The 1,153,433-nt window shown below is 42.6% G+C and overlaps 1 protein-coding gene, 1 long non-coding RNA gene and 2 other non-coding genes across 4 annotated transcripts; 2 read left to right on the top strand and 2 right to left on the bottom strand.

Annotated features, from left to right (window-relative positions):
* Positions 1-106,981: 106,981 nt before the first annotated feature.
* Positions 106,982-157,450, top strand: LOC133238413 (uncharacterized). The gene is made up of 3 exons (XR_009733526.1): positions 106,982-107,262; positions 149,084-149,272; positions 157,170-157,450. It is a non-coding gene; the product is annotated as an uncharacterized LOC133238413 (long non-coding RNA).
* A 67,891-nt stretch (positions 157,451-225,341) lies between these two features.
* TRNAE-UUC (transfer RNA glutamic acid (anticodon UUC)) lies at positions 225,342-225,414 on the bottom strand. Its single transcript has one exon. It is a non-coding gene; the product is annotated as a tRNA-Glu (tRNA).
* Positions 225,415-419,193: 193,779 nt separating this feature from the next.
* On the bottom strand, positions 419,194-918,692 carry HS3ST4 (heparan sulfate-glucosamine 3-sulfotransferase 4). Its single transcript, XM_061401473.1, has 2 exons — positions 917,971-918,692; positions 419,194-421,236 (listed from the first exon to the last, which is right to left on the bottom strand). The coding sequence occupies exons 1-2, from the start codon at positions 918,684-918,686 to the stop codon at positions 420,600-420,602; spliced, it is 1,353 nt and encodes a 450-aa protein (XP_061257457.1). The 5' UTR covers positions 918,687-918,692; the 3' UTR covers positions 419,194-420,599.
* TRNAC-ACA (transfer RNA cysteine (anticodon ACA)) lies at positions 872,122-872,193 on the top strand. Its single transcript has one exon. It is a non-coding gene; the product is annotated as a tRNA-Cys (tRNA).
* Positions 918,693-1,153,433: the final 234,741 nt, after the last annotated feature.

The raw sequence follows: 1,153,433 nt of genomic DNA, 5'->3' as shown, positions 1-1,153,433 counted from the left end.
GCTGAAACTCCAATCCTTTGGCCACCTGATGCAAAGAGCTGACTCATTTAAAAAGACCCTGATGCTGGGAAAGATTAAAGGCAGGAGGAAAAGGTAATGACAGAGGATGAGATGGTTGGATGGCATCACCAACTCGATGGACATGGGTTTGGGTGGACTCCAGGAGTTGGTGATGGACAGGGAGGCCTGGCGTACTGCAGTCCATGGGGTCACAAAGAGGCAAACTTGACTGAGTGACTGAACTGAACTGAACAGGTTTATTTGCTCTGTTGCATGGGGGATATTCCCAGACGAGGGATCAAACCCATGTCTCTTGTGTCTTCTGCATTGGCAGGAGGATTCATTACCACTGAATCACCAGGTTCAAGCCCTTTTTTCAACATTTTAAAAAACTGAAGTATAGTTGATTTACAATATTGTGTTAGTGTCAGATATGAGTGAAGTGAAAGTCACTCAGTAGTGTCCAATTCTTTGTGATCCCATGGACTATACAGCCCATGGAATTCTCTAGGCCAGAATACTGGAGTGGGTAGCCTTTCCTGTCACCAGGGGATCTTCCCAACCCAAGGATTGAACCCAGGTCTCCCTCATTGCAGGTGGATTCTTTACCAGCTGAACCACAGTATAGTAATTCAGTTACACACACACACACACACACACACACACACACATTCCTTTTTATTTCTGATTGGCTTTATTCTTAATATATTACAGGGCTGTATCCCCTGTTAGCATCTAGCTTCATGAAAGAAACTTGTTTAGCCATTTCCACGAAGGGACCTTGTTCTCACAAAATGCTGACTCTTTTTAGATGGACTTGGTCAGAGGCATCGAGTTGGCTGACTGGACCAGATCTGAGTTGCATGGCCTTCCTTGGGGCCCAGGAGGAAGGGGTACGGGCAGGCCCACTTATACTGCTAGATTTAGTGTGTTTGAGGGGTGCTTCCCCATAAAAGTGGAGTGTGACTTCCAGCTTGCCTAGATGTTAGCCAAGCAAAGACAATTTACATTGATAGATACAGGAAAGACCTTCTTGGAAATGCTTGAAGGAAGTTGAGATCAGGTACCTCTCTGTGGGTTCTTGGCCCCTGCCTGTATTTTAAATACTGGACTCTCCTTAGTGGCCAACTCTACGAGTGGTTGTTTCTTCATCTCTGTGGGACACTCACCACCTCTCTCTCCAGCCTGACTGTCTTGTTAAGACCACCCAGTTCTATGATATTGACCAGAACCTTGCTCATAAAAAGCATCCATATAATTGCAAAGCCACGTGGATCATGGGTGACGTTGGAACAGTTCTTGAAGGCTATCATGCAAGCAGTTGATGTTGGCTAGGATTCATTTTTTTAAACTTTTTTACTTTATACAGCCAATTAAAGGGGACGACAGAGGAGGAGATGGTTAAATGATATCACCGATTCAATGGACGCAAGTTTGAGTAAACTTGGGGAGTTTGTGAAGGATAGGGAAGCCTGGAGAGCTGTGGTCCATGGGGTCAGAAAGAGTCGGACACGACTGAGTGACTGAACAACAACATAGCCGATTAACAATGTTGTGATAATTTCTGGTGAACAGTGAAGAGACTCAGCCATATATATACATGTATTCAAACTCCCCTCCCACCCAGGCTGCCATATAACATTGAGTAGAGTTTCCTATGCTATATAGTAGGTCCTCGTTGGTTATCTATTTTAAATATAGCAGTATGCACCTGGAATCATTTTTATCATGCAGTGGTATTTAGGGTAAAAAGAGCTCACATAGAAAGGTGATTTGACTTCTAAGTCTTTTGAACAAAATTCACGTATCTCTACTCACACATCAGGGGAAACCTGTGGTGCCGTTTTATGTGTCCTGATTTATATGTCAGAAAGAAGCCTCCTCTTGGGCCAGTCCTAGGAAAACTATCATTGAAGCTACATAAGAAGTGTAAGTGTTAGTCACTCAATCGTGCCCGACTCTTTGAGACCCCATGGACTGCAGCCCACTAGGCTCCTTCATCCATGAGATTTTCCAGGCAAGGATACTGGAGTGGGTTGCCATTTCCTTCTCCAAGGGATCTTCCCAACCCAAGGATCGAAGCCGGGTCTCCTGCACTGCAGGCAGATTCTTTACTGAGTGAGCTACAAGGGAAGCCCCGAAGTGAAAGTGAAAGTCGCTCAGTTGTGTCCGACTCTGCGACCCCATAGACTATACAGCCCATGAAATTCTCCAGGCCAGAATATTGGAGTGGGTAGCCTTTCCCTTCTCCAGGGGATCTTCCCAACCCAGGGACTGAACCCAGGTCTCCCACATTGCAGGCAGATTCTTTACCAGCTGAGCCACAGGGAAGCCCTTCAGATCAGATCAGATCAGTCGCTCAGTTGTGTCTGACTCTTTGCGACCCCATGAATTGCAGCACGCCAGGCCTCCCTGTCTATCACCAACTCCCGGAGTTCACTGAGACTCACGTCCATTGAGTCAGTGATGCCATCTAGCCATCTCATCCTCTGTCGTCCCCTTCTCCTCCTGCCCCCAATCCCTCCCAGCATCAGAGTCTCCCTTAGGATGTATCAAATATGGTAAAGAAAAGTAATGACTCAATCTTTCATGACCTTGTTAAAGAACTGTAAGGCAGACCTTATTCACGATCATCACAACAGGCGCAGGGACCACTGCAGTGGGGCTTTGCAGTGTGGGGGTGGAGGGGTGGGAGATTAATCTCACCCCCCCCCCCAATATAACAAGGAACAGTGGGAAATTATAGCCAAAGGTCAGGGATAGGGGCTTAGTGGATGGATGATTACTAAGGGGAAACACCACGGTAAGGAGGGGTGCTGGCTAAACCTACCTAACGGGAATTCTTGCTGGTGGAATCCCAGGGTGATTAGCCATCGCCTGGGAAAAAGCGCAGGATGAGGAACCCAATCAGATATTGAGGGTGGGTATTCTGGCTAAACCGACTTAGCAGGAGTCTTGCTAAAATTAGCTAATCGGAGGCAAACAGAGAAGCCCCCAAATCATTGTCTAGTTGAAAAGACAGTTCAGAGGAGCCTGAATTTGATCAAAGCAAAAATTTTTGTCAAGTATATCCCAGGTGCTAGTACCTCTTTTTCAAGCAGGGTTGTCCTTTGGAGAGCTTTGGAGTAAATCAGAGCTGAATTGGTATTCAGAAATTTAGGAAGTGTTTTCCTTTAACAAAACGATAAGTCTGCATGTAAGAGTGACATCACAAAGATTTAATAAACCCCAGAATTAAACATCCCTGCCCCTTTCTCATATCTGCACAAAAGAGAGAAAAGGTTCTGATCCTTATTTGGGGGCCAGGTATACAGAAGCATTTATCTTTTTGACATTCCTCGATTTGCATCACAAATGAATGGGCTGGGACTCAGAGGATGCTTAAAGATACAAGCCGCTTATCACAAATCCTAACTTGAAAAGGTTACATTTCTCAACTAAGGGAGTGGTCTTTCTTCCCCTTTTCAGTTTGTGCCCTGGCCTGCTGGGGGTTATAACTAGCCCGAAGTTTTAGAAGCCCCACCTATCAGCAGGGTATCCTAAGGTGATTAGCTGGAAACACAGAAAACAAGAGGTGAGTCTTGAAACAAGCAGAGAGAGAGCAAGTCAGGTCCCAGGTAGAGTGTGGAAGCAGAATCCAGAGGTGTGTGGTCAGCTGAGTACCTGCCAGTGTTGCTTGTTTATTAGGCTTCTGATGGGCAAGGCCTCAATGTCAAAGACGAGTTTTCCCACATTTAAGCTTTCTGCATCAGGATTTATCTAACAATTAATGTATGTATTTGATGTGATTGAAGTTGTGTGTGTGTGTGTGTGTGTTGATCTGTTGTTTGTTTTCCTCTGCAAAGCTGTAAATAAATCCATGGCACATCTTAAAATAAATGGTGTTTCAGAACTAGGGAGTGAAATATTTCTGGAACAGACAGGAATGTACAATCCCAACTAGATAAAACTCCTTACAGTGTTCATCTCTATCATTTTTTATGTACTGTTTCTTCATCCATCCATTCATCCATCCACCCGTGCGTCCATCCATCTAGTTAGCAGAAATTTAGGGAAGTTATTTAACATTTCTGGGTCTTGGTTTCTTTACCTTCAAAGGGCGGCTGTAAACATTACAGGAAATATTAATAATGTAATGTTCACATATAGCATTTTAACAGTGCATGGTACAAAATAAGGGCTCAACTAGCACTATTAAATTGTTAATCCCATTCATTTATTTTCATTCATTCGTTCATTCATTCAACTATCTTTGCTGATGCCTGGCATATGCTAGACTCTGTGAGGCACAGAGCCTGTCGAATTGCACTGCTGAACTGAAAGGAAGGTGAAATCAGTTTGGTCTGGATCATCCCAAAGGGCATAAATGTACAGCCGTGTTGCAGGAGGTTAATCTAGGCAGCCCATACATAGTTCTTATCAATTACCTGCTTATTTCTCTTCTTATTTTCTACCTCAGCAGCTCCCATGGGTCCTGGTGAAGAGTATTTATTTACTAGGCAGAGGAAGGAGGAAAAAAAAAAAGCCTCTTTCTTGCTTCCATTATCCTATCACAGAGCCCTGTTTGCTGCTGCTGCTAAGTCACTTCAGTTGTGTCCAACTCTGTGCGACCCCATAGATGCCAGCCCACCAGGCTCCACCGTCCCTGGGATTCTCCAGGCAAGAACACTGGAGTGGGTTGCCATTTCCTTCTCCAATGCATGAAAGTGAAAAGTGAAAGTGAAGTTGCTCAGTCCTGTCTGACTCTTCATGACCCCATGGACTGCAGCCTACCAGGCTCCTCCGTCCATGGGATTTTCTAGGCAAGAGTACTGGAGTGGGTTGCCATTGCCTCTGCACTGCTGCCCATCTCTGCAATTTTGTCATGATCCCTCACTTCCTTTCCCTCACTGGCCTGTGTTCCACTCTCAGCCTGGACTTCAACCCAGCCCAGCCTTATCCACCAGTGTCAGCCTTCCTATAGATTGGGTTGTGTCCACCAATGAATTCTACTGGGGCCATGGGAGAAGGTTCCAACCTTCCATAGTTTCAGAATGCCCTTATCTGACATTGACATACCTGCTGAGTTGGATACAGTCTTGGGAGAGTAAACATCACTTTGGCAATACCCATGGGACAATGTTCTGAAGGCTAAGGTGAATCTCTTTGGCTCCACCTGCCTGCATCTGGGGACTAAGAATGTAAGTTCCTCAAGGAAAGATGTCCCTTGTATCTTTTATTCACACTTTTGAATACTCAACACCCAGAACTAAGCATGACACAAAGTAAGCATTCAACAAATATTTTTTGAGTGAATGAATTAATCAATCTATAAAAATCATTTCTAGAGACCTAGAGGTGAACTTCTGCTTTTATTCCATGAAGGCAAGGAATATTTCAGAGTCTGTCCGCATTTGAGATTCTCTGGGAGTTAACTGGCCTAAAAGATGAGCAAGGATAGGAATTTGCATGGCTGCATAGGTAGGTCTCAAAGTATGTACAAATGCATGTATTTGCACATTCATGGTTGCACACAACATATAAACACATGTGTGTTTAAATCAGAGTGGGAATGCTCACGTATATATCCATTTTTCTTCCTAGAATGACTGCATGTATGTACATGATATATATGCCTGTGATTTCACTTAATATGTGCATGTATGCATGTACCTTCCCAGATGGACTTGTTTGTGCCAGGATGTGCAAACCACCTCAGGCGTATAACTGTTCTTACACGTGTATACGAGCATGAACACAGATACCTGCATGTCTGTGCTCACATGTGCATAAATACACTTTTATAGTTGAGTGCCGTGATTGGAGGAGGGAATTCTCAGCTTGTCTGTTGGCTAATATGGTTCACAACAAATGCAGGAAAACTATCAACCAGGGTCTGGAGATTTCTAATTTGAGGTCCACCTGTGCATCCTGGTCTCGACCAGAACAGCTAAAATTAAGGAGACTTCCTAGGATGATGGGAGAGGTTCCTGGATTTTAGTTTCCTAGAATAGGTAAGTGAACCACACTGTTCACACAAAAAGAAGGGAGCTTTGCAGGAAAAGAAGCTCTAGATATCAGTATATGCATCTAGAAGACTCAAGGAAACTCGAGAACTGAGACTTGCTCTGGAGCCAGACCGCCTGGTCTTGATTTTAGCTATTACCAACTCTGTAGTCTTAGACAGTTATCTGACCTCACTGTGCCCCAGCTTGTGCATCTGTAAAATGGGAATAATAATAGGGTCTACTTTGTAGTGGCCAGGAGAGTAAAAGAGTTAATATATGTGAGCATATAGTAGGTGCTAGATAGTAAGTGACTATTTCTGACTGGACCACACAGACCAGGAATTATTTTCTTATTCTTAGGAGAAAAAGGTGTCCTTGATTATTTTACTTACATAAAACTAGTACATATTCATTCTAAACAATATTGAAAATACAGATAGATCAATATAAGAAGGAAATCCTACTTATAATCTCTCCCTGTGCCAGATAAACATTGTTAATGTGCTAACGTGTATTCCCTGGGGGTACCTCTCCCATGAACATGCTTTTTTGTAACTAGGATCCATTACACATATGTGGTGGTATGCATGGCCCAGAGTGCAGCGTGCATCCTGTATTTATACACTGTGCAGTTTCCTCCCCTGGCCTCTGCGCTGGTCCTGTGGCTTGCTTTAACCATTAGGATGCAGCCTAATGAGGCTGTGACGACTCCAGGCCACAGCCTTAAGAGAGTTGGGCAACTTCTTATGTAGCTTTCTTGGGAGCTCTGAGCCACCACATAGGAAGTGTATGTTGCTGAGAAACCACTGTGGGAAGGAAGAGGTCCTGAGACTTCATGAAGAGAGAGGCCCAGTCTGTTCAGCCTCCCAGCTGAGCCCAGCCCCCACCTGCTTTGCCCTGCCCTGTGAATGCACCCATGCAAAAGTCTACTAGCAAGACCCTAGAAGAACCACTCAGCTGAGCCCATTCTTGATTGCAGAACTGCAAAAATGCTATAAAGTGCAATGAAAATGGTTGTTACTTTAATCTGTTACTTTTTTGGCACGGTTAATTATATAGTAATAACTAACTGGTAATTCTTCCATTTTGTAACTTGTGTTTTAAAGCTTAAAATTAGATGATATTTCTATGTAATTATGTTGTGGCTAAGAGTAAGTTCTGGGTCAGATTTCCTGAGTTTTAACTCCAGTTTCACACATCAACTCTGACTTGGGGCAAATTCCTTTACCTCATCTATAAAATGGGTTTGATAAAAACCTCATAGATTTTTGGGAAATTTTAATGAGCTGATACATGCAAAGCACATTGCCTGGATTATAGTTAAATATTAAATAGTTTTGTATTTCACCAAATCATTCCTTAATGGCTATATGTCATTGCATGGGCATGTCATAATTCAGCCAGTCTCCTGCTGTTGGGCATTTATGCTGTTTCAAATTCTTTTCCTACATAGAATATGTGGAGCAAAAATTCTCATTTCCATTTTTCAAAGGCAGAAACAGAGTGAGGCTGAGAAAGTCCAGGGAACTTGCTGAGGTCACACAGCAGAATTGAAATAAGCAACCTCACATTCTGATTCCTAGAGCAGTGCTTGCTCCTGTATCCAGCTTGAGCATTTAGCAATCCACCTGCATGCAGGTTTTGTCTACTGCCTCTGGCATTGCATTATAACACTGTTTCCCTGGAGACTAGAGTCATCATAGGCAAGAAAAGATTTGTGACATGTTAAGTTTTGGAGAAAGTGAACATTCTAAACTTCTCAACTCGGCTTCAGGCTGGCAAGAGCATCTCCCGGTAAGGAAGGACTGAAGCCAATGATGAGAGCTCGTGTTTGTGTCATGAAATGAACTTGACTTGACTGTTGGCTTTCAACAGTCCTGTGTTTAAATTTTAGTTCCGTTTGTTCCCAAGTATATGATCAAAGGAAAGTTACTTGACTCTCTGAGCCTCTATTTCCTCATCTGAAAATAGTGGTACTTATCCCTCCTCTCATCTCCACCTCATAGTCTCCCTCCATTGTTGTGACAATTCAAGGAGATAACTGATGTAAAGTGCATGACCTAAGTGCTCAAGACAGGATAATTATCACTGGATTCTTGATATTAGTTACAGAATCTCCAAAGGGGGCTAGAATAGCTTTTCTTCTTTCTCGCCAAGAGAGATTATAGCCCTGGGAATGGAAAAACATTTGAATCAAATCTGAAACCTCTTGGTATTCTCTGAGATGTCAGGAAAGGGGAAAATAAAAAGTAAAAATTATTTATACAAATGGAAAGGCTTAGGAAGATAGTTCATGTCAAGTTATCAGTGGGTGAAATTCTAACTTCTTACACAGCTATCCACCTATCATAAATTTCCTCTCCCCAACATCTGCTTAACTTTTGTGTATGGCACCCAATTCCATAATAATCTTCAAATGAGCAGGGGTGGTGAGAAGGAAGCAGGAAGCCATATCCATGGCGGTTGCCACAGTGGCCCCAGAAGTGTTCCTAGTCCATGGCTCTTGTCCATTCTTTCCTGTCACCCACTTCATCTCCTTCAGAGAATGTCATTGTATCAATCAATGTCCAGCCACTGCCAGGAGTAATTTCATCTTCATAGGAGTTGGACAGCCTTAAAGATGGTGAAGTATCCTAGATCCATTCTTTCTAAAATGAATTTAGGTTGATAGATGGTCATTTCGGTAACATTTCATTCTGTTTCTTCTTTTCTGAATCTTTCCTGACAGTTTCATTGGCATGGGGCTTAATCATTAAATTCAGGTGCCAATAAAACGCAGTTTTAGCAAAGGCTTTTGTGCCTTACTGAGAATATCATCATTCATTTTTTTCTTCTTTCCTTTGTTCCTCTTGCCCTCTGTGACTCCCTCCTTCTCTGCTTTCCTCCTCTTTTCTTTCCTCAAACATACATTGGACATTTTCCTTGTGCCAAATCATATGTTGAAAGTGGGAGGGGGTGTAGATTTATATGTTAAGGGACAGTCTCTGCCCTTCAGTTGCTCACAGTTTTGAAGGGGTGGGAGGAAGCAATTAAAAAAGCAAATATTCATCATTATTGCCATGCAATGCTGTGTAATCAACCACTGGCTTGCAATAAGGAGTATTTGTTCTTATGCTTGCAACATGGTTAGGGCTGGGCTCAGATGGTCATCTTTGCTTTAGGTGCCAATCAGCTGCATTTTGCTCCAGTCTGAGGGCTTGGTTCCAAGTCTGTTCTCCATATATTCATTTTGAAGCCAGTTTGAAGGGTCAGCAATTATCCAGGGCAGTCTCTTCCCCTAGTAGATCATAGGAGCACCAGAGTGCAAGCCTAACCAGGCAAGCACAAGTAAGCCTCTGCTTGCCTCACATCTACTATTATCCTATTGGCCAAGTCAGCATCAGTGGGGCAGGGATCTGTTTCCCCTCACATATACTGGAAGGCAAAGAGAGTGAATATTTGCTTTAAAACTATTTCAAAATTTTACAGGTGGAATAAGCAGATAGATGTAGCAAAGGGCACTGTCGGGGGGCGGGTGCGGGTGGGGGCACCAAGGCAGAGTACCTAAACCAGTGTAACCAAAGAAGACATCCTGGAGGAGGTGAATCTTCAGCTAAACACTGAGTTTCAGGAAGTGAACTGGCGAAGATATAGGATGTTGCTCTCTGTTTAAGGCAGACAGAGTTGCCCATTTAAATGTTTCAGAGTTAACAATCCCAGGATCCTTTCAGTAGCTAATGTTTTGAGCCCCTGTAATGGTTTGGCAAGATGTGCTCTTGGAAACAGGAATGAAGGTAAATTCCCAAGGCATGTCTTAGAGGACAGATGTTGAAGAAATCTGATAGCCAGAGCTGAGGGCAAGCCAGAGCTGAGGGCAAGGTGCTTGGCAGGGAGAGGACTAGTCATAATTACATCTTTGAAGTTTACATGGAAGCTGTTGTGAAGATAGAGGGGTGAGAACCTGGAACTGGGGAGACCAGACAGGGGCCCACTTTGACCTACAGGTGAGTAATGACCTCCCTTCCCACTTTGGAGGGGAGAGAGGAATGGGAAGAGATATATAAGAGATAGAATGCCCAGGACATAAAGGATGGAAGAGAAGGGGGAGTTGAGAAAGACTTTGAGGCCGTCTCTTACTAACATGGTTACTCTAACCAATGGTGTCCTTGACTGGCCTACAAAGGGAAGTGGACACTCAGAAAGGAAAATGACAATTATCAAAAGACATCATAGGTGACTTGCCCCATTTCCTTTTTTAGGAGAGTCATTGGGTGTGAGGGAAAAGACTAAAGTCTTGGAGGCTGACTCACAAGGTCTGAATCTCATTTCTACACCTACTGATTCTGTGACAAGTTCCTTAACATTATTCAGCAGACTTTCACTTCACCACTCTGGAATTCAGCTTCCTACTTGTAAAATGGACAAAATCTGCTTAATGTGGTCAATGTGAAATTAAACAGAACCGTGGATGTAAAAAGTCCTAGCTCAGGCCTGACAAATAATCAGCTCTCCACAGACAAGGTAAGTGGCTGACACGAATTAACTCATTTTATTTTTTTCCAAAACCACTCTATGAGATGGGAATTATTATGGTCAGCACCCTGGTTTTTCAGAGTAGAAAATGAAGCTCAGGGAAGCTGTATTACTTGCCCAGGATCAGAGAACCCATTACTGGGACATCCAGGATTTGGACCCAGAGAATTTGTCCAGAGAGGGTGCATCTATTCATCACATTCCAAGGCCACCCTACGGCTTTCCACTTGCTCTTTTTTTTTGGCAGATGAGTGAGTGCAGTTAATACAGGCAGCATGGTAGGTCTAGGTTTGCATCAGAGTCAAAGCAGTTAATACTCCTCTGTGCTCTCTCTCCTCCCCTATGCTGCATCTTCATCTCCTCCCTTGATTCTTTTATAAAGCCCCAGGACCTAGCGGATGACAGCACTTAGCCAAAGTTGAACAGAGTAGGCTGGCACCAGTCGGTATCTGGTGAATAAATGAGTGACATGAGAAAGCTGAAGCCCTGAAAGGTTTAGAAACTTGTGCTAATGTGTTAAGTCTCTTCTGTCGTGTCCGACTCTTTGCAACCTCATGGACCATAGCTTGTCAGGCTCCAAACTTGGCCTGAATCAAAAGTGTTGGAGATGGGATTCGACCCCAGGTCTGCCTGGTTCAAAGCCTTGGAGGAGTCTCAGTGCAGTCACCTTGCATGCCTACAAGGCTGAGAATGACTGATGTGGCTGTTGTTTTGACAAGATTGGATTTTGCAGGAAGTTTTTTTTTTTTTTTTTAAACTCTTTGTAAAAGGTTTTTTTTTTTTTTTTTTTTTTGTCATCACGGGGAGAACAAAGGATGAATGGAGGGAAGGCTGAGACGCTGTTCTGGAGACACTCAGCACTTCACTCTTGTCTCCATAAATAAATGTTCTCATGTGAAACAGGCTTCCATTTTCTTGGAAAATGATCAATTTATATTCAGGTACAATGTATTTGCACAAAGCACTGCTTCTCAATGTTGATAAGGGTGCCACTAAATTTTGTGCTAAAGAACATTAGCTCTGGAGTCAGACAGACTCCTGGATTCGCCACTTAGTAGGTGGGGGACTCTTTGAGCCTCAGTTTACTCACTGGTAAGATAGAAGTAAACAGTGTCTACTTGACGTGGTTTAACCCCACGCCAGCCATTCTCTAGGGAAGGGTCCACGCCCACGCTTAGACCCGACTGATAAAAGGGAAGCTGGGGGTCAGGGGATGTGGTGCTTCCCAGGTGGCGCTAGTTGTAAAGAACCTGCCTGTCAATGCAGGAGACATAAGAGATACAGGTTTGATCCTGCATCGAAGATCCTCCCTTGGAGGAGGAAATGGCAACCCATGCCAATATTCTTGCCTGGAGAATGCCATGGACAGAGGAGCCTGGTAGGCCACAGTTCATAGACTTTCAAAGAGTCAGACACAACTGAAGTGACTTAGCATGCACTCAGGAGGTGGGGAGAAATGATAATCTTCAAGGTCAAGATCAAGAAGGAGAAACTTAAGGAAAAGATATCAGGACTGGAAGTTTCACCCTTCACGCCTTGCATTCTAGTGATTTTTCTTTTGCTCCCACTTTGTTTTCTGTTTGTTTTTGTTTTGTTTCTATTTGGTTTTTTTAAGATTTTATTAGAGATTATTTACCATGTTGTGTTTGTTTCCACTGCACAGCAAAGTGAATCAATTATATTCATATGTATATTCTGACTTCCCTGGTGGCTCAGATTGTAATGAATTTGCCTGCAAATCAGGAGATCCAGATTCAGTCCCTGGATTGGGAAGGTCCCCTGGGGAAGTGAATGTCTACCCAATCCAGTACTCTTGCCTGGAGAACTCCATGGATAAAGAAACCTGACAGGCTACATTTCACGGGGTCACAAGAAGTTGAACATGACTGTGTGACTAACACTTTCACTTTTTTTTTTCATACATATATTCACTTTTGGGGGGATTCTTTTCCCATACAGCTCATTACAGAGTGTTGAGTAGAGCTCCCTGTGATACGCAGTTGGTCCTTATTAGTTATCTGTTTTATGTATGAAAGTGTGTATTTGTCAGTCCCAATCTCCCTATTTATCCCACTCCTCACCACCCACTTTCCCCGTGGTATAAGTTTGTTTTCTACATCTGTGACTCTATATCTGTTTTGTAAATAAGTTCATTTGTATCATTTTTCTAGATCCCACATATATTAATAAGTGACATCATATGATATTTGCCTTTGACTTCTGTAACTCAGTATGACTATATCTGGGTCCATCCACGTTGCTCCAAGTGGCATTAATTCCTTTTTATGGCTGAGTAGTATTCCATTGTATATATGTACCACATCTTCTTCATCGGTTCCTCCATCCATGGATATCTAGATTGCTTTCATGGCTGGGCTATTGTAAATAGGGCTATAATGAACACTGGAGTGCACGTATATTTTTGAATTATGTTTTTTTTCCAGATATACGCCCAGAAGTGGAATTGCAGGGTCATATAGTAGCTCTATTTTCAATGTTTTAAGGAACTCCTACTTTGAATAGTAAGGAGTTGGTGTAAGAAGGTGCTACAAGTACCTTTGTGTGACCAAGGCACAGCTATTTAATCAGAGTGGGACAAGAGGAAGTGCAAGCTCCTACCACTTTAAACTTTTTCTTGATTCTGCATTCACTTGGTCGCTATAAACTTTTGATCATTTCCCAAAGTCCTGACCAAGCTGGTTCTGACAGTTGCTGCTTGTGTTTTGATGTTTGTTTCGGAGGACAGAGTTTGGGGCTGCTCACTCTGCCATTTTACTGATGTCACAGTTCACAGTTTTTATTCATCTCTGCCATCTCTCCCCTCCCTCCTTTACCAAGCTTGCTCTGAAAGGGTGGGATAGAGCAGCAGGGCAGTGGCAAAGAGCACGACTCTAATGCCCAAAGCCTGAGTCCCAGTCCTATTGCCATCACTTCCACAAGCAAATTACTTAACTTTACTGTGACTGGATTTCCTTGTATTTGAGAAAGGTGCTAGCAAAAGTCTCCAGGAGCTCCTCTAGGGGCTTTGTAATAAAATGATGCAAACGAACTTATTTACAAAACAGACTCACAAAGATTTAAGAAAAAAATTACGGTTACCAAGGGGGAAGAGTGGGGAGAGCAACAAATTGGGAGTCTGGGATTGACTTATACACACTATTATTATCTAATATGGACTTCCCAGGTGGCATAGTGTTAAAGAACTTGCCTGCCTATGCAGGAGATGCAAGAGATATGTTTGGATCCTTGGGTGGGGAAGATCCCCTAGAGTAGGAAATGGCAACCCGCTCCAGTGTTCTTGCCTGAGGAATCCCATGGACAGAGGAGCCTGGTGGGCTACAGTCCATGGGGTCACAGAGAGTCGGACATCACTGAGTGAGCATGAATCATCACCTTTATTTAAAATAGATAACCAACAAGGATCTACTGTATAGCACAGGGATCTCGACTTGCTATTCTGTAAAAAACTAAGTGGGAAAAGAATTTGAAAAGTAATATATCTATATCTATACATAAATCAATTTTCTGTACACCTGAAACAAATACAACATTGTAAATCAACTATGCTCCAATATAAAATAAAAAAACATTTTGAAAAAGAATAATTGGCAGTAGAAGACTGACCAAGTGCTATGTAAAAGTTAGATATTTTCTCTCTGAATATCTCATTTATCCCCAATTTCCAAACTCCCCCTCTGTAGGATGGGTGCAAGAGAAGCTCTCTCATTTCCCTTATCCAGATTCTGAAACCACAGTCACATAGGCTCCTGTTAACCAGCCTCCTTGGGAAATCCTTCTGGTGACACAACTTCTTCCCAAAGAGAAGCAAAGCCTCCAGGAAGCTGAGCAGCAATACTGTGCAGGTCCCCACAAATCAGTCTCCCTCTGTGCAGCTTTATTTAATTCTGTTGAGTTAGTTCATTCATTCCACAACTATTTGTTAACCATCACTATGTGTTAGCTCATGTTCTAGGTGCTGTGGTACAGAAAACGTCTTATTTTCATGGAACTGGCATTCTGGTACATGAAGATAGATTACAGAGGGCAGACAAACAGAGCAGTAAATAAATATCCATCAGGAATTCCTGTTACTGAGGAGTGCTCTGTAGAGAAGTAAACTAGAGGAACATGCTGGGAGTGATTGGTTGGCTCTTTTGGAAAGGGTGGCCAAAGAAAGCATACCCGAGGAGGTGATGTTTAGACAGAGATTTGAATGACAGCCTTGGACAGCAAGGAGATCAAACCAGTCAATCTTAAAGGAAATCAACCCTGAGTATTCACTGGAAGTGCTGATGCTGAAACTGAAGCTCCACTACCTTGGTTCCCTGATTCAAAGAGCTGACTCTTTAGAAAAGACCCTGATGCTGGGAAAGATTGAGGGCAAGAGGAGAAGGGGACAACAGAGGACGAGATGGTTGGATGGCATCACTGACTCAATGGACATGAGTTTGAGCAAACTCTGGGAGACAGTGAAGGACTGGAGCCTGGCATACTTTCATCCATGGGGTTTCAAGGAGTCGTACATGACCTAGCAACTGTACAACACAACAGCAAGGATTCATCCATGAAAAGATACAGAGGGATGGGATTGCATGTGGAGTAAGCAGCTGGAACAAAGGGACCAGCATCAGAGATACTGCCCTGGTACATACCCAGACATGTGCCCTCATGGACTTATTCTAGTGATATTGATAGACATCAGCCAAACAAACAAATAAGTAAGGTAATGCTGGGTTGTGATACAGCTTATGAAGCAAATAGATGAAATCACATAGCGGGCACTGTAGGTAGAGTCCCTGGTAAAGATCTCTTGGAAGAGATGAGAATTTGAGCTCTAGGCGGGGACTCTGGATACCAGGTCCAGAAAATTAAGACTAATTTTGAAACCGTTCACTTCAGATTGGGAGTTGAACTCATGTGCCAGAACTTGAATCCAGCCAAAACCCTGTATGGGATTCCAATCCACGGTCTTTTAATAGAATCACTTACCTGGTATCTAGACCTACTTAGGCCCAGGTTTCTTGTGTTTCAGTGCAGAAGGAATTCAGCAAGAGGCAAAATGATAGGCAAGAAACTGTTGTTGTTGTTAAGTTGCTAAGTTGTATCCGACTTTACTCCTTCTCTGAGACAGTCATAAAAACGTTCCTTTCGATTCATACCTCTAGTATTATTTTTTCCTTGTCTGTGAGGTCCTATAAACCTCCCCTGCTAAAAGGGTTACAAAAACAACCCCTCTCTGCGTAAAATTCTGAGAATGAAATTCCCCTTGGACTCAGCTAGGGGAGTTAGTGTTCCTATGGTACAATGAAGAGGGAATTACTGTTGGAATCATTTGGTCTTAAGTTTTGTTTAAGAATTATGTGAATAGATGACCCCTTTGCAGCTCATATCCTCATACGTAAAAGAGCAGTGGGGCCCACCTCATAGGGTTGCATGGGAGTCTGGGTTAATCAGGCAACAAATCTGGAGTCTGCAACACATGGGATCTGATGAGCCCCATTTCTTCCTTTCTTCAGTGTTTCCCTTAAGGGGACACTGACACCTCTGACCTTCTTAAAACTACCTTGGTTTGGGCCAGATGGGCATCAGGCTACTAGTCAGTAACATCTGAAGCTGGTATTAATTCTCTCTAGATCCAAATTCTTCTTTCCTCACAGAGATTTTTGCTTATGACATAGTCTTCCTTTAAGGAGCTGGTTCCTGAGCCCTGAACTCTCATCACTGTCTGGAATCCTGCAGCAGCTGCAGTGACTAAGTAGGACAGCCTGGTGTCCTCTTGAGTGCTTACATCTGTGACTTGTCTGATTCCTGTTCCTAGACAGAGGAAAACTATGGCCAGAAAGCGCACTTGAGTTTGGACACTGCACATCTGCTTGGATATGGCCAGTCATAGGCACAGACGCATGTCTTCTTTTCTCTTTCCTCTTCAACATTATGTGAAAGTGAAAGTGTTAGTCACTTAGTCGTGTCCCACTCTTTGAGACCGCATGGACTGTAGCACACAAGTCTCCTCTGTCCATGGAATTCTCTGGGCAAGAATACTGGAGTGGGTAGCCATTCCCGTCTCCAGGGGATCTATCTGACCCAGGGATTGAACCCAGGTCTCCAGCATTGCAGGCAGATTCTTTACCATCTGAGCCACCAGGGAAGCCCCTCATTACCATCATCACTATAAACCCAACCATCACCTTCACCAATATCATCACAACCATCACCGTCATCTTTGTTATCTGTACAGCACAGAGGTTAAGAACTTTTTCCTTCTTTATGTTCATATCTTGCTCCAACACCAGCTCTATAAACTTGGGTTTATCACTCAGCCTCTTGGAGCCTTATTTCCTAATCTACAAAGTAATGAGGATAATAAGAAGCTATCACTTTGAGGATCCAGTAAGAAATGAATGCCGGGGATTTCTCTGGTGGTCCAGTGGTTAAGAATCTGTCTTCCAATGCAGGAGACACAAGTTTGATTTCTTGTTGGGGAACTAAGATGCCACATGCTGCAGAATGACTAAGTCACTGCAGCCACTGAACCCAGAAGCCCCTACATGGCAATGAAGAGCCAGCATGCTGCAACTAAGACCTGACACAGCCAAATATAAATAAATAATTTTTTTTAAGTAATAATTTTTTTTACCATCTTTCTAAAAAAAAAGTAATAATTTTTTGAAAATGCATGCTGGTGAGCATAGCATCTATAGCACTATAACACCTATGAAGTGTTATTATTAATATTACTACCACCAATATCACCTTACTACCATTTATTATACATGAGCTTTTACTAGAAATCAGGGGTTGAACTTTGCTGAGCTATTTCCATTCATTAATTCATCCATATAGAGAGAATGCCTGCTATGTGCTAGCTAGGTATTATTCTGGACTCCAAAAGTTCATTAGTGAACACAGTGGGCATAGCCTCCGCGCTCATGGGGGTCACATCCAGTGAGAGAGAGAGACAATAAGCAACCTCACACCAACACTTTGATCTAGAAAAATCACTCCCATTTTACGTATTGGTACCTTGGAGTGGTTGGAGTTCAGGTGCCCAGGCCCTCTCCTCACCACTTCTGGCATCTTTCCTCATTCTGCCAAATCATGAGGCCAGTGCCCCCAGCATCCTTCACATCATGGGTGCTCAGTCGCTATGTCATGTCTGACTCTTTGTGACCTCATGGACTGTAGCCCACCAGGCTCCTCTGTCCATGGGATTTCCCAGGCAAGAATACCGGAGTGGATTGCCATTTCCTCCTCTGCTGGATCTTCCCCATTCAGGGATCAAACCTGCATCTCCTGCATTGGCAGGGGGATTCTTTACCACTGATTCACCAGGGAAGCCCCCGTCCTCACATCAGGCTTGGCCAAAAATACCTTCCTCGATGTGCCCCTAGAGATTCCCTTCTGTCCTGCTCCCTCTGTCCCTCAGGGCGACCTACTGGCCCTGGAAATCCCTCTGGGCTGCTTTGGAACAGATGAATAGCTGCATCTCTAATGAGCATCTTGCTTTCCTCTGAGCATGAAAATATACAATGCTGGATTATCTGTCTCAGCGGGAACAGCGTGTCTCCTCGGTGAAGGACAATTTTCAGCTAAGTGCATCTTATTTAAGGCTCTAAGAATGGCAGTTAAGCAAATGCAGGAGGAGAAATGTATATGAAAACTCTCTATTGAGAGCCCCTCGGCTAAATGTATCAACTGCTGAGGGATGGTTTCCAGGTAATGGAGCACAATCGCCACTCTCTGGTCACGGCGGGATCCAGGGTGGGGGCAAAAGGCTTCAGGGTTTGACTTGCTCTCATTGATTTTCTTTATAGATCAGTTTGATACTAGACGTTATAAGGTTAATTTTGGATGATTAACTCCTCCATATTGGGATATTTGATTTAGTTCTCCTTTCAAACACTTTCTCCCCATTGATTTTCAATATTGTACCTTCTAGGAGGGAGGTAGGCAGGCTTCAGCAAAGACCTGGCAAGCAGAGGTTCCCCAAGGCTGCCCAGACTCCCATCTAAATATCCTTCCTGGGCAGGGGGAATAATGTGTAGGCAACTGGGGGAAACCCCTGCCTTGTGCCAGCCTGGGGAGGCTGGCAGTGGCCACTTACACCGGATATACCTGCACAGGTCCAGGCAGACGTGAACGAGAGCAAGGATTTCAGAGTGTGTTATACCTGGGCTTAAAGTCTCACCTTGGGCTTCTCTGGTGGCTCAGACGGATGGTTAAGACTCTGCCTGCAATGCAGGAGACCTGGGTTTGATCCCTGGGTCGGGAAGATCCCCTGGAGAAGGGAATGGCAACCGGCTCCAGTATTCTCGCCTGGAGAATTCCATGGATAGAGGAGCCTGGTGGGCTACAGTCCATGGGGTCGCATAGAATTGGACATGATTTCGTGACTAACACTTTCACACTTTCAGAGTCCCACCTTGCCATTTATCTGATGGCTGACCATGACAGTCTTGACCACACTTCCAGAAGCTCACAGAGGTCCAGCCCATTGCCCCTGCCACGGGTTTGTTCCTTAGCATGGTCATTGGAAGCCAGTTAGTACCTGAGCCTTTATTTCAAGCTGGGGAAATCATCTCATTCCTCCCTCTTCTCCGTGTTTCCTGCCCTTAAGCAATGGAACATGTTACTTCTTTCTTAATCATTCAGCATTTTCAATCAGCAAAAAAAAAAAAAAAAGGTTGAGCTTTATGGAGTCCCTCATCTGTCACCCACCCTCCACCAGGCCAGTCCTGGCAGAGAAGGGGAGAACAGCAGGATAATGGACAACTGCAAATCAACATGGTAAGTGTCAGAGAGACCTGAGTTCAAATCTGAGCCTCCCTGTGCATGCGTGCTAAGCCACTTTAGTCGTGTCCAGCTCTTTGAGACCCTGTGAACCATCACCCACCAGGCTCCTCTGTCCATGGGAATTCTCCAGGCAAGAATACTGGCGTGGGTTGCCGTGCCCTCCTCCAGAGAATCTTCCCAACCCTGGGATCCAAATCGCGCCTTTTATGTCTCCTGCATTGGCAGGCAGGTTCTTTACTATGAGTGCCACCTGGGAAGCCCCCGAACTTCCCTATCCACCCACAAATTAACCTACATATCTCTCAGTTTCCTCATGCAGGAGTGGAGTAGTACAGGAAAGCCTGGAGATAACATTTACTTTGCAGGCTAGTTAAGAGAATATGCATGCAAAACCACTCACCCTAGGAACAGGCACACAGAAGACCTCAATAATAATAATATTGCATAATGTTCATAACTGTAATAATTATATTATGTAATAACATTTTTGGGAAGCTCAAATGATGGCTCAGTGGGTAAAGAATTCACCTGCAATGAGAGAGCTTCAGGAGACATGGGTTTGATCCATGGGTTGGGAAGATCCCCTAGAGGAGGAAATGGCAACCCATTCCAGTATTCTTGCCTGGGAAATCCCAAGGACAGGGGAGCCTGGTGGGTTAGGGTCCAAAGGGTCATAAAGAATCAGACACAAATAAGCGCACAAGCACGATGACATTAATATATGTAATAATTGCAATAACAATAGCAATAATAAAAAATTGTTATGAAGATTATGGTGATGATAGTAGTGAAGATGGATGGAATCATATAGAGAACTTTGTAAATGGCACATGCATGCGTGCATGCGTAGTTGCTCAGTTGTGTCCAACTCTTTTGGGACCCCTTGGACTGTCGCCCGCCAGGCTCCTCTGTCCATGGGATTTTTCAGGCAAGAATACTGGAGTGGGTTTCCATTTCCACTTCCAGGGGATCTTCCCATCCCCAGGATTGACCATGCATCTCCTGTGTCTCCTGCACTGCAGGTGAATTTTTTACCTGTGGAGCCATTGGAGAAGTCCCAAATAGCATGTAAAAAGTGTATATATCTGATTCGGGAGTAGGAGAAAGATGCTTGGTGCAAATGTCCCAGGAGAAATGATTCTTTAAATTAATTGAAAAATAACCTAAGAATAGCAAAGGGATTGCAGAAAAAAGCTGGGTCAGGAGTCAAAGGAATTTCCTAAGCAGGGAGAAGACCTGCAAAGGCTTATAGGCTAGAGAGAACACGTATCAGGCAACACATCAACCAGCAGGATCCTCTGGGTACCCTGCATAATTAAAACCTCCTTCCAACATTTGACTCAAAATCTGACTCTTGCTCCTCATGCTGCCAAGTTCCTATTTCCAGCCCCTCGTATCACTCAGAACATATCAGACCTCCTTTCTGGAATCATCTTTCTGCCATCTAAACTCAAAACTGGTTCCCTCTCAGTCCCTTCTCTCCAGGCCAAAGTGTCCAATTCCTCCAAGCATTCCTTTTAGCTCATTATAGCTCTTTTTTAAAGATCTATTTAATTTTTTGACTGTGCTGGGTGTTCGTTGATGCCCAGGCTTTTCTTTAGTTGCGGTGAGCGGGGGCTACTCTTTGTTGTGGTGTGTGGGCCTCTCATTGCGGTAGCTTCTCTTTTTGCCAAGGATAGGCTCTAGGCATGCAGACTCAGTGGTTGTGGCCCACACACTTAGGTTCTCCAGGGCATGTGGGATCTTCCTGGACCAGTAATTAAGCCCGTGTCCCTTGCATTGCAGTGTGGATTCCTAACCACGGAACCACCAGGGAAGCCCTCCTTCTAGCTTTGAGTGATCTCACCCACCTGGTTGTCCCACTGAGTCTGGGCTTTTGATCTTAATTTCCTGCATATATGTTGGGTGGGTGGGGGAGGGAACAATTAGTGAGTCACCTTCTCCCCATCGTAACACCGGGGCAGACATGGAAATCTTTGAAGGCAGTGCCTCCGAGGTACACAACTCCAGGGTCGTATTCATCTCATACGATGAAGTAATGAGAGGCCACCCTGCTTAAAGGCTTCAAAAAGACCAATTTTGACTTGTGAATCTGTTAAGGCTGTGTTTCCAAGCCCATAAAAACTTGTCCCTCACTGCTTCCCCACTTCCAAACCATGTGGCCAGCGCCCATCTAGTCTCATATTAATAGCTATTGGTGCTGAACAAGGAGTGTTTGCTTGGTCCCATCCAATGCTTGTGAAATTGAGGTCTGCTGCTGCTGCTGCTGCTGCTGCTAAGTCACTTCAGTCATGTCCGACTCTGTGCGACCCCATAGACAGCAGCCCACCAGGCTCCCTCGTCCCTGGGATTCTCCAGGCAAGAACACTGGAGTGGGTTGCCATTTCCTTCTCCAATGCATGAAAGTGAAAAGTGAAAGTCAAGTCACTCAGTCGTGTCTGACTCTTAGCGACCCCATGGACTGCAGCCTACCAGGCTCCTCCATCCATGAGATTTTCCAGGCAAGAGTACTGGAGTAGGGTGCCATTGCCTTCTCCAGAAATTGAGGTCATTTGTCTCCTAATCAGAGCTCAAACACCAGCTGGGAACTGTGAAGGATTTCTTCCCAGAGCATCATCTGGGAGGAGGCCCAGAGTGTAGGGAAGACAGCAGTAAATTGTGCACCCATGCAGGTGATGGCGGTAGAAAGGACAGTGTGCTGGAGACAGAGAGGGGAGGAGAGGTCCAGGCTAGACAGACAGGAGGGGAGTTTATAGCCAGCAAATATCATACTGCCCAAGGTCATGGTCCTGATCACTGACCGCCTCAGCCTCAGGCATTCCTTGGTGTAATACAACCCTTTGAATGTACACAGATTTTTATTTGTCTGTATGTTTAGAAAAGCAGGTAAGTGAAGCACAAAAATAATTCATAATTTCTAAAACTGTTCATGAGGGTTTGTGAGTAATAATCACTTCTTACTGCTGCCTCTTAGAGAAGAGAACTGATGACAATAAGATCTTAAACTTGCTTTGTCTCTTCTAATGGCTCCCTCCTGAGAAACCAGCCCTTTCCCATCCTCTGTTCTTACGATTTCAGTGGTGCTAAACCTTTCCCCTGATTCAGGGAATGGGCACATGACTGAGCCTTGAGCCCGTAAAGTCTATGATCTTGAACATGGCTGGAGCCATGAGCAAAGAACGTATCTCTTTTTCCTGCAATTCTGACTCCAGGGAGAATCTGGATCTAAAGTTACTGTGTCTCTACTGGGAAGAAACCAATCAGAGAATGAAACCAATAAAGAAGGAAGCAGATCCATGTATCAGAAAGAGACTTATTAACACAGAATTTTTGGATCCAGTTGTGTCACCCTTGAATGTACCCAATTGCTGCATGTGTGAGTGCTTAGTCGTTCAGTCACGTCCAACTCTGCGACAGACACCATAAGCCACCATAAGCCAACCAGGTTTCTCCCTCCCTGAGATTCTCCAGGCAGGGATACTGGAGCCGGTAGCCATTCCCTTCTCCAAGGGATCTTCCCAACCCAGGGATCAAACCCAGGGATCAAACCCAGGTCTCCTGCATCGCAGGCGGATTCTTTACCATCTGAGCCATCAGGGAAGCCCACCTAATTGCTGAGCCACTGATACACTTCTATTTCAATTGAAGTCTGATTAACTTGAGTTTCCATTGCTTATGTCCAAAGGTCCTTAAGACACCATTCCTAAAATGAGGGAATACAGAATATGGGAAAGCAGGGAATGAGCCAAAAATTTGGAGGTGGGTGGGAGCTAAGCAAACATGGCAGAATTCTGAAGTATGTTTTTCCAAATGGCAGTGATTCTGGTAATTTTGGAGTAAATGGAAAACACTTTAGACACAAGTTTGACAACGCTAAGATTTCAGTTATTTGCGCTTCTGCAGTGTAACTTCTACTTTCTCCTCAAACCTTCATGAAAAATCTTCTGTACACATGCAATTAGGTTAATGATTTGGGGCAATTCAAAGGTGCATATAAAAGCTGCTTCAAAGCACCAGTGAACAAAACACCCAGGAGAAGCGAGATGAAATTTGTCTGAGTGTAAGTGTGTATCAAGCAGTAGTTCCCTGGGGATGTTAAAGCTGCAAGAGAATGTGACTCCCAGGCTAACAATGAGGGGAAAAAAAAAAAAAACAGATAATCTGCATCCTCATATTTTTGGGAGGCCAACAGAGAGCTAAGGTTATAAGGAAAACACAAAGTTACTGAATTCCAAAAGTCAACCAGCCCCATGGAGGAGAGATGGAATCCACAAATGATTACATCTTTGGCAGAGCATGACCAAGAAGGAGCAGTCATCATTGAAGAAAGTAAGAATCAATCAAAATTTAAAGATTCATGATGACAGGATAGGGCTTCCCAGGTAGCTCAGTGGTAAAGAATCCTCCTGCAATGCAGGAGATCTGGGTTCAATCCCTGGGTCGGGAAGATCCCCTAGAGGAAGAAATGGCCACTCACTCCAGTATTCTTGCCTGGGAAATTCCACGGACAGAGGAGCCTGGTAGGCTACAGTCCATGGGTCGCAAAGAGCTGGACAAGACTGAGTGACTGAGTATAAGGACAGGGCAAGCATATCAGGTTAGAATCCCTGGATGTTTCCTAGACCTAAGGAGAGTCTGTAGCCACTGATGGGATTTGTTCCATGGAACTCTAGTACTTTATCACAGGACTCCTTCAGTGTCTCAAGTTTATAGGACCTGCCAAGATCCAGGGGTAGAGCCAGAACACTTGAAGAAGCCATCTGTGCCTTAAGCTCTCAGTGAGTTCAAGACCATGACCAGCAGCCACTTGAGGCAGGCATGAAACCCATTTGTAACAGATGAGACATGTGACCTCCTAGCTGCAATAGGCAGCTTTTGCTGCTTACAGAACAAATTTGAAATCTTAAAGGCTTCTAGTCCTGCAAGCCAACTGCAGTACAGCTGAGCTAGACGGGTTCAGCTGTGTTGCTCTGCTTTGAGTTGCAAGTCAACTAGGTGAGGAATGAGTTCAGTTCAGTATCTTATCCTTTTGTACCAGCAGCTACCAGTGGTACGTGCTAAAGAAAAATATATTCACGACACTTGCTGAAGATGGTAAGGCGTCCTTTCTCCAGGAGGGGCCACTGTGATAGGTGTAGGTGGTGGTGGGGTTTAGTTGCTAAGCTGTGACTGACTCTTGTGACTCCATGGACTGTAGCTCCCCCTAGGCTCCTCTGTCCATGGGACTTCCCAGGCAAGAATACTGGAGTCGATAGCCATTCCCTTCTCCAGGGGATCTTCCTGATCTGGGGATCGAACCTGGGTCTCCTGTATCTCAAGAGGATTCTTTACCTCTGTGCCAGGTGTAGGAACAACTGCAGTGGGATCTTGCAGTGGGGGAGAGACATTGGACTCAACTCTGAATACAACAAGGAAAAGTGGGAACTTATAGCCGAGGAGTACAGTGTTGGTGGAAGTCAGTGGATAGAAAATTACTAAGAGGAAATATCAAGGCTAAGAAGTGTGGTAGGGAGGATTCTGGCTAAATCAAACTAATAGAATTCTTGCTAAAGGCAGGTCAGTATGATTAAATATCACTTGGCTGATGGTGGAGGATGAGGAATCCTAGCAAATATGGAAGGTGATCAGATAAAGAGAATGGGGGATTCTGGCTAAACTGAGAGCAGGGTTCCTGGTAAAGTTGGAGACAAACTCAGAAGTCCAAAAGCTGAGGACTAGTTGAAAAGTTCAGGGGATCCTGAATAGAGCTTGGTTAAGGTCACCAGAACACAGAGGCAGGCCAAAGCACATGTGCATACTTAAGAACTCTTTTTGTGTCATATCTGAATAACTATTTGGGCAAAGCAAGTCATATAGCTGAATCCTAAGTCGATGGTTTGGGGAACTATACAACTCCTGTAGTGCCTAAACAAATCTAAGCTCTTCTGCTACCTATGTGGACTTGGAGTATTTACTTAATATTTGAGCCTAGCTTCCTCCTCTAAAATGTGTTATCTCTGACCCAATATTATTTCTGTGAAATTTGAGTGAGCTAAAGATAACAAAGTTCTTAGCCCCCTGCCTGATGGTGGTGGTGGTTTAGTCGCCTAGTCGTATCCGACCCTTTGCCATCCCGTGGACTGTAGCCCACCAGGCTCCTCTGTCCACGGAATTCTCCAGGCAAGAATACTGGCGTGGGTTGCCATTTCCTTCTCCAGCCTGATGGTAGATGTTTATTAATAGATTTTTGGCAACTTATATATTCATTCAACAAATATCTATACTGTGCTCCATTGACATGGAATCTTAAAAAAAAAAAACCTATTGTTATGCAAAGCCTCAGAATGTTGGAGGGAAAGTGAGAAATTTAAAGAATAATCTGTCTTTTAGTGAAGAATGGTTTTGCAACACTCAGACACTCCTCCTGAAATTCAGATTTAATTAAACCTGTCAAGATGTTCCACGCCGAGGCAAGGTAGCAGGAAAAGGCAATGGTGCTCTTGAGATAAAATTACTTTGGAGATAAAAATTGCAAAACCTCTGTCCAGTGTGAAGGAGCACGGTGGTTTTGGGTCCCCAAGGTTCTAACTATAGCGGTTTATCTCCACTTATCCTTCTAGTGCAGACTTGATATCTGGGAAGTGTTTTCAAGGCAGTTTTGCTGTGGAGCGTATTTAGCTGAGATTAGCACTGAGGGAACGATTGTCTTGCTTAAACCTTGAACCAATATGGCCTCAGAAGTGCATTCTGGAAGTGTGAGTGGCTGGATCTTGGCAATAAGCAGCATCCTTATCTTCTAAATGGCAGAGATTTCAGTAGGTTGCAATACTGGACCTCTGGTTTTATGATCAACAAGGATGTAATGTTGCTTCCAAGAACCAGTTTTTGGTTGTGTTTAAGAACTTCAAGCTGAATTTCTAAGGCATGTGAGTTCCATCTCTGGGAATGCAAAAACCAGCTTCTTTGAAGATGAGCAAGAATTTCAGGTAAAGGTGCCAGATACAACACAGAATTTGCAGTTAAACTTGAATTTCGGGTAAATGAGGGAATTTTTTTAGTGATTAGTAAGTTTATACTAAAAAAATACTTGTTTACCTGAAATTCAAATTTCAATGGTTGTTTTGAAATTTTGTTTGGTAAATCTAGAAATCCTAATTCCAGGAGGAGAAGGACCCTAAGAAACGTAAGCCTGAAGATCTGGGGAACAGGCACCAAACTGATATGAGACTTCCCAGGTGGCTCAGTGGGTAAAGAATCCACTTGCAATGCGGGAGATGCAGGCAGACACGGTTCAGTCCCTGGGTCGGAAAGATCCCCTGGAGGAGGGCGTGGCAACCCACTCCAGTATTCTTGCCTGGAGAATCCCATGGACAGAGGAGCCTGCAGGGCTACAGTCCATGGGGTCGCAAGGAGTCAGAGACAACTGAAGTGACTGAGCACGCCTTAAGCTTGTATGGGTCTTGAAGGAATTGCAGCAAAGACATCTAAAATGGTCTGGGAGAGTCAGGGAAGACTCTGAAGGGAGAGCCATTAAAGGAGACTTGTCCAGGTGAAAGGTGATGGCAGGTGTGAAGTATAGAGCAGGAGTGGCTAGTGAACAAAGCAAGAAGAAAATCACGCACAATTTGGTGGAAATGAGAGCCTGCGAGGCATATTCAAGACATAGGAGTCATTTTGATATGAATGGACTGTAGGAGGTAGGAAGGGCATTCTAGGAGGTGAAGAGGTAAAAAGGGGGCTAGATTCTGCCCAAGGCTGTTCTCAGCAAGATGAAGGCATTGCTTCTAAGTGAAATAAGTCAGACAGAGAAACATGGATAGTGCATGATACCCTTACATGCGGAATCTAAAAGGTACAACAAACTAGTGAGTCAGACAAAAAAGAAGCAGACTCATAGATATAAAGAACAAGCTAGTGGCTGACAGTGGGAAGACGGGAGGTGGGGTGGCACGAGACGTGGGCCGAGGAGCAGGAGATACCGACTACTGTATATAAGGAGGCCTGGAGAAGGAAATGGCAGCCCACTCCAGTGTTCTTGCCCGGAGAATCCCAGGGATGGGGGAGACTGGTGGGCTGCCGTCTGTGGGGTTGCACAGAGTCAGACACGACTGAAGCGACTTAGCAGCTGCAGCAGAAGCAAGGATGTATTGTACAACACAGGGATTATAGCCAATGTTATGTCATAAATGTAAACGGAAAGTACCTTTAAAAACTGCATGAAAATAAAAAACAGAAATAGATCCAGAGACCAAAAAAAAAACATACAAATATATGGTTACCAAAGGGGATAGAGCAGGAGAGGGATAAATTAGGAGTTTAAGATGAACATGTACTCACTATTATATGTGGGCTTCCCTGATGGCTCAGTGGTAAAGAGTCTGCCTGCCAGTGTAGGAGATGTGGGTTCAGTCCTTAGGTCAGGAAGATCCCCTGGAGAAGGGAATGGCAACCCACTCCAGTATTCTTGCCTGGGAAATTCCACAGACAGAGGAGCCTGGTGGGCTATAGTCCTGGGGTCCCAAAAGAGTTGGACATGACTTAGTGACTAAACAACAAGTACTACTAGATATAAAACAGATAACCAACAAGGACCTACTGTATAGCACCTATACTCAAAACATTGTAGTAACCTATAAAGGAAAATGATCTAAAAAATGATATGTGTACATATGTGATTGTGTATATGTGTGTGTGTGTGTGCGCGCTGCATGCGTGCTAAGTCACTTCAGTTGTTTCCGACTCTGTGATCCCATGGACTGGAGCCCACTAGGCTTCTCTGTCCATGGGATTCTCCTGGCAAGAATACTGGAGTGTGTTGCCATTTCCTCCTCCAAGGGATCGTCCCAACCCAGGGATCAAACCTGAATCCCTTAAGTCTTCTGCGTTGGCAGGTAGGCTCTTTACCACTAGCGCCATCTGGGAATCCCATATGTGTATATGTATGTCTATACATGTCTGTATATACATACATATGGGTTTCCCTGGTGGCTCAGACAATAAAAACTCTGCCTGCAGTGCAGGATTGTATACATCTGAATCACTTGACTGCACACCTGAAACTAACAACATTGTAAATCAACTATGCTTCAATAAAAAAAAGAATTGTAAACAAAAATTTTAGAGATTAAAAAAAAATGTACCTCATTGTGTGGCATTAAAACATGTATAACATCATATAAGAAATGAATTGCCAGTCCAGGTTCGATGCAGGATACAGGAAGCTTGGGGCTGGTGCACTGGGATGACCCAGAAAGATAGTATGGGGAGGGAGGTGGGAGGGGGGTTCAGGATTGGGAACACGTGTACACCTGTGGTGGATGCATGTTGATGTATGGCAAAACCAATACAATATTGTAAAGTAAAAAAAATAATAATAATAATAAAAAAAAAAGAAAAAAAAAGGAAGGCCTGGCTTTTGTGAGCACAGTTAAGGACACTCACAGATGCTACCTCATTGATCCTCACGACCTTGGGAAGTACACAGTGTCTCACCTAAGGTCATGCATCCGTGGCCGGAGCCCAGCAGCATCCAATGTACCAGTGCAGACTCAGCCCAGAGGAGACGTTCTGCACCAAATGACACCAGCTCAACCCAGTCGCTCCTCCCTGGTAAGCTGTAAATGCAGGGAGCACAAGAAAGAGGTGGGGCTCCAAGATCACTCGCTTACCTTCCTTAGCAGGGTTTGGCAATCTTCCCTGGCTTCTTAGGAAGCCTGCATCTGAGAACCCGGGAGGCTGGGAAGTTGTGTGAGTCCTTGGGTGATGGATGAATTTCTCTTGCACTTTATGACCCTGTATATTCTTAAAAGCCATTTACAACAAACTAAGTGATCTTTGAGTGTCTCTTCTTTAAATCTTAGGAGACAGACCTCCTGGATCATTATAATCACTGGGCTTTCTTGGCAGGCCACTCTCTGAAATAAGAGCAGACTTTCTCACAGAACAATATTGTAACTTGGAGTTAAACTCACGTGTGTTTCTTTTAACCTATGATGGAATTGATTAATTATGGTCCATCTTAGATCGTTGTTGTTTAGTCACTGCGTCGTGTCTGACTCTTTTGAGATCCCATGGGCTGTAGCCTTCCAGGCTCCTCTGTCCATGGGATTTCTCAGGCAAGAACACTGGAGTGGGTTGCCATCTCATTCTCCAGGCGATTTCCCTGTCCCAAGGATCAAACCCATGTCTCCTGCATTGGCAGGTGGGTTCTTTATTACTGAGCCACCAAGGAAGCCCCCCATTTTAGATACAAGGCAGATACAGTTTATTATTCTCAGCTTCTGATTCCTAATAGTGGGGTGAATACCAGATCTCTTACACACCAAATTCCTCACCCAGTGCAGAGGGAAGAGATCAGCTGGAATTAATTGAGGTTAAGTTAACTCAATTTGATTTCCCCAATATTTTTGAAACCACTGATGCTCAGGGCCAGAGTGGGTGACAGAGACTCAATCACAGTGCCCATCCTTCCTAATGCAACTAAATCTTCCATGCTTGTCGACCACCAGAGAACTGGCTGTCCCTTTGCTTTCCCAGTAAGGAAGTCTGGTGCCATGGATATATCCAGAAAGGAGAGTATACCAGGCCAGTGCCTCATGCATCAGAGCTGCGCATGACCATGAGTGAATTGGAGACGTGGTAGAGGAAGGAATGCAAAAACAGGGAAAGATAATTTTGGTCTGAGATAGCTGACCTCTAATAAACTATTGCCCAGGTCATAGTCCAATAGATTCTGGTGAATTTGACCTTGCTCCAAGTTAGGGTTGATAATAGACTGGAGTGGGAACAAGTGCTTTGGCTGCATCATGGTCCAAGTTTCCACTGTTGAAGCAGATATGTGATAAATAGCACCCAACTCAGTACCATGTAACCTTGGGAATGGTCCTCAGTCTCCTTATCAGTACAATGGGCATTATAATATTGCTGACCCCAGAGACTTGTTCATCCCACAAATGGTTTTGAGCACTGACGCTGTTCATAGTGCTCTTCCTGGCAGTGAAGACTTGACAAAGAGCAAGGTAGAATAATTCCTTACTTCCCACCCCCAGTTGCTTACATCCTACTCTGGGAGACAGGTAGAAGTGAATGAATAAACTTGACTGTGTTATAGAGTGTTAAGTACTATTAAAGGCAATAGAAGAAGAGAATGTGATTGTGACCGGGCTGGATGATGTCCCAGTAAAATTGGGATAGTCAGGGAAGTCTTCTCTGAAGAGATGGTATTTAGCTTGAGGCTAGGATGATAAGAAGATAGGCAGCTCTTTGAAGAGGTGGGTAAAGAACATTCTAGGAAGCTGGTGCAAATGTTCTGACTGTGGAAGAATTAGTATGTTTTAGGATTAAATGAAATTATGCATAGAGAATATTTAGTACAGTGCCCAGGACATTAAATATGAGATGAATAGTAGCTGTGATAATGATGAGGGTGAAGATGAGAAGGAGGAGAGGGGGAAAGCGTTATGGATTATCACTAGAGTCTGGCCAGAGATTGGCCACAGGAGCCAATCTCTAGGAAGAGACCAGCAAGTAGCAGGCTGTATGTACTGTTGTCTGGAGCAGAGGCTATAGACAAACTTGGTGAGATAGATAGTCAAGCTTCCACTTGGTAGGAAAACTTTTCCTGAGCTCATCAGACAGTTATCTTTGAACTACAGGATTGGGGAACAAAGGGGATCCTCATAGCCCTTCTCCTTCTGGTAAGTTCTGGCTCTGAAACCAGGTGGAGTTGAAGCTGCAGGTTGGAGGTGATGCTGTCTGCAGTTGAGCGGAGCTGGGGCAGCAGGAGCCTATACTTCCTGCACTCGATTTACCGATCTAATCCACAGCCCAGGGAAGCTTCATGCTATACACTTCAGAAGCTCTGGCAGCTCAGCACCAGCTCAGAGGGAACCCAGAGCTGAGTTTATAAACATGCAGGTGCCCACAGAGAGGCTGGCAGAGAAGTGCTGTTGCCGAGCATGTCCTATTCTTGGTTCTTCGTTGCTGACACCCTGGTGCCAGATCTCATTACTGCTCTGAGAAGGTCCTTGCATGGGTTGCTCCTTCCCCGACCCCTCCTTCTACGTGGGCTCAGACTGTTGCCGGCTCCATTCCTCCTGATGCTGGGACATTTATATTTGATGGTGTCGGGATGAATTATGCACACACCCCACTGAACACAGTTTTAATGAGGGGATTTCGTTTCTGTTCCTTGCTTTGGCTTTTAATGGATTCTAGCCTTTGAATTAAGCATTGGCTCAGCAACTTGACGCTGCAGGAGGGAGAGATATGTCCCTCCAACTGGGGACTTAGAGGTGGCTGTTTTGGAAATTAGCTCCGTCTATAGGTTTGCTCCATCTGAATTGTATGTCTAGGTCTCTCGGGTGAACCCAGGGATGAGGCCCTACGTTAGGGTCAGAGAACAAAGAACATGCTGAGCAGGTGAGGAATAAAACTAGAGCTCTAGGAAGATGGATAACCTAAAGATCAAGATTAATCCTAGCTGAAGAAGTACAGTTTGAAGGGAAAATATGGAGCTGCAAATAGAAAGGTTTTCAGGGACTCAGGAATTGGGGCTGTCACTGCCCAGCCAGCATTTGTTATCTGTTTTAATCTGTTATCAATACCTTGATTTTTTTCTTATAGGAAAATCACTTCTCTATTTCAAAATGATATGATCCAAGGAGGGGTTGACTGCCCCCTCCCTCCACCTCAAAGAGTGGACTATCCAATCAGCCTTGTTTCCCTTTGGGTAGATAATTGACTCAGGTGTGGGTGTATTAACCAAAGCTAGAATCAGTCACTGGATGTTTGCCAAAAATTATGGAAAGAAGATGCTTTTTTTTTTTTTCCCTCTCTCTCTCTCTGTGGTTGCTAAGTGGTAGAATATACATCTATGGTGCTCTTGCGGACCATCACATGGAGAGGACTCTGGTCATAAAATAGCTGATCAACAGCAAGTAAAGCATATCTCAGAGAAACAGAGGGGAATGCTGAATGTTTATGACATTATTTGAGTTCCTGGATCCAGCCATACCTGAAGCTAGTTATAAACTAATACATTGCAACTTTTATTAAACCATTTTGAGCTGGCTTTGTTTCCTTTAAAAAAAGAAAGATGACCTGGCAAAGTTTTTGTGGCAAGACTTGGCAAAGACTCCATGCTGCCAGTGCAGGAAGCCTGGGTTAGATCCCTGGTTCAGGGACTAGATCCCACATGCGGCAACTAAGACCCATCACAGCCAAATAAATTAATTAATTAAAATAAGATAAAGTAATAAGAGGAAAAAACCTTGACTTATATGAAATCTGAGAGGAAACCACAAATATTAGGAAAACAGCATAAATAAGCTCAAGGAGAAGTGGGTCAGGACACAGCAGGGAATGAAGAACTATTTGTACAGGGTGCTGGTTTTGGGCATGAATCTGTAATCTCTTGCTTGTAGATAAAGGGCTAGTCTGGCCATGTCTCATTTCCTGCATCATTCTTGTCAGAATCTAGGTTTGGAACTTTAATAAGAGCAAAGTTTTTACTGTGAGATTGATGCATATGAAATAATCCAAATGAAAACTGAAAAAAAATTGGGAGCCATTTGTACTGTACAGAAAATTGATCCAAGAGTTAAATGGGTTTGAAGAGTTAGTCTCAGAAATAATTTCTCCTTGAAAATATAGGGACTATATTAGAATCTTGATTAGAATAGTTAAATCATCTCTCTGTCTTAATACTTACAATGGTTTCAATCACTCTTAGAATGAGTTCTGAGCTCTTATTTAAATAGTACACGGTCTGGTTCTTGCCAACCTATTTGATGATGTGGTTTATATCCGCTTTCTGCCTAAATAACCTCAAGTCACAACAGCCTCTTTTTGTTCCTTAAGAGTCAATCTTGTTCCTATTCCTTTGTACACGCTCTTCCCTCTGCCTGGAGTGCTGTTCCTCATCCTTATCGTGTTCCCGGTGCAAGCATCCCCTGCTCAGAGAAGCCTTCTCGGAAAAACCCACCTAAGATAACTCCTACATTCACTCCCTGTTCCCCTGGATAGTGTTTTTCATTATTTGAAATCCTCTTGTTGGTTTGTTTACTTGCTTATTTCTGTCTCTCTCAATTAACTATAAAGTCCATAAGACCAGAGGGCACAGGGCTCTTGCTCACTGCTGAAACCGAGTATTTAACAAATGAATTCCTACCTCACACCCCAACCAGAGGTGGCTCACTGAACACCATTACCCATTCTTCCTGAATCTGCTTCAAGGCACGTACCACCTGGGTAGACACTGAAATGTGCTTGTGGCATCCCTTTTCAAGGAGCGGCTTTTTGTCCAGTTGTGGGGAGGGTGTTCTGCAGATGGGTTTTATATCAGCTCCTTCAGTGTCTCCCTGTCATTATCTGAGATGGTGCCCTTCCTGGGTAGCTTGCATCTAGCAACTGAGGGATGTAGAGGTAAAAAGATGCAGACATCTCAGCCCATCATGGGTCAGTTCTGATGGGTGATTCTTACTCTAGAATTTCCTATCAGGTTTTCTGAGGCATCACAATTTAACTTCTCTCTGCCTAATCCTGCTTCATGCTTCCTTCTACAGGTTCTGATTCCCAATACCCATCTTCTACCCTACCCACAGGTCTAGCCCCTGCTATTGGAGGAAACAAAATGCACCAAAATAAACTGTAACTTTATTTTGGGGGCTCCAAAATCACTGCAGATAGTGACTGCAGGCATGAAATAAAAAGATACTTACTCCTCAGAAGGAAAGTTATGACGAACCTTGACAACATATTAAAAAGCAGAGACATTGCTTGGCCAACAAAGGTCCGTCTAGTCAAAGCTATGGTTTTTCCAGTAGTCATGTATGGATGTGAGAGTTGGACTATAATGAAAGCTGAGCACCAAAGAATTGATGCTTTTGAACTGTGGTGTTGGAGAAGACTCTTGAGAGTCCCTTGGACTGCAAGGAGATCCAACCAGTCCATCCTAAAGGAAATCAGTCCTGAATATTCATTGGAAGGACTGATGCTGAAGCTGAAACTTCAATAATTTGGCCACCTGATACGAAGAGCTGACTCATTTGAAAAGACCCTGATGCTGGGAAAGATTGAGGGCAGGAGGAGAAGGGGATGACAGAGGATGAGATGGTTGGAGGGCATCACCGACTCAATGGACGTGAGTTTGGGTAAACTCCAGGAGTTGGTGATGGACAGGGAGGCCTGGCGTACTGCAGTCCATGGGGTCGCAAAAAGTTGGACACGGCTGAGCAACTGAACTGAACTGAACTGAAACTGTAGCAACACTCAGATAACCTGACATTACCCTTCATCCCTTGCAGCTGGATGTGACCAGATGAGTAAGTTCTTGTCCATGGAAATGATGTATAAAGCTTCTATCATTTCTTAAAAGCTAATTGCCTGCCCTCGACTCTTTCTCTCTGTTTAGAAGCTATAATGTAGACCTGATGATGCTGGGCAACCTTTCACTTGCAGATCAGAGTAGAATGATGAAACAGAAGCACCATGGCCTTTGACAAACTCATGGGACAGAAGCCTCTGTCTGCACTGGACCAACTTACCTCCATACTGCAGCAAAAAAACTAAAAAGACTTCTATTTTGTTTGATAAGCTGCACTTTGTCCCCACCCTCAAGTTATGGCCATTTAGCTTATATCATAATTAATATGACTTGGAAGAAATTCATCCCTACTGACACATCCATTTACTCCAAAGTCTCCTTTTGTATCCAAGCAGACCCAAGACTCAATAATCCAGGATTGAGTTCTGGATGCCTAGGTAAATCTTTCATATTATGATGCTCCTAACCTTTTCCTGTATGGACCCATTTCTACCTCATTCCTCAATCTGTCAGCATAATGATGATCAGCCATCAGACCCCTGGGTCCCCACCACCTGGATTTTTTTTTCTTTTATTAAAGTATAGTTGATTCACATTGATATGTTGTATTAGTTTCTGGTGAACAGCAAAATGATTCAGTTATACGTATATATTCGGTTTTATATATATAGTTTCTGGTGGGCTTCCCTGATGGCTCGGCAGGTAAAGAATCCATCTTCAATGCAGGAAATACAGGAGATGAAGGTTTGATTCCGGGTCAGGAAGATCCCCAGAGGAGGAAATGGTAATCCTCTCCAGTATCCTTGCCTGAGAAATCCCATGGACAGAGGAGACTAGCAGACTACAGTACACGGGGTTTCAGCGAATCGGACGCCATTGAGAGCACACGCACACACGTGCTAGACAGTGGTTCCTCACTGTTTAACTATTTTATATATCATTATTTATAGTCTGCATCTGCTCATCTCAAACTCCTAACTTAGGTCTCTCCCATCCTTACCCCCTGGCAACCATTTGTCTTCTAAGGCTGTGAATCTGTTTTTGTTTTGTAAATAAAATAATTTATATCATATTTTAGGTTCCACTTGTAAGGATATTATGGATATTTGTCTTTCTTTCTCTGACTCCCTTCGCTTAGTATGATAATCTCTAGATCCACCCATGTTGCTGCATATTGTATTATTTCATTCTTTTTGTGGCTGAGTAGTATTCCATTGTAATGGCAACCCACTCCAGTGTTCTTGCCTGGAGAATCCCAGGGATGGGGGAGCCTGGTGGGCTGCTGTCTCTGGGGTCGCACAGAGTCGGACACGACTGAAGCGACTTAGCAGCAGCAGCAGTATTTCATTGCATGTGTATGTATATATATATCACATCTTCTTTATCCATTCATCTGCCAGTGGACACTTAGGTTGCTTCCATGTCTTGGCTACTATAAATAGTGCTGCTATGAACATAGGGGTGCACGTATCTTTTTGAATTAAAGTTTTCTCTGGATATATGCCCAGAAGTGGGGTTGCTGGATGATATGGTTTCTTATCTCCATGCCCCACCCACACCACTGGACGCCCCGTGCCATCACTGCACTGTTAGGGCACATTTACTTACACAGACGGCATGTGTGTCCTTAGTTCTCACACAGCTGGCCTCTTTAAGACCGCTCAGAGCACCACTTCACTGAATTGAATTGTGCACTGAAATGCTCCTCCTGTCTTGATCTGGGTGACTCCAAACTCCCTAGTCCTAGCAGCAACAGGTCGTCTCTCAGACCTATTGGCCTGAAATGAACACACAACACAAACATCCTCAAATGCAAATCTTAGATCACATTACTAGAATCATAATGTTTAGACTGAGGGAGGCAGTAATTTCCGCTCTTAAATAATCAGATTAAAGTTGAAATACTTTGTCCTCAGCCCAAAGTGTCCTATTTGAATAATGCAGTAGAGAAAATGGAGGATGCTTGCAGGAGGATATCAGTTTATTCATTAATTCATTCAAGAAACGTTTACAGAGCACTCACTATGCTAAACTTTGTGCTGGGTGATAAGGATGTACAGATAAGCATGATGTAACAAGAGGGTGGATTGAAATGAGAAATCTAAATGTTCTCCACAAAACATTTGCCACCCTCTCCAGTATTCTTGCCTGGAGAATCCCACGGACAGAGGAACTTGGTGGGCTACAGTCCATAGGGTTGCAAAGAGTCTGACACAACTGAAGTGGCTTAGCATGCACACATAAAATAGATAATTAGCAAGAACATACTGTGTAGCACAGGGAAAGTGAAAAGTAAAAGTGCCAGCCACTCAGTCATATCCACCTGGCCCCGGCTCTTCTGTCCATGTGATTTTCCAGGCAAGAATATTCCAGTGGGTTGCCATCTCCTTCTCCAGGAGAGCTTCCTGAACCAGGGATCGAACCCAGGTCTCCCAGGTTGCAGGCAGATTCTTTACAGTCTGAGCCAACAGGGAAGCCTAGGGAACTCTACTTTACTCTGGTGACCTGTATGGGAAGGAAGTCCAAAAGGAAGGAGATACATGTTTATGTAAGCCTGGTTCATTTTGCTGTCATTTTACAACATTGTAAAGCAACTATACTCCAATAAAAAGGAATAAAAATTAATTTAAAACATTAGAAATGGAAGGTGTAACACAGCCACATGAATATATCATTTACACTCATGCATCCTCTCATGCATGAATTCATGCATCCTCCCCTTTCTTTGCATCTTAGAGAGTGCAAAATGATCCTACTTTGGTGAGGTAGGAGTAAGCAGGGTTCTAAATGGGTCTATGTACTCTGTACAGTAAAAGAATCAAGACCACATTTGTATAGATTATTCTCACACAACCTCCATCTAGAGTCACTATGCATTCCAGAAGGTAATAGTTGCGGACAAGCCAGGTAGGATTTCCTACCTTGTAGATGCTCAGAAAGTATTTACCAATCTGCATTTGAGTAAAGAGATTTGTTTTCTATTAACTGAGCTTAACTGACCAGGGTAATTCCAGTCGATTGAGTTCCCTGGGGAGCCCCAAACATCATTAATAGAAGAAATTTGATAGTTGTATCAGAGGCTTGTATTGTGTAGATTCTGCAAGTGGGTCATTAATTCACAATTCTGAGTTTTATTAAATTAATTTGAATTTTAATGAAAAAAACTAAGCCAGAGTGATTCCTGTGTCAAGGAAAAAATAGTGTTTCTATGCAGGTTCAGGAAGTAGGAGGCCAGAAAGGAGACAGAGGCCTCCTTAATTTCCCCAGAGTTTAGAATTCACTGACTTACAGAGCAGGAAGTTTAAAAAGCATTATCTTCTATACAGAAATGGTGAGCTTGTCATAAATGGGAAAATGTCACTTAAAGACAGGACAGAACATGAGCAAAAATGGATTGGTAAGTAGGAGGAAGTCAGGGCTTGACAGGACAGGGATTGGGACATTTGTCCCAGCTCCAAGTAGAGCCCCTTGGAAGGTCTATAGTAGTATATACAAGCCTGAGAATTTGGCTTGTTTCTGAAGGTGACCCAGTACACGAGCAATGTGGTGGAAGGACAGTCCTCATTATCTAAAGGACAGGTGATGTTTCTTCTTCAGTGGATCAACGATGCTTCAGACTCTTCAGTCTCCAAAGTTAACACCAGATAGTACTCAGAAAGGCTTTGGTTCCAAGCACTCAAGCACCAAATCAAACTGCCTTAGGCAATAGTGTTATTTGACTGAATTAACAGGGCTTCTCTGGTGGCTCAAATGGTGAAGAATCCGCCTGCAATGCAGCAGTCCTGGGATCGATCCCTGGGTTGGGAAGATCCCCTGGAGAAGGGAATGGCATCCCACTCCAGTATTCTTGCCTGGAGAATCCCATGGACAGAGGAGCCTGGTGGGGCTACAGTCCATGGGTTCGCAAAGAATCAGACATGAGTGAATGACTAACACATAACAGCAAAGGTCAAGGGTAAAGTTTTAGGAATAGCTGGATCCAGGTGTTCAGATGAGGCCCTCAAGAACTCTGCCCTTTATTCTCTTTCTTTGATTTTCCCAACACTGGCTTTAATCTCAGGCAGGTTCCTGCCATATGGTCATGAAGTTGGTCACAAGCAATTCCAGAGCTATAAGCTTATATTGTATCAGTCTAATAATCCCAGCATGAAGAGAGCGTATCTTGGTCAATATTCTTGCGGTAGTCTGAGGTATCATTTTATTGGCCCAGCTTGGGTCACACGTCTTCGTTGTTGTTCAGTCACTAAGTCGTGTCTGACTCTTCGTGATCCCATGGACTGCAGCATGCCAGGCTTCCCTGTCCTTCACTATCTCCCGGAGTTTGCTCAAACTCACGTCCATTGAGTCAGTGATGCCATCAAACCATCTTATTCTCTGTCACTTCCTTCTCCTCTTGCTCTCAATCTTTCCAGCATCAGGGTCTTTAACAACTATTCAGCTCTTCACATCAGGTGGCCAAAGTATTGCAGCTTTAGCATCAGTCCTTCCAATGAATATTCAGGGTTGATTTCCTTTGGGATAGACTGGTTTGATCTCCTTACCTTCCAAGGGACTCTCAAGAGTCTTCTCTAGCAACACAGTCCAAAAGCACCAATTCTTCATCACATGCTTATCCCCTAGTTATTGTTGTAAGGGATTGTGGTGGGATCTGATTGGCCAACTTGGGTCAAGTGCTTGCCCCAAGAGCTAGAACCTGTATGTTTGGGTTTTCTTTGTTCTTGTTTCAGTCACTAAGTTGTGTTTGACTCTTTTGTAACCCCATGAACTGTAGTTTGCCAGGCTCCTCTGTCCATGGGATTTCCCAGGGAAAAATACTGGGGTGGGTTGCCATTTCCTTCTCTGTGGGATCTTCCCGACCCAGGGATAGAAATCAAGTCTTCTACATTAACAGGCAGATTCCTTACTGCTGAGCCACCAGGGAAGCCAATCCCACAAGAAAGATACAGTCATAAACTGAGGTTGGTTAGTTCCTTACAGGATAATTGGTGTTCTAGTATCTTCAGGGAAGAAAACTGTGGTCTGAAATTCTAATATCTGGGGCCAAGTGAAAATTAGGATCTGAGTCAGGAGATGGATTGTAAATCTTAGAACACCTTTGCAGGATACATGTGAGAACTTATCTTATTTAGCACCTATCCCTAGGACCTCTCTTTGTACATGGCATATGGTAGGTGTTCCATAAATATTTTTAAAATAATGACTAAAAGTATACCATAACAACAACTACTATTTCTACTAATATGATGATAAGAACAGTCATGTATAAACAATAAACTAAGCCAGATATTTAAAAGAAGAAACCAACTGCTATATAACAATTGGTGAACATGTATCAAGTGATTTCAATGTGCCAAGTACAGTATCTCATTTAATCCTTACTACAATCCTATAACAGCAAGGCTTTCATTATCTCAAGTTTACAAATGAAGCTCAAAGAGATTACGTGTTCAAGGTCGTTGGACTAGTTAATTTAGACTGTAACAAACAACCCCCAAACATCAGGGTGCAGACAGATGATTTTTTGCTCACGTCTGGTGTAGCTGGGTAGATCAGGTTCTCTTACATACAGTCCAGGCATCAAGGTTGCTCCCGTTGTGGAGCTATTTCTCTCTTCTAAGGCCAAGGCCTGCTTTACATCATCCAGTAGATGAGGAAAGAAAGAACATGGAGAAAGTTCACTGGCTGTTAACTGGCGTGATGTGTAGGGGGCACCTCACTGCTGCTCACACTCCACTGATAGAGTCAGTCAGGAAGCCCCACCTGGATGTAAGGACAGCTGGGAATACGGTCTCGCTGTGGGTCCAGGACACGGCACATTCGGTATTGTTGCTGCAACAGTCATGTGTTCACCGACACTTATGACACCCCTTCTTCTTAAACCATCCCTCTTTCCAACCTCTTTAATCCTTAGATTTGTTCTTAATCTCCCACACAGTCATGCACAAGTCACAACCACACCACACTCATGCAAGCACACTCAAGCACTTACACTTGTCTTTTCACCTGGGCATTATTTAAGTCTCTCTGCCTTACCCCTACTTTTGTGCTGTATCTCTACTCTGACCTCTACCTGGACTTCCCCTGTGGGCAGGGGGAACTTTGTGGGAGACCTTTGGATCACAGTTACACAAGCTGAGCATTCCCGTGGGGACTGCAGGCAAAGTGTGATGACCTTGGCTCTTCATCTCAATCAAATTCCACCTGCAGAAGTTGCAGAACCCCAAAGCAGAAATAATCTGATGATCAGATTCTAAGGCGATTCAGGGTTATTAGCTGGCTGAATGAGAAATGTGCCTTCTAAAACCATCCCTCTTTCTGATCTCTTTGATCATTAGATTTGTTCTTAAGCTCACACACAGACATTCTGTGATTTCCTTTTCTTTTTGGCAGGTTAATTAAACCTGTCTTTATTTTTTTCTTTTTCTAATTCTGTCTGAGCACTGGGAAAAAGATCTGAGTCTCTCATCTCTGGTGGCATTTGCTGTGGAATATTTCAGACGTTTGGAATCATAAACCATCCCCTCACTGAACATGAGCTTCCTGGCACTGGTCCCTTCAGGTTGCCAGGACTCATACCTCATTGCTTTAGTAACTCTAACTTGGAGGGGAGGGTCACTTACCAAGAAAATTGGACAATAAAAATCTCAGGAAATTGGATACTTAAGCATTTGAAGTAATTGACGTTGAAGAAAAAGTATGATAGACTAGAATTATATCCACACTATCTACTGCCCAATAGTTGGGACGGCCACACGACCCTAATCTAAAGTGATGGGAGTTCATTACAGATACAATCAGACACAATGGTCTTCATTCCATATATCAGATTCCACGTGCTCAGAAAAATCTCCCTTGTCTTTATGTCTGTACATTCCTTAAGCAGAAGGGAGATCTGATTTTTTTTCATATTCGATGACAATTTCTAGGGCATTGTGTCCTAGAATTTCCACATTAAATATATGACTTAGAAAAATATTAAAAATAGATAGCTGGAAGTAAAAATGTAAGAAGTGATGCCCTTAGATGTTGAAAAGAAAAAAAGGTTAAGAAAAGGAAGAAAATTGCTCTATATTTACAGCTGTAATAGGCTGTTGGAAGAACTCTTTCCCAGCTCAAATACATACTGCAACTTTCCACAATTGCTTTCAAATGTGGTTGGTTAGCACACACCGTGATGCTTGTCTAATCTCAACATGAGCCTCAGATAATGGTGAGAAAACAAACAAAACAACCAAAGCACGAAATCTGAGCCCAAGCCAAAGAAGCTTTGATTCACTCAATGTTTCCAGCCTCAAATATCCCCTCTGCACCTTGACCTCATTCTGCTTTCTCCCATCCCTGCTTGCTCCAGTCTGAAGGGTTTCCAGCCTCAAGTGGTGAAGAAGCCCTCTTTGATTTCACATTCTTTCTCTGCTACCTCCTCAGTGTATTTTTCTCTCTCCCACCTTTCATTCTGGGAATGCCAGTGACTTTTTACATGTATGCCCATGGCACATGGCTCACCTCTGCGGAAGAGTTATCACTCTCCATTGTCCCTGCCTAGCAAGCTCTTCCTCTCCTTTGTTGAGAGGTGGTCTCAAAGCAAGGGACTGAGTTTTATCCATAACTGCAACCCCAGAACCTTGTATAATAATTATACATACTAATAGAACACATACACAATAATTTCAGACTGGACTGAATTGACTTCCTCATCTATTACTCAGTTGATATTTAAAAGAGGCTGTAAATAAGTTTATCTTCAATGTTTGGTTCAAAGATTTTCAAAATGAGGATTGCAACTCAATATAGGTGATGAGATCATTTTAATAAGTTGTAAGTTGCGCTAAGAGAAAAAAGTAAAATAGGGAAATATGGAATAGAATAGAATGGTATAGCTAGATTGAATAGAATAAAATGGCATAACTAGATTAGGCCAGATTAGGGCAGCATAGGATAGAAAATGTCAACGTGCACTTCATAGAGAAGGTTAAGTATTATTTTTTTAAATATATATTGTATTGATATATATATCAATTGATATATATATATGTGACAGATATATATTGTGTCACATTGTAAACATAAGTGACAATATAATATGCACAAATACACACTTGTGTGTGTGGGAAGGTGGTTATGTTCTGGGTCATAACCTAAAATGCTTGGAGGTCCCTGATTTAGGTAATTTATGCTAAGCTCCTGGTAACAGAAAGAAGTGGATGATGACAGTATATTTGTCAAGCTGCTGTGACCATCAAGAAGTTCAGAGTCAAACTTTCAACACTAGCAAGGCAAGTTAATTAGCCCCCATGGGCTGCTTATTTGTGTTCTATTTTTAACGTTGATCTTGACTTTCTATCCCTATTTATATTTTCCTTGGGTCAGAAACATACTTCTGTATAAGATTTGTTCAAAGCAACTCTAATAGAATCTGTTTTCCACTGCAAGCTTGTTAGTTTAATATAGGGGAGATGTCGGTCCCTCATTCTCAGTCCATATTGGTCAGATCTGGAGGACCTTGCCTCTCCCAGGACCTGGAAGTCCACAGTCCTTCAGTGGCCAGTCCTCACCCTCTATTCCCTATCCACAGTGACTCCATAGTTCAGATCAAGTCAAGTCCCTCTGGGTGATCCAGTGAGAGCCAATTCTGGAATCTGGGCTGAAATCTGGGAGACTTTCTTCATAAGACAGTAAGACTGGAGTCCCATCCAGTGAGAGCCAATTCTGGAATCTGGGCTGAAATCTGGGAGACTTTCTTCATAAGACAGTAAGACTGGAGTCCCAGCAGGCCAGACCATGGAGAGAGCCCACCTGAAGACAGCATTACACAAGAAACACAGACCCAAGAAACAGAGTGCTGCTGCTGCTGCTAAGTCACCTCAGTCGTGTCTGACTGTGTGACCCCATAGATGGCAGCCCACCAGGCTCCCCTGTCCCTGGGATTCTCCAGGCAAGAACACTGGAGTGGGTTGCCATTTCCTTCACCAATGCATGAAAGTGAAAAATGAAAGTGAAGTCGCTCAGTCGTGTCTGACTCTTAGCGACCCCATGGACTGCAGCCCACCAGGCTCCTCCTTCCATGGGATTTTCCAGGCAAGAGTACTGGAGTGGGTTGCCACTGCCTTCTCCGAAACAGAGTGAATTCATACAATTCATGCAACCCCACGACCAGCATGGCCAGAGCCAGGCATAGTTTCTTTTTCAAAATCCAGCCCGTTTGAGTGGCTTTTGTTTGTTACAACTGAAACAAGAGAGTAGCCTGGCAAACACAGCTGTGTTAAAATCTCTGTGAGATGGGTCTTGTGGCACATGTGTATGGTTATTCTCAACTATCACGTTTCCTCCCTTTGAGAGAGTGGTACCTCTCCACCCCTTGACACTCGATGTGCCTGTTTGGGTTCTACTTCACCATGCCTTGGACTTCAGGGTTGGTCATAATGATAGGGACAGAGTAAAGGGAAAAGTAGGTGATAAAGTAGTGAATCCCACCAGGGGACTGTAAGCAGAAAATATATGGGAGACCCCTGTAAGTTCATGATTCCTCAAGAAAGCAGGTTTGCTTAGCAACAAAACCACACAACAGAGCATGAGACACGCCTCCAAATAGTAATATAACGGTGGCATGAGCCTCACATTATGCCTAGTGAACTTAGTAATTCAATGCTCCCTAGGACATGCTCTCTGCATACAAGTGTAGAAAACAATAATTTGTGATGCTAACTTGACCATTTTGTTGTTATTTTAGTCACTAAATTGTCTCTGACTCTTGCAACCCCATGGACTGTAGCCCACAAGGCTCCTCTGTCCATGGGATTTCTGGAGTGGTTTGCCAAATTTCCTACTCCAGGGGATCTTCACAACCCAGGAATCCAACACATGTCTCCTACATTGATAGGCAGATTCTTTACCACTGAGCCACCTGGGAAGCCCAGCTTGCCCATATAGGGGCAAGAAAACTCCCCTGCCCAACCTGGGTCTGTGTTTTCTTTCCTGGAGGAGGAACTGATGATGGAAGCATGACATCTACTCCAGAAAGAAAAGAAGGTCTTCTTCCCTCCCCGCTTTTCCTTTGATTATAAAACTGTAGCTGTAAATTCTCAAGACACAACACTCTTTTGCCTACCTGCTTGTAAGCCTTGCAAGCATCCTATTCTAACACATCCCTTTTTATCTATCAACTTTGCTTCTCACTGAATTCTTTCTGAGCTGAGACATAAAGGATTATGGTACTGGAGCTCTTCATAGCCCTCAGAACACCACACAAGGGTTTTGGTATGCCTTGCTTTGGCCAATGGAAGGTGAGAAGTGGCCAGACGTCAGCACCAAGCCAGAGTTTTACAAGTTCTTGTAGGAACTTTCCATCTGCCACAAGAAAGGCAGGTCTCAGATGCTCCCTCAGCCTGGGTGGTCCTGAGATGGGAAGACACATGGAACGGAGCCACAGCCCATCCATGGCCAACCACCTACAGCCTAAGCAAGAAATAAAAGTGACTTGTTGTGGAATCGGGGCTTCTTTGTTTTCAGAGCCACAAATAATTGATTTATTTTGCCTTCATCACTGCATTCACCCCTATAAGTCATTTTCCAATATAACATTGTGAGTGGACACACACATGCATGCACACACACGCACACACATCCAACTCCTTTAGAGTTCTTCTCCACTGACATTTTCCGTGATCCTTAACAAGTAGACCTAAAATAGCAAAAAAAATTTCAAAACCCTCTGTGCAGATTCCAGAATGACAGAACGGATAGAAGAAAGCACTGTGCTGTAAACCAGATGAATTATGCAGCCTGGAAGACTGGCTTCAGGAAACAGGAGAGCAGACACCACTGGCTGCCATGGTCAGCTTGCAGCACGCAGATCTAAGCTATAAAAGGACACTGGGCAATAGAGAGACGGGGTCTAAGAGGTCTGCTCAATCTTTTCTTCTAAATTGGCATATACTTGCTTTACAAAGTTGTGGTCATTTCTGTTGTACAGCATTGTGAATCAGCCACATGTATACATATATCCCCTCCCTCTTTTACCTCCCTCCCACCTCCACCCCCTCATCCCATCCCTCTAGGTTGTCACAGAGCCTTGGGTTGAGCTCTCTGTGTTATACAGTAACTTCCCACTAGCTCTCTATTTTAGATAGGTTAAAACTTTATTTTTGGGGTCTCCAAAATCACTGTAGATGGTGACTGCAGCCATGAAATTAAAAGATGCTTGCTCCTTGGAAGCAAAGTTATGACCAACCTAGACAGCATATTAAAAAGCAGAGACATTACTTTGCCAACAAATGTCCGTCTAGTCAAGGCTACGGTTTTTCTAGTAGTCATTTGGATGTGAGATTTGGACTATAAAGAAAGTTGAGTGCCAAAGAATTGATGCTTTTGAACTGTGGTGTTGGAGAAGATTCTTGAGAGTCCCTTGGACTTCAAGGAGATCCAACCAGTCCATCCTAAAGGAGATCAGTCCTGGGTGTTCATTGGAAGGACTGATGCTGAAGGTGAAACTCCAATACTTTGGCCACCTGATGAGAAGAGCTGACTTATTTGAAAAGACCCTGATGTTGGGAAAGATTGAAGGCAGGAGGAGAAGGGGACGACAGATAATGAGATGGTTGGATGGCATCACCGACTCAATGAATATGAGTTTGGGTAAACTCCGGGAGTTGGTGATGGACAGGGAGGCCTGGTGTGTTGCAGTCCATGGGGTTGAGAAGAGTCGGACATGACTGAGTGACTGAAGTGAACTGAACAGAATATATATGTTTCAATGCTACTTTCTCACTTCGTCCCACCCTCTCCTTCCTATGCTGTGTCCACAAGTCCATTGTCCAGTCCATTCTTTACATTTGCATCTCCATTCCTGCCCTGCAACTCTTTGATCACTGCAGAAACAGAGGGGCTCTGGCTGTCTTTGATTGGAATAAACTCTGAATGCATGAACTCAGCTGCACTTTTGTAGATGCTGCAAATATGTCGGCAAACAAGACACCAGGTTCCTGCTCCCATGATTGAAAGGAGGTAGAGCCCTAGGACAGACAATAAACAAATACATTAGATGATTTCAGAATGTGCTTTGAGCTACGAAGACAGAAGCTGAAGTGGTAGAGAATGTGGTGGTGAGCTGTGCAATGTACATGCTCAGTCATGTCTGATTCTTTGTAGCCCCATGGACTATAGTCCTTCAGCCTCCTCTGTCCATGGGATTTCCCAGGTAAGAATACTGGAGCAGGTTACCATTTCCTTTTCCAGGGGATCTTTCAGACCCAGAGATCAAACCCATGTCTCCTGTATTGGTAGGTGGGTTCTTTACCAGCTGAGCTACCAGGGATGCCTGGCAGTGATCAGTGGGGAGGACCTATTTACAGGAGTTCTGTTTAAGGAAGTTTAGAGCTGAATGATGAGGAGGCAGGATATGATGGGGCAGGGGGGAGTGTGCAAAGACTCTGTGGCAGAGAACACTAGTTATTACCAATATCTGAGTTTTGTCTCTCTTTCCTGGGCACATCATTGGACTGTGTCCCCCGTCCCCTAAGGTGGGTCAGGGCCACATAACTGAGTCCTAGCCAATGGTATATAGGTGGAAGTGATTCACCATTTCCAGGCCTGGCCTTAGAACCCTCCCAGTGTTCCTCCCTGTTCCTCTTGGGTCACCAGCTTATGTATCCCTCCGGAGTCATGAGCTGAAGATGGCAGAACCTCTGTCAGCAGTTTGGTATCCAAAGGAGTGACACCCCCTCCTCCACTGACTTCAACTGGACCAAGATGAGAGTGAATAAGAAACAAACATTGTGTTGAGTCATTCAGCTCTTGAGAGATGCTTTTTAGAGTGTAAGTCATATCCAATTCTTTGCGACCCCATGGACTGTAGCCTGCCACACTGGAGAACACCTGTCCACGGTATTCTCCAGGCAAGAATACTGGAGTAGGTTGTCATTCCCTTCTCCAGGGGACCTTCCCAACCCAGGGATCAAACCCAGGTCTCCTGTATTACAGGCAGGTTCTTTACCATCTGAACCATCAGGTTAGAGTGGCTATTGATAATTATTCTGGCTCACAATTCTCTGAGGCAGGAAAGAACTTTCCATGATATTTGAACAGAAAGTCCGTGAGGTGTCTAAAAAAATCTAGCCTACTCTTATGAGAAGGGCAAGAGACGTGTCCTGGGGGTCCTGCTTCTTGATTCATTTCACTGCAAACCTGCCGTAAACTTCATTCTAGGCTGAGATACAACAGTCAACAAACCCATTTGTTGGATAAAGAAACTATGTCCCAGAAAAAATATCTGGGTTTCCACTTTATTTTAAAACCTTGAGAAATTTAGCATTATACCCACATTGCTGGAGCAAGTGAGTGGTTGTTTGTCTCACTTCACCAAAGATTCATTGCAGGTTCCCTGTATTATATTCTTCTGACTCTCTTCATCCTTTATCTTTTGCACTTACTTAAAAAACACGTATGCAGCACTTACTATGTGCCAAGTACTATTCTATGAGTTCTGCAAATATTAACTCATATAATTACCTTAACAACCCCATGAAAGGCTTGCTATTATTACACTCACTTGCCAGAGGAGGAAATTGAGGTGGTTTAGAGATTTGCCACGGAGAAGGCAATGGCAACCCACTCCAGTACTCTTGCCTGGAAAATCCCATGGACGGAGGAGCCTGGTAGGCTGCAGTCCATGGGGTCGAGAAGAGTCGGACACCACTGAGCAACTTCACTTTCACTTTTCACTTTCATGCATTGGAGAAGGAAATGGCAACCCGCTCCAGTGTTCTTGACTGGAGAATCCCAGGGGCGGTGGAGCCTGGTAGGCTGCAGTCTATGGGGTTGCACAGAGTCGGACATGACCGAAGCAACTTAGCAGCAGCAGCAGCAGCAGAGGTTTGCCAAAGGTCACACAGTTAGCAGGGATTGGAACCCAGATGTTTTGATCTCCTCACTTCTGCTTTTCATCACTATACTATGAGGCTTTTTGTTGCTTCGTTGGTCTCTTTATTTGTGTTTGCAGCCCTTTAATAAATGTTAGATTATTTTACATGAATGGAACTGAGCTGCCACGCAGCCTTTGTTATTTCCCCTCCAAATTTCTACCTATTAGCTGGGTGATTATCATAAATTCCTTCCCACCCCTGTCTAGCCTGCTTCCTGGGTGAGAAGGTGGCTTACACGATGTCCACTGAGCCCGTTTCCTAAGTAATGTTAGGAAAAGCTTGCTAATTATTCCAAACATAAGTCAGAAAGCCTCGCAAGAGGTCCGTGGGAGGTAACCTCACCAACACACACGGGTGAGAAAGTGCTCCATGTGTCAAATCCAATGAGTCTCTCTCCACCCCTTCACTTTCAGAGCTCTCAGAGTCCCAGTGTCTTGAAGAGCTGTCATTGTCTTTTCTCCCAGTTCCTCAGCCTCTGCCTACAGTGTCACTCACAGTGACTGCTGCTTCTTTGAAGCCCTCCAGGGAAATGCCCTGTGAGAAGCAAGGTTTTACTATTTTTCCCCCTAAAACCAAAATATTTAGGCTCTTCAGAGAATGGCCTTCCCTGGAAGACATAGTATCCTATGGAAAGGTTTTGTCTCAATCTGGTGCTCCAAGCTTCATGGGAAAAATGTCAGGAGAACTGAACTGAGAACTTACCTTAATCCGTTTCCCATTCAGTACAGAAAGTGCCACCATCACACCCGTAACAAAGAAGCTCTCTGCTACCACTGAAATGAGCGTCAGTGACAAGGAGCTCATTACTTTCCCATTTCTAGACAGCTGGTAGGAACTGGGAGCCAACTCCTTACGTTAAACCAAATCTTGTCATTTTGTAACTTGAATCCACTGGTCTTGCCTCGATCCCTTGGTCCACATGTAATTAAGCAGCCTGATTCTCTCGCTCTCTCTTTTATTCCTATTCCTATTTCTCCTCCTCCTCTTCCACCTCATCCCACCGTTTACCAAGCACCAACTGTATCAGGCACTGTCCTAAGATATTGCCCGCATTACCTCATTTGGCTTCTCATGGCAGCAATATGAGGTTGGCGCAATGAAGACTGCCACTCTGTAAATGAGGAAAGTAAGGCTCAAAGAGGTTAAGTAAGTTATTGAGAGGTTGACTTCTCCAGGATCACCCACTGGTAAGTGGAAAACCCACTCTCTTACCAAAGAGCTAGCAGGCTGGCTAACCACTAAGTTGACATTGAACTGGCAACACACTCCAGTATTCTTTCTGAGAAATCCCATGGACAGAGGAGCCTGGTGGGCTACAGGCCATAGGGTCTCAAAGAATCAGACATGGCTGAAGCAACTAACACACACGCAACTAGGTTTAATGATGGCTTATGATCAGGGACTCAGGGTGCTCAAACATAAACATGTTATTCCCTCTAGTTTCTCCATTAAATCACTAAGGAAGTGATGCATAAATGTGATCAAAACAGCATTTTTTAATATGTGCACAAGGGCCTGCCCCCCTAATTCCGAGCTCTATTGAAAGAGGTCTTAGTTGGACCTCTCAGCTGATACTTAAAGCCTAATAAAGACCTTGATTCTCCAAACCCAACACCATGTCCTTTTGTATTAGTCAAGGTTCTCCAGAGGAACAGAATCAATATTGTTGTTGTTGAGTCACTCAGTCACGTCCGTCTCTTTGCAACCCTATGGACTGCAGCATGCCAAGCTTCCCTGTCCTTCACCATTTCCCAGAGCTTGCTCAAACTCCTGTACATTGACTCAGTGATGCCATCCAACCATCTCATCCTCTGTCATCCCCTTCTCCTCTTGCCTTCAATCTTTCACAATATCAAGGTCTTTTCTAATGAGTCAGCTCTTCCCATCAGGTGGTCAAAGTACTGGAGTTTCAGCTTCAGCATCAGTCCTTTCAGTGAATATTCAGGGTTGATTTCCTCTAGGATTGACTGGTTTGATCTTTTTTCAGTCCAAAGGACTCTCAACAGAACTAATAGGAGATTAATTATTTTAGGAATTGGCTCATATGGTTATGAAGGCTAAGTCCCACAGTCTGCAAACTGGAGAACCAAGAAAGCCAGTGGTGTAATTGAGTCTGAGTCCCAGAATTAGGGCATTGATGGTGTAAGCCTCAGTCTAAGTCAGAAATCTTAAGAACTAGGAGCTCTAATGTCCAAAGTCAGGAGAAGATGGATGTTTCAGCTCAAACAAAGAGCAAATTCACCCTTCCTCTGCCTTTTTGTTCCGTAGGGTTTTAACGGATTGAATGTTGCCCATCTATACTGAGAATGCTGACCTTTTCTCATCTACTGATTCAAATGCTGATCTTTTCTGGAAACACCCTCACAGACACTCCAGAAATAATGTTGCCAGCTATGTGTGTATCCCTTAGTCAAGTTGACACACCAAATTAACCATCATACCCTTCTTTCCCTAAATCTAAATAATAAGACAATGGTCTCTAGTAAGACTCTCTGCTGTTTGTTCTGTAACTGTCCTTCCCAACCATTCTTCAGCTCTCCAAGCTACATCTGATAATCTCAAGAGGCTGAACCTACACACTGCATCACCCAGACTCTCTTCCAGTTGAGTTCGGCTAGTGAAAGGCTTGGAGAAGGAAATGGTAACCCATTCCAGTATTCTTGCTCAGAGAATCCTGTGGACAGCAGAGCCTGGTGGGCTGCTGTCTATGGGATCGCAGAGTCAGACACGACTGAAGTGACTTAACATGCATGCATGCCTTGGAGAAGAAAATGGGAACCCAGTATTCTTGCCTGGAGAATCCCAGGGACAGAGGAGCCTGGTGGGCTGCCATCTATGGGGTCGCACAGAGTCGGACATGACTGAAGTGACTTAGCAGCAGCAGCAGCAGTGAAAGGCACTTGCAGGGACTCAAGTATGTTCCTTGAGAACATACACAAGTATGTTTCATACACAGCTTCTGTATGAAAGACATGGCCAGGTCACTGAAGCAGCCCTAATTCTACTTGCCCATTCATTGATATTGAGTCAGAAAGAGAGAATTACAGGGTGTCAATGGGACCCTTGATCTTAATTTATGTAATACCTAAGGAATGGGAATGGAGAAAGCAATGGAACCCCACTCCAGCACTCTTGCCTGGAAAATCCTATGGATGGAGGAGCCTGGTAGGCTGCAGTCCATGGGGTCGCTGTGTCCATGGGACACGACTGAGCGACTTCCCTTTCACTTTTCACTTTCATGCATTGGAGAAGGAAATGGCAACCCACTCCAGTGTTCTTGCCTGGGAAATCCCAAAGATGGGGGATCCTGGTGGGCTTCCGTCTCTGGGGTCGCACAGAGTCGGACACGACTGGAGCGACTTAGCAGCAGCAGCAGCAGAAAGGAATGGGAAAAAGAAGAAGAGTATTATGTACAGGCAGTACCTATTATGACTCAATGAGTCCGCTTACAAGCAACCACAGATAGATCAGAATACCAACTTCTACTGATTTGAGCAGGGGTATGGACTTAACTGAAATGAACTGATGGAGCAAGAAGAAGGTGTGTAGAGGCAAGCAAGTAAAGGCGGGGGGGGGATTCTAAAGTCCCCCTCCCCTTATGTGTTACAGTTTCTCCATGACAATTCTTTGAGCCATAATAAATATGCCAAGTCAAACTCATTGGTTAATTGTTGATTGAATGACTGCTTGATTGATAGATATAATTCAGGACCTTCTATTGCTCTTCATATTGATTCTAGTTGCCTCACCACTTTTTGTTCACATGCTCCAAATCTTTATGGAGGACTAGTCACAGAATGAGAATAAGATGCCAGCTCAGATGGGGCAAGGGACAAGGGCAGGGGAAGACCCCCTTTCTCATTCTGAGCTCAGTCTGTCTGTGTCTGTAGCAGTTTGCCTTGTCAACGCATCACTCTAATGATTCAGAGTGTGTTCGAGGGTGCAAAGACTCTTCAGGTTCTTTTTTTTATTGGAGAATAATTGCTTTACAATGTTGTGCTGGTTTCCACTGTACAACAATGTTCATAGCAGCATTATTTACAATAGCCAGGACATTGAATCAACCTAGATGTGTATCAAAGAAGAATGGATAAAGATGTTGTGGTATATATATGCAATGGAATATTACTCAGCCATAAAAAAGAATTAATTCAAGCCCACTGTAGTGAGGTGGCTGAACATAGAGTCTATTATAAAGAGTGAAGTAAGTCAGAAAGAGAAAAACAAATAATGTATATTAATGCATAAATATGGAATCCAGGTTTCTGAAGTGTGAATAACACCTAAACCATATCTCCTAATAGTACTACAATTCTTTTGTTGTTTAGTTGCTCATTAATGTCCGACTCTTTTGCAACCCCACAAACTGTAGCCCACTGGCTCCTCTGGCCATTGGATTTTCCAGGCAAGAATACTGGAGTAGGTTGCCATTTCCTTCTCCAGAGGATCTTCCCAACTCAGGGGTCCAACCTGCATCTCCTGCAAGTCTCCTGCATTGCAAGTGGATTCATTACCACTGAGCCACCAGGGAAGTCCATATGTAAATTATACATGGAGTAGAAGGTATGAGCTGTACTTGCATTGGCCAGCTGTTTCTTCTCAATCATACTTCTTGTTTGGATCCAGAGTGGGAGAAATCCCTTTAGTTTACACTCCTGTTTGAAGGAGAAAAACTGCTTACCATGTGTCTGACACCATGCTAAGTGTTTTGCATTTATTATTTAATAGAATATGCACAACAACCTTATCAGCTGAACACATATTACCCTACTTTACACAGATAACACACACATACACCCCAATTTTACAGGTGATTAGAACAAGCATCAGAGACACAAATTATCCAAGGTTAGAAGTGGTGGAGCTACTATCTGGACCCAGACTGGCTAACTCTTGAGGAGAAGCTTTCAATCACTCAGCCATACTGCCTTTCATGAAAATAGAATTTGGGATCCAGAGAAACCCTCTCCTGTGCCAACTCAGTCCAGGCCAGAAAGGGGATCAGTGTCCCTTGGTCTTCTCATATCAGCCAGCCAGGAGCCCTCAACCTTGAAATCCCTCTACACAAGTTCTGAGCCTGTGTTTCTCCAATTTGCAAAGAGTTGCATTTGGCATCCAGGAAATGATCTGAAGCTGTGCCATTGCTGGTTTCATTTCCATAGCCTTCTCGTGAATTTTGAGAAATAGCTGGTATTTTCTCCAAGCCTTACCCTCTAATCCCCTGGAGATGAGGACGTAAGCCAGATGAAGCTCTGTTTCCAAGCGAGACTTTCAACTTATATCTCTGTGGCTCTTGGATATGACCACCCCACCCACACTCATTAGTTATGAAACCCTAGGGGATTCAGGCACCCATGCAAATGCCGTCAGGGCAGAGAGGAGAGAGGCCTTGCATAAACAGCCAAACATAGGAAAATGTTTCATTCATTGTGTACTTGTATTGCTCCATTGATGTGTGTTGCCATGGTGACCTCTGATTATTTTTGAACCAGGAGAATTAATCCTATTGAATTTCCCTCTCCTAATAACTTAAGAAATTAATTTACCATATTATAAAATTCAAATGCACAATCTCATGAACCAAGGTTTAGCAAGTTAAACTAATCCATCCAAATGCATTCTGGGCTCAGAAACACTGTTTTCCAGATGGGAAAGGGCAGGTCCTGGCCACAGATGGGCATGTCTGACTGCACTTTTGTTCTGATAGTTGGTGCTTTAATTACAAAAAGCTGAAGCTCTTATAGAATTGTTAGAATCTTCCAGAAAGGGCAAGGCTTGCTGAGACACATAGAGCTGTCTTTCTCCTGCTTATATTAATAGCTTTTCAAAACCTTCTTGGTCAGCCAGAGTATGTCTCAACTCCCCTTTTCTTCACTCTAAGCTCATTTTTGTCCTAGTCTTTGAAACAAGAGCCAGAGACCTCTGAATGGATGAGTCTCAACATTAAGTTTACCCAACTGGACTCTAGAATTGGGTGACTCAGGGAACCTTTTGCGCTGCTTCCATAATATCCTTTATGAACAACTTTGGCCCCAGGCAACCCAGCTGCCTGCTAATAACAGACCAGTCATGTTAGTCCTACACTGTCCCCTAATTTCATCCATTTTAGCTCAGATTATAGGATTCACTTTTTCTGCCTTGGTCTCTGCCTCACTGTCCAGTTCTCCCTTCAACAGTGAATTTCACCATCAAGATAATTAAATATCTCTTGCCTTAAACTATCTCCTACTCACTATCCCCACTTCCGGATTAGAAAAATGCCATGAGAAGATTTTAATAGGCTTTTAACTAGCTACTTGGGGCTTCCCATGTGCTGTAGTGGTAAACAATCCACCTGCTGATGCAAGAGATGCAGGAGACGTGAGTTTGATCCATTGTTTGGGAAGATCCCCTGGAGAAGGAAATGGCAACCCATTCCAGTATCCTTGGCTGGAGAGTCCCATGGGCAAAGGAGCCTGGCGGGCTGCAGCCTGTGGGGTCGCAGAGTGTCAGCCAGGACCAAGCGCCTGAGCACACCCAGCACACTCAGCTGTTTCTTGGCTGTCTGCCTCCTCTCTGCTCTGTCACTACTGGGTCTTGTCACTATTTCAGGGGATGATGGAGACTCTCGGGCCCTTGGGACACAACGCATCACAAATCTGGAAGAAAATCCAGAGTTGGCCTTTGCAAATGAACCGTCTCCTCCAGATCTTATTCTGCAAAATTATGTAAGTCCTTACTGGGCTCTGGGTTTAGCCTCTTCCCACCTGTCCCATTGCCGTAACTACCATTATCTTCCCAACAGAAGAGTAATATCTAAACAAAGCTCTCCTTGTTGGCAGTTTCAGTCCTGTTCTCTTGGTTTAAAAGAGCAGAGCCACTTCAGTACTGCTAATAGAAGTGTTGCGTTTAATGGCAAGATTGCTCGGGGGAGGGCGGGGCTTATGGAATCCTGATAGAAACCAAAACAGATCAAGATTTGCAGAAAAAGGAGCTGCTGAGATTGAAGCATCTCAGCCTCCCATGCTGACAATTTCTCTACAATTATTGGTTTTCTCTTTAATCACTCATGTAGTGAGTCTCCCTTTCAACTTCGACTCATATGTGGTCCTTAAGTGGCCACCAAGGCAGATGGGCACTTTTCCTTATGTTGACTCTGTAACAACTTTAAAACATTTTTGATTATAGTAAAGTTGATTTACAATATTGTGTTAGCTTCTTCTGTACAGCAAAGTGAATCAGTTATACACACACTCTCTCTTTTTTAAGCTTCTCTCCCTGTACAGGTCATTACAGAGTATTGAGTAGAATTCCCTGTGTTATACAGTAGGTCCTTATTAGCTATCTATTTTATATATAGTAGTGTATATATTCGGAGAAGGCAATGGCAACCCACTCCAGTACTCTTGCCTGGAAAACCCCATGGATGGAGGAGCCTGGTAGGCTGCACCCCATGGGGTCGCTAAGAGTCGGACACCACTGAGCGACTTCACTTTCACTTTTCACTTTCATGCATTGGAGAAGGAAATGGCAACCCACTCCAGTGTTCTTGCCTGGAGAATCCCAGGGACGGGGGAGCCTGGTGGGCTGCCGTCTCTGGGATCGCACAGAGTCGGACACGACTGAAGTGACTTAGAAGCAGCAGCAGCAGTGTATATATTTCAGGGTTTCTCTGATGGCTCAGACAGTAAAGAATCTGCCTGCAATGTAGGAGACCCAGGTTTGATCCCTAGGTCAGGAAGATTCCCTGAAGAAGGTAATGGCAACCCATTCCAGTATTCTTGCCTGGAGAATTCCATGGACAGAGGAGCCTGGTGGATGTATATATTTCAATTCCAGTCTCACAATCTATCCTTCCTTCACCTAACCCTTTGATACCGATAAGGTTGTTTTCTACATATAGAGATGTTTCAGTTTTATAGATAAGTTCATTTGTACCTCTTTTTTTTGTAGATTCCACCTATAAGAGATATCATATGATATTTGTCTTTCTCTGTCCGACTTACTTCACTTAGTATAACATCTTTAGGTCCTACACTATTGGTGGAAATGAAATTGTGCAGCCACTATGGAGAACAGTATGGAGGTTCCTTAAAAAACTAAAAATACAGCACTATTTGCAATAGCTAGGACATGGAAGCAACCTAGATGTCCATCAACTGATAACTGGATAAAGAAGATGTGGTACAGATATACAATGGAATATTACTCAGCCAAGAAAAAGAATGAATTTGAGTCAGTTGTAATGAGGTGGTTGAATATTGAGTTTGTTATATAGAATGAAGTAAGTCAGAAAGACAAAAACAAATATCATATATTAACACATATGTATGGCATCTAGAAAAATGATATTGATGAACCTATTCACGGGGAAGGAATGGAGACACAGATGTAGAGAATGAACTTGTGGACACAGTAAGGGAAAGAAAAAGTGGGACAGATGGAGAGAGTAGCATCAAATATACACATTACCATGTGTAAAACAGATAGTTGGTGAGAAGGTGCTATATAACACAGGGAGCTCAATGTCATGCTCTGCGATGACCTAGAGGGATGGGGTGTGGGGAGGGGAGGGAGGGATGCGACATATATGTATAATTATGGCTGAATGTTGTATGGCAGAAACCAACACAACATCGTAAAGTTATTTTCTTCCAATTAAAAAATAAATTGCCAAAAAAAAAAAAAAACAAAACTAAAAAGAGAGCTACCATATGATCCCAAAATTCCACTCCTGGGCATATACCTAGAGAAAACAAGATTTGAACAATTACATGCACCTCAGTGTTCACTGCAGCACTAGGGCTTCCCTTGTGGCTCAGATGGTAAAGAATCTGCCTGCAGTGTGTCAGACCTGAGTTCGATCCCTGGGTTGGGAAGATTCCCTGGAGAAGGGAACGGCTACCCACTCTAGTAATTCTGGCCTGGACATACCATGGACAGAGGAGCCTGGCAGGCTACAGTCCATGGGGTTGCAGAGTCGGGCACAACTGAGAGACTTTCACATGCAAAGATGGAAGCAACGATGTCCATTAACAGAGGAATCCATAAACACTTTTTAACTCATTTCTGAAATCTACCCTAGAAGGTATGGACAAAGTAGACAATGGCTATTGAGGACAGTAACTTTCTTGTTTTACTTCCCATTCTAAGCCTGCAGGGATGTAGGTCAAGTTGGACACAGACCAAGAGAAGAGGAGGAAAGATCAAGTCCAAGATCTTGATGGATTACACATCCTAAAAACCACAGGGGCTGAAGGACAAAATCTGAATCCAAAATCAAGTAATAGGAACTATTATTAGAGCAAGAAGTTCTGCGAGAATGACCCTGATAGGGTCTGTCTGATTACTGCTGTCCTAGAAAATGACACAGGAACTGGAGGACTCAGCTTTGAAGACTCAGCCCCTCAGGAGACCAGCACTGGGATTAAAGTGTGCTGATTGGGCTTCAGAAAATTTTAAGTTACAATTTCCTGTAGACTCTCTTTGTTTCTCATAAGTTCTCAGAGACCCTGATTTCTGAGTCATATAGCTTCTAATTGATCCTAACTCAGGTTCTTGGCTTTCCTCAATCAATAGAAATTAACATGAGGCCAGGCAAGAAATTCAGGCAAGGCTTTACTGGGGCTCCTGCCCTTGCAGGAGGGAGCAAAAGCAAATAACAGTCTCCCTAGCTCACTCCCCAAGGTGGGGAGAGCTGGTTCCTTATATGGGATGAGGGTAAGGGTGTGCCCAGGGGTCAGGCTGGTTTAGGCAGAGGTGGCTTTGTGGTGTTGACTGCAGAGGGCATGCAGAGTACCCTGCTTTTGCTCCCAATACCCAGTTTTTTTCTCCTGTCTTTTCAGATGTGGCAGTTGGGTTTTTCTTAGCCTTTTTGTATCTTTTTGCCCATAATTTACCCCAACTGCTCATGCATGCAGTTATCTTTAGTCCCTTACAGTTTCTTCATATTGTGTTACCAAAGGAGACATTTGTCCAGTTGCAACCATTGCGGCACTTTCAGCAAGGGGTCCCAGGCCCAGTCTGTCTCATAATTAGTGTGTTTACTTAGGTGAACCAGGCTCCCCATCAGCCTGCTAGGCTATCCTCTGTGATGGCCAGATGTTGTGAATATGTTCTTAAGCTACCTCTTTTTCCAGTAACTCTTAGCTAGACACTGTGCTTCAGGTAAAAATCATTCAGAAGAAGAAGGAGGAGGAGGAAGGAGAGGAGCAGGAAGAGGAGTAGGAAGTGGAGAAGAAAGCATTTGGATTCATGATGCCGCAAACATTGCACTAGTTTCATGGAGTGAGAGAAGCAAACGAGAATAACTCTGGCCTCAATCCAGCGTGGGAGATTTAGTACCAGTTGGGATCAGTGGTTTGCTGAAGAGGCTGGTGGACAGGGAGGAGGAAGTAACTTTCTGGGAGATTCTAAGAAAGGTTGACTGAAGAGGTGACATTTGAACTGTCACTTAAAAGATGAAAAAACAATGCATCCATTAGAGAAGGCAGGAAAGACATTCTAGGTTAAAAACAACAATGACAACTTATGCAGAAGCGTGGCTCTGTAATAGAACATGGCATATGTTAAGCAGGACCATTTTATATGGAAGTGATAGAAAAGCCAGTTCAAACTAGCTTCAACAACAACAGGACCCAACCCAAATAAAAAGGGATTCAACTGATTCATATAATTGACATATTCAAGAATATATTAGATTCAGGAAGGACTGAATACAAGTGCTCAAACAATATCATCGAAAACCTCTGCCTCTCTGCCTCTGTCTCATGTTCATGGACACATTCATACCAACACACAGAATTTCTAGTCTTCGCTCTTCACTTGTACATGCTCTTTTTTGCATTTTTCCCTGCCCTTCTTTCCCTACTCTCTCTTATAGTCTAAGGCTGACTTGCCTGTGCAAGGGCACATGTGCCTATAAACACACACACACACACACACACACAAACATTCCCCCCAACACACACACCCAACTCCATCTCCACTCTGTCTCATATTGTGATCTTTTTCACAAACATCTTATGTTTGTCTCATAAGCAATTCTCATACACAGAGACTTTTCTCTCACTTTGTCTGTCCCTCTGACTCTTTTCCATCTCTCATATTGTCTCTTCCCCACTCTCTTTTCCTCTGTTTTTTTTTTTTTTCCCTTCCAAAGCTCTGTCTCTTCCCTAGTTCTCAACTCCCTATGGGGCATTTGGAAAGGGGAAGGGATGATAATTTTGTGTTTCTCTCTCCTCTTCTCTGTCTCTCTACCAAGATATATCTCTCTCCTCTCTCCTGCATTTACCCAGTTCAGTCCTGCCAGACCTTTCTCTGATAAATAACCAACCAAGAGAAAGTATAATGAAGTCAGCGCTGACCACAGCCCCTCAGCTTTCAGCAGGAAAAAATGACTCTGATAGGCTTTTCCAGCAAGAGCCAGGCACTTACTGCCACGGCCAAGTATCTCTTTGCTCTCATTGTATCCACAAATTAATATCAGCAATTGCTAAGACAAAGACTCTGGAAGAAAAAAACATGCCCCCTCAGTCAGATAGGCTCACAAACAATTGTTTAAAGGGTAGAGGGAAAAAAAAAGTTTTAAAACCTACTCTCTTTGTTGCAACCCCCTCTTCTGATAGGTTCCACTTCTTTGCCACTGGGACTCAAGTTTGACTTTCTTAAACACCCAAATTACCTGTCACCGTGGAGATGATGCTCGTCCACTCTCACCGGTGGACTGGCCATTCTGTAGGTTTTCTACGACCTCCCATTCTTCAAGTGAAAGCCTCAGTGGCCCAGGAAATGGACGTGTCCACAGCCGGATGTGTGCCTGGGTCTGATGATGTATGTTTCTATACGCCATTGTTACAATGTATTAATACAAGCCTCTGAGCCCTATCTATGTATATACACTGGGGTCTATGGTTGTCCCCCATGTTGGAGGGACTGAGAGGCAGTGTTTCTGAGAGTGTCTATGTGTGCTTCTTTGTCTGGGTTTTTGAATGAATCTGAATATTTGTGTGTGAACAACATCTATTTAACTTTCAATCCAACTGGGGACATGCTATTTTGAAACTCAATATAAAAAAAAGGGAGATTGTTTCTTGTTTTGGAACATCTGTTCTTCCAGTGGTGGATAGTCAATGTAACGATAATTGGGTATTTTAACCTCTTGTGAAAGAAAAATCAAGTAATGCGCTCATAGCATTCTCATCTTCAGAGAACAGAGCTGTTAGTGCAGGAGAGAGCCATAAGGAACGGGCAAGATTCATCTGGGCTTCCCGAGATACACTTTTAGACATGAGAAGTGACACAAAATAAGACTGAATTAATTGGAGTGTGTCCAGGGAGCAGGCTGGGCACAGGGAGAGAAAGGAAGGTAGGTTTCATGTCTGGATCCAGGGGTTCCCTCTCTCGGGTAGATACTCATCAGTCTCTGCTACTTGACGCCTCCCTTTGTCCTATCCTTCAGCGAAAGCCCTTTCTGTTTTCCAAACAGAGGATTAGAAGCAATGTTTTCAAGGTCACTCACAGCACAACAAGACCCACACTTCCCTTTGAGGCTTGTTATGTAGAATCTGCTTGAAGTTCATGTTCCTCTGGGGGTCTCTTCCAAAACGCTCCCCTGGCTGGGTCTGTGAGTATCCAGGTGTGAATGCACGCAGCGCTCTGTGTGCTGGTACCTGGCTGTGTCTGATATGATGCGCATGGAAAAGGACGGGGAGGATACCTGTGGTGTGTGTATTTGTATGACTTTGTGTGAGGTTTGTCAGATGTGTGACTGGTCCTGTGAGGTTGGCTTCATGTGGCCACTGGTCTTTAGGGTGAGAGCACTTGTGTGAGCCCAAATGACCCCACGGTGTGTCTGTTATCCATAATCCGGGCCAAGCTCAGGACTACAAAGGAACAGGCACATGTAATGATGGATGTGTGCATGCATGCACACACACACAGGCACAAAGAGCTCTTTCCATAGACACAGGTCATTGCTATCTCCCACCAACACACGCTCCACACAAAGATTTACTCTGCTACAGAGTCACTTAGAGAGAATTTGTGTACAAATATCCAGTCTACTCTATCATATGCAGTGATCCTCAACCCTCCAGGAAGCATCTGGAAATGGGTGTTTTGATTATCCCATGACCTGTGGGTGCTACAATACTCTGTGTGCCTGTTCAACTTATTTTACAGCCCCATCCAGAATCAGCACATCCACAATGCCTATAGCTGGAGTCCCCAGTCTTCGGGATCTAATGCCTGATTCTCTGAGGTGGAATAACAATAGGAATAAAGTGCACAATAAACATAATGCACTTGAATCATCCTGAAATCATCCCCCCCACCATGTCTATGGAAAATTTGTCTTCCACAAAACTGGGCTTTGGTGCCAAAAAGGTTGGGGATTGCTGGCCTATATAGTGGTGCCACCTAGAGAAACTCTGAAGGCAAACATGAACACACGCACCCCCACCCCGCGCCCCCCCCTCCACACACACACAGAGTTAGAATCCCTTGAACACATACACACACAGAACAGCCTACCTCATATATGCTCCTACACATAGACAGGCATGACCTACACAGCATCAGACAAACACAGACAATACAAAATATATATATAACCAGTCATATACAGCATTCCACAGTGATTCATATGCACATTACAAGTCAAGACATGCAGGTAAACAATCAAGCAACACAGACTGCAAGTGACCAATTCCAACATACAGTTTCAGATTAAAGAGAATTTAACATACTATTCTATACCTAAAATACAGAATCATTTGTGAGTGCTCAGTCGTGTCTGACTCTTTGCAACCCCATGGACTGTATCCCTCCAGGCTTCTCTGTCCATGGGATTCTCCAGGAAAGAATACTGGAGTGAGTTGCCATTTCCTCCTCTGCAGGATACTCCCTACCCAGGTATCGAATCTGAGTCTCCTGCATCTCCTATATTGGCAGGCAGATTCTTTACTACTGAGCCACCTGAGAAGCCACACAATCATTTTGTGAAGCTTAGCTACCTAATCTTGTTAATATTTTAAAATATCTCTAGAATAGCATGTCTTGACTTGTAATGTGCATACGAGTCACTGTGGAATCTTGTCACAGTACAGATTCTGATTCAGTAGCTCTGGGTGGGGCCTGAGACTCAGCATTTCCAACAAGCACTCAGGCTGTACTGATGCTGCTGGTCTACAAGTTTCTAAAGCACTGGTTCTCAAACTTGCCTACACAGTCAGCTCACCCAGAGTGGGGGATGTCTGGGTTCCATTAGAGAATTTGATTTAATTGCCTGGGGGTGATACCCAGTCATAGGCATTCCCAAGGCTCCCTGATTATTCTAACATACAGCAAAGTTTGGAGACCACAGTTCCAGGCAACCTCCCCCTATGATATAGCAACCAGCACAAATTCATCTCCTCTGATCCTCTGACTTGTGGTTATATGCCTCCCCCACAATACACTTTCACATAGCCCCAAGAGGGATCGTATCACTGATCCCATGCTGAAGCTCCCCTTCTGCTTCTTATAAAGGGTGTGAATTTTATTCTACATTTGACAGTTTGTTAATTTCTCTTATAATAGTAGTTTTCAAACTTGGCAGCACCTTAGAATTACCCGAGCCCCACCTGCAGAGATTCTAATCCAATTGAATTGTGGTTCATATTTAACAAGACAAACCATACAACATAAAACTAAAGCCCAGGCAGTCCTGATGTGCAGCCAGGATTGAGGTCGACTGACTTATAATACCAAGCCCAGACCACTCTTGATGGTGAAGGTCTGTTTTGTTTGTCTGTCTCCTGCGCCCCAGCCTAATCCCCTGCCTCTTGTGTGCCCTCCTCAGCACATTTCTGGGCATTTCTGTGTATGTTCTATTGTTCCTTACTTCTGGGATTTTGCACATTATATTCTGTTTTTCTGAAATGCCCTTTCATACTTTCTGTATTTGGAAAATTCCTCTTTCCAGGGTTAACTCTTTAGTGAAACTCTTTCTGATCAACAATGATAGATTTAATTATTCTTTCTTGGAGGCTACCTCTGGTTCATTAGCATATATCTATGATAACCCATTGTAAGTACATTATACTTATATACATCACATCTTATATACATCTCATCTTATACTTATATACATTATACTTATATACATCTATATATATACTTATATACATCTCATCCCACATTAAATCAGGAGCTCAGTGAGGAACCTGAGCTGCCAGGTGGTGTGGGAGAAAGAGTCTGGCAGAAGTGGGCAAGGATCTCTCTTCTTCTCCTACTTAACTGAAACTGTGGACAAATTATTGACCTCTGTGTAGCTTATTAAAAAGCAGAGATGTTACTTTGCCAACAAAGGTCCATCTAATCAAGGCTATGGTTTTTCTAGTAGTCATGTATGGATGTGAGAGTTGGACTATAAAGAAAGCTGAGTGCCCAAGAATTGATGTTTTTAACTGTGGTGTTGGAGAAGACTCTTGAGAGTCCCTTGGACTGCAAGGAGATCCAACCAGTTCATCCTAAAGGAAATCAGTCATGAATATTCATTGGAAGGACTGATGCTGAAGCTGAAACCCCAATCCTTTGGCCACCTGATGCGAAAAGCTGACTCACTGGAAAAGACCCTCATGCTGGGAAAGATTGAAGGCGGGAGGAGAAGGGGACAACAGAGGATGAGATGGTTGGATGGTATCACCAACTCAATGGACATGGGTTTGGGTGGACTCTGGGAGTTGGTGATGGACAGGGAGGCCTGGCGTGCTGCAGTCCATGGGGTCGCAGAGTCAGACATGACCAAGCGACCGAACAACAGCAGCAACCAAACATCTATAGAAATGCAGGGAAAATGCTATGTTCCAATATTAAATTCTTAAAGACAAATATAAAATGATTATGCTGGGATTATTATTTATCTAAATTTCATCTGCAGGTGAATACTCAAAGGAAATGTGTTGAAAGGAAATGTCATGCTTCTGCTTTATGGTTGTATATGTCTTGTTTTTTCTTCCTTGGTATAGAAAAGAATTTATCTTAATGTCTCTTTTTGATAAAGCTAGTCCTTCTCTTTTCTCAGGTACAGAAATTGGTCTATTTTATAAGTCTTTGTGGAGTGCTTATATCAGATGAGAACTAGGAAATATACTCAGAAGATCAAGTTTCAGCCTTCTTCTTTGAGGAGCTATGGTCTCATGGATCAGACAGGAAGAGAAATAGAAAATGATACTGAAATGTGAGAAGGAGGAAGCAGTATCAGAATAAGGAAAACAGCAAAGGGTTTAGAATGGAAAGACCTGTGTCCTGGTTGCAGTCTATATGAGTCAGCTCTTACCACTCCTATTAAAATCCCCTGATACCTCCTTGACTCTCCCAGCAAAAAAAGCCAAACTACTTACAATGGTCCCCCAAATCCCTCATGACCTGGGTCAGCTCCCTGACCTCATCACCTAGGTCCTTCCGCCGTGCTCAGCTGTCTGCAGCCACTCTGGTCTCTTTGCTGAAATTCCACACACCAAGCCAAATATGCTGGTCCCGGGACCTTTGCGATGATTGCTTCCTCTGCTAAAATCTCTTCCCCTCCACCCAGATATCACCAGCTCGCTCACTTTCCAGCAAGTCTTTACTCAAGTGCTGTCATTTTGCTGCAAGTGGAATTATTTTGTACCTTTTTTATGGCTGAGTAATATCCCATTTGGATGGAATTGTTATACTGAGTGAAGTTATACTGAAGGAAGTCAGAGAAATGTTATACTGAGTGAAGTCAGACAGAGAAGGACAAGTATCGTATGATATCACTTATATGCGAAATCTGAAAAAATGGTGCAAATGAGCCTGTTTACAAAACAGAAATAGAGTCATGGATGGTGACTTATGATTACCAAGGAGGAAAGGCAGGGGGGGATAAACTGGGAGCTTGAGACTGGCACATTACACTACTACTACTGCTTCTACTGCTAAGTCACTTCAGTCGTGTCCAACTCTGTGCGACCCCATAGACGGCAGCCCACCAGGCTCTGCCGTCCCTGGGACTCTCCAGGCAAGAACACTGGAGTGGGTTGCCATTTCCTTCTCCAATGCATGAAAGTGAAAAGGGAAAGTGAAGTCCCTCAGTCGTGTCCAACTCTTAGCGACCCCATGGACTGCAGCCCACCAGGCTCCTCCATCCATGGGATTTTCCAGGCAAGAGTACTGGAGTGGGGTGCCATTGCCTTCTCCCACATACACACTACTATATAGAAAATAGATAACTGATAAGGACATACTGTACAGCGTAGGGAACTTTAGTCCATACTCTGTAATGACCTATATGAGAATAGAATCTAAAAAAGAGTGAATATATGTTTATGTGTAATGAATTCACTTTGCTGTACAGCAGAAACTAACCCTATATTGTCAATCAACTATACTCTAATAAAAATTAATTTTTAAAATGTAACAAAAAAACTGTCATTTTAATGAGGCTTTCCTTGACCATTCTCCAACCCCTAAGTCTTCCTATGCAATGTTCTGATTTATTTTTTATAGCACTTGTCACTATCAGATGTGCTACATAGCACATATTTATCATTTAGTTTCTGCCTCACTCCGTGAAAACTTAAACTCCTCATGGGCAGGGATTTCTGTCTGTTTTCTTCACTTGCTATTTTGCCAGAGCCTAGAATGATGCCCAGCACATCATTGGTCTTCAATAAATATTTGTTGAATAAATAAAGAATGAGCAAGCCTCAGTGTTCATTTATAAAAAGGGGCATGTTGATGCTCTCCTTCCACTGAGTCACGGTGTCAGAGCAGCTGACCCTCTACAGGCAACATGGGTAGAGGGTAACCATTGAGTTTATCTCCATAAAGATCAGAGGGCTGGACAAGCAGAGCTCCACCAACCAGAATCCGCTATAAATGAGACAAGGCACCACCAACAAAGCTTCAGTGCCTACTTGGAGACTGAATTTTAATGAAAAAAAAAACAGGCTTCTTTGCTGCACTCAGCGGCACAGGCTGTCAACAGCCCAGGGAAGGAAAAAAGAAAAGAAAATGAAATGCACCTCAGCTATTTTTGCATCCAGGAAAGTGTACAGCCTTTTCTTTAAATAATAAAACCAGAAAAACAAAAAGTAATCAGTTTAACAAGTTAGATCTAGTTCTTGTCAAAGGAAATATTTTTTTAAGCCAACACTAAGCAACTCTCCCAACGCTGAAAGTCTTCAAATGCGAAACTCTTGGAGCTTGAAAAGGTCTGTCTCACCCAGTGAAAATGCTTCCAATAATACCCAGAAACAAGATTCATTAAAAGCTATCTTTAGCAATATCAGCGATTTTGTTATTATCCTGTGTCCTTCATAAAGTGCACCACAGATCTCCACTGTGAATAACAAAAGGGGGAGTGAGGGAAGGATGGGAAGAAAAGCTGCCCTGGCTCCAGGGAATTGCCTTCCTGTGATGGGAGAGTGAATGAAAAACAAGAAGAGAAGGATCTAGAAATTTAAAGATAAATTCAAACTAGGAGCAGCAGGATCTTAAAAAAAAAAATAGTATCATGCCATTGGGATACACTTCATGAGTAAAAAGAGTTTAATATGTCTTCCATATGTCAGAGTAGTGACACCAAGTTTTAATAACATTTGAGATGGGAACAAAAGACAGAGTTCAAGGGGACTGTTGGGGGTTACCAGAGGGATAGAGGGACAAAGGGAAAGTCCTAGCTAGAGTGGAGTTAGCAGTCGATCAATCTCTGTTGAATGAATATGTAAATGAATAGATGGATACAAAAATGAAGCAATGAACTGCCAAAATACTCTCACATACTCATATCCCATTAGTTATCCTTAAGTAACCTGAGATTTAATTGATGGAGTCTCCCTAAACTCAGGGAGTGGGGAAGAAAGAGACCAGGACAGCTGAATCCATATGGGACAGTTAATTACCCCCCAAAAGAGAGGGCTTGATCATCATAAGAACCAGTAAACAGGTGCAGGAATCAAATTTCTGAGGTTAGTCTGAGATGTGTGGGATTAATCAGCCATGGGTTCTGCAGGAATAAAATCAATAAGCAAAGCTACTTTGTTCTCTGAAATTCTTTATGGAACTGTACTGCCCAAACCCTCTGTTCCTTGTGAGACTGTAAATCTATTTTTCAGTGTTTGTTAATTAGCTATCAGACACTTACTGTGTACCCAGCATTGTGCTAAGCACTTTATACGCATGAACTTAATCCTCCAAACAGCCTCTGAGGAAAATGTGGTTAAGTCAAGGACTCTGGGGCATCAGGGCTAGAATCTAGCTCTATTGCTTACAAGCTGAATGGACTTGGACAGTTATGCAACCTCAGTTTACACATCTGTAAAACAGGGATAATAATACTACCTATCTCAGACACTTGTTAGGGCTAAAGAGTTAATCCATACCTAGCACTTACAACATACCTGGCACCAATAAGTGCTATAGAGGCATTAAGTAATATTATTGCTATTGTGTGGATGAGGAAGCTTGAGACCCAAAGAGGCGAACATCACACAGTCAAGATGCTGAAGAGCTAGAATTACAAGAGCAATTTTTTTCTCCTACATTCATCTTCATTCTCTCCATTCCTCAGATTTTTATGTCAAGGAACCCAAAATCCTGACTCTTATAAAAATAGCTCTTACATCAGCTCTTAAGCTGCTATATCACAATTTTGGGAAACTAGGAATGGAAACATATGGATACCAGAGATTTTTAGAAGGCAAAAATTTATAGAACTTGGAGCTTTGATAGGTTGCACAGGAAGAATGAAAGAAGTCAGTGTAGTTCCTAATTTTCCAGCCTGGGAACCTGGGGATGAAGTAGGAAGACTTCATTTGAGGTGATTGGCTGGGGAAAGGATGCCAAGTGCTGGGTTAAACTTCTGGGTTTAAACTTTGTTGGGTACATCTTACTTAGGAGGCAGCAAGGTATCTGGATTCTCGCCTAAGCTTAGAATCCTGGGATAAAGTTCAGATCAGAGAGTCATCAGAATATGAGAGGGTGAGATTGGAAATATGATGGAGGTCCCCTCAGGTAGAGTTCTGAGCATGGGAGAAGTGGAGGATCCAGCAGGAAGCACTCAGAAATACATAGAGGAATAAATGGAAGAAAAGAAGCCCCAAAGCTGATTGAGATAGTCAAATTTCGAAATCAAGGGTATATTGTCATGTATCTGCTCTCCTCAAAATAAAATGCATATAATGCATAGCAAGCAATTCAACTATGCAGTTTGGAGAGAGAGAGATTGTTGTTCAGTTGCTAAGTTATGTCCGACACGTTGCAGCCCCATGGATCTCTCCGTCTAGACTTCCTGTCCTTCATTATCTACTGGAGCTTGCTCAGACTCATGTCAATTGAGTCAGTGCTGCCGTCTAACCATCTCATCCTCTGTTGCCCCTTCTCCTCCTGTCCTCAATCTTTCCCAGCATCAGGGTCTTTTCCGGTGAGTCGGTTCTTCACATCAAGTGGCCAAAGGATTGGAGCTTCAGCTTCAGCATCAGTCCTTCCATTGAATATTCAGGGTTGATTTCCTTTAGGATTGAGTGGTTTGATCTCCTTGCTGTCCAAGGGACTCTCAAGAGTCTTCTGCAGCACCACAGTCTGAAAGCATCATTTCTTTGGTGCTCAACCTTCTTTATGGTCCAGCTCTCACATCCCTACATGACTACTGGAAAAACCATAGCTTTGACCACACAGATCTTTGTCGGCAAAGAGATGTCTCTGCTTTTTAATATGTTGTCTAGGTTTGTCATAGCTTTTCTTCCAAGGAGCAAGTGTCTTTTAACCTCATGGCTGCAGCCATTGTCTGCAGTGATTTTTGAACCCAAGAAAATAAAATCTGTCACTGTTTCCACTTTTTCCCCATCTATTTGCCATGAAGTGATGGGATCAGATGCCATGATCTTAGTTTTTTGAATGTTGAGTTTTAAGCCAGCTTTTTCATCCTCCTCTTTCACTGTCATCAAGAGACTCTTTAGACAGAGAGGTAAAAAAAAAAAAAAAAACCTACAAAGACAGGAAAACACACAGAGAAAAAGTAAAGAGTAGCTATGAATTCACCTGTGATTTTTCTCAGTGAAAGTAGGTGTTTAGAATGACTATGAAATAGGACTTACAAGTCAGTAGCTCTCAACTGATCTTAGAAGCTACTCAGAGTATAGACATCTTGCTACTCTGATTGACAGCTATTAATAAACAAAACTACTAGATTTATTCTGCATTATAGTTGAGCTAAGAGATGGAGAAATGTGGGGTGGCTTATGATATAGTTCCTTGAGGCTTTATCTCTCTGGGAAACCTGGATTCTATTATGAAATAAACATCAATGCTGCAGGAGCAGGCTCCCTGAGTGGTATAAAAGAGAAGAACCAGGGGAGAAGGACCACCTAGTGAGTATTTTACAGCTGTTGAAAAAGCTATAGATTTTCCCTGGACAAGTCTGGCGTCAGAAGTTAGGCTGTTTTATCTAACAAAACTAGCTACTGAGGACTCAGTCACTCCACAGGCTGGGCTCAACCCAGAGAATGCAAATTTAGCAAACACCACTGCAGACCTTATTTGCAGATAATTTGGCTAAGACAGACTTGCAAGGAGGAGACACAGAGGGGAAATAGAAGCATGAGATTTAGAATCAGTAAGTTAAATTCCCTCTCCTACAACATACCAGCTGCAGGATCCCAAGCAAGCCTTTTCTCCCAATCTGAGTCTGGATTTTCTCTTTTTCCTGTGCAATAGCTATAGTGTTTGTCTCTCAGTGCTGTTGGGAGGATGTATGGTGAAATGCCAAGTTCCTGGTCCACAGGAAGTGATCATTTACCACTAGTCCTTCCAAGAGGATACACCAAATGACATACAACGGCAGACTAATGGAGATCTATCAACCTCTTTAAAAGCAGGGACTTTGTCAAGAAACCTACGCATAGTACCTATAGATGTTTTATTATGCTTTAACATAGTACAAAAAAAAGTTTTAAATAGAAGGAAAATCAGATAAAGAAAATTTACAGCTACTGAATGTCTATTTGGTCCATTACATTAACTCCTTTAATTCTCTGAGGCATGAGGTAAGTAGAAGCATTCCCAGTTTAAAGATAAGGAGGCTAAGAGACATGGAGTCATTTACATAAGGATGAGTTGGAGAACCTGGAACTAAATCAAGTTTGTCAGATACTTAAAGTGAAAGTGAAAGTTGCTCAGTCATGTCCGACTCTTTACAATCCCATGGACTACACAGTCCATAGAATTCTCCAGGCCAGAATACTGGAGTGCACAGCCTTTCCCTTCTCCAGGGGATCTTCCCATCCCAGGGATCAAACCCAGGTCTCCCACATTGCAAGTGGATTCTTTACCAGCTGAGCCACAAGGGAAGCCCAAGAATACTAGAGTGGGTAGCCTATTCCTTCTCCAGCAGATCTTCCCTACCCAGGAATTGAACCAGGATCTCCCACACTGCAGGTGAATTCTTTACCAACTGAGCTACTAGGGAAGCCCCATAAGATACTTAAGTTGACATTATCTCCCTACTGCTTCCTTTGAACAATGCTTGCTATCACTAAGGTGCTAGTCCAGGAGAATAGACAAATGACTGGCATAGATTTTTCTGATGCTCAGAACTAATTTCCTCATTTTATTCCCATTTTAGTAATCATGTGTATTTTTTTGCATAAGACACTTCAAATCCTTCTTGGAATACTCTCAGTTTTAAAAAAGATAGGGATTTCCCTGGTGGTCCAGTGATTAAGAATCAGCCTTCCAATATATTCCCACATGTCCCAGGGTAACTAAGCCTGTCCACCACAACTACAGAGCTTACGCACTGTGGAACACACGCACCACAGCTAGAGAGAAGCCTGCATCATGCAATAAAGGTCCCACGTGCCGCAGCTAAGACTGGACACATCCAAAAATAAATAAAATATATGTTTAAAAGTTGAAAAAAAATACATTTTACACATGTGTTGATATGTACATATTAGCATGCATGTGGCTACATGTACATGTGAATAAGTGGCAACATGGCAGCCAGTAGGTCTCCATGATGATGACTATACTTCACTCCTTACTTCACTGCACGAGGGCACTTGCTAGTTTCCACTGCAACTGATAGGAATCAGTGTAGCAGGCTCCAGGCTACTTGTGCCAGCAGTCCTGTCTTCTGAATTAATGAATAGCCCTGAATACTGGTAAAAGCCATTTTGCAAAGGGAAAGGATTTTATTTTTTCATCTGCCTGCCATTGCTGTTGGAAAATTCCCTCTCTACTCTGGAAGCCTTCCTCACAGTCGGTGGAAATTGCAGGTCTCTGGATCCAGACGGGAGGCAATTAGACACTGAGAATCAGTTAGCAAACATTCCGCCCACCCATGCCCTCAAGATCAGGGAGATTTGCAAGACAGCAGGCAAGCCTGGACTTGCCAGGGCCCTCACTGACTCAAGGTCTTTCACTGCAGCTGGAAACCTCTCTCACCTGGGGCAGCCTGCGGGTGGTTCCTCAATATTGGCAGAGCCCCACTGCCCTGACTTCTGCTCTGCCTCCTTGACTCCTACATTTCCCTTTCCTGATTCTTCCCTTTCACTCTCTCTGCCAAATCGCCCCCACCTTGTGAATGTGGAAACTGAATGTGGTGGCCTTGGAAGTGTAAGCTCCATAACGCTTTGAGAAAGAATTTGTTATTTATCTGCACGGAGTGCACCAAACTGAGATGCCCTCTGACTTAAGTGGAAGATTGAAGGGTGATTAATTTCAACAGGTTTATAAATGCATTCCTACTATGTTCCAGGCAGGATTATCGGTCCAGGAGACCCACGCTATGAAAAACAAAGATGGTACCTACCTCCATGGTGCTTGGTTCTCACCAAGCCGGGGAAGAGATGACGACAATAAAATAACTAATTAAGTCCTAAGATTTCAGGTGGTGAGAAGGGTTACAAAGAAAACGAACCAGGGCAATGAAATCCAGTAGGATGTGTACAGGTATGTGCCTGATATACCATTTTAGCATGGATGGTCAGGGAAGGTTTTTGAGCTAAAATCTGAAAGATGAGAGAAGGCAGAAATTATAAAGGTCCCAGGTGGTGCGAGTGTCCCCAAAGGGGACAAAGGTCCCACCTGTCCCAGGTGGCAGGCTTCTGCCTGCCAACACAGGAGACAGAAGAGAAGTGGGTCCAATCCCTGGGTCGAGAAGATCCCCTGGAGGAGGGCATGCCAACCCACTCCAGTATTTTTGCCTGGAGAATCCCATGGACAGAGGAGCCTGGTGAACTGTAGTCCATAGGATCGCAGAGTTGGACATGACTGAAGCGACTTAGCACTCATGAACACATAAAGATCTGGGGAAGAGCATTCAAGGCAGAAGGGAAAAGAAGGTCAAAATTCTTGACTACTGTCATCAAACAGCTTTCTCAAAATTTCATTTTGTGCCATATCAGGAAATCATCTAAGGGCCATCAGTAGTTTGTCTTATATTTTGGGAAGCAGAAGGTGAAATGATCTCTAAATTCCTTCTTCTTTAATATTCTTTTTTGGTGTGAAACTCCCCAGGCAAATCCAGTGTCCACATGCAGAGGAAGGTTTGGAGGAAGAGAAAGTGCTATAGGCCATGATACTTCCCACAACTGTGCAGCCCCCAACTTTCCTTATCCTTACCCTTCTTCCCAATCAGGATCAGATAGTAAACATCAAAACACGAAATAATTTTGTTCCTTCTCGTCCATCACCTCCTACCATTCACCTCAATCATCTCCCAACCTTCTAAGCTTTCTGAATCTAGAAAATAAAAAAGACCAAATAATATTGGTTGAATGCACTGTTAAGATTCTGAAGACTCAGGCCCATATCTCATTCTGGACTTTGCAATGCCTCATCCTCAAAAAGCAACAACGGCTTCTCAACAAGTTATAGCAACTCCCTCTCTGTGCAGTTCACTCAGCTTCTGAGGCCTGATCGCGATTCTTAGGTAAATTCTTAGGACTCAATCTGTGGAAGAATAAGTCAATGCCTTCTATGGATTCATAGTTTCATGATGTAGTGACAGCCTGCATATGAACCTTCTCAGTTTTATGTAGAACTTTGGGTATTCACATACATGGTAGTCTCCTAGAGTGCACTGGGATGACCCAGAGGGATGGTATGGGGAGGGAGGAGGGAGGAGGGTTCAGGATGGGGAACACATGTATACCTGTGGTGGATTCATTTTGATATTTGGCAAAACTAATACAATTATGTAAAGTTTAAAAAAAAAAAAAAAAGAAATCACACAAATATTCTCTAGCCTAGGGTTTCTCAACTTTAGCATTACTGTAGCAGAAGGTATTTGATTGAAGATAAGAACACATTTCTGATTCATTCCCATAAACTGAATATGCACTGATTCCACAATATCCTTGTAAGAATAATTTCAGTCATTTTTAGTAAAAAAAGGTTCTTTAGGGCTCTTCAAACTGCACAGTCTATTCAACTGGATGTTCATACACTGGGGGAATCAAAAACTGAAATTAAGAGCTCATATAAACTGAAAAATATTAAACATGCTCAATGTCACACATGATAAGAAGTACTCCAATAGCCCATGTACTTGATGATGCTCCCCCTTGAGCAATACTAGGATGATCAGCCACACTGACAAGGAGGTAGGGGGTTTGTATGGTCTTGAATGTGTCAACTTGGCTAGAGTGAAATTCACAGCCCTGAATTTGCCTTCTTACATATTTCGGATTAGAATGGCTGTAATGAAGATTCTCGGGAGATTTGAATGGTGAAGGGAACGGTAGCCATTTTGCAGCTGATGTTGCTTATCTACTGACTCACCTCCTTGGCTGAATGAAGCCTGGCCCTCCATTGTTTTACCTTCCCCTAGATTCTCCTTCACCTCTAACCCAAGGCTAGACGTGTGTGTCTAGCCTCATGAGGAAGGGCCTTAGCTTTGCAGGACACCCTCAGGACCAAGGACAGAGGCAACAAGAATGGGCATGGGTTTCAATCCATCATCAGCTGGAGGTCCAGCTCATGCTTATGGGTTCTAGCCCACTCCCAGCCACCGTTCCCAGCCACCTGCTTAGTAGACGACAGACCACAGCATTATACACAGACCAGCAGGCTACAGACTGTTTACCTTCTACAGTCACATTAGCCAGTTTTTTAACAAATTCCTTACATATATATCAGATACAAGTCTTTCCTTTAGAGATATACTGTTCCATTGTAGTATGGCAAATAGATAAATACACTGTTAATTATTTTATAGCCACACATTAGAATGCTATATATGTAGATACCCACTGGTGGTTCAGGCAATAAAGAATCTGCCTAAAATGCAGGAGACACAGGTTCAATCCCTGGCTCAAGAAAAATCCCCTGGAAAAGGGAATGGCTACCCACTTTAGTATTCTTCCCTGGAGAATTTCATGGACACAGGAGCCTGGTTGGCTACAGAGTCTGGTTGGCTACAGCAAAGAGTTGGGCATGACCGAGTGACTAACACAGTTACATACAAATACCCACACGGGCACATATGTGTACATGCACACACACGTGCACACATATGCACGCACACACACACACTCTCCTTCTACTTGTCTAGCTGAACATTGACTGCTACACAACCATCCCCATACTGATCAACACCTGAATAGCACCCAAAGATCTGTCCTTAGAAATATCAGGATTCTCAATATGGCACTCCAAGGAAGCTTTGTAAGGAAGTTGTATGATTACTGATTGGCGCTCAAAAGACATATTTTTGACACCTCGTTTTGCTATTGAAGAACTGTGGGATGTTGAATAAGTCAAATCATTTCTTTGACTCATAGTTTGCTGCTGCTGCTGCTGCTAAGTCGCTTCAGTCGTGTCCGACTCTGTGCAACCCCACAGACGGCAGCCCACCAGGCTCCCCCGTCCCTGGGATTCTCCAGGCAAGAACAGTGGAGTGGGTTGCCATTTCCTTCTCCAATGCATGAAAGTGAAAAGTGAAAGTGAAGTCGATCAGTCGTGTTCGACTCTTAGCGACCCCAGGGACTGCAGCCTACCAGGCTCCTCCATCCATGGGATTTTCCAGGCAAGAGTACTAGAGTGGGTTGCCATTGCCTTCTCCGACTCATAGTTTATTCCCCTGTAAATTGTGGGAAGGGACAGGCGTCGCAAACATATATTGCCAAGTATCAATGTTGTCACACCCACCACCCATTTCCCAGACTTCTTGTGGTCAGGCAGGACAATTAACTAATTCTGGCCAATAAACTGCACGTGGATATGAGGTATCGCTTGCTGCTGAGACATTTAAGAGGCAACATGCATCTCTTCAGTTCTTGCTCCCCTGACACAACAATTGTAGTGACTACATGATGAGTTTCCATCAACCTGGGTCCCTGAGTGACTACATGAAGCAGGGCTCCCCGCTGGTGTCAGCTGGACTCTTAGCCTCAGTGATACATAAGCTGTTGTTGAGGGAAGCCACTGAAATTTCAGGGTTAATTGGTAAATTATACCATCACTGAAAATCATGACCAATACACCCTACACTGTGATTGATTTGAGGACCATCTGAAAGTCCTCGAGTGAAAACATCTAACAGAATGCTAGACATGGAATAAGTGTTCAATAATCACTTACCCTCATTTCTTGATATCCAGTTTTCTATTGGGTGGGTCTGCCAATGTCAAGCTCTCCTTTCTCCCCTGCATGTGAAAGCCCACTTAGGAAAATGTGAATCTGTAACACCTCTAAATGAGGGCAGAAGAATTTTCTGCTTGGCAAAATGTTCTTTCATTTTTTAAAAGGATTCTGCGTAGGAGTCCTGAGAAACAGCAGGTGCATCTGTACAATGGATATGTTTGCTGATAAATGGTGGTTGAAAACCACCTGCTCTGGAACCTACAAACTGTTTCACCAAATGAGCAGCTGGCTGCAGGTGCTGTTGGAGATGCACAAGCATTTTGTTGTAACAAAAGCCCCAAGACCTGAAGATCAACCGCTCCCTGGGAGAGAGAGAGCAAGGCCTCGCATTCTGGGATCTCTTAACAGCATGATTTTATTGCCGCTGAGCTGCATATAGTGAAAATTGGAGCTATGGAGGAATCTTTTCAATGGCGCAGTTGAACAGTACATTTAGACTGGTGACTAGCACAAAATAAACCCTCAAGCCCAGCTCAGCACTACCTGTGTGAATCTGGGCCTGGCTTTCATTTGTAAGATAAGGATAAATTATCATGTATCGTGTCTACCTCATGGGTTACTGAGAAGACTGAGATACACAGATAAAGCAATAATACTTTCTCAATAAATGTTTATACTAATACTTTCTCAATAAATAATACGTTCTCAATAAATAATACTTTCTCAATAAATGTTTATAGTAATAATTGTGATTACTGTCTTCATCACCCTTATTATTTTCAGAACCTCATCTGTTGCTTTGCTCTGTCTTCCAGGATTGTATAGACTAATATGGAAGTGCTAATAATTACACTTAAGAGGAAAAATTTCAAGTTCTATCTAACCTAAATTAAATTTAACAAATTAAACATTTCTCAGTCACTATATTATGTTTCCACAGAAGTTTTTTTCAATTTATTTTTATAAAACTTCTATATAATCATTAAAACTCTATAGATGGAGATTTATGGGCTAAAAAGGATTAAGTTATTTGGCCCAAATCGCACAGTTCATGTTTTTTGGAACTTTGAATTTTGGAGAGTACAAATTAAGATCTTCTGGTTCTACAGACCTGCATTGCCCATCCTTCACTACAATTTCTAGGGACTTAAGACAGCCAGCCACCTCAAGGTATGGGTGCTCTTCTTCCCCTGGACTGTGTAAGTTTGGACAAAGTACATCCCTTGCTTCTCTAAAATTAAACATTTAGTAGAATTCCTACTAAAGAATCCACCTGCAAGGTGGGAGACCTGGGTTTGATCCCTGGGTTGGAAAGATTCCCTGGAGAAGGGCATGGCAACCCACTCCAGTATTCTTGCCTGGACAATCCCCATGGACAGAGGAGGCCGGTGAGCTACAGTTCATGGAGTCGCAAAGAGTTGGACACAACTGAGTGACTAAGCACAACTCTGTGCTTTAATTCAAAACTGTATTTACAGGAACTTCCCTGGTGGTCCGGTGGTTGAGAATCCACCTTGCAATGCAGGTGATGCAGGTTCAATCCTTGATCAGGGAACTAAGATCCCACATACCATGAAACAACTAAACCCACCAGCTACAGCTACGAAGCCAGCACCTTCTGGAGGCCCTGTGCCACAACTAAAGAATCTGTGAGCAGCAACAAAAGATCCTCCATGATGCAATGAACATCTCACTTGTGGCAACTGAGACCCTATGTAGCCAAATAAATAGTTTTTTTTTTTTTTTTTAAGTGTATTTAGAGACATGTTCTCATTTGAGTCTGGCAATAACTTTCTAGTCCAGTAGAGGTTCAGTGACCCTCTTTTTCCCAACTGAGTGGGGGGATTAAGGCCCAAAGCAAGCAGGTGGTCTGCTTGGGGTCCCAAAGGTACTCAAAGAGGCAGTGCAGAGAACGCAACTCAAGTCCTCAGATTCCCAGCATATGACTCCTCCACTTCTATCCATCATCACAGAGGCCACCTGTGATTGTGTGCTAATCATCATAATAAGAGAAAATAATATTAAAATTTGGTTCTGAATGCATCCCAGGAAAAACAAAGCACTTTACAGTTTTATGCAGCCAAACTCTTTCCCAAGGCCTTTGTTTTCTATGCTATAAAGAAAATGCAAAAGGAAATCCTTACTGCCAGAAAATAACCCCCAAGGGTATACCAATGAACTCTTTGCCTAAAAATAAACTCAATTTGGCAAGAGCCACCTGCTGTTTCTTGTAAAGTAGCAGGGGAAGCAAATTTGAAAGCCTCAGGGATTCGTCCTCTTTCACGTTTCTTTCCAATCTCCCTATATTCTCTTCATTTTAAAATCAGCATCACTGAGATACAATTAACATACAACAAAATGCATGTATTTTAAGTATACAGTTCTATGAATTTGGCAAATATGTAGACCTATGTCACCAACATCCCAATAAAGATACAGAGTTCTTCTTTCACTTCTGATTGCTTGCTTATGAGCCTTTGCAGGAAATCTCCTCTAACTTCACATTCCAGGCAGTCACTGGTTTGACTTTTTTCACTATAGTTTTGCCAAGACTTTGAATTAATGGAACCATGTTTTTTTTTTTTTTTAAATCTGACATCATGTACTGAGCATAATATTTTGGAGTTTCATTCATGTTAGTCTGTGTATCAGTAATTTGTTCTTTTACATTGGTTAAAAATATGTCATGTACAAACACATCACGTATTTTAATGCATTCACCTAGACATTTAGTTGTTTCTAGTTCGTGGTTATTATGAGAAATGTTTCCATAAAATATTGATGTGGAAGGTTTTTAGGGAACATAGAATTTGATTTCTCTTGTGAATTGCTAGGTCAGATGAGAAATACATGTTTAACTTTATAAGAAACCTCCACATCTTTTTCCAAAGTGGTTGCAAAGGATGAGGGTTGTAATTTCACTACATCTTTTTGTCACTGTCTTCTCCCAATATGTCCTCAGGCAACCACTGGTCTGCTTTCTGTCCCTAGAGCTTAGCTGGCCATAGCATTCTGTAGCTATGAATAAAGGCAAAAGGAGAAGAGGGTGGCAGAGAATGAGACGGTTAGATAGCATCACCCACTCGATGGACATGAATCTGAGCAAACTCCGGGAGATAGTGAAGGATAGGTGTGCTGCAACCCACAGACTCCCAAAAAGTCAGACACAACTTAGCGACTAAACACACACATATGCAGCTATAAATAAGTGGAATCATACAGCATGTATTTTTTTGCCTGGGTTTTTCGGTAGCATCTAAATAAGTCAGACAGAGAGAGATAAATACTGCATGATATTGCTTCTATGGGGAAACTTTAAAAAATGATACAACTGAACTTATTTACAAAATAGGCTCACAGACTTCAAGAATGAACTTATGCTTACTCCAAGGGGAAAAGGGCAAGGAAGGATAGTTAGGGAGTTTGGGATTGATGTGTACACGCTGCTGTGTTTAATTTGGGATTGATGTGTACACGCTGCTGTGTTTAAAATGTAATCAACAAGGGCCTACCTTATAGCACAGGGAACTCTACTCAGCATCCTCCAACAACAATTCTCTAAATGGGAAAAGAATTTGAAAAAGAATAGACACATTTTTAGGTATAACTGAATCACTTTTCTATACACCTGAAATGCACCACTGTTAACTATACTTTTATATAAAATAGAGCATTTAATAAATAAATAATAAATGCAGGCATATAATATGTACCTGGTTTTGTTCACTCAGCATGATGATTTGAGATTCATCTATTTTCTTTTCTTTTTTTTTGAGATTCATCTATTTTCATGTGTTACTTGTTATTACTGAATAGTATACCATGGTGTTGATATACCACAATTTGGTTTTTCATTAACCTGTTGAGAGACACTTGAGTTATTTCCAGTCCTTGACTATTATAATGATGTTCCTGTAAACTTTCATTTACAAAGTTGTGTGGACATTTGCTTTTGTTTTTCTTGAATAAATACACAAGAGTGAAATAGCTGGGCCGTATATTGCATGTAAATGTAGCTTTTAAAGAAGCTACCATATTGTTTTCCAAAGGGGTTATATAATTTTACTAGTTGTTTCCTATCTTTACTAGTATTGGGCCTGATTACTCTTTTTAATTTTAAGTATTCTAGTAGGGACATAATATTGTCTTATTATGGCTTTAATTTGAACTTCCTTAATGGCAAATGATCTTTTCTTGTGCTTATTTTTCCATCTGTTTATCCTTTTTGTTTAGGTAAAATGTCTGCTCAAATCTGTTGCCCCCATCTTTTTTGAAATCTAGCTCTTCTTATTATTGAGTTGTAAGAATTCTTCATATTTTTTAGATACAAATAATTTTATTCTTAGTTTTATTATCAAGTTGTAATAGACCGAGGCTTCCCAGGTGGTGTGGTGGTAAAGAATATTCCCGACAATGCAGGAGACGTGGGTTCGATCCCTGGGTTGGGAAGATCCTATAGAGAAGGAGATGGCAAGCCACTCCTGTATTCTTGTCTGGAAAATCCCATGGGCAAAGGAGCCTGGTGGGCTACAGCCCATGTGGTTACAAAGAGTCAGACACAACTGAGTGCACACAGATACACACATATAAATGACCTACAATTATAGTTAGCTCCAGGTGCATAGCAGAGTACTTTAATACTCTATACATAATAATCACTGAAATAAATCTAGTTACTCTCTATCACCATACAAAGCTCAGTCTGGGTAATTTTCACTACTCTGTTTTGCAGTGTGCTGATCTGTTCTTCCGTATCATCTAATTTTCTGTTAATTCTAATATATTTTTTATTTCTGTTATTGTAGTCTTTATCTCTGGGTCTTCTCTTTATTGTCTAAATATTTGTTACATTTCTCACTATGCTCATCTATCCTTCTCCTGAGTGATCATTACCTTGAACTCTGTCAGATTGCTTATCTTCACTTCACTTAGTTCTTCATCTGGGGGTTTATCTCATTCTTTCATTTTGAATATATCCATCTGTTGGTTCATTTTACCTAATTCTCTCCTTTTATTTCCATGTACTAAGTAGGCCAGTTTCATTTCTTAATCTTGGAGAAATGGCCTTATACAGGAGATACCCTATGGAACCTGGGACTTCCTAGGTGGTGCTAGTGGTAAAGAATCCACCTGCCAATGAAGGAGATGCAGAAGACATGGGTTCAATCCCTGGGTTGGGAAGATCTTCTGGAGAAGGAAATGGCAACCCACTCCAGTATTCTTTCCTGGAAAATCCCATGGACAGAGGAGCCTGGTGGGCTACAGTCCATGGGGTTACAGAGTCGGACACATGCAAGCTTAGGCTTATGGGGACCAGCAGGACGTTCCCTTCTGGTCACCAGAACCATATGCTCTAATGATGCCCCCTACGTGGGTTGTATAGACCCTTCTTTTTCAGTGGGCCCAGTTACTGTCAGTATGCTGGTAGGCTGACCTACCCCCTGTACCAGTTGACTCCCAGGCTCTTCCTCATTTAAGGAATATTGTCTGCTAGTGGACAAGGCTGTGTCCTGACATGAATGGAAGCAAGGCCCGCTGGGCCCCAGAGTTGATGCTAGCTTGCTGTTGAGTAAGGACCATGCCTCTGAACCCATTGGTGGGTGGAGTCAGGTCCTAGGGCAGCTGATTGTGGGGCCCTCAGAGTCCCAGTGCAGGGGCCAGGTCACTGTTGAGCAAACTCTCTCCCCTGCAGTTTTGTTAGTGTATCAGTATAGGGATGTTAGGGCTGATTTAGAAAGGTCTTCTTTTCTAGGTATAACTCTTAAGCTGTGAACTTTCTGGTGTTTCTTACTAAAAGGCTGGAGCAGAGTAAGTAACACATTGTTAGGGAATTAAACCTCTGTCTCACCAAACTGGAATTTTAACATCCTGTCACATTTTGACCTCCAGTTTCTCTGTTTCTTTCATCCCAGTAGTAGCCACTACTTTGTAAGCCCCACATTGTCTCGCCCTGCATATGTACAGTCTAGTCTTTAGCTAAGAACTCACGAGGACCCCTCATGCAGACTTCTGGGATGCTCTCCTGTTCGTATCTCCCTTTTGTTTATCTGTGTCACAGATTCCAGCTGCTTCAGCTACCCCAGAGATTATCATCTGCTTCCTTGATGCAGTACAACTGATGTTCTCTGCTTGGACCACAGTTGCTTCTTCAGTTGGGAAATTATCCCCTGATGGAAAGCTAAGGCAACTGTAGGACTTGCCTGGTTAATTTTCCTCCTTTCAGATATTGTAGACTTGTGCATCTGCATCTGGATGTTCCAATCTCTGAAACCATTACCTCACTTATTTTGTTTAGTTTCACAGTTGGCTACTTTTAGAAGGTAAGTCCACTACTATCACAGCTGGAAGCAGAAACTCACTCCAACTTCTTTTGACAAAAAAGAATAGAGAAGGCCAATGGTCTAACCTCACCTGCATGTTCTAAATGACTGGTCATGTCCTAAGAAGGATTTGTGGTCTGGGTCCCAAGCCATGGAATTGACTAGTAGGTTCTTTTATGATTAATAGTGGTTAAAGTGGAGACTCATATTACTTACCAGTGTATGGCCTTTTTCTTGAATCCTAGCTCTTTAAAGGAAGAAAGGTCATCTTGTTTTAATATACACAAGACAGTCAGTCTTTGATGGATAAGTAAGTTTGCCTTTTATTTTAGTCCAAGCACTCCCTTGGACCAAATGTCATATTGAGAATATATTCTTGGTTTTCTTGGTTCCAGACTTCTTACAGACAATTCCCAATGGCGTAAACACTACTATACTCACCTATGTCTGGTCCTGTCATCCTTCTTGGAAACACAGAAAGGTTATGATTCCTCGCTCATGCCAGTCAGGCAGGACCACATGACTAGATCAAGGTAAGAAAATGTGTGTGGAAGAGATAGGTTTCACTTAAGAGTTGAAGCATTGAAGGACCAATGTGCCACCCACACACATTTTTCTCATGCCATGATGATCTTGGAAGCCATGCAATAGCCAGAAACAAAGGAAGAAGACTGGGTCCCTGAGTCACTGGATAGAGTAGAGCTCCCACCATTGCAAACTGATCTTTTTAAAAGTGCTAAGTAAACATGTATTGTGCTGAACTACTAAGGGATTATCTGTCATTGTAGCTAGTTAGTAGTTATTTAGCTTAATACACCCTATTTCTTCACAAACTGTCTTCTGTTCCACTAAAATATCAGCATCTATCCTTTCTTTCTCATCATCCCTAGATTAAAATTTTAAAGCCTTAATGTGGCTTTTACAAATGACTCAACGTCTGACATTCTCAGTGAACTTTGCCAATTTTAACCCAAGACACTCCAAGGTCTGCATTCCTATGCAATGGCATGTATCTACCACTTCTGGTCTTGCCTTCAATGGTCACGTAGTAGGTTCTGTTCTTCAAGGATCTTGTTCCTAAGCTGAAGTCTTACCCAGGACTTTTATCCAAATGGAGAGACAAGGGGTTTGGTGGTGGTGAGGGAAATGAATTATTGCCTTGCATGGCAGAGGCAAATCTCCTGAGGCAAGTCCCCTGAGTGTTTTGATGTAACTTTCTTAAGTTTGGATCTTATAAAACCTCTCTATGTGAATAAAGTCCAGGCTGAGACATGGTCATGTTCCCATGGCCAGGGATATGGCATGTTTGCCAAAAATCTTTGTAAGGCCAATTGTCTCTTTTTAATTTGGATTATCCCAAGAAAATGAACCAACGAGCTTTGGCAGCCCAATGTTCATGGAAGCATTCTTTATAATAGCCAAGACGGGGAAGCAAACTAAAGTCCATTGACAGAGGATAAAGACATTGTACATAAATACAATGGAGTATTACTCAGCCATTAAAAAGAATGAAATAATGCCATTTTCAGCAATATGGATGGAGCTAGAAATTGTCATCGGAGAAGGCAACGGCACCCCACTCCAGCACTCTTGCCTGGAAAATCTCATGGACGAAGGAGCCTGGTGGGCTGCAGTCCACGGGGTCACAAAGAGTTGGACACAACTGAGCGACTTCACTTTTACTTTTCACTTTCATGCATTGGAGAAGGAAATGGCAACCCACTCCAGTGTTCTTGCCTGGAGAATCCCAGGGACGGGGAGCCTGGTGGGCTGCCGTCTATGGGGTCGCACAGAGTCGGACCTGACTGCAGTGACTTAGCAGCAGCAGCAGCAGCAGAGATTGTCATACTGAGAGAAGTAAGTCATTCAGAGAAGGAGAAATATCACAAGATTCCTTATATGTGGAATCTAAAAAGAAATGATACAAATGAACTTATAAAACAGAAAGACTCACAGACTTAGAGAATGATCTTATCGTTGCCAGGAGGAAGGCTGGGGGAAGGGATATTTAGGGAGTTTGGGATCGACAAGTACATACTGCTGTGTTTAAAGTGAATGAACCATGACTTAACTGTACAGCACATGGAGCTCTGCTCAGTGTTATGTGACAATCTGGATGGGAGGGGAGTTTGCGGAAGAATGGATACATGTATATATACGGCTGTTCATCTGAAACTATCACAGCATTGTCAATGGGCTATACCCCAATACAAAATAAAAAGTAAATAAATAAATAAATAAAGAATATTACCACCTGTTAGGGAAATTAAATAAATAGTCTTGTGTACGCTTCAGAGACAAAGCAGAACGGGCCTCTGACCTTGCTTCTAACATGCCTGGACATTGCCCTGACTGGGAGTGACTACCTGCTGTGAGTGGAAGACTTGCAGCATCTTAGATGAGATGGGGGAGGAATCTTGAGATTTTTGAGCCCCTGGAGGAGGGGCACCTAGCAAACAAAGCCCCAGGCTTAGCAACATTCCAAGTTTTAAGGCAATGCCAAAGAATGCTCCAACTACCACACAATTGCACTCATCTCACACACTGGTAAAGTAATGCTCAAAATTCTCCAAGCCAGGCTTCAGCAATACGTGAGCCGTGAACTTGCAGATGTTCAAGCTGGTTTTAGAAAAGGCAGAGGAACCAGAGATCAAATTGCCAACATCTGCTGGATCATCAAAAAAAGAAAGAGAGTTCCAGAAAAACATCTGTTTCTTTTTTATTGACTATGCCAAAGCCTTTGAGTGTGTGGATCACAATAAACTGTGGAAAATTCTGAAAGAGATGGAAATACCAGACCATATGACATGCCTCTTGAGAAATCTGTATGCAGGTCAGGAAGCAACAGTTAGAACTGGACACGGAATAACAGACTGGTCCAAACAGGAAAAGGAGTACATCAAGGCTATATATTGTCACTCTGCTTACTTAACTTATGTGCAGAGTACATCATGAGAAACGCTGGGGTGGAGGAAGCACAAGCTGGAATCAAGATTGCTGGGAAAAATATCAATAACCTCATATATGCAGATCATGGCAGAAAGTGAAGAAGCACTAAAGAGCCTCTTGATGAAAGTGAAAGAAGAAAGTGAAAAGTTGGTTTAAAGCTCAACATTCAGAAAACTCAGATCATGGCATCTGGTCCCATCACTTCATGGCAAATAGATGGGGAAACAGTGGAAACAGTGTCAGACTTTATTTTCTTGGGCTCCAAAATCACTGCAAATGATGACTGCAGCCATGAAATTAAAAGACACTCAGCTCCTTGGAAGAAAAGCTATGACCAATGTAGACAGCACATTAAAAATCAGAGACATTACTTTGCCAACAAAAGTCCATCTTGTCAAAGCTATGGTTTTTCCAGTAGCCATCTATGGATGTGAGAGTTGGACTATAAAGAAAGCTGAGCACTGAAGAATTGATGTTTTTGAACTGTGGTGTTGCAGAAGGCTCTTGAGAGTCCCTTGGACCACAAGGAGATCCAACCAGTCCACCCTAAAGGAAATCAGCCCTGAATATTCATTGGAAGGCCTGATGCTGAAGCTGAAACTCCAATACTTTGGCCACCTGATGCGAAGAAATGACTCATTTGAAAAGACCCTGATGCTGGGAAAGATTTAAGGCAGGAGGACAAGGGGATGACAGAGGATGAGATGGTTTGATGGCATCATTGACTCAATGGACATGAGTTTGAGTAAGCTCCAAGAATTGGTAATGGACAGGGAGGCCTGGCGTGCTGCAGTCCATGAGGTCTGCAAAGAGTTGGACTGACTGAGTGACTGAACTGAACTGAAGTTTTACAAGACAAAATAAACAGCATTAACATAAAACCAGGCTTGCAATTTGGTCACAGATTCATGGTGATATCAATTTGTGTCCATCATTGACTCAATGGACATCGCCAACTCCCAGAGTTTGAGTAAACTGAACAGCAATCTTTGAAGTCTCACCCACGGAGCCCAGACACTGCCTGGAGTTCCCAGATGGAACTCCAGGGACTTCCCAGCGCTGTTTGAGTCTGGATGTTGGTTAAAACCCAATTTGGTAATGTAGTCTCTGCTCTTTCTTTTTCTGTTTTCTTTTAATGTTAGTATGTTGAAAGTAAGCTAGATAATTCTCTGATAAATATTTGTATTATTTATTTATATAAAACCAGTGGCTTATTTGATTAACAAATCCTTTGAACCTGAGATGAAAGTGAAAACTTTCTGCAAAACACCATCGTTTAACAGATGAGGACATGAGGTATGTATAAGGTGGTACTTTCCCGAGGCCATTCATCTAGTAAATAATAGCAGCAGTGCCATGCCTGCTGCTCAGTCATGTCTGACTCTGTGATCCCATGGACTGTAGCCTACCGGGCTTCTCTGTTCATGGAGTTTTCCAGGCAAGAATATTGAATTGGGTTGCCATTTCCTACTCCAGGGGATCTTCCTGACCCAGTGATTGAACCAATGTCTCTTGCGATTCCTGCATTGACAGGTGAATTCTTTACCACTGTGCCACCTGGAAACCCCAAAATAATAGCAGACCAAAGGGATCTTTAGATTGGTTTTAAAAAAACCAAAACACCCAATAAGCTTTGGCAAATATTGATTTAATCACCATCAACACATCCATCATTCTTATCAGCTTCAACACTATCATTATCATCAGGGGAGCATCTTTATCATCACCATGACAGTAGTCACTATTACGATGAAAATCAGTATCACATCCTTCCCTGATGGCTCAGATCGTAAAAAATCTATGTGCAATGCAGGAGACTTGGATTTGATCCTTGGGTTGGCAAGATCCCCCGGAGAAGGGAATGGCAACTCACTCCAGTATCTTGCCTGGAGAATTCCATGGACTGAGGAGCCTGGTGGACTACAGTCCATATGGTTACAAAAGAGTGGGACACAACTGAGCCACTAACACTTTCTTTCACCAGATCCTTACCACTAATGTAAACACCTTCATCCATATAAAGATCACTGCTGTAGCAATTTCCACCATTGTGCCATCCTCTTTGCAATTTTCACCTTTATAATCAATTATCAGTTTTGCATCCTTTTTCCATAAGGAATTGTTATTAATATCATAAGTATAGCTATTATCTTTATCAGTCAATCTATTTATTAAGCAAACGTGTATTACTCATCTCATATGGCCAAGCACCATGACAGTAGTGAACAAGTAAGTCAGAAATGACCCCTGTCTGCCAATGAAGTCAGATGTTGAAACAAATATTTACAGAAAGTGTTATTAATATTGATATTCATGAGGTATGGCACAGGGAACAACTTTATTTGGATGAGTCTGTGATGGTCTCTGGGAAGAAATGATTTTAAGCTGAGCCTTAAAAAAGATATGTGGGAGTTATCTAGATAAAGATGGTATGGAGATAGGAAATCTCAGGCTGAAGAAATAGTAATTCACAAAGGAAACCAGAAGCCTATGGCAGATATATGATGTTCTAGCCTCATTAGTAATAAATATTTAATTAAAAAGAAGTGTCATGGCCACCTATCAAGTTGGCAAAGATTATTTAAATATTAATGCTCTGTTTTGTTAAGAATACCATCAGAGTAGCATTCCCTTAGACTACGTGAGAAACTGGCACAGATTTCTGGAAGGCACTGTCGAACAGATCAAAAACTTAAAAAAAAGTTACAATTTTAGAAATTATTTTCTAGGAATGTATCCTTATGTAAAAATAAAAACCACAGAGACTAAAACCGTAAAAAAAAAAAAAAAATTCTGGTACAACCACATGATGAATGAATAAATGAATATTGCACGGCCGTTAAAATTACATTTTAGGAAATATGTATTGACATAGGAGATTGCTTATGATATAATGTAAAATGACTAATAATAGAATATGCATCAGTGTATGCAGAGTCTGTAGTCAGGATAGGCTGGGGCATGCTGTACTGATAAACAACTCTTGCATCTCAATGGCCTAATTCTGCAAACGTTTGCTTCTTACTCTTGTCCCAGTCAGGTCCAGATGACATAGCTCTACTTTGATGAGAAAACCAGGGACTCAGGGATACTTCTAGCATAAGACAAATGAGGCAGAGATAGTATGGAGCTGATAGCAAAGGGAGTTTTGATGTCAGACTGGGAAAGGTGTGCATCAGTACCCTCCATTCTTTCTACCAGGTGTCTCCTGTCCCAACTAACTTTAAAGAAAGTAGAGAGGGACTTCCTTGGTGGTCCAGTGATTAAGACTCCACACTTCCAATGCAAAGGTCAATCCCTAGGCAGGGAACTAGATCTCCCATGCCTTGTGGCACAGCCAAAATAAATAAATAAAGTGGAGAGATGTACATATGGAAGAATACATGGATAATTGGTGAGAATGAATAATCTCTAATACATTATGACTGCTATTTTTAGAAAATCAATCTGCGTATCTATTCATGTATCTATTGATCATCAGTTTGACTATCCACCTGTTCTCCTATCCATGCCTCTATTCACCCATTGATTTGTCGAATTATATTTAGGAAGAGATTGGAAGGAATACATGGATGTGCTTAGAATGATTATATATAGACAAGCTGGGTGAATTTTTTCCCCTTATCTTCTTCTAAATTTTCTAAGTTTATTACATTGTAGGTGCACTTATATAATCAGAAGAAAAGATGTTCCATTTAATTTTAAAAAGAGCAAGCCAACACACTTCAGTAATTTTCTTGATTGAGGGGGAGGCTAATTTGAATTAGCAACATCCTGAGTTATAGACTGTTTGCAAAGAGATACAGCTTTATTACTTTTAACTAGCATCTTGGACCTGCTTTAATGAATAGGTAGGAATGATTTATAATTAGCCTAGTAATTGTTTGCATCTAATTGAATGCTTCTAAAGTGGCTTGAGAACTTTCTTACGTGCTTCCAAATGTCAACTAAATTTCTCTTTTTAGTATCACAAATTCTTGAATGGATAGAATACAAATTCATGAGCTTTTATTGTGAACAAATCAAAATAAATGCTCACACTAATAGGAAAATGAAACTCTACATGATAGGGGAGAAGCATTGCCCAACAGAGATATTTACTAGTGTCTCCTGTGAGAGGCTCAGGAGTAACATGATTTCCATCATATAGGAATGCACAGGGACTTCCCTGGTGCTCCAGTGGCTAAGACTCTGCATTCTCAATGAAGAGGGCCCAGGTTTGATCCCTGAGATGCAGAACTCACATGCTGCATCTAACAGTTTGTGTGCAGAAATTAAAGATTCTGCATGCCGAAACTAAAAAGGGTCCTGAAGATCCTGCGTACCATAGCTAAGACCCTGCACAGCCAAATAAATAAATAATATTAAAAAAAAAAACCAGGAATGTACAGAATTATTTTTCTCCAACCCACAGATGTAAAGGGGCTGGATCCTATCCTCTACCCTAAGAGAGACTCAAAGACCCCTCTTATTTTCATTTTACCTATCCAGGACCACTTCCTGAAGGAAAGTCTGAGTGTGTTTGACCACCTGTTCTGTTTCATCTTGGAGGACACACTCTCTCAATTTTGCCAGAGAGGCCTTCCCAAGCAACATGCTTCCACAACCCCAGGGCCTTTGCATATGCTCTCACCAAAGTCTCCCTGAGCTTCATTCCTCTATTTCTCTACTTACCTCTCACCAATACTTCAGAACTCAGTTCAGTTTTCCCAGCAGAACTCCCTATTTAAGCCAAATTCCCCCATCACATACCATGTATCTTTCTTTCAAGTGTTCATCTTAGGAATAGCTTTACAATTTATGTGGAATTTTGGTTTCTTCCCATTTTCCCAATTAAAATGCAAGTTCCATGATGACATGGTAGCCTGTCATTTTGTCCTTCTTTATTTCCCCCAGGTTTAAACACTGGGCCTTGGCACAGAACAAGCACTCAATCAATATATGGTGAACTCAGGGATAAATGAAGGTTTTGGTGAGAAAACCATGGCACAGAGAGTTTAAGTAACTAGCTTTGTAACCAGAAGAGGCATTCTGCCTCCTTACACAGTTGTATTATGAAACTAGAAAAGAACATAATAAATGGTAATTCACTTGAACAAATAATGCTAGAGATATCTAATGGAGATAGCCCCCATTTATTGTCACAAACTTGATGCCAAGTGCTTTAGTTTAATAGCCAATCCTTACACAACCTCTGTGGTTGGTCTATTATTCAAATTTTGTGAATCAAAGGTTCAGGAAGTTAAATAACTTTGGGGGAGGCCTATAAAAATTCTTTTAAAATATAAAATATTTTAGACTTGTTGAGAAACAATGTGACAAAAAGCCATAAGATCAGACAGAATTAACTGGCAGAATGAAGACTCAAATTCAGAACTGCTTGACTCCAAACACCTTAAGTATAACTCTTATGCTCACTTGGTCCCTAAAATTCAAACAATGAGAACTGAGATACATTATAGAGAGTGATTAGGGAAGAATGGTGAGACTGTGAGAGTTCAGAGGGTGAAGAGATGAATCTTGGCTGGAGAAAACAGGGAAAGCTTGGTAGGAAATTTGATATTTGAGTTGGTCCACCTGTGAAGATGTGGAGTTGGGCAGTGACATAAGAAATAGCATAAGAAATAGCAACTAGACTCCAATACTGCCAGTGGTAAAGAACCCACCTGCCGATGTAGGAGACATTAGAGACACAGGTTCGATCCCTGGGTCGGGAAGATCCTCTGGAGAAGGGCATGGCAATCCACTCCAATATTCTCGCCTGGAGAATCCCATGGACACAGGAGCCTGGTGGGCTGTAGTCCATAGGGCTGCAAAGAGTCAGACATGACACACACACACACACATATATATAAGAGAGAAAGGGAGAGAGCGTTTACAAAACTGGCAACCTGTTTATCACCAGGAATGAGACAGGCTGAGATTCAGCTTTAGATTCTTGGTCAAAAGGAACTTTAGAATTATCTCTATTTTGGTAATCTGTTGCATGGAGAAGATATTCATGTAGAATCTGTGTAATTAAATTTTAATTTTAGAAGCATAGAGATCAGGTTCATTTCAAGAACAAATTTGGAAGCCAGACTTTCTCCTCTGTAGACTGAAACTTATTTTCAGAAAAGTCAGGTCCCTGGATGGAGTCAGCCTGCCAGGTAACAGTCTACTGACTATGCACAGAGGTGGGGAAGGGGCGTAAGAGCAGGTAAAGGCCAGCTAAAGAAGAAAAAGAGGGCCATTGGCTGCTGCAGGGTCAACGTTCTGGACAAGCCTAACAAAATGCCTGCTGGTGATGCTGCTCCACTGTGGAAAGTCTCATTAATTCTAACACCGCCCACAAACTTCCTTTTGAAAGACTTTTTCTCATTATTATTTTTTTCCAGTTTTATTTAGATATAACTGGCTTGTAGCTCTGTGTAAGTTGTGTAGCATAGACTTGACTTACATATATTTTGTTGAAGAATTTTTTATATGGACCTCTTCCCTAGTATCTCAGACAGTAAAGAATGTGCCTGCAAGGCAGATCCCTAGGTTGGGAAGATCTCCTGGAGAAGGGAATGGCAACCCACTCCAGTATTCTTATCTGGAGAATTCCATGAACAGAGGAGCCTGGTGGGCTACAGTCTATGGGGTTGCAAAGAATTGGGCACTAATGAGTGGCTAACACACACACAGGTTTGGTTTACAGGTTACCCAGGCTTCTTGGTAGATGATTGGAACAGGATAAACACTTGACCTCCTCATCTATAAATCTATGGTAAATGGCCTGCAACATGGCTCATAATTTTCTGAACCAAGCAGACATTAATTTTAGGAGCCTAAAATGCAAGATAGAGAGAGAGTGCAGTTTATAGAAGTCATCCTCTGAAGGAACAGCACAAGCAAAGAGGATAGAAAGGAAAAGTCATGACCCTGGTTCCATTCCTGGGCTGGAAAGATTTCTTGGAGAAAGGACAGACTACCCACTCCAGTATTCTAGGGCTTCCCTGGTGGCTCAGATGATAAAGAATCTGCCTGCAGTACGGGAGACCTGGGTTCGATCCCTGGGCCATGGCAACCCACTCCAGTATTCTTGCTTGGAGAATCCCCATGGACCGAGGAGCTACAGTCTACGGGGTCACAAGGACTTGGACATGACTGACTGACTAAGCACAGCACACACATGAGTAAGGAGACATCCCAGGTCACCAGACACTATGGGAAAATAGATGGGGCAAAAATAGAAACAGTGACAAACTTTATTTTCTTGGGCTCCAAAATCACTGTGGACCGTGACAGCAGCCATGAAATTAAAAGACACTTGCTCCTTGGAAGAAAAGCTATGACAAACCTAGACAGTGTATTAAGAAGCAGAGACATCACTTTGCTGACAAAGGTTTGCATAGTCAAACCATAGTCTATGGTTTTTCCAGTAGTCATGTACAGATTTTGGACCATGAAGAAGACTGAGCACCAAAGAACTGATGCTTTCAAAATGTGGTGCTGGAGAAGACTCTTGAGATTCCCTTGGACAGCAAGGAGATCAAACCTGTAAATCCTAAAGGAAATCAGACCTAAATATTCATTGGAAGGACTGATGCTGAAGCTGAAGCTCCTGTATTTTGGCCACCTGATGCGAAGAGCCAACTCATTAGAAAATACCCTAATGCTGGGAGAGATTGAGGACAGGAGGAGAAGGGGGCAACAAAGGATGAAATGGTTGGATGGCACCATTGACTCAATGGACATGAGTTTGAGCAAACTATGGGAGATACTGAAAGACAGGGAAGCCTGGAGTGCTGCAGTCCATGGGGTCCCAAAGATCTGGACAGGACTGAGCCACTGAACAACAATATAGAAATGGAAGAAGAAAGTCAGGAAAGCTGGAGACACAATGCTCTGTTACCAAAATGGTGGAACTGTGAGTAGAGAGCAGTGGAGGATGGTGTTCAGATCTGTGCTCACAAGGACGAAGCTTCTGTTGCTGAGAGACTAGACAGCCTGGATGTTACAGAGATGCTGTATCCTGAAAACTTCCAGGGGGTGCTCAGTCATTCTGGGGTTCCCAGTTTCTCCTACATTTTACAGAGAAGAGAGAATCGCTAAATGTGTGGCTTTGAAACCAAATTATCAGAGCTTCTAATTGTGACTCTACTAATATATCAGTTAAATTGTGTAGGTCATAGATCAGAAATTTTTAAAATGCCACACGTTTTTGAGGCTCAAAGCAATAAAGTTTTATTTCTTGCTTCTTTTATATATTCATTAAGCATCATTGGGAGCCTCCATGCCTGGTGGCACAGTGGTAAAGAATTCACCTGCAATGCAGGAGATGCAGTTTCAATCCCTGCATCAGGAAGATTCCCTAGAGAAGGGAATGACTACCCACTCCATTATTCTTGCCTGGGAAATCCCATGGACAGTGGAATCTGGGATTGCAAAGGGTTGTACATGACTTGGGGATTAACAACAACATGCTGTGTCATATATGTCGTGTTCACCGGGCTCATGAAACTGCCACCATCTGAAGTCTTTGCTGATGGGAAAGGTGAATACCGATTTCCACAGGGCAGGGAAGTCCCATGATTCCTTGTATCTACAAAAGCAGAAATCCAAGCATATTTGGATGAACCCCACAGATGAATACCATAACTGCCATTAGCAGTGTGACCTTGAGCAAATTTCTTAACTTTTCTCTATCTCACTTTTCTCATCCTCAAAATGGAGGTAATTATAATACCTAGCAAATCTTTCTGAAGAAGAAATGGAAGCCTGTAGAAGTGCTTAGCCCCCCAAAATAACTCACAATACATTTTCAGTAAGTATTGTCTTTATTGTAGTTTGAAAAAACTGAAAGTGTTAGTCACTCAGTCATGCCCAACTCTTATCGATCCCATGAACTGTAGTCTGCCAGGCTCCTCTGTTCATGAGATTTTCTGGGCAAGAATACTGGAGTAGGTTGCCATTCTCTTCTCTAGGGGATCTTCCCAATTCAGGTACTGAACTGAGGTATCCTGCAATGCAGGCAAATTCTTTACCATCTGAGCTATTATCCAGAATTATCATAGTTTGGATTTAACCAATTCCTATCAGTTAAGAGCCTTGGAGTTCAGCTTTTCTCCAAGCTTAAACCAATACAAAGAGACATCTCTCCTTACGATTTGTGTAGGCTAAGTTCTCTGATTAGCCATTCATTGTCAGGATGTCGAAAAGTTATGTCTAGAAATCTATGGCTTTATAAAGAGTTTGAGTGAATTCAGAAATGCAGCCAAATTTTTTTGATGGGTCATTCTTTGAGCCAAGGAAAGAGAAGCCTGTGATTTGGAGAGTTAAAAATTGGACAGAAGGAAAGCCCAGCTGGGAGGAATGGGTCTAAGAGGTAATCTCCAAAGCTTTCTCAGGGCCAGGGACAGCGACCGGGGAAGCTCAAAAATGTGGAAACAGAAGGAAGAGCAGGAGGCAGACGAGCAGATGGGAGTTATTTTTAAAAAGAAGCAGCAAAAAAGTCGTGGGAGGAGAATTCTATAGACAAGGGAGCCCTGGAAGCACAGGTTGGAAAATGGTTCGGAAGTCCTATGGAGAAAAATGTTTGTCTGGATTGTGAAGCTGGACCAGTATCCTGGGAAGAGAGAAATTCTTTGAGATAATAGGGAAATGCATATCAGAAGTATCTCCCACTTATCTCCCACTTTCTATGCCCCAGTGATCTTCGCCTGGTGGCTCAGATGGTAAAGAATCCACCTGCAGTGCAGGAGACTTGGGTTCAATCCCTGGGTTGGGAAGATCTCCTGGAGAAGAGAATGGCTGCAGACTCCAATATTCTTGCCTGGAGAATTCCATGGACAGAGGAGCTTGGTGAGCTATAGTCCAGGAGGTCACAAACAGTCAGACACGACTGAGCAACTAACACCATGCCCCGAGCTTCAAAAATAAGAACATCATTGTTTAAATCAGGAACAACATTCAAGGGACAGAAAACTAACCTCAAGCAACTTTATTGGTTCACACAGTTGCAAAGTCCAAGGTGGGCAAGAACTTCGGGCAGAAGTGCATATGAATGCTAAAACAGCATCAGCAGTGGTAGTGATTGTTCTCAGTTTTGTTTCCTCAGTGTTGTTTGCATTCTCAGGCAAGTTCTTTCTTCGCAGTGCCTGAGAGCAGGCTAAACCCCTGGCTTGCTTCTTTTCTTCCCATCATTCTTATTATAAGAGCATACCTCTCTCCCAGCCACTTTAGCGAGCATTCTGGGATATTCTGTGATCACTGTTGTCAAGAGGGATGCAGTTTTCTGACTGACCAGGCTTGGGTCACATAACCACAGATGGGGTTCCCAGACCACAGATAGAATCAGCTCTACTTGAATTACATGGAATGGAAAAATAAAAAAGAGTAACTCCGTAAGGAAAAATTATAGTGTTAAAAATGCGGGAAAAAACTGGGGGGACAGCCAAACAAGATAGATGAATAATTTTTGTACATCTTAGGGACAACTGCAGTTTCATCAGCAGCACCACCGCCACCACCCCACCGCTTAGGAGAACACCACTCTCAGCGGTATGGAGGACATCTGTCAGGTAAGCATATCTCCAACTTGGCAGGAATTTCAAGACCTATGATGCCTTAGAGCCATAGTCTCCCTCAGGCCTACCAATGGGCAATGGACATTGGTTTCCCTGCCTCAGAGAAGCTCAAATCTTTCTTTGAATCCCAGAAAATTAGCTGAAAGCATAAGAGCATTGTTTATTTGTTGCTTATTCCATATCCCCAGACCTATACATCTTTCCTTAAGACATTGGCTTATGGTTCGCTCTATGTTAGACACATAAGCTAGAATCAATATACCAAATCCACTTGATACTTGGAGTGAAACTGAGAGGCAAACCCTGATCTTATTTGGGGATGTACTTGGACCCACGGACTTCCCTGTTAGCCCAGTGGTTAAGAATCAACCATCCAATGTAGGGAACATGGGTTTGATCCCTGGTCTGGGAAGATTCCACCTGCCACAGGGCAATAAAGCTCACACACCACAACTACTGAAGCCTCTGTACCCCAGAGCTAGTGCTCTGCAACAGGAGAAGCCACCACAGTGAGAAGCCCGTGTCCTGCAACTAGAGAAAGCCTGTGCACAGCAACAAAGACACAGCATGGCCACAAATAAGTAAAATTTTAAAAGAATATTTTCCAAAAGTCCCTCAGATAATGGCAATTTTCCATTTCTGGTTGGATCCATCACAGCACAATTTGAGTTATGCAGAATCTGGAGTAAAATCATAAGCATCTTCTTTGGGAACTTCCTTCTCAACTGGACACCCTATACTAGATCAAGGCTCATTTTAGATATCACCTGCTTTCTGACTGAACTGAACTGCTTTCTGAGCCATGGCCAGCTCCTCTCAAAACAATTAGTTATTTCCTTTTTCCCTTGCTCCCATAATGCATATAGGTCATATCCAAAGAGCATAGAGTTCCTTTAGGTCAATCTTACTCATTCTGGTATCATCAGTTCTTGGGTGGTGTTAGTAGCTCAGTTATGTCCAACTCTTTGTAACCCTATGAACTGCAGCCTATCAGGCTCCATGGGATTTCCCAGGCAAGAGTACTGGAGTGGGTTTCCATTTCCTCCTCCAGGCGATCTTCCCAATCCAGGGATCGAAACTGGGTCTCCTGTATTGCAAGCAGATTCTTTACCACTGAGCCACCAAGAATCTTGGTTGTAGGTAGGTACTTAAATAAAAATGTGTGATGGATGAATGGAGGATTTGCTTATGCAGATTGAGGGGGAAGAAACATTAAGCATGTATAAAATCCCAATCATTAATTATATAGAAAAAAAAATGTCAGCCAGCAAGGGCAAGCAGCTCACATAAAAACACACAGAAAATTCATAGCTATGTGAGAACTGAGGTGTCCTAATTCTCAAGTCAGAACTCTTACAGAATATTACAGCTCTATCCCACAGGGAGCACTCAGTCTTAGCATATAATATACATTATTTCATTCATGCTTCCTGGTAAGCCTGGCTATTCCTTATTTTAATGATAAGGAAGCAGAGGGTCAGAAAAATGATTGCTAATGTGTTTTCTAACTCGGTGAAAGCTTTAGGAACTGACTATCCAACTCTGTCTCTGAGATTTTTCCTGACTGGTAGAGAAACTGAAAAGTATCTGGAACCCAGCCTACCTAGTAGAACGTGCATTGAAAGGAAACCTATGTCAAGATCCTAACCTGAAGTAGAAATGCTTTAAGTATTAATACAAACCTGTGTCACGATGCCCATAGCATGGAAGCTTACTTCTGGATGCCAAAGAGAGCAAGAAGACTTTGGAGGTTCCCACAACTGATTCTGCTCTGGTGGCAGAACAAGACCTTGACACAGGGCTTCCTACAACTCCCAACCTAGTCCTATTTGTGAGAGGAAAGAGATAAGGGAACATACACCAAAAAAAAAAAAAAAAAAAGGTTTATGTTGAAATTTTTCATGAAAAGTCTTTATTTTCTTCCCTAGAAATCAGGTAACTAAGGAAGGATATATTTATTCTTAATCATAATAATAACATCTTATATGTTACCTGCCATATGTACATTATATATAGTCTCAACTGATCCTCGGGACAACTTCACAAGGAAGTATTATAATTATCCCCACTGAGGAAAAATATAATCATACCATGTTAAGCAACTTGTTTAAGGTCACCCACTTAGAAACTGGTGGAGCACAGAATAGAACTCAGAAAGTCTGACTGCAGATTCCACATACTTAGTCATTGAACAAAAATGTATCATGAAAAGATCAGAAATATTTGAGCTCACATCCTGTTCTGAGTTCTCTGTAACTGTATAACTCTGCGCAAGCCTTGGTTTCCTCATCTGTAAAATGGATCTAAAAATGCCCCACTAATGAAGTTTTATGATAATCAACATTGTGTCCATGGATATGGAAAAGGTAATTTTTCAGAGTTAGTATAGAAAGCTTTTGAGTGAAGACATGGTTTGATATCTAGTCTCCTTCATACACTAACTCTCTGTTAATAGACAAATTAAGTTCTGCGAAACTCAGACTTGAAATCAGATGTGAAAAATTTTTGTCTGTTAAGCAGGAATAATAATTGCTATTCATTAAGTGTGGTTGTGATCAGTGAATCAAAAACCACGTGAAAACGTCCAGCATAGTGACTTGTATACAGTCAGCTCTCGGGGATGTTAATTTTCATTCTTCCCATCTTGCCAATTGGCTGCCTGTCATGTCTTTAATCATTCAGCCTCAGTCTATGGGGAGGGCCAAATCCAAGATCCAAGCTGCCAGATGCAGACTGGAATCACCAAACCCGAATGAGAGAAAGTCTTTGGGGAATAAGAACATTCTGGGAGTGGGGATGAACTCTGAGAGTTAATGAAGGATTTCAGATTCTGAAGGGCACAAAATGATACTTCATTCAGTTCAGTTAAGTTCAGTTCAGTCACTCAGTCGTGTCCAACTCTTTGCAACCCCATGAATCGCAGCACGTCAGGCCTCCCTGTCCATCACCATCTCCTGGAGTTCACTCAAACTCATGTCCATCGAGTCGGTGATGCCATCCAGCCATCTCATCCTCTGTGTCATCCCCTTCTCCTCCTGCCCCCAATCCCTCTCAACATCATAGTCTTTTCCAATGAGTCAACTCTTCGCATGAGGTGGCCAAAGTACTGGAGTTTCAGCTTTAGCATCATTCCTTCCAAAGAACACCCAGGGCTGATCTCCTTTAGATACTATGTAAGTCAGGAGCTGCTTAAGGCAAGGTAAAGTTGAGTTATAAATATCTAAAGACAATTTATATACCTTTTGTTGTTCATGTTGTTGTTCAATGTGTAGGGAATTTCAGGGAATACCCACAACACACAAAACTTCTAGAACTAATGAGCAAGTTTGGCAAGGTCACAGAATGCAAAACTAACATACAAAAATCTACTGCAATTCCTTTATATCAACAAAAGACAATCTCAATGAAATTAAGAAAGCAATTCCATTCAAAATAGTATAAAAAAATAAAGTATTTGTGAGTAAATTTAACAAAATAAATGCAAGTCTTACACACTGAAAACCACAAAACATCATTGAAAGAAATTAAAGATGATTTAAATAGTGAAGTATACCATGTTCATGGATCAAAAGACTCAATAATTGTTAAGATCTCAATTCTCCCCAGATTTACCTATAGACTTTGTTCCAGTTATTTAAACTCACCAGGACTCAGTTTTTCTTTGGCAAAATATAAATTAAGATTGTACTTTATATGGTGGTAGTACTTTATATTAAGAGTTAACCACAGAATATATCCATCAAAAGCACTGCTCAGTTAAACCATAAAGCCTGCTATACAATGTTGTTGTTCAGCCTTTAAGTCATGTCTGACTCTTTGTGATCCATGGACGGTAGCCTGCCAGGCTCCTCTGTCTGGATAGGGAGCCATTTCCTCCTCTAGGGGATCTTCCTGGACCAGGGATCAAACCTGTGTCTTAGGCACTGGCAGGTGGATTCTTTACCACTGAGCCACCTGGGAAGCTGTGATGTACAACAAGTATTTAATAAACTTCTGTTGGAAGAAAAAATACAGGAGTTGTCCAATGTGGCATATTTTTCTCAAATTTAATTAATTTAGTAGTGATTCCTACCAGTTTCCAATCCAGCCAGCATGACCCAAGTAAGAAATGCAAGCCATGATTGAAGAGGATGAATTGTTATCTAAGACAGAGCAATTGCATATGCATATATAATAATATTCACATATGTATGTATACATAGCATGCATTAATATAAGAATATGTAAATATTGTATATATATGAATATATATGAACTATGTCAATATAAATATAACATACATACTGATTGGTTGGGGAAGTAGTACAGACACCCATATTAGGAATTAGTCCAGTTTTTTTGTATGAACACTGAGTAAATGTTAGGACTTTTCACTAAGAATATGGAGCCCCAGAGAGAACGAGTTTGGATGGTTATCAGCAAATTCATCTGTCAAGACCTGGAGATGAAGGAACATGTGAAGGTATCAAGGAGCTACATGATCCAGATCTGTCTTCACACTTCCTAATATCTCATTTGGCACTGGGCTGTTTTAGTTTCCCAGAGCCAGAGTCCTTTCCTGCTCCATTTCTACCAGCTACTGTGCTTTCTCATGCTCATACAAACCACCATCTCTAAACTTTACCCATCGCTTCTGTCAGCCCATCCCTCAAACGTTTTGGAGAATTCAGCTTTGACTCCAGACCCCTGGCATAGAGCTCTGTGTTCTTGGCCCCATGCACATTCTTCTCAAATACTATTTATCTGTTTAGGAGCTTCTGTTTACAAAGAGGTTAATGATGGTAGATGGGAGGCTGTATAAAATATGGGCTGATTTTCAAACACGAAGGTGATAAATGAACAGATTTCCCCTCAGATTGCTGAGCAAACATCAGCAGAGTAAACTAATGTAAAGATATAATCGTGATTAATCTCTTGATTAAAATAATTAATCTTGGTTAATTCTGCATTTAATCATCTCTTTTTATCAATGTCTAACATGCAGCTTTATAGAAATATTCATTTAGACTAATGGATATTTCATTCCTCCAATTAGTCTGTTTATTCTGAGCTTCTAAATGCCTTGAATTCTAGCTCTTTCATTTGCAGCAAACTTTGGTTATATTATCATAGCTCTAGGCTCATAGTTCTTTTTATACCCAAGAAGTCCCTACAATGTTTAGTTAAGGACAAAAAGAGGAGTACCTGGGTGGATATTAAGGAGATCTAAGGGCTTTAGGGCCTGAAGGAGGCTGGAGATGATCCTTATCAAACATTTGCTTTAGGATCTGGAGTTTTACTTTGTGGCCACTAATTGCTTGTATTGTAATGATAATATCATGCACTTGGTAGGAATTTACAATTCATTCTTTCACATCTAATATCTGACTTAATTTCTGCTAATAGGAGAACTTGCTGGGAAAGTTCTCATTTTAGTAATGAGAAAACAGAAGTCTAGAGTGATGTGGCTTCCTCAAGTTCATCAGTTCAGTTCAGTTCATTCGCTCAGTTGTGTCCAACTCTTTGCGACCCCATGAACCACAGCACGCCAGGCCTCCCTGTCCATCACCAACTCCCGGAGTTCACTCAAACTCATGTCCATAGTGTCGGTGATACCATCCAACCATCTCATCCTCTGTCGTCCCCTTCTCCTCTTGACCTCAATCTTTCCCAGCATCAGGGTCTTTTCAAATGAGTCAGCTCTTCGCATCAGGTGGCCAAAGTTCTGGAGTTTCAGCTTCAACATCAGTCCTTCCAATGAACACCCAGGATTGATCTCCTTTAGGATGGACTGGTTGGATCTCCTTGCAGTCCAAGGGACTCTCAAGAGTCTTCTCCAACACCACAGTTCAAAAACATCATCAATTCTTGGGTGCTCAGCTTTCTTTATAGTCCAACTCTCACATCCATACATGACCACTGGAAAAACCATAGCCTTGACTAGACAGACTTTTGTTGGCAAAGTAATGTCTCTGCTCTTTAACAGAAGTCACAAAAAAAGGTAACATTGGATTCTGGCTTCTCAGACTATCAGCACTCTTTCTTAATCTTTGTACAGTTGTGCAAAAACCAGAAGTGGCTGAGACTGTCAAAGGCTGTAAATCCTTATATGAACTCTAAAGGGAGCAGACTGCATGAGGCTGAATCAGTATTTCTCCCAGCTGTGTGAAGCAGCAAGTCATTCATGGCTCTGACTTTTCACACATGCATTCAGTGAATATTTATTGAATATGTATCTACTTTACAACAAGCATTGACCTAAGGATAAGGGATATACTGTGATTGTTGTTTAGTCACTAAGTTGTGTCCATCTCTTTGTGACCCCATGGAGTGTATCCCGCCAGGCTCTTCTGTCCATGGAATTTACTAGTGAAGAATAATGGAGTGGGTAGCCATTTCCTTCTTCAGGGGATCTTTCTGACCCAGGGATCAAACCCAAGTCTCCTGCATTGCAGGCAGATTGCTTACCATCGAGTCAGCAGGGAAGCCCCAAGGGGTATATTTTTGTTCAGTCACCAAGTTGTGTCCAAACTCTTTGTGATCCCATGGACTGCAGCACGCCAGGCTTCCCTGTCCTTCTCTTTTCTGGAGTTTGCCCAAGTTCATGTCCACTAAATCAGTGATGCCATCCAACCACCTCATCCTCTGTCACCCTCTTCTCCTTCTACCTTCAATCTTTCCCAGCATTCAGGGTCTTTTCCAATGAGTCAGCTCTTTGCATCAGGGGGCCAAAGGATTGGAGCTTCAGCTTCAGGATCAGTCCTTCCAATGAATATTTAGAGTTGATTTCCTTTAGGATTGACTGATTTGATCTTCTTGCTGTCCAGGACAGTCTCAAGAGTTTTCTCCAGTACCACAGTTCAAAAGCATCCATTCTTTGGCATTCAGGCTTCTTTATGGTCCAGGGATACAGTAAGGAACAATGAAAAAGCTTAAAACTGTAATTTCCAATCCTAGTGAAGCCACATAGTTCAAGTTTCACACCTGAATCACTAAATCACAGCTTGTTCAACACAGCACTACAGAAATATATGACAAGACAGGGGTTCAAGGAAAAGAAGTGAAGAGGGGAGGGAACTGTTGGCTTGGGGACAGAAATGAGGGAGATGAAGTTTCCACATCTTAGTCATTCACTGTAACATTTCCCATCCACCCTATTTAATTTCATCATATCTCTTTTATTTTCATTAGATTCAGTTCAGTTCAGTTCAGTTCAGTCACTCAGTCGTGTCCGACTTTTTGTGACCCCATGAATCACAGCATCCCAGGCCTCCCTGTCCAACACCAACTCCTGGAGTTCACTCAGACTCACGTCCATCAAGTCAGTGATGCCATCCAGCCATCTCATCCTCTGTCGTCCCCTTCTCCTCCTGTCACCAATCCCTCCCAGCATCAGAGTCTTTTCCAATGAGTCAAGTCTTTGCATGAGGTGGCCAAAGTACTAGAGTTTCAGCTTTAGCATCAGTCCTTCCAAAGAAATTCCAGGGCTGATCTCCTTCAGAATGGACTGGTTGGATCTCCTTGCAGTCCAAGGGACTCTCAAGAGTCTTCTCCAACACCACACTTCAAAAGCATCAATTCTTCGGCACTCAGCTTTCTTCACAGGCCAACTCTCACATTCATACATGACCACTGGAAAAACCATAGCCTTGACTAGATGGACCTTTGTTGGCAAAGTAATGTTTCTGCTTTTGAACATGCTATCTAGGTTGGTCATAACTTTTCTTCCAAGGAGTAAGTGTCTTTTAATTTCATGGCTGCAATCACCATCTGCAGTGATTTTGGAGCCCAGAAAAATAAAGTCTGACACTGTTTCCACTGTTTCCCCATCTATTTCCCATGAAGTGATGGGACCGGATGCCATGATCTTCGTTTTCTGAATGTTGAGCTTTAAGCCAACTTTTTCACTCTCCTCTTTCACTTTCATCAAGAGGCTTTTGAGTTCCTCTTCACTTTCTGCCATAAGGGTGGTGTCATCTGCATATCTGAGGTTATTGAGATTTCTCCCAGCAATCTTGATTCCAGCTTGTTTCTTCCAGTCCAGCATTTCTCATGATGTACTCTGCATATAAGTTAAATACACAGGGTGACAATATACAGCCTTGATGAACTCCTTTTCCTATTTGGAACCAGTTTGTTGCTCCATGTCCAGTTCTAACTGTTGCTTCCTGACCTGCATACAAATTTCTCAAGAGGCAGATCAGGTGGTCTGGTATTCCCATCTCTTTCAGAATTTTCCACAGTTTATTGTGATCCACACAGTCAAAGGCTTTGGCATAGTCAACAAAGCAGAAATAGATGTTTTTTCTGGAACTCTCTTGCTTTTTCGATGATCCAGCGGATGTTGGCAATTTGATCTCTGGTTTCTCTGCCTTTTCTAAAACTGGCTTGAACATCTGGAAGTTCATGGTTCATGTATTGCTGAAGCCTGGTAGACTACCTGTGCCATATGAATTTCTGTGATTTATTCTTTGATCTCCTTCCTCTTCTTCTCCTTCTTCTCTTTCTCCTCCCCCCTCCTCCTCCACCTCTTCTTCCTCTCCCTCCTCTTTCTTCTCTTCTCCTTCTCCCTTTTTTTTTTGGTCTCTCTACTAGAAGATAAGCCTCAGGAGACATCAACCAAGCACCTTGTTTCTTGCTTTGTGCTCAATACATGAAACCGACTGACTCACAGAGAACTCTGGTAAATCCTTGCTGAATGAAGAAAGGGGAGAATATAGTGCCTGTGTGACCTTAGATAACACTGAGCACTGATCATATACCATGCTCTAGACATTTATTATTTCATTACATATTCATCATATCCTTAGTTATTATTGTACTTACTTTACAGATGAGAAAACTGAGGCATAGCAAAGTAATTACCTAGCTTTTGAACTGTGGTGTTGGAAAAGACTCTGGAGAGTCCCTTGGACTGCAAGGAGATCAAATCAGTCAATCCTAAAGGAAATCAATCCTGAATATTCATTGGAAGGACTGATGCTGAAGCTGAAGCTCCAACACTTTGGCCACCTGATGCAAATAGCTGACTCATTAGAAAAGATCCTGATGCTGGGAAAGATTGAAGGCAGGAGGAAAAGGGGATGACAGAGGATGAGATGGTTGGATGGTATCGCTGACTCAATGGACATGAATTTGAGCAAGCTCCGCAAGATGGTGAAGGACAGGGAAGCCTGGCATGCTGCAGTCCATGGGGCTGCAAAGAGTTGGACATGACTGAGTGATTAAACAATAAAAGCTTGCTCATAGTCACAGAACTGTCAGGTAGTCTAACCCCAGGGCCTGCCTTCTTGAGTACTATGCCCTAAAGCCACTGTGTAGTAGCTATGAGACACCCTGGAGGGAATTACTGACCCCATAGGACATCTCACAATGTCCCTAGGAGCTAGACCTTAGGAGATCCTCTTGCCGAGAGCTTCTCCATCCTGGTGTGTAACTGTCGTTTGGGGAAAGATGTTGCAAGCACCATGGATTCCAATGTAATCACTCTTTCTATAAATTATAACAGATTCAAATCTATAACTATATGGTAAGTACCTTTCTCCTTATTTTTATTTTGATTTCTTTAGTGAGAACTGAAAGCCATTGTGCAGCTAAAAAGTCAAGTCTCCACTCTCATTCTGTGGTGGCTCATACTCAGCAGATAGGGCTGTCCTAAAAATAACCCTATTTCCTTGAAAAAACCTTCAGTGGGGGAGAGATGTCACCAAAGTATAGGTCCACCCTTTGGGCTGGGTCATTGGGCGTATATCATTTATTATGAAGAAGAAGAAGAAACAAACAAACAAAAAAAACAAAGGCTCTGATTTAGTCTGCACACCACTCTCATTTTGCTTATAAGGCATCTGAGACTCTGAGAGGGAATGTGGCTTATTCCAGGTCACACAGTTTTACTGTGACTGTAAGGCTCGCCATCAACATTGCCATTCATCCAGTTCCGAACTGTACATGCATGCTAAGTCACTTCAGTCATGTCTGACTCTTTGTGACCCTATGGACTGTAGCCTGCCAGGCTCCTCTGTCCATGGGATTCTCCCAGGAAAGAATACTGAAGTGGATTCCCATGCCCTCCTCCAGGGGATCTTCCCTACTCAGGAATTGAACCTGGGTCTCTTATGTCTCCTGCATTAGCACTTGGGTTCTCTACCACTAGCGCCACCTGAGAAGCTCTTAGAACTGTACTTGACACCTATTTTCAGGCCAAATCAGTGATGCTCTTTCCATCATCCCACTTGAACTCCACTTTGGATCAAAACCGTTCTAAATTCTCCTCCACCTTCCCACAAATTTTCCTTGCTTCAATCCCTTCTTGGGCTCTAGATATTGTGGGTCTTGATCTTTACCTCTACTGTTACACAAGATATAAAATTTATAATGCAATTATAAAACAAATTTCAAAAAAACTTCAGAAACACCCACCAACCTATCACCTTAACCCATCTTATTTCCACACTGTAACTTCTACTGCAGTTTCCCTTTAAAAATACCCAGATGTGGTCTTCTAGCCCCAAATAACCATCATTTGTTGCTCTTACCACCTGAGGTAGTACTGCCAGGTAAGGCATTCATGAATGCAGAGATAAAATTATAAATTCTGGGATGGGCTGTGAGAAATCACTTAATTTGACCCCTGCCTTCTGCAGATAAGGAAAGAGAGGCCAAGAGAGACAGTGGCCCAAGTCACACTGCTGGCTAGTAGCATAATAGGGATTTAGACCCACTCTGCCTTTCCAGCTGTCATTTTCTTTCCACTGTGTACATCCACTCTCAAGAAGATACCTGTTCTGAACACCAAAACCATCCCAAGTCCTTGGGGCAATCAAGCTTCAAAAAGCCCAACCCTACTGGTTAGCCCAAACCAGTCAATCTTAAAGGAAGTCAACCCTGAATACTCACTGGAAGGACTTATGCTGATGCTGAATCTCCAACACTTTGGCCATCTGATGTGAAGAGTTGACTCATTGGAAAAGACCCTGATGCTGGGAAAGACTGAAGGCAAAAGAAAGGGGTGGCAGAGGATGTGATGGTTAGATAGTAACACTGGCTCAGTGGACATGAATCTGAGAAAACTCAGAGAGAGAGTGAAGGATGGGGGAGCCTGGTGTGCTGCAGTCCATGGGGTCACAAAGAGTCAGAAAGAGAGACAGTCACACTATGACTTCACAACTGAACAGCGACGATTGGCTAGGACCCTCTTCTATACTCAAAGGCTTAAAAGTCAGCCAGAGTCACACTCTCTGAACAGCTGCCTTTTATAGGGTGTCTACCACGTGCCAGTCATAGCAGAGAACACAGCAGAAACCCCTGCAGTAGCCCTGTGGGCTACATGCTATTATCCGTGATCTGCAGGTGGTGAAACTGAGACATAGCAAGGTAAGGTGACTCATCAGTCACATGGCTGGTAGGTGGTGGGGCACTTGTGAAGTGGTCTAGTCCACCACCCAGGTATACTCTTTCCATGGTGTTAGTTTCTCTATCTTAGAAAACAAAAATGTTCATCAGCCAGAAAGTAGGATGCTTTTTGCTTCGTGGTATCTGAGAGTAAACTTGACTTTCCTCATGAACTCTAAACTAGAACAGAGATTTGATAAAATGAGACAGGGCAGAGATAAAGTTACTTGCAGAACTTTCATTTGTCTTTCCATTCAACAAATATTTGAAGGATGCTTACTAAGAGCTAGTCCTGTGCTGAGACATAATACTGGACAAGGAATGTGACCCAGGGACAGAGCTCTAGCTCTACATTCATCAGCTGAGTGTTTCCTTAGGATGTCTTGTCTTGTCTCTTTCGACTCTGTCATTTCCCTCTCTTGAGTGGTCAGGACAAATATGATGGACCTAGAACTTCCTTCTGATTGATGGGAGCTATCCTCTCTCTCTGAAAGGCAACTCAAACAGTTCAAATCAAGTCTTCACGGAGAGAGACTCTTTCTCTATCTTCACACTACCTGTGGTTACTATTGTGGGCTGAGATAAACTGTGGGCCTCCCTCAAGAAATGGGCCTGTGTAGCTGCCTAAGCATATTTAATGCTTGTAGGTTTAGGCTTTTTCTAAGCCAGTTTGCAGGCTTCCCTGGTGGCTCAGTGGTAAATAATCCACCTTCCAGTGCAGGAGACGCAGGTTTGATCCTTGGATCAGGAAGATCCCCTGGAGAAGGAAATCCCATGGACAGTGGAGCCTGGTGGGTTACAGTCCATGGGGTCGCAAAAGAGTTGGACACAACTGAGCGACTGAACACCAACAAGCTGGCCTGCTGGACTCTTAGAGCTACTTGTAATATCCAGTTCACTGGAAGTCTGTAGTGTCCTTTGGAGCAAAATCCTGATAAAAATGATTCTCAGCTTCAGCCGACCTTCTGAATCAACTGGAGTGAAAACAATAGGTATATCTGTCCTATCCCTAGAAGTGCTATTTTAAAGCATCTGGGGTGATAAGCTGTACACCTTCCCTCTGTCCATGGGATTCTCCAGGCAAGAATACTGGAGAGGATTACCATGCCCTCCTCCAGGGGATCTTCCCGACCCAGGGATAGAGCCTGTTTCTCATGTCTCCTGCATTGGCAAGAGGGTTCTTCACCACCAGCACCACCTGGAAAGCCTTCCAGTACACATCCAGGGATGGTTTAAAATGATAATATCAATGCTTTTGTGTTGGGTATACCTTCCCCACGTCCGTCTTTTCATCTTATTACAAGAGAGGCAATTGGCTGGGGATTTGAACATTTGGACATCTAAGTCCCAAGCCATATGCCACCTCCTCATTACTACAGGGTTTGTTTGAGGTCCAGAGCTGTCCTTCTTCCCTTAAGGACTTTGCTTTTATAAGCAGTCTAAAGACTTTGAAAATGAAGGAATGGGTTGGAAAATGATGATGGAATAGAATCACCATCCCTCTCCTTTCCTGTCCCTGAAGAATTCAGATCTAAAAGAGAATTTCATCTCCTTCTGCTTTGGAGCCATTTCACAGCAAAGAAAATGCCCCAGGTTCCCTTTCAGTGAAACTTGGAACAAAGCATACCTGCCTCAGTTTCTCCAAGATCAGAAGAAGAGCTGAGACGCTCTTCTGTCTGGGGAAGGAGAGGGGCAAGACATGCTTGGAGGCAGAGGGATAGCCTGGATGACCTGTCAGCTTACTGGGTGCAGATTCAGACAGAAATACTGCATGTCATTCTGAAACTGACATCCTTTAAAAATTTTTTTAATTTAATTTAATTTTTTAATTTATTTATTTTAATTGGAGGCTAATTACAATATTGTAGTGGTTTTGCCATACACTGACATGAATCAGCCATGGGTGTACATGTATTCCCCATCCTGAACCCCCTGCCCCCCGCCGCCCACCTCCCTCCCCATCCCATCCCTCTAGGTCATCCCAGTGCACCAGCCCTGAGTACCTTGTCTCATGCATTGAATCCGGACTGGCGATCTGTTTCACATATGATAATATACATGTGAAACTGACATCCTTTTATTAATCTCATAAACTTCTTCATTCAGGAGGTGCAATTGCAGCTTTCAGAACTGGATATAGTAGATCGGGGGGAGGGATGGTGTCACCAGTGTCTAGACACAGAAGTAGCTGTGTTGCAAGGACAACTGTACTCCAGGGTCTAGAGCTACAGGGCTCAGGATATGGACTGGAGGATGTGTGTACCATTTGAGATATTGAAATTGGATTCTTCCTGGCTGGGGACCCATCACCCTGTGGAGTCGGATCAAATGTTCAGAGCATGATGCAAACTCATCCTGGCTTTCCACACAGGCGTCACCCCCACCGCCCCTTCCCACCTTTTGACAGTCAGCTGTTCAATCAATAAACAATTACCGTGCACCCTGTTGTATTCTAGGCCCTGGGCTGGAGTTTTATTTATTGCTGCTAAGTTTAAACTGTGCATGGGACCCTGGGCTAGGTCTTCATTCATTCTCTGTTGCTTCCTGAATTTCTACTTAACCATTATTACTGCCTAAAGTAACGCTAAATTTTTACCAGGTGCTATTCTACATGCTTGATGTATATTTAGGTATTTGATCCTCCCCCAAACCCTATAAGATAGACATTAGCTTTATTCCAATTTTACAGATAAGGAAACTGACTCCTAATGGGGTCACAGAGATAATAAGGAGAAACTCAGTGATTTAACTCAGGCTGGGTAATGCAAAAGTTGATACTCATTTTTTTAAATAAGATTTTGATGTGGACCATTTTCAAAGTCTTTATCAAATTTGTTAAAACATTGCTTTTTTTTATTTTTAAAATATTTAAATTAATTTATTTATTTTAATTGGAGGATAATTTCTTTACAATATTGTGGTGGTTTTTTGCCATACATCAACATGAACCACCCATGAGTGCACATTGTTTTATGTTTTGATTTTTTGGCCTCGAGGTATGTGGGATCTTGGCTCCCTGACCAGGGATCGAACTTACATCCCCTGCACTGGAAGGTGAAGTCTCAATCACCAGACCACCAGGGAAGTCCCAGAGTTGATACTCTCAACTATTCAATACGTGCTAGGCCCGTATCCTGATACAGGAGTAAGGACATTGAACTTGGTCAGGGTCTGGTTCACACTGCCCAGTTCAAAGCTTGCGTCCACTACTTACTCCTTATAATTCATTTAAATACTCTGTGTTCATTTCCTTCATCTGTAAAATGAGGCAAGTAATAGCTCTCATATTCAGAGTTATTAGGATTGCATGGCAGTGTGTAGCACTTTGTCACGTATAAGGCCCGTAGTTATAAATCAGAAAGTATTAGCAATGACAATAACTACTAATAATTATAACATATAATACAGTAATACTATAATCAAGTAATATAACCACACAGAGTAATGCATATCTGTCTTTGAAATTCATCATCTAGTCAAAAGAAAGAGTTTCCACTCCGAAATCTTTTGCATTCTAGCTAATTTATGTGTAAGAGTTGGGGGACAGACAAAGACGCACAGAGAAATGGTTCTCAATAAGTTCGTTGAGGGCAATGAACTTGTTGTTGTCCAGGCACTAAGTTGTGTCTTTATGACCATATGGACTGCAGCACCCCACGCTTCCCTGTCCTTCCCTATCTCCCGGATTTTGCTCAAACTCATGCCCATTGAGTTGATGATGCCATCTAACCATCTCATCCTCTGTCGTCCCCTTCTCCTCCTGCCCTCAATCTTCCCCAGCATCAGGGTCTTTTCTAAGGAGTCAGTTCTTCACATCAGGTGGTCAAAGTATTGGAGCTTCAGCTTCAGCATCAGTCCTTCCAATGAATATTCAGGGTTTATTTCCTTTAGGATTGACTAGTTTGACCTCCTTGCTGTCCAAGGGATTCTCAAGATCTTCTCCAGCACCACGGTTCGAAAGCATCAATTCTTCAGTGCTCAGCCTTCTTTGTGTTTACTGTATGTGCATCCTCAGTACCTAAGTGTATCTTTCACAAAGTAGGTGGAACCTAAACATAACACATTTAATCAATCACCTCACCAAAAATCAATGTATGAAAATACCAACCTGAATCTGATCTATGTCTAAGTATCATGAATCCATTATATTCTTACTGGATTTCCAAAAAAAGAGAGAAACTTGATAAGGCATCTTGAGGGCCAGACCTTAAAAGGGCTCTAAGACTGCACAGGTGGGAAGTACGGTGTTGAGAGTTTTTAGCAAAAGTGAATGACAAGATAATAAAAAGTTCAGGATGCATCTGGCAGAACAGGACTGGTTTAGTCTGGCTGAGACAGAGTATGTTATTACTTATATTAATATGAGTGATAGAATGAGCCTACAAAAGAGGCTTTGAGTTTGATTGTGAAAGAGTTTGGACTTTATCAAGTCATCATTAAAACTTTTCCACTAGTTGTGACATACGTGAATAAACCTGGGAACTGGCTGGATCAGAAAGGGTGTGACTAGAGTCTGGGGTATTCCATAGAGATACTTACAATAATCCAAGTGAGAAGCAAAGAATCCAGGAAAGGGACAGGGTCAATAGGAAGGAAATTAGCTAGTCTGTTGCTGGGGTTCTGCTAATAAAAAAGAATGGAAGATGAGACATTGGATCAGCAATAAGCAGAGTTGACCTCTACTCCACCATCTCTGGGAGCTATACTATGGAAAAAACCATGGTATCAGATAATTCTGGAATTGAACCCAGATCATTTCTTACTGAGTATATGAGCGTGGGTGGGCCCACTGTTCTCTGTGAGGCTCTGTGTTCTCGTCTTTAAGAAACGAATAGCGATGAGTATATATGCATTGTGTTTGTAGATGTGTGTATGCAGGAGTATATGTGCGTGTATAGAGGTAGCGTGCATGTGTGTATATCACCATGCCTAGCCTGAGTGAAGATCCTATTATGTACAGCAGCTTTTAGTCTTCTTTGTCACTTAATACCATACAATTGAAGAACAAAGACTGTGGCATGTCTTGCCTTGGGAGATCAGGTGCTGATTCTGAAGATAACAATGAACTTAGGAGGAGGTAACTTGAAACAAATCTTCTTAATGTCCCTGAGCCTTAGTTTATTTATTTGTAATGCATGACAATGATATCTGCCTCATAGTATGGCTGAAAATGTGAAACGAGATTCCAGCACATATAACACCAAGTGTCTGGCACATCATAGGTACACCAGGTAAACAAAAGATTAAATGCTTTCTCATCTTTTGACCCTTTGAACACAAAAGCACTGGCAAATGGTTGAGGGAACATGTCCCAAATTTTCAAGAAACATCTAGGGGGGTACTAAGTTTGAGGTACACATCGGTGCCTAAGCTGGGGCCTGTAGTCTACAAACCTACTAAAGTTATGATTTTCAGCCACAACATCTGATATATTTGACCAAAAAAAAAAAAAAATGCTAAGTGAACATCACCTGATTTCCCTCTGGAATTTAGATTTTCTCTGAGTTTTTCACAAAGCTGGAGCATGACAGGTAGCAGACTATTTTGGAAATAAAAGCCCCAATTGCATTTTTATTGCAGATATCTGCTTCAAAGGCGCATTTTCCCCACCCCCACCTGCTGCCTCTTTTCCATAGAATCAATCTCAGGTTATTTTGGTAACTCTATGTCTTTCTCTCAAAATCTTTCTGCCCCAAATATAGACGCAAGTATTTTTTTTTCTTTGTCAAAAACACCTCCTACGCTCACATTGTGACTTAGCAGTTTCCTGCCTCTCCAGAGCTTTTGGCAAGCCTCTCCTTTTCTTTCAACAGGGGTCTTCTCGACCTAGTTTACCACATAGGCTAGACTGGACAAAAGGGCCGCTGTCCCGGTGCTGAAAAAAGATCATTCTCACTCCTCCCATCCCCATTCCTAGGAGGATGTGTGCAGAAGGAGAATATGTGCAGTGCCTGTCAGGCCCTGATTTCCCCAGAACATTCAGCCTGATTTTCTGAGGGGCACTCATCTGCCCTGTAGGTTCAGGCCTGAGTTAGACCCGACCTTAAAAGCTTTAGCTTAAAGTTGGGTTGAAATGGTACAGCCCATGGGAACCAGAAAGCCACAGACTTTGACACAAGGCTCTCTTCAACCCCCACCTGGGCACCAACTGACGAACGGGTAACTTTAACTGCATGTTCTCTATGCTTCTTTCCCTTGATTGTTGCTTTCCTTTCTCTCTTTACTCATGTATTCAACAACCACTTCTCTTTGCTAGGCCACTGTTAGTGTGAGGAAGGTAAATATAGCTGGCACAATTCTGTGGAGTCACCATGTAGCACTACAGTATGGGAGACAGCTGCATGCATCGATAATTATTTCATAACCACACAACGGGATCTCTGTGTGAAATTTTAAGTAGAATTATGCTCAAGAAAATGTTGAATATAGGCTGAGGCAGCTAGTAGCTTTGCTTAAGGTGGTGAGCAGGAAGATATACACAGAACCTAAACACTGGATTTTGGCTTTGAAGGATGACTAGGAGATCAACATCTAAGCCAGGTTGGCATAAAATCTTCTGGGGGAAAGCAACATGATATAAAAGAAATAGACATTATTTCATGATAGATTATCTGGGCAGTCTTGACTGCTCCTTGGTGGCCAGACTGAGCGAAAGAAACCGCCAATTGATGACGACAACAAGGAGGTTCTTATGTGAGAGTAAGCGTTGGAAACAGTTTCACCTCCTTGATTACATTTATTTCTAGGTATTTTATTCTTGATACTATCATAACTGGGGTAGTTTTCTTAATTTCCTTTTTTGATTGTTGTTTATGGTTGATGTATTATTGTTGTTATTGTAGTTCAGTCATTCAGTCGTGTCTAACTCTTTGCCACCCCATGGACTACAGCACACCAGGCCTCCCTGTCCTTCACTATCTCCCTGAGTTTGCTCAAGCTCATGTCCATTGAGTCGATGATGCCATCCAATCGTCTGCTACCCTCTTCTCGTCCTGCCTTCAATCTTTCCCAGCATCAGGGTCTTTTCCAATGAGTCAGCTCTTGGCATCAGGTGGCCAAAGTATTGGAGCTTCAGCTTCAGCATCAGTCCTTCCAATGAATATTTAGGGTTGATTTCCTTTAGGATGGGCTGGCTTGGTCTCCTTGCAGTCCAAGGGGCTCTCAAAAGTCTTATCCATCATCACAGTTTGAAAGCATAAATTCTTTGGTGCTCAGCCTTCTTTAGTAACTCTCACATTCACACATGACTACTGGAAAAACCATAGCTTTGACTATACAGACGTTTATAGGCAAGGTGGGACAATTAATTATATTTTTGTGTTAATATTATACCCTGCAACTTTGGTGAATCCATTTCCTAACTCTTGTGAGTTTTGTGTGTGTATGCATTCTTTTGATTTTTCTGCATATAGAATTGTGTCATCTGTGAATAGAATAGTTCTACTTCTTTCTTTCAAATCTATATGATTCTTATTTCTTTTTCTTGCCTGATTTCCAAAACTTCTAGAACAATTTGGAATAACAATGGTAAAAACAGGCATCACTGTCTTTTCCCTTATGTTAGATGAGTCAACCTTTCTTCATTCTGTATGGTTTAATTCATTTTCTAATACCATTGAATAATATTCCATTGTCTGATTTATTTTTAAGTTAAAATATTTGCTGTTTCTAGAATACATTCATTATAAGGAGTGAAGTAGGGCTCTAGGTCATATGGTTTCCAAATTTCTCAATAAAATTTATTAATTCACATTTTCCCCCACTAAAATGCATTCCTGTATCATCATCTCTGTAAATTCATCTTTATATTTGTTAAAGTTTTTACACTCTCTATTTCTCTCCATTTATCTGTGTGCTATAAACACACTATTTTAATTATGGTAGTTTTTTAATATTTTATTATATGTGATAACATATATATGGTAACATTAATCCTCATCAAAGTTCTTACTGTTCTTGAGCATTTTTACTTTTATATAAACTTTAATATCAATTTCTTTGGCTTAAAAATGAGCTTGTTGGTCCATTTTAATGAAATTATATTGAATATATAGAGATAATTAATAGTTTATATTCATTTATAACGCAAGAAAATAATATTCCTTTCCATTTGTTTATGTAACACTTTATGTCCTCTAATATCTTTTAAAGATTTTTTCACGTGTGTCATAAGCATGATTTTTTTAAAATGTATTGTAGGCAAATTGAATCATTTCTTAAGAAAACCTTTCATCGTTATTTGATTTTGAGGTTTGAAATATCCCCACAAGCACCAGTAAATCTGGTGTTATTATCTTTGTATTATGCACAGAGTATCAGAGCCAATATTCACACTGAAGTCTGTCTGACACCAACATCTGTGTTCTTAATCACAAAGCTACAACACGTGGTTGAGGGGGAAGGACTGAGTTGCACTCAGCAAGTAAGTCTTTCCCAAAGAAGGTTGGAACATACACCCACTGTCTACGCATAGAGCTGGACCTTTGAAGCTTAACTAATAACAATTAAAATACAGGCAGCCCTTCCCACTCCTTTTGTTTAAAAACTGTCTTCAAAACCAGTCAAGGCCCTTCCCTTTCCACCCCCACCCCCAACATGACTCATGTATCTATTTCAGCACTGAAGGTATAGGAGAAGTAAACACATCCTACTTACCCTGATGAATGAAGTGTTGATGGAGGAGATGATCTTTGAGTGCAGGTTCCAAGATGCCAGAAGGTAGAGAGCTATAGCCCGGGACATATTGCATTCCAAGCTTTTTAGGAAAAGTTAGATTTTGCTCCACAATGATCTATTTGTGATGATCAGAAGCATGAGTCAGTATGAAGGAGGTGGAAAGCTATGAAGTAAAAATGGTAAAATTTCTCAAATAGTTGATGTAACTGGAAATATGTGGGGGGAAAAAACACTTTAAAAAATTCATACCGATTTATTTATGGGGTCTGGGTTCTGAAATTTTTGCAACAGCCACACAGCAAAGAATTTTGCCTGTATATTGAATCTGATATGTAAAGATACTACTCTTTAATGCAGTGGTACTTTAAAGAACATAGGATTTTAAAAAAATTTAGAAGACATTTCTCCATGTGGTAGGACATTTCAGGCTATGGTTTGATACTGCCTGAGGATTTAGATTTAGTCTCTAGGCATTTGGGAGTCTTCCATCTATGAAGCACCTACAGATAAGTAAATAATGTTAATATTTTGATACAGTTCCTCTTCTAACTATTATCATTGTGTTTGTGTGTTTGTATATTTCTGTACTGGGCTCATTCTGCATGCATGCATGCTCAGTCGTGTCCAACTCATTGTGACCCTATGAACTGTAGCTCTCTAGTCTCCTCTTTCCATGGGATTCCCCAGACAAGAATATTGGAGTGGGTTGCCATTTCCTTCTCCAGGGCATCTTCCCAACCCAGGAATCAAGCCCAGGTCTCCTTCACCTCCTGCACTGATAGACAGATTCTTTACCACTGAGCCAGCTTGGAAGCCTGGCTCATTTTTCAGCCCACTTTAATTTTTTATATCACAATATGCCTCATATAATCAAACATTTGTTTGAAATATTATAAGTATGTAGCATTTATATTATGAATATACATGATTACTTTTCTTATTTTTCTTATGTGGGGCAATGCCTTATTATTAAGCATGAGGCTGTGAAAATATCTATTTATGTTTTGTTCAACTCTATGAACAAAATCTAGCCAATATTATCTTATTACTTCTACCTTGAAATATAGGCTGGGGACAAACGCATGAATCAGGGATCCATGTGAGTTCACTAATGCCAGTGGCTTTCCTCTGTTACTCTGAGAGGGACCAATGGACAAATACTCCTGGACTGCCAGGAGTCCCTGTGAGATACTGTCACCACATAATGGGTAGCTAAATGAAAACACAAAGTTTAAATGACTTGCACAAAATTGAAGAGCAATTTAAAAGGCAGAACCATGGCTCAAGCCCAAGTGATGTGACTTCAGAGTTTACGTTCTAACAGCTACATCAAATTTCCCGAGGAGACCATAGAATCATATATGAATGACTGATGAAGAAGCCAAAAAGAGGGGCAGAATGAAGGTGAATGACGGGAGGAATGGGAGAGGCTCCAAGAATGTACAGGTACTGTGCCGGTTACTTCCGTATATCTTCCTGAAGTCTCCAACTCAGCAGTGGCCACAGGACTGGAAGAGGTCAGTTTTCATTCCAATCCCAAAGAAAGGCAATGCCCCAAAATGCTCAAACTACCGCACAATTGCACTCATATCACACACTAGTAAAGTCATGCTCAAAATTCTCCAAGCCAGGCTTCAGCAATACGTGAACCATGAACTTGCAGATGTTCAAGCTGGTTTTAGAAAAGGCAGAGGAACCAGAGATCGAATTGCCAACATCCACTGGATCATGGAAAAAGCAAGAGAGTTCCAGAAAAACATCTATTTCTGCTTTATTGACTATGCAAAAGCCTTTGACTGTGTGGATCACAATAAACTGTGGAAAATTCTGAAAGAGATGGGAATATCAGACCACCTGACCTGCCTCTTGAGAAACCTATATGCAGGTCAGGAAGCAACAGTTAGAACTGGACATGGAACAACAGACTGGTTCCAAATAGGAAAAGGAGTTCGTCAAGGCTGTATATTGTCACCCTGTTTATTTAACTTCTATGCAGAGTACATCATGAGAAACGCTGGAGTGGAAGAAACACAAGCTGGAATCAAGATTGCCGGGAGAAATCTCAATAACCTCAGATATGCAGATGACACTACCCTTATGGAAGAAAGTGAAGAGGAGCTAAAGAGCCTCTTGATGAAAGTGAAAGTGGAGAGTGAAAAAGTTGGCTTAAAGCCCAACATTCAGAAAATGATCATGGCATCTGGTCCCACCACTGCATGGGAAATAGATGGGGAAACAGTGGATACAGTGTCAGACTATTTTTCTGGGCTCCAAAATCACTGCAGATGGTGACTGCAGCCATGAAATTAAAAGACGCTTACTCCTTGGAAGGAAAGTTATGACCAACCTAGACAGCATATTCAAAAGCAGAGACATTAATTTGCCAACAAAGATCTGTCTAGTCAAGGCTATGGTTTTTCCAGTGGTCAGGTATAGATGCAAGAGTTGGACTGTGAAGAAAGCTGAACGCCGGAGAATTGATGCTTTTGAACTGTAGTGTTGGAGAAGACTCTTGAGAGTCCCTTGGACTACAAGGAGATCCAACCAGTCCATCCTAAAGGAGATCAGTCCTGGGTGTTCATTGGAGGGACTGATGCTGAAGCTGAAACTCCAATATTTTGGCCACTTCATGCGAAGAGTTGACTCATTGGAAAAGACTCTGATGCTGGGAGGGACTAGGGGCAGGAGGAGAAGGGGACGACAGAAGATGAGATGGCTGGATGGCATCACCGACTCGATGGACATGAGTTTGAGTGAACTCCGGGAGTTGGTGATGGACAAGGAGGCCTGGCGTGCTGCGATTCATGGTGTTGCAAAGAGTCGGACACGACTGAAAGACTGAACTTAACTGAACTGAACTGATAGATGGGTAAACAAAGGCTCGAAATGATATTTTATTTGCCTAAAGAGACAGAGTTTTGGATGAAACCCATATTCTCCCAGGAGAGCCCCACAGAAGAGTCCCCTGAAGACCTTTTTAAAAAAGGCTTTATGGTCCAGGTTTGGTTCTTGTCTGGGTGCATCTTTAAGTTACCCAAGGCTTTTGCATGCTCATCCACAGAGCATCTCCCAGGCTTCCACTGCAAAGGAGACATTTGTCATAAAAAAAATGGCTCTCCAGCCACCCAGCCAATCTGCTGAGGACCGAACATGCTGAAGAATTGCTTACCACCTGATTTTATTGACTCTAACCCCAAATCATCCTTCTTTAAATGGGCTGTTTTCAAAGGGTGAGTGGAGAGAAGTGACATGCTATCACACCACAGCCAAGACAAATCATCAAAGAGGTTGGCAGCCTGGAAGAAAGCCCTTCCTGAAGTTACAGATGTGGAATTAACCTTTACATCCATCCTACCAAGTGGGAAGACACAGGCAAGTGAGATGTAACTGGGGAAATAAAAAAAATGATTCTTACCCAAGGTTCAGACAGAAAGCAGAAAATGCCAGAGGAATCTATTACAGTCTAGGGCGGGCATCTCGAAATGTTAGAATAGCCACGGGCTTGGCTTCCTCTAGTACTTTTCATCTCTGAGCTCTTTACAACATATAAATACGCTGAGCTCTCTTCACTCAGTGCTGTGAAGTTGTCACCTCTGAGAGAGAAGGTAACGGTCATTTAGCCCCAGAGCCATTACCTCCAGCACCTAAACTTCCCTCTTTTAAAATTCTCTCAGACAGGAGGGCTTCCTCAGGAAGCCACTTGATGACTTGATGATTGATCATACCCTTTGGTGTATTCAGTGTGCTCAATCTGAATTCCACCCACTGTTTTGATATCACCTTTCTCTGTCTGCCCCTCTAACCACCTCTGGCTCCATTCCAATCCTCCCCAGCTCCGAAAGTTTTTCTGCCTCAACATTTTGAATCATTTTTTTTTCTTTTCCACTTTTTATGATATTGTCCTTCTCTCATCCTTCAGATCTTAGAATATATGCAATCCCCATAAAAATATATCCAATCCCCTTCTCTGTCTCCATCATGTAAAGTAGCATTCTTGTCCTCTCACACCCAGTTATTCTCTGTCACCTCACTTGCTTGGTGTCTTATTGAGCTTGTCACAATGTATCCTTTATGTGTTTTCTTGTTTATTTTCTGTCTCCCCTGTTAGCCTGGAGTTCCATAGGAACAAGGGTCTTGTCTATCTTGCCTTTTTCACTCCCCTCATCTCCTTGTATCAACACCCAGCAGAGATTTTGGTTTGTGGGAGAAACTCAGTAACACGTATCTGAATGAATGAATCTATGAATTCATGAAATATGTGAAGCAGCCTTGTCATTTTAATGAGCTTTTCTTTCCTTCCTCATGCTGTGGCTTAAGCTATTTTCTCTGTTTCCATTCCCAGTAGAATTAGAAAATATCCATTGAGAGAATGTAGGCAAGAGGAAAAGCTCACTAGAACTAGAAATAAAAGAGCAGGCTGTAAGTCTTATTTCTGTTACTTAATTACTGAGTATTTTACAGAACTACAAACTCTTAGAACATCAGTTTCCTCAGGGAGTTAATGGGGCTTCTGGGCAAATGTAGCAAGCTCAAGTTGAATCACACATTTACATTCCCCCCAATACTCATGAAATTAATAAAAACGGTAAAAGCCAGGAAAAAAAAATGCTAGCAGCAACTTTATAATGAAAGGGATCCAACTTAAAACCTTAAAAAATGAGAATGAGGAAAAGAAACAGAATATTCTGTCAAAGAGCAGCGGACTAACCCAGCTTGAATTCACTAAACAAGTACTGGGTATTGGGAAGGAGGAGAGGAGAAGTCAATAAAATGCTTATTGATACTTCCTAGTTTAAGGAGATATGGCCTGAGGAGCTGCCCATTAAAAGTTATAGAACAGCTTTCAATTTTGGCTACTTACCAGACAACTGTTTTTGCTGAAACCAGTGGAACCATTAAGTTCTGCCTTTTTTTCAGCTCCCTTAGACCTAATTAGGCATAATATCCAAAGTGTAAATTAATATTCTCAAGGCATTGACATATAACTTCAACTAAGGGGAGAAAACCTAGATCTTGGGCATTTAATGAGTGATACACAGAGATAGAAATATAAGGATGAGAGAGAGAGAGGAAAAAAAAGAGGGGGAGAGAGAAAGAGAGTGAGAAAGAGAGAGGGGAACCTTGGAGATATAACAATTTCTATAGCAAAACCTTCTCTCTGCCTTATCTCATATTCTTCTAAGGTTTGTTTATGGAAAAGGGTATACAACCAATGCTCAGACTCAGAGCTTGCTCATCAGAAAGATATGCAGTTTTCAGATAAAGAACAAAAATGACAAAGCCAATTCACTTATATATTAATATATACTTCATAGAAGAGCATTGAAAGAGCACTCAGGGTTAGTATGAACAAGAGGCTTATAAAGCATTGCAACACTGAAAGTCTGCTAATGCAATTAAAAGAGAAATAGAGATGCATACAATATGACTCACAAAAGATAGGTGAAGAAACCTGTTGGAAAGAAAACATAGCTCATAGAATTGCATGAAGAGTACTTCAGGCTATAGAAAAAACTAATTAAAATAAGATTTCAATAATATGAAAGCTCAAGGTTGAGATAATAGAACAACAGAATGAGATGAAAGGGCTATTGCAGACTTCAGGAAACAAATTGAAACCCAAAACAACATTATTATAAAATTAATGAATTAAATAGAAATCACAAGAATAAAATAGGCTCAGCTACAAGTAAAGTAACTGTACAGAAAATCAGCTTTAGATAACCATACGAATAAAAAGGAACTACACAAGAGATTAAAATGTTAAAAAGATAATAAGTGTGGGTTTTTTTCATTTTTTGCCACCACGTGGGGAGAACCGACTTCAGCATAAGACTAACAGAGAATAAATAGGGGCCAAGAAATAATAAAGACAAATTCCAGACAGTATCACTTAATCACCTGGTTCGACTGTGCCTGAAACTAGAAATTCTCGCTATGGAGTTTCCAGTTACCAAAGCAATAAATCCTCCACTTCTTTGCAAACAGTTTTAGTTTTATTTTTTTCACTTGCACCTAAAAGCAAACCTATTAATAGACTGCTTAGGCTGAATGATTTGAAGTAACATTGTAAGCTTTCAGTGTCTTATTTCTTCACCTGCAACATAAAGATAATAATTACATCTATCCCGTTAAGTTGTTGGAGGTACACAGGTGTGGTACCTAGCACATTTGCCACATAATAGATGGTATTGAGTTCAGGGTGAATTCCACTACCCCATTACACCTAGAGAGATAACTTGTGTCCATATTATTTGATTTTGAAAGATTTTATTGGCTAACTGTTTTATGGCACTTAATATCTAACAAGGATTTTGTTAAGCATTTTTATGTACATTGATTTGTTTAACCCTTACAAAACATATGGAGTAGATATTTATTATTCCCACTCACTCTCATTTTTCAGAGATGCAAGGAGGTTAAGTAATCTTCCCAAGATCACATAGCTAGTTAGTGATGGAGGAGGCATGACTTCAAAAGCCATGCTCTTTGCCAGAACTTCATGCTGTCACAAAGGTAGCACTGTAAGAGCTTGTTGCAGTAGGAAAGAATCATTAAGAATTCTTGAACCAAGAAATGACATGATAGGAGTAAGGTATGAGTTCCAGGCAACATAATTCAAAAATTTCAAAGTGCGATGCCATTGCAGCTGTGTCTGTCAAGCTTGTCTGTGAATAAGTATCTTCTGTCCACCCTCTCAAAGAGAACTAAGTGAAGACAACCAGTGAGTTCAAGTTTCAGCACCTTGGAGAGAACTTTAAGAGCTAGCCGAACTTTACTTGATGACTTCCACGCAATCCTACTTCTGGCATCTAAAACAGTCCTTTGACAAAGGTAATTAAAGTGTGCACAGAGCAAATATGCTTTATTAAGATAATTTCTGGAGTTCATGAAATGTGACTTTTTTTGCTTGTGGTGTGTAGTCAATCATCTTAACAATATAACAAGTTACCATTGTGCATCTCAAATGGAGGAAGGGCACATAAAAACCGAGGAAGGGCTGTTAGTGGCTGGAATGAAGGGAGCTGCCTTACTGAGCTGCAGGAGCAAAGAAGGTGCTGATACAAACCTGACAGTAAAAAGGTGGGGGTGGAAGGCAGAGGGCGGATGCCAAGGAGCTAAGTGAGGAAACAAGAGCAAGAAAAGAAGAGGACACACTCAAAGGAACAGGAGAAGGAAGAAGAGCCTGCTATATCCTGGCAATGTTAGAAATCTTAAATGTATTCTTCTACACCTTAAAACAGCCATAAAGATTCAGTTACTTTTTTCTTACTATACAGATGTAAAAATAGGAAGAAAGGGTGAAATGTGGGGGGAAAGAATGTGTAAAGCAAGGATGTGGAGACAAGAAAAAGGAAAGAGAAAAGAGAAGCAAAAGGCCAACATATAAATGGAGAGGTTAAAAAAAAGAGAGGGGCTAAAAGGAGATACTGTTCTTAAAGAGAAAGAAAAATAAGAAAACCAAGATAAGTCTAAACCCAAGTAACCCTAAAGATAGGACATCTCTTATTTTCCAAGAGATGTTCCATGGAAAAGAGATTGTTTTGATTCTTGTCTGTGCAAAAGATGCACAAAGGAGACTTCCCTGATGGTTGAGTAATTAAAAGTCTTCACTGTCACTGCTGGGAACTCAGGTTCCATCTCTGGTTGGGGAACTAAGATCCTACATGCTGTGTGGTGTGGCCAAAAACTAAAAAAAAAAAAAAAAAAAAAAAGACACATAAGGAAGAAGAGATACCTACCATATTAGTTGAGAAGGAGGCAGAGATTTGGAAACTGCTTCCAGAGGTGGGGAGAAATATCAAAGGATCTGCTACGATGGCTTAGATGATGAGTGACGGAGGAGCCTGTCTTCTTTCCACAGTGATTCTCTTTCTGGAAAGAGATCATAAAGCAGTCCTGAGGACCAATTACCCCACCCAACTCTTCCCACAACCTTAGGAGGCAGATACTATTATTAACACTATCACAAAGCTGATAAGCAAACAGATCTGTATGTTTAACCATAGACCTGATGTTGTAAACACTGCTGCTTTTATTGCTGAATGAATAGAAAGAAAATTATTATGATCCACTCCTCTTATGAGGACAGCAGGATAAAATGCTCAGTCATCCTCTTTATTTGCCCTTCTTAGACCACTCTGGATGAACAGTTCAGAGGGCTGATCTGCAGGCATGCCTTGTTGAAATGTCTATGCCAACGTTTACAAAAGGTAGCAATCATCCCTGTAAATATGTTCTGTTTGGAATATATATGGCTTCTTTTAAAAATGGAATTAGTTGCAAATATTAAAACACTGGGAGATTTCACTTAAAATCCTAGGTATGCTTTTCTTTACATGATGGGTTCTGGAAGCTACAGAAGACCCTAGTAAACAGAATCCTTCTCTTTTACAATACAACTAGCAGAAGCCCAGAAGCTGATGTCTATTGGCTCTCAACCCATCAGAGTTTCCTTGTGAATTAAATGCCCTGACTTGCCAGATTTTGGTCGTATGTCCACCATCCTTATATCTGGGGTTATGGTCATTTCCATTAAAACAACAGGACAGGTGCATTGGGGAGAGTGGCTTCTCAAAATAGAACCAGGATACAGTCACAGAAAGATATATCCACATTATATGGATACTATGAAAACAAATTTCTATTACCATTCTTAATAAATAATGTCTGCCATTAAAAATGTTTAATATACAAATAAAAGTAGAACAATTAACAAAAGCCATTACAGGTATGATCTTGGAGATCTTTAGATGCGGCTGTGAGTTGTTGGGGCATCACTCATGACAAACACGATCCCGGTACCTGAGAACTACTTTGGGCATTTTCAAGGAGCCAGGCATGAAGGTATTCTACATCATAAAGACACACTGGGTCTATTTAGACATATCTCTTGGCTAATACTGTTCAAATATAATAAATTAGGAGTTTGAGATTAACAAACACATATTATTACATACAAAATAGCACAGAAAACTATATTCTATATCTTATAATAACCTATAATGGAAAAGAATCAGAAACAGAACACACACACACACACACACTATATATACATAACTGAATCACTTTGCTGTACACCTGAAAATAACTCAATGTAGCATAAACATTGGAGAAGGCAATGGCACCCCACTCCAGTACTCTTGCCTGGAAAATCCCATGGACATAGGGGCCTGGTGGGCTGCAGTCCATGGGGTCGCTAGGAGTCGGACACGATTGAGCAACTTCACTTTCACTTTTCACTTGCATGCATTGGAGAAGGAAATGGCAAACCACTCTAGTGTTCTTGCCTGGAGAATCCCAGGGACGGGGGAGCTTGGTGGGCTGCAGTCCATGGGGTTGCTAGGAGTCAGACACGACTGAAGCGACTTAGCAGCAGCAGCATAAACATTAAAAAAAAGGTTAATAAAATAAATGGCTTCCCTGGTGGCTCAGTGACAAAGAATTTCCCTGTGAATGCAGGAGACATGGGTCCCATCGCTGGGTCGGGAAGATCCCCTGGAGAAGGAAATGGCAACCCACTCCAGTATTCTTGCCTAGAGAATCCCATGGATAGAGGAACCTGACGGGCCACAGTCTATGGGGTCACAAAAGAGTCAGCCTGGAGGACTGTATAGTCCATGGGGTTGCAGAGTCGGACATGACTGAGTGACCTTCACTTCACTTCACTTCACCACTATAATATCCAGCAAGGTGTTTGGCTCAATAACTTGAATGCATATATGACGTGACAACAACAGCTAATGAAATAAATACTGTTCAGTAACAGAAGCTATCTCATTTACTCTCAGAGAGTGAAACCTGAGAGGTGAAGTGCATGTAGGTTTGGGGAAAATGCTTCCTTTCCAACACCTGAAACCTGTCTAATATCTGAAGCAAAGGCACAGGGGAGTGATTCAAGGAGAGAACGTCAAAGGTACCTTATTTCACCAAGAACCTACCATTTTCCAGGAACAATTTATATTACTATTTCAATCAGTCTTTACATCAACTCTGTACGTTAGAGGGGGTTTAGCACAATTAAAGGAGAAGGCAATAGCACCCCACTCCAGTACTCTTGCCTGGAAAATCCCATGGACAGAGGAGCCTGGTAGGCTGCAGTCCATGGGGTTGCGAAGAGTCGCACACGACTGAGCGACTTCACTTTCACTTTCATGCATTGGAGAAGGAAATGGCAACCCACTCCAGTGTTCTTGCCTGGAGAATCCCAGGGATGGGGGAGCCCGGTGGGCTGCCATCTGTGGGGTCGCACAGTGTCGGACATGACTGAAGTGACTTGGCAGCAGCAGCAACAATTAAAAATGGGGAAATGGAGTCCAGAAGTTTTCTACTCCCTATGATCAAGGTCACATATCTCTGTGCTTGTTGTTTTCAAACGAGCATAAATAGTGACCCCCTACTGCCCTTCTGAAAATTTCCCATTAAAGCATTTCTCACACTATTGCATTTGCTCATTTACTCACACCTAACTTGGTAGGCTGCAGTCCGTGGGGTCGCTAAGAGTCGGACATGACTGAGCGACTTCACTTTCATGCATTGGAGAAGGAAATGGCAACCCACTCTAGTATTCTTGCCTGGAGAATCCCAGGGACAGAGGAGCCTGTTGGGTACCATCTATGGGGTCACACAGAGTCGGACACAACTGACGTGACTTAGCAGCAGCAGCAACATAACAGCAGACTGCAAGCTGCTGGTAAGTATATATCATGTCCATTGTATTTGCCTGGTATGCAGGAGACCTGGGTTTGATCCCTGGGTTGGGAAGATCCCCTGGAGAAAGGAAAGTCTACCCACTCCAGTGTTCTAGCCTGGAGGACTGTATAGTCCATGGGGTTGCAGAGTCGGACATGACTGAGTGACCTTCACTTCACTTCACTTCACCACTATAATATCCAGCAAGGTGTTTGGCTCAATAATTTGAATGCATATATGGATGCACGATTTAACTCGTAAAATTCAGGACATTTATCTTATTTGTTAATCATTTTGTGTGTTTCTGTGAAGTATCTCTTGGCTACCTCAGCCATTACTCACACAATCACATGCAAACCTGTACACAGAACAATATTTTGTAAAAGTTGTTTATTTTACAAAATTAGGCAATACTCAAATAAGTTCTTGCTCTTTGTTTTTCTTGCTTAACAATACATTGTATACATACTTCTAGAATAATGTGTAAGTCTAATTCAGTCTTTTTTTAAAAAATAACTTCATATTACTTCATGGAATAAATATACTGAACTTTGTTCAACTCTTCCTTTATTCTTCAACATTCAGGATGTTTCTGACTTCTGCACTTGTCATCTTAAACATGCATTGATAACATCTCTGCATCCATATTTTTATTCATGTATACAGTTGTATTTACAGAATAGATTTCCTGAAGTAGGCTTTCTGGTTGGGAGGCTACATGTGATTTTTTTTTAAGTGTAATAGACATTGCCAGACAGCCTCCCAAATAGACTGTAGCATTTCTTATTTATAGCAGAAACACATGAAAGAATCTCTTCTCCTCATATCTTTGCCATACTTGCGTGTTAACACTTGTATTTTTTTCAGCCTATCGAATGAGAGGTGGTATGTTAATTTACTTTTCTCAAATACTTATATATGCAAGGATATTATCCTATGTCTATTGGCCACTAATACCTGTTCTTGTGAATCGCCGAATTATGGCAGTCTTCTGGCTGATCATCAGATTCGATTTTCTCTTTTTCTGGAGCACAAAAAGTGTCCACACTTTCCAGACTTTCTTGCAATTCATTAGGGTCATGTGACTGAGTCCTGGCCAATGAATTGTGAGAGGAAGTAATGTCCTTCTTCACTTCCAGGTCTGTTCCTCGAAATACTCCCATGTATGATCCTTCATCCTTTTTCTTCCAACTGTCACCCTAAGGCAGAGACCTGAGCCCTAGCAATAGGCACAGTTGCAGATGGAAGGAGCCTGGTCCTGTAACAATTGCATGAATGGCCACTTAACGCACAGAAAGACTTATTCTAGCCTTCATGTTACTGATACAGAGGCTTGTATAAAGTTCAACTGTGGAGACTTGGATGTCATCGAGCATCTGTGGTTACCTTCAATAATACTCTATTGGTATCACTTGGCCTTGCTTTTTGTATTTTTTAGATGCTTGGTTTGTTTCTAAACATTTCTGAATCACCTGTGTATGAATGTGCATGCGTGCTGAGTCGCTTCAGCCAGTTTCTGACTCTTTGCGACCCTGTAGACCATAGCCTGCCAGATTCCTCTGTCCGTTGCATTCTCCAGGGCAGAATACTGGAGTGGGCTGCCATGCCCTCCTCCAGGGGATCTTCCTGACTCAGGGATTGACCCCATGTCTCTTACATCTCTTACACTGGTGGGTGGATTCTTCTTTGGGTACTTGCACCATCTGGGAAGCCCTGTATATAAACACTAATCTTTATTTGCCATGTTTCAAATTTATACATTTTCCCAATTTATTATTAGTCTTTGATTTTTATAATATCTTTTTCCTTCATTTATTTTTTCAATAGTGGTTTTGGAATATTTTCAGTTATTTAAGAAGCTTCCTTTCAACCTGAGATCTTACAAATATTTTCCTTGAATTTGTATTCATATTTTAGTATGAATTATTTTCATTACATCTTTTATCCACTGGGAGTTCATTTCCATATGTTGTGGTCGTGTGTAGTAGGGATTAAGCTCTGTATCTTCCTAGATACAGATAGAGGGAGGATCTGTTATGCCAAAACCTTTAATTAAATGGATCTTTATTTTCTCATTTAATTAAAATATCATCTATGTCATATATTAAGTTTATTTGCATACCAGGATCTATTCTATATTCTTGATTACTTTCTACTACAGTATCTATTATTACACCAATACTGTTTTGATTAGAGAATTTTTAGAGTATGTTTTTATATAGGTAATAGCATAATTTCGTCTTCTCTGTTCTTCTCTTTTAAAAAATCCAAAATTTTTTGTGAACTTATTTTGCTCTATTCCTCTAAGAAATAATAATAAAAAAAAAAAAAAACAAACAAAAAAAGAAAACATGAGAAATTCTGGAAATTTTAGTAAATAGTTTTATTAATTTGGAAAGGGTGGATATTTTATGATACAAAGTCATCCCAAACAGGAGCATGCTATGTCTCTCTATTAATTCAGATCATGGTTTATGCTCTTCAATAAAATTTTATAGTTTTATTCAGATAAGTGTCGTGCTTGCTAAATTTATTCATGGATATTTTATAGTTTTTATGACTATTGTGAATGGGCCTCCCCTCCTCCCACTTTCATTTCTAACTGTATATTTTTAGTATTGAATGATCTTTGATTTGTTGCTTCTATAATTCACACTACACTAGGAAGCCCTCCCCCTAATCATTGCCGTAGAGAATGTGGAGGAATGCTTGCTCCTTTATTCTGACAAAATCCAGAGCTTCACAAACTATGCATTCTAGATGGAATATTCTGGGAAGCAGATATACAAATTGCTGGGTCACATGTGTCTAAAGAATGGATGAATGACTGGAGTGTGGACAGAGGTTGTGCTAAACCTACTTATCTGTTGCAGGTGAGCTGGTCCCTCTTGAAAGTACATGGCAAAATATCTTGGGAAGGATGTCTCTTGGGGGATAAATTGGGTGTTATAGCACATTCCCAATGATGCACTTAGGGTGAACTTGGCTGTCATGATGAGGACATGAGAAATAGGACCAAGAACGCATGCAAGGGCACTGAGACTGAGGCAAATAATAAGAAATATTCAAATGCTTAGCAGATCAATTGAGCATAACACGAACTGGAGACCAATGGAAAACACAGACAAAAAGGCTTAAATATACAAGGTGCAAGATATAAGCTCAGTTGCATCTCTGTATATTAGTAGTGAACAATCAGAACAAGTTTTTAATGAAATACATAGGAATAATTTTGCTACAAGACGTTCAATACCTGTACACTAAAATTTAAACTGACAAAATAAAGAAGACCTAAAAACGGGAAGATATACAGAGTTTGTAGTTCAGAAAACACAGCGTTGTTAAGATATTTATTTTCCTCAAACTCTAATCAAAATCCCAGCAAGCTCTTCGCTTTTAGTAAATGATAAGCTAATTCTAAGCTTTATATGGAAGCTCAAAGAATTTAAAATAACCAAAGCAAACTTGAGAAACAGAGTTGGAGAGCTTTCACTATCTGATTTCGACACTGATTACACAGAGGAATCAAGGCAGTATCAGTTCAGTTCAGTTCAGTTCAGTCACTCAGTCGTGTCCGACTCTTTGTGACCCCATGAATTGCAGCACGCCAGGCCTCCCTGTCCATCACCAACTCCCGGAGTTCACTCAGACTCACGTCCATCGAGTCAGTGATGCCATCCAGCCATCTCATCCTCTGTTGTCCCCTTCTCCTCCTGCCCCCAATCCCTCCCAGCATCAGAGTCTTTTCCAATGAGTCAACTCTTCCCATGAGGTGGCCAAAGGACTGGAGTTTCAGCTTTAGCATCATTCCTTCCAAAGAAATCCCAGGGCTGATCTCCTTCAGAATGGACTGGTTGGATGTCCTTGCAGTCCAAGGGACTCTCAAGAGTCTTCTCCAACACCACAGTTCAAAAGCATCAATTCTTCAGCGCTCAGCCTTCTTCACAGTCCAACTCTCACATCCATACATGACCACAGGAAAAACCATAGCCTTGACTAGACGGACCTTTGTTGGCAAAGTAATGTCTCTGCTTTTGAATATGCTGTCTAGGTTGGTCATAACTTTCCTTCCAAGGAGTAAGCATCTTTTAATTTCATGGCTGCAGTCACCATCTGCAGTATACAGTTTTGTAAATATATACTTGTATCAGTGGAACAGAATAGGGGGTCATAGGCCCACACACACATACATATATGGTCAACTGACTTTTCACAAAGATTCTAAGACAATTCACTGGAAGAAAGAATAATCTTTTCAATAATAATTGATTAGCTATAGAAATACATAATAAATAAGAACCTCAATACTTCATGACATACAAAAGTTAACTCATGAGTTACGGATCTAAATATAAGAGCCAAAATATAAAACTTCTAAAGGAAAACACAGGAGAAAATCTCAGTGACCTTAAGTCTGGCAAATATTTCTTTAATAAAACATACACACACACACACACACACACAACCCAGAAATGATAAAAGAAACAATATCAATAAAATAGAACTTATTAAAATTTTAAAATGCTATTCTTTAAAAGACAGAAATCAAAAGCAAGCCAGAAGCTAAAAGGGAATATTTTCAAAACACATATTTGACAAAAACTTGCATCCAGAATATATAAAGAACTTTTATAATTCCATACTAAGAAAATGAACAACCTAGCAAAGTAATGGGCAAAGTATTTGACATACACTTCACCAAAGAAGATATATAAATAGCAAATAGGCCTATAAGAATGTGTTCCTCATTAATCATTATAGAAACTAAAATCAAAACTCTAATGATATGCAATCATTGGAATGGCTAAAAATTAAAAGACTGTCCACACCAAGTGTCAGCAAGGAGGTGAAGCAAGAAGGACTTTCACGTTCTGGTGGCAGGAATGTAAATGATAAGAAGAACAACCACTTGCCAAATAGTTTGTTAGTTTCTTTGAAAGTTAAGTGTTCAGTTATTTTACAACCAGTCATTCCACCCCTAGGAATTTTCCCAAATAAATGAAGGCAAATTCTACAAAAAGACATTTGCATGAGTATTCGTGGCAGCTTTATTCATAATAGATCTAAATGGGAAACTATCCAAATGCCCATCAGGAAGTGAATGGGTTAAAAAACAAGGTGGTATAGTCATACAGTGGAATACTATGCTATGCTATGCTAAGTCACTTTAGTCATGTCCGACTCTGTATGACTGCATAGACGGCAGCCCACCAGGCTCCCCCATCCCTGGGATTCTCCAGGCAAGAACACTGGAGTGGGTTGCCATTTCCTTCTCCAATGCATGAAAGTGAAACGTGAAAGTGAAGTCATTCAGTTGTGTCCTACTCTTAGTGACCCCATGGACTGCAGCCTACCAGGCTCCTCCATCCACGGAATTTTCCAGGCAAGAGTACTAGAGTGGGGTGCCATTGCCTTCTCCAGTGGAATACTACTCAGGACTAAAATGTCATGAAATGTATTACATGGATGAATATTAATTATTCAGAGTTAAAGAAGCCAGACTGAAACATAAAGTCTATTCTGTATGATTATCTTTACATTAAATTATAGAAAGTACTTACTAATCTTTGGTGACAAAGCAGGTTGCTTGGGGATGGGAGTTATGTGATGGGAGGGATTACAAAATAGCTCAAAGAAACTTCAGGGCATGAGGGTTGTGTTCATTAACTTGATTTTGATAATGGTTTCGACAGTATATACACCCATTAAAACTCATTAGAGTTTACATTTAAACAGTACAACTCTGTTATGTCAGTTATACCTTAATTAGGCTGTGTGTTGTGTGTGTGCCTGTGCTCAGTTGTGTCTGACTCTTTGCAACCCCGTGGACTATAGCCCGTCAGGCTCCTCCACTGGGCTCCTCCATCCATGGGATTTTTCAGGCAAGAATCCTTGGGTGCATTGCCATTTTCTACTCCAAGGAATTTTCCCAGCCCAGGGATTGAACACATGTCTCCTGCATCTCCTGCATTGGCAGGTGGATTCTTTACCACTGAGCCCTACAAAGATTCACACACTGCCACTCTCCTCATCTCTTGGCTGTGCTTTTTCTCTCAGGTAAGCTCTCCTGTGAGCTGGAAGGTTTGGTCCAGCAGTTGCAAGTTTCCATGCTACCTATTTAACAATCCCAGGGAAGAATGTCTCTTTCTCAATAACCCCGACAAAAAGAGTGCATGGCATTGGACGTCATCACACATCCATCTATGAGACATGTTGTGTGACACAGATAGACCAAGATTGCATTATGGGTGCAAATCTGGAACCAGAGAGTAGGGACAACTTGAATCTAACTATAAGGACTAAAGGCTGAGGGTAGGGGGTCACAAAGGAAAATCGGGACACTGTTATGAGATAGATGGAGGGATGGATTCAAGGCACATTCAGTTAAGAGATCTTCACCACCATTGCTCATTACAGGATTTTAGGTGGGTTTGATGATATAGCAGTCCCAAACCAGACTGGAATAGATTCTTGTAGAAGATCTGGCCTAGGAGCTAGTGATGCCTTCATCCTGCAGATACGGCTTTTGAGAGGAACCACTCAGAGATGAAAGTAAGCGGGTACCTTGTGTTGAAACCATCAACTTCAGAATGATTTTCTTTCCTCCAATTTTGAAGGTCCTGAAAGAACTGAAGATGATGGAAGAAGTAAAAATACTTGGGCCCAACAATAAATATTTGGCAAAGGTGGCATCTGCCTAGGACCATAACAGTGCCGAGATGAGCAATTTCAAGCACCAAATACTAATAAAACGGGGAGCTAAACTCAAAAAGAGTGACGGCAGCACATGTCAGGGGCATGAGCAACTGGAACGCCATCTTGCTGCTGGGGATAGAAAATGAAATGTGCACCCACATTGGGCAGACCGGATGGGGACGTGGATTGTGATAAAGTCATTCTTGAACACTTCTCAGCAGTAAAAAGGAACCAATTTCAGATCCACAGAGCATGTCCATAGCCCAACATTCACAAATCTTAAAAAAAATGTTGAGGAAAAAGAAGAAAAATCTGCACTCAGAAATATACTGTGATTCCATTTCTATGACTTACAAAGACAGATAAAACTAATGCATGATGACAAATGTCGAAAAGCGGTTGCCTCTTGGGGAGGGATGAGAGAACTTTCTAGGATGTGATAAGGTATTCTTCGGGTGGTGGTAACATGGTTGATGTCACACTAAACACTTAAAAATCTGTGCATGTATTGCATATTAGTCATGCCTGAACGAAAATTTTTAAAATGTGTGAATAGTCATAATAAAGTAATTTTTATTACTATAGTAACTAACATTTATTTACTTCTTACCTGAGTTATCTCACTGAATCCTTACCTCAACTCTGAAGGATTACTATTCCTATTATCCTTATTAAAAAAAAAAAATTGGAAGCTAGTTGATTTACAATGTTATGTTAGTTTCAGGCATACAGCAAAGTGAATCAGTTATACATATACCCACTCTTTTTTAGATTCTTTTCTCATATGGGCCATTACAGAGCATTGAGTAGAGTTCCCTGTGCTATAGAGTAAGTTTTTTTATTAGTTATCTGCTTTATACATAGTAATGTGATAAATTAGAAGTTTGAGATGAATATATATCCTCATTTTTAGTCGAAGAATTTGAAACTCAGAGAGTATAGAACATGACCAAGGCCATGCATGAGTCGGTGACAGGTCTGGAATCCAAAATCTGACTTTAGAGTCTGAGATCTTAGCCACCTCTTCGGAGCACCTAGCGTATTGGATTTGAGTCCGAGGTGTGCTGTCTGAGCTTCCCTGGAGGCCCAGACAGTAAAGAATCCGCCTGCAATGCAGGAGACCCGTGCTTGATCGCTGAGTTGGGAAGATCCCCTTGAGAAGGGAAAGGCTACCCACTCCAGTGTTCTTGCCTGGAGAATCCCATGGACAGAGGAGCCTGGCGGGCTACAGTCCATGGGGTTGCAAAGAGTCAGACATGACTGAGCAACTAGCAATCTTCATCAGCCATCTGTGCTACCTCTGGGACATCTCCCAGGTGAAAGAGGTCATCATGAGTGCATGTGAGACCCCAGGCTCCACAGCCTGGTGTGAACAGATGGAGACAGAAGACAAGAGGAAGCTTCATGGCCCTGACGTGGTGACCTCCTATCCACAGAGCTGGTCTGCACCCGGGCGATTCCGTTGGACCAGAGCATGTAGTGTGAAAGGGAAGCATGGCGTCTTCAGGGCCTCCGAGAGACTGGGATTTTTTTTTTTTTTTGTCCTATGGCATCTCTTTAAAGCTCTTCTTGATCTTTCAAGATGTGTGCATTTCCAGGGACTTCACTGGTAGTCCAGTGGCTTAGATTTCGCATTCCCAGCGCAGGGAGCCTGGGTTTGATCCCTGCTCAGGGAGCTAGATTTTACATGCTGAAACTAAGAGTGTGCATGCCACAACTAAAGATCCTGCACGCCACAAGGAAGATCCTGCATGCGGCAACAAAGATCCCACGTGCTGCAGCTAAGATCCAGAACAGCCAAATAAATAAAGTCATTTTGTTGTTGTTCAGTCACCAAGTCACATCCGACTCTCTGCGATCCCATTGACGGCAGCACACCAGGCTCCCCTAATCCTTTACTATCTATTGGAATTTACTCAAATTCATGTCCATTGAGTCAATTAATATTAAAAAAAAAATGTGTGTGCTTTCATGGAGTAAGTCTAAGGGAGACCCTGTCTAGGATATCAGCCCCTTAAGTGTGGGGATCTTCTCTGTCTTACTCACTGGTATCTCTCCAGGGTAGAATAACCCTCACTAACGATTTAGTATTAAATAAGTCCACCCACCCCCTCTTCCATTATTTCATCAGCCTCATGCCTTCTGACAACTGTCTGCCTTGTTGAACCTTATCATAAATTTAGACCTGGCATTTATTATTGCTCATGGCCATTCAAACCCTCTAGAAGGCATTGCTAAGGCTCAGATATTGGCTAATACTGATGGCCTTTCTTCCAGAGAATGAGAAGAGGGGATCGCCAAGTCCCCCTGCACAGGCCAAATGGAAGAGGACCCCCACCCTCTCCTCACTTGGCCTCCTGCCTCTTCCTGGAAGCTCAAAGGGCCAGTGCTGGACAGGACTAAGATTTGATTTGACACCCCACTGGGGCACCATTCAGGAGGTCGATTGTGCTGAGCAATGGAGTAGCACTTATTGGTTTCAGAGGGGATGGAAAACAATTTAAGCAACCTCTGTTCTCTTCAGCCCAGACACACACCATTGCTCTGTTGACTTAGGAACAGCTGCTGATACTGAGCAGAGATGGGAGCTCTTTATGAAACCCATCCCTCATCTGTCTTCAGCACATCAAGGGAAAAGCTGCCTGCCCGGATAAGTCAAAATCCTTTCTTCGGACTATCCTGCTAATTCAAGTCCCGGCTGCTTTTCTCCAGGAAGGCAGGGTGAGGCTGGGTGAGAGCAGAAGTCCTTGAGCCTTGAGGGGATGAAAGGCAGAGAGAATGTCAGAGTTTTTTTTTTTTCTTCTTCTTCTTCTTCTTCTTTAAGGGTATGAGTTAGGCTACAGGGGAAGCTGAAAAAAAAATCTAGAGAAGTAGAGGGAGTGAAGAGATGACAGAGGGATTTTAACTTAGACTCAGTGGGTGATGTCTTTATTGCAAGCAGGAAGACACTCTGGCTCTCATTTATTTTTCAAAGTCCAAACAGCAAAAGAAAAACAAAGAAAGCAAACAACAACAACATCAAAAACCAGTTCAATGCAGGCCAGAATAATACCCAGGTTGTGATAGTTTTTTGTATCAACTTGACTGAATGAAGCGATGATCAGACAAATAGTAAAACATTATTTCTGGGTGTGTGTAGGGGGGGTGTTTCCAGAAGTGATTAGCACTGGAATGAGTTGATGAGGAAAGCTCACCCTCCTCCATGCAGGCGGGCATCGTCCAATCCATTGAGAGGAGGATAGAACATAAATGTGGAGGATGGGCAGATTTGCTCCTTTTTGTCTTGAGCTGGGACATCTACCTTCTCCTACCCTTAGACATCAATGCTGCAGGTCTATAATGAATCTGGCCCTGTCCATGTTGTCAGGAGTTCACGGTCTAGTGGAAAGAACATAAGCTCTGATGACAGAGTGAGCTATGGAATGTATAGTGATGAAGAGGCATGGGGTGCGGTGAGTGGAGATCAGGTATGTTTTGTTGAGGCTTTGAGCAGGACTTATCACAGCAAAGGCAAGCATGTGTGTGTTGTTTATAACATCCTAAGAAAAGATGACAATTTGAATGAGGGCATAGAAATAATATATCTTAAGGTCCAGGTGAGAAACTACAGCTTTCAGGGGAGGCAGAGGTTAGAGCAGTGGTTTTCAAACCTGGCAGCAATTTGGAATCACTGAGGATGGTTTAAAATACTGATGCTCAGTTGCCACCCCCAGAGATACTGATTTCATTGGTTTTGGAACGTATTTTAGAATTTGAATATTGGTAAATTTCCCTGGTAGTTCAGTCAGTAAAGAGACCACCTAAAATACAGGAGACCCAGGTTTGATTGCTGAGTTGGAAAGATCCCCTGGAGAACGAAATGGGAACCCACTCCAGTATTCTTGCCTGGAGAATTCCATGGACAGAGGAGCCCAGCAGGCTACAGCCCATGGAATCACAGAATCGGACGTGAATGAGCCACTAACAACAAAGCTCATCAGATGACTCTATGTACAATCTGAGCTGAGAGACACTGGTTGTAAAGAGCTGGCAGACATTAATGGATTTATTTATTTATCTATTTGGCCAGTTAGCACAGACACTCAATTCTTTAGTGACAGTCCTTAATTCTATTTTAAGGAATTACCGCTCCCCAGAGTTCCAAAGAATAGCAAGGAGAGATAAGAAAGCCTTCCTCAGCGATCAAAGCAAAGAAATAGAGGAAAACAACAGAATGGGAAAGACTAGAGATCTCTTCAAGAAAATTAGAAATACCAAGGGAACATTTCATGCAAAGATGGGCTCGATAAAGGACAGAAATGGTATGGACCTAACAGAAGCAGAAGATATTAAGAAGAGGTGGCAAGAATACACAGAAGAACTGTACAAAAAAGATCTTCATGACCAAGATAATCACGATGGTGTGATCACTGACCTAGAGCCAGACATCCTGGAATGTGAAGTCAAGTGGGCCTTAGAAAGCATCACTACAAACAAAGCTAGTGGAGGTGATGGCATTCCAGTTGAGCTATTTCAAATCCTGAAAGAGGATGCTGTGAAAGTGCTGCACTCAATATGCCAGTAAATTTGCAAAACTCAGCAGTGGCCACAGGGCTGGAAAAGGTCAGTTTTCATTCCAGTCCCAAAGAAAGGCAATGCCAAAGAATGCTCAAACTACCACACAATTGCACTCATCTCAAACACTAGTAAAGTAATGCTCAAAATTCTGAAGCCAGGCTTCAGCAATACGTGAACTGTGAACTTTCAGATGTTCAAGCTGGTTTTAGAACAGGCAGAGGAACCAGAGATCAAATTGCCAACATCTGCTGGATCATCAAAAAAGCAAGAGAGTTCCAGAATAACATGCCAAAGCCTTTGACTGTGTGGATCACGATAAACTGTGGAAAATTCTGAAAGAGATGGGAATACCAGACCACCTGACCTGCCTCTTGAGAAAGCTATATGCAGGTAAGGAAGCAACAGTTAGAACTGGACATGGAACAACAGACTGGTTCCAAATAGGAAAAGGAGTATGTCAAGGCTGTATATTGTCACCCTGTTTATTTAACTTCTATGCAGAGTACATCATGAGAAATGCTGGGCTGGAAGAAACACAAGCTGGAATCAAGATTGCTGGGAGAAATATCAATAACCTCAGATATACAGATGATACCATCCTTATGGCAGAAAGTGGAGGAACTAAAAAGCCTCTTGATGAAAGTGAAAGAGGAGAGTGAAAAAGTTGGCTTAAAGTTCAACATTCAGAAAATGAAGATCATGGCATCTGGTCCCATCACTTCATGGGAAATAGATGGGGAAACAGTGGAAACAGTGTCAGACTTTGTTTTTTTGGGCTCCAAAATCACTGCAGATGGCGATTGCAGCCATGAAATTAAAAGATGCTTACTCCTTGGAAGGAAAGTTATGACCAACCTAGATAGCATATTCAAAAGCAGAGACATCACTTTGTCAACAAAGGTCCGTCTAGTCAAGGCTATGGTTTTTCCCGTAGTCACGTATGGATGTGAGAGTTGGACTGTGAAGAAAGCTGAGCACCAAAGAATTGATGCTTTTGAACTGTGGTGTTGGAGAAGACTCTTGAGAGTCCCTTGGACTGTGAGGAGATCCATTTTGAAGGAGATCAGCCCTGGCATTTCTTTGGAAGGAATGATGCACCTCATGCGAAGAGTTGACTCATTGGAAAAGACTCTGATGCTGGGAAGGATTGGGGGCAGGAGGAGAAGGGGACAACAGAGGATGAGATGGCTGGATGGCATCACTGGCTCGATGGACGTGAGTCTGAGTGAACTCCGGGAGTTGGTGATGGACAGGGAGGCCTGGCGTGCTACAATTCATGGGGTCACAAGGAGTCGGATATGACTGAGCAACTGAACTGAACTGAACTGAACTTCTGGGCAATCCTGACTAGGCAGCCACATGTGGTTGAACAGGTTGTGTACTGCACACAGGTACAGGCCAAGGCTGAACTGGAGGCTGAAATCGACCCCTGGTTCTGTTCATCAACCATGCCTAAGGGAACAGAGCTGTGCCTATCTCAAACAAGGGCATTTCCCCAAACTGACACCAGGGTACCGTCCAGGCTGACAACCACTCTGATTACCAATCAAGATAGGCTGCTCTCCCTTAGCCAAGTACGAGGTAAATGGTCAGGTATGGCACAAGGTATCTAACTCTTTGGAATTTGCTTCAAGGATGGAAAGATTGTGAGTTGATTTGCCCTGGTGACCTGACACAGTCCTATGAGCTCCTGTTATAAGAACCTCCCAAACTCTGTCATCCCTGCTCTTTTCAAGCATTTCCCTCCTGCCTTCCTGTTGATTTAGTACTTTGAGAAAACAGATGTGGTTTAGGGTAGTAATATGGAAAAGGAGAAAAGTACTAGATTAGGTAGATGGCAAACTTATTGGTAGAGGTGATACAGGAAACTACACAATTCATTTTGTATTTTTTTTTTTTTGAAACCTAAGAAAAGAAAATATGTCACTGATTCCACTTTTCTCTCTTCTACTTGCCATGAAGTGATGGGACTGGATGCCATGATCTCATTTATTTATTTACTTAATTTTAATTGGAGGCTAATTACTTTACAATATTGTGGTGATTTTTGCCATACATTCACATGAATCAGCCATGGGTGTGCATGTGTTCCCCATCCAGAACTCCCCTCCCACCTCCCTCCCCATCCCATCTCTCAGGGTCATCCCAGTGCACCGGCCCTGAGCACCCTGCCTCATGCATCGAAGCTGGACTGGTGATCTATTTTACATATGATAATATACATGTTTCAATGCTATTCTCTCAAATCATCCCACCCTCGCCTTCTCCCACAGAGTCCAACAGTCTGTTCTTTACATCTGTGTCTCTTTTGCTGTCTCGCATATAGGGTCATTGTTACCATCTTTCTAAATTCCATATATATGCATTAATATATTGTATTGGTATTTTTCTTCCTGACTTACTTCGCTCTGTATTAAAAAAACCTTTTTATTTTGTGTTGGGGTGTAGCCGATTAACAATGTTGTGATAGGTTCAGGTGAACAGCAAAGGAACTCAGTCATATATATACATGTATCCATTCTCTCCCAAACTCCCCTCATCTCTAGGTTGCTATGTGACATTGAGCAGAGTTCCCTGTGCTCTACAGAAGGTCTTTATTGGTTATCCATCTTAAGTATAGCAGTGCGTACAGGCAACTGTAAGTTCATTCTCTAAGTCTGCGGGTCTCTTTCTATTTTGTAAGTAAATCCATTTGGATCATTTCTTTTTAGATTCCACCTATAAAGGATATAATGCAGGAGACCCAGGTTCGATCCCTGGGTTGGGAAGATCCCCTGGAGAAGGAAATGGCAACCCACTCCAGTATTCTTGCCTGGAAAATCCCATGGACAGAGAATCGTGGTAGGCTACAGTCCATGGGGTTGCAAAGAGTCAGACATGACTGAGCCACTTTGCTTTCCTTTCCTTTCACATCATCCAGTATAATCATCCAGTATAAAGGATATCATGTGATGTTTCTCCTTCTCAAAGCCACACAGAGTTCTGATGGAGGAAAGTTCCAGGCAGGTGGGGCAGCAGGAGAAAAGGCTCTGAGGTTGAATGCAACACATTTGAAAAACAGTCTCAGTGCACCAGCCCCAAATGGGGAGGGAGGAGGGAGGAGGGTTCAGGATGGGGAACACGTGTATACCTGTGGCAGATTCATGTTGATATATGGCAAAACCAATACAATATTGTAAAGTTAAAACAAACAAACAAACAAACAAACAGTCTTAATGACAGTAGCGAGACTCGAGCAGGGTGAATGAGAAGGACAGGGTTAGGCGACCCCAGATAGCATTATGGTGTGGGAAGAGGATGAGACCGTGGGCCCAACCATGCTGAAGTCACCACCTTCCAGCTGTGTGTCGTCGTTCACATTATTCAACCTCTCTATTTGGCAGTGGGCTTCGCTTGTGTTTCAGTTGGCAAAGAATCCACCTGCAATTCAGGAAACCTGGGTTTGATCCCTGGGTTGGGAAGGTTCCCTGGAGAAGGGAAAGGCTACCCAGTCCAGTATTCTAGTATTCTGGCCTGGAGATTTCCATGGACTGTATAGTCCATTGCATGGCAAAGACTCAGACATGACTGAGTGACTTTCACTTCACTTCATCTGCTAAAGGGGGTTAATAATAGAACTTACCCCCCCGAGGTTGTTGTGGCATGTTAATACATGTCAATTGCTTAGAAAAAGGTCTGGTACATAAGCGCTCCATAAATGTCAGTTACTGTTGCAAATCATGATGGAGGTTTCATTTTTATTCTCAATGAAATGAAAGAGTCCTTGGAGGATTTTAAACAAGGGTGAGGCACTGACTGATTCAAGCTTAAAAAGATCACTTTGGCTATTATATTAAGAACAACCTTGCGACTTCCCTGGCGGTCCCGTGGTCAGGACTCGATGCGTTCACAGCTGTGGCCCCGGATTTCAGTCCCTGGTCGAGGAACTAAAATCCCACAAGCTGAGCAATGCAGCCAGAAAAAGAAAAGAAGAACAAGAAGAGAACAGACTGAATCGGGCATGTGGAGAAACAGAGATGCAGGCATGTGACAGTGGCAGCTTACAGTCAGGTGACAGCAGTCATTATTGTTCCTTCTCTGCCATGGTTAGTGGGACCCGCTTCCTGCCGATTCCAAAGATCCCTAGCTATGAAGGTATGTGAGGCGAAAGGTCAGGGGAGATGAGGCAGGAGAGCTAAGCACTGGTCAGATTACATAAGATCTTAACTGTGATTCTAAGGAGGCTGATCTTTTTAGGAAGGCAATGGATACTCTTCAGAGGGCAGACGAATGATATGATCAGATCTGCATTTCCTGAAGATCCCACTGATGCTATGTGGAAGATGAATAGGAGAGGTGAGTTTTAGACATCAGAGATCCAGAAATGAGCATCATTAGCCAGGAGACTAGAGAGAGAATGTTCTGATCATGACATGAAGGCGTTGGAAATAATAGCTATTTCTTGCTCCTCCTGGTGGTGGGTTAGGACTTTTAACAGGAACTTTAGGTTCCAGGTTTGCAATGGGCTGGGTCCATTAGAATCTGGAGAAATATCATGACCCATTGATTGGTTTTAAGGCAGTGCTGGAAGAATTCTATAAGGCAAAAACAGCAGGACTTAATCAAAGCTAGTGGAACTAATCTCGGATTCCAGCCTCCTGGCCAGAGGTTATGACAAGGCAGCAGGTGGGCCCAAAATGACACAGACTTGTTTTCTTAGCCCTCTCGTGATTTACAAATGTTGTTATGGGAATTTCATATTTATATTTGAATTTGCTATACCCCAAAATCTGGCTGACCAGGCAGGGGTCCCCGTTCCCACTGGTGGGATGGATTGAAGGCAGGGTATGGTGGTACCTGGTCTCCAGTCTGCCCCAGCCCCCATCTGGCTCATCAGTGAATTTACCCTTCTGCCCAGCCCCTGTAAGCCTTTGGGTTTGTGACCCCTGCAAAGACCTGCTTTGCCTACATTCTGTGCTGAAGAGTACAGCGGAAGCTGTGGTGAAGCTCGGAGCCTACCTGTAAATAGAAGCACCTGCGGTGAGTCACCTGTTCACTCTATCAGATACGCCCAGCCCCCATCGCCACCCCATGCTTTGCCCCCAACTATATTTTGGCAATTGTCCCCAGAGCCCGCTTCCCCTGGCAGCCTCATTCCCTTTCTTCACTCTACGCACCACTTGTGCCTGGCTTCTAGGCCCTCAAAATAATTGGGTCTGAGCAAGCAGTCCCTCTATAAATATTAATCTGGATATGCTTGGAATACTCTGCCTCTTTTAGATGAATTGTTAACTAGATTTCTAATCGGGAGCTTCTTGACGAGCAAAGCAAGATCTCTCTGCTGGTTTGTTCCTTTATTGGGAGTGGGGGAAGGTAGGATTCACTAGAAATGGCAAGGATTTATTTAGGAGAGACGGAGAAGGCAATGGCACCCCACTCCAGTACTCTTGCCTGGAAAACCTCATGGACAGAGGAACCTGGTAGGCTGCAGTCCATGGAGTCACAAAGAGTCGGATGCGGCTGAGCAACTTCACTTTCACTTTTCACTTTCATGCACTGGAGAAGGAAATGGCAACCCACTCCAGTGTTCTTGCCTGGAGAATCCCAGGGACGGTGAAGCCTGGTGGGCTGCTGTCTATGGGGTCGCACGGAGTCGGACACGACTGAAGCAACTTAGCAGCAGCAGCATTTAGGAGAGAGGAGTTATGCATGGTCCAGTTCCCTGACAGCATAAGCACCCTGAGATTATTCTGAACAATCTCAAGAAGACCACCCTGAAAATCAGTGCTGGTTAGAAGGTGAAAGTGAAGTGAAAGTGTTAGTCGCTCAGTTGTGTATGACTCTTTGTGACCCCACAGACTGTAACCCACCAGGCTCCTCTGTCCATGGGATTCTCCAGGCAAGAATCCTGGGGTGGGTTGCCATCTCCTTCTCCAGGGAATCTTCCTGACCCAGGGATCGAACCCTGGTCTCCTGCATTGCAGGCAGCTGGGTTTTAGCAACTGTCAGATCATGATGAGAATTTCAGCTCTGCCACTGGATGAATTCGAGCAAGCTACTTACCTCTCCGGCCCTTGGTTTGCTCATGTGTAAAATGGGGATGATACGATGGGTGTACCGTGGCTATAATGGGGATTTAATTAGGCAGTGTGTAGGTTAGATAATGGATAGATAAGATAAGATAAAAGGATAGATAAGATAAAACTTAGATCTAAGTTTCTCAGAAGAAAAAGAAATATTAATGAAGGAAGAGAAGATTTTAGAGCAACTTCAGGGAGGTCACTTCTGGCCACTTGTACAAGCTTCAGAGCTGCACAGTTTTCCGTTTTCCTGGATCCTAATTAGAGTGTGGAGGTGGTCCTGCCACACAATTGTCACAAGTGTGTCTCACGGCAGCAAATGCACCCAGCCGTTCATTGTGTGAACAGTAGCTGAGTCCCCACTATGCGCCTTGCTTGGTGACAGTCCCGAGGACACTGTGGGAAAAGGATGCAGAGAATGGGGTCTGACAGCAAGAGGGTGTTTGGGGCCAGGAGACAGGGCTTCTGGTGGTTCGCAGCACAGATCTTGGACTAGAGAGATTACTGGGTCCACTGTGTGTGGCTGTGTGATTGTGAGCTCACAGAGGACCCCAGCTCACCAAAGCTCACCTTCTTCAGCTGTCATGTGGAAACTGTATCTCCCACCAGAGTTAGGGATTACAGTTTCTGCTTGTCTTGCTTGTCAGAGCTTATTTTTTTAAGGTTCAAATTCAATGAGCCAATGAGCGTGAACCCAGTCTGCATGCTGCAAAATGCAAATGAATGTATAGTGTTCCCCTTCGGAAAGGAAATTCACCACATTCCAGCTTTCTCAGGATTTGGACCAGGCTCACATCACTGTCATGGGCAGCCTGCCTTGGACTAACCAGCTAGCCAGTGACCCATCCACTCTGTCCCAGCTGCTGATCAGTTTCATTTCCTAACAGGATGGGGAGGCAAAGGAGGTGATTTGGACCAATAGGTTCCCTTTATAAGTGATCATGTCTGAGTGCTTTCCCAAAAGGCAGAGGACTAGAGTTCAGGCATCTTCCAGGAACCTGCCCCATCTACACAGGGTGCAATTACACTCCTTAGTGAAATTCCAGGCCTTGCTATAGCAATGCCTTCCTGCACAAAATGGCATTGGCTTGTTAACCCTTCAGGAGAAAATTCTAGACTAGCACCCCCTGGCAGTACAGCATAGTGTTTAGCTGCATAGGCTCTGATACCAGGTTGCTGTGCTCAACACCTGCTCTGCCATATCTTTGGCCGTGTGGCCTTTGGCATGTTACTTACCCTTTCTGGACTTCAGTTTCTTTGCATCATGGAGATACTAATGAAACCTAACAGTTGTCCTGCAAAGTCAGGAGAGGTAACACAGTTATCATGGCATCCGACACATAGCAATTACTCAATTAATCCTATTATTACTTAAAAGTCTACATTCCTGTTGTTTCATAGTGCCAACAACTCAGACTGGGCCTTCAATAAGTGTAATATTAAAGTATAAAGAACTAATATAAAGTGACTAATGGTAGAAAGGCCTCAATAACTTGTTTTTGTTATTATCATTACTATCATTTGTCATTACTCTTAGTAGGAATGAAAACGAAGCTGGTGCCAAATTTGGGTGGAAAGCCTCTGGTTTTCATCCATAGGGTGGTGAGTACTGGTTAGACTGCACCAGACAGCTCAGGGAAGGAAGGCTTCAGAGAAAACTGGCCTGGTCCAGGGGGCTGTCATCATTTCGATTTGTTTATCATCCTAGGAGCAGTTTTCATCTGAGTTTATAATAGCTTCCATTGAGGATTGCTATCCCTTCTTTGGCCGGGTCTCAGATGGACAATGCAAAGGCATCTCTCATAAGCAGACAGAGATCACACTCACAGTGTTATCTGCCTCCAGGGGTGTGATTAGGGACCATCCTTAAGGTAATTGGTGACAACCCAAGCAGGAACAGCCCCTGAGGCTAAGAGCTGCTCCTCCTGCCTGCTGAGGTTAAACTTGCTTCTTCCTCTAATTGCTAAGAGCAACCTGGGCCAGCTGTGTCCAAAGAGCCTCCAAGGTGAGTTTTCAAGGTAAACGAAGCCACAAGGTTCTCTCTATATGAAGAGTTGACCTGAGAATAAGATACTAGTCACTCCCTCTCATCTCACTAGTCTTTGCGCTCCAAGAAGGCAGGGCCCATGTCTGCCTATTTGTCCTCTGCATCCACGATGCTCAGCACATAGCAGAGTAGGTGTTGAGAAGTCCTGGGTGGATGGGTGGATGCATAGGTGGAAGGGATGAGGGGGTAGATAGGTGGATGAGTGAATGCATGAATGAGTGGAGGAACAGATGGGGGTACATGGATGGATGGGTGGAGGAATGAATAAATAGGTGGAATAGGTGGATGGGTAGATGGATGGGTGGGTGGATAGATGGGTGAGTGGGTAGATGGATGGATGGATATATGTAGGGTAGATGGGTGATGGGTGAGTGGATGAATGAGTGGAAGGATATATGGGTGGGTAGATGGAAGAATGGGTGGAAGAATGAATGAATGGGTAGCTGGGTAGATGGATGGGTGGATGGGTACATGGGTGGGTGGGTGGGTGGATGGGTGGATGAATGGATATATGGGGGTAGATGGGTGGATGGATGAGTGGAAGCATAGACTGGTGGATAAACAGACAGGTGAGTGGCCCAATGTGTTTCTATACATCTCTTAGTTGCGGCACACCCAGAGCTGTGCTCCCCAGTGTCCACAGCCTAGCTCCCAACTCTTTTCCCCAAAGCAGAGGCTTCATAGTCCAGTCATTGCTTGGTATTTCCATAAAATGAGTTCAGCCCTACCTGTCTTCACTGCATTGGCTGACTCCACTCCAGGCTCCCCAGGGATAATCAAATCTTAGAGATCCAGTATATACTCTTTGGCAGCCCTCACCCTTATATTCCAAACACAAGTGTATTAATCAGGGTAATTTCAGTCTTAAGTTGGGTCTTCATGCTCTGAATAAAGAGGGTGAACCAAGAATCTAGACCTTGGTATCCATTTGCTTGCTTGCTTTGTTGCTCAGTCATGTCCAAGTCTTACAGGAGCCTGCCAGACCCCTTTGTTCATGGGATTCTCCAGGCAGAATTTCTGGAGTGGGTAGCCATTCCCTTCACTAGGGGGTCTTCCCAACCCAGGGGTGTAACACAGGTCTCCTGCATTGCAGACAGATTCATGACCTTCTGAGCCACCAGGGAAGCCCTCAGTATCCACTGTAAACGGCAAATGATGGCCAAGATCCTTAGTTAACATTCCTTGCCCACCTGAATATCTACCCAACTGATGAAGCCAGAAACCCAAGAGAAATACTTGACTCATCTCTTTCTTTCTCAGCATATGTCAAATCTATCAGCAGGTTCTATTGGATGTTTGGATCTACCTCCAAAACAAGTCTTCATTTCTGTTAACTTTATCATTTATATGGATATAACTTATACTCACAATATAAGTATGAAACTCCATTTCATTTTTACATATGGATGAAAAATAGTGTTTACAATTTACACACAAAATTGTATATAAGTATTACACTCCTCTCATTCTTACATATGAATGCACCTGTGCTACCATTTGCAAAATACACATTTCCTGCATCTGAGATGTTTCCCCCATGTCCCTTTCCAATGAATATTCTTCTAAGGTGACCACTGTGCTGACCTATATCCCCTCTTCTTGACTCACATGTTAACAAATGCATACGGCGTGCACTCTTTTGCAACCGACATTCTTTTGCTCATGATGATCTGTGTGAGTTGCATGCACGTTGTTGGGTGACTCAGTAGATTTTTACTTCTTTTCCTGCTGATGGACATTTGGTTCTCCAGTTTGGGGTTTCCATGAATAAAGCTGTTATATGTTGTTGTTGTTTGCATTTTTCTGTGAATGTGAACATGAGCACTCTTTCTTGTTGCACATATTCCCAGGAGTCAATTTCTGGGTCCGAAGATAGATGTATCTTGAGCTCTAGAAGATACCTTCAAGTAATATTTTAAATATTTACATCAGTTCGTACTCCTACCAGCAGTATGTGAGGGTCCCAGTTGTTCTGCTTTTTTTTGCCATCACTTGTTATGTTACTCTTTAATTTTAGCCACTCTGGTGCATATGGAGACAACCACCTTTCATCATCTCCATTACTATCACCCTAATCCAAGGCACCATGCTTTGACAGCCGCAGTAGGCTCCTAACTGGTCCCTTTGTCTTCTGCTCTTGTCAAGCCTCCTTCAATCCATTTCTACTTAGCACCCAGAGTCCTTCACTTCCCTACTCAAACCTTTCAATGGTTCCTGGTTGCCCTTAGAAAAAATCTATGCTCTCATGGTAACTTTCAAGCTTCCACATCTCCTCTCTCATCACTGAGATTTTATCCCAAATGTTTCCTCAGAGACCTTTCTTGATGAATGTACACAATGTCCCCAGGGAATTACCACCTATCAAATCCATTGCTGTTTCTTCTACACATCTCTTATCACTGCCTCCATCATTGAAGTATTGGATCAATTCTGAATTATTTCTTCCCACTCACCTTTAATTCCTATGAGAGCAGGACCTGGTGTTCCCTGCTGTATCCCAGCACCCAGCCCAGTGCTGGGCACACTGGAAGCCCACCAGAAATGTTTTCTGGGTGCATTTGCCTCTATCTGGGGGTGAGTTGTTAGGATGCCCTCAGTGCATGCTCTTGTAGCTGTTTCTGTTGTCATCAAGCCACTATATTTCTCAAGTCAATCTCATATTGTGCTAAATGATATAAAAGATCAGGACCAGATGTTCAATTCCAGACAGGTGGCTCTGATTGGAATTCAGCTCAGCAAGAAGTTTCTGACTCAGATGGACCAGACCCACAACTCGGCAGCCCAACCACCCTCACTCAAAGCTTTTGACTTGTGCCTCCTTGAAACATTCACTGACTCCCCAGTCTAAATATCTCCCCATCTCTGAACATGCCAGGCCTCTCCTTCCCCGACACCCTCCCCCAAAGCTTCTGTAAAATCTGCCTTCCAGGGGAACTCTTGGAGATTTACTCTCCCCTTCCAGAGTCACCTGTGAGGGCAAGAAAGGTATTGTTATTATTTGCTCCATTTTTCACTTGAACAACCTGAGGCATGATCTAATGGAATCTCTCTCTCCTCCCTGCTCCCTCCTTCCCAGGATAACCCAGAGGCCTGGCCACCTCGCTGCAGAATTGAGATGGGCTGTGGAGTATCCATCTACCTCTCCGACACTGCGTTTAAGAGAAAGCAGAAACAGAGAAGAGCTGCTTTTAGCAGTTTGGGGAAAAAATGAGGTGTTTTCCTAAGCAATTTCTAGTTGTGTGGAGGACTGACAACCATAAAACAGGTAAGGTAATCACAGCTTTCAGGATTAAAACCCCTGCCAGGAGAGCACAGATCCCCTGGGGTGATGGGGGGACTAAAAGCTGCAGGCAGCCTCTGTGCTGGGCGGTACTCCCCCGCCGCCTCTCTCTACCTCTCTGACTCTCTGTCTCTCTTGGACTCACTTTCTCTTTCTGACTCTTCTTCCATCCTGATTCCTCCCTCCTCACTAGCCCCAGCAACCACGGCATGCCCACGTGGACCTAAAGTCCCAAAACCAGAAATCGTGTCTCCATCCCTCTTTGCTTTAAGTGCATAGGTACCTCTGAAAGGAGAATTTTCAGAGACAGCTCTCAAATGTTTCTCTCCTACACAGATACACAAATAAACATACATGCACACAACAGCTGGTGCACACCCACCTGCATGCACACAAACATACCCACAAATGTACCACACCCGCTCATAGGCCCCCTCTGCCCATAGGGAGCACCTCAGTCTCTTTCACTTATTCATTTGCTTTCTAACCTCCAGTCTCCTGTCTCCTTCCAGTACCTTAGATATACACAGACCCCTGAAACAGCCTCCCTTGGAATTCTCATTCTGGATGCCTTGGTTTCACTCTGTCTCTAGATGTAGACGTTCATGTATTTAGACACGCCCCTCTCTTATCTTCCTCCTGCTCGTGGGTATTTACTCAAGCATCTGTGCAACAGCAGCCTTCACATCCCTGCCCCACTTTGCTCCTGAGTGGCGCATCAGTGAATTCTTTCCTCAGTATAGCTCTTCCCTTGATGCACCATGCACGGTGGTGGCTTTCATCAGCTTCTTTGAATGGTGTCACCATGATTAATGGCAGTAACAGATGGTCCTGGTGTCTCTCCTTAGCGAGAAAGGATGCACAGCAGCATGGCAACAGCCACCTGCAGTGATGCAAGGACCTCTGCAACTGAGATCAGCAGAGTGGGACCCTAGTTTAGCTCCCAGTCTCTTCTGGCTGTGTGTCCATAGGCCAGCTGTTCTCCTTTAAGGACTCCAGTCTCTTCTACAACTTGAGGGTAGCACAGAAATTATTTTTTATATTCACCAATGGCCTATTTTTTATCTTTTTTTTAAACTTGTTTGGTATTGACTAAGAAAAGCTTAAATAGTCAATGATCTTCTTACAGAAAACCAATTAATCCTCTCTGAGTTCAAACAGCAAGAAATCAAGGACAAAGGGCCTAAACTGTGCATGCTTTGTCATTGAATTATCCATCTCTCTATACATCCATCCAACCATCTATTCATCTACCCATCCACCCATCTATCCAACCATCCAGTCAACCGTCCACCCATCTATCCATCTACCCATCCATCCATCCATCCATCCATCCATCCACCTCTTTCCATCTCCACATCCATCATCCTGGTAAAAGTGTTGGGGGCCAGAGTGAGGCACTCCACCCGTGGCAAAGGTCATGAGGAAGGAGGCTCGACATACACAAAGGCGGGATTGAGCCTCAGGAGTCCCCCAGGAAATCCTCGAGCATCTACCCCCATAACCAGAGCCTGCCTACTTTACTACTTTGTGCTCCCACCTACACCTCTGACTTTACGGGGGGCTGTCCCCCACCACCTCTTTTGGAGAAGGAGTTAACTTAGAGCTCCAGTTAATAAAAACTCCTGGGCGAGACAAGAGTGTGTTAACCTACAAACTCCTCTGAAGGTTCTCTAGCCTGCCTGACAGGCTTGTCCAGCCACATGTGATTGCTCACAGCCTCCCAACCATGAGAGGCACGAGATGCTTTAAACCTTCTAAAAACAGGTTCCTTAGAAAAGTTAGAAAACTATTAGTATAAGTATAATGGGCTGATTAGAAATTGTATTGGTGAAGGGTTTTTCATTTGTTGAGCCAATGTTTGTTGCTAAGTCTCCATATCCCCTGCCCTTACACACATTAATGAATATATAGAAGAAATAAGTATTAACCTTTGATATTAATCACGTTAGACCTCAGGCTAAGTAAATTCTTTCCTTAACTAAAACCCACTACACCCTCACCCTATAGGAATGTAACTTTATTTGGGTGGCGTCTGTTTTAAGAATAATCACTCCTGGAGAAATAAGTGTCCTGGTTGACTGACCGCTGTCACAAGGAGAGGGTCATAAATTGTCAGCAGGCCCCCTGGCCAGAAGATGATGTAACACCCCTAAGACCTCTGTATACATTTGTATGAAGCACCTGACTTTGATAAAAGTCAGGACTGCTGACCCCGCGTGACTTTTGCATAACATCTCAGTGTATAAAAGTAGACCATGGAAAATAAAGAATTGGGATCAGTTTCTCAAAATACTGGTCTCCCCATGTCGCTCTCTCTCTTATTCTGGCTGAGTCTCCATCTGGAGCTCGGAATCCGCCATGCTTACTAATTATGCCTGGGCTTCTAAGATCCGACCGGGGAGGCCTCAGTGTCTCCTCTCCTTCGGGAGAACGGAAGGACGCCTGCGGCCTATGTAAGTGGTGCAAGCTTCTTGTCTTGAAGTTTTATTGGTCTCCCGCGTAAACCAAGCTACTCAGCCTCTTTTCTCCACTGAATTTTCCTACTGAGCTATCCTCATTCTATTACTCTTTACATCTTTAATTAATATCTAATTGAAGCTACTGTATCCTGATCCTTGCCGACGCCATCCCCGCTTCGAATACCCTGGATCAGCTGGGGCTGGACCCCGGCATAAAAGCTAATATCATCTCCATCTTGCACTATTACAATGTCCTTCCACATGGTCACCTGCTTCCATTATTTGTCACCCTTCTTGCAATCTAGTTTCCAATTATAGCCAGAGTAATCTTTAAAAGATATATAAACTGATTCAACTCACTTGCTGTCTAAAACTCTCTAACGACTACCCCTTGTCCTTAGCATATAATTCAAACTCTTTATTTAATTCAAGGTTCGGAAAGATCTATCTTCTGCCCACTTATTTGATGTCCTTTAGACCCCTATCCCTCAGTCTCACTATGCTTTAGCTACTTGAGAATTCTTTCAGTTCCTTTCTCACCAAGATCCCACTCACATAAGGTGTTTCTATTGCCACTTAGATTTCTGTCTCCCGGGAGCTGTCCCATAGTCTTTCTGCACATCCATAAATGCCAATACCTGATGAAGTCAGAGTTAACCTTAGTCCTGGGATGCCCTACTGGGCCATGTCATAGCTGGGTGCTGTTCTCAGCTGTGATCATACACAAATCCTCACCGTTTTCTCCTTTCATTAGCCCAGGTTAATGAACTTCCATCTGACATAATATATTCATATTATGACACTCTTTGATTCAAATTCAAGTCACACTAAACACTTTTGGACTCAGAGCTTAACAGACAAGATATGACACCCAGTACCACTTCCTAATATAAATAATGGTGTGATTCTATAACTAGTCTCCAAGGATGACAAGGTCTTCTATATGAAGGGCAACTGGCTTTTCTTCCAAGTGAAGTACATTTGGCCTTGACCTGGCCAAAGCCAGGGGCTTGGACTCTGGGTCCTTGCTGATTTCAGAATTCCATCACTAATTCTCAGCTGCATGTTCAGCTTTTCGTATCAATACCTCAGATGTAACTTCTCAACTCCACCTAATCTTATTAAACCGCTGTTCCTGAAAAGTAACTGGGTGATTTTCAGTCCATTCACGTGGAGATTTAGTGCAGCATGCAAGCGGCTGAGCGGATGTCAACTTCTGAATCGTGAGCAGCCATCTGGCCCCAGCCTCCCCTGCCCCTGCCTCAGCCAAGGGCTTCCCCTGTCCTGATTTGATGGCTGAGATGTCTCTGAGGGCTGCTGGACACTGTGCCTTTCTGACTCCTGAGAGTAAGGTACACAGGAAGATCAGAGGTGGCTGAAGAGGGGCAAAGGGGAAAGATTTTTCTCCTGATCCTCTCCATCATGTGAAAAAAAAAAAAAAAGCCTGGGAGTTAGGAAACCTGGGTCCTACCTGCAGCTCTGCCCCTCCCTTCCTGGATGATGGCTCAAACTGTAAAGAATCTGCCTGCAATGCGGGAGATCTAGTTTCTATCCCTGGGTCGGGAAGATCCCCCGGAGAAGGGAATGGCTACCCACTCCAAAATTCTTGCCTAAAGAATCCCATGGACAGAAGAGCCTGGCGGGCTATAGTCCACGGGGTCCCAAAGACTTGGACATGACTGAGAGACTAACACCTCACTTGCTGGGTAAAAGCCAGGTCACCTTCTGTCTCTGGGCCTCAGCTGGGCCCCAGTCTCCTCATTTGTGAGAAGATGATTTGAACGAGTAGTTCTGAGTCTATTGTACTCAAACGTGGATCAAGTTCTTGAGCCTATGACCTGCCAGCTGCCCAATCCAAGGCTATGGCAAGTCTGACAGGCTAACCAAATAGTGTGTGTGTGTGTGTGTGTGTGTGTGTGTGTGTGCGTGATTTTTTTTGCTAACTCAAAGAGGGACAGAATAGGCTTCTAAAAAATTGTCTTCAGGATGTTGGGTTATTAAAAATACTCATAAAGGGACTTCGCTGGGGCTCCAGTGGTTCAGACTTCACCTTCACCTTACACCTTTCCAGTGTAAGGGGTGCAGGAACGATCCTTGGTCAAGAAACTAAAATCCCACATGCCTCAGGGCCAAAATAATCTAAAAACATAAAAAAGAAGGGACATTGTAGCAAATTTAATAAAGCCTTTAAAAATGGTCCACATTAAAAAAATATATATTATTCCTCCTCAACACACAGAACTAGTGTATTCTCTCTCTATCTGGTCCTTTCTGTCCTTCTTCCTTCTTTCGTTTCCTCTCAACAGATATTTATTGAGCAGTAATTACATTCCAGGATGTTTTTTATAGGCACTAGTAATGGGATGGTGAGCCAGATGCAACGATTGGTGCTCATGATAATGGTGGAACATGGCAGGTGGGGGGGCTGGGAGGTGCCCCAGGTTTACTGGTTATTAGCCATACATCAGATCAGTTCAGTTCAGTTCAGTCGCTCAGTCTTGTCCAACTCTTTGCGACCCCATGAACCGCAGCACACCAGGCTTCCCTGTCCACCACCAACTCCCAGAGGTCACTCAGACTCATGTCCATTGAGTTGGTGATGTCATCCAGCCATCTCATCCTCTGTCATCCCCTTCTTCTTCTGCCCCCAATCCCTCCCCGCATCAGAGTCTTTCCCAATGAGTCAACTCTTCGCATGAGGTGGCCAAAGTACTGGAGTTTCAGCTTTAGCATCATTCCTTCCAAAGAACACCCAGGGCTGATCTCCTTTAGAATGGACTGGCTGGATCTCCTCGCAGTCCAAGGGACTCTAAAGAGTCTTCTCCAACACCATAGTTCAAAAGTATCAATTCTTTGGTGCTCAGCTTTCTTCACAGTCCAACTCTCACATCCATACATGACCACTGGAAAAACCATAGCCTTGACTAGATCTAGGTAAATTCAGATGCCTCAGCATGCCCCTATGATTGGAAGTCTGGGGGACAATGAGAGTCATTTTCTTTCGTCAAGATCAAGCAATATGGGAGGCTCAGTCATTTGTAGATCTTTGGTTTGGTCATTGACATTCACCAGGATGATGTTATAACCTGGTTGTCTGAAGAATGGGCTCTGGAGCCAAACTGCCCAGGTTCAAATCCAGGCTCTGATGTTCACTAGCTGTGTGACATCAGGGAGGTTGTTTAACCTTTGCACGTCTGTAAAACAATAATAATAATAGAAAACCTCCCTCCTATGATTACGAGTATTTAATGTGTCAATCATTAAAAGTGCCAAGAACTGGACCTACTCAACTGCATATGCTGTCAGTGCTGGTAAACTGAATTCCTCTAACTTTTATGTCTAAAACCAAGCACCTTATCCTTCTATATATAACAATCTCTTTCATCTATCTTCCCTGTTTCGACTAATGATACCACCTTGGTCCCAAACTCCCAAGTTCATTTGGAATCCACACTGGGTATGTTCTAGCCCTGTCCTGGTGGGTCTTTGATGAGACAGAGTGATGGAAACGCAACTCTCTGGTGAGACTCTCAAGATCCCCAAGGCTCACTTCTGTAATGAATCAACTTCTTTCCACCACTTGGAGGCTGAAGATATTCAATGACTCCTAATCAACAATTCTCCAGCTTAGCATTTTACATCTGTTTGGTTCTAGCTACCTGTTAAGTCTCCTGGAACACCTCTTAGAGAGATTCCCGATAGTTTTACCTCCTGAACCATGTCATTTCTTCCTTTATCATTCCCAGGCCTTTGGTTGCATTATCTTTCTTATCAAGCAGGTGTCCTCTTCTCTCTCTATCCAACTAAGTGCATCCTTTCCTTCAAGAGCCAACACACTGTCTCTTCCACTTTGAAACCTGTCCTGAGTGTGAAGTCACCCACCAGCAGTGGTTTGCTCCCTCTCTGAACCTCCAGGTGGAAATATTTGAGCCATGTTCAATAAAGATCACATTCTGGTTTTGACTCTGGTTATCAAGGAGATAATAGATCACAGGTGTTAGTGGAAGAGATTCTGGGCATCAGAACATCCTGGCTTTGTCCTCTCATTTTCCCACTTACTAGGGTTGAAACTGGGCTTCCTTGGTGGCTCAGCAGTAAAGAATCGAACCTCAGGAGACACAGGTTCGATCCCTGGGTCAGGAAGATCCCCTGGAGTAGGGCATGGCAACCTGCTGCAGTAGTCTTGCCTGGAGAATTCCATGGACAGAAGAGCCTGGAGGGCTACAGTCCATAGGGTCATGTCACACAAGTCAGACATTACTGAAACGATGTAGCATGCATACAGGCACAGAGTTGAAACCATAGATGAATTTTAGCTTCAAGCCTCAGTTTTTCTGCCTTTGAGATAGTAAGACTAGTGCCTGACCCTCCAGACCTCCTATCTAGTTCTCTGTACTTCCCGATCCTTGCAGTTCATTCCCCTCTCTGCAGCTACCGTAATTCTTTGAAAACTTAATGTGACCCCTCTGATTTGAAATCTTCCAACATTTTTTTTTTCTTTTTGTCATAGGAATTAAATCCCAAGCCCTTCCCTGGGTTCATAAGACTTCTCAGGTCTCATTTCCCACCCCCTTCCTCTCTCTGCTTCAGCCTCCTGACTGTGTTCCTTGGACCATGCAAACGTGCCCCAGGGCCTTTACACTTGCTGTGTCCCCAGTTTGGAAGCTTCTTCCCCCAGCTAACCTCATTACTCAGTTCTCTTTCATTCATTATTTGGGGAGACTTTCTCCGAGCTACTCACTATAAAATGTCACTTTCCCCTTACTCTGCATTTTATCAAGTTATTACCTCCAGAACTTATTACATGCTTTGTTGTCTATTTCTTATTTGTCTGTCCTCAACACCACCACGGAGTACCTAAACCCCATGAAGGTAGGGGACCATGGTTCACTAATTTATTCCAGGCCCTGGAAACAAACAAACAAAAAAAGGTCTTGGCCTACACTTGGCATTCAAGTAACAATTAGTCAATAAATGAGTGAGGCTCAGCCCCGTGCCAGGATCCAGGTGGGCTCTCAGCCTGCACCCACCATTATTGCTGAACTCTGTCTTCCTGCTGGTTTGCAAGATCTTCAAGGGCAGTGACTGTGTCTCATTCATCTCTCTATTCCCCCAGAACCTAGCACAGAGCAGGAGCCAACTCATGCATGTTAATGTCAAAGACCTCTGCAGACGTCAGAAAGCAAAACTCACAAAAAAAGAGTGAAAGTCAGGGTGAACAGGACCGAGGAACATTGCATCACTCTTATCTCTGGCAGCAAAGACAGATGGACGGCATGAAGCAGGAAGAGCTTCAAGGACGACGCTGGGTCCGGGCTGTCTCCTGTGGGGTCGCACACCTTCCAGGAGGAGCCCACATAGGGGTAGCCTCGGTCCTTACCCTGCCTACCTCCTTGCTTTCCGTTCCTTCCTTCCTCCAGGAGTTCTGTTTCCTGACACTCAGCACTCGGTTCTGCTATCCCAGACGCTGCTGGAACAGAAACACAGACTTCTTCCTACATACACCTGAGTCACTCTCCAGGAAAGAACTGTGACAACATCCCATCTCAGAGTGTCAGGAACCCGACACCTGGAGAGCCCGGTGTATTTTCCCCTAATTCTGTGTCGAGCTGTGAATGTTATTAAAGTGCCCTATTTATCAGAGTGGAAAAAAAATTCCCAGCTTAAACCACACAGATACAGGATTTCAAATACAGGCCGTGAAAGTAATTTCCACGGGAGCCTGATGAACCAGTAAAGGGAGGTGATTTATGATTCTCCCGGGGGAAAAACAGAAGGAAGGCAGACACTCAGTGGTGATTCTTTGCTCTCCTCCAGTCCAGCTCAGACCACCCCCCTTCCCCATTCCCTGTGGTCTGTGGAGCAATGCAGTCCCCAGCAGAGAGCTCAGCTGGTGATGCTGCCGATTGAGGGGGGGTGATGATCCTGCCAGCTTCAAACATCTGGAGCATCCCCAGGTGTGTTTACTAAAGAGAGAAGGAGCACCAGGTAATAAGTAAGTAAGTATAAGGCTGCTGATTAAAAAAGAAAAAAAGATAGGTAATGTGCATCCCTCCCCCAAACTGTCATCCATGCAATGGAACTAATTAAGCGGAACTCAGCATAATAAAAATAGTCCACCTTTACGACTATTTTCTATGTACCATGTGTCAGACTCTGCCCTACGTGCTTCTCTTGTGTTACTTTATTTAATCCTCACAACCAGCCTGAGGCAGATACTATTAGTCTCCTTTTCTAGATAAGAAAACTGAGGCTCAGAGAGGTTAAGAACCTACTCAAGGCCACACAGCCCACAGGTGGCAGGTGGATTTGAAGTCAGACAGATTTCTTTGATGGAGGGGAATGCCTGGATCCCACTACTGCTCTAAACATCACCCTGCATTTGAACAGCTGCTTTGCACTTTCTTATAATACTCAGAATAATGACATGCCACATGTTCAGTTGTGTCCGACTCTGCGTCCTCATGGACTGCAGCCCACCAGTCTTCTCCGTCCATAGAATTTTCCAGGCAAGAATACTGGAATGGGTTGCCATTTCCTCCTCCAGGGGATCTTCCTGACCCAGGTATCTTCCTAAATCTGTGTCTCCTGTGTCTCCTGCATTGCAGAAGGATTCTTTACCCGCTGAGCCATCGGGGAAGCCCCAGTGATAATAATTAATATTTATTGGTGTTAAGCAGGTCTGGCCCTAGCACTTCTCCTGTGCCGCCTCATTTATTCCTCACAACCCCATCTTCCAGATACAAAGACTGAGGATCAGGAATGTGGAAGGATGAACCTAGCATCTCTTGGCTGAAAAGAGGAAGAGCCAGAGGTAAACCCAGGCAGTCTGGCCCCAGAAGACACGCTCCTGTTACAGTCTGTGCTCTCACAAGCACTTCAGATACAAGAAGAGATTCTAATTCAAAAGGCAAAGCTTGTCCCTTAATGGACACAGTTTCAGAATATCTCCAAGAGTGATGTATGTGTTGGAGGTACATGCAATGCATTAGGTGGCACACAGAGGAACCATCTTAATTTCCCCACGATTGTATTATTTTTACTGTGCAATTCAGGGAAAAGATGCAGGCTCAGGCATACACTGGTCATGTGAACCTGGGCAAGTCATTTATTTTCTCCAAGCTGCAGCCTCTTCAGTTTCATATATGAAATGGGAATATTAAGATGTATCATGTATAGAAGAGTTTGAACAAGTGTCTGAGGGATAGGAGGACTGCTGTGTGGGGGGGAAGAAGGCAGGATCCAGGGAAGGAGGAGGAAATAAGGGAGACAGAGGGAAGGAAAGCACAGAGAGGAGAAGAGAGGGGGTTAGGGAGAGGAAGAGGGGAGGAGAGAGGAAAGGATGGAAGAAAAGAAAGAAACGAAAGCAGAGAAGGAAGAAAGGAAAGAAGAAAGGGAAGGAAGGAAGGAAAGAAGACAGGGAGAGAGGGAACAAGGAAGGAAGCAAGGGAGAGGGAAGGCAAGATGGACTACAAACTGAAGTGCACTCTTGTGCATTTAAAAAATATCTTTAAGTCCTAATAACCTTTTAATGTGTACTTGCTCTCTACCAGGCACCGTTTGAAGGTGTACACATGTTCTCATCCTTACCCTATGATGTAACTAACTTTCTCTCCATCTTGCAGATGGAGACACTGAGGCCCAGAGCGTTAGATATCTGCTGACGGTGGCTTTGCTAATACCTGGCACAGCTGAGACTTGAGCTCAAGCAGCCTGGCTGGAGTCCATGCTGTTGACATATGGCTGTTCCATCCAGGGGCGAGAGGCACAGTTGTGGTCAGCCTTTGCCAACAGAAAAGCTGACTCTGTTCCCTTCTGGTGGCTGAGTTGGCCCTTGGCCCCCACACTGGGCACTTGGCAGGGACCTTCAATTAATTCTTCCATGTTAAGATCTTCATCATCTGTGAGCCTCACATTGAGGAAAGAAGAGGATGAGACAAGTAAGTCTCAACTATCTCCTGTGTGCTGTGCTCAGCTATGGCCATATCCTCTTCCATGCAGATTTCCCTCAAGTGCAGTACGAGTACCACTGAAGTAGTGTATGGAGGGATCAATCAGTCTCTAAAGTTATCTACTATTTTAATGTGTGTTAGGAAAGACAATGTTGGTGAGATTTTCAGGAGGTGCTTCATAAGGTCATGGATGAGTGATATTCAAGTTAAGAATAGAATAAGGTCAATATAAAGTGAGAAAATTAGGGAACCCTTCACCCTAGAGGTGCAAGTACATGAAGGCAAAATAAGAATGATGGACATTGCTTTGTTTCATCAACTTCTCTCTATAACACTGCTTTGTTGTTTTGGAGTTTGGTCACTAAGTCATGTTCAACTCTATTGCGATCTCATAGACTGTGGCCCGCCAGGCTCCTCTGTCCATGGAATTTCCAGACAAGAATACTGGAGTGGGTTGCCATTTCCTCCTCCAAGGGATCTTTCCACCCAGGGATCGAACCTGTATTGCCTGCATTGGCAGATAGATTTTTTTTTTTTTTTTTTTTTACTGCTGAGCCACCAGGGAAGCCATGACCCTGTGGTATGAGTTGGTTATTCCCGTTTTATAGATGGGGTTTAAATCAATCAAATAGCTTGTCTAAGGTCTCAACACTTGAAATCAGCAAAGTGGAGTTTGGAATGCATGTGCCAGACCCTTTGGGGGTTCTCTCCACACCCTCTCAATGGTTTATTCCTTCTGCTACACTTGCCCTTGAGATCCAGACCAGAGAGCCTCTCTCCCACCTCCATCCCTGACTTCGCTTTCTGTCATAGAACCCACTGAAATTTGGAGGAGTCACTAAAGCCAAGAGAAGTGTGTTTATTTAAACTGTCAAGATAAATTAACTTTTAGAGTCCCGTTGGAGGAGTCCTGCAAGCCTGGGCTGTGGGTTGGGAGCCATGAATATGCAAGTACACGCAGCCATTGAATTAGGCGGCTGCAAACATATTTGGAGGCAGCTGCTCATTTAATAATCTGGGACAACCACAGGAATAGACAACTGGTCGCTCTGGCCCATTTGCGTGGGTAAAGTGATGATTTTATAACACAATTGCAGCAATTAGGTTTCCCCAGACAAAGCCAGGGGAACACCAGTTGGGAGCAATCTTGGGTGTTGTCAGCCGAAGCTGGCTGCATCCTCACCCCAGCTGTCAGACAGAGCAACCTGTTTCTGTAGATGCAGACTGGTGAAGGGGTATGGAGTAGGGTGCAGGAGCCAGACAGAGTCGGGCTTTGAGTTTCAGCACTGAACTCTGTGGCCCCTACGCTTGCTAAGTCACTTTAGTCGTGTCCGACTCTTTGTGACCCTAAGAACTGTAGCTCACCAGGCCCCACTGTCCATGGGATCTTCCAGGCAAGAATACTACAGTGGGTTGCCATGTCCTCTTCCAGAGGATTTTCCTGACCCAGGGATTGAATCCATATCTCTTATGTCTCCTGCAATGGCAGGCAGATTCTTTACCACTAGCGCCACCTGCAAAGCCCTAGCTGATTGCCTAATCTCTCTGGATCCCAGTTCATCATCTCTGAATGGAGATACATTGGTACTTTCCTTTAACAGGTCACTGTAAGATTTAAAAATGATCATGTATATAAAGTCTTAGAAACACTGTCTAGAACAGTGAGTCTCAAACCTCTCTGAACACCAGAATCACTGAGAACCTTCCAAAAATTTATTGATGTCTGGAACCACTCTAGAGATTCTAATTTGAGTATGACTCTTCTATTCTTTTAAAATATTCCACCAGGGGAGGGATAAATTAGGAATTTGGGATTGACATACACACACTACTATATATAAAATGGATAATAAATACCTACTATATAGCAAAGGGAACTCTACTTAATATTCTGTAATAACCTATATGGGAAAAGAATCTGAAAAAGAATGAATATATGTTTATGTTAACTGACTCCCTATGCTGTACACTGAAACTAACACTATAAATCAATTATACTCCAATAAGAATTTTAAAATAAAATATCCCAGGTAATTCCAGTGCATTGCCAAGAGTTAAAAATCACTTTCCAAGTACAAAAGTGATGCTTAGTAGCCAGAAGCTAGAGTTATTTCCTCATCATTACACTTGCACTCATGGGACAAATACAAAGCTACTTTCTCACTTCTAAGGGGAATTGAAATTTATTGGCAATTTATACCTTGTCCTCATCCCAGATCTGGTCAATGTCTACTCTTCTTAGAAGGGGAGTAAAGTGGGATGTGGTTGGGTTGGGGAAGCATAGCTTTAAGGAGAATTGGGTGATAATGAGTCATTACCTCTCAGTACATTTTCTAAAAGCAGAGTTTTTAAATATAGCCTCTGGGGTCTTCTCAGGTAACACTAGTGGTAAAGAATCTGCCTGCCAATGCAGGCTACAAGAGACGCAGGTTCAATCCCTGGGTCAGGAAGATCCCCTGGAGGAGGGCATGGCAACTCATGCCTGAAGAATCCCATGGACGGAGGACCATGGCAGGCTACAGTCCATAGGGTCACAAAGAGCCTGACATGACTGAAGCAACTTAGCACACACACACACAGCCACGATGGGGTACAGATGGAGGTTACTTTAAAAACTAAAAATAGAGTTATCACTGTTGTTGTTGTTCAGTTACTCAGTCGTGTCCTACTCTTTGTGACCCCATGGACTGCAGCACACCAGGCCCTCACCAACTCCCGAAGGCTGCCCAAGTTCATGTCCATTGCATTGGTGATGCCGTCCAGCCATCTCATCCTCTGACGCCCTCTTCTCCTTCTGCCCTCAATCTTTCCCAGCATCAGGGACTTTTCCAATAAGTCAGCTGTTCTCATCAGGTGACCAAAATACTGGAGCTTCAGCTTCAGCATCAGTCCCTCCAATGTGTATTCCAGGGTTGATTTCCCTTAAGATTGACTGATTTGATCTCCTTGCTGTCCAAGGGACTTTCAGGAATCTTCTCAGCACCAGAGTTCAAAGGCATCAATTCTTTAGTGCTCTGCTTTCTTTACAGTCCAGCTCTCGCAACCGTACATGACCACTGGGAAGACCACAGCCTTGACTACACATATCTTTTGTCTGCAGAGCAATGCCTCTGCTTTTCAACACACTGTCTAGGTTTGTCATAGCTTTCCTGCCAAGAAGAAATGGTCTTCTGATTTCATGGCTTATCATATGAGTTACCATATTTCATGAGTGATCATATGATCCAGTAATCCCACTCCTGGGCATATATCTGGAGAAAACTATGGTTTGAAAGGATACATTCACCCCAATGTTCATGGCAATGCTGTTTGTAATAGTTAAGATATGGAAGCAACTGAAATGTCCATTGAGAGAAAAATGGATAAAGAAGATGTGGCATATATATAAAATGAAATAGTACTCAGCCATAAAAAAGAATGAGATAATGCCATTTGTACCAACATGGATGGACCTAGAGATTGTCATACTGAGTGAAGTAGCTCAGACAGAGAAAGACAATATGTCACTTACATGCAGAATCTAAAAAAAAAAATACAAATAAACTTATTTACAAAACAGAAATAGACTCACAGACATGGAAAACAAACTTATGGCTGCCAAATGGGAAAGGTAGCATGGAGGAATATATTGGAGTTGACATATACATACTATTATATTTAAAATAGATAAGCAACAAGGACCTACTGTATAGCATAGGGAACTCTGCTCAATGTTCTATAATAACCTAAATGGGAAAAGAATCTGAAAAAGATTAGATATATGTGTATGTACAACTGAATCACTTTGCTATAACCTGAAATTAATGCAACACTGTAAATCAACAATGTACGTGCCGGCTCAGTCGCTTCAGTCGTGTCCACCTCTTTGCAACCCTATGGACTGTAGCCCACCAGGCTCCTCATTCCATGGGATTCTCCAGGCAAGGATACTTCCGTGGGTTTCCAGGGTTTCCACCCTGACCTCATCCAGGGTGTCTTCCTGACCCAGGGCTCAAACCCAGTCTCCTGCATCTCCTGCATTGCAGGTGAATTCTTTACCACTGAGGAAAAGAGGACGCCCACATCAATTATAGTCCAATGTAAAATGAAACTTTTAAGTTAAAAAAAAGTCACTACAGATAATACATAGAACTGTTATGGCTATGGTGAACAGTCACTGGAGAAAACTGTTCAAGCAAGACCATGGAACACATAGACAAAGAGGTCAAAGTATGTTATCTTTTTTTTAATATAAATTTATTTATTTTAATTGGAGGCTAATTACTTTACAATACTGTATTGGTTTTGCCATACATTGATATAAATCTGCCACGGGTGTACATGTGTTCCCCATCCTGAAACCCCCTCCCACCTCCCTCCTCATCCCATCCCTCTGGGTCATCCCAGTGCACCAGCCCCGAGCATCCTGTATCCTGCATCGAACCTGGACTGGTGATTCATTTCTTATATGATCTTATACATGTTTCAATGCCATTCTCCCAGATCATCCCACCCTCGCCCTCTCCCCCAGAGTCCAAAAGACTGTTCTATACATCTGTGTCTCTTTTGCTGTCTTGCATACAGGGTTATCTTTACCATCTTTCTAAATTCCATATATATGTGTTATTATACTGCATTGGTGTTTTTCTTTCTGGCTTACTTCACTCTGTATAATAGGCTCCAGTTTCATCCACCTCATTAGAACTGATTCAAATGTATTCTTTTTAATGGCTGAGTAATACTCCACTGTGTATATGTACCACAGCTTTCTTATCCATTCATCTGCTGATGGACATCTAGGTTGCTTTCATGTCCTGGCTATTATAAACAGTGCTGCGATGAACATTGGGGTACACGTGTCTCTTTCAATTCTGGTTTCCTCTGTGTGTATGCCCAGCAGTGGGATTGTTGGTTCGTATGGCAGTTCTATTTCCAGTTTTTTAAGGAATCTCCACACTGTTCTCCATAGTGGCTGTACTAGTTTGCATTCCCACCAACAGTGTAAGAGGGTTCCCTTTTCCCCACACCCTCTGCAGCATTTATTGCTTGTAGACTTTTGGATTGCAGCCATTCTGACTGGTGTGAAATGGTACCTCATTGTGGTTTTGATTTGCATTTCTCTGATAATGAGTGATGTTGAGCATCTTTTCATGTGTTTGTTAGCCGTCTGTATGTCTTCTTTGGAGAAATGTCTGTTTAGTTCTTTGGCCCATTTTTTGATTGGGTCATTTATTTTTCTGAAATTGAGCTGCAGGAGTTGCTTGTATATTTTTGAGATTAATTCTTTGTCAGTTGGTTCATTTGCTATTATTTTCTCCCATTCTGAAGGCTGTCTTTTCACCTTGAAAGTATGTTATCTTTTAAGAAGCTCATCCCCACGCTCCCCGCCCCCTCAACCAAACAATGCTGCTGAACCAGATTCCTTACAAGGTCTTCAACCAGTGCTGTAACTTGTTCTTCTGGGAGGGGCATGAAGCATGACCCTAACCCCTGGGCATCTATATAAGAAACAAACTGTAGCACCCTGTCCGTGGCCTTTGTTCTGGTCCTCTGCGTTTCCTGCTGCATTTCCCTGATAAGAATGAAATCCATCCCAAATCCTAACCTTATTGACTGAGTCATTCACCTCATGCCCAACCCTACCCTGTCCTGCCTCTGACATCTTCCTCTTCATCTGGGCTGTTCAGAGTCACAGTCACATGTTGGTAGAATACCCAAGAGCCATTCTCAGCTGATTTTGCTGGCAGAACCCACTTCTTATCCTGGAAAGCCAGATGCACTCCCAGACTTCTTTGCTGTCAGTGATGGCCAAGTGGCCAAGTGCTGTCCAATGCCATAATAGGTAAAGCATCTTCTGGGAGACTTTGAGTTTCAGAAAGCAGTGAAGTTACTGATCAGCACAGCTTTATTTCACAAAGAATCAGCCTTCCAAGTCTTTGAAACTATCATAAGGGTCTTAGGAAGTCTCCCGTCTGACCATAAAATAATAATGGACTCCAAAATGCCCGCTGGTGATCTGATGATATGACAGTTAAGCATGATGATAATGGATTACTGCCCATGGTTCATGACCTGACTGTGTGACTACTCCTTGCCTTTGAAAACATTAAGATGGGAATTCTCTCTCCTCTGATCTAAAGACAGCAGTCATACACAACCAGAGCTGGCTCCCTGTTGGTGGAATCTGGGATTCTTAGCTGATGATGAGGGTGGCCTAGTGAAAGCTCTCTGGAACCCCTGGGGCACTGATAAGGAATATTATGGACATCCAGTTGGGTTATTGAGTTAGAAAGCACAGATGCTTAAATATGGGGCTGGATCACTTCTAAGGATATCTCTTGAAATATTTCTCTTTGGAGAAAAATAAGACCTACAGATGATTAAGGTCACTGCTATGGATTGAATTGTGTGCCCCTCCCCCCACTTCATACGTTGAAGATTCTTATGATAGTTTCAGATGCTAGAGCACCTGCTCTCTCTTTCCTTCACTTTCTTTTTAAAAACATTCATTTATTTCTTTGGCTGTGCCAGGTCTCAGTTGTGGCACACAGGATCTTCAGTCTTCGATGTGACATGCGGGATCTTCTGCAGCAGGCCCACCCTAGTTGTGGCATATGGGATCTAGTTCTGGGACCAGGGATCAAACCCAGGTCCCCTGCATTGGGAGTGAGGAGTCTTAGACACTGGACCACCAGGGAAGTCCCCCTCTCTCCTTTTTTTCTCTCTCTATCATGTGAGGACACAGCAAGCAGGTAACCATCTATAAAACAGAGAGATCTTTTAAAAATTATGTTTTTACTTATTTTTATTTGGAGGATACTTGCTTTATAATGTTGTGCTGGTTTCTGCTGTGTGACACCATGAATTGGCCGTATGTATACATACATCCCCTTCCTCGTAAGCCTCCCTCCCCCCACTCCATCCCACTCTTCTAGGTCATCACAGAACACCAGGTTGAGCTCCCTGTGCTATATGGCAACTTCGCACTAGCTATTTTACAAACTTCCCACACTATTTACACATGGTAGTGTATATATCACAATGCTACTCTCTCAGTTCGTCCCACTCTCTCCTTCCCCCACTGTGTCCATTAGACTGTTCTCTATGTTGTGTCTCTATTCCTGTCTTGCAAGTACATTAATCAGTACGATTTTTTCTAGATTCCATATATATGTGTTAATATATGATATTGTTGTTCTAGAAACAGAGCTCTTGACAGGAGTCAAATGGACAGGCATCTTGACCTAGGATTTCTACCCTCCAGATCTGTGCAAAACCAAATTTCTGTTGTCTAGGGATGCCAGTCTATGGTATTTTGTTATGGCAGCCTGAACAGACTAGCACAGCTATATGCCAAATCATTCTGTATACTTAACTTATGGAAAGATCTAGTGGCTTAAAAGAAGGACAGGCCCTTCTCTATGTTAAGGTGAACATGTCCAGTGGGCAGCTGATAAATGCCTGAGTTGACTCTCTGAGGGCCCACTTCCGTGGGCTGTAGTCTAGTAAGTTGCCATCTCCTTGTACACTTTTTGATGTGCTGGACAGAAAAGATACAGAGCATTTTCTAAGAAGTTTAACTGGTATCTCCAGGCCTCTAATGTTCTCTTCTATCTGCTGAGACCAGAATTAGTGGAATCTTCATCACACATCTGTCAGCCCCCTAAGAATCTCTTCTGTCTTTTTGTGGGCATGATTTTCTACACAGTCTGGAAAAGTACACAGAAGTCCTATGTGGGTATGCTCCACTGCGCTGTGGCAGAAGCAGATTAAAGAAGTCTGGATTTTACATGCAAGGAAAAAGAGGCTCATAGAGGTTATGTAACTCATCTAAATAAGTGGTGGAACTAAGACATTAAATCTAAGCCTTGGCATAGTCTTAATCACTACTCAGGGTTGGAACTGAAGTGCAGTGTCAGTGCAAAAGTAAAATTCACCCTTCCTCCCATAACCCCAAAATGATCATAATTGTTAACACTCTAGTCTATTTTTCTCCAGCTTTACAACTTGGGATCATACCACATATATTCTGTATTTATTTTTCACTCAACCTAATATAAATATTACCTGCGACATTAAATCAGTCCATGGGGTCTCAAAGAGTCGGACACAACCGAGCAACTGAACTGGACTGATGACATTAAATATTTTTCTAAAATATGAAAGTAAGAGAACTGAATGGAAGCTTCTTTTTCAGGGATATGTATAAATATTTTATCTTCCATTTGATGAAAAGGATCCTGTACACAAATCTGGAAACTGATTCATGTTGATGATCAAGGGCTGTGTTTTACATGTAGACACATAACTCAGGAAATCACCATGAAATGAGTCTTTATCTTAAGAGGATGGGACAATATGTAAAACCTGTTCGGTTCAGTCACTCAGTCGTATCTGACTCTTTGCAACCCCATGAACCACAGCACACCAGGCCTCCCTATCCATCACCAACTCTTGGAGTTTACCCAAATTCATATCCATTGAGTCAGTGATGCCATCCAACCATCTCATCCTCTGGCATCCCCTTCTCCTGCCCTCAATCTTTCCCAGCATCAGGGTCTTTTCAAATGAGTCAGCCCTTCACATCAGGTGGCCGAAGTACACAGGCCTAAATCTCATTACTTTCAGCTATGATTGCCATTGTGTTTCTGATGAAAGAACATATCCTCTGCCCTTAAGGGGACCTACATGCCACGGACTAACTGGATGGCTGGCTTGACTTCATCTGCTAACATCACTCTTCCCTCATCAGTTGAAACCAAACTCCAGTCTGGAGTGGAAGTGAGAGAAGAGAAGTCTGTCTGTCATCCACTATGGTGTAGGAATTTCTGTCTAGCTGCCTGCCTACCTTGTAAGGTAGTTTTCCATTCTTCAATATTCTTTTACGTTCAGTAAAATACACATTCAGTTCAGCTCAGTTCAGTCATTCAGTCATGTCCAACTCTTTGCGACCCCATGAATCGCAGCACGCCAGGCCTCCCTGTCCATCACCAACTCCTGGAGTTCACCCAGATTCATGTCCATCAAGTCAGTGATGCCATCCAACCATCTCATCCTCTGTCGTCCCCTTCTCCTGCCCCCAATCCCTCCCAGCATCAGAGTCTTTTCCAATGAGTCAACTCTTCACATGAGGTGGCCAAAGTACTGGAGTTTCAGCTTTAGCATCATTCCTTCCAAAGAAATCCCAGGGCTGATCTCCTTCAGAATGGACTGGGTGGATCTCCTTGCAGTCCAAGGGACTCTCAAGAGTCTTCTCCAACACCACAGTTCAAAAGCATCAATTCTTTGGTGCTCAGCCTTCTTCACAGTCCAACTCTCACATCCATACATGACCACTGGAAAAACCATAGCCTTGACTAGACGAACCTTTGTTGGCAAAGTAATGTCTCTGCTTCAAAAAAAAAAAAAAAAGAAGAAGAAGAATAAGCTTTCTTATTATCAGTTGGGTTTTCTGTTATTTGTAGCCAAATAAATACAGCACCAATTAGTATAGACAATAAGGACCTTTCTTATTTTCTCAAAGGAGTCCTCACATCCATTCAGTCAATCTCAGCTACTCTTGATTTTCTCTATCATGGATTTCTAAAATCTCAGGAACATAAACTTATTTGACTAGAATAAGAAATCCATGATAAAAGGGACCAGAATAATGCCTGGCACATGCAAGTGCTCACCGGTGTTCACTGAAGGGAAGGTCTTCTTAGACCCCTTCTACCAGAGTATCTATTTCCTTGATTGAGAGTCACCCATTCCTCATCATTCTTTCATCCTTCATCCTTATTTGCATTCCTGAGAGAAGTGAAGAGAGGCTAAGGAAGTGGACAGGCAAGAGAAAGAGCACTGAGCTAGGAACCAGAGGAACTGAAAGTCCAGTTACCAGTTAGGTAAGTTGCTTAATTCTACTGAGCCTCTTCTGCTAAATAATAATGATGATAATGATCATTGATAATCATTGAACTGATTCATTCAATGCTAAATCATTGAGATGATGACCCACAGATGACTAGTGTGATGTTTTGCTAAATACTATTTGGAGCTAGCACTCTTTCACCAGGTGCTGGGAATATTGGCTGTCAATGGCTCAGCCCTCTGCACCAGGGATCTGACTTCCTTGCCAAGATGATGCCCCTTCTCTGGGGTGATCCCAGCCCATGAGTGACTGATGTGCAGACACAAAGGAGCAGCTCCCTTGTGTCAGTTAGGGATAACTCTGAAGGACATCCCATTCCTGAGTTCCCTGTGGGAGTGTAGGAGTCATCAGCTGCAGCCACGTGGCAGGTCAGTTTCCTTTTCCACCCAATCCCGCCATCTCCACTTTCACTCAGGTATGTCTCCAGAGAGTAACCCCAAGTAAACCTTCTGCCTGCAATTTTCCATCTCAGAGCCTGTTTCCAGGAAACCTTCTCTAAAACAATGCTGAGTACAGGGAGGATAATGATGATAGTTTATCCAACAGAACTGTGGGAGTCTGGGATGATTTAATGAGTGCTGAGAGGGCTTAGGGGCTTCCAAGTTAGTGCAGTGGTAAAAAACCTGCCTGCCAACATGGGTACATAAGATTTGTGGGTTCGATCCGTGGGCCTGAAAGATCCCCTGGAGTAGGAAACGGCAACCTGCTCCAGCATTCTTGCCTGGGAAATTCCATGGACCAAGGGAACCTGGTGGGTTACAGTCCATGGGGTCGCAAAGTCAGGCACGACTGAGCAACTGAGCACAAGCGTGAGCGAGAGAGGGCTTGGAGATGCTGCTGTCCGATATATGAGTGTTAAATCTGAATCTGAAGTTTTTCTCCAGCAGAAAAAAGATGACTGATTCCCTCAGAGAGGCATTCGGTGTGATTTATTTCTCCTTGTGATGTCGTCCCAGGAGGCAATCCATTAGTCTTTCTTTTCTAGCTGTTACTGTCCTGGGTGCCCATGGGGAGTTTCTCCACAGGGTGGGGCCATACCCTGTAATATGCTCTGGGTCTTTGGTGTTCTGTATGCTGTAAATGCTTCACTCCCTCTGGGCGCCTCCATCAGAATCCATCCCCACAAGCTACCGACATCCCCTATCACCTCCTCTCTTAGCTTCCAAGAGAGCTAATCCCCTGTCTAGTGCTTTATCTGTCTATTGAGAAACACCCAGAGAAACCTGCCAGTCTAAACAGAATATAGTGTGGGAAATTGTATTAGACCTCCCTGTAATTCACCAAACATTGCAGGCAGTAAAATTCTAATACCACACTGATTCCTTTATTGTAATGAGAATAGAAATTGATGCAATGTCAATCCATCCTTATTGCAGTGTTAAGATTCTCCTAAAATACTACTCTGAATTCCAACTCTGGGGAAATCCCCTGCTAACCTACTCAAAACTGCCCTAGAATCAGCCGTAGATTGTTCGGAATTTTCAGTCTGATGATATCAAGAGAGAATTGCGGTTCTTAAAAAAAAATCTTCCCCACTGAGATCTCGAAAGAGATGCTCCTAGAAAATTCAGTAACGGAAGAGGGACTGATGAGATAGAAATGCAGACTGGCAACTTGAGACATCGCCCATGTGAAAGGATGTTAGTCTATATTTATTATTTTTCCCGTATAGCATCTTCAGGCCTTCCTGCCAAAGAAGAGCTCAGTTATGGCTCCAGAAAAATACACAATCAGAGATAGAACCTGGGTGAGGGAGGCAGGTAGATGGTGATAGGAAAAAGAACACACTTCCAGGCAAGGTGAAGTAAATGGAAAGATTCCAGGACAGTGACACCCATATGACTTCAGACAGATTCACAATTCATAGAAGAACCTGAGGGAATAATGAAGGGAAGGTGGCAGAGTGTGATGGTTCCCACTTGACATCAGTCCTGTTTCTTTTTGGTTTCAAGAAGCCTCACTGTGATCAAGTAGCAAAGTCCTGAGCACCAGGGAATGCATCAAATCTCTAAGCCAGTCAGAGTGATCTGTGGCTGGTGGATTGTTTCAGGGCAAGTCTGTAATGAGCCAATTGAATGAAACAGAGATGCTGCTGAGGCTTGTGGGAGAGACGTTCTTCCATGGGAAGACAAAGGAGATCCCTATTACCCTGCTACTCCACTCTCAGGTTATTCCAACACACGTGCATTTTACACATAGGCACTAAAATACCCACGTGGGGAGGCATAGCAGCAGTATCCATGATCTACACAACTTGGAAGCAACTCAGATAACTATAAACAACAGAATAAATATGTTCTCATATATTTATGCAATGAAACACCATGCAGCAATGGCAGTGAGCAAAATATGCTCTCAACTAAGCAGATGAATTTGTCATAGCAAAAGAAAACAGCTGCCTGAAAGGACACACTGCAGGATTCCATTTATATGAAGATTTTAAAGGGAGGCAAACCTCAAACCTCATCTATGGAGTTTGAGGTCAGATTAGTGATTTAGCTCGGGTACCAGCTGAGATTGGAAAGTAGCCAAGGGTACTTATAGATGCTGGTGATACTTTGTATCATGGTTTGTGTGCTGTGTCTCATGTCTGGATTTACTACGTGAAAAGTCATCCAATGCACACTCTTGTTTTATGTACTGTTCGTTGATTTCAGTTAAATATCAGTGAAAAATTTAAAGTTAAAGGAGATGGGGACTTTGGGGAGAACACTCTGTTACTGCTACCCATCTCCTTGTTTCCTCCTTCGATGCTCTTGTGTGAAGAGGCAATGGCTGGAGCAGTGACAGCCATTTCATAACCACAAGGAAACACTCATAAAGATGCAAACCCAATTGCCAAAGAGGGTGGAGAAGAAAGATTAAACGCTCCAGTCTTGGGTGGTATGTCTGAGGTATGGAATTATCCTTAGTACTGTTCACCTCTGGACTGGGATTTAAGAGTAAAATAAACATCTTTGTGGTTCAAGCCACATTGTTGAGTTTTCTGTTATTTGTAGCCCACAGAAGTCTGATTCTGAGAGTGGAAGATATATTACATAAAACCCTTTAGGAAAAAGGGAGTTGGCAGAATCAGAGAGAGGTTTGGGGTAGTAGCTTTGTAATTTGAGCTCTAAATCCAATTGATACTGGGCTTGGTGGGAAACGAAGGGAATACTGAGATTCATCGGTGCCACCTCTTTCAGATTAAATCATAGTTCTCCAGCACAATCCTCGCTCAAACCAAGTTCTTTGTATTGAGGCTATGACTGGACTTCTTGTCTTTGTTCAGAACTGGCTCAGAAATTACAATACAACCTCCAAGGGTGGGGGTAGGGGGTAGAATATCAGTGACAATTCTTGGGAGGGACTTAGAGAGGGTCTACACACAAAGATGCATTTATTTTCTCCTGCTTTGCAAGTTAGGTTTCATTTCTTTTTCATCTTAAAAGTGTGATTTTTGGAAAATCCTGTGTCTTAACTCTTCATCTTCATCCCTGAAAATCCCAGCCATCATGTATGAGTTCACTGCTTGGCAGAAGTTCCCCTCCAAAGATCTTATTAGAAAAGCTTACAAAGGCAGGTCATCTTCTCTTCCCGGGGCTTTTGAACAAGGTAAGCTCCTTTCCCTGCTGACCTGATAATTAAGCTCCCAGAGCTTCAGGAAGGAAGGGGTCCTGCAGACATGGCTGAATCCTGATGTCACAGCCTCGCTGAGCTACAGAAACTTTCCCCTCCCACCTGTCTTGGAGAGTGCAGGTCAGCCAAGAGGTCAAGGAGAACCCCACCGGTTCCTGTGTAAATCTCACATGATAATGACCCGTGGTTCAAACTGGGTTCTGGCAATAGCCAAGAGGCAGAATTTGTAAAGGAGTGTGAAGGTCATTGTCCCTGGGAAGGTAGCAGCTAAGAGGTCACCTAATGTCTTGTCCCCTCTGCCTTGCTCATCCTCTCCTAAACATACCCTTTCTGCAACCCAGAGCTGGATTCTCACACAACAGTGGGCACCAGGCTTGGAGACCTTAAGAAATGAGGGGCTTCCCTGGTAGTGTAGTGGTTAAAAGTCCACCTGCCAATTGCAGGGATCACAGGTTCAATCCCTGGTCTGTGAAGACTGTGTATGCCGTGGGGCAACTAAAGCCTGTGTGCTACAACTGCTGAGCCCGAGTGCTGCAACCACCAAAGCCTGTGCGCCCTAGAGCCTGGGTCCTGCAACAGAAGAAGTCCCTGCAGTAAGAAGCCCGCGCACTGCAACTAGAGAGTGGCCCTCGCTTGTCACAACTTGAGGACGCCTGCACGCAGCAACCAATACTCACTGCAGCCAAAAATAAAGAGATAATAAAAAAGAAACCTGGACCTCTGTCCTTCCTCCAGGAATGGCTTAAGGACCCACTGCAAGGCACAATACTGATGATGGCAGGGATTTTAATAGTAAACACACTGTGTGCCAGTTACTGTGGGAAGCCTTCTCATTATGGCATGCACTGCTCACGACCATCCTTTTGTCAGAGGCATCATTCAAGGTCATGGCCCAACTTTCCCAAAGTCACACAATTTAGTAGCAGAGCTGGGGTGTAAGGTGAGAGGAGAGAACTAGTGACTGCAACAGCACTGGAGTGTTGACCTACTTCTGGGCCATTTTTCTGTAAGGAATTGAGCAAATTTCTTTCTCTTTTAACCACTCAGCCCCTACCTGGGAAACAAGGGCTCTAAACAAGGCCCTTATTTGGGAGCTTTTTAGCTCAATCTCCTAGAAACCAATGATTCGATAGTGAAGAGTGTGCTCAGGACCACACAGAGGGGAGTGTAGAGTGTTACAACAGGGAGACCAGAAAGTCAATAGGAAAAAAAGTCAATAGGAAGCGTAGGGTCAAGAAAGAAACTTGCATCCATTAGATGTATTGTAGCCTGAATCATACTCCCCTCCCCCAGTGTATTCTTTCCATTTCTTCTCTATCTTTTCTGTTTCTATTAGGTCTGGTGAGTGCCAGACATCCTGGAGTGTGAAGTCAAGTGGACCTTAGGAGGCTCTGCTGTCAGTAAAGCTAGTGGAGGTGATGGAATTCCAGCAGAGCTATTTAAAATCCTGAAAGATGATGCTATCAAAGTGCTGCACTCAGTATGTCAGCAAGTTAGAAAAACCTAGCAGTGGCCACAGGACTGGAAAAGGCCAATCCTTATCCCAATCCCCAAGAAGGGCAATACTAAGGAATGTTCTAACCACCAACAATTGCACTCATCTCTCTTGCTAGTAAGGTTATGCTCAAAATTCTGCATGCTAGGCTGCAATGTCACACGAACTGAGAAATTCCAGATATCCAAGCTGGGTTTAGAAAAGGTAGACAAATCAGAGGTCAGATTGCCAGCATTCACTGGATCATAGAGAAAGCAGGGGAATGCCAGAAAAACATCTATGGCTTTTTCATCGACTACACTAAAGCCTTGGCTGTGTGGATCATAACAAACTGTGGAAAACTCTTAAAGAGATGGGAATACCAGACCATCTTACCTGTATCCTGAGAACCTGTATCCAGGTCAACAAGCAACAGGTTCAAGTTAGAACCTGACGTGCCACAACTGACTGGCTCAGGATTGAGAAAGGAGTGCGACAAGGCCACTTGTTGTCACTCTGTTTATGTAACTTATACCCAGAGCACATCATGTGAAATGCCAGGCTCGACGAGTTACAAGCTGGAATCAAGATTGCCGGGAGAAACATCAATAACCTCAGACATGTGGATGGTACCAGTCGAATGGCAGAAAGCAAAGAGGAACTAAAGAACTTCTTGACGAGGGTGAAGGAGGAGAGTGAAAAAGCCAGCTTAAAAGTAAATATTAAAAAAAAAAAAAACAAAAAAAACTAAGATCATGGCATCTGGTCCATCACTTCATGCAAATAGATGGGGGAAAAGGTGGAAGCAGTGACAGATTTCCTCTTCTTGGGTTCTAAAATCACAGCGGGTGGTGACTGCAGCCATAAAATTAGAAGGCAATTGCTTCTTAACAGGAAAGCTATGACAAATCTAGACAATGTGTTAAAAAACAAAGACATCACTTTGCTTACAAAGGTCTGTATACAAAGTCTATGGTCTTTCCAGTAGTTATGTATGGTTGTGAGAGCTGGACCATAAACAAGCAGAGCACCGAAGAATTGATGCTTTCAAATAATGATGCTGGAGAAGACTCTTGAGAGTCCCTTGGACAGCAAGCAGATCAAACCTGTCAATCTTAAAGGAAATCAAACCTGAGTACTCATTAGAAGGACTGATGCTGAAAGAGAAGCTCCAGTACTTTGGTCACCAGCTGTGAACAGCCAACTCATTGGAAAAGATCTTAATGCTGGGAGAGATTGAAGGCAGAAGGAGAAGAGAGGGACAGAGGATGGAATGGCTGGATGGCATCACTGATGCAATGGACATAAACTTGGGCAAACTCCAGGAGATGGTGAGGGACAGAGAGGCCTGGCATGCTGCAGCCCTTGGGGTCGTGAAGAATCGGACATGAGTGGTGAAGAACCCACCTGGCAATGCAGGAGATCCAAGAGACACAGATTTGATCCCTGGGTTGGAAGATGCCCTGGAGAAGGAAATGGCAATCCACTCCAGTATTCTTGCCTGGAGAATTCTATGGACAGAGGAGTCTGGCAGGCTATAGTCCATGGGGCTGCAAAGAATTGTACACAACTGAGCACCTCACAGCCCCAACTGACATGATGAAGTCCTAATCCCCATTCCTCAAATGTGACTATTTGAAGACAGGACTGTTACGTAGATAATTAAGGTGAAATGAGAAGGAAATGGCAACCCACTCCAGTATTCTTGCCTAGAGAATCCTGTGTGACAGAGGAGCCTGGTGGGCTGCTGTCCCTGGGGTCACACAGAGTTGGACATGACTGAAGAGACTTAGCATGCATGCATGCATTGGAGAAGGAAATGGCAACCCACTCCAGTATTCTTGCCTGGAGAATCCCAGGGACAGAGGAGCATGGTGGGCTGCCATCTATGGGGTTGCACAGAGTTGGACATGACTGAAGTGACTTAAGAGCAGCAGCAGAGATCCTACGGGAAGCAGACAACACAGACTAAGGGAAGAGCATGTAGAGACACCATGAGAAGGTTGCCCTCTGCAAGCCAAGGAGAGAGGCCTCAAGAGGCAGCAAATCTGCCAGCACTTTGCTCTTAGACATCCAGCCTCCGGAACTGTGAGAAAATCAATTTCTACTGATTAAATCCCCAAGGACATGGTATTTTGCCTCAACAAGCCGAAAAGACAAATACAAGATGCTACCAGATGTTGGGAAATACATCTTCGCTATACCATCTTGCATATTTTATCTGTTCAGTCATTTCCAGCCTTCCTTATGTATCAGTCACTAGGGGCATTAAACAATGCATGTGTTCAAGGCTTACTCCTCAAGGCCCGCATTTCAGCTGGGCTGGAGGTGATCCCCAGGTGATGCCAGTGAGCAGCTAGGACCTAGAATCATCTCCCCAGATTATCAAGTCATTGTCTTTGCTTACCATTCAGGTCTGGGCTACATGGTCACAGGGAGCCCCTCCCTACACCCTGTGAACACCTCATCCAAGGCAGTCACTCTCTCTCCAAACTCTGTTTCACTTTCTTCAGAGCACACATCACTCTGTAAAATGACTTTGGACTTTTATGTTTATTCCTCTCTGTCTCTCTCTATTTCTCTAGAAATATAACTTTCATAAGGTCAGAGACCTAGACCATTTTCCCTTTTAATTCTGACAACACTTCTGTTAGTGACATCCTACAATGCATATTTGTAGACAAGGAAAGTAAGATACAGAGAAATTACTGACTCACCTCCCTGCTCCATCACACAGAAGTGGTAGAATTTGGGTTTGTTCCCAAAATGGACTGAATTCAGAGCCACCCTACCAGCCCACTTACACATGGACGATTTCCCTGTTGTATTGTATTTTATAAACTGTTTCTCCCACCAGAGAATCTCATTTACTCTCACAATGGAACTCCAATGTAGGAACTATCACTAACCCCATTTTATAGATGAGAAAACTGAGGTCTACAGGGGGTTAAGTGATTCACTCATGATCATAAAAGCCCAGAGTGGGAGGGGTCAGTTACCTCTGTCCACAAATTCCATGATTTTTTCCACTCTATTATTCTGTTTTCTGTTGGCTTCCCTCACCTACCTGCCAGGTTCCCTTTCCTTCTTGAGGAAGTAGCAGCTCTCCTGGGCAGACACATCAGGACAAGGAACAGCCCTCCAAGGAGCCTCCTAGCAGAACTGCTCCCAGCAGCGAGCTGCACCTGGCTTCTCCCTGGCAGGTCCACCAAGCTAAAGCCACCTGCTGCCATGCCATTGCTGAATTAGAAAATGGTAAGTTTTGGGGAATGGAATTCACTGCTGGTCCAGTGGTTAGGACATGGAGCGTTCACTGCCATGGCCCAGGTTCAACCCCTGGTTGGAGAACTAAGATCCCACAAGTCCTACAGTGTGGCCAAAATAATAATACTGTTAGAACATTCTAGAAGGTAAAAGGGATTAGAGTCCCAGTTCTCCAGGTCTGCAAAAGAATCAGTGGGAATCAAATGGCAGAGAGCTTGTGAACACAGAGGGACGAGAACTGGCATTTACTGGGCACCTATGGTGTGCCGGACACTCACCACACGAGTTCATTTCATCTTGAAGTGGCTCCGGGGGTTCTGAACAGGACATGTCGGAGTCGCCACTGATGGCTTCCTCTCCCCACTGCCCAGATTCTGTTCAGCGAATCATGTAACAACCCCCTCTCACGTTGTCCTCTGCTCCCATCCTAGGGCATGCTTCCATCATTTCCACACAAGTTGCTTTTGACCCAGTCTCTCAGCATCCTCTCCCCTCCAGTTTAGTACCCCAGCTATAGCCAGAGGGATCGCTTCAAAGTGCAAATGGGAGTGAGTTTTTCCTCTGCTTACAGCCTTTGATAGCTTTAGATTTTGCCTAAGATAAAGACCAAATCCTGAACAAGGTCCTTGGTACAAACTCCTGGAGGACCCAGCCTTCCCAGATCCCTCTCGGTGGGCTGGCCCCCTGCCTGTCTTTCCTTTACTTTGACACTAGCGCCTTCCAGTCACCAGCCTTTGCACAAGCTGCTCCCTCTCCCTGGCACATTCGCCCCCTCCCCCTGCCCTCCGTGATAAACACCCGCTCACCTGCAGACCCTGGCCAGTTTTCCCTCTCTTGAAGCCCCTGGACCAACACATGGCCCTTTGTCACGTGAGCCTGCTTCCTAGCCTGACTTATGCGTTCAGGAGAGCTACTGAGTTTTTGTTGTTGTTAACATTTGGTTTTGTTTTGTTTTGTTAACAGTGTTCTTGAAAACAGAGACTTCACCTGCTTCTGCCCCCCGACCTGCTTCCCAAGCCTGGAAACTAGCACAGTTCTGGGCACAGAAAAGGTCCCCGGTTAGTGTCAAATGCATCAAATGTATGGCTTCATTTTCCAAGAGAGAAAACGGGGGCTCAGAAAGCCTGGATCACTTGCCTAAGGATGCCCAGCAGAGCTGATTCGCCAACTCCTCAGCCGTCTGAGACAGAGCCTTGCTCAACCTGCAAATAGTCAGTCGAGGAGGAGGGTCTCTGCTAGGGGTAAGAAGGGAAAGGCGGCTGGGCATTTCAGCTCCTGGGAAAACAAATGGGTGTGTTGAAGTCAGAAGCCCATCTCCACTCCATCACCAGCTACTTAAGGCCGGGCTCCTCAGAGCCACCCTCAGCTGTGAGGGAGAGACTGATGGTCCCTAAAGACCCATCTCATTATCCCAGGGGCCAAGTTGGCACCCGGTGAAAGGCTAACTGGCTCATAAATAAACCCCACTAATTTTGCAGCTGCACAGGGCAGAGACACTGACCAAAGGCCCACGGATGCGGCCTCTCAGCAGCCTCCCATCTGGGCTGATGGTAATTCTCAGAAAATAAATCGAGCCCTTCCCCAGCGCCCAGAAGCCATTTGCTATAATGTGGCGTGACCGTCTTAAGTGAGCGCCTGATGAACTAATGGGCCTGGTAAGCACAGTTCATTGTGCTTCTCAGTTCACAGGCGGTGTGCGCCGGTCGGCGACGGAAGTGTTTGAAAGACCGGGCGGCAGCTGTTAAATCTGGAGGAAAGCAGGGCGCGGCCGCGTGTGCGCGCACATCTGTGCATGGAGCCACGTCTGCAGCTGGCCTGTGCCTCTGCAGGCATGTGCATCTGCGTATGTATTTGCATGCAAGCATGTTAGAGCATGTGTAGGCATGTGGTGCATGCATTGCCTGTTCTGAGCCATACACCTGTATGAACACACCAGTCATGCCGCCCTGCTTTATTATGCAGTGTGTCCACACTCTATGGCATGGTTCATAGGAGTTACTCAATAAATACGGGTTGGTTTAATAAATAACAAAGACTACTTACCACTACCACTATATTAATAATACTACTACTAATAACAATAACATAATAAACAGAGAGAATGAAGTATTTCTAGACAGCTTGAGAAAGTTGAACATTCTCAAAGCCATTAGCTAGCTATGGCTATATGTCGGAGAACATTTTTCTCCTCTGATCCTCGGTTTCTTACCTGTCAAAGGAAGGCCTCAATTAGCATAGTGAGCAGGAAGTTGAGAGAATTGATGCCTATAAACCTATCTTTTCTTGTAAAAGGCAAAGCCATTCCTCGAGAAAGGGATGGCTAGAGGACCATGGAAGGGGATTTGAGGACAAGTGGCTAAATCTTGGAGGATTTTCCCAAGATAAATAAGAAGATGAGATGGCCCAGGTCTACAAGAATAGTGTTGAGATGCTCTGGGGGCCTGGGTGAAATTTTACTCTATGAACTAGGGAGTGGGGGCACCATCCTGTATTTTCAGGGGCATTTGTAGGTCTGCATAAAGGATAATACAGGGCAGTGAGGATGCTGGGGGAGGAGGTGAAGTGACTGCCCTCGGGGTCCAGACTGAATGAGGTAGGAAGCCAGACCAGGAGAAGAGAGAGAGGAGAGGCTTAGGAGCTTTCAACCTGCTGGTGAAGCAGAATTGGCATAAAGAAGTGAAGAAGCTATTTGGACAAAAAGTTGTGGGCAGGGAGGTCAGAGGTGATGGTTTCAGAGGTAGGGCCAATGGGGTTGATGCTGGGCTAGTCCACGGTGAAAGTGGATGTCACTGAAGGAGAGGGGTTAGAGATGGAGGCCTAGGACAGCAACTGGTTCTTTCTAGGGGAATTGAGGATCCTGCAACTCTTTGATAATCTTATCAAAATTATAGGCCTTTTCCCTGTGGAAATGCCATTTTCTCACATAACACGCAAAGACCTCTGAAGCTGCTGGAACAGTCAGACCCCTGGTCCATAGTATATTCTAGCTGGCTGGCTGAACCCAGCTCAGTGAAGGCAGGGCTTGGGGGGCGGGGGGAGACCGGGAAGCAGGAGTCCAAGTCCGTGTGGAAGGCAAGGCAGTGAAGAGGAAGTGAAGTGACAGGGAGGTGGAGGGTGCTGCCGCGGGGCCGCGGCTGAGACGCCTGGCTGGTCAGCTGGCCTCGTGGGTCTGCGTGGAGCTCTGACACAGTTTCCCTGGTGGAATTACAAAGAAGCACTCTTGGGCCTGACTCACTTACAGCTGCCATCTCTTGGTCCATGAGTCTCCGACAGAAAGAATGAGAATCGCAAGAATGGTCCCAAGATCTCTTTCCCACAGCTGCTGCTTTCTCATTTACTTTTTTCCTTTGAGCATGACTTATTGCTACTTTCTTTTTTTAAAAAATCCTGTTACTTCTGTTCCAAGATCTGCCTCCAGCTGTCTGTCTGTCACCTCTGAGTGCTTTGATGTCCTTACCCAGCTCCCTTGGCAGTGCTCCCAGCCTGCCCTTCTTTCCTGGGGTCACTGAGCATCTCTCCTTCTAGGAACTCCTTCTTTGCTCACCTCCTACCTGGGGAACCCTGTGGCTACATTCACAGCTTCAAGTCCCTCTGCCCTCCCTCCCTCCTGGACTTCTGTTTGCTCCCTCCACCTTCCCTCAGAGCACATCCAGACACACTTTAGAATCTATAGAAATGAATCGTGGTTCATTTTTCCTCTCACTTATTTGAGCAGTACCAGGCTGCTCAGTGAGCCTGCTCAGTAACTCAGAAAAGTCAAACCTTGGCCATTCACCAATGAGGCGCATGAGCAAAACACAGGGGACTGCTCTACAGCCAGCCTGACCACAGAAAGCATGTGACAAAGACTTTGCCGGTGAATGGATGGCGTCAGTGTCCCTTAATCATCATCCTGAGTTTCCTTGCCGCTCCTTCAGAGACCTCAGCCCAAGGGTGGGGAGGAGCCAAGAGCTGAAACACACAAGAAGAACAAACTAGGAATCTGTGGGAACAACTGAGCCAGGCCTGGCAAAGCATTCTGGGGGGAGTCTGAAAAATTTTTTATTCTCTAAAAAGGATGAGGGAGGTTCAAGAGGGACGGGATGTATGTATATCCATGGCTGATTCTTGTTGATGGATGGCAAAAAACAACACGATATTGTAAAGCAGTTATCCTTCAATTAAAAATAAGTACATTAAAAACAAGTAAAGATGAGGACCCCAAGGATGTTTGGGTTTCTCGTCTTTGTCCCAAGAAGATGTTAAGGATGTAAATAGGGGTCATGAACCCCCAGTGGTTCAGGCACAGTCCTGGGAGCCCCTACGCTTGCCAGCACTACTTTATACATGGTTCACACTCTAGATGTGTCATTCTGTATTAGAATTGCCTGTTGACCAGTTTTCTCACTAGACCCTGATCTCCTCTTGCGAATATATTTTGTTCACTGGTTGTACCTCTAGAGCCCACCACAGGGCGTGGTGTATAGCACGTTCTCAGTGAGTATTTGTTGATTGAATAATGGAAGGCAGCTATGCTCACCACCATACCACCAATGCTATAGATGGACTGATGAGTGGAACAAACGATGGAGGCGCTAATCCATAATTCATATCCTGATAACGCATTCAGGAAGAATTCGGTGTTGTGGACCACTTCATTTAAAATCTGCAAATGGCTAGAATTTAGTTGTAAGAGAATGGTCAACACTGTTCCCAATTAGAGTTTATGTATTCAGTATCTACTATATGCCAAGTTCAAGGTGCTGAATCGCACAATGAGTAGACCAAAGTTTGGAGCATGTAAGGGCTCTGCATGGGAAAATGGTGAAACATTCGCAAAGTTTATCTCAAGAACTTCCAGAAAAGTCTGAAGTTCAAGTCTGAATTTCCATGACATCTATCAGACCCAAGGCTGGCATAGAGGACAGAACTGGAGTTCATGAATTATAGAACACAGCTTGGATTAAAAACTTGTACCATAGTCGACAAGCTGATAGGAAGCATTAAGCCTTTATCTTCCTTGAGAAATGTTTGTTTTTATTCTTCCCACTATATCTCAAATGCAGAAGTCAAGGAAAGTGGAGTTGAAAGACAGCTTTACAAAAACAGTAGGGGCATTTTTGCCACCTTGCTGGGCAGAAAAATTCAGTGTAAAGATAGAGCCAATCAAGACAATGAGACCAGAGGCATCACTGCCACTTTTTCAATTTACATAGCAAGGGATGGTGTCAGGATCAAGGGGGAGGTGTTTCTCTCTGTGAAATTTCCTTTTGTTACTCCTGGTTGAGGGTCATCAGGTGCTCAAAAAGAGCCCGGGATTAACAGGCCTGAGTGGCAAATGCTTGTACAGCAGCAAGTGACATGAAATTGTTAGTTGCTCAGTCGTGTCTGACTCTTTACAACCCCATGGACTGTAGCTTACCAGGCTCCTCTATCCATGGAATTCTCCAGGCAAGAATACTGGAATGGACCATTCCTTTCTCCAGGGGATCTTCCCGACCCAGGGATCGAACCCAGGTCTCCTGTATTGCAGGCAGATTCTTTACCATCTGAGCCAAAGACAAGACACAGTTGACACCAGATAATGAAGTGTAGGAAACTGAGGTGTCAAGGTCATTGATCGTGGTGCAAGGCTAAGACACAACATGAAGACAGTTGGCAACGCAGGACAGGAGAACAATAGAAAAGTGGGCTTGATGCAGTAGGTGAGCGCCTGAAATTTGCAGTCAGGTAGACTTCTATGGCATTCTCGCTCTGAAAACACAGGTCATCTCCTTTGTCTCTTATTTTAATATTTATTTATTTGTGGCCGTGTCAGGTCTTAGTCGCAGCACTCGGGGGCCTCTCCAGTTATGGCACACGGGCTCCAGTGCACGTAGGCTCTGTAGGTTACGGCACATGGCTTCTCTAGTTGAGGTGTGCGGGCTCAGTAGCCCTATGGGATGTGGGATCTTACTTCCCTGACCAGGAATCGACCCCGCATCCCCTGCATTGGAAGGTGGATTCCGCTGGACCACCAGGGACGTCCCCCCAGGTTATTTTCTTAACATCACTTATAAAATGGATATAAGCACATTTGCCATGTGAAGGAAATACAGTCTATATGAAAAAAAAAAGCCCAATTTTTTCATTCCTTCATTCAACACAGTTGCGATCAAGGATGATAACTAGCACTTGTTGGGTGCTTACTCTGCACCAGGTAATGTGTAAAGCACTTCATATGTATTAGCTCTTTCGATCTTTAGAATAACCCTATGAAATAAGAATTACTATCATTATCACTGTTTTAGAAATGAGAAAAATGAGGTGCAGAGAGGTTTAGCAATAGAAGAAAGGTCCCACAGCAATGAACTGCAGGTCCACAATTTGAACCCAGGACAGGTGGCTGTGAAGACCATGTCATTTTTTGTTAATTGAAGTATAGTTGATTTATAATATTGTGTTAGTTTCAGATTTATAGCAAAGGGATTTGGTTATACATATATATGTATATATTTATATTATTTGTATTCTTTTCCATTACCATTTATCATAAGATATTGAATATAGTTTCCTGCAGTATACACTAAGTATTTATTTCATTTGTGTATGGTAGTATGTATCCATGAATCCCATACTCCCAATTTATTCACCCCCCCACTCCCCTTTGATAACCATAAGTTTGTTTTCTATGCTGCTGTTTTATAAATAAGGCCGCATTCTTAACCACTATGCTTACTAATGATGGGAATGACTCTAAGCATGGGAGATACAGTAATGCATAAGACAGTCAATTCCCCTGTTGTTAATAGCACTAATGTTACAGTGGGGGAGAAAGATGGTAAACAAATAAATGAAGAAAGTAACTGCAGCTAATGCTGAGAGCCATAAGGAAAATATTAATAAAACAAGCTGAATCGATTGGTGACAAGAAGGGCTATTCTGATAAGCCAGCTTCTCTGAGTAAATGAAGTTTGAGTTGAGATTCCAAAGGCTAGAAGGAGCCAATCAGATAATGACTTACAAGAGAAGTGTCCCCAACAAAAGGAACAGAGGGAACGAGTCCCCAAAGTGGGAACAAGTTGAGAAATGTCAAGAAACAGAAAGAAAGAAAAAAAAAATCACAGCCATCCACCATCCTAACAGGTGTGAGGTGAAATCTCATTGTGCTTTTGATTTGCATTTCCTTGATGATTAGTGATTTTGAGCACCTTTTCACACACCCGTTGGTCATTTTTACATCTTCTTTGGAGAAATGTCTATTCAAATCCTGTTGGTAAGGAAATGGAGAAAATTGGATTCCTTGTACACTGTTGGTGGGAATTCAAAACGGTCTGCCACTGGGGGAAACCAGATGCATGTGTGTGAAGTCTCTTCAGTCGTGTCTGACCCTATGCAATCCTCTGAACCCGCCAGGCTCCTCTGTCCATGGGACTGTCCAGGCAAGAATACTAGAGTGGGTTGCCATGCCCTCCTCCGGGGGAACTTGCTGACCCAGGGATCAAACCCTCATCTCCTGCATCTCCTGCATTGCAGCGGATTCTTTCCCACTGAGCCACTGGGGAAGCCCAGAAAACAAAACACCTTAAAACACACACACACACAAAAGTTGGGGGTGGTGGATACCATAGGCTCAGCAAATCCACTTCTAGGCATTTATCCAAAAGAATTGAAATCAGGTCTCGAGGAGACAGTAGCATGCCCATGTTCACTGCAGCATGACGCATCACAACCAGGATGCGGAAGCAACCTAAGGTCCATCAACAAAGGAATGAACAAGAAACACACACTATATATTCACAATGGAATATTAGCCTTCAAAAGGGAGGAAATCCTGCCACATTCCACAACATGGATGAACCTTGAGGACATTATGCTAAGTGAAATAAGCCAGTCATAGAAGAGAAATGCTGCATGATTCTACTTACCTGAGATGTCTTAAACACTCAAACTCACAGAAGCAGAGACCAGAATAGGGAGTTCCTGATGGGCCAGTGGTAAACACTGTGCCTTCCAATGCAGGGGAGCTGGAATCGCTCCCTGGTCAGGGAATTAAATCTCACGTGCCTCGGAGCAACTAAGCTGGCAAGCCACACCTACAGAGCCTGCAAAACTAGAAACGCCTGCACTCCACAACAAAGACCCAGCACAGCCAGAAAAAAAAAAGAGCAGGAAAGTGATTGTCAGCGTCTTGGGGAAGGGGGAAATGTGGTGTTGTTAAAGTTTCAGTTATGCAAGATGGCTAAGTTCCAGAGATCTGCTGTTTGACATTGTGCCTACAGTCAACAAAGTTGAAGTGTCCACTTAAAAATTGTTAAAAGGTACATCTACTAGGTATTGTTACCACTGCTGCTGCTAAGTCGCTTCAGTCGTGTCCGACTGTGTGACCCTATAGACGGCAGCCCTCCAGGCTCCCGGGTCCCTGGGATTCTCCAGGCAAGAACACTGGAGTGGGTTGCCATTTCCTTCTCCAGTGCATGAAAGTGAAAAGTGAAAGTGAAGTTGCTCAGTCGTGTCCAACTCTTCGCAACCCCATGGACTGTAGCCTACCAGGCTCCTCCGCCCATGAGATTTTCCAGGCAAGAGTACTGGAGTGGGGTGTCATTGCCTTCTCCGTTGTTACCACTAATGGGAAGGGAAAACAAAAAAAAAAAGAAACTGAAATGTAGTGAGCATATGTAAGAAAACAATAGTCAGATCAAGTGGGTCAGGAAGGAAGTTGGATGGTCAGGATAAGAAGTCAGATTTTTCTGAACACAAAGGAAATACCGCTTGAATAGTCTTTAACGGAGAAAAAAGAAAAATAGGATGCTACATTTAAAAAGATCACTCTGTCAGATGTGTCAAGAAAGGATCAAGCTCCTGCCTGGCAGAGTTAAGTACTCAGTAAACATCCGTTCCCTCTGCAGGCTGGAAGGTGTCTGGAGGAAAGACTGGGATGTCAGTGCAGTGCAGTAAGTGTGTCTCTCAAAACCCTTTCTCCTCCAAGAATCAAGGATCCGATAGACTCCTGTAGGGAAAAAGGGCTGTAAAACGATTTTGTTTGGTCCTGTGCTTCAGACAAGATATCTTGCAGAGAAAAAAGGTGTAACCTTTGCCAAGCTCTATCCTCTGTTCAGAAACCTCTTTCCTTACCCATCTTGGCCTTGTGTGGTGAGTATCTCCTTATGTTACCCAAACTAGCCAGTCCTTTCAGAGCAATATTCCTGTATCAATATCCCAGATAGACCAATCAGTTTGGCAGAGGGCAAAGGCAGTAACTTTATGCCCATTGACCTTTCAAGGCACCTCTAATCAAAAGAATATTTCCTCAGATTGGCTGCTGAGGCATTAATCCCTAATATTGATTCCTGAAACTGTTTTCTTCTTCCTCTGGACCAAGAAGGCTGACTCATTCTTCTGGTTGCCAAAAACAAGGATGACAAAACCAATTTCTTATTTATAAAGAAAGAGAGGCAATGGATTTTATAGGAAACAGTGCACTCAAACGGGGAAATAAAGTGTGTTAGAGGTGGTCAACCCAGAGATGCTGGACACTCTACTTCATGCACAACATCTTCACACCATTTTCTTTTGTCTTCTTTTGAGTAGCTTCCCACAGAACCAGGTGGATCCATAAAGGTCAACGCTCAGTTATATGCTCAGAGGCCACACACAGATCTCAGTTCTTCTAACAAATAACACCCAGAGTATTCTCTCAATTCCATCAGTCTATGTGGTATCCATATGGAGACCTGGCATCCTGACTGGTAAGAGAATCCATAAAGCCTACCCTCACACACCTGGATGATGTCACAAGCTTAAAAATGGTGACAAAAAGCTGGTGACAGAAGGCAGGCATTGAAAATCAGTGCAGGTCTCCTGGTGAACAGAGTAAAACAAAACCATCGTGCAAAGCCCTGTTTTCCTGTACTTGAAACCATTACATTTCTAGATAAAGTAATTTCAAATAAAGAAGATAAAATCTGCTGTCCAAGCCAAGAAAGGTGGTCCTCGGGTAATCTAAAGCTGGCGAGGGACCATCGGGGCTCAGTGGAGAGGAGGATGTGTACCTCTGAAGCGGAATGTCGATGCTGTCAGAGAAACTGTGGTCCAGGGAACAGTCTCTGTACACTGCAAGGAACAGGAATGGGGACCCTTGGATACATTAGGGGGCCAGGAAAGATGCTAAGTCTGTAAACGAGTAGGAGAAATTACCTTCCAGCCCCACGGTGAAGCCCAGAAGTGAACGTATTCCCCGGTTGCCGAGAGAAAATGAATTACTGATGAAGTGTTGGGGCCATGAATGTGCATGGGATGCAGATGATAAACCTGAGTTCTAAATCCTCACACAGACATATAAGATAAACGTGAAAGCTAGCCAGGAACTGCAGAATCTCTGGCAGCGGCAACTCTGAAACCAGACTGTGGTATTCCTCCCAAATGGGTGTGTGCACAGCCCCTGTGGGTGACAACTCCTACTGAAAGTGGGATCATGGGCAAAAGAATTACAAAATAAACTCTGCTAAAAGCTATACAAGAACTAGGGGAATTTACTACCAGAGAGAATACTTGCTGAAAGAAACTCTAAACACTATAACCTAGCAAGAAAATAATTGAATCCAGGTGGAAGAAGACAGATGCAAGAAGCAATACAGAGCAAAGAAACAGAAGTGAAGGGAAAGGAAAAAAGCAAAGTAAATATGGTCCCTTCTCGGCCAGACAACTGACAAATTAGCAAGCGAGCACAGATCTGGCTTGAGGGTGCTCCCTGACAGATAGGGGAGTACCACAGAAAGCAAAGCTATGACAAATCTAGACAGCATATTAAAAGGCAGAGATGTCACTTTGCTGATAGAGGTCCATATAGTCAGCTGCTGCTGCAGCTGCTAAGTCGCTTCAGTCGTGCCCGACTCTGTGCGACCGCATAGACGGCAGCCCACCAGGTTCTGCCGTCCCTGGGATTCTCCAGGCAAGAACACTGGAGTGGGTTGCTATTTCCTTCTCCAGTGCATGAAAGTGAAAAGTGAAAGTGAAGTTGTTCAGTCGTGTCCGACTCTTAGCAACCCCATGGACTGTAGCCCACCAGGCTCCTCTGTCCATGGGATTTTCCAGGCAAGAGTACTGGAGTGGGGTGCCATTGCCTTCTCCGCCATATTGCCAGAGCTATGGTTTTTCTGGTAGTCATGTACGGATGTGAGTGTTGGACCATGAAAGAAGGCTGAATGCCAAAGAACTGATGTTTTTGATTTGTGCTGGAGAAGACTCTTGAGAGTCCCTTGGACTGCAAGGAGATCAAACCCGTCGATTCTAAAGGAAATCAACACTGAATATTCATTGGAAGGACTGATGCTGAAGCTGAAGCTCCAATACTCTGGTCACCTGAGGCGAATAACAGATTCATTGGAAAAGACCCTGATGCTGGGAAAGACTGAAGGCAGAAGGAGAAGCAGGTGACAGAGGATGAGGTGTTTGGATGGCATCACCAACACAACGGACATAAGTTTGAGCAAACTCAAGGAGATAGAGAAAGACAGGGAAGCCTGGCACACTGCAGTCCATGGGGTGGAAGAGAGTTGGACACAACTTAGGGGCTGAACAACAAGAAGAAGAAGCAAGCGGAGCTAGGTTTCCAGCTATTAATACATCTTGTCTTGGACTGCTGGCTGCTCATTGTCTTTGGAGCCAGGAGCTAGTCCTGGTTTTCCAGCTCCTGAGTTTACTCACAGCCTCAATAAGTGTGTTTTCACCAGAATGAATAAGTAGAAGAAAGCAAGATTTCCCTGACCAATGTAACATTCCGATGTATGGCTTGATGCATCCACCTGTTCCTCTGAACAGACCTAAGAACATCACTGTGTTTGGTCCATTAAGAAACTTAAGGAAGTAAAGAGCCTTTTTCTTTTCTCTTGTTTTTCACTGCAGTATCTGCTGAACTAAGCGTGGCCTCTCATGCAGCACGCGTGAGCCAGCGATGGCAATGGTAGACAAATCCCATGATGTTAGCACTCACCTATGCATTTGGGTGTGAACCTGTTGGCAAATTACAGCCTGTCACTCTCCAGTGAGTGAGCTGAGATGGAAAATGTCAATTTGAACAGATGCCTTTCTTCCTTTTTGAGCTACAGTTTAAGGAGGTGGCATGAATATCAAAAAGTGCATGTCTCGAGGATGAGCTTGAAATTCAATAGTGAAAGAGGGGAGAGGTCGAAAGGGGGTGAAGAAAGGATTGTTATGAGCAATAAACATGGGTAAGAGAAATAACACAGACTGACAAGATCAGCTCGTTTCCTTTACTTAGGGAAGATGCAATGGAAAGGACCAGAGCTTGGTTTCAAAGGCCACCTAGCCAGGATGGAAGAGAGAGCTTAGCAACCTGTCTGCAGGAAGCTCACCCCCAGTTAACAATGTGTCACGGTGCCTGGGGCTACCCCAGGGACCTTGAGAGCACAAGCGAGTCTCCAACACAGCAACATGTCTGCAGAGGGGACCATGGTACATGGTGAGGATAAAGTCCCTTTGGGTCCCTTTCCAATCCTATGATATTAAGACTTAAGGAAAAGCAAAGTCTGTACGTTAAACTCCTCAGAGCTTTTCAAAGTAAAGAAACTAGGTTCTATTTACAGTTTCTAGCAAGCAGAGCGTAAGACAGCAGTGTTGTTTATTTTCTGAAAGGATTATTTCTCCCTGCCATGGGCTCCAGGCATGTGGAGCAAAATATAAACATCAAAAGACAGCACAGTAAGCAATCACTGTGTTGAGGTTCTTATTCCTCCTCGGTTCTGGTTCAAGAAGTGGGAGGTTCAGGGCAGGGGTCACTGAGAACGTTAGAGGTCAAGTCTCAGACTTCGTCACTATTTTTTGCCCAGGAAAGCACAAAGTTAGGGACAAGTTTACAAAAGGGGACTATGAAAGGGATTTGGGGTGAACTATACTGGGTACCCAGATAAAGAGCAGAGAATATTTCAAATTGTTTTGACCTGCATTTTTCTCCTTTTCCCCTTCTCTGGGCAGGGTTTCCACAGCTTTCGAGCATCCTATCTTGGCTTCTCTTTTATACACTTTGACAGCCCCAGAGTACTTTGAGCTGGAATCTTTTATCTTTCTCCTATTTGATGTGAGTGCTGGTAAGACATATAAAGAAGAAAAACAGTAGCTCACATTTATTGAACACTTACTAGGAACCAGAGGTTAGCTTACTTCATCCTCACAACAGTCTTCAAGGGGAGTGCTAACCGTTCTCCGAATTAGTTGTTGAAACTCATACTCATAAGCTCAGCAAGAGGATGGGCAGACAGACAGACTCCGGAAACGCAGGCTTATCCATTGCTCCATAAGGTAGCCCATCTGAACAGTATACTGACAGCCAAGTTGATCACAATGACAACGGCAACTCTTTGGTTGGCAGGTGACAAAAACTATAAAAAGATGATGATGATTCAGTCATCAAATGAAATCTTTGAGCAGAAATACTAATGAATTTGAAGGAAGTTGTTGGTAACAACCAGGGTTCATGGTTAGAAACTGATGAGGCCAGACAAGAAATTCAAGCAAGTCTTTATTTGGGACTTGCGGCACTCAAGCTGGGGGAGGTGGGGGGCAGGTCCAGAGGTCAGACCGGAGGGGTGGCTTACACAGTCTGCTCACCCTTTTGGTGGTGCTGTGCGCAGGGCATGTACGCAGAGCCCTGTTTTTGCTCCCAGCTTCTCAGAAATGGCAGGTGGGATTTTGGTCATTTTGCGTCTTGTTGCTGATAATTTGCCCCAATATTGCTGCATGCATGCAGTTATTTTTAGTCCCTTAGAGTTTCTTTGTACTGTGTTGCTTGAAAAGATGTTGGTCCAGGTGCAAGCATTGCAGAGTCCTAGGTCCCAGCTGGTCTCAGTTTCATTTCCAAGGTCTCTCAGCCCCTACCTGATGACATCATGGGCTACGAATAAGTTATGGATTATCTTAGTACTTATGACAAACTTAAAAAAAAAAAAAACTAATAGATTTCATTTTTAGTACAGTTTTAGTTTCACAGGAAAATTGAACAGGGTTCCATATACACACTTCGCCTCCCTGCCACCATCTCAGAGCATCAATTCCCCTACCATGAACACTTTTGTGCACTTGTGTGTTGCATTTGTTACAACTACTACACATTATTATTTACTAAAATCCTTAGTTTCAGTTCAATTCAGTTCAGTTCAGTTCAGTCGCTCAGTCATGTCTGACTCTTTGTGACCCCATGAATCGCAGCACACCAGGCCTCCCTGTCCATCACCAACTCCCGGAGTTCACTCAAACTCATGTTCATTGAGTCAGTGATGCCATCCAGCCATCGCATCCTCTGTCGTCCCCTTCTCCTCCTGCCCCCAATCCCTCCCAGCATCAGGGTCTTTTCCAATGAGTCAACTCTTCCCATGAGGTGGCCAAAGTATTGGAGTTTGAACTTTAGCATTAGTCCTGCCAATGAACACCCAGGACTGATCTCCTTTAGAATACTACCTTAGTTTAAGGTTCTTTCTTTCTGTTGTACAGTTCTATGAGATTTGATAAATGCATGTACCTACCATTATGGTATCATACAGAATAGAATCAAGTTGGTGATGCCATCCAACCATCTCATTCTCTGTCATCCCCTTCTCTTCTTGCCTTCAATCTTTCCCAGCATCAGGGTCTTTTTCAATGAATAAGTTCTCATCAGGTGGCCGAAGTATTGGAGTTTCAGTTTCAGCATCGGCCCTTCCAATGAATATTCAGGACTGATTTCCTTTAGGACTGACTGGTTTGATTTCCTTGTTTTATCTTTTTCCAAAATGCTATCTTGTTAGAATCATATCCAGACTAGTTTCTTCCACCAAGAAAATGTATTTAAGATTCTTTCATTTAAGTCTTTTCAAGGCTTGACAGCTTACTTCTTTTTATTGCTGAATAATATTCTCTTATACAGATATATCATGGATTGCTCATTCGCTTGTTGAAGAGCATCTTGGTTGCTTCCAGATTTGGGCGATTATAAATAAAGCTGCTATAAAGCTGTGTGCAGGGTTTTCTGTGTACATAAGTTTTCAACTATTTTGGGTGAATACCTAGGAGCGTGACTGCTGCATCATATGGTAAGACTATGTTTAGCTTTGTATGAAAATGCCATTCTGTGTTCCAAAGTCACTGTACCAGTTACCATTCTCATCAGCAATGAAAATCTTTCCTGTTGCTCTGCATCTTTGTCAGCATTTGGTATTGTCAGGTTTTTTTGTTTGTTTTTCCTTTTGGGATTTTAATCATTCTAATAGTTGTGTAGTAATACCTCACTGTTGTCTTAATTTGTGATCCCCTAACATATGATGTTGAATCATATTATCATATGCTTATTTTTCACTTGTGTATGTTTTATGAAGATGTATATATCAGATCTTTTGCCCATTTTTTAAAAATTGGGTTGTTATTCTTCTTAATGTTGGGTTCTAAGAGTTCTTTGTAAATTTGGGATAAAAGTCTTTATCAGATATGTGTTTTGCAGATATGTTCTCCCAGCCTGTGGTTTGTCTCTTCATTGTCTTAAGAGTGTCTTTCACAAAGAAAAGTTTTTGATTTTAATAAGGTCCCACTTATCATTTTTTTCTTCTATGAAAGTAAAAGGGAAAGTGAAGTCGCTCAGTCGTGACCGACTTTAGTGACCCCATGGACTGCAGCCTACCAGGTTCCTCCATCCATGGGATTTTCCAGGCAAGTGTACTGGAGTGGGGTGCCATTTTTTTGTTGTATCTAAAAACTTATCAACAATCTCAAGATCACCTAGATTCTCTCCTATATTACCTTCTGGAAATTTTGTGATCTGCAATTTATACTTAAGATCTATTTTAAATTAATTTTTGTGAAACATGTTTTAAACATGGAGATGTCCAAATGTTACAGCATTATTTGTTTGAAAGGCTATTCTTCCTCTACTGAATTGTTTTTTCCCCTTTGTCAAAGATCAGTTGGCTATATTTGTATGGGTCGATCTCTGTGTTCTCCATGCTATTCTGTTGATCATTTTCTATACTTTCACCAGTAATGTGTGTCATGATTACTGCACATTTATAGTAGGTTTTAAAGTCAGGTGGTGTCAGTCCTCTGACTGTTCTTCTTCAGTGCCATGTTGACGACTCTCTTGCCTTTCCGTACAAACTTTAGAATCAGTTTTTCAACATCTACAAAATGAAATTGGGATTGCTTTGAATCCATAGATTAAGTTGGGAAGTATTGGTATCTTAACAATATTTAGTCTCCTTATTATGAATATGGAATACCATTTATTTAGCTCTCCTTGATTTTTTTCTTTCTTTTTGGTGTTGAACCAGCATTGTATTTTGTTTTCTATTTCAAATTACAATTATTAATTTTTGGTAGCCAGGGAAATTGACTTTTATGTATTAATGTCATATCTTATAACCTTGCTATAACTGCTTATTAGTTACAGAAGTTTTTTTGTTTTTGTTTCTGCTTATTCTTTGGGACGTTTCTCTGAGACAATCATGTCATATGCAAACAGAGATAGTTTTATTTCTTCCTCCCTATACATTTCATTTCCCTTTCTTGTGTGATTGCATTGGGCAGAACTTCCAGTACACGGTTGAAGAGGAGAGGTGACGGGGGAAATCAGTTCCTAGTTTATGATCTGAGGGAAAAGAATTTACTTTCTCACCATTAAGTGTCATTTTAGCTGTAGGATTTTTTAAAATAATTTTTTAATCAAGTTTGGATTCCTGTTTTCTGAGTTTTTATTATGAGTGGGTTGTTGGATTTTGTCAAATGCTGTTTATTTTATTGGTATTATCATATGATTTTTCTGTTCTTTTTTTTAACCTGTTGATATCATCGATTACATTACTTGATTTTCAATGTTGAACCTCTCTTGCAATCTCGGAATAAATTCTGCTTGGTCATGCTATATAACTCATTCCCTACGTTGTTGAATTCTGTTTTCTAATGTGTTGTTGACGACTTTTGCTTCTATATTCATGAGATATACTGATATGTAGTTTTCCTTTTGGATAATGACATTACCTGGGTTTTGTATTAAGCTAATGCTGGCCTCATAGAATGATTTATGAAGTGTCCCCTCCACTTTTATCTTTTGGAATGTATTGTATAGAATAGCTATCATTTGTTCTTTTAAATTCTTGGTAGAATTGTGGCTCAGACAGGAAAGCATCTGCCTACAATGCGGGAGACCTGGACTCGATCCCTGGGTTGGGAAGTTCCCCTGGAGAAGGAAATGACAACCCACTCCAGTATTCTTGCCTGGAAAATCCCATGGACGGAGGAGCCCAGTACACTACAGTCCATGGGGTCGCAAAGAGTCGGACATGACTGAGTGAATTCACTTCACTTTCTTTTTAAGGAGATTGTCAACAATAACTTCATTTTATCTATAGATATAGGACTATTTATATTATCTATTTTTTTTTTTTTGCATGAGCTTTGGTGGTTTATGTCTTTCAAGGAGTTTATTTAATCTAATCTAGAGGCACAGAGATATTCATAATATTTATTTACTATCCTTTCAATGTTGCTGGGACCAGTAGTGATGTCTCCTTTCATTTCTGATATTAGTAATTTGTGTCTTCTCTGCTTTTTTTCTTGGTTACAGAAGGCCCAGGGTCAGGAAGATCCCCCAGAGAAAGGAATGGCTACCCACTCCAATATTCTTGCCTGGAGAATTCAATGGACAGAGGAACCTGGTGGGCTATAGTCCATGGGGTCACAAGAGTCAGACACAACTGAGAGAGGAACACATTGCTGTTTCTTGGTTACCCTAACTAGAGGTCTGTCAGTTTCACTGAACTTTCCAAAAATCGGCTTTTCATTTCACTGATTTTTCTCTATCGATTTCTTTGTTTTCAATTTTACTAATTTCTGCTCCAACTTTCATTATTTCTTTCTTTCTGTTTTAGGTTTGAATTGCTCTTCTTTATCTAGTTTTTTTTTTTTTTTTAAATGAAAGCTTAGAATATTAACCTTTTTTTTTTTTCTTTTCTAAAGTATACATTCCATACTATATTACACCCTATGCTGGCTGGGTGTGGAGGTTGGAGGACCCCCAGCATTCTTGGCTGGATTCTGATATTGATTCTGCTTTTCTGTAATACTAACATAACAGGCAATTTCAAAAACAGGAAAATTCAGCTGGAATCCTTCTCTCCTTTGGCACATCTTTTTGTGTGTGTTTGTGTGATAGGTACACAAAACATAATGATTCCCTTTGTAACCATTTTAAGGTGTACACTCAAGGATGTTCCATTCACAATGTTGTGCAACCATCACCAGTATCCTGTTTTAGAACATTTTCATCCCTCCAGAAAGAAACCCCATATCCATGAGCAGTTGCTTCATCTTCTCCCATTTCCTCTAGCCCCTAATAACCATGATGTCTGTCTTTCTGTCACTAGTAATTTGCCTATTCTGGTTATTTCATGCTGAATGGCATGTTTTTAAGCTAAGCTTATTTGTGGTATATGGGATATTTAGTTTTACTTTCAATTTACTATTATATGTTACATAGTCTTCCATATAGTCATTGTAATCATCATGTTTGGTCCTGCATAATATTCTACTGAGAACATTTTATTACTGATGTAATCCTTTCTTATTTTGGTTTTGTTGCAAAATTTCTCTGGGGTTGGGGTTCACTGCTATAGCTAACACCACAGTGAACATCTTCATGGGTATAGTTTCTTTCCAGGCTGTAGTTATTTCTTTAGATTTGATCCATATGTGGAATTCCTAAATGGAGGCATGAAGCATGCTGGTATTTTTTAAGTTCTCTTTTAACACCTCCAATTTATTTTTCGATAGGATTATTTTAATTTTCAATATTACTGGCTATATCTGAGATACCTGTTTCATCATACCCTTGCTACAAGTAGCCACAAATAATTTTTTGCTGAATCTCCTCGGCTTGTGACATATAACTTTGAAAACAAAGATTTTTTAGCTCCTCCATTCCCTCACCACTGGCAGAGTGATTTTCTCCAAAAAACTGGCATATCAAACCAGATAACATTTCCAATTTATCGCTCCCGTGAACGTGGCTGCAGGATAAGAACAAATACAGTCTGTGTTCAATCTATTCAATTAGAACAGAACAAGGAATTTATTTCAACACACACAAATCAGCATATCCCATTCTGGTTGAATCCCATTTAGCATTTATGTAAGCTTAATTAAATCACCAATGGGGTTTCTTACAAGGAGAACAGCCTTCAGGAAATATGCTTGCTAAATACTCTTCAATAATGGTTGGGGGTAATAAATAAGTGATATGGTCTGGTTCTCGGAGATCCTCACATCTCTTCCAAGTGTCAGATCTCTGCTGGAGCCCTGAGCTTGTAAACAAAGGAGTTTAAGCTCGGGTATGGGGTAAGGGAGCATTGTATAGCTAGATTTATAAGCATCAGGCTCTCTGCCAGCCCTTTTGGGAATGAGCATGTATTCTAACACAGGATTATTCCTACATAAGCAACCCAGCACCCATCAAAGTGGAGGGTCAGGCAGGAGGGAGGGAGAATGAGGCCACTGGCTTGCTCAGTGCCTATTACCTGGTTGGCTCTGCAACCACGTACATTTTTCAAATGCTTTCTCTCTCTCTCTCTCTCTCTCTCTCTCTGCAATTGGGAAGTACCCAGTACAAAGTGGTAAATGACACAACTTATGGGTGACAAGTTTCCTGTGTTTCTACCACTCAAGCCAGGATGGTAACATTCTGAGAAATTCAAGCAGTTCTTGGCCCTGTGGATTTCATTCTTGATCAGCTGAGCATCTCACTGTCTTTCAGGTATGCAGCTAAACTTGACATGGATGTGTTGGGTCACACTGAAGAAGGGAAGTACAGTAATTACCTCCATTTTAGAGGAAGAAACAGGACCAGAAAGGTTAAGGAATAGAAATTAGAGACAGACCTTTCTTGTCTGGTTTCTGAGGTCAAGTTTTTAACAAGTAAACTCAGATTACACGGAAGGAAAACCGAAAGATGCCTTTCTCAAGTGCAAGTCTCTTGTGTGGAGCTCCAGGAATGAACCAACATAATTGCCCATGACTGTTCTTTTCTGATAAAGCTTGGACTTCTGTCTTAAAGCATTTAGGAGAACCCAGCAACTAATTAGACTGGAGGGTGAGATTCAACATATTAATAGGTAGGCAGAAAATGAGAAGTATTTTTTTTAATTGTTTCGATTAGTTGTACCTTCTCTCCTGAATTTCTTTTTATTAAATTTCCAACTTCCAAGAATTTTGAGGTCTATTTGGGGTTAACTCCTGTAAATAGATCCCATCCAAAGAAGGCTAGAAGGGTCTTGGAAGCTCAACAACCCCCCTCAATTTACAGATTAAGACCCCAGAAAGGAAGTCACCTTGTCAGGATCACACAGAGCCAGAGCCAGCTCTTTGGTCTATGTATACCCAGTGCTCGCTGCTCCTTGAAGGAGAGCAAAGCCACTTGTCTTCTCTTTGAAAGGCAGGGGATGGCATTTCCCTGGGATGGATGAGTTCCAACTTCAGCGATGCTTATATACAAAGATGCGAACTCCATTTGCTTTGCTTTTCAGGCCTCAGGTGGTAGTGATGGGATAGGTTAATAGCCTTTTTGAATATGAAGACATGTGAATTGGAAAGCAGCTGAGTGTAATAGAAAAATAAATTTGAGAGTTGAAGACCAGGGTTGGGATTCTGGTTCTGATGCTTGCTACTTATTAGATCTGGAGGAGCTCTATAATCTCGCTCCAGCTGTACTATTCACCATGGTACCCAGAGTGGTACCATACAGTATATGTATGGCAGAGCCTCACATATATTAGGTGACATCCACATACACTCAAACATAACTAATCCTTTTTTTTTTTAATGTCATTGAATAATTATTAACTTGGCCTTGGTTATCCAGCTGCCTGGCTCAACTTTATGCTAAATCTGTGGCCCGAGAATGAGGCAGAGCATTATTTAGACCCCTAAAAATGAGGCAGAGCATCATTTTTATTGTTTGAAAAATAAGGACGGATCATAGGATCCATCCCAAAGGTTTGTTGATAAGACTAAATGAGAGTGCAGGCAGAGAACCCAGCAGCTAATAAACTCTCAATTATCTTTCTAGGTACATTTGGGGAGAGGTGGCCAGAGATGAGAATTCAGAAGGGACTCTGTTTTGAATGACCTTGAATGTTACACTTGGAATCAAACTTATGAACATCAAATTTTATGGAACTAATTCCAAATTGTGCATTTCTGTCATGCTAGGAATGTGTTCAAGACAAGCGTATCAGAAAGGTTTCCTTCCCTCTTTCTTTCCTTTTTTCATTCTCCTTCTCTCCTTTCTTCCCCCTTCCTTTTTCAGCCTGGACATCAGATTATTGTTGTTTTTCAGTCACCAAGCCATATCTGACTTGTTGCCACCCCACGGACTGCACCACACCAGGTCTCCTTATTCCTCACCATCTCTTTGAGTTTGCCCAAGTTCATGTCCGTTGAACTGGTGATGCCATCTAACCATCTCATCCTCTGTTGCCCCCTTCTCCTCTTGCCCTCAATCTTTCCCAGCATCAGGGTCTTTTGCAATGAGTCAGCTCTTTACATCAGGTGGCCAAAGTATTGGAGCTTCAGCTTCAGCATCAGTCCTTCCAATGAATATTCTGGGTAGGTGTCCTTTAGGATTGACTGGTTGGATCTTCTTGCTGTCCAAGGGACTCTCAGGAGTCTCCTCTGACACCACAGCTTGAAAGCACAAATTCTTTGGTGCTCAGCCTTCTTTATGGATATCAGATGCCAGGTCTCACTTGGAAACTTTTCTCTTTTGGTTGCCAAATCCCCAGTTGGCTGCCCCTCCCAGAAGCAAATTACCTAAACCCTGAGTGGGTGGTGAACACAAGGAGAAGTTTAAATCCATCCAAGTTAGCAGAAAAGCAAAACCCCCAAATCTTATTATAATCTCCTGTTCTCTCTTTCTGTTCCTTGTCACCAAGGTAGTTGGAACCTCTGTCTTCAGCCTCCTCCTCCTTCTCCTCCTCTCATCCTGTCTGATTCATGTGTTGATGTCTCGATTCTGAGCCAGCTGCTGCAACAAACTGTGATATCATAGGCAGGATTTATTAGTAGCAAAAGCATCTGTCAGGAGAAAGCAGGAGAGGCTAGAGAATGCACCACAGGGAGACAGATGGGCCGAGCATAGATTGGACAATGAGTGAGGCCTCTGTACACTGTTATTTACTACTAATAAAGAATAACCTAGTACTAAGTACTTTTAAACACATTAGCTTATGTTTTCTAAATATCTTAATACTATGAAGTATGTACTGCCATACCTGTTTTATAGATGAGAAAACTAAGATTCAGAGGCATTTAGTGGCTTGCTCAACTTTGCATATCTAGTCATTGATAAAGCTAGGGTTAAATGTAGGTCTGAGGGAGTATGGGCTTCCCAGGTGGCTCAGTGGTGTCTCTGACAAGTAGGAGATGTGGATTCGATCCCTGGGTCAGGAAGATCCCCTCGTGGAGGACATGGCAACAGACTCCAGTACTCTTGCCTAGGAAGTCCCATGGACAGAGGAACCTTGCAGGTTACAGTCCATGAGGTCACAAAGAGTTGGACACTACTCAGCGACTAAACAACAACAGCAACTGAGACAGTATAAAGTCTGTCTCTAACTTGAACTTTCTCCCACTTGAAGTCCTTCCTCTAGCAGGAAAAAAAAAAAAAAAAAGTGAGGGACTATTTTCTGCAGGGTAAGGACAAGGATCATACATTAAGTCCAGTAGAGAAATGTATGAGAATAAGCATGTGGTTTATGCAGGAAGCAGAGAAAATGTACTGGCTGGGATCAGGCGGAAGATTTACCCTACAGGTTAGAGCAGGTACTGAGAAATCAATCTGGCTGCAAACACTGACCTCAGAGGTGCAAGTAAGCAAGCAAAATCCGGTGTTAATGCAAAAACTTAATTCCACACATCTGTAGATTGTAGCAGGCCCTAGTAGTACAGAAGTCAAGTAAGCAAGCAGATAACCCCACACGGTGACTCATTTCTGGGAATAGCAGCAAAAGATGAGACTTTAGCTTTGGTAAGGAAGGCTGGCTAGAGGCAGGCAGGGCAAGGAAGTCAGCACCATGGACAGCGGTGAAAGCCATGGTGTAAACGTGGCAAAACTTAGGAGCAGGGCTCAATAATGTTCAGGGCCAGTCCTGTACAAAACGAAAAAGGATCAAGGATGACATCCATGTACTTGAGAGTTAGTCCACAACCCCCTAGTAGCTAATTTCAGTGTAGCATGACACATGCTAGCTATCATGGGGAAGCATGTATTCCCATGAAGGGGCAACTACCTCAGCTTGAAGTGGTGATATCAAAGAAGGCTTCATGGAGTTGAGTGCATACTGCCATCTAAGCCAGGAGAAGAAAGGGATGGGAGGTAGAGGGAAGTCTGAGCAGAAGGAGCACCAGATGCAAAGGCTTGAAGGTGGGAAACTTCCTGGTGCATATTGAAAATCAGAGTCAGATTCCCATGACTGGAGGGTGAAATGCAGATAGGGGTGAGAAGAGAGAGGAGTTTGGAAAGATAGAGAAACAAAACCTAAAAGAGCTTTGAAAAACCAGATGAAGAGTTTGAGAAATTTTAAATACCAAGGAACCCTAGATGTCTGGCTTTTCTTTCACAAAGAGAAGATCTTTTAACACCTGGACCCATGCTGCTGTATAACTTGGAGATGAAGACTCCAAGTTATAGCTGTCCCATGTAGGGTGTTGAATGTACTCCCATTTCCCATATCTTCCTTCTCCATGCTCTAGCAAGCCTTGGTAGGACAGTGAGTTTTATTTTGAGTCTTTATTTCAAAGAGGGGAAGAATGTGATCCAATCTCTACAAACATCAGGCTTCCCTGGTGGCTCAATGGTAAAGAATCCACCTACCAATGCAGGAGACGCAGCTTCAGTCCCTGGGTTGGGAAAATCCCCTGGAGAAGGAAGTGGTAACCCACTCCAGTATTCTTGCCTGGGGAATTCCATGGACAGAGAAGCCTGGCGGGCTACAGTTCATGAGGCTGCAAAGAATTGGACACAACTTAGCAACTAAACAACAGCAAATTATAAACACCACTTTTACCTCTTGAGGAAGGAGGGAGTGAAGGGAGAATTATCAATTAGCTATCAACATTCTGTAGGTGACAGATAATGGTGACCTGGATCATAATGATGATGGAGATGGAGACAAGGGTGGATGGAGAGATAGGTAGGTAGACAGATTGATAAATAGAAGGAAGGAAGGGGGAAGGGAGAAAGAAAATGAGAAGGGGAGAGGGAGTCTTTAAGGAGATATCCCACTTACACAACAGTTGAGGGTGGAAAGTCCAAAAGCTGCAGAGGAGAGCTGCAGGCTGAAGACTCAGGGGAAAGTTGCAGTTTGAGTCTACAGGCATATTGGCAGAATTCCCTTTACCTCCTCATGGGAGGTAAAACCCTTTTCTTTTTTCTTTTTACTTAAATCTTCAAGTGATTGGTTTAATCCCACTCACATTCTGGAGGGTTCTTTGATTGACTTAAATTATACAGCTTTAAATGTTAATCTCATCTAAAAACGCTTTCATGGAAATGTCTAGAATAATGTTTGACCAAATACCTAGGTATTGAGACTGTTGCCTCGCCAGACTGATACATACATTTTGCCATCACAAAGAGGAATTCTTCAAGCATGTTAACATCACCTGCTAAAAATTCAAGTGGAAAAGGAAATGACAACCCACTCCAGCACTCCAGTATTCTTGCCTGGGAAATTCTATGGACAGAAGAGCCTGGTGGGCTACAGTCCACGGGGTTGAAAAGAGTTGAACATAACTTAATGACTTAATGACTAAACAACAACAACAATGGAAATGCAAGACTGAGTATCATATAGGTTAATGACCAGTGGTATATAGGGCCCCTAAGCCAAATCTTGCCTACCACCTGCTTTGGTAAATAAAGTTTTATTGAAATACAGGCACGTTATTCATTCATGTATTGTCCATGGCTGCTTTTATGCTAGAATGACAGAGTTTAGTATTTGTAACAAAAACCATGTGTATGTGTTAGTCACTCAGTTGTGTCTGACTCCTCTGTCCAAGGAATTCTCTAGGCAAGAATACTGGAGTGGGCTGCCATTCCCTCCTCCAGAGGATCTTTCCTATCCAGGGATCGAACCCAGACTTCCTGCATTTCAGGCTGATTCTTTACCATCTGAGCCACCGGGGAAGCTCAGACAAAAACCATGTGGCCTGCAAAATTGAAAATATTTACTACCTGCAACTTTACAGTGAAAGTGTGCTGTTTCCTGATATAGACAATCAAAGAGATGTGTCCAGAACTCAACTTTCAGAAAAGAATTAAAGATGGGGAGGTAGAAGAGAGTGTAGATTGGAAATGGAAGGACTATCTGGACAGGTTTCTGAGGTGTCCTAACATTTAGAGGTCAAGCAGAGGACTGTGAATGCAGAAAGGAATCTGAAAAGTGAGACTGAAGGAAAACCAGAAGAATGCAGTGTTACAACAGCTCAGAGAGGAAGCAGCCTCAAGAAGGAGGTGAGCTATGTCAAATTTTCCCTAAATACAAAGTAAGATGGGGACCCCTGGACTTGACAACATGGTGGAGAGGAGGATATTGATGATTGTTCAGTTATATCAATGAAGTTGTGAAAAGACACTAGATTGGAATAAAATGAAAAGGAAAGGAGACATGGGCAAGTTGATCTATCAAGAACAGACAGCGTTTGCCAGACGTTGTGCCATAAAAGTAGAGAAATAAGATGTTATAGAAAGGGGGTCATGTATTTAAAATTAAATATTTTCCTTAAATTATTACTCAGCCATTAAAAAGAATGAAATAATGCCCTTAGCAACAACATGGATGGTCCTAGAGACTGTCATACTAAGGGAAGTAAGTCAGACAAAGAGAAAAGTTGTATGATATCCCTTATATGTGGAATCTAAAAAGGAAATGATACAAATGAACTTATTTATAAAACGGAAACAGACTCACAGACTTAGAGAATGAACTTATGGTTAGTAGCAGGGAAGGGTGGGAGGAAGGGATAATTAGGGAGTTTGGAATGGATATGTACACACTGATATATTTAAAATGGATAACCAACAAGGACCTCCTGTATAACACAGGGAACTCTGCTCAACCATTATGTGTCAGCCTGAATGGGAGTGTAGTTTGGGGAAGAATGGATAGATGTACAGCTGGGTCACCCTTCTATGCACTTTAAACTATCACAATATTGTTAACTGGCTATATTCCAACATAAAGTAAAAAAGTTTAAATTTTAGAAAAGTATACTTACACAGAAGAAAGCATAAATCATAGACATGCAGATCAAACATTTTACACAAAGTGAACATACCTGTGTAAAAAACTTCTTAGATCATAAAGTAGAACATTACCAGCATTTCAGAAGCTGTCTGTTAAAGACTCTGTGTTGCTGTCTCCCCAAAATTTATATGTTGAAATTCCAACTCCCAATGCAATGGTGCTTGGAGATGAGGCTTTGGGGATATAATTAGGTCATGAGGGTGGAGCCCTCATGATGCGATTCTTGCCCTTGTAAGAAGAGAAAGAAGAGAACTTGCTTCTTCCTCTGCCACGTGAGGAAACAAGATGACAGCCACCTGCAAGCTAGGAAGAGAGTGGACCAGAATTTGAACCCTGAACTTGAACTTCCCAACTTCCAGAAATGTGAGAGATAAATTTCTGTGGTTAAAGCCATTTAGTCTGTGGAATTCTGTTATGGCAGCCAGAGCAGAATAAGATGCCTTCATTGTACACCTTACAGTCTCTGGTGTGATCTGCTCTCGAGATGAATCTGCAGGTTCTGTTTGCTTGATCTGTCTTTATTTCACCTTCATTTTTAAAGGACATTTTCATAAGGATTATAATTCTTTTCTTTCAACACTCAGAATAAATCATTATATTCGCTTCCGGATTCCTTCATTTCAGCTGGGACTCACACCATCGTTTTACTGTTCCTCCTTTTAATGTAACCTCCCCACCATGCTCTCTGCTAGCTCCTTTTACAATTTTCTCTCTGTATTTGTTTTTGAGCAGTTTTCTACAATGTGCTTGGGTTTTATGTTTGTTTGTTTTGTTATCCTGCTTGGAGTCCGTAGTGATTCCTGAATCTATTGGTTTCACTGATTTTGGGAAAAAAAATATATAATCTGTTTTCTCTCTAATTTCAGTTTGTGTTTCTGTCTCGATCTCTTTTCTCCTTCTGAGATTCCAATTACACACATGTTAAAAACATTTCATTTTGCCCAATATGTCTCTTCAGCTGTTTTCTTTATTTTGAGTCTTTTTCTCTCCTTTTTTTTTTTTTTGTTACTCCATGGTGGGACATGTGGGATCTTAGTTCCCCCACCAGGGATAGAACCCATGCCTCCTACAGTGGAAGTGCAGAGTCCTAGGCCCTAAATTGCCAGGGAATTCCCCTTTTCTCTCTTAATATAGTCTGTATTATTTTTATAAAGTCCTATTTTCTAGTTCAATGATTTTTTTCCTCCCATTGGTTCTGATCTATTACTAAACCTTTCCATTGAATTCACAAAACTAAGATCATGGCATCTGATTCCATCACTTCATGGCAAATAGACAGGGAAAAAATGGAAAAAGTGACAGACTTTATTTTCTTGGGCTCCAAAATCACTGTGGATGATGACTGCAGGCACAAAATGTTTAAAAATGTTTGCTCCTTGGAAGAAAAACTATGAAAAACCTAGGCAGAGAAATAAAAAACAGAGACATCACTTTGCCAACAAAAGTCCATATAATCAAAGCTATGGTTTTTCCAATAGTCATGTACGGATATGAGAGTTGGACCATAAAGATGGCTGAGCATCAAGGAATTTATACTTTTGAATTTTGGTGTTGGAGAAGACTCTTGAGAGTCCCCTTGGACATCAAGGAGATCCAGTCAGTCAATCCTAAAGGAAATCAACCCTGAATATTCATCAGGATGACTGATGCTGAAGTTGAAGCTCCAATACCTTGGCCACCTGATGCAAAGAGCCAGCTCATTGGAAAAGACCCTGATGTTGGGAAAGATTGAAGGGGAGGAGGAGAAAGGTGTGACAGAGGATGAGATGGTTGAATGGCATCATCGATTCAATGAACATGAGTTTGAGCAAACTGGGAGATAGTGAAGGACAGGGAAGCCTGTTGTGCTTCAGTCCATGGGATCACAAAGAGTTGGATATGACTGAGTAACTGAACAACAGATTGAATTCTTAAGGGCTTCCATGGTGGCTCAGTGGTAAAGAATCTACCTGCAATGCAGGAGACTCAGGTTCTATCCTTGGGTCAGGCAGATCACCTGGAGAAGGAAATGGTAACCCACTCCAGTATTCTTGCCTGAGAAATCCCATGAACAAAGGAGTATGGAAGGCTACACTCCATGGGGTTGGAAAAGAGTTGGACATGAGTTAGTGACTAAGCAACAACAACAATTGAATTCTTAACCTTAGCTTATTTTCTTTCTTATTTTTCAATTTATAATTTAAAACTTTTAAAAGATATATTTCAGTTCTCTGGTAAAATTCTCCACCTTCTCGCCTATTCAATTAAACCTACTGACCTACTGAGTTATTTTAATGTCTGTGCCCCAAGATCCAATATCTGAATCATCTATAGGTCTGTTTCTACATAGTTCTTTCTTTGGTTTGGTGTCTCTTTATTTATTTGGTAATTTTTTTTTTTTGTATGCTGGACATTACACATGAAAAATTATGAGTCTATAAATGAAGTTACTTTCCTCCAGAGTATTTAGTTTAGCTACTCTAACAGATTGAGATAGATCACCTTAATCCAATCAGGTATTGAGGTAATTTAAGACTGGGTATCAGAATTTGTAAGTTCCTAAAGTCTACCTTTAATCCCAGAGTATAGCTCTTTAGGAGTGCCTACTAGACTCCTGAGTGTTTTTAGGGTCCTGAAAACAAAAGCCTTGCTTAGATTCTAGGCCTCTTAATGTAACTTATATTAAGTTTCTTAATCTTATCCTGTGATGTTTCTGAACTGACAAATGCCTTTGGGGTGAAAGTGTCACACAGTTTTAGGCTTACTTCTCACTGGTGTCTTGTCCCCTCAATTTCTGGCTGCCTTAGGAACTTAGAATATAAATGTTCATTTTCCTAGTTTCAAAAGGCTACAGGAAGTCTGTTTTCTGCTTCTCCAGTTATTGACATCTTGACCCTTGGTAATTAATTTTTTTTTTCCCAATGTTGTCCTCAGATCAGATCAGATCAGATCAGTCACTCAGTTGTGTCTGACTCTTTGTGACACCATGAATTGCAGCAGGCCAGGCCTCCCTGTCCATCACCAACTCCCAGAGTCCGCCCAGACTCACGTCCATCGAGTCAGTGATGCCATCCAGCCATCTCATCCTCTGTCGTCCCCTTCTCCTCCTGCCCCCAATCCCTCCCAGCATCAGAGGCTTTTCCAATGAGTCAACTCTTCGCATGAGGTGGCCAAAGTACTGTAGTTTCAGCTTCAGCATCATTCCCGCCAAAGAAATCCCAGGGCTGATCTCCTTCAGAATGGACTTGTTGGATCTCCTTGTAGTCCAAGGGACTCTCAGGAGTCTTCTCCAACACCACAGTTCAAAAGCATCAATTCTTCGGCGCTCAGCTTTCTTCACAGTCCAACTCTCACATCCATACATGACCACTGGAAAAACCATAGCCTTGACTAGACGGACCTTTGTTGGCAAAATAATGTCTCTGCTTTTCAATATGCTATCTATCTATGTTGGTCATAACTTTTCTTCCAAGGAGTAAGTGTCTTTTAATTTCATGGCTGCAGTCACCATCTGCAGTGATTTTGGAGCCCCCAAAAATAAAGTCTGACACTGTTTCCACTGTTTCCCCATCTATTTCCCATGAAGTGATGGGACCGGATGCCATGATCTTCATTTTCTGAATGTTGAGCTTCAAGCCAACTTTTTCACTCTCCCCTTTCACTTTCATCAAGAGGCTTTTTAGTTCCTCTTCACTTTCTGCTGTAAGGTGGTGTCATCTGCATATCTGAGGTTATTGATATTTCTCCCGGCAATCTTGATTCCAGCTTGTGTTTCTTCCAGTCCAGCATTTCTCATGATGTACTCTGCATATAAGTTAAATAAACAGGGTGACAATATACAGCCTTGACGAACTCCTTTTCCTATTTGGAACCAGTCTGTTGTTCCATGTCCAGTTCTAACTTTGCTTCCTGACCTGCATATAGGTTTCTCAAGAGGCAGGTCAGGTGGTCTGATATTCCCATCTCTTTCAGAATTTTCCACAGTTTATTGTGATCCACACAGTCAAAGGCTTTGGCATAGTCAATAAAGCAGAAATAGATGGTTTTCTGGAACTCTCTTGCTTTTTCTATGATCCAGCAGATGTTGGCAATTTGATCTCTGGTTCCTCTGCCTTTTCTCAAACCAGCTTGAACATCAGGAAGTTCATGGTTCACATATTGCTGAAGCCTGGCTTGGAGCATTTTGAGCATTGCTTTACTAGCATGTGAGATGAGTGCAATTGTGTGGTAGTTTGAGCATTCTTTGGCATTGCCTTTCTTTGGGATTGGAATGAAAACTGACCTTTTCCAGTCCTGTGGCCACTGCTGGGTTTTCCAAATTTGCTGGCATATTGAGTGCAGCACTTTCACAGCATCATCTTTTAGGATTTGAAATAACTCAACTGGAATGCCATCACCTCCACTAGCTTTGTTCGTAGTGATGCTTTCTAAGGCCCACTTGACTTCACATTCCAGGATGTCTAGCTTTAGGTCAGTGATCACACCATTGTGATTATATGGGTCGTGAAGATCTTTTTTGTACAGTTGTTCTGTGTATGCCCATTAAAAATAAGTAAAATAAAGTTTACAGTTCAATGTATTAGGTACACTCACAATGTTATGAAACCATTACCAACATTCATCTCCCCCAATTTTTTATCATCCCAAACTGAAACTCTATACCATCAAACTTTAACTCCCCATACCTGCCTTCCCCCCTATTTCCTCCATCTTTACAGGAGGAAAGTCTAAGTAGAGCATGAGTAGATTAGTGATGAGGTAATGAAAAATTTCCACCATTGACTTTTATTTTCCCAAAACACATGAAGTCTTATCACTGTGAGAGAATAACATAGAAGGCATGGAGAATTAGAATGAAGTGCGTGACGAGAGCAGAGAAAGGAAATAGTTCTCTAGAAGACAGGAAGAAGTCTTACTGGAGACACACTGCAGAAGTGTGGGGCATCCGTGTCAGGTGTGTGGTCATGAGTTTTAAGCAGAACTGGTTGGTCTGTCTGTCTCAGTTTTTTCCTCAGCAATATTTAGCTAGTTAGAAGAATTTAGTCATCTGAATGAATGAGATGCAAGGAAAGAGAGAGAAGGGAGTTTCCATGTTTTCAAGGGAGCAATTCTAAAAATGGGTCATGAAATCTAACCCACATGAGGAGACAAGCAAAGATAGGAGAAGACTGATGAACAGTGGAAAGATAATGGGGTAATGGATCGGAGGATTGTGAGCAGGGAAGAGCTGTTACATCGAGAGTCCTGGCACAGGGGGACAGAACTATTCAGTGATGATTTAAGATTGAGTTCTTTTAAATACATTTTAGATGTGCAGAAGGGGTACCATTACTGGCAGTGTGAAGTTCAGGATTATGAACCCTGGAGTGAATGATAGAGGGTAGAATGAAAGGTTATTGGAGGACAGTAAGTCAAAGAATGACGGAGAAGGCGATGGCAGCCCACTCCGGTACTCTTGCCTGGAAAATCCCATGGATGAAGGAGCCTGGTAGGCTGCAGTCCATGGGGTCGCAAAGAGTTGGACACGACTGAGAGACTTCACTTTCACTTTTCGCTTTCACGCATTGGAGAAGGAAATGGCAACCCACTCCAGTGTTCTTGCCTGGAGAATCCCAGGGACAGGGGAGCCTGGTGGGCTGCCGTCTATGGGGTCGCGCAGAGTCGGACACGACTGAAGCGACTTAGCAGCAGCAGCAGCAGCAAGTGAAAGAATGAAGTGACTTAATTACATGAATTTTTTGGCCACTGAGAATGATAAAAACAAGTTGGATTATGAAGAAATGTTGTGAGCCAGGAGCTAAAATACACAGAGAATACAGAAATCCAAGGGATAGCTGCCTCCCCTTTTGGACACACAACCTCTCTCTCTCTCATCAACTCTGTCAGAAGTCATCCAATAGGGACTTCCCTGGTGGTCCAGTGGTTACGAATCTGCCTTGCAGTGCAGGGAATGGGGATTCCATCCCTGGTCAGGGAACTAAGATCCCATGTGCTGTGGAGCAACTAAGCCCATGTGCTGAAGATCATGGGGTGCAACTAAGATCTGAGGTACCCAAATTAATTAGCTAATTAAAAAAGAAGGCATCCAATGAACAGCAGATCAAACCTCCTACACTTCATAATAGCTTTATTCCACCCTGAGATAACCTTCAGAAATTTACCTGGATTTCCATGTATCTCACTTTGAGAAGAGATTATACATACTGCAAAAGCCAACATTAAAGTACTTTTGGAATTTAGTTTGTATCTGCTCAAGTTCTCCCTCATTAAAAAAAAAAAAAAAAGAACTGTTAAGGCCTGGAGAGAAAATAACTACATAGGAAGTGTTAGCTTCTTCCCCAATATCCATTTATCTTATTAAGAAGTAGCTATGTGGTTTGGATGGAATTATTCTCCTCTTTGGAGAAGGAAATGAGACCCCACTCCAGTACTCTTGCCTGGAAAACACCACAGATGGAGGAGCCTGGTAGGCTACAGACCATGGGGTCGTGAAGAGTTGGACACTACTGAGCGACTTCACTCTAGACCTATCTACTTATCTATTCTCCTCTTAGGTTAATCAGCCTAATGTCAATCCCACGGACATGATTGCCTTAGTGTTAGACAAGCAAACTAAGTTTTACTGATCAGAGAGAAGCTCAGAATTTTGTATGGTTGGGAAGAGGACCTTTGGCAGGATCTGGTATGAATTCTAGACCCGTTTCCAGCTATTTGACTGTCATGAGGACAAAGTTGAGTGGGCAAGCCTGGAGAGTGACAGAAATTGAAGAAGAATCCTGATCAAACAGTGACTGAAACCTAATGACCCTAGACTTCTTCTTTTTTTTTTTTTTAATGTGAACCCATAAAATTCTATTTAATCCAGGTGTTTGTTTAGGTGTTCAGTAAATTGCATTTGAAAGCATCCTTACTAATACAGAAGTACTTGACATGCTCCCTTCTGCGCCTATATGAAATACAGCTGAAATCACAGCATCTTCAGATGGATGCTCATACTTAACCAGGGCTGAAGCATGACCAAGGCACACACTGATAAGCTCATGTTTTGTTTTCTGCCACACTTTTGGCAAAAGTTTTCCATTGGGAGCTCTCCAGTAAAATAACCAAATGCTGAGTGACCTGAAGATTTCATTTGAATTCAGATGCACCTGTTCACAAGAACACCACTCGCATGACCACAGGGTCTCTGGCTTGGTTCCAGGCAAGGAGCAGATACTGTGCAAACACACTTGCCACCATCACAAATGTTCCTCTCTGCATATGCAAGCTTCCTCCAACATTATTTTTTTTCTTCAAGTCTTTGCTCCTTAATATTGGAGCCAGTTTAAGCTGTTAGATTGTAAAATACAGCTTGCTCTGATGCCCTGAGGGAGCTCAGCAGAGATACCACTGGCAGCTGATTAGGTCAGAAATTCAGCCGTATCAAACATGCCTATCGACAATCTAACTTGAAAGCCAAAAGTTTTCCTTGCCTATTAGACTGCTATGGTTGGCCTCATCGCTGTGTGCACATAATGAGGAAAAAGACTCAGAAAGTGTTTGTGGAAGAACAGTACTTCCTTCTAAACTGGCAGTCAAGCTTGTCATTGCATAAAGAACCATCTGATTTACCTACTGGAGGGAAAGTTGGTGTTTAAACAGCTTGCAGGATCCAGGGAAGAAAACAGTCTATCTAGGCTCTCTTTTAGAAAGCTGGGCTTATTGGACTGAGGCACAAACAGAAGCCAGGATAGAATGTGTTATCCTCTTTGCCAGGGTTTTACTTAATAAAAAATAATTTTTACCTTCTGATTTCCTCAGCTCCATTTGGCTGCAGGTGTTTTTTTCAATTTTGCCATGCAGAACAGACCTTCCAAGAAACTAAGACACCAGGTAGGGAATACATCAGCATCTTCATTTGCATCCTTTGTCCAGGAATAGTATTTTTGACACATGTCTATTTTACAGACTAGGAGCTAAAGCTGTAAACTTATCCAAGGTCACAGATCTAATAAATGTTGCAGATGAAATCTAACTTTAGCCCCTCTGCGAGCAAACCTTTTCTTTATCAGAGATTCTCAACTCAGGTTGCACATTAGAATCACCTAAGGACCTTTTTCGGAGAAGGCAATGGCACCCCACTCCAGTACTCTTGCCTGGAAAATCCCATGGACGGAGGAGCCTGGTGGGCTGAAGTCCATGGGGTCACCAAGAGTCGGATATGACTGAGCGACTTCACTTTCACTTTTCACTTCCATGCATTGGAGAAGGAAATGGCAACCCACTCCAAGGTTTTTGCCTGGAGAATCCCAGGGACGGGGGACCCTGTTTGGCTGCCGTCTATGGGGTCACACAGAGTCGGACATGACTGAAGTGACTTAGCATAGCAAGGACCTTTTAAAAAATTATCAATAATAAGATCCTACCCAAGTTTCCGCCCAATTTGTCAGAATATTTTGGAGTGGGGCTTGGACACCAGTGGGCTTCCCTGGTGGCTCAGAGGGTAAAGAAGCTGCCTACAAGGCAGGAGACTTGGGTTTGATCTCTGGGTCAGGAAGATCCCCTGGAGAAGGTAATGGCAACCCACTCAATATTCTTGCCTGCAGAATCCCATGAACAGAGGAGCCTGGTGGGTCGCAGTCCATGGAGTCGCAAAGAGTCAAACATTACTGAGAGACTAACACTTTCACTTTTACTTTTTTTGGATATCAATATTTTATAGTATCATCCCATAAGAGCTTAACTTGCTGCTGGAGATAAGGAAAACAAGGGCTATCATGGAGCATCTTAAACTTTAAACTGCAAATCACGGGGGTTATTGGTAAAATGCAGATCCTGATTCAATAGGTCTGGGGTGGGACCTGAGATACTGCATTTCTAAGAAGCTCCCAGATGATGTTGATGTTAATAGTTGGGGACCACACTTAGTAGGAAGGCTCTGCAACAATGTTCCTCAAACTTTAATGTGTATAAAAATCTAGAACGCTAAGAATAAATACATAAGCTCAGATTTGTTGCTGTAGAATAGGACCTGGGCCTCTGTATTTGTAATAAGTTTCCCAGAATTAATGATCCACCATATAATACATTTGATTCTCAAACTTTCTGCACGTTGGAATCAGCAGGAAACTTACAAAAAATGACGCCAGTTCCCACCCACAGTGGTTCTGCTTAGGTGATCTGGGTTGAGAAAACTACCAGTATGTGCAACATTCTACAAACTTGCCTTCTATAAGAACTGGGGTCCTAGGCCACATTCCAGGCATTCCTTGTAAATTTAAACCCATGGAAGGTGAACCTGAGAAACTATATTTTTAGCAATCATCGCAGGGTCTCTTTCATTCAAGTAAGGTTTAAAAAGAAACACTAGATATGATCAAATGACCCCAAGAATGTATAAAGAAAATATTTTTCACTTTTATTATTATTTTTATTTATTATTTATTTTTATTCCACTTTTACTTGCTGAACCTTGGAAATTTAGATTACATCTTCTTAAACTTGAAAGCCAGATTTTGGTTTTAGTATTTGGTCCCTCCTATTAACTAAGGTCATTGCTTTGTCTCAAGGTTCTTGAGACCTATATTCTCCATTTATAAAATGAGTGCTGTCCCACTATTCAATCTTTAAAAATTTTTCTATATGATGTCATAGGAAGATTAGTGAACTAGACTCCAGCTTCAAGAGCTGAAATGTGGAGACTTCCTTGGAGGTCCCGTGGTTAAGATTTTGCCTTCTGATGAAGCCGGTGTGTGTTCAATCCCTGGTTAGAGAGCTAAGATCCTATATTCCTAGCAGCCAGAAAATCAAAACATAAAACTGAAGCAATATTGCAACAAATTCAATAAAAAATTTTAAAATTGTCCACATCAAAAAAAAAAAAAGAGTTGATATGTGTGTTAGTGCATGTGAAACAGAGAGATGCAGAGATAGGGACAGAGACAGACAAAGGGAGAGAGAAAGAAAGAAATTTATTATGAGGAATTGGCTCATGTGGTCATTGAGACTGAGGGTTCCCATGATCTGCCATCTGCAAGATGCAGACACAGGAAAGCTAGTGGTGTAACTCCAGTCCAAGTTTGAAAGCCTGAGAACCAGGGGAGCTAATGGCATAAATCCCAGTCTGAGGGCAGGAGAATATGACATCAGTTCAGTTCAGTTGCTCAGTCGTGTCTGACTCTTTGCAACCCCATGAATCGCAGCATGACAGGCCTCCCTGTCCGTCACCAACTCCCAGAGTTCACCCAGACTCACGTCCATTGAGTCAGTGATGCCATCCAGCCATCTCATCCTCTGTTTTCCCCTTCTCCTCCTGCCCCCAATCCCTCCCAGCATCAGAGTCTTTTCCAATGAATCAACTCTTCGCATGAGGTGGCCAAAGTACTGGAGTTTCAGCTTTAGCATCATGCCTTCCAAAGAAATCCCAGGGCTGATCTCCTTCAGAATGGACTGGTTGGATCTCCTTGCAGTCCAAGGGACTCTCAAGAGTTTTCTCCAACACCACAGTTCAAAGGCATCAAATCTTTGGCACTCAGCCTTCTTCACAGTCCAACTCTCACATCCATATATGACCACAGGAAAAACCATAGCCTTGACTAGATGGACCTTTGTTGGCAAAGTAATGTCTCTGCTTTTGAATATGCTATCTAGGTTGGTCATAACCTTCCTTCCAAGGAGTAAGCGTCTTTTAATTTCATGGCTGCAGTCACCATCTGCAGTGATTTTGGAGCCCAGAAAAATAAAGTTTGACATTGTTTCTACTGTTTCCCCATCTATTTCCCATGAAGTGATGGGACCAGATGCCATGATCTTCGTTTTCTGAATGTTGAGCTTTAAGCCAGCTTTTTCAGTCTCCACTTTCACCTTCATCAAGAGGCTTTTGAGTTCCTCTTCATTTTCTGCCATAAGGGTGGTGTCATCTGCATATCTGAGGTTATTGAGATTTCTCCCAGCAATCTTGATTCCAGCTTGTGCTTCTTCCAGCCCAGCGTTTCTCATGATGTACTCTGCATAGAAGTTAAATAAACAGGGTGACAATATACAGCCTTGACGTACTCCTTTTCCTGTTTGGAACCAGTCTGTTGTTCCATGCCCAGTTCTAACTGTTGCTTCCTGACCTGCATACACATTTCTCAAGAGGCAGACATAAGACATTTCAACTCAAGTATTGAGGTAGGGGAAAGGGGTGCTCACTTCTTTCTCCACCTTTTGTTCAATTCAGGCCTCAGTGGATGGGATGATGCCCACTCACACTGAGGAGGGCCATCTACTTTACTGAGCCCACTGATTAAAGTGCTAATCTCAGTGCCCTCACAGACACACCCAAAACAAAGTCCAGTTATGATGACACGTGAAATTAATTATCACACCACAGAACATAAAGTAGATGTAAGTCAATCAAAGTTTCTCATAACCCTGGGCCACAATGGGTTTAAGAACAAGTGTGTGAATAGGCTGCTGACCTAAATAGAGTAAGACAAAGCAAAAAATAGATTCTTTTTGCTTCTGGTAGTGAAGCAAGTCCTTTTTCTACACTGGGACTAAAACTGATAGCAACGGAAGAAGAGATGCTATATTTGTCTTTCTTTCTCAAAGAGAGCTTGCTCGAGTCATTGAGCTTGAGAATAAAACCAACATAATACTTGAACTGGAAGTTCAGCAAAGAAACCAAATTCTGGATATATTGTTTAGCCCCTGGATTTGGCCATGCCTGAAGAAGCCCCCAGCTGATTTTCTGTAATGTGAGCCAATCTGGATTTTGCACAAGCCAGCTTGTTGGAATCAAAGGAGAGTTTACTGATGTAGTTGGTATTTAGAAGGCGACTCAGGTATACTCCACAAGAATAAGGAAGCTGACCTAAAACCACAAATATTATACATTATATATAAAAACTGGTATGTTAACAGAAAAAGCTATCTCTAATGGATATTTTTTACCACTTAATAAGGTATTAGGAGACAAGAGAGCGGTTTGCAAAGGTAGCTGCATTACACAGTAAGAGACAATTTCCTTTATCCATCATTAGAATATTTGAAAAATCCAGAGACATCTCCCTAGAATGGTACTGACTCACACCTTACATCAGATCACTTAGTTGTCATCTAATGACTGCAAGAACTGTGAATTGTTCATATTTTTTTAAAGATTCATCACAATTTTTTCAAATAATAGAACTAGCATATACCATTTTATCAGTTATTAATAAGGACAAAGCTCTCCCCAGGTGGTTCAGTGGTAAAGAATCTGCCTGCCAATGCAGGAGATGCAAGAGATGTGGGTTTGATCCCTGGGTCAAGAAGAACCCCTGGAGAAAGAAATGGCAACCCACTCCAGTATTCTTGCCTGGAAAATTCTGTGGACAGAGGAGCCTAGTGGGCTACAGTCCATGGAGTCATGAAGCATTGGACTTGACTGAGGGACTGAACACACACACAAAATAAGGACAAAAGTGTTCTTTCCCACTAGAGCAGTGGTTCTTAATCAGGGGCTACTTTCAGAAATATTTGGACCTTGTGGGTTGTCACATGGTGGGGAGCAGGTGTTGCTTTCATCTAGTGGACCAAGACAATTAAGAATGCTGCTAAATATTCTATCCTGTACACAAAAGCCTTCAAATACAGAACTATTTAGCCCCAAATTACCATAGAACTGAGGCTGAGGACCCTCAGTCAGTTTGAGGTCTGATTATGTTTGCAATCTTTCACCTAGATTAATCATGGTTGAATCAGCATAGGAGAGGCTCAATATCCAAATTTGTTTTCATTTTCTACCAAATTAGAGAATCCCAATGCACTATTAAATATTGCTGAAAAGAGTATAAAATATTCAGTAGCTTTGTTACATACCAAGGAGATGTCTTGACTGTAAATAGACCAAAAAGCTGTTCAGGAACCAAAACAAATCAGGATACTATTTGCTTTCTCTAATCCGTATGCCTTTGGTTGGATATTTTTCATGGCACTTGTCTTTTGTCTTCACCTGTTCCAGTCCTCTCTCCTGTTGGCTGGCTAATTCCCAAATGAGACTGATATATATATATCCTACTGTATATGACTAATGAGGACCTATTATATAGCACAGAGAGCTCTTTTGTGCTCTGTGAGGATCTCTATGGGAAGGAAATCTAAAAAACTATATGTGTATAAATAACTGATTCATTCCACCATCTTAAGTGTCCTTAAGATGAGAAAACTCCAAAATTGCTGAATAACCATCAACAGGAGACTGTTGGATCCCACCAAAAATATACCCCAAGGGAAAAGGAGAAACTCCAGCAAGACGGTAGGAGGGGCACAATCTCATTCAGAATCAAACCCCATATCCACCTGAGATGCTCAGAGGGCTCAAACAAAACCTTGTGCAGTCTCCACAGAGACTGAGCCACACCTGCCCTTGAGTGTTTGAGTGTCTCCCGTGTAGGTACACCTCAGCAGTGGCCTGCTGCAGGGGCAGGGGTTCTGGGTACAGCAGACCTCCTGGTTATGGCATAAGCCCTCTTGGAGGAGGTTGCCGTTAACCCTACCATAGAGCTGCCAGAACTTACACAGGACTGGGGAAACAGACTCTTGGAGGGCACAAACAAAACCTTCTGTGCACCAGGACCCAGGATAAAGGACCAGTGACCCCACAAGAGACAGACCGACCCAGACTTGCTGGTGAGCATCCAGGAGTCTCCAGAGGAGGCATGGGTTGGTACAGCGGTGGCCTGGTGCATGGTCAGGGGCACTGAGTGCAGCAGTGCATGCATGGGACCTTTTGAAGGAGGTCACCATTATCTTCATCACCTCCACCATACTTTGGCCTCAGGTCAAACAACAGGGAGGGAACACAGCCCTGTCCATTAACAGAAAATTGGATTAAAGATTTACTGAGCATGGCCCCGCCCATCAAAACAAGGACTAGTTTCCCCCTCAGTCAGTCTCTCCCATCAGGAAGCTTCCATAAGTTTCTTATCATTGTCCATCAGAGCGCAAACACAATGAAAACCACAAATACAGAAAACTAATCAAACTGATCACATGGACTATAGCCTTGTCTAATTCAATGAAACCATGAGCCATGCCGTGTAGGGCCACCCAAAACAGATGGGTCATTGTGGAGAGTTCTGACAAACCGTGGTCTACTGGAGAAGGGAATGGCAAACCACTTCAGTATTCTTGCCTTGAGAACCCCATGAATAACACAAAAAGGCAAAAAGATAGGACACTGAAAGATAAACTTCCCAGGTCAGTAGGTGCCCAAAATGCTACTGGAGAACAGTGGAGAAATAACTCCAGAAAGAACGAAGAGATGGAGCCATAGCAAAAACAACACCCAGTTGTGGATGTGACTGATGATGGAAGTAATGTCCGATACTGTAAAGAACAATATTGCATAGGGACCTGGAAGTTTAGGTCCATGAATCAAGGTAAATTGGAAGTGGTCAAACAAGAGATGGCAAGAGTGAACATCAACATTCTAGGAATCAGTGAACTAAAATGGACTGGAATGGGTGAATTTAACTCAGATGACCACTATATCTACTACTGGGGCAAGAATCCCTTAGAAGAAATGGAGTAGCCATCATAGTCAACAAAAGAGTCCGAAATGTAGTACTTGAGGGCAATCTCAAAAGCAACAGAATGATCTCTGTTAGTTTCCAAGGCAAACCATTCAATATCACAGTAATCCAAGTCTAGGCCCCAACCAGTAATGCTGAAGAAGCTGAAGTTGAACGATTCTATGAAGACCTACAAGACCTTCTAGAACTAACACCCAAAAAAGATGTCCTTTTCATTAAAGGGGACTGGAATGCAAAAGAAGGAAGTCAAGAGATACCTGGAGTAACAGGCAAATTTGGCTTTGGAGTACAGAACAAAGCAGGGCAAAGGCTAACAGAGTTTGGCCAAGAGAATGCACTGGTTATAGCAAACACCCTCTTCCAACAACACAAGAGAAGACTCTACACATGGACATCACCAGATGGTCAATACTGAAATCAGATTGATTATATTCTTTGCAGCCAAAGATGGAGAGGCTCTATGCAGTCAGCAAAAACAAGACTGGGAGCTGACTGTGACTCAGATCATGAAGTCCTTATTGCCAAATTCAGACTTACATTGAATAAAGTGGGGAAAACACTAGACCATTCAGGTATGACCCAAATCAAATCCCTTACGATTATACAGTGGGAGTGAGAAATAGATTCAAGGGATTAGATCTGATAGACAGAGTGCCTGAAGAACTGTGGATGAAGGTTCATGACATAATACAGGAAGCAGTGATCACAACCATCCCCAAGAAAAACAAAAGCAAAAAGGCAAAATGGTTGTCTGAGGAGACCTTACAAATAGCTGAAAAGAGAAGAGAAGCTAAAGGCAAAGGAGAAAAGGAAAGATATACTCATTTGAATGCAGAGTTCCAAAGAATAGCAAGGAGAGATAAGAAAGCCTTGTTCAGTGATCAATGCAAAGAATAGAGAAAAACAATAGAATGGGAAAGACTAGAGATATCTTCAAGAAAATGAGAAATACCAAGGGAACATTTCATGCAAAGATGGGCTTGCTAAAGGACAGAAATGGTATAGAGCTAACAGAAGCAGAAGATATTAAGACAAGACGGCAAGCATACACAGAAGAACTATACAAAAAAGATGTTCATGACCCAGATAACGACAATGGTGTGATCACTCACCTAGAGCCAGACATTCTGGAATGTGAAGTCAAGTGGACCTTAGGAAACATCACTACAAACAAAGCTAGTGGAGGTAATGGAATTCCAGTTAAGCTATTTCAAATCCTAAAAGATGATGCTGTGAAAGTGCTACACTCAATATGCCAGCAAATTTCGAAAACTCAGCAGTGGCCACAGGACTGGAAAAGGTCAGTTTTCATTCCAGTGCCAAAGAATGATCAAAGTACCGCACAATTGCACTCATCTAACATGCTAGCAAAGTAATGCTCAAAATCCTCCAAGCCAGGCTTCAACAGTACGTGAACTGTGAACTTCCAGATGTTTAAGCTGGATTTAGAAAAAGCAGAGGAACAAGAAATCAAATTGCCAACATCCGTTGGATCATCTAAAAAGCAAGAGAGTTCCAGAAAAATATCTATTTCTGCTTTTTAACTACACCTAAGCCTTTGACTGTGTTGCTGCTGCTGCTAAGTCGCTTCAGTCGTGTCCGACTCTGTGCGACCCCATAGACGGCAGCCCACCAGGCTTCTCCGTCCCTGGGATTCTCCAGGCAAGAACACTGGAGTGGGTTGCCATTTCCTTCTCCAATGCATGAAAGTGAAAAAATAAAGTGAAGTCTTTCAGTCGTGTCCAACTCCTAGTGACTCCATGGACTGCAGCCCACCAGGCCCCTCCATCCATGGGATTTTCCAGGCAAGAGTACTGGAGTGGGTTGCCATTGCCTTCTCCGTTTGACTGTGTAGATCACAACAAACTCGAAAATTCTTCAAGAGATGGAAATAGCAGACCACCTGACCTGCCTCCTGAGAAATCTCTATGCAGGCCAAGAAGCAACAGTTAGAACTGGGCATGGAACAACAGACCGGCTCCAAATAGGAAAAGGAGTATGTCAAGGCTGCATATTGTCACCTTGCTTATTTAAATTATATGCAGAGTACATCATGCAAAATGCTGGCTGAATGAAGCACAAGGTGGAATCTAGATTGCTGTGAGAAATACCAATAACCTCAGATATGTGGATGATACCACCCTTATAGCAGAAAGTGAAGAACTAAAGAGCCTCTTGATGAAAGTGAAAGAGGACAGTGAAAAAGTTGGCTTAAAACTCAACATTCAGAAAACAAAGATCATGGCATTTGGTCCCTCCACTCTATGGCAAATAGATAGGGAAACAATGGAAACAGTGACAGACTTTATTTTTCTGGGCTCCAAAATCACTGCAGATGGTGACTGCAGCCATGAAATTAAAAGATGCTTGCTCCTTGGAAGAACAGTTATGACCAACCTAGACAGCATATTAAAAAGCAGAGACGTTACTTTGGCAACAAAGGTCCATCTAGTCAAAGCTATGGTTTTTCCAGTAGTCATGTATGGATTTGAGAGCTGGACTATAAAGAAAGCTGAGCGCTGAAGAATCGATGCTTTTGAACTGTGGTGTTGGAGAAGACTCTTGAGAGTCCCTTGGACTGAAAGGAGATCCAACCAGTCCACTCTAAATATCAGCTCTGAATATTCATTGGAACACTATGTATAACTATTGTGTGTGTGTGTGTGTGTGTAGATAGACTGAGATAAATAATAATGGCTAAGTGTGTATATATGGGTTATGCACATATATTTCCCAATTCTGTCTGCTGAGAGGCATCAGAAATAGTGACACCTCTGTAGCACTGAGAAAATTGTAAAAAATTTAAAAAGAAAGTTTAAAAAGGAAGATGATCTTCCACATCAGTCTCCATGAGTATATACATGCAAACACATAAATATATGCTTTGAAAATCACCCATGTTTGCTTTAAATAGGTTATACTAAACACATCTCTTTGCAAGTTCTTGTCATTTAGTTGCATAATATCCCATGAAAATATGTATATGCCACCATTTAACTGAATATTCTTTTCTTGATAGACATTCAATTATCATACTCTGTTTTCAGTATGTCCCACTGTCTCGCTCCATAAACCATGTCTGTGATGTCCATGTTAATGCTTTGGGCTAGAAATTTTCGTGGATGGTTTTGTGATCCCCTCCTGACAGAAGGTATATCTTCTCTTTTTGTCTGTTGGAAATCCTTTTCTGTTTCCTACTGAACAATGGCACATTCTGAAGGGTTGCCCATATCTCTGGTTTTGGAGTCACTCTTGACCCTCTCAAGCCCTCATCTGAAAAACCATTGTCCCTTGTGCGCTGAGGCAAGAGGTATTGTGTGTTGCTCAGCAACATAGGGGCAGTTTGAATGAAAATAGGACAGTGAGTAGAGATTGGCCAGAAACACGTTCACAGGCCCGGAGGATGGGATGAGGGGAAATTCAGACCAGGTCTGGAAAAGGCAGTGGATAGCCCAGGTTCATCATATTAAGTGGTACCGTATAGTATTTGTCCTTCTGTGTCTGGCTTACATCACTTAGCATAATGTCCCCGTACTCATTCATGTTGTCACAAATGACAGGATTTCCTTAATAAAGAGGTTAAACAGAGAACTGTCTCCTAATTAATAAAAGGATGGATATTTCATTTCAGGGTTGAGGACTCATCTATCCTGAACTGTTTAAACAGACCTGGCAGAATAATAGTTAATCCAGTGTTTAGTGTTTCCCCAAATTCTTACATATTCTGTAGATTTCTCAGAGCAGGTATGGAAGTGGGAGGCAGTCTCCATCCCTCAGAGGTGGGAAATGGGTGCTTTGCAAAGGAGTGGAGCCCTGCCATGTGGTCTAGAATTCAAGATGAAGTTCTTGGGAAGTAGGGAGGCGATCAGATCAGATCAGATCAGATCATTCGCTCAGTCGTGTCTGACTCTTTGCGACCCCGTGAATCACAGCACGCCAGGCCTCCCTGTCCATCACCAACTCCCAAAGTTCACTCAGACTCACATCCATCGAGTCAGTGATGCCATCCAGCCATCTCATCCTCTGTCGTCCCCTTCTCCTCCTGCCCCCAATCCCTCCCAGCATCAGAGTCTTTTCCAATGAGTCAACTCTTTGCATGAGGTGGCCAAAGTACTGGAGTTTCAGCTTTAGCATCATTCCTTCCAAAGAAATCCCAGGGCTGATCTCCTTCAGAATGGACTGGTTGGATCTCCTTGCAGTCCAAGGGACTCTCAAGAGTTTTCTCCAACACCACAGTTCAAAAGCATCAATTCTTCAGCACTCAGCTTTCTTCACAGTCCAATTCTCACATCCATACATGACCACAGGAAAAACCATAGCCTTGACTAGATGGACCTTTGTTGGCAAAGTAATGTCTCTGCTTTTGAATATGCTATCTAGGTTGGTCATAACTTTCCTTCCAAGGAGTAAGCGTCTTTAAATTTCATGGCTGCAGTCACCATCTGTAGTGATTTTGGAGCCCAGAAAAATAAAGTCTGACACTGTTTCCACTGTTTCCCCATCTATTTCCCATGAAGTGATGGGACCGGATGCCATGATCTTCATTTTCTGAATGTTGAGCTTTAAGCCAACTTTTTCACTCTCCACTTTCTCTTTCATCAAGAGGCTTTTTAGTTCCTCTTCACTTTCTGCCATAAGGGTGGTGTCATCTGCATATCTGAGGTTATTGATATTTCTCCCGGCAGTCTTCATTCCAGCTTGTGTTTCTTCCAGTCCAGCATTTCTCATGATGTACTCTGCATATAAGTTAAATAAACGGGTGACAATATACAGCCTTGACGAACTCTTTTTCCTATTTGGAACCAGTCTGTTGTTCCATGTCCAGTTCTAACTGTTGCTTCCTGACCTGCATACAAAACCATTCAATATCACAGTAATCCAAGTCTATGCCCCAATCAGTAACACTGAAGAAGCTGAAGTTGAACGGTTCTCTGAAGACCTATAAGACCTTTTAGAACTAACACCCAAAAAAGATGTCCTTTTCATTATAGGGGACTGGAATGCAAAAGTAGGAAGTCAAGAAACACCTGGAGTAACAGGAAAATTTGGCCTTGGAATACAGAACGAAGCAGGGCAAAGACTAATAGAGTTTTGCCAAGAAAATGCACTGGTCATAACAAACACCCTCTTCCAACAACACAAGAGAAGACTCTATACATGGACATCACTAGATGGTCAACACTGAAATCAGATTGATTATATTCTTTGCAGCCAAAGATTGAGAAGCTCTATACAGTCAGCAAAAACAAGACCAGGAGCTGACTGTGGCTCAGACCATGAACTCCTTATTGCCAAATTCAGACTGAAATTGAAGAAAGTAGGGAAAACCACTAGACCATTCAGGTATGACCTAAATCAAATCCCTTATGATTATACAGTGGAAGTGAGAAATAGATTTAAGGGCCTAGATCTGATAGATAGAGTCCCTGATGAACTATGGAATGAGTTTCGTGGCATTGTACAGGAGACAGGGATCAAGACCATTCCCATGGAAAAGAAATGCAAAAAAGCCAAATGGCTGTCTGGGGAGGCCTTACAAATAGCTGTGAAAAGAAGAGAAGCGAAAAGCAAAGGAGAAAAGGAAAGATATAAACATCTGAATGCAGAGTTCCAAAGAATAGCAAGAAGAGATAAGAAAGCCTTCTTCAGTGATCAATGCAAAGAAATAGAGGAAAACAGCAGAATGGGAAACACTAGGGATCTGTTCAAGAAAATCAGAGATACCAAAGGAACATTTCATGCAAAGATGAGCTCAATAAAGGACAGAAATGGTATGGACATAACAGAAGCAGAAGATATTAAGAAGAGATGGCAAGAATACACAGAACTGTACAAAAAAGAGCTTCATGACCCAGATAATCACGACGGTGTCATCACTGACCTAGAGCCAGACATCCTGGAATGTGAAGTCAAGTGGGCCTTAGAAAGCATCACTACAAACAAAGCTAGTGGAGGTAATGGAATTCCAGTTGAGCTATTCCAAATCCTGAAAGATGATGCTGTGAAAGTGCTACACTCAATATGCCAGCAAATTTCGAAAACTCAGCAGTGGCCACAGGACTGGAAAAGGTCAGTTTTCATTCCAATCCCAAAGAAAGGCAATGCCAAAGAATGCTCAAAGTACCACACAATTGCACTCATCTCACATGCTAGTAAAGCAATGCTCAAAATTCTCCAAGCCAGGCTTCAGCAATATGTGAACTGTGAACTTCCAGATGTTCAAGCTGGTTTGAGAAAAGGCAGAGCAACCAGAGATCAAATTGCCAACATCCGCTGGATCATAGAAAAAGCAAGAGAGTTCCAGAAAAGCATCTATTTCTGCTTTATTGACTATGCCAAAGCCTTTGACTGTGTGGATCAATAAACTGTGAAAAATTCTTCAAGAGAAGAATAGTTTGTATGAAATAAGGATAGTTTGTATGAAATAAGGAAGACCAGTGTGGACCTTTGATTCTACCAACTGGGCAATCACAGAGATATGAAGCTCTGTGGGTTCTTTTTGTTGTTGTTGTTTTGTTTTTGGGTGGGTTTGGGGGTCTGTTTGTTTTTGGCTGTTTTGCACAGCATGTGGCATCTTAGTTCCCCAACCAGGGATTGAACCTAAGCCCTCTGCATTGAAAGCGCAGAGTCTTAACCACTGGACCACCAAGGAAGTCCCCAAAGGTCTGTGGGGATGGGGACAGCATTCATCTGGCTCACCCTTGTGTCTCCACCACCTGTACTGCACCTACACAAGGAAATCTCTCAATTATTTGTTGAATTAAGAAGTGGATATTGGAATGAATAAATAAACCAGTACATGCATCCATGCTAAGTGCCTTCAGTCTTGTTTGACTCTTTGTGACCCTATGGACCAGAGAAGGCAATGGCAACCCACTCCAGTACTCTTGCCTGGAAAATCCCACGGATGGAGGAGCCTGGTAAGCTGCAGTTCATGGGGTCGCGAAGAATCAGACACGGCTGAGCGACTTCACTTTCACTTTTCACTTTCATGTGTTGGAGAAGGAAATGGCAACCCACTCCATCGTTCTTGCCTGGAGAATCCCAAGGACGGAGGAACCTGGTAGGCTGCCGTCTACGGGGTCGCACAGAGTCGGACATGACTGAAGCAACTTAGCAGCAGCAGAAGCAGACCCTGTGGACTGTAGCCCACCTAGTTCCTCTGTCCACAGGAATTCTCCAAGCAAGAATACCGGAGTGGGTCACCATGCCCTCCTCCTGGGGATCTTTCCAACCTAAGGATCAAACCTGTGTCTCTTGTCTCCTGCGTTGACGGGCAGGTTCTTTACCACTAGTGCCTCGTGGGAAGCCCAGATAAACCCGAGGGGAAGTGTTTGCTTTTACTTCTAAACAAACATGTAGTTTTCATCTTGAAGGAAAGGGGCCACCTGTCCTAGAAATCTCAACAGCTATACTTCACCTCCTGATGCCCAGGCTTCAATGTGGAGAATAAGAATTAACATCTCATTTTTCCTACCTTTTCTTGGGAACAGCAACAACAAAAAAAAACCCCTGAACCTGGACTTTAGTAGTCTTAGCTGGGTGTGAGTGAAACCTGCAGGCACAAAGTCAATATGACTGAGGTGGTTAACTCCTATAGCAAATTAGGGAGAAGTACTCATATTTTTACCCATAGATTGGCAAGTATTAATGCCTTAAAAAAAAAAACAAAAACATTTAAATTATGAAAAACAGTGGTGAGGCTATGAAGAAACAGTGACTTTCAGGTACTGCTGTTACAAAAGTAATTTGGCAATACCTTTTAAAATCAGAAGTGCTCTAAATGATTCCATGATTGCTACCTGCCCTGGAGACACACTCCCATATGCACTGCAGCGTAACTTACTTTAGTGAAAAGGTAGGAGCAACTTAATATCTATTAGGAGGGGAATAGTTAGATTAAATTGAATAAAATGGCATAGAGCTATGAAATGGGATATTTTTGAATGAAATAAAAATTTTTCAAGAATGATGCAGAATGATAGCATTAATTTAAGACACAGAGAGATTCTATTTGTATACTTATAACAAATACTTCCCAGGCTGATGGTAACTACTACCTTTGGGTATGGGAAGAAGAGACAGAGATTGGGTTAGTGATCAAAGGCAACATTTCCTTTATATGAAAAATGTTAACTTACTGGGAGAGTGAATATAAGTTCAGTGTAGATAGTAGTTAACTAGGGGCATCAACTTTTTAAAATTTGATTTTTTGAATCCTGTCTTTGCCACTTACTGAAGAAGGAAATGGCAACCCACTCCAGTATTCTTGCCTGGAAAATCCCATGGATGGAGGAGCCTGGCAGGCTACATACCATGGGGTCGCAAAGAGTCAGACACAACTGAGCAACTTCACTTTCGCTTTTATTTTTTCCAGCTGTGTGACCTTAGGCACCTTGGTTAACCTCTCTGTCCCTCCATTTTCCTCATCTGTAACATGGTATCATCATCATATCTGCCTTCTAGCACATGAAGGAGATTTACAATGTTAATACAAATAAAATACTTAGAAAGGTGCCCGGCACACAGTAAGCCATCAATAAATGTTAGCTATCAATGTTATTCATATAGTTAAAGTCAGCTAAAATATTTTTCAGGATATAAAAGAAGGAAAGAAGAAAAGATGGAAGGAAGAAGAGTTTATGCTACTCTTTCCAAAATAAAGACAGCCTTTGATTAAAAGAGTGTGTTTGCAAAACGAAATGTCCTCTTGAATCATTCAGAAATGCCATCCTCTTCCTCCCACAATCGGGGTAATTATCATGGCTGGGAGCTATTTCTTTAACACATACCCAATCATGATGTGGCAGCCCAAGAGTTCAGAGACAGGGAAATGTCTTTCTCTCTCTTTTTCTTTTTAACATAATCTAAATTTAACAAGCCCATTAAAGCAAATGTTTCAACAGTCGACATTGAACTGATTACAATATTTAATAAATCCTACTCCCAAATGAGGGCTTTTAACCGCCAGCCAGAAACCAAAGTTGTACTATATTCATCCCTTTTGTGCCAAGATTTTGTGGGAGTGTGCTATGGGGAACCCCCTTTGTGCTCCATCAAAGCAATGGAAGTAATTATGATCACCTTTTAAAGTGCCATTTATAGGTCCCAATTGACTTCACAATGCTTCAGAAAGCTGGGATCCAGGTTTTTTTTTTTTTTTTTTTTTTCCCTTACAGCAGAGTAAGATGCTATTTTGATGCAGAGGAAAGAAATCTCACCATTCTGAGACCCTAAAACATGGCCAAGGATATTTAGTTCCCACCCTGGATCTGTGATGTGAGGGGAGCCACCTCGCCTTTCTAGACTTGGCTCAGCTGTAAAACAAAAGGATTTGATCAGATGAGGATTTTGCTTTGCTAGTTTATGCTTCTGTGGTTACAGTTCCAGAGTCACTGCCTTTTGCTAAGTGACTGGGGGAAGGACACATTCCCCATGGAGATTGATTCACAGCCTCTGTTTCCCCTACACAGGTATCTTCCTGCATACCGAGGTCCTTGGGTCATCTTTAAACTGCTTCCTGCTGGGATATGCAAGGGAGAAGCCCGGCTCATTAGTGTGGCAGATGGGGTGGGGTCTTCATGTTGAAGGAAAGGGGGCACTTTCCTTCCAAGGCCCAAGAGTGGGCTCTTGTCTATCACACAGAAATTAATTTTTCGAGGAGACACACATGCTGGCCAAGGAAGAGACTTTATTGGGAAGGGGTTCCCGGAGGAGAGAGCAGAACTGCTCTGGCACGTGGCTCACAGTCTTGGGTGCTCTGGTAATTGGGTTGATTTCCAACCCTGGCCAATCGTTCTGACTCAGGGTCCTGGCTGTGTGCATCGCTTCCAGGATGGATTTCCGTGAGGAGGATTCTGGGAGATTGCTTGGACATATGGACTGGAGTTTTCTCTCCTTTTGACTGTTCTTGAATTCTTCCACTTGGTGGTAGCATGTTAGTTCTGCGTTCTTTACCACAATCTCCTATTTAAGGTCACTCACGCAGGTGTTTACAATGACGTCTGGCCAGGGCAGGTGCTTTCCGTCAGTGGTTCCCCTAACACCCCCATTCTGGAAAGGTCTTTCCTGCTTTGAGGAAAAGTGGAGTGTCTGCAGACTGGAAACAAGAAGCATGGAAAAAGTGGATCCCAGAGGCATCCGGGACTGTCCTGGAAAAGAATTGCATCTCTCAGATCATCTTTCTCTCAAAGCACTTGAGGATATATCAGTGTCACCAAGCCTCTGAGTATCTTAGTCTCTGACTCTTGCCTACATCATTTTCAGATAAGACCCAATCCTCTCAGGTGTGTGTATGTCTATCTCCAGGTTTTCTTTTGTCTCCCAAGGGGCAGCTTTTTGCTTTTCCTTGGGGGGCATTTATCCCTTGGCTGTTAGTGCCTTGGTCTGTCTCTACATTTCCTTCTCTTTTCTTTTCTTTTTTTATTTTTGGCCTGAAATTGACTGACCTTTGTGGCTTATGGGCTTGTGTCTAAAATAGTTGAGGCTGTTAAAGATTCAAAATTTACAGCCAGATAAAAGAAAAAGGCAGCCTCTGAAAATTCCAGTGCGAGGTACCAGCCCAAGGGTAAGTGCCCTTGACAGCCAGCATTCACCACCTTAGGGGAATCCTTCTCTCAGAGGCTCTCAGCTGCAGGCCCGATGGGAGACACTAAGATGAATCAGCCTAGCCCCAGGTTCCTCAGGGGGAAGGAGAAAAAGCCGGAGAACTGTGTATCATCTGTGTTCTCCTGACTCATGGCTGTGGGCTGCTTAGAAAACCACCCAGGGAGGTCCTTGTATCAGATGGGCTGCCGGCCTCATGCCCCTCTGGTTCCCAGGGAAATCATGCTTTGGCTGATTGTAGGATATTTTCTGGAACACTAGCCTGGGCATCAATACACAGCAGAAAGGCTGTGTCCTCCTGGAAGATGGACAGGATGTTCCGGAGGCTGGCAGCCAAGGAGATCTCTCCTTCCGCTTCCCTTCTCCAGCACCCGGCTGCATCAGGAGGGGAGGAGGCTGAGACACAGAAGTACGGTGCCTGCTTAGGTCACGTGGTCCTCCCAATTAGCCACGGCTGCACTGTTCCCGCCTGCTTCACCCTCAGGCCCGAAGTCACATGAGGGCATGATCTGGTTTGTGCTATAGGGTCTAATATGACGCTTGGCATGCAGTCAGGAAAAATATCTATTGGCTGAATTTGTAAAAGATGGTTTAGGCCCCTGAAGCAGGTCTCAATTCTAGCAGAAGATTTTACAGCAACCCCCCAACCCACCCCCACCCCACACACTGTTCCCAGCCAGGGCTGCCTCTTCTTGACTCCCCATGTTTTTCCACTGCAAAAAAAAAAAAAAAAAAGCAGAATGATAGATGGGAGAAAAGTAAAGTGGCTGCTTCCAAGGAGGAGCTGGGACACATTGATGAGGAAATTGTAGCCTCTGTGAACCAGTGCCGAATCAAATCTCAGAGTTTTAGGTAGTCGAAAAGACTAGCTTTATTGCTCTGCCAAGCAAAGGGGGAACACCAGCGGACTCATGCTCTCAAAACTGTGTGTCCCAACAGAGGAGATGGGGGAGCAGGAGGCTTGGTGAGGAGTTTTACCGCAGTGGTTTAAGAACTCAAGGGAGGGGCTGCTGATAAGGATCAGGGTGTGTGCAGGGCCTGAATTCCTTTAATCTGGCCTCAGGTGGTCTTTTGATGAGCTGTGGTTTTCCAGGTTATCAAACTGTGACCTTCTGTCTGGAAAGAGGAATGCTTCATTAAGTAGTTAACATCTTCCATTTGCTGGGGGTTTTAGTTCTGCAGAGACCTCAGAGATATTTTTATATCAGGACCCTGCCCCAAGGCTGCTCTACTGTTTGTTGACTGCTCCTCCTCCTTCTCTGCATCCCCTCTCTTCCCTGATTAGCAACTGTGTGAACCTTTAGAACTCAGGGAAGGTCAGGAAATAGGAGACACAGAAAGTCTCTTGTGCCCAGGAGCCCCATGGTGTCCTGCTCAGCCTCAACATCAGGGGTGGAAAGGAGACTTAATTTAACCTGTATAAAAATTATCTTTGACTTAAAAAAATAATCATATATAGGAATTGTCCTATCAAATATTAATATTAGTTTAAATTTTGAATACATAGTATAATATTGCACATGGCAAAGCATTTGAAAAGTACTATGTGTATGTTAATTGCTCAGTCGTGTCTGAGTCTTTGCGACCCCATGGACTGTAGCCCACCAGGCTCCTCTGCCCATGGAATTCTCCAGGCAAGAATACTGGAGTAGGGAGTCATTCCTTTCTCCAGGGAATCTGGCTGACCCAGGGACTGAGCTCAGGTCTTCTGCACTGCGGGCAGATTTTTACTTTCTGAGCCACCAGGGAAGCCCTTAAAAGTACTATATCCACTGACAATGAAGTTTCCCATTGACCCTTGCAGTTGACCTCCCAAGAGAAGTCAACATCTTGCTTCTTGTAACCTGTGAATGCATCACCTTTCATGGCAAGTGGGACTCTCCTGATGTGATTAAGCTCAGGATTTTGAGTTGGGAAGATTTTCCTGGATTATCCAAATGGATCCAGTGTAAACATAAGGGTCCTTTTCAGAAGGAAGGAGGGTGGCAATCAGAATCTGAAAAAGAGATGTGATGACAGAAACAGAGGTAGAGAGAGGCAGGGCCATGAGCAAAGCAATGAGGCAGCCTCTGGAAGATGGAAAAGGCAAGTACACAGGTTCTACCCTAGAGCTTTCGGAAAGAATGCAGCCCTCCCCACTGATTTTAGGACTTCTGACATTGAGAACTATAAGATAAAGTGTGTTGTTTTAAACCTCTGAATGATGATTTGTTAAAGCAGCAGTAGATAATTAAAACAACCTCTGACTTCTTAGATCCTCTTTCCAGAGGCAATTTACTACCCCTGTACTCTTGTCTCCTTCAAGAAACAAGATACACTTGACCCTTGAACAAGGTAATGGTTAGGGGCTCCAATCCCCCTGTGCAGTTGAGAATCAACATATAACTTTACAGTCAGCCCTCTTATCCAAAGTTCTGCATCCCTGGATTCAGCCAAGTTCAGATCACACAGTACTGCAGTAAGTATTCAATGAAAAGAATCTGTGTATAAGTGGACCCCTGTGTAGCTCAAACCTGTGTTATTCAAGTGAGCTATATGTATGACATATATATATATATATATATATATAACATAAATTATTATTAGCAAAACTATACATACATATATACAGATATATATGTGGTAGATACACAGATGCAGAGATGTGTGTGTGTGTGCGCCATTGTGTCTAATTCTTTACAATCCTTTCGACTATAGCCAGCCAGGATCCTGGGATTTTCTAGGCAAAAATACTGGAGTGGGTTGCCATTTCTGGATATGTAAATACATAGGTATTATAGATAATAGGGCTTCCCTCATAGCTCAGTTGGTAAAGAATCCGCCTGCAATGCAGAGGACCTTGGTTCGATTCCTGGGTTGGGAAGATCCGCTGGAGAAGGGGTAGGCCACCCACTCCAGTATTCTTGGGCTTCCCTTGTGGCTCAGCTGGTGAAGAATCTGCCTGCCATGCGGGAGACCTGGATTCGATCCCTGGGTTGGGAAGATCCCCTGGAGAAGGGAAAAGCTACCCACTCCAGTATTCTGGCCTGGAGAATTCCAGGGACTGCACAGTCCATGGGGTCGCAAAGCGCTGGACACAACTGAGCGACTTTCACTATTCACTGTTCACTAATATAGATAATATACACGTCATATCTATAAAATATAGATATTTATTAAATATAAATGTCTGCATCCAGATATTAAATATAAAAGCCATTAAGAATCCATGCTCAGATACATATGTATGTTTGCTTTATTTCACAGAGTTTGTACCATACATCTTTCCTCACCTTGCTTTCTTCTCCTAACAGTGTAGCTTGGAGACTTTTCAATATCAGTGCACACAGATATGCTTTGTTTCTCCAAATAAATATTTTAATAGAAAAAAATCAGCAAGAAATTCCTTGAGACTTGTGTTTTGATTTCTAGATTCTCGCTACATGGATCTGCCTCTTAGGTGCTCCTTCTTTAGTTCCCTGAAGGGCTTTATTGATGATTCAGTGGGTGGTGATGGAGAGGAAGAACGCTGTCTTATTTCTGGTATCCTATCCACTTACTTCTCTCTGTCCCCCCACTCTTCTCATAGGGAAGTGCCTTCTTCTAATAGAAAGAAAACACAGTCAGGCCAGAGGAATTGTTGTAAGCAGTGCCTGACCACAGTGTGTTTATCCCATAAATGGATTCAGTCTATTTTGAAATCACCAGCTACTTATTTCTCTGAAACCAGGGAGTCCTGGTTTCAAATTCTGTCTGAAGACTTACTAGGGTTGTGAACATGCCCTGCTGTTTCATCTTGGAAGACAACCTCTGTGCGTATCAGGCTCAGCTCTTAGTGGCATTGAATATCAAATTAAATGAGACACCACAAATAAAGATCCCAGCACCATGCCTGTGTTGGAGGTTCCCAAGACTACTCTCAGTTTTCAGGATTCTCTAGGAAAACTCAGAAAAGCTGTTATACTCACAGTTATGGTTTATGATAGTGAAGTAAAAGTCGCTCAGTCGTGAGTGACCCCGTGGACTATACAGTCCAGGGAATTCTCCAGACCAGAATACTGGAGTGGGTAGCCTTCCCTTCTCCAGGGGATCTTCCCAAGCCAGGGATCAAACCCCCAGGTCTCCTGCATGGCAGGCGGATTCTTTACCAGCTGAGCCACAAGGGAAGCCCATGACAGTGAAAGGATGCATATTAAAGGCAGCAAAAGGGATAGATATGTAGGGTAGAGTCCTTCCATTTGTGTTCTCCATAAGGAGAGAGCTTAATGCTCCCAGCGATGACACGTGACAACACTCGTGAAGTATTACCAATTAGAGAAGCTCACACAAGCTTTGGTGTGCAGGGTTTTTGTCAGGGGTCAGTTACATAAGATGGAGCATCCCCACATTTCAATGTCAGATTAATACATCTTGCTCCAGGCATAAAAAATGATAATTTGCCCTACATTACATTGCTAGTATAAACAACCAGGCATGACCCAAAGTTCAGATATCCAAAGATGCTCTTTTATCAGGCAGACTATTTCAAGGATATTCACAGGTCATCTCCCAGGCACTGATCAAGGACCAGTCTTGAAAAGCTCTGAAACACACTGGTTTTGGGCAAACCGTGTCTGCTGAGTTAAACCTTTCTGCACAATAGCCGTCATCACAGTAAATAAAGGCTTGTTTCTCTCTCCAAATCCCTACCTTCCTTTCAACTCAAAGACACCAAGCTCTGTTGTGCAAAACAGTTTGTTCAGCGTCATCCTGCTTGATGTCCACAGTGGTTTTCAGTGGTATCATTTGTTTCCTATTTTATAGAAGATGAAACCAAGCCCAGAGAGGTTGAGTAATGTTTTTAACCTCACATGCCTACTGTGTTCAGGGAGAGGATTCAAGTCAAGCCTCTGACAACACAGCCTATACTATAATCGCTTTTGCTTTGCCCACATTTACTAAAATGGAGACCAAACAGATGACTGACATGGCACTTTGCATGGAGGCTCAGCAAATTCATGACTTTTTTTTTTTTTTCCATCTTCTTAAACATCACTTCCCCAAGAAAGACTTCTGTGGATCGTCAAACTTAATTCAATCTACCCATCAGTACAGTCATAAGCAATTTGTACTAAGGACAATCAGGAAGAAATGGAGTTTAAGTCATGAAAAGAAGTGGATGAAGACAGGATATCTCATTTGCTGCCATGGGTCATTGGTCACCCTGTCCTTGGCTGAGAGGGTGGGGACCACTTCCTCTGTTGGTTGTCAAGGAAGCTCAAATGGACAAACACCTGATTGCTCCCATGACAGGGGAAGTAGCAGACTTTGATGTTTGTAAGAAAGGCATTTGCCGAGGGAGAAAGGGCATGACATTTGTACAGTCTTTTAAACCATTATTTTAAATGTTAAATGTTTCCATTTCTTGGACTCTGGGCCAGATTCCCAAATCACACCATTATTTAAAGCTTGCATAGTGGTGCATTTTAACACGGCTTTGAAGTACACGGGAAAACTGTAATAACAATTATTTTAAATTCATAATAGCTATTTTTCCTATTATGTATTGCAAGTTGCTTGCAAGCAAGAATCCTTTCTGGCATATTCATCAGTACTATCGATGTCTACAACAATGCAGGGTGTTTAGACTTTCAAGAAATACTTGATGAATAAGTACATGAATAAATTAATACAATGTAATAAGAAGTGTGTTCTCCTTATGGATAGTTTCTTACACCCTCTGGGAGCACTGACCTCTTGGGGATAAAATGCTCTTTTGTTAGTATAGGTAGAAGGGCATATAGAAAGAATTGTGTATCCCAAGAATTCTTATATTTAAGCCCTAATCTTCAGTGCAACTGTATTTAGAGACAGTATCTTTATGGAGGTAATTTAGGTTAAATGAGGTCATAAGGGGGCTTCCCCAATGACTCAGCAGGTAAAATATCTGTCTGCAATGCAGGAGACACAGGAGACAAGGGTTTGATCTCTGGATCAAGAAGATCCTCTGGAGTAGGAAATGGCAAACCACTCTATTATGCTTCCTTGAAAAGCCCCATGGATAGAAGAGCCCAGTGGGCTATTGTCCACGGGGTTGCAAAGAGTCAGACACGACTGAATGGCTAAGCACAGATGCATACATGAAGTCATAAGGAAAGAGCTCTGATTCCACAGAATTAGTGCACTTGTGAGAGGAGACGCCGGGGTTCTCTCTCTCTCCGGTATGTGAGGACAAAGTGAGAGGGAGGCCATCAGCAAGCAAGAGAGCTCTCACCAAAAACCACATTGGTCAGCACCTTGATCTTGGACTTCCCAACATCTGGAACTTTAAGAAAAAAAAAGTCTGTCATCTAAGCCACTCAGTCTATGTTATTTTATTATGGCAGCCTGGGTAGAATAATACAAAGGCTGTAGAAGTTAAGGGAACCTGCATAGAATACAGATTTGCCGAATTCAATGCCTATCTCTGCAACTTTCTACCTCTGTAAGTCTTTTATTATTGATCCTCTCCATGCCTCTATTTCCCCAGCTATATGATGGTGATAATAGCATTAATCTATCTCACAAGGTTTTGAGGATTAAAGCACTCACTGTTACATTGCAAGTGCTTAGAACAGAACCCAGGACATGACATGAGCTATATGAAGGAGGCAGGTTGTGTTTCCAGAGATGGTTGGAGCAAGGTCTCATTCCACATGCTCTTTTGTCATGAGATCTCACAACTCACTCATGAAGAAAGAGGTGGAGTCCATGTTCTCTTTGCTTAAATCTGGGTTTCCCCATGACCTGCTTGGACCAACTCAATGGGCAGGAGAAGGCGATTTAATTTTAGGTTTTAAAAGATCAGCTTCCATCCTCATCTCCTGGAACATGACTTTTTGGAACCCAGTCACTATGCTATGAGGAAATAAGCCATGAGGAGGCCCAGATGCAAGAAAACCAAGACCCCAGTTCTAAGTGGTATCTGACACCAAGTGTCAGCCATGCGAATGAGGTCATCTCAGCTTTCCCAAAACCTCAGTCATACCACCTGAAGCAAGAATGCCACCACCAAAACCCCCACAAAGTCATGAAAATAATACAGTGCTATTGTTTCAAGACCTAAAATTCAGAGTAGATTTAACACAGCTCAGTTCAGTTCAGTCACTCAGTCATGTCCAACTCTTTGCAACCCCATGAATCGCAGCACGCCAGGCCTCCCTGTCCATCACCAACTCCTGAAGTTCACTCAGATTCACGTCCATCGAGTCAGTGATGCCATCCAGCCATCTCATCCTCTGTCGTCCCCTTCTCCTCTTGCCCCCAATCCCTCCCAGCATCAGAGTCTTTTCCAATGAGTCAACTCTTCGCATGAGGTGGCCAAAGTACTGGAGTTTCAGCTTTAGCATCATTCCTTCCAAAGAAATCCCAGGGCTGATCTCCTTCAGAATGGACTGGTTGGATCTCCTTGCAGTCCAAGGGACTCTCAAGAGTCTTCTCCAACACCACAGTTCAAAAGCATCAATTCTTCAGCGCTCAGCCTTCTTCACAGTCCAACTCTCACATCCATACATAACCACAGGAAAAACCATAGCCTTGACTAGATGAACCTTTGTTGGCAAAGTAATGTCTCTGCTTTTGAATATGCTATCTAGGTTGGTCATAACTTTGCTTCCAAGGAGCAAGCGTCTTTTAATTTCATGGCTGCAGTCACCATCTGTTTTTCACACACACACACACACACACACACAAAATTAGTACCAAAAGTTGTGTCCTATGCAAAAAAAAAAAAAAACCAAAAAACAAACCTACAAGTGTGGCACTAGCTTGGCATTGGAAGACAGCATAAGTTGAAGGATAGTGAGGAGAGAGTTTATAGAGGCTGGAAATGCGGTGAGAAAATAGTTATTGGTGGTTTGAAAAAGGGGGACCCATGGTGGGTAATGGTGCAGTATTTGGCAGCACTTCCCCTGTAGCAAGGTGACAGACAGAAGGTATACCTAATAAACCTGTGGATATGATTAAGATGGTTTTCTGAATAGTATTGAGATTACCAAATGGCTTTTTTTTTCAGCTGCCTATAATCAAGTATGGGCTTCCCTGATGGCTCAGCAGATAAAGAACCCACCTGCAATGTAGGAGACACAGGAGATGTGGATTCAATCCCTGGGTCAGGACGATCCCCTGGAGGAGGAAGTGGTAACCCACTTCAGTATTCTTGCTGGGAAAATCCCATGGACAGCAGAGCCTGGCAGGCTACAGTCCAAAGATTTGCGAAGAGCTGGACACGACTGAGTGACTGAGCATCCTCCCCACCATAATAAAGTATGTGTGTATGTCAGGGGGGAAGATAACCTAAGGAACGAAATTGTCAATATTCAAGCAGAAATTAGAGAAAATGTGGACTTACATGTTTAGAAAATAAAATTGTTTCTATTTCTTAGGTTCTCTATGCAATCAATCCTAAGTTAAACAAAAAACAAAAAACAAAAAAACAACTTCAGGTAAAGATCAAATCTAGGATACTGTTACTGAAGCATAGCCTCAGGTCAAGATCAAGTTAAAGGTTTGGCTATAACATTCTTTGTTAAAGACTCAGAAAAATGTGAAGAGGTATGTCCCAGACCTCATCACTAGACAAAAGGACTTCAAATAACGCTGTTACAAGGTCTTGCCTACACCCCAAAGTAGAGAGATATCTTTCCCACAGAGATCTGTGGAGGGTTTTTTTTGTTTGTTTTTTGTTTTGTTTTTTGGTCTGATAGTATGAACCTCAACAAGATTCATAGAAAACAACAAAGTTTTAAAGAGAATTGCATTAATGGGAGTGACATCAACTTGAACTAAAGAGACAGAGACAATTCAAAAGGACAAAAAAGACCTCTGGGCTCCCAAATTTCTATAAATAGGGAGCCATCGACAGCAAGCAACTCAGCTATAAAAATACCTAATGGAAAGGAAAACAGTTACTCAGAAGGAAAACGCCAGAGGTCAGAGACCAGACTCAAAAGCAACTGAGAATGATTGCAGGAAGCAGAAGTGGATCTTAATGAAATATGTTCTCCGCCTGCAGAGTAAGGAGAACTGGCCACGTGCACAGTGGATTTCAGAAATGCTATGGACCAGCGGCAACCACGAGCCTCTCAGTCACACTGCTTTTGTTGTTCTGTTTTAGCTGAACTTGTGAAATCAGATGGGTTGGTTGTCCTTTTGGCTCAAAGTCCTCATCATCTGAGGAACTATATTCAAGGAACCGAATCCAAGGGTCTTCATTCAGGTTTAGGTGACTAGATCTTGAACCTTGAGAGTGAGCCTGAGGCCATAATGAAATGGAAATATTAGTGGTCTTGGGAGGAAATGAATGTAAGTTGCATACCAGAGGGATACCGATTTTGGCCATAGGGTAGAGTGTGCTGGACCTTTTTCTAATAGTTCCAGCCCTGCCTTTCATTCCATATGCCCTTTTTTAACAAAGGAAGTTGGGACAGTGACAAATCAGAAACAACTTAAGTGTCCAGCATCTGGGGATGGGCACATTGTGGCACAAGGCATTAAAGTAAAGGAACAGTTACATAGTTCATGGCATAGAGCAAATAATGCTCATGACAAAATTTTTAAATAAAAAAGGCAGAGTACAAGTCAAGTGTATATGTAATATATATTGCACTGGGTCAGCCAACGCTTTTTTCATAAGATGTTATAGAAAAACCTGAACAAACTTTTTGGCCAATCGAATCACGAATTATATGTGTGTGCTAGGTCACTTTGGTCACATCTGACCCTTTGCAACCCTATGGACTGTAGCCAGCCAGGCTCCTCTGTCCATGAGATTCTCCAGGCAATAATACCAGGGTGGGTTGCCATGCCCTCTTCCAGGGGATCTTCCAGACCCAGGGATTAAGCCCATGTCTCATTACATCTCCTGCATTGGCAGATGGGTTCTTTACCACTAGTGCCACCTGCGAAGCCCAATAATGTATTAGATAAATGTGTGTGTGTGTGTGTACACACATATATATATATGCAAAAGCAGCACCCTGACACTGTCATGCTTCCTGGATTTTTGGATTTCAGAGCTCATCTCCTTCTAGCGAAAGTTCTGAGGGGTCAAGTGTGCAAATTCCTGTCACTGAGCCTTTATTTCTTCATCTGAAAAATCTGAGCTGACCCTGTGACCAGTGGAGTTTGGTGGGAGAGGGCCATGCAACTTCTAAGGCTGGACCTGAAGAGTGCTGTGGCCTCCGCCAATGTCTCTTGGAATACTGACCTTGGTGCTCAGGCGCCATGCTGTAAGAAAGGCAAGGGGCCATGTGGAGAGGCCCCCATGGAGGAGAACAGAGGGCAACGTGCCAGCTGAACACGCAGACATCATCCAACACCACCTGCTCATGCACGAGGCCGTTTTGATCCAGTTTGCCTGTGCTGCCCCCATCAACATCACACGAAGCAGAGGAACCATCTGATCAAACCTCAGAACTGTGAGACATCGTCAGTTGTCGTTCTAGGCAACTATGCTTTGCTGTGATTAATTACCAAATAAGCAATACTTATTTTACTCTGATTTAAAAATATATATATATTTCCAGGGCTTCCCTGGTGGCTCAGTGGTTAAGAATCCACCTGCCAAAGCAGGAGACATGGGTTTGAGTCTTGATCTGGGAGGATCCCACATGTCACAGAGCAACTAAGCCCACGAGCCACAACAGTTGAGTCTGTGCTCTAGAGCCTGGGAGTCGCAACTATTGAGCCCACGTACCCCAGCTACCAAAGCCCAAGGGGCTTAGTGCCGATGCTCCGCAAGAAGAGAAGCCAACACAATGAGAAGCCCGGGCACCACAGCTAGAGAGTAGCCTCCACTTGCTGCAATGAGAGAAAAGCCTGCACAGCAACAAAGAACTAGCACAGCCAAAAAAAAAATATATATATATATATATATACATATATATATATATAATTCCACGTTGTCAAATTGTTCCTTGACTTGGTTTAGGCCCATACTGGATTTAGTGGAGAAATAGGCACTCACTGTATGCAATTGTCACTCAGTCTTTGCTTGCAATGAAGCAACTCCTCAAATCACCTCTTAACACAGCCTGCTGGAACCCAAATAAAGTCACCGATCGGGATATGCCAGCATGACACAGATACCTGTCAGACAATATGATGAAGTTTAACAAGGATGAATGCAAGGCCTTAAATTTGTATGAAGCAGCCAAGTGCCCAAGGTCATGTGGCTTAGCAGAAACATACATTTAAAAACTCAACCTTTGTGTGTGTGTGCATTAAGCTTATAAGTAGTGCAAGAGTGATGAAGCTGCCAAAAAAACCTGATGTGATTGTAGACTCTCTTAATAGAAGTAAACCACCCAGAATAAGAAAGGCTGTACACTTACTGTATTGGGGTCAGACTATGTGTAAAAGATTCAGTGTTGCCCAAAGCTTAAAAAGTGAGATGGACAAACTTGAGTGAATTCATGCGAGAGTGGCAAGACAGTTTGCGGTACTCAAGGAGACACATATTACTCTCAATTTCAAAAATACCTTGAATTAAAGAGTGTATAGATGAATAAGTAAATGAGTAAGAGAATAAGTTTTAAACACTTAAAAATAGCAACACCATGTCTTGATTTCATCTATGCATTGAACAAATACTAAATAGAAACTGAATTATGAGCATTCTTCTAAGAATGAGAGAGAGAGCATTGAGTTCCCTGCCATCTTGCAGCTTGCATTTTAGATAAAACCAAGTAAACCAACAAGGTAATTTGGGAGAGTTATGTGTGGATTGGGTAAAAAAAAAAAAAAAAAAAAAATCCCCATGGAATTAAACATCTCTATGTTGGTTATTTAAAGAAAACCTCTCCAAGGAAATGACATTTGAAATGAGATTTAACTAATAAGAAGAAAGTTGTGTAAAAGAACTGAAAAGTATCTTTCCAGACAATAGGAACAGGAAGTGGAAATACCCTAGCTGGCATGTTAAAAAGAGACAAAAAGTCAGTGTGGTTGGAACATAGAGAGAAGAGGAAAGTTGTGTGAGCTGAAATTAATCAAGTGGGCATGTCCATCTTTCTTGAACTCAAATATTGTTCCACTGTTCCAAAGAATTGTTGACCCAGCCATATTTTGGGGCTTGAAGTCAGATCTGAGGCTTGACTAATACAGAAAAGATATATATCGTATCTAATATAGAGAAACAGCCAGAGGAATAGTCTAGTTCCCATAAAAGCCATCATCAGCTCTCTGGAAGGCGGGCATGCAGAATTCAGGTAGGAGTTGGGTCAGAGTTTGTATGTTCCTGAGAGGTAGCTCTGTGAAGTCAGTCGATGGAAACTACAGGGGGTGTTTCAGCTCAGCAAAGGCAGCATTTTCAAACTCATACCTATACCCAATGACAGAATCTGCCTTGGTGGGTGATGGGTTTCTCATCACAGGAAAATTCTAAGTGAAGTCTGGACATGCTCTGCCTTGAGGTTATAGTAGTCATAAATGAGCAATTGATGTTAGACTGAAATTAGCATTTCCAAAGGGTGGGGCGCATGCCAGAGTTGGCAACATAGACGTTACACATACATACAATTAAATAACAGCAAATCAAGCAGTGAAGAGGTCATTCCTTTTTCATTTACTTTCAATTATTCCAATTTTGTCAAGAACATCTCATTTGTCTTTAAAACCCAATGCTTGCTTTGTAGCTCTCTTTTTAAAAAGGAAATAAATCCTTAGATGAAGACTCTTTTGCAAGTAATAGTATCTTGCAAGACTTTTTAAACATGATTTTGTCCTCATTATAATTATTTATGTAAGCGTTTATATATGCTTCCCTTATGGCTCAGTGGTAAAGAATCTGCCTGCAATGCAGGAGACCTAGGAGATGTGGGTTTGATCCCTGGGTTGGGAAGATCCCCTGGAGTAGAAAATAGCAACCAGCTCTAGTATTCTTGCCTAAAAGATCCCATGGGCAGAAGAACGTAGTGGGCTACAGTCCAAGGAGTCACAAAGAGTCGGATACAACTGAGCATGTACACACACACAAACATTTATATATTTAAGGTAAGTGATGTGGGATTTATATTTATGGCAGTAATATAAAGATTAGGACTGGATGCCATGATCTTAGTTTTTTGAATGTTGCATTTTAAGCCAGATTTTTCACTCTCTTCTTTCACCTTCATTGAGAAGCTTTTTAGTTCCTCTTCACTTTCTGCCATTAGAGTGGTATCATCTGCATATGACTCAATGGACATGCGTTTGAGCAAACTCCCAGAGATAGTGAAGGACAGGGAAGCCAGCCTGCTGTGTTGTATTCCATGGGGTTGTAAAGAGTCAGACACAACTTAATGACAAGCAACTGAGCAACAACTACAACAATATAAATATTACTTTTAAAAGTAAATGATGTTAGTAAAGGATAATATTTATTTAAAGAAAAACACCATACATACAGGAATGGATATTTTATATGATGGTGTAACTATGGGAAAAGTCATTAAAGTGTTAAGAAAATAATTGAAATTTAGAAAACTCTGGTTAGACTTTGAAGTCTTTCCCAACCCTAAACTCTTTAGATTCATGGAACAAAATTGGGCTTAAACTGCTTTGCTAATTTTGTTGAACAAAGGCAGCCCTTTTTAAGAAGACACAAAGCCTGTTTGCAGTTATGCATGTTCAGTTAAGGGTACAAGTCAAGCGTAAGGATTATTAGCCCCATGTCAACCTTTTCAATTGTAAGATTCAGAAACCCAAGTGTGATAGTTAAATTTGTGTCAACTTGGCTAGATTATAATAACTGGTTTATAAGTCTAGATGTTGCTGTCAGGGTATTTTTCAGATGTGATTAACATTTGTAATCAGTTGACTGTAGGTAAAGCAGATTAGCCTCCATAATGTGGTGGGCCTCATCCAATCAGCTGAAGGTCTTATGAGCAAAGATCAAGGTTAGCACCCACCCTACCCCCTGCACACGCACACAGATGTTCTGCCTCCAAGACTGAAATATGAGAAATTCGACTGAGTTTCAGCTTTCAAACTCAAGACTGCAACATCCACTTTTACCTGATGTCCAGGCTGCCAGCTGGCCCTATAGACTTCAGATTTGCCAACCCCCCCCCCCCCCCGTCACAATCATGTGATCCAATACCTTAAAATAAAATTTTCTAGATGGATAGAAAGATAAATAGATGTGAGGTACACATAGGTAGCTAACTAGTCAAATAGATATAGTATATATCTCATAGTTTTTGCTTTATATATATACATACATATCTCTAGATAGATACATATATACCTACAAAAATAGACATATCTTTGTATCTACATTAGATAGATATGGCTAGCCAGTTAGCTAGCCAAATAGATAAAATATCTTTTATATAATTGCCTCTTTACGTATATCTCCAGATAGACAGATGGACAGATAGATAGATACAGATGTAACTGTAACAAAAACATTAGGGGTATTCACTGTTTTGTGTTACTGATAATACAGAGGTGGAATCTTCAGGCAACACTTGATCCAGGGCCCCAAGTGATAGTGTGAAGATTTACCCACTTCTTGGCTTCTGATTGTAGTTTTATCATCAGGCTTTACAAGGTGGCCTTTGGCAGCTCCAGGCTTGCATCCTTCAATGGTCAACTACAAAATGAAGGTAGTATCTCATCTCCCAGCAGTTCAAACAATTGTCACAGCCCGCATGCCTATGCCCTCAATTATCACATGCTCATTCCTGAACTAGTCACTGAGATCAGAGAATGAGACACACTGATTGCCTCACCCATAGGCCTGAGGGTAGAGTGAGTTGACTCCCAAAAGAAAGAGTGAATTCAGGGCATTATCAGAACTAAGGTGCGAGGATTTGAAATAAGAATAAAAGAGCTCCAATGCAGCATTGCTTCTCAAACATTAATGTATGCCCGAATCACCTGGGGATTGGTTAAAACAAAGATTGTGATTCATTAGGTCAGTGATAGGGCTGGAAAATGGCATCTGTAATAAATTTCAGATAAATCTGATACTGCTGGTCCAGGGACCACACTTTGAGTACTAAGCCATTATAATATATGTTAATACATCCCAGAGGCTGGCTGAAAACCATTCCTAATTACAGCAACTAATCGCTGTAAGCAAGGAGGGAGATTGTGCTTCAACACAGGATATTGTCAGCCACTACTCACTACTGCAATAAAGACCTTGGCTTTCACGTCTAGTGGGAGCCTGGCTCTTCCTTAGCTGCTGGAGGCATGAACAGAACGGTGGTCAGATACATACATCATGTAACATGAGCCCCTGAGGCTGCTCAGTCATGCACAGGGTACATAAGGACAGATAGAGATGTCCCTGTTACCTGAATGCCTTTGTATAGAAGTCTGAAATCCTTGAGATTTACACAATTCACCAGTTGGATCAGAGAAACAGCCCAGAGCTGCTGTTTGTATTCTATGAGTGAGATTCACTGGAGAAAACCAGAGGTCAAGGTAGAGTCATATAATTTCATGGTTGAAGACTTTAGCCCATACTGCATACTTCTCAGATAAGGTGTTTATTGCTGTAGGGGAAATTTGAACTTTGTTGGACAAAGGAGACCAAAGTCTTTTACTTTTTAAATACCATGTTAGTCTTTCAGCCAAAGGCTTACAGTCAACCTTCTGTGTCTGAGTTTTAAAGAAGGTAGGATTGGGGAGGGATCTGACATGAGAGAACCTCTGAGCCTTAGAGAAGATGTCTACAATCGGATCAACCAACTGTTCCAAGGTATATGCCAGATAATCAAGAGCTGATTCAATCACGGATTTTAGCTATAATGAAAACTAGTTATATGTTTGTCATTAGGGGGCATCTGATTAATCTTTTCATAGCTGGTCCAATATCAGATTCAGATACTGGCCGCAATGTTTATCAAGCTGATAATTAAAACAAACACACACAAAAATTTCAATATTCTTCAAGAAGTTGTGATTATATCACACAGGATGGTGATATGACTTGTAATAGTCATTTCTAGCCACACTTCATAGAGAGGCAAAATATTGCTCAGCCAGATCAAGGAAACTTGAGTTCACAGTATGAGATAGAAGCTCAGTTTCAAGCCATATATTCCAGCTTCTTTGCACATCTGAATGAGTCTGAAAGCATTCTCCCTTGTTGAAAATAAATTTGAAATGATGGAGATTTATTTCTAAAGTATCTGACTTCATTTCATCTAATCATTTGATTTTTAAGTTCATCCATGTGTTCCTATATTGCTTTCCAAGATAAAATCAAATCTATAATGGAAAAAATAACCAGGAATATGTGAGTATTTTCCTTAACTGAATAGACTTCCCATGAGGACAGAGAAAGTAGGTCTTGTCCAACATAGATCTCTATCACCCAGCACAGTGCCTGGCATGTATAGGGCATTTGACTGTGTTAGCAAATGGATGATACAATATCTAACTGGATTAAAACATCTAGAAAGACACGTTTTTCCTCTCAAAGGGTTGAATCTCTGGTGGGAAGATGAAACTGTGTAAGGAAATGAAAATGTGTGTGCAGAGAAACAGAGGCATAAAATTACATGGGTGCTTCAAAACAGGCAAAGATTTTGATACAAATAATATGAATGGCATGATAGGGAAAGGAGAGGGTTAAGTACAAACAGGGAAGGGGAGAAGATTATGATGTTCCTTTGCCATGTTCTTTCAGCTGCAAGTGGCAAAATACAATTAAAATTGGCTTAAGCATAAACTAAATTATATTGGCATATGTAACTGAAAAATCCAGAATATCTGGATTTAGACATGGTTAGATCTAGATGTTCAAATGATATCATCGGGTATCTCTCCTTCTCTATAACTCTCTCTCTCTCTCTATATATATATATATATGTGTGTGTGTGTATGTGTGTGTGTGTGTGTCTACATATATATATGTATACACATATATACGTATACACACATATACATATAGATGTGTGCGTGTGTGCTAAGTTGCTTCAGTCATGTCTGACTCTTTGTGATCCTATGAACTGTAGTCCACCAGGCATCTCTGTCCATGGAATTCTCCAGGCAAGAATACTGGAGTGGGTTGCCATTCCCTTCTCCAGGGGATCTTCCCAACTATATGTTTAAATCAACTATACTCCAATTGGATGGCATCACCGACTCAATGGACATGGGTTTGAGTAAGCTCTGAGAGTTGGTAATGGACAGGGAAGCCTGGCATGTTGCAGTCCATGGGGTTGCAAAAAGTCAAACACAACTGAGTGGATGAACTGAACTGAACTGAACTGATACTCCAATTATATCTATACATAATTGGTGTATAGTAGATTTACAATATTATGTTACTTTCAGGTGTACTGTGAAGTGATTCTATTTGTAGCAACAGGAACTGACCTAGAGGTTATCATACTAAGAGAAGTAAGTCACACAGAGAAAGAGAAATATATGATATTGCTCATACATAGAATCTAATTTTTTAAATGATGCAGATGAACTTATTTACAAAACAGAAATAGACTCACAGATATCGAAAACAAACTTACAGTTACCAAAGGGGAAATGTGGTGGGGAGGGATAAATCAGGATCTTGGGATTAACATACACACACTACTATATATAAAATAGATAACAAAGGCATACTTTCTTCATAAATATTTTGGTTCAGTTTTTGTTCTCATTTTCACTCAGGCTCTCTCCTAGGGGTAAAAGGGTGAGCATCAGTGGCCCCAGGCTTTCATCCTCCTGGTTGAGGAATCCCACTGCACACAGATACCCCCTTACCCATGGTTCAAAGAAAACACCAGGGTCTGATGCTTGTTAGCTTTGGTCCAAGAGGTTAGGCCACAGGCTCATTCTTTAGCCAATCAACAGAACCCAGAGAATATGGTATTCCCATTGGTCATCCTTGATCATGATCTTGTCTCTGTCTTCTGGAAGTATGATCTATCCAATCCAAATGTCATGGATTAAATTTGGGAGAAATAGGAATTCTTAAAGAAATACTAGATCAAGTTGAGAGTACCAGATCAAAAACAAAAAAACCATATCATATTGTATAATCTGACTTATAAATTCTACAAAATGCAAACTATTAAATAATCTAGAGTGATATAAAGAAGATCAGTCAATTGCATAGAGGAGGAGGAGTAGATGAGAGTAATTACAAAAAGGGCAGGGGAAACACTTTTGAGGTGATGGATATATGCATGATCTTAAATGATTCTTAGGTGTATCCACAAGTCAAAATTTATCAAATGATACACTTGGAATGTATACAGTTTATTGTATGCCATTTATACTTGCATGAAGGTATAACACTTTTTTTTAAAAAAAAGGAAAGGATAAGGGCCAGGCAAAACAGCTGACTATGATAGGAAACCATAAAGCAATAAGGAGTGGTGCAAATCTTTAATCAGAAGGGTAATACATTTAGGACTTTTGAGATCTTTATGGAAACTGGTGAGAAAGTATTAGAGTGACAATGGTTAGGATAGGAACAAGAAGATTCGTTAAGAGGTATATTGGGCATTTCTCATGTCCTGTCTCATGTCTCTCACCCCCTCTTGTACTTGAGGCTTTGGTTTGCCAGCCAACTTAGTGCAAGTGTAACCTGACAGCCCCTCACCTCAGCTGTACCACATCTCTCATGTTCTGCCCTACATCTGTTACGTGGCCAAAGCTAGCCAGCCTGCAGCATCCATCCTGGCATTCAAGTATGATTCTACCCTGGAAATATATGGGAGCCAATGCCCCATGGAGGGTGAAAGTCAAATGATAAATGTTCCCTCTTCTGTCACCTGGATGGATCGTTTCTTGTCACATTTTAATCACCTCTTCAGAAGGCTTTGGGTTTCCCTGGTGGCTCAGTGGTAAAGAAATTGCCTGCAATGCAGATGCAAGAGATGCAGGTTCAATTTCTGGGTTGGGAAGATCCCCTGGAGAAGGAAATGGCAACCCACTCCAGTATTCTTGCCTGGGAAATCCCATGGAGAGAGGAGCCTGGCGGGCTACAGTCCTTGGGGTCAAAAGAGTTAGAAATGGCTGAGCATGCACACATGCATCAGAAGGCTGCAGCTGGACCAAGCCTGAGTTGCCTACAGTGATGACCAGCTTATCAAGTGCCCTCTTCTGCTGGTTTATCTCTCAACTCTTTCACTCTCCCCAAATTGCTTCCAACGCTGAAGTACCTGCATGAAAATTGCAGTCTCTGCTTTCCAGGACTTTAGAAAACTTGGACAGGATGATAGGTGAGTGGGATGATCTAAGTGAAGCTGGGAGTCTGAACTAAGGCACTGGTTTGAATGGAGAAGCAGGGAAATATGTACCAAAGAGGAAGTGATAAGACACAGTGATTAGACTTAAGGACAGTGGGTGAGATCGTACGCATCTGTCTGATTCATCCAGGAAGTCAATAAAAACCAGAGGAAACCCTATAAAAAGAACGATCATTTCACGAAGAAAAATACAGTGTCAGAATTATCTAGGATCCATATTCCAAGAAGGAGTTAATATTTCAATCTGATGAACATTTAAATTGTGGATAATTTGATTAGACTATTTTTTGCAACACTACAGTGATTGGTTATCAATGACCCCAAGACATTAAACAAGATGCCTTTTTGAACTGACTGGTTCAAAACTGGGAAAGGAGTATGACAAAGCTGTATATTGTCACACTGTTTATTTAACTCATATGCACAGTACATGTGAAATGCCAGATTGGATGAATCACAAGCTGGAATCAAGGTTGTAGGGAGGAATATCAACAACCTCAGTTATGCAAATGATACAACTCTAATGGCAGAAAGTGAAGAGGAACTAAAGAGCCTCTTGATGAGGGTGAAAGAGGAGAGTGAAAAAGCTGGCTTCTAGCTCAACATTCAAATAACAAAGATCATAACTTCTGGTCCCATTATTTCATGGCAAATATAAGGGGAAAAAGTAGAAACAGTGACAGATTTTATTTTCTTGGGCTCCAAAATCACTGTGGACAGTGATGGCAGCCATGAAATTAAAAGAGGCTTGCTCTTTGGAAGGAAAGCTATGACCAACCTAGACAACATATTAAAAACCAGAGACATCACTTTGCTGACAAAGGTCCATACAGTCAAATCTATGGTTTTTCCGGTAGTCATGTTTGGATGTGAGAGTTGGACCATAAAGAAAGCTGAGCGCCAAAAGATTGATGCTTCTGAACTGTGGTATTGGAGAAGACTCTTGACAGTCCCTTGGACTGCAAGGAGATCAAATCAGTCAATCCTAAAGGAAATTGGTCCTAAATATTCATTGGAAGGACTGATGCTGAAGCTGAAGCTCCAAAACTTTGGCCACTGATGTGAAGAGGTGAGTCATTGGAAAAGTTCCTGATGCTGGGAAAGACTGAGTGCAGGAGAAGAAGGGTCAACAGAGGATGAGATGGTTCGACAGCATCACTGACTCAATGGACATGAGTTTGAGCAAACTCTGCACTGCAGTCCATGGAGCCACAAAGAGTGGAACATGACTTAGTGACTGAACATCAACAAAAACTATACTGAAGAAGGATTCCCAGGGAGAATTAACATTTGTGTTCAGGTCAAGAAGGTGTGAGCCAGGAATTTTCAAGTAGCTAGAACTGGAAGAACTTTCAGGGAAAGGACATATGTTCTGTGCTGTGAGTGTGGAAAAGGACTCAACTATCCAGAATTCATCTTTTCCTGGGGTGGGATCAATTATGTTGACATTGTTCAGGGTCCCTGGAGCAGTAGGAAAGTTGATAAGGGAGACAAAGGATATTAAAGGAAGGCTGTGTCCATCTATCAACTTGCTGGGGACCCACCCTTCAGGAATTGATATTGTGGCCAGCACCAGAGGAAGAAAGAAGGAATTAAATTTTTTTTTTTTTTTAGGACCAAGTCAATACCATTGCATTCAATTATCTATTCCCAAGGCAGCTGGCTACTATAGAGAGCAGAATTGGGAAGAGTGGCAAAATTCAAGGCAAATGATTGAAGATCAGCAAGTCTGCCTGCAATAGCTTACTATTCCCTCTATTGCACCCTTGACTCTATTTCTGATTCGTTAGAAGAATGTAGAAGTTAGAATTGAATTCTCTCTGGGAGGTGAGGTCTGGACATTTGGTATGGACCTAACAGAAGCAGAAGATATTAAGAAGAGATGGCAAGAATACACAGAAGAACTGTACAAAAAAGATCTTCACAACCCAGATAATCACGATGGTGTGATCACTTACCTAGAGCCAGACATCCTGGAATGTGAAGTTAAGTGGGCCTTAGAAAGCATCACTAAGAACAAAGCTAGTGGAGGTGATGGAATTCCAGTTGAGCTATTTCAAATCCTGAAAGATGATGCTGTGAAAGTGCTGCACTCAATATGCCAGCAAATTTCGAAAACCCAGCAGTGGCCACAGGACTGGAAAAGGTCAGTTTTCATTCCAATCCCAAAGAAAGGCAATGCCAAAGAATGCTCAAACTATCGCACAATTGCACTCATCTCACACACTAGTAAAGTAATGCTCAAAATTCTCCAAGCCAGGCTTCAGCAATATGTGAACCGTGAACTTCCAGATGTTCAAGCTGGTTTTAGAAAAGGTAGAGGAACCAGAGATCAAATTGGCAACATCCGCTGGATCATGGAAAAAGCAAGAGAGTTCCAGAAAAACATCTATTTCTGCTTTATTGACTATGCCAAAGCCTTTGACTGTGTGGATCACAATAAACTGTGGAAAATTCTGAAAGAGATAGGAATACCAGACCATCTGATCTGCCTCTTGAGAAATGTGTATGCAGGTCAGGAAGCAACAGTTAGAACTGGACATGGAACAACAGACTGGTTCCAAATAGGAAAAGGAGTTCATCAAGGCTGTATATTTGCACCCTGTTTATTTAACTTATATGCAGAGGACATCATGAGAAACGCTGGACTGGAAGAAACACAAACTGGAATCAAGGTTGCCGGGAGAAATATCAACAACCTCAGATATGCAGATGACACCACCCTTATGGCAGAAAGTGAAGAGGAACTAAAAAGCCTCTTGATGAAGGTGAAAGTCGAGAGTGAAAAAGTTGGCTTAAAGCTCAACATTCAGAAAACGAAGATCATGGCATCCGGTCCCATCACCTCATGGGAAATAGATGGGGAAACAGTGGAAACAGTGTCAGGCTTTATTTTGGAGGGCTCCAAAATCACTGCAGATGTTGATTGCAGCCATTAAATTAAAAGACGCTTACTCCTTGGAAGGAAAGTTATGACCAACCTAGATAGCATATTCAAAAGCAGAGACATTATTTTGCCAACAAAGTTCTGTCTGTTTTTTCCTGTGGTCATGTATGGATGTGAGGGTTGGACTGTGAAGAAGCCTGAGTGCCAAAGAATTGATGCTTTTGAACTGTGGTGTTGGAGAAGACTCTTGAGAGTCCCTTGGACTGCAAGGAGATCTAACCAATCCATTCTGAAGGAGATCAGCCCTGGGATTTCTTTGGAAGGAATGATGCTAAAGCTGAAACTCCAGTACTTTGGCTGCCTCTGATGCTGGGAGGGATTGGGGGCAAGAGGAGAAGGGGACTACAGAGGATGAGATGGCTGGATGGCATCACTGACTCGATGGACATGAGTCTGAGTGAACTCTGGGAGTTGGTGATGGACAGGGAGGCCTGGCGTGCTGCGGTTCATGGGGTCGCAAAGAGTCGGACACGACTGAACGACTGATCTGATCTGATCTGATATCATCTTATTATTTAGACTTTTAGAGATTACCATCAGAAGAGCTTCAAACATAGTTACACAGTCTGAACGCCCATCTAATAATATGGTTATTAGGAAAATTTAAGTTACCTATGTGGATTGCATTGTATTTCTACTGGAATGCATTGAACATAAGACTAACGATGTATCGCTTTTAAACTGCCACATTTGTGACAAACTGTTACAGCAGTAATAAAAAATTAACACACAATTCCATATGTAGTGTGACATTGATAACCCTCTATCAAAATACTGGGTCTATGGCCCCTTGATTTGAATACAAACAGATTTCTGTGGCTCCTTCAATCAATAGAATGATACTGCATGACTTACCGTCTCCCTCTAGGAGTGTGGGACCCAGCCATGGTAGGAGGAGACCCCCAGCTGATAGCCAGTATCGACCCCAGACATGTAAGTAAATGAGCAAACAGACGATCACAGGCCCTGGCCTTAGAGTCTTTCTGGTGCAGCCCCAGCTAACACGGTACAAAGACAAGCCATCACCAACATGCCTACCCAAATCCCTCCATCTCCTTCCTTCCCATTATAGTTGTTGTTGTTTGGTTGCTAAGTTGTGTCCAACTCTTAGCAAACCCATGGGCTGCAGCACTACATGATCTTAGTTTTTTGAATGTGGAGTATAGCTAGTCTCCCACTTTTTTCATTCCAAATCCCCCTATATACCTTCCTTCTCTCAGAGCCCATTTTGCTATGATCGTTTACTCCTTTTTCTGCCATCCTAAGATATGACTACATTTTCCAGAGAAAAGACTATGGCATTCATCTCTTCATTCTCTGTGATTATCACAACACTTTCTTTCCATAGTAGACACTCAGTCATGGGGGCTTCTTTGGTTCACTGAATAGAGGGAAGCTAATTGGCCCATATGGGGGAATAAATGTGTGACATTGGCTTTATCTCCTTGAGCTTGGAGACAAGATTTGCATGCTTTTGTTGTCCCGGGTCAAGGGAGCCACAAGCATTTCAAAGGACTAGGGTTGACTACAGGGATATTTGACTATATAGCTCTATAGCTAGATAAAGGGGACCTATTTGTATACTGTGAGATGGGAATCAATGAAGTTCCTGGCCTCTTTGACTTTCACAGTAGTCTTTCCCAGCAGAAAGAGAGAGCCTCTAGGAAGGTGATTAATGTGAGATCCTGCTGAGGACTTCAAATTGATCTTGGCAAAGAAAATGCCATTTCTCTGCCTGTCCCTTGGGTTCAGAGAGAAAATATGGAGAGTTTGAAACAGATGGGAGAGGATACACAAAATACCTTCAAGGGAAACAGTGAAGCTATCCTAGGGTAAAATCAAATGCATTCATCAACTCAATAATTAAGGTTCATTCCAAACTACACTGTCTCCACATCAAGTTGCCTTGTTGATTATTATCATCTTTAACAATGACACATCTGACCCTCTGTGTGACTTCCGTTCATTTTTTCATGTAGTAATAATCTACACGCTATTTGCCTGACAGTCCTTAGTTTTGAGGAAGGAGAAATAAATGAGACATGGTCCCAACATTGAAAAGTTTGTATTCTACTACACAAACGTATATCAAAACAAGAAATTATCATCTCCTGTCAGATATGGTCTAATAGCTTTAACAGTGAAACACATCGATGATAGAAAAAAAAAGTATTTACTTTTTTGGTCACTTTGTTCATTCAAAGTGTGTATATTAGCAATGACTAGGTGGTACAGCAGGCTGTGAGATTAGAGCAGCGAAAAGAACTGAAAAGAACTAAGTTGCTATTTTGAAACATCCCTAAGATGATAAATGGGCTTTCCAGGTGGCATTTGTGATTTAAAAAAAAAACAAAAACCTGCCTGCCAGTGCAGGTAGATGTAAGAGACGCAGGTTCAAACCCTGGGTCTAGAAGATGCCCTGGAGGAGGGCGTGGCAATGCACTCCAGTATTCTTGCCTGGAGAATCCCATGGATAGAGGAACCGGCAGGATCTCAAAAAGTCGGACATGATTTAATCAACTTAGCATGCACACAAGTTGATAAACACTTGAATTGTTCAAAGATCTGAAGAGATAAGAGTGTGGCTAGAGCTTAGAGGTCAAAGAGTAACATAAAGCGAAGCTGCAGAGCTGGGTCATGTCATGAAGGGTTTTATAGGAAATGCTAAGAAGTTAGTTTTTCATGTATTTTTTTCCTAGATGAAGGTAAACAGGGAGTAACAAAATATGATTTATACTTTCCCATGATCATTCTGACTGCCAGGTGGAGAATGGATTTAGGGTGGTTGAGGGTAAAAGAAGTCAAACTTTGAAGCAGAGAGATCAGTTGGGCAGTAGTGGTAGTCGTTTAGGTGAGAAATTATGGCACACTAGACTTGGAAATGACAGTGAAGATGGAGAGAAGAAAATGGGTGGGAAGACATTTTTCAGACATACAAAAAGGCAGGGATGAGCAAGAGGAAGCCAGTAAAAGGGGGAAATGTGTAAAAAAATATGGAGGCAGGACACAGTTCAGGGAACTTGATCTTTTCCAGCATCATGAATAAGGGTATAATCACATCAGAAACATCATGGCCACCACCACCATCATCCCCTCATCACCACCAATCACAATCATTACCATTATTCCCATCACCTTCATCATCTTCTTTCAGAATACTGTCATAAGCACATATGTGGAATTTAGAAAAATGATGCAGATAAATCTATTCCCAGGGCAGGAATAGAAACACAGACATAGAGAATGGATATGTGGACATTGACAGGCACAGGGGCTGGGGGGGGAGGTTGGGACAAATTGGGAGACTGGGGTTGGCATATATACAGTTCCATGTGTAAAATAGACAGCTAGTGGAAACCTGCTGTAACACAGGAAGTTCAGCTCACTGCTCTGTGAATAATAATTTGTAACGTACAACTGTTTTAGTTTAAAAAGTGAATTTTCATCTAGCATGAATTCATCTGGATTTCTCAGGTTGGCGCATCAGTTTTGAGTTCCCAGTCTCCAGCTGCAACTTCCTTATTTGAAACCTCTTTTCCCAGCACTTCATCCCTTGTCACTGGATGTTCAGTTCCTACACACCTCTCCTTTGTTCTAGAGCTCCTCTCCTCTATCTTCTTCTGCCTATCCTTTTGGGTTATCACAGAAAAAGTGGGATGCCCTTTTAGTCAGGGGTATATCCTGTGAGATCTCCCTGCATCTCTGCATCCCAGAAACCTAAGTGCTCCCCCTGCAACCTGGACACTGGCCTGTTAAATCAAAACAATGTGATTTCAAATGACAACAAAGGGAGGTGATCTATTTTTTTCATTGCTACCATAAAATACTCTTGAACTCAACTCAGTTATTTCTGTTAAGAGAAATCCCATATAGAAGGTTGTTTAAAAGCTATAGTCCATGATGTTGGAAATTTCAAAATATCTCTCTGGACAAAACCAAGTCACTAGACTGCTGAGAACCTAGATGACACTTACAGATTCCTGAAAAATTGCTTCTTCCAAAATTATACTGTGATGAGATAACCTCAAACTCCATTGACAATCATTGTTAATAATGATTAATCAAAAGTGTTGCTGAGTACTCTGTTCTTGACATCACAAAGATCTTTTTTTATGAAGGGTAACAAAAATAAACCGTAGTTATCATATAGTTAGCATGACTAAATCGAAATTCCTCTTGGAAATGGGAAAATAGTTTCCAAAGAATGTTAAGCCTGCTTTTGTTCAGTTGCTAAGTTGTGTCCGACTTCTCGTGACCCCATGGACTGCAGCACGCCAGGCTCCTCTCTCCTCCACTATCTTCTAGAATTTGCTCAGATTCATGTCCATTGAGTCAGTGATGCTATCTAACCAACTCATTCTCCGCCACCCGCTTCTCCGCCCTCAATATTTCACAGCATCAGAGTATCTTCCAATGAGTCGACTCTTCATATCAGGTGGCCAAAGTTTTGGAGCTTCAGCATCAGTCCTTCCAATGAATATTCAGGACTGATTTCCTTTAGGTTTGACTAGTTTGATCTCCTTACTGTTCAGGAACTCTCCAGCACCACAATTTGAAAGCATCAATTCTTTGGCGCCCAGCCTTCTTTATACTCACCGAATGCCATGCTTATCCATTATAAACACAAGTTCTGGGGCACAGAGCGCAGGATTTGGGCTCCCTGCAGAGGGAGGTTCAAGAGGGAGAAGACACGTATATACTTACAGCTGATTCATGTTGATGTATGGCAGAAACCCGCACAGTATTGTAAAGTAATTATCCTCTAATTAAAAACAAGTGATCTTTTTTTTTTTTTTAAACTGGGGCAGGACAGTGTGGGTTTGAATTTTAGTTTCTGGTTTTGTTCAGTCTCTAAGTCATGTCTGACTCTTTGCGACCCCATAGACTGCAGCATGCCAGGCTGAATTTCAGTTTAGCCACTTGCTAACATTGTAACATTGGAGACCTTATTTGACTCTTTCATTCTTTAACATCATCATTTCTGAAATGGGAACATAATAATACCTGCCTTGTTGGAACATCCCTCCATGGTTCAGTGGTTAAGACTCTGCACTTCCAATGCAGGGGGCATGGGTTCGATCCCTAGTCATGGAAGTTCTGCATGCCTTGTGTACCTGGGGTCGGGGGGAAGGTTTAAAAAGTCCATAAATGTACAGTAGAATAATGTCTGGCACATACTCAGCAGTAGTAAGTTTCTGTTGCTAGAATATTGGGATACAATTTGTAATTCCTTTTCACAAATAAAGTCAGAAAGTTGACACAATTTGACACATTTGACAACATTTGACACATATTCAAATTCAAATGACACATGATCAAGTGTTGACATATGTTCAACATTTGACACAAGTTGACAACATTTGACACATGTTCCCTGTAGCCTGTGATGTTTCCATTATGTATGCCTGTGTGGTGTGAACAGTCATTCCTTATGGATGTTGCCCCTAGGTCATCTATGTCCTTACTATACAACTCCCAATACTGTAAAGTACTCCTTATACCTGAAGGGTTTTCATTAACATGGTTACTATGTCTTCCTTTGATCCCCAAAGCACCAATAGGTGGCGGTTACTAGAAATCAATTTCAGAAGAACAAAAGCTGGAGAGAGTCAGTATTTTTAAGACTAGTTCTTTCTAGTTGCGATATTCAGTTTCCAGTGCTCAAATAGTAAACCATCTAGAAGAAGTGAGAGAGAATGGGAAGTGAAGAGCTGAAAATGTGCCATAAAAACCAGGTAGACCTGAGGGGATCAGTGGGAGATGAGGTACAGAGCTGAACAGGCATCAGAGAAACTCTAGACTTAAAGGTACAGAGCAGAGGACTATATAATTTGGCAAAAGTTATTTAAACTCTTCTAAACCCAGGAAGGGCTTCCCTGGTGGCTCAGATAAAGTGGTAAAGACTCCACCTGCCAATGCTGGAGACATTGGTTTGCTCTCTGTGTTGGGAAGGCCCCCTGGCATAGGAAATGCCAACCCACTCCACTAGTCTTGCCTGGAAAATCCCATGAACAGCGGAGCCTGGTGGGCTACAGTCCATGGGGTCCCAAAAGAATTGGACATGACTTAGTGACTGAACAACAACAAAGACAATCAAATGCAGATAAAACAAAAGCACACGTAACTCGAAGAGATTATATTCAAACTATGCACTTACCCACATTTTTAGAAAAGGGAACACTCCTAGGAATGTGTTTGTACAGTCACTATGGAGGTTCCTCATAACACTAAAATTAGAATTACCATGTGATCCAGCATTCCTACTCTTGGGCATATATACAGATAAAAATGTAATTCAAAAAGATACATGCACCCCTATGTTCATAGCAGCACTATTCACAATAACCAAGAAATGGAAACAACATAAATGTCTATCGACAGATGAATGGATAAAGAAGATGTGGCACATATATGCAATACTCTATACACACACACACACACACACACACACACATATATCAGCCATTTAAAAAGAATGAAATAATACCATTTGCAGCATCATGGATGAATCTAGAGATTATCATACTAAATTAAGTCAAAAAGAGAAAGAAAAATACTATATGATATCACTTGTGTGTGGAATCTGAAATATGACACAAAGGTCCCTATCTATAAACCAGAACACACTTGTGGTTGCCAAGGGAGAGAGGATCACAAGAGGGGATGTAGTAGAAGGCTGGAGTCAGCGGATGTAAGCTATTATATATGGGCTGGATAAACAACAAAGTCCTACTGTATAGCATGGGGAACCATATTCAAATATCCTATGATAAACCGTAATGGAAAAGAATATTTAAAAAGAATGTATGTGTATATATATATAACTGAATCACTTTGCTGCACAGCAGAACTTAACAAAACATTGTAAAGCAACTACACTTCAATAAACAAAATTATCCACATTTTGCTTGTTTTTATTCTTATATTTTTACCATTGCATACAAATCAATGAGTTTGGGGATAAGTACACACCCATGAAACCATCACCACCATCAAAGCCATAAACATATCCATCTCTTCCTAAGGGTTCCTTCTGTCCCCTTAATTATTATGATTGTGATTATTGTTACTGCCACTAATTTTTTTAGTGGTGAGAGTGCTTAACATAAGATCTACTCTCTTAGAAATTTTAAGTATATAATACATTATTGTTAGCTATAGACACCTTGCTGTATATTAGCTTTCCAGTATTTATTTTTCTTGCACTGTTCAACCGTTCACCTCCGTATTTTCCCCTTTCCCCAGTCCCTGGCTACCACCACGCTACTCTCTGCCATTTTAGATTTCACACATAAGTGAGACAATGTAGTGTTAGTCTTCCCATGTCCAGATTATTTCGTTTAGCATCATGTCCTCCAGATACATCCATGTTGTCACAAACTTCCATGCCCACTTCTTGGCACCCTACTAATCTGCTCATCTCTTCCTCAACTTCATTTATATAGTGTTCATTTTTCCTTTGAAAGTGTCTTCTCCTCCCTGCTTCAGAACCTTGCATTTGTTCTTCTATCCTAAGCTCTCTTTCTCCACCTGCCCCTGGCTGGCTTCTTCTCATCACTCAGGTCTCAGCTAAAGACTGTCCTTGTCATCTGCCCTCCACTTCTCCCCATTGCTTTCCTTCACTGCTCTCCTAGAATCAGTGGTGGTGGTTGGTGGTTTAGTTGCTAAGTCATGTCCAGCTCTTGCGATCCCATGGACCATAGCCTGCCAGACTCCTCTGTCCATGGGATTCTTAAGGCAAGAGTACTGGAGTGGAGTGCCATTTCCTTCTCCAGGGGATCTTCCCAACCCAGGAATAGAACCCCAGTCTCCTGCATTGCAGGCAGATTCTTTACCAACTGAGCTAACGATGGAAGCCCCAAAACTAGTATTTTATCCCATTATTTCCTTGGTCAATGAGCATTCTTATCCTAAAGAATGTGAACTTTATGAGGGCCAGGTCATTTTACATTTGGTTTCTCATAGTCTGTCTACTCCCTATCATGGAATCTGGAACACAGTGAAATCTTAATGTACAGCAAAAATAAAAATAATAAACATTAATGGCGTCTTTGCTGTTCACTCGCTAAGTAATGTCCCACTCTTTGTGACCCCACGGACTGCAGCACAACAGGCTCCTCTGTCCTTCACTGCCCCCTGGAGTTTGTTCAAACTCACGTCCATTGAGTTGGTGATGCTATCTGACCATCTCATCCTCTGCCATCCCTTTCTCCTTTTGCCTTAAATCTTTTCCAGTTTCAGGGTCTTTTCCAATGAGTCAGCTCTTCGCATCAGGTAGCCAAAGTATTGGAACTTCAGTGTCAGTCCTTGCAATGAATATTCAGGGTTGATTTCCTTTCGGGTTGACTGATTTGATCTCCTTGCTGTCAAAGGGACTATCAAGAGCCTTCTCCTGCACCACGATTCAAAAGCATCGATTCTTCAGCTCTCAGATTTCTTTATGGTACAACTCTCACATATGTATGTGACTACTGGAAAAACCATAGATTTGACTATGTGGACCTTCATCAGCAAAGTAATGTCTCTGCTTTGTAATATGCTATCTAGTTTTGTCATAATTTTACTTTCATGAAGCAAATGTCTTTTAATTTCATGGCTGCATGGAGTCCTTACACCTGCGTGATTCTAAGTGGCTTTCACATATTTATCCTCACCAAAATCCAAGGAGTTTGTTGTTGTTGTTAGTTTATCATCATTCCTATTTTATAGATGAAATAGTAAGCTCAGGTAAGTCAAATACCTCGCCCAGAGTCACACCGCCATGGAGGGGCAGACCTGGAATTCTGCCTCAAGATGTTTAGTTCCAGAGCCCAGGCTCTTAGCTGCTGCCATTCATACCCTTAATCATGTAGATATCAGGAACAAATCAATGATTATCCTCAAGATTATTGGGTGCCCTAGGACTCAGATGGTCTTTTCTGACTTCTCAGCCACATTTGCACAGGTTAGAAAAACTCATTAAAAGGAACTGAACTGGGGAGGCTCGGCACCAAATGGACTCAAGGCTTTGGGTCCATTTATTTTTCTAGGGAAGCACACCCACCATGGCAAGCTGACTCATCAAGCTAAATCCATACCATGTGATGGGAGGATTACACTTCCTACAACTATTGTTGTGTTATTAATGACTGGGGTCAATCCTCAGGGGCTTGACAAAGTGTTAAAATCAGAGTTGCCCTTTGAAATTCTCAGTCCTTGCTTGCTCCTTACCCTCTGAATCGTGAGAGCAGAGTCAGAAACAGACTTTCTTCTTGTTTATTTTGCCTTCTAGACAGTCTCTTAACATAGCAAGAATGAAGGACCATGTGAACTTTTGTGTCCATGTGTGGGATGGACTGTTTTATCATCTTGTCATAACACTTTCCTAAATGTTTCCTGGACACAAGTCTAAACACTGTGGTTGGGCCCCAGGAAAAAAATGATCTCCTTTCATTTTCAGGTCTTAGCAATTTTATTCCAATAGTGTCATCAATATTAATTATACATCTACTCTCTGCATAATGAAAATACTAATGACCTATATTTATGTAGTCTTTGTAAATCCTCAAGTTTTCAAAGAAGCTTGGAGGTCATCAACTTTAACACAGCAGCCCCTACAACGCCCCCTGCCGTTTACTCTCAGCATTGATTTCATCTTTTTCAAGATGTGAGAGATAAGTTACATTTTGGAGGGAGGCAGCAGGAATGACTTACCTGAAGTCACACAGGCATAAATGACCGAGCTGCCACTCAAACCATTGTCCTTGTAAAGTGACATGGTGTGACAGACACGACACTCTTCTGACTCTACCTGGCATGTATTGGCTAGCTTTTGCTATCTAACAAACCTCCCCTAAATGTAGTGGCTTAAACAGCAGTCTTTTGGTTACCATGAATTGACAAATTAGCCTGAGATCAATCAATGGGGTGGCATTTGGGGCCTCACTTGGACTCTCTTAGGCAACTGTAGTCAGCTATTAAGTCCGCTGAGAGCTGCTGGCCTACAGTGGGCTCAGCTGAGATGGCTCATCTCTAACGGTTTCATCCTTCAGCAACCTAGCCCAGGCTTTCAATGATGACTGGCAGAGTTCCAAAATGGGAACTTAAACTGCAAAATCTTTCTCGGCCTAGGCTTGGAACTCAAATAGCATTTCTTCTGTCACATTCTAGTAGCCAAAACAAGTCCCAAGACCAGCCCACTTTCAAGAGGAGAAATATAGAATCTATCCCTTGATAGAATCTATCTCAGCCGCAAAGGCTGAAAGGCAATGAAAATAGGGAAAGAAGTCACCTATGCTGTTTTTTTTTTTTCTTAATCTACAAGATATTATACATTTTTTTTTTAATTTTTAAAGGACATAATCCTTACAAGCAGGACATTTATATTCCAATGATTAGACACCTGTAAGTACAAATATAAGAAAATAATGTTAAAAAGTTGAATTTAATGTATGTAAATGATACCTTAATAAAATATGTAAAAACAAAGAGACTGATCATTCTCATCTATAAATATATTAATATTTATCTTACTATAAAACTAGTGTTTTAATGTATTTAATAACAGATCTAATTAGCCCAGCTGGAAAAAAGTCAGTGCTTTTATTCTCAAAAGGGTCTAAAAAGCCATCAACTTTGGAATGCTAGTGAGTTTTAAAATGTTATACTCAACTCATGACTAATTTTTCTCAATAACAAAAGCTATAAGATATCTGTTTGCATATTTCTGCTTGTGTGTATATATATATATAGAGAGAGATATATGTACTTTTTAGATGTGTGATATTTTTCTGCCTCTGGATGGTATAACCAAAATTAATTTTAAAAGAGCTGTATTTAATCAGTTTAGAATTAAGCACTTATAAGTTAAGTATTCCTAGTTCAGTTCAGTTCAGTTCAGTCGCTCAGTCGTGTCCGACTCCTTGCGACCCCGTGAATCGCAGCACGCCAGGCCTCCCAGTCCATCACCAACTCCTGGAGTTCACTCAGACTCACGTCCATCAAGTCAGTGATGCCATCCAGCCATCTCATCCTCTGTCGTCCCCTTCTCCTCCTGTCCCCAATCCCTCCCAGCATCAGAGGCTTTTCCAATGAGTCAACTCTTCGCGTGAGGTGGCCAAAGTACTGGAGTTTCAGCTTCAGCATCATTCCTTCCAAAGAAATCCCAGGGCTGATCTCCTTCAGAATGGGCTGGTTGGATCTCCTTGCAGTCCAAGGGATTCTCAAGAGTCTTCTCCAACATCACAGTTCAAAAGCATCAATTCTTCGGCACCCAGCTTTCTTCACAGTCCAACTCTCACATCCATACATGACCACTGGAAAAACCATAGCTTGACTAGACAGACCTTTGTTGGCAAAGTAATGTCTCTACTTTTCAATATGCTATCTAGGTTGGTCATAACTTTTCTTCCAAGGAGCAAGTGTCTTTTAATTTCATGGCTGCAGTCACCATCTGCAGTGATTTTGGATCCCCAAAAATTAAGTCTGTCACTGTTTCCAATGTTTCCCCATCTATTTACCATGAAGTGATGGGATCAGATGCCATGATCTTAGTTTTCTGAATGTTGAGTTTTAAGCCAACTTTTTCATTCTTCTCTTTCGCTTTCATCAAGAGGCTCTTTAGTGCTTCTTTGCTCTCTGCCATAAGATGATGTCATCTGCATATCTGAGGTTACTGATATTTCTCCCAGCAATCTTGATTCCAGCTTGTGCTTCATCCAGTCCAGCATTTCTCATGATGTACTCTGTCTGTAAATTAAATAAGCAGAGTGACAATATGCAGCCTTGACATACCCCTTTCCCTATTTGGAACCAGTCTGTTGTTCATGTCCAGTTCTAACTGTTGCTTCCCGACCTGCATACAGATTTCTCAGGAGATAGGTCTGGTGGTCTGGTATGCCCATCTCTTGATTTTCCACAGTTTTTCGTGATCCACACAGTCAAAGGCTTTGGTATAGTCAATAAAGCAAAAGTAGATGTTTTTCTGGAACTCTCTTGCTTTTTTGATGATCCAATGGATGTTGGCAATTTGATCTCTGGTTCCTCTGCCTTTTCTAAAACCAGCTTGGACATCTAGAAGTTCATGGTTCACATACTGTTGAAGCCTGGTTTGGAGAATTTTGAGCATTACTTTACTAGCGTGTTTGATGAGTGCAATTGTGCAGTAGTTTGAGCGTTCTTTGTCATTGTCTTTCTTTGGGATTGGGATGAAACTGACCTTTTCCGGTCCTGCGGCCATTGCTGAGTTTTCCAAATTTCATGGCATATTGATTGCAGCACTTTCAAAGCATCAAAAAAAGGTCACTTCATTATAGGAGACTGGAATGCCAAAGTAGGAAGTCAAGAATACCTGGAGTAACAGGCAAATTTGGCCTTGGAATACAGAATGAAGCAGGGCAAAGGCTAATAGAGTTTTGCCAAGAGAGCACACTGGTCAAAGTAAACACCCTCTTCCAACAACACAAGAAAAGATTCTACACATGGACATTCCCAGATGGTCAATACTGAAATCAGATTGTTTATATTCTTTGCAGCCAAAGATGAAGAAGCTCTATACAGTCAGCAGAAACAAGACTGGGAGCTGACTGTGGTTCAGATAATGAACTCCTTATTGCCAAATTCAGACTTAAATTGAAGAAAGTAGGGGAAACCACTATGACCCAAATAAAATCCCTTATGATTATATAGTGGAAGTGAGAAATAGATTTAAGGGATTAGATCTGATAGAGTGCCTGAAGAACTATGGACAGAGGTTCATGACATAGTACAGGAGGCAGTGATCAAGAACATCCCCAAGAAAAAGAAACGCAAAAAGGCAAAATGGTTGTCTGAGGAGGCCTTACAAATAGCTGAGAAAATAAGAGACGCTAAAGGCAAAGGAGAAAAGGAAAGATATACCTATTTGAATGCAGAGTTCCAAAGAATAGCAAGGAGAGATAAGAAAGCCTTGCTCATTAATCAATGCAAGGAAATAGAGGAAAACAGTAGAATGAGGAAGACTAGAGATCTCTTTAAGAAAATTAGAGATACTAAGGGAACAGTTCATGCAAAGATGGGCACAATAAAGGACAGAAATGATATGGACCTAAGAGAAGCAGAAGATATTAATAAGAGGTGGCAAGAATACACAGAAGAACTATACAATAAAGATCTTCACAACCCAGATAACCACAATGGTGTGATCACTCACCTAGAGCCAGACATCCTGGAATGTGAAGTCAAGTGGCCCTTAGGAAGCATCACTAGGAACAAAACTAGTGGGGTGATAGAACCCCAATTGAGCTGTTTCAAATCCTAACTGGACACTAATTATGGAAAATAAGTTAATCTGCTTTTGGCTTCTTATTACAGAGGGTTTGGGTTTGGGTTAAAGATAAACTTGTGTTTGTTAGTGAACATGTCTTGTGCTTTATGGAAAAATTGTACCATGAGAAACATGTGTGCCTAGAAATTATTTTAAAAATACTTATGAATCTGCCAAAATGCTAAATTAAAAGTCAGTTTTTAATTGCTTACTTTTTAGCTTTTACTAAAAATTAAGATTTTTAAGGGTTAAGAATTCTAATTAAGGTATATAATTAAAACTACTGAATTTAATAAGGGAAACATCTTGATATGCAAGAAAAATAAAATATGTATTTTTGGTAAAAGAAGGAGTAAAACATAGAAACGCATTTTTTTTTAAGGGAAAATGATTTTGTCTCAGAAAGAGGCTAAAAGGAAGGAAAGCATTCAACAAAATCTGAGTGTGTAAAAGAAATTATAAAGATGTGTGGGAAAGGAATCTTGAGAAAAGAGCTTCATACAATGTAATGCTGACTAATTGAAATGAGCTTAATTAAGTAAATGAGTTTTAATACCAAAAGTAAGCTGCTGCAAAATTATTCAATAGAATCTGAGTTTTCTATCTGCTAAAAGGACAAACTATAAACATAAAAAATTGAAGAAAGAAAGTAAAAGAGAAAATCTTGCATAGTCAAGTTGACTAAAATGGAATTAACATAAGCATTTTTTAAATTAAGCTTTAATACCAATGGAGTATTTATGCAAAACTAAGAATTCAATTTCTTTCATCTGCTAAAAGAACCAAGTTTCTTTGGTTGCTCTTAATAAAGAGATTATAAAATGTTTTTATTTTTCTTTGAGAACTCTGTCTAAAAACCAAAGATTTTGTGTTTTATCAAAGTAACTTCCTGTGTTGTTTATATCAGGTCTTTTAATTACCAAAGAGAACTTGACCTTCTCTATTATAAGAGATAAGTTTTACTTATAATTACTTGACCTTCTGTATTTACCTGTGAAGTTTCTAATTGTTACCACGGTTAAATGAATAAGTAAATATTGTTTTATAGTCAGTAAAGCATCTGCCTAAAATGTGGGAGAACTGGGTTCAATCCCTGGGTTGGGAAGATCCTCTGGAGAAGGAAATGGCAACCCACTCCAGTACTCTTGCCTGGAAAATTCCGTGGATAGAGCAGCCTGGAAGGCTACAGTCCGTGGGGTCACAATGAGTTGGACACAACTGAGTGACTTCATTTACTTACTTAGTCACCTATAAACCAATTTGACCAAGTGTTTAAAAATTTTTGATATTTCTGATGAAGTGAAATAGTGTGAAGTATAAGTCCCTCAGTTGTATCTGACTCTTTGTGAACCCATGGACTGTAGCCTGGCAGGCTCCTCTGTCCATGCAGTTCTCCAGGCCACAATACTGAAGTGGGTAGCCATTCCCTGCTCCAGGGGATCTTCCAAACCCAGGGATCGAACCCAGGTCTTGCACATTAGAGGTGGATTCTTTACTGTCTGAGCCACCAGGGAAGCCCAATATTTCTGATAGAAAGTCCTCAAAATAAAATTCTAAATAAAGTCTTTTTGACTTGAATGTAATTTTAGGATTTTCCCATTTAACTTACATGCAGAGTGTATCATGCAAAATGCTAGGCTGGATGACTCACAAGCTGGAATCAAGATTGCTGGAGAAAATACCAACAACCTCAGATATTCAGATGATGCTACTTTAATAGCAGAAAGTGAAGAGGAACTAAAGAGCCTCTTGATGAAGGTGAAAGATAAGAGTAAATTAGCTGCCTTAAAACTCAACATTCAAAAAAAAAAAAAAAAAAAGTAAGATCATGGCATCCATTCCCATCACTTCATGGCAAAGAGAAGGGGAAAAAGTAGAAACAGTGACAGATTTTATTTTCTTCAGCTCCAAAAGCACTGCAGATGGTGACTGCAGCCATGAAGGCAAAAGACACCTGCTTGTTGGAAGAAATCTGTGACAAAACTAGACAGTGTGTTAAAAAAACAGAGACCTCACTTTGCCGACAAAGGTCCATATAGTGAAAACTATGGTTTTTCCAGGAGTCATGTATGGATGTGAGATTTGGACCAGAAAGAAGGCTGAGTGCTGAAGAATTGATGCTTAAGAGCTGTGGTGCTGGAGAAAACTTTTGAGAGTCCCTTGGACAGCAAGGAGATCAAACCAGTCAATCCTAAAGGAAACCAGTCCTGAGTATTCATTGGAAGGACTGATGCTGAAGCTGAAGCTCCAATACTTTGGCCACCTGATGTAAAGGGCTGACAATGGAAAAGACCCTGATGCTGGGAAAAATGAGGGCAAGAGGAGAAGGGGACGACAGAGGATGAGATGGTTGGATGGCATCACTGACTCAATGGACATGAGTTTGAGAAAACTCCAGGACATAGTGAAGGACGGGGAAGCCTGGCTTGCTGCAGTTTATGGGATCCCAAAGAGTGGGACACAATTTAGTGACTGAACAACAACAATGGTGCTCCTGGAAAAATCTCAAAAATGTGCTCTCTCTCCCCTCGTAGAACAAAATTATTAACCTAATCACACATATATGGTATGTTGAATTATGCAGGAAGCTGTGTCAATTAAGAAGTAATGCTAAACTTTCATATTTTTATTTTTTAGGCATGTAATTATTCTAGAAATTATATGAAATTCCTAAAAATCTGATAGGTTTTAACATAAAGTTGTCATCATTTTTATCTTAAAATGTTGTACATCACAAAATAACCATACTTCCTTATGAAATAAGCTCTAACAATGGACATTTTTTAGTCTTTCATCATTTGCCAACAGTTATTGTGGATCAGCTGGTAAAGAATCTGCCTGCAATGTGGGAGACTTAGGTTTGATCCCTAGGTTGGGAAGATCCCCTGGAGAAGGGAATAGCTACTCATTCCAGTTTTCCGGACTGGAGAATTCCATGGACTATATAGTCCATGGAGTGGCAAAGTGTCAGAGACGACTGAGCGACTTTCACTATTGTTTAACTCAGGCACTTTTACAAAAGCTTCCTGCAAATGTGTTTCATATTTAGAGAACTTCATGGAAAGAAATCTAATAAATACTCTAGAATAAAAGTTTCTGATAACCTTTAAGCTATACCACTGAGCTGGGTAAGAATTTACATAATTCTAATGGAAAAAAGCATGGCTTCATAAACCTTCTAAGAAAAGAAGAAGAATTAATTACATAGGATTAAATGAACAAAGAGGATGATTATAATCTTTATGACATTTATTTTAAATATTTCTGATTCTTTACTTTCTTGTTTTCCAGATATAAAGAGGCCTTTCCTCTTAAACTAATGAAACTATAAGAATTTGGTAAATTATACCTCCATAAGTAGAATTAATACATTTAAAATTTTCTCCCTATCTGATCCCTCCAGAACTTGCAAACTTGTATGTATTGCAAGTGAGTATTCTTATTTTTATAACATGTTTATTTACACAAATCAGTAAGAATCTCTTCTCTATATAACAGAACACAATTAGAAATACTGATTGCATTACCAAAGTTTAGGGATTAAATATTTGCAAGAGACATGGGTTCCCTGGAAGCTCAGTTGGTAAAGAATCCACCTGCAACGCAGCAGAGCCTGGTTCGATTCCTGGGTTTGGAAGATCCCCTGGAGAAGGGAACGGCTACCCACTCCAGTATTCTGGCCAGGAGAATTCCATGGACAGAGGAGCTGGGCAGGCTACAGTCCATGGCATCACAGAGTCGGAAGTGACTGAGCGACTTGCACTTTCTTCACTTGCACTTTTCTTTGTATAGATTCAGATATGACCAGACAGCTTTAACAAACTAGAAAAGCCCTTTAAAAAACAGCCTTGTAGCTTTCTTACAGGGTTCCCAGCAGCCTTATCAGGTGAATAAGGGAGGTCACTTCCTGGCAGGTACAGAAACCTCAAGATATTTTAGGCACCTAGAGAAGGGAGGAATTCCTGCAAACTTAGAGGTATTGCAGGTGGTTCTCATGAATGATTCTTGACTTGGCTTCCTGCCTCAAGATGTATTTAAAGTTTCAATTTGAAATCCTTTATGAAAAATTCCACAAAGCATATTTAAAGAGCCTATATGTTCAATCACTAATGTGATGTAAATAAAATGTCTAAATTATTTGAAACTAAACTTCTTTTGCTCAGTCGTGTCCGACTCTTTGCGACCCCATGAATTGCAGCACACCAGGCCTCCCTGTCCATCACCAACTCCCGGAGTTCACTCAGACTCACGTCCATCAAGTCAGTGATGCCATCCAGCCATCTCATCCTCTGTCGGCCCCTTCTCCTCCTGTCCCCAATCCCTCCCAGCATCAGAGTCTTTTCCAATGAGTCAACTCTTCGTGTGAGGTGGCCAAAGTACTGGAGTTTCCAGCTTTAGCATCATTCCTTCCAAAGAAATCCCAGGGCTGATCTCCTTCAGAATGGACTGGTTGGATCTCCTTGCAGTCCAAGGGACTCTCAAGAGTCTTCTCCAACACCACAGTTCAGAAGCATCAATTCTTCGGCACCCAGCTTTCTTCACAGTCCAACTCTCACATCCATACCTGACCACTGGAAAAACCATAGCCTTGACCAGATGGACTTTTGTTGGCAAAGTAGTGTCTCTGCTTTTGAATATGCTATCTAGGTTGGTCATAACTTTTCTTCCAAAGAGTAAGAGTCTTTTAATTTCATGGCTGCAATCACCATCTGCAGTGGTTTTGGAGCCCCCAAAAATAAAGTCTGACACAGTTTCCACTGTTTCCCCATCTATTTGCCATGAAGTGATGGGACTGGATGCCATGATCTTCGTTTTCTGAATGTTGAGCTTTAAGCCAACTTTTTCACTCTCCTCTTTCACTTTCATCAAGAGGCTTTTTAGTTCCTCTTCACTTTCTGCCATAAGAGTGGTGTCATCTGCATATCTGAGGTTATTGAGATTTCTCCCAGCAATCTTGATTCCAGCTTGTGTTTCTTCCAGTCCAGCATTTCTCATGATGTACTCTGCATATAAGTTAAATAAACAGGGTGACAATATACAGCCTTGACGTACTCCTTTTCCTATTTGGAACCAGTCTGTTGTTCCATGTCCAGTCCTAACTGTTGCTTCCTGACCTGCATACAAATATCTCAAGAGGCAGGTCAGGTGGTCTGGTATTCCCATCTCTTGAAACTTCTTTTGTAAGCAAATTACACTTAAGTTGCTTATCTTTGGTAAAAATGAGGGAAAGAGAGAATAATTATGTATTCACCTGTATGGATATTAGATTCTAGTACTTAGTACTGGCTTTTAAGGTTCTGTTTTCTACCTGTAAACTAGACTGGATACTGAATCCTTCTAATTTTCTCCTGTATTTGGATACAACTCTTCAAAATAAAGTTTCCAATTTCTTTTCTCACCCCTTTGACTTGGAATCAAGAACTATAAGTACCCTCTTTTCTGAAACCTTGCAAAGCAAACTGGAATAACTTGATATAAACTTGAGAAAAATCACCACAATAGTTCACGTACAGATAATCTTCATGGGTGTTGCTATATTGGGCCGCTCAGAAAAGATCACCAGGTACCTTTGAATCCAAATCTAGGAAGATCTATTAGTTTGCCGCTCCCTGCCTCACTCCATTTAAAGATGTTTCAAGCTGGACATCTAGAAATCTTCTCAACTGCCTCTCTTCAGACCTCAGAACCTAGGATTATGGTTCGCTCTAATCATTAACAACATATTAAACACCTAATTGCTTGCATCATGAAAGTGAAAGTGAAAGTGAAGTTGCTCAGTCGTGTCCGACTCTTTGCGACCCCATGGACTGTAGCCTACCAGGCTCCTCCGTCTATGGGATTCTCCAGGCAGGAGTACTACAGTGGGTTGCCATTTCTTTCTCCAGGAAATCTTCCCAACCCAGGGATCGAACCCTGGTTTCCCGCATTCCAGGCAGACGCTTTAACCTCTGAGCCACCAGGGAAGCGCCGCTTGCATCATAGTAACACCAAAAACTCAGCCACTGTACACCACTGCTGAGTCAAAACTTGGAGACAGAGTTTTGGGTGAGGTAGAAAAGAATAGCTCTACTGTTTTACCAGGCAAAGAGAGATACAGTGGGCTCAGGTCCTCAAAATGACGTGCCCCAACCTGGGGTATTTGGTGAGGAGCTTTATAGTAATTAGAGAAGGAAATGGTGACTCACTCCAGTATTCCTACCTGGAGAATCCCAGGAATGGAGGAGCCTGGTAGGCTACAGTCCATGAGGTCACAAAGAGTCAGACACGACTGAGTGACTTCACTTCACTTCACTTTATAGTAACGGGCTTCACTGGTGGCTTAGCTGGTAAAGAATCCACCTGCAATGTGGGAGACCTGGGTTCAATTCCTGGTTTGGGAAGATTCCCTGGAGAAGGGAACAGGGAATGGCTACCCATTCCAGTATTCTGGCCTGGAGAATTCCATGGGCTGTACAATCCATGGGGTGGCAAAGAGTAGGACATGACTTTCACTTTATAGCAATGGTTCAAGGACTCAAGGGAGGGGTTGCTGCTAAGGATCAGGGTGTGTGCAGGGCCTCCATTCCTTTAATCTGGCCTCAGGTGGTCTCCTGATGAGTTTGTGTTGTTCATCCTTCATTTATTGGGGATTTTAGTTCTGCAGAAGAGCTCAAAGGCATTGTTGTGTGTATTCCTTGAGGTGGAATCAGAACATTGCCCCAAGTAACACTACGGTTTCTTGGCTGCTCCTCCCTTATCTCTGTATCCCCTCCCTTCCCTGATTAACCTCTGTTTGAACCTGCTGTTTGGAACTCAGGGGAAGTCATGGAAGCTAGAAACTTCCTTACAACAAAAGAGGAACACAGTAAGGCTACTGTGCCTAGGAGCCCCACACCACCCTGCTCCGTTTCAACAGGCCTAACTTTGGATGGCCACCTACATTACTATCACATCAAATGAGCTTAAATGAGCCTACTCTCAGGACTAAGAGACAGATTTGGTGAGCTAAAACAATCCACAAACTCGACTTCTGGACAGAAACTTCTTGGAAAAGAAAAAGAAAGTTAAAAGTGAAAGTTAAGTCGCTCAGCCGTGTCCGACTCTTTGCGATCCCATGGATTGTAGCCTACCAGGCTTTTCTGTCCATGGGATTTTCCAGGCAAAAATACTGGAGTGGGTTGCCATTTCCTTCTCCAGGGGATCTTCCTGACCCAGGGATCGAACTCGGGTCTCCAACATTGTAGGTAGACGCTTTCACTGTCTGAGCCACTAGGGAAGTCTTGGAGAAGTTTCAAAGGCAGAATTATTGAGGAGCAAAATTTGCTGCCCCAAAATGTGTCTCTTTGGCATGAGGGTTATTTTAGGCTTTTTTTTTTTTTTTTAAGAAACAGAAAACTGAGGTAGTCTTTCATTGTACCTCCCCTGTAAATACCTAAAAGGACTAACATAAAGAGCTGGTCCAGGAAGAACACTGTCACCAGAGATAATCTATAAAGAATATGGGTTAGGTGTAGTAGGGAGAATTCAGGGCCAGAAAAACCAAAGTCTTCTCTGAGTCCCACTGTCTCTGCATGGAACAGGAAACATTTGTTCACCAAATATTTGCTCTGCAATCTCCATCTGAATTGCCTTCTTCCCATTCCTGTCAACTACAAATTGGTGCTTGCCAAGGGCATTTGCCATTTGGGCTTCCCTGGTGGCTCAGACAGTAAAGTGTCTGCCTGCAATGCGGGAGACCAGGGTTCGATTCCTGGATTGGGAAGATCCCCTGGAGAAGGAAATGGCAATCCACTCCAGCACTCTTGCCTGGAAAATCCCATGGATGGAGAAGCCTGATAGGCTACAGTACATGGGGTTGCAAAGAGTCGGACACTACTGAGCGACTTCACTTTCTATGAAAATTGAATCCTGTGCTGCTAAAGCTATTGACCTTTGACATGTCCTGAAGGAAGTGCAGGCTGGAGAAGGAGGCACTTTTTCTCCAGTTTTACTGGAGCACATCAAGGATTTAGCTCAGACAGTAAAGAGTCTGCCTGAAATGCAAGAGACGTGACTTAATGACTAAACCACCACCAAAACTGGAGAAGTAGGTCTTTAGATAGATATTTTCAGAAAGTGATTTCAGGATCCTTACCCTTGCATGTACTCATATCTAGAAAAACAATTAATCACTTCATGGTGATTAGCTCCTCATGTGCTAATCACAGTGAAAATGAAAATGCTAATCACAGTGAAAGTGAAAATGTTAGTTGCTCAGTCATTTGCAACTGTTTTTCGACCCCATGAACTGTAGCCTGCCAGCCTCTTTTGTCTATGGGATTTCCCAGGTAAGAATGCTGGAGTGGGTAGCAGCTATACTCTTTCCAGGAGACCTTTCCAACCCAGGGATTGGCCCCAGGTCTCCTGCATTACAGGCAGATTTCTTACCATATGAGCCAACAGGTCCTTGTGACTAGCAGGAAACCTTTTGTAAGATGAATGCTTGATTGTGTGAACTCTCCCTTCACCAAAATCACATATATTGACCTTCGCCCTCTAGCTCTTGGGAGCAGTTTATCAGAGCTAGCTGAGATGCTGTCTCCCAGGCTGCAGTCCTCATTTGCCCCCAAATGAAACTTAACTCACAACTCTCACGTTGTGTATCTTTTTTAGTCAACATTCTGAACAGCTACCCCTTTCTTCTTTCAGATGGCATACAAACCTCAATCACGTAAATTGCCCTTGGTCTCATTTTTCTTATGGGCTCCAGAACATACATAATCAAATTTATTTTTTCTTCTGTTCACCTATCTTATGTCAATTTAATTATTTGACCAGCTAGAGGAATCTAAAAAGGGTAGAGAGTAATTTTTTTTTCCTTCCCTAACACCAGCTGACCTGCCTCTAGAAAAACCTATATGCAGGTCAGGAAGCAACAGTTAGAACTGGACATGAAACAACAGACTGGTTCCAAATAGGAAAAGGAGTACGTCAAGGCTGTACATTGTCACCCTGCTTATTTAACTTCTATGCAGAGTACATCATGAGAAACGCTGGGCTGGAAGAAGCACAAGCTGGAATCAAGATTGCTGGGAGAAATATCAATAACCTCAGCTATGCAGATGACACCACCCTTATGGCAGAAAGTGAAGAGGAACTCAAAAGCCTCTTGATGAAAGTGAAAGAAGAGAGTGAAAAAGTTGGCTTAAAGCCCAACATTCAGAAAACGAAGATCATGGCATCCGGTCCCATCACTTCATGGCAAATAGATGGGGAAACAGTGGAAACAGTGTCAGACTTTATTTTGGGGGGCTCCAAAATCACTGCAGATGGTGACTGCAGCCATGAAATTAAAAGACGCTTACTCCTTGGAAGGAAAGTTATGACCAACCTAGATAACATATTCAAAAACAGAGACATCACTTTGTCAACAAAGGTCTGTCTAGTCAAGGGTATGGTTTTTCCCATAGTCACGAATGGATGTGAGAGTTAGACTGTGAAGAAAGCTGAGCACCGAAGAATTGATGCTTCTGAACTGTGGTGTTGGAGAAGACTCTTGGGAGTCCCTTGGACTTCAAGGAGATCTAACCAATCCATTCTAAAGGAGATCAGTCCTGGGTGTTCATTGGAAGGACTGATGCTAAAGCTAAAACTCCAATACTTTGGCCACCTCATGCGAAGAGTTGACTCATTGGAAAAGACTCTGATGCTGGGAGGGATTGGGGGTAGGAGGAGAAGGGGACGACAGAGGATGAGATGGCTGGATGGCATCACCAACTCAATGGACATGAGTCTGAGTGAACTCCGGGAGTTGGTGATGGACAGGGAGGCCTGGCGTGCTGCGATTCATGGGGTCGCAAAGAGTCGGACACGACTGAGTGGCTGAACTGACTGAACACACCTAACAGTGCTATTTGCGGGAAAATCACTTAGACTTGTTAGCCTTAGTGTTCTAAAGCAAAATAGGATGCTAGCGCTTATATAATAGGAAAATTGCGTGAGTGAATTCTATCACTGGTCTTAGTAATAAAATCTTGTAGAACTCTGTGGGGCTCCTGGACACAGAAATTTTTCTGTGTCCCCATATCTTGTTTGTAGGTCAAGGGATACACATAACAGTATATTTGACCTCTTCTGCAGAACTAAAACCCCCAACAAATGGAAGATGCTAACTACTTGATGAAGCAGTCTTCAGAGATGATCAGGAGACCACTTGAGGCCAGATTAAAGGAACCACAGAAGCTCCTCAGGACATCACCTGAGGCCAGACCAAAATAATACAAGCCCTGAACACAATCTGATCCTTATCACCTGCCCTTGAATCAATCATTGCTACAGAACTCCTCACCTCTTCCTCCCTCTCCCGCCCACCAAGTTGGGACACATAGTTTTTGAGGCACAAGCTGACTGTGTTCCCCGTTGCCTGGCAAAGCAATATTCTCTTCTACTTCAACCAAAACTCTTGTCTCTGAGATTTGATTAGGCACTGGTGCACAGTCACCCAGCTTGCGGTATCTGTATCAGCTGTCTTTTCCACAGTATTGACACACAACTCATGATCAATAGAAGGTAGTGATTATTGTTAGGTTGCCTGTTCTGAGCTTGCTTATTCTTAGATGGGTTTCTTGCCCATCCTTTGCTCTGTTCTACATTTCAGGGGGGACTTCCTATATGCAGCTGCATTTCCTAGCTTCTGAAGATGAGCAGAGTATGACACCCCAAAATATGCCTCTTTAGCATAAGAATTATTTTGAGCTGGTTATTTTTAAGACAGTAGAAAAACTCTAAAATCCAAGTAAAAGTTACCCTTTTATAAAAGATATTTACATTCATAAGGGTAATTTCTATTTATAAGAGTGTTGTTACCTGAAAACTGGGCTTGCCTCTTGGTAGGTGTTAAGCTGATGGACTCGATCAATCCAAAGTGTGGGAGAAGGAAAAATGTATTATGACTTGCAGCAAGAAAGGAGAACACTGGGGCTCTTTCCAAAAGCAGTGTCTCCCCGACAGCAAAATTAAGGAAGGTTTAAGGGAAGGGCATGGGCTTCCCTGGTAGCTCAGTCAGTAAAGAATCAGCCTGCAATGCAGGAGACCTGGATTTGATCCCTGAGTCGGGAAGATCCCCTGGAGAAGGAAATGGCAAACCACTGTAGTATCGTTCCCTGGAAAATCCCATGGAGAGAGGAGCCTGGTGGGCTGCAGCCCATGGGGTTGCAAAGAGTCAGGCACTACTGTGTGCCTAACACTTGAAGGGAAGAAAAGGAAAAAGTGGAGGAGAATTCAGCTTAGAATTGGGGCAAAGGTCAGAAGATTGGAGTTAGGAGGGCCAACATCCTCATTCCATTCAGCACCTGGGGGGGGGTGGTCTCAGTTCCTGCAGAGCTCAAACATTCGTGTTCCTTGAGGAACCAGGGCCCTGCCCCAAGGCTGCACTGCTGTTTCCTGACTGCTCCTCCTTCTCTGCCTTCTCTCTCTTCCCTGATTAGCAGCTGTTTAAATCTGCCCTTTGGAATTCAGGGAAGGTCTACGACCCTGACTGAAATTTACTTCCTACGAAGAACAAACAGGGGACTCAGAGAGGATTTGTGCTGGGAGCCCCTCAGGGTCCTGCTTGTTTTCAATGTCTCTTTTTCCTGTATCACTGGAGAGGAAGATGATCAAATCTCTAGCAGCTTATCAATAAAGAAGGAAGTAAATTAAATCTGATTAACAATCTTTCCCTTGTTTATTGTGCTTTTCCTGGTCACCTCCCGTAACTGGCCTTTCTTTTGCCTGCATCATATTTTGGTATTTAAGGTGATGGCTTTTGGCCATTTCAACTAAAAAGATGCACGACATGAGAGTTGGGAGTTAAGTTTTATTGGGGGCAAAATGAGGACTGCAGCCTGGATGACAGTACCTCAGATAGCTCTGAGAGCCTGCTCCAAAGAGGCAGTGGGGGGAAGGTCAATATGTGATTTTGTGAAGTGCAATCAAAAACTTACTTTACAAAGGGTTTTCTGCTCTTCATGTGGAGCTGATGTCATCATGAAAGGATTTAGTGATTTTCTAGATGTGAAGAGATGCAAGGATTGGGATCATGAAATCAGTGCCTGAAAATACCTATCTAAAAACCTATTCCACCAGTTTCCCTGGAGCACAGAGTGCCTCACTCTCCACCCTGCATTCCCCTCTGGGGGTGTTGATGGCTGGCACTCACAGGAGCACAGAGTTCCATCTCCGGCAGAGGCAGATGGCAAACGTCCTTGTTGTCGTTGTTCATGGCAAATGTTCTTGGCAAGTGCCAATTTGTTATTGACAGCCATTTGGGGGAGTTACTATTTTTCTGGATATCTCCCATGTATACATGTTATTAAACTTCTTTTTGTTCTCTTCTTAATCTGTCTTGTATTACAGCAAGTGTCTCAGTCAAGAACCTAGGTTAGGTGGAAAGTTATTTTTCCTCCTCTGCACTTCTAATGCAGCTGAATTCCTATTCAGCTTGGTCAAATCCAGGCACTGGCGGGATGTGGAGAAAGGAGACGCAGGTTGCTTCCCCATATCTGCTCTGTGTAGATGGCTTCTGAGGCAGGAGCTGTGTACCTTGTATGGCTCTGCTCTTCCCAGGCAGATCCATCATGGTTCTAGATTCTGCCATGTGCCCCTAAATTCGGGTGACACCACCTCTTCTTTTTGCCTCTCTGGCCTGGAGTTAGGAGCAACATCCTGCTGTATCTCGTCTCTGGGTCACTTCATCATCTTATGTTTGGTCTCAGCATCTCTTGTCTGCATAAATAATTCCCTCCATGTTATTCCTTCTGTTTTAAATGCTTCAAGTCATTTCTGTCTTCCTGCTTAAATACAGACTAATAATTGTATTATCATCTGTGAGGATTTTAGGACTCTCGGTTCAAAAAACATGGATCCAATTTCTGACCCCTAGTTCATCATGGATTTACTTGTGTGGCTTTGACCAAGGCAATAAATAGCCCTGTTCTCCCAGTTGTAAGAAAAAGGTGTGCAGAGGGCTGCTGTTGGACTAGAAGCCTGCTTCCAAGACTTGGACTCTTTTTTTTTTCATCATTAGTCTTACTAACATATATCTCCATTCTCTTTACCACCGGCATCTGCTTGCATAGTTTCTCTAGGTGGCTAAGCCAATTACGGAATAAACTGAACTGGATCCAGGTTGTGGAGAATGAATGGAGTGGCTGAGCAAGGCGGAGGCGGCCTCCTCATCCCATACCCAGGGGAAGACCAGACAGAGAGGGTCCTCAGACCACACACAAGGCTTGACCTGCTCTTGGAGAGGTTGCTGGCTCTTCATTCAGCTACCCTAAGGCACACAGCCAGCAGCCCTGCTGGCTCCGTGAACATCCTAGGTTGAAAAACCTAGAAATAGGAACACTCCCACCTGAGTTAATTAAGATTTCAGCCTCCAGCAGATGCTTCTGTGACTATGGGAAAAAAAAACAAAACACCAAAAACCCAATTTTCTTATTCCTGAACTCTTCCTTCTCTTCCTGTAGATATGCTGTCTTGAGACTCTAGTGGAAGCAACAGTGATTCTGACTCAGTTTTCACTGACCATCATAACAAGCATGGAGCACTTATAAGCATAATAGTAACATTATTAACAATAATAATAATCCAAGCTGTCACTTCCTAAATGTTTCCTATGTTGCAGGCACCTGGTCAGGTGCATTTGAACTAAACACCTCATTTAATCCTCACTACAACCTAAAAGCAAAATAAATCCCATGTTCCACACTTTCAGAAGAAACTCATCTTTGGAGTAGTCATGTCACTGCTCAAATGCTTGTCACTTTATCAAGGAGAATGCCCTGACCCACCTTGTCTGAAATAGAATCCACTCACATAGAACCACATGTACACAGATATAGTTTTCACCTCATCTGTTCTATTGTCAAAATTTTCATCACTAACCAACACTTATGTTCATTTCTTATTGCCCAACTTTTCCCACTGGAATATGGATTCTGAGAAGCATGGGGTCCAGGCACAGGCCTGATGGAATCAGATAGGAGGAGAGCTGTTTATTCAGAAATGTTTACCGAGCACTGACTCAGTGGTAAGGTTTGTCAGCTACAAATTGGCACTTGCCATGGGCACTTGCCATTTACCTCTACAAGGATTAAAATCCAATGCTGCTGCAGCTGCTGGCATGCAACACCCCCTGAACGGAGTTCAGAGTGGAGATCAGGAATGAGGGCACTTTTTGTGATCTGGAAAAAACTGGCAGAGCAGATCTTCAGATAGTTATCTTCAGGAGTTGATTTTATGTACCCAGTTCTTGCATCTCTTCATATCTAGAAAAGCACTAAATTCCTTTGTGGGGATGTTTGCGTCTCATGACTTAGCAGAAACTTTCTGCAAAAATATGTGCTTGATTACATGCATTCCCTCTTCACTAAAATCACATTTATGCTGAACTTCCCTTACCTCTTAGGAGCAGTTTCTCAGACCTATCTGAGGTGCTCTCTCCCAGGCTATAATCCTCATTGTGCCCCATATAAAACTTAACTCACAGCTCTTACATTGTGCTTTTTTTCTTTTATTTAACCTCAGCAGTCTTATTTCAGGTGCTAGAAATCAGTAGGTGAAAAGGAAGATGACATGGTCCCTGACTTCTTGGAACTCTCATCTCCACACTGTGCCCAAGGTCCTGAAGCCAGGACCTTAATACAAGCCCATCTGAGCTCCAAGCCCATGTATTTTGATATTATATAGATGGCGGCACACATGTACATCCTTTTGGACAATAGTGCAACCTGAGGATCTGAAAGACTAAAAGATGTATGCAACTTCACACAGCTCATCAGTGCCCCATCCAGCTTAAAGATGACAAGTGGTTATACTGAGCTAACATGCGGTTTTCACTGAGTTAACACTGCAGACATAGGGAAGAACAAGGCAGGTGTGGTTCCTAGAGGAGAAAACAAGTCATCTCCATCTCTCCCCCTCCTCCTTTATACTCACTGAACCAAAACAATTCATTTACAGGGCTCTATCCTTGACAATCAGGAGGCATCATGTCTACCACTTTCTTCTCTTCTGCAAATTGGAGTGGAGCGTTTTGTGGGTATTCACATTCAAATATATATGTGTGTATATACACACACATATATATATGTGTATATATATGTACACACACACATATATATATAAGTGCCTTGCTCTTGAGACTGTCTCTCAGAGTGCTGCTGCTCTCATCCATATTGCATTTCTCCATAAATCAGAGAAGCCAGAATTGCTCCTGAGGAAGAGAGTTCTCTGCTGGGAACCTCAGCCTCCAAGTCCTCACTTCTTAAGCTGAAGTCCACTTTCATGACTCCTGCCCCAACACCTCAGTTCAGATCAGCCCTGAAATTCATTCAAGTCATGGCCTCTTTCTTCCAGGTTTTAGGACTTAAACTCTGTAAAGACTGTATTGTTCTACCACACCCTGGAACCTTCCTCTAAGTCAGACTTGACTCACTCTTTACATTTTTCAGGTCAGTAAACTAAGGATCCCTGCAGTTTCCTGGCTGAGCCAATCATTCAAGAAGCTGGACTCCGATTCTGACCCATGCTTACTTTGTTCTAAAAGTATTTTTTGTTGTTCAGTCACTAAGTCATGTCCAGCTCTTTGCAATCCCACAGACCGCAGCATGCCAGGCTCCTCTGTCTTCCACTATCTCCCAGAGTTTGCTCAAATTTGTGTCCATTGAATCAGTGATGTTATCTAACCATTTCATCCTTGCCATCCATTTTTCCTTTTGCCTTCAATCTTTCCTAGCATCAGGGTCTTTTCTAATGAGTCAGCTCTTCCCATCAGGTGACCAAAATCCTGGAGCTTCAGCTTTAGCATCAGTCCTTCCAATGAATATTCATGGTTGATGTCCTTTAGGATTGATTGATTTGATCTCCTTGCTGTCCAAGGGACTCTCAAGAGTCTCTAAGACTCTCAAAAGTCTTCTCCAACACCGAAGTTCAAAAGCATCAATTCTTCAGTGCTCACCCTTCTTTATGGTCTATCTCTCACATCAGTACATGATTGCCCCAATAAAACCCTAGCTTTGACTATACAGACCTTTGTTGGCAAAGTGATGTCTTTGCTTTTTAACATGCTATCGAGATTTGCCATAGTTTTTCTTCCCAGGAGCAAGCGTCACTTAATTTCATGGCTGCAGTCACTGTCCACAGTGATTTTGGAGCCCTCCAAAACAAAATCTGTCACTATTTCCACTTTTTCCCCTTCTATTTGCTGTGAAGTAATGGGACCGAATGCCATCATCTTTGTTTCTTGAATGTTGAGTTTCAAGCCTGCTTTTTCACTCCATTCACCCTCATCAATAGACTCTTTAGTTCCTCTTCACTTTCTGCCATTAGAGTGGTATCATCTGCATATCTAAATTGCTGATATTTCTCCCAGCAATCTTGATTCTGGCTTGTGATTCATCTACCCTAACATTTTGCTTAATGGACTCTGAATATAAGTTTAAAAAGCAGGGTGACAATATACGGCCTTTCCCCAATTTTGAACTAGTCTGTTGTTCTATGTCTGATTCTGTTGCTCTTTGACCTGCCTACAGGTTTCTCAGGAGACAGATAATGTGGTCTCATATTCCCATCTCTTTTAGAATTTCCCACAGCTTGTTGTGATCCACATAGTCAAAGGCTTTAGTGTGGTCAATGAAGCAGAAGTGGATGTTTTTCTGAAATTCTCTTGCCTTCTCTATGATCCAATGAATGTTGATAATTTGGTCTCTGATTTTTCTGCCTTTTCTAAACCCAGTTCATACATCTGGTAGTTCTCGGTTCACGTACTATTGAAGCTTAACTTGAAGGATTTTGAGCGTTACCTTGCTAGCATGAGAAATGAGTGAAATTGTACAGTCATTTGAACATTCTTTGTCCTTGTCCTTCTTTGAGATTGGAATGAAAACTAAACTTTTCCAGTCCTGTGGCCACGGCTGAGCTTTCCAGATTTGCTGACACATTGAGTGCAGCACTTTAACAGCATCATCTTTTAGGATTTGAATTAGCTCAGCTGGAATTTCATCACCTCCACTAGCTTTGTTCATAGTAATGCTTCTTAAGGCTCACTTGACTTTATACTCCAGGATGTTTGGCTCTAGGTGAGTGACCACACCATCATGGTTATCAAAGTCATTAAGACTTTTTTTGTACAGTTCTGTGTATTCTTGCCACCTCTTCTTAATCTCTTCTGCTTCTGTTAGGTTTTTATTGTTTCTGACCTTCATTGCACCCATCCTCACATGAAATGTTCCCTTGGTATCTCTAATTTTCTTGGAGAGATCTCTATTCTGTCCCATTCTATTGCTTTCCTTTATTTCTTTGTATTGTTCACTTAGTAAGGCTTTCTTATCTCTCCTTGCTCTTCTCTGAAACTCTGAGTTCAGTTGGATATCTTTCCCTTTATCCCTTGCCTTTCACTTCTTTTATTTCCTCAGCTATTTGTAAAGCCTCCTAAAACAACCATTTTGCCTTCTTGCATTTCTTTTCCTTTGGGATGGTTTTGGTCACAGCCTCCTGTGCAATGTTATGAACCTCCATCTGCAGTGCTTCAGGCCCTCTGTCTACCAGTTCGAATCCCTTGAATCTATTCATCACCTCCACTGTATAATCATAAAGGGATTTGATCTAGGTTTTTGACTAGAGAGAGGGCTTTTGTTGGGGCTAAACCCCTAGATGTTTCCCGGTTGCTGGATGCTTCAATCCCAAATCTGGGATACATGAATCATTTAAAAAGTGTAAATAAAAACAAAAATTAGGACTTCATCTAGCTGAGGTACCTAGCCAGTCTGTCTGGGCTTTTAGTTGTAGATCATGGGAGGAATGAAAGAAATATCTACTTTACATCCCCCAAAGTGGAAGTCCTTTTAACCCTTTAAATTAAGTACTAACTCAAGTCCTGACTCTCAAATTCTTCAATAATCTGATCCCTACTCACCTTTTCCAATATTATCCTCCACTCTTCTTTATATGTACACTTCACTCTCTATGTAAAACTACTTACTTGTGGGTGGGGAGCTGGGTTTCAATTTACATCATATCACTTCTTTTACATAAGATATTTGTAAATATCTTATCTAAACTCCTATGTAAAATATTCTGCTTATGTGTGACATGTGCTCAGTCACTCAGTCATGTCCATCTCTTTGTGACCCCATGGACGGCAGCCTGCCAGGCTCCTCTGTCCATGGTATTTTCTCAGCAAGAACTCTGGAGTAGGGTGCCATTTCCTACTCCAGAGGATCTTCCTAACCCAGGGATCGAACTCACATCTCTTGCACCTCCTGAAATGCAGGTGGATTCTTTACCACTGTACCATCTGGGAAGTGCAATTTTGCTTATAAGCTGATTTAAACTGGAGTTGAAGGAACTTCCGAAAGTGTCCTGGTACCATGAAGCAGACACCAACGACAGTGCATCAGAACCATAGTATAACTCTTGCCTGTGTTCAGTCCTGGTTCCTACATTACCATTCAGGTAACTTGTGCACATTATATGACAATAACAGGAACACTTACCTTTTAGGGTTGTTATGAAAATTAGATGAGTCAATTTGTGTATGTACTTAGAACAGTACATGACATAGTAAATGGAATATATTAGATTGCTAAATTAAAAGAAAAATCCTGAGTTAGACCCCCAAATCAGAATTTCTGGGAGCAATCTTGGAAACATGCCTTTTAACCCCATGCACACTCGAGACCAGAGCTCTTGTACTAGCCCACCTTACCTTGCCCCCAAGGCAAGCCCATCATTCTGCATGCTATTTTGTTTTGGTTGTGATTTCTAGAGAAAGCCTTTATGAAGTTTACTCTGTTAACATTTTCTTTCCCAGACTAATGAATTTTCTTGCAGTCTGATTAAAACTTCATTTGTTGCAAATTTACCCTTTTTTTAAATGCCTAAAGTTGGTGCTTTATAGGGAAAGACCAGTGAGAATTATCTGTATGTTCACTGTGTATGCTCACTCTTTTATTCATTCATTCACTCATCCAGCAGCTATTTAATGAATCATATCCTGTTCCAGGGCTTCCCTGGTGGCTCAGAGGTAAACAGTCAGCCTACCAATGCAGGAGACTAGGGTTGGATCCCTGGGTCAGGAAGATCCCCTGGAGAAGAAAAAAGCAACCCACTCCTGTATTCTTGCCTTAAAAATATAATGGACTGAGGAGTCTAGCTGGCTGCGCAGTCTAGCTGGGGTTGCAAAAGAGTCAGACATGACTTAGTAACTAAATGATAACAAAAGCTCTGTTCTAGATATATATGTGTGCATGCAAGTGTGTGTAATTACATTTCTTTCTGGAGGAGGCAAAGTCTTTAATAACAAATAGAGTAAGTAAAAGTCGTTCAGTCGTGTCCGACTGTTTGTCCAACCCCTTGGACTGTAGACTGCCAGGCTCCTCTGTCCCTGGAATTCTCCAGGCAAGAATACTGGAGTGGGTTGCCATTTCCTTCTACGGGGGATCTTCCCAACCCAGGATTCAAACTCAGGTCTCTTGCATTGCAGGCGGCTTTTTCACCATCTGAGCTACCAGGGAATAGAAGGCAACCAATCAAATGTACATATGAGGGGTACAGGAAAAAAAGGAATGCCAGGCAGTACTCCCCTGGTGGTCCAGGGGTTAAGCATCTCCCTGCCAGGGCAGGGGACACAGGCTTGATCTCTGGTCCAGAAGTTCCCACAATGCTAGGGGGCAACTAAGCCCGTGCACCACAACTCCTGAAACCTGAGCTCTCTAGAGTCTGTGAGTCTGTGAGTCTGGAGTCTTCTCTGCAACAAGAGAAGCCACTGCCATGAGAAGCCGGGTGCACCACAAGGAAGAGGAGAAAGCCCACGCAAAGCAATGAAGACCCAGTGCAGCCAGACATTAAATTAAATATCCCAAGTAATTAAAGACAGTCTTTCATTCAGAAACCTTCCAGCCTCAACTTTTCTCTGCTACGGGTGAGGAGAAAAACCGCCTTATCCCTCAACTCAGTGCTTCAGTGCAGGGCATGACTAGGCTATACTCACAGATGCTGGTTCCTTAGGAAACAGAAATTCCATGTCAAAATTCATTTATGCTGCAGGGAGGAGCTGAGTGGAGGAGGCAAGAGTCAACAGGAGGCAGAAGGATTGGGACAAGGTGTACCCTTTAGCCATGTACCGAGGTGGCTAACATCCTGGGGCTGGGAGCCAGACAGACTTGTGTTCAGATCCTTATTCTGCCCACTACTGGCTGTGTGAACTTGGGCAATTCCTCCATAAAATACAGGTGTATAGTCAAGATATAAAATACAGTACAGTAAAATTGCACTTCCCTTAAGGGATCTGGGAAGATTACTGACATAATGCTTATAAATATTTGGGCTTCCCAGGTGGCTCAGTGGTAAAGAATCTTGTTGCCAATGCAAGAGCTGCAAGAGATGCAGGTTGAATCCCTGGGTCAGGAAGATCCCCTGCAGAAGGAAATGGCAACCCACTCCAGTATTCTTGCCTGGAGAATTCCATGGATGGAAGAGCCTGGCAGGCTACAGTTCAGGGGGTCACAAAGAGTTGGACAGGACTGTGCATGCACAACTTGTAATTTTCTATAACTTCAGGGAGAAATCCTGTCCACGGCTAATGTGAAATTTTGCCTAATTCAATGATTTCTAAGTTCTCAATGATGAGTTCTAAGGGATCTGGGAAGATTACTGATATAATGCTTATAAATATTTAGCCCAACATCTGGCACCTCATTTTTTAAAGAAAAGTAGCTGACATGGGTGGGTTTTTGACTGATAATGGTAGAGCTGGGTATTTTTGTTTGTATCTGCTTTGTTTATATTTTTTGTTTATTATCAGAGTAATGAATGGAATACAAGTTCATTAGCAGGCAAGAAAAATACCAACTGCTTATGTTTCTCCTGGGCTCCTTCACCTGCCCATTTAAGGTACCGTCACAACCTACCTAGGACTCTACTGACGCAGCTGAAAACCAGTAATGTAGACAAATGAGGCCTTCATGATTGAGTCAAGAAGATAAGTCCCTGCCTTCTTCCTGTGCCCTGAGGATGGAATGGCCTAAGAGCCTCATGATGAAATTTGCTATTTGTTATCGTTCAGTCAATAAGTCATGCCTGACTCTTTGTGACCCCACGGACTGCAGCACATCAGGATTCCCTGTCCTCCACTATCTCCCGGAATTTGCTCAAATTCATGTCAAGTCGGTGTTGCTTTCTAACCATCTCATCCTCTACTGCCCACTTCTTCTCCAGCCCTCAATCTTTCCCAGCATCAGTGTCTTTTCCAACGAGTTGGCTCTTAGCATAGATGGTCAAAGTATTGGGATGAAACTTAATTAGGAGGTAATTGCTCTTCCAGTTAACCAGGAATATGTCCTGGTTCAAGGACAAGGTGTTTCTTGGGATTGGGCAGAATGTGAAGATGCCACTTAACCTGTCTCTGTTGAACTTTCAGTGCAAGGCAAGCCTTTCTCTGTCAAGTCCTGGAGAATGCATAAGCCCTTTTTAGAGCTAAATAGAACACCAGCAGTTTATAAACTGTGGTCTCAGAGGCAGTTGAGTGCCATCATTTTCCATTGTTCAAGTCTGCTCCATTCTTTCTGCCCCACGCAACATATACAACATTAGGAATGATTAGGGCAGTGGAAGGCTCTCAGTGTATTAAGCAACAACTGACCACTGAGCACCTACCATTTATCATTTTCTTAACAGATATGCAGTGTGTGTGTGTTAGTCGCTCAGTCGTGTCCAACTCTTTGTGACCCCATGGGCTTTAGCCTGCCAGCCTCCTCTGTCCATGGGATTCTCCAGTCAAGAATACTGGAGTGGGTTGCCATTCCCTTCTCCAAGGGATTTTCCCAACCCAGGGATCAAACCCAGGTCTCCTGCAACAGATAAGGTGTGATGGATGGGAATTAACCAAAAGCAGCAAATCTTTCTACAGAATAGAATGTGAATATGTAAAGATCAGAGAGGAAGCATAGTGTCAAGGTTAAGGTCAAGGACCTGTGTCAGAGTATTTAGCTCAAATTCCAGCTCATCCATGGGCTTCCCAGGTGGCACTAGTGGTAAAGAACCCACCTGGCAATGCAGGAGACCTAAGAGATGCAGGTTCCATCCCTGGTGGGGAAGACCCCTTGGAGGAGGGCATGGCAACCCACTCTAGTATTTTTGCCTGGAGAATCCCATGGATAGAGGAGCCTGGTGGACAATAGTCCATAGAGTCACATAGAGTCAGACATGAGTGAAACAACTCAGCACGAACACACACATGCTAGTTTATCCTCTCACTACCTGGGTGCCTGGGTAACCTTAGGATGCTGACAACCTCCATGTGGCTTATCCTCCTCATCTATAAACACAGATCACATTATTATCATGAAATAATACTGTATATTTCACCAGGGTGCTGTGAAGACCAAATTAAGTTCCTTTTTGCCTCTACCTGTTTAATTTTTATAAACTCAGCTCACAAATACCCTGACACAAGCTATCTCTGGCAACAGTGCATTTGTTTGCAAAAGTTTTAGCCACGTGGACCCCAGCCTCAGGCTTGGGGACAAAAGAAACAGGGCAAAGAATTACAGAAGACGAGAAGAAAGATCTCTTGGAGTCTATTAAGGAGTTTCCACATATAGCAAAGAAATTGGTATTTGGAAAAACAAGAAATCAATGTGCTGACTGAATCACTCGATCGGTTCACTCACTTATTAGTGCACAGTCTTGCCTCTTGGCATTTGGGAGGGGAATGGATTTTTATTGCTTAATTCCCTGTAAGTGAAGGACTAGTGAATTGTAAAATACTGTTGCTTAACATGTAACATTAAGTATTGAACTAGCAAAGAAAAATCAATTCCAGGTTTGGTTGCTGATTAGCTTTTCTCAGGGAATTGAGAGTAAAGTGCCATTATTGCTCTTCTCTTTAATTCATAAAACACTGTGCATGACACACCTTAGCAAATGCTTGCTATCCTAGAGCGCAGTTGGAACTCAGTGGCCAGCATGCCAGAGGCGGTTCACAGGCTGCCTGATGACGGGGTCCCAGCAGCTGCTCTGGGTGACCCAGAGTTCTGGAGAAGAGGGGCTGCTCAGTGCGCCTGTGCAGGGATTCCAAAACTTTAGAAAACTCTTCGCGGGGGCTCTCCTTTGAACATCAGTTCCCTGCTGTCCTCAGGCTCATTTAACGAGCCTGATTGTCTAGCCACTGGATGCAGGCATTCAAGGAAATAAAACCCCTACCTCCGAGGGGATAAATGTATACATATAACTGACTCTTGTTGTTGTATAGCAGAAACCAACACAACATTGTAAAGCAATTATATTTCAGTAAGAAAATTAAAATAAACTGGAATTCTATGAGTCACATGTAACCTCTTACGTAGCCTCTTACTCCCTACTTGTAATAAAGGCTAAAAGCTGGCTTAAAAAAAGAAAGAAAAGAAAAAAACCTACCTCCGCCTGCAGGTGGTATCTACAATTCCATCAATCCTGTGTTGCCATACTGGGACTGTCTGACTCCTGCCTGCCCCTGGACCTGGAGTCCAGCTGTGTGGCAACCCATTTGGTCTACTTGACTTGGGAAACATTTCATTTCTGATTCAGCCATCTATATCAAGAGAAAGCAGAAATCAATATTTCTATGATATTGTTTATTGTCATTTGCTTACATTGATACAGCAGCAATTTGGAGTCAAACAGTCCAAATTCAATCAGAGTTTTGTAGCTTTTGAGATAAGACATCCTGCCAGCCAAGAGTTCTTTTCCTTCTTCCATGGACCCTTCTCCATTCCTGAAGCATCTCTTCTGTAAGTTTACTGATTCAATTCATTTTTGAGAGACTCTACTTTTCCAGCTTTCTCGTTTTAAATTGCTTGCACAATTTCTGAATTACTGTAGCCAAATTGCTGCTTGTGCTACTCTGTCCTAGAGAGTCCTTCTTTTTCCTCCTTTCCATCTTTTTCAAAAATAATAATAATGTGTTGAGTATATCCTAGGCACTGAGTTTGGAAAATGAGCCAGAAAGCAGGAAGAGCTCACAGGCAAGTGGAGTAGATGGACAGACGATCAGGATGTTATGATACAGCATGGTAAACATCATAGAATTGAAAACCAGAAAAGGAATCTTCAACTCTATCCTAGGCAGGGTGAAGAAGGCTTTTCAAAGAAGATAAACTTTGTGGTAACTCTTGACAGATGAGAAGGGAGGAGAAAAGGGCTTAGAAGAAGTCATTAAGGAAGGTAAGAAACATTCAGGAGATTACAAGTCACTCATCATGAGATATGACCTAGAAATTGACAAATAGGAGACAAGGGAAGTAGGCAGAGCAGTGCCCAGCTCAAAAGGGGGCTTGTTTTTCACACTGATTCTTGATCCTGCTGTGGTTGGGCCATGTAAGATTCCCAAGATGAGAATGAACATGTTTGGGTTTGCTTTGAAGAGATTTGGTGAACTACCCTGCTGGCTCAGTGGTAAAGTATCCACCTGCCAATGAAGGAGACACGGGTTCAATCCCCGATTCAGGAAAATCTCACATGCCATGTAGTAGCTAAACCCGTGCCCCACAACTGTTGAGCCTGTGCTCTAGAGCCTGGGAGTCGCAACTACTGAGCCCATGTGCCACAGTTACTGAAGTCTGCACACCCTAGAGCCTGTGCTCCAAAACAAGAGAAGCCATCACAATAAGAAACCCACTCACCACAGCTGGAGAGTAGCAGCCCCTGCTGGCCGCAACTAGAAAAAAAAAAAAAAACGCACAGGAACAAAGACCCAGCACAGCCAAAAAACAAATAAATAATTTTTTTTTAAAATAGAGAGTTCTTTTGGCAACAGCATAGAGAATGGATGGAAGAAAGAGGACAGACTAGAGGCAAGTAGACAAGGTGAGGAATTAAAAGGGTGATCTGAACCAGGACAACAGCTGTAGGGATGGAGAGGAGGCAGTAGATTTGAGATGAAGGTAGAGGGAAGAGTATCCTCCTGGTGCCTAATCCAAGCTGTCCTCCTTTCTCACCTGGATCACTGCAGCATCCTCCTTAGTCATCTCCCTGCCTCCAGTCTCTCCCTTTCCAATCTATCTTCTACCAGAAAGGTTACTCTATGAATCAGTACGGATCCAGTTTACTCAAGTCCTTTAAAAACTATGCCATATTAAGGCTTAGCACTTCCCTTGTGGCTCAGCTGGTAAAGAATCTGCCTGCAATGCAGGAGACCTGGGTTCGATCCCTGGGTTGGGAAGATTCCCTGGAGAAGGGAAAGGTTATCCACTCCAGTATTCTGGCCTGGAGAATTCCATGGACTGTACAGTCCATGGGGTCGCAAAGAGTCTGACATGACTGAGCGACTTTCACGTCACCTCAGCTATATTGTGCATGTGTGCATGCTATCTCACTTGAGTCGTGTCTGACTCTTTGTGACCCCATGGACTGTAGCCTTCTAGGCTCCTCTGTCCATGGGATTCTCCAGGTAAATAAACTGGAGTGGGTTGCCACGCCCTCCTCCAGGGGATTTTCCCCACCCAGGGATTCAACTCAAGTCTCTTAAGTCTCCTGCATTGGCAGGTGGGTTCTTTACTACTAGCACCACTTGGGAAGTCCATCAGCTATATCAGTGATTCTCATTTTGTCCCCATTGTGACACTTAATAACATCTGGAGATGCGCTTGGTTTTCACAACCGGAGGCAGGGTGCTGCCACTACCATCTAATGAATGGAGATCCAGGTGCTGCTAAACGTCCTAGAACTTCCTACATCAGACTCGTCTGGCCCAAAATGCCAATGGTCTTGAGATTCAAATGTATTGAGCTGTAGTGTAAAACCTCAAGGTCTCTGTATGCTATGATAGAGTCCCAAATTACTTCTTTCTCTCCAGTCTCATTTAATTTTTAGGGGATGTTTTTTAGATCTTACTGTCCTTGCTCACACACTGTGCTCTATGTGAAATGCCTTACTTCTCTACCTGAGGAATTTGTTCTCTTCCTCCAAGATCTGTTTCAGACAGCCTCCTCTCTGAGATCATCCCAGTTTCCCTTGGGCCATGTTAATATCTACCTTCTTATTCACCTGAGACAGAGCCCTATCATAGGCCATCCATCTTTTTTCTCTTTTCCACGTGTATGTTTTAAAAAATACATTAAACTTTTTCATATTATTCAAGTACTTTGATTGAAATAATACAATACAAAATTGTATCTATGCAATCGTCATTTCCGCTTTCCCACTTCTCCGATCTCTCCTCCTTTTTACCCTCACAACCCTTGACATGATAGAATGTGTCAACTTTTCTTCTAAGTTATACATCATCATATGTATATGATTGAAATTTTTTTTTGCTGTTTATTTATATGTTACTATGCAACTTGAATTTCATGCTTGACAATCTTACAAGTCAATAGATATAAATATAATCTTTTTACTAATTTGCTTATGTGTATATATGCAGATATCTGTAGCAAACCAAAAAGGATCATATAGTGAATGGGGAGTTCTATTTTTCTATTAGAATTGTTCTTTTCTGTCCCACTCCCAAGTCCCATAATCATATAATCTGCACTAACAAAACACCTGTGAATTCTTCTCTGCATTTCTCTATTTCATATAACTATTTGAAAACTTACAAACACACACACACACACACACACAGCTTTTTTTGCCATTGTTAGCTTAATAAAATAGTATCATAAACACATTTCTATACCTTTCTTTTCTTACTCAACAATACCTCATAGAAACCCTTCTCTTACACCTGTAATTCACTTTTTTAAGCAGTTGCAAAATGTTCAATAGAATTATACAGATTTCTCACCTCTTTCTGTGTTATTGGCATTTATTTTTTGCCACTCCACGTAATGCTGCTATAAATATCCTGGTATCTGTGTCCTAATATATTGATGTTTTTATTATTAAGGTGAGATTCCCAGACGTGGAATGGCTGGGTTGAACAGCATGTATACTTTTAATTTCAAGAGATATTGCCATTTTACTTTCCAAAAGGAGTGTAAAAATTTATACTTCTTGCAGTAACCTTCGAGACAACAGTTTGTCCCTTATGCCTACCAGGAATATGCTAAAATTTCCAATTTTATCCAAACTATTGAGAGCAGAGTGATATTTTTTTATTACATTGACTTGAAATTTTCTGACTATAAATGAGTCTGAACCCCTACCTCACATCATATAAAAAATAAATTCTACACCCACACCAAGACTGCACAGGAGCATTCTTAACAACATTCTTCATAATGGCCAAAAATTATCATCAACTGGAAAATCAATCAACTTATAAATGAAATCTAAGTTGAAATATTAGAAAAAAATTGAAGAAATGGCACCTACAAATTCTTAGGATAGTAAAGCCTTATGAATTGGGACAGGACTAGTTTTCCTGGTAGCCCAGGTGGTAAAGAATCTGCCTGCGATGCAGGAGACCTGGGTTTGATCCCAGGGTAGGGAAGATCCCCTGGAGAAGGGAATGGCTACCCAGTCCAGTATTCCTTCCTGGAGAATTTCATGGACAGAGGAACCTGGTGGGCTACAGTCCATGGGGTTGCAAAGAGTCAGACATGACTACGTGACTAACACTTTTACTTTTGACACAAGGACTACAGAAGGATATATAGGCCATTTGACTGAGTATAATTTTATGATGTTTACATATTAAACCAAATTTTAAACAGAGTCAAAAGACAAATACAGGTTTCAGGGTCATTTGCAACAGAGATGATGATGATGTGTGCTCAGTTGCTAAGTCATTTTCAGCTCTTTTGCAATCCCACGGATTGTAGCCCGTCAGGCTCATCTGTCCATGGGATTTTCTAGGCAAGAATACTGGAGTGGGTTTCCATGCCCTTCTCCTGGAAACAGAGATGATATGCAATGGCTAAAAATCTACATTAGTGAATGAACACTTCCATGTTGAAATAAAGAGGCTAATAATAACAGAAAAAATGGCAATGTCTGTCAAATCATAGAAAAGCAAATACAAGTGGCCAGGGAAAACAATAATTTTAATTTTTTTAATTTTATTTTTTAAATCTATTTTTGACTGTGCTGGGTCTTTGCTGCTGCATAGATTTTTCTCTAGTTGTAGAGAGCAGGGGCGACTCTGTAGTTTCCATACACAGCCTTCTCATTGCAGCGACTTTCTTATTGTGGAGAGCAGACTCGAGGTGCATGGACTTCAGCAGTTGCAGCCTGTGGGCTCAGTAGCTGCAACACCCTGGCTCTAGAGTACAGGCTCGGTAGTTGTGGTACACAGGCTTAGTAGATACACGGCATGTGGAATCTTCCAGAACAGGGATCAAACCCGTGTCTCCTGCATTGGCAGGCAGATTCTTTATCACTGAGCCCCCAGGTAAGCCCCAAAACAAGGATTTTTAGTTAATCACAAAATGAATGCATGATTATTGTGAAAAATGAAAGCAATGAACATTAAGAAATATTTCTAATGAAAAGTTAAGCACGTCTTATATGAGACAGGGTGGTGGCAGAAAGCAGAAAAGAATTCAATTATGGTGCAGCATGCAGAGCGTGTGGGCAGGGAGAAGGAAATTGACAAGGCATGGTGAAGGACTAAGCCCCACCAGCAGCAGGAGGCTCTTGACCCACGAGGTTGCAAGTGGCCAGGGAAGAGTTTTAGATCATCAGTCGGGTCTGTGGAATCAAGGCCAAGCTGATGGACAGAAGCTGTGACCACAGAGGAAGGCAGATTCTACAAGAACCACAGCAAGGCAGGCAGGGTTGGGGAGGACACACCCATTCTCCTCTCGCCTCCTGCCCTCTGATCCAACGTTGCTGATGCTCATTTGCCAAAACCAGCTGGAAAACAAGGCAAGGGAATCCTAAGAATCCACTGCATAGAGGTCAACCTCGAGGCACAGAGCAGGATAGAAAAGGGTGGAAGCTGGTCAGGTGAGGGAGGCAAGCAGAATAAGTAGCTTCCTTCGTACCGCTTATCCTGATGTCCAGAGTTGGAATAATGATTACTGATGAGCTAGAGTTTATTCCACCAACCTGTTTTCTATGCACATTCTTTAATTTTTTATTTTGAATTGGGATGTAGCCAATTAACAATGTTGTGATAGTTTCAGGTTTACAGCCCATAGACTCAGCCATTCATACACAGGTATCCATTTTCCTGCAAACCAACCCTCCCATCCAGGTTGCACATCCTTATCACAAGTTTTTTTAATGTATTTGATATGTAAATAAACTCTGTGGATCAATAAAGAAATGAAGAACACCCAATAGAAAAGAAGGAACATAAACTGACTCTTCACAAATGAAGAAATACATATGGACCATATAAGGTTAAAAGAATCATCTGATTTTGTAATCAAATACATGCAAATTAAAACAACAACAAGATGCCATTATTCATCTATCAAACTGACAAAGAGTGAGATTATATATGGAATGCCTCTTGTTGTCAAGAGTGTGGTGAGATAATACATTCACTGATGGTAGGAGAATAAATTGTTTTATCCTTTCTTGAGGGTAATTTGGCAAAATATATCAAAAGGCTTATGCAAGTGTTTATATTCTCTCCCTTAGTAATTCTGCTTCCAGGAATTTATCCAAAGAAAATATTCAGAAATGCACACGTGATATTATCACAGCAGTATTTATAATAGTGATATATTTAAAAAATATTCACAATAGGAGATTTGGGAAATAAATTATGGTATGGACATACAATGAAATATTATTAAGCCATTAAAAGCACATTGCAGAGGATATTTAGTAGCACAAAGTAATGCATATGATATTTTATTATGCAAAATATCTGAATGTAAGCTAGGATATATTGTATATTCTATAATCTTAATTGTGTCGAAAACAAAAAGTGTGCGGGTATATGTATATATACTTATGTATATATAGATAGATACTTATGTCTATTATATCTGTATCTACATGTAGAGAGAGGAAGGTTAGACCTTATAGGGAAATATACTAAATATTGACAGAGTTTCTGTTTGTGGATTTACAAATCTTTCTGTTTGTAAGATTTTAGAAATGTTTGTATTCTGTACACTTGGTTTTCCACAATGAACACGTTTTATCACTTATATAAATGATGTGGAGGCAAGCACAAGGATGAGAGCATCCCTCTGTGAAACTGGTTTTAACTTTGTGGATCTCGGTTTGTAAGGACACAGTAAGTTTGTGTGCTACAACATGTACATGGAGGAGCCCATATCTCCCAAGCTGGAGTAGTATGTTCCACATAAGGCAAAGTTTTCCATCGAAACACATTTATTTCTACCATTATAAAGTCAAAAAGAAAGTTAGAGTTCCTGCAAAAGAAAAGTCTAGTCATTAGGGTGGCAGAGTTCCTACCATACGTTGTTTGAGACCCCAGATCTGATCACAGCCAAGTAGGCACCCACCACTAATCGAGTATCACAGAGGCTTCTTTCCAGCCACTAAAGGGCCAAATCATGGCAATCGGTAGGTGGGACTGAGATCAGTTGTCTTTAGACTTTCAGTTGGAGAACTGAGCTGGGCCAATATGTCTCAGCAGGTAAAGAATCTGCCTGCAATGCAGGAGATACAGGAGATATAGGAGATACCAGTTCAATTCCTGGATCGGGAAGATCTCCTGGAGGAGAAAATGGCAACCCACTCCAGTATCCTTGCCTGGCAAATCCCATGGACAGAGAGGCCTGTTGAGCTACAGTCCATGGGATGACACAGAGTCGAACACAACTGAATGACTAAGCTCATGCACAATCAGAGCAAAACCCACAAATACGAGGTTTGGAAAAGGCAGCTACTCAAATTACTATAGGCATAGGGAGCAGAGTAGCTCTCGCTCTGTATGAGCTGAGCTGCACGGACCACTTTCTGTGAGAGGGCCATATACCCAGCACCTGACTTCATCCACATCTGGTTTCCTTGCTACCATTCTCAAGCCCCTGACAGCTTACATCCTGAAGCTGGGGAACAAGGAGACAGGCAACAGTAGAAAGAGGTGTGTCATCTCAAAATATGTGCATATGGCGGTGCATAGTCCCCAGCTTAGCTGTCAACCTGGGAACGTGACCATCTTACAAGTTAACATGATGCCCTGATCAAGGAAGAACTCCTGACGCCTGGATCCCACATACTGGTGAAAAAGAAGAGTGGAAGTGTTAGTTGTTCAGTTGTGTCCAGTTCTTTGTAACTCCATGGACTGTAGCCCGCCAAGCTCCTCTGTGCATGGGGTTTCCCAGGCAAGAATACTGGAGTGGCTTGCCATTTCCTTCTCTAGGGGATCTTTCTGACCCAGGGATTGAATCTGTGTCTCCTTCATTGGCAGGCAGGTTCTTTTACTGCTGAGTCACCAGAAAAACTCCTATCCTTTCATATTATTCCCTAAATGCATTGGGTTTTTTTTTTTTCAACATCCTTTTGTAGCAATGCTTGAAGAATTATATTATTATTTTAGTTATTTCTATGAAATAGATTTATTTTCAATAGTTTCTTAGTGTTGAAAACTTACAGGTTTTTTAATCTGAAAACTATCACTAGAATAAGAACAAAAGACCCATGTAGTCAAAGCTATGATTTTTCCAGTAGTCATGTAAGGATGAGAATTGGATCATAAAGAAGGCTGTGCTGTGCTTAGTTGTCAGCTGAGTGCTGAAGAACTGATGCTTTCAAATTGTGGTCCTGAAGAAGGCTCTTGAGAATCCCTTGGGTTGCAAGGAGATCAAACCAGTCAATCCTAAAGGAAATCAACCCTGACTATTCATCGGAAGGGCTGATGCTGAAGATGAAGCTCCAGTACTTTAGCCACCTGATGCAAAGCGCTGAATGATTGGAAAAGACCTTGATGCTGAAAGATTGAAGGCAAGAGGAGAAGAGGGCGACAGAGGATAAGATGGTTAGACAGCATCACCAACTCAATGGACATAAGACTGAGCAAACTCTGGAAGATAGTGAAGGACAAGGAAGCCTGGTGTGCTGCAGTGCATGGAGTCATAAAGAGTGGGACATGACTTAGTGACTGAACAACACAACAAGAACAAATGGTAAGATAACCCCCTGCACTTCTTTAAAAAGAGTAAAAATCCATTCAACTGTCGTTGAACACTTGGGTCTCACAGGTGGAATCTCGGTTTTGAGGGATGACGTAGCTTACAAACTCTAGTCTGCCCTATAGCTTCTGTGCCTCAAGGTCATTCTCTTTGATATGACTTCCTTCTTTTCAAGGTATTACTTTTCTGAGAATAATCTGAAAAGGCCACCCTCCACCCATCGTCTAAGCTTTGGCAAGATAGTATCCGTGTGTCATTTTTTTCTCTCCTTTTATGTAGCTAACAAACTTGAATGCTTACTCTGTGCCAACAATGAATTTTACAAATTTACAAATGTATCCTCATAACAACTTTATAATGTGAATTTCAAGTGTGGGGCAACTAAGAATCAGAGAAGTTACTTTGCCCAAAGTTACCCAGCTAGAAAGTGGCAGAATCAAGATAAGAAGACAGTAAAGTTCCTTTCCATGTACTTTCACTGATGGAAAAGTGTGAAAATTATCATATAAAAGTAGCATAAACCATAGACTCTGAGGTGTGTGTGTGTGTGTGTGTGTGTGTATGTGTGTGTGTGCATGTGTGTGGTGTTTCCATAAGAGAGTGATTTTTTAAAAAGATGTGAGAACCTCTTCATCCTTACTTTCTGGAATGAAATAATCACCAGCCAAGGCAGTGATGGAACCTAAGGGGCCAGCAAGGTGTGACTCTTACAGTCTTGCTTCATTTAAAGGAACCATATCCTTTCTGTTACAGTATCCAAACAAATTAGGACTTAACCTTTCAAGCCTGAGAGAAAAGGTCAGCTTTAACTGGAGAATAAAAAAGAGCCTGCATTTCAAGGGGGTGCAGACTTTCCGAGCCTCAGCTCCCCCACTTTCCCCTCACCCCAGTGATGCTGAAAACTCAGCTGCCTTTGTAGGAATCCAATTCCTTCTGCAGATTACACAGAGATTATCAAAATTGTAAACAGCAGAGTATTTGCAGAGATCGATGAAGTACAACAAGGCTCATATATAATGAGAGAAATAAAAGGATAGGCGCTTCTGCAGCCAGTGACCGAGAAGTATAATGTCACATCGTCAGGCTGAAGGTGAAGATGTAATTGGAATCAACATGATAGTACGATGAGATGATGCGTCCTTCAGCTCTCCTGCACTTTGAGAGCGCAATTCTGATTTCATATCTGAGCGATTCATTTGCCTTAAGCAGCACGATTAGAAGGGTTTGTTTGTTATGTTGCCTCTCCGTGATGTTTGAATTCAGTTATATAGTGGCAAATTAGGTCATCTTTCAGGAAACCAGATGATGACAGATTGCTCACAAAATCACTGCATCCTCATACTCCCAGCCAGAGATTTAGGAGTTGAGGCCAGAGGCAGGATTCTACAGAGGTGCCAGGCATGGACTTTGATGCTGTCAAGAGGTGGCCTCTAGCTTCATCCCCCCAAGTACTCCTTGGGTAACCCTGAAAAACTCACTTGTCATCTAGATGTAGGCTGTTGTTGTTAGTTGCTAAGTCCTGTCTGATTCTTTTGCTACCCCAGGACTGTAGGCCACCAAGCTCCTCTGTCCATGAGATTTTTCCAGTCAAGAATACTGGAGTGGGTTGCCATTTTCTTTTCCAGGGGATCTTCCTGACTCAGAGATTGAACCCACTTCTCCTGAATTAGCAGGCAAATTCTTTACTTCTGAGCCACCAGGGAAGCCCAGGCTTCATCTGTAAAACTGGGTCTTCTTGGCAATTAAGTGGGTAACACATGATTGGCTTATAGCAGGCACTGATCCACGTTATCTAGGACTTGTGCCAATACGATGTATCAAACCATCACCTCTTCCAGGAAGCCTTACTTAATATCCAAAGCCAGAAATGATTTTCCGACTCTGAGTGCTCTTTGCACTTAATTGTTTTTATTAGCAATTTTATTGAGGTATGGCTTACATACTATAAAATTAATTGGTGTTAAGTATATAATTTAACAGGTTTTAATAAACTTTCTGAGTTGTGAAAGCATCACAATAATCCAACTTTAAAGTAGTTTTACTAACATCCCAACAACATTGCTTATGTCTGGTTAGAGTTCAACTCCATCCCACTTGCAGACCTATGGTATGTCCATACAGCAAAATACTATTTGATCATAAAAAGGAGCATAATACTGATATGTGCAGCAACATGGAAGAAACTTGGAAACATAATGTTAAGTTAAAGACATACGTTGTATGATTCCATTTATATAATATGTCCAGAAAGGGCAATTTCCATTTTACCCTCTTTTGATCTTTGATAAATTTGAGTCTCTTTTTCCTTTTAATTGACCTGAAGGAGGAAATCAAACCCATCACTATTCCCCCCATGATGCATAATGAAATGCCTTGTAAGATGCTCAGTTAATTTTTAACACCTGTTGAAAAGTTAGATCAACCGGAAACTAGCCAAGCTTTGTTGCCTACAGATGCAGTCTTAGTGTTGAAGGTATTTCATTTTAGCATCAAGAAAGCACACTGGTTTTCCAGGGCTGGTCAGTTCCTGGAAGAAGGGCCAGCAGAGGGACCACTGGCCCAGAAGTTGGGAGCTATGCCCATTTTGGGGGTACCACTGCTACAGGCAACTATTCCTCAGGTTCTCCCATGTATTAGGAAGCATTGGGTGATTTCCTTTCTGTTTTAACTCTTACAGAAGGCTATGAGGTGAGCATTACTACTGCTGTTACTGCTATTATTGCTGGTGAGGAAAGCAAGCTTTCGAGAGGATAAGGCATTTGGCCAGCATCACGCAGTCAGTAAGGATGGAGACAGACACACATGTCTTAACCAAAACTATGGCAGCCATGGTTTCCTTAACTCTGCACAAAAGGCAAGAAAATGGTGCTACACTATTCACAGTGTCTTGACTGTCACAAGAAAATGGTGTCTTGACTATTGACAGTAGTCAAGACATGGGAGCAACCTAGATGCCCATCCACAGATGGATGGATAAAGATGTGGTACATATACAAAATGTAACACTACTCAGCCATAAAAGAGAACGAAATAATGTTATTTGCAACACAGATGCACTTGGAGATTATCATACTGAATCAAGTGAGTCTGAAAGACCATACCATATATCACTTATATGTGGAGTCTAAAATATGATATAAATGAACTTATCTAAGTAACAGACTCAGAGACACAGAATAGACTTGTGATTGTCAAGGAGGAGTGGGGGATGAGGGGAGATGGTTAGGGAGTTTGGAATTAGCAGATGAAAACTTATAAACAACAAGGTCCTAGTCTATAGCACAGGGAACCATATTCTATATCCTGTGATAAACCATAATGGAATGACTCATGCCTCTGCAAAAGAATGAATCTGTGTATAACTGAATCACTTTGCTGTACAGCAGAAATTAACACGACATTGTAAACCAACTATACTTAAAATAATGTTTAATACATTTGAACATTATTGATGTTGAATACATTTAAACATTATTGATCTTGATGTTATTTTTTGGGCTCCAAAATCACTGCAGATGGTGACTGCAGCCATGAAATTAAAAGACATTTGTTCCTTGGAAGAAAAGTTATGACCAACCTAGACAGCTTATTAAAAAGCAGAGACATTACTTTACCAACAAAGGTCTGTCTAGTCAAAGCTATGGATTTTCCAGTAGTCATGTATGGATATGAGAGTTGGACTATAAAGAAAGCTGAGTGCCAAGAATTGATGCTTTTGAACTGTGGTGTTGGAGAAGACTCTTGAGAATCCCTTGGACTGCAAGGAGATCCAACCAGTCCATCCTAAAGGAGATCAGTCCTGAACATTCATTGGAAGGACTGATGCTGAAGCTGAAACTCCAATACTTTGGCCACCTGATGCAAAGAACTGAGTCATTGGAAAAGACCCTGATGCTCAGAAAGCTTGAAGGCGGGAGGAAAACAGGACGACAGGGGATGAGATGGTTGCATGGCATCACCAATGCGATGGACATGAGTTTGACCAGGCTCCGGGAGGTGGTGAAGGACAGGGAGGCCTGGCGTGCTGCAGTCCATGGGGTCGCAAAGTGTTGGACACAACTGAGCGACTGAACTGAACTGAACAAAAAAAGAAAGAAAATCATACTGGAGTAAGCACACTTTCCCAGAATTAAATTTCTGTCCATAACTTTTTTGTAAAAGACAAAAGCAAACCAAAAAGCAATAGTAATACCTAGTATTTATGTAGTGTTTACCATGAACACCCATCATTCTGATGCTTTACAAATATTAACTGTTTGATTCTCGTGGCAACTCTATGAGATAGGCACTGTTATTATCTACACTTTACAGATAAGGAAACTGAGGCAGAGAGAAGTTAAATCTCTTGCCCAAGTTCCTCCCTCTAGTAAATGAGGGTGTTGAGGTTTGAACCCAAGCAGTCCGGTTGTAGAGTGTGTATCCTATCTTGTCCTCTTAAAGAAGAAGCACTTTACGAGTGGCATTCACACCCCTTGTTCCTCAATCCATGCATAGGGCATGTCCCAAAGCAAGCAAAAAATATGTGGGAAATTTTCCCAGAAAATCATTGTGAAAGGGCAGTTATTCACATGGGAAGTGAGGAAATGGCATCCTCTGAGCATCCCTAAATAGAGCCTGTGTGTGCTAAGCCACTTCAGTCGTGTCTGACTCTTTGCGATCCCATGGACTGTAGCCCGCCAGGCTCCTCTGTCCATGGGATTCTCCAGGCAAGAGTACTGGAGTGGGTTGCCATGCCCTCCTCTATGCCCACATCTCTTATGTCTCCCACATTGGCAGCCAGGTTCTTCATCACTAGTGTCACCTCAGACGCCCTAAATAGAGTTTAGGGGCTGAAATGAGTATCAAGTCAGATCAGCCGCTCAGTCGTGTCCGACTCTTTGCAACCCCATGAATCGCAGCACACCAGGCCTCCCTGTCCATCACCAACTCCCGGAGTTCACTCAGACTCATGTCCATCGAGTCATTGATGCCATCCAGCCATCTCATCCTCTGTCGTCCCCTTCTCGTCCTGCCCCCAATCCCTCCCAGCATTAGAGTCTTTTCCAATGAGTCAACTCTTCGCATGAAGTGGCCAAAGTACTGGAGTTTCAGCTTCAGCATCATTCCCTCCAAAGAAATCCCAGGGCTGATCTCCTTCAGAATGGGACTGGTTGGATCTCCTTGCAGTCCAAGGGACTCTCAAGAGTCTTCTCCAACACCACAGTTCAAATGCATCAATTCTTCGGCACTCAGCCTTCTTCACAGTCCAACTCTCACATCCATACATGACCACAGGAAAAACCATAACCTTGAGTAGACGGACCTTTGTTGGCAAAGTAATGTCTCTGCTTTTGAATATGCTATCTAGGTGGGTCATAACTTTCCTTCCAAGGAGTAAGCATCTTTTAATTTCATGGCTGCAGTCACCATCTGCAGTGATTTTGGAGCCCCCCAAAATAAAGTCTGACACTGTTTCCACTGTTTCCCCATCTATTTCCCATGAAGTGATGGGACCAGATGCCATGATCTTCGTTTTCTGAATGTTGAGCTTTAAGCCAACTTTTTCACTCTCCAATTTCACCTTCATCAAGAGGCTTTTTAGTTCCTCTTCACTTTCTGCCATAAGGGTGGTGTCATCTGCATATCTGAGGCTATTGATATTTCTCCTGGCAATCTTGATTCCACCTTGTGTTTCTTCCAGTCCAGCGTTTCTCATGATGTACTCTGCATAGAAGTTAAATAAACAGGGTGACAATATACAGCCTTGATGTACTCCTTTTCCTATTTGGAACCAGTCTGTTGTTCCATGTCCAGTTCTAACTGTTGCTTCCTGACCTGCATACAGATTTCTCAAGAGGAAGATCAGGTGGTCTGATATTCCCATGTCTTTCAGAATTTTCCACAGTTTATTGTGATCCACACAGTCAAAGGCTTTGGCATAGTCAATAAATGAGTACAGGGGGTAGCAAGAATGTGTTAATCCTGAAAATCAGAAGACTCAGTTTCTTTTTTTTAATATAAATTTATTTATTTTAATTGGAGGCTAATTACTTTACAATATTGTAGTGGTTTTGCCATTCATTGACATGAATTCGCCACAGGTGTACATGCGTTCCCCATCCTGAACCCCCCTCCCACCTCCCTCCGCATCCCATCCCTCTGGGTCATCCAAGTGCACCAGCCCTGAGCACCCTGTCTCATGCATTGAACCTGGACTGGAAATCCGTTTCACATATGATAATGTACATGTTCCAATGCCATTCTCCCAAGTCATCCCACCCTTGCCCTCTCCCACAGAGTCCAAAAGACTGTTCTATACATCAGTGTCTCTTTTGCTGAGAAAACTCAGTTTCTATGTTCAGTCTTGGCACTAACTTGCTTTTCATCCTTCATTTACCCATTGTTTTATTCAACACACACTGACTCAGCACCAACTATGTTCTAGGCACTGATCTGTGTCTTGGGTATACAGTAGTGTGCAAGCCAGACCTGGTCTCTGCTAGTTGCAAAGGAAGAACAAATAATAACCTAGTGATCATAAGGATGATGAAGATTATGAGAGGACAAATGTATGATGCCAAGTGTGCATAAAGCAAGTGAATCTCCCTGGTCAAGGGGCCCAGCAAAGGCCTTCATGAGGAAGTGGCTTTCAGATGAGGCCTGAAGGAGAGCAAAAGAGGATCAGAGGGAAACATGAAGGGAATTTAGTCCAAGCTCAGAAAATCAAAGGAGCCTCACGCCAGTGTTTATGTTCAAATGGCAACCCACTTGAGTATTCTTGCCTGGAGAATCCCATGGACGGAGAAGCCTGGCAGGCTACAGTCCACGAGGTGGCAAGAGTTGGATGCGAATTAGCAACTAAACCACCAACAATATTGCTGGTTATTAAGTGGAAACATACAGAAAGGATGGTGCATACATTTATTCTCTGAATAACTGAAGAAATAAATGATCTTTTCTTTATTATCTGCACATACAGATGTTAGCAAGCTTCAAATTACAATAGTTGAAACTTTCAGGTACGTGGGTTTGAATTTCACTTCCTAACATGACCACTTTTCTTCTCTGAGCTTCTCTATGACAACTGCAATCTAGAAGCCAGGCTAAAACTGTATGGTTTCTTCCACTTTGGTAATTTAAAAAATCTTACATCTCTAATTACTAAACTGCAGCCTGTGATATCTCTCTTGGAACCACAGATCAGGTTTCACTATCACCTGGCTGCTCTCCAATCACAAAGTGATTTGAGGTATTTTACCTAAATTGGCTACAAATCTAAGCAACATCTAAGCACTGAAGTGTGGTTTGTAGGTTTGTGCTCCATCTTGAAGCAACACGGTGCCTAATCAGTAGAGCCATTACCTGTAATTCCCTAATGGCCTTATCTTCTACAATTCCTGCCACATTGAAATGGACTCTGAAACAAGGACAGAGGTTACACAAATATAAATAGATGGCCTCTCTGGATGGTGACTGCAGCCCTGAAATTAAAAGACAATTGCTTCTTGATTTTTCCAGCAGTTTAAGGTTATGGAGATTTGGACCACAAAAAAGGCTGAGCACCGAATCCCTTGGAATGCAAGGAGATCAAGCCAGTCAACCTCAAGGAAATTAACCCTCAATATACATTGGAAGGACTGATGCTGAAGCTCCAATACTTTGGCTACCTGATATGAAGAGCCCACTCATTGGAAAAGACCCTAATGCTGGGAAAGAGTGAAGGCAGAAGGAGAAGTGGTGGCAGAGGATGAGATGGTTATGTGGCATCACCGACTCAATGGACATGAATTTGAACAAACTCTGGGAGATAGCGGAGGACTGAGGAGCCTGGTGTGCTGCAATCTATGGAGTGGTGAAGAGTCAGTCACGACTTAGCAACTGAGCATCAGCAATAACATACACATATATACATATCTCCATATACACATACACACACACACACACACATATACACATTACGTGTATACAATGGGAACTAAATATATTTTCACATATATTATACATATATATATATAGGCTTATATAGTTATAATTCTATAACTTATAGAGTTAATAAACCACTTTAATTTTTCAGCCATTCTTCTGTGAAGAGCCAACCATGTTTTGTAAGTGGGGTCAGGAAGATCCCCTGGAAGAGGAAATGGCAACCCACTCCAGTACTCTTGCCTGGAGAGTCCCATGGACAGAGGAGTCTGGTGGGCTACAGTCCATGGGGTCACACAGAGTTGGACACGACTGAAGCGACTTAGCACAGCACTCAGATGAGGCTTAGACAGTGGCAAAAGATATATTTCAAAGAAATTTATATGACCATGAGTCCAAGCTATAGGTAGCTCATGGTCAACCTGAGAAGGTCCAGATTACCCACACCTATGTGTTTGGCTCGTGGGAATCTTCATCTATGTTCAGCAAGTAAGATACTTGGAATTTGGGATACTCAAAGTCAGGCAAGCAGTAGACCTGGGCTCTGGGCTTTTGTACAAAATAAAGGGTTCAGGCCAATAATCGAAGCACAAGAAGTAGGACCGGATTCTTAGGTTCAAAGCTCCAGGTAAGTGGGCTGATTTTCAGGATTGCAATTCATTCTTTGCAGAGAGAAAGATAAAGCTTAGACACAAAGGATAAGAGAAGAATCCAGATAGTAAAGCAGATCACACAGGGGTCTTGCAGGAGACTATGTCTCAGAAGCTATTTGGATGCTCAGGTTCTTCTTCATGTCTGCAAATACCAGCTCCCTACCATAAAGAAAGTGAAAAAATTAAATAAAAAACTGCAGACATTTCTGCTACATGTATAACCAAGGAAGACTGCATAGCTTCTACAAATCAACAAGAAAAAGGAAGAAAACCTCACACTAGAAAATGAACTTTGAAAGGAAAGGAAACATGAATAGCCCACAAATGTAATATGTTAACATCATTATTAATCACAAAATTTATTGAGATACGGGACTTAACCTGACAGTCTTTGGCCAGCTGATGCGAAGAACTGACTCATTTGAAGAGACCCTGATGCTGGGAAAGATTGAAGGCAGAAGAAGGGGACGACAGAGGATGAGATGGTTGGATAGCATCACTGACTCAGTGGACACAGGTCTGAGTAAACTCTGGGAGTTGATGGACAGGGAGGCCTGGTGTGCTGCAGTCCACGGGGTCACAAAGAGTCAGACATGACTGAGCGACTGAACTGAACTGGCAGTCCAGTGCTGGGGCTGCAGGTTCGATCCTTGGTCAGGGAGTTAAGATTCCACGTGCTTCGTGGCCAAAAGACCAAAACATAAAACAGAAAGAGTATTGTAACAAATTCGATAAAGATATTTACGAAAAGAATTTAATGAGACACCATTTTATCTCATCAGACTGGCAATATTGAAAGAAAAAGTCTAAAATTCTAGTGGATGTTGAGGATGTAGTACAATAAGATGTCTTGTTCACGGGTTTTGGCTGTATAAACTGTTATATCCACTTAGGAAAGGGTCTATCACTTACATGATAGAGTTAAGCATGCATATTATCAGGGAAGTGATTCCATTCATGGGTATACATTCTAGAGAAACTTTTCATGTGTGTCCTGGGAAACAAGTTCAATAATGTTTTACAGCAGCAGCATTTGTAATAACAAAATAATAGTATTCCAAGTGCCCATCTTCAAAGGAATTATAAATAAATTAAGGTGCATTTATATAGTAGAATGCTATGCAGCAATCAGAATGAATGAACTACAAAGCCACATGCATGGATCTTTAAAAAAAATTTTTAAGCACAAAAAGTAGGCTATAAAAGACTGATTTACCTATGATTCTTTGTATATTATCTAAACCAGGCAAAACTAGCGTTTGGGAACGCATACTTCTGTGGAAAATCTATAAAGTAAAGCAAGGAAGGAATAACACAAAATCTGAGAAGCATTTGCCTCTAAAAAGAAAAAAGAGGATGTGATCAGAAAGGGACACAGGGATGACTCTCAAAATTCTGATAATGTTTAATATTCTACTTCTAGAGCAACATCACAGATACATAGATATTTGTTTCAATGTTATTTCAAATTACTTTCATTAAAAATATTTTTTTATTAAACTTTTTACTTTGTATTGAAGTATGGCTGATTAACATTGTAGTGATAGTTTCAGTAGGACAGCAAAGGGACTCAGCCATACGTATGCATATATCTGTTCTCCCCAAACCCCGCTTCCATCCAGGCTGCCACACGGCTTTGAGCAGAGTTCCGTGTGTGATATTGTAGGTCCTTGTTGGTTATCCATTTTAAATATAGCAGTGTGTACCTGTCCATCCCAAACTCCCTGTCATTTCCCCACATTTTTCCCCGACAACAATAAGTTTGTTCTCTAAGTCTGTGAGTCTGTTTCTGTTTAATAAGTAAAAACTAATTAAAAATGAAGTACAGTTATGTATCTGCTAAGGAAGGAGGTTGGCTGTCAAATGTCTCTCATAATATCAACCAGGAGAAGATGGGAAAGGTAAGATTTATTCCAAAGTGTTAGGAGAACATCCAGCAATTTCTTCATAGCCATAAGTTTTCTAGCACAGTTTTTCAAATCCAATATTTGCTGATAGTGGTGGGAAATAGTAGAGAACCTTGCATTCTTTTAGGAAGAACTGAAGCCATTTTGCTCCACTAGTAATAAAAGTAAGAGCTAATATTAGTTGAGCACTTGCTGTAATCCAACCACTCTCCTAAATGTCCTAATCTGTATAAGAATTACTTCCTTTAATCTTCACAATAGTTTGCTAGACATATTTTTCCAATGAGGAAACTGAAACTAAGATGGTTGTTTGAAATGAAGAAGCTTGAAAGTAAGAGCCTGAATTAAAGCTAGATAACATTTGGACCCAAATCCTTTGTTCTAAACAGTCATGCTGAACTGTCTCCTGAGTTTTACATGATTGTATTTAAACATAAGAATCTGAGTTCAGGACTTCCCTGGTGGTCCAATGGTAATGAATCTGCCTGCTAATGCAGGGCACATGTATTCAATCCCTGGTCCAGGAAGATTCCACTTGCTACGGGGCAACTAAGCCCATGCGTCACGACTGTGCATTCGCTCTGGGGTCTGACATCTGCAACGACCAAGCCCATGCCCCTGCCAAAGCCCATGGTGCCCTAGAGCCCCGTGCTCCCCAGCAAGAGAAGCCACCGCAGCTGCGCCACAGCTGGAGAGTACCTCCTTCTCGCCACAACTAGAGAAAGTCCCTGCTCAGCAGCAAAGACCCCGTACAGCCAAAATGATAAGTACTTTTTTTAAAAAAGAATTTGATTTCAGAAGTTTCCATTTAGTCCTCTCTTTCTCTCTTTATTTTTACAAAGAAATAAATGCATTCACCCTCCTCTCCTTTGGACCTCTTACTTTGAGCACTAGCTATATATTGTACAGAACAAAGAGTGATGGATTTTGGTGTATGATTCCACTCATGTTCACTCTGTTTTTGATGGTAATTCTTAGATGTAACAGGAAAGGCCAACTGAGAGAGGCCTTCTGGGATTTCTTCTAACAACCTATTACTAAACCTATTATTATGAGTAATAACTTTCTCTCTATTAGCTTTTCAACAGGCAATTTTTTCTGCATTATTTAGAAGATTTTAAAAATAAGTCTATATCCCCTAATTACTTTTATTTCTAGGTATTTAATCAAAGAAATATCCAGACAGGTGTATTATGGTGTCATTTTCAGTTGTCCAGCATCTCTTCCTTTATTTCTAATTTGAATCCTTGAATTTTTCTTTGGGAAATGATTCTATCTCTTTGTGATTTTGGTAGGACTGTAAATAAAGATGCCAAGTGCTCTTTTGGCCAAATGGTGGATTTAGAGCAAAGTAAACTTTTCAAAAGCAGAGACATTACTTTGCCAACAAAGGTCCGTCTAGTCAAGGCTATGGTTTTTCCAGTGGTCATGTATGGATGTGAGAGTTGGACTGTGAAGAAAGCTGAGCACCGAAGAATTGATGCTTTTGAACTGTGGTGTTGGAGAAGACTCTTGAGAGTCCCTTGGACTGCAAGGACATCCAACCAGTCCATTCTGAAGGAGATCAGCCCTGGGATTTCTTTGGAAGGAATGATGCTAAAGCTGAAACTCCAGTACTTTGGCCACCTCATGCGAAGAGTTGACTCATTGGAAAAGAGTCTGATGCTGGGTGGGATTGGGGGCAGGAGGAGAAGGGGATGACAGAGGATGAGATGGCTGGATGGCATCACCGACTCGATGGATGTGAGTTGAGTGAACTCTGGGAGTTGGTGATGGGCAGGGAGGCCTGGTGTGCTGCGATTCATGGGGTGGCAAAGAATCGGACACGACTGAGCGACTGAACTGAACCGAAACTTTACGGACTTTATTCCCTAGACTTCAGTGGAGGTGATTCAAGGTCAGAAAATATTTGAAGTTGATTCATGTCCATGGCCTCAATAGACTTTCCTGCTACTTCGATCTTCAGAGTTTCCCAGATATATCTCCTTTCTGATGTCTAGTCATTTAGTCTGTGATGCAAATTTGTAAGTTACAAATCATTCCAGCAAAGGCTTCATCCCTTCAAGCTAGCCATGATTGACTTCTGTTCCTTAAAATTGAAGGATCTTGGTTGAAATATCCAAAAATACATTGCAGGAGACTTATCATTGTATTATTCATAATAGTGAGAAAAAAAAAGAGGAAATGTCTTAATGTTAGGGAATGCTGACCAAGACTGCCACCTTGGCCAGACACAATGATAAATCCTTGCTTGAGTTGTTTCGTAATAGGAGGTCCTGATAAAGAACACAGCACTGTGTTCTTTAACTCCCTATGCAGGTAAATTTGCATTTTTACTGTGAACACATTCACTGTGTTCTAAAAACTAACCAGGAAAATTTGGGCAAAAGAAGGAAGGAGACACCAGTTCATAGTCTTGAAAACTAACCTGAAAAATTCAGGAGAAGCCAAAAGGAAGGGGCAGGAGATGGTATGTCCTGGCAACCATCTAGGCTGAGAGATGCACGTGCCATCAGGAAGGAGCCTGAGTCAGACAAAATATGAGCCAAGAAAGGTGATTGGCCAGAGAAAATGCAGAAACTAACCCCATTACCATAAACCCTGATACTGGGAGCCACAAGGCAGAGCAGTTCTCCTGGGTTCCCGTACCCTGTTACTCTTCCCCCGGGGCTTCCCTTTCCAATACAGTCTCTTGCTTTTTCAGTATGTATGTCTCCTTAGATAATTCATTTCTGAGTGTTAGTCAAGAGCCCACTTCCTGGCCCTAGAAGGTGTCCCCTTTCTTGCAATATTACAACATGAGAATAGTTAAATAAATAAGGATTTATTCAAATAATGAAACTTGCTATACTCCAACTAATGATGTGGTTACATAATTATTGACTTGAAAAATGTTTGCAACATATTGTTAAGTGAAAAGGCAAGTTACAGAACAGTATTTATAATGTAATTCATTACACAATATTGTTATACACCAATGTATTAATAGTAATCATTCCTGGGTAGTGAGGTTATGAAGGTTATATTGCTTCACTATATTTGCTAATGGTTCTTCAGTGTATTTGCATCTCTCAAGAGGAAAAATATATTTTAATTCATGCTCATTTGAACAAATACATTTTTCTAGAGGAATTTTTAAGCTACAGATCTAAGAAATAAAAACGAGATTCCCAAATATATTATTGCTAAGTGTTCCAGTAAAACACTATAGATTTTCATAGAACTAGATTCCTGCCCCATGTTTTTGGCAGTCTAAGTGATGCACCAAATCAGAAACAAGGAAAACTACTTGAGAGAAAAGTATCCATGTCTTAAAGAAGGAAAAGAGACTACTGGTTAGCTTTATCACAAATCAGAGTGTGATTAGTTATCCTTTAAAATGAGTCAGAGCTATGCGGTGGGAAAGTCATTGAACTGGAGTCAAAAGAAATGGGTTTCACCCCGGATCTGTCACTAACTAGCTCTATATCATTGGACAAGTCACTTAACCTTTCAGTCCTGCTCATACATAAAATGAGAGGCAGAAAAAGATTATCTGTGCAGTTTCTCTAGAGCCCGGAGTCCTCAATTTATAAAAGGGTATAGAAACTCATTTTTATGTCCAACCTGTTGCACTATTTGTCTCGCATCTTCTCTGGTTATAGGATCTGATGTTGAAATGGGAAGCCAATTCAATCAAAACCCATCAGATGTTAATAAATCAGACATTGTCAGTAAGCTTGTTCTGTCTAGTGGCAAGTTAGTGGCTGGTTCATGTATCACTATAAGCCCCAAATATCCCCACTGACATTTCCAGGGTGGGTTGAAAAAGAGACAGTTTCTTTCTTCCAGAATGGATAAAATTGAAAAATAGTGTCCCTTGGATTCATCTTTGTCACCAGAAGAGGAGACCATGGATGAAAATTATACCCATAGAGAAGGAATTAAATCAAAGATGAGAACAAACAGAAAATCCTAATATTATCACTTGAACAACTGAATCCAACCTTTCCTGAAATCATTATGATAACTAATCAATTAACTTCCCTTTTAGAAAGCTTAAGCCCTTTTAAATTGAGTTGCTATAATGATTAATTTTATGTGCCAACTTGATTGGGCTAAGGGATGCCCTGATAGCTGGTAAAGCATTATTTTTGGATGTGTCCGTGAGGGTGCTTCCAGAAGAGATTAGCATTAGAACTGGTGAACTGAGTAAAGCAGATGGCCCTCCCCAATGTGAGTGGGCATCACCCAGTTCACGAGGATCCAAATAGAATAAAGTATGGATGAAGGGTGAATTTGCTCTCTCTCCTTCTACTTGAACTGAGACATCCACCTTCTCTTCTCCTGCCCTGGGACAGGGATGCTCTTGGTTCTTAGGCTTTCAGATTCAGATAGAGACTTACATCCCTGGTTCTAGCCTCTGCCCCCTCCTTGCTCCCATTCCAGACCTTATACCACCAGTTTTCCTGGGTCTCCAACTTGCAAATGGTGGACTGTGGGACTTCTCAGACTCTATGAGCATGTGAGCCAATTCCTACAATTAATTAATTAGTTAATTTATTATCTTGTCGGTTCTGTTTCTCTGGAGAACCCTGATACCATTGCCATACCAAAAGGGTCCTACTTTATACTATTTCTTTCTAGGTTTGCAAACTTCTTTATGAAGTAAAACTGCATAATATTTATTCTAAAAACCAAATCTGTAACAACAAATTTGCCTGTATCAGTTCAGTTCAATTCAGTTGCTCAGTTGTGTCCGACTCTTTGAGACCCCATGAACCGCAGCACGCCAGGCCTCCATATCCATCACCAACTGCCGGAGTCTACCCAAACCTATGTCCATTGAGTCAGTGATGCCATCCAACCATCTCATCCTCTGTTGCTCACTTCTCCTCCTGCCCTCAATCTTTCCCAGTATCAGGGTCTTTTCAAATGAGTCAGCTCTTTGCATCAGGTGGCCAAAGTATTGGAGTTTCAGCTTCAACATAGGGAATCGCTAATTGCATCCTTGTTCTCACAAAAATCTGAGAAAGTAGCTATTTGTTTTAGGGACACGGACTACGAGGTTTAATGAAATATTAATAGTTTGCCCAAGATAAGTGAATCAGTTTGTCTTCCTTTGGGAAGAATAAAGAATCACTGCTGCTGCTGCTAAGTCACTTTAGTCGTGTCCGACTCTGTGCAACCCCATAGATGACAGCCCACCAGGCTCCACCGTCCCTGGGATTCTCCAGGCAAGAACACTGGAGTGGGTTGCCATTTCCTTCTTCAATGCATGAAAGTGAAAAGTGAAAGTGAAGTCACTCAGTCGTATCCAACTCCTAGCGACCCCATGGACTGCAGCCTACCAGGCTCCTCCATCCATGGGATTTTCCAGGCAAGAGTGCTGGAGTGGGGTGCCATTGCTTTCTCCAAAAGAATCACTAGTTACTGAAAATTTTTGGATTACTTATTTCTCATGGGATTTGTTTACGAAACTGAAATTTAGTTTCCCTTTCCTTTGGGCTATCATCTAACATTGCATTCTGGCAAAAATGTTGCTTAGTTTCAACGATCTATTCTATACAAACAAGTGTGTGTGGTAAATGTCAATAGTTGACCCCACTCTCTCTTCTCCCACCTCACTGGTAATGGAAACACAATCACAAGGAAGAAGGAAACTAAATTTCCCAGCTTTCTTTGCAATTAAGTGTGGTCATTTGACTAAGTCCTAATTAATGGAATGTGGTGTATCAGTGTCATGTGGCAGCTTTCTTAAAATAGAGTGATAATTTACCCTCATTTTTCCATTTGCTGCTTGAAACATAAATATGCTGCGTGGAGATCTAGGCACCATCTTGGGTCACAATGGATATGCAAGAGGAAGAGACTTGGGTCCCTGAAGATTTTGTGGGACAGAAGTACCATGCTGCTGCTACTGCTGCTGCTAAGTCGCTTCAGTCCTGTCCGACTCTGTGCGACTCCATAGACGGCAGCCCACCAGGCTCCCCCGTCCCTGGGATTCTCCAGGCAAGAACACTGGAGTGGGGTGCCATTTCCTTCTCCAATGCATGAAAGTTAAAAAGGAAAGTGAAGTTGCTCAGTCATGTCCGACTCTTAGCGACCCCATGGACTGCAGCCTACCAGGCTCCTCCATCCATGGGATTTTCCAGGCAAGAGTACTGGAGTGGGGTGCCACCATACCAGCCTTGAATTGCCTTCCTCTTCATTTTATATGAGAGAGAGGAACTTCATTGTTTCTTTTCGGCTGCACCAAGCAGCTTGTGGGATCTTAGTTCCCACAACCAGGAACTGAACCTGGGCCCCTGCAGTGAAAGCTCCAAGTCCCAGTCACTGAAGCACCAGAGAATTCCCAAACTTCCATTTTTTAAGCTACTTTTTTTTTTTTTCAATCTTTCTCACTTTCTATCAAACCTAATGCAAAGTGATCCAGTTTATTTGATGGGACAATTGACATATAATAGAACTGTAAGATTTCAGTGCTGCAAGTAAGCTTTCAGGTCATTAAGTTCTCTATCTATATTTCAAAAACAGGGACCTCAAGTCTTTAAAACAGAGGCGTGCTGTTTTAAAGATGATTCAATAATCATTTTATTTATTTATTTAATATTTTATTTTTTAACTTTACAATATTGTACTGGTTTTGCCACATATCAACATGAATCCACCACAGGTATATCATCCCTCTGGGTCGTCCCAGTGCACCAGCCCCAAGCATCCAGTATCGTGCATCGAACCTGGACTGGCGACTCGTTTCATATATGATATTATACATGTTTCAATGCCATTCTCCCAAATCATCCAACCCTCTCCCTCTCCCACAGAGTCCAAAAGACTGTTCTATACATCAGTGTCTCTTTTGCTGTCTCGTATACAGGGTTATTGTTACCATCTTTCTAAATTCCATATATATGCGTTAGTATACTGTATTGGTGTTTTTCTTTCTGGCTTACTTCACTCTGTATAATAGGCTCCAGTTCAATAATCATTTCAGTTCTCTTTCCCCTTGATATGACAAATGCACTTACCATTTTAATCCAGTGGCATACATTTCATGGCACCCAAATTTCTCTGAGTATTTAGCCAGTATGGTTTTACCTTCCTTAAGAAATCAACTTTTGTTACTGTTCAGTTGCTAAGGCATGTGTGACTCTATGCGACCCCATGTACTGTAACTCACCAGGCTCTTCTGTCCTCTACTATCTCCCAGAGTTTGCCCAAATTCATGTTCGTTAAGTTGTTGATGTTATCTAACCATCTCATCCTTTACCACCACCTTCTCTTTTTGCCTTCAATCTTTTTCACAGTCAGGATCTTTTCCAATGAATTGGCTCTTCACATCAGGTGGCCAAAGTGTTGGAGCTTCAGCTTCAGCATCAGTCCTTCCAATAAATATTCAGGATTGATTTCCTTTAGGATTGACTTGTTTGATCTCCTTGCAGTCTGGGGAACTCTCAAGAGTCTTCCCCAACACCACAAATAATCAAAAAAAAAAAAAAAAAAGTAAGCTTTGATTTCATACACTCATGAATTTGGATCCCAATATTAGCCCCTTTTTGACTTTGGAACTTCCTAGTCCTTACTCAGTTCAATTACTTGTACATTTCAGTTGATAATGCCTACTTTATAGGATATTTTAAAAAGATGAAATAAGATAAGTTAATGTCTATGGAAATACCAATGTCAAATGCATAGTAGGAGATCAATCAGTCTTATTTTATTCTTTCATATTCTTCCATATATTTTATTCTTTCACAGTTTCACTTTATGGTTTGAATAGTGTGTTATGATGTAATAACTATTTATTTGAAATGCATACACAATTTGGGTTTGATTTTATCGCCTCATCCAGATACTTCTTAGATTTTTATTTTTCAAGATTCAAAATAGGTTTAACTGTTCATCACGTGAGATTGACAATGATTAGATGTAATTGGTCCAAAGAATCCAACATATAGTCAGTGTTCAATAAACAGAAGCTGTTACTAATGTTGTGGTCCCACTGGGACTCCCTGAAACATACATATCTTAATATAACAAAAGTTTCTGGATTCACTGTGTTAATGAGAGGAAGATTAAGCATAGTCTTACTTGGGGGTCTTCAAAAATTTTTATTGAATGATGACATGATGGGATAACTCAAGTTCTTTTTAAGTACATTTAGAGGTGCATCATTCATGTGAATGTATGGCAAAAACCACCATAATATTGTAATTAGCCTCCAATTAAAATTTTAAAAAAAAGAATTAAAGTAATTTGAATTAGCTTGATCCCTTTTGGTTATAATGAACACCTACATGATCACATACCTCAGAAAACTTATTGTTACATAATTGAGAAGTTTAAGGAAGCCCCAGCCATGGCTGAATCTACATATTTAATCTGCATGTCATTATGCACATTCTCTCCCTTCCCCTCCTCCTACTCATAGCCCTACCTACATTTATTTTGGCTTTTTTACTAGTTAAGCTTTCCCCACATGATGGAAAACATGTCAACCAATAGCTATAAACTTCCATTCTCTCAACTTAGCCATCTATTAAAAAGAGAACGTCACTCCCTAACAGTGTTTGAAAATTAAGTTAGTATAAAAGAAGTAGATTATGAAGACCTTTGTGTGCATATCAAGGAGTATAGACTTCAACATGAAAGCCATAGGAAACCACTGAAAGTTTTCAAATTGGAAATATTATTTCTCCATAATGGCTTCCCAGGTGGCTCAGTGGTAAAGATCTGCCTGCCAATGTAGGAGATGCTGGAGATGTGTATTTGACCCCTGTGTCAGGAAGATCCCCTGGAGGAGGAAATGGCAACCCATTCCAATATTCTTGCCTGGGCAATTCCATGGACAGAGGAGCCTGATGGGTTACAGTCCATGGGGTCACAAAGAGTCAGACATTAATCAGAACACACACACAACTTCTCCATAAGAGAGAATGTAAGAAGGTGAAAAGGGAAAGAGAAAGTGTTAGCCATTTAGTCATGTCCGACTCTTTGTGATTCCATTGGCGGTAGCCCACCAGGCTCCTCTGTCCATGGATTTCTCCAGGCAAGAATAGTGGAGTGGGTAGCCATTCCCTTCTCCAGGGGATCATCCCAACCCAAGGACTGAACTCTGATCTCCTGCACTGCAGATAGATTCTGTACCATCTGAGCCACCAGGGAAGCTGAGAGGATACCAAGAGTAAAAGCATGGACATGAGTTGGAAGGTAGTTGCATAAATTAAAGCCGGGCATTATGTCATGAGTTATAACCATGGCAAGGGAGACAGAGAAGGTGATTCTGAATCCAGAAATAGTTCTGAGGTCAGATGATAGAATGTGGCAACTTCTACAAGAAGGAGAAATAGAGAGTGATTCAGGGTATTTCAAAGTTGAGAAAATTAGATCCTAGTGGAGTGACCTGAAACTGATCACTTAAGAAGAATGTTGGTAGGAGTAAGTGAGGAGTTCAATAGACAATTTGAGTATGACATGTCTCCACAAGCAGAGATGTTTATAAATCGAAATATGTCTAGAGCACTGTAGAAATATGGAGACCAGAGATGTAATGTGATAAAGAATTGAAGACAATTCTGAGTCACACTTCAAGTGGATAATTGACAAATTAGAACAAATTCAGGGAAGGAAGACATAACAATTAGGTGCATGAGAGTTATTAGTAGGTGGCCAGATGCTTTATCTATCTACTTCTTAGTATTATGGTGAATGAGTAAAGTATTTCCATGAGTTCAGGACTTGCTCAACATTACTAAATACCAAATGAAAGGAAACTGTTATTAAGAATCAAAGAATGAAAGAGTTGCTTGATTCTAAAAAGCAAATAATAAAGCTACTAAAGGATTAAGTGATACACAATTACATGTATAGGGTTTCCCTCCTGGCTTAATTGGTAAAGAATCTGCCTGTAATTTGGGAGACCTGGGTTCGATCCCTGGGTTGGGAAGATTCCCCTGGAGCAGGGCGTGGCAACCCACTCCAGTATTCTTGCCTAGAGAATTCCCAGAGGAGCCTGGCAGGCTGCAGTACATGGGGTTGCAAAGAGTTGGACACAACTGAATGACTAAACACAGCACATTACATATATATGTATATCAAATCGTTGTACTGTACACTTTAAATATGTTATAATTTTCTCAATTAGGCTCCAAGAAAGCTAGGAAAATTAGAAGTCATTAACAACTATTTTCAAGGATTAGAAAAAGAAATTTTCTGCCTACAGGTAAAGAGCATCCTGAGAATACTCCCCATGATTCAAGAAACCCTGCTCATGACCTTTGGGACTTTGTAGAAATACATTTCAGAGGTAAAAGAAAAGCAATGTCTAACAATGTGCGTTAGACCCAGAGAAAATTGAAAAATATAATGTCAATTGTCCTCTATTTGCAATTGAATACCTTCTGCATATGCCTAGTGAGGCTTGTCAGGCTAATGAAATTTGGCACTTAATCGCATTTCGATGGGAAATGAATCAGAAATTAGACTCACAGAAATTTTAGTATTGTGAAGTGCCTTAGAGATGTTTGGTACAACCCACTTACTTATAAATGTGAAAGTGAAGCCCAGAGAAGTCAAATGACATCCTCAAAGCCTTGAAGCTAGTTTTAGTGAAAGAGTTAAGTGTCAGAACCAAGTCATCTGGAAGACGTCTGTTCTCTTTCACTCTGTAGAAAATATATAGATGTTAGTGCCAGTCCATGGGAATGATTTACCTTCCCATGAGGACACACACAAAAAAGAAAATAATGAGTTGATTTATTTGTAAAGGGATAGCTTTTCTTTAAAAAAAAAAAAAGTTTGCAGAAATATGACACATTCAACTTTTCTCTAAAAATCAGTAATAGGAAACACTCTTTTCATAAGTAAGAATTAAAGAGCTTGTTTGGAACCCTGAGAAAGAAAGGCAAAGACCAAAAAAAAAAAAAAAAAAGACAGAGAATCAGAGAAAGAAAAAGACATTTTCTAGGGTGTAGTAAGGAATTGGAGAAGGCAATGGCAACCCACTCCAGTACTCTTGCCTGGAAAATCCCATGGATGGAGGAGCCTGGTAGGCTGCAGTCCATGCGGTCTCGAAGAGTCAGACACGACTGAGCGACTGCACTTTCACTTTTCACTTTCATCCATTGGAGAAGGAAATGGCAACCCACTCCAGTGTTCTTGCCTGGAGAATCCCAGGGACAGTGGAGCCTGGTGGGCTGCCGTCTGTGGGGTCGCACAGAGTCAGACACGACTGAAGCAACTTAGCAGCAGCAGCAGCAGCAGCAGCAGTAAGGAATAGGAGAGGTAGAAGATGAAGAGGGAAAAAGCTCAGAAAAGAAGCAGAGAAGAGCAATAAGGGAAGAAGAGAGGAAGTCATTGAAAGGAAAATTTGAAAACCCAAATGGAAACCGTGAAACCTAATATTAGAAAGAAAATGAGCAAATAAGGTGAAAGATACTCCAAAATCAGAGAAAGATCACAGAGGGTATAAAATGAACTTACTGGATCCTGCAATATTGTATTAAGAGTTATTTTCTGGCCAGGAGATTACATTAGAGAAAATCATGGCCACTTAACACTATCTTTTGGATACAACCCACTTGTATTTTCTATTTATCTGTTTTAGTATTTTCTATTTATCATTAATAAAGATTAATATCTACCATTTTAAAGCTCCTACTGTGTACCAGGTTCTCTACAAGGGTCAGTGCTAACCCTCAAAACAGGATGCCAAGCATTATCATGTTTCCTGACCAGAAAGCCAAGGTCTTGAGAAGTTAAGTAACTTGCCCAAACTCATCAGAAAACAACTTTCTTCTTTTAAAGTGTTATTATATGAGGGATAAGGCTAGCTATTTTCTTCTCCAAATGGTAACAAGAAGATTTTACAAATTACAAAGGAAGAACTTTGATTTTAGAAATCCTTTTGTTCTGTAATTTAGCACCAAAAATTATTTTTGGAATATTTTGGGTGTTCAAGCCATATTTGTTGAATGAATAAACCAGTGGATGGATAGATGGATCCACCAGTATTTGTTGAGAATTATGCATCCCATACTAGACATTGACGATTCAGACATGACTACGCATATAAGCAAGCTTCCCAGGAGGTGCTAGTGATAAAGACCCTGCCCGCCAATGCAGGAGACGCAGGAGACTTGGGTTTTATCCCTGGGTCAGGAAGATCCCCTGGAGAAGGAAATGGCAACCCACTCCAGTATTCTTGCCTGGAGAATCCCTGGGACAGAGGAGCCCGGCAGGCTACAGTCCATAGTGTCACACAGAGTCAGACATGACGTGCACAATATATAAGCAATTCAAAGGCAGTGTGATGACAATTGAGATTGTGATTAGAAAACCCACATAAACCGAGCAGTTTTTAGGGTCCTAGACCCTGAACTTTAATTTCTTGAAGGTGAGAGGATTAGTAATCTATAGTGTAATAGTCTCCCCAGGTGACTCTTACACACATTGTTGAGAACCACCATGAGGTTCAGGGTTTCTTAAATTTGCCCAATCATACAATCCCTGAAGAAGAAGTATACAAGTTCAGGGTCCCAGCCCAGACCAAGAGAATCAGCGTATCTGGGGCTGCTGTCTGTGTCTTCATTTCCTGGTCAGCTAGGGCTTGATAAGTATTTGATAAGCTGCAGAAAGCCAGTGAAATATTGTGTGGGTGAGTATCGCCAAATTATACTGAGGACAGCCCTGATTGCAATTTTCTTCTTCAAAATGACCCCTGAACAAGAATTCCTAATACAATCATGATAATCATTAATTAGAAACTTTCTCTCTGCAGGGCACTGAGCTAAGATCATTCGTTTCAAACAGCAACTCATTACACTCTCACCACAACAGGAAGAGGTCAACATTCTTAGCATACACTTGTTAGAAATGGGGAAACTGAGAACTTGCGAAACATGTCCAAGATCACCCAGCTAGGTCTGAGAGAACCAGAATTCAAATTCAGGTCTGACTCAATAGAACTCTCCATCAGCAATGACTACAATCCTCTATCGACCACAGTTTTGTTTATTCTGCTCCCAACCTCTCACCTGCCTGGGTTTCCACATTTTCCCTGGCTTTCATAAAACCAACCTCCCTAGGAACATTGTCCCCCCAGGCTAACCATGACCTTTAGCTCCTGATGAAATCTGCTAGGCTATGTCTGCTTTGGGGTGAAGCTGGACTAACAATGGAAATTGGGAGGCTAATTAGGAAGTTGTAGGATCATAGGTAAGTCTTGTAACTGCAGGCAAGTCCCCGGTTATTTTATCTGTCAAATACGGATATTGAAGTATACCTTGCTAGACTGCTGTGGGAATGAACCAAATAACATAAATAAAGAAACTGGCACATGTCTGGCAGGGCTGTGACAGATATTAATTCCCTCCCCTTCTCCAACTGCTGGAGCTGAACTTCGCACTAAATCTGAGTGGCAGAAAGTTCTATTGTCACCGGGAATTAGCTTGTGAGTGCAAGAAGGCTCATGCTCATAGAATGCTTTAGGTCTATTTTAAGTGTGTTAAAAACTATGACCTTCCTCTCATCCATCTATATTCCACTCCCCTCATAGTATGTGGAGCTGTGTCTGGCATACAGCAAGTATCAAATGAATATTTGAATGAAAGACTTCACAATGAACACATGGCAAGTCTGGTTACATCCACCATCTATCTTAAGTTTTCTTGCAAGTGTGGAGAGCTTAGCCTCAAGGTTTAAAGCACGCGGAGGCTTGAGTCAGAACACCTGAGATTAAATCCTGCCTCCTCCATTTACTAACTGTGTCACCTGGAAGAAGTCACATAATGCCTCCGTGTCTCAGTTTCCTCATCTGCACCAAGGGGATAAGATGCCAACATCTTAGTGTTGTCATGACAACGTAATGAATTAATATTACTTAGAACAATGCCTGGCAAGTGGTGCATGTGATAAACAATCAGGTCTTGTTATAATCTCTGCATCTTATGGACGAGAAAGCTAATGCTCAGAATGTTCAGATGACTTGTGTGCAGTCATAAAGTGGGCCTGTGACAAAAACAACCATCTTGGACATCTAGCGCTAGGCTCTGGCCAATAATCTGGGCATCTCAAGTTTTCCCTTGGGACTGGAGAAGTGCTGTGGAGGGTGGAAGGCAGGAGAGGAAAGCAAAAGTCAAGCATTTTCCAGGAGGGAGCAAGTCCCCTTATCCCTTATCTCTGGGGAGTTTTTAGCTCTCCCCCATCTTCCTCAACCTCCTGCCTCCATAGGCACATCACAAGCTGCTATTCTCACAGCTGGCAAACGACAGGATGCTCAACACCCATTGAAAGAAGTGACCTGTGCTAAGCACCCATGGTCTTAACACAGCTTTATTAAAAACTAAGTTGCAAATTATCACACTCACTGGGGAAGACTTGCTTCCCTCCCAATTACAGCTAATAGAAGAAAATTAATGTAGCAATTAATGTGGCTGTTCTTGCAGTCCAAAGTAAAGTGTGCAGGGCCAGAGTCCCCTTTTTAAGCATAGCCTGATGACAGAACGAGGGCCTGGAGCTTAATAAAGTTTTGCTTTGCCTGCGTTTAAACTCTCAGGCCATAACTTACTTAAGAAACACACAAAAGAAGAGATTATTTAACATTTTAGAGGTTCCCGTGAGCCATAAATCATTTTCACACACGCCATATTTGTTGAAAAGGACAGAATACATTCAATTTTACAGTATATTAAGCTTCATCTAATTTGAACGTAAGAAGAGACCAGCAAAATAAATGACCAATTTCTGAAGCAGAAATTACCATTTGGTTGGTGCCATTACAGAGCTGCTGGTATTTTATCATGTTCTTAACATAATATTGCTTGTCTAGCGATGCATAGTTATAATGCTATTCCAAATTAGAAGGCGGTGAAAGAGAAGTGCATGCGTGTTTTTTTTTTTTTTTTAATAGGCGTCATTTGTCAGATGTTATTCTGAGGGCTTTGTGCTGATGATAATATACAGATTAAAGAAGAAGTAAGTCAGGAAGAAGGAGTCGCCTCCAGGAGGAAAGAAGTCCCCTCCTTTGGGCTTCTAGGAGCCTCAGGTGTCAGGGAGAGAGGGGTGGCCACAGTGCCAGACACAGATAGCAGTAATTAATTTGCCCTGATGATGTCCAGGAAAAAGAGGCTCATGCTGCTGGACAAAAAGAAAAAAAAAATGCCCCCCAGAATTCCAACATGGGGGCCTTAGCTTGGGCAGTAGTGATTGTAATACCTACTGGCAGGGTGGCAAGTCATCTATGAGATGTTTCACATTCCTTATCAGGCTGGATGGTCAAAGAAAGCCCCAGAGGTCATCACTTCATTCCTTAATTAAAGCTGGGAAAAGCTTTATTTTCTTGGACTACAAAATCACTGAAGATGGTGACTGCAGCCATGAAATTAAAAGACACTTGTTCCTTGAAAGAAAAGCTATGACCAACCCAAACAGCATATTAAAAAGCAGAGACATTACTTTACCAACAAAGGTCTGTCTAGTCAAAGCTATGATTTTTCCTGTAGTCATGTATGGATGTGAGAGTTGGACCATAAAGAAGGCTGAGTGCCAAAGAATTGATGCTTTTGAACTGTGGTGTTGCAGAAGGCTCTTGAGAGACCCTTGGACTGCAAGGAGATCCAACCAGTCCATCCTAAAGGAAATCAGTCCTGAATGTTCATTGGAAGGACCAAGGCTGATGCTGAAACTCCAGTACGTTGGCCACCTGATGCGAAGAACTGACTCATCAGAAAAGACCCTGATGCTGGGAAAGATTGAAGGCAGTAGGAGAAGGGGATGACAGAGGGTGAGATGGTTGGTTGGCATCACCAACTCAATGGACATGCGTTTGATCAAACTCCAGGAGTTGGTGATGGACAGGGAAGCCTGGTGTGCTGCAGTCCATGGGGCTGCAAAGAGTCAGACACAACTGAGCGACTGAACTGAACTTGGCAAGAGAAAAGAACTTGCTGGAGTGGTCACAGCTGGGAAAGGCAGGGCAGGGAGGCAAAGCCTGGCTGGTCAAGTTCTATTCATCAGTTCAGTCATTCATTTGACAAATGGTAAGATGCCAGGCTCCATACTAGGTTCTATGAATAATAACAGAGCTTGGACTCCGATTTTCTGAAAAGCTCATGGTTTAAGGAGATCTAAACTAAGCACATAAATTAAATGCATGGATTTGGAATTAAACTGCCTGGGTTTGAATCCCAGGTTGTCATTTACAGCTGCGTGATCTTAAGGGGATTACTTAACCTCTCCGTGCCTCACTATTCTTATGCAAAGAGAACTTACTAGTACTAGTGAGTACTACTAGTACTACTAAGAACTTACTGCTGCTACTGCTAAGTCGCTTCAGTCGTGTCCAACTCTGTGCGACCCCATAGACGGCAGCCCACCAGGCTCCCCTGTCCCTGGGATTCTCCAGGCAAGAATACTAGAGTGGGTTGCCATTTCCTTCTCCAATGCATGAAAGTGAAAAGTGAAAGTGAAGTCACTCAGTCCTGTCCGACTCTGAGCGACCCCATGGACTGCAGCCTGCCGGGCTCCTCCGTCCATGGGATTTTCCAGGCAAGAGTACTGGAGTGGGGTGCCATCGACTTCTCAAGTGCCACTTATAATAGACTTGTAGAAGTGAAATCAGCTAAGTTGTACTTGGACGGTGCCCAGCTCACTGTAAGTTATTATCTGCTTTATGTCACACCAGTAAACTCTTTGTCACTGGCTAATCCAGGTCACATCATCTCTCACCTGGAGTTTCCTCCATGCAACCTGGTCTTCTGGGCTCCTCCAGTCAATTTTGCATAGAGAAATTCTCTGGAACTTTGTAGAGAAAAAATTCGATCTTGTGCCCTCTTCCCATTTCTCTTTGGATGAAGTCCAAAATCCTTTATCCTGGCTGGAAAAGGTCTCTACTGTCAGACCCCTGCCCATCTCTCCAGCATCTTCTCTTCCCACCCACCCCCTCCAATCTATGCTGCTCCCCACCATACCAAATGATTAACCACTCCAGAGTTTTCTAACTTCTCTCTCCCATTTCTTCGATTTTTGAAAAAGATAATCCTTCTTCCTAAAAGTCTCATTCATGTTTAAGGTTAAAAAGCCCTCCTCTGGAAAGCTAACATCATGTTCAAGACTAGCTTAGATGCTGCCTCTTTCCCCAACTTGGGCTTCCCTTGTGGCTCAACTGGTAAAGAATCCACCTGCAATGTGGGAGACCTAGGTTCAATCCTTGGGTTGGGAAGATCGGGAGAAGGGAATGCCTACCCACTCTAGAATTCTGGCCTGGATAATTCCATGGACTGTATAGTCCATGGAGTCACAAAGAGTCAGACATGACTGAGTGACTTTCACTTTTACTTCCCCACCTTGAATTTAGTTCCTGGACCCAATTCCAACATGTATGCACAGGCTTCATACCAGCAGAAACCAGCAGAGTGTCCAAGAATTCAACTCAACTCAATTCTGACACTATTTACCCAGAGATAGAAGCAGATTCCCTGGTGGCTCAGACAGTAAAGAATCTGCCTGCAATGCAGGAGACCCAGGTTCATTCCCTGGGTCAGGAAGATTCCCTGGAGAAGGGAGTGGCTACCACTCCAGTATTCTTGCCTGCAGAATTCCATGGAAGGAGGAGCCTGGTGGGCTACAGTCCATGGGGTCTCAAAGAGTCAGACATTACTGAGTGACACAAAAGTTCAGAAGCAGATTCTACAGGTTAAGGACTCAATCCCCCAGTCCACCCTCAACTTCAGATGCCAATCAAAAACCCAGCCTTGTCACTGTAATTGATCCCTTTCTTGAGTTCCATTAATTTACTAGAATGACTCACAGAACTCAGGAAACCCAATTGCTCACTAAATTATTGAATTATTACAAAGGATATTAAATGATAGAAATCAACAGCCAGAAGAATAGATACACAAGGCGAGGTCCTAGACAAAGGAGCCTCTGTCCTCGTGGACTTGGGGACTTGATACAGTGGCACTGAGGCAGGAGATAGATGAGCCCCAGGCTGAGCAGCTAGAGCCTGTCCTCTGTGGACAGACACTTCAAAATAGCAGGAGCAACAGAGGAACTGAGCCCCGCCCAGATAAAGGTTGCTGTTGTCATTGTTCAGTTGCTAAGTTGTGTCCGACTCTTTGCAACCCCATGGACTGCAGCACGCCAGGCTCCCCTGTCTTTCATTATCTCCTGGAGTTTGCTTAAACTCATGTCTATTGAGTCAGTGATGCCATCTAGCCATCTCATCCTCTGTCACCCCCTTCTCCTCTTTCCCTCAATCTTTCCCAGTATCAGGGTCTTTTCTAATGAGTCAGCTCTTCGCATCAGGTGGCCAAGGTATTGGAGCTTCAGCTTCAGCATCAGTCTTTCCAATGAATTCAGAGTTGATTTCCTTTAGGATAGACTGGTTAGATCTCCTTGCCATCTAGGGGACTCTCAAGAGTCTTCTCTAAGATAAAACTTGGAAACCACATATTTCTCATTCTCAAGGTCAAGAAGCCCTTCCTGACTCTACATATGTAGAAAGTCTCCTTGGAGGTCAAAAAAGGAGTGATGTCAACCCATAGGCCTCTTCGCTAGAATCCATCTTGTCTAGGAGATGCTCATGAACACATGGGAGGGTCCTTTGCCAGGCAAAGCAAGATGATTGGTCACAGGAAACCTGGAAGAAATGCCCCATATAAGTGATTTAGACTACCATGAGGGCACGACTCCCTCTCCAAGTCTGCTCATGTGTCTATCCACATGTACTCTTTTTCCTTCTAATAAACATTTCACTTGTTCACTTCACTTGTACACCATTTCTTTGTGGAAATTCATTTTCTTCAAAGCCAAAAGGCCAGGGCCTTTGTCACTGGTCACTGTTCCTGGTGATCTAGAGGCTAGGGTTCAGTACTCTCAGGCTGATTTGAATCTCTGGCCAAGAAACCAAAACCCTGCTTCAAGCTACTACCAACTGAGGTCACTAGAGACCAGCACATGGAAGGGTTCTGGTTGCCCAACATGGAGACTCTCAGAACCCCTCCTTTTGGGTGTCTATGGAGGCTTCATCATATAGACATGATTGATTTACTTATTGACCATTGATGCCTGGTTCAACACTTTACCCCTTTCCCTTCCCGGAAATCAGGGAGTAGACTGAAACTTCTAACCCTCTATTCACAATTGGTTCCCCTAGCAACTAGCCCCTAACCTCAGGTGCTTTCTAAAAGTCACCTTCATGACATAAACTCAGTTGTGGTGGAAAGGGGCTTATTATGAACATTCATTTCACCTTTATGGCTCTAAAGTGTTTTCAGCAACTGCGGACAAGAGATCAAATATTATAATAAAAGATACTCCCATTGTTCTTGCCACTCAGGAAATTCCAAGGCTTTTGGGAGCTGTAAGCCAGGAACTGTGGGTGAAAAGTAAATACATATGAGAAACACATGTTGGTCATCTGAATGACCAAATATGTGTATTTCTTATAATCACAATATTGCACTCCCAAGGCACCTTGTATAAATGCTAAGCCGCTTACATCCCAAGTACCAAGCACAGGACCTGACACAAGGAAGGTTCTCAATACTTGTTGGTTGAATAAATGATTGAATGAATGAGACCCCAGCAGCCTCTGAGCTTGGACCTTGATCTCATCCTTTGTAACACCCACAGTAAAGTGAGAAGGGGCTCAGGGCTGGTGCTGTGCCAAGGTGTGCCAGGCTGAATCAGAGCTCCCTGCAAGCCTCAGATTTATGCCCTATGCTCCTGTCTGTGGGGCCAGCCTCCCAGATCACATAAATCACCATGCAGCAATCTGGCTTCTGAGCTGGGGAGCCTCCTAAGCTCATAGCACTTTGCAGAGGAGCCGCTGGAATTAGGCATAAATCCACCTCTTGATTGAATAAGCAAACACCCTACTGCTCAAAATGATTTACTAAATTACAGTGTACAATGGTAGGCTTGGGAGATTTGAGCATGGACCTGCCTAGCAATCAGACCTCCTCTAATGCTATGGCTTCTCCCAGCTCTGCTCCTGTCTGGCACCACCTGTGACTTCTCTCCGCCCACTTGCATGATCAACATTCATGGAGCCCTGACATCTCACCAGGTTAGGTGCTTACATATGAATTAGTTCATTTAAGTTTAATCTATGCAGTGAACCCCTGAAATTTGGTATCATTTTTTTCTCCCACTTTTCAGCTGAAGGAACTGAAATTCAGAAAGGTTAACCAACACCCAATATCACGCAGCTAGTAAGAGGCAGAGTTGAGATTCAACCAACAAAACATTCATCAACAAACCCAAGAATATGTCTACTCCAGACTAGATTCTGTTATCCTGTTTCTTCTTTGTTCACAAATGCCTCTTTTCACTTCCTCTTTTTTTTATATATATATATTTTTTTCTGTTTCTTTTCCCCCTGTCTTTACTGGGAAAATTGTCATTGCTCTACAAAAAACTGTGCATAATTAATGTGTACATTTTGAAGAGTTTGGACAGAGGTATACAGTGGTATTACCACCACTGCAATCAAGGTAATAAAAATAGCCACCCCCTTTAAATTTCCCTTTATTATTTTTTTGATTGTTTGGGTTGTTTGTCTGTTTCTGGTGGTCAGATCATTCAGAATGAGATCTACCCTCAAGAAAATTCTAAATGTACAATAGTCTATTATTAACTATGTATGTGTGTGTAGTTGTGTCTGACTCTTTGCAACCTCATGGATTGTAGCCCTCCAGGCTTCTCTGTCCATGAGATTTTCCAGGCAAGAATACTGGAGTGGGCTGTCATTTCCTTCGCCAGGGGATCTTCCCAACCCAGAAGTCAAACCTGCATCTCCTGCCTGTCTCCTGCATTTCAGGCAGATTCTTTACTGCTGAGCCACCAGGGAAGCCCTAATACTGACTAGGGATACTATGTTATACAGTAGATTTCTGAAACTCACCGATTTGTTTAACTGTAACTTCATATCCTTTGAACAACAACCTCTCATACCTCCTCTCTTATCCCCCAGTAACCACCATTGCATTGGCTACTCTTGTATGTTAGATTATTTTGGACCTCTTCTGTACACAGAATTATGCTGTGTCTGTCCCTCTGTGACTGACTTATTTCACGTGGCATAATGGCTTCCAGGTCTATCACGTTGTTATTTACCTTTCTCTTCTGCATGCCTATGTCAGGATAGGATAGGTTATGCTGAAGTGACAATATGTCCACGTCTCAGTGGCTTAATATAACAGAGGCTGTTCTATTTTTCACTTAAACTCCATGTTTAATACAGCAAGCTCTGAGTCTTTGTTCCATATAGTCACTCAGACACTTGGGCTGACAGTCTCCGCTCCTTTGGAGGGCATCATTTGGAACACATTATCATATTGGTCACTAGACAGAAAAAGAGAGAGAATGAAAAGTGCGGCATGGCAACTAACGGCTCTGACTGAAAGATGCGGCCAACCCTCCTGGCCTCAAGCCACTTGACGTAACTGGTCATGTGGTCCCACATCCCCACAACAGGATTCAGAGTGGTCTTCCATGTGCCTTAAAGGATATGATAACTCTTTATGGGTGAGCACTATACAACATGCTTCTTCCCCTCCTCTTGTTCTCATTCACTTACAAGGTGAAACAAAGCAGACATATCCCTGCACCCAAGAAGCTTACTTTATGGTTAGGGACACATATACTAATTCAATAAGCATGCAGGTAAATCAATGTCCAGTTCTGTGCAAGATAAACACATGGTTTTATGGAAATCTCTAACAGTATTGCGATCTAACCTAGGAATAAGGGAAAGCTTTTTGTCCAAGTAAAATTTTTGATGACAAGCTTCCCTGATAGCTCAGTTGGTAAAGAATCCACCTGCAATGCAGGAGACCCCAGTTCGATTCCTGGGTCAGGAAGATCCACTGGAGAAGGGATGGGCTACCCCCTCCACTATTCTTGGGCTTCCCTTGTGGCTCAGCTGGTAAAGAATCTGCCTGCAATGCAGGAGACCTGGGTTCAATCCCTAGGTTGGGAAGATCCCCTGGAGAAGGGAGTGGCTACCCACTCCAATATTCTGGCCTGTATGGTCTGCATAGTCCATGGGATCACACATCACAAAGAGTCAGACACAGCTGAGTGACTTTCACTTTCACTTTCATCTCTGACCAAATTAAATAGACAAGAAATGTAATTAGAGGATATTGGGTAGATCATAGACTTAAATCTACACGAGTCCTGATTCTTTCAATTTGAAATCTGGGACACGTACTTTTGTTTGGTGAGATGATGTCTCTTTTCTGGCTCAAAGAAATCCTGGAAACAAAAGTATCTGGCTTCTACAGATGCCAAAAAAGAATGACAAATGGCCATTGCAGCTCCCCTGACAGTGTAACAGTGGAGCTGAGATTTAAAGGAATAACAGGAACTAACAAAAGGATTGGAAAGGGAGCAATAATCTTATACTTTCCTGCTCCTATTCAAAGAAAGTCAAATACATACAAAAGCAGAGAAGTTAATATAGTGAAACTCCATGTACCAATCACTTTGCTTCAACAGTTATGAACTTCATATGATTTTATTTATACCCTTACTCTCTTCCCTGAATTCTGCAGTTAGGGAGGTCATGGGAAAAAGTAATTTCCAAATATTAGATAGGGCTTAGAGTTAGAAAGATTTAGACAGTGGTGGGGTTTTGTTGGTGTTGTTGCTTTTGTTATTGTTTTTTTAATCAAAGTCTAGTTGACATACTCAACTAGAGCCAGACATCCTGGAATGTGAAGTCAAGTGGGTCTTAGGAAGCATCACTACGAACAAAGCTAGTGGAGGTGATGGCATTCCAGTTGCGCTATTTCAAATCCTGAAAGATGATGCTGTGAAAGTGTTGCACTCAATATGCCAGAAAATTTGGAAAACTCAGCAGTGGCCACAGGACTGGAAAAGGGCAGTTTTCATTCCAATCCCAAAGAAAGGCAACGCCAAAGAATGCTCAAACTACCACACAATTGCACTCATCTCACACGCTAGTAAAGTAATGCTCAAAATTCTCCAAGCCAGGCTTCAGCAATACGTGAACCGTGAACTTCCTGATGTTCAAGCTGGTTTTAGAACAGGCAGAGGAACCAGAGATCAAATTGGCAACATCTGCTGGATCATGGAAAAAGCAAGAGAGTTCCAGAAAAACATCTATTTCTGCTTTATTGACTATGCCAAAGCCTTTGACTGTGTGGATCACAATCAACTGTGGAAAATTCTGAAAGAGATGGGAATACCAGACCACCTGACCTGCCTCTTCAGAAACCTATATGCAGGTCAGGAAACAACAGTTGAACTGGACATGGAACAACAGACTGGTTCCAAATAGGAAAAGGAGTAGGTCAAGGCTGTATATGCAGAGTACATCATGAGTAACGCTGGGCTGGAAGAAGCACAAGCTGGAATCAAGATTGCCAGGAGAAATATCAATAACCTCAGATATGCAGATGAGACCATCCTTAAGGCAGAAAGTGAAGAAGAACTAAAGAGCCTCTTGATGAAAGTGGAAGAGGAGAGTGAAAAAGTTGGCTTAAAGCTCAACATTCAGAAAACTAAGATCATGGCATCCGGTCCCATTACTTCATGGGAAATAGATGGGGAAACAGTGGCTGAGTTTATTTTTTGGGGCTCCAAAATCACTGCAGATGGTGATTGCAGCCATGAAATTAAAAGACACTTACTCCTTGGAAGGAAAGTTATGACCAACCTAGACAGCATATTAAAAAGCAGAGACATTACTTTGTCAACAAAGGTCCATCTAGTCAAGGCTATAATTTTTCCAGTAGTTATGTATGGATGTGAGATTTGGACTATAAAGAAAACTGAGCACCGAAGAATTGATGCTTTTGAACTGTGGTGTCAGAGAAGACACTTGAGAGTCCCTTGGACTGCAAGGAGATCCAACCAGTCCATCCTAAAGGAGATCAGTCCTGGGTGTTCATTGGAAGGATTGCTGTTGAAGCTGAAACTCCAATACTTTGGCCACCTGGTGCGAAGAACTGACTCATTTGAAAAGACCCTGAGGCTGGGAAAGATTTAGGGCAGGAGGAGAAGGGGATGACAGAGGATAAGATAGTTGGATGACATCACCGACTCAATGGACATGGGTTTGGTAAGCTCTAGGAGTTGGTGATGGATAGGGAGGCCTGGTGTGCTGCGTTTCATGGGGTTGCAAAGAGTCAGACAGCGACTGAAATGAACTGAACTGAACTGAGTTGACATTCAATGTTGTGTTCGTTTCTGCCATACAGCACAAGTGATTCAGTTTTATAAATATATGTTGTTGTTTAGTTGCTAAGTCCGTGTCTGACTCTGTGACCCCATGGACTGTAGCCCACCAGGCTCCTCTGTCCATGAGATTTCCCAGGCAAGAATACTAGAGTGGGTTGCCATTTCCATATATATATTGTCTTTCATATTCTCTTCCATTATTGTTTATCCCAAGATTTTGAATATGGTTCCTTGTGTTATACAATGCTGCTGCTAAGTCGCTTCAGTCGTGTCCAACTCTGTGCGACCCCATAGACGGCAGCCCACCAGGCTCCCCTGTCCCTGGGATTCTCCAGGCAAGAACACTGGAGTAGGTTGCCATTTCCTTCTCCAATACAATAGGACCTTGTTTATCCATTCTATACATAATGGTTTGCATCTGCCAATCCCAGACTCTCAGTCCAACCCTCCCTCCCTCCCTGCCCCCTGGCAACCACAAGCTTGTTCTCTGCAGACACTGATGCTAATGTGCTCTCATTTGTAATCACAGAATAGCAAAACCAGGGTGTACTGTTGCTTATGCTTTCCTTGTATCCTTAGACTTAACGCCCTCTCTCTATAAGTTTCTTTTCTTTGTGACTATAGTGAATCTAATCAACATCATTAAAGGAAATGAAACTATGGATCTGACAGTCACTGGCAGCCTATAGATGACAGCTAAAATATTTTCCAATTAACTCCTTCCTGCTGCTACTGCTGCTAAGTCACTTCAGTCGTGTCCGACTCTGTGCGACCCCATAGACGGCAGCCCACTAGGCTCACCTGTCCCTGGGATTCTCCAGGCAAGAACACGTGAGTAGGTTGCCATTTCCATCTCCAATGCATGAAAGTGAAAGTGAAAGTGAAGTTGCTCAGTCGTGTCCGACTCTTAGCGACCCCATGGACTGCAGCCTACCAGGCTCCTCAATCCATGGGATTCTCCAGGCAAGAGTACTGGAGTGGGGTGCCATTGCCTTTCCTACCTGATACTCAATCGAATTTGGGCTCTGTCAACAGCTCAGGAATCTTGGAGTTTTATTTACTAGACGTCTGCTTTGTAAGAATTGCCCTCAAGCAATTGATGTGGCAGCCTTTATCCTTTCTTTCTTGCAATCTCAATGATGTGTAGTGATTAGACCGGTTCTTTTCATATCTTTATTTTCCCATAAGGTTCCCACGTCCAAGGAGCGGTGGCTGCCTGGGCGCAGGAGGGCCTAGAGGAGCTATCCCACGTTGAAGGTCAGGAAGGGTGGTGGTGAGAAGCTACCCCTCGTCCAAGATAAGGAGCAATGGCTGCACTTTGCTGGAGCAGCCGTGAAGAGATACCCCATGCCTAAGGTAAGAGAAACCCAAGTAAGACGGTAGGTGTTGCAAGAGGGCATCAGAAGGCAAACACATTGAAACCATACTCACAGAAAACTAGTCAATCTAATCACACTAGGACCACAGCCTTGTCTAACTCAATGAAACTAAGCCATGCCCGTGGGGCCACCCAAGACAGGTGGGTCATGGTGGAGAGATCTGACAGAATGTGGTCCACTGGAGAAGGGAATGGCAAACCACTTCAGTATTCTTGCCTTGAGAACCCCATGAACAGTATGAAAAGGCAACATGATAAGATACTGAAAGAGAAACTCCCCAGGTCAGTAGGTGCCCAATATGCTACTGGAGATCAGTGGAGAAATAACTCCAGAAAGAATGAAGGGATGGAGCCAAAGGAAAAAGAATACCCAGCTGTGGATGTGACTGGTGATAGAAGCAAGGTCCGATTGTGTAAAGAGCAATATTGCATAGGAAACTGGAATGTCAGGTCCATGAATCAAGGCAAATTGGAAGTGGTCAAACAGGAGATGGAAAGAGTGAATGTCAACATTCTAGGAATCAGCGAACTCAAATGGACTGGAATGGGTGAATTTAACTCAGATGACCATTATATCTACTACTGCGGGCAGGAATCCCTCAGAAGAAATGGAGTAGCCATCATGGTCAACGAAAGAGTCCAAAATGCAGTACTTGGATGCAATCTCAAAAACGACAGAATGATCTCTGTTCGTTTCCAAGGCAAACCATTCAATATCACAGTAATCCAAGTCTAGGCCCCAACCAGTAACACTGAAGAAGCTGAAGTTGAATGGTTCTATGAAGACCTACAAGACCTTTTAGAATTAATACCCCAAAAAGATGTCCTTTTCATTATAGGGGACTGGAATGCAAAAGTAGGAAGTCAAGAAACACCTGGAGTAACAGGCAAATTTGGCCTTGAAATACAGAATGAAGCAGGGCAAAGACTAACAGAGTTTTGCCAAGAAAATGCACTGGTCATAACAAACACCCTCGTCCAATAACACAAGAGAAGACTCTATACATGGACATCACCAGATGGTCAACACCGAAATCAGATTGATTATATTCTTTGCAGCCAAAGATGGAGAAGCTCTATACAGTCAACAAAAACAAGACTGGGAGCTGACTGTGGCTCAGATCATGAACTCCTTATTGCCAAATTCAGATTTAAATTGAAGAAAGTAGGGAAAACCACTAGACCATTCAGGTATGACCTAAATCAAATCCCTTATGATTATACAGTGGAAGTGAGAAATACATTTAAGGGCCTAGATCTGATAGATGGAGTGCCTGATAAACTATGGAATGAGATTCATGACATTGTACAGGAGACAGGGATCAAGACCATCTCCATGGAAAAGAAATGCAAAAAAGCCAAATGGCTGTCTGGGGAGGCCTTACAAATAGCTGTGAAAAGAAGAGAAGCGAAAAGCAAAGGAGAAAAGGAAAGATATAAACATCTGAATGCAGAGTTCCAAAGAATAGCAAGAAGAGATAAGAAAGCCTTCTTCAGCAATCAATGCAAAGAAATAGAGGAAAACAACAGAATGGGAAAGACTAGAGATCTCTTCAAGAAAATCAGAGATACCAAAGGAACACTTCATGCAAAGATGGGCTTGATAAAGGACAGAAACGGTATGGACCTAACAGAAGCAGAAGATATTAAGAAGAGATGGCAAGAATACACAGAAGAACTGTACAAAATAGAGCTTCACGACCCAGATAATCACGATGGTGTCATCACTGACCTAGAGCCAGACATCCTGGAATGTGAAGTCAAGTGGGCCTTAGAAAGCATCACTACGAACAAAGCTAGTGGAGGTGATAGAATTCCAGTTGAGCTATTCCAAATCCTGAAAGATGATGCTGTGAAAGTGCTGCATCAATATGCCAGCAAATTTGGAAAACTCAGCAGTGGCCACAAGACTGGAAAAGGTCGGTTTTCATTCCAATCCCAAAGAAAGGCAATGCCAAAGAATGCTCAAACTACCGCACAATTGCACTGATCTCACACGCTAGTAAAGTAATGCTCAAAATTCTCCAAGCCAGGCTTCAGCAATATGTGAACTGTGAACTTCTAGATGTTCAAGCTGGTTTTAGAAAAGGTAGAGGAACCAGAGATCAAATTGGAAACATCCGCTGGATCATGGAAAAAGCAAGAGAGTTCCAGAAAAACATCTATTTCTGCTTTATTGACTATGCCAAAGCCTTTGACTGTGTGGATCACAATCAACTGTGGAAAATTCTGAAAGAGATGGGAATACCAGACCACCTGATCTGCCTCTTGAGAAATCTGTATGCAGGTCAGGAAGCAACAGTTAGAACTGGACATGGAACAACAGACTGGTTCCAAATAGGAAAAGGAGTACGTCAAGGCTGTATATTGTCACCCTGTTTATTTAACTTATATACAGAGTACATCATGAGAAATGCTGGACTGGAAGAAGCACAAGCTGGAATCAAGATTGCCGGGAGAAATATCAATAACTTCATATATGCAGATGACACCACCCTTATGGCAGAAAGTGAAGAATAACTGAAAAGCCTCTTGATGAGGGTGAAAGTGGAGAGTGAGAAGGTTGGCTTGAAGCTCAACATTCAGAAAACGAAGATCATGGCATCCGGTCCCATCACGTCATGGGAAATAGATGGGGAAACAGTAGAAACGGTGTCAGACTTTATTTTTCTGGGCTCCAAAATCACTGCAGATGGTGATTGCAGCCATGAAATTAAAAGACACTTACTCCTTGGAAGGAAAGTTATGACCAACCTAGATAGCATATTCAAAAGCAGAGACATTACTTTGCCAACAAAGGTTCGTCTAGTCAAGGCTATGGTTTTTCCTGTGGTCATGTATGGATGTGAGAGTTGGACTGTGAAGAAGGCTGAGCACCGAAGAATTGATGCTTTTGAACTGTGGTGTTGGAGAAGACTCTTGAGAGTCCCTTGGACTGCAAGGAGATCCAACCAGTCCATTCTGAAGGAGATCAGCCCTGGGATTTCTTTGGAAGGAATGATGCTGAAGCTGAAACTGCAGTACTTTGGCCACCTCATGTGAAGAGTTGACTCATTGGAAAAGACTCTGATGCTGGGAGGGATTGGGGGCAGGAGGAGAAGGGGATGACAGAGGATGAGATGGCTGGATGGCATCACCGACTTGTTGGACGTGAGTCTGAGTGAACTCCGGGAGTTGGTGATGGACAGGGAGGCCTGGCATGCTGCGATTCATGAGGTTGCAAAGAGTCGGACATGACTGAATGAGTGATCTGATCTGAAGATTGCTAGAACAGTAGCAGACCCAAGAAGATGCTCCATAAATGCTTCTTGTTGATAATAGGGTTTAATTTTTTTCCTGTGTATCCTATGCCTTTTTAAAAGTCAAGTAACCAGTCAAGGACCAGGTGCATGTAGAAAAGCAAAGAAGTGAAAGTGTTAGTCACTCAGTCATGTCAGACTCTTCGAGCTCGTGGACTGTAGCCTGCCAGTCTCCTCTGTCCATGGAATTCTCCAGGCAGGAATACTGGAGTGGGTAGCCATTGCCATCTCCAGGGGATCTTCCAAACCCAGGGATCGAACCCAGGTCTCCCACATTGCAGGTGCATTCTTTATCATCTTGTTGCAGGGAGAAAGCCAATTCTGACTCCATGTTGGAAACTGTTTCTTTGACTTGCTTTTCACTGTTTTTATTATATAATCATCCTCAGTGGCTTGCCTGGAGGACCCTGCCCCTGCTTGACTGTAAACTAAAGTGCCTTCATTCAGCTGGTGGAGAGATAGTTTGTCCCTGCTCACCTGTGAAAAGAAGAGATTAACACACCTCTTGTGAAGGCGGGCCATTCCCTTGGAGATGTTTGCAAGCCTGAAGACCCGTTCACTTTACTTCCCCACTGCATCTCCCTCTCTATTCTGCCTTTTGACTTTAGTCCTCATTACTTCTTTCTCTCTGATCTATAAATATAAGAAGCTGACATCCAGACCCCAATATGATGGTTATTTTGAAGCACTAGCCTGCCATCTTCTCAGTCTACTGGCTCCCTGATTAAAGTCACTTCCTTGCCTCAATACCTTGTCTCTCAGATTCACCGGGCTGTGGTGCAGCGAGCAGAGTAAGCTTGGACTCAGTAACAATCTGAGCCATAGAAAAGTATGGTCTCAAGTAATTCATTGTAAATTCAGTGTCTTTCCCGCCTGCACAGAGATATTGCTTACTCAGCATTTTGGTCTGGAACACAGGGATCGGCTGGGACATTTCCACTAGTGCTGGTGGTACTGGCCAAAGCAGATGACAAGCACGGACTTTCTTCTATTTTATGTAATTTTTCGTGTCCCCACTTGACCTCTTTGACACGTTGCAATCTACTACTCTGAGTAGAGTGGCAGTTCCATTAAGCTGCAGCTGGATTTGCATTCTGTGCCCTTGGGGCAGAAGTGGTAGGGGTGAGAAGTGGTCATCCCCACCTGGAAAAACTGCCAACACGTTTGTGGTTTTCCTTATATTAGTCCAAGCTCTCATCATCACAGTCAAATGGAAGGAATAGAGACAGACAGTCAGAACAAGGCCAAATTATTCAGTGGCTCAGATGGTAAAGCATCTCCCTGCAATGCAGGAGACCTGGGTTTGTTTCCTGGGTCAGGAAGATTCCCTGGAGAAGGGAATGGCTATCCACTGCAGTATTCTTGCCTGGAGAATCCCACAGACAGAAGAGCTACTGTCCATGGGATTGCAAAGAGTCAGACATGACTGAGTAGACTAACACTTTCACCTTTCAGCAGTTTCTTTCCAACAAGACTTTTAATTTAATTTTTTGTTTGTTTCCCAAACGAGCCTGGCATTTCAACATTGTTACCCCCATTTTGCAGACCAGAAAATAAAGCTTATTCAGGCAGGGACCATACAGTTCCATTCCAGATCCTCTTGACATCAAAGACTGTGAGCAGGGTCTTCCCTGGTGGTTGAGTGGCTAAGAATCTGCCTATCAATGCAGGGGACACAGGTTCAATCCCTGGTCAGGGAAGATCCCACATACCTCAGGGCAACTAAGTTCATGTTTTAGAGCCCATGAGCCACTGCTCCTGAAGCCTGCATGTTCTAGAACCCATGCTCTACAAGAGAAGCCACCGTGTTGAGAAGTCTGTGCACCACAAAGAGTAGCCCCTGTTCACCTCAACTAGGGAACACCTGTGCACAGCAAAGAAGAGCCATCTCAGCCAAAAAGGACTGTGCACTTTTAGCACCATGAATGCAGCTCTTCCTGTTTGCCCATTTCTAATCCCCTCTAACCTTCAGTTCAATTCAGTTCAGTCACTCAGTCGTGTCTGACTCTGTGTGACCCCATGGACCGCAGCACACCAGGCCTCCCTGTCCATCACCAACTCCCAGAGTTTACCCAAACTCATGTCCATTGAGTCGGTGAAGCCATCTAACCATCTCATCCTCTGTTGTCCCCTTCTCCTCCCACCTTCAATCTTTCCCAGCATCAGGATCCCCTCCGATGAGTCAGCTCTTTGCATCAGGCGGCCAAAGTACTGGAATTTCAGCTTCAACATCAGTCCTTCCAATGAACACTCGGGACTGCTCTCCTTTAGGATGGACCTCTTACCTTAAAATAACTTAATTACAGGAATGAGATCACTAAGCATTCATGCTTGCGTGCTAAGTCACTTCAGTCCTGTCCGACTGACTCTTTGCGACTCCTGCACTGTTGCCTGCCAGGCTCATCTGTCCAGGAAATTCTCCAGGCGAGAATACTGGAATGGGTTGCTACGCCCTCCTCCAGGAGATCTTCCCCACCCTGGGATCAAACCCGCTTCTCTTAAGTCCCTTGCATTGGGAAGTGGGTTCTTTACCACTAGCACCATCTGTTTAACCTAACTCCTGACTATGCTCTTCTGAATGCATACCATGCCTTGTCTATCTAACTTGTGGATTCTTTTCCTAGATAAAAAGAAGAATGAAGGATTAAGTAATTAAAGAATGACTACCTCTCTACCCCATCAGCCCCCTAAGGAATCCTGCAGGCAGATCACACAGGCAAGATAAGATCAGAAGAGAGAGATTGAGAGTCAGCCAATCTGCAAGCACTGAAGACTGATGCAGATCCCAGCCTCCTGCCTCAATGACTCACTGAGCTTCTTGATCCCTTTTTTTCTTTTTAAAGAAAAGAATCCTGGAAGTTGGTCCTGGCTGAGCAGAATCATGGAAGTTGGTCTCTAGGCATGAGTCCACCTCCTCCCCAGATGGCCGGCTTTTCTGATTAAAGCGCCTTTCCTTTCTACTGACACTTGCCTCTTGAGTTACTGGCTTTTGAGTGGCGAGCAGCCAAACCTGAGTTCAGTAACAGCCTCTTGTTGCTGCAATCCAAGCTCCAATGATGCCTCCTCCTTCTCAGAATAAAAGCCGAAGTCCTCAAGGTGACATCCATGGCTGCTCATTGTCAGCATGACCCCCTCCCTAGAGCTTGCTTTACTGCTGTATTCCAAGTGCCTGCCATGTAGAAAACACTCAATAAACATTTGTCCAGTGAAGAGTAAATGAAGCAGAAGTCCCTTGCAGGAAGGTATGCTGAGATTAACATGATAAGGAATAGTTCTCAATGATTCTTCCCTCCTGATGTTCACATCTTTGTATAATCTCTTCCCCTTGAGTGCAGGTGAGACTGTGACTTGCTTCAAACCATTAGAATATGGCAGGGGTGCTGAAATGTATGTGATGGTGTGTACGTGATTATATACTAAGATTTTAGTGTTCATCTTGCTGGAGGTCTCTCTCTCTCTTTCTCATATCCTGTTGGCTTTGAATAGAAAATTATTATGTGGTGAATCACCAATGTTGAGAGGTTCTCATGCCAGGAACTGAAAGTGGCCTCTAGGAACTGAAGGCAACCCTGGTAATTAACTGCCTTCTAACCAGTCTCATAATCGTAAGGAATCACAGTAACCCAACAGAGGCAGTTCTTTGCTGACTGAAGCCCCAGCTGATACCCTGACTGCAGCATTATAAGCATCTTTATGAGCAGGGGATGCAGCTAAGTCATGCCCAGCTCACAGAGCTATACGATGAGAAATGTGTGTTGCTTTCAGCCACTAAATCTTTGATATAGTGTTTGCGGGAAGAGAAAACCAACACAAATCGACTGATACTCATGGTCTATTATTCATCATATGAAGGATTCCAGGTCTGAGATAATGTATCAGTTAGCTTTCACTGTGTAACAAGCCATTGCAAGAACTCAGTGTCTCAAAACAACAGCATAGTTAGTTTATGACTCTGGGTTAACTTATGGGTTTCTTATGGTCTGGCCAATAGGATTCATTTCTGCTCAACTCTCCCATGCATCTTTGGGCAGCTGGCATTCAGTAATAATTTGATTTCTTACAATGAACCAGAACTTAAATAATTAATTCTTTCATTTATCCAAACCATTCTTTCTTATACATAATCTTTTTAATACATCTAGCACAGACATACGTAAGCATGTACTTGTGTACACACACATACACGTTCTTATAGACCTCCGTCTTATTCTTTTAGTTTCTTCATGCTAGTCGAGTGGATCTTAAGTAAAAGAAGCCTTTCAAAACTTGCTATTCACGTCCAAACTTGCTCTGTGGGAGAGAAGGAAGCAGTTGCAAAACAAAACATTCTGGAGGCCAGACTTCAGGAGGTAAAAGTAAGGTTACCCTTTGTAACATCCAATGTAGAGAAGCCTGTGCTATGTCCCTTTTCATGGCAATATGAAGAAGAAAGAGACGAGATTTTAGTAGGGTCTTCCCTTTTTTATTTTCTCTGGAAAAACTGAGGTTTCGGTTTCCCATAAGACTTCTGTGAAGGAAATAACCATTGGGATTAATAAATAAATCCTTTCAACACAGAGGTACTCTGTACCTCCTTCATGCCCAGCACTGTGCTGGCATCCCAGGTACTGAGAGTGGGTGGAGGAAAGAAAAGACCTGCCCTTGTGATATACTCTAGTGAAGAGAAATCCGTGTCTCACGAGAAAACACATAGATGCATAAGATACTCTTAGAGTGCAATAAGTGTTATTTGGGCTTTCCTGGTGACTCAGGCAGTAAAGAATCCACTTGCCAAGCAGGATATCCAGGTTCGATCCCAGGGGCGGGAAGACCCCCTGGAGAAGAAAATGGCAACCCCCTCCAGTATTCTTGCCTGGAGAATCCCATGGACAGAAGAGCCTGGTGGACTATAGTCCATAGGGTCACAAAAATTCGGACACAATTAAAACGACTTAGCATCCATGCACACACAAATCTTATTTTGGACAGAAAGTAAAGTAAAGGGGTAGAGTGTGAAAAAAGGAGAGGCTGGCATGGCTGGTTTTGGTAGGAGGCTCCTTCCATGTGTCTGGAACCTACCCAGAACCCACATGTGAAGTAAGACAACCCAAGCAAGGAGACTGGGGGTTGTCAGGCAGGTGGGATCCACAGTGAGAAGAAAGGCAGAGTGAAAGAGGTACAGCAAAGACATGTGGCTAAACAAAGTCCAAAGGCAAGGATTAAAGTTTGCGGGGTGATGGGGGCCTGGGAAATAGAGGAATCTCAGCAGAGATTGTCAGTGCTGGCTTCCTACTGGAATCACCGGGGAACTTTAAAATATAATAATATTTGAGCTCCCGGCCCCAGTGAAGCTGATGCCATTCGTCTCAAGTGGGGCCAGGGCATCAGCTTGTAATCAAAGCTCCCCTGGGGATCTTACTAGGCAGTCATGGGCAAGAAACATTGGGTGAAGGAACACCCCAAAGGTTTTTTCTTTCATGACACAACCCACATAAAATTTTGAGTTCTCAGCTTTCTTCCCACAGGTTTTTTTTTTTTTTAATTAATTTTTATTGAAGTAGAGTTGATTTACAATATTGTGTTACTTTCTACTGTACAGCAAAATGAATCAGCCTTGTTGCTGTTGGTCAGTCACTAAGTCATGTCCAACTCTTCGCGTCCCCTTGGGCTGCAGCATGCCAGGCTTCCCTGCCCTTCACCATCTCCCAGAGTTTGCTCAAATTTGTGTCCATTGAGTTGGTGATGCCATCTAACCATCTCATCCTCTGCCACTCCTCATATATCCCCTCCCATTTGGAGTTTCTTCCCATTCAGGTTGACACAATGTATTAAGTCTAGAAAAATGGTATAGATGACCATATTCACAAAGCAGAAATAGAGATACAGATGTAGAGAACAAATATATGGATACCCAAGGGGAAAGAGGTGGTGGTGGGAGGAACTGGGAGATTGAGATTGACACAAATACACTATTGATAATACATATAAAAGAGACAACTACTGAGAACTTACTGTATAGCATAGGAAACCCCACTTAACCCACATCCTTTTCTTAATTATCCTGTTATTGATCTTGTTTCCCTGACTCCAGCATTGACAGTCCTAGCCTCTGCTCTCAGTAAGTTTTATCCATCTACTGCAGGCAAGGGTCCCAGCTTTCATGCATAATGCAAGGTAGCACTACAAGGAAGAATCACAACATGATGGAAAGAATCCACGATCTAGTGTCACAGAGTAAGAATGCAACAAGACGATGGAAAAGCCAGCAGGGGGACTCAAATGGTGCAGTGCTATAGAGACATTTGGTACAGGGGCAAAAAGTCTACCCATTTCAAAGAGCCTGAACTAGAGTAATTTATTCCAGTACAGTAGTTCTCAAAGTGCCATTCCCAGACCAGCAGCGTCAGCATCACCTGGGAGCTTGTTAGAAATACAGATTTCATACCCTTTTAGATCTACCAAATTAGCATCTCTGTGTGGAAAAGGTAGGTTACAGGAATCTGTGTTTAGCCATCCTCCAGATAACTCTTGGGCAGACGTAAGATTGAGAATCATTGTCCTAGTGGCTGTTCAAAATAATGGCCATGCAAAAAATTAAATTATGCATTGAGAAGGTGATGCTTGCATGATGCAGGTTAAACAGATTTCCACCAACATATATTCAGTCTAGGGGCTCCCAAGGTGGCTCAGTGGTAAAGAATCCGCCTGCCAAGCAAGAGACATGGGTTTGATCCCTGGGTTGGGATCCCTGGAGAAAGAAAGAGCAACCCACTCCAGTATTCTTGCCTGGGAAATCTCATGGACAGAGGCACCTGACGGGCTACAGTTCATGGGGTCGCAAAGAGTCAGACATAACTGAGCGACTGAACAACAATCTTCAGTCTACAATCCCATGGCAATGATAAAGATTCTCTCCTGTTTACTTGACCTATACTCAGTTCTTCTGTTAATTCATTCAGTCAGAAATTACTGAGCACTGACTTCGTCCCAAGCACGCAGTGATTGCCCTCTCTTGGTGGGGAAGATGTGGACAAATCATGATAGCACAGGAGTGCAGGAGTCACTAGACCTTGACCATGTCTTTGAAGCCCAGAGGAGGGAGGAGCTGCCTGGAACACCACTTTTCCCAGACAAGGTCTGCTTGACCTGGGTCTTGCAAGGGGGCAATCATTCCCCAAACTCAGAGTGGGGACTGGGAGCCCAGGCAACAAAGGGCAGAGACAAAACAGAACACTGCATCTCAAGGCATCCCTGGCCCCTCAAACACCAAGGGTTGCCACCTTCAGAAATGGGATGGGGAGGCTAGAATTCTGGGATCTGGTGAACACAGGAAAATGTTTTTAATCAAGATTCTGCTGCAGTAGAATTTTGCAGAGGTAAAGTATAAACTTTTCTATCTGGGTTCACCCTCTCCTACCATTGGATCCTTCAGTAAAAACCTGTCAGCTCCTGAGATCAATATTTCTGTTTCTTCTCCCCAGCCTGTCTCCCAGTTTCTCTTATCACTGTGCTTCAAACAGGGCCTGTATCTTTCTCAGCTCACGCCTGTCAGTGCTTGCTAGAGGAGCATGAGTCTGTTATGGAAAGTGGGCCAAGGCCTCAGAGGTGCATTTCTTGGAGTGTGTGTGTGTGTGTGTGTGTGTGTGTGTGTGTGTCTGTCTATGTGTGTATGTATGTGTGCATGTGTGTGTATGTATTTATGTGTGTGTATGTATATGTGTGTGTGGGGTGAATGCACACACGTGCACAAATATGGAACAGAGAAGAGGCCCTGACAATTCCGGTTACTGTCATCATGGCAAATTTTAGGGTAAGAAAGTCACTTAAAAAGAATCTTTCTGCAGTAAGATAAAAAAAAAAAAAATATATATATATATATACATTAAAGAATGTTTATGTATCTATAAATGAATCACTTTCCTGTACAGCAGAAATTAACATAACATTTTAAATCAATTATACCTCAATTTAAAATTTTTTAAATAAATATATAAAGGACCCTAGTGAGTTCAGTGATTTTCCAAAGTCACACAACAATAATCAAATGGGTAAACAGCATGGAATAACACTAATTACTATGTTATATTAATAATAATAATAACAACTATGGTCTCTAATTTAACTGCATGTTAAAAAGTCCTGGGAATCTTTTAAAAAATAGATTGTTAGGGCTCTTACACTGGTGGAATTAAAAGTGTTAAGAAAATCTGTGTTTTTTATGAAGAAGCTCTCTAGATATTCTAGGAAGCCAGGTCTGGGAGCCAGGATATGGGAGAGAAAGCAAAGGACTTGGAATGTGATATATTAGGATTATTTTCTTTCCAAGTTCTTCATTCATACTGGCAAAAGTCAACACTGAGATTTATTCTTCATAAAACTAATTTCAGGATTAACAGTTTCAGGCATGGCTGGATCCAGGGGCTTTCAATAAAGTCATTTGTGATCTCTCTTCATCTCTCAGCTCTGCTTCATTCTCAGCTCTATTCTTTTCCTACAGTGGCACAGACCATCACTAATGTCTCAGAGTTTGAGTTTTATCTTTTTAGTAACCCTAGCAGAACAAGAGCATCTCTTTCACAATTCCATTGAGACTATCTGCATTAGGTCTCATGGCCCCGCCAGTCTGATGCCATATGCCCATCCCTAAATCAATCACTGTGTTGGTGAAATGCTCTAATGAGTCAGGCCTAAACCACATTCCCAACCCTGGGTCCGAAGATTTGTGGAACATGTTCTACAAACAAAGCAGGAAACATTATCAAAGAAAAAACTGAGGCTACTGGAGGAAGGAAGGTAAAACTCAGATCAACAAAATAACAAGATATTCACTACCCTTGTGTCCAAATTTGGGGGCCATAAATTCTAGAAATGGGACTGAATCTCAGGTTTCCTGAGTAGGATCTTTCGTTACAACATCAGGAGATGAAATGCTTAAATATCACTTTCTATCATCATCACATAAATGATGATAATCATCATTTCTATCATCAGCAGCTCTAAGTGTTGTCCAAGTGATTGATTCCTGGCCATTTGAAATAGACTGGAGCACAAGCCTCAGAAACTTTCAGCTGTAGGTGTTGCATCATTGCTTTGTTTGAAACAGATTGTTGGTTGTTTCCCACTATCCAATCTGTTCTACAATGCCATTTCTGCTGGACATATTTTCCAGACTCCCTTGCAGCTATGTGTAGTCATGTGCCAGTAAATTAGCCACTGCTAGACTAATTGGCTCCCCTGATCTCCTCCTTTTTAGATGGGTAGAGGGCAGAATGGAGAAGCTGATCTGAACCACAAAAGGAAGCTTCATGTTGAGGATGTCACATCAACCTGCTCAATCTTTCCGCCACATGTACCCCTGGACTGTTCTATGAGAGAGAAATGAAACTCCATTTTGTTAAGACACTTGAGCTTGGAGTTTCTCCACTATAGCAACTCAGCCTTCTCCTTACTAATAAGTCATTCTTGTAGTTCATCCAAATCATTTCCCTTTTCCTTTCAGCTTACTGATCTCCATTCCATCCTTCTCTGACTTTCTAATCCACTTAATGATTTCTTTACCTTAACTCACAATATGTGCCTCAGGACCCTGGCACTGAAGGTTCATTTTCCATATGGGGATAATGACCAAAGTCATATAAACATTTGGTGTTAGACTGAGGAACAAGACATAGATCCCCTGTCTCGTACTAGTTCTTGAATTCAGAATTCACTTCTAAACAAGTTCCCCAAGACATGGCATTCCCAGACACAGATGTCACATCCTCATCAGGAATCCTCAAAACATAGATAAAATCTCTCCCTACTTAACACACAGGGAAGGCATGTACACCCCAAGGCAAAATCAGCTGATTTATACAATGTTCTCTTTCAAGGCTTTTCCACACAGTGGTTCAGAGTGTGGAGTACATCAGCTGGGTCTAAGGGATTTCATGAATAAAAAAAGAAGAGAGAAGAGAGGAGGGGAGGGGAGAGGGAAGGGAAGGAGGAGAGAGGAGGGAAAGGGGGAGGGAGCAGAAGAAGAAAGGCTATTACAGATAACAGTCTAGAGAAAAATCTTTGTACATAAAGATATTTTCTTTTTCTGTATTACATTTAGAGAATTTTTTTTGAGGACATATATTGGAGAAGAAAATGGCAACCCACTCCAGTATTCTTGCCTGGAGAATCCCAGGGATGGGGGAGCCTGGTGGGCTGCAGTCTATGGAGTCTCACAGAGTCAGACACGACTGAAGCAACTTAGCAGCAGCAGCAGCAGCAGCAGCAGCATGTAGGTATGTACATATATATGTGTTTGTTAGATCATAAAGAAGGCTGAGTGCTTAAGAATTGATGCTTTTGAGCTGTGGTGCTGGATAAGACTCTTGGGAGTCCCTTGGACTGCAAAGAGATCCAACCAGTCCATCCTAAAGAAAATCAATCCTGAAGATTCACTGGAAGGACTCATGCTGAAGCTGAAGCTCCAATATTTTGGCCACCTGATGTGAAGAGCTGATCATTGGAAAAGACCCTGATGCTAGGAAAGATTGAGGGCAGGAAGAGAAGGGAACAACAAAGGATAAAATAGTTGGATGGCATCACTGACTCAATGGACATCTCTGGGAGATAGTGAAGGACAGGGAAGTCTGCCATGCTGTAGTACATGGGGTTGCAAAGAGCCTGACAGGACTGAGCAACTGAACACAACTATATGTGTGTGTATATATATATATATACTTTTAACTTTACTTTCTTAAAGCAAAATATTAATTTCTATTGCCTTTTAACATATTATATAAAATATATTTTGTGTCCGACTCTGTGCGACCCCAGAGACAGGAGCCTACCAGGCTCCCCCATCCCTGGGATTCTCCAGGCAAGAACACTGGAGTGGGTTGCCATTTCCTTCTCCAATGCATGAAAGTGAAGAGTGAAAGTGAAGTCGCTCAGTCGTGTCCGACTCTTAGCGACCCCATGGACTGCAGCCTACCAGGCTCCTCCGCCCATGGGATTTTCCAGGCAAGAGTACTGGAGTGGGGTGCCATTGCCTTCTCTGAGTATCCATAAACAGTGCGTCTATGTACATGTGTGTGTGTATGTGTACACACACACACATAAATACATACATATAGGTAAGTCATAAAGTTGACTGATTGGATATCTTTTTATTCTGTTGAGAAAGAATCTTTGTCTCCCTTGTTCATTACAGTTTATGTTCCCTGTCCTAATGACAACAATGATTGTAAAACCCACAATAACCATAACAAATTAGATGGATTGAGAGCTTACTGACATATATTAGGTTCGATGCTAAGTTCTTTTTAGACACAACCAAGGAGGTACAATTATTAATTCCAGTTTAAAAATCTAGAGACTTGAAATAAATAGAAGTTGAGTAACTTACTAAACTGGCAAGAATAGAGCCAGAATAGTGCCCCATGTCTGAGGCAAAAGCCCTACTATGGGAAACAAAGAAGTAAAGCTATAAAAAGTCTTGGCCAGGTTTGTTCCACACAGACAGCTTTGCAGTCAACTCTCTGGTGACTTAGATGGTAAAGAATCTGTCTGCAATGCAGGATACCCGGGTTCAGTCCCTGGGTCAGGAAGATCCCCTGGAGAAGGAAATGGCGACCCACTCCAGTATATTCTTGCCTGGAGAACTCTGTGGACAGAGGAGCCTGGAGGGCTACAGTCCATAGGTTCACGACTAACACTTCCATTTACTTTTTTCAGGGCCCCTGTGGAGATGCTTCATTGGCATTCTTTTATGAAGCCAATACTTCATCTGCCAGAGGGCACTCCTTAGGCTATTAAGGGGGTAATATATCTTCTTCCACATTGGGGTACCCACTGTTTGTATGCCCTGGGCTAAGCTACTTTCTTGGTTATCCCTTTTCCTACTGTTTTTTATCAGTTAAAGTACTGGAAACTTATAACCCAGTAGTTCTCCATTTTCAGCTGTTTCTTGCATATCCCCAGTATGATTTAGCCTAACTATACAGTTTCTGTTCTGTAATATTAATATTACATTAATTAAATTAACTATGTAATATAAATGTTAATAGAACATGAATGCCACTTATTGAATGCTCATCAAGCTTACCACGTATTAACTCACTTCATATTCACTACAATCCCATACGAAAAGTACTGCCCATCCCTATTTCTAATATGAAGAAACTAGAGGCACAGAGTTTAAGTCACTTGTCACAAGTCATAGGGCTGATACATGGTAAAGCCTTGTCCTTGATTGTTAAACCCAATTATGATAATCTACTCCATTTGTCCTAAAGTAACTTTTTTTTTCATTTTTAGTTATCTGTCTCCCTCAATCTCACACTAAACCCAAGATTCATGAACCACTGGTTTGATAGGTTGGTTATATATTTTTTCTAAGACACAAAATAAATGCATAATTATGACAATAAAAATTACCTCCATAAAGTCAGTTCATCCACCTGTGGAAGTGTGAGTGCCCACTTTAGAAAATTCTGTTGAGCGGAGAGAGACCTCAACTTTACCTTAACATCCCACATTGAGGCCCTGAATTTTCTACCTGCTGGGCGAGTGAACATGGGGGCCTCTTTACCTACCTGTACTTGAGACTCCCTGAAGATTTTCTTCTATAAAACAGGAATTGGATCACTTACCTCTGTGACTGGGGACTAGGAGTGATAATATTTTTATGAGAAACATGAAAACAGCCAATACCATGCCTAGCACATAGTGATTAAGAAAAAAAATTTAGTGTGTATAGTGTGTGTTCTGTGCCCAGAACTAAGGAAGGCACGCTGCTAAGTCGTTTCAGTCGTATCCGACTCTGTGCGACCCCAGAGACGGCTGCCCACCAGGCTACCCCGTCCGTCCTTGGGATTCTCCAGGCAAGAACACTGGAGTGGGTTGCCATTTCCTTCTCCAATGCATGAAATTGAAAAGTGCAAGTGAATTTGCTCAGTTGTGTCTGACTCCTAGCAACCCCATGGACTGCAGCCTACCAGGCTTCTCCATCCATGGGATTTTCCAGGCAAGAGTACTGGAGTGGGTTGCCATTGCCTTCTCCTAAGGAAGGCATATAAATGCCTTTTACTTTGTTTTCATGTGGACCGTTTTTAAAGTCTTTATTGAATTTGTTACAATATTGCTTCTGCTTTATGTTTTGGCTTTTTGGCTTGTGGGATCTTAGCCCCCTGACTGGGGATTGAACTTGCACCCCTCAATTGGAACACAAATTCCAGGAAAGCCCCATGCCTTTTGAATACACACACACACATATACACACACACATACACAAGTATTCACATCCTCATTCTCATAACAGACCTTCAAGATACACATTGCATTTTAAAAACAGAAAAATAGAATCTAAGAAGCTAAGAAACTCATCTATAATGACACAGCCAGTGAGTAAGGTAGTCAGGACTTGACTCTGAGTCTGCTTGTATCCAGAGTCTGTATTCTTTATTATTTCCAAATTACATTCTGTTCGTCTTTTAGATATTTTTTTAAACAGCACAAATGAGCATAATTGAGCTGTGTTCCAGACACCAAACTAGGCACTGAACAGAAAATAATAAGATATGTACTTTGCCACTGGGGAGTGCAAAATTTGATGTCCGAGACAGAAGGATAATCAAATAAGCACAGTGTCGAGTGGTAAGTCCTGTAAATGAGATTTTCACAGGATGTTTTGGGGCCCAGAGGAAATAGCTGGGCTATTGGAATTCAACAGAGACAGGAGCTGGGAAACACCACTCGGGGTTTTAGCTGTTTGTTTCCTAGACTGGACATCAGATGGTCTTTACTAGGGTGGGGAGCAGGGCCAATTAGGGGTCTCTTTTGGCCGGTGGAGGCTGGATCCCGTGCAGGTGACAGACACTGGAATCCCCAGCTCTGCTCCTGTTTAGCATCTAACTGAGGAAGATCCATTCAGCAAACAGTATGATACTGATCACCTGCCCGTGGAGAAGCAACTTCTTCCAGCGAACAGAACATTGCAGTCCTTCTGGTCCCCACATTCACTGCTGGCCTCCATGTGCCTGGCCCTGTGCTGGACCCTGGGGTCTCAGACATGCTCTGGGAGCTTGTAGGAAAATGTAGCACAGCCAACCCTGAAAAACCGCAGTGTCACCTGGGGTCAGAATGTAAGTGTCCTGAGAGCCACACTGTGGAGTAAGGTGGGGGGAAGGGGTGCATATCTTCCAGATAACAGGAGCTCTCAAAGGCTATTTTTTAAAAAAGCTTTCTTGATGTGGACCATTTTTAAAGTCTTTATTGAATTTGTTACAATATTGCTTCTGTTTTATGTTTAGTTTTGTTTTTTTCTTTGATATTTTGACCATGAGGCATGCAGGATCTTGGCTCCCAACCAGGTATCAAAACTGTACCCCCTGAATTGGAAGAGAAAGTTTTTTTTTTTTTTAATAATTTTATTTATTTATTTTTGGCTGTGCTTGGTCTTCGATGATGCAAGGGCATTTCTCTAGTTACAGTGAGAAGGGGCTACTCTGTAGTTGCCATACATCAGCTTTTCATTGCAGAGGCTCCCCCTGTTGCAGAGCTAGGGCTCTAGGCCACTCGGGCTTCCATAGTTGCAGCTCCTGGGCTCTAGAGCACAGGCTCAGCAGTTGTGGAAAACAGGCTTAGTTGCTCCAGATCAGGGATCAAACCCATGTATCCTGCATTGGCCAGTGGATTCTTTACCACCGAGCCACCAGGGAAGCCCCGAAGGCTTGACCAGTGGATTCTTTACCACTGAGCCACCAGGGAAGCCCCGAAGGCAAAGTCTTAACCACTGGACCACCAGGGAAGTTCCCTGAAAGGCTATTAAATAGAAAGAGGCAGCATCTCTATGCTTTACGAAGACCATTCTGGGGGAATTTTGGGAAAAGGAGACACATGGTTGGAAGCCCAGGGGTCAGGGAACTCAGACCTGGAAAGTTCACCTGTTTCAATGTACTTTCAAAAAACAGCAAAGTTGGCAAGAGACCAGATTCACATTTTCTTTACTCTGAGAAAGAAGGAGAAGTTGAAAAATATAGCTGGAAAAAGTCAGGTATTTTTCCAGTTGCAAGTGGTGGAAAGCCAATCCAAATGGACGGCAGCCAAAAGACAGTTCTTAAAATGTGCAGGAATAAGGGACTTCCCTGGTGATCCAGCGGTTATGACTCCATGCCTCCAGTGAAAGGAATGCGGGTTCAATCCCAGGTCAGGGAACTAAGATCCCACATAGCTTGGGCACGTGTCTGCCACCCCCAAAAAAATTTAAATTAAAAAAAATTTTTTTTTAATGTGCAGGAATGATTGAGCCTTGGGCAAAGCTTTATCCAAAGGCTCAGACAATGTCTCCAGGAATCTAACTGTCAGCACTGTTTTCTTCTGCACTAGACCTATTTCAGGCAAACTTTTTCCTCATGTTGACAAGATGGTCAAAAAGAAAGACCTCCACCTTATTTTTCTTTTTTCTGAGCCCCCAGCAGATTTTGGAATTCTGCTTTCTAGTGCCTCAAAGATAGTTTTCTTTGGTGTAATCGACCCACCTAAACCAAATATTCTGGGAGAATGGGTGAAAAGTAGTTACAAAAGGAAAATGAGGGTAGTGACTTCTTTGTTTATTTTGGATTTTTTGCTTTGCTTTGTTTGTTTTACTTAAAAGAAAAATGGATCCTAAGTGATCAAAATCAATAGATGTAACACTGTAATAATGCCCATATTCTATAGATAAGATGGCTCTAAGTCAGTGATTCTCAACAAAGTGCAATTTTTCCCATCCCCAGAGGACATAAAGCAATGTCTGAAGACAATTTTGGTTATCACAGTCTAGGAAGGGAGTGGTGTCACTAGCATTCAGAGAGTAGAGACCAAGGATGCTGCTAAACATTCAGTGATGTATGGCGCAGTCCCCTGCAACAAAGCATTATCCGGCTCAGAGGAGTAATAAGATGTTAAGTAAAAATAACACGCCATGAGATAGCCACCATTGCAAAGGGAGAAAGAGGAACTTTACACTGAACAAACCTGGCAGACCCAGCCTTCACCACATGATCAAAGTTAACATCACCAGTAGGGAGATGAGCAGACATCGTGTGCCTCTGAATACGATGCACTGAAGAGAACACAATGGCCCCTGGATGGCATTTCTGCCAAAAGTACAGTGCCTGAGTCTACCATGAAGAAAACATCAAACAAACCCAAGTTCAAGGACATTCTAGGTAGTAATGGACAAGTATTCTTCAAAAATGTCAATGACATGAAATGCAAAGAAAAACTGAGAAATGATTCTTGGTAAAGGAGACTGGATTTAATGTACAATCAAGGATTTTCTTATTGTAAAAACATCTGGGGATAATTGATGGAATCTGATGACTAAGGTTTGTACAATTTTGTTGCATCAGTGTTAATTTCCTCATTTTGTAAAAGATTAAGCAATAAATAAGGAGAGGAAAAGTAAATTGAATATATATATACATGTAAGTTGAATATATATATTACATATATATAAGTTGCAGACTATATAAAAGTAAGTTATATATATATATAATATTAAAAATATATATATATATTGACTTCCCTGGTGGCTCAGATGGTAAAGCGTCTGTCTACAATGTGGGAGACCTGGGTTGGGAAGTTCCCTGGAGAAGGAAATGGCAACCCACTCCAGTACTCTTGCCTAGAAAATCCCATGGACAGAGGAGCCTGGTGTCCATGGGGTCGCAAAGAGTCAGACATGACTGAGCGACTTCACTTGACTTCATTTCATATATATATTCTGCAACTTAATTTTCTCCTCCTTAATTATTGTTTGGGGCTTCACAGGTGGCACAATGGTAAAGATTCTGCCTGCCACTTGCAGGAGATACAAGAGATACAAGTTAGATCCCCAGGTCAGGAAGATCCCCTGGAGGGGAGCATGGCAACCCACTCCAGTATTCTTGCCTGGAGAATCCCATGGACAGAGGAGCCTGGCGGGCTTTCAGTCCACAGGGTTGCACAGAGTGGGACATGACTAAAGTAACTTAGCAAGCAAGCACGTATAGAGATAAATTTTCTAAGCACGAAGTAAAGGCAAGAAGCACTAAAAACAAAATCATCCAACCCCAAAATATCAACAGTGCTGAGACTGAAAAGCCCTGAGATAAGTGACAAGTGATAAGCCTTGGCATGTAGAGAGCTCCCCAGTAGGAAAGGTAACCAAACAGAAAACTGTTTGGCTGTCCATCTGGCGATGCTGTATTAAAAAAGTAAGGTCTGATGGTCAGACTACACCAGAATGTCTCATCTTTTAGTTCCTCTTTGGCATGGCATACAGGCTGCAGGCATCCTTCAAGTGGCAGATAACATAGAATTCCTATCGAGCTACCCTTAATTTTCCCCTCTCTCCCCCACTAAAGAAAGCATAGCCTCGGGACTTCCCTGGTGGCCCAGTGGTGAAGTATTCACCTTGCGATGCAGAGGATGCAGGTTAGATCCCTGGTCGGGGAACTAAGATCCCATGTGCCAGCTAGTAACTAAGCCCACAGGCCACAGCTAGAGAGTCCATGCACCACATTGAAAGCTCTCCCCCCACCCCCATAAGGCAATGAAGATTCTGTGTGCTTCATAGAAGACCCAACACAGCCAGATAAATAAAAAAAAAATTTTTTAAAGACAGTGTAGCCTATGCCTATTTGGACTGCACTTTATCCTCTGCTCTTCCTTATATACAGATATAGATTGGTTCTTCGTCACAAAGAAAGTGTCTTCCCAACCAGACTTGGAAATCACTGACATTCTTATTATAAGATGCCTCTAGTCCTGACATATAATTATTTGAGGCATTGAAGCCTTCAAAAACGAAAGCAGTCCTGGGGGAACAAGCTTAACAAGGGGAGACTGTAGGACTTATTTATGCATATATTCCTTCATCAAAAAACTTACCAAGCACTATTCTAGGTGCTGAGAAAGAAAAATAGGAAATAAGTTATATATTTACCCAGCTGTCATGAATATCCAGGTTTGATAGGAGAAGAACATAAACAAATAGAACAGAAATTGTAAAACAGGATGACGAGTATTTTGATCAAGTTATATAGAATATGTTCCAGAAGCGCAGAGCAGGGTCATCTGAGCCAAACTTGGGTTCAGGGAAGGCTTTCGGGGAGGTGACATTTAAGTGAAGGATATGAAAGAGGCTTCCAGTGAGAGCCCGGGAGAAGGGCCAGGCAGAGGAAGCAGCATGAGAAAGGGCTCGGAGGTGAAAAAGATCCCAGCAGTAAGCGTTTGCCAGCTTGAAAATCTGTACCACCAAGCACAGGCTGGGCAGGACAAGGTGCTGGATTTGATGGTTCTCTGGGTGAATTGTCCAGGAATTCAGTTTGGGGCCTGACCCATCTGTCTTGACATTTCCATCTCTCCAGAAGTGAATCATTTCCCACTCACTTCTGGGGTGACATTTTCCCTCCCAAACCACGAACTGTAAAATGAAATGTCTCAAGCAGCCCTGCTCTCTGAAAGGAAGATGGCATGTTGTGAGCCTGGGCTGGAAGACACGTGTGTGTTTCTGTCTTCTTCCAGGAGAGCTGGACGGAACCCAGACACGGCAACTGCCAGAGACATTTGGGAGGAAATAAGAGGGTGTGAAAGATGCTGGGTTTTCGTACGGGATAGGCTTACAGCTCTGATGCCTTGGGTATGAGAACATTCAGAAGGCTAGTGAGGAATTAGAATGCTAATAAGTGAGAATCCTGCATATTTCAGAAATTTAATATGGCAAACACGACCTTTAATGATCCAACTTTTCTTTGCTTCTTCTTCCTGCTGTCATGTCACTTTCACTGCCCCCAGACACACTGAAATCCTTTTACTTCCTTCAAGCACCATGCTGTATCTTGATCCCAAGCCTTGTTCTCCCTGTACAAAGAATAATGGAACAGTCTTCCTCTGTGTGACTTTACCAAACCAATCTCCTCACTCAAATGGCCTTTTCTGTACCAGCCTACCTTTCAAAAGGAGATTATATTTCATATGTTCATCCATCGTATAATTATTTATCCTGAAAGAAAGTGAAACTGTTGGTCACTCAGTTATGTCCGAGTCTTTGCAACCCCATGGACTATAGCCTACCAGGCTCCTCTGTCCACGGGATTCTCCAGGCAAGAACACTGGAGTGGATTGCCATTTCCTTCTCTGGGGGATCTTCCTGACCCAGGGATCGAACCCAGGTCTCTTGCACTGCAGGCAGATTCTTTGCCATCTGAGCCATCAGGGAAGCCGGTGGCTTATTTATCCTAGCACCATCTTTATTATATAGCACAACAATGTCTTTTAAGTTTTCCGTCTATCCTTCCAGATTATACATTCCACAGGGACAAGAGTACGTGTAACTTCCTAACTAGATATAGCTGACAAGAAATAAAGTATCTTATATATATTTTCAATAAATATTTGATGAATAAGTAAGCAATTGAGTGAAGATGTGGAGGGAAAATTTAGAGCTAATAAAGAGCACATCCTCTCTTTCTGACTTACTTAACTCTGTATGACAGCCTCCACATCCTTCTATGTCACTACAAATCACCCAATTTCATTCTTTTTCATGGCTGAGTAATATTCCATTGTATATATGCATCACATCATCTATATTCACTCATTTGTCATTGGACATTTAGGTTGTTTCCAAGTCCTGGCTATTGTAAAGAGTGCCGCAGTGAACACTGGAGTACATGTGTCATTTTGAGTTATGGTTTTCTCAGGATACATGCCCAGTAGTGGAATTGTGTGGTCATATGAATACAAGCTCCAAAATCACTGCAGGTGGTGACTGCAGGCATGAAATTAAAATACACTTACTCCTTGAAGCAAAGCTATGACCAACCTAGAAGACATATTGAAAAGCCAAAGAATTGATGCTTTTGAACTGTGGTGGTGGAGAAGACTTTTTAGAGTCACTAGGACTCTAAAGAGATCCAAGAGATCCAACCAGTCAATCCTAAAGGAAATCAGTCCTGAATATTCATTGGAAGGGACTGATGCTGAAGTCAGAAACTCCAATACTTTGGCTGCCTGATGCAAAGAACTGATTCGTTTTAAAAGACCCTGAACCTGGGAAAGATTGAAGGAGGGAGGATAAGGAGATGGCAGATGATGAGATGGTTGGATGGCATCACTGACGCAACAGACATGAGTTTGAGCAGGCTCTGGTAGTTGGTAATGGACAGGGAAGCCTGGTGTGCTGCAGTGCATGGGGTCACAAAGAGTGGAACACGAATGAGTGACTGAACTGAACTGATGAATGCAGAGTTCCAAAGAATAGCAAGGAGAGATAAAAAAGCTTTCCTAAGTGAATACTGCAAAGAAATAGAGGGAAACAACAGACTGGGAAATATGAGAGATCTCTTCAAGAAAATTAGAGATACCAAGGGAACATTTCATGCAAAGATGAGCACAATAAAGTACAGAAACAGCAAGAAACTAACAGAAGCAAAAGAGATTAAGAAGAGGTGGTAGGAATACAAAGAAGAACTGTACAAAAAAGGTCTTAATGACCCAGATAACCATGATAGTATGGTCACTCACCTAGAGCCAGACATCCTGGAGTGTAAAGTGAAATTGGACTTAGGAAGCAATTACAACGAACAAAGCTAGTGGAGGTGATGGAATTCCAGCTGAGCTATTTCAAATCCTAAAAGATGATGCTGTGAAAGTGCTGCACTCAATATGCCAGCAAATCTAGAAAACTCAGCAGTGGCCACAAGACTGGAAAAGTTTAGTTTTCATTCCAATCCCAAAGAAGGGTAACGCACAAGAATGTTCAAACTACTACAAAATTGCACTCATTTCACATGCTAGCAAGGTCATGCTCAAAGTCCTTCAAGCCAGGCAGTTCAACAGTTTGTGAACTGAAAACTGCCAGATATTCAAGCTGGTTTAGAAAAGGTAGAAGAACAAATGATCAAATGGCCAACATCCATTGGATCATAGAAAAAGCAAGAGAATTCCAGAAAAACATATACTTCTGCTTCATGGACTACTCGAAAGCCTTTGACTGTGTGGATCACAATAAAGTGTGGAAAATTCTTCAAGAGATGGGAATACCAGACCACCTGACCTCCTGAGAAATCTGTATGCAGGTCAAGAAGCAACAGTAAGAACCTGGCATGGAAAAACAAACTGGTTCCAAACTGGGAAAGAAGTATGTCAAGGCTGTCACCCTGTTTATTTAAATTACATGCAGAGTACGTTATGCAAAATGCTGGGCTGGATGAATCACAAGCTGGAATCAAGTTTGTTGAGAGAAATATCAATAACCTCAGATACGCAGATGACTAAAGGCAGAAAGTGAAGAGGAACTAAAGAGGCTCTTGATGAAAGTGAAAGAAGAGAGCGAAAAGGCAGGCTTAAACCTCAACATTCAAAAATTAAGATCATGGCATCTGGTCCCATCACTTCATGGCAAATAGATGGAGAAACAATGGAAACATTGAGAAACAGGCTATTACAGAAGAAGGTGTCTGATCAAACACAGTGTCAGGTAAGTTAATTTTTGTCAGTTCAGCCTCAGACTCCTTCCTTGTATCTCTGTAAACTTCCAAAACTTCCAGAATAAGTCCATCTCCTGTTTCCTCCCTGGTGTTCTTCGCTGCATCTTTTTCAGATATAGACAAGTCAGTAGAAACAGTGTCAGCAATTACTGCCTTGAGTTTAGTTCCTACAGATTCTATGAGAGAAGGTTCCACATCAGATAAGGAAATCATAATATGATCAGCAGTAGTTCTACCATCCAGTATGTTTGTCTAATCTAAAGGTATACTTATATCTTCTGGATAGTCTACAACGTTGCCTGATGATGAAGAAATTTCCTGTTTCTTGGGCTCCAAAATCACTGCAGATGGTAATTGCAGCCATGAAATTAAAAGAGGCTTGCTCCTTGGAAGAAAAGCTATGACAAACCTAGACAGCAGAGACATCACTTTGCCAACAAGGTCCATATAGTTAAAGCTTTGGTTTTTCCAGTAATCATGTATACTACTGGATGTGAGAGATGGATCATAAAGAAGGCTGAGTGCAAAGAATTAAGGCTTTCAAACTGTGGTGCTGGAGAAGACTCTTGAGAGTCCCTTGGACAGCAAGGAGATCAAGCCAGTCAATCTTAAAAGAAATGAACCCCAAATATTCATTGGAAGGACTGATGCTGAAGTTCCAATACTTTGGCAACCTGAGTTGAAGGGCTGACTCATTGGAAAAAAACCCCGATGCTGGGAAAGATTGAAGACAAAAGGAGAAGGGGGCATCTGAGATGGTTGGATAGCACCATCAGACTCAATGGGCATGAATTTGAGCAAATTCTGGGAGATAGTGGAGGACAGGGGAGTCTAGTGTGTCCATGGGGTCACAAAGAGTTGGACAGGACTTGGGGACTGAACAAAAACAAGCTATGTGCTAAGTGCTATACCAACATCACCTCAATTAGTCTTCATCACAATCTTACAAACATGGGAATATTGTCATTACATTTTCTAAATATTGAAGCAAATTCTCAGGTTAAAAAATGACACTTGAATAAAGGGTCCAGTGGTTATACGTTAGGGTGTTCTTAGGTAATGTGCCTTACTGATTTAGTGAACAGAAGGAGGAGGGCATAATTGGAAAGTAGGGGGACGTTCTGGTTGAAGTCTTTTACTCCAAGATAAGAAGTCTGGATCCAATTCCATCAGGAATTAGGGGTCTTTCTAAGGTAAAGAAACATAACCAAATTTGTCTATTTTTCTTGTTACCTTCCAGTGTGAAGATGGATGTGAAGCAGGGAGAGATAAAGTCAGCATAAAGAAATTAGAACGTTTGGAAGAGAGAAGGTAGATTTTTTTTTCCAAAATAGTGGTAGTAGAGACACAGAGTAGAGTAGGGATTTCTGTGATTTGAGGGAGAGGGTTTAGACTCATGAAGAGGATTCAATACATGGTTGGATAAACAAGAAAATGAGCTCCCTAAAAGGGAAAAATAAACATGCTCAGCCTCTAAGAGTCAGACTTCAGCACACAGCATGGAGAAGTACACCCAGGTCTAGTTACTCCTCTTTGTGAAAGGCAGAGCCGAACTGTCACACATCCAGAGGAGTCTGCCAACCCTGTTATTCCAACTCAGTGAGAGAAGCCATCCGCCCGCTTGCTCAAGGCACACTCTCTCCCCTGCCTTCTTCCCACACTCAATTAGTCATAGCATCCAGCCTCTTCTGTCTCTACTGAAGTCTCCTAAATCCCCCTGCTCATCACCATTTCCATGCCCCTGCCATGGGCAGACAGGATCACCTCCTACCCAGATGGAGGGCCTCTTGCATCTTCTCTTGATGGACTTGAAATTAACATCTTTCAAGAGTTTCCGAATGTTCTTACCCTAAGAACATAAGATGATAACCTGCATGATCTCTGCGTTTTAACTCTGCCTTACCTCTCCAGCTACTTTTGATTTTATATATTTTGGTAGAATTTCAAATTTACAGAAAAGTTGTATGAACTCCCATGTTCTTACTCAGAGCAATTATTTCCATTTTGTCCTATTTGAATTACATTTTCTCTAGATAGGTAGAAGATAGCTAGCTATCTAGACAGGTGTTAGATAAATAAATATCTATAGAACTATTTCTGTTCTGAGAAATGATGTGCTTTTCCAGGATCTCTCAGAATGAAAACACTCTCTTACATGGCCAGTTATCAAAATCAAAAATATGTTGATGTTTGGCAGAAACCAATACAATTCTGTAAAGCAATTATCCTTCAATTAAAAACTGAATAAATTTTAAAAATATTAACACTGATCCAACAGTATTATCTAATCCTCAGCCATATTCCAAACTTGTCAATTCCCCCAATATACCCTGTTAAGCTAATTTTTAATCTAGGATCTAATCCAGAATCATGCACGGGATTCAGTTGTCGGGTCTTTTTTTCATCTCCTTTAATCAAAAACAGTTCCATGCCTTTCTGTGCTTGATCTTGACATTTCTGAAGAGCGCAGGCCATTCTATTTTGTAGACTGTCTCTGATTTTGAGTTTGCCCCATGTTGCCTCATGACGGGATCTGGGTTAAGAATTTTGTCAAAATTCCACGGAAGTGTTGCTGCGTTTCTGTCAGCACATCATCTCTGCAGGAGGCCCACGATTTCAGGTTGCCCATAATCTGCAATGCTAACTTGGATCGACTGGTTAAAATGGTATCACTAAGTTTATCTATAAAGTTTCTGTTTTCCCATTTTTTTTTCTTTATTTAATAAGCATCTTATGAGAAAGTATATAAATATCTCATGTCTCAGAAACATTTACCCACAAATTTTATAATTCATTGATAATCTTCCAAATCCATCATCCCTTCTGTATTTATTATCTGTACTTTTCTGTAAGGAGGAGCTGTCCTTTGTTCTAGTGTTAATGTAGATATTTATTCATCAGCTTATGACAGAGTTGACTTACTGATTTGTATTTCACTGGATGGATTAGGATCTGTTCTATAATGATTTATTTTGATGATCAAATTGTCCCTTATTTGCCCAAGGGTAGCCATTTATTTATTTACTTATTTATCTATTCATTCATTTATTTTACTGAGATATAGTTGATTTACAGTGTTGTCTTAGTTTTAGGTATACAGCACAGTGATTCAGTTATATATCACATATATGTATATTCTTTCTCAGGTTCTTTTCCCTTATAGGTTATTACAAAATATTTAGTACAGTTCCTTGTGTTATATAGTAGGTCCTTGTTGTTTATCTACTTTATGTGTATATATATATTTATATAGAATATATGTTATAGTATATGTTAACATATGTGTGTATGTTAATCCTAAACTCCTAATTGATCCCTCCCCTTTGGTAACATTCCTGGGCATATATGTAGAAAAAGCTGTAATTTGAAAAGATACATGCACCCCAATGTTCATAACAGCACCACTTAAAATAGCTAAGACATAGAAGCGACCTAAATGTCCATTGACAGATGAAAAGGATAAACAAGATGTGGTACATATATATATAATGGAATATTTCTCAGCCATAAAAATGAATGAAATAATGCCATTTGCACCAACATGGATGAACCTAGAGATTATCATACTAAGTGAAGTAAGCCAGACAGAGAAAAATAAATGTCATATGATATCACTTATACTAGTCAGTTCAGTTCAGTCGCTCAGTCGTATCCAACTCCTTGTGACCCCAAGGACTGCAGTACACCAGGCTTCCGTGTCTATCACTAAGTCACGGAGCTTGTTCAAACTCATGTCTATCGAGTTGGTGATGCCATCCAACCATCTCATCCTCTGTTGTCTCTTTCTCCTCCCGCCTTCAATCTTTCCCAGCATCAGGGTCTTTTCCAGTGAGTCAGTTCTCTACATCAGGTGGCCAAAGTATTGGAGTTTCAGCTTCAGCATCAGTCCTTCCAATAAATATTCAGGACTGATTTCTTAAATGAACCTATTTACAAAACAGAAATAAACCAACAGATGTAGGAGATGGCACCTTAGATTTGTTCCTTGACCTTTCAATATGTCCTTATCTTTCTGAGCAACTTATCACTTATAAGGCACAAGATGTCCCAGCTTAGCCAATACTAAACTTCTCTCTAAGATAATCTATTACCCGGTCATGCTGGGCTTTTTTCCCATTTCTTTAAGCAGTACAAGCTCTTCTTTTTGCTGTAGGGCTTTTTGCATGCTTGTCCAGCTATCTACATAGCTTTCCTTCCCATACATCTTTCAGATACATAGTAAGAGTATAATAAATGGAATTGACTAAATAAAAATGTGAAATACGCAAATTTCTTTTTAAGTTCAGAAGACAAAAATATGGACACATGAGCAGCAATTATAGCATCAGGATTCTACTCTGTGCAACAAGGAACTTGGGAATATATTCAAGCAGGTTCTTTTGACTTCTTGCTGGCAATGTTACAGAAAGAAAACTTACTCCGTGGGAAAAGAAAGGAGTAGAGCAGATGACCGCTGAGGTTCTTCTGATTTTAAGAATCTGTATTTCTGGTATTCTACAAAATATGCTTAGGCAGACATTTTCAGTGTCTCTTAGAGCCCAGCATGTAGCTGGATTTCTAACCTTCCTTTTCTTCTAGCATTTTCTGAGATTCCTGAACAGTGTGATCATTTCAAATGCAGATTTTTCCATTGAGGTTGTCATCAGTTAGGAGACGTTAACAAGCATATTCAGGAAGAATTCAGTTGTAGCAATTTATTCTTTCCAACTTTGGAAGGCATAATTACATGCCTTTCAACGGGGGGAAGGGATGCAATCACTAAGAATCTTTTGTCCTAGAAATCTGGGTGGTATGGAGGGAGGGCAGCTGGACTAGTGATGAAGAAAGTGGATTTGTCTTATAGATTCCATGCCTGCTGGTTAAGATTTTAGGTTGAGTTAAGATGAGAATCTTAGCTTAACTATCTAAGAAGTGTGGACGATTTATAATGCTCCAAGTCAGTGAACCTCAATTTCTTCGTTTACAAAATGGGCAAATAAAGTCTATCTATCAGGAATGCTGTAAGGATAAAGAGATAATATCAGTCAGAACTTCCCTGGTGGTCCAGCTGTTAAGAATCCATCTGCCAATGCAGAGGACATGGGCTAGATCCCTAGTCCGGGAAGATTCCACGTGCTTTGATGTTACTGAGCCATGCACACAGATACTGAGCCCGTGCTCTACCCCAGGAACTGCAGCTACTGAGCCCAAGGGCCCTAGAGACCACGCTTTGCAATAAGAGAAGCCACCACAATGAGAAGCCTGTACACCCAGGGAGAGTAGAGAGTACCCATAGAGAGTAGCACCCACTCGCTGTATCTAGAGAAAGTCCTCACCCAGCAACGAAGACCCAGTACAGCAAAAGTAAATGAATAAATATTTTTTTTTCCAAAAAAGAGATAATACTGGCGAATCAACTGGCAACGAGCAAGGCACACAGTAAGGGCCAAAAACACAAATGGTTGCTGCTGTTACATAAATGACATTAAGCAAGTTGCTTAAGCTCTTTGAATTTCACTCTCTGCATCTATTACACTGAATGATAATTACAGTCAGCCCCCTGTATTCACAGATTCCACTTCCATAGATTCAACCAGACTTGGATCAGAACCGGTGGATAAAGAGGGCTGACTGTAGTCTACCTTTCTATGTAAGAGACTTGAGAATCTCCAGATTTTGGTATCTGCAGGGGTCCTGGAACCAATTCCTCGTGGACACAGAGGAACAACTGTATGCTTGCCTTGTGAAAATAAAGTGAAAGCATTAGTCGCTCAATGGTGTCCAATTTTAGGTGACCCCAGGGCTTCTCTGTCCATGGGATTCTCCAGGCAAGAATGTTGGAGTGGGTAGCCATTCCCTCCTCCAGGTGCTCTTCCCAATCCAGGGATCAAACCCAGGTCTCCTGTATTGCAGGCAGATTCTTTACCATTTGAGCCACCACAGAGTTTTATTAAATCTTCACTGCTCTAGAGTGTGTATGAATTCCCAGCATACTGACAGGTTCTAAGTAAATGCTCTGAAATGTTGGTTAAAATTAAATCTGATATATAGCAACTTATACAAGAGGAAAGTTTAGAGTTTAGCAATATGATGTTCTTTAATCAAATTCTCAGACCAAAGATTGGCAAAATATAATTTTTCCATGCCGCCTTTACATTTACAAATTTACACCAGACAGGACTTAATTGAAAAATAGCTCTCTCTATTTGGTTTCCAAAATATAAAAGTAGCTAAAAAGGCTATGACATTTTAAAATATTTCACGTCTCTCTGAGAAAATATATTTCAATGCAAAATACTCTGGGCTTCTTACTTTTACTAATGAGACTGTATATGTGACAGAGATGGGAGACAAGTCCAGGGTTGGCTTGTTCTAATCAACTCCTTTTTAATTTCCTGGTCCTACTCTGTTCACACACAGTGGATAATTCACCAGGAAACTCACAATTAGACTTTGGGTTCTATATAGTGTGGGTGGCATGTGTACTGTAGGTGTGAAATACTCCTCTCCTTCTGTACATCATTTTACTTGACTTAGCATCCTCTGGAATGTCCATTGCTGTTGTCACTCTACTCATGCCAGTCCTCCCAGAAAACCCCTACTTTGGTTTCAAATTCTAGCCCAAACAATTAACAATCTATGTGTGTGCTCAGTTGCTCAGTTGTGTCCAACTCTTTATGATTCCATGGACTGTAGCCCACCAGGCTCCTCTGCCCATGGGATTTCCCAGGCAAGAATACTGGAGTGGGTTGCCATTTCCTCCTTCAGGGGATCTTTCCATCCCAGGGATCAAACCCACGTCCCCTGCATCTCCTGCACTGGCTGGTGGATACTTTACCACTGAGCCACCTGGGAAGCCCAACAATCACTCTATGGTTCATCAAACTAGAAGAGGTGTTTCAGATAACCTGTTTGAGCAGACAGGAGGCACTAGTAGAATTACCAAGAACTCTGGGATATAGTGAAGGGCAGGGAAGCCTGGCATGCTTCAGTCCATGGGGTCACGAAGAGTCGGACACGACTGAGTGACTGAACAACAAGTGATATACCTATATTAGGAGAAAGAAAAGAAGGAAGAAAGTTTATGTTAGGTGGCACAAGAAAATCAACTCACCATCTACACAATGAGAGGTCAAAAAAAAGTATAAAGTTGATAAATAAAAAATAATACAATAAGAATATTATCTTAAAATATAGAGGTTACCACCTAGAGAGCTAAGAATGATACTGGTTAAAAGTGGAGACAAAAAATGAGTTGGGGAGGGAAGATGGAGGTGGATGTGACTGCTAAGTTGCTTCAGTCGTGTCCAACTCTGTGCGACCCCATAGATGGCAGCCACCAGGCTCCCCCATCCCTGGGATTCTCCAGGCAAGAACACTGGAGTGCGTTGCCATTTCCTTCTCCAATGCATGAAAGTGAAAAGGGAAAGTGAAGTCGCTCAGTCGTGTCCAACTCTTAGCGACGTCATGGACTGCAGCCTACCAGGCTCCTCCATCCATGGGATTTTCCAGGCAAGAGTACTGGAGTGGGGTGCTGTCACTATGAAAGGACAATAAGGATCCCTGTGGTAACAGAGCTGTTCAGCATCTTGACTGTGGTGGTGGATACACAAACCAACAAGTGTGATAAAACTGTGAAGAACTAAATGTGCACACACAAAGATTTAACCATCCACACCCACACAAATGAGTACAAGTGAAAATAAGAACATCTGAATGAGGAATAAGATTGGTGGGTTGTATCAACGTCAATAACTTGCTTGTGAAATTACACTACAGTTTTATATAACATTATTATTAGGGAAACTGGTTAAAGTGTACACTGAATGGATCTCCCATATCTCATACAATGTATGTGAATCAATAATTATCTCAAAAATTTTAATTAAAAAAACAAAATCTATAGAAAAGTTGAAAAATAAAGATATGGCATAAAAAATGGGAGAAACGATTTAGCAAATGACTGTTGCTTTTTTATGGTCTATTCTATTCTTTTATACTTTTAAAAATCCATATTCATATATTTTTCTGATACAATAAATTAAATTGCTTCTCTCATGTGCCTGGGTAGTCATTCCTGGGTATCTCTGGGATCCCCCAATACAACAACACATTGTTTATAATTAGGTTTTCATATTTAACTCTTTTTATCAAATATGAGTTCCTCATTGGCAGGTATTAATACTATATCTGAATTGTCTCAGTTACCCTAATGAGTCCGGCACACACTAAGTATATAGAAAAAGATGGTTGAACGAGTTCCAGGGAACTGGGATTGGAGAAGAAAGTATATTGACATGAAGCTTTCCATTTAGAACTTAATTAAATCATCATATTACTGAAATGTAATATTCAGTCATATTGAATATTTAGTAATATGGGGAGCTTCCCAGGTGGTGCTAGTGGTGAAGGATTCACCTGCCAATGCGGGAGACATAGGAGATATGGTTTCCATCCCTGGGTCGGGAAGATGCCTTGGAGGAGGGAATGGCAACCCACTCCAGTACTCTCGCCTGGAGAATCCCATGGACAGAGGAGACTGGCGGGCCACAGTCCATGGGGTCCCAAAGAGTCAGACATGACTGAAACGACTTAGCACACATGCAAGCAATAACAAACTTGCAATAGTGCTCTGATGAATAAGTACACAGTCCTGGGAAACAGTGAAACCAGGGACCTGAGTTAGGCTAGTGGGGGTGATGCGGTGGTCAAGGAGGTCATAGAGGTCTTAAAGGATGATGTTCTGAAAACTGGTACCAATGGGTCGAAATAAACCAAATACAGTCACTTATAAGAAGGCAACAAAGGAATGCTCACTAGCCCAGGCTTTACCTTCTGCTTCTGGTCTTATTGCAACTTAATGACTCAGGAGAGAAAAAGGAGCTTTCAGCCAGATGTTTTCAGAGTTCAAGCCAGAGAGAGATTCAGGAGCCAAAAATGTTGAAAGAGAAAAGGGCTGCCGTAGGAAATGGTATAAAACACACCATTCAGTGAAAGGGGGAGAAAATGGTGTTTACAGCTGAATATGTTGTGATTTCTCCCATTAGAAAAATGAGAGTTTTGATGCCCCTTCTACTGATAGCTTCTGTCCTATTTCTTTTGTCTCCTTGGCAGTAAAATGTATAGTATTCTACATTTTCTATATCTAGTTCTTCTCTTCTCTTTCTCTCTTAAATGTGCTCCATAAAAACTGCTCTTTTTTTTTTTTTTTTTATCAGTAGTGACCTCTAAATTACCAAATCCTGGTATAAATGATTGGGCTCATTAGACCTGAACTCTCAGGAGCACTTCCCATCATCATTCATTCCACTCACCAGATGTTCTTTCTTCACTTGACTTTTCTGGAGTTTCCTCCCATCTCATTGGTTCTCCTTTTCAGTTTATTCTGTAGATGCTCATCTTTTCTTAACCTCTTAACATTGGAGTATCAAAATCCCAATCCTCAGACCTCTTCTCTATTTGCACACAAACCCTTGGTTTCATTCAATGTCATGACTATTTCTGGTGACTCTCAGTGTTGTATCTTCTACCCAGAATTCACTCCTAATCTATAGACTCATAAATCAGGCTGCTTAGTCAGTATTTCTCTTAAGATGTCCAAGAGACATCTCAAACTTACCATGTGCAATGCTAAACTCTTGGCATCCCCAAATCCTGCTCTAAATACAGCCTTTCCCACCTCATGTTAAGGTTATCAGTGTGGAGGACAATGAACATGCATCCTTATCTAACATTATTCAGAAAAATAACATAGATCATGAACCAAAATGTAAAAGATAAAACTAAAATGTCTAGAACAAGAGAGTGAGAGGGTAACAGGCAGGAAGGCCAGGGTTCTCCAAATAGAGGAAATAGCCTGCAAGTGTCAGACATTTTTTATCTCTCTTAAGCGGCAGGAGAAAACAAACTAGCAATATTTTTTCCTTCTCTATACAAATTTAAAGGGAGGTTTCTCTTAAAATACTGTGTGGCCATAATGACACCTGGTTTCCCCTGAAGTTAGCTATTCTTGAGCCTAGAGATAACCAATGCCTTTTTCTTATGGAAATGTTTGTCTTAAGCTATGCTAATGTACTATGCCTTTACCCCAAACTCTGTCTCCAAGTTGGTTCTGCCTCTAGGCCCAGAACCTACTTGACAAACCAGTATGGATATTGTTCTCCTAATCTATGTAAATGAAACTATTTGTATGGTGACCTGTCCTTCTTCAAGATTCAAGTTAATCATTTTATGGCCTAGGATAAACCATTTGGCGCCAAGACTATCCCAAAATGCATCTTATGGGTGAGGGGCCTGGTGCCATTCTGAATTTTCAGACATTCCTTTCTTTCATTAACAGACTGCTAGTGACTATATAACATCCAGCTGAAGACTAGCAGGCGGGTACTCTTTCTGCCCCCTTCTGATGCCTATGTCAGAAGCTTTCTCTATCTCCTTTATACTTCAATAAAACTTTATTACACAAAAGCTCTAAGCGATCAAGCCTCGTCTCTGGCCCCGGATTGAATTCTTCTCCTCCGGGGGCCAAGAATCCCGGTGTATTCTTGTGATTCAACAACAACCTTTCAAGAGGAAAAAGATACCTGAGATCTTGAGTTAGACAAAGATGTCATAAAATAGAACACAGGAACTCAGAATCTCCAGTGATTTGAAGGAACTGCTTATGTTGCAATTACTCAACAAAAATGCTTTCTAATTCAGTTTCCCAGAAAGCTGAAGATGCAGGTAGGGCTGAGATATGAAGGAGGGGATCGTCAGAAGGCTTTAAAGAAACATCAGCCCCACTCAATGGTCCTTACTGCCTTCATCTTCCCTGAAGGTAGAACTAAGACTCCTCAGGGTTAAGCTTGGCTCTAGAGCTGATGTTCTTTGAACAGTTATCCACTCAGTTCAACTCAACACATACTTAACATGCCAGTGTAGAGCTGGTACTCTGCCAAAAGGGTAAGCACGCATCAGAATCACCTGGAGGGCTGGTTAAAACACAGATTGCTAGACTCTAGACTCCACCTCGGAGAAGGCGATGGCAACCCACTCCAGTACTCTTGTCTGGAAAATCCCATGGATGGAGGAGCCTGGTAGGCTGCAGTCCATGGGGTGGCTAAGAGTCCGGCACGACTGAGCGACTTCACTTTCACTTTTCACTTTCATCCATTGGAGAAGGAAATGGCAACCCACTCCAGTATTCTTGCCTGGAGAATCCCAGGGACAGAGGAGCCTAGTGGGCTGCCGTCTATGGGGTCGCACAGAGTCCAATGCAACTGAAGCGACTTAGCAGCAGACTCCACCTCAGACTTCCTGATAATGGAACTCTGGGCTGTGGGGCAAGGGTGTGGGGAGGGGGGGTGGGGGGCGGGGAGAATTTGCAATTCCAAAATTCCAACACTCTCCTCTGTGATTCTGTGATACTAATGGTGCTTTTCCTTCTCTGGGGACTTCACTTCCAGATCTGCTACTCTAAGCTAAGGAATCTGGAATTGAACATACAGTTTTTTAAAATGAAAAATGCTATTTGAAGAGAAATAAATGTATATAACTTTTTCAAAAAAAAAAAAAAGAGTTTGTAATTTCTTGTTAGATCAGTGGTATGATGGAGCCAGCTTCTACTGGCTTGCAAGAGCTGATTGATGGCTTGAAATCCATTATGATGCGAATATTTACACCAGAGAAATTGTCAGACTCTATAAATGAGGACTTTGTTTTGTTTCCTAGAAAGCTCCTTGTTGACATTGGCCGACATGCTGATGAATCAGAGGGAACCATCCAAGGTCAAATTCTAATTTTCCTGTATCTGTTAATATGTGAACCTGTTAGCAAGGCATTTAACGCCACTAAGCCTCAGTTTCCCCGTCTACAAACTGGCTCACTTACCTCTACAGGATTATTGTAAAGATTAATTGAGGATAACATGAAGCATTTAGTACATGGCACATTTTTATTTTCCCATAAAAGAGCTAGTATTTCATTATTAGTGGGAACAGACTGAAATGTAAAAGCAAATAGACAAGTTGGATACACGTCCTCATAGAAGGATGCACAGAGGGTCATCAGGGTGGTGCAAAAGAAGATTATAACTTCCAGATTGGAAGGGAATGGTCAGGGACATCTTCCTTAACCATTTCTTTAGAATCCAGTAGGATGGATGCATGAAGGAAGGAGAAGGGAGGGACCCAAGAATCTGGCTATCAGGGAGGAACCTTATGAAATTAGATAGTGGGACTTTATTCCCACACGGCAAAATCTGGGTTCTGCACATTGTTAAAAATATGTAAGATTCAGTTTGCCATCTTTGATCATGTTGAGAGCCCTGTTCCTATTAGCCCAAACTTCATAGCTGGTTGCTCTGGCATTGGAGTTGTCTGCTCAAGACTTTCATGATGAAAATGAATGGGATTTATGCAATATTTTACAGTTTACACAGGATCTCCGCTTCCTTATTTCATTTTCACAAACAATGTGATAAGAAATACAGGCTTATTTGTTCATTCGCCTATTTATTCAGAGGCTGTTCAATGGATACTGATATTGTGCCAGGCACTACACAACACCCTTAACACGTTGCGGTGAATACGACCAATAGGGTCCTTGCCCACAAAGAAAGTGCGGTTTTAACCCACTCTTCATTCATTTCCTAATTTAATTATGTTGCTGCTGCTGCTGTTAAGTCGCTTCAGTCATGTCCGACTCTGTGCGACCCCATAGTCGGCAGCCCACCAGGTTCCCCCGTCCCTGGGATTCTCCAGGCAAGAACGCTGGACTGGGTTGCCATTTCCTTCTCCAATGCATGAAAGTGAAAAGTGAAAGTGAAGTCGCTCAGTCATGTCCGACTCTTCTCGACCCCATGGACTGCAGCCTACCAGGCTCCTCCATCCATGGGATGTTCCAGGCAAGAGTACTGGAGTGCGGTGCATTTGCCTTCTCCATTAATTATATTGCTGCTAAGTCACTTCAGTCGTGTCTGACTCTGTGCAACCCCATAGACGGCCTCCTACCAGGCTCCTCTGTCCCTGGGATTCTCCAGGCAAGAACACTGGAGTGGGTTGCCATTTCCTTCTCCAATGCATGAAAGTGAAAAGTGAAAGTGAAGTCACTCAGTCATGTCAGACTCTTAGCAACCTCATGGACTGCAGCCTACCAGGCTCCTACGTCCATGGGATTTTCCAGGCAAGAGTACTGGAGTGGGGTGCCATTACATTAGGTAGGTAAAATAGGAAAAAAGAGTCCAAAATGGCGGTGGCTAAAAGACAAAGAAGGGAAAAGCCCGTGAAAAGAGAACGAAAGAAGGTCCAAGGACTGGAGTGAGGACCTCAGGTAAAACAAACAACACTCCTGATTGGCCCAATTGGCCCAGGGAGAGATAAACATATAAAAAGAGGAGCCAAAGCTAGCTCTCTCTCTCTCCAGAGTGCTAGGGCGCTCTTCTCCTCATGTCTTTGGGTCAATGTGCCCTCGTGCCTCAAAGATGGATTTTCCTGCTATCTTCTAAATAAAATAGAGCTGTAACACTGATTTGTATAAGAGCTATAACATGGTCCTTTTGAGACCTGAGAGCTATAACACGGTCTATCCAAGACCTGAGAGCTGTGACACGCCGAGGGGGCTTTAATGTTCATCGCTCCAAATCTTTGTTGTGATGAGACGAAGAACTGAGGAACATACACTCACGTGACAATTATCATCGGGAAAATAAAATGTGAGCTCATAATTAAGAAACACAAAGTCTGAGAAAGTGATATTTACCCTGATACCTAAAAGGATGACAGGGAATTAGCCAGTGATGTTGGGTAGGAGATACACAAGAGGACTGCATGCTCAGGGGGAACTTTGTACCGAGAAAGCAGCAGAAACTGGGATTTTTGTTGATGTAAAAGAAGGGCAGTGTGGCTAGAGATTAGGAAGCAAAAAGGAAATGCATGACATCCACCTGAGAGAAATACCACAGTACAGTTATGCAGGGCCTTACAAGCCAGGCTAAGGATGTGGATCTTTATCTTAAAAGAATTAAGGATGCTAACTAAGCAGGAAAGCAGCAACATGATTAGATCTGCATTTTTGACAGCTCTCTGTAGAAAAGGGAAAATGTCTGAGACAAAGTTTGGAAGGATATTCTGCAAGATTTCTTGATTCTTTGGATGTAGATGCTGAGAAAGAGGGTAAGGTCAAAGATGAGTCCTAGATTTTAGATGTGAATGTCCAGGTGAATGGGATGTTCTAGATGGAAATGAACACAGATGGAATTCAGTTTGGGAACCTGGGGTTGCTGTGGGGAAACTTGGGACCATGTGCAATATCTAGATGATGACCCCAAAGCCAGCAGATATCTGGGAATGGACCTCTGAGGACAAATCTGGGCTGGAATGATAAACATCCAGAAAAGTGAAAGTGTACGTTGCTTGGTCGTGTCTGACTCTTTGCGACTCCATAAACTGTAGCCCACCAGGCCCCTCTGTCCATGGAATTCTCCAGGCAAGAATAGTGGAGTGGGTATCCATTCCCTTCTCCAAGGGAATCTTCCCAACCCAGGAATCGAATCTGGGTTTCCCGCTTTGCAGGCAGATTCTTTACTGTCTGAGTCAGCAGGGAAACCCAAACTTCCAGAGTTATCAGCAAATAGATGACAATGAAAGCTGTGAGTGTGAACGTTCTCATCTGGAGGCAGGGAGGCCAGTGGGAGAAACAGGGTCTGGGATCTCGCCCTAAGTAATTACAATGAAAGAACCAGACAAGGAGAGTCAGAGAAGACAGAGAAACATGATGGGGAGTGTGATGAGAAATCAGCCAAAGAAAGAAAATTTTTCTAGAAAGAGAAAGTGGTCAATAGTCCACATCAGTTAACCTGTAAGCAGTAAGCCAAGCCAGGAATGGAAAGAACTCCTTGGACCTAGCCCAGCGGAGTAATTAGTGAAGGAAAGGAAACATCTGGGGGACTGCTGAAGGCAGGGGCCAGATTGGAGGAGATGGATCTCAAATGAAAGTGAAGAAGGGGCATCATTGAATCACTGAGACATTTCCTTTGAGTTCTTTGCTATGAAGAGGAAGCAAGAGAGGGTCAGTTGCTAGAGTGAGAGGTAGAGGACATTTTTGTCTTACATTCCCATTTTGTGCCCCTAAGGATGCCTCTCTGCATCAAGTAACAATGGCAAATCGATCAGCGAATTGATTTTTTTTTTCTTTACAGTTTGATTTCAGATGAATTTTAGTAAATTGACCTAGAGCCAAATCCAGAAGTCCAGGTCAATTTAAAAAAATTAAAAAATAACAATGGAGTATTTTCTATATGGCAGGCTCCCCGCTGGGTCAGTTCTCCACGTTATCTCATTAATTTCTCACAGCTCACTAGGAAATCAAGTTATTCCAGTTTCCATTCACCAGCTAGGGAACAGAGGCACAGGAAGGGGTCTGAAACTTGCCTAAAGTCACCCAGCTGGTAAGAGATGGAGTCTAAATTCAAGTTGGACCTGCCTGGCACCAAGCCCGGGGCTCTTAATTGCCATGCCTGGGCTCACGTCCAGCGCACGGGAGAGGTCTGGAGTGATATGCCAAAAACTGTCATTCTGAACCGTTAGCAACAAGGGACAATAATACTTTAGATCCTAGAGTAAGAGTTTGAGCCTCAAAAATCATTATGTAAAGTTTTTCTCTGATAACTGGGAAAGGTGGGCTTAAACTGAAGAGGTCTTCCTTCCTCTTCCCTGGTGGCTCAGATGGTAAAGAATCTGCCTGCCAATGCAGGAAACTCAGGTTCAATCTCTGAGTGGGGAAAATCCACTGGAGGAGGAAATGGCAACCCACTCCAGTATTCTTGTCTGAAGAACCCCACGGACAGAGGAGCCTGGCAGGCTACAGTCCATAGGGTCACCAAGAGTCAGACACGACTAAGTGACTAATACTTTCACTTTTCCTTCTTCTCACCTTTACTTAAATATACTATTTCTTCTCTCAGATTTCAGTGTAATTGTCACTTTTCTCACTAAGTGGGGGATTTCTCTTTATGATGTGGAGTCCCATAGCTCCGTGTTTCACTGCATTTCAGCACTTAGAGTTTTCATGTGATGTTGAGATGAGTAGCATCTAGCTTCCCCACCCCTCTTAGAAGTTAGATTTATGACATCAGGGAGTCTTCCTTTGCTCCAGCACACAGCAGAGTCCTTAAAACGTATCAGTGCTCCATAAACATTCATTGGATTAATGGATTGTGGGAGCATCTTAGCGGGCTAACAGGGATGAGGTATCATCACAACCTCTGCCCTTGTTCTGGATACCCTACAATGCTGAGGTGAGCAAGATGTGAGTTCCCCAGGAGACAGTCATGAGGTTGGGAAAGAGGATGGTGGCTCAGGTACTTAAGTCTAGAGATCTGTCTTAGTAAATCAAAGAGGCCAAACAGCTAAGCCATGCTTTAAATCCCATGTTGGGGACTCCTGGCTGATGAAATTTGCCTCTGGATCAAAAGGACATTGAACTGGAATAATCAGATGTTTCTGCTGTGCTTTTTAAATGAAAGGCTTTTGGTGAATTCGGCAGGCTATGTACAAATGTCAAATCAGACTTGATGGGTGGGGACAACATGATCAAGATGTCCAATCAGCTCCTCCATTCATTCTAGAATTCTCCCTGCCCACCCACTGTTGTTGTTTTTAGTTGCTCAGTTGTGTCCGACTCTTTGCAACCCCATGGGCTGTAGCCCACAAGGCTCCTCTATCCATGGGATTTCCCAGGCAAGAATACTGGAGTGGGTTGCCATTTCCTTTTCCATAATTATGGAGTCTTCCTCATAAATCTCTCCCTAATTTATCCTCTGCTCTTCAATCTCATTGCCCTAATTCAGGATCCACTATTTCTTACCTAGACTTTCATTTCAGCCTATTGATATCACCTGCCATCCCTTTACTCCGGAGAAATGATCTTTGTCAAACATCAGTCGGTTCATGTCACTCCTTTTATAATGCACATCAGCAGCTCTTGCCTTACGGTCAGAGTGCATACTCTCCAGACAGGTGATGACGTCCCTTTCCTCACAATAAAGTTTTATTGGATCCCTCCCACTCCATCTCTGGCCCTTTCTCTGAAGGAGAACGTTTGCTTTAGTCATGGAAAGTCCCTGACATCCCCGATGATGAATATTCAAATCACCATGCCTATGAAAAGGCCACTTTCTCCACCCAGAAAGTCAGGGCCAAGTGGCAGAGTCCTGGTTGTAAGAGAGTTTGAAAGCGAAAGTGAAGTCACTCAGTCATGTCCGACCCCATGGACTGTAGCCTACCAGGCTCCTCTGTCCATAGGATTTTCCAGGCAATAGTACTGGAGTGGATTGCATTTCCTTCTCCAGGGGATCTTCCCAACCCAGGAATCGAACCCAGGTCTCCCGCATTGTAGAAAGATGCTTTACCGTCTGAGCCATTTGGGGCAAGGCAAATAAAGAGCTAGAAGATGACCTCAACGGAGACAGGTTACTTTTATTAAGGCAAGGAGGGGCGACAGTTGGCCTGGCGACCTGACTGAGGCCCCAAGGGGACAGAGAAGCCCTTATTTAAGGAGTGGTTTGCAGAAGTATGAGCAGCGTGGAAAGTTCAATCGGGCGTGGCAGTTGGAAAGTTCTAACTGACGTGGCAATAAGCTACACCCAGGGGGTGGGAAGGGGGCGTGGTTATACTGGGTAAGTTCAGGGGATTTTCTGAAATTTCCTCTTCTGGGTCCAGTGGGTACCTCATTCCAGACCCTGAAGTCATAAAAGAGATGGGAGCGGGGGTGTCGTGTCTCTCTGGCTACTTCCTGCTGAACAGAGGCAATGATCTGGGTTCTGGAGCAGAGGATCGCCCTAGGGCTCTAGATCCTTATTATCTAGGAGGTAATGTTTGGAGGAGAAGCACTGTCTTAACTTGGTCCCGGGAGGTGGCTCAAACCAGGTCTTGGAGGAACCTCTGAAAGAGATTGAACATACAGCGTCTGAATAAGAGAAGTAAGATGATGAACACTAGGGGCCCTAAAAGTGGGGCTACCCAGGTCCATTCTCCCAACTGTCCCCAGAAGGAGGAGCTGGTTTCTCTTAGTTTAGCCCATTGGTTGAGTTAGGGTCTCAGTTACTATGCCTGACTGATTGGCATAGTAGCAGCATTCTTCTGACAGGAAGACACAGGTTCCACCTTGTTGGGCTGTTAACAAGTCTAAAGCCCTTCTGTTACGCAATACCACTGAAGCCAGGGAATTGATCTGTTGTGGGAGAGAGGCTGCCTTTTGGACATCCTGGAAGTCCTGGTCTATCTATCTGTTCATCTAGGCTGTTTAGGGAAGTCTGTGATATTCCCAGTGCGGTTGCTCCCAGGGCTGTCCTCCCTGCTCCCAAGACTGTTAGGAAGGTTAGGGCCACTGTTGGTGACTGCCATGTCCTATGTGGGTAGGCTGTTCTGACAGGGAGCGGTGTCTCATCTCCAGGGTATATATTGATGTCTGGGACCAGGACTGCCAGAGGGCAGGGGGTATCAGTGGGCTCTATTACTTTAAAGATTCCCTGGGGGCATAGAAAATGGGTGTTGTTAGGGGGCCCTGTGGTTCTGTTAATTATTAAGGTGTTATTGCATTCCCCTGGGGACGGGGTCTGTTAGGTCATTGGTAGGGTTGGTAGAATTGATACAAGTGGCCCATCCTATCAATTTTATCTGGGTATTGAAGAGGAGGTAGGATTGGAAGTGAACATGGTCTGATTTAAGTCAGTAATGACATATCCAATGGCCGAATTGCCCCATCCTTGTAAGGGGATGCAGAGCCAGCAGTCCTGGGTAATATTAGATCGTGTTGTCTTGAGCAAGGAATGGGTCATATTTGCTATAAGGAGAGTGGGGTGTTAGGGGAGGAAAAAGAAGGGGAAGTCGAAGGTGGGGGGGGGTGATGCTGGGGTGCTGAGGGCATGATGGTCCCAGGCTGTACCATAACCCTGGATCTTTGGTGGGGGGTGGGGATGATATTTTTAATGGTAAATTTTTGTCCGGGTCTTGGCCTCTCCCGAATATGTGGATGCTTACCTGGACTCCAGAGAACCAGTGTGTATGGTGAGGGTCTTTAATGGTATATGCTACTGGATTACATTGATTGGTGACACAATTGAGTTTTGGTCTGAAATGGGCCAGTGGGGAGCTTGGGTATCCTGAATATGCCATGGTACAGCTCCAGTAGGGGCAGAAATAGTGAGGGGGTTCACCACTTGCATAGTCTGAATTGGAGCCCCACTGGAGATCTTTTCAGCACAGATATTTGGGGTTGATAGCATATCCCATAGCTCCCTCGCAGGAGCCCCAGGTGTTTCCGAGGTTAATGATTTGACATGCATCAAAATAAAGGGTTACTTGTGACCCTTGTAGGATGGCCTGATTGATGACTTGTTGGTCTTTGGAAACCTGAAACACCCAGCAATTGGTGCAGGTGAGATTAGTCGGGAGAGGGGTAACAATTGAAATGCACATTAGTAAGGAGAACTGAAAGAGCATGTTAAGAGATGTTGGGGGGAGAGTGGTGTTAAGGGATAGCATGGAAGGCATAGCACCCCAGGAGTAGGGCACTGCCGGTAAGATAGGAGGCGATGAGGAAGACATGGGTGGGGGGAGACCAAGTTTGAGCGGTTGTGGCTATTAGGCCTATGGCGAAGGCTATTGATAAGAGGATGGCTGCGGCAAGATAGAAGGGGAGGGCCCAGTTGAGGTGGGGGTAGGGGCCTTTGGGGTTGGGGGTGACCTTAGACAGGCAGAGAAGAATGTTCATTAGGGTGTAAGATGATCCAGAGGATGAAAGTATAGAAGTTGATTTCATCTGGGCTTATGTTATGGAACATCCCCTGAAGCCAGAGTTGGGAGATCAATGTGGTTAGGTCCTCGAAGAAGATTCCCACTGGGGCGCTAGTCCAGAGGTCCTGTAACAACTGGGTCAAGAATAGCTGTAGGCCGAGAGTTGTCCAGGTCATTCAGTGTCCTCTTAGATGGTCGGCAAAGGTTGATTCTGAGTGATTTTTAGAGAGGTGGGCCCTGTGAGGGAAACTTGATAAGAGTTACTTGGGGACAATGGTTTGGGTTCAATGGTGGCCCTTTTGAGGCACGTGAGGTGTATCCAGAAGGCAGTTCCCTCAAGTTTGGCTGCAATGGGGGTAAGGAGATGATTTTGAGGTCTCTGTCATTTTGGAGTTAGACCACTCTGGGGGTTTTCAGATAAGACAGACAACCATGTCTCCAATTTGTACGGGAGGCAAAGGGGCTTGAGGATTCCTGAGTGCATTGCAGAGTTTGGCCAACAGTGTGGGGTGGAGAGTGGTCAGGAGAATGGAAGGTTCAGGGAGAACTCCGGGTGTGACTATGGGCCTTCCGTACATGATCTCGAAGGGACTCAGCTTGAAGGGCTTCCTTGGCAGGGCTTGTACTTTAAGAAGAGCAGTAAGTAGGAGTTTGGTCCAGTCCAGGTGGATTTCGAGGGTTAATTTGGTAAGGGTTTCTTTGAGTATCCTGTTCATCAGTTCCACCTCTCCTGAGGATTGGGGGTGGTACAGGATATGGAACTTCCAGGGGATCTGTAAGAATTGAACGATCTGTTGTGTGATCTTAGAAGTGAATTCTGGGCCATTGTCTGACTGGAGGGACGAGGGTAGGCCAAATCTGGAGATGATTTCTGTGAGAATTTAAGCTACAGTTCAGGCTCTTCTATTGGCTGTGGGAAATGCTTCTACCCATCCTGAGAAGGTATCTATGATGACCAGAAGATAGCTGATCTGTCGAACCAGGGGCATATGAGTAAAGTCTATTTGCCAATCTGCCGCTGGAAGGCTGCCTCACATCTGATGAGTAGGGAAGGGTGTGGGTTTGAAGTTAGAGTTAGGGTTAGTGCATTGGCAGATCTGGCAGGACTGGGTGAGATCATCTAGATATTGTCCATCTGTAGGTGATGTGTGGATGTGGTTTGGGATTAACTACTGGAGCACCTTGGTGGAGAGGTGGAAGAGAGAGTGTAGATAGGGAAGAATTTCTTTGGTTGTGGGTGAATCAGTCAGGGTTAGGGTTAGGACAGTGGGGGATTGGAGAGAGGGATGGGTTAGGGCTACTTCTTTGGCTTTTTGATCTGAAGCATTGTTGTATGTTGATATAGGGCCTCTCTTTTGGGGTCCCCTGCAGTGGAGGATGGCAGCTCTCTTAGGTAGGAGTGCAGCCTCTAGGAGCTTGTGGATGAGGTCAGAGTTGACGATAGGTGACCCTTTTGGGGTAGGTATCCCCTTTCTCTCCATATTAGAACATTTGAATGGAGTATGTTGCAGGCATATTTAGAGCCAGTGTATGTATCAACTTGCAGGCCTTTGGCAAGGGCAAGAGCCCAAATGAGGACTATTAATTCTGCCTGTTGTGAAGTGGTGTGAGGTGGTAGGGTCAAGGCCTCTATGGTCTCTGTCTAGGGCATGAGGTGGAGGTCACCTTGGATTATGGCATATCCTGCTGCAAACGGTGGGGACTTTCGAGAACTACCATCATTGAACCAGCTAGGCGTATCAGGGTCTAGGTTATGTTGATCTGTTAGGTGTTGGAAGGTGTTTTGGGTAAGGTCGACTGTTTGGCTACAGTGGTGTGTGGGTTGGCTCCTGTTAGAGGGTGTGGGTGTAGGCTGGCAGGGTTGAGTGGGGTACAAGGGGAGAAGGAGATCTGGGGGTCAAGTAGAAAAGCATGTAGGATCTGTACCCAAGATGGAGGAAAGGAGAGAAAAGCTTGGTGTGACAGGAGATCTCAGAGTGTGTTGGGGGAACAGACCATTAGGGGACCATGTCTAGAGAGTTGATTAGCCTCAGGTACCAGGACCACAATGGCGGCCATGCTTGTAAGCAGGGGGGTCACCCGATTTTCACCATGTCAAGCTGTTTCGAGAAGTATGCTATTAGAGCCCAAATGTCCCCAGTCTGTTGGTACAGGAGGCCCAGAGCTTGGCCTTGGTTGACATGAGTAAAGAGAAAAAATGTCCGGGTGTACTCTGGCAAGTGGAGGGTTGGCATTAGGAGGAGGCTCTGTGTGAGTCAGCATATGCGAAAGGCCAGTGAGGAGGGGCTGGAAAGGGATTCATCTAAGGGCCCCTTTGTGGCTTCGTACAGTGGCTTAGCCATGAGGGAGAAATTGGGAATCCAGATGTGGAAAAAGTTTAAGAGGTCAAGGAGAGACAGAAGCTCTCATTTTGTCCAAGGAGGAGGAGAGTCAATTAGGGCCCAGATCCTATCGGGCAGGATAGTCTGTTGCTGGTGTGTCAAGGAGAGCCCCAAGTAGGTGACGGTTGTCTGGGCCCCCTGAGCCTTGGATCGGGATACCTGGTAACCCCAGGAGCCTAAGGCATTAAGGAGTTTGGCCGTATGTTGGAGACAGAGTTCTCAGGTCGGACTGCAGAGAAGGAGGTCATCTACATATTTTTTTTTTTTTTCCTGCCTCATTGTTTTTATTTTTTTATTTTTTTTAAATTTTATTTTATTTTTAAACTTTACATAATTGTATTAGTTTTGCCAAATATTGAAATGAATCATCTACATATTGAAGGAGGTGACTGGGGTCTAGGTTAAGCAATTGTAGGTCCTTTTGTAAGGCTTTTCCAAAGAAGTGAGGACTATCCCGGAATCCTTGGGGGAGAATGGTCCATGTCAGCTGCTGGGAGATTTGGTCTTGACAGGTGAAGGCGAAAGGGGTTGAGACCGGGGCTGAAGGAGGATGGTAAAGAAGGCATCCTTAATGTTTAGAACTGTAAAGAAGGTCACAGCGGGAGGAATGGAGGACAGAAGGGTATAGGGACTGGGGACCACAGGGACTGTGGGTACGGTGGCTTCATTGAATTTTTGGAGATCTTGGACCACTCTCCAGGAATCTCCCTTTCTTACTGCCAGGATAGGGGTGTTGTGAGGTGAATGGGTGGGAACTAAGATAGAAGCTTGGAGAAGGCACACGATGATGGATTTAAGTCCTTTATGGGTTTCTGGGGTGAGAGCATATTGTCGGGTGACTGTTATTGATGGGTCTTTTAGGGTGACTAGGACAGGGGGATGGTGATCAGCTATGGTGGGGTAATCCATTTCCTAGACCCTGGGATGCATGGTCGGTAGATCATGAGGAAGTTTGGGAGCTGGATTCTGGGAGGATCCAGGTGCCATCTGCATACAGAGCATAGAGATGAGTCGAGAGGAGGTATAGTAATGGAGACCCTTAGTTTGGACGGTAGATCCCTTCCCAGGAATGGGATTGGGTACTGGGGCATTATAAGGAAGGAGTGTATAAGGGTCAATTTTCTGAATGTGCAGGCTAATGGGGGACTTATTTTAGGTCTTATGAGGACTCCAGAGACTCTGTTTATTTTTACTTCAGATATTTGGATCAGACGGGAGAAAGAGGTCAAGAGAGAGAAGGTGGCTCCAGTGTCTACTACAAAGGAGATCTTTTGCCCAGCCACCACTCATGTCTGGGACACAGGCCAGAGGGCTGGAACCTGGGCCCCATCAGTGGAATAGTTCTCGTGGGGTTGGACTGGGGGTCCAAGGGGAAGCATGGACCTCACCAGGGGTGCCAGGGTGTCCCTGTGGGCAGTCCATCTTCCAGTGTCCCCACTGGCTGCAGGTTGGACAGGCTTTGGTGGGGGGCCGTGGGTTTGGGCATGCCTTTGTCCAGTGCCCTGGTTGGTTGCATCTGAAAGAGAGTCCAGGAGGGGTCTTAAGCCCAAGTCAGGGAGGGTTTTGGCGGGGTTGATCCTGTTCTCTTATCGCTGCTGCCAGAAAGGCATACTTGGCCCTTCTCTTATGGTCTTTTTCCTTTTTGGCTTCATCTTCTCTGTTATTAAATACTTTGAAGGCCACCTCTAGGAGGTCCTTTTGGGGAGTCTCAGGTCCCTTCTCCAGTTGTCTGAGTTTTTGTCTAATATCTGGAGCAGACTGGCTATTAAACTGGACTTGGAGGTAGAGGATCCCAGTGGGAGTAGTGATATCTAAGTTAGTATAATTTTGGATAGCCTCCATGAGGTGGGCCAGGAACAAGGCAGGATTTTCATCTTATCCCTGAGTGACCTCTCTTACCTTATCATAATTGACATGGATATGGGTGTTTTTCTTCATGCCCTCAACAAGGCAAGTGATCATGTGATTGAGCCTCCAGGTGCCAGGGTCATCAGGCTGGTACATCCATTGAGGTTCAGTATGTGGTACCAGCGACTGGATTATGTTGGTCCTGGGTGTGTAAGTAATCGGCATGGGCTCAAGCTGCTTGCCAGATGTGGTCTTTCTCGGCAGGAGTGAGAGTGGCGTTAAGGATATAGTATATATCACTCCATGTGAGATGATAAGCCTGAGTAAGCCTCAGGAATTCCTCTTTATACTTGCTAGGGTTTTCAGAGACAGATCCCAATTTCTCCTCTATCTGGCTCATGTCCGATAATGAAAATGGCACATGGACTGGAGTGTGGCCCTCCAGTTCTGCGACCTCTGTCAAGGGAAACGTGTGTTGGGTATGTGATCGTGTGTCAGGGAGCGAAGGAAGGGGGAAGGGGGTTTTGGGGAGTGTGGGGAGGGGGTCGAGGGTGGCTCAGAGGAGGCCCCAGCATCAGGGGGAGAATCAGGATATGTAGGTCAGAGGCCTGGAGGAGGTGGGGGAGGGGGTGAGGGCATGAGTGGTACGAGGGGTTCATCTGCGGGCTCAGACTCAGGGGGTGCAGAAAGTCATGGTCAGCTGCTAGGTACGGAGGAGGGGTCTTTTTGTTTAGGAGGCAAGATACATGAGAACCTCGTGAGTGGAGCAGCTTTTGCATAAGGAAGGTCTTCTCCGAAGAGCCCAAAAAGCTTGGGCATAACAGACCTCCAAGCACTTACCATTCTGTTTGAGGAAGTCGGTGAGGTCTTGGAGAATGTCGAAATCAAATGTGCCAAATTCAGGCCAGTGGTTTTGGTTATCCAAATGGTATTGAGGCCAGATTTGCATGCAAAGCCGCTCTAGGTGGTTGGCCTTGAGTTCAGTGAGTAAGAGCGGTTTGAGATTTTTGAGGACACAGACCAGGGGAGAGTCTTTTGGAATAGATTGGCCAGACCCCATGATTGGGAAGCAAATAGAGGCTCTTATTGTAAGTCTGGATCATCACCCGTGATCAGAATAGGAGTGTGTAAGGAGATCTCTGTATCGATGTGAGGCGTCCCCCACTGTCGATTACAGAGTGGCTGAAAACCTAGAAAGGACAGTATTCTAGGGTACCGCTGGAATATGTCCAGATCTTACCTCGATTCAGGGGCCGGCGGGAGTGGAGTGTTGCATGGAGAGCGGTCGAATGGCAAGAGTTCCCCATTCTGGAGGTCGTCAGAGGAAGAGGGGAAGATCAGTGAAGCTGAAAGCCTGGAGGTATACAAGCCACCAGTAAAGCCTTAGAACAAGACTTGCACCGCTCACATAGGCACAGGGCGTCCCCAGAGGGAACTTAGGAGCTCGGGCAAGAAGTGAGCTCGGCAGGTAGCTGTGCTCCCAGGTCTCTGAGTATAGAAAGAAAGGGAGAGTTAGGAGGGTGCCTTGCCCCAGTCCTGGCTTTCGGCACCAAAACTGCTGACTTTTCAGGACTCAAATCAAACACTTAAACCTCTCTCAAGCCATCCCCCAAAGCCTAGGATAATTCAACCTTATGCAACCGATACTCAGAAAATAATCCATTGTCTCTGATCCCCCTGAAACTTTTACAATGATCTCAGAGCTCTTAAAACATTCTTATCTGCATGTCTGCCTCCTTCGCTGGAAACTTGAAGGTTTAGGGAAATATAGCCAGAGGTTGAGAATTCAGGCTATGGTCTCATAAAGTTCTAAGTTTAAATCTTGGTTATGTCACAGTATGGCCCTGGAGTATTTATTTACCTCTACACTTGACAAATTTTAATCTGTAAAATGGCCCCAATAGTTACCAACTTGTCTTCTTTCTATGATAGGGACTGAGTATAGAATTCTTAGCAACACCACTGCTTGGTTTAGCATAATGCACATGAAGCATACAGAGGTAATAAGATGAAAATGATCAAGATACGTTTCATGTCCATTCATCTTCTCATCCCTACAACACAATTCTTGGAACAATGGAGGTATTAAATATTGTGGAATGAATCAGGTAAGCTTTCATAGTGAGGTGTGGGGACATACCCATGTCTTCTATCTGTACTCATGGACTGGAATTTCACCATCCAGCTTTGTGTTCTTCCAGGCACAGAAATTGGAGATTTGATATTTTCCCAATCAACCATCCTTGAACCCTGTCTGTGCTTCAGGTTACTGTGCTGTATGCTTTCATGTGTAAGCCCGATATGAGCACCTCCATTTGTATTTTATTTGTTGACCATGTGAGATGCAGGAATCCTAGTTCCCCAACCAGGAATGAAACCTGCGTCCCTCGCATTGGAATTGCAGAGTCTTAACCACTGGACATCCAGGGAAGCCCCTAAGCATCCCCATTTATAAATGAGAAAATAGATGCAGTGAAGGTAAGTAAGAGGTAAGAAGCACTGGAAGGGCTTAAACCAAGATCTGCCTGATTCCAGATTCTAAACTCCAGCCCCTCTAGTTAGCAGGAGCAGGACTTTTCCCAATTGGAAAGCTCTCCCAGGTTCCCAGGTGGCCCTGGGTTTCTTTGCAGAAAAAGATTCAGAGCATAGTCCATTATGCCGAGGCTGTTGCCTTGAAACATAAATAGTCACGCACTGTGGAACTGTTTGTTATGAAGAATGTGCGGACTGGAGAGAAGTGAGACATAAAATCATTATTTCATGCAAAAAGACATTGCCAAAAGGATAGAATTACTTACTATATTAATTCTGTCCTTCAGCCCCCAGCTCATCTCTCTGCATAATGTCTTAGTCACAGAATGTATTGTTGGGGACTTTTCCACGCTGATTTTTTTTTGCAGAAATTGAATCATCTAAGACTTCCCATTCTATTCCCTTTCTAACTATCTCTCTTCTGTTGGTCCTTCAAATCGTCTCCCTCCACTCCACCCCATTTCACCCTACTTGTTAGTCCCATTTCTTCCCACCAACCTCCCTTCCTTCCTCTACTACTCACTCGTATGCCTCCTTTTTCCCCCTTCCTCTTCCTCCAAACCCCTCTGTTAACCCTCCATTTCTCCTCTCTCGTTTTTCTATCTGCCAAAGGTCATCTTCGACAATAGGCTGGAGGAGCTCCCAGTGGAAATTTCACATTAGCCTTCAAAAATGGTACTATGGGGAGGGTGCACATAAGGATCATTTAGAGGCTCATCTAGAAGCATCCTATAGAATCACTGGATGAATATACAGGTTGACTCACTCTGGAGTCAACCCATATATTCATCATGTAAAGCTATCCTAGAGAACTATCCTATAAAGAGCCTTCATACAGCATCTCAGAGTTAGAATAACAATGACTAAGACAGTGGGGAGGTAAACAGCATCCATTTACCTCTGTGTTTATATATTCATGAATCATTCTTAATCCAAGTCATTCTCCTTTTTTTTGGCCACTTTTTTTTTTTAATTGAAGGATATTTGCTTTATAGAATTTTGTGGTTTTCTGTCATACATTAAGAATCAGCCATAGGTACACCCATGTCCCCTCTGTCTGGAAACTCCCTTCCAATCCCCTCCCCACCCCACCCTTCTGGACTGTCATTGAGCCTCTGTTTGAGTTCCTTGAGTCATACAACAAATTCCCATTGGCCATCTATTTTACATATGGTATTATAAATTTCCATGTTACTCTTTCCACACATCTCACCTTCTCCCTCCTGCCCTCTCCCTATGTCCTTAGGTCTGTTTTCTATGTCTGTTTCTCCATTGCAGCCCTGAAAATAAATTTATCAGTACCATCTTTCTAGATTCCATATTTATGCATCAATATGTGATATTTGTATTTCTCTTTCTGACTGACTTCACTCTGTTTAACAGGCTCTATCATTCTTAATGGCAGAACATGATAGACATTTCCAATTCAGTTAGAAATCCAATAGCTTGAGCTTCCCTGGTGGCTCAGTGATGAAGAATCCGCCTGCAATGCAAGAGACCTGGGTTGGATCCCGGGTCTGTGTAGATTCCACATGCCACGAAGCAATTAATTCATGGTGCCACAATTATTGAGGCTTTATTCTAGATCCCAGGAGCCGTGATTACTGAATCCCATGTGCCTGAGCTCATGCTCTGCAACAAGAAAAGCCCCACAATGAAAAGCCCTTGCACTGCAACTAGAGAGTAGTCCTTGCTTCCACAACTAGAGAAAAGCCTGCACAGCAACGAAGACCCAGTACAGCCCCCAAAAATAAATAAAAATAAAGTTTTTAAAAAGAAATCCAATAGCTTTCATTTGATGTATTTGGATGGGTCTGGCAGGAAGTGTAAAGCAGGACTGAACAGTAACAGAAAAAGAGTTAAAACCATAATACTCCAACTTGGATGATGTTTGCTGTCCTGTGGCCTCACTTCAAAAGATTTATGGGCTAATTGTACCAGGTGCATAGACAGTTGTCATGTGTAAGAGGAATTTTCTTTGTGGTCTAACATGGTCATGATTATCTAATGCTGTTCTACAGTTTCTTTTAAATTAACACCGACTCTTACCATCATGAGTTGAACACCTGGTGTGTTGGGCACTGCTCTGGGAGTTTTAAATTTACCACCTCATTTAACCCTCTCAGCATCTGTGAGAGGCAGGGCTGAGCATGTCCAGTTCAAACATTAGCAGAGGAAGCTCAGAAAGGGGAAGTAATTTTCCCAATATTACAATGCTAGAAATATAAATAGTAGTTATAACTGTTGCAAGGAGGACACAAAATCGTCAAGATCAATAAAAAAAATGCTACAAATATTTACTGAGAGTTCATAAAAGTTGACTGAAAAAACTGAGACTTACTATGTTTTTGTCTGGCAGAATAATATTTTAAAACTATTAACTCTCCTAACTTATGAGTGTACACAGTTTCAACCCAAATCTGAGTAATTTTTCATATCTTAACAAAGTGATTTTTAAATTTTAAAAACAAACCTCCTGGAACAGATAGAAACATATTAATAAACAGTGAGAAGAATGTATGTAAGTGTAAACTAATAAACAAATTTACTAACATAATGTGTTGCTGTTCAGTCGCTCAGTCATGTCTGACTCTTTGTGACCCTGTGGGCTGCAGCACACCATGCTTCCCTGTCCATCACCATCTCCCAGAGCTTGCTCAAACTCATGTACATTGAGTCGGTGATGCCATCCAAACTTCTCATCCTCTGTCATCCCCTTCTCTTCCTGCCTTCAATCTTTTCCAGTGAGTCAGTTCTTTGCATCAGGTGGCCAAAGTACTGGAGCTTCAGCTTCAGCATCAGTCCTTCCAATGAATATTCAGAGTTGGTTACCTTTAAGATTGACTGGTTTGATCTCCTTGCAGTACAAGGGACTCTGAAGAGTCTTAAAAGCATCAGTTCTTCAGCACTCAGCCTTCTTTATGGTCAAATAAAAAATAATTACATATAACAATGTAAAGATATGCTAATGAATAATATGTGTATAGATTATAATACTAATAAACTAATATACTTTTTAAAGCATTATGGAACTGGTTCAAGAATGGATGCTTTGATCAAAGAAAAAAACAGAGATGGCCCATGACGAGATCAATATATATATGAATACATACGATAAATATGGCATTTTCCATTCGCAAGAGAAGGAAAACTCTTATTCTATATATGGTCCATCCACTATACATTTTAACAAATGATAACAGAAGAAAGACAAGCAGAAAGGAAACATTGAATGGCTGCTTGAATATATTAAACAAAATAAATAAGTGGATTAAAGCATTATAATTTTGCAAGCAAAGGAAGAAAGGAGGGAAAGAAGGAAGGAATGGAAACTAAAAATAATGAAAGATACTCTGGGTAACCAAATGTGGCATAGATAGGAAGACTTTTTAGTGTAACTCAAAAGGAAAAATAAAAGAATATATTGACAGATTTGATTACCTTAAACATTTTTAAATAAAATACTTATATCAAAATATCATAAAACTGAAAGACTAATTACAAACTGTGAGAAAGGTTTTATAAATAGAAATAAGATAGTTAAGTTTTTTTAATGTTTAGGTTTATTCCATTACCATTTATGTAACATTTTAAATATGCAGAGCTCTTATAGATCAATAAGAAATTATTGATAGGAAATTACTGATACGAAAAATGGGCAAAGGGTATGAACTAGCTTTTCCCAGGAGGGGGAAAAAAAAAAATTAATAAACACATGGAGTGTTGGATTCACAGCAGTCAAACAAAAAGCAAAAAATGATTGTGAACCATGTTTCACTCATTGACTTGGGAGTGAATTAAAACCACTGCTGATGAGAGTGTGAGGTAATATACATGTTCATACAATAATGAAAATGGGCAAGGAGCTATGTATCAAAAGCCTTAGGAAACATGCATAATGCTTGACCCCCACAGTAAACATACGTGTAATCCAACTTAATGAGTATCCTAGAAAATGCATTCCAAATAAGCAACATGTACATCGATATGTATGTGGATGAAGATATCTCCAGCTAAGGGTGTAGATAGTCACATCAACCTGTGGTAGGAAGCTTCTGACATTGAATTACTCTATCTTCTACTATTTACATCTCTGTGTCACCCCTCTAGCCACTTGCACTTAGCCACTTGCTTCTATAGCAAATAGAATATAACAAAATGATGGGCTGTGTCTTCTGTGGTTAAAGTTACAAAGACTGATGTCTGTCCTGTTGGCACTCCCTTCTCCCTTTTGCTTTCTTGATTGCATTGACGAAGTAAACTACCAGGCTATGAACTATCCCATGCAGAGGTCCGTGTGAAACAGGACTGAGGGAGGCCTCCAGCCAATGGTGAGGACCTGAGACACTCAGACCACCAACCTGTTCAGAACAGAGTCCTGCCGACAACCACATGCATCTGTAAGAAGTGGATCCTTCCCAGTCAAGCCTTTCAGTTCAGTTCAGTTCAGTTGTTCAGTCGTGTCCGACTCTTTGCGACCCCATGAATCTCAGCACGCCAGGCCTCCCTGTCCATCACCAACTCCCGGAGTTCACTCAGACTCACATCCATCGAGTCAGTGATGCCATCCAGCCATCTCATCCTCTGTTTTCCCCTTCTCCTCCTGTCCCCAATCCCTCCCAGCATCAGAGTCTTTTCCAATGCGTCAACTCTTTGCATGAGGTGGACAAAGTACTGGAGTTTCAGCTTTAGCATCATTCCTTCCAAAGAAATCCCAGGGCTGATCTCCTTCTGAATGGACTGGTTGGATCTCCTTGCAGTCCAAGGGACTCTCAAGAGTCTTCTCCAACACCACAGTTCAAAAGCATCAATTCTTTGGTGCTCAGCCTTCTTCACAGTCCAACTCTCACATCCATACATGACCACTGGAAAAACCATAGCCTTGACTAGACGGACCTTTGTTGGCAAAGTAATGTCTCTGCTTTTGAATATGCTATCTAGGTTGGTCATAACTTTTCTTCCAAGGAGTAAGTGTCTTTTAATTTCATGGCTGCAGTCATGCCTTTAGATAAGAGCAAATCCCCAAAGAATCAAGGGGTTCCTTGATTAAAGTCTATGAGGCCCAGCACATGCTCAGATTTCTGACCACAGAAACTGTGAGATCATAAATGTAGTTTTAAGCTACATTGGGGATAATTTGTTATATAGCAATAGATAGAATTATCTATATCTAGACACAGTCTTATTTATAATGATACAAAACTGGAAACAATAAAAGTGTTCCTTGAGAAGAGACTGAGTCAACTATGAAGGATCCAGATAACCATATACTGTGATTATATTAAAATTTTATTTATTGCTACAGGAAAAAGTTTATGACATACAGTAAGTGAAAAAGCGAACTACCAAACAGTATATGCAATAGGAAATTATTTTTATAAACTAAATAAATCTATATGAATGGAAACATACTGAAAGAATACACAAAGCTTTCCTTATCCCTTTTGTAAGACTCAATAATAATCTGTGGGTGGCTGGAAGGTAGCAAAACATAAACAGCAGGAATCTCACTCATTCATTCCTTAATTTCCATTTAATAAGCTACTGTGGGTTAAATGGTGAACACAAAAGTCCTTATCCTCATGAGTTTTACATTTTAGAGGGAGAGACAGTTAACCCATCTGTTCATGACATAAAGCCATTGGGTCAGGAAGGGATAAGTTTATGAAGTGGAGTGAATGATATAAAATAAAGGGGCAGGTTTTCTTGGTGGCTCAGTGGTAAAGAATCCACCTGCCAAGGCAGAAGACATGGATTCGATCCCTGGTCTAGGAAGATCCCACAGCTATTCAAGCAATTAAGCCTATGCGCCACAACTGAGCCTATGCTCTGGAGCCCTGACCTCAAAGCTCCTGAACCCACTTTCCACAACTACTGAAACCCGCTTCCCTAGAGTCTGTGCTCTGCAACAAGAGTAGCTACCACAATGAGAAGCCCACACACCATTTACCACAAGCCCCACTTGCCAAAACTGGAAAGAAAAAAAAAGCCCATACATGGTAACAAAGACCCAGCATGGCCAAAATTAAATAAACAAGTAAAATTATAAAAAGCAAAATATAAGGGAGAATGCTATTTTATACAGAGAGGATGGGAGATCTTGAGATGACATTTGTGCAGAGACCTGAATGTGTGCATGCTAAGTCGCTTGTCATGTCCGACTCTGTGCAATCCTATGGACTGTAGCCCGCCAGGCTTCTCTGCCCATGGGATTCTCCAGGCAAGAATACTGAAGTGTGTTGTCATGCTCTCCTCCAGGGGATCTTCCCCAACCAGGGATCAAACCTGTGTCTCTTACATCTCCTGCATTGGCAGGCAAGTTTCTTACCACTAGGGCCACCTCAGAAGTCCCAGAGATCTGAATGAAGTGAAAGTAAGTCACCCAAACATGCAGAAAGTGAACTGAAAGTTGCTCAGTTGTGTCCAACTCTTTGCTGCTCCATGGGTATAGTCCATGGAATTCTCCAGGCCAGAATACTGGAGTGGGTAGCCTTTCCCTTCTCCAGGGGATCTTCCCAACCCAGAGATCAAACCCAGGTCTCCCGCATTGCTGGTGGATTCTTTACCAACTGAGCCATGTAGGGGAGGTGATTTCCAAGCAACGATAACAGCACGGGTCCTGAGGCAGCATCATGTTCCTAAAATCCAAACTTGAATTTGCTGCAGTGCTATAAGAAGTCATGATTGGAGACCATGAAGACAGGTTCAAGGACTCAACCCTACTTCCTTCTGGGGAACCTTGAAAGAAGCTGATCAGACAATTTTAAGACAGTTTCCCAGAGTCTCTCCCAATGGAATTAAATCTCTTCTCCCTCTCCAGGCTCTCCCTTCTCTATCTCAGACAGTCTTGACCAGCATGAGCGTTAATTGTTGGCAACTGGGACCTGGAGTCATTATCATGGACCAAAGCATAGAGATGGGCTTTAAGGCAGCATCTCCCCACCCATGTCAGTTTGTTGGCATCTGTCTGCACCAGGTATTATACAATCCACTGGGCGAGTATTGGTCACTACATGTAACTGGACTTCTAGGTTATGCTCTCTGTCATGCTGCTGATTAGACCAATGGCCAAAGCTCGTCCCCCAGTCTGCTTAATACTGACTATTGCTATAATAACTGACAATTATCAAGTACTTGTCTGTTATAAGAGCATTGTAGACATAATCCCATTTAATCCTCTCCACAAATATGTGAGGTAGATGTGACTATGAGAAAACTCAGGTTCAGTGTGGGGTGAACTCATTAGGTGTCATAAACTTATAAAGTGTCAGGATTGAGATAGGAGCCCAGATTTCCCTGATTTCAGGACTTTTTATTTGCCTTTCCCCAAGAAATCACATTTTGATTTCTTGATTTTTTTTCCCCTCCTTCCTTCCTATCTCATAGTGTCTGACTTGGGGCACTTCTTGGTTTTTGGAAGCACATCCAGCAGAACTGTTTCCTGACCCCACAACTCCTCTACACCTGCAGCGCTAGCCTCCGAAATTGAATCTACCCTTCATCCCAACATCATCCCAGTCAGGCCTTGCCTTCCTCATCCATGCTGTCCCCTGCTATGAAATGATGGAGGCCAGTTGCAGTGCAAACTGTAAAGTGATGAGTACCTGAGGGTGATCCTATGGATGATGTGGGATACTCAGGGCTTCTGCTCTGGGTCCCTGTGTACAGCTTGTTCAGTGTATAACCTAGGGAGCTTATGAGGTGGCCCTGCATCCCTTATTGTAAGTTTTGGTGTATAAAATCCACTGGTTTCCCACCCAAACCTAGGCTGCACAGCAGAATAGCCTGACATCAGAGAGAGAATAGAAAGACAGGGAGAGTGAGAGAGAGAGATGCGGCAAGGGATGAGTGCAGAGAGAGAGAGAGAGACAGCAGGAAATCCCCGAGTTTCACTCCAAACTCAGAGAATGGAAATTGGGGAGTGGAACTGGTAATCTTTATTTTTAATAAGTATTTCACGGAATTTTCAAGAAGCCTGTGTCAGACATTTCCTTTGTCTGAATGGATTATGGGCTCTCCTGGTGGCTCAGATGGTAAAGAATCTGCCAGCAATGCAGGAGACCCTGGTTTGATCCTTGGGTCGAAGATCCCCTGGAGAAGGGCATGGCAACCCACTCCAGTGTTCTTGCCTAGAGAATCCTGTGGACACAGGAGCCTGGTGGGCTACAGTCCTTGGGGTGGCAAAGAATCAGACACAACTGAAGCGACTAGCATGCACGCAAATGTGTTATATCTATAGCACCATTCAGGTGATCATGCAGGTGAATCCCAGGTCCTAGGGCTGGTTGTCCAGGAGGTGAATTACCCAGTCTCTCCTTCATCCTCTAGCCTTCATCACAGAGGACGGAATTTCAGACATGGTCAGTGAATCCGTGGGAGGTCGTGTGAAAGACCATGGAATTTTCTCATTGGGGGATGACCACTGAGCAGTCTATTAGCTTCACCCTTCAGCCATTCTTGTTTTTGAGCCCAGCCAGGCTTCAATTAATTCACTTAATCCATGTAACTCATAGACTGTAACAGTGTGCAAAGTCTATGTTACAGGCTTCCCATCATATGTTACATGATGTTCCCTCAAAATCCATGTTAAAGTCCTTACTCCCATAAGCCCCAGAATTTGGAGATAGTGCCTTCAAAGACGTGGTGAAGTTAAAGTCCAATATGACAAGGCGTCCCTGGTGGTCCAGAGGTTGAGAATCTGCCTTGCAATGCAGGGGACACGGGTTCAGTCCACTGTGCGGAAAGATCCCATGTGCTGCAGGGAAACTAACCCCAGGCCCTGCAGCCTCTGAGCCTGTGATCTAGAGCCCATGTTCCACAACAAGAGAAGCCTCCGCAGTGAGAACTGGAGAGTAACCCTCACTCGCTAAAGCTAGAGAAACCCCACACACAGCAGCAGACCCAGGGCAGCCAAAAAATAAAATAAAATCCAATACAACAAATGTCCTTTTAAGAAGAGAAGACATGAAGAACGCAGGCACACAGAGAAACAGCCCCACAGAGAGGCAGCAGGAGAGTGGCCAGCTGCGAGCCGAGGAGAGAGGCTCCAGAGGAAAACCAAACCTGCTTGTTCAAGCTCCCCATCCCTGATTCTTTGCCAGGGCACCCTGGGCTCATCGTCCAGGGCTGCCATAGGCAAAATGCCACAGACTGCCTTTTCCCTGAGTGTCTGTGTCCTAATCTCACCTCCTTTTAAGGACACCAGTCATAGTGGATTAGGTCCCTTAGGACCTCATTTACCTTAATCACCTCTTTAAAGATCCCATCTCCAAGTTCACTCACCTTGTGAGGTCCTGGGGATTAGAACTTCTACATATGAATCGGAAAGGGATACAATTTAGCCCATAACAGAGACCTTAAAAAAGATAAGGAGAAAAACGCGGACTTCCCTGAGGGTCCAGTGGTTGAGATTCCACCTCCCAAGGGAGGGGATGTGGGTTTGATTCCTGGTCAGGGAGCTAAGATTCCCCCATGCTGCAGGGCAAATAAAGCCTGTGCCACAACTACTGAGCCCACATGCTTTTTGCCCGGACACTGCAACTAGAGAGAAGCCAGCAACAAAGATCCCACATGCAGCAAATAAGACCTGACCCCACCAAATAGTTAAAAAAAAAAAAAAAGAGAAAGAGAAGAATACTGGCTTCTCTGGATAATGTGCTTTGGCCCAAACCCTGTACTGTGGCATCCAGTTCTTGCAAAAGCTCCAGGAGGGAAACCAGATGGTATCCCTTTTAAAAGTGAAAGAACTGAGTCCTGGAGAGTAAACATCCATTCACCTCCACCCCCAGGTGGGCAGGGAAGGGCTTGCCTGGTCTGAATTTCTTCACAGTGCAGCCCTGGGTCACCTAACCAGCCTCTTCTCTAGCCTTTCACAGCTCCCCACCACAACCAATTTTTGTAGAACTGGCCAGTCCCAACTGGGAAACTAATGGGACTGAGCTCTTAGGCTCGCAAAGGCCTGAGATTGCCGTGCAGAGCACTCAGCGAAGTGCTCAGACCTGGCAAATGCTCTAAACAGTGATGGCTCTGCTCATCACGATGATTATTTTGTAGCCTCAAAAATTCTGAGTGCAAGAAAAAGAGGTCATCAAATTGGTGATTTTACCATCTGCCTCTAGGTACCTCGGCCAACACAGGGAAACTGAACTAAGGATGTTTTCACACACATTAGCAGCCCTGGGATTGCAGTCCCTGGGGTCTCAAAGAGACGGACACAACTGAGTGACTGAACTGAACTGAGCAGCCCTGGGAAGGAGGCATCGTTATTATATTCTGTGTAGCGATATCCCTAAAGAGGCCCAGATGAAAGTGCAGAAGTCCAAGCTTTGTCAACTCACTTGAAGGGGCTCATCTCAATCGGAATGACCACCGATCTCAGCCACTGCCCCACCTCCACCCCTTATGCTTCACTGTGCTTATGCTCTGAGCATCCACATCCCTGAGATGTAAACCCCAGCAAGTCTCTTCTCAGCCAGAGAACATAAGACCTCATCCTGTGTCACACCTTGACTCCTCCTTCCAGTCTTCGCTAGTCAAAGCTTCTCGGTCTTAAAAGGTCACCCCTGCAGGTCCATTCCTGGGTCTTTTCTAGTCCCCTGAGGAATCTTCCATGTCAAAGGGTAGAGGAGAAATACCTAGTGAATGTTAGTGCCGAGGATGGACCCTTCACACCCCATATTCTTTACTGCTCCTAACTGGTCCAGACTTTAGGGATGAGTGAGGTCATAAAAATGTTCATATATTTTTTTCTGTGTTTAATTTGTAAGCCTCCAACCAATATTACCAATAAGGAAACCAAGAGTGGTCTGGTGAGATGATAAGGTCAATTAGCTCCTGAGATGAAGCCAGGATCAGAAATGAGTTCTTCTAAGTCCAGAGGTCCAATCAAGGATCATTTATGTATTCAACATAAATGAGTGGAGCTGAAACAAAGAAGCAACCTCAATCCACTGATGGATGAATAGAGAAGCAAAATGTGTTCTATACATGCGACAGCATATTATCCAGGCTTAAAAGGAAATCCTTACATGTGCTGTGACATGGAGGGACCTTGAGGACATTATGCCAAATGAAATAAGCCAGTCATATGTGGAAAATACTGTGTGATTCCACTTGTATGAGGTACATAGACTAGTCCAACTCATTAGAGACAGAAAGTAGAATGGTGGCTGCCAGAGTTTGGGGAAGTGGGTGATGGGGAGTTACTATTTAATGGGCCCAGAGTTTCAATTTTACAAGTTGAAAAGAGCGATAGAGATGGAGGGTGATAACTCTTGGATGACATCATGAGTGCAATTAATACCAGTGAACTATACGTGTAAACACAGTCTGGATAACAAATTTTATGTTATGTGCATTAACCAGAATTAAAATATCAGAAAAATACATGGACTAAGCAACTGCTATGCCCTAGGTCACCTTCTAGTCACTGAGCATTCAGTCTTATCCCTGCCTTTCTAGCGGGGGGAGGGTAATGTACAATAAATGTAACAGGAATAATCTGAATACTATGTTAAGAGGTAGGGAAAGTTAAAAAGTATGGAGCGAATGGTGGAAATTTTATTTTTTGTTTTTGAGGTTTTTTTTTGTTTTGTTGTTGTTGTTGTTGTTGTGGAATCTTTTTTAAAGTCTTTGTTGAATTTGTGATGATATTGTTTGTTTTATGTTTTGGTGTTTTGGCGGTGAGGTACATGGGGTCTTAGTTCCCCAACCAGGATTGAACCTGCACCCCCTTCGTTGGAAGGTGAAGTCTTAACCACTGGACAATGAAGCAAGTCCCATGGAAATTTTAATGTTTTGTTTTTGGCTATACTGGGTCTTCAGATGCTACCTGAGCTTTTCTCTAGTTGCCATGTACAGGCTTCTTATTGCAGTGATTTCTCTTGGTGTGGAGCGCCGGCTCCAGGGCACACAGGCTTCAGTCATTGTAGTTCCCGGGATCTAGAGTACAGGCTCAACAGTTGTGGCATACAGACTCCATTGCTCTGGGCCACTTGGGATCTTCCCAGATCAGGGATAGAACCTGTGTCTCCTGCATTGGCAGGTGGGTTCCTTACCACTGAGCCTCCAGGGAAGCCCCCATGGGGCTTCCTTCCCCCATGAGTAAGAAGGCAACCTTTGAGCTTGAAGGAGGAAGAAGAGCGAGGCCGTGGTTACCAGCGTGAAGAGCATCCCAGACAGAGCAAAGACAGAGAATGAACAGGGCACTGGGGCACACTGGCTTGATACACAGTGAGAAGGCCAATATGAGTGAAGCCAAGGCAGGAATAGATGATGACAGAGAGGAAGATGAGCCATGAAAACCACTGGGAAGACATGGCTTTCTAATATGAGAAATACCAGGAAGTCCATATCACAGACTCAATTGTCCCCATGGGCCAAGTGGAGATGTCCCCACAGGATGGCTTAGGTGGGACTCTAGCAAACCGGAGTGCTTGCCTCATCTGAATGGAGCAACCCCCACTCACATTCATTACAAATGTCCCCAAAGGAGAAGGCGAGCCTGATGTTGCATGATTTGCTTTTCAAAAGAAGCCAGAAATCTGGATTTTTATATGAAGACTCCTGATTTTTTTTTAAATGTTAGCAATGAGTTCCTTTTTGTCAGAGCACCATGTCTCCCCCTGAGAAACCTCTGATTATAGAATTGCAACAAATTGACCCAGTTTGAGGTCTTTGCATTATACAGGGTTGCCATGTGATCCTCCATCACCAGACCTATCTGATAGATTTTAAAGCATTAGAGAAGAATCAGGCCATTATACTCATTACCTATATTCAGACATGAGATTTAACCTCTGTCCATGCAGCTACCAGAGAAGGCAATGGCAACCCACTCCAGTACTCTTGCCTGGAAAATCCCATGGATGGAGGAGCCTGGTAGGCTGCAGTCCATGGGGTTGCTAAAAGTCAGACATGACTGAGCGACTTCACTTTCACTTTTCACTTTCATACACTGAAGAAGGAAATGGTAACCCACTCCAGTGTTCTTGCCTGGAGAATCCCAGGGATGGGGGAGCCTGGTGGGCTGCCATCTATGGGGTTGCACAGAGTTGGACACGACTGAAGTGACTTAGCAGCAGTAGCAGCATGCAGCTACCTCCCTACTTTGCAATGATCTGTGTATATGTCTGTTTCTTGTACTAATTTGTGAGCTAGTCAAGGCCAGATACTGGGTTTTCCTTGGTTTTGCACTGCTAAAGGAAAGCCACACCCATAAGAGGAATCCAGTAGAACTTTTTGAAGAAAACCATAATGGTGAATGTAAAAATAGCTTGCATAGATATTGAGCATAGAATGGAAAGAAAAGACACAAAAATAAAATATGGATTGTGTTAGAGGTTGGCATGCAAGGGATTTATTTTCTTTTGTTTCCCAAATTCCTCATAATGTTATTACACTGATTTTGGAACTGTTAAGGGGAGAAACTGAGATGGTTGGATAACATGACCGACTCAATGGACTTGAGTTCGAGCAAACTCTGGGAGATAGTGAAGGACAGAGAAGCCTGGCATGCTTCAGTCCATGGGGTTGCAAAGTCAGACACAACTTAGCAACTGAATGACAATAACAACCACAATGAGAGAAAATGTTACAATAAAAAAAAAATCAATTAGTCTTCCAGGCCTCTCCTTCCAGAGCCTGTGCCCTGGGATACAGATTCTACTGGGCAGAGTTCTCTACAACATCATCTTGCTGGCTCTAAGCACTTGCTGGCATCACTGAGCTCAGAACCAGTTCAACATTATAGTTGTACATATAGGAATTCCCAATCCAGCCTAGCCCAGATAAGTCTCACTAAATTTCCAGGATCTTTCTAAGAGAGGTTGTATGTAAGAAATACTGGTGTTTCTGCAGTGAGGACAAGTCTGGAGAGAAGCAGGGTCTGGGTGATGGGACAAAAAGAGATGACATGTTGACCTCACAGATCATAGTGGATGATCCGCATACAATGTCTTAAGAGGTGTGAGTAAATGTGTGGGAATTCAATTCAGTAGACAAGGCATCAAACAGCAGAAGCCAAGTGACAACTGAACACTGGGGACAAAATACATAATAAACATCAATCCACTTCTTTTTGAGTCTACCACTCCATGTACTCCATTTTGGTAAGAGGATGTGATTTGAGTATTTATAAACATGCCATCATAGGCAGATGTACTGTGTATGGAGGGGAGGAGGGGGTCCATGTAGGCTCTGATGTGTGAACAAAACACTGGTATATGAGGCAGCAGAACTGATCGTCCTAACTGGAAGGACCTATTTACAAAATCTCTGTCCTGTGGATTAAACCAAGAAGGAAGAGGAAAATGGAACCCACTGGCTACGATGGATTCTGGTACTGAAGACCCAGCTCAATCCTGCTCCAGGGTCTGACTACAGAGAATAAAGAAACTAGTAGTCAAGTGAGAACTTAGCCATCAGCTTTATGAAAAGCCAAGTCCCACCTTGACCCGCTTCTCTCCACAGTGGGAGGGCATGGTTTGAGACTGACCCTAGAGTGGAGGTTTCCAATTCTATTCCTGATGTTTTGGGGTGATGTTGTTCTGTATAGCAGACACAGAGCTCTCCATTCCATGATTGAATGGAAAGATGCTGGGGAACTGAACTATCTCCTCCTCCAATAACAGGCAGGTCCAAGAGATCAAGATCCAAGATTCATGTGAGCCGTGACTAAATCCATAGGCAAGGACTTCTCAGCACATGGCATGCTCTCAACACTTACTACTCTACCTCCCATGAGGAAGAACAAGGAAGATGTGGAAGCTCTCCTTACATCCTTTCTTGAAAGGTTGGAAGCTTTAAACAAACATTCCTTTTTCTGTGGAAACACAAAAATGAGGAGAAACATACCTACTGTGGATTAGACAGTGTCCTCTCTGCTTTGTAGGAATGCTACCATGGATCGAGGGGCCTCCCTGGTGGCTCAGCAGTAAAGCATTTGCCAATGCAAGAGACATAAGACACATGGGTTTGACCCCTGGGTTGGGAAGATCCACTGGAGGAGGGCATGGCAACCCACTCTAATATTCTTGGCTGGAAAATCCCATGGACAGAGGAGCCTGGCAGGCTACAGTCCAGGATTACAGAGTTGGACCCTACTGAAGAGACTTAGCATGCACACACGCACCATGGATCAAGCCCTTCCAGTGCTCCAGTGTCTTTCCATATATTCACTCATTTAACCCTCCAAACAATCTTATGGGGTAACTAAAACAAGATGAGTCCCAGAGTGACCAAATGATGCAGTTAGGAAGTGACCAAGCCAAACCAGGAACCTAAGGACATCACACCAGAGTGTGGACTCTGCTTTGAAGTGACACATGCAACCTTACACCAGCTCTTTGTCCTTGTTTGACAGGTCAAACTTAAGGTCTGCCCAAGATGCCAAAGAAAGGTGGGTCTAAACTATATGCCTGTTTGAACCCAGAGCATGTTCAAATACACCATGAAAAGATTGCTGCATATAAACAGGTATAAAACCCTGAAAGCCTTGTATTGGATGGACAGGTCAAAACTCACCTGAGATGATCCCACAGTTCCAGTTGAGGCAATGCACCATGGTTCAGGCTTGTTATTTAATCTTAAACTCCAGTCAACTGAATGCAAATGAGACCGGAGGAAGGCAGAAATTAATGTGCTGTCTACCTCTCTGGTCTGGAAGGTGTGAGTCTACAGTTGGTGAGGGTTTAGGCTGTCCTGTCATCCGCATTGCACAATAGACCCACTTGGGATAAATGTTTAAAAGCATTTTTTTTCCACATTTCTTTAAATTTATTTATTTTTAATTGAAGGATGATTGCTTTAAAGTCTTGTGTTGGTTTCTGTGTGTGTGTGTGTTTGTTGCTCAGTCGTGCCCTACTCTTTGTGACCCCATGGACTGCAGCCCACCAGGCTCCCCGTCCCTGGCACTCTCCAGGCAAGAATACTGGAGTGGATTTCCATTCCCTTCTCCAGTGTTGGTTTCTACCAAATATCAAAATGAATCAGCCATATGTCTACAGGTTCCAGTGTAACTGAGCTGAAGTGGAGCCCTGGTACAAAGGTGTTTTTGGTTTAAGTTCTCCACGGGATTCTAATGCACAGCAATTGTAGAGAAACACTGGGCCAGGAAATACACCCTAAACTGACAATTAGAATGAAAATCTTCCCCTAACCTAAACTTCATCTAGGATACCTGGGGCTTGACTGAGCACTGACACTTGAAATGGAAACCATTTGCCATTATTTATGGAGTTTAATTTCAGCTCATGATACTAATGCTGGAATCTGGGAGGAGGGCTTGGGAAGGGGAACCTGGGGGGAGGGTGAAATTGAAGGATGAGGCCATACATATGGGAAGAGAACCAGCAATGCACTGCCCTTGTTTAGCAAACACACCCAGGGCTTAATGGTGCCTAATGGTGCCTGTAATTGATGTCTAAAGTTATTTAAAAATAAATTTACTAGAAAATAATTAGCAATTTTATAGTTCACTACTTCCTCATTTTGTGGATAAAAATTTCAGTGGTTTTGAAAAAATCAGGCACCACAATACTACAGTGATGTGAAATCAGTTGCCCAAATGGAGGGAGACATGGATCCCCTAAAGAGATAAATACACTTAGAAATTGCTTAATTAGCTATTTTCATTCATTGGAATGTAAGCCTATCTTTCCCTCCACCACCACTCCCACCCTGCCAATCTCCCATTTGAATCTGTAATGAATTATCCTTAATCAACATCAAGGGGAAGTTGTAGGAAGGCCGTTTGGGGATGGCTTAGATTTGACCTTGGGAGTTCTTAACCTTAGCAGAGGGAGTAGAGAAGAAAAATTGTTTTCTCATTAGGCCAGACACATCTTTCCTTAATGAGGTTGTAGGAATATTCATTACCCCCCATTAGCTCACCTCTTCCGCTTTCTGCCCAGCTAGCCCAGGGCTGCAAAGAGAGATAGAAGACAGAAATAAATCTACTAAAGATTTTGTTAAACATTTTACTAAAGAAGTTGCTTGGATGTCTCTTTCTGGAGCCTTCTGCTCACAGCCAGTGGGGAAAGGAGTTGCTTTTGTTTTCAGTTCAGATAGAGACTCTCCGTGGCTTTTATAGACTCTCTGTAAGTAAGTACCACTTTCCACATCTGTGAAATGGGGGAGATAAGTCTTTCTTCTGATTGTTCCTAAAAGTTTCGTCCATGGATCTGCAGTGTCAATATCCCTGGAAGCTTGTCAGAAATGCAGAATTTCATGCTCCTTCTGAAAACTACTGAAAAAGCATCTCCAGAGATGTGGACTAGACATTCGTGTCTTGGTAAGTTTTCAGGTACTTATGCATGCTTGAGTTTAAGAACCAGTGCTTTACAGGAATACTGTGAACAGCAAATAAGATAAGTGAGAATATACTCTTGGAAAAAAATTGGAAGATGCTCTCAAGATTCTGGTTATTACTGTTTCTGCTCATATTATAAAGTGTAAATGTCACAAAAATATTAAGGAGGTTTAGGTCTAGAAGACTCATTCTGTAGCTTCTTCAAAATCCTCTATGTTGTTAATCTGAAACTTTTAGAGGTAGATGCATACCATAAAACAGGCTAATGCAAGACTTTAAGGACAAGTGGGGAATGGGATGAAGTAGGGACACATACCCTTCCCAGGAGCACTCCAATTCTGTATAAAAACAATGCAATTGTGTAGGCCAGAGACAGTGGTTCTGCAAGCTGAATTTGGTCTGAGGATGAGTGATTTGCATGGGATAAATGTGCAAGAAAACCGTGTTCCCAATATTCTTTTTATTACTTTTCTTCAATTTTTGATATTATAGAAATCAGTTGTTTAGGAGTCTAGTGAATGTCAGTCCAAAAGGTTCTGCCTCGTATTAGGTTTCCTGATCACTTAGTTTTACTTTCATATGACTTTTGGTTAGCTGTGTTTCACTGAATATTTTCATTTCTTGGATATCAGTTGTTAGAAAAATAGCTAAATATGACACTTTTTTACTGAATGTATTGGGTTTATGTCTGGGTATTTACTTATGACTTATTTTTGCCAGGAAAATATTATGGCTGCAATATTAACTTCCTTCAGCATTAACATTGTGTTTGAAATGTGAACTCAACTCTTTTAAAATATTTTTTTCCTATTTTAATATCCACTATGGTATAATGTAGCAGTTAAGAATATGAGTTTTTAGAGAAAGACAAGCTTGGGCTCAAATAGTAGTTCTGTGTACAGTAGTTTTGTATCTCTGGAAAAATAACTTCAACTCTTTATACCTCAGTTGTATTACCTGTAAAATGAAGTCAATAATTTCTACCTTACAATGCTGTTTTAAGAATCAATGAAACTTTGTACCTTGCAAAAAAAAAAAAAAAAAATTAATCAATGAAATAGGAGGGACTTTCCTCTCAGTCCAGTGGTTAAGAATTTGCCTTCCAATGCAGAGGGTGTGGGTTCAATACCTGGTTGGGGAGTAAGATCTCACATACCTTGTGATCAAAAAACAAAAACATAAAACACAGAAGCAATATTGTAACAAATTCAATAAAGACTTTAAAGCTGGTCCACATCCAAAAAAAAAAAAAATATTTTAAAAAAAGAATAAATGAGATGAGAAATGAGTTCAGTTCAATTCAGTTGCTCAGTCGTGTCCCACTATTTGCGACCCCATGGACAGCAGTACTCCAGGCTTCCCTGTCCATCACCAACTCCCAGGGTTCACTCAAACTCATGTCCATTGAGTCAGCGATGCCATCCAGCCATCTCATCCTCTGTCATCCCCTTCTCTTCCTGCCCCCAACCCCTCCCAGCATCAGGGTCTTTTCAAATGAGGCAGTTCTTCCCATGAGGTGGCGAAAGTATTGAAGTTTCAGCTTCAGCATCAGTCCTTCCAATGAATATTCAGGACTGAATTCCTTTAGGATGGACTAGTTGGATCTCCTTGCAGTCCAAGGGACTCTCAAGAGTCTTCTCCAACACCACAGTTCAAAAGCATCAATTCTTGGGCACTCAGCTTTCTTTATAGTCCAACTCTCACATCCATACATGACTACTGAAAACCAAAGCTTTGACTAGACGGATCTTGGTTGGCAAAGTAATGTCTCTGCTTTTTAATATGCTGTCTAGGGTGGTCATAACTTTTCTTCCAAGGAGCAAGCATCTTTAAACGAGTTAGTATCATGCTATATGTGTCATTTATTATTATTGTTATTAATTTTAAATTTTGTATAGTATAATATTGCTGCTATGTTTGTTCCTAGAACAGTATATTGTATTGGCAGATGATATCTGGTAGGAGAATGGTTCCTTATGAAATAAACCAATTTTGAAAAGAAGCTAGTGAAGTCCAGTAGTTTTCCTAAGTGACAGATCGTTTGAGGCATCTCCCCATGGTCTAATAAGATCACCTGGGAGAAGATGTTATCATTTCCCTCTGGGGAAGGGGGCTCTGTTTATTCTTTCTGTACACAAAGTACTTTGTAAGATCAAGAATGCAAAGGGGACAGAGGGATGACTAGAGTAAGGTCATCTGGGGGAGGCTTTCCTCAAGGTCATCCTTAGTAACACTGGTTAACCGTGAAGAATAGTCTTTTTGTTTGGATGAAATATAATAATACAATAGCCATTTTTTTTTTTAAAGAGGGATTTTGCAAATGGAATGGTCCTTACTCGGCAAGTTGGAGAAGTATGAGGAAGTTCCTTTTTAGCAAAAATGAGCAATAGCCTTGCATGTTCTGGGGGGCAGAAGGCCTTGGTGTAAGTTCCTGTTCTTCCTGCCTGCTTCCTATGTGGCTATAAGCTGTTCACTGCCTGCAGAGGCAAGCTGGGAAAAGGAAACTAGACAGAGTTGGAAAACTTCCTCTGCGGCGGATCACTTAACCTCTCTATCTTTTGTTTCTTTCTCTGCAGAATGGGAATCATAACTGAAATCTGAGTCCGTGGATGGGAAAACAATTTATAACCTGCGAAGACAAGAAGTCAGCCCCATAACTCATCTGTGTTGGTCCAGCAATAGCTCAGTAAATCTCTTTCCTCTGGAGTCCACACGGTGACAGAGAATGGTTGGCCTGGGAAAATGTTGCGCTAAGAACTTGAATGTAAAATCTCATCTTGGCTTTTCTAGAGAAGCCTAGAGATTCTCCAAAGAGGAAGATGCTCAACTGGACCCTGGGTGGGATTCTGGCACTGCCGCCTATTAGTTACATGATCTTAAATTGACCTCTTAACTCCTCCAGGCTCCAGCTTCCTCATCTATAAAATGGAACGATATGACTACCTACCTTATAGGGTTGTTTCAAGTAGAGAATGACAACCCATTCCAATATTCTTGCCTGGAAAATTCCATGGACAGTCCAGGTGGGCTATAGTCCATGGAATGTGCCCGTCGCAAAGAGCTGGATGTGACTGAACATGCATGAGCTTAGGGTTGTTAGGTAAAGTTAAGTGCAACAATCTATAAGAGGTGCTAGATATGTCTTCATTGGCTTGGTGAATATTTTTTGAGTGCTTACTGTATGCAAGGTGCTCCTGTATTTCCAGGAGCTCAGGACAGAGTGGTAGACCACATCCAGGAGGGTCTTTGCCCACCTTCAACGCCGCCCCGCCCCCCCCCCCCCCGGGTTAGGTTCCAGTGGACGAGACAGAGAGTGAGCAATCAACTGCATCATGGTGATGCACACTGTCATGTAACAGCAGTTACTGAGAAGTACTGTGTACAAAAATAGTACAGGTTAAAGGCACACAACCCCAAGGCGGAGGGGTTCTGACTGTAGACGGAGTGGTCAGGGATGGTCTTTCTAAGATAGGGATCTTTGAGCAAAGACCTGGTGGAATGATGCCATGGGTCATGCAGACATCGGGCTAAAGAGCATCCCAGGTGGCGGCAACAGTACTTGACACCTAGTGCTCAACGAATGCTAGTTTAAAATAAAGGGAACAGATGGCCTCTCATGCTTATTTTCAGCTGCTAAGCCAAGGACTGGAGCCCGCCTGGCTCCTCTGTCCATGGCATTTCCCAGGTGAGAATACCAGAGTGGGTTGCCATATCCTACTCCAGGGGATCTTCTGGACCCCAAGATCAGACCCACATCTCCTGCATTTTGGCAGGTGGATTCTTTACCACTGAGCCACCTAGATGGCATTTCGTCAGACATAAATGTGGGGATTTTTATTCATGGTGATAACATGCTGAAAGGAACATTGATTGAGGTCTGGAGTCTCCAAGGCCTTGTCTCCAAAGAGATAAAAACTGTCTGGACAGTTTACCTTACCTTTTGGAGTCCTTAATGATGTTTTCCAGAGGAAAAATCAGATGCCCATCCCAACCTGGCAAAATACACAGTGGAGATGTGCACAGCTCTTCTCTTTCTTTTTTCCATCCCTTCACAAGAGAGCGGTATGCTCAGTGGGTAAACAAGCAACAATAGGAAAGTGAGATTAAGAGAAGGTAACGGGCCTGTTCAAAGTCAAATATTGCATATTAACACACATGCACGGGATCTAGAAAAATGGTACAGACAAACCTGTTTTCAGGATGGGAACAGAAAGAGAGATGTAGAGAAAGGACATGTGGACGCAGGGGGCAAAAGGGAGGACGAGACGAGCTGGAAGATCAGGCGTGACGTAAATACACCAGGCTTCTCAGGTGGCACTAGTGGTAAAAAACTGGCCTGCAAATGCAGGAGACCTAAGAGACATGAGTTCGATCCCTGAGTTGGGAAGATCCCCTGGAGGAGGACATGGTAACCCACTCCAGTATTCTTGCCTGGAGAATCCCAAGGACAGAGAAACCTGGTGAGCTATGATCCATAGGGTCACAAAAGGTGGTACACAACTTCAGCGACTTAGCATGCACGCACAGGACCATGTGTAAAATAGATAGCAAGTCGTAACCTGCTGTAAAGCACACGGAGCTCAGCTTGGTGTTCTGTGATGACCTAGAGAGTTAGGACGAAGGGTGTGGGAGGGAGGTCCCAGAGGGAAGAGATGTATATATACATATAATTGATTCACTGCATTGTACAGCAGAAATGAACACAGCATTGTAAAGCAATTATATTCCAATAAAAAAGCACCCCCCCAATAGATAATTATATAGCAGGAAGTGCACTCAAGTGAATTCAGATGAAGACTGAAATCTCTTTGCCTGGTGCTCTCCTCAGCAAATAACATGCTTACTCATTCATTGCACTCTTCATTCATCCCTTTGTTCAATATTTGCTGTATCAATCCTAAGATGCAGCATCAGTGGAGAAGAGCTGAATGAGACATTCCTACCCTATCCCCCCAAATGATGGCTCAGAGAAATAAGTGATGGGATCTCCATGGCATTGTAGAGTATTTAAAATGCAGAAGATGGTACAGCCAATTCAGCAAGGGACTCATGGAAGGAACATTTCCATCAGGTCTTTACGCATGAATACTATTTTGTAGGAGAAGAAAGAATTGTTGTAGGGAAACTATCGCAAGTACAGGTAGAGCAGAAACTGTATGGGATGATGACAGACCAGTGTGGCAGGACCACTGAGCACGCAGTAGTTGCTGAGTAGGAGACTGGAGGGGATGGTTTGGGAACAGACTGTAAAAATCTTTATGTGCTAATGAGGAACTTGGAATCTATCATGAAAATGAGAAACCAATAGGGAACCATGAAAAACATTTTATCGACTTGCCAGCATCTCCTTTTGGAATAATTCCCCCCCTTTCAATAATTATGTTTTCCAAGTCATAAGGGCCAGGGGCTGGCTCTGTTTGGCCCCCAGGTGGGACTTAAGCCAGGCTAGGAGAGTGCTTTAGGGCCTAGGTCACAGTGATTGGTTCCCGAGTGGCCATGTGACCCATTTTTGATGGAGTTCTTAGGAAAATATGTTTTCTGGGGAATTGTTAAGTGTTATGTAGGTTGGACTGTAAGTAGTCATAGTAATATAATGTGAAAAGACTCTGAGAATAAGACTCTTAGAAGAGATCTGTGAAGGTGAAGGCAAAATATCAGAAAACAGAGTGAGTGAAGGAGAAAGGATTGAAAAAGATGAAACTCACTGATATTATTCAACCCTTGAATCTCTACCTTAAGCCAACACCTTTTAGAAATCTCAGGTTCAATGAGCCAGTAAGTTCCCCTTAGTCCCTCATCTCATTTGAGTCAGGCTGTCACTGCCAGTAAAAGAGGTGACTGACTAATATAAGAGGCAGGAGTAGTTTATTAGTTGTTGTTCAGTTGCTAAGTCATGTCCAGCCCTTTGTGACCCCATGGACAGCAGCATGCCAGGCTTCCCTGTCCTTCACCATCTCCCCCAGTTTGATTAAACTTATGTCCAGTGAGTCGGTGATGCCACCCAACCATCTCATCCTCCATTGTCCCCTTCTCCTCCTGCCTTGAGTCTTTCCCATCAACAGGGTCTTTTCCAGTGAGTCAGCTCTTCAGGTGGCCAAATTACTGGAATAGGATGTTATCATTAGTTTCCCTTGTCAGCTTACATAGCTCCAGATTCAGAACTGATTATAAATAAGAAAGGGACTAAATTAGAGGAGGGGTGACCACTGATGAGAAGACCTCAGAAGACCATAAGGGAAATGTAAATTGTGAGTATAAATATGTCTTATGCAATTATTTGCTAAAGCTGATAGTCCTAAGTGGAGGAGATGAGAAGCAGCTGAATTCTGGATATACTTGCTTTTAAAGTATATACAAAGGATAGAAGGAAGAGAAAAATGAGGATGAATATAAGTTTGGGGCTTGGAAAGACAAAGAAGCCATTTACTCAGATGGAAAGACATTGGGGGAACGGAGGTGGCTGGGTTAAAACATCTGGAATTTGACTTGAGTGCATTATGATTGAGACACTTCTTGTAATCCCCAAATGGGCAAGTCAAGGGTTTGTTTGATGTAAGAATCTGGAGTTAAATAGAGAGATCTGGGCTAAAAGTGTGTGATTGAGAGTCACCAGCATAGGCATGGTGTTTAAAACCATGAAAATATATGAGATCATCTGGAATAAATGTAGATGAAGAAAGACTAAACCCTGGAAAATGAGGAACCAGAAGGTAAATTTGAAAAGCAGCCAGCAGTGTAGAGGTAAAACATAGAAAGTCAGTGATATGACACCAAATAAGGAGTGCTGTATGGACAGATGAGTGATCAGCTACTGAACACTGCTTATGGGTTTAGAGGGATGAATATACAATTACTCAAATACATTAACTATCACTATCCTCAATATTTGTCCTTAACTTAGGATAGAGATTTTGGGAGTTGTTTACCCTAATGGTGGTTGTTGACATCCTGACTGGGATTTAATAGGATTCCTCTAACTTGGAATTAGAAGAATTGCTGCTTTTGAATGGTGGTGTTGGAGAAGACTCTTGAGAGTCCCTTGGACTGTAAGGAGATCCAACAAGTCCATCCTAAAGGAGATCAGTCCTGAGTGTTCATTGGAAGGACTGATATTGAAGCTGAAACTCCAATACTTTGGCCACCTGATGTGAAGAGCTGACTCATTTGAAAAGACCCTGATGCTGGGAAAGATTGAAGGCAGGAGGAGGAAGGGACAACAGAGGATGAGATGGTTGGATGGCATCACCAACTCAATGGACATGAGTTTGGGTAGACTCCGGGAGTTGGTGATAGACAGGCAGGCCTGGCATGCTGCAGTCCATTGAGTCACAAAGAGTCAGACACGACTGAACAACTGAACTGAACTGAATATGCAAAAAAAAAAAAAAAAAAATTTATAACTACAAGTGTCTCAAGCCCCAATGATGTTTCTTCTGTCACTTGACAAAAAGCTTGGAGGTAGGTAGTTACAGGGTTGCATGATTCAGTAGATCAATAACACCAAAAAAGAGCCAGGCTCTTTTCTTGAGTCCTACTCCAACATCCTCATGTTGGCTATGCTTGTACTCACGGGTACAATATGGCTGCCACAACTCTAAATCTATCATCCTTTCACAGTAACAGTCAAAAGAAGAAAAAAATGAATTGCTATCCTTCTTTATCTTATCACTGGCCACTTTTTATTTTTTAATCTTTAGAGATTATATTTCTCAAAAGCCCTGAGCTGTCCACTGCTCAATTCTCACTGGCCACAAGTCTCCTGACAATGGGGAATTAAATGAGCATAATTGCTTATATTGGTCATGGTTCATTCCTTGGTGTTGTGGAAGAGGTCCACTTTGTATGTGTATATTGTCATGTCGTTCCAGAACAAAACCAGGGTTCTGTTATCAAGAAAAATAGGACTAGATAGTTGTTGAATAAGCTATCAACGATGTCTGTCAAAATAATTATGGCCATTGGCCCCATAGGTTTGGGAGCTAGCTTATGACATAGTTGAAACCATAGGAGTAAATGAGACCACGCAGAATGTCCACATAATGAGAAATGGACCAAGGATAGCAACCTCCACTATTGATGGGGAATAAAAGAAAGGAGAGGAGGCATCTACGAAGAAGAAAAAGAAAGAGGTGGGCGAAGTTTGGGAGACATGATATGGCAGATAAAGCAGGAGTGCTCATGGAACGAAGGGGTAATCAACAGTGTCAAATGTTAAAGAAAGGTTGGGTAGATAAAGGTTGAAAATGCCCCCTAAATTTGGCAATTGCAAATTTTATTTTTGCTCTTTATGGGTTGCAAAGAGTCAGACACGACTTGGCGACTGAACAACAACAGAAGCTGATAGCAGAGCTCAGGTCAGGGGTGTGAGAAGAGGAAAGTGAGAGAATGCAGAGGGTAGAATCTACTTTCCAAAACTTCAGCTCCAAAGGTGGGATGGTGTATGGGGTCTTGAAAGTGCTACAGAATGTTTTTGTCTTTAAATTAATGATGGGACCATCTGTTTTAGATTGACATTAAATGTAAAGACCAGGGAAGAGGGGGGTGAATGAATAAGTTACATGATCCCAGAGGTTAAGAACTGGGAATTCCAAGGAACTTCCCTGGTGGTCCACTGGTTAAGACTCCAAGCTTCCACTGCAGGGGGTGCAGGTTCAAACCCTGGTCAGGAAACTATATCCCACATGCCATGTGGAGCCGCCAAAAAACTAAATAAATAAATAAATGAAATTAACAAAGCAAAAAAAAAAAAAAAAAAACACTTTTAAAAATTGAACAGTAACAATGGAAAAAGAGTTAGGGATTCAAGGCAAAAGTAAGACATGAGTCATGGGTGGAGGAATAAGGATTCATACCATAGCTAGCAATTTATAATTTAGAATAAGAAATCTATCATAATGATAATAATAGCTGGCTTACTGAGCTCTTTCTTTCCGCCAGTCCCTCTTTTAAGTCCCTTAACTGTGTCATCTCTTAGTCTTCACTCTCTCCTTTGAGGTAGGCACAGTTGTTTCCATCTGATGGATGAAGATAGGCAAGACCAAGAAGAAGCAGAGAAAGATGACCTTGACTTTCTCCATGACATCCACTTTCTTGACCAATCGAACACAGGGGAGGGGAATAGATAGGAATTACAAAGTTTGAAACAAAGTGGAAATCTCTGAAACAAATACAAGGGATCTGGGGGAAAAGAGTTATCCGGGGAGAAATAAAGGAATGAGTAACAAAACTGAGATTAGAAACCAGGAATTTATAGAGACCCCCCCATCTGCATTCTTTGCCAAGAGCTCCAGAGCAGAATATATAGATGATGGGATTCATCCTGGCTGGAGGACTGGTCTGTGAGTCTATGATTTAGACTCAGTGCTCAGATGTGCTGCCTGTGGCATAAACAGTTCCCATTTCATTTTATTTATTTTTTTTGCTTTTTCTTTTCTTCTCAGCAGGATGGCCAGAGTAATGAAAGCCCTTATTTCCAGAGCCCTTCCCCCAAGCATTCCCAGAAGCAGATCATCACCCCAGCACCCTTTAGAAGCCCTTCTATGGGATAAAAATGAAGAAATCTTTTCTTCCTGAAATGACAGAAGAGAAGCTATCTCCTGCTTCATCACACAATCTTGCCTTTGATCGTCGAAGCCACAGTGGAATCTGTAGCCATCATCTCAAATGTTACTTGCTCTTTCCTCTTGGGATAGAAGGAAGCAAAGTGATTGCTAAATATTGCTTTTTCCATGAGTTATCAAAAAGAACACACACAACTTTTTTTTTTAAAAATACCATTTATTGGAGTTTTAAAAAAATTTTTATCATTCCCAAGGCTGTTCCCATGATCTTAGAAACAAAAGCTCATCCCCTAAAGACATGTACATTGAAGGGGAAATATCCTTTATTACACAGACACTGGTGTAATCAAGTTGCTAGTAAAGATATGGCAGAGGCGGGTCTGCCAAGGGGATTGAGGTTCTTGAATTTTTTTAGGGAAAAAAAGACTAACTCCTTTTATCCAGCACAGAGCTGAGTGAAGGCTCCTCTGTCCTGTCCCACCTCTGCCTTGGTGAACCCACTCTCAAGGTGTGCAGGACGTGAAGTAAGAGGCTTTTAACCTTTCAAGAACTGCCATTTGTCATTTTTCCAACCTGGTTCTAACCTAATTCTGCAATTCCAGCTCTTCTCATTCTCTTTTCTCTACCAGGATATTTTGTGTTTCTTCCAGGCAGGGAAAAGTTAAAAAAAAAAAAAAAAAAGTTAGACATGTCCCAAAAGCTTAATACCAGCTCCTCTCTTGAGTTGAAGCTTAAAGGAAGGACATGGCCAACATCTTCTATAGCCCCAGAGGCCCTTAATAATCAAATTCCAGAACTTAATGTCCCCTGGGAAGGCATTCTAGCCCTTCTCACTTATTAACTGGATGGCTTTTGTATCTTTCCAGACAGATGGACTTCTCTTTTTCTTATTAAAGCTTCATGAGGATAGGTCACCAGACTTCTTATTCACAACCTTTCTCTTAACAGCTAGCACAGCTATGAAACAAATTCCTGCCAAGTAAGTGATGGAATGGAATAAGTGGCGGGGATTTCACAGCCTACTTGGTTTTCTTTTTTTTAGTTTTTAAAAAATTTTTGTGTTTTTAATGTTTACAGTGTTGTGTTGGTTTCTGCCATACAGCAATGTGAATCAGCCATAATTATACATATATCCCCTGCCTCTTGAGCCTCCCTCCCTTCCCCCACCCACCCCTTCTAGGTCATCACAGAGTGCCGAGCTCCCTGCGTTATATAGCAACTTGGTTTGCTTTAACAACTATCACTGCCTAAAACTTCCCTCTTGAGACTAATTCAGTGGATTCGAGGTAAAATTGATTCCCTGTGGTCTCCTTGGGACTTCATCTTGCTCCTTATCCAGAGGCGCCTCTCCTGGTTGACAGATGAAATGTAGACTTGACAAAGAGCAGTGGAAAGATGTGTGCACTGGTCAAACACATGCAGGTCTAGGTCCACACAAAGGTGTGTTCTTTGCAGAACTCTAGAACACTCTCACCCCTGCATCATTAGTGTCTTGGAAGGTAGGGCCTCTGACTTTGGCAAAACCATTAAGAAAGGTTGGACTGCATTCCAACAAGGCAAGGCGGCGGCACATTCAGAATCAAGCACAATCTCAACCCTGGCTTCCTGTAAAAGTCTCCCTGTTAATTTCTGTAGAAGCACCCACTTCTGAGATCCATCTGTTAGACAAAGCTACTTTTAGTACCCTTGGTTGGTCCCCTTAATCTCTGATGTGAGGATGTGGAAAGTGTGTTGGGCTACAAGTCAGTACATCCAGGTCGGGAGAGTGGCTCTTCTGTTACCCTAAGTCAAACAGTGCTTGCATGCGTGCTGAGTTGCTTCAGTCATGTCTGACTCTGCAACCCTATGGACCATAGCCCGCCAGAATCCTCTGTCCATGGGATTCTCCAGGCAAGAATACTGGAGTGGGTTGCCCATTTCCTCCTCCAGGGCATCTTCCCAACTCAGGGAATGGACCCTTTTCTCTTATGTCTCCTGCATTGGCAGGTGGGTTCTTTACCACTAACGCCATCTGGAAAGCCCCAAGTGAGACAGGATGCTCCTTAATTTTGCATCGATAAAGTGAAGACTTAAGACAAGATTCCCCACAAATTCTCTCCAGAGAATTCTCTCCAGATTTTCTCCAGAAATAGAGACACATTTCTCTATTGGCCTGCACCTGGAGTCCCACATTACCTTATTCTAGTTCTCAGAGAATCCTAAAGGTTCTTCCTAACTTTCTATTGCCTTTCTTCTCAGAATAACCTGTCCTGCAGCTCCAGGATCCAGGTTCCCCAGGCACATGGAATAGATAATCTGGCATCTCTGTAAGGGAAGGCTTCTCTCAGTAGAGACAGTGAGATATAAGGGTGCTGGAAGATGAGAGCCAAGGATGAAAAATTAATTAGGGAAATAAGCTGTCCAGGAAGGAGCCATCCAGGACATCTGCTAGATAGTACTTCCTGGGGCCAGGCAGCTGAGAGAGGGATCAGCTGCTCTGGGTGTCACTGTGAATACAGATCATGTTTTTCCTTAAAGTTGCCATCAAACTTGTTACAATATTGCTTCTATTTTATGTTTAGGTTCTTTGGTCCCAAGGTAGGGAGGATCTTAGCTCCCCAACCAGGGATCAAACCCACACCCTATGAACTGGAAGGTGAAGTCTTAACTGCTGGGCTGCCAGGGAAATCCCTAGATCTTTGTTTGATCTTGGACCAAGGGGCGGGGAATGAGTTCATGATGCTTAAGACTGACCAGTGAGGTGTTAACCCAAATGAACTCTGTCTCACATTCAGCCCTACGTATATCCCACAAATGTCATAACAGCAGGGTGTCATGGGTCCACTCAGAGCCAGAAAGAAGCTGTGATGAAGAGCTTCCTGACCCCAAAACACGCAGACTGTTCTAACTCTTGTCTACTCACGGCCTCAAGGCTGAGCACTGACTGGTCATTCATTTTAAAATCATCCTTTTCCAAGTGGTCCAGAATGATTAGATGGAATCAGAGCTATTCAAGGAAAGCTGCTGAAGCCCAGGAGAGGTCTTTGAGAAGAGATTACGAAAATATGCTTTGAAACATTCCCTGCTTTTCTTTAGGACAGGCTGTGCTGACACCTTCTCTGCTGCAATCCACCAGTGCGACAGCCTGTCTTGTGGTATTACTGCAGTCATTACGTTGATGTGCAACTTTGGGAATGTCCCTTAAATTCCCAAGCCATCATAATTCCCATCTGCACATTATAAGGTAAGACTTGGTCATCCCCGACCTAGAGGACAAGTCTGTATCTAACTTAAGATGTGTGAGTGCGTGTGTCTTCATTTTCACTATTATTGCACATTTTCGGAAAAGTTGGATTTCTACTGATTTGAAGTCTTTCTTGCTATGTGAATCAACAAGTAGCCAATAGCCAAGGAAAGAGGGGTGCCATTTGACCTTGGACTTAGGCAATGCCAAGGTGGTGGTGGTGGTGGTGGTGGGTCTCTGGAAGGACTTGTGTTCCCTATTAATGGCTTGGTTATGGTCACTTAGAGATACACAACTTTTCTTCTGCCGAAAGATTATCTTTGATAGCAATGATCCTCATGCATACTTCTCTCTTTCTCCCCCTAGCCCCCCAACCCTAGCCAATATCTGCCTTGTAGCCTTCTTAATTATCCAATCTTGTATTTTTTACACTTTATTTTGTTAGTGTCTACCTCTTAGTGTGTTAGCCTAACTCTAAAGCGTAAGAATAGTTTTACGATTGGAGATGAGGCAAAATGCTGCCAAGTAGGGTCTTAGATGCCATGAACCTGGTGGTCTTTGCTTTGGCTTAGTTATCACCGCTGCCCCTACTTCATGTTTCCATAGCACCGTGTGCCCCCTCGTAACAATGCAAACCGATGTATTTCATTTTTCCCGTATCCATCTTCCACACTAGGCTGGGATCCCTGTCAAGGCAAGTCAGCTTTGCTATCAACCGCCCCTTGGTTACTCTACACATATTTGTGGAATAAAATCCAAATGAAACATGGTTGTCTCTGGACCACAACTGGTTTCCTGAATCCAGGGACACTCAGGATGCTTGGCCGTCTTCCATTCTTGGACTCACATTTCATGCATTTTCTTGGCCTTTATTTTTCGCCCTGATGGTGGATGATGTACTATTATTACCTTGAAATAATGTATTTTCACAATTTAAATAAGTGGTTTCCAGTATCTCTGCTATGTGGAAATGACACATCCTCATCCCCTTGATAACCTGGAAATCACATGAGCTCATCTACCCCCACCAGCACCCTAGTTTGCTACACAAAGAAACCAAGGAGGTCTCCCAAGCCCACTTTATTATGAGACTTGCTCCCAAGCCCCTGCCCTGATTCTCAGCCCTCTTCATCTTCCAGGTAAACTCTTAGGAGTCAGCGTTCTAGGCACAGAATTCATAGCTTGGAAGCTTGAAAACGTCACCCCCATTTCCATCTCAAAAGGATCTGTGTGGCCCTTTGTGAATGAGCCTAGGAGTCTTGTAGCATCTAAAAGAACCTTATAGAGTGACGAGCAAGAGAAAGGCCAGAGTGAGGTGACCCCATCTGGGTATGGGGTGATGGCAGAAGGGGCCTGACCTGGCTAGGGAGAAGGTTTCTCAATTAATTGCCTGAAATTCAGCCAGTTCTGAGCTATTTATAGAGGATTTTTGTCTTTTTCTTTTGACCTCAGCTCACGGCAAAATCTGTGGTGGTTCTCGTCCTCCTAGCATTCTTGTAATTGTCCGGTCTACGTAAAGATACACCCTTGAAATACTTGTTGTTCTAGAAGGGCTGTCAGGAATCCCCTTTCTCTTCCTCCTCCTGCTCTTCCATATTCTCCATCTTCTTCATGATTATCATCATCATCACTTCGATCACTATCCACTGTTGCCTAGGAAGCACTTTATTCTTTTCAAATACCTTCCCCTCTATTGATTCAATTTGGCCCTCACAGTCACTCTGGATGATATTCCAGTAGGGATTCAATATGCCCATTTTTGAGATAGGAAAACTAGAATTCAGATGGGGAAGGCTACTTGTCCAAGATAGAGGCAAGGATAAAACCCGGCTACCTCTCTTCTGAAAGTAGTGAGACAGAAGTTTTTTTTGTGGGGGTGGGATGGTGAATAAGGAGGTGGAGGATGGGCAAACGAGAAGGGGCAGGTCAGACCAGGAAGATCTAGATGGCAGAACCAAGGGACTGAAGTTTTAAAGATGTGAAACTCAGATGAAGACTCCCAGTACCATGGAACTGAAAGGACCACTCTTTCCAGAACTTAAAATTGGGTCTTGTTTAGTTGCTAAGTCGTATCCAACTTTTTTGCAACCTCAAGGACTGTAGATTACCAGGCCCCTCTGTTCATGGGATTTCCCAGGCAAGGATACTGGAGTGGGCTGCCATTTCCTAATCCAGGGGATCTTCCCAACCCAGGGATCGAACCTGAGTTTCCTGCTTGGTAGGTGGATTCTCTGCTGCTCAACCACCTGGGAAGTCCCAAAATTGGGTCTGAGAGGCTCATCTTGGTACAGGGAATTCCCATCAAATGGCCACATCCTTCCAACTCTGAAGTGAGGGCTTCCATAGACAGTCTTAAGATAAATGGGGCTACTGAATGTTTTTGTTATTATTGCTGTTGTGTTTTGAGCTGGGCGGTATCAGTTAAAAGGTCAAGGCATTCATACCTTTCAGGTACAAACTATTATGGGCAAAAAGCAATGAGCATGAGAACAATGCCAGCTGCACTGTTTGGAAGGATGGATTCTCCCTTTCTCATCTCTGAACCACTCACAGCCACCTTTCCAGAGCTGTGAATCATCCGTTCGAGGGAAGGGAAGGGAATAGAATGTTAAATACAATTTATGCTTTGCTTATTGAAATCAAATACAAAATGCAGCCTCCCATGAGTTGCCATGCTCATGTTTAAGTAGGGTGGAAGTGTCACTAACCTGAGACCGTTTTTATAGGCTGACTTAGCTTTGCTGGATAGGAAGCAATTCCTTGGTCAAGTTTCCCCACCAAAGAAGGGGATGTGGCTTGCTGACTCACTCCAAGTCACAAGAATCAAGCTAGAGAAGACACTGCCGAAAAGAGAACTTAAACGTGCCAAGTTGGCATTTCTCTTCAGAACCGTGAGCTTTCACCCATATCACTAAACAGACGCTTAAAACAAAAATTCTCCAAATATCAAGGCTTAGGCCTCTGCCCTAGTTCTCCAGAGAACTTTAGCCTGCTGCTCTATGCAAGAGGGATAAATACTTAGGGAGAGTTTCCTACTTTGATTTCCCAGGTCAGAATGGCTTGTTAACCATGGGCTAACCATTTAAAAGATGGATTTGCTTTTCCTAGCTAAGTGAGGATGCATACTCACTAAGTTTCTTTTTAAAGCAGCATTTGAGGGCTTCCTTGGTGGCTCAGACAGTAAAGAACCTGCCTGCAATGTGAGAGACCTGGATTCAATCCCTGAGTTGGGAAGATTCCCCTCGAGGAGGAAATGGCAACCCACTCCAGTATTCTTGCCTTGGGAATGTCATGGACAGAGGATCCTGGTGGGCTACAGTCTATGGGGTCACAAAGCATTGGGCACAACTGAGAGACTAACGCTTTAAGGGCTTGATATTCTGAGTTTATAGGGACAGCTAGACAGCCAGGGAGGTGGGACATGGACAGTGGTGTGACTGAGGGGCTGAGCTAATATGTGATCATCCACTATATAAGAGATGGAGTAGGCTAGAGCAGTGGTCATTCTTGCGTGTATGCATGCACAGTGGCTCAGTCATGTTTGACTCTTTGTGACCTTATGGATTGTAGCCTGCAAGGCTCCTCTCTCCATGAGACTTTCCAAGCAAGAATATGGGCGTGGGTTGCCATTTCCTTCTCTAGGGGATCTTCCTGATCCAGGGTTTCCTGAATTGGCAGGTAGATTCTTTACTGCTGAGCCACCGGGGAAGCCCACTGGTCATTCTTAGCTCATGGAAAAATATCTTTAAAATTTTCCTACCATGAGCTGCTCCTTTGACCTCCTAAGTTATAAGATTGCCCCTTACTTAGTTGTCACTGAACTCCAAAAGAGACCTATTCCTCCAAAGAAGGCATCAATCCTAGGGACCACCTCATTCAGAAGTGATCCCCACAAAGGCATGAACGCAGGGGAGGAAGGAGGATGAGAGGGACAAAGAAATACACAGGTGAGACTTCCCTCATTCTCCATCCCAGCTTCCATAACACTATTTTTGAAAGGGTAGATGTCTGGGCCCCACCCGAGAGATTCCAACCCTTTAAAAATTCTGCAGTGCACCTTAGGACGTTGTAGCTTGAAAATACCCCCCACAGCTGCCTCTAATACATAATCAGAGCCACTCCTTGCTTTGCTTATGAAGTTAGTTACTTAGTTGTATTGGACTCTTTGCAACCCCATGGACTGTCGCCCACCAGGCTCCTCTGTGCATGGAATTCTCCAGGCAAGAATACTGGAGTGGGTTGCCATTCCCTACTGCAGGGGGATCTTCCTGACCCAGGGACTGGAAACTGCATCTCCTGCATTGCAGGCAGCTTCTTTACTATCTGAGCCACCCGGAAAGCCCTTGCTCATAAAACAGGGCTCCAAATCAGTCATCCCACACTACATTCTTCTGATCAAGCAGGCCCTGTCTTCTTTCAAACAGGTGTGAATGTGTACGTGTGGCACAGTTTTATTTGTATCTTCGTTTACTTTGGTGGTTTAGTCACTAAGTCATGTCTGACTCTTGTGATCCCATGGACTGTAGCCCACTGGGCTTCTCTGTCCATAGAATTTTTCAGGCAAGAATACTTGAGTGGGTAGCCATTCTCTTCTCCAGGGCATCTTCCCGACCCAGGGATGGAACCTGCCTCTCCGGCATGGCAGGCAGATTCTTTACCGCTGAGCCATCAGGGAAACCCTTTTTTACTTTGGTAGTAAAGGGATATATGCTGCCTTCAACTCAATAACTATTTTTTTAATCTGGAAAAAAACTGTCAGATTGTTTCTGAATCTTGCACATCAGTCTGTTCCTTGGCAGGATGGGTTAAGAGGGGAGGACACCGCACCCTTTATAGGAACTGCTTCCTTTGTGCTGTTTCAAGAATCATCCTACCCTGCAGATAGAATTCCCTGGCAGAGTGGATAACCTGGGTCGTCCTGGCTATCCCAGAGAAGGGATACTCCCAGAATTCAGGGGGGTGGAGGTGGGAATGGAGGTAATCAATACAAACACACCATCAAAATCCATCAATCAGATTGCATTAAGCTTTATAACAACACAGTTTTCAGTTAGCGGGAGAAATGACAGTTTAATAACAGTTGAACAGATTTCACTCCCTCCCCCCACTCATACATATTTCCAATTTTGCTAGAACAGTTCCTGGTTCTGGAGATCTGTGAAGAGTGTTTTATGTCAAATGCTGCATTTTAATGGAATCAAACTAATGCGAAGGGACATCTGATGCAGCAGCCCTTGATGGGGGTGTCCGCAGGCAGCCCTTACCCTCCCCCACCCCCTGACACTGGGTCTGACAAAGGCAGTCAGTCTGCTTGTTGCTGCCCCAATATGTGCCATCTCTGAATCGAGCAAACGAAGCATGAGATGACCACGAAGGGGAGATGGTGGGACAAAGAGAGAGATGGTGATCAATCCCCTGTGGGTTGGGTTGCTAAAGGTTATTAATAACAAAAGACATGCCAGCTCTCTGGGCCCTGCCCCACTGGGGACCCTAAAGGACAGAGCCCCTCCAATAGCTCATCTCAGATCCATGCTGCTGAGGGTCTCAGAGATGGAGACCTCCCACCAAGAAGACTGGTTTTCCTTTTTCACTCCCAGAGATGGCATTCATCTTTCCCAACCTCAGAGCTCTGGGCTCAGCTGCCACTCCCTTGCTCTAAGAGCAGTCCTGTGAGCCTGATTCTAAGGAGGGCCTAGGCTAAGCTTCTTTACCACCCAGGATACTCATGAAGAGAGGGACCCAACTGCCCTTTGAAGGCTCTTAGAAGGAAGGCTTCCAGGGATGTCAGCTTTTTTTTTTTTTTGGTGAGGAACGTGCATGCCTCTGCCTTCATCAGATGAGGAGTGAGGAAGTCAAAGGTTGTGGGATGAGACCTTAAGGAGAAGGCTTGAGACACCTTAAGAGGGAGGGTCTTGCTCCCTAGGAGTCCTGGAGCAATCAGCCACAATTAGTATTCTGGCGAAATGCCAAAGCAGAGGTTGATCGAACAGGGGCCTTTGCCAGATGTGGGGCTAGAACTCGGGCTTCTCAAATTAAAGTGAGAGGCCCCTGCCCAAAGTAGACCTTCCCTTCTTTCTTATCATTTAAACAAACATTCATGGCACTGTCTCTGACCTTGACCGCTATTTATCCTGTCTTCAGAGTAGATTAACCAGCAGAAGACAAGAATTAGCAGTGGATTCTGGTGGCCACCTGGTCAAACAGATGCTGCTACCCAGGCAGGCCTGGTACCCTATGCTCATGCCAGGGGATCCATCTCTCTGCCTAAGCCAACAGCGTTGGAAGCAATCCTGACTGGACAAAGGAGGAGATCTACTCGGCACCCCAGCAAGGCTGAGGCTGCAGACCCTGGGGGATTCAGGACTTGGGTCAGGAGCCTCCCTAGCAACTCGCCAGCCTTGCCGCCACATTGCGAGCCTCATTTGTCACCCTCTTCCTGTTCCCACTGGAAATCTTGACCAGTCATTTGGTAAAACATCATGTTGAAGGGTTTGTAGAACTTCCGCAGTCTGTGGATCACATCCGGGTCAATGCGAGGATGAGTCCGACCCTTGCTCTTGCCTAAGCACCTGGGGGCACTGCTGTCTTCTGGCTTCTTTAAGCAAGGGAACCCCTTGGTTTTGTTGAAATAGAAATGTTTCTCAGTCACAACACGCTTGAGGCCTAGAAAATCCTGTACTTTGGCCATTTCCCCGGCGGGGTCCACTATGAGTCGCTCACCGCTGACGAAGAGGATCTGAGAGAGGGGGAAATACTGGAGCCAGTTTTCCAGATGCAGAGCATAGATCCCTATTCGAATGGCACTCCAGGAGGCGTCGATCAGCCCTAGGGTCCGATTTTTGAAGGCCAGCACCTCGAAGGTGGGGATCTCGGGTTTCTTTGACAGGGTCTGGGTGTAGTCAGAGATGGCCCTGGTCACAGGGTTCCTCACCACCACGATGAGTTTGATGTCCTTGGCCATGGAGTGGATGCGCTTGGGAGCCTCGTTTGTCACAAAGTAACTTGGCGTCTTCTCCATGGTTAACTGCCCATCCAAAGTCTTGGGCATCACATTTCTAGAAGAAGGAGGAAAACAAGAGAGTGGTTATTCCTATCCAGAAATAACTGAACTTGTCCCATGAAACATATGATATAAACAGCTCAGTGGGGAGAACTACCAAATAAAATTCATATACACTTGGAAGTTCTTTTTAGACGTGTTATTTGCTCAGTCATGTCCGACTCTTTGCGACCCCATGGACTATAGACCCCCGAGCTCCTCTGCCCATGGAATTCTCCAGGCAAAAATATTGGAGTGGGTAGCCATTCCCTTCTTCAGGAGATCTTTCTGCCCTAGAAATTGAAGATGGGTCTTCTATACTGCAGGCAGATTCTTTACCATCTGAGCCACCAGTGAAGCCCTTTTTAGACTATATGTCCCACTATAGTTCTGATTAAAGTATTTTCATAAAAGGCAGCAAAAAGCTTGTGCATTCATTCTTGGGAATGTTATACACCTGGCGTTTAAATTGCAGCTCTATCTCTTGCCAGTTATGTTTAACCTAGTTGGACTCTTAATTTCTCTGTGTATTAGTTTTATAATCTCTGAAATAAAGATAATGATAGCACCTACTTCACATGGTTGTAAAAGGATTAAAGGAGATAATGCTTTTAAAGCATTTAGCACAGAAGCTGGCATGTGTAAAAGCTTAATAAATCAAGGATAGATTGTTGTAGTGGCTTTCAGAAAGTGTTTGAGCTCAGCAAGACCTCAAAGGTGATCTAGCCTAAGGGTGGGCAAACTACTATCTGCCTCCTGTTTTTGTATGGCCCACAGGTAAGAATGACTTCTCATCTTTAAAGTGAAGTGAAAGTGAAAGTCACTCAGTCATATCCTACTCTTTGTGACCCCATGGACTGTAGTTCGGAAGGGGGAAAAACAAAAATAATAAGACTAACATTTTGTGGCACAAGAAAATTGTAGGTTCACATTTCAATGCTTATAAATAAATTGTCATTGGAACATGGCCATTCATTCCTTTCTGTAAAGTCTGTGGCTGCTTTTTGCATCTACATCGGCAGAGTTGAATAACTGCAAACAGAGACCATATCACATGCAAATCTGAACATATTTTCTAACTGGTCCTTTAAGATATCATTTGCTGACCCCTGGCCACCTGCAGATTAAATAAATGTAAAAGGCTTTGAAATAGTGTCCAGTACCACCCTACTGTTCATTGGAAGGACTGATGTTGAAGCTGAAACTCCAATACTTTGGCCACCTGATGCGAAGAGCTGACTCATGGAAAAGACTCTGATGCTGGGAAAGATTGAGGGCAGGAGGAGAAGGGGATGACAGAGGATGAGATGGCTGGATGGCATCACTGACTCGATGGACATGAGTCTGAGTGAACTCCGGGAGTTGGTGATGGACAGGGAGGCCTGGCATGCTGCGATTCATGGGGTCTCGAAGAGTCGGACACAACTGAGCGACTGAACTGAGCTGAACTGAATCTAGATTAAAAGGGTCCATCTAGTCAAAGCTATGGGATGGCACCCCACTCCAGTACTCTTGCCTGGAAAATCCCATGGATGGAGGAGCCTGGTGGGCTGCAGTCCATGGGGTCACTAAGTGTCAGACACGACTAAGCGACTTCACTTTCACTTTTCACTTTCATGCATTGGAGAAGGAAATGGCAACCCACTCCAGTGTTCTTGCCTGGAGGATCCCAGAGACAGGAGAGCCTGGTGGGCTGCTGTCTGTGGGGTCGCACAGAGTCAGACATGACTGAAGTGACTTAGCAGCAGCAGCACGTATGGATGTGAGAGTTGGAATATAAGGAAGGCTGGGCACCAAAGAATTGGTGCTTTCGAACTGTGGTGTTGGAGACTCTTGAGAGTCCCTTGGACTGCAAGGAGATCAAACCAGTCAATCCTAAAGGAAATCAACCCTGAATATTCACTTGAAGGACTGATGCTGAAGCTGAAGCTCCAATACTTTGGCCACCTGATGTGAAGAGTGGACTCACTGGAAAAGACCTTGATGCTGGGAAAGATAGAAGGCAGGAGGAGAAGGGGACAATAGAGGATGAGATGGTTGGATGGTATCGCTGACTCAATGGACATGAGTTTGAGCAAGCTCCAGGAAATGGTGAAGGACAGGGAAGCCTGGTGTGCTGTAGTCCATGGGGTTGCAAAGAGTCGGATATGACCGAGTGACTGAACAACAACAAACCTAGTCAAAGGGTTTCCGTGGTGGTTCAGTGGTAAAGAATCTGCCTGAAATGCAGGAGACTCGAGTTCAATCCCTGGGTTGGGAAGATTCCCTGGAGAAGGAAATGGCAACCCACTTGAGTATTCTTGCTTGGGAAATCCCATGGACAGAGGAGCCTGATGGGGAGTCCATGGGGTAGCAAGTGAGTCGTATATGGCTGAGCAACTAAACACACAATTGTCCAATCTAGTCCAAAGGCGTCTTTATGCAAATGAGGAAAAGGAAGCCCAAGGACAGGGAATCAAGCAGGTTTTGTGACTTCAGCAAGTTGAATCACATCCCTGAGCCTTATTATCTTCATCTTCAAAATTCTGAAACTTACCTCAAGTTCAGCTGAGAATGAAATGAATGACAGATATCAATAGTGTGACCTACAGTGTGACAACATCTAGCACAGATCTGGTTTCATACATGGGATTTCTTCCTTCTTGGCTCCCAAGTTTGCTCAGTAAGGCCATGATAGGTCCCACATGTGTGTGCTCAGTCACTGCAGTTGTGTCTGACTCTTTGTGACCCACTGGACTGTAGCCCATCAGTCCCCTCTGTCCATGGGATTCTCCAGGCAAGAATACTGGAGTGGGTTGCCATGGCCTCTTCCAGGGGATATTTCCAACCCAGGGATCGAACCCACATCTCCTGTGTTTCCTGCATTGCAGGTAGATTCTTTACCACTGAGCCACTGGGGAAGCCGGATAGATCCCACACCAGGTTCCATATCTCTTGGTTTCCTTCCCAAGGTTGCTTCTCAAATCCATCCCTCCATCCCTGTTCACCTTTGGAGTGGCCTTGTCTTATTTGGGAGCTTCAAGGGACTAAAGGAGTTTGATGCTATTGGTCCTCCAATACCAATGTGGCCAGTCTATCAGTGAGAAAATGAGGCTCAAGATCCTATTATACAGTCAATTTGCTGCAGGCATATGTGGACCAAAGTTAATTGACGATAAACCCGTTGCATACCTGTTAGTACAGCAGGGCATCTGCCACCATGTACTCCATTAAGTCTGTTCACTCCTGAGCCTTGCACCAAAGTGGTACATTTAGGATTACACAAGACCTCTTTGTTATGATGACACGCTTTTAAATGTCTCAGCTAATAAAACTTAATACAGACGAAGATCCCTCAGCTTCCCTACCATAATTAAATTTATTTACTATCGCCTGTGTGGAGAAAGAATGACTTTTCTTTTATCTCTAATTCACATGCTCTGTCAATAATTAATTGCTACTGGGTTTTGAGCTTTCTCGGCAAGCACTTTTATTAGGCAAGAGGAATGTGCCTCTTGTCTAATGCAGAGATATTCACATGGAGTTTGACGTCGTTTGGGTATAATGATTGGGCAGTGAGCAGTTTTCAGATCAAAGCAATAGCTCTGGCCATAAGTAATCATACTCATCTCGAACAGACATCATCTCCCCAGTATTTTGAACGTCATCACATTTGTGTGCCTCTTTGGTTTTCGTCAGATTTAATTATGTTGCTTGGAGGGGCAGTGCTAAGGAACATAGTTTTGGGGGAGTCAATTGTCTGATTTCAGAGTTCTGACTACCCTTATCACCTTGATGAAGTGACTAAACCAACCAGTATTCTTGGGCTTCCCTTGTGGCTCAGCTGGTAAAGAATCTGCCTACAATGAAGGAGACTTGGGTTTGACCCCTGGGTTGGGAAGATCCCCTGGAGAAGGGAAAGGCTACCCACTCCAGTATTCTGGCCTGGAGAATTCCATGAACTGTATAGTCCCTGGGGTCGCAAAGAGTCAAATACAACTGAGCCACTTTCACTTTCACAAACCACTCTGACTCTCCATTTTCTCATCCAAAAAATAGAGTTAATAAGTGAAAGTGTTAGTCACTCACTCGTGACTGACTCTTTGTGACTCCATGGACGGTAGCCCCCCATGCTCCTCTGTCCATGGAATTCTCCAGGCAAGAATACTGGAGTGGGTAGCCATTCCCTTCTCCAGTGGAATCATCCTGACCTAAGGAGTGAACTTGGATCTCCTGCATTGCAGGCAGAGTCTTTACTGTCCGAGCCACCAGGGAAGCCCAGGGTTAATCAAAGTCCCTCTCTTATAGGATTGTAGAGAAGATAATACAGGTGAATCACTTTGAATAGTGTCCAACGAATGCCAGAATTTTAAAAGCTTAAGCCAGGGGTGCACAATCATTGGGACAGCAATTATTAGAGAAGAATAAGGAGAAAATATTTATGTTTAACCAAATGGAAAAGTTGAACAACATGAAAACTAAGGAACTGATGTAGAAAAATAAAAAAGAATATTCTGATTCAAGCCCATATCACCATACTTCCTGATCAGGGGAGCTGCTATTAGTTTAGCTGGAGGTGAAGGAATATACTGATATCCCACTTTTATTCCAATTAGATTCTCTTATTTTATTATGAAACTCATGTCATAGTATAAAAATACTAAATAAATGTTGATGCAAAAAATACTAAAGATAGATATTTTTAATACATGGCCTTTTCAGAATTTTGCCCCTCAGTATATATACATTGCTCTTTTATTTTGTTGCTTTTTTTTTTTTTTTTTTTTAGCTGCTAGGGTTTTCTTCTCATCCGGTCTCTGCTGTTGACTTCATAGAGCTCAGTGTTTATCTTTACACTGACCTCGTTCAAATTCATCTCCTTCACTTCAGCTAATTGCTGCAGTCTGTCAAGATCTTTGTGGATCCTGAGTTTTTTATCTGAAGCATCTGAGATAAATGGTATCCAGCCTGTAAGCCAATGTATATAGGGGAGTAAGTGTGTGCCTAGTTCAGTGATCAATGCAAAAAAACGGTATCCAGTCCTTATGGCTGAGACGGTAAAGAATCTGCCTGCAAAGCGGGAGACCTGGGTTCGATCCCTGGGTTGAAAAGATCCCCTGGAGGAGGGTGTGGCAACCCACTCTAGTATTCTTGCCTAGAGAATTCCACGGACAGAGGAGCCTGGCAGGCTACAGTGCATGGGGTTGAAAAGAGTTGGACACAACTGAGTGACTTTTATTTTTCAAGCCAGTGTGTATATAGGGAAGTAAGTGTGTGCCTAGCTCAGTGATCCATGCAAACAGCCATGAGAGGAGGGGGCTAGAGAAGGCAACAGAGAGAGTAGTGGGGAACAGAGATGCCTAAATGGCTTCGATTGTCATGTTACAGATAGATACCACCAGGCATTTGAGAATTCCTGCATTTGGGGCACATATGGGAAAACCGTCTCATTTGTGGAATCTAGAAAAATGGTACAGATGAACCTATTTCCAGGGCAGAAATAGTGACACAGACATAGAGGACTGATATATGGACATGGGGTGGGGGGAGGGGAAGGTGGGATGAATTGGGAGATGGGAATTGACATATATACACTGTTATATGTAAAATAGCTAGCTAGTGGGAAGCAGCTATATAGCACAGGCAGCTCAGCTCAGTGCTCTGTGATGACCCTAGAGGGGTGAGATGGGGGTGGGAGGAAGGTCCAAGAGGGAGGGGATATACATATACTTGTAGCTGATTCACTTCAGAAGCTAACAGTGTTGTAAAGAAATTATACTCCAATTAAAAAAAAAAAAGATACAACTATTGTTGTGTGAGATATACTGGAATTGTTGCCAGTAACAAAGTATCCAGTAGATGCTCAAAATCAATGAAGTAGCAGTCCCCCCTTTCCAAAAAAGATTTTGAATCAGTTATATTCATTCATTCGTTCCATAAATGCTCACATCCATAAATGGCAATATACTAGTGAACACAACAGACAAGGTCCTTTCCCCCCACAGAGCTTCCAGTATAACTGCTACCTCCGATGAAAGGAGGGTTCTCTATAGTATCACATAAATAACTATTTTGATCAAAAGAGCAGGTATTATTACTTTTCACTTTTACAAAGAAGGAACCGGACTCAGAACCTGAAGATACTTTTTCAAAGTCTCACTGGGTGAGCTTATTCTTGGCTCCTAAGCTAATGGCCAAGCAAACATCTACCCCCAGCTCCTGGCAAATAGCAGGTGCTTGGTAAATATCTGTTGAGTGAATAGATGAGTAAGCCATTAGGCTCCTGTTCTAAGGCTTTGTTGTGATAGGTTTTGCTGCCCTAATCTCATTCTCAGCCCTTATCTCCTCACCAATCTACTCACCTGGGTCCTTAATTCAGCAGCAATTTCTTTACATAGAAATAGCTAGATATTTCTTGATATCTGTCTGTCTGTCTATCTATCTAGGTATTTCTAGATACCAGCTATTTCTATATCTAGAAATAGAGCCTCCCTCTTCCTAAAAAAATAAAAATAAAAAAACAACTACAGGAGACAGCTCTCTAACATGTAAGACCAACCCCTCCCCACATGGGCTTTGAATATTGTCTCCTTCTACCTTCTCAGGAATTTTTCATCCCAACTTTCCTTCTCTCTCCTGGTTTTAGGTAAGTTCTTTTTGACTGGATCTGACATTTCACCATGCCCATGCTCTCACATCTTTATGTGCTTGAGGAATGGGGAGGTGACCAGTCATGCCAGAGGGGAGTGAGCAAAGCTAAGGAAGTAAGGAAAAGGTCAGGGGGTGTGGAGGAAAAGACCATGAGGTTTGGGGGTGCTGGTTCTTATGGGCCACTGGCAAGACACTTGGTTTTATTCCATATGTGATGAGAAACCACTGGAGAACATGAAAGAGGAGAACATAAGCTTTACATTTTCAGAGATCTTTCTCCAGCTGCTTTGCTGAGAACACACAGGTATGTGGCAAGAGCAGAAGGAAGACTGCCTGCTAAGAGGCCATTGCTGGAAGGCAGGTCGGAGTTGAGGGTACAGGGATGCAGGTAGAGAGGGCAACCTGGGAAGTAGCGTTCAGAGTTGGGATGTCTTTAAAAAGTAGGGCCAACAGTCCTTTAGGATGGGTGGGATGTGTGTGAAGCGAGAGTGTCATAGAAGACTCCAAGACTGTTGGCCTGAGCTGATGATTAAGTAGTAGTTTATCAAAGTGGAGAACACTGGAAAAGAAGCCAGTTTCAGGGGAAGAAACCAAGTCTGGTTTTGGACTTGTAATCTGAGATACTCACATGGAGGAGTGGATACGAGAGCCTGAAATTCAAGGGAGGTTCCAGTTGGAGGTGGACATTTACATCACGTGTTCACAATCCACTTGCCAGAAAAGCAGGGTGAAGGGATGTCAGAGTCTCTTCACCTTCACTAGGAGAAGGTGGGTCATGACCTTTGCCTATCTGGGGAGTCCTTCTGAAGAGACACAGGAGACACAGGTTTGATCCCTGAGTCGGGAAGATCTACTGGAGGAGGAAATGGCAACCCACTCCAGGATTCTAGCCTGAAGAATTCCATGGACAGAGAAGCCTCATAAGCTACAGTTCAAAAGACTCACAAAGAGTCGGACATGACTGAGTGACTAAGCACACACCTGAATAGAAAAAATGCTTAGACACTGATGTGCAAAAATAAATTTTAACTCCATCACCAAGATTTTCAACTCCTTTGAATTCCCAGGGTCCCTGATAACTTCCTGTGTTACACAGCTTAAAATAATGTCATCATATGGTTAGGATAATGTAATAATGAGAGAAGGAAATGGCAACCCACTCTAGTATTCTTGCCTGGAAAATCCCAGGGACAGAGGAGCATGGTGGACTACAGCCCCAGCGGTCCCAAAAGAGTCAGACATGACTAAGCAACTGAACAACAAACATCATAATATGGTTGGTTCCCATGCCCTCCGTGGCTAAGCTCAGGTTCTGGAAGACTTGGGCAATGTTTCACTCACCTGCGTATCCCCCGTGCTTGACACAGTCCCTACTGCGTGGAAGCTGCCCCATAATGATGTGTGGTTGTTGGACAAATGAATGAATGACATACAAATGGAAACATGATCCTTGGAAGTCAGGAGAACTGGGGCAGTTTGGAGGGCTCCTCTAAGTAGGTTTCTGGTGCATGGGGTTCAGGATTTCTGAATTCCACGTCATCTCCCGTCTGAAGCACCCTGCACTGCAGCATGGACCATATGGTGAGGAAACACTGCATCTGTGCTTGGAAAGGCTTGTTAACAGTATCTGGGGTGCCCAGAGCAGCCGTGACATCGGCATCAACACACCATCCTGAAGCCGAGAATCATCCCGCAAGATCACGCAGTTGCTCTCACAGCCCCAAATGTTTATGAGACATGAGCCAACACGCTCTCCAAGCTCCCCCACCTCCGCTCTGCTGGTGGGGGCACTGGGCTGGGCACAAGCCCTATCTGGATGCAGGTCACCATCTGGGACAACAGCTTTAACAACAGAGATCCCACAGTAGTTATCAGATGCCATTTACTGTACATGCTGTTTGGAGGCTCAGAGTTCAAATTCTGACACCAGATCGAGGTCTCCAAGCACTTTCAGACACTGGGCTCCACAGCCTGGTGCTTAAAAAGCACAGACTCCAGATGAACCGAATCTGGATTCACTTACTGTGACAGAGCAGACCCTTCCCAGGACAGACCCTCCTCATATCCTTTGTTTTAGCTCCTCTCTGAAGTCCTTAGATAATAGTAACTGATGCACATTTCCTGAGTTGTTTTACAGATGCTAAAACTCCCACCAAATTAGATGTTAACTATCAATACTAGTTATCTAGTTATCAGTACTAGATAACCATGAGCACACAGCCCCCCTGGCTTCTCAGAGCCTAAGCCCTGGTAACGTTAATGCCTGTGATGCCACCATCTGATTGGCTGATACTTTACCATCAATCAGAGAATTGTGCACAAGCGGATCACATACCCTGTGATGGCCCTCCCTCTCTTGGCCTTTAGAAATGCTTTCCTGAAACCTCTCTGGGAGCTTGGGTGTTTTGGGCTCTAGCTGTCATGGACTCCCTGTGTGCTGCTGTGCAATAAGCATTGCATTTTCCTTCCCCACAACCAGCACCTGGTGTCAGTAGGTCAGTTTTATTTTGGGTGGGCGAGTGGACCTAAGATTGGTTCAGTAACGTTATTACCCTTGTGACTCTGGGAAAATTACTAATCTAATATTTTGTGGCTCCATTGCATAATCTGGAAAAAAAAAAAGCCATCATATTGATAATACCTATTTCTTAGGGATTTGGGGAAGGTTACTTTGGCCACCTCATGAGAAGAGTTGACTCATTGGAAAAGACTCTGATGCTGGGAGGGATTGGGGGCAGGAGGAGAAGGGGATGACAGAGGATGAGATGGCTGGATGGCATCACTGACTTGATGGACGTGAGTCTGAGTGAACTCCGGGAGTTGGTGATGGACAGGGAGGCCTGGTGTGCTGCGATTCATGGGGTCGCAAAGAGTCGGACACAACTGAGCAACTGAACTGAACTGAACTGAGTTAACAGGCTTCCCCAGTGGGACTAGTGGTAAAGAACCTGCCTGCCAATGCCGGAGATGTAAGAGACACAGGTTTGATCCCTGGGTTGGGAAGATCCCCTGGAGGAGGTCATGGTAACCCAATCCAGTATTCTTGTCTGGAGAATCCCATGGACAGAGGAAACTGCAGGGTTACAGTCCATAGGTTTGCAGATTCTGAACGATTGAAGCGACTTAGCACCCACGCATATGAGTTAATATCTGAAAGAGTGCCTCACAGATAGTAGGTTCTCAATACATTGGTTGTGAATTTTTAAAACAACTTTCTCAAAAAGGTACTACTATCCTCCCTACTTTAGAGGTCAGGAAACTGAGACTCAGTGAAATTGATTTGTTAGTCCAAAGTCACAAGAGGTGGAACTGCAACTCAAATCGCAGGTCCATCCTGCACATTAGCCCAAGCTCTCAGTTACTGCCTAGCAATGTTTCACCAAACAACAGAGGCTCAGCAACGTTACATGACTGGCCCAAGGTCACACTGTTGGTAGGTGGCAAAGCTGGATTTTGAGCCTCATTATATGTGTTGTAAAGGTAGGCAGTCACTGACTCACCACTGGGAGTTACAGAAACCCAGGCCAGAAGCCCCAGAAATTCTTGCCAGATCAAACTCCATCGTTTAATTTCTGATATCTCTCTCTGGGGTATCATCAACTGAAGCAAATGGACACCATCATGGATGCCGAGGGAGAAGGTGATCACCCATGTAAGATGTAAAGAGTCCATTCTCTCTGGTAGGGTCAGCAGCTGAGCCTGCTTTTGGCTTGCCTGAATCAGATGTACACAGGCACCTCACATTTTCCCAAATGCATTATCCAGTGGGATAAATGGTGCATAAATGAGCAATATTTTTTGAGCCCTCCTGATAAACTGTAACTCAAGAGAATGGTTGTGAGAGCAAGGGCATGAGGCAGGGCTGTCTCCTCTGCAATGAAGAAAGAAACTTAGAGGGTCAATTGGGTACCTGCTACTTGCACAGCACTGAGCCAGGCAATTTCATGTATTATGCTGGCTCAAGCTCACCAGTGCCATATGAATCCCTGAGCCCATTACAGAGATGTGGAAACTGAGTCCAAGAGACAATAAACCCTGCTCCGGACCACAGAGCTAGACCCTTTTCTGCCTCATCCTGTTGGAGTTCATGCTGCTTTTCAAAGTCAACTTTTAGGAATCTTGAAATCCCTGAAGATGAAAAGTCAAACCCTTGGGAAACCACATTTCTTATAAAGAAGACCCAAGAAAAGCAGCCTTTGCCGGGGCCATGTGGCTAAGGGCCAAACTGAAGCTGAGAAAGAAGGGATCCTGAGTGACAGCTCTGACTTCAGAACTAACTTGCCAAATGGGTTTAAGACAGGGATTTTTCTGTTTCTGGACCTGTACCATGAAAGGGCTTTGCTAATACAAATGCTCTCATTGATTACATCCAGCTTTGCTGGTGCTTAATATGTCAAGTATACAGTGATGATAAAGCGGGCATGATACCTGCCTGGCAACAGACCACGAGTTCCTTGAGGGACACACATGAATTTCCCACTTAAAAAAAATTATTTATTTACTTATTATTTTTGGCAGCTCTAGGTCTTCATTGTTGCACACGGAATTTCTGTAGTTGCAACAAGCGGGGATCCTTTTCCACTTGTGGGGCGCGGGCTTTTCACTGCAGTGGCGTCTCTTGTGAACCTCAGGCTCTAGGTGCACAGGCTTAATTGCCCAGCAGAGTGTGGAATCTTCCCAGACCAGGGGTCGAACCCGTGTCCCCTGCATGGGCAGGCAGATTCCCAGTGACTGGACTGCCAGGGAAGTCTGAGTTTCCCATTTTTGTAAAGTGACCTGTGGTTCAGATGCAGCATCTCTGTTGTGGGCAGAAGTCTCTTTTCAGACAAAATTGCATCTGCCTCCAAGAGAGAGAAGGGGCTGACAGAAAAAGTGTGGGTAGAGGGGAGCAGAGCGGGTAGAGAGGAGAAGGGAAGGCTGAAGGTGATTAGAAAGGAGAAGAAAGAGAAAGAAAGACGAGAAAGGGAAGGAGTTGGGGAAGGAGGAGGAGGAGGAGCCTAGGCAGCGAGGAAAGGCAAAGAATGTAACTAACTGGAGAAGAAAGAGGAAAGCGTTCCAGGTTTGAATGACATGCAACCCCATGGTAGGAGACAAGAGCATACCCAGACCTCAGGAATATTTGTGCTTTCAAAGTTAGGGCCAGACAGATACAGATATGTTAGGATTTATGAAAGAAAAGACAGAATACCATTTCATTAATTTGGCCACTTCTTCTGCCAACTCTGTGCCGAGATCAAGAGAGAAAATGAAGAGCGAGATCTCGTCCTGAAGAAGTCTTCGTCTTCTAAAATAGCAAAGACAGTCTATTGCTGTGTTGGATTGTGGAGGCCAATCCTTGCGTCTTGGGATTCACAGAGGTTCACGAGTTTCAGAGAGGGGAATCATTGACTGAGCGTTGACTTGATTCCAGGGTCCATGATCACCTTCTTCAGAAGCTCATCAGCGGGTGCTCATCCTGACAAAGGCGGGTGACCCATTGTTCAACTTTGGGGTTCCATCTCTGAACCACAACTCTCTTTGAGCAACATGTTTCATGTCTTTGATCCTCAGTTTCATCATCTGTCAAATGGGTGTAATAACACCTCTTCCTCATTCACAGGAAAAGGTGCCCAGCACAGCACAAATATCGGTCAGTGTTCCCCCTTGTTATTACTGCTAGTGTAACGTAGCACATGGTAGATGCCAACAAATCTGTGTGTTGAGTGAGTGAAGGAGACAAGTCCTGCTTAAATTCTGAATCTAAACACCTATATTCGGTTGCCTAATACATGTGTTGTTGTTGTTTAGTCGCTAAGTTGTGGCTGACTCTGTGACCCCATGGACTGTAGCCTGCCAGGCTCCCCTGTCCACAGGATCTCCCAGGCAAGCAAACTGGAGTGGGTTGCCATTTCCTTCTCCAGGGGATCTTCTTGATTCAGGGATCGAACCTGCATCTCCTGCATTGCAGGTGGATGCTTCGCCACTGAGCCACCTGGGAAGACTCCATAATACATATCAGTTCAGTTCAGTCGCTCAGTCGTGTCCGACTCTTTGTGACCCCATGAATTGCAGCATGTCAGGCCTCCCTGTCCATCGCCAACTCCCAGAGTTCACTCAAACTCACATCCATCGAGTCGGTGATGCTATCCAGCCATCTCATCCTCTGTTGTCCCCTTTTCCTCCTGCCCCCAATCCCTCCCAGCATCAGAGTCTTTTCCATCTGTATATGATGACCTTGATTCACAGAAACTGACTTCTTCAATGGGCATTAATACGACCCATTCTGAGAGCACTGAAAAGCTTCTGTTTGGCATAGAATCCAGGGAGTTTCTAGAAATCTTATTTGCTGTGCCATCCCAGGGTGCCCAAGCACTTGGGAAGCTTCAGTGATAGAGCTTGGCCAGTTTATAGGGCCCATGCCTCAAACTGAACGAATCACAGGCTTGCTTTTATTTCTCCTTGTCATCTCTGGCTTCTCCCAGTTCACCCACTGGGCTTCAGCATCAACAGACCACGATATGACAGAAGCTGAATCGCTCATATGGCCTGATTTCAGAAAACACATATGGACAAAAAGCAACTAAGAAGTCAACAATCCCTTAAAATGAATTTGTGACAGAGTCTTCACCACTGAATCTACATTTTTTAAATTGGCTATGTGCATGCCTATGGGGTTTTTAGATTAAGTTGACACTTATTGATTAAGTGTTTGGTATCTCTAGGGATGTGAAGGTCCTGTGCAATAATTCCCGAGTCCACCGGTTGGGAAGCAGGGCTCTAAAACCTAAGCCTTTGCTTACTGACAACCTCAGCTCCATCAGCGTCTTCTTATCCACAAGGCTCCCTCCAATCCTTCCTTTTTCGTTAGTGGCCCACCTCACTCCAGAGATTCGAAAGCAAGATGCTTCCTGATTTTAAAGGAACAGGATTATGGCTCACTTCACCTGCCCCTGACTGGGGACTCCACCCAGAATGTACTTCTCTGATACTTTACTCACCCACATTCAAAGAGTGCCCGCTGCAGAACCTCACACAGCAACTTCTATCAGCTGTTTTATTGTAGCTTCTTTCCTCGGGGCTCAGCATTTCCAAGGGCAGGTGCCACAATTAACTGATGATTACAGAGATGTCAGCATTGTCTGTCCGGGCACCGTGTGCTCACGATTTAACAGACGGTGACAGGAGAGGGCTCCTCTCGGGAAGGCGGCATTCCAGCTCTCTGCACCTCACACTGCACTCCCAGCTGTGTGTCAGCTCAGCACTGCCTCGGGGATTCTGCCAGCCCTGCTTCCTTCTCACCAGCATCCTGCAGCTGAGCCAAGCCCTGCTTGCTCCGGCTGAGTCTGCCTCTCTCACCCTTATTTATGCACATCTTAGCCCTCCTGCCTGGCTCTCTTCCTGGCTCTGCCATCCTCACCCTAAAGGACTTTGGGCTGAGACTTCCCTGGCAGTCCAGTGGTTAAGACTCCACACTTCCAATGCAGGGATGCTGGGGATGTAGGTTCCATCCCCGGTCTGGGAAATCAGATTCCACATGCTGCATGGTGTGGCCAAATAAATAAATAAATGATAAAAATAAACACAGGACTTTGGGAAACCTATTTAACCACCCCCAGTCTCAATTTCCTCAGATGATGAGGATCCCAAGCAAGATCTATCCCAGAACACGTCAGGTCGAAAGGGCTCGTGCTTATGATACTGCAGTAGAATGAGTGTTTGTGCCCTGCCCAAATCACATGTTAAGTCCTAACACCCATTGGGATGGAATTAGGGGGTGTGGCCTTTGAGAGGGGATTAGGTCATAGGGTGGTGCTCTCATGAATAGGATTAGTGCCCTTGTAAAAGAGACCCCAGAAATCTCCCTCCCTACTTCTGCCAGGTAAGTACATAGTAAAAAGATAGTCCTCTCTGAACCTGGAAACAGGTCCTCAGCAGACAGTGAATCTGCCAACACCTTGATCTTGAAATTCCCAGCCTTCAGAACTGTAAGAAATAAATGCTTAAGCCACCCAGTCCATGGTACTTTTGTTACAGCAGCCCCCAAACAAATGAAGGCTCAGCACAGTGCCTGGAAGGAATTAACTGATCAGTACAAGTGTTAATTACTGTTGCTCTATTTATGAACCCTGTTTATTCACTGTGCATTCACAGAGAATGCCATCCCTGGGACTTGTGCTAACGGTGAGGTTATTTCACGTTTACCTCAGGTGCACCTTAAAACAAACTTTGTTTTTGTAAATAATTTGTACACGTCTCTTCCTTGTTGATGCAAGGAACCTGATCGGCTAGAGAGATAAGGCTCAGTCAGAGCACTCGATGTTTTATTGGTGGAAATGTTGCTCAGGTCAACTCATGCCTGGCCATGGACATTTGTAAATAACTCGATCAAGATAGAAGCATCCATTCATACTTGACAGGTGTAAATTGTGCTGGGAAGAGGGTGCTTCATCACATGGCCAGGCACCAGCTCTAGTGTTGAAGGAAACTATTCTCTGGGATGAGAGACTGCAGCCCAGGAACCCTTTTTCTCTACGTTTGGCCAGAATGGCAGGACCTCCTGTCCTACAAACTGCCCAGGTAAGAACCTTCTACGAATGTCCTTCAGATATGTCCTTCATAAAGTTGCATCCCCAAATCAAGATCTCTAGCTTCAATGATGCACAGCACAATCATTAATTAATCAGTGCACCCTACCAGGCCTGTACTTAGACCGGATTTCACAGCTTGGAGTGCATGAAATACTAAACAGATTTTCAAACCCATCCATCCAATCATATAACAGATGGAGAAATGACAGATAGGAAAGAAGATCAGTGCACACCTAGAAAGATATACACAAACATACACACAATGCCTCAAAGACTGTAATATTATATCATCAGATATTCATGCACACCCATCCCTTACAGAGTGTTTCTGTTTCTTTCTCTCTCTCCCCCACCGCCCACCCCCCCACACCCCTACTTTTCCCATTACTGGCTCCTTCTCATTATTCAAGTCTTGGCTCAAACATCCCCAACTCAGAGAGCAATCCCCTTACCCAGGCACCATCTAAATCACTCTGCTTCACACTGGCCTCTTTTGTTCACTTCCTAGGGCTCCTTGTTATCTGACATTATCTTGTTTATGTGTTCATTTTCTTGTGTTTGGTCTGTCTGTCCTAAAGGAAAGTGAAATGAAAGTCACTCAGTCGTGTCTGACTCTTTTTGACCCCATGGACTGTACAGTCCATGGAATTCTCCAGGCCAGAATACTGGAGTGGGTAGCCTTTCCCTTCTCCAGGGGAATCTTGCCACCCATAGGTCGACCAGGTCTCCTGCATTTCAGGGGGATTCTTTACCAGCAAGCTCCAAAGAAGGAAGACAGTCTGGTGCTCGTGTATATTGCTGAATCACTCAGCATCTCACTTAGTGCCTAGAATTGAGACATGCTACTGCTGCTGCTGCTAAGTCACTTCAGTTGTGTCTGATTCTGTGTGACCCCACAGACGGAAGCCCGCCAGGCTCCCCCGTCCCTGGGATTCTCCAGGCAAGAACACCAGAGTGGGTTGCCATTTCCCTCTCCAATGCATGAAAATGAAAAGTGAAAGTGAAGTCACTCAGTTGTATCCAACTCTTTGCGACCCCATGGACTGCAGCCTACCAGGCTTCTCTGTCCATGGAATTTTCCAGGCAAGAGTACTGGAGTGGGGTGCCATCGCCTTCTCCGAGAATTGAGACATGGGTCACAATAAATATTTGCCCAAGAATTGGAAGAGATAAAGGAAGGAAGGAAAAGACAGAGCCCAGTTGGAAAGATGAGAAGGGAGAATAAAGGAAAAGAGGAAGGAAGAAAGGGAGGGAGGTTCAGAGAGAGGGAGGCAGAAAGGATGGGAGTAAGAATGGAGAGTTGGCTTCTTGTCATCATTCAGGTCTTACATTAAATGCATGACTTTGGGCTATTGTGAAAGCCATGAGTCACATGGAAATATTTAAATGTAAATTAATTAAAATTAAATTGAATTAAAGATTTAATTTCTCAGGGACAGTAGTAGCTACATCTCAAGGGCTCAATAGCTACAAATGGCCAATAGCTACCGTGTTGGAAGTACAGCTCTAGTACATTCCATCATCACCTAATTTCTATTGGATGACACAGGTCTGGTCCATCAGCTATAATTTTTGTGACATCACACAGCACGTAAAATTCATCTCTCAGAGAGGCGCTCTCTGATCATTCTACCAAAAGTCAAGCCTGCTCCAAGTCACTTTCTATCCCATTGTTCTGCTTTCTCTTCTTCTCCACACTTTGTGGCGTTGGTCAAGATTTGGAATTAACCACTTTACTTGTTATTGGTCCACATGATTTCTGATGCCTTTCTATCTGAAATTGAACTCTCCAATGGCAGAACTTTGTCTTGTTCACTAGGTATTATATCTATCTTTCATAAAGCATGGTATATAATAGGTACTTAATAAATTACAGGGAATAAATGGATGGCCCCTCTGAATCGGCACATTTGCATTCTTACACTCTATATACTCATTTCATGCATCCACACAGTGGGACAAGGGAGGTGAAGTAAGGGCTAAGTTGGTGGCAGGTGGGCCTCCATCTCTTCACCACTAGTTAATGTGTCCATGCTTATTTGCTCAGTAGCGTCTGACCCTTTGTGATCCCACAGACTATAACCCACCAGGCTCCTCTGTCTGTTGGATTTTGCAGGCAAGAATACTGGAGTGGGTTGCCATTTCTTCCTCCATGGATCTTCCCAACTCAGGGATCAAACCCTTGTCTCTTGCATCTCCCACATCGCCTGCATTGGTAGGTGGATTCTTTACCACTGAGCCGCCCAGGAAAGTGAGAAGGTAGAAAAGGCTGAGTGCTTATACCTGCTCTCGTCCACAGTCCAACCTCCTTCACTGAGGCTCTACACAGCTTGCCAGACTCATCAGGGGCTGGACTCAAGAGTCCTCACCAGGCTCTAGCACCTGGGGGAGGGAATCTTGGGACGATCCAGGTCCAGGGTGTGGAATCTGTGCTGCTGGCTGGTCAAGGAGGGGCATACACAATGTCACAGCCTTCATTTCATGTCTGATCAATTGCCTACAAACTTCTTCCTCTCATATCTATCTATCATGATCAGGCAGTCATTATATCAATGTGTTAAGATAGCTCCAGTTTTGGAGAATGTTTTCAGGGGGAATAAATATTCCCTTGCTGTTCTCTTTTTATGCATCTACGAGATCCTCTCACGATAGTCCCAGCAAAGTAAGAGTCTGCTTTTGCTGAAAGATCCCAGCGAAGCATGGCACTGCCCTCAGATGATTGTGAATCTCATCTTCTGCTTGGACTCACTCTGCCTGATCTACAGAATTTCTGGTCCCACTCTGGAGCTCAGCACACACTTGGTATGCTGCCTGGGGAAACAGGCTTCCCTTTTACTTGTCAACCTCTCTGGATACATTCTTTTTCAAAAATTTTTATTTAGATTTGGGGAATAGACAATTAACAAAGTTGTGATAGATTCAGGTGTGCAGCAAAGGGACTCGGGGATATATATACATGTATCCATTCACTCCCCAACTCCCCTCACATCCAGGCTGCCACATAACATTGAGCAGATTTCCATGTCCTATATAGTAGATCCTTGATGGTTGTCCATTTTAAATGTAGCCGTGTGTACATGTCCATTCCAAACTTCCTAATTATCCCTCCCCCATAAGTTCTTCTGTTTTTAAATAATTGTATTTATTTCTTTTTGGCCGTCTGGGTCTTCGTTGTGGTGCGGGCTTTTCCCTAGTTGTGTCAGGCCGGGGCTGCTTTCTAGCTGCGGTGCGCAGGCTTCTTTTTGCGGCGGCCTCTCCTTGTGGAGCTTGGGCTCCAGGGCATGTAGGATTCAGTAGTTGCGGCTCCTGAGCTCCAGAGCACAGGCTCAGTAGCTGTGGCACATGGGGTTAGTTGTTCCACAGCATGTGGGATCTTCCTAGACCAGGGATCAAATTCATGTCTGCTGCACTGGCAGGCAGATTCTTTACCACTGAGCCACCAGGGAAGCCCCCCATATGTTCTTGTGAAAGTATTAGTTGCTTGGTCCTGTCTGACTCTTTGTGACCCTGTGGACGGTAGCCCACCAGGCTCCTCTGTCCATGGAATTGTCCAGGCAAGAATACTGGAGTGGGTAGCCACTCCCTTCTCTGGGGATCTTCCGGACTCGGGGATCGAACCCAGGTCTCCTGCACTGCAGGCAGATTCTTTACCATCTGAGCCACCACATAACAAGCCGCAAACCAGGGTGCCTTGAGCTGGGATATGTACGCTACTCTGATTCCAAGGCAATCAAATGTTTCCCTGTCCAGACCCAAATGGCTGAATTGAGAAATATTAACACAATTGCCTCCTTTCTGGATAGATGCTTTCCACCCCCTAGAGCTCCCCATTTGCCTGCAGCCACTCCTGACCCTCGTGCATCATTCGTCTCATAGCTTAGCGCTCCTGCACAGAGCTGGGTGTCTTCAGGTGAGCATGTACACACACGGGAGTGTGCTGACACAAACAGCATCCCACCCTAAGTAGCATTCTAAAATGCGGGCTTTCTACTCAAGAATACTTCTTAAGATTGTCCTTTATCAGTTCACATCCCATTTTTCAATGGATGTTGCTTTCTGTAGCATATGCAAACCACAACATTCAAACCAAATATGTTTACTTAGCCATTTCCCTGTACAGGGTCTTGGATTTTCATCAATTTTCCACAACAACAAATAAGGCTAAAGTGAGTACGCCTGCACATGCCTCTCTTTGGATGTTCTTGTTTATTTTCCTAACAAAAGCCCTACAGAAGTTGGATTGTTGGGTCATGGGAGTTTGAATCTAAAGGTCTTCATAGATACTGGTACATTGCCTTCATGTCAAATCAAGCTTTCAAATTATGTGTATCAAGCTACCAACAGTATTCTTCACAGAGCTAGAACAAATAATTTCACAATTTGTATGGAAATACAAAAAACCTCGAATAGCCAAAGCAATCCTGAGAAAGAAGAATGGAACTGGAGGAATCAACCTACCTGACTTCAGGCTCTACTACAAAGCCACAGTTATCAAGACAGTATGGTACTGGCACAAAGACAGAAATATAGATCAATGGAACAAAATAGAAAGCCCAGAGATAAACCCACGCACCTATGGACACCTTATCTTTGACAAAGGAGGCAAGAATATACAATGGATTAAAGACAATCTCTTTAACAAGTGGTGCTGGGAAATCTGGTCAACCACTTGTAAAAGAATGAAACTAGAACACTTTCTAACACCATACACAAAAATAAACTCAAAATGGATTAAAGATCTAAATGTAAGACCAGAAACTATAAAACTCCTAGAGGAGAACATAGGCAAAACACTCTCTGACATACATCACAACAGATCCTCTATGACCCACCTTCCAGAATATTGGAAATAAAAGCAAAAATAAACAAATGGGACCTAATTAACCTTAAAAGCTTCTGCACATCAAAGGAAACTATTAGCAAGGTGAAAAGACAGCCTTCAGAATGGGAGAAAATAATAGCAAATGAAGCAACTGACAAACAACTAATCTCAAAAGTATGCAAGCAACTCCTACAGCTCAACTCCAGAAAAATAAATGACCCAATCAAAAAATGGGCCAAAGAACTAAATAGACATTTCTCCAAAGAAGACATACAGATGGCTAACAAACACATGAAAAGATGCTCAACATCACTCATTATCAGAGAAATGCAAATCAAAACCACTATGAGGTACCATTTCACACCAGTCAGAATGGCTGCGATCCAAAAGTCTACAAATAATAAATGCTGGAGAGGGTGTGGAGAAAAGGGAACCCTCTTACACTGTTGGTGGGAATGCAAACTAGTACAGCCACTATGGAGAACAGTGTGGAGATTCCTTAAAAAACTGGAAATATAACTGCCTTATGATCCAGCAATCCCACTGCTGGGCATACACACTGAGGAAACCAGAAGGGAAAGAGACACGTGTACCCCAATGTTCATCGCAACACTGTTTATAATAGCCAGGACATGGCAGCAACCTAGATGTCCATCAGCAGACGAATGGATAAGACAGCTGTGGTACATATACACAATGGAGTATTACTCAGCCATTAAAAAGAACACATTTGAATCAGTTCTAATGAGGTGGATGAAACTGGAGCCTATTATACAGAGTGAAGTAAGCCAGAAGGAAAAACACCAATACAGTATTCTAATGCATATATATGGAATTTAGAAAGATGGTAACAATAACCTTGTGTACGAGACAGCAAAAGAGACACTGATGTATAGAACAGTCTTATGGACTCTGTGGGAGAGGGAGAGGGTGGGAAGATTTGGGAGAATAGCATTGAAACATGTAAAATATCATGTATGAAACGAGATGCCAGTCCAGGTTTGATGCACGATACTGGATGCTTGGGGCTAGAGCGCTGGGATGACCCAGAGGGATGGTATGGGGAGGGAGGAGGGAGGTGGGTTCAGGATGGGGAACACATGTATACCTGTGGTGGACTCATTTTGATATTTGGCAAAACTAATACAATTATGTAAAGTTTAAAAATAAAATAAAATTGTTAAAAAATTTTAAAAAAATAAAAAATAAAACCTCAAAAAAAAAATGTGTAAGGGCTTCCCTGATAGCTCAGTGGTAAACAGTCTGTTTGCAGTGCAGGAGATGCAGATTTGATCCCTGGGCAGGGAAGATCCCCTGGAGAAGGAGTTGGCAACCCACTCCAGTATTCTTGCCTGGAGTATCCCATGGATGAGGAGCCTGGTGGGCTACAGTCCATACGGTCATATTGTTTTGTCATACACAAACTGTGTAAGAGTACCCTGTCCCCTCACCTAATTTCCAATTCATTTTCACAAAAAGGAAAACGAAAGTGAATGTTTTTGGATTAAAGCTCAGGGGTTCATTTTTTTTCTTTTGTATGTGTCCAGATTCTAAATACTCCTGATGTGCATGCTGACCTTCTTCATTTCCACCACCCTGGTGGTAACCATCCTTCAGGACTCAGCACACACGTGATGAGACACCTCCCTGCTCTGGACTCAGCTGCCTGCTCTGTTTCTACCACTGACCCATCACACCATATGGCATGTATGTATTTCCTTGTCTTCTTTATAAGACTCTGAGTAACTTGGGGAAAATGCCAAAATAGGCTCCCAGAAAAGATTAACACCCTGCTCTGTCCAGATGCTATAATAGGTCTTTGCCAGGAATGTGTGTGCCCCTGGTGGCACCAGGAACAGGTGGAGTGTCATATGAACCTTGAGCATTAAGGAATATTGATGGGAAAAGAATTATTTGCAGGATGAATGTGATTGGATGTAAGTGAGCAGAAACAGGACTTCCCTGGTGGCTCAGACGGTAGAGCATCCGCCTGCAATGCAGGACACCCAGGTTTGATCCTTGGGTCGGGAAGATCCCCTGGGAGCTCAGCAGGTAAAGAATCTGTCTGCAATGCAGGAGACCCCAGTTCGATTCCTGGGTTAGAAGATCCCCCGGAGAAGGGATAGGCTACCCACTCCAGTGTAGAAATGTCCCATATATATATATATGGGAAGTAAAGAAACAAAGCATGCAGCTCTCTGGGAGAAACCTGTTCTAAGCACAGGAAACAGCACAGAGGTCCTGGGGTAGGAGTGTTCTTGGTGTGCACAGAGTCAAGATGGAGGCCAGTGGGGCTGGAGACCACAGCAGAAGATGAGATCAGAGAGGTCCAATGATGAAATTTCATTCTAAGTGTGACATTAAATCCTTGAAGTTTTTTATGCAGAAGTATCATGATCTGACAGAGAAGGCAATGGCACCCTACTCTGGTACTCTTGCCTGGAAACTCCCATGGATGGAGGAGCCTGGTAGGCTGCAGTCCATGAGGTCGCTAAGAGTCGGACACAACTGAGCGACTTCACTTTCACTTTTTCACTTTCCTGCATTGGAGAAGGAAATGGCAACCCACTCCAGTGTTCTTGCCTGGAGAATCCCAGGGACGGGGAGCCTGGTGGGCTGCCGTCTACGGGGTCACACAGAGTCGGACACGACTGAAGCGACTTAGCTTATCATGATCTGAATTGTAATCTTCCAGGACCACGTGACCCGATGCATTGGAAGGGACTAAGCAGGGATACAGAAGCTGGGTAGCTCTGAGGAAGTGATTGCAGCAGGCCAGATAAGAGATGGTGGTGGGAGTGATGCAGTGGGAAGAGTCTGGGCATCCTTGGAAGAAAGAGCTAATAGAATTTTGTAGATGGATGATATTTGGAGTGTTAGGGGAAGGGAGGTATCAAGGTGACTTCAAGTCAACAGTCCTAAACAAAAACTGAGAGAAGATTTGGGTATGGAGTCGGGGGAGATCAGGAGCTCTGCGTCAGATATGTTATCCTCGAGATGCTTTGTAGACATCCAGATGGAAATGTCAGGTAAGCAGTGAGTCCAGAAGAGATCTGGAGAAACATTTAAAAGTTGCCATATACAGATGGTATACACTAAAGTACATACAGAGATGGGAAAAAGTCCAAGACTGCCCTGGGACCTTTCTACACTGACCTCACAGGTTGGGGGTGTGGGGAGATGGACATGCCAGGAGATAAGCCTGCGAGGTGTCTCCAAAGGGACAGGGCATTTGTCCCCCAGTTCTCCGCCAATTTTTACCTCCCAGAACTGTGACCCACTGCCAGGGTACCAGCACCATGCCCAGTTGCTCCCTCCCCTCTCTTCCTCTACCCTGAAATGAATTACTAGCACCAGTTAATGTTTGCTCTGGCTCATAAATGCATAATGCCTACCACACAAACCTCAACTGCCTGTAATTGAGACTCATGCACATGCAGAAAAGATTGTGTACGTGGAAGATATAAATGATGCTGTCGCCTGAGGTTGCTGCAGGAAACAGGGCCACTGACATGGAAATTGCATTCCGCATTTACTGCCTAAACAGCCTGCCTCCCTTTGCCACTGCCACCCTGGAAGGTAGAAGGAATTAGTTGTAAATATTTTACAGTTGGTAATTTGTGGGAGTAAATCACAGTTCATTTTGCCAGAGAGTGAGTGGAACGAGCATGACATTTTTTCCTTTTAGGGGTTACTTGTGATGTCATCGTCCTGATTTCATCCCGCATTTAATTTAGTCCTCAGCATGTTTATGTCTTTGTCATAGGGCTTCCCCGGTGGTGCGGTGGAAAAGAATCTGCCTGCCAATTCAGGAGAGGCAAGAGACGTGGGTTCCGTCCTTGGATTGGGAAGATCCCTTGAAGTAGGAAATGGCAACCCATTTCAGTATTCCTGCCTGGAGAATTTCATGGACAGAGGAATCTGGTGGACTACAATCCATGGGGTTGTAGAGAGTCAGATATGACTGGGCGTGTGTGCGCACACATGCACACACGTGCACACACACACATAGTGTGAGTTATTGTGTTTCTTTTGTATGGGCAGGAGGGGTAACGTAGGGGTGGGGTCCGGAAAGGAAGCAGGATTTCTCTTGGTGCACCAAGCCTGAGGCCCACTGGGTACCAATGCTCATCACCCAGCAATTGATTCATTCATTTACTAAGCAATTTCTCATTGATAACTAGATGGTCTGCTAAGTCCTAGAAGATGAAGATCAATATTACTGGTCCCTGTCATCAAGGAGTTCACAGTCTATTTGGGAAATCCCTGATAATACCTAAAACTTACTCATACCAACAAATGTTCAGTATTATTATTTATTGAGATCTTACTGTAAGTTCCAAGTGCTTTACAAGATTAAACCCATTTCACCCTTACAACAATCCTCTGGAGTGAAAATTACTTTTATCCTTGTTTTACAGATAAGAAAACTGAGGCTCCAGAGAGTTCAATGACTGGTCGGAGGTCACACAATGAGCAGGATTCCAACAAGGCAGCTCCCTTAACCCCATCAATGTTTCCATTTCATATGTAAACAAGTAAGAAGAGGAGGCTAATTATGATTAAGCATCTATTTCATTTCTTTTATGATGTAGGTCTGTGTTTGGTGATTTCTACAACAAATTATTTAATTTCTAATTCTGGAAAATAAGCTCTATGATTTTATCCATTTTGCTAAAAAATGAGGCTCAGAGAGTAACCCCCAAAGATATCCAAACAACATGCCACCAGGCTGAGATTTGAAGCCAGAACTTTCTGACTCTACACTAGGCTCTTTTCATTCTTCCGTGGGATGAGGGCTGCTGTAGACAAAGATCTATTCAAGGCACCGTGGAGCAGGGAATAAGTAACCCGTGAGAGTTTGGGGGGATGGTGAAGAGCGGTGACCTAGTCTAAGCTGTGAAGACAAAAAAGAACATTTTAGATAATCAAGGGCTGTAATGGCAAAAGCGGCAGCGACCAGCAGGAGAGCAGCACTGAAGTGAAATATACTTGCTGGCTTTCTTTGCCTAAGTTCTTGCACACAGGGCACTTCAAATCCTTCTGCCCCCAGCAGAGGAGATGACACAGTGAAGGTTCAGGAGAGAGGCTTGGGAACAGTTCCCAGGAGATCTCTCTCTCCCTCCACATCTGTGCTGGGGGACAAGCACCTGAACAAAGTTATCTGGTATCTGGTTCTATTCTTTTCCGCTTACATTTTTCTTGCTTCTGAGCAGGTCATTGGTCTGGATTTTTACCTGGCCTCACTGTTGTTAATTGCTGTTGTTGCTGTTCACTCAGTCGTATTCGACTCTGCGACCCCATGCACTGCAGCACAACAGGCTTCCCTGTCCTTCACCATCTCCTAGAGCTTGCTCAAACTCATGTCCCTTGATCGGTGATGGTATCCAACCATCTTGTCCTCTGTCATCCCCTTCTCCTCTTGCCCTCAATCTTTCCCAGCATCAGGGTCTTTTCCAATGAGTCGGCTGTTTGCATCAGGTAGACAAAATATTGGAGCTTCAACTTCACCATCAGTCCTTCCAATGACCACTCAGGGTTGATTTCCTTTAGGATGGACTGGTTTGTTGTTAATAATATTCCCGAAATTATCCAAAGGCAGGGGCTGAATGCACTGTCCCTGTTCTAAACAGTCTTGGTCTGAGTTTCATGATCATGAATGAAGCCCCTTCGGGTTATTTAAACTTCACACCCTTCAACATTCACTCTTGGCTTTTCCTTCAAGTTATATGTATACTTTTTGGTTCATCATTTACAACACTTATTTTCAACAGGAAAAGTTTCTGGCTAGCTATCATAAATAGGGAATTTACTCAAAGTATGTATGAGGTGATTCATAAGGAATAGATTGTGAATAGGCTTGGAAATGGTAGGAAATGGGGAAATTTGGGAACACAGGCTATAGAACCTGATCTATAGGTTTTTTTGTTTTTTTTTTTAAGGCATCACCATAGGCTTGGGACAGATTCAACTGTCTCCCTTTCTCCATTTAATTCTTCTTTTGTTCCTTATTTATCTCCTCTCCTTTTTTCAAAACAAAAATCTTCTTTTTAGGCTTTACCACAGAGCCCCTGGGATTTTAGTTCCTTGACTAGGAATCAAACCCCAGTCCCTTGTCAGTGAAAGCCCCGAGGCCTAACCACTGAACAGCCAGGGACTTCCCTTGTTCTTTCTCTTCCTCTTCTTCTCCTTTTACATACCAACCCACTAAAGATCCAAAGTCCTGGTAGAAAACATCTGATGGCTTCAGTTTATCATTCAAATGAGTGACAGTCCCAAGCCACATACAATGCAATAGAGGCAAGTCTCTGAGTGCAACCTGGGATGCCTTAGAGCCTAAGACAAGGTCAGAGGTAGGATCTGGATAGGGTTACAGAAGAAGCCTGGTTGTAAGCCACATGGAGAAAGGTAGAGGAACAGGCCTTGCAAAATTCTGGGGTGAACATGTGTCTGGTGTGTTCAAGGAGGGAGGGGGCAGAGTGACTAAAAAGAAGTGTGAGATTGAAAGAGTGGGAGAGGATCAGGGCAGGAAAGCAGTGAGGTCCAGATAATGTAGAGCCTCAAGGCCTTTGTAAGATCTTTGGATTTTGAGTAAGCGAGGAGCCTGGACTTTGGACTGCAAAGAGATCAAACCAATCAACCCTAAAGGAAATCAGTCCTGAATATTCACTGGAAGAACTGATGCTGAAGCTGAAACTCCAATACTTTGGCCATCTGATGTGAAGAACTGACTCACTGGAAAAGACCCTAATGCTGGGAAAGACTGAAGGCAGGAGGAGAAGGGGGTGACAGAGGATGAGATGGTTGGATGGCATCACTGACTTGATGGACAGGAGTTTGAGCAAGCTCTGGGAGTTGATGATGGACAGGGAAGCCTGGCACGCTGCAGTCCAAAGTCAGACATAACGGAGCAACTGAACTGACCTGGACTGAACTGAGGAGCCTGGAGGAGGGCACAGCAACCCACTCCAGTGTTCTTGCCTGGAGAATCCTGTGGACAGAGGAGCCTGGTTGGCTCCAGTCCACAGAGTCACAAAGAGTCGGACATGACTGAAGCGACTTAGCACACATGCATGCAAGCAGGGGCCAGTAGATGGCTTTGAGAAGGAGAAGGACTTGGTCAGCCTTACACATTGGGAAGATCATGGGGATTCCTGTGTTGGGAAGAGGTTCTGGGGGTAAGTACTGAAGGAAGACCAATTAAGAGGCTACGGAAATCATCACAGTGAAAGGCAATAGAGGCTTGGGCAAAAGAGTTGTGAAGACATGTGGCAAGAGCATCAGCCTTTGCTTATAGATTGAATTGAAGGCATGCGAGAAAGAGAAGAACCAAGGATGACTCTAAGATTCTTGTCCTAAATAAAAGGAAGAGCAGAGCCAAGGTTTTCTGAAAAGAGGAAGAAGACTCAAGAGGAGCGGAGTTTGATGAGTTGAGAAACAAAGAACTTGCTTTTAGACGTGTTAATTTTGAAGTGCTTCTTAGATATCCAAGTGCGAATGTTGAAGAGGCAGTTGGATTTACAAACCAAGAATTAATATGTCTGGATTGAGAGCTGTCGGGTGAAAACCAGGATACAGGAAATGCTTAAAGCTTTGAAAGTGGCTGAGCTCATAAAGGGAGTGGTGAAAACAGAGAGAAGTTCTGAGAACAGAGTCCTGGGTTCTCCATGAGCCCCAACTGAGCTTTCAAAAAAAGAGATCAGCTAATTATTTAACAAGTGCTCCCAGCCCCCAAAACAGTCATGTTTCAGTCATTTATAGTCAAAAGAGTGAGGCTAAGGAGACTTCATCTTACTGGTGTATTGACCTTTGTCAACCAAGTCAATCACGAACAGCATTAAACCTGGAGACATGTAGAGACTGGAATGGGTTAGTGAGAGAAAGTCTGGGTTCTCAGGCTTTCATGAAGACAGTCTGGTCCCTGACATATTTAGGGAGGGTGACTGACTGATTACAGTTTGGGTACCAGAAGAAGGGACACCTTCATACAAGATAATGCTTAGGTCTACAGATGGTTTAACTGAAGCTAGTTCATCTAAATCAACTTCTCTTAATGAGCAATCCACCTAGTGGTCAGGTCATAAAACTCATACTTCCTTTGAGGAGTTCTAAATATAGTCAAACGTATTTTTTAAAAAAATAAAAAAAAAACCCTCATTAACAGCACTTTAAGGTCTAAATGATATGTTTAAAAGCATTCCAATTTAGCTTTGTGTTTGTAGTATATGTTTGTGTGTGTGTGTATGTATTTATCAAATGTGCACATTATATGAAAGTTGGGCTTTCTCTCTATTGGTGTGGGCACTGTATTATATTTGATCTATTTTCAAATACTTCATGTAGCTTTTAGTGACACTGATAAAAACTCAATTTTTAAAATTTGGTTTCCAGGGGTAAACAGTATAGGATACACAAATGGATGTAGAACACACAAAGGTATTGAATTTTAAAGGATATGGTCACTAGGTGAACTTATTGTTTGATAAAATAGCATTAGATTAATAGAGCTTGGAAGGTTTGGGTTAATCATAATCATGTACCAAAAATCTCATTCATGGAGATCAAATAAAGTAGCCAGACAGACTCTTTGAAGGAATAAAGTCAATGTATTTACAGAGATGACATCTGGGGATATAGGAGGTAGGGTAGGTAGATAAGAACTTCCAAACCAAGACGGCAAATGTAACTCCTGTCTATCTATCCAATGAAGCCAATGGCGGGGGGAGATTACACTCCATTACAGCTCTCGTGGCAATTTCAATGACAGCCAGAGTGGGATCTTTTTCTTAGAGAAGAACTGTAATTCCTGAGAAGAAAACTGAGGTGGAACCACATAGATCTAAGTTCAAATCTAGATCCTACAACACATTAACGGTAACAGTGGCATGTTCTCTTGCAGTTTATGTCTTGAGTCTCAGTGTCTTCACTGATGATAGTGATGATCAGATTTCTTTGCTATTGTGAGGATTAAACAAGGCAATTATGTAAAAACAGCCAACTTTGGGTGGCAGAGTTATGCTAGCTACTGCCCCAAACTCATTTTCTCTTTCTTCTGGGCAGATAACTAGGGCACACTTCTCAGCTTCCCTGACAGTTAACTGTGGTCACATGATTGAGTTCTGGCCAAGAGGATATAAGCTCAAGTGATATATTCACTGCCAGGTCTGCCCCATAAAAGTTCCCCACTCATGATGTCCATGGTCTTTCTTCTCCTGCCTGATGGATGTTTACATCCTAGACTAGTCTTAGCAGCTACATGTTTACCGCGTCAGAGCCTCTATGAGCCTGAGCTCCTGAATCACTATGTGGAGGAAACCTTTTCTCCTCTTGCCCAGTAATCATTAATCCCTTGACTGCTGTTGTAAGTATAAAATAAACTCCTATTGTATTAGCCTGCCCAAACAGAAACAGATTCTGACACCTAGTAACAAAGAAAAGGAGCAAATGAGCAAAAACCCAGAGATAGTAAATCATCGAACAGTATATAACAGAGATGGCAGGTCTACATAACGCATGGCGATTGTCGGGTGGAGGTGTGATGTATTTGTTTCGTATGTACCAGATCTTGAATGGGATAATGGGCCTCATGCCGCCCAAGGGAGAGCTGTTTCTAGGAATGGTATTTTGCTTTGCTTGATTTGTTACCATGTGAGGAAACGGATATGAAGAAAATGGTAACAGCAGGGGATAAAGAAAGAAAGAGGAATGGTGGTGGGACCCTCAAGAAACCCAGAGGCTTTTCCCTGCAGTAACACAGAGAATTCAAAGAACCACCATTTGTGAGCCTGGAGGATCAGTGACAAATGCCCCAGCAGGTAGGGAATATCAGAACTCAGGATCCTAGGTGATGATGATGTCAAATACCTTGGAGGCCTTCTTGACAGAAAAATCCTTGTGAGACTGAGCCAAGATTATAGAAACTGGATTTTTGCATGACTTTAGGCTTTCAAGTGTCATAGGCCAGTTTCAGAATTGTTATATTGACCCATTCACCCTGAATTGAACCACTGTATGTAAACTAAGAGAGCTCGTAGATGCAATATGCATTTGTACTACACAACTGGTTCTACTTATATCCTTGGAAGAAGGGAACAGATACACATAAAAGGTAATACTTTCCAAAAAACCCTGGTATTGTGGTAGAGCCCCTACAGTAGGGGTCACAGAAGAATCTCTTGACTGTTAGGAGAATACAATCTTGAGACACATTTCAAAAGGTGATAGAATATTGCAAAAAGGAAAAGGGGCAATCACAGAAAGAATATAGCTTGGGGACTTCCCTCGTGGTCCATTGGTTAAGAATTCACCTTCCAATGCAGAGGATGCAGGTTCAATCCTTGGTCGGGAACTAAGATCACACATGCCTTGGGGCAACTAAGCCTGGGTGCGGCAACTGCTGGGCCTACACACCACAACTAGAGAGGAGCCAGTGTGCTCCAACAAAGAGCCTGCACACCATAACAAAGGATCCTGCAGGCCACAAGGGAGATCTCACCTGCCACAACTAAGGCTTGGTGAAGCCATAAATTAAGTAATTAAAAAATAATATAGCTTGGTCATTTGGTTATGAAAAAATGAAAAAAAATCTATGAGATCACAAAGTAAAAAGTATATATCCATCTTTCTATCCATCCATGCATGCATCCATCCCCACGTCCATTCAATAACCATTAATTGAAGAACTTCAATACCTAAAATGGGCTTCCTTGGTGGCTTAGTCGGTAAAAAAAAAAAAAATCCACCTGAAATGCAGGAGAGTGCCTGCAATGCAGGAAACCTGGGTTCGATCCCTGGGTTGGGAAGATCCCCTGGAGAAGGAAATGGCAACCCACTCCAGTATTCTTGCCTGGGAAATCCATAGACTGAGGAGCCTGATAGGCTGCAGTCCATGGGGTTGCAAGAGTTGGACACGACTTAGTGACTAAACCATCAATACTTAAATACTATGCGTATAAACGAAAAGTATCAGGACAATTAACCAGGAATCCTACAGAAAAGAAGACAGTGGGACATAATGATTAATAATATAAGTAACCAACATAATGCTTCATTTCACCCATATGTTTAAATTCATGCATTTATTCCACAAGTGTTTACTAAGCACCATCCAGATTCTGGGCAGCGTGATGATAGCCACCTTCTTGCCACCATGGAACCTACTCTCCAGAGGTGATAGGGTGCCACGAACACAGGTAAACACATCACAAAATAAAGGACTAACAAATTATAAATTTTAATGAAGGAGGGGTCAGAAAACCTACCTGCGAAGGTGACACATTTCAGTTGAGATCTAAAGGAAGAGAAATGGGGTCACAAGGGTCAGACATGACTAAGCGACTGAACTGAACTGAAAGGAAGAGAAAACAAAGCCCAAGAACAGTCAGAGGCAGTAGCATTCCAGGTATAAGGGGTAGAACGTGTTTGGGCCCCGAGCCAAGGATATAAAAAGTAGCCAACTGGCCACAGCATAACCAGTAGGAGAAAGGGTTGTGACACAAGGCTGGAGGGGAAGGTGGGGTCCAGGTAGGGCCCAGCAGTCTGGGTTTCATTATGATTTGGGAGGCAAGTCCACTGGAAGCAAGACCTCAGTGCTTGTCTTCTTTGAAGAAAGAATTCAGCAAAAATTCCCAAGACTGTGAAACAGATAAAGGGTTTATTAGAAGCAAAGAGGGTCTTCGCTAGTAGCTCAGCTGGTAAAGAATTTCCCTGCAATGCAGGAGACCTGGGTTCGACTCCTGGGTTGGAAAGATCCCCTGGAGAGATTCATGGCTTCCCTGGTGGCTCAGCTGGTAAAGAATCTGCACACAATGTGGGAGACCTGGGTTAGATCCCTAGGTTGGGAAGAACCCCTGGAGGAGGGCTTGGAAACCCATTCCAGTATTCTTGCCTGGGGAACCCCCATGGACAGAGGAGCCTGGCGGGCTACAGTCCATGGGGTGACAAAGAGTCGGACACGACTGAGCGACTAAACACAAAAGCAAAGAACATGTGGAAGAGCACACGGGTGAACTCAGAGAGCGCTGTACCCAGTAGAAGTGGGTTGGATTGCCTACGTGGGGCAGTCTTCTGGGCTGTCTTTGGCCAATCATCTTGCTTGTGCCCATGTCTGGCCTGACTCAGATACCCTTCCTGGTGTTCCTGTGTATCTCTCAGCCAAGATGAATTCCAGCATGAATGTTTCCACGAGGTTGTCAGGACACAGTACGGGCTGGCAGCTCCTCCCTCCTTTGGCCCCTTACCTCCTCTGGGGACCTTTTTCGCATGCATGTGGGCTGAGAAATCCCATGGACCACATGAATGAGAAAAATATGATCACTTTGTCTGACTTAGTCAGTGCTCTGCTCCTGCTTGTCCCTTATCTCAAGGGTCAGCAGGAGACTGGATGGAGCGGCTCAGCCTGGGATCCATCTATCTCCCACTTCAAATAGAAAGCCCTTAAAGTAAAAGGATGCCTTGAAGGGGGTCGACTTTGAAGAGTCCACTCAAGCTCCAGTTGGGGAAATGGACTGGAGATGTGGGGGAATTTGAAAATAGAAGTGAGAGGCTATATAAGGAGAAAGATGGCAGCTTGATCTTGGTGGTGCTGTTTACACAACTGGAAGATGGTTAGACCCAGCCCTTATCTCTTGCCTTTGGCCCTGACTGAGCTGGGGAGTTCCCGTTGCCCTATCTGCAAAATAGGGATAATTGTAGCTCCTTAAATAGCTCCTAAAACTAGTAAGAGGCTCACAGGAAATAAGGGGGTAACAATGAGAAGGCTAATGCAGGAGTTGTGGGAAGAACAAGGCTCTCCACAATGCCACGAGGTGGTTCAAGTACCTTTTTTTCAAGATCTGTCCAGATGATTCCAGTTCAGCTGGGGAGATTTATGAGGCATGAAAATAATGCAAGGGGATTCATTTTCAAAGTCAGAAAGGAAAAGTTTTCTCCTTGTTGTATGGTTGCACCACACATTGGAAAGAGGTGGAAGTGAAGTGAATGTTTGTGACTGCATGGACTTTACAGTCCATGGAATTCTCCAGGCCAGAATACTGGAGTGGGTAGCCTTTCCCTTCTTCAGGGGATCTTCCCAACCCAGGAATCGAACTGGAATCTCCTGCATTGCAGGCAGATTCTTTACCAACTGAGCTATTAGGGAAGAGGTGGGAGGGAAGGTGAAAATGGGTGACCCAAACATACCATAATGAGCCCTGCTCGCCTCAACATCTAGGGCAGCTAAGTCATGTTTAGATGCCTTGGGGAACCAAGAAGGCACTTGCTCATGGGCATGGATCTGGAGCATCTGAGAGGGCATCTGTGGCTGAGGGTAACCAGACATGTCCCAGATGTGCTGCCACTCTGTGGGCTTGAAGCAAGCACCCGGTGTTAAGTAATCACACCTTTTCACACATAACACTGGGGAGGATAATGTGTTATGGGTACCATTGTGGTGAAAATGACATGATATAATAGATAGGAATGTTCTTGCCCCAGATATCTACTTGGCCCCTCCATAGTTTCTGCTCTTTACACTCAGGGACACCCCATTCCTTTCTCTACTGAATTGTTGTTCAGTCCCTAAGTCATGTCTGACTCTTTTGCGACCCCATGGACTGTAGCCCACCGCTCCTCTGTCCATGGGATTTCCCGGGCAAGAATACTGGAGTGGGTTTCCATTTCCTTCTCCAGGAGATCTTCCCAACCCAGGGATTGAACCCGCATTTCCTGCACTGGCAGGCACTGAACCACCCGGGAAGCTCTTTTTCACTTTCATTTTCCATCACAGGTTCTAGAGTCAGCACCTAGAGCCTCTACCCCCCTAGACCTAATGATCATCAGATAAGATGCCTTGGGGTAATGGTGATTAACAAAGAGCAGTGGGAGTCACACTGCTTAGCTGTGGCCGGTCTCCTAGTGATAGCCCCATGCTTATTGGCTGATCCAATTCACATCACTTCAATCTGTAAGCCAAACAGAGCTGGGAATTGTCCTGTGGAAAAACTTCTTATGGCCAATTCTCCACCATGGTTTTTTTTTTTTTTCTTGCCAAGGGAAATGCAGCCATGAATAGGATCAAGGACAAGACAAAGACATCCCTGAACAATAATACCTCAGGAGGAGGAAGGAACCTAGAGGTCCAAAAATATAATTTCATGTCCTACCCCATTCTGTTGTCTTTTTGAGAAGACTCTGGTTTCCCCATGCAATGATGCTCAGAACATGTAAATAATCATCAAGGATCTCAACTCAGCATTTCCAGATTTTATCCAAAACCTTTGACCTCCCACTACTCCATCACTTCTAATTCTATAACATGCGTGCTTGCTAAGTCACTTCAGTTGTGTCCAACTCTTTGTGGACTGTAGGCCACCAGGCTTCTCTGTCCATGGAATTCTCTAGGCAAAAATACTGTAGTGGCTTGCTATGTCCTCCTCCAGGGGATCTTCCTGATCCAGGGATCGAACCCGTGTCTTCTGCGCCTCTTCCATTGTAGGTGGATTCTTTTACCACTGAGACATCAGGGAAGCCCTGTATAACGTGACCCTCCAGTAGAATTTAAGCTCCATGGGGGCAGGGATTTTCATCTCTTTGCTCACGACTGTGTCCCCAAACCCAGAGCAGTACTTGGCACATGGCAGATGCTCAACACATGTTTCTTGAAAATGAATTCTTGAAATGTTTGCTTCCTGGGTCTCACTTAGATTTGGAGTCCTTGGTTTGAATTCTATAAAATTCTTGGCACATGATGGAAACTTCATCAACACTAATTCCTTCTCTTCTTCCTTCCTACCTTTTCTTGATATTGGAATTCCTGGCTGGGATTACTGCAGTTACTCTTTTGGGTGGCAACCCAAATATTCCATTACTAACTTCATTTTGGCATCTCCTTAGGACTTGCTATCTTCCTTTTGCACCCATATCTGTGGCTTAGTAGCACCTCCTTCAGTTTGTCCTTTGCACAGGGGTCCCCAACAGTAAAAGTGGAACAAAGGCCGGTCATCATGTGTACCTAAGGTGTCAGGAAACCGATGCCCAAGGACATGAAAGATGGGCTTCAATAATAAATACTCCTTGGAAGGCTGGAAGCAGGTGGTCATGTTCTCTGCTCCTTTAAAAACAAACCTGTATGTGGATCTGATCAGGCATGATTTATATCCAGCAAACATTCATTGAATATCTCTATGTGCCAGATCCTATGCTAGATGTTTTCAATATATCTGTTGATTAATCCACACAACAACACACCTGACAACATCTACTGAAGTTATAGAGGCTTAATATGACCATAGATCAAGGGAAACATTGCAAGTGGAAAAAAAAAAACACACACACTTCATAATTTCCCATCTATTCCTCTTCTTTATTAGGAATTGGTTAATTACCCAGAAGGCAGAGTGATTTAAATGTGCAGACATCTGCATATAGACATTGCTTTTGCTTCTTTCTTCAGTGTAGCTTCGTGGTTCTCAAACTTTAATGTGTCTAAGAAAAACTTTACAGGGTTGTATAATAAAACCTCATAGACTGTACTTTAAGGGTAATTTAAGGAATTCTCCAGGGTAATGCTCACTCTGGATGTTGAGTGAGTCTCACGTGCTCACTCTAGAAGCTAGCCTAATAAATGCGACTTGACTCCATTCTATGACCTCATCTTTAACACAGGCTCCTCACAAGTTCCCTGATGCATTCTTAGGGCCAGGGGAAGGGGGCCCAGGCTGGCAGAGGATCCATTAGCTCTTTCTGGCACCATTCCACTATTCTTCTTCAGTGTAACTGGTTCTTTTTGTTGTTGCTTGGAGGTCTGGCATCTCCAAATTAAGATCTCTTACGACTATGATTGCACACTCTTTGGATGGTGGTACCAATCTTCCACATGGCTCCCCGGGCTCTCCATGGGGAGGGATGCCGTGTGACAGCGCAGGACCCTCAGGTTCCTTTTATGAATCTTGCCACTTTTACGTCTTTATGTTGGCATTTTGGGTGTCTTTTACTGATCCTCGAGGATGCTCCTTTTCCTGGAGGAAATTAGATGTGCCCTTTCCATGTTCCTCTGCTGAATGAAAAGAATGGGCCGTTCTCTAGGTAGGGCCCTGAAGGCTTTATAAACAATCATCCCCAATATCTTTCAGCCCATATACCTTGGGGAATCCTGGCCAACGTGGACACAGCTCAATGATTAATGACTCCTCCAGGCTGGATGAAAGGACCATAAACATCCAAATGCTGGGAGGTTTCAAGTGATTTATTCAATTCTTCTTTTCAAGGAGAACTCTGGAACTGCAAATGGCTTCCAGGCAAGTCTTGCTCTTTGCATGTTCCAGTTGTGTGATCTAGGAAAAGTTTCTCAACTAATCCAACTCCCAGTTTCATTTTCTGTAAAATTATCTGTAAGAGAGTTGTGAAAATTTGGAAAAACAAAAAGAAGGGACTGACATTCAGTGATGGCAGTGTGCCTGCTACTCACAGATAGAATTTCATGGAAGGACTATTAACAAAATTATGAAAGTAGAATTAATAATAATAATGAGAGGGGGGATATTTACAATGAGCCTGGTACTAGGCCAACTGTTCTCTGTGCCTTTTCTCATAGGGTTCACAGGGTCCTATCAAGTAGGTGGGGCTATTTGTCTGCAGAGAAACTGAAGCACAGAGAGGTTAGGCAACTTGCTCCAAGTTGCACAGTCCAAACGTGGGGATCCAGGATTCAAACTCCAACACACCGGCACAAAAGCCCACGTGTGCTATCTTATCTCCTAGTATCATTGTTCCAATTTTTTGCATGTGGAAAATAAAACTATGAGAGACCAAACAACTGGCCTCCAGTGACACAGCTTGTAAAAGGCCTATCCGGGGTCTGCCTGATCCTGAAACATGCTGCCTCTAGGATTTTCTTAATGGTTTTTATTTATTTTTGGCTGTGCTGGGTCTTCATTGCCGCACAGGCTTTTCTCTAGTTGCCGCAAGGGGGCGCTATTCTCCAGTTGTGGTGTGCGGGTTTCTCATTGTGGTGGCCTCTCATCGTAGGGCACAGGCTCTACAGGGAGTGGGCTTCAGGAGTTACAGCACGTGGGCTCAGTAGCTGCAGTTTCCGGGCTCTAGAGCACAGGTGAAATAGTTATGGCACATGGGCTTAGTTGCTCCGTGGCATGTGGGATCTTTCCGGACCAGGGATTGAACTCGTGTCTCCTGCATTGGCAGGCGGACTCTTTACCTGTGAGCCACCAGGGAGGCCGGCCTCTAGGATTAATACGCCCGTATTGTCAAAGCCAGCAGATCACTTCCTGGCATAAAGGAAGCATTCAGCATACGTGAGCAGCCTTGCCTCTTTCCTTCAAGAGTCCTTGTCCTTCTAGCTGCTCTTCAGACACTCTCTGCAATGACACTTGGTGAGCTGTCCCTTTTCACAGACCTACCGTAACCTCTCTGGCTTGGTCATCAAGCCCTCGTCCTCCACCAGGCCTGACAACAGCTTGCAGAATCAGGCTGGATACACCTTCCGTCAGGTCTGACAGGTGGTACCTGCTCCGCTCTCAGCTGCCACAGGCTGGGAGCTGCCCTTCCACCTTTCAGCTGAAAGAAGTCAACCTGCACCATCTGGAGATGCAGACGGCCCTGCTCTGATTTCTAGGGGTCCTTAGGTTTCTTCCTCATATTCACCTTCTCTGAGAGGTGCTGAGAGGTTTGGATAAAGATCTTATAGGATGGAGAGTGGGGCTAGGACCACTTTGTTATACCTGCTGAGAAAAACTCCCAATTCTGGGGACATGTGTGTGCAGGTGTGCATGTTCTTGCACACACACACACACATTTACACAGACTACACACATAGACACGGAGCCTCTGCAGGAACCCTGGAGGAAATCTCCAAGTAGGCAACAAACAAGAGAAGACAGATCCTCAGGGCAGACCCATTCAGAAACAATTCAGCTTCCGTTATTGGTGTGTCTTGACTATACCAGAAGAAAATAGCTGGATGTATTTTGTGGATTTACAGGATGTCTTTTGGATGGTTTGACATGAAATGTAGTCTACATGGCTTAAGAATAATTTATGGTTGGGGGTGCTTGTAGAGATCCCAAATAGAAAGAGAGTTTTGCTCCAGAGTAGCTGAAACAGGGAAAGTGAGAGGCCTATGTGATGGCCAATTGGAGAAGGCATGGCATCCCTGCTCACCCACCCAGGATGGATGAAGTGCGATTCACCATCTGATCTGAAGCCCCAATCACAGCTGCTGGTTTGTAGTGTGCAGCCTCCCCCTGTGACGACCTCACACTCTAAAGTGAAAGTGAAGTCCCTCAGTCGTGTCTGACTCTTTGCAACCCCATGGACAGTAGCCTACCAGGCTTCTCCGTCCATGGGATTTTCCAGGCAAGAATACTGGAGTAGGTTACCATTTCCTTCTCCAGGGGATCTTCCCAACCCAGGGATTGAACCCGGGTCTCCCACATTGTAGGCAGATGCTTTACCGTCTGAGCCGCCAGGAAAGTCCTGCAAACTCCTCCCTCATTCATTCATTGAGCATAACTGACATGGATGTGTTTGGGGCTTTGTACCTGAAGTTAGAGTTGAATGAGCTCACTAGCCTCCCATTCACAGCACAATCAGCCGGCCAATACCACTAACAACCAAACAACCCAAACATCATCAAATACCATCATAACTAACCACACACCTTGACAGCCAATCAATCATGACAGCCAACCAAACATCATGGCACAAAACCAGCCATCACCACGGTTGGTCACTTCCTCAACCAACCATCCACTACAACCAACTAGACAAAATTGCAAACAATCACAACAATCCATCAACCACAACCATAGTTAATCAAAGACCATCAAAGCTAGTCAGTCATCTCAACCAACTTCTAACACAATCAACCCCCAACATAAACAACCAATCAAATACCTTTCTATTCAACCAGTCACCCTCACAACCCAACACCACCACAGTCAACCGACAGATAGTACATTCAGCAGCCACCACGATTAGGTAACTTTTATTTAGCATTTACTATATGCCAGGAGGGCTTCCCTGGTGGCTCAGATGGTAAAGAATCTGCCTACAATGCAGGAGACCTGGGTTCAGTCCCTGGGTTGGGAAGATCCCCTGGAGAAGGAAATGGCAACCCATTCTTGTATTCTTGTCTGGGAAATCCCATGGACAGAGGAGTCTGACGGACTACAGTCCATAGGGTCACAAAAAGTCAGACACGACAGAGAGACTAATGACTAATACTTGCACCTCACATACCAGGAACTGTGTTAATTACTTCCTGTGGGTTGACTCATGTTATCCTACCTAACCCAGTAGGATAGACATTACTGCTGTTGCTGCTACTACTACTGCTAGCATGATATTACATCATAATAGTTATATTATACCCTGAGGCAGGGATCATCACAATCACCGATGCAGAAGGTGTGCTGGAGAGGTTAAGCAGTTTGCTCAGAGTCACACAGCTAGTAAAGGGCAGATTTAGAGATGGAATTCAGGTGCACTGGCTTGAAGCTAAACACTCATGCACTAAATAAAATTTCTCTGAATGCTAGGCATTGTAGGTAGACTGGGCACGTCCCCAAAGACCAGGGCTATGCACTGCCACCCCACAAGAAGTCTGTCATCTTGGTGGGGACATCTCTTGTCAACACCATGTGGGTGCTGAGTATTCCACTAAGTCCTGGGAGAGGCAGCCCATCACGTTCCCTGGTGAGCCCTGCATGTTCTTGCTGAGAGTGCCAAACAACCAGACTGCTCTGATACTGCTCAGGTACTGAGCCATTTCTCCAGCTGGTCACATGGGCAACTTAGTAGGTCAAGGCAACCACGGACCTGCTCATTCTCAGGGGAGGGCAGAACCTCGTTCAGGCTCGCTTCTTATGGTGCTGGGCTCTTGGATCTTGGTTCCTCAGCAGTAAAACCAAATGGGCAGCATTTATTTGGGGAGTGAGGGAGCCAGAGGTATAGGTAGGTCTTGGATTTGGGATTGGCTCAGCAGGATGACAGGTGTTCCCAGTTCCCCTAGGGAGTCTGGGTTCGGCTGAATCCCAATTCTGGTACCAGCTTGTCCCTTATGGGGAAAGGAAGGGTCCCTGGTGAGCAGGTGGCTCATTATGCAACTCTCTGGGGGCAGCATGGGGCTTGTTCTAACCAAATCCAGGGGACTGAAATCCTATTTCATTGTAAGTAAATACATCTAGCCCCTCAGAGGCGCCCACTCTGCATGGCCAGCATCATGCCTGCCACTGACTTGAATGGTCAATCACATAAGCTCGAGCCCCATCAGGCATCTGTGAAAGAGACGCTGGCACACCCTTCATGATCCTGGCCCTTCCAAGTGTCACAAAATAAACAGGTGTGGAAACTGGAACCCCCAACGTGTTTAAAGAACAGTTAGTCAACACGTTCCACGTTAAAGGCTTGGGAAAACATCCCTGTACAATTGAGGTGGTCTGGAGCAAGAAACTGTTTGCTTGACAATGACAGCAGGGGGTGAAGAAGGCGGGCGAGAAGGAAGCAGCAGCGGCTGCTCTGCATCTGGCCCAATATGTGCAGATGCCTGAGACCCAACTCAACTGTGGCCAGGTTATCAGAAAACACAGAGAAGAAAACACAAAGATGCAACTGAAGATTACTTGATAGACAGAAAAGTGAAGGAAGGAACCCATATTTCTTAAAGGTCAAGGGCTTCCTGCATGTCATTCATTTGGCTACGAGTTAGGCATTGTTCCAGATGTTTGGAAAACAGATGGCAATCCTTACCCTCATGGTGCCAACGATCCAATGGGTGCATCAGACAACAGAAGATAAGCAAATAAATACGATGCACTTGTTTGTAATTATAAGGACTATAAAGAAAAATAAAATAGAGTATTGAGAGGGAGGGTTCAATGAGGGGGTGACATTTGAGCAGAGGCCCTGAGTGACGTGAGGAAACAGACATTGGATTAACTGGGGGAGTCAGCATTCCAGGCACGTCTCAGATAAATTTCATTGAAAGTTCACCATCTGTTTTATAAACCCATTTTACAGATGAGAACATTGAGGGCCAGAGAGATGAGCTGATAATTCTGAAGTTGGAAAGCTTGTACTTGGCAAAGCTGAGATTTGAACCTGCACTGGTCTGCCTTTCCATCAGCTGCTCTCTCAACTACACTCAACTGCCTGTCTGCTGTGAGGTTTCATTGAGGCTTCTATCAGTGTTCTGTTCCTCAAATAACCAAAGATAGATTCTATTTTGTTTTTTAAGTTGTGAAGTTGTATCCAGCTCTTTTGTGACCCCATAGACTGTAGCCCACCAAGCTCCTCTGTCCATGGGATTTCCCAGACAAGAATACTGGAGCAGGTTGACATTTCCTTCTCCAGGGGATCTTCCTGACCCCAGGATCAAACCCACATCTTCTGCATTGGTAAGCAGATTCCTTACCACTGAGCCACCTGGGATAAGGCTGGCTTAAAGAGCCAGGTCTCAGTTGACAGGAGACATAAAGGAGGGTAGAGATGGACAAAACATCGGTCACAGAAGAGAGGAGGATGGATCTCTATTCCTAACTTGACTTAACCAGAAACTCTCCATGTGCATCACTTCTCTGTTTTACAAAATGTAGGTGCCAAGGTTAGGAGAACATCGAGTAGATCACAGCTGTAAACTAACAGTTCAATCAGTGACAGCTATGAAGATGGCTACAAATCTCCCATGTGTTTTTTGAGACCCAAGGATCACCCCCTTGTTGAGATTTTCTGGATCCCTCCAAGAAGAAGTCATCTCTCATATTCTTGTTTTACAAATCCCCATTAAAGTATTTATTTACCTTTAAATAGATATATAAAGTATGCTTTTTGGAGGGTAAGACTAAAAACTTTTATGTGGCTTTAAAGGCCTCTGCTATACCCTGTGGAATTTTAATCAATGTCTTCATGGTTAACATATGATATACAATCTAAAATGCCCTAAGAATTCTTTTGTATCGGCATATATGAAATTCTGAAGGAAAAAAAAAAAAAAGAAGAAGTATCTGGAACATGAACTACAGGCTTTAAACAATCATTATAAGAATTAAAAAGATTCTGCTCCTACCCCAGAAAAGCAAGACCAAATAAAATAAAACCAGTGCTGAATACTCAAACTTCCAAGGTTTTAACCAGAATAAACTTACTTCCTAACCTGCACAAAGCCATAAATTACAGCATCTGGAATTCCACCATTCTTTCCGCTATAATTGAGCAGCATACTTTATTGGTTAAGAACATGGTTTTAGAGGCAGGTTGATCCACCTAAGACCCAAATCCAAGCTGTGGTCCAATGGTTGTTTTTTCTTTTCATTAAATATTTTATTTTTCTTCGTTTAAAACTATTTGTTTAGTGCAAAATTATATAAGAAGTGAAAAATTTTCAAACACAACATACAAGAGCAAGAAATACATAGAGGGAGATTCACCATCCCCATAGCATTTAAGGGAGTAGACTAGTTTCTGTCATTATTAATGTCGAAAGCGGGAAACCACCTTCATTTTCTCAGTTTGTGAAAAGGTTCATATGAGAAACTGGGCAGGCAGGAAGGAGAGAAAGGGAAGCTACAAAACTGAGAGTTAAAAACTACATTTTTAATGCAATGGATCAAAGAAATTACCACCAGGAAACAAAATCGGACCCCCAAGGTATTAAAAAATCAAACTACAGGTAATCCTAGCTTGATACAAGGCAAAAAGAAATGGACACTCTTGGGCAGGATGAAGTTTTAAAAGGTGCAATGAAGCCCTGTACTGTTAGAAAATGATGAGAGAAGTGAATTCAGAAAATATCCAAAATATTAATAAGTGGTTAAGTTTAAGAGGGAGAAAATGTCTAAGAAGGAAACCCAAAGATTTACCAGATTGGAAATCTATTATCTGTTGACCTGGGGTTAGTTGCATAGCTTTTTAGCCTCAATTTTCTGATGTCTAAATTAGGACTAATATATATCTTTTTCATAAGGACTAACGAGATCATTCATATGTAGCACAATGTGTGGTTAAAATAACATTCAGTAAATGGCAGGATATTATTATTTCTGCCCAGAGTGTAGGCCTCATAAAGACAGTACCTGGGCCCGGTACTATTCACCAGTAATCTATAACACTGCTAAATCTCTGGATTCCTACACAGGGTCTGGTATATACAATACCCTCAATAAATGTTTGTTGAATGAATAAATGAATGAAATCACTTTGCAAGATGCTACCTCGTCTTCACACAGTCCTGTGAGATGGGTGTTACTGATACGGTTCCCAAGTTTTGTTGTTGTTCAGTTGTGTCTGACTCTTTGTGACCCCAAGGACTGCAGCACACCAGGCTTCCCTGTCCTTCACCATCTCCTGGAACTTGCTCAAACTCATGCCCATTGAGTTGGTGATGCCATCCAACCATGTAAAGAGATGAGATAATGGAGGTTTCCAGACAGGGGGAAGATAACTTGCCCCAATTACAGAATTGCTAGGGAAGAGTCAAGACTTGAATCTAATTTTTCTGGAGCTAAACCCTCGCCTCATTTCACCTCACTGAATTCCCTCCAGAAAATGCCAGGATGCTGAATGGGAGAGGAGCCAGTGAAGACAGGATTCTCATTCAAAGAGTCCTATCTGGAAGGCCAGGAGCTGTGTCCCACTGGGTGAGCCACTGAATAGATGAGAGTTACCTCCTGAAGGTAACTCAGATGCAGGGTCTGTAGGGAGCATAGCAAAGGCATTAACAACCAGGACTCAAGGGATTTATAAAGAACAAAGAAAACTATGACAAACTCTGGTCCTTTGATTGGCAAAAGGAGGATCTTAGGAGATAAAAAAGTAATGGAAGCTAGATCCCTGTTCAGACCAGGGAGCATTAAATACTTCAGTCCCAATAATCTTGCAGGAGAAAGAAATGGGAGATTAACTGTGGTGTGAGGTTTGAGACTTGACTTCAGAAAGCAAAGCAAAAGGAAGCAGGGCTGGGGAAGTGAATTCCAGTGGAAAGGCTATTTCTAAAGGTCCCTGGTGGCTTGAGAAAGACAAATTCTCTAAAGTCTCCACAGAAAGCTCTTGGCTGGAGGCACTGAAGCAACAGAGAGGGATTAAAGAAATTAAGTCTGCTTAGTTTGGATAAGCAGGGCTAAAGGCGAAGTATAATAACCACTCACCAACATCTTAAGAAAGGAAATGCCTGATGGGGATAGGGGCAGATATTATAGATGCTTGCCCATGGGGATCTGGCCGGGAACAAAGGAATGAAGCTAAGCCAAGGGAAACTGGACCATCAGGGCAAAGTCTAAATTTGGCAGGAAGCCATCACTCCAGGAGCTATTAGTCCTTTTGCTCTTCCTCAACATACAATGTCTGTTCCTGCCACAGGACCTTTGCACTGTCACTCCTCTGTAATTCTGTATTTCTTTGTAATTCTCTCTTCCCCAGATCTGCAAGCTCATCTTATATGTTCACTCCCTCAGAGAGGCTATCCTGACTTCAAATCAAGTTAGCCCTCTAACCTCCTCCCAGCAACCATCAAATGGTTTTCTCTTTTTCAGGGCACTTGTCACATGTGAAACTGTTGCCTTTATTTAACTCTCTATGGGTTTGTTTTTATCTTATCTGCACTAGAATATAAGAATGTAAGCCTCCATCTGTCTAGACCAGAGAATTGGCCAAGTGCAGAGAATGGGCCATACCTGGCCCTTCACTTGCTTTTGCAAATAAAGTTTTATTGGAACACAGCAACACCCATCCACTTACGTATCACCTAAGGCCAGTTTCATTTCACAAAAACCAAGGTGGAAAATGTGACAGAGACCTTATAGTCTGCAAAGTGTAAAATATTTATTATCCAGCCCCTTACAGAAAAAGCGTGCCAACCCCTGGCCTGGATGGCACTGAATACTCAAGTGCATGAGATAGATGTTATAGAATTGATGAATAGGATGAAATCAAGGCAGGAAGAGGACAAAAGTCTATGATGCTCAAATCAGAAATATTTACATTAATGCATCTCACTCAGTTTAATACATTTTTCCAAACACCCACTCGAGTGCCATGCACTGTGCCTACAGCTGGGAAAGAAATAATAGAAATATTAATAGATAGTGTTTGAGGGTTGGAGATTCTAAGAGTTGCTGTTGGGGAGAAACTAACAAATTGTCATGATTCTACACGCTGCAGAGGTACAGAGGATGTGTGGTCAGAGGGCAGAGGAAGAGTAGGCAATTACTCAGACAAGGGAACAGAAGCAGGTGAGGGAGAGCATCACTGAATCCATGTCCTTTCACCTTGGCCTTGAACATCATGCGTAATGGCTTCTATTTATTGAGCATTTCCTTTGTGCAGGCACTGTATACAGTCTTATCACATTCTGTCCTTACAATAGGTTAGGTTATACTGTAGTGACCACTGATGCCATGATTTCAGTGTCTTAAAATAGCCAAGATTGATGTATTGTTCATATAACTTGTGCAATACTGAGGGGATGGGGCTGAGTTGCATTGTGAAGTCAGCACGTAGGACTCCAGGGTGTCAGACACTCCACCACCTAATGAAGAGACAATTTTAACATGAAGCTCCAGTGTTGCTACTCCAGGGTAGGAGAGGTTGGAGACTCACATACTGTTCTTAAAATCTTCTGTGCAGAAGTGGCATGTGCCATTTTTCATTGGTCCAAACAAGTCACATGACCATGCCTAATGTCAAGGGTGCTTGAAGTGCCCCAGAAGGAGAAACAGGAAATAATGGTTGAGCATTAGTGACGTCTACCAAAGTGTTAATCTACAAATGATGAAACCGCAGCACAGCGAGGTTCGGTAACTTGCACAAGTAAACACGACTAGTGAGAATGCAGTCTGGATTCAAAACCCAGTCTGTGTGATCCTACCACACGTGCCCTTGACCAGGATGGCTAAAATGATCCTAAAGGTTGGACAAGAGCTTCTCAGGGACAGAAGGGGAAAGTTAAGACATCTTTAAGTCATCATTAAAAAAAAAAAAAAGGGTAAAAATCAGCCAGGCACTGAGAACTGATGGACCACGGCATGTGTGCCAAGTCACTTCAGTCGTGTCTGACTCTGTGACATTATAGACTGTAGCCCACCAGGCTCCTCTGTCCATGGGGATTCGCCAGGCAAGAATACTGGAGTGGGTTGTCGTGCCCTCCTCCGAGGGATCTTCCCAATCCAGGGATCAAACCTGCGTCTCTTATACCTCTTGCACTGACAGGCAGGTTCTTTACCACTAGCACCACATGGAAAACCCCAGAACACAGCATAGCCATCTCTGAAGCCTGGAAATGAAACTTCATGAAGAGCAACTGCAGTGATGTCAAGGCTTAGAGAATGTTAATGGAATATAGAGTGATTAACAGGATGTTCAGAACTCATCTCCTTAAAGGCAATGCTATGCAGACCCTATGGAATACGAGTTCTGCTAGTTTCTACCTCCCTCCCACTTCAAAGAATACATCCTCTGAGTTAAATGGCGTCTGCCTCTACTGGCAGTTCCTAAACAACTTGGTGTTCACTTCTTGGCTCCCAACTCTTGGTTCATGGCATTTCCCCTCCCTCAGACATTCTTCTGATTGTTTTCACCTGGATCGGTCCTCCTGGCCCCAAGACACAGTTTGGACACATCCTCCCTTGGAAGCAGAGTGTGTGCCCCAGAGTGGACCTCCCATGACACCGTGAACTTACTTTAATCAACAGACCTAGTGCACAGGATTTGCAATGCCTCATAAGCTCCTCAAGGGCCCAGACTGGGACTTATCCATCCTGGGCTCCTCTGCACCTAGTGGACTGCTTGGCACTCTTGAGATGCTCAATAAATGTCTACTGAATTAATGATTATATTTGGAAAGAATCCTGTAACCACTGCTTCCCAAACTTTGATGTGTATATGTATCATTTAGGGATATTTTAACACCATATTTTGACTTAATAGGGCTGGGTTGGTGCCTGAGATTGTACATTTCCAATATGCTCTTAGGTGATGCTACCTGGTAGGTGTGGGTCCATAGACACACTTGCCCTGGACACTCAGGCAAGGCTGTAGGGATGCTGTGGGTACCCAACCATATCCTCTCGTCTCATTGTTTCCATAGATGCTTAACTGGGCAGAAGGCAGCTGCCAGCACCTGCAACTTTTTGCTTGAGGTCTTCCTCTGGCTGCTGGACCCCACTCAGCCACATAGGGGGCAGACTGGAAGTGGCTTAGAATTAATACCTCCAGGAGAAGCCATCAATTGGTGACTGACGGGTATGGTGAACCTCATCTTTGGTTGGAGGAGCCCTGATATGTCCTCCATGGTGTCTCCCAGAGTTTCCCTATGGAACTATGCTTGCGTTGCCCACACTGGTCACCTGCCTGATCATGGATTAGCTATTTGCTTTCTTTGCTTCTGTCCTACTCCCTTCCTAGTGTTTCCTAGAATAACTATCCAAATGAACCACTTGTGGTCTCAAAGGAACCCTCATGGTCTCAGGCATGCTTTCAGAGCAAACCAACTTAACTCAAATCTCTAAAACTCTAGCTATCGGCTCTGTCTGGCCTTGGGCTTCTATTAGATACTCATTCATTCGTTCATTCCATAAGTAGGCAGTAGCAAAAATCAATCAGTAGTTGGGGACAGGGAATAATTTTGTTTTTTTCCTCATGTTCCCATTTTCTAGCAGAAAAGCAGACAAAAACAGGTTTCCAGAAAATGTTGGTTGGTGAGGGAAGGACAAAAAGGAGGAAAGAGCTATTTTGCCCTGACTTCTTGGCCATGGTGGATGGTGCTCTCCAAGTATATGAGGAGTGAGGCTGTCAAGTAGATACATTCAATTTTCTCTTCTGCCAATTTCTGAAAAGGAACTTGAATTCTCTGCCCTTTGGTATCCTCATCTTTAAAACCAAGCTCTCAATAGGACTTCTTTCTCAGTATAGTTATCATTAAGATTAAATGAGATAATGGATGAATATCAACTCCCCAAACATGCCTGACACGGTGCTCAGAAAGCAGTAGATTCCATGATGTCATTATCATTTGCTTCATCCGAAAAGTCAACTCTAGTGCTAAAGCCTTTATGATGACTATATTGTCTGTAAAAGTCCCAACAGAGGCAGGAGGCAGAACTTGATATGTAGGCACTAAGAGGAAGTTCTCCTCCCTCCACCTGAACATAAATTGCTTTGCCTATCACAGTGGAGGTCCTGGAACCAGACAGACAGACCTGCATTCAAACCCCAGCTCTGCTACTGGTGATTCTGGACAATTACAAAACCTCTCTGGACTCAGTTTCCTCATCTGTCTAATGGGCATAGTAATAGTACTCACCTTAAAACACTAAGATATTGTGATGTTTAAATGGTGTCAGGCATATGAAGTACCTGATAGATTATAAGAGTTGGTAATGCTGCTTGCATTATCATCATTTCTGTTATTCATATCAGACCACAGGAAGTGACGGGGCTTTTAGTTCAGCCAGCATTTGCTCTTTTGTGAATCCAAGAGTCCAGGCTGGACTGGTTCTCCTTGCCTGCCAGCTTCAAAAGAGGGCTTTAGTTTTCAAAGGATAGGTTTGTTAAGTTTATGAATTTGCATGCTGCCCAAAGCCCCCTGTGGCGCCTGTAAATCCAGATTATTCTGTTTATTCCTCCAGTCCCAGCTGCCGTTGATCATGTAGCGGTATCTCATTTATTATGTCTCTGACTTCCCAGGCGCCTGCTCAAGGCAGCCTTTGTGAACTCCAGCTGCCAACGCTGCCACCGAGTGATATGTTGACGGCAGCACCCGCGGTCCTGGTCAAGGGGCCTGAGAAGATGCCGGGGCTGAGACATTCCCAGGAAAACCCCTTCGTTGCATCCTTCCGGGCACCAGAAGCCACAGAGCTGCATATTTCACTATCATTTCTCTGAATTAGTACCAACAGCTGCTTTCATCCTCATACAAGACAAACATAGTCGTTTCCCTGTTTTATTATTAACACATTCTGGCATAATTGCTTGGGCTCTCAACTGTGACCTGTTAGAGATGCACTCAGCTGTGGAATTTTCAAGGGGAATACAGCATCGTTGTTAAAGACAGCAATACGCCTGTTTCCTGACCAAATCTATTCGCTTGTAAGCCCCCAAGTCAAATCTCTTGTTGAATTTGTTCAAACATAAATTAATAGTTGAATTTACATAGATTTAATGTCTCATAATCTTTCTGGTCTGGGAATCTATATTCAAGACTAGATGCATCGGCTCAGATAGATCGCATTTAAGGCTGGAAATAATTTTAATCCCTCCAAAGCCCAATCCTTTTGCACATTACTAAAGCAGAACAGCCATTCCTTTCCAATAAGATGCACAAAACCCGCTACCGCTGAAAAGTAAATACACATTTCTAGGATTTGGGCCATGTGCATGGATCTGTTTTAAAAAAAAAAAAATTAAAGCACAAACAAGTTTTGCAAGGGAAATGTGGTCACTAGTTATTCTTGTTTCCCCCCCTGCCCCAGCAAGTGATGCAAACAGTGTTCATCACTGAGGGGCATTCAAAGACACAAATGTCAGCTGAATGAAAATTCACGTGTGCAACCAATATTCATGGAGTCTCTGATATGTGCCAGGTCCCGGCCTGGGTGCTGAACGCACAGCAGAGAACAAACCCGATGAAGGCCCTGGTTTCCTGTCAGTAGGGGAGGCAGACAAGCAAATCAACACAAATAAATGCGTGAGACGTGGCAGGTGGTTAAGTGCTCAGAAAGTAAGTACAGCAAACTAAAGACTAGAGTGACAGTGGTGGGCAGGATGTGGTGGCATTACAGCTTATTGGATGAAGGCGGCCAGCTTCCTGCAAAGGCTGAGTGAAATGGGCAGAGAGCCATGCAGACAACCAGAGGTTGCAGGGGGTGATCATCATGGCCTTGCATCAATCAGGCCTCACAGGGACCACACCCTTTTGTAACGTCCATGTTGCTGATCCTCCCAGCAAGAGGAGGCATCTATGTCCCCTTGCATCTGGGCTTGCCATTGGTCAGAACAAGTCATACTTGCAGCCCTGCCTTCATTTACCCTCTTGGAAGCCTGAGACCACCATGATGCAAAGAAGTCCAGGCTAGCCTCCTGGAGACCAAGGTACCCCAGCGGCTGGACAAATCAGTGAGGTTACCAAGGACCATCAGAGGATTGCAGCTGCATGGATGATCCCAGGTGAGAGGAGCAGAAGAACCACTCAGGTGCCACTCCACCAAAACACAAGAAAATATAAATCAGGGTTGTTATGCAGCATTACGTTTTTAGGTAGTTTGTTATGCAGCAATAGCTTGCTGCAACAATGGAGGGAAAGTATCCCCAGAAGAGGCAGTAGTAATGCAAAGGCTCTGAGGCAGACTCTACTTACCGGTGGTGGTAGGGAGATAGGTGTGCTTCAGAAAACCACAAAATGGCCAGTGTGGCTAGAATGAAATGTGTAAGAATTCTTAACCATTCTGAGTAATTTCTAAGGAATACAGAGTTCCAATTCTATGAACCTATAAAAGCAGTGGCTACTCCTGCCTCCTGCCATCCTCATATTTCAATAACAAGTACTGCTTGGATTGAGATGCTTTCTTGATAACTCATTTACTTCTCACAGCATCTTATGTGGAAAATCTCATTATGCCCATTTTAGAAACAAGGAAACTTTGCTCGGAGAGAAGTTTTATATCCATGTTGGCTTAAAACTCAGCATTCAGAAAACTAAGATCACAGCATCCAGTCCCATCACTTCATAACAAATAGATGGGGAAACAATGGAAACAGTGAGAGACTTTATTTTCTTGTGGCTCCAAAATCACTGCAGATGGTGACTACAGCCATGAAATTAAAAGATGCTTCTTTCTTGGAAGAAAAGCTATGACCAACCTAGACAGCATATTAAAAAGCAGAGACCTACTTTGCCAACAGAGGTCCATTTAGTCAAAGCTATGTTTTTTCCAGCAGTCATGTATGGATGTGAGAGTTGGACTATAAAGAAAGCTGGGAGCTGAAGAATTGATGCTTTTGAACTATGGTGTTGGAGAAGACTCTTGAGAGTCCCTTAGACTACAAGGAGATCCAACCAGTCTATCCTAAAGGAGATCAGTCCTGAACATTCATTGAAAGGACTGATGCTGAAGCTGAAACTCCAATACCGTGACCACCTGATGGGAAGAACTGACTTATTAGAAAAGACCCTGATCCTGGAAAAGACTGAAGGCAGGAGGAGAAGGGGATGACAGAGGATGAGATGGTTGAATGGCATCACTGACTCCATGGACATGAGTTTGAGTAAGCTCCTGGAATTAGTGATGGACAGGGAAGCCTGGTGTGCTGCAGTCCATGGGGTCACAAAGAGTCAGACATGACTGAGCAACTGAACTGAACTGAGTTAGTGGAAAAACCGAAAATGGATCTAACTCCAAAGGCCGTGTTTTGAGCATGATGCTTTCCTGGTTCCTAACCAGGCTCACACAGTGGGGTAACTTCTTCCAAACTCACTGCCTTGACTGCAGCCATTCTCACAGTAGGGGTGAACCTGAGATGCTCTTCCTCAATCCAGTACTTCGATTGATGCCAACACCTTTAGCCTATTAGAATGTGATCTTTGGGGTAGAGAAAGCCCATTCAAGCCAGAGTCACTGTTCTAACCATGTAAACCTCAACACTGTGCCCTACTGGATTCCCGGGCTGCCCCTCTGTCTCCCTAGCAAATCCACACAGATACAGGCACAGACTTCTCTCTGCCAGTCCCTGATCTTGGTCTCTACTTGCGAGTGCTATTGTACTATAACAAAGCTCGCAGTCTCAAGCTACAGCCTCTGATACAACCAAGATTTCTAAGACGGTACTATCATTTAAAGTAGATCCATAAAACTGGCTGATCTGGGACCAGTAGTAAAGGTTGAAAAGAGGGGGTTTTTTGGTCACTGATGGAGAAATAGATTATATTCAAGAATAAAGGCTGGGGATAAACTATTAAATTTCTAGATGACAATATTTAAGCCTTGTGGACATCCCAGGGAGGAGTGTTGGCACCAAACTGAAGATACAGAGAATTATCTCAAAAAAGGAAGTGTCTCACAATGCAGAAGATAATACATTCTTTTTCAGCGGTGAAAAACCAAGCTGGCATCAATGAATAACGAGTGTGTGAAATAACCTGAGGATGCCCTTTGGGAATGTATTAGGCAATATATTTAGGAAAAATGAATTGCAACCACATTTATATCCCAATCAGTTGAGAAAAGTATCAGAGGTTCATGGTATATTGTTTCCTAACCACTTCAGGCCACTTCATTGCCATGTTCCCAGAGGTCCATGGATATTTGCATAAAACTTCACGAGACCACAAGCTGGGATGGGGCATGCAGGTCTCCAGTTAGACTCATAAGTGATAATAACAAATTCCAATTGAAAGTATTCAGTGATTCATTCTTTTTTAAAGTTTTATTGGATGAACAGTGCTACATATTCATTCATTCTTTTAGCAAACCTTTGTTGAGTATCTATCATTGATCAGGCATAGCACTGTGTGCTAGAAATACAATGGTGTCCTTGTTCTCAGAGAACTATTATCTGCCAATGGGGGAGACGGCATGTTAATGATTGGAATAGAGTGTCCACCTCAATGTTTACTGAGCACTATTTACTACAGCCAGGACATGGAAGCAACATAGATGTCCATCAACAGAGGAATGGATAAAGAAGATGTGGTACATATACACAATGGAATATTACTTCAACCATACAAAGGAACAAAATTATGTCATCTGCAGAGATGTTAAATGGAACTAGAGATGGTCACATAAAATGAAGTAAGTTAGAAAGAGAAAAACAAATATCATATATTAATGCATATATGTGGAATCTAGAAAAACGGTATAGATGAACTTATTTGCAAAGCAGAAAGAGAGACACAGATGTAGAGAACAAACATCTGGATACCAAGGAGATAAGAGGGCATGGGATGGATTGGGAGATTGGGATTGACATGTATATGTGCTGTGCTTCGTCACTCAATCATGTCCAACCCTTTGTTCCATGAACTGCAGCCAGCCTGGCTCCTCTATCCATGGGGATTCTCCAGGCAAGAATACTAGAGTGGGTTGCCATGCTCTCCTCCAGGGGATCTTCCCAACCCATGGATCGAACCCAGGTCGATCTCTAACATTGCAGGCGGATTCTTTACCATCCAAGCTACCAGGGAAGCCTATGTATGTGTGTGTGTGTCTGTGTGTGTGTGTGTATGTACATATATATATAGAGAGAGATAAATAGATATAGATATACTATGTATAAAATAGATAACCAGAAAACTAAAAAATAGATGCTTGCTCCTTTCCTTTCTTGGAAGGAAAACTATGACAAACCTAGACTGTGTATTAAAAAGCAGAGACATCACCTATTGACAAAGGTCTGTATAGTCAAAGCTATGGTTTTCCCAGAAGTTACATATGGATGTGAGAGTTGGATCATAAAGAAGGCTGAGTGCAAATAATTGATGTTTTCAAACTGTGGTGCTGGAGAATACTGTTGAGAGTTCCCTGGACAGCAAGATCAAACCAGTCAATCCTAATGGAAGTCAACCCTGAATATTCATTGGAAGGACTGATGCTGAAGCTGAAGCTCTAATACTTTGGCCATCATATGCAAACAGCTGACTCACTGGAAAAGACCCTGATGCTGGGAAAGACTGAAGGCAAAAGGAGATGGGGCAACAGAGGATAAGATGGTTGGATAGTATCACTACCTCAGTGGACCTGAATTTGAGCAAACTCTGGGAGACTGGAGGCAGAGGAGCCCAGTGTGCTACAGTCCATGAAGCTGCAAAGAGTCAGACATGACTTAGCGACTGAACAACAACAACAGCAGATGAGAACTAACTGTAAACCACAGAGAACTCTGCTCAGTGCTCTGTGGTGACCTGAACAGCAAGAAAATCTAAAAAAAAGTGGATACATGTATACGTGGCTGATTCATTTGCTGAACAGCAGAAACTAACGCAACATTGCAAAGCAACTGTACTCCAATTAAAAAAAAAATTTTTTTTTTAAGAGTATCTTAAACCCGGGGGCAGAAACAAGCTAGTCATAGGCAGTCTCCCTGGACGTCAGCCAGCCCATGCTGTGAGGGAGAGAGTTGGGGAAAAAAGATAAACTGGAGAAGGTTCCTGGACGTAGTAACATGCTTTTTGAATCTTAAAGTATAAGAGTTAGTAAGACAAAGGAAATACGGACAGGGATCCTTCCAAGTGAACTCAGAAGCTCCGCATTCTTGCTTGAAGCTCAGAGTCAGCTCTCAGCTGGCAGAATATATAGGAACACGGTAGTTGATGGACACCGGGTAGGGGATAATATTAGAAAGTGAGAATACTCACATTACAAATGGCATTATACGCCAAGTCTAGGAACTAAAGCTTTTTTTTTTTTCTGATTCCAAATGTCAAGAATTCATATAATAAGAATGATAAAAAAAGATATTCAGCTAATAAACCATGGCTTTTAGGGACCCCACCTCTTTCTAATTTCCTCCCATCATTCTCAGCCAGTTGGCTTTCACCTTTGTGGCCTCTTTGTCAGATGGCTACCCAGCTCCAGGCGTCACATCAACGTTCAAAATGGGAAGAAGGAGGGAGGGAGCTGGTACCCTTCCTAAGTGTCCTCTTTATCAAAAACCAAAAGCATTCTGGGAACTGCCTCCACAGATGTCTATTTACATCTCAGTGTCCGGAAAGTGCCACGGGGCCCCTATCTCGTTGCCACGAAGGACGGAAATGTCTGAGCTTTTCCAGCCACAAAAGTGAACAAGGAGCCGTTTGAGACTGGGCAGGCAGAGAGTTATGTCTGATGAGGGATTTTAAGCAAAAGATTTCATCTGTGGGAGGCAAAAACAAAAGTGTTTCATAGAAGAGAAATCCTTGGTAGTCCAGCGGTTAGGATCCCCTGGTTAGGTTCTCATTGCCAAGGGCTCGGATTCAACCTGTGTTTGGGGAACTAAGATCCCACAAGCTTCTGGGCACAGCAAAAAATAAATAAATAAATAAAAATAAGTATTTCTGGAAGATGTGGAGAAGCCACAAGTTTCCTGCCCTTAGGGGGTCCTGAGAAGTGAGGTGGAGTAGGGGCGAGGGGCTGCAGTGATACTTCACATTAAGCAAAGGGCATTTAGTTTGGAAACTAGAAGGCTGAGAGGAGACTGCTGAAATATTCAGTAAAAAGAATCAAAATCGAGAAACTAATGCAAGTTGCCTACCAATTTCTATAATTTTTCATCATAATATCTAGACAGTACATTAGCACATACAACATAAATAGTTACGCTTTATCTTGTGACAGCTCAGAGGGAGAGAAAGCTAAGAAATCAGGCTGAAAGCATCTAAGTATCCATCTCAGGTGATACAAGTAACAACTGGCAGAAGTTGTCTCACCCAGGATCTTGGGCACCACAACCCTGACAACACCTTATCTCTTTGGAAGACTGTTAAGGAAATTTAATGATACCTAGAGTATGTATGCGGAGAAGGCAATGGCAGTCTACTCCAGTAATCTTGCCTGGAAAATCCTATGGACAGAGGAGCCTGGTAGGCTGCAGTCCATGGGGTCGTAAGGAGTTGGACATGACTGAGCGACTTCACTTTCACTTTCGTGCATTGGAGAAAGAAACGGCAACCCACTCCAGTGTTCTTGCCTGGAGAATCCCAGGGACAGGGGAGCCTGGTAGGCTGCCGTCTATGGCGTCACACAGTCGGACACGAGTGAAGAGACTTAGCAGCTGCAGCAGCAGCAGAGTATGCATGATGCTTTAAAAATAATTTAGATTTTAAGAGCACAGGTTCTAAAGTCAAAAAGCATTGTAAGTCTCTAAATCTGTATAATCCTGAAGTGTTTGCAAGAATAATTTTGACTCTACACAAATTCCACCCTCGATGTTGACATCAGAACCCACTCTCCCTATAGAATGGGACTGAGCTCTTTCTAACAGTGGCTGTAAAATACAAAATAAAATAGTTCATGTAAAGTCCTCAGCACAGGGTCTGGCATAGATTTAGAGTTCTATAAATGTCTGTTGAATACATAAATGAACAAAATAGTAAGAACCTACAAAAGAACTTTTAATAAGATCTTATAATTGCAGAACTATTAATAAGTGCTGAACACTATTTTAAGTCTTTGCATGTATTAACTCATTTAAGCCTCTGAGATAAGTGGTGGTATTTTGCCCCATTTCATAAAACTGCTCTTGGCCAGTATACTATACTGCCTCTGATGGCCAAGAAAATGATTTGTTATCTCTTGGGTGCCATGTTAAATGTCTGAGGCCACCATCACACAGATACCCCTTCCAACCATGGCAGGGGCTCTAGAGACCACTGGCTTGATGTGGGTACACATTCTGATGCTCCATGTCCCATACTGAAGGCACCACCAGCTCATCAGCCAAGATTCTTCCTGGCAGGTAGAAGAAGAAACATCCATCTTCTAGACCACTCTTCCAAAAGCTAACACCCCCATCATCTAGAATCCTAGGCAGTCAGAATCAGAATGGCCCTGAGAAATAGCCCATTCAAGTATTTTCCGAGAGTTGGAAACACTGAGCCCCAGAAAGGAAAGGCACTTAGATAAGGTCACACAGTAAGTAGCTGGCCCACCTGCATCCAGAATCCATTCCTTTTGGTGCTGAGGTTTCCACATTACTCTGTTCTGACTTTCTCAAATGATCCTTCCAGGTTTGATGGTCCTTCCTCCAGTTATGTCAAAACCAAGGACAGCCAAGGTGGGGCCCCTCGGAGGAAAAGGTGGGAGGGCATTTGGCCCAAGTCACACATCTCTGATTGGGCTTCTGATGAACGCTCCAAATGAGATCATGCATTCAGCAGTGGTGACACATTAGCATGACTGAAAGAAAAGATGCATTCCAGGAGGGCAAAGAGGAGGGTGAGAACCATGAAGTGCCTAAAGCACCAAGCTGAAGGGGGCTCCATCCTGACAGTGAGTTTTTCTGAAATTTTGCCCACTTCAAGCTTCACTTGCATCACCCTAGTCCTGGTATTGGAAAATCCTGAGCTTTAAACCTGAGTCCTAGGACCAGTTTCTGGTGTACTACTAGGGAACACATTGAAAAATAAATCTTCTAATTATCTTGTGAAGAGTATGACTATTTTGCATCTTATTTTCCTTAGCAAAAGCTTTAAATGTGAACATTTGATAAATGCCGCCACTCATCACCATTTTGACAGTTCATGACGTTTTAATGTAGCAAAATCTCAAAAAAAAAAAAAAAAAAGAAGAAGAAAATGCAAGTGCCCCCAAGGGTCTCAGAAATGGAGACATTTCTAAGTTCAGAAATAGTTTCTTTTTGCTCTGAAATCTGTTTTTGGGCTCAGACGTCCTGACTCCTGGCTCCCTGTCTGGCCTCCCTCTTCTCTTCCGACACATCACTCAAACCACGCCCCCCTCACCTCACCACGTGACTTCTCTCTCTCCATCCCTTCCCTGACCCCCGTTCTCCCTCACCCCTCATCTAATCCCACTGATGTATCTCTGTTTCATATGCCTCCTCCCCAGATCACAAAGAATTTCATCCCCAGGGTTTGTGGAGCTGTGTGTAGGGACGCCTATGGGGCTTCATGCATAATTAATGACGATTCAGCTACACATGTTTTCTATTAGCAATTCAGGCTCTTTTAGGACTTTTAAAAACATACTATGCAATTCACCAAAATTCTGAGAGGCATTTAAATAGGAAAAATCCATAAAAGCACAGAATGTCAGAGGGCTCTGGAAGGAGGCTTTAATGAAGAATTTCTCCCCAGAGAAGCATTTCCCGAAATGCTTTTTGCTCTGTACCACAAGTTTCTCCAGACGAGTACAAGACTAAATTGCAGGTCTCCTCAAAAACAATGTCAATGGAATGCATTTTTTTAAAAAATGGTCCCAGGTTACCATAACAACCAAGGTTCCAACATCATGTTGACTAACTGCAAAGTGATATGATCAGGAAGACCAGAGCAGAGAACAAAAGTATCAGGTTGCTATAGCAACTGGATATACAGAAAATGGAGTTGTTTCAATAGGGAAGTTTTCAGTGCCAAAGTAAATGTACAGCATCCTTCCAGGGTGAATGATCACCCAGGCAATTTTTACATTAGTCAAGCGTTAGTCCATCATTTTGTTTGGCTAGCAAAGCTGTAAGGCAGGAATTTTATCAGCTAGCTATTGCTGCATAACAAATAATCTGAAAACTCAGTGGCATTAAATAATAAACCATTTCTTTTTCCCATGAGTCGATGGGTTGCCTGGGGAGTTCTGCTCATCTAGACTGAGCTCAGGTCATCTGTTTCAGGCTCATCTGATTTCAGCTGGGCTTGTTTAAGAGTCTGCAGTCAGCTAGCTAGCAGGCCAGCTGCAGGTTGGTTAGTCTAGGAATATGTCAACTGGGATGACTTGCTTTGTTCCTTTCTATCTTTACTCTTGAGCAGACTGTCCTGAATTTGCTCTCATGTTGGAGCAGTTCCAAAAGAAAAGCAAATCTTAGTAGACTTCTTGAGCCCATGAGTCAGAACGGGCAGGCTACCCCTTCTACCACATTTTATTGACTAAAATGAAGCACAAGTCCAGCCCAGAAAAGTACAGAAACAGATTCCATCTCCTTATGGGACAGCCTGTAACATCTCATTGTAAAGGGTGTGCATAGAGGCAAGAATGGAGAATTGAAGCCCTTTTTGGAAACAATATACCAAGATGCCAAATTTTACACATGCATGCGGACTAAGTTCTGTCTGACTCTTTGTGACCCCATGGACTGTAGCCTGCCAGGCTCTTCTGTCCATGAGAATATCCATGCAAGAATACTGGAGTGGTTGCCATTTCCTCCTCCAGGGGATCTTCCTGACCCAGAGATCCAATCCACATCTCCTGTGTCTCCTGCATTGGCAGGCAGATTCTTGACCAATGAGCCACCTGGGAAGCCTGTCAACTTTTATATATAACATACCCTTAAAATCTGAAGAAGGGAATGGCAAACCACTCCAGTCCAGTATTCTTGCCTAGAAAATTCCAGGGTCAGTGGATCCTGGTGGGCTACAGTTCGTGGGGTCACATAAGTCAGTCACAAGTGAGTGCACATGTGCACACACCCACACACCCTTAAAATCACTCACAAAAGTTGAACATACAAAAGCCAAACAATCCACCTACATATCAAAAGTCATTTAGGTTCCAGAGAGCAAAACAATATTATAAAATGCCAAATTATAGCTTGTGCATTGTACATAATTTTTGACGATATATTTTCAGGATTTTGTACTTGCTTTTTTATTTCATTCCCTCCCTTCAAAACTGAGGAGAGTCAAGTGATCACTTGAGTCCCAAAAGGCATGTAATTGAAGCTGGGTCTGAGGTTGGCTGAAATGTTCATTCATCAGCTGATGGGAAGAGACAGTTTGGTGACGTGATTAACACATGGGCTTTGGAGTCAGATTAGTAGTAGCAGTGTTAGGCACTCAGTCGTGTCCGACTCTTTGTGATCCCACAGACTGTAGCCTGCCAGGCTCCTCTGTCCATGGGATTCTCCAGGCAAGAATACTGGAGTGGACTGCCATTCCCTTCTCCAGAGGATCTTCCTGACCCAGGGATTGAATCTGGGTCTCCTGTGTTGCAGGCAGATTCTTTACCATTTGAGCTACAGGGAAGGCCCTTGGAGTCAGATTGGGTAGGTTCAAATTTTGTCTCAAACTCTGGTTACATGAACTTGGGTAAAATAACCCCATAATTCCCAGTACTCTCAACTGTAAAATGGTAGAATATTTTGTGGGTTCTCAGATACACTTTTCACATATTGAAATCTTTGAAACTGAAGTTGGGGTGCACCATATAATTGATGCCATGATAAAATTACACATGAAACTTGTACATCCAATGAATAGTATCTTAGTGATGGCATGTGAGGATTAATGGCATCACAGTCATCAATGGTGACTGTGGTGGTGCCTTCTTCAAAGAGTTGAATTAAGCTAAGCTGACTGACCAGAACAGTGTCCCTCCCCAGTAAGGGCCACTAAATGAGAGTTGTGAGGAGGAAGAGGAGAAAAATCCACATCTGGCTAACATGTTGGAGGTTTAGGGAAACAGACATACAATTATGTACATCCAAGTTGTGCATGGTTTGAGTGCTTGAAAGGGAAGGACAGTCTGAATCTGCTCTTCTGTAGTATCTTTTCAGGAGAAGTGAAGAAACTGAGCTTCCCTATGACTGGGTGGTGCCAGCAGCAATCTTTCCTGATTGCACAAAACTGTCACATCAACGCTGGGAGGACAGTATCATCTTCCCATTTTACTGAAGAGGAAACAGAATCAGCGAGGCGGGAAACAATGTGCTTGGGGTCATAAAGTCAATTAGTGGCAGAAAGACGTTGAACTTAGATTTCTCTGACTCTAAATTGCCTTCATTCACCTCCCCCGACTCCACTCCACTCCCAGGATAGGAACAAGCAGAAAAGGGAGCATGGAGGACTCCACTGTTTTGGTGCTTAGAATTACTGTTTACTATCAACTAGGGGCAATAAGTCACTGTGGATCCAGAACCTCTCTCTAGGACTCACAGGCAATAATTTGGTTGGAAGTGGGGCTGGTGACTTTGTGTTGTGAACTGAATATTTGTGTCCCTTTCAAACATCCCATTTTAACATTCAAAAAACAAAGATCATAGCATCCGGTCCCAAGACTTCAATGGCAAATAGACAGCAAGACAATGGAAACAGTGAGAGACTTTATTTTCTTGGGCTCCAAAATCACTGTGGATGGCGACTGCAGCCATGAAGTTAAAAGATGCTTGCTCCTTGGAAGGAAAGCTATGACCAACCTAGACAGCATATTAAAAAAGAGACATCACTTTGCTAACAAAGGTCCACATAATCAAAGCTATGGTTTTTTCAGTAGTCATGTACGGATGTAAGAGTTGGACCATAAAGAAGGCTGAGTGCCAAAGAATTGGTGCTTTTGAACTGTGGTGTTGGAGAAGGCTTTTGAGAGTCCCTTGGACTGCAATGAGATCAAACCAGTCAATCATCAAGGATATCAGTCCTAAATATTGAGTGGAAGGTCTGATGCTGAAGCTGAAACTCCAGTACTTCAGCCACCTGATGCAAAGAGCCAACTCCTTAGAAAAGACCCTGATGCTGGGAAAGATTGAAGGCAGAAGGAGACGGGGATAACAGAGGATGAGATGGTTGGATGGCATCACTGACTCAATGGACATGAGTTTGAACAAGCTCTGGAAGACGGAGAAGGACAGGGAAGCCTGGGGTGTTACAGTCCATGGAGTTGCAAAGAGTGACTGAACAAAAACAATGAAAAGTACATCTTGAAATCCTATAGAAGGTGAGAACTTTGTGAGGTAATTAGGTCCTAAGGGTGGACCTGTATTTATTTAACTTATATGCAGAGTACATCATGTAAAATGCCAGGCTTGATGAAGCACAAGCTGGAATCAAGATTGCCGGGAGAAGTATCAATAACCTTAGACACTCAGATGACACCATCCTTATGACAGAAAGTGAAGAAGAACTAAAGAGCCTCTTGATGAAAGTGAAATGGGAAGAGTGAAAAAGCTGGCTTAAAACTCAACATTCAAAAAACTAAGATCATGATAACTCCGTGAACATCTCTGAGTGGCCCGGTTGTGGAGTGCACATAAGGAAGTGATTACTGGTTAGCCCGCTCTCTCCTCTATTGATTCCACCTCATCTCATTCGGGTCACCTCTAACTCCCTCCTCCCTCTTCTCTTCTCCATGTAACGCTGTGAACCTCTCTGGGTGACCCTCACAGTGGAGAAACTTCTCATCTTTAAACTAGATGTTTTATCAATGGTGCTGTATAGAAGAAGTTTTGAGACTACTGTAAAAATAAGACCAATAACTGGAAGCAGGAGGCTTAAGTCCAAATCCTGACTCCAGGGAACATTAACTGACAGGAGCTCATCAAACGCCTCCATACCAACACTGAAACCAAGCACCATACAAGGGCCAACAAGTTCCAGGGCAAGACATACCAAGCAAATTCTCCAGCAACACAGCCCTGAGCTTCAAGATACAGGCTGCCCAAAGTCACCCCAAAACCATAGACATCTCATAACTCATTACTGGACACTTCATTGCACTCCAGAGAGAAGAAATCCAGCTCCACCCACCAGAACACCGACACAAGCTTCCCTAACCAAGAAACCTTGACAAGCCACCTGTACAAACCCACACACAGTGAGGAAATGCCACAATAAAGAGAACTCCACAAACTGCCAGAATACAGAAAGGACACCCCAAACTCAGCAATTTAAACAAGATGAAGAGACAGAGGAATACCCAGCAGGTAAAGGAACAGGATAAATGCCCACCAAACCAAACAAAAGAGGAAGAGATAGGGAATCTACCTGATAAAGAATTCTGAATAATGATAGTGAAATTGATCCAAAATCTTGAAATCAAAATGGAATCACAGATAAATAGCCTGGAGACAAGGATTGAGAAGATGCAAGAAAGGTTTAACAAGGACCTAGAAGAAATAAAAAAGAGTCAATATATTATGAATAATGCAATAAATGAGATCAAAAACACTCTGGAGGCAACAAATAGTAGAATAACAGAGGCAGAAGATAGGATTAGTGAATTAGAAGATAGAATGGTAGAAATAAATGAATCAGAGAGGAAAAAAGAAAAACGAATTAAAAGAAATGAGGACAATCTCAGAGACCTCCAGGACAATATTAAACGCTACAACATTCGAATCATAGGGGTCCCAGAAGAAGAAGACAAAAAGAAAGACCATGAGAAAATACTTGAGGAGATAATAGTTGAAAACTTCCCTAAAATGGGGAAGGAAATAATCACTCAAGTCCAAGAAACCCAGAGAGCCCCAAACAGGATAAACCCAAGGCAAAACACCCCAAGACACATATTAATCAAATTAACAAAGATCAAACACAAAGAACAAATATTAAAAGCAGCAAGGGAAAAACAATAAATAACACACAAGGGAATTCCCATAAGGATAACAGCTGAGCTTTCAATAGAAACTCTCCAAGCCAGGAGGGAATGGCAAGACATACTTAAAGTGATGAAAGAAAATAACCTACAGCCCAGATTATTGTACCCAGCAAGGATCTCATTCAAATATGAAGGAGAAATCAAAAGCTTTACAGACAAGCAAAAGCTGAGAGAATTCAGCACCACCAAACCAGCTCTCCAACAAATACAAAAGGCTATTCTCTAGACAGAAAACACAAAAAGGGTGTATAAATTCGAACCCAAAACAATAAAGTAAATGGCAATGGGATCATACTTATCAATAATTACCTTAAATGTAAATGGGTTGAATGCCCCAACCAAAAGACAGACTGGCTGAATGGATACAAAAACAAGACCCCTACATATGTTGTCTACAAGAGACCCACCTCAAAACAGGGGACACATACAGACTGAAAGTGAAGGGCTGGAAAAAGATTTTCCATGCAAATAGGGACCAAAAGAAAGCAGGCGTAGCAATACTTATATCAGATAAAATAGACTTTAAAACAAAGGCTGTGAAAAGAGACAAAGAAGGTCACTACACAATGATCAAAGGATCAATCCAAGAAGAAGATATAACAATTATAAATATATATGCACCCAACATTGGAGCACCACAATATGTAAGACAAATACTAACAAGTATGAAAGGAGAAATTAACAATAACACAATAATAGTGGGAGACTTTAAAACCCCACTCACACCTATGGATAGATCAACTAAACAGAAAATTAACAAGGAAACACAAACTTTAAATGATACAATAGACCAGTTAGACCTAATTGATATCTATAGGACATTTCATCCCAAAACAATGAATTTCACCTTTTTTCTCAAGCGCACACGGAACCTTCTCCAGGATAGATCACATCCTGGGCCATAAATCTAGCCTTGGTAAATTCAGAAAAATTGAAATCATTCCAAGCATCTTTTCTGACCACAATGCAGTAAGATTAGATCTCAATTACAGGAGAAAAACTATTAAAAATCCCAACATATGGAGGCTGAACAACACGCTGCTGAATAACCAACAAATCACAGAAGAAATCAGAAAAGAAATCAAAATTTGCATAGAAACGAATGAAAATGAAAACACAATAACCCAAAACCTGTGGGACACTGTAAAAGCAGTCCTAAGGGGAAAGTTCATAGCAATACAGGCATACCTCAAAAACAAGAAAAAAGTCAAATAAATAATCTAACTCTACACCTAAAGCAACTAGAAAAGGAAGAAATGAAGAACCTCAGGGTTAGTAGAAGGAAAGAAATCTTAAAAATTAGGGCAGAAATAAATGCAAAAGAAACAAAAGAGACCATAGCAAAAATCAACAAAGCCAAAAGCTGGTTCTTTGAAAGGATAAATAAAATTGACAAACCATTAGCCAGACTCATCAAGAAACAAAGGGAGAAAAATCAAATCAATAAAATTAGAAATGAAAATGGAGAGATCACAACAGACAACACAAAAATACAAAGGATCATAAGAGACTACTATCAGCAATTATATGCCAATAAAATGGACAACGTGGAAGAAATGGACAAACTCTTAGAAAAGTACAACTTTCCAAAACTGGACCAGGAAGAAATAGAAAATCTTAACAGACCCATCACAAGCACGGAAATTGAAACCATAATCAGAAATCTTCCAGCAAACAAAAGCCCAGGTCCAGACGGCTTCACAGCTGAATTCTACCAAAAATTTAGAGAAGAGCTAACACCTATCCTACTCAAACTCTTCCAGAAAATTGCAGAGGAAGGTAAACTTCCAAACTCATTCTATGAGGCCACCATCACCCTAATACCAAAACCTGACAAAGATCCCACAAAAAAAGAAAACTACAGGCCAATATCACTGATGAACATAGATGCAAAAATCCTTAACAAAATTCTAGCAATCAGAAACCAACAACACATTAAAAAGATCATACACCATGACCAAGTGGGCTTTATCCCAGGGATGCAAGGATTCTTCAATATCCACAAATCAATCAATGTAATACACCACATTAACAAATTGAAAAATAAAAACCATATGATTATCTCAATAGATGCAGAGAAAGCCTTTGACAAAATTCAACATCCATTTATGATAAAAACTCTCCAGAAAGCAGGAATAGAAGAAACATACCTCAACATAATAAAAGCTATATATGACAAACCCACAGCAAACATTATCCTCAATGGTGAAAAATTGAAAGCATTTCCTCTAAAGTCAGGAACAAGACAAGGGTGCCCACTTTCACCATTACTATTCAACATAGTTTTGGAAGTTTTGGCCACAGCAATCAGAGGAGAAAAAGAAATAAAAGGAATCCAAATTGGAAAAGAAGAAGTAAAACTCTCACTGTTTGCAGATGACATGATCCTCTACATAAAAAACACTAAAGACTCCACCAGAAAATTACTAGAACTAATCAATGACTATAGTAAAGTTGCAGGATATAAAATCAACACACAGAAATCCCTTGCATTCCTATACACTAATAATGAGAAAATAGAAAGAGAAATTAAGGAAACAATTCCATTCACCATTGCAACGAAAAGAATAAAATACTTAGGAATATATCTACCTAAAGAAACTAAAGACCTATATATAGAAAACTGTAAAACACTGGTGAAAGAAATCAAAGAGGACACTAATAGATGGAGAAATATACCATGTTCATAGATTGGAAGAATAAATAGTGAAAATGAGTATACTACCCAAAGCAATTTATAGATTCAAGGCAATCCCTATCAAGCTACCAACGGTATTCTTCACAGAGCTAGAACAAATAATTTCACAATTTGTATGGAAATACAAAAAACCTCAAATAGCCAAAGCGATCTTGAGAAAGAAGAATGGAACTGGAGGAATCAACCTGCCTGACTTCAGGCTCTACTACAAAGCCACAGTCATCAAGACAGTATGGTACTGGCACAAAGCCAGAAATATAGATCAATGGAACAAAATAGAAAGCCCAGCGATAAATCCACGCACATATGGACACCTTATCTTTGACAAAGGAGGCAAGAATATACAATGGATTAAAGACAATCTCTTTAACAAGTGGTGCTGGGAAAACTGGTCAACCACTTGTAAAAGAATGAAACTAGAACACTTTCTAACACCATACACAAAAATAAACTCAAAATGGATTAAAGATCTAAACGTAAGACCAGAAACTATAAAACTCCTAGAGGAGAACATAGGCAAAACACTCTCCGACATATATCACAGCAGGATCCTCTATGACCCACCTCCCAGAATATTGGAAATAAAAGCAAAAATAAACAAATGGGACCTAATTAAACTTAAAAGCTTCTGCACAACAAAGGAAACTATAAGCAAGGTGAAAAGACAGCCTTCAGAATGGGAGAAAATAATAGAAAATGAAGCAACAGACAACTAATCTCAAAAATATACAAGCAACTCCTACAGCTCAATTCCAGAAAAATAATTGACCCAATCAAAAAATAGGCCAAAGAACTAAATAGACATTTCTCCAAAGAAGACATACAGACGACTAACAAACACATGAAAAAATGTTCAACATCACTCATTATCAGAGAAATGCAAATCAAAATCACAATGAGGTACCATTTCACGCCAGTCAGAATGGCTGTGATCCAAAAGTCTACAAGCAATAAATGCTGGAGAGGGTATGGAGAAAAGGGAACCCTCTTACACTGTTGGTAGGAATGAAAACTAGTACAGCCACTATGGAGAACAGTGTGGAGATTCCTTAAAAAATTGGAAATAGAACTGCCTTATGATCCAGCAATCCCACTGCTGGGCATACACACTGAGGAAACCAGAATTGAAAGAGACACGTGTACCCCAATGTTCATCGCAGCACTGTTTATAATAGCCAGGACATGGCAGCAACCTAGATGTCCATCAGCAGATGAATGGATAAGAAAGCTGTGGTACATATACACAATGGAGTATTACTCAGCCATTAAAAAGAATACATTTGAATCAGTTCTAATGAGGTGGATGAAGCTAGAGCCTATTATACAGAGTGAAGTAAGCCAGAAAGAAAAACACCAATAGAGTATACTAACGCATATATATGGAATTTAGAAAGATGGTAACAATAACCCTGTGTACGAGACAGCAAAAGAGACACTGATGTATAGAACAGTCTTTTGGACTCTGTGGGAGAGGGAGAGGGTGGGATGATTTGGGAGAATGGCATTGAAACATGTATAATATCATGTATGAAACGAGTCGCCAATCCAGGTTCGATGCGCGATACTGGATGCTTGGGGCTGGTGCACTGGGACGACCCAGAGGGATGGTATGGGGAGGGAGGACGGAGGAGGGTTCAGGATGGGGAACACATGTATACCTGTGGCAGATTCATTTTGATATATGGCAAAACCAATACAATATTGTAAAGTTAAATAAAATAAAATTTTTTAAAAAATGGAAAAAAAAAAAACAAAAAACTAAGATCATGGCATATGGTCCCATCACTTCATGGCAAATAGATGTGGAAGCAATGGAAACAGTGACAGACTTTATTTTTGGGGGCTCCAAAATCACTACAGATGGTGACTGCTGCCATGAAAGTAAAAGATGCTGGCTCCTTGGAAGAAAAGCTATGACCAACCTAGACAGCATATTAAAAAGCAGAGACATCCCTTTGCCAACAAAGGTCCATCTAGTCAAAGCTATGGTTTTTCCAGTAGTCATATATGGATGTGAGAGTTGGACTATAAAAGCTGAGTGCTGAAGAATTGATGCTTTCAAACTTTGGTGTTGGAGAAGATTCTTGAGAGTCCCTTGGACTGCAAGGAGATCCAACCAGTCTATCCTAAAGGAAATCAGTCCTGAATATTCATTGGAAGGACTGATACTGAAGCTGAAACTCCAATACTTTGGCCATCTGATGCAAACAACTGACTCATTAGAAAAGATGCTGGGTAAGATTGAAGGCAGAAGGAGAAGGGGATGACAGAGGATGAGATGGTTGGATGGCATCACTGACTTGATGGATATGAGTTTGAGCTAGCTCTGAGAGTTGGTGATGGACAGGGAAGCCTGACGTGCTGTAGTCCATGGGGTCACAAAAAGTTGGACGTGACTGAGCAACTGAACTGAACTGAACTGAAGGGTGGAGCCCTCATGAAAGGGATTAGTGCCCTCATAAAAGCAGCCTGAGAAAGCTCCTTGTCTTCTTCCACAATATGAAGTTACAGCAAAAAGACAGGTGGCTGTCTAGGAAGCAGGTCTTTACCAAATACCAAGTGTGCTGGCACCTTCATCTTAGACTCCTCAGCCTCCAGAACTGTGAAATAAATTTCAGCTGTCTATATGCCACTTGGTCTATAACATTTTGTTACAGAAACCCCAATGGACTAAGAGAGTCTGGAAATAATGTCTTCAGAGAAAACTTGTGATTTTTACTTAGCTTTTATGTTATTTTCAGGGTGGTTGGGAAGTGTCAGTTAATAGAGATAATGAAGGACAAGCTATTCCATCAGAACCGTATTTCAACCTGTCAAACGCTACTCAATACCCTCTACCTCCCAGATCCATGTGCTTACAAGGAGCTTCCTACCATCCCTGGTCCTTAGTACCGACTTTACCACTGTTTACTACATTAAATCTCCTGATGCCCAAGTAATTTTACTGGAATTCATTCTACCTACAGGTTTGAGGTTGAAGACTCTAGAGTGAGACTCTCATTCCTAAGTGAGAAGCAAGAAATTCCTTGCAGTTTTGCAGAGCCAGTGAGGCAGGAGGAATTCAGCACTGTACTCCCACTGCACTGATGCCCGTGTACAGATAGTCTTGTGTTTATAACCTTTCACATGCATAAACACTGCAGCTGCTGGTGGCGAGTCTCATATCGGCTAAATTTCCATTTACCCGAGGGATAGATTTTTCTGTTGGGAGCCCACCCAAGTTTCTTGCAGATGTTCAGTGAGTAAGTAGAAAGAAAGAGACAAGAAAGGACAGAAGGATCCAGGAACAAAAGGGAAGAACCTGAATGCACCAAAGAAGAATGAGATGAAAACGTTTCCACTTTAGTTCATTTTTAATGTAGGAGAGATTCATTTCCTGTTAACAAAGATAATACAAAATGACACAATGATAATATTCTTCCTCTCCAGGGGACTGTCTTGTTCAGTTGGTGCTGCTCTAACAAAGTGTCATAGACTGGGTGGCTTATAAATAACAGAAATCCATTTCTCATGGACCAGAAGTTCAAGATCCATAGGCCAGCATGACTGGCTCCTGGTGAGAAACCTCTCTGGTCACAGACTGCCAAGTTCTCACTTTATCTCCACATGGTAGAAAGACAGTGAGCTAGCTTCTGTTCTCTTCTTTTTAAAAAATTTTTTAAAATCTTTATCAAATTTGTTACAACATTGCTTCTGTTGTTTATGTTCTGTTTTTTTCTGTTGTTTGTTGTTGTTATTCGAGAGGGATGTAGGACCTTAGGCCCCTGATCATGGATCAAACCCACACCCCCTGCATTGGAAGGTAAAGTCTTAACCACTGGACCACCAGGGAAGTCTGTGTCCTCTTCTTTTAAGGGCACTCATCTCATCTGTGAGGGCTCTACCCTAATGATTTCCCAAGGGCCCCACCTTGCAACTCTGAACATTCATTGGAAGGACTGATGCTCAAGCTCTAATACTTTGGCCATCTGATGTGAAGAGACAGCTCATTGGAAAAGACTTTGATGCTGGGAAAGATCGAGGGCAGGAGAAGAAGGGGGCAACAAGAGGAAGAGACGGTTGGATGGCATCATGGACTCATGGGACGTGAGTTTGAGCAAACTCCAGGAGATAGTGAAGGACAGGGAAGCCTGGCATGCTGTGGTCCATGGGGTCACAAAGAATGAGACATAACTGAACAACTGAAAACAACCACCACCTTCTAATGGCATCACATTGGGATTAGAGTTTCAACCTGGGAATTTTAAGGGGACACAAACATTCAGTTCATCACAAGGATCACATCTGCTAAAATGTTCCCTATCTCTTGCAGAAAGAACACCCTTTGCCCCACCTCCTTTAACAAATTACCTTTGAGGTTTAGGGGTAAGAAAAGGAAGTTTTATATGATGAGCAAGTGCAATTTCCTGTATCTCACAATTTGCTCACTTCTCTCAAATTGTTCATGAGAACCCTTCAACGTCTCTGCCATTGCCCCACACAAAGGTGGTTGTCATAAGCAGCTCACTATCCAAGTAAACATCCTATTGAGAGGGTCTTCCTCGCATCTTGCATTTTAGGGTTCATAGTGGAGACCACCCTCTATCTTCTTTATGAGATTGAATGACCTGGCATGTTATACCCAACATTCAATTCCAGTGGTTACATAGTATCCTCAGGAAGATCATCTCAAACACACCCTCCAGACTTTGTTAAATTCCACTCAGCTGTTTACAATGGACACAAACATATTTTATTAATGTAGATGAGATATATATGGTTGTCTTATTTTATTGTCTTATTTTGCCCTTTTGCACCATAACGAAGAAGCTAGAGCAAAGCATTTTTTTAGCACTTGGTATCAAATTGACTTCTCTCTGGGCTTCTTTGTATGAGGCTAGGAGTTAAAGAAGGCAATGGCACCCCACTCCAGTACTCTTGCCTGGAGAATCCCATGGATGGAGGAGCCTAGTAGGCTGCAGTCCATGGGGTCGCTGAGGGTCGGACACGACTGAGCGACTTCACTTTCACTTTTCACTTTCCTGCATTGGAGAAGGAAATGGCAACCCACTCCAGTGTTCTTACCTGGAGAATCCCAAGGACGGGGGAGCCTGGTGGGCTGCTGTCTATGGGGTCACACAGAGTCGGACACGACTGAAGTGACTTAGCAGCAGTAGCAGCAGGAGTTCAAGGTGGGATCTGCATCCTATTTACGTTTGGTCTCCTGTAACTGGGCTTCCCTGGTAGCTCAGCTTGTAAAGAATCTGCCTACAACGGAGACCTGTGTTCGATTCCTGGGTCAGGAAGATCTGCCAGAGAAGGGATAGGCTACCCACTCCAGCAGCTCATTGTGGCTCAGCTGGTAAAGAATCCACCTGCAATGTGGGAGACCTGGGTTCGATCCCTGGGTTGGGAAGATCCCCTGGAGAAGGGAACGGCTACCCAATCCAGTACTCTGGCCTGGAGAATTCCATGGACTGTATATAGTCCATGGGGTCCCAGAGCTGGACACAACTGGGCGACTTTCACTTTCACTTCCCTATAACTAGGCTGGTGTGTAGAACTTAGAAACTGGGGGTCTTCAAGATCTGTTGAAATCCATGGGAAAATTTTTCCCTCACCTCCTTTTTTATTTCTTGCCTTGTGGTTTAGTCTACGCTGACTATCCAATCTTATTGCACTGTTTTTCTTTTACCAGAAAATATGAATTTTATTACTGACAACAAATACTGTCGGCAGTTTTCTTTTAAGCGAAGGGCTCATTTTGTTCAGTTTTGATAGGTCATCCAGATAACCAATTCTGAATAATCAGAGTTTATTTCTCAGTTACTCTTTCAGATAAAAATGGGGCTCCAAGGAAACATTGGCTAGTTCAGCTCACAATAGGGAAGGCCAAACTCAAGGTGAGGTTCATGGAACTCTAGGGTTCCCCAGGACATTTCTGGGAATTCACAAGATCAAGTCTAGTTTATTTTTGTTTTAATATAAATTTATGTATTTTAATTGGAGGCTAATTACTTTATAATATTGTATTGGTTTTGCCATACATCAACATGAATCTGCCATGGGTGTACATGTGTTCCCCATCCTGAACCCCTCTCCCACCTCCCACCCCATACCATCCCTCTGGGTCATCCCAGTGCACCAGCCCCGAGCATCCTGTATCATACATCAAACCTGGACTGGCGATTCGTTTCACATATGATATTATACATGTTTCAAGTCTAATTTCATAACATCATTAAGACGTTATTTTTTCCCCCACTGTGTTGGTCTTTTTACTAATGGTGCAAAAGCATCAGTGGATGAAACTCTTGATAGTTCTGCAATAGTCACTTGTAGCTATATTTCTCACTTGCAAAAGAAACCTTTAAAAAGCCAGTAAAGTTGATAATTTTAATACATGTCAACCCCTGGATATTCATCTTTTTAATAATCTTGTGACCAAATGGGAAGTGTGCAAAAAGAACTTAGACTACGTATAGATTTTCTCAAGGGAAAAGGGGAAAAAAAGGCACTTGCACACCACGTTTTAAATTCAACCTAAAGTTCGCTTTACCACTGGGCATGGAATAAATCAGCTCAGAGCTCAGTCGTGTCCTGTCCGATTCTTTGTGACCCCGTGGACTGGAGCCCACCAGACTCCTCTGTTCATGGAATTTTGCAGGAATGAATACTGGAGTGGGTTGGCTACTCCAGGGGATCTTCCCGACTCAGGGATCAAACCCACATCTCCTGCATTGGCAGGCATATTCTTTACCACTGTACCATCTGGGAAGCCCATGGAATAAATAGCCAAGTATATAGGAATATATATATATATTCTGGCTGTCATCTCTGTTCCTAGGCTTTCCCTGCTCTTTCCTAACTTACATCCTCTGCTGGATTTATTCCCTAGATCCTGATGCTAACACACAAGGATCCCCCACAGCCCATGAATCCTATCTAAACGAGTCTGGCTGACTTCAAGTCTCTTTCTTACTTAGCTCTTCTTACCCCATGTTCTTCCCGTCAGTCCTCAGTCCCTCCAGGCCATCACATGCCTCACTCTGGCTCCTGAAACGATGCTCAGTCCTGCTTCTGGGTCTCTGTCCATGGCCCATCCACATCTGGGCTGTCTCCTATTCTCTTCTATGCACCCTCAAGACCTTCTCTAAACACCAAGACAGGTGTTGGAAACTATTTTTTTTTTTTTTTGGCTAGTGATTAAAAATAGCCAGTATTTAAAAACCGAGTTTAGGAACTTCCCTGGTGGTACAATGGATGGGAATCTGCCTGCCAATTCAAGGGACATGGGTTCGATTTCTGGATCAGGAAGATCCAACATGCCATGGAGTAACTGGGTCCTGGCGTCATAACTACTGAAGCCTGTGTGCCTAGAGCCTGTGCTCTGCAACCAAGAGTCACCCCTACTCGCTGCAACTAGAGAAAGCCCACTTGCAGCAACGAAGAACCAGAGCAGCCAAAAATAATAAATAAAATTTCTAAAAATTGAGTTTAGTTAAAAAATCCAGATTTCCATCATCTCTTGAAAGAGTGGGAGATTTGGCTACACTGGTTTTAACTTCCTGTATGACAACTATTGGCGGGAGCTGAGAAACGGCTGGTTTCTTAAAAAGAGGACTGCGCTGTCTGTGGACCACAGCCCGCATCACCCTGATGTGTGTGTAAACAGCAGCCCTGGCTTACCCATGTACTTTATCCACCTAGCTTCTTATTTGTTTCAGTACTGAACCTCATTGAAGCCATAAGACCTAATTTAAGGTCATTATCTCCATAAGGTAAATCTTAATTGTGTTTTGTTTTCCTGTAGAAGTATGGGGTATCAATTGCTAATGGAATATTCTAATTTATTGGGGTTGACTACTCAGCCACAGTTCTGTTGGGGTCCAAAATCACTGCAGATGGTGATTGCAGACATGAAATTAAAAGATGCTTACTCCTTGGAAGGAAAGTTATGACCAACCTAGATAGCATATTCAAAAGCAGAGAAATTACTTTGCCAACAAAGGTCTGTCTAGTCAAGGCTATGGTTTTTCAGTGTTCATGTATGGATGTGAGAGTTGGACTGTGAAGAAAGCTGAGCACCAAAGAATTGATGCTTTTGAACTGTGGTGTTGGAGAAGACTCTTGAGAGTCCCGTGGACTGCAAGGAGATTCAACCAGTCCATCCTAAAGGAGATCCGTCCTGAGTGTTCATTGGAAGGACTGATGTTGAAGCTGAAACTCCAATACTTTGGCCACTTGATGCGAAGAGCTGACTCATTTGAAAAGACTCTGATGCTGGGAGGGATTGGGGGCAAGAGGAGAAGGGGACAACAGAGGATGAGATGGCTGGATGGCATCACTGACTCAATGGACATGGGTTTGGGTGGACTCCGGGAGTTGGTGATGGACAGGGAGGCCTGGCGTGCTACAGTTCATGGGGTTGCAAAGAGTCGGACACGACTGAGTGCCTGAACTGAACTAGGGGTTCACAAGTGGCTTCCAAACAACCCTCTCTATACCCGGCCCCAATCACACCACTAGGAATTTTCCCACAGGAGTGAAGCCAAATCAGATGACCTCTAATGTCTTTTCCAATGCAACTCAATATGGTGCTGTGAACATCTCACCCATTCACTTTCTCCTTATCACATCTCATAACAGGGCTGAGCATGGGCTTGTTAGCTGGAAATGGCTAGGTCACACAGGGAAGAGCCAGAGGCTAGTCAGTGAACTAAAAGGATTGGGGAAGATGTTACTGTGATGCAGATAGAGCTCTAAGCTATAAGAGGAAGTTAACTAACGAGAAAACTCCAGAGAGTATTGATAAATTCATGGGAAGGTTCAGTATGGGGTAGGGGAGTACCCACAGTGCATGAACCATGGCAGTGAAGATGATTCAGAGATTGGACAAGTATTGCAGGTATGTATCAAAAAAAAAAAAAAGTAGGATAAGGGGAAGGGATAGTTAGGGACTTTGAGATTGAAACATACAATTGAAATATACACACTGCTATATTTAAAATGGATAACTAACAAGGACCAACTATATACCACAGGGAACTCTGCTCAATGTTATGTGGCAGCCTGGGTGGGAGGGGAGTTTGGGGGAGAATGGATACATGTACGTGTATGACTGAGTCCCTCTGCTGTTCACCTGAAACTCCACCACATTGTTAATCAGCTATGAAAGTGAAAAACTCCAATATAAAATACAAAAAGTTAAAAAACAAGTAGACTTACAGTTTGCAGGCACATAGCCAAAGTTCAGGTATAACAATCTCATCCTTGGAGAGAAAAGGCGATAGATAAGAGTAAAGTAGGTCTTCACTGGACTGACAGCACCAAGAACGTTATGATAGAAATCTAGATAGAAAGACCAAGCCAGACCCCCGTTTGTTAAAGTTTAATGTACATAAATGCCTGTGCTAAGCAATGTAAAAAAAGCTACTACTATCCCCATTTTAAAGATGAGAAGACTAAGTTCCAGAGGCATTAAGCAGAAAATTAGTATTGAATCCAGCAATTGAACCAGATCTTATTCCTATGTTGTTTTGTAACTTCTCTGAACTGGATCTGAGAATTTTAGTGGGATTTGGACTTGAGGATCCAGCTCTGAGACAGAAATCTAATGGTTGGAGAGTAGACACATGCTCTTTTAGCCACTCAACGTTCATTAACTTCTGACTCCCACTTTCGGTCCATGTGATTCAAGGAGAAATCCATTGTCAACTCCAGAAGGTAGAACACACGAGCCGGCCTACAAAAGTTCGCTTTCCTGGCCACAGGGTGATTTGTTCAAGGATGAATGTGTGACGTGAACCAATCCAAACAGGGGTGAATCTCAAGAATTTTATAGAGTTTTGAGAGAAGGGGAAAAATGGCCCTTTTTTTCCCATGGGACCTGAACCTTGACAGAATTTGAGACTTAAGCCGCCGCTTCCATCTTGTCACCATAAAATCAGAATTGGTCAGAGAATAAAGGCAGCACACACAGAGATCTGAGCCCTGAGATGGAAGAAGAAAGAGAAACTGAGAAACAGTTTTGATGACATTGTTTGAGCCTGAGATCAAACTGCACTCGAAACCAGAATGACTCTTACAGTCTTCATATTTCTGAGCCAACAAACTCCTAGTTGCTTAGAACAATGTTGTCAGACTTTCTTAATTGTGTTAAGAATTACAATGAATTACAATCACTTACAATGAAAAAGTCCTACCCAAAATCTGGTATGAAGTTAAGTTACAAGGATGCCAAGCTCCCAATGATCTGGCCAGAAAGTCTTAAATCCACCCTCCCTCTGGTCATAATTACTCCCAGCTGCTGGTGTGCAGCCAAGATGGTGGGCGGAGGTCAAGGAGAGCTTGAAGAAGGAAGAGCGGTGTGGAGACCTGGAACAAAGTGAGTGTGGGTATTCTCTACCATGGACTAGGCGTGCACTCTGAGCCAGGGCCACACCACACGGCTCAGCAGTTAAGTACACATTGTGCAATGAACGCCTCTTATTAGAGAGAGACAGTGCCGTATCTGCAGTCAGGCTCAGCCAATTTATTAGTGTTTTTTGACATGGCAAGTAGGCATCTGGCTAAAGGAGTCTGTGGAAATAATTTAATTAGACCCCAAAAGGAGAAAGACAAAAACCTTTGGCAAATTCCCACACAGAAAGCTGTTCAAAACACCGCATCACCATGGGACGGCGGTGGGTGTGTGTGTGCCTTTTGCCATGAATAGAGAATGTGCTCAGAAAATAAGAACAGAGAAGAAAACAGGCTCTTGAAAGGATGGGGACATGTAATTTAATGGTGCCCCTCAAGAATCAATGATAGCACTTGTGTTACTGAACATCTTTATGAAACATCGAGGATTCATTGTAGAGTAGAAAACACCATTACATGACTACTAGAGAATTCTTCCAGTTAGCGAGAGGCCAAAGGGAAGGGAGAAAGAATCCCACTCAGTAATCAATGACTGATCAGCTCATTACAAATCCAGTCTGATCAGTTGCAAAGGGGGGGGGGCGTTGAATCTACTCTGCTCTTATGGACTTTTCTAGACCAAAGAGAATTAGAAATTGCCTCCTTGTTTCAAATACAGTATCTGCTAGAAGGCTGAACACATAGCAGGTGCTTAATCAATATGTGTCAGTTGTTATACCGGATCTCAGATAACAAATATGCCATTACCCTCCATATCTCCCACCTTGTGGCTAATTAGAGAACCACGTTGAGAAAGAGTCCCAGTGCCTGTCATGGCCAAGTGTCAGTGTTATGATTGATTGGCAGTGTCTGCTATGAAGGGGAAAAAAAAAAAAGCAGAGGGCAGTGCAAATATGTTGAGTGTTTGAAGACTGTACAAACTGAGCAATCTGAGAGCAGGAAGCAAGGTACTCAGGTGAGAATGAATTTCAATGACTCAATGACCACCAGGAAACTCTCAGAACAAGCATGGCAGATAACAGCTGTTGCGGAGCAGAAGTGGGGTCTACTCGGGTGGAAAGTTTCCAATTAATGTGTCATTGGGCTTCCCAGGCGGCTCAGTGGTAAAGAGTCTGTCTGACAAGTAGGAGACCCAGTTTGATCTCTGGGTCAGGAAGATCTGGAGAAGGAAGTGTATTCTGGTATTCCAGAAAGGAGATAGATTCCAGTATCTTGCCTGGAAAATCCGATGGACAGAGGAGCCTGGTGGGTACAGTCCATGGGGTCATAGAGTCGGACACGACTGAGGGACTAAACACCAACATTGTGTCATTGGTGTCTATCCCAGGTCACCAGCCACAGCCCCTGTCAAGACTCCAATAGGAGAGCATAGGTCAAATTCAGGCTCCTAGTACCTCTTATAGAGTTTGAGTAGTCATTCAGTCTTTCCATGGAGGGCAGGACGGGGCTTCTCTACATTGGCCATAAGGAAAACCTTATTGCACAGACTCAGGGCTCTGACAACAGTCAACACAATCACAAGTAAAATAACAATGATAACAGTAGAGCTTTGTGTTTTATGGATTTCAGAATGCAATATTTTCACTTGCCTCTTACTGTTTAGTCGCTAAGTCATGTCTGACTCTTTTGGGACCCCATGGACTGTAGCCCTCCAGGCTACTCTGTCCATGGGCTTTCCCAGGCAAGAATACTGGAATGGGTTGCCATTTCCTTCTCCAGGGGATCTTCCCAAAGGGAACGAGCCCAAGTCTCCTGCACTGGCAAGTGGATTCTTTACCACTGAGCCCCTGGGAAGCCCTCGCCTTCCTAGACTAACTCATTTAATCCTATCAGAATCCAGTAATGGTGAATCCCCATCATCACCATCTTTGCAGCTGAGGCCCGGAGTATTTATGTGTTCTGCCTGCCTCACACAGTAAAGAACAGAGCTGGGAGCCTATCATATAGTGAGGCATGCTCATGAATCTGTAAATGAATGAAGGAATTGGTTAATGAAGCCAGCCTTTCTGACCTATGTTTAGCACCTTGCCTATTTTTTCAACATTGGTACCTAAAGGATCCTCTCCAGTTCACTGTTAAGATAATGATTTGTGAAAACAGTTCTGCCTCTTTGGCCTGGTAGTTTTCTGTAAGAAAGCCAGATCTCACACCTTAAGGATAGTATTCAAGAAAAAGAGAAAGGGGAGAAAAGAGAGACAGGGAAGGAAGGAAAAGAAACAGCCCAAATACCCCCAATATTCATCATCCCAAACCCATCACTTTGACAAGGCCTTTCATTGCCTTTGGATTATCTAATGCTGCCTTTTTACACATTCTGAGGTTCTGGCTGGCTATGGCTCATTCTTTAAACTAGAGGCTCAGGACAAGCTGGTCTGAGGATCTTCCCTGAAAGTCCTGACTTGAAATCATCACACTCTTTCCACCTCCCTCCAAAAGGTCTGACCCACGACTTGCTCCCTACCTTGCAGGCTGAACCCAGATGATGGATGGGGGTCAAAGGATGCTCCCTTGGCACATGTTCATTTGACCTGATTGTCAGAACATCAGGGTCCAGCTCTACAGTTCTGGTTCTATGACCTTCCTCATTCCCCCTCCTTATCTGAGCCAAAGCTTCTCCACCTGACCAAAAAGGGGCTGGGTGAGAATTCCATGAGGATGCTTCCAAAGCCAAGATTCTGGAATTATCTGCCTTCATGTGGAAGAAAGCAGAAGCAGACGATGTAAGAGAAGCAATTTCCAGCCCCACCCTCACTCCCCGATTCTACCTTTGGGAGCAAGAAGGCCAAGCAGAAATACAGCAATTCTTCAGCGCTGCTCTGAGGCTGAGACGTGATGGACAGGAAAGAATTCTGTAATCACAGAGCAGGAGAGCACCGCAATCCATTAAGACCTTTTAGTCAAAGCTGCCACCAAGCTGTCCACCTCCTGCTACACCTGTGAGTGCTGTCACTCCCTGGGTTTGATGGCTGAGGGGCCTGCTCCTGCTGACCCCTTTAGCTGACTTGTATTGCCAACCCTCCCCAAAGCCCACATTTAATCCGACTGAAAGGTCTGCGCGACGCAACACCATCTAAAAATACTACCATCACTCGGGAGCCGATTTCTTTCTCTTCCTTTGACAAATGGAAAATCTCCAGGGGTTGCTCTGAGCTAATGCCCAGATAAGACACCAGCAACCGGCACGTATGCAGCCCGTAACACGGCCCCTTTCCCCTACAGATGAGGAAACTGGGCTTCAGAAAGGTGTGGTGGTTGAGACTTCCTTGACGGTTCAGTGGTTAAGACATCCTCTTTCAATGCAGGGGCTTCCCTCGTGGCTCAAATGGTAAAGAATCTGCCTGCATTGCAGGAGACCCGGGTTCAATCCCCAGGTCAGGAAGATCCCCTGGAGAAGGGAATGGCAACCCATTCCAGTAATGTTGCCTGGAGAATCCCATGGACAGAGGAGCCTGGCAGGCTACAGTCCATGGGATCACAAAGAATCGGATACAACTGAGCGATTAACACTTTCACTCCAATGTAGGGGGTATGGGTTTGATCCCTGGTGGGGAGTTAAAATCCCACCTGCCTCGTGGCCAAAAAGCCAAAAGGTGAAAAAGCAGTAACACTGTAACAAATTCAATAGACTTTAAACATGAGCCACATGAAAAAAAAAATCTTAATTGTTTTTTTTTAATTTGAAAAAAAAAGAAAGGTGTGATAGCTTCCTAGAAATCACACAGCCAAATTATATAGCTCAGAGAATTTCTATAATTCAAAGCTCTAATAGGGCCATTTTCCTGCCATGACACGTGTGACTCCCACTTTTCATGGTACAGTTTTCTCCTCCATCAGGACCTGATTAAATGCCTCCTTCTCAGGAAGGACTTCTCAGATTGCCATCCCTCTCTAGTTTAACTCTCTCTCATACTTTCTGGGCAGGACTGTGCCCTCTACCTTGGACCCCCTCTGAGATGCCCCCGTCTTCTCCTCTGAGACACCCCACAATACGATGGAGACCCTGCTTGTTTCTAGGCTTCTGCATCTCTCCTCTTGAGACAGACAGACTGAGATACATTACTTGATCTTCATGAGCCTTGGTTTTCCCATCTATCAAATAGGGATAATATCAACTTCACAAGATCATCTTCAAGGTTAAATATGACAACATAATGTGAACAACTCAATAAAATACACTTAATGCTAAGTGTCAGAGAAGGCAATAGCAACCCACTCCAGTACTCTTGCCTGGAAAATCCCATGGTGGAGGAGCCTGGTAGGCTGCAGTCCATGGGGTCACTATGAGTCAGACATGACTGAGCGACTTCACTTTCACTTTTCACTTTCATGCATTGGAGAAGGAAATGGCAACCCACTCCAGTGTTCTTGCCTGGAAAAGCCCAGGGACGGGGGAGCCTGGTGGGCTGCCGTCTATGGGGTCACACAGAGTTGGACACGACTGAAGCGACTTAGCAGCAGCAGCAGCAATGCTAAGTGTAAACAGGAACACATCTTATATTTGAATCATAACACATTGAACTTGACATCTGTGAGTACCTGCATGCTGAGAATGCCAAGTTGATAAGCTGATCTTTGTTATCATGAAAGTTAAGAAAAAGCAATCAATCAATAAATGCCTGTATCACAGCTCATTATTGGGTGAAACACAAGGATATACATTTGTGATTTTTTTAGGGCACTGGGTGCAGGGCATTGGCAGAAACTCAGTTTAGTGAATAAGAGAAGAGCCTTGAGCTTCAAAGAGTAGAAACATGTGGATAAAGAACATGCTGTTTTGTTGCCCTGAGATGGATGTTGGAGCATCTCATAGACTTGACCTTCTCACTATGCATTCATGGAACCCATGACCACATTCTCTGTCCTCAGCTCAGGCTCCTTCTGGAGACTTTGGATTCTGATGGGGTCTTCACCTCTAAAATAATGACCTGGTGCTGATCCACTTTGAATCCCATTCTTATCTTTCTATTTCATTTGGGTGGAGATAGCGACTCTCCTTGTGACTCAGTGGTAAAAGAATTTGCCTGCCAAGCAGGAGATGTGGGTTTGATTCCTGGGTTGGGAAGATCCCCTGAAGAAGGAAATGGCAACCCACTCCAGTATTCTTACGTGGGAAATCCCATGGACAGAGGAGCCTGGCAGGCTACATACAGTTCATGGGTTCACAAAGAGTCAGACATGACTTAGCAACTAAACAATAAGCCATTCGTCTTACATGACCCCTTTCCTAATCACTAGCTCTCAAAAATTTCCAGCTTGGTTCATTGGCTTCAGCTCTGACCATTCAACTGCCCAGCTTTCCTGGCCCCTTAATAGAAATTGGCAAAGATTTGTGGAAGAGAGGCATTTGGCCCTTGCAATGGTAGGTAACCTGAGTCCACTTTCCACGCTTGAAACAGGTAAGAGTTACCATCCTTCTGAAAAGTAAGAGATCTTGATGCATATTCTTCTCTTGCTCCGTCTCTCTCAATGGTGAGGACACATTAAGATGTAAATCTATCCTGTCCGGTAAGGTATTGTGTTTACACTCCTAGGAGATATTTATTAAATGTCCAGTGAGCCTGAACCATGGAGATAGACAAGCCAGGCTTTTTAGAACTCTGGGCCCAAACCGTAATGCTTCCTGTCTATATGAATCAAATCAATCAGATGTTTAGCATGTAACTTCTTTCTGTGCATATTCAACTGTTGTGAATTACAATATATTAGGATGGCATTCAATTCAAGGACACCGAAGAGGAAAGAAATAGAGTCTCCATATGCACCCTCAACGAATGGCCCTACAAAGTAGAAGATGTTTAGTAAAGGGACAGTGACAACTCAGAGGATTTTCTTATATGGGAAGTTTTTCTTCAAATCCTTAAGTTTTGGGGTGTATTTACAGCCTTATGTCCAACCCCTAGAACTTAGATAACCCCTAGAATACAGGCCACTTCTAGAACTTAAGTAACCCCTAAAACACAGGTCACTTCTAGAACTTAGGTAACCCCTAGAAAACAGTAATCCCTGGAATGTAGGAAACCCCTAGAACTTAGGTAACCCTTGGAACTTAGGTAACACTTGGAATTTAGGTAACCCCTGGAACTAGGCTGTTGCCATTGATCTGCAGTTAAGACTGAGACTTCCCTGACAGCCCCCGGACCACCCAAATCATCACACTCCCCAGCCCCCATCACCATGACCCAAAGACAGTGCCCAAGTTTCTCCTAAATCATCACCATCATTGGTCCCATGCCTGCTATGAGCTAGGCAAAGTATGGTGCTTTACAATGATCACCTCCTTTACCATCATAACTGGGAGCTGAGTTTCAGAGAGGGTAAATAACCTACCTGAAGCCACACAGTTTCTCAATGCCAGAACTGAAAGTTGGGGCTGGACCAGCCCAACTTCAAATCTTCTTGGATCTCAAGAAGCTGGGAGCCCCACCCCTCTTATTAGTGATTCACCTTAAAGGGTAGTCTTGAATGATCCAAAAGACCAGCTCATCAATTTAAGAAAGGATAACAGAGATGTGGCAAAACCAAGCTGAGTGACTCTGAATTCAACCTCAGGAACAAAACAGAACGATGCAACCTAATATTTATCAAGTCCTTAGAGAACCTCTAGTCCAGAGGTTGGGAATGCATATGACTTCAGGGGCCAGCTATGAGATATTAGGGAGCCCAGATTCTCTGCTGAGCGGGAGAACAAACACCTTTCTGTGATCAAAGATAAAGCCTTCACTCTTGCCCTGCACACACAGCAGAATTGCATGTCTTCACCTACTCATCCTCCCTCAGACATGATTATATGAATTGCTTTGACCAATGAAGTGTGGGAAGAAGTGACATATGTCGTATAATATCCAGGGAATCTCCTGACACACTGCCCTTTGCTGGATTTTGTGGTAGCAGATATCTATGTTTCTAAGATGTCACCATCAGCTTCCATCCCTGAACCGCATGTTGGGCATACACCCAAGTTGATGCATGATAGACATATTTTCTGAGTGAGGAATAAACACTCTGAATTATTGATATTTCTGTTGTGATTATTACTACAACAGAGCCTAACCTATACTGTTATATTTGCCCAAACATCCATAGTAAATGCTAATAATAATAGTAACATACAAAAATTTATATATATATATATATATATATATAGGGAAAAACATATATACATATAAGATTCTGATTTTCAAGTCTCTAGGCAAGTAAATTGGATCCAGAGAGGTCCATGCCTGACCCCAATGGTGCATAGGCATACACATAGCAGTCTCTAATCAAGATCTTCTTGTTCTTATTGATTAGGACCACACCCTCTAAGTCCAATTTGGGTCTTTCTGGGAAAGAATAACCCACGTTCCCTTTTGTCATTGCTGTTCAGTCACCTTGTCAAGTCCAACTCTTTGTGACCCCATGGACTGCAGCACACCAGGCTTCCCTATCCTTTACCATCTCCCAGAGTTTATTTAAATTCATGTCCATTGAGTCAGAGATGCCATCCAACCATTTCATCCTCTGCTGCTCTCTTCCCCCTTTGCCTTCAATCTTTCTCGGCATATATCTGGTCAATCCTTCCTAGACCCTTTCTCAGGGTCTTTTCCAATGAGTCAGCTCTTCGCATCAGGTGGCCAAAGTACTGAAGCTTCAGCTTCAGCAACAATCCTTCCAATGAATATTCAAGGTTGATTTCCTTTAGGATTGACATGTTCCCTTACATCATCACAAACTCTGCTTCTTTCCTAAGATGCTACTAAATTCTTGAAGCAGATATATTTATTGTCCTCTACAAGATATTTCTATGACTTGGGAGGTTCATGCTGGATGATAAAGCAACAAGTGTTAACATTCATTAGTTGATCTCAGTGCTGTGATGAACATTGAAAATGACTTATCTCACTTAAACTTCCTAAATGAGAAACCTCAAACTTCCACCTGCTCTCAAAGACCACTGTAGAAAGATAAGTCTGTCCACTTCTGTGAGAAAGTAGGTGTTTGAGGGGTGTGTCTTATATTGCCATGATATATTATACACGTAGATGGCAGAACTGGAAGGATGTCAAGAGAGTGTCATTCACAGATGGGGAGAATAAAGCCCATAGAGGGAAAAGGGCTTGCCCAAGTTACCACAGCAAACAAGTGGCTTAGGACTTGAGCCTAGGCATCCAGTCTTGTGGTCTGCTTCACTTTCTCCAACAAACCTCACAGAATCATCTGAAGGCAGCTAACAACCTGTGTTATATAAGATGAAAAGAGTTCAAGCAGGTAGACAGAGCATATTTTTAGTAAATCAGAAGTCCTAGCCTCAAATCAAATCATCTGCAGAGATAAAGGTCCCTACAAAGAAGAGAAGCAGCACAGAGTACAAAGAAGGGCACAGAAATATCATCTGGTTTCAGGGTTCAGGAAACGTCAGAAGTAGCAGGGACCAAAGCAAAGTGCCAGTCACATGGTCCTCACAGTTGCACACTCCAGTTGCTGTCACCAGAGAGCACACTGCTAGTGTCACCAGATCTTTTCAGTTTTTTCAGAATAAGTCACAATTCTGGGTCTCGTGGTTTTTTTTTTTTTTTTTTTTTTTAATAATATACACAGTTTCCTGACTTTTAAATGTTACCCCTCCCCACCAAAAGAACATTGTGTAAAACAGACAGAAAACTTTGGCAACATTTGGAAAGCACTGGTCTGGGTGAGCACGCTCAAGGCAATGGGAAGGGGGAAGAGGCAGAGGACAGGGTATTCCTGTCCCACTGGCTCACAGCTCCTTGTCAGCACATGGACGGTCTGTCTACCTTGGCCTACAAAGCTGGACACGATCTGCTCCCAGCTGTCTCCTCTCTGAAAACATCTCTCCCCAGCCTCCCCATTGCTCATTCAGGCCCAGTCCCAACGGACCTTCTCACTATCCCTCAAGCACACCAAACTCATCCCCACCCAGCACTGTGATAGCTCAATGTTTGCTTTTCCCCTACATTCGTATGTAGAAGCCACAACCTCTCATGCAATGGTTCTTGGACACGGGGTCTTTGGGAGATTATTAGGTGTAGATGAGATCATGAGGGTGGTGCCCCCAGGAGGGAATGTGTGCCCTTAGTAGAAGAGGAAGATACGCAGAGCCTCCTATCTCCAATGAGAAGGCAGCTGTCTGCAAGCTCAGAAGAGAGTCTTGCCCAGGAACCAAACTGGCCAACATCTTGATCTTGGACTTCCAGCCTCCAAAACTGTAAGAAGTCAATGTTGTTTAAGCCCCTTTGTCTGTGTTTTTGTTTTTCCTGTTGTTACAGCAGTCCAGGGAGAGTAATACAAGCACCTTTGTGCTTGCTGCTTCCTCCACCTGGAACTCTCACTGGGCAGATTCCACAGAGGGCATTCCTTTATCCTATTCATATCTCAGAACAAATGCTGCCTTTATAGGGAGGCCTCCACTGGACCTCCGCTTGAATGAGACTTCCTTGCTGTCACTCCCCATCACCTTGACCCTTCCCTGAACTTATTTAACATGCTCCCTTACTTGACATTATTTTTATTTCTTTCTCATCTGTCTACCCCAGTAACAGCGTAAATACGTAGAAGGTGAAACATGGCACAGCTTTTCCATTTCAGCATCTGCAGTGCTGTGACCAGCATGGATGGGTATTTCATTTATATCTGTTTAAGCAAAGAGGAAGAGAAGAAAGCAAAGAAGAAAGGATGGGAAGAAGAAGAGAGAAAGGAAGAGAAAATGGATAACAGAAAGAGAGGGGTAGGGAAAAAAAGAGGCTACAGAAAGAAATGTGTCCACTGCAGTCTGAGTGATCCTGGACATGTCATTTCATATCTTTAAGCCTCAGTGTCCTCCTAGATAAATAAATAAACACAAGAATACTGAATTAAAGGAAATACCCCAGGAGAAAAATACAAATAGATTTACTTGCCTGGGAAAGTAGATAAGATTTTGTGAAATAATGTTCATCCTCGTCAGGAAAGCTTGTGGGAAGACAGCTGTGTTACCCGTGTGGAGGGGGCCTAGGCCACCTACACAGGGCCCCAGCACTTGTCAGTCTCTGCCTGAGGTTTGCCGGGTAATTAAAGGTACAGTAGGCAGGTGTCATTAACTTGTTAACCTGAAGTTTTCTCCCATCCCCGCCCCACTGGAAGATAGCTTGCAAATGGGTTCTCGTGAACCCGGTCTGACTTAGATGATTTCCTTTCAATTATTCTCCCCAGAGCTCTGCATATTTGTTGGGCTCATTATTAAAATTCAGGGGCTGCGTTCTATTAATCTGCAATACCTTTTTAGATGAACACACGGAGGATGCCAGACTCCTTAAAAGTAACTGTTCCCCATAGGAGATCGAGGACCTGCAAACTGCAAGGTCCCCTCCGTCCCAGCTCCCTGCTGCAGAGAGGGTCCCCCCTCCCCGACATTTCCAGCTAAATTGTCCAAGTCAGGCAATTAGGTCTTCTGAGAAGCTGGATCTTTTGCAGGCTTCTGAGCTAGGGCTGGAAAGGCAAGGATTCTCTTAATGGCATGTTGGAAATATAGAATGCAAGGCTCATGGTGAGAACATTGCCAACGTACTTCCCCACAATTTGCAGAATGTGTTGGTACCTCTCGTCTCATGTATCACCAGGGTGGATATATGGGGTAGGTCTCGGCTCTTTCCACATGGAGGGGAAGAGAATGCTCAAAGGCTCAAAGAGTTCAAATCACTTAACCAAGGGAGCCTGGCAAGGAAGAGGGCCTGTAGGCAGTCGCAGGCAATTCTCTGACGTCTTAGCTGGGACCCTGTCTATTTTACTTCCTGATGTAACCATAGCATCTTGCACAGGGCATGGTACAAGGAAATGACTCAGTACTTTTTTTGGAGTATATTGCTTTACAATGTTGTGTTAGTTTCTTCTGTACAATAAAGTGAATCAGCCATACACATGCATATATATAGCCCTTCCCCTCCATCCCCATCCCACCCTCTCTAGGTCATCTCAGAGCACCAATGAGCTTCCTGCGCTTTATAGCGGGTTACCATAGCTATCGATCCTACACGTGGTAGTGTATAGATGTCAGTCCCAATCTTCAAATTCATGCCACCCTCTCCTTCCCTCCCTGTGTCCAGAAGTCCATTCTCTACATCTGGGTCTCTATTCCTGCCCTGCAAATAGGTTCCTCAGTACCATTTTCTAGATTCCATATGTATGTGTTCATATATGACATTTGTTTTTCTCTTTCTGACTTACTTCTCTGTATGACAGGCTCTAGGTCGATCCACAAATGACCCTATTCCATTCCTTTTAAAGGAAAGGAAAGGAAAGTCGCTCAGTCCTGTCTGACTCTTTGTGACCCCATGGACTGTAGCCCTACCAGGCTCCTCCATCCATGGGATTTTCCAGGCAAGAATACTGGAGTGGGTTGCCATTGCCTTCTCCAGGAGATCTTCCTGACCCAGGGATTGAACCCAGGTCTCCCGCATTGTAGGCAGATGCTTTACTGTCTGAGCCACCAGGGTTCCTTTTAGTTGCTGAGCAATATTACACTGTAGAGTATTCCAGGTGACCCAGTGGTAAAGAATCTACCTGCCAATGCAGGAGATGCAAGACACAGGTTCGATCCCTGGGTTGGGAAGGTTCCCTGGAGTCGGAAATGGCAACACACTCCAGCATTCTTGCCTAGAGAATCCCATGGACAGAGGAGCCTGGTGGGCTACAGTCCATGGAGTTGCAAAGGGTAGGACATGACTGAGCACACATGCATGCAATACATTTCCATTGTGTCTATGCACCACATCTTCTTTGTCCATTTATCTGTTGTTGGACATTTAGGTATTTCCACGTCCTGGCTATTGTAAACAGTGCTGCTATGAATATTGGGGTACACATGTCCTTTAGAATTGTGGCTTTCTCAGGGTATATGTCCAGTATTGTGATTGCTGGATCATATGGTAGTTCTGTACTTAGTTTTTTAAGGAATCTCCATACTGTTTTCCACAGTGACTGTGTCAATTGACATTCCCACCAACAGTAACTTTTGTTGATAACCATTTCCAGAAAAACAAGCAGAATTCATGTTATTATGTAATTTAGAGTGTATGGATGTAGTCAATTCTGTTTATAAAAAGAAAACAAACGCAGAGTCAATCTTCCTAATTCAACCTGGTTGATGGGGGTGATTTCAAGGTATAAGAAAACATACCCATGTACATACACACAGGTGCCCCCTTAAATATGTGCTCAGGCACGTGCATACACACACATACACCCCTACAGGCACACAGGTCCCCCTCCAACACACACACACACACACACACACACACACACACACATTCACAACTACATCCTTCCCCAGATGCTTTTCCCAATAGTTATCACCATTCTCCTTCTTTTTCCTTGCCTCAGTCCCACAGAAATCTTTCCCAGGATGCAGGCTTTTGCATCCCACTTTCATCACTTTTGCCATGGCTTATAAAAATTAGTCGATTTTTTCCCCAAGATTTTCTTCAAATCCATCCATTTTAAAACAATCTTGGCTGCCGTTAGGTAATAAAGGAAAGTTTTCTATGATTATTGCAAGTGGAGGACCAGAATCATCTGTCACAAATGAAAGGCAAGCATAAAAATTAAAGATGATGAGAACAAGAGAATTCTCAAGTTTGAACTGCATTCCATTATCTTCCAAGGTCCCCAGTCTTCCTCTTGGTTCAATAGGAGATATTAGCAAATATCAGAGAGGCACGAAAGGCATATTAGCACCCATGGCAATACTCTTCCTGACAAACTGGAACAAAAATGAAAAGTGAGTGACTTTCTTTTGGTGGGTTGTGGTTGTCTAGTCGCTCAGTCCTGTCTGACTCTTTGAGACCCCATGGACTGTAGCCTGCACGGCTCCTCTGTCCATGGGATTCCCCAGGCAAATCTACTGGAGTGGGTTGCCATTTTTTTCTAAAGGGGATCTTCCCAACCCAGGGATCAAACCCACTGCTCCTGCAAGTCTCCGGCATGGCAGGCAGATTCTTTATCATTGAGCCATCAGGGAAGCACCTGTAGTGGGATGCAATGTTATTTAGTGTTGCATCTTAGTACCGATTACAATGTCACATGCCATCACATTTGCGGGTGTGTTCACACACAATCAGAAGTATGGGTTTTATACAGTGAAAAGGTGATCCTGAGGGAGGGAAAGAAACCAGTTGGCAAAAAGCTAGATTCACCCTCACCAACTTCCCACTGAGATACTCATGGAAAAACACAACAACAAATGCAAATTTGCAGACAAAAAAGGCCAAGCCCTTTTGCAGCAACTCCTCAGTCACAGACACTTAGGGCCCAGGGCCTTGTATCAGCTAAAAGCAGGAAAGCTCCCTGCCCTGCATGAGAACTACTTCAGGAGGTGCCCATGTAGATGCTGTCATTTTATCCCTCTAATCAGTGCATCCCTTGCTGTATTCATTCAGGACTACAATGCTCAGTTGGAGAACTCAGCTATCACATTACTTCTTTTAAATGGGAAAGGAAATAAGAGACAAGAAAACCAAGGCAGTGGAAAGTGTTTTCCATTTTCTTTCAAGAAAGGAATGAAAAGGAAGCATATCATGGTAGTTAAAAGCACAGACTCCAGAGCCCCTTTCTTCAGCTTTGAATTCTGGCTCAAATACTTAATAACTGTATGGTCTTGGGTAAATTATACTGATTCAGTTTTCTCATCTGTCAAGTGGGGATAATAAGATTATCAACCTCATAGGGTTACTGTGCAGATTAAATACATGTAAAAGGCTTTGAAATAGTGCCCAGTACCACTCTACTGTTCATTGGAAGGACTGATGTTGAAGCTGAAACTCCAATATTTTGGCCACCTGATGCGAAGAGCTGACTCATTTGAAAAGACCCTGATGCTGGGAAAGATTGAAGGCAGGAGGAGAAGGGGACAGCAGAGGATGAGATGGTTGGATGGCATCACCAACTCAATGGACATGAGTTTGGGAGTTGGTGATGGACAGGGTAGCCTGGCATGCTGCAGTCCATGGGGTTGCAAAGAGTTGGACACGACTGAGCAACTGAACTGACTGACTGACCGACCACCCCAGTAAGCAACGTGTAAAAGCAAAGACATCATTTTGCCAACAAAGGTCCATATAGTCAATGCTATGGCTTCCCTGGTGCCTCAGACACCAGGGAAGCCATAGCATAAATAATCTGCCTGACCCAGATTTGATCCCTGGGTCAGGAACATCTCCTGGAGAAGGGAATGGCTACCCACTTCAGTATTCTTGCCTAGAGAATTCAATGCACAGAGAAGCCTGGTGGGCTATAGTCTGGGGGTGGAGATCGGGTCTCAAAGAGTCAGACACGACTGAGCAACTAACACTTTTACCTTCATGGTTTTCCCAGTAGTCATGTATGGATGTGAGAGTTGGACCATAAAGAAGGTTGAGAACTGAAGAACTGATGCTTTTGAATTGTGGTGCCGGAGAAGACTCTTGGGATTCCCTTGGACTGCAAAGAGATCAAACCAGTCAATCCTAAAGGAAATCAGCCCTGAATATTCATTGGAAGGACTGATGCTGAAGCTGAAGCTCCAATACTTTGGCCACCTGATGCAAATAGCCAACTCAATGGAAAAGACCTGATGTTGGGAAAGACTGAAGACAAAAGGAGAAGGGGACAACAGATGATGAGATTGTTAGCATCACAATTCAATGGACATGAATTTGAACAAATTCTGGGAGACAGTGAAGGATAGAGGAGCCTGGCGTACTACAGTCCACTGGGTTGCAAAGAGCTGGACATGACTTAGCAACTTAACAACATTTGTTAAATAAACTATGCATGTGTGTATGTATGTATGTGTGTGTGTGTGTGTGTGTATACATACTACACAGACACATTTCTCTGCTTAAAGCATAGATAGAAAGTTCCTCTTGATTCTTAAAAAACCACATTGGCTAAAAGTCTTCCAAGACGTCAGAAATTCAGCTCAGGGTGGTATCACTGAAAGCAGAGAAAATCTAAGAACAACCAGAAGTACCATGTGGGAAATACAAATGAATCCACACAGCATAACCTGGGGAAACAACAGGCTTGAAAAAGAACTCTTCTTGTCTTTTCATGAAAAACTATCTTCTAAGTGCAGCCAAAACTTATACAGCCAGAAACAAAGATGCAGCATTCACACTCATGGAGCACCAGCAGAAAATTCCCATGAAGAAGACATACTCTAGGCAACAAAAGAAAATTTCTGAAAGCAAAAATGTGTTATGCTGTCTTTAAGGTTTCAAAACCATACACTCAATGAAATAAGAAATAAAGCAAAACCTATAAAACAAATAACTTCAATGGAAAGCACTGTTTTAGATAAGCTAGAATGGATGGAAAACAAGAATAACATCAGAGAATTAAAATGTGCATTAGGCGTGGTAAAGGAACAGGTCATCTTCGGTGGACAAAAATATAATCATTAATGTGAGAGGACCATCGGGATGTCATAAGAAGATGACATGCAAAAGAAGATGAAAACATTGCAAGAGATGGAAAATTCAGATGAACTTCTTTGTTCCTGAAGAAAAGGGCAAGACACATAAAAGCAACATTCACAGGTTTAGGAGGGCACCGTGGTGAAATGTTAGACACAAAGCCTGCATTAGCAGAGCTCACCATCCAGTACGGGAAGATCCTGGCAATGGGGTAAAATCCAACAGGGACAGTCTACACTTTCCATCATTCTGCAAGTTCTACTGTTCTACTTCTGCACTCAACTAAATCAGTATTTTCTGAACTGAATCTCGGGGCAGGGCGGTGTGGACAATGCTTGCAATGCTACTGGCTCTTCTGAGTAAAAACAGTACTCTGGTCAAAGAAATTTGGACAAGAATATGCTAAATTAAACTAAAACCACATTCTTTACTGCATAGCTTTAATGCTGAGACGCATTATGAATTTTGAAGACAGTGCGATATGATGCCGCATTTACAAAATTCAGAAAGGGAAGAGGTCATTTTTGGCTGATTCTTTGGACCATGATGCCACCCCTCTCCCGTCTTTTTCATCTCTCGTAACAGCTACTGACATCTTCTAGACACGGCTCAGAAATGCCAAGGTAGATCCTGAGCAAGCAAATGCCAGGATCATAATATGTCAGGCTCTCACCGACGTGCCCTCAACGCTACACCCACAGCCTTAAGAGAAGCTTGATATACAAATTACACATCCACACAAGCTGTCAGTGTGATTTTGCAAAAATCATGGTTGGGGAGACCACTGCCAGCCTTGCAGAACACTGAGATCCACAGACTGGTCAGCCTGCAATCCTGTCCCAGAACTTAAGTACCTCCATTTGTTTCTCCTGCCACTCTAGCACTGATGACCACGGAGCATGGGCAAGCCCGGAGCAGCTGCTTCTGCCTGCCTGCAGCTTCACTGGGACATGGATGATGTGTCCCTATGGTGCTACATACAGCATCATGTCTACCTGGGATCTTGCTCCAAACCAGCAGCCCCTTGCTCCCACTAGAATCCATTTATCGTGTGTGTATGTGTGTGTGTGGGTGTTCAGTCACGTCTGACTCTTTGCAATCTTACAGACTATAGCCTGCCAGTCTCTTCTGTTCATGGGATTCTCCAGGCAAGCATACTGGAGTGGATTGCCACGCCCTCCTCCAGGGGATCTTCCCCACCCAGGGATGGAACTTGTGTCTCCGGCATTGCAGGCAGATTCTTCACCACTGAGCCACCAGGGAAGCTTCCAAGCATCATCCCAATTTGTAAATTTCCCATATCCAGCCCCACCCACTGGGCTGCATCGCGGATCGCGGAATGCTGAAATGGCTCTGAAACTCCTTTCTCCATCTCCAGTCCAGCCTTCCTCCTTTCTGTACGTGGTCCAGGTCTGCCTCTGAATAGAACGTGATGATGCCTTGAGGGTCTCCCCCTCCCTCCTGCCCCAGAACTCATTTGTTGATTTCTGCCTTTCCTCCTCCTCTTGCTTTCTTCCTGTGGAATGGCTTGGTTGCTCCTTGGAGCCCCTGCAGAGTCCATGTAACAATTAGAGCAGCTCTGATGGAACATCTGGTGAGAAAGAAACAGGACTCACTTGGGGTGCAATTACCAGATGCAGGAAGTCTTGCTGGGTTTCTTCATCCAACTAATACACTGTGCCCAGGACTCCGAGGCAGAGAGGAGCAGAGATCTTAGGGCCGGACTGCTTGGGTTGGATTTCTTGTAACACGACTGACTAGCTGTGTGAATTGGGGCTACTCATTGAATCTCTCTGCTCTCAACTTCTTGATCTATAAATTGGAACTAGTAACAGATCATGAGAGCAACCAAACTAAAGACAGTGAAATTGGTTAAGTGATTCTTGCATTAATCCAAGCAAAAAGTAATACGGCCAGGATTGAGTCAGTAATAGAGAGGATGAAAATAAGGAGGTAGAATTTGTAAGTTACTTAAAGGAGGTCAGTTGGCACAATGTGGTGATCAAGTGACCATTGGGGAGGGGCTGCAAGAAGAAGAGGTGGGGTCAGATGAGAATGAAACAATTCAAGTGTAGTTTCTAATTTTATACCTGGGGTAGTTGAATAATAGTGAAGTGTTAGTAGCTTACGCGTGCTCAGTCACTCAGTCATGTCCAACTCTTTGTGACTCCATGGACTGTAGCCCACCAGGCTCCCCTGTCCATGGGATTCTCCAGGCAAGAATACTGGAATGGGTTGTCATTTCCTTCTCCAGGGGATCTTTTCAACCCAGGGATCAAACCCCAGTCTCCTGCATTGCTGGCAGATTCTTTACCATATGATCCACCAGGATCTGGGTGTTAGTAACCAAGGCAGTTCATAAAAGAGATTCATATTTGCTGTGTGTGTGGCAGGGAGTAGTGTATTCCCAGAGTTCTGTTGTAACGATGACTATCTTCTTTCATTTTTCTCACCACATTGTGGTTACAATCCTCAGATGAGGAAACTGTGTCTGTTACCTTCCTACTCCTCAAACCAGCCCCAGGAGGAAAATATTCTTCTCTTACTTCAATCATGTAACAAAGTAACTGAGCATCAGAGAAGGAAAGCAGCTGGCCCAGGATCCCAGAGCACATCAGCTAGGATTTATTTATTTAAGTTTTTGGTGATTTTTATACATTATTTGTTTATTTTTTGCTTTCCAAGCTCTTTTTGATTTTTTAAAAATTTTACTGAAGTACAGTTGACTCACAATGCTGTGTTAGTTTCAAGTGCATAGCACAGTGATTCAATTTTTTCTATCTATACATGTTGTTGTTTAGTCATAAAGTTGTGTCTGACTCTTCTGCGACCCCATGGACTGTAGCCCACCAACCTCCTCTGTCCATGGAATTCTCCAGGCAAGAATATTAGAGTTGGCAGCCACCCCTTTTCCAGGGGATCTTCCCAACCCAGTGATCGAACCTGGGTCTCCTGCATTGCAGGCAGATTCTTAAACATCAGAGCCACCAGGGAAGCTCATATCTATCTACCTACTTATCTACCTATATTCTTTTTCAGATTCTTCAGCTGGGATTTCAACCCAGGGGTGAGCCTCCTTGAATTGTCAGCCTTCCAGTATTACACATCGCCTCTCAAATACACTCTACCAGAAGAGGCATTCTGAATACTATCGTCTGTGCCATCTTCCTGTATGAAATAGTTCAGAGTCCTCTACACAATTTTGTTTGAACCCTTCCTTGTATAAGCTACCACAAAGGTGTTTTACATGGTATGCATTGGTCACGGCTGTTTTACAAACCTGTGAGAGCAGGATGTTTGCATGGTGTGGTTTCTATGTCTAATGACAGTGTTGAAAGCTACAACATGCACAGATAGATATGTATACAGGAACACAGCAATACCATTTTAACATCAAAGTACACATGCCTTAGAAGAAGAATAGCCAATTTTTAACTCTCGGGCACTATTTGCTTAGCTGATAGCTAAGTGAAATTGGGGAGTGTTAGAAAGCTGTGAATACTGTTCAATATTAATATTATAGGTTACTTGGGAAAAGGGGATTTTATGGTATAAAATGAGACTGCCCAAATCCAGCTAAGGGCTTAAAAAGTCCAAACCACTCTAAATATTGATTTGACTCAATTGTGCAATTTAAAACATTCCTATTTCCCCGGAGAGGAGTCATTCCTGAGGAAAATTGTGAAAATGGAATGTAAAAAAGAAGAGAGGCGAAAAAGTAATATTGTAGATCTGCCATGGACAGAGTTCACTTTCATCTTTGGGGAAATATCTTTCCACCTCCCGAAAAAGAGGGTTGCAAATAATGGTTCTCCCAATGAAGCCATCCCAGCTGGATCATGCTAAAAAGCTTTTAGGAGGGAAGCAGTAAGTAAATTCAACTGTTCAGATGCATTTGGATGTAATCCTAAAGCAGCAGCCCGGGTAATCGCCAAGCCATCAACAACTAAAAGGACTGAGACTATTAGATGCGGACAACAGAGAAATAATGGATGTTAAAAAGGTCGGGAAACAGAAATGATTGCATTCACCCACCACATAGCTCTAAAGCTGATGATGGGAGAATTGAAGCTCCATTTTCTAACCACTGAACTATTAAAACACACACACACACACACCCTGACAAATGCCAGCATCAGTTTTATCCTGTAGGTGGTTGAACAGTTCTTCTTCAATGTTTTGAAATAGAAGAGGACTTCGGTTTTTTTACTCATCTCAGAGTAGAAGGAGAAGGATGTCTTTCTTCTCTGCCAACAGCTCAGACTGGGGGGGTTGGATGCTGGGGCATCAAAGGTTCCAGAACCTTGGAGTCAGGATGCTGGAACATACGGCAGGCAGGGACACCCAAATGTCTATCCATGATCTTAAAGGATTTGTGAAGAAGAGCCAGTTCTGCCTCTCCAGCCAAGCTTCTGCTACTTGCCAGGAACATCACGCTTCAATAGATCTGGGATCCTTACAGTATGGACCCACAAAGGCTGCCCACATCAAATCATCCCAGTGGCTTGTTGAAATGTAGATTCTCAGACAAAGGTCTCAGTGTACCAAGGCAGAATTGCTTGATTTGGGGGAAGGATTCGTATGCCTTTGACCTTGAGGATTACCATGGTCATCAGTGGCATCAGAAGTTGTGGTCTGAGTGGGACAATATTAAATTCCAGGCTCCTTGAAGTTATTATGATATAGAGCAAGGGTCAGCAAACTACCGCCTCCTGGCCAAATGTGACTGCCCCTTTGGCAAATAAGCTTTTAATTGGACCACAGTCATGTTCATTTATTTTTGTCTTTGAGTAGTTGCCACAGAGACTACATGGCTCACAAAATCAAAAATATTTACTATCTAGCCCTTTACGAAAAAGGTGACTCTCCTCCAAGGTAGATTAATGCTTTTCAATCATTTCTATGCATCAAAATCATTTACAGATTTTTTTTTAATGTCACTTCCCCGGACCTACTCCCAGAGATTCTGAATCACCTCACCTGGGATTGGAATTGGATACAGATATTATTTAGAAGGTGGTTCAGATGATTCAATGCACAGACAGGATGAGGATCACTGTTATAAAAGGAGACTGCACATGGTTTGTAAACAGGTTGAAAAGAATTTGCTCCATAGTCCCACCTCCCCACAGCTGAGTGTCTTTGGGTAGCCTATGTAATGTGTGTGTCTCAGTTGCCTTGTCTATAAAAAAGAGGTATCAATGATCAGTTGGTTGGCCGAAGTGTTATGAGGATTAGAGACAAGGAATGCATAGCTCCCAAGACACAGCTTGCTGCTGCTGCTGCTAAGTCCCTTCAGTTGTGTCCGACTCTGTGCGACCCCATAGATGGCAGCCCATCAGGGTTCCCCACCCCTGTGATTCTCCAGGCAAGAACACTGGAGTGGGTTGCCATTTCCTTCTCCAATGCATGAAAGTGAAAAGTGAAAGTGAAGTCGCTCAGTCGTGTCCGACTCTTAGCGACCACATGGACTGCAGCCTACCAGGCTCCTCTGGCCATGGATTTTCCAGGCAAGAGTACTGGAGTGGGGTGCCATTGCCTTCTCCAAGACACAGCTTAGCACCTAGGAAATCTACATAAATAATGGTGATGATGAAAGTGATGGTAATGATGACAACTGTGATGGAGGGTGATGCCTAGGGCTTTAATAATGCAATTCTGTGTGCATTCGTTAAGCACTAGCTGTGTGTTTGGGAAGGGGAAATCGAGATAAGTAAGACATCGTGATGACCTTTTGAAGGAGCTCACAGCCAAGTGAGCCAAACACACACATAAAAAGACATTGGCCATAACAGGAAAGAAAAACAGGCAAAGAATATGGGCAGACAAGTCACAAAAGAAGAGAAACTCAATTCCAATAAATATACACAAACAAGTTCAACCTCGGTAATAATCAGGGAAATGAGAAATAAAACGTGAGACATTTTCTCCCAGGATACATGCAAATATTAAAAATACTGCAAATAGTCTGCTTTCATGGAAGTGTAACTTTATAGACTTTTCAGAGGGTGAATAATCAAGTTAATATCTATCTTCTTTTCAAATCCTCTATTTCTCTTCTAGGTGTCTCGTCTGTAGGAATACATATGCACTTGCGTGAGTACATTCACTGCAGCATGGTTACAATAGAAACCATCCAAATATCCCATAAGATGGGGAATGGCTAGCTAAGTCATCACTCTATAAAATTTATTGAGTTTTTTTTTTAAATGAGGAATGCATACAGGTTTAAAACAGACAGTCACCCAAAGTATTTTATGGTGACTTTGCAAAGAATAGAAAATGCCAAAACCCACCTATAATAAAGCACACATACCTATACACAAAACAAGACTTAACATTTTTATCCTCTTGTGCATATGTAAATTCCCAGACAAGATTCCTTCTGGGAAAGAAAGGTAGATTTAGAGTAGGACAGAGAAGATCTTTCACTTTACCTATATTGTTTGAATATTTAATAATGTGAATGAATGTATTCATGTACTTCTTATATACATTTTAAAAATAAAAAACAGGACAATAATTCAATATGGCAAGCATTATAATAGAAGTGTGTGTAAAGTATGATGGTGCTACCAAAAAATAAATTCTGATGGGGTGGCTGGGGAAGCAGAGATGCCACAGAGCCAGGATAACATTGAGTTAGGTTTTGAAGGATGAGCCATGTGAGAAGTTGATGGTAGGCGTCCCAGGCAGACAGGGGACCATGAGCAGGAACTCTGGGCCACGGACATAAACATTCCCATTCATTCATTCATTTATTCACTCAAAATACATCTGCAGTATCTCCTCTGAGCTCTAGAACATTTTGGTGCTGGATATACAGTGGGGAAAAAAAAAAAAAGGTCTCTGGTTTCATGTTGCTTCTGTTTTAGTCAGTCTAGACATTAGTCTGTCTAGACATTTGCAAAGTCAAGTGGACCTTAGGAAGCATCACTACGAACAAAGCTAGTGGAGGTGATGGAATTCCAGTTGAGCTATCGCAAATCCTAAAAGATGATGCTATGAAAGTGCTGCACTCAATATGCCAGCAAATCTGGAAAATTCAGCAGTGCCCATGGGACTGGAAAAGGTCAGTTTTCATTCCAATCCCAAAGAAAGGCAATGCTAATGAATGTTCAAACTACCACACAATTGCACTCATCTCACACACTAGCAAAGTAATGCTCAAAATTTTCCAAGCCAGGCTTCAAAAGTACATGAACCGTGAACTTCCAGATGATCAAGCTGGAGGTAGAAAAGGCAGAGGAGCCAGAGATCAAATTGCCAACATCTACTGGATCATCAAAAAAGCAAGAGAGTTCCAGAAAAACATCTACTTTTTCTTTATTGACTATGCCAAAGCCTTTGACTGTGTGGATCACAATAAACTATGAACAATTCTTCAACAGATGGGAATACCAGACCACCTTACCTGCCTCCTGAGAAATTTGTATGCAGGTCAAGAAGCAACAGTTAGAAATAGGCACAGAACAACAGACTGGTTCCAAATCAGGAAAGGAGTACATCAAGGATGTGTATTGTCACCCTGCTTATTTAATTTATATGCAGAGTACATTATGCAAAATGCTGGGCTGGATGAAGCACAAGCTGGAATCAAGATTACCAGGAGAAATATCAATAACCTCTGATACGCAGATGACACCACCCTTATGGCAGAAAGCAAAGAACTAAAGAGCCTCTTGATGAAAGTGAAAGAGGAGAGTGAAAAAGTTGGCTTAAAACTCAACATTCAGAAAACTAAGATCATGACATGCAGTCTCATCACTTCTCATCCACTTCTCATCTATGGGAAACAGATGGGGACACAGTGGAAACAGTGTCAGACCTTATTTTGGGGGGCTCCAAAATCACTGCAGATGGTGATTGCAGCCATTAAATGAAAAGACGCTTACTCCTTCAAAGAAAAGTTATGACCAACATAGATAGCATATTCAAAAGCAGAAACATTACTTTGCCAACAAAGGTCCATCTAGTCAAGGCTATGGTTTTTCCAGTCATGTATGGATGTGAGAGTTGGACTGTGAAGGAAGCTGAGCGCCAAAGAATTGATGCTTTTGAACTGTGGTGTTGGAGAAGACTCTTGAGAGTCTGCAAGGAGATCCAACAAATCAATTCTAAAGGAAATCAGTCCTGAATATTCATTGGAAGGACTGATGCTGAAGCTGAAGCTCCAATACTTTGGCCACGTGATATGAAGAATCAACTCATTGGAAAAGACCCTGATGCTGGGAAAGATTGAAGGCAGGAGCAGGGGATGACAGAGGATGAGATGGTTGGATGGCATCACCGATGTGACGGACCTGAGTTTGAGTAGGCTCTGGGAGTTGGTGATGGACAGGGAAGCCTGGTGTGCTGCAGTCCATGGGGTCGCAAAGAGTCAGACACAACTGACCAACTGAACTGAAGACAGACGGCCAAGATAGAATCAAACAAGTAAAATGCAGAGTGTGATGGTGAGTGCTATCCGGAGAGAAAGGCGATGGGAAGTGCTGGTGTAGAAATGGGGTCCCCCAAATCAGTTAGGGTTACCTAACTGTGGCTGTGCTGGGAGGGAGGTACCATATACACAGAGCTGAAGGAGCTGGGAGAACTAGCTATGGAGACAATTAGGGGAAGAACATTCCAGACATTAGAACATCAGGTGCAGAGGACCTGATGCAGGGCTGAGCTTGAGTCCCAGCGACTATGAGAACAGCACACTGGGGCAGACCCGCAAGAGGACTGGGGGTCAGAGGGCAGACAGATGCTGGGACAGGTCATGTAAAGCTTTGTGAAAATGAAAAGGACTTTGGATTCTTCCTGAATGATGGGGGTCCCTGGAGGCTTTTGAATAGAGCAGTGGCTTGATCTGTTACACGTTTTAAAGATTCCTCTGGCTGCTCTGCTGAGAAGACTCCAGGGGCAAGAGTAGAAGTAGAGAGACCCATTGGGAAGGTCCTGTATTTGTAGGAGCTGCTAAGGGTCTGGACAACTGGGTCTGCAGGGACTGGATCATTCAATACAAGTGTGCGAAAGAGGATCTCGGCAGCCTGTGGTTATTGTTGGTGCCTCTTTCTTAGGTGTGTGCATGTGTGCTAAGTTGCTTTAGTCATGTCTTATTCTTTGCGACCCTATGGACTGTAGCCTTCCAGGCTCCTTTGTCCATGGGATTTCCCTGGCAAGAATACCGGAGTGGGTTGCTGTATCCTCCTCCAGGGGATCTTCCTCCCCCAGGGATCGAAGCCGTGTCATGTATGTCTCCTGCTCTGGCAGGCAGATTCTTTACCTTAGGTATCAGATCCCTAATCCTCTTCAACAAATCTGCCCGTAACATTGCAGAACCCAGGGTAAGAGTACAAACCAAGACCTCTATACCGTATGCCAAGGCCTTTGAAAGTTTTAAAGTAATCTCATGGCAGCCCACTCCAGCATTTCTGCCTGGAGGATCCACATGGATAGAGGAGCCAGGTGGGCTACAGTCCATGGGGTCGCAAAGAGTTGGACACAACTGAGAGACTAAGCACAGCACATTACGGTGTCCTATAAACTGTGCACTATTCTTGATGACTTCATGATGACCTGGAAGACCAAGTTCACGTTTAGAATCCTCTAACTTCTCAGGCTCCCTTGCCAAAATATGACAGCATGAGGACAGCTGGTGCCTGGCTTATGGCTCCTGGATCCCTGCCCTCAGTCTGCCCCCCAATTTTCTTCCTCTTGCCAGCTCTGTGCCCCAACCCCCACCCTCACCCCCCGCCCCCAGCCCTGAGCTGTAGTGGCTTTTTGCACATGTGTGGGCATGTTGCAACCTGCACATTAACAATTGGTACACAACTGGCTTTACATTCCCTCTGGCTTTGGTATGCAATGTGTCCTCAGGAAGACAGATCCAGGGAAGAGACAACTTGGGCAAGGAAATCCAGGCTCTCTGTTACCAAGAGAATGATCCAGGAGGAAAGTGCAGGCTCTGGTGAGCAAGTGCCATTGCCCCATGGTCTTCTTATCCCATGGGAAGACATGCAGTGGCAGAAGGGCTAAAGTGGAGACCTCTCCACTGAGGGGTACAGGACCCAGGGCAAGGATGCTTCTTGCATGGGCATCTTAATCAAGATGGTGAAGCTTAGGTCACGGCTCTTTACACCCAAGGGACACAGGATCCTTTGATTGTTAACCCTACTAAGAAGTCACCCAGTGCAAGGGGAGTTCCTAGGAATTTGAATTGTGACTGGAGGGGCTGAAGGAAAAGTTATGGTGCTGGTTTGTGCTATCCACTGGTTCTTGCAGAGACTATGTCTTAACTGCTATTCTCTGGAATATTGGAGATGCTCTGGTTTCAGTCCTTTCTTAGGACTCTTTGTTCAGCTATGCCTTCCATTCTGTGAGGTTGCCCCAGTGCATTCTTTTTAAGGCTTGTATGGTTCAAGAGGTAAGTATGGTGCCTGTAACCAAGGCACCCTACAAGATGCAGGTCATGTTACAAAGAATTTCATGTGTTAAGACTTCCCTGGTGGTCCAGTGGTTAAAACCCCGCCTTGCAAGGCAGGGGATCTGCGTTTGATCCCTGGTCGTGGAACTAAAATCCCACATGCTGCCAAGAAACTAAGCCCTCGTGCCACAACTAGAGAATGTGTGAACTGCATTGAAAGATGCTGCGTGCCGCAACTAAGACCCAACACAGCCAAATAAGTAAATAAAAAAATATTTTTGAAAAAAGAATTTCATGTGTCACATGACAGTTGGTAAACTTTAGCCCATCAAAAATTGCAGGCTTTTAAACAGAGAGGTTGGAGAAGGAAATGGCAACCCACTCCAGTATTCTTGCCTGGAAAATTCCATGGACAGAGAAGCCTGGCACGCTACAATCCATGGGGGTGCAGAGAGTCGGTCACAACTGAGCGACTGAGCACAAACAGAGAGGGGGCCTGGGCTTTTTTTGTTGGTGGTGGTTTTTGGTTTTATTTTCAATGTTTCTGGAGAAACACGGACGTCGGATGGGAAGGGAAGAAAGTATGTCTGGCTTTCCTATCTCCAGCAGCACTTTAATCGGTGCCATAAAGAGGCGTTCACGACGAAGTACAAGTTGAACCTCAAGAAAGAAAGAAGAAACATACAGGTGAGAAAGATGCCAGGAGATTAACGACGGGCTAATGAGCTCATTTTCAGACAAGACCTAAGAACACAAGGCTGCCTCCCAGGACCTACAGATTGGGCAGCGTAACATCAAACCCCAGTTCAATTCTAGAAAACATTGTGGAACAGATGGTTTTTGAGCAGAGAGAAGCCAACAGAGGTTCAGCGTGACCCAGCCATGCCAGACTCCTGTCAGCCCCAGCCTCCCCTGTCCTGTTTAGCTGCACAAACTGAAATGCTTTAGTAACAGGCCATGTGTTAGATGCCTCAGCCTCACTAGCTACGGTGCTCTTAATGGGGCTGCCATGAACTGGGAAGACAGGCTTTGATTCCATTTAGCTGAAGCTTTTCCCTAAACCTTCCAGGTCGCTCAGTCTCTTGCTGGAATCAGTACTTCAGTCCACCTGTATAGGGTCATGAAATTATGTACCACTTATGAAGTTATCCCTTTGAGAAATTCTCCCTGAGGGACTACCTTAGGGGGACTGTCTGTTGTCTTTACCTGGCCAGTATCCACTTCCCCCAAGACCAGTAAAAGCTCTGTATTTGACCCTGAGAAAAGACCCTTCCTCCAATCTCAGTTCCCATGCTCAGTGGAGTGGGAGGTGGGGTGGGGTGGGGGGGCGGTTGTTGACTTTGCCTCCATCTCCAGAGCTTCATCTTTGTCATCTGACATAGGAGATACCACTGATGAGTACCAGTCCCTGGTAGCTCAGCTGGTAAAGAATCCACCTACAATGCAGAAGACCCTGGTTTGATTCCTGGGTCAGGGAGACCCCCTGGAAAAGGGATAGGCTACCCAGTCTAGTATTCTTGGGCTTCCTCGGTGGCTCAGATGGTAGAATCTCCCTGCAATGTGGGAGACCTGGGCTTGATCCCTAGGTTGGGAAGATCCCCTAGAAGAGGGCAGGGCAACCCATCCCAGCATTCTTGCCTGGAGAATCCCCATGGACAGAGGAGCCTAACAGGCCACAGTCCATGGGGTTGCAAAGAGTTGGACACGACTGAGCAACTAAGCACATAAGGACAAGGTCAATGGCAAGATGATGGAGTCAGGTGTGCACTGGGGAACATCCCTGAGACTCACTCGAGGAAGAGTTGACATCCAACAAGACCAGTTGGGAGACTGTTGAGAGTTTTGAGGAAAGAAGATGGCAGTTTGGACTAACGTACTGGCAGGAGTAAGAGAAGTAAAGTGACTCAAGGTACTTTTAGGAACTAAAATCAACAGGCTGGTGATGAATTGTATATGGGAGACTGAGGCAGAAAGAGATGCTGCAAACGACCCAAGCTTGTATTTTGTGCAACTGAATGGATGCGGGTGACGTCACCAACAGAGGGAAACCTCTGAAAGAGAATCAGACTTGAGGAAGGGATTTGTGAGGAGCAGATTTGGAATATTCTGAAACTCCTAAGAGGAAGTGTTAACAGGTAGTTGGATACACAAATATGGAATACTGAGGATGTGTCTGGGTTGGAGATATTAACTAGCCAGTCTGTGTACATAGCTAAAGACATGGATAAGGAAAAGTGAGGAAAGAAGACAGAGACCAACTTGGTAACTGCCCCCTCTGTGTTTACTCCGAAAACTCTTTCTTTCCATGTTACATGGATGCTGTTGGTTTTCCTTCCTTTGAAAAGGTACCCACTCATGACTTGTTCCTACTTAATTCAACCTTATCATCACCATGACTAGCTTCTGGGGATGGCAATTTGACTTTGTTAACTACTTTCCATGGAACAATTATAACAATGTCTCACATAAGAATGGCTTAAGAGATCTGGCCAGATGATAAGCCTAATTCTGCTTTTTTTTTTTTTCTTAAATTGCTTCTCCTAATGGAGAGTCCCTCCATCTCCCACCTCAAGGCATCACCAGTTTGGGGATTACGTATCAGGGCCGAAGTGGACAAGTTAGATTATGTCTTGTGGATAGGGATCCAGGACGTAGAACACCTTGGAGGCATTCAGGATGGAGAACAAGTTAACCTGGGGATATTATCGAGGGGATTGGCAAGAAAAAAAACTGATTTAGTCTGTTCCTGTATGACCCACAGAATGAGAGCCGGATCTACAACTTATCCCTCTTGTGTTCTTGGACCAGCTGAAGTCGGGTACAAAAAATGGGTGTCAAACGACTCTGTAGATGGTGATGAATGTATGGAGCAGCGATGCAGCTTAGTTGAGGATGCTGAAGGTGTCATTTGGGCATTCCATGCATACATCAGACTTAAATGCTGCCTGGCGGCTGGCTATCTGCATTTAACACCCAGCAGAGTCCTGCCCCTGATATCATGATATCCATATCACGACCTCCAGCCAGTCCCTCCCTCACGCTGCCCTCTTCCCTGGAAACTGTGGAAGCCAGAGTCAGACAGCAGGGACTCCAGAAAGATCCTGGGGAGTAGACAAAAAGGTGAGACTCTGTCATCTACTGCAGCTCTCCCTGTCTTTTCTGGGATCACCTAGAGCCGAAATCTGACTGTGGAGCCTGGGACTCTAGACAGTGGGGCCAAAGATGGGAGAATATTTATTAAGCAAGACAGTATGCAGCGTTATCTTACCAGCCCCTTCTCCTGTCTTTGTCCATGTAATACTCATCTTACACCGGGATTCTCACCAGCTTTCTTTAGAGGTGAGGGAGTGGAGGCTCAGAGAGCCTGGGGTCGATCGCCCAGCCTATATGCCAAGGAGCATGCTTCAAACTCCAAGCCAGTGTTCTTTCCATTAGACTTCGCAGCTTTTCTCCAAGCTCCTAATGAGCAGGTCTCATCTCCTATATGGATGTGAGAGTTGGACCATAAAGAAGGCTGAGTTCTGAAGAACTGATGCTTTTGAACTATGGTGCTGGAGAAACCCTTGAGAGTCCCTTGGACTGCAAGGAGATCAAACCAATCAGTCCTAAAGGAAATCACCCCTGAATATTAATTGGAAGGAATGATGCTGAAGCTGAAGCTCCAAAATTTTGGCCACCAGATGTGAAAAGCAGACTCACTGGAAAAGACCCTGATGCTGGGAAAGATGGAGAGCAAGTGGAGGAGGGGACAACAGAGGATGAAATGGTTGGATGGCATCACTGACTCAATAGGTACGAGTGTGAGCAAACTCAGGGAGCTAGCAAAGGACTGGGAAGCCTGGTGTGCTGCAGTCCATGGGGTTGCAAAGAGTCAGTGACTGAACACCACGACCACCTCATATACACCCTCCAGGGAATGAAAGAGAACACCTTTACAAGAGCTCAAGCCACTTTTTCCCAATTTATGATGAGGCTCCTTTGGGTCAGAAAGCAAGTCAAGGTTCAAACCACTTCTCACTCTATCCACCTGTGCTGCTGGGGGATTCGACCAAGAGTCCACTATTGACGTGCTTTGTAAATGATTACTCTTCCTGCCTTTTTTTTTTTTTTTAATTCAGGACCAATTTGCTTCTCTCTACTTGCTGGGGATCTAACACTAGCCTAGCTGAAATGATGTCATGATAATCAGTGTTTGCCTGTGTACAGCCTGTTATTGGAGTAAGCCTTCCCCAGCTCCCTGCCTGGCTGGAATACAAGCTTCCTTGTGTAAGTGAAGTTCGACCACGATTCATTCATTTCTATCAGAATAGGGAATTCTAAGCCTTTTCTGATAGAAATGAATGAGACATCTCTGCCTGAGGGGGTCGGGCTGGAACTGCCCCTACTGCTGCATGGCTGGGAGCTGCCAAGATATCTGTAGATATCTGTCGCATCTCCTGTCCCTGGTTCTACTGGGAGGTCCATGTGCCTGGGTGTATACTTCGGTTCCTCGGCCCCTCATCTCAGCATCAGATCCCTCTGCTCCATTCCAGCAGCAAACCTGGGCAGGGAGCAGGGACTGGCAGTCCTGCTCCAAATGGAGCTCTTGGCTGGACCCTCAGTATTCCCACCCACCTGCCTTCATAATATCCACAGCTGTCGCCTTCCCGAGTCTGCAGTGTAGGTGCCCATCTCCACGCTTGGCACTTTGCAGAAAACATATTACTTCACTCTCTCAACAGTCCTTTCCTTCACAAATATTTACTCTGCGTTTCCTGTGCACAAGCCATGGCCCAAAGGGAGGCAGCAATGAACAAAAAGCAGGCAACTCTCTACTCTTCTGCAGCTCGTGTTCTTCAGTGGGAGAGCATCTCTTTATTTTTTAAGAATTAATTTATTTATTTTAATTGGAGGCTAATTACAGTATTGTGGTGGTTTTTGCCATACATTGACATGAATCAGCCATGGGTGTACCTGTGTCCCCCCCACGCTGAACCCCCCTCCCACCTCCCTCTCCACCCCATCCCTCTGGGTTGGCCCAGAGCACCAGCTTTGAGTGCCCTGCTTCATGCATCGAACTTGCACTGGTCATCTATTTTACATATGGATATACATGTTTCAATGCTATTCTCTCATATTGTCCCACCCCCACAGTGGGCGAGCATCTCTTAAATGGGCTTCCCTGCTGGCTCAGACAGTAAAGAATATGCCTCCCAGTGCAGGAGAATTGGGTTTGATCCCTAGGTCAGGAAGATCCCCTGGAGTAGGAAATGTCAACTCAACTCAGTATTCTTGCCTGGAAAAATCCATGGACAGAGGAACCTGGCGGGCTATAGTCCATAGCGTAGCAAAGAGTCAGACGTGAGTGAGCACACACAGACATCTCTTTAAATGGTACTGTTATCCTCATTTTTAAAGAGAAAAGAAAGTTCAGAGTTTTCATAACTTGGAACCTCACATAGCTAATAAGTATAAGAGATGGTACTCAAGCACTGGTTTCTAAGACTAAAATCCACCTTCATTCTATTACATTGGACTACTTCGTGCTGATGGCAGGTCTTACTTCTTGAATCCTATGACTGAGGGTATGAGATAGGATATAACAATTTATGCTTCAGTTTGTACAGCTAGCACATTCCCAGTGAAAGTATTAGTCGCTCAGTTGTGTCTGACTCTTTGCAACCCCTTGGACTGTAGCTCACCAGGCTCCTCTGTCCATGGAATTCTCCAGGCAAGAATGCTGGAGTGGGTGGCCATTCCCTTCTCCAAAGGATCTTCCCGATTCAGGGATGGAACCCAGATCCTCTGCATGGCAGGCAGATTCTTTATCATTTGAGCCCGGGAAGCTCCCAGGCATGTTCCCAGGAGAGCTGCAAACTGGTTCTGATTGACTCTAAAGATCTCTGACTTAATCAGGTTATGCAGAGTGGAAGAGCATGGTAATTCTAGAATATCCAGAGCAGGCCTCCTGTGCACGTAGGCAGGTATTGCTTCAGGGGCTTTATTTTCATTGATTCATTTTCTCTTCATAAGTAACCTACAAATACAGGTACTTTTAGGATCATTTACTTTTTACAGATGAAGAGACTAAGGGATGGAGTGTGTGTGAAACGCTTCCCAGAGTCACTGAAGGGGCAGAACCGGGTGTGACCCGAGGCTGGCTGGGGTCAGGGCTAGTTCCTGGGCACTCCTGGCTGCATGAACATAAGATGCAGTTGCTCTCGTGTTGAAGGAAGTCTGGATCCCCAGATGTCCCTCAGGCCATGCTAGCATATCACCTGCTCTCAAGCTTGGAGGGTCTTGATCTCATAAAGAACAAGAGATTTGAAGGACCAGGAATCTGATTTTGACAGACAGGCAGGGAAAAGGTGTACTTGGCAAAGAGGACAGTGTGAGCCAAGGTGCAGGGGTGAGGAAGGATGCATCTGGGTTTCTAAAAAGGACAAATGGGAGGATCATCACGCCTTTGGACTCTGGACATGGAAACAGGGTCACCCAACCAGGAAGAGCTCCTCTCTGGTCAGTCCCTTCAGGCCAGCATCCTTCTTCTCTTAGGACTGGGGCAGAGATAGACCAGGGGACTGTCAAAGGCAGAGGCAGCTACCTACTTGGCAGTGCCCAATGCAAAGGGAAAATGTGGGGACCTCTGTCAAAAATTATTAACAATGTCAAGATGGCAACAGCAGACTATTAAACCAAGAGTGGGGCTCTTCTAACTGCAGGTCACAGGGACTTCCCTGGTAGTCCAGGGAAACACTCCTCACACCCAATGTAGGGGGCCCAGGTTTGATCCCTGGTGAGGGAAGTAGATCCCACGTGCCACAACTAAGACCGAGCACAGCTGAGTAAATAAGTGTAGGGTGCGGTGCCCCCAAGCCAGGCCCGCCCCCGCGTCTCTCTGAGCTACAATGACATCATCACCTCCCGTATCTTTTCCTCAAGGCAATTCTTGGAAATGAATATCATCACATCCAAGTTCCAGGTGAAGAAACGGAATCTCCAAAGCCAAGAAGGATGTGCTCAAGTTCTCAGAATTAATGAGTAACTGCATCAAGATCAGAATAACAATGAAAAGACACCCAACAGTTAACATTTGCGGAGTTTCAGGACTCAAAGCTGATTCTCTAAGCCAACGTCCACATTCGTACACACACATTGCCCACTCTGTCTCCTGCCTGTAGCTCGGGGCTCCTGTGTCTAATGCAGAGCTGAGATGGTTTCATGTCTGGATTATAAAGTCTGGCCTAGACCACTTTGGTTTTTGCCCAGAGATGGCATCAACACATGTATTAACAGCTGTCCAGTGCCATGAATACCTTCCCCAAAGCTGGGTGAAGAGTCCCAACAGGAGACAATGGGTAGCATCTTTATAAACTGCTGTTGCTGCCAAGTTAGCCTCTGCCTCAGACTGGCACAGGGACCAGGCCATCATACTGCATTCAACACAGAGTTGGAGGGCTTGCTTTTCTTGACAACTAGACAAGCTTCGGTTAGAGTTTTCTATTTAATTATCACATTTTTTTTTTCTTCCCCGATAGCACAGTGGTAAAAGAATCTGCAATGCAGGAGACCTAGGGAGATGTGGGTTCAATCCCTGGTTTGGGAAGATCCCCTGGAGAAGAGAATACAACCCACTCCAGTATTCTTGCCTGGAGAATCCCATGGACAGAGGAGCCTGGTGGGCTACCACCCAAGGGGTCACAAAGAGTCAACCATGACTGAGTGCACACACACACACACACACACACACACACATCACAACTTATAAAGTGAGTTTAAAAATACAGCGAAGACCTAGAGGGATGGTATGGGGAGGGAGGATGGAGGAGGGTTCAGGATGGGGAACACATGTATACCTGTGGCGGATTCATTTTGATATATGGCAAAACCAATACAATATTGTAAAGTTAAAAAATTAAATTAAATTAAAAAAGAAAAAAAAATGCAGCCCCTTAATCATACTCATTCTGCTACCTTATTCAGTCTATTTAGTCCAAAATTAAGACTCTTTCTTATTCAGATCATTCCTTTCCTGTGTGGTACAATCTAACCATACCCTTAGATGAGTAATGTGTTTAACACCAAAGAGTCAGGCATAATTGAACTTAGGTCCATCCCCTGGTTTTACCAGATGTGTCTACTCAAGCAAGTATTGCTGCATGTAAGCTCAATCACTCAGTTGTTTCTGGCTCTTTGTGACCCCGTGGACTGCAGCCTGCCAGGCTTCCCTGTCCATGGGATTTTCCAAGCAAGAATACTGGAGTGGGTTGCCATTTCCTCCTTCAGGAGATCTTCCCGACCCGGGGATGAAACTCACATCTCTTGCATTTCCTGCATTGGCAGATGGATTGTTTACCACTGAGCCACGTGGGAAGTCTCAAGCAAGCATTAAACCTCTCCTAAGCCCCAGTGGAGAAGAGGAGCCTGGTGTGCCGCAGTCCATGGGGTGACAAACATTCAGACATGGCTAAGCAACTGAACAATAAGAAAGGCCCAGCTCTCCAAGTACGCTGAGATTAAATTCATAAATGTGTAAGTTTGTGGTGATTTCAAGAAGTACATCTGATGGATATTCAAGCCCTTCCACAAGATCTGCTTTGAGGTTTGAAAGCTGCAAACACTCAAATAAGAACAATCACATTTAATGAGTGCTTGCAATATGCGAGGTACTGTTCCAAGTGCTTTATAACCTAGTCCTTTATGAAGCAAGGGCCATCTTCATCATCCCCATCCTACAGATGTGAAAACTGAGATAAAGAGATGCTAATTCACAAAAGATGGCAACACCTTGAGGGGACTGGATTTAGGTGCAGGCAATATGGGTTCCATTGTGGTTATCTGGGTCATTAAGATATTTTTTGTATAGTTCTTCTGTGTATGCTTGCCACCTCTTCTTAATATCTTCTGCTTCTGTTAGGTCCATACCACTTCTGTCCTTTATCGTGTTCATCTTTGCATGAAATGTTCCCTTGGTGTCTCTAATTTTCTTGACGAGATCTCTAGTCTTTCCCATTCTATTGTTTTCCTCTATTTCTTTGCATTGATAGCTGAGGAAGGCTTTCTTATCTCTCCTTGCTATTCTTTGAAACTCTGCACCAGATGCTTATATCTTTCCTTTTCTCCTTTGCCTTTAGCCTCTCTTCTTTTCTCAGCTATTTGTAAGGCCTCCTCAGACAACCATTTTACATTTCTTTTTCTTGGGGATGGTCTTGATCACTACCTCCCTCCTATACAATGTCACGAACCTCTGTCCATAGTTCTTCAGGCACTCTGTCTATCAGATCTAATCCCTTGAATCTATTTCTCACTTACACAGTATAATCGTAAGGGATTTGATTTAGGTCATACCTGAATGGTCTAGTGGTTTTCCCTACTTTCTTCAATTTAAGTCTGAATTTGTCAATAGGGAGTTCATGATCTGAAACACAGTCAGCTCCCAGTCTTGTTTTTGCTGACTGTATAGATCTTCTCCATCTTTGGTTGCAAAGAATATAATCAATCTGATTACGGTATTGACCATCTGGTGATGTCCATGTGTAGAGTCTTCTCTTGTGTTGATAGAAGAGGGTGTTTGCTATGACCAGTGCATTCTCTTGGCAAAACTCTATTAGCCTTTGCCCTGCTTCATTCTGTACTCCAAGGCCAAATTTGCCTGTTACTCCAGGTAGCTCTTGACTTCCTACTTTTGTACTCCAGTCCCCTATAATGAAGAGGACATCTTTTTTGGGTGTTAGTTCTAGAAGGTCTTGTAGGTCTTAATAGAATCATTCAACTTCAGCTTCTTCAGCATTACTGGTGGGGGCATAGACTTGGATTACTGTGATGTTGAATGGTTTTCCTTGGAAATGAACAGAGACCATTCTGTCGATTTTCAGATTGCATCCAAGTACCACATTTTGGACTCTTTTGTTGACTATAATGGCTATCTCATCTCTTCTAAGGGATTCTTGCCCACAGTAGTAGATATAATGGTCATCTGAGTTAAATTCACCCATTCTAGTCCATTTTAGAAGGCTGCCGTCTATGGGGTTGCACAGAGGCAGACATGACTAAAGTGACTTAGCAGCAGCAGTCCATTTTAGTTCACTGATTCCTAAAATGTTGATGTTCACTCTTGCCATCTCCCGTTTGACCACTTCCAATTTACCTTGACTGATGTACCTAACATTTCAGATTCCTATGCAATATTGCTCCTTACAGCATCAGACTTTACTTCCATCACCCATCAGATCCACAACTGGGTGTTGTTCTTGCTTTGGCTCCATCTCTTCATTCTTTCCGGAGTTATTTCTCCACTGATCTCCAGTAGCATATTGGGCACCTACCAACCTGGGGAGTTCATCTTTCAGTGTCCTATCTTTTTGCCTTTTCATACAGTTCATGGGGTTCTCAAGGCAAGAATACTGAAGTGGTTTTCCAATCCCTTCTCCAGTGGACAACACTTTGTCAGAACTCTGTGCCATGACCCATCTGTCTTGGGTAGCCCTACACGCCATGGCTCATAATTTCATTGAGCTAGACAAGGCTGTGGTCCATTGATCAGTTTGGTTAGTTTTTCTGTGATTGTGGTTTTCATTCTGTCTGCCGTCTGATGGATAGGGATAAGATGCTTATGGCAGCATTCTGACGGGAGAGTCTGACTGAGGGGGAAACTGTTCTTGCTCTGATGGGCGGGGCCATGTTCAGTAAATCTTTAATCCAATTTTCTGTTGATGGGCGGGACTGTGTCTCATTAGGAACATCACTAGAACAAAGCTAGTGGAGGTGATGGAATTCCAGTTGAGCTATTTCAAATCCTAAAAGATGATGCTGTAAAAGTGTTGCACTCAATATGCCAGCAAATCTGAAAAACTCAGCAGAGGCCACAGGGCTGGAAAAGGTCAGTTTTCATTCCAATCCCAAAGAAAGGCAATGCCAAAGAATGCTCAAACTACTGCACAATTGCGCTCATCTCACACGCTAGCAAAGTAATGCTCAAAATTCTCCAAGCCAGGCTTCAACAGTACATGAACTGTGAACTTCCAGATGTTCAAGCTGGATTTAGAAAAGGCAGAGGAACCAGAGATCAAATTGCCAACATCCGTTGGATCATCAAAAAAGCAAGAGAGTTCCAGAAAAATATATACTTCTGCCTTATTCCCTATACAAAAGCCTTTGACTATGTAGACCACAACAAACTGTGGAAAACTCTTAAAGAGATGGGAATATCAGACCACTTTACCTACGTCCTGAGAAATCTGTATGCAGATCAGCAAGCAATAGTTAGAACTGGACATGGAACAATAGACTGGTTCCAAATCAGGAAAGGAGTACATCAAGGATGTGTATTGTCACCCTGCTTATTTAACTTATATGCAGAGTACATCATGCGAAATGCTGGGCTCGATGAAGCACAAGCTGGAATCAAGATTGCTGGGAGAAATATCAATAACCTCAGATATGCAGATGACACCACCCTTATGGCAGAAAGTGAAGAACTAAACTGCCTTTTAATGAAAGCGAAAGAGGAGAGTGAAAAAGTTGGCTTAAAACTCAACATTCAGAAACCTAAGATCATGGCATCTGGTCCCATCACTTCATGGGAAATAGAAGGGGAAACAATGGAAATGGTGAGATACTTTATTTTGGGAGGCTCCAAAATCACTGCAGATGGTGACTTCAGCCATGAAATTAAAAGACTCTTGCTCTTTGGAAGAAAAGCTATGACCAACCTAGACAGCATAATAAAAAGCAGAGACATTACTTTACCAACAAAGGTCTGTCTAGTCAAAGCTATGGTTTTTCCAGTAGTCATGTATAGATGTGAGAGTTGGACTATAAAGAAAGCTGAGTGCCAGAAAACTGATGTTTGTGAACTGTGGTGTTGGAGAAAACTCTTGAGTCCCGTGGACTGTAAGGAGATCCAACCAGTCCGTCCTAAAGAAAATCAGTTGTGACTATTCATTGGAAGGACTAATGATGAAGCTGAAACTCCAATACTTTGGCCATCTGATGCGAAGAACTGACTCACTGGAAAACACTCTGATGCTGGGAAAGATTAATGGCAGGAGGAGAAGGGGATGACAGAGGATGAGATGGTTCGATGGCATCACCAACACGATGGACATGAGTTTGAGGAAGCTCTGGGAGTTGGTGATGGACAGGGAGACCTGGCATGCTGCAGTGCATGGGGTTGCAAAGAGTCAGACATGACTGAGCAACTGAACTGAAACTGAATGTGGGTTTCAGACTTTGGGTTCTTCCGCACTGTGAGCAGATTCTTTATCATTTGAACAACCAGGGAAGCCCATTGGGTTCTTAGTCAGAGCTTTCTACCCTTTAATGTATAGTACACACAGATCATCTGAAGATCTAGCTAAATCCAGCTTCTAGTTCAGGAGGTCTGGGTGGGGTTTGAGATACGTTGCTAACAAGCTTCCAGATGATGATGCTGGTCCATGAACCACACGTTGAGTGCTGTGTGTGTGCTCAGTCATGTCCGACTCTTTTTGATCCCATGGACTATAGCCCACTAGGCTCTTCTGTCCACAGGATTCTCCAGGCAAGAATACTGGAAAGGGTTGCCATTTCCTTCTCCAGGGTGTATTCCTGATTCAGGGATCAAACCCCTGTCTTGTCTCCTGTGTGATTCTTCAGAGTAGCATCAGTGACAGTGTCTCATGGGAGCTCCTTAAAAATGCCATTCATCAGGTCCCATCCCAAACCTGAAAGTCTGGGGGGGTGGGGTGCAGTGATCTGTGTTCACCAAGCCCTCCAGAAGATTCTAAGGAAAGCTCAAGTTCTTAGAAATGCCAGGCCTCAGTCATAAGGCTCCCACAGCCCCATCCTCTCTGGGCATCCATAGCTTGGCTATGGGAACACTCAGACTGAGCCTTCCTTCTGTCTCAGGACTTTGATTCTTGCTTGAACCAGGGAGACACAGCAAAGGGTGCCAATGACTCTGAGTTTATAATTCGTGGAGCCCCCCTAAGGGACAGTACTTCCTTAAATAGAAGCCAGGACTGTCTCTGTTATACACATTTAATCTTCCACTCAGATCAAGATCAAGTGAGATAAAATTATCCCAGTTTGACTCAAGTCACCGCTTTGATTCCACTACCAATTGTCAAAGGTGACTGCCACTGTGTTCTCTGGACTTGACATCCCTTCTCAGAAGTTCCCCACATCCTGGGCTTCAGGGATTCATAGACTTTGGGAGGATAAGGTTGGTGGGAGCTGGGTGTAGTTGGAGGGGGGTGTCGGGGGAGCATAGACTCTGCACAGCTGTTATCTGGAGCACCAGAAGTGTTTTGACAGTTTTCGAGATGGACATTAAATCACACACTGGAGAGAGACTGAAGTGGGTGTCAGTCAGGCTGGGGATGGGGGTGGTACAGCTGGCGAGTAGCAATTGCAGTGACTGTGATGGGACTTAGAATGAGAATCATAAATCTTGATTATTCTCTGTCTCAGCTGATTTGATCCAATGCCGCGGACAGGGAGAGAGTTCACATCTCACTGAAAACTGCAAAAAAACTGATTAAATGTACAAACTGATATAAATAGCCCTCGATCCATGTTAATGTTCAAACTGTCACCACCAAGGAAAAGAGGTTGCATTTTGCAGATCGGGGATCTGTTTTGCTAAGAAGAGGCATGCTGGATCCCTGGGAGCCAGAGGGACCCACGCCCTTTCTCTGTGTCTTCATTCTAGTCCCAGGAAATAGCTAGCTATCTCCGAGTTGCCAGAATGCTAGCTACTCTTATAATGAAGGCAATTAATACAGCCAGCCCTCCTGATTCTGAGTGCCCTCCTGTTAAAATTAGGCACCCTATAGAAAAATGGAAATGCAGCGTCGTTACCATAAAGCAATAATTAAGTAAACCATTCAATTATGGATTGAAAAAAAGGCACTTGGATTAATAAGAATATTGTATGCTTAAGAGCATTAAAATACCAGCGTATTACCATTTCTGCATACATAATGAATGAACTTGGGAGACCAGAATGATTAGAATATAAAAATACTAAATCATGGTGCCCTTCCTCATAAACCAATGTTGCTGCTTGGGGTCTAGGGGTGGGGGGATGGGGAATGATGTGAACAGCACAAGACCCCTGGACATTCCCATCATTGCTTAGACATAGGGATTGAGGGGCATGACGGGAAAAGAGATGAAAAAGAGAAATTGAGTAGCTGGCAGCATCCACGTGCAGAATGGGGCCGCAAGAGTCGTCAGCATCCAGATGACAAGATGAAAGGTGCCCGTGAGGAGCAGGCGTTGCAAAGACACGCCCGCAGAGGCCAGACAGGTGACACCAACCGGTGAGCTGGGCCAAGTGAAGCGTAACGAGGGTGAGGCGACTTAACGAAAGCCAACGACTCTCTGCTACTCCGCTCCTGCCATTTTTCCGCTACCAGCAAGCATGGTTCAATGTTGCCAGATCATCTGATTTTCAAGAGAACTTAGAAAAGCTGATGTTCGCCTGAAGTCTCCCAAGTAAAATGCTATGTGCGTGACACACCATGTTGGTGAGGGCCAGATATGGCTCCTGCACTGGCTGTGGGCCTTGGCGTAGTCTCAGGTGCTTAAACATAGAGGGTGGGGTCAGGAAATTGTGCCCTTTCCTGACCTTGTCAACGAGACTGTGAGTGTTGAGTGTTAGTCACTCAGTCCTGTCCGACTCTTTGCAACCCCATGGACTGCAGCGCGCCAGGCTCCTCTGTTCATGCGATTCTCCAGGCAAGAATACTAGAGTGAGTGGCCATTTCCTCCTCCAGGGGATCTTCCTGACCCAGGGATCAAACCCAGGTCTCTTGTATTGCAGGCAGATTCTTTACTGTCTGAGACACCACGGAAGCCTTATCATTAACTGTCTGTGTTACTCTAGAAAAATCGTATTGCTTCTTTAAGACTCAGTTTCCTCATGTGTAAAATAAAATCTCCTAGACTGTGAGTGCTCTGAGCACAATTATAATGTCTCTTTTGCTCACCGCAAAACTCCCAAAGTGTAGCAGTATGCCTGGCATTGAGCAGGTGCACAGAAAATGTCTGTTGAATGACTGAATAAGTGAAAGAATGAATGAGAGTCCTGAATCTAGTCTCCTGGGTTCTTACCGCCAGTTCTGACCAAGCCCATTCCCCCAGCTCCTCGGCCCGATCAAAATACAAACTCTGGCCCCTGACTGCATCGCTATCTGTGAAATCTTCAGGTGGTCTCCTGATTCTGGGTTAGGTCCTGTGCTGGGCACTGGGCACAGAGAGAGAAAGAGTGACGGCCCTCCTCTCGAACAGCATCCAATCTAGAGAGCTCAAATATCAAGTGAGCTCCAAAACGGAACACAGCGAGATCAGCTCTATGATGGAGATGTGTGCAAGGCACCATTTTGGTTTACTTTTTTGATCCAGGAGTCGAACTTGCCCTACTTTGGAAAAAGGACTCCGGAATCCTGGTGCTTCTATCTGACTTCTGAAAATTCATGTTGGAAGTTCTTCTCCGCTCCTTCCTGACAGTCCTTATCAGCATAACCCTGACTGCTCTAAATCTTCCCTTAGACCCATTTGCAGGAGTTGCCTTTCCTTCCAATGTTTGTTGTTGTTGTTGTTTTTTTAAAGGCTCTTGCCTCCTTCCACTCTTCAGAGCTAAACATCCTAAACCTAAATCTATATCCTAGCTTTATTCATCAAGGGACTGTAAATTCAGTTGCCTGAGGATACTTTCCACCTAGAAGGTCTCATAGTTCTGATCTCAGATAAACTCCATGAAGCGGTTGATGGCTTACAGGAAGAAGCATCTTCCTGGTATCATAAGACTTTCATTGTGCAATAACTCTTCAACAGAAAGTCTTGCTTTGACACAGCTCTGCCATAGAAGTGCTTCTACTTTTACCCGATCTGCACACCTCCTGTTCTATCACTATGCAAATAATTTCTGGAATTTCAACTGCCTTTTATTTCTGACTGCAACCTGGCCAGTCTTTTTCTAGCTCATGACTTTCATGCTATATATCACCACCTGCAGCCGATATCAACCAACACATAGTAAGCTAAGCTAAGCTAAGCCGCTTCAGTCGTGTCCGACTCTGTGCGACCCCATGGATGGCAGCCTACCGGGCTCCCCCGTCCCTGGGATTTTCCAGGCAAGAGTACTGGAGTGGGGTGCCATTGCCTTCTCCGCAACACACAGTACTGATGTCCTATTTTCCAATTCTTTTCCTGGAGCAACTAGTTAAGCAGGTACCCTGGCAGTCTGTCTCTTAAGTTATCTATCATGAGACAGTCTGACCCAATGTGGACCACTGCCTAGCAACGACCACCATGCTAACAGCCTCTCATAGTTTCCCCATCCCTCACCTTCCAATTGTTGAGCTGTTGTTGTTTAGCCGCCAAGTCATGTCCAACTCTTTTGTGACCCTGTGGACTGTAGCCTGTCAGACTCCTCTGTCCAAAATTCCTCGAGAATTTTCCAGACAATAACACTGGAGCGGGTTGCCGTTTTCTACTCTAGAGGATCTTCCTGATCCAGGGATTGCTAGTGCCACCTGGGAAGCCTGTCCTGTATGTTTTAACAAGAGTTCTAATCCAAGATCTGGTCTCCTTTTTCTGACCTCTTCAAATACATTTGGACCTTTCCTATGAATTTGTTATCCGATGTATTTATTCAATGAGCATTTATCAAACACCTGCTAAATTGCTGGCCCTTGAACAGGCACTGAGAATATAAAGAATGTAGCCTGACCTCTATACATGCTGGAGTGTGGGCGAAGAGACAAGTGCAAAATTATAATGCACTATTTCAAGCCTTGAAACGTCATTTCACTGTCTCGTGTGACTTCCACTTGTCTTCCCAACAGGGATATGTCAACAGAGGTTGTGATGTATGAAATCTATGCTAGTGTATCCGGACATTTTCATAAACAATGGAAAAATATTAGCAGTGTGTGAGGAATAAAAAATTACAGCGGTAGAATTACACATTTTAAGAAGTCTTCAATTCTGCTTAGAAGAGACTTTGCTAACCAAGTTTTCTCACCTTCTTGAACCTTGATTTTTTTATTCATTGATCTTCCCTCTTTATTCAAAGCTCTGGCTCATTGAATGAGACACAAAGCTTCCTTTTTTTTTTTTTTTTGCTACTGTTGTGTATTATATGCTTCTCTCTCTGCTCCTCAAGTTTATACATTGGACAGGAGTCTTTTCCCCACGTGCCACATGAGAGGAGGTTAAGACATGAATCCCTGCCTCCTTGTTTTATGGTAAAATAGGATTGCCTGTGAAAACCACGCCCTGCGGGCTTATCTACTGAGACACAGGTCCTGTTGCCTTGGTTGATTAATTCTTGAGATTGACTTGGAATTTGTACATATCTCCTTCATGACCATTAAAGAGACATTAATTGATTTTTCAGGTATAGAATCTACTCTCTTCTCCAACTTTACAGCCCTCTCAATCTTAGTCAGAAATTGCAAGGGCCATTTGGCCCTGGCGTGGTTGTCATTCATCTTGGCTTGAGCAATACATGGGAAAAGAAGCCTAGACTCTGTAGACTTCATGTCTGTAACTCATATCTCCACCTGATATATGCCTGATAATATTGAGGTGGCCAAAAAGTTCCTTCAGGTTTTTCTGTAACTTCTTATGAAAAACCCTGAACGAATTTTTTGGCCAATGCAATATCTGTCCTAGATTAGTAAAACATAGATTTGACTTTCCTTTCTATTATACTCTCTGCTTGGTCTCCATTCCAACTACATTTCCTATACACACACACACACACCCACCAACACATGTCAGAATGTGACTAGGCAGCCTGAACCAAGCCCAGCCTGAAGTCATGTTTTACTGTCCCTGTTCATGTATTTTAAACAGCTTGGTTGAAATGCTTTCAAGTCCTACTAGGGCTCTCCAGTAACGGTGGGTACCAGAGATCCCATCAATCTTTATTCTCCACTTTCATTTATATATCTCATCTGCCTGGCTGCTGGAGGAATCTGAACTGGCACTCCTCAGCCACAGAAAACTACTTCCAATTTCCTAAGTATGCTATGCCATGCCTTCACTGGATGCCACTACACATGCTTGGAGATGGAAATGGCAACCCACTCCAGTATTCTTGCCTGGAGAATTCCATGGCCTGAGGAGCCTGACGGGCTATAGTCCATGGGGTCACAAAGACTGAGACACGACTGAGCGACTCAGACACACACACATGCTGATATTCATGCTTGGACTTTTTTCCTTCCCAAGCCAGGACTAAAAGCTGAGAGTCTGGTACAGGCAGGTCACTCTGATAAGCATTCAAAATTACAGAGACTGCTGGCATCCCATCTTATAGAAGAGGAAACTTGGGGCTCCAGAGACTAGGATAATTGTGTAATATCATGAAGCTAATAAACAGTAAATCCCAGATTAGAAATCAGACCATCAGCTCCCAAACACGTCTTCCTTTCCAACAAGTTATCTCAGTCATTCTGCCTTATTCTTCAACACTCAATTCAGATAATCCTTCCTCTAGGAAGGCTTCTTTGAGTTCCCATGGGCAGAATTAGTTGCTCCATCTTGAGCATCCCCACAGGATTATACATAACGAGTCTTTGTGAAATAATCATACTTGGTTGCATTTATTTGATTTCATGTAAGTGAAAAAGGAGAGTGAAAAAGTTGGCTTAAAGCTCAACATTCAGAAAACTAAGATCATGGCATCTGGTCCCATCACTTCATGGCAAATAGATGGGGAAACAGTGGAAAGTGTCAGACTTTATTTTTTGGGGCTCCAAAATCACTTTAGATGGTGATTGCAGCCATGAAATTAAAAGACGCTTATTCCTTGGAAGGAAAGTTATGACCAACCTAGATAGCATATTAAAAAGCAGAGACATTATTTTGCCAACAAAGGTCTGTCTAGCCAAGGTTTTTGAAAAACCAGTCTAGTCACTGGTTTTTCCAGTGGTCATGTATGGATGTGAGAGTTGGACTGTGAAGAAAGCTGAGCACCGAAGAATTGATGCTTTAGAACTGTGGTGTTGGAGAAGACTCTTGAGAGTCCCTTGGACTGCAAGGAGATCCAACCAGTCCATTCTGAAGGAGATCAGCCCTGGGATTTCTTTGGAAGGAATGATGCTAAAGCTGAAACTCCAATACTTTGGCCACCTGATGCGAAAAGTTGACTCATTGGAAAAGACTCTGATGGTGGGAGGGATTGGGGGCAGGAGGACAAGGGGATGACAGAGGATGAGATGGCTGGATGGCATCACCAACTCGATGGACATGAGTTTGAATGAACTCCGGGAGTTGGTGATGGACAGGGAGGCCTGGCGTGCTGTGATTGATGGGGTCGCAAAGAGTCGGACACAACTGAGCGACCGAACTGAACTGAACTGAACTGAACTGAAATATCCCCCTGGGCCAGTATTTCTCAGACTTAAAAATGACAGAGACCCCAGAGTATATCCACAGATTCCCAGGTATTCCTTGAACCTCAGTTTAAAAAGCCCTACCCTAGCAAATACCAATATATTTTAAAATTGCAGTTTTTACATTGTAAAACCATTTAGACTATAAAAATATCAAAAACTTTCACTTAAAGTCATCTTGGGAGAAGGAAATGGCAATCCACTCCAGTATCCTTGCCTGGAAAATCCCATGGACAGAGGAGCCTGGCGGGTTACAGTCCATAGGATTGCAAAGAGTCAGACGTCCAGGTTTGATGCAGGATACAGGAAGCTTGGGGCTGGTGCACTGGGATGACCCAGAAGGATGGTATGGGGAGGGAGATGGGAGGGGGGTTCAGGATGGGGAACACGTGTACACCCGGGGCGGATGCATGTTGATGTATGGCAAAACCAATACAATATTGTAAAGTAAAAAAAAATAATAATAATAAAAAAATTAAAAAAAAAAGAGTCAGACACACTTTGTGATTAAACAGCAATAGCATTCTAGTCTATGCCCCTTGAAGGCAGAGGCCACGTCTCATTATTTTTAGGTCATTATTGAACAATTTCAGACTTGGCCCAGAATGCAGCTTCTGAAAATGTCAGTTACGTGAAAGAACAAAAGACAATGTGGGTTTCCTAAGAAGCGAGGATCCACAGCCCATACTGTTAGGATAAATCAAGGTAAAATGAAAGGCTGTCTTTGCAGGGCTGATGCCCCAAAGTCAGTGGCTTCAGTTCATACCAGTCTCAAGAGTTGAGACAGTTGAATTGGTTTTTGGCCACATCTGCATTCTTCTTGCAACATGGAAAGGGGTTTCCCACCTCTGAAAGGGTTGGCATAGCATGTGACTTCCTTTAGCCAATTCAATGTGATTAGAAATGAAATACATTGCTACTGCATGGAAGGTTGTAAGAGCTGGTGAACAATCTGCCATTTTCCTTTATTTGGAACATTTCAGACGGCAGAGGCTGCATATACTCGCATATCCAAGCAAGGATGCCACATGGCAGAGGCTAGAGCCGACGGCAAAGGATGTGAATCATTGCTGAATGGGAAACACCCCTTTGTGGTTGTCAGCCAGATACTTGTTGGTTGTTGTTGTTGTTATTTAGTTACTAAATTGTGTCTGACTCTTTGTGACCCCATGGACTGTAGCCTGCCAGGCTCCTCTGCCCACGGAATTTTCCAGGCAAGAATATTGGAGCAGGTTGCCATTTCCTACTCCTGGGGATTTTCCCGACCCAGGGATCAAACCTAAGTCTCCTGCATTGCAGGTAGATTCTTTACTGCTGAGCCACCAGGGGCTCATTTATTTAACAAACAATTTTTGAGCACCTAATATGTTTCAGGCTCTGTGCTAGGAGCGAGGATAGAATGGTGTGAGAAATTAGATAGGGTTTTTGATCTCATAGAAGTTGTAGTCTCTTGGGGAAGACAAATATTTATCAAAGAAAGACATACATTTAAATACACAATGTGACAGATGCTTGAAATGAGGATCCAGTCACCATGAAATAAACTAACGGAATCAGGTAATTGGAAGAGACTTCTCCCGAGGAATTCACACTTGAGCAGAGAGCTGAAGGAAGAAAAAAAAGTGACCAAGTAAAGCTGTGAAAGTGCTGCACTCAATATGCCAGCAAATTTGGAAAACTCAGCAGTGGCCACAGGACTGGAAAAGGTCAGTTTTCATTCCAATCCCGAAGAAAGGCAATGCCAAAGAATGCTCAAACTACTGCACAATTGCACTCATCTCACATGCTAGTAAAGTAATGCTCAAAATTCTCCAAGCCAGGCTTCAGCAATACGTGAACCGTGAACACCCAGATGTTCAAGCTGGTTTTAGAAAAGGCAGAGGAACCAGAGATCAAATTGGCAACATCCACTGGATCATGGAAAAAGCAAGAGTTCCAGAAAAACATCTATTTCTGCTTTATTGACTATGCCAAAGCCTTTGACTATGTGGATCACAATAAACTGTGGAAAATTCTGAAAGAGATGGGAATACCAGACCACCTGACCTGCCTCTTGAGAAACCTATATGCAGGTCAGGAAGCAACAGTTAGAACTGGACATGGAACAACAGACTGGTTCCAAATAGGAAAAGGAGTATGTCAAGGCTGTAAATTGTCACCGGGCTTATTTAACTTATATGCAGAGTACATCATGAGAAACGCTGGGCTGGAAGAAGCACAAGCTGGAATCAAGATTGCCTGGAGAAATATCAATAACCTCAGATATGCAGATGACACCACCCTTATGGCAGAAAGTGAAGAGGAACTAAAAAGCCTCTTGATGAAAGTGAAAGAGGAGAGTGAAAAAGTTGGCTCAAAGCTCAACATTCAGAAAACGAAGATCATGGCATCTGGTCCCATCACTTCATGGGAAATAGATGGGGAAACAGTGAAAACAGTGTCAGACTTTATTTTGGGGGGTTCCAAAATCACTGCAGATGGTGATTGCAGCCATTAAATTAAAAGACACTTACTCCTTGGAAGGAAAGTTATGACCAACCTAGATAGCATATTCAAAAGCAGAGATATTATTTTGCCAACAAAGGTCTGTCTAGTCAAGGCTGTGGTTTTTCCAGTGGTCATGTATGGATGTGAGAGTTGGACTATAAAGAAAGCTGAGCACCAAAGAATTGATGCTTTTGAACTGTGGTGTTGGAAAAGACTCTTTGAGAGTCCCTCGGACTGCTGCTGCTGCTGCTGCTACTAAGTCGCTTCAGTCGTGTCTGACTCTGTGCGACCCCATAGACAGCAGCCCACCAGGCTCTGCCGTCCCTGGGATTCTCCAGGCAAGGACACTGGAGTGGGTTGCCATTTCCTTTTCCAATGCATGAAAGTGAAAACTGAAAGTGAAGTCGCTCAGTCGTGTCCAACTCTTCTCGACCCCATGGACTGCAGCCTACCAGGTTCCTCCGTCCATGGGATTTTCCAGGCAAGAGTACTGGAGTCGGGGTGCCATTGCCCTTGGACTGCAAGGAGATCCAACCAGTCCATTCTAAAGGAAATCAGTCCTGGGTGTTCATTGGAAAGACTGATGTTGAAGCTGAAACTCCAATACTTTGGCCATCTCATGCAAAGAATTGACTCATTGGAAAAGACTCTGATGGTGGGAGGGATTGGGGGCAGGAGGAGAAGGGGACGACAGAGGATGAGATGGCTGGATGGCATCACTGACTCGATGGACATGAGTTTGGGTGAACTCCAGGAGTTGGTGATGGACAGGGAGGCCTGGCGTGCTGCAGTTCATGTGGTCGCAAAGAGTAGGACACGACTGAGCAACTGAACTGAACCGAAAGGCTTTGGAGGATGGGAGAACATATGAGTCAGGATGCATGAGCAAAGAGCACAAGACAAGACTTCATTAGTTTAAGGAACTGAATGAAGGTCAGTGACATGTTATTAAGACCAATTTGGAACTTCCCCAGTTTCTCTGACCACCAGACAAGATGGAAGCACTGACATTCTATCACAGTGCAGTTAAGTGAGACAGTATGTGTGAAATTACTTAGGACCTGGAAGGTTCTAGAACCTAGTAGTTTCTTCACACATGCCAGTTAAGCCTGATCAGCAGGATGTACCAAATTCTTGACTTCCTTCTTTTTTCCCTTTTATTATCTTCTTTTCCTTTCCTTTTTTTTTTTCTTTCTTTTTGCAATAGCAACCCAATATCTAAATGCCTTGGGTCCCTAAAGTTTATGTCCTTGGAGGGAAACGAAAAAAGCAGTATGGTGAAGCAGTTTCCCTGGATATGGCCTCATAAACCTCCATCCCTATTCATAATTCATGAAAACAAAGTGTGAAGTTCCTGCAGGACACGGTCATGTGATGGATAGATGCTTTGGTCTTCATTGCCTGAAAGTGCAAATTAGAAAGAGGAGATGGCCTAGTCTCATGCATGCACACCTTCTGAGAAGTAAGTACTAGTGGGGACATGAAAAAAGTGGGATGGGATAGCAGGGTTTTAAGTTCCAGGGCGCTTTCAGATACTGCTTCCATAACATCTCTAAATTGTACCTGGAAACATTCCCATTTTGCAGATGTGTACAGAGGCTAAACCAGCCAACAGACGGAAACTGAGACACAGAAGTCCCAAGGCTGGTAACTGGTCAAACTAAAAATCTGAATCCAGATCCAACAGACTTCGAATCTTCCCAAGGGTAACAAAGATTGGATTCTGCAAAAATTAAAGGAGAAGTAATAAAACCAAATACTTCCAGGAACCTGTGCAGGGCAAATGAGGGGGAAGCAGCCTGAGAGAAGCAGGAGGGGGCCTCATGAATATATGCTTTTTTAAAAAGGGGCAGCTAGTAATCGGCTTCTGTAGGTTATTGTCATGAGGCAAATGAGCACAGATCTTCCCATACTTCAAGAGAACCCTCAAATCCAAATAATTATGTAAAATCTCCAAGCTGTTAAAATGCTAGCATCTAATAGAGAAGGTGTACTTCCTAGGTGGCTCGTGGTAAAGATTCTGCCTCCCATTGCAGGAGACACAGGTCTGATTCCTGGGTAGGAAAGATTTCCTGGAGTAGGAAATGGCAATCTGCTCCAGTATTCTTGCCTGGAGAATCCCATGGACAGAGGAACCTGGCAGGCTATACAGTCCATGGGGTTGCAAAGAGTCAGACATGACTGAGCACACAATACAGATAGATAGATAGACAGATAGATAAACAGATGGATAGATAAACAGACAGATAGATGGATAGATAGATAGACTGACATATGGATACCCAGCCTCTGCAGAGACCAAAGTTGTATTAAATCCTCATTTAACCCAATGGTTCTCAACTGGGTGTGGTTTTGGCTCCCAGGGAACACCTTCCAATGCCTGGAGACTCTGAGTTGTCACCACTGTGGGCAGGGGATGCTCTGTATTCTGGTGGATAGAGACGAGGGACGTTTATAAATACCCTACCGTTCATACAACAGTCCCCCCACCCCAAGAATCATCCAGCATCAAATGGTCATAGCACCAAAGTTGAGAAATTCTGGGTTAACCTGGAGTCCCTGAAGCTCTGATCTCTGGTTGAAAGGTTTCTTTACCCACCTAAGTCTTCTCTAGGTTTCATCACCCCTCACGGTAATCCTATGGCAGGGATGGCATGATATTTACTTGCTTTTCATTTGGTTTGCCTTGTTCCAGATCAGGCTAATTCTTACTAATGCTGAAGGTCTTGAGCTATACTTGCAAATCCAGCTTAATGTTCAAGTGTGTAAGAAACGGGAGCAATTCAACTCCAGTCAATAATGTAAACAAAGCCTGGTTTAGATAAACCCTATTACCAGGCCTGAAGTGGCCCAGGGCACCTCTGCTACTGCTGATTAGCGTAAATGCTAAACACAAACCAATTAACACACTCTAAGGCCGCTTATCTCCTGTCACTTAGCGCAGAAATAAAGCCCAACTCTAAATACACATATTGATTTAGCCATTAAATCCAACATCACTCAAAATAAAACTCATTATATTATTGAGCAACAACAAAGTCACCTCAGTTTTCAGGATGGGCTGTACTATTAAGAAATTTCACTTTTCCACTTTTCCATTGATTTCCCAAACCACCCTGAGTACTTCCTCCCAACGTGGGTCTTAACCAGCTCTAGGACAAACCTTGGAGAAGGCAATGGCACCCCACTCCAGTACTTTTGCCTGGAAAATCCCATGGATGGAGGAGCCTGGTAGGCTGCAGTCCATGGGGTCGCTGAAGAGTCGGACACGACCGAGTGACTTCACTTTCACTTTTCACTTTCACGCATTGGAGAAGGAAATGGCAACCCACTCCAGGGTTCTTGCCTGGAGAATCCCAGGGACAGGGGAGCCTGGTGGGCTGCCGTGTATGGGGTCGCACAGAGTGAAGTGACTTAGCAGCAGCAGCAGCAGGACAAACCTAAAAGGGAGAGTTTTGCATTCCCTTTAACGGCTGATCTTTGCTTTTAGCCCTAAAGAGGTACCTTCAGAAGGGAATCCTTTTCCTTTAAAATGCTATTTCAGCATAGGCAAGGAAATTTTATGCTTGAAAGAAAGGATATTAAACGGGAAGCTGAACTGGGATATTAAACAACAAATACAAAAACCACAGGCGTTATAATAAAAATGAGTTAACTTTGAACATTAACCATAAGCACTGATCCGATGCTTATGGGGGGGGAAAAAAAAAAAACCCTGCAGAAATATCTTCCTAGTTTAGGTGTAAACAACAGACTTAGGCATCTGAAAAACTAATCATGAAATCAATTTGAACAGGCATTTTAATTTATTCTGTATCAGGTGCCAAAAGCCCTGTTACATGTTCTGTCATTTTTGCAGTCATCACCTTTTACCAAAATGATTTAAATAGTGGGGACCAAGCCCCAGTGAATGCTTTGTTCTACTGACCTTCATATGCCATACAATAGCTTGGAGTATTGGCATGCAGAGGACACTATTCCTTACAGGTAACCCAGAAGACATCAGTCCTGAGTTATCTTAAGAAATACCTGTTTCTAGAAGTCCCCAGTGGCACTAATGGTAAAGACTCCGCCTGCCAATGCATACGAGACGCAGGCTCAGTCCCTGGGTCAGGAAGATTCCCCTGGTACCCACTCCAGTATTCTTGCCTGGAGAATCCCATGGACAAAGGAGCTTGGCCGGCAACGGTCCATAATGTTGCAAAGAGTCAGACATGCCTGAGCAATTGAGTACGAAGCATAGAAGTTAGGTGTCTGCTTTTTGGGTTGTATTTTCCTATAGATTTCATTTCTTTTACCTTTATGTCTGACTGACAGGATTGGACACGTGATCCTAGTCCTTGTAAATATCTCTCTACCAAATGCTGTTCTTACCAGAGCATCCTTGTAAAGTACTTAATAACCAGTTCATTCATCAGCTGCTCTTAACACATGGCTCTGGTGTGTTACAAATCAATGGTAGAGAAATAAGTACCCTTACAGTTCAGGAAGAACACATAATCCATTGTATCTCCTATTTATCCAACACACCTTATTGATGGAGATCTATTATACTCAAGAACCTTACTTATGAGGATAGCAAGAAGCCCTGTCTTTTTTTTTTTTTTTAGTTTTTCTTTTTTTATTTTATTTTTAAACTTTACAAAATTGTATTAGTTTTGCCAAATATCGAAATGAATCCGCCACAGGTATACATGTGTTCCCCATCCTGAACCCTCCTCCCTCCTCCCTCCCCATACCATCCCTCTGGGTCGTCCCAGTGCACCAGCCCCAAGCATCCAGTATCGTGCATTGAACCTGGACTGGCAACTAGTTTCATACATGATATTATACATGTTTCAATGCCATTCTCCCAAATCTTCCCACCCTCTCCCTCTCCTACAGAGTCCATAAGACTGTTCTATACATCAGTGTCTCTTTTGCTGTCTCGTACACAGGGTTATTGTTACCATCTTTCTAAATTCCATATATATGCGTTAGTATACTGTATTGGTGTTTTTCTTTCTGGCTTACTTTACTCTGTATAATAGGCTCCAGTTTTATCCACCTCATTAGAACTGATTCAAATGTATTCTTTTCAATGGCTGAGTAATACTCCACTGCGTATATGTACCATAGCTTTCTTATCCATTCATCTGCTGATGGACATCTAGGTTGCTTCCATGTCCTGGCTATTATAAACAGTGCTGCGATGAACATTGGGGTACACGTGTCTCTTTTTGTGGGTTTTTTGTTTTTTGTTTTTTCCTTAAAGACAGGGCTTCTCAGTGTGTATGCCCAGCAGTGGGATTGCTGGATCATAAGGCAGTTCTATTTCCAGTTTTTTAAGGAGTCTCCACACTGTTCTCCATAGTGGCTGTACTAGTTTGCATTCCCACCAAACAAAAAAACAAAAAAAACCCCACAAAAACCTTCCGTGGGGACTCAGAATGATAAGCTGGAGTGAACATATGCATTTATCCCCTTTCCCTCTAGAAAGACCATTAAAATGACAGTAAGTATACGCTAAACCCTACTTTCTAGGTTTGTTCAATATGTATAGAAATACACACGGACAAAAAGAACTGGAAGGGGACAAGAGTAGATGAGGAAACTGACGTGTCAGGATGGAAAAAAGTTGGAACTGAGCACCCTCACTGGCAGGCATCAAAAAGAGGCAAGAACATTTGTTCCAAGGGAACCTGGAAGCCCAGAGCTTGGAGGTTCCAGGCAGAAGGCGTGGGCACAGGGCATGGAGCTACACACAGCGTTGTTAGTTGAAAGTCTACCCCCTGGGCTACAGTGCCAGGTAACTCGTCTACCTCACTCCATCCCACCATCAAATGCCAAGCTGAAAATACCTCCAACATGAAAGAAAAGGAATCAAACACAGTCTGTGGCTTCAAAAGTGAGACACAATCGATGCAGTTCATCCGACTGTTCATAGTGACCAGTTCATGGGTAGGCATACTACAAAGTCATTCCAATGAAAGTCACCCTTGGAAGGTTTTAAAAAAAAAAAATTTTTTTTTTTTAATGTGGACTATTTTAAAAGTCTTTGTTGAATTTTGTTACAATAGTGCTTCTATTTTCTGTTTTGGTTTTTTGATCATGAAGCATCAAGACATGTGGGAATCAAACCCACACCCCTTGCATTGGAAGGTGAAATCCCACCCTTGGAACTTTTACTGAAAATATTAAGTAAAAGATGCATTTGTCCTGATGGGACTGCTAAACTGGTAGAATGCAAGCCTTCAGTTTCTGGGGGTCATCTTTCTCCCAGCAGAGACTGCCTGAGAATAGAGTCAACAGGAGCTGGTCCACAAAAATGAGAGAGAGATTCATGACAAGCATTGTTTGAGCACCAGGATCCAGCCATACCTGAAGCTAGTTATTCCTGGATAGAAATCAGCAAACACTTAGTGAGCAGTTACTGTGTCATTCTACCTTCTAAGAGATTGACTTAGTATAATCAATTAACCCTCGCCACAGCCCTGTGATGAAGGAACTCTAATTATCTCTGTTTTACTGATAAGAAAAGCGTTTGGACAAGTTAAGTAAATAGGAGATCAATGGTTCTAATTCAGGAGCTCTGGTTCCAGAGTCAACAAATTTAAAACATATTACATAATCCCTGGTTGTTAGCTCTGGGAGTCAATAAATTCTTATAAGTCAGTTGGACTTGGATTTCTGTCTCTTTCAAATGATAGAGACTTAACCAATCTACTGTCTTGTCTGATGGGAGCAAGAAAGAAATCTCTTCTGATGGGAGCCTGCCAAGTATGTAAACATTATTTGTGTAAAAGGCCTTGATTTATCCTTCTCCTGTGAACTGTTTTCAAGAAAGGAATTCTAAGGATACTTCTGGGAATCCAAAGTCCTTTATCTGGAAACACCAAATTATCCAAATCTTTCTAAAGTTCAATTGTTCAGTAGCTCTTGTTTCTGGATGTTTCCTAAGATCTAATCCCACTGGTATTGGAGAAGGCTCTTGAGAGTCCCTGGGACTGCAAGGAGATCCAACCAGTCCATCCTAAAGGAGATCAGTCCTGGGTGTTCATTGGAAGGACTGATGTTGAAGCTGAAACTCCAGTACTTTGGCCACCTGATGCAAAGAGCTGACTCATTTGAAAAGACTCTGATGTTGGGAAAGATTGAGGGCAGGAGAAGAGGGTGACAGAAGATGAGATGGTTGGATGGCATCACCGACTCGATGGACATGGATTTGGGTGGACCCCGGGAGTTGGTGATAGATAGGGAGGCCTGGCGTGCTGCGGCTCATGGGGTCGTGAAGAGTCGGACACGACTGAGTGACTGAACTGAACTGAAACCCACTTTTCCACTATTCCTCTGGGTTTGTCAGCTGATCAGATTTCTGGTCAGCAAGGGATTTAGCTCTTAACCCTTTCCACTATTTCTGGTTTACTTCTTCTTATAATAAACAAACTAGACCTTTACCTGACTTTGTCCTACTTGGTCTCATGAGATACATTTTAAGTGTGGTGACTATTTATTGTCCCAAGTGCTCTAGAGTTATCCTTAAAAAACATTTACAGGTTCCTATGTTAGTACCCTCCCCCCTTTTTTTCTATGCTCCACTTTTCCTGAGTAATCTCAGCCATTTGCAAGGCTTTAATGACCCCCGAACTTGACAGGGAGTTTTGACTCTTCTTCTGAACATTATACCTCTGATTCCAATTCCCTACTACCCACGTGCACCTGGAAACTCCACCAAAATAATCTGTTTCTTCCATGCTGCTCTAGAATCCCATCCACCTGCTCCTCTACTTACATTTCAATTCTGTTAATGGCACTATCATTCACTCAAGATTCTAAAACAGACACTTTTTTTTTTTCATCTTTCTTGCCCAGGACCCCTTGTTCAGTTAGTTACCAGGTCCTGAAAACCCTCCTTTAAGATATCCCTCAGAGAAAAAGAAGCCCTCTTACACTGCAGGTGGAGTGTAAATTCGTGCAGCCATTATGGAGAACAGTATGGAGGTTCCTTCAAAAACTAAAAATAGAGCTACTGTATGATCCTACAATCCCACTCCTGGGCATATACTGGGTTGGGCAAAAAGGTTGTTTGGGTTTTTGTGTAAAAGCTTATGGAAAAAATCCTAATGAACCTTTTGGATAGCCCAATATCTGGAGAAAATTCTAATTTGAAAATATACCTGCACCCCTATGTTCAGAGAAGCACTATTTATAATAGTCAAGACACAGGAGCAAACTAAATGTCCATCAGCAGATGAACAGATAAAGATGTGGTACATATATACAATGGAATGAGACTCAGCTATAAAAAGGAATGAAATGATGTCATTTGCAGCAAACATGAATGGACCTACAGATTATCATAGTGAGGAAAGCCAGTCAAATAACATATGATATCTCTTTGTGTAATTTTTAAAAATGATAAAAATCACAGACATAGGAGACAAACTTATGGTTACCAAAGGGGAAAGAGCTGGAAAGGGATAAATTCGGAGTTTGGGATTAACATATATACATTGCTGTATATAAAATAGATAAACCACAAGAACTTACTGTATAGCACAAGGAACTAAATTCATTATCTTGTAATAACCTACAATAGAAAAGAATCTGCAATAGGATAGATTTATATATATGTAAATGGAATCACTTTGCTGTACACCTGAAACTAACCAACACTGTAAATCAGCTATACAGTTGAAATAATAATTAAATAAAGGGGAAAAAAGGAAAAAAAAAATATCCCTCAGAGACGTCCTCTCTTCTCTCCCCTCACTATTTCTTGGCTGAGCTCTTGCCAATAGCCCCCTCAACCTCCCCACACCCCTAGGTCTTTTCCATCCTAATCTGCCCTCCTCACTGTAACCAGCGCAGTCTCTCTTCAAAAAACATTTCAGGGCCTTGGGAAAAAAATGGCACTGTAGGTGCAAGCAGTCATAAAACCCTTTCTTGAATGCCTTTAAAATGCCCTCAAACAACCAATAAGAGGATGGTGTGGTATCTTCACAAACAGGATAAAATCAATCACGTTCTGAATCAGGGCCGAGTTTATATTAATTGCAGTGTCTTTCAAAATGGGTTTTAAAACATATCTTATTATATCACAAGCTTGTTGAAAAATATCAATTACTTTGTTATTGCCTAGAGAAAGATAAATCCCAATATTTTTTAGACCTTTTATTTGGACGTATTTTCAAATTTAGAAGCTGCAAAAATAAAAACAGCGCAAAAAACACCTGTACTCAGATTCACATATTTTTACCATTTTGTCTCTTTTGGCTTATCATCTGCTCTATATAAATATTCACACAGACACACAGATTGATATTTTCCACACCAATTTTAGAGTACATTGTATGAATTGTGGTCTTCGACCTTTAAATAGTTCAGTGTCTATTTCTAAGAATAAGAGGTGTTTTTATACATCCACAGTACAGTTATCCTCTTCACTAAATTTAACACTGATTCAATATTTTTTATCAAATCTACCATCTAAATTCCAATACTATCAATTGACCCAGTAGAGTCCTTTATCGCTTTTCCATTCCCTTTAGTACAGGACCTAGTCAAGGATCAGAGATTACATTAATCTGTAACGTTTCCACAACCTTTCTCTATTTTTATAACTCTGACATGTTTTGAAAAATATAGTCCCCTTTTGTCTTTTAAATAGAACTTTCCTTCATTTGGGGTTTGTCTGATGTTTCCTCATGATTAGATTCAACCACTCCCCATTGAATGCCATGTACGTATACCCTGCCCTTCTCAGGGTAATATGTCTGAAAGTCCAAACATGTCCAATGTAGCATTCAGGGTCTTTAAATTATGACTCTCCCTAGAGTCCACATACCCATTGAACCCTGCCTGGCTGACCTCCCAAGGACTAGTCTTTGGAGAATCTTATCTGCCCATCATCCATTCCTTTGAGGAATGCCCTCCTTCAATTCCTGATGAATCTTCTTTATTTTCATAGGGGTAGACCCTCCTTCTCTTGTTTCAGAAATATCATCTGGGACCAGGAATGGACAACAAGATCCTTCCTCTCCTTAGACATGGAAATGCAATCAAGGATGGGCACATATCACTATGGAGAACAGTATGGAGGTTCCTCAAAAAACTGAAAATAGAACTGTCATATGATTAGACAATCCCACTCCTGGGATATATCTAGAGAAAATTATAATTCGAAAATAGACATGTACCCCAGTCTTCTTAGCAGCGCTATTTACAGCTAAGACATGGAAACAATCTACATGTTTATCAACAGATGAATGGATAAAGAAGACGTAGTACATATATAGGATAGAATACTACTCAGTTATAAAAAAGAATGAAATAATGCCATTGCAGCTACATGGATGAACCTAGAGATTGATCACAGTAAGCAAAGTAAGACACAGAGAAAAAGACAAATATCATATGATATCTCTTATATGTGGAATCTAAAATATGACACAGATGAATTTATCTATGAAATAAAAACAGACTCACAGACATAGAGAACAGACTTATGGTTGTCAAGGGGGTGGGGGTTGGGGGAGACAAAGATTGGTAGTTTGGGGTTAGCAGATGCAAACTTATTATATATAGAAAAGATAAACAGCAAGATCCTACTGTACAGCACAGGAAACTATATTTAATATCCTGTGACAAACCATCATGGAGGAAAATATTAAAAATAAGATATATGTATAACTGAATCACTTTGCTGTATACCAGAAACAATCACAACATTGTAAGTTAACTGTATTTCAATTTAAAAAAGAATGGCACATATCCCAAGTTAGGCCATCCTGGACTTTCTCTGGACCCCTAGAACATGTCTTTTCTTTGAGCTTTATGAATTGTGAGGAGAACATATGTTTGGCTCTTCTAAGGAAGAGCATCTTATCACAATACAGGGATATGAGGGAAAATTAGCTATAACTTGAAGTGAGTATATGAGAGAGAAAGAGCTAAGTGATGGCCTCATTTAGGAACCTGATTCCTACCATACCTTCATCACCCAGGACTTCCTGGTTACATGAGCCAGTAACTTCCTGTGTTGCTTAAGATAAGAGTGAGTATCTATATCTTGTAAGACGCATTAGCCTGACTTTGTCACCTTTTCCACACTAGTCTGCGTTGCTGATGTCCAGCATGATAACAGATCGGACAATAATACAAACCTTTGTTTTGCAAATTTACCTACAGACTAGAACAGCATTTCTTAGATTCTGTGTTCACATGTTGCCCTACAGACTGTTCAAACCTGCTCGTGAGCAGTCTGATAGAAGAGACAAGTACATTACTATCTGAAATTATATTTTAAACAGAAAGTTCAATATGAATTTTTGAAAGCCCTTAGGATGTGTCTAAAGTAGTTCTCAGAGGAAAACTCATAGTTCTAAATGTTATGAATTTTAAACTATACACAGGAAAATAAATTATACTTAAGGATCTAGAAAAAGAATAAGTATAAGGAAAACAGATGGCAGCAATTAAAAAAGACAAAAACAGAAATTACTAGATTACAGAACAGAAGAAAAATACTTGAAATGATGAATACAATCCCAAACATAGTTTTCTGAAAAACCATCTGCTCACCTAATCAAAAGAAGAGAAAAATGCGAATTCACAATATTGAAGTAAGAATGGAGAAACAGTCTCAGATGCAGAGGCAATTTCATTATGCAAGAAAGAAATATATGCCCAGGAAGCTTCAGAAGTGAATTATATCATAACTGTTAAGGGAAAAAAAGTCTTGTGCCATTTAATATGTTACAGAGCATTCTTTCAAAAGCATAATGTGATAGATGCTTAGAGAGAAATCTTAAAAAACTTAGCAGGGCATTTCAGTAGGGCATTTTGCTAGTTCTCAGAGTTTGACTATGGATTCATCAAATGGACAAGAGCAGAAAGTACATCCTAGACAAAGAGAATTTGGGGAGAAAGATTTGGATTGTGAACATGCAGAGGAAATAAATATTCATCAAATGGCTGGGAAGAGTAGAAAAATGAATTAAATGCCAGGAGCAGGAAAGAAAAACACTCTGATAATCTGGAGTGTTTTATAATGGAGTTGATTTCTAATAATATCTAGATATGCTACTGAACTTTGGTAGATAAGGCCAGGAAAGTAAGTCACACCTGTGATATCACGTATGCAGCACTAACTCATTTTGATCAGAAATATGATGTGGGTAGCAAAAATGGGAAGTAATCTTAGGTTATACTGCAGAAGTATACTACCTGGAAAGAAGAAGATGACAGTCTGCATCTGCAGTGCTCTGGTCAGTACAGTTTGATATAATGTTTAGTTACAGAGTATTGGTTTTTGTAAAAAAAGAGAGAACATATCCAGAGGAAGACTAGGATAATCAGTCACTTGATGGAAATTATTGTTTTGCTTTTTCTGATTCTTTGAGGAAAAATAATTCATTTCTCCTTTGGAAAGCATTTGCCATCATCCCCCTGCATACACATATGACACCATTCTTAGCCCATGTCGGGTCATAAAATCAAGCAGAGCAATGGAAACATGATCCAGGCATGCCCAGCCAGTCTTATCCTCCTGGGAAAAAAAAGGAAATGATTAGTTTTTAAGCTCTTGATCACCAAATTAACTCAAGATTTGAGTTGGAACTATTAGAAAAATATTCACTGGGTTTGCTGAGTTGAGGGGACATAAATCTGAGGCTACTAGGAGTCATTGTGACCATGAAGCCAGTGAGGAAAATAAAATACACAAGAGAGGGAGAGAGAAAAGTTCCTGATGCCATTAGTGAGAACCTTGGTCCGTTCAATATGAACTCTACAGCTATACAAATCTAAAATGTTCTTTTAACTAGTTTTAGTTCAGTTTCTGCCATTCACCACCAAAAGATTTCTAGTTAATTCAGCATGCCATCAGAGAAATGATTAATGGAACTGTTGGTTCTGAACTTGAAATGACACAGGGAAACCATGACTGCCCTTTTTAAACTCAAAAACAACTTCACTGAAATCAAGACAAGGTAAGGATTTATTTTGCATCGTAAGTATTTATTTTGCAGGTTTTGATGTTTAAATAATACCATAAGACCAAAAAAAAAAAACAATTTCTGAACTACTGGATAAAAAGAGGGCATTTTTTTTCTCTATGGTGATATGATTATCATCTTGATAAATCATTTTGATCCAACAAGGTGGTTGAATCAAAGACAAATACACAAAATCAATACATTTTCTAAATCAAGCACTAACTAGAAATGAAAATTTAAAAAAATCATAAACATGATAGGAGAAATACTTAGAAATGCATTAAACCCAAAGAATGTGGTTCATATAAAGAAATATATTAATATAAAACTGTATCTAAGAATATCAATATACATATCAATAGATGGGAAGATATAGTATGCCCATGGATAGAATGACAATATATTAATATTAATATATCATTTATTTGAAAATAACCTTATTAATTCAATGTAATTTCAATTGGATAACAAATTTTTGCTAATTTTATAAAAATATACTAGTTTTTACATGGAAGAATAAATTTCCCAGAGTAGTCAAAAATATGTGTCAGGAAGAATAGTGAGGAGTGACTTCCCTTGTAAGGTATTAATACTAAAAGATACTATGAAATTAGCATAATGTGGTATTGAAACAAAGAAATAAATAGATGGAAGGTGGCAGTGATGAGTAATATAATATATATATGATATATATATGTAAATATATATATATGTATCTCCAGTAATGAAAGCAGAGTTTTACTTAATAGTGCTGACACAACTGTCTATTTTCTGAAAGAAAACAGAACCTATTATCTTATACTGTATATTAAACTTTTGATAGATTACATTTTCTAATGTAAAGAAATAATAATATAGTTAAATTCCAGGTTATAATTTAAAATTATATGCATATATCCAGATACTTAAACCACACAAAATACCCAGAAGCTCTAAAACTCTCTCCTGACACTTTATCTTGTCCTCAGTCTTATCCCAGACCTCTGGTGGAAGAAGATGGATACAAAACAGCCATAAAACAAATAGATGATTCTTAGAATCTATGAAGGTATCAGGGGATAGTGTTGTCACCACCAATGCCTGCAGAGAATTTCTATAACTAATCATTAGAAGGCATTTGGTCCCAAATCCTATCTAGTCTCTAATCACATTTCTCTGCTAGTTCTCAGCCAAGGGGAAAATTTCCTGTATCTTATTTCTACTGACTATCTCCTGGTCCATCTTATCTACAAATATACCATTTTTTATAAGGAAGACAAACAAATCAACTGAAGCAAATGTGGTTCTTAGCAAGGTGCCACACAGTCAGTTTCAAATGCATAATCCTGGTAGAGTTAGGGCAAATGGAAGAGAGACATCAGAAGAAGAGAGAAAAATTTACATTGACTGTTCACCTACTATGTGTAAAATATTTTCAATATCAAAAAAAAATCACACACACAAAAAAAACAGTGCATGTCATTATCCCTGTCTTATAATGAGGAGACCCAGCAAGTTTAAATAACTTGTTTGAAGACTGTGGTAAGTATTCTGATGTGTCTCCCTGCCTGCTCTCTCCTTTTAGCACTCTGATTTCTCTTGGAGAAATCATCCACCCCCATTCTCAGTCCTTGTCTATCCAGGGATGGGCACATGGTTGAGGCACAGACAATTATTTTGTTTCATCCCCTTGCCACAGTGATTGGAATAGGCATGGGACTCGGGTCAGTTCTATTAGAGCAAATTTAAAAATTTTGTTGGATTTATTGAAAAACATAAATTTATTTCCAGTTGGGTAGCTGAGCTGGTAAACTATAAGGCTAGAGCTGCCAGAGACTACCCTGTGGACAATGTCAACCTAAGAACTGAACTGAATAGATGAAAGCATTTTTAAGAACTAAGGCAAGAGACAGAGTCTGGATTCTACAGTTTGAGCCCCTGGATCCAGCCATACCTGAAGCAAACGATGACTTTGGGTTTTGCAAGTACAAAGATCAACAGATTCCTCTATTTACTTAAATCACTTCATGTTGGGCTGCTGTCTTGTTTGCAGAAAACATCTTGATTAATTGGGTTACCATGGAGCTGACTGAACCAAGATATAAATGTTTTTCTTTCTGACTCCAAAGGTCATAATCTGTCCACAGGGCCATGTTTTCTGGAAAAGCACTATTTATTAACTGGAGGAAAATAGTACAATTCACAAAATAATCTGCTGTGATTCCTGACATGCACTTAGCCTGCTGTGAACACTACACCGTCTTTGATGAATGGGATTAAGGAAGAACATTATGGGAAAGTTGTTAATGGGATGTAAATCGTATTGAAAAAACAAACAAACAAACAATGAAGTTCATTTCCCAAGGACTTGGCTTTATTCAATAGGTAGATGGTACTTGGGTAAAAAGCACATGCTGAAGTGGAAAGAACGATGAAGTCTGACTCAACAGAACAGAAAGGCAGTTCTGGTTTAACCATTCAGCTATGTGATTTTAGGCAAGAGAGGGTAGTTCTCCAAGCCTTAATTCTTTCTTGTCCTTCTGGCAGAGATTTTGTAAAACAAAAATAAGATTTTGCTGTTAAAGTACTTTTATTATTATTATTTTTAATTGCAAAGGGCTATAAAGTAATATTATTAGATGTTGCTGTGGCATTTGGGTACAGTTTAGATTGCCGGTGCCTTTATTACAACATATAATAGTGAATTTTAGACTCAGCATTAAAAACAAATAACATAATTAAAGAAATGAATATTGGTTAAAAAATGAATAAGTAGGATCAAGTTAACTGCATTTACTAACAGAAGACATTAGCTCAAAGGCAGTATTGCAAAGATAAAAATGGTGACTCACAAACAGCATATATAATATTCTCATTTCATAAAGTACTGTATGAAATGGTAAGATATGTAGACATTGTCAATAAGATAGAAAAAATAAATTTAAAAGATTAAAAATAGCAAACAAGACAATGTAGAATAAAAATTAAAACGTAATTAGATCCTAATAGGGAAAAGAGGTAAGCACTATAAAGCTTAAGAGAATTAAGTAAAACAATATACAAAGAGGAACAGAGGGATTCTAAAGCCAGAAAACGACCTGGATCTGTACATTTAGTGAGTGCGTAATATGTTCCAAAAACTAGGCATTTTATATTCAGTATCTCATTTGTCCTAAGGGCAACACTGCATTTTACCAACAGGGAAACTGAAGCCTGGAGTGGCTAAAGGAGGTGCAGTGGCCTCACAGTAGGTACCAGTGCAGCGCAGATGCGAGCTCTTTAAGTTTTAGTTTTGCCCCACACTGCTTCTGAAACAGCTGTGGTTACATTTCAGCGCCCCCGCAAAGGCTGTTCCTAGGTGTCATTTGGATTTCAAGACAGAATTGATATCGTTAGGGTGTGAAGTAAACGCACAATGGAGCCCAAGGGCCACCCCACGTTATTTCAGTAACCACCCTATTCTCGCCTTGGGAAACCAGCCTACCGCAACTCTCGGTGCATCTCATCTCTGGGCGGAGCGCTTAAGCCAGGCCTCAGCCAATCAGGTTATCGCACGCAGTCTCTTCCCCAGCAGGATGCCTCCAAGGTGGTCCGCTGACCCAAGCCGGGCCAACTGGAGCTGCAATCTCAGATTACAGGGCTTCCTTTTGAACTCAGAGCATTGGATTCTTGTCCCCACTCAGCCCACATCGCCTAGCTTGAATGAAACAGAAAGTATGACCTATCACACTGGCAGCAGCCAGGTATGCACCCCAGAGAGGAGGGCCTGCCCGATCATGGGGCACACAGAGTGCAGGGCGGAGCAGTGGAGAAAGAACGACAGTGGCTTCGCGGCACTGCTTTACTCTCAGCCACACCAACCCTGCAGCAAAATCCCCCCCACATTTTATAAGCACTTGAACCAGTGTGCCTGAGGGTTTCTCTTACTCACAGCTTAAAACTTATAGAAACATCAACCGGAAACTTTATATCCCTATTGTGAGAAGCCATGAAAGTAACCAAAAACATTTCTCACCCCTAGCCTCAAAGCCCCAACAAGATGCTGACTCTAACCAGGGGCCGTGGGTGTCACAGTCAGATTGCTATGGTCCTAATTGGGAGCTCCCAGGGAAGATTCCCTGGAGGAGGGCATGGTAACCCACTCCAGAATTCTTGCCTGGAGAATCCCTATGGACAGAGAAGCCTCGTGGGCTACAGTCTGTGGGGTTGCAAAGAGTCAGACATAACTGAGCGACTAAGCACAGCGGAGCACAGCTCAGCACAGCTCACCTCTAACGACTGGGATGTTTCCTTTGAGGATTACGTGACTAAGAAGATAACAGATTCCCTTTTTTGTTGGTTTCAGTAGAAAGAGTCAGATAATCCTGGATTCAAATATTAGCTTTGTCACATACTAGAAGCATGCATGATCTGTGGGAAGTTAGTGGCTTTTCCCTCCCTCTGTGCCTTGATACATATTCTTCTACCTGGAACATTCTTTCATCCCTTTTCCACCACCACTTCCCCTTTGCCTGGATTAGCACTGATCATCATCTAGATCTCAGTTTAGACATCACTTCCTCCAGGAAGCCTTCCTGGACTAAGGTCTAAATCAAGTTCGCTTTATCCTCTTCTCAAGGCACCTCCATTCTTTCCTTGTCTCTGCACTTGTCTCCCTATAATAATCATAATCAAAAGATAAATATCTGTCTCCTAGCAGAATAGAAGCCCCATGAGGCAGGGCGTGTGCCACAGGACTCACCGCTGGATTCTCATGGTGAAGTAGAACAGTACAAAAGTTTATGACTGAACAAACATCTTAGTCTTTCCATTTGCTCCTTTGTGTAATGGACATCATTATAGCCAGAATTATAGGATTGCTAGGAGATTTAACTCTGGATGTAGTTAGCCCATCAAATTACTGGCACACCCTGGGTGTTCAATAAATGTTAATCATCTTCTACTTCATTTACCTTTCTCAAGAAATTTATTTTTTTTATTTTTACATTAATTTTTATTGATTTTATTAATTTTTATATAGTTGCTTTACAATGTTTTGTTAGTTTCTGCTGTACAGCAAATTGATTCAGCTATACATATATCCCCCCTTTTTTGGATATCCTCCCCATTTAGGTCACCATAGAGCACTGAATAGGGTTCCCTGAGCTAAAAACTAGGTTCTCACTACTCTTGTTCAGTTGCTAAGTTGTGTCCGACTCATGCGATCCCATGGACTGTGGCCCAGCAGGCTCCTCTGTCTGTGGGGTTTCCCAGGCAAGAATACTGGAACAGGTTGCCATTTCCTTCTCCAGGGGATCAAACATGCATCTCCTGTATTGGCAGGTAGATTCTTTACCACTGAATCACCAGGGAAGTCCCAGGTTCTCATTAGTTATCTATTTTGTACATAGTATAATAGTGTATAATTCTATACATAGTATAATATATAATAGGCCAAATCTCTCAATTCCACTCCCTCCCTCCTTTCCTCTCTTGGTGTTCATATATTTGTTCTCTACATCTGTGTCTCTATTTCTGTTTTGCAAATAAAATCATCTATATAAGAAATTTGTTTCTTTTGGAGTCATTCTTTGCTATTCACTCATTTGATCTCCTTGAATGTCAGTAATAAAATCCTCAGTATTTCTTCAGAAATCTATAACATCTCAAGGGTTAATAATAATCTTTCTCAGCATGACAGTAATTCCTGGGTCACAATCACCACAGAAAGCTCTTTTTTCCTCTTAGTAGCTGTCAACATGGAAATAAAGTGATTAAAACTGTTAAATATCATATATAATAAATGGCACCAATATAAAACTTAATGCCCCTAATATTTCCTTTGAGTTGCTACCTTTCACATTAATTGAAGCAAGAAATATTCCACTTAGTTAAAATATCTACTTAGTATCCTGCTCATAAACACCTCTGCAGCCCGAGCTCACTGGTTCAGTGCGTTTAAATTAGTTGGTATCAATGTTATTGATGATCCGAGGATTCAGAGAGCATGCTGAGGCTGTAATTAGGAGGGTGATGCTCTAGGTTTTCCTATTCTTCACAGGCATGGACACAGTTCTGCAGACATGTGTGGGTGAGCTGACCGCAGCGCCTTACAACAAAAGTTACAAGGCTTTATGGAGACACTGGCATCCTAATAGAGCCTTTGCGAAAATGAATGGAAACTGCCCTGCTCTGTGCTGTCGGCAGAACATTTGTATTGAATGGCTATTGCCATATAAGGCAATGGGTATCACAGTGCTTAAGGGCACTGATCCCAGTCAGGCAGACTTGGGTTTGAATCTGCATCTGCACTCCCTCTATATCCTTGAGCACAACACTTAATCTCTCTCATCGGCTGTTTCTTTATCTGCAAAATGGAGATAATAATAGCACCTGAGTCATGAGGTTGCTGTGAGGATTAAATCACTTAGCATAGTGACTGGCACATGCCAAATGTTAGGTATTATCATTATCATCATACTTGTGTGATGTAGTTTCATCTTCACATGGGTCCTGTCAGATTGTATTATTATCGTACTAGAGGGCTCAATGGATTTAGAGCCAAAACATGTGGGTTAAAGTTTAGAATGGCCCAAATCTAGAATACAGACAACACGCAACGCCGACCAGGATGTGGAGCGACGGAAAGTCTCATTCATAGCTAGTGGGAATGCAAACGGTACAGTGACGCTGGAAGGCAGTCCCAACAGCTTCTTACAAAACGGAACCACTCTTACCACACACTCTAGCAGTCACACCCCTTGGTATTCTCCCAAATGAGTTGAAAGCTTATGTCTACACGAAGACCTTCACCCAGATGTTTACAGCAGCTTCTGTCACAATTGCTGAATGTCGGAAGCCACCAAGATGTAGTTCGGTAGGTGAATGGATAAATAAGCTATGGTCCATCCAGACAATGGGATATTATTCAGTTCTTAAAAAGAAATGAGCCAACAAGCCATGAAAAGACATGGAGGAAACTTAAGTGCATTTTACTAAGTGAAAGAAGCAAAATCTGAAAAAGGTGACATACTGTAGGATTCCAACTACATGACTTCCTGGGAAAGACAAAACTATGGAGACAGTAAAAAAATCAGAGATTGCCAGGGGCTGGGGATGGGGGAGGCAAAGGAGATGAACAGACAGAGTACCGAGGATTTTTAAGATAGTGAAACTATTCCGTACGATACTAACATGGTCAATATATGTCATTATAAATTTGTCCAAACTCACAGACTGTACAATAACAACAATGAGCTATATTATGAATGTTCAATGATTGAAAAGAAAAACATCCAAGAGGTTAAGTAGCTGTGTCACCTTAGACCATATATTCACTCTCTCCAAACCTCCATGTTCCTACCCACAAAATGGGTATAAACAACCCAGGTGAGGTCACTGTGCACTTCAATTAGTCGTGCATCAGAAATCCTCTAGTTCAGGGTAGGTGATCAACAAGTCAGTACTAGACTCAAAACTAAAAAGCATCGGGGATTCCACGTGGCCTCAGCTTGGGGGAGGGGCAGGTTACCAGAGGCACAGTCTAGGATGGTGGGGGCTGGAGACAGGCACCGAGCCAGCGCTGACTGGAGGAAGCCAGAGTTGTTTACATTCCTAATTACAGGAACCAAGGCTTCAGCACAGCCAGGTGTCATTCCAACAGACAAGGTTAATAGGATGTGAACGGGCCCAGCTGCCGCCACTCTGTTCACCAACGTCAGGCGTGGAGGCGAAGTCAGATGAATTAGCCGGCAGCCAGGCCACTCTGGTCAGCTTCAGAGGCTTGGAGGCACAGGTTAAAATTCAATCTTGCAGATCCCGAGTTTGTCCTACAACCTCCTCAAGGTTGCTGTAGGTCTGTTTCACAAAAAGGCACTGCCACTGGGGTGGAGGGCCTTGGCCAAGTCAGACATTTGGCCGCTGGCTTCCAACATGGTTCTCTTTCCCCTCCAGAGGTGAAGTTTAGGGAGGAGAAACGCAGGTGGCCATTAAGAGCAGCACAAGGTTCAGGGTCCAAAGCCTGGAGGACATCCCAGCTCCGCCACCTTCAACTTGTATGAATAGCAGCGAACCATTTAACCATTTCGAAATTCAATTTCCCTCATCTATAATAGAGGAATGGTCCTTTTAGGGTTGCTGTGAGAATACACTGCTTACAGGCACATAGTAAACGAGCTTAATAAATATTAGTGAAAATTATTTAGCAGTAATGCTTTAATGGGCTACCTGGGCAAGTTCTGAATCTGGGCATCCATCAATCTACCGTCCTTGCCCTGCCAGCCGGCAAGATGCTTTAACCAGCCGATTAACAACCTGTTTCTGATCAATGATTTATGGCTTATGTTTCCCTGTTAATGAAATGTAATTGCCAAGCCTGAGATGTAACGCGGTGGCAAAACAAACCGCCATCTGAAAATTACATCCCAGGTCCCAGAAGGAAAGCTGCAGCAACAGGCCGGAATGTCTTATGATCAGAGGCGAGCGCTGCCAGGCCTCGCCTTCCAGGCGCCTGTTCTGTTCGAAGGTGGAAGAGGCACTCCTGGCCAGTGCATTACTCTCCATAAAAATGAACGCTATAACAGGACGCCAAATGGCTTCGGCTAATAGGCTTTTGAATGAGGACTAAATTTTATTCATAAGCATCCATGTCAAGACTAAAACAACATTTTTATGGACACCGGGAGCATAAACAGCAGTGCTGACTCAACCAGGTCTGCTCTGAATTGACTTGTTTGCCTCCGTGTGGCTGTTCAGACAGCAGGGGACTGGAAACCAGAGAGCCCTGGGCTGGGGTCCTGCCTCTGGCCTCTCCTGTTTTGAGATATTGGAGGCAAATTAACCAGAAACAAAAATGCAAGCACACCACCCCTGACCTTCAGTCTCATCATCTAGAAACTGGGGTAATAATAAAACTCACTTTCAGAGAGATGCTGCGAATATTAAGCTCAATTTATTCATTCATCCATTATGCTGCTTTCCCATCTTGGTTCTGGGCACCCGACAGTCATCAAAATAGAAACAACACTGATCTTGTGGAACTTACATTCAGACAGAAGAAAACGAGTAAGTATAGTGGATATTACGCTAACGAGAGGTCATTGCTAGTGAGAAAAATTAAACAGAAGACAGAGATTGGTCATGTCAATGGGGGTAAGGATGCAGGCAATTTTAAAGAGGATCGTCAGAGAAGGCCATCCTGAGAAGATGACACTGAAATAATTCTGAAGTGGTAGGTCTATAGACATCAGGACTCGAGCAAAGAGCCAGACTCACACAGTAAACAGTCAATAAATGGTAGCCATTGTTGTTGTTGTTACTGGGAGAATGGTGTGCAAATACATGTGTGAGAACTTTCAAAACATCAAAGAACCATGCAAACCAAGTCAATGAATTTGTGCATGTAAATGCCCAAGTAGACTTTTGCCACCCCTTCCTGCCATAGAGATTACCCTTAAGATGGGTGCCCTGGGCAGGAAAAGCTGTCCTTGACCCCGGGAAACCCCAAATCTCCTGACTCACTTGTTTATCAGTGGCTTCCCTCTACTTCTGAGAGAATACCATATGGGATATTCAGATATTTGCCCAATGACTAAATGAGGCCAGGAGATCTGGACAGGCAGGGAGGAGCCATGGTTTTTCAATAACTACCTGAATTCTTGAGGACTTTAGGGGATGGGAGGATATGCTACCTTGGCATGTGAGCCCATGAATTTCTAGAGACTCCTAAAGTTAAAAATTCTAGACTGTGATTTCCCCTTTCTGGAATCAAAAGACCAAAATTCAAATCTGCCCTTTGGAACTTAACAGTGTAATATTGGAAAATATCACGTACCCTAAAACGTGCATTGAAAGAGTAACTTATGAGGCTCAGAACCAGGACAGGGGTAGAAATGGGATGTAAATGCAGGTTTTTTTGACTCAAAATCCCCTGCTCACATGGATTTAGGATGGTGAGGGCATCCCTCTTTTAAAGGCACAAGGGAAGATGCTGCACAGTATGACCCTGCCTTAGCTATCTAACTGTATTTCCTTCCAACAAAAAACTTTCTGATAACAAGAAGGCCATGAACTTGGGATTCAGAGAAAGTTATACCACATAAGTAACTTACCTTCATCTCAGAAGAAGGAATCAGAGTGTTCTTATGTCACTGAGCAGATTAAAAATTATGTCAAGAGACTTCCCTGGTGGTCCAGTGATTAAGAATCTGCTGACCAGTGCAGGGGATGTGGATTTGACCCCTGGTCAAGCAAGTAAGATTCCATCATGGGCCGACTAAGCCCTTGAGCCACAAGTATGGAGTCTGCGTGCCTCCACTAGAAAGAAGCCCATGTATAGCAACAAAGATCCTGCATGCTGCAATTAAAGACCCAACACAGCCCAAAATAAATATTTTTAAAAGTAAAATAAAAACTATGTTGAACAATGATTGAGCATTAATATGACACAAGCCCAATGCTAAGCACTTTGGGGATGTTACTGGCTTTCATTCTTGCAGAAAGAGTATTATTACCCCCATTTTGCAGAATACAAGACTGAGCCTGGCAAGTTAAGATTTAGCCCAGGGTCACACAGTTAGAAAATTAGGGTTAAATCCAAGCATTCTGATGCCAGAGTCTATGCAATGGCATGCCCTACTCCAGGGGATCTTCCTGACCCAGGGATCAAACTCAGATCTCCTGCATTGCAGGTGGATTCTTTACCACTAAGCCACCAGGGAAGCCCTTCTGGGTATATTGCTATTGCTAAGTCGCTTCAGTCGTGTCCAATTCTGTGCAATCCCGTATACGGCAGCCCACCAGGCTCCCCCGTCCCTGGGATTCTCCAGGCAAGACCACTAGAGTCGGTTGCCACTTCCTTCTCCAATGCATGAAAATGAAAGTGAAGTCGCTCAGCTGTGCCTGACTCCTAGCGACCCCATGGACTGCAGCCCACCAGACTCCTCCATCCATGGGATTTTCCAGGCAAGAGTACTGGAGTGGGGTGCCATTGCCTTCTCTGAGTATATAGTAGGTGCTTAATTAAGAGACACTAGTTCTCATCTTTCTGTAAAGTCAAACCCTATCCATAGTGTCTACACAAACTGCTCCTCTTCTCATGCCCAGACCTTTGTTTAGAAGGGTCTTCCTGCTTGAAGGGCTTCTCTTGCTTCTCTCCCCAACACAATAGCTGTCCTGGTTATCACACTTAAAGGGAAGATCCCCTTCCTCGTGAAGCCAACAGAAATTGTGAAGGGATGACTTGGTCCACCTTAAACTCCAAACATTCTACCTGCAGTGCAAGTACAGTGTTAAGTTGTTTTTTGTTTTTTTTTTTTTTGCCTGCCTATGTCTCTTTTCTTTTTCTTCTAAAAATAAAACAAATTTTACGTTGAGGGAAATTTCACATCCAAATTATCAGTCCAAGTTCAGTTTCAGTTTAGTTGTTCAGTCGTGTCTGACTCTTTGCGACCCCATGGATGGCAGCACGCCAGGCCTCCCTGTCCATCACCAACTCCCAGAGTTTACTCAAACTTATGTCCATTGAGTCGGTAATGCCATCCAACCATCTCATTCTCTGCAGTACCCTTCTCCTCTCGCCTTCAATTTTTCCCAGCATCAGGGTTTTTTCCAACGAGTCAGCTTCATAGGAGGTAGCCAAAGTATTGGAGCTTCAGCTTCAGTATCAGTCCTTCCAATGAACACCCAGGACTGATCTCCTTTAGGATTGACTGGTTGGATCTCCTTGCAGTCCAAGGAACTCTCAAGGGTCTTCTCCAACACCACAGTTCAAAAGCATCAATTCTTCCGCACTCAGCTTTCCTTATAGTCCAACTCTCACATCCATACATGACTGCTGGAAAAACCACAGCTTTGACTAGATGGACCTTTGTTGGCAAAGTAATGTCTCTGCTTTTTAATATGCTGTCTAAGTTGGTCATAACTTTTCCTCCAATAAGCAAGTGTCCTTTAATTTCATGGCTGCCGTCACCATCTGCAGTGATTTTGGAGCCCCCCAAAATAAAGTCTGTCACTGTTAATAAAGTCAGACCAGGTGATTTATCAGAAACAACTCCAACCCCAGGCTCCAGATCACCCAATCTGGTCACCTAGTATACCCCAGAATGTTTACTAAAACTGTATTGGGACACACACAACTTTCCTCTGGGATGTCCAGTCTGGTAGTGTGTCAACCCTGGAGAGGCTCATGCCCATCTTTGCCCTTACTGAGGAAAGGCTTGGTAAGAATTAAGAATAAAACAGAAGGAGACAGATATCTGATGGTATTGCTTGAACTCCTTGATCCAGCCATACCTGAATCACTTAAATGATCCTATACATCTTTTATTTTTTTTCCTAAAACCATTTCAAATTGCGTTTCTGTCATGTTTAACTAAATGACTCTTAACACACACACATTCTTTACATTTTAGCCTTATGGTTCATTTTTTTGGGGTAATTTTTATTACCAAAAAATGTATACTATTACTTGTAAGAGAGTTAAGGGTTCTTGGTGCCTGATCACATTAATTACAGTAACCTATTTAGCAGCCTTGGATTTTGATGCTTATAGCATCTATGGTGTATGGGCAGAGATGAGGATATGAAGTCAAGTTCTAGAAGTTTACTGTGGGACCTTGGCAAAGTCCATTCACCTATCTAAGTCTCAGTGCCCTCACATAAACTGGAGAAAATAATAATGTCTAGGACATTGGGTGTAAAAGTGAAGTGATAAGATGCATTTCTTGAGAAAGGCAAGCAGCTTCCCCTAACCCTGTCTCTATCCACACAGGCATATGCCTCCACTATTCCAGGCAAGTAAACAAGTAGAAATTAATTTATCTAGACTGACACGTCAGCTCTGCTTGGAAACACAAGGGAAGCCTGTTGGGCTGGCTTATACTACAGCAACAGGAAAAGCACCACCCGTCACCTACCACAGGGCTCTTGTGTGAATTATATGAAGCTTGAGAAAATCATCTGCAAACTGCAAATCACTGCATTAACGTGTATCAGGAGACAAGTATGAAAGTCGCTCAGTCGTGTCCAGCTCTTTGCGACCCCATGGACTATACAGTCCATGGACTTCTTCAGGCCAGGATACTGGAGTGGGTAGCCTTTCCTTCCTCCAGGGGATCTTCCCAACTCAGAGATTAAACCCAGGTCTCCCGCCTTGCAGGTGGATTCTTTACCAGCTGAGGTACCAGGGAAGCACTAGACCCAGGTAACTAAGGAATACAAACTTTCTGGAAGTCAGCAAGGGGCTACAAATCCTTCTCAAAGTCCAACAAATCCCTGAGATGATGCTTTCTTTTATGGGGCAAATAAAGTATGATACAATGAAAAAAAAATCACGGAGTGCCTTCTAACTATTGGACATTACACTGAACTTTAATACATATCTCTAATCATCACAATTTATTCAAAAGACATGTACTGAGTCCTTGTTATATACCCCTTAACAAAGGGATTAAAGAGATTTTAAAAAAGAGAGATTAAAGAAACCATCCCCAGAAACTTGGGTTTGCCAGGTGGTGCTAGTGGTAAAGAATCCACCTGCCAAGGCAGGATATGCAGAGACGCAGGTTTGATCCCTGGGATGGGAAGATCCCCTGGAGTAAGGAATGGGAACCCATGTCAGTATTCTTGCCTGGAAAATTCCATGAACAGAGGAACCTGGCAGGCTATAGTCCACAGAGCCACAAAGAGTCAGACATTGATTGAGTGACTGAGCACACACATACACACCCAGAAACTCAGATCAGTGTTGGAAAAGAATGTGTGAACAGCCACACAAGGAGAGAGTCTTGTTTGGGGAACTGAATGAGATCCCCCACGTAGTAAACACTGTCAGTCCTAATCTGTATTCCTGGGACCCACTAGTAGAACCAGTGGCTGATGGGAGTTAATGCACAAATACCCCAGCTCCCTCACCCCTTGAGTGGGATGGTCCTGAAGTTCAAGCTCAACATAGACCCCCAGAGTTCCCAGTGGAATTAACACCCCACAGTGGTAACTTACCCATTACTGGATGTCTTCACTGTCTTCTTGCCCTTCCCCACTTCCCTACCTCTGTCTCCTAGAATCATTTTCCAAATTCACTATTTGTACTTGAGCTATTGTCTCAGGTCAGCTTCTTGGATAACACAAACCAAGACACCTTATGAGATGAGAATCACTGTGCCTGCTTTATAAGCCAGGGAATTGAGACTTAAGGTCATATGGGTGGCTCCCCAGTGCCCTCCCAGTTGGATACTGGTGTTCACACCAGGTTATGCAGCTACATGCACCTCAGGCAAACCAGCGGGAGGTCTTTCCTGAGATTCTCCACCATCCCAGTGTTGGCCACCACTGCTCATTTCTCTCCTGCTGATGAAACACCAGGTGGCATTAAGTGGTGAAAAATTCAGTCACTCATCTTTATTAATATGTACTGAGGCCCACTGAGTGCCGAGTGCTGACCTATGCCATGCTATAAATATTAAATCAGGACAAGGGCATGGTCCATTATTCCAGAGGCTTGGTTGCAGAGATGGAAGCAGATTCTTAACGCCAGATCATAGCTCTAGGAAGCAACTCAATGGAGTCTGAGAATGAGATTGAGAAAGAAAGAGGGCCATGCACTTTCCTGGTGGTCCAGTGGTTAGGACTCTGAGCTCCCAATGCAGGGGGCCCGGACTCAACCCCTGGTCAGGGAACTAGATCCCACATGCTGCAACTAAGAGTTTGCATGCCGCAACTAAAGATATTGCATGCTGCAACGAAGGCTGATGATCCCAAGTGCCAAACTAAGACCTGATGTGCAGCCAAATAAATAAACTAATACAAAGATTTACTGATAAAGATTTACTGAGCATGGCCCTGCCCATCAGAACAAGACCCAGTTCCCCCCCTCAGTCAGTCTCTCCCATCAGGAAGCTTACAAACAAATACTAAAAAAATAAAAGAAAGAAAGAAAGAGGGCCAAAAGGCCAGAAGGTGTCTTCCCCAGTTCTGGCAGGTGGTGTCACTACCCTTGTCCATCACCCTGTTTTACTTCTATTACTTCTAATACTAAGCTGCCTGGAGCAGCGGAGGTGCTCAAGAAACATCGGATGGTACCTGTTCCACACTGTTTGGGCTGCTGTCACAAAATATCACAGACTGGGTGACTTATAAAAAGCCAGAAAGTTATTTCTCACAGTTCTGGAGGCTGGAAGTCCAAGTTCAGGGTGCCAGCATGGTCAGCTTAGAACCTTCTCTTGGATGCAGACTTCTCATTGTGTACCCATATGGTGGAAGAATGAGGTGGTTATTCTAGACTTATTTTATAAGAACACTAATCCTATTCCTGCAGGCTCTACCCTCATGAACTAATCCCCTTCCAAAGGCCCCACCTTCTATTATCATCACCTTGAGAGTTACAGTTTCAACTTATAAACTCCAGGGGGTGTACAAACATCCAGTTTAACACTACCATCATCATTATCATCCCCATCATCATCCTCACCACCACCACCATCATCACCATCACCACCATCGCCATCACTACCATCGCCACCATCACCACCATCACCACCATCATCACCATCACCATCATCACCATCGCCACCATCGCCACCATCGCCACCATCGCCACCATCGCCACCATCACCACCATCGCCATCATCACCACCATCATCACCACCATCATCACCACCATCGCCACCATCGCTACCATTGCCACCATCGCCATCATGGCCACCATCGCCACCATCGCCATCATCGCCACCATCACCATCATCACCACCATCATCACCACCATCACCACCATCGCCACCATCACCATCATCGCCACCATCACCACCATAACCATCATCGCCACCATCGCCATCATCACCACCATCGCCACCATCACCATCATTGCCACCATCACCATCATCACCATCACCACCATCAGCACCATCACCACCATCACCATCACCATCATCATCACCATCATCGCCATCATCGCCACCATCGCCACCATCGCCATCACCACCACCACCATCACCACTATCATCACCACCATCAACATCATCGCCACCACCGCCATCATCGCCACCATCGCCATTATGGCCACCATTGCCACCATCGCCACCATCACCACCATCACCATCATCACCATCATCATAATGACTATCATCATTATCATTATTATTTAACAATTCCTACTATGAAGTAGCTTCTGTAATATGGGTAACAAACAGGGATGTGTTATCGTATTTAAACCCCAAAACTGATCCTTTCAAGATGCAAATCAGACCCCCTATTCCTAGGCCCTCATATTAGCTAAGTTGTTTTATTGATTTCCCAGTTTCCTTATGATGTGAATCAAAATTTCTGACTTGCTGTTTCAGGCTTCTCCCACTCTCTCTGTGTCAGCCACTCTGGTTCTCTTTAAGTTCCTGAAAACCCCCTTGCTTCCTCCCACCTCAAGGTCCCCACACCTGCTGCTGCTGTGTGTGCAAGGCTCTCTCCTTTTCTGGCTCTTAGTCCCTGAGTTCTCTGTCTGAGCTGTGCTCAAGCTCTCAGCTTTTATCTCCCTAGCTGGCTACTGCCCTGCCTGGACTCTCAGAATACATACTCCTCTCTTCACTGCACCTTTCCTACAGCTGATTTTCTTGATTTGTTGATACTTTAATTTCTATCTCCCTCCCTGAATCCTCAACTCAATGAGGGTAGAAAATACGAATGTCTGCTGTTGTTAAACATTTTAAGCACCTTGTTGGGTACCCCATCTTTTCTTTAGAACCCCAGCAGCACTGCACTAGTTAGGCCTTAATATGTACTGAATGAATGAGGCAAGTTTACTATCCATACAATTTTTTATTTCTTGGCCATGCCACACAGCATGTGGACTCTTAGTTCCCTGACCAGGGATTGAACCCGTGCCCCCTGCAGTGGAAGCATGGAGTCTTAACCACTGGACTCCCAGGGAAGTCCCCCACTATCCATAGTTTTAAAATGAAGGAGTTTAGAAAGGTTAAGTAACTTGCCCAAATCACGCAGCTGATAATGTTAGAGCCAGGATTTTCACTCAAGTAGTGTAAAGCGTTAAGGTCTTCAGGCAACCCTCGAACGAAAAAGCATTGCCTGCCTCAGGCCTATACTGTCCCCTTTTCTTGATAAACCGGAGACCACAGGAAGTACTTTTCTCAGACTTGTCTTAAACATCTGTTTCTTATATAGCCCCAAACCACAGGATGTGGGAATCTATTTGCCCTGGGCTTACTTACCTTGGGTTATCTTTTCTGTGAACTAAGAATAGGGAATGATGGAACTCCCCTGCTGCCGAGTGATTAAGAATCGGACCATGCAATGCAGGGGATGTGGGTTCAATTTCAGGTCAGAGAACTAAGATCCCACAAGTCATGAAGCAACTAAGCCTGCATGCCAAAACTAGAGAGACCATGGGGCACACTGAAGATCCTGCATGCCGCAACCACGGCCAGACGCAGCCAAATAACTAAATAAATACTAAAAAAAAAAAAAATTGGTGAACTAAGCTCTCAAATGCACTTCTCTAGATAGCAGACTCTCTGTTCTGGAAACTGACAACAATGACCTAATCTTATTAGAACTGCATTTCCTGCTTTTCAGTCCCCATCCTTGTGAACACATCACATCTCTCATAACTGTCGGGGGCCTAGCACAGTGCGAATTTTAGACTTTCTCCCCTGCAGTAGTGGAAATGAAGGTTTTTCTTTCCCCGCCTGTTTGCCTGGTGAGTTTACTCTAGGACAGTGATTCTCAACATGTGACGCTGGACTAGACCCATCTACATTCCCCAGAAACTTGTTGGAAATGCGAGTTCTTGGGCCCCGTTCTACCTACTGCACCAGAGACTCTGCAGGAGGGGCGGGCAATCTGCGTCTTCACAAGCCCTCTGGGTGATTCTGGTGGAGGCTAAAATTTGAGAACCATCAACTGGCAGACAGATTAAACCCTGTCCCACCTTCCCTCCAGAGAAGGCAATGGCACCCCACTCCAATACTCTTGCCTGGAAAATCCCATGGACGGAGGAGCCTGGTGGGCTGAAGTCCATAGGGTCGCCAAGAGTCTGACACGACCGAGTGACTTCACTTTTTCACTTTCACTTTCATGCATTGGAGAAGGAAATGGCAACCCACTCCAGTGTTCTTGCCTGGAGAGTCCCGGGGACGGGGAGCCTGGTGGGCTGCCGTCTATGGGGTCGCACAGAGTTGGACAGCAGCAGCAGCACCTTCCTTCCACAAGAAAATCTTTCAGAAGGGATTGAGTCAAATTACAGCATCAAGAAAGAGGTGAGGGCTCACACTGGTCAGTCACTGATCAAGATCAAAAAGTCTACAAATAATAAATACTAGAGAGAGCGTGGAGAAAAGGGCCCTTATCTACACTGTTGATGAGAGTATAAACTGGTGCAGCCACTACAGAAAATAGTAGGGAGGTTCCTTAAAAAACTAAAAATAGAACTACCATGTGATCCAGCAATCCCACTCCTGGACCTATATCTGGAAAAAAAAATGAAAACTCTAATTCCAAAAGATATATGCAACTCAGTATTCACTGCAGCACTGTTTACAGTAGCCAAGACAGGGAAGCAACCTAAGTGTCCATCAACAGATGAATGGATAAAGAAAACATGGTACACATATACAACGGAATATTAGCCATGAAAAACAAAGAAAAATGCCATTGGCAGCAACACAGACGGACCTAGAATTATCATCGTAAGTGAAGTGAGGCAGAAAAGACAAATACCATGTGATATCACTTATCTCTAACAAATAGTACAAATGAATTATTTACAAAACAGAAACAGACTCAGAGACCTAGAAAATAAACCTGTGGTTACCAAAGGGGAGCGTGGGAGGAGGGATAAATTAGGGGTTTGGGATAAGCACATACCCACCACTATATAGAGACTAGATAAACAGCAAGCATGTACTGCATAGCACAGGGAGCTATATTCAATATCTTGTAATAAAATATAATGGAAAAGAATAGAAAAAGGAATATATATATATTCTGTAAGATGTTATGTGTATGTTTGTGTGCTCAGTCATGTCTGACTCTTTGTGACCCCATGGACGGCAGCCAGCCAGGCTCCTCAGTCCGTGGAATTTTCCAAGCAAGAATACTGGCACAAGTTGCCATTTCCTACTCCAAGGGAACATCCCAACCCAGGGATTGAACCTGAGTCTCGTATGTCCCCTCCATGGCAGGTGTATTCTTTACCCCTGAGCCATCAGGAAAGCTAAAAATATTATGGGAACATCTGAACAAACATGTTGGCCAACAGATAGATAGATAGATATAGATAGATATATGGCTTCCCTGGTAGCTCAGCAGGTAAAGAATCTGCCTGCAGTGCAGGAGATCTCGGTTCGATTTCTGGGTTGGAAAGGTCCCCCTGGAGAAGGGATAGGCTACCCATTCTGGTATTCATGGACTCCCCTGGTGGTTCAGATGGTAAAGAATCCACCTGCAGTGTAGGAGACCTGGGTTTGATCCCTGAGTTGGGAAGATCCCCTGAAGGAAGGCATGGCAACCACTCCAGTATTTCTGCCTGGAGAATCCCCATGGATAGAGGAGCCCAGAGGGCTATAGTCCATGGGGTTGCACAGTTGGACGTGACTGTATCTACAAGGCAGCTCACAGGATATGGCTCAGAATATTACCTAGAGCCCTTGAGAGGAACTAAAGGTCCATGACTTTGCTTACTGACTATTACTGCTTTGTCCTGTCAGACTACTTTTGTTTCTGCATTTTCTCACTTTCCTGATTAAACTTATTCTTTGGCTAAAGTTTTTCCACAAACCAAAGGCAGGCAGAGGACATGGGGGGCGAGGACCACAGGGTCCTGCTCCATTGCAGCACCACTACCTCCCTCCACTGGAATGGAAGCTCCATTCCAGGGTTTTTACCTGTTTCCTTCACCCTTGTCTCCACACGGCCTAGAATAGTGCCACCTCAGTTCAGTTCAGTTCAGTCGCTCAGTCGTGTCCGACTCTTTGCGACCCCATGAATCGCAGCACGCCAGGCCCCCCTGTCCATCACCAACTCCCGGAGTTCATTCAGACTCACATCCATCGAGTCAGTGATGCCATCCAGCCATCTCATCCTCTGTCTTCCCCTTCTCCTCCTGCCCCCAATCCCTCCCAGCATCAGAGTCTTTTCCAATTGAGTCAACTCTTCGCATGAGGTGGCCAAAGTACTGGAGTTTCAGCTTCAGCATCATTCCTTCCAAAGAAATCCCAGGGCTGATCTCCTTCAGAATGGACTGGTTGGATCTCCTTGCAGTCCAAGGGACTCTCAAGAGTCTTCTCCAACACCACAGTTCAAAAGCTCCACCTACCTGGTGTTCAATAAATGTGTGTGTGTGCTCAGTCGCTCAGTTGTGTCCAACACTTTGTGGCCCCATGGGCCACAGCCCTCCAGGCTCCTCTGTCCATGGAATTTTCCAGGCAAGAATACCGGAGTGGGTTGCCATTTCCTTCTCCAGGGGATCTTCCCAATCCAGGGATGGAACCCACGTCTCCTGCACCAGCTGCATTGGCAGGTGGATTCTTTACCACTGTGCCAACTGGGAGGCCCATTCAATAAATAATTGCTGAATAGACAAGCGATCATTGCAGACTAAGGACTAGGACTTCCAGCAATGGACACAGGTTTTGAAACAGAGAAGTTTTATTTTAATAAGAGACCTGTGGCTGGGGAGGCTTTTGGCCCCAGGAAGTAAAACCAGGCACCTGTTTATGACAAGGGAGCAGAGGGCAAGGCAACAGAGGGTCAGGATGATCCTACACATGTAACCAGATATTCTTCCAACCTGAGGCTTCTTAGCAGTCATGACCCGATCTCCTGCTTGGGGCTTCTGGAAGGCACAGGGATGGCTATTTGTCCAAGAACATTAAGAAGTCGGCAAGTGAAGATCAGGGAACACGGTGAAGATGGAACGGTTCGTTCATCTCACGCTAACATCCTCCTGCAGTCATAGCTGGGTCCTAGGCCAAGTGAGATGCTTTTTACTTTCCTGAAGGTGGAGGGTGTAGGCACAAACAAGGCCATGGGGTACGTGGATAGAAATCCCATCATATGTGTACATGTGTGTATGGATATACACATGCATGCTGGCATGCACTCGTGAAATATCCCTACATCCCCCATGGAACATAACTGCAGCTGTTGATAAGATTTCAAGGTACCAGAGGCCAGTTTCTGAGCACTAATTACAGGTCACAACCATGGAGAGCATGTTCCATTCACCTATGTGATAGGAATTACTGTCATATCCCCATTTTGTCTGTAAGGAATTGAGGCTCTAAGATGGGGTAGTTCTCATAAGGGGAATCAAGCTTTGAGGCTGCACTACCTACCTTCAGGGCCTACACCCTCTGAACAGCTTCCCTATGGAGGCTTGGCCCCTCCGTTTCAGTCTTTCTTGAATGATAGGGCATGGTTACCTATAGGATGAGGTGGCAGAGGAAACCGTAGACCCAGTCCTATCTACACAGCAACTCTAAATAGACCACAGGTGAAAACTCTCTGCTCCCTGGGCATTTATGACCTACCTGAGTGGGCCTGGGACCCTGTCATAGAAACCAGCTTCTCTGTCCTGTAATTATTACTCTGAATACTCACCACCACAGTGCCACCCACCCTGAATTCTCCACTTAGAGAGTGGCAAATTACAACCTCTAAGCCATTTCTTGTTTATGCAGAATTAAGTTTTATTGGAAACACACCCACATCTATTCATTGATGGGTGTTCTATAGCTGCTTGAAGGCTGTGACTACAGAGATGAGTAATTGCTACTAAGACTGTTTGGCCAGCGTAGCCTAAAGTATTTATCATTATGCCCTTTAGGGATAGTTTACCAAGCCCTACGCTACTGCATAATTTCCAAGGCTAACGGAAGAGAAGAACGAGCCAATATTTTTGAGCACTTACTATTTATTTAGCCTTTAAAAACTCCTAAGAGAGTTTTTATTTCTTTTACTTAAAGTAAAAGTAACACTGCTATTCAGATAAAGTTCAATGTTGAAAATTCAAATTAAAAAAATCTGAGATTATATCTAAATCTATCTATATGTGTGTATTTATATAAAATTACTACCATCTGAATTTTCACAATGCCGAGTTAAATATCATTAACATTTGTTGAACAGCATTCCAGGCACATAGAGACATTGTATTTGTGTGTATGTATGAGTAGATTTATTAGGCTTCTCTAGTAGCTCAGATCGGAGAAGGCGATGGCACCCCACTCCAGTACTCTTGCCTGGAAAATCCCATGGATGGAGGAGCCTGGTAGGCTGCAGTCCATGGGGTTGTGAAGAGTCGGACACGACTAAGCGACTTCACTTTCACTTTTCACTTTCATGCATTGGAGAAGGAAATGGCAACCCACTCCAGTGTTCTTGCCTGGAGAATCCCAGGGACAGGGGAGCCTGGTGGGCTGCTGTCTACGGGGTCACACAGAGTCGGACACAACTGAAGCGACTTAGCAGCAGTAGCTCAGATGGTAAAGAATACGCCTGTAATGCAGGAGACCCGGGGTTTGATCCCTGGGTTGGGAAGACCCTCTGGAGAAGGAAATGGCAACCCACTCCAGTACTCTTGCCTGGAGAATTCCATGGACAGAGGAGCCTGGTGGGCTACAGTCCACGGGATCGCAAAGAGTCAGACACGACTGCGTGACTAACTTTCACTTTCTATGTGTAGATTTATATGTGTGTGTGTATTTAGACAAATAAGATCATGCTACACATGAGCTTTTGTAACCTGCTTTTCACATTTAATAATGTATTACAAAACTCTATGTGAATAAGAAATCAAATCACTCAATCCTAAAGGAAAACAACACTGAATATTCATTGGAGGGACTGATGCTGAAGTTGAAGTTCTAATACTTTGGCACCTGATATGAAGAGCTGATTCGCTGGAAAAGGTTCTGATGCTGGGCAAGACTGAAGACAAAAGGAGAAGCAGGCAGCAGAAGACGAGATGGTGAGGTAGCATCACCGTCTTGGTGGACACGAATTTGAGCAAACTCCTGGAGATAGTGAAGGGCAGGGTAGCCTGGCCTGTGGCAGTCTATGAGGTCGCAAAGAGTCAAGCATGACTTAGCGACTAAACAATAAGACTAAACAATAACAACAACATATGGGAAAGGATATAGATACAAATACAGTAAATAAAAGCAGAAGAAAGGAATTACTAAAACAAAGAACATTTTAACAAACTAGAAAAGAGAAGAATGATAGTGTTGGTAATCTCATATATTCATTTAACAAGTATTTACTGAGTGCCTACTATGTGCCAGACTGAGATTATGACACAGAGAAATACATCTGCACTTCAGCCCAATTACTTTATAGTCCGATGTGGGATACACATGCTTATTCTAATAACCCCATATTAAATCAGCTATATGATGAAAATGTATCATGTACTATGTATGATTAACAGTCTCACTGGAGAAAAGATTAGAGCTCAGGGTTGAAGTATGAGTAGGCATACTGAGCTTGTTTTTTGATGTGTTTTTCTTTTGAATTTTGATGTTTTGATAAATTGGGGCCTTGCTGGCACTAGAAAGGATTGCTCCACCCAGGGTAACAGATTCCTAAAATTAGCAAACAATTCAGCCTAAAGCATACCTTTCATATGCAAACCAAGCAATCTGAAGCTCACTTCCTCCTTTCTGGGCTCTCACCTGTCAGGCCTCTGTCCCTCTGCTCTAAACACTCTAAGGCCAGGTACCAGGTGACCAGGGACAATGGCTAGCCACAGAGGATGTGGAAACTATTCAAACCAGCCTATCCTAAACCTGCTTAGCCTGCTTCCCATAACTTGCTTGTTCCTTCCTAGTGAAGAGAAAGTCGCTCAGACGTGTCTGATTCCTTGCGACCCCGTGGACTATACAGTCCATGGAATTCTCCAGGCCAGAATACTGCGGCGGGTAGCCTTCCCTTCTCCAAGGGACCTTCCCAACCCAGGGATTGAACCCAGGTCTCCTGCATTGCAGGCGGATTCCTTACCAGCTGAGCCACAAGGGAAGCCCAAGAATACTGGAGTGGGTAACCTATCCCTTCTCTAACGGATCTTCCCCACCCAGGAATGAAACGGGGTCTCCTGCATTGCAGGCTGATTCTTTACCAACTGAGCTATCAGGGAAGCCCATTCCTTCCTAAGGAAACCACAAAAAAGTTGTTTTTCTTTCCACTTTTACAGTCTTTAATGTATTTGTTACAATATTGCTTCTATTTATGTGTTTGGGCTTTTTGGCATCAAGGCATGTAGTATCTTAGCTCCAAACCAGGGATCAAAGTCATGCTCCCTGCATTGGAAGACAGCGAGATGGTCACCTTGCTGGGCATATCGAGAGTAGAGCAGTGGCTGGCTTCTTGGAACTCACTGTGTAATATACTGCAATAAATGATGTGGTCAGGAAGTAACCAGGGGTTCCCAGAGCAAGAAGAGGGGAACTTGATCCAGACGCAGAAGGAGAAAGAAGATCAAAGAACATCTCACAAACAAAATGACATCAGGTCCACAGGTCCTCAGGTCCTAGCTCATCTCATTCAGGACTTCTCCCCCGCCCCGTCTGAGCCATGCCGTGCTTCTTTCTGCCTTTCTCTGTATTTTCTGTTCCTAATCCTGAGGATTAGGTCAGTCAATAGAAGAATAAGAGGAAGAAGAAAGAGGAGGAGAAGGAGGAGGCTGAGACTTGTCCATGTTAATATAAATTTTGGCACAACATTCACAAAGAAGACAATGATTTTCATTCTCATTTTCATTTGAAGACTTGAGGTCTGACTTACTCAGGATCACCCGCATGAGCAACAAAAGAGATGATCTATGAACTATCTATCTCCATCTTCATCTCCATCTGTGTATCTATATCTATGTTATTGTTGTTGAGGCCCTAAGTCATGTCCAACTCTTTGCAACCTTGACCCCATGGACTGTAGCCCGCCAGGCTCCTCTGTCCATGGGACTTCCCAGGCAAGAATACTGGAGTGGGTTGCCATTTCCTTCTCCAGGAGACCTTCCTGACCCAGGGATCTGTGTCTCCTGCATTGGCAGGTGAATTCTTTCCTTCTAAGCCACCAGGGAACCCCATTTATATCTATGTGTGTGTGTGTTAAGTCACTTCAGTCATGTCTGACTCTTTGCAACTGTATGGACTGAATTCTGCCAGGCTCCTCTGTCCATGGGATTCTCCAGGAAAGAAGACTGGAGTGGGTTGCCATACCCTCCTCCAGACGGGATCTTCCTGACCCAGGAAGAAACCCTGCGTTTCTTACATCTCCTGCATTGACAGGTGGGTTCTTTACCACTAGCACCACCTGTGTCTATATTGAAACAGGATAGCCAGTTGGTGTCAGTTACAGTTCAAGTCCAAAGGCAGAAGAAGACCAGTGTTTCAGCTTGAGGACTGTCAGGTAGAGAGCAGATTCTCTCTCTTTTTCAGCTTTCTGTTCAATTCTTTCCTTCCGTGGGTTGGTTAAAGCTCATCCATTTTGGAGAAGGCAATCTTCCTTCCTGAGTCTACCAATTCAAAAGTTAACCTCACCTGGACACACCCTCACAGACATACCTAGAATAATGGTTAACCAAATATCTGGGCATCCCAGCACCTGATCAAGCTGACATATAAAATGAACCATCTCAGAGGTTGAACTATGGACCCAGGCCAAATCCAGTACCCATCAGTTTTTGTAATAAAGTTTTATTGTAACACAGCCATGCACATTAGATATATTTTATGACCATTTTTGCACTTATAATGGCAGAGTTGAATAGTTCCAACAGAGACTACATGGCCTGAAGAGACTAAAATATTTACTATTGGGCCCTTTATAGATAAAGTTGCAGACCCTTGCCAGAAAGTGCCTCTGTTCTCTCTTGTAATGGCTGGAATTTCTGAAACTGGGAAAACCAACTGCCATTGTCCCAGGTTATTGTATACTGCATGGCAGTCTCCTTCCCTGTCTTTAATTCAAAGCCAGTTTGGGCTGAAATAGTACTAGTTACACCCTCCAAGCTGGAGTGCCTATTGTGGGTCAGATATTTTAAGGGCAACCTCACTCTCCTCCACCACATTCTTGCCCTTTTTTTCCCCCTTTTTATTTTACTTCAGAGTATAGCCAATTCACCAACTCACTTCAGTTCACTGGGGTAGAGCATCACTTACTCAATGGACATGAGCTTGAGCAAGCTCCTGGAGGTGGTGACGGACAGGGAAGCCTGGTGTGCTGCAGTCCATGGGGTGGCAAAGAGTCAGACAGGACTGAGCGACTGAACAACAAAATAGCTAATTCACTATGTTGACAGTTTCAGATGCAGAGCAGAGTGATTCAGCCATACATATACATGTATCCATTCTCCCCCAAACTCCTCTCCCATCCAGCTGCCACATAACATTCAGCAGAGTTCTCTGTGCTACACAGTAGGTCCTTGTTGGTTATCCATTTTAAATATAGCACCGTGTACAAGTCCATCTCACACTCCCTAACTATCCTTTCCCCTCATCCATATGTTGAAGGGAACCATACATTCATTCTCTAAGTCTGCAAGTCCCCTTCTGTTTTGCAAGTAAGTTCATCTGTACCATTTCTTTTTAGATTCCACATATAAGGGATATCATAAGATATTTTTCTTTCTCTTTCTGAATTACCTCATTCAGTATGACAACCTCTAGTTCCATGCATGTTGCTGCAAATGGCATTATTTCATTCTTTTAATGACTGAGTAATATTCCATTGTATACAGTAACTGTATGTTCTTTATCCATCCCTTTGTTGATGGACCTTTAGGTTGCTTCCATGTCTTGGCTATTGAAAATAGTGTTGCAATGAACATTGGGGTGCATGTATCCTTTCAGATTACATTTTTCTCTGGATATATGCCCAGGAGTGAGACTGCAGGGTCATATCGTAGCTCTAGTTTTAGTTTTTCTTTCTTTTTTTTTTTTTAAGTTTTTTAAGGAACGTCCATACTGTTCTTCATAGTGGCTGTACCAGTTTACATTCCCACTAACGATGTAGGAGTGTTCCCTTCTCTCCATGCCCTCTCCAGCATTTACTGTTCGTGGATTTTTTAATGATGGCCATTTTGAATGGTGTGAGGTGATATCTCACTGTTTTGATTTGCCTTTCTCTAATAATTAGCAATGTTGAACATCTTTCCATGTGCCTTCCATAGGGGAGTTTAAATTAGACTGTCAACAACTGTAACATCAGCTACTGCTTTAATTGAAAAATAAACAATACCCTTTCTCTTTCCTTCTATAGGCCAAGTATAGGACTGAGGATTTCAATTCCAAAGAAGCCAGCAACTTGCTGTGATGGTAACAGGGTAATATTGTGGAATGGGTTTCTCAAATTCATTCAAGGGAAATTCAGACAACTTGAACGTGATTCTATAGGGGGAACTATTGACATGTATACCCCGTTATATTTAAAACAGATAACCAACAAAATTCTCCTTGAGCACAAGTAACTCTGCTCAACATTCTGTAAAAACCTAAATGAGAAAAGAATTTGGAAAATCACATATATATATATATATACACACACATAAAACTGAATCACTTTGCTGTACAACTGAAACTAACATAACTTTATCAACTGTGCTCCAGTATAAAATAAAAATTAAAAAAAATAAAGTGAAGAACAATTAAACAGGTAAAGAAGTAAATAAAAACAAAAATACTTTGGGTTGGAGAATATAATGCTGAATGTATAAAGATCTCTTAAGGTCCCAAGGCTCCTTTAGTATTATTTATTGTCTCAGAATTTAGAGGAAACCAGTTGGGCTATGTTTAAAGGATTAATATACAGAAGGTGATGAGAATTGAAAGGTGAAAACGGTCACGGTGTGTTCAGAGAACTAAAAGGATTTCAGGCTACTGAAACACCCCGCAAGCAATGGGGAGCGGTGACAAGCTATTTGCATTTACACAGGGCAAGAGAAACAAAAGCATTAAATATCTGTGATGTATCAAGGATGTCCAGGCAAATTAGATCACCTTAGTCATGCTCCAACAAGTATGTAAAATGAGAATTAGCCCCTGTTTTTAAAATGACAATTCTGATAATATATTACAAAATTGTATTAGTGTAATAAGAATATTAATTATATGTGCTAAACTCTTAGTCTGTGCCAGACAACAGGCAAAGTTATTTACAAATATTTTCTCATTCAGTTGGCCCATAAGGGAGCCAATTCACTAGGACAGGGGTCAGAAAACTGTAACCCATGGCACAAATCCCACCTATGAGCTAAAGATGGTTTTTACATTATTATGTAATTTTATTTAAAAAAGGAGATTTCATGAAATGTGAAAATTATATGAAATTCAAATCTTAGTGTCCATAAATAAAATTGATTGGAACACAGTCACGTTCATTCATTTCCATGTGGTCTTTGGCTGTTTCAGCACCACAGTAGCAGAGCCAAATTGTAACAGAGACAATATGGCCCACAAAAGCCAAAAATGTTTACTGTCTCTAGTCTTTTAGAGAAAGTTTGCTGACTCGGGCTCTGGGAGATGGGCAGGCATTCTTCCTAGACCCATTTTACTGGTGGTAGAGTTTCAGAGAATTCTCTCTCTGGCTAGCTTTACACAGCCAGGATACAGGAGAGCCATGGCTAAAAGCTAGTCCTCTGATTTCAGACACTGCATGTGTAAATGAGACTCCACACTGCCTCCAACCAGCCGCTCCTTCCCAAATCTGGTTTTACAGGAAACCCCAAAACTTTCCTGGAGTTTCAGAGATCAGGCCAGTCAAAAGATAAACTGACAGTCCTGCATAAATAAAAGTAGGATATACAAATAGACAACTCACACATGATCAATAATGGTTAGAAGAAAAATATATATGAGCCACTTGTAATAAAATAAAAGTGCCATTAAAGACAGACATAATGTTTAAAATGATAAAGTTGGGATACAGGAAATATTTGTAAAATGCATTGCTGTTGAGGGTATAGTTTTCAAGATCCTCATATACATATTTGGTGGAAATATCAACTGGGACAAATTTTCTGGAAATTAAACTGGCAGCATTATTCAAACTTCCCTCATGCCCAGATAAAACTGGAGAGTTTCCTTTCTTTAGTTCCTTTTATTTAGTAACTCCACCTCCAATCCATCCTAGGGACTTCCCTGGTGGTCCAAGGGTTAAGACTTCTCTTTCCAGTGTAGGGGTGAGGGTTTGATTCCTGGTCGGGGAGCCGAAGTCTCACATGCCTCCCGGCCAGTAAACCAAAACATAACCAGAAGCAATGTTGTAATGAACTCAATAAAGACTTAAAAAAAAAAAAAGAGTCCATCAGATAAATCCTATGAGATGCAAAGGAAGGGCATTGTTCACATGTATCATGGTACACTGTTCATAAAACTGGAGGTGGGGGAGAAGTCTATCAATGGGGTAAATAAATTTACTGGCATATCACATTATTTAGCCATACTAGCCATTTTTTTAAAATCATGTTTTTGAAGAATACTTTATATATGGATTTTATTCTGAGTGAGATCAGAAGCCACAGAGAGATTTGACAGAGAAGGAACCTGCTTGGACTTAATATTTAATGATCTCTCCACCACTCAGAGGAAGGGTGAGATAACTGATGAGAAGGCTACTGCAGGGAATCCCTGGCTATTCAGTGGTTAAGACTACACACTTCCGCTGCAGGGGGCATGGATTAGAGCCCTGGTCAGGGAACTAAGCTCCCTCATGCTGTGTGGCACTGCCAAAAAAAAGAAAGAAAAACAGGATACTGCAATACTCTAGATGAGAAATGATGCTGCCTTAGGCCAGTGTGTTTATGGTAAAAAGAAGAATTCATCAAGATATTTTTCAAAAATAGAGATGACAAGACTTGCTGACTTGTTACTGCATGTAACTGGTGAGAGCAGAAGTCAAGATGATTCTAGGGTTTTTGACCTGAGCAACAGGACAAATGGAGTGGCTATTTACCAAGATGGGGAAGCCGGCATTGGAGGAGGTTTGGGAGGAGATAAATAAATAAGAGTTTGGTTTGGATACATAAATCCCCAAATATTAATAATCATTATGGCAAGTTAATGTGATTCTGTAATTTTTTCTAAGATTTTTTTTTTATGTGGATCATTTTTAAAGTCTTCATTGAATTTGTTACAACACTGTTTCTGTTACAACACTGTTTCTGTTACATGCTTTGGTCTTTTGGCCATGAGGCGTGGTGGATCTTGGCTCCCCAACTGGGGATAAAACCCACACCAATGCATTGGAAGGCAAAGGCCCAACCACTGGGCCACCAAGGAAATCTCACTTTTGTGATTTTGAATGTCAGTGATCTATGACAAGTTATTAAAGGATCAGAAGTATACCATATTTTAATGACATTTTTCTAATTGGACTTATTGTAAAAATTATAAAATAATGCATTCATTAGAGAAAATGTGTAAAAATATATACACAAAGAAAATTAAAATTGCTTATAATTCTCCCTCTCACAGATAACCACTGTTCTCTGTTGACTTTAGATCACAGATTTCATGCTATACTCTTGAAGCATGGTCCTCAGTCACTACCAAAGGGGAGTTTCTTATCTATCCTGAGCTATAAAAGCAACTTCCTTTGGTGGCTTCTCCAACAGGATATGTTTCCATCTCCAAAATCGGATGAAAGGACCCCTCTGGAGGAACTTGCATCATTTAGTTTCTGAGCTTCAACTTCAACATAATGTTCATATTATAACAGAGGCCTTCCTGAGATGCTGTGCTGCAGAGTGGCTCAGTAGCTCAGTGCCCCCGTGTCCTGTAATGCTATCAGAGACATTGCAAGGGGGAGTTAACAACAGCTTCAGAGGCCAACAGCCCTGGAGACCACAGAGGGCCAGCTTATGTCTCCCAAAATCCAATGTCAGAAAAAACAACGAATGAGTTGATGACTGCCAAAAAGGTATTAAACACAGCTCAGACATGCGTAAAAGTAAATTCTTGAAAAGGAAGACAGACAGATTATGGAGAAATATGGAGAATATATAAAACTTAAACTCCTCCCATCAGGTCATAAGTATACGTAAGAACCTTCTGTGGTCAGACCTAACAAGAAGCTGAAGTAAGTCTTGCCTGCTCACTGTCATGAGAAAGCTGTCTTGTACGTCTAATCCTCAGACAGACATAAAGTCTCCTCCTTTTTTCTGATAGTTTGTTTGCAGAGAGGGAAGGGCCATTTCTTAAGTTCTTAGGCACTGGCACTACAGTAGAGGCACTTGAGCTACAAGATCAAATAGCCTGAGGTTTTGCTCTCTAAGTCATTAACCTTTCAAGTCTCAGTTTTCTTATCTGTAAAACGGATATAATAAAAACCTACAACACTGTTGCATTCTTAAAAAGTACTCCATAAGGGTAGCCATTTGTGTATGTGTGTGTGATTGTCAAAGTATTCAAGGTTAGAGAAATCATCCCAGTGTCAGATGAGGAAAATGAAATGCAGAAAGTTCAATGGAAAGCCTGAGGTCATAGAACTAAGCTCTAGGTTCAGACTCAATGAATCCCGAGTCCTTGGGATTATTTCCCAGTAGCCAAGCAGGACTCAGATTAGGAGGAAGAAAATGGTGTTCTCCTTATGGAGAAGGGCCTTACAGAAGAAACAGTTGGTTTTCTTGTGCTGGATTTTCTTCTATTGGACTCTCATAATCAAGAAAGATGATCTCTTTTCTGAACTTAAATGGGTAACTTGAGAGCCTCTGGTCTTGTCCCCTCCTTTGCAGACTATTCATTTATGCCTATAACATTCCCCAGTTTAAAAATCCTTCATGGCTTCCCACCTCATAGGAAATGGACTCCAAATGCCTGTCACAAACTGGCAGTAACCTAATTTTCTAACCTTCAACTGTCCTCCTTTCCAGCCAATCTGAACAACTGCTAATCCCTGTGCACATCCAGGGCCTTCCGGCGCTGCATCTCTGCTCTCCCCTGACAATACAACAATCATTTTCTACTCTGTGGTCTTTACTTTTTAAATGAATATCCCTCCCATGGTAGAGCAGGAGCTCTTTGAGGAAGGACCCACTTATAATTCATCTGCTCCTAGGGATCCTTCTAATAACTCCCAACAGCAAAAAAGAGGATGACGATATAGTAGAAAACTTAATAAATATTTGCTGGAAAAACAAGACATAAATAATAATATTAGTAACAATAATCGCTAAGAGTTTTTAAGTGTTTTTAACTATGTCCCTGACACTTCTAAATCAAGGATCCTCAGTCTCTAGGATCTAATGCCTGATGATCTGAGGTGGAGCTGATGTAATAACAGAAATAAAGTGCACAAAAAATATAATGCACTTGAATCATGCCCAAACCCTAACTCCCAGTCCATGGAAAAAACTGTCTTGCATCAAACGGGTCCCTGGTGCCAAAAGGTTTGGGGACCACTGATCAAAACGCTTACCATGCATGACTCATTTAATCCTCATGACCTCTGTGATGGGAGCTTTAGACATGACTCTCAAGAATCCCCCCATCCTGACATTCACACCCTGTATAATCCCCTCCCTTGAGTGTGAGCTTGGCAGGGAGACTTCCCTCCTGTTGTAGACAATACACAGAAGTGATGCGATGTCACCTCTGAGGTTAGGTTACAAAGAATACACGAAAGTGATGCGATGTCACCTCTGAGGTTAGGTTACAAACAACTAGGGCACCTGTCCGGTTGGTACTCTTTTTTCTCTTGTCCTCTCACTTGGTCTCTTTGATGAACCAGGCTGGCATTTTGTGAGCTGCTTACACAGAGATTCATGTAGCAAGGGACCAAGGGAAGCTCCTGGCCAACAGCCCTGAGACCTGTAACTCAGATGCAACAACCCTCAAGGAATTAAATCCTGACAGTACCCTCTTGAGTGAGTCTGGAAGTTGACTACCTCCCGCCTTCAAATAACTGGAGCTCCTACTCACACTTTGATGACAACCTTTGAGTGGCCCAGAAGCAGGACACCCAGGAACACTATGCCTAGATTCTTGACCAACAGAAACCATGAGATGACGCATGCATGCACACTAAGTCACTTCAGTCGTGTCCAGCTGTTTGTGACCCTATAGGCTTTAGCTCTCCAGGCTCCTCTGTCCATGAGATTCTCCAGGCAAGAATACTAAAGTGGATTGCCATGTGTTTCTCCAGGGGAATATACTGGACCCAGGGATCAAACCCACATCTGTTACATCTCCTGCCTTGGCAGGTGGATTCTTTACCACAAGTGCCACCTGGGAAGCCCCTATGAGATGATGATAAATGCTGTCTTTTCAAACCACTAAGCTTTGGGCTAACTTGTTACATAGCAATAGGTAGCTAATACAACCGCTTAGGTATTCTTACTATCCCATTTTATGGTTGAGTAAACCAAGGCCTGCGAATGGCTCAGGAATTTCATATAAACTATGAAGCTAGGAAGCAGCAGTGCCAGGATATGAACACAGGCAATCAGGCTCCATAATCTTCACTCTTGACCATGATGCTACAAGAATAACAGGGGATGAATGGGGGAATAAACAGGTGGATGGTTTGCTCCCTTCCCTCATTGAAGTGGTCTGTTCCTCTCTCCTGAGAGAGACCTTACTACTAATCTCATCAAATTGCACTATTGGCCCCTGACAGAGTGTATTAGTAAAAAGTAGCCCCTGCAAGAGTGTGTAGTCTTGGTGAAGGAGGTGTTTGTGTGGGAGGGATGAGAACAATGCATTGGAAACAGACTGCATGTGTTGAGGAACAGTGCAATTATGCAACAGCTGTGAGTTTAGAGAAGGCTCCTAACAGATATACCACCTTATCAAGTCTCGTATGTTATAGGTAACAATTTTATTTCTCTTGAAGACTGTAACATCGTCAAGTGAAGTATTTGGTGTTATTAATTTTTGTATTCCCAGTGCTTCTAAAAAGGGTGTCACCCTTTGAGGAATGAATGAGTGAATAAGTCAAGGGAAAATATGAATGGATGGACGGACAGATGGATAGATGGACAGATAGATAGAATGAATTTATGATGATTAGCATATGGATTACTAAACCATGAGCTTCTTTAATATTTAATTCAAACATAAAATGATTATTCAAAGGCCAAAACCTTCCCTTCACTCTAAAACAACCAGAAGAAGGGGAAAAGGAAACTAACATATATTGAGCACCTATCTATTCAGGACAGGAAATCACCCCTAAGCTTTGGGTTCCAAACACTTTGGGGCCACCTGAGAGCATGAGAGAGGCATTAAAATAACACAAACTCAGTCATTAGCAATTCAAACATTGGCATGGCAGGTATATACTACACAAGATGACTGGTGGTGGTAACAGGGATCTCTGGCAGGCATCATTAGCCTTCGCTGGATAGTGACTAACTCCAGGCACTATTCTGTGCCCCTCACTTGTATTAACCCATTCATACCTCCCAGCAACCTTATTTTACGAATTTTAAAGTTGAGGAAATACAATGCACAGTGGGGTTAAAGAAGTAAGACAAAGTAACACAGCCAGTGAGGGGCAGAGGCAAGACCTAAACCCGAGAAATTGGGATTTAAACTCCATAGTCTTTATTTTTCTTTACTGAAGTATAGTTCATTTACAATGTTGTGTTGCTGCTGCTGCTGCTGCTAAGTCGCTTCAGTCGTGTCCGACTCTGTGCAACCCCATAGACAGCAGCCCACCAGGCTCTGCCGTCCCTGGGATTCTCCAGGCAAGAACACTGGAGTGGGTTGCCATTTCCTTCTCCATTGCGTGAAACTGAAAAGTGAAAGTGAAGTCGCTCAGTCGCAACCGACTCCGTAGCGACCCCATGGACTGCAGCCCACCAGGCTCCTCCATCCACGGGATTTTCTAGGCAAGAGTACTGGAGTGGCTTGCCATTGCCTTCTCCGAATGTTGTGTTAATTTCAAGTATACAACAAGGGATTCAGTTATACCTTGTCATCGTTGTAGTTTAGTCGCAAAGTCATACCCAACTCTCGGTAACCCCATGGACTGTTGCCTGCCAGGCTCCTCTGTCCATGGGATTTTCCAGGCAAGAATATTGGAGAATGTTGCCATATATATATATATATATATATATATATATATATTCTTTTTTATATTCTTTCCCATTATAGATTATTATAAGATACTGAGTAGTTCCCTGTGCTGTACAGTAGGTCCTAGGAATCTATACTTTTGAATACAACCTGATGCTGTTTATCATTAATAGGAATACGGGAAGGAGACTGTATGTAGGACAGTTCAGTTCAGTCGCTCAGTCGTATCCGACTCTTTGTGACCCCGTGGACAGCAGCACACCAGGCTTCCTGTCCATTACCAACTCCAGGAGCTTGCTCAAACTCACGCCCATTGAGCCAGTGATGCCATCCAACCATCTCATCCTCTGTCGTAGGACAATGGAACACAAATGAAATAACTGACACCTGCTATTCAACCTCAGTGATAAGTAGGGGTGACGGGGAATTGGAATGTTCAAGCCTCATCTGGAAGGGCAGTCCCTGTCCATCTTCCGCTGCTGGAAGCCTGCAGAGGAGATGGCTACTGTGCTTCCAGACATCTTGCTTTTCCAGAGTTGGGAAATTTCTAGATTTTAAAATGTTGGGGCGGCACCAGCCACACAGAGCACACCTGCAGGCCCCGGGCACCTGCACACTGCCCAGGCACCAGCATCCTCAGGTCTCAGGCCATGAGCCCTCCACTTCATCAGGCAACCCTTCCAGTTCTGATTGTTGGATTGCTTCCTGAACCTGTTAAAATCTGCCCCATCCAGCCTCCATCCCCTGAAAGAGCCTCCCACTTCTATAATCGCTGAGAGATTAATCTCTCTTCCTTCTGACAGCCACATATTTTGATCATTGGGATGATTTCTGAGCTGACATAAATCTTATCCCATCTAACAGGGATGATAAAGCATGTACCATATTCACAGGCAGATTAGAGCAGCAGACGGTCACTGCCTCTAGGGCAGCCTCCCCTGGCCCCAGGCCTACCCCAGGGCAGGCACAGAGGCTCACAGCCACAAACTCCCCCCAGAGGCTCCCAACCCTATCAGGGTCAGATGTCTCAACCTTATCTTCTTTCCCTTCTCACCTGAGTCCAGGAGGTGATTCTCAGATGAACTCACTGAAATTAGGGCAAACCGGTGATACCCTTATTATGATCTGAATCAAGAAAAGTCTCAAAAGAAACACTCATAATGGTTATCTCCTACTAAGAGATAAGATTGATGGGCAAGTTTTCTTTTTCAATTCCTATTTTTTCTAAAAGGCCTTCCCTGGAGACTTAGTGATGAAGAATCTGCCTGCCAATGCAGGAGATATGGGTTTGACTCCTGGGTTGGAAAGATACCCTGGAGAAGAAAATGGCAACCCACTCCAGTATTCTTGCCTGGGAAATCTCATGGACAGAAGAGCCTGGTGGGCTACAGTCCCATGGAGTCACAAAGAGTCTGACACGACTTAGTGATTAAATGACACAATTTTTCTAAAAGAATATTTTACTTTTTATATCATAAAAGTAAAATATTATTTCAAATGTCTGATTTTAAAATAACTATAAAACATATTTCTTGCTCTGGACCAGCAGTCCTCATGCTTGAACTTGCCCCAGAATCATCTAGAGGACTTGTTATAGCTCAGATTTCTGGGATTCATTCCTAGAGTTTCTGAATCAGCAGGTCTGGGGAGGTGCCCAGAAGCTGTTTCTAGCAAGCTCCTGGTAAATGCTAAGGTTGCAGGTCCAGGAACCACATTCGAGAATCACTGTTCTAGAACATTCTGAACAGATTTAAAGTTAGGTAGTGTACTGTCTGTTTCTGCCAGACACTTTATTTCAGAATTGGAGGCCCATGAGCTTTTCTTCTACAGGGCTCCAGGCAACATGCTCCAGGGACATCTCTCCCCTCCTTCACTGCCCACCAGCACCATTTCATATTCAGGAAGAACTGGGCAAGGATGTGTGTTGCAACCCCATCTCCCTGCCAGCCATCTCCACCTTCCCAGAGCAGAGCGGGAGGACACTCTGATGTAATTCTCACTTCTACTCAATGTGCAATTTCACTGGAACTTTCAGATATTCATCATGTGGTCATTCCCTCGTCAAACATCAACCTGCCCCAGCCGGTGGCCCATACCTGCAGGGGCACATGCTATCAGAAAGACAGAGATCCAGTGGCCGGCTACAGAGCACCCCAGGTCCAAGGCTGCGGGTGGGATACAAGGTACAGTCTCCCAGGGAGGAGATGGCTTGAACCTGAGTACAGCCTTGACAGAGCCACTCCATTCAGCTCTGCCAGGAGTCAGAGCATGGTTTCATAGGTTCATTCCTGACAAATATACTGGTCCCACCAGCCTTCTAGTAGGGAAGAATTATAACATTATCACACACTGTAAAGAGACATACAGCACAGTGGTTAAGCATGCAGACACTTAAGTCACAACTGCATAAATTCAAATACCCAGCTCTAGTATGTGATCCTTGTGTGACCCTGAACATGTCCCTTAGCTTCCCTCAACCTTTGCTCCTTCCTCTGTAAAATGGGTATAATAACCCTGCCATCTCAATAGAGAACTTTGAAGATTAAGGGGCTTCCCAGGTGGTGCTCATGGTAAAGAACCTGCCCTGCAAATGCAGGAGATGGAAGAGATGCGGATTTAATCCCTGCATCAGGAAGATCCCCTGGAGAAGGGCATGGCAACACACTCCAGTATTCTTGCCTGAAGAATTCCCATAGAGAGAGGAACCTGGCAGACTATAGTCCACGACGTCGCAGAGAGTTGGACACGACTGAAGTGCCTTAGTATGAGCACACATGAAGATTAAATGAGATCCTCTGGACAGGTCACTTAGAATAGTACCATAGTACCCAGGAGGCACTCAGGAAATGCTAGCTACCACTTTTCAAAATAAAGACATAATATTAAATAACATGTACAAGGGAAGCACTTATAATCAAGTATTTGTTGTTATTGTTTAGTTGCTAAGTTGTGTCTAACTCTTGCGATCCCATGGACTGTTGCCCACTGGGCTCCTTTGTCCATGGCGTTTCCTGGGCAAGAATACTGGAGTAGGTTGCCATTTCCTTCTCCAGGGGATCTCCCCAACCCAGGATCAAATCCACGTCTTCTACACTGGTAGGTGAATTCTTTACCACCGGACCACCAGGGAAGCATAATCAAGTATATCTGTAAATATTGGGTTGGCAAAAAAGTTCATTCAGGTTTTTCTATAGCATCTTATGGAAAAAAAACTGAATGAACTTTTTGGCTAAGCCAGTATTTTGTTCATTATGATCCAGGATAAAGAATAAAATGCCTCAAGTCAGTCTAGCTAAGTGAGCGTGGTGTGGAGAGTGAGGAGGAAATGTTTCAGTTAGCAACATATTTGAAGATGCAGGCATGATGAAAAGGAAAGGATTTGCAAGGGAGAGTTTTGCACAAGACCGTGGTGGAGCCCCTAAGCGCGAGGGTCAGAGTTATCCACAGAAGGAAGTGCACAAGCCTGTGGACTCAATAACTCCTGGGCATGAAACATCCCAAGCTGGGAATTCACACTACCTGTCCTGACTGTTAACATCAGTGTGTGGAAGCAGTCCAGCCCTGGAGGCAGCAGAGTCCATCTGCTCACAGCTTCATGAGTGGACTTGCCTCCCCCGAGGATCCAGGATGCTCAAGATAGCATCCCGCCACACCCCCCGGCTCCTCCACTAAGAGCAGCTGACCTCCCAGACATGCAGGGTGGGGGTCCTCCCACCTCCAGTTCTCCAACCCCTTTCATACACAGAATACTTGGTACATATCTCTTGAGTTAAACCTATCACCCTTTTTGAATGTTTTTATTTTACTGTAGGAAAAGGTACATCATATAAAACATACTGTTTTCACCATATTTAACTGTGCAGTTCAGTGACACTAAGTACACTCTCATTATTGTGCAACTCTCACCATCACCTATCTCCCCGATTTTTCACCTTCCTATGGACATCAAGCGGGGAGGGGTTGGGATGGATTGGGTGTTGGGGATTTTCTGCCCAGGACTTGGAAGCAACGAACCTGAAAGAAGGACACTTGGACAGTCTCTTGCAAGGACTGACAAGTTTATTTCTGCAGTCAAGCCTTTTTATAGAAGTAGGAACAAAGAGCTTAGAGTATACAGCCAGCAAAGCGCGTACGGGGTTAACACCTAATCAATAAAAATATTTCAAGGACAGCACACTCTAAGTGACCCATGAGCTTATACCATAACCTGTTTTCTTAAGCAACATCCTTAATATTTATTATTAAATCTTGGCTCTGGGCATAACCAAAGGCAGGAGATGTTTTTCTGCCCGGGTACATCAAGCCGGGGTATTTCTGGCCCTTCGCCATTTTCCCAAGGACTTCCTCCAACCGGCTATTTTGTACTGGGCTTCCCAACATTGGGGATCGGGATTGAAGCATGTACAGTACTTCATGTGAAGTAGATGACTGGTGAGCGCCTTCTGTGCAGCACAGGGAGGAGGAAAAAATGAAGTGCAATCTGTTTGTAGGACATATGTTAGGTTAACCTTAAAAATGCATTCCAATATATAAACACCGTTTGACTCCACTTATACGAGGTACCTAGAGTAGTCAAATTCATAGAGTCAGAAAGTACACTGGTAGTTGCCAGGGGCTGGGGGTGGAGTGGGCAGGGAGGATGGGGAATTAGTGTTTAATACAGATTCACCACATTCTTTTATCTGTTATGATGTCCCCGGTGACCCTGTCAATGCCTTTAGAATAGAGACTCTGCCCAATTCATTTTTATGTTAACTAGTGCTTAGCCTATGGCCCGGCACACAGTAGCTACTTTTAAATGTTTGTGGAATAACTGAAACAAAATTAATAAATGGTTAAGGAAAGTGATATATACGGAACATCATGTCATGTGATAATGTATTATCATCAAGATAACTGGTAACACAAAGTAATGTTGATAAGCTAATGCTACATAAAATGACAGGCAGAGAGGTGACAGGTATGTGAGGATTGAAGTAATAGGGGAAATATTTACTTCTGGGCTGAAACTGGAATGAGTAAGAAGTGTTGTACTAATTATCCTTACTGAGTGGCAGAACCCAAGGGATTAAGAGTGCAGGTTCTGGAATCAGGTTGCCCGTGATCAAAACCACTCTACGATTTCCTAGCTGTGGGATTCTGGACAGGTATTTAATATGCCTCACTTTCCTCTTCCACAAAATGGGGCATCATAGGGCTACAATAAGCACTGTATCATTCAAAACACATCAAGCACTTAAAACAGTATCTATCACATGGTAAGTACCCAATGCTGTATGTAATTTCATGATGAGGAGATGTGTGACATATTTTTTTCTCAAGGTTCTTTAATCGTGCTGAGTGGTCCATATTCAAGAGCATCCTTTAAATGCTGTCTACAAAGCCCACCGAGTCACCTCACCAGCTCCTCCCCGCCACCACCAGCCAGCAGCTCCCTAGCACAGCTGTCCTGACTCAGTTGAAAGACCTCAGGTCTGCAAAGGATGGGGATGTAGGGCTAAAATGGAAGGATGATTGCCTCCAGCATTACAGCACTAAACTCTTTGATGATTTCCAGAATAAAATGCTGATGAAATCCCTATGGGAGTACATACTGGAGTGTCAGAATCACTGAAGATATTCGGTCTGTCCAGGTAGGGAAATTCATAGGGCAGGCAGAGATAATAACAGCATCCCTGGATGGAAGTCAGAAGGGCAGGCCTGAGGTCTAGCTGGACCTATAACTGGCTGAGGTTTGTTTTATCAGAACATGGTGGGAATAGTCCTGATATTCCTGGGCTGTAAAATATGCCAAGATTGTCCACAGGGGGCAGCACTTCAGAGAGTCCATCTTAGACACTAATTAAGGAGGCGGTGGAACGTCTAGGGGCTTCCTGGGTGGCGCTAGTGGTAAGGAACCCACCTGCCAATGCAGGAGATATAAGAAACTTGGGTTCGATCCCGGGGATGGGAAGATCCCCTGGAGGAGGGCATCGTAAGCCACTCCAATATTCTCGCCTGGAGAATCCCACGGACAGAGGAGCCAAGCAGGCTACAGTCCATAAGATCGCAAAGAGCTGGACACAACTGAAGCGACTTAGCACGCATACACAGAAAGTCTAGAAGCTGGCAGAGGTGAACTTGTACAGGCATGGACATACAAGCAGGAGCACGAAGAACCTGAACTGGCAAGGAAGGGCAGACGTGGTCAGCCTGGCCTGGGGAAGGGCACTGCTTCATGGTAAATGAATGAAATCTGGCAGCTGAAGATTCAGACTGTGCTGCATGTCTTTGCTTGCAACTTGGGGTACAGGGACGACGCCAGTGTAATATCAAGTAAGGGATTCTGCATTTGTTCAGAAGTCCACATTTGCTTTATAGAGCACACCTGATCTTTATTCCTCTTGCTAACGCTGCCCCGGAATTTCTCCCTGGCTTCCTCCCTGCTTTGCTAGAACTACACTTTTCTCTGCATCTTAGGTGGGAGGAGGAGGGTTGAGGAATAACAGCGGCTGTAGGCACCCCACTCCAGTACTCTTGCCTGGAAAATCCCATGGACGGAGGAGCCTGGTAGGCTGCAGTCCACGAGGTCGCTAGGAGTCGGACACGACTGAGCGACTTCACTTTCACTTTTCACTTTAATGCATTGGAGAAGGAAATGGCAATCCACTCCAGTATTCTTTCCTGGAGAATCCCAGGGACAGAAGAGCCTAGTGGGCTGCCGTCTATGGGGTTGCACAGAGTCAGACACGACTGAAGCGACTTAGCAGCAGCAGCAGCAGTAGTCACAGTATCTACTGAGTGCTTATTCCATGCTGGACAGTGTTCTAAGTGGTCGTACACATGTTAACTGATTTAGTCATAGCAACCATGTGAGACAGCGTGGGAGACATTTTTAGGGTTCACCATCACCTCCTCCACATCTCCCAGCCCTCCTTGGTTTGGTCAGCCACACATCTCATTCTGAATGGAGTAGGACAATGTGTTTTGCTCCAGGCTGAGGTGCTTTTGAACTGTGGTGTTGGAGAAGACTCTTGAGAGTCCCTTGGACTGCAAGGACATCCAACCAGTCCATTCTGAAGGAGATCAGCCCTGGGATTTCTTTGGAAGGAATGATGCTAAAGCTGAAACTCCAGTACTTTGGCCACCTCATGCGAAGAGTTGACTCATTGGAAAAGACTCGGATGCTGGGAGGGATTGGGAGCAGAAGGAGAAGGGGACGACAGAGGATGAGATGGCTGGATGGCATCACTGACTCGATGGACATGAGTCTGAGTGAACTCTGGGAGTTGGTGATGGACAGGGAGGCCTGGCGTGCTGTGATTCATGGGGTTACAAAGAGTTGGACATCACTGAGCGACTGAACTGAACTGAGGTGCTCAGTGTCCATATTGCCTTCCCCATGTTTTTCCAGCCTGGATTTCAGGGCCAGGAACTCCAGAGCAGTAGAACCAGATGATGGGCACAGCTGGAGCCCCGAATCACTACTTTGCGGAGAGCCCTCCTGGAAAGATATGAGACCCTCATCGGTCTGTACGAGGAAGAAATGTTTACTGTGGGAAGGCACCAATATGCGTTTGTTTTCTTTTTCTGTTGTTGTTTTTCTTTTTTTCTTTTTTGTTTTCATGGGAAGCTAGCATGAACTGTTGACTGATGAAAATAGGTAGAGACTCTTATCATGTCCACTTTACAGATGAGAACGCTGAGGCAAAAAAAAAAAAGGACACACAATATGTTCAAGATCAAAACCCAGTGACTGGTAGAGCTAAGACTGAACTCATTTACTGAGCTCTAAAATTTGTGCTCTTTTGGTTTTTTTTTTTTTTTCTTTCTAATCATGTTCATGTTTTTGTGGCCCTCTTTACATTTTCCAGGACAGACATCATCTTGCACCAGTTCCAACACTTGCAACACAGGGGAAAATCTCTCCTTTTTCCTGGATATTTGGGAATAAAATTCATGAGTCTCTACCTTTTGTCTTCCCTGGGTGTACACGAGAGCTACCCACACCAGAAGATGCTACTGAGTGTGTTCAAGAGTCATTTTTCTGTAATTACCTTCTTTTTATAATCTCATACTACAATCACACCCGGCTAAAGAGAGAATTAGTGACCAATAACCTTGCAAATTATCTTAAAGCCTAATGAGTTTTATTTTCTAAATAGCACTACCATCATATCTTGCAAATCTCTTTCACACTTTACCGAGCAAATATGCATATATAATTGGGAGCACAGAGGAGGCACAGCCAGAAAGTTAATGTCACGAACTTTTTAAGTCAAAGAAAACAAGTTCTTTGTCTAACTCTTTCATTTACTCCCGTGTGACCAGACGTAAGTCACATAATCCGTGCATCAACTTATTCCTTTTTAATAATAGACATTTATCTCACCAGATTGCTCAAATAATTCAATAAAATATAGCTTTGGACTCCTAGGTTTGAATGAAGACTAAGCTGAGTGAAAAAAGGCAGTGTACACAGACATATCGCCCTTCTCCTAGGTAAGAAACATATCCCGTGTGTTTGCTTGCGTGCTCAGGTGCTTCAGTCATGTCCAACTCTCTGCGACCCTACAGACTGTAGCCCCCCAGGCTCCTCTGTCCATGGGGATTCTCCTGGCAAGAACACTGGAGTGGGTTGCCATGCCCTCCTCTTCCTGACTCAGCGAATGAACTGACATCTGTTTACGTCTCCTGCATTGGCAAGTGGGTTCTTTACCGCTACCACCACCTAGGAAGCCCATATACTGTGTGAGCAAAAGCTGCTCAGTCCTGTCCAAGTCTTTACAATCCCATGGAATTCTCCAGGCCAGAATACTGCAGTGGATTGCCATTCCCTCCTCCAGGGGATCTTCCCAACTCAGGAATCGAACCCACGTCTCCCTCATTGCAGGCAGATTCTTTACCAGCTGAGCCACAAGAGAAGCCCATATTCTGTGTAGTTATTATTAAGTCTCATTTTTATTATTTCTTGGGGGCAGGAAACACATCATGGAAGCCATGTGGAGGGCACTGCCCGGTTACAGTCAGCTCCAGTGAAGAGCTAGCACTGATCTGCCCACCTTATGAGAGAGACCATCTTAGAAGCATCTCCTGCAGCTCCAATAAGCTGGCTCAGCTGATGCCGCACAGATCAAAGAAAAATCTTCCTAACTGCCTTCTGCTCGATTTGCAGAATCATAAACCAAAGCATGATTGTCACTGAAGCCACTAAATTTGGAGGTAGTTTGGCAGCTAAGATAGCCAAGACTGCCCATGGCTTATGTCCCATCAGAGTGGTTATTATTCCGAACATTGACTATGGTCTCTTTCGGGGTCTCTCCCTAATTTGACTCTCTAGGACTTGCTCCCTGTGGAGTACCCAGAGTCCAGAATGGTGCCTGTCACATGTGTGTTAAATAGCTTCAGTTGTGTCTGACTCTTTGCAACCTAACAAACTATAGCCCACCAGGCTCCTCTGTCCATGGGATTTTTCAGGCAAGAATATTGGAGTGGGTTGCCATGCCCTTCTCCAGGGGATCTTCCTGACCCAGGGATCGAACCTGCATCTCTTACATCTCTTGCATTGGCAGGTGGATTCTTTACCACTAGTGCCACCTGGGAAGCCCTGGCACATAGTAGGCATGCAAAGATTCCTCGCAGAAAGAACTGGACTGTGACTTTGAACCAGGCTGTGCTCTGTCTAGCCCGCAGCCAACACACCTGCAGTGATGCTGCCTGACTGCACACAGAAGGCGGCTCCGATAGACTCCATCTGTCTCCACAGCTACCTGCATCTCAGAATTCACAGCAGCTCCCAGAAAACACTGAACTGAGCCAAACGACGAGCTCTCTTCCTTCACGCAGTTGTTTGGCGACATAAAGTGCTGGTGTTAAGAGGGCTGTGGAAGGTTCGCTGATTTTTCATGGGCTACACAGCTGCAGATAAAATTTAATTAAACAGATCCCTGCAGTCACATGCTTATCGCCCCAGATCGAGTCAATTACTTTCCTTTTCTGGCCTTTCTGAGAGAAGATGCAGGGGAAGGGGCTCAAGGTGGTGAGGTGCAGTATGACTGAGGCACAAGAGGGTTTCCTCCCCAAAGGAGGAGTCAGGGTGGAGGAGGAGATCTGTAGGAGAGCCAGTGTTGGGAATCCTGGCCAGCTCTGACCACAGAACACTCCAGACCCCTCATTCTCTGATCTCCCATCCTCACCAACACTAGCCCCGTGTGGGCTCTGATGGTCTCTCTACAGAAATACTGCCATAGCCTCCTTGTCTCCAGTTTCACCCAGATCCACCACCAATCTCACACTTAAATCAGATCCCTTGTCCTTTTTTTTTTTTTTTCACTTTTTAAGACAAACTTAGCCTGGCGTGCTGCGATTCATGGGGTCACAAGGAGTCAGACAGGACTAAGCGACTGAACTGAACTGAATCATACTATCTCTTGCTCCTGGAAGGCATCCACAGGAAATTAAAATCTTTCATACTCTGGCCTTGCCATTTCCTCTTCACGCCGCTTAGTTCTAAGGTGAGGGAGTCGGGTGGGGAAACTGGCCAGGGAGACTTCATTGTTGGGTTCTAGGAAGGGTTTGGGTGTGCTTGTGTGTGTGTGCTCAGTTGCCTAGCCATGTCCGACTCTTTGCAACCCCATGGACTGTACAGCCCACCAGGCTTCTCTGTCTATGGAATTTCCCAGGCAAGAATACTGGAGTGGGTTGCCATTTCCTACTCCAGGGGATCTTCCTGACGATCAAACGAACAACGATCAAACTTGTGTCTCTTGTATCTCCTGCATTGGCAGGTGGATTCCTCACCACTGTGCTACCTGGGAAGCCCCAGGAAGAGTTTGATTCCATGAAAAAGGAAACAGGGAGGTGACCTGTCTCTACTTCATGCCATGAGCATGGTTTTGAGAGAATGTGATGTTCCAACTTGGGGTGGGCATCAAAAGACCGTGAGGCAACAAGCCAGCCATCCCAGAGGGAAGCAGATTGGAGACCCAGGCAGAACCCTCACACTGGATGATATTTCTCAGTCACTGGACCAACTCTGCATTAGACTAAGAAATATTTTTGTTGTCCATGCCTCCAAGTAAGTATGTTGTTGCAATGAAACCTTTACTACCACTATCAATAATAATAATACATATAATGTACTGTGTGATGAATTACTTAACCAAATGGGCTACCATGCTGGCTTAGATCAACCAAGTTTTATCACCATGTCCTGACCTCCCAGAAATGTTGCCCTTTCTCCCCAGATAGGATTGGATAAACATGGAGAAAAGGAGAGCAACTTTTGGGTACACTACCAACACAGTTCTGCCACAGCCTCCAAATATGAATAAGATTTTGTCAAGAACAGTAGACAAGATAATGCATCTAGGCAGAGGCATCAATGTGAACAAAAGGATGGGACTGTGTGAAGGGTGGAAAAAAGTTTAGTGCTAGGGGAGCATAGGTGGGTTGCCGCTTCTCCAACCCCTCCAGATGAACTTGGTTATACTTTTCTTTATTCGACACCTTAAAGTACATATGTCATTTTAATATAATTGCATCTGTTTTCCCCCAAGACACTGCAAACTATAGTACCACTTAGTTTATTATTAAACTAAGTTTATTACTAAGTTTATTATTACCTAAGTTTATTATTAAACTAAGGTATTATTACAGTCCCACTCATCTTATTCCTGCTGGTATCATCTTCTGCTATCCAGTGCCTAACACATACTAATCACTCAAATAAATGCTGTTGAATAAATACATTAAATGACATTATCTCATTAGAAGTGCCCTGGGAGTGAAAAAATCAGACAGAAGAAGACAAATACTCTATGTTCTTCACTTATATGCAGAATCTAAAAACAAAACCACCACCAAACTCAAAGAAAAAGACAGCTGCAGGGGGTGAAAGAGGGGAAATCGGAGTAAGGTAGTCAAAAGGTATAAATTTCCACGTATAAGGTAAATAAGTGTGAAAGTGTTAGTTGCTCAGTTGTGTTCAATTCTTTGCAACACTATGGACTATACTCCATTGGGCTCCTCTACCCATGGGATTCTCAAAGCAAGAATATTGGAGTGGGTTGCCATGTCCTCCTCCAGGGGATCTTCCCAACCCAGGAATCAAACCCATGTCTCTTGCATTGCAGGCGGTACTTACAAACAAATTAGACTCTAGATCTTGCTCTCAGAATGGAACTCGTGTGTAGGACTACATATACTACGAGTTCTCATCCCAGGAAGACTGGTATTTTTTTTCTTTTTAGTGTACCTATATGAGATGATGGATGTTAACTAAACTTACCATGGTAATCATTTCACAATATATGTAAATCAAACCATTATCATGCTTACACATGAAACTTACACACTGATGTATGTCAATTATTCCTTGATAAAACTAGAAGGAAAAAAAAAAAAAAAAACAGCTCCTTGGGAATATTTCTATCACTAGACAGCCTGTGGGCAAACTCTTTGAGTCCAGGGACTAGAGGGATGCCTGAACAGGAGATAAATATACTTTGCATACTCATCTATTTACAGAGCCATTGTAAAGATTCCTAGTGGGAAATGCATTGTAAATGCTCACAGCAAAGGCAATTGCTCACAACTCTAGGCTTGTATGGGTTTCCTAGGGGAAAACCATCAGTAAATGAACACTGGCACGAAGAAAGAAAGGATGTTTGCCCATGGTGGACTGGAAATGCATTCTGAAGGCTATGAAGTTGCAGACAAAGCTCATTACAACTTTCGGACAGTGTGTGGAGCTTGTCTTGTCTAGTCTCTCGGGTCAGTGCCATGGCCCTCTACAACATCCATGACCATTGGCCAACCAGCCTGTGTTTGAACAACTGCTGGGGGGGCCAGGGGTACCTACAAGGTTAACTGGTCACAGGTTCAGCAGATCAACAAGAGGAGCTTTGACTGGCAAGGGAGGGAAGGACTAGGCTTTCCAGAAATACCTTGTTCTGAGTCCCTTTCATGGGGACCAGCCATTACCTGGTCTGGCCTGGGCCTTACAGACTTCCTAGGAGAAGAGCTGATCCTGTCCTTTGCTATGAGCCGCGGACTCAGCTCCTCATGCTGACTTTTTATGAAAATGATCTATTTTATAAGCACGTTCACAGCTTCATCCCATCCCAGGTTTCTGTCTTTGCCAAGACTCGGGCTCTCAGGTATTATACTTCAATCATTTATAGAATAAGATTTCTAAACTTTTTACCATAGCCCAGGGACTAAAACCTGAAGAACTGGAGGGACTTCCCTGGTGGTCCGGGGGCTAACCCATCCCCACTAGGTTTGATTCCTGGTTGAGTAAATAGATCCCATGTGCCACAAGTAAGACCCAGCACAGCCAAACAAATATTAAAATAAAACAAACAAAAAAAAAAAGCTGGGGAACTGGAAACAGACTGATCAGGATTGAAATCTTGACTTTTCCTTTCATTTTTTCTCAGTTATTCCTCCATTCAATAAATATTTTTGGAATGCTTGCTAGGTATCAAACACCCTACTAGGTACTGGGCATGAAACAGGTCAGAAAAGGTCTTATAACTTTGTGTGGCGAGGGGAGGGACTGAGTCAACAATAACAAACAGACTGTAATATGGTGCTGAAGCTTCACCACCTGACGTGAAGAGCCAATTCATTGAGGTGACTCATTGAAACAGATCCTGGTGCTGGGAAAGATTGACGGCAAGAGGAGAAGGGGAAGACAGAGGATGAGATGGTTGGATGACATCACTGACTCAACGGACACAAGTTTGAGCAAACTCCAAGAGATTGTGAAGGACAGGGAAGTATGGCATGCTGCAGTTCATGGGGTCACAAAGAGTAAGACATGATTTAGCAACCGAACAACAATATGTGGTAGCTATCTTTATGACCATCTTAATCATCATCACCATTATTTAATGCATCATTTAGTATTAGGTTTGGCTGTGAATGATTGAAAATCCAACAATGGCTTAAACAAGATAGAGGGTTTTCTTTGACCTAAACTCTAGAGGTCAGCTGTCCAAGCCTGGTGTGATGGCACCACCATCAGCAGGAACCAAGGCACCTTCTTGGACTTTGCTCACTCAACCTCTTGGTCTAGAGCAGTTGTTGCCAGTGCCTCTGTATCCCAAAAGCATTCGATATTTCAAACACGCTAACAGTTCGTGACTGCAAGCGTCTGAGATTCTCAATCAATGGCAGACAGGTGTTGGTGTATTAATACCCCAGCTCCCCCACCGTTCATGCAGAAGGCCTCTGATGCATGTGCTTCCCAGTTTCCCTGAGTTTTCCAGTAGGATGACCCAGCATAATTGGTTCATGGACACACCATACACTAGCTTCCTTCCCTCCTGTTTCACTTTCCCATCCCCTATCAGTGTTTCCTGGGATCACTCGGCACATTAACTCACTCTCAAATTTCTGATAGAATCTACTCTTATGGGAGAATCTCATCTAAGACATGGCTTAAAATGGTCACATGCTCCATCCATTTCATCCACATTTCAGCCAGCTAGGAAGGAAGAAACAGTGAAAAGAGATACGCCCCTCCCTTTAAACAAAATTTCCTGGGAATTCCATTGGATACTTTTGTTTATACCCCATTGACCAGAATCTACATGGCTTCTTTGGGTAATGAAGGAAGCTGGGAGGTTCATTTCCTGTGAGATAGTGCATTCTATTACTAAGAAATAAGGGGTAAAAGGGTTCAAATAAGCCAGCCTGTCAGTGTCCAGGGGACAGGAAAGGCAGAACCTTGTTGTAGTGTCAGCTGAGGACCCATGAGCAGGTGTCTGGGTTCCTGATCAACCATAAATAGCATTTCACAAACACCTTGGTGCCTGCCTCCCCACCTGCTCCCCAACACGGTCTAAGCGGAACTTACTTGATCTCTCCAATCCTGGGAGAAAAGCCAGAACTTAGCTACAGCAAACCATGCCAGGATACAATTTGTATATTAAAATCACTCAAGCTGGTTTTTCCTTCACCTTCATTTTATTTTATTTTTAAAATTTATTTATTGATTTAATTGGAGGCTAATTACTTTACAATATTGTAGTGGTTTTTGCCATACATTGACATGAATCAGCCATAGGTGTACATGTGTTCCCCATCCTGAACCCCCCTCCCGCCTCCCTCCCCATCCCATCCCTCAGGGTCATCCCAGTACACCAGCCCTGAGCACCCTGTCTCATGCATCGAACCTGGACTGGCGATCTGTTCCACATATGGTAATATACATGTTTCAGTGCTATTCTCTCCAATCATCCCACCCTCACCTTCAAGTGGCATACAAGACCCCAGACCTCAAAGGGCTCAGATGATTCATAAAGAGGCACGACAAGTGCACTAAAAGGATATGGCATTGTTGTTGTTTCGTCACTAAGTCATGTGTGACTCTTTTGGCCTGTAGCCCACCAGGCTCCTCTGTACATGGGATTTCCCAGGAAAGAACCCTGGAGTGAGTTGCCACTTCCTTCTCCAGTGAATCTTCCCAACCCAGGGTCAAATCCATGTCTCCTGCATTGGTAGGCAGAATCTTTATCACTGGGCCAGCAGGGAAGCCCTAATGAAGGTGCATTAAAAAGATGTGGGATGACATGTGCCTAATGACAAGTGAGTGGTCCAGGGACGAAAGCCACAAAGAATATCAGGGATGCAGGGAAATGCGGCAGTTTAAGAAAACATCCCCCACACGCTTACCACATGCAACAAATCCACTGTCTGAAGACATTTAAACTCCCAATCACTCCAGAAGGTAGTTTTCACTATTGACAACATTTTAAAGAAAAAGCGAAGGCTTTGATACACAGGATAGCCTGCCCTCAGTCTCACAGCCAGGAAGAAAGAGACTGAGAATAACAGTTTTTAAATGCAGATAATAATAATAATACACATTTTAGCTCTTTTTGTGTGCCAGGCACAGGGTTGAGTACCTGCCATGCTTTTGCAGTCAAAGCCTCATGAGAGCATTTGAGGTAAGTACAAATATTATTTCCATTTTACAAATGAAGAAACTGAGTAAGAGAGAGGGTTAAAAGCTTGAAAAGAGTCACACCAGGATTTAAGATACGATCTTGTCCAACTGCCAATCAAATGTCTGAATCTCCTTTGTGGATATGTCTGCCCATGGGGTCAGCATGTCAAGTTCCCACCTCAAGTTCAAGGTCTAATTTCAAGGTTAGCCTGCAACCTGAAGACTAGAATTGAAAGTAGAACTCATATAGAAAGAGCCCACATAGCCTCGCTAAGCAGATTGAACTTTTTATAAGTTGCCATTGGGGGCGTAGTACCACATGACAATTCCTGGGATTAGCAGGCTAGTGTTCTATTGCTGCATATCACTGTCATGACACAGGAATGTATTATTATCCCCACTTCATAGGTAAGGAAACCCAAACTCAGAGAGGTTAAGTGTCTTGCCAATGTCCCTCAGCATGTAGCAGGGATTCACATGCAGGGTTACCTGAGGTGTCTAAGCACTGTGGATCCTGCCTAGGATAAGCAGAGACTTGAAGCACAGTCAGCTTTGCCCCTGGAAAGACTGGCAGTGGCTCCAAGTTGGTCTGCTGCATATTCACTGCTTCAGGCCTTATCTAGGAACATGAACCACTGACATCAATCTCTAACCTAAATCCCCTCTCAGCTTCCAGTGCTACTCAGAACCAAGTGATGCTGGAAGGCCTCTGTCTTAGCAGCAGGTGGGCTTCAACCTTACAGAGGGAGGGATTAATTAGAAGACTCAATGGGATGCCCCTTGTATAGAATCCGAGCTTCCTACAAAAGCAACTTGTGCTGGAGGCCACGTGCTGCTCAGGACAAGCAGTGCCTCCTGGGGGGTGGGGGTGGGCAAAGGAGTTGATCCATAGGCGTGTTTTCAGTAATAATGGCAAGCGTGATCAAAGCAGGCATGGTGGAGGACCTTTCCTCAAGCTGGGCTTGGGTCAAGAGGCATCACATGTATGATTTTACTTAATCTTCAAGACAACACCAGGAGGTGGGTTTTACTGCACTTATTTGCAGATGAAGGAACCAGAGCTCAGCTGATCAATGCATCATGCTGAGCAGGACTGTTGACTCCAAAGTCCATGCCCTTTTACCTGCTGGGCTCAGGAATGCAGCTTGAAGGTGTCAGTCTGGATCTTAGCCTTCTTTGGCTTACAATGCCTCAACAACCATTGACTGGGATAAGTTTGAAATGACCCAACAGAACTGGGTTAAACATCAACATATCAAAGGGGGAATGAGCAAGGTCAGGGTATGGGGTGAAGAAATACAAACTATTATGTGTAAAGTAGACAAGCAACAAGGATATTGGGCAGAACAAGGAAATAAACCAATTATTTTGTAATAACTTTAAATGGAGTATAATCTATAAAAATATTGAATCACTATGCTGTACACCTGAAACCAATATAGTATTGTGAATCAATGGTACTTCAATATAATTTTTAAAAGTATTTACATAAGGAAAAAAATGTTTTAAAGCAAACATTTCAGGCAAAGAGTAGTGGAATTCATACAGCATCAAACCAAGAAATTTGATAGTCATCATTCATTCGTTTATGCATCTGGTCATCCATCCATTTATTCATTCATATATCCACATACTTGGCCATCCATCCAATTAATCAATTATTCATTTAAACATATGATCAATATTGGCCAGGTGTTCCCTATTTGGCGGCCACTGTGCATGGCCCGGTGGGACTCTTGGGCACAAAGCCTTTGTCTTCCCTATTTCTTTGATTAAAGGAAATAGCCACAGGCAGGCAAAGGGAAGCAGGAACCTACAGACAGACAGAAAACCACCCATTTTGGGTGATAAGAGACAAAGTAGCATAGGGGACAAAGAAAAGTGGGAAAGGCAGGCATCTCCTGTGTCCAAACGTATGGATAAACTTGCTCATTGCGCTCTCATTACCATACACTAGACTTTTAGATAAGAAGTACTCATCATGCACTGATGCTATGTCACTTCTGATCTAAGCAAAGTAAGGTAAAAAAAAAAATGCCTCCTCCCCTGGGGAAAATGGAGCTGGGATGAAAATCAGGGAAGATGATCCCCAAACTCTTCCTTCCCCAGTGAATATTCCACCCCTTCTCTATGACCTTCATAACCAGCCTGGCAAAGAAATCTAGGGCAGTGGCTCTTCGCTTGCCTGCCTGCTCTCCCTCTGACAGCGTATCCTTGCTTAAATACACTCTCACTTGACTTTCTTAACATCTTCGCTTTGTCTCCAAATTCTCTCATGACATAGGAAGAAGCTCAAATTCACTGGCAACAGTAAAACAAAGGTACTTTGTAAGGCTGTAAAAAGTTCTTCATTAGAATTGTCCTCCAAAGGGATACGCACTAGAAGGCACTGGTTTCTCTGGGGTTACTCAAGGAGACTCTGATGACCATCCCCATGCGCAAGATTCCTTCCTTGACCAAACTTGGGTCAAGTTGCCCACAGCTCCATGTTGATAAGACCTAATCTTGGGCTCTATCCTTGGCTCCTTGGCTCCAGTCTTAGCAAGAATGCTGCAGAAAGAGTTTAGCAAAAATCTCCCACCTTTGACATCTGATTGGATGTCCCCTGGACATCTTATTACGCCAGTTTGTCTTCAGTAAGAATCCTGTTGAGTCAGTTTTGCCAGAATGGCACTTCCCCCTGATGCTTCCTTAAGTGATTTTTCCATCCACTAACCTCCACCTTGATTCTTGGCTCTAAAACCTTACTTGTCTTTTGTTGTGTTGGGAATGGAGCCCAGTTCATATTGAAGTTTCTTCCCCTAATTCAATGGTCCCTAAATAAAACTTGCTTTCACCTCTTTAAGTTCTATCTGGCTCTGGTTGGCTGTAACACATGGATGCCATGGAAGAAAGGTCCACATAAAAGATTCATTTGTTCTCTCAAAAACAACTCACTAGGTGATACCTGTTCTGAAAAGCAATGTATCTCAGTGGTTGTGAGTCAGGGGGAGTAACAAATACCATCTGGACATGGAAAGTCTTTGGGCTGATTGTCAACTCAATACTCTCATTGTCAGACTCTGGCTTTTCATAACTGGCAAAGTCGTACATCTTTCTTTGTTCCAGTTTCTTCACCTGTAAAACAGACCTAATAACAACATCACTACAGACAGACCTGAAGATCAAGTCAGTTGATGAGTACCTAGTGCAGTGGCTGACACCCTGCGATGCTCAACAGACACTAGCAATGATAACCATCATGGCTAATGGTGCCTACTGCTACCAGTCATTGATATCCGGTATGAGAGAAAGGACTAGGTGATGGATGTATATACCATTTGAATTAGAGGACATTTATGGAGTGCCGGGAATTTTACACAATCCCTAAACTCAAGAATCAATACAAGTAATTAGAACAAGAGGGTAGAGCGCTCAATGCAGTGATAAGGCAGCAGCAGGAGAAATTATTTCCAGGTTGGGAGATAACAGGTTTTCAAAGAATGAGGTGATGTTTGGGATCAGGGCAGGACTAGAGTTTATCCATGAAGAGGGGTCTGGAGGGCATTTTTTAAAACTTGAGGTGTTTTTTTTTGTGTGTGTGTGTGTGCGTGTGTGTGGCTGCTCTGGGTTATAGTTGCAGCATGTGGGATCTAGTTCCTTGACCAGGGATCAAAACCAGACCACGCATTGTTCTCAGACTATATTCCCAGACCACGCAATGGGAACATGGGGTCTTGACTATTGGATCACTAGGGCAGTTCCTGAAAGGAACTTCAAGAGCAGAGCACAGCACACACCCAGACACCCACAGATACGCCATGTTTCAAAGCTAACATTGGCCATTATCCTTTCCCCCCACAAGCCTAAAATCCAAAATGCTCTGAAAACCAAAATACATTTGTAACTAATTTTTGTGAAAAAACCTGAGCTGATGTGATACAAAAATGTTTATCCTTTTTGTTTTTCCATTTGGTGTGAATGATCACATTTCATGGCAGAATATTCAAGACTCTGGTTATCAGTTGTTGCCCCAGAACCCATTGGGGATGTTATATATTTATTACAGGGAGTGTATATCACATGATCTTTCTAAAATTGAAATAATTCTAAATTTCAAAATAAGTCTGGTTTTCAATTAAATGATATTTAACTAAATTAATCCTCCTGATGTAGGTAGATTCTGTTATCTTATTTATTTATTTTTTTGCATGAATGAGAATAACTTGCCCAGACTCAAACAGCTAGGAAGTTTCAAAGCCAGGATTCAAAGCTGTACTTTAAACCTTAATTCTTAAATACCACCCTCAACCACCTCTATACACCATGATTAAGTAAGAGCAAGTGTGGTTAATTGTATTATTTTCTCATTATTCTTCTATCCTTCCTTCTTTCTCCTCTCTTTCCATGCATTCCCCAGAAACACTATATGTCCCACTGCATTGAGGTTGGCTTGCTTTAGCAATGAAATATTAGTAGAGATTACAGGTGCAGAGGCTTTAAATGTGCTTCTGTGGTTTGACTTGGCCTCTCATACTCTCATGATTTATTATAGAAAAAGCCTGATCCAAGTAGCTAATGTATCTCAGAATAAGGAACAAGTAGACCAGACCTGTAGCCAGTCCAGAGCATGAAACAGAACTGTCTTAGTCAACTCACAGACTCATGAAGGAGAAAAAACAAAAAATGCTCGTTTCTGTGAGCCCCTGAGATGTGGGGACTGTTTGTTACCCAGCATTATCATAGCAGTAGCTGTCTCATTTTAATTGCTGAGCATGAGATGGATAAGGCAGCATTTCCTGATTTGCAGATTTAAAGCTGACATTAGCCATCATGGGAAAAATCCTAAAAATAATGCTAAATATTTTGAATCCCATCCTGAAAGCAAGGAAGAGTCTTCAAATGATTCTATTCAGAAGCATACGATGATACGATTTCTGTTATCTACATTGCAACAGTCATTTCCTGAAAATCCATAATGAGTCACTAGCTTATCCCCCCATCACCACACATTTGTTGTTGTCGTCTAGTTTCTAAGTTGTGCCTGCCTATTTTGTGACCCCAGGAACTCTAGCCCACCAGTCTCCTCTGTCCATGGGATTTCCCAGGCAAGAAGACTGGAGAGGATTGCCATTTCTTCCTGCAGGAGATCTTCTCAACCCTTCGATCAAACTCAAGTCTCCTGCACTGGCACGTGGATTGTTTATCACTGAGCCTCCAGGAAAGCTATCACCACACATTCACTTACTTAATACCTGTCAACAGCTTTCCATTGATCATAGGATACAATCCCAAATCTTTAACATAATCCAGAGTCCTTGGATTTGCTCAACTTCCAAATGCATCTTGCCCCAAGCTTCCTCTCCTCCTGGCTCCACCTCCACTGTCCTTGATCAGTTCTTTGGGTGTCATCATTCCTTCTCACCCCAGGACCTTTGTACCTGCTTTTCTTGCTACTAGAAAAGCTCTTTCACTAACACTTTGCCTATTGAACTCTCAGTTTAGTGGGCACTTCCTTCCAGAAGCCTTTCCTGAGCTCTTTGGTAAGTCAACTTCCCTGTTCCAGGTGCTATTAAGCCCCATGCCTTTCTCTTTTATTTCACTTACACAGTTTTAGTTTCACATTTGCTCATAAAATTTGATAAGTGTCCATCTCAGCCACTAAACTGTCACCTTCCTGAAAGCAGCTGCTGCAGCATCTTTTTCTCCCAGTTATCTTTGCATCGCCAGGATTAGCACAGCCCTTGATACATGGCTGATGCTCAGTAAAATTCGCGAAATGAAAGAATGCTGTCGGATGATAGCTCAGATACCAGTGAGGACAATGGATTATTGTGGTTGCCTGAAGCTCAAGAACAGAACTAATCCTTCTTCCTTCCTCAGCCATTTCAACTCCCTCTTGCATTCTCTGAGACCTGGCCATGACAGAGCCCTCACAGAGCAAGAGTGCAGTGGGAATGTGTTATTAATCTGTTAGGATCAACTGGGAACTAGGACTCTATGCAGTGCAATATGATCCATCTACGTGGCAGGTGTTCATCGTGTCTTCCCCAACATTGCCTTGTAATCTCACAATCCCAAAAACTCTGGTAACTGGATGAGGATGAAACATCTGGATGCTGCAAACTCCCTCGACAGGCTGTCTATACCATCACCTTCAAAATCAATGCACAAGAAATGAGAGTTTCTGGAGCAGCAGAAATAGTGGCTGGCATCAAAACATGCTGTTTAAATCCCTTCGTGGCATTAAGCAAAGACGACCTGGATTTCCTTTCGGAGTGATGGGAAAATGGGATCTGGCAAAAAAAGAGGCCATGGGTAAGACAGATGATGACTTCATTTCAAATGTGTCTGTGCTTGGGGAAAGGACATCCCTGTTATTCACATAATATCTGTGAAATGGGGCTTCCCTTGTGGCTCAAACAGTAAAGAATCCGCCTACAATGCAGGAGATCCAGGTTCAATCCCTGGGTTGGGAAGATTCCCTGGAGAAGGGAATGACTACCCACTCCAGCATTCTTGCCTGGAGAATTCCATGGACAGAGGAGCCTGGCAGGCTACAGTCCATGGGGTCACAAGTAAATAAACGAACTGAGTAAATAATTAATCAGTACCCTAGGATCATTCTGATCATAAGATGGAAGACTGTATCTGAATAGAGGTCAAAGGAGGGGCAATTAAGGGTGGGCATGAAGGCCACATGGAGAAGCTGGGACTGGAAAACGGGCAGTAAGCAAAGATAGTGCTAGAAACTATGATATAAACTCACTATGATTCAAAAATCAAGTGCAATGGCACCAAAGAGAGAATCAATTTGAGAGAGCATAAAAATCAAATCAGTGATCTCAAATGTTGGCGAGGACTCGACGGGAGTAGAAATTGTCTTGACGGCTTTGGAAGGCACTCGGGCATTATATTTTAAGAATTGAGACATACTTACATTTGCCATACAAATCTTCTCAGTATATTCCTAGAGAAACACTTACCCAAGTGCAAAGGAAGGCAAGATGATGGGAAGTTGACTACAACAGGTTCATTACAGCAAAAACTGGGAGCAACCCAGCTACCCAAGTGTTAGAGGACTGAGCCGACAAACTCAGCTATGCAGTCATCCATGGGATATTAGGTCACAGTGAGAAACATGTTAATACAGGTGAACATTTCTACAGCAGCACCATTTACAACAGCCAGGACATGGTAGTGACCTAAATGTCCTTCGACAAATGAATGGATAAAGATGTGGTACATATACACAATGGAATATTACTCAGCCACAAAAAAGAACAAAAGTGGGTCACTTGTAGAGATGTGGATGGACCTGGAGTCTGTCATGCAGAGTGAAGTTAGTCAGAAAGAGAAAAACTATTGTATATTAACACATACATATGGAAGCTAGGGAGAAGGCAATGGCACCCTACTCCAGTACTCTTGCCTGGAAAATCCCATGGACGGAGGAGCCTGGTGGGCTGCAGTCCATGGGGTTGCTAGAGTTGGACACGACTGAGCGACTTCACTTTCACTTTTCACTTTCATGTATTGGAGAAGGAAATGGCAACCCACTCCAGTGTTCTTGCCTGGAGAATCCCAGGGATGGAGAAGCCTGGTGGGCTGCAGTCCATGGGGTCACAAGAGTAGGACATGACTGAAGCAACTTAGTAGTAGTAGTACGGAAGCTGGGAAAATGGTATAGGTGAACTATTTGCAGGGCAGGAATAGAGACGCAGAAGTAGAGAATGGATGTGTGCACACAGAAGGGGAGGGGAGGGCGGGACTAGCTGGGAGGTTAGGATTGGACATATACACATTACTAAGTGCATAATAGAGAGCTAGTGGGGATCTGTTATAAAGCATAGGAAGCCGGCTTGGTGCTCTAACACGACCTGGGCGGGGGACGTGGGTGGGTGAGAGGGAAGTCCAAGAAGGAGGGATACATGTATACATATTGCTGAGTCACTTCACTATACAGCAACATTATTTTCAGATTAAAACAGAAATCCAAAAGATACTGTAAACAAGGTGCCAGATGACATAACTAGCTTGTTGTAATTATCCTAAATATACATATCTAAAATAACAATACTCTCTATTGTGCATTTTTTGCTGACATATGTATGTGTGCAGTGGAGTAGCAGGTGGCCCGATAAATGACACCCCAGATGGATAACAGCAGTCATCTTTGGAAATGAGCTGGGGACTGGAATTGGGTGTAGGGGGTCGTCAAGATTTTGGCACTGTCTATAATATTCTGTTCATTTCACAAGGAATAACAGAGGCAGACTAAACCAGTGAAATTAAACTTTTTTTTTTTTTAAACCAACTTGTTCAAAAGCATGAATGTGTAATAAAGAAACCAAGGAACTGAGCTGAGCGAAATTGCACTCGAAATTGCTGCCGAGAGAAAGGGGAAAGCTGCTCAGAGTGAGACCAAGGTTTCTTGACACCTCGATGTGGTTCGGAGGCCTTTTATTGATGGCTGGGGTCTCTCTGTGGATATTCTCAGCCCCATGCTACCTCCCGACATTAAGGAACTTCTAAAGGAGACTGTTTCATTTTGGAACAGCAACGTGGAGGTGGAGGGGGTGGGGGTGTGTGGGGAATAGAAGCCAAGGAGGAGGGAAATCACCAAGCTCTGAGATCAAGAAAGGTTCCCCAGGCACCTCTGCTGACACCAGGCTTATTGAAAGTTTTTATGCATCATCTGAAAGGGATTTAGAGTTAAATATCTAAAAGGACAAAGTACGTTGGAGCTCTGATGTAGGAAAATACCACGCAGATAAGGATAAACAAACTACAGAGCAGAAATGACCACAGGTCTGACCCAGTCTAATAATTCTTAACATCTCTCAGAGTTGTTGTAGAGGATTAAATAAGATTGCTCATGAATGCCTCAGGAAAATTGTAAAATGGAACACAAATGTTGCTCATGACTGTGATTATGTCGTAGCTGGTTTTACATCAGAATTTGATAACAGAGCTAAAAACAGAATCCTTAATGGAGTCTGGGATTCTATTCAGCCATCTACCCTGACTGGGAGTACTTTATAAGAATGATTTGGCTTTTACAAGTAATCAGCCTCAGTTTTTTGTTTGTTTTGGCTTTTTTAAAAAATAAAAATGCCACATCCAAATTTAAAAGCTGGGGAAATAGAATAAGGGAGAAAAAAGCCATCCATAGCCTCAAAAGGCCCTCAGTTCAGTTCAGTTCAGTCGCTCAGTCGTGTCCGACTCTTTGCGACCCCATGAATCGCAGCACGCCAGGCCTCCCTGTCCATCACCAACTCCTGGAGTTCACTGAGACTCACGTCCATTGAGTCAGTGATGCCATCCAGCCATCTCATCCTCTGTCGTCCCCTTCTCCTCCTGCCCCCAATCCCTCCCAGCATCAGAGTCTTTTCCAGTGAGTCAACTCTTTCGCCCTAATGTCACCCAATATTTGTTGCATGAGTGATGGAATGAATGAAACAGCGAATCCACTTTTACCGTTTTGTACAGTCCTATCAGTTTGCTGTGTGAACTCACACACCCTACCTTGGCAATGTGGAGTCTCAATCACTGGAGCACCAGAAAAGTCCCTGGCTCTACATTTTTATAATCTCCACTGTCCATTGGCATCAGAGACAGTTCCTCATGGTTCTTCATAGCCTTCAGAACTGTGCAGTATTTCCTGGATTTGATGCACTCTAATGTATTTAATTCATCCTTCATGTTGGAACATTTGAAAAACCCTCCATATCCCTTTCCAGGGATTATCTTTGTACAAAGTCTTCTTTTACTCTTTAGCCAATTTCCCAGTGCTAGGGAATTATATTTAATATCTTATAATAGTCTATAATGAAAAGTTTTATACATACACACACACACACATACACACACACATGACTCTCTTTGATGTACACCTGAAGCTAACACAATTTTGTAAATCAATTATCAGTTCAGTCACTCAGTCATTTCCAACTCTTTGCGACCCCATGGACTGCAGCACACCAGGCCTCCCTGTCCATCACCAACTCCCGGAGCTTGCTCAAACTCATGTCCATCGAGTCAGTGATGCCATCCAACCATCTCATCCTCTGTCGTCCCCTTCTCCTCTTGCCTTCAATCTTTCCCAGCATCAGGGTATTTTCCAGTGACTCAGTTCTTCACATCAGGTGGCCAAAGCATTGGAATTTCAGCTTCAGCAGCAGTCCTTCCAATGAATATTCAGGACTGATTATACTTCAATCAAAAAAAAGAATACCCCGTGCTTAGAATATGGTTGATGGCTGGTGGTTGGCAGGGGCTCCATTTTACAGACCTTATCATTAGTGTTATAGTCCTGGTTATTGTTACCATTTTGTGTTAATGAAGTGGCTTGTCTTCTGAACTGCTTGGTTTATTGATTTAATGTTTAAGCTAAAGAAAGAAAACACTCTCCAGGAACTATAGAGTTTATGGTAAAAAGGAGACAGGGCAAAGAACACATGTTACCATAAATTTCAATATGAAATATTCTCCTCAGAAATAATTCTATGGACAGACAGATGATTCAAAGGATGAATCAGCCTGGGATGATGAAAAGCTCTTTCAGTACTATCTGAGCAAAGATACGGAACAGCAGATGGCCCTTTTCCCTGAGGCCATCACGGAGCAGCAAATACAATAAGACATGTGACTGTAATCCTGTGATACTAATTGCCCCCAAAATATACAGAATGTGTTCGTTTGTTCTTGACTTCCTTCCTCCTAGAATTCTGCTATTGGCCAGGTTTTTCAAGATCCACTTTATATCGTTCACTTTGTAATGAATAATCTATCACCTCCTGTTTCTTCTCCTCCGATTCCCAGGTGTGGGGCCTCAGGTCCTATACTACTACTGAGTTTTGGAGTTCATCCACTGGAACAGTCCCCACTACCTAAAATTTGCTGCCAAATAATTATGGGACCAAGTTACACATGGGGATTCCCAGGCACTAGTGGTAAAGAACCCACCTGCCAATGCAGGAGACATAAGAGACGCGGGTTTGATCCCTAGGTCAAGAAGATACCTTGGAGGAGAGCATGGCGAACCACTGTAGTATTCTTGCCTGGAGAATCCCATGGACAGAGGAGCCTGGAGGGATACAGTCCACAGGATTGCAAACAGCTGGACACTGAAGCAATTTAGCATGCACAACATTACACAGGGGGATTCTATGTATATCCTGAATTATTTTGAATAGGCTAATGGTGTCCATTGGACCAGCCTGCTAATTGTTTACTGATTCATTCAGTAAACAATGATTCAACACCTATCATGCACCATGCATTGTTACCGCTCTGAAGCTAAATGAAAGAACAAAGATCCTGCCCTCAAGGAATTCCATTCTAGGGCTGGAAGATGCATCATTAAAAAGGGAATCCATAAACAATGCAAGTACACACAGAGATGCTCTGAAAGACACAAGACAGGGTATTGGACTGAAAGGAACAGGGGATGGAGGGAGACTGCTTTCTGTGGATGGTCAGAAGAGTGAGAGAAAGGCTCCACAACAGAAATGAAGTAGATGTGTTCAAAGAACAGAATGGATGCCACAGGTTGGTTTTTCTGGTTGAAGTTTAAAAGGCAAGGGGGAGAATAGCAGGAGATAAGGATGGTGAGGGGGCCAGAAAGCAAATAATTTGGGTAGTAAAGGACTTGATAAAGAGTATAATATTCATTAAAATGAAAAGCTTTGGCTTTGTTCAGCTCTTTGGTCCATCTGGTCAACCTACCTTATGCTCCATTGTCCCAAGAGAACTGGAGTTTTCTCCTAAACCCCTCTTCCTATATTTGTTTACAGCTCTTATAAATCTTCCCTAGAGGATTGCCTCTGCTCTCCATGCTTCTAATCAAGACTTGCAGACTTGCCTAAAAAGGAGTTCTCTCCCAGCCCAAGGCACAGTGAGATCTGATTGCAACCTTCTGGTTCTCTCTGTAAATCTCTGCTCATAGCAGGGCTTTTGAACCATGTCTAATTCTACTTTGCCTTTTGGACTTGATATCTTGGGCATTTTGAAAGCAAGTAAGCCTAAAACCTGTATCCTCTCCCGACCAAACGGGGTCCCACTTGGTCCTGTGTCCTTCTTCCTCCCCAGTAGCCCTGGAGTTGATCTTAGCATGCCTTGTCCCAACCATGCTCTTGTTAAAGCTTAATTGCACATCACAGTGCTCCCAAAACAGTACTGTTAAGCTTAATCATCAGACAAATTCATTCGACTTAGCTCCAAATAACTGTTGGCTGTTTCAAAAAATCAAATATGGAGATTTGTCACAATTGAGGACATTTAAAAATTTATGTTCAGACTCTGATAGCAATTTTCAAAGAGCCGTTCCCGGAATAGCTGGGAAATTGCCATGTAATTGGAATAAAGCTATGACCTCCTCAGGGTCCTCTTGGAAGAAGGCCCACATCCAAGTGGATGCAGAAGAATCAATGAATTTGTTAATAACTGGTCTCATTACCTACCTACCACCCATGTAGCTGTGGTTGTAACTCATGTAGCACTTTGGGGTCCAGTTTCTTATCTGGTAAATTAGGTACCAAACTGGGAGAACCAGGGCAGCAAAGCTATGTGAAATCGTCCTATTAAATATTCCCATTTTGGACAACTGCTCCTTTCATGGCACAGCATCTAGACCCTTCATCATGTGGCTGCCCCGTTTTCACCTGTAGCTTTCAATAAACCTTTTTTTTTTTTTTTTTTAATGTTACTGAGGACAGAATTCTCTCCTCCAGTGCAGTCTGAGCAGTGCAGAGAGGCATATATACTGAGCTTTTCTCCAGAGAAGGAAACCCAATCCCCACAGGACCAAAGGCCAGTTCCTACTTGTGACTACTTTGATCAATATAGTGTCTACTTTAAAAAATATATTGTCGTCAACATTAAAAAATTAGAACTGGGACTTCCTTGGAGGTCCAGTGGTTAAGACTCCACACTTCCACTGCAGGGGACATGGGTTCAATCCCTGGTCGAGAAACTAAGATCCTGCATGCCATATGGCATGGCCAGAAAAGTAAACTAGAAGGAAATCCACAAAGTCAAGAACTTCAAAACTTTCTAAACAATATTGCAAGTCCTAGCCACATTGAGTCCACACAGTTGCTTGGAAGGCTAACGTACAACAGCTAAAGCATCTGCTCCTTTTTGGTCAGGGTGTGAGCTCCCACTAAACCACCGTCCCACTTGGTCCAGTGAGGTGTATGTGTTTCTGATCTCTGCATGTAGGTTTCACAAGCCGAACAATTCACAGTGGCAAACATATCTGATTTAGAGTCAGAAGGGTCCACTTGATGCGTCCCTGAAATCACCACTGATCATTCATTAGGTGTCAGATATCACATTAGACTCCGAGGATACAGTTCTGAGCAAGAAGACACAGTAGTTACCCCTGCAGACTTCCAGTTTAGCCGGCGGGGGGTGGGGTGGGGGGGAGGGCGGGGGCCGGCAGGGAGGGCATAAACAAATAGTTACCTGCTATTCCTTGTTAATTGCAAAAGTGAGAAAGGTTTTCAAGAAAAACAAGACAGCACCATTAAAACAAATACAAGAAAAAAAAAATCTGCTTTCTCCAGGGAATCAGGGAAGCCTTCTCTGATACAGTGACATTTAAGTTGTGGTCTCAAGGACAAGGAGAAGTAGACAGGAGATGTGAAAAATAGAGGGAGGAGAACTCTAGGATGAGAAAATACCAAGTACAGAGGCCTTCAGGCATGCAGGAGGTTGGTCCATCTTGGGAATTAAAAGAAGGTTTTCTTTTTGTTTTCATTTTTAATACTGTAGGTAAAACCCAGGGAGGATTTTACGACTGTTTCTTAAGAACAGGTACTAGCTCCCTATCACAACAACAATCTTTCCAATATGCTCCATTGAGCAAGAGATAGGTGTACGGGCTCCTGCCTGGGTCCTCACACACGAATGCATGAAACCCTGGCAGATGATGTGCACTTCTTTTTTTTTTTCCCCCTAAAAAGACAATGAAATATATGTAACTCATAAGTCCCCAACCTCATCAGCCCATGACTACAAAATGAGATTATGCTCTTCTTTCAGAGGCAAATTATTATGGCCTGAGGCCCTCCAACTGTCTCCCAGCTGCTTCTGAGAGCTTCCCTGGGCCTCCTGTGTGTCCAGAATTATGTTTTTAGTTTCAGTTTGCTCTGAGCTTCTTGTCTTGCTGGGCCCATCTGTCCTCATTGGCGACTACTGCTGATGGTGTTCTCAGCTTTAGGGAAAGATCTGTGGTTTAGGTCCAAAGGGACCACCTTGGTGAGTTTCAACACTTGCTTGGGCAATCTGAAGTGGAGAAGGAAATGGCAACCCACTCCAGTATTCTTGCCTAGAGAATCCTGTGGACGGAGGAGCCTGGTGGGCTGCTGTCCATAGTGTCGCACAGAGTCGAACACGACTAAAGTGACTTAGCATGCATGCATGCATTGGAGAAGGAAATAGCAACCCACTCCAGTATTCTTGCCTGGAGAATCCCAGGGACAGAGGAACCTGGTGGGCTGCCGTCTATGAGGCTGTACAGAGTCGGACACGACTGAAGCGACTTAGCAGCAGCAGCAGCAGCAGGGCAATCTGAATGCAGAAGCATATTTGAAGCTGGGAAACTTAGCCAGAGCTGCTTCCAAACATCGGTTACCCCCAGGAAACCCAGGCTGAGGTGATGCTTTCGTCCTTCCCATCCCCTTCTGCCTCCTGTGGCCAGAAGGCCGCTCATTCCCTCCACGGGCCCCTCAATACTGCAGAGCTGAGATTCTTCACTAGATGCTCGTGTTCGTGTTCAGTCGCTAAGTCACGTCCGACTCTCTACGACCCCAGGGACTATAGCCCACCAGGTTTCTCTGTCCATGGAATTTCCTAGCCAAGAATACTGGAGTGGATTGCCATTTTCTCCTCCAGGGGATCTTCCCAACCCAGGAGTCGAACCCACATCTCCTGCATTGGCAGGCAGATTCTTTACCACTGAGCCACCAGAGAAGCCCTCTTTACTAGATAATCTTAATTGCTCAATCTCTCTGTTCCTAATTTTGAATTTACAAAATGGTATACCCACCAATTTCACTGTGTTCCTAGGGGAACAGAACAAGCAAATGACTATAGAAGGATTCTGTACAACCTGAACAATAACCATAGAAGCCTCACACAACAGATCCAAGCTCTGCCCAGGTAAAGCTGTAATTATCATCTCAGTACCGACCAGAGAGCATGGCAGACTGTAGCCCGGGGGGTCCTTAAGACTCACCATAATCTAGCCTATCACTTCTTTCTAGCTGCATCGCCCACCGGAACCTGCTGCAAACCCAGTGACACACACCACTCAGATTCCATGAGCACACAATGCTTCCTGTGCCTCCGAGTTTCATACATACTGTTCTTCTGCCTAGAAAGTCTCTTCTCTCTCCACATGGGTGCATAAAATTATATAGGATTTCCCAACTTTGAAATTGAAGAGATAATTCAACTCAAAGTCATATAAGAAAAGTAAAAGTGAATTGAAAGGTTAGTTTAACTAACCAGTCCGTGTTTAACTAGATCTGGGGCTTCCCTGACAGCTCAGTTGGCAAAGAGAACACTTGCAATGAAGGAGACCCCGGTTTGATTCCTGAGTCAGAAAGATCTGCTGGAGAAGGGCTAGGCTACCCTCTCCAGTATTCTTGGGCTTTCATTGTGGCTAGCTGGTAAAGAATCCACCTGCAATGCGAGAGACCTGGGTTTGATCCCTGTGTTGGGAAGATCCCTTAGAGAAGGGAAAGGCTACCCACTCCAGTATTCTGGCCTGGAGAACTCCATGGACTGTATAGTCCATAGGGTCTCAAAGAGTCAGCCATGACTGAGCAACTTTCAATCACTCAGGGTTCAAGAGAGAAGGAAATGGCAACCAACTCCAGCATTCCTGCCTGGAGAATCCCATGGACAAAGGAGCCTCAAGGGCTACAGTCCACAGGTCACAAAGAGTCAGACACAGCTGAAGCGACTGAGCACAGCACAGCACAGGGTCCAAATGATAGCACTAGACAGAATTTCTCCTTGCTGCTCATCTTTTTTCCTGATATTGACTCTATTCTTACCCTCTATAAACTCACCACCCAGATCAGGTAGCTTCTAAATCTATTTTCTCTCTTGTTGGCAACCAACTAGACAGATGTTCAACTTTCCTATTAACCTAAAAAGTAGTCCCATAAAGGTATCGCCTTGTCCCTAATTAGTCCAACCTGGATGGCCAGCAGAATGCCCTGAAGGTGCATTCCACCTGAGACGCTGGAGCTGGGTTAACTTCACGAATACCACAAGCTCTGAGAGATTCCCATAATTTCAGTGCCACATGCCAAATACTGGGGGCAAAAAGCACAAGGATCTACTACTGCTACTCTTACAACCGTACTCTCCATTTTTCATGTGAAAAACTCCTCATTGTGCTTCAAAACCCCATTCTGTAAAAAGTCTGCATCACAAGAAAAAAAATTGTAACCACATATGGTAATGACTGTCAACTAGACTTATAGTAGCAATCATTATGACATGTATTACAAATATCAAGTAGCTATGTTGTACATCTAAAAATAATACAGTCGTCACTCTCTATTTGCAGAGGGGTGGTTCCAGGACCCCAGCCCTCCAGGATATTAAAATCCAATGCTCACACCCCTTATATAAACTGCCATAGTATTTGCATATAAACTATGCACAATCTCCAGTATATTTTAAATGATCTACAGATTATTTGTAATGCCTGAAGCAACACGGGCTTCCAAGGTGACTCAGTGGTAAAGAATCTTCCTGCCAATGCAATGCAAGAGAATTTGCCTGGGTCAAGAAGATCCCCTGGAGGAAGAAATGGCAACCTGTTCCAGGATGCTTGCTTGGAAACTCCCGTGGACAGAGGAACCTGGTGGGCTACAGTCCATGGGTCGCAGAGAGTCTGATATGGCTTAGCAACTGAGCACGCAGGCACTATAGCACATAAATGCTATGTAAATAATTGCAAATATAATGTAAATACTACTAAGTTGGCAGGGTGGCAAATTCAAGCTCTACTTTTTGGAATGATCTGGAAATTTTTTCTGAATATTTTGCTCTGCATTGGTTTAAGCCTAGGATATGGAAAATGTGGATACAGAAGGCTGACTGTATAATGTTATATGTCAATTACACCTCAATTAAAAACAAAAAGTCATCTACCTCCTATGTGAAATTATATAATACTAGAAAAGCTGGCACTGTATATTCTAGATTCCCATAATCCTCTATAGGGATCTTCTCTGTAGAATTTATCCCACTGGATGGTAACATACCCAAATCTGCTGCTGGGAAAGCCTCAAACGCAGAGAGGCGGCCTTATTCATCTCTTTATTCCCTGCATGTAGTATGTTCCTGGACTACTGAAAGTGCTTAGTAAGAGTTAAACAATGGATGATGATCTGTATATTTTTGGCCCCATTTTTTTTATTATTATCTTTATCAAATCGCTGGTTATATTCATCTTGTGGTCAGACAAATCCCCCTAGCTCTGATCCTTTCACCCCTTTTATGTGGACACATTCCAAGTCGGGTGTTTCTTCTCATTTGGTGAGAAGAAATTCATATTGGTGAGAAATGCAATTCACATTTCAGACCTAAACACCAGACTCCACCTTGTTGTTGCTCAGTCGCTAAGTCATGTCTGACTGCAACCCCATGAGCTAGAGCACACCAGGCTTCCCTGTCCTTCACCAGCTCCCAGAGTTTGCTCAAACGCCTGTCCATTGAGTTGATGATGCCATCTGCCTTAGTTCTTAGAGAGAATGTGTCTCATTCTCCAACTTGATGAGAGAGTTCTGAGTCCTCATTTCATCATTCTTCCTAATAACTATTACACCTGGCTTGGTGTCATCTGTATATCTGATTAGTATACCTTCTAGGTTCTCGTCATATCACTGATTAAAATGTTTACTAGGGCAGAACCAAACACAGAGGATCATTAGTGGACTCGTGGATCATGAATAAAAGTCTTTCTCCAGGTGCAAAAAGAACTATTCATCACATTTCAAGGTTCAGCCAGCCAGAAATCCACAGAATGGTATCATCGTCAAGGAAATACATCACTATCTTAATCAACAGGGACAGACAGAGATGCTCCCTCAGTTATTCATCAGAAGTCATGACACCTTGGTACCCACAGTGCTTTGTTGGTGCCATAGATTGTTTTTAAATTTGACTTTATTTTTTTAATGTGGGAGATTTCACATAAAGGTCTCTATTTCTGGCTTTTAAAAAAGCCCCCAACGGCCTTTCCTGATGGTCCAGGGGTTCAGAATCCACCTGCAGGGGATATGGGTTCCGTCCCCGGTCGGGGAACTGGGATCCCATGTGCCACAGGGCAACCAAACCCGTGTGCCACAACTACAGAGTAGCCTGAGCCGTGGTGAGAGATCCCACGTGCCACAACTAAGACCTGACAAAGCCAAAAAATAAATATGAAAAAAAAGAAAGCCCCCCAAACCCAACACCATGGGCCCCACAGCACCAAATTGCTGCCACCAACTAGAGCTTGGTATTGCAAGAAAACGTCCTTCAGTCTGCCACAGTCCACATCCAGACTCTTCATTTACCTGCCTGGCCCTCACCAGCATGGGAATTTACAAGCCCTGGCCCTTGGCATTCCTCCAATATGCCCAACCAACTGTCAAGGGCTTGGGAGAACACCAGTCACAGACTCCTACATGGGTACCTCCTTCAAGGCTCCAGCAGCAGAAGAGCAAAGAGCGAACATTCCCAGTATTGAAAGCCCACCAGGCTGCAGTGTCGACTCCGTCTTTTCTAACAGTTGATCATTCATGTTCTTTCTCATGGGCTTCCCAGGTGGCATTAGTGGTAAAGAACCCACCTGTCAATGCAGGAGATCTAAGAGACCCAAGTTTGATGCCTGGGTGAGGAAGATTCCCTGGAGAAGGGCATGGCAACCCACTCCAGTATTCTTGCCTGGAGGATCCCATGGACAGAGGAGCCTGTTGGGCTACAGTCCACAGGGTCGCACAGAGTTGGACACGACTGAAGCAACTTAGGACACACACACACGCACCCATGTTCTTTCTCATGAGAAGGTAAAGTCTTCCCCTCAACCTCCCTTCTTTCTCCATTAGACTAGATCTTATCCTCCGGCGCCATGTTGGAAATCACAACCACCTCTCCCATTCCCCAATGCCTCTATATTTTGAGGACTCTGCCTTCTGTCTCCCCCTGGTTGAGTGAGTCTTGTCTTTTCCCATATAAATAACCTCAGTTGATCATTTTAATGGGTAACAGTTTCTAGATCCTACTTATATGCCTGATCACCTCCTCTTAACCCTGTGAATGTGTAGAAGAAGTCTGCAGAGGGCAGAATAACATCAAAAACCAAACAAGGAGCAGACCCTTAGAAACAAGTCAAAAAAGTATTTATCTCAAAGGCAAGCACCTCCTGCCAGGAATTATCACAGAGTCTCAAGGTTGGAAGGAACCTCGGCAATCACCCAGCCATTTCTAAAATAAATGTGAAGATGTCACAGACACAGAAAACCAGGTGTGATTCACCTTCCTTGAGGTGATCGGAAGAAAGAGCGGATGAACTTGGACAACAAATGACCTCATGATAACTGCCAGAACATTCCTAGGGCAGGGTCAACCTTCACCACGGCATCTAAGATTTCTTCTCTGCCCCAGAAAACAGGGGAAATAGGGATTTTTTTTTTTTTTCCAACTGTGCTAACCCTCACTTTGAATGCAACTGAAGGCGGAAAACCAATGCAAGACGCCTCTGTTCAAGGCTTCACCTGGGAACCAATTATCACCAGGAAGAGTGTTAGAGAATTAGGGAAACTAACCTCTTCTAATCCGCTGTCTAACAGGAACGTCTCAGCAGCCAATCAATAACGGCTGCGGCGGAGGGGCACCTGAGGTCCCTCTCTGCGCCTTCACATAAGTAATTAAAGCCGGTTTAATGAGATTGCCCACGAGCTGGGTGTCGGAGAGCAGGAGGGGAAGACAGCAGCACGAGCCAGAGCGAGCTGGTGGGTGTGAATCACCCTGGAACCTCTCTGGCAAAACGGGATGAGGAGCGCAGGAAACAGGCCCCTGAATAAAACAGAAAGGCTGTGATTGCCTGCTGCAGTTGACAGCCGAGGGAAGGAGAACTTGAAAAAGGATCCGCATTGTCTGAGATCTGCTCTCCCATCCCCCGCCCCCATTCCCAACTTTGCAGAAAACTTCTCAGCTCTGAAATTCCACCGACCTCTGTGGAATGGTGGCAAGAGTCTAGATGTAGAAGCCAGACTGCACCAAGATGAAAGGCCAGTTCTGCCTTTCTATTTGGAGTAAGTCCCTTCTATCATAATCAAGTCCTTTCAGCTTCTTAGGCCTCAATCACCTCTTCTATAAAATGGGATCATAACAATACATACCTCTGAAGGATTTCGTGAGGGGTAAGTGGGATCATGCATTTATTTACGAAACAGAGCCACAGATGTAGAAAATAAACTTATGGTTACCAAGGGGTAAAGCGGGAGATAAACTGGAAGATTGGGATTGACACATATGCTACTATTTATAAAATATCAATAAATAACTAATAAGGACCTGCTGTACAGCACAGGGAATTCTACTCAATACTCTGCAATGAAAACAATCTAAAAAAGAGTGGAGATATATATATATATATGTTGTTCAGTGGCTAAGTCGTATCCAACTCTTTTGTGACCCCATGAAATGTAGCCTGCTAGGCTCCTCTGTCCATGGGATTTCCTAGGCAGGAATACTGGAGTGGGTTGCCATTTCCTTCTCCAGGGGATCTTCCTGACCCAGGAATCAAACCTGTGTCTCCTGCACTGCAGGCGGATTCTTTACTGTTGAGTGGGGAAGCCTGCTCCAGAAGATAACATACTACTTTAAGGGATGTTTCATAAGAAGAGTTCCAGGTATTTTCACTACTGCTGAGCCACCAATCAACTATACTTCAATAAAAATTTTAAAAATTAAAATTAAAAAGTGCCAAGCACAGTGCCCGGCTCCAAATGAGCATTTGCTCCATCACGTATGGTTATCAGCTATTGTTTCCCTCTTTACTTCAGGCTCCTCACCCAGGAAATAGGAAGAGGAACATCCCACACTAGGATAATGTTAGGTTGCTACAAGATATAGTGTATAAAGGGCTTAACTAGACCCAGCAGGAAGCAGCCACAAAAAACAGCAACTCCTATTCTTTCTCTAGGCTAAACACTGCAGATAGAACATCAGCAAAGAATTACTAGGTAGAAAACTGCTTTACAGAGTGCAAACACTGCAAATTTTAGGGTGGCAGGCAGAGATCAGGGGAATGAACTTTCAATACGGTGTTCTGCTCCTCTCCTTTCAAAAATCTCCACTTAAGGGAAACACAGCCTTTGGAAACCAAGTCCTATCCAGTAGAATCGTGTCTCCCACAACCCACCCATTGGAAGCAGCAAAGTGGCCTTGGCCTTGACACCTCTCAGAAACGGAAAGCCTCGAAGGCAGAGCAGCTGCAGCCAGGGGTGCTGGCAGCTCCCGGGCAGAACCATCTGGCTCGATACACGTTCCACATCAATTATCTTTTGGCACTGAGCTAAACAAAAGAACTGAGAATCCTCCTGCATCTGAATAACAGCCTCCCTTTCTGCAGCATCCTTTCCCACCAAACAGAATCTATCTGCATATGCCGGGGCCACACGCATTCTGATCAGCTGGCCTGTGATTTAAGACCAGTTATTTCTCATCTCCATCCTGCATAATGAAGTCAGGCACATTTTATTGCCAAACGACCCTGGTAATGCCCCTGTAACTGCCCATCAAGGGTGCTTTGGCTTTCGGGAATAAAGAACGCATCTGAATCTCACCAGGATAAACTCATGAGTGGGTCAATACATCGGATGGTTATCGTGGGTGCGTTGTACTTTATTTTTAGGCTCTGTTCCTACAAGGACATAAATAACGTATCACCTGAGTACTTAAAAGCCAGGGGCCTAAGGCAGAGGATAAGGAGCATTCGGGAACTGTTTCTTTGTAAGGTGGGGAACAGACAAAGCAGGCCTTCACTGCTGGTAGGGGGGGAAAAAAGCAGTGGGAGGGGAAGGCAATAAAAAGAAGAAAAAATCACTTACTCCAGCACGAACTTTGCACTTTATAAAGCCTTTTCCCCGCCGTGGGTGACAGTCAATCCTCCAAGAGTTTTGAACAATGAGCTTCATTTTACACAAGGGGCAAGGAGGGCCATCCAGTGGAAGGGGGTGTTTTCAAGGCCCCACGGGGATTCTGGAACTCAGACGGGAACCATGTTTCCAGTTCTCTCCTTCTAGACACATGGGAAACTCACACTCCTACCCCTTTCAGAGGTGTGACCCATGACTTATTTTGGACCATACAACTTGAGCAAAGGGAAGAATATCACCATTGGTAGAGCTTGGACAGCCAGAGTACAATTCACGACTCTCTCTCTGCTGTGATCAAACAAATATTCCAGATGGTGGCCACCGGGCAACATGCGAGTGAGAGGACATGAAGCAGAGCTCCAGCCTAACCCTGACGGGCACGAAAAAAGTGAGGAAGAATACTTGGCCTTTTCTTACCCCCATGACCCTGGTGCTGACTGTTAGTTACTGCAGCACAACTGAGCCCATGCTGACTCTCAACTCCTATGCCAAGCTCTTCCCTCCACTAAGCAAAGCCAGAAACTGAGCTCAGGTCTCCCACATCTAAGTTCTCAAGTTTTCTTTGGTCCTCTTTCTTCTATTAGGAGATCTTCATTTTTAATTTTTTTTATCCCTACTTTGTAAAATATGAAATTAAATTTTGAGAAATTACTTGCCTGACAGCACAGTGTGGATGAGTAGCCTGATGACGTCTGCTTTAGGAGCAGAGCTTCTCTCAGCATCCTCTCCTTTTACTTTCTGGTCCCCACCTCCCAGGAAATCCCTTAGTCCAGGGATTAGCAGCACAGGCTGTGAAGCTGGATTCAAATATGACTTCAGGCAAGTATCTAATCTTTCTGAGTGTTCATGTCTTCATCTATATAAAGAGTACTAATAGTAATAGTATCTACCCCATGGGGTTATTGCAAAATGTGTAAAAGTGCTCTACACCTGTGGTTACCAACCTTTTTGGCACCAGGGACCTGTTTCATAGAAGACAATTTTTCAAGGGACCAGGAGGTAGGGATGGTCTGGGGATGATTCAAATGCATTACATTTATTGTGCACTATATTTCTATTATTATTATATCAGGTCCACCTCAGATCATCAAGCATTAGATCCCGGAGGTTGGGGATCCCCACTCTACACCATTCATGGCAAGCATTAGTGCCCAATGTATGCTCCCCCTCATTGTCCTTCATTCAACAATACCATGCTACTTAGAGAGCATGCCAGCTTCCTTTGGGCACAGTTACCGCCAACTCAGTTCTCCCACTGTGTCCACTCCCAGCCTGTTTTGCTGAGATGTCCGCAACTCTGCCCTAAACCTCAACAGTGCAGAAAGGGGACTCCATTCACAATATGCACCCTGAGGGTCCACGAGCAGATGGCTTCTGTCCGTGGGCCAAGGTTGCCCAAATTTTGTCCTCTGTTGCTCACTCAACTTCACAAACTATTGATATAATCATCTGTCTTAACACTGTTATCACTACTTCAGGTCTCTAAGAACTTACATTCCTTTTTCTTCCATTTTCGTTCATTACTCAGGGAGTGCCTGCCAGGTGCCAGGCATGGTGCTAGGTAGCTGGAATATAAATGGTGATTCAGACATAAGCCCCCAGGATTCATGGTGAAGCAAGGGAGGCAGACCCCTAGGAAAGCAAATCGAAAACACTTTGATCAGCACTTATGATAGAAGATGCATATGGGGTCCTGGAGACATACTGCTTTATTCAGCAAACATTTACTGAGCACCTGTTCTGTATATGACATTTTGTTCAACACTGAAAACACAGTGGTGGAAAAGCCAGGAACTATTTCTTCCCAATATTCATTGGAAGGACGGATGCTGAAGCTCCAATACTTTGGTCACCTGATGTGAAGAGCCGACTCATTGGAAAAGACTCTGATGTTGGGAAAGGTTGAAGGCAGGAGGAGAAGCAGAAGACAGAGGATGAGATTGCTGGATGGCATCACCAACTCAATGGACACAAGTTTGAGCAAACTTCAGGAAATAGTGAAGGACAGGGAAGTCTGCATCCTGCAGTCCACAGGGTTGCAAAGAGTCAAACATGACTGAGTGACTAAACAACAACAAATTTCTTCCCACATGGAGTTTAGAATCTAGTATATACCCCAGTATCTCTTCTCCCCAGATCCTCCCTATAGCCCATCTAGATGGCTTAGGCATGCCTGACTCTACTCTGAATCCAAGGATGGGTTTGTAATCAAGACTTGGCTGGTGGGAGTTTGGTCACAGTTACTGGTTCATGAGTAGGCATATGATCCAAGTTTCCATTGAGGGACAGCACCTAGACGTTTGCTGGAGCTACCAAAAATAAAAAATAAAAAAGAGGTCATTTCAATTTGCTGGGATTCTTACGTTGGCAGGATGTAAAACCTGGAGTGACTTATATATCTTTATCAATATTTAGGGAGGGCCAGGCTAAGGCTGGCTTCCCTGATGGCTCACACGGTAAAGCGCCTGCCTGCAATATGGGAGACCAGGGTTTGATCCCTGGGTCAGGAAGATCCTCTGGAGAAGGAAATGGCAATCCACTCCAGTACCCTTGCCTGGAAAATCCCATAGACAGAAGAGCCTGGTATGCTACAGTCCATGGGGTCGCAAAGAGTTGGACACGACTGAGCGCCTTCACTCACTCACTCACTCAGGCTAAGGCTGAAACCAGCAGCCAGGAAAAGAGATGAGGAGAGAAGGTCTTTGCTGACATCCTCTTAGCCAGTCATGCTGAATGGTGCTGGATCTAGCCATACCTGAACACACTATTACATCTCGATTTTATAGTTAACTGAGCACTTTTTTTTACTTCAGCCAGTTTGAAGGGGTTTCTGTCACTTGCAAACAAAAGAATTTTAATTCACTAGACAAAGAAAGAGAAAGTATAAAATCCTAAGAAGGGAGAACAGCATTTCCCAGCCTAGGACTTTGCAGATCTTGTATCAGGTAGAGACGTGTGGAAAGAGAGGTTCGAGGGACAGGCAACTTAGTGTTCCAGTGATGCCACCAAGTGGGGCTCAAGCACCAAAGCCAGAGGTTACAAACTGGCCTGCGGACCAAATCCGACCAGCAAACAGGATCCATCATTTGCCTATGTGTTTCTAGTTGTCCAGGCAAGACGAAGGCTTTGCCTCTTCTGTTCAGCTATATCCTCAGCACAATGAGTATGCTCACATAATTAATGTTCAATAAGCATTTACTGAACTGCTAGGTAAATGGATACTGGAATTGTGTGCTTTTCAATCAACATTCAGACTTCTAGCTCCTTTAAAATCTCAGGAAAAACATAGGAGAAAAGTAAGCTGGGGCTGAGTTACAGCTGTTCCCTAAAGACAGAAGCCATTCCCTCCACAATCCTCACCACTCTCTATTGTCTCATTCTGAGCCCACTTCATTTCTATACATCATTGCTGGCATGTAAGCATTTGTGTTCTCTGATCTAAGCTATTATGAGAATTTTCCCAGTTAAGTCAACTCTAGTCCCTAAGGAGGCCGCAGCCAGACAGTCTGGCTATCACTTGCCTGACTAGTAAGAGAATCTATGGGTCTTAGGAAGTCAAAAATGTCACAGACTCGTCCCATATCTTTCTTTGCTTCCAACATTTCCAAAATGGGGAACATGAATCCTTCAAAATTCAAAATAACCTAGCTCAGTTTTTTTTTCCAGCAAGAGCACAGGCAGTTTTCTTAAAAGCTTTACAAATGCTAGGTTTGTTATTATTACTGCATATTCCACTGGGCCACCGTCTGCAAGGAGTCAGTGGGGAAGGCAGACACGTCGTCAACAGAGCAAGAAAAGCAGATGGCTTCTCATTAAATTATCTGAAGACCTTACAGAATTCTGAATGGTCCCACTCCTGTTATGCAGTGGGGGCACCCACTGACCAAATGACAAAGTAAAGTCTAAAAGGTACAGACCTACTGAGACCCCAGGAAAGCCCTAGTGTTCTTGTGGACACATTGTCAGCAGCTGGGAGGCACTGCAGTTTGATGGTTAAGGATATGGATTAACTGGCTAAACAAATCCAAGTTGGAGGTCTGGCCCTGTGGCTCAGTGTTAAAGAATCTGCCTGTGATGCAGAAGACCTGGTTCGATCCCTAGGTCAGGAAGATCCCCTGGAGAAGGGAATGGCTACTCACTCCAGTGGACTTCCCTGGTGGCTCAGATGGTAAAGAATCTGCCTGCAATGCAGGAGATCTGAGTTCAATCCCTGAGTCGGGAAGATCCCCTGGAGAAGGGAATGGCTACCCACTCCAGTATTCTTGCCTGGAGAATCCCATGGACAGAGGAGCCTGGCAGGCTACAATCCATGGGGTCACAAAGAGTTGGATACAACTGAGCAATGAACACTTTCACTTTTCTTTCTGTCACTGACTATCTGAAAGCTCTGAGCTTCTCAGCCCCAGTCTCCTCAGTTTCCGTAAATGACAATAAGAAGAGAAAAAACTTCTTCAGTTGAAGTGAAGTTTCGATAAGGATCATGAGGTTGCAGTGTTAATGCAAACACTGAGCAGAGCTTCTGGCACCCAGGAAATGCTGAGTATACATTAGCTATGCTATTCTAAAAAACAAATGGCATGAAGTGTTCCCCGGATCAAGCAATAAACTCAGGCTCACTCACATACAGACTGATCTATTTGACTACCATTAGCAGGTCTTCTGCTAAGTCCCAGGATAAGGAAGTGATCTTGGTATTTAAACTCAACTTGGAGAAACACACACATGAACAATTACCAGACCATTTTACAAGTTCATACAAAGGATGTGAAGAGCCTGGAGGATGAAATGACTCTGCCCGGGGGTGACTGAAGTTCTTAGAGAGGCAAATCTAAAGCAGCAGAAAGTAGATTAGTAGCTGCTTGGGGTAGAGGGTAGGAATGGGGATTCATTACAAAGGGCATGAAAGATCTTTCTGGAGGATAAGGAAACGTTTTAAGTAGAACTCTGTGATGGTTGCACCACTATGTAAATTTGCTAAAATCCATTGAGTTGCACACTTAAGTGAATTTTAGTAAACCATATCTCGAGAGAGTTTTGTTGTTGTTGTTGTTGGAGTGTAATTGCTTTCATCTCTCAGTTGGGAAGATCCCCTGGAGAAGGGCCTGGCTACCCACGCCAGTATTCTTGCCTGGAGAATTTCAGTGACAGAGAAGCCTGGCAGGCTACAGTCCATGGGGAGCAAAGAGTCAGACATGACTGAGCGACTATCACTCACTCATAACTGCTTGACAATGTTGTGTCAGTTTCTGCTGTACAGCGAAGTGAATCAGGTATATGTACACATATATCCCCTCCCTCTTGGACCTCCCTCCCACTCCCCCTCAATCCCACCCATGTAGGTCATCACAGAGCACTGAGCTGGGAGTGATTTTAAAAAAAAGAGTTCACAGAGGAAGCGCCCTATAAGCTAAGGCTGCAGGATGAGTAGGATTTACTATACAGAGAAGATTTGGTTTCCTCCCAGGTCCTGGCACAGAAGCAAAGGCAGACAGCCAGCAGAACTCAGCTGATCAGGGACCAGCAACATGGCAAGTGGACGGAGAGATGGGTGAAGAAGCAGAATGAGATATCCCACCGAGTCCTGAACGGTGGGACAGCAGGCTTCCCAGGACACAGCTGTATTCTCCCAGCCTCGGCAATGACCGGCTTCTGCTGTTTAACCTTCGATCTTTCGAGCTAATAGGGGACTCTGCCCTAAGCCAAAAAAAAAAAAAAAAAAATCCATGCTGACTGAAACCAGAAATCCCCTCACAGGAGAACAGAGTCAAGTGTTTGATATCGCTGTTTCCCCAGTTGAAGCTTCCCCTTCACTGGTACTTAGGGCATCTGTAGCTTCTTTGTGGAAATGGCACAAGAGGTTTTTCGGCTTAATCCCCAGGTCTTCAGAGTCTGGGCTGCATTCAGCTTCTGTTTCAAGAGCGCCATGGTGAAATGTGACAGCAGGCTTCGAGCTCTCTGTGCAGGGAGCAAGCAGGAGGAGATCAAGGTGCTCAGGAAGCTTTTCAAGATGAGAAAGCCGAGGCCAAAGCAGCACCTGATGTCAAGATTTCTACTCAGACCACAGTTTCCTCTCTGGCAGCCCCACCTGCCACCTCCGCAGATGGGGTAACAGTCTCTGACCCCCACCCTCCTAACCTATGGTTATTGGATCCCAGGTCCCAGCTGGGACAGTCACCTGATCTCATCAAAGGATGGGGAACCAAACTGATGAGTGTGCGTTGTTCTGGGCAGGTCGGTGGGCCTGCATCCATGAGAAACTGACATCTGCCCTGGAGAGACTGATGGGAGCTCACCTTTCCTCCCCACCCACCCATTCTGACAGCTGTCTAGTTTCTGAGCCTAGTCCTCCCTGAGGTTTGGGTTCAATTTTTACACCCCTGGGATTTATTAGGTGCTTTGGATGCTTCCAGTAAATTCCTACACAAGTTAGAAATGGATTCCTCTCACTTGAAATCAGTGTCCTAACTGAGTCAGAGAGTGGTGGGTCCAAATCACAACGCAAAATTAACACCAGATTCCTTCTCTCCTGCCAGACCAGGGATCTTGGTGTTCATTACCCAAGATGGTAGATAGGTCAACTGCTCATCAGGTCTGGGCACCACATAGAATTCACATGATTGTTTCCAGAAGCACGTCCACCTCAAGTAAGACCTGAGAAGGGACTGCATTTTATAAGAGGGAAAGGGTACAAGTTACTATTAAATAAGAAAGATCATCCTAAGGGTAATGGGAAGTATGGGGCTTCCCAGATGGCTCAGGGGTAAAGGATCTGCCTGCCAAGCAGGAGACACAGGTTCTATCCCTGGGTTGGGAAGATCCCCTGAGACTGAAACGGCAACCCACTCCAGCATTCTTGCCTGGGAAACTTCATGGACAGAGGACCCTGGTGGGCTACAGTACTTCGGTCATAAAGAGTCAGTCACAACTTAGCAGCTAAACAACAGCAGCAGTAGGAAGTACTTGAAAGGTTGTTAACACAGGTAATACCACTTTTAGATTTTGCAAGGTCCCCTGGATTTGGGGTGGAGGATGAACTGATCAAGAGCTTCAGAGGGTCGAGGAGGCAGATGGAAGGCTATGGTCATCCCTACCGTGTGAGAGGACAGTCTCTTTAACTAGAATGGTGTCAGTGGAGGGAAGCGGATATATTAGAGACACGCTTAATGGGTAAAATTGACAAAACTTGGTGACAGACTATTTGGAATAAAAGCACACACTTTAGAGAGGGCTCTCAGATTTTGGATTGAACAACCAGACAGCTTGGCCATGTCATTTAACTGAGACAAACACTAGAAGAAAACTAAGTTGTGTGGGGAGGTGATAAGTTTCATCTCTGGGCACTTTGAATGTGAGATGAATGTGAAATAGCCAAGTGAAGATGTCAAGTAAGCATCTAGATATTGATGTCTGGAGCTCAGAGGAGAAACTTTAAAAAGGAAACATTTTGAGTCACTATTATTGCAAAGTTGGAGCCAGGAGTATAGACGAGATGTTCCAGAGGGGGTGCCCAGGGTCAAGTTGCAGGGAAAGCCAATGCGATCTACTTAAGCATGTGGATACTGTAGCCTGAGGAGCCCCGCCCCCACCCATGCCTCAAGCCCCAGTTCAATCAATAGGTACTTATTGAATAAACAAATCAATCAATCAATTCATAAGTGGGACTGAAAGCTGGAGCAGCATATTAGATCCTTCTGTGGAGACAGTGAGAGAGAACCATGGCCCGGAACCAAGTTTTGTGGTTCTTTTTTGCTTCTCCCATTTTTACTGGTAAATAATTGGCATGCATCACTGTATATGTTTAAGGTATACATGATGGTTTAATTAACAGATACTGTGAAATGATTACCACATCACAGCTAAAATCCATCTTCTGAGATAGATACAATATAAAGAAAAGAAAGAAATTTTCTCCTTGTGATGAGAACTCTCAGGATTTAGTCTCTCTCCTATACATCATACTGCAGTATCGGCTAGTCATCATATAAGATACATCCCTGTACTTACTATAACTGAAAGTCTCTAGCTTTTGACCACTCTCCTCCAATCCCCCCTCCCCAATTTTGATAACCACAAGTCTGATCTCTTTCTATGAGGTGTTGTAGCGCTATTTTGTTTAAAAGATTTCTCTATCTATTGGCTGTGGTGGGTCTTCATTGCTGGGCTTCAGCTTCCTCTAGTTGCAGTGAGCAGGGGCTACTCTTCCTTGTGGGGCTCCAGCTTCTCACTGTGGTGGCTTCTCTTGCTGCAGAGCACTGGCTCCAGGTGTGTGGGCTTCTGTAGTTGCATCACGTTGGCTCATGGGCTTGATTGCTCCCTTGCATGTGGAATCTTCTTGGCGAGGGGACTGACCCTGGGTATTCTGAATTGGCAATAGGATTCTTAACCACTGGACCAAGCCTGATTACTGTTGTTTTTTAAGATTCTACATGTAAGTGATATCATACAGTATTTGTCTTTCTCTAACTTAGGTCACTTAGCATAAGACCTTCAAATGCCATCATCCATGTTGCCTCAAATTGTAGGAATTCCTCATTTTTAAGGCTGAATAATGTTCATCTATATATATATATTTACATACATATTCACCACACCTTTATTCATTCATCCATCAACCACTTAGGTTGGCTCATGGCTTGGCTATTGTAAATAAAGTTCCTAAATAAAGATGTAAATAGCTTGGCTATTGTAAATAAAGATAAACATGAGAGTGAAGATATATTTTTGAATTAGTGTTTTCATTCCCTTTGGATATACTCCCAGAAGTGGAATTGGTGGATCATATGGTAGTCCTATTTTTTTTTTTTTTTTTGGTGGGTTTCCCATACTGTTTTCCATAGTGACTGTACCTGTAAGCAATGTTTATTTCCTGAATTCTGGGCTCTCTCTCTCTCTCTCACACACACATACATACACACACACAGAGTCATGTCTGACTCTTTGTGACCCCATGGACTATGTAGCCCATCAACCTCCTCCATCCATGGGGATTTGCCCGGCAAGAGTACTGGAGTGGGTTGCCACTCCCTTCTCCAGGGGCTCTTTCTGACCCATGGATCTAACCCTGGTCACCTGCACTGCTGGCAGATTCTTGACCATTGAGCCATCAGGGAAGCCCATATATAATATACATACATATATATATGCATGTGCATATTAAAATAAATGCAGATGCAGAAGTTGCAGGTAAATGAAACATATCTGAAGTCTCACTCTCAAAAAGAAAAAAAACCCCAAACTTGATTGTATTGTAGAAATCCGTTCCTTATCATTCTTCCATTACTGTCTTTCTCTTTGATAGATGCCTTAGGTTTCAGGCATCAGAATTCTGGAAGTGCCAAGCTCTGAGCATTCCAGCATGGACAGAGTGAAACAGAAAAGAATCAGGCAAGCCTGCCTGGGAGAAGATGTTTAATAACTCTGTTTCATACAAAGGCAGAAAACAGCCTTGAGTATTGTACCTTCCAACTGACATCAGCTTTCTCTCTTAAGTCCAAAAGCTCTTAAAAAAAAAAAACAAAAAAAAACCCTGCCACCTCCTCAAAAGAAATTTCAGAGAAGAGTTAACTCATTCTGAAGCGTGTCATCCCATAATGCCTTGGTTGAAATTCATGCAGCTTATGGATTTGTGCAACAGTAGTGAAAAAAAAATGGAAGAACCAAGAACAATAAAAACAAAGTCAGTGAACTCCATGTAGTGGAGTCAGAAAACCTAATTTTTAAGGGTGGCTGCTATGGTCATCCAGAAACGTGTTTCTATTGAAAAAGTTTATATTACATTCTAGATGCTGCCACTCCAATGGGCCCTTCAGAGGAAGAATGACTGATGGCCTTGGCCTTCTTTCATAGCTGAGTGGACCAGGGTGAGACCTAGCCCGAGGGCAGCTCTTCTATACAGCAGCAGCTCTTAAATCTTAATGTACAAAAGAATCACCCAGAAAATTTGCTAAAATACAGTTTTCGAGGATGCATGCTCTGAGATTGGAATTCAGTAGGTCAGCGTGTAGCCATGAATGTGTATTTCTCTCAAGCTCCTCTGTTGTGATGCTGATGTTGCTGGTGCCCAGGACAGGTTGCCAGCACTGTGCTTAGCAGCTGTTATTTCTGCCATGGCAGGGATGCTCAGGTATCCAGCATAACCAGAAGGGTGCCAGGCCACAGGAACTGCTCAGTTAAATATTTGTTGACTACACAGTTCTCTCATAAGGAGTTGCACTATTTATTCATAGCCAGTTAGCAGATAAGAGAAAGACCAAAAACACAAATACAGAAGGTGGTAGAAGCCATGAAGAAGAAGCCATAAAACAACTAAAGGCATAGGCTTGCATGTAGCCATATATGAGTCAAACTTTAGAGAGAAGAGGGAAATTCATCAGCAGTGTCTAGGGTAGTAAAAGCAAAGCCTAAGGTTCATTGACTTTCCTACAAACAGCAAATTCTGGAGAGCATGTGAAGAAAAGGGAACCTTCCCACACTATTGGTGGGGAAGTAAATTGATACAGCTACTATGAAGAACAGTATAGAGCTTCCTCAAAAAGCTAAAAATAGAGCCACCATATGATCTAGCAGTTCCACTCCTGGGCATGTGCTATGCTCGGTCGCTCAGTCATGTCTGTCTCTTTGTGACCTCATGGACTGTAGCCTGCCAGGTTCCTCTGTCCATGCGGATTCTACAGGCAAGAATACTGGAGTGGTAACGATAACCCTATATGCAAGACAGCAAAAGAGACACAGGTGTACAGAACAGTCTTTTGGACTCTGTGGGAGAAGGCAAGGGTGGGATGATTGGAGAGAATAGCATTGAAACATGTATATTATCATATGTGAAACAGATCACCAGTCCAGGTTCGATGCATGAGACAGGGTGCTCAGGGCTGGTGCACTGGGATGACCCAGAGGGATAGGATGGGGAGGGAAGTAAGAGGGAGTTCAGGACGGGGAACACATGTACACCCATGGCTGATCCATGTCAATGTATGGCAAAACCACTACAATATTCTAAAGTGCTGCTGCTGCTAAGTCACTTCAGTCGTGTCCGACTTTGTGTGACCCCGTAGATGGCAGCCCACCAGGCTCCCCCGTCCCTGGGATTCTCCAGGCAAGAACACTGGAGTGGGTTGCCATTTCCTCCTCGAATGCATGAAAGTGAAAAGTGAAAGTGAAGTCGCTCAGTTGTGTCCGACTCTTAGTGACCCCATGGACTGCAGCCTAACAGGCTCCTCTGTCCATGGGGTTTTCCAGGCAAGAGTACTGGAGTGGGGTGCCATTGCCTCCTCCGTATTCTAAAGTAATTAGCCTCCAATTAAAATAAATAAATTAAAAAAAAAAAAAGAATACTGGAGTGGGTTGCCATGTCTTCCTCCATGGGATCTTCCCAACCCAGGGATTGAACCCAGGTCTCCCACATTGCAGGCTGATTCTTTACCATCTGAACCACCAGGGAAGCCCAAGAATACTGCAGTGGGTAGCCTATCTCTTTTCCAGGGGATCTTCCTGACCCAGAAATCAAACCAGGTCTCCTGCATCGCAGGCGGATTCTTTACCAGCTGGATGAAACTATAATTCGAAAAGATGCATGCATCTCTAAGTTCATAGCAGCAGTATTCACAGTGGAGGCGCCCTAAATGTCCATCAACAGATGAATGGATAATATGGCATATATACAATGAATTTTACTTGGCCATTAAAACAGAATGAACTAATGCCACTTGTAGCATCATGGATGGACCTAGAAATTCTCATACTAAGTGAAGTAAGTCAGAAAGAGAAAAACAAATACCATATGATATCATTTATACGTGGAATCTAAAATGTGACGCAAATGAACTCACTGACAAAACAAAAACCGTCTCACAAATATTAAAAAATAGACTTGTGGGGAGGGATGGATTGGAAGTTTGGGATTAGCAGATGCTATTATATACAGACGAGATAAACAACAAGGTCCTCCTGTATAGCACAGAGAACTATATTCAACATTGTGTAATAACCATAATGGCAAAGAATATGAAACAGATACACACACACACACATATATATACATACATAACTGGATCACTTTGCTCTACACCAGAAACTAATCTAACCATGTAAATCAACTATGTGCTGTGTGCTGCGCTCAGTCGCTCAGTCATGTCCACTCTTTTCGACCCCATGGACTGTTGCCCACCAGGCTGCTCTGTCCATGGGATTCTCCAGGCAAGAATACTGGAGTGGGTTGCCATGCCCTCCTCCAGGGCATCTTCCCAGCCCAGGGATTGAACCAAGGTCTCCCACATTGCAACCAGATTCTTCACCATCTGAGCCACCAGGGAAGCCCAAGAATACAGGAATGGATAGCTTATCCCTTCTCCAGGGGAACTTCCCAACCCAGGAATTGAACTGGGATCTCCTGCACTGCAGGTAGATTCTTTACCAGCGGAGCTACCTGGGAAGTCCAAATCAACCATATGTTAATAAACATTTTTAAATTAAAAAAAAACAATGACAAGGTGGAAAGAGGAGCAGATCTCATAATTACGTGAAGCAGAAGACTTTGATCCACACCCTTTGCCTTATAGATATTTAGCCCCTGATTTCACTGATAGTGAGAAGGAACCGGCCCTTTTATTTGGGTTTCTTTTAAAACAAAGCTTCTCAGAAGACATTTATTGACTGAATTTAGTTCCTTTCCTCCCTCTCAATTTTCAACCCCCTCAAATAAGGATTCTTTCCTCATCACTCCTCTACAATGATTGACAATCCACAGGGCACTTTTAGGGCCCCACCTTCTCACACCCCCCAGTAGCCTTCAGGCACAAGTGGCTATGCCATCATTTTGAATGCTATCCATTCTCAATGTGGGTGGCACCAGTTTTTCTAATCTCCCACCCAAATCATCTGGCCACTCTTTCTCCTAACCTGGTCCTCATATTCTTCTTACCATGTTGAATCTGCCAGGACTCAGGCCTGGACCACTTCTCACTCCACACCATCTCCCTAAATGATGTCCTAAGTCCCATGACCTGCAAACCCAATGATTGCCAATGACATCCCAAAGTCACTGATGTTCTGACCTCAGGTTGACACATTCAAGTGAGTCCTCAGCCACTCCATTTGTCTACTAGGCATCTCACACTTAACATATCAAAACAGAATTATTTTTTTTAATTGGAGGATAATTGCTTTACAATGTTTTGATTTCTGTTGTACAACAGTGTGAATCAGCAGTAAGTATACAGATATCCCCTCCGTCTTGAGCTTCCCTCCCATCTCCCCTATCCCACTCCTCTAGGTCATCACAGAGTACTGAGCTGAGCTCCCTGTGCACTGAGTCTTCATTGCTACATGCAGGCTTTCTCTAGCTGTGGAGAGTGGGGGCTTCTCTCCAGTTGCGGCATGCAGGCTTCTCATCGCAATGGCTTCTTTTGTAGTGAAGCACGGGCTCTAGGCTGGTGGTCTCAATAGTTGTGGAACACAGGTTTAGTTGCCCCAAGGCATGTGGGATCTTCCTGGACCAAGGACGGAAACCGTGTCTCCTGCATTGGCAGGTAGATTCTTAACCACTGGACCACCACGTATCCTAACCACTGGATACGTATTGCTGGATAGATCAAGCAAAACCATGAGGTAGCATATCATTGTATTACATTTTTATTCTCCAGAAGAGAAAGACTATTCTACTCATATTTGTATCATTAGCATCTGGTATAAAGTTACTGGCCCATGAATGTGTGTTGAATTGAATTGCTATTATTATTTGCCCACAGAAAGATCAAAGCAAAAGTTGATGGCAGCTCCCCAGTCCACAGTTAATGCTCCTACCCATCTGTCTCAAAAAGATGCTTTGACTTGATCATAAGGTTTGGAGATCTTAAAGTCAGCATGTTTGGGATGAATCAATACATTTACAGCCCAGGGCAAAAGGGCTTTTCTGTGGATATTTTTTGCTCTGAACAAGTTTGTTTCTTACCTGTTTATTTTATCTTTGGAAAGGCATCTGAGGTTTATCAATAAAGGCGATGTTCATTACTTGGAGGCTTAGCCAGCAAAAGAAAATAGCTGTAGATTATTAGAAGTCTGTTTTCTCCCAAAGATGTCAAATATTTAGATCTCATGAACAACAACGGTTAAAGCTAAGTTATACAATGATGGGGAGTGGATGCCCAAAGCTGGTCCGTGGGTCTGGGCAACGTAAGGATACTCACATGTGTCCAATACGCTCACCCCCATGACGCGCCAATGCACATGTGAGAGTAACCCATGTAGATTCAGTCTACACAGCCCATCTATGGTTCCCCGATCTGGTTCATAGCCTGGCGTGATTAGAAAGTGTGATAATATGCTGCGTGTTTACTGAGCCCCTACTATCTGCCAGAACCAAGTGGGGCATCTTCTCAGCTCATTTAACCCCTACCTAGGAGGCACTGTTATCTCTTTTTAGAGATGTGGAATTGGAAGTTCAAGTAGGTTAACCTGCCCAAGATTACAAAATTGGCCAATAATGAATAGGTGTGGTACCCGTGTTGAAGAATGGATTCCAAGAACAACACAGCAATGACAAAGGATGCAGTACGCTTGACACATGTGCATTTCAGAGACTCTGATGCCCCACGGAGCATCAAATAGCCTACCGCTTCCTTCTTGAGCCGGCATGGCCATATCTCAGCACACAGCACGATACTGCTGAAGGAGTGTGTGTTTTGGACTCAACATCTCGATTTGAGTTCTTCTGCTACTGACAAGCTATGTGCTGCCCAGAGATGTGCCCCTCTCCACCTCTGATCAGGCGATCACATGCTCAGTGGTTGTCTGGCCGATAACAGACCCAGAATGAATGATATTTCCACTTTTTCTCCTTCCTACTTCAAAGAAGGAAAGATCACTATGATGTTTACCCTAAAAAGCGACACTAATAACTTTTTGTGTGTGTGTGTGTAATAAAGTTTTATTAAAGTATAAAGGAGATAGAGAAAGCTTCTGACATAGGCATCAGAAGGGGGCAGAAAGAGTACCCCGACACTAATAACTTTTCTTTCTTTTTGTTAACATGTCAGGCACCTAGCTAAGCCCTGGAGAGGTTAAATAGTTTACCCAATCTTAGTAATTGCAATGCAGGAGACCTGGGTTCTATCCCTGGGTCGGGAAGATCCCCTGGAGAAAGGAATGGTTACCGACTCCAGTATTCTTGCCTGGAGAATTCCATGGACAGAGGAGCCTGGCCGGCTACAGTCCATGGGGGTAACAAAGAGTTGGACACAACTGAGCGACTAACAACAATGACAACAAAATCTTAGTAATGGGGCAGGACTCTGACTTGAACCCTAAACTATTTTAAGCTGGAGCACAAACTATAGAACTGCCATGCTACACTGCCTCTCTCCCTACACTCCAAGACAATAAGTACTGAGAAAGCATACACTTTTTTTGTTCATCTGTGTTTTTCATAATAATATTCCCTAACCGGGCATTCTGTTTATGCATAATCACCAGGAAAATGTAAAGGTAGAAAGATCAGGAGACATTAGCTCAGGCTGTGTAAAAATCAGCCAGCCTGATCTGTTATCACAATGGACAGGAAATTACTAGAAGTTCAATATCATCTGTGGGGGTCTACTTTGGGCATTATGTTACCTTAAAAAGTATCCTTAGAACTCCAAACACATCCACAGACGTTAAGGACTTGAAATTTTCATGACATGATTGTATTTTCCTCGACAACTCCTCCTGCATAAAGAAGAAGGAAAGGGCCCAGAAATGGAGAGAAGAGACCAATAATTCTGTTACTTTTAAAACAGAATTGAGAAGCAGGTGCATTATGCACTTCTCACTCCAGGCCAGGCTCTCCTCTCCTCGCTGTGTCTTTGGAAGCGCAGCAAAGCAGATCGATCTGGCTCAGAGGTGGTGCTCTTCACAGAACCTATTCCAGGCATCTTGCAGGGCTACTGAATATTTGAAGGATCCAGGCTTCCATAGGGAGAATACAAAGAAGAATGAAACATGCCGTGCTTTAGAGCAGCGGTTCTCAACCGTGGGCTATTTTGCACCCCAGAGGACATCTGACAATATCTGGGATCATTCTTGGTTGTCACAGCTAGGGGAAAGGATGTTCCTGGCAGCTCGTGGAGAGACGCAAATAAATATGCTGCAACGCACAAGATGGCCCTCACAAGGAACAGTGATCTGGCTGAAATGTCAACAGTTCCAAGTGGCTCAGTGGTGAAGAATCCACCTGTAAATGCAGGAGACACAGGTTCAGTCCCTGGGTCGGGAAGATCCCCTGCAGAAGGAAATGGCAACCCACTCCAGTATTCTTACTGGGGAAATCCCATGGTCAGAGGAGGCTGGCAGGCCACAGTCCATGGGGCTGCATAACAGTCAGACACAAATTAGCAACTAAACAACTATAATGTCAACAATGCCCAAATCAAGAGACCCTGATTTAAGAAAGTGTCTCTGTGTTTTAATTAGAAAAAAAAAAATATATATATATATATATATAATTGGAAAAACAAGTTACCGTCAGCCTGTCAATGAAATGGTCTTTGTAAAACATACTCCTTTCAATTACTTCCTGAAGAGCCTCCACAGCTCCCTGCCTCAGCCTTACAGGGTGGTCTAAAGCCCTCAGCAGAGTGTGCAAGAGTCTTCACCACCCTGACTGGCTACCTTCTCTGTCTCATGTCCTATCCCGATAAGAGCCAGATGAGCTGAGCTTCCTGCCATCTCCCAGGATCGCCGTGAACCTGCACTACCCACCATGTCTCTGCACACCACTCTCCCTCAGCATGGGAGTCCTTTCATCTCTGCTCCACCTCGCAAAACTCGATTCATCCCTCAAGGCTTCATGACGTCACCTTCCCCACCTTTCTGAAAACCCTTTTCACCAAAGCTCATGGACCAAGAGATCAGCATTACCTGGGGATTTATTAGAAAAGTAGAATCTCAGGCCCTCATCCCAGATCTAGTGAATCAGCATCTGCCATTCAACAAGACCCTGGGTGCTCTATTTATACATTTAAGTGCAAGAGAACTGTTGTAGGGAATGTGAGCTGTCAGCCACATCCTCTACACTCCTCTGTCCATAGGAATTTCCAGGCAAGAATACTGGGGTGGTTTGCCATTTCCTCCTCCCGGGAATCTTCCTGACTCAGGGATTGAACCGGCAACTCTTGCATCTCCTGCATTAGCACCACGCCATCTAGAAAGTCTGTCTATTTTATTTACCTTTGTATCACTGACATCAAAATACAAGGGACACGGAGAAGAAAACCAATGTATGACTCCTTAACAATGAATAGCCTACCCAGCCATTCCTCCTCCATCCCCACTGGATGAAAATCCTACATCCTCCTGCAGACTGCTGAGCCAGCCACAGGCACATGAGGACACCCTCTGCAACCCACCCGGTGGTTGCCGCTGCTGTTCAGTCATCAAGTCATGTCCGACTCTGAGATCCTGTGGACTCCAGCACACCAGGCTTTCCTGTCCTTCCCTATCTCCCGGAGTTTGCTCAAATGCACGTCCATTGAGTGGGTGATGCCATCCAACCATCTCATCCTCTGCTTCCCCTTCTCCTCCTGCCTTCAATCTCTCCCAGCATCTGGGTCTTTTCCAATAAGTCAGCTCTTCACATCAGGTGGCCAGCTCTTCACTTCAGCTTCAGCAGAAGTCCTTCCAATGAATATTCAGGGTTGACTTCCTTTAGGATGGACTGGTTTGATCTCCCTGCTGTCCAAGGGACTCTCAAGAGTCTTCCCCAACACAGTTGGAAATCATCAATTCTTTGGCATTCAGCCTTCTTTATGGTCCAACTCTCACATCACACACATGACTACTGGAAAAACCAAAGCTTTGACTATACAGACTTTTATCAGCAAAGTGATGTCTCTGTTTTTTAATGTGCTGTCTAGATTTGTCATGGCTTTCCTTCCAAGGAAAAAGTGCAATACTTAGAATTAATAAGATGCAGAACCCACTCGGTAAAAGCTCACTGAAACTTACTGTGTACCAAGCCCTGTGCTTGGCAGTGGAGACACAATACTAAAGAAAACACACCTGAAGAGCACTCACACCAGAGTTTAGCTGAGTTACCAATCTGCACATACATGTGAGAAGCCGAGAGACCTAAGTCATGGAGGGGACCCTTTGAAAGGATTAGCTGGAGCCCCATATGTCAATCAAGGTCAAAACAGTGCCTATCCCATCAGCAAGACCAGAAAACGATTGTGGAGTACTGGGTGGAAAACTCAGTGAGTCTACCCTCAATATTGTGGACTAGGTAGCCCTCAGGTAAACAATGTTTTAAATATTCAACTATCCAAAAAACTTAATAGAGACATGGAAGACATAAAAACATAAATCACATTTCTAGCAAGGAAAACTACAATGTCTAAGATCAAAATTACACTGGAGTGGATTAATGGAAGATTTTATATCAGTGAAGAAAAGATTAGTGAACTTGAAGGCATAGGAATAGACAACCCAAAATGAAACACAGAGAGGGAAAAAGTACAAGGAAAAAACCACTGACCTGAGGGTCAACTTCAAGTAATCTAATATACGTGTCATTTTAGTTCCCAAAGTCAGGTGGACAGAAAAACACTTGGAAAAATAGTGGCTGAAAGGTTTCTAAATTTGATGAAAGTTGTAGACCTAGAGAACTGGGGCATCCTGGAAATCCCTAGCAAAGGAATAAAGAGCCCTGGAAATGGAAGGAAGGAAGGGCAGGAGGGAGGGAGGGCAGGAGGGAGAAAGGGAGAAAGAAGCAGGGAGGGGGAGGGAGGGAAGAAGAAAGAAGCAAGCAAGGAAGGAAACACCTGGTCCCTAGTTACTGGGAGCTAATATTCTGGAGAGGAGATCAGCAATGAACAAAGCATCTTAGGGCTGTCTTAGGTGGAGCTTACCTTCCTATAAGGGATAAGGGCTCTATTCCCTCCCTTATCCTCATTCTCCTGCTCCCCAGTCCCTGGCAGAGTCCAGAGAAGGTGGACAGGGTTGGAATTCTTCAGACCAGGATACTGGAGTAGGTAGCCTTTCCCTTCTCCAGGAGCTCTTCCCAACCCAGGGATCGAACCCAGGTCTCCCACATTGCAGGTGGATTCTTTACCGGCTGAGCCACAAGGGAAGATGATGATGGGCCTTATCTTCTTTGCTTGACTGGTGCTTACTTTGTGAGCTGGATCTGAGATCTTCTCAATCAACAGCCCTCTTAGCCAAGACCTAGACCCCCTTTCTAGGCTCCTTAGAAGGCTAGACCATGCTTTCCCAAGCCCCATCTTTTACCTGTTTCCTGCTGCATTTAGACAGGTGGTTATCCCTCACTCATTCATGCACTTACTTGGTATATTTATTTTGAGTCCTTCTTTATGTAAAGTCCTGGGGACAGAGAGGTGAATAAAACAGATATAAAACAAAACCAAACCCTGTCCACCTTCTCTGGACTCTGCCAGGGACCGGGAAATAGGAGATGGGGATAAGGGAGGAAAGAGCACTCAGGTAAGCTCCACCTAAGACAGCCCTAAGATGCCCCACCTGCCCAGAGACCCATCTCCAGGGCACTCAGACCTTCCCACTGCCCCTTCCAGTCTACCGTGGTAATCCCCATTTCTGCACACCCCCTAAATAAATAGGGTGGTGTTTTCTAGTAATTCGGCTTGTGTGATTCTTTAAGGAGCTATCGGGCATGGAAAGCGCCCGGACGGAGCAGCCTCCTGTGACTGATAATACCTGTCTGGGTTCCTCTGTCTCAAGGAGATTCATTCTGTAATTTCTGGGGCCTCAGAGGGAATGTCTTTGTATTTCTCAATACAATAAAATACAGTCACTATTCATTGGCTCTAACAGCTCCACTATCAAAGAGCCCAATATTATTACCAGGCATTAAGTTTCCTACAATTATTTTGTTTTATTCTCTATTTTGGTGAGATAAGCCATGCAGAATGGGCAAGTTGGGGCATCATTTGCAATTTGTTTGTGAGCTCAACAGAGCTCCATCTCCAGCCCAGAGCCTCATCTAAACTTCTTCCTGGGCTTTCTCACTGGACCTCTGCTGTGCCTTCTATTTAGTAAGAATATTATAATAATGTTCTATCCCAGGGGTCAGCAAACTATGGCCTGCGGCAATTCTGGCTGCTTCTGCAAATATAATTTTCCTGGAAAATGGCCACATCTGTTTGTTTACGTATGGCTTGTGTTGCTTTCATGATAAAACAGCAGGGCTGACTAACTGCAACAGAGATCTCGGGCCGGTAAGCCTAAAATATTTACTATCAGACCTTTTTCAGGAAAAGATTGCCAATCCTTGTGCAACAGCTTACGTTTCTAGTGTATAAGTCCTGTGCAAAAGTCCTTTACGTGGTTTGCGTCTTTTAATCCAGGGGTCCCCAACCTCCAAGTGTGTGCGTGCTTGCGTGCTAACTCACTTCAATTGTGTCTGATTCTTTGCAACCCTACAAAGGTGCAAAAACTGTAGCCTGGTGGGCTACAGTCCCCCAGGCTCCTCGGTCCATGGGATTCTCCAGGCAGGAGTACTGGAGTGGGTTTCCGTGCCCTCCTCCAGGGGATCTTCCTAACCCAGGGATCACACCTGCATCTTCTTTACCACCAGTAAAGTCAACTATATTGACAGGCAACTTCTTTACCACTAGTGCCACCTGGGAAGCCCTGCCATAGACCAGCACTGGAGTCAGATCAGTGGTGGCATTAGATTAGAAATAAAGTGCACGATAAATGTAATGCTCTTGAATCTTCCTGAAACCAGCCCCCCAACCCCTAGTCTGTGGAAAAATTGTCTTCCACGAAATCGGTTCCTAGCCCCAAAAAGGTTGAGGACCACTGCTTTAAGCCAAGTAAGAGCCCAGTTTACAGATGAGACTCTCAAGGCTGAGAAGTGGTGGCCTCAGGGTCCCAGAAGTGCTAAATAGAAGAGACAGGATCCAAGCCGTTGCTGCATCAGCTGTGTCTGACTGACACATCCACACGCCTCTTGAGATCTGAACTTGCACTGACCCTCACCAGCTAAGGGACCCTGTCAAATGAGGCAACTAAATTTCTTGGTCTCACTTTGCACATTAGTTCAAAGAGGCCCCTGATAAAACCTAGCCAGCTGTTTGGAGAGTTGGATGAGGTACAGTAGGTAGAAACATACTGAGTCTTGGTTAAACATTCCAGCTTCTCAGGTGACATGCCCATCTGCAGATAGCAGGCTGTGTTCCCTGATGCTCTCCAGCTGGACACAGCCTGATAAGGCTCCTCTGCTCCTTCAGTTCTCAAAGCGTGGCCTGCAGACCACCTAGGAGCATGGCAGAAATGCAGCATCTCGGGCCCCACCCCAGACCTACTGACCCAGGACCTGCTGGCCAACAGGATCTCCAGTGACTTGGTGGGAATTCGAATTCTCTTTTTTAACCCACACCCTGCTGAAATCCTGATGATAACGCTGTCAGCCTCAGCCAGTGTCACGGACTGGAGCATCTCCACAATGTCACCACACTGGCCAAATGGACTTTTGTCTCAGCTTCATCTCTTTAATCCTTTCCAAAAAGGGCACCGCAGTCTGTCTCCCAAGATGACGTGGTTGGGCTCTGATGCCTTCCTGGGGGCTTGCGGGTCTCTTCTAAGAATTCACCCCTTTACACCTCTCCTGATCTCTTCCATACCTGCTGTACTGTGGTTCCCGAAACTTAAATGACAACACACTCCTGGCATTGAGTATTATACTCCATCATGCTGGGGTGAGACAGGCCCCCTGGACACTGGTAGAGAAGAGCTGATGCTGTCTCCCTACTTTCTTGACCTAGAGGGCTTATCCTCACCCTGACTCATTTTCCTGATGGCCCAGTAGCCTCATGCCTGGGATGTGACACTCAGGAATTCCTCATGGGCAACACAAAGGATATATGCCTTCACCTTAGGGTGGGCTGCTTCACCCATGAGGCTCGGGAACGCACCTCACAGAGCCCCAGCTTCCAGCACAAGGCCCAGCAAACAGCATACCCTCATTCATGCCCTGATGATTAACCAACCAACCTCCAGAATCTATGAATCCCAAAGCTGTATTTCTGACTGCAGGCCTGCCATCCCTTGCCTCCTCCATCCATCTCTCTCAAGCATATAAGAAAGAAAGGAGACTTCCCTGGCAGTCCAGTGCTTAAGACTCCCATGCTTCCAGTGCAGAGGGCATGGGTTCGATCTGTGGTCAGAGAAGATCTCACACGCCGCATGGTGCAGCCAAAAAAATAAATAAAAAATAAACTAGGAGACTTCCCTGGTGGTCCAGTGGTTGGGAATCTGCCTTCCAATGCAGGAGATATGGGTTCAATTCCTGGTTGGGGAACTAGGATTCCACATACTGCTGAGTAACTAAGCCTGCATGCCGCAACTACTGAGCCCGTGTGCTACAACTAGGACCTGATATAGCTAAGTAAATAAACATTAAAAATAATTTAATTAATTGATGTTTTCAAATTGTGGTGCTGGAGCAGACTCTCGAGAACCCCTTGGACTGCAAGGAGATCAAACCAGTCCATCCTAAAGGAAATCACTGGCAGGAATATTCATTGGAAGGACTGATGCTGAAGCTGAAGCTCTAATACTTTGGCCACCTGATGTGAAGAACTGACTCACTGGAAAAGACCCTGATGCTGGGAAAGATTGAAGGCAGGAGGAGAAGGGGATGATAGAGGATGAGATGGTTGGATGGCATCACTGACTCAGTGGACATGAGTTTGACCAAACTCAGGGAGAGAGTGAAGGACAGGGAAGCCTGGCATGCTGCAGTCCATGGGATTGCAGTCGGACACCAACTTTTAGTGACTAACACTTTCACTTTCATAAGGCCCACAGACTGTAGCCTGCCGGGCTTCTCTGTCCATGGGGACTTTTCAGGCAAGAATATTGTAGTGGGTTGCCATTCCCTTCTCCAGAGGATCTTCCCAACCCAGGGATGGAACCTGGGTCTCCTGCATTGCAGGCAGATTCTTTTTTTTTTTAATCTATTTATTTATTTTAATTGGAGCATAATTACTTTACAATATTGTGATGGTTTTTGCCACACATCAACATGAATCAGCCACAGGTGTTCATGTGTCCCAGATTCTTTACCGTCTGAGCCACCAGAGAAGCCTGGTGCCTGCCTCTTGGTGTGGCCAAAAAAGTATATAAAGTAAATAAATTAAAATAAAATAATGAATGGTGAGTTAGCACTACAGCCAAGTGAAGCCAGAAAACACATCACCCTATAAACTTGACCTCATCCCTGCCCTGTCATCTGGTATCTCAGCTTCCCAGGGACACAGCAGTGGCGAATGTCACCAGGTCCAAGCAGCCCCAGCCAGGCTGAGCCCACATTGTTTGCCGACCTCCTAAAGTCAGTCAGATGTTCCGGCGCAGATGCCAGCCGGTTTCTCATCTCTCTCCCCACATGTATGATTCATCCTCCTCCTCCCCTTTTCTATCACAAACACACATCTGTTCCGACTTAGGATAACTAAAGGAAAATTAAATGAATCTGTTTTGTGTGCCTCCAAGGTTATTTATAGAAGACTTTAATACAGGCTGATACAAAAAGAAAGAAAGAAAGAGCGAAATAAAAATAAGTTATCTCCTCAGGAAGCCAAGCAAAGTTCAAGGAAGAGAAAAATAAGTCATGTCCTTCGGGCTGATGAAGCTGTATGCGTCTTTGGCTTATCACAGCCTTTCTTCCAGGTCCTGGGAAAATCAATGAGGCCTGTTGGATTTGGAGGGATCAATATTAAAAAGACGCGCTTTGCAATGCAGAACATGTGCGTGGTGTGTGTGTTTCCAGGGGCCGCGTGCTGACGGAACCGTCGTGATCCAGCCCTGGGAGGAGTGTAAATATTGACTGTGGGGATAAGGGCATCACAGGTCCTTCTCTGCACTGTCCCTTCAACTCAGCACACTCTGTGCTATGGTGGTGGCCGGTGGCCCAGGCTTTGGGTCATTGATGAACTTCAGTTTTCTTTAGTCCCTGCTTGTGAGGACATCTTTCAGAAATCAGCCAGAGATGAGGTTTTATAATATTTTTTACTAGATTATAACCTATAAAAATGTTGAATGACTATGCTGTACACCTGAAACTAGTACAATATTTTAAGTCAATTATAAATCAATACAATTAGGTGAAAATGCTATTAGGGTCCTGCAAAGCCATGGGGACCCAGTATATTGTTTCCAAAGAAGCACTTTCTGAAGTGCCATGTTAGTGAATGAAATCACAGCATCGCTTCTTTTTTTTCTCATGGTGGGAGATACAAAACTAGCCAGAAATGGTGTGTGTGTGACATTAAAGAACACGAAGAGATGGTTCCTGGACATGAACAGGAAGAGATGGTGCCTGGAACCCTACAAAGAACCCTCATGTCCGATTCTGTGTGACCCCAGAGACAGCAGCCCACCAGGCTCACCCGTCCCTGGGATTCTCCAGGCAAGAACACTGGAGTGGGTTGCCATTTCCTTCTCCAATGCATGAAAGTAAAAAGTGAAACTGAAGTCATTCGGTCGTGTCCAACTCTCTGTGACCCCATAGACTGCAGCCTACCAGACTCCTCCATCCATGGGATTTGCCAGGCAAGAGTACTGGAATGGGGTGCCATTGCCTTCTCCGTCATGAACAATACCAGACAATAAACAAGTATGTAAGTACCTCTTCTAGAAAGAGAGAAAGAGAGAGAAAGACAAAAATAAAGAGAAAGAAAGAGGTGGGGAGGAAGGAAGGAAGAAGAAAAGAAAAGGAGGTGAGAGAGAAAACTATAGTCTTCAGAGCAAATGACCAGAAGGGCTAGGCCAACATTACTTTTAATCTGGGCGAGTAGGTACCATGTCCACCCCAGACACTTTTCACTCACTCCGCTCCCTGCCTGCACCCCCAGAACCATCATCTGCTCACCAAACTTCCCTCCTGTCTGCTAGAACCAGTCCCCAGGTCCAGCTTCTCCACCTCTCCAGTACGGTCTTGGTTTAACCCGTCTGCCATCTTCCACACAATCACCAGCAGACCCTTTATGAAGACAGGCATCTTACTGTGTTTTTCTAGAGCCTGAAATCGAACACTTTTGGCAGTTCATTAGGAATCGATTTGATTTTACCTTCGTCGGGAGCTATGCCCAAACACACGTCCCCGACACCATCACGTAACATGTCCTGTGTTTTCACACCTCCACGCAGTTGCTCAGTGAACAACTAGCTGTGGAAGTGCTCTTGCAGGGCCTTCCCTCTCTTCTCATTTCCTGATTTTCTGTGGCAGGTATAAATGTGTGTTGTTTTTTTTACTGTGATCCCACAGGATCCCTCCACTTCAGTATTTATATAATAATATTATCATAGTATTAACGTTATATTTCATATTTGTCTGTTTACTTGTTTCACTGTCTTCCCCACTGGAATACAACCTCTCTGAAGACTGTGATTTTGTCATGTTTATGGCTGTAACCCCAGCACCCTAGGATTACTTCCCGGCACATAATAATCACTTAAAATATATTTGTTGAATGAATGAATCCCTGAAAGTCTACCCCCGCCCCCAGGGGGATGAAGAGATAGACTGTGAGTTCACTGAAGTCAGAATTTCTCATTCATTTCATATTCTGGGTACAGGGTCTGGCACAGGGTAGGACTTCAAAAATAATGTTTGGCTGAATGGAACTGGCTTGAAAAGGAACTTTGCAGGAAGGAACTTACCAATGGGGTCCTCAGAACTGCTTCTCCGTCTCTTTATACAAAGCCAGATTAAAAGCTAAAAACTGAGACTGCCTTCCACACAAAGAGAAGGAAGTCTTCAGTGAGACTCAAGGACAAAAGATTCCCAAGTCTCAACACCCCAAATTGGCAATTATGCTTCTCAGGCTTCACAATTCTATTTATGAACATAAATCCTCACCTTATCTCGAGGAAACATACTGCAATGTCAACTCGATTTTCAAAGACCTTTATAGTCGCCACAACTTTGATATATACATTTTATTGTGGCACCATTTGCACTGCTAAAGTTAAGGTTGAGTCAGCACTTCTAGAAGGAAATCCATGTTCTGGGGATTTATAACTCAGCCATAAACACTTAGCTTTGGCTTTGGTGATAAAGAAAACAAAATCTGCCCCGATGTGCAAAGATGTGTAAGTGAACCCAATGAATTCAAGGAGAAACCATGGATGTCCCTTTTCAGAGCTCGAATTCTAAATCAATATGAAGGAGAAAATATCATTAATGAGGAATATAAGCTTCTTCCGTTTCTAAAAAAGCAGAATCGAGTACATATGTGTGCTCAATTATGTGGACACCCTAACTCCTAATTAGTTATAGCCCTTTCATCCCACACCCAGGTGGTCACCATATCCTAGTGGGTCTATCTGTGAATCAGCCGGAAATCTTGCTGGCATGAAGCCTCAGTTTGAGCCTGAAAGTATGTACTTCGGGGTTTTTTTTTTTTTTTTTTGGTTGAGTGGCAGGGGGAATCTTAGTTTCCTGATCCGGGATCAAACCAGTGCCCCTGCAGTGGAAGCACAGAGTCTTAACCAGTGGACCACCTGGAAAGTCCTGAGTGCATTCCTAACAAGCTCCCAGGTCTTGTAGATGCTGCTGCCCCAAGGACCAGTCTTAGTGAAGACCAGTATCAGAGCCTCCAATCTGTCCCTGGGCTTCGCAGGTGGTGCTAGTGGTAAAGATCCCTCTCTGCAGGAGACCTTAAGAGATGTGAGTTCGATCCCTGGGTTGGGAAGATGTCCTGGAGGAGGGCATGACAACCCACTCTAGTATTCTTGCCCAGAGGATCCCATGGACAGAGGAGCCCCATGGGCAGGCTTATAGTCCATAAGGTCACAAAGGATTGGACATGACTGACGCTACTTAACAATATGTCCCCACCTTTGTACCACCCCCTTCCTTAATGCAGACCCTTCTCATTTCACAGCTGGTCCATTTAACACCTGTCGCTCTATCTACTTTTCTGCAGCCCCATCTGCCTTTATTTTATTTCATCCTTCCTTATGCCACCAAGGAAGTTTTAGAGGAAAAACCAAAATCATATCACTTCCCAGCTTAAAACATTTTATCATTCCACATTACCTTCCCAACATTATTAGGCCAGAATTTCTTAGCCATCCCCAGCCACGCTCCCCATCTCCCCCACAGAGAGGGTGATTCATTCTTTTCCTGGTCCTACCACTTCCCACACTCTGCCATTAAATCTGTCAGAGTTTCTAATTATTGACCCATGTGTCTGTCAACCTCGACTGACTGCGAGGTCTCAAAAGGCAAGAAGCACATTTTACTCAGCTCAGGGTCTGCCAGTCAATAGGAGTTCAATACGTGTTGGATGACAGGAAGAATTAATAAATTAGGGGGTTTATAATAAGAGCTATCATTTATTGAGCACTGCCTGTTTACCAGGCACTGTGCAATAGGCTTTACATTTATTAAGCCATGGGCTTCCCTGGTGGCTCAGCAGTAAAGAATCCACCTGCCAATGTAGGAGATGCAGGTTTGATCCCTGAGTCAGGAAGATCCCCTGGAGGAGGGCATGGCAACCCACTCCAGTATTCTTGCCTGGGAAAGCCCATGGACAGAGGAGCCTGGCGGGCTACAGTCAATGGAGTCGGACACAACTTAGAGGCTAAACAACAGCAACAAATGCTTGGAAAAACCCTGAGAGTTAAATACAGTGCAGTCTACACTAGGCAGGAGAAGGCTGAGGCTCAGAGAAGCTACATAACCTTCCCAAGGATGCACAGCTACTAAGGGCAAAACTGAATCTAAACTCACTTTGATTAAAATTCCAAAGTTCTTTCCCTTAATTGCCAAGCTATCATCAAAGACCGATGGCACAGACAAGTGAAGACAGGAATGAAGTCATGAATGACTTCCGTTAGTCATTCTGTTTTCCTTGGGGATCTGTGAAGCCAAGCAACTTTCTTCTCTCCCACAAGTCAATGAAAGTACCCTGCTTGGATGGCCAAGTGCTTATATATAAGAACAAAAAAAAAAGGTGACTTATGCCTCTGGCTTACTGCTCTGACCTCTGGCAGCTCAAAATAAGATTTGATTTTTAGAAATCAAATGCCTCTACCTGTTATTTCAGCTCCTTGACACCAAGATGAAGGACATGAAGATGCTTGACTGATATTCTGGACCCAAGGATATTAAGAGAAGTGAATTCTTTACCTACACATATCACTAAGGTGTGAGAGGCCAGAAATACCATATCATTCACTCACTCATCCATCCGTACATCCATACAGCCTTTCACTCATTCATCTTTCCATTCATTTCGTTTTTTTCACTTATCTATTCTTTGATCCATCTTAACGTTGATTTTTTTTCATTCACTCAATATTGATCAAATCTTAGTGTGTTTTAAGAACTATTGAAGTCTGAATATATGGTAGGGCTGGAAGGGAGCTGTCAAAGGAATTTTCCTACAAAATTACCTCTCAACTGATACTTGAAAGATACATAAAAAGTATTCAGGCAAATAGGTGTACGGATTAGAGTGTGTTACATATTGGATAAGGAAGAGATGAAAGTAGTTCTTGACATAAGTAACAACATGTGTGCAAGCTGTGCATGGGGGGTGGGGGGAGTCCGGCATGCTTAAGGCATGGAAGGAGGTTTGGGATAGCTAAACAGAAATGAGAGTACAGAGCACCAGGAGGAAGGGAGAACGATGAGATACAGAGACGTGGGGGGAAGTGTGCGCGGTCCTCTTCTTTGCTTCTAGTAATTAGAGGATGTCAGTAGCTCTGTGGATCTACAACGGGTGCCCTGAGAAAGGACTATGTGAAGTTGGAGGGATTTGATATAACCATATTCATATGTACATCCATAGCCTTTGTTGTTGTTTTCATTGATTAGTCGTTAAGTCACGCCCGACTCTTTTGCAACCCCATGGACTATAGCCGGCCAGGCTCCTCTGTCCATGGAATTCTCCAGGCAAGAATACTGGAATGGGTTGCCATTCCCTTTTCCAGGGAGTCTTCCTGACCCAGGGATTAAACCTGTGTCTTCTGCATCACATTGGCAGTTGGATTCTTTACCGTTGAGCCACCAGGGAAGCTCGTCCATATCCTTACAGATGAACAATTAAATGAAGAATCAGATGTGCATATAACACTCATATATAGAAGGACAAATACACACCTATACACATGCATATCTATATCTATGTTTGTCTATGTGTCTACCAATCATTTTTGTCTTTCTGTAAAGCAATTTCAGTTCCGACCCTAAGCCTTTATTATATATACAGGGTATAGCTGGGGGCTGGGGGGATATCCCAGGTTCTTCCTGATGCCTTTCCCTGACCAAGAGGTTCAAAGCCGCAGTGCTGGAAGTTTGAGCATAAGATGCTGATGACTCCAGTGATCTATCCAACCAGTGTGGCTGTTTTAGCACTGCCCTGCTGCCTCAGAGCTTCTCTGCTACTTCTACAGCATACTCAGCACCTGAAATATTTTTAAAGCTGCCTGGGACCTCAGTTGCCTAGAAGTTCCATATCAACATTTTCCTGTGGAGTCTTATGGTCTCCCCTGCATGCATTCAGGAGGTGTGGCCTCCTCTTTTTGCCACCCAGAGATCTCTCTCTCTCTCTCTCACCACTTGGCACTTATTCTCCACCTAGATGGGCTGAAGGAAGTGACTCTCTTTCTGGGATGGTAAGGAGGAGGCCCACTCTCTCCCCTTAATGCTACTTCATATCCCAAATCCCTGTTTCAATTTCTGAACACAAAAGCCACAAAGAAAGTGTGGAGCAGGCAACACTGGTTTTCTTCCTATCAGATTCCCTCCCCTTTTAAGCAATGAGTAAGTAGCTCATTTACTGGGGCAGGACCAAGAGAGAGAAGAAAGAAAAGGCAAGAGACTTGCAGAAAAAAGAAATGTAACTGAAAACCATATAACCATAAACATGTGCTGTGGAGATGAATATAGATCAAGCCACAGTGACAGAACCAATAGATAGTAGACATACGCATAAGATAAAAACAATGTTAATATGCTTGTATTTCCCATCTTCTAATCCCTGTAGGCTAAACTCATTTTCCCAAATTCTAAGGAAGCTCCTGAATGGACTAACAGTTTAAGGGGGAGTTTTGTAATGGAAAAAATGACAGCAGGAGGCAGAGGACAAGAAAAGACTGAGGGCAGAAAGGGCAGAAGAATACTGCTAGCTGGTTTAGCAAGAGAGGTGCTGAATCAGCTCTTCTGTGTGAGACTAGGAAATAGAAGGGGAAAGAAAGGAATGGAAGGGAAAGGAAAGGAAAGCATGCTGCTGAGCATTTCCTACCACACCTTGGAGCTGGAGGTGGGATACTGCACTGCTAGCTCCCATGGGGTTGGTTAAGTTTCTGCAGATGCTGAGACCTGCATTCAGATGACTGTCTGTGGCCCTGGGACCCCATGGAGCCACAGTGAACATCCTGAGGGTAGAAATTGAGAAATGTGACTGAAACAGGAGAAAACAGTGCAGGGCACAGTCTTTAAAAGAATGACATCGCATCAGTTCAGTTCAGTTCAGTTGCTCAGTCGTGTCCGACTCTGCGACCCCATGAATCACAGCACGTCAGGCCTCCCTGTCCATCACCAACTCCCGGAGTTCACTCAGACTCACGTCCATCAAGTCAGTGATGCCATCCAACCATCTCATACTCTGTCGTCCCCTTCTCCTCCTGCCCCCAATCCCTCCCAGCATCAGAGTCTTTTCAAATGAGTCAACCCTTCGCATCAGGTGGCCAAAGTATTGGAGTTTCAGCCTCAGCATCAGCCCTTCCAATGAACACCTAGGACTGATCTCCTTTAGGATGGACTGGTTGGATCTCCTTGCAGTCCAAGGGACTCTCAAGAGTCTTCTCCAACACCACAGTTCAAAAGCATCAATTCTTTGGCACTCAGCTTTCTTCACAGTCCAATTCTCACATCCATACATGACCACTGAAAAAAACCATAGCCTTGACTAGATGGACCTTTGTTGGCAAAGTAATATCTCTGCTTTTCAATATGCTATCTAGATTGGTCATAACTTTCTTTCCAAGGAGTAAGCGTCTTTTAATTTCATGACAAAAACTGGTTAGCACCAACTAGGTCCAAGATAGCATAATGTTTGACTTGCAGTGGACCTTGGACCTCATCACACGTTCACTGTAACATATCAGCTAATTGACACACTCAGAGGCACCACGACAGTTCTGAGCCAACCATCAAAGACCAAAAAGTGGGCAGTGGCCCAATTCCTGGAAATACCCACCCCTTCCCCGAAATAGTTGGAATAATCCTCACACTCATTAGCTTATGAAATAACCCAGTCCATAAAAACCAACCACCCCATATTTTGAGGCCACTCTCACCCTTCTGAAATGGCCCACACTGTCTGCGGAGTGTTTCCCTCTGAACAAATCCACTTTTTATCTATCACTTTGTCTCTCTGAATTCTTTCTGTGATGAGTCATCAAGAACCTGAGCTTTATTAAGTCTTGAAACCAGGTGTGTGATATTAGTTAAAAGACCCATGGGTTCAAGTTCCAATCTGAGTTACACGAGTTCCTGTTTAGGGACAGCGAAGAACTCCAACTCAGGTTTTTCATCAGAATCCAGAAGGGGAGGAGGGAAAGAAACGACTAGCCATGGAAGAATGAATGCATATGGGCTCAAAGAAGCAAAGAGACTCTCCTAACACCACAGAGGCACACTCCCAGCTTGTTCACTCCAGGGATGAACCTTGGGGTCCCTGTACTGTCTTCTAAGGAGAATGGATCAGATTTCAACAGTAAGGTATCACAAGGTCCTCCCAGATGGCTCAGTGGTAAAGAATCTGCTTGCTAAGCAGAAAATTCAGGTTTGATCCCCTGGTCAAAAAGATCCCCTGGAAAAGGAAATGGCAACCCATTCCAGTATTCTTACCTGGAGAATCCCATGAAGAGAGGAGCCTGGCAGGCTACAGCCCACAGGGTTCCAAAAAAGTCAGACACGATTTAGTGACTAAACAAAAACAAGAAGCAGGTATCATTCAGGTAACAGAGTAGGCAGAACAAAACATCCAGAGTTCCACAGGCTGCATCTTCAGTCTTCCTAAATCTGCCCTTCCTTTGGTAAGAGCTACATCCCAGTGTTGCTATGTTACATTAGTCCATACACCTAACTCACTTAGCACATAAGAGGATCTGAATCCACCCTATCTGTCTCCCTTTACGGCCCCCCTAAAAGCTCAAGAATATACATTTTCATGAGTTCAAATAAATGAAGTTGGAAAAAATAAAAACAAAATACAGAAAAAAACAACAGAGCCTCATCTTTTAAATCCTAATATAAACTCTAACAAAGTTGTGAAGTGAAATTGGCATAGAAACCAATTTCTGCAAATCTTCCTGCTGATAAGTTATTCATTCATTTATTCACTCATTTCACTTTGATCAACCACCAGAATTATACCATAGGGTGAAGGATGCTGGCTCTGGGAGCCAGACAAACACAGAATTTGAATAACTATCAGCTGTTTTCATTGATAATAAAAGTAATAAACACTACCATGCTCCAAGCCCTATGTGAGTGAGGGGATTATAAAGATAAACACTCTGTATCTATCTTAGAATTGCTCAACATCCAGCCAGGGATGGAGATCAGTAAAGAAACTCTGTTAGAGATTTTTCAACTACATGTAATAGAACTTCTAGTTAATTGTGGCTAAAACCATGAGGACATTCCTAATTTATTTAACAATAAGATTGAAAGTAGGTAGCCCCATGGTTGGTCTGGTAGCCCTGTGATCTCCCAATTTGATGTGTATCTTCGCACTCCTGGCTTATTATTCCTATACATATTTCTATGTGCTCATCACAAGGCTGCCCCCAAAGGAGGCACCATCTTTGCCTACAAAACAGAAGGAGGAGGAAGGGAGCTTTCAGGTGGAACCTTCTCCCAGGCTTGCTTTAACCATCAAGAAGCAGATCATCTTTCCAGAAGGTATTCAACAGACTTGTCCTAAGATCTCATTAGATAGAACTGGGTCACAGGTCTTTCCCCTGTAGGTTCCGGGGAGGCTGAAAAGCTTGAGCTTTTCTGTTTCTAGAAGATGAGGTGATGGTGTCTGTTGGGTTAGCCAACTAACAGTGTGCCTCTCAGAAACTTCCACCATGTTAGGACCACTGAAATGAAGGGGGCACATTTAAACTAGGAATAGAGGAGAGATGGGCCGATTCTCCTTTGAGATCTGGGAAACACCTTCAAGAGGAGGCAACGCTGGAGAAACATCTGGAGGAAATGTGTGGTGATGGGCCAGCTGCAGTTGGAAGGACTTCCTGGGACAGAGAACAGTGATGCAAAGGCAGAGATGAGAAAGAGTAAGAAATTTTAAAATTGTGCGACTGGAGTCACTAGGAGGGGAAAACTGCTGGGAGTGGAGAGAGACTTACACAGTCCAATAGAAGAGGCTCCCACTGAGCTTGAGCTTGTCACGCAGTACTTTTCAAAATGAGGGACCGCTTTAGGAGACAAGGAGATGATTTTAGAAGAGAGAGGAACGCAGTACTGAAGAACACTGGTCTTATAAGGATAGTCCCCTCATTGACATCTTGGTTTCACATCAAGGAGAGTCTTGGTTTGGGGTTGCTGTATCTTTAACATTTAACTCTTGTTCACATCCCTTTGTAACACAAAGAACACAAGCCTCAGGCAGGGAATCTTGTCAACAGTCCCCAGCTAGGATCTAACAACTTTGTTTAGTTTTGCTTGCATGATATTTATTCTCTTGGTTACCTTCTCTGGATGGCAACTAACACTGCATTTGAATGACACCATGCATTTCTTTGACTTCGATCTATGCAAATTTGCTTTCAAAAGGGAGTTCATTTAGAGAAAAAACTTGAGGAACTCATGGCACAGGTTCTAAACCATACGATAGATTCATGATTACTATCCACAGCGATATTTTTCTATTAGAAAACCATGAAGATGGTGGGCAAGCTGGGGAAGTTTGAAAAATCTCACCCCAGCTCCTAGGGAGCCACGCATATTAATGCAGAAAGGGATGATCAGATCTGTTTTACAAAGACTTGCCGTGATGAGTATATGAGTTCATACATGCAAATAGCTTAGAATTATGCCTGGCACATAAAATAAATATTAACTATTGGAGTCCTACCAGGACTACTAATATAATTATCAGTTGAAAGGCAAAATGAGTTCAAGGATGGATGACTGGACACAGAAGATGAATCAAGAGGTTATTAGCTTGATAGAAACTAAACAAAATCTGGGGTTTCCCAGGTGGCTCAGTGATAAAGAACCCACATGCCAAAGCAGGAGACACCGGTTCAATCCCTGGGTCAGGAAGATCCCCTGGAGGAGGAAATGGCAACCCACTCCAGTATTCTTGCTTGGGAAATCCTATGGACAGTGGAGCCTGGCGGGCTACAGTCCATGGGGTCGCAAAAGAGATACGACCTAGCAACGTAACAACAAAAAGAAAATATGGGGACTGTGGGGATGATGAGAAAGAGTGGAAATGTTTAAGAAGAATCAGCAGTTCTTGGTGCAACAGAAGTCAGGGTGAATGTCCCCTTTCTGCTGAGGCTGGAGGCTGCCTGAGACCCAGGCTCACTGTGGCACACTGCCTGGTCTCCCTGCAGACTGACTCAGATAAACACCAGGCATACAAGATGAAACTCCCCGAGCACATTCTGTCCCTAATGTGGTGCCTTGTCATCTTCAGAGTATCAGCTGTCACACATAGCGAGAGTTCTGCTGAAATGAGAAAGAAGGGAGGAAAAGGGAAAGAATCTGAACATAAACTAAAAAAAGATCCAAAACCTTGGTCTGAAGAACATATCATTGGCCACAGAGTCCTATTAACAAGACAGCCTGTCCAGGAACACACCTCGTATCTTCCCCAGGCAGGAGGAAGGGGGAGGGAAGAAGCCTGGGCTTCCCTGGTGGCTCAGTGGTAAAGAATCTGCCTGCAATGCAGGAGAATCAGGAGAAGGGTTGGGAAGATCCCCCAGAGGAGGAAATGGTAACCCATTTAAGTATTCCTGTCTGGGAAACCCCATGGACAGAGAAGCCTGGCAGGCGATAGTCCATGGGACTGCAGACTCATACACGACTGAGCAAACACACACAGGCACACCTCTCCAGCAACCTGCCCCCACCTACCAACACCACAATCCCCATCTAATTCAGTCCTCATCAGAGCCCTGTAAAGAAAACAGCACAGAGGAATCACATAGATCGCCAGCACAATGTTGTCACACAGCCACCAAAAGGTGACTCTGGGATAGGAATCATGTTTGACCAGCCTATGTTTTGCCCAAACTGTATCTATGGGCCAATATTTAAGAAAACCCAAAGAGTGAGCTCAAAATTCACAACTGAGGATTCAACAGTATATTAACCGAGAACTTCCAGATGTTCAAGCTGGTTTTAGAAAAGGCAGAGGAACCAGAGGTCAAATTGCCAACATCCACTGGATCATAGAAAAAGCAAGAGAATTCCAGAAAAAACATCTATTCTGCTTTATTGACTATGCCAAAGCCTTTGACTGAATAGACCACAACAAACTGTGGAAAATTCTTAAAGAGATGGGAATACCAGACCACCTTACCTGCCTCCTGAGAACTCTGTATGCAACTCAAGAAGCAACGGTTAGAACCAGACATGGAACATGGACTGGTTCCAAATTGGGAAAGGTGTACATCAAGGCTGTATATTGTCACCCTGCTTATTTAACTTATATGCAGAGTACATCATGTGAAATGCTGGGCTGGAGGAAGCACAAACTGGAATCAAGACTGCCAGGAGAAATATCAATAGCCTCAAATATGCAGTTGACAGCACCCTTATGGCAGAAAGTGAAGAGGAACTAGAGTACCTTTTGATGAAAGTGAAAGAGGAGAGTGAAAAAGCTGGCTTAAAACTCAACACTCAAAAACTAAGACCATGGTATCCGGTCCCATCACTTCATGGCAAATAGATGGGGAAACAGTGACAGACTATTTTCTTGGGCTCCAAAATCACTGCAGATGGTGACTGCAGCCATGAAATTAAAAGATCCTTGCTCCTTGGAAGAAAAGCTAGGAGAAACCTAGACAGCATATTACAAAGCAGAAACATTATTTTGTCATCAAAGGTCCGTCCAGTCAAAGCTATGGTTTTTCCAGTAGTCATGTATGGATGTGAGAGTTGGACCATAAAGAAAACTGAGCACCAAAGAATTGATGCTTTTGAACTGTGGTGTTGGAATAGACTCTTGCAAGTCCCTTGAAAGGAGATCAAACCAATCAATCCTAAAGGAAATAAGTCCTGAATATTCATTGGAAGGTCTGATACTGAAGCTGAAGTTCCAGTACTTTGGCCACCTGATGAAAGAATTGACTCACTGGAAAAGACCCTGATGCTGGGAAAGACTGAAGGCAGGAGCAGAGGAGGACAGAGGATGAGATGGTTGGATGGTATCACCGACTCGATGGACATGAGTTTGAGCAAGCTCCGGGAATTGGTGATCGGCAGAGAAGCCTGGCATGCTGCAGTCCATGGAGTCGCAAAGAACTGGACATGACTGAGCAACTGAACCAAACTGAAAGAGTGAGCAAAATGAGGGTGTGAAGGCTAATAGAACCCTGGAGCACTATTTTTAACCTATGTTGACTCACCCAGGACTCTTCTCACTTCACTTCGCTCTAACCTAGTCTTAGCTTCTTTTAATATTTACATAGATAGCTGGGTGGCAGATTTAATAAGCAAAAGGGCCCTGGAATCAGATGACACTAGCTTCAATTCCAGGAGAATCTCTAAGCAGGGACTGAGATTCTGTTGGTCAGGGGTGGGGCTGAGAAGAGTTGGTGGCAAGGGACAGGGGGCGGGGGCTGAGCCTAGCCCATCACTTTCTATTCTGTGAAATAAGTCACTTCATCACTCCCCAGGGCTGTTGATATTATATCTACTCCATCTCCCTTCCTTTTCCTTCCCTTTATCTCAGCCATTGCTATGGATGGAATGTTTACATGCATGCAAAGTCCCTTCAGTCATGTCTAACTCTGGGCAACCCTATGGACTGTAGCCTGCCAGGCTCCTCTGTCCACGGGATTCTCCAGGCAAGAATACTGGAGTAGGTGGCCATGCCCTCCTCCAGGGGATCTTCCCAAACTAGGGATTAATCCATGTCTCTTGTATTTCCTGCATTGGCAGACAGGTTCTTTACCATTAGCACCGCCTGGGAAGGCAATGGACTGTCTGTGTCCCTCCAAATTCATATGTTAAATCCTCATCCCCAGTGTGATGGTGTTTGGAGGTGGGGTGTTTGGGAGGTGATTAGGTTGAGGGTGGGGCCCTCATGAATAGCATTAGTCCTTTACAAGAAGAGCAGCATGAGAGATGATCTCTTTCTGTCTCTCCGTCTCTCTGTCTTAAGAGGAGACAGCAAGAAGGTGGTTGTGAGCAAACCAAAAAGAGAGTTCTCACCAGACACTGAATCAGCCAGCACCTTGATCTTGGACTCCTCAGCCTCCAGAGCTGTGAGAAATAAATTTCTGTTGCTTAAGCCACCCAGTCTTAAGTTTGCAGTAGGCTGTTTGTAGCAGCCTGAACAGACTAAAATAGCCACCATCCCAGCTGGGGTTTTCATCCTTCTCTAATCCACTGCTTGCTCATCATTCTCCTGTCATGGGTCCCTTGACCACCCTAGTCTCTGCCCATGCTCTACAAATTCATCAGAATGATCTTTCTAAAACACAACTCGATCATGTCACTGCCCATGATTGAAACTCTCAATCATTCCCCACTGCCCTCATATACCATGTCCAAACCTAAATTATCTGATCCTTGTCTACCAGCCAAGCTTAATATCTGGCCACTGCCCAGCTATTCTTCCTCCCAGTCATATTTGAACCCACATCACCCTGTTCTCTCAGGTCCTGCTGACTTTCTTTGTATACAATGTTCCCACTGCCCAGCGCACGCACGTGCGTGCACGCGCGCGCGCGCGCCCACACACACACACACACACACACACTCTTTCATCCATCCTTCTTCTCACAGCCCCAGTCTCAGATACCTCCTAGAAAGATTTCCACTAGCATATACTCTTATTCTAAATTAAGTTTTATTGGAGTATAGTTGCTTTACACTGCTATGTTAGTTTCTACTGTACAGGAAAGTGAATCAGGTATTCATATACATATATCCCCTCTTTTTGGATTTCCTTCCCATTTAGGTCACCACAGAGCACTTAGTAGAGTTCCCTGTCCTATACAGTAGGTTCTTATTAGTTATTTATTTTATTCATAGTATCAGTAGTATATATTTGTCAATCCCAATCTCCCAATTCCTCCTCCAATCCCACTTCCTTGCCATTACTGATTCTCTTCTCTGTCTCCCATCCTAGAGTCCAGGAGATGCATTTGCTCCTTTCTACAGCCCTACGGTCCAGTACCTGGCATGCAATAGGTACTCAACAGATGCTTGCTGAATAAATGTATATCTATGAAACACAATGAAAGCCACACCAGAGGAAAACAAGATGGTATGGGAGAAATATTTCTACAACTTTGCTCCTGTTGATAAAAGAGAGGTCCATCCATGACTGGACATCACAAATGTTACAAAGAACCCAAAGACCCCCAGGACTATGTCTTCCTAGTAACTCCCATTCTGCTTTTTTTTAATTACTTTAATTGGAGGGTAATTACTTTACAATATTGTGATGGCTTTTGGCATACACCAACATGAATCATCCATAGGTATACATGTGTTCCCTCCATCCTGAACCCCCTCCCCAACCCCATCCCTCCAGATTGTCAGAGCACCGGCCCTGGGTGCCCTGCTCCATGCATCGAACTTGCACTGGTCAGGTTGCTTTTTGTTCAACTGGTCTCCCCCATATTGATATTTATTGACTAGTGACTTCTTTGTTTAGAGCTGGAACAACTTCATTTGCATATCATACTGTTTTATGTCAGCCTAAATCAGGTTTCAAGTAAGAAATGACTCCTGCGAAACTAGGAATCCCCTCTCCATTAGGACATTCTCGAGGCTCATGCCTTGAGAGCTCAGGGTTGCCCTGAGTTCATCTGAGAGGCCCCGAGAAAAAGCCATAAAAGTTTCCTAGCACCCTTTCACAGGCGCTCAGTAGTTGTTTAATGAGCAGATTGTTAATAAGCTAATGGGAGAACGTGCAAATTGACTTAGCTGCTGTGACGCTTGACTTAAGTACAGTAATTGGAAAGTATTTTGCAAAAAAATGTCTCGAGGCATCAACCCAAGAATGTCCATCCTTGACACTATATTCCCTACAGAAAACCTGATGACATCCCAAGGAAAGCATCCAGAATGGTAAAGAAACTGTGACCTAGGCAGAGAAAGGAATGAACTGTGGTTATTTAGGGCAGAAAAATAAATATTTGAGATGTTGCCATTCCCTTCAAAAGGGCTACATGGAATGGAATTTGGGCTCACCTGACAGGCTTCAGAAGGTAGAACAAGAACTCATACAGGTGAAAACTGCTCTAGTTTAAAATCTGGAAGAAATGCCTTGCCATTCAAGCAACTCTCTAGTGGCTACTCTGGTGAGTGATGGTGAGATACTCCCTGGATATCACTGAATTTGCTCAGAGATGGGATGTCTACACCTCAGGAATTTCATGAGGGGCACACCGGACGTCTATCACTTTTGCCTATCAAATACTCATCACCCCATTTGCTAAGTGTACCCACAATTTTCATTTAGGGAATTACCCTTTCATTCTCCATGGCCAGGGCTCCAGAAGTGGGTATGGGATAATTCAAAATACCACATCATCATGGCCACAGTGATCGGCCCAATGAATTTGCATGTTACCCAAGGCTGACCAATGAGGTCCCTCCCTGGGACTTTGTCTGGAGGGTTTGCTAACTGGAAAGGATGTCAGCCTGAACTCAAGAATCTTTGCCACCACATTCCCTACAAAGCAGGAACAGTGAGCTTTTACAAAGTTGAATAAGAACAAATATTTCCCCTACTTTAAAAATCACCAATGGCTTCTTCTTACACTTAAAACCTAAACTCCTCCTCATGGCCACAATTCCTGAACCATCTGCCTCTCTCACTTGTGCTCACATGACTTTTCCCTTTGGTCACTAAGTCCCAGCCAGAATAGCATCCTTTTAGCTCTTCAAACACAGCAAGGTCATCTCTGCTGCAAAGTCTTTGCAGGTGCTGTTCCTTCCGCCTACAACACTTTTCCCTGCATCAGAACGTAGTAGGCTCCCTCTCACTGTACGTGAGCCTTCTTACAGGTCACCAGCTCAGAGAGATGCTCTGGGATCATTCTCTGCACACTCACTCTCTATCTCTATATCCAGCTTTATGGCCTCCATTACACCATTCACTGCAATTATACACACATTTTCATGTGTCTACCATAAGTCTCCTGCATACAAACTTTCAAGTTGGGAACTTTCAAAGATGTGAACGCAAGTTTGTATGTCCAATCACGTAAGTTAATTTTATTTGAGGAGGCATCGTTAGTTTTTGAGGCCCAGGACTCAAAGGTAAAATAGAACACAAAGGTTGCAGAAGCCATTCAGAATGCAAACTAATGCTGTCGTGTCATCTATAACGAGAAAAAAATAGCTACTATCCAGACATCACTGGATTTTTTTTTTCTCAAGAGGGTAGATAGAATTGAATTCAGCAAGGAACCAGAACCTGTGCCATCAACCTCAGGCTAGAGGGAAATTGCAGCTTGCCCTCTGTCTCCTATTGCTGACGATCTTTCCACTCTACTCTCTCCCACCTCCTCTCCCTCCTCCAGTCAGTAACTCTTCCTGCCTGTTCACTCGATGTCAGCCCCTGGATGCCAGTTGTACTGCACCACTATTCTTTTCAAGATACTGTGCTGTAAGATTAAAAATGTTTTTCTCCATTTTTTGTGTGTTTGTTTTTTCATGTATTGTGTGAAAAGTCTTATAAACCTATTACAGGACAGTACTACACGGCTGATTGTGTTAGTTGGGTACGTAGGCTAATTTTGTTGAATTTACGAACAAACTGGCCTTACAAACATGCTCTCAGAATGGAACATATTTGTATGTAGGGAACTTACCGTACTTATTTATATCTTTCCCCCTATGGAGATAAAGTCCATGAGATCAAAGGCTTTACCGTCTCACTCACTGCTGTACCCCCAACACCTACAACATGCCTAGTGCAAATGAGCCACTAGAATTTGGTGAATGAAAGAATGAATGGATTTAGTCCAACTGAGAATAGGGACAAAATTTTTAAAATAATAAAAAAGGAAAGAAACTTTGGAAAATGGTGAGACAAGATTCCTAACCACATCTTTGAACACATGGATCAAACCAAGGTTATCTTTACCTGTACTTGTCAGTTAAGCAAGCACATAAATTCCTTTTTCAGCGTAAGCTGGCCTGAACTGGGTTTCTGTCACTTGCCACCAAAGAACTCTGACTTACATCCAGGGGGTACATTTAGCTAGTGGTGGAAGCTGATCAGCCAATCACTCTCTTCTGTTTCAACTCATATATTCCCCAACACAGATTCAGACAAGTGTTGAGCACAATGGTTTAGACCTGTTTCATCTGTCACCTGCTGACAATTTAACATGGCTTAGATCCATGCCTTCTACCTGGATGTAAGATGAGACATCAAGGGGCTTACACTGAGAAAGGTGAAAAGAAGTGTGGTGGGGGCAGACATTTATTAGATGTGGCAGAACCAGACCCTGTATTCTTTGTGTGTCTGGGGCCAATCTCACTCCTATATGGGCCATTAGCCCCCATATCCTGCCTCCCCTTAAAAGAGAAACCCCATCTCAGTAACCCCAGTTCTGATCCAAAAAAGAAGCAGTTAATCAGCTCTAGTCCCACACTGTATTAGCACCTACTTCCTAACAGTCAGCCTGACACTTGTTTCTTGGTTTGAGTTTCTGAATGTTCCTGGCTGGTTCCCTAAGCCTGAGTTTCTGCCTTGGAAGCCTTCTTAGTGATGATAATAATAGTAAACACTTGCCTTAAGTTCACTACATTCCAGGCTCTGTTCTGAGTACTTTTCTTGTTCTTAGTTCTTTTAACCTTCCCAACAATCCAATAAGACAGATATTGTTAGCAGTCCCGTTTCTCGGGAGCAGGGAAAGTTTAAATGACTTCCCCATCATCACACAGCTAGTAGGTGGTGGGGTCAGGATATGAAGCCAGGCAGTCTGGCTCCAGAGCCTGTGCTATTAATATTCACACTGCAACACTTTCGTTAGATTGTAAACACCTGTGGCAGATTAGATTCCAAAAGGATGACACTTTTCTGACATTGTCACTCTGACATCCCTCTCACAGCAGAGTCGGGCATGTGTTTCCTCCCCTTGAACCTACAGTATGTGACACTATGTGACTTTGAGGCTTGATAATAAAAACACCATGCACTTCTGCCTTGCTCTCTTGGGACACTTAGTCTTAATCCCCAGCACCATGTTGGCTTTGGGAGCCTGAACTGCCCACATGGAGACACCACAGGGAGCTATCACCTGTAGATGTTCTGCCTGACATCCCAGCTCTGGGCCCAGGTATAACCAGCATCATCACTAGACCTGTAAGTGGAGATGCCTGCAGATGGTTCCTGCTGTGAGTCACTGAGTCATTCCCACCCTTGAGTCTTCTGAAATGAGAACCCAGACATCAAGGGGCAGAGATAAGCCCACCAAATTCCTGACTCACAGGACATGTGAGCCTAATAAAATAGTCATTGGATGTCCCTAGGTTTTGTCATGGTTTGTCACATAGCAATAGTATTCAGGACATTACCTGCAACCACAACCTTGTATATACTGTCCCTAGAGCACCACCTCTGAACAGTGTCTGGCTCAGTCCCTAATATCCAATGACAGGTTCATCATATTCTGCTAGCCCGATATGTCACCCCATCACTCCTTGTTGGACTTCCTGAGTGCCAACAGCCACTTTCACTTACCTCTCTCGTCTCTAGCCAGATCTTCATGACATCAAGTGTTACCAGCTAGACTGAACTTGCTCCTTCTTCCTGACCTCTCCGAGCTTGTCCAGACATCTGTTTTCTGTCTCATTCCCTCTCTCATTCAGACCCATCCATGTTCATATGACTCAGTCATCGGTTAGAAATGAAGATAATCCAGTTTCTCCATTTGAGAGATGTAAAAACAGAGGCCCAGCAAAATAGTGGGGACTGATCAAGACAGAGAGTAGGAAGATGGGGAGCTCGCATGAATAGATCAGATAAAATCTACAATGTGGAACAACTGTCACTGAAAACGAACTATAAACTAGCAGAACGACTCCTCTATAACCAAGTCTGTGAGAAAAATCCACACGGAATCCAGTAAGAAGGGAAGAGAAGCAATCAGGTCAGGGGAGGGCATTCAGAGGGAAAGGGAGATGATTTGGTACCTCCCTCCTGGGGTCTAGCGGGGGGAGATGGGGCCTCTTGGCTGGTTGGAGGACCACTGCAGCTAACAGGAAGGCTGTGGGAAGCCTGGACTCCACGGTGAGAAGCGTGTGCACTCATCTGCCCCAAGCAGAGCCGAGAGGGCAAACCGAAACCTCACGACTGGTTGACTCATTTCCCACAACTGCCTGGACCCATGCGCCAGCCAGAACCAAGGAAAACCTTCAGCCCCACAACAGTGCAACACTGGATCTGGGATGACCAACCAGGAAGGAGACACGACTATAGACACAGAGGTGACCTGGTCCTGGGGCAGAGCCTGGGCGGGACACGGACTTACTCACACAGGGCATCAGAAGCAGCCCAGTTCTCTGATGTCAGCTGCTCTGCCATAGCTCATGCCCTGATACACATTGAGGGGCAGTGTGGGCCCCACCTGCCCTGCAGTGTGGCTCCACAGCACAGTAGGAGAGGCAGAAGCTGTGGGGGCTGATTGGCTGTGAGGGACAAAGAGAATTTGGACTCGGGGCTACATCTGAGCAGAGCAAGGGATGCAACAGAGTCAGCTCAGACCTCTGTCTGCGGCTGACACAAGCTGAGAGCTGACACAGCTCCTTACCCCCACCCGCCTTTGATGTCCCCTCTCTCTGGAACAAGGATCCCAGTGCTGGGAGAGGAGAAAATACACACTTAAGGAGAACTGAGTCACCTTGGGCAGAGAGGAGAAGACACACACTTAAGGGGAACAGAGTCACCTTGGGCCCAACCCTCAAATCTTGTGCTCCAGCAACTTGAGATAAGACCCCACCCCAATAAGGCGTTAACAGCCACTGAGCAGAGGGGAAACCCGGTCTCATACCCAACTCCAGTTCTAGCCTCTCCATCTCCAACCTCACTCCACCAGAAGTGAGAGCTGCCAGCAAACTCTGGGGAAAGACATGACTTGTGTCCACATGAAATCCAGATTTCTCACTGAAAGCACTGGGAATACAGTATATATGGGGACGCTGTCACACAAGAACACCCTTTCAAGACAGTACTAGGTAACTGTTTCACCTAAATTCATGTGTGCTCAGTCACTCAGCTGTGTCTGACTCTTTGTGACCCCATGGACTGTGGCCTGCCAGGTTCCTCTGTGCATGAACTCTTCCAGGCAAGAATACTGGAGCAGATTGCCACTTCTTAATTAGAGGCAGAGTTAAGCAAAATGAGAAGGTAGAGGAATTGGTCTCAATTAAAAGAGCAAGAGAAAATTCCTGGAAAAATAAATAATGAAACAGAAATCAATAATTTATCAAATAAAGAATTCCAAACATTCGTAATAAGAATGTCACCTGAACTAGGGAAAAAAATAGATGAATAAAGTGAATTTTTTAACAATGAACTAGAAAATATAAAAATGCCCCAGAAATGAAGAATTCAATAACCAAAATAAAAATAAAACACTAGAAGGACTGAATAGCAGACTAAGTGATACAGAAGAACACAAAAGTGATCTGGAAGATAGAATAATGGAAATCACCCAATTGGAATAGCAAAAAGAAAAACAAATTTCAAAAAAATGAGAACAGTTTAAGAGATCTCTGGAATAATAACGAGCATGCCAACATTCACATTATAGGAGTCCCAGAAGGAGAAGAGAAGGGGATCAAAATGATTTGAGGAAACTAGGGCTGGAAAATTCCCAAACCTGAAGAAGGAGACAGATATTCAGGTACAGGAAGGACACAGAGTCACAAAAAGATGAAACCAAACAGACCCACATCAAGACACATCATAATTAAAACATCAGAAGACAGAAAATTCTAAAGACAGTAAGAGAAAAACAAAGAGTTTTTCTCTCTCCTCCTTCATATACAAGGGAACCCCCCAAAACGCTATCAGTTGATATTTTTGCAGAAACTTTACAGTCCAGAAGGGATATATTTAAAGTGCTGAAGGGATAAAACCTGCAACTTAGGATACTTGGTCCAACAAGAATGTAGTTTAGAGTTGAAGGAGAGAGAAAGAACGTCCCAGACAAGCAAAAACTAAAATAATTCAGCAATATTAAATCTATCCTAAAATAACAGTTAAAGGGTTTTTTCTAAGTGGAAAAAAAGCAAAAATCCATAGGAAGGGGAAAAACCCCACTAGGAAGGACAAATATGTAGTAATCAACCAATTAACGCAATAGGAAGATTAAAATAAAAAAATTCTAATAGCAATTATAAATACAATAAACAGTTAAGGGATAACATGAAGATATAAAATATAACATTAAAAAATGTGAGGGAGCAGAGTAAAAGTGTAGAGATTTTAGAATGTGTTTGAACTTAAATTGCTGTCAGTTTAAAATAAGATGATATAGGTCAACATGCATGAACTCCAATGGTAACCACAAATCAATAAACTACAGTAGACAAAAAAAAAAAAAAAGAAACAGACAGGCATATTACAAAAGAAAATAGTCAAATGCAAGGGAAGAAATGAAAAGAAGAAATGAACAGAGAGGAACTACAAAAAAAAAAAAAACCAGGAAAACAAGTAATAAAATGAGAGTACGTACATACTTATCAATAACTATTTTAAATATCAATGGACTAAATGCTCCAATCAAAAGACATAGAGTGGCAGATTGTATAAAATAATCCTAAAATCCATAACCACAAAAGACCCTGAATTGACAAAGCAATTTTGAGAAGAAAGAACAAAGCTAGAGATATCATTCTCTCAGACTTCAGACTATATTACAAAGCTACAGTAATCAAAACAGATAGTACTGGCACAAAAACAGACATATAGACCAATGGGACAGAACAGAAAGATGAGAAATAAACCCATACACCTATGGTCAATTAATCTATGACAAAAGAAGCAAGAATATACCATGGGAAAAAAGTCTCTTCAAAAATGGTGCTTGGAAAACTGGACAGCTACATGTAAAACATAATGAGATTAGAACATTTCTTCACAGCATATACAAAAACAAACTCAAAATGGATTGAAGACCTAAAACTGTTAAACTCCTCTAAGAGAACATAGGTAGAACATTCTTTGGCACAAATCATAGCAATATTTTTTGGCTTTGTTCTCCTAAAGCAAAAGAAATAAAAACAAAATGTGGAACCTAATTTAAAAGATTTTGCACACCCAAAGAAATCATCGACAAAAGAAAAAGAGAACCTATAGAATAGAAGAAAATATTTGCAAATGATAAGACTGACAAGAGGTTAATATCCAAAATATGTAAACAGATCATGCAACTCAATATTAAAAAAAACAAACAACACAATCAAAAAAAATGGGCAGAAGATCTGAATAAACATTTTTCCAAAGAAGACATACAGGCACATAACAGGTACATGAAAAGATGCTCAACACCACCAATTATTAGAGAAATGTAAATCAAAATGAGATACCACCTCACACCTGTCAGAATGGCTATCATTAAAAAGAATACAAATAACAAATGTTGGCAAGGATGTCAGAAATGAAAACCTTATACATTGTTCATGGGAATGTCAATGGGTGCAGCAACTAGGGAAAACATTATGGAAGTTGCTCAAAAGAATAAAAATGGAACTACTAATATGATCCAGAAATTCCTCTCCGAGTTTATATATGGAAAAAACAAAACCACTAATTAAAAAAGATACATGTACTCCAATGGCCAAAGCGGCACTACTTACAATAGCCAAGACATGGAAACAACTAAACGTCCATCAACAGACAGATGAATGAAGAAGATGTTGTTATATATAAACAGTGGAATATTATTCAGCCATAATAAAGAATGAAATTCTGCCATTTGCAGCAGGGTGGATAAACCTACAGGATATTAATGAAATAAGTCAGATATAGAAAGATAAACACTATATATCATTTATATGTGGAATCTAAAAAAAATAAAACACATGAATGCATACAGCAAAACAGAAATGAACTGACACAGAAAACAAACTAGTGGTTATCAGTGGGGAGAGGAAAGTGGGAGAAGACAGGTATGGGATTAAGATACAAACTACTATGTATAAAAGAGATAGACAACAGGATATATTAAATATTATACAGCACAGGGAATTAGAGCCTTTATTTTATAATAATTTTAACGGAGCTGCTGCTGGTGCTGCCAAGTTTCGTCAGTCATGTCTGACTCTGTGGGACCCCATAGATGGCAGCCCACCAGGCTCCCCCGTCCCTGGGATTCTCCAGGCAAGAGACCTGGAGTGGGTTGCCATTTCCTTCTCCAATGCATGAAAGTGAAAAGTGAAAGTGAAGACGCTCAGTCGTGTCCGACTCTTCGCGACCCCATAGACTGCAGCCTTCCAGGCTCCTCCATCCATGGGATTTTCCAGGCAAGAGTACTGGAGTGGGTTGCCATTTCCTTCTCCAATGCATGAAAGTGAAAAGTGAAAGTGAAGATGCTCAGTCGTATCCGACTCTTCATGACCCCATAGACTGCAGCCTTCCAGGTTCCTCCATCCATGGGATTTTCCAGGCAAGAGACCTGGAGTGGGTTGCCATTTCCTTCTCCAATGCATGAAAGTGAAAAGTGAAAGTGAAGTCGCTCAGTCGTGTCTGACTCTTAGTGACCCCGTGGACTGCAGCCCACCAGGCTCCTCCATCCCTGGGATTTTCCAGGCAAGAGCGCTGGAGTGGGTCACCAGTGCCTTCTCTGTCTAATGGAGCATTGTCTTTAAATGTTGAATTACTATGTTGTACACCTGAAACTAATATGATATTGTAAACCAACTATACGTCAATAAAATAAACACTCCTGGGACTTCCCCAGTGGCCCAGTGGCTAAGACTCCACACTTCCAATGCAGAGGGCCTGGGTTGGATCCCTGATTAGGGAACTAGATCCTACATGCTGCAACTAAGATCCAGTACAGCCAAATAAATAAATAAAAACATTTTAAAAATAAAACACTCCTATATGATATAAAGGAAAGTTCTTAAGAGATATGATCCTAAGAGTTCTCATCACAAGGAGAATTTTTTCTCTTTATTGTATCCATATGAGATGATGGATGTTAATTAAACCTATTGTGATAAACATCTCACAATATATGTAAATCAAACCACCATGCTGTATACCTTCAACTTACACATTGATGCAAGCCAATTATTTCTCAATAAAAATGAAATGTAAATGCCCTTAAAAGAATAGCAGCAATCGACATTGATGAAATCCCTAATGTACATTACTGAATTTAACCCTCATAATTTAACTTATGTAATTAGTACTGTTGATTCCATTACACAGAGGGCTCAGAGACAGTAAGTCATTTTCAGTCATGCAGTTGTGTTAAGCTGCCTTGGTGTCCCCTGAGAGGTCATATCTTGAAAGGTAGAAAACAAGATAAATTATGGATTCCAAGATGGAAAAACCACTGAGTTTTTCTCCAGGCAGAGAAAGAATCCACTTGATGTTCCAATAAGTCTGGTCCAGATTTCCTCTACTTTAGGAATACGTCTTTTATCCTAAATACATCTAGGGAAAAAATGGTCCTTCCTCCTGAGTTGCTACAGCGGATTTATGTTGGCCAGAACCCTCCAGTTTTTATTTCTCTGTGTCACATTCCAGGGCCTTGATAGTATGATATCCACCTTTGACGAGTGTACAATGGCTTCTCATGTTCTTTTAGGATGGCTTTTAAAAGAACACGCTTTTAGCCTCAAACAAAGATACATAAACACAGGTCCCAGTGTTCAGCAATAATATTAGTCATGTGACCTCAGGCAAGCGGTGAACAAGTAGGTTTCCATGCTGTCATCAGCAGAGAGGGATAATAAGACCCATGTCATGGGGTTGTTGTGAGTGCTAAGTGAGATAATGCAGAGAGCCCAGCACATAATACCCTTCACCCCAAAAATGACCATTACAGTTGTTATTATACACGGAAATGGAATGGGTCACTATCAAACAGAAATAAGCACGCTTAACCATATTCTACAAAAACCACCAAATGATCTCAAACTACAGTATTAATAATCCCTAAAATCCCATAAGCATTTCCCAGGTAGCTCAGTGATAAAAATCCCCCTGCAATGCAGGAGACACGGGTTCAGCCCTGGGTCAGAAAGATTCCCTGGAAAAGGAAATGGCAACCCAGACCAGTATTCCTGTCTAGGTAATCCCACCGACAGGAGCCTGGCAGGTTATAGCCCATGGAGTCGCAAAGAGTGGGACTCGACTGAGCAACTCAACCACAGCAACAAAAAATCCCACAGAGAAGCAAGCAGGCCAACTCCCAGATTCCCAAGTCTTTACCACACAATTCCAGCCCCTTGTTGCTAAGAAACACTTTACACTCATCATTCCCTGCCATCTCAAGACACTGGTTACTACATTTCAATCTTCTCTGGTCAGTCTAGTGATTGGAAGACCCAGCGTCTGACCTAGGGGCTGGAGGTGGGAGCCCTGACCTTCTTAATTTCTGGTCTAAAATAAAAGAAAATTTAGGCAAATGATATCAGAGTTCCACCCTTCTGGCAGACAGGAAAGTCCATAAAAGCCAGTGAGAAAAGATTCAATTGTAATCCGACTAATGCATCTCCAGAAGGGTTGCTATCCGCTGCAGAGCACTCCCCATTAAAGAAATCGATTTAGCATTCAACTTCTCCTGTGGCACATATTGAAGTGAGATCTGACAAGGATGGAAAACAGATTTGTGTTAAATACTGCCAATAAAGCCAGTAGCTCAAGGTTAGAGCAGTCAACAGAAATCCAGTGCTGTGGATACCCAGAGACCCTCATCTATCAGCCAGATAAGCCATATGTCTAGTTCAGGAAGGGGGACAGTTAACAAAATTGGGTCCGGGGTGGGGGCATAGTAGCCTAAGATGCTGGTTTTGCATTAGGTCCTTAGAGCCTGAGCTTCCAGGTCTCCAAGGATCTTGCTGGTTGCTTTTTCTCGGTTGCAGAGGAAAGCTTTTATTTCCGCTTGAATAGCATCCATTCAACTCCTTTACTATCAATAGCATCCACTTTATGTCAGGGAACAGCCCCTTTTCTACTTCTAAGTCCATGAGATTTGGGTGGGATTTAGCCCACCTTTAGCTCTAAGGGTAGGCAGGCATGTTAACTCACCTTGTCCAATCAGAGCTAAACAGCATCTTGACCCCAGTGTGCTGCCAGGATGCACACTTGACCCACAAAGACCAGTCAGGGCCACAGTGAGTCAGTCTTGAAATTTATTGTTAAAAAAAGATTAAATAAGTCTTCTTACCACTGAAGTGGGTGGGAAGACAGGAGGAAAACTTAAAAGCTTGTGGAAAATCATCTTATTATCGTAAGAGAACAGAATCAGCCCAGAGAAAGACAGAGATAAGAGATGGAAAGACATATCCAAAATCTGATTAGGTCACTGGAGCTCCTAGAATCAAGCTGTGTGTGTGAGTGAATCGCTCAGTCGTGTCTGACTCTTTGTGAACCCATGGACTGTAGTCTGCCAGGCTGCTCTGTCCATGGAATTCTCTAGGTTAGAATACTGGAGTGGGCCGTCATTCCCTTCTCCAGGGGATCTTCCCAGATCAGGGATGATCTGATCTGCAGACCAGGTCTCGTGCATTGCTGGCAGATTCTTTACTGTCTGAGCCACCTGGGAAGCCCATGAAGATCATTCCCAGGATTTTCCAAGTCCAAGATCTGTATGTTCGGTTTTTCTTGGTTTTAAGCCAACTCGAATTAAGTTTCCATCACTGCAAGTAAGAAAGACCTCATGACTCCAAGGTCGCTGTATGTCCAAGATGAGGCAGATTTGCTTGGACAGCATCAGCTCCCTGGGGAGCCCAGTTGAAGGCTACACTCAGCAGTCAGTCACATCCTCAAATCAGATTCAACTTTTCAATATATTAAGAACATACAGCACACTGTGGAAGACTGAACATGATTCCTGGGAAAGCAGGTAGGTGTGCGTGTGTGTGTGTGTGCGCGCGCGTGTGCATGTGCACATGTGTGTGTGTGTGTGTGTGCTCAGCCGTGTCCAACTCTTTGTGACCCCATAGACTGTAGCCTGCCAGGCTTCTTTGTCCATGGAATGTTCCAGGCAAGAATACTGGAGTGGGTTGCCACTTCCTTCTCCTGGGGATCTTCCTGACACAGGGATCAAACCCACATCTCTGGCATCTCCTGCATTGACCAGTGAGTTCTTTACCACTGAGCCACCCGGGAAGCTGAGAAAGCAGATACAATGTCCCAAACCAAGATAGCAGGTGCTGATGACTCTCACACACCCTCTCAAACTCCCCACCATGTCCATGTAGTCCATTCAGACTTTCAGCAGTCAGAGCCTCCATCTTCCTGGGAAAGATGTCCCAGGCTTCAGAATTCTGCTTTGCCCATGCCCGTGACAAATCAGAAATGCCTGGGAATTGAGCAGACCTTCCTTCACCATTTACTCACTCTTTGGTAAGGCTGATTCAGGGGCATTTTTTGTTATGTGAACCATTTTTAAAGTCTTTATAGACTTTGTTACAATACTGCTTCTGCTTTATATTTTGGTTTTATGGTTGTGTGGCACGTGGGATCTTAGTTCCCCAACCAAGGATCAAACCCTAGGCCCCTCGCATTGGAAGAAGTCTTAGCCACTGGACCACCAGGGAAGTCTCGATTTGGAGGCATTTTTAAACCTCATTTACAGGATTGAGTTTTAGGCCCCCAGTGTGATAGCTGGTTTACTAATGCACCCCAATCAGTTGCTTCCCCTTCCTCATCACCTCCCCACCCCCTTGGTGGTATCCCCACAACTCCTAAATCAACACTACGAGCCCCATCACTGTCACAGTGCTGCTTCTGCCTTGAGAGCAGAAATGTCATCAAATCTCCCATCAGTCACTTCTGTTATTGCCCTAATGGAAATTCTACCTGCAAAAGACTTTTTCTCTTGAGCTGCCCAATCTTTTACAAATTCCCTTTTGTGAGCTCCAGAAACTCATCTTTTCCCTCAGCCTGCATATCCCATGATACAAAACAAAATGCTGGAAGCTCTCATACCCCTCCCTCCTACCCCTAAAATGTATCAATATATGCATGCAGAAAAAATAGACTTCTTCTAGAAGGGAATGCTGTGACCACCCAAACAGGATGCATAAATACCAGTGCAGAGGTGGCAGTAAGCACTTGGCTGCTGCCAAAGCTGAAGTCAAAAGTTTAGGAGCCTGGCTTGCTGCTTCCCGGGGGTCTGGTCTGTCCCCCACCCCCCAACTCACCTCTCACCACCTTCCCATCAGCATTTTATGTGGATCCAGATATACTGAATCAACTACTTGTGATTTCCCTAAAATAGGTCATGCTGTCTCTTTCCTTCTGTCTTGTTAAATGCTGTTCCATCTGCCCGAAATAGCCTGTCTTCTCAGAGGTTCCTAAGGACTTGATTGCTTGTCACTCCACTCAGACTCTATTGTTCTAGGACCTCCTCACCCTAAAGAGACAAATCTTGGAACAGGCTTCGTCAGAAAACTGAGCTTCCTTCAGAGCAGATGATCAAGATGGGTCTGATGATAACTTGGCCACGTGTTAGAGACAGGCCTGCAGATTTGAATAATGAAGTGGTTCCCGATGTTCTGGGCAAACAGTGATTATTTCAGAGGTTTTCCAGATCTTGTTAAGGGATACATAAATATAGCAGCCGACTGTTAAAACACACAGCAGAAAACACACTCCTCAAATTTCCTCCATTCCTTCTGATAACTTTAAACAAGGAAAGTCTAATGATCATTAATCATATGTCTTTCACACCTAATATTTACTAATCTCTCATTTTTAAAAGGCACAGCATTAATAATATTGTTTTCCTCTTGTATTATGTTTATAATTCCCTTCTACTTCAGGTTAGTGATACCTTTGGTTTCTTTTCTATTTATATAAATGTCAAATCTTCATTTAAATGCAGAGTCAAAATAATTAGACATATTAAGTAAATGCTCCCAGGTGACGCTAGTGGTAAAGAACTCGCCCATCCATACAGGAGGAGTAAGAGACTCGGGTGTAATCCTTGGATCCAGAAGATCCCCTGGAGGAAGGCATGGCAACACACGCCAGTATTCTTGCCTAGAGAATCCCAAGAACAGAGGAGCCTGGCGGGTTATATAGTCCATTGGATCACAGAGAGTTAGACACAACTAAAACGAATTAAAACACTGCATGCACACAAGTAAGTGTTAGATATGTGCACAAGTAAATGCACGGATATTTACACACATATGGGTGATACATGTCTATATTACATATATAACATAAAATAATATTATACATATAATTTCCTATAGTAACTGCAGGTGGTGCTTGGATATGAAAAAAATCTGTGACGTTGGCACCCAAATAAGTCAAGTTTAAGGACAAAACCTAGAAGAAGGAGCTAGAGCAGCTGACTTTAAGATGCCCTCCTTCCATGATACCCATGAAGGGTTTAGTGGGAAGAACCCAAGGGCAGGTGTACTTTAAATTCTCCAAAGAAGCGTTAATTTGTGAAATGGGCTGAAGCTTGTCTTCCGAGCTTCATAAAGGGCTTCAGAAACCAGCTAATTTGAAATTTCCAATTCTACCTCCTCTTAAGAGTGTCTTCGCAGAATTTTCACATTCCTGGATTATTTCAGAGTTGAAAAGCTACTGTTTTAGCTACATGTGGCTCCTCTGAAGTTCAAGACCAAGGAAGTTCCCATCCTGCCAAATCCCAGCTGTGAGACAGGACAAAGGCTCCACTGTCTTTGATAAACAAATGAAGCTAAATATTAAAAGGTGCTCTCTGATCCTCTCTTAAAGAGGCAGCGCCAAAGCAAGCCAGCCAGACCTTCCTAAGCAGCTTCTGATGTCCGGGTTGAAAAGTAATGAGTGGTTAATTTTGTCATTTTTATTCGGAAATGTGGTTTAGAGATATGCAAGATGGGGCTTTTCTCATCCTTGTCTTTCTGATCACTCCTTCTCACTCAACCAAACTCGTTCAAATACATTTATCGAGCAGGCTTTCCTGAGCCCTGCACTATTCTAAATACCAGGGATAAACAAGGGGCCACAAAATACCTGTGCTCCAGAGGGCCTAGAAAGGGGAGACAGACAGCAGACACATATGAACATCAATAGATGAAAAGATGACTTCAGAGGAGGTAAGGCTCTTTAAAATCTAAAATTTTGTTGTTTAGTTGCTCAGTTGTGTCCAACTCTTTTGCCATCCCAAGGTCAGTAGCCCCACTGGGCTCTTTGGCCAGGCAAGAATACTGGAGAGGGTTGCCATTTCCTTCTCCAGGGGATTTTTCAGATCCAGGGATCAAACCTGAGTCTCCTGAACTGGCGGGCAGATTCTTAACCACTTGAGCCACCAGAAGTGAAGTGAAGTGTTAGTCGCTCAGTCCTGTCTGACTCTTTGCGATCCCGAGGACTGTAGCCCGCCAGGTTCCTCTGTCCATGGGGTTCTCCAGGCAAGAATACTGGAGTGGGTAGCCATTCCCTTCTCCAGGGGATCTTCCCAACCCAGGGATCGAACCTGGGTCTCTTGCACTGCTGGCAGATTCTTTACCATCTGAGCCACAGGGAAGCTCAAAAGAGAAGTCACCAAAATATGTTCTAGCAGGTGTATGCGTGTGTGTACATGGTGGGTGATTAGCTTGGTGACTGATAATGATCTCTATAATATTTCGTTCTGAAATTTGAATAATGAAAGGACCCACCCTTAAAAGATATGAGGGAAGAGCACTCCTGGTAAAGAGAGACACAGGTACAACAACCTTGCACTGAGAGCCCTTCAATTTCTCTTTTTTTTCGTTTCAACTTTCCTCAAGTATTGACCCTCCTTCATTCCCTCCACTTCTTTTCACATGACTTAAAAATATGGCTCTCAATAGTTTTGATTCTTAGTTCCATCATTAACTAAGCATGTAACTGATCTCTCTTTTCCCATCCATAAAAATTAATCTCAATTTTCCCATTCATAAAATGGGAACAATAACACTTAAAGGATTGCTGTGAAAATATGATGGTGGATCTAAAATGCTCAGTTGAGGGACTTCCCTGATGGTCCAGTGGTTAAGAATCCACCTTACAAAGCAGGGGATGGGGCTTTGATCCCTGGTTGGGGAACTGAGATCCAACATGCCACGGGGAAACTAGTGCCATGCATCTCGATGAAGATGCTGTGTGCCACAATTAAGATTTCATGCAGACTGTTGTTCAGTCGCTAAGTCATGTCCGACTCTTTGCAACCCCAACTGCAGCACACTAGGCTCCCCTGCGCCTTCATATCACCTGGAGTTTTTCAAACTTGTGTCCATTGAGTTGGTGATGCCATCCTACCATCTCATCCTCTGTCACCCCCTTCTCCTCATGCCCTCAGTGTTTCCTAGCATCAGGGTCTTCTTAAATGAGTCAGCCCTTGGCATGCAGATAGCCGATAAAAAATAAAATTAAATATTTAAAATGTAAATAAAATGCTCAGTTGACTTCCTGGGTAAACTCGACAATGGTTACTCATCACTCTAGTCTCTTTCCATTGCTTTCCTTGAACAAGATTCAGAACACACTGAAGTTCACACAAACTAAAGGACTAGTTCTTTGCAAATGCTGACCTGAATTTGGATTCTGAGTCTCTTCTTATTTGAATGAATTTGGAACTGAGGATTGTGTAATAGAAGCTGATGTAAATTTTATTTGAATTTTTATGGTTCCTGGTATTTCCTGTTACCCTTTCAATATCTAGAACATTCTATGCTCACTGTCTTCCCTGTAGGGTTTTTTTTTTATTTTTCTTAGCAGAGATCCAAGGAGAGAGTCAGTTTGGCCTTTGAGGTTCAAAACATTCCTTTGAAGCTCAAGGCAAGGACTACAGTCTCGAGAAAAAAAGGCTTTCTGAGTTTCAAGAGCCTATGTCCTTTGAGTTTCAAAAAACCAAAATCCCGTGCTAAACAATAGACATAGAAGAATATGCTCATTGATCTGTGAGAATGAGGTTTCCTTCTGCCACAAAAAAGTCCCACAGGCTGGGGAGAAGTAGCGGAGAAGATGCATAAGGGTTAGAATATGGTCAGGGTACCTACAGAAGCCAACTCCACTGGAATATAAGAGGAATAATCTTGCAGATATGAGAGAATAGGGGGAACTCTTCTCTCCTGAGTGGAAGCCAGGAAAGTGAATATGAAACCAAGCAGGACCCCATGGGGCTCCTGAGCATAGATGCCTGTCTGTGTCCCCTTCCCTGAGACTCAAAAAGCAGGTTCAAACAGCCATCTAATCCGGGAAGGGCACAGCTGCAGAGACAAGGAGGAGCAGTCAGGAAACAATAGTGCAGCCTTGGGGCAGTTGTTCAGTGCCCTTGGAGAAGCCTTGTGCAAACTAACGCACACCTGCACTCATCTCACACCTAGCAAAGTAATGTTCACAATTCTCCAAGCTAGGCTTCAACAGTTCATGAACTGAGAATTTCCAGATGTTCAGGCTGGACTTAGAAAAGGCAGAGGAACCAGAGATAAATTGCCAACATCTGCTGGATCATAGAAAAAGCAAGAGAATTCCAGAAGAACATCTACTTCTGCTTCATTTACTATGCTAAAGTCTTTGACTGTGTGGATCACAACAGACTGTGGAAAATTCTTAAGGAAATGGGAATACCAGACCACCTTACCTGCCTCCTGAGAAATCTGTATGCAGGTCAAGAAGCAACAGTTAGAACTAGACATGGAACAACAGACTGGTTTCAAATTGGGAAAGGAGTATGTCAAGGCTGTATATATCACCTTGCTTATTTAACTTATATGCAGAGTACATCATGTGAAATGCCAGACTAGATGAAGCACAAGCTGGAATCAAGACTGCTGGGAGAAATATCAATAACCTCAGATATGTAGATGCACTGCCCTTATGGCAGAAAGCAAAGAACTAAAGAGCCTCTTGATGAAAGTGAAAGAGGAGCGTGAAAAAGCTGGCTTAAAACTCAACATTCAGAAAACTAAGATCATGGCATCTGGTCCCATCACTTCATGGGAAATAGATGGGGAAACAGTGGAAACAGTGTCAGACTTTATTTTTCTGGGCTCCAAAATCACTGCAGATTGTGACTGCAGCTATGAAATTAAAAGACGCTTACTCCTTGGAATGAAAGTTATGACCAACCTAGATAGCATATTCAAAAGCACAGACATTACTTTGCCAACAAAGGTTTGTCTAGTCAAGGCTATGGTTTTTCCAGTGGTCATGTATGGATGTGAGAGTTGGACTGTGAAGAAGGCTGAGCGCCGACAGAGGAGCCTGGTGGGCTCAGTCATGTCCGACTCTTTTTGACCCCATGGACTATAGCCCACCAGGCTCCTCTGTCCATGGAATTCTCCAGGCAAGAATACTGGAGCAGGTAGCCATTCACTTCTCCAGGCGATCTTCTCAATCCAGGGATCAAACCCACATCTCCCACATTGCAGGTGGATTCTTTACCTTCTGAGCCACAAAGGAAGACCACACCCAAAACTCTGTCTCTGAGATTTATTTCAGTGCCAGCTTATAGAGGCTGGGTTTGGCATCAAACAGGATCCAGGCATTCTCCAGAACCCTCCTGAAGGTCAACACTGGCCTGGTGTCATGGATCAGGGCAAGAAGCTAGGGTACCTGGATCTGGAGGCTCTTTGGAGATAAAAGCTGAAGCCCATGTCTGCCTTCTATCATCCAAGTGAGCACTAGGCCTCACCATGTTAATGACTCTTCTCCTGGACATCTGGTAAGGACAGCAGCCAGCATCCTGAATAAAAAGAAACCTGTCTCTATCCCAAGACTTGGCTTAGCACCATCTGAATCACCTCACATGGACAAATCCCCTTTACAATGGCTCAGAGTAGTCATAAACCCTCAAGATGGAATGATGGCTCTAAAAATCAAGATGAATCAGCCTCGGCATTGATACTTCAGTGGAAATGAAAGGACCCCTGGTGAGTTTCCCCTGGAGCTAGGAGGACACTAAAACACGTCTTCATTATACAGTTGCAATCAAAAGAGATTTGCTGGAAAGACAACCCACCATCAATAAACTAATGGTCTAGAGAAAAAGCAGCCGAAAACTGCCTGATGTGAAGTTGGCATAGCTCTCCGCTTTTCCCTCTTTGTTCATTCACCTTCTCTCCCAGAACTGAAATGAAATTTCAGGAACATAAACTTCTGCAACCTAGAGTTAGATGGAGGGAGAGTTTCCCATGCTCATTCCTTTCAGTAGCTGGACTCCACGCCTCAGAAACTTTTCATGGGATGCTAACAACTAACTGGGAGAAGAATATGGAACCCCCCTCCAGTATTCTTGCCTGGAGAATCCCATGGACACAGCAGACTGGCGGGCTACAGTCCACGGAGTCCCAAAGAGTTGGGCACGACTAAAGCGACTTAGCACATAGCACACAGCAACTAATTTGACAAAGCAAGAATGGAGGAAAGTTTCTCAAAGGTGTATTCCGTCAAGGGACAGGCCTCAGTCCTGGGCTGCCATCTGAGCCCTGAAGCAGATGAGACACAAGCCACTACCATGACTGAGTTTACTCTATGCATATTCACACCAACGACAGTAAGGGACAGAAAGTAACTGCCTCTGTCTCCCCAGGGAGACTTGTTTGTGAAGCCAAAACAACCTTAAGATACTAAAAACAAAACATTAATACAGGAGTACGGGAGTTGGTGATGGACAGGGAGGCCTGGCGTGCTGCGATTCATGTGGTTGCAAAGAGTCAGACACGACTGAGCGACTGAACTGAACTGAACTGAGCGGAGTGGGAGGTACAGACTGTTGGTGTAAGATAGGCTCAAGGATGGATTGTATATCAAGGGAATATAACCAATATTTTGTCATAACTGTACATGGAAAGTAACCTTTTTAAATGTTATAAATAAATAAAAATAATATAAGAATGTTTGACCAACTAAAAAATAAAAATAAAATTCCACCAATGAGAAAAATAAAAGCAAATCATTAAGAAGCAAAAGGTTAATTGGCTGACTCTACTCAAAAAGTAGAACTTTCCATTAAAATTGCCCCTAAAAACCACTGTTAGAGACCAGATTCAGACTCTGAATCTGAATAACTTTTCTTATAAATGGTCATAAAATACAGTGCACAGTCAGTGTGACTTGTACTCAACATGAACAAGCCTTCTGGGTCACTGGGTTTGCTGAGGTCTGAGAATTCAGTTGTTCTAGAGCTCCAAGGTTCTAGAGCTCCAGGAACCATGTACTGCTCTTGTCCAGATGTTGGCACCCCAGGCCAGCCCCACCCAGCCAAAGGGAGCTTGGCAGAATGAAGGCAGCCCAACAACTGCACTTCTAGCAATGTATCCTAAGGATATAACCATGCATCTGTGTGGAGGATTAATTACAAGGATGCTCATCCCAGAATCAATTAAAATAATGAATAATAATTAGTGAAAACTGTAAATAACTTAAATACATGACAACTAGGTAAGGATTAACTATGTTACAAGATATCTATGGGATATTACATTGTCCTTAAATGTTCTGTTTTGAAGAATATTTAATAAGGTGGAGAACTGTTTAGGGTAAAACGTTCTTAAAATTATATTACTGTGAGTATGTACAAGGTTTGCAAATATTCACATGTATAAAGATGTTCACCAGAATAAAACAGCAACTCTCTTAATGATGGCATCATGGATGTATTTAAGCTTATTACATGTGAGGGTTCAGGCCAACTGCAAAGTTTGAGGGCATGGTCCCCAAGACTGCTCTCACTTCTGCTATCAACTGTGTTTGCCAGCTTGCTGGGCTTCAGTTATCCCCAGGTCATGCACACTTTTAATTGTATTTGCGAGAAACTGTGATTGTATTTTCACTATAGTATCTAGTTCTTTTGTTTGTTTGTGATCTCAAAAGGGGAGAGAAAATACACAGACACATAGGGGCTAATTAACAATGTTTCTTTTATTCCTTGTTCGAGAGCTAATTACTCTAAAATTGTTTGGTAATGTCAATTGGCGTATGTAATTATTCCTATTCTTTTAAATAAATGGAGTTATTGATGAAATTTTTTTTAAAAAAAGGCAAAAAACAACCAAAGAAAACAAAAACAAATAAACCTATCACAGCCTTAGTTCAGTTCAGTTCAGTCACTCAGTCGTGTCCAACTCTTTGCCACCCCATGAACTGCAGCACGCCAGGCCTCCCTGTCCATCACCAACTCCTGGAGTTTACCCAAACCCATGTCCATTGAGTCGGTGATGCCATCCAACCATCTCATCCTCTGTCGCCCCCTTCTCCTTCTGCCTTCAATCTTTCCCAGCATCAGGGTCTTTTCAAATGAGTCAGCTACCACCAGCCTAACGTTGGGTAATTGACTAGAAAAACCTCACACTTACTGAAAGCTGGAATGCCCATGGTTACAGATGATACAGGGAAAGGATACAAACTAGGATCAGTCAATCAGAAGAGATGCCAAGGCCAGAGTCCAGGAAAAGGACAAAAAGGGAACTTTCCATTGCTTTCTCTCCACAGAATAAGGACGCATTACTCTGGGGGCATCCATGTGCAACAGCCCTCATGGCATACTGTCAACCAAGAACATTCCCTTAGCCTCAATGTCCAGTTTTTTGGTGGTTCCATTATGCAAGCATGACTAATGGCCCACGCCACTCATCTGTCTCCCATCTCCACTGGGTACGACCCAAAGCCTCCATCCCACACCACATCACACTGTTGGTCTTTCTGGCATGGCTGATCCTCATGTGTGATCATCCCTCATCCTAAATCATATTGTTATATCATCCTGTGTGACCCAAATGGAAGTCGCTCAGTTGTGTCCGACTCTTTGCAACCCCATGGAGTGTAGCCTACCAGGCTCCTCTGTCCATGAGATTTTCCAGGCAATAGTTCTAGAGTGGATTGCCATTCCTCCTCCAGGGGATCTTCCCAACCCAGGAATCAAACCTGGGTCTACCACATTTTAGATAGATGGTTTACCATCTGAGCCACCAGGGAAGACCCAAACACATTCTATTAGATCACCTCCTAGGAGTCAAAAAAAAAAAAAAAAAAATCAAGACTAGACTTCCTCAGTTCAGTTCAGTTCAGTTCAGTCACTCAGTCCTGTCCAACTCTTTGCGACCCCAGGAATCGCAGCACGCCAGGCCCCCCTGTCCATCACCAACTCCCAGAGTTCACTCAGACTCACGTCCATCGAGTCGGTGATGCCATCCAGCCATCTCATCCTCTGTCGTCCCCTTCTCCTCCTGCCCCCAATCCCTCCCAGCATCAGAGTCTTTTCCAATGAGTCAACTCTTCACATGAGGTGGCCAAAGAACTGGAGTTTCAGCTTTAGCATCATTCCTTCCAAAGAAATCCCAGGGCTGATCTCCTTCAGAAGGGACTGGTTGATCTCCTTGCAGTCCAAGGGACTCTCAAGAGTCTTCTCCAACACCACATTTCAAAAACATCAATTCTTTGGCACTCAGCCTTCTTCACAGTCCAACTCTCACATCCATACATGACCACAGGAAAAACCATAGCCTTGACTACATGAACCTTTGTTGGCAAAGTAATGTCTCTGCTTTTGAATATGCTATCTAGGTTGGTCATAACTTTCCTTCCAAGGAGTAAGCGTAGGCAAGGTTAAATTCTTCACTATACACTATGAGAAATATTAAAGTCACTTAAACAATAATATTAAGGAGTATTCCTGCATTAGGGAACTAGTGTATTTGAAATCTGATCCTGAACACCCAGAGATGCCAAAGAGCTAGTCTGAGCCCATCCTTACTATCTGGACACTGTCTAACTGCGTCTCACCTTTGTTTGGTTACACCTTTAAATCTTCAGTGGGGCTCTGACCCTCTGCCATTTTGTTGGTGCCATTTTTATTCCATTATAATTTCAATAACGCCAAAGGTACTAAATAGCCATCACTGCTATCCTATATTGATTCCTGACAGTGTTCCAAGATGGAAATACATTTTTAACATAAGCAATTAAATATTTTCACCTAAGAATCTGTTCCATATGTGCCGTTTTAGCCCCATTTTGCAGATAAGAAAACTGGAGAATGAACAGGTGAAGTTCTGCATCCAAAAATCTCACTGCTATGAAGAGACAGAGATTAGATTCAAACTCAGATCTGTCTCATTCCAAGTGCCCTTGACTTTGCTGTTGCACTCACAGCCCCTGCCCTGGGGATCACCATTCTCTGGTTCACAGTCCCCTTCTCTGGCTAGTCCTTCATCAACCCAGTGAAGCCCAGGAAGGCAACCCAGTGAAGATCACCTAGGAAGCCAGGAGGCCACCCTCCTGAGGCCAAAGATGAAGCTTCTACCAGCCACAACAAGTCCTTCCTACATAACAAAAGAGCCCCATGTGCATAACAAGGCCCAGGAGACTTCTGTCTGGGTGCTGGATACCAAGAAAGATCTCCTCCTCTTCTACACCCAAAAGCCTCTTCATCTGGACTCAGATCACCCCCCAAAATTCCATTCCCTTTCGGGTGTCTGTCCATTCATCCATCTATTCTTTGCTCTCAGTCTCTGACACCTAAAGACTAAGAAAACAAAACAAAACTGATTTGTCGAAGGCCAATTTCATCATAATTTTACATGTCTAGTAAACACTGAACAAATCTCAAATACATTCTCATAATGTTCTATATGCTGACTCCTTTTTCAGTTTACTTTTTTTTAACTTTGACTCTCTAAAGAGTCAAGTTTCAGTTAAGTTCCTTACTCCAAAATGTATTTTAATTTGTACTGACAGATGAAAGGATATGAAAACACACAAAAAGGAGTGAAAAGTCTTGGTCATAAAGTGAAAAGTGAAAGTCGCTCAGTCATGTCCGACTCCGTGCGACCCTATGGACTCTACAGTCCATGCAATTTTCCAGGCCAGAATACTGGAGTGGGTAGCCTTTCCCTTCTCCAGGGGATCTTCCCAACCCAGGATTGAATCCAGGCCTCCCACATCGCAGGCGACTTCTTTACCAGCTGAGCCACCAGGGAAGCCCCATGAAGTGAAAGAGCTTAGACAAATTTGGCTGCCAGGGGCTTTCATGAAATGAACTGGTCCTCACCCCTGTCCCCTGACTTTGGCTGTTCCTATTTATTTCTCTTTCCCACTAGAGGAGCACCTCTGTGCATTTCCTGCTTGTTTTCAATCATTGCCCCAAAGGCGTTTTCCAGTCACTGCTTTGCTCCTGCTCTAGAAGCCAGCTGGTTCTTCTCACTTACCTTCTTGACGGGCAAGCCATCTGCACTGAAATCAGAGCCGAAGAAGACAAACGGCCCTCATTCCACAGGACTTCAGGCAGAACTAGAGGAGACCACCCATCAAATACAGCCACCGCCTCCTCTCTCAAAACCACTGAGCTAGCCCAAAGTCTATAAAAATTCATTCTTGCAATCCTAACTCGAATCATGCTCTTTGTTTAAGAGACATCCAAGCAGAGCAAACCTCCGTATCAGGACGTCTCTATTCATTCCACACGCCTGTTCCTATTTTCACTCTATTATTTCATCTATTAATTTAGCAACCCAAGCGCTCTGTGAGTTATTTAGCAATTACTGGGGGACGCACAGGAAGGGGAGGAGGTTGACAAACACCCATTAGCACAGGGCCCACTAATGGCCCCATAATGCTGCCTTGCACTTAGCCAGATGAAAGCAGCTATACATTGTAAGGAATTTGAAAGGGTGTCACCAACCTTAATTAATTCTCAACGCTCTGGGAGGAAAGGATTTACACCCATTTGGGACTCAGGGAATGGTGCCCAGAGATGGTTGCATGTCAAAAGAAATAAACCTTAAATCAAATTTACCTTCCAGTCTACTGAAGTGGTTTCCAGTGCATTTGTGTCTGGAGCCCTTAGTTCATTAAACAAATATTTACCGAGTTGTTAGCCACGTGAGGGGGGCAGGGTGCTAGGCTGTAGGGGAGGAAAGGCAGCCGAGAAGACATGATCCCTGACCACACGAAACTGAGTCTCAAGAAGCAAATATATTTCATTAACTGGTTAATTACACAAGCATCCCTCGGAATTTGACTGAAGGCAGGAGGAGAAGGGGATGACAGAGAATGAGATGGTTGGATGGCATCACTGACTCGATGAATATGAGTTTGGGCAAGTTCTGGGAGTTGGTGATGAACAGGGAAGCCTGGCATGCTGCAGTCCATGGGGTGGCAGAGTCAGACATGACTGAGCAACTGAACTGAACTGAACTGATCCCTCTGAGCTATACACAGAAAAGTCACCTGATGCTAAGAGAGGAGCCGGGTGTAAGCCAGAGTCTCAGGGAAGAGAGACCTGGGTTTGAGTAATCATAGGGCTTCCCAGGTGGCACCAGTAGTAAAGAATCCACCTGCTGATGCAGGAGATGCAAGAGACATGGGTTAGACCCCTCAGTCAGGAAGATCCCCTAGAGGAGGAAATGACAACCTGCTCCAGTATTCTTACCTGGAAAATTCCATGGACAAAGGAGCTTGGTGGGTTACAGTCCACGGGGTTGCAGAGAGTCAGACATGACCAGGCGAGCAAAAAGGACTTGTTAGTAGCCACATGACCTTAGACTGCTTTTCAATCTTTTTTAGACTCAATTTCCACATCTACCAAGTAATGTTCACATCAAAATTCTGTTCAAAGGATTAAGTCAGTCAGTGCATGGTACCTGCCCCAAAGTAAGTGCTGAATCTAAGTGAGGAGGTATATTTATGATTACTATTCTCCAACAACTGCCAAAAGTGAGGATTCACTGCTCATCCAAAGACACACCAGTTAACCTGGAAGAAGTTTCTGAAATCTTTGAGAACTAATTGGACCTCTTGTGATCCGGTTGCTAAGTCATGTCCAACTCTTTTCCAATCCTATGAACTGTAGCCTGCCAGGCTCCTCTGTCCATGGGATTTCCCAGGCAAGAATACTGGAGTGGGTTGCCATTTCCTCCTACAGGGGATCTTGCTCACCCAGGGATCGAACTGGCGTCTCCTGCATTGCAGGCGGATTCTTTACCAATGAGCCACTGGGGAAGGTCTACTAAGAGCCACTGTGCCTAGAGTCACCCCAGGGAATTCGGCTTAGATGCTTGAGGCAGCAACAGTCACCCATCCTCCTAGAATAGGATCCTTGCCTGAGGTTCTTCTGAAAGTAATAGCCAGAAAAGAGCAGCAGTGCTCTTTCAAAGCATAGGATGGCTGATTCGGGTGCCCTTTCTGAAGCCACCACGAGGGGCCCCAAGATAATGCCACAGTAGAGTCCTCACCACTTAGCCAGAAGGGAGGATGGTCTCAGCCTGTGGCCCAATAGTCAACATTTGTATCAAGGGCTTGAATAAAGGCTAATAAAAATCTGCATGTGATACAAAGTTGGGACTTTACCACATAGGCAATATGCTACATAAAGGAAATTGGTTCCCAGAAGACCTTCACCAGCTAGTGTGAAGACTGAATTACACAGCATGAAATATATCAGAGATCAATGCAAGGTCCTTTCCCCTGGGTCCAACAACCATCTGGACAAGCTCTGAATGGGGAAGCAGGTGTGAATGCACCTGGCTGGTATTCATTACCTATAAGCTCAATATGAGTCAGCAGTGTGATGTGGTTTCCAAAGGGCAGTCAGATCACTTTTGGTTGCATCACTCGAAGTCAAGGTCTAGAGAAAGGGAGGTGATATTTATGTTCCACTCTGCTTTGCGTTATAGGATTGAATGTTGCTCTCCTACATATTGAGCTTCCCTGGTGGCTCAGTGGTAAAGAATCCATCTGTCAATGCAGGAGATGTGGGTTCAATCCCTGGGTCGCAAGATCCCCTGGAGAAGGAAACAGCAACCCACTCCAGTATTCTTACCTGGAGAATCCCATGGACAGAGGAGTCTGGTAGGCTACAGTCCATGGAGTCACAAAAGAGTTGGACATGACTAAGCAACTAAGCAACAACTCTTCAGTTCAGTTCAGTTCAGTCGCTCAGTCGTGTCTGACTCTTTGTGACCCCATGAATTGCAGCACACCAGGCCTCCCTGTCCATCACCAACTCCTGGAGCTCACTCAAACTCATGTCCATCGAGTCGGTGATGCCATCCAGCCATTTCATCCTCTGTCGTCCCTTTCTCCTCCTGCCCCCAATCCTCCCAGCATCAGAGTCTTTTCCAATGAGTCAACTCTTCACATGAGGTGGCCAAAGTACTAGAGTTTCAGCTTTAGCATCAGTCCTTCCAAAGAACACCCAGGACTGATCTCCTTTAGAATGGACTGGTTGGATCTCCTTACAATCCAAGGGATTCTCAAGAGTCTTCTCCAGTACCACAGTTCAAAAGCATCAATTCTTCCACGCTCAGCTTTCTTCACAGTCCAACTCTCACATCCATACATGACTACTGGAAAAACCATGGCCTTGACTAGATGGACCTTTGTTGGCAAAGTAATGTCTCTGCTTTTTAATATGCTATCAACTCTTAGATATTAGCACTCTTGAGCATCTCTGGAATAAATGTAACCAGGGAGGCAATGGGGACATCAAATCACATCCTTTGTGGCTGAAGAAACTAAGAATGATTAACAAACAGAGGAAAAGACTTGGAGTTGCACGATCATTATTTTCAAATTTTCAAGAAGGTATAAAAACAGCAACAGATTTGGGCCAGGTGATGGTATGAACACTTGACATGCAACAACTCTTTCCATTCTCATCACAACTCCATGTGATCCCCAATTGAAAAAGGAAATTGAGAGTGACATGGATTAGGTGAATATTTGCCCAAGATCATACATCTGCTGAGCAGTGGAGCTTGGCTATCAGTTAGGTCTTTCTGAGTCCGGATTCAGCACATTAACCAAGATGCAACAAGTTCTATGGAAGATACCCCTCTGGGAGACACATCATAGAATAAGGCTGATACATGGGATGCCCATGTGCCTGTTCCCTTGCCAAAAAGATCCTGACCATTCAGGCCCTGACTTGGCCATCATCACATCTGCAGTGCCCAGAATATAGTCATATCTGATAAACATGTGAGGAAGAAATGAGTGAATTAATGAACAAAGACAAGCTGCAGGCTTGCATAAGCAATCTTGCTATTCTCGATAGCAAGAATCATCAGTACTGGATCCCAGGGCTGTCGTAACAAAGCTTCACAAACTGAGTGGCTCAAAACAACAGGAATTTATTCTTTCACAGTTCTGGAAGCTAGGAGTCTGAAACTGAGGTGTCAGCTGGGCTCCATTCCCTCTGCAGGCTCTGGGGAAGCATCTGTCCTGACTTTCTGGTTTCTGGCAATCGCTGCTAATCCTTGGGGTTCCTTTACTTATAGCTGCATCTCTCCAATTTCTGCCCCTGGCTCTGTGGTTCCTCCAGTAGTCATGTACAGATGTCAGAGCTGGGCCATAAAGAAGGCTGAGCGCCGAAAAATTGATGCTTTCAAACTGTGGTGTTGGAGAAGACTCTTGAGAGTCCTGTGGACAACAAGGATATGAAAACCAGTCGATCCTAAAAGGAATCACCCTGATTATTCATTGGAAGGACTGATGCTGAAGCTGAAGCTCCAACACTTTGGCCACCTGATGTGAAAAGTCAACTCATTGGAAAAGACCCTGATGCTTTTCCAATGAGTCTGAAAAGCAAGAAAGATAGAAGGCAGGAGGAGAAGGGGGCAACAGAGGATGAGATGGTTGGATGGTATCACTGATTCAATGGACATGAGTTTGTGCAAACTCTGGGAAATAGTGAAGGACAGGGAAGGCTGGTGTGCTGCAGTCCATGGGGCTGCAACAGCTGGACACAACTCAGTGACTGGGCAACAACAAGCACTCTGTGGCATTCTCCCTTCTGGCCCTGTGTCCCTAGAGCTCTTCTTATAAGAATCCAGTCTTCGGTTTAAGGCTCACTTTAGTCCAGTATGTGTGTGTGTGTGCTCAGTCATATCCGACTCTTTGTGACCCCATGGACTGTAGCCCACCAGGCTGCTCTGTCCATGGAATTTTCCAGGCAAGGATACTAGAGTGGGTTGTCATTTCCTTCTCCAGGGGATCTTCCTGACCCAGGGATCAAACCTGTGTCTCCTGCACTGGCAGGAGGATTCTTTACCACTGAGCCACCTGGGAAGCCCAGATATGACCTCATGTTAACTAATTACATGTGCAAAAGTCCTGTTTCATAATAGGATCACATTTACAGGTTTGGGGTGGACATGAATTTGTGGGAACACTAGTGCAGTCTTTGAATAAGATGAGCAATTTTTACTAGGCATGGGATGGCTCCACAACAGGAAAGATTAGGCAGAAGTTTTTAAATTTAATCATGAGGACTCAGGCTGTAAAATTAAAGTTCTATCTAGAATATCATCCTTTCATTCAATAAACATTTACTAATCCCAACTGTCTACCTAACTCAAAGTCATATGGGTGAATTAGCTCAACATGAATAAGGCACCATAGATCCCTTGATGGGTCTCAAAGCCTGGTGGAGGAGACAGCACACAAAAGCACAACCGAAGTATAACATAGGGAAGTCTGCTCTGAAGACCTATGAAAGCATGGAAGTTAAAGTAATTATTTCAGCCTGAAAAGAAGATAGTGAACTAAAGTGGCCATTTTCTAGGCAGAAAAAAAATATGGCCAAAAAAAAAAAAAAAAAAAAAGAACTGTGTCTCCAGCCCAAGTTCCATCCTTCTTTTCTCCTTCTAGTAAAAACACATAAATTTCCTCTGGGAAGCCACCCCTTCTCCATTCTTATCACTGCTGACTGAGTAGACTAATCTCAACCAAGGCTCCTGAAGTTTCAGGTCAGTCAGTATATCCCATGTTTTTGTCTAATCAGAGGCAATAAGAGACAAGGAGACAGTGGCTGAGGATGAAGGCAAGAGAGGTTTGGGTTCCACTCATTCGGTGCTATAAGAATATGAGATTTGCAGCAGCTGGAACCATTCTGCAACCTAAAGCAGAGAATCTAGAAGCTGCCAAGTAAAACAGCAGATCCTGGGAATGGAGCCATTCACAAGCACAGCCAAAGGCTGGTCCTGTTAGCATTATTTATGCCCCAAATCTAACCATACCTGAAGCTAGATCTATCCATGGACCTTTATTATAGGAATCAATAGATATATTTCTTCTTGCTTAAGTCTTTGTGACACCTACAGCTAAATGACTTTCCATTTAAACAGCAGTCCCAGATGCAAAAATGGTATGTCAGAAGTTACAGAGGCCAAAATAGCAGGTTTCTTTCTAGAAATGATTGTGAACTTAGTGTGGTTGATAAGTAAGCAAAGAGATGTTGGAGGTCTCATCAGAAGGGACTTTAGGTCAAGTGGGGTTTGAGTTTCATTGGGAAAATTTTACATCCCTTCCAATTCTGAAATTCTTAAGTTTCTGAGTCTGTGTTTCAGAAACTTTTGCAGGAGAAAAGGAACTTCAGCCCAAAAGTATCAGCCTTTCCTGAGTTACAGCCTCAGATCTGAATGTGCCTGTTATTTGGGCATCTGTATCCATCAGTCTACAGGGAAGCAGGGAGTCCGGGGTAAGAATTAGTGCCCAGGGCCCCTGGAGCTCGTGACCCTGAGTATGCTGATCACACACGTGGTAGTAACCTTCACAGATTGCATGCGCTACACCTCCATGGCTAAGTCTCCCCTATCCTCAGGCTCCTGCGACCCAATCACACTTAGGGATGCTGGAAATTTCCACTTCTGGGCTCCTGAGCAATCACAAGAGTAGGCAACAGAGCTGAAGCCCACAGTCACATCTTAACATTCACACAGTCCCTAACCCTCATACCAGGCTTAGCAGCTGCAAGTTACCCAGAGATCACCAGAAATTTATTCCAGCCACTCCACACAGGATACGTCTGTCTGTGTCTGGGGAAGAGATGGGGCTCAGAGTCAGCACTCAGCAAGCAGACTGAACTGGGCACACAGACACCAGGAGACTGCTTGGCATTCTCATCAGTGCCATGAATAATCCATACAGAAGGAGCAGTGTCCCCTCCCTCCTCAAAAGAAGCCAAGGGGAAAAGTAGCAAGGCCCCATCTACCTGGGTATCTAAGAATCAATGTCAGGGAAAAGGGGACAAATTCAGGGAAAAGTAACACTGCGAGTCTGCTTATCTGGACTTGCTTTGGTTACCTGGTTGTTTGCCAGATGGTTACCTGAGTAATTCACCAAAATGTAGGTTTCATGACAGCAGTGACCTTGTCTTTTTTTTGATGAACACTGTATCCCACTTTCTGAGTGATGATAAAGCAATAAAACTATGGGGGGATGGGGGGTACAGTGGTCAAGAGGTAGTCTAAGTGTGTGTGTGAGAGAGAAAGAGAGAATGACCTTTATCCTTTCAATAATCCCAGGAGGTAGGCACAATCATTAACCCCTTGAATGAGTGAGTAAGCTGAGACAGAAGCTGAATAACTTGCACAAGGTCATACAACTAGGGTTTCAAGCCAATTGGCTCCAGAGTCCACGCTTTCATGATTCCTATGCTTATACTGCTTTCCAACTGCCTGGAATGTTCATTCAACAAGTACTAATGGACTATTGATGACAGTCCAGGTACATTTCTAGCTTCTGGGGATCCAGCTATGAATAAAAAGAAGTCAGGAGTTCATTAAACATTTGCTGGCTGGATGGATAGATGGATGTAGAATGGATGGCTAGAAAGATGAATGAATTGATGGATGAATGAGCTGATGGATGGGTGAAGAACATGGTGGAAATTAGAAATATGGAAAGGATCTGTTGACTATTACGGGTGAGCCATCAATAAAAGAGACTGTGGATCTCTCTTCATGTGTTTTTTCTCCTGCTTTTGACAGTAATTTGTCAGCGAATGCATCATGTAGTCTCTAGGACCAGAAGCCTGGCTCCATTCCTCTACCATCTGCGTCATCTGGAGCAAATCACTTAACCCCCAGACCTGTTTCCTCACTTATAAAATGAGAATAACCCCAGCTACTCACACAGTTGCTGTGGTTTAAATGTCATTTGCTACTGTTTGGAGCCCAAAGCAAATGTTATCTCTTTCTCTGTAGCTTTCAATTCAACTCAATTCAGTGTTTATGAAATGTGTCCTCTTTGCAAATATTGTGCTGGGGGTAAGGATATGACAGTAAATTAGACAAATACAGTCCTTTTATTCGAAGAAATTTTAGTTCAGCAGGGAAAACAGCAGAAAAACATATCAGATGAGCATTAAGAAAGGGACACTGTGGGGTGCTAGGGGATTGTTCAATCAGGATAGAATTAGTCTCTCCTTGATGCTCCCATATTATTTCACTTGGTTTGGCTACTACTGTACACATCATCTCACCTGTCAATCAAGGCGCTTAGAGAGAAGTCTACACAACTCTTAAAGAGGAATCAATAGTACCAAATGCGTGTATGGATGGATGATGAACAGATGGAGGGATAAATAGATGAATGGAAGGAAGATAGGGAAGATGGATAGATGGATTGATGAATGGAAGGAAGGAAGGAAGTACTGACATATGGATGGATGCATGGATACATGGATGAATGGATGGAGGGAAGGAAAGAAGGAAGGAAGGGGAGGAAGGAAAGCAGGAGGTAAACACTGAAGTATGGATGCATTGATTGATGGATGGATGAAAGAGAGAAAGGAAGAAAAGACAGATGTGTGTATGCATGGAAGCATGGATGGACAGATGGGCAGAAGGAAGCTGAAGCAACAGCCCACAGTCACGAACAGTCAGGACTTCACAAAAGCCAAGTCCACGGGCAAAGCACAGTCTACTCTGAGCCAATGTCCACATATTTGAAACTTGAATGGAACAAGAGGCTCAGATGCAGATCTGGGGCAAAGCCAGCAACTTCAAATGATGGCACGGGGAAGATGAAAAACAGGGTCCAGTAGTAGGAGATATTGGCAAAAAGAATTCTTTAGATAGTGGGATCCAGCGGGACATACGTAGAACATTAGAAAAATGGCCACAAATGTCTCCCACCCTTACAGAGGCTCCCCTTCCCGATATGACTTTGCAGCTCCTCTCATCAAGAGGTGGAATTTTTGATTTGCACCTTGAATTTGACCTTGCCCATGTGGTCAGTGGGACTTTAGCAAATGTGATACTAGCAGAAGCAGAAAAGCACTTGAACACTGGAATTCACTTTCTCACTGCTTTGGGAGCCCCTTGATCACTATGAACCTCCAGGCTCACTAAACTTGCTGGAGAAGATACTCACTTCTGTCTCAGCTCACTGAACATGACTCATGGCTGAGTCATGCCCATCACCCTGGCTGATACAAAGCCAATCATCAGGCATGGATGGGACCATCCTAAAGAGGCAGTATCTGGTGGGTTGCCATCTGACTGCAGACATCAGGTGGCATTGACCCATAAGTAGAAGAACCACTCCCACCAGCCACAGAATCAGAGAAAATAATAAAATAATGACCCTTTCAAGCCACTAAATTTGGGATGATGTGCTATGCTCTGAAAAGTTCACTGAAATACAGGGAACTGTGAGTAGCCATGGCCACCCCAGGGCACTCCGCAAACGTCTGAATGAAGTTGCTTGTTTCTATTTGCTAATCCTGGGAGACAAGGGATAATTTTAGCAAAAGCCCTTCTCATCGGCTTGAGCCCATAAGCTGACCATTGCTGGAATTCAAGAGGCAGCTTGTATGCATGTGTTTAGTCCATCACTTAAAAGAAAATCCATGTATTTGTTTCTTTATTTATTTACTTGGCTGCACTGGGTCTTCGTTGCTGCACACGGGCTTTCTATAGTTGCGGCAAATGGCGGGGTGGGGGCTACTCTTCATTGCGGTGTGTGGGCTTCTCATTTCAGTGGTTTCTCTTGTTGCGGAGCATGGGTTCCAAGGCACCTGGGCTCAGTAGTTGCCGTGCAGGGGCTTAACTGGCCCATGGCATGTGGGATCTTTCCAGATCAGGGATTGGACCGGTGTCCCCTGCATTAGCAGGTGGATTCTTAACCACTGGACCATCAGGAAAGTCTCTCCATCACTTTTTAACTGTTGAATAATTTATTCAGGAAACATTAATGGAGAGCCCATACAAGTAAAGCTCTGCAAAGAAAGGGAGGCAAGATAGACATGGGTCATGTCCCAGCATGGCTATGCGATCTTATCGAGGTCTGGGAGCCAATTTTTATCAGAGAGTTTTGAGCAGAAAGGGGGCATGATGACAATTGTCTGGCCTGATCCTGGACCCTTAGCCAAAAAAAAAAAAAAAAAATCCATCTACACCCTGCTTGCCAGCACCCAGGAAGGAGGAATGACAGTTGTCCTCATTTCTTCACAGAATGGTTAACACAACAGTCTCCACTGTATGAGTCTGGATTCAGGACTCACTATTTGTGTTAATTAATTTCCAGGAAAAAGAGAGCTGGTAACAGTCACTAGTTTGTAGGGTTGTTGCAAGGATTAAGTAAGGTACACCTAGAGTCCCTGGTCCTAGGCACGATATATGCTGTTTTTAAAATTTTATTTTGTTGGAGTGTAGTTGATTCACAATGTTGTTAATTTCTGCTGTTCAGCACAGTGATTCAGTTATACATACACATACATTCTTTTACATATTCTTTCCGGTACAGTTTATCATAGGATATTGAGTAAAATCCCCTGTATTGTACAGTAGGGTCTTCTTGTTTATCCATTCTCGATATAATAGTTCGCTCCTGCTAGTCCCAACTCTCCATCCATCCTTCCCACACCCCCAACCATGATGGCAACCAGAAGTCTGTCCTCTGTTGTCTGTGCGTCTGTTTCACAGATAAGTTCATTTATGTAATATTTTAGGTTCCACATATATGTCATTATTCCTTATTATCCTTCTTCCTTGTCATCCTATTCTCACTCTTCACTCTATGAAGCTCCTGACATGTGGCTCTGACTTTTTCACTCCCAAATGGAATTCCTTCCCCAATTTAGATCCTGGGAAACCTGAGATTCCTTCTCCAGGGGATCTTCCTGACCCAGGGATCGAACCTGCATCTCTTACATCTCCTGCATTGGCTTTATCCACTGAGCCACCTGGGAAGCCCCTTCTTCTCCTTGGGAAGATCCAAAGTAACACAGCCTTTGACACTGTATCCTACCGAAGTTCTCTGATTTCCTGTTTATTGCTACCGCAAGCAACAGCCTCCCAAACAATTGGATTCCAAGACCTAGAGCATCCAGGAGAGATGTGCAAGAGTTAGAGGCATCAGCCTACCTCATAGTCACATCTTATCACCTCTCCCTTAAAATACAGCTGAAACCTGACCACTTCCTCCCCCCACCATCTCAGCACAGACGCCATCCGCTCCTGTCTGTGTGCTGCAGTAGGATCCTGAAGGCTTCCTGTCTCTGCACTAGACTCTCTCCAGTCTACTCGGTTAGAATGAAGCGATGGCAGCAACATGAATACACCACTATATAGAAAACAGACAACCAACACGGCCCTACTGCACAGCACAGGGAACTATATGCAATAGTCTGCAATAACCTATACTGGGAAAAGGTCTGAAAAAGTATATATATTTATATATTGTTGTTGTCTACTTGCTCAGTCGTGTCCGACTCTTTGCGACCTCACGTGTAGCCCGCCAGGCTCCTCGGTCCATGGGATTTCAAAGGCAAGAATACTGGAGCGGGTTGCCATTCCCTCCCGTGGGGATCTTCCCGACCCAGGGATTGAACCTGCAGCTCCTGAATTGCAGGCAGATTCTTCATCACTGAGCCACCAGGGAAGCCCATATGTATTGATATATATATATGTGTGTGTGTGTGTGTTATGTATATACATATGTGTGTGTGTATATATACATGTGTATATATACATGTGTATATATATATATCAGATCAGATCAGTCGCTCAGTCATGACTCTTTGCGACCCCATGAATCTCAGCACCCTGGTGGCTCAGCAGTAAAGAATCTTCCTGTAATGCAGGAGACCTGGGTTTGATCCCTGGGTCAGGAAGATCCCTGGAGAAGGGAATGGCAACCCATTCCAGTATCCTTGCCTGGGAAATGCCCTGGATTGAGAAGCCTGGTGGGCTACAGTCCACACTAACGCACAAATAAATATACACATATTCAATATGTTTAAATAAATATAAATAAATGTATACAAATGAATCACTGTACTGCACACCTCAGACTAACACAACGCTGTCAATCAAGCATACTTCAAGTTTTAAAAATTAAAAACCAAAACCATATGTTCCTATTCAAGTGGAGTCAGATGATGGATCCCCTCTGCTTAATGTCTTCTGACAGATAGATCCCACAACTCAGACCAAAGGTCAGAGTCCTCACCATGTTCAAAAAGGCCCTCCCTGACCTGCTCCAGCCCAGCCACATGCTCATTTGACTATATTTACATTTTTCCTCTGATGTTTCTACCTCAGGGTTTCATCACTTGCTGTTCCTCTGTCTGTAAGTTTCCTTCTGAAGACATCATTTGGTTCAATTTCCTCTCTTTACTCAAATGCCACCTTCTTAGGGAGCCCCTCACTCTCCACACTGCCTGAAATTCCACATTCCCCTCCCTACCCTCTTGCACCATTTTCCCCACAACATTCCTCATTATTTAACACAGTTTATAATTAATTATCCTATATTGGATATGGTGGATCTCTCCCCACTGCTACTGCTGCTGCTAAGTTGCTTCAGTCATGTCCGACTCTGTGCAACCCCATAGACAGCAGCCCATTAGGCTCCTCTGTCCCTGGGATTCTCCAGGCAAGAATACTGGAGTGGGTTGCCATTTCCTTCTCCAATGCATGAAAGTGAAAAGTGAAAGTGAAGCCTCTCAGTCATGTCTGACTCTTAGCGACCCCATGGACTGCAGCCTTCCAGACTCCTCCGTCCATGGATTTTCTAGGCAAGAGTACTGGAGTGGGGTGCCTTTGCCTTCTCCGGGATCTCTCCCTAATAAAATGTAAATTCCAATGACTGCAGGTAATTTTGTCTGTTGACTGTTGTGTTCACAATACCTACTATGGTAGCTGGCACATAAGGGAAGGAGGGAGGAAGGGACGATGGATGGATGAATGGATAAACAAAGGGAGAGCCAGAGACGGATAAATGGAGGGAGAGATGAATGGAGGGAGAAATGGAGGAATGGAGGGAGGGACCCTGGAGGGAGGGTAAGGGGTGGTGAATGAATAGATTCAAGAGGGATGAAGGGATGGAGGGAGGGAAGGAGAGAAGTAGAGAGGGGTAGAGGAGGACTTGAAAGAGGGGTGGAGGGATGGAGGGACAGAGGAAAGGAGAGGAGAAAAGAAGGGAAAGAGAGAAGGAAGTATGGGAAAGGCTCAGCCAGGTGCTGGAAGTACCACAAGGCTCATCAGAGAAAAGCAAATAGCTACCGGCAAGGACAGAACTGATGCCCATGGAGACTGAACACACACGTTTACCCTGAACAATCTTCCACTCTGATCTAATGTCATTCATCCTTCCAGGCCCTGATGTGAGTGCGATAACAGATTGGATGGCCTGGGACTTCCGCCTGTTCATATTCCAAAGATGGAGATGAACATGGCAAGAAGATCTGAAGCTTTAGAGTGAGACAGACCAAGATATGAATCCGGATCCTGTGCAGTCATGGCCAAGTTACTTAACTTCGCTGAGCTTTATCTTCTTCCGCTCTAAAACTGAGATAACAATACATTTATATCAAGATAACAACAGATATATTCTCAGAATTAAATTACACATACAAAAAGCTTGAATAATTCCTGGTGGCTCAGATGGTGCCTTCAAAGCAGGAGACCTGGGTTTGACCCCTGGGTCGGGAAGATCCCTTGGAAGGGGGCATGGCAACCCACTCCGGTATTCTTGCCTGGAGAAGCCCATGGACAGATGAACCTGGCGGGCTACAGTCCATGGGTTGCAGAGAGTCGGACAAGACTGAGCAACTAACATACAGATACAAAAAGCGTAACACAGAGTCTGGAATCTATTAAATGCCAGTCACTCCCAGAGACAAGTTATTCTGTGTCTTAGATTCCCTAAGAATCTAAGAATTCCCTAAGAATTCCCTAGAATGAAGGGGTTAATAACACTACCAACTCTTACACTCACGCTTCCCAGGTGGGGCTAGCGGTAAAGAACCCACGGGCCAGTGCAGGATACATGAGTGACATGGATTCGATCCCTGGGTCAGGAAGATCCCCTGGAGGAGCGCATGGCAATCCACTCCAGTATTCTTGCCTGGAGAATCCCATGAACAGAGGAACCTGGGTAGGGGGAGGCCTATAGTCCTCGGGTCATAGAGTCAGACACAGCTGATGAGAATTAGCATGCATGCACTATTAGAGTCGCTATGAGGATGACACAAGCTGACTGTGGGCTCTGAACGGGTAACAGCTCAATAAATAAGCACAGTATTGCTGCTTCTGTTATTAAAGAGGATAAGCTTTGCAGATCTGAGATGTACACCCAAGGTCCTGCAGATACTCCGGAATCAGCCACTCAACTCCTGAGCCCTCCCTTGTAACTACCAGATTGGCCAAAAACTTCATTCAGCCTTGTCCATAAGATGCTATGGAAAGACCCAAACAACTTTTTGGCCAACCAAGACTCACAGTCAAAGAACTTGCCCAAAGCCCCAGAGTTTACAAGTGGCGGCACTAAGATCAAATCCACAGGTGAGGGAGGTCAGCCTTCAGCATCTTCACCCCCCCAAATCTCCCAGGCCATTCTGACCATCCCCACATGCAGGGGAAAGTTGTCACAATCCATCCTTCTCCACTTGTTCGGAGACGGATATTATTTCAAAGTCCAGACTCTCTTCTGCTCAAGGGGAATCTGTGAACTTGTACCATCCATGCTGTTTCTCCATGGAGAACCAATCACCAGCCTGGACCCTGGTGCTGGGACTCAATACAAGCCCCGCCTGCTCCCCAGGAGCAGATGGCTGTCTCTAAAGCCATCTTTCACTGAGCTCCTTTCTGGTACCCTAGGAACTTTCAGTAATTACTGCTATTATTCTTACATTCAATGAGTTCATAAAATCAGAATGCCAAAGGTACAGTGGAAACACTCACACACGGAGAGACACATAAGCACAAATATAGACACACACAGACAGAGGCACTTTGATGCCACAGGGATTCTTAGAGGCTGAGGCACAAAGAAGTTCCAGGAATGGGCATCATTCTACTGGAGGGTCTGTCTACACAGAGATCTTTTCATCTTGCTTTCTCTTCCAGGCAGATGCAGTGTTTATTAACCACCTTATCCACAACATACCTGCAAGGAACGTGGCGGGGGGGCAGCCGATGACCACGGTTGACAAGGGCAATCCCTGTTTCTCTTGACTCCTAACCAGTTTTTAAAGCAGATAATACTACAGCACTTGCTCCTTAAGGAAATGACTTACAAAGAGTTTTAGCCTCTGGATGAAATGCTTGGGTTTTCTTCTGTTGGTTTGAATTCTGAACCTTTTCAAAATGAGGGCTCACCAACTGGTTTCTGTTGATGAAGTCTTTTCCTCTCCAACCTAAATAGGGGTTGCAGTTCTTTTTCTTTTGAGATGACCCAGCAGGCTGTCGCTCTGTGTCAAGGTGCCACTGGGCATCTGCTACAGGCTGACAGAGGGACATCTGTTGTCAGGGCCACAGCCTCCTACAGAGGGGAGGGGTGAGACAAAGAGAGGAGCTGGTTGAGATGCCTGCTGTTCCATCCGGATTTAGTATCTTACAATGAATCTTCAATTTGTAAGAAAAAAAATAAAACTTCTATGCCTCTTGGCATAGAAGTCATTGCGGCCGCCCAAGTTGTAAGTCTGTTCCATTCTCTTTTTCAGGACTCCCAAGAAAGTGGTCCTGGAGTTCTCCATCCTGGCAGCACCCATACCTCATTCTAGCTGGGGGCAGATGCAACAGGAGCAACAAGACAAGGATACGATTGTAGATTCTGATCTAGCTAATTCCTGTGCATCCGATACAAACCATCCGAGGATCTTTACTGCTTTATTCTTCTGACATCTCACAAGAACACAGGCTTCCCAGGTGGCTCAGTGGAAAAGAATCCACCCGCCAATGCAAGGAGACTCAGGAGACACGGGTTTGATCCCTGAGTGGGGAAGAGCCCCTGGAGGAGGGTGTGTCAACCCACTTCAGTGTTCTCACCTGGAAAATCCCTCGGACAGAGGAGCTTGGTGGGCGACCATCCATGGAGTTGCCAAAGAGTCAGACATGACTGAGAGACAGAGCGTGCATACCAAAAACACGCTGAAGGAGATACATACAAACCTAAATCTACATACCTATCTGTCTGTCTACATTTCTGTGTGTACATTTTGAAAAAGTGAAAGTGTTAGTGACTCAGTCATGTCTGACCCTTTGCTATATTTTACAGCTGAGTAAACTGAGGCCCAAGCTCCTGTTGCAGGTCATGCTCTGCAAGGTTTAAGCAACATTCTTGGATACGGGTGAGTAGAGACCCACTCAGCTCTCCCAACCTCACTCCCAATGTTCTTAAGCAAGATCCCACTGACTTGCTAGTTCTTAACTGTGACTATAAACGATCTCGGCATTCACTCAGTCTAGATTTACTGAGCATCTAATATCTGCCAGGGCCTGTGGCTAGTGAAAGAGATACTGGCTGAGTCCTAGGGATTAAAAGCCCCATAGAAAATGCATCAGTAGGCCTGTGTGCATTGAGTTGTGTGTGTGTGTGTGTGTGTGTGTGTGTGTGTGTGCGTGCGCACGCACGGACATGTGCCCACATGTAACTGCTAAAGGTGAAGATGGATGATACACAAATCTAAAGCACAGGGACTGCACTGCAGCAGGACATGTTTGGTTACATGAAAGAAGTCAGTCCGAGGAGACTTTCCTGCTGGTCCAGTAACCAACACTCCACGCTCCCAATGCAGGGGGCCTGGGTTCAATCCCTTGAGAAACTAGATCTCATATGCTGCAGCAAAGATCAAGGACTGTCAGTCTGCAACTAAGACCCAGTGCAGCCAAATAAATAAATAATATATTTTTCAAAAAAAGGAGTCAATACTACTAGCACAAGATCCTAAAGCCACACAGAGGGTACTATAGGATCAGCAGACTGCGGACTCCTCCATCAATAAGGTTGTTAATGGCCCCATCACCCTCGTTCACCCTAACCCTGTCCCGTGATTATCCTCTGTGAATCCTCCTTAAGCCTTTGTGGATTTCCCTAAAGCACTCCAGGGCTCTATAACCTGGGCCCCAGAATCCAGGCTGGACATAAAGTTTAGGGTTTGACAAGTCTTCTTTACTCCTGGTGGAAGGCAGGATTTGAAGGATGGATTTTATTTTAAAGTTTGTTTTAACTCTAACAGAGAAAATACAGCCTGAGTTGGATATGTTGCCTGTGACTCTGTGGTCGGGTAAGAATAGGTCCACTCCTTCTCTGTGAAATGGATAAGCGAGCTTTCCAGGGAACCAGAAATCCCTAAATATTCATAAAGCAGGAATATACGGCTCAGAGAAACCAATGAGATGGATGTTCTGACCATTAAAATTCCTCTGCAAGATCCCAGTGCATGGAAGAATAAACCTTACTGCCTCCTCTGCAATAAATGTTATCTTTAATATAGAAGAATAAGCCCTCTAAGCACAAGGCAAGTCTCTAGCCCTTGAGAGAGATCTGTGAATTACTTAGAAGTACAAGTGAGCTCACATCAATGGATGACACATAAGAAGTTTCAGATCATTAGGCTCTGTTATGGACTGAATCTTGTCCCCTCAAAATTTATATGTTGAAGCCCTAGCCTCAATACTTCATGATGTGACTGAATTTGAAGTTAAGGCCTTGGGAGAGATGATTCCATTGAAATGAGGTCATCAGGTAGACCTGGATTCAATGTGACAGGTGTTTTTATAAGAAGAAATTAGGACACTCAGAGAGACACGGGGGAGTGTCCTGCACAGAGGGATGACCATGTGAAAAGGAAGCAAGACGACTGCCCTCTGCAAGCCAAGGAGTTGTTGTGTTATACGCCCAGTCGTATGCAACTCTTTGTGACCCCACAGACCGTAGCTCTCCAGGCTCCTATGTCCATGAAATTCTCCTGGCAAGAATACTGGAATGGGTTCCCTTCTCCAGGGGATCTTCCCAGCCCAGGGATGGAACTCGGGTCTCCTGCATTGCAAGCAGATTCTTTACCATGTGAGCCACCAGGAAAGCCCTCAAGCCAAGGAGAGGCCTCTGGATAAAGTCAACCCTGCTGACACCTTAATCTTGGACTTCTAGACTCAAGAAGTGTGAGAAAATAAATAGGTACTGTCTAAGCCCCCCAGTCTATGGTATTATGTTTCGGCAGCTGGAGGAGACTAACGCATGAGCCCAAACATTGGAGATCCTGCATAAAACGAGGAAGCACTGGAGGAAAATTTTATGCACAAAGTTTCTATGTTCAGGTGACTTTAAAAGGAAAGAGATTTTTAAACCTCTATCTAGCTTAAATATATCTTTCCAAATGCACCCTATGGCACTTGTCTGTAAAATCAAAGTGATGTTTAATTTTAGTGGATGGCTTGATCTTTTAAAGTAGGATAGACTATTTTAAAAATACATATCCAACTGGTCAAAATTACAAGACTTTTAGGGGATCATGTAAGAGAGTACCTCCATGCTATCTTAGTGGACAGAGACACTTCAATAAAAACTAAGACGTTCAACTTATAAAAATAAACAATAAAAACTTCTGATGGAATTAAAATTAATAAGTTCTGTTTTTCATAAAACATCATTAGGAAAGAGAAAAGTCAAGCCACAAGGTGAAAAATACACTCCAAACACATAAAAGAAACAAAGGATTCACATCTGGATATAGTATAATAAGAAAACAGGCTACATAAGAGAAAAATGAGCAAGATACAAGAAGGAAAAACATCTAAATAACCAAAAACATAGTTCCCAATTCCACTAGAATTAGGGAAATGTCTAACGAAAGTGCAATAAACTACCACTACACATTTTTGGCAAAGAAGAAAAATTCAAACAATATCAAGAATAAGCAACATGAAATAACAGGAACTCTCATACACTGCTGCTGGGAGTAAAAATGGACAGGATCACTTTGAAAAGCAGTTTGACATTATTCTCTGAAGTTGAGGATGCAAATACCCAACGAACCAGAAATGCTACTTTCAGAGAAGTACTCTAGAGAAACTCTTGAATACACATACCAAGTAATGTTTCAAAAGCATTCATAGCTATTGTGATATTGTGATATAATAAGAAATAAATAGTTTGGTCTTTATTCTCAGCTCCTAGCCAGAGCTCCATAACCTTTATAATTTGGGGGTATGTACAGGGAGGTTGCTTGCTTGTTTTGTTATTGTTTTTATTGTTTTTTTGTTGTTGTTGTTGTTAATTCTACCTGGACAAGATAAGATTTATATCACGGGATATTATGAAAACATAGTGCTCAAAAAATGGTGGGCATTCATAAGGGCAGGTATTCATAGCAGAAGCCAGGTAGTTCAGCTTTGTGTTTTGTCTTTTAGGTTGTTAAATGTTATCAGAAAAAAACAATGCAGCTGCTTAGAGGAAAGCATTTGTACGGCACATCAGAAAAACTGATTATGAAACTGATTTTGTCCTGACCCTATACTTACAAGGCAAATCTTCTACCTCTCTGAGCCCTTGATTTTCTCAGCTATAAAATGGACATTATATAGCTACTGTACAGTACAGTTATGAAAATTAAACAAGACAAGGGACATGAACTAGCTTGACAGAGTATGCGTGCACAAATGCTCAGTCGCTTCAGTCCTGTCTGACTCTTCTGCAACCCCAGTGGCCTGTAGCCCGGGTTCCTCTGTCCATGGGATTCTCCAGGCAAGAATACTGGAGTGGGTTTGCCATTCCCTTCTCCAGGGGATCTTCCCGACCCAGGAACCCATCAAACCTACCTTTCTTACAGCTTCTGCACTGGTGGCTTCTTTACTTCTGGCGCCACCTAGGAAGCCCTGAGAGACTGTGCCCTTATTTAATTACTTCTTGTTTGCCACTATTCTTTTTAGAAGCTTGCAAATAATTCCACTGTATCTGCACTACCTGTCTCAACAAACTTTTGTTAAAACTGCCAATCCATTAGAAATACACATAGAGATGGAATTCATGTGTGATTTTAGAACAAGTGTCTTTTTTCTCCAAAATTCCAAGCAATGCTGAAAAACACATTTTTAAAAGAGTAAGTTCAAAAAAGCGAGGAATTCTGACTGATCTCTTGGGGAAAATGCTGGAATAGTCCCCAAATTGCAGGAAATGACTATATCTCAGAGAAAAGAGTGCTTGACACCTTCCAAACATAAAATGAACAAGTACAAAAAGATGTAAGTCCCCAGGGATATTTCCAAGTTGAAAAACTAGGGAGTAACATTCAGAGCTGCCAGACAAATAAAGAGAAGATACATACACAGCATTCAGAGGTCTACAGAGGTGGGGGAGAACTTTTTAAATTATATGAAAGCACTATGTAAAATTTATAACAATCCTGAAAATCCATGCAAAATGAATGACTCCTTGGGAAAATATCATTTCCTGAAACTGACTCAAGAAGAGGTGGAAAACTCGAATAGACTAGTAATTATCGAAGAAATTGGAATTGCTGTCAAAAAACTACTCAAAAGGAGGAACTGGTGAAAGCAATTTGGAAGTAGCTATTAAAATTAAAAACACACATACCTCTCAGCTCAGAAATCCCACTCCTGGGAGTCTATCAAATAGAAATGAAAGTACCAGTACCCAGGATATATGTTGGGGTTGTTAATGCAGAATTATTTGTAGAAGAAAAAAGCAGGGGAGAAAGTGAATGACCTACATGGAAACTTGTAGAGTCATAGAAAAAGTGGGTTAGATTTTTATCAGCTGATTTGGGGCAATCTACAGAATGTATCAGGGGCTTCCGTAATGGCTCAGATGGTAAAGAATCTGCCTGCAATTCAGGAGACCCGTGTTCAATCAGTACAGATCGATACAGAATATACTGATAGAAGAAATAGCAAGACACAGAGAAGCACACATAAGTGTATTCTGATTTTGCAAAACAATCACCAAAACAATTCCCTGTGTGTGTGTCCGCATATATATCTATTTGTATATTTTATAAATACAAAGAAAGTTCTGGAAATGTACTTAGCAGGCTGTAAATATTGGTTATAGAATGAGGGTCAGAGAATGAGTTGCTAAGGAAAGTGGAAATTTGAAAAAAAAAAAAAGCAAAAGAAGAAGAAACAAAAGATTACATGTAAATTAAGGATTCCATAACAAAATGTTTTCATGCTATGACTCTTTTTATATAGCAGTAGATATATGTATGCACGGAGAAGGCAATGGCACCCCACTCCAGTACTCTTGGCTGGCAAATCCCATAGACGGAGGAGCCTGGTAGGCTGCAGTCCATGGGGTCGCTAAGAGTCGGACATGACTAAGCGACTTCACTTTCACTTTTCACTTTCATGCATTGGAGAAGGAAATGGCAACCCCCTCCAGTGTTCTTGCCTGGAGAATCCCAGGGACAGGGGAGCCTGGTGGGCTGCCGTCTATGGGGTCACACAGAGTCGGACATGACTGAAGTGACTTAGCAGCAGCAGCAGCATATGTATGCATGTGTGTTTAAGTTGTGTGTATTCATCAGTGCTAAAAGTGAAAATAAAAAAATAAAAACATGAGTAAATGAAAAAGACACTGACACAAGCTTTTCACAGGCTTCCCAAACCTTTAAGATACAATAAAAAGCCCTAGAATTTAAAAGGAAGGAAGCTTCTTATTCTTAACTCATTCCGTGATTCCTGATGGCAAACTTGTACAAACAGGATACACAGACCAATGGAAAACAACAGCCTAGCCTAAGTGGGTTTCCCAGGCTGCGCTAGTGGTAAAGAACTTGCCTGCCAATGCAGGAAACATAGAGATGCAGGTTTGATCCCTGGGTTGGGAAGATCCCCTGGAGGAAGCAATGGCAACCCACTCCATTACTCTTGCTTGGGAAATCCCACGGAGAGAGGAGCCTGGCGGGCTACAGTCCATGGGGGTGCAGAGAGTCAGACATGACTGAAGTGACTTAGCAACTCTGATGCTGGGAGGGATTGGGGGCAGGAGGAGAAGGAGACGACAGAGGATGAGATGGCTGGATGGCATCACTGACTCGATGGACGTGAGTTTGAGTGAACTCCGGGAATTGGTGATGGACAGGGAGGCCTGGCGTGCTGCGATTCGTGGGGTCGCAAAGAGTCGGACACGACTGAGCAACTGAACTGAAAGCCCCACTGGTGGGTAGAAAAGCACACTCTGGGGCGATCTTCTCCAGAAATAAATGGAAGAACACTGTGGCCATGGAGGATTCATTCAAACAATGAGGAGACTTCTGGTTTTAGTTCCAGCATATAATGAAAGTGATGGGCACGATGGGACGTTGGAAGTCATCACACCCATCTGTCCAAGAAGAAAAAGTTGAACAAGTAAAAAATCAATGACTTCTCTTGGATCTATCAGAGAAGTGAAGTCACAAGGCAAACCTCCTTGTAATGGACAGGTGAGTCAACAGAGTTATGGTCAAGATCTGCTTGTCTGGAGCAATGGTAGAAACACTTACATGGTGATTTTGACAAATTCACCAGGTGTGAGAGTGAGAGATTCCTGGGGACTCCAGTCTTAGGGAGTCTCTGATTCTTTGACACCAACTGGGTGTCCAAAAATTCAACTTAACTGTGACACTAACTACCCAGAGTTAGTGTAGCCTCAACAGAGTCATGGGCTTAGGCCAACAAGACAGCTCCACGTGGGCCACAAATGGGATGCTCGGGCTACCCACACTTTTGCCAGCCAAATACAAATTTGATGGTTCCTATGACTGCCTTCTTAGAATCTATAACTTGCTAGAACAAGTCACAGAACTCAGGAAAACACTTTATTTACATTTCTCAGTTGATTACAAAGGACAGAACTATTATTACATTATTATGACTGCCTTCTCAGATTCTATAACTTACTAGAACAAGTCACAGAATTCAGGAAAACACTATTGCTTACCTTTTATCAGTTTATAACAAAGGACAGGACCTCCCTGGTGGTACAGTGGATAGGAATTCACCTGCCAAGGCAGGGAACATGGGTTTGATCCCTGGTCCAGGAAGATTCCAAGAAGCACCTAAAGCCTGTGCACCACAACTGGCCTTGCTCTAGAGCCAGTGCTCCACAAGAAAAGCCACTGCAGGAAGAAGACCACACACTGCAACGGAGAGTGGCCCCCACTTGCTGCAACTAGAGAAAGACCGCGCACAGCAACAAAGACCCAGCACAATCGAAAATAAATAAATAAACATTATAAAGGATACGGCTCAGGAATAGCCAAGTGAAATGGATGTGCAGAGCAAGGTATGGGGTGAGGTTTCCATGCCCAGTTTGGGGGTGACACCCTCCCAGTGCCCCAGTGCACCCATTAACCCAAAAGCTCTCTGAACACCATGTATGTTTAAGGGTGTTTTGGAGGCTTCATTACACAGCCATGATTGACCCCTGGTAACTCAATCTCCAGCCCTGCTTCCCTCTCCCGAGGTTGGAGTGTGGGGCTGAAAGCTCCTATAATCACAACCTGGTCTTTCTGGTGACCAGTCTCCATCATGATACTCTCCAGGGGGCCCCTGCCAGGAATTATCTCATTAGCACACAAAGGAGAGTAAATTCCAAGGATTTTTAGAGCTCTGTACCAGGATCTGAGAACAAATACACATTTCTTTTTTAGTATACCACAGAGGATATAATACTACTGGAAACCCAAAGAGCATCTTACAGTGAGGAGCTGAGAAAAACCAGTTTGTGGTTCAAACAGCAGGGGAAGAAGTGGACCTAACCACAGTAGAATGTGTCCAGTGTATGTGTGTGTGTGTATATATATATACTCTCAGTCACTCAGTTGTGTCCAACTATTTGTGACCCCATGGACTGTAGCCTGCCAGGCTCCTCTGGCCATGGGATTTTCCAGGCAAGAATACTAGAGCAGGTTGCCATTTGCTCCTCCAGGGGATCTTCCCGACCCAGAGATCAAGCCCACATCTTTGGCATCTCCTGCAATGGCAGATGAATTCTCTACCACTATGTCCCCTGGGAAGCCCAAGTGTGTCCAGGGCATGTGCATAATATATGAGAATTTTCTGGGGATGAAGCTGTATTTGAGTTTTATCCCACCTGGGAGAAGGGCATTCCCGCACTCCTGGACTCTGAAGTCCCTGACACCTATAGCAACGTTAAACACAGCCCAGCCCGTAGCCACATTAACATAAAACTTCACGCTAAGGGCCTATTCACCTCAGTTCCTGTGCCGTGTTGTGCTTAGTCGCTTAGTCATGACCGCCTCTTTGCAACCCCATGGACTGTAGCCCGCCAGGCTCCTCTGTGCATGGGGATTCTCCAGACAAGAACACTGGAGTGGGTTTCCATGCCCTCCTCCAGGGGTTCTTGCCAACCCAGGGATCGAACCCAAGTCTCCCGCACTGCGGGTGGATTCTTTACCACCTGAGCTATTAGGGAAGCCCACCTCAGTTTGTTCCTACTACCCAATATATCATGTCCAACTTTCAACAAAAAATTACCAGGCATGTTAAAAGACAAAGAACTGATGAGATTTAGGGCTTCTATTCATATCATTCACTACATTACAGCTTAAGAGCAAATGTAGTTGATTATTTATACAGACAGTAGAAAAGCATTTCATAAATTTCAGCCTTTATTTTGTTATGGAAATTCTCAGAAAAGTCCTTCCCAACTCAAGAAAGTATATCTACCAAAAGTCTGTAAAAAATGTCAACATTAAAAAAATATTCTTGGGGATTCCCTGGCAGTCTAGGGGTTAGGGCTCCACGTTTCCACTGCAGGGGGCACTGATTTGATCCCTGGTCATGGAACTAAAATCTCGAGGCCAGTCAAGTGTCAGTGAAAAACGTTGCCTGCCATATCAGTAAACAGAGGATGCTGGAGCCATCAAGACACCATAGGCATCACTGTGACGTGATGAGCCCGAGGGAACTCAGGCTGTGCCCACCGTCAAGCCCTCAGTCACTGCACCCACCCCCAACAGTGTACCCTGAGGGGACTCAGGATGGGAAAGAATAGGATACTGGCCCAAGATAGCTAAGGTGGGCACCAAAGGAATCACTTCAATGAGCCTAGACTCCTGCATCTTCCCATATATCAGTTCAGTTCAGTCGCTCAGTCGTGTCCGACTCTTTGCGACCCCATGAATTGCAGCACGCCAGGCTTCCCTGTCCATCACCAACTCCCGGAGTTCACTCAGACTCACGTCCATCAAGTCAGTGATGCCATCCAGCCATCTCATCCTCTGTCGTCCCATTCTCCCATATATAGAAACATACTGAATTCCTTAACTTGAGATATTGGGTTTTCTTTCGATATTTTGACTACCTGATTTTTTGTTGCAAAAACTCCTATATAAACTGGCTCCTCCCTTACCTCTTTGGAGCTGCCCCTCAGAGCTATCTCAGGGGCTACTCCCAGGATGAACTTTTCAGTGAGTGAAGTGAAAGTTACTCAGTCACGTTCGACTCTTTGTGGACCCCATGGACTATAGTCCCTGGAATTCTCCAGGCCAGAGTACTGGAGTGGGTAGCTGTTCCCTTCTCCAGGGGATCTTCCCAACCCAGTGATCAAACCCAGGTCTCCCACATTGCAGACAGAGTCTTCACCAGCTGAGCTACCAGGGAACTTTTCAGAAAGTCTGCCAAATAAAACATAATTCTCAAATTTTAGGTCATGCATATTTTTTTTAGTTGACACAGGAAAGACAAAATTCCTGACATCATATTTGCTATAATGTTACTCTAGAGTTTGAATGAAAGCAGTAAGACCTGTAAAGGAAATGAAATATTGGAAGAGAAAAGGTGAGATTCATTATTAGTAGTAGATAGCATTGACCTGCCTTGTTAAATGAGGAACAGCAACCAAAAAAAAAAACAAAAAAAAAAAACCCCATTCAAACTAATAAAACAATCTTATTAGGTGGTCAGATACTTTACAAATATACAAGAGTTTTTTCCTGTTCTGTACACAAACAACAGCGAATTAATAAGATTAATGGTAAGATGGATTGTCTCCAAACAAATGAGATACACAGGAAAAACTAAGCAAGACAAATATAAAGAAAACTGTAAATTTCTAGAAGTATCTTAAAGAAGATTTGAATAACTCAATAACACAAATACTTATAATCTTCCTCTTAAAGTATGTACAACTTCAGTCCCCTATAAATTAAATTATCCATAGTATTTTAATCAAAATTGACAATCTATTTTTAAAGGAAATATTTTTATAAATCACAAAAATTCTGTAAAAGAAAAAAAAAAGTGGTGGACACATGCTCTGTGTGCAACCAGAACACATGAGAAAGCCAAAGTAATTTAATAAGTGCATTGAAAGTGAGAGTGTTTGTCGCTCAGTCATGTCTGACTCTGCAATCCCATGGACTGTAGCCCGCCAGGCTCCTCTGTCCATGGAATTCTCCAGGCAAGAATACTAGAGTGGGTAGCCATTCCCTTCAGGGGATCTTCCCGACCTAGGGATCAAACCCAGGTCTCCTGCACTGCAGGCAGGTTCTTTACCTTCTGAGCCACCAGGGAAGCCCCAAGAAGTGTATTATTGACATAAAAATAGATTAGCAAAACAGAAGAGAGTCCAGAAATACAATCATGACTAGAAGGAAAGATTGTGAGCCATGAAGGGTGACATTGAAAATCAGAGGAAGCTCATAGAACTGACTTCAAAACTGGGGTTGGCATAACTGACTACACGTTTGAAAAAATTTTACTGATGTTCATCCTTCACATTACACACACACAATTAAACTGCAGATGGAACTTCCCTGGAGGTCCAACGGTTAAGACTCCGAGCTTCTTTTGCAGTGAAAAGGGAAAAAGAGGAAAGAGTTTTTCTTTTCTTTCCTAAGAACAAAGAAGGTACCAGTGAGCAAGTCTGACCACTCCCGGTTTTCACTTTAACTTTCCCTAATCCGTAATCCATAACTAAGTTTGCTTTGGGGCCCCTAGCTCTGCATGAGCTACATTTTGCACCTACTATGCTTTGCCTCTATGCTAATTATACCCTGTATCTGGTGTTCACCTTACAGCACTCTCTTTGCAGACCACCCCGGGTAGTTTTTCTCTTTGGGCATTATAGAAAGAAGGCCTCGGGACAATACACTGAAGACAGGGACCCAACTACCCTGCTACAGGACTGCCAGACTCAATTACTGGGTTTCCTGATGCCAGACTATGACTATGCTTGAAAACAACTCAGAGAAAGAGTTCAAGATCCTTACACTGTTGTTCCTCATCATCGACTCCTGACTTCAAGCCTTCATCTTATATAAGCCCCTAGATCCCTGGTGGCTCAGAGGGTAAAGAATCAGCCTGCAATGCAGGAGACCCAGGTTCGATTCCTGGGTTGGGAAGATCCCCTGAAGAAGGGAATGGCTACCCACTCCAGTAATCTTGCCTGGAGAATCCCATGGACAGAGGAGCCTGGCGGGCTACAGTCCATGGGGTCACAGAGTCAGACACGACTGAACCACTAACACTCACTTTTCATACTCCTCGTGGAAGGGCCAGCAGAGTTCTTGAGACAGGAGCCTACTGTGTTCTCCCCTGCTGCCAGCTGAGGATTAAAGCCACCTTTCTATTTCCTTCAAACTCTGTCTCCATATTTTTTATTCCACTTTGGTGGGCAGAGAAAGCCAAGATTTTGGCAGCAACACTTTCAACGCAGGGGGTCTGGGTTTGATCTCTGGCCAGGGAGCTACAAACCCACATGACGAGTGATGTGGCTGAAACAAAATAGAAACTGCAGATGCATTAAAGACTTGAGCATTAAAAGCTAGATTAGAGGAAAATAAAGTATAATACTTTTATAATCCTGGGATGGAAAAATATTAAGCTGTAAACAAGAGAAAGAATAAAGGAAAAAGATGATTGATCTGACCTTGTGATAAATTCAAAACGTCTGTTAGACCAAAGACTCTGTAAAGAAAGTTGCAAGGTCAGATTAAAGGACAAATTATTGCCATCATATATGACAGAGACAGGACATTGAAATCCATAATATTTCAGAGCTCTTACAACAGATTTTTTTAAAGAAAAAACAAAGACTACCCATTTTTTAAATGGGGGGAAAGATACATAAGAAATTCATAAATGAAGAACTATAAATAGTAGATAAATATTTGAACAGATGTTCGAGTTTACTAGCAATAAGGGAAATGGACTTGACTCTCAAACCATTGGAATGGAGACTGTTTAATATTATCAACAAGAAATGCAATTTGTTCCTATACCCAGGCCCCAGAACTGGCTGGGTTCCCAGTCTTTCTGCAATCTTTTTATTCAATGTGATCTTTAATCCCACAAGCTACCCCATCTCTTTCCACTGTAGTTGCCCTTATGCTTTCTAGGTATATCTTCTGTTACTTACAGCCTTAGATGACAGAGACTTTAAGGAATATTTAGCAATTCAAAAAGCCACATTTTCTACTTGTATTATTCCTGTTGTAATGTGGAAAATTCTGAAAGAGATGGGAATACCAGACCACCTGATCTGCCTCTTGAGAAACCTATATGCAGGTCAGGAAGCAACAGTTAGAAATGGACATGGAACAACAGACTGGTTCCAAACAGGAAAAGGAGTATGTCAAGGCTGTATATTGTCACCCTGCTTATTTAACTTATATGCAGAGTACATCATGAGAAACGCTGGGCTGGAAGAAGCACAAGCTGGAATCAAGATTGCCAGGAGAAATATCAACAACCTCAGATATGCAGATGACACCACCCTTATGGCAAAAAGTGAAGAGGAACTAAAAAGCCTCTTGATGAAAGTAAAAGAGGAGAGTGAAAAAGTTGGCTTAAAGCTCAACATTCAGAAAACGAAGATCATGGCATCTGGTCCCATCACTTCATGGGAAATAGATGGGGAAACAGTGGAAACAGTGTCAGACTCTATTTTTGGGGGCTCCAAAATCACTGCAGATAGTGACTGCAGCCATGAAATTAAAAGACGCTTACTCCTTGGAAGGAAAGTTATGACCAACCTAGATAGCATATTGAAAAGCAGAGACATTACTTTGCCAACAAAGGTCCATCTAGTCGAGGCTATGGTTTTTCCAGTGGTCATGTATGGATGCGAGAGTTGGACTGTGAAGAAAGCTAAGCGCCGAAGAATTGATGTTTTTGAACTGTGGTGTTGGAGAAGACTCTTGAGTGTCCCTTGGACTGCAAGGAGATCCAACCAGTCCATCCTAAAGGAGACCAGTCCTGGGTATTCATTGGAAGGACTGATGATGAGGCCGAAACTCCAATACTTTGGTCACCTCATGCGAAGAGTTGACTCATTGGAAAAGATCCTGATGGTGAGAGGGAGTGGGGGCAAGAGGAGAAGGGGACAACAGAGGATGAAATGGCTGGATGGCATCACCGACTCGATGTATGTGAGTTTGGGTGAACTCCAGGAGTTGGTGATGGACAGGGAGGCCTGGCATACTGCGATTCATGGGGTCTCAAAGAGTCAGACACAACTGAGAGACTGAACTGAACTGAACTGAACTGAACTGAATAAAGTATCATGAATTGGATGCCTTACAACAACAGAAATTATCATCTCATAGTTCTGGAGACTGTAAGTCTAAATCAAGGTGCCACTGGAGGGCCTAACTCCCTCTGATCCCTGTAGGGAAGGAATTTGTCTTTGCCCGTTCCTAGCTTCTGGTGGCCCTGGAGTTCCTGGACTTGTGGCAGTATCACTTCAATCTCTCTATCTTCATCTCCCCCTGGCTGTCTTCTCCCTGTGTGTTCTCTGTGCCTTCCTTTTCTTTATATAAGGACACCAGTCACAAGAGGTTAAGGACCCACTCTACTTTGCAATGACCTCATCTTAACTAACTATATCTGCAAGGATCTTATTTCCAAACGTTGCGTTCAGAAGTACTAGGGAATAGGACTTCAACAAATATTTTGGAACTGCTACTGCTGCTGCTAAGTCACTTCAGTCGTGTCTGACTCTGTGCGACCCCATGGACGGCAGCCCACCGTCCCTGGGATTCTCCAGGCAAGAACACTGGAGTGGGTTGCCATTTCCTTCTCCGATGCATGAAAGTGAAAAGTGAAAGTGAAGTCGCTCAGTCGTGTCCGACTCTTAGCGACCCCATGGACTGCAGCCCACCAGACTCCTCTGCCCATGGGATTTTCCAGGCAAGAGTACTGGAGTGGGGTGCCATTGCCTTCTCCGAATATTTTGGAAGGGGAAGGGGGACACCAAACAAATATTTTGAAGAGGGGACTCCATCTGTCTGCAATAAAGAGAATGAAGAATAAATACACACAGACTTGGATGGCTCTCAAAGACATTATACCATTAGAGCAATGAAGGTCACATAGGCATGGCTCCATTGATAGGATATTCTCAAAAAGATCAAACTTCATGACAGAGAACAGATCCTCAGTGGTAGGAGTCGGCAGAGAATGGGACAAGAAATATTTGGGTGGGGGGGTTGTTACAGAACTATTCTGAATCCTGTCTGTGCTGGTTGTTACATAAATCTTTACATGTGTCAAAATTCAATGACTTCTACGGCATGATAATTTAAGAAATAAAAATTTTAAAAGCCACAAATTAGAGTGCTGTTAGACCTTCAGACTGTACTCCCAGAGCAAAAGGCTGATGATTTGAGGATCGTCCAAATATTTAGACTAAAATCATACCCTGTGTTCTTTCTGCTTCATAAAATCAGCCCCAAGCCGAACTAAATGATTCTGACATATTCCCAGCTTTACATGTATAGCCCAGGATTTGATAGTTTTTCCTCCATTGAGAACTGTAATGCAATATTGTTTACTCATCACATACCTCACAAATTGATGATTATAGAGTCAATCCTACAAAAACCACGGAAGTTCTTTTTAAATAAGGAAAAGGAATAGTGAAAACTGAGCTATTGTAATGTAATTAATACAGCTCAGATGCAGAAGCTGTTGCTATAGACAAATTTGTAATGATCTGAGCATTCCACTTCCATCAGAATTATTGTCTTTAGTCTTGCCCAATGATCATGTTATTTTGCTCTTCCCACAGCAAAATACCTGCCACATAACACATACTGTGCATTTCTTCTTGATTCAGTCCCTACTGATACGTAAACTTATGTCCAGAGCAATGTATGACTTTTATGGATGGTGCTGTGCTGTGCTCACTCACTCAGTCATGTCTGACCTTTGAAACCCCATGGACTGTAGCACGCCAGGCTCCTTTGTCCATGGGATTCTCCAGGAAAGAACACTGCAGTGGGTTGCCATGTTCTCCTCCAGGGGATCTTGCCAACTCAGGGATCAAACCCAGATCTCCCTCATTGCAGATGGATTCTTTACCGTCTGAGCCACCAGGGAAGCCCAAGAATACTGGAGCAGGTAGCCTATCCCTTCTCTAGGGGAATTTCTGACCCAGGAATTGTACCAGGGTCTCCTGCCTTGCAGGCAGATTCTTTTACCAGCTGAGCTATCAGGGAAGCCCTTTATGGATGGCATGGAGGCCTATTCTTGGTTTTCACATTATGGCATCTGAACAATTTCATCCCATCATTCACCAAAGTGCATTGAGCCCCAAAATGTGCCAGTATATTAGCATGGACATCATCACCATCTCCATCAGCAGCAGCAGCAGCACCTTGAAGAGCTGGCATTTATTTATTTCTTACTCTCACTCTATACCCCTGGGCTACCTGCCTGGCTGGTTGCTGAGTCCCATGTCTCCTCTTTCCAGGAACCAGTCTTCTGGTCACTTTGGCCAAAAAACTGGGGAAGAGTCTGAACATCTCAGGTAGGGTCGTGGGGGATGTGCCATTGGAGGAAATTGGCAGCAAAGGCTAATGGCTAAGAATGGTCTCTAGATTCACACCACCTGAATTTGAATCTCTGCTCCATCACGTACTATCTCTACGACCCTGGAAAATAAACCTCTCTGCACCTCATGCCCTCATCCGTATAATGAGGGTGAAAGTGAAAGTGAAGTCACTCAGTCGTGTCCGACTCTTTGCGACCCCATGGAGTGTAGCCTACGAGGCTCCTCTGTCCATGGGATTTTCTAGGCAGTAGTACAGGAGTGGATTGCCATTTCCTTCTCCAGGGGATCTTCCTGACCCAGGGATCGAACCCCGGTCTCCTGCATTGTAGACAGACGCTTTACCATCTGAGCCACCAGGGAAGTATAATGAGGGTAAATAACAATAACTACTTCATAGAGTTGTGATGTACAGAGAACCGATGCTCAACAAATTGCTGTGTTCTATGTCTGATAGGTTCTTAAAAGTGATGGAGACTACTTAGGACTTGAACTAAGGAGTAACAACATCTGCCTTCATTGCTTTCAAAACAGAACTCATTCTCGCTTTGCTATGGAAAATGAATGGAAGGGGTACAGTGGATATCAAGTGGACAATGAGTTTGCTGTCCTTCCTTATATGCTGGGGTGGTTAGGCAGTGGAGGCACCTAGCATGGATTTCAAGTTTCTATGAAGAAATTTCATTAATCAAAAGAGTTACCAAAATGTTGAGCTGGGGATTTGTGAATCATCCAGACAGGAGCACCCAGCATATATGTGTCACTACAGTTAGGGAAAGGTGTAGCCTGTGGATGTCAACGTGGGACAGTCAACATACAGATTCAGGGGAGCAGAAAGAGGTGATCATAATTCAGAAAGAGTTTGGTGGAGTAAGAAGTCAAGGCCAGGAGTACGTAAGGACTTTCTGAGGGAAAGGATTCAGAAAAGAGATGGACAAAGAGGATTCAAAGAGAAAAAAGTGAAACTAAAGGGATTGTTTCTGTTGTTCAGTCGCTAAGTCATGTCCGACTCTTTGTGATCCCATGGACTGTAGCCTGCCAGGTGCCTCTGTCCATGGGATTTCCCAGGCAAGAATACTGGAGTGGGTTGCCATTTCCTCCTCCAGCGGATCTTCCCGACCCAGGGGTCGAACTCACGTCTCCTGCACTGGCAGGCAAGTTCTCTACCCCTGAGCCACCTGGGAAGCCCGAAACTAAAGGGAAGTAAGAGCCTATTTGTCACGAGAGGCCCTGCTGGTTTTCTCATCTCACCTTAGCAGCACTGATTCAAATCCCAGCTCCATCATCTATTTACCCAACTGTGGGTGAGTCCGTGACCATCCTCACCTATAAAATCCGGTAACACAGAACTCACCTGACACCACTGTCATGGATCATTCACGAGTGTGTAAAATGTATAGACGAAAACACGCAGTCCATGGTTCCTAACTGCCCACCATTGTTATTATATCATCAAGGCCAGATCTTTTAATAACCTTTCTGAAGTGTCAGTAGCTATTTATTATAAGAGATTGTATGTCACCATCAAAACCAAACTGAACAGTACCTTTTGGAAGCAGTATCAACCTATGATAAAATTCTCGGTTATTGACTAGATCTAGCATGAGTGTTTCAAGCACGCTAGCTCCTGATCTGCCTGTCCATACCCCACAGTTCTCCCACTCAACCCCACTCCCTTCTATTGAAGCAACAGAGACTGTCTGCCCAAGTCCTCTGACTGCGCCCACTAACTATGCTCCAAAGCTTTCTTTCAGAGGAAACTGAGTTTCAACTACCTCTGGGTCACTGGGATATGGGGAGGTGGGAAGGGGATATGGCAGTTTCAAGAGTAACCACAAAAAATAACAGTGATGGGAATTATGGAGCGCATGCAGCAAAGACAAGAAGCTGGCTCTCAGTAGCAGAGGAGAAATGGGAGGCTCTTTCCTCAGTCAGCGCAGTCTACAGTCACACAAGCATCCATGCTCACAGACAGCAGAACGGTGGCAAACGGTCACATGCAACTTGCCCTTCTGCATGGAATCAAGGATAGTGAGCAAATAATAAACACGAAATAAAAGGGGCAGAGCACCCAACCTGCCAGGCACCTGTGTGGAAAAGCGAGCATATATTAGAAATCCCCAATGCAATCAAGTGCTAGCAGGGATGGGGCAGAAAAAGGGGAATGTGTGGCATTATTTATGAGAGCCACAATCCTCAGCCACGTTCCAGTTTCCTTGGAAAAATATTCCTTGAGGGATTTCTCTGAGTTAAGTTCCTGTTCTTTAAGAGTCCAAGGATTACCAGCTCTCCAACTCTAGGAGTTAAATGGGAAATTACTAGGTAGAAGGTCCAAGCTGAGTCCAAAGACTTTGTAATGGGCCAACAGACTCAGCATCTCCTTCTGCAGCGAAAGAGGATTTCCACATGAAACACTATACCCTCTTCATCCTCACCTACCACCAATTCTTTGTCCATCCTTAATAGAAAAACAGTAAAGTCCCAAATGACCTGCTAGTAAAGTGCCAAACAGGCCTCGTTCTTTCCTGCCTTGGTGCCTCTATATGAAATTTCCTTTTCTTTCTTCACTTTGAAATCCTTCTGCATGCAGGAGGCATATAGCCTCTGAATACTCTGGAGACCCTAGGTCTCTGCAGGGGGTGTTGAACCAAGAATAACATTTGTAATTGTTTTTACAATTGAAAAAAAAAATTGAAATAGCCAAGAAAATAAGAATTTTGTTTTCTGTTTCATGAATCCTAGAGAAAGTTAGTCGAGCTAGAATTTAAATGTAATAAAGTGACAGATATAGAAAGGAGAAATCCACTTATACTCAGGGCTAAGAACTTCTAGAAAGGTTTCATATGGGAGGTGATATTTGAATATCATCTCAAAGGCTGAGTAGGATTTCTCAAGGCAGTCAAGATGTGAGGTTTTTTCCCAACTGATATAGAATTTTCGAATTTCTGATGCCATAAGGAGAATTTTTTAAAATATATACATAGATGCTCCTGACAAGAAACACTCCTGAAACAAAGTAACTCAAAAAGATTGAAAATAAAATAAAAGGGCAAAATGTCAGCTAAATAGAAAAAAAGAAAATGGATGAGTAATTTAAATATCAGAGGGAAAAAATAGAATTCAAGATAAGAGACATCATCAGAGACAGAGGAAGGTATTTTATTAATAAAAGATGATCAGGTAAGAAGCTACAGAAGTCGCGGAAAGTTATGCATCAAACAAAAGGACTTGAACATAAATATACGAAAATCATTTGGCATGCCAAGGAGAGACTACTTTTCCTGCTCTGATTTTCATAGATCAAAAGAAAAATACAGAAAGGATATCAAGTTAACAAGTCTGGGTAAACAGAGATATGTTCATATAAACGCTTGCATGTATGTATATATGATTTGGACTCTTCTCCAAATTATTTTCTATTAGTTATCATTGTTGTTATTGTTGTTCAGTTGCCCAGCCGTGTCCAACTTTTTGTGATCCCATGGACTGCAGCGTGCCAGGCCTCCTTGTCCCTCACCATCTCCTGGAGTTTGCCCAAGTTCGTGTCCATGGCCTTGGTGATACCATCTAGCCATAGCATCCTCTGATGCCCTCTTCTCCTTCTGCCCTCAATACTTCCCAGCATCATGGACTTTTCCAGTGAGTCAGCTGTTTGCATCAGGTGGCCAAAATACTGGACCTTCAGCTTCAGCATTAGTCCTTCCAACGAATACTCAGGGTTGATTTCCCTTAAGATCGACTGGTTTGATTTCCTTACTGTCTAAGGGACTCTCAGGAATCTTCTCCAGCACCACAGTTCAAAGGCATTAATTCTTTGGTGCTCTGCCTTCTTTATGGTCCAGCTCTCACAATCTTAGTTTAATAAAAACTATAGTATTTATACGCATATCTTAATATGTTATGGAGAAGGAAATGGCAATCCACTCCAGTATTCTTGCCTGATAATCCCATGGACAGAGGAGCCTGGTGGGCTACAATCTATGGGTTTGCAAGAGTCAGCCAGGACTTAGTGACTAAACCACCAAACTTCATGTATGTAAATAGACTTCCCAGGTGGCACTAGTTATAAAGAATCCACCTGCCAACACAGGAGACATAACAGACGCGGGTTCAGTCCCTGGGTAGGGAAGATTCTCTGGAGGAGGAGATAGCAACCCACCCCAGTATTCTTGGGCTTCCCTTGTGGCTCAGCTGGTAAAGAATCTGCCTGCAATGCAGGAGACCTGGGTTCGATCCCTGGATTGGGAAGATCCCCTGGAGATGGGAACGGTTACCCACTCCAGTATTCTGACCTGGAGAATTTCGTGGTCTGTATAGTCCATGGGGGTCGCATGAGCGACTTTTCACTTCACTTTTGGAGAAGGAAATGGCAACCCGCTCCAGTATTCTTGCCTGGAGAATCCCATGGACAGAGGAGCCTGGCGGCCTACAGTCCACTGGGTCGCAAAGAGTCGGACATGACTGAGCAACTTCACTTTCCAGGACTCTTGCCTGGAAAATCCCATGGACAGAGGAGCCTGGTGGGCTGCAGTCCATGTGGTCACAGAGAGTCAGACACAAATGAGCGACTATGTTTTAAGGCAGCGAGGATGTATGTAAGTACAGTTGGCCCTTGAGCAATATGGGGGCTTGGGACACTGATCTTCCCCACAGTAAAAATCTGCATGTAAGTTTACCACTGGCCCTGTATATCCAAGTTTCCACATTCATGCATTCAACTAACCACAGATCATGTAGTAATGTAGAATGCACTTATTGAAAAACATCCATGTGTAAGTGAGCCTGCATCATTCACACCGATGCTGTTCAAGGGTCAACTGCATGCAGGTCTGAACTTTACACATATACTTTGTACCCAGAAGACATACATCCTTTAAAAACAAACTTACCAAAACTTCTAATGTTTTTCTCAGGCCATAAACAAAATCTCAAATTCAAAAAAAGCCCAAACTATTAAAGGTGCATAGGGGAATTAAAGTGGTACTTTTAGAAATTATTAACAAACAGACAAAGACTAAATAACATCATCACCAAACTATCTGTTTTGATACTGGACACTGATTTCAGAATAATTCTTGGGTTAAACAGAAATCCTAAACTGAAACTATAGTCTGCTTAGAAGAATGGATAAAGAAGTCATACACATATGTGGTAGAATATTACTCAGTCATGAAAAGGAATGAATCTGAGTCAGCTGAACCAAGGTGGTTGAACCTAGAGCCTGTTATACAGAGTGAAGTAAATCAAGAAGAGAAAAACAAATATTGTATATTAACACATATATATGGAGTCTAGAATGGAGAAGGCAATGGCACCCCACTCCAGTATTCTTGCCTGGAAAATCCCATGGATGGAGGAGCCTGGCAGGCTGCAGTCCATGAGGTCGCTAAGAGTCGGACACGACTGAGCGGCTTCACTTTCACTTTTCACTTTCATGCATTGGAGAAGGAAATGGCAACCCACTCCCGTGTTCTTGCCTGGAGAATCCCAGGGATGGGGGAGCCTGATGGGCTGCTGTCTATGGGGTCGCACAGAGTCGGACATGACTGAAGCGACTTAGCAGCAGCAGCAGCATGGAGTCTAGAAAAATGGTACTGACGAACCTATTTGTAGGGCAGGAATAGAGACACAGATGTAGAGGACAGATTTGTGGACACAGTGGGGGAGGAGAAGTTGGGACAAATGGAGAGAGCAGCACTGAAATACACACATCTCCACGTGTAAAACAGCTAGAGGGAAGCTGCTGTGTGACACAGGGAGCTCAGCCTGGGGCTCTGTGATGACTTAGAGGGGCGGGATGGGACGGAGGGGGAGGGAGGCTCAAGGAGGGGACATATGTATACACACGGCTGATTCACACTGCTGTACAGCAGAAACCAGTGCGACATTATAAAGCCATTATTCTCCAATTAAAGATTAAAAAATGTAAAAAGAAAGAAGTGAACAGCTAGAATGCTTTGTATCTAAATGATGGAATATTGCAGCACTGAGGGAAATCTATAACAGTAAACGCTTGTATTAGAAAAGAAACAAGACTGGAAATAAATGAACTAAACACTCAACTGGGAAAGCTGGAAAAGATAAACAAAAACAATAATAAATGGAGATGCAGACATAGAGAACAGATGTATGGACAAGGGTGGCGGGGGAGAGGGAGAGGGTAAGATAAATGGAGAGCGTAGCATGGATGCATATACACTAACATATGCAAATAAGTATTCAATGGGAATTTGCTGTATGACTCAAGGAAGTCAAAGTGGGGCTCTGTAATAACCTAGAGGGGTGGGAATGGGTGGGAGGTGGGAGGAAGATTCATGAGGGAGAGGATTTATGCACCTATGGTTGATTCATGCTGATGTATGACAGAAAGCAAGCCAATATTGTAAACCAATCATCAATCAATTAAAATAGACAAATATTTTTAAAAATGAAGGAGTAAAAAGAAATAATGAATAAATATAAAAGTTGGAATAAATGAAATAGAAAACTAAAGAAAAATAGGAGACTGCAGTAATACAACTAAAAGTCAACTCTGTAAAAAGAGCAATAAAATAAACTTCTAGCAAGACAGATCAAGGAAGAGAGCACAGAGAACAACTTCAAGAATGATCAAGGGTATATAACTAAACATGTAAGGGATATTACTATATATATGTAAACTATATATAAACTTATATCCATAAATCTGAAAATTCAGACTCAATCTTTTTTTTTTTGTTTTTGTTCAGTTGTTAAGTCAGGTCCAATACTTTTGAGACCCATGGACTGTCGCCCACCAGGCTCCTCTGTCCATGGGATTCTCCAGGCAAGGATACTGGAGTGGGTTGCCATTTCCTCCTCCTAAGACCTCTCTTAGGTGGATCTTCCTAACCCAGGATCAAACTCACATCTCCTGCTTTGCAGGCGGATTCTTACCGCTAAGCCGCCAAGGAAGCCCATTTTATTACTAAGGATGGTTAGCTTACCAAAATCAATTCAAAAGCCTTTTCAAAACACCAAAGATACATTTTTAAAAATTAAAAGTCAGCAAAATGACACTCCCCAATCACCAGACCTAGATAGTTTTATGGATGAGTCCTACCAGCATTCTCATAGCAAATAACCTGTACTTCATTGGGACAATTTTAGAACGTTGAAAAAGACAGAAAGCTTTGCAAGCCATTCTCAAAGACAAACATAAAACTGATACAGAAACCAACCTGTATTTCACCAGAAACAAAAAGAACAAACCAATTTAATACATAAATATAAATGCCAAAAATTAAAACAAAGATCAGTGGTCTTAATCTATCCATTTCTTCAGCAATAATATAACAGGATCAAGTAAGAGATTTCTCAGGAATACTATGATGATCCATCATTAGGAGATGAAATTAAATACTTTCATGAAATAAAGAAGAAACTCCATCTGACCATCTTGAAACACACCAATAACTTCGATAAATATCTATTTAAATTCCCCGGAAAAATTCACAGCAAGCTAGAAATGGAAGGAGATTTGATTTCACCTGATAAAGGATATCCAGCAGAAATCTATCAGAAACGCCACACTTAGGAGTGAAACAATATAGGCATTTCAATTAAGATGAAGGATTACATTCAAAAGTTTACTACCACTGTTATTATTCACAATTCTTTGGGATATTATAGACATTGCACTTACTAAAAAAGGGGGAAAAAAACCTCAGAGGAGTTAAAATTATCAAGAAAACCACAAATTGTCCTCTTTTGCATGTGTTTTAATATCTGATCTAAGGGGGAAAAAATCTGCTAAAATCAACTTAATTTTTTAAATTAATAAGAACATTATAAAGTGCCAGCAAAAAATCAATAGCTCTCCTCAACACCAATACGAATTTACAATGGGAAGAGATCTGAATCATAATGAGAGCAGTATGGAATACCTAATTATACACATTGTTGTTGTTCTGCCACTCAGTCACGTCCGACCCCTTGTGACCCCATGGACTGCAGCACACCAGGCTTCCATAACAACAATAGTAAAATCAACTACAGGGTGAAAAAAAATTACATGATTTTACTGAAGTACGTTAAAATACTTAAAAGGTTAAGTATTAATCTTTTATTTTACTTATTTTATTGAATATCATTTCAATGCAATCCCATGGAAAAAAATGTGAGTGTAAATGAAACTTAATAAACTGCTTGTAAAATTTATCTAGAGAAGCAAATAGAGAATATGCCAAAATAAAAATCTGGTGTTAAGAGGCAGTTGGAATAGGCAAAGGTATTTGCCACTCTGGGCATTCGTATTAGCACATACGAGAAGCTGCAGCAATTAAAAGAATATGGTTCTGGGAGAGAGATGAATGAGTGGAACAGAATGGACAACATAGAAACTGATGGAAAGTTTGATTATGGTGTGAGAAACTCACTATCCAGAGAGCAACACTGGCAAGATGGGGGGCTAGGAGGTCCCACAACAAAAATGGTGATTTAACAAGTGTTGTCATTTGTTTGTTGTTAAGTGTCGCTCGCTAAGTCGTGTTCAAATATTTCACAACCCCATGGACTGTAGCCGACCAGGCTCCTCTGTCCATACGATTTACCAGGCAAGAATACTGGAGTGGGTTGCCATGCATATCCTCTTCCAGGGGATCTTCCCGACCCAGGGGTCAAACCCGCATTTCCTGCATTGCAGGTGGATTCTTTACCACGTGAACCACTAGGAAAGCCCAATTTAACAAGTACCCACCAACAAAAACCCTCCTGGAAGAGCTCTGGAGTATAATTAAGAAATGGTAGCAACCCAGCCAAGAAGCACAAAAAGAGGATGACTGTGCAGAAAAGTGTAGAAAGCATTTCACTTGTATTATTTCATCCCCTGGCTGGCATCCCAGTATCAAAAGGGATCTCCTTGGGCACAATTCCACCCCATGGGGGAAAAGGAGAGCGGCAAGACTCCAGCAACCTCCTCTGCCACAGAGGATTTCAGCAACCCTTGCCACACTTCAGATGCCTGTGCCTTCCCTGAGGAGAGCCCTGAAATCTTGGCCGGCACCAAGCCTGACCCCAGCTAGTAGAGCTGCCTGCAGTCCATGGCTCTGGAGCCAGAGCCCCAGTTGCCACTGCTCACCCCAGAAATGAAGCTGTTCCACCAGAACAAGCACCACCATATGTTCTACCCAGCCCATGCCCATGTGCTCAATCACAGATGAAGGTCTTTCCCCACAGAAACCAATCCATAAAGTCTGGAAGGAAGAAGTGCTCATTCAAATGCACAGAGAAGCAAGGTGCATGGAAAATCAAGGAACATGATACCACCAATAGAACACAATAGATTTCCAGTTGTTGTTCAGTCCCTCAGTCGTGTCTGACTCTTTGCCACCCCATGAACCTAGCATGCCAGGCTTCCCTGTCCTTCACTATCTCCCGGAGTTTGCTCAAACTCATGTCCATTGAGTCAGTGATACCAGCCGGTAACCATCTCATCCAGCAACTGACCCCAAAGAAACAGCCATCTGTGCACAAAGAAGGGCTTCCCAGGTGGCACTAGTGTTAAAGAATCTGCCTACCAGTGCGGGAGACGCAAGAGACATGGGTTCAATTTCTGGGTCAGGAAGATCCCTGGACTAGGAAATGGCAATCCACTCCATTATTCTTGCCTGGAAAATTCCATGGACACTGTAGCCTGTCAGGCTATAGTCCATGGGGTTGCAAAGAGTTGGACATGACTGAGCTACTACTGAGCACAGGAACAAAGAATTTAGAGTAATTATTTTAAAGATGCTCACCAAGCTACAAGAGAACACAGGCAAGTCAATGAAATCAGAAAAATACAAGAAGTTCAACAAAGAGTTAGAAATCACATACACACACAAAAGAACCAAAGAAAAATTCTGGAGCTAAAGAAAACATTTAAAAAAATGTAAATCCCTGTGAGCCAAAAGATACTGGAAACTTCATTAAGTATTTCCAAACTGATGACAAATGGGGAAATGTGACTTAAATGGCAAATAACAGGAGGTGTTAATACCAACACGGTAGGTACTGTTGGTGCGTTAACCCAACTCCTTATCAATGTCTTTTGACTCTTCCTGTCTTCACTCCAGCCATTATAAACTCCCTTGCAGATTCGAGGAAAGCTGTAGCTTTCTGATAAAAAGGACAGATGCCACCGGCACTAATATTTTGTGATAAAGAAGAAAAAAACAAATCGCACACAAAAAAACAAAAAACCAAGAGACCCCACTGCTGACAAGACTGAGCCACAGAGCAAAAGCCAACAGCTGTACACCTCTAGGCTTCTTGTTGCATAAGGACATTCAGCCCCTATCCCTTAAAGTTACTGTGAATCCGGTTCCCTGTTCCTTGCAGGGGACATTTTCAAATACCGTCAGGAACATAAAAAGAGCATAATAGAAATCACCAAGATGAAAACAACCCAGCAGAAAAATAGGCAAAGGCCAGAACTGGTCATTTAAAGGCAAAGAGAAACAAATGTGCATTAAATTCAAAAGACTAAACTCATAACAAAGGACAAAATAAACAGTGAGATGGCATTTTTCAGCCTTCAGATTGGCAAAAATTAAAGAGAGAGAAATATAGTATCCAATGTTGTCAGAGCACAGGGAATCACTATCATTATTACATGCTATTCCTTGGCACAGCCACTTGGAGAGTCAAATTTTTAGCATCATTTCATCAAAATTGTAACTAGGCTTTCTTTTTGACCCTTGACCCAGAATTTCTACTTCTTAGACTCCATCTTACAGAAAAAAAAAAATGTGTGTGTGTGCCCAGAGGTACATGTTTAAAAAAGATCATTGTTGGATTGTTTATATCAAAAAAAAAAAAAAATGGAAATACTATGTAACCATCGTTAAAGGAAGGGCTAAATGAACAATCTTATTCAGCAACTGAACAGTGTGAGGACAACTATATGTATTGATGCAGAAGAATGGTTGAGATATGTTGTTTAAAAAAAGAAATAAAACTTCAGACCCACTGGCACTCAGCAAATCATTTCTGAACCAATAAACATGGATGTTTAGTTGAATGAACAAATGATCCTAACTTGGTTTAATAAGCAACAAAACTATAAAATATACCTTTGCAAGAGAAGAGAAAGCCGTCTAGGAGGATGGACGCCATGGTATTAGAAAGAAACACATATAGGGAGAATAATTAATAACTAATTAATAATTAATGATGGGCCAGAGTGGAGATGAGGCTTCTTGCTGCAGATAAGCTCAGGGATACCAACATAAAACTTAAATTGGAGGGAAATACTGTTTCAAGAATCTAGGATACAAACTTCAGGAAGCTAGGCCAACTTGAGAGGAGAAGACGTTCAAAACCCATTAGAATGAAATTCAAGCAGTGTCACAGCCGATCACCTTGCATCAAGCAATCCCCATTCTTCAAATGATAATGCAGTCCAAGACTTGCATGATAATCAAAGAATCCAGCACACGATGCCGCAGGCTGCTGCTGTATTAGTAACAGGACTCGTTAATAGCCGTGACTGAAGGACTGAAGTTGATTATAGTAGTTAAAGGTAGAGAATCATCTGACAAATCCCCCCACAATGTTTATTTCCAGACTGTCTGCCAGAGGAGCTGAGCTCACTTTGGTAGCTCATCTCAAAAGATAATCTCCTACCCCTCCTTCCCCCAGAAAAGCATGTCTCCTGGTATTCATACCCAGATGTAGCTTCCTTTACTCAAATCTGGGCTTACCCTGGGATTTAGTTTTGACAAACAGAATACCGTGGAAGTGATGCAGGTCTAAGACTAGGTCAGAGAAATCCTGAATTTTCTTGGAATGCTTCCTCTTAGGACTGTTCCCTGTTAGAAATTAGCATTTTAACAATCCTGCAGGTGTATTCTTGGGCTTCCTGGGTAGCTCAGGGGTAAAGAATCCTCCTGCCAGTGCAGGAGACATACGTTCAATCCCTGGGTTGGGAAGATGCCCTGGAGGAGAAAATGGCAACCCACTCCAGTATTCTTGCCTGGAGAATCCCATGGACAGAGAAGCCTAGCAGGCTACAGTCCATGGGGTCGCAAAGAGTTAAGACATGACTGAGGACTAAACAACAACTACAAGAAATTAACTGTCCTGGAAACGGACTACTTTCTTGAGACAGTCATAAAAATTCCAAGCCTTATGGAGAGGACGTGTATAGGAGATCTGGCAGAGAGCTCCCAACTGACAGCCAGTAAGTACCAACTGCCAACAAAGTAAGTTCAGTTCAGTTCAGTTGCTCAGTCGTGTCCAACTCTTTGTGACCCCATGAATCACAGCACGCCAGGCCTCCCTGTCCATCACCAACTCCCGGAGTTCACCCAGACTCACGTCCATTGAGTCAGTGATGCCATCCAGCGATCTCATCCTCTGTCGTCCCCTTCTCCTCCTGCCCCCAATCCTCCCAGCATCAGAGTCTTTTCCAATGAGTCAACTCTTCGCATGAGGCAAAGTAAGTGACCCCAGACAAATCTTCAGAAGCCACCATGTAAGCAGATAGGTTAGGGGGTCCCTGGAGAAAGAGAATGGTCTAGTGGTTTTCCCTACTTTCTTCAATTTAAGTCTGAATTTGGCAATAAGGAGTTCATGGTCTGAGCCACAGTCTGCTCCTGGTCTTGTTTTTCCTGACTGTATAGAGCTCCTCCATCTTTGGCTACAAAGAATATAATCAATCTGATTTCGGTGTTGACCATCTGGTGATGTCCATGTATAGAGTCTTCTCTTGTGTTGTTGGAAGAGGCTGTTTGTTATGACCAGTGCATTTTCTTGGCAAAACTCTATTAGTCTTTGCCCTGCTTCATTCCGTATTCCAAGGCCAAATTTGCCTGTTACTCCAGGTGTTTCTTGACTTCCTACTTTTGCATTCCAGTCCCCGATAATGAAAAGGACATCTTTTTTGGGTGTTAGTTCTAAAAGGTCTTGTAGGTCTTCATAGAACCTTCAACTTCAGCTTCTTCAGCGTTACCGGTTGGGGCATAGACTTGGATTACCGTGAAATTGAATGGTTTGCCTTGGAAACGAACAGAGATCATTCTGTCGTTTTTGAGATTGCATCCAAGTACTGCATTTCAGACTCTTTTGTTGACCATGATGGCCACTCCATTTCTTCTGAGGGATTCCTGCCCACAGTAGTAGATATAATGGTCATCTGAGTTAAATTCACCCATTCCAGTCCATTTCAGTTCGCTGATTCCTAGAATGTCGACATTCACTCTTGCCATCTCTTGTTTGACCACTTCCAATTTGCCTTTATTCATGGACCTGACATTCCAGTTTCCTATGCAATATTGCTCTTTACAGAATCGGACCTTGCTTCTATCACCAGTCACATCCACAGCTGGGTATTGTTTTTGCTTTGGCTCCATCCCTTCATTCTTTCTGGAGTTATTTCTCCACTGATCTCCAGTAGCATATTGGGCACCTACTGACCTGGGGAGTTTCTCTTTCAGTATCCTATCATGTTGCCTTTTCATACTGTTCATGGGGTTCTCAAGGCAAGAATACTGAAGTGGATTGCCATTCTCTTCTCCAGTGGACCACATTCTGTCAAATCTGATAGACAGAGTGCCTGACAAACTATGGAATGAGATTTGTGACATTGTACAGGAGACAGGGATCAAGACCATCCCCATGGAAAAGAAATGCAAAAAAGCAAAATGGCTGTCTGGAGAGGCCTTACAAATAGCTGTGAAAAGAAGAGAAGTGAAAAGCAAAGGAGAAAAGGAAAGATATAAACATCTGAATGCAGAGTTCCAAAGAATAGCAAGAAGAGATAAGAAAGCCTTCTTCAGCGATCAATGCAAAGAAATAGAGGAAAACAACAGAATGGGAAAGACTAGGGATCTCTTCAAGAAAATCAGAGATACCAAAGGAACATTTCATGCAAAGATGGGCTCAATAAAGGACAGAAATGGTATGGATCTAATAGAAGCAGAAGATATTAAGAAGAGATGGCAAGAATACACAGAAGAACTGTACAAAAAAGATCTTCATGACCCAGATAATCACGATGGTGTGATCACTGACCTAGAGCCAGACATCCTGGAATGTGAAGTCAAGTGGGCCTTAGAAAGCATCACTATGAACAAAGCTAATGGAGGTGATGGAATTCCAGTTGAGCTATTCCAAATCCTGAAAGATGATGCTGTGAAAGTGCTGCACTCAATATGCACGCAAATTTGGAAAACTCAGCAGTGGCCACAGGACTGGAAAAGGTCAGTGTTCATTCCAATCCCAAAGAAAGGCAATGCCAAAGAATGCTCAAACTACTGCACAATTGCACTCATCTCACACGCTAGTAAAGTAGTGCTCAAAATTCTCCAAGCCAGGCTTCAGCAATATGTGAACCGTGAACTTCCTGATGTTCAAGCTGGTTTTCGAAAAGGCAGAGGAACCAGAGATCCAATTGCCAACATCTGCTGGATCATGGAAAAAGCAAGAGAGTTCCAGAAAAGCATCTATTTCTGCTTTATTGACTATGCCAAAGCCTTTGACTGTGTGGATCACAATAAACTGTGGACAATTCTGAAAGAGATGGGAATACCAGACCACCTGATCTGCCTCTTGAGAAATTTGTATGCAGGTCAGGAAGCAACAGTTAGAACTGGACATGGAACAACAGACTGGTTCCCAATAGGAAAAGGAGTTTGTCAAGGCTGTATATTGTCACCCTGTTTATTTAACTTATATGCAGAGTACATCATGAGAAATGCTGGACTGGAAGAAACACAAGCTGGAATCAAGATTGCCAGGAGAAATCTCAATAACCTCAGATATGCAGATGACACCACCCTTATGGCAGAAAGTGAAGAGGAACTAAAAAGCCTCTTAATGAAAGTGAAAGTGGAGAGTGAAAAAGTTGGCTCAAAGCTCAACATTCAGAAAATGAAGATCATGGCATCTGGTCCCATCACTTCATGGGAAATAGACAGGGAAACAGTGGAAACAGTGTCAGACTTTATTTTTCTGGGCTCCAAAATCACTACAGATGGTGACTGCAGCCATGAAATTAAAAGATGCTTACTCCTTGGAAGGAAAGTTATGACCAACCTAGATAGCATATTCAAAAACAGAGACATTACTTTGCCAACAAAGGTCCGTCTAGTCAAGGCTATGGTTTTTCCTGTGGTCATGTATGGATGTGAGAGTTGGACTGTGAAGAAGGCTGAGCGCCAAAGATTTGATGCTTTTGAACTGTGGTGTTGGAGAAGACTCTTGAGAGTCCCTTGGACTGCAAAGAGATCTAATCAGTCCATTCTGAAGGAGATCAGCCCTGGGATTTCTTAGGAAGGAATGATGTTAAAGCTGAAACTCCAGTACTTTGACCACCTAATGTGAAGAGTTGACTCATTGGAAAAGACTCTGATGCTGGGAGGGATTGGGGGCAGGAGGAGAAGGGGACGACAGAGGATGAGATGGCTGGATGGCATCACTGACTCGATGGACGTGAGTCTCAGTGAACTCTGGGAGTTGGTGATGGTCTGAGAGGCCTGGTGTGCTGTGATTCACGGGGTCGCAAAGAGTCGGACATGACTGAGCGACTGATCTGATCTGATCTGATCTGGAGAATGAGAACCAGGAATGGCTTTCTTGACATAAGAGAACCCGTCTTGTTCTAAGCCATTTTGTGATCTAAGCTTGGCCACGATGCTTGCCCTTGAATAAATCTCAGTAATCACTGATCTGAAGGGAACAAGGAAATGAAAGAACAGGGAAGTGGCAGTCAGACAACATAGGGTCCTGGTTTCTCCTGACGGGGATCCACATAGGAATACACCTTTGAGTTCTGCAGGACCTAAGGCTCCACCCCAAGTGGAGGATGCAATGACGTTGTTGACCCTCCTGACTTTTATCAAGTAAAGCTTGGGTTCTGTTGACCCTTGCCCCAAATCTATGCTGAATTCTCTTCTGCTCAAAATTCCTTCATGAATATGCATGCACATGTTCAGTTCAACTCTTTGTCCAACTCTTTGCAACTCTATGGACTGAAGCCCACTAGGCTTCTCTGTTTATGGGATTTCCCAAGCAAGAATACTGGAGTGGGCTGCCATTTTCTTCTCCAAGGGATCTTCCCAGCCCAGGGATTGAGCCCACATCTCCTGCTCCTGCTGCATTGGCAGACAGGTTCTTTACCACTGAGCCAACAGGGAAACCCTGAATATGCATGTACTCATCCCTTAAAACTTCCCTAATTTTACTGTTGATGAGACACTGTTTGGGGAAAGATCCCTGAGTCCTCCTTACTTGCTGCAAGAAATAAATCCTTCCTTCTTGCAATCTTTGGCTTGGTTGTGTCTACTGGCTTGACATCCACCAAGAGGCAAATCCAGTTTTCTGTTATCAATTATTTTAGAGGAGCTGCTTCAGAGACCAAAATGAGAACTGCCCAGCTAAGGCAAATCAATGCACAGAACTCTGAGAGATAATGATAACTTGTTGTTTTAATCCACTAAATTTGGGGGTACCGAGGACAACCATTCACTTTCCAAGAAGACGATGGAATGAAAGTTCTGCTAGGGAAGTGCAGAGAGGCCTCCATCCTTCTCATCAAGACTTAGCCAATGGCTGATAGTTATGACTCCTGCTGCTCATCTCTTCATATGCTAATTTCAGGAACTCCACTACCTCATAGATAGATACTATTCTGAAAGATTTTTTTAATTTAATTAATTTATTTATTTTTGGCCGCATCATTTGGCATGCAGGATTTTAGTTCTCCAACCAGAGGTTGAACCTGTGCCCCCTGCAGGGGAAGCATGGTGTCTTAACCACTAGACAACTCAGGAAGCACCTGGTAGATACTATGATCAGCATCATTTTCTAGATGAAGAAACTAAGGCTTTAGAAACAGAATAACTTGCTCCAGGTACTACAGCTGGTAAATGTGGAGCTAGTACATTCAAAAGTACTTATTTTCTCAGGAAATACTAATAGAACACCTATGTGTACATGCGTGTTCAGTTGCTCCAGTTGTGTCTGACTCTTTGCGACCCCAAGGACTATAGCCCACCAAGCTCCTCTGTCCACGGGATTTTCCAGGCAAGGATACTGGAGTGGATTGTCATGCCCTCCTCCAGGGGATCTTCCTGACCCAGAGACTGAACTCAGGTCTCTTTTGTCTCCTGCAGCGGCAGGCAGGTTCTTTACCATTAGCGCCACCCGGGAAGCCTGAGAACACCTATACGATAAGGTATATTTACAAAATGGCACTAAGCCTCTTGAGTACAAAATAGTCCTTGGTCCCTGCAGATTCTGATTCCTAGAATTCTGGTGGTAGAATCATAATTCAATGACTTCCTAATTTAAAGAGGTTTAATAAAGCAAAGTCACAAAGAAGGTTTTCAGGACTCAATTCAATGAACTTACAGGGTATCCAAAATGTGCCCATCCAGGTCCTATATTCTGGGAATAAAAGATGAAAAAGACACAGTTTCTGCCTTCAAAAATATCCCAGCTCATACTAGGGTAAGTGTGAGAAGGAAAAAAAAAAAGCTACAGTACAGTATGATACATACAGATATCAAGTTGTTCAAAGTGTTTTTAAAGTAGAGAAGAAAAAGCCCACATTGTTTCAGTGTATCCATTATCCAAACTTACTTTAACATAAACTCAGCTCTTTGGGTGTGAAATTGTGAGATTTCTACATCAATACTGCAAGTATTTTACTCAGCCTAAAAGAAGTGCTTCACAGCGCCATATGCAACCCCCAAACTTAAGCCAAAGCCTCAAGACTCCTGGAGGTGACCTTTCCTTCAACAAAACCCAACCTCATCTGAGCCACTTCCCTGCCCACTAGAAAAGGGCATGGTCTGAAGCTGAACCTACCATATGACGAAGACTCCAAAATGTCAAGGAGCCATTGACTTCCGTACTTGTGCCAACGCATCACAAATATGGTTTCTTATAGTGGTGGGGCTGGGCTCAGCCCCAAAGTGCCAGATGGTCCTGAGTACTCAGAATAAAGCCATCTGTAGAACAATTCCTTCTACGGCCGTTACAATTTGTACTGATTATAAGCCTCCATCAGAATGTGTTTAGAACTCTTATCTATGGATAATCCTGAGCTTCTTCATTAGAGCTCTGGGTTTAAGACTATACTTTCAGCTGTAAGAATGGGAAAAACACATTGCATGCATGTTCTGCTTATCACCCACTAAGGCAGGTCCTAATGAGCACTACGCCACCTTCATGGGAAACTCACAGACGAGAGGATGATTCAGACCCACTTGTGAAAGCTAATCTAAAGATACAAGATGCTACCCGGGAGTAACCCTGGTCTCAAATTAAATGTAAAGGAATAAAATGTTAGGAGAAGTAAACACTGGGTTTTATTTGGCAAACGATTAGACTCTTCTGTCTAGGACAAAACGCCTGCTTGGCCACGGATGGCCTATGGATTGGGAGAAGCACCACAAGCTCACCCGTGTGTAATATTTACATGGGTGCTGCCTGTAACCATAAAAACTCTGCATTGTTTATTTGATCCAGGACATTAGGATGTGTAGTATCTAAAATAAGAGGATATTCCCTAGGTGATGAAATCCTTTTCTGAATCAATTTTGGCCTCAGTAGGTTGATACATTATTTCCTCACCGTGCTCAAAGCATTAAGGTACTCATAAAATGAGTTAATGACCCATTTAAAAATGCCCTTTATGGAAAAAAAGCACTTTTCTCTTCCAGGAAGCTGACATTACATTATCTTTATCATTACAATGTGATAGCATCTGAGAACTATTTACACGAAGGCACTGGCTAGGCTAGAAGTTACATGATGACCAACAATGTATTTGATATTGGGAGTAAAATAAAATATGAAAGTTACTTAATGTAACCTATCAAAACACTCTCTAATGGAACAGTTGAGATGTCATGCTGACTTGACAGAACCATACCATGTAGGGAGACTTCTGGGTCATAGACGATTGCTTCTCAAAAGGGCAAGAGGAACACTAAGCCAGCTGGAAATTTCTGTTGTAATAACCAAACCTCTCGGTCCAATATTCGCAACAGAGGGCTTCCCACAAAGATTTTTCATATATTTAAGGAATTCTGGACAAGAGTCTTTTCTTAACTGTCTCCCTTACACCCCTCATATTCCAGTGAGTTATCAGGATGAAAGGGACAATCAAGACATCTTATGTTGCTGTAAAAAGATAGCAACCAAAAGGACATTCTGGTTTCTGTTGACCAGCACACCATAGGCAGTGTAACTCAACCATTTCATTCTGGACTGAAGCAATGTCTTATATGACAAATATTTCATACGGAAAATATTCCAGGTTTAGCTTCTTCTCTTCCTATACTTTTCTACTTTTAATTAGTAGTGTTTGCCTTTTCCTTGTAAAGGACTAGACCTGCCCTAAAACTCAGCCTAGGATCCTCAAGGCATATAAAGCTCAAAGTACTGGGTGGCTTTTGTGATCATTTCTTTGTCAATAAAATTAGGGGACAGGACAAGGACAGAAAACCTTGTCTAGGACTTTCTACGGTTGGCATTTATTGAACAAGAAGAGCGATAAAGGTTGGCATTCTAAATCCTCGCTCTGCCAACTCATCACAGACAAAACAGTAGTGATGGGCACTGACCACAATGGTTGTTCTTCAAGGTCACTGTATTTTAATAAACATTAGAATAGAGCATAATAGCTTCTTCCCAGAAAAAAACATCATGTAAGTAACCATGGAAGGATCTCTCGAATGTCAGAGATCATTGAATCAGTAATTTTGTGCATGGGCCTAGAGACTATCACACTGAATGAAGTGAGTCAGACAGAGAAGGAGAAATATCGCATGACATCCCTCATATGTGGAGTCTGAAAAGAAATGATAGAAATGAGCTTACTTGCAAAACACAAAGAGACTCACCAACTTGGAGAATGAACTTATGGTTGCTGGGGGGAAGGATGGGGGAAATGGATAGATAGGGAGTTTGGGATGGACATGTGCTAACTGCTATATTAATGGATAATCAACAAGGACCTACTGTATAGCACAGGAAACTCTGCTCAAAGTTATGTGGCAGCCCAAACGGAAGGAGATTTGGGGGGAGAATGGATACATGTATATGTGTGGTTAAGTCCCTTAGCTGTTCACCTGAAATTATCACAACATTGTTAATCAGCTGTAATCCAATACAAAACAAAAAGTTTTTTAAAATTAAGCTAAACATAATAACAATAATTCTGTGCATTTGCATCTGTGGGGGGTGGGTGGCAGATGGGAAATGAGAGGGAGGTGTTTTAATTTTGCTAAAAACCCCTCATAACTGCTGAGGAACTACTACTAATTGTCCTAAGGTACAAAATTCTGGAAAAAAAATATTTAAAACTAGAGGAAGTGGGGGGGGGAGGGTCTAAAAGGGAATGTTATTTTTTTTTATCCTTTTGTCTCTCATGAGAAGAAGGCCATGGTAGAAGGACAAAGAGTCTTGTTTTGCGAGATTTCCTTTCTTGTCTGTATGATGTCTTGATCCACCCATATATTTCCAAACAGATACATAAATAATATATTCCATTAAGTCATTATCTTTGTTCCAAGAAGTTAATCTTTGAAGATCTGTTTTTAAAGGATCAATACCAAAGAGGATATTCACAGAGTGCTGGATTTACATGTGTCAGATACTTTAATTTTCCGAGGCTTTTTGTGCAGGGTTGGTTCCTGTCTGGTAGCCAGTCATTAAGTTACTTGACAACCTCAAAGCGAGGATGTACCTAAACCTGCCATACCCCCTTAACCTACGGTCAAATTTCACAGCGCCAAGGCCAATCTGGTTCCACTTTATTTATGTAGAGCAGTGACACCTAGTGGCAGAGAAGGGAAATCACATCCGAATTCTCTGGTGGTACCTCCCCATCCCTCAAGGGATTCTTCATTTCTTGTTGGTATTAGTGGCAGAAAAGTGACCCCAAAAGGGCTTAGGTATTTTACTGGTTGAGCACTGATCTGATTTTGAAGGTATCCAGTGACTTATGATTCAGGGTCAGCTCTGGATCTGGATCTATTCCAGCTTCTCTGGGAAAAAGCAAATCCAGTATAGTGCTCAGAAATGGGAGGCTCCATAAAAAGACACAGAAGGTACTGGTGTTCTAAAGAAGGACCATGAGCAAACACGGCATCACAGCTCTTCAACAGCCAACCGAGAGTACTGGATGATTATCCAGAGATTCTGGAGTGAACGGCACGCTGAGGACATTTTACCAGTACACAGAGAGATGGAGGCACGCCCTGCAATATGATTCACCATCACGGACTCATTGGTTTTCTGCCATTAAACTGTGAGTTCCCTGAGAGCTGAAACTATCATCTTCTCCTTTTGTTAAAACCAGCTACATGTGTCTGACAAATAGCAGGTAACAGTAAATGTTGAATGAACGAGAAGAGCGATAAAGAGAATGAATCAGTCAGGGAAGTACTTTTGGGAAGACTGCATAAGATAAGAAGCCTGCAGTATATGTCCACTAAAGCTGAGACAGCTTTTAGCAAACTTGATGCCGTTAAGTCACAGTACCAGCAGTTGATATGCACGGAACACTTACCATACACTATTCAAATGTATTCTCTTGGCATTCCCATTTAGCAGCTGGGAGTCCAAAGCACCCTTCATTCCATCTAGAAAACTGCGGTGTTGGGATTCCAACCCGGCAACTAGCTCCACCAACCATGCTCTTCCCCATGACACTATACTGCCTCTCTTCAACAAAAGTGATTCTTTAAGTTCTCAAAGAAGCGTTTCACTTAAAACAGGACTTCTTAAAGTGTGACATCCATTATTGCACTGAAAATATGATACACATAGATTATTTCTGCAATGAATCTGTTATATTTAAGGAATCAACCCTTACATATACCACGCACTGAATGGGCTATCCTGCTTGTGTGAGCTCAGTCACTCAATCGTGTCCGACTCTTTGCAACCCCATGGACTGTAGCCCACCAGGCTCCTCTGTCCACGGAATTCTCCAGGTAAGAATACTGGAGTGGGTTGCCATTTCCTACTCCAGGATCTTCCTGACCCAGGGATGCAAACCTGTGCCTCCTGCATTGGCAAGTGGATGCTTTATCACTGTGCCACCTGGGAAGCCTGGAAATCCTCCTTGAAACATACACACACTCCCTTAGATGGAGCCCTCCCCTACCCAAAGGCATTTGTTTTTTTAAATAACTTAGGCATATTTTGCAAAAGATAAACTCTTCCCTTCCTTTGCTCTCCCCTGCCGCAGACACTTTCAAGAACAAGGTTACATCATTTCCTGGAAAATGTCTAGAAACTGAACCTCATAGATTTCTTCCTTATTGAAAAACTCCTTCTCCTGAGGCCACACAGAGCCCCAGCTTGTCTACTTAAGACATTGTTCATTCAGAGTGAAAGGAAAGCAGGATATGGGTACATTTCATATTCGGAGTTCATATATGTCTCATTTGAACATGAATGAACTGTGTGGCATCCAACGAGTTCTCTGATTTGCTAACATTCTGCAGTGGAAAGATCTTAGTTGGCCTCAGTTCCCCAAATAAGGTCAGCTGTTCAAGAAGAAAATATAATATCTCCCAAGCTCCATCTGTAATCATCCATGAACTGAAGATTAGAAAATCCATCAAGATTGGCATCAACCCATACTGAGCGGAGAAGATCTGAGGTCCCCAAGAGGGGCCATGAGCACATAACCACATAGCTACTCCACTCTAAATCCTCTTTTTCATTATTATCGTACCCAGTGTTACTGAAAAATAGCTCTGAGATACATTTGGGGGTGCACTTAGAGACCAAATCAATAGTCTCGAAGTCACCTTAACTATAAATTGCGCAGCCTTTCATCTGAATTCCCGCTACCTTGGGTTTTCTGTTCCTCGAACCCTTTATTCAAGAATTATGCAAGGTTATATTCTAGGTCTATTGTAATTTAGCGTTTATAGTCCACGGTGCCTTTGGGACTAGATTACCTCCCTGCGTGATGTTGATTTTCATTTGTATGCTGACAAATACACCATTTCAACTGTCACTTAAGCAACCAGTTCAAGCTCTACTGTTATTTTAGCTCCATATTGTCAACCAGGTGGATTTATAAATGTGTTACCTGAAGGAAACGTTCCCCCAAATAGCAGAAGTGGAGACTTTATTTATTTATAATTATTTGTTAGATTTGTAAAAATGTTCCTGTTGCCGGAAAGCCTCTGGCTAAATACAAATTAAAACACTTTTGAATGTAGCAAAAAACAGCAGTGGCATCATTTTAATTACCCATTGGGGGATGGCAGGCAACAAAGATGTATTTATTTATTTCTTCCCTTGTTTAATGTGACTGCCTGCTTAGGGATATGAACTTCCCGTCTGCGTGTCTGCCACCCTGACTGCATTGCCAGCATCCATTTACCTCTTCCTAATAGCTTCCTGTGTTTTTCTTTGCTTGTTTGTTTTGGTGGGGGCCGGTGGTAGCAGGGAGGAACAGATTATTCTCTCTTATTTTGTAGGTTTGGGAGGAAAGGAATTCAGGATGACTCCCTCCCAGAAGTGGAGACTCGCTCTTCCTTCCTCCTAGCCTGAGCACAGTTGTGGTTTTTGCTGCCCAGCCGCCAGAATATCCTTCCATCCATTTCCATTTCTTCAAGTCTTCTTTTTCATTTCTCTTGATGTTTTCCCACTAAGTTCTCTTCTGTTTACATGAGCCAGCATCAATTTTTATTACTTGCAATCAAGAAACCCGACTTACACAGGAGGTTAAAACAAAAACAGCATGGACCACCCTTTAACGAAATTGACAGTGTGTAGATTTATTTCAAACCCTATCAGTCTTGGGCTGGTTGGGAAACCACATTGTTCTTTTAATATCACAGAACAGTCATTGACACAAGATTTTACCTTCATAAAGATCGCATTTTGACTTCTGGTTCTGCACATTCTGGACTTGAACAAGTTCCTTTAAACCTCTCCAAACCTCAGTTTCTTCATCCATCAAGTGGGGTCACTCTAATGGCTACATGAGAAAATGTGCATAAAGCACTTCTCTTCTGAGATGGCAATAAATAATGCTCAATAAGTGTTGGCTCATTTGATTTTTTTCATCATCTGTCAACTGAGGAATAATAACAGCCACACTCACTTGCAGAGTTATTTTCAGGATGAAATGTGTGAGACAATACTTTGAAATATATAGAGTCTACAAATATGAATCCAGAAAAAAATAGACAAGCTGCCCTCTGGTTCGTGCACAGAATTGAACTGACTCATATAGCAAGGCGATGCTGGCCCAGCGATTCCTCCGGTAAGAAATGTTTAGCAAGTAGCTGGAAGTTTTCATGTTCCAACAAAGGTGGGGAAAGGGGAATCTGCCCTGGGGACAAAGAGATATATTTTAGGAAAACTTTTTTTTTCTCCTGTTGAGTCTTCCTATCCATAAACATGGACTATTTTTACACTGATTTCGTTCTTTTTAATTTTTCATTCATGAGAGTTTTGTAGTTTTCTTCGCATAGGTTTTGCACTTACTTTGTTACATTTACACCTAAGTATTTCTTATTCTGGATGTTATGGAAATGGTACTGTGGTATTTTTTAATTTATTCTTTAATTGGAGTATAATTGATTTACAATGTTGCATTAGTTTCTGCTGTACAACAACATGAATCAGCTCTGTGTGTCCATATATCCCCTCCTTCTTAAGCCTCCCTCCCACCCCCACTCCCATCCCACCCCTCTATGTCGTCACAGAGCACCAAGCTGAGCTCCTGTGCTATACAGCAGCTTTCCACCAACTATCCATTTCACACATGGTAATGTACATACGTCAGTGCGACTTTCTCAATTCATCCTCCCCACCATTCTCCTCCTGTGTCCACAAGTCCACTCTCTACATCTGCGTCTCTATTCTTGCCTTGCAAATAGATTCATCAGCACCATTTTTCTAGATTCCAGATATACAGAAAGCTTCTCTTTTTTTAAATTAGTTGATGATGGTACATTTTAGACATTCAAACATAAATAATAATTTAACAAAAACCAACATGCCTATCAGTCAGCTTAAGAAATAAAACCTTGTTAATAGTGATTAAATTGTTCATGTAGCTTTTCCAATCACATTCCTTACCCCATCCCCTAATTCTTCTACATATGCATTCATCCCTGAGGGCTTCCCCAGAGGCTCAGTGGTAAAAAAAATCCGCCTGTCAAGCAGGAGATGCAGGTTCAAATTCTGGGTTAGGAAGATCCCCTGGAGTAGGAAATGGCAACCCACTCCAGTGTTCTTGATTGGGAAATCTTACAGAGAGAGGAGCCTGGTGGGCTACAGTCCATGGGGTTGCAAAAGAATCAGATGTGACTCAGAGACTAAACAAAGAAAAATCCCTAAACTATATGTAACTATACACACATATAATTATTCTTGCAAATTTTAAAATTATAAGTATATAAGTAGTGGTGATATACTATCTGGATTCTTAGGAAACTTGCTTTTTTTTTCCCTCTCGCAACATTTTTTTGTTTCAAATTTTATTGCATTTGATTTCCAATGTTGTTAATCTCTGCAGTGATTCAGTTATACACATTTATATTCTTTTTCATACTCTTTTCCATTATGGTTTATCACAGGATATCAAATATAATTCCCTGTGCTATCCAGTAGGACTTTGCTGTTTATCCATTCTATACATACAATAGTTTGCATTGCTAATCCCAGACTCCCAAGCCTTCCCACTCCCACACTCTCCACCCTTGGCAACTACAAGCCTGTTCTCCTCAGCATTGTTTTTGAGATTCAATCTTTGCAGGGTCTGGTTTTGCTCAGTGCTGAATTGTATGATTTCATAGGAATGTATCATAATGATGGTGATGCTCATTTGGATCATTTCCAGTTCCAACATCCTCTCATCCATCTCCTTTGTGCTTCAATTCCAAAGTGTCTCTAGTCTAGTAGTTCTCAAATTTGAGTCCACCAGCATCATCTGGACAGCTTCTTAAAACAAAGGCTTCTGGGCCCCTCCCCCAGATTCAATAAATCTGAGATGAAGCTCGAGAATTAAAACAGTACACAAGCCCCTGTGTCCCTGTCCTTTGAAGGAAAGGGCTTTTGGTTTAGTCTCCAGATCTCCCTTAAGTTTCAAAAGGCTGACTCAAGAGTTAAAGATTCAGTTCAGTTCAGTTCAGTCACTCAGTCATGTTAGATTCTTTGTGATCCCATGAATCGCAGCACGCCAGGCCTCCCTGTCCATCACCATCTCCTGGAGTTCACCCAAACTCATGTCCATCGAGTCAGTGATGCCATCCAGCCATCTCATCCTCTGTCGTCCCCTTCTCCTCCTGCCCCCCAGTCCCTCCCAGCATCAGGGTCTTTTCCAATGAGTCAACTCTTCGCATGAGGTGGCCAAAGTACTGGAGTTTTAAAGATTAGGAATGTGAAAATGTAGAAACAAAGAATAGCTGTTGGCCTGGAAAACTAGTAATACATTAGACTATAAATCTCACACATGGCAGAATCACAGAACTCACTGGTCCCTGAAAGATGTAGATAAAGACCAGAGACACATTCCCAAGTTGTTTTTATAGGAAGCAGACCCCGTCCAGATGAAAACTGCTGACTGCAAGAACACAGACCTCAGACTGGTTGGAACCATAAAATTGATGATGATTGAAACTTTGACCTTGATCCAACAATCAGAGAACTGTGCCTGAACTGATCACGCAGCCTGCAGCCACCACTCCCACCACCAACATCCTTCTTTAAAATGTCATCCCCAAAAGCCAATGGGGAATGTGGGTCTTTTGAGCATGAGCTGCCCATTCTCCTTGCTTGGCACCAAGCAATAAATGCTCCACGCCCCTTCACCACAACCCAGTGTTAGGAGATTGGCTTTAACACACACGAGCAAGACAACCCAAGTTTGGTGAAAGTGAAAGTCACTCAGTCATGTCCGACTCTGCAACCCCATGGACTATAGAGTCCGTGGAATTCTCCAGGCCAGAATACTGGAGTGGGTAGCCGTTCCCTTCTCCAGGGGAGCTTCCCAACCCAGGGATCGAACCCAGGTCTCCTGCATTGCAAGCAGATTCTTTACCCAGCTGAACCACAAGGGAAGCCTGAAAAGTGGACTTTTAACAAGTTCCCTGGGGAGGCAGACATTGCTGGTCCAGGGACCACACTTTGAGAACCATTCCTCTGGGTTATATTTAACAGGGGAAGTGGCAGGTCACAGAATATAAACACCTTCAGTTTATATATAGGCATTCCCATTCTCCAAATTCTCATGGACCCTGGAAAAATACCTTTGTCATTTTTTTTTTCCAAGTTGCCAATTAGTATTTCCTACCAGGCACAAAGCGTCTCGTACTGTATTAATTTCATCAGACCTAGCACACAGCACACTCCAAAAAGTTGGTTACAAATGGATGAGTACTTGGAAAGCCTCCAGAGCATCTTTACCCTGGAGGTAGAGAAAACCCCAGTGTGTGAGGCTAGAATATCTTCCGTGACAGGGACATGCTTGGTGACTCTATTAATTTCCTTGGATTCCAAATTCTGCATTTTCATCCAATAATCCTCTGTAAATAACCCAAACAACACTCATGCTGGCCGAGTCTCAGCTGTTCTTCAGGGTTTATATTATGTGAGTCCTCATGCGGTGGGGGTGAGGGGGTCTGTCCTCAGGGGAGAGGTAGAAACCCTCATGTACTGAGTTTCCACTCTGTGTCAGGCACTTGATCTTGTTTAATTTCCATAGAAGTCTATGTTGCAGGCATCATTATCTCCAACACGTATAGTCACAGTGGTAATAATAATAACATCAGGTAAAGTTATGGAGTGTATCCTGTGTATAAAGCACTCTTCGAAGCTCCTTGTATGGATCAACTCATTTAATCCTCACCACAGTCCACAGTATGATGAGCAATGGTTTAGAGCAATTAAATAGTTTGATGCCAGGTGTGTCCCTAGTCAATGAAATCCTAATCTGTTTGACTCCAAGATTACCGTTTCTTCCTTTTTTACCATCAGCATCAGCCAATTCACTTGTTCACACATAAATGGAATCCCAAGTTTGGGAAGATGCAATCTCAGTTTTATTCCTTTCTATCAATTCAGTTGAAATTAGTCCCAAAGATCCCAAGCCATTAAGGGGAAACACACAAAGAGTTATTTGAACAACCTTTTTTTTCCTTCCCCCCAAAGGAAACTAGCTAGTTTCAGTGGACCAAAATTCCAACTGGACAGCTATTAAGGATGACAGAAAATAAACATGAAATTTAATTTGAAAATATGTTTACCAGTACCCCTCTGTCAATCAGATGTCCACCTTGCGTTTGCAAGGGTCTAACAGCTGTGAACTTCAACTGAAGAAAGGCTCTCTGCTATCAGTCAAAATTACTGTATCATAGACCATTCACAGGCAGAAGCTGCTGCCTTTCCTGTTTCTTATTTTTTTGTTTTGGAAAATACTGAGAGAGTCTTTGCTACAGATTGTGCTATCACACAAGATGGATGATCATCAAAATACAGTCAGCAAAATTTTAAAAATATGGATAAAGAAAAGATATTAATATCCTTTCTAAGGTAATCAGTACTTTTTGTTTGACAAAGAAATTGCCCACTGTTTATGGTTTATGCAAATAATATATGTTAATGTCAAAGCTGCAGAGTATATAGCTTTGCATATAAGTGTTTGTGGAAAATACATGCCAATACATTTTAAATTTTTCCTCATATAAATACAGCGATTTCATAAATATACAGTACCTTGTTTTTAAAAACATTTATTATAATTTTATGCAGTGCAAATCACATTAGAATAAATTATTTTTTGCTAAAATGGCAAAGTCAGCAAAATTACAGGGAAAATATAAAGTCCCCACCATTATGTGCTCTTCAATTACCTTAAAATGAGCACAATACCAAGATGAACAGAAGTGGGGAGAGAGACAAACAACCCAGTCAAAAACTGGGCAGAAGACCTTAATGGACGTTTCTCCAAAGAAGCTTCTTTGGAGAAAGATGCTCCACATCACTACTTATTAGAGAAACGCAAGTCAAAACTACAATGAGGTACCACCTCATACCTGACAGAATGGCCATTACTAAAAAACCTACAAATAACAAATGCTGGACAGGGTGTAGAGAAAAGAGAACTCTCCTACACTGTTGGTGGGAATGTAAGTTTGTGCAGCCACTAATGGAAAACAGTGTGAATGCCCTTCAGAAAACTAAAAACAGAATTACCATATGACCCGCCAATCCCACACCTGGGTATATACCCAGACAAAACTATAATTCAATACAATATATGCACTCCCATGTTCATAACAGCCAAAACATTCACAATAGTCAAAACATGAAACAACTTAAATGGCCATCTATTAGAAAAGGCAGAGGAACCAGAGATCAAATTGCCAACATCCGCTGGATCATGGAAAAAGCAAGAGAGTTCCAGAAAAGCATCTATTTCTGCTTTATTGACTATGCCAAAGCCTTTGACTGTGTGGATCACAATAAACTGTGGACAATTCTGAAAGAGATGGGAATACCAGACCACCTGATCTGCCTCTTGAGAAATCTGTATGCAGGTCAGGAAGCAACAGTTAGAACTGGACATGGAACAACAGACTAGTTCCAAATAGGAAAAGGAGTTCATCAAGGCTGTCTATTGTCACCCTTTTTATTTAACTTATATACAGAGTACATCATGAGAAACACTGGACTGGAAGAAACACAAGCTGGAATCAAGATTGCCAGGAGAAATCTCAATAACCTCAGATATGCAGATGACACCACCCTTATGGCAGAAAGTGAAGAGGAACTCAAAAGCCTCTTGATGAAAGTGAAAGTACAGAGTGAAAAAGTTGGCTTAAAGCTCAACATTCAGAAAACGAAGATCATAGCATCCGGTCCCATCACTTCATGGGAAATAGATGGGGAAACAATGGAAACAGTGTCAGACTTTATTTTTCTGGGCTCCAAAATCACTGCAGATGGTGACTGCAGCCATGAATTTAAAAGACGCTTACTCCTTGGAAGGAAAGTTATGACCAACCTAGATAGCATATTCAAAAGCAGAGACATTACTTTGCCAACAAAGGTTCGTCTAGTCAAGGCTATGGTTTTTCCAGTGGTCATGTATGAATGTGAGAGTTGGACTGTGAAGAAGGCTGAGTGCCAAAGAATTGATGCTTTTGAACTGTGGTGTTGCAGAAGACTCTTGAGAGTCCCTTGGACTGCAAGGAGATCCAACCAGTCCATTCTGAAGGAGATCAGCCCTGATATTTCTTTGGAAGGAATGATGCTAAAGCTGAAACTCCAGTACTTTGGCCACCTCATGCGAAGAGTTGACTCATTGGATAAGACTTTGATGCTGGGAGGGATTGGGGGCAGGAGGAGAAGGGGACGACAGAGGATGAGATGGCTGGATGGCATCACTGACTCAATGGACATGAGTCTCAGTGAACTCCGGGAGTTGGTGATGGACAGGGAGGCCTGGCGTGCTGTGATTCATGGGGTTGCAAAGAGTCGGACACGACTGAGCGACTGATCTGATCTGATAGATAAATCTATAAAGAAGATGCGGCACGTGTAGACAATGGAATACTACTCAGCCATTACAAAGAACGAAATAATGCCATGTGCAACAAGATAGATGCAACTAGACATTATCAAGTGAAGGAAGTCAGAAAGGGAACGGTAAATACCGTATAATACCCTTTATATGTGGACTCTAAAATAAGGTATAAAAGAACCTACCTATAAAACAGAAACAGACTCACAGAGAGAACAGACTTGTGCTTGCCAAAGGTGTGGGGAGAGGGAGCGATGGGAGTCTGGGGTTGTTAGCTGCAAACTATTAATTATAGAATGGGTAGACAACAAGGCCCTACTGTGTAGCACAGGGAACTATATCCGATCTTCTGGGATAGACCACATTGGAAAAGAATGTGTGTGTGTGTATGTGTGTGTGTGTGTCACTGTGCTGTACAGCAGAGACTGGCGCAACCTCCCATACCCTCCCAAACAGCATTCACTTTGATGCTCTCAGCCAGCAGGCCTCTCAGTCAACCTAGGGATTCTCTGTGTTCATGGCATTAGTCTTGCCTTTGCTGCTTGATGTATTTGCAAACCAACATGGTTTATTATGGGCTTCCCAGGTCCTGCCTGCCAATGGAGGTTAGATGTAAGAGACGTGGATTCAATCCCTGGGTCGGGAAGATCCCCTGGAGGAAGGCATGGCAACCCACTCCAGTACTCTTTCCTGGAGAGTCCCTTGGACAAAGGAGGCTGGCAGACTATAGTCTATATGGTTGCACAGAGTCAGACACAACTGAAGTGACTTAGCATGCATTCACGTGCTTTATTATGGGTTGATGATGAAGACTTTCAGCCAAGATAATTCCTGAAGATGTGAGAATCAACCCTGATTATTACAGATGGAGAAAAAACAGGCCCTGATAGAGATCATTCTCACAGGGCTCCAAAGAAAGACCTAAGAGAAAAAGATGTATGTAACTGCAGAGAGTCACTAAGATGAATCCTAACCATTTCTTCATTCATGGATCCACGCATGTATTCATTCAGCAGGTAATTAACTGTGCCCCTAATATGCCAGATATGATTCTATCCTTGGAGATGTTGCAATGTACATGTCAGAAAAGGCACATCACTTGTGGAATTTACAATCTAGATGTTTAGATAAGTGAGCAAATGAGGACATGTGATTATTTCAAAGAGTGATGAGTAAACATCCCTATCGTGGAAGACACTCTTGATGGGGTGATGTGGGGACACTTGTCTGAGGAGGTGACATTTTTAAGAAAATCAAAATGAAGAAACGCAGCCAAACATAGGATGATCAGAGGAAGGTACTCAAGGTCTAGCCAGAGCCAAGGCCAGAAGAAGGATGAGAAAAGTCAGAGTGGCCAACACAGAGAGGGGACAAGAGAGAGGGAGGCAGAACACAGGCTGGAGAAATACCAGGGCCATGTTTGGTGGAGTCCTGGAGGCCATACTACAGACTTCAGAGTTAATCCTAAGTGCACAGGAAGCTACTGAGCGCTTACCCTGGGCACTGACACTTTCTGAAATGTGACTGTGTGAAGAATGACATGAAAAGCAGGAAGTGGGGAGCCTGGATAGAAGCCCATTGCCGTCTGCAGGATGAGAGATGGAGGTGGGCTGGACCAGTGAATCAGCAGTGGGCTGTAGACATGTGGACCGATGCAGGATATATTTGAGAGATAAAAAGACAGAACTTGCTGATGGATTGAAGTTAGAAGGTGAAACAGAAGAAGGATTCAAGACTGACTCGAGTTTTTTATATCAGCAGGTCAGAAGACAGGGGGTGGGCATTTACTGAGAAAGGATTAAAAATAAAAATGAAAAAAGAAAAGAACCAAAAAAAAAGAAGAAGAAATAACACAGAAAGACACAAGTGTGAGGGAAAGCGAGGCATCCATCTGTCTCCCCCTTTACCCGTCCACAAATGCCCCATGACTGCCCTCATCTGACACTCCTTGGTCTTTATTCAGAACTCAGGCCAAAAGAGAGGGATGCTGTTTATTCACCGCCCACCCACCCTGCCCTGAAGACCCCCACAGGCACCCTCAAGTGCATGAAAAACTCCCATCAACTTCACACTTTCATTCCTATGATCCGCCTTCAAGAAGAGAAAACCAGTGTTCAGGGAGGTTAATTACTTATCCAAGTTCACAAAACTAACCAGTGACAAAGCTTCTCTGAATCCGCAGCTTCTGAAGACAATACTTGGTTGAAAAGCCAGCTCTACCGATGGCAAGTTCTGAGGGTTGCAATGAGTTCCCTCATCCGTTAAATGGAGGTTAATAACTTCACAGCAAAGTACTGTGAAGATGAAATGAGATGAAAGTCACCAGTCAACCCGGCACGTCGTAGGGCAGATTTACTCTTGAAAGTGGTGCTCGCAGATTAATTTTAAAACTTTAAAGTTACCCAATACAGGGGAGAAATCAAAATAGACTACATGCATCTTCAGAGATCTTTGTTCTAAAAACTTTAGTTGTTTAAATCTGATTCCTTCAGTAAAAGAGTTCAACCCAGATAGAAACAAAAAGTCTGCTTTTTGATGAACAGCATATTTTATGTTTTTGTTTTTTTTTTTTTTTTACAATGACAATTAATAGTAAGTTTCAAAGAAAAATCTTCAAAGGGATTTGAGGAACTGCAGTTGATTTCCTAACTGTCAGTTCATGTTTTGGATGCCCAGACTCCAATTGAATGATGTCTATGTCTGTCTTAGACACTCATGGCAGGGGCGGGGGTGGAAACGGGGCCTGGATGACCATCACTCCCTGATTATTGCTTGAATAGAGGAGACACAAGCGCTGAGACAGTTGTGAGGCTGACCCCACACTTATGATCAGAAGCAAGCCAGTCTATGGGGCCGTGTGGCTCAATGTGTGGCTTCAAGAAAGAGACTGAGAGAGCAGCTACCTTGGATCTCAGTGGCTTTCTAACTCGTGGTTCTGGTGTCTCATTCCTGCTGAGTTTCCAATTTCAGATTCTAGCCTCCCAAGAGGTCTAGCTCTATTTCTTATTAAGTTCCACGTTACATCTTTGAATCCTTATAATAAATCCCCCTTTCATTTTTCCTTAGCCTGATATGAATGATCTCCTGTTACCTGCAAATAAAGGCATCACAAGAGATGCAGCTTTCACTAAGGTGGGAGCTAAAATCATGGATCATCACTGTCTTGAAGGGTGCATAGTCTGGAAGGCTTGAAAAGGGCAAGCGTGTCTATGCTTTATAAAGAGACAAATGGCCGAGAGAAATTATATACCATGGAAGGTATTGAAATCACTAACACAATCACTCCACTCTACAATGGCTTACCCATCCCTCCAACTTGCCTATTCAACTGCTTCCTTCGTGACCCCCTTTGGCTTTATCAAGACATTTTGTCTCTGGTTCTTGTACTATCTTCCCTTTCTTTTTGTGCCACTCCCTTATACTTTCATCTCTCTCTCTAGTTCCACAGTCCTGGGTCTTATTTCTGCAATTTTCTTGATAATATCCTTACTACCCTGGCCCTTCTCATTTCCCTACATTCACCAAGACAAAAATCCCAGCCCCAAATGAACCATAGTCTCCCCTTTTCCACGTATCATAGTCTGAACAGTGTTCCTCCCAAAATTCATGTTGAAATCTTAAACCCCAGCACTTCAGAATGTGACTGTATTTGGAGAAGCGTCTTTAGAGAGATAGGTAAACTGAGATCCTGGAGGTAGGTCCAATCCAATCTGACTGGTGTCCTTAAAAGAAGAGGAGCTAGGACGCAGACACACAAGAAAGACTATATTAAAAGAGAGAAAAGATATCCATCTATAAGCCAAGGAGCAAGACCCTCAGATAAAACCACCCTGCCAACACCTTGGCCTTGGACTTCTAGTCTTCAGGACTATTAGAACTAAATGTCTGTTGTTTCAGCCACCTCACCTAAGGTACTTTGTTATGACAGCCATAGCAAAATGATACACAATTCAAGTCCCTGAGCATCTGAGAGGTACTGGAGAAAACTACACAACTGGGCAGAATGCATTCACTATCAACTTATGATCACCACCAACCCTCACTGGACCCTCGGCCTAGGAATTCTGCTACAGTTCTGAGTAACTTGCATTTCCACTCTCCTTAACGTATATTTCTACTTTTTTTCAGATCTCCAAATATTCCCCACTACGCTTTCCATCCCTCTTCATGATGACATTCACTCCTACTGCACACTCCAACAAGAGTCAGGAGCAAATGCATTAAACTTCCTACCTGTGTGACTACAATCTCACCTATACCCTGCTTCACTCATGCTCTGGTTCCCATGGCACATCCTACCCCTGCCTTCTTAGAATCTTCTCTGCTTTCAATCATTCTACCTCAACCAGCTTCTTTCCATCAGTATTAATAAAAAGTGCTCAAGTCTCTTCCAGATTATATCAGTCTCCCCGACTATAAAGTGAACATAATTACAGCTCCCTTAAATAGCTCTTGTGAGTGCTATGTGAAAATATCCAGCATATGCCTGGAACACCATAGAAACATATGATCCTGCTTACATTTCCATCAGAATGGCAATGTCTCTGTCTCTCTCTCTATCAAACACACATTGTCTGTCTCTCTCTATATATATATATATAATATATATAAAGAGATTTATATTATATATTTACATACACACACACACACACACACGCACTCATATTTGGGGCTTCCTAGGTGGAGTTAGTGGTAAAGAACCCACCTACCAATGCAAGAGACATAAGAGATGCGGGTTTGATCCCTAGGTCAGGAAGATCCCCTGGAGAAGGCATGGCAACCACTCCAGCATTCTTGCCTGGAGAATCCCATGGACAGAGAAGCCTGGTGGGCTATAGTCCACAGGGTCGCAAAGAGTCGGACACGACTGAAGAGACTTAGTATGCACACATGCATGCATATATATATGTCAGTTCAGTTCAGTCACTCAGTCGTGTCCGACTCTTTGCAAAATATATATATATGTATGTATGTATATATATACACACATACACACATATTATATTATATATGAAACCTGTATGTCATAGATTTTGCATATAAGGTAGAAGAAATCCCAGTAGGTATTTAAAGTTTAAAAATAATTATTTTTGGCTCTAAACTCTGACACTCTGATGTAGACTGTGCTTGATGAGACCCCTAGGGAATAAAACACATTTTGTGTTACATGAAGAGGGCAGAACGAGCTGTTTAGCATAAAACCAGTGAAGTTGCTGGGACTGCTTCTAGTGATGTACATGCAGAAGCTGACACTATAAAGAGAACGCTTCCTCAGTTAAAGTAAAGCACAGGTCCTTTTCCAGACAGCAGAGAGGGAACAAGAGGATAAAGGATGTGGGGAGCGCCTCCCTGGGACAGTCAGGCTGGGGAGGATACACTCTGAAGTGTAAGTATGAGCAAAAATCTCCATTAGAGTTGCTGCTCTGGGATGGAACCACCAGTCCCACACCCTGGATATCATCACCATGGAAACAACATTTGAACCCCACTGAGCATCACCATCAAGAGAACCAAAATCACCAGCATAAACAATTGTCATTGGGATGCTCTAATCCTTGTCATCAGACAAGAAGGACCATATGCCCTTTGTCATCCATCATTACTGCTCTGACCTAGGTCCCTTCGCTCAGAGTCCAGTGTGCCCTGATACCCGAGGAGGAGGAAAAACCATTGGTGCTTGCTGAGCAGCTCCTGGAGAAGCTGTGTGGCCAGTTGTGTGTTCAAGAATCTGGTGGTCACCACAGTGGGCACAAGTTCTGCAGATGTCCTTTGAAGTCAGAGCTGTGTCTCAGGACAACACCAGGCTGATGGTGGTGATGCAGTTAGTCAGCAGATTGACGGGCTCCTCATCCATAATGGGCATGTCTGCAGAGCTGCAGAAGGTGGGGCTGTGTCAGGGTCCCCATCACTGTCAAGTTGGCAGTGTCCCACATCTGACTGTGGATAGGACATGGGAAGACTGGATTTGCTCACAAAGTATGCAGGCCAGGCCTGGGCTCTCCTTGGAAGGGTCCTGAGTATGTCTGAGCTAGGCCACCTCATCAACAGGCCTCTCTGCTATTGTCTGCCATGCAGGGATGTGTGGCTTATCTAGGGCCCTCCAAGCCCCAACCAAACTCAATGAGTTTCACTCTCCACTCAGCCCTGTTTCTCCCAGGGCTGCCAAGACACCACCAGGCCACCCACGCTCTGTTACCAGGAACAGTGCTACTTCACACCACCCTTATTCCTTCCCAAATGGACTGTAAGGTCTTCTATTCAAGGCTTCTATTGTTTTCTAGACTGTGTATAAATCTGATTATTTTCTAATTTAAACAAAAACTGAGCAAGCAGGCTTCCCTGGTGGCTCAGTGGTAAAGGATCCACCTGCCCATACAGGAGACATGGGTTCAATCTTTGGTCCACATGTCATGGAACAACTAAGCCGCCCGTGTGCCACAACTGTTGAGCCTGTGCGTCAGAGCCCGGGAACCGCAACTACTGAGCTCACGTGCCAAAGCTACTGAAGCCCAGGTGCTTCGCAACAAAAGAAACACTGCAATGAGAAGCCCATGTATGCAACTAGAAAGAAGCCTGTGCAGTATCGAAGATCCAGTACAGCCAAAAATAAGTAAATAAATAAAATTATTCAAAAAAAACTGAAAAAGCAAAAGTACATAAAGAAAGAAATAGTAGCCTTAAAGGAGATTTCCTGAAAGTCTTACTAATCCAATATATAATAAATCATCTCAAATGGTTAAAGGAAAATTTAGATCGGGAAGAGTTGTGTAATGAGATTCACACCTCATTCCTGTGTTTCCTTTTACCTGTGGCCCTTCTTCCTTTTGGACAGGTAATGGTCATTGTCAAGGGGTGGTTAATCAGAGAGAAGCATGGAGTTCTTCTCCTGCTTTTGCCTTTGAAAAGTTTAGGCCTTTGAATTCTGGGAACATAAGCCCTAAGGGAAATCAAGAGGCAGAAAGTACAATGTGTAAGTGCATCCTGTGAAGAGAAAGAATTCCCTGGGCTGAAAGAATCAAGGGCACAAATAGGACCACTGGTGAAAATTTCTAGGAATCCTTTTTCGACAAAGCAGGGATAGGACTAAATGTCACAAAGAAACTGGGATCTGAAATGCAAGTCTTCCTGAGAAAGCAGCTTGTTGTTAGGGAAGTGAAAGCAGGAACCTAGGGGAAACCACCAGGCCCACTTCCCCCTCCCCCAGTGGAGGAACAAGTATAGAGTCACAGGCACACTGGTGGGGACTGAAGGGCTCTCTCTAGCCCAGTGGTTCATAGCAGGGGATGACTTTGCCCCTGAGTGAACACTTGGCAGTGCCTGGAGATGTATTTGGTGTCATAAGTGGGAGTGAGGTGTCACCACTGGCATCTAATAGGTAGAGGCCAGAGATGCTGCTAATGATTCAGCAATGCACAGGTCAGCCCCCAACAAAGAACCATCTGAACTGAGATGTCAGTGGCAGAATTCTTAAGGAGGACAAGCTGCATAACTTGCAGGGCCCAGTGAAAACTAAAATATAGATCCAACCATGTTCAAAAATGTTAAAGTGGTGATGGCAGAGCATTAAACCAAACACAGGTCTTCCTATGCATGTGGACCTGAGAAAGTATACAGGCTGCATAACCAACCATAAAGCTAGCCCTGCTGCTGAGAAGTTTATACAGACAGCCCTTTCATCATCCAAGGGCCAAGAGACCACGCCCCTCGAAGAAGGTCTGGGAATGGCTGGGGGACAGTCCTCTGACCTACAGAAGCTCCAAAGAAAAGAGGGGACCTAGATGTATCATGTACCAGGAATGCAGGGGAGGACAAAAAACAATACAAGTAGATTTGGGAAGCCAGACTGTGAAGCTTCAGATTCATCCAATTAGAGAAGAAATACCAAGTATGCAAAGCTCCCCAACTGTGACTGCAGAAGTGAAAGTATGCTTCTAAAAGCAATTACAAAGAAAGAAATCATATTTAAAAGATTGGCGGATTTAATCACATAAAAATAAAAATCACCTATAAGCTAGCAAGTAGCCTTCCAAAGGAAATGACAGTCAAGGAAAAACCACTTATAGCTGATCAGGCAGATACAGAGCCAAGAGTAGTACTATGTAAAGAGTTCTTATAAATCAATAAAAGGAAAATGCATTAGAAAAAATAGGCTATCCGCCCCTCCCCAAACTGTAAATGCCATACTCAGAAACGTAATAATAGATTTAGTACCACTAAAAAATTTAAAGGTACAAGACTGAATAATAAAACACTGTTTATCTATCATTTTGAAGAAAGAACAAAAATAATTATAACCCTGAGTTTGGTAGAAGAAAAAGAAAGTAGAATACTTTTCACACTCTGCTGCCAAGTTTATATATTGATATTATATATTGATAGGAGTTTTCTGGATGGAAAAAGACAATATGCATCAAAATGCTAAAATGATGGACTCTACCTTCAGTAATTTCATCCATGTGCCTTAGTCCCGAGGAAATCTTCAGGCAAGTGAATTAAAAAATCAGTTAAAAAAGAGGTTTCCTAACTTGTCTAAATTCTTTCAGCTCCTAAATAGCAGAACAGGTATTTGAACCCAGACCTGCCTTCTCCAGAGGAAGGTATATCAAAAATAAGCAGGCAAGAGATGACACAGAAGGTCAATAAGCAACTCCCAGTGAGTCAAACTCAGGGCCTGGACCATCCCTCTCTCTGCACATGAGGTCAAATCATCACGTGAGATGTGAGGATGGTACACTTCTAGGGATCTAAACATTCAGCAGGAAGAGGAAGATAACTCAAATCCTTCTTACACAGTGGGCATGTCCTCAGGACTCCAGGTCAGGATCAGACTTTGTGATGAATATTGAATCCCTTGACCTGTCTGTTCTACAGCCAATCTATAGCATGAATGAAAAACATCTCTCCCATTAGTAAGAAGCTTCAAGTTATGAATGAGAACTCACATTCTTTCAGAGCACCCCCAGAGCACGTGTCCAGGGGAGCTGAAATTACATCCAGGACCGCAGCTCTGTGAGTGATGACTGGATTCCATGGATGAATGACCGTAGAATCACCAGCATAAAACAGGTGGGCCATGCATTTTCACAGGCAGAAGTAACTCTGATGATGCCATTAGAATTAAGAAGGAATGGACACAAGACTTTCAGGGGGAGACTCGTGATCTTTTAGCACATTTCATTTCTGGAAATATGCCTCTCTACAGACCACAAATACAGCACCAGAAACTGCCCAGGTCTCGGTGGGACCATGACCCCCTGTGGAAACTCTTGGATGTCATGTAAAAGAGAAGGCCCAGACTCCAGTGGGTTGATGGAGGAAAACCTTTTGTGTGAGAACACACTGTTCACGTGTGTGCATGTGTGTGTGTGCAGTGTGTTTTCTGGTTCTTCCCAACTCTGCAGGATTGCAGACTCTGGAAAGTGCAAGTGTTAGTCACTCAGTCGTATCTGACTCTTTGGGAACCATGGACTATAGGCCAGATAGGCTCCTCTGTCCAAGGCATTCTCCAGGCAAGAATACTGGAGTGAGTTGCCATTCCCATCTCCAGGGGATCTTTTCGACCAAGGGAATGAACCCAGGTCTCCCACATTTCAGGCAGATTCTTTACTGTGTGAGCCACCAGGAAAGACCGGGAGCCCCCACCAATGGATCAACCTTACCATGTTTCTTAAGCCACATTCTCCTGGGAAGATAATGGTCCTACCAACAGCTGGGGCCTGGGTGACCCTGGGCCGATCTTCTCTGACTTCTCCTCACTGCCTCAGTCCTCCTGCCTCTTATGCAGGCCGTGCAGAGTCTGGAGTCCTGTAGGGATCCCATGTCTATATGCCTGTCCAGTTCACACCCTACATAGTTCTCTGAAGTGACTCATTGATGGAGGTAAGTCTGACTTCCATCCTGTAATCTGTGCCCTCTTCACAGCCCAGATGCCAGCACAGCCTGTCTTCAAGCATCACCACCCCTGAGAACAGCTCTGGATGAGAAAGACAAAGGTAGAATGTGGGAGTGAAAACAGAAAGAAATCAAGACTTAACAATCAGATGCCAGATCGGGAGCTTTTACAGCATCACGTGGTGGCTAAATGCAAACACCCAGCAAGTTCTTTTCTCTCTTGCCTAACTTTCTCATTTCTTTATTGAAGATCTTTAGAGCAGCATTGTTTATTATCTACTTCTTGATACAGAACTGACATGTCTCATAGGAAATAAGCATGCTCTCTCCTTGGCCAAACTAAATCATATGTAAGCCAAAAAATATGCTTGTAACCTAGATACTTTGGACTGGTAGAACATTTACTCTGCAGGTTCTGTGACATCTTATAAACATGAAGTCATATGTCCCACCCAACACTGATGGATCCATGTCTCCCTGGTGGAGAAATGTTGGCCAGGAAAAGTCAACTGACATCCCCCAAGATGGTAGTGAGTAACCAAGACAAGGGTCTTTATGACTCCCAAGTTCCAGGCATCAGCTGGGCAATTAATTCCATTAATTCCAGGCTTCATCCACCAGTCTCACCAGAAAAAAGTATTCATAGCATCACAAATGCATAATTATAAACCATAATAAGCAAAACTGGAGCTCTATCTCCAGCAGCAGAGGAAAAGCCAAATAAACGATGGTTCATCCATAATAATAAATTATTGTAGGCAATAAAAATGAATATGCATAAATACATTTATATATTTACAATATGTCCTCCATATGTTGATAAATAAAAAGAAAATAGGGTATAGAACAGATTATAAAATGTGTTCCTATTGTCATTAAAAGAAAAATAAAAGACAAATATACATAGTCCAGGTTTTTATTTTTATTTATTTGGCTGCACCAGGTCTTAGTTGCAGCATGCAGGATCTTCGATCTTCATTGAGACATGCAAGATCTTTAGCTGTGGCCTGTGGGACCTATTTCCCCAACCAGAGATGGAACCTGGGCCCCGGCACTGGGAACGCAGAGTCCTACCCACTGGACCACCGGGGAAGTTCCAGTCCAGGCTTTTAACTGCTGTCTGATACTGCCCTCCGTCTGGGTACAGACCATCCTGTTAGCCCATGCCTTAGTACAGGGATGAGAAAACCATAGTCCGTGGACCATATCCACCCTCCTGCCTGTCACTGCAAATAAAGTTTTATTTATTTATATATTGTCTATGGCTCCTTTCACACTACAACAGCAGAGTTGATCAGTTGTGGCAGATGCTGCATGACAGCAAACCCTAAAATATTTATTATCTGGCACTTCACAGAAAAAAATTGCCAACTCTTGTATTAGTTTATCCAGGAATATTGGGTCCATGGAAAATCCCATGGACCAAGAAGCCTGGTAGGCCACAGGCCATGGGGTCGCAAAGAGTAGGACACGACTGAGAGACTTCACTTCACTCACATGGGGGGTATGGATACTCTGAAATTATAGCATCTAAATTCCATCTAAGTGCTGGTCCTGCTGTGAGAATTTTGCAAGCATGCCTCACTTCATTCTCTCAACAACCCTATGTGATAGGTACTGTTATTAACCTTACTTTGTGTAATAAGGCAGAACAAATATGACTCCATATTAGATCTGTTTCATTGTAACCTTTGTATTCTTACTGCTTTTACAAGTTAAGAACATTACCTATAGCCTGAAACATACAAGATAGGCCATTCTCAAGGCTCTGGGCTTTAAAGGTATTACACTTATCCATTCAGAAACAAAAAGTTGCAGAATAGAGAATAACATGTTTATTGTTGGAGGTTTGTAGAAACCTTATGACTGGACCTACTTGGACATCGGCAAGAACAAAGGATTCCAATGCCAAGAAGTTTGAAGCAACTAACCATGTCCCTCCTCTTAATATAAAACAAGCCTGCATTATAACTTGGAGAAGAGGTTCCTTACAACTCTACTAAACCATTTTCTCAGTCTGCTGGCTTTCTGAACAAGGTTGCTCTTCCTTGCCCCAATATCTCATGTCTTGATTTATTGGCCTGTCATCCAGCCAACAGTAACTATGTCCGTAAACTCAGTAGCATTTGCAGATGAGGAAACTGGAGTTCGTGGAGGTTAAGTAACCCGACCAAAATTGCACTGCTGGTAAAAGAAGAAGCTGAGATTCAAACATCTTTCATAGGCAAGGATGGGCTGACTCCAAAATTAGCTTAAGAGAGATTCATCCTCTTGCTTCTCCTCCTTACCTTTTTGTTCCAGCCTCTGGCTTCATTAATAGAGCCACTGTCTAACTTTATCTCTGCCTGAAGTCCTATAAATCTGTCATTATCTCTAACTTTGGATATAAATGATTAATAATATTAATCAGCTTGGACATCAGGGGGAAGGTTAAGATACAGTCAGAGCAAACCACAAGTCTGGATGGATGTCAGAGGTACAGAGGGCCATGGTATTGATCACCGCTGGAGCAGTCAGCTATCAATGGAAAGCTCTGGAGGGAGTGAGATGAGGGTCACCATCTGAGCCTTGATTCTGGAGGATTTTAAAAGATAATACAGTGGGGGAAAGGCAGTCCAGAGAGAAGGTATAGGGCATGCTAAGAGCAGAGTTGTAAATGGTTTCATGGAATGCTTCCCAACATTAAAGGCACCAAGCCCTGAAGGGCAGTGGGGAAAAGAAAGGGGAGGATAGAAAATCATAAGTATATATTTAGCCTTTCGGTAAAGTCATGAACAAGCATTTATACAGTGGTATGTATATTACTGTATAATAAATTCTTTTCATTTTTATTTCTCCTTTATATTACAATTAGGTAATACTGATTTTTTAATTATCCATGTGGATGGGTTACAATATCTATGTATTTCATTTCAGGGGGTCTTACAAATTATTTTTTATAGAAATGGAACATTGAGTTTCAAATTGATGTTGAAAACCAACAGCTTAGTAAACTCAGGGAGGAGTGGGAGTTCCATGAGGCTGGAGCTGGGTGGTGAGGTGGAGATACGAGCTCTAAGGGGATGCACTGAATGAGACAGGAAGGAAGCAGATTATGGGAAAATCCTTAAGCACAGAGTCCATTTTACCTTGAAGCCAATGAGGCAGAAGCTTTGGTTAAGTCTGCAGATGCTTAGGGCCAGTCCAAGATCTTGGAGAAAACCTACAACATGTTCAGATGGTCATTTTCTTTTTAATTTGAAATACAGTTTAGTTTCCATTTTGCTCAAAGGGGGGCCTTCCCCATAATTGCATATGGAGGGCCCCCAAAACTCTAGACAGCCTTGTTTGGATGGCATTCATGCTTCAACAATGAGGAACAGGGACTTTCCTGGTGGTCCAGTGGATAAGACTCCATGCTTCCAATGCAGGGGGTGTGGGTTTGATCCCTGGTTGGGGAACCAAGATCCCACATACTGTGCAGTGTGGCCAAAAAATATAAAATAAATAGGTAAACATATTAAAAATAAATAAAGGCGCTCTTTTAAAAAATGGGGAACACAGAGGTATGTTTAAGCAAAATGACACATTCCATGATGCAGAAAAATCACTGAGCACTCTTCTCTCAAGGAGATAAATGCTCTTATTTCTCATTTCCCATTCCAGAACAGTGAAACAGGTAATGTGGTTCAGATTTGCCATGTAACCATCCATACATGGACCCAGATACATCAATGAATGGTCATCGTGGTCTCTCCACCATCAGGCTCCATCCATCAAGTCCTGCATGTTCAACTGTCCTAGGCACATTTCCCTCACAGAACAAATGAACTACTCCTGGACTGGAGGTGTAAAGACCAGTCTTTGCACCAATCCTAGCAGTTGCACACATCTATATTTCTCATGCCTGTGTGTGTGCTAAGTTGCTTCAGTCGTGTCCGACTCTTTGTGACTCTATGGACTGTAGCCTACCAGGCTCCTCTGTCCATGGTCCATTGGATTCTCTAGGTAGGATCTGGAGTGGGTTGCCATGCCTTCCTCCAGGGGATCTTCACAACCCAAGGACTGAACCTGTGCCTCCTGCGACTCCTGCATTGCAGGTGGATTCTTTGCCGCTGAGCCACTGGGGAAGCGCTTGTTTCTCGTACCTTTCTGAATTTGTGACCCGGGTAAAGGAACGACGACACCAGTGCTCATTGCAAATTACAAACCATTCACTGTACTCCTGCTACACCCCAGATTTTGTGGTAGATGCCAGAAAGATGGTTAACAGGGTGGTTCCTGTGTAGCTTCTGGCATCTTTGCACACCATGTACTAGTTAAGGGAACTTATGCATGATGTGAAATGATTTCAAATTTGTCTTTACCATAAAACAAAAATGGTGACAGTGAGAATATTGTTTCTGTCTGTCTCACAAGTTTTTCTCTTTGTTTAATTTTCCACTGTATTACATAATTATTCTATGAATTAGAGTTTTCATAGGATAAGGTACAGTTCTTAAGTGTTTAGCTTGATGGGTTTGGACAATTGTGTTCTTCCAAATACACTCCACTGGGAACAAGACATAGAACACTTCCATCACCCCAGGAAGTCCCTTTAGGCCTCTTTCAGGTCAGTCCCCTAGAAACAACTGCTTCTTATTTCTATGACTATGAATAAATATTTTCATACATGTATCTTTCATGCCTGGCTTCCTCTGCTCAATATCATGTTTTTTGAGCCATATTCATGTTGTCATGTATAGTAGTTGCTTGCCTTGTCATTATTGTTGAGTGGAATATATTCCATTTCCTCTGCATATCCACAGTTTATCTATCCTTTTCCCCAATGATGGACATCTGGGTTATATCCAGAGTTAGGCTATCGTGAATATAGCTGCTGTGAGAATGTCTGGGCAAACCTTTTTGTGGCCACATGATTATATTTCTCTGGGTAAATATCCAAGAGGGGAATTTCTGGGTCACCGGGTAAATTGATGCCTAACTTTATAAGAAATTAACAAACAGTTCCCTAAATGGTTGTAATATCTGATACTTTCTCCAGCAAGCAATGTAATGTTCCAGCAGCTGCTCCAGATCCTAACACTTGTTTTGCCAACTTAGGTTTCTGTTTTGTTTTTGCTATTCTAGTGGTCGTAAAATGGTAATTCATTGTGGTCGGAATTTGTATTCCTTGTTGAGTAACAATATTGAACACCCTTTCCATCCACTTATTGGCTATCTGTACATCTTTTACAAAGTGTATGTTCAAGCCTTTTGCTCATTTTAAGGTGTGTATCTGCATTGTAAAAAGGGTTGGCATTCTTTATATATTGTGTACATGAATTCTTCGTCAGATAGCTGTAGAATAAATATTGTTTATCCAGTCTGTGGGATGAACCATAAATGTAACCATACCTACCACCAGGAATTTCAGTGATATGAACCAGTAAAATCCTGCTTTTTAAAGGTCAACTAAATTGAGTCTATGGACTTTGTCCTTTGCAGTTGGGAGTTCTGATCAGAGACATTGAGAAGTACCTACTGTCAAGGAGTAGACGTGAGGATTAAATGAGACTGAATATGATAATACACAGAAAGTGTTTAACACAGCCTCCAGCACATATAAACTGGTTTTTTTTTTTTTTTACTAACTAAAAAACAAACAAAAAGCAGCCCTTTCTATTATCAAGAAAATAATATTTCTATAGGAGGAGAGATGCCAGAAGAAACTATGAGAATCCATGGGATAATCTTGTAATCGGACATGAAAAGTCATGTCAAATAAACTTTTCAGCAAAAGACTGGAAGATTATTAGGCAATAGAAAGACTTGGAAAGGAAGATGGCAGAGGGGATGCAGTTTCTAGGCAAAAGAAAGGGTAGGTCAATAGGATGAAAAAACTCAATAGGATTCAAATACCTGCAGCATTCAGGCAAGGCTGCTGCAGTGTGGAGTGCAGGCTAGGACATGACGGGAGATGAGGTTAGGGATGTAGGTGAGGTCAGATTATTGAGAGTCTTTGCCACACCATGTTTGTTCTACACACCTGCTTTCTCAAAATGCATCCTCAGAGCAGCATTATCAACACCAACATTACCTGGGAGCTTACTATTACCGATTGAATCAAAAACTGAAATTTTAAAACATTCCATGTGATTCATATTCAAATGAAGTCTGAAAACCACTGTTGTAGATAATGAGGGTCATCTGAAGATTTGACCAGGAAAATAATTTGATGAGATTTACAGGTTAGGAATTTGGAGGCACCATGGAGAGTGGTTTGAAGGAGGCTAGATCACAGACAAGATCATTTAAGAGTCCCCTGTGGTTAGAGCTCAGCAGATCTCAGGAGTTAGTGTTATTTTTGGTTGAAACACTTTCAGGACTCAACTTATATTTCCAGCATCCCTCCAGTACTGTTTTATAAGAACTTCCTAGAGACATTGACTAATATTCCTGTGAACCTGTGTTTGTCACTCAGTCGTGTCAAACTCTTTGTGATCTCATAGACTATAGCCTGTCCATGGAATTCTCCAGGCAAGAATGCTGGAGTGGGTTGCCATTTCCTTCTCCAGGGGATCTTCCCAACCCAGGGATCGAATCCAGGTCTCCTGCACTTCAGGTGGATTCTTAACCATGTGAGCCATCAGGAAAGCCCTCCTAATCCCTACTAGCAATGATCATCATCATAATATTCACGGTTGTTTGACAGGTAATGAATAATGCCAAGCACTACAAAGGGTACCCTCTGCATATTACTTCCAACCCTCACAGCAAACTTGAAATATTGGCAACTACAATAGACATGCATTTGTCTTCCTCTCCTGCATTCACTTTCTACTTAAGACCCGGAAAGACCCCCTATTTTCAGCCAAGTGGTTCTACAGGGACTGACACCACCCTTGGATCGCAAAGAGTTGGACTCGACTGAGCGACTTTCATTTTCAATGCTGCTGCTGCTGCTAAGTCGCTTCAGTCGTGTCCAACTCTGTGCGACCCCATAGACGGCAGCCCACCAGGCTCCCCCATCCCTGGGATCCTCCAGGCAAGAATACTGGAGTGGGTTGCCATTTCCTTCTCCAATGCATGAAAGTGAAAAATGAAAGTGAAGACATTCAGTCGTGTCCGACTCCTAGAGACCCCACGGACTGCAGCCTACCAGGCTCCTCTGCCCATGGGATTTGCCAGGCAAGAGTGCTGGAGTGGGGAGCCATTGCCTTCTCCGTCACTAGTCGGTGGTAATTGGTTCAGGAACGGTCATGTGATCTAGTGAAAGCCAATGAGAAGCAAGAACATGTCTGGGGGCCTTGTGAAGGAGTTCCTATTGGAGCTGCCCAAGGAGATGGTCACCTTGTCTATGTAAACTGTGATGGGAAGGTGAGAACCTGTGACATCTGGTACACTGGAAGTTATATACACTACCAAGAGGGAAGGCACTCTGAGGGGAAAACTGCCACTGAAGACCACAATTACAGAAAATCACAAAAAAATATAGCTAGATTCTCTAATGAGAAAATGAAGCTAAGACTGGTCAAGACACACCTGGGATGAGTTACTTCTGAAATTTTCTGTTAAATAAACCAATTCTTTGTTGTTATTTAGGCCAACAGTTCTGTCTACTGTCACCAACAGCTGCCTAATTGACAAAGTGCCATCATTTTCATTTTCCAACTAAGAGGCTGAAAATTAAAGAAGCTAAATTATCTGTTTGATCACACAGCAGATATTTAAAATCAAATTTGTCTCACCCAAAAGCCCATGCTCTTTCAACTGAGTTGTGATCCTTCTCAAACTTAACAATTTTTGAATCAACATTAAAAAACATAAATGAGGAATAAGACTTAATTGAAAACTATATAATGCATAATTTATACAACCAAGGGGGGAAAAAATCGCAGCTTGAGAAAGTAAAGTATTTTCCATCTTTCACTCATGTAATTATTTAATTTTAACTTGCTAAGTCATTTGGGGAATATCTGCTGAAAGCCTATATTATATGCGGGCACTGTATTAGAAATACAAAAATGAATGAGAATGATTCTAAATGTGCATTCACCAAACAACAAAGCCTCAAAAAATAAAGACAGTTTTTTTTAAAAGGAGAAACAGACAAATCTGCAGTAAGAGTTGGCTGCATTAACACTCCAATCTCAGCAAATGACAGAATTACTAGACAGAAAATCAGCAAAGAAATGGAAGTTCTGAACCGAATCAGCCAACAGGTCCAGCGAACACATAAAACACATTCCATCCAACAAAGCAGAATGCATATATATTCTGAGATATATATATATATATATTCACTAGATACATAGATTTATTTAATGAGAACATATATTCTTCCAAGATAGACCACAGTCTGACATAAAATAAATCTCAACAAATTAAAGAACTGAAATCATACAAAGAATTTTCTTTGACCACAATAGAATCAAACTAAAAAGTGATAATAGAAAGATAACAGGTAAAGTCTCTAAACATTTGGGAAATACACAACATGCTTCTAATAATTTATGAGTCCAAAAGAAATCCTCAAAGGAAATAAAAATTATATATAACTAAATAAAAATATATCAAAATATTTGGGATGCCGCTAATGCAGAGCACAAATCTATAGTATTATATGCTTACTCTAGAAAAATGGGAAAATAACAAATCAAAAGGCTAAACTTCTACCTCAGGAAACTACAAAAAAGGCAGAATAAACCTAACGCAAGCAGAAGAAAGCTATAATAAATGTAAGAGCAAAAGTCAACAAAACTAAAATAAGAAAACTGGAGAAATCAATGAAACAAAAAACTGTTTCCCTGGGGGAAAAAAAATCCATAAAATTGGTAAAGCACAAGAAAAACTGACAAAAATAAAAATAGAGAAGATACAAGTCAACAATATCACAAATGAAACTGGGGATTCCACTATAGATCTTAGAAACATTAAAAAGATAATAAGGAACAACAACATACAACATTACATTCATAAACTTAACAATGTAGAAGAAATGGACAATTCTTCAAAAACCACAAACTACTAAAATCAATGAAGACGAAACAGAAAGTTTGAATAGTCCTGTAACCTTTAAAGACATTGGATACGTAATTTTATCACTACCAGAGGAGGAAATCTCCAGATGCAGATGCTTTTACTGGAGAATTCTAACAAACATTTCAGAATAAAATGCTAACTGTACATAATCTCTTTTCAAAAATAGAAGAGGAAGAGCCACTTTTCAAATCACTTCATGAAGCCAGGACTATCTTTTTCAAAAAAGGTAAAGATAATACCAAATAGAAAAACACAGATCAATATTTCTCATGAATTTAGATGCAAAAATGCTTTAAAAATATTAACTAATTTGACAACATATAAAAAGAATTATACACCATGACCAAGTGGAATTTACTTCAGGTGTGCAAGGTCAATTCAAAAATCAATCAGAAAAAAAAATCAAACAGTATAATTCATCATAACAACAAAAGGAGGATGAAAAAATAAATGTACAAAAATCATTTGACAAAATGCAACCCTGCTGGCTCAGTGGTAAAGAATCTGCCTGCCAATGCAGAAGATGTAGGTTCGATCCCTGGGTAAGCAAGATCCCCTGGAGAAGGACATGGCAACCCACTCCAGTATTCTTTCTGGGAAATCCCACAGACAGAGGAGCCTGGCAGGATATGGTCCATGGGCTTGCAAGTGAAAAAGTTAAAAAGTAAAAGTGTTAATTGTTCAGTTGTGTACAACTCTTTTCGACCCCACAGACTGTTAGCCCACCAGGTTCCTCCATCCATGGAATTCTCCAGGCAAGCAAACTGGAGTGGGTTGCCATTCCCTCCTCCAGAGGATCTTCCCAACCCAGGGATGGCAAGAGTCGAACACAACTTAGCAACTAAAACAACACCATTCATGATAAAACTGTCAGCAAGTTAGAAATAGAGGGGAACTAGATCAACTTGCTAAATATCATCTACAAAAAACCATAGCTAACATCATAACTGCTGAGAGAAATACATGTTTTTTCACTATTATCAGAAACAAGGCAAGATGTCCACTCTCAACACTCTCATATGACATAGTACCAGAAGGTCTAGCCACTGCAAAATGGCAAGGAAATAAAAATAAAAGCTAACTAAATTGGGGAAAAATAAAACAACCCCTTTGTGCAGACATGACTGTCAACATAGAAAATCCCAGGCAATCTACCTCCAAAAAACTTCCAGAACTAATAAATATGTTCCACACGGTTGTAAGATACAAAATCAACACACAAAAATCAATTGACTGTTCATACTAACCATGAATGTGTATAAACCAAAATTTAAAATATAGTATCATTCACAACTTCTCCAAAGAAAATAAAACACTGGATTATAAATTTAAGAAGACATGCACAGGATTTGTATGCCAAAAGTTACAAAATACTAATAAAAGTAATCAAAGAACATCTAAATAAATGAAGAGGCATATCATGTTCAGGAATTGGAAGATTCTACATAGTAAACATGTCAAATCCCACTAGTTGATTTGTATATTTAATGAATTCCTGTCAAAACCCACACAAGGGTTTTGTAGAAGTAGACAAATACACTCTATTTGTTTGGCAAATTTATTTGGCAAAACACAAGCACTGAAATATTTAAAACAATTTCAAAAATAAAAATATAGGAGGAGGAATTGCTCACTTTAAGGTTTACTATAGTAATCAGGACAGTGTGTATTAGTAAAAGGTGAGACACACAGGTCAATGAACATAATAGAAAACTCAGAAATAGATGCAAAAAGAAATACGTCCAATTGATTCTTGTCTAAAGTGCAAAAGCAATTCAAAGAAGGAAAGAAGTCTTTTCAACAAATGATATTGGAGCAATCAGACAGTTTGTATAGGCAAAAACCTGAAAATGGACCAAAACCTGAAACCTTAGAGGAAAGTTAACTCAAAGTGGATCATGGACTTAAGTGTAAAATTATAACACTTTAAGAATAAAGGTTAGAAAAAAATCTTTGAGGCTTAGACAAAGAATTCCTTTGAGATCTAGGTTAGACAAAGGATCTCTTAGGCACCAAAAACCCGATTCATAAAAGAAAATTTTGATAAACTTCATCTTTTCAGAATTACAACTTTTGCTCTGCAGAAGACCCTAGCAAGAAGATAAAAAGACAGTCTACAGACTAGAAGAAAATATATGCAAATCACTTATCTGACAAAGGTCTAAAAATCTAGAATTTATAAAGAACTTTCAAAACTCAGCATTAAAAATCAAGCAATTCAGTTAGAAAATATGCACAAGGCATGAACTGGAATTTCATTTCATTATAGCAAATAAGCACATGAAAAGATAATTGACATCATTAACCATCAGAGAAATGCAAATCAAAGCCACAATGAGGTGTCACCACACACCTATCTTAAAAAATAGAAATGACTCAAATGTTGGCGAACATGCAGAGACACTGGATCACTCATACATCACTGCTAGGGATGTAAAATGGTACCACTCTGGACAACAGTTTGACAGTTTCTTATAATACTAATCATGTCCCTACCATATGGTTCAGCAATTGCACTCTTGGACAGTGAGGCCAGAGAAACGGAAACTTATATTCACACAAAAACCTGTACCTGAATGTTCACAGCAGCTTTATGTCTAACTGTAAACAGCCCAGAAGTCTTTAAACAGATGAACAGTCAAACAAATTGAGTTATAGCCATACCATGGAATACTGCTGAGCAATAAAAAAGGAATAAATTATTAATATATGCAACAATTTGGATGAATCTCCAGGGAATTACGTGAAGTGAAAACAAGCCAACCTCAAAAGGTTACATGCAGCATGCTTCCATTTATATAACATGCCTGAAATGACAAAGTTCTAGAAGTAGAGAAGAGACCAGGAGCTGCCAGGGCATTGTGGGGAGTGGTGCTGGAGGGGACTGGGTGTGTCCGTAACAGGGCAACATGAGGGGACTCTTGTGTTGCTAGGAACTCCGCTATCTTTTGGCTGTGGACTCACAAATCTGTACATGAAATAAAACTGCACACAACTAAACATTTATGCACCTATGAATACACACACACACGTGAATGAGTTCAAGTGGAACAGTAAATCTAACTAAGATCAATGGATTTCATCAACGTCAGTATCTCGGATGGGATATTGTATTATAGTCCCTGGTGGCTCACATGGTAAAGTATATCTACCTGCAATGTAGGAGACCCGAGTTTGATCCCTGGATCAGGAAGATCCCCTGGAGGAGGAAATGGCAATCCACTCCAGTATTCTTGCCTGGGAAGTCCTATGGACAGAGGAGCCTGGCAGGCTACAGTCCATGGGGTCACAAAGAGTCGAAAATGACTGAGCGACTAACACTTTCACTTTTCACTGGCAACATGATACCAAGCTTCCATTCAGGAAAACTGCATTAAGTGTCAGGTGCAATCTCTCCCTATTATTTCTTACTATTGTCTGTGAATTCACAATCATCTCAGAATAAAAAGTTCGATTTTTTTTATGAGTGACAAGTCTCCACTCACTCATTTTGCAGGAGGTGGTCATCAAAACCATCCCCAAGAAAAAGAAATGCAAAAAGGCAAAACAGTTGTCTGAGGAGGCTTTACAAATAGCTGAGAAAAGAGAAGCAAAAGGCAAAGGAGAAAAGGAAAGATATATCCATCTGAACGCAGAGTAGAATATTCCAAAGAATAGCAAAGAGAGACAAGGAAGCCTTCCACAATGAACAATACAAAGAAATGGAGGAAAACAATAGAGTGGGAAAGACTAGAGAAATTTCAAGAAAATTAGAAATAACAAAGGAACATTTCACGCAAAGATGGGCACAATAAAGGACAGAAATGGTATGGACCTAAGAGAAGCAGAAGATATTAAGAAGCAGTGGCAAGAATACACAGAAGAACCATACAAAAAAGATCTTCATGACCCAGATAATCACAATGGTGTAATTACTCACCTAGAGCCAGACATCTTGGAGTGTGAAGTCAAGTGCGTCTTAGGAAGCATCACTACAAACAAAGCTAGTGGAGATGATGGAATTCCAGCTGAGGTATTTCACATCCTAAAAGATGATGCTGTTAAATGCTGCACTCAATGTATCAGCAAATTTGGAAAACTCAGCAGTGGCCACAGGACTGGAAAAGGTTAATTTTCATTCCAATCCCAAAGAAGGTCAATGCAAAAGAATCTTCAAAGTACTGCACAATTGCACTCATTTCACATGCTAGCAAAGTAATGCTCAAAATTCTCCAAACTAGGCTTCAACAGTACATGAATGGAGAATTTCCAGATGTTCTAGCTGGATTTAGAAAAGGCAAAGGAACCAGAGATTAAATTGCCAACATTCGTTGGATCACAGAAAAAGCAAAAAAATTCCAGAAAAACAACTACTTCTGCTTTTTTGACTATGCTAAAACTTTTGACTGTGTGGATCACAACAAAGTTTGGAAAATTCTTAAAGAGATGGGAATACCAGACCACCTTACCTGTCTCCTGAGAAACTTGTACGCAGGTCAAGAAGTAACAGAACTGGACATGGAACAACAGACCGGTTCCAAATTGGGAAAGGAGTACATCAAGGATATATATTGTCACCCTGCTTATTTAACTTATATGCAGAGTACATCATGCAAAATGCCAGGCTAGATGAAGCAAAGGCTAGAATCAAGACTTCAGGGAGAAATATCAATAACCTGATATGCAGATGATACCACCCTTATGGGAGAAAGTGAAGAGGAGCTAAAGAGCCTCTTGATGAAGATGAAAGAGGAGAGTGAAAAGCTGGCTTAAAACTCAACGTTCAAAAAATGAAGATCATGGCATTGGGTCTGATCACTTCATGGCAAATAGATGGGGAAACAATGGAAAAAGTGACTGACTGTTTTTCCTGGGTTCCAAAATCACTGCAGATGGTGACTGCAGCCACGAAATTAAAAGACACTTGCTCCTTGGAAGAAAAGCTATGACAAACCTAGCTAGTGTATTAAAAAGCAGAGACATTATTTGACGACAAAGGTCTGTCTGGTCAAAGCTATGGTGTTTTCAGTAGTAATTATGGATGTTAGAGTTGGATGATAAAGAAAGCTGAGTGCCGAAGAATTAATGTTTTTGAATTGTCTTTGAGAAGACTCTTAAGAGTCCCTTGCACTGCAAGGAGATCCAACCAGTCCATCCTAAAGGAAATCAGTCCTAAATATTCATTGGAAGGACTGATGCTGAAGCTGAAGCTCCAATCCTTTGGCCACCTGATGCAAATAGTTGACTCATTAGAAAAGACCCTGATGCTAGGAAAGATTGAAGGCAGGAGGAGAAGGGGACGACAGAGGATGAGACGGTTGGATGGCATCACTGACTCAAGGGACCTGAGTTTGAGCAGGCTGCAGGAGTTGGTGAAGGACAGGGAAGCCTGGTGTGCTGCAGTCCATGGGGTCACAAAGATTCAGACGCAACTGAGCAAATAGATAATAGTCTTCATTCAACAGAAGCTCATGGTCTTAGAAGAGGACAAACATTTAAAGAAACAGCTAAACTTGAGTGTGATAACTTTCAAGTGTGTGCGATCAATGCAGGGACAAAGTGGATGTGACACTGACAGGTGAGCTGACACTTTACGGCATGTGAAGACATGTGGGGGAAACAGAACTGGAAGGATGGAACTAATGTCCTGTCTCCACTGTGGACACGCACTCACACACACAGAAGAACTGACCAGAGAAGCGTCATAAAGGGGGGATTTTGTCCAGATAATGACTCTAGCAAAGGGTGCCACTGACTTGTCAATACTTTTTTAAAAAGTAAGAGGACATACACTGTAGACACAAGGACACCAAAATAAATGACCACAGACAAGCTCCTTTCTGGAAAGTATTGGTAGCAAGATATAATTTGAGGCAAATTGAATAGCATCCCATACGGGCCCTCTTAGGATAGGAGGTAACCAGTAAGTAGCCAGTAAGTAGCATCACAAAAGGAGCTTAATGCAGTCATACCACCTTGCCATCCAGCCATCAGACAGACAGAGGCACCAGAATTTTAACAGAGAAGTTGCTGACTGGATTGCCTCAGTCCCCAGAGGACCTTTGCATCCTATCTGAGTCTGTGGTCTCTTTGACCTTCTGATGCCAACTTCGATCATCCTCTTCTCCAGCTTGAGAAAACACTATAATGTCAATAACAGTAACTAATAATTATTAAGTGCTAGTAGGAAGCATTGTGAGAAGGAAATGGCAACCCACTCCAGTGTTCTCGCCTGGAGAATCCCAGGGATGGGGGAGCCTGGTGGGCTGCCGTCTATGGGGTCGCACAGAGTCGGACACGACTGAAGTGACTTAGCAGCAGCAGCAGCAGCAAGCATTGGGCTTCCCCGGTGGTGCTAGTGGTAAAGAACCCACCTGCCAACACAGGAGATGTTAAGAGACTGGGGTTCGATCTCTGGATCGGGAAGATCCCCTGGAGGAGGGCATGGCAACCCACTCCAGTATCCTTGCCTGGAGAATCCCATAAATAGAGGAGCCCGGCAGGCTACAGTCCATAGAGTCGCAAAGAGTCGAACATGACCGAAGTGACTTAGCATGCAGCAGCAAGCATTAGTCAATGAATGAAACTCATTTAATGCATTATTTCAGTTCATTATTCATGTTACGTGATCAAAGATAAGCATCCCAGAGGACATAAGGGCAAACAGAAGAAAACCCTGGAAAAATGTTGTGAAACTTTGGGACAAATAACAAGCTGGAACATGACTGTCCACATTCGAGGACAAATTTAAAAGAGAATGAATACCACCTCCACCACCACAAGAGGCTTGTGAAAAGAACGTGGAACTTTGAAGGAGGATTTAAACATAACATACAACAAGCAGAGGAGGATCATATTTTCAAGAAAAACTGCTTGGGAAATTTTAGATACCATCTGCTTTTCGCTCTCAAGGAAATCACAGAAAACACAGACCTTGTAAAATAAGAAGAAATAATAAGGCAATTTACTGCAGGAAAAATAAAAGAGAATGCTGATAGAGTTAGGGAATTAATTCCAGAAAAGAAATAATGGTTTGCAGAATTAAAACATTAAAGGGGCTAAAGAGCTGCATTGACAATACAGGAAACGTCAGCACCTTGTTGAGCAAAACAAATTGAAGAAGCTCTTTCTGAATGCACAAGAAAAAAGAAAGGAGATAAAACTAATTAGAAATGACTTTCATAGTGATTCCTATAGATATGTTGATGACAGTGATGCAAAATAGAGACCCTGAGGGAGAACACAGGACCGATGGGATAGAAACTATCTGACCACAGCCAGAATGATACAGTCGGTCCTCACTTCATACTGATGAGGCAGACACTTTTTATAAGCTACATTCTATAGACAAGGCAATGGCAACCCACTCCAGTACTCTTGCCTGGAAAATCCCATGGACAGAGGAGCCTGGTGGGCTACAGTTCACAGGGTTGCAAAGAGTCAGAGACTGTGCGATCGAGCAATCACAGACGAGGAAACCGAAGCCTTAATAACCTAGGTATCTGCTTAGGATTATGAGGCTTAGAAACAGAGCTGGAATTCACAGCCAGAGGCTAGTCTGCCTCTGGAGAAGGGACAGGGAAACCGAGAGAGCAAGACAGAGGAAGAAGAGAAACCAGAGGCACAAACAGAAGGAACCCAAAAACTACAAAATGGAAGGGCTTGTTTTTCAACCATAGGAAAAAAGTGAAAATACAGCTCCATCTGGACACACCTTGATACTTGAGTTGGTTCTAGGACCCCCACTATTGATACACATCAAAGCAAATAAAAGCTGTGCTTTCTGAACTTTCTGGATCCCTCTCCTACCCACCCAATCTTTCCCCATCTGAGGATATGGAAGCTGCAGATAAGAACAGCCAGCTGTATGCAGTTTTGATGAAACACTGTTGTAACCAGGAGACTGTATATACTAGTAAACTGAAACTCCCTTGTTAAAGCAACAAAAAAGAAATTCTCTTGACTGAAACTGACCAAGGAAATGAAACCCTTGTTTACCTTTCAAGAAAAAAAAAAAATAAAGTCTGTAAGAGAACTCGATAAAATAAGGAATGAATTAAAAATATAAAAATAAAAACCTCCCCTGTGGGTAAGGCATGTCATAAAAGAACCAAACTCATGAATTGAGTGCTGAAAACATCTGCATGTAAAATTCCCCAGACCTCCAGCACAATACAACGCCTGCAAAACACTGAGGGCTTGAGAAACGCTGGCTCCATCACGCCTAACGGTGGTTCAAGGGAGGAACTCTCGATACAGCCAAGAACAGGGAAAGGAAATTGTCTCAAGTTTTATTTTCACATCATTCTGGGAATTTTGGGCAATGTGAAAGTATAAGACAAAGCAACAGATAAATTTTGGAAAGGAAGAAGTAACTATAATACTATTGTTGGATCATTCATACCACTTAAAAATCCAGATTCCACTAAACTTATTATAATTGTTCAGTTGGGGGTCCACAATACATATCATTAAGTTATTATAGATTAAATTATACATATAACTTAAAATCCACTAGCTTCTCCATATGGCAATAATATCCAGTTAAAAAACATAATACCTGATCACTGCATTCAGAAGAGCAACAAAAAATGTAAAACATCTTGAAATAACTTTATAGAAAAATGCACACAACTCAGGTGAAAAATACTTATCCTTTGATGGAAAACATAAAGTGAATAGAACATACTGTTATACAAGCCAGGTTCTTAGATAAGACAACTCAATACTGTATCGATTGGTGTTAAGTCCTTAAACATTAATCTACACATTTAATACCACTGACTAAAATCCAAAAGCGATTTTACTTGAAACTTGATAACATGATTCTAAAAATTATCAGCAAGCAAAAGAAGATCAGAATAGTCCAAAAAACATTGCAAAAGACTCAGCAGAAAAGGTGCAGTCTTAGCAAATAAGATAGACAATAACAACAACAACAAAATTATTTCTAAGACCATAACAGAGGTAGATCAATGGAATGAAATTAAAAAAAAAAAAAGAAAGAAAATGACCCAAATATATATGTTAAGTGTGCCCTAAAGATATTTCAGATAAGTAGAAAAAGAAGAATATTTTTAATACATAAATTTAGATAAAAGGTAACTTATAAATGAATAAACAATTAAAAAATAAATTATAAAAATAAACAGAAGAAAATTTAAATCTTATATCAGTTATTATTTTGTTTATTTAGAATGGGGGTTCCCAGGTGGCGCTAGTGTTAAAAGACCTCACCTGCCACTGCAGGAGACATAACAATTCCTAAGTTGGCAAGATCCCCTGGAGGACGGCATGGCAACCCACTCCAGTTTTCTTGCCTGGAAAATCCCATGGACAGAGGAGTCTGGCAGGCTAAGCCCATGGGGTTGCAAAGAGTCAGACACAATGGAAAAGAGCGGGACACAGCTGAGTGACTTAGCATGTACACAAGCACGCACCCAAATGGCAAGGTTTTTAACTAATTATCCCTAGTGCCTTGGGAAGCTTGTAGTATGTAGTAACTGAGTAAAAATTACATGCTAACTAAATAACAAAGAATATCAGATTATGAAAAGTATACAATGTAAAAGAAATACACATAAAATGTAAGACAAGTTAAATTTTGTCTTCATCAAAAAAGCGAATAAAATTATATGACAGAAGGGTAAAATATCTGCAACCCTAAAAGCTGACTCAGTTCAGTTCAGTTCAGTTCAGTCGTGTCCGACTCTTTGCAACCCCATGAATTGCAGCACGCCAGGCCTCCCTGTCCATCACCAACTCCTGGAGTTCACCCAAACCCACGTCCATCGAGTCGGTGATGCCATCCAGCCATCTCATCCTCTGTCGTCCCCTTCTCCTCCTGCCCCCAATCCTCCCAGCATCAGAGTCTTTCCCAATGAGTCAACTCTTCGCATGAGGTGGCCAAAGTACTGGAGTTTCAGCTTTAGCATCATTCCTTCCAAAGAACACTCCCTACGATTAAATGACTAGCTTTCATAAAACAGTAAGAATAAAAAGGGACAACAATGATGTCCAAAAGAAAACATGCTAATGACCAATAAACATTTTAAATGTCACATCATAAACACAAAAGAAATCATATAAAAAGTGAAATGTAATTTGTTTCTCCTTTGACTGGCAAGGAGTGATCATACTCTGCGGAAACTCTTGTGTGAGGAAGCTAAAATAAATTTTGGTATGACTTTTCTGGAGAGTAATGAAAATGTATCAAATTTTATATGAACATGCCCATTTAGCAGCAGTTCCATTTCACAGAAATTGTCCTATAGAAAGGCCTGCACAAATACAGTATCCAGACAAATAGGAATATGGATTTTTGATGCATTGCTATCATAATAATAAAAGTACCACAACGTAAATGCCTCTGATATCAAATTAGGCTACATCAACACAACAGAATAAGGTGTGTTTTGTTACATACACTGGTCAGTCAGAACTACATGAATACGATCTGTGATAAGCTGGGCAAAAGACAGGAAGTTACTGAGCAGTATGGTCATCTTGCCTGCGTGTCTATACAACAACTGTTCTCAATTTGTGGTTCCCCAGGCCAGCATCGTCAGCATCACCTGAGAGTTTGTCTGAAATGTCAGTGCTCAGGCCTTACCCCACACCTGCTGCTGCTGCTAAGTCGCTTCAGTCGTGTCCGACTCTGTGCAACCCCATAGACGGCAGCCCACCAGGCTCCCCCGTCCCTGGGATTCTCCAGGCAAGAACACTGGAGTGGCTTGCCATTTCCTTCTCCAATGCATGAAAGTGAAAAGTGAAAGTGAAGTCGCTCAGTCGTGTCCGACTCTTAGCAACCCCATGGACTGCAGCCTACCAGGCTCCTCCGTCCATGGGATTTTCCAGGCAAGAGTACTGGAGTGAGGTGCCATTGCCTTCTCCATACCCCACACCTACTGAATCATAAACTTCAGAAATGAGATGCAGAAATCAGTGTTTGAACAAGCCCTCCAAGACATTCTAAATGCACACTAAACGTTGAGAACCAATAGCAAGACAGACACCTGAAAGACAGATACCAAACTGTATAGAAAAACTGCCTTAGGGTATAGTTTCAAGGGAAATTTCATTTTTCCTCTTTATATATTTTGATATTCCAATGATGCATATTGCACTTAAAATTAGGAAAATTATTTCTATCAGAGAGAGAAAGAAGGGAAGAGAGAGAGTGGGAAAAAGACTAAGAGAGAGACGTATGACTAACCAATAGAAAAATGGACAAGAGATTTAAATAAGTGGTGAGATTCCCACAAAAAGGCCAAAAAATTTCTAACAAAGAAATTTGGTAAAAAATTTCTAACAAAACATACTAAATTGAGTGTATGTTTTACACACTCACTTTGACTAGAATTAAAATAAATCTGTATTAAAATGTAGCAGTTGTTCCCATTTATCTGATAAGTATCATTAAGAAAAATACTAAAGCTGTATGAATTCATAGCTATAGTGGACTCAGAGGCTTCGGGCAAATGAGAAAGTACCAGGGAATTTATAGCAGAAAGTGTACAACTGGTCATGTATTGGGCCCAGTAACCCAAATTCTAAGGATTTCTCCTAGTTAAATATTTAAGGGTATATTTTTCAATAACAATAAAATACTGAAAGCATTCTGAATATTCTACCATATAAAATTGATTAAAAGAACCATGTTATACAGTGCTATTGTAACAATTATTTCATCAAAAAGGATGGTATGACTATAGATATATGGATACAGAAATATAATAATATGTAGACTATCCAGAAAAAATATACCTGTCAACATTAAGAATTTAATATGTTAGGAGGTATTCTAAGAACTTTGTAACAGAATAATTCACTCAATCCTAACAACCATATGAGAAAGTAAAACCACCACTTTACAGCTGAAGAAATGCATTTGGAGAGTTGGAATAACCTGCCTAAGACCACCAAGATATGAGCAATGAGGCCAGCTTGTGCTGTCAGCATCCACATATAATGCAGGTAATATGATCTGTGTTGTTGGTGATGATTCACGGACAAAAGTCTGAAAGGTTAGCCACTAAAACAAGAACAATGGTTATCTCTGGGTCACAGAATCAAAGGTAATTTAAATTTTGTTTCCTTCCAGTTTATCTTTTGTCTCTGAAGGTTATATAAGACTTGTGATAAATATTTAACTGGGGACATTTTTTTTTTGGTATATTAACAGAAAAGAATGAGTAAGAGCTCACTATGAGGGCAAGCCCTACAAAATCCAGCCAGCAGAGAAAGAACCTTTGAAAGGCAGAGAGTTTTAAAAAGAAATGGTACTTTAAAGTAACAATGAGGCTCTGAATGTGGGTGGCATGGAAACCACTTATAACACCATCATCATCTCACTTCAAGACTGCAGCTACAAAAAAAAAAAAAAAAGGCAAAGCTCAGGAAAATTGTGGCTCCAGCCTGCTCTGTGAAAACTAAAATGGCAACGTATCCTCATTGAAGAGACTCCTACAACTGGGGTATTCAAATTGCACAGGACCTCTCTGTTTCATATACACCACCACCAAGATTATACTTGGATTCTTCCAGAAAGCCTTTATTTGCTCATTCAAGAGGTCACATACGTTAATACCTGTGCTATGGAATCAACAATCTCAACTCAATGTCCAGGGAAATGGTGAAGGAGTAAGATAGGTGAGCATTCCTGATGTATACAGGTCTCTGCATGAGACTATATCATACACAATCACGGCTCCAAGAGAGGACTGGAGGCAAACATCGGGATGCTTCAGAACCTTATATGGCTCAGCGCTTCCCAAATGCCAGCAGTCAATGATCAGATTCCTCCACTCAAGCCATCCTGGGGCATCGAGTCCCCTTTTTTGTGGGTGAATGTGTCCTTGTAGATTATATGATTGCTCAGTTTTCACTGCTTCTCCTGTGGAAGGCTTATTTTTCTCCACCTCACTGATGTTGGGCTTCCCTGGTGGCTCAGATGGTAAAGAATCTGCCTACAATGTGGGACACTGGGGTTTGATCCCCAGGTTGGGAAGATCCCCTGGAGAAGGGACTCTAGTATTCTTGACTAGAGAATTTCATGGACAGAGGACCCTGGTGGGCTACAGTCCATGGGGTCACAAAGAGTGGACACGACTGAGCAACTAACACCACTGATGTCAAAACTGTCTGTGTGACTTTCTTTGGCCAATAAAATAAAAGTGGAAGTTTCACATAAACACTTAAACTTTAAGTCATTTGTACCTACAGCATTCAGCTGCTATGTCCTCTTATCTCTCTGCCATAAAACTATTGATACAGCAGCTCTCTTAGCCTGAATTCTAGAGCAAATAAGTTATGTAGCATAATTACAGGAAACCCAAAATGGACATGAAGTGTGAGAAATAAATCTTTGTGGTTGTTAAGCCAGGGACTTTGGGGCAGTTTGTTACTGCAGCATGTCTCAGTATAAACTGACTTATACAATATCATATCCATGCTTCCATATTTGGAGATGCACTCAACACCAAGACTCACTTCTTCTAGGAGCTCTGTGACCACTGTCTGCATTGTCAGAGATTAAAAAAAGCTGGACTGTGTGCCTCTTCCGTGTTGGAATTGAAAGAGTTTTGAACTCTCCCTTGAATTTGATGGTTTACATCACTAGTCCCACTCTGGCACAAAATGGCAGGCTGATGTCCCTGTCCCTTCCATCTAGCCCAAGCTCACCATGCAATTATATCAAAAACCTCTCCTTTATCCCAGGATGTCACACACCCTCTGTCACTTCTGTGATGACAGGATATGGGACGCAATGGACAGCTTCCCCAACAGAGAATGACGTGGCTTTCAGACAGCAGCCAAAAGATGACAAAATAGGAAATCCCTTGTTCCAGCCAATATCCTCGAGGGCCTGTGGTTTCTCCCGCCTTGCATAAAGAAATTTACAGTTTGAGTAACACTGTTTTCTAGGAATCTAGGATTCTGGCTGTTATTCATGGTTCTACCCATCGACAACAAAGCATAGTTGTCACTGGCAATAAAATGCAAGCATCTGAATGGTTTTTGAGCAGTACTTTTGGATCTCTGCAAACCTATCATTGACTATTACAGGGGAAGACTTGGAAGAAAATGAAAATATAGGGAGCACTGGGAATGGTCAAGAAGCACCAGTCACAACAATAGGAAAAACAATACTAACATTAGTATTAAATATTAAATATAACACCTAATAACAGCTCGTGTTGGATGGTACATGGTTTTCCAAGGTCCCCACATGTGTTAGTTCTTTTGCCATTCCTAACTTACCTGAAAATAAGGCACAATTTATTATCCATACTTTAAAGATGACAAAGTTAGGAGATTAACAAAGTAGCTTGCAAAGAATCATATCATAACTTAATGAAATATTTTAAATTTGAATGTGGATCTCAGCATCAGAGTCTGAGAACCAGTTCATCATATTATATTGCCTGAGATTAAGGACACAAATAAATACCAATACTTGGGCATTCTTCCTTATCTAGAATCTTCTTTCAAGAAAAGTAACGAAGATGAAGGAGAAAAATTTGCTACGTAGATGGCTTTGTTTTGAGTCCAAACAATGTACTTTTTCACTGTATGATCCTGAATAAACCATTTCATCACTCCTAAAAGACATTACCTCATTTACAGAATGAAGAAAATGATTCTCATTTTATAATATTGCAATAAAAATAAAAACTGGTAATGAATGGGAACCACTATAAACTCCAAAATGCTAGTCATTTATAATACATAGTTCATTTTCGCAATGCCATAATTGGTTGCTCAGTGGCAGCAATGAGCTCATATTGACCAGCACTATTAAACCAAAGGCAGGACATCTGAGTATAATATCAAATTCAAAGCATCCAGTGTCTTCTACACCATAGGAGCTTGTAAGAGACCAACATTCCCACCAAGAACGATGATAAAAAAGAAATCAGTAACATATCAAAAGTCATTTGCTTGAAAGCATCAGAGTTTCTGTGGAAGCCAAAATTTAAAATCCAGACCCCAGTGAAAAGGAAAGCTCACTGAGGTGAGCCCAACTTTCTGAACGCTGATGTTGACAGGACATCTGTCAGTTCTTGCCACAAGTTAGGAAGCAGAAAGGATAAGTAGGTTAACAAGGGATAGACACCAAAAAAGATACAGGTAATTGCACAGGGCTCTGGTCAAAATAAGCTGGAGTTGAGGGTTGCCAAGTTAGCCAGAACTTGAGGAGCAAAGATCAGAGACAGAAGGAAAGAGCAGAGATCTGAGACCCATACTCAGTATCAGTTTTCTTCCTGAGGCATTTATCTATAAATGTCACAGAAAAGAAGGTTAAGAAGCCAAACTAAAAGAGATAAAAAGGGGTTTTGACAGTCTCACCATGCTAGAGAGACAAAAATTAGATTTGAAGATCTGCCAAGGGGACCAGTTCTATGAAATGTGATAAGCTCTAAGTCGGGACCCCAGGATTAAGGTTGAACAAAAGGTAGATGGGGCCTTATAAAGAATTCAATCCAACTTCAAGTCAGCTCTAACCATGATGGTATGAGATGATCTGTCCTCTGCTGCCTGCTAAAGAAAAAGGTGAATCTTCTCTGAAGAGCAGGAACACCATCCAGAAATTCTACAATTTGACATCCATAATAACCAACATTAAACTGAAATCACCAGATGTATCAAAAAGTAGTATCCATGAGAAATAACTAAGCGATAAAAAGAAACCCACTAGTGACTTAGTTATTGGAGTTACAAGACTCAGATTTTAAACTGTGATCAGAATGCCCAATAAAATAGATGTTAGACAAGTTGACCAAATAACTGAAATATATTTTAAAAAGTAAAATGGAAATTCTAGAGCTGAAAACTACAATAACTGAAATTTAGAACACAGAAGGCAGGTTAAATGGCAGATGGGACATAAGTGAAGAGAGCTGAAAGACACATGAGTAGAAATACTCAAAATAAAGCACAAAAAGCAAAACGAGGTGGCAAGTACATAAAAGAAAATGAAAGATCTATCTATGTCTATATCTACATGCTCAGTCGTGTCCAACTCTTTGCTACCCCATGGACTGTAGCCTGCCAGGCTCTGCTGTCCATGGGATTTTCTAGGCAACCTGGAATGGGTTGCTGTTTCCTCCTCCAGGGGATCTTCTCAACCCAGGGATTGAACCTATATTTCCCATGGCTTCTGCAAAGGCAGGTGGATTCTTTACCACTGAGCCTCCTGGGAGGCCTACAAAAATGATTACCATGTATTGTATTTGAGATCTCAAAGAGCAAAATAGAAAGAACAGGCCCAGATCAATATTTGAATAGGTAATAACTCAGAATTTTCTAAAACTGATGAATGGCATTGAAGCCATTAAAGAAGTGATACAAAGGACACCAACAAAGAAAACTACACCTACATATCTCATATTTAAATGACTGCAAATGAAAGAAATAGAAAATCTCAAAGCATGCAGTTGAGGGTACATCTTCAAAGGAGTAAACTTTAGACGAGCAGCTGATTTTCCAATAAAACAGTGAAAACCAAACACAGTAGAATGCCACCTTGAAAGTAGAGAAAGAAACAACCATCAACCTAAAATTTTATACTTAGAGAGAATATCCTCCACTAAAGAATTAAGTGAAATAAATGAAATGGATTAACTGAATAAAGATGAAATAAAAATATTTCCAAACATACAACACTTCAGAAAACTTAGTGCCAACAAACCTTCACCAAGAAAATACTATAAGAGATTATTCAGGAAGAAGGAAAATAATCTCACACAGAAACAAGAAATGTAGAAAGGAATTTTAAAGTTTAAATATGAGAATTAACTTACTGAAACATGTACAGTAAGTATAAAGTTTTGTAGTATATGTCATATGATTCACTTGCTCAGTTGTGTCCAACCCCTGTCCACGGGATTTTTCAGGCAAGGATACTGGAGTGGGTTGCCATTACCTCCTCCAGATCTTCATGACCCAGGGATGGAACTTGGGTTTCCTGCACTGCAGAAGGATTCTTTCCTGCTGGGCCAGAATTCAAATACATGACAACAATAACATAAAGGCTAGAGGGGTAGAAGAACTTAAAGTATTCCATAATCCTAGTATTATTTGTGAACTGATTAATATTAGGCTATTAACAATTCAAAGATTCATGTTTAACCCCTAGGGAATCCATAAACTAACAGAAGGGGCAAATGCGATATTTTTATAAAATGTTGAGCTAATGAAAAAGTAATCAAACATAGAAAGAGAAAGAAATATAAAACACTGGGAAAATTAAAATTAAATATTTATGTAAAAACAGCATCTCAGTAATTAAATTAAATATAAACAGTTTAAATGCACTTCTTTAAGGTATGCTGAATTAAAATAAAAAACTATACACTGATTTTATGAGACATACCTTTAATATAAGAACACATAAAGGCTGACTGTAAAGGGCTGGAAAAACTTACATCTTGCAAACACTAAATCTTGATGTAGCTATAGTTATAAAAGGCAAGGTAGACTTTAAAGCAAGAGATGTAACTAAAGATAAAGAAGTATATCTCATACAAATAAAATGACCAATTCTCCCAGAAGACACAAACATTTTAAATTAGTCTGCAACAAATAGCATACCACCAAATATATAAAGCAAAAAATATATGCCTAAAAGAAGAAATAAACAAACACATAAATACAATATAAGACTTTAACAAACTTTTTCAGTAACTAACAGTAAATAGTAAAACAAGCAAAGCAAAACACCAGAAAAAAGTTTTTAAATCTTATCATGACTAACACTAGTTACCTAAATGAAATATACAGAATGCTTTACTTAACAATGACATAATAAAACAAAAAATTTTCAAATGCATGTGTTTATTAAAATTTATCATATTCTGGATCATAAAGTAAGTCCAAGCAAATATAATTTGAGTATAATGTTTGACTACATTAGAATTCAGCAAAAAAATCAATAATTAAATAAAATCTAGGAAATTAGAAATGTTTAAGGACTAAGCAATATATCTGTAAATAACCATGGTGAAAGAACTTATTAACATAGAAATTAGAAAATAGTTTCCTCTGAATCTTAATAAAAATAAAATTGGTAGAATGCAGCTCATGCTGTAATTGGAGGGAAATTTATAACCTTAAATGCACCTACTAGAGAAGAAGAAAAGCTGAAAACAATAATCTATAATTTAGTTCAAAAAATTTTTAAAAAGTAAACTGAAACAGAAGAAACTAAATAATTAAAGCAAATTTAATACTAAAATAGAGAAAATCAAAGAAGGTAGTTCTTCGAAAACAAACCAAAAAAACCCATGCAAGTTCATAAACACCTAACAGACAGTCAAGAAAAAAGAGTAAGAGCATAAATTACAATGTCAAGAGCAAAAGGAGCATCAAGTCACAAAAAAATCAGTCTCCTGAGGCAAAAGAAGTAAAACCAAAATAAACAAATGGGACCTAATTAAAAGATTTTGCACAGCAAAGGAAACCATCAATAAAACAAAAAGACAAGTTGTTGAATGGAAGAAAATATTTTCAAATAATATGACCAATGAGGGGTTACTGTCCAAAATATATAAATAGTTCATACAACTCAATATCAAACAAATAACTCATTCTTTAAAAATGGGTAGAAGACCAGAATAGACATTTTTCCAAAAAGATGTACAGAAGACCAACAGTCACATGAAAAGATGCTCAACTTCAATCACTAATAATCAGAGATATGCAAATCAAACCTGCAATGAGATGTCACCTCACAGCTGTCAAAATGGCTATCATCAAAAATTCTACAAATAACAAATGCTGGCAAGGATGTGGTAAAAAGGGAACCCCTGTACACCGTTGGGAGGAAACATAAATTGGTGCAGCCTCTATGAAAACAGTATGGAGGTTCTTCAAATAACTAAAAATAGAACTACCATACGATCTAGCAAGTCCACTCCTATATATATATACATATGTCTGACCAAACAAAACCACTGGTTTGAAAAGATACATAAACCCTCAATGTTCATAGCAACATTATTCATAAGACATCAAGATATGAAAATGATTTAAGTGTCCACTAACAGATGAGTGGGTAAAGAAGATGTAGTGTGTATATATATAATTCCATATATACACAGATATATATATAATCCATTTCCATATATACATATATAAATATATATAATTTCATATATATATATATATATATCCATATCCACATATCCATATATATTATCCCAGGCAAGAATACTGGAGTGGGTTGCCATTTCCTCCTCCAGGGGATCTTCCTGACCCAGGGACTGAACCCAGGTCTCCTGCATTGGAGGCAGATTCTTAATCATCTGAGCCACCAGGGAAGTCATATATTATATATATAACTCTATATATTATATATAGAATTTCATATATACATGTGGAGAGGGAAAGAAAGCACGATAAGATGGGATAGAGGATTAAGAGGTAAAATAAATTATCTACATGGATATATTGTACAGTACAGGGAATACAGCCAGTATTTTATAATAACTTTAAATGAAATTTAATCTATAAAAATTCTGAATCACTACGTGTACAACTGAAACTAACATAATACTGTAAGTCAATTATACCTCAATAAAAAAGCAAAAAACAGCAACAGCATTAAAAATCCTATAGATGTTTAAAAGAGATTGTGAGAATATTAAGAACACTTTGAGAATTCAGATTAATGAAAACACTCCTAGAACAACAAAAATTTGAAAACAAGTCTATGACATTAATTAAAAAGTCCTCAGCTAAAATTGGGGACTTCCCACCTGGTACTAATGGAAAAGAATCCGCCTGCCAAAGCAGGAGATGTAACAGAGGTGGCCAGATACCTGGGTCGGGAAGATCCCCTAGAGAAGGGCATGGCAACTCACTCCAGTATTCTTGCCTGGAGAATACTATGGACAGAGGAGCCTGGCGGGCTACAGTCCAGAGGGTCAGAGTCTGACACAACTGCAGCAACTTAGCACTCACGCAGCTAAAATTAGAGACCAAACAGGCCTGGAGGGAAAGTTCTCATACCCAGCCATACATTGACAATTACTTCAAACAGGAAGAGACTTATGCATACACGCATGCAACACACATTTCCTACAAGAAGATGCTGCCTACTTTACTATCCAGCAGGAAGCACACCCTCTGACCATGAACTCCTTACTGTCAAATTCAGACTTAAATTGAAGAAAGTAGGGAAAACCACTAGACCATTCAGGTATGACCTCAATCAAATCCCTTATGATTATACAATGGAAGTGAGAAATAGATTTAAGGGCCTAGATCTGATAGATAGAATGCCTGATGAACTATGGAATGAGGTTCGTGACATTGTACAGGAGACAGGGATCAAGACCATCCCCGTGGAAAAGAAATGCAAAAAAGCAAAATGGCTGTCTGGAGAGGTCTTACAAATAGCTGGGAAAAGAAGAGAAGCGAAAAGCAAAGGAGAAAAGGAAAGATATAAACATCTGAATGCAGAGTTCCAAAGAATAGCAAGAAGAGAAAAGAAAGCCTTCTTCAGCGATCAATGCAGAGAAATAGAGGAAAACAACAGAATGGGAAAGACTAGAGGTCTCTTCAAGAAAATCAGAGATACCAAAGCAACATTTCATGCAAAGATGGGCTCGATGAAGGACAGAAATGGTATGGACCTAACAGAAGCAGAAGATATTAAGAAGAGATGGCAAGAATACACAGAAGAACTGTACAAAAAAGATCTTCATGACCCAGATAATCACGATTGTGTGATCACTGACCTAGAGCCAGACATCCTGGAATGGGAAGTCAAGTGGGCCTTAGAAAGCATCACTACACACAAAGCTAGTGGAGGTGATGGAATCCAGTTGAGCTATTCCAAATCCTGAAAGATGATGCTGTGAAAGTGCTGCACTCAATATGCCAGCAAATTTGGAAAACTCAGCAGTGGCCACAGGACTGGAAAAGGTCAGTTTTCATTCCAATCCCAAAGAAAGGCAATGCCTTTCTCAAACTACCACACAATTGCACTCATCTCACACGCTAGTAAAGTCATGCTCAAAATTCTCCAAGCCAGGCTTCAGCAATATGTGAACCGTGAACTTCCTGATATTCAAGCTGGTTTTAGAAAAGGCAGAAGAACCAGAGATCAAATTGCCAACATCTGCTGGATCATGGAAAAAGCAAGAGAGTTCCAGAAAAGCATCTATTTCTGCTTTACTGACTATGCCAAAGCCTTTGACTGTGTGGATTACAATAAACTGTGGAAAATTCTGAAAGAGATGGGAATACCAGACCACCTGATCTGCCTCTTGAGAAATTTGTATGCAGGTCAGGAAGCAACAGTTAGAACTGGACATGGAACAACAGACTGGTCCCAAATAGGAAAAGGAGTTCATCAAAGCTGTATATTGTCACCCTGTTTATTTAATTTATATGCAAAGTACATCATGAGAAACCCTGTACTGGAAGAAACACAAGCTGGAATCAAGATTGCCGGGAGAAATCTCAATAACCTCAGATATGCAGATGACACCACCCTTATGGCAGAAAGTGAAGAGGAACTCAAAAGCCTCTTGATGAAAGTGAAAGTGGAGAGTGAAAAAGTTGGCTTAAAGCTCAACATTCAGAAAACTAAGATCATGGCATCCAGTCCCATCACTTCATGGGAAATAGATGGGGAAACAGTGGAAACAGTGCCAGACTTTATTTTTCTGGGCTCCAAAATCACTACAGATGGTGACTGCAGCCATGAAATTAAAAGACGCTTACTCCTTGGAAGGAAAGCTATGACCAACCTAGATAGCATATTCAAAAGCAGAGACATTACTTTGCCAACAAAGGTTCGTCTAGTCAAGGCTATGGTTTTTCCTGTGGTCATGTATGGATGTGAGAGTTGGACTGTGAAGAAGGCTGAGGGCTGAAGAATTGATGCTTTTGAACTGTGGTGTTGGAGAAGACTCTTGAGAGTCCCTTGGACTGCAAAGAGATCCAACCAGTCCATTCTGAAGGAGATCAGCCCTGGGATTTCTTTGGAAGGAATGATGCTAAAGCTGAAACTCCAGTACTTTGGCCACCTCATGCGAAGAGTTGATTCACTGGAAAAGACTCTGATGCTGGGAGGGATTGGGGGCAAGAGGAGAAGGGGACGACGGAGGATGAGATGGCTGGATGGCATCACTGACTCGATGGATTTGAGTCTCAGTGAACTCCGGGAGTTGGTGATGGACAGGGAGGCCTGGTGTGCTTCAATTCATGGGGTCGCAAAGAGTCAGACACGACTGAGTGACTGATCTGATCTGATCTGATCTGGCTAGTCCCAAATAAACTTAGTTTTGATAGTAAAGTGAAAGTGTTAGTCATTCAGTTGTGTCTGATTCTTTTTGACTTCATGGACTGTAGCCCACCATTGTCCTCTGTCTATGAGGATTCTTCTGGCAAGAATATTGGAGTTGGTTGCCAGTAAAATAACTGGCTATTGTATTACTAATGTTCACAGATTCAAGAAGATATGGTAAACCTGAATAGTTCTATATCAATTAGGAAGTTAAATAGAAATTAAAACTTCCAAATACAGAAATCTTCACGTCCTGATAGATGCATCAGTGAATTCTTACAATCATCTATATAATTAACATATCACACAAAACCTTACTGAAAATAAAAAGAAAAATAAAAAACAAACAAACAAAAAATCAGGAGTACATGCCAACTTTTTAGGCTGCTGCTGCTGCTAAGTCACTTCAGTCATGTCCGACTCTGTGCGACCCCATAGATGGCAGCCCACCAGGCTCCCCCATCCCTGGGATTCTCCAGGCAAGAACACTGGAGTGGGTTGCCATTTTCTTCTCCAATGCATGACTGTGAGAAGAGTGAAAGTGAAGTCGCTCAGTCATGTCCAACTCAGGGACCCCATGGACTGCAGCCTACCAGGCTCCTCTGTCCATGGGATTTTCCAGGCAAGAGTACTGGAGTGGGTTGCCGTTGCCTTCTCCAGAACTTTTTTGGCTAGCATTACTTTCATGCATTGGAGAAAGAAATGGCAACCCACTCAAGTGTGCTTGCCTGGAGAATCCCAGGGATGGGGGAGCCTGGTGGCTGCCGTCTATGGGGTCACACAGAGTCAGACACGACTGAAGTGACTTAGCAGCAGCAGCAGCAGCAACCTTAAACAAATACGGAAATCTAGCATTACAAGTACAAGACAGGAACATTACAAAGCAATCTAACAGGCACGGATGTAAATATATTAAATAAAAATTATCACATGTATCCAACTAATTAACATAATAACATATCTCAATATGTTTTTTAAAAATCAATGCAACTCACCACATTAACAGAAAAAAAGGAAAATCATAACAGATGTATAAAAACCTTTTCCTGAGATACAATACCCACTCATGATTATTTATAAGCAAAGTACTGATATATTTCCTTTATCTAATAAAGAACAACTTAAAAACCCTACAGCAATTATAATTAAATGTGAGATGTTGAAAGTTTCCTCTCTGAAATAAGAAACAAGAACTTGCTGCTGCTAAGTCGCTTCAGTCGTGTCTGACTCTGTGCGACCCCATAGACCGCAGCCCACCAGGCTTTCCGGTCCCTGGCATTCTCCAGGCAAGAATACTGGAGTGGGTTGCCATTTCCTTCTCCAATACATGAAAGTGAAAAGTGAAAGTGAAGTCGCTCAGTCGTGTCCGACTCTTAGCGACCACATGGACTGCAGCCTACCAGGCTCCTCTGTCCATGGGACTTTCCAGGCAAGAGTATTGGAGTGGGGTGCCATTGCCTTCTCCGAAGAACTTGCTATCCCCACTGTAATCCAACAATATGTAGGAGATAAAGTGCCGTAAGACAAGAAAATGAAATAAAACGGTCTTATTCACAGTTCACTGGTTCATATACATTAGAAATCCAAAAGAATATACAAATTACAAGAAATGAAACAGACTTTGGACAATATCCAAAAAATCTACTGTATCTCTATATATTAGTAACAAATGATTAGAAAATGAAAAACTTTATTAAACATACCATTTGCAGTATCAGCAAATACTTAGGGCCAAACCTAGCAAAAGATGTGCATAACCTGTACACAGAAAATTAGAAAACATTACTGAGGTAAATTAAGACATTTGAAGAGATGGGAGAATATACCACATTCACGGATTGAAAGAGTAAAGTTGCCACTTCTCCTACAAATCAGACCATAGATTTGATGCAGTTCCAAACAAAATCAAATATGTTACTTTTGTGGGAATTGATGCAATGATTCTAATATACATATATATGGAAATACAGTGCATGCGTGCTCAGTTGCTCAGTCGTCTCTGACTCTTAGTGACTCTATGGACTGTAGCCCACCAGGCTACATACACACACACACACAAAAATATATATTTACACACATATACATAAATATATATACATACCACATATATATGTATATGTATACATATATATATATATATATAAAACACACACATATATATATATAAACCACATCATCTTTGTCCATTCATCTGTAGGATAGCTTTTTGATGGAATTATGTGACAAAAAGGCCAAAATTGCCATTGATATTGATAACTTTTGAACACAATCCTTAGCATTGCTATCACACTGTGAGATTCTGCCCAAGAATAAAGAAAAAACAGAGAAAAGCAGAAATGATGATGATGACAGACAGATAGACAAGAGATGACAGAAGGAGCCACAGACAGACAATACACAAATGATAGATGGATAGAAAGAGAGAATAAATAGATTATTCATAGAGACTGCCTTATGATGACATATTTCTGAGAACCTGGATATAATCACATCCAACTTGGACTTTTCAGTTTTGCAAGCCAATAAATTCCCTCTTTTGCTTGAGGCAGTAAGTTGGGTTTCTGTCGCATGCAGCCAAGAATCCTAACTGTTAAAATTTTCAAGGCCACTTCCAGCTCTAATTCCATGACTAGGACAATGCATCCCAAACTTTTCCAAATAAGTCTCCTTTATGGCCTAAGGAGAATGAACAATAGATTCAGGAGTCAACCCTTTCAGTCACAAACTTGATGGTTTTGAAGTCTTAAATATTATTTTTTTAACAAGGAAAATCATGCAAATTTTCAAACCTATTCCATATTTTGTCTTAATATTAAGATACTTCCTCCATATCATGTTGTAAAATCAACACGCCAAGAAGATGCACCATGTAACCCATACAGTACCAGGTACTCCTAGGGGTGGCATATCCCAGGCTTAAAAGAATAGACATAGGGAAGGGTTTCAGAGTCAAATTCCTGAAGGGTCAGGCAGGTAAGAAAACGGGGTACAGAAGAGAGTGAATACAAGCCGGCCAAAGTGGGACGCTCAGCTTCACTCTACTGTTGCTACCAAGGAATGTCTTTCCAATCCTCACATGGGCCAAACACATCTGCAAGGTGAATAAAGTCTGGGCACAATCCCTTCCCCACCTCTGATTTTGAATGCATGTTGTTCTATTTTTCCATCTAAGACTCAGGCAATACTTACACCATTGCTAACATCTGTTCTCCAAACACCCAATATTTTTCTTCTTATAAAAGATATTTCTTTCAAACAGAGATAAGACATAGAAGCTTTGGCATATATTTATTTAGTGAAACTATATTACACTCTCTGAAAATCAGATGGCTTTACCTATGCGAATTCTAGAAGGAAAATTACCCTATTCCAATAGGCACCTTCATATTTTATGTGACATTTTTAACAGCCTCGAAGTTTCAACCTCAGCCAGCAATGTTTGAATTGCTTTTAATTCAGAAAGCATGGAGAAGAGAATAATCTGGCAGCTCCTTCTTGATACATGTCAGAGGTGGGATCTTCCCAGGAGAATGTGGCATTCATAAAAGTAATTTTTCCCATTCATTCTGCTGAGAGCATCCTCTTACAGGAGTCATGTGGCTGTCACTCGAGACAGAAACCAGCCTCTGAAATTACGGGGTGTTTTTTTTTTTTTTTTTTCTTTTTGGATAACTTCATGTAATCAAGAATTTGATCTGAACTATTAAAGGAAAAAATTAAATTAAAAACTGACACCCATGACCTTTACAATTATGTATTGTGGCTCTTGTACAACACGCATTCAAAGGCGACTGTTTGCCTGATTTATTTGTAATACAATGTCCTTTACGTGGGACAAGATCGTATTGTTCAAGGAGTCCAATGTTAAAGTCAGGAAGAAGGTTTAATTGGTACATACTGAAAAAGTAAAGAATTATCTATCCTGCCTAGAGGTCCTCCAGTATTTAGTTACAAATCATTTCAGAATACTAACAATGGTGATAATGATAAAGATCTATGTAGATTGAGTACTTACCATCTGCAGAACACTGCATTAACTGCTTCACACACATTTTTAATTTAATCCTCTCAGTGCCTTAGGGCAGGTATGGATAGTAGCCCTTTGACCCAAAAGGAGACTGAGTGAGGCTCAGGGGACAGACTCGAAGCTGCCAGAAATTTCAGAGCATGGGCTCAAGTCCATGTCTGATGCCTGAGAAGATGTTCATGACTCCTCAACCATCAGACTATGAAGCTGGAGGGCCCTTCAGAAATCAACTACCCAATGCTCAAAACTCTGCACATTAATACCAACTTCCTGATCTTTCTCCCCAAGTCTTGCTATTTTCCTGTCTACCCTCCCTCAGCTATCACCACCTCCCATTTAGCTGCCCAAGCCAGAAAACCTAGAAACATTACTCACTCATATTCTTTCTCCCTCCCTCCCTGCCCAAATTCAATGCAGCTCCAAGACCTGCTGACTCTACCTGTTTAACAGCAACTGTGAAACCAATTCACTTCTCTCGCATCTCCACCACCAGCAGCTTTATCCAAGCCACCAACATTTCTCCAAATAATGCAACAACCTCCACCATCCACTCTGATCTGTGTTCAATATGTTCTTAGTATGCCTGACATCTTGTAGAAATACAAACACCACACTTCCTGCTTAGAATAATTTGATGGTTCCCTAGTATTCTCAGAATAAGGACCACAAACCATATCTGGCATCACTAGCCCTGGGCCCTGCCTGCAGGAACCCCATCACTCCCCACTTGCCTCACCCACTTCCCCTCTTCGTATCTGTGTACCAGAAGTCATACCAGAGTCCTGGGTTTCTCAAAGCTCTGTGCTCTCCCTCCGATTACAATTGTCGTGCATGTTGCTCCCTCTGCCCAGAATTCTCTTCTCTTCTTCTTTACCTGGTTAATTTCTCTATGTCCTTCAAGTTCAACTCATTATCATTTTCCCAGGGAAGCTGACAGAAGGAAGGTTGGACCAGATCAAAGCCCTCTCACAGAACAATGGACCTCTCTGGTGAAACACACTCACCATAATTACAATGTTATATTTGTATGTGTGACCACATGATGCCTGGCCCAATTACTGAACTCATTAGAAACAAATTCTTTCTGAATCTCTGAATTAACAAGCGGTCAGAGGCAGCTTGGTGAAATGGTCGCCATCCATGTGTCAAGGTCAGGGACCGAAGGATGTTGTGACTCTACTTACCAGCTGTGTGACTTTCAACAAAACACCTGAACTCTCTGACTCTCCATTTTCTCAAATACAAAATGAGGGTGGTGTGCAACACCTACCTCTTCCTCTGATCCAAGATGGTTGTTAAGATCAAATGAGGCAGAGAGATGGAGATATTAGCTCACTGATCCCACCATGAGGTAAGGACTCAACTAGCATTTGTTTGAAGCTTACATATAATAATTTTGGATTCATTCCCAAGAAATCAGTTCAATTCAGTTCAGTCACTCAGTCGTGTCTGACTCTTTGTGACCCCATGGACTGAAACATGTCAGGCTTCCATGTCTATCACCAACTCCTGGAGCTTGCTCAAACTCATGTCCATCAAGTCAGTGATGCCATCCAACCATCTCATTGTCATCCCCTTCTGCCCTCAGCTTTCTCAGCATCAAGATCTTTTCCAGCAAATCAGTTCTTTGCATCAGATGGCCAAAGTATTGGAGTTTCAGCTTATCAGTCCTTCCAATGAATATTCAGGACTGATTTTCTTTAGGATGGACTGGTTTCATCTCCTTGCAGTCCAAGAGAGTCTCAAGAGTCTTCTCCAACACCATAGTTCAAAAGCATCAATTCCTCAGCACTTGGCTTTCTTTATAGTCCAACTCTCACATCCATACATGACTACTGGAAAAACCATAGCCTTGACTAGACAGACCTTTGTTGGCAAAGTAATGTCTCTGCTTTTTAATATGCTATCTAGGTTGGTCATAGCTTTTCTTCCAAGGAGCAAGTGTCTTTTAATTTCATGGCTGCAATCACCATCTGCAGTGATTTTGGACCCCCCCAAAATAATGTCTGTCACTGTTTCCATTGTTTCCCCATCTATTTCCCATGAAGTGATGGGACCAGATGCCATGATCTTAGTTTTCTGAATGTTGAGCTTTAAGCCAACTTCTTCACTCTCCTCTTTCACTTTCATCAAGAGGCTCTTTAGTTCTTCTTCGCTTTCTGCCATAGGGATGGCGTCATCTGTGTATCGGAGGTTACTGGTATTTCTCCCAGCAACCTTGATTGTGCTTGGATGTGCTTGTGAAGCTTGTGCTTCATCCAGCCCAGCATTTCGTATGATGTACTCTGTATAGAAGTTAAATAAGCAGAGTGACAATATACAGCCTTAAGGCACTCCTTTTCTGATTTGGAACCGGTCTGTTGTTCCATGTCTGATTCTAACTGTTGCTTCCTGACCTGCATACAGATTTCTCAGGAGGCAGGTAAGGTGATGTGGTATTCCCATCTCTTTAAGAATTTTCCAGTTTGTTGTGATCCACACAGTCAAAGGCTTTGGCATAGTCAATAAAGCAGAAGTAGATGTTTTTCTGGAACTCTCTTGCTTTTTCAAGGATCCAACAGATGTTGGCAATTTGATCTATGTTTCCTCTGCCTTTTCTAAATCCAGCTTGAACATCTGGAAGTTCACAGTTCACATACTGTTGAAGCCTAGCTTGGAGAATTTTGAGCATTACTTTGCTGGTGTGTGAGATGAGTGCAATTGTATGGTAGTTTGAACATTCTTTGGCATTGCCTTTCTTTGGGATTGGAATGAAAATTGACCTTTTCCAGTCCTGTGGACACTGCTGAGTTTTCCAACTAAAGAGCCTCTTGATAAAAGTGAAAGAGGAAAGTGACAAAAGGAGCAAATTGTAGGTGGTCAAGAAGTACAAACTTCTGGGTTTGTACTTCTGGGTTTGCAGTTCAATAGTAAAGAATCCTCGCTTCCAGAACAGGGGGCAAGGGTTCAATTCCTGTTCAGGGAACTAAGATCCCATGTGCTGCACAGCATGGTGAAAAAATATAAATAAATTTGTACTTTTATACAAACTTCCAGTTAAAAGATAAATAAGCATTAGGGATATAATATGCAGTAGGATGACAATAGCTAACACTGCTGTATAGAGCTTCCCTGGTGGCTCAGTGGTAAAGAATCCACCTCCCAATGCAGGAAACGCAGGTTTAATCCCTGGGTTGGGAAGATCCCCTGGAGAAGGAAAGGGCAACCCACTCCAGTATTCTTGCCTGGGAAATCCCATGGACAGAGGAGCCTGGCAGACTACAGACCATGAGAACCCAAAGAGGTAGCATTCGACTTAACGACTAAACTACAACAATGGTGTATTTAAAAGTTGTTAAGAGAGTAGATTCCAGGAGTTCTCATCCCAAGAGAAGAAAAAACATTTTTTCTTTTTTTACTATCTATATGAGCCAGTGGATATTAATTAAACTTACTGTGATCATCATTTCATGATGTATGTAAACCAAGTCATTACACTGTACACCTTAAATTTACACAGTGCTGTATGTCAATTATAGTTTAATAAAACTGGGAGGGGAAAGCAACTTGTTCAGCCATACACACAATATAATAGCATTTCTGTTTAAACAGCCATGAAACAGGGCTAGAGAGTACAATATCTATGGAGAAAAAAAGACTAGACTAATATAATCCAAATACATTACTGGGATGGAGTTTGAGAGAATGCTAGCAATAGAGATCAAAGTAAGGAGACTGGCTTATTTTTCTGAAAAGGATAACGTACTAATATGTGTGTATTAAGTAAATGAGATGTAAATCACTCCAGCCAACTCACTAATCTATGAGCCTTGTGTCTTTCTAGTTATCACTCTATCACTATAATGAAGCCTACATTAGCAAAAACACTCAGTAGATACATGTTAAATGAGTAAAAAAAAAAAAAAATACTGAAGAATAGTTGATGTACAATGTTATATAAGTTACAGGTGCACAGTAAAGTTTCACAATGTTTAAAGGTTATCCTCCATTATAGTTATTATAAAATACTGGCTATAGTCCACATGTTTTACAACATATCCTTATGACTTATTTTATACATATTAGTTTGTACCTCTTAATCCCCTAGCTCTATATTATCCATCCCTCTTCCCCTCTCCTCACTGGTAACCACTAGTTACTTCTCAGTGAGACTGTTTCTTTTTTTATATTCACTCATTTGTTATATTTTTAGGTTCCATATATTAAGTGATATCATACAGTATTCATCTTTCTCTCTCTGACTTACTTCAGTTAGCGTAATTCCATCCAAGTCCATCCATGTTGATGCAAATGGCAAAATTTCATTATTTTCATGGCTAGCAGTTCTCCATAGTGTATATATACTATGTCTTCTTTATCCATTCATCTGTTGATGGACACAGGTTTCTTCCATATCTTGGCAATTATAAAAAAATATATTTTAAAGAATAAATAAGAAATACATAATGATACAAAAAGTGCCTTAAAGGTGTTCACCAAACTTGGTCATCCAAGTAGTTCAAAATCTCTGATATCTATATAAGTTCTGAAAATGGAATGGACTTAATGCCTTTGAATGAGACTTTTAAAAATGGCAAATTTCATGTTAGGTATATTTCACTAACAACAAAAATGTTCATACATATCTTTCTTCTGAGTGTAGGAAAAAAAAAAGTCACCTCCGTGTCTGAATTACCACAAATTCTTTTATTAACCATATTTTTCACTCTCACCTCGCCCTACCCTTCAACAGAATAAGTTTCTCCCTGAGAGCAGTTGCAGCTTCAAAAAGGCTCCAATGTCTGGAAATCAGGAAACTGTCATCTTGCCACAGGCAGGAAAAAAACCTAGAATTGGCTTGATTGCCAAAACTCTGGTGGAAAGCAGTGATGTGATTTTCAGTGACAACCACCAACAATGGTTGATGTTAAAACTGAGGGCAGTCAAGCCAAATCTCCGTGATTCTAACTGCCAAAACTAGAAATACGGGCAATCCACAGTAGCTTTAAAAAACAGAACCATTCTGGAAAGTCTTAGAAGGTTTGGAAGAGAAGTCACAAGCTATAAATAAAAGCCACGGTGAGTTAAAGAGATAATTAGATTGGTGGAAAGAAACACAGTGGAAAATTGAAAAACAATCCTTTCACCAACAATTACATCTTCAGATGTATTTGCAGCCTACAAAATATGAAGAAGAAAAAAAAAAGAACAGGATTCCTCTGATATAAGAAATTGGCTAAATAGCTCTCAATCTTCCTCTCTTTTTTTGTAAAGAAAGCAGTAAGATGAGGGGTGGGTTACATTTTCTTTGTGTTAAGTGGAGAGAGAAAATGCTGATGACAATGAAAGCATCTGACAAGAGACCCAACACCATTGAAATAGACAAGCTATTACCACAAGAGAACTAAAATCTATGAAAAATATTTTTAAACTGCTAAGCCAATAAGACTGGCAGTTTGATTTCATAAACTCATGTTTGCAAAAATATATGGATCAATTTTATTTTCACCTATTTGATCTTCTAATTTAATAAAATCTCATTGATTTTAAATGAGGTTAGAACATTAACAAAAAACTAGCTGATATTTGATTTGCTTGCACTTGATTATCCAACATTTTTATTCAAGAACAATGAACTAGCCAAGCAGTGACAAGGCTCATCCTTCCTTAACAGTCTAGCACTTTCTTAATCAATTTGGCTTTGAAATAATCCTGGGACAGTAGATATATATGTACACAGATACAGAGGGTATGCCATATAAACTGAGGGAGTGTAATATATTCTCCTTATAAACTGAATCCAAAACTAGACTATTAAGATGTGACAGTGGAGAAAAACCTAAGTGTGAGCTGGAGAGAACTGGTGTGAAACACACAGAAAGGGCAAGAGGCACAGAGAGAGCCCCCGAGAAGGGAACTGGGAACCACTGAGACCAAGGGTCTAGTTCCAGGATGCCGGACCAACAGACATCAGCAAAAGACAGGGGGATTTCTGTCTGGTGGTTGAATTTGGTTCTGTTTTTCTGTATACTGAGGTCTTTTTGGAGGGAGAAGCAGGAGGGAAGGAGACCACTAATTGAAGATGAATAGAACTTTTTTCAGCCTCATTCAGTTCAGTTCAGTTCAGTCACTCAGTCATGTCTGACTCTTTGTGACCCCATGAACTACAGCACGCCAGGCCTCCCTGACCATCACCAACTCCTGGAGTTCACTCAACCTCATGTCCATAGAGTCAGTGATGCCATCCAGCCATCTCATCCTCTGTCATCCCCTTCTCCTCCTGCCCCCAATCCCTCCCAGCATCAGTGTCTTTTCCAATGAGTCAACTCTTCGCATGAGGCAGCCAAAGCATTGGAGTTTCAGCTTTAGCATCATTCCTTCCAAAGAAATCCCAGGACTGATCTCCTTTAGAATGGACTGGTTGGATCTCCTTGCAGTCCAAGGGACTCTCAAGAGTCTTCTCCAACACCACAGTTCAAAACCATCAATTCTTCGGTGCTCAGCCTTCTTCACAGTCCAACTCTCACATCCATACATGACCACTGGAAAAACCATAGCCTTGACTAGACAGACCTTTGTTGGCAAAGTAACATCTCTGCTTTTTAATATGCTCTCTAGGTTGGTCATAATTTTCCTTCCAAGGAGTAAGCGTCAGCCTCATTACCCTCCCCCACAAAAAAGCCACCAAAAAATACATACAAGAAGAAAAAGAATTGTACATAATCTTTAGGCATCTTTTCTTAGACAATAAAGGAAAACAATAACACTAACTTTTTAAGTTGAAAGTATGACTCAGGTGGTCCAAACTTTGGGCTGTGGGGTCACAGGATCTGGATTAAGATCTTGACTTCATCACTGGCTAGATGTGAACTCCTGAAGAAGTTATGTGCATGCCCAATAGCTCAGGTTCTGCCTCTGTCAATGAAGATAGTAACAGGCCCCATTCCACCAGGGTAGAGAAAGAAAAAAAGGAGTTTGTGAGGAAATTCACATGTCTGCAGCTCAGATGGAAGCCACGAGAGAAGGTTCCGTTCAAGAGAACTACCTGGAAGAAAAAATGGAAACTCAGTGGAAAAAGGATGGAATTAAGAACCTGCCTTCTTAAGGGTGGAAGAAGAAGCTGTAGGTGACAATGCAGAAATAGAGATGCAGTTACTGCCATCCAGAGAATTGCTGGTGAGAAGGCTTCAGCAATGAGGAATGGATATGTGTACAGGAATCTCTAAAGAAACCCTTAAAGCAACCGTGAGAGGAAAAGACTGCTTGAAACATCCACCAGTTCCAGAAAGGAACAATACCAGCTCACAACAATCCCGGTCATCCTCCTGCCTCCCCCTGGGGCCCTTGCCAACCCTGGAGAAGGCAGAAACTGACCAAAATGATGAGCAAGGAGCTAGAGGTTGGCCACCCCACTTTCATGACAGTCAGCTGCCTTGCATGTAGCAAACCCCAGAAAGCAAGTTCAAGATGTCAGCAATTGCACTGGATTGGATACTTTAGTTACTGATGTGCATGCAGCTCAGTTGTGCAACTTATGGAGGCAGTGTGCATACGTGCTAAGTCGCTTCAGTCATGTCTGACTCTTTTCGACCCCATGAACTGTAGCCTGCCAGGCTCCTCTAACCATGGGATTCTCCAAGCAAGAATACTGGAATAGGTTACCATGTCCTCCTCCAGGGGATCTTCCTGACCCAGGGGTCGAACATGTGTCTCTTATGTCTCATGCATTTGGCAGGCAGGTTGTTTACCACTAGCACCACCTGGGATTTCCACAGGGGCTGTAGGACCTTCAATTACTGAAGAGGTACCAGAAAGTCAGTAGGGCCTTTCAGAATTTTCATCCAGAGGCAGCCACAGAACTAGCCCCACTGCCTGAAAGTAAAAGTGAAAGTCACTCAGTCCTGTCCGATTCTTTGTGACCCCATGGACTATACAGTCTATGGAATTCTCCAGGCCAGAATACTGGAGTGGGTAGCCTTTCCCTTCTTCAGGGGATCTTCTCAATCCAGGGATCAAACCCAGGTTTCCCACACTGCAGGCAGATTATTTACCCACTGAGCCACAAGGGCAGCCCAAGAGTGGAGTAGGCTACTGGAGTGGGTAGCCTATCCCTTCTCCAGCAGATCTTCCCAACCCAGGAAATGAACCAGGGTCGCCTGCACTGCAGGTGGATTCTTTACCAACTGAGCTACCAGGGATGCCTCCACTGACTAAATCTAAAGAAACAAAACAATGCACAAATAAAGTCATTTTTAAGATGACACCACACAGATCATGCTTATTTAACATAGTCATGAAATGTTTGAAGGTACACAGTAATTGCTCAAAATGATTGTGCCCAATTACTGAAATTAAAAATACTCTAGGAGGAATCAATAGCAGAATATCTTAAGCATAAGAACGAATCAGTGAGCTGGAAGATAAAATGGTGGAAGTAACTTCTGAAGAGCAGAATAAAGTAACAAGAATAAATAGAGCTGAGGATAGTCTCAGAGACCTCTGGGGCCATATCAAATGCACCAACATTCGAAAGTTAGGGGTCCCAAAAGAAGAAGGGAAAAAGAAAGGGTATGAGAAAATTTTTGAAGAGATTATAGTTGAAAATTTCCCCAACATGGAAAAGGAAATAGTCAATCAAGTCCAAGAGACACAAAGAGTCCCATACAGGATAAATTCAAGGAGAAACACACCAAAACACAGATTAATCAAACTAACAAAGACTAAACACAAAGAAAGAATATTAAAAGCAGAAAGAGAGAAGCAACAAGTAACATACAAGGGAAACCCCATACACTTAACAGCTGTTCTTTCAGCAGAAACTGCTGAAGGGAATGGCAGGATATATTTAAAGTACTGAAAGGGAAAAATCTACAACCAAGATTACTGTACCCAGCAAGGATCTCATTCAAAATTGATGGAGAAATAAAAAGCTTTTCAGAAAAGAAAAAGAGAATTTAGTACCACCAAACCAGCTTTACAACAAATGTTAAATGGACTTATATAGTAAAGAAATACAACAGAAGAAAAAAGATCTACAAAATCAACCCCAAACAAGTAGGAAAATGGCAATAGGAACATATATATCAATAATTACTTTTTTTAATTTTTAAATTTATTTTTTAAGAGATTTTTTTTAACTTTACAATATTGTATTGGTTTTGCCATATACCAAAATGAATCTGCCACAGGTATACATGTGTTCCCCATCCTGACCCCTCCTCCCTCCTCCCTCCCCATACTATCCCTCATAATTACTTTAAATGTAAATGGATTAAATGCTCCAACCAAAAGACACAGACTGAAAAAAAAAAAAAAAAGACACAGACTGGCTGAAAGGATACAAAAACAAGACCCATATATATGCCGTCTACAAGAAACCCACTTCAGACCTAAAGACACATATAGACTGAAAGTGAGAGGATGGAAAAATATATTCCATGCAAATGGGAAGCAAAACAAAGCTAGAGTAGCAATCCTCATATCAGACAAAATAGACCTTAAAATAAAGAAGATACAAGAGGTAAGGAAAGACACTACATAATGATCAAGGGATCAATCCAAGAAGACATAACAACTGTAAATATCTATGCACCCAACATAGGGGCCCCTCAATACATAAGACAAACACTAACAGACATAAAAGGAGAAACTGACAGTAACACAGTAATAGTAGGAGACTTTAACACACCACCCACACCAATGGACAGATCATCAAAACAGAAAATTAATAAGGAAACACAAGTCTTAAATGATACATTAGATGAGATGGATCTCATTGATATCTTCAGGACATTTCACCCAAATGCAGAAGAATACACCTTCTTCTCAAGTTCACATGGAACATTATCCAGGACAGACCACATCTTGGGTCACAAATCAAACCTCAGTAAATTTAAGAAAACTGAAATTGTATCAAGCACCTTCTCCAACCACAACGCTATGAGACTAGATATCAATTACAAGAAAAAAAAAAACTAAGAAACACAAACACATGGAGATTAAACAACACGTTTCTAAACAGGTTACTGAAGAAATCAAAAGGAAAATTAAAAAATTTCTAGAAACAAATGACAATGAAAACACAACAACTCAAAACCGATGGTATGCCTCAAAAGCAGTTCTAAGAGGGAAATTTATAGCAGTACAATCCTACCTCAAGAAACAAGAAAAACATTGAATGGACAAACCTAACTTTACACCTAAAACAACTGGAAAAAGAAGAACACCCAAAAATTAGCAGAAGGAAAGAAATCATAAAGACCCGAGCAGAAATAAATGAAAAAGAGATGGGAGAAACAATAGTAAAGATTAATAAAACTAAAAGCTGGTTCTTTGAGAAGATAAACAAAATTGACAAACCTTTAGCCAGACTCATCAAGAAAACAAGAGAGAAGAATCAAATCAACAAAATTAGAAATGAAAAAGGAGAGGTTACAACAGACAAGGCAGAAATACAAAGGATTATAAGAGACTATTATGAACAACTATATGGCAATAAAATAGATAATCTGGAAGAAATGGACAGATTCTTAGAAAAGTTCAATATTCCAAGACTGAACCAGGAAGAAATATAAATTATGAACAACACAATTACAAGAACTGAAATTGAAGCTGTGATCAAAAATCTCCCAAAAAACAAAAGCCCAGGACAAGATGACTTCATAGGAGAAATCTATCAAACATTTAGAGAAGAGCTAATGCCTAGCCTTCTAAAACTCTTTCAAAAATTGCAGAGGAAGAAACACTTCCAAACTCATTCTACAAGGCCATCATCACCCTGATACCAAAACCAGACAAAAACAACACAAAAAAAGAAAACTACAGACCAATGTCACTGATGAACATAGATGCAAAAATCCTCAACAAAATTTTAGCAAACAGAATTCAGCAACACATCAAAAAGCTCATACACCATGATCAAGTTGGGTTTACTCCAGGAATGCAAGGATTCTTCAATATATGCAAATCAATCAATGTGATACACCATATTAACAAATTGAAAGATAAAAACCATATGATCATCTCAATAGATGCAGAAAAAGCTTTTGACAAAATTCAGCACCCATTTATGATTAAAATTCATCAAAAAATGGGCATGGAAGGAACCTACCTCAACATAGTAAAGGCCATATATGAGAAGCCTATTAAAACCATTATTCTCAAAGGTGAAAAACTGAAAGCATTCCCCCTAAGATCAGGAACAAGACAAGGGGGTCCACTTTCACCACTATTATTCAACATAGTTCTGGAAGTCCTAGCTACAGCAATCAGAGAAGAAAAAGACATAAAAGGAATACAGATTGGAAGAGAAGTAAAGCTCTCACTGTTTGCAGATGACATGATACTGTACATAGAAAACACTAAAGATAGTAACAGAAAATTACTAGAGCTAATCAGTGGATTAAGCAAAGTTGAAGGATACAAAATCAATACACAGAAATCACTTGCATTTCTATATACTAACAATGAAAAAATGAAGAGCAATTAAGGAATCAATCCCATTCACCATTGCAACAAAAAGAATTAAATATCTAGGAATAAACTTACCTAAGGAGACAAAAGAGATGGGAATACCAGATCACCTGATCTGCCTCTTGAGGAACCTATATGCAGGTCTGGAAGCAAGTTAGAACTGGACATGGAAAAACAGACTGGTTCCAAATAGGAAAAGGAGTACGTCAAGGCTATAATATTGTCACCCTGCTTATTTAACTTATATGCAGAATACATCATGAGAAACACTGGGCTGGAAGAAGCACAAGCTGGAATCAAGATTGCTGGGAGAAATATCAATAACCTCAGATATGCAGATGACACCACCCTTATCGCAGAAAGTGAAGAGGAACTCAAAAGCCTCTTGATGAAAGTGAAAGTACAGAGTGAAAAAGTTGGCTTAAAGCTCAACATTCAGAAAACGAAGATCATGGCATCTGGTCCCATCACTTCATGGGAAATAGATGGGGAAACAGTGGAAACAGTGCCAGACTTTATTTTGGGGGCTCCAAAATCACTGCAGATGGTGACTACAGCCATGAAATTAAAACACGCTTACTCCTTGGAAGGAAAGTTTTGACCAACATAGATAGCATATTAAAAAGCAGAGACATTACTTTGCCAACAAAGGTCCATCTAGTCAATGCTATGGTTTTTCCAGTGGTCATGTATGGATGTGAGAGTTGGACTGTGAGTAAACCTGAGCGCCGAAGAATTGACGCTTTTGAACTGTGGTGTTGGAGAAGACTCTTGAGAGTTCCTTGGGCTGCAAGGAGATCCAACCAGTCCATCCTAAAGGAGATCAGTCCTGGGTGTTCATTGGAAGGAATGATGCTAAAGCTGAAACTCCAATACTTTGGCCGCCTCATGTGAAGAGTTGACTCATTGGAAAAGACCCTGATGCTGGGAGGGATTGGAGGCAGAAGGAGAAGGGGACGACAGAGGATGAGATGGCTGGATGACATCACTGACTCGATGCACATGAGTTTGGGTGAACTCCAGGAGTTGGTGATGGACAGGGAGGCCTGGCGTACTGCGATTCATGGGGTCGCAAAGAATCGGACATGACTGAGCAACTGAACTGAACTGAATGAAAGAAATCAAAGATGACATAAACAGATGGAAAGATATTCCATGTTCCTGGGTAGGAAGAATCAATATTGTGAAAATGACTATACTACCAAATGCAATCTACAGATTTAATGCAATCCCTATCAAATTACCAATGACATTTTCCACAGAACTAGAACAAAAAATTTCATAATTCACATGGAAACACAAAAGACCCCAAATAGCCAAAGCAGTATTGAGAAAGAAGAATGGAGCTGGAGAAATCAACCTTCCTGACTTCAGGTTATACTACAAAGCTACAGTCATCAAGACAGTATGGTACTAGCACAAAAACAGATATATAGACCAGTGGAACAATATAGAAAGCCCAGAAATAAACCCATACACCTATGGGTACCTTATTTTTGACAAAGGAGGCAAGAATATACAATGGGGCAAAGACAGCCTCTTCAATAAATGGTGCTGGGAAAACTGGACAGCAACATGTAAAAGAATGAAATTAGAACACTTCCTAACACCATACACAAAGATAAAATGGATTAAAGACCTAAATGTAAGACCAGAAACTATAAAACTCTTAGAGGAAAACATAGGCAGAACACTCAATGACATAAATCAAAGCAAGATCCTCTATGACCCACCTCCTAGAGTAATGGAAATAAAAACAAAAGTAAACAAGTGGGACCTGATTAACTTACAAGCTTTTGCACAGCAAAGGAAACTATAAGCAGGGTGAAAAGACAACCCTCAGAATGGGAGAAAATAATAGCAAATGAAACAACTAACAAAGGATTAATTTCCAAAATAAGAAATGCAAACCAAAACTTCAATGAAATATCACTTCACACCAGTCAGAATTGCCCTCATCAAAGTCTACAAACAATAAATGCTGGAAAGGGTGTGGAGAAAAGGGAACACTCTTGCACTGTTGGTGGGAATGTAAGTTGATATAGCCACTATGGAAGACGGTATGGAGATTCCTTAAAAAACTAGGAATAAAATCACCATATGACCCAGCAATCCCACTCCTAGGCATATACCCTGAGGAAACCAAAATTGAAAGAGACGCATGTATCCCACTGTTCAATAGCTGCAACATGGAAGCAACCTAGATGTCCATCAACAGATGAGTGGATAAAGAAGTTGTGGTATATATACACAATGGAATATTCAGTTCAGTTCAGTTCAGTCACTCAGTCATGTCTGACTCTTTGCCACCCAATGAATTGCAGCACACCAGGCCTCCCTGTCCATCACTAACTCCCGGAGTTCACTCAGACTACTCAGCCATAAAAAGGAACACATTTGAGTCAGTTCTAATGAGATGGATGAACCTAGAACCTATTATACAGAGTGAAGTGAGTCAGAAAAAGAAAGATAAATACCATATTCTAACACATATATACGGAATCTAGAAAAACGGTACTAAATAGTTTATTTACAGGGCAACAATGGAGAAACAGACAGAGAACAGACTTATGGACATGGGGAGAGGGGAGGAGAGGGTGAGATGTATGGAAAGAGTAACATGGAAACTTACATTACCATATGTAAAACAGATAGCCAATGGGAATTTGCTGAATGGCTCAGGAAACTCAAACAGGGGCTCTGTATCAATCTAGAGGGATGGGATGGGGTGGGAGATAGGAGAGAGGTTCAAGAGGGAGGGGATATATGTATACCTATGGCTGATTCATGTTGAGGTTTGACAGAAAACAGCAAAATTATGTAAAACAATTATCCTTCAATAAAAATAAAATTTTTTAAATGATTGTGTTCATTAGACATTTACTAAATGCCAGAGACTGGGGTCAATGCTTTCCAGGCAACATCCCATTTGACCTTCACAACAATGCTCTGAGTGAGCATGTGGTTGGAAGAGGAAACATCATCATCCCTATTTTACAGAAAACTTGTCCACGGTCATGTTCATTAGTGGCAGATCTGGAGTTTCTAGCAACCGTGCCAATTCTCTGCTTTTCTGGTCTTTTAAGATGACTACATAATACAATAAAAATAATCATTCTCATTTATTTAGGGTTTACCCTATGATTTAAGTGGATTAGCTCAAATTTCTCTCCACAGGAGCCCCCTATGAATATACATGCTTTATTGATGCTAAAACCAAGGTGAAGAGAGTAGGTGACCCAAGCTTATCTACCCTGCAAAGGCTAAGCTGGGATTTGAACACAGACAGCTTCCCAGGTGGTGCCAGAGGTAAAAGAACCCACCTGCCAATGCAGGAGACACAGGTTCAATCCCTGGGTCAGGAAGATCTCCTGGAAGAGGCCCTAACAACCCACACCAGTATTCTTGCCTGGAGAACCCCATGGACAGAGGAGCCTGGCTGGCTGTGATCTATGGAGTTCCAAAGAATTGGACGACTGAAGCAACTGAGCAAGCACAGATGCAGCTGGGTTCCAAAAACCAGGCTCTGAAGTACTGTGATCTACCTCCTCTCTAAAAGGAGGAGGTATATTTTATAGTTTTACAAACTATAAAATGCTCCCTGAATGTCAAAAGGGACCGTGATCACTATTATTACAGCTTGGCCATATGGGAAGAGCAGTTTTTGAACTGATGTACAGTAACAGGGGGCTTTCCAGGTGGCTCAGTACTAAAGAGCCTGCCTGCCAATGCAGGAGCCACGAGAGAAGAGGGTTTGATCCCTGGGTGAGGAAGATCCCCTGGAAGAGGAAATGGCAACCCAATCCAGTATTCTTGCTGGGAGAATCCCATGGACAGAGGAGCATGGTGGGTTATGGACCTTAGGTTTGCAAAGAGTCAGACATGACTGAGTGATTGAGTATGCACACACAGTAACAGGGAGGGCACATCAGACAAAGGCAAGAGCAAAGGCCCAGAGGCAGGAGTGAACGTGGCAGGTTCTAGAAGCAGCAAGACCAGGGCTGCTCTCACAGCAGAACTCATTCACCGGGGCAGGCAGGAGAGTGAATCAAACAGTGAAGAAACAATAAATTCATGAAACAACTGTTCACACTCGTAGGCTCGCTTGCCTCCTAGGACACCCTCATCACTCACATAAAGAAGAAATGGAGCAATAACCAACCCGGGGACCTCGGGAGGAAAGGAGTGGAAATGGACCCCTCCTTTGGCGACACCCGAGCCATAAATCCTCAGCCGCCAAGATGCAGAGCCAGCTCTGTGCACGGGCGCTGTACATCTTCCTCTGAGCCATCAGGAAGACCTCTCTCTTGTAAGCTGCGGTGGGTGTTGCTGTTGTTATTATTGTTCTCTGTCTGACTTCATGCGGTGAATTGAAAATGAGTGAACTTGGTGGAAAAAGAATGTGTACTCATCTCTGAGGACCAATCTGGATTTGAATGCCCCTGCTCTGAGAAGCTCAAGAAAAGCGGATCTTGTTCAGAATATCTGAAAAATGGTCTCTAGCACAGGACGTAGTTTTTTCTCTTATAAGGGATAATTTTAAGGTCAGATGGTTTGAATTCCTCAGGGTCCAGCACAGTCTATGCCTGTCAACAGAGCTGACTTTTTGCAACCCCATGGGTAGGGTCCTTAGAATTCTCCAGGCCAGAATACTGGAGTGGGTAGCCTTTCCCTTCTCCAGGGGATCTTCCCAACCCAGGGATCAAACCCAGGTCTCCCGCATTGCAGGTGGATTCTTTACCTGCTGAGCCACCAGGGAAGCCCAAGAATACTGGAGTGTACCCACTTCAGTGGTACGCCTACCCCTTCTCCAGGGGGTCTTTACAACCCAGGAATCAAACCAGGGTCTCCTGCATTGCAGGGGGATTCTTCACCAACTGAGCTATCAGGGAAGCCCAAGCAACAAGTAAATATTAGCTTAATGTGGGCTGTTTGGGTGGTTGATTGCCTGATGAATGAATAAGTAAATTAATTAATGAAATGATCTGTACAGAGGAAAGAATATAGACTTTAAGGTCAGGCCCCATAGGCATGGATCCTACTCAATCACCAACATCCTGTTTGACTCAGATCAAGTCACTTAAGCTCTCTGAGCTTGTTAACAGATCTGTAAAAGGGAATAATGTTAGCTCCAGTGGTGGACTTGTGTTCTCTGCCTTGTTTTATTTCTTTCCAGCCTCCATTTATTTTACTTCCTGTAAAATAATTTTGGTGACCCATCCCTCTCCCATCCTTGGTACTCTGGTCATTTGGGTGGATCTATTAATAACTCTACCCACAGCCAACAGGAGTTGAATGAATAGCCACAGGCTAGGCCAACCAGTGGGTTCTATTCCCATTGAGAAAGTCATTGTCTCAGGGGAAGGACCAGGACTCAAGCCAGGCTAATCACAGCTGTATTAGTCAGAGTTCTGCAGAGAAAGGAAAACAATAGGAGAGATATATAAAGAAAGAGAGAGACGTACATTTATATAGACACAGATGGTGCCATGCCGTGCTCACTCAGTCCTGTCTGACTCTCTGCAACCGCATGGACTGTAGTCCACCAGGCTCCTTTATCCATGGTATTTTCCAGGCAAGAACACTGGAGTGGGTTGCCATTTCCTACTCCAGGGGATCTTCCCAATTCAGGAATCCAACCCAAGTCTCCTGCATCTCTGCATTGGCAGGCAGATTCTTTACTACTGTGTCACCTGGGAATCCCAGACATAGTACAGACAGAGAACACAAGAGAATCGGAGATGGACACAGAGATGGAACTGAAGACGGAGACAGAGATTGATTAAACTGATCTGATGAAGCCCACCCACATTACGGTGGGTAACGTGCTTCATTCAAAATCTACTGATTTAAATGTGGGATGGATATGTACACACTGCTATATTTAAAATGGACAACCAACAAGGACCTACTATATGGCACACGAAACTCTACTCAGTATTGCCAGTCTGGATGGGAGGGGGGCTTTGGGGAAGAATGGATACATGTATGTGTATGGCTGAGTCCCTTTGCTGTTCACTTGAAACTATCACAACCTTGTTAATCAGCTATCAGTTCAATTCAGTCGCTCAGTCGTGTCTGACTCTTTGAGCTCCCATGGACTGCAGCACTCCAGGCTTCCCTGTCCATCATCAACTCCCGGAGCTTGCTCAAATTCATGTCCATTGAGTCGATGATGCCATCCAACCATCTCATCTTCTGTCATCCCCTTTTCTTCCTGCCTTCAATCTTTCCCAACATCAGGGTCTTTTCTAATGGGTCAGCCCTTATATCAGGTGGCCAAAATATTGGAGCTTCAGCATCAGTCCTTCCAATGAATAGTCAGGACTGATTTCCTTTAGGATGGACTGGTTGGATCTCCTTGCAATCTAAGGGACTCTCAAGAGTCTTCTCCAACACCACAGTTCCAAAGTATCCATTCTTCAGGGCTCAGCTTTCTTTATGGTCCAACTCTCACATCCATATATGACTACTGGAAAAACCATAGCTTTGACTCTACAGACCTTTAATCAGCCATAACCCAATACAAAGTAAAAAGCTTTTTAAAAATGTTAATCACATCTTTAAATATTTCTCATTCCTGCTGTACTTGAGTCAAAAAGGATGTAAGAGCAGAAAACTCAGGGCAGGAGGTCCAAGGCTCAAAGAGAGGGCAGGAGACAGGACACTGGGTTTTGAGCTCAGGAATCCAGCCACCGACCATGCAGACCAGACAGGCTCAGGACTGACTGTCCCAAGCCATGTGGCCAAAGTCCCTGGAGAACTTCTGGTGATGCCAAGAAGAAAATCTCTCACATAGATGACTGTGCAGCCTTCTAACTAGTCTCTCTTTCCACCTTTGGGCCCATACAGTCTGTCCTCAACACAAGAGCAAAAGTAATGATGTGAAAACATGAAGTTAATCATGTTTCTCCACTTGAAACTCACTAGTGTATTCCCACCTCACTCAGAATAAAAGTCAGAGTCTCTCCACTGATCTTCCATCCCCTACGCGATCTGCCTCTGTGATGAAATCCATCAAGCCCTCTTCCTCCTCAGGGCCTTTGCACCTGCTGATTCCTCTTCCTGCAATGTTCTTCCCCCAAATATCTGCCAGGCTTCTTCTATCACCTCCACTGTTCTCCACAGTATCTCACCTTCTCTTCATAGTATTTTCATTTAGTGATGTACACAATGGATCCACTATACACGGTTGTACTTTCTGCTGTATCCCTACTGCCTGGAGCAGTGCCTGACACAGAAGGCAAACAATAAATATTTGCTGGGGGGGGGGGAATCAGTGATTACTGAATCCTGGCAAAGCTATGGAGGTGTGAAGGGTATTGGCAGGTTTTGCATAACGGATTCAAGAAACAAACAAAACAGACAAAGCAGGGACGGGTAATGCTAATGTATCAGTTGCATCCATTGCCATGTGAGTTCAACCCGCCAATGTGGAGACCAAGGTGCTTGTGTCAACAGAGAATTCTGCCCCACACTACAAAGGTACATCATAGATACATAATGGTTTTCAGAAAGGAAGGGTGCAGGATGGCCCTGATCCAGAGGGACACAAACTAAAATAAGGAAAACGTGAACTTCCCCAGTGGTACAGTGGTTAAGAATCCACCTGGCAATGTAGGGGGCATGGATTCAATCCCTGGTCTGGGGAGATCCCACATGCCACAGAGCAGCTGAGCCCTGGCGCCTAGAGTCAGTGGTCTGAAACAAGGAGAAGCCCATGCACCGTAATGAACAGTAGCCCTGCTGGATGCAACTAGAGAAAGCCCACGCACAGCAATGAAGACATGTGCGTGCTCAGTTACTCGGTCGTGTCCAACTCTTTTCAACCCCATGGACTGTAGCCTGTCAGGCTCCTCTGTCCATGGGATTCTCCAGGCAAGAATATTGGAGTGGGCTACCATCTCCTCCTCCAGGGGATCTTCTGGATCCAGGGATCAAACCCCAGTCTCCTGCATCTCTTGCACTGGTAGGAAGATTCTTTACCACCCCGCCACCTGGGAAGACCTGAGGGGCATGTATCATTAAAATTATAGTTTTCTCTAGATATATGCCCCAGAGTGGCACTGCTGGATCATAAGGTACCATGAACTCATCTTTCATTTCTCTAATAAGCATAAGGCTAGGATTATGCCAGGAATTCAAAGATAAATGGCCTCTGCCATTGAGGAATATGAACTGGTGCTTAGGTGTTCAGTTGTGTCCAACTCTTTGCAGCCCCACGGGCTATGGCCCACCAGGCTCCTCTGTCCATGGAATTTTCCAGGCGAAAATACTAGAGTGGTTGCCACTTCCTACTCCAGGGCATCTTTCCAACCCAGGGATCGAACCTGTGTTTCTTTCATCTCCTGCATTGGCAGGCAGATTATTTACCACTAGTGCCACCCAGGAAGCCCCATGAACTGGTAGAGAGATGGAACAAAAAGTAAGTGAATCCATTATTATGTCAGAGAAGAGTGTGGCAGGTGAAAAGAGGGCAAGTAATTTGGTTTATGGATCTTGCAGAGGGCTTCTGCAAAGGGAGAGTTATCACATCTGGGTTTCAAAGGATAAGCAGGAGTTTGCCATTGGAAAAATGAAGAAGGGCATTCCATACAAAAGAAAGAGAATATGCAAAGGCAAGAGCTATAAATGAGTATAAAATATCTGCAGATAAGTCCAAAAATTCAATGGCAAGTGACCATGGGTGGGTGCCTGTATGCATGCATGCTCAGTTATGTATGACTCTCTGTGACCCCATGGGCTGCAGCCCACGAGGCTCCTATATCCGTGGGATTTCCCAGGCGAGAATACTGGAGTGGTGTGCCATTTCCTCCTCTAGGGGATCTACCTGACCCAGGGATCAAACCCACATCTCCAGTGGCTGCTGCACTGGCGGGCAGATTCTTTACCACTGAGCCACCAGGGTAGATGTGGTGAAAAGGGGTGGCTTTCTGGATACAGCTGGAGATGGGGTCCCTAGGACTGCAAAGGCTTTATGTGCCATGCTGCAGACTTTAGAGTTGATTTTGCACCTAACAAATAGCCAGACGAGGTCAGCAAGGAGGCAGGTAAGATGACTGAACTGGTGTAAAAAGCACTTTTTCCCACTGAACCATCTAACAAGCCGTGATGTTTTTTAATGACAGAATCGGTGTCCTTTCAGCCACATAACACTCTGCAGTCATGTGCTGCCTTCTTTTGTGGGAGGGCAAGAACCAGGCAACAGCTACTCATCCTGCAGACACACACCAGCTATACTCATTGTCCAGATCCATTCTCTAGAATCTTCAGTATTGACGTCCCGTGAACTGGGGGCCCATAGCAAAGCCATCCTCCAGTATATCAAACAGACAGGGTGGCCAAGGCCTTCGCAGAATAACAGAATAAAATGTGCTTCTGGAATCCTTGATGAATCAATCTGCCAGTTCGCAAACGACACACAAACATGGTGGGTGCAACAGCAGCTTAGCCACCAAGGTCCCTACATAAATAACATCCTATTTCATCAGCGCTAAAAGAGAGATCTCTGGGATGTACTGTCTTGCAGAAGAAAAATAATAAAGACACCAGATTTTTAAGCTATGAGCCAGGGCATTATGCAGCAAAGGTTTGCGTGTCCCTGGAAAGTCAGTGCTGCCCGGGAAAGGGATGGTGGGTGAAAAGCACATTGTGATATGCAAACAGACTCTACTGTCAGCCAACTGGCCCATCAGGAAGATGAATGCAAAACTACACAACAAATAGATCAAGTAAGTATTGTGTGCACATGGAAGAAGCAGTCCTCCATAATAATAGTAAACGCTTGCGCAGTGCCCGCTGTATGTCAGACACCATTCTTGGCACTTGACATGTATTACATCATTTACTTCTCATAATGAAGTAGGAAAGTATCATTAATCTTCGCTTTACAGAGGAGGCATTAGAGACACAGAGAGGTTAAGCCACTTGTCCAAAGTCACACAGCTTACAAGCAACAGAGCTAGAAGCGAAACTCAGTCTGGAAACTTGCCTTCAGGCTGCATAGTCAAAACCATCATGGCCACAGCAAGGGAAGAGACTGTTTCTTGCAAGTGGGAGGCCTGAGTTTGAATCTTAGTCCCTTCAACGCTCTACCTCTGTCTTTGGGAGAGTTGCTTAATCTTTTGAACCTTGATTTTCCCAACTGGGAAATGAAAACCCTGGTAGTGCTTATCTCCGAAGGTCTTGAACCAACTGAATGAGAGCCTGGCACATAGGGGACAGCCAGTGGATGTTGGCTAACATCCAAGCTGAGAAGCTATCTAAAGGGCTCTCCCTGTGGCTGTTTATTCTAATTTATGAGTTCACCCAGTGAGCTTGAATCACTTCCCAAAGTGACTCCTTTAACCTGTTCACCTTGCCCTCCAATCACCCTGGATCAAACCTTCTTCTTACCTATATAAGGGCCATAACTATTACTAGCCCACAGTATCAAAACCTTCAGATCCTGGTGTGCTCCTTAAAAAGTGGCTCCTTTCTCTAGGGCTCCCATGAAAAACACCCTATAAGACTGATATTTGGAATCACAGTGCTGCCAGCAATCAAGCCAATCACAACAGGTTTTGAGTCATTTTCCTCCTCACCAAGATGTTCTGAGATTCATCAAAGACTTATTAGCAGGGCTGGTTTAGAAGCCTGGACCACTCGACTTTGAAGTCATCACAAAACTTTTACTTTGCAGACTGCCAGTATTTCCTAGACATTTTCAGTATATCAACTTGCACACATCTCCACATTTATAAATAATTTCCTATTTACAAATTCAGCAATATGTATCAGGCTTTTATTAAGCACCTGCTACCATGCTAGGTCCTCAAGCTGAGAGAATTAATAAGATATGGTCCCTGTCTTCAAGGAGCTTTTAATCTCTTAGGGAGACAAATTCACAACTAAAGTCAATACCACGTTGTAAGTGTTCCTTGAAAGTGAAAGTGTTAGTCGCTCAGTTGTGTCCAATTCTTTGCGACCTCATAGACTGTAGCCTACCAGGCTCCTCTGTCCGTGGGATTTCCCAGGCAAGAATACTGGAATGAGTTTCCATTTCCTTCTCCAGGGGATCTTCCTGACCCTGGGATTGAACCAGAGTCTCCTGCATTGCAGGCAGACTCTTTACCATCTGAGCTACCAGAGAAATGTTCTAGGGTATTATAAACAAAATGCTGTGGGGCTGGACCAGAAGTAGCATTTCTATCTGCCTTGGGGAGGGGCCAGGTCATGGCCACAAGATATAAAAGATCACCAAAGCTCAGTGGTATAAATCATGAAGATATTGACGCTAAGAAGCCTGGAAATCAGCTTGGACCAAACAGAGACATTTTTGAACATTTGCAGAGATGCTATCTGGGAACAGAACTGGGGAAATGTGGGCAGATGCGGAAACTGACAGTTCTCTGTGTGACATTTCATTGCCCTACACCATATGCGAGTAGTTGCAGAAAGTGTAAACTTTTGGTGTGTGGTGTGCATAGACATATTATGGTGGGTTAATCCAGTCTCTTCTTCTTCCTGATGGAGAGTCTCAATTCTTACTCCTTCTGGCCCCAGATCATTTCATAAGAGTCCCTTTGATATCTTGTAGGTATCAGATCTACCTGCCTTGCGGAGCTGAGCACAGCGTCTCTGCCCTGGTCTGCTGACCGCTTACCCTGCCGCTGCCCTTTTTTGTGTCCTCTGACGTCACAGCCTCCTTTGAATCCTAGGCTTGCATTAGACTTGTAACATTACAGGTGTGAAACTGAAAATGTCAAAATGTTCTCACTCTCTTTCCAAAAGAATGGTGAGACAGTTAGAAACGATGAATTCCTCAGACTGAAATGTCTCTCACTTTTCAAACACTCCTTCTAGAATTCCAAAGACACCGGGGCCTCCCTGGGCTCCACTGGCTTTCACAGTGTACATTTCCATGTTTCGGTTGAAAGGTTGAGCTTTTGGATAAAAGTCTGCAAGAAGACAAAGTAACTAGTACTTACTCAAACTCTGTTATGTGCCTGAAACACACTAAATATTTTCTGCCCGTTAGAACCCTACAAAGTAAGGATGAGGATTGAACTAACAGAATTGACAAAAGTGAGGATCACAGAGGCTCAGTAATTCACCCAGGACCACACGGCTCAAATGCAGAATTCAAAACAGTTGACTCCAAAGCATAAGTAAGTCCTTTCCAACATAACCTCTGGTAAAACAATACCTAAATGGTATAGAAGTGATGTATTCAGAGTGATGCATACATGACATCGAGCGCATAATCTTTTCTTCAAGGTCTTGTTGTTCAGTCAGTAAGTCGTGTCCGACTCTTTGCAATCCCATGAACTGCAGCACGCCAGGCTTCCCTGTCCTTCACTATCTCCTGGAGTTTGTTCAAACTCATGTTCACTGAGTCGGTGATGCCATCCAACCATGTCATCCTTTTGCCTTCAATCTTTCCCAGCATCAGGGTCTTCTCCAATGAGCTGGCTCTTCACATCGGTGGCTTAGGCACCTAAGCTAATCTTGTCTGTGATAAGAGACACCCAAGTGCCACCTTACAGTATTTGTCATGACAAGAATACTCCGGATCGGGGATCAGTGAACTCCAGCCCTGTACCACATCTAGCCTGCTGCCATGTTTTGTCAGCAGAGTTTCATTTCATGCTACAACAGCAGAACTGAGTGGTTGTAACAGAGACTGCACAGTCTGCAGAGCCTAGAAAACTTACTATCTGTCCCTTTACAGAAAAAGTTTATCAACCCCCAGACTAGAAACATCATTCCATCTTCCACTATATGCGATTTGAAGCCAGAAGATAACAAGGAAGGGAGACAGCAGAATGATGGAAAACCATCATTAAAAACGCACGGAGTACTGTGATGGTTAATTTCATGTGCCAACTCAACTGGACGAAGCTTTACCAGACAGCTGGTAAAGCATTGTTTCTGGGTGTGTCTAGGATGGTGTTTTTGGAACAGACCAAATCAGTAGCTTGAGTAAAGAAGATCCACCCTCATCAAAGTGGAAAGGCATCATCCAGCTAGTTGATGGTCTTGAAGAGACCAAGAAGAATAGAAAGTGAAACTGTTAGTCGCTCAGTTGCCTCTGAGTCTTTGTAACCCCAGGGAAAGTAGGCCACCAGCTCCTCTGTCCATGGAATTCTCCAGGCAAGAATATTGGGGTGGGTTGTCATTCCCATCTCCAGGGGATCTTTCCAACTGAGGGACCAAACCCTGGTCTCACACACTGCAGGCAGATTCTTTACCATTTGAGCCACCAGGGAATCTACATAAAGGTTAGACAAAGGGCGAATTCTCTCTTCTTGAGCTGGGACACCCATCTCCTGTCCTCAGGTATCAGAGCTCCTGGTTCCAGGGTCTTCAGACTCAGACTGAATTACGGCCCCTGCTTTCTTGGTTGTCTACCTTGCAAGTGGCAGATCCTGGGACTGCCTAGTCTCCATAAACATGTGTGAACTAAAAATCAGTAAACAAAGGATGATGTAGCCATTGAGCCATCACATTATAGCCACCCTGAACTCAGGATGCAGGCAGGGTTTGCACCCCCATCTAGCAGTCAGAAACTGCAGCCACCCCTGACAGTGCACCCTAAGGAGACTCAAGATGAAAAGCACAGGATACTGACCCCAGAGAGCTGAAGTACATATCAAAGGGATGATTTCAATGAGCCCAGACTTTGCACCTTCCCGTACATAGAAAAGTGCTAAATTCCTTAACTGGAGAGTTCTGGTTTTCTTTGATTAACAGTAATCTTTTGATGTTCCAACTTCCTGATCTTTGCTGCAAAATCTCGTATTTATGCTGCCCCCACGCCCTTGCCTCTTCAGAAGCAGTCTCTCAGAGCAATTGAGATGCTCTGTCCCAGGCTTAAGTCCTCAGTTTTGTCTGACAAATAAAACATAACTCTCAACTTTTAGGTCATGCATTTTTTTTTTCAGTTGACATACATGAGAGCCAGTTCTTAAAATAAGTCTCCCCTTACATGCATCTATAAAGGCCCTATTGGTTCTGTTTGTCTCATCCAAAACTGCAGTGGCTCGTATGGTAAAGAATCTGTCCACAATGTAGGAGACCCAGGTCTGTTTATCTGGAAAGCCTAATCAAGCACCTAACACAAGGGACTTATCAGAAGTGCTTAATATGACTGCTGCTGTGTTCCAAGCTGGGAGCCAGCAAGAGAAGGACTCATTTACTCACTCAGCAAATATTTACTGAGCACCTACTATGTACTGGATGTTGGAGCAGGGGCTGGGGAGACAATGATAAATAGAAACTGCATATTCTAGTGAGATACATACCTCATAATTTCCACCTCCAAGAATTTACAACTGTGTGAGCTATATAAATTATAATAACACAGTGTAAGGAGGCTAATAAGAGTCTGAAACACTGGGCTTCCCTGGGAGGAAGAAGGAAGAAGCAACTAGATTTTTTCCCCTAGAAGATGAGGAAAGCTTTTGAGGATAACATCTGAACCAGGTGCTAAAGAATAGTTTGCTAAGCAGAGAAGAGGAAAGGTGTGCCAAGCAGTGAGAAAAGAACGTGCAAAGGTCCCGTGGTAGGAAATCACCAAGCACGTTAAACCAATAGCAGGGAACCATCCTGGGGCTGCAGCAGAGGCCAATGAATGGGGGAGAGCAGAGAAGAAAGTTACAATATCACGGGCTGTCTGGTAGGTTCTGCAGACAGACTACACAAATTTAATCTTAACTATCTATCCTGGTTCAAATCCTGGCTATAGGCTCACAGTCGGTGACTTCATACTCAGCGCTCAAAGTCACCATGCAGGCCAATCTGAAAACGCATTCAAAGCACTTAGAACTCTCCCAGATATATGAAAAGGACTGAATTTTTTCACTTCAATTGTTAATATCATCTTGTGGGGCTGACTCCAAAGGTCCTGCAAACTAAGCTTCATAAATTGCAACATTCAGCCTCCACTGATCTTCAACTGCTGCTGCTGCTAAGTCGCTTCAGTCATGTCCGACTCTGTGCAACCCCAGAGACAGCAGCCCACCAGGCTCCCCTGTCCCTGGGATTCTCCAGGCAAGAACACTGGAGTGGGTTGCCATTTCCTTCTCCAGTGCATGAAAGTGAAAAGTGAAAGTGAAGTCGCTCAGTCGTGTTCGACTCTTAGTGACCCCATGGACTGCAGCCCATCAGGCTCCTCCGTCCATGGGATTTTCCAGGCAAGAGTACTGGAGTGAGGTGTCATTGCCTTCTCCGATCTTCAACTAATGGAGAGCAAAGTATCAGGAAACGGTAGCGAGATGAAAGGTATCAACACAGGCTATAGTATAAAGGTGTGTTCCACTTAAAGAGAATAGGCAGAGCTCAAATCCAAACACCACCTTCCACACTATGTGGTCTGAGAGAGGTTACCTAACCTCTCTGTGCCTTGATTGCACCTCTGGTCTCTTGATTCATAAACTAGGGACGATAACAGAACCAACTTCCTCTGTAGTTGTGAGGACTGCAAGAGACGATCAGGGAAAGCACACAGCAAAATGTGGAGATGTAGGGAGCAATCAATATATGTTAGCTATTCACTTACCATCTTCAAGGCCATCATTACGCAAGTGAAACAAGCATACATTGTCTTTCTCACACTCTAGGAAGCCCTGATGGCAGAGCAAGGGCTTTTACTCATCTCTTGGCAAAACCACTTTAGATTCCAGACATCTCTAAGAAGAAAGAACAATCTTCATGAGGTGGGAGGCAATGATGAATCCTGAAATTCCTAAGTTCCATTTTAATAGTCAATGCTGTCTCATCATCTTTACCGGAAACCCCACTACATAAACAATCAAATAATACTACCTTGTCTGTGTTTTGCTTTTAGAAGTGGGGCCAAAAAAAAAAAACTTATAGAGTAATGACAAAAATATGGCAATGGAACTAGACAGAGAATTAGAGGCAGAACGGAGTCTGCATCAAAAGGACTGGGGAGAGGAGAAAGAAGGCCATCTGTAACTGCATTGGAGTCTTCTCCCTGCCCCCCACAGTTGTCAATAACCTTGTAAATGTTAGGTTTGTCCCCAGGCTAGTGAGGAATTACCCACAGATGGCCCCTTTCATGATCTAGGAGTGGAATCAATTAGAATGTTGTTTGCTTGTTGGAAGAATATAATCCAGCCTGTACTTCAAGCATCAACAGTTAAATACATGCTGATTTAAAAATCAATCTGAAAGTCAAGGTTTCCTTTTCAAATCCTTTCCATAGGAGGGCAGTGGTGGCGGAACAGAGGGACAAAGCTTTGATTGGTACCACCTGCTGAATGCCCGCATCTCAAGGAGACTGCTCCAGATTTCAGAGCATCACAAATGGAAAATGATTGTGAGAGGGGAACAATAGGCAAAATGCCAAGATCACCAGGCACTAAGGGGTCATGCCATGAGCCAGAAGATGCCTGGACGTCCCTGCATCAAATAGCAAAAAGTCACTTCACCAAGCCTTCAAGTCAGTGCTAAAGACTGCAGGGATAACCACAGAGTAATCTGAAAGATTGAAACACACATGACAAGGATCAAACCAGCATGACATGGGCATGCACAGAATAAATGCAGGTGTGTATGCACACAGGGGGCTTTCCTGGCGGCTCTGCAGTAGAGAATCCATCCGCAATGCAGGAGCCGCTGGAGACACAGGTTCAAATCCCTGGGTCTGGAAGATCCCCTAGAGCAGGGCATGGCAACCCAGTACTCCAGTACTCTTGCCTGGAGAATCCCATGGACAGAGGAACCTGGCGGGCTACTGTCTGTAGGGTTGCAAAAAGTTGGATATGACTGAAGCGACTTAGCTCATGCTCTCTCTCACACACACTCACACTCAAAACCATACAGAGATACACAGGCACACAGACTCACGCACAGAGATCTTATGCCAGATGCAGGTAAAATGGAAATGAATCTTGAAGTGAAATGATTCTGCCAGGACTTGCTTGGTTCCTGAGAGTTATTACCTGCTTGGGAAGAGCTAGTGCTCTGATTCTTGCTGGTTTTCGCTGTCAGTCCACGCTGATGCCAGGTGAGAAGGAACGCCCCTTTTGTGTTCTGACCCAACAGAGATTTCAACCTGGGATCGCACATTCAAATGGCTATAGGAGCCCAAAAGAGCACGCTGGTAAATGAAATGGGCCAGAGATCACCATAGGGAGTGGTGGGGACTGTGGCAAAAACAAAGAGCACCTAACCATCTGGAGGGATTGCCACCACTCATCACCAGCAGGCCACGACTGGGTAAGAATGTGGGCCACGTGTTGTCCACTGTTCACGATTTTTTAAGAAGACAGAAACCCAAATTTTTATGTGAAAACCCCAATTTTAAAATATTAGACATGGATTCAAAATAGTCTTCAAACCCTGAGAGCTAAACAAAGCAAATGCCTCACCGGGCTGGCAGGCCAGGTTCCACTTCACATCCAGTCTGCAAAATGTCTCATCCGCTCCCTCCAGCAACATTCTGGCTTGTCAACTCCTGGTCTGCTCGCGCCCAGTGGGACCCCCTGCCCTGAATTCCTATCACTCAGGAGTTCGTCTTCTGATCACTGTGTTTGTTCACGAAACCAGAAAAACAGAGAGAGAGGTAACAGAGCTACCCTCCTGGGGCCATGGGATCAGTGTGATTTCCCCAGGAGACACACTCCTCTTTCAAGTAAACAGCAGTGCTATGATGACTGGAAAAGAATAAATGACACTGGAAGGGTATGATCCACAGGAAAGTTATACATATATATATATGTGTGTGTGTATCTATTTATCTATATAATATATAGGTGCATATCTATTTATATATCTATCGGTAGATAGATAGACACATATATGGTGTTTTGTCCACTAATTGTTGGAATTCTTTTGTGACCCCATGGACTGTAACCCTCCAGGCTCCTCTGTCCATGGGATTTCCCAGGCAAGGATGCTGAAGTGGGTGGCCATTTCCTTCTCCACAGGACCTTCCCAACCCAGGGATCAAACCCACATCTCCTTCATTGGCAGGTGGGTTCTTTACCACTGAGCCACCAGGGAAACCCATATATGTGTGTGTGTGTGTTTGTGTGTGTGTGTGTGTGTACATGTATATACAGTATGATTTCATCTCTGTTGACTGAGATGTGCATGGGGAAAAAAAAGACAGGAAAGCCTAAAGTTTAGAGTTTTAGGAAAAGTGTAGGCTTTGGGACGGGAGGGGAGTTTGGGGGAGAATGGCTACATGTGAGTAGCCATTGGCTGAGTGCCTTGGCTGTTCACCTGAGACTATCACAACATTGTTAACCGGCTATACCCCAACACAAAATGAAAAGGCATAGAGATGGCTAATGAAAAGATGTTCAACATCACTCATTACTGGAGAAGGGTACATCAAAAATACAATGAGATATCACCTCACACTGGTCAGAATGGCCATCGTCAAGAAATCCACAAACAATAAATGCTGGAGAGGATGTGGAGAAAAGGAAACCTTCTTGCACTGTTGGTGGGAATGTAAATTGATACAGTCACTATGGGAGACAGTATGGCAATTCCTTTAAAAACTAGGAATAAAACTACCATGCATGTGCGCAAAGTAGCTTCAGTTTGCAACCCCATGGACTGTAGCCCTCCAGGCTCCTCTGTCTATGGAATTTCCCAGGCAAGCATACTAGAGTGGGTTGCCATTTCCTTTTCCAAAACTACCATATGAGCCAGCAATCCCACTACTAGGCATATACTCTGAGGAAACCAAAATTGAAAAAAACACATGTACCCCAATGTTCATTGCGGCACTATTACAACAGCTAGGACATGGAAGCAACCTAGATGTCCATTGGCAGATGAATGGATAAGGAAGCTGTGGCATGTATACACAATGGAGTATTACTCAGCTATAAAAAATGTATGTATTTGAGTCTGTTCTAATGAGGTGGATGAACTTAGAGCCTGTTACCCAGAGTGAAGTAAGTCAGAAAAAGAAAAATAAATATCATATATTAATGCACATATGTGGAATCTAGAAAGATGATACTGATGAACCTGTTTGCAGGGCGGCAATGGAGAGACAGACATAGAGAACAGACTTACGGACACGAGCAGGGGGAGGAAGGGGAAGGTGGGGTGAACAGAGAGAGTAGCATGGAAACATATACACTGCCGTATGTAAAACAGACAGTCAAGGGGAATTCGCTGTATGACCCAGGGAACTCCAACTGAGGCTCTGTAACAACCTAGAGGGGTGGGAAGGGGTGGAAGGGAGGTTCCAGAGAGAGGAGACATACGTCTACCTATGGCTGATTCATGGTGCTGTACGGTAGAAATCAGCACAATACTGTAAAGCAATTATCCTTCAATTAAAAATAAATTGATTTAAAAAAGAAAAAGCATAGGCTTCAAAAACCTAGTTCTGCAACCGACTCCACCTCCCATCTGTGACATGGGCCTGGTCCCGTCATCAACTGTGTCTCTGCTTCCTCCCTTATAAAATGGGAAAGCCGGACCTTAAGCTTTAAATGTCTAATCTCTACTGTGAGGTCCACGGTGACACGGATGTGATTCTATTTGTCCACATACCCTCATGGTGAAGGCACAGATCTGCTCAGACACCATAAGAAACTAAAAAGACCAGCCAACAAAAGTCTGAGTGGGAGGTTCATCGCTTACAAGCTGTGCAGCCCTACGTGTGTGACTTAACCTCTCTGAGTTCCTGTCTTCACTGAGAAGCGTTTACTGAGCATTTGCAATGAGCCAGGCATTGTTAAGTACTCCGGCACAAAGTAGGTGCTTTGAGGAAAGCAGCCATCATTGTTCCACCGCCAGTATGCAGTAACCCAGAGATCGAAACCTCTCAGCCTATGACCCCAAATGCCCTGGCCCCCAGGTGCGTGTAGCTTGGCCCACAGTATGGGTTTTGCTTCTTTTTGTTGAAACTGAATTAAAATTTAAGTTCAGGAGAGTACACAGATGGGCTTTCCCGATGGCTCAAAGGGCAAAGAATCCACCTGCAGTGCGGGAGACAAAAGAGACATGGGTCCAGTTTCATCCACCTCATTTGAACTGATTCAAATGTATTCTTTTTAATGGCTGGGTAATACTCCATTGTGTATATGTACCACAGCTTTCTTATCCATTCATCTGCTGATGGACATCTAGGTTGCTTCCATGTCCTGGCTCTTATAAACAGTGCTGCAATGAACACTGGGGTACACGTGTCTCTTTCAATTCCGGATTCCTCAGTGTGTTTGCCCAGCAGTGGGATTGCTGGGTCATAAGGCAGTTCTATTTCCAGTTTTTTAAGGAATCTGGAGCCTGTTATACAGAGTGAAGTAAGCCAGAAAGAAAAACACCAATACAGTATATTAATGCATATATATGGAATTTAGAAAGATGGTAATGATAACCCTGTATGCAAGACAGCAAAAGAGACACAGATGTATAGAACAGTCTTTTGGACTCTGTGGGATGATTTGGGAGAATGGCATTGAAACATGCATAACATCATATATGAAACAAATCACCAGTCCAGGTTCGATGCATGATACTGGATGCTTGGGGGTGATGCACTGGAATGACCCAGAGGGATGGTACGGGGAGGGAGGTGGGAGGGGGTTTCAGGATGGGGAACACGTGTATACCTGTGGTGGATTCATGTTGATGTATGGTAAAACCAATACAATATTATAAAATAATTAACCTCCAATTAAAATAAATAAATTTATATTTAAAAAAATAAATAAAAAGACATGGGTTCAATCCCTGGGTCAGGAAGATCCCCTGGAGGAGGGCATTGTAATCCACTCCAGTATTCTTGCCTGGAGAATCCCCATGGACAGAGGAGCCTGGCGGGCTACAGTCCACTGGGTCACAAAGAGTTGGATATGACTGAGCAACTAAACACAGCACATAATACTATACAGAAATGTTTCATGGTGTTTTTCTTCAACTAGAAGCACTGACAATATTGAGCACCCTGAGCACCACCCCTGGCTGGGAATGGACGGAGTAGAGTGGTGGCTGCCCCCTGGAGAGTGGTTCACTCTCAGGCCCCCAGCATCCCCACGAGGCTCCCTTCACTCATTTTGACACCTCTTCGTTCCTACTGGGCATTTGCTTTGTGGTCCCTGGACTCATCCAACAAGAAAGGACGAGAGTCATCGAGAATGCAAAGCTAATGTTAAAGCGGAATAAGACTACGCACTTGACCATGGCATTATATTATCTGTAAGGATACATATTTGCCTGGCGTTAGGAGAAGCTGAAATGACCTGAACCACTAGGAGAAAGTGCGCTATGGGAATTTAAAGCCAGCAATGAAAATAAAAGTAACGGAGTGCACTATTTTTTCCTCCTTTGCCATTCACGGAACTTCTTAGGGTTGATTTATAAACTTTTATCTTGAAAACTTTCTCCTTTTTTCTGTCATTTCATATTTCTTCCTTCCACCGGGAAGTTACATGGTGGAGAAATCCATAATAGGCAGGATTTGGAGTCAGGAGGCTCTGTCCCAGACTGGCTGTGGCTGCCTGGTGAAACTGATCCCCCCACACACACTGCAGAGCCCTACCTTCCTTATCTTTAAAATGGGATGACAAGACCTGTAAGAGATGCTGCGAGGACAGAGGAGGTGATCCACAGAGAAGCTCATCACAGTGTCCCTGTTCGCAATGAGTCTGCTTTTATGGATCATCTTTTGCATCATCATTGCTCTCCACATGTAAGCTCTATGAAGTCAGGGGGTTCATTTTCTTAGTCACTGGATTCCCAGTGCCTGGCACATAACAGGCATTCAATAACTATTTCTTGGTGAAAAACATGATGTGTGTGTCCACAATGACTGATAGGTGGAATGACAAATACATGATACAGAGAAAAAACTGAAAGTGTTACTTGCTCAGTTGTGTGTGACTCTTCACGATCCCATGGACTGTAGGCCACCAGGCTCCTCAGTCCATGAAACTCTCCAAGCAAGAATACAGAGTGGGTAGCCATTCCCTTCTCCAGGGGATCTTCCTAACCTCGAACCCAGGACTCCTGCACTGCAGGCGGACTGTTTACTCTCTGAGCCACCGGGGAAGCCCCATGATATGGAGAAAAAATGGGTTAAATGATGAGTAATTAAGATAAACAGAGCTGTTACCGCTACTGCCATCTATATCTCTCCACTCCAGACACTGATCCAGAATTTGGCCACAGTCTGCCAAGCTTTTTTATTCACATTTACTAAAATCTTTACACATGTTATGCCCCTGGGTGCACACACTCATGACAATTCATTCCACACTGAAAGGTCACTTGTAAGTGACCTCAACTGTCGGCACACTAATGAGAGGATGTGAGTCTGGATACCAGGAGCGATGGCAGGCACCGTCTTCCCACCTCATCCTCACAACCCTGGGGGTGGGTTCTGACGTTCTTCCAGCTCACAGTGCAAGAGACGTGAGGCTCTGACTGATTCGCTGAACTCCCCAAGACCACACAGCTATGAAGCATCTGTGCCTATTTCTGAACTCTGCCATTTGATTCAAGTTCAGAGATATACCCACCACCCTGAGAGAACAGTCCAGATAAGCCTGGGAGGGTCTTTGCATCATCCTGGGATTCTTGACTTGCTACTCAACGCATATGTTCTTCTGGTCCCATTTTTCTAGGCACAGCAGCTGAATAACACATCAATCTGTTACCCAGTCTGGTAACTCTGAGCCACCTTTTCTCACAAGAGAGTGTGCCTGGGGCCATTCAGTCATGGTTTAGCTACATCCAACTCCCCCCTTCCATCATGGTGCACTCAGCAAAGTAACAGGGTTTGTCTGAGTTGGTCACTGATGAGTCTAGAAGGGGTACTCTACTTTTAAGAAGATAGATCCACAGGTTGGCAAATTACCAGGAGGCTTGCTATAGAGGGTTCCATCCACTAGGGGGCAACAATACTTGGTTAAGCCAACGAGGATGTGCCCTCTGGACAAGCGGAGCAAATTTACAGAGATGCAGAGAAGCCAAGAGCCAAGGCAGGATCTAAAAGGGACTTGAAGACTGTCACGGCCCTTCAAGTTAAGATGTTCCAGTCCTGAATCCTACTCACAGAAGAATCTATCAAAGCAACAACAGCCTCTCTTTGGATCTGATTTAGAATCCCACCCATGGGCTCTAGGATGTCCCTGGTGGCTCAGTGGTAAAGAATTCGCCTGCCAGTGCAGGGGCTGCAGGAGACACGAGTTCAATCCCTGGGTTGGGAAGATCCCCTGGAGAAGGAAATGGCACCCCGCTCCAGTATTCTTGCCTGGAGAATCGCACGGACAGAAGAGCCTGGCAGGCTATACAGTCCATGAGGTCACAAGAGTCGGACACAACTTAGTGACTAGACCTCCATCACCATGTGCTCTGATTCCAGCTCTAAACCCCATCTGCGCTGGCCCTTATTTCAGGGACCTTTGGGAAATCAGCATTTTCTGTCCCAGCTCAAATCTAACAATGTCAAAGGCAACCAGCTCCTCACGAATGGGTCTTGACAACCAGAGTCCCTTGGAAACACCATCTGGGTGGCATTCCTGGATTTTCCCCCAATGCCTTGGCACACTAAACAGAAGCATCTTTCAGAATAAATGACTCTTTGCAAACTCGTCCCGACCCCAAAGACTATACAGTCCATGGAATTCTCCAGGCCAGAATACTGGCGTGGGTAGCCTACCACTTCTCCAGGGGATCTTCCTAACCCAGGGATCGAACCCAGGTCTCCACATTGCAGGCAGATTCTTTACCAGCTGAGCTACAGGCAAGCCATTAAAATAAATGGTGGAACAGAATTTCACACCAGGACTTATCTCCTTTACACACACACACACACACACACACACACACACACGTCTGCTTCCAAGGATTAAAACATAACTTTTAATAAGATGACGGTGGCCTCTGGAAGCCCAGTGCCTGTGGCCTTGTCCTCTGCTATTTCACAGACTGTTTCTCACGATCCCACCCTGTCACACTCCAACAGCCAAGTGCTCCACAGACACGGCTGTGCTACCCATCGCTGCTATTTATTTCTTCTCCCTCTTCCATCTCTTCCCCTTAAGCTATTTCTCTTCTTTTATGTCTCAGCTTTTTTCTGGGTAAAGGAAAGAACTGGCAGGATCAGAAGGTGGCCTTTTGCAAGGTTACTCTACCCTCAAATAATTCCGCAGCAAGTTCATGCACACACAGCGTCGAGTGGAAATATGTTCTGATCTCGGGTTCTTCAGTCGGAAAGTGATTTTACCAAGATCTACGTTCATGGCCACGGCAGCCGCCCATATGGCAGGGTGCAAAAAAGAACTTGCTACATCTTGCTTTCACCGCTCGTGGCTACTTTATTCTCCCTGCGCTTTCCAATCCATCCAGCTAGCACCGATTTAAGTCCCAAGTTCCTGGTATCAGTGTGCCATCCCTTTCTAGGGGCCGTCAACACTCGATGGCCCATAGAAGGAAGCCAGTGATATGCGCCAAGTTGGCAAAGGCAACTGTGATATTTTCAAACACGGGCTGGCACAAGCAAGAGTGATGACAGGAACGCTTCTTGGGGAAAACACACACAAAGGGTGCCATTCGAATCTTGGCTTGGATACAGAGCCATGTATGGGTCTTAGCCTGATGTGCCTCTGTTTTCTCACCTGTAAAATGGGGTTATAGTACGGATTTTAAAGGAGACGACTTCAATCAAAGTGCCTGTTCCAAGTAGGGACTAACCCACCCTTTCTCACCCTCCCCTTCTCTGGCAGCTTTGCAAATCAACTCCAGCCCAGATCAACTGCTGGGCTCACAGTCTGATTGCTCATGGGCACCTCCCTTCGATGTCCCAACACGTCCCCAAGAGAATTCATCATCTTCCCCCACACACCTGCTCATCCTTCTGTGTTCCCTGCATCCTTCCCATCCCTGCATCACTGCCCAGGACCACCTTCCGCCCGAGCCTGTAGTCAGCCTGGAATCTGTGCTCTCCTGCACGAGTCCTTTAGAATCTGCCTCCTATTTCCTGACTTTATCCATTTCTCTCCATCCCTGCTTGTCTCTCTAACGCGATCCAGGCCATTACCTAGACACACTTTCTAACTGCTCTTCCTGTATCCTTCCTTGGCCTATCTCATCCATCTCTAAGCCCACACAGCTAGAGTGATTTCTCCAAACATTCAAATCTGAACAAGTCACTTCTTTGCTTAGAAATCTTCAGTGGCTCGTCACTGCCTTCAACATAAAATACAATATATTTACCGCCCTAGTTTAGGAAGCCCTTCACTGTTTGACCTTCTCCCTCCGTCTCTGCAGCCCTACTTCTGGCCCCTTCGAGACAAAGAGGAGGCATTTAAGAAATGTTTATGGAGTGAATAAGTAAATTCTGCCATTTTAAGATCTTGACAAAGTGAATTTTTTTCTGTTTCCTGAATGCACCCTTCAGAACTCTGAATATGTTCCTTCCTTCTGCCTGCAAGACCCCAAGTTCCTCTCCCAAGCACATCCCCTCATCTGGCTAACTTCTCATCCTTCCAATATTTGACCTAGACCTTGTCTGTCCTGTCTGTGCCTGTATCCCAGAGCCCATCACAGTGCCTGGTACTTGACAGATAATTGATAAATGCATGAAAAATGTGATGCTCAATCAGAGATGACAGCAGAATATCTGTTCTGGACCCCCGAGGGCCTGGGCTGGGTTTACCTTTGTCGAGTTCATCCTCACAACTGGCTGAAGCCTGTGGGGAGGAAAGCTGGGAGGCTGCTATCAGATGGCATTTCCTATTGCCTGGGCTGTCTTCCACCCTGCAGAAGCAGCTGAGCAGAAAGCAAAACAGCCTTGGAGATCACAAGTGCTGTAATGTCCCCAAGGGCAAGTTTCTCCTTTAAATCTGAAGTTTCCTCCCATAACTCCTGGGCCTCGGATGACCTTGCCCGAGGTCAGAGCAGCCTTCTTAGGAGGTAGCTTGGTTGCTCTAAGATGGATAAGGTGTGGCTGCCAGAGAGGTAAGGGTGTAGGAAGTGATGAGAAGCAGGTACAGGAGACCAGCTCCTCAACTTTCCCCATCCCCTCTGCATCTTGGGCACCTGAGTGTCTGTTCCTATCCCCACCATGCATTTCACAAACTTATAGGTTTAGGAAAATGCAGAACAAACTCTGCATTTCACCATGATCTTTTCCCAGGCTTTTGCTTGAGTTAAATCCCTCGGCAGATACCTGCAGATGCCATGCCCACAGCATCCTCCTCACTCCAGCTCATCTTGCAAGCGGCAGCATCTCTACAGCCAATCAGACGTGCTCCTTGTCTTATTCTTTGTGGAATACACCCTGGCCTTCACCCCTCTCCTGCACCCGCTCTCCAATCAGACCTTCCAAAAGAGGACAGTGATTATGAGTGTGGACTCCAGAGTCAGACCGACCCGGGCTCCCACCCTGCCTCTTCCAATGACCTGGGCAAGTCAGTCAACCTCTCTGAGCTCCACTCTCCTTGACTATAAAATAAGGAAGAGAATAGTTACCTCATTGTACATACGGTAATGTACACGCTTCAGTGTTATTCTCTCAAATCATCCCACCCTCTCCTTCTCCCACTGAGTCCAGAAGTCTGTTCTTTACATCTCTGTCTCCTTTGCTGCCTTGCACGTAGGATTGTTGGTACTATCCTTCTAGATTCATCTATATGTGTTAATATACAGTATTTGTCTTTCTCTTTCTGACTACTTCACTCTGTATAACAGGCTCTGGGTATGCCAAAGATGTTACAATATTGTAAAGTAATGATCCTCCAATTAAAATAAATAAATAAAAAATTTTAAAAGGTATATGGATAATAGCTACCTCAGAGGATTGCTGTGTGGATTAAATTAATATATATAAAGCATGAGTAGCTGGCACATGGCAACCACTCAGTAAATAGTCTAATTAGGTAATAACGATTACGCCAGTGGAGCACAGCGGTGATGCTAGAACAGAGGCACAGGGTAGGCACTTAAGAGATATTTATTGAATGAATAAGTAAACTCTGCCCTTTATTTAAGATACCGGAGAGCAATCTCCCCAGAGCCGGTTCCCTTCAGCCTTTCGGCTCAGTTTCCATGTCAAGCAGATATGGACAAACCGCTCCATGCAACACAGGCAGCTCTCAGGAACCACCCCAGTCCTGGTTCATGGAGACCCCAAGACCCCAACTTCTTCTTGGATGATCCACCACTCAGTTCAGATCCAGGCTGCACTGTCTGAGGTATCCAATATGGTAGCCACTAGACACACGGGACCTTTTAAATCTTTTTCCATAGCCCCCAAAATGAACTTTAATGCATCTTTTGCTCCACAAACAAAAAAATAACACAATTTATCATGTATTTACATTTGCATTTTCCTTGTAAGTAATAATGTTTAGTATATTTTCAGATGACCATTTGCCATCCATATGTCTGTTTCTGTTAAAGTTTAATTCAAATTTAGGGAATTCCCTGGTGCTTCAGTGGTTAGGACTTTGTGCTCTCACTGCTGAGAACCTGAGTTCAATCCCTAAGATCCCATCAAGGTTAAAAAAAAAAATTAAATTTAAATTCATTAAGCTAAATTAAAAGTGTCAATCCCATTCACTAGACACATTTCAAGGGCTCAGCAGGCACAGGGAACTGGTGATCACTATGTCTGAGCGCACAGAGAACATCTCCATCGCGGCAAAAGATTCTGTTGAACAAGGAAGGTGCGGGACCATCTGAATTAGACAGTGACTGCAGAAGAACGCGCGGTGATGACCTGCTGAGGGAGACGGACTGCAGGAAAGTCACCAGAGAGAGCCTCGCTAGGCCCTGCTTTCCCCAGGACCCAAACTTTACCTGGGCTCTGACCTGCCTCTCTCTGACTCTGCTATCTAGTCTGGAGAACACTCTGCGTGCATCCAATCACCCTGGCAAGCCATAAAACCCCCTGCCCTGTCTGGCTTGGCTTCCTGTCCCAAGCCCCATATCTGGGAGGTTCTGGAGTTCGTCCATCTTATCCCTGAATCAGCACCACCTCTACAGCCCACTTTCACAGACTATCCTAAGCCCTCTCTTCAGGGGAGGCTCACTATGATGGGCTGAATTGTGCCCCATACACACAAAAGGGGCTTCCCAGGTGGCACTAGTGGTAAAGAGCCCGCCTGCCAATGTGGGAGACATGAAAGAGACATGGGTTCCATCCCTGGGCCAGGAAGATTCCCCTGGAAGAGAGCATGGCAACCCAGTCCAGTATTCTTGCCTGGAGAATCCCATGGACAAAGCAGCCTTGTGGGCAACAATCCATAGGGTCGCAAAGAGTCAGAAGAGACTTAGCTTCTGCTGAAGCAACTTAGCACACGAGCATGCATCCTACAAAAATTCTCATCAGGCTGAAACTCTGGCCCCTAGTTACCAGAATATAACTGTACTGGGTTACAGGGACTTTAAAGACATAATTAAGTTAGAATGGGGTGATTAGGGTGGGTCCCCAATCCAATAAGACTGAAGTCCTTCTAAGAAGAAAAGATTAGGACACAGAGAGACAGACATTCACAGGCACACAGAGACCAAGGGACAACCATGTGAGCCCACAGAGAGAAGGTGACCGACTGCAAGGAGACAGACCTCAGGAGAAACTGATCCTGTCGGTACCTTGATCTTGGGCTTCCAACCTCCAATACTATGAAAAAAATATGTTTCTGCTCTTGAAGCCCCCATGGTACGCGACATTTCATTAGGGTGGCCCAAGCTGACAAACACAGTTGCCTAGCAGGGAGTACAAGTCTCTTTAATTTACATCACCTTAGGCGGCTTTCTGAATCGAAGCCTGAGTTTTCCTATTTATAAAAGAGGGAAACGCCCATCTGCTATTTCCAATGGTTTCCATTCCTCCAGCTTATCACTTTTGCTCCATGTCTGTTTCCTCTACTAAGGGAATCTTTCCCTCCCTCCCCTCTTCAGCCACCAAACCTTTGCCTCCAGATCTCAGTTGACCAATCACTCCCCAACTTTCCATCAAAGGCCTATTCTGAGTGTGTAGCTCCTGTCGTCAGCTCAGGCATGGCCCTCTCTTCGCCTAACACCTGTTCTCAGTGTCTATGTGGTTAGTCCATTAACATTGATTCGCACAACTAGACTGTAACCTATAAGACACGGGCCATGTTTTCCTGCTCATCTTAGCATCCTCAGACCTTGTATTGTGCCTAGAACACGGCAGACACTGTTGAATGAACAAATAAAAAGGCTACTGGGAAAATCAAATGAGATAGTCCATACAAAGCACCTAACACAGTACCCGGTGCAAGGCAGGCGCTTCCCAAATACCATCTGTTGCATCTTAGTGAATTCTTCAGTGAACAATGCTCTGATCATCTGCTAGTTAACTGTTTGACCTTATTTAGCCCCTGGTTTCCTCTTCCTAAGCATCGTCTCTGAACCATGCTGACCTTTTGCAGCACCTTGTTTATACTAAAGGCCCCTCTTCCTCTCTGGCTACAACTATTTGGAGCCAGACAACCAACTATTAGCATGCAAACCACCCACTTTATCTGCCTTCATACAGCATAAAAAGCTCTGTACAGGTGCCTGAAGCCTTCCTGGCTAAGGTGGGAGGGGATGGAGGATGAGCAAATGAATGATCCCTTCTGAAGTTCACATAAAAGAGGAAAGCTAGGCCCATGTTTGATCCAGACCCTCTTAAGGACCCTGGTAGTTTTGCCCACATGGAAAGAAGAAATTTGAGAGAAGCAGGCTTGAGCCAAGGACAGAGGAAGAGATAAGACTGGGTGCCCTCGAAGAATGCTGATGATGGGTAAAATCTACCAGGCAATGGCAGTCTGAGCACAGGTATTGATGGCAAATACGATCTGCTAGCATCCACCAGCATTCACCTGGTGGCTCAGACAATAAAGAATCTGCCTGCAATGCAGGAGACCTGGGTTCAATCCCTGGGTTGGGAAGATCCCCTGGAGAAGGGAACAGCTACCCACCCCAGTATTCTTGCCTGGAGAATTTCATGGACAGAGGAGCCTGGTGGTCTACAGTCCATGAGGTCTCAAAGAGTCGGACATGACTGAGCGACTACACTTTCATTTTCACTTTCACGATCTGCGAGGCAGAGACCATTATTAACATCTATAATCAGAAATATTACAAACAGGATCGATGATAAGATCTATACTGGTATAGGATTGGAATGATACAATGATTAGAGCACAGACACTGTTGAAAAGGGTGAGAAAGAGTAGGGAAGTGCCTGCTCTGTTCAGAATTCCTTATTCCGTGCTCACTCAGGATGGATAGAACTGGGGAAGATGTGAGGAAGGTTCTCCAAGGAAGACTGTGTTGCAGTGGCCAAAAAGTTCGTTTGGGGTTTCTCCACCATGGAAAAGTCCATATATCTCTCCTAGTCCATCTGGGGCCCAGAGAGTCTTTTCCTGACATCATGGAAAGGCTGCAAGTTATTCTGGGGGCTCAGGGGAGGGGCAGGGGAGACAGAGTGCAGGGACTGTATGTGGCTTAGATTATCTCTGCAGAACAGATGCTACCTTCAAGGTCTCCACTGGGAGCATACATATTAAACTTTTATTCTGAATTTTCAGTGTTCTCAACAGCATAATAGGGGCTGGAAACTCAACAAGACAGGTTCAGTCCTTGACTCCCCCATGGTTTTGCTTCTCCTTTTCTCCACCTGAATAGATACGCACACCCAGATGTCTCCATCTTAGTGTCTATGGAGAAAGGCTGAGGAGTCTGAGATGCCCCTTAAATCAAGCACTTTAGGAAATGCAAAGAAGGAATCCCATAACATAGGACACGAGTATAATGGTTAGATAGAAAACTAAATTCAAAAGAATGTCCCACCTGCTGCATAACACAGGGATCTCAGCCCGGTGTTCTGTGATGACCTAGAGGGGCAGGATGGGGGTGGATGGGAAGGAGGGGACATAAGTATACTTATCCAAGCTGTGAAGCAATTATCCTCCAATTAAAACTAAGTTTAAAAAAAGGATGATCCATGTCATATGTCATGAAGGAAATGTGAATTAAAGAAACAGAGAGACCACCACACACCTATCAGGATGGTGCACACTGACACCACCAAATGCTTGCAAGGATGTGGAGCAACAAAGAGAGTTTCATCCACGGCTAGTGGGAATACAGAGTGCTACAGTCCCTTTGGAAGATGGTTTGGCAGTTTCTTACAAACTTAAACATCCTCCCGGCAGAGGATCCAGCAATGGTGCTCCTTGGCATTTATTTACTCAGTGGAGTTGAAAACAAATGTCCACACAAAACCTTCACATAGATATTCAAAGCAGCCTTCCCCACAGCTGCCAAAACTTGGGTGTAACCAAGACGCCCTTCAGTGGGTGAATAGATAAACTGCGGTTCCTCCAGACAATGGAATATTATTCAGCGCACAACAAGAAATGAGCTATCAAGCCATGAAAAGACATGGAGGAACCTTAAATGCATGTTATTAAATAAAAGGAGCCAATATGGAAAGGCTATATACTGTATGACATTCTAGAAAAGGCAAAACTACGAAGGCAGTAAAAAGAAGATCAGGGGTTGCAAAGGGTTGGGGACAGAGAGGTGACTAGGCAGTGCCCGGAGGAGTTGGGGGGCAGTGAAAAGATATTATACAATATTATAATGTCTGATGCATGTGGTTCGAAATTTGTCCAAACCCACAGGATGTACAGCATCATGAATGACAGCCTACGGACTTTGGTAACCATGACGTGCCGCTGCAGACGACAACAAAGGTACCACTACACTGAGGCTGTAACAAAGGCACCATTCTGGTTGGAGGTGCTGGCAATGGGGGAGGCAATGCGCGTGTGGGAAGGGAAATCTCTGTGCCGCCTCAATTTTGCTGTGAATATAAAGTTGCTCTTAAAAAGTCTGTTTTTTAAAAGATGCAAAAAATGGCAATCGATAAATTTTAAAGTATAAATGGCAAATTAATTAATTAAAGTATAACTTTAAAGTATAAAAATAAATTTGTGTGTGTCTTAATTTCTTTTTTTAACTATTTTTTTTTATATTGGAGTACAGCCAGTTAACAATCCTGCGATAGTTCCTGGTGCACAGCAGAGGGACTCTGCCATACATGGACATGTATCCATTCTCCCCCAAACTCCCCTCCCATCTAGGCTGCCACATAACATTAAGCAGAGTTCGCTGTGCTATACAAAAGGTCCTTGTTGGTTATCTGTTTTAAATATAGCAGTGTGTACATGGTGATTCCAAACTCCCTAACTATCCCTTCTCCCTATCCTTCCTTACCCCCAGCCCTGGCAACCATAAGTTTGTTCTCTAAGTCTGTGAGTCTCTTTCTCTTTTGTAAATGTGTTCACTTGTATTATTTCTTTTTTAGATCCCATATGTAAGGGAAAAAACCTTTAAAGTATGAAATTAAATATATTTTTATACAGAGTAGGACTCTACTACTATTCTTTCGGGAAAAGAAACTCTTATGATCTCCCACTTCAATGGCTTGAACTGGGATTACTTCATTCTAGTCTTTTCAAAACCCGATCGGCAAGGCTGATGTACCTTCCCAGGTGGCTCAGCGGTAAAGAATCTGCCTGTCAAAGCAGAAGACACGGGAGATGCAGGGTTCAATCCCTGGGTTGGGAAGATCCCCTGGAGGAGGAAATGGCAACCCACTCCAGTATTCTTGCCTGGGAAATCCCACAGACAGAGGAGCCTGACAGGCTACAGTCCATGGGGTCACAGAAGAGCCAGACGTGACTTAGCAACTACGTAGCATATATCAGTCATCCAACTAACTTAACACCTACTAAGTATCAGTCCCTGAGGTCTTTCCAAGGCCCTACAGAGCCAGGGGCAAGTTCAAGGGAGGATATAAGGTCCTAAGCCAACAAAACAAGCAATATTTTGCTCTCAGAGTTAAAATAATCATCTTCATTGTGCTATTACTATAGACCAGATACAGCATCAAGCGTTTACCATAGCGAGACCTGGCCTTTATAACACTTACTATGGGCAGCGCCCTCCTGCACACTTTACATATATTCACTCATTTAATCCTTGATAATTCTATGATGTACATGCGCTACTATCTTCTTATCTTATGAACGATAAAATGACAGCACAGAGAGTTTAAGTGAGTTTTGTCAAAGTCCCTCAACCAGAAGGTGGCAGAAAGGTGCAAACCCAGGCAGTCAGGCCCCAGAGCCTAGGATGAAGGTAGGTATCATACCTGTATCTCATTTAAAGGTAAGGCACGTAAGGCACAAGGTAGTTAAAGGTCTTGCCCAAGGTCTCAAGCCCGTAAGTGTTTGATATTTGAAGCCAGGTTTCAAATGAAGTTGGAGGAGTCATACTTCCCATCTTCAAACATGCAACAAAGGTACAGAAGTCAAAACAGTGTTGTATTGGAATTAATTTAATCTAACAGGGTCGCTTAGTATAGTCCTGTGGGGTTGAACAGGGCATACATCCAGTGAGCTTCATTTACATTGGGTTCTAGGTGAAATGTCCTCCTAGAGTTGTGCAGGGCACAAGCTGTTCAATCTTACATGACAACTCTGAATATACAGGAAAACGATTTGATTAAACTGTAAACACAGGTAAGGGTTTGCTAAACTAACATAGGAAACATATGGCTAGGTAGCTACCCTCAGGTTATTCTTGACCTTATTAAATAGATTAGACATACTTTCGGGACAAGAGTTGAAGGAGCTATTCTAATGAATTTTTTGCTCCACTTGTTTCAATGAAACATGAAGTTTCACAGACTTTCACCATCAGGTGCAGAAAAGATAACATCAAAGCAGTTTCGCTTCTTTGCTGTGCTACGTTGTTAGGTCTTTGTTTAAAAAAAAAAAATAAACAGTGTTTTCCACTCCAATCTTTATCTTTCCTTATCTTTCTGCACCAGCACCAGTGATATCTGTTTCACTAAAGATCATCTTTATTAACAAAACTGCTTCACTACAGGGAGAGAGCGTAGGTTTTGAGAGGCTGCAGGTCTCTCTGCCTCCACAGGAAGGTTGTGGTCACTACTGAATCTGAAGACCTGAGATCTCCTTTGGGGTGAAATGAGAGAAGGAGAAGGGGTACAACTGGTTGCTATGTGACTCATCCCTTACAGGTTCCATCTCAGTCTCTCATCTTGCCCTCGCTCTCAATTCTTCCTGTCGCTTGCTTCCTTACTCTCATTCAGACCCACCTTCAACTAGAGAGTTGGAACACCCTTTCTATTTGTAGATTTGTCCAGCATCTTCCCCTCCAACTGTAAAACCATCATCATCAACAACCAGAGTGATTTTACTAAATCACGGTTCCAACCACATCTGTGTCACTTCTCTGCTTAAAATTCTTCCAAGATCCCGTGGCTCCTGCAGTAAGGGTTACAGACTCAAATGTCTTTCAAGAGCAAAGAGGTAACATAAAGGAAAGAAACATGCGGGCATTTGAGGGAGAATGGATACACGTATTTGTATGGCTGAATCCCTTCGCTCGCTGTTCACTTGAAACCAACACATTGTTTGTTAATCGGCTATACTCCAACAGAAAATAAAAAGTTAAAAAAAGAGAAAGAAACAAGCAGGCGTGTATGTGTGTGTGTGTGTGTGTGTGTGTGTATCTATGCCACCCAGAGCTGTATCCTTTCCACACTGACATACTTTGTTTGCATATTAAAGATCAAAGAATATTCTCCACTTCCACAAAGAAATATGTTTTCTCCCTCTCTTTTCTTGAAAGAGACAGACCTCTCAGTCTAGCTTTTGTTTTCCTGCTTTTTAATAGAGACATAAGGAAAGGAAATATTTTACTTTCCTCTTTCTTCTCAGAGAAACACCAGTGCAAGTGTGATGATAAAAGAAAACTGATATTCAGCTTCAATGTGGGGACACCGTTTGGGAGGGCAGGACTGATGCAGTGTGGAGGGTGTGTGCCCCAGAGGAAAAGAGCAGCCTTGACTGGACGGTCATCCCAAGGTGGACTCAGCATTGCTGGATTTTCTGAATTTTCCAAGAGAAGCTAGAAGTCTGGAGATCTGTGTATGAATCTCCTAACTAAAACTGGGAAATGAGATTTACTTTTGAAAATCTCCATCCAGGCTGAACGAAGCAGAGCGGCAGGTCAAGTGTAACCTGTGACTTTCATTTTATAACTTCTGACCCAGAATACAAAAGTGTCCTCACCTCCCCACACAGCACAGTCTCACTCCATCATCTCCTAAGGAAATCAGTCCTAAAGGAAATCAGTCCTGAATATTCACTGCAAGGACTGATGCTGAAGCTGAAACTCCAATACTTGGGTCACCTGATGCGAAGAATTGACTCCTTGGAAAAGTCCCTGATGCTGGGAAATATTGAAGGCAGGAGGAGAAGGGGATGACAGAGGATGAGATGGTTGGATGGCATCACCGAATCGATGGATGTGAGTTTGAGCAAGCTCTGGGAGTTGGTGATGGACAGGGAAGCCTGGCATGCTGCATTCCATGGGGTTGCAAAGAGTCAGACACAACTGAGCAACTGAACTGAACTGACTGAATGGGTGCCATGGTTTACCCACCTTTGCATCTTCGTATATGCACTTTCTTCTTACTCCTTTTCTACCTGGGAAAACCCCTTTTTCTCCAAAGCAGGGATGTCACCTCTTCAGTGACGTCTTCTCTGACACTCCTGGCAGAGTTCATCACTGCATCTTTAGGACTCCCTTAGTACACTGAACATTATGTGGTGTACACACTTTTCACATTGTTTATATTAATTTCTGTCTTTCTCAATAGCACAGAAACTTCTTAAAGGCAAGAATCATGTCTTACCCATCTCTCTGGCTCTGCTAGCGATGGGGCTCATTGTAGAGTAAATCTGCATGAATATTGATTGGATGGATGGGTAGCAGGCTGGATGACTGACTGGCTGGCTGGCTGGGAGGATGGGATGGATGACTGGCTGGCGGGATGGATGACTGGCTGGCTGGGTGGATGACTGGGTGGGTGAGTGAGTAGATGGATGAGTGCGTGGGTGGGTGGGTGAATGGATGGATGAATGGAGTATAAATGAAGGCTCCTCACCAAGACCTTAGGAACAATTGTCAAGGATTAGTCCAGACACTGGCTTTATTTAAGTCCCTCAAATTCACCACACTCATTCCCTTACCAGGGACTTTGAACTTGTGCTTTCTGTAGCTCTTTCCAAGATGAGCTCCTTCTTATGATTCAGGCTTCAATTCAGATGAAACCTCCTTTGAAAAGCTTTTCTCAATCACCCCAATCTTAAGAACCACAACAAAGTCAATAATTATTACACTGTTGTGCTTGTTAGTAATTCTCACTGAATAAAATTTGCTTTGCCTATATTTTTGTTTACCTGTGTTTTTTATGTCTCCCATCCACCTCCTTTAGAAAGCTTCATGAAAACACTGCTATAGATTTATGTCCACCACTGTATCTGGAATATTGTAGATGCTGAATAATATGAATAAAATGATTACTAAGGGAGGAAATAATCAACTGAATGAGTAGAACCCACTTCTTTGGTGCTTGTAACTGGCCTTTGTGGCAAAACAAAGTAACACAGAACAACCACTGGGAATAAGAAATCTCTTGTCCTTATTAAAGTGTTCTCTAGGAAGCCATATATTATAGCTGTTGAGAGTCTGGGGTTTAGAACCTGATGACAGATTTAAGATTGAGACGAGGACTTGTCTCTTATCATCACTAAGTGACCTTGGGAAAACCACTTAACTCACTAAACCTCAGTTTCCTCATCTGTCAAACAGACATGATAATAACAACACAAACTCATAAAGTGCTTCTGAGGATTAAATAAGATCATTGTGCAGGAAAAGCACAGAACACAAAGCTGCCTAACCAAACACCCAACGGAAAGGCAGCAGCACCGTGGGGAGAGGAGCCTGTGAGGCCATGCTGCCCACTGAGCACTGCTGTCATGAGACCTGGCCTGTAAAACTAGGGTTCCAACACTTGACTCCTTCCCAAAGCACTCTACCTACTGGGGCTTTGCAAACCTCCACATCTCTGTGAAAGCCTGTTGGTCTGGACAAATGCCTTGAGTCACCCTCTGCGCTATTCATGAGATTCAGGGTTCCCCACCCCCTGTCCGCTGCAGCCAAGGAGGTAAGGCGTCCACAGCCAGTGCCAGCCTGATCAGAAGCAACCCGTGCCAGGACAACACTTGTTTCCGGGCTGACTTCCTCTCCGCAGTGCCATCCTTCTGGGGAAATGTCTCCCAAGCCCTATTGCCTTGGAGGTCAGGCCATCATATAAGTGAATCTTCTCTGCAAGCCTGGCATATGTCAACATGGTATTTTGCTAAGAAAACTCATAAAGAGGATTGCCGGCTGCAATACGACACTCACTCTATAATACCGTCAGTCTAATTGTTTCCAGAAGCAAACAATTAAACGGTTTATGAGAAAAACTCTATCTGTAATTGTGTGGCCCCCGCACAGCTGCTCCCTAAGTAAGGCAGTTGGAGCGGAGTTGGTGCAGATATGAAAGTACAGTATGTATTTAGCAATATGGCACCTAAATGCATCATAGAAGACCTATCGGGGAAATAAACAGCCTTCAAGTGTATTTTTGGAAGACAAATACTCGATACTTCATTTAATGTATGGTTTGCAGTTAGTGGTTAATCTCAGACAATGAAGAGAGAGCCTTGTTTCACGTGGCTCTTGAGGAAATGCAGAATTGATTGAGGATTCTGAAAGAGCCCAATTCCCAAGCCAGCAATGCCCTTTGTTGCTTTTCTCCTCCTCCTTTTAAATTTCCGTATAATCCATTCAGACAAATCCTTTTATCAGGTTGATTTCCTCTCATTATAACCAATGTGATTAATTGCTAAACTTTTCTCTCATTCTTGCCCAACTCTAAGATCTCATTTTTCATGTGCAGAATGGCCTTTCTTGTCCAAGTACACATATCTGCACGCCCCTCAAAGCATCTCTATTTTACGTCTCCAGGTTATTAATAATAGTATTCAATTGGCCCATTCGGCTGGTCATTTGCAAATGTGAAATATATCTAGAGTGGGCTGAGTGATTCTGGAGAAGAGCCCAACACCTTGATTTGATAATTAGTCTGCATAATTAGTGACTGTGACCCTCAGAGTCTTTCATGAAAGTTCTCTTTTCATGACATATTTATTCACAGAGTAAAAGGAACTGGGATGGCCCTTCCTAGTCCAATCTCCACCTGCATTTCCCGAAGCTGGTCTGAACTGCTCCCTGGCTTGGAAGCTTCCAGACAACCCCAGATTAAATCTTAGGATAAAAAAGAAAATAAAAGGAAATGGAAGCAGTAGAGCAGATTTAAAACTTACACGAGCCACAGAAACACAGTGGGGAAGCCATTTTTTTTTTTAACAATCGAATGCATAACAACTTAGGGACTTCCTTTCAACCACCAATGGCAGCAGACCCGTCTTTTCTCACTCTAACCTCCCAGCAAACAGTCTAATCCTCATTTCCCACAAATACTACCACTGCGAGTAAGCCAAATAGCAGTGGAAAACATGAAAGGCAATTAGATTGAAATCTAGTCCTGCCTACTCCCAAGTTCATGTTTTTTTCCACTAAGAGGCTCTTCAGTCTAGTAACAAATATGATTCCTGTTTAGCCCAGTGTGAAGCACGAATGAAATGCAGGTCTGTGCACACTATTCAGCTAACTGATGACATTTCAAACTCCTGAAAGGGGACTCAAAACACAGATTCCTAACAAAAACCCAGAGCGTTTTGTAATTATTTCCATGTCATTCCTACATAATCAACGTCACTCCGGCGCTCCCGGAGCTTAATTCCTGGCTTTGTGTAACGTTCTCTGACGTTCTGTGAGTCAGATTACAAGGATCCTCAGCTTGGTCTCTGCCACCTCCTGCCTTTGCCCAGTGATGGCCACAATGAACGGACATCTCCATGACTGGAGAGCACAGAGCGGAAAATGAATGAAGCCAGGCACAAGGACACGTTAGCACACGTGCATCCACCAGCATCCAAACACACTTTCCAGGAAAAGCCCTCTTCTCAAGTGGGCAGAGATGGTGATGAGCCATTTCAAACCAGGCTCTGGCCAGGACCCGCGTGACACCTTCCTGTAAGGTCCTGAATCTCGGCATGTGCAGACACAAGAGGCAGGGGCACAGGGGCGGCTTTAAGCATCTTTCATCAATTCTTTCTGTATCGCAGGCACATCAAGTGGCAGCCTCTTGGCTCCTCTTCAGCGGCCTTCCCACCACACAACAGGGACTCCCTGCAAATTAACATTCCTCTCTTCCTGCCTGCCCTGCCCTCAAGTTTTCAAACATAACAACAATCTCAATGAAATAATGAGAGAGGTTCATTCGAATGCTGCAGAGGGAACTGCATTATTGCTAAAGCAGCAAAGAGAACTAATTGAATCCACTGGAAAGAAAGAATTAGAAGGAAAGAGGCGAAAAGGAGAATGAAGTAATAGGCTGGAATGATGAACACACACACACACACACACGAGGCAGTACAGGTGAGTGGCAACCGAAATCCTCATAGAAGAGAAACTGTGCATGCGTGAATGCAAAGAGCTTCCAAGATGGCAACACCGCCGAGGGCTGGGCTCACGAGTACTGAGAAAGTTCCTCAAGCACTGAATAGTCTGAGCTGTCCAAGAGCTACACCGTATTAGCTGAAGCAAGTAATAGTCTACATCCAGACACAAAGGTAACATCAAGTCCCAAGAGCATGTATGGTGGCTAAAAAACACTGCGAAGTGAGCCTGCCGCAAAGCCTGTGACACTTGTTTCATGGAAAAGGGAAGTCAATGCAGGTGGGCTCATCACCTTTGACCCCTGGATAACAAGATGATGCTATGTGACTTCCTCATTAAAGACCATGAGGCTTCTCTGTGTGTGCTTAGTCGCTCAGTCGTGTTCGACTCTGCGACCCCATGGACTGTAGCCCACTGGGTTCCTCTGCCCATAGGATTTTCCAGCCAAGATCCTGGAGTGGGTTGCCATTTCCTACTCCAGGGGATCTTCCTGACTCAGATATCGAACCTATGTCTCTTGAGTCCCTTGCATTGGCAGGCAGCTTCTTTGCCACTAGTACCACCTGGGAAGGTCCTTGAGACTTCTACCTGTCACTAGAGGGCTCACTCTGGGAGCCCTGAGCAGAAGTGTGAGGAGTCTGACTGCCCCGAGGTCACCATGCTGTGAGGAAGTCCACATGATGGCATCGTAATCAACCATCCCAGCTGAGCCCAGCCTTTGTGACATACCAGCCCAGGCCCCAGAAAAATGAATTAAGACGCCTTCAGAGGATTCCAGCACCAAGCTATTCAGGTTCACCCAGCTAAGGCCCCAGGCACTGTGAAGCAGAGACACGCCAACCTTGGGCATGGTGTGTTCCTTCCTCACAGAATCCACGAGCCTAATAAACCACCTCCTGTCACACAGTACAAAATTCTGTGAGTCAGTTATAGGGCAACAGCAAACCAGAATAGCACATGTTTATTCTCTCAGCTTCTTTGGAAAATAACCCATTTCTACACTATCAGCCTTAATGTCAGCAGCTGGAAAACGGAACTAATAATGTCTAAAGTTTTCTGAAGAGCCACTAAAATATCATAATAATAACAGCAGTAACAATAATAATAATAAACTATCAACATTTGTTTACAGCCTCTTGTGTTTCTAGACCCATGTTACGTAATTTAATTCTTTTAACAACCTCATGCAATACAAAGTTGTGATTAACCCTTTTAAAAATGAGAAACTGACACAGAGAGAGAATAGCAGCCTGTTGAAACTCAGACATTAAGAGACAGAACATGAATTCAAAACCAAAGCAGGCTTCTTTCAGCTTCTTAATCACTCTAAAAAACGGCTTACAGATAAGACAAGCATGAAGACAGTGCCTGACATGTATTTAAACTTGAGTGATGCTTTATTGGTGTAATTATCATTGTTGTTGCTGTCATTGTTGTTTAAGAATCTGATCATTAATAGACACAGACTCAGGAAATACCAAGATGGGCTTTCCTGCTTCCCCCGTGTTAGCATCTACAGGTGAATTTGGCAGCGGTTTGTCCACTGTCTATAATCTGCCCCCCACCCCAGAAAATGGGAAGAACTATTCATATTGTACATTTCATATACCAAAAAAATTTCAATTTCATGCTGTACTGAACCTTACAAATGCCCTCCTTTAATCCTGTTTTTATCCTAAACCAATATAAAAACTTTAATATTTCCTAATGGAGTGTACATTTATTCATTCCTACAAACCTAATGGCAATTCTTGAGAAGTCAGGCAATAGACAGTAAGATAAGCTTGATGCTTTGGTTCCAAAAGTTCAATCAGTTAACCTAGGACAGCAATCACTTCCTCAGAATGAATAATGATGTGGAATAATATTTGGATGGAGATAAACCCTTTTTGCATAGAAAATTGCATTATCATGGGCAGTATCTCAGCTGGATATGTAGGTTTACCAATAAGGATATTGCTTCATGCATTTTTATCATGGAGCTTTTTGATTCTGAGATTTCCAGAGGATTCTGCCTTGAGAGAGGAATCCTTAATGTCTGTATAATGTGTGATGCTCTCTGAGCTGTAGATGTGAGGGTGGGAAGGAAGGAGCCGGGCTCTGCAGCTTGTGAAAAACTGCCACCACACTCTCCCAGGGGTTCTTCATTCCACTTAGCACGAGGGAAAAGCAAGCAAGGCTCAGCAAGACAGTTCTTTAAAGAAACGGCATTGAAAATAACCATCATGTCAATTTCAGCTAATGGGGCACAGTATGGGCTCATTTTAAAGCGAGGAGGAGTGGCATGCAACCATTAAGAAAGAAATGCTTATGCCATATGTAAGCACACCCATCCAAGCAGAGCCAGGAGTTCTCTGGGGAGAACTCAACACATCTCTCCCACAGACTTGGAACTTGACCTCCCACTGACCAGAACCCAGACCATCATTAAGGAAGCATAATTACAAATGAGATTAGTGAGATAGCAGCCAAGGTTTTTTCCACTGGAGCTTCAAAGACTCCTACTGGCAAGAGAGAGAGAAAGGGACTTAATTCCTGAATTTCACTAACTTCCCTTTTACAGGTGCAATCGCTAGAACATTAAGATGCATACACCTGCTTGCCAGCTGACACATTTATCTGTGAGCATCATTTCAAACTCAGGAGGAAGCAAGCTAGGACAAACCCTCTTGCCTTCCACCACTCCTGGCTATTACTGAGCTGGCTCAAGCAAGATTCCAACTATGAAGTATCTACAAAGCTGGTGCCCCACTGAGAAGAGACCCATGCCTGGGCATCGGACGGAAGTTGGAGAGTTCCACAAGACTCTTTTAGTGCTGGCTGGAAGACAAGTGTAGTGGCCCAGAGCACAGATACTGGTGTCAGGAAGACCCAAGCTTGAGTCCTAGACCTGCCACCCATCATTCTCTGTGTGCCTCAGTTCTCTGTAAAAGAGCAGCAAAAATGACATCTACCTGAGTAATGAGAATTCTATGGGGAAATGCAATATCCCCGGGCCAACAAGGTACTTGTTACTTTTTATTTGGAAGCATAAATGCTCTGGACCACAGGTTTAGGGGCTTATCCTGTCCCATGTCCTGCATGGAGACATGCAGACATGTTAAATATCTTGGCCTCTTGGCCTGTTACTGTTTAGTTGCTCAGGCATGTCTGACTCTTTTGTGACCCTATGGACTGTAGCCTGCCAGGCTCCTCTGTCCATGGGATTTCCCTGGCAAGAATTCTAGAGTGGGTTGCTATTTCTTTCTCCAGAGGCTCTTCCAAACCCAGGGATCAAATCTGTGGCTCCTGCATTGGCCACTCTTTACCCCTGAGCCACCAGGGAAGCCTCCATCTTGACCTGTTGCTGCTAAGTTGCTTCAGTCGTGTCCGACTCTGTGCGACCCCATAGACAGCAGCCCATCAGGCTCCCCCGTCCCTGGGCTTCTCCAGGCAAGAACACTGGAGTGGCTTGCCTTTTCCTTCTCCAACGCATGAAAGTGAAAAGTGAAAGTGAAGTCGCTCAGTCGTGTCCGACTCTTAGCGACCCCATGGACTGCAGCCCACCAGGCTCCTCCATCCATGGGATTTTCCAGGCAAGAGTACTGGAGTGGGGTGCCATTGCCTTCTCCGATCTTGACCTGTAGAAGGCAGCAAAAGCTCAACTTTGCAATAGGTGCTGTCCACAAGCATGGTGCTGAAACAGATTTCTAGTTTTACCTTCAGGACTAGCACTCAAGGCTGTCTCTGACTATCATGTTCACAAGCCTCTACTTGGCCAGAAATCAATGGAAAGAGGACTTACATGAGTGTCAAGAATAATGCCCAGGGTGTTTTCCCATGTCAAAGATATGCTTCTCTCCCTCTTTTCAGTTCAGTTCAGTGGCTCAGTCGTGTCCAACTCTTTGCAACCCCATGAATCACAGCATGCCAGGCCTCCCTGTCCATCACCAACTCCCTGTCCATCACCAAGTCTGAGTTCACTCAGACTCACATCCATCGAGTCGGTGATGCCATCCAGCCATCTCATCCTCTGTCGTCCCCTTCTCCTCCTGCCCCCAATCCATCCCAGCATCAGAGTCTTTTCCAATGAGTCAACTCTTTGCATGAGGTGGCCAAAGTACTGGAGTTTCAGCTTTAGCATCATTCCTTCCAAAGAAATCCCAGGGCTGATCTCCTTCAGAATGGACTGGTTGGATCTCCTTGCAGTTCAAGGGACTCTCAAGAGTCTTCTCCAAAACCGCAGTTCAAAACCATCAATTCTTCAGCACTCAGCCTTCTTCAAAGTCCAACTCTCACATCCATACGTGACCACAGGAAAAACCATAGCCTTGACTAGACAGACCTTTGTTGGCAAAGTAATGTCTCTGCTTTTGAATATGCTATCTAGGTTGGTCACAACTTTCCTTCCAAGGAGTAAGCATCTTAATTTCACGGCTGCAGTCACCATCTGCAGTGATTTTGGAGCCCCCAAAAATAAAGTCTGACACGGTTTCCACTGTTTCCCCATCTATTTCCCATGAAGTGATGGGACCAGATGTCATAATCTTAGTTTTCTGAGTGTTGAGATTTAAGCCAACTTTTTCACTCTCCACTTTCACTTTCATCAAGAGGCTTTTTAGTTCCTCTTCACTTTCTGCCATAAGGGTGGTGTCATCTGCATATCTGAGGTTATCCCTCTTTTAGGATTATTTTAATAAGTATTAGTCACTCAGTCATGTCCGACTCTTTTTGATTCCATGGACTGTAGCCCACCAAGCTCCTTTGTCCATGAAATTCTCCAGACAAGAATATTGGAGTGGGTAGCCATTCCTTTCTCCAGGAGATCCTCCCAACCAAGGGATCAAACCCAGGTCTCCTGCATTGCAGGTGGATTCTTTACCACCTGAGCCAACAGGGAAGCCCAATGGTTAACACCAACTTTTGGTTCACAGCTTGATCCCCTCCTCAATTTCTATACATCTCATGCTCTGATCACTTGTAACTCTTCTTTCCTCTTCAAGCACCTCACATTCACTCATAACTCCATGCCTTCTGTGCACACGGACTGCTTTACTCAGGCTGCTCTCATCCCATTCTTTGCCTAGAAAATTTCCTTCAAGGTCCAGATGACAATTTCTACAAGTCATTCTCTGAACCTCCTCAGCCATATAAACCTATAGCACTTTACATCAAATTATTGCACTTGTAACACCATTTTGTGTTCATTTAATCACTTGAAAAAAACAAAAGGTATTGTCACAAAAAGTAGGCACTGGGGATTCAATGGTGAGCAAGGAATAGGCACTGCCCTTAAGAAGCTCACTGTCTAATTAGAGCAGACTTAGAGTAAGCTTAGAATCAACAGGTTAAATCCATGAAGCAGTGAAGTGTATAGAACAGGCATATCTGATGCATGACAAGAGGAATGAAGAAGACTTTTCAGTGGAAGTGAAATCTACATTAAGACCTAGAGGATTACTTAATTGGATTAAAAGGAAAGGGAAAGCCAGTATACAGTGGAGATTTATGTCTCAAAATTTGTCAAATAGAATACCTGACAAATTGTCCAATGATCCTATAGACACCAGACTAAGATGAAACAATAGTTAAGTCAGAACTTCTTTTCACTGAAATCACATAGATCACTGCATATCAAATTTTAATGGTGTACAAATAACTATGTACTATATAGTCTTTTTATATAAAATTCTAGGCAAGGCAAACATAAAGCTGACATGAATTATATTTCTTAGGAGGGGACAGCAAAGGAACACAAGGAAACTTTCGGGGTGATATAAATGTTTTATACCTTGATGGTACACGTGACTGTATATATTCATCAAAACATGACAATTTAACACTTGCATTTTGTGAACTGTATTAACTGTAAAGTATACTTCAATAAAATTGATTTTTAAGGGCATAATAAAATATTTAATGTGTATAAAAATATAGGACATGGCCCAGGATTCTGCATCTTTAATAAGCATCTCTAACAAATTGGATATGGTCTAAGAACAACCCTTTCAGAATGCTGATGGAGTGATCATCTACTCAGAGTCATATTCGGGAAGGTCTCTGGTTGTGCAATACATGACCTTGCTCAAGATGTTATCAACAACATATCTGTGGCCAAAACTGTCCGTTGCCCTTTAGTCTTTCTTCCACTTTTAGTAATAGAATTCTCGTTTTTATTTGGGTACATAGCTCCTTAGCCAAAAGACTATTTCCCAGCCTCCCTTGCAACTAGACATGGCCATGTGATTATGTCCTGGCCAATGAGAAGTGTTCCTCAAGATTTCCAGGAAGACTCCTATAAAAGGAAGAAATGTGTCCCATATTTTCTCTCCTCTATTCCTCCCACTTAGAGTATGAATGCAATGGCTAGAGTCGCAGCAGCTGTCTTGAACTCTGATGCAGCATGTTAAAGACAGAGAAACACCTGTTTAAAGGAGCCTGAGTCCCTGATGGCCATGGAGAATCTATAGACTATGCTACAGCAAGCTCAACTCTGGGATTTCTTTTATGTCTTATTTTAAGTCACTGTTATTTGGGACATTCCTACTATATGCACCTGAACCTTTTCTCTCTCATATATGCCATTTATTAATTTTGTATTTCACACCAAGCTTGCTTTATTACCCAGTGTGCTGGATGACAGAATTAAATTTCAGGCAAATCCCTACACCCACTAAAAATACAACTATAAAAAATATCTGGGGTGTGAAGAAAAAGGAAAAGGAACCCTCCTACACTGTTGGTCCAAATGTACATTGAAAAGAACTATGGAAATTCCTTAAAAAGCTAAAAACAGAGTTACCATATGATCCTGCAACCCAATTCCTGGGCATATATCTGAAGAAAATTCTAATTTGAACAGATACATTCACCCCAATGTTCACAGCAGCACTATTTAGAATAGCCAAGACATGGAAGCAACCTAATGTCCACTGACAGAGGAATGGATAAAGATGTGGCATATATAATGGAATATTACTCGGCCATAAAAAAGAAACAATGCCATTTGCAGCAACATGGATGGACACAGAGATTATCATACTAAGCAAAGTCAGGCAGAGAAGAACAAATATCATATGATATCACTTATGCTTAGTCACTCAGTCATGTCCAACTCTCTGTGATCCCAGGGACTGTAGACTGCCAGGCTTCTCTGTTCATGGGATTTCCCAGGCAATAATACTGCAGTGGGGAGCTATTCCCTCCTGCAGGGAATCTTCCCAACCCAGGAATCAAACTCCTGCATTGCAGGCAGATTCTTTACTGTCTGAGCCACCATATCACTTACAGATATAATCTTTAAAAAATGATACAAATGAACTTATGTACAAAACAGACTCACAGACATGGAAAACAATCTTATGGTTACCAAAGGGAAAAGGAGGGAGAGGGATAAATCAGGAGCTTGAGATTAACATATACACACTACCATATATAAAACAGATAAAATAACCAGGACATACTGTATAGCACAGAACTATATTCAGTATCTTATAATTACCTACAATGGAAAAGAACCTGAAAAAGAATGTGTGTGTGTGTGACTGAGTCATTTTGCTGCATACCTAAAACTAACATTGCATTGTTAGTCAACTATACTTAAATTAGAAAAAATGGTTAAATAAAGATATCTGGTCAAAATTGGGACAAACGGAAATGTCTACTGGGAATCCTAGTTGACCACAGGCTCATTTTTAGTCAACTTTGTGATATAGATAATTTTTAAAAAATAAATTCAATGTCAAATTACATTAGTGGGTTAAAGGAGGTAGAGTATAAAGAACAAAGAAGATGAGCCTTCTAAAACAGGCATTTTAGACAGTAGATGGAATACTGAATTTATTTCTGAACATTTCTTTTGAAGAATGTTGACAAAACTGAGGTGATCCAGAATGGAATAGAGAGGATGGTCAAAGGCCTAGAAAATGTCAACTAGACATTTAGTCTAGAATTTGGACTACCTAAACTGGAGAAGGGAATAATGGGATGGGATTACACAAATGATGGGAAAAATCTGCAAAGCTACCATGTTCTAGACTCATTCTGAGTAGCTAGAGAAGAAGGAGGTAGAACTGCATGTGAGAGTCAAAGGAAGCGAGTATAAGACCCATCAAACAAACAAAAAAAGATTAACTGTCTTACAAAATATTGACTTTTCTGATATGCTGATTGACTAATTGATTTACTCTTCACCTTGTGCCCAAAATAAATATCTAACATTTTAAAATGATTATGTGATAACACTCTTCTGATCGCTTTATATGTATAATTCATTTGATTCACACATCACTCTTAAGTAGTTACTATTATTATCTCTATTTTTATGGATGAGCAAACTGAGAAAGAAAAGTTCAATAACTCACCCAAGGTCACACAGACAAGAGGATGGATTCAACAGCCAAGATTCAAAGGCAAGTGTACTGGCCCTGGAAGCCCATGTGTTTATCATCAGACAGCTCCATCGCTTCTTCCTTGCTGAAATATGCAAGGCTTCCTATGACTGTCCTGTTACTGGAGCAGACCATAATAGTTAACTGTCTGGAATGCTAAGGTGATAACTGGGTATTGTGGACCCCTGATACCTTCAACGACTTGGGATTTGGGGAAGCCCAGTGGGATTCCATGGAACTGTGGATATGCTGGGTGTGTAACATGGAGAGTTTGATGTGAATGTAAACCTAACTGGAGGGTAGTTCAAGACAAGCATTAGAAATCAGAGGCACACATGTGTCACAAATATCAAAGCTAGAGATAAACAATCTGAAATCCCTCTTTGGATATGTGACCAACAAAGCCATGAAGCACTCACATTTGAGAAGGTAGAAAGCAGAGACCGAGGAAGGAAGATGCTAAGGTTTAATCATGGATTAAGCCAAGCCCTGCACACAGAGACAGGAAAGAAAAGCCAAAAGCAGCTAATCATGGAAATAGCCTCATGCTCCTGAAGACAATACAAAAGTCTTTGAAACACTGGGAAGTGAGATCTCTGTTGCTTCTGTTTGCCTGGAATTCATCCCCCCTTACTCTTCCAACAGCCTCCTACATTTTCCTCTGGAAACCATCCCGCTCTGTCATCTTCTCCTGATGTGGCTGACCCCGCTCCTTGGGGAATACGAGGTTGCCCATGTTTCAAAGCTGGTCAATAAGAAAAGACTTTGCCCTGATTCCCCACAGTTGCTTGAGAGTAAACGTAAGACCCAAGTGGGTCCAGTGAGAATCAACACTGAAACATTTGTTGGAAATATTAGGAAAGACATTTTCCCTTTACTACCCAGGGGACTTAAGCCAGTAAGATGAACCCATGGAGCTACCAGGACCATCTTTGCTGCTCTGCAGAGAGCTTGTCCATAAACAAATAAACATGTCAGAAAGTAAAACCAAAGGACTGGGTGGGATGGAGAGGGGGTCATTTGTGCATTAGATTTTGCTATCTGAATATTTACCTATATTCTCTGGATTTTGTTGGCTATGTGAGCAAATAAATTCTCCTTTGCAGTTGGTTTCTGTCATTTTCCACTGAAAGTGATGGCCAGTATATGATCTATGTTTCAGAGACCTCTTTCATATGTACCCATGCCTCTCTCTGCCGTGCTGTGCTGTGCTAAGATGCTGCCGTCGTGTCTGACTCTTTGCGACCCTATGGACCATAGGCCATCAAGCTCCTCTGGAGTGGGTTGCCATGCCCTCCTCCAGGGATCCATGCCTCTCTACTACATCAGAAACCCCTTGAGAGCAATAAATGTGCTTCCTCACATGGCAGCACCAAGCACAGGGCCAGGCACATTCTTAGCAAGAACAAACCTCACGGAATGATTTTGAACCAATTAAATGAAATAATACTGGTAAGAGGGTGCTATAAGCCACAGAGCATTGTTTTTAACTATTATTTCAAAGAAAGATGATACAACAGCCTCTCTTTATTTTTTAAGCTTACCGAACATGAAGTTCAATCCAGTTCATTAAGAAGTAGTGCCCTCAAAGTATCTGTTCAGCTACATATAATCCTACCCATCTTGGCTCACTGCCTTCCCCCTCCTCTTCTTTCTGGAATGCACCTTTTAAGGAAATGGAGAGCTGGTACTTAAATCAAATCTTGGCAAGGTACATGTTTTCTTTTATACAAAAACAAAACAAAAAAGACTGAGGAGGAGTACATCATTTTTTTTTTTTTTGGAGTACATCATTTAAAGTAAAGAAAAAAAACAATTTATGATCCATCTCTGATGTTCAAATGCAAAATGGGATGGAAAAATGTCTGTGTATAATGAATTCTGCAACATTTGCTAAAGTCCTGCAAGAGAAGGAAAGAAGACAAACGATTCAAAAATAGAAATCTCCTCAAATATTTTTCACAAAAGGAAACTACACACACACACACACACACAAACTGTATAGTATAATCAGAAATGTAATAGGGACTGACTCAAGACAGAAACTAAAAATCTGTGATAGGCTCAATAATGAGAAACTCTCACCATATCTTTCAACTCTCTTCACTCATATACTCTCTCTTTCCCTGGATCTGAGCAGAGATTAAAAAGTAAATAATAAGAGGGAAGGAAACCCTACCCAGTATAGCAATTAGGAACAGCGGGTTTGGCTATTATATATAAAATAGACCAACAACGAGGTCCTATTGTATAGCATAGGGACTACATTTAATATCCTGTGATGAACCATAATGGAAAAGAACACAAAAAAGGATGTATATGTGTGTATAACTGAGTCACTTCACTGTACAACAGAAATTAACACAACATTGTAAATCAATTTTACTTTAAAAGAAAAATGTGGGTTTGTGAGAGCAAGGAACATGAGAGTCCCTGGCTCTGGCACTGTGACCTCAGACAAGTCACCCCACCCCTCTGAGCTGGATTCCTCATCTATACCAGGGTTAACACAGTAGCACCCTCATAGGTTGGTGGGTTAGCTTGAGAAAATGGCATGGAGAGTGCCTGAAGTGAAGTGAAGGTCGCTCAGTCGTGTCTGACTCTTTGCAACCCCATAGACTATAGTCCATGGAATTCTCCAGGCCAGAATACTAGAAGGGTACCCCTTCCCTTCTCCAGGGGATCTTCCGAACCCAGGAATCTAACCCAGGTCTCCCTCATTGCAGGCAGATTCTTTGCCAGCTGAGCCACAGGGGAAGCCCAAGAATACTGGAGTGGGTAGCCTATACCTTCTCCAGTGGATCTTCCTAACCCAGGAATCGAACCAGGGTCTCCTGCATTGCAGGCGGATTCTTTACCAACTGAGCTATGTGCTCACCACAAAGGAATTCTCATTCTTTAAATCATCCTTTCATTGTGCATGGCTTAAAATCAGCGACCATGACATCAACAAGCCTTCTTTACAGGAAGGGAGCCACAACCAGAATACCTGGTTTCCAACTGTGGCTCTAACTATGTATCCCACCTTAACCAAGTTAAATTCACCCTCTTGCAAAAGAGTCACTCAGAACCTAATATCTTTGAGGCTCATTCCATCTAACAGGCTCGACCTGTTCAGAGCAGCCAAGTATTTATCTTATGGGAACTGGCAGAAATGTGTCGTTGGCTTAGAAGGAGCCCGGAGCACTAGTTAAACAGTCTCTCCTGAGTCTCCTCTCTTCCTTTCTGAAGGAAGAGGTGCTGATACTTTAGTCACCTCAACCACAGAAAGAGGCCAATGCATCTTTGCTCCCCTGTAATCAAAAGGTCTGTGAACTCACACTGGAAATCTCAAAGAACGCTTAAGTGGAAAAGACATCTTTCAATGACCAACATCATAATCCTCCCCACGTCCTGCCATCCCAAATAGAGACATCCAGGGAGTCGTGGGCCATAAAGCACTTTTCAGGAAGCAATCAGCTTAAGACATCACCCATCCAATTCACTTTGACAGTGATGAGCAACGACACTGTTCCTTAGAAAACAGAAACAGGAATGGCAGGTCACTACGACAGCCAACTAACTATTGGCGAGGCTTTTGAGTCGCTTCTTTTCTTTTTTTAACTGTGTCATTCACCAAAAAGGAGACAGGGAAAGTGGGCAAGTTAAAAGCAGCTCCCTATCTAATTGGAAGCTTGAGGTAATTAGCAGACAATTCTGAGACTTTGTTCATTTGTTCACTTATTCAATAAACACGTAAGAATGAGGTTCTGTTCTGGACGCTGAGGACACAGCAATCAACAAAACAGGTGAGAGCCTTGCTCTCAATGCATATGCTAGTGGAAGGACACCAACCAAAATTAATTAAGTAATAACGCCGATCTTTTCCTATCAGTGTTTTCATTTTCTCTGGCTAAATACCTAAGAGTGATATTTGTTAAATTGCTGGATCACACAGTAGTTCTGTTTTTAATTTTTTGAAGAACCGCCATGGAAGCAACCTGAGTGTCATGTCCATCAACAGATGAGTGAATAAAGATGATGTGGTATATGTGTGTGTGTGTGTGTGTGTGTGTGTGTGTGTGTGTGCATACACTCAGCCATAAAAAGAGGGATGAATTTTTACCATTTGCAGCAACATAAATGGACATGGAGGATACTGTGCTTAGGGAAATGTCAGAGAAAGATAAACACTGTACGTTTTCAATTACATATGGAATCTAAAAATAAAAACAAAATGTAACAAAAGAGAAACAGACCCACAAATACTGAGAACAAACTAGTGACTACAGAGGGGAGAAGGGTACGGGGGAGGGGCATCACAGATGAAGGGGATCACGAAGGACAAACCACGAGGTATAAAATAATTTACAAGGATGTAATGGACAGCACAGGGAATATAGTCAACATTATATGGAGCATAATCTACAAAATCTTCAGTCCCTATACTGTACAGTTGAGACTAATATAATTTTGTAAGTCAACTATACTACAAGGAAAATAACAATAATCAGGTAAACAAAAAAGATAATCTCAAGCTTTGACAATTACTGCAGTGGGAATAAACCAAGCGGTATGACAGAAAGTGACCCGGGCTGGAAGGAGCAGGGCTACCGCCAAGGCAGGCAGGTAGGCTGTGCTCTCAGCACTTCTGGAAGATACTATCCATACTGCGACTGAGTGACAAGGGAGAGAGAGCCAAGAAAAGTCAAGGGCAAACGCCGCTGACGTCAGGCTTCCTCGAAGGGAGTGCTATTGGCATTTGCGTGGGATCGTTTTCCTTGTGTGGGTCTGTCCTGACCACTGCAGGACACTTAGCACCCTGACCCCACCCAATATCTTTTTTTTTTTTTTTAGTTATATTAAATTTTTTTTTGCTTCCCCAGTGGGTGCAGTGATAAAGAATCCATCTGCCAATGCAGGAGACAAAAGAAATGCGGGTTCGATCCCTGGGTCAGGAAGATCCTCTGGAGAAGGAAATGGCAACCCATTCCAGTATTCTTGCTTGGAAAATTCCATGTTCAGAGGCGCCTGGAGGGCTATAGTCCACAGGGTCACAAAGAGTCAGACACAACTGAGCGTGCGCACGCACACACACACAAATACATATTGACAAGCTGATTTACAATGTGTGTTAGTTTCAGGTGTACAGAAAGTGATTCATGTGTGTGTATATATATACACACACACATACAAACACATACATATGTGTATACATACACATATCAAGTGTATATACATACATATGTGTATATATATCTGAATCTATGCATATATATATTCTTTTTCAGATTCTCTAATAAATTATTATAAAATACTGAGTAGAATTCCCTGTTTCCTGTGCTTTACAGTAGATCCTTGCTGCACAAGAAATTCTTAAAAAATAATAACAGTAAAAGCACCTGGGCCCCCTGAGAACTCATTGTAACTTTTTTTTATTGTAGCGTAGTTGCTTTACAATGTTGTATACAAGAGTTAACTAATGAGAACCGACTGTGTAGGGCTGGGAACTCTACTCAATGCTCTGCAGTGACCTAAACTACAGGAAATCCAGAACAGAGGGGAATCTATGTAAACATACAGCCGACTCACTTTACTGTATACCACCCACTCAATCTCTATAGGGTCCCCGGTGTAGTCACTGGGGTAGCAAAAAATGTCCCCACTCCTTTCCCCAAAGGAAGGGCCATCACACCCCTTGTTGAGAACCACTGATACAGGAGAGAACAAAGGCCAGGGCCCCCAGTTAGAAAGAAGCCTGGGCTGTGTAATGAACAGGGAGAAGGCTGGTGTGCCTGGCACATAATGAGCGATGGGGAAAGAGGCGAGAGTTGACTTTATGGCCATAGATGCTTAGCTGCGGCAGACTGAGTTTGCTTGCTGTCAGCTGGGGAGATTTCATGTAGGAGAAAGAGGATGAGCGGAATGCAGAAGTTACCCACACGCTTTCTGAACCACATCAGAAAAGGGGACATGATTCTATGGGCAATTAGATGACATTTTGCTGCCCCAGTGCTGCAATTAGCAAAGCTGGGAGGAGCAGAGGAAGCTGGGCAAACTACCACAGTTCATTAATCCTAAAATGTGTATTTTTAATTCACATTTTAACCTATCTGAAATTAAAATGTGTGTCACAGTTATCATCACATATTGTCACTTCCCGAGCCTGTGCGTCAAAACCAACAGCAGCCTGCAAAAAAAGTTCTGGGGACAAGGATGGAGTGCTCTTTAAGAAATGCTGCCAGGGCAACCGCCTGGGTGAATTAAGAACTATACCGCAAGGAACATGCAAGAGAAAGACACTGCAAACTGAGGGTGGCTTAGACGGGTCACACTTTGAATAGGAAATGTTAAGGAGTCCACGGGCCAATTTAGTTCATTTGTTTTTTTACTGATGTATGAACGCAGGAGACTGACGGATGATAAATGTTCAAGCATAAGAATGCTCTTTCCAATAAATACAAAAATTTTTAAATTCTAAATGTAAAAGTACTACTGTGACAGTTTAATTTGCAATGCTCTATTCCTAGTGATCCTAAAGGTAACAGGGGACAGGATAGATTCAAGGAAATCTGAGAACCTTTATTGAACATCCAGTGGGTGCCAGGAATTTTATATATGCTATACAACACGTGATCTCACAGCAACTGTCCTAAATCCACACAATGAATTTTGCTTCAGACACTAATAAGCAACTTCCTGTGGCCTGCTTTCTTTTCTCACTTCAAATGAACCACGTCCAATATTTAAGGGGCCAAGGTCACTCTGCGAGGACAAGATGACCAAGAGTGATCACATCTTCAAAGACAGGTTCTAACATCATTTTGGATCGTCACTCCAACCAGGCTTCTCACTCCGCCTTTGTGATGGTTCATGTTAAGCATCAACTCGATTGGGCGAAGGGATGCCCAGATAGCCAGTACAACATGATTTCTGGATGTGTCTGAGTGTGTTTCCAAAAAAGACAAGTATTTGAATCACTAGAACTGAGCCAAGAGAAGCCACTCTCACCAGGGTGGGAGGGTATCATCTATTCTTTTGAGAGCCTGAAAAGAACAAAAAGATGGAGGAAATGGACTTCCCTGGTGGTCCAGTGGTTGGGAGTTCGCCTGCCAGTGCAGGGGATATGGGTTCAATCCCTGGTCTGGGAGGATTCCACATGCCGTGGAGCGACTAAGCCTAAGTGTCACAATTACTGAGCCTGCACTCTAAAGCCCAGGAACCACAACCACCGAAGCCAGGCACCTGGAGCCTGTGCTCCAGAACAAGAGAAGCCACACAACGAGAAGCCCATGTACCACAAGTAGAGAGGAGCCCCTGCTCGTCGCAACGGAAAAAGACCCAGTGCAGCCAAAAACAAATAATTAAAAAAAAAGAAAAACCAACAACTCCGCTTTAAAGAAAAAAAGATGGAGGGCAAATCTGCTCTAGGCTTGAGCTGGGATGCCCACCTTCTCCTGCTCTCAGACACTGACACTCCTGCTTCTTGGGCCTTCAGACTCGGAATGAATTACGCACCACCAGCTTTCCTGGTTCTCTGACTTGGAGGTGGCACATCATGAGACTTCTTGACCTCTGTAATCACATGAACCAATTCCTATAATAAATTAACAACTTCCTCTAAGTGACGTAGAGACACAGATATAGGTACAGATAGAGATTACTCCAGCCCAACTCCAGACACAGATAGATATAGGTAGAGGCATGCATTCAGTCTTCTTTAAAAAGAAGGCTGAGCACCGAAGAATTGATGCTTTTGAAGTGTGGTGCTGGAGAAGACTCTTGAGAATCCCTTGGACAGCAAGGAGATCAAATCAGTCCATCCTAAAGGAAATCAGCAGGGGGGCAGTGGTGCAATGGATAATATGTCTGACTACCGATCAGAAGATTCTAAAGGAAATCAGCCCTGAATATTCATTGGAAGGACTAATGCTGAAGCTGAAATTCCAATACTGTGGCCACCTGATGCGAAGAGCTGACTCATTGGAAAAGACTCTGATGCTGGGAAAGATCGAAGGCAAAAGGAGAAGAGGGTGGAAGACGATGAGATGTTTAGATAGCAACACCTACTCAATGGACATGAGTTTGAGCAATCTCCAGGAGATAGTGGAGGACACAGTTGCCTGGCATGTTGCATTCCACGGGGTCGCAGAGTCGAACACGACTTAGTGACTGAACAACAACAAACAGGCGTAGTTAGAGAGAGGGAGAGATCGAATACTATTGGTTCTGTCTCTCTGGAAAACCTGAATACAGCTTTGGAAAATATCCTTTCCCACTCCAGTACTCTTGCCTGTAAAATCTTATGGATGGAGGAGCCTGGTAGGCTGCAGTCCATGGGGTCGCTAAGAGTCGGACACGACTGAGCGACTTCACTTTCACTTTTCACTTTCATGCATTGGAGAAGGAAATGGCAACCCACTCCAGTGTTCTTGCCTGGAGAATCCCACGGACGGCAGAACCTGGTGGTCTGCTGTCTATGGGGTTGCACAGAGTTGGACACGACTGAAGCGACTTAGCAGCAGCAGCAGCTGCTCAGACACCACAGGACGGTGGTATCTCAGAGGCCACTCTGAGGCAGGAAGGGATACAACCTGCACTCAGACAGACGGAGAATGTTTCCTAAGAATCATTGCAAACTGGAATGGAACTTAATGATTAATAATAAAAAAAAAATTCAACTGTTACATAAAGATTTTAGGCAAAGACTTTGACCCATTAAAGCCTCTCTGCCTAGGTTTTATTCTGCAATCTCTAGTAATTAGTACCCCAACTTTCGTTTGGGGAACAGCCCTGCTTCCTCTTGGTCTGTGTTGTTCGGGGCAGGATGCCTCCAGCCCAGCTCCAGGGATGGCAGGACACCTGGTCTATGCCATCAGGTTTACAGTGATTGGTTCAGGGATGGGTATGTTACCCATCAGAGCCAATGAGAACCACCTTTGGAACCTCTGCTGAATCTTCTTGAGAAAGCCACATTCCCTCTCTTCCACTGTGGGCGGGCCATCTGAAAGTAAGCCTGGAACTATTGGCAGCCACCCCATGAAGGAGGCCTGTCTCAGAACGAAGCCAGCACAGAGCAGAGCAAGGAAGTAGAGACAGACAGAGCCTGGATGGTTTTGAATCCCTGGATGCAGCTGTGCCTGAAACCACTGCAGGATGCTAGATTTTTCACTTAGTTAAACAAATCAATTCCTTTCTTGGGGAAGGATGATGTCACTTGCAAAATACGGAGCCCTGACTTACAAACATATAGGCATCCCTCATTTTCAGAAGGCAATGGCAACCCACTCTAGTACTCTTGCCTGGAAAATCCCATGGATGGAGGAGCCTGGTGGGCTGCAGTCCATGGGGTCCCTAGGAGTTGGACACGACTGAGTGACTTCACTTTCACTTTTCACTTTCATGCATTGGAGAAGGAAATGGCAACCCCCTCCAGTGTTCTTGCCTGGAGAAGCCCAGGGACAGAGGAGCCTGGTGGGCTGCTGTCGATGGGGTAGCATAGAGTTGGACATGACTGAAGCGACTTAGCAGCAGCAGCATTTTCAAAAGTTTGCTTTATGTCACCTTGCTTTTACAAAAGACCGATACACTGGTATCGCAAAGAGTCGGACACAACTTAGCAACTGAAAAACAACAAAAGTTACCTATTTATGCTAACTGAAAGAAATTCTAAGAGGATTTTTCACTGTTATGAAAAAAGGTAAAAAGCAAAAATACCATCCAGGGTTTGTTTTACTGCAAGTTCAGCCATTATAGAGGCAGAAATCATCCCCTGCAGTGAGGGGGCACCACCAACCGCCTTCCCCGGGAACCACACTCAGCATCTCAGCCTCAAACCGCCATGGCTCTGAACTGTGTCCATGAACACCTGTGCTTTACCTTAATTGATTTTGTGCATCAACAAGCAGAATGTGTCCTAAGGTAACTTGCTTCTTCGCCTCACACCACTTCAGTTTACAAAAAGGTTTCATGCTCTACTTTCAGATAGCAGGGGAATCCTGTTCACTACTAGACCCTGGAGGGCTGGTGGCTTAAATGTTCAAGCAGGTAGACTGTGTCGGCCTCTTACCCGAGGTTAGGATGAGACTTCTTCTACAAGAGTGTAAGTGACTAGAGACCATGCCCTTCCATGCACGGACCCCACTGTGCATTGAACAACATACATAGAGGACACAAAGTGTATTCACTGCAATATCCTAGGAAATCAGTTACATTGCCAAGGGTTTTCTAGATCAAAGCCTGACTCAGAATTCACGAAGCACACTCCATAGTAGACAGGACTCCTCGTAAGGTCAGCCTTCCATAGCCTAGCATGAGTGTCCCAGGGAGAATAATGTAAGAAATAGAAGAAAACTCGACTGGGCCAATGAAGCTACTGGTCCCTTCATCATTCCCTTATAAAGCCTGAAATCCCCACCAACAAGTGCTCCCTTTGGCTTCTAGCACTCTCTCTCCCCCCCCACAAAGATTTATGGTGGGATATGTTTGTGTCACATAGGAAGGGCCACCTGAATTCACTAGCTCACCTGTCAAGATCACACAGGGCTGCTCATTACACTAGCTGCAGCCTCCTAGAAGAATCAGAAAGGCCTGGGATTGTCGGCTTGTTTGTGGCTCCACCACCTTGTAAATTCCCTAAGGAAGAGAAACTATGTCTCCTTGGGCTCCACTGTACTCCAGCATCTCATATAGTGCCTGGAACACAAGCACACAATCAATATAGGTGGGAGTTAGAACCTGGTTTCTGGTCCTAAACCTGCCAAGTCTACACACCCATTTATGCCACACTCCTCTGGGGCCCTGGGTCCTCACTCCCACAAATGAGGAGGTGGGCCACTGAGATCTGAGATCAAAGCCAGGAGTCCTGCACAGCTGGGTGCATTTGCCTCATCATGCAATTTTACACTTTGGTAACAATCTAAATTCTAAATGGCTTCCCTGGTAGCTCAGATGGTAAAGCGTCTGCCTACAATGCAGGAGACCCAGGTTCAATCCCTGGGTTGGGAAAATCCCCTGGAGAAGGAAATGGCAACCCACTCCAGTATTCTTGCCTGGAGATTCTCATGGATGGAAGAGCCTGGTAGGCTACAGTCCATGGGGTTGCAAAGAGTCGGACACAACTGAGCGACTTCACTTCACTAACAATCTAAAAAGCCGGGAGATTTCATATGAAAATTCATATTTGTGATTTTGGAGGCTCTGGCAACACAGAGTCCACAGTGCACATGCAGTGAAGGGCCAGCGAGAGTGAGGGTTGTGCCACTGGATGGATGGAGCCTGAAATCTTCCCCCTCCGCAGTCCCCATGTGATTGATCCCTGCACTGAGGCTAAGGGTCAGCTGTTCATGATCATATGACTGTGCTTTCTTTTAGTAAATAAATATCTATAAAGACAGACCAAGAGAGCCATGTTTTTAAAAATGTTTATAATACAGAGAGCACGATCCTTTGTAGGAGCGAATTTAACCTTCATATAATAATAATACACCCTCATGCTGCTGCTAAGTCACTTCAGTCGTGTCCGACTCTGTGCAAACCCATAGACGGCAGCCCACCAGGCTCCCCAGTCCCTGGGATTCTCCAGGCAAGAACACTGGAGTGGGTTGCCATTTCCTTCTCCAATGCATGAAAGTGAAAAGTGAAAGTGAAGTCACTCAGTCGTGTCCGACTCTTAGCGACCCCATGGACTGCAGCCCACCAGGCTCCTCTGCCCATGGGATTTTCCAGGCAAGAGTACTGGAGTGGGGTGCCATTGCCTTCTCCAATACACCCTCATATAATAACAATTATAATATATCCATCACCTATGCAGCAACACTAGAGACGCCAAGTACCATTCTAAGCACATTACATTCATTTAACCCATTCAAGGCTTCCCTGATTGCTCAGTTGGTAAAGAATCCACCCGCAATGCGGGAGACCTGGGTTCAATCCCTGGGTTGGGAAGATCCTCTGGAGAAGGGAAAGGCTACCCATTCCAGTATTCTGGCCTGGAGAATCCCATGGACTGTATAGTCCAAGTGTTGCAAAGAGTCAGACACAACTGAGTGACTTTCACTTTCAAGCACTTTCATTTAACCCATTTAGTCCTTATAGAAACTTTACCTATGAATATGAGATAGATACTATGGCTATCCAAATTTTTAAAAGGAAGAAACAGAGGCTCAGAAAGGTTCTGTAATCTAAGATCACACGGTCAGTGAGCAGCCTCTAAGCCTGGAACCCAGGCAGCCTCCACACACCCATCATATGCCACTGCCACGTGCTTTTAAGCTCAAAGGACCAAGCCAGACTTTTGTACTCACCTATTAACCAGTTTAGTCTCCTCTGCTTCCCCACCATTTTTCAGAAAGGGGAACTGAGTCTGATGGGAAGTTATTTTTTCCCCAATTTTCCCAAAAATTCATACCAAAAAAAAAATGGGGAGAGGACAGAGGCCACAATCCAAGCCAACCAACTTCCAGCATTGTTTTTTTTTTCTAATACCAGGAATTTTAGTCCTAGAGCCTAGACTGGAGATAAATTCTCATGTAGCTTCTTCAGGATCCTAGAGAACGGAGTCATTTTAGAAAGTCTCACTCACTACCTCATTGCTACATGACCAGGCTTGAGGATCACGGGCCTGAGGAAACAAGTCCAAGCACAGGGGCCATCCAGTGTCGCCTTGCGCATGGGAGTTTCCTGGCGGACAGATGGCTCCCAGTGAGCTCCTTGTACCATGCCCTAAGATGAAAAGAGAATATGTAACAAACTCAGTTACTTGAGCCCAGGCTCAAGATGTATGGAGTCAAGATTACTCAGAGGTACAATAGCCAAAGACACTAAAGAGGATCTTACATCACCAATGTACTGGCACTTCTAAAATAATAAAATGTGTGTGCATCCATCTGGATAACCTCTAAAATATATCATCCACTGTTTCCAGTTCCCCATACCTTGGAGGAAGAGGAAGTCTAGGCTCTAGAAATCCCCTACATGGGATGGATCTCAGAGACTGTCTTATTGGGAAGGCATCTTTCACCTATAAATCTAAAAGGTAAATACAGAAATCCTTACCTCAGTATCAGTTTAGTATCAGAATGTAACATCTTTACTACTACTACTGATGCTGGCAACAAAGTCCTTGTTACATCAGATCAGATTACATCAGATCAGTCGCTCAGTCGTGTCCGACTCTGCGACCCCATGAATCGCAGCACGCCAGGCCTCCCTGTCCATCACCAATTCCTGGAGTTCACTCAGACTCATGTCCATCGAGTCAGTGATGCCATCCAGCCATCTCATCCTCCGTCGTCCCCTTCTCCTCCTGCCCCCAATCCCTCCCAGCATCAGAGTCTTTTCCAATGAGTCAACTCTTCGCATGAAGTGGCCAAAGTACTGGAGTTTCAGCTTTAGCATCATTCCTTCCAAAGAAATCCCAGGGCTGATCTCCTTCAGAATGGACTGGTTGGATCTCCTTGCAGTCCAAGGGACTCTCAAGAGTCTTCTCCAACACCACAGTTCAAAAGCATCAATTCTTCGGCGCTCAGCCTTCTTCACAGTCCAACTCTCACATCCATACATGACCACAGGAAAAACCATAGCCTTGACTAGACGGACCTTTGTTGGCAAAGTAATGTCTCTGCTTTTGAATATGCTATCTAGGTTGGTTATAACTTTCCTTCCAAGGAGTAAGCGTCTTTTAATTTCATGGCTGCAGTCACCATCTGCAGTGATTTTGGAGCCCAGAAAAATAAAGTCTGACACTATTTCCACTGTTTCCCCATCTATTTCCCATGAAGTGGTGGGACCGGATGCCATGATCTTTGTTTTCTGAATGTTGAGCTTTAAGCCAACTTTTTCACTCTCCACTTTCACTTTCATCAAGAGGCTTTTGAGTTCCTCTTCACTTTCTGCCATAGGGTGGTGTCATCTGCATATCTGAGGTTATTGATATTTCTCCCGGCAATCTTGACTCCAGTTTGTGTTTCTTCCAGTCCAGCGTTTCTCATGATGTACTCTGCATATAAGTTAAATAAACAGGTTGATAATATACAGCCTTGACGAACTCCTTTTCCTATTTGGAACCAGTCTGTTGTTCCATGTCCAGTTCTAACTGTTGCTTCCTGACCTGCATACAAATTTCTCAAGAGGCAGATCAGGTGGTCTGATATTCCTATCTCTTTCAGAATTTTCCACAGTTTATTGTGATCCACACAGTCAAAGGCTTTGGCATAGTCAACAAAGCAGAAATAGATGTTTTTCCGGAACTCTCTTGCTTTTTCTATGATCCAGCAGATGTTGGAAATTTGATCTCTGGTTCCTCTGCCTTTTCTAAAACCAGCTTGAACATCAGGAAGTTCACGGTTCACATATTGCTGAAGCCTGGCTTGGAGAATTTTGAGCACGACTTTACTAGTGTGTGAGATGAGTGCAATTGTATGGTAGTTTGAGCATTCTTTGGCATTGCCTTTCTTTGGGATTGGAATGAAAACTGACCTTTTCCAGTCCTGTGGCCACTGCTGAGTTTTCTAAATTTGCTGGCATATTGAGTGCAGCACTTTCATAGCATCATCTTTCAGGATTTGGAATAGCTCGACTGGAATTCCATCACCTCCACTAGCTTTGTTCATAGTGATGCTTTCTAAGGCCCACTTTACTTCACATTCCAGGATGTCTGGCTCTAGGTCAGTGATCACACCATCGTGATTATCTGGGTCATGAAGATCTTTTTGTACAGTTCTTCTGTGTATTCTTGCCATCTCTTCTTAATATCTTCTGCTTCTGTTAGGTCCATACCATTTCTGTCCTTTATCGAGCCCATCTTTGCATGAAATGTTCCTTTGGTATCTCTGATTTTCTTGAAGAGATCCCTAGTCTTTCCCATTCTGTTGTCTTCCTCTATTTCTTTGCATTAATTGCTGAAAAAGGCTTTCTTATCTCTTCTTGCTATTCTTTGGAACTCTGCATTCGGATGTTTTTATCTTTCCTTTTCTCCTTTGCTTTTCGCTTCTCTTCTTTTCACAGCTATTTGTAAGGCCTCCCCAGACAGCCATTTTGCTTTTTTGCATTTCTTTTCCATGGGAATGGTCTTGATCCCTGTCTCCTTTACAATGTCACGAACCTCATTCCATAGTTTATCAGGCACTCTATCTATCAGATCCAGGCCCCCAAATCTATTTCTCACATGGCTATGTACTAAGCAGCCAAGGCTTTCCTGGTGGAAAGTCTTACTAGCTCTACCCTGCAAATCAGCATAACTATCCAGTAAAATAGTTACTATTGTTACCCTGCTGTAATTGACGAGGAAACAGACAGCCTGAAGGATTAGATGACACATCCCAAGTCCCACGGCTAGGAAGCATCAGGAGCAAGATCGACAAGTAAAATGCATAGCCTCCAATAACCCACACAACCTTGCCTCCTTCCAGAAATCTAACTGATCTTATTCATGCAGTGGGATGCTTTGGGGATTGTTATTCCATCAGCCAAGACTGCATGACCCTATTGCCAAAACCCATTTCTTAATGCCTCTTCAGGGTGTCAAGAGCCCCATGGGGTCACTCAGGCTCTACCCATCCACTGTGCCATTCAGAATGCCAGCTGAAGGTCAATGGGTACCAGTGTGAATAGCCAAGGGGAAAAAAAGCTTGTTGTTCTCCAGTGCTTGTTAGCACAAAAATAATCATTCATTTCCTACTGTTTGGGTGGCAGGGTTACAAGGATCAGCCCAAGAGATGGCATATCAATGCAGTTCACCAAATGAGTCATCAGAATGAGAATATCCATTTATTGGAGCAGACATGTGTTGACAGAATTCATCCAATGTAAAAAGGTAGCTGATGTAAACTGCCTCCCAAAAGTACCACCTGTTCGGCAATCTCTCCTGATGTTCATCTGCTGTCCTGGGTTTGAGGAGCTGGGGGGGGGGGGTGGGCAGGGAAGGCAGTGAGAGAAAGGAAAGGAGAGGGAAAAGCTACAATATTTTCTTTAGAATATTTGTTTTAAAGACATAAGTTTCAAAACTGGAAAGCCTGATCCAGTTGCTTTGACTGCCACTTATTCCCTGGATCCTAAAAGAGGGCAGGCCATCTCTAGCAGGCCTTGTGGGTTTTGCAGTGTTTCTACCCCAATCTTGGATCAGGCGAGGCCATGTGGAAATGCAGCAATATGATGGAAGTGCTCCTTTGCAAACATTATGAAAAGTGTTATCCTCCCATAATAGACTCTAACCAAATGGCCTGCTCACTGTGGGACAGCAAAGTGACCAAAACAAACCTCCTAACAGCCTCCAAGCAAGTCTTCAGGTTTGCGTGTAATGGAAGAAAGCATCTTTATTTTCCCCAGAAGCTTACACTTGCCTGACCTACAGTCCGTGCTGGGATGGGAGTGCATTAAAGGGTTAACTCAGGAGGTTTGCAGGCCCCAAACCCTGCACACTCCAAAGAAAAGCCTGACCCTTGACCATGCCCTGGGAGGTAAACTCTGAACCCTTGGAACAAATACCCTACCTGAGAAGGGTCTGTATAACTGAGACATTGGAACATGCCAGTTTATGCTAACACTGTGATGTACAGTGAACAGCTGTTTTTGTGTGGGCCATGCCAAATCAGCTGGATCTTTGGAGGGGCGGATCTTGGAGGCTGAGTAGCTATGGTCTACGCACAGGCACTCCAGGCCTAGGTGACAGGTCCCCAGCACGATTCCTGGACAGCAAGCCTCGGTGAGCATCCCTGGTTGGCACCACTTAGCACATCTGTCACTGTTGCTGGGAGAATTCGTGCTGTCTGTGCGGCTCCACTGGGAGGACACATATGGAAACCTGGGTCTGGTTTCTCCTGGACTCTGCCCTCTGTGTCTTTGTCCTTTGCTGATTTTAACATGCATCGTTTCAGGACTCTGAGAATAACAGCTTTTCTGAGTTCTGTGAGTCCTGCTTGCAAACCACCAAACAGGAAAGTGGTTTTGGAGATCCCCCAACTCAGGAAGGGAGGGAGAACAGGAGGGAGGGAGGAGGGAGAAGGGGAAGAAGCAAGGAAGGGAGGAAGGGAAGGGGAAGAGGAAGGGAGAGGCAGGAAAGGAGGAAAAAGAAACAAGAAGAAAACAAGCCAAGAACTGTTCAAATGTCAAATCTCTCACTGTTTGGGCTCAAAGTAACAACAGGAAAGAAAATACCATGTATACAAGCTCCTCAAAAGACAAAGAAAATAGATAAAAATCAGAGGCTGCCGGTGCAACACCCAGGGCATCATTGAAGACTCCAGCATGCACTCATCCATCGAGATTGCTTTGTCTAACTGTTTCCCCAGTATAATGACTAACCTCCACCTTTGGGAAATCCTGACTATTCCCTTTTGATGAAAACACTCCACTTCAGAAATAAAACTTTCAGAAGTGATCTGGGAGAGACTAAAACAGATTATAGCATTGAATAATGCTTTTTTTGTGGTCAAACAAGAGAATCAAACGGATTTCTGCCTATTTCTGCACCACCAAGACCACTGCACATCCACCTCGAAGGCTCTGGCAAAGCGGAGGGGATACACTCCACGCCTGGACCCGATGCTGGAAATTCAGGCCTCCATTTATACTCTTAACCCTTCTCAATTCATTGAAAACCACTTCAAGAAAAGTCATTTGAAAGAAATTACCTCTGTGTATTACACCATGACCAGTGAAAAATGTCCCACCCGAGACTCGATGGTCCCGAAGCAATAAAATTTTTGCTGAAGTACAAGATGTAATAACTCAGGGAAAAGAAGTCCCCATGACAACAAGGAGGGGAAGGAAATGAGTGAGAATCTGAGGCTTCAAGTCTCTCACGAGAATCTGAGGCTTCAAGTCTCTCACAATACAAGACTCTACAACTTTGTACTTGGAAATCTGTCTTTGGGATTGAAATCGCAAAAAATAACTTCCTCTCTATCACTTTCCTGCCTGCCCAAGTGGTATTGTTAAACCAAAGTACATTTCATCTAAAGAGGATGAGAATCTGGGCACCAGGACAGAATTTGCATCTATTCTATGTCTTCTGCATCTCTCGAATCAAAATGATACAAGTGAGTTATGGATCTGATGGCAAGACCAGTATTTTAGAGGCTTCAATATGCAAACATGTGGAAGTTGTGGGCAGTAGAGAAAACCACAGGCTTTCACACCATGAGATGTCTGGGACATTTTCCAAACACTGTGTCCCATTTCTTTTTTTTTTTTTTTTAAGTTTATGTTATTTTTATTTTATCACAACAATTTTTTAAAGGAGGGAAAGGCATGGTCCTAGAAATAAAAACAGTCATAGTTTCAGAGTTGACACACCTTCAATTATACTTGATCTCTTCTGTAATCCATATAATCTGAAGGAGCATTGGCAATTAATGAATCAAAGTTTTATGCAATAGTTTGTTTTTTAAACAAGCCTACAGCACTCAGTATTCCCAGCTGGTATCCCACCCAAGTACTAACCAGGCCACACTCTTCTTCGCTTCCAAGATCAGACAAGATCAGGCATATTCAGCGTAGTATGGCTGGAGATAGCAATGATTGCTTTTAGAACAGGTGCACCTTTTCCCTGGTGGCTCAGTGATAAAGAATCCGCCTGCAATTCAGGAGACGTGGGTTTGATCCCTGGATCAGAAAGATCCCCTGGAGAAGGAAATGGCAACCTACTCCACTATTCTTGCCTGGGAAACCCCATGGACAGAGGAGGCTGGTGGGCCACACTCCACTGAGTCACAAAGAGTTGGACATGACTGAGAAACTAAACCACCACTGCTGTAGTTGAGTTACAATATTGTGTTAGTTTCAGGTATACAGCAAGGTTATTCAGTTTTATATACATATGACATATGATATATATGATATATATCATATGACATATGATATATATATCTATCAGTTCAGTTCAGTCACTCAGTCGTGTCCAACTCTTTGCAACCCCATGACTGCAGCACACCAGGCCTCCCTGTCCATCACCAACTCCTAGAGTTTACTCAAACTCACGTCCTTTGAGTCAGTGATGCCATCCAACCATCTCATCTTCTGTCATCCCCTTCTCCTCCTGCCCTCAACCTTTCCCAACCTCAAGGTCTTTTCAAATGAGTCAGCTCTTCGCATCAGGTGGCCAAAGTACTGGAGTTTCAGCTTCAGCATCAGTCCTTCCAATGAACACTCAGGACTGATCTCCTGTAGAATGGACTGGTTGGATCTCTTTGCAGTCCAAGGGACTCTCAAGAGTCTTCTCCAACACCACAGTTCAAAAGCATCAATTCTTGGGCACTCAGCTTTCTTAATAGTCCAACTCTCACATCCATACATGACCACTGGAAAAACCATAGCTTTGACGAGACGGACCTTTGTTGGCAAAGTAATGTCTCTGCTTTTTAATATGCTGTCTAGGCTGGTCATAACTTTCTTGCCAAGGAGTAAGTGTCTTTTAATTTCATGGCTGTAGTCACCATTTGCAGTGATTTTGGAGCCCAAAAAAATAAAGTCTGCCACTGTTTCCACTGTTTTTCCATCTATTTGCCATGAAGTGGTGGGACCGGATGACATGACATGACATATATAAATATATATACATACGTGTGTGTATTCTTTTTCAGGTTATTTTCCACTGTAGGTTATTATAATATATTGAATATAGTTCCCTGTGCTATACAGTATATCCTTGTTGTTAATCTATTTTATTTATAGTGCTATGTATCTATTAATCCCATACTCCTAATTCATCCCTTCTCCCCCACTTTCCCTTTGGTAACCATAATTTTTTTTTCCTATGTCTGTGAGTCCACTTTTGTTTTATAAATAAGTTCATTTGTATTATTTTCCAGACTCCATATATATGTGACATCATATTAATATATTTATCTTTGTCTGTGTTTCATTTCTTTTTCAGGAGAGTATCCCAGGAAAAAACTCCTAATTTCCCTACTGAATTCTCCCAGCTTGGCTCCTTGGTCATACCCTGTCTCTCCAATCCTGTGGATTTTCATGACCCCCCAAATCCACAGTACTAAAACATTTTAAGGTTTTAGCTATCATTGCCGAGAAACAGGAGACACAAACACTGAAGATTCTTCTGGAATCTTGATTTGTACAGCCACTTTCCCACTGAGTCTCTGAGTCCTTATTTCTAAGGGGTTGTTGCTGTGGGCCTTCCAGGCCTGCACAGCCCGAAGACCTTTTTTTATAAGCTTTATTCAGATACAGTTAATACACAAAACTGCACACATTCAACATATGCATCCTAATGAGGTTTTGTGTTTTTTGGCCAGGCCATGTGGTATGCAGGTATCTTAGCTCCCCAACCGGGGATGGAACCCATGCCCCCTGCAGGGGAAGCTAGGAGTCTTAACCACTGGACCACCAGGGAAGTCCCTGTCCCAGAGACCTTCTCAGTTCCCACGAACACCTTGTAAACAAGAGGCCTCTTCCCAGAACAACATAAAAACAAGAAGCAGCTTTCAATTAACCAGGCTCTACTAAGGGACAGCATCAGGGTAGGGACTTGATATAATTTTGGCTCAGATGGTAAAGCGTCTGCCTACAATGTGGGAGACCCAGGTTCGATCTCTAGATCGGGAAGATCCCCTGGAGAAGGAAATGGCAACCCACTCCAGAACTCTTTCCTGGAAAATCCCACGGACGGAGGAACCTGGTAGGCTACAGTCCATGGGGTCGCAAAGTGTCAGACACAACTGAACCCAATCAACAGTCCTATGGCAGAAGTATTATACTTTTCACTTTGTAAGATCAAAAAATAAAGTTCAGAGAAGCCAAGAAACTAGCCCAAGGTCACACAGCTGGGACTGGGCAACCCTGAGATTTAAGCCTGGGTCAGAATGATGCTAAAACCTGACTATAAATCTGCTAGGAGGGGTGGGGGGAAGAAGAGGATGGGGTATATGGAGAGAGTAACATGGAAACATACATTTTAAAGAAAAATCTGCTGAAAACCCAATCAGAATAAAAGAGTAGTTAAATTCAGGTGATAAATGGTGTAAAGTGTATAACACACATTCTCAGGGTCTTCACATGAAGCCAAACCTCCTCCCTTTAAGCTCACCCCAGTATTTCCACAAGGCCCATAGCACTGAAGTCATAAATACTGACTTTTTCATTTTAAAGTGTGTGCCTCGGTGTCTGGGCATGCACATGTGCTTTTTGTCAGTTTCACTTTTCCATAAAACACTTGAATGATCAGCAACCTCAGAAGCGGATCATAATTCTAGTCATGAGGTGTACCAACTGGCATAATTCAGCTTTGAAAAGGCTCGCTCTAAATGGATTAAGTCTGCCTGAATGACGCAGGTTCTCCCTGGGTGTGCATAGGGTGGTCATGGACAGGCATTCGGGGAAATGGGGTTAATTCCTTCCAAGTGTCTACTTGAACCCCAGTAGATTTCCACCACCCTGGGAGGACTCAGCTCAAAATTCCCAGGGGAAGAAAGGACGGGGGTGGGATAGAGTGGGAAGCTGGGGTGAGGAGGCACAGACTGGATAAACAAGGCCCCGCTGTACAGCACAAGGATCTGTGCTCCATATTATGTGATGAATGCTCCATATTCTGTGATGAACCATAACAGAAATGAATACAAAAAGGAATATACATATGTGCATAACTGAATCGCTCTGCTGTATAGTGGAAATTAACACACAACATTATAAATCAACTATCCGTCAATAAAATAGACTTTAAAAAAATTCTCAATCAGAAACACCAGTGTCAACATTAGACAGTCGAGGTGGTGTGTTTTTCTGACAAACAGTTTTGCAAAATATCTTAGAGACTTGCTAATCTTTACTTTTTTTCCATTATCTATTTTGATTGAAGTAATACACTCACAGGACAGTGCACAGTGTCAAGGATTTACACTAAACACTTCTCTGCAGCCTGTTCTTTTTCATCAACCATAGATCTTGGAGACTGTTCCATGCCTGTATGCACGGCGCTGTCTCATTCTTTTTAACAACTACATTGTATCCCTTCTGCGGATAAGCCATAATCTACTCAATCTATTGCGATTGAGTGGTGGTTCTCAATCTATTGGGACTGAGTGGTGGTTCTCAATCTATTGCGATTAAAAATAAAGTAACTTGCACATGCCTTTTTGCTGGACAACTATTCCTTTGACTGGAACACAGAGTAGTGTTGCTCTTAACAAGGGCATATACCTGTTCTTACAGAGATGCTACAATCAAACTCAAAAGTAAGGACAACAAAGAAATATAACTAGACCAAGGGAGAGCAGGCACACGTGCAATGAAGTCTGTCCTGAAGATGGTATGACACATGGTTACTGCATCTATATTCTTTCTGAAAGAAGCAGAGGGCCCATGGCCAAGGACGATGGGAAGGTCTATAGAATCTAAAGAGCACTCTACAATGTTTAAAATACACACTTCTTTTTCGAGGCACACAAGAAAATATACATACTAAACCTCACCTGCAGAGCATGCTGCACGGGACATTAACATATACAATTTAGACACAATAGCAATCTTCAGTCATAGAGCAGACCTCGATCACGGCCAAAAACATTTCTCCCCTCACCATTGAATGCTCTGTGAATTTCATCTGTGATTCAGATTCTAAGTGAACTCAAAGAATTTCATTTTTATGGGTGATGGCAGGGAGAACTGGGCATCCCCATACACAGCTGGCGAGAGTGTAAATATTTATATAAGCTTCCTGGAGGGAAATTCAGCAATGTGTACAGAAAGCTTTAAAATCATGCTCACTTGCTCACCTTTTGACCCAGTAATCATATGTCCATGTATGCCCTGGAACTTGTCCTCAGAAAGTGTGTGTGTGTGTGTGTGTGTGTGTGTGTGTGTTTCTGTACCATTTATTCACTGCAATGTTGTAGGACCAGGGAAAGACTGGAAACAAGGTGAATGAATGTCTGCTTATAGGACATGAGTTAAATACATTATGATACACTCATACCATACAATGAACACGACACAGCCAATAAAATTCATGCAGTAAAGGAGTAGTTTGCAAACCGTGGGTCACAAATCCCTAATGAGACATGAAACCAGTTTTCGTGGGCCATGGACAGCTTTTTAAAAAATATTTACTTATTTGGTTGTGTTGGGTCTTAGTTTTGGCACATAGGCTCAGTAGCTGTAGCACACAGGCTTAGCTGCTCCAGGGTATATGGAATCTTAGTTCCCTGAACAAGGATTGAACTCGCATCCCCTACATTGCAAGGCAGATTCTTAACCACTGGACCACCAGGGAAGTCCTCCCATGGACAGCTTTTTAAATAGAAGAATATCAGAGTGCACCACACAAAGTGTCACTATGGCTTTGTGAATTTTTTGAAATGCATGTGTGTTTATTCTAGGTCATTATATGAAATGTATCTCTTGCTGCAGGCAACCCAGGGGTTGAAACCAGTCCTCCCACATTGCAGGAGGATTCTTTACCAAATGAGCCAGCAGGGAAGCCCACTGCAGAATACAGTAAAAACAAAATTGAAAACCACTGTAGTAACAAAATTTTCTTGCATGAAAATATGTCAACATTCTATATTTAAGTGGGGGGAAATAAGTTAAAAATTATAGAGGATAATCCCAAATTTGACAAAAAATACCAACAATCAAATATATATGCATATACATGCACAGAAAATAAACATCCTCTGGATAGTAATATTATGGGTGAAGGGAAATTTTCTCTGTTTTTCCCTACATGCTTTTGATATTTTCTAAATTTCCTATAATGAACAATTATTATGTTAAGATGCAGGAAAAAACAGGCTATTTTCAAGTGAGGTTTTGGTAAGTAAGTTAAGAGTTTTAAGATGCCCCTAAAAATGAGTCAATGGTAACAATAAATGAAGGAGGTCACCTGTGACATCCTCCTGTAAAAAAATCCTTTCAGAAATGCTACATGCCAAAGCACTGGGGCAAGCAGCATGGTCCTATGAGAAGGTTCACAGGAAAAATCAAATGATAGCAGTTCAGAAATTAAAGCATTCTGTATCGAAGTGTACACATAAGTGTTGTTTCTTTTAAAAAAAAAGGAAGTAAGGAAGGAAGGGAGGGGAAAAGGGAAATAAATAGAAATGAAGAATGAGAAGGAAAGAAAGTATCAAAAATGCCTGATATCTTAAAAAGAGAGAAAGAGATAGAAAAAGGTTATCTTTAATATATAGTCACAAAAAATTGGACAGAACTTTCACTTTATAACTAGAGGTTTTGGCCACCAAATATCCTTCTGAGGTTAATAAATTTTAAAATGTCCAAGAACTCAGTTGAACCCAGTTCAACTTTGTTTTAATTCATAATGAGGCAATGAAGTGGCCAATGACCTGACCTCTCTTCGAACCAGATGAGGAATTTGATAGTCAGCGCTAATTCAGGTTCAGGTGATGACTGCACTGTTGGAAAACCTAGTTACCTGGAAAAAAAGAGTATGGGGAAGGGGCTTTAGTTTGGAAGCATAATCATTAGTGATGCTATTTAAAATCTCCTGCTTCACCTCAGTGGTACCCCCATCAGGCACGTGGCTAATAACATTGCCAAATACGAAACGAGGAAAAGGCAGCTTTTCTGTATGAATTCCATTTCTTCATTTTCCAAATCTTTCTCAAGTAGAGATGCGACCCGGAACTCATAATGATTCTCTTCTGTTGGGAGAAACAATGGCAGCTCTGGGATTTCTATTTAAGTAAGTGATGTAGAGGTTTACTCTGCTTGGAAGAGAATCCTTGCTGATGGAAATGACTGGTGATAAGACTTAAAGCCACCCTTCCGCATATAAGTGATATTCTACCATATTTGGTTTTCTCTTTCTGATTTATAGGTGGAATCTAGAAAAATAGTAGAGATGAACTTATTTGCCAAGCAGAAATAGAGACATAGATGTAGAGAACAAATTTATGGCTACCAAGGTGGAATGGGGAGGTGGGATGAGTTGGGAGATTGAGACTGACATATATAGAGTACTGCATATAAAAGAGATAATTAATGAGAACCTGCTGTATAGCACAACGAACTCTAGTCAGGGCTCTGTCATGACCTAAATGGCAAGGAAATCTTAAACAGAGGGGACATATGTAGACATATAACTGATTCACTTTGCTGTACAGCAGAAACTAACACAACTCTGTTAAGCCACTATAATAAAAAAAAAATTTTTAAGCCACCCTTCCTATTGCCACTCAGATGAGATGTGAATAACAAGATATGAAGACCAATGTGCTAACTCTGGAAGAGTGACATCACTTGTAGGTTGAAGGGAAAAAAAGCATTTCAACCTCACCAATTCTATTTTGGGAACAAGAGGTACAAAACTGTTAGACAGATGGACAAACCCATCCTTTTGGATGCTACTGTGAAAATTTGGAGCCAAACTCAAGTTGACTACATATGATTTTCAAAGAGTGTATTGGTCAAATTTATACCACTCTTTTCAAACCTTGTGATTTACTTGTGTTTTCCCAGCAATTTGCAAAGCACTAGAGAGAGCAGACAGTTATACAGTAATTATCCAATATTAGACAAATACAGCTGCTTGGTTTTTTAGTGCAATCCAGTAAGGATTTGTGAAAAGAAACAGATGCTTAAGGAGAACAACTGGTATTTAAAAAAAAAAAAATACCCAAGGCACCTGGATTCATTTGTCTAGACTGACAGATAACTGACTTCTCATTTTTAAAAATGCTCACATTATCCACTTTGCTTTATTGTATTTCTTTTCTAGAGCTCTGTATGTGTATCTCATTTAATCCTTATAACTAACCCATAAAGTATATACTATTAATATCCCCATTTTACAGATGAAGAAACTGACTTGCAAACCAGTTCAGTAATTCATTCAAGGTCACACAGCTCATACTCACAGCCAAGCTGTTGGCTCCAAAGCACACGTTACCTGACTGCTCCTATTTCCAACGCAGTCTAAACACCCAGCACCTTCATTCTCTCTCCCCAAAACCACTTTAAATCACTTGTTAAAATACTGTGACCTTTCCCAAGTCACTGTATATCCACATGCTCTTGCTGGGGATTGTCTGAAAGACCAAAGTAATTTCCCAGAAGGCCAGCATCATTCCTCATGAGTTGAAAAGCAAAGCAAAATGAACCAAAAGAAAAGGAACACGAGGCATTCATTGGGCATTCTGTGAACTGGACATAAACAAAATAGTTTTAATAAAGGGTTGGCAAGTGGGAACATATATCGTCGCCTTGTAGCTTGGTAGACCAGATGACCCTTCACATGGAGTCTCAGAGATATGAAGATGTACTTTATGTTCTAGCTTTTGTACCCTCCAAGAGTTGACAGAGGTCTACAAGTTTCAATAAAAACAATTTGCATTGTGGGATGCACAAGGTGGCAGGCTAATTTTAGGGTGGAGTTAGTTGGTCAGCTTTATTCTCTGAAAAATCTGGTTATGTCAGCCCACTCCCAGGAGAAATTCCCCAGACAGTTATCTAATAAACTTGAATTTCCCAAACAAGCTACACACTGCCAAAACACAATGCTGACAACAAAGAGCCTTTTTTCTTAGCATGGAAGAAAACTGGGTGCATTAAGGCAACCTGGTCAGACAAGAGCAAGAAGATACACAAGGGCTCCCCAACAGGCCTTCCTCCCAGCCTGACATTTCTTGTCAAGAGAAGGAAAACTTTCACTGTAAATATGCATTTGAATCATAAAACAAATCCACCCAGTACTTTTGCAGAGAATGAGAGGGAAAAAAAGAGGCTCCAGGACAAATGTCTAAGTAAAAATTATAAAGCGTTTTTGACCCCTCTCACCTCTCTTCACAACGCCCTCCCTCCTTCTCTGCCACTTGCCTCTTGCACTGAGCAGTCGTACACTTTACACAGAATGTCAGCTGTAATTCAACAACGTCACTGTGAACATGGAGCAGGCAGTGGCCAGAAACAGTCTCTCCAGGGCTGTCTGCAGAAAAAGACACTGACTGGCTTTGATGTTCAAGGCAGCGGTCAACTGCACATGGTCAACCCAGGTGTAAGCACAGAAATTTGTTCCTGAGTCAGGTGAGATGGGAATGCTAATTCATTTGGATGAGATTTGTGAAAAATATTCCTTTCAGTGAAAGAAGGGTATATCTCACGGCTATGCAGACATGTGCCACTGGGGTAGGGGGTGCAAAAAAAGATTAAGGCTAGCCCGAATAAGATAGCCCAAATAAGGTAGTTCTTCAAGGCAGCCCTCAATTCAGAATATAAGGGTGCCTCAGGGATCACCACAGTTAGACTGCGGTTACAGTTCCCAAGCCCCAGTCTGTAGTAATCCACACTGAAGTCACATTTAAAGACAAGAATAGCATCCTGTCACCATCAGATGTGTATCTATCACATCTTCTCTCTCCTCCAAGCCTCTGCATACTGTTCCTCATGCCCCAAACACTTCCCTCACCATTGGCCTTTAGCTTAAATGGCTAACCCCTACAGGTCCCTTACTTCTCAGCTTAAGAGTCACTTCCCTTGCTTTACCTTCAAATGTGCCTGGCAGATAGCAGTGATGAACAGAATTTTTTAGAATAAATGACTAGGACCCACTTGTGGCCAGTGGGTATAAAGAAAATACACTAGATTCTTCTAGAAGGCATTTTCTCCATAATGAAAGGCAGGAGCTAGCTGGAGAAATAGCCTTTTTCACACTTTTCCTCCCTCCCATCTTTGCAAACTCTCAGGTGAGAATACCTAAAGCTGAAGCCATCTTCGGATCATGCTGTAACAACCCATGGTTCAAAATCCAACAGGCTACCATGGCAGCATGAAAGGACATCAACAGCCTGAACCCTTTACAGCCTGGTGAACTGCTGACTCTATCCTGGGACCGCACCCCTGGATTTTTTACTAAGTGAAATCTAAATATCCTAAGTCACTGTTCATTAGAATTTTTCTCTTATAGACAAAAGCACCCAGACTGCCACATTCTGCACTTATTAACCTAAATTGTGACTGGCATTTGCTTGTCTGTCTTCCCACCTAGACCATGAGGTCCAGAAGGATGAAAGTGTCTCACTGTTTACCATTTCCCTGGCATCTACAGCACTTGGCAAAGAACCAGTTGCCTTAAACATTCGTTAAACAAGAGACTCATTTTCCTCACACCCGCCTCCCCTGTTCCCAAGAACTAACACTCAATGCTGACCCATTTCTATCTTTCTGAACCTTTAGAGATATCTTTGATGTTGGATCTGGCATCTCTTAGCTCTCAGAATGCTATGACACGTCTTAAAAAGTCAACTTTTCTTCAAGCTTTAAGAGTAAGTCAAACGGATATTTTTCAGACTTCAGTTTAGAAAATGTCTTAGTGACATTCAACATAGTAGATCATGCCTCCCTTTTTAAAACCCTTAGTGCCAAAACTGCATTTGCTTTCTTTTTATTGAAGCAACACTGACTTACAGACTAGAAGAAAATATTTTCAAATGGTAAAATGGACAAGGGGTTAATATCCAAAACAGACAAGTAGCTCATACAGTTCAACAAAAATAAAAATAAAAAAATCCCCCCAAATGGGCAGAAGACCTGAATAGACATTTTTCCAAAGAAGACATATGAATGGCTAACAAGCACATGAAAAGACACTCAATGTCACTAATTATTACAGAAATGCAAATTAAAACAATAATGAGATATTACCTCATACTGTCAAATGGCTATCATGAAAAAGTCTACAAGCAATGAATGTTGGCAAGGATGTGGAGAAAAGGAAACACGTGTACACTGTTGGTTGGAATGTGAGTTGGTGCAGCCACCATGGAAGACAGTATGAAAGTTCCTCCAAACACTAAAAATAAAACTACTATATGATCCAACCATTCTGCTTCTGGGTGTATACACAAAAACCACAAAAACAGTCATTCGAAGCATATACGCCAATGTTCACAGCAGTACTATTTACAATTGCCAAGATACGGATGCATTTGCTTTCCTATAGTTCCCTTACACTTTTCTTTCTTTTACAAGTTCATCTTCATTTATTCTGCACCAAATTTCTAAGCCTTCCTTTCTAGCCACCATATGCTGGCGCAATCATCATTGACCGTGCTTTCAACTTTCACCTTTATGTTGATAACTCGCAAAGTTATACCTTCTAGCCCTGCCCTCTCCTCTGAGCTCAAGCTACATGTATCTAACTCCACTTTAATATCTATGTATAGATGTCTCATAGAGAGACCAACTCTCCAAACCTCTAATAGTTTACAGCTCTTAGTAAATGCTCAAACTGCACTCCCTTCATTACTGTCTTTTACAGTACTGGATACTTTTTACAGTACTGGATACTGGTCTTGCATAGTACTCATCCTGCTCATAATTTTAACTTTTTTGAATATTTATTTATTTGGCTGCGCTGAGTCTTAGTTGCAGCCCACAGGATCTTCAATCTTCATTGCAGCCCATGGGACCTTTGGTTGTGGCATGCAAACTCTTACTTATGTTGCAGCATGTGGTATCTAGTTCCCTGACCAGGAATCGAACCCAGACCCCCTTCACTGGGAGTCACTGAAATACCAGGAAGTCCCTTCTCATTTTATTTACCTTGGTTGATTACACCTTTCTTCTCCACTGGAAGACAAGTACCACAAGCCCAAGAATTGACTGCTTGCACTTACCTGTGTGTCTCTAGCCCCAAGCACAGTACCTGGCTCACTGAGAGGCAATCAATACGGAATGAGAGATGCCTGGAACCATTTCTGGAAAGCACGCAGATTAAAAGGAGAGAGAGTGGAGTCAAACAAGTTAAAATCCCGGGCCCACAGAAAGACAAGGTGTGTCACCTTAGACATAACATTTACAGTCTTTCTTTAAGTTTCAATTTCCTCATCAGTAAAATATGGACAATAATAAAGATTCATAAGACAATCTCCCTAAAACACTTAAAACAATGCCTGGAATGCAGAAGGCAGACGTATCCATTACTATGAAGTTTATCCAAGAGCAATTAAAACCCAATATAGCATGACTGAAGCAATACTGAAGGGTATCTCTGTCTTATCCAGAGGTTTCCATCAGGCTCCTCCAGTCCTCCTGGTTCTTCATCCTCAAGATGATGTTCTCCCCACATGGGCCAAATTTCTGCTCAACTTCAACTCTTACATTCGCATTTTCATCCACAGCAAAGAGCATCCTTGTAAGGACCTTCCTCTGAAGTCATACCCAGGATCTGCTCACAAATCCCACTGGCACGAACTTAACCTTGTCAGCCACATCAAGCAGAAGGAAGGCCAGGAAACATGGTTTTTATTTCAGATTGTCACGTGCCCAGCAAAAATTGAGAGACGAATACCAGTCTCTTTTATAGCTAGACAGTGAAAGGAAAATTCTTACACAGAAATTGGGCGTTTTATGTCAAGGAGTGCCTCCATAAAAGATGATGTGGATGAATGAGACTGTGGAAGCACCCTCCACGGAAACACATCTGGTCACAGTAATGGGCACATAAATGCATTTGTTGGATTTTAATGAAATCCACCACCACCATCCCACTATGTGAACCTTCTAAATCCCTGGGCCCCAGACTCCAGTGGAAGTATTCAGTTCTGGTCTTACCCAGAAAGAATCTTTCAGAGGTTCATCCCATTGTCACTCACATAATGCCTATCTTGAGATTTGCTCTCTGATTGATGCACAATGCCAACAGGTGCCCAACTGGACTTTTCAGGGGGCTCTGGGGCAGACTTTTGCCCATGGAACTCCCCCCTACACCTGCCCAGGGCAGGTCACCAACAGAAGGACGGTGGCTTTGCCTACCTGACACATTGAGGGCTTCCCCACCTGTCACTAACCACCACCTTGAAAATCTAACCTTGCTTTAGAACTAAAGCAATCCTGTCCCTCCACTTACATTCGCTTGGGAAAAGTTTACAAAAAAAAAGGAATCTTTGCCCTCCCTGTGAATCCTCAAGACTGAAAGAGAAAAAAAAAGATTCTGCCACAGTTCAAAGAGAGAAAGGAAGTATTTACTTTTTCCCCCTTTCATGCAGAAGGGAAAGGAGTATTGATTATTATTTTGATAATGGAAACTAAACTCTAAATAAGATCATCCAATAAGGATAAACATATTCAAACTGCCTATTTTCCTTCATCTCATGGAAATGGTACATAGAATCACCATCCTTACTATTAAAAGCTTTTTATCAAGATGCCTGGGGCACAAAGGGGGCTGATTTTTACTAAATCTGTAACATTACTTGGGGATGACATGGAGGTCTCTCCCAAGAACTTAGAAATAAGATCACCACCTGACAGCTTATCAAAATATATCAAAGTGTATCAAAATTTTAAAAGTACATCCTCCTTCTATTTTCTCTACAGAAGCACACATTCAAGAGCAGAAGGGTATCCTCCGCAGCCTTGTTTGTAAAAGCAAAGGGTGGAAGTGACAGAGATGCTCACAAAGAGTGGGGAGGTTAATTATATATCATCATATAACCCTCCTGAGAACATACAACGTCAAGACTACAAAACACCAAACTCAACCTCTATAGAGTGTCATGGAAGGGTGTTCACAATCCGGTGAGATTGCTAGTGCAAATGCAGGCTATGAAGCCAAAAGGTCTGGCTTAATCATTTCCTCACTCTGTGACTGTAAGTTACTCAAGATCTCTAAGCCAGAGGATGTTCATCTGAAAAATGGGATAATAAGAGGATCACCTCACAGGGTCCCGTAAGGATGAAATACTTAGCCTAGAAGACGGTGAGCTGCCATGGGGTAACTGTTAACTCAGTCCAGATTTTTGGCCGTCCTAGCAGTATCAAGGACATGCCATCAGTGTCAGCAGACTATATCAGTCTCCACATCTTCCTCTATCCTGTGTGAATCACTCAAAAAGAAGTAAAGATAGTCATCGGTAAGCAATGGTGCCCATCTGGGAATGAAGCTGGCATTGCAGAAAGCAAGATGTGAGTGCTGGGGAAAAGAAAAGTCTTTGGCTTTACTTTCATTTATGTGTTAGTGGGTTTTTTTCCTTCTAAAAACCAGGTCATGTTACTTTTATCATAAAGTGTTTTTTTTTTTTTCAAGATTGGCCTCTAAGAATTAAACATTAATTGCATCTCTTCCTGGAGGCAAGCAGAGATATGCGAAGTCCCCAGGTAGGGGTTTCGGAGTCTCAGGACCTGATGCAACGGGACTGAAAATAGTCACATATCTAAAGAAAGGATGTGACTGCCTATGGGCTGGAGGTGGGGTTGGCACCGAGTCCTGGTAGTTCAGGAAGAATAGGGACAGCAGAAGTGGCAGGGTGCCCAAGCAGCTCACAGGGAGAGGAAGCCCGTAGACTCTGTTTGCAGATGTGTCCTCCAGGCTCTTCACTTCACTGGATTGAACTACATCCCCCAGCCCACATTCATGTGTTGAAATCCTAACCCCTAAAACTCCAGAATATGACCCTATTTGGAAATAGGTCTTTCTTTTTTTTTTTACTTTGTTTTTATTTTTTTTTTTTAATTTTATTTTATTTTTAAACTTTACAATATTGTATTAGTTTTGCCAAACATCAAAATGAATCCGCCACGGGTATACCCGTGAAATAGGTCTTTCTTTTTTTAAAAAAATATTTATTTGGTTGCATCAGGTCTTAGCTGCATCATGCGGGATCTTTCACTGCAGCAGACAGACTCCAGTTAGCACATGGACTCTCTATTAGGGCATGGCGGCTTAGAGGCCCTGAGGCATGTGGAGCTTGGTTCCCTGAACAGGGATGGAAGCCAAGTCTCCTGCATTGCAAGGCAGATTCTTAACCAATGGACCACCAGGGGAGTCCCAGAGATAGCATCTTTCAAGAGATAATTAAGGCAAAATGGGGTCATTAGGGGGAGTCCTAATCCAATATATCTAATGTCCTTATAAGAAAAGGAAATCTAGACACAGATACACGGAGGGAAGACCATGTGAAAACACAGGGAAGAAAAGACAACCAACTACAAGGCAGAGAGAGAGGCCTGAGAAGAAACCAACCCTGCTGACACCTTGATCTTGGACTTCCAGGCTCCAGCACCGTGAGAAAACCCACTTCTGCTGTTTAAGCTCCTCGGTGTATGGCATTTTCCTATGGCAGACCTGGCAAACTAATACACTCTGTTAGTGATTCTTTTTCCGTACATGAATATTACATTTTCTATGTGCAAATCCATCCATCTTCCCCTTTATGGATTCTGGGTTGTCATTTTCTTTTTTAAATCTTGATTTAAAAGGACGCTACCATCCCCACATTACGAAGATATATCCATACCACCTTCTTATCATTTTTGTCATTGCTACTGTTGTCCTGTGGTACCTCTTTGGTGTCGTTCCTTATCTGAAATATATTTCTGTAACTTGGGTGTGGTCAGGCCCTAACTTTGGGGTGGCCCATTGTCTATACTACTTTTGTGCTCATAACACTGCTATAACTATTGTCGAAGTGGATTTTGGACACAGGAAAACATTCATGATACACATTTAGGTGAAAAGAGGAAATAATATTTAAAAAACACATTTTTGAAGTAAAATGATTCATATATACTTTGTAAGTACTGTAAAATGTATGAAAAACAGACACTAAATTATTAGCCACAGTTATCTCTGAGTAATAGGCTTTTTATGCTTTCAGGACTTTCTAATTGACTTTACCAAAATAATATTAATTTAAGTGAAACCCTACTGTGTCTCAGATTGCCTTTTCTTATAAGGACACTAGTCATATTGGATTTGGGTTCACCCTAATGACCCCAATTTGTCTTAATTACCTCTTGAAAAGACCCTATCTCCAAACAGGGTCATATTCTGAGGTCTTGGGGTTTTAACACATGAATTGGTTGGGGGGGAGCAACAATGACCATAATATAGAATCTGATAGTGAGACCCTGGGATTCAGACCAACCCATGATTGCATCAGGGTGACCCTAGACAAGTTATTTCACTTCCCCTACGTGAGCTTTCTCATGTATAAAATGGGTATAAGAACAGGTGGTCATAGGGCGGTCATGCAGTCTGTTGTTTGGGAAGAGAGTGTTCTTGGTGGGAATAACACCCGTTCAGTCAATGGCACTGTAATGTCCCCGCCAACTTCAAAGAAGGGCAAAGCTCCAGGAGCAGCAGGTGGAGAGGCAATCCCATAGGCGTGGTCCATGAAGTGTGGGCAGTGGAACAAGACATAAAGCTGGAATCGAGACAGCAGCATTGACATATACATACTACCACGCACAAACTAGAGAACTAGTGGGAAGCTGCTATGCAGCACAGGGAGCCCAGCCTGGAGCTCGGTGAAGACCTAGAGGGCGGGGTGGGAGAGAGGGTGGGGGCTGGGGAGGCTTGAGATGGATATATACACACGATTACAACCGACTCGAGTTGCTGTACAGCAGAAACCATCACAGCGTTGTAAAGGAATATTCCTCAAATTACACACTGAATTTAAAAACAGAAAATAAATATATGAAATAAAGTATTTCCCTTGAAAAAAGAAATATTAATAAAGCTGGGCTTAAGGAGGAGCAAGGATTAGGAAGGTCTTCTACTCCACACCAGTCACCTTGCACTTTTATAAAGACTAGGAGTATTCATGTCACAGAGATTTATAACAAGCGGTGATGTGATTACCAAAGTGCCAGCCTAAGTACTGTTCATGAAAACACTTTCCCAAAGGCAGCTGTGAACCTGGGGGCGGGGGGTTGGAGGGAGACTCTCTTCATCAGAAACAAGACCGTGACCACAATGTTCCTGAGCAAAACAGCCTCTGCCACCAGCCCCTCCCTGAAGAGACATCCCGTAACCAGAGCGGCAGGTGGGAAATACTCCTAAGCAAAATGCAGGCAAAGAGACGCCTTCCCTCCCTCATGCAGCTTTGAAATAGCCAAGACCGAAGGATTTTCTTTTTCCCCTTCCCTTTCTTTTTAAAAAAATATACAACCCAGGGCAAATCTCATACTTCTTCTGCCCCAGGGAAGGGGTAGCTGAGTCACGGGGTGTCTGAAGCTGCCAGCTCACAGCAGGGCCTGGAAAATCAATACCTCTCTCTGAAGTTATCCCAAGTGCTGAGACCTTTAACCAAACTCCAGTAGGCAGACACTATCAACAGTCTTTCACGGTATCAGGAGATGAGGGTTTATTCTCCCAAACAGCCTTGAAATGCGACAACGGGAGCTGTTCTCTAAGATGCAGGCATGCAGAATTCAACAGCGGAAGTGGCTTCCGACTCTGTCTGCCGACAGGAATAAGAGACAGCTGGACTGTGGATGGAACACTCTCTCAGTATCACAGCCTTCTGGCCAAAAGAGCACGCCCTAAATGCCTATGTTGGCATCCTGCTCACATCGCTAATGACGTGTGTATCTAAGGTATCGTTCTTCACCTCTCTGTGCCTTAGTGTTCACCTAATATCAGGCACCCCAGCTCGACAGGGATTGCTGTGAGGATTAAATAAGAGGGACATGCAGGCGCTGGGGTTCTCCTTTAATCCTATAAGCACTCCAAGGAAGTTAACAGTTGTTATTAAAGAATGTATAATTTGCAAAAGCACAGTTGCCAGAAAGGAGAAATCACAAAGGTTCACTTCCCACCTAATCTATCCGTCTTAAAATTCTGCCTTTTTCCAAACTAAGAATTTTGAAGAGGTCTTCAGACTCTCAAATCACAAGGAATCTGGACTCTTCCAGAGCTGAGAACCTGGACCCTCTGAAAACAAGGGTTCAAATACACTCTGTTAGGTGGAAAGGCTAACGGAGGCTGGATGTATTTATGGCTCTTCCTAATTCATCCGTCTCTTTTACCTCCAGCAGTGTGTGTTAGTCGCTGTCGTGTCTGACTCTTTGCAACCCCATGGACTATGGCCTGCCAGACTCCTCTGTCCATGGGATTCTCCAGGCAAGAACCAGCAGGCAAACCCTTACAGGAAAGTGTTCTGTGGCTTTCTTTGCTGAGTGTGGGGTGTGAATAAGGAAACAGCTAGACTTCCATTCCCACAGAGGATAGGGGATGGACCTTAGGGGGAAACATCACTTTGTGCTAACGAAAAACCCCAGACAATACACAAGGTACCTATTTTTAAACAAAACACCACGACCCTAGATTTGACCCAAAAACGTTTTTCCCTAAAATGTAGGTTTATTTTCATAAGTCTTTCAAAAGCGTAAAAAATTAAATCACACTTAATTCTCTAACACCGGCCTTACCTTAACTGCAAAGAGGAAAAATGACACAGAATCAGGGTTGTTCTAGAAATTCTGGGCTATCAAGTTGTTACATGAAGGCTGATGAAATGCCAAATCATTTCTCCCTCTCGACTTGAAGGGAATCTGGGCAGGAAGACTTCATGTGATGAAACGATTTCACTTGCTATTTGAAGAATTTTCTTATAAGATATACAATCCCTTTAAATTTTCCCAGGCAGCTGCTAGAGGTTGCTAAGGAAATGATGGAAATAGAAAATATTCTAAATAAATAATTAGTGATTTCTGAGGAGCAGGTTCTTGAGATGTTTTTTTCAGGCTGTCACATATCATAGGTACCAACACTCGACAAGTGTCCTGTCTTGCCTTCCCTCCCTCTCTCTCTTCTCCCCTTCCCTTCCTTCCTTTCTTTCTATGTTAAAGAAGATAACATAGATAACCCATAAGGATCCCCTGTATAACCTAGGCAACTCTACTCAATACTCTGTAATGGCCTATACAGAAAACAAATCTAAAATAAAGTGGATATATGTGTATGTATAACTGCTTCACTTTGCTGTACACCTGAAACTAAAACACTGCAAATCAACTATATTCCAATAAAAATTATTTTTAAAAGGAGCAGTGGAATCTTCAAGCAGTGAGCCACAGAGGGAGCTTTGGAGTCACACTGTGCCCACCTTGGTGGAAAGACACAGACGAGGACCCAGGCCCCCCAACCCCACGCAAGGCAGCGGAACACTCACTGTATCTGTTTTATTCTGTTGTGCTTCGGCAAAAGATTATGTCTGAGCAGAAGAATCTTGAAACAGACATCTGTTGTTTTGGCACCAGCATCCATTTCCTTTCCTTGATAACCGTATCCTGGTTCTGCTTTGGGAAAATGCCCGCGTCTCATCCTCCGTGCCCCCAGGAGAAGCAGCCCGCCTCTGCTCCAAAGAGGCACGTACCTCAAGCCTCACACCCCCTCTGAGAACAAGGGCTGGTGGCAGGATGTCTGTGTGCGACCCCATAAGAGGGAATGAGGTATCAGCAGACACTTTTGGGACAAAGATGGCGCATTTTCCTACTGCATTTGGGCTGAGAAGACTGGGCTGGCACCCATTGCCATGCACAAGGGACAGATTTTCAGAAAGCAACCAGCTACCTCAGAGGCAGTGGAATCCAAAAATGAGACATCTGCTGGGACTTCCCCAGCAGTTAAGACTCTGAGCTTCCACTGCAGGGGGTACAGGTTTGATCCCTGGTCAGGGGACTAAGATCCCACATGCCACACAGCACAGTCAAGAAACATTTTTAAATTCAAAAACGACAGATTTGCTGACACTGTTTAAGCCCGACTTAGGCCGTTCCCGGGCTTCCCTGGTGGCTCAGATGATAGAGAATCTGCCTGCAATGCTGGAGACTCAGGTTCAATCCCTGGATCAGGAAGATCCCCTGGAGAAGGGAATGGCACCCCACTCCAGTACTCTTGCCTGGAGAATCCCATGGACAGAGGAGCCTAGTGGGCTACAGTCCATGGGGTCACAAAGAGTGGGCCACAACTGAGCAACTTTCACTTTCACTTTCCAGGATTCTGGCCTGGAGAATTCCATGGACAGAGAAGCCTGGCAGGATACAGTCCATGGAGTCACAAAGAATTGGACACAACTAAGCTACTAACGGAGAAAGCAATGGCACCCCACTCCAGTACTCTTGCCTGGAAAATCCCATGAACGGAGGGGCCTGGTGGGCTGCAGTCCATGGGGTCGCTAAGAGTCGGACATGACTGAGCGACTTCACTTTCACTTTTCACTTTCATGCATTGGAGAAGGAAATGGCAACCCACTCCAGTGTTCTTGCCTGGAGAATCCCAGGGACAGGGGAGCCTGGTGGGCTCCTGTCTATGGGGTCGCACAGAGTCGGACAGGACTGAAGCGACTTAGCAGCAGCAGCAGCAGCAAGCTACTAACACTTTCACTTCCACCTTTTTAGGCCATTCCCACCCAGGACTTCTCAAACATATAAACCGTTAAATTCCTTTTTGGTTCATGCTTGGTTCAGATACTATGTGGAATTTATGCATATTATAACCAGGAGAACCCTAACCAACAGAGTTCCACAGCTACACTTCTAACCACTGGGAAAGATTTTCTTTAAACATGCTCTAATATATTATGATGGGAACAGTTTCTTCCTCCTCGTGGAGGAAAGGAAAAGACTAGAAACAGACATAATCCCAAGATATCTAGGAGCATCAATGTCAAGAGTTGAAGGTAAACTCAAAGAAGACTCTCACACAGCAATTCATACATGAATGAGAACCAGTGAGTACCGAAAATAAAACTCTTATTCTAAATAAGAAAAGCAGTGGTTCCGGGTAAGGTTATGGGGTTTTTGTTGGCTGAGATCACCATGCAATTTTTAGAGTCTAAATGGGTAATAATCTATTTAACACCTGGCATATACATTATTATAATAATTTATAACATTAAATGTCTTAAATATTTATGGAAACATGGTATGTTTATTTTGTTTGTCCATATTCAGATATTCATCGCTAATAACGAAAGAAAAATGCCACCTGGCAATATACTCTTTGTATCCAAAAACAAATCTTAAAAATTGGCTAAGAAGTGGGTAGAGAAAAAAGATAGCCAACTGTGTTTGAGTTTGTTTGTTTTAAACATTTTCTAAACATCTGTTTTGCCTGTTTATTGTTTACTGAATGTAAGCCTTTTATAAAGTCTCTTATTTTGCAGGGGCAAAATACGTGGGATTAGCCCACTTTGGAAGCAACCTGAAGTCACGCATGTTTTAACTCAAGAAAAGCCTTGCTTTGAGATCAGTCTGTGTCACATGACCACCACCTAGTGGTGGGGTACGTAAATAGCAGGAATAGCTGACAGTTCCATAAACACCTTTTAAATGGACCCCAGCACCGTCCTGGTTTTTTGTTTTTTTTTTTTGTTTTTTTGTCATGCTCATTTTGATCAGAACGAGATCTTCCCTCCAGGATGGCAGAATTAGAAACCAAGAAATTAAGAAACCAGACTCAATGGACATGAGTTTGAGCAAACCCCAGGAGATAGTGAAGGACAGGGAAGCCTGGTTGTACTGCAATTCATGGGGTCGTGAAGAGTCAGACACGACTTAGCGACTAAACAACAACAAGAAAACAGAAATCTGGGCAGGATCAAAATAACTATGGAATTAAGAAAATATTAATGATGACAGTGGTTTATTAGCACTTTCCAATGGCTGGAGCTCTTACCACTAGGAGTCCACAAAGTAAGTCCAGGTGAAAAGTGAAAGTGAAATTCGCTCAGTCATGTCTGACTCTTTGCAACTCCATGGACTGTATAGTCCATGGAACTCTCCAGGCCAGAAGAGCAAAGTGGGTAGCCATTCCCTTCTCCAGGGTATCTTCCCAACCCAGGGACTGAACCCAGGTCTCCCACATTGCAGGCAGATTCTTTACCAGCTGAGCCACCAGGGAAGCTCAAGAATACTGAAGTGGGTAGCCTACCCCTTCTCCAGGGGATCTTCCTAACCCAGGAACTGAACCAGGGTCTCCTGCATTGCAGATTCTTTATCAGCCAAGCTACCAGGGAAGCCCTGGTAAGTACAGGTAGTTCAAGATACAGTCATATTGAGGAGAGATAGTTTACCAGAGGTCCAAATGAAGGGCAAATGTAAACTATGCAGTTATCTAAGGAAAAAGCATTACAGTGGAGGAGGCAACAAATGCAAAGGCTCCATGACAGAAAACGTTTGGCTTCTTGCAGCACATACAAAGTGAGGAGATAAGTATGATTCAGGCAAAGAAGCAAAGACAAGAAGGCTCTTGACTGTAGGTAAAGAGGTGGGCAGGGATCAGGTTCTTTAGGGCTTTATAAATCATGATCAGGACTTAGAATTTTCTTTTCGGTTGATAAAAAGCCATTGGAAAATATGAAGTAGGAGAACGATGTGGTCTGTTTTATGTCCTAAAAGCATCACTTACTCTAGTCAATGTGAAGAGCAGACTACAGAGGTCAAGGGCATTTGCAGAGGGACTTCCCTGGTGGGCCAGTGGTTAAGAATCCACTTTGCAATGCAGGGGAAACAGGTTCGATCCCTGGTCAGAAAACTAAGATCCCACATGCTGAGGGTCAAATAAGTCCAAAAGGCATAACACTGAGGCCCACACACCCCAGAGCCCGGGCTCTGCAACAAAAGAAACCACCACAATAATAAGCCCACACATCACAACTAGAGAGGAGCCCCTGCTCGCCACAGCTAGAGAAAGCCTGTGCACAGCAATGAAAAGCCCGTGAGCCAAAAATAAATTAACTAATTAATTTGAAAAAACAGTGTTACCAATACAGTATATTAACACATATATATGGAATTTAGAAAGATGGTAATGATGACCCTTGGAGAAGGCAATGGCACCCCACTCCAGTCCTCTTGCCTGGCAAATCCCATGGACAGAGGAGCCTGGTGGGCTGCAGTCCATGGGGTCCTGAAGAGTCGGACATGACTGAGCAACTTCCCTTTCACTTTTCACTTTCCTGCATTGGAGAAGGAAATGGCAACCCACTCCAGTGTTCTTGCCTGGAGAATCCCAGGGATGGGGGAGCCTGGTGGGCTGCCGTCTATGGGGTCACACAGAGTCAGATACGACTGAAGTGACTTAGCAGCAGCAATGATGACCCTATGTGCAAGACAGCAAAAGAGACACAGATATAAAGAACAGCCTTTTAGACTCTGTGGAAGAAGGCAAGGGTGGGATTATTTGACAGAATAGCATTGAAACGTGTATATTACCACATGTGAAACAGATGACCAGTCCAAGTTTGATGCATGAAACAGGGCACTCAAAGCCAGTGCACTGGGACGACCCAGAGGGATGAGATGGGGAGGGAGGTGGGAGGGGGGTTTAGGACAGGGGGATATATGTACACACGTGGCTGATTCATGTCAATGTATGGCAAAAAACTACCACAATACTATAAAGTAATTAGCCTCCAATTAAAATAAATTAATTAATTTAAAAAATAAAAAAGAGTGTTAGCAGAAACAAGGCTAGAAGTCTACTGGGCAAGAGCTGTGTGTGGTACCAAGGCAGACTGACAGATATGTAGATAGATAGGTAGACAGCTACCTATGTATACAAACACAGGTGTGTGTACATACATATATCTTCATCTGATCAAATACATTTATCATAATAACATAGTCTTTACAAATACAGAAGAAAATTATTATTTTTAATATAAAAATCAATATAAGTAAGTACATTTTTATGGCAATAAAACTTAAGACTGATGTTTAGAAAATATCAAATTCTTAATAGAAGTAGAAAATCAGATACATTTTATGTGTCCTTCTAAAATATCCTGTGACCTCTTAAAATAGTTCTATGTTCCACACAAAAAGCACTGCATGTGTGCTAAGTTGCTTCAGTTGTATCTGACTGCAATTCTGTGGACTGCAGCCTGCCAGGCTCCTCTGTTATGGGATTCTCCAGGCAAGAATCCTGGAGTGGGTTGCCATTTCCTCCTCCAGGGGATCCTCCCGACCCAGGGATCAAACCCATGTCTCTTACATCTCCTGCATTGGAGGGGGGCAGGGGGGGAAGGTTCTTTACCACTAGCACCACCTAGGAAGCCCAGCAAAAAGCATTATGCCCACTCAATTTATTTCGTCCTTCCAACTGGATTCCCTTCTGGATGGAAGATAATAAAAAGAGGTCAAGTATGACCACATCCTTGTGTTAGTTACTTTAGCAGATACTTTAGCAGATGACCCCAGACTCATTCTCCCCTCCTTCTTGGACACAGAAACATTCATATCGGTCCTAGAATCCCCTGCAGTTCGATGTGGTCCTGTAGTGGAATTCTCACCAAGAGAAAGAGCAGAAGTCATGAGTGTTATTTACTCCACTTGCTAAAGAGGAAATTACTTCCTGCACTTTGTCCTCTTTGCCAGACTATTTGCTGGAAGGAGAAGACTCTTGAGAGCCCCTTGGACTGCAAGGAGGTTCAACCAGTCCATCCTAAAGGAGATCAGTCCTGGGTGTTCATTGGAAGGACCGATGTTGAAGCTGAAACTCCAATACTTTGGCCATCTTATGCGAAGAGTTGACTCATTGGAAAAGACCCTGATGCTGGGAGGGATTGGGGGCAGGAGGAGAAGGGGATGACAGAGGATGAGATGGCTGGATGGCATCACCGACTCGATGGACATGAGTTTGAGTGAGCTCCGGGAGTTGGTGATGGACAGGGAGGCCTAGCGTGCTGTGATTCATGGGGTCGCAAAGAGTCGGACATGACTGAGCGACTGAACTGAACAGAACTGAAATGGGGTAGAGTATCAGCTCTGAACCTAGGAGAAAAATCCTTTAAGGCAGGGGTTCTCAGTCAACCACAGGCAATTTTGCTCTCCAGGGACACCAGGCAATGTTTGGAGATATTTTTGGCTGTTCAGATGGTGGGGGGGTGGGGTGAGGAGTTAACTACTGGCAGCTGGGACGGGCAGCAGTCAGAGGGGTTGCAAAACATCCTACAATGCATAGGACAGCCCTCCACCACAAAGACTTTCCTGATCCCAAATGTCCACAGTGCTGAAAGTTGAACAGGTTTACTATAAAGCAACCTTCTTCAAACTTTGTGCAAAATAATTCCCCAAGTGTCTTCTTAAAATGTAAATTCTGGGGCTTCTCTGGTGGTCCAGTGAGTAAGAATCTATCTTGCGATGCAAGGGACATGGGTTTGATCCTTGACCCAGGAGCATCCCACATGCCTTGGAGGAACTAAGCCCATGCGAAACAACTACTGAGATCCAGCTCTAGAGCCCGAGAGCCACAACTACTGAACCCACGCGCTACAACTACTGAAGCCCATGTGCCTAGAGCCCCAAGCCCTGCAAAGAGAGAAGCCACAGCAGTGAGAAGCCCAAGCAACACAACAAAGAACAGCCAGCCACTCACCACACCTAGAGAAAGCTGCAGGCAGTAATGAAGACCCAGCACGGCCAAAAACAGATAAACAAATCTTTTTAAAAATAGTCAATTCTGCTTCAGAAAGTCTGGGGTGGAATCTGGGGTTCTGCATTTCTAACAAGCTCCCCAGGGGATGGTAGAGCAACAAGATGGAAAGAATGGAACTTGAGTCTCTGATTGGTCTTCCTGAGCATGATAACCCCAGCAGTCCAGACTGGAGTACCCAGGGGGTGCTGCTACTCAAACATACACGCCCACACACCTGAACTCAGAGTTTTCAGCTTGTGTTCCTTCTGAGAGGCTGGTCTCAGGCAGCACTGATTGCTACAAACTCTGAATATTGACATTTCAATTTGAATATTGAATATTCAATTTGAATACTGAATTTCAGAGGAAAATCATCTATCTTATGTAAAGCCACTACAGGTTGGGATCTCTTTGCTGCAACAGTTCAGTTCTTCCCCTAACTAGTACAGTGTGTGTATGCATGTTGGGCTGTGTCTGACTCTTTGTGACCCCTTGGACTGTAGCCTGGCAGGCTCTTCTGTCCGTGGAACTCTCCAGGCAAGAATACTGGAGTGAGTTGCCATTTCCTTCTCCAGGGGATGTTCCTAACCCAGGGACAGAACCTGCAGCTCCTGCATTGGCAGGCAGATTCATTACCATGGCATCACCTGCGAGGCCCAACTAGTACAGTGACCATCTGCAAACTGCCAATGGTGATGTCTATGCTGCTGTTTGGCAAGATACCTCAAGAGCCTCAGAGGTGATATTTTCCAGAAAAAGAGGAAAAGGAAAGGGAAGAAAAGGAACAAGATGGTGGCTTCTAGAGAGCTCTGGGAAGAGTGTTTTGCTGCTGTAACAAATGACCCCAAACTAATTGGTGGCATGCCCTGGAAGTCAGAAGTCTAAAATGGGTCTCCGTGGGCTACAATCAAAGTGTCAAGGGGGCTGTATTCCTACTGGACCTTCCAAGGAAGAACCCATTTCCTGGCCTTTGTTGTAGCTTCTGGAAGCGGCCTGAATTCCTTGGCTCCTGGCCCCTTCTATCTTCAAAGCCAGCAACAGAGGGCTGAGTCCCTCCTGCGCAGCCATCCCTCTAAATCTCTCTCTTCTGCCCCCTCATCCATTTGAAAGGACTCCTGTGATTACATGGGGGCTCATCCAGATAATCCAGGATAATCTCCCCCCTCAGGTTTAGCTGTTGAGCAACCATAATTCCATCTGCAACCTTAATTCTTCTTTGCCATGTGATGCAGCATGATCACAGGTTTTGGAGATCAGGATGTAGTTATTGGGAGGATGTGTTATCGTGCCTTCCACAGCTTAGAAAGTAGGCTAGTCAGGCAGCCAGAAGGTGGGACATTACTATGCCTACCTGGTAAATGCAGAGAGGGTGCATAGGAAGAAGGGATGACAAGCCATTTGGGAGCAAAACGAGAGAATCTCCTGGTCACTCCCAGAGCTCATCCACTCCAGGGCAATCCTTAAAAGCACATGTGCTCTATGGCTTTTTATGTTCTCTCAGTGTGAAAGAAAGATGCCTCAGTGGTCATGAGTCAGGTAAAAGAATTATGCAGACAGAGGTTCTCCAGGAATTCTCTGGATCTTCATGCAGTCTGCCCTCACAATGTTTGATATCCATGGTATATAATAGTTTCTGTAAATTAAACTTCTTAATCTAACTTTATGATAAGAGTACCTGTCCTGTATTTCAGGGACTCCCTGGAGTGCAACATTCCAGAAAACCAATTACCTGGGGGAGTTCATGGAAATGTGTGTGGATTAACAACAACTACAGGAGATGGACAAAGCAGATGCAAGCACATCACCATGATTCTGCCCTTGCAAAATCACTCGGGGCTTATCAGAAACGGATGTTCCCATTTTAGAGATGAGAAAACAAAGGCTCAAAGGCTAAATACTCTCTAGGCACCCAAAGCAAGGTAGACACAGCACTCAGACTCCAATCTTTAATTTCTGATTTTAGGTTCAGCTTTCTTTCCTAAATATCACAGAGCTCCAAACAGGCAAGCGGCCCTAGGATAAAGGCACTCAGACTGAGGAAATGACTCACATGTCCTCAGCTCCAAATCTCCAACCCTTTGCTGAGGCCTTAACCTGGAGGCAGAAGGGTGGATTTACACCTATCGTGTGAAACAAATCGAACACAGCCTCCACTTCACTGTTTGATTAAATGGCAACGATGTCATTTTGATCATGCATTTAGAGAAAGATAATACCAACTACTCCTGAGCATAACAGCCTATCAGGAATAATCCAGGCTCTCCTAAAACTTTGGCAACTATAGCAACAAAGGCCAGGAACCAAAGGCCACCTGTTAACCATGGCTTGGGAAGGCCTGCGGTGTGACCCCGTGACTGTCACTGCCCTACTGAAGTCTCATTCTCTTGATTTTGTAACACTGGGATAAGACGGTACCTACTTCATGAAGCTGCCGTGAAGGATAAATCAGGTAACGTGGTGTGCCGGCAGGACCTTTTGGGGAGACTGTCTAGCCCACACAGCTTGTTTGAGTGGGTTTCTCTTTCTTGTACCCAAAATAGTCTTGCAAAAATAGTACTTGAAAGAACTGAAAACAATTCTTAGCCAGAGTTCCCAAGGAGTGTGAGTGTGTGATTTCTTTGCAGAAGCCTGGAGTTTTGTAAGAAAATGGCACAGAGAAGGTACCCCTTTCATTCAATAAACTGTCACTGATTCAGAATTAGTGATGAATACGCCACCGTCATGAAGTGCCTACCTGTGCCAAGTACTGCTTCTGGCTCAGTACCCTGGCGAAATCAGGTGGGACAAGACCCTGCTCCCATGCACTTGATCTTCTGGGAGGGAGAGTGAAGTCATTAGGATGATTTGGGAGAGTAATACATCCTCTGAAGAAAATAGAACAGTGGAACAAGCTCAGAAGTGGAAAAAGGTCTTTAAATTAGGTAGTGTGGAGAGGTCTTTGGGGGAATCTGAAATGTGAGCCAAGATCTGAAGGACAGATAACCAGATACCTGCATTGTAGTAGTGGGATTGGTGGGGTGGGGGGAGGGCAGTGGTGGGCAGAGAATTCCCAGAAGAGGAAAGAGAGAATTAAAATGTCCTGGAGCTTCCCTGGGGGCTCAGTAGTAAAGAATCCGCTTGCCAATGCGGAAGATACGGGTTTGATCCCTGATCCGTGAAGATCCCTCATGTCATGGAGCAACTAAGCCCAGGCAGCACAACTACTGAGCCTGTGCTCTTGAGCCCTCGAGCCTCAACTTCTGAAGCCTGGGGGCCCTAGAGTTGGTGCTTCGAAACAAGAGATGCCACCGCCACGAGAAGCCCATGCACTCAACAAGAGAGTAGCCCCTGCTTGCCACAGCTAAAGAAAAACAGTCCTCAAACCATCGAAGACTTGGCACAGTCAAAATAATTACATTTAAAAAAAATTTTTAAATAAAATGCCCTGAAGTGAGAATGAACTTGGTCCCAGAAGAGAAAAGGAGACATTTCCACAGTCCGTTTTGGGGGCAAAACCCCACAGTCAGCCTGTCCAGTAGGCAGGCCATGCACATATGGGAAACCAAAAGCTTCCAGCACAGAAATACCAGCATTTACTGTTCACTCCCAGGAAGCTGGAAGACCACCCTTCCAGTGGAAGACAGCTTGGGGACAAATGAAAAGAAATGCTGTGTGTTTGGAGCCAAACACCTAGGTCTGAATCCCAACTGCACATCTTGACCAAGTTCCTTGACTTCTCTGTGCCTTGGTTTCCTGACCTGTACAACGTGACTGATCCCAGTAGCTGTCTCACCAGGTTCTTGGAATGATTGAAACCATGGCTTGGGGCAGAGCCTGGCACCCACAACATGTGTCCGCCACTGGCATTCTTACATATTGCTACTATGATTCTTTCAGGTCCAACGCTTAAATCGTCACCTCTCCGTTTCATTAAATAACCATCACTTGGCTGCGATTCATTTTTTGGTGCTGCTTTGTAACAACAGGAGTGCACCTAAACTCACTCATTTACATCAATTCAACAGTTAATCTACACTAGGAATGATTCTTGCTGTGGTTTAATCACTAAGTTGTATCCGATTTTTGCAATCCCACCAACCTCCTCTGTCCATAGAACTTCCCAAAAAAGTATACTGGAGTGGGTTGCCATTTCCTTCTCCAGGGGATGTTCCCAATCTAGGGATCTTTTTTTTTTTTTTTAACTTATTTATTTTTTACCAAAGGAAAATTGCTTTACAGAATTTTGCTGTTTTCTGTCAAACCTCAACATGAGAAACCATGTCTCTTGCATTGGCAGCTGGATTCTTTACCACTGAGTCACGAGTGAAGTCCCTTCAGTCTGGGATATAAAGCAGTCAGTACCAGCCCCCTATGAGGAATTCTAACACTGTTTATGAACCTGAACAGTAGTAGTTATCTTACAATCCTCCCCTCAGTTCAATAAAAGGTAGAAAGTAAGGGAATCTTGTCTTTGAAGTACGACATTTTGGCTATGTTCATAGAAACAATATCTTCAGACTACTCTCAAACACACCTGACAGATCTCTAGTAGCAAAGATAGCCAATCAAAAGTGGGAGGGAAGGAAAAGGAAGAAGTGCTGTCCCAGAGAAAGAGGACTCCGTCTAGTCACTGTTTTCTTCTCTGACACCCCTCCCTAAAGTATTAAAATTTTGTTCTTGCAAGTCCTTTGCAAGTTTTGCTAAATTTATTCCTCGTTATTTTGTCTCTTTGCTTGGTTCTATAAATAGGATATTTTCTCTCATTATATTTTCAAAATGCTTGGCATGGACATATAGGAAAACTATAGATTTTGCATAGTAATTTCCTTACCAGTCACCTTAAAGAATTTCATTATTATTTCTAATAGTTTTACTCATGGGAGTGGGGATTGCTTATCTTAGGTCTTCCAAAAAGAGGTTAAACTACTAGCAACAGGTGATAATTCTATCTTCTCCATTCTTATTCTTTTTCACCTCACTGGATTATCTATTTATTCCTGAGCAATGGTAAATAGCAATGATGATAATGGGCATTCTGGTCTTGTTCTGGATTTAACGGTGATATTTCTAGTGTTACACCATTAAATACGATGCTGGCTTTGGGTATGATCTGATTTTATCAGCAAATGTTCTAAAAATCAGGAATAAACACTTAGCTTTACCAGACTGTTTAGTATCCACAAAATAAATAAGATTTTTCTCTAAGTGAAAAGTATGAAGAATAAACCACACAATTTTTTAGGTTTCCCAAGATCAAACCATCCTTCCACTCCTAGAATAAATGGCACTTTGTCAGGACTTTACCTTGTAATGTAATCGCTTAATTGTCCACTTCTCCACTTGAGTTCTTTCAGATCACTGGCTATGACTGATTTATGTCTGACACATAGCTGACATTTAATACATGTTTAATGAATAAATAACTGAACTAACAAGTACACTCAACCTCCTCAAACTAAACACTTGTACCTCTTTCTGACCTAAAAAAGTGGGAGAGATCATACACCTTTCCCAGAGTGGATCTTCAGATGTTTACTGTATATGTGGTGTTAGTACAGTTCAGTCACTCAGTCGTGTCCGACTCTTTGCGACCCCATGAATCACAGCACACCAGGCCTCCCTGTCCATCACCAACTCCCAGAGTTCACTCAGACTCACATCCATCGAGTCAGTGATGCTATCCAGCCATCTCATCCTCTGTCATCCCCTTCTCCTCTTGCCCCCAATCTCTCCCAGCATCAGAGTCTTTTCCAATGAGTCAACTCTTCGCATGAGGTGGCCAAAGTACTGGAGTTTCAGCTTTAGCATCATTCCTTCCAAAGAAATCCCAGGGCTGATCTCCTTCAGAATGGACTGGTTAGATCTCCTTGCAGTCCAAGGGACTCTCAAGAGTCTTCTCCAACACCACAGTTCAAAAGCATCAATTCTTCGGCGCTCAGCTTTCTTCACAGTGGTCCCTAATCCTTTTATCAATAGAATCCTTGAATATCTCATTCTTTATGGGGAAACTCTTCCCTATGGTTGCAATGGGAATAAGCCTCCTTCCCTACTCCCATCACCACCCCAAGCCAAAGGGGTGGCTACATCCCCCAGGCCTGAAGAGAGCACCACACAGATTGTTTAGGAATGGGTACATGATCCAATCTGGGTCAACAGCATCTCCAGCAATTTCTTACAGAAACCCTTAAGAAAAAAAGTTTTCCGAAAGAATTGATAAACCAAAAATTGCTTGTCTAGGGTTGCTGCTTACTGTCTTGCTTAAGGTGTAGTGAGATAACCTGAGAACGAAGCAGGTACAGCAGAAAAGACCAGAAAGAAACAGAGACCTGGATTCAACTCTTCCTGAAGCCATTACCCCTTAGACTTTCTAAGGAATAAATCAATAATTACCTTTCTTGATTTACAATAGTTTAAGCTCAATTTCTACCACTTATAACCAAAAAAATAAGGCCTAATGCATGTGCTGATTTGTTTTCCTGCATATGTGCTTTATACATTCTTAAATAAAGGTTGAAAGTAAAAAAGTGTTTTAAAGGAAAGCGATCCTAACTAGCGTGTGTTAAAAATCAACCTCCTGCTTTTAATTAATGGCAAGATAGGCAGAAGGGCTCCCTCCGTGAATTATAATTTCAGATTGAAATTCCCAAGACAGTTATAGAAGAGCTTGTTAAACCGCAGAAACCAATAGAATCAAGAAATTACTTTAATAGGGTGATGGTTCCATCAGTTCCAGAGATACCATCCATTATGCAAAACCAAAACCTTTAAAACTTTCTACTGTACAACCCTAGCAATCCCTCATTCACCTGAAGTCTCACAGCTTCTCTCCTGACTCAATTTAAAAGTAAAAATGACTGGCATGATTTACAAAAATAAAAATAAATAAATCATGACATGATGGCTGGAGAACTCCCTAGCGAAAACTGCCAAATCTCAAGACAGGGAGTTCTGTGGGGTCTGTCTGAACCATCCTGCATTCTCAAAAGCTTTCAACTCTGCTGAAAAACTAAAGACAAACATGGCCTTGGCATCCTAAACTCCTCTGTACCTATCAGGGCAAGTGGCATCCATTTCTATCATAGATAAAAATGTCAGCGGGCCAACCCAGAGAGCCTCACCAGCTCCCTGTCCCATCTCCTTTATGGGAGAATTTTGGCTTCACTTGCCTCCTGAAATCAGACTCTTCTCCTTCAGCTCAAGTTACAACAGACTAAATTGTGGAATCTGGTTTTGATTATTCTCTGGAGAGCTACTTAAGAGATGCTTCAGGGTTGGAAATCCCTCATTCAGACATAATCTTGAAATAAAAGGCTATGTTCAAATGAAAAATGCATTACAGCATCTCTTTAGGGCCTTCTGGGCCCTAAAGGGAAGGATAAAAGGAAGGAATGGAAGGAAAATGAAGAAGAAAAGCAAAAAGAGGAAGGAAAATGGGAGAGAGAGCGGAAAGAAGGGGAAAGGAAAATATGTCATAACCTGTGTAGGGCACTTTGAATGTCATTTCATTTCATTCTCACATCATTCCCTTGGAAGGAAATACTATTGAGCCCATTCTGCAGATGAAGACATTGAGGCTTGGTGATATTAATTCATCCAAGGTCTTACAGTGAGGATGCTGTATGACCGGTTCAGAGATACAAATACACATTCTAAAGTACATTGCTTCTAGCCGACTAGCTTCTTTCCTCCAAAGAGTCCAATACAAGTTTGCTCTAGAACCAAAATATGTTAGTGACTGAATGGACCTTATGGAGATTATAAAGTCTCATCATGTAAGTGGGCTTCTCTGGTGGCTCAGTGGTAAAGAATCTACCTGCCAATGCAGGAGACACAGGAGAGGTGGGTTCAATCCCTGGGTCGGGAAGATCCTCTGGAGAAGGAAATGGAAACCTACTCTGGAATTCTTTACTGGGAAATACTATGAACAGAAGAGCCTGGTGGGCTACAATCCATGGGGGTCACAAAGAGTCGGACGCAACTGAGCATGCATGCATCATGTAAACAACCGAGAAGGAAGGAAGAAAGGAGAGGGAGGAAGAAAAGAAGGAGAAAGGAAGAAGCTATTAAGAAAACTGATATCCAATAAAATAAGTGTGTGGCAAAGAAGGACCTAGAACCCAATTTTTCTAACTCTTAAGTCTTTACTTAAGAGTTAGTCTTAAGTCTAACTCTTACTCTTCACAGGACTCTGTTCACAGGACCAGAATCTGTTTTACTGGTGCAACTGATCACATGGATCAGATACAGGCACTCCTGATTAAGCAGTGAACAACTGAGAATTTTCCCGCCCTCAAGAAAATGTTTGCTGGGAACAAAAGGGAAATTTATTTGTAATTGTCTTTTTCTGCTTCAGGCTCCTGTTTATATCCAGCTTCCTTTGTTGTTGTTGTTACAATATATCTGAGAGACTTCCCTCATGCTGTTGCAAAATTGGTTAAGGGGGAAAACATCTAAATTGAAAGAGCGCACTTAAGCCACAATTCTGGCAACTGCAGAGGGTACTGGTATGCCAGTTACTTTCAGAAATGAGTTTAAACCAAAGGTCACTAACCAGTAGCCAGCTGGCTGTAACCAGCCCACAGATGTGTTTTGCTTGTCCCACAGTGCTGGCCCACATGGCACTTTTAAGAAATCTCAATCTGCTGCCAACGTTAAAAACCAGGCCACTTCCATCAAAACCCAGATTTCCAGTTTCTCTTCCCAAGTGGAAGACAGAGTTCCCCTGATGCCACATTTGCAAACGGAAAAGGCGTGGCTGGAACAGAACAGCGGCTGCCCTTTTGGACAGAGCGTCTGTGGCCCAGTTTCTCCCCACCTAGTCTATTTCACTCCAGTGTATTACCCACATGAGCCCTGAAGGCATCTGATGAGTGACCCTTGATTTAAAAGGTTAAGCAGATGTAGACTGCAAAGCCCATCATTATTAGTCTTTTCCCAAAAACATCCCCAATAAAAGCCTCCAGTTAATGTTATGGCAGCTGTGAAGGGATATTCATTGTTTTAGAATATATATTCACTTTTATTATTTCACTTATTCCTCCCAACAACCCTGCAAGGAAGGAATTACTCTCAGGTAAACTGAAGCTGAGTGATATTTAAGTCAGTTATCCAACCCAGATCATTCAACTAGTAAGTTGCAAAGCCGAGTATTGAACCCAGTTTTACTCAGTTACAAACACTGTAGAATGCTTTGAAAAGAATACTTTGAGAAGCCATGAGGTTTGTTTCTACCTCAGGGCCTTTGCACCTGCTCTTCCCTCTGCTTGGCAACCTCTCCACTCAGGTCTTCACATGGGAGGATCTTACTCATTCACGATACTTATACGACCTCCAGAGAGTTTTTCCCTCATCATTGATAACACGTACACACACACACACACACACACACACATGCACGCTCATTACTTTCTATGCCCCTGCTACTCAAAGAGAGGTCCAGAAATCCGCAGAATCAGTATCACTTTGGAAATTTGAAATTCACACTCTCAGGTCCCTCCACTAACCTATGGAATCAGAACCTGCATGTTAACAATACCCCCAGGTGATTTGTGTGCATTTAAAGTTTAAACAGCGCTGCTCTACAGGATGGAAATAAATACAGCAGGAGGCACACATGTAATTTCAAATTTTCCAGTAGCCACATTAAAAGAGTAAGCAGAAAGACCTGTTCGTTTGCTGTCTCCCCTTTCCCCACTCCCACCCCCACTAAAATGTCAGTTCCAGGAGAAGAGGTGCTTCATCTGTCTTGTTCACCCTTGTATCCCCAACACCTAAAACAGTATTGGAAACAGGGTAAGTATTATTAAATGTCTGTATCATTAAATGTATCATTGTAAGTATCATTAAATGAATGAAAGAAGGAAGGAAGGAAAAGATTTTGCTAGCACTCTACCTACCAGCCTTTGGACAACTGCAGCTTCAAATCTCAGCTCAACCCCTGAACGGCTAAGCAACCTCGAGCAAATTGTTTTCCCATCTGAGGGCCAACTGTAAAGCAGAAAGGCTGCTCATTTGCTCACAGTCTCATCATGCCACCTAGATGTGATTACACGTCTATAAAGCGTGAACTGCCATGATAACACATGTTCAATTCACGCCAGTGCCTTACACAGCCGTCCTTCCTTCTCTCTCTAAACACCTCATCTGAACGATGCTGTGGACTACGCTCCTCTCGGTAGCACAAGCAAAACTACTGAACCTGCTTCCCCAGGCTATTTCCCTCCAGCCAACAGGACGTGTGTCATAACTGCTGACAGTGGAGACATCTTGACCCCATGGAGGGTCACTTCCCATTGCCCTACAGCTGAGAGGCTTCCAAAGCCAAGAAGTCAGTCACTGGACAGTCTGTGATCTACAAGATAGACCACGGCTCATGTCATCGCATTCACTTTGATGAGTTCTGCAATGGCAGCCACTTGGCTTGCCACAAGGCCCCACCCCTTAGAGGACTGTAAGGTGTCTGCCCAGACAGTATGTATCAGCTCCTATTGAAAAGCATATTGTAGCTTTGTCCTTTTACTTTCGGGGGAGGGGGTGTTTGATCTACCCCCATTTATTAATCACTGGCCTGTGTCAATCCACCAAGTGAGGCTTGCTGTTCCATAGCTTTAACACACATCCTAATCCATCAGCCTATCTTGCCCTGCAAATCTGATGCACACGTTCTAATCTCAAACGTGTTTTTAAATCACAGTAGATCCACAGCATAGGCGAAAGCAAAACCCGGATTTAGACATAACTGGAGTGACACGGAGGAAATAAAACCCGGGCTGCTTAGTTAAATGCGACAAAACTCTCGCCAGCTCTGCCGAGAGCAGCCCCAGTTTCTTCTTGCTCTCCCTCTCGCTGACATCACAACCACCGGAATCACTTGCAGAATCAGTAGGCTACTAGGAAGCACATTGAAAAGAACAGGAAAACAAATAATGGGAAAAGGGGATCAAAACCTTTAATTAACCCGTGAATCTCCATTCAGGCAAACAGTAGAGTAAGATTTCAGATAAAACACATACCATACTATAACCATTTAACGGGGAGGTACTATAACCATTTAAGTAGAGATGCCACCATTTAAAAGACTGGAACCAGGGAACCAGGAAGAAGGGTTTCTGTTATTGGTTTGAATCAATGTCACTGCTTCCCTTCTACAATATGGTGAGGATGCCATCCCCTCTTCGCATATGGGAGGGAGAGAGAGAGAGTGAGTGTGACTGTGTACTCAGCTGTGTCCAACTCTTTGCAACCCCATGGACTGTAGCCTGCCAGGCTCCGCTGTCCATGGAATTTTGCAGGCAAGAATACTGGAGTGAGTTACCATTTCCTCCTCCAAGAGATCTTCCCAACTCAGGGACGGAACCCACATCTCCCACATTGCCAGGTGGATTCTTTACCACTGAGCCACCTGGGAAACCCATGAAGAGAGAGGGGAGCTAAAGGGATGGAGTCAACAGAAATCCCTAAAATGCCCTCAAAGCAAGGCTGAATCTGTTAAGGCTGGAGAGCTATCCTAGGATCTGAAAGGTTTCTGGGAGTCTTCTCAACATCCAGATTTGGGTGGAAAACGACGCCTCGATGTTAGATAAGATTCTCCTGCAGTAACTGCCATCAGCTTCACTAAGTGTAATAAGGACTTACCCTGGGTGTGATGCTGGGGCAGCAGATGGAAGATACAGAGATAGCACATGGTCCTCTTAAGTGAGGATCGGGTGAATCTAGTTCCATTTGCATCTCTTAGTCCTATGGGATGCGGAGTCCCAAATACCACCCGTGATGGCTGAGGGTACCACATGTTGGAATAAGATCTTCAACAGCCATGTCCTATGAGTGAGGCAATTTACACACCTCCTTTTCCCAGCTGCAGTGTAAAAGAATGTGGCATCTGTCAGCATCATCTATCTTTTCATTCAGAGAATGCTCCCGACCCTACAATGGGACCTCGTGACATGCAGTCCACATTACACCATTCATCAACTTTATTTTAAGTCATCTGAATAAAACACCTCCTTTTCCATTTCCAGCTGCCACAGAGCAACTGAAACACATGTTGGAAAGATTTGATCTTTATTCCTCCCTCTCCCCCAAAGGGCATTTGACACTTCTCACAAGATATACAGCTCTAAAATTAGAATTGGAAAAAGCCATGGTTACCCCCTTAGAGCCACCGTTACCCCACAGCAGAAGCCTGAACATTCCTACAACCAACAATTTAACAACTGAAACCTTCCCAGACATCATACCCCTTTTTTTTATTTTGCTGTTGTTGCATTAATCATCCTAACACCTTTTTAATTATAATTGCAAACTGGAAGCCATGGCTTGTGATGTTATAAATACTGATTTTCCAGTTAAATTAGGCATTTGCTGTTTTATGTTTTGATAGAAAGGGACTGTTTGAAGCCTCCTAAAACATTGCAATTAGTTCTCTCTGTTGAAACAGACAAGACATGAACAGACACATTTGCTGTTTCAGTTTAATGTGCTGGAATGTTTATGCCTAAGTGTACTTCTCTCAAGCTTTGAAAGCATAAGGCATATTTTTAAAAGGGGAAGAAATCAATCACAATACACACATTATATATTTCCAAAGTTATTTCTAAAACTTCCCCAGCCTGTAATTTAAACTTAAAAAGCACATCTCTTCTACAAGAAGGCGACCTGTCAGGAAACAATCCTTATTTTACCTATTGGCTCTGTTAAGATGATAACATCACTTAGCTGACAAAGCCTGTGTTTCTGGTTGACAATTGCAATTAATTACTGAGATGCAACCGAGATGCAGCCAGCCATCCAGATCTGTTTTCCAGAGTCATTAAGGAAAAAAAAAGAAAAGGAAAGAGGGAAGGGCAGGGGAGAACGCTGGTCGATTAATTTATTTTACCTGCACTTAACTTACTACTTCTCCCTTCCCTCGCTGCTGGCAGAGGGTGGGAAAGGAGGGAGATGAACAAACAACTCACTAGACACAAGCTCCAATCTGTTGCAATGAGGCACGGGTTAGAAAGGGCACAGGTGCAGGGCATGAAAACTCCTAGGGCATCAACTGTCATGTAGACACAGATGCTCCTGATGCAAAATTAACCCGGGGTTCAAGCAGCCCAAGAGGGACGGAAAGTTCTGGAGGTGGGAGGCATCCTTAGTCTTTACGAGAAAGCCCAAACTCCCAGCATCATCTTGTTAACTGTTCCCGGTTCATTCTGCTCTAAACTGAAAACACTGAAGTTGGATTCCAGCCACGCAAATGCGTTTGAGGGCGATCTTGAAAGATTCCAGGAAATCCCAAAGCCCTTTAGTCAATCCGGCTTGTCCAGCTCCATTCCTCGGCGTCCCCAACACAGAAGCGCACCGCCCCGCAAGAGCCTGGCTTAGGAAACACCCCGCGGACACGAGGGCTGGGGATTCCCAGACTCGGAACTAGGCAGATTCCGAAAACAGCTCCCTGGACGAGGAGTCAGAGGCAGGCAGAGCAAGGGGACCCCTCTCTCCTCGCCCTGGAATAAAGTGATCCCTGGCGAACCTCCAGCCCTGCCCGCCGTTCCCCCCAGGCTGCCCCGCCAGGATGCGCAGAGCCCTCGGGGGCTCACGGCTCTCGGAACGCTGCCCGGATCCCCAAGGGCAGAGGGAGCGGCTGTTTCCCGAGTGGGTCTGTCCCCACGCGCCCATCCCATCCGCCGAGCCCGGGGTCCTACCTGTACCACTCCAGCCCCTTCTCGTAGTTCCTGTCGAAGAAGTGCGGCTCTACGCCCACCGCCCGCACGTCCGGGTGCACTCGGATTGCCTCCAGCAGCGCGCGGGTCCCTCCTTTCTTGACCCCGATGATCAGCGCCTGGGGCAGCTTCTTCTCGCCGTAGTCGGGGGTGCTGGCGGCGTTGCCGCTCCCGTTGGCCGCCCTCCGGCCTGCGAGCTCCTCGTCCGTGGTGCTGGACTCCGGCGCTTCCCTCTCCACCAGCGCGCTCTGCGCCGTGACCATCTCGCCGGGGGTCAGCGGGGTCCGGAGCCAGGCGTCCCGGGCGCCCCCGCTGCCGCTCGCCAGTCCCCAGCCGTCGGCCCCGGGGGCGGCGGGCTGCCTGGGGGGCTCGGGCGGCTCCCCGCGGCTCGCGTTGTCCGGCGGCGGCGGCGGCGGCGCGGGCGGCTGCGAGGGGGCGCCGAGGCGCACGGGGGGAGGCGGCAGCGAGGGTGGCGGGGGCTCGGCGGCGCCCGGCGGCTCCTGCAGCGCCAGGGGGAATTGCAGGGAGCCCGAGCCGCCCAGGAGGCTGTAGCACAGGTAGGTGACGGACAGGGACAAGGTGCACATGAAAAGCAGCTTGCGCGCCGGCGGGCCCTTAGCCGAGACGCCGGGCGGCGGCGGCGCGGCGAGAGACGGAGGCGGAGGCGGAGGCGGAGGAGGTGCGGGCCACGGGGCCATCGCGGCTCCCGGCTCGCGGCGGCGGCGGCGGCGGCGGCCCCCGGCGCTGCCCGGACATGGTTTCAGCCGCCGCCCCCGCCGCCGCCGCCGCCGCCGCCGCTGCCCAGCCGCCCCGGCTGCATGAAGCGACGCCGCTGCGCCCCCGGCCCTGGCCGCTGTCCCGCTGCGCCGGGGGGGAGCCCGGCCGCATGGCCCCCCCTCCCCGCTCTCCTCGCGGCGTCCGGGGGGCCCCCCACCACCCCCCTCAGTCTCTGGCAAGGGGACCGAGGGGGGCGCGCGGACCCGCCGGCTGCACCTGCTCCGTCTGCAGCGCCCCCGCTTCCCCGGCTCCGCCGCGGCTCCCGCTCCAGCTTCTGCCGCCGCCGCCGCGCGCTGTGGCAGCCCCGAGTTCCTTCCCCGCTGCTAACTTTCTGCCGGGAGAGCGGAGAGACGCGGAGGGGGCCGGGCGCGCGCCCCGCGCCGCCGAGGGAAGGGGGAGTGCGCCTCGCGCGCGCCTGTGGAGGGGGGCGCGGGCGCGCGGGCGTGCGCTCGGGCTGGGGCACCCGGGGAGGCGGAGATCGCGCCCCCAACCCCGCGCGCCGCACGCACTCGCTGGAGGTGTTCTCCGCCCCGCCCCGCGTGCTTCCCCTCCCCTGGGAGCCGGGGACGCCGGGTTCTCCATTCCTCTCCCGGTACTTTTGAGGGACGTAGAGCCGGACGCCCGCCGCCGGTGCTGCTCACCGGCGAGCTGGGGGACCCGAGGGCAGCGACCTCTCGCTTCCCCTTTTCCCCTGGGACTCCGAGCAAACTCGGCCCATCCCCCGACCCGCCCTTCTCTCACCCTGGATAGCCTCCTGCCTTTAGTCCAGGAGTGGTTTCTTCATAACTGCTCTCTCATTCCAACTTCCATCTTTCCATTCTCCCCATCTTATCTTGAAGCTCCTGACGGGTGGAGCGTTGACACAAACCCCCAGGTTTCTCTACCCCTAGAGCTTTCGCGTCCTTACCCGCCACCGGGTGACTGCGCATTCTGCTCCAAAAGATGAGTCTGTTCCCTCATCCACACCCTTAACCACAGGCACACCTGCGCCCCTTGGAGGCGTTGCCACTAAAGGAGTTAGATTTCCCTGGACTGAAATAGACTGTGACCATCATCGCTCTAAACACCTTATAAGCAGAGGCAAGTTGGATTGCAGGGTGTCTATGCATCGCTTCACTGAATTTTTTTAAGTACATTATTTTCAGCGAAATTTCCACCCCTCACGTCCCTCTCCAGGGGAGGTAATGGTAAACATCAAAAGGCTTTGGAAGATTCAAAACTAGACTTGCTTCCCGGAGGTGGGGGAAATCGGAGTCTGCAAAGGGAGGATGAGGCAGAGTCATTAACGGAGCAGCTCTAGCGAACTCGGAGTCCTGGGGACAGGGGGTGGCTCTGCACACACCCGCGAACAGTATCTCCCAGGGGCCAGCTCTCGGGATCCCATTCACCCCGCCAGCCACAGCTGGGTGCCTGGCGGGTCTGTCTGTTTTCACCTGGCGGCTGATCTGGTTGACATCCCCGGGTTTTGTTTGATCACATAATAGGAACAACAGTTGAAAGAAAATGTATATAGTGTCTAAATATTAACCAGATACCTAGTGCCAGAGAGGGGAAGAAAATGTTAATCAAATAAGATGAAGAACGCGGACTTTTCCCTGAGTGAACAAAAGCTCACTGCTGCTCTCAGCTGGACACGAGTTTCCTTCACTACAGCTTTAGTTCAGATAAAGATTATTCCTTTATAATATATATATTTTTATGGTACACGAGAGACCTCTGAAATGCAGAGTCTGGTGTCCTGTAAATCATTCCGTGTAACTACTGATGCTTTTTTCAAACACCACAGGACTGTATTACTGTAATGTTAATGGGAAGAAGCCAACCAGAGCTAGGAGAAACCACAGGCTTGATCCATCCCTCTTCCCACTGGGAGGCCCCCGTGGCAGCAAATACTGCTGCTGCTGTGCCCCCATCTCCCTTCCAAGGCCCAGATACCAGCCTCCAAAGGGATGCTCAGCATGTGGTCCAGGGCTGCCCTGTAATACACGTTCCCAAACTTTTACATCTGCCATCAGCAATCCAAATGAACCTGCTAGGCATCTAGTTTCACTAAATATGTGCTTTCTCATTTGGAAAGGTTTTGATAAAAGGATGTTAAAATTTAACTCAGAGGTATCACACTGGTGACCAACAAAGCCGAATGTGGCTCGCACAGTGATGTGAAGAAATTTCAACTAGCTGCAATATTTAAGCATAAAGGGCCTTCCACCTCCCAAAATCTGGACATGTGGTTTCTGTTGAAATAGCAGATCCAGCAGTTTTGGGCCCCTCAGACAGAGCTGAGAATCCCTCTATAGGAGGGGCATGGATGCCCTCTTCTTCATGAGGCACCCAGATTGCCACCCTACATTTATGTTACTTGCCTGGATGATGCTAATGAGGAAATTTCCTGGGATCCCTTTTCCCTCTTGTCCCCAAACAGTCACATTTTAATGAAAGACTCTTGGAGGAAGAGAGCGCCACTAGTAAGACAATAGGTCCCCCAGCGGATGGGAGGAGCTGATTTGGGGGACAGAGGAGGTTTGTAGGTTTCTCACTTAGGCAGCTGTCTATTTTTTTTTTCTAGTCTTGATCCAGCTTTTCTGGGAGTGAGTTCTTGAAAAACCTGCGATAAAAAGCAGAAGCTATCTACATAGGGAGAACTCAGCCTTCATTCAGCAATTCCCAGTAGATCTGGAGACCAGATAGAATTTTTTTTTTTTTTCCTGTTTCCACTGCCAACACCCATGCTCATTCAGGCCTATCCAAGTGTTTGCAATATTCCTCCAACTGCTCTCCAGGCCTCCTGTGAGCCTCAGGAGCCTGTTTCTATCCATCTTAGGCAACAGTGTTTCTGAGACAGAGCTCTGCAGATGCTCTGTGACTCAGAACCCCTCCTCTCACTCCCAGACTAATAAGTTCCAACCTCTTAACCTTTGCACTCAGAGTGCCCTTCCACCTTTTACATATCTCACATTCATTGCCAAACCAAACAGCACCTACCATTCAGACATGCACACTGAATCCTTGTTTCATCTCTATGTGACCAGACAATAGAGTTAAAGCTGTCATTTGCTAGCTAAGTGACTCTCGGACAGGTCATTTCACCTCCATGAGCCCCATTTTCTGCATATATAAATTATGGACAATTAGACTCACTCCAAATGGTTTTAATAGAGAATCAAACTGGCATACAGAGCATATGCAAAAATACCTGGCTCCCAGCCTGCATGTGGTAACTACCAATGATCATTTGGACATAAATATTGGCTCATCCATGTCAGGCTTCTTTTCCTATTAAAACCTTATTCTCAAAAAATGTGTGTACCTTTTCTTTTTTTATTTTTATTGTAAATTAGCATAGTTGATTAACAATGTTGTGTTAGTTTCAGATGTACAGCAAAGTGATTCAGTTATACATATACATGTATCTATAGGCCTCCCTGGTGGCTCAGATGGTAAAAAGTCTGCCCGCAATGCGGGAGACCCAGGTTCAGTCCCTCAGTTGGGACAATCCCCTGGAGAAGGAAATGGCAACCCACTCCAGTGTTCTTGCCTGGGAAATCCTACGGATGGAGGAGCCGACAAGACTATAGTCCATGGGGTCGCAAAGAGTCAGACATGACTAAGCGACTTCGCTTTATTCTTTTTCAAAAATTTTCCCATTTAGGTTATTACAAAGTATTAAGCAGAGTTTCCTGTGCTATATAGTAAGTCCTTGTTGGTTATCTATTTTAAATATAGCAGTGTGTACATGTCAGTCCTAAACTCCCAATCTATGCCCCGTCACCCTTCCCCTCAGTAACCATAAATATGTTTTCTAAGTCTGTGAGTCTGTTTCTGTTTTGTAAATAAGTTCACTTATATCATTTTTTAGATACTGCGTATAAGCAATATCATATGATATTTGTCTTTCTCTGTGACTTAACTTCATTTAGAATGACAATCTCTAGGCCCACTCCAGTATTCTTGCCTGGAGGATCCCAGGGACAGGGAGCTATGGGGTTGCACAGAATCGGACACGACTGAAGCAACTTAGCAGCAGCAGCAGCAGGGCCATCCATGTTGCTGTAAATGGCATTCCATTCTTTTTAATGGCTGAGTGATATTCTATTGTATAAATGTACCACATTTTCTTTATCCATTCGTCTCTTAGACATTTAGGTGGCTTCCTTGTCTTGGGCTTCCGTGGTGGCTCAGCTAGTAAAGAATCCACCTGCAATGTGGGAGGTCTGACTTTGATCCCTGGGTTGGGAAGATCCCCTGGAGAAGGGAAAGGCTACCCACTACACTATTCTTGCTGGAGAATTCTATGGACTGTATAGTCAATGGGGTCGCAAAGAGTCGAACATGACTGAGCAACTTTCACTTGTCTTGGCTATTGTAAACATTACTGCAGAGAACACTGGTATGCATGTATCCTTTCAAATCACGTTTTTCTCTGTGTGTACACCCTTCCTTCAAATTCAGCCAAATGTGTCAGCTGGAGTTCACTTTCTTAAGCTGATCAGCTGCATTGATAATGCCAAGTCCAGTGCTTTTGATAGTTTTTTGGGCTTTTATAAGCAATAGAAACTAACTCTGGCCAACTTTGGTTTGGTTTGTTTTTAAAAAAATAAAAGAAAAAGAAATTGACCAGAAGGATCTTTAACTCACTGAAGGAGTTTTTAAACATCAACAACAAACAAAATGCAACAGTCAGCTCTGAAAAGACAATAAATGGAGTGGATAAGAGTATGGTGCCATCACTTCCATTTATCAACTATTGGTTCTCTGTGGGCCACAGGAGGGGTGGGTTTTCTCAGCCTCTTGAAGTCAGGTGTGACTCTGTGCCACGTTGGCTAATGAAACAAGAGGAAGTGACAGAGCCTCTTCAGGGAGAAGCTTTGGCAGCCAGTGGGAGATTTCCAGGTAGGAGTGATTTTCCTGCCTGGCAGTTGTGCAAGAGGGGGCTTGAGGCCCTCTTTGCCACCATCTACTCAGTCTTCCACACTGAGCAAAGACAGTAAAGATCCAGCCCCTGATCTCTTGTTCCTCAATCACTAAGTCGTGTCCTGCTCTTTGCAACCCCATGGACTGCATTACTCCAGACTCCCTTTGTCCTTCAGCATCTCCCGGAGTTTGCTCACATTCCTGACTATTGAGTCAGTGAGTATCTAACCATCTATCTCCTCCTCTGCCACCCCGTCATCCTTCGGCCTTCAATCTTTCCCAGCATCAGGGTTTTTTCCCAACGAGTCAGCTCTTCGCATCACATGGTCAAAGTATTGGAGGTTCATCATCAGTCCTTCCAATGAATATTCAAGATTGATTTTCTTTAGGTTTGACTGGCTTGATCTCCTTGCAGTCCAAGGGACTCTCAAGAGTCTTCTCTAGCACCACAATTCAAAAGCGCCAATTCTTCAGCACTCAGCCTTCTTTATTGTCCAACTCTCACATCCATATGTGACTACTGGAAAAACCATAGCATGATCACTTGTAGCATGAATGAAATATAAACCTTGCCTGTTTTCAGCTCCTGGGACCTGGGGGTTGGTTGTGAATACAATACAGCCTGGACTATCTGACTGATGAAAACATACATATTATGAATATTCTCTGCTGTTGACCAAAATGACTTCCACAAGCCAATATTAAAATTCCCTTAGAGGTGGATGAGTAACAAATTAGAAGTCTACACTGTCCAGCGGTGTAAACAGAAGCTTTACTTCATATATAGAAAATGTATTTCCCTGTTTTGCCTTTTACCTGTCAACAAAAAGGATACCTATAGAAATCCAGAGGTAAAACTCCAGTCAAAAGCAACATAGTACCAAAAAGGAGCGTTATATTCTTGTAAAAAAAAGCAAAAGGTTAAAAAATCATAATAATGGTTACAAATTTATAGGACCTTGCATTGAAAAGGATCTCCCATGGAAAATCAGGAAATACTTAGAGCTGAAAGTGTTACATGACAAAATCTGGTGGATGGAATTCAGCAATACTTATAAGAAAGATTATATCTTCAATATACTTATCCAAAAAGAAGAAAGATTAAAAGGAAATGAGCTACGTGTTCAACTCAAGAAGCCAGAAGAAGAGCAAGAGAGTCAAATGAGGAAGAACTGAAATAATAAATTTATTGCTGTGGTTTGAATTGTGTTACCCCCAAATTTATATGTTGTAGCCCAAACCCTCAGTGTGGCTATATCCAGAGACAAGGTCTTTAGAAAGTAAGGTTTAAGCATGGTCATACTGGTAGAACCCCAACTGGATAGGATTGTGTGGCTTCCCAGGTGGCACGGGTGGTAAGGAACCCGTTTGCCAGTGCAGGAGAGTTGAGAGATGCAGGTTCGATTCCAGGGTCAGGAAGATCCCCTGGAGGAGGGCGTGGCAACCCGCTCCAGTATCCTTGCCTGGAGAATCCCATGGACAGAGGAGCCTGGCGTATTACAGTCCATGGGGTTGCAAAGAGTCGGACACGACTGAAGAAGCGACTTAGCATGCGTGCATGTGGCCTCATAAGAAGTCAAAGCCATACCTCTCAGTGTCTTCACACACATGCAAACTCCCCACCATCTGAGGACACAAGAAGAAGGAGACCTTCTGCAAGCCAGGAAGAGAGTCCTCACTAGAACCTGACGGTGCCGGCACCCAGATCTCAGACTTCTAGCCCCCAGAACTGTAAGAAAATACATTTCTGTTAAGTTACCTGCTCTGTGGTACTTTATTGTGTTAACCCAAGCTAAGACTTTATGGTTTGTAAATAGGTCCTTGTACCAATTCCAATGTGTGTAAGTTTTTCTGAGGGGGAGAGGCGTGGGGGGCAGTTCCCACATCAACAGGAAATTCGTGTGACACCAGCTGGGTGCCCTGTAACTCAACTAATTCTGACAACATCTGGCTGGAGATGCCTTCAGATTCCACAGATGAAGGGCTTAGCCCCACAAGACCTACCCCACTGCAGATGCCAATCACAAATTCAGGTTGTTCAGTGCTTCTGACCCACTGGCTATAAGTCAGAGGTTCCCAAAGACCCCTCCTCAGGTTCGATTAATTTGTTAGAAGCATTAGTCGCTCAGTCTTGTCTGACTTTTTGGGACCCCATGGACTGTAGGCCACCAGTCTCCTCTGTCCATGAGATTCTCCAGGCAAGAATACTGGAGTGGGGTTGCCATTCCCTTGTCCAGGGGATCTTCCCAACCTAGGGATCGAACCCAGATCTCCTGCATTGCCGGCAGATTCTTTACCATCGGAGTCACCAGGGAAGCCTAGTTTGCTAGAAAGGCTCACAGAACTCAGACAAACATTTGACTGACTAGGTTACCAGTTTATTAGGATACAATCCTACAGTCAGGAACAGCCACGTGAAGAGATGCTCAGGGCAAGGCCAGGGGCAAGAGCACCGAGCTTCCCTGCTCTCTGCGTATTCCATTCTTCCCAGGTTTACCAACCTGGAAGCTCTCCAGACCTGCCTTTTTGAGTTTTTATGGAGGCTTATGGACCGAGGAGCCTGGAAGGCCACAGTCCACGGGATCACAAAGAGTTGGACACAACTTAGCAGCTAAGCAGCCTCAGTGCTTTACAGTCTGGACTGATTAAGTCATTGGCCATTGGCGATTGATTCAGCCTCCAGTTCCTCTCCCCCGCAGGAGGCTGGAAGGGTTGGGAGGGTGGGGCAGGGACTGAAAGTTCCAATGCTCTGTGCACTGGTTTGTTCCCCTGGCAACCAGGCTCCATCCTTAGGCTACCTACAGCCTTTCCAAAAGTCACCTCACTAACGCAACAAATGGCAGCTTTATTGCTTGATATTGTCATGAACATTCCCAGGATTTGAGGAACTCTGTGTCTGGAACCAGGGTGGGAATTAAATACATTTTTTTAAGATTTTTTTGATGTGGACCTTTTTTAAAAAATCTTTATTTGAATTTGTTACAGTATTGCTTCCATTTTGGTTTTTTGACCAAAAGGTATGTAGGTTCTTATCTCCCCAACCAAGGTTTGAACCCGAACCACCCACATTACAAGGTGAAGTATCAACCACTGAACCACCAGGGAAGTCCCTTATATTTCTTTTATGACTCACAGTATCTCAGTCCATCCCCTGGTTTTCTAATAAGGGTCTCTTCTAGCTAAACAGTCATAAAGGTAAAAAAATATGGACACATTACTAGAATCCCACTCTGTCATTAAGAACTGTCATCAAATGGTATGAAAAAGCCTCCCAGGACCAGCCCACTCAGGTTTTCAGGCTTCCTTTCAATCTTATCGCGTTCCATCGCGTCCCAAAAGCACAAATCATGTCGGCAATATATGGCTTCAGCCTTTCAGGCATCTTTTATCATCAGGCTAAGAGACAATAGCATCTCTTGCCCTCAGCCATTGTAGGTGTTAATGTAATACTAGATTTCCTTCATTGTATAGCCTACCCACTCATTCTCTTTCCCTCAGCTACTTTTTTTTCCTTTTATTTTTCCATTTTTACACAAACTTTTCCACCTTTGGAAGGGACTGTAGTTTCAGCCACTGCTCTGGTCTGGATTGAAGGCAGCAATACTGGTCTAGCAAATGCCTCTCTTTCAGTTCCACTTCTGTTCAGATAAGTGATACTTATACAGGCACAGAGCTAGCAGTCTGTCTTTCTCCCCAGACAGTATAGCTACATGCCTGTATGCTAACTTGCTTCACTCATGTCTGACTCTTTGCAACCCGCCAGGCTCCTCTGTACATGGGCTTCTCCAGGCAAGAAAACTGGAGTAGGTTGCCATGCCCTCCCGCAGGGGATCTTCCCAACTCAGGGACGGAACCCTCATCTCATGTCTCCTGCATTAGCTGGTGGGTTTTTGCCACTAGTGCCACCTTGGAAGCCCTAGTATAGCTATGCTGCTGCTGCTGCTAAGTCGCTTCAGTCGTGTCCGACTCTGTGCGACCCCATAGACGGCAGCCCACCAGGCTCCCCCGTCCCTGGGATTCTCCAGGCAAGAACACTGGAGTGGGTTGCCATTTCCTCCTCCAATGCATGAAAGTGAAAAGTGAAAGTGAAGTCGCTCAGTCATGTCCGACTCTTCACCACCCCATGGACTGCAGCCTACCAGGCTCCTCCGTCCATGGGATTTTCAAGGCAAGAGTACTGGAGTGGCTTGCCAATGCCTTCTACTTACTATTAATTTCAATTTGGCTGAGTGGGGTGAAGGCACAGCCTACCTTATCAGGCCCTTAGAAATTCTGACATAAGGTTAAAAATATAGTTACAGTTTTTTGCTTATGAATCATCGCTACTTCTCACCCCTGTCATTGCAGCCCTGGTCCTCTGACCACTGCATCAAGTAAGCAGCCGGGAAAGTTCAGAAGACATAGGGAAGGAAAAGAGAGGTATAGCCATAATGATCAGCGTTCTCCCTGGAGTCATACTGAGGTAGGAGATAGATGGGCTGCTGGGCTAGACAGCTGATGTTTGCCAAGTGGAGTAAAACTGAAGTTTTGTTCTCACCCAGACACATCTAGGACACTCCTAAGATTAGCTTTAGTGGTAGAAGCTGAGATTTGCTAAAGTAAAGAGATAAGATGACCACTCTTGAGGTCAAGAAGACTTCCCTGTGCACAGGAAGGCTCGTCAAGGATCAAAAGGGCAGGGGTACCACCCCATAATAAGTGTGGACATACACCCATAGGCCTCTGCAGCGGGATCCATCTTAGCAAAAAGTTGTGCATATATCATGGGAAGGGTCGAAGGACAAGTCAGGTGTGAGGAAACAAACAAGATAATTGGCCAAAGGTAAACAAAGACCCAGAAGGACTGTCCTGTATCAGTGATTTGTGACTGAGTGAAACTTGTGCAGTCGTGTCGACTCTTTGCAACCTCATGGTTGCCCACCAAGCTCCTCCTGTCCATGGAATTCTTCAGGCAAAAACACCAGAGTGGGTTGCCATTTCCTTCTCCAGAGGATCGAACCCCGGTCTCCTCCACTGTAGGCAGATTCTTATCATCTGAGCCACCGGAGAAGCCCATATAAGTGATTTAAATCATACCTCATCCCTTTACTGCACTTCCCCATTCCGGAGGCCTGCACTCCTCTCCAGGTGGATATTTCTGCTTGGCTTCAGACTTACTGTGCTCCTCCTCATTAGAGAGGATGCCCAAACCCTTTCTCTCTGGGTGTGTATTTCTGCCCAGCAATACATTGTTTTTCTGTGTTCTCTCCTGTACTTCGTGTTGTGTCTCTCCAAGATCAATACCAGCGTCCTTCCCCACCCCCTCTTCCCCAGATCCAGCAGAATAACCAAGAACTCCATCCAGTGGGGACATGCTTTTAGCCCCATGCATGTTCATGTTGAGTCTGAGCACACTCTTGTGAAGAAGGTGTTTGTTTTTATAGACTTTCTATTGGGCTTCCCTGGTGGCTCAGTGGTAAAGAATCTGCCTGCGATTCAGGAGACCCAGATTCAATCCCTGGGTCGGGAAGATCCCCAGGAGAAGGGAATGGCAACCCACTCCAGTACTCTTCCCTGGAGAAGTCCAAGAACAGAGGAGCCTGGCAGGGGTGGCAAGGAATCAGACACAACTGAGAAACAACTTTCACTTTCATTGCCTAGTTGCTATTTCTTACTGATTAAAATGATAAATCATTTTAATAAATAATTTTAATCACTGATAAAAGCCTCTAATTAGTAAGGATATCAGATTTTTCATCTTTCATATATTTTCAATTATTAAATTATCAGTTTGCCTTTATCAGTAAATTGCTTTTTAGCGTTTCTAACTATTTAAGTTTTTCATTTTTATATGCACAATCTCTCTGTTATTTCCTCTGTAGTTTCTACCTTTGGTGGAAAACCATGTCCCCAACATACGTAAATGTACATTTTCTTCTAGTACATTTTTTGGTTTATTTTCTACATTTAAATGTTTAAACCATCTTAAATTTATTGAAGTCTTACATGAGGATCTAACTTTACTTTTTTCTTCACTTTCCTAGCACTAGCTATTTCCCAACAATTTGAAATGCCAATGTCACATAATAAACCCAGAATGTTGGAGTTCTCTCACCCAGAAATGTAGAAAGCGAATCTCTATTCAATCTTCTTTTATATCTCTTATTAGACATCTGTAACTTTATTGACATATACTCTACACAAATCTTTGGGTGACTGTTTTGACAGCTGATTCTGCTTTGTTCAATTTTATAGTCTCTTGCTCTCCTTTTGTTTCATTCATTTAGTCATTCTTTCCGTTGTCATTTTGAAGAGACTAGCAGTCTGGGTCCCGGATTAGACATGGAGGATAAAACAGTGAAGCAGAAAGCAGCGTCCCTGTTCTCATGAAGGCAGAAACAATTACACAAGCCGGTTTAATAAAGTTAGGCATTTAAAAGAGAAAAAACACAAGATATTATGGAACACATTGTTGGAGATTCCTAATTAGTATATTAGAAGGCAGGAGGAGAAGGGGACGACAGAGGATGAGATGACTGGATGGCATCACTGACTCGATGGACGTGAGTCTGAGTGAACTCTGGGAGTTGGTGATGGACAGGGAGGCCTGGCGTGCTGCGATTCATGGGGTCGCAGAGAGTCGGACACAACTGAGCAACTGAACTGAACTGAACTGAATTAGTATATGGGCTTCCATGGTGGCTCAGCAGTAAAGCATTGATCTGGAATGCAGGAGATGCGGGTTCAACCCCTGGGTCAGGAAGATCCTCTGGAGAAGGAAATGGCAACTCATTCCAGTATTCTTGCCTAGGAAATCCCATGGAGACAGAGAAGCCTGGTGAGCTACAGTCCACGGGGTCACAAAAGAGTCAGACGCAACTTAGCAACTAAACAACAACAACTAGTATACAGGCAACAGGGAAGCCTTCAAAGAAGAAATGACATTTAAGTCCAAGTATAAAGGGAAAATTGAATTAAGCCAGGTAAAACAAGTTTATTTTTAGCACATGCAACACCTCACCCACTTCATTCATTATCATACACTTAGCAAACTAAATTGAAGGTAACTTCCCTAAGAGAAAGGAAGTTTTTTCCCTTATCTGCCAAAAACCTATAGCAAACATTATAATGAGACATGACAAAATATTAGAGCTGAACCTTTAACAACAGGAGTAAGACAAGTATGCCTGACGTCACAGATCCTATTGAACCTTAAATTGGGGTTCTAAGTGAATGCAGTAAGACAAGAAAGAATAATAAAAAAAACACAAGAGGTGGGAAACCAAAAACAAATGATCATTATTTGCATACTATGTGTTCGTTAGCAAAAAAAAAAAAAAACTATATGGAAATCTACAAACGGAAGACTTTGGCAAGATTGCTGAATAAAATTCAAAATACCAAGAGTAATAGCATTCTGATATATAATCTGGATACAATTAGAAAATAAAATTTTAAGAGAAGATAGCTTCCTTGGTCGCTCATCTGCTAAAGAATCTGCCTGGAATGCAGGAGACCCCAGTTCGATTCCTGAGTCAGGAAGATCCCCGAGGAAGGGATAGGCTAGCATTCTTGGGCTTCCCTGGTGGTTCAGATGGTAAAGAATCTGCCCACAATGCTGGAGACTTGGGTTCAATCCCCTGATTGGAAAGATGCCCTGAAGAAGGGAGAGTCTACCCGCTCCAGTATTCTTGCCTGAAGAATTCCATGGACAGAGGAGCCTGGCAGGCTACAATCTATGGGGTTGCAAAGAGTTGGACATGACTGAGTGACTTTCACTCACTCACTATTCATAACCACAATAAAAATCCATTTAGTACTTAGAAATAAACTTGATAAAAGGCAAGCAAGTCCTTTATAGAGAAAATTCTACAGCTATTCACAAGGGCATTGTATTAGTCTCCTGCATGCATGCTCAGTCCCTCAGTCATGTCCGACTCTTTGCAACCCCATGGACTGTAGCCCACCAGGTTCCTCTGACAATGAGATTTTCCAGGAAATGGTACTGGAGTGGGTTGCCATTCCCCTCTCCAGGGGGTCTTCCCAAATCAGGGATCTCCTGCATCTCCCACATTGGCAGGTGGATTCTTTACCACTGAGCCACCTGGGAAGGAAGCCCTCTTAGTTTCCTAGGGCTTCCATAACAAAGTACTACAAGCTATGTGTCTTAAGATGCAGTTTATTCTCTCACAGTTCTGGAGCCTGGAAGTCTGAAATCAACTTGTCAGCAGGGCCATGCTCCCTCTGAGACTCTCACCAGAATCCTTCCTTGCTGCTTCTTTGCATCTGGTGGTGGCCATCCACCCTTGGCTCTCCTTGGCTTGCAGCCACATCACTCTGATCTCTGCCTCTGTCGCCACATGGTCTTCTTCCTGTGTGTCTCTGTCTTCATATGGCACTTTCCTCTTCTTACAGGGACACCAGTCATGCTTAGGGCCCACCCTGATAACTTCCATTTTAACTTACTTAAATCTACAAAAGTCTTATTTCCAAATAAGTTCCCATTCTCAGGTACCAAAGGGTAGAACTTCAAAATATCTTTTGGGGAGATACAATTTAACTTACAACAGGCATAGACATGTGTGCATAAACAAACGTACACATTTCATTTGTTCATTTATGAAACAAATGCAAATGCAGCACCGTAAAGATAAAATTTCTTACCATTAGTCAATAAATTCCAAGTATTTTCAAGCAAAATCCCAATAGGATCACGTATAGATATGGATTTTGTATATCTTAATAAGTTATTTCTAAGTTTCACATGGAGTTATGGAATCAAAATGACATAAATTTTGCTCTTTGAGCAAAGCAAAGAAAATGTGGAATCTGAAAAACTAGTCTCCCTTTAAGAAATAAATTTAAAGAAAAATTTTATTGGAGTATAGTTGCTTTACAATGGTGTGTTCATTTCTCCTGTACAGCAAAGTGAATCAGCTATATGTAGACATATATCCCGTCTCTTTTGGATTGATCACCACAGAGCACTGAATAGTTCTCTGTGCTATCCACAGGTTTTCGCTAGTTATCTATTTATACATAGTATCAATGGTGTATATATGTCAAATCTCAATCTTCCAGTTTATCCCATCCACCCTGCTTTCCCCCTTGTCATCCATACATTTGTTCTCTATGTCTGTGTTTCTATTTCTTTGTATGTAAAATCATCAGATTTTTTAATTAAATAGAAAATTTAAAATAAATTTCTTAGTCTGGAAATTATTTTGTTTATTCAGGTACTATGATATAAAGTCTTTCCATATGCTGCTAAGAAAGCCATGACAACCTTATGAACTAATCAAGGAGCTTAGGTTGGTTGATATTAAACTAAGATGAATTCTCAAGTAGGAATATTGCAAGTATAAATACATGTGACTTTATAATCTGATCTCCATCGTAAGTGACAGGCTTGAGCCTGTGTATTTTCTTGCCCTTCCGTGTACAAAGAAAAGAAGTCCCTAGCTGTGAAGTAATTTTTATAAGAGAGTATGTCTTTACCTATGTGAAAGGTAAATATTTACATGTGCATGAATGTTGAAATGTGCAAAATACATTTTCCATAATTATGAGAAGCCATAAAACATGACTCATGTAGGAGAAAGTAATGACTGTTGTCGGTGAACTCATTTCCGATGAACTCACTGCGTTTTTAAAAACCTTTTTATTTTACAATAATTTCAGAATTACAGATGGGCATCAAGATAGCACCGAGTTCCCTCATACCCTTAATGCAGCTTCCCCTAAGGCTGCGACTTACATGAAACAGGGTTCCTGTGTCAAAACGGAGAAGCTAACCTTGCTACAACACTACCAACTAAACCGCATGTTTTATTTGTATTTTGCTATTTTCCCACTAATATTCTTTTCCTGTTCCAGTAGCCAATTGTGTTGCATTTTATTGTCACATCTGCTTCGTCTCTTCTGGTCTGTGCATTGAAGGAGGTCATTGAGGCGTTGTGACCACTGGTGACCCTGGAGCTGGACTCTGGCAACTGAAGGCTCCTCACCCTCATCCTTGTCCTTGAAATGTATGTTCTGCTCACTGTTCCCACAGTTGGAGCCTTTTTCAAGGACGCAGCCTCCAGAGAGGAATGTGTTGCTGAGGCTGTCTGGAGGGTATACATAACTAAGCCCAATTACGTTCTCTATATAAACCTTTAAGATTCTAGAGGGCAGGTGTAAAGATTTACTCACATTGTGGCCGCTCCAGACAGTCCTTGTAAATTTCCTTGCTTAATACACCACCAATCTGGAGTGGCTGCCTCTTTCTCTGGCCTCTCCTTACCCTCTGTGTAATGGGATTAGTTTCAAATTTCACCCCAGGGGATCTTTGGAGGCTGTGAGCCAACACCGAGGAAATTTCTCAATCTTCTCTTGTCTTTGATGACCTTAACACTTTTGAAGAACACCAGATGGGTATTTGGCTTCCCAGGCGGCACTAGTGGTAAAGAACTCGCCTGCCAATGCAGGAGACAGAAGAGATGAGGGTTCGATCCCTGGGTCAGAAAGATCCCTTGGAGGAGGGCATGGCAACCCACTCACCAGTATTCTTGCCTGGAGAATGCCCTGGGCAGAGGAGCCTGGTGGGCTATAGTCCATAGAGTCACAAAGAGTCGGACAAACTGAAGTGACTTAGCACAGATGGGTCTTATGTAGAATGCCCCTTGATTTGGGATGTTTTTTGTCTCATGATCAGTTTGGGATTATGGCTTTGGAAGAAGAAGACCACAAAAGTAAAGCACTCTCCTTATCACACCCCATCAAGGGTACAGGACAGCACCATGACTTCCTGGTGATAGTTACCTTGAAAACGAGATTCACTTGGTGTCTGCCAGATTCTCTGCTGTAAAGTCATTTTCTTTCTCATTCTAGACTCTGTTTTAGAAGTGAGTGACAGTCCAGGCCATGCTCAAAAGAAGAGCAATTAAGTTTCACTTCCTGGATGGAGGACTGTCAAAGATTATGCAAACATATGTTAAAACCAGCACAATAATTAATAATTATTTGGGGGGAGATATTTGAGGTTATGCAAATATCCTTTTTCTCTTTAAAGTTTCATCCACTAATTTTAGCATTCAGCAGTGGCTGTTACCTGCAGCGGTTATTACTGTGGTGGTTATAATGTTGATTTTCTATTTCTCTCATTTTTTTAAATCTTTATTAATTGGGATTTTCATCTATGGAAGACTTATCCTTTTACTTCCATTTGTTTGTTTATTCAGTTGTTTACTTACATCAGTATGAACTCATGGTCATTTATTTTATTCTTTGATCTACACAATCAGTATAATTCTATATAACTGTAATTTATTTTGTTGTTGAAAATGTTCCAACTTTAGTCACTGGGAGTTCTTTCATGTTGACGTCCTATGTCCTTTGTGCTTGCTCTCACATTTGCTCATTGCTGTTGTTTGACATTTCCTTACTTCTTTCTGACCACTTCAAGATGCTCCAGGCTCACCTATCTATATATGTACATGTGTGTGTATGTGTGCATGTGTGTATCTATCTCTATTTGTATAGAGATATGTATGAATATAATTTATATACACACACACACACACACACACACACGTGTGTGTGAATGCTCAGTCCTTTCAGTCACGTCTGACCCTTTGTGACCCTATGGACTGTAGCCTGCCAGGCTCCTCTGTCCATGGGATTCTCCAGGCAAGAATAGTGGAATAGGTTAGGTTACCATTTCCTTCTCCAGGATATCTTCCTGATCCAGGAATCAAAACTGCATCTCCTGCATCTCCTATACTGCAGGTGGATTCTTTACTGCTGAGCCACCAGGGAAGCCCATTTATATACATATACATATATATATATATATATTTACAAATAGAGATAAATATATATTTATATATGTTTTTTACAAATTCAGTTCAGTCACTCAGTCATGTCCAACTCTTTGTGACCCCATGAACCTCAGCACACCAGGCCTCCCTGTCCATCACCAACTGCAGGAGTCTACCCAAACCCATGTCCATTGAGTCAGTGATGCCATCCAACCATCTCATCCTCTGCCGTCCCCTTATCCTCCTGCCATCAATCTTTCCCAGCATCAGGGTCTTTTCAAATGAGTCAGCTCTTTGCATCAGGTGACCAAAGTATTGGAGTTTCAGCTTCAACATCAGTTCCTCCAATGAACACCCAGGACTGGTCTCCTTTAGAATGGACTGGTTGGATCTCTTTGCAGTCCAAGGGACTCTCAGAGTCTTCTCCAATACCACAGTTGAAAAGCATCAATTCTTCAGCGCTCAGCTTTCTTTATAGTCCAATTCTCACATTCATACATGACCACTGGAAAAACCACAGCCTTGACTAGACAGACCTTTGTTGGCAAAGTAATGTCTCTGCTTTTTAATATACTGCCTAGGTTGGTCATAACTTTCCTTCCAAGGAGTAAATGTCTTTTCATTTCATGGCTGCAATCACCATCTGCAGTGATTTTGGAGTCCCCAAAAATAAAGTCAGCCACTGTTTCCACTGTTTCCCCATCTATTTGCCATGAGTGATGGGACCGGATGCCATGATCTTAGTTTTCTGAATGTTGAGCTTTAAGCCAACTTTTTCACTCTTCTCTTTAACTTTCATCAAGAGGCTCTTTAGTTCCTCTTCACTTTCTGCCATAAGGGTGGTGTCATCTGCATATCTGAGGTTATTTTTATAAGTAGAGATATATAAATACATGTCATAGATATATATTTTAAATATTTATTTATATATTTAAAATATATATCTATTTTCCAAACCTATTTGTAACATGAAATGAAAATTAAACTAACTCAGTCGTGTCTGACTCTTTGCAACCCCATGGACATGGAATTTCTCCAGGACAGAATACTGGAGTGGATAGCCTGTCCCTCCTCCAGGGGATCTTCCCAACCCCGGGATGGAACCCAGGTCTCCCACATTGCAGGTGGATTCTTTACCAGCTGAGCCACAAGGGAAGCCCAAGAATACTGGAGTGGGTAGCCTAACCCTTCTCCAGGTGATCTTCCCAACCCAGGAATTGAACCAAGGTCTCCTGCATTGCAGGCAGATTCTTTACCAGCAAAGCCAGGAACAATACCCCCTTATTCAAGAAAGCATCAGCCTTTTTGCTTTATTAAGGCTTTCAACTGATTGGAGAAGGCCTGGATTAGGGAGGGCAATCTGCTTCATTTATTCTACTGATTCACATGTTAGTCTCATCCAGAAACACCCCTATGGGAATACCCAGAATAACGTTTGAAAAAATATCTGGGCACCCTGTGGCCAGTCAGGTTGGACCATAAAATTAACTATCACATCGCTAATGTAAAATAAATTATCCAGCTTTTATTCTCAGCTCCTCTCAACCTCTCTGTCAACCAATTCCTCATTTAAACTTTGAGACTTTGGACTTATCATTGCTAAATCAATATTTTAAAAATATATCTTCTTTGCTATTACATGTGTTTTCCATCTTTGTCTATATAATCACATATTCTCAATGCATACTATGTTGAACTTCAATTATTCATTCCAGTCCTTTTATATTCCCTATACTTGAGGTATTTCAATTTGACTCTTGGTTTTCTGGAATACATTGTTCCACAGGGTTTGAACTTCTAACTAGGGACCAGAACCTGGCAGAGTACCCAATTAAATATAGTCTGCTTTTATATAAAAAACAATGATTGGTTGTTGCTCTGGACACAAAGGATTCTCCAGCCATGTTTAGATCCAAACAAGTAAACAAACCCAACACATTTTTCATAAGACTATAGACATGTACCAAAATGCAATTCATTCAGCCACCAGTAAATAACACAATTAAAACACATCTTCATGTTCTATTGTTTTCTGGTTTTGTAATTACAAAGTGAAAATATGAATACATGGTAGTGAATTTAGCAAAAAATAAATCCAAGAAGGCAGATGTAATTGGAAGCTTCTCTATTAACAAATACTGAACTTAAAAATTCTCAGTAGATACCACGAAAGAGAGTCTACCGCTGGCTGATGATGTGATCCTGTTTACCCTGATCCTCATGGTACCTCTCAGCCTACACTGTACTTCCCATGCTTTGACTTGGTGTGGAGATGGTTTACAAATATTATTGAAACCATAGTATCTGATAAATAGAAAACCAGAAGCAGGGATATTGAAAAAGTTGCTAAGAAAGGGCACATGATTAGAAAAGAATAAAAGAGATTTCTGGAAATAAAAAGCAAGAGAAGGAAGAAGGTGGTCTGTGTGTATGGCATGAATTGAGAGTGTGAGTGATTTTGAAGTGAGAATGAATTGTGCAAGAAGAGAACTGTGACTATGAAACCCAGTGTATTCATCAAGAAGAGTGAAGTTAAGTCAGAAAGAGAAAAACAAATATTGTATATTAACGCTATGTATGGAACCGAGAAAAATGGTACTTATGAACCTTTTTACAGGATAGGAATAGAGACTCAGATATAGAGAAGGGATATGTGGACACAGTGAGGGAAGGAAAGGGTGGGTCAAACTGAGAAAGTTACATTAATGTACATACACTGCTGATGCTGCTAAGTCGCTTCAGTCGTGTCCGACGCTGCGTGACCCCAAAGACAGCAGCTCACAAGGCTCCCCCGTCCCTGGGATTCTCCAGGCAAGAACTCTGGAGTGGGTTGCCATTTCCTTCTCCAATGCATGAAAGTGAAAAGTGAAAGTGAAGTTGCTCAGTCGTGTCCGACTCTTAGCGACCCCATGGACTGCAGGCTACCAGGCTCCTCCATACCATGTGTAAAATAGCTATCTAGTGGGAAGCTGCTATATAGCACAGGGAGGCCAGCCTGGTGCTCTGTGATGACCTATAGGGGTGGGATTATGGTAGGGGGGTAGGGAATGGACCGGAGGCTCAAGAAGGAGGGTATGTGTGTGTGTGTGTGTGTGTGTGCACGCACGCAGGCGCGCACGCGCACGCGCGCACACGCGCACACGCTCGGTCGTGTCCAACTCTTTGCGACCCCATGGTCTGTAGCCCACCAAGCTCCTCTGTCTGTGGGATTCTCCAGACAAGACTACTAAAATGGGTTGCCATTTCCTCCTCTAAGGGATCTTCCTGACCCAGGGATTGAACCTGCATCTCTTGTATTTTCTGCATTGGCAGGGGGATTCTTTTACCAACGGTGCTACCTAGGAAGGCATATATATATATATATATATATATATATATATATATATATGTGTGTGTGTGTGTGTGTGTGTGCATTTATGGCTGATTCACGTTGTTGTATAGCAGAAACCAACATAACATCCTAAAGCAATTATCCTCCAATTAAAAAATATTTAAGAGCGAGCAAAGCTATTTGACTGAGTGAGAGAAAGAAGTCAGCTATCCATCCGCCTAGTGTTCATTGTTGACAAGACTTGATATGGATAATTGAAGGGCAAAGTAGGTCTTAACAGGCCATTCCTGACTCTTTTGTGTCACAGATTTTTCCCACCAGGGCTGAAAGCATATCTGAATCAAGACACCATCGATGTGAGTGGCTAACTGGCACACGTGGACTTCAAATTGCTAAAGACTAATGTATGACACCTGCAAAGATTATGCAGGAAGAGACAAATACCTGCCTTAACAGATTTCCAAGGAGGACAAAATTTATCTATTTGGGGAAAATAAATCTGTTGGAAAATATACGTGTAAGAGGGAGAAGAATATGCCTGCTTTTCAAGCTTCAAAGAAATTGATTCACGTTCCTGTTAGGCAGAAACGCAGTGGGGATCACAAGTTTAAATCTGTCTTAGTTACTTTGGAGTTGAAAACATATGGGCTTACAATATCCTTTCAGAACCTAATTTATCCCAGAGTATAGACTTGCTTTACGTAACAATTGTTAACAGTTTGATTGCCACTGGTCTCTTTTTTTTGTACACAAATAAAAATAGGATTCTACAAAAAAATAATATTACTTATCAAATTCATTTTGTCACAAAGATTTAGGAGACCTTTTAAAAGTGATTTGTTTATTCACTTTTGGCTGTGCTGGGTCTTTGTCACTGCACAGGCTTTCCTCTAGCTGGGCTGAGCTGGGGCTACTCTCTAGCTGTGGTGTGCTGGCTTCTCTTGTGGAGCAGGGGCTCTAAAGGGCAAAGGGCTTCATTTGTTGCAGCTTTTGGGCTCAGTAGCTGTGGCTCCTGGGCTGTGAGCATAGGCTCAATTGTTGTGGCACTCAGGCTTAGTTGCCCTGAGGCCTGTGGGTTATAAAACATTTAAATCCTTACTTATTTTGGTACTCAGTTTTCCCCAGATCTGTCCAGTGGGATCCCCTTTAAGTAGAATCATGTGTCCTTTTGATAAATTCTTGTAACTTTTTTTTTGTTTTTTCAGTACTTGCTTACCTTTTGGCACAATAAGATTTTCCAAGTTCTTCCATGTTCTAGTCCTGTAATTAGTACTTCCTCCAAGGATTCCTGGTCTTCTTTGGTGGGGACTGGAAACTAAGATCTGGGCTCTGGGTTTATTTGTTATCACTGAGATGTCATTGCTTCTAGGTCTTTTCAGTTGCCAGAGTATGAAATTTTTATATTTATTTGTACATTAGAAATCATGAGTTGACACTGATACTCCCTCAAATTCCAATCTAATCCTACCAAGTTCTTCCTTGCTGCTCCGTACACCCCAGTGAGAACCGTGGCTCCCAGAACATCAACACACGTACTCTTCTGCACGGTCTGGCATCACACAAAACAGAGTTTCAGAATTGCCACAACCATGTACTATGGAAAGCATATCTAATAATAAAATGTTTGTGATTAATTTGTAGGATTTTGTTTCTTAGATAGATGGTCTATAGTAAAAGTGCCTGCTAAGTAGCTTCAGTTGTGTCCAACTCTTTGGAACCCTACAGACTGTAGCCCGCCAGCCTTCTGTGTCCATGTTCTCAAGGCAAGAATACTGGAGTGGGTTGCCATGCCTTCCTCCAGGGGATCTTCCCAACCCAGGCATTGAGCCTGAGTCTCTTATATCTCCTGCAACAGGTAACACTTGGGAAGCCCACAGTAAAAGTACTGTATGCAAAAGTTACATCCATTACTATTTTCCTCTATAGTTGATTGTCTTAAATTTGCAAAAAAAAAGAAAAAAAAGTTCATTTGTCTCTTTTTACATCCAATTTAGGCTTTGCTTTTTCCATTATGATGATTAAATTTTATTTTTGAATATGTAGAACATCCACATTCATAATTGCATTTGTCTACATTATAAGAATACATGACATTTTCATACTGTTTTTTCACATGTATCCCTTCCCTTGTTTTAGTCTTTTTGCAATTAAATATATTATAATTATATATTATTACATTTAAATGTAATATATTTACATTTAAATATATTTAATATATTTATTAAATGCAATTTAAAATACTAAATGTTCACAATTAACCCTTTTGCCTAAATTTTCCCAGTTATCTTTTGCTTGACTGAAGTTCATGTTCAAATAGATTATTCAGAATGGGTTCAAGGGTACAATATTTCCTGAATTCTTGCATATTCAAAACTTATCTATAGTAGAGGTTCTCAACCTGAAATTTTTATTGTTTTGGGCTGGGTAAGTTGACTTAAAGCTCAACATTCAGAAAACGAATATCATGGCATCCGGTCCCATCACTTCATGGGAAATAGATGGGGAAACAGTGGAAACAGTGTCAGACTTTATATTTTTGGGCTCCAAAATCACTGCAGATGGTGATTGCAGCCATGAAATTAAAAGATGCTTACTCCTTGGAAGGAAAGTTATGACCAACCTAGATAGCATATTCAAAAGCAGAGACATTGCTTTGCCAACAAAGGTCCATCTAGTCAAGGCTATGATTTTTCCAGTAGTCATGTATGGATGTGAGAGTTAGACTGTGAAGAAGGCTGAGCGCTGAAGAATTTATGCTTTTGAACTGTGGTATTGGAGAAGACCTTTGAGAGTCCCTTGGACTGCAAGGAGATCCAACCAGTCCATTCTAAAGGAGATCAGCCCTGGGATTTCTTTGGAGGGAATGATGCTGAAGCTGAAACTCCAGTACTTTGGCCACCTCATGCCAAGAGCTGACTCATTGGGAAAGACTCTGATGCTGGGAGGGATTGGGGGCAGGAGGAAAGGGGATGACAGAGGATGAGATGGCTGGATGGCATCACTGACTCGATGGACGTTGACTTTGAGTGAACTCCGGGAGTTGGTGATGGACAGGGAGGCCTGCGTGCTGCGATTCATGGGGTCACAAAGAGTCGGACATGACTGAGCGACCGAACTGAACTGAAGTCTTTGTTATGTAGGACTGTTCTGCACATAGTAAGAAGTTTATTAGCTTTTCGGGCCTCTAACAAATAGATATCGGTAGCACTTTATTTATTACTCCGCCCCCTACTACCCCTCTTCCTGTCTTGACAATGGAAAAGTTCTTTGGATGTTGCCAAATTGCCCTGTAGGGTTGGGGAAGAAACTGCCTCAACAGTTTTTATTACTCTACAGCCTAGACACATGAAGGACAGCTTGCTGGATATAAAACCTTTGGTCAGCACTTTCTGTCCTTGAGATCCCTTGTTCCTTTGAATTTGTTGCTTTTAAAAAGTCTGATGCCAATCTAGTTTTCTTATTCTTATAAATAAATTTGATTTTTATTTTCTGCCTAGGAACCCAAAGGATTTTTTCTTTGTCTCTGAATTTTAATCATTTTACTAGGATTGGCTTAGAATTGATTGTTCCAAGTCAGTTTTCCCAAGACCACTGTGGTACCATTCAAAATGAATGTTTAAGTTTTCAATTTATTCCAGAAACTTTTCTTGAATTACTAGTTCTATTCAGTTATTTTTTTTTTTCCTTGGAGAAGAAAATGGCAACCCACTTTAGTACTCTTGCCTGGAAAAAATCCCAAATTTTTTCTACCCTACTCCCAAACCCCAGAATCTCCAATTGTGTGTAGCTTGGACCTTCTTGGCCTATCTTCCGTTTCAACTGTTTGTTGATTTACTGCCTCTTTTCAATGTTTTCATTAAATTTTCACATTTAAACGCATTCTTGCAAGACACCTTTGATTTTAATCTTCATTTCTTGAGATACTTTTTTTCCCTTAAGTTTGATCCAATTTCTCTTTATTTCTTTCTATGCTATGTCCATTTCTCTTCTTAATATTTGGGTTTCTAATTCTAGGTGTTTTTTAAAAACATTTTCAATGCTTGTTTAAAATAATTAAATGTGGAGTGTTATGCTATAGTTTTTCTCCATGTGTTTGGAAGAAAGGAGGAGAAAATTTTGATTAACTGAGATGTTAAAATTTTATTAACGGAAATGTTATGATTCACTTTTTCTGTTTTATTCTTATAGTTTAATGAAAAAAATTTCCTGTTCCTACATATTTTATGGACAGAATTCCAAGTTTTAGAGAACCTACTTCTGTCAGTATAAATAATTAAGTGCAGTTTCTTTAACCAATAATGTTACTGGGAAATAAGAAATATATTTTGTTTCTTTTTCATATATAGAAGATCCTTGCTATTCCTTTCTAGTTTCTTTACTTCATTGTTCCTTTATTGCCACATCTTTAAGGAGTATTACCTCTTTTCCAAATTTCTGATTCTCCCATAAAAGCAGTGCTTTCATGGCTGACACCTCCAGAGCCTTTCACTTTCTTTTTTTTTTTTTTTTATTTTTAAACTTTTCATTTTGTATTGGAGTATAGCTGATTAATAAACAATGTTGTGAAGTTTCAGGTGAACAGTGAAGAGGCTCAGCTATACATATAATGTATCCATTCTACCCAGAGCCTTTCACTTTCAAGCTACTTGCTTATGGCCAATGCTCAGAACCACCAAGTCTGAGACCTGTATTTAGTATTTTAGCATTTAGTACTGAACTTATTTTGGAGGATGATTTTATCTGTGTTTCATATGACTCCCCCATGACTCTCTCCTCCTTTTCATCAAGTCTCTTAAACCTTCTAATCTTCCATTCTCCTAAAGACTTTCAGTAGTGGTGGAACTGGGTTGGAATTTGATGTTTGTTGTTTTTTATTAACATACAGATAATTTAAAGGTTATGGTAGTCTTTATCTTCTTGTAATGCCAAAGTCTTGGTTATATGTAGTTCTGTCTGTTCTTCTTCCTGATTATACTTATTGGAGGGAGATGACTGATGACTGTGGAGAGATTTGGATTCAGAGAGCTATAATTATCTTTCAGATCCTGAAAGCTCTCCCTATGATTTTACAAGTACCTATTTTCATGTGCTTTTCCTTCACACAATATTATCCGCATTATTCTTCTTCTCAATATGATGATTGAGGAGGGTGTTCCATTGTCAATTTCATTTTAAATTAATGAATTCTAATGTCTTTGCCTACTGGTTATCTATATTTATTTCTAAGTATATTGTTTATTTCTATCCTTTACCTGTTTATTAATTGGGTTTATGGAGCTCCTTCTTCAGTATTAATATTAATCATGTGTCTATTTAGTGTGTTGATAATATTATTTTCTGACTCATCTTTCAACTATGTTTATAGAATTGTTACTAAATGGGATAGTATATAATGTATTTTTGAGACCTTGCACATGAATGCAAATGTTTCTTTTTCTTTTTGTTTTCACTCATGAATGGGAGGAGCTTGTTTGACTATAGAATGTTTATCTCACAAAATTTTGCCCCTCATCCCAATCTAAAGACATAATTTCATTCCATTCCAAAATTGTAGATGAGTGGTTTAATGCAACATGACCCTTTTTTCTCTTTCTTCCTAGATACCTAGAAAATTGTATTTATTCTTTAAATTTAAAAACTTTCTCAATATATGTTATGGTAATATTTTTTCTTATTGAAAGTGTTAGCTGCTCAGTCATGACAACTCTTTGTGACCCCATGGACTGTAGCCTGCTAGGCTCCCCTGTCCATGAAATTCTCCAGGAAAGAATACTGGAATGGGTAGTCATTCCTTTCTCTGGGGCATCTTCCCAGCGAAGGGATCAAACCTGGGTCTCCAGAATTGTAGGCAGATTCTTTACTGTCTGAGCCACCAGGGAAGCCCTCTGCCTTATTACTTTTGCCTAGTATAGGATGTGTGCTTTTGATGATTGGGGCTCTTTTTGACTTCAAGAAAGTTTTTCTTTCATATCTTTAAATATTATTTTCCCTGTTTTCTCTGTTCTCTCCATCAGATATGGCAGCCATTCTTATAGTGGAAATCTCTTTCATTTCTGGAATCTTCTCACTCATTTTATCTTTTTCCTCATGTCCTTCTTTCAGAGAGAATTCCCCAAGAATGGTTTCAACATTATTGTTTTCATTCCCAGGAGCAGAAATTCTATTTTTTATTGTTTCTAAGCTTCATTTAATCTTGAGGGAAATTCAACCTTTTCAAAATATTTCCTTTATCTATTTCTATTTATTATACTTCAACCTCCCTTTTCATCTAAATCTCTCCATTTACTGTATAATTTTTTGTTTATTGGTTGATAGAAGCAAACAATTTCCTGAAATTTTATTTGGAATACAGACACAACTGATAGTTTGCAGGGTATGTACTCTTTTAAAGACCCTTCCTCTGACTCTTGATCTTAACATTTCTGTCCTCATGCTGTATAATCTTGAAAAAAATAAGGCTAAGCTAAATGGCTGAGATATACGTTGTTCATATTTCTATTTCTGCTTATTCATCAAGGAACAAGAAATTTATAGCTTTTCCTCTTTGCTACATGTATAAATTTCCTCCTTAGTTCCCCTGAGTGCCCATCAGGTTGCAATGTGATCTATTCCTTCTTTCTTTTCTAATGCTGGAGAGTTATTTGATGTGCAGCCTTTGGCCAACTTTTTAGTTTAATATAGCCAACTATCATTAAACTTTCTAGTTGAAAAAGCCAATTGTTATTAAATATTCTGGTGTTCTAAAGAGGGATATTTTAGTGCTACTCCCTCATTGTCCTCTACAGTATTTAGAATTTATTCCCGAATAGACTATTTCTGCATTTATGACTAAAAACCTACAATCTTTACCATGGCCACTCCACAGCTCATTTCTTTGCAAATGCAGATTTTATATCACAACTGATGCTGTGTAAGGGCGTTCAAAGGCTCTGAATACTCTAGTCAACGGTTTCCATACGAGGCTCTGAAGGAAGAAAGTCCAAGTTTTTGAGATTTCTTGAAACGTTTTTCCACTGATGGTTCCACCATTATACCTATGGGCTTTAAAGGTTTGACTCCTGGGTAGTCTTCCTGTTTTGCAGCAGGTCGTTGTATAATATTCCTAATTCCCAGTGCTACTGAAATTCTCCATCTCCTCTTGAGTTTTACATCTGTCTGGAATGGCTAATCAGAAGTCATTGTATTTCTACCATCATAACTCAGAATGAAGTAGGTTGTGATTATGTCACTCTGCTATATAAAATCCTTCAAGAGTTTCCAATTATATGTAGTGTAAGGTATAAAAGCCTTACATGTGAATTCTTTACAATATGGCACCAGACTATCTCTTCAACTTCATTTTTATTCACCTGCTTCCATGTATCTTAAATTTTCAGCAAGCTAGATTATTAATCCCTTTTTCTAAATATGCCAGGTAATTGCAAACCTTTTCATTTTTGATCATACACTGCTTCCTCTGCCTGAAATGCCTTGCCTCTCTTGGATCAGTGAGAGATTCCCATTTACCCTTTGGAGTGGAACAGAAATGGCTCTCTTCCTTAAAAATTTTTTTTATTTTATATTGGAATGTAATCAATTAACAATGCTGTGATAGTTTCAGGTCAACAGCAAAGGGACTCAGCCATAATATATATATGTACCCATTCTCCCCCAAACTCCCCTTCCATCCAGGCTGGCACATAACATTGAGCAGAGTTCCATGTGCAGTACAGTAGGTCCTTGTTGGTTATCTGTTTTAACTATAGCAGTGTGTACATGTGGGTTCCAAACTTCCTAACTATCCCTTCCCCCATCCGTCCTCCTGCCCCCGCTCCAGCATTATTCTCTAAGTCTGTGAGTCTGTTTCTGTTTTGTAAATAAGTTCATTTGTATCATTTCTTTTTATTTTTTAATTTTATTTTATTTTTAAACTTTACATAATTGTATTAGTTTTGCCAAATATCAAAATGAATCCGCCACAGGCATACATGTGTTCCCCATCCTGAACCCTCCTCCCTCCTCCCTCCCCATACCATCCCTCTGAGTCATCCCAGTGCTCTAGCCCCAAGCATCCAGTATCGTGCATCAAACCTTTACTGGCATCATTTCTTTTTAGATTGCAAGTATAAGTGAAAATATCTCTTCTTTGTTGTGCACCCAGATGCTCAAAGCAAGATGAATTGTACCATTCTCTGTGGCCCCATTGCTGTGGTTTGAATGTTGTGTCCTCTTAAAACTTGTCTGTTAAATCCTCACACCCAATGTGATGATACTCAGAAGCTCTGCCTTTGGGAGGTGATTTGGTAACAAGTGCAGAGCTCTCATTAATGGGGTTGTTGTTGCTGTTCAGTCACCCAGTCATGTCCAACTCTTTGCAGCCCCATGGACTGCAGCACATCAGGCCTCTCTGTCTGTAACCATCTCCAGAAGTTTGCCCAAGTTCATGCCCATTGCATCAGTGATGCCATGCAGCCATCTCATCCTCTTATGCCCTCTTCTCCTTCTGCCTCAATCTTTCCAAAAGCTGGCTTAAAACTATTAAAAAAAAAAAAAAAAAACTAAGATCATGGCATTCAGCCCCACTGTGTGTGTGAAGTCGCTCAGTTGTGTCTGACTCTTTGTGACCCCGTGGACTGTAGCCTGCCAAGCTCCTCCATCCATGGGATTCTTTAGGCAAGAATACTGGAGTGGGTTGCCATTTCCTTCTCCAGAGGATCTTCCCAACCCAGGGATAGAACCCGGGTCTCCTGCATTGTAGGCAAACACTTTATCCTCTGAGCCACCAGGGAAGCCCACTTCATAGCAAATAAAGGGGGAAAATGTGGAAGTAGTGACAGATTTCCTCTTCTTGGGCTCTAAAAACACTGCGAATGGTGACTGAAGCCATGAAATCAGATGATTGCTTCTTGGCAGGAAAGCTGTGATAAACCTAGATAGTGTGTTGAAAAGCAGAGACATTACTCTGCCAACAAAGGTCCATATAGTCAAAGCTACAGTCTTCCCAGTGGTCATGCACGGTTGTGAGAGCCAGATCGTAAATAAGGCTAAGCGCCGAAGAACTGATGCCTTCAAACTCTGGTGCTGGAGAAGACTCCTGAGAGCCCCTTGGACAGCAGGGAGATCAAACCAGTCAATATTAAGGGAAATCAACCCTGAATACTCATTGGAAGGACTGATGCTGTAGCCGAAACTCCAGTATTTTGGTCATTAACAGAGTAGTACTTTTATAAAAGAGGCCCAAGGGACCTCCCCAGCCTGTCTCAGGGAGATTATTTTCTAATAGAACATTTCATTTTTCCTTCTTTTTATTGCCTCTGTTCTCTGTCTTCAGAATCCCAATAAAAGAAATAGCAGACACCCATGCAGCTTTACATGTCTTTCACTGTTGTTGTTCAGTCGTTAAGTTGTGTCTGACTCTTCGCGGCCTCATAGACTGCAGCATGTCAGGCTCCTCTGTCCTCTGCTATCTCCCGGAGTTTGCTCAAATTCGTGTCCATTAATTTGGCATTGCTATCTAACCATCTCATCCTCCGCTGCTTCCTTCTCCTTTTGCCTTCAAATCTTTCCCAGTGTCAGGGTCTTTTCTAATGAGTCGGCTCTTCGCATCAGGTGGCCAAAGTACTGGTGATTTAGCTTCAGCAACAGTCTTTCCAATGAATATTCATGGCTGATTTCCATTAGGATTACATTTCTTTCATACATTCCATACATATTTCTTGCATGCATTCCATTATTTGGCTTTTGGCTCAGGTCTGAGAGATTCCACTGACTTTATCATCAGATCATTGACATGGTTGTTAAACATAGTCATTCTCCTCTTCAACATATTTTTAGTGCCAAACATATTTTTAATTACCAGGTACTCATTTTTGTTCTGATTGCTCCTTTTTCGCAGCAGCAGTCTGTTATGACTTATGTGTGTGCCATCTTTCCAATCTCACTGGAGTCCTTTGTTAATGTTTTTTAAACTGTTGTTTCCTGCAAGATCTTTATTTCCTAAAAGCACAATTATTTTATTTGTGAATTTTAACATTTCTCACACATGTGACTTCTTTTCCTCTCATGTTTGTTGACCCTTGATTGTTGATTTGTGCTTAGGAAGAAAGATCTGGCTATTAAGTAATGACCATTTCATTTGCATTTGTATAGATCTGTTCCCCTGAAAATGTCTCCCTTGATGATTCTGTACTAGTAGGTGGGGTGTGAGAACTGGAAAACCATATTTAAGAGTTGTTGACAAGGAGTCAGTAGGCTGTGGATAGCAAGTCAGAAAAAGGAGGACTTGACTTTAGCAGTGGGTTATTTTGCTGTATTTTTGTTGAGAAAGGTTGCCTTGCCTTTCTTTTTCCACTAGGTAGCTAATGTGTTCCAGAGTTTTCTAGAACTCCGCTTTGCTTCCCATTCATGATCTTATACTCAAATAAGGAGGCATCTCTACATGAGTGAGACACTTTCTTTAGAGTGCACAGCTTGGATTTTTAAGTGGGGGCCACAAGTTATCTGCTATATATATTTGGGAAGAGGTCAGAGAAAAGAGATGGCATCCAGCTACTCAGACTTCTTAGCTTCAGTCCTTTATATCAAATGTATTCAACATTTATTTATTTAATAATATGACCAGAGTAAAAAACAACAACAACAACAGTTAGAAATTCTGCCTATCTCTGTCCCCATGCACCTTTGCAATGTGACTTTGGAACTCCCCCTGGGCATGAGCTGGGCTCAAGTTCTCCACCCCATTGAATCTGGGCTTGGCCACGTGACTTGCTTTGTTCAGTAGGATTGTTTAAAAAGTGACCTGAAAGAGAGACTTGAAAATCTCTTGAACACCGGGGCTTATTCTCTCTTGCTGCTCTTGTAAAGAAGATAGATGAAAGGCCAGACAGTTAAAAATACATTCTTTTACATATGAATTCTGAGATATCAAAAGCAACAGCCCTGGGAAGAAGCCCAAGAGGCTATAAGAAGAGACATGTGGCCCATTTGCCTTTATGACTCTGATCAATGGCCTGTTAGACATTAAGCATGTGAGAAAAGACTTCCCTTGATTATCCAACCAGCAGCCAATCCACAGCTGACCATGGATGCTTGAAAGAGTCCAGCAGAGATGAGCTGAGCTCACACAGAGAAGAACTGCCTGGCTGATCCAAATCATGAACTGAATAAAGAGTTTTTATAGGTTTCTTGTTTGTTGTTTTGTTTTCACTAAAACTCCTTTAAAAAGGTGAGGAACTCTTAATGGTAAACTCAACAGCTGAGAAACAGGATGATGGTTCAGTGGTAGGTGAGCGTTATTATTTAAAGCCATTAAGTTTTGGAGTAGATTGTTATACAGCAAAAGCTAACCGATACAAGTACCAAATTGTTTTAGTACTCCAGGTACTATGCATACAAAACAAAGTAGATAAGGCCCCTGCCCTCAGATGGTAATAAACAAATAAATGAGGAAGACAATTTCAGAGAATAATATACATTGTGAAGGAATGGAAACAAGACGATGTGACAGAGTGGCTGTCTAGGGTTGGAATCTAATACAGATATTGTGATCAGAGAATTCTTTGAAATCCTGAAGTGTGGGTAAAGATCTGAATAATAAAGAGGAGCCAACTATGAGAAGGTCTAGAGATATTTGTTCCAGACAAAGGAAACAGCACTTGCAAAGGCACTGAGGTGGGAACACACTTCACATATTAAAGGGACATAAAGTTCAACAAGGCTATAATAAAGTGAGCAAAGGAGAGACTGAGTGGAAGACTGTGAAGTCAGGGAAACTGACCATGTGGGAAGAGCTGGACTATAATTAATGTACGAATTACCTTAATGCTTGTGCTGTATCTCATCCTTGTGCTTTATATTTGTGGACTAGGAGCTTGGAGCTTTTTTTGTTGTTCAGTTGCTAAGTCATGTCCAACTCTTTGAGACCCCATGAACTTCAGCACATCAGGCTTCTCTGTCCTTCATTCTCTCCCTGAGTTTGCTCAAACTCATGTCCATTGAGTCAGTGATGCCATCCAACCATCTCATCCTCATTGCCCTCTTCTCCTCTTGCCCTCAATCTTTCCCAGCATCAGGGTCTTTTTCAATAAGTTGGATCTTTGCATCAGGTGACCAAAGTATTGGAGTTTCAGCATCAGTCCTTCCAATTAATATTCAGGGTTGATTTGCTTTAGGATTGACAGGCTTGATCTCCTTGCAGACCAAGGGACTCTCAAGGGTCTTCTCCAACACCACAGTTCAAAAGCATCAGTTCTTCAGCGCTCAGCCTTCTTTATGGTCCAAGTCTCACAGACTACTGGACAAACCACAGATTTGACTATAGGGACCTTTGTCGGCAAATTGATGTCTCTGCTTTTCAATACACTGCCCAGGTTTGTCATAGTTTTTCTCCCAAGGAGCAAGCGTCTTTTAATATTGTGGCTGCAGTCACCATCCACAGTGATTTTGGAGCCCAAGAAAATGAAACCTGTCACTGTTTTCACTTTTTCCCCATCTATCTGCCATAAAGTGATGGGACTGGGTATCCATGATCTTCGTTGTTTGAATGTTGAGTTTTAAGCCAGCTTTTTCACTCTCCTCTTTCACCTTCATCATTGGCGCTTTTAAAAGACTCCCATGAGAATGATGCCTCTTCCCTCCAGCATTTTGGGCTACAACTTCCCATGATCCATTTTCATCAATCAGATCCATCTGCTTTTCTTCTTCTAGGATTTCTTCAAAATGTCCTCCAGCTGCCTGCCTTTCTAGTTTTCTAACATTATTATGCATTAATTTTTTTAAAAAAGGTATACTTGATTTACAATGTTCTGTTAGTTCCAAGTGTACAAAAAAAGCAATTCAGTTTTATATATATTATATACACTCAATTTTCAGATTCTTTTCCATTATAGATTATTATGAGGTATTGAATAAACTTCCCTGTGCTATAGTGCAAGTCCTTATTGTTTGAATCAATTCTTTTTGAAACACAGAATTGTTGGTCTTTTGTTTTGTTTTTACATATTTAAGGATCTTGGTATATGTCAGTCCTCAAGTCAGTCTTTAACTGAAATTCTTTTATCTCATTTAAACATTTGTAGCTTTTTAAGCTTATCTTTGGAGAAGGAAATGGCAACCCACTCCAGTGTTCTTGCCTGGAGAATCTCAAGGACCGGGGAGCCTGGTGGGCTGCCATCTATGGGGTCGCACAGAGTCGGACACGACTGCTGCGACTTAGCAGCAAGCTTATCTTAATCTCTTTTTGCTATTCTTTTTATCTTTGTTTCTTCTCCTTTCAGCTTGTCTTTAGAGTGGCTGGTCAGAGGTGAGGCCTCAATAGTTTATTTGCTCACTACCCAGTAAGTATTTATTTGGCATCTTTTACCTGCAAACAAAATTGAAGTTCTTCTCCCCAACAAGTTGTCCTTGAGGGCACCTGCCTTGCTTGACTCCAGCTGACTGACAATAGCTCATCAAAAAAAAAATCTCATTCTGAGACACTGAGGAAACCCAAGGGTTAATTCCTCCCTGTACCTTAAGTTTCACTGGACACTTCAAGTGTTTCATTTCGTAGGGGGGTGTTGCTTTTGATACATCAGAATCCATATGCTAAAAAAATGTATTTTAACTCCCTGTTTCCTTCCTATCTATCCATCCATCCATCCACCTATCTATTATCTATCTCTGTCTGTATCACCATTAGTTTTGAGATGCCATAAGTTAATTGAGGATGGCACATAGGATGTCCTACCTGGGAGGGATGGACCACATTACACTGTTGAGAGCAGAAGACCCTTTGCCCTTATAAACCAAGATTTTGGCCTTCATTGGGTCTTTTTCAGACTCCAAAGTACAAAAATGGTTACCTATTCTGCTGTTGCCTTATGGGAACTCTATTCCTTTATTAAACTCAGAATCAAGAGGCCAAACCATCTTGAAAGAGAGAAAAGGAGGCCAACATCTTCTTCTCTGCCTTGGGGCCACTCCATATGCTATTTCTTCAACCTGGGACACCCTTCTCCTTGCTCCTCCTCCTCCTCCAAGTCTCTTGCTGCTGCTGCTAAGTCGCTTCAGTCATGTCCGACTCTGTGCGACCCCATAGACAGCAGCCCACAAGGCTCCCCCATCCCTAGGATTCTCCAGGCAAGAACACTGGAGTGGGTTGCCATTTCCTTCTCCAGTGCATGAAAGTGAAAAGTGAAACTGAAGTCCATGAGTCTTGTTCGACTCTTAGCGACCCCATGGACTTCGGCCTGCCAGGCTCCTCCGTCCATGGGATTTTCCAGGCAAGAGTGCTGGAGTGGGGTGCCATTGCCTTCTCCCCTCCAAGTCTCTTACTTATCCTAAATCTTACCCTTCTGATCTCAGCTTTAAGCTGTTTATTCAGAAAGCCTTTCTTTCCTGCTTTTCTAATTTTCCCTACCTTCCCACCCCTGAAAGTATAGAGGATGCTGCTGCTGTCCCGCCCAGTTCCCCCTCACTGGTAGGGTGTGCACCCCTCAGCTGCTGTGCATATTCATTGCTAAAATGGAGCTGCCTGGCCTGGGAAGTTACTCCAGACTAGGTGACAGTCAGTGGCCAAAGGCTGTATCAAAGGCTGACCGCCTGGCCTCAAAGTGGACCAACCTTTCCAGGGTATTGGGCTAAAGTTGGTCTCCAGCTGAGACCCCAACTTTGCTTAGTTTTCTTCTCCAGTTTTGTCCTGCTTCCTTCACACCCCCTCTCCAGAAAGCACTCTCCCAGTAATTCATTTCTACCAGGGTCATCTCAGGCCCTGCTTCTAGGAATTCTTCCTTTAGCCACTTTCATGCATGCGGGCTTCTCTAATGGCTCAGCGGTAAAGAATCTGCCTGCAATTCAGAAGACACAGGAGACTTGGGTTCAAGTCTTCCCTGGGTGGGGAAGATCCCTTGGAGGAGGACATGGAAACCTACTCCAGTATTCTTGCCGGGAGAATCCCATGGACAGGGGATACTAGGCTATAGTCTATGGGGTCCCAAAGAGTTGGACATGTGCTGAGTTGCTCAGTCATGTCCAACTCTTTGGGACCCCATAGACTGTAGCCCACCAGGCTCCTCTGTCCATGGGTTTCTCCAGGCAGTAGAGTGGTTGCCATGCCCTCCTCCAGGGGATCTTCCCAATCCAGGGCTCAAACCTGTGTCTCCTGCATCTCCTGCATTGGCAGGTAGATTCTTTACCACTGAGCCACCTGGGTAGGTGTCAGTCACTTAGGAAGCTTTATTTAAGTGGTTTATCTATTGACATAACTGAAAACAACTTTTCTCTCTGACCCCTGAACATCTAACCATGGTGGAGATTCATATGGGCAGACACAAATGTGAATGGCATCCCTGGAACCAGCCACACAGTAGCTCCCACAGCCTAAGGCACATAAGAGCTTCTCATCTGGGAAGTGGAGGTGGGGACAAAAAAAAAAAAAAAAAAAAAAGGAGAGACACTGCACACAAAGAATTCACCCTGGAGGCAGTGCTGGCATTTCAGAAGCAGAGCTGTTTGTCTGACCTGATAAAAAGTGCTATTTTTTTAGAGGCTCTAGTAAAATCATTTAATCTAAAATTCAATATAAATGCTACTCTGTGTTAATCTTTGAGAACCAACAAGTCAATCCCAGATCTGTTCTTTCCCAGAAATGAAACTAATTTGGTTAAAGACAGGGTTTTGGGGGGTTTATTTACCAGAAAGTTCAAAGTTCAAAGACATGATTAAGTATCTTTTCCCTAGTGTAACCCCTCGGGAGCCACAGTTACAGCAGAAGCTAATAAAACATGATGAATTCATGTTTGAAGAGCCTATGGAGACATTGACTAATGGCATGAGACCTACAAAATGGGTTAGAAATGAGTTTATATGCAAATATTGTTAAACACCAGTCCCCTGTTGCTTTACATGTTCAGTACTTAAAATTTAAGACTATTTTAAAATGATTCTGAAATGTAACAATTGTGAATTCGTACATGAGGTAGCTTGGGGGGAGCATGAACTGAACTCACGCATGGAATTGGATGCTGAACTTGGTAGATGGTGAATGAACCAGCTGACCACTGAGCATTGACTTGGCATATGCGTGGAAACTCACAAAGTGATTTAAAATCTTTAAAACTGTTACTGTTCCTCATGGAAGTGCAGAGGTAGAGGAAACAAATGGTAAGTGTGTATTTGAGCAGGGGTCCCCAACCTCCAGGCCACAGTCTGGCACCTCTGCTCAGATGAGTGACAGCATTAAATTAGAAATAAAGTGCACAATAAACACGATACACTCGAATCATCCCCAAACCATCCCCTGCCACCCCCGGTTCAGGGATAAAATTGTCTTCCATGAAATCAGTCTCTGATGTCAAAAAGGTTGGGGATTGCTGACTGAGGACATTCAAGACCTAATATGGTTTTTCCAGTAGTCATGCATGGATGTGAGAGTTGAACTATAAAAAAAGCTGAGGGCCGAAGAATTGATGCTTTTGAACTGTGGTGTTGGAGAAGACTCTAGAGAGTCCCTTGGACTTCAAGGAGATCCAACCAGTCAATCATAAAGGAAATCTGTCCTGAATATTCATTGGAAGGACTGATGCTGAAGCTCCAATACTTTGGCCACCTGATGCAAAGAACTGACTCATCAGAAAAGACCCTGATGCTGGGAAAGATTGAAGGCAGAAGGAGAAGGGGACAGCAGAGGATGAGATGGTTAGATGGCATTGCCAACTCGATGGACATGAGTTAGAGTAGGCTCTGGGAGTTGGTGATGGACAGGGAAGCCTGGAATGCTGAAGTCCATGGGGTCACAAAGAGTCAGACACGACTGAGAGACTGAGCTGAACTGAACTGAAGACCAAAAGTCTTGCAGCTGTCAAGTTATTACCATAGTGCCTCCCTGTCAGTCGCCACGATGGGTGCTTTAGAAACTGATTTTCCAAATGTACAAATAAGGAAACAAAGGGACTAACATTCTGTCTTAAGAAAGTCAAGATGGATCTTAGACATCTGTTGAACCAGAATTTGAAGAGGGTCAAAGTGGCCATTTTCCCTCTGATTTCCCCAACTTCCATACCTGCAGTTCAAGAAGCCATCTCTTTACAGTCTCAAGCAGGCTCATCTTACCCAATCCCTTCACAGTGTATGTTTCCTTTTCCTTCTGCATCTTTCTTTGTTTTGAAGGCATCATCATCGTCTTAGTTGCTTAAGTTTCAAACCTAGGCCTTTGCCTCCTATACCTTTATTTCTTATTCTGCTATATTATCCTCAGGGCCACTATATCCATAGTCTGTTGGCTGTGATTCCTTGACCTCCTCTTGAGATGTGACCATCACCTTCATACTACCTGAGTCATTTGCAGGCCTGGCCACACCTTGGATCTTTGTATTGCTCTGAGGCTTTCCTCCCCTAAGAGCATCATTATGGGAACCCACTGGGAGAATCCTCTACTTTGGCTCTACTATCTATATTTCCCCCTATACCAGCTTGTGCTGATTTTTTGTTACCACTTGAAGCATGTAAGATTAACTATTTTGACTCTTTTATCTTGTTTGAAGAAAAAGAACACCAAGATCTGTGTGTTTTCTCCCAGAAAGCATAGATATATACAAGGATAGAGATTTTCTCAAGGAAAAGAAATATGTGTTTGCAAATCTGTTCCTTCAAGACCTATGTATTTAAAAATCATTCTGCTTTTTTTTACAAAAAAAGATTTTTAATGCAGACCATTACTAAATTAGTTATAATGTTGCTTCTGTTTTACATTTTGGGTTTTTTGACCATGAAGCATGCGGAATCTTAGCTCCCTGACCACATCCTGCGTTGGAAGGCAAAATCTTAACCACTGAACCACCAGGGAAATTCCTAAAAATTATTCTTGTTAGATTTTTATATTCCTATAAAAATGTATAGAGAATCTTATCCCTCTGTATTCCAAATAAGGTTCAAAAAGTTTGTGTTTGAATAGTACATATAAGAGGAGGGGACCCTGTCTCTCTGCTGCCCATGAACAAAGCCTCACCTGTAAGCTAAAACAATTACGCTGAAATCTGTTCCACTGCTAAATGAACCATAGTAGCTCTCGGTCCCAGGGCTGTCCTGATTATAACCAGAAGACAGGAATACTGTAGGTAAGATACAAACTCCAGGCCATAGTGGAGGACAGGGAAGCCTGGCATGCTGCAGTCCATGGGGTTGCAAAGAGTTGGACAATGATTTAGTGACTGAACAACAACAATATTACCTGAATAGTACCTAGTATTGGGTTTGATAGATAAACCCTTGAACCAGTTTTATTCTTTTAACATCTTATCTTATTTCCATTTTATTTCTTGTTTATTTCCAGCTTCCCAGGTGGCTCAGTGGTAAAGAATTCACCTGCCAATGCAGGAGATCCAGGTTCAATCCTTGGGTCAAGAAGATCGCCTGGAGGAGGAAATGGCAACCCACTCCAGTATTCTTGCTGGGAAATCCCATGGACAGAGGAGCCTGGCAGGCTGCAGTCTGTGAGGTCGCAGAGTCAGATACAACTGAGTATGCACACACACAAACGTTTATTTCATTTCTAACAAATGGAGTAAAAGCATGCTATTGGCTGGCAAGAAGATGTAACCCTTATGTTGACCTTCCCAGGATCAAACCTAGATCTCTGGCACTGCAGGCAGATTTCTTACCATCTAAGCCACCAGGAAAGCCCTATGTTGACCTACCCTACAACTTAGTATGAATTCTGAAATCAAGCCCATTGGTCACAACTTCTCCTTCTACCTCTTTGCCTCTCTTTCCCCCTGGAACAGTCTGTCAAGCCCAGAAGCTCCAATCTCACAGCTCTCTGATCTCACATGTTTCAGTCCAGGGTCAGCCACTTCCCTGGTTCTCATGAGCATCCCCCATGCCCTTGCCTCCATGGATTTCTGTTACCCCTGCCCATTACACATCCTGAGTATGCCACTCACCACCCCTTCAATATCTAGAATGTCAGGCAACACCTAACAAAGTCACAAAAGTTATTGGCTCTTTATCTGCTGGGTCCTTTGGTAGCTCTAACATTCTTAACTTTTCCCTGGTTGACTACATAACACATTCTTAAAGGACTTCAAACCTATTCTACTCTGATCAAGGTACATATTCCATTACCACCTCCAGACCCTACAAAACCATGTTTTGTGGGGACCAAACCCATCCAATGTAAGTTTTCTCAAGATCTCTCTTATCTACATCAAACTTATATTTGTATTTGCCTCTCTTTTTTTCTTTCTCACCCGAAATGAAGAGATTTCCTTTGGCATTATCTAATAAGGTTGAAAATGTACATAGTCTATGACCAATTTTTTTTCCCTGTCTCTTTTCCTATTGACTGACTGTACTTACTTTTTGCTGCTGCTGCTGCTAAGTCACTTAAGTTGACTTAGGGGTCTATGCAACCCCACAGACAGCAGCCCACCAGGCTCCCCCGTCCCTGGGATTCTCCAGGCAAGAATACTGGAATAGGTTTCCATTTCCTTCTTCAATGCATGAAAGTGAAAAGTGAAAGTGAAGTTGCTCAGTCTTTTCCGACTCTTCGAGACCCCATGGACTGCAGCCTACCAGGCTCCTCCGTCCATGGGATTTTCCAGGCAAGAGTACTGGAGTGAGTTGCCACTGCCTTCTCTGGTACTTACTTTTTAGAGGCTCTCTTTCTTTATTAGGGGCCTGAGACTGTAGATAGAGCTATGCTAATTTTGTAGATTTCTTTCCTCCAGAATCTAAACCTTCCCCCAAAAAGACACAGAGGGGCTTCCCTGGTGGCTCAGTGATAAAGTCCCAATGCAGGAGACACAGGTTTCATCCTTGGGTTGGGAAAATTCTCTGGAGAAGGAAATGGCAACCCACTCCAGTATTCTTTCCTGCAAAGATCCCACATGCTCCAAAGCAACTGAGCCCACCCACCACATCTATTGAGCCTGTATTCTAGAGGCTGGGAGCTGCACACCCTAGAACTCCTGTTCTGCAACAAGAGAAGGCACCACAAACCACAATAAGAAGCCCACCCACCGCAACTAGAGTGTAGCCCCCACTCTCTGCAACTAGAAAAAACCTTGCGCAGCAACGAAGACCCAGCACAGCCAAAAATAAATAAATAAACAAGTAAATAAATAAATCTAAAGATCCCACATGTCACAGCTAAGCTCCGGCAGAGCCAACTTAAAAAAAAAAATCAATATTTTTTAAAAAGAGACACAGAGGTCAGACGCTGTCATCGTGGAGCTCAGAGTTCAGTGGGGAAGGTAGTGTATCCATTACAATGCAGCATCAGTCCTATAATGGATGTCTACTCAGGGTACTCTTGTGGCACAAAAAAATGGATTAGCTCTCTGGGGGTGGAAGAAAAGCATTATAGACAAGGTATAGCTGAGCCAGGTCTTACAGAATTAGTAGTTGAGTAGACAAGATGGGGAGGTATCCATTCAATACCTGTTAGATCAGCAAATGAAGGGCATATCACATGGAGAAAACAAGCTGTGCAGCCGGAGTGACAAAGTTCACTATTTCAGTCTCTTCAGGAAAAGTGCCGACTCAGTGTAGCTAAATCGAGAGGGAGGAAAAGAGTGGGAGCAAGTGGGCCTGAGAGCTCAGAAAATAAAGAGAATACTGAAGGAAAAATTTTAGAGGAAGGAAAACATATTAATACAAGCAGAACTCACTGAAGAGCAGAAAAACAGGAGAATTAAAAAGTAATTCCAGGGACTTCCTTGATGGTACAGTGGTTTAGACTCTGCCTTGCAAAGCAGGGGACATGGGTTTGATCCTTGGGCGGGGAACTAAGAACCCACAAGCCTTGGAGCATGTAAGCCTGCTCGCACAACTAAGAGTTCATGTGCCACAACAAAAGATCCCACACTGGGCAACAAAGATCCCACTGCCCCAGCCAAGACCCGATGCAGTCAAATAAGTAAGTAAATATTTTTTAAAAACGAATCCCAAGAGTTGTTTCTACACAGAGAGAAAAGGCAAGGAAAGAGAGGCAAGAAACAGGATGGAAAGGAAGCAGAAGTTGGTGGAGGAAGGATAGACAAAGGTCTTGCAAGTTTAATCAAGGGGAAATGGAAACTACAGAGAAAGTAAATTTACTGAAGATGTATTTACAGAGTGCTTAATACTTGCCAGGTCTTGGACTAGCTGTTGGGAGAAAAAACAGCTGTATAAAGAGATATGTCCTCTGCCTTGGAGGAGCTGAATTTTGGATGAGGAAGTGCTTCTTTAAACATATAATTATCAGATGAAAATATAACTACAAATTGAAAGTGGTAAGAAGGAAAAGTAAAAACTCCAATGAGAGGTTACGGCAAGATCAAAAATTAATGTGAGTCTGGGTGCTGTATCATGAGAGGCTTTTGAAGTTTTGACATTTAAGCCAATGTCTGGTGAAAGAGAATGAGTTAACCAGGCAAGAAGCAACTGGAAAAGCAATCCAGGAGGAAAACCAACCTGTGTGAAGGTCTTGAGGTAGGAAAGAACATGGTTAAGTTCAAGTAACTGGAAGCAGGTCGAGGGGCAGAGCAAACAAAGCAAGCAGAGAGTTTCAAAGACTTACAGGTAGGGTTCCGTTCCGTTTGGCCAGGATTGAAGGGTGGGGGTGGGTCCTGGCATATGGACTTTCTGTTTCAAAACTAAGACAGTCCCAAACTAAACTGGGTAAATTGATCACCTTATTTACAGGCTTTATTCAAGATTTGGGACCTTAGCAGAAGAACAATACAGTAGCTATAATCAAGGCAGCTGTAGTGAAGATGGAAAGACGCGGATGGGTTTAAGAAATATTTAGGGGTAAACTGGTAGAACTTGATGACTAAATGACAGCCAGGGAAGGAAGCAGGATAGAGGGAATAATCAAGGATGAACTGACAATATTTTTTTTTTGGCTTTAGAAACCAAAGGAATATGCATAAAAAAGAATGAAAACACAAACAAATAACACTAAATTTGTTCACTGACATCAATTGTCAAATCAAGGTTCTCAACTTTATCACTATTGAGTTACAAAGGTATACATTTTGGTACCTTCCATCTTTTCCATTCCCTGCAGTTGAAATGGAAAGGAAGCCTGATGGAAACCCAAATGTGCTCCTGAAAGAATTGAAAAGTTAGTTTCAACTTTTAAAGAGAGGGGAGTGTTCCTCACCCTGGTAAGGGGGTATGACTCAACATAATGAGAAAAGAAAAACAGGAAGCCTTTAATACAGAGTGCATTCATCTCACATTCAGATGGCATGTCAAGGAATGTATTATTCTTGCTCCTCCCCGCTCCCCAACTCTCAGACTTCAATATTTAACCCAGAGGAAATTGTAACTGAATTATGAAGTCCTTTCAAAACTAGATATTTGACACATCTGTTATAGAAGCCTTATAAAAAGCACACTGGATGCCTGTAAATTTTATAATTATGTTAATTCAAACTCAAAGACACTCCCATGAATTTTTAAAAAAATATTTCCAGCTCAGATCTCAGAGTTTGTTCTGCCTGCCTTTGAGATGTGGGGAATATTTGCTGTATGCACTAAATTCTCTTCTTTAACTGCCCATGTCAGGAGAGCACAGGACCTGAATGAAGATGAGCACAGTAGACCAAACACGTAGACTTAATCCAGGTTCAAAAGTACAGTCCCAGTGAGATCTAAATCAAGTATCTGGACAGGTGAGAATTTGCCTTCCAATACCCCAGAATCCCAAGTGGAAGGATGATTTTTTTTGGACATGGGAGCAGAATGCCAAGGCTGGGATGGGCCATCAAAATCATTCAGGCCAATCTTATATCTTTGGCTTGTGTTTTAAGCAATTATCTACTCATTAATTAGTTTAACAAATAGTTGTTGAACACCTACTGTACATGAGGCATTCTTCTAGGAATCTGGGATATGTTAGTGAAAATAGAAATCTTTCCTCTTGGTGACTTTAGATTCTAAAGGAAGGATTCAAGTAATAAGCAATAAGAATAAGCAACATATATAATGAATGAGTAAGTTATACAGTAACATCTTTTGGAAGGTGAAAACAGTTCCATAACAGCAACACCAAAAAAAAAAAAAAACCGGAGGGCAGGATAACTGAGATCAGAGTGATGGTGAGAGGAGGGGCAGGTTTCAACTGAAGTAAGATGGTTGGGTAGCTCTGCTGGTGAAGATGATGCTTGAAAAAAGATTTGAACGAGGTGAGGCAGTCAGCCATGGAGATCTTTAGAAGGAAAACCTGGTCAATTGTTGTTGATTTCTCCAAGGTAGTCCAGAGTCATTTAAAATGGGATTTTTATCCAAGAGCACCACTAGGCTCAGAAGCTGGCTTTTGCTTAGGTCCTACCCATAAGTCACGTGACCTGATCAATTTCTTCCTTAGTACTCTAAACTTAGCCCACCACCCTGACAAGTTTCACGCTTCCAGAGCCTCCTCTCCAGACCTTCCACATTTCAGCTTGATGGGATGTCGTGAACTTGCCTGTTTGGATGTTTATCTACTGTATGAGTCAGTAGAGAAGCTCAGAGACCAGAGCAAATCAAGATAAACTCAGACTCATCACTTAACACTGACTGTCCTTGGGCAAGTTATTTAACCTCTACTATCTCAATTTTCTTATCTGTAAAAGTAAAATAGTCTCTACTAGAGTTGTCATTAGTATTATCAGAGAAATGGTAGACCACTTAGCTAATGTTTGGCACACAATAGTGAAAGTTCCTCAGTCGTGTCTGACTCTATGCAACCCCATGGACTGTACAGTCCATGAAATTCTCCAAGCCAGAATACTGGAATGGGTAGCATTTCCTTTCTCCAAGGGATCTTCCCAACCCAGGAATTGAACCCAGGTCTCCCATACTGCAGGCGGATTCTTTACCGCTGAGCCACAAGGGAAGCCCAAGAATACTGGAGTGGGTAGCCTATCCCTTCTCCAGCGGATCTTTCCAACCTAGGAATCAAATCGAGGTCTCCTGCATTGCAGGTGGATTCTTTACCAACTGAGCTATCAGGGAAGCCCTAAGTATGTCATTAAAGGTAATACTTCTTGGTGATCCTCACATCAATGCCATCTCTTTTGGGCAAGCTCCCACTCATCTTCCATGCTAGTTTACTAGTGCTTAAAGTCTGTCTGTCATGAGTAAGTATGGTTATGAACAATGGAATCCAGTTCGTCAAGAATACCTGGAAAAACATGCCTGAAGTCCCACTGGAGAACTCAACCTCTGGTTGGTAAATAGTTATCCATTTATTCACCAGGATAAGAAGTTTAAACCCAGAAACAGTAATTGGATTTTATCCCTCTTTTTTTTTTTTTTTTTGCCCTGAATTTACTATTTTGGATAGAGAGGAGTAGCCAGGTAAGGAAAATGTTTGACAAAATTTTCTTTCCTTGTAACAGGCTATTAAAGGAGACCATTTCTTATCCAAATTATAGTATTTCCTGGTCCTCTTTCAAAATGTATTCTTTGTCTAAAATTAAAACATAAAGATAATAATAAGATTAATTCTCTGGTGTGTCAGGATGTAAGATAAAGGTAGGATGTGATTCTATATATAGAAGGACTTCATAAAAAGAATCAGTTCTCTGATCCCAAATGCCTTGCAGTGTGGGAAGAAAGTTAGGTACCAAATTAAAAAGATTTTCTCCAAATCTCCTTTCTAACTGCATTTTGAAGTTTCAGAATTGTAACATTATGGTGCTCAGACTCTGTTAGTAAGCATTAGTCTCTGGTGGCTAATGGGCAAAGTCCATAATTACCTGGGCCTTCTGGATGTCCCAGTGAGAACCAAATGGTTATGACTTGCAGACATCTCTGAAGTCTCTTAAAGTTGAGGGGCTTTGTGTAGAAACCACACACTGGGACAAGGAAAGTGGCAATGTAATCATTCTTGCTGTGGGCTGGTTTGGATACAGATGTTAGGGAAAGAGGTTCCGGTTATCTCACACTTTTTTATATCCAGAGTTGACAAGTCATGGTTTGTGGGCAAAATCCAGCCTATTGCCTGTTTTTGTAAGTAAATTTTATGGTTGGCTGTAGTAGTGGTTGTAGTGGTGACTCCTCTGTTTACATGGTCTCTTGGCCTGTCAAGTATACATCCACAGCTGAAGAGAAATCGTACCAATTTTCCACTTTCCTGGTGGAAGTTCATGATCTAGAATAAAGATTGCTGCTGCTAAGTCGCTTCAGTGGTGTCTGACTCTGTGCGACCCCAGAGACAGCAGCCCACCAGGCTCCCCCGTCCCTGGGATTCTCCAGGCAAGAACACTGGAGTGGGTTGCCATTTCCTTCTCCAGTGCATGAAAGTGAAAGTGAAGTCGCTCAGTCGTGTCCGACTCTTCGAGACCCCATGGACTGCAGCCCACCAGGCTCCTCCGTCCATGGGATTTTCCAGGCAAGAGTACTGGAGTGGGGTGCCATTGCTTTACCAAACTATAATAGCCCACAGACCAGTTCTGGCCCACTGTTGGCTTTGTCAATAAAGTCTTATTGGAACACATATACACTCATTCATTTATGTATTATCTGTGAGTGCTTTCAAGCCATAACAGCAGCATTGAGTAGCTGCAACAGGGGCCTGCTAGCCCAAAATATTTATCATCTGATTCTTTGTAGACAGTTTTGCCAATCCCTCATTCTGTATGAATAAAGTTTTCTGAAGAATTCGCACCCAGAGAAGCTTGTGAGAGAATTAAATCATCACCACGTATGGCAGTAGACACCTGCAGTCACACTCAGGCGAATCTGGGGACTGGCCCTGGGCCTCAAAGCAGCAAGCTTGTTGCAGCAGAAAGCTATCATCTCTCACATCAAATTAAATCTGTGGTTGTGAAATGCATGGTTCTTACAGTTTTGTTTAATTTTTTCAAGTTTTTTCTTTGTTTTATAATACCATAAGAACTAAAAGAGTAAAAAATGTTTACCAAAATGCCTGTTTGTAAATATTTAATTTACATTTGAATAAAAATAAGTGATACTAGAACTCCCGGAGAAGTTTGTAAGGGAAACTGTACATTCTTCAGGTTTGAGAAACAGAGAGGAAGAAACTTCTCCCTCACACCTTTGCACTGAGTCCCCTGGGCTCTGTTTTTATTTGTTTAGTTTAGGCTGCACTGGTCTTCATTGCAGTGCATGGACCACTCATTACAGTGGCTTCCCTTGCTGTGGAGAACAGGGTCTAGGTGCATGAGCTTAGTACAAGGGCTTAGTTGCTCCATGGCACGTAGGATCTTCCCAGGCCAGGGATCAAACTTGTTTCCCCTGCATTGGCAGGTGGATTCTTAACCACTGTACCACCAGGGAAGCCGTCCCTTCTGTTTTATCTCTGTTCTAATCTACATCCTTTAACCAGTGGCCATCAGACCACTGATGTAAATGATCTCTATTATTAATATTTAGCACAAGGCATGAACAAGTGGGCATGGCTGTATTCCACTAAAACTTTATTTATGGACACTGAAATTTGAATTTCATAGAATTTTCATACAGCATGAAATCTTATTTTGATTGATTTTCAATCATCTACACATGCAAAGAAACCCACTCTTATCTGAGCCATAAAATAAAAAGATGAGGGACTGGATTCAGTCCACAGGCCATAGTTTCCAGAATCCTGTTCTTCATTTTTAATCAAGTATCTTTTTAACAGTACATTTTATTGTATTCCTGCTTAAAATCAACACTTGATCCTGTGTTTCTTATAGGACTAAGTCCATTTACCTAAGCATAGCATTTCTTTGGAGAAGGCAATGGCACCCCACTCCAGTACTCTTGCCTGGAAAATCCCATGGATGGAGGAGCCTGGTAGGCTGCAGTCCATGGGGTCGCTAAGAGTCGGACACAACTGAGCAACTTCACTTTCACTTTTCACTTTCATGCATTGGAGAAGGAAATGGCAACCACTTCAGTGTTCTTGCCTGGAGAATCCCAGGGACGGGGGAGCCTGGTGGGCTGCCGTCTCTGGGGTCGCACAGAGTCGGACACGACTGAGGTGACTTAGCAGCAGCATTTCTTTAGGACATTTTTTTCTAGTTCCACGTCTTTCCATACCTCTCCATGAAACCTATGCTCTGAACACACTGATCAAAGTCCCACATTATTCTGTTGTTGTTTTAATGTCACCTTACCTTTCTATATGGTCTCATTAGTTCAGAATACCTTTCCCTCATTCTTCATCTGGCATGGCACCTAAATGTTCTTCCTGACTCATCTCTTCTAAACAGCATCTAACCGTATGCATAGCTAGCTGCTCCCTATGTAGTACTCAGTACCCCTAATATAGAAAGCATTTACAATATTGAATTCTAATTGTTTATCTAAGGGTTTAATTACCTGGATCACAGAGCCTTTGACAGCAGGGATTATGGCAATCCCTATAACCCTAACATCTATCATAGTATTCTAACACCAAGTAGATGTACTACAAAAATTCTACTTAATGAATGCTCCAGCAATTATGAGTAATAGAAAAAATAAAAGCTACTATTCATTGAGTACTTGTTATGCTTCTGTTATGACACTGTACTGAGTATTTTGCATACATGATCTAAGTTTAATGTGTTTTTCCTCCTTCTTAATTTGTTTTTACTGGGTCACACTTTCGTAATTTCATAATATACTTACTATATATTCTACAGCAGAATTTTAGGCATCAGAGACAGGCTGATGGGGGAAATACATGGGCCCCTCAGATCCCATTGGCTCTGCTTCATGATTAAGCCAATTCCATCTACTTGGCCTATAGCAGCCCCATGCCCCCCAAGGAGGAAAAGTCTACCAAGTTCTTACTAAAGAAAAAATAAAAATAAACTGTTGGCATTTCAGCAGAATGCTGCTTCGTTTTTGTGACTGGGCAAAATTAGGGGTATGTCCTGCTTTAGTGGAGTTGCTGGAACATAAATGAAGCCCAAGTTGAGTTAAAGAGGGCCCCAGGGACCTGACTGTGCATCCTCCCCCTGGCTGAGGCGAGAAGAGAGTCCCTTTGTTTGGCAGTGGATGCTTTCCAAATTTAGAGAGTCCTTAATGACTCTTCAACCGCATTACATCCTAAGGATAATTAGTAATGTTGCTGCTCGGTGGTTCAGCACCAATCAATCAACAAAGATACACAGAACATGCAATAAATCCAGAATCTGAACCTGCTCCAGGGAGGAAAAGACATCGCCTTCAAGGTTCAATAAAAGAAGTCCATCCTTCTGGGAAATGGATGGAGAGGGGCAAAAATTAAATAAATAGAAGGCCCTTGTTAATTTTTGTGCAGTCACAGTTCGTCTTGTTCTCCAGTTGTACAGGATAAATGACAGGAAGGTATGTATGGGGAAACATTATCGAGTGCAAAGCAGGTGAGATACAGAATTTTTCTGAAAACCTGATATAGCACCAGCTAGCATTTTTTCTAGCTACCTGTCCCAAAGCTACTTTTCAGAAACATTCTCTGCGTCCTTCCTAGTCCCTGACATGAACTATGCTAGATACTGGGCCAACTGTACACTGACTCAGTATAATGTCTGCCTTGGCACTGTCTAGGCCAGAAGAGTCTTCCAAAAGGTAAATGGAGAGGGGAGTTTCAACTCCTCAGGGGATGTTGCTGAGCAAGGTTGAGAAAGATGATTGTAAAGAAATGCTCAGTGGATTTAACAACATGAAAGCAAAGATGAAGTTGGTTGAGGAGCCTGTGGAAAGAAAAGTAATGGGGGGAAAATGGTTTTTGATAAAATTTGTTGTGAAAGTGGCGTTGGAGAAGACTCTTGAGAGTCCCTGGACTGCAAGGAGATCCAACCAGTCCATTCTAAAGGAGATCAGTCCTGGGTGTTCTTTGGAAGGAATGATGCTAAAGCTGAAACTCCAGTACTTTGGCCACCTCATGCAAAGACTTGACTCATTGGGAAAGACTCTGATGCTGGGAGGGATTGGGGGCAAGAGGAGAAGGGGACGACAGAGGATGAGATGGCTGGATGGCATCACCGACTCGATGGATGTGAGTCTGAGTGAACTCCGGGAGTTGGTGATGGACAGGGAGGCCTGGTGTGCTGCGATTCATGGAGTCGCAGGGAGTCGGACACGACTGAGCAACTGAACTGAACTGAACTGATTGTGAAAGTCAAAACGATATTAGCTATAGTTTGCAAGAGAGGCTGAGATTCACAAGAGTCTTCTGTGAGGTTTTTTTTTTAAAATAAAAGAGTCTTCTGTATTTAAATTTCAAAGTAATTCCTGTTGATAATTATTGATCTGTTTACTGTCCTTATGATTTTCTAAAATGTCATACAAATGGAATCAAATAGTGTGTCCCTTTCTGAGTCTGTCTTCTTTCACTTAGCAAAATACTTCCGATTCATCAGTGCTGTTGTTGATACCAACAGTTCATTCCTTTTTATTACTGAGTAGTGAGTGACTTCACGTTCCCTTTTCCCTTTCATGCATTGGAGAAGGAAATGGCAACCCACTCCAGTATTCTTGCCTGGAGAATCCCGGGGACGGGGAGCCTGGTGGGCTGCCGTCCACGGGGTCGCACAGACTTGGACACGACTGAAGTGACTTAGCAGCAGCAGCAGTAACCTATTACATGGATGTACCACTGTTTCTTTATCCATTCACTACTTAGAGGGCATTTGCATCATTTCCAGGTTTTGAGAATTATGAAGAAAGCCACAATAAACATTCACAGGCAGGTTTTGGTGTGATCATAAGTTTTCCTTTGTCTTGGGTAAATCCCCAGACATGGTATTGCTGATCACTGTATGTTCCATTTTATCATAAACTGCCAAGCTGTTTCTAAAGTGGCTATACCATTCTGCTGGATGTAATTTTTTCAAAAAATAGTGACTGAAATTAAAATACATAAAGAGCCAAAGACAAGAACCTGGTACAGAGGAACCGAATGAAGATACAGAATGGAGTGGGGATAGGTGAATCTTAAAGATTCCAAAAAAAGAAAGGGATGGGATCCAGAGGACAGAAGCGGAGGCTGGCCTTACTCAGGGAAATATCACCTTTCTCACTGTGAGAGGAGAGAGGGAGAGAAGGCTGGTGCAGACACTGACTTGTTCTCAGAGCTGAGAGGCAGTTTCCATCACTGAAGCAGAAACTAGCAAAAGAGGAAAGGAGGTTGAAGTTCGAGAAGACTGGAGAAAGATTTAAAGCAATCTTTGCAGAGTGTAGACAAACAAGTTGTCTAGAGAAATGTAGTGAGATGTACGGGTGGTATTGGGTGGGTAATCAGTGCTACCAATCTGCTTGTTTGGAACAAATGAGTTTATGATATCAGCCAGAGAGTAACTGAAAGGCTTATAATTAATCTGAAGCTGGACAGACAAGGAAGTGAAGACAGGTGGGAATGATGGATAGGAAGAAAGTAAAAAAGTTGTTTCAATTATTAAGCTATTGTTTCAGCTTCTAGCTCACCTCGAACTGGCTTTGGTACTCTGCAAGTGACATTTCAGCATGGCCAACTGGCTTCCTATTAGCCAGTACCAACAGATAGACAGAAAGAGAGAGAGAGAGAGAGGACAGAGAGGAAGAAAGGGAGATCTAGAAGGTGATTGTGAGGCTGGAGGTGGGAGAAGGGTTTTGCTCATACCTGTATGCCTATTGTTCCTCTGACCATCACCCCAGCAATGCTTCTTCACGTTGGCAGTGACACTTCCTTCCTGAAGCAGCAGCTGAAGCCAGTTTGCAGCTTTTCCAACACTCTCAGACCTGGCTTCAGGGTACCCTCTCAAAGACAGCAGTCTCTGCCAACCAGTTCCCCCTCCTCAGAGATCTGGGACCTAGCACCAGGGGACCCCTCCTCCAAGCTTCTGTGTTTTAGCAATCCCAGCATCTTCTCTTTGTTTTCTCTTTTAGTGATATTATCTGCTTCCTGCAGCTATTCCTGAAAATGAGAGAGGTTAGCCTTTTCAGTTCTTTGATACTCATTAATACTTTTTCATATTAAATTCTTTACACTCAACTAAGTCACATGGTGCTTTTCTTGAATGAGAGATCTAGGAAACACTGAACTAGAGGCACCTAAGAAGTGCAGGAAGAGTAGTAATAAAAATACGTGAGGAAGTAAATTGGAAGGATAGGAGGTATGCATGCTCAAATTAGGAATTTTTAGAGTGGAAGAGTTGGAAGTGATGACAAGGTGGAGGGTGCTTTGGTCAGAATAGATGGCTGAGATGGAGAGGAGGGGAAGGGTATTAGAGATGAAGAAATCATAGACCTGACATGCATGGCAAAACCACTAAAACCAGCTCAGAAATGCTGGCTAGGGCTGGGATGGAAAGGAAGAATGTGTGTCAAGAATTAAATGAGTAGAAGGCAGTCAAAAGGTACAAACTTCCAGTTATAAGAAAAATAAGTACTTGGGACATAACCTGCAACATGAAGACTGTAGCGAAGACTGTCATGTGGTGTATCTGAACGTTGTTAAGAGAGTAGATCCTAAGAGTTCTCATCACAAGGGGAAAAAAGCATTTTCTTTCTTTTTCTATTTGTAAGAGATGATGGGTATTAACTTACTATGGTAATTATTTCACAATATATGTAAGTCAAGTGATTATGCTGTATATCTTAAACTTATACAGAACTGTATGTCAGCTGTATCTCAGTAAAACTGCGGAAAAAGTGAAATAAATAACAAAGTCCAGAATGACATTAGATGAATAGGATGTGGAGGGGATAGGAGATCAGAGTTGAGTGACTTGAACTTTAGAAGAATAGTCTGTTTTTTTAATGAGACTAAGTTATAAAATTTTACTTAGAGGTCTGGGAGATGGTAAGAGACAGAGGAACCTGGTTTGCAGTCCATGGGGTCACAAAGAGTTGGACACGACTTAGCAACTGAACAACAATGAATGCAAAGACTTGAATAAATGAAAACATACTCCCAGAAACCTGAAGGGAAAGACTCAGTTATCTCCAATTATTTCTAATCTTAATCCCAATGGAACTTCTTTAGACTTTGATGATAAATTTCTAATCCTCATCTATAACAATATCATGCCAGAAACAAAGAATAAAACTTTGGCGGGGGGCGGGGAGGGTAATGAGATTCAGTAGATTCTAACATGTACTGTAAAGCTAAATTATAAAACAGCAAATTGATGACAAAGGAATACACAGATCAATGGAACAAACTAGAGTCTAGCAATAGATCAAAGAAAATTACATGGAAGTTTAAAATGTGATAAAGAAGTATTTCATATTTGTGGTGATAATAATTTGAAGACAATTGCTTAACCATTTGTAAAAAACGTTAGACTTACACAGGTGAATACAGAAAGAAAAAAAAAAAAAAAAACCTTTCTCTTTAAGTGACAGAAGTAAGGTTAGCAATAAGTGGAGACTGACTTGATGCCTTGAGCCTGTGTCTGGCATCTAAAAACAGACCCTTTGGTCAGGAATCTTAATGGGGCAAGTGACAGAAAACTAAACTCAAGGTGTCTTAAGATAAAAAAGGTTCATATATGCAACTTAAGAGCTCACAGATGAAACTGGGATACGGCCTCCTCAATAGTTTGAAGTTGTGTCATTTGAATCTGTTTCTTACTATCTCTGATGGCCGCTCCCTTAGCTTCATTCTCTAGTTCTACCACTTGGCGGCAGGCAAGATGGAGACCAGCATTTCTAAAGCCAATTCCTCTCAGGCTCAAGTATAGCAGAAAAGAGGGCAAATTCTCTTCCAGGAGCAGCTCCCAAAGTCTTATTGATTCTCATTGGCTCCAACTAGGTCACATGCCCATTCATGAACCAATCATTATTACCAAGAAAACACAGAGCTTCTATTGGTCAGATCTGGGCTAGGATGGTGGGGTAGAGACACTTTAATTCCATTCAAGTCTCGTGGACCAAGAGTCAGCAAATGTTGATGGAACTCAGGGGTCTATTATTAAAGAAGAAGAAAATAATAGATAGCTTAAAACAAATAAACTAACAACATCAACAACAAAAACAGCAAATGTCTTCTATAAAAACTGATATGGTTGGGTTCTCCTAATCAGTTCAGTTCAGTCGCTCAGTTGTGTCTGACTCTTTGCAACCCCATGGACTGCAACCCGCCAGGCCTCCCTATCCATCACCAACTCCTGGAGTTTACTCAAACCCATGTCCATTGAGTCGGTGATGCCATCCAACCATCTCATCCTCTGTCATCCCCTTCTCCTCCTGCCCTCAATCTTTCCCAGCATCAGGGTCTTTTCAAATGAGTCAGTTCTTCTCATCAGGTGGCCAAGGTATTGGATTTTCAGCTTCAGCATCAGTCCTTCCAATGACTATTCAGGATCGATTTCCTTTAGGATGGACTGGTTGGATCTCCTTGCTGTCTGAGGAATTCTCAAGAGTCTTCTCCAACACTATAGTCCAAAAACATCAATTCTTCAGTGCTCTTATTTTTTGTTTGTTTTCCCGAACCCCTCCCTAGTGTCCTGGAGTTCTGACAACACTTGCCTGCCTGCTTACATTAGGTGTGTATCTATGACATGACTTCCCTTAGCCTCAGGTGATTGGATAATGTACTTTATCCTTAAACATCCTCTTAAATGAGACCAAACTCTTTATCTGTAGGAACAGCCTGGAGAACTTAGATGTAATGATTCTTACTTATTCTCAACACCAGCATTCTTTCATTCAGCAAATATTTATCAAACATATTCTGTGTGTAGGAACTGAGCACACAGTGGAGAATAAGGCAGAAAAGAGGAATTCGTTTAAATGTTACATTAAAACTTTAATTTATATTGAGATGCATCACCCTTGGTGGCCAGCCTTTCTTGCCTGTAAGAGTACCCTGTGTATCTGACATTTTGAGACCCCATGCACTGTAGCCCACCAGGCTTCTCTCTCCATGGAATTCTTCAGGCAGGAATACTGGAGAGGATAGCCATTCCCTGGAATTCTTCAGGCAAGAATACTGGAGAAGATCCCTGGGGATCTTCTCAACCCAGGGATCAAATCTGGTCTCCTGCATCACAGGCAGATTCTTTACAATCTGAGGCACCAAGGAAGCCCGTATATCCCTGGTTTATTGTCCTGTCTCCACTGGCCCAACTTGAAAGTTTTAGTATAAGTTATCCATGGTGTATATAGGTATGAATCATTTCACATCACTATGGTGAAAACGTCCAGAATACTTACTGATACTTTAATTTCTCTTTTCAGTCTCCATGAGTCTATCCCACTCATGGACATTGTACTCCAAGCCAAGACAACAAAGCAGGTTGACTGGTTTTGAATGGAAGCCACATGGCTTCAGAATGGGAGCATTCATCCCCAAAACATGTACACGGCAGTGACCAAAGGGTTGTGTGCAAAGAGGATGATGAATAAAATATGAGTTGACCATACCAGGAGCTTGCCATCTAGTTGGGAAGAAAGGCATGTCCACAGCTGGTAGCACAACAAGGAATAGCATAATGAAAGACATATAGTAGCAAGAACAAGGAGTCATGGAAATGGAAGCATTTTCTGGCTGGGTTTCAGAGGGCTCAGGATTGGAGACGGGAAGAGTTGCTTTTGGAAAGTGGGCTCTGTGAACTTGAGCTTGTGGAATGGCTGTTGGGCTTTATCATTTATCTTAAAAGTTTCACTCCTTCTTGTCAATTCTCTATAAACTCTGAGCTTCAGTTCCAAAATATCAACTGCCCATATACACTGAAGATAGAAAACATTCTCAGGCTAGTAGTGGTTATGTGCTGTGTAACAAATTCCCCCAACACTTAGCAGTTTAAAACAGCACACATTTATCTTCTAACAGTATCTATGGGTCAGGAATTCAGAGCAGCTTAGTTGAGTGGTTCTGATTCAGGATCTCTCACCAGGTTACATTTAAGATGTCAGCTGAAGCCACGGTCCCTGAAGGTTTAAGGGATACCAGAGAATCTGTTTTCAAACTCACTCACATCACAGTTGGCAGATGGCCTCAAGTCCTTTCTGCCTATTGGCCAGATACTTCGTATCCTCACCATATGGATTTCTCCAGAGGGCTTCTTGAGCATCCTTACAACATGTAAGCTGGCTTTCCTCAGAGCCAGTTATCTGAGACAGAGAGAGTGAGGATGTAGTCACTGTGCTTTTAATAACCTAGTCTTCGAAGCCACATGTGATCACTTCTGTTTTCTTGTATTCATTAGAAGCAAGTCACTAAATCCAGCTCAGACTCAAGGAGAGGGGGGTTAGACACCACCACTTGCAGGAAGAAATATCAAAGAGTTGGACATGTTTCTAAACCACCACCATACATCCATGCCTTTGATGACACTGATGCTATGCTCTTTTGGGTAGTATGGCAAAGAGGCTGAAAACACAGGCTCTAGAGCCAAAATGCCTAGGTTGGAATCTCAGGTCTGCCGCTTAGCATTTCAGTGTGACTTTAGGCAAATAGGGCTTCCCAGGTGGCACTAGTGGTAAAGAACCTGCCTGCCAATGCAGGAGACGTAAGAGATGCTGGTATGAGCCCTGGGTGGGGAGGATCCCCTGGAGGAGGGCATGGCAACCCACTCCAGTATTCTAGCCTGGAGAATCCCGTGGATAGAGGAGCCTGGCGGGATACAGCCCATGGGGTCACAAAGAGTTGGACGCAACTGAAGTAACTGAGCTCACTCTTAGGCAAATAACTTCTAGGGGTTCAGTCTCCTTTATCTTAAAAATGGTAATAATATTAACACCTACTTCATATGGTTGTTATGAGGATTAAATGAGTTAATACATGTAAATAGCATATGCATAATACAGACAAAGCAGTGATTTTTTTTTTTAGCACCAGAGACCAGTTTCGTGGAAGACAATTTTTCCATGGACTGAAGGTAGAGGGGGATGTTTTGGGATGATTCAAGTGCATTACCTTTATCGTGCACTTTATTTCTAATCTAATGCTGCCACCAATCTGATAGCATGTACCAGTCTGCAGCCCAGACACTGGGGACCCCTGATATAATGTACATAGAGGGGCTTCTCTGGTGACTCAGTTCTGAAGAGTCTGCCTACCAATGCAGGAGACAGTTTGATTCCTGATTGGGAAGGATCCCATATGCCTCGGGGCAACTAAGCCCCTGGGCCACAACTATTGAGCCTGTGCTCTAGAGCCCAGGAGCCACAACTTCTGAAGCCAGTGCGCCCTAGAGGCCCTGTTCCACTGTCCACAACAAAAGAAGCCCCCGCAGTGAGAAGCAGCTAGAGAGTAGCCCCTGCTCGCGCAACTAGAGAAAGTCTTTGCAGCAACGAAGACCCAGAACAGCCAAAAATAAATAAATAAACACAACTATAAAAAAAAGATAAAGCACATAGAACAGTAACTGACACACACTGAGTGTTCAAAAATGTTATATTATTATTATTATTATTCACTCTCATTTCCACTTAACTCCTGTTCTTTCAAGACTAAATTTGAATGCTTCCTCTTCTTCTAAGTTTTCCAGATCTCCTGGGCAAATTTTCTTCTTTCTACCTCTAAGGTACTCTAGCATTTTGATCATTCTTAAAATTGGTACTTCTCAAACTGTGTCATCACTGCTCAATTATGCCTCTGTGTTCCCCACCAAATGGTGTGGCCTGTGAGGACAGATTTAGATCTTCTTAGAGGCAGATTCTCTGGGACAGGTAAGAAGGCAAATTATGAGCAGCCTGTGGAAGACTCAATTTTTCACCCCAGAGTTGGGGCCATCAGGAAAGAGAGGACTGAGTTTTTATAGAAAGTGGTTTCCCCACCATAGCAGCCTGAAGTTAACACCAACTGCTCCCCAGGGCGGCCTGGTGGAACATTGGCTCCGGAAGAGAATTCTCTCTATCAGCGCTCTGACACCGGGAGCCTGGGCTCTCATTATGTGTTCAAACACTTCCCGGGGGAACTGTTAGCAGGCTTTACATACAAGGAAGTGCATTTTCAGGAGCATGTGATAATCTGGAAATGTCTTTATGCAGGGGAAGAACAAGTAAGGAGGAGGGATGACTTCAAATTTCCTGAGCGTCTGGGGACCCTTCTTTTTGCATAGTGAGGTATTAGAAGGACTCAAATTAAATCAAAACCATGCCCCTTCGTCCAGTATGCCACAACGAAGGGGTGGGGACTGAAGAGGACTCAGGCTGCTCTCAACAGAAAGTTCCTTGTGTAGAAGGGCTTTTATCAGCCTTTCCATCATCCAAAAATAACAGACTGTTTTGCTATTTAAAATGATGGTTAGTGAATTCCCTGGCAGTGCTGTGGTTAGGACTCCATGATTTCACTGTCATGGGCCAAGGTTCGATCCCTGGTTGGGGAGCTAAGACCCTGCAAGCTGTGCATGCAGCCAAAAATGAACAAATAAATCAATGGTCCTATGGCTGTTGCAAGTTTAGATTTTCATCTCTGTTGACTCCACATCTTAGATGTAACAGGCAAGTACATTCCCTCTTTCCCCAGCCAGTAACACTGTAACATTGGAAAATATAGCCTAGGACTTCCCTGATGGCCCAATGGTTAAGAATCCATCTGCTAATGCAGGGGACACGGGTTCAGTATATGGTCCAGGAAGATTCCGCATGCTACGGGGCAACTGGGCCAGTACAGGCACAGCTACTGAAGCCCACAAGCCCTAGAGCCCATGCTCCGCAACAAGAGAAGCCACTGCTATGGAAAGCCTATACACCAGGAGAGCAGCCCCTATTCTGCAACTAGAGAAACTCCATGTGCAGCAATGAAGACCCAGTATAGCCAAAAAATCAATAATTAAAAAAATAAATGACTATAATCAACATAATCAAAGTTTGCTTAAAAAAATTAAAACCCAGATTCTAGAAGATGTATAAAGTGGAAATAACTGATGTTATTTCAGTTATTTCAATGGAAATAATTCATGTTATTATGTCCAGATCATTCTGAACATTTTCAAAAGCAGCTTTTATCTAGTTGAAGGGTGTCCTGAAGCCTCCATGTCCATATTATGGGCCTTGTTGACATCTGTTTTGACTTGCCTACACCATCTCCATTAACTCTCCTAGGTCATAAATTGGAGTAGAGGGACATCAGTTGATAACTCCCATAACATCTGCCTCCAAGAACGGGCATGTAACATGGACCTGACCTGGCTAATCGGAGCTTTCAACCACCAGAGCTGAGGTGAAGGATGAAGCATAGACATGTTTGTCCTGATTCACATCAAACTCCTGGATCAGATCATACCTGAAATCCACCATACGACATTGCAAACTCCCAAGTTACCTGCCCTTTTTAATTATTTTATTGATTCAAGCCATTTTTACTTGATTGGATTCTTTCCCTTGAGACTCCAAACAGTACTGACTTGTATGGTAGAGAAAAACAGAATAAAAAGTATCAATCACTGTTGCCCTCTTGCTCTATACATCAAACATCTATCTGAAATTTTTGTACTGGAAATTCTTCCTGACAGATAGCAACACTAATAGTTTTTAGTATCCCTTAAAACTCTGAGGAGACACTTTTATAAGTACTTTAATTACAAGATTTTTGAAAAGTAGGTTAGCAATATATATCAAGAACCCTAGAAAAGCAACCTTGTCTACTGTATCTCAAGAATTCCACATTTTAGACATTGAACCTAAAAAGATTATTTACAGTGTGGGTTTATGATAAGAACACCTGGGAAATTAGGACAGACAAGAATCTCATTTGCTACACTCCCAGTTCTCACAGAGACTAGAATGTCATTCAGGATTAGATCATTCAGGATTTTAATACTCTTGTAAACCCTACGTTATCTTGACACATGCTCAGAAACATGTTGCTTCCTACCCTCTATGATGGTGAATTACTTATACTCTGTACTTAATCTATACTATTACTGCTAAGTACTCTCTACTCATGGGCTTCCCTGGTGCTCAGTGGTAAAGAATCTGCCTGCAATGAAAGGAGCCACAGCAGATGTGTGTTTGATCCCTGGTTTGGGAAGATTCCCTAGAGGAGGGCATAGCAACCCACTCCACTATTCTTGCCTGGAGAATCCCATAGACAGAGAAGCCAAGTGGGCTATAGTCCACAGGGTCATAAAGAGTCTTATGACCTTTATGTAAAGGACATGACTGAAGTGACAACACATATGCACTCTCTCCTCAACTTCTTGTTACTCTGTAGCCTTTGCTTAATCATGGCTTTCCACCATCTATGGCATCAGCAGCAGCTTCCAAGTCTGGTGCTGGTCTCTTTCTGTGTGTCTTTTAGCCTCTGCTCCCACTACCTACTGCTGACTCTCTCTGGCTGATGTATGCTTCCTACTGACAACAGGTCCTACTGACCCATGGTCCTGATGGATAAAAGCTCCTATTGAACCCTATCTCCTATTGACCTATGGCCTCTGCTGACTCATGACTCTTGCCAACTCTCGGTTTCTATAGATCCGCAGTTCTTCCTGACCCATGGCTTCTGTTGACACTTTGCTTCTATTGTTCCATGGATCCTGCAGAACTATGACTTCTGATGACCCTGACTCTTGGCCCCTATTCACTTAGGTCCTTTGCTGACCTATGCCCTTTGCTGAAACATAGGTCCTGCTGACCAGTGCCTTCTGTTAACCCATGACTTGTAGTGGGAAGATCCAACCCTTCAGAAGATTCAGGGTTTCAGAAAACTAGATCTCAGTTCAGGGTAGGCCTGGAATTTCAACAAAGATCTGTAGCCCTGATTATGGAAACTGCCCAGTGGTGCATGACCCCTGTACAAGCATTTTGCACCCTCCCCAACCCTCCTCAATTAACTCCACTGCCCATTTTCAATCCTAAGCTATCTGAAAGAGACCATGAAAAATCTTCCAGTTCTAGGCTAGTGAAACTGGGCTAATTTTTGCAGAAAATCTCTAATTCAACTTCTTTAAAGCCTGCTTTCTCTGTGAAGCCCCAGAGAACCAGCTTATGCAGTGTGTGAGCACTCCAAAAAAGTTTATCTTCTATTTTAAAAGAAATAAGTTCCTTAAGTGGAAATACTACCTGAATAGGAAACATTAAAAAAGAAAGACAGAAAGAAACACAGATTTATAGGATTTCAGGGATGAGAGAACACTTAAACTTTGAATCCTTCCTCTTTTGTATGAATGTCTTTACAAGATCCTAAGAACAACCCAGTCTCTCCTTGAATGCCTCCAGTGAACACAAGCTCATTAATTCTGAAACTAGACCATTCCATTTTTGCATAGTTTTATTATGACAAAAATGTCTTACCCTGATTCCAATATCTTTCTCCCTGTTGTTAATTCAGCCCTATGGGCCAATGGGTTTTGGGAAGGAGGGGGGTAATTGAATTTCTCATATCGTAATCCTCCAAATATTTAAATGGAGACTGTTGAATCATTCACTCATTTATTCACTCACTAATTTATTCTTTAGTTCCCAACAACAAATAATTATTTGGCCCCAGATGTCAGTAGCACCCAGTTTGAGAAACATTCCATAGCCCATTCTAATACATAGAAATGTTACTGTTTCCAAAGAAAGGATTTACCTGACATGAAGGATTATTTTTTCTCAAAATGAAATATGCTTTAGGATTGAAGAGAGAGAAAGTCAGCCCTCAAGTCATTTCTCTTTTCTCTAAATTTACCAAAGAGCATGAAAATGAAGCTCTTATCTGTCTTTGACTTCATAGTCTTCTAAATAAAGTCTTTGTTACATTGTTTTTTACCTCCTTGTACTTATTTGGATAAGGATGGTGAGGAACTCAGTGCCTGGTGGCTGCACAGAAAACAAAGACAGCCCTTTGCTCAAGTCTTACAGTCAACCTCAAAAGATCCTCTATGTATTTCCTGGCTGCCTCCTGTTTGGGCTGATTTCTACCCTGAAGGTGCGAAAGCACAGCCCAGCATGTTTGCAATCCATAGCAGAGTCTGTACTAGAAGTCATGGCTAAGACTTTGCTCGGGATTTCCAGCCACCTGGCAAATCCTACTCAGAGACGAAGTATTTGCTCTTGTTAGTACTCATGCTGTTAGATGGGTTGAATGCTAATGATCAGAATATCCTTTTCTATGCATAAGATGACAAGTAAATGGGGATGAGTTTATTTTCCTTTTAAAGGTAAATGAAAATCTAGGAATAATATTTGCCAGAAAAAGAACTAGTAATGTCTTTAATAGATAAAGGACTCTGACAAATCCATAAGAAAAATCTCAAACTCCTCAATCAGTCAGTCAGTTCAGTCACTCAGTCGTGTCCGACTCTGCGACTCCATGAATCACAGCACACCAGGCCTCCCGGTCCATCATCAACTCCCGGAGTTCACTCAAACTCATGTCCATTGAGTCGGTGATGCCATCCAGCCATCTCAACCTCTGTCGTCCCCTTCTGCTCCTGCCCCCAATCCCTCCCAGCATCAGAGTCTTTTCCAATGAGTCAACTCTTCGCATGAGGTGGCCAAAGTTCTGGAGTTTCAGCTTTAGCATCATTCCTTCCAAAGAAATCCCAGGGCTGATCTCCTTCGGAATGGACTGGTTGGATCTCCTTGCAGTCCAAGGGACTCTCAAGAGTCTTCTCCAACACCACAGTTCAAAACCATCAATTCTTTGGTGCTCAGCTTTCTTCACAGTCCAACTCTCACATCCATACTCAAAGTCCTACTATATAATAAAAATCAAAGTAAAACTTTTAACATTTTAATTCACAAAATAATCAAATTTTTAAAAATCAGTTGTTTATTTGGGATTCAGTATAACTGACCTACTGAGGGGAATGAGAATTAGCACAAATTTCTTACAAATCCAATCTGGAATTATGTATAAAGAATTTTTAAAATAATCGATACCCTTTGGAGCAATCATTCTTCTTCTAGGAATTTATCCTGGGGAAATAACTGGAAATTCAGAGAGAGATTTATATACAGAATTTAATCAAATCATTTATGATAGAAAAAAATAGGAAGTATCTAAATTGTTGAAACTATGCTACATTCTATAATGAAAAAATTCAATTATTAAAATTATAATTTTGTTAAGATAATAATTCAAAAAATTGCTGTCAATCTTACGTGATTAGTAAAAATACACAAAATATTTTATTTAGTATGAAATTTATGTAGAAGGAGCTTGGATCAAGATGGGGAAAGAAGCATCAGATTGATAACAGAGATTATTTAGGGTTGAGAAATAATGAGTGTTTCTTTGTCACTATCTTTATAATTGTTCTAGTTCTTGAACAATAGACACGTGCCACTTTGATAAATTAAAAATTATGAAAGATTTTTAAAATCTAGAAGCAGCAGGTCTGGAGGGAAGATCATTGAACTTAGAGAGACTGAGAATCAGAATCTAACTTCAAGCTCAACTTCTCATGAAGAATGGACCTTGAGTATTCTACTTTATCCTCTGGGAACTCAGGTACTAAGTGGGGAAAACACTGCTACTTTACAGAGTTGTCCTAATAGTTAAGTAAATAGATGCACCATGATAGATATGTTGAGACTGCCTAAAAATTGTTACATAATTAAAAAACTGAATCTGGGGTGTGGGGAGCCTAATGATGAAACTTCCCTGGGAAGGAAAGCTTACCTAGACCCTATCTTCTGCCTTTTCTAAAACCAGATCAAATTGCCAACATCTGCTGGATCATCGAAAAAGCAAGAGAGTTCCAGAAAAACATCTATTTTGCTTTATTGACTATGCCAAAGCCTTTGACTGTGTGGATCACAGTAAACTGTGGAAAATTCTGAAAGAGATGGGAATACCAGACCACCTGACCTGCCTCTTGAGAAACCTATATGCAGGTCAGGAAGCAGTTAGAACTGGACATGGAACAACAGACTGGTTCCAAATAGGAAAAGGAGTACGTCAAGGCTGTATATTGTCACCCTGCTTATTTAACTTGTATGCAGAGTACATCGTGAGAAACATTGGGCTGGAAGAAGCACAAGCTGGAATCAAGATTACCAGGAGAAATATCAATAACCTCAGATATGCAGATGAAACCACCCTTATGGAAGAAAGTGAGGAGGAACTAAAAAGCCTCTTGATGAAAGTGAAAGAGGAGAGTGAAAAAGTTGGCTTAAAGGTCAACATTCAGAAAACGAAGATCATGGCATCCGGTCCCATCACTTCATGGGAAATAGATGGGGAAACAGTAGAAACAGTGTCAGACTTTATTTTTTGGGCTCCAAAATCACTGCAGATGGTGACTGCAGCCATGAAATTAAAAGACACTTACTCCTTGGAAGGAAAGTTATGACCAACCTAGATAGCATATTCAAAAGCAGATACATTACTTTGCCAACAAAGGTTCGTCTAGTCAAGGCTATGGTTTTTCCTCTGGTCATGTATGGATGTGAGAAGCTTTCTGTGAAGAAAGCTGAGTGCCGAAGAATTGATGCTTTTGAACTGTGGTGTTGGAGAAGACTCTTGAGAGTCCCTTGGACTGCAAGGAGATCCAACCAGTCCATCCTAAAGGAAATAAGTCCTAGGTATTCATTGGAAGGACTGATGCTAAAGCTGAAACTCCAATACTTTGGCCACCTCATGGGAAGAGTTGACTCATTGGAAAAGACCCTGATGCTGGGAGGGATTGGGGGCAGGAGGAGAAGGGGACGACAGAGAATGAGATGGTTGGATGGCATCACCGACTCAATGGACATGAGTTTGAATAAACTCCGGGAGTTGGTGATGGACAGGGAGGCCTGGCATGCTGCAATTCATGGGGTCGCAAAAAGTCGGACACAACTGAGTGACTGAACTGAACTGAACTGAGACACTATCTTGTATGACGTCCTTAGTTGTGTGGATGAAAATGTTGCCTGCCATATCAGCAAACAGAAGATGCTGCAGCCATCAAGCCAGCAGGCACTCCAGCTACCCTCAACAGTGCACCCTGAGGGGACTCAGGATGGAAAAGAACAGGATACTGGCCCTAGATACCTAAGGTGCATATCAAAGGAATGATTTCAATGAGCCCAGACTCCTGTGTCTTCCCATACAAAGAAAAAGCAGAGAATTCATTAGCAAGAAATAATCTGGTTTTCTTAATTAACGGTCATCTATTGAAGTTCCAACTAGTACCTGGTCTCTGTTACAAAACCCCCTATGTATCCTGGCTCCTTCCTTACCTCTGTGGAGCAGCTCCTCAGAGAAGTCCTCAGAAAGTCCACCAAATAAAATATAATTCTCAACTTCTGGGTTGTGCATTTTTTCAGTAGACAGTTTCAGCCCTAAATTTACCACTTACTGCTCTGGGATCTCGTGCAAGTTACTTCATCTCTCTCGGATTCAGTTTCTTTATCTGTAAAATGGGGAAGAGTAACAGTACCTGCTTCCCAGTATCATTTGGGTCAATGAGATAATGCATAAGGAGTTAGCATCCTATAGCTTATGTTGCAAATTGGCCAACCATTCGTTGTTTTTTTTAAATAAAGTTTTATTAGAACACAGCACACCCATTTATTTACATATTACCTAGGGCTGCTTTTGTGCTCCAAGGCAGACTTGAGTTGTGATAGGGAGCACATAGCCCACAAAACCTAAAATAATTACTGTCTAGCCCTTTATAGCAGAATTTTGCAGACTCCTGAGATAATGTATTTAAACTACCTAGAATGATGTCTGTCACTCAAAAAATGCTGCTGCTATTATTATCAATGTTACTACTATCATTATTGATTGATTTCTCTGCTTAGAAATAATTCTGAAAAATTACATCATCCAGTTCCGTTTCCATCAATATTAGACCAAATGAATCCCAGATGGCTGAGTCATTCTTGCTGCCTCACTCTTTAAAAATGATTGGACCAAGAGTTTCCAAGGAATTCTTCTGCAATACATCCCAATACATATCCATCATCACCTTTAGGAAAATATCTTGTCTCCCAGCTCTCCCTTTCACTGATTTTCCAATGCACGTTGTATTTCCAATCAAGACAAAGAAGTTTTATGATTCTAAGTCTCTGCTGTTTACTCAGGCAGGATCTGGTCGTAGGCATCCTGGGACTCCAGGAGCTCAGCCAGTGTTGACAGGGAGAGAAGGGGGCATCAAGGAAACTGACCTCACCATACAGCTGATCCAAATGTACTGGCAGCAATTCCAGGTTAGGCTGAGAATGATCTGAGGAGCCCAATTCAGTGAATATGGTGAAATCATGGGAGCCCAGGCAGCAGGCAGGACCAAAAGTCAGGACAGAGAGGTGGCAATGGCACTGGCTGGAGAGCTGTCCAGTCAGCTCTTGTGTCCTGGGGAAACCAAGGCAAGAGAAGCTTTATCTGGATTGGGCCAATGTGGTGAGAGTAGGAGCCACCTGTTCTATGAGCCTGTGAATGCCCAGGTTCACTGTAGACTATCCAGATACCAGGTCTCAGCCTAGCTCATTGGCTTAGGATGAGATCATAGGTGAGCCGCCAGGTAGACATGTCAGAATTCCAGAGGAAAAGAGATGTGCAAGCTCCATCCTACACATCCTGACCTTTCCCCTTGGTCTCTCTCAGTTGCAGAACTTCATCCAGCCACAATTCTTTTTTTTTTTTTTTAATTAACTAATTTATTTTAAGATTTGGAATATAATTGCTTTACCATGTTGTGTTAGTTTCTGCTGTATGGCAACGTGAATCAGCTCTATGTATACATGTATCCCTTCCCTCTTACTCCTGCCTCCCACTCCTCCTTCCCAGCATCACAGAGCACCGAGCGGAGCTCCCTGTGCTATACAGCAACTTCTCGCTAGCTGTCTATTTCACACGTGAAAGTGTGTATATGTCAGTGCTTCTCTCTCAATTTGTGTCACCCTCCCCTTGCCTTGCTGTGCCCGCAAGCCCTGCAAATAGGTTCATCAGTACTGTTTTTCTAGAGTCCATATATAAGTGTTAACATACAATAACTGTTTTTCTCTTTCTGACTTCCACCCACAAGTCTTGATTGAACCTTCACAAAAATTATGGAGATCATAATGGACTTTTGATCCTGGTGAAATTCACACAAAGTTCCACCTTGCCTCGGAAACACCTATTAAGCAATTTAGGTAATTCACTAAGCATTTAGGTCGCAGGTTAAGCCTGAAAAATTATATTTTTATCAAGCTCCCAAGTGGTATTGGGGCTTCCCTGGTGACTCAGATGGTAAAACAATCTGCCTGCAATGCAGGAGACTTAGGTTCAATTCCTGGGTTGGGAAGATTCCCTAGAGGAGGAAATGGCAAGCCACTCTAGTTTTCTTGACTGAAGAATTCCATGGACAGGCTACAGTCCATGGGGTTTGCAAAGAGCTGGACACAACTGAGTGACAAACACTTTCAGGTGGTGATGATGTAGGAGATAGGTTATGTGCTAAGTCATTTCAGTTGTGTCTGACTCTTTGCAATCCTATGGACTATAGCCTACCAGGCTCCTCTGTCCATGGACTTCTCCATGCCCTCCTCCGGGTGTTCTTCCCGGCTCAGAGATCAAACCCGCATCTCTTATTTCTCCTGCATTGGCAGGCAGCTCTACCACTAGCATTTACCACTAGTACCACCCAGGAAGCCCAAATGGCCTCCTGTTTCAATTTCATGGGTATGAAGAAGTGGGCTTCGCCTTGGATACTCACAACTGTTGCATTTTCTGAGACAAGAGATAGGTAGGCTTCAGTTAAGGCATTTACAATCAGCCTCCTGTTTGCCTCCTGAAATGGAAGTGACAAAAGCAACAGGATAAATAGCCAGTGTTTGTCTCTTGTAAACACCTTAAGGTGATAGCCATGGCAATAGTCAAGGTAATAGTCATGGCAAAGACAAAGAGGGGCAAGACCCTATTTGAGTAAAGGATTGAAGGATCCCTATCCCCCCCTGTTTTGGGACAAGGGAAACACTACACATGTGCAGAAAGGCTCCTTGTGGGTCAAAATTCAGGGGAGAGTGCCAAACCATAATGACTCTTGCTCCTCCCAGAAGCCTTCACTTTGACATCCATCTTGGCTGAGAGGTACATGTGCACCCCAGAGCAGGGGTCCCAGGGTAAGTCAGGTGTGGAAGAAGAAACCAGATAATTGGCCTGAAGGAAGACAAAGACCTGGAAGAACCAACCTACATGAATGACTTAACCACCTCTTTACTGCACTCCTCCTCACTAGCAGGGACACCCACACCCTTTCCCTCTGGGTGAGCATCTCTGCCTTGCTTCTATCTTTTACTAAACAAACCATTTCTCTGAGTGCTCTCCCACTATGTCTCTAATAATAAGCTTTGTACCTGCATTTACAGTTTATGCCTCTGTGAGAAATACTCTTTTCACTGGGGGCAAAGATCCAGGGATAATAGCTTATAGCCTCTAGCTCTTACTGGTCTGGTGGCTAGGATTCCTGGCTCTCATCCAGGCTACCCAAGTTCAATTCCTGGGCAGAGAATTAAGATCTCACTTCACACCACCACTGACTGCTGCCTCCCAGAGACCAATGTGAGTGCTTCTGATTAAAGGACCATACTTGGAGAAAAGAACTCTGGGAAACAACTTGTGTGCAAAACAGACATCCAGAGCTCAAACCACGATCTCCAGTTCCACTGAATAGCAGAATCCTGAGTAGGTGCTATTTAGCCATTTTACAGATGAATCAAGGGAGGTGCAAAGAGATAAAATGGGCTGGCTCAAGATGAAATGCTTAGGAGCAGTAATTCTCAACTAGAGAAGAAGTGGAGAGTTGAGGGCATGAACCAAGAGCTGCAAACAGAAACGCCTGCAGGGACGAGGCAGACAGCCTTAGTGAAAGTGGTTTCGTGGGAGCTGGGAGCACGCGTAGTTTGTTTCCAGTCATCATCCACCACTGGAGCCCCAGTGGTTCTCATCTTCCAATTTTTCAAGAGAGGTAAAAAAACCCCAACTTTTAAGTTTGTCAATCAATTCTAAATTCCAAAAAATACCATGCAATCCAGGAAATATCCATCTGCCAGCAAAATTTGGCCAGGATGCCGCACGTTTGCACTCTCTACAGTGATGGTTTCCAATCCTATGTACGTACATATTCCCTAGAGCCCTTTTAAAAATATAAGCTCTGATATAACAGGTCTTGGATGGACTTCAGATTTTTAATTTCTAACAAGCTCCTGTATGATGCTAAGGCTGCTGCTCCATGGAGTACAGGCAGAATAGCAAAGAACAGAGCTACTCAGTGTATGGTTTGTGGAAAGACAGCAACAGCATTACTGGGGAACTTGTTTGAAATGCATATTCTCAGCCCAACCCTAGAAATACTGAATACAAATTTCTGGGGTTGGGTCTTGGAAGTCTGTTTTTATTAAAACACATCCTACAGATGATTCTTCTACATATTCAAGTTTGTGAAGCACTGAATAGATCAGTGGTTGTACTACTTTAGTGTGTAAAGGAATCCTTGTGATTTAAAAATACTGATGCCTACAGCCTTTTAAAATTGACTGAGAGTGGAGCTGGGCACCAGGGCTTTTAGAACTCAGTTATATTAGTCATATTGGAACTCAGTTGGTACTAATATGCAAGCAAGTTTGAAGACCTCCACCCTAGGAGTTCACATCAGATTCTTCTGTGCATTTGGTCCAAACTGCAGAAATAGAAACATATTTTTTGAATAGAGAGGTGATTTCAGCTGAAGCTTGGGAATGGGAGTCGCATTTTCATGAAGTCCATTGTTCCTGCCCGGCAGCCCATATATCTAGGAGGAACTGCTGTGAGGCTATGTAGGATAGGAGCCCTGACTCTACCCCATGTGCCAAGAACCCAGCACCACTGCTTTCCCCGCCACTTCCAAATTCTTCCCACAGTCGAGACCTTGCTGAGAAATGAAGCTACATCACACTTGGCCAATTGGAGGGTGATAACCAGCCAATGCCTGGAGTGGCCAATGGCCAAAGTAACTGATCCACAAATGGCCCATCTGGTCAGGAATCGAAGCCTGGCTTTGGTGCTTGGCCTGATCGTGTAGTTATAATGCAAACCACTCTATTTTCTGGTTTTATAAGTTAATTCATGGACCAGTTAAGTGTCTGAAATAGCAATATTAATCACAGCGGGAATGACCATATGAATTCATCTCCTGGGATGTTGTTCAAATGCTCTGGCCTGGACTGTCTCTAAAGACCTGTTGAGCTTGAGAGAAAATGAGACTCATACAGGGCTTCAAAACACAGAGGAAAAACTGATATCTCAAAAGGAATCCCAGAGGAAAATGGGCCTGTTTCCAGTGGCTGAGGATGAAGCAAAAGGAGAGAGCAGTAAGTAGAATCATAGGGTCACCAAGCATTCCAAGAGACAGAATGGGAGCTACAGCAGACAATCTGCAATAGAGAGGAAATGAAACCAAGTAAGTGGGTTCTGGAGGCAGAATTTGGAAAGCATCCCAGAGGGCCATAGGATGCAGGTGGAATGCCTGTGGTGAATTGATGGACTGGAAAGGAGATGCTAAGGACAATAAGCCTGTTTGGGCAATATCTCTCATTACCTCCTTCTACTGACACAGTTGCCAGTTGGTAAACAAATATTTATTGATTCCCCCACTATGATCACAGAGAAGGCAATGGCACCCCACTCCAGTACTCTTGCCTGGAAAATCCCATAGGAACCTGGTAGGCTGCAGTCCATGGGGTTGTGAAGAGTTGGACACAACTGAGCAACTTCACTTTCACTTTTCACTTTCATGCATTGGAGAAGGAAATGGCAACCCACTCCAGTGTTCTTGCCTGGAGAATCCCAGGGACGGTGGATCCTGGTGGGCTGCCCGTCTATGGGGTTGCATAGAGTCAGACATGACTGAAGCGACTTAGCAGCAGCAGCAGCACTATGATCCAGGCAATGGGTTAAGTTGGACTGCATTCTCCACTTTCACTGATAAATAGTTTTAACTTGAATCAGCATGTTCTAAAGATTCATTCATACATTTTACAAATGTATCTTCTGAATTCCAGGGGCTGTGTTAAACACTAGAGAAATAATAGCAAAGAAAACATACTCTAAAATTGCTTTTACTTTCATGGAGATTACAGGCTAGTGGTGGAAGCAAATTATAAATACACAAGTGAAGTGAAAGTTGCTCAGTCGTGTCTGACCCTTTGTGTCCCCATGGACTATACAGTCCATGGAATTCTCCAGGCCAGAATACTGGAGTGGGTAGCCTTTTCCTTCTCCAGGGTATCTTCCCAACCCAGGGATCAAACCCAGATCTCCCACATTGCAGATGGAATCTTTACCAGCTGAGCCACAAGGGAAGCCCAAGAATTCTGGAGTGGGTACCCTATCTATTCTCCAGCAGATCTTCCTGACCCAGGAATTGAACTGGGGTCTCCTGCATTGGAGGCGGATTCTTTACCAACTGAACTATCAGGGAAGCCAAAGGAATGAATAAATATTTTTCAATACCATGAAGAAAAACTATAGGGTACTAACCAGAAAAGTTTTCTTAAAAACAATCTTTCTTTTAGAGGCTTGGATAAGTTTCCCAGAAGAAAAAACATTTAGGTTGATAGCTGAGGGGAGAATGAGAGTTAATTAAGCCAGGGCTATAATGAGACTCTGGCAAATGGAACAGAATGTACAAAGGCCCAGGAGCAGGGAGGAGCATGATGCTTTCAAAAATGGAAAGGGGGTTGGAACATAGTGAATGAGGAGAAGGAACCAGCTCTTGCCAGGACTAGTGTGCAATGAGAGGGACTTGGAACTTCATCCAAGAGGATACCATTTAAAGGCTTTAACCAAACAGCATTTCCTGAAGAGTGAATCTGGATAAATTCTGCGAGGATGTTGATGACCCAGCTGTCCCTGAAAAAAAAAGAATTTTGCCTGAATTCAAGTTCTCTCCTGATAGGGAGTTCTCAAAATTTCCAGGCAATGGAAGCTGTCATTTTCCAGCAGTGAGTGCCCCTAGCTGGCAACTAAATTCAGATTTCTTAGCATCTGATCCCCAGATGTTTAGGGGGCCGATGTACCTTCTGATCCTCTTACTCAAGAAATACAGCCAGGCCTAAGTGACACTGCTGGGCTCACCTGAACTCTTGGCTTCACCATGGCGTAGTTTTTAACAGGATCCCTTGGGGGTGCTGTGTAGAGGAGAGATTAAAGGCTCGAGTGCAAATGCAGATCAGTGCATTGTCTCTGTGTGTTCATGTATTACAATGGCTGAAGTAGATCTGGGATATTAGTGTGTTCTCGCTGTGTGTATTTGCCTATTAGAGTGATTGAAATGTGTCCATCATCTCCTCATTCTGGTTTCTCTATATATTTGTCCACTGTAATGGTTGAATCAGATTCTTAGTGTGCCCTCGAGGTAGGTAGGTAGGTAGATAGATGAATAGATAGATAGGAGGGAAGGAGGGAATAAGACAAGTTAAGATAGGTGGATAGATAGATAGATGGATAGCTATCAATATAGTAGATACCAATATAGATAGATATAGCTCTACCACTTTCTATCTAGGAGAATTTGAGCACCCCTCTTTGCCTCAGTTTCCCCATCTGGATAAGCTGGAAATAATAACAGATCCTAAACAAGAGGGTTATTGTGAGTCAATATACAGAAGCCCTTAAAATATTACCTGTCGTGTAGTAAGTGTGACAAGTGATGACCATTATTTCATGAACGTTATCTCATTTAATCATCATAAGTATCATCAATTCAAGGTGGTGAATACTATCCCTATTGTACAAATGAGTGTATCTAGGTTCAGAAAGATTAAAGGATGTTCCCACGCTGTATGTCAATATGTTGCCACAGCTCATCACTGTTTACTGCCTCTTCCTTATTCCTGCAGATTAGACGCATTGAACCCCACAGAATACAGCAGTGGGTTGTCATTTCCTCCTACAGGGGATCTTCCCAATCCAGGGATTAAACGCTTGTCTCTTATGTCTCCAGCACTGGCAGGCGGGTTCTACCTGGGAAGCCACCCAGGAATCCCCAACCCCACACCACCCGGAACAAAAGTCAAGCTTGCTATAGACACATATTGGGCTTCCCGGGTGGCACTAGTGGCAAGGAATCTGTCTGCTTATGCAGGAGACTTAAGAGGAGCAGTTTCAATCCCTGGGTTGGGATCCCTTGGAGGAGGAAATAGCAACCTGTTCCAATATTCCTGCCTGGAGAATCCCAGGGACAGAGGAGCCTGGCAGGCTACAGTTCATCAGGTCTCAAAGAGTCAGACACGACTGAGGGGCTGAGCACACACATGTAGGCATTGAACTTGCCAAGTTAGACTTTAGACTCCTTCCCGAGTTGGCCTCTGCACCCTTTTCCATCTACCTGGTATTCCAGTGGACCTTTGCAACACCAAGTCACACAGAATTAACCCAAGAAGGAGCTAAGCATACCTCACTGGTGCTCAACTCAAGGTAGGGCGTGTCTTTCAGGCCCTGGTGTCAGCAGGTAGCATAAAGGACAGAGTCCCTGCCCTCTTGGTGCTTAGCCTCTACTGCAAGAGAGAGACAAGTGAAAATGTAATATAACAGGTACTAACAAGTGCTATAAAGAAAGAGCAGGAAAAAAGATAGCACCATAAAATTCTTCAATTTCCCTTAAACGGTTGCTCTCTGTCTTAAAGCAATCACTTTTTGTGACCTGCCATCTGACATGCATGGTCTCTCCAAGTGGCCAAGACATTTCAGTGCAGACAAGAGAGTAACACTTAAAAGATCAACTCCATGGAACAGATGGCTTAGTTATTTCATGCCAATTAAATCAACCATTCAGCTGTCTGATCCATTGCTCGCTGATCAAGCTACGAGGAGCCTCTTATGCTGGTGCAGATATCTGATTGAATGTAAAAGACACTAATGGAGACAGACATGAGGGTCACGCAGACAATGGGGCATATATTGAGATAACGAAATTATACAGGGGCATCGTGGGGTGGTAGAGGAGCAAGGGGAAATTGCAGGAGGAGAGACTGGGGTTAAAAAAAGCTTTATGTGAAGAGGATGATGTTGAGGGGAGGTGTGACAAGGGTAATTATTCAATCCATTTAGACAAAGGTTATTGCGGTAATGCACTTACTTTGTGCCAGGCTCTGTGTTCAGCCCTGGAAAGCAGGACAAGAAAATTTAGAAGTACAGAAGAGGGGACTTCCCTGGTGGTCCAGTGGTTAAGACTTCACCTTCAAATGCAGGGGGTGTGGGTTCGATCTCTGGTCAGGGAGCTAAAATGCCATAGGCCTCGTGACCAAAACACTCAAAACATAAAACAAAAACAATATTGTAGCAAATTCAATAAAAACTTTAAAGCTATTTAGCACGCAGAAGATATTGCATGCGTGCTAAATCACTTCTGTCGTGTCTGACTCCTTGCGACCTTTGGATTCTAGCCCACCAGGCTCTTCTGTCCATGGAATTCTCCAGGGAAGAATACTGGAGTGGGTTGCCATGCCTTCCTCCAGGGGATCTTCCTGACTCAAGGATCGAACTCTCTTCTTGTCTCTTATGTCTCCTGCATTGGCAGGCATGTTCTTTACCTCTAGCACCACCTGGAAAGCTCCATAAGATATTATCCCTGCCTTAAAGGAGCTCACAGTCTAGAGCCTGAGGCAGATTCAGAAACAGAAAGCTGTTTGGGATTCGCAGATGTAAACTATTATACGTAGGATGGATAAACAACAAGGTCCTACTGTATAGCACTGGGAACTATATTCAATATCCTATGAGAAACCAGAATGGAAAAGACTATAAAAATGCATATATACATATAAATGAACCACTCTGCTGTACAGCAGAAATTAACACAACAATGTAAATCAACTATACTCCAATTTAAAAAAAAAAGAGAGAAACAAAAAGCTGTGGTGTGAAGTCCAATGATAAATAGGCAGCCATGTGGTCCTGGGTGCAACCGGAGTCTATGTTTATTTTTTTAAACACGCGATAAGAAATTGACCAGTAAGGAGATTGACCGGCACATCCTAAACTCCCTGGGCAGCGACATCACATGCGAAAGAACCCAGGCACTGTGAAGTCCCTGATGCTGGACCGTCGTGTGGGTATCCTGCAGTGGCCATCCAGAAGGCCCTGTGCTCCCACGTTTGAGTGGAGTTGGCCCAAAAGTGAACAATTCCTGCTGCCTCAGTCATCTTGGCAAGGGCTGAGTCCTTGGACATGAGGATTTGAGAGGCAGGCCTAGACTCTCCGGGAAATTTTGTCTTCTTTCTGTGATTATTAGTACATTTGGGCCAATTATAAAATTATGAAAAGACCTGAATCTCTTCCAGGGGTAAGCATAAGCTTCCCCTAGCTTCTCGCAGCAGGAAAGGGGCTGGGGCAGAGTTACTGAGGAGGCCTCCGGGCCTGGGTGAGGGTTTAAGTTATTCTCTCAGTAGGGGCTTCTCGGGTGGTGTTAGTGGTAAAGAACCTGCCTGCCAATGCAGGAGACAAAGAGAAGCGGGTTTGATCCACTTGGGTCTGGAAGATCCCCTGGAGGAGGGCATGGCAACCCACTCCAGTATTTTTGCCTGGAGAATCCCATGGACAGAGGAGCCTGGTGGGCTACAGTTCATAGGGTCCCAGAGAGTAACTCCTTTCCATGATATCAAAGCTCCAGGAAAGCCTCCTTAAAAGATGCAGCCTGGACTTCCCTGGTAGTCCAGTTGTTGAGAGTCCGCTTGCCAATGCAGGGGCCGTGGGTTCCACCCCTGATCCAGGAAGGTTCCACGTGCTGCTGGGCACGGACCCAGAGAACTGCAGCTACTGAAGTCTGTGGGCCCTAGAGCCCATGCTCCACAACAAGAGAAGCCGCTGCAAACAGAAATACACACACCAAAAATAGAGAAGGCCCTCGTGCAGGAAGGAGGACCCAGCCAAAAAAATAATAATAATGAATCTTTAAAAAAAAGCTACAACCTGGCACTTCCCTGGCAGTCCAATGGTTAAGACTCCATTCTTTCAATACAAGGCAAGTGGGTTCATTCCCTGGTCAGGGAACTAAGATCCTACATGCTGTGTGATGCACCCCAAAAAAGAAAAAGAGTGTATGCTAAATAAATAAATAAAAGTAGAGTATGTATTTTAAAAAAACTTTAAAAAGCTATACCTATCACAATGTGTGTCTGGTATGTGCTTTGTGCATACGTGCTCAGCTGTGTCTTATGCTTTGATATTCCATGGACTACAGCCCTTTAGGCTCCTCTGTCCATGGGATTCTCCAGGCAAGGATACTGGAGTGGGCTACCATTTCCTCCTCCAGGGGATCTTCCCAATGCAAGGATGGAATCCTTGTCTCATGTGTCAGCAAGGGGGTTCTTTACCACTGTGCCATCTGGGAAGCCCCGTGATGGAAGTGTTAGCTAGTGCCATGGTGGTAATCATTTTGAAGCATATAAGTGTATCAAATTAACTCATTGGACATCTTAAACCTACATGATGTTATATGTCCCAAGAATGCTGAAAAAAATTAACCAAAGGCTTGATATCCAAATATATAGAGATTTCTCCAAAATCAATAAGATATAAACACTAAAGTAATAGAAAACTAGGCAAATAATATAAACAGGCAATGCACAAAAAGGAGAAATGCAAACAAAACAATGTTTAATCTTATGAGTAACCAAGAAAATGTAAAACAAAATAACAATATTTCATGGGTTTTTTCCACAGTGGAATAGGAAAGTTTAGGCAATATTAAGTGCCTATGGACAAACATTTCCATACAATGTTGACAGAAAATCAATCTGATAAAACTTTTCTAGAAAGTAATGCAATAGTATATTAATTTTTTAAAAAAAGAAATGCATCTGATTCCCTACCAAGAGATTTGGATGGATATCCTTTGTAAACTCATGGATGCAGAGTGGTACATATAATTGGAGAGGAAGAAAATATAGATCTTCCTCAGCTTCCAAGGTTTACTTTCTGGTACCCATATACGTGGTTGTTTATGCTTGCTCAGTCGGGTGTGACTCTGTGATTCCATGGACTACAGCCTGCCAGGCTCCTCCATCCATGGAATTTTTCAAGCAAGAATACTGAAGTGTGTTGCCATTTCCTCCTCAGGGAATTTTCCCGACCCAGGAACTGAACACATGTCTCCTGTACCTCTTGCATTGGCAAGCAGATTCTTTACCACTGTACCACCCGGGAAGCCCATATACCCATAGTAAGTTGAATATGGCTTCCCATGTGGCTCAGTGGTAAAGAATCTGCAGCCAGTACAGGAGACACAAGAGACTCGGGTTCCATTCCTGGGTCCAGAAGATCCCCTGGAGGAGGAAATGACCACCCACTTCAGTATTCTTGCCTGGAAAATTCCATGGACAGAGAAGCCTGGTGGGCTATAGTCCATGGGATCGCAAGGAGTTAGGCACAATTGAGCACATGAGCCACAAATTGAAAATGCTGTAAGTCAAATATGCATTTAATACAGTTAACCTACTGACCATGCAAAATTCTGGACTGGATGAAGCACAAGATGGAATCAAGATTGCCGGGAGAAATATCAATAACCTCAGATATGCAGATGACACCACCCTTATGGCAGAAAGCAAAGAGGAACTAAAGAGTTTCTTGCTGAAGGTGAAAGAGGAGAGTGAAAATGCTGGCTTAAAATTCAACATTTAAAAATCTAAGATCATGACATCTGATCCCATTACTTCCTGGCAAATAGAAGGGTAAACAGTGGAAACAGTGACAGACTTTATTTTCTTGGTCTCCAAAGTTACTGCAGATGGTAACTGCAGCCATGAAATTAAATGACACTTGTTCCTAAGAAGAAAAGCTTTGACAAACCTAGACAGCATATTAAAAAGCAGAGACATTACTTTACTAACAAAGGCCCACATAGTCAAAGCTATGGTTTTTCCAGTAATCATGTACAGATATGAGAGTTGAACCATAAAGAAGGGTGAGCACCAAAGAATTGATGCTTTTGAACTATGGTGTTGGAGAAGACTCTTGAGAGTCCCTTGGACTGCAAGGAGATCCAACCAGTCAATCCTAAAGGAAATCAGTCCTGATTATTCACTGGAAGGACTGATGCTGAAGACAAAGCTCCAATACTTGGGCCTCCTGATGGGAAGAACTGACTCATTGGAAAAGACCCTGATGCTGGGAAAGATTGAAGGCAGGAGGAGATAGAAGGACAGAGGATGAGATGGTGGGACGACATCACCAACTCAATGGACATGAGTTTGAGCAAACTCCAGGAGATGGTGAAGGACAGGGAGGCCTGGCATGCTGCAGTCTATGTGGTCTCAAAGAGCCAGGTACGACTGAGTAGTCAAACAACAACTGGACATCACACCTTAGCCTACCTTGTCTTAAATGTGCTCAGAACACTTACATTAGCCTGCAGTTGGGCAAAAGCATCTACCACAATGCCTGTGTTATAAAAAGTGTTGACTATCCCATGTAATTTATTGACTACTGTACTGAAGGTGGAAAGCAGAATGGTTATCTGGGTCCACAATGACTTTAAGTGTATGGGTTGTTTACCCTTTGGTCACCTGGCTGTCTGGGAGCTGCAGCTGCCACTGCCCAGCATCAGGGAGCGCACCATGTCACATCTGGCTAGCCCAGGAAAAGAGCAAAATTCAGAGTACAGTTTCTGTTGAATGCCCATTGCCTTAGTACCATCATAAGGTCGAAAAATCATTAATCAAGCCATTGTTAAATCAGGGACTGTCTGTAAACAGCAGTAGCAGAACACTTAAATGATAGTATGAACGCTATGGAGCTGTTAAACAATGGCAGTAAATTTATAAATGTTTATCTGGAAATATCCTCAGCACATATTGTTAAGTGGAAAAGTAAGTTGCAGTAATATGATGTATCAACATATAGCATGATACTATTTCTGTTAAAAGAAAGTCACACAAAGGCAAACTTATTTTTAAAATAATGCACAAACACTCATTTGCGGGGAGCCGGTGAGGCATTCCACTCGTGACAAAGGTCATGAGGAAGGAGGCTCGACATACGCAAAGGCGGGATCGAGCCTCAGGAGTCCCCCGGATATTCTCGAGCATTTTCCCCCCAAAAACCAGAGTCTGCCTACTTTATTGCTTTGTGCTCTCACCTCTGACTTTACTGGGGGCTGTCCCCTACCACCATCTCGCTCTCTCTCTGTCAAAGAGTTAACTTACAGCTCCAATTAATAAAGTTCCTGGGCAATTAGGAGTGTTTAAATCCAAACCCCTCTGATGGCTCTCTAACTCGCCTGACAAGTTTACCCGGACTCCTGCAGCTATGCATACGATTGTTTACAGTCCCCCAGCCTCGAGAGGCATGGGAAGCTTAAGATATTCAAATAGCTTAGAGCCTCTCAGAGAGTTAAAAACTGTCAGAATAAACTAGTAAAGGATTTCATTGATGAGTCAATGCTTGTTGCCAAGTTTTCACATCCCCTGAATTGTATCCTTGAATATGTATCAATTAATAGTGGGTATGTAGAAAAAATAAGTAGTGGCCTTGGTGTTAGTAACTTTAGACCCTTAAGGTAATAAATTCTTTCTTTGTTGTAAACCCATTACACATCCGCCCTATAGGAATGCAATTTTATCTTTGCAAGATGGTGCCAAACCTTGAAATAATTACTCTTAGAGAAAGTAAGTCTTTGTTGATAAGTCCTTGTCAAGAGTCATAAAATGTTAGTAGGCCTTCTGGCCAGAAGATGATGTAAATCACCTAAACCATTTGTATACGATACATTTGCAGGAAAGAAACCTTGGTTTTTGATAAGAATCAAAGACTGCTGACTTTGCATCCCCTATTATCCTCTATGTGTAACTTAGGGTATAAAGCCCTGTTAAAAATAAAGCTATGGGCCTTGCTCACCAACGCTTGGTCTCCCCATGTCATTCTTCCTTCAAAGCTGAGTCTCCATCTGGAGCGCGGAACCCACCACGCTTACTAATCATGCCTGGGCTTCTAAGACCCACTCGAGAAGGTGTCTAGGGTGAGACACCTTCCGCTATTCGAGAGGGCGCCTGCGGCCTACGTAAGTGGTGCAAACTTCTTGTCTTGAAGTTTATTGGTCTCCCGCGTAAACCAAGCTACTCAGCTTCTTTTCTCCACTGAATTTTCCTACTGAGCTATCCTCATTCTATTGTTCTCTATATCTCTAATTAGCATATAAATAGTCGCCGACGCCGTCTCCCCTTGAATACCCTGGATCAGCCGGGGCTGGTCCTCGGCAGGTGGCGCCCGAACAGGGACTTCGAAGGTAAGTCCCCAACCCCATTCCCCCAGTGTTGAGTTTTCGGGACGGATAGGACCCACTTAGGTGCTGCAGACCCCCCTGTAGAATAGACAGGGAGAGGAGTGGAAGTGTTGAAGAGTTAGAGAAAAAAAAAAAAAAAAAAAAAGGCTGACAAAAAAGGCCTAATCTTTGATAGCTAAAGCAAATCTTTACTATACTTAATTTTCTGACATGGGTAATACTGAATCAAATGAAAGACAGCTCTTTATAGGAGTAATTTTACAGTTATTAGGTAAAGAGAATTAAAGTTAAAAAATCTGCCATTCAATCATTTTTTTCCTTTGTACAAGAGCACTGTCCCTGGTTTCCAGACGAAGGCTCTGTTAACTTAGATGTCTGGGAAAAAGTAGGAAAACAGTTAAAAACTTACCATGCAGAACATGGCTCAGAAAAGGTGCCTAATGACGCCTTTCCTTATGGAATATTATTAGAGATGTCTTAGACCCTGCCCCTGATTCAGAAAAGTACATCTTAAAAGTGATAGTGAAGAAAATGCTGTAGCTAAACCTGCCCTGAATCTAAAGAGTAACTTTAAAGAGGAAAATGAGGTCGAAACTATAATTAAACCTGAGGAAAATGAGAAAACGAAGACCCGTCTGACTATCGGCAACTAAGAAAAATGTTAGCAGCCGTGACTACTCAAGAACAACTAAAGATAGGGATGAGGAACAGATCAGCCTTCCCCCAAACAAAAGAGAATTTAGGCGAGATAACAGCTAAATATCACTCTGATGGAGATTGGCATCTCTTAAACAAAGATGCCCCAAAAGGCCTAAGAGAAACTTCCCCTGTCAGACCATCCGCTCCTAGGAGCTTGAGGGAAATATCCCCGATCAGACAGTTTGTAAGATTTAGTCACCAAACAGTTAAAGGATCTCCGGAGCAGGAGAAGAGAAATACGGGACGCTCCCATCCCTCCATGCCTCCTCCTCCGTGTGGGGGTAAAGGGCCTCCTCTAGGAGTTTCCCGGAGAAGGGTTTTCTCTAGTCCCGAGGATAAATTTGATCCTCACCTTGAGGCTTCTTTTCTAGTCCCCTCTGCAGTTTAGATAGGGTAAAGAAGGTACAAAATAAATAAAAATATTCTCAAAAAAAAAAAAAAATGGGTTTCTCTGCATCTAAGAATAGACAAATGTTTATTGGCTCTGTGAAATATGATTAGAAATGTCCTGGACCCCTGTCATGAGGCTGTTAAATAGCCTTTGAGGAGCTATAGCGGTAGATGGTGGTGAGTCTCCACTTCTGCATAGATCATAATTTCTGCTATTGGAAAAAAAAAAAAAAAGGAGGGAGAAAGTGCTTTACCTCCCGAGGAAGGAGAGGGCTTACAGGACGCTGCGGCCGAGCGCCCTGGAGAGCTCCCTCCCCCTCTGCACAAACCTTTAAAAAAACTTATCCACCACTTTCTGATTTAAGGTGATCGCCACCGCCTCCGTTTGTGCCTCCCAGGACCCAGGAGTTCCCCACTTTGCCCCCAAAGCCTCTCAAAGCGTTGCCTAAGCCTGAGGAAGATAAAAAGTTTTTGAACAGTGAGCTTTTAATACAGACTGCGTGCACAATATGCAGAGCATGCTTCTTAGAAAATACCCCTCAGGGGGGTCTCACCCAGGCTAGAGAAAGCGAAACGGCAAGGGGATTTAGCAACAATATTAACCCCTGATGTGCCGCTTACTCCAATTCCAACGGGAGTGGCTGGCCCCCTACCTTTGGACTTTGTAAGATTTGTCCTGGGGCATAGCTTGCTTTCTTTTCAAAAAAAAAAAAAAAAAATCGGTGGTGCATGGTGTAGTAGATTCTGATTATATTGGAAAAATTAAAAGTTTTGATCTCACCACCTAACAAAACTGTACAAATTAATAAAGGTCAAAGAGTAACACAGCCTTTGCTTTTACCTTATTATCAGACAAGAAAAAACTTGACTTCTCAAGTTAAGAGCCACAAAACATTTGGATCTAGTGATCTAGCCTTTTGGGTGCAGGAAATTACAGCTCCAAGGCCTTTAAAAGATCTTTTAATTCCAGAGAATAAAATGTCAGGGCTATTGGACACAGGAACAGACGTCTCTTAGCATTGCTGGGAAAGACTGGCCCAGCTCCTGGCCAACACATACTACTGAAAATGAGTTGGTGGGATTAGAGAAAGTGGTATGTGAGGTGGGGATGCTATACAGGTGGTACATTTAACAATACTTTATATATTGTTATAAATACATAATATAAATATATTTGCCTAATTACAGTTTGCCTAATTAGGTATGGGTATAAATAAAATATAATAAAGGTATACCTAATTCTACTTATAGATCTATACTTAATTTGTATATAAATTAATATGCATACTATATACACACATATATATACTGTATAATTAAATATATATTGCAGTAATATGATGTGTGTGTAACATGTATTATTACAGTACATTGGTTTGTGTTGGTTGGTATTAGCTGTGTACGTGTTGTATTGCTGTAATATATATTAATTAATATATTAATTATAAAGATTAATTCAAGTATATTGATTTATATATATTATATGTCAATAAGTTTATACTTGTTGCCATATATAAATACATATATAAATACATTTTACATTTAGGTATGTCTGTATACCAAAATGAAATAAGGAGGTTATACATTTATTATTTAAATTTATACAGAGACCTAAATTAAACATTAGACCTAAATTAACATGTCCCTAGGAAAACAGCTGGACAAATAGTAAAGTTATGTCCAAATTGTAATTAATCACTTAAAGGTAAACACACAGGGGCAGACTACAATGATGAGACACTAGATGCCTGAATTACAGGCTACGACTCGGCCCCTGGTCAAGTAAAAAGACCTCCTTACTGGAGAGTGTAAAAGGCCAGATGTGTTGCTAACTTGTGGGAGAGGGTATGCTTATATATTTCTACAGAATGCAGATTCTCCGATTTGGATCTCAGAAAAATTCGTCATGTCACATTCCCCAAAGACCAGGTTCGCGGCGCGTGCACTCGCCGCTCCCCCTCCCCCAGCCAGCTCTCTCCTCCGCGCCAGCGGCGCCCCGCACCCTCCTTGCTGCACCCCGCGACCTAGAGCAAGGAAGTCTGTGCGGCGAGTGAGGGCCAGAGAGGAAAGCGCGCCCGCGGAATGCAGTCCAGACCAGCGCGCTCCCGCCGGCGACAGGAAAACGCCAGAGCCCAAGCAGCGGCGGCTAGCCCGAGTCCGCAAACCCGGCCCCTCCGCCCGCCGTAGACGCCGCGGCCCACAGCCTGCCGTTCGCGTTCTGCCTCCTGATGCTGCGGACACTGCTCCGCCGAGCCGATGCCTACAGCTGCTCCTTGTTTGATCTTGTTTAAATCCTCAATATAATGTTTGCTCCTTTGTGGTGTTGTTGTGAACAAATGTATGCTCTCATCTTGTTTAAATCCTCAATATGTTTGCTCCTTTGTAATGTTACAACGTCCACCTTATCTTATGATGTAACCACTTATTGAATTATGCTCTTGCTGTATTACAACAACTGCAGGATTTAATGCGAACACGACGGTTTGTAGGCTTACTTATCTTGGGAATAGCAGCTTTGATAAGTGCAATTACTTCTGTTACTGTGGCAGCAATATCATTGACTCAACAAGTACATACTGCTCAATATGTTGATTCTATGTCCAAAAATGTTTCTTTAGCATTGGCAACACAGGAAGCTATAGACAGAAAATTAGAGATGAGGGTAGACGCCCTAGAGGAAGCAGTAATACATATTGGGACCGAATTGCAGGCTTTAAAGGTGAAATGGCATTGTCCTGTCATGCTGACTACCGGTGGATATGTGTAACACCCTGAAAGTAAATGAGACAGATTTGAATGGAAAGATTAAAAACCATATTTCAGGTATTTGGAACAGCTCTGACATTAGCTTAGACTTAGGAAACTTCACAATCAAATAGCAACCTGAACCTCCGATTAGATTTTACTGCCGCTGGAACAGCAAATGATTTCTTCCATACTTTCTCCAACTACATTTCAGGAAAAATATTCTGTCTACCTTCTCGGCTACGCTACCTTGGCTGTTTTAATTTTATTTCTAATAATCATTCTTCCTTGTATTGTCAGGATTCTTCGGCAGAGCATTCAGAGGCTCGCGACTGAGCTACATCTGGCTGTTTTAAGAAATAAAAGGGAGATGCGGGGAGCCGGTGAGGCATTCCACTCGTGACAAAGGTCATGAGGAAGGAGGCTCGACATACGCAAGGCGGGATCGAGCCTCAGGAGTCCCCCGGATATTCTCGAGCATTTTCCCCCCAAAAACCAGAGTCTGCCTACTTTATTGCTTTGTGCTCTCACCTCTGACTTTACTGGGGGCTGTCCCCTACCACCATCTCGCTCTCTCTCTGTCAAAGAGTTAACTTACAGCTCCAATTAATAAAGTTCCTGGGCAATTAGAGTGTTTAAATCCAAACCCCTCTGATGGCTCTCTAACTCGCCTGACAAGTTTACCCGGACTCCTGCAGCTATGCATACGATTGTTTACAGTCCCCCAGCCTCGAGAGGCATGGGAAGCTTAAGATATTCAAATAGCTTAGAGCCTCTCAGAGAGTTAAAAACTGTCAGAATAAACTAGTAAAGGATTTCATTGATGAGTCAATGCTTGTTGCCAAGTTTTCACATCCCCTGAATTGTATCCTTGAATATGTATCAATTAATAGTGGGTATGTAGAAAAAATAAGTAGTGGCCTTGGTGTTAGTAACTTTAGACCCTTAAGGTAATAAATTCTTTCTTGTTGTAAACCCATTACACATCCGCCTATAGGAATGCAATTTTATCTTTGCAAGATGGTGCCAAACCTTGAAATAATTACTCTTAGAGAAAGTAAGTCTTTGTTGATAAGTCCTTGTCAAGAGTCATAAAATGTTAGTAGGCCTTCTGGCCAGAAGATGATGTAAATCACCTAAACCATTTGTATACGATACATTTGCAGGAAAGAAACCTTGGTTTTTGATAAGAATCAAAGACTGCTGACTTTGCATCCCTATTATCCTCTATGTGTAACTTAGGTATAAAGCCCTGTTAAAATAAAGCTATGGGCCTTGCTCACCAACGCTTGGTCTCCCCATGTCATTCTTCCTTCAAAGCTGAGTCTCCATCTGGAGCGCGGAACCCACCACGCTTACTAATCATGCCTGGGCTTCTAAGACCCACTCGAGAAGGTGTCTAGGGTGAGACACCTTCCGCTATTCGAGAGGGCGCCTGCGGCCTACGTAAGTGGTGCAAACTTCTTGTCTTGAAGTTTTATTGGTCTCCCGCGTAAACCAAGCTACTCAGCTTCTTTTCTCCACTGAATTTTCCTACTGAGCTATCCTCATTCTATTGTTCTCTATATCTCTAATTAGCATATAAATAGTCGCCGACGCCGTCTCCCCTTCGAATACCCTGGATCAGCCGGGGCTGGTCCTCGGCACTCATTATATATTATACATATAGATTCAAATGTAGATGACATAGACACATCTGTGGGTATAGCTTTAGATGCTGATACAGAGATATATACATAATACATGTAGAATAATTGGAAGACTATACATCAGACTAATATCAAGGGCTACCTCAAGGGTGGCAATTTGGGTGTGTGGGTAGAAGAATGAGAAAGGGAATTTTCACTTTGTATTTTGTATATATCTGCCTTAAATACACACACATGCTTGTGGGTAATTGTGATAAGACTGTATCTAGACAGTCTGCCACTAGAAAAAGAGGCAGATGGACGAGGCGGGGGGTGGGGTAAAGAAAGAAAGGAGAGCGGGAATAAAGGAAGGAAGGAAGGGAGATAAAGGAAGATGAATGGATGAGATTCGGAGGAATTTGCATGAAAGTGACGACATTTTGATTTTATCCTTGAATTGGGAAGAAATCACTAGAGGCTTATAAATAAGTAACAGGTATTCTGAGATCTGTAAGTCATACATGGGATCAAGTGATTCTCAGGATACCTGGAGACAAAAAAAGATCAATCAGAAACGTGTTGGAACCATTCAAAAAGACACACGCACCCCAATGTTCATTGCAGCACTATTCATAATAAGCAATATATGGAACAACCATCTACAGAGGAATGGATAAAGAAGATGTGGTACACATATACAATGGAATATTATTCAACTATATAAAAGGAACAATATTGGGTTATTTGCAGAAACGTAGATGGACCTAGAGTCTGTCATGCACAGTGAAGTAAGTCAGAAAGAGAAAAATGTAGAAATCAAGAAAAATGGTACAGATAAACCTATTTTCAGGGCAAGAATAGAGACACAGATGAAAAGAACAGGCGTGTGGGCCCAGGTCAGGGAGGAGAGATGGGATGAATTGATAGATCGGGACTGAGGTATATGCACTGCCATGTGTAAAACAGCTAGTGGGCACCTGCAGTATGGCACAGGGAGGTCAGCTGGGTGCTCTGTGGTGACTGAGATGGGTGGGATGGGATGGTGGTGAGGGAGATCCAAGAGGGAGGGGATATAGATACACAAACAGCTGGTGTATTTTATTGTGCATTGTGCTAAGTTGCTTTAGTCGTGTCCAACTCTGCACAAGTGTGTGTGTGCGTGTGTGTGTGTGTTAGTCACTCAGTCCTTGTAAAGAAGCTATATCCTAATATAAAAATTAAATTCTTAAAAAAATGATGAAGGCCCGAACTAGGGCAGTGATCCAAGAAAGCTTCTTGGAAAAAGGTTAGATTTCCAGGCGGGACAGTTTAAAAGCTCCCAGTGAAGATGGGGCACAGAGCTGTGGAATGGTAGAAGCAAACTTCAGCTTAGCACATTCTGATGCGAAAGTCTCTTCTCTTAGCATCTGTGCTGTACGGTGACTTTGTTATTGTTTTCACCACTTCCTCATTATTTTGCCTAGAAGGCCCAGAAAGACTTAGTGAATACTTAACAGTCACAGCTAGCGTTCTCTGATTTCAAATTCTGTGTTCTTTCACGGAACTGAATCGGCTTCTTTCTCATAATTCCCTGTGAGCTGTTCACTTTCACTTCCATTTTCACAGGAAGAAACTCACCAGGCTGCATCTGAAAAAACGTTGTTCATTGTTAGTACTAAGGGCACCATGGTAAAAAAAGGAAATTAAATTTTCAGTCGGTTGTGTAAATGTATTACTTTTAGTTGTAAAGTTTAATTTGTTAGAAATAACTTTATTTTGTAATAAATGTTCCTAAGAAACCTTGCTAGCAGTGGTCCGGAGGCCAAGACTCCACACTCCCAACGCAGACAGCCTGGGTGTAAGCCCTGGTTGGGGAACTAGATCCCACGCACTGCAACTAAGAATTCACTTGCTGCAACTAGAAATCCTGCATGTCACAGCTAAGATCAAAGATCCCACGTGCCACAAATAAGATGGGGCATGGTCAAATAAATAAAAATAAACATTAAAAAATTAAATAAGTATTTCTAATTTTTTTAAAAAGAAAAGGTTGTACAATTACTGTCTGGAGGGGCTAGATTCACAACTAGGTCATTGAATGTCAAAGATCATGTTCTTCCTTACATTGCCCATGAATCAACCTTGTAGCCTGCTACTATAACAGAATCACTGTCTATGATAATGATAGCATTCATGTGCCATTTATTCAGTGAGGAATTGTGGTGGATGTTCTTTTGAGTGCCTAGCCAATCCATGCCTCCCTCTCTAAGAACTGTGCTCACCAAAAAGCCCTGGTCCCAGAGTTCAATTTGTGCCATGCGCGTCCAGTTCCTTATGAGTGAGTGAAAGTCGTGTCCAACTCCTTGCATCCCCAGGCCAGAATACTGGAGTGAGTAGCCATTCCCTTATCCAGGGGATCTTCCCAACCCAGGGACTGAACCAGTCCATTCCTTAAATGGGGCTTCCAGTTCCTTAAACTATAGGTAATCAAGCTTGTCCCAAATGGTTGTACTAAGTTTCTTTCTCACATATGTTTGGAACTGGGGTCAAGAGCTATAGGTCATTTACCATGGATTCTCTACAGGAAGGTCATGTAATCCCAGAACTGGGGGTGCGGTACTGGGGCAGCTATTAGTGATTATGTATGAGCAGGAATAAGAAACCAGTCTTAAGAAAGGAAAGTGAATCAGACTCACCGAGAAGAGCAGAAATGAGAAGCCTCCGGGACTCTGACCAGAGAACCAGAGCATGGCGGCTTGGTTCTTTGATGTTTTCTAGTTCATTATGGGGGTTTCCCAGGTGGCCCAAGCGGTAAAGAATCCGCCTGGCAATGCAGGAAACAAAAGAGACACCAGTTTGATCCCTGCTTCGGGAAGATCCCCTGGAGAAGGAAAGGGCAACTCACTCTGGTATTCTTGCCTGGAAAATTCCATGGACAGAGGAACCTGGTGGGCTATGGTCCATGGGGCTGCAAAGTGTCAGACGTGACTGAGCGACACACACATAATTCACTATGAGATTCAGTTGTACATGAGTTTCCTGAAATATCCTGTTTCCTTATGTGCCTGGTCCATACATATTCCTCCATTCATCTTTCCCTTCATTCATAGAAGTTGGATCCACGCTTGTTGGTTCAGAGGAGAGAGGCAACAGAGTGGAAAAATCAGTTACCAAATTTGTCTTCTTGTCTTGGATTTTCTTTACAAAATCAATGTCTTGGGTATTCTCAGGCTCAGCAAAGAAGAGCAGTTCCCTAGTCTGGAGGTGGGGTTGGGGAGAGGGTAAAAATAAGAGTTCATTGTCTAGGGCCTCCCAAAAAGGATCCTATTCCCTCCTTCCCAGTCACACCAGCAAGACAGCAGCTAGACTCCAGAGAGGAAATGGCTTTGCCGTGGTTAGTTTTACGTATCAATTTGACAGGCTAAGAGATGCGCAGACAGAGGTAAAATGTTACTTCTGGGTGTCTCTGTGAAGGTGTTTCCAGAAGAGATTAGCATTTGATTCAGTAGAGTGGAGAAGAGCTGCCTTCACCAAGGCAGGTGCGCATCTTCCAATCCGCTTAGGGCCTGAGCAGAACGAAAAGGTGGAGGAAGAAGGGTAAATCCGCCCTGTGCTGAGCTGAGCCATCCGTCTTCTCCTCCCCTCAGCCATCACCGCTCCTGTTTCTTAGGCCTTTTCGGACTCTGACCAAGCCTTTATGACCTTGCTCCCCTGGTTCGGGTTTGTACTGGAACTACACCAACAGCTTCCCTGGGCCGCCAGCTTGTAGATGGCAGATTGTGCTACAGTAAGTCTCCAACTTACAAAACTTCAAGTTCTGGGCTTTCAAAGATGTGAATGTGCATTCCATCAGTGTCAGGCATGAGTCTGCAGCTTGTCCTCTGTCTCCTATCACTGATGATATTTCAGTTCTACCATCTTCTACCTCCTCTCCCTCCTCCAGTCAGTAACTCTTCATTTTATATATAATAATATAATCTATAATAGTTCATTTTATATATATATAGTAGTTTGCATCTACTAACCCCAATCTCCCACTCCTTTCCTCCCCAGCCCTCTTCCCTTTGGCAACCACAGGTTTGTTCTTATGTCCGTGAGTCTGTTTCTGTTTCATAAATATGTTCATTTGTGTTGTGTTAAATTCCATATATAAGTGATATCACATGGTATTTGTCTTTCTCTTCTTGACTTATTTTCTTTGCTTAGTATGATAACCTCTGCTTGTATCCACATTGTTGCAAATAGCATTATTCTGTTCTTTTTTATGGCTGAATAAAGCTTGCCCTATTTTTAATACACAAGTTTGGAAAGTAACTTCAAGAATACATCCAGTGGAAAGTGCGATGGTTTGAGAACCTCTTCCTTTACTTGTTTTTCACTGGTTTTGGTTTTAATGTGAATTTTGAAAAGGAAAAGAAAATCTCCCTTCTTTGTTCAATTTAATTTCTCTCAAGCTATGGTGATGGGGACAGTCAAGGACAGGGTTCCCTTGAACCTGGTTTCTGAGATTCCTCCAACAGTTGGAGCTCTCTCAGGACCCAGTGACAAGGCTCAGAGCACTAGCTCCATCAGATTCCTTGGACTGACAGCTTGGGAAATCTCGGGACTTTATTTACTGACAGTGGTCAACCTCAAAAGGTTCTCTCCAAGTGCCAGTCTCCCTCAGCAAGTTAAGCCAAATGTATTCAGCAGAGGACTTGACAGAATATACTGGCCTGAATTACTGTGAACAAATTACCCGAGGCTGTTGTACACTCCATCATCTATCCACGCCATACTCTGGGAACTCGATTTTGTGTTTGGGAGATAGTGAGGGCATGACTTTGCATAACAAAGGCAGAGCGGGGTGCCGCCTGCTCTGTCTGAGCTGCTAACTTCCGTGAATCATTCATTAGCAGGGCTGGTGCATCTGAGAGGGAGAAACACCGAACCTGATTAGAAGGAGAATTTATCACCCTGCCTGGAAGAGTAAACAAAACACAGGAGCTGTCCATCACAGTGGGCTCTGGCGCCACCTCGGCAGCCAACATCTGCTCCACTGGCTGAGCGCTCACCTTAGGTAGGGAAGAGCAAGCAGGATGTAAAGCACTTTTCCAAATGGACCAGAAGTGCCTAGGTTGCTGTGAGTTCCAGAGCAGCAAAGTAGTCTTTAGGAAAGAGGCTGCATTAGTGTTACCGATCCACCCATGTTCCTGTGCCCTCCTATACATGCCTCTCCTCGTGGGAGGGCTGTGCATCCTCATTCCAAAGACATCAGCCTTTGTCATATGACTAACTTGGGCCGCTGAAATGTCAGCAGAAGTGATTCTTCCAAATGCAAGCTTTAAAAGACTGTGTGGTTTACCATGCTGCTTTTCCCTTAGCCATGCATGCTGCATGGACCGACCCCAACAGAAGCTGCTCTGTTAGCCTGACTCTGGGTGAAGATGCAGTGCTGCAAGACTGCAGCTAGCAGTGATGGACATACAACGAAAGCCAGAAATAAACATTTGTGGTTATAAGTCACTGAGATTTGGGATCATTTGTTACTATAGCATCTTCTAGCCTAGCCTGACTGAAAACATATCTATCCAATTTCCCTCCGATACATCTGTTTTGTGTTGCATTCTGTTATAAATTGCACCAAAGTGGTGCCACTGTTTTTTAAGTTTTCGTGAAACAAATCCTCTAGTTTTTATAGTAAGTGCAGGTGTTTCTGGGCTTCCCCAATGGCTCAGATGTAAAGAATCTGCCTCTGTGATGCAGAAGACACAGGAGACATGGGTTGGATCCCTGGGTCGGGAAGATTCCCTGGAGGAGGGTATGGTAACCTACTCAGTATTCTTGCCTGGAGAATCCCATGGACAGAGGAACCTGGAAGGCTTCAGTCAATAGGGCACAAAGAGTCAGCACAACTGAAGTGACGAAGCACACACAACTGGTACACAGGGCTAAACAGGGACAAAATCTGGTGGATCCAAGAAAAATCCTTAACTGTAATCACCACATCTAGATACTGGGTCAAGTTTATCATACCTGACTTATGTGTCCAACAACTGAATCACTTTCAAAGAAGGTTTTTTGTTGTTGTTTAGTCAGTAAGTCCTGTCTGACTCTTTTGTAACTCCATGGGCTGTAGCCAACCAGGCTCCTCTGTCCACAGGATTTGGCAGGCAAGGATACTGGAGTGGTTTGCCATTTCCTTCTCCAGGGGATCTTCCCATCCCAGGGATCAAACCTGAATCTCCTGCGTTGGCAGGCGGATTCTTTATTGCTGAGCCACCAGGGAAGCCCATTTAGGAAAGTCATCTCTAACTAAATTTTACATTACATGTTTACTAACATTTCTTTCACATCGTGTTATGTTTACTTTTCCCATTTAATTTCTTAATCTATTGGAGATTTTTTTTTTTTTTGGTGTATAGTGTTAAATGGGAATTTAAACTTTGTTTGCAAATAGTTAATCAATTGCTTTAGAGAAATTTACTGAAAGTTTATCATCTTTTTACTTATTTAAAATGCCAATAAACCTGTATAATACATAGTTATTTGTACTTAAATCTATGTCTTTGTTTTCTGTTCTGTTTCAAAGATCTGTTGGTCTTTGTGTGAATGACACAGTTCCAGTAGATTATGCCTTCATAACATGTTTAAATACATACATGTATCACATTGTATTTCTTTTCAAAATATTCTTTGCTATGACTTTATGTATTCTAAGAAATGTGCTGTTATTTTGTCATCCTCCTTGCTTTTAAAAACTATTTTGGTATTTGTATTGGGCTATCCTTAAACTTCAGATTAATTTCAGGAAATCAGAAATCTTTATGAAATTCCATCTTCTCTCCAAAAACTTGATAGGTCTTTTCATTATTTGGCTGTCTTTATTTTTAAGTCTTTTTTCACGTCCCATAGCCAAGTTAATTTTTCATAAGAATGCCACTCTTCTATTTTAAGTTTAAACCTAGACATTTTATTTTTAGATCTTTATATGAATGGCACCTTTTGATCCATTCAATTTTCTCACTTTCTAAAGGCATATTAAAAGTTGCTAATTTTATATTATTTCTCTTGTATTTGGCCACATTACTGAGCTTTCATATTAATCCCAATAGGTTTTAAATTAATTTTCATGAGTTTTCAAGGTAGACTTTTGTATCGTTTAAATTAGTAAATTGTTTAAATTAGTTTATCTTAGTAAATTTAACTTTTTCTGGCTTTCCAATATATAGACTGATACTTTCTCTTTTCTTGTTTTATTAAGTTGGCAAGAAGCTCTAGAGCAGTGTACAGTATGTTTTTCTATAACTGAATTATTTTTTAAAAACACATTGTAAAAGTTTCAAAGATGCATTGTAAACGTAGAGCCCATTGGAAAAAAAAGAAAATTGTGGATCTAGAGAGTTTTAGGTTTACAAATGTTTTTTGTCCTACAAGAATTTAAAGTGTGATGCTTTCTATTTTTGTAATTATAAGCTAAAAATGCCAACTCAAAGTTGACAAAACCAGACCTAAACATTTCCTTATTTGTTCTTCATTCTATATACTCAGCTATTTCTTGTTCTCCCCTATCATCCATGACCTTGACTTTGAAGTTTTGACTGATATTCAACAAGCAAACAAAATAGTGCAATATAAAGGAACAGTCCATCTTTACAGCAAAGCAAGTGTGTGTTTCTGGCCTAAACAATAGCTTTTTTCTCTGTGTATGTACAGCAAGTCCCCTACATACAAACCTTCAGGTTTTGAACTTTCTAAGATGCAAACATGCATTCACACGTCTGATCACATAAATTAGTGCATGCATCCGGCATACTTTGACATGTGTGTGGTTGAGCTTCTGTGTACTTTACTATACAGCACTGTATTTATGTTCAGTCACTCAGTCATGTCTAACTCTTTGCCACCCCATGGACTGCAGCACGCCAGGCTGTCCTCCACAATCTCCCGGAGCTTGCTCAAACTCACGCCCACTGAGTTGGTGATGCCATCCAACCATCTCATCCTCTGTTGTCCCCTTCTCCTCCTGCCTTCAATCTTTCCCAGCATCAGGGTACCATAATACAAGCCCAGGATGTTTGGAAGCAAGTATAAAAGAAGCAGTCATATAGCTGGTACTTCTAAGAAGTGCCAGCTGTTGTACTATACTACTGTACTTTTCAAGATAATGTACAATAAGGTTAAAAATGTTTTCTTTATTTTTTGTGTTTGTTTTTAGGTACTATTTGTGTGAAAAGTATTATAAACTTACTACACTATAGTACTATATGCCGACAGTGTTAGTTGGATACTTAGGCTAACTTCATTGGACTTATAAACAAATTGGACTTAACAAACACACTGTTGGAATGAAACTCATTAATATGTAAGAGATTTACTGTGTTTAAAATGGAGATTTTGTTGTAACTTTAGTGGACTACATGGTACGAACTGTGTTCCCTAATTAACTAGTCATGTTTCATCCAATTCTTGTTTTGAAAATTTATTCTTTTGTGGAAATGCCTATAATAGTGATAATTACTACCATTCTTGTCTTGCCCTTGACTGCAGTGGAAGAGTATCATCTTACTTTATACTGTTAAGTACAATGTTGGGAATATCTGTTTTAATATGGCCAATGGTTAACAACTTTAGGTATAATCTCTGTCTAAACATGACAAAGACACTAAAGATGAATATTTACAGCAAAAATAAATGAACAAAACTGACAAAATCTTTAATGTGTAAATCTGGGGAGAATTTAATTCAGTTACAGAGTAAATGGATCTATGGGCCGAAGTGTGTTAGTCACTCAGTTGTGTCCAACTCTTTGTGACTCCCTGGACTGTACCCTGCCAGGCTTTTCTGTCCATAGAATTCTCCAGACAAGAATATTGGAGTAGACAGCCATTCCCTTCTCCAGGGGATCTTCCCGACCCAGGGACTGAACCCACATTTCTTGCATTGGCAGGCAGATTCTTTACCATCTGAGCCACTGGGGAAGCCCAGATGGATCTAAATGAATTAAGATTAAGACTTGCTTGGGTTTCTGTTTATGTTGATTCATGAAAGCCAAGGGCACCAGAAAAAAGCAAAACAACTTTTCAACAGTCCAATACTTCCCTTGGCTCAGATACGAGGAGGATGTAACCATAGAGAACTGGTCAACCCTCCTTCAAGGACTGCCAAACACATCCCCACATTCAGTCTGAGAGAGTGGAAGTGGATGGAACTTGTGGAAGTGGATGGAACTTGTGGAGGTGCTGTCTCCATGAGAAAGGCACCAGGGGTGAAGTAGTAAGAGTCTGAGAGCAACACGTGACAGCAACTGCTGCTTTACATGTAGCATTTCAGGTCAGAGGTGTGTGGAAGCTGGCAGTGGGTTTAGGAAGAAGCAGTCACTTCAGAGGATAGGGCTTCCTGAGGAAAGGAACTGAATACAAACAGAATTTGACAGGAGAACTGCAGCCTGCCCTTTGTTGGAAGTTTGGGAAGATCTTATCAGTTCCAATCCATCATTCTCCCTGACTTGGGCTTCTTCAATGGCTCCCTGAGGGTCTCCCTGCACCTTCCCTTGCCATCTCCCATAGTCTATCTTGCAAACAGAAGCCACAGAGATTGCTTTGTGAAGTAACTCAGAAAGACCTTGTATATTTGTCGATATAAAAATATTGAATATTAACACATATATGTGGAATCTAGAAAACTGGTATAAATGAACTAATTTGCAAAGCAGAAATAGAGGCACAGACATACAAAACAAACATATGGATACCAAGGAGAGCCCAGTGAGGAGAGACAGATTGGAAGATTGGGATTGACATATATACATTATTACATATAAAATAGATAACTAACGAGAATCAACCATATAGCACAGGAACTCTGCTCAGTGCTCTGTGGTGATCTAAACGGAAAAGTGTGTTAGTCACTCATTCATGTCCAATTCTTTGCGACCTCATGGACAGTAGCCTTCCAGGCTCCTCTGTGCATGGAATTCTCCAGGAAAGAATACTGGAGTGGGAATCCATTCCCTTCTCTGTGGGGAAGATCCTTGAATTTCCCAACCCGGGGATCAAACCCAAGTCTCCTGCATTGCAGGCAGATTCTTTACCATCTGTGCCACCAAGAAAGCTTGATCTAAATGGGAAGAGGAATGGGTATATATATAGCTAATTCACTTTGCTGTACAGTAGAAGCTAACACAACATTGTAAAACAGCTGTACTCCAATAAAAATTGGTTTTAATTTTTTTTTTAAGTGTAAGTCAGATCATGTCCCTCCTGCTCAAAATGCTGTAGATGGTTCTCGTCTTATTTGTATAAAAAATTCAAACTCCTAACCATTGTCTCAGAGCCCTAGTAGTCAAACCCCATCCACCTATGTGTCTGAGTTCCCATCCTAACCACTCTCCCCTCTCATACACTGCTTCAGCCAAGCACACCTCTTGCTCTTCTTCAAACTCTCCAACAAGCCCATTTTCAGCTCACGTCATTTGTACTTATGGTTTCTTCTTCCCCAGGATATCTGCCTGGGTTTTTGTTCAGTTCATCTGGGCTTCTGTGCAAATGCCAACAACTTGGGGAAGAGCAATTTACCTCCCCTCCACTCTCTTCCTTGAGACCACTCTTCTTCTCTTCCATAGCATATTTGTTAATGATTTTTTTCCCCTACTAGGAAATAAGTTCCACATGAGTAAGAGCTCGGTTTCTTCTGTCTGCTGATATAACTGCAGTGTCTAGAAGAATAATTGGTGCAGAGTAGGTGCTCAATTAAATATTTGGTGGATGGATGGGTGAAGAAATGATGGGTAGATGGGTGAAGGATTGGAGGGGATTTAGATATGTAAGGGTAAACAGTGAAAACAAGAGCTTTTAAGGTGGTGTTTTTATGAACTCCTGAGCCTGGAAAGATTTCTTCCTTTTCAAGAATGAGGAAGGGAAAAGGGAACACGAGGGACACATAAAAAAAAAAAAAATACTGCCAGCCTAATACCCTTTGTAGGTAATGGGTATTGCCTTTGTAGGTAATGCTTTTCATATAGTCATTATGCTTATAGAATTCTTTCTTTATCCTTTAAAAAAAAAGATAGCTCAGGGTTCATTTTTTTTTTTTTCTTCTGTTAAATTTGCCCACAACTAGCTGGAACCTGGACATCAGTGGGTTTGGTTCTTTCTTCTGTTCAGGAGGGCTGTTTTCAATTTTGTCTTTGATTATTATATAACACGTATTCGCTCTCTTTCTCCCAAGGACCAATTCTTTATGTCGTGAATCTCCCATCCCATAAGCTGCGACAGTCTTTCTCGTGGTTTTCCTTGCCTTTTCTTGTATTTTGCCTTCTAGAGCTTCCTAAGTTTTGTGTCTTGTCACACAGATTTAGTTTTCTAATGTCATTTAAAAGTCTACACTGTCATTATTGGCTTTCTTGTATTTTCTCTTTATCTCAGCCTAAAATTTCATCACAGACTGCTGTGATATCATCCTATCTTTCTCCTTTCACTTCACAGAGAGTGGAAAGTACATGTTATCTAAAATGTGCTTCCTTTTTTTTTTCTAAAAATATCTTCTTTTGAATCCTATATTTTCTTTCCTCTTTTCTGTTGAAATATCTTTCTATGAGTCTCAGGTTGTTTTTTTTATTATTATTATTTTTTAGGCTTAATAGAAGATATTTTGATCCTTGCCTAATATTTCTGAAAGATTGTGTGAACCATCTCCTTAAGTTCTCTCCTGTCCATCTGGATGCTTCAATAGCATCATGATTTTTTTCCTTATCAGTTACAGGATCTAACAGACTGTACAGATTGGATGAGAATCTAGGTGCTATAGAAGGTCTCTGATTTACTTTGTGTTTGGTAAGGCTACTGAGCTGGGCACCTGTCATCTTTTTTACAGTCTATGAATCTTCACCACTGCTTCAAGTAGGCACAGCGATTCCATTGACCCTCCCAGTTGTGCTGCTACCTGGATTGGGGAAATCATACTGTGTCATGGAAAAGTCTTGTGTCTTTCAGCTTCCCATTGGATGTTACTATCTTTGACCATGGAAGCAGCAGCTTCTTGACTCATAAATCCATACTTAGTTTTCCCCTGACATACCATGATTTATCCTTCCTTGGACACCTCTTCTCCAGATTTAAAGAGCAGTGCTATGTCCTTCTAACTTTCCAAGTCTCTTCTTATGACTTTTGCTGCCTTTCTGTAATAGTCAGGCTTCTCTGGAAAAACAGAACTGATAGGATGCATATAGATATGTAAGAGATTTAGTGTATGAGAATTGGTTCACTTGATTATGAAGGCCGAGAAGTTCCATGATATACTCTCTGCAAACTGGAGAACTAGGAACATTGGTGGTGGAATTCGGAGTCCTAAGACCTAGAACAGGGGAGCTGCTAGGGTAAGTCCCAAAGTCTGAAAGCCTAAGAACCAGCTCTGAGGGCAGGAGAAGATGGATGTCCCAGCTCAAGAAAAGAGAGATTCATCCTTCCTCTGTCTTTTTGCTTTATTTGGAACATCAGCAAATTGGGTGATGCCCACCTTTATTGGTGAGAACAGACCTTCTTTATTCAGTGTACTGTTTTCAAATGATAATCTCTTCCAGAGACCCTCACAAACACATCCAGAAATAATGTTTAACCAGCAATCCAGGCATCTCATTGCCAGTCCTGTTGACACATAAAATTAACTGGCACACATCCTTTAATCTAGTCCTAATTTCTTTAACTCTAGGAGAAATTTCTTCAAGTTTGGAGCGTATATTTGCCGTCTTCCTTAACTTTCCTTTGTACTCCTCTTTGTGTCCTCCTTGGGTCATTTTTAGCAAGACCCTGAACACTTAAAGAAAAGAGAGAGGAATTGGACCACTGTTTCTGGATCTTCATAATTCCGTGCCTGTGATTTGGTAGAAAATTAATAAATCCTTATTGGATGTATTGATAGATGTACAGGACCCTAGAGATTGGGTGATTTTCCCAAATTCTCACAGATCATCTGTGATCTGTGATTCTGATCCCTTTTGTAAGGTTCTTGTTTAGATTTTATTCATGCTTCAAAGCCTGGATTGAATATGGTTTTGTTTTGTTTTTTTAAACCCGGTAAAGCTTTTTCTGTTCGCCAAGGTCTAAAGTAGTTTTTTCCACACTGAGCTCCCAGAGTACCTTTCTCTGTATCTCTTTTGCTACTTTGATTTTTGTGTTATAGTTATTTATGGACCTTTCTTACATCACCTATACCTATACAAAATAAAAATACTTCCTCTTTAGATGGAGCAGACTTTGATGCCCTCTAGCATGTTTACAGGGTTTAAGACTGGAAAAGGAGAAGCAAGTTTGAATTAAGTCAGCCCATATGATTGCCTTGCAACTTTCCCAACATATCCTGGAAATTCCAGCCATCTCATGAGCAACAGGACACATCTGAACTGTTGATCTAAAACAAGGGTTGGCAAGTTTTTTCTACAATAGACCAGATAGTAAATATTTTAGGTTTGCAGGCATTAGAGTATCTGTCACAACCACTCAAGTCTTTTGTAGTAGCATAAAAGCAGGCATAGACAATTTGCAAATGAATAGATGTGGCCATATTCCAATAAAACTTTATTTACAAAAACAGGCAGTGGCCCTTGGGCCATAGTTTGCCAACCTCTGTTCTAGATCATGGACTTCTTCACCAAGAAAATGGAAAATAGGCAGGATTCTTTCTTCTCCTGTGAACATTCACTTGGCAGGCCAGTTGACCACTGTGAAAGGAGGCAAGGTTTCCCTTACAATCAACCAAGCACCACATCTGTGCTTGTGTAGCGGTCGTCACCAACCCACAGCAGAGCGGGTTGAAAGTTTGCCAGAGTTTATTGAAAATTTTGGGTTTCAATGGGGTTGTAAGTGGGGTTATTGAAAGTTGTTGTTGCTGTTGTTTAATAACTCAGTCGTGTCCTACTCTTTGTGATCCCATGGACTGTAGCCCACCAAGATCTTCTGTCCATGAGATTTCGCTGGACAAGAATACTGGAGTGGGTGCCATTTCCTTCTCCAGAGGATCTTTCCAACCCAGGGACTAAACTCAGAACTCCTGCATCTTCTGCATTGGAACACAGATTCTTTACCACTGAGCCACCAGGGAAGCCCATTGAAAGTTTTGTGGTAGCATTTAGAAGAGAGTTTGCACTTCCAATCAGATGTTAGCAAATTTTGTGGAAGAAGTGACCTATTTCTCAATAAATCAGTACGGAAACATCTCATAAAACAAACTTTAGAAAATTCAACAGCAAGCACCACTCTATGGCATATTTTAAAGAGGTCCCATCTGTGATTTTTTCCCAAGCTAACACAGGTTCCAGCTAAGGCAGCTGTTTGCAGAATCTTATGACAGCTAACTCTGCAAACTGACCTACTTCTTCCAAATTCAGCTTTGGAAATTGCATGGTTTGAACAAGCCCTGTGTGTGACAAGTTTCTTTTTCAGAGACTGCAACCTGACTGCTATTTCATTATTGCCAAGTTTGAAATTTCCCTTGGTAATGTCCCAGGTCTTATAGGAAATCTTAAGGAAAAGATAGGCAATCAATAAAAAAATGGCCACATGCTGAACATGAATGAGGTTTTTCTGGGTTCCCATCACATCCTCCCAGGCTATGTATCTTAGAACCAAATTCATTTCTAGTTCATTCAGTGTTATCCACAAATCCTAGTATTAAAAACTAGAGACACCACTTTGCCAATAAAGGTCTGTATGGTCAAAGCTATGGTTTTTCCATAATTATGTACGGATATGAGAGTTGGACCATAAAGAAGGCTGAGTGCCAAAGAATTGATGCTTTCAAACTGTGGTGCTGGAGAAGACTCTTGAGAGTCCCTTGGACAGCAAGGAGATCAAATCAGTCAATCCTAAAGGAAATCAGTCCTGAATATTCACTGGAAGGACTGTTGCTGAAGCTGAAGCTCCAATACTTTGGCCACCCAATGTGAAGAACTGTCTCATTGGAAAAGACTCTGATGCTTGGAAAGATTGAAAGCGAAAGGAGGAGGCAGCAGAGGATGAGATGGTTAGATAGCATCAGTGACTCAATGGACATGAGTTTGAGTGAACTTCAGGAAATAGTGAAGGACAGGGAAGCCTGGTGTGCTACAGTCCGTGGGGTTGCAAAGAGTCGGACATGACTTAGTGACTGAACAACAGCAAGGACATAGAAGCTGCTCAGTAAACATCAGTGCAGTGAGTACATGCATGTATGAGTAAGGATGAGAAGAAAGAAGGAGAAGGACAGGTAAGCAAAGTGTGGGTAGGAGGGAAGAATGCTTACTTTTGTTTCTCATGTACATCAGCTCTATTCAATCATTTAGTTATTCACTCATTGATAAATATTTATTGAGCGCCTTCCTTCTGCTAAGTATTCACATGATCATTGGTTATCCTCCACCACTAACAGGGACACAAAATCTGGCCAACACTGGAAATGGTTTCATAGAAGCCTTGTGTGGGACTTGATTTTCAAATGAAAGCTGTAAATTTGAATTCTGAATATAACTCTTATTTGTATCCGTGACTGTGTCATTAATAAATGTTAGAGATTTTCATGTCATATTACTGTTGTTGCAGATACATAGAAATATCGCTGATGTTCTTCCTCACTTGAAAATGAGTTATGAGGGACATTCCTGGAGTTCCAGTGGCTAAGACTCTGCGTTCCCAATGGAGGAGGCCCAGGTTTGGTCCATGATCAGGAAACTAGGTCCCGTATGCCACACGTAAGTGTTGGCGTGCTGCAATCAAAGATTCCGCGTGATGCAGTCAAGAGTGAAGATCTCGTGTACTGCAACTAGACCCTACACAGCCAAATAAGTAAATAAATATTTTTAAATATAAAAAATAATAAGATGAGTTATTAGACCTACTACCGGGCTTCTCTGGTGGCTCAGCTGGTAAAGAATTCACCTGCAATGTGGGAGACCTGGGCTCAGTACTGGTTCTTTTTTATTTAATATGTTAAATATATGTGTTAAAAGCACATATATTACCATATTACAGATTTGGGGTTCTCTTTGTATGTTGGTAACTGTATTTCAATATAATTAACTTCCTTTATGTATTTCATTTTATGTACTTAAAAAGCATTATTTTGAGAAGGAGTCTACAGGTTTTACCAAACTCCTAAAGGGGCCCATGGCATAGAAAATGGTTAGGAATCTCTGTCTTAGAATCATACAACATTTTTGCTTTAAGAATCTCAAAGCAAAGTACATGAAAAGATCTATTAATCTGCCTCAGATCTGCATGGAAAAGAGAGTGGTTAAAATTGCTATTCCTTTTAGTTGCCTTTCCAGTTTTACTAAGGTATAACTGACAGATAAAAATTGTTTAAAAAGTACTGGTTGACGTTTTAATATATATATATATATATGTGCATTGTGGATGGTATCACTGATTCAGTGCACATGAACTTGGGCAAACTCCGGGAGATGGTGAGGGACAGAGCAGCCTGGCGTGCTGCAGTCCGTGGGGTCAGGAAGAGTCTGACATGACTTGGCAACTAAACAATGACAACATTGTGTATAATCACCACAATTATCCATCACCTCACATAGTTACCATTTTCTTCTTCTTTTTTTTAATGGAAAGAACACTTAAGGTCTGAAATTCCCTGGCAATTCACTGGTTAGGGCTTTCCCTGCAGGGGGCATGGGTTAGATCCCTTGTCAGTATGCCCCTTCCCCCCCAAAAAAAACAAAAACAAACAAACAAAAGCACCTAAGATCTACTCCCTTAGCAAATTTCAAGTATCTAAGTACCTTAAAAGTTTGTTTTAATTTGAAGTATGGGTGATTTACAGTACTGTGCTGGTTTCAGGTGTGCCGCACAGTGATTCAGTTATACATACATTTATTCTTTTCAGCTTCTTTTCCCTTTCAGGTTCTAATATAGTATTGTTAACTATAGTCAAGGTGCTGTGCGTTAAATGGGAAAATGCTGATCAAGGGCATGCAGTTTCAGTTATGCAAAATGAATAAGTTCTAGGGATCCATTAATTTACTAAGATTTGAATGCTTTCGAGTTTTTTGAAATCTTTGGTGGTCATCACTTAGAAACAGAATGAAGAAACCACCAACAGCATGCAATGGAATTCTGGATTCAGTTCTGAGCTGAATTAGGGAGAGAGGTATTTTTGTTGTTTATTTTTGCTCATTTGTAGCACATCTGTATAGTTTTATACTTTCAAAGCATTTTATTAATCACTTCTATATGTTTGAACTGGAGGGTAGAGATCTCTGATGTCCTCTCTCTACCATGTTGCTTAGAAGTCTTCAATCCATTTTGATTCTGTTGCAGAATGGAGTTTCTAAGAGGTGAATTTAATGGCTTCTCATTTCCAGCAGAATGAAGGAAGTGGCAGACAAACCTGGCTTCATTCAGTCTTTTCACTTTGATGACAGACAATTCCCTTCCCTAACTGCATGCTTCAATCATATTACTTTATTTTCTCTCTTCTCATAATGTCTGATGAGTTAATATCATGAGTGAATACTCAATGCTCAGAAAAAAAGTCATCTCTTCTCTCTAGCTTTCTGTGATGCAAGTTAATTACCCTTCATCTGTGTTTCCAAGCACTGAGGTGGATGAAACTGGAGCCTATTATACAGAGTGAAGTAAGCCAGAAAGAAAAACACCAATACAGTATACTAACGCATATATATGGAATTTAGAAAGATGGTAACAATAACCCTGCATACGAGACAGCAAAAGAGACACTGATGTATAGAACAGTCTTTTGGACTCTGTGGGAGAAGGAGAGGGTGGGATGATTTGGGAGAATGGCATTGAAATACGTATAATATCATATATGAAATGAGTCACCAGTCCAGGTTCGATGCACTGTCCTTGGAATTCTCCAGGCAAGAATACTGGAGTGGGTAGCCATTCCCTTCTCTAGGAGATCTTCCCAACCCAGGGATTGAACCTGAGTCTCCCTCATTGCAGGCAGATTCTTTACTGTCTGAGCCAATAGGGAAGCCCAATCACATGATATCCTACACTAAATGTCTTTCTTCTCCATGTAACTGTGAGCCCCTCTAAAATATGATGCTTTATTCTTTATCTTTGGAGTCCCATGACCTGCTATACAGTAGGTGTTCAAATATATGTAATTTGTTGAATTACAGCATGTCAATTCGTCACTCTCTCCGAAAGCATGTTTCAGGTGTATATTCCATTTCATTCCCTTGGGGCAGTTGATCAAAATCTATAGAGCAACAGAGAACTTGAAATAGAGTGAATTAATTTTGATTTAATTCACACAGTCACATATTCTCAGGCTAGGAAGACATACTAACAGCTATGCAGTCCAATCACCCAGCCATCATACTAATATTCTCTGCAACTTTCTAACCTAGCAATCACCTAGAATTTGACATCTTCTAGTTGGCCTGTCTTTATCCCACGCACACACGGTAACAGCTGGATCTCCATTCAGTCTCTGGGACCTTCCAACCCTTCAAAGTTCAACAGTATTGAAAAGGGATTTAGAGTCCAGTGGTCTCAGATGCCTTCCAGCCTTTTCCAAGCTAGCAGATGACGGATGAGTTTTATTCATTTTCTACTGTAATTTTAAGAAGAAGAATTGGCTTCCCAGGTGACACTAGAGATAAAGAATCCACCTACCAATGCAGGAGATACAAGAGACACGGGTTCCATCCCTGGGTCAGGAAGATCCCCTGGAGGAGAAAATAGCAACCCACTCCAGTACTCTTACCTGGACAACTCCATGGACAGAGGAAACTGGTGGACAACAGTCCATGAGGTTGCAAAGGGTTGGATGTGACCGAGCAGAACACAACAGTGTGCCCTTCCACACTGATTTCTTTTGTATTCTAGAAGAAGCTCCTTATCTCTTCTGCCCATGGATGGAATTCTCTCCTAGTTCTATTGCAAATGTGGATTTCAATCCTATTTTTACATTCCTTTGATGAGAGCGATGAGAATTTGAGAAAAGAGGGCAAAGTGTAAGGGTTAAATGCTTGTTCCTATAAAGAAACTAGGGCAGACACTTTCTCCTACCCTCAACCTCATTCTTCCTCAGAAGGGATAAATGCTAATCATGTGTGGTCAAAGTAAAGGGTATGGACTGGGACATGTTTTCTAATGAGCAGAGGTCATACATGGTGAAGGTCATACCCCCTCCTTTATGCTTCTGTGAGACCAGCAGCAAGTCTGCTCTGAACATCTCTGACCTTCTCATCACCTGAGCATGTTGGGACATTTTCATCTTACTGATGGAACTTCAAGATGTGAACTTGGGGCTTTACAGGAAAGAGGGAAACCCTGTAAGCAATACCCTTGACCATATATTGTAACCCCACTTGTTGGAATTTATGAGCTGATTACGGGACACATGTCCTGATGATAAGATTGAAATGGCATTTGATGTCCAATGGTCCCTGGATGGATTCCCAAGTAACTCAGTGGTAAAGAATATGATTGCCAATGCAGGAGATGCAGGAGACACAGATTCGATCTCTGGGTCAGGAAGATCCCCTGGAGGAGGAAATGGCAACGCACTCCAATATTCTTGCCAGGAAAATCCCATGGACAGAGGAGCCTAGTGGGCTACAGTCCATGAGTGGCAAACAGTCAGACATGACTGAGCTACTGAGCACGGATTTACAGCCCCTGGATACAACTCCATCCAGAAGAATCTATCAGATGGCCCGGGCACTCGACCTGAATAAAGCTAGAACAGATATTACAGGCCTAAATAAATAAAGGGTAGTTTCCACTTTGAGCAGGACCCATATGAAAAACTTAGAGAAGATGAAGCTTGAAAGGAGGATCCTTCAGTGCCAATGGCCCTCTGGATTCCAGTGGATGAAGAAGTCAAGGAAAAAAGTCACTAAGGTTTTCAGAGAAAGCAGAACACATGAACTAGCTTCAGGGCTGGAAAGACCCTCATAGCAGAACCTTCACATGCTGGAATAATATTATTCTTTCCATAAAGAGAATTGGTTTTTACCTCAAAATCATCTCTCTCTATCATGCTTGCTTTGGAAACCAAAAGAAGTGAGGGTGTAATGCCCAGCACAAAAAATAGACATCTGCCACTCATGGTCACGCACCATCAATTCAGCCAAATAACTTCATTCTCCAAATGCATAATACCTCTTACATTTGGACAGCTGTCAGCAAACAGGCATGGACTCAGAGCCCTTCCCAGACAAATCCTTCTTTAGCAGAGCCAGGTTGGGGAAGAGGTGGGCTCATTTGGAGAGCTGAGATTTCATCTCTGGGGATGTCACTTCAACTTTCAGAGGACACTGACTACGCGTGCTGCTCTTTGTCTTTTTTATGTGGTTCCTGGGCATATAGAAGACAGTAAAGAACTGTGCTGGAAAGGAGACAGCTGTGATATAGTAGGAAAAAAGAGCTAGGTGCCAGAAGTAAAATGAAGAGTGTAAACAGACCTGAAATGTACAGTTTAGTATAAGCCTATTCTTGCATCATCCACAGACATGTAAATGCAATCTCTAAATTGAAATGGACACATGCACTGGGTTCTCATTCTCCAAGTGCTAATGCAAAAAAAAAAAAAAGTAAAACCTTTGAGAAAATACAGGATTCAGTCTCTAATCTGGACTGCAACTATAAAATTAGAGGTAAAAGCCAGAGACAGTTTAAAGAAATGGTGTTCCTCCAGCTATATTCACTCTTCCATAGGCCCTTAATGTCATTGAATACCAGCTCTACACTAAGAAGCTGTGGAATCTGGCACAAGTAACACCATCTCTGCCTCTCGGTTTCCTTATGTGTTAAATGGGGATAATAAAACCAATGTGATAAACCTTAGATGAACCAATATTTCCAAATATAAGTCTAAAAGATTGAAACAAATAGTTTTGTTTATTCAAACCCATCCCAAGAGAGACTGGGGAATTACAAATTCTACTTCTTATCACTTGTTCCATCGTTCCATTGCAAGAATTTAGTACTACAGCACGTGAGAGGATTCTCCCTCTCCTGGGATGAGGACAAGGATAAGAAAATTACAAATAAAAATGAAGCATCAAGTAATAAGAAGAATCCACTTCCCCAGAAGCTGTATGAGGTCTTCTCTGTTACCTAATCGTTTTCCAAAGCCTGAAGCCACCAGAGGGAAAGAGTGGTGGTATGTGGCCATGAGGAGGATGAATGTTGTTGAGGACTGGCCTCCCCAGCAAGTGGAAGCCTCAGCCCATCATCTGAAAAGGAAAAGTGTATCATGGGAAAACTCCAAGAACAACTAATTGTCTCTTCTGTGCCACTTACTTTCATTTTCTCTCTCTTTGGACTACATCAGTTCAGTTCAGTCGCTCAGTTGTGTCCAACTCTTTGCGACCCCATGAATCGCAGCACGCCAGGCCTCCCTGTCCATCACTAACTCCCGGAGTTCCCTCAAACTCATGTCCATCGAGTCAGTGCTGCCATCCAGCCACCTCATCCTCTGTCGTCCCCTTTTCCTCCTGCCCCCAATCCCTCCAGCATCAGAGTCTTTGCCAATGAGTCAACTCTTCATATGAGGTGGCCAAAGTACTGGAGTTTCAGCTTTAGCATCATTCCTTCCAAAGAAATCCCAGGGCTGATCTCCTTTAGAATGGACTGGTTGGATCTCCAAGAGTCCAAGGGACTCTCAAGAGTCTTCTCCTACACCACAGTTCAAAAACATCAATTCTTCAGTGCTCAGCCTTCTTCACAGTTCAACTCTCACATCCATACATGACCACTACATGTTGGACTACATATGGAGCCACTATTCCAATTCTGCTAACTTAAATCTACCCTGCCATTTGTGATGGACATAGTCGTACATGGGAAAGTCAGCTTTCTCACTGAATTCTTTCCCAGTTGGAGGATTAGGAATTATTATACCCAATTCGCAGGTGAAGAAACTGAGATTCCAAGGAAAAATCACTGATCAATGCTATTAATGCATGGTTAATAAAGAGAGGAGTTGAGTGTCTCTGCAGTAGCCTAGTAGAGGTTTTGTGATTTCATGAGTCCTTTTCTCATCCTCACTGAAATAGACATTGTGGTTATTTATCGTATCTGCTCTCAAGGTGAACCTGAATCTGCCACTCTTCAGTAACTTCTTCAAGCCCATTTCTCCTAATGAAAAGTAGCAGCAGGAGTTCAGGAACACAATTATGAATCTCCATTTACAGATGGAAATCAATGAAGCTTAGATATTCAAGGTTATTCAAGATTCAAGAGAGAAGAGGAATGAAAATATCTAGCCAAAAATGTCAAATTGAGATTCATTCCTTTTGATAAAGCTCCAATTACTAGCTATAAGACGCTGGGTAAGTATCTTAACTTCTCTGAGCCCTCACTCTTAATCTGCACCATGGGAATAATAATACTAATCTTACACAGTGTTTGAATAAAAATAAGAAACAGTGATTATTGTTGAGGGTTACCTTATGCCAGGCATTATCTAAGTGCTTCTTACATTCTTCATCTACTGCTAAATGCAAGATTCTACCTCAAGGATGAAGGAATAAGTTTCAGTAGACTGATACTCCTACAGAAAACAGCTATAAACTCAGGACAAAATACCCACAAGACAACCACCTAAATGCTCTAGAGCATAAAGAAAGGCAAGAGATTTTGGAGGAGAGTCAAAACTTGGAAGGAACAATCATGATAAAGTGAGCTTCCCATTGAGGATGAAGGCTTTGCTCTGATAGCACACTCCAATCATAATTTAGGGAATCTAAAACCATAGAAAACCCAATTTTCTGGTCTAAGGAACAAAGGGATGGAAACTGGAGTGACTATGACTGCTGAAGACCAATGGAGGGAATCTCCATAAAAGGAGAGAATCAGAGAAGAAGAACCCTAAATTCTGTATAGAGATTCTGTTCCAGGCTGATGCATGGCACAAATGTATGGGCTACAAATAGCCCAGCTAAATATACATTATGAAAACTGAGATTGGAGTTGCCACCTACCTAACCAGATTAATGCAGGCTGTATACATTAATAATCTTTGGAAAAATATAACTGAAATCACAGCATTTACAATGTTCAGAATACAACTCTGAGCTATTCAACATATGCAGAATAAAGAAAATGAGACCCTTTCTAAAAAAAAAAACTCTAAAATGGTATGAATAAGCTCCACAGGTAAAGGAAAGTATGCTCATAATGAATGAAAATATAGGATAACTCAAAAGAGAAACTGAACATATGAAAAAGGATTGGTTGGAAATTGTAAAACTAAAACCATAGTATCTGAAATTAAAATTTATTGGATGGCATTAATAACAGAATGGAGATGACATAGGAAAGAGTCAGTAAAAGTAAACTTGAAGAGAGGTCGATAGAGATTATAAAAAATTAAGAAACAAAAAATACTAGAAAAAAATGTACAGAGATCTGTTGGGGGTAATTGAAAGATCTACTATATGGGTTTTTTAGGGTTGCTGAAACAGTGTAGAAAGAATAGAGCAGAAAAAATAATTTAAAGAAATAGTGACTGAAAACTTGCCAAATGTGGTGAAAGACATACGTTTATAGACTCAAGAAGGTCAGCAAATAAAACAAATATGAAAAAAACCCTGCCTAGGCAAGTCGTAATCAGACTGCTGAAAATCTATAACTAAATCCTGGGAGCAATGTCTATCTAGACCTCATCTTTCTGTAGGAGCATATGTCCTTTGAGACTCTTTTTGTTCTTTGGTTGCTCAGTCATGTCCAACTCTTTGCGACCGCATGGACTCCTGCTAGTCTCCTCTCTGTCTATGGGATTTCCCAGGCAAGAATACTGAAGTGGGTTGCCATTTCCTTCCCCAGGGGATCTTCCCGACTCAGGAACTGAACCCGCATCTCCTGCATTGGCAGGTGGATTCTTTACCACTAGCCACCAAGAAAGCCCATTTGTTTAATCAAAGAAATAACTTGTCTCAAATATTAGCTCTACTTCTCATTATTCTTCACGACCATCTTAGAGGCTATGATTTTTCCTATTTTACAGATAGAAGAACTGAGGTACATACAGATGACATTCATTGCTTGGTATCACATATTAAATACGTGGTGGGAGCAGAACTTGACTCTAACTTCAAAACCCATACAATTAATCGTCCTGATTGGTTCCATCATGTAGGAAGTTAATAGCTGTGAAAGTATCAAGACAATGTCTTGTGTATGAAAGTGAAATTGTTAGCTGTTCAGATCAGATCAGATCAGATCAGTCGCTCAGTCGTGTCCGACTCTTTGTGACCCCATGAATCACAGCATGCCAGGCCTCCCTGTCCATCACCAAGTCCCGGAGTTCACCCAGACTCACGTCCATCGAGTCAGTGATGCCATCCAACCATCTCATCCCCTGTCGTCCCCTTCTCCTCCTGCCCTCAATCCCTCCCAGTATCAGAGTCTTTTCCAATGAGTCAACTCTTCACATGAGGTGGCCAAAGTACTGGAGTTTCAGCTTTAGCATCATTCCTTCCAAAGAAATCCCAGGGCTGATCTCCTTCAGAATGGACTGGTTGGATCTCCTTGCAGTCCAAGGGACTCTCAAGAGTCTTCTCCAACACCACAGTTCAAAAGCATCAATTCTTCGGTGCTCAGCCTTCTTCACAGTCCAACTCTTGCATCCATACATGACCACAGGAAAAACCATAGTCTTGACTAGATGGACCTTTGTTGGCAAAGTAATGTCTCTGCTTTTGAACATGCTATCTAGGTTGGTCATAACTTTCCTTCCAAGGAATAAGCGTCTTTTAATTCCATGGCTGCAGTCACCATCTGTAGTGATTTTGGAGCCGAGAAAAATAAAGTCTGACACTGTTTCCACTGTTTCCCCATCTATTTCCCATGAAGTTGTGGGACCGGAAGCCATGACCTTCGTTTTCTGAACATTGAGCTTTAAGCCAAGTTTTTCACTCTGCACTTTCACTTTCATCGAGAGGCTTTTTAGTTCCTCTTCACTTTCTGCCATAAGGGTGGTCTCATCTGCATATCTGAGGTTATTGATATTTCTCTCGGCAATCTTGATTCCAGCTTGTGCTTCTTCCAGCCCAGCGTTTCTCATGATGTACTCTGCATATAAGTTAAATAAAAAGGGTGACAATATACAGCCTTGACGAACTCCTTTTCCTATTTGGAACCAGTCTGTTCTTCCATGTCCAGTTCTAGCTGTTGCTTCCTGACCTGCATACAGATTTCTCAAGAGGCAGATCAGGTGGTCTGATATTCCCATCTCTTTCAGAATTTTCCACAGCTTATTGTAATCCACACAGTCAAAGGCTTTGGCATAGTCAATAAAGCAGAAATAGATGTTTTTCTGGAACTCTCTTGCTTTTTCCATGATCCAGCGGATGTTGGCAATTTGATCTCTGGTTCCTCTGCCTTTTCTAAAACCAGCTTGAACATCAGGAAGTTCACAGTTCACATATTGCTGAAGCCTGGCTTGGAGAATTTTGAGTATTACTTTACTAGCGTGTGAGATGAGTGCAATTGTGCAGTAGTTTGAGCATTCTTTGGCATTGCCTTTCTTTGGGATAGGAATGAAAACTGACCTTTTCCAGTCCTGCGGCAACTGCTCAGTTTTCCAAATTTGCTGGCATATTGAGTGCAGCACTTTCACAGCATCATCTTTCAGGATTTGGAATAGCTCAACCAGAATTCCATCACCTCCACTAGCTTTGTTCGTAGTGATGCTTTCTAAGGCCCACTTGACTTCACATTCCAGGATGTCTGGCTCTAGGTCAGTGATCACACCATCGTGATTATCTGGGTCGTGAAGATCTTTTTTGTACAGTTCTTCTGTGTATTCTTGCCATCTCTTCTTAATATCTTCTGCTTCTGTTAGGTCCATACCATTTCTGTCCTTTATCGAGCTCATCTTTGCATGAAATGTTCCTTTGGTATCTCTGATTTTCTTGAAGAGATCCCTAGTCTTTCCCATTCTGTTGTTTTCCTCTGTTTCTTTGCATTGATCGCTGAGGAAAGCTTTCTTATCTCTTTTTGCTATTCTTTGGAACTCTGCATTCAGATGTTTATATCTTTCCTTTTCTCCTTTGCTTTTTGCTTCTCTTCTTTTCACAGCTATTTGTAAGGCCTGCCCAGACAGCCATTTTGCTTTTTTGCGTTTCTTTTCTATGGGAATGGTCTTGATCCCTGTCTCCTGTACAATGACACGAACCTCATTCCATAGTTCATCAAGCACTCTATCTATCAGATCTAGGCCCTTAAATGTATTTCTCACTTCCACTGTATAATCATAAGGGATTTGATTTAGGTCATACCTGAATGGTCTAGTGGTTTTCCCTACTTTCTTCAGTTTAAGTCTGAATTTGGCAATAAGGAGTTCATGGTCTGAGCCACAGTCAGCTCCTGGTCTTGTTTTTGCTGACTGTATAGAGCTTCTCCATCTTTGGCTGCAAAGAATATAATCAATCTGATTTCGGTGTTGACCATCTGGTGATGTCCACGTATAGAGTCTTCTCTTGTGTTGTTGGAAGTGGGTGTTTGTTATGACCAGTGCATTTTCTTGGCAAAACTCTATTAGTCTTTGCCCTGCTTCATTCCGTATTCCAAGGCCAAATTTGCCTGTTACTCCAGGTGTTTCTTGACTTCCTACTTTTGCATTCCAGTCCCCTATAATGAAAAGGACATCTTTTTTGGGTGTTAGTTCTAAAAGGTCTTGTAGGTCTTCATAGAACCGTTCAACTTCAGCTTCTTCAGGGTTAGTGGTTGGGGCATAGACTTGGATTACTGTGATATTTAATGGTTTGCCTTAAAAACGAACAGAGATCATTCTGTCATTTTTGAGATTGCATCCAAGTACTGCATTTCAGACTCTTTTGTTGACCATGATGGCCACTCCATTTCTTCTGAGGGATTCCTGCCAGCAGTAGTAGATATAATGGTCATCTGAGTTAAATTCACCCATTCCAGTCCATTTCAGTTTGCTGATTCCTAGAATGTCGACATTCGCTCTTGCTATCTCGTTTGACCTCATCCAATTTGCCTTGATTCATGGACCTGACATTCCAGGTTCCTATGCAATATTGCTCTTTACAGCATCGGACCTTGCTTCTATCAGCAGTCACATCCACAGCTGGGTATTGTTTTTGCTTTGGCTCCATCCCTTCATTCTTTTGGAGTTATTTCTCCACTGATCTCCAGTAGCATATTGGGCACCTACTGACCTGGGGAGTTTCTCTTTCAGTATCCTATCATTTCGCCTTTTCACACTGTTCATGGGGTTCTCAAGGCAAGAATACTGAAGTGGTTTGCCATTCCCTTCTCCAGTGGACCACATTCTGTCAAATCTCTCCACTATGACCCGCCCGTCTTGGGTTGCCCCACGGGTATGCCTTAATTTCATTGAGTTAGACAAGGCTGTGGCCCTAGTGTGATTAGATTGACTAGTTTTCTGTGAGTATGGTTCAGTTGTGCCCAACTCTTTGCGACCCTATGAACTGTAGCCCACCGGCTTCCTCTGTCCCTGGAATTCTCCAGGCAAGGATACTGGAGTGAGTAGCCACTCCCTTCTCCAAGAGATCTTCCCAACCCAGGGATGGAACCTGGGTCTCCTGCACTGCGGGCAGGTTCTTTACCATCTGAGGCACGAGGGAAGACCAACAGGTGCCAAAAATTTTGACTACAGTCCTTCCTTTCTTCCTCTGCCTCTTTGTGGCATTTGCTGCTAACATCCTCAATTGGTCAATATTTATTTATTCATAGTGTAACTATTCATAAGTACCATATTGGTTTCCTGTGGCTGCTGTAATAAACTGGATGGCTTAACACACAAAAAAAGTATTATTTCATAGATCTGGAGGCCAGAAGTCAGAAATCAAGGTGTTGGTTGGGCCCCACTCTGATTTTTTCTTGCCTCTTTCAGTTTCTGGCACCTCCAGGTATTCCTTGGATTGCAAATATATAACTTCAACCTCTGCTTTTATTTGTACATGGCCTTCTCCACTGTGTCTATGTCTTCTCTTCTGTCTTTAGTACAGACACTTGTGTTTAGATTTAGGTTCCAGAATGGTCTTCTGCATTGCAGGTGGATTCTTTACCATCTGAGCCACCAGGGAAGCCCCCTAGGCAAACATTAATCTACTTTCTGGCTCATTTGTTTTGCCCTTCTGAACATTTCATATAGATGGAATCAAACAATGGAAGCATTTGTGAGCAGCCTGTTTCACTCAGCATAATGTTTTCAAGGTTTATCCATATTGCAGAATGTATCAGTACTTGATTAATTTTTATTGCCAAGTAATATTCCATTTTATGAATAGACCAAATTTAATTCATCCGTTCATCGGTCGATGGACATCTGGGTTGTTTTCACTTTTTGACTACTACAACAACACTGCTATGACCATTCACATAAGGTGTTTGTGTGGACACATGTTTTCATTTCTCTTGAGTATATATAAAGGAGTTGGATCTGCTGGGTCATAGCTGACTCTGTGTTTAATATGGAGGAACTGAGAATATGAAAGACATTCTCAGCAGTAATGTATGGAGGCTTTGGCTTCTCATATTTTACTTATGCTTAACATCTGTCTTTTTTATTACAGATGAGTAGGTGTGAAGTAGTATCTTAAAACAGTTTTAATTGCATTTGACTAAAGGCTAATGATGTTGAATTACTTTTCATGTGTTTATTGGTCCCTTGTATATTTTCTTTGGAGAAATATCTATTCAGATCATTGGCCCTTTCTTTAAAAAAAGGAAAATTGTTTGGTCTTTTCCACTGTATCACTTCCTTGGCAGCATAAAAGCTCTTCATTTTGATCGAATCCAATTAATCTATTTTTTTCATTCTTCCCTTTGCTGACTTCAGGTCAGGTCACCTGACCTGGGTGATCCTCAGGTCACCCATGTTTTCCTCACAGCTTTTATGTTTCCATGCCCAGGTGGTTCAGTGGTCTGCCAATGCGGGAGACACAGGAGACGTGTGTTTGATCCCTGGGTTGGGTAGATTCCCTAGAAGAGGAAATGGCAACCCACTCTATATTCTTGCCTGGGAAATCCCATGGACAGAGGAGTCTTGAAGGCTACAGTCCATGGGGTCACAAAGATTTGGACATGACTAAACACACACACATGCAGGATATTTATTTATTTATAGTTATCCTTGGCTCTTTGCTCTCTCCCACTAGACTATTAGCCCTCTGATGGCAGAAGCTTATCTATTGTGCTCACACTTCCATCCTCCATGCCTAAAATAGTCCTTTTCCAAAGTAGACATTTGATAAATATTCTGCATAAATAGACATAAGATTATTTGTACTGTCCCAGCAAAAAGCAGGACTGTGAGGGACAACACGTTAGCCATGAGAAAAGTATAGGGTTAAGTGGTAAGTTTGTTCCCCCCTCCACCAAAAAAATTGGTTTTAGGAACAGTCCCTGCACCCTCCTCCATCCTCACCTAGAACCAAGGCACCGCTTCTGGGGAAGCAAAGACTCTTGCTCAGAGGCTGCCTGGGACAGGCATGGGCTGCTTCTATGGAAATGAGGCTGAGCTGTGTTAGGCAACATCTGCTCAATGAAACCAGCCAAAGACATCAGCAGCCTCACACAGCTTTATTCCGAGGACTGACAGCCACTGTGTATCCCTGAAGGGCTCTCACTTGGATATGGTTGATAGCAAACCCAATAGTTGCTCAACTCTGCAAGCTAATGGATTATTGTTTGGCCATTAGCATTGCTTACCTCCTGTACCACATTCCAGGCTCAATCCTCTCTCTGCACATCACCATCGTCTGCAGGGTTTGTTTTCAGATGGTTTTCTTTCCTAGTTAACTCTAAAAAGAAGGCACTTGGCCCATTGCACTCAAAAAGAAGGCTCTTCAACGGCCCATTTTTTCTTCTACGCATCTCAGGTCTATAGTGTCCTCTTATTGTAACAATTTAAAGGAGACTCCTAGAATGGTTTTATGTCAGAGAATATTATTACAGATGTAATTTTAATGGGAAGAGTGGTGTTAACAAAATGTCAGTCCCCAATACATCCAGGTAGATGTATGTAGATGTACCAGTCTACGACTGGTAGACCTGAGAAATGTCAAGAAACTGGTATAGGTTGGCCTAGTCTGTGATTAGGTTTGCTTTCTTCTTCTGCTTCATATTCCTTTCCCAAGCCAGAGCTGGTACCTTCAATCTGATTGCCACCAGTTCAGTTCCAGTTCAGTCGCTCAGTCGTGTCCGACTCTTTGCAACCCCATGAATTGCAGCACGCCAGGCCTCCCTGTCCATCACCAACTCCCGGAGTTCACCCAGATTCACATCCATCGAGTCAGTGATGCCATCCAGCCATCTCATCCTCTGGCATCCCCTTTTCCGCCTGCCCCCAATTCCTCCCAGCATCAGGGTCTTTTCTAATGAGTCAAAGTACTGGAGTTTCAGCTTCAGCATCATTCCCTCCAAAGAAATCCCAGGGCTGATCTCCTTCAGAATGGACTGGTTGGATCTCCTTGCAGTCCAAGGGACTCTCAAGAGTCTTCTCCAATACCACAGTTCAAAAGCATCAATTCTTTGGCACTCAGCCTTCTTCACAGTCCAACTCTCACATCCATACATGACCACAGGAAAAACCATAGCCTTGACTAGATGGACCTTTCTTGGCCAAGTAATGTCTCTGCTTTTGAATATGCTATCTAGGCTGGTCATAACTTTCCTTCCAAGGAGTAAGCGTCTTTTACTTACTCCTTGCAAGTAAGGAGCACTCAGTTGGCTGCAGTCACCATCTGCAGTGATTTTGGAGCCCCAAAAAATAAAGTCTGACACTGTTTCCACTGTTTCCCCATATATTTCCCCATCTATTTGCCATGAAGTGATGGGACCAGATGCCATGATCTTCATTTTCTGAATGTTGAGCTTTGAGCCAACTTTTTCACTCTCCTCTTTCACTTTCATCAAGAGGCTTTTTAGTTCCTCTTCACTTTCTGCCATAAGGGTGGTGTCATCTGTATATCTGAGGTTATTGATATTTCTCCCAGCAATCTTGATTCCAGCTTGTGCTTCTTTCAGTCCAGCGTTTCTCATGATGTACTCTGCATAGAAGTTAAATACGTAGGGTGACAATATACAGCCTTGACAAAATCCTTTTCCTATTTGGAACCAGTCTGTTCTTCCATGTGCAGTTCTAACTGTTGCTTCCTGACCTGCATACAAATTTCTCAAGAGGCAGATCAGGTGGTCTGGTATTCCCATCTCTTTCAGAATTTTCCACAGTTTATTGTGATCCACACAGTCAAAGGCTTTGGCATAGTCAATAAAGCAGAAATAGATGTTTTTCTGGAACTCTCTTGCTTTTTCCATGATCCAGCGGATGTTGGCAATTTGATCTCTGGTTCCTCTGCCTTTTCTAAAACCAGCTTGAACATCAGGAAGTTCACGGTTCACATATTGCTGAAGCCTGGCTTGGAGAATTTTGAGCATGACTTTACTAGCGTGTGAGATGAGTGCAATTGTGCGGTAGTTTGAGCATTCTTTGGCATTGCCTTTCTTTGGGATTGGAATGAAAACTGACCTTTTCCAGTCCTGTGGCCACTGCTGAGTTTTCCAAATTTGCTGGCATATTGAGTGCAGCACTTTCACAGCATCCACCAAGCTCTAAATCCTATTCTCTTTTGGCCAGTAGTTCTCATTATGGAGACCATGCATTTGAAATTTCAAAAGCTGCCTTCAAGATTCCAATGTACTAAAGTGCTAAAGCGAAGAGCCACACTTAGCTTCAGATGATGGCAGGTGATGTCAAGAAGGAACTGTTTTCCAATAATACCACTGCCTACGGTTGCCTGACTTCAAACACTAGCTGATAGAAGAATCCGAATCACTTTGTCACTCTCTTGCAGAGTGTCAGCCTGTCCCTCTTGGAGAGTGTCAGGGTCAGCCTGAGTTCACGGTGGTGCTCCAGTCTTCCATCATGCCATATCTTGGTTTACTTCTCCCTGCTACTCAGTTTCTGAGTACCTAAGCACCTAAGCTTTTGAACTGCGGTGTTGAAGACCCTTGACATCCTTGGACTGCAAGGAGATCCAACCAGTCCATCCTAGAGGAGATCAGTCGTGAGTGTTCATTGGAAGGACTGATGTTGAAGCTGAAACTCCAATACTTTGGCCACCTGATGCAAAGAGCTGACTCATTGGAAAAGACTCTGATGCTGGGAAAGACTGAAGGCAGGAGGAGAAGGGGACGACAGAGGATGAGATGGGTGGATGGCATCATCGACTCAATGGAGATGAGTTTAAGTAAGCTCCGGGAGTTGGTGATGGACAGGGAGGCCTGGTGTGCTGTGGTCCATGGGAGTCACGAAGAGTCAGACATGACTGAATGACTGGACTGAACTGAACTGAACTGAAGCACATCTAAGGGATCTAGACAGGCTGGGGTTGAACTTGTGGCTAAAGCTGAGTCTATGCCATTAAGGAGGATCACTGACAGGACTGTGGCATGGCCAATCAAGCTGGAGTTCCAGTCTCTTGAATGAAATAAAAACTGGGTGGAGCCCTATATGCCAGAAGTGCTGCTTCCAGGCTCTGTGGGCACTGAAAGATCACCTGGGACTCTGAATCTGGTACCTAGTGACTGATTACCAGCAACTTATGTCAAGGCAGTCTTCTGCAGTGGCTTATTGCATCAAGCTCTTCCAGAGGTTAATGTCAGCTCCATTCTGTTACTGGTAAGTCCATTCCAGGTTGAAAGAAATGTATCAGTTATAAGAAAGATATATTCCAAAAAAAAAGAAAGATATAAAGCAGAGCAAAGAATAAATCAGTTTCTTAGATTTCTTTTGATGTTGTAGGATGATGGTAGAAAATTGGGACTGGCACTGATAAAACTGACTTGGCACAGACAGGAGGACTAGACAATGTAGGCAGAGCCCAAGGCTCTATGACTTCCTTCCTCAGCACTAATTCTTGGAGGCATCTGTAAAGGATGGGGAAGTGATCATTTAGGCCATGGTATCAAGTCCAGTCAGCTGGGGAATATTTAGGAGTCAAATGGATGTGGTTACAGAATGTGGTTACAGAAGAGTAATAGGGCTCCAGAGAGTTATGCTGAGTTTGAGCTTAAGGTGAGCCTAGGGACTTCCCTGGTGGTCCAGTGGTTAAGGATCCTCCTTGCAATGCAGGGTACATGGGTTTAAATCACTACAGATGGTGACTGCAGGCATTAAATTAAAAGACGCTTACTCCTTGGAAGGAAAGTTATGACCAACCTAGATAGCATATTCAAAAGCAGAGACATTACTTTGCCAACAAAGGTTAGTCTAGTCAAGGCTATGGTTTTTCCTGTGGTCATGTTTGGATGTGAGAGTTGGACTGTGAAGAAGGCTGAGCACCGAAGAATTGATGCTTTTGAATTGTGGTGTTGGAGAAGACTCTTGAGAGTCCCTTGGACTGCAAGGAGATCCAACCAGTCCATTCTGAAGGAGATCAGCCGTGGGATTTCTTTGGAAGGAATGATGCTAAAGCTGAAACTCCAGTACTTTGTCCACCTCATGCGAAGAGTTGACTCACTGGAAAAGACTGATGCTGGGAGGGATTGGGGGCAGGAGAAGGGGACGGCAGAGGACGAGATGGCTGGATGGCATCACTGACTCGATGGACGTGAGTCTGAGTGAACTCCAGGAGTTGGTGATGGACAGGCAGGCCTGGCGTGCTGCGATTCATGGGGTCGCAAGGAGTCGGACATGACTGAGCGAGTGATCTGATCTGATCTGATCTGAAGGAAACTAAGATCCCACATGTAGCAGAGCAACTAAGCCCATGAGCCACTACCACTGAGCCTGGGTGCTCTGGAGCCTGTGTGCTGCAAAAATAGAGTCCGTGCACCTCAAGGAAAGATCTCTCATGATGGGACAAAGATACCACAGGCTGCAAGAAAAACCCAATAGTCAAATAAACAAATGCATAAATATTTTTAAAAATAAATAAATAAAGGTGAGTCTAGAGCATTTAACAGTATTACTGGGAGGTCAATCAAGCCAGAAGCCCTGTTGCTTGAGTGGATTAAACATTGAGTGAAATTCCATATTCCAGAAGTTCTGCCTTGAATACTCTGTGGGCAACTAGGGATCTCCTGGAACTCTCAGTCCAGTGAGGGGTGTCTGATTGCTAGCAACAGAGCCTGGGAAGGAACAAGGATGAGGGAGGCAGTCAGAGGCCCAGTTATTGTGTTGGCTCTATTTTCTGAGAATATGAATTCATTATGCTCCCTAACAGTCTGGGGGTGGAGACTATTAATAAACTCTCTGCCCCAGAGGAAGTCTCCCCGGTACTGGGGCACGTTCATTCAGGAGGTGGGAGGTCTTTGAGACCCCAAATTTGGAATTTGGGGAAAGGTAGAGGTGGGGCCTACCAAAGATGGGGAGCCAGGACAGCCAGCTCCTTCTCAGTGTGTGTGGGGTTACCCTTCTGGTCTTTCTCACCCCTTCTTTCCAAGCTCCTTTCTGTATTCAAATTCCAGCTAACAGCCAGACTCCACAGGGATGAAAACTCTCTTTAAAGGCAGAAGTAAAGACCTCATTAAATCAGGGAATGCAGAGAATAGAATGAATAGGAATGAAGCACTTTCAGCTACCCCTCAGGAGGTCCCAGTAGAATAGCTCTTCTCAGTGGAAAGCATTAGCACCAAGCTAATTCCTTAATGGACTGCATCCCTACAGTGCCCCCAGAGGCCCAGCGGCACCGGCACCGATGGGGGTGGAGGAATTTAGACCCAGCCCTCCCCCGCCCCACCTCATTGGAAAAGACCCTGATGCTGGGAAAGATTAAAGGCAAAAAGAGAAGGGGCAGAGGTTGAGATGCTTAGATGGCATCACCAATGTAATGGACATGAATCTGAGCAAACTACAGGAGATAGTGAAGGACAGGATCCTGGCAGGCCGCAGTCCGTGGGGTCACAAAGGGTCGGATGAGACTTAGCAGCTGAACAACAACAGCAACCTCCCTCACCCCCACATTCAGCCTCAGATGCAGCGTCCCAGGACTGTAGGTAAGGCCAGGCAGGGAAGGACCTGGAGAATTTGACTTCCAACCACTCACATGTTCTCCCAGAGAGCTGTGTGGAATCCTCATAGCAGGCCAGGCTTTTTGAGATAATAGATTATAAAAAGGAGAAGTGAGGAAGGCTACAAAGAAAAAAAAAAAAGGTAAATAATTTCAGTTGTCCTGATGACCTGGGAATCCTAGATAAACAAAAACCTCTGCTTGGGCCAAAAGTACTCTCCATTAAAGAGAATGAGCTCTTTAATGTGACCTGCTGGTACTGAAATCTGGAGCCCCATGAAACCCAGGACATCAATAAAGACAGCATGGTGGAGTGGGAAGCAACGGGATTCAGAGTCATGGAACCTCAGTTTGAATCCTGACTTCATCGCTAAATTGCTGTGGGATACTGTTCAGCCTCCTTAGGGGTTAATAATTTTGCTATTTGTAAGTTGGGGATAATAAATACCCATGTCATTAAATGAAATAATATCTATGAACATGATCAACTCTTTGCTCCAGTGAAAGGCAGACATCATCACAAGTCTGTGGCATTTTAGGTAGTCCAGGAGACCTTCCTGATAATGACATTAATACCAGATGTTGAGACTTCTCTGGTGGTCTAGTGATTAAGAATCTGCCTTCCAAAGCAGGGGGTGCTGATTGGATCTCTAGTTCAGGAACCAAGATCTCACATGACAGGGGCAGTTAAGCCCATGTGCCCCAACCACTGAGTCCACACACTCTAGAGGCGAAGTGCCCATGCTTCAAAACTAAACAAGCCTTCGTGCCACAAGTAGAGAAGTCTCCATGTGCTGCAACTAGAGAAAGCTGGCATGCCTCAAAGAAGACCCAGAGCAGCCAAAATAATAATGATAATAATAGACAAGACAACAGGCCCAAAATGGAGTCACTTGTACTAAGCCCCACATCAACAAACCTAGACTCAGCTAACGTATTAGTTCTCCCAGAAGTGGAATCTTAAACCAGCTACTCAGGAATCACATGATGAGAATTAGCTAGGTCATCTCCTGATAAACCCCTGCCATTCCAAGTAGGAAAGTAATCTTGCAATAACCAAGTGCCTCTTTGTCTTATCCAACTTCCTTGCTCATTTTGCCTATAAAATCCCTTGCCTTGTACAGCTCTTTGGAGCTTCTTTCCATCTGCTAGATTGGATGCTGTCCAATTTGTGAATCGTTGAATAAAGCCAACAAGATCTTTAAAATTTACTCAGATTAAATTTTGTTAACATAAATAAAAATTTTAATCATTTACTATGTGCTGGGCCCTGTGCTCTAAATCTGCAAGCAGCAACATAGTTATTCCTCGTAATGATGTTCTGGGTCAAGTACTCTTTTTTATGCCCATTTTACATGCTAGAAAACAAAGGTTCAGAATATATAAGCAATTTGCTCAAGACCACATACTTAGTGAGGAGTAGCATTGGGACTTGAATTTATCATATGTCAAGTACCTCTGTGCCACATTGCCACCCAGATAAACAGAGGAGCAAGATGCCCCATGATTTGCCATGCCCACTTGGGGAATAGAAAAATGCCACAACTGGACAAGGAGTACATTGTGTTTAGGACTGGAATTACCCCCAGTAGTCTCAGCATTGCTATCCATGACAGCAGTTCACCTACTTGATGTCTGGCATATGTGCTAAATGATATTTTTGTTTTGTTGTATTTATGTTAAATCTGTGACAGACATGTAAGGTGGCACCCAAGAATCCCCACTACCTGGTGTCACACTCTGTAGAACCCCTCTTCCCAAGTGTAGGCTCAATCTAGTGGCTTGCCTTTAATGAATAAAGTAGCAACAGTGAAGGAAAGTAGGTTTCCTATATTTGCATGCATTAGTCAGCTTTGGCTGCAGAAAAAAATACCACAGATGAGTGGCTTGAACAACAGACCTTTATTTTCCCACAGTTCTGGTGCCTAGAAGACCAAGATCAGGTCCAAGCCAATCTGGTTTCTGCTGAAAGCTCCCTTTCTGGCTCACAGATGGCCACCTTCTCACTGCATCCCTTCATGGCCTTTCCTCTGGTGAGTGTGTATGGAAAGAGTGAGCCAGCTCCCTGGTGTTTCTTCTTTTAAGGACACTAACCCTATTGGATGAGGGTCCCACCCTATGACTTTATTCAACCTCAGTTACTTCCTTATTGGCCTTACCTTCAAGGGCGGGGGGTGGGGCCATGGTTAGGGCTTTCAGATGTGAATCTGAGGGTAGAAGGAGATACAGTCCAGACTACAACAGGGCACAACAAATCACCACAGAGAGAAGCTTAAAGCCACACACATTTATTACCTCACTCTTTCAGGGCCTCCCTGGTGGCTCAGACGGTAAAGCGTCTGCCTGCAGTGCAGGAGACCCGGGTTCGATCCCTGCGCTGGTAGGATCCCCTGGAGAAGGAAATGACAACCCACTCCAGTATGCTTGCCTGGAAAATTCTGTAGACTGAGGAGCCTGGTAGGCTATAGTCCATGGGGTCGCAGAGTTGGACACGACTGAGCGACTTCACCTTCACTCTCACTTTCTTTCATGGCCAGGACTCTGGGTATAGGTTAGCTGGGTTCTCTGCTCTAAGTGCCATGAGTTTGAAATCAAGTTGTCAGTCAGGCTGAGTCCTTGTCTACAGATTCTGGAGGAAAATCTACCTGCAAGCTCATTCTTGCTGTTGGCAGAATTCAATTCTTGTGATTGTAGAACTGAGGTTCCTGTTCCCCTGCTAGCTATCATCTGTGGGCTCTTCTCAGCTGCCAGGGGCCCCGGCATTCCTCACCACCTAGCCTCTTCCATCTTCAAGTCAGTGAGAGCATGTCTAATCCTTCTTGTGCTTGAATCTCCTACTTCCCTCATCTCTGACCTTGAGACCAGCCTCCTTAAATATACATGTGGTATCTACCCTTCTAAAGATCTCATGTGATCAGGTCAGTTCCACCTGGATAATCTCCCTATCTTTAAGTCAACTGATCTGAGACCTTAATTATATTTGCAAGACCCTTTGGGCCATATGATGTAATAGAATCATGGGAGTACCATCCCATCATATTTGCACTCCTGGGTCATACAGGACGTGTACACCAGGGGAATGTCTTATAATTCTGTATTCCATAGTCACCTCCAAGAAAACATGATGACTTCTGTCTTGCTGACACTTTCTTTCTCTAGCTTTATTCTCATCTTCCTCTGCTGAAGCAAGTTGCCCTGTTGTGAACTGCCCTGTGGAGAGACTCATGTGGCAGAAATTGAGCACAGCCTCAGTCCCACAGCCAGTGAGCATGTGAATCTCACCAACAGCCAGATGAGTGAGCTTGAAAGAGGACTCCTTTCCCCCTTTTTGAGCCTCACGGTGAAGCCCTGACCACACCTTGACTATAGTCTCATGAGAGATGCTCAGCCAGAGGACCCACCTAAGCCACACCCCAATTTCTACATGCTGCTGTTTTAAGCTGCTGAGTTTGGGGTGGCGGGTGGTGGGGGGGGCAATTTCTTACACAGCAGTGTATAACTACTACAAGATCTCTTAACAGAAGCAATGTAATAAGAACTATGTATGTATGACCTCTATTTGGCTTATTTCCAAGAAGTTGAGTGAAGAAAGAATGATATCATACCCAATAATATTTCATAAAACATGGCTCATGTAAGTTATATATGAAGATGCATGGCTTACCACGTTGTTGTTTAGTCGCTAAGTCACACCCAGCTCTTTTCGACACCATGGACTATAGCCCACAAGGCTCCTCTGTCCATGGGATTTCCCAGGCAAGAATTTTGGAATGGGTTGCCATTTTCTTCTCTAGAGGGTCTTTCTGACCCAGGGATCGAACCCACATCTCCTGCATTGGCAGGCAGGTTCTTTAGCATTGAGTCACCTGGGAAGCCCCCTTTCTGTTTAAACAAGGCAGTAAATCTTTTCCATGTCTCATGAGCTACTGCAGGGCCACATAGAAAGCACTGAGGATTCTCTAGGCTCTAAATGGTACAATACATCAATGATTAGCATTTGGTACCTGGGTACCATCTGGCATCTTGTGGCTGTGCCCAGAACTAGTATCTTCATGTTGGCAAGACATACACCATGAAACACCTCTCCCTGGGAGAAAATAAAATTTACCAGATTTGGCTCCTTTATGAAAGATAACTGTACAATGTGAGCCCATCTCTAACATTTACAAGAGTCAAGAGCAAGAGTAAGAACATAAGACCCTTATACCATATGCTAAACTGTTACAAAAAGAAAACCTAAATAAAATACGCTCTACCTTCATAACAACCTCAAGGCCAAGTTCTCATGCAGAATTCTCAAACCCATTCCATGTATGGTAAAAGCCAACTCTGAGCCCTGGGCCCTCTCTCAGCTCTGTTCTACACCACATCCTCTCGTATAAGCCTGTGGATCCCCTAGCCTGCATGTCCAAGACCATCCACACTCTGCTTCAAACAGCCCTCGGGCCTCAAAAGGCACAAACCCACCAGCCCAGCCTCTGAAACACAGACACAGAAAAACTCCCAAACAGGCCTTGAATGTGAGCATGGGGCCATTTGAACCAGGAAATGCAGGATTCTGACGAGCAGAGTATGGTCTAGGAAAGCACTCTCTCCGGATACGTATGTTCTTTGGCATGTTAATTTGTTGTTGCTGTTGTTGATTATAGTTGATCTACAATGTTGTATCAATTATTTCTGTACAGCAAAGTGACTCAGTTGTAGATACATATATATATACATTCTTTTTCATATACTTCTCTGCTGTGGTTTATCACAGGATATGAAATGTGGTTCCCTGTGCTCTACCATAGGACCTTGTGACAGTTTTTCATACTGTGTGTGTGTGTGTGTGTGTGGTGCGGGGAGGGGAGGTAGGCAGACAGGAACCAGAATGGGGCCTCCATAGCACGGGGATCCCTCTTGCCCAGCTCTGAGAGTGGTGCTGTAGCCTTTTTCCTAAAGTCTGAAGTGGGGTGAGCTGCATGATAGAAGGGGAATGAAAAGGCCATTAGCTGGGACTTGACAGAACCACTGCGCTGGAATCCACACTGAGGGGAGTGCAGAGTGAGAGTTGGTTACAGATGAAGAGAGAAAGCCTAGAAGACAGGGCAGATTTTCCAGTGAGGTTGTGTCAATAACAGAAGTGGTAGCTCAGCCCAAAGTCAGCACAGCCCTGTGTGAAGTCACAATAGAAAGGGAGATGGGGAAGGCATCCAGACAGGGAGGAAAGCCAGACTGTCAGGGAGACAGCCTCAGTCGCTGGTCAGGGAAGAGGAGCTGGAAGGAGGGGCCAAGTTCTCTCAACTCAGACACTGAAGTGCCTGATGAGATGGATGAGCTTGCAGGTTCCTGGATGTGGTCACCAGGACAAAACCAGACCAGCAAAATGAGGTGATACCATGTCCAGTGTCCCATGTCATTTATCTCAATTAATGGCGTGCCAAATCACTCAGCTCACCTGCGCTTGAAACATTCAAGATGCCAAGTGAAATGCATTTTCCCTGTGAACATTTTCTAGACCCTTCTCCAGGAGAACCAGCAGCCTTCCCTGTCCTGCCTTCTAGATACATCACTCACATCTGCAAGGCCACAGAGAAGGCAAGAGAGGCCAGGCAGCTAGGTACGCAAGCAAGTGGATATTTGAATCCCAAAGATCTGGGTTCCAATCGCAGTTCATAACATTGTGAACCTGTCTCAGCATTTGTGTCCTCATCATTAACCTAAAAAGACATTAGTGCCCATTTCATAGGATTGTTATAAGATTTAAAGGCAGTAGCAGGCAATAAGTTTTGAGCCTGGTGCCTGGAATATAGTAAGAGTTCAACAGGCTTTGGTCACTCTTACATTAGAGTTAGCTGTTCACGAAACTGTTTTCCACCCTAAATTATGATCTCCTTAAGGTTAATGGCAGGAGAAGGCAATGGCACCCCACTCCAGTACTCTTGCCTGGAAAATCCCATGGACGGAGGAGCCTGGTGGGCTGTCCGACTCACTAAGAGTCGGACACAAATGAGCGACTTCACTTTCACTTTTCACTTTCATGCATTGGAGAAGGAAATGGCCCAGTGTCCTTGCCTGGAGAATCCCAGGGACGGGGGAGCCTGGTGGGCTGCCGTCTATGGGGTCGCACAGAGTCGGACACGACTGACATGACTTAGCAGCAGCAGCAAGGTTAATGGCAATATCTTATATCTCCAGAATCTGTCACAGTGTTTGTTAAAAAAAAAAAAAAACGAAAGAAACTCATTTAGAGTGCATTCTACGCCAAACACTGTGTGAGGCCGATAATAAGCCATGGCTAAGTATGGATTTGCCAAATCAAATAAAGAAGTCAAGAGATTGTAACTTATAATTAAGAATTTCCCAACTCTCAGTTAAGCCCACAAAGTATCTATAACTAATCTTGAATCTTCCTTGTTTGAACGTTAGGTTTTTTTTCCCCCTCCCTTTTTAACCTCTTGGGGAAAGGAAAAAAATTTTTTCTTTGTTTTTCAAATGACTTGATATTTTGAGTGGCTCCACAAGACAAGACTTCCCCTTGGGATTTCTCTGGTAGTCCAGTGGCTAAAACCTCTACCTGCCAGTGCAGGGGACTGGAGTTCGGTCCCTGGTGCGAGGAGATTCCACATGCCACAGAACAACTAAGCCTCAGCACCAGAATTACCAAAGCCCACATGCCTAGAACCTGTGCTCGATAAGAAGAGAAACCGCCAAAATGAGAAGCCCATGAGAAGTTCACGAACAATGAGAAGCGACTTGGAAGTAGCCCCTACTCACCACAACTAGAGAAAGTCTCTGCACAGCAATGAAGAAGGCCTAGGATAGCCAAACAAAATTAATTAATTTAAAAAGAAAAAAATTTTAATAAGAACAGTAAAAATAATTTTAAAAAGAATCCCCCTTGGACGTCTCCCATTTCCCTGATCGCATGTGGGCAAAACTGTTATCTGTCTTTCGGTTGTTATATCAGCAAAATAGCTCAGTGGGTGTAAAATCACTCCTTTTCAAGAGGCAGTGCTGAGCAGAAACATATTTATAAGAGTCACAATACATATTCACCACATCGCTTCCAGTAGCATTGCCTGTGTGGAAAGTACCTCTACTGATTACCGGTAAACTGCCACCAGAATTGATTTCCACATTTCATTTATAAGCATTAATGCAGAAGGTTGAAAAATAAAAGATAGAAGGAGAAAGAATGCATTATGTTACCTGTCTCCTCCATTTGATTTGGCTAGAATGCGTCCGCCAGGAGACCAGGTTGATTTCACCCCTGGATCTCAAGTTCCTAGGATGAGAAAAATACCTGGCATAGAGTAGGAATTTGATAAGCATTTGTTGCATGACTGAACGAATGACTAACTAAGTGAATAAGTAAATCCTGCCTGAATATTTTTATTACACCTGTCACCTTTGCTGATACCTGATCCATAGTGGTGTGATCTGCTCAGATCTTTCATGGACTCGTTCTGATGAATTTTGAAAGCATGCTCCTTTCAGAATCTGAATTCATTTTTAAACTGCTACACAGAGAATATCAACTCCTATAGCTCGATGAGAGGATGACACGTCTGGGCTGGCCTGCAGACGTGGTGGAGTGTTAATTTCCTGTGATCTGCTTGCCCTGTCTGCTAGAGGTTCCTGCCTGAGTGTCGTAGGCAGCATGTGTATTGAATATTGCTCCTTTAAACTTCTGAGACACGCGGAGTTCCACTCAGATGACTGAGAAGGTTTTCTTCTGGAACAGCTCCTTGGTCCCCCTTTCCTATCATATGTTCTATATCCCTCTAATTTAGCTCTTCCCATCCCCCACTCTGTATAGCAAAGCACCTGAGAGTACATGAGGAAAATTAGAAGTAGCAAAATATGAAAATCATCAGGTCTGAAAGAGAGTAGACAAAGATGTATTCCAAGGATTTAAGGATAAGGTTTTCACCTTGGGAGGGGCACCTGGCTAATATCAGGAGAAATGCAATCCTCTGAGAAAAAAAGGCAAATCAGTGGATGCCTGTGATGGCAAGAGGTTTGTGTCAGGCTGGAGGGGAAGAAGGAGATTCAGGTTGTCGATTTTAAAAAATGCACATGGTGAGTGTTGCAAATTAAGTTTTATTGGGCGCAAAATGAGGACTTCAGGGACTTCACTGGTGGTCCAGTGGTTAAGAATCCACCTTCAAATGCAGAGGACACTGGTTCAATCCCACATAACCAGAATTGAGATCCCACATGCCACTGGACAACTAAGCCACAATGCCATGACGAAAAATTCCACATGGTATAATGAAGAGTATAATGAAGACCCCACATGCTGCAACTAAGACCCAGTGCAGCTGAATAAATAAATACATACTTTTTAAAAAAAATGAGGACAGCAGCCCAGGAAACAATACTTCAGATAGTTCTGAGAAACTGCTCAAGGAGGCTTGGGGGAAAGGTTAGTATATATGTGATTTTGGTGAAGGGAGAGTACATGTGATCTTATTTTCCCAGAAGGTTTCTGCTCTTCTCATGAACCTTTCCGCTAGTCACAAGAAACAGTTATCACCATAAAGGGTTTCAGTGCTTTTCTAGATATAAGGAGATACAAGAATTGGGCTCATAAAACTGGCTCCTAAAAGTATCTAATTATCTGAAGACCTGTCCTGCCAGTTCCAGCCCCCCAACCCCTACCCTGGCTGAGCACAGAGTGTCTCATTTCTACCCTCCACCCTGAACTCCTTTCATGGGTGTTAAAAATCAGCAGCTGCAGCAGCACATGGTTTAACCCTTGCAGAGGAGAGGCAGGTGCCCGTTTGTAGTTGACAAGGTAGAGGAAAACGGAAGAAAAATCAGTGAAGGACTGAGCTCTGGATGCTCGAGGACCTACAGTGCTGCACGTGGGGAGGATGAGAATAAAACTTGCCTCCAGGAAGCTCCTGTGTGCGTGCTCAGTCATCCTTGCGATCCCATGGACTGTAGCCCACCAGGCTCCTCTGTCTATAGGATTTCCTGGGCAAGAATACTGCAGTGGGTTGCCATTTCCTTCTCCAGGGGATCTTCCCAACCCAGGGGTCGAACTCATGTCTCTTTTGTCTCTTGTGTCTCCTGCATTTGCAGGCAGATTCTTCACAACTGCGCCACCTGGGAAGCCCCTCCAGGAAGTCCATCCTCTCTCAACTCCTAGTCCCAACTTGGAGTAACAAGAGCAGGTGTCAGGGTGGGCCACAGAAGAGAGCTAGACACAAATGACCTTCAGACATCAGATTAACATGGTCAACAGGCCCATGAAAAGATGCTGAACATCACTAGTCATCAGGGAAATGCAAAGTAACCACTGTGAGAGATCCCTTCCCACCTATTTGGATGGCTGTCCTCAAGAAGGCAAGGGATACCAAATGTTGATGAGAATGTGGAGAAAAGGGAACCCTTGTGCACTGTCGGTCAGAATGTAAAATGCCACCATGGAAAACAGTACAGAGGTTCCTCAAAAAATTAAAAAGAGAGCTACCAGCCATTCCACTTCTCGGTATGCATCCAAAGGAAATGAAATCACTGTCTCAAAGAGGTATCTGCATTCACATGTTCATGGCAGCATTATTCACAATAGCCAAGATATGAAAATGATCTGTCTGTCAAAGGATAGATGGATAAAGATGTGGTATATTTATACAATGGAATATTGTTCAACCCTGAGAAAGAAGGAAGTCTTGCTATTTTTTATAAATTGGGAGGAACTTGAGGGCATTATGCTAAGTAAAACAAGCCAAAGACAAATACTACAGGTATCATTATATGTAAAATCTAAAAAAAAGAAGTCAAACTCATAGATTAGAAATCTGGTTGCTAAAAGCTGGGGATAGGAGAAATGGGGAGAAGTTGGTAAAAGAGTGCAAAATTTCAGTTAGAAAATGAATTACATGGTGACTAGAGTTGAAAACACTGTATTGTATAACTGAAATTTGCTAAGAGAACAAAACTTAAATGTTCTCACCGAAAAAAAAGAAAAAAGAAAAATATGTGAAGTAATGGATGTGTTAATTAACTACGTCAGGGAAATCCTTTCAAAATGTAAATGTGTATCAAAATACCATGATGTACACTTTTAAAATCTTATAACTGTATAGGAAATATACCTCAATAAAGTTGAAATAACAAAAGATCCAAAAATCATTTAAGGTGGACACATTTGCTGGGATTAGCATTATTCTTTGTTTTATGGTGATGTCAGGCTTCCCTCATAGCTCAGTCAGTAAAGTATCTGCCTGCAATGCAGGAGACCTGGGTTCAATTCCTGGGTCGGGAAGATCCCCTGGAGAAGGAAATGGCACCCCACTCCAGTACTCTTGCCTGGAAAATCCCATGGACAGAGGAGCCTGGCGGGCTACAGTCCACGGGGTCGCAAGAGTCGGCCACGACTTAGAGACTAAACTACTACTACATGGTAATGTCACGTCACCATTGCTTGTCTTCTGACAGGTTTCTTGCTATGAGGCAGGAGAAAGAGAAAAGATACTTTATTCCAGATATCTCTCCTTAACCTGAACCACCCTAGTACCAGCATTAACAGATATTTAAACAGACTTTGCAAATACAGTCATTTAAACAATGTGGTACAACGGTTCAACAAGACATAACAGATAGCTTAGATTATACTCCACTATATGGGAGAATTCAGTATATAATAAAGAGAGGAAAAATAAGGGTATTGAATAATTTGTATTGGGACAAATGATTATGTGAAAAGTGTCTTCAATGTTATGCAATAAAACAAATTCCAAATAGATCAAAGAGCTATTTTTTAATCAAAGTATAAATAAATTATAAGAAAAACGAATACTTATCACCTTCTGCAAAGTGGAGTGTCTAGATTTAGAAAAGAGTTTAAAAAATCACAAAGGAAAAGATGGGTAGATGTGGTTACAAAAAATTTAAATCTTCTGCCCATAAAAAAAACTAATCAAACTTAAAAGGAAAACAACAAACAGGGAAACACATTTGAAGCAGATATAACCAAAAGGAACCATGTACCTGTACATTTGAATTAATACAAATCTTTAAGAGAAACAGAGATACCATGGATGAATGGGGAGACGGCTTAAACAAACATTTCCCCGGAGACAAAACGTTACTGTTTAAAAAACATGGGGAAATGTTCAATATCACTACTAATCAAAGCCATGCAAATAAAAACAATCACATTTTATGCTTTTTAAATTAGCTGGTCTTTTAAAATGTTAATAGGTATATTAACACAAGTGTGGCAAAATGGGTATTTTCTTAACATTGCAGATCAGAGTGTAAATTGGCCCAGCCTTTTTTTAAGAGAGTGATTTGTAAATGCATATCCAGTGCCTTAAAATGGTCACACCGTTTGATCCAGTAATTACACAATGGAGTGTATCGCTTCATGAAGTCACGGGAAATACTGGTGGTGGATTGGGAACTGAGAAGGGGTGGATGTATGCACCAAGATTATCGGCACAACAGCATAAGTACAGTGAGAATTCTTTTTTAATTTAAATGTTTCATTAACTAATCTATGTCATAATCCTAGCATGAAACATTATGGAACTGTAAAAATGCAAAGTTCATAAAGTCTGTATAATATGGAAAATGCTTGTGAAAGTCTGTATAATATGGAAAATGCTTGTGATATAATAGACACTGAAAAAAACACAGATAAAAATTGTACATAGGGAATGTATATAATTATGTTAACAAAAAACTATGCATAAAAAATGCCCAGAAGAAAAGACATTAAAATGTAAATAGTGGCTAAGCATGGATGGTCAACTTAAGGATGATTCTTTGTTTTCTATGTTCCAGGAATTTACTCTTTTTTCCAATTATATGAAAAAAAATGTGTTTATAAACATGCAATATTTCTATTCTCTTTGAGATCTTTGGTGGCTCAGATAGTAAAGAATCTGCCTGCAATGCAGGGGACGTGGGTTGGATCCCTGGGGTCAGGAAGAGGTGGAAATGGCTAATCACTCTACAGTCCATGGGGAGTCAAAGAGTTGGACATGACTGAGCAGTTAACACTTTCCCTTTGACATCTTGGGTCATTATGGATGTCAAACATTTGTTTCAGACTAAAGGCACCTTGGCAATGTAGTTCACGTGCAAGGTAATGCCCAATAACACACTGAACATAAAACCTCTGTGTTCGTTCAGGCTGATAGAACAAAGGTCCACAGACTGGGTGGCTTATACATAAAAGAGATTTATTTCTCACAGTTCTAGAGGCTGGGTGTCTGAGATCAGGATGCCAGTTCTGATGACGACCCTCTTCTGGGAGGTAAACTTCTCCTTGTGTCTTCACATGGCAGAAGGAGGGCAAGAGAGCTCTCTGGGGTCCTTCTTATAGGACAGTAACCCCATTCATGACGGCTCCACTCTCATGACCTCTTTCCCTTCCAAAGCCTCCATTCTTCCCAGTGTAACCAAAAGTGGTGTCCAGTTGCTAGGTGCTCAAAAGTCAATACAGAGGCCAGGTTAGTGCAAAGGAAAGGTTGCTTTATTTTGGATATTGGCAACCAGGAGGCTGGGGTGGGGGGTGGGAGTGAACACCTGTCTGAAAACTGACCCCCACTTCCCCCACCAAACACACACACACACACACACACACACTGATGATCAGTGAGCAAGAGCTTTTATTGGATGAAGGAGGGGCCTACTTGTAGAAACAATATAGTCAGCTCCGACAGTCATCTTGAAATTAGTCATTGGTGGTCTGACCACCACTCAAGACTGTGATCTTGACCACAGTCAAGAGCATCTTGACTCTCAAGTAGAGTGAATCTTCAGTTCCATGGTCAGTTTGTTCCCATTTCCTTGAGGCTGATTCTCAGAATTGTGGCAGCTTATGTCATGGCTAGCTACAATCTGGTCATCATGTCGTTAACTTCTTGAACTTGGGGGTGGGGTGGGGTGGGGTTTCAGTATCTAAAAGACAGCTCACTGTGAATGGCACAGAATATTATCTATTGCCCTTAAGAAGGAACTAAAGATCCTTGACATGCTTAATGACTGCATTATTATTATTTGGTGTCCTTTATTTCTGCACTTTTCTCATTTCTCTGATCAAATCCATTCTTTGGCCAAAGGTCTCCCACAGATAAAAAGGAGGCAGAGGACATGAGGGGCAAGAACCATAGAGTCCTGCTCCGTTTCACCAACACCATCACATGAGGGATTAGAATTTCAGCATATGAATGTGGAGGGGTGGGTGGACATGAACATGTAATCTACTGAAACCTTTCAATGCAAAATTGAGATAGAATCAGAGTGCTGGCCATAAAGTGATACTCAGTAAAAAACTGTAGAATGAGCAAATCACCCAATGCTGATAGCTGGTACTCACTGAGCACTCACCACCTGCCTGGCACTATCTAGTATCTTTATACATTTAAGCTCATTCAATCCTCCAACAAACAGGAGATAACCTTGACAAAGCTCTACAGAGTTGTTTTTGTTCAGTCGCTAAGTCGTGTCTGACTCTTTGCGACCCCATGGACTGCATTATGCCACATTTCCATGGCCTTCACTGTCTCCCAGAGTTTGCTCAAACTCATGTCCATCGAGTCGGTGATGCCATCCAACCAACTCATCCTCTGTCACGCCCTTCTCCTCCTGCCTTCAGTCTTTCCCAGCATCAGGGTCTTTTCCAATGAAATGGCTCTTCCCATCAGGTGGCCAAAGTACTGGAGCTTCAGTTTCAGCATCAGTCCTCTCAATTAATATCCAGGGTTGATTCTTTTAGGATTGACTGGTTTGATCTCCTTGCAGTCCAAGGGATTCTTAAGAGTCTTCTCCAGCACCACAATTCAAAAGCATCAATTCTTCAGGGCTCAGCCTTCTTTATGGTCCAATTGTCACATCCATTCACGACTACTGGAAAAACCTTAGCTTTGACTACACAGACCTTTGTTGACAAAGTGATGTTTCTGCTTTTTAATATGCTACCTAGGTTTGTCATAGCTTTTCTTCTAAGGAGCAAGCATCTTTTAATTTTAGGGCTGCAGTCACCATCCACAGTGAATTGGGAGTCCAAGAAAATAAAATCTGTCACTGCTTCCACTTTTCCCCCTTCTATTTGCCATAAAGTGATGGGATGCCATAGTCTTCACTTTTCGAATGTTGAGTTTTAAGCCAGCTGTTTTCATTCTCCTCTTTCACCTTCATCAACAGGCTCTTTAGTTCCTCTTTGCTTTCTGTTACTAGAGTGGTGTCATCTGCACATCTGAGATTGAGAAAGTTGATGCCTTTAAACAATGGAAACTTACTCTCTCACTGTCCTGGAGAAGTTCAAAATCAAAGTATTGGCAGGGTTGTTTCCTTCTGGAGGAGAACATACCATGCCTCTTTCTGACCTCCTGTGGCTCTGGATATCCTCTGGTTCCTTGACTTGTAGAGGACTCATTCCAATCTCTACCTCCCCCCTTATGTGGTTTTCTCCTCTGAGTGTGTGTCAAATCTCCCTCTCCTTGCTTTCATAAGGACACCAATCATTGGATTTAGAATCCACCCTAAATCTAGTATGATCACATTTTTAACACTTAATTATATCTACCAAGACCTTGTTTTCAAATCAGGCCACATTCGTAGGTATTGGAGTAAGACATAGTTCAGCCCCCTACAAGGTTTTACAAAAGAAATGGGAAAGTGTCAAGAATCCCTGGAAAAAGACTAAGTGGAGGTCACTTGAAAGCATTTTTTGTCTGTAGTGCAATCTAAATTTCAGTCTCCACCACTGAACTATGAGCTCTTCGAAGGCAAAGACCTTTTTATTTTATGTCCCCCAGGCCTGGCATATTGCCCTATGACACTCGGTTAATATTTGCTGATTTGAGCTCTTAATCTCTTCTGACTGTCATAACAAAATACTGTAGTTTAGATGGCTTAAACAACAGAAGTTTCTTTTCTCACAAGTGTAGGGGCTGGAAGACTGAGCTCAGGATGTCAGCAATGCTTGGGTTCTTGTGAGGGCTCTCTTCCTGGCTTGCAATCAGCTGCTTTCTCACTGCATCCTCATACAGTGGGGAGAAGAGAGAGAGCTGAGCTGAGCTCCCTTTATAAGGGATCATAGGGCTTCCCTGGTGGCTCAGTTGTAAAGAATCCGCCTGCCAATGCAGGAGACATTGGGTTCAATCCCTGGCTGAGAAAGATCCCTTGGGGAAGGAAACGGCAACCCACCCCAATATTCTTACCTGGGAAATCCCATGGACAGAGGATCCTGGCGGGCTACAGTCCATGTGGTCTCAAAGAGTAGGGCATGACTTAGTGACTAAACAACAGCAACAAATCCCATCATCTGAACCTAAATATCTCCCAAAGGCCCCACCTCTAAATACCATCATTTCAACATTATGAATGTGGACAGGACACAGACACTGAGTCTATAGCAAGTTTATAGCCAGTTGAGACCCAGGAGTCCTTTGGAGAAGAGTACTCTACCAGCTGTTACAAAATTTTCTTCATATGTAGAGGGATCTGAGAAATGGAGTATCTACTGCCACATCAGTAAACAAGGATGTCATAGTCATCGGTGATGGCAGCCCTCCAATGTGATGCTCCCGATTCCTGAGGGCACTCAGGGAGAAAAGAATACCTACCATCTAACAGCCCCACTACTGCCACCCCCTATGATGAGCCCTGAGGAAGCTCAGGATGTGAAAAACACAGGATGCTGGCCCCAGACAGCAGAGGTGCTTATCAAAGGGAGGATTTCAGTGAGCCTCTTGCATCTTCCCATACATAGAAAAGTGCTATATTCCTTAATTTGGGGTATCTACTGTTCTTTCATTAAAAATAGTCTTTTGATCTTCAGACTACCTGCCTTTTGTTGCAAAACTTCTATATAACCTGGTTCCTCCCCCTCATCTCCTCAGAGCAGTTCTCTCAGTGTTAGTTGAGCTGCTGTGTCCAAGGCTTGAAGTCTTAAAAATCCCTACCAAATAAATTTTAACTCTCAACTTTTGGGTTGTGACTATTTTTCAAGTTAACAGATCCATCCTCAGTGTTAGATATGGGATGAATACACCATTGTCAAAACTCACCCTTCCTTTTCTTGTGCACACGGAAACTTTCCTGCCTTCACCCTTCTTAAGATCACTATAATCTGTAACTATACAAGATCAGAAAGATCAAGCATGCAAACACAGAGCCAGAGCCAGATTCCCATATGGAAAGTTGTATGCAGATTCCATGGAGCCCTATACCAAGGTCACCGGTGTGGAACCCTGTACCAAGGTCACAAGATAAAATTCTCTGGAACTGACCAAGCCCCATAACAACTGTTGCCATGAGTCTCTGGATCAAAACTGGCCAGTTCCCTGACCCCATATTAGGTAAAATACCCACCCTATTACCCTGGGTTGCCATGCCCTTCTCTGGAGAATCTTCCCGACCCAGGGATCAAACCCATGTCTCTTATGTCTCCTGCATCATGAGGCAGGATCTTTACCACTAGTGCCAACTGGGAAGCTGATAGCATCCTAACCAATCACCTAATGCCAAATTCCAGTGGAACTTTCTCTGTCTTGAAGCTATAAAAATTGGCTACTAGCCCAAGAAAGGGGTTGACTCTCCCTTGAGCTGGTCTGCTGTTCTAACAGCATCTCCCACTCTGATAAACTTTATTCTCCTCTCATTCTGCCATATGCCTGAAAATTCTTCTCCAACTTGTGCACAGAGCACTACATGTTGGTTTGAAAACCAACCCAAGATGAACATCCTAACCATGTACTCAAGTGGAATCTTAGAAATAAATGTTTAGGCCATACGGATTACTCCAGCAGTTTTCCAGAAGGACTGATAGTCTACATGCTGCTTTTTCAAAGCATCCATCTAACCAGAGATGATTATATTTGGACATTTATGTTTATTGTCTTCCTCCCTACTCCAAATTGTAAGTTCTTTGGGGAAAAGAAGATCTGTCTTATTTACTGTTGATTCTCCATTCCCTCATAAATAATGAGGATCCCAATAAATAGATAACAGATGAACAGACCCACCTGATCTCTCCCACCACCTACAAGTGACGGAATAATCTAAATTTGGTGCAAAATATGGCTAAGACACAGAGGGAAGGCTGTTCAAAAGAGGTGGCACTTGAGTGGTACAATGCTGTGATTTGTAATAAGAAATATGTATTTGGTTTTCGTCCACAATCCTGGCTGGCAGTTCTCAAAACCCTAGGAATTTCCTAGTTTGGAGAGTGATAAAGTGTCTATTTTTATGTTAATGAGGTGACTTCTGGACTACACCTAAGACTGTGGCCTGGTTGCCAGGGGAAACAAGCTGTATTAGAGAGTTAGAATTTACAGTCCCACTGCTTGACCTCCCAGGGGTGGGAAAGGGGCTGAAGATTAGTTCAGTCAGCCATGGCCCATGATGGTGATAAGGAAGAACTGACTCCATGTTGAATCTGTTTCTTTCACTTTCACTTTTGCTTCCCATTGCTTTTGTTTACTGAAAGGATACTATTTACACGTAATGGCCTGCCTTGGGGAACCCTGCCCCTCTGCCTGAATATCAAATCCAAATGTCTTTTTTCAGGTCCCTGTCCACCCGTGGATGGCTGCAGGAATGAAGAAATGAACACATCCAGTCCCCAAGGCTAGCCATTTCAGGAGATATTTGCAAGATTAATGGGTTTTTTACTTTACTTCCTCACCTCTCCCCTCTCTGTTCTATAAAAGAACCTGGCATCCAGACCCCAATAAGATGGTTATTTTGAGACATTAGTCTTCCATCTTCTCAGTCAGCAGACTTTCTGAATAAAGTCACGTTCCTTGCCTTCGCACCTGTCTCTCAGGTTGACTGGCCTGGGTTAACTAGCCTGTCATGCAGTGAACAGAGTGAGCTTGGACTCAGTAACATGATATAATCAATCATACCTCGGTAATGAAGCCTTCGTAAAACCCCAAAAGGACTAGGTTCAGAGAACTTCCAGGTTGGTGAACACATGGAGAATTGGGGAAAGTGTTTGTAGAGAGCATGGAAACTCTGCACCCCTTTTCTAAACCTTGCCCTGTGCATCTCTTCCATCTGGCTGTTCCTGAGTTAAATCTTTTGTAATAAACCAGTAATCTAATACATGAAATATTTCTCTGAGTTGTATCAGTCACTCTGGCAAATTAATTGAACCTGAGGAGGGGGTTGTGGGAACCTCTGATTTCCAGCCAGTTTGTCAGAAGTACAGGTAACAACCTGGACTTGCGACTGGCATCTGAAGTTTTGGGGGACAGTAGGACTGAGCCCTTAGCCTGTGGAATCTGACTGTATCCAGGTAGATAGTGTTGGAATTGGGTGGAACTGTTGGACCCTAAGACGATGTCCGTAGATTGGCTCATTGGATGCATGAGAGGAGCCTCCCCCACAACCCCCAACAATGGAATTATTGGACAGAACACAAAAGAGGTGGAGTTCTGAAGAATGAAGGGGGTGCCAGGGAATGATATGGGGAACAGCGTTCTGAGCAGAAGGAACAGCCAATGCAAATGTCCCCTGAGAGAGGCCAGTTAAGCATTTTCAAGGAAAGAAGAGGAAACCAGTGTGACCAGCCAGAGCAGAGGAGCAGCATCATGGAGTGGATGAGATGAGGTCAGAGAGACAGGTGGATGGCACAGCGCATCTAGGAGCTGAGGATCTGTGATGCTGTTCCTGGTGCAGTGGGCAACTGTGTAGGGCCTGGAGCAAGGAAAGTTTGGGAGAGGCCTTATTTCTGCTTTAGAAACATTGGAGTCAGTGGATCTCATGTGTGTATGTGTATGTGTGTATGCTCAGTCATGGTCTGACTCTGTGTCCCCATGGACTGTAGCCCACCAGTCTCCTCTGTCCACAGAATTTTCCAGGCAAGAATACTGGAATGGGTTGCCATTTCCTCCTCCAGGGGATCTTCCCAACCCAAGGATCAAACCCAAGTCTCTTGCATGTCTTGTGTCCCCTGCACTAGCAGGCCGATTCTTTATCACAGCAGCACTTGGGAAACCCTCAGGGGATCTGAACTCATCATCAAAATTCCACTTGTTGCTCGTTTGGTATTGAGATATGCCCTCCAATTAAAGATCACTGCATGTGCTACAAAGGCCAGCAACAGGGAAGTAACAGAGCACCAATGTGCAGAGAGCACTTTTGTTAGAAGAAACACTGACTGAAACCTCCCATCCTGGTCAAGTACCACAGCAGTGATTAGCATGAGTTGTTTTATGACAGGAGGTCCTGGTAAGGAATATGGAACTAACAAGCCACCACCAATCAGAATAATTTGGGAAAAGTCAAAACAAAATGTCACATGTCCTTCCAGCCTCCCAGAATCTCCTTGCTAGAATCCATGTTGGTTGAACAATTCGTGCACCACCAGGAAAGACCCTGATTCAGAATGATTGGCCACATAGGACCTGGAAACTAATTCCATCAACAAAAAACCAGGGACTGCCAGCCACGTGGTCGAACAGTTCTCCTGGGTTCCCTTACCTTACTGCTCTTCACCCAGGCGCCCCTTCCCAATAAAGTCTCTTGCTTGGTCAGCATGGTGTCTCCTCGGACAATTCATTTCTTAATGTGGGACAAGAGATTCTTGGGCCCTGGAGGGGGTCCCCCTTTCTGCAACATTTTCAGTTGCCTTGAGTTCCCGATGCAGGAATGGATGCTCTGAAAAGCCTTTGCATTAAAACTCACAGAACTTCTCTGCTGGTCCAGAGGTTAAGAACCCACCTGTCAGCGCGGGGGAGCAGGGGACACGGGTTCAACCTCTGATCAGGTAAGATTCCACATGCCGTGGGACAGCTCAGCCCATGCACCACAACTGCTGAGCCTGTGCTATTGATCCCCGGAACTGCAATCACCAAAGCCTGCGTACCCTGAACCCCATGCACCACAACAGAAGCCACTCCTGCAATGAGAATTCCATACACTGCAATGAAGAGCAGCCCACTGGCTGCAACTAGAGAAGGCCTGCACGCAGCAGTGAGGACCCGGCACAGACAAAAATTAATTAACGAATTTAAAAAATTCACAGATGCTGTTATGGAGAGAACTGTGCTCGCTCCAGTTTCATATGTTGAAGCCTTAACCCCCTGTGTGAGTCTGGAGACAGAACCTTGATAGACGTAATGAAGATTAAATGAGGTCATAAGGGCAGGCCTCTCATCAATATGATCCGTGCCGTTTTAAGAAGAGGAAGAGACACCAAGGATGCCTGCAGACAGAGAAAAAGTTGTGTGAGGATACAGCCAGAAGACAGCCATCTGCAAGCCAAGGTGTGTATAGTACATTTTTAAAACTTAATTCTCCTGATGCCTCCCCGTCCCCATAAACAGCCTGTGAGTCCCTGCCCAGGTGACCAGCTGCATCAGTGTGATAAGGTTGTTTCGTGTCATAAGCTCCCCTTCTTGCCCTCCTTTGAGTGGCCTAGTCCCCTGAGAGAGTAGAGGTGTGTTAGTCGCTCAGTCATGTCCAACTCTATGTGATCCCATGGACCATAACCCGCAAGGCTCCTCTATCCACAGGATTCCTCAGGCAAGAAACCTGGAGTGGGCAGCCATTCTCTTCTCTGGGGGATCTTTCCCAGGGATAGAATTCAGGTCTTCTGCATTGCAAGTAGATTCTTTACTCTCAGAGCCACCAGGGAAACCTGAGTGTGACCTAGTGATGTTCAAATGCACCAGTGAACCTCCCTCATGCTTCTGTAACTCCACCCCGACTCCCAGTCAAGGTACTTCCTACAGGTCCCCGCCCCTCCTTGGCATCCCCAACCTACTCCCTGGACTCTCCTCCCATGTGTCCTCCTGTATGTTATGCCACGACTCCCCTTCTAGCGATCTCCAGTGACCTCGGCCTGCAATGGCTTGGAGGAGAGCCTGGGTTCCCTGCCAGAGATGGGCTGGGTTGTGGCGGTAAAAGTACCAGATCCTAGTCACTAGACCAGTGATCAATGACAAGGGCCCTGGCCCTTCAGCTCTGCAGAAAAGAATTTCCACAAAGATGAAAATTAGTGAAGCAAGTCAAGTATTTATTAGGAGGAAAAAGAGTACAGCACATGTGGATATACACACGACAGACTCAGAGGGAGCATTGCTGAGTTCCATCCTCATGGTAGTTTGAATTACTTTTACGCGGTATTTCTTCTGGGTTTTCTTTGGCCATTCATTTTGATTTGCTTGGTTCGTGGCCGATATTTGGTGTTTCTCAGGATCCTCTCACATGCACATGCATCTCTTAGCCAAGATGGGTTCTACCTCAAAGGCCTATGGGTAGAACATTCCTTGTCATGACTCCCCTTTGGCCTCCAAGGAGCCTTTTCTGCACATATGTGGTTGGGGAGGTCTACTGACTTCTGGAACAAGAAATATGTGGTCGGTGCAGGCTCCAGCCTCCTCCTTTAATTGCCCTGAGATTCTTGTCTTGGAGTTTCAGTCAATAGAGAATGAATTTCCAATTGTTTTACCCTGGGTGGAGGGGGGTCCATCTGCCTCCTGCCTCACTAGCACACATCAGTATAATAAATCTAATTTCCTATGCCTAACCAAGTATAATTTCCACGGCTGTGTTGGAGTGACCCTTAAAGACCCCACAAGGGGACTTACATCTCCAACCACAGAGCAGAAAGGCTTCAGGAGAACCCAATCTCACTGACACATAGACCTGACTTCCAGCATCCAGAACTGTGAGAAACAAATTTCTGTTCTTTGAGCCTAGTCCCTGGTGTTTTGTTATGGTGACCCTAGCAAACAAATACAGTCTCCAGTCATACACTCATCCTCCCCAAAGCCCAGTGTCAGCACATCTTACTTCCTCCTGGTTTGTCTGAAACTGGAGAGGGCTCCCTGAACCTGGGACTTGGGATGCTAACCCCTGCAAAGGCCCAGACAAACCAGGAAGAAGTTGGCCTCCCTGTACTACCACAACCTTCCCACACCAGGCCCTTTGGAAAGGACAGGAAATAGAAGAGGAAAAGTTGGCTTTAGAGCCAACTTAGAGCCCCATGTTCTGTTGCTTATCATCTGGAACATAGCGATGACCCACCCAGACCTGTGAGCAACAATGTAGAACTTCGCCTGGCCTGAAAAGGTGAAGCAGAATTTAAAGGTTTCAGTTAAGAAATAGTTATAGGCATTGCAGAAGGATTCTTTACCAGCTGAGCCACAAGGGAAGTCCCTGAATATGGAACTTCCCTTGTGGCTCAGCTGGTAAAGAATCCTCCTGCAATTTGGGAGACCTGGGTTTGGTCCCTGGGTTGGGAAGATACCCTAGAGAAGGGAAAGGCTACCCACTCCTGAATTCTGGACTGGAGAGTTCCATGGACTGTATAACCCATGGGATCCCAAAGAGTTGGACACAACTGAGCAACTTTCACATTACACATTACATTACATGGAATCTAGAAAGAAGTTACTTACGAACCTATTTGCAGGGAAGCAATGCAGATACTGGAGAAGGCAATGGCACCCCACTCCAGTACTCTTGCCTGGAAAATCCCATGGGCGGAGGAGCCTGGCAGGTTGCAGTCCATGGGGTCGCTAAGAGTCAAACACGACTTCACTTTCACTTTTCACTTTCATGCACTGGAGAAGGAAATGGCAACCCACTCCAGTGTTCTTGCCTGGAGAATCCCAGGGACGGGGGAGCCTGGTGGGCTGCCGTCTATGGGGTCGCACAGAGTTGGACACGACTGAAGTGACTTAGCAGCAGCAGCAGCAATGCAGACACAGACATAGAGAACAGAATTATGGACACAAGGTGGGGGAGGAAGGAGAGGTTGGGGTGTATGGAGAGAGTAACATGGAAACATAGACACTACCATATGTAAAATAGATAGCCAAGGGGGATATGTTGTTTGATTCAGGGAACTCAAACCGGAGCTCTATAACAACCTAGAGGGGTGCGGTAGGGAGGGAGGTGGGAAGGAGGTTTGAGAGGGAGGGGACATGGGTATACCTATGGCTGATCCGCGTTGATGTTGGGCGGAAAGCACCACAATATTGTAAAGCAATTATCCTTCAATTAAAAATAAGTAAATTTAATTTTTTTAAAAAAAGAAATACAGTCTTCAGTGCATGCCAGGTGCTCTACACACAGTGATCAGGGAATCCCCATACAACTCCGTAAGCTGGGAGCACTATTATCCAGTTTCAGAGAGGAGGGAAGTGAGGTGCCGATGGAATGACTGGTGCCAGGTCACACACTGTGGCTGACACACCCCTGTGTCTGGAGTATCAGGCATGCCTCTTCACACGCTGGTCATGGTAGGACAGTGCAATGCATCAGTAAATCTAAGCAACCAAGGCAAGCAGTGTGAGAGTTACCCTGGTTTATTCTCCACAGACTCATGTGGCCATGACCTTGATACTAGATGGCAAGAAGCTTCCCAGGGGTATCTGTCTGGCCCGCCAGATTGGGTGGTATCCCAACAATCTCAGCGGTTGTTAAGAGGCTTAATGAGGATAACTCCTGTGATGCCCTTAGCAGAGTGCCTGGTGCAGAGTCCAGAGCATTCAGTGAATGCAGTAACAACAATAATGGGTTTCCCTGGTGGCTAGCAGTAAAGAATTGCCTGCCAATGCAGGAGACTCATGTTTGATCCCTGGGTCAGGAAGATCCCCTGGAGAAGGAAATGGCAACCCACTCCATTATTCTTGCCTGGCAAATCCTATGGACAGAGGAGCCTGGTGGGCTGCAGTCCGTGGGCTGAAAAGAGTCACAGAACTTAACAACCAGACAACACAACAACAGCAATAATAATAACCACCACAGCCACCAGCCCCTTTTCGATGTCAGTCTCTGCATTTGCTTTAAGAGTTTACTGATTTTCCAAGCAAGTATTCAAGAGTAAAGTGATCTTCCAACTCAACACCTTAGACAAGCTTCAATTGAATAGTTTCAAAAGACAAGGTCAGAGCGCCCTCACACCCTGGACCAGCACTTGAGAGCAAAAAAAAAGCTGCCTGGTTCTCATGATGGAAAAACTCCGCCATTGATTCTGCCCAGTCCACCAGAGAGCAGTAACCTATCCCATCTCCCATTTCAGAGATAACGCCTTAGAAGCCCCCAGTTTATTCACAGCAAACGAGCTGCTGGTCCTCTCCGATGTAAGTGAATTTCAAAACACTTTAAATTCAAGATAAAGCAGTGAAATGGGAAAATCTTTACACTCCAATAAGACATCATTACTGGCAAGCATATTGCACTTTCAATATCCGACTGAAAACCGCCAGTGCGTGAAAGGGAATGAGGGCATCTGTGTGGGCATCGGGCAGCTTGATAGATAGGACTCTGCTGGGGAGGAAGACGTTCGGGGGGACTCCTGATGAAGGGCTCCCCCTGCCTTTCTGGACTGTTAGAAGTTTCAAAAAGATCACACGGTTTCAAGCCCACATCCTGGACAAAAAGGTGGGGGAGGGGAGCGTAGCTTCTGTTTGCTTCCCTGCAATTCTTCTAGTGGGTGTTCTGTTTATCAGTAGAGGGTGATAAAGAGCAGGTTAGGCAGGGATCATTAGCATTTAGATTGCACAACTAAGAAACTGATGAGTGGAAGAAACAGGTTGGGAGGGGAGACCAAGAGCAGATACCACAAGTCCCTGAAATTGATCAACTGCCCTTAAATGGACATCTCAAGAATGAGCAACTCCAGGGAGAGAGGAGAGAGGTAAGGAAGAAAGGAAGGAAATCAGAGCAGGATGGAGGGAGGAAGAGAAAATGGGAGAAAGAAGGACAGAAGAGAGAGAAAAGAAAAAGGGAAAAAGTTAAACTGAGAAGGAAAAGAAAGGAAGGCAGTGACAAAGAGCGGCATATTGCCTGAGGATGCCAAGCATCATGTAGGCATCCTCCACTTTATTCTGTGAGAGAAGGATCTATTGTCTTCGTGTGTTAATAAGGAACTGGAACTCAGAGAAGTTCAAGTTCTTTATGGTCACAAGGCAGACTCCAATCCCACGCTCTTTGCACCCCACCATGCCACTTGTCTTTCTGTTTTCCCTGAGCCAAATGTTCAAGAGCATCTGCTCATTCAAGTCCATTAAGGGTAGAGTAGCAGGAATGCTGACCATCACTACTTTCTGCTCCATGGCAGATGCTGTGCTGGATACTTTTGAATAGTGTCTCATTTAAAATCATTTAATAACACTATCCCCATTTTATAGATGAGAACACAAAGCCTCAGAGAAATATGACTGAGGCCAAACAGCTACTCTGCCATGGAGCCAGAATTCTCACATGTTGTGTCTTAATTTAGAACCATTAACCTCAGTTTTAGTAACAACTCAGCTATTAACTTAAGGAGTGACCAGGGGGGTTTGACCTTCATAGGCCTGTGGTCGCTGAATAATTGTGTCCTCAAAGATGTCCATGTCTTAATCTCTGAAACTTGTAAATATGTTACCCTACAGGGCAAAGAGGATTTTGCAAATGTCATTAATTTTGGATTTTGAGATGGGAAGATTTTCCTGGATTACCTGGGTGGGCCTATATGACAAAAATCCTCATATAGGAAACAAGGAGGCAGAAAGGTCAGGGACAGAGTCAAGGAGATTTGAAGATGCTGTGCTTTTGGCTTTGAAGATGAAAGGGAGGGTCACCTTTACAAGCTGGAAATAGCAAGGAAACAAATTCTCTTCCTGACCCTCAGAAAGAGAGCAGCTATGCTAACACTTTGATTTTAGCCCCATAAGATACATTTTGAACTTACTTTGCATCATTTTAAGCCACTAAGTTTGTGGTAATTTGGTGTAGAAACAGTAAGAGGCTAATAAATGTTGAGGCAGTCCGAGCGCAGGTTAGAAGAGAATTTCCAGATGCAGAGCATTTTAGAAGGGAGTGAGTTTATTAAGAACGAGGAGCAGAGATAACGTGAACACTGAGAGCACAGTGGGCCGACCTCCTGACAGACCAGGGAGAGTCGACAGTTTTCGTGGGTTAGTAGCCAATTTTTAGAGCCTCAAGACAAAGAAAATTCCTGCTGGAAGGTTGACATTAGGTGATTGGTTAGGGCATCCCTTGTAGCTCAGTTGGTAAAGAATCCACCTGCAATGCAGGAGACCTTGGTTTAATTCCTGGGTTGGGAAGATCCCCGGAGAAGGGAAAGGTACCCACTCCAGCATTCTGGCCTGGAGAAGTCCGTGGACTGTATAGTTTATGGGGTCACAAAGAGCTGGACATGCCTAAGCGACTTTCACTTTCACTAGGGCACTATAGGGTGACTACCAAGGTGGGCATTTTTGCCGAATTTGGAGTCAGGAAGCTTGTTAATGATGATCAGGGGGCTTTGGGGCAATGGTTACAGAAGGGCTCAGTCAGCTTTGGAGGTGTCCTTGGTTCTGGGCTCTGCTTCTGTGGCCTTGGTACAAGGCTTGCACCTGTGGCCTGGGGGCAGGACTCAATAATACAGAGCTTCAGTTTTTTTATCTGTCAAACAGAAATTATAATCTTGGATCTGCCTATTACATGTGGCTTTGATGTAGACTCAATGTCTTGGATCCTTATGTTGGCCCTGAATGTCAATGTCAGTGCCATGCCCTAGGACATCCCACAAGAAAACCATGGTGCCCATACTAAATTTGCCGTGCCCAAAGAGGGCTGTCAAGTATACTTTCCACATCTCAGTCCATATTCCTTCAGAGCTCTGTGCTGCTTCCTTCAAAAAATAACCAGCTGGTCTGCTGGACTCAGTGAAAAATAAAGCCAAACACTAAAGAAAACTGTGCCCCAGATGGAGAGAGACTGAGTCCTGATGGCATTGCTTAAGCTCCTGGATCCAGCTATGCCTGAAGTCAATTCACACTTGAACTTTTCAGTTAGGTAAGCCAAGAAATTCTCATTTTGCTTAAGCTGGCTTGAGTTGAGCTACTGTCACATATAACTTAAAGCATTTAGGCCATCTACTATGTCCCAGGCCCTGGACCACAAAGCTATGATGTAACAATCCTATACAGAGGGATTTCTGCCTTTAACAGATGAGAAAACCGAAGCACAAATTAGTTAAGCAACTTGCCCAAAGTGCAATAGTTCATAAGTGAGTAACAGTGGCATTCTAATCAAAGTTTGAGTCCAAAACCTTCGTTCTTTCCCCAGCACCAATTTTTAAACTTTAATTTAACTGGAACACAACTTGGGGGACCATAAAGTCAAATCAAAAATACTATTTCTCTCAGGTCTTTACACTTGCACTAAAAAGAATAGATCACAGTTGTTGTTAAGTCCTACCATAGATCCTCTTAAAATCACCACTGAAAATCTTATTAAGTTTTCCATTCAGAATGTAATGCTTGGTAGTAAAAAGATACAAGTTCTTTGTAAAACAGTTTGTATCAGAAAATATGTCGTAAAAGCTGTGGGCTGCCAGATAGTCGCCAAAGGAGTCATTTTATTTAAATTCAAATAACATCTAGAACACTTAACAGCTGGAGATTTCTGTTAGGAAGGGGTTTGTTTGTTTGTTTGTTGCAATGTAAGGGAGATTGAAAGTTGCAACTAGAATGGCTGGAAATATTAATCTTTAACCCACAAATCATCTCCTTCCATCTCACCTCAGAAGGTGCTTTCTATATTTGTCTGATCAGCTGGGTTTTTGGTTGCTCATTTGGTCTGGACCTGGGTAGGTGAGAGGGGGTCTTTTTGTTCTGTCAGTCTGATCTAGAGATCATAAACTCAAGTGCCAACAGGAATATTTAGATGAGTGAGAACCCAGAAGTGTAGTGTTTTTTCCAAAGACCCTTGATCTACTTCCTTCCTTTTTAATCTTCAAACGTGGATGCTTACTGTTCGCATTCAAAGTAAAATACGGGGTCTTGACACATGCAATGTGTCAATGTGTCACTCTGCCTTTCAATGTTCTTATTTTTAAGGACACCTAGAAACAAGCATGGATAGAACCAAGATTCAGGGATGAGGAGACAAGCGGGGTTAATGGTGGGGATGAGACAGATAGGAGAGTGTGTGACTGGGTAGCCAGGGATGTAGCCCTACTCTTGCTCAATCTTTTGGAAATGAGGCAAAGTCAAGCCAGAAATTTGTAAGTCAGTGGGAAAGCCACCAATTTTTCAGTGTTAACCTAAAATTATTTTTTAAATCGCGTTAGCCAAACAAAAACATGCAGGTGGCTGAATACAACCTCTGGGCCATTGGTTTGGGGCAGTTGGTGTAGAGAGGAGAATTGAATAAAGCCAAGAACAGCTTGTAGCCATGAAATTAAAAGACGCTTACTCCTTGGACAGAAAGTTATGACCAACCTAGATAGCATATTCAAAAGCAGAGACATTACTTTGCCAACAAAGGTCCGTCTCGTCAAGGCTATGGTTTTTCCAGTGGTCATGTATGGATGTGAAAGTTAGACTATGAAGAAAGCTGAGTGCCAAAGAATTGATGCTTTTGAACTGTGGTGTTGGAGAAGACTCTTGAGAGTCCTTTGGACTGCAAGGAAATCCAACCAGTCCATTCTAAAGGAGATCAGTCCTGGGTGTTCATTGGAAGGACTGATGCTAAAGCTGAAACTCCAGTACTTTGGCCACCTCATGTGAAGAGTTGACTCATTGGAAAAGACTCTGATGCTGGGAGGGATTGGGGGCAGGAGGAGAAGGGGATGACAGAGGATGAGATGGCTGGATGGCATCACCGAGTTGATGCACATGAGTTTGGGTGGACTCTGGGAGTTGGTGATGGACAGGGAGGCCTGGCGTGCTGCAATTCATGGGGTTGCAAAGAGTCGGACACGACTAAGCGACTGAACTGAACTGAACTGAAGAACGGCTTGATGAATTTTTATTTTAAAAGGAACAGAGCTACTTCCTTGCAAAAAGAGATCTGAGATGGAAGGAGGAAAAGAGGGGATAGCAATGGGGAGTTTGGGGAGAATAGGGGAGAAACTATACGTATCATCCACATTATGATGTGTGAACTCTTAGAAAAAAGGTGGAAAGAGGGGATTATAAGAGGCTTCTTTTTATATCCAGCAACGTAATTCCCTTTGCTGCTCCTATAAAAGAGTTCAGTGTGTATTAAATTGCCCCCCCTTTTTTTGAACATAGGTTGAAAGTTTTTTTGGCTGCACCACATAAGGGCTAGGTGGCCTTGGACCCAGCATGTCATACCTCTCTGTGCCTCAGTTTCATCATCTGTAAAATGGGACTCCTAAAGACACCTACCTCTTGGAGTTAATGTTGGCAAAACTCTTGGCAGTGCTTGACCCTTTTAAATTCTCAGTGCATGTCAGCTGTTATTATCTCACTTACCTTGGATAAATTGTCTAAACTCTTGGAATTTCTCTTTCCTTATATTTCAATGGGATATCTTAAGAAATCTGTCCCTTATATGTATAACAGAATCAGTCTGTGGTACCGTAGAAATTAAAATAACATTGTGAAACAACAAAACTTCAAGTTTAAAAAGAGGAAACCTATCTGCCTCTTTGGGAGGATCATTAAATAGCCTGGTCCTCCCCCACTTATTAGTGGCTTCAGTTACCTGTGGGCAACTGCAGTCCAAAAATACTAAATGGAAAATTTCAGAAATAAACAATTCACAAGTTTTAAACTGCACACTGTTCTGAACAGTGTGATGAAATCTGCCAGTTTTGCTGTCCCGCCTGTGACATGAATCACTCCTTTGTCCAGAGATCCTGCCTGCTGGATACTTAATAGCTGCCTCTGTTATCAGATGGACTGTCCCAGTATGGCGGTGCTTGTGTTCAGGGTTCAAACCCTTGGGTATAAAGTTCAATACTCTCCACATTCCAGGCGTCTACTGGGGATCTTGGAAAGAATCCCCCATGGATGTGGTGGCGGCTATTGTATATACAGCCTTTAGCACACTGCTATGCTCCGGGAGTTGGTGATGGACAGGGAGGCCTGGCGTGCTGCGATTCATGGGATTGCAAAGAGTCGGACACAACTGAGCGACTGAACTGAACTGAACTGATGCACATTGTAGACACTCAATTCATTGTTCCCAATGTCCCTAAATCTCATCTTCTTCCTGTTTCCCTCTTTCCTCTACTCTCCTATTTTTCCTTCTTCCAGGGAAGCTCTGCTAAAGGCTACTTGCAAATATATTCCAAAAGGCAGGCTAGGAGCAGATCATGCAGCTGAGAGTCCATGCCCATCGGTTTTATTTCAAGGTAATGGGGAGTCATGGATGGTCATTAAATAATAAGAGGGTCTGCAACAATTTTGAGTGTGTGTGTGTGTGTGTGTGTGTATGTATGGAGAGGTGGCGGGTAGGGGGAGATCAGAAGCTTTGAAAGCAGCCAAGAAGCTACACAGGTAAAGAAAGAAGCAAGCTTAACTAAGGTGCCAGAGGTGGGCAAGGAGTGGAAGAATCAAATTAAGGAAATGAGGAGGCAGAATCAACAAAGCTGGGCAACAGATTCGATATGAGGTTAACAGAGAGAGGAGTGAAGAGTGAAGACGAGGCTCAACCTCAGACGACGAGGAGATCGTGATGCCCTTAACAGAAGTCTGCCCAGAAGAAGGATAGGTTGGATGAACAAAGAGAATATATCCTCCCCGGGAGGGGTTTGAGGAACACAAAAGCCTAAACATCTAACAGGCAGCTAGAAGAGCAAGGACGGGACTTTCCTGGTGGTCCAGTATTAAGAAACTGCCTCCAATGCAGGAAATAAGGATTCAATCCCTGGTCCAGGAACTAAAAATCCCACACGTCATGGGACAACTAAGCCCTTGCACCACAACTACTGAGCCCATGCTCTGAAACAAGAGAAGCCACCAATGAGAAGCCAGTGTACCATAATTAGAGAGGAGCCCCTGATCACTGCAACTAGAGAAAGCCCAGTTGCAGCAATGAAGACCCAGTGGCGCCAAAAATAAATTAAATAAATTAGAAAAAATTTTTAAAGGATGAAGTTTCCATGAAGATCATGTCCGTCTTGTCATATGTCCAGTGCCTATGGCAAGATCTGGCATATGGTCAATGAACACTTTCTGAATGAATGCATGAACGGGGGGAGCTGGGCCAGAATTCAGACAAGAAGTTGAGGCTGGAAATGACTATTTTTGGAGTATTCTTATATAGATCCATTAGCTGAAAGCACACAACTTAATGGGGCAGCCCAAGCAGAGAGTGAAGAGGCAGAGAGGAAAGGAGGTTCAAGGAAAGATCTTCCTGAGGAAGATGCTGACAGATGCTGCAGGTCTTTATACCAGGGTTGCTAAGAGGGGAAAGAAGAGTCAGCAAGGTGAGTATACACCAGAGAAATTATCAGAAAGTGGGTCTTCTATTCTGAGGCTGAGAACCGTTATATCAGCCTTCTGAGGAGCTACAGCTTGGAATCCTAGAAGGAAGGATGAGGGCCCGCTGGCACCTGAACAAGAAAAGAGATGCAGAAAAAGCAACAGAGTGAAAACCTCCCTGGCTTGTTAAATTCTGCTGGAAGCAAAAGAAATTCCAGCAGTTTCCAGGAAACTGTGGGGAGGAGGAATTGCCCTCCCCAAGACAGTATGACAACCACATCCCAGTAAGCCCAAGACACCTTGCCAGGGTGTCCTGGAGCAGGACTGTCAGCAGCAATGAAGCCAATCTGCCAATTAAGTATTGATCCCCCATTGTCTCACTCTGTCTCTCCCAGTGATTCCAAAGATTCCCACATTCCCCTGGGTCCAAGCTGCTTGCAACAAAATAGAAGTATCCTGTTGGCCACAAACTTTGGTATGATATTATAGGAAAACCCAAATGAAAATTTTGGCCAACCTGGTAATTTCCCACTCACAATTATGATCTTTGCTAATCTTGCGTGGTCTTTCTTGACTGACTTTGCTCATAATTGACTCATCTCCTTGCTGTCTTTCCTGGGTTACCCCCAAGTTATTGGAAGTAGAAGGAATTTCGCCCTGCTATAACAGGGCTTGAAATTGATCTTCAGAAAACAATGCTGTTATTTCTTTTTAATTGTTGTGGATGCTCTCATGTTTCTTTAGAAGGGAAGAGGAAATATCCTTGCTGGCTCCACTGGAAGAGAGGGAGAGAGACAAAATATTCAAGTCCAAAGATTTTCTTGAAAAAACAAAACAAAAGATTGTTTTGACCTTTACCCCTGACACAATCCCTGTTTTCAGTTCCCAGAATATGGTTGTTGTTTCTCAGTCTCTCAGTCATGTCTGACTCTTCATGACCCCATGAACTGCAGCACTCCAGGCTTCCCTGTCCACCACCAACACCCAGAGCTTGCTTAAACTCATGTCCATTGAGTTGGTGATGACATCCAACCAGCTCATCCTCTGTCGCCCCCTTCTCCTCCCGCCTTCAATCTTTCCCAGCATCAGGGTCTTTTCTAATGAGTTAGCTCTTTCCATCAGGTGGCCAAAGTATTGGAGCTTCAGCTTCAGCATCCGTCCTTCCAATGAATATTCAGCACTGATTTCCTTAAGGATTGACTGGTTGGATCTCCTTGCAGTCCAAGGGACTCTCAAGAGCCTTCTCCAACACCACAGTTCAAAAGCATCAATTCTTCTGCACTTAGCTTTCTTAATGGTCCAACTCTCACATCCATAGATGAGCATGAGGTCTTAGTAAATGTTTGGTCAAGCAAATTCACGCAATCAGAGGGCATTCACTCACAGACAATGTTTATTTTGGGTGAAATACAAAGATTTCAGACTTCAAGGTCAAAAATTATTCTTTCAGCTGGGTGTTCTGTCTCTTGGAGTGAAGTCACTGTTCTCACTAAGCCAAACACCCAAAGTCATTACTGACATTCCTCCTGCTTCTTCATTTAGTTGCTCACCAAGCTATTGGTTTTTACTCCACAAATTCCTTGCAGATCTGCCCTCATTCCTGTATCCCCACTGTCACTGCCTTCCTTCAAGGTTTATCATCTGGAGCTAGATAGCATCATTACAATCATTGTGTCTCTCTTGGTTCTAGCCAGGAGGAATTTATTCTAGTAACTATACCCAATACGTTTGCTAGTTATCTTTGTCAAATACAGTTAGATGATTATTCTCATATATAATAAACCTCCTGGGAATCACATTTTTTCCCAGAATAAACTGTAAACTCCCTACAGAACTTTCCAGTCTCATGCCCCAGCTGCTTCTCCCATTTCTGCCTGTGACCCAACCACTCTGAGCTATGCACTGCTCCTCAAATGCATCTGATGCTACAATGTTTGTGTATATTTCCTTTCCTTTCTCTTTTTTGCTTAAAGAGAATTTTATCTTCTAGAATCCCCTTTCCAGTCCTTCCTGGGTCTCAGACTTGGTCTCACTCACCCTAACTCCACTCTGCTAATGTCCTAAGTCTTGAAGCAAGTGAGCCATCATCCTTTGTCCTTTGGGGAGACCAAAGACATTCCTTGTATCTCATAAGAGAGGACACAGTCCTTCTTGATGGAGTCTATCTCCACTATTTCTTTCCTGAAATGCTCCCAGAGTGTAAAAGATAAACAGTATTGTGTCCATTAGATATGTGGAAGGAGACAGTCTCAGGCAGGAGTTGTCTCAGCAAGGAAAGATGTAGAAAATAGTACAGGAGCACTGTCTCTGTACCTTCTTGACTCACTCGCCAAGCATATCTACAAGGAATCACATAGTACCTAAGAGTTTTTCTTAGAATTCCAAGAAAAAAAAAAAAAACAGCTCTCACTGGGAGCCTAAGATGACCTGTTCTGTCCTTCCAGCCAGCAAGCCTGGTGATTCCTTCTAGAAAGCTGTACTGTGTGATGCCCTATGTGTGTGGTCAGTCTGTCAGTCATGTTCGACTCTTTTGCCACCCCATGGACTGTAGCCTGTCCATGGGATTTCCCAGGCAAGAATAGTGAAGTGGGTTGCCATTTCCTGCTCCAGGGGATCTTTTTGACCCGGGGATTGAACCTGCATCTCCTGCACTGGCAGGCGGATTCTTTTACTACTGCGCGACCTGGGAAGCCCATAATAGTCATTAGCCATATCCAAAGAGGCAGAGAACAGACTTTCAGTAATTCAAGATCCAGGACTTCCCTGGGGGCTCAGATGCTAAAGAATCCACCTGCAAAGCAGGAGACCTGGGTTCAATCCCTGGATTGGGAAGATCCCCTGGAGAAGGAAGAAAACCCACTCTGGTTCTGGCCTGAAGTATTCCATGGACAGAGGAGCCTGGCAGGCTACAGTCCATGGGGTCACAAACAGTTGGACATGACTGAGTGACTTTCACTTCCTTCACACTCAATTAGAAATAAAGATGTAAATGTGGGTTGCAAACTCATATACCTACATAGCCCCATCACCACATGTATACAGAGACACACACCTGTGTTATGACCAAGCTGAGGGGAGATCTCAGGTCCAATCCAAGGGGAGCTACCACCACTCAGTTCAGCTCCTCTTCTGTCCCTCCCGAGAGATCTGGCCTGCTATCACAAGACTCTACATGCCTCTGGTGGCTCAGATGCTAAAGAATCTGCCTGCAATGCAGGAGACCCCAGTTCAATCCCTGGGTCAGGAAGATTCCCTGGATAAGGAAATGGCTCCCTACTCCAGTATTCCTGTCTGGAGAATTGCATGGGCAGAGGAGCCTGGCAGAACTACAGTCCCTGGGGTTGCAAAGCATCAGACATGCCTGAGTGACTAACACACACAAAGACCAATTAAAAATCTAGATTTGTATGTAAAGCTTCTTAATTTTATAAAATTTGAAAATAACATTTTAAAAAGTTAATCTTAGGGGAGCTGAAAAAATGCACATTGTTAGATTAGGTCCATGAGCCCTCAGATCTCTCTAGTCTGTTCCCCCTCCTTCTCCAAACAAAACATCCTAATACTCAGCACCGACGCTTCCAACCTAAGTAATAGAAATACACTAAGGTCTCCGACTTACAGCTGAAACAGAGGCTAGAAAGCAAACCCACTAATGTTGAAAGGAATGTTCTGAAGGAATCTCTGAGCCTTGTTCCAGCTGTCAGAATGAGGCTCACGTATTAAGTATTCTGAGGACCTCACAAGACAACTTATAATTAAGAGCTAAATTATATATGACCAGCTGGCAAATTGAGTATGTTGGGCCATAAAACAATGATCAGTCAGATCGATTTAAGAAAGCGAGATTGCTTCATTGTCAACCCTAAAGCTGCTTCTTATCTGAGCCTTCTTGACCATTTCCTACCCCCCAGGTGGTATTCTTTCGTTGATTCTTTGAAATGAGCCATGTACTCCTTCCTAAAGTACCTCAGAGGAAGCACAGAAAATCTGGGGGCTCCTCACACCCATCCTTTCCATTCCCTCTTTGAGTGGGATGTGCAAATTTGCTTCTCCTTGGAACAGCATCTTGTACATATGGCATGTTCTTGGAGGAGATGTGCCTGCATCTCGGGGAACTCACTTGGGGCCAGGCTGGCACTAGCATATGGCCTTCCCTATCAGAACTGGAACAGCAGGGCATGAGGCTTTGGGTCAGCAGTCAATAGCACCTCAAATCTGGCTACTATTGTGTGTACATGAAAACGAGGATGGATTTAGATGTATTTAACCCTGATTTTTCTGTTACTATGCTGAAATGTGAAATACTGGGAGATATCTGAAGTTTCCCATGTTATATATAAACCTTGCTGGGAAATTAAAAGCATCTCTTTACATACCCCCAACTCTATTGGCTGCCCAGCACCCATTCAATTGTCTTTTGATAATATTACCCTGATTTTCTTTTGGAAAAATTATCTCTTCCCCACTGTCTTAGGGACTTTTTTCCCAAATGTTTTATCTTACCCTAGTCAGAGTGAAATACTGTCATTCCTTCACTGGTTCATTTCACAAATATTCACTGAGCATCTACTTTGTTTCAAGCACTGTCCTTGGTGCTGAAAATATGGATTCATAATTAATAGTCAGTGTCTTCTCACTTTTCACTTTATGAAGCTTACATGCTAGTGTACAATCTGGTTTCCTTTGACATAAGTAGGACTAATTGTCAAGCTCCCTCTATGGAGTTAAGATCTTATACAGAATGACACAATAACTAAAAATGATTGGACTCATCTATTTCAATATACCTCCAATAAAACACTCTTGTTTTTGTTTGCTAGTATCGATTTTTATTGCTTGTAAGCAAAGAGGCTGCCCTAACATTGGAGCTGCTTCTCAGTCCATCTGGCCACTAAGTTGCCTTAGGTACAACATCTTACCAAAATCTGGACGGTTTTTTTTTAATCATTTTGATGAAGATTTGATAAAACAAATTAGTTGAAAATAACTGAAGCTGGGATTCCCCGGTTGTCCAGTTGTTAAGAATCTACCTCGCAATGCAAGGGACGCTGGCTCAATTCCTGGTCTGGGAAGATCCCATATGCCACGGGGGAACTAAGCTCATGGGAAACAATTACTAACTCTAGAGCCGCAACTACTAAGCCCCCTGCACCTAGAGCCTGTGCTCTGCAACAAGAGAAGCCTCTGCAATGAGAAACCCCTACACCGCAACCAAGAGAAGCCCCCACTCACCACAACTAGAGAAAGCCCACGTGCAGCAATAAAGACTCACCACAGCCCCCAAAATAAATAAATCTTAAAAAAAGAATAACTGAATCCATGCTGTAGAGAACATTACATGCAGTTTCAGTTCAGTTCAGTTCAGTTCAGTCGCTCAGTCATGTCTGACTCTTTGTGACCCCATGAACTGCAGCACGCCAGGCCTCCCTGTCCATCACCAACTCCCGGAGTTCACTCAGACTCACGTCCATTGAGTCAGTGATGCCATCCAGCCATCTCATCCTCTGTCGTCCCCTTCTCCTCCTGCCCCCAATCCCTCCCAGCATCAGAGTCTTTTCCAATGAGTCAACTCTTCGCATGAAGTGGCCAAAGTACCGAGTTTCAGCTTTAGCATCATTCCTTCCAAAGAAATCCCAGGGCTGATCTCCTTCAGAATGGACTGGTTGGATCTCCTTGCAGTCCAAGGGACTCTCGAGAGTCTTCTCCAACACCACAGTTCAAAAGCATCAATTCTTCGGCACTCAGCTTTCTTCACAGTCCAACTCTCACATCCATACATGACCACTGGAAAAACCATAGCCTTGACTAGACGGACCTTTGTTGGCAAAGTCATGTCTCTGCTTTTCAATATGCTATCTAGGTTGGTCATAACTTTTCTTCCAAGGAGTAAGCGTCTTTTAATTTCATGGCTGCAGTCACCATCTGTAGTGATTTTGGAGCCAAAAAAAATAAAGTCTGACACTGCCCCATCTCTCTCTCTCTTGAATCCCCGTAGAAATCAAGGATACCCAAAGCACAATTTTAATGATAACTACTGGTATCTTCTCACTAGGATATCGATGCTGTCCTTAGGCAGTGGTGCTAGAAGTATGCATGCTCTAGTTCTTGCCTATCTTGGTTTCTTCCATATTTTAACTTATCCACTTTTCCATCCCTCAGTGACTGGCATAGCTTACTGTTTGGAACATGCTTTAGTAATTGTTTTTGTATCCGTGTATGCATGCTAAGTCATTTCAGTCGTGTCCCAACTCTTTGTGACTCGATGGACTGTAGCCTGCCAGGCTCCTCTGTCCATGGGATTCTCCAGGCAAGAATATTGGAGTGGGTTGCCATTTGCTCCTTCAGGGGAGCTTCCCAACTCAGGGATTGAACTGTCTCTTATGTCTCCTGCATTAGCAGATAGGTTCTTTACCACTAGCGCCACCTGGGAAGCCCTCTTGTGTCAGTGCAAACATCCTAATGGCTTGTCTTTCCTTCTGGGAGTCATGAAGAGAAAGTGAGTCTCTGAGATGTACCACTAAGGCAGCCTATCTCTTTCTAAGCTGAACTGCTACACGGCAGTAGAACACAGAACTTGCTTTGGTTATTTTCAGGTCTAAGCAGATGATGCAAACAAATAAATATAGAAAGACATAGGGCACTCTAAGGTGGTGGGAGCCTGGGTATCAGAGAATATGTGCCTTGCTTTATAGAACCAGCGGCCACTCAGCTGTTGCCATATAGAAATGTGGGGTCAGAATTGCCAGATCTTCCCAATTTTTAAAAAAGTATTTATCTATTCATTCATTTATCTATTTTTGTTTGCTCTGGGTCTTTGTTGCTGCATGTGAGCTTTCTCCAGTTGTGGCACATGGGCTTCTCACTGCAGTAGCTTCTCTTGCTGCCGAGCATGGGTTCTAGAGCATGCCAGCTTCAATAGTTCCTACACGTGGGCTCGGTGGTTGTGGCTCATGGGCTCCAGAGCACAGGCTCTGTAGTTGTGGTGCATAGACTTAGTTGCCCTGAGGCATGCGGGATACTCCAAGACCAGGGATCAAATTGATGTCCCCTGCACTGCAAGGCAGATTCTTAACCATTGGACCACCGGGGAAACCCAGGTCTTCCCACTGTTCAAGAGAAGTCTTGAAATCTGGACTTGTGGGTAAATCTACCAATTTTTGGATTTTGATGATTAACTAAATGGGAATTCATGCTTGAAGACCAAACAAGACATGTTTATGGATAGATTTTAGTCTAGGCACTCGGTTTTCAGCTCTGGACCTTTCTTCATCTCTGCAATGCATCCTGTAATATATCAGTTTCCTGTGCTTCTGGCTACTTTATACTTTATGCTTTGTTCTTCCTTATTCTCTTGCCTTGTTTGAAATTGATAACCTTATTCCAGACCACTTGCTTTATGGTGTTGCTCTAGGAACTACTCCACACTCTGATCCCTAGTTGCCCTTTGACTTCATTCCAAGCCTGAGGATGGTTGGCCAAGCCTTCCAGCCTCCAGCCTCTGCTTGAATGCTCTCCATGACAGGGAATTTACTACTGCCCATAAGCAGATTGCATCATATAAAGTCATATAATGTAATGGAAAGCCTGCAGATTTTGGAGTAAAATAAATACAAGTTCATCCCAGCTTAGCTACTTAGCCTGGGCAAACCACTTTCATCTGTTAAACAAATACTCATTTGAGGAATTAAATGTGATGACATTGGTCAGCATGGTGTCCCTTTCACATAGGAAGTGCGAGGATCATAGCAGTGGTTTCCAATCTATCATTTCCTGTCCATTGGTCTCAGGAATGCCCTCCTGAGTATATGTCAAATCTCACTGTCACATTGTGGTCTTTCAAAAGTAAGAACCATGTTCCTATCTTCCTGTGTGTTTTCTAGACTCAATGGAATTGGTCATTTCAAGTGTAGAGAGACCCCATATGGACATTAACCCCGGTTATTCCTGGGTTTCAGACAAGATGGGGAGGTGTTTATGCAGTCATGATTATTTGGAGAGACAACAATGAGCAGTCCTTATGAGAGCTCTTGGTTCCTTCCCCAGGAATTGAACCTGGGTTGCCGGAAGGAAAACCAGGAATCCTAGACCACCAGGGGCTAGAGGCTAGAAGAAAATTTCCCCTGGCTGTTGCCCCCACTGAAAGCAAGAATATTTCAAAGAGGCAAAAACTATAAAAAGAGGCACAAAACTTATTATTAAAGACAGCACGATGTGTGGGAGAGCACACACAGAGAAGCAGTTTATATATGTAAGTCAGAATCGAGGCAGAGACACACACCCAGTGAGAAGGTGTATGGGCATCCTCTATAAACAGGAGGAGCTCAGTAAGGAGGCAATTTAAATCACTTACATAGGACGTCCTTCCGGGTCTTTGTTTACCTTTGGCCAATTATCTTGTTTCTTTATTCTCTTCTGACTGCTCCTAGGACCCTCCCCAAGATGCGAGCACGACTTCTGCTAAGATGGACCCCAACCCAGAGCCCTGTGGGTTCATATCCACACCTATTATGGGGTAGCACCCCTTCCATTTTTGACCCCCTAGAAGGCTTCCTGAGCATGTGCAGACAGGAAAGGTCTTCCTTGACCTTAGGAGTAGTCATCTTATCTCTTTACTTCAGCAGAGCTCAGCTTCTGCCATTAGCTTTGTCCCTGGAGTATCTGGGTGAGAACAAAGCTTGAATTTTACTCCACTTGACAAACACCAGCTGTCCAGCCCAGGAGCCCATCTATCTCCTACCTCAGTGATAGACAGGGCCTTCTGGAAACCTGTGGGTGGGGGGTGGAGGATCTACCACGGGAAGGGGTCATCTCAGGAAGAGGTTCTCAGTGGAGGGGGTTTCATTCAGTTCCAATGCTCCAATTTGAGAGGCGGAGGTGGGAGTAGGGTAAAGGTCTTTCTCAGCACTGGGATTGTGTCCACAACACCTGTGGACACATGCCCAGCTGAAGGCAGTGCATCAACAAATGAGCACAAGAAGAACAAAAGGAAAAGAGCTGCTCTGATTCTGTAAAACACAGGGACCCAGGGCAGGATGGTTTGGAAGCTCATGAGACTAACTGGACTGTGAGGGTGAGGGTTTGCTTCTCACCACCACCATCCCCAGTAGACAAACCCCTCTCAGGATTAAAGGAATACTGGCTTATGCAGTGCTTTACACATGAGACTTGCAACAATTGCTATTATTCGGTGTGATGGTGTGTGGCTTATAGCGTCTGTGACTTGACAATCAAGTAATGAGCTATTGATGAAGGAAATGAACCTGATGACAGCTGGGGCTGGAGACCATTAATGTATGAGCCTTTTCCTGCTGATATTATCACCTGGGACTCTTTGATAATAGCTAATAATTATAATCACATTTATTGAGATGTTACTCTGTGCAGGGAGTGCTTTATATGGGTTATCCCATGTAAGCCTCACAACAATTCTATGAGAAAATTGTTATTACTGTTCTTATTTACAGATCAGGAATCTGGGCAGATGAAAGCACTTCCTACTCAGTGTTGGGAAGTGCGGACTTCCCAACATCTAGAGGGTTTAAGAGACACAAGTAGAGAAGTAACAGAGTGTAATAGGGAATCTAACTCCACATTAGATCTTTTTCTTTCACTTTAACCTTTTTATTCTATTGCTTTTGCTTTGAATTAAAAACACTGCCTATAACTTGAGATATACAGGATAGTCCATTCTCAAGGCTCTGACCTTTAAGGGCATAACACTTCCCCATTCATAGAGAGATAAAAAGTTGTAGAACAGAACAACACTTGTCTTGCTGGAGGTTTCAGGAACATCATGAACTGACCTACCTGAACAGGTGCAGGAACAAAAGATTCCTGCCCCAAGAAGTTTGCAACAAACAACCACACTCCTCCCCATTTTAGTATAAAAGAAGCCTGAATTCTGACTGAGGTAAGGCGGTTCTCTAGGATGTCTGCCTGCCATCTTCTCAGTCTGCTGTCTTTTCAAATACGGTTGTTATTCCTTGCCCCAATGACTCAACCATCTCCCAACTTATTGGCCAGTCTTGTGTTGAGAAGAACAAATTTGGACTCAGTAGCAAGAGTACATGTGGTCCACTGAGCTCTGCTTGTCCTCAAGGAGGGCTGATGTTCAGACTGAGCAGAGATGGGCTGGAAGCATCATGGGTGAGGATTCCATGGAGATGGAATCCTCTACTTGACTCTACTTTCCTATGGTAATAGGGAAACAGCAGTGTCCATGCCTTCCAGATATTAATGTGCTTGTGAATCAAATGGGGATCCTATTACAATGCAGACTGTTAGTCAGTAGATCTGGGGTGAGGGCCAAGATTCTACTAAGCTTAAAATCCCCTGCCGCTTCTGCTGCTGCTAAGTTGCAGCAGTCATGTCCGACTCTGTGCGACCCCAGAGACTGCAGCCCAGCAAGGCTCCCCCATCCCTGGGATTCTCCAGGCAAGAACACTGGGGTGGGTTGCCATTTCCTTCTCCAATGCATGAAAGTGAAAAGTGAAAGTGAATTCACTCAGTCGTGTCCTACTCTTGGCGACCCCATGGACTATAGCCTACCAGGCTCCTCTGTCCATGGGATTTTCCAGGCAAGAGTACTGGAGTGGGGTGCCAATTCTGCAGGTCCACAGATCACATTGTGGGTAGCAAGGATCTAGGCAACTCTGAAACAATGGAGCCTGTGGTTAAAGAACTGACCTTTTGGGGAAGGAGTAGCCTAATTCTGGTCTCAACTTATTCTGCCACTGAGCTAATTCAAACCTGCCAAATCAACTCATTGCTATATTAGCAGAGGGGACAGTCGCAAGGAAATGAGACTCCACAGCCACTCACATGGATCTTTCCTTAGTTCCCCAAATGAAGCTAAAATGCTTTGCCATTACACAACTTTAAAAAATTGCACATTCAATGTAGCAAAACCACAAAGTTAATAAAGCTAATTTTTTAACGTCAGTTTAATGAGATGGTAATGTTTAATATTGTGGTAAATCAGCACCTATTAAGTGAACAGGATATAAATTACTATAGACAAGTTTCTCTTCCTTTTAGCAGTGCCCCTCTGATTTTTAGTGTGAAATCACTGCAAAATTTATTTTTGTAAAGCTCATGATGATGCTATGTGGCCTTCATTTATTCAAAATTATCTTTTATCTGTTACGCTCACCTCTCTCATTTTTGCATTAGCCTGTGACAATGAAAGTCATATGTTATTGCTTTCATGATGACAAAATCAAAATTTTCTTTTAACAATATTAGAAGCCAAAGTCTTCTCTCATCAAAATGTCTTTTGATTGCAAAAAGGAATCTTTGCTTTTATTCCTGACAAAATAGTTCTAAAGGAATACAAAAACCAGAAGATGCAAAATTATGTCATCTTGTTTGTTTATTAATTTTTAAGTTATTTTTTAAAAATGTTTATTTTTTTATTTCATCAAAACAGTATATTTTTACTTCCTACTTCCTCATGTGAGAATATAGAGTATCAGTTCTGTTTCCATGTCTATTTCCCCAACTTCTTCTGAATTGTTACTTTTATAATGCCATATTTACAGTACTTACATTTGGTTCTACAACAGTGATTAGTCCTCTGAACTTTATCAGTAATTGATTCTGAAAATTGAAAATCAATAGTGATTTCATTATTATGACTGTTTAAACATGACTTGGAGAAGGCAATGGCATCCCACTCCAGTACTCTTGCCTGGAAAATCCCATGGATGGAGGATCCTGGTAGGCTGCAGGTCATGAGGTCACTAAGAGTTGGACATGACTGAGCAACTTCCCTTTCACTTTTCACTTTCATGCATTGGAGAAGGAAATGGCAACCCACTCCAGTATTCTTGCCTGGAGAATCCCAGGGATGGGAAGCCTGGTGGGCTGTCGTCTATGGGGTCGCACAGAGTCAGACACAACTGAAGCAACTTAGCAAACATGGCTCACAACACAGCATTTCTATGATTAAATCTTCTTTCTTGTATGACTTTTCATCTGGAGTTCAATTTTTTTGGAACTAATTACTTTTGGCATATTTTAAATTTTGTTCAACCTCTTCCACAAATTTGGTATTCTATCAAGTCCTCCTGTTTCCCTGGAGAACACCGCCTGAGCCTCATGTGTCTGATAATGTCTTTATTCTACCATTTTCTTTATTGATACTTTAGTTATGTACTGAATCCTAAACTGAATTGGTTTTCCCCCCAAAAGTCAAAAGTTCCTAATGTCTCGAGTTTTTGGTGAGTAGTATAAAGCTGCCTTTTTGTTTGTGTTTTGAATTTGCTCATTACTTCATTGCTACTCTTCCCTATCATTCATCTCTTGGTCAGATGTTCAGGGCTCCTGTGCTGATCTGAGGGCTTTGTGTTTTTTTTGTTTTTTTTCCACCTCTGTGTTTTCCCATTCTACTTCTGAGATATTTCCCAGATCATTTTTCCAACTTTTCGATTGAATTATTTTCTACTCTGACAAATATATCTTTACTTTCTGGGAAAAAATTTCTTGGTCTGTGTTTATTCCATTTTCTTGGTATGTGTTTATCCCTAACCCAATGCTTCTTTTAATATTTTCTTAAATCTCTCTGAGGACGTACCTTAGAGTCTGGGTATGCTCCCTCCTGTTGTTTGCAAGATTCCTGTTCCCTCCAGAATCATGTTGTGTGTCTGCCCCTTTTAATGTGGGAAATTCTCTCATTTGAAGACTTTGAGCTCTGTAAGCTCAAGAACAAGTCAGTTAAACTTGATGAGGTTCCTGTGGCATGAGTGGATTTTGCTCATTTTGCCAATTTGCTCTAAGTGAGACCAGGAGGCAAGTAAATCCTAACCTGGTGAGTCGCTAAATGATCAAACATAAAAGACATTTCTCTGGAGCTTTCCAGTTTCTCTAGACGAGAATACTCCTTTTTAAAAGTATTGGAATAGAAGCCAAGCTTCCAAGAATTATGTCTTCCAGAGTGAAGTGGATTTCACTGTTTCGTATATAGACTTTTTTAAATGAACTTTTACATTTTATATTGGGGCATAGTCAATTAGGCAGTTTCCTAGGTGGCTCAGTAGTAAAGAACCAGTCTGCAATGCAGGAGATGCAGGAGACGAGGGTTCAGTCCCCAGGTTGGGAAGATCCCTTGGAAAATGAAAAGGCAATCCACTCCAGTATTCTTGCCTGGAGAATTCCATGGACAGAGGAGCCTGGCGGGCTACTGTCCACAGGGTCGCAAAGAGTTGGACATGACTGAAGTGACTGAGCACGAACGCATAGTTGATTAACAATGTGGTGATTGTTTCAGGTGAACAGCCAAGGGACTCAGTCATGCATATGCAAGTATCCATTCTCCCCCAAATGCCCCTCTCATCCAGGCTGCCACGTAATATTGAACAGAGTTCCGTGTGCTGTATAGTAGGTCCTTGATGGTTACCCATTTCATTAATCACTTTGTTTTCTACCCTACAATGGTAATCTTTACCCTCTTTTATACCTGATATTTCATAGTTTGCTGCTAAGTCACTTCAGTCGTGTCCGACTCTGTGCGACCCCATAGACGGCAGCCCACCAGGCACCCCCGTCCCTGGGATTCTCCAGGCAAGTACACCAGAGTGGGTTGCCATTTCCTTTTCCAATGCATGAAAGTGAAAAGTGAAAGTGAAGTCGCTCAGTCGTGCCCGACTCTTAGTGACCCCATGGACTGCAGCCTACCAGGTTCCTCCATCCATGGGATTTTCCAGGCAAGAGTACTGGAGTGGGGTGCTATTAGGGACCCTTAAATATGTGGAAAGACATACTGGCTCCCTCCTCATTTAAATCTCCTTCCTCTACTTATGCTGGGCTGTGGCTTTCTGGATTCTGCTTCACCGGTTTTCAATTCTTCATATCTTATCCATCTTCCAGAAATTAGAAGAAATAATTCTTCTGATGATTCTCTTTTGTATTCTCTTATCATTGAATATTGAGATGTTATTTTCATTCCTTTAGTAACATTTTATGGAGGTATTTGGGAAAGGGAATTTTGTCAAACATTCAACTTCAACCAGAAGTCATTATTCTTCCCTTGACATCAGAAATGCCAGTCTACTGGCAGCCTAGCCTTCCCTAGATCGTTAAAGGTAGGTGATTCCTTTAATTGGCACCAATGATTACTTGGTGTCAATGAAATTATAAACCACATGTAAAGACAGTACTTGATCATAAGAGTATGTGTCAGTTAAGATGGTATTTCCTATAAGTAATAAGTGGCCTCAACTCAATGTGTTTAAACAATAAGAAAATGTATTATCTCATACATCATTAAGTCAGGGGAGGCAAGACCCATAGTAAGTAAAATCAGGACTCTGTTTATTTTAGAGATTTTGTTGGCTGCTTTTATCTGTATGTGGACTCACATTAGCTTCCGCGTGGTGACAAAATGGTTTCCTGCATGAACACAAGGTGATTTCCTGCATGAACACAAGACGACTTCCTGTATGTGCAGAAGGCGGCTTCCTTCACGGACACTACAGGCAACGAGGGAAATTGCTTCCCCTCTTTTGAATTGTGTGCATGAGAGAGGAGGGGAAAAAACCTTACCCCAACCCCAAAAGAGAAAAGTCATCCTGGCAATCTTAAGCCTACCCTACACTGTGAAGTCACCAGGAATGCTAGCGTACTTAAATCTGTGTTTCTGAAACAAATAATTGCAAGAAAAATAGGATCGCCGTGATTTTCAAAAAGAAACCAGAATCCACTTTGAGAACGTGGGCTGAGTGAGATGTGGGCATACCTGAAGGGAAGATGGGGATTTGAAAAAGATGACTGGGAAATAGGACACAGGATGGTTCAATAACAGGGCCCACCATTGGTGGATGACCAAGCACAAGAAACGAATCACCAGTCCAGGTTCGATGCAGGATACAGGAAGCTTGGGGCTGGTGCACTGGGATGACCCAGAGGGATGGGATGGGGAGGGAGATGGGAGGGGGTTCAGGATGAGGAACACGTGTACACCCATGGCGGATGCATGTTGATGTATGGCAAAACCAATACAATATTGTAAAGTAAAAAAAAAAATTAATAAAAATTTTTAAAATTAAATAAATCAATTATTAGTGCCAGCATGACAATGTACCATTTAAGGATCCTCATAGAGAACCCTCAGGCACCTGACAACACATTTATGAAACGCCTTATAGCCCTCACCACACCACACTTTCTCCAAGGAGCAGGTCTTTCCGTCACTGCCTCTGTGCTCCCTACAGCAAGTAGACTCAATGTGCCCTCTGAAATGAAAGTTGCCTGGGGGGTCTTTTTAAAAGAATATTGACTCATTTATTTTGGCTACTGGATTTTCACTGTTATATTTGCTGTCTGTAGTGACGGAGAGTAGGGGCTACTCTCTAGTCGCGGTATGTGGGCTTCTCATTGCGGTGTCTTTTCTTGTTACTTAGCACGGGCTCTAGGGCATGCGCGTTTCAGGAGTTGCTGCACTTGGACTCAGTAGTTGCAGCTCACGGACTCCAGAGCGCAGGCTCAGTATTTGGGGCTCATGGGCTTAGTTGCCACACAGCATGTGGGATCTTCCCGGACCAAGGACTGAACTAGTGTCCCTTGCATTGGCAGGTGGATTCTTAACCACTGGACCACCATGGAAGCCCTGTCTGGAGGATCTTAATTGCTGATACTGAGAGGAGAATCCCCATCAGAGTTTTGAGTCAGCTTTCTGGGAGGTAAAGCCATGATGCTGTCCCAATCCTGGAGACATTTTAAAAAGAGTGACCGTTATTACTATTCTCCAACACTACCATTCCTTTCTACTGCCTGACTTCAATTTATAGCTCATGCTCAGTTCTTGATCACGCTGCTATCTGCCTCCACCTCCTATATTAATACCGTGTGTGGGAGTAATTCATCGTCCAATCTATTACAAAAGTGTCAACCGTGCTAGGTTCATCCAGGCAACATTAAAGTTCAATTAAAACAGAAACTTGCAGAGTAAGTGAATGTTATCTTACCTAGGCCCAAGAATAATTTTTCAGACTTTGAAGGTCCAAGTTCTGTTAGTAAAATTAGAAAAAAAATTATGTAACTTGGGAAAGCTGAGCAGGTCAAATTTGAATGACTTTGCTTTTATTCATGGATTTATTCCACACATGTTCCTGAATGTCTCCTATGAGAAAGCAGCTGGATGAGACCCTTAGGGAGACCTAGATGCTCTCCACCCATAGCTGCTGCTGCTGCTGCTGCTGCTGCTAAGTCGCCTCAGTCGTGTCCAACTCTGTGCGACCCCATAGACGGCAGCTCACCAGGCTCCCCCGTCCCTGGGATTCTCCAGGCAAGAACACTGGAGTGGGTTGCCATTTCCTTCTCCAATGCATGAAAGTGAAAAGTGAAAGTGAAGTCGCTCAGTCATGTCCAACTCTTAGCGACCCCATGGACTGCAGCCTACCAGGATCCTCCACCCATGGGATTTTCCAGGCAAGAGTATTGGAGTGGGGTGCCATTGCCTTCTCCGCTCCACCCATAGAGTAGTGTCTTAAATTGTTGTTTAGTCACTAAGTCATGTCCAACTCTCTTGCAACACCATGGACTGTAGCCTGCCAGGCTTCTGTGCCCATGGAATTTCCCAGTCAAGGATACTGGAGAGGGTTGCCATTTCCTTCTCCAGGGGATCTTCCTGACCTAGGGACGAACCCACATCTCCTGCATTGTAGGTGGATTCCTCACCCACTGGGCCACCAGGGAAACCTCAGTGTCTTAAATAAAGTTCCTCAAAGACACAGACTACTGAGATGGAGGTCTATTAGAGGTGCTCTTGGAATTAGCACCTGTGAAAGAGTGAGTGAAGCAAAATTGACCAAAAGAAGAAATTGAGCAACAATGCAATTGCAGCAAAGGACTGAGCTCATTCCCACAGGGAGCTCTGGATGGGGGATGGCCTTTTATTGTTACCCTGAATTGAAGCAAGGAAGCCAGCCAGTGTGCTTCATCCACTTGACTAGTCACTGGAATTTCACAGCTGCTGACGAAAGGCCGTAACTTCCGGCAAGGCAGCTCCCTTCAGCAGAAAACAATTCTGGCAGAGTGACTCAGCTGTGAGCCATCCCCAGCCAACATTCCCAGAAGCTGAGGAATAAATGCCTTGGTTCTGAGGGGAATCTGGGCGGTTGCACCCCAGGGAGTGGAGTTAAAAATGTATAGCTTGACTTCTGGTCAAGGGAGAATTATAAGGTATGTAAACACATGGCAACAAATGACAAAATGTAGAAAGTAATTAGTGAACTTCCTTGGTGGTACAGTGGATAGGAGTCCACCTGCCAATGCAGGGGATGTGGGTTCAATCTGTGGTCAGGGAAGATTCCACATGCTGTGGAGCAACTTAGCCCATGTGCCACAGCTACTGAGCCCCAGCTCTAGAGTCCACGAGCTGCAACTATGGAGCCGGCGTGGCCAGAACCTGTGCTCCACAGCAAGAGAAGCCACTGCAATGAGAGGCCCGTGCACCACAACTAGAGAGCTGCCCTGCTCACTGCAACTAGAGAAAGACTGCACACAGCAGTGAAGGCCTGACACAGTCAAAGATAAACAAACAAAAAGAATCTTAGGTTTTACAAAAAGTAATTAGTGAAGATGTGCTTTCATATAAGATATAAAAACAAGAATTTTAAGGATATATTCATATATTTAAAAGTGAAAATGTTAGTCACTCTTCATGACCCCATGGACTGTAGCCCGCCAGGCTCCTCTGTCCCTGGAATTCTCTGGCAAGAATACTGGAGTGAGTAGACATTCCCTTCTTCAGGGGATCTTCCCGACCCAAGGTCTCCTCCATTGCAGCTGGATTGTTTACCATCTGAGCCGCCAGGGAAGCCCACATATATTTGACACGTTGCCCTAATATGAATGCTCTTCCTGGGCCCGAGATGAGTCTTCATCACAATGAGATGATTTTCTACAGTAATTAGAGCAAAGTTTCCTTACTTGTATCCTATGAGAGTGAGAGCAAAAAATCAACCTCTCCTATAACCTCAAAATTAACCACAGACTTACCCTCCAGTCTGTGTCACCCCAATCCAAAACCAGTCAAGAATCATTATCTGTAGAGCAAAAATGGAAGGTAGTATAGGGGATCCTGGAGCAGTCAAAAGGCAGGTGTGGGTTTGGCTCCTGTGAGAAGATGGAGACTAAACATTCCCCACAACAGGAATGGGACAAGAGCCAAGATTACTGCTTCGGTGCAGGAGATAGACTCTCTTTTCCCACCTCTGAAAGAAAGCTGAAAAAGCTGAGACTTACTACAATGAGAGAGTGAGGCAGTCAGGAGGGAGTAAACACAGCCTCTCTCCAAAATTTGGATAAGCAGCCCAGTGGCTCAGTAGAGGCATCTGTGTTAGTCCAGTATGATCAACATGTACCTTAATTCAACCACAGAAAACCCAGTTCTGGATCAGGGGTTGTGGAAAGCCAGCTGCAAACCTGGAAGCAGAGAGGAGTGAACACAGAGAATAAGAGGAGGGGGAAAAAAAGCTTTTCACTGCAGATGAGACAATAATACAGAATAATGAAGTATTCAGTGAGGTCTAATATTAAGAAAGAGATCCTATAGAGTCTGCAATGAACAACCAACAAAGTGGTGATTAATAAAAATAACAATAAGCAAAAAATAGAATAACCTGAAGTTAATGTTAAAATAATTTTCCAGAGGGTGCTATCAGCATCATGGTGGCATAAGAAGCCCCTCATTTTTGTCCCCCTCTCTCCCAAACAACAACAAAGATGCAGTAGCCATCCATGGCCAGAAGTATCTTCATGGAGCTGCGAGATCCAGCATCATATAGGACCTGAGAGGAGCCGTACCCACGTGTGTGGGCTAATGTGCAGGTAGACCTTGGTCCTGGCTATGGACCTGCTGTGGGCCGTGAATTGGCTCCAGCCCCTCTCCGTTGCAGCCCATGAGCCCCCAGTAAACACCGTCTTAGATAATCACCCACAGATAAAAGAGCCTTTGCAAAAGTCTAGGTTTCAAGAGGAGAGGTTCCAGTACACTGTTGGGGGAAAACAGATGAGTTGGGGTGCACCATAGTGCATGAGATGAACAGTTTTATTGGTGCACACATACAGACACATATGGACACACACACATGTGAAACTGCAAGAAAATAAATTTGATTTAGCTTTTCACCATATATACAAAATTAGAAACAGTCTAAAAATGTACAAGGCAAAGCTATTCAATCTTTTAGGATCAGTATAGAAGACAGTCTCTCTAGGTAGTGAGGCGTTTCTTAACCAATATAGAGAAATTACTAAATATAAAGTAAAATATGAATAAACACAAGTACATTAAAATAAAGTATTTTGTTTACCACATTTCACTAGAGAAATTGGAAAGGTAGGTCGTAACTTGACATTTGTATGAATCTGGATTTTACAGTCACTTGGAAATGGCAATTCTGAATTTCCAAAGATTATTTTAAAACACTATATGCTCTTAAGCAAGTTCAAGTCTTTTCCTCAAACTGGATTTATACCCTTACTTTTTTCGTAGTAAGGCTTTGTATTTGTCGCCATTAAAAGTCTGAATTTTAAACAGAAAAAAAGAATATGTGGGATATATGTGTGTGTGTGTGAAAGTGAAAGTGTTAATCGCTCAGTCATGTCTGACTCTGCTATCCCATGAACTGCAGACAGGCCCCTCTGTCTATGGAAATCTCCAGGCAAGATTACAGGAGTGGTTTGCCATGCCCTTCTCCAGATGATCTTTCTGGCTCAGGGATTGAACCCAAGTCTCCTGTGCTGCAGGCAGATTCTTTATCCCTGAGCCACCAGGGAAGCCCCGACATAAACTCTAGACTGATATAACTAGCAAGAATTGGTGCATTGAAAGTACTACTAGAGTACTGTAAGATGCAGACAGACAAAAATATTTTTTCATTGAACAATAATTAAGAAACATAGAGAATAAATTGGTAGTAACTAAAATACATCTAACAGAAAAATTTTAAGTATAGAATAAAGTGAATAGCAGAGTAGAAATATTTAAAAAGATGATGGCTGAGAATTTTCTGGATTTGCTGAAAAATGCACCAAATCCAAGTAAACTATGTGAAAATGAATGTTCATCCAAATACATTGTAGGGAAATTTAAGGACATTAAGAAATATTGGCCTTTAAGTTACTAGCAGAAATAGATTACCCACAAGGAAATGACAATTACATTGTCAGCAGACTTCTCATCCACAACCATTAATGCCAGAAAACAATGGAGTAATGTATCTTCAGTGCTGAGGGGAAAATAACCATAACCTATAATTTCATACTTGGCTAAATGTAAAGGAAAAATAAATGTATTTTCAAATATCAATGATTAAATTAAATACTGCCTGTAGATCCTTCCTTTGTAACTCATCCGGTAAAAGAATTCACCTGCAAAGCAGGAGACTTCAGTTCGATCCCTGAGTGGGAAAGATCACCTGGAGGAGAGCAATGAACCCTGGTTCAATTCCTGGGTCAGGAAGATCCGCTGGAGAAGGGATAGGCTACCCACTCCAGTATTCTTGGGCTTCCCTGATGGCTCATATGGTAAAGAATCTGCCTGCAGTGTGGGAGACTTGGGTTGTATCCTTGGCTTGGGAAGATCCCCTGAAGAAAGGAACAGCTACCCACTCCAGTATTCTGGCCTGGAGGTTTCCATGGACAAAGGAGCCTGGCAGGCTACAGTCCATGGGGTCACAAAGAGTCAGGCACAAATGAGAGCTTTTCACTTTCACTTTTTCATAGGCCCTTCTGGGCACTCACAGAAAGATTGTCAAAAGGCATAATTCAGGAAGAAAGAGATAATTTTTTAAATTGTTATTGGAATATAGTTGCTTTAGAATGTTGTGTTAGTTTCTGCTGCACAGCAAAGTGAATCAGTTATACACATACATATATCCACTCTTTTTTTTAGATTTCCTCCCCTTTTAGGTCACCACAGATCATTGAAGTAGGTTTTCATTAGTCATTTATTTCATACATAGTAATGTATGTCAGTCAGTCCCAATCTCCCAATTCGTCCCATCTCTCCCATTCCCTCACTTGGTAACCATAAGTTCATTCTCTACATCTGTGACTCTATTTCTGCTTTGCTAATAAGTTTATCTGTACTATTTTTCTCAATTCCACATATAAGTGATATTATATGATATTTGTCTTTCTCATTCTGACTTACTTCAGTCTGTATAACAGGTTCTAGGTCCATCCATGTCTCTGCAAATGGCACTATTTTGCTCTTTTCCATGGCTGAGTAATATTGCATATTATCACATTATCATATCTTCTTTTATTTTATTTTATTTTTAAACTTTACATAATTGTATTAGTTTTGCCAAACATCAAAATGAATCCGCCACAGGTATACACGTGCTCCCCATCCTGAACCCTCCTCCCTCCTCCCTCCCCACACCATCCCTCTGGGTCGTCCCAGTGCACCAGCCCCAAGCATCCAGTATCGTGCATCGAACCTGGACTGGCATCTCGTTTCATACATGATATTTTACATGTTTCATATCTTCTTTATCCATTCCTTTGTTGATGGACATTTAGGCTGCTTCCAAGTCCTAACTATTGCAATAGTGCTGCAATGAACATCAGGGTGCATGCATCCTTTTGAATTATGATTTTCTTCAGCTATATGCCCAGGAGTTGGATTTCTGGGCTCTACTTTTAGTTTTTTAAGGAACATCCATACTGTTCTCCATAGTGGCTGTATGAATTTACATTCACACCACAGTGTGGAATTTACAATCCCACCTTTTCTGCATTTATTATTTGTAGACTTTTTGACGATGGCCACTCTGATTGGTGTGAGGCGATATCTCATTGTAGTTTTGAATTGCATTTCTCTAATTAGTCATGCTGAACATCTTTTCATGTGTTTGTTGACCACCTGTATGTTTTTAGAGAGATGTCTATGTAGGTCATTCACCATTTTTTGATTAGGTCATTGTTTTTCTTGATACTAAACTACATGAGCTGTTTATATATTTTAGAGGCTATTCCCTTGTCAGTTCCTTCATTTGCAAATATTTTCTCCCATTCTGAGGGTTGTCTTTTCATTTTCTTTTTGGTTTATTTTGCTAGGGCAAAAACTTTTAAGTTTAATGAGGTTCCATTTGTTTATTTTTGTTTTTATTTTTATTACTCTAGGTTGTGGATCAAAAAAGGCCTTGCTCTGATTTATGTCAAAGAGTGTTCTGCCTACGTTTCCCTTGAAGAGTTTTGTAGTGTCTGGCCTTACATTTAGGTTTTTAATCCATTTTGAGTTTATTTTTGTGTATGGTGTTAGGGAGTATTCTAGTTTCATTCTTTTACAAGTGGCTGTACAGTTTTCCCAGCACCATTTATCGAAAAGGTTATCTTTTGTCCACTGTACATTTTTGCCTCCTTTGTCATAGATTAGGTGACCATAGGTGCGTGGGTTTATCTCTGGAGAAAGAATTTTTGACCTGAATCAGGCAGCCAGTAAATAAACATTTATTGAGCGTCTGTTATGCATCAAACACTGGGCTTGACACTGTAGGTAAATAACTCCTAGCCTACAGAGTTTATTCATTATTGTTCAGTCACTAAGTCATGTCTAACTCTTCATGACCCCATAGATTGCAGCAACCCAGGCTTCCCTGTCCTTCACTGTCTCCTGGAGTTTGTTCAAACTCATGTCCACTGAGTCAGTGATACCATCCAACCATCCTATCCTCTGTCACACCCTTCTTCTCCTATCGCCAATCTTTCTCAGCATCAAGGTCTTTTTCAGTAGGTTGGCTCTTCCTATCAGGCAGCCAAAGTATTGTAGCTTCAGCTTCATCATCAGTCCTGCCGATGAATAGTCAGGGTGGGTTTCTTTTTTTTTTTTCCTGTTTTATTTTTTTTAATTTTATTTTATTTTTAAACTTTACAACATTGTATTAGTTTTGCCAAATATCGAAATGAATCCACCACAGGTATACCCACGTTCCCCATCCTGAACCCACCTCCCTCCTCCCTCCCCTAGCCTCCCTCTGGGTCGTCCCAGTGCACCAGCCCCAAGCATCCAGTACCGTGCATCGAACCTGGACTGGCGACTCGTTTCATACATGATATTATACATGTTTCAATGCTATTCTCCCAAATCTCCCCACCCTCTCCCTCTCCCACAGAGTCCATAAGACTGATCTATACATCGGTGTCTCTTTTGCTGTCTCGTACACAGGGTTATTGTTACCATCTTTCTAAATTCCATATATATGTGTTAGTATACTGTATTGGTGTTTTTCTTTCTGGCTTACTTCACTCTGTATAATAGGTTCCAGTTTTATCCATCTCATTAGAACTGATTCAAATGTATTCTTTTTAATGGCTGAGTAATACTCCATTGTGTATATGTACCATAGCTTTCTTATCCATTCATCTGCTGATGGGCATCTAGGTTGCTTCCATGTCCTGGCTATTATAAACAGTGCTGTGATGAACATTGGGGTACACGTGTCTCTTTCCCTTCTGGTTTCCTCAGTGTGTATGCCCAGCAGTGGGATTGCTGGGTCATAAGGCAGTTCTATTTCCAGTTTTTTAAGGAATCTCCACACTGTTCTCCATAGTGGCTGTACTAGTTTGCATTCCCACCAACAGTGGACGAGAGTTCCCTTTTCTCCACACCCTCTCCAGCATTTATTGCTTGTAGACTTTTGGATCGCAGCCATTCTGACTGGTGTGAAATGGTACCTCATAGTGGTTTTGATTTGCATTTCTCTGATAATGAGTGATGTTGAGCATCTTTTCATGTGTTTGTTAGCCATCTGTATGTCTTTTTTGGAGAAATGTCTATTTAGTTCTTTGGCCCATTTTTTGATTGGGTCATTTATTTTTCTTGAGTTGAGCTGTAGGAGTTGCTTGTATATTTTTGAGATTAGTTGTTTGTCCGTTGCTTCATTTGCTATTATTTTCTCCCATTCTGAAGGCTGCCTTTTCACCTTGCTAATAGTTTCCTTTGTTGTGCAGAAGCTTTTTAATTTTAATTAGGTCCCATTTGTTTATTTTTGCTTTTATTTCCAATATTCTGGGAGGTGGATCATAGAGGATCCTGCTGTGATGTATGTCGGAGAGTGTTTTGCCTATGTTCTCCTCTAGGAGTTTTATAGTTTCTGGTCTTAAGTTGAGGTCTTTAATCCATTTTGAGTTTATTTTTGTGTATGGTGTTAGAAAGTGTTCTAGTTTCATTCTTTTACAAGTGGTTGACCAGTTTTCCCAACACCACTTGTTAAAGAGATTGTCTTTAATCCATTGTATATTCTTGCCTCCTTTGTCAAAGATAAGGTGTCCATATGTGCGTGGATTTATCTCTGGGCTTTCTATTTTGTTCCATTGATCAATATTTCTGTCTTTGTGCCAGTACCATACTGTCTTGATAACTGTGGCTTTGTAATAGAGTCTGAAGTCAGGTAGGTTGATTCCTCCAGTTCCATTCTTCTTTCTCAAGATAGCTTTGGCTATTCGAGGTTTTTTGTATTTCCATACAAATTGTGAAATAACTTGTTCTAGCTCTGTGAAGAATACCATTGGTAGCTTGATAGGGATTGCATTGAATCTATAAATTGCTTTGGGTAGTATACTCGTTTTCACTATATTGATTCTTCCAATCCATGAACATGGTATATTTCCCCATCTATTAGTGTCCTCTTTGATTTCTTTCACCAGTGTTTTATAGTTTTCTATATATAGGTCTTTAGTTTCTTTAGGTAGATATATTCCTAAGTATTTTATTCTTTCTGTTGCAATGGTGAATGGAATTGTTTCCTTAATTTCTCTTTCAGTTTTCTCATTATTAGTGTATAGGAATGCAAGGGATTTCTGTGTGTTGATTTTATATCCTGCAACTTCACTATAGTCATTGATTAGTTCTAGTAATTTTCTGGTGGAGTCTTTAGGGTTTTCTATGTAAAGGATCATGTCATCTGCAAACAGTGAGAGTTTTACTTCTTCTTTTCCAATTTGGATTCCTTTTATTTCTTTTTCTGCTCTGATTGCTGTGGCCAAAACTTCCAAAACTATGTTGAATAGTAATGGTGAAAGTGGGCACCCTTGTCTTGTTCCTGACTTTAGAGGAAATTCTTTCAATTTTTCACCATTGAGGATAATGTTTGCTGTGGGTTTGTCATATATAGCTTTTATTATGTTGAGGTATGTTCCTTCTATTCCTGCTTTCTGGAGAGTTCTTATCATAAATGGATGTTGAATTTTGTCAAAGGCTTTCTCTGCATCTATTGAGATAATCATATGGTTTTTGTTTTTCAATTTGTTAATGTGGTGTACAACATTGATTGATTTGCGGATATTGAAGAATCCTTGCATCCCTGGGATAAAGCCCACTTGATCATGGTGTATGATCTTTTTAATGTATTGTTGGATTCTGATTGCTAGAATTTTGTTAAGGATTTTTGCATCTATGTTCATCAGTGATATTGGCCTGTAGTTTTCTTTTTTTGTGGGATCTTTGTCAGGTTTTGGTATTAGGGTGATGGTGGCCTCATAGAATGAGTTTGGAAGTTTACCTTCCTCTGCAATTTTCTGGAAGAGTTTGAGCAGGATAGGTGTTAGCTCTTCTCTAAATTTTTGGTAGAATTCAGCTGTGAAGCCGTATGGACTGGGGCTTTTGTTTGCTGGAAGATTTTTGATTACAGTTTCAATTTCCATGCTTGTGATGGGTCTGTTAAGATTTTCTATTTCTTCCTGGTCGAGTTTTGGAAAGTTGTACTTTTCTAAGAATTTGTCCATTTCTTCCACGTTGTCCATTTTATTGGCATATAATTGTTGATAGTAGTCTCTTATGATCCTTTGTATTTCTGTGTTGTCTGTTGTGATCTCTCCATTTTCATTTCTAATTTTATTGATTTGATTTTTCTCCCTTTGTTTCTTGATGAGCCTGGCTAATGGTTTGTCAATTTTATTTATCCTTTCAAAGAACCAGCTTTTGGCTTTGTTGATTTTTGCTATGGTCTCTTTTGTTTGTTTTGCATTTATTTCTGCCCTAATTTTTAAGATTTCTTTCCTTCTACTAACCCTGGGGTTCTTCATTTCTTCCTTTTCTAGTTGCTTTAGGTGTAGGGTTAGGTTATTTATTTGACTTTTTTCTTGTTTCTTGAGGTGTGCCTGTATTGCTATGAACTTTCCCCTTAGCACTGCTTTTAAAGTGTCCCACAGGTTTTGAGTTGTGTTTTCATTTTCATTAGTTTCTATGCAAATTTTGATTTCTTTCTTGATTTCTTCTGTGATTTGTTGGTTATTCAGCAGTGTGTTGTTCAGCCTCCATATGTTGGAATTTTTAATAGTTTTTCTCCTGTAATTGAGATCTAATCTTACTGCATTGTGGTCAGAAAAGATGCTTGGAATGATTTCTATTTTTTTGAATTTACCAAGGCTAGATTTATGGCCCAGGATGTGATCTATCCTGGAGAAGGTTCCATGTGCGCTTGAGAAAAAGGTGAAATTCATTGTTTCGGGATGAAATGTCCTATAGATATCAATTAGGTCTAACTGGTCTATTGTATCGTTTAACGTTTGTGTTTCCTTGTTAATTTTCTGTTTAGTTGATCTATCCATAGGTGTGAGTGGGGTATTAAAGTCTCCCACTATTATTGTGTTATTGTTAATTTCTCCTTTCATACTTGTTAGCATTTGTCTTACATATTGCGGTGCTCCTGTGTTGGGTGCATATATATTTATAATTGTTATATCTTCTTCTTGGATTGATCCTTTGATCATTAGGTAGTGACCATCTTTGTCTCTTTTCACAGCCTTTGTTTTAAAGTCTATTTTATCTGATATGAGTATTGCTACTCCTGCTTTCTTTTGGTCCCTATTTGCATGGAAAATCTTTTTCCAGCCCTTCACTTTCAGTCTGTATGTGTCCCCTGTTTTGAGGTGGGTCTCTTGTAGACAACATATGTAGGGGTCTTGTTTTTGTATCCATTCAGCCAGTCTTTGTCTTTTGGTCGGGGCATTCAACCCATTTACATTTAAGGTAATTACTGATAAGTATAATCCCGTTGCCATTTACTTTATTGTTTTGGGTTCGAGTTTATACACTGTTTTTGTGTTTCCTGTCTAGAGAATATCCTTTAGTATTTGTTGGAGAGCTGGTTTGGTGGTGCTGAATTCTCTCAGCTTTTGCTTGTCTGAGAAGCTTTTGATTTCTCCTTCATATTTGAATGAGATCCTTGCTGGGTACAATAATCTGGGCTGTAGGTTATTTTCTTTCATCACTTTAAGTATGTCTTGCCATTCCCTCCTGGCTTGAAGAGTTTCTATTGAAAGATCAGCTGTTATCCTAATGGGAATTCCCTTGTGTGTTATTTGTTGTTTTTCCCTTGTTGCTTTTAATATTTGTTCTTTGTGTTTGATCTTTGTTAATTTGATTAATATGTGTCTTGGGGTGTTTTGCCTTGGGTTTATCCTATTTGGGACTCTCTGGGTTTCTTGGACTTGGGTGATTATTTCCTTCCCCATTTTAGGGAAGTTTTCAACTATTATCTCCTCAAGTATTTTCTCATGGTCTTTCTTTTTGTCTTCTTCTTCTGGGATCCCTATGATTCGAATGTTGTAGCGTTTAATATTGTCCTGGAATTCTCTGAGATTGTCCTCATTTCTTTTAATTCGTTTTTCTTTTATCCTCTCTGATTCATTTATTTCTACCATTCTATCTTCTAACTCACTAATCCTATCTTCTGCCTCTGTTATTCTACTATTTGTTGCCTCCAGAGTGTTTTTAATTTCATTTATTGCATTATTCATTTTATATTGACTCTCTTTTATTTCTTCTAGGTCCTTGTTAAACATTTCTTCCATCTTCTCAATCTTTGTCTCCAAGCTATTTATCTGTGATTCCATTTTGATTTCAAGATTTTGGATCAATTTCACTATCATTATTCAGAATTCTTTATCAGGTAGATTCCCTATCTCTTCCTCTTTTGTTTGGTTTGGTGGGCTTTTATCCTGTTCCTTTGTCTGCTGGGTATTCCTCTGTCTCTTCATCTTGTTTAAATTGCTGAGCTTGGGGTGTCTGTATTCTGGCAGTTTGTGGAGTTCTCTTTATTGTGGCGTTTCCTCGCTCTGTGTGGGTTTGTACAGGTGGCTTGTCAAGGTTTCTTGGTTAGGGAAGCTTGTGTCGGTGTTCTGGTGAGTGGAGCTGTATTTCTTCTCCTTTCAAAGACTTGGGTTGCTTTTCTGGGTGCCTGATGTCCTCTGCCAGCTTTCAGAAGTTGTTCTGTGGAATTTACTCGGCGTTTAAATGTTCTTTTGATGAATTTGTGGGGGAGAAAGTGTTCTCCCCGTCCTACTCCTCCGCCATCTTAGCTCCTCCCCCCAGGGTGGGTTTCCTTTAGGATTGACTGGTTTGATCTCCTTGCAGTCCAAGGGACTCTCAAGAATCTTTTCCAGCACCTCAGTTCAAAAGTATCAGTTCTTCAGTGTTCAGTCTTCTTCATGGTTCAACTCTCACATCTGTACATGACAACTGGAAAAACCACAGCTTTGATTATATGAACTTTTATCAGCAAAGTGATGTTTCTGCTTTTGGTCTAGCTTTAAAGAACTAAGTTGAAGAGCATCTCAAGCAGAAGGAATGGATGGTAGAAAGGTCTATGGGCACAAAATCACATGGGTGTTGAAAGTATAAGTAATCAAGGGTTGAGGTCAAATGGCTCATGGTTGAAAGAGCTGAAACTGAAAAGACTGACTGAGTCCAGAATCCTCAGAGCCATTGAGAGCTTTTAAGAGTGATTAAGTCCTGGTAATTTCAATTTGGTATCAACATGGGTTGTTAAAAATGGGAATATAGAATGTGTGAACCCCTAAACCCTCCTTCCAGGGAGATTAAAGATGTCAGCCCTTTTCTGCATATCATCTAATACATCTAAATTTTTCCAGTTCTAGTTATTGACCATCTTTACATTTTGATGCTGTGGGTCAGAAATGGAGAGAGTGAAAACAGGGTAAATCCTAAATGAAACAGTGACAAACTAAAACAAAAGGGTAACTTCTGACCTTTAGTCCGTTTTGTTTTCTGAAGCGAGATGTGCTCATGAATTTGTTTCCCTAGCTACCATGCAGAAAAATAGAAGATGCGGTATTTGGTAATTTTATGGCTATTAGGATAATAAAGTGTCACAGAAAGTTATTGCATTTTAAGACAGTATTCTCTTTCATGCACAGACTCTGGGGAGCAAGAAAAGATGAGGAAGACATTATATGCAGGAATAGTTTGTGTGTTTATGGGTCATTTTAGAAAAGTTCTGTGTTACTAGGCAAAATGCTAGTCACCAGTGGCTGTATTATTAATATATGCTATGCTCTCAGGCATTAGCCCACAACGTAGCTCCTCTGAAGGTAGATTCTATGTGATGAGTCTGATACTGGAAGTTCTTCATCAAAACCATATAAAACTGTCTGGCCAATTTGATTTTGTGTTGGAGCAAAAAACAGACAATGTAGCAAACATAGACAGGAGCTTTCAAAAGAGGTTATAAAGGACCAAAGAGTGTTTGTTACTGTAAATAGTCAGGGAACGGGAATACTTCACTTTTATCTAGGGAACCTAATGGGTTTTACATCCCGAAAATTGCAAATTCAGTCATGGTAGTTGAATGAGAAGAAATTTAAGGGAAGTAGTTTTTATCAAGCTAAAAGTTGTCTTTACAGGTAATCCAATCCGATCCTTGGAATCCAAGTACTTCCTAATTACAATCACAAAAAGGGGAATGGATATGCCAACCACTGTGACAGCCTTCTCCAGGATTCTATTTGAGAATAGAAAGTCTTTCCTTGCATTCTCAGGGGACTTGAGTAGATTACTCGACCCTCAACTTATCTTCGGCAATACTATAGAGAAACCTTATCAGACGAAAACCTGTCATTCAAAGAAAATGTCAACCATGCCTACTCTTTTTGTAATCTCTCTCACCACCATTGGGTAAATCTTTCTAACATTTCAACACGTTGACATTGCTAATATTCTCTACCATCCACTGGTTTATATCCTTAGAATATAACCCTTAGAATAACAAAACCCCTTAGAATAACAAATATGCCTCCTCTGATCTTTCCCCTACATTCACTTTTCCCCAGATTACTCTGTGAGGTCATTTTACCCCACAACATGTTTGTGGTTTCTGTGTTTAAGTGAGAGTCGCTCAGTCATGTCCAATTCTTTGCAACCCCATGGACTGTAGCCCGCCAGGATCCTCTGTTCATGGAATTCTCCAAGGCAAGAATACTGGAGTGGGTTGCCATTCCCTTCTGCAGGGGATCTTCCCAACCCAGGGATCAAACCTGGGTCTCCTGCACTGCAGGCAGATTTTTTACCATCTGAGCTACCAGGGAAGCCCCATGTGGGAGCGTCTGTGTTTGAGTCATACCAAACCATTCATGCTTTTCAGGACATGCCATTCTTCTTAGTCACCTCTTTCAGATGATCCCTGAGTTAGCTTGAGGAATAAAAGAGTGTGACCTGGGATACTTAGTCCCTTCCTAACCCAGTCTCACAAGCAGATACATGCACACCAATGTTCACAGTAGCATTATTTACAATAGCCAAGACATGAAAGAAAACAAGTGTTCATCAACAGATAAATAGATTAAAAAAGATGTGGTATGTGTGTGTGTATACATATATATACACATATACACATATTTATGTGTATAAACATACATACATTTGCATGTGTATATATAGAAACACAAGCTGGAATCAAGATTGCCGGGAGAAATATCAATCATTTCAGATATGCAGATGATACCACCCTTATGATAGAAAGCAAAGAAGAACTAAAGAGCCTCTCTATGAAAGTGAAAGAGGAGAGTGAAAAAGTTGGCTTAAAACTCAACATTCAGAAAACTAAGATCATGGCATCTGCTCCCATCCCTTCATAGCAAATAGATGCGGAAACAATGGAAACAGTGACAGACTTTATTTTCTTGGGCTCCAATATCATTGCAGATGGTGACTGCAGCCATGAAATTAAAAGACACTTGCTCCTTGAAGAAAAGCTATGACCAATCTAGACAGCATATTAAAAAGCAGAGACATTACTTTGCCAACAAAGGTCTGTCTAGTCAAAGCTATGGTTTTTCCAGTAGTCATGTGTGGATGTGAGAGTTGGACTATAAAAAAAGCTCAACACCAAAGAATTGATGCTTTTGAACTGTGGTGTTGGAGAAGACTCTTGAGAGTCCCTTGGGCTGCAAGGAGATCCAACCAGTCAATCCTAAAGGAAATCAGTCCTGAATATTCATTAGAAGGACTGATGCTAAAGCTGAAACTCCAATACGTTGGCCACCTCATGTGAAGAACTGACTCATTGGAAAAAACTCTGATGCTGGGAAAGATTGAAGGTGGGAGGAGAAGGGAACGATAGAGGATGAGATGGTTGGATGGCATCACCGACTCGATGGACATGAGTTTGAGTAAGCTCCAAGAGTTGGTGATGGACAGGGATGCCTGGTGTGCTGCAATCCATGGGGTTGCAAAGAGTCGGACACGACTGAGCGACTGAACTGATACACACACACACACACACATACACACACACACACATACACACACATACATGTGCATGCTAAGTCACTTTCATCATGTCCAACTCTTTGCGACCCTATGGACTATAGCCCACCAACTCTGCTGTTCATGGAATTCTCCAGACAAGAATACTGGAGTGGGTTGTCGTGCCCTCCTCTGCAGGATCCTCCCAACCCAGGGATTGAACCCATGTCTCTTATGACTCATGCAGTGACAAGTGGGTTTTTTGCCAATAGTGCACCCAGTAAGTCCATATATACATATATGAATTTAAATATATATATGTGTGTGTGTATATATATATGTATATATATTTGTAGCAACATGGACAGTCTTAGAGATTATCATACTAAGTGAAGTAAGCCACACTGAAAAGACAAATGTACGTTATCACTTAAATGTAGAATCTAAAAAAGATTAAAATGAACTTATTTATAAAACAGAAACAGACTCAGACATGAAAAATAAATTTATGGTTACCAAAGGGAAAGAGTGGGGAGGGATAAATTAGGAGTATGGGATTAACAGATGCATATTATTATATATAAAAAAGCAACAAGGATATATCATACAGCACAGGAATCTATATTCAATATCTTATAATAACCTATAATGGAAAAGAATCTGAATATATATATATTATGTTTTATATATATAATAATCAATATATGTCATTTATATATATATGTACATATATATAACTGAATCACTTTGCTATATGCATGAAGCTAACACAATATTGTAAATCAACTATAGTTCAATATTTTTTAAAGTCATGAGTGAATATAGGTAAGAAAGCTGAGTCTCAGAGAGGTTAAATAACTTACCCAAAGTCACAGAGAGTTATCAATGGAACTGATTGGAATCCATGACTATCTGATTTAAGTAAAGCCATCAATCATGCAGAAAGTGCCCATTCATACTAAACTAAACTTACAGAAAGCTGACCATGTATTTCACTTCAGTAATGACAGGTCGTGTAAAAGTACTTGAGGTCAAGAGTAGATACTTTTCTCTAAAGAAATGTGAACTATCCAGAGGCTAAGAAAGTTTCCTGGTTTTGATTATTTTTTGAGTGTCCTAGGCCTTTTTATCTTTGAAGAAGAATATAAGGATGAAAAAGCATTCACAGGTTTTTTTCAGCCTAATTGAAATATTCTCTACATCAAATATGCTCAATGTAGTAGAAACTACAGATGTTATTGCTTTAATTTTATAACCCAATTATTCTTTTATTTCTAGTTGTCTTCAGGATAAATTAACTCTTATCAGCTATTCAAATAGGTAATTATCATAAAGCTAAATACCATACAACCTCATAATCCATGTCAATTTATAGACTAAACTGAAGTAAAATCACACTCTGGAGTTATAGGAAAGGAACTGCAGATTTTTATTATTTCTCAACATTTTATCCCAGAACACCCAAATGAAATTTAACAAGGAGATGATTTCTTTTTGTGAATAAAAGGATCTAGAATCAGTTAGCTTTTTTTATTGTAGCAAAAAGAATGCTAAACTTGAGGCAAAAGATAATAAGTTTGGATACAAGATCTATAATTTATCAACTATGTGTTGGTCAAATTATTTTATCCCTTTAAGTTTCAGTTTCCTTTTCTCCAACAGAAAGATTAGGATATTTTATCCCCAAGATGATCTCTGTCTATAAAATCCCATGCCTTTATGCTTCTAATAATGCTGTAACACTCTGGCCAGAATATCTCAAGACTTAAAGCTTTGTGGTAATAATAGATGATAAGGTCAAGTCACGTAATCTTCAAGAATAAAATTGTATTCATCTGCATCACCTCAGGGCAGAGCCATGATTAAGGAGAAGAAAGTGAGACACTCACATCAGAGTAAAATTTAAGGGTGCTCCCCAAAACTCAGTAATCAAGATGAACATTATTTTAATGCAGTATTTTAAATCAAAATTAGTGCAAAAATCCACAATGAACAAATATCAAATATTTCAAAATAGGATCAGTACTCAGAAAAAAATTGTATTAGTCAGAATAGGCTTGTTTATATTGCAGTTTTTTAAAAGCATAATTTTCATATCTCTGGTGGTTCAACTGGTAAAGAATCTGGCAGCAATGTGGAAGACCTAGGGTTCAATCCCTGGGTCAGGAAGATCACTTGGAGAAGAGAATGGCAACTCACTCCAGTATTTTTGCCTGGAGAATTCCATGGAGAGAAGAGCCTAGTGGGCTATAGTCCATGTGGTCCTGGAGAGTCGGACACAACTGAATGACTAACATCTTTACCTTCACCTTCTGATATCTCAGAGGCTAACGGAAAAAAATGTTGAGTTATTGTTTCTATTACAAATTTGATGAAAGTCCACATAGGTCTTTTCTCCCCACAGTTACACAGGGAATCATGGCAGGGAGGCAGTCTCTATGATTGCACAACAGAAGAGAGCTAGAGGGTCAATGTATGAGTCAGCATGCTTATGTGTTCAGTCACTCAGTTGTGTCTTACTCTTTTCAACCTCATGGACTGTAGCCTGCCAGACTCTTTGTGCATGGGATTTTTCTGGCAAGAATACTGGAATGCATTGTCATTTCCTCCTTCCAAGGATATTCTTGACTCAGGAATCGAACCTGAGTCTCCTGTGTCTCCTGCATTTGAAGATTCTTTACCACTGAGCCACCTGTGAAGCCCCCAGGATCCCTTTACACTTAAAAATTATTGAGGACCTCAGAGTTTTGCTTGTGTGGGTTATATCTATCAATATTTACTGCATTAGAAATTAAATCATATAAATTTCAAAAATATTTATTAACTAATTTAAAAATGGTGACAGTGGTTTAGTCACTAAGCTGCATCCAACTTTTGTGACCCCCATGGTCGGTAGCCCACCAGGCTCCTCTGACCATGGGATTTCTCAGGCAAGAATAGTAGAGTGGTTGCTATTTCTTTCTCCAATATGAGTCACCTTAGGTTCAGTAATGCTGCAATAACAAGTGGTCCCAAAATTTCAATGGCTTCCAACAACAAAGGTTGATGTCTAGCTCACATTACATGTCCATCATGAATCAGCTGCTGTACATTTTTTTCACTCCAGGTCCAAGGCCAAAGAAGCAACACTCATCAAGGACAGATCGGATCAGATCAGTCGCTCAGTCGTGTCCGACTCTTTGCGACCCCATGAATTGCAGCACGCCAGGCCTCCCTGTCCATCACCAACTCCCGGAGTTCACTGAGACTCACGTCCATCGAGTCAGTGACCACTCTCAAAGCAAAGGGAAGAGATAGAAGGCAAGGATTCTAAGGTAACAGTAAAATTCCTGTGCACAATGGCACACCTCAATTCTACTTGTATTTCATGGCCAAGGAAAGTTATATGGTCTATCAGGTATCAATGGAATGGAGAAGTAGAATCCGCTCCAAGGAAGAAACAGCAAATATTGTAAATATAAAAGTATGCTCCACAATCCACCTTCTTTTCATGGATATTCAGTTCCTTTCCTTCTATATATACACACACTCTCTGAAGAGGGCTGCCTGAAAGTCCCATTCAAAGCCTAAGATCTCTACGTCTTTATCCCCAAACTTATGGACTAAAAGTTTTCTGCCCCACATATTACTATGAGTAAGGGCAGAAGAACTTCATTAATTATCTATTTCTGTATTTACAGCAGAGACAAATAATAATGGTCCCTGTTTTACCTTAATTGAACCCCATATCCAAATAATTATGATCATAATAAGCTTGTTTTTGTTTTATGCCTGAAAGATTTGTAGTGGTTGGTAACAGAACAATTAAAGATCAGATCATAAATTGATACTTGCAATGGGGCGTTGTCATTAACAACACCATCACCAGAAAAAAAAAAAAAAAACAACCTCACTAAGACACGTGACATTGTCTTTTGGACTGAGATGTAGATAAGAACTAGAAGAGCCTCATGGAGTCTTTGTGAAGTTGACTCCTTGAAGGCAAGTAAAGAACTTGTTATTAGAGACTGGAGTGAAAAGGATATATATTCTTTTTAATGGTGAAAAGTATGACAACATTGTTGCCTGGGGTAATGTGGAAAACAGATTTCCAGGAATAATGTTGAAACTGCCAGTTGATTTTCTTCAGCTATGTATAAAAAAAAAACGACAAATGGAAAAAGGTGAACTTGTTTAGCTTTCAATTTCAATAATAATTTAGAGGAAATATAAATGAGCCAGGACCCGTAGGTTCAATAAAACTGTTTCTCACTCCAAGTCTCAAGACAGCAAAATGGTCTCAATACAAGAAATGACCTCAAGGTAAAGATCATCTCAAGGATGAGACCCAGATCCTTTGCTAGTAATAAGGAAACATGTACAGGTATGTCTTGCAGACTCTCAACTAAACAAAAAGGCTTCTAAACATCTTTAAAATGTTGTTTCACAGCACTGTGACTCTTAAATGAAGCCAAAGAGAGCCCATCATGAAGAGACCTGTGAATGTTGTTTTTGTCTAACGGAGCAAAGCCTAGTACAATTTATAGGAAACTCACATAATATTTAAGATAATTAAATTTGTGGAAGTACTGGCAACTTACAAAAGGGACCGAAATAGCTTAAAATTATGAGTCTTCAACTTTCCAGGAGAAGACTGAGAAGTCTACTCAATTGCATACCTGATCGATTTCTTATGGAAAGGAATGGTCTTAGATGGTATAACCAAGAACCATGGAAAATCATTCAATTCAGTTCAGTCACTCAGTTGTGTCCAACTCTTTGCAACCCCATGGACTGCAGCATGCCAGGATTCCCTGTCCATCTCCAACTCCCGAGCTTACTCAAACTCATGTCCATTGAGTTGGTGATGTCATCCAACCATCTCATCCTCTATTGTCCCCTTCTCCTCCCTTCAATCTTTCCCAGTATCAGGGTCTTTTCAAATGAGTCAGTTCTTCGCATCAGGTGGCCAAAGTATTGGAGTTTCAGCTTTAGCATCAGTCCTTCTAATGAATATTCAGGACTGATTTCCTTTAGGATGGACTGGTTGGATTTCCTTGCAGACCAAGGGACTCTCAAGAGTCTTCTCCAACACCACAGTGCAAAAGCATCAATTCTTTGGCACTCAGCTTTCTTTATAGTCCAACTCTCACATCCATACATGAGTACTGAAAAAAACCATAGCTTTGACTAGATGGACCTTTGTTGGCAAAGTAATGTCTCCATAAAATTTTTAATATGCTGTCTGGGTTGGTCATAGCTTTTCTTCCAAGGAGCAAGCTTCTTTTAATTTCATGGCTGCAGTCACCATCTGCAATGATATTGGAGCCCAAGAAAATAAAGTCTCTCACTGTTTCCATTATTTCTCCATCTATTTGCCATGAAGTGATGAGACTGGATGCCATGATCTTAGTTTTCTGAATGTTGAGTTTTAAGCCAACTTTTTTACTCTCCTTTTTCACTTTCATGAAGAGGCTCTTTAGTTCTTCTTTGCTTTCTGCCATAAGGGTGGAAAACCATTCCATTCCATTCAGTCGCTCAGTTGTGTCTGACTCTTTGCAACCCCATGAATCGCAGCACGCCAGGCCTCCCTGTCCATCACAAAAACCATTACTGGGAAGTAAAGCTTGGGCCCAAATCAAGGTACCAACAATGCCTTCCTGGATGTATTTCAGAACTGCTTTAAACAAACTGCTGTGTGACCCCAATTTCACCACTTTTAGTGTCTTTTGTGTCTTTCTATTGCATGGTAGTAAATTTAGGAGATAGCTTAGTTTTTTAATGTGTGGGTCTTCAGGTCAAGAGAAAACATACTCATGACCAAATTCAAAGAGTCTCATCTATACCAGGACATGATTTAAATGACAACTTGGAATTTGAGTCAATGCCATAATGAGGTGGGACTTGGGAGGTGTTAGAAGGGAGTAAGTGTGTTTTTCATGTGAGAGGAATGTATTTGTGGCCAGAGAGAGAATTATGGCAGATGAAAGATAACCACAAATTCTTTGACACCTTCTCCAATCCATTTCCTCCTGTTTTGAATCTGAGCTTGTCTGTGAATTCTTTGATTAACAATACAGAAGTGACACTGTACTATATGTAATAAATTTATAGTTTCAGCTAAGAAGAGTCCCAGGAAGAATGTTGAAACTACTGGTTGATTTTATTTAGCTACACACAATAAAGTGCAAACGGAAAGAGATGATCCAAAAAAGGAACTCTCCAGTTTTCAATTTCAACAACAATTTGGAGGAAATATTGGGTTGGCCAAAAAAAGTTCGTTTGGATTTTTCTGTTACATTATATGGAAAAACTCGAGTGAAGTTCTTGGCCAATCCAATACAAAGGAGCCAGGACCCCTAAATTAAAAAACAAAACTATTTCTCATTCCTAGACTGTCAAGACAGCAGAAAGATCTCAATAAAAGAAATGGCCTCAGGGTAAAGATCATCTCAAGGATAAAACTGAGATCCTAGACAGAGCTTTGTTCAGAGCTTACGCTTTAAGAGGACCTACGGTTTCTGCCATGGTCTCTTAGAAATATGGTTATGCTTCAGAAGGAAAAGATGTCAAAATCTCAGTGATTTGATCCTTACTCCTATTTCAAGTTCAGTGTGAGTTAACTGCAATTCTAACCCACATCATCTTTATGATCGGTCACGGGATGAATAAAGTGCTTCTATCTGGACAATTTTATGGCAAAGGAAAAAATAAAATAGAGTAACCGTATGTTGGCTCTTTCAGCTTCTCGTTGGACATGACACATCTCACATTTCTTCACAGCCTGTTGACAAAAACCAGTCACATGCCTCAAACCTAACTGCAGAAAGCTTGGAAATGCAAAGGAGTTCACAAATATTTGGTAGATTTCTTTGTCATGGAGGGGATATTATTAAACTCATAGAAATCCCTCTTGCTCTGAGGGCTCCTCAAATGGTCAGCAGTGTTTTAGGTCTTAAGTCAGAAGATGCAATACAAGTCAACACCAAACCTCCTATTTTTCTGAAGCATGGGATCCTAGTGGGATTTTAATCTAATTCTGAGAAACTAAAAAATATGGCCAGAGTTGCACTCTGAAAATTGTAGAGTAGTTCAAACTGCTTCAGCTAGCATCTTCCATGGAAATTTTGCAGGAAAAAAAAAATGACTATGCTCAAATCAAAATCTTTCCTGGAAGTCCCCCAGGAGTGCTTTTGAAAAACTGCTCTGCCAACATCTGGGATTGAATTTTAGAATTCTCAGGTTGGAAGCAAGGAGACTAGTTAAGAGATTGTTGCAATAATGTAGGCCAAAAATAATGAGTTCTTGGCCAATGTAAGGAAGTTGGAGGTGGAACAAGGGGATACATTCCAAAGATATTATAGAGATAGAATGAAAGAATTCCAGGGACAAATGGCTGTGGGTGGAAAATCCAAAAAGTTAGAAACTAGGGTGGTTCAAATATTTGAAAAATAAAAAATAAAAGTCCCAGAATAAAATATGGGTGAAAGCTATTGCCTTTCATTTCATAAGCAGGAAATCCAGGAAAAGATTAAATGTTGAGAAATTTGACTACAGAGGCTTTAAAAATACCTTCACTCTTTCAGTATATATAAATACAAGATCAAAAATCAAAGGAAAAAAATTACAAAGCTGGAAAAAATGTTGCAACTTAGATAACAGAGTTCTGATATGTAAAGACTGCTTACAAATCAACATTAAACTATAAACCCCCAAATCAAAACTGGTCAAAAGGTAACTCACAAAATAAGAAATACCAATCACTGATAGTCATGTGATGTCCGTTTTCATTGGTGATCATATAAATTTAAAGTTTAAAATGTAACATGAACTTTTCCACCAGATTACAAATACTGAAGCTATTTACAAAATCTAGTGTTGGTAATAATTTTGGAAAAACAGTATCTCACAATCACTTTTAAAATAAGTGCAAAGTAATATAATTTGGGGGAGGGAAGTATGACATTGTGTAAATAATTTTCAATGAAAATATCTTTTTTTGCCAGCAATCTGACTTCAAAGAGTTTATGGAAAGAAGATAATTGTGCAAATATTTTTTAAATTATATTCAATGATGTTCATTGTGGGAATTAGCATATTGGAAAACTTAATACTACTTAGAAAAAAAAAGAACTTGTTAAATGAATTATGGTATGTTTATAAAAAATAAAATACAGCCCTTGTAGATTTATATTTATTGACCTGGAAAATTGGCTAAATTATATTGCTTAATTAAAAAAAACAAAGCTACAGAATTGTATTGTCTGATCAAAAATATACAATTATATGTTCATAATCAATCTAGCTTATTTGAAAAAGAGAGTTTTCCATAATGGTGTTAGGGAATCCTACAGCCACTGAGAACAAAACAGCAGCTAGACCCAGCACACACATTGTTATAACTCTCTCTCTGTATCCCTCTCCTCTCCTCCTCTGTGTTGATTAAAAAAAAAAAAAAAAAAACAATGTAAGAGCTGTGAATTAAGCTTTTGGGGGCACTTAAATGAGGACTATAGCCTGGGAAATAGCATTTTAGATAGCCCTAAGAAACTACTCTGAAGAGGTGGGGGAAATGTCAGTATATATTTGAGTTTGGTGAGGCAGTTACATGTAATCAAACATACATTTCTGCAGAAGGCTGCTGCTAGTCTCATAAAGGTTACTGCTAGCCACAAGGAGCAGACGTCACCATTCATAATTTTACTGCTCATCTGGACATGAAGAACTGTAAGAATTGGGCTCATAAAATCTTCTGAAAATATCTATCTGAAGTCCTATTCTGCTGATTTTTCCCAGAATACAGAGTGCCTTACCCCTGAACACTCTGAATTCCTTTCAGGGTGTATTGCAGGTTGGAAGCTGCAGGAGCTCATGATTTAATCCTAATAGAGGTAGATGTTATTGTTGTGTGTGTATGCTCAATCATATCCGACTCTTTGTGACTTCATGGTCTGTAGCCCACCAGTCTCCTCTGTAAAGGAATTTTCTAGGCAAGAATACTGGAGAGGGTTGCCATTTCCTATTCCAGAGGATCTTCCTGACCCAGTGATCAAACCCAAATCTCTTGTGACTCCTGCATTGGCAGGTGGATTCTTTACCACTCTGCCACCTGCATCAATTTTTAGTTGGCATTTATATACAGGAGGTTGTTTTTAAAGTCACAGTCCACCCTTCCACTTCTGTTTTCCAGTTCATATAGCAGAAAACAGGTCACCAATATATTATCCTAAATGAGCATTTCTTTGATTCAATGAAGTTGCCTATTTAGACCAGAAAATTATGGTCTCTCTAATATTCCTTGGTCTCCTTGGCTTTCCCTGGTGACTCAGATGGTAAAGAATCCACCTGCAATACAGGAGACCTGGCTCCAGAAGATCCCCTGGAGAAAGGAAAGGCTACCCACTCCAGTATTCTTGCCTGGAGAATTCATGGACTATATAGCCCATGGGGTCGCAAAGAGTCGGACACAACTGAGTGACTTTCACTTTCACTATTATGATCTCAGCTCCAAGTCCTCAAGGATCCACTTTGATTGACTCAATTCAGGAAACTTTCAATGCTGGTTTAAGCAACTGTTAACTGGATAATAATGTCATATTTTATAAAACTCTTCCTCTTGTGGTAACCAAGAGTGAGACTGAGGTAGTATTGCCTCCTTCACACAACCTGGCTTGTATCCTAATAAGTAGGTTTGAGGGATAAAATAAAAAACCATCCATCTTTTCTTGGCCTCTCCCTAATATCCCCCAATCTAGAAAAATCAACTCTACTATGACTTTTCTAATGCTTGCATTATATTTATAATATAGAAAAGAATGTGTGGATCACAAAAACCTGTGGAATACTCTTAATGAGATGGAAATACCAGACCACATTACCTGCCTCCTGAGAAACATATGCAAAACAAGAAGCAACAGTTAGAACTGGACATGGAACAACAGACTGGTTCAAAATTGGGAAAAGAGTACAACAAGGCTGTACATTATCACCTTGCTTATTTAACTTATATGCAGAGTACATCACGTGAAATGCTGAGCTGGATGAATCACAAGCTGGAATCAAGATTGCCAGGAAAAATGTCAACAGCCTCAGATATGCAGATGATACCACTTTAATGCCAGAAAGTGAAGGGGAACTAAAGAGCCTCTTGATGAAGGTAAAAGAGGAGAGTGAAAAAGCTGGCTTAAAACTCAACATTCAAAAAACAAACATCATGGCATCCAGTCCTATCACTTCATGGCAAATTGATGGGGAAAATGTGGAAACAGTGTCAGATTTCATTTTCTTGGGCTCCAAAATCACTGCAGATGGTGACTGCAGCCATGAAATTAGAAGATGTTTGCACCTAGAAGGAACAGCTATGACAAACCTAAAGAGTGTATTAAAAACCAGAGACATCACTTTGACGATAAAGGTCCTTATAGTCAAAGCTATGGTTTTTCCAGTAGTCACATGTGGATGTGAGCATTGGATGATAAAGAAGGCTGAGCCTGAAGAATTGATGCTTTTGGACTGTGGTGTTGCAGAAGACTTTTGATCAAGGAGATCAAACCAGTCAATCCTAAAGGAAATCAATCCTGAATATTCATTAGAAGGACTGATGCCGAAGCTGAGGCTCAAATACTTTGGCCATCTGATGCGAAGAACTGACTCATTGGAAAAGACACTGATGCTGGGGAAGACTGAAGACAGGAGGAGAAGGGGACATCAGAAGATGAAATGGCTGACTGACTCAATGGACATGAGTTTGAGCAGGCTCCAGGAGATGGCCATGGACAGGGAAGCCTGGTGTGCTGCAGTCCAGGCAGGTGCAAAGAGTCAGACATGACTGAGTGATTTAGCAACAATAACAACATTACATTTAGCAACTAGGAGTTCTTTGGTGACCTTGGAAAGTCTTAGTTCAGTGACTGGGGAAGCGGTCAAAATATGGCAGCTGAGGAGTTATTGAGAAGAGAGAAAGGAGAGAGAACAAATTTGAGCAGTGGATAACTGTTGAGTAGTAGAGTCAGGAACTGCCTCTGGATGAAGGGTATGAAAAAGATGGTAAGCCTAAGATGGCCCTTGACAAATAGAATGAGAACTCAGAGTTCGAGTCTATAATTCAAACCTCAATTTATAGAAAAAAAAAATTGGGGGAATTAACTAAGGGAAAATTGGAGGATATTCATGAGGAGACTAAATGTCAATTTAGGGGCAGCTGAACAGAGTCCAGGAGTAATTTTCTCCTTCATGGAGCAATGTACTTAGAAAAAGTCCGAGTCCCAAGGAAGCCAATGCCTGCCCACTCCACTGAGCTCCAGACTCACACAGGACAAGTCCATGTGGATGTCTACAGGTATTTAACCACTAATGTAACAAAATGAACTCATTGTCTTAATAAAGTACTCACCTTCTTACATTCTGAACTTGAACTAATAACATCACCATCCACTTAATTTCCAAAGTTAGAAATGTCATGGTAAGCTTTGATTTCTTCCACGTCTAGATGGTCACCAAATGTTCTCGATTTCAACTTCTAAACTGCTATCAAATTTTGTCTTATGTCTTGCTCCCTGCCATCTCTGGATGTCAGTTCTTAGTCTCATCTTTTCCTATGGGACTCTGTTTCACAATTGGTCTTTCTGTCTGCAGTGTCAACCTTTTCATTTCATTCTCCGTACATGTATACAGCGTATTTCTTATAAAAACTTAAGATTACTTAAAATCCATTAATGTCTGTTCATCACCATTAATTTAAACTACTTTACAAACATCATCACCACTTTCTCCTACACATCTTATACTCTTAACTCCATGCAATTACCTTAGGAAGGTTACAGCTGGGTCCCTAGGGCAGGAGACAGATGGACCCCAGGCTGAACAGTTTCTTCCCTGTGACAGAAACTCCATAAAAGGAGGAGGATGGAAGAGTCTGAGCCCTGCTCAAATAAGAGATGAAGGACCACATACTCCTCATCCTCGAAGTTAAGGAGGCCACCCCACCTAGACACATGAAGAAAGGCTCTTTGAGGGTCAAAAACAGAATGGGCATCACCTCATAGTAAGTGATGTCAACGTACCCATAAACCTCTTCACTAGAATCCATCTCTTGGATAAGAGATGCAAACGAACACAGGGAGGAACCTGAGATATACCAAATACAGACTCAGAACCAGGCAAATCAAATGACTGACCGAAAGAAAACCTGAGGAAATGTCCCATGAAATTCAAATGCCACGAGGGTGCAACTTAGCAACTCCCTCTCTGAGCCCAGCTCTGTGTTTATCCACATGAACTATATACTCTTTTTTCCTCCTAATAAACGGTTTACTTGTTTCACTGCTTTTTGTCTCTGTGAGAATTCTTTTCTCCAAAGCCAAGGGGTCAGGGCTATGTCTCTAATCACTGCTCTAGTGGTTAGGATTTGGTGCCCTCACCACCACGACCTGGCCTCAGTCTCTGGCTGGAAACCAAAATCTGCTTCAAGTCACTGCAAGCCAAGGCCACCCCAGATCACTAGCATATAAGAGTCTATCTACTTGGAATTCTTTCTCCTTCTCTTTACACGGAAAACTACTTATCATTAAATGGAGGGTGAGAATGTCATTTATTTTGTGACACTTTGAGCTTCTCAGGGGAAAACACAGTGTCTTTTTTTTATTTTTACATCACTCATGCCTTGCATAGTACCTGGAAACCAGCAGGAGATGAAAAAAAATTGAATGTTTTTGCTCCACTCTGAGCCCTTGAAGTACAGTCAAAACAACCACTGAATAAGCTTCAGCCAGCTCACTTAGAAAGTCACGAACAGGAGATAATGTTTCTCTTAACTTCTAACCCCTTTCCTTTTAAAACCACTGATCATTAAGTTAGTCGTTACATAAATAAATTTTCCAGGCACTGCACCAGGGCCTGGGAACACAATGGCAAACAACACACATTCCTTGCTATGGAGGAATTTAGAATCTAGTGCAATTCTTAACTGTTTGCACTTACTTTCATTTCTTTGCCTCTGAACTCCTTGCTAAATAAAGCAACTTACTAACTAATGCCTCACCTTACATTTTTGGACATTGATCTACAGGATGGCTTTTGGCTTCTCCACCTCCTCTGGCTTTGGACTATTCTACAATTTCTAAGAAATTTCCATTTTATTTATTCATGTTTTAATTGGAGGAAAATTACTTTACAATGTTGTGTTGATTTCTGCCATACAACAACACAAATCAGCCATAATTATACATACGTCACCTCTCTCCCCTGCACCCACCCCATCCCTCTAAGTCATCACAGAGTGCCAGGCTGGGCTCCCTGTGTTATATAGCAACTTCTCACCAGCTATCTATTTTACACATGGTACTCTTGCCTGGAAAATACCGAGCCTGGTAGGCTGCAGTCCATGGGGTCGCGAAGAGTCAGACACGACTAAACGACTTCACTTTCACTTTTCACTTTCATGCATTGGAGAAGGAAATGGCAACCCACTTCAGTGTTCTTGCCTGGAGAATCCCAGGGACGGGGGAGCCTGGTGGGCTGCCGTCTATGGGGTCACACAGAGTCGGACACGACTGAAGCGACTCGGCAGCAGCAGTGTATATACATGGATGATACTTTCTCCATTTATCCCACTCTGTCTTCCCCGTACTGTGTCCACAGTCTATTCTCTATACCTGCATCTCCATTCCTTCTCTGCAAGTAGGTTCACCAAGGCCATTTTTCTACATTCCATATGTATGTGTTAATATACTATATTTATTTTTATCTTTCTGACTTGCTTAACTCTGTATAACGGGCTCTGAGTTCACCCATCTTCCTAGAGCTGACTCAAATTCATTCTTTTTTATGGCTGAGTAATATTCCATTGTATAGATGTACCACATCTTTTTTATCCATTCATCTGTTGATGGACATCTAGGTTGCTTCTATGTCCTAGCTACTGTAAATAGTAGAACTTTACATTTTAACCCTGGGGAATTATGAGAACACAAATGCAGCTCTAATCCTTGATAGTATAGAGGAGGTGGGATCCAGAGGAAGCACACACATTTTCCCTACCCATCTTAGGTTCTCTGGCTGGAACCCTATAAATTAAATTGGCAAAAGGCAGATCAACAAGAGAAAAACAAAGAGAGATTTACTAACAGGGGCATTGTTGGAGGCACCCAGTGATGAATAGTGCAAAGGGGTGGTTGGAATTTGGGCTTTATACTATCTTAAGCTAAACAAAGGAGAAAGTTTGGAGCTCCTGAGAAGAAGAGATGGGAAGGTGATCAGGGAAAGCACAGCAAACAAGGCTTGTTTGATAAGATCTGTCATGCAAATTAAGTTGGCGCCATCTCCAAGGATGAGTTGTTTTAACATCTCCTCTTCTTAGTAGGAGAATGAGAGCCCTCTCTACAAATGGAAATTTCCTTTGTAAATGGAAATTTCCTTTACAAAAGGAAAATTTGTACCCTGTTTTTAGAGCTTTCCTTGCATCTGCTGGCTCTAAATGGCCTTTAGCTCAAAATAATCCATATGCCAAAGAGGCATATTTTGAGGTGGCATATTCTGGTACCCTTTACTAGTAACCCAATTTTACCAAACTTAGGCTTCCAGATGGCTCAGTGGTAAAGAATCCGCCTGCCAATGCAGGAGATGCAAGAGGTTCAGTCCCTGGGTTGGGAAGATCTCCTGGAGGAGGAAATGGCAACTCATTCCAGTATTCTTGCTTGTAAAATCCCACGGACAGAGGAACCTGGCTACAGTCCATGGAACACATGACCCCTGTGAAAAGATTTTCAAAAAATAGATAACTGTAGAACGTTTCAGCCCCAATCTCCCCTATGAGTTGACTTAGTATTCTTGACCCAGAGTAGCATTTGTAGTGTTTTCTCCACTTGGGTTGGGCCCAATAAGAATGCAATCTGGGGGTCTTACATCCAGACAATAAATTTTCAAACTGTCCTTTCCAGCTTTGCAAGTGCAAGGGAGATAGAAGACTGAGAAGAGAGGGATGAACAGCCAGAGTGAGCTGTCAGTTTCAAGAAGGTCATTGAGTTTGCTCAGGCTGCCAAGTTCCTGGGATTGTTCCCAAACTCCCACGGTGCCGCTTCAATTTGGCTCCAGACACTATGCCATAGACTAGGATCTCTGGCTCATTCTATGGAACCAAGCCAGATTCCTCTGGGGTTTCAGATGCTCTATGGGTGTTAACTGGGCATCTCAAGAAGTCACATTCTTGCTTTCAGCCTCCTCATTGATATTTTCTGTTCAGAAACAAAAGCTGGAAATGGTTTATTATACTCTGAGTTCCATCCATATTATACTCTGAATTCCATCTTCCTGAGTTCACTCAAGACATCTTTAAAATCCTCAGAATGGCCAGACTGACAGGACCACAGCCCCTATTGCAGTCTCCCATGGTGTCTGATGCACCTCTAGAAGCATTACCATAGTAATAAAAATGAAAAATAATAATGATGCTGCTGGTTAAGTTTCCAGCTGGATTTGGGCTGGATCATGCTGATTATATTCCAACAGAGAGCTGATTTCAAGATTCATCCTGGCTTACAAGCTGGATACTAAAAACTCTCTTAGCATATTAGCTTGATGTTGAGTGAAAGGTTCCTGTTTTTCAGTGAAATGAGGCAAATGTTGAGAGAAAAGCCAGAAGGGACAACAGAACTGAAGCAGGAGGTAGATGAGCCCCCAAGGTAAAGCAATTGGAGATTCATCCCCTGCAGGACAATTGAGAGAGGAGGCTGGGTTCTATCCAGATAGAAGACAAGACACCACACATTTTTCTAAGTCTTGAAGTCAAGAGACCTCCCCTACTACATATGCACAGGAAGGTACCTCAGAGGTCAAAAGGGGAATGATGCTAACTGATGCCAAGCTACCCACAGATCTCTTCAAGGGAATCCGTCTTGGCTAAGAGATGTGTGTGCACACAGGGAAGGATCCTGAGATGTACTATATACGGACTGCGAACCAGGCAAATCAGAATGTCTGGTCAAAGGAAAACCAGGAAGAAATGCCCCATGTAAGTGATGCAAACCCCCATGAGGGTGCGACTCTTTCTCTGAGCCTGCCCTTGTGTCTGTCCACACATACCGTACTCTTTTTTCCTCCTACTACGTACTTTACTTGTTTCACAACTTCCCGTCCCTGTGGGAATTCTCCGCAGGACTGAAGAGCCAGGGCATTGTCACTGACCAGTGGTCTAGTGGCTAGGATTTGGTGTTCTCACTGCTGCAACCTGACCTCAGTGTCTGGCCAGGAACCAAAGGCCTGCTTCAAGCCACCTGAGATCAGAACCATGGCTTCCATGTGCCAGAACCAAAATAGAGGAGAAAGGAAAAACAGGCATGAAGAGATGCTTACATTCCCACAGAGGCCAAGTTTATTTTATAAATCAAAAAAGTAACACGAATAACTAAAGGATCATGAAGAGACCATATGAATGTTTTAGTTCTAACTCCTACATCTGATTCTGAGGCAGGACCTAGATGAGCCCCAGAACTAACAGCTGGAGTTCATCCCCTGTGGATGGAAACTCTGTAATAGCAGGATAACTGGAGAGGTTAATTCAGTTCAGTTTAGTTGCTCAGTCGTGTCTGACTCTTTGCGACCCTATAAATCGCAGCACGCCAGGCCTCCCTGTCCATCACCATCTCCCGGAGTTCACTCAAACTCACGTCCATTGAGTGGGTGATGCCATCCAGACATCTCATCCTCTGTCGTCCCCTTTTCCTCCTGCCCCCAATCCCTCCCAGCATCAGAGTCTTTTCCAATGAGTCAACTCTTCCCATGAGGTGGCCAAAGTACTGGAGTTTCAGCTTTAACATCATTCCTTCCAAAGAAATCCCAGGGCTGATCTCCTTTAGAATGGACTGGTTGGATCTCCTTGCAGTCCAAGGGACTCTCAAGAGTCTTCTCCAACACCACAATTCAAAAGCATCAATTCTTCGGCACTCAGCTTTCTTCACAGTCCAACTCTCGCATCCAGAGGTTAAGCCCTGCCCAGATAGAAGGCAAGACACCACATAGTTCTCATTCTCAAAGCCAAGGAGACCTTCCCAACTATAAAAGCCCTTTGAAGGTCAAAGAGGGAGTGAAGTCAAGCTAACCATAGGCCTCTTCCCTGGAATCCATCTTGGCCGAGAGATTGGCACACACCCATGGGAGGATTCTGAGATAAATCAAATATGGACTGAGAACCAGGCAAATCAAAATGATTGGCCAAAGGAAACCCAGAAGAAATGCCCCATATAAGTGATTTAAACTGCCATGAAGGCAGGAGTCTCTCTGCCCATGTGTCTAGCCACACCCACTGTACTCTTTTCCTCCTAATAAACACTTTTCTTATTTCACCACTTTCCCTCTTTATGGGAATTCATTCCTTCAAAGCCAAAGGGCCAGGACCTTGTCGCTGACCACAGCTCTAGCACCCTCACAGTCACTGCCCGACCTCAGTATCTGGCCAGGAACAAGAATGCTGCTTCCAGCTGATGCAGGCCAAGGCCACTGGAGATCAATTCCTCTTTCATAAAGGGAAGCTAGTTAGTATTGACTTGAACAATCTGGAAACTACAGAGCCATTGAAAATGTGAGGATAACTTCTTGGTTTATGGAATTGTAAGTACCAACTCAAGACCTAGAATAGAAATTCTCAACCTTGGCTACACCAATACCCAATCTTCTGCTAGACCGGTTACATCAAAATCTTTGTGGATGAAGTCTAATCATTAATATTTGAAAGCTCCCCCAACAATTCCAGATTGGAAAGTTAGAGTTAAGTGGAGAATCTAAAATGAATAGCAGATATATTTAAAATGGATAACCAACAAGGACCTACTGTATAGCACAGGGAACTCTGCTCAGTGTTATGCAGCAGCCTGGATGGGAGGGGAATCTGGGGGAGAATGAATACATCCATATGTACGGCTGAGTCCCTTCGCTTTCCACCTGAAACTATCACAACATTGTTAATCAGTTATACCCCAAAGCTAAATAAAAAGTTTCGAAAAATTAAAGATTAAAAAAAAAATGAAGTGAGCAGCAGAAAATGGAAGGTAAAACTTAAGACAGTTAAAGATCCAAGAAAGAACAACAGAGGCTTAGCTGTGTGGGTGGGGGTCAGCTAGACTGTTTAATGGGACAGGACGAAATGAACATTGGTATTTGTAAGCCTCTGCTAAGATCCCCATATTATTTTCTGGGTCTTACCTCACTGAGGGGACAAAGAAAGATCCATTTATATTCATTCATCCCCTCTTTAAGCAACATTTACTGTCACCTACATCACTTCCAGCACTGTGGTGGATGGTGGAGCTACAACAATTAATGAAACCTAAACGTATCCTCCAGAAGTCAATAACACAGCAGAGAAACAACTAATTATGGGCATCAGAGTAAATCTTCTAACAGACAAAATTAGAAATAGCTGTGGGAGCAGTGAGGAGGGACTGATACAATTAAATCAGACTTATGGCTATGGAGAACCAGAAAAGACTTCAAGGAAAAGGTAATTGTTGAGCTGAGATTTCATATATGAGTAGAAGTTTTCTGGAGAGCAGTAGAAGGTAGAAGGAAGGAGGCAAGGAAACCAGAAAGAAAGAAATAATCATGCATATGAAGAGTTTGTTTTGACGACTGTGTCACAGTGATCATGACACACTGTATGGGGTAAAGGGTAGTAAAAGCTAAGATTGAAGAGGAAGACAGAGCTAAATTTTGGAGACCATTGACTTGAGGCGTTTGTACTTTGTGGGCAATGGTACCATTTACCAAAGCATGGAATAGAGGAGAAAGAACAAGGTAGTATATAAAATAGGCTCAGTTTTTTACTTGAAATTGCCCATTGAAAGTAGTTTCAACAATTGAAAGAAGACTCTCAACTAACGTTATTTCTCTTAAGCATATAGAAAAATAAGTCTCTGAGTTGCTTTAAGATGGAGACAGAAAGATCCTTGGGGAAGGATTCAGTTACTTTTCATGACAGCAATCTGAAACTATTAATAAGGATTTTTATATATTAAATTATTTATATTTATTTAGGTTCAGTCATTGAGTTTATAAAAACCAAGGATTGTAAACTCAAAGGACTTTTGGGCAAACAAGTGATGCAGATCAGGGGGTTACTGAAGTGAAAGAGAAAGTTTAAGTTCTATCAAAAAAACTAAACTCTTATTTAGCTCCAAATGTTTTTTCCTGAACTTTAATACAGGGTCTGCATTGCCAGATCTTCGTATATTTCAAAGTTATTCAAACTTTTATGTACACGGATTCTTATATAAACTCTCCCATTTTTACATGTTGACAAGTATTTCATTAAAAAAAAAAAATACACTGTGTTAGCTGGCAGAATTCATTCATAATCCCAGAACTCTTAACATTCTTGAAGCTAAAAGTTTACAATTTGAGATAACTTTGTAAGGAGTTCCAAAAGTTTCTTTCAGTTACAAAATTAGCTCTTGTCATTGGCCTTAAGTCTCATTCTTCCAAATCTCTCAGAATCTATGCTGTGCCAGGAATTTAGGAACTAGACCCTGTTCGATTCATCCATGTCTTTTGTTATTTTGCTGATTTCAATCATAGCCCCATTCAGTGTTCTTGTTTCTGAACAAATACTACAGATGAGTCTATGTTCATAGGACAGTAATTCTATAGATACGGAAAGTTTGTAGCTAAAGTTGCTACTATATCAGGCCATCTAAAATGAGTACGATATCCTCACATTAGAAGAAACCAGAGTCAGATAGATAAAATGCGTGACTCAAAGATAATAGAATGAGTTTCTGTCAAAGTGAATTTGAGAACAAGAACAAGCTTTGTGGAGTATCTCATGCCTGGGCTGAGGGCTCATTGTGTGTTTGATTAATCTGTTCTTGGTTGCAGCAGTTAGCTATTTCTGCATAACATACAACTATAAAATATTAATGGAATACCTTAATAGGTAATTATTTCTCACTCATGTGTCTGCAGGTCAGCTGGAGTTCAGTTGTCTTCAGCTGCACTCTAGCGTAGAATCTACTTCTAGAATCTAGTTCTAGATTTCAGGTCTGGCTCAACTCATCTGACATAGCTCTGCTCCCACTTCTGGGGCCCAGGCTACCTGGGAAGAATAGAGGCCACCTGAGGAGCAACCAGAAACATATAATGCTCTTAAAGATGAGCCCAGGCTCACAATTCATATGCTATCATTTCCATCTATATTCCTCAAGCCAAAGCAAGTCATTTGGCAAAACACAACTTTAATGGAGCATCAAGTACACAGCCCCATAGAGATCTGGATGGGAGGAAGAAATGAATAGACACTAAATATTAATCATATCTATCACAGTATTCACTGAGGAAATACATTGTGCATGGCACTGCATCAAGCACTTCATTTTATTAAAAGCAGTCTTCACAAGAGCCCTGTTGTAGTATACATAATCACCTCCATTTTACAGGTAAAGAAATTGAGTTTCAGAGAGATTAGATAAGCTGATGAATGGCACACACACTTGCTAGTAAGTCTGTTACTAGAACAGACTTTGAAAACAGATCACCTGTGCACTTTTTAACACTGAGTCTTTTCTCTCTTCCCACATCTAGAAGTCATTACCCATCTTCAGAAGCTCAATACATTTTTGAGTCTTTGAAATGTATCACTGGTATCAATAGTTGATCTTTGTCTGCATGCTGGACAGTCACAGTCATGATCAAACCCCTGTATGGGCAAACCCCTGTGGTTACAAGACATAAAAGGAATAGAAGAGAAAGGCAGAGAGGACTGTAGCAGGAAGACTGGCTTCTTACACGGCAGCAATCCCATCCATATGTTCCTAGATAGAAATTCCAAAAAAAAAGAGAGAGAGAGAAAGAGAGAAAATGTAACTCTGAGCCAAAATAATGTGCAACCATTCGGTGACATGATAGCTGTTTCACATTACAGTTTAGCCTTTGAGTAGAATCATAAATAAAAGAGAGCACTTATTCTCTTAAAACACAGTTCCAGAGACCATATAAATAAATGGAACTGATTCAACGTGGAAGTTCTAATAGAACAGACATGGGGAGCATGTGTATATCTGAAATTAAAATTTGAAAAAATAAAAAATAAAAAAATAAAAATGCAAAAAAATTAATTAAAAAAGAAAAAAGAAAAGAAAAAAAAAAAAGAACAGACAAAAGACCATGACATTAAGTCAAATGCTATTCTCTCTCCTTTGTACTAACACAGATTCCTAACCAGAAAGGGCAAGACCTGGCTAAGGCACTGGTCATAAAGGGATATATGATGAATTAGGTCCTGAGTCAGAGATCACTGATTCCTCTGATGTTCTTCTTCTGATAATGAGGGAGCCTAATCTTCCTATCAGCTTTTATTGTACCTTAAATCTTAATGCTGGGTTTCCAATTTGGTCCTCATTGAAAGTTGCTCTTCTGATAATTTTCTGGTTTCCCTGACTATCTCTAGAGATGGAGGAATCTCCTTAATCTAACAAAATCTTTGTCCCCAGAATTAAAACCCCAGACGTGAATTTGTTTCATTCTCTCTGTTAAGGATGACTTCCAAAAAATTCATGAAGGACCTGCTGATAGGCCTGGCTTTGCTGTCCACAAGCAAAGACTGACCAATCACTGTGCTGTCATAGAGAATCTGCATTGCTGCATCTTTGAATGTGCCAAAAGAAGTTGTATTTTTATGTAAATGAATTTTTATGTGAACTCCCAGCTGGCATTTTCATCATTAAGGGAAACTTATGAGTAGCTTCAGACTCCCAGCCCCCATCAGAGGTCAGGAGAGAAAGGGTCTAAAGATACCTAATGCCAGATATGTCAATGTCAGCATCACTTTTAGGTATCTGTCCCTGAGTACTGCCTTCTCCATGGCTAGTCAGGAGCACAGTAAACAACCGTGGTCTAGTCCAGGGAGTCAGAAAACTACCATCTGTGGGCCAAATTTGGCCCACTGCCTGTTTTTATAGATAAAGTTTTATTGAAACACAGTCACAATCATTTATGTTTGGTCTATGCTGGTTTTGTACTGTAAGAGCAGAGTTAAGGACTTACGACAGAGACCATATGGCCCACAAAGCCTAAAATATTTACAATCTGGCCATTTGTAAAAAAATGCCTTCCAATCTTGGGATAGTCCTTTGGCTATCTCAGTTCAGTTCAGTCACTCAGTCACGTCCAACTCGGCAACCCCATGGACTGCAGCACGGCCAGGCTTCCCTGTCCATCACCAACTCTTGGAGCTTGCTGAAACTCATGTCCATTGAGTCAGTGGTGCCATCCAACCATCTCACCCTCTGTTGTCCCCTTCTCCTCCTCCCTTCAATCTTTCCCAGCATCAGGGTCTTTCCTAATGAGTCAGTTCTTCACATCAGGTGGCCAAAGTATTGGAGCTTCAGATTTAGCTTCAGTCCTTCCAATGAACAGCTAGGACTGATCTCCTTTAGGATGGACTGGTTTGATCTCCTTGCAGTCCAAGGGACTCTCAAGAGTCTTCTCCAACATCACAGTTCAAAAGCATCAATTCTTTGGCACTCAGCTTTCTTTATGGTCCAACTCTCACATTCATACATGACTACAGGAAAAACCATAGCTTTGACTATACAGACCTTTGTAGGCAAAATAATGCCTCTGCTTTTTAATACACTGTATAGGTTTGTCATTGCTTTTCTTCCAAGGAGCAAGCATCTTTTAATTTCATGGCTGCAGTCAACCATCTGCAGTGATTTTGGAGATCAAGAAAATAAAGTCTGTCACTGTTTCCATTGTTTCCCCATCTATTTGCCATGAAGTGATGGGACCGGATGCCGTCACTTGGATATCTAAACAGAGAATCGTTCAGGTTCCTGAACTGAGAATTATCTTCTGCACAGCTCACTGTCTATCAGTTTTTAGTAAAATATTCTATCTTCTAATTTGGGTGGTGATATCATGTGTTTAAAGCTTAGATAATATATCAGTTTTAAGATAGTCCTAAGATATATTCATATATCTTACATTTTACATATGCTTATATATATAAATGTATATTCTTGGACAATCTTTCCATTCAGAGGTTGGATCTGTGGCCCTTTTTCTTGAATCAAGGCAGACTGGTAACTCACGTGTAACAAACAGTGTGGCAGAAGTAATGCGGTGTGACTGCTGACTCAGGCTCGTGTTCAGCTGTGTCCGATTCTTTGCAACACTTTGGACTGTAGCTTGCCAGACTCTCTCTGTGAAATTTTTCAGGCAAATTTTCAGGCAAAATACGATAGTGGGTTGCCATTTCCTTCTCCAGGAGATCTTCCCAACCCAGGGATCAAACCCACGTCTCTTATGTCTCCTGCAATTGGCAGGCAGGTTCTTAACCACTGGCACCCCTGGGAAGCCCCATAGCATCATGCTGATATCTGACTACAATTGATAGAGATCTCCAGCTGTGCCTTGCCTGAATTCTTGACCCATAGATCATGACAAAACTTAAATGGCTATGTTATTTTTTATTGTGGTTTAAACAAAAAACAATAAATTTACCATCTTAACCATTGTTAAGTGTACAGATCATATTGCTGTACAACAGAGCTCTAAAACGTTTTCATCTTGCAAAACTGAAATACTTATCAACCATGAATTTCCCCTCCTCAAGTCCATAGCAATCACCTTTCTGCCTTCTGTATCTATGATTTTGAGGATGTCAGATAATGTGTATGGGAAAAATCATACAGTTTTTGTTCATGACTGGGTTATTTCACTTTGCATAATGTCCTTAAGGCTCCTTCATACTATAGCATGTGAGAGAATTTCCCTTTTTAAAGGCTCTGTGATAATCCATTGTACAGATATTCTGCATTTTCTTTATCCATTCACCTCTCTATGAACATCTGAGCTGCTTCCACTTCCTGACTATCATCAATAACTGTGATGAACATGGGTCTGCTAATATGTTTAAAATTCTGCTTTGAATTCTTTTGGATATATACCCAGAAGTGAGATTGCCAGATTATCTGATAAGTCAATTTTTAATTTTTTAAGGAAACTCCATACTGTTTTTCAAATTACCATTTTATCTTTCCATCAACAGTGTACAGGGTTCAGTCTTCTCCATATCCATGCCAACACTTGTTAACGCTCATCTTTTTGATAATAGCTATTCTAACAGGTATACAGTGATGTCTCATTGTGGTTTGGGTCGGCATTTTCTTATGAGTAGTAACACCAGGCAACTTTTAATGCGTGTGTTGGCTGTTTGCATGCATTTTTGGAGAACTGTCTATTCAAACAGAGAAGGCAATGGCACCCCACTCCAATACTCTTGCCTGGAAAAATTCCATGGATGGAGGAGCCTGGTGGGCTGCAGTCCATGGGGTCGCTGAGGGTCGGACACGACTGAGCGACTTCACCTTCACTTTTCACTTTCATGCATTGGAGAAGGAAATGGCAACCCCCTCCAGTGTTCTTGCCTGGAGAATCCCAGGGACGGAGGAGCCTGGTGGGCTGCCATCTATGGGGTCGCACAGAGTCGGACACGACTGAAGTGACTTAGCAGCAGCAGCAGCAGCATGGAAAAACAGTATGGGGGGGGGGGGGTTCAAAAAAAAAAACAACTGAAAATAGAGCTACCATAAGATCCTGCAGTTTCACTTCTGGGTATATATCCGAAGGAAATGAAATCACTATTGTGAAGAGATATCTCTACCCCATGTTCAGTGCAGCATTATTTATAATAGTTAAGACATGGAGACAACCTAAGTGTCCATTGATAAATTAATGGGTAAAGAAAATGTGAACACATACACACATTTACTCAGCCATAAAAAGAAGGAAATCCTGCTATTTGTGACAACATGGATGAAACTTGAGTGCATTATAGCAAGTGAAATAAGCTTGACAGAGAAAGACAGATACTGCATGATCTCATTTATTTTGTTGTTGTTCATTGTTGTTGTGTCCGACTTTTGCGACTCCACGGACCATAGTCCGCCAGCAACTCTGTCCATGGGATTTCCCAGGCAAGAATACAAGACTGAGTTGCCATTTTCTTCTCCAGAGGATCTTCCCAACCCAGGGATTAAACCCGTGTCTCCTGCATTGCAGGCAGATTCTTTACCATTGAGACACAGAAGAAGCCCCTATCTCACTTATAAGTGGAATCTAAAAAAATTTTTCTAATATTCAGAAGTAGAGAGCAGATTGGTGGTTGGCAAAGATGGAAGTGGGTGGGTGGGGGTGGGGAATGGGTGAAGGTAGGGGTCAAAGCGTACAAAATTCCAGTTTTAAGATGAATAACTCCTGGGGATATAATGTATAGCATAGTTAATGACACTGTACTGCCCATTTGAAAGAAAGTGAAAGTCGCTCAGTCGTGTCTGACTCTTTGCAACCCCATGGACTATATACAGTCTATGGAATTCTCCAGGCCAGAATACTGGAGTGGATAGCCTTGCCCTTCTCCAGGGGATCTTCCCAACCCAGGGGTCAAACCCAGGTCTCCCACATTGCAGGTAAATTCTTTACCAGCTGAGCCACCAGGGAAGCACTGCACATTTGGAAGTTGCTAAAAGAGTGGATCTTAAAAGCTCTCATTGCACACACAAAAACTGTAGCTATGTGAGGTGATGGATGTGTTAACCTTATTGAGTAATCATTTTGCAGTATATCGTATATCAAATCATTACTTTACATACCTTAAACTTACAAAATATTATATGTGAATTATATCTCAATAAAGCTGAGAAAAGAAAAACACAGAAGACTGACTCAAAGTGTAGAAACAGAAGCTCAAAATATGAATACCAGAGCCATGCAGAACAACTCCCGATGTACAAGCCATTCGCTTCTCCAGGGGATCTCCCTGACCCAGGGATCAAACTCAGGTCTCCCATGTAGCAGGCAGATTCTTTACTGTCTGAGTCACCAGGGAAGCCACCCCCAAAGTACAAGACTGAGTGCAAGGAACTGACATTTGCCTGGCTAGAATTCAGAATTGTGATGGACTGGTGGCTGATACATATCTGTCTCCCACACACAGTGTTTTTAACTGAATTGCCTATTGCGGTAATTTTATCCTTAGATCACCATTGTATCTTAGAAGTGCAATAAGGCAGATGATTTGTCTCTCTAAGTCTTTAAATTTAGAGGACACACCCTGACCGGGATCTACTGTAGATAATAAAATCCTGAAGTCTGAACCTGATACCAACTCAGGCTGAAGTATCATCTAATAGATAGCATCAGCTTTCAGTCATGTGAGTGAGTAAACTTTGGAAAGAATAAAGCATTATGAAAAAGGGCAAGTATATTTGAAAAGGGGCCAAATAGAAATTACAGGAGAGTAGCTTCCCTGGTGGCTCAGACATATTAAAGTCTCAATGATAAGCAAAAATGGAGACTAAGGAGATATGCTTGACACCTTTGTAATTTAGCAAACTTAAGAGCAAGATTTTTTTGACCACAGTGACATTACCTATTGTTTAAAATAGCACCAGGCAACTTTCCTTGCTTTCTGAAGGCCAGCCAAAAGCTGACCTCACCACCCCACCTCACTTGTACCACATACTGAGACTGACCAATGTACAAGTGACCCAGAGGCCACCTTTGTGTTCACTTTTAAACATGGCTCAAAGAAATTGTTAACTTCTCTACATTGTGAGTTAGAGAGCACTATTTGGGTCACCAGTTGAGCAGCACAGTCTGCCTGCTCAGTCACCCTCTGATCCCAGACTGAGCCGCAGAGGCACCGGTAGGATGGTGTAGAAAGGAAACTACCGGTTTGCCAAGTTTATCCTAAACCCGAGCCTATCTTAAGATGTTTGCAATGATTCCTTTAAAAAAAAAAAACTATTTATTTTAATTGGAAGATAATTAGTTTACAATACTGTGGTGGCCTCTGCCATACATCAACATGAATTAGCCACAGGCATACATGTGACCCTCCCACCTCCTGCCCCACCCCATCCTTCCAGGTTGTCACAGAGCACCGACTTTGGGTTCCCTGCATCATACGTCAAACTCCCACTGGATATCTATTTTACATACAGTATTGTATATGTTTCAGCGCTACTCTCTCAAATCATCCCACCCTCTACTTCTCCCACCGTGTCCAAAAGTCTGTTCTTTATGTCTGTGTCTCCTTTACTGCCCTGTCCATAGGCTCATTGGTACTATCTTTCTAGATTCCATATATATGTGTTAATATATGATATTTGTCTTCCTCTTTCTGACTTACTTCACTCTTTAAAATAGGCTCTAGGTTCATCCACTTCATTAGAACTGACTCAAATGCATTCCTTTTTATAGCTGAGTAATATTCCATTGTGTATATGTACCACAACTTCTTTATCCATTCATCTGCCATCTTTACCTATTCATCTGCCATCTTTATCCATTCATCTGCCATCTTTATCATTCATCTAGGTTGCTTCCATGTCCTAGCTATTGTAAATAGTGCTGCAATGAACACTGAGATACAAGTGTCTTTTTCAATTCTTGTTTCCTCAGGGTATATGCCCAGTAGTGGGTTTGCTGGGTTGTATGATAAATTCTATTCCTAGTTTTTTAAGGAATCTCCATACATTTATAATAAGAATACTTTTAGTCCAAAGTAGCATCTGCTGTTATTTACTACCTGTGGCAGGAAGATAAACTTCTTGGTTTTGCTTTATCAAACCCACAAGAGAAAAATCAAGCCTTTGTGACTGAGGAAAGGGAAAAGGGAGGAAACTGAGATCTGGACCTAAATAGCAACCAAGTAACAAGCAGAATTAGTTGTAAATGGTATTTTACCCATGTAGCTTTTAGAAGTCATTTCAAGATGGAAGATAGGGGACTTCCCTGGTGGCCCAGAGGTTAAGACTTCATGCTTCCACAGCAGGAGGCATGGGTTCAATCCCCAGTCAGGGAACTAAGATCCTGCCTGCCATGTGGTTCAGCCAAAAAGAACAAAACAAAATTGAAATCACTGTGACTTTAAAAAAAAAGACTGGAGGCAATTAAAGGAGTGGGGATTAAAGGCATCTTCACCTCTGAGCCTGTGTTGGGTTCAAGCTTGCCAACTTTACTCACCATCTTGTATAAAACAGCTGGGACATTGTGGGGAAAAACTTAGCAAGGAAGAAGTAGGAAGGAGAGGGACATTGGGACATTTAAGGCCACTCTAAGGAACAAGAACGAAGTAGGGATCCTGTTAGGGATCCTGTTAGTTTCAGCAGTATTTTTTGCCAAACCCATTGCCTGCTTCCTCAGGACAAATACAAGGAAGAGCATCTGGCTTGCTTCTACGAGCAGAAGCACACCCCTGAAAATCAAGGGGGACTTGAAACTGGAAAAACCAATTATTAATGGTGATCACTATGAACCATGCATGTCTACGTAGGAGTGACAGTTCTCTGAAACTCAAACACCTTGTCATTTGCACACCCAAGACACAGGACACCATGAGCCCCACAGGCAGTGTCGCTGAACATCAAATTCTGCATTTCAGGCACCATCCTCTCAGGGGAACCAACCAACACAGAAAATATCAGTGCAGACACAGGCACAGTTTTATCTAGTAGAGAAGCTTTCTACCAGTACCACAGGGTTAAGTAACACAGCAATAGGGGGAGGGCAGGGAAGACAGAAACAGAGGCAGGGCACAGAGAAACTTTTACCCAAGATATTAAAAGACCTAGGGAATTAATGGGGGAAAGAAAGATGGAAATGAAAGAAGCAGCACAAGAAAAAAGAGAAAAACTAAGTAGGAAAACAGAGAGGATGAAAGAAATGAAGAAGGTTAGTTTAAAATGGAGAAATGATGAAAATAAAACTATTTTCATCAGTCTCATAGTTTTCAGAGTACAAATCTTTTGCCTCATTAGGTAGGTTTATTTCTAGGTATTTTATTCTTTTTGATGCAGTGGTAAATTGGATTCTTTCTTTTGATCTTTTGATGTTAACATGTAGAAATGCAATGAATTTCTGTGTATTAATTTTGTATCCTGCAACATTACTGAATTCATTGATGATTACCAGTAGCTTCCTGGTAGTATCTTTAGGGTTTTCTATGTGCAGCAATTCCCCTACATAAGAACCTTTCGATGATGTGAACATGTGTTTGCATGTCTAATCATATAAGTTAGCTCATGTGCATCCTCTACAAGTGGCTGTGCTCTTATGTACTTTACTGTACAGTACTCTATGGAGTACGGCAGTATAGTATCTTTATTCCAAGTGCAGAATGTCTGGAAGCAATGGTGATGTAGCTGGTACTACTGTACTCCTGTAAATCTATTATAGTACAGTACTATGGAATAGATTGTGTTAGTTGGGTGTCTAGGCTAACTTTGTTTGACTTACAAACCAATTGGACTTATGAATGTGCTCTCAGAATGGAATTCTTTCACATGTAGGGGACTTAATTTATAGTGTCATGTCATCTGTAAACAGTGACAGTTTCATTTCTTCATTTTCAGTGTGGATTTATTTCTTTTTCTTCTTTGATTGTTGTGGCTAAGACTTCCAAAACTATATTGAACAAAAGTGGCAAGAGTGGACATCGTTGTCTTGTTCCTAATCTTAGCGGAAATGCTTTAAGTTTTTCACCATTGAGTATGATGTTAGCTGGAGGTTTGTCACATACGGTCTTTATTATGTTGGGGTAGATACCCTCTGTACCCACTTTCTGGAGAGTTGTGTTGAATTTTGCCAAAAGCTTTTTCTGCATCTACTGACATGATCGTATGGTTTTTATAATTCAATTTTTTGATGTGGTATATCACACTGATTGATTTGTAGATACTGAAAACTCCTTGCATCCCTTGGATAAATCTTGCTTGATCATGGTATATGAGCCTTTAAATGTATTGCTGGATTCAGTACGCTAGTATTACTATTTTGTTGAGGATTTTTGTGTCTGTGTTCAAAGACCTTTACTACAAAAGCTAGAAGATGCTGTTAGAAGAAATTAAATATGACACCAACAGATGGAAACATATACCATGTTTTTGAGTTAAAGGAATCAATATTTTCATAGTGACTATACTGCTGAAGGCAATCTACAGAGTCAAAGAAATCTCCATCAAATTACCAATGGCACTTTTCAGAGAAATACAACAAAAAATTTTTCAATTTGCATGGAGACAGAAAAGACCACCAAATATCCAAAGCAATCTTGAGAAAGAAAAACAAAGCTGGAGGAATCAGGCTTCCTGACTTCAGACTATACTACAAAACCACAGCCATCAAAGCAGTATGGTACTGGCACCAAAAAAAGAAATACAGATCAATGGAATAGGATATAAACCCCAGAAATAAACCCATGAACCTATGGTCAATTAATCTGTGACAAAAGAGGCAAGACGATATAATAAAGAAAAGACATCTCTTCAATAAATGGTGCTGGGAAACTAGACAGCTACATGTAAAAAATGAAATTATAACATTCTTTAACACCACACACAAAAATAAACTCAAAATGGATTAAAGATCTAAATGTAAGACTGGATACTCTAAAACTCTTAGAGGAAAACATAGGAAGAACACTCTTTGACATAAATCACAAAAATATCTTTTTTGAGTTGTCTCCTAGAGTAATGGAAATAAAAGCAAAAGAAATAAATGGGACCTAATTAAACTCAACCAGTCCATTCTAGAGGAGATCAGCCCTGGGTGTTCTTTGGAAGGAATGATGCTAAAGCTGAAACTCCAGTACTTTGGCCACCTCATGCCAAGAGTTGACTCATTGGAAAAGACTCTGATGCTGGGAGGGATTGGGGGCAGGAGGAGAAGGGGATGACAGAGGATGAGATGGCTGGATGGCATCACCAACTCCATGGATGTGAGTTTGAGTGAACTCCAGGAGTTGGTGATGGACAGGGAGGGCTGGCATGCTGCGATTCATGGGGTCGCAAAGAGTCGGACACAACTGAGCGACTGAACTGAACTGAACTGACTGAATTAAACTCAAAAGTACAGCAAAAGAAACTGTAAACAAAACAAAAGACAACCAACAAAAACAGAAGAAAATAATTGCAAAGGATGCAACCAACGAGGGCTTAATCTCCAAAATTTACAAACAGCTCATGCAGCTCAATATCAACCCCCCAAAAAAAGGCCAAACCAAAAATAGGCAGAAGACTTAAATAGATGTTTCTCCAAAGAAGACATACAAGTGGCTGAGAGCCACATGAAAAGATGTTCATCACTGCTAACTATTAGAAAAATGCAAATCAAACCTACAATGAGATCACTTCACACCAGTCACAATGGCCATCATCAAAAATCCTACAAGTAATAAATGCTGAAGAGGGTGTGGAGAAAAGGGAACCCTCCTACACTGCTGGTGGGGATATAAATTAGTATAGTCACTATGGAGAACAGTATAAGATTCCTTAAAAAATTTGAAATAGAGCTACCATATGACTCAGCAATCTCATTCTTGGGCATATATCTGGAGAAAATCATGGTTGAAAGGATATGTGCACCCCAATGTTCATTGAAGTGCTGTTTATAATAGTCAAGACATGGAAGCAACCCAAATGTCCATTGACAGATGAATAAATAAAGAAGATGTGATACATACTCACAATGGAATATCACACAGCTATTAAAAAGAATGAGATAATGCCATTTGCAGCAACGGGGATGGACCTGGAGATTATCATACTAAGTGAAGTAAGTCAGAAAAGAAAGACAAATATATCATATTGCTTATATGTGGAATATTTTTTTAATTATACAAATGAACTTATTTATAAAATAGAAACAGACAGACTTAGAGAACAAACTCTGGTTACCAGTGGGAGAGTGGGGGTCAGGGATACATTGGGAGTTTGGTACTAAATGTATTTAGATACATTTCTGTATCTAAAATAAATAACTGACAAGAACCTGCTTTATAACACAGGGAACTCTGCTCATTATTCTGTCATAATATAAATGGGAAATGAAGTTGAAAAAGTATAATTGTATAATTCAGTTATACATACATATACATATGTATACATATGCATATGTATATGTATACAGCTGTACACCTGAAACTAACACAATACTCAATTATACTCCCAAAAAAAACCTAAAAAGAAAAAGACTTTTAAAACCCAGATAAGATAGAAAGAAATTTACAGATCAATGTAGAATAGATCTAGAAATATATAATCAAGGGTTCCCTGGTCTGTATCAATTGATTCATGTGTCATTAGGAACCTCATATGCAAAAATTTATACCGGAAAAAATAATGAAGATGACCTAAGAAACCCAAATTTGTTTGATTCTTTATTTTGCATATAAACATCTCATTGGTCCAGAACTGTTTATTGAAAAACATTAGTCATTCTCTATTGAATTGTATTTAACCTTTGTTGAAAAAAAAATCAGTTGATTAGGAAACTTATTTTCCAAAACTGTAGTCCTTGTCATGTAGCATTATAATTATTAGTTTATATCTCTGATCCTGCCTTGAATTCAGGACAGAGAAAACTGCCTAGATCACTACTATAATTCTCACAGCATCTTTTTCTTTTTTTTAATGTGGACCATTTTTAAAGCCTTTATTGAATCTGTTACAGTATTGTTTCTGTTTTATGTTTTGGTTTTTTGGCTCTGAAGCATGAGATCGAACTTGAAACCCCTGCATTGGAAGGCGAAGTTTTAACCACTGGATCACCAGGGAAGTCCCCCTCAAAGCATTCTTGAAGTAGATATTTAATAAATACGAATGCTAAAAGGGGCAGGGGTGGGGGAGGGCAGGCAAAAAAGCTGAAAGCTCAAAAGCTCAAAGTCTTTCTCTACTATTTAAATTTGCTGCCTTCCTCTCTCCCTCTGAATTTCACAGCCTGGAAGGTGTCCAGGCATCCATAATTCCTCCCTCTTCTTTGCCCTAATTCTCCATCACTTTCCTTGCTGACATTGCCTCCAAATGTTTCTTGTGTTCATCACTGTCTTCCCATCTTTGGTATCTCTGCCCTAAATCTTTAAATGACAGTTTCATAATGCCACCTTCTCTTTAGCTGCCAGTGTGATAAGAGCCAAAACAGAAGATAAATTATATCATGTCCTTGTGTTATAGCCTGTGATGGCTTCTTATCACCGACAGGGCAGAGTTCAAGGACAGGAACGGTCCTATACTGGACACTGTCAGGGCTTAGCCCAGTTCCCCTTGACTCTCTTCTGCTTTCTAAGTACCTAGCCCTTCTACCAGCTTCTATAGGCTTTGCTCCTCAGGGCCATAGCTTAGACTCTCCCTGGAGGATTGTCCCTGCATGAATGGAACCTCTGTGCCCACAGGTTGAGAGAGTCAGAAGTGTCAGGGCAACTTATCAACTGACTGAAACAAGAGTAGGGAAACCCAACTTCCTTGCTTCAAGTAAAGGCCAACTTTGAGGTGTAACTTACACTCCAGAGCTCCTCTGCAGGATTGAGTTACGTCTAGGACTTTGCCTGATGTCACAAACCTACTTGGTATATTTGTGCCTAACAATCCCTCCCCCTAAATTAATGGTTTAAAACAACAGATATTTATCTCATACATTATCTGAGGGTCAGGAATCTGGGAGCAGCTTACCTGGCTGTAGTCAAGCTGTCAGCTGGTGCTGTAGTTGTCTGATGGGGGTAGAGAGCACGTTTCCAAGATCACTCACATGGTTGTTGGCAGAAGGCCTCAGTTCCTTGCCAGATGGGCCTCTCTGTAGGGCTGTTCACAAGACATGGCAGCTCTCTTCTCACAAATCGAATGATCCACAGAAGGAGGGAGCTGGTAAGTAAATGAGAGAGCACCCAAAACATAAACCTAATCTCAGAAGGGCCATGCCATCACTTCTGCTAGAAGCTACTGGTCACACAGATCAGTCTTGGTACAATGTGAGAGGGGATAGCAAAAAAAGGATACCAGGTAATGGAGAATTGCTGGGGTCATCTTGGACACTGGATACCACAGATGGCTTCTCCCTCTTCTCTACCCTGCTCCAACCATTCTCTTATCAGATTTTCCTAGCATTGCTTCTAAATCAGTCACTTGCAGCTAAATCCTGTCCTCAAGTACTGCTTCTGTGGAAGCCAATCTAAGACTTTTTGCAAAGTCATCCATGATATCATCCTTGTCTTCTTCTCCAACTTCACCTCTTGCCAATCAATGTGGTATCCTTAATGCAACAGAAATAATAAGATGACTCTTGAAATCATCTATACATGGCATGCAATCTTTCTATGCCCTTCCTCAGATCTTAGTTATCTTTTTAGCTCTATCACTTGCTACAATTAGATATTTGTCAAATGAATGAATGATTGAGTGTATCTTAAAATACTCTTTATCCTTAATTTGCTGTTGCTGATTAGATAGAGGAAAGGATATAGCTTTGTTCTGTCACCTCAGGCAAAGTGAAAACCTTTGCAAGCGCCTTCCAAAATGGAAATCGGAGATCCCATTCATTCATTTATTCAGTCAATAAGTGTTGTTGAAAGTTTACTGTGTGCCTGGATCTTTCCTGAGCACTGGAGATATTGTAGTAAAACAAAGTGACCAAAAGTTACTTTTAGGAGCTTACATCCTACTGTAGGAAATAGTAACAGCTAAAAAGAATTGAGTGTTACTATAACCCAGGCATTGTCATATGGATATAGATATAGGTTATAAACATAGATATATATCTATATATCTCACTTCTTTAATTCTTACACAACACATAAAGACTCTTTATTTAATTCTAACACAACAGGTAGTTTTCATTATTATTTTCATTTTGCAGATAAGAAGAATAATATGCAGAGATTATGCACACCTGGAGTTCAATCCCAGGTAGTAGTACTAAAGAAAAAATTGTGTTATGACACATTAAAAACTGTAAGTCAGATATTTTCAGGGGACTACTGCAATGGAGGCTGTAGAGGGGACAGAGATGAGACTCAAATCTGAATACAACAAGGACAAGTAGATTTATAGCTAAGGATCAGGGCAGGAGTCAGTGGGTGAAAAATTATTACAAAGAAAAATCAGGGCTAGGGATATTCTGGCTAAACTGACTTGATAGGATTTTTGCTGCAGGCAAGAATGACAAGATATGAAGAGTGGAGGATGATAGATTTGATCAGGTATCAAGGGTGGGGGATTTTCCACTAAATTGTCCCAGCAGACTTCTCCCTATTCAGTTCAGTTCAGTTCAATCACTCAATTATCTCCAACTCTTTGTGACCCCATGAATGGCAGCACTGCAGGCCTCCCTGTCCATCACCAACTGCCAGAGTTTACTCAAACTCATGTCCATCGAGTCAGTGATGCCATCCAGCCATCTCATCCTCTGTCGTCCCCTTCTCCTCCTGCCCCCAATCCCTCCCAGCATCAGAGTCTTTCCAATGAGTCAACGCTTCGCATGAGGTGGCCAAAGTATCGGAGTTTTGGCTTTAGCACCATTCCTTCCAATGAATACCCAGGACTGGTCTCCTTTAGGATGGACTAGTTGGATCTCCTTGCAGCCCAGGGGACTCTCAAGAGTCTTCTCCAACACCACAGTTCAAAAGCATCAACTCTTCGGCGCTCAGCTTTCTTCACAGTACAACTCTCACATCCATACATGACTACTGGAAAAACCATAGCCTTGACTAGATGGACCTTTGTTGGTAAAATAATGTCTCTGCTTTTGAATATGCTGTAGAGGTTGGTCATAACTTTCCTCCCAAGGAGTAAGCATCTTTTAATTTCATGGCTGCAATTACCATCTGCAGTGATTTTGGAGCCCCCAAAAATAAAGTCTGACACTGTTTCCACTGTTTCCCCATCCATTTCCCATGAAGTGATGAGACCACATGCCATGATCTTCATTTTCCAAATGTTGAGCTTTCAGCCAACTTTTTCACTCTCCTCTTTCACTTTCATCAAGAGGCTTTTGAGTTCCTCTTCACTTTCTGCCATAAGGGTGGTGTCATCTGCATATCTAAGGTTATTGATATTTCTCCCAGCAATCTTGATTCCAGCTTGTGCTTCTTCCAGCCCAGTGTTTCTCATGATGTACTCTGCATATAAGTTAAATAAGCAAGGTGACAATATACAGCCTTGATGTGCTCCTTTTCCTATTTGTAACCAGTCTGTTGTTCCATGGCCCATTCTAACTGTTGCTTCCTGACCTGCAAATAGGTTTCTCAAGAGGCAGGTCAGGTGGTCTGGTATTCCCATCTCTTTCAGAATTTTCCACAGTTTATTGTGATCCACACAGTCAAAAGCTTTGGCATAGTCAATAAAGCAGAAATAGATGGTTTTTCTGGAACTCTCTTGCTTTTGCGATGATCCAGAGGATGTTGGCAATTTGATCTCTGGTTCCTCTGCCTTTTCTAAAACCAGCTTGAACATCTGGAAGTTCACAGTTCACGTATTGCTGAAGACTGGCTTGGAGAATTTTGAGCATTACTTTACTAGCATGTGAGATGAGTGCAATTGTGTGGTAATTTGAGCATTCTTTGGCATTGCCTTTCTTTGGGATTGGGATGAAAACTGACCTTTTCCAGTCCTATGGCCACTGCTGAGTTTTCCAAATTTGCTGGCATATTGAGTGCAGCACTTTCACGGCATCATCTTTCAGGATTTGAAATAGCTCCACTGGAATTCCATCACCTCCACTAGCTTTGTTCGTAGTGATGCTTTCTAAGGCTCACTTGACTTCACATTCCAGGATGTCTGGCTGTAGGTGAGTGATCACACCATCATGATTATCTGGGTCGTGAAGATCTTTTTTGTACAGTTCTTCTGTGTATTCTTGCCACCTCTTCTTAATATCTTCTGCTTCTGTTAGGTCCATACCATTTCTGTCCTTTATCGAGCCCATCTTTGTGCAAAACGTTCCCTTGGTATCTCTAATATTCTTGAAGAGATCCCTAGTCTTTCCCATTCTGTTGTTTTCCTCTATTTCTTTGCATTGATTGCTGAGGAAGGCTTTCTTATCTCTCCTTGCTATTCTTTGGAACTCTGCATTCAGATGTTTATATCTTTCCTTTTCTCCTTTGCTTTTCGCTTCTCTTCTTTTCACAGCTATTTGTAAGGCCTCCTCAGACAGCCATTGTGCTTTTTTGCATTTCTTTTCCATGGGGATGGTCTTGATCTCTGTCCCCTGTACAATGTCACGAACCTCATTCCATAGTTCATTAGGCACTCTGTCTATCAGATCTAGTCCCTTAATTCTATTTCTCACTTCCACTGTATATTCATAAGGGATTATATTTAGGTCATACCTGAATGGTCTAGTGGTTTTCCCTACTTTCTTCTCCCTATAGCTGGGCTAAAGGCACCCAGGACAGAGCCCAAGGGCAAGTTCCAGTGAGAAAGAGTACTCAGAATAGCTTGACATGAATTAGGTCAAAGGGAGAGTCCTTCAGAAGAATTCCAGAATCTATATCTTTGTCTACTGTAATCGGTGAGTGGAAATGAAACCAAGCAGGACCTTGTGGGGTTCCTGGGCACAGGAGCTTTTCCTTCTGGCCTCCCTGACCTTCCCTGAGTTCTAAAGGGCAGATCCAAACAGTTGCTAATCAGAGGAGGGAGGGGATGCAGAGACAAGAGAGGAGGAGCCAAGAAACAATAGTGCAGGCTCCGGGCAGGGTCCTGGTTTGCCTTAAGGGATACATGTAAAAATATCCTTTAGCTCTTCATAGAGGAGCATGCTCCCTCCCCATAAATGGAAGATGTCAGCATTCTTCATTCCAGAGAAGACCACCTGAGGCCAGATTAAAGGAATCAGAGAAGCTCATCAAGAGATTCCCTGAGATCAGATTAAAGGAGTGGAGGCCCTGCACATACCCTAAACCCCACCTTTAAACTATGGCTATGAAACTCCTCATCAGACTCTCCTGGGTTGGGACACACAGTTTTGAGGGCACAAGCCCACTGTGTCCCCCTTTGTCTGGCAAAGCAATAAAGTTATTCTTTTCTACTTCACCCAAAACTCTGTCTCTAAGATTCGATTTGGCACCAGCACACAGAGACCAAGCCTTCATGATCAGAAGAGCATGAAAAATGTCTTGACATGGCAATACTAACTGCAAATCTGTGTGCCTATCTGGCTTCCCAATGTGTCTCTTTCTAAATTCTGAAAGGGGAAAATAGTGAAACTGTACTGAGATCTAGTTAACCTAGAATAAAACTGCCACTTGGAGCAGGAATCACCTAAGAGGCAATGCAGTGGAGAGGTCAAAGTGGGAGTCAGGAGTCAGGCTGAGCTAGAACGAACCTGTACAGTAGTATGATCCATGTCCTCATCTGCATGATAAGAGAGCTGAGAAATGTGGTTCTAAGATTCTTTCCTCTGTTCCCTTGACAACAACCTTAATGGTCTAGCTCTTAAGATCCCACCACCTTAACAGCACGTAACCTTGCATTATTTTTATCAGCCTGCATACCTATCTCCCCTGCTTAACAATAATCCCTGTGTACAATGAATGCTCCCTTACACACCATAATACACCATATATACTATTCCATCTTGGTCATGTTTTCCCATAAAGAATGGATCTCTATATCCAGGAGATTCCCTTGCAAAGGCTCCTTGAAGTTCACAGAACGAATGAATAAAACAGTCAAGATTTAGATGCAGGCCTGCCCCATTCCAAAGCTGGCACTCTCCATGTACATCCGGTGACTCAGAAAAGAACAATTGCTTAAATAGAATTCAGCTTGGTCAGTATATCATTCCTCATAGCCTACTTCAAATATTTATCCCTCAGAGACAAACACACTGACACACTCACACACAAGTTCAACATTTACTTTTCAAAACACCCCAGATGGTATATTTCACATTGAAATCTGTCCTCCTGGGAGCAAGGCAGGTCCTGACCTGGATTTTCAGCTTGAAAACACCATGGGAATATACTTCAGAGGATTTAAAATAACAAGATTTCACCAATATTGATACTTTAATTTCTTTAGATTCATGGCAATTCATTGTATGGTTCCTGACATGCCTTTACATTTTAAATTGCTAAATAATTTTGAATAAAACAGGCAGGTATTTTTTCCCCATGGAAACTGGTTTCATTGAAGATTCATGTAGCTTCAACTTCCTGTGATACCTTTGTTCCCACAAGTCTATAAGGGTTGAGATTCTAGCAAGAAATATAATGTATTCCGAAGAGGTAAATGAGAATTTACAGAAGTGACCACTTAGAAAGTAGTGGGCAGAGATAAGGGAAATTAATGAGGGTGATATGACAGTTTAAGACCAGTATTAGTGGAGTTCAGGTCTTCTGAGCACAAGCCACCTATTCTCATTGCTTGGCCCTTGCAATAAGCCTTTCTCTGCTTTAAAGAAAAAAAGACTACTATTAGCAAGAAGCCATTAGCATCTTGAGTGTGAAACAGTAAGGAGAGGGAGTATGTAAGGAGACCTAGTGAGAGCTGGGGAGAGATCTCCAGAGAAGAGCCCAATCTCTAACCATCTGCAGGCTGAGCAAAGTGGGGAGGGGTAGATATCTGTCTCATCCCACCTTCCTGTCTCTTGCTGGTGCTTCCCATTGGGCTTACAAAATCAGGAGTTGCACATAAGGAAAAGTGGGTGATGCAAGTGCCAGGGCACAGAGCAGGGAGAAAACTGAAGAGAAAGCTGGAAAAGCGAAGTGAAATTCTAGTTCAAAAGTCAACCTCTTTTGCCTGGGTCCCTGCTCTTCAGAAATCAGGTGTCAGAAAAGGGACAGTAGAGGCTGAATGCAGAGTGTGGCCTCTCTGCTATTCTGGGGGTGAACAAGCATCCATTTGGCTAAAATAGGAAATCTTCCTCTTCAGTAACCAATGGTTGGATGGGTACATTAGCTTTGCTTTCCATAAATGGGAAAAGTCAATCAACAATGTATAGAAGAGAAAGAAGTGAATCAAATGCTATAATTAGGAAGCATAGCATAACTGAAACAGCCATGCACTTAACATCTGAAAATTCAAATATGTTGTGGGGGTAGCCAAAGGGGAAAAAGAAACTTCAATAATGCAGGATGTTCTGCCCATCAGGCACTCCATAAGCTGATGTATGGAAGTGAGAGTAAAATAGATGACATTAATCCACTGTTCACCCATCAACCTCAGTTGCCCTCAGTCCTCTCATGGTGCAAGCATTTGCCCCTCTATATTCTAGTGCATGTAGATAGTCATATATCCTTTATTACATATTTAAGATGTCTGTGTATGTTAATATTTATGCATATGTGCAGGATTGTACAGAGAAAATCATGTGGACTATTCTTTAAAAGCAATTTGAGGAATTTTCAGGTGTCTTTGGATCTGCAAACAGCACTTTTGGAAAACTGTAAAACCCAAGGAAAAGATTTTTAAGAACGAACTATTTTATTTTGTTTTCTGTTCACTGACTTTAAAATCTCACTCCTGCATCAACTATGACTCTACTGTTATCGCTTAACCACCAGATAGGAATTAGGAAAGGAGCTTAGGGAAGATCCATTGTGGAAATAGATATTCAGTTCAGTTCAGTCGCTCAGTTGTGTTTGACTCTTTGCAACCCCAAGAATCGCAGCACGCCAGGCCTCCCTGTGCATCACCAACTCCCGGAGTTCACTCAGACTCACGTCCATCGAGTCAGTGATGCCATCCAGCCATCTCATCCTCTGTCGTCCCCTTTCCTCCTACCCCCAATCCCTCCCAGCATCAGAGTCTTTTCCAATGAGTCAACTCTTGGCATGAGGTGGCCAAAGTACTGGAGTTTCAGCTTTAGCATCATTCCTTCCAAAGAAATCCCAGGGCTGATCTCCTTCAGAATGGACTTGTTGGATCTCCTTGCAGTCCAAGGGACTCTCAAGAGTCTTCTCCAACACCACAGTTCAAAAGCATCAATTCTTTGGTGCTCAGCTTTCTTTATAGTCCAACTCTCGCATCCATACATGACCACAGGAAAAACCATAGCCTTGACTAGATGGACCTTTGTTGGCAAAGTAATGTCTCTGCTTTTCAATATGCTATTTAGGTTGGTCATAACTTTTCTTCCAAGGAGTAAGCGTCTTTTAATTTCATGGCTGCAATCACCATCTGCAGTGATTTTGGAGCCCCCAAAAATAAAGTCTAACACTGTTTCCACTGTTTCCCCATCTATTTCCCATGAAGTGATGGGACCAGATGCCATGATCTTCGTTTTCTGAATGTTGAGCTTTAAGCCAACTTGTTCACTCTCCTCTTTCACTTTCATCAAGAGGCTTTTGAGTTCCTCTTCACTTTCTGCCATAGGGTGGTGTCATCTGCATATCTGAGGTTATTGATATTTCTCCCAGCAATCTTGATTCCAGCTTGTGCTTCTTCCAGCCCAGTGTTTCTCATGATGTACTCTGTGTATAAGTTAAATAAGCAAGGTGACAATATACAGCCTTGACGTACTCCTTTTCCTATTTGGAACCAGTCTGTTGTTCCATGTCCAGTTCTAACTGTTGCTTCCTGACCTGCGTGTAGGTTTCTCAAGAGGCAGGTCAGGTGGTCTGGTATTCCCATCTCTTTCAGAATTTTCCACAGTTTATTGTGATCCACGCAGTCAAAGAATGCCTTTAGAAGGTCACAAAAAGTAACCCTTAATTATACAAAGGGGGCTTCCCTGGTTGCTCAGCCGTAAAGAATCTGCCTAATATGCCTGCCAATGCAGAAGCCAAAGGAGACTGGGGTTTGATCCCTTGGTTGGGACGATCCCCTAGAGAAGGGCATGGCAAGCCACTCCAGTATTCTTGCCTGGAAAATCCCATGGATGGAGGAGCCTGGTGGGTTGCAGTCCATGGGGTCGCTAAGAGTCAGGACATGACTGAGCGACTTCACTTTCACTTTTCACTTTCATGCATTGGAGAAGGAAATGGCAACCCACTCCAGTGTTCTTGCCTGGAGAATCCCAGGGACGGGGGAGCCTGGTGGGCTGCCGTCTATGGGGTCGCACAGAGTCGCACATGACTGAAGCGACTTAGCAGTAGCAGCAGCAGAACATACTTGGGGTTTTCTGGTGAACTTTGATCTCAAAATCAGCATAGATTATATAGTGCTATAGTAACAGGTATGCCCTCAAACTTCAGGGACTTAAACAGATAAGGGCTTATTTATCTTTTTCCAGCTTTATTGAGGTATAACTGACAAAAAGTGTGCATATTTAAGGGATGTAACATAACGATCTAATATATGTATACATTGTGAAGTGATTACTACAATCAAGCTAACACATCTATCACCTTATATAATTATCTTGTTTTTGGTTTTTTGATGAGAACATTTAAGGTTAATTCTCTTAGCAAAATATTATACAATACAGTATTGTTAACTGTAGTCACCGTGCTGTATGTTACATCCTCAGAAATTACTTATCTTATTAATATAACTGAAAGTTTGTACCCTTTGACCAATATCTCCTTATTTTCCCCACCCCACAGCCCCTGGCAACCACCATTCTACTCTCTGGTTCTATGAGTTCAAAGTTTCTAGATTCCACATATAAGTGAGATTATATGGTATGTATCTTTCTGTGTCTGCCTTATTCTACAGACCGTGATGTCTAGTTCATCCATATGGTTGCAAATGGCAGTATTTCCTTCTTATCTTTGACTGGGTAATATTTCATTGTATATGTGTATCACCTCTTCTTTATCCATTCATCCATCAATGGACACTTGGGGCTTATTTCTCACTCACTCATCTGGAGGCTCTGCTCTCTGTCATCTTGTCTTCTCTTTAGGACTCAGAATGATGGAGCCCCCCACAATATCAAACATTGCAGAAGAGTCTCACAATAGTAATCAAATGTTTGTACTGAGTGACACATGACTCTAAAAATCATATCTCACTGGCCAGAATTGTTCACATGGCTCCACTCAATGGGGCTAAGAAGAGCAAGTATCAGGCATCCAGAAGGTGGAGATTTCTTTTTTTATTTGAAGTTGCTCAGTCAAGTCCGACTCTTTGCCACCCCACGGACTATACCATCTATGAAATTCTCCAGGCCAGAGAACTAGAGTGGGTAGACTTTCCCTTCTCCAGGGATCTTCCCAACTCAGGGACTGAACCTAGGTCTCTCCCATTGCATGTGGATTCTTTACCAGCTGAGCCACAAGGGAAGCCCTTGTGGAGAGCCAGAAGTACTTGCTGTTTAGAATTACCAGCTACCATATCAATATAATGCCCTTTCGCATTTCCTGAGAACAGCAGGAAGGACCTTGGAATCTGAACAGAGTGGAAAGCTGGGATCATCAGATTTCATGGTCAACGAATTCAGAGTTAACCATTATATCACTGAACCTGTGCCCAAGTCATCAGGAGAGTACCATTTAGAAGACTGACAGTGTACTTGTTGATGTCACGTGTCAGGGTTTTGGTAACTTAACCTTAGCAATACCTTAGTCAACATTTTAAAATCATGAAACTCCATAGAAATGTATGTGACATACATACACATATCTATAAACTTCTATGGTTTTTCCAATAGTCATGCATGGGGAGGCAGCTGGACAATAAAGAAGGCTGAGCACCAAAGAAATGATGTTCACCGAAGAATTGAGTTCTGGAGAAGACTCTTGAGAGTCCCTTGGACTGCAAGGAAATCAAGCCAGTCAATCCTGAAGGAAATTAACTCTGAATATTCAGTGGAAGGACTGATGGTGAATCTGAAGCTCTGATACCTTGGCCACCTTATAAGAGCTGACTCATTGGAAAAGACCTTGATGCTGGGAAAGATTGAAGGCAAAAGGAGAAGAGGGCAGCAGAGGATGAGATGATTAGATAGCATCACCAACTCAATGGACATGAGTTTAAGCAAACTCCAGGAGATAGTGAAGGACAGAGAAGCCGCCAGTCCATGGGGTGGCAAAGAGTTGGAGATGACTTAGCGACTGAGAAATAACCACAACATAAACTTCATACATGTACTAATGTGCTAATTTATTATTAATATATACATTACTGAACACAGAAATATAAACCTTTAAAGGATGAAAAAAATAAATATATGGTCTAATATTTCCCACCCAATATATTATCTCACACTCTCCTTGGAATATTTGCACTCCACTCTGGAGACTCTCTCCCTTACAGAACCGAGAGGTTTAAGCCACATTCTCAAGGAGGGGAGACTAACAAGGAAGGAGTATGTGACTCCATAAAATTATGTGTAACCTCAGCTATAACCCTAAGATTATAACTGTTAATATCTTGGTACATTTCCTCTCTCTCTGCACAGCTACCCACACATGGAAGTATTTTAAAAAAGAAACTATAACAGACAAACTGCTTTGCAATCTCCTTTCCCTACAGAACACATTGTGAACAATATATTGCATATTCTTTTACATAATTTTTATAACTTTTATCATTTATTTCAGCATATTCATTGTGAAATATTATTAAATGGGTATAAGCAAAGAGAAAAATAAAAATCACCCATTTTCCATTACCCAGATGTAACCACTTTTGGAGCCTGGCAAGCTACAGTCCATGGGGTCACAAAGGTCAGACACAACCTAGTGACTAACACTTTTTCAACCACTGTTAATACTTTGCTGTTGTGGGCTTTTTTGTCCAGTTTCTTTTCAGTACATTCATCCAGTTCCAATTCAGTCATTCAGTCATGTCCCACTCTTTGCAATCCCATAAACCGCAGCACGCCAGGCCTCCCTGTCCATCAGCAACTCCCAGAGGCTACCCAAACCCATGTCGATTGAGTCGGTGATGCCATCCAACCATCTCATCCTCTGTCGTCCCCTTCTCCTCCTGCCCTCAATCTTTCCCAGCATCAGGGTCTTTTCCAATGAGTGAGCTCTTTGCATCATCAGGTGGCCAAAGTATTGGAGTTTCAGCTTCAACATCAGTCCTTCCAATGAACACCCAGGACTGATCTCCTTCAGAATGGACTGGTTGGATCTCCTTGCAGTCCAAGGGACTCTCAAGAGTCTTCTGCAACACCACAGTTCAAAAGCATCAATTCTTCAGCGCTCAGCTTTCTTTATAGTCCAACTCTCACATCCATACATGACTACTGGAAAAACCGTAGCCTTGACTAGATGGACCTTTGTTGGCAAAGTAATGTCTTTGCCTTTGAATATGCTATTTAGGTTGGTCATAACTTTCCTTCCAAAGGAGTAAGTGTCTTTTAATTTCATGGCTGCAATCACCATCTGCAGTAATTCTGGAGCTCCCCAAAAATAAAGTCAGCCACTGTTTCCATTGTTTCCCCATCTATTTGCCATGAAGTGATGGGACTGGATGCCATGATTTTAGTTTTCTGAATGTTGAGCTTTAAGCCAACCTTTTCACTCTCCTCTTGACTTTCATCAAGAGGCTCTTTAGTTCTTCACTTTCTGCCATAAGGGTGGTGTCATCTGCTTGTCTGAGGTTATTGATATTTCTCCTGGCAATCTTGACTCCAGCTTGTGCTTCTTCCAGCCCAGTGTTTCTCATAATGTACTCTGTGTATAAGTTAAATAAGCAGGGTGACAGTATACAGCCTTGACGAACTCCTTTTCCTATTTGGAACCAGTCTGTTGTTTCACGTCCAGTTCCGACTGTTGCTGCTTGACCTGCATACAGGTTTCTCAAGAGGGATCACATTATGTGTACCTTTCTGTACACTGTTTTATCATTTTGTGTGTATTGTATATGCTTCCCAGGTGGCACAGTGGTATAGAATCCACCTGCTAATGCAGGAGGCGTGGATTTGATCCCTGGGTCAGGAAGATCCCCTGAGTAAGAAATGCCAACCTACTCCAGTATTCTTCCCTGAAAGATCCAATGTACAGAGGAGCCTGATGGGCTATCATCCATGAGGTCACAAGGAGTTGGACATGACTGAACAACTGAGCATGCACTCACATGTATTGTTTATACACTTCCATGTAATGAAGTGCTTTCCTACAACAGCATTGGAAGGGCTCTACATGACAATGTTTCAAAAACTGCAGTTCTCTGCAGGTTGTTCTAAAAGATTCTAATAGGTACATTGAGAAGAAAATGTTTGGAAAATACTGCCTATTTGAATTGTTATAATGCACATTTGCTATTAAAGTCTCTGAAAATCCTACAACTAAAGAAAATATTTAACTTTGTTTAACATGATGTTTCTAAAATTTATTCAAGCATGACTCACTTTTTTGAGACGCTTCGAATAACATCCTTCAGAGCAGTGCCAATTACTCTGTAATTATATTCCAGTCCTGCCTTCTTAAACATACAAGTTGTCACAATTATTAACCACAAATACCTGTACTGTAATGAATACTCTTGTTACTGTATATTCATGCCCTTCATATATTTTAATATAAGTTTAATAAAGCAGAATTGTCGATTTGAAGCTATGCAGATTTTGGAAGTTTCTTTCCTGACAAATCACTTTCCAGAAATGTTGAACTTATTTATACTCCTATTTCCATACAACCATGTCAGCACTGGATATTATCACTAAAAAAGTGAATAAATACATGCATAACTGGTCTTCCTATTTTCACAACAATTAATGTTTATTATAGAAAAATTTTAAATTAATATTAGAAAAGAGAGAAAGGTAAATTACCTATAATCCACAACTCAAAGCTAATCACTGTCAACATGGGTGTCTTTTTTAAAACAAGCCTATAATTATGCAAATTCTATATCATACTACTTTACAGTTAATATTACGGCTATAAAATGTTATTTCTTTGCTTAAATTTGCAGTTGTTTTAATACCAGCAAAGCAGAGCAGTTTTTCATGTTTATTATCTCTGGATTTCTTTTAGATAATTGTTTATTCACATCTTATGTTCATATTTCTGTTGAGATCTTTATGCTTTTCTTATTGTTTTAGGGGTGCTATTTATATATATATTTATAAACTTCACTATTTTTCAGGTTTGTTGTAAATATTTTCCCTAGATTAGTGTTTAGTTTTCAATTTTACACATGAAGCTTTTTCCTTCAGAAATTTCTGGTTATTTATAGCTTTTTTCTTTAGACATTGTTTACACAAAGATTAGAAAAACCTTCTGTTCTTCAATATTGTATAATTTTCAGAAAATCTAAATAGACCAGTCACCAGTACAGAGATTGAAGCTGTAATCAAAAAAAATTCCCCCCAAAAAACATTCAAAATTAGATGGCTTCACGGGTGATTTCTCAAAGAAGATGTAATACTTAACTTTTCCAAACTATTCAAAAAATTTGAAGAGAAAGGAACACCTTCTAGTTCATTTTATAAGGCCAAAGTCACCCTGATGCCAAAACCAGATAAAGACAACAACAACAACAACAACAAAATTACAGGTCAATATATCTGGTGAACATAGATGAAAAATCCTCAACAAAGTATTAGCAAAGTGGGTTCAGCAATACATCAAAAGAATACACTATTCACCATCATCGAGTTATTCCAATGATGAAAAAATGATTCAACATCTGGAAATCAATCAATGAAACATACCACATTAACAGAGGAATGTGATAATTTCAGTAGATGCAGAAAAAACATTTGACAAAAATTCAGCACTCATTTATGATAAAAAAAAAACAACTCTCAATAAAATGGATATAGAGGGACATACCTCAACATAACAAAGGCTGAATATCACAAACCCACAGCTAACATCACATTCCATGGTGAAAACCTGAAAGCTATCTTCCTAAGATCAGGAACAAGACAAGTATGCTCACTCTCACTACTCCTATTTCACATAATATGGGAAGTCCTAGCCAGAGCAATTAAACAAGAAAAAGAAATAAAAGATATCTAAATAGGAAACAAAGAAGTAAAACTGTCATTTGCAGATGACTTGATTTCATATGTAGAAAACTCTAAAGACTCCACCCAAAACAAAACTTATTAAAAATCATAAATGGGACCTAATTAACCTTAAAAGCTTCTGCACATCAAAGGAAACTATTAGCAAGGTGAAAAGACAGCCTTCAGAATGGGAGAAAATAATAGCAAATGAAGCAACTGACAAACAACTAATCTCAAAAATATACAAGCAACTCCTACAGCTCAACTCCAGAAAAATAAATGACCCAATCAAAAAATGGGCCAAAGAACTAAATAGACATTTCTCCAAAGAAGACATACAGATGGCTAACAAACACATGAAAAGATGCTCAACATCACTCATTATCAGAGAAATGCAAATCAAAACTACAATGAGGTACCATCTCACACCAGTCAGAATGGCTGCAATCCAAAAGTCTACAAATAATAAATGCTGGAGAGGGTGTGGAGAAAAGGGAACCCTCTTACACTGTTGGTGGGAATGCAAACTAGTACAGCCACTATGGAGAACAGTGTGGAGATTCCTTAAAAAAATGGAAATAGAACTGCCTTATGATCCAGCAATCCCACTGCTGGGCATACACACTGAGGAAACCAGAAGGGAAGGAGACACGTGTACCCCAATATTCATCACAGCACTGTTTATAATAGCCAGGACATGGAAGCAACCTAGATGTCCATCAGCAGATGAATGGATAAGAAAGCTATGGTACATATACACAATGGAGTATTACTCAGCCATTAAAAAGAACACATTTGAATCAGTTCTAATGAGGTGGATGAAACTGGAGCCTATTATACAGAGTGAAGTAAGCCAGAAAGAAAAACACCAATACAGTATACTAACGCATATATATGGAATTTAGAAAGATGGTAACAATAACCCTGTGTACAAGACAGCAAAAGAGACACTGATGTATAGAACAGTCTTATGGACTCTGTGGGAGAGGGAGAGGGTGGGAAGTTTTGGGAGAATGGCATTGAAACATGTAAAATATCATGTATGAAACGAGATGCCAGTCCAGGTTCAATGCACGATACTGGATGCTTGGGGCTAGTGCACTGGGACGACCCAGAGGGATGGTATGGGGAGGGAGAAGGGAGGAGGGTTCAGGATGGGGAACACATGTATACCTGTGGCGGATTCATTTTGATATTTGGCAAAGCTAATACAATTATGTAAAGTTTAAAAATAAAATAAAATTTAAATAAATAAATAAAATCAGTGATAAAAATCATAAATGAATATAATAAAGTTTCAGAGTTCAAATCAATGTATAAAACTCTGTTGTATTTCTATGCAGTAACAGTGAGCTAGCAGAAAGAGAAACCAAAAAAGTAACCTGTTTAAAATCACACACACACACACACATACCTTGGAATAAATTTAACCAAGGAGATGAAACACCTTTACACTGAAAACTCTAAGAAATTGTTGAAAGAAATTGAAGAAGACACACACAAAATGGAAAGATACTCTGTGCTCATGGATTGTAAAAATCAACATTATCAAAGTGTTTTATTAACTAAAGCAAATTCTACAGATTCAGTGCAATCCCCATCAAAATCCCAAGGACATTTTTCACAGAAATATAACAAAAATGTCTAAAATTTATCTGGAGCCCCAAAAGACCCTGAATAGTGAAAGCACTTCTGAGAAAAAAGAACAGAGTTGGGGGTATCACACTCCCTGATTTCAAACTATACTATAAAGACATAATAATAAAAATATGATGATATTGGCAGAAAAACAGATCAGTAGATCAATGGAACAGAATTGAGAGCTGAGAAACAAATCCACACATATATGGACAATTAATTTACTACAAAGGAACAAAGAATACATAATGGAGAAAAAACAGTCTCTTTGACAAAAGGTGTTGGGAAACCTGGACAGCCACACTCAAAAAAAAAAAAAAAGACAACCTAGATCACTATCTCACACCATACACAAAAATTAATTCAGAGTGTTTTAAAGATTTGAATGCAAGACCTGAAACCATAAAACATCTACAAGAAAGCACAGACAGTATGCTCTTTGACACCAGTCTTAGCAATATCTTTCTATGTACATACCACCAGGCAAGGGAAACAAAAGAAAAATAAACAGAAGGAATTACACTAAAAACCCTCTTCACAGCAAAGGAAATCATCAATAAAACAAAACTACAACCTACTGAATGAGAAAAGATATTTGCAAAGTGGCACGAGTGGTAAAGAATCTGCCTGCCAATAAAGGAGACGCAATAGATGCAGGTTTGATCCCTGGGTTGGGAAGATACCCTTGAGGAGGAAATGGCAACCCACTCCAGTATTCTTGCCTAGAAAATCCCGTGGATGGAACAAAAAACAACCTGATTAAAATTGGGCAGAGGAGCTTAATAGATATTTTCCAAAGAAGACATACAGGTGGTCAACAGGCACATGAAAATATGTTTAACATCACTAATTATACAGCAAGATATCACCTCACACTGTCAGAATGGCCATTACCAAAAAGACAAGAAATATTAAGTGTTGTCAAGGGTGTGGAGAAAAGGGGACATTCACACATTGTTGGTGGGAATGTAAATTGGTACAGCCACTGTGAAATAAAGGTTCCTCAAAAAATTAAGAACAATAATACCATATGACTCAGCTATCCTACTTCTACATATTTATCCCCCCCAAAAAAAAAAAAATACTAATCCCAAGAGATATCTACACTCCCGTGTTCATCAAGGCATTATTTACAATAACTAAGATATTGAAAAAACTTAAAAATATTTGAATAGATAAAGATGTTATGTACAGCTGGGACATAGAAGCAACCTAAATGTCCACTGAAAGATGAATGGATAAAGAAGATGTGGTATATGTATATACAATGGTGTTGAGGTCCTTTAATGGACCGGAACCTGGTGGTCCAGAGTCAATGATAAGAAAGTAAAAGAGAAAGAGAAAGAGGCTGATATTCCTTGGTTTACACAGAAAACCAATAAAGCCCTTGACACGGGGCTTGCACTGCTTCACGTAGGCATAAGGTGCCCTCTCACGAGGGTCTTGCAAGCCCGGGCAAGAAAGTGAGCTCAGCGGGCTTCTGCACTCCAAAGAATTAGCCTGAGAGAAAGAAAGAGAGAGAAAAAGAAAGAAAGACACGGGGACCCAAGCTCTGATGGAACAAGGGTGTTTTATTCAATGTAGTGTGGGTATATATACTGTCTTACAAGGTAGCTTTGTTCAGCAGAGATAAAGATCAAAAGTGCAGACTTACAAATTATCAAGGAAACATAAAGCAATCCATATCAAAGAGAGAGGGTTGTAAATAATCACTTTTACTGTATGGTTCATAAAAAGGAAGAGGGTTGTAAATAGTTACTTATCACTGTATGGAAAAACTAACGAAGGAAATGCATGCATCCTTCAACCCCAGGAGCGGTTTGAATATTCAGGAATTAATAAGGAGCAGAGGATTCATGACAGACCCAAAAGAGCACACAGGAAGCCTCCTGTTGAATGCTTCCTGACACAATGGAATATTACTTAGCCATAAAAAGGAATGAAATTGGGTCATTTGTAGTGATGCGAATGAACCCAGAATCTGTCATACAGAGTGAAGTAAGTCAGAAAGAGAAAAACAAATATCATATATTAACACATATATATATGGAATCTAGAAAAATGGTACAGATGAACCTATCTGCAGGACAGGAATAGAGATGCAGACATAGAGAATTGGTGTGTGGACAATGTGGGGAAGGGGAAGGTGGGACAAACTGGGAGAGGAGCATTGACATATGTACAGTACCATGTGTAAAATAGATAGCTAGTGGGAAGTTGCTCTACAGCATAGGGAGCTCAGCTCGGGGCTCTGTGATGACCTAGAGGGGTGGGATGGAGGGGTGGGAGGAAGGCTCAAGAAGGAGGGGATATATGTGTGCATAAAGGTGACTCACTTCATTGTATAGTACAAACTATCACAACATTGTAAAGCTTTGATTGTACTCTAAAAAAACAAAAAAGAAGTTTTACATATATGTATATGGATACATATATGTATATATACTGTATGTATATACAATGAAATACCACTCAGACATAGCAACATGAAATCTTGCCACTTATGACAACATGAATGGAGCTTGAGGGTGTTATGCTAAATGAAATAAATCAGACAGAGAAAGACAAATACCTCATGACTTCACTCATATGTGAAATATAAAAAACTAATAAAATCGAAATGAACAAACCAAACATGTAGAGATACATAGAACAGAGTTATGGTTATCAGATGGGAAGAGGTTGGGGGGAGGGAGAAATAGATAAAAGGGGCCAGTAGCATGGTGATGTACGGAAAACGGATTTTGAGTGGTGAGCCTGTTGTACCACGTTACAGAAGTATGGATAGAAATACAATGATGTACACTTAAATTTTACATAATATTATAAATCAGTGTAATAGAAACAAATTAAAAAAGTAAATAAGTATTGACAACTAAAAAAAGACTGTATTATTTTCTTGCACTATTAATGGTTTTACATCTTCGTTCCAGCAGGAGAAACAAAAAGCAGATGCCAAACCCAGGAAGACAGGATGTATGCATCCTTTGATTTACATTCAAACCTTGCCCACAGGATTTAAGGTATCATGCTATGCACAAACATCTCTCAAATTCCACCCGAGTTCTTTAACTCGGACCCCAGAATATTAAAAGTATACCATGTCTTTATCCTTATCATCTCTACAGATCTAAATATCCTGTTGACTAAGGCATGTTCTTTGTGCCAGCAAGTTCTGTCCATTAACTCTACTGGGTGAGGGTGCGCGTGCTCACACACACACACACACACATACACACACAATATGTTCAAGTACATATACCCTTTTAAAGACTCTATGATCATATATCTTTTCATCTTCCTGTTATTCAGTCTAATACATTTCCTTATTCTGTTTAAACAGATTTGTGCTGATCAACACTACCCATCACATAGCATCTGATATAATGAACACAGTGCTTGGATGAGGTCTCAGGAGGGGAAATGGTGAGATTAGCTTTACACATT

The sequence above is a fragment of the Bos javanicus genome, chromosome 25, assembly GCF_032452875.1.
Source record: "Bos javanicus breed banteng chromosome 25, ARS-OSU_banteng_1.0, whole genome shotgun sequence".
Taxonomy (NCBI): domain Eukaryota; kingdom Metazoa; phylum Chordata; class Mammalia; order Artiodactyla; family Bovidae; genus Bos; species Bos javanicus.
The sequence above is the reverse complement of the archived record's forward strand: the minus strand, read 5'-3'. Positions and strand labels throughout refer to the sequence as shown.

What these genes read in the sequence shown, in the direction of transcription:
- HS3ST4 (XM_061401473.1), bottom strand. Translation starts at nt 918,686, where the DNA reads ATGGCCCCGTGGCCCGCACCTCCTCCGCCTCCGCCTCCGCCTCCGTCT. An exon ending in AAGGGGCTGGAGTGGTACAG is followed by an intron (nt 421,237 to 917,970) that starts GTAGGACCCCGG and finishes TCCTTCTTCTAG; the next exon opens with AAATGTGATGCCCAAGACTT.